Source organism: Lithobates pipiens, unplaced genomic scaffold (assembly GCF_037356315.1).
Source record: "Lithobates pipiens isolate NorthernLeopardFrog02 unplaced genomic scaffold, aLitPip1_a1.2 Scaffold_8, whole genome shotgun sequence".
In the NCBI taxonomy this organism is placed as follows: Eukaryota; Metazoa; Chordata; class Amphibia; order Anura; family Ranidae; genus Lithobates; species Lithobates pipiens.
The window spans coordinates 591887965-592807696 of NW_027507903.1; the positions used below are offsets into that span (position 1 = coordinate 591887965).

At 44.3% G+C, this 919732-nt stretch overlaps 2 protein-coding genes and 1 long non-coding RNA gene across 5 annotated transcripts; 1 reads left to right on the top strand and 2 right to left on the bottom strand.

The window, feature by feature from the left end:
- The first annotated feature begins 260 nt into the window (after positions 1-260).
- Positions 261-187877, top strand: LOC143961240 (A.superbus venom factor 1-like). The gene is made up of 30 exons (XM_077470475.1): positions 261-376; positions 11503-11686; positions 17372-17534; positions 22799-22869; positions 40382-40470; positions 52540-52622; positions 54581-54668; positions 59913-60015; positions 69137-69257; positions 73624-73739; positions 74173-74319; positions 78030-78236; positions 82833-83036; positions 86027-86188; positions 93588-93717; positions 96751-96822; positions 104337-104448; positions 110872-110957; positions 115719-115858; positions 132081-132290; positions 134305-134395; positions 134691-134742; positions 139648-139735; positions 140703-140795; positions 141190-141292; positions 157135-157224; positions 164517-164600; positions 170456-170539; positions 170682-170817; positions 187580-187877. The coding sequence occupies exons 1-30, from the start codon at positions 315-317 to the stop codon at positions 187716-187718; spliced, it is 3510 nt and encodes a 1169-aa protein (XP_077326601.1). The 5' UTR covers positions 261-314; the 3' UTR covers positions 187719-187877.
- LOC143961239 (uncharacterized) lies at positions 4192-10389 on the bottom strand. The gene is made up of 2 exons (XR_013270437.1): positions 9809-10389; positions 4192-5546 (listed from the first exon to the last, which is right to left on the bottom strand). It is a non-coding gene; the product is annotated as an uncharacterized LOC143961239 (long non-coding RNA).
- Positions 187878-230634: 42757 nt separating the features above from the next.
- LOC143961241 (complement C3-like) lies at positions 230635-880545 on the bottom strand. 3 transcript variants are annotated; one of them, XM_077470477.1, is made up of 49 exons: positions 880443-880481; positions 873782-873849; positions 857965-858107; positions 852124-852325; positions 844750-844915; positions 838345-838415; positions 818563-818654; positions 813753-813835; positions 804814-804901; positions 791260-791362; positions 749237-749357; positions 728196-728311; positions 724553-724699; positions 721653-721850; positions 688473-688664; positions 681985-682146; positions 620404-620533; positions 614677-614754; positions 575936-576139; positions 524622-524645; positions 491150-491167; positions 489500-489520; positions 485997-486023; positions 481033-481050; positions 479819-479839; positions 475027-475162; positions 458830-458915; positions 448243-448382; positions 440478-440684; positions 415106-415172; positions 382100-382186; positions 372785-372988; positions 363437-363512; positions 352252-352408; positions 321473-321571; positions 321040-321190; positions 320188-320351; positions 296454-296612; positions 293650-293709; positions 289822-289912; positions 287536-287584; positions 286241-286328; positions 285246-285335; positions 260971-261076; positions 253819-253908; positions 250991-251074; positions 250793-250876; positions 239782-239917; positions 230635-232240 (listed from the first exon to the last, which is right to left on the bottom strand). In XM_077470477.1, the coding sequence occupies exons 3-49, from the start codon at positions 858021-858023 to the stop codon at positions 232099-232101; spliced, it is 5094 nt and encodes a 1697-aa protein (XP_077326603.1). In that variant the 5' UTR covers positions 858024-858107; positions 873782-873849; positions 880443-880481; the 3' UTR covers positions 230635-232098. The 3 variants fall into 3 exon arrangements, with proteins under 3 accessions (XP_077326603.1, XP_077326604.1, XP_077326602.1); XM_077470478.1 differs by lacking the exon at positions 873782-873849 and having other exon boundaries at positions 479819-479836; positions 880443-880545; XM_077470476.1 differs by lacking the exon at positions 873782-873849 and having other exon boundaries at positions 880443-880545.
- Positions 880546-919732: the final 39187 nt, after the last annotated feature.

The window sequence follows — 919732 nt, forward strand, 5'->3', positions numbered from 1 at the left end:
TCTGGTCATTTACCAGCAAAATGGTCCGGTCTGAAGGTGGTTAAAAATGAATATTCAAGTTCTTGAAAATGCTAATTTCTGACTGGTTCTCTTCAAATAGAATAGCTAATTGTCTCCAAATTTCAGTCCATGAGTTTAGATGCCTTTTAATTGTTACCAAATTGTGCAATGGTTCCCTTTCCTTGAAATCAGATTGTATACTTTACCCAATCTCTTGTTAATGATTAAACAAATGTCTGTTGTGAGTTTAGGTGAACAAAGACAAGTCCTTTTGTTGGTCAAAGTAGACAGTCTTCCTACTCCACTGGAGCAAGATGGGTCTCCTCCTTCTGGCTCTTGTACTTCTCTCTGTCCTAGGAGGCAGCTATGCGCAAGTGTGAGTATATGGAATTGTTTTGACTTTATGTTTTTAGAACTTGATTATTAATTGTGGGATAGAAATTGTATACCCAATTTAGCATTTGCATAACTGGTTGGCCTCCTGGACACTGTGCAGATGTATGAACACCAGAGATTCCTGGCATAAAAAAACGCAAGAATAGGTTGTATATCACTTGCTTGTATTTGCGCATATTCATGCGTATTTGTGAGTATGCTCACTCAAGCATAAAAAATCTTCTAGCTTTGCTTTAATGAAGAATAACTAAAAAATATGTGCAGCACTATTTGTGTGAGAACTAAATATGGTGAATCATAGACATAAAATTATAATACTAAAACACTATGATAAAAAAATAACCGTTTTTTGTAGATCAAAATCACAATAATGTATAAATAAATAAATATAAAGTGAAGTCCAGACAGGTGCCAAAAACAATCCATTTTACTTGTCTATTAAAAAAAAAAAAAGTACTTTGATCCCAAAACAAAAGTGGAAGCTCCTCCACCAAGTGTCAACCCAAATGCTCTCCTCCTCTGTAGGCCCCTAATGTTGCAGGAGGTCTAAACAGTGCATTAATGAAGCCCATGGCAAAGTTCCATCTTCATATGCAGGCATTGGGGGTTATTTACTAAAGGAAAATCCACTTTGCACTGCAAGTGCACTTGAAAGTGCACTTGGAAGTAAAGTCGCTGTAGATCCGAGGGGCATGCAGGGAAAAGAAAAAACAGTATTTTAGCTTGCACATAACTGAATGATAAAATCAGCAGAGCTTCCCCTCATTTCAGATCTACCCCTTAGATTTAAAGCGACTGCACTTTCAAGTGCACTTGCAGTGCAAAGTGGATTTGCTTTTCGTAAATAACCCCCACTGTGTCAAACTTGCACATCAGGAGTTAACAAGAGAAATCCTCATAGAGCTATCAGCATACATGTAATAGATAAACACAGGCCAAACAATAGGGCTCTATGTTTTATTATCCACTCCAGAAGATTTTACCCCCTTCCTGACCAGAGCATTTTTTGCTATTCAGCAGTACGATAATTTAACTGGAAATTGCATGGTCATGCAGTACTGTAACCAAATAAAATGTATATATTTCTTTCACTCAAATAGAGCTTTCTTTTGGTGGTATTTGATAGCGTTTTTTTTTGTGTGCTATAAACATAAAAAGACATAAAATTTGCAAGAAAATAAAAAATATTTTCTTTCTGTCATAAAAATATCCAAGAAAATCAAATTTATGACAAAACTACCAAAATGTATTCTGCTACGTCTTTGGTAAAAAAAAATTGCAATAAGTGTATATTAACCACTTAACGACCAGCGCACGCCGATGTACGTCCTATTTTTGAACAGGGATATCTCGGTAACGGCAGCAGCTGCTGGCACAACCGAGATATCCATCTCTTCAGGCGTCGGTCGTCTGTACGATAACAGTGGTCTCCGCAGCAGATTCGCCGCGAGATCACTGTTATCGGCGGCGGGAGAGGTGGCACCCCCCTCCTGCCGCCCTCCCACACCTTCCGCCGCTTACCGGAGCCGTCGGTAGAGGCGGAGGCGATCGGGTCCTTCTGCTAGCTGGGTATGGAGATGAGTGAGGCTAAGATGGCCCCCACTCGTCTCTATACCATAGGAGGGCGGAAGCGACTTCCGCCCATACCTCTTAAAGGTGTATTTTTTTTAAATGTCATTTTTTCTTTTTTTTTTTTTGTTGCATTTTAGTCCAAATATGAGATCTGAGGACTTTTTGACCCCAGATCTCATATTTTAGAGGACCTGTGATGCTTTTTTTTCTATTACAAGGGATGTTTACATTCCTTGTAATAGGAATAAAAGTGATCCATTTTTAAAAAAAAAACTGTGTAAAAATAAATAAAATCAATTAAAATAAATAAGAAAAAAAAAAAGGTTTTTAAAAACACCCCGTCACGTCGAGCTTGCGCACAGAAGCGAGCGCATACGTGAGTAGCACCCGCATATGAAAACGATGGTCAAACCACACATGTGAGGTATCGCCGCGATTGGTAGAGCGAGAGCAATAATTCTAGCCCTAGACCTCCTCTGTAATGCAAAAAATGCAAGCTGTAGAATTATTTAAATGTTGCTTATGGAGATTTTTGAGGCTAAAAGTTTGATGCCATTCCACGAGCAGGCGCATTTTTGAAGCATAACATGTTGGGTATCAATTTACTCGGCATACCATTATCTTTCACAATATAAAAAAAATTGGGCTAATTTTTTCCCAAAAAAGTGCGCTTGTAAGACCGCTGCGCAAATACGGTGTGAAAAAAAGTATTTCAATGACCGCCATTTTATTCTCTAGGGTGTTAGAAAAAAAACAATATAAAATGTTTGGCGGTTCTAAGTAATTTTCTAGCAAAAAAAAACTGTTTTAAACATGTAAACACCAAATCTGAAAAAGAGGCCTGGTCCTTAAGTGGTTAATTGGTTTGTGTGAAAGTTATAGTGTCTACAACAGTGTTTGTCAAACTTTTTTGTCTTGCGGTGCACCAAAAAGATTAAAAAATGTTCACGGCACACCTGAAAGATTTAACAGTTTTTGTGGTGAAGAACTTTATTTTTACATATATATTTCATTTGAAATTTAATGTGAAGGATGTGCCTTCTTTCGAGAGCAAATCAGAAGAAGAAGTGAGGCTCCAAAGTCAACAAGCGGAACAAACAAATGGAACGGTCTCTATTATTATAATATAATTGGAGTGGTCGAGTTCTCCCGAGATCTCGCATAAGTTTCGCGTTACAAAGGGAACCAATGAATGACAGACTGACAGAGATTGCATTTTTATATGTGTTAGTTTTTTGCATATATGTTATATTGCATTACTATTACAGTTTTCGATATGTCCAAGGTTTTAAAACGCTAGCAATATTAAATATTTTCAGACATTTCAACCTGCAAATAATAAAATAAGCTCCCTTTACTTTTTACAAATACGTCTAAAATGCAAAACTCCGGTGGGTGTAACAACATGTCCACTTTCACCCTTCTTAGTGTAACCTTACTGTGGACGAGTGTGGGGTGTAGCAAGATGGCAGCGACGGAACGTCACTTCCGTAGCAAACTGCGATAGGTTGCCGAATATGTTGTTACACCCCCATAGTCACAATTTTCAGACTTCATGCTGGGATTGATAAATACTGCATGAACTGAACCGGAACACATTTGCTCATCCCTAAAGAGGGGTATACTGTTACCTTTTATTTTACCCTTTAACCTTTTAACTAAGCAGTTAACCCTTTAAACACACACACAGTAGCCGTCATTGTGTGTTTTAAAAGGAAAATGTTCATGGCACCGTTATCACAATTCTGTCCTTTACAAATGTCTGTATCAATCTCTGCTATGCCCAGACACTAATATAATATAATTTACACAGTGGTAGTCACTGGCCCTCAGAAAAGTGACTTTCAGTATCCTTAGTTTCTATGTTAAAGGAGACCTCCAGTGACCAAATTAAGTTTATTTCTTGTCCCCTGTATGGGTGTTGTAGAGCTAACTCTACCCAATCAAAGATTTTGAGTTGAGTGTTGCAGGTGTGCTGGTGTAGTTTGTTATGTCCAGTGGATGCACCATTAAAGGCAAATATGCTGGGTACATATGTATTTCCATATGACAAAGTTTTCCAACAAACATATTATTTAGCAGAATGAAATTACGATTTGTTAGATATCAAATATGATATATGTAAGGTGTTCGTCTTCTAGATTCCCCTGGATAGCCTAGGCTGGAGTGGCTCAATGGAGGTCCCAATCGCCGGCGGATAATCAATACACATACACTCCATAGTACGTGGTGAAAGATTACAAGGTTTAATGGGAGAGTGGACCGTCTTTTATGTGGTACTACACAAAGCCCTGCCCTGTGAGGGGCCAATCGGGTGATTTACACATACATCAACAATTTTCTTAACTCATGACATTAGTTCTTTCCTGAAATGTAAGTCAAAGGTTAATACAATCTCCTGACAGTTATTTTGCCCTTTCAGCATCTACTGACTGACCATATTCTTGCGTAACCAGTCCTTATCTAGCTTTGTGCCTCTCAGCACAGGCAGATGTTTTCCTGAGATATCAATATCTTGCATAGACCCTCTGGAGAAACATACAGATATCTGTCATCTAGTCACACTATCTTGTATGTCTTAATTCTGAAGCTATTGAAATGCAAGCCTAAGCATATTTAGTCTTAGATTTTGACTAGTATATCTTTTTGGTAATTTCAATAGGTATCCCCTTATAATCCTCCCTTTGATCATTCTGTGATTTACATAATGATCATTCCTTTTCTAATTTAATAGCACAGGCTTCATACTCCGAACCCTCGTGCTCTTGTGACGTTTGTTAGGACGATAGGAGGGGTGCCATTGAGGAGAGGGGTGAAGTTTAAGGGTATGGCCATTAAGGGGATCCTAGTAACATTCGTTAGGACGATAGGGGGTGTTCCATTAAGGAGGGGGGTAAAATTCAAGGGGACTGCCATGAGAGGGATTCTAGCTGTACTGGGATGTAGCTTGCTGCAGATCCAGCATTTCTCAAAACCGGATTTTTGAGCATAGCTATATTTGAATTTTAGTAGTAACATCTTGTCAGTCAGTCCCTTAGGTGACTCATTAACGGGTATAATACTTCTACTATGTCTTTGGCCGGGGGTATTATTCATCTTAGGTGGTCCACATATCCCTTTTAATAGACCTAAGTCTTCTGGATGATATATACAGTTGGCTATAAACCATGTGGGCAGGAATACAAGTAGTACCAGACTACCCCAGAGGCATACAGCCTTCCCTGACACTGAAGGTAAAAACATTTCTACAAGTTCTTATGCTTGTCCTTCTTCCTCACTATCGTGTAAGGTTTCAAGGGTTAATTGTCCAATGCCTTCCTGAATCTCTTGCAGTTCCGGTAGCTGTTCGGGTGGGTCGGGTTCTCCTTCAATAGGTGGGGGGTCGGGGGTTGTGGGAAGCGGTGGGCACTTTTTCAGCCTGCTGGCGTGGATCCAGGTGCTCCCCATATCCGTCAGTACTGCCGTTCTCGATACCTTTTCCACCTTCCATGGTCCTGAGAAAGCCGGTCCGATACTCTTTCTTTGTGCTAATTGTTTGATCAGCACTTTATCCCCAGGGATGAAGGGATGCGTTGGTTCTGTGGAAAGAGGAGAAAAGGTGACAGAAACTTGTTCGTTTATTTCGTGGAGCATACTTACCAGATTTTTCACGTACATTTCCTGTTGGGAATAAATGTTAATGTCAGAGTTAGGGTCTAATGGGGGTAATTCTATATTTGCGGGGATACCCATTAGGATTTCGAAGACTTTATTTGTAAGTCTGTTAAGGGTCCTAAGGGTGGAGGTAGGTGACCGTGTAGGCCGTGTCTTTTTCCTTGGACATTGTTCTGTGCACAGGTCAGGCAGCTTTTAGTCAGAAGTTGGATTTGTTTATTCAAATTGTTTGTATACAGGTTGGTTAAAGGGGCAGCTCCTATGTGTCCTGGGCCATGGAGGTATGAGAGTATGAGAATGCAACTTGCTTCAGGTATTCCCAATACCTTCCCCTCTTTTGTCCAAAGACCCTCGGGGTCTTTGGTCAATCCTGCAGCGACCCAGAAATGAACGTCCTGGTCTGTGGCCATTGTTTGTATTTGTGCTACAATTGTTTTGAAGTTGGATGAAGTGAAATGTTCTTTAAAGAAAACTGTTGTGGGGGCAGGGGGGTTAGGGGAGGAGGCGGCAGCTTGCTTTGTAGTTCTATCAGCTAGGGCGTTACCCTTGGAAATGTTGCTTTCGTCCGAGGAATGGGCTTTTACCTTGATAATAGCCACTTCCTTTGGAAGGAGGATGGCCTGGAGAAGAGCCATAATATGTGTGGAATTGGCAATTAGTCTATTGTCTGCGGTTTTGAAACCTCTATTAGCCCATATCACACCAAAGTCATGCACCACTCCAAATGCATATCTACTGTCTGTGTAAATGTTCACCTTCTTATCTGTAAACAAAATGCAGGCCCTGGTGAGGGCTTCTAGTTCAGCCACCTGAGCCGAAGAGGGGGGCAGTGGTTTGGCTTCTAATACCTTGTTTGGCAACTGGACTATTGCATATCCTGTTTGGAAGGTGGAATCGGAGGGACGGGAGCAACTACCGTCCACAAAAACATCGTCTGCATTGGTAATCGGTACGTCGGTGAGGTCTGGTCTTGGTGATGTGATAGACTCCACTCGTGTTATACAGTCATGAAACTGGTCTGGGTCTCGTGGTAGGCGTAACATGGAGTGCAAGAGACGGACGGCAGGGTTGTTGGCGGGAACATATTTGAGAGACAGATTGTCAGTGTTCATAAGGGTAATCTCATAACCGCTGAGCCTTTGTGAGGTCATGTGTTGGGTGTTCATGTTCTGTATGAGGTGGGTGACAGAATGGGTGGTGAAAAGTGTCATTGGGTGGCCCAAGACCATTTTGTTAGCGTCCTGTACTGCCATAGCACAGGCTGCTAAATTCTGGAGACATGACGGCATGCCTTGAACCTGGACAGGGAGTTTCTTGGATAGGTAAGAAACCGGGCGGTATCCTGTTCCATGTTGTTGTGTGAGAACCGCGGCAAAAGATTTCCCTGAAACTACACAGTACAGCTGAAAAGCTTTACCATAGTCTACCAATCCCAGGGCGGGTGCACATGACAGACTGTTTAATAGAGCTTGAAAAGCTTGTAGTCTGTCTTCAGTCCAATCTATTAATTTAGGGGCTGTCGAGCCAGTAGCCTCTCTTAGGATACTATCATAATGAGAACAGTCAGGAATCCATTGGCGGCAATATACCATTGCACCCAAAAACGAGAGTAGGGCGGCTTTGTCTTTTGGGGGACTGAGAGCTCGAAGGGCTGCGGCACGTTTGGGGGACACTAGCCTTGTCCCTTCCTTTAGAATGCACCCTAGGTATTCTACCTGTGACTGGCACCATTGTATTTTCTTCCTTGAGGCTAGATGCCCGGCGTGAGCTAGGTGTTGTAACAGTGATGTTGAATCGACCGCACAATCTTCAGCAGTTCGACTGCACAGGAGCAAGTCGTCCACATACTGTATTAGTACCGACCCACGCTCAGAAGTCCAAGACTTGACAGTCTCGTTGAGTACCATAGAGAAGGCGGCTGGACTGTCTACATACCCTTGCCAGGTTAGTTGGCCCCCGGCCCAGGAGAAAGCAAACATAGGTTGGGCTTCCTCTGCAATGGGAATGCTAAAGAAAGCATTCGCTAAATCAATTACTGTGTAGCATAGAGAGTCTGCCGGTATGCATGAGAAAATAAAAGTGATGTCTGAGACTAGGGGTGGGAGGGGAATCACTTGTTTGTTTACTGCTCTGAGGTCTTGGACGAGTCTCCACTCGCCACTGGCCTTCTTTACAGGGTAAATGGGTGTGTTCCAGGAGCTAATGATTGGTTTTAGGATACCTTTAGATATGTAGTCATCGATCTGGGGGGCAATGCCTTGGGTCTTTTCGGGGGGCAGGGGGTATTGTTTGTGATATTGTTTTCTGCGTCAGGGCGCATCTGAGGCGAGTAAGGCGTACAGTTAATGAAACCTACGCTACCTTTGTTTTCCGCCCAGATAGCATGTGTTTCGAGAGAGGCGGGGAGTAGCATAAAGAAGCCTCTGTGTGCATGTCGCTTAGGGCCATGTAAGTCACATAATGGTGAACTAGCTGTAAGGGAACCTTCTCTATTAAACTTAATGGTAATACACAGTTGTGCCAAGAGGTCCCGTCCCATAAGGGGCACAGGGCATGAGGACAAGACGGCAAAAGTTTGGGTACATAATTTCTGTCCTTCTGGAGTGGCTACAGTCAGTGGTGGAGTGATGGGATGGGTGACAGGTGTCCCATTAATACCAATAGAGTTTCCCTCGGTGCATTGTGGTGTGTTAAAAATCTCATCGTTCACTGAACTAGAGGTGGCGCCAGTGTCTATCAAAAAGCAGACACGTTGTCCATCTACATGTAATACAACTTGAGGAAGACTTCTCCATGAGGGATTGTAACACACTAGGCTGAGGGAAGGGACATACTCTAGGCATCCCTATTGGGGTGGTGGCTGCCGATTGGATGGCCACTGCATAGGAATTCTGGGTGGTGGTCTATTGGGGGCCTGAGGGTGCATTATTTGTGGCTGTGTAGGATATTGGGGTAGTGGTTGACGAGGGTTCTGGTATGGCGGATAACGGGGATACTGTGGGCGGGTCTGGGGGTTAAATTCCCTGCCTCTGCCTCTTGCTCTAATCTGTCCAGTCCTATAAGGGCACTGGGATTTCCAGTGTCCTTGCTGTCCACAATTGAAACAACCTTGGTCCGGGGGATAAACAACAGCTGGACCAGGATATGTTTGCATGGCCATTAGGGTCATGGATTCCCAATTGGTGACACCTTTCCCGGACTTGTGCCCAGAAAGGTTCCACCTTGGGACCCGGCAAGTTATGTTGAACATACTCATACGGGGTGGGAGTTCCCGGACTCTGGGGCTGGGTGCCTGCAGAATTCCCCATTTAGTAATTTGGGTAAAGTATGCCTGGTATGTGGGCAGAGGTGATAACAGCCTGTTTGGTCAATAATTTGCTCCCTAATGCGGGGGTAAGTTCCCTGATCTTCCAGGTCAGATGGACTAATAAAACTGTGAAGATTTACCCTTAATATACGATGAAGGGTACCTTTCCTGGTGGCAGGATATACCCCTCTTACACCAAGTCTGCAAGAGAAGCCTGTAGGTCTAGTGGTCAAAAGAATCTACCTTTCATCAATGCTAAGAAAAAGTAAACCTAGCGTGCAGCGTGAACAGGCGGGTGCTACCTCACTACAATCTGGTTCTTCATACTCTGTATTCATTTAACAACAGTTGGGTTTATTCAAACAGATATCCACTCTATATAATTATATCTTATACAACGTTAATACTCGATATACTTACGCTTGCACCTAAAGAGAAACAGACATATTTTTATGGTTTAAGATTTCAGCTTTAAAACTTTATATGTACATTATCAAGTAATCACATCATGATGCATTTCATTATTTATAGTGCACTTTAAAAGTTCTCAAGTGGGCGTCCATTTAGCCAATCCTTATGTCACGGGCGTATATGATACTTCCCGTGTTAGAATATAATCATAAATATCTCTCTTAGTTTATAGTCGGACCAACCTAGTCAGACTCCTCAATATCTCTCTTAGTTTATAGTCGGACCAACCTAGTCAGACTCCTCAGTACCTGCGAACCCTTTTCACCCCCCAAGGGACCAGCCTAGTCCGTTGCGAAGGCACAGTTTATATATATATATATACAATTAAATTTCTTATAATGGTTGTCTGGACAGGTCAAGCATAAACACCAATTACCATAAAAAGAGGTAAAGGTGTAAATGACTTACCTGTGCAAACCCCACTCCTGGTACCAAAACTGTAAGGTGTTCGTCTTCTAGATTCCCCTGGATAGCCTAGGCTGGAGTGGCTCAATGGAGGTCCCAATCACCGGCGGATAATCAATACACATACACTCCATAGTACGTGGTGAAAGATTACAAGGTTTAATGGGAGAGTGGACCGTCTTTTATGTGGTACTACACAAAGCCCTGCCCTGTGAGGGGCCAATCGGGTGATTTACACATACATCAACAATTTTCTTAACTCATGACATTAGTTCTTTCCTGAAATGTAAGTCAAAGGTTAATACAATCTCCTGACAGTTATTTTGCCCTTTCAGCATCTACTGACTGACCATATTCTTGCGTAACCAGTCCTTATCTAGCTTTGTGCCTCTCAGCACAGGCAGATGTTTTCCTGAGATATCAATATCTTGCATAGACCCTCTGGAGAAACATACAGATATCTGTCATCTAGTCACACTATCTTGTATGTCTTAATTCTGAAGCTATTGAAATGCAAGCCTAAGCATATTTAGTCTTAGATTTTGACTAGTATATCTTTTTGGTAATTTCAATAGGTATCCCCTTATAATATAGTTCTGTTGTATATATTTTTAGGAGGTCTAATTAGGCTTATTTGGTGACTAACTGATTGGTTTCTTCTTCTTATACATTAATGTAGTCACTTTTTCAGAGGGTTTGAAATGTATGCTGTATGAAAGTTCAGCTCTAGGTAAAAATAAGTTACTATCCCTAGTCACACAGATGTGTATTTCTCACACTGCTTTCCAGACTGTTTATGACTTGACCATTTAAGGCAGGATTTCATTGGAAGTCTATCGAAGACCCTGGTTAGACAAGTTCTCTTTTTTGTGAAATATGTCTTAAGCGGACTTAAGCATGGTTGCTTAAAGCAGAACTTTAGTCCACTTCTGAAATAGCTCCACCACTGGGCACCACCATTATGGCACATGTCCATTGGCTCTACCTAGACTTGGGCAGAGCCCATAGGTGCATCTGGGCACATGCAGGGGATTTTCAGACAGCCATAATTCAGAGAATAGTCAATATCTGATCTGAGGTTGTCAGTGAGGTAATCCATTCTAGCAGAACTGGGCAAACAATCAGGTAGCTTGAGCAGGTTTTACAAGCATGAGAGTGCAAGCTTGGCTTAAAATTTTTTATTTAAATACTATACATTCCCTGTAAAATTGAACTACACTGTATCTGATCACCACAAACCAAAAGCGCTATTTAATTCATTTTTAATACTCAAACTTACCCATCCATCCATGTCTCCATGCTTTATTTTGCTGAAAAACAACCCCTAGCATTTCTGGCCTTGGCCATCTTGAGTAAGGGAAGATGATTCATGTAGAATTTACTCCCCAGAATCCATCTGCCCTTAGCTCAGGCATGCAATGTAGGAGGTGTGCTTAGCTGAAAAAAAGCCTCCTCCTCTCCTGAACACTCCTAGGATGTATGACACCATTTGCTTAGGCCTGGAAACCAGAAAAAGTAACTAAATAAATGTAAATAGAAAATTAAAACAAGTTAATATCCTATATTAATGCTAGCACATAAGGATGAAAAATAGTCATTGTTGATTGAGAGTGAACTTCCACTTTTGGTATGGGTATAGGTAAAAGTCTGTATATAAAAAAACTGTAAATTACATTACATTTTTATTGCTATACCAGATGTACCCTGATCACCTCCAATGTTTTGCGAGTGGACAGCGAGGAGACCTTCATAGTAGATGGACATGGCACTGCATTCGATGCTGAGATTATAATCCAGGCATTCCCTGATAAATCCTATATTGTTCAGAAAAGGATCTCTGTCAATAACGTCAATGGCTTTCTGGGAACAACCAAATTATCGGTGAGTGATTTCTAAGTAATATACCATATTTATCGGCGTATAACACGCACATTCATTTTAAGAGGGATGTTTCAGGAAAAAAAATTTAATTTTAAATAAGGAACTTTGAAGCAAAAATAAGTAGACATGTGCACTGCCAAAAAAACGTTCATTTTCGTTTTAGTTTCATTCGTTTTTTTCCGTCATTGGGGTCATTCGTTATGATCACAATTTGTAAAATCGTACATTTGTACATTCATAAATTCATACATTCGAACATTCACACATTCGAACATTCACACATTTGGAAATTCATAAATTTGTAAATTCGTACATTCGTAGTTTAGTAAATTTTTTATATTTGTAAATTCGTACATTCGGAAATGAGAAAATTCTGAAATTTTGAAATTCGAAATTCAAAAATCTGAAATAGTAACTAACTATTAAATTATAGGTATTTTAATTTCCTTTCAAATTTGGCTGTTAGTGAACGTAACGAATATATCCAAAGTTACAAATTATCCCAAATAAAGAATGCCGTATCTAAACAAATGGAACAGAATAAATGAATAACAAATAATAATAATGAAAAGTTTTATTATTGTTATTCATTATTATTAATAATTCATTAAAGCGGGAGTCTGCCAGGAGTTCCGCCGTTTTTTTTTTAAAGCCAGCAGCTACAAATACTGCAGCTGCTGACTTTTAAAATAAGGACACTTACCCGCCCAGCGCGCCTGCTGTGTCGGCACCCGAAGCCGATCTCTTGATCGTCTCTCGGGTGCTGCCGCCACCATCTTGGGTATGGGAATCAGGAAGTGGAGCCTTTAGGCTTCATTTCCCGGTTCCCTACTGCGCATGCGCGAGTCGCGCTGCGCAATAAGGATGGACCCGCTGCCTCTGGGATCTGTGTGTTTCCCAGCAGACTTTGGGAAAGGGGCGTAGATTCACGCCCCTTTCCGCAGAGAGCTATCCCGGAAGTGGGTGCAGATACCTGTACTGTACAGGTACCTGCACCCCCCTCCCCCTGAAAGGTGCCAATTGTGGCGCCGGAGGGGGGGATTCCAATGAGCGGAAGGTCCACTTTAGGGTGGACCTCTGCTTTAAGTTCCATTTGTTTGGATACGGCATTTGTTATTTCGGACAATTCGTAACTTTGGATACATTTGAATTTGTTATGTTTACTAACAGGCAAATTTGAAAGGAAATTACAATACCTAGAATTTAATAGTTAGTAATTAGGGATGAGCCGAACACCCCCCGGTTCGGTTCGCACCAGAACTTGCGAACGACCCCCGCGTTCGGTACGAACGTTAGAACCCCATTGAAGTCTATGGGACTCGAACGTTCGAATTGGAAAGTGCTCATTTTAACGGCTAATATGCAAGATAGTGTCCTAAAAAGGGTTTGGCGACCTGCCTCCTGCCTCAGGGGACATGGGTCACTGCAAAAAAAAGTTTTAAAAACTACCGTTTTGGCAGGAGCACTGATTTTAATGACGATTAAAGTGAAAAAAAAAAAGTGAAATATTCCTTTAAATATGGAGCCTGCGGGGTGTCTGTAGTATGCCTGTGAAGTGCCACGTGTTTCCCGTGTTTAGAACAGTCCCTGCACAAAATGACATTAAACGGAAATAACACCATTTAAAACTGCTTGCGGTTTTAATGTTATATCTGGTTCCTGCAATATGGTTGAAAATCATTGAGAAACATGGCATGGGTAGCCCTCCCTGCCCATTACCAGCCTATTTGGGTCTTGTACGCATATTAAGGGGAACCCCGTACCCATATTAAAAAAAGGAAATGCGTGTGGCCCCCAGGCCCTATATACTCAGAACAGCAGTATACAGGCGGTGCAAACAAGACAGGGACTGTGTAGGTTTGTTGTGTTAAGTTGAATCTGTTTGTCATTTTCAACCGGTACATTTTTAAAGTGTAGCTCCAGTCAAAAAAACTATCTTTAAGCTTTTTGGAAAACATAGGGAAGGGTTATCACCCCTGTATAATTTGTTTTGTCGTCCATCTTTTTTCATCTCACTTGCTGCTGTCTCCTTGCGTTTGCAAGTAGGAGATGTTTGTAAGTTGGATTTTTGAAAGTAGGGGCCTGCCCTATATTATAGCGGTATGTACTGGGTACAGAGCACGCAGACAGCACGCACTCCTAACACTACTGACTGCAAGCTCTATTATTAACCACTTGTTAGCCCAATGTTTGCATAAAGTGAAAGATGAAGTTATGCTGAGTAAATAGATATCAAACATGTCACTCTTCAAAATTGCACATGCCCGTGGAATGGCGCCAAACGTCGCTACTTAAAAAATCCCCATAGGCAACGCTTTAAATATTTTTTTACTGGTTACATGTTTTGAGTTGCAGAGGAGGTCTAGGACTAGAATTATTGCTCTCGCTCTAACATTCTCGGCGATACCTCACATGTGTGGCACATGCGAGCACATGGGGACATGGGCGCTTTAATTTTTATTTTATTTTTTTATTGTTCATTTTACTTTATTTATTTTAGTTTGACATTTTTTTTCCCAAAAATATATTTTTGATCACTTTTATTCCTATTACAAGAAATGTAAACATCCCTTGTAATAGGAATATGGGGTGACAGGTCCTCTTTACAGTGAAATCTGGGGGGTCAATATGACCCCACATCTCACCTCTAGGCTGGGAAGCCTGAAATAAAAAATAAAAAAAAGATTCTGGCTTTGATCGTACTGGCGAGTTGGTAGAAGCACCGGAGGGCAGTGAGGGGTGGGGGGCGTCTATGGCTGGGTATTTCAGGGTATCACCGAGTATGGCTGGGTATCTCTGAGTATGGCTGGGTATGGCAATTTATGGCAGGGTATTACAGAGTATTGGCGGGGTATTGGCGGGGTACTACAGAGTAATAGCAGGGTACTGCACTGCAGAGTAATGGCAGGGTACTGCACTGCAGAGTAATGGTGGGGTACTGCACTGCAGAGTAATGGCGGGGTACTGCAGAGTAATGGCGGGGTACTGCACTGCAGAGTAATGGCAGGGTACTGCACTGCAGAGTAATGGCGGGGTACTGCACTGCAGAGTAATGGCGGGGTACTACAGAGTAATGGCAGGGTACTGCACTGCAGAGTAATGGCAGGGTACTGCACTGCAGAGTAATGGCGGGGTACTGCACTGCAGAGTAATGGCGGGGTACTGCAGAGTAATGGCGGGGTACTGCAGAGTAATGGCAGGGTACTGCAGAGTATGCACTGGTATTGCAGAGTATTGGCAGGGAATTGAGGGGTTAAATTCGGTGAGCAGCGATGTGGGCACTGCAGATGCAGCCCACATCGCTGCTGACACCGATCTCTTTCCCCTCCGCTGTACCGATCGGTACAGAAAGGGGAGGTAGGAACAGGCGTCATAACATGACGCCGGTTTGTTTCCAAGTGATCACTCCGTCATTTGACGGAGCAATCACGTGGTAAACGGCCGCTATGAGCGGCCGTTTACCGTGATGCGCCGGGTCCCATGGACCCGGCGGTCACGGATGCTCTCGAGTGCGCACACCTCGGGGCACGCGAGAGCAGAATTCTGGGAGGCCGTTAATTAACGGCCTCTCTGAGTTAAACAACCGCCCTGAAGCCGTTAATCGGCAATGGGCAGTTGTTAAGTGGTTAAAGCTAGATCACTAGCTATATAGGTGAGGTGAATATAGTGGTGTATACTGCAGTCAGGGCACAGACAACAACCACTACACAGCAGCAAGATAGGAAATCAGCCAAAAACGATTGGTGTGTACTGTGTTGAAGGTACACAGAACACCCACTGCTTCAGATGCAAAGTAACACACTACAGGAGGCCGCCTTAAAGGCGGCCTTATATAGTGTGGGGCGTGCACTACACAGCCTGAGCTATGATTGGCCACAGGCAGGATGCCTGTGGCCAATCATGGCTCTCCTCGCTGCCGGCGCTGCGATTGGCCAAGCATGCGGGGTCACAGTGCATGCTTGGCCAGTCATCGGGCAGCAATGCACTGCGCCAACGCAGTGCATTGTGGTCCGCGCGCGCGTCACTCGAATTTTGACGCGAACGGCCAAAACGTTCGGAATTCGGCGAACGGCCGAACGGCCAATGTTCGAGTCGAACGTACGTTCGACTCGAACACGAAGCTCATCCCTATTAGTAATAGTAAAGTTATTATTAGTTAATTATTATTTCAGATTTCCGAATGTACAAATTTACGAATGTACGGATTTACAAATGCATGAATTAACAAATTTTTTTATATTCGAGAAAATTTGTTAAACGGGTTTTCGTTAATTTGGACATTTCCGAATTAACCAATTTGTTGAAATTCGTTAAAAAACTGATTTGGCACTAAACGAATTGCACATGTCTAAAAATAAGGGTCAGTGCCCATCTGCAGCCTCACTATTGCCATCAATGTAGCCTGATAAATGCCTATCTGCAGCCTCACCATTGCCATCAATGCAGCAGCCTCACCAGTGCCATCAATGCAGCAGCCTCACTATTGCCATAAATGCAGCAGCCTCACCAGTGCCATCAATGCAGCAGCCTCACCAGTGCCACAATGCAGCAGCTTCACCATTGCCATCAATGCATCAGCCTCACCAGTGCCACAATGCAGCAGCCTCACCATTGCCATCAATGCAGCAGCCTCATCATTGCCATCAATGCAGCAGTCTCACCATTTCCATCAATGCAGCAGCCTCACAAGTGCCATCAATGCAGCAGCCTCACCAGTGCCATAAATGCAGCCTCACCAGTGCCATCAATGCAGCAGCCTCACCATTGCTTTCAGTGAAGCCTGATTAATGCCCATCTGCAGCCTGGGGGGGACAGGGAGGGGGCAGGATGAGCGCCGACAGATTACATACAGTGAGAATCTCCTATGATAGATAGTCCAATGGTGGCAGCCCAGGAGACGGGACTTCCTATTACAGAGGCCGCCATGTTAACAGGACATTCCCGTTGTATGTAATCTGACGGAGCTCATCCCGCCCCCCTCCCTGACCCCTCCAAGGCAGCCAAAAATTGAAATATTGGCGTATAACACGCATGCACTATTTGCTCTTGATTTTTATGGGGAAAAAGTTAGTGTTATACGCCAATAAATAAAGTAATTAGCGGGAACACAGTTTCAGCACTGAATGCATGTAATGGGAGAAGGGGTGCTGAGGTGTGCTGGAGGGTCTAATAATACTGGCTACTGAAGACTCTATTGTTGCTGGGGGTCAATTGTTGCTTGGAAGGATCTACTGTTGAGGGAGGAGTCTATTGTTGTTGGCTGCTGGAGGCTCTATTGATAATGGCTGCTAGGAGATATATTGTTGATGGTGGGTGCTAATGCTAGGGGCTATTGATTGTTGCTTGGGTGGTGCTTTGTTGTGGGGGGTCTATTGTTGAAAGGGGGTGTATTGTTGCTGTCTGCAGGGGATATATTTTACAGCTTATCATTTAACTATTTCCATGCAAATTACTAAGCATCACAAAATCATACTTGGTTCTGTGTTCTCTAAAAGGGGTGGTAGTGGGAGGTGAATAGCAGAAGGAATCAAGGAGCGGTGCTTGGAGGTGAGTAGGGGGCAGAGACAAGAGGTGACATGAAATGGGGAGTTCCTGCACCTATTCTCTGGAAAAAAAAGCCATGAATATAGTACTGTATGTGTGAAGGGTACTAGACTAATGTAGCGGTGTTTGAATTTTCTCTAGATACCATCAACTAGCCTGAACAAAGACCCAGAAAAGAAGCAGTTTGTCTATGTTGTTGTGCGTTCCGAAACCTGCAACTTGCAAAAAGTTGTTCTGGTGTCCTATCAAGGAGGGTATATATTCATACAGACTGACAAACCTATCTACACCCCGGGATCACTAGGTAAATATGGCAACAGCAAGCAATAAGGAATACAAAGCGTTATTTATTTATTTATTTTACATATTTTATTTCTTTAAACCAGTATTGAACCCAAAAACAAAATTGTAATATATTGCAATTCTGAAATATGAGAGAAAAATTTGGAATTATCAGCGAAAGATATGGGGAGCAAGGCACCACTTCCCAAAAACGAAAGAGTATATTTGAAGTGAGGAATGGGGACTTTTAAGGTGCCAAAGATGTACTACATCATGTTTTTAAAATGCATAACACATTTTATTGAATACATTAAAGAGATACTGTAATCTTTGTTAAAATTATTTTTTCAACATAAAGATCATGTGTAATCCAAGTATACTGTACCATGATAATTGTTCAACATGTTTCGCCAGAGAATGGCTTCTTCAGGAGACTTTTTATTTTACTGTACAAGGTGTTCAACAGCAAATACCACCAGGTAGGGCCAAAAGCTCACCACCAATAGGATATCAGTGCATCATAGTAGGACCATAACGCCACCATAATGATCTGTCATATCAAGGTATAAAACCAACAAATTTCTATCCTGCTGAGAAGGTTTGTATAGCTGGGTTATGATTGATTTAGCTCATCCTGCAAAAGCAGCCTGTCCAACCTCACAGAACCCACAGATATTTCATGCAAAAAAGGGTCTAACCAGCAGCTTTAACTATTAGGCAAAACAAGACGGTTACTCTAATAATAACGCTCATTACCAGCGACAGCTTATTATACCCAAGCTATTACATGGGCTAACCAGACAGTCCAGATAAAGCAGATATTTCTCAGCATGATAGTAAAGAATGGCTCCACATTACTGCACAGCAGGGGGTTGCACATATCTGTGTAATATATTGCAGCTTACTAATCATTAGATGTGGTGGCTGCATTCATTTTCTTTTTTCTAGGCTTTTTCCTCTGTTTCCACCTGGTGATCTGGCTAAAAACAAACCTCCTGTATTATAGTACCTCCACCCTGAATGAAGGAGTAGAAGGGGCACCTTTGGACAGCAGCATTGTCAGTCTGGGGGGAGGGGAGTGTTAGATGCACTAGCAGATTTAGATACACTAACACATTGAAGCCAAACTCCAGCTCACATTGCAATTACAGTTTTTTTTCTCTTTGGGATAAAAGATTTACAAGAATAACTAAATGCTGATCATTATATGCACCCCTGTCAGTGGTAAATAGTTTGTCTCTGCAAGACAGCTTGTTCTGTGGAAAAACATCATTCTTACTGGTCGGATCACCAGGTGAAAATAAAGGAAAGAATGTCTTAAAAAAAAGAAAAATGAATGTAGCCATCACATCTATAAATTTGGTAAGCTGCAATATAATAAATGTTTGCTTTTGGGTTTACTATTGCTTTAAATCCAAGGTTATAAAATCGTATTTAAAAAAATATTTACAGTATTTTTGTCAGGTAAGTACGCTATGTAGCACAGTGGACTCTTATATAATTGCATACAGCAGGTGAGGTTGAAAAAAGACACAAGTCCATCAAGTCCAACCTATGTGTGTGATTATATGTCAGTATTACATTGTATATCCCTGCATGTTGCGGTCCTTCAGGTGCTTATCTAATCGTGTTTTGAAACTTTTGTTGCGCTGAGACCACCGACTGTGGAAGGGAATTCCACATCCTTGCCGCTCTAATGCCGTGTACACACGGTCAGAATTTCTGACAACAAATGTTCGATGGGAGCTTGTTGATGGAAATTCTGACTGTGTGTGGGCTCCATCGGACATTTGTTGTCGGAATTTCCGACAACAAAACTTTGAGAGTTGGTTCTCAAATTTTCCGACAACAAAATCCATTGTCGGAAATTCCAATCGTGCGTACACCATTCCGACGCACAAAGTTCTGTGTGTATGCAAGACAAGTTTGAGCCGACATCCGTCAGAAATAAATACAGGATTTTGTTGTTGGAATGTCCAATCGTGTGTACGCGGCATTACAGTAAAGAACCCTCTACGTAGTTTAAGGTTAAACCTCTTTTCTTCTAATTTTAATGAGTGGCCACGAGTCTTGTTAAACTCCCTTCTGCAAAAAAGTTTTATCCCTATTGTGGGGTCACCAGTTAGACATGTGCAAAAGGAAAAAATTTGTTTAGTTTCGTTTTGTTTCGTTAATTAATTTTGTTTAGTTATATTCATTAAATTTGTTTTCGGATTTCGTTTCGTTTTCTACCGAATTCAAAAAATCGGTCGCTTTCAAAAATATTTCAACCAAATTCGAAAATATTTCTACCGGATTCGAAATGATTTCAACATGATTCGAAATTATTTCAACCGCATTTGAAACTATTTGAACCGGATTCGAAAATATTTTGCGACCAAAATTTAGGGCCATGTATCTCGGGGTCACTTGGTGCTAGAAACCCCAAATTCACGGATGTCGATCGCAAGGCAAGTACATATGCTGTATGTCATTGTCCACTTGCCACGTCACCTGCCACAAGTTGTGTATTGTCCACTTGCCATATCACCTGCCACAAATTGTGTATTGTCCACTTGCCATGACACCTGCCACGAGTGCCACGTGACCGGCCACGAGTGCCACGTGACCTGCCACGAGTGCCACATGACCATGTTGTGGATTGTCCACTTGCCACGTCACCTGCCACAAGTTGTGGGGTTTCTAGCACCAAGTGACCCCGAGATACGTGGCCCCAAATTCGGGTCACAAAATGGCAAGCACTTTTCTGCAGCAGAGAATTACAATTTGCGACCCGAATTTGGGGCCACATATCTCGGGTCACTTATAGCTAGAAACACTAAATTTGGTATGCAAACACAATAGAACCAGCACTACAACATCTCCAAATTTGGGATTTCTAGCACCAAGTGATCCCGAGATACACTAAATTTGGGTTGCAAAATATTTTTGAATCCGGTTGAAATTGTTTTAAATGCGTTTGAAATAATTTCGAATCATGTCGAAATCATTTAGAATCCGGTAGAAATATTTTCAAATTTGGTTGAAATATTTTCGAAAGCGACCAATTTTTTTGAATTCGGTAGAAAACGAAACGAAATCCGAAAACAAATTTAACAAATATAACTAAACAAAATTAATTAACGAATTAAAACGAAACTAAACAAATTTTTTCCTTTTGCACATGTCTAACTGGTGACCCCACAATAGGAATAAAACTTTTTTGCAGAAGGGAGTTTAACAAGACTCGTGACCACTCATTAAAATTAGAAGAAAAGAGGTTTAACCTTAAACTAAACTACGTAGAGGGTTCTTTACTGTAATGCCACGTACACACGATCGGACAGTCCGACAACAAAATCCTGGATTTATTTCTGACAGATGTCGGCTCAAACTTTTCTTGCATACACACGGTCACACAAATGTTGTCGGAAATTCCGAACGTCAAGAACGCGGTAACGTACAACACATACGACGAGCCGAGAAAAATGAGGTTCAATAGCCAACGCGGCTCTTCTATTTGATTCCAAGCATGCGTGGAAATTTGTGCGTCGGAATGGTGTACACACGATTGGAATTTCCGACAACGGATTTTGTTGTCAGAAAATTTGAGAACCAACTCTCAAAGTTTTGTTGTCGGAAATTCCGACAACAAATGTCCGATGGAGCCCACACACGGTCGGAATTTTCATCAACAAGCTCCCATCGAACATTTGTTGTCGTAAATTCTGATTGCGTGATTTTGTATTTGGTATGCAAACACAGTAGAACTAGCACTACAAGATCTCCAAATTTGGGGTTTCTAGCTCCAAGTGACCCCGAGTTACGGGGCCCCAAAGTCGGGTCGCAAAAAGTCAAGCACTTTTCTGCAGCAGAGAATGACATTTTGCGACCCAACTTTGGGGCTCCGTAACTCGGAGTCACTTGGAGCTAGAAACCCCAAATTTGGAGATGTTATAGTGCTAGTTCTAATGTGTTTGCATACCATTTGGGGTTTCTAGCTATAAGTGGCCCCAAGATACGTGGCCCCAAATTTGGGTCGCAAAATGTAATTTTTTCGAATTTGATTAGAATTTCGTTTGAATTCGTTAGCATTGTAATTCGGTAATTCAGATGCATCCTCAAGTGTCTCTTCTCCAGAGAGAATAAGTTCAGTGCTTGCAACCTTCCCTCATAACTAATGTCCTCCAGACCCTTTTTTATAGGGTGACCAGATGTCCCCGGTTTCAGGGGACAGTCCCTGTTTTGAGGACACTGTCCTTGGACCAATTCTATCCCCGGTTTTGTCTTTGGATTTAACTTCAACAGGAGATGGGTCAATTTTCAAAGACAGTCAGTGCAGAATAAAAGCTTGCTTCAGAGCAAAAAATCTGAATTACACACCCCCGCTCCTACTAGCTTAGAGGGGTGTATTTTTTCCATTATCTGTGTGCCTTTTTGATGATGATGTGTTGTGATGAGCGGATGGACTATTTCTTCAGTTTTCAGCCCATTTAGCTCCACTCACATGTTCTTCTGCCTTGGCTCAAATCCTGGCCAGCTGCCTGCCTTCTTATCTCCTTGCCTTCCCCAGCAGAGTCATTTTCCTCCGCTCCCCACCCAGTAGTAGCCGGAGCCCAGAGAGTGAGACATGTCACAGGTCCCAGAAGGCTGCAGATCCATTTACAGGGAACAGCATGGCTCGCACATGTGCACTGGGGAGCCAACGTTGAAGCCGCAAGGAGACACATCCAGTGTTCTGTCGAATAGTGCCTCTCGTCAGATAATGCCTTTGACAATCTGCACATACTCAGGATGTAACGTCACTCCATCTGATCTCTTGCTGGCGTGTTGTCAACACTGCGCTTGGGCAGATCGTCTGAGACATTATCTGGTGATCAGCAAAGCACGATCTTTCCAATAGTGCAGATCATCTTCCACCTGTGATGATGTCCCGTGCATGTGCAGAGAGAGCGAGGCAGAATGTGATGCTTAGATTCTCCCTCTGCACTTTGCTGATCATTGGATAATGCCTTCAACGCATTATCTGACGATCTTCACTTTTTCGATAGAGCACCGGCATCCCACAGTTGAGATGCCGGCTCTGAGGACCCAAAGACTGGTGAAGACTAGGTAAGGACACGCTGGATCCCTTGACAGGTGAGTGTCTCTTAAAAGTCAGCAGCTACAGTTTTTGTAGCTGCTGACATTTAATTTTTGAAAATCTCTTGAAGCTACTTTGGCATAACTATTATTATTAGTAGCTACTAGTATTATATCACTGCATTTTTCACTACCTATAATATGTACCTTTCTCTTTGTATTCAGTTCTCTATCGGACTTATGGCATGACCCCAGACTTGAAGCCTTTAAGCAAGAAGATTGTCATAGAAGTCCTGGTAGGTCCTTTCTCTTTGTCCATATTCAATTCCACATTTATTATATAAACTTATAAAAATGAATTCTGTAGCATGTAATCATTGTATAACATTTATTTCTTATATGTCTTCTAGTTATATTTTATTATTCTTTTACGTTATACAAGGTACATAGAACTGGGCAGCCACATAAACATAAAATGGAATGCACCTTATAAAGTGGCTGAGGATGGAAATGCACTAATACCATTTATATTACAGGGAGTATGAGCACCAATACTTTTTTTTTTACTCACCGATACCACCGATGCCTACTGACAACTGTTTTGTTTACACTTCTGCTGTCAGCCTAGAACGCAGCTCCATGTGCCCGTGCCCACCAGGAAGTCGGTACTGCTCAGTGCTAATCACAGGCAGTACAACATTTACCGATCTGTGGCTGCACAGATTGAGAAATGCCCGTGATTAGCGCTGTGCAGTGCCGACTTCTTGGCGGGCACGTGGAGCTGTGAGCACACCTGAGCTCATCCTTAGTTGTTACCCACTCCTTACCCACTTTGGGTCTCATACCTTTTCTCCTCTTACGGAGCAGAGTATTTTTTACATTTTTGCTATGGGCCTGTTTATTCTGTGATAACTTTGTCATTACATAAGATAACAATGTAATACATATATTGTTTTTCTAAGGACAAAAAGGGCTTTATTTTCTTGTATATTCTTACAACAACGATATTTTTTTTGCAATCCTTAGACCAGGATTAGGCAACCTTGGTACTCCAGCTGTGGTGAAACTACAAATCTCATCATGCCTCTGCCTCTAGGAGTCTTGCCTGTGATTTTTAGGGTCTTGCAATGTCTTGTGGGACTTGTAGTTTCACCACAGCTGGAGGGCCAACGTTGCCCACCCCTGCCTTAGACAGTTAAATGTAACAAAACTGAAAAAAAAAATGCACTCCCTTATTTTGAGCAGTGTTTGTTTAAAAATAAATAGTGTTACTGCACATAAAACATGCATATTTTATTCTGTAATCTGTCCTATTTAACCACTTAACAACCGCACTATAGCTGAATGACAGTTACAGCATGGCTCGATAACTCTGGGAGGACATACTATGATGTCCTCCCAGAACAACGCTCCTGCGTACCCCTTGGGGCATGCACGTGGCAGTATTCCTTGATCGCCGGGTCCTTGTGGTAAATGGCTGCTGACAGCAGCCATTTATCCATGCGATCACTTCTTCAAATGACGGAGTGATCACTTGTAAACAAACTGGCGTTATGTCCAGTTCCTCTCTCCCATCTCTGAACCGATTGGTACAGTGTGAGCGGAGAGGGGTGAGATTGGGTGCAACAGCGCTGTGGGCTGGATCTGTAGTGTTCACAGTGCTGATCTGTGCCCATTGCAGAACTCATCCATCCATCCATGATCAGCACCATCCATACTCACAGCCATCCATACTCAGCCATCTATCTATACTCAGCCATCTATGCTCCGCCATGCCATCCATACTCAGCCATATCACCCACCCCCATCCATACTCAGCCATACCCAGCCATGCCCAGCAATACTCAGCCATAGCCATCAATACCTAGCCATACTCAGCAATACCCAGCCATACCCAGCCATACTCAGAAATACTCAGCCATACCCAGCAATACCTAGCCATACCCAGCATTACCTAGTCATACCCAGCCATACTCAGCAAAACACAGCCATACTCAGCCATACTCAGCCATACTCAGCAATATTCAGCAATACCCAGCCATACTCAACCATACTCAACCATACTCAGCCATCCCCAGACATACTAAGCAATACTCAGCCATACTCAGCAATACCCAGCCATACGCAGCAATACCCAGCCATACTCAGTAATACCCAGCCATACCCAGCAATACTCAGCTATACTCAGCAATACTCAGCCATACTCAGCCATACTCAGCAATATTCAGCAATACCCAGCCATACTCAACCATACTCAGCCATAATCAGCAATACCCAGACATACTAAGCAATACTCAGCCATACTCTGCAATACCCAGCCATACGCAGCAATACCCAGCCATACTCAGCAATACCCAGCCATACTCAGTAATACCCAGCCATAGCCATCAATACCTAGCCATACTCAGCAATACCCAGCCATACCCAGCCATACTCAGCAATACTCAGCCATACCCAGCAATACCTAGCCATACCCAGCATTACCTAGTCATACCCAGCCATACTCAGCAATACCCAGCCATACTCAGCCATACTCAGCCATACTCAGCAATATTCAGCAATACCCAGCCATACTCAACCATACTCAGCCATACCCAGACATACTAAGCAATACTCAGCCATACTCAGCAATACCCAGCCATACGCAGCAATACCCAGCCATACTCAGCAATACCCAGTCATACTCAGTAATACCCAGCCATACCCAGCAATACTCAGCTATACTCAGCAATACCCAGCCATACTCAGTAATACTCAACCATACCCAGCCATCCCCATTCATGCTCATCTATGCCACATCCATGCCACTACAGTGCCCATCAGGGCCACTACAGTGCCCATCAGTGTCTCACAAAAATGTAATAGATAGTCAAGTTCAATTTGACATTTATGCCCCTAGAACACCTGACGGGGGTTCTCTTTATGTTGGGCATCTGACAGCCTCTGTATGTGGCCAGGCTGTGGTAAAGTCTCTCGTATATGGTATTGCCATACTCAGGTGGAGTAGGAGAATTTATTTTAGGGTTTAATTTTTGGTATGTACATGCTATGGGTAAGAAATATTGTATAAATGGACAACTTTGTGTAAAAAAAAAAATTTTCTTTACACATTTTCCAAAAACTTGTAGAAAAAAATGACATGTTTAAAAGACTCATTATGCCTCATAGATTATACATTGGAATGTTTTTTTTCCAAAATAGGGTCATTTTGGGGTGTTTCCATTGTCCTGTTTTTCCAGGGCCTTCAAAAGTGTAAGAAGTAGTCAAGAAATTATATGTGTAATTTATGCCCCTGAACGCCTGATGGTGCTTCCTGCATGTTGGGCCTCTGTATGTGGCCAGCCTGAGTAAAAGTCTCAGAGTGTTGGATCGCCATACTCAAGAGGAGTAGTAGAATGTGTTTTGGGGTGTAATTTGTGGTATGCATATGCTATATGTGAGAAATAACCTGCTAATATAACAATTTTGTAGAAAAAAAAAAAGTAAAGAAAAAAAAATCTTGATTTTGCAAAGAATTGTGGGAAAAAAATTACAACTTCAAAAAACTCACCATGCCTCTTACTTAATATCTTGGAGTGTCTACTTTCCAAAATTAGGTAATTTGGGAGGTATTTGTACTTTCCTGGCTTGTTAGGGTCTCACGAAATGAAATAGGCCGTCAGTACTTCAAGTGTGATCAAGAGATTGGCACCATAGTTTGTTGGCTCTATAACTTTCACACAGACCAAATATTATACGCCGATTTCGGTTATTTTTACCAAAGGTATGTGGCAGTATAAATTTTGGCCAAAATGTATGAAGACAAATTACTCATTTGAATTTTTTTTTAACAGAAATAAAGAAAAATGCATTTTTATTCAGAATATTCAGGCTTTTTTCTTTTATAGAGCAAAAAATAAAAACTCAGCAGTGATTAAACAAAAGAAAGCTTGATTTGTGTGGAAAAAAGGACAGAAAATTCATATGGGTACAGTGTTGTGTGACTGAGTAAGGAAGGGGGTTAAGTGCCCAGTGGGCAAGTGGTTAAAATTACACTAATATTATGATTCTGGTAAAAAGCATTGAAAAGTTATTTACAAATTAAATCACATTTCTTTTTTCAATTTTGCACTTTTTTCAATGTGAAAAGTGTAAATATATGTTAAAGGTGTAAAAATATTAATGAACAATGAAAACAAAAAAGTTAATAAGGGTTAATAAGGGGTTAAACAGAGGAACATTTAATTGAAAAAAAAAAACAATAAGCTTGTTTTTACTTGACAGGTTTAAATTGACTTTGCTTTTAATTGACTTCATCTGCAGATCGAAGGTCATCCCTTTGATCTGTAGATAAATAAACAGAAAGATACCAAATGAAGCAATGGGGGTTATTTACTAAAACTGCAGAATGCAAAATCTGGTGCAGCTCTACATAGAAACCAATCTGCTTCCAGGTTTAATTGGCAGAACAAACTGAAGTTAGAAGATGATTGGCTACCATGCACAGCTGCACCAGATTCTAAGCGCTCCAGTTTTAGTAAATCTCCCCCAATGTTTTTTTTATATCTTTCTGTGTAAAGCCTCATACACACGGTATGATTGTTGGCAGGGGATTGTCTGTTGACAGACTGTTGTCTTAAAAACTTACCGTTGGTACGCTCCATTTGACAATTATTGTCCAATTTTCCGCCAACAAATGTTGGATGACAGGCTAGTAAATTTTCAGAGGACAACGGTTTGACATCTGATTTTCGCATGGTGAGTACACAAATCCGTCCACAAAATGTCAAAAATACAAACACACATGCTCGGATCCAATGCTCACCAAACACAAAATTAGCAGAACAATTCAGCTGTCAAGAGGGGGACCCCGCTGACAGATGAAGGAGTTATCGGTCATTAAAGCGGTTGTATACCCTTATTTGTTATTTTTACCTACAGGTAAGCTCATAATAAGGGTTACCTCTAGGTAAAATAAGTATTTCCTAAACCTGCATGGTTTAGTAGATATTCACTTTGCATGCAGCTGCTGATGTCAGTGGCACATGCGCTGTGAAGGCCCGGCTGAAGGTCTGGCAGATGCTGCCGGACCTTGCCGGGAAGAAGATTCCCACATGCATGCGTGGGAGTGACGTAATCGAGGCTCCGGCCACTCACAGCGCCGGAACCGTGAACCCGGAGCAAGTGGACTGGGATCAGATGTCGGGGCCTCACTCTAAGGTGAGTATTTCATAATGAGCTAGTATGCTAGCTCATTATACCTTTGCCTTGCAGGTTTTTTTTTTTTCTTTACAAAAAATGTTTTCAGTGCGGGTATACAACCGCTTTAAAGTAACTGTAAAGCTTTGTGTTTTTTTTTTTAAAATAACAAACATGTCATACTTACCTCTACTGTGCAGTTAGTTTTGCACAGAATGGCACCGAACCTTCTGGGGTCCCCCAGGATTACCTTGTGGGCGCACTCCCGAGTCCAGCATTTGCATCGATAGCTGCTGAATGCTGGACTCTGCCCCACCCCCGATCTCCGTGTCATTGGATTTGATTGAGAGCAGCGGGAGCCAATGAATGCACTGCTATCAATCTATCCAATCAAGAGCTAAGACCTCGTGGAGAGAGGTAGAGCGTGTCACCAACAGAATTACGGGGCTCAGGTAAGTAAAATACTGCCAGGTGTTTTTTCACCTTAAAGAGGAAGTAAACCCTGATGCGTTTACTTCCTCTTTCATTCCCTGCAAAGGCAAAGCATAATGGACTACTATGCATTGCATAGTAGCCCATTATGTGTCACTTACCTGACACAGGAGCAAGCAAAGTCACCGCTGTCCCCTGTAGTCCGCCGCATACATCTTCTCGGTGGGTCTCGCAGCTCCGCCGCTGTCATTCGGCAAAGCCGCGATGATGTCACTCCCGCGCATGCGCACGGGAGCCGAGACGTGTGGCATTGCGTGGCATCTTCGTTATCGAGGATGCATGCGCCATAGACAGCGGTGCCCGTCTTCGGGCAAATATCTCCTAAACCATATTACTTGGACCTACAGGTAAGCCTTAATCTAGGCTTAACTGTAGGTCAAAGGGTAAGGGTTTACAACCACTTTAATGCCTTAATTTTTATTTTTTTGCTTTTGCCGGCTTTTTTGTTTTGTTTACATTTCAGCTGTCAGAAAAGGAATCCCACAGACAGCTGAAAGAACTAAGTTTGAAGGTATCGGTTTCAGATATTGGAGCATTTGCAGGACTATCGATACTCCTGCAAATGCTTAGTATTGGCACTGGTAACTGTATAGGTGCAACCCTAATTGTTTATAAAGGTGCAAGCTCCAGGGCTGTCATACTCATCCTGCCTTAATAATCCCATGCAGCTAGCAAAGTTTTGGAAAGTCTAATCCCACCAGTATTCCCGCTGCACTTTAAAAAAAAATGTATATTGTATATAATTTTAAAAAATGATTTAAATATCAAAAGGAAGATTACGTTAAAAAGGAAGATTTGGTCACAGACAAGTACAGTGCTAAAAGGCCCGTTTAATATTTAGATCACGTGCAAACCAAAAGTAACTCGATTTCAGCTTTCTGGAATCTAAAGGATGACATATGCCGTGTACACACGTAGCAGACTATCCGGCAGACCCCGACAACCAACGGCCAGGGTGGTCGGGAAGAGGCCCTTGTCCTCATCAACATGGGGACAAGGTGCTTTGGGTGGGGGGGCCACGCGGCCCCCCCTTTCCCCAAGGCACCCCCCATGTTGAGGGCACGCAGGCTTGTACGGCTCAGGATGGGGGGGGGGGGGGCGCTCGCTCATCCCCACTCCCTTTCCTGGCCGGCCGGGTAGCGTGCTCGGATAAGGGTCTGATATGGACCTGGGGGGGACCCCACGCCGATTTCCCCTTTAAGTCCATACCAGGTGACGGGGCCAGCGATGCCTCCTTCGCTGGCCCCGGCTACCTGGAGACGCGCTCAAAATCCATTTAGTTCAAAAGTACGGTGGACTGGCACACACATGGCCGGATTGTCCGCCGAAATACGAGTCCGGCGGACAGATTGGAGTGCAAAAATACTTTCTTAGTCCGCCGGACTTTTGGGTAAAAAAAGTCCGCCGGAGCCCACACACATTTTCCACCGGATTGTTTAATTGTGTGTACGAGGCATTTAGTTCACTAAACTTTACAATCTGATCTTGGATCTGCCAAATACTATGCATTGCAATGGCCTACTTGATCAGATACAAATTGATTGGTTAAAAATTTATACAAATTCGGGGGCTTGTCCTGACGTAAACGGCAGCGGGCGCTTTCACAGAGAGCTCCGGATATTCGTTGCCATCTGTCCACCCCAAAACACAATCAGGTCAAACAAAACCTACCAGTCTTATCAGCCCAGTCCTCTACCTCATCCTGGGCTGTTATTTCGCTGAAAATCTGTCCGGGGACGATCGCGATTTACAACCTCCAGACACTCGCGATTTACTACCTCCGGACACTCGCGGCCGCCGCCATCTTGCCTCCCGGAGACACTTAATTTCGGCAGTTGTGAGAGGTAAGGGACCTCCATCCATCCCCTCCAGCCACTCATCCACCTTTCTGAGGCATTCCGGAGGTGGTGCTGAGTTCCCAGGACTTTCGTGGAGGCCGCAGCTGGGCCCGGCCTGTTGAGGCCTAGTGAGGCCTAGTTAGGCCTGAGAATCCCCAGTGATTCCTGATGCCCCTGCCCCACTGGCGCACGCCGCAGCCGCTCCAGCCCTCCATCAGGGGTGTGGATCTCTGCCAGCTGCCTGGTCCCCATCTAAGGCCCTGTCACATTGGTGGATGCTGCCTAGTGCTGGTTAACTTTGTTGTGCCCCATGGAGCCTGGTGTCTCCAGTCTGCCACCTCCCACACACTGCCGTGGACCTTATTTATGCTATCACTGCCAGCCCCATGTAATTTCTGCTGCGCCCCTCCCCGTAACCCTGCTGAACGAGGGATGGCTGCTAACTTACACTGACTGCCTGTCCGCCTTGTTGGGATCGGGGACTCGTGACCCACAGCCAGCATTGGTCTGATCTTGGCCTAAGACCCTCGTGGCACAGCACCCCAAATACTATACCCGGTGTCACATACCTGGTGTAGGAGCCCAGAATGCAGGGAGCGGCCTCTCATAAGCCTCTGGCTCAAGAACCCCTGGTAGAGGAGACAGGGGCTCAAGAGTTCAGAGGGCACAAGTGCCAGATAGATGGCAGGTGTAGGACTGGTCCAGACCTCTGGAATAGCAGTAGTACAGCAGGAGTGTAGGATCAGCAGACAGCAAGTGGTGCACAGAAACTCGGCAGGAACATTGGAACAGTTGACAGCGAGGAGGTGTCCTGTAGTATGGCAGAAGGCTGAAACAGCTGGTAGCAGGAAGGTACTCGGAAGTCAGGCAGGAACACGGCAGGGTCAGACGGGCCAGATCAATACTAGCGGGCAGAGCAGGTACCACACAGAGGCAGAAGGGTAGTCGAGGTGCAAGCCGGGTCGGTAACAGACGTCAGCAATCAATCCAAAGGAAGAGGCAGAAGCGTAGTCTGGCAGACCGGCGTCGGAGGCAGGCAGCAAACAGACGTCATCAGGAGCAGACCGGGTAGACAGGAATCAAGACAACTTGGTAACAGGTAGCAGGATCACAGGAAACGCTGTAGACTGGACAGCAAGGAGGCACAGTGACAGATTCCCTTAAATAGCCTTCTGGGCACCAAAAACAGTCGCACGGCGCGACTGCACGCACCCGCGTGTGTCCGTGCACCCGTTCGTGCTATCGCGCACCCGCGTGCGTACGTTCGTGCCATCGCGCACCCGCGTGCCCCCGTTTGCACTAACGCGCACCCTTGTATACCGGTTAGTTCTTAGTATGGGGATTCTGCAGGCAGGTCTTCCATATACCACTGGATTACCGGGACGTCCATGACACCCGGCAAGTATACAGCAGCCATCTTGACCCACCACAGTAGACACTCATGACCACCAATTCCCCTGAAGCCCAATTTTGCTCTTTACCGGAGCCCCCCGACCGACCGTATCGGTCCTTAAACTGAACTTTGAGGTGGGTTATCCCCCCACACGCGGAGTGTATGGCAGCTGCAATCCGGACACCATAGCCTCGCAGGTTACCCATCTTGCTACATCCAACCGCAGGATTTCAGCGGCCTCCCTGTTTCCGCGGACGGGATAGTCCCTGACAGTGTTCTAGTGGGGGGCCACCATATTGCTTTACCACGGCTGTCTCCACTTGTCCTACCGAATACCATTGTGCCAGCCCCTAGCTTCATCTGGTAGCCACAACTCCGTAACCAGACATTTTGTTCCCACACTTTCGGTGTGGCAGCATGGATACCTCTTATCCTGCGGAGGAGTTAATATAATGACCTAAAATCTCACCTCTAGCTAAAAGGGGGCGCATACTAGGCGAGATGCAGATCCGCAATGATATGCAGGAGTCCCTTCAGACTAGCGTATATTTTATGCACACTGCTAGGGGATTTAAAAATAACCAACAAATCACCACTATTTCAATCACCCCCCTGCAGGTCTAGTCAGTGCATGCCCTCGGGCAAGAAGGCGCCCCGTCTCCAAAGCATTTACAGTCTCCCAAGACAATGGGCGACCCTTCACAGGAAATTGATTCCACTCAAAATAACAATGATAACCCCGCTCAGATTATAAAGGCTGATTTAGATGCCAGCTTAATTAAGATTTATGAAAAACTTGCAGATAAAATACAATATGAACTCCAAAAACAACAAGCACACTTACACAAGAAATAGCAACCCTCGGGGGTCGCACAGACGTACTTGAAACCAAACATGATGAACTATCACTCGCACACAATGATCTTAGGAAAGACTTTGAGCTTATAGCTGAAAACGACTCATAACTGCAATCACAAGTGGAAGATTTGGATAATCGAAACTGCAGGAACAACCTAAGGATTTGCGATATCCTAGAATCAGTTTCTGACCTAATGCCTACTGTATCCAAATTATTCCACAGTCTCCTCCCAGAGTCACCACCGTCTACATTCCCTTGTGACAGAATCCATAGGGCCTTGCATCCTAAACCACCACCAGACAAGCCCCCACAGGATATAATTTTGTGCATGAAAGACTTCATCACAAAGGAGAGCATATTAAGAGCTTCCAGAAACATGCACAACATCGAATTAGACGGCATAAGAATCCAAATATTCCCTGACATTTCCCAGGCCACCCTAGAAAGAAGACGCAAAATGAAGTAAATAACCTTGGTGATAAAATCAGCTCACATAAGATACAGATGGAGTTTTCCCTTTAAATTACCAGTGCCCCACAATGGCAGCACCTATACCGTCTTCAATGTCTCGGAAGGTAAAGACCTCCTGGTGAAGTTGGGACTTTTGGATGCAGTTGCGGAGGGAAGACCTACTACTCCCCATGCTTCACCTATCTGGGCCACCCCTGCAACACGACGAGATCAAAGAAGATGGCGACATTCATTCAGAAATATGAATGCCTGAAGAAACTGCCCCATTCCCTCGGTTAACTTGTTTTCCTATCTTTTATAATACAACTTCAAAGAAAGGACAAGATCTAAAATGAGTTAAAGATCAAGGATTTCCACATACTCTATTAAGTTAAAAGAAAGGTTATTAAAGCTTTGAAGGGTTGCTAGTTAACATGGCAGCTCAAAGTAAATAGTTGATATACCCCTCCGGAGGGTCACTTGTTGGTACTTTATACTACCTTTTATATGAAGTTATATATTTGTTGTTGTTTTTCACTTTTTCAATATACGATACACTGCTTGCACATACTTTTTCTGCATTACAGAATCTTCGCTGAGGCTGATCTGCTCTGTCTCAGTTAGTTTGTCCCCCTACTCACAATGGGTTCCCAAAATATGGTTCGCTTCGCATTGTTTCTTGCACAACTGATCATATTTTCTGTTATTTTAATAGACAGGGCTCCCTTTTTTGAGTTTTGGACAATTTTGTCCACACCGAAATGTTTTTTGGTCAGGGCGTTGTCCTACACCCTGACCCCCTCCCTTATAGAAAATATCTTTAAAAGTTATCTTATATAAGGAAGGTCAACCATAGTAAATCCACAGTTAAGAACATTATATTTTATAATGTTGCACACAAGTGACAAATTACACTATGTCATTGATAAGAATAGTTTGATCTCTTTCACATGTCCTACAATAATCCTAATTTTCAGGGATGATGACAATAGTTTCTCTGTATCTTTATGCTCTTGCGCTATGCCCGGGGCCTTGCAGGTTTTCCCTATCACCCTATAATTATTACAGTTTTCTAACATCCATTCAATGGGGCTTAGAATGATATCTAACAATGTCCAGGGCATTAATTCTCCTCAAAAGAGGAAAAAAGCTTTCCCTCACTTCAAGAGATTAGGGGCTGATATTATTCTGTTGCAGGAAACTCATTTTGCAACAGATAAACATCCTTAATTTTTTGATAAAGGTTACAGGTTACAGTCAATTCTATTGCACAACATATAACACTAAATCTAGAGGAGCAGTAATCTTTGTTTTGAACTCAGTTGTATTTGAAACCCAAAGTGTTTTTAAGGACCCAGACAGTCGATATTGAATCTTAAAAGGCTCAATAAAAGAACGCTCGGTCTAAATTCTTCGAAACCTTAGATTTCACTCCTCACACTTAATAGTAGGGGGTGAATTCAACCTAGCTGCACATTCAGCACTAGATAGAAGTAGAGTAGTTCCATCCTCTAAAGCATTCCCTAAATCGCTAATTACACAACCACCAATTAGTAGATACATGGAGAGCCCATAATGTAGGTATCAAAGCCTAAACATTCTACCCCCACCCACATGATAGCTATGCACGGCTGGATTATATTTTTTGTACACCAATCTTATTAGCCAACTCCTCAAAAGTAGAGATCCACCCATGTCCCTGGTCAGACCATCATATAGTTTCCTTCAACACCCCACATATAGGCCTAGCAACCACAACGCACAATTGTCGAATAAATGATTCTCTGTTAACTGACCCAACAATCTCCCAAGAAATCTTATCTCATCTTGAGCAATACTTTGCTCTTAACATAACACCAGACATGACACCCACAACTTTATGGATGGCACACAAGGCGGTCATGAGAGGCCATTTGATAAATATTGCCTCAATCAAAAACAAATCTAAACTCGCAGACATAAGATCACTTACAAGAGATCTCGATCTCTTATATCATACTAATAGCCAAAACCGCTCTAGTGATTTTTTTTATACAAATTCAAGAAAAACGCACAGCTTTAGACTCATTACTTACATCAGATACAGAAAAGGCCCTTAGATGGTCCAAAGCTAGATTTTTGCTTAATAGCAATTCATACTCAACCATGTTTGCCAGAAAACTAAATCAAACAACAAAACCTCCCCACACCTATAAATTAAGGAATTCATCAGATAACTTAGTATCCCATCCCAAAGACGTTCTGAACATATTTTTAGACTTCTACAAAAAGCTTCTCTCTAATCCCCCATCCCCACCTAAACAATCTTCCCTGAAATGACTTAGTGATATTACACTACCTACTCTATCTAACCAGAAAATAGAGATGCTCAACGCTAATTGCACTGACTTAGAAATTAATAGAATTATAAGCTCGTTAAAAACCTCCACAGCGGCAGGCCCTGATGGATACTCCTCATCATATTATAAAAAAATTGCCTCCACATTAGCCCCACACCTTACAAAATTATACAATCATATCCTACAAGGAAACCAATTCCCATCAGAAATGCTCCTAGCAAACATGTCCCTTCTTCCCAAACCAAATAAAGATCATTCTATCCCACAAAACTATCTCCCAATTTCAGTCATTTATAGTGACCTTAAAATTTTTGGCCATATGCTAGCCGACAGACTAGGTACAGTTATTTCCCCACTAATAAATCCAGACCAAACAGGATTCATCCCGAACAGAAAAATAATGGTTAACATAAGACTGACTACAAACATCATTGAAGACTCTAATCAACACTCTAAATCTACACTTCTACTCAGTCTTGATATCCATAAAGCCTTTGACAGCATATGGCATAAACAGAGAATTCTTACATGGCTTCAAAGCCCTCTACCATAACCCACATTCACGCATAAAACTCCCCGGCAACAATTCTGACTTTTTCCCTCTGAGCAAGGGCACCAGACAAGGATGCCCACTTTCCCTGCTTATTTTTGCCCTAACTATAGAGCCCCTTGCCTGTGCGATCAGAAACAACACAGATATAAAAGGATACACTAAAGGGTCCAAGAAATTCAAACTAAACCTCTATGCTGATGACGTCCTTCTCTTTCTAACAGATCCCCTCATCTCCTTACTGAATCTGACCAAAACATTGGACAATTTTCATGACCTGACTGGCTTAAGTATAAACTTGTCTAAATATTCAGCCCTACCCATTAATATCCCACCAGCCTTAATTTCAACACTTAAAGACAAATTTCCATTAAATTGGTGCACGGACTCATTTAGATACCTAGAAATTCATATTACACCCTCTTACAAAACTCTATATCACGCCAATTATCCACCAATATTTAACAACATTAAAAATATAATGAAAACATGGTCATCATACCAAATATAATTCTCAGGAAGAATAGTGGCAACGAAAATGGTTATACAAAACTCTATATCACGCCAATTATCCACCAATATTTAACAACATTAAAAATATAATGAAAATATGGTCATAATACCAAATATAATTCTCGGGAAGAATAGTGGCAACGAAAATGGTTATACTACCCAAACTTTTATTCTCTTTCAGAGCCCTTCCTCTTACATTGTCCAAAAATACGTTAGATTCTCTTCAAAGAGAAATCAACAAATTAATTTGGCAAAACAAAAAAACACGGTTTAGCTACTCCTTAATGTTTATGCCCCAACTAAAAGGAGGTCTAAATATCCCAAATTTATGGTTATACTATCTGTCAGACAGATTCACCCAACTAGAGCAATGGTATGCCTCAGCCTCCCAAATCCCCTGGCTCTTTTTCGAAGAACAATCAGTCCTCCCATACCACCTTCAAGGACTACTTTGGTCCAAATCTATCCCACCACAGAAAATCGGACCGTTACATATACAGTGGTGTGAAAAAGTGTTTGCCCCCTTCCTCATTTCCTGTTCCTTTGCATGTTTGTCACACTTAAGTGTTTCGGAACATCAAACCAATTTAAACAATAGTCAAGGACAACACAAGTAAACACAAAATGCAATTTGTAAATGAAGGTGTTTATTATTAAAGGTGAAAAAAAATCCAAACCATCATGGCCCTGTGTGAAAAAGTGATTGCCCCCTAAACCTAATAACTGGTTGGGCCACCCTTAGCAGCAACAACTGCAACCAAGCGTTTGCGATAACGTGCAATGAGGCTTTTACAGCGTCCTGGAGGAATTTTGGCCCACTCATCTTTGCAGAATTGTCCTAATTCAGTTACATTAGAGGGTTTTCGAGCATGAACGGCCTTTTTAAGGTCATACCACAACATCTCAATAGGATTCAGGTCAGGACTGGCTAGGCCACTCCAAAGTCTTCATTTTGTTTTTCTTCAGCCATTCGGTGGTTGGCTTGCTGGTGTGTTTAGGATCATTGTCCTGCTGCAGAACCCAAGTTCGTTTCAGCTTGAGTACACGAACAGATGGTCGGACATTCTCCTTCAGGATCTCTTGGTAGACAGCAGAATTCATAGTTCCTTTTATCACGGCAAGTCTTCCAGGTCCTGAAGCAGCAAAACAGCCCCAGACCATCACACTACCACCACCATATTTTACTGTTGGTATAATGTTCTTTTTATGAAATGCAGTGTTCCTTCTACGCCAGATATACTTGGACACACACCTTCCAAAGAGTTCCACTTTTGTCTCATCGGTCCACAGAATGTTGTCCCAAAAGTCTTGGGGATCATCAAGATGTGTTGTGGAGAAATTGAGACGAGCTTTGATGTTCTTTTTGCTCAGCAGTGGTTTTCTCCTTGGAACGCTGCCATGCAGGCCATTTTTGCCCAGTCTTTTCCTGATGGTGGAGGCATGAACGCTGACCTTAACTGAGGCAAGTGAGGCCTGCAGTTCCTTGGACGTTGTTGTGGCGTCTTTTGTGACCTCTTGGATAAGTCATCGCTGCACTCTTGGGGTAATTTTGGGCGGCCGGCCACTCCTGGGAAGGTTCACCACTGTTCCATGTCTTCGCCATTTGTGGATAATGGCTCTCACTGTGGTTCGCTGGATTCCCAAAGCTTTGGAAATAGCTTTATAACCCTTTCCAGACTGATAGATCTCAATTACTTTCTTTCTCAATTGTTCCTGAATTTCTTTGGGTCTCGGCATGATGTGTAGCTTTTAAGGATCTTCTGGTGGACCTTACTGTGTCAAGCAGCTCCTATTTAAGTGATGCCTTGATTGTAAACAGGTGTGGCAATAATCAGGCCTGGGTGTGGCTAGAGAAATTGAACTCAGGTGTGGACAACCACAGTTATAGTATGTTTTAACAAGGGGGGCAATCACTTTTTCACACAGGGCCATGATGGTTTGGATTTTTTTTCACCTTTAATAATAAACACCTTCATTTACAAATTGCATTTTGTGTTTACTTGTGTTGTCCTTGACTATTGTTTAAATTGGTTTGATGTTCCGAAACACTTAAGTCTGACAAACATGCAAAGGAACAGGAAGGGGGCAAACACTTTTTCACACCACTGTAATTGTAACACATACCTTACAATTGTGGAACAGACAAAATACCAAATTCAACATGTCCTCTGAAATCCTTCCCCTAGCATCCTATCTAGGAGACCCTCACTTCACTTCCTTAGATAACAACCAAAACTCACTAACAATATGGAAACGACATAATCTAACAAATTTGAAAGCACTTAACCATAACAATACATTTTACTCTTTCACTGAACTACAATCAAAATATGACCTTGCACCCACAGAACATGATAATTATATGAAGATAAAAATTTCTACCAAAAATACTACTCACTCTCACTATGTTCCCCCTTCTCACAATTCAAACAGATTTGCATTTCCTCCCCACGAGACAAAGGATTAAGTTCCAGAATTGATAAAAATCTAAACAAATTCAATATGCCTGAAAAATCACACCCCATGCTACAATGGGAATCAGACCTAAATGTTTCATTCCTCCCCGAACATTGGCAAACCATATTTGAAAACCTACACAGATGCACCAAAACTACCACCATCAGGGAATCTGCCACCAAACTGCTCTACAGGTGGTATCTTACCATCTGCCAAGCTCAACTCATTCTACTCAACATCTCCTCTCTGTTTCAGAGGCTGCCCTACACATGGGACACTACTAAACATATTTTGGGATTGCCCTCACCTAAATAACATTTGGCACAATGCTAATCTCATGATCGATCGAAAATTTCAGGCAGAAAGATCTCACTAACACCCCAAATGTGCCTTTTATTCTCCCCCATACAAAATTTACCAATAGCCAGTACCAGACTAATCCATAGTTCTATCCAGTGGACCATCGCTTTCAATCGGCGTTCACCCAACGTACAAATGGCCTCAGGTTCTTAAACGTATGGTAAACATCAAACTTTCAGAAAGAATACACCACTCTTTATATGATACCATGCATATATACCAAAAAATGGACTCTATGGGAAACCTCACTATTAGTATAATTTTCACTTCTGTTATTTTACTCGAGCACTGCTACAGTTCTTTCCCCGCTAATGTTATATAGATTTATAACCCAATCTGTGCCCCTTGTCACATGATTTATCTCTACTCAGTTATAATGTTTTATCCAAATACAATGTTTTATCTAAATTAATCTTTCACTTGTACATCTACCACTGTCAACATTTTGTACTATGACCTTACCCATATTAAAAACCATTTGCAAACAAAACAAATTGATTGGTTAAATTAGATAGGTGCTCATTTTGCATAGTTTTGATAAAACTCAAGTTGATTGTAGAAAGAATTGGGGGGGGGGGGGGGGGGTGAGGGTGTAAGTGTCCTAATATTAAAAGTCAGTAGCTAACGTACTTAGCTGACTTAAAAAAAAAATTGTGGGGGGGCAGAACTCCTCTTCAGTTGAACAAATTGAAATTAGAAGCTGATTGGTTACAATGCATAGCTGCACCAGATTCTGTGCACACCAGTTTTAGTAACCCCTCAATGTATAATCAGTTTGTAGCATGTACTGTGTATGGTGACCCTTAGGCCGGGTACACACGCGGGGACTGTTCGCCCAACTTTGTCCGTCAAACAGTTTCGGCAAACAGTCCGCTCAAAATTAGCATGGACGGACATGGCCACACACGACGAACGAACAGTTTGCTGAAACCGTGCGCGATGACGTGAACGGCACGTACGACGGGACGAAAAATACGACGTCCTATACACTGCATTATAACTTTCGGCGTGTAAATCCTTTCTGAGCATGCGCGGAACTTAGTTTGACGAACAAGCCTACACACGGGCGGACTGTTCGCTCAAACAAGGTTTCAGCGGACAGTTTTACGGAATTTCCGAAAAACCTTGTCCGTCAAACTGTCCGCTGAAACTGTCCGCTGAAAGCCCACACACGAGCGGACTGTCCGCCCAAACACTGTTCAGCGGACAAAGTTGGGCGAACAGTCCGCGCGTGTGTACGCGGCCTTAGTCATTCTCCTTAGACTCCTATTGGTTCCAATAGCTCATCCTACTGACATATTTGATTATAACAGCCAGATATAGTCATGAAATCTTTTTGGATTTTTCTGTATAATAATGATTTTCTTCTCCCATACCAGACTCCTGATAATGTGATTGTATATAAAAATATCATCTGGCATCAAAGTGGAATCAAGTCCTCGAGTTATAAATTACCCGAATCTGCAAGGTGAGAACTTTATGTGTCCAGCAATAAAATCTCATGAAAAAATAAAAAATAAACCGTGTAATGCCCCCTTCCCCTCCCATCTACCTTTTATGTTCTTTACTTATAATATATTATTTATTATAAGCATATTTTTGAAGTTACGGTCAAGACATTGATAATAACATATCTTCAAATAGATATATTTATATCTACTTTGGTTTAAAAATTTTGAATCCTCAGTTATAAGATGTTTTCACATTTTAATTTATATAAGGTCATTTAATGCCATAACTATGAAAGTATTTTGTAGACTTTTTTTTTTTGCCTTGTATCATCTGTACTTCAACATAGTTACATAGTTACATAGTTAGTCAGGTTGAAAAAAGACACAAGTCCATCCAGTTCAACCAAAAAAATAAATAAATATATATATAATAAATATCATACCAGCCCATATACCCAATTCTATACCCACAGTTGATCCAGAGGAAGGCAAAAAACCCCAGCAGAGCATAATCCAATTTGCTAAAGCAGGGGAAAAAATTCCTTCCTGATCCCCTGAGAGGCAATCGGATTTTCCCCGGATAAACTTTACCTATAAATTTTAGTAACCAGTTATATTACGTACACTTAGGAAATAATCCAGGCCTTTCTTAAAGCAATCCACTGTGCTGGCCATAACCACCTCTGCAGGGAGTCTATTCAACATTTTCACAGCTCTTACTGTGAAGAAACCTTTCCGTATTTGGAGATGAAATCTCTTCTCCTCTAGACGTAAAGAGTGCCCCCTTGTCCTCTTTGTTGACTGTAAAGTGAATAACTCGACACCAAGTTCCCTATATGGACCCCTTATATATTTGTACATGTTGATCAAATCTCCCTTAACCACTTCAGCCTCGGACCAATAAATACCTTAAGGACCAGAGGTCTTTTTGCAATTTCGCACTGCGCTGCTTTAACTGGTAATTGCGCGGTCATGCAATATTGCACCCAAACGAAATTTGCGTCCTTTTCTTCCCACAAATAGAGCTTTCTTTTGATGGTATTTGATTGCCTCTGCGATTTTTTTTTTTTGCGATATAAATGGAAATAGAGCGAAAATTTTGAAAAAAAAAGATATTTTCTTCTTTTTGTTATAAGAAAAATCGAATAAACTAAATTTTAGTCATACATTGAGGGCAAAATTTATTCAGCCACATGTCTTTAGTAAAAAAAATGTCAATAAGCGAATATTTTTTGGTTTGCGCAAAAGTTATAGCGTCTACAAACTAGAGTACATTTTCTGGAATTTACACAGCTTTTAATTTATGACTGCCGATCTCATTTCTTGAGGTGCTAAAATGGCAGGGCAGTACAAATCCCCCCCAAATGACCCCATTTTGGAAAGTAGACACCCCAAGGAAATTGCTGATGGGTATGTTGAGCCCATTGAATATTTATTTTTTTTGTCCTAAGGGATTGAATAATGACAAAAAAAAAAAAAAAAAATTTTTTTTACAAAAAGTTGTCACTAAATGATATATTGCTCACACATGCCATGGTTATATGTGGAATTGCACCCCAAAATACATTCTGCTGCTTCTCCCGAGTACGGGGATACCACATGTGTGGGACTTTTTGGGAGTCTAGTCGCGCACGGCACCCCGAAAACCAATCACCACCTTCAGGATTTCTAAGGGTGCAAATTTTTGATTTAACTCCTCACTACCTATCACAGTTTCGAAGGCCATAAAATGCCAAAATAGCACAAAACCCCCCCAAATGACCCCATTTTGGAAAGTAGACACCCCAAGCTATTTACTGAGAGGCATGTTGAGTCCATGGAATATTTTATATTTTGCCAAAAGTTGCGGGAATATTACAAACTTTTTTTTTTTTGCACAAAGTTGTCACTAAATGATATATTGCTCACACATGCTATGGGCAGAAGTCAAATTACACCCCAAAATAAATTCTGCTGCTTCTCCCGAGTACGGGGATACCACATGTGGGGGACTTTTTGGGAGCCTAGCCACGTACGGGACCCCGAAAACCAAGCACTGCCTTGCGGATTTGAATATAAAATGCTATAAAAAACAAACTAACCAGAGTCACCCGTAACACTTATACGGTGATCAGTGGTGAAAGGGTTAACTAGGGGCAATCAGGGGGTTCAAATTTTTATTAGGTAGTATATGGGGGTCCCTGGCGCTATATAAAAACCTGACGGGGAACCTAAATAACTAACTGGCTAACCAGCGTCACCAGTGACACTTATACTGTGATCGCTGGTGAAAGGGGGTGAAAGGGTTAACTAGCAGCAATCAGGGGGTTAAAACCATTATTGGGTAGTATATCGGGGTACCTAGCGCTATAAAAACCTGGCGGTGAACCTAAAAAAATAACTAGCTACCTAGCGACACTAGCGACACTGATGCAGCGTTCAGAAAAATTATCGCTTAGTGACACTGGCAAAAGGGGGTGAAAGGGTTAACTAGCGGAAATCAGGGGGTTAAAACCATTATTGGGTAGTATATCGGGGTACCTAGCGCTATAAAAACCTGGCGGTGAACCTAAAAAAATAACTAGCTACCTAGCGACTGTAGCGACACTAATGCAGCGATCAGAAAAACGATCGCTTAGTGACACTGGCAAAAGGGGGTGAAAGGGTTAACTAGCGGCAATCAGGGGGTTAAAAACATTATTGGGTAGTATATCGGGGTACCTAGCGATATAAAAACCTGGCGGTGAACCTAAAAAAATAACTAGCTACCTAGCGACACATGCAGCGATCAGAAAAATGATCGCTTAGTGACACTGGCAAAAGGGGGTGAAAGGGTTAACTAGCGGCAATCAGGGGGTTAAAAACATTATTGGGTAGTATATCGGGGTACCTAGCGCTATAAAAACCTGGCGGTGAACCTAAAAAAATAACTAGCTACCTAGCGACTGTAGCGACACTAATGCAGCGATCAGAAAAACGATCGCTTAGTGACACTGGCAAAAGGGGGTGAAAGGGTTAACTAGCGGCAATCAGGGGGTTAAAAACATTATTGGGTAGTATATCGGGGTACCTAGCGATATAAAAACCTGGCGGTGAACCTAAAAAAATAACTAGCTACCTAGCGACACTAGCGACACATGCAGCGATCAGAAAAATGATCGCTTAGTGACACTGGCAAAAGGGGGTGAAAGGGTTAACTCTAGGGGCAATCAGGGGGTTAAATCTTTATTGGGGGGGTGATAGGGGGCTACCCTGGACCTAACACTAACTGTCCTGACAGTTTTTACTGTCACAACTGACACTGAATGCATTGATCAGTAAAGAAATGATCAATGCAATCAGTGACACTGTGACTGGGGGGGGAGGGGGGGCGGGGGGGGATCGGGGGGCGATCGGGGGGGGGATCGGGGGGGGTTTGTGTGCCTGTGTGTACCTACATGTCAGTGTAGTGTTGGTGCACACTTACTTTTACTGTTCTCCTCGTAGTCCGGTCAAAAAGACCGCCCCGAGGAGAATGACATCACTTCCTCCTTCCTGTGTAAACAATACACAGGGGAGGAAGCTTCTCATTGGCCAGGAGCGATCCAGAGGGGGTGGCCGAAAACCAACGGCCATCCCCTCATCACGGAGCGCTCCTGGACCGAATCGGACCGCCGTAACCAGCGGGAGGGGGTCCGATCGGACCCCCCACCCGCTGGAAGGCAATCACGTAGATGTACGTGATTATGCCTGCCTGTGCCATTGTGCTGACGTACAATGGCAATACGGCGGTCCTCAAGTGGTTAATCTCCTCTTACATGTTTTTTTTTCCTTTTTTTTTTTTTTTTTACCAAATACTTTATCTAATATTATGTATACGTTATTTCTTTTAACGTTTATAAAATAAAAACTTTTGAATGCGTAAAAAATAAACCGTTAATATATTACACATAGGCAACTACATTTCCAAATAAATTGCTCACCTTAAAAGTGCTAAGTTAAAGGTAGACTTATTAAATATACAGATATAATGATTTATTGAATTATTAATGTTTTACCTGACAAAAAATGTGGATTTGAGCACATCCAGTCCTGAGATTTACACAATTCTGCCACACAACACTGTCCTGTGTGGCAGAGCAAGGGTCCTGATTTCCCTTTCTTCTGATATGTCCCACATACAGGTCTGGCCCCCAACGCCTGTGAATAGACAGTGAGAGGAGCAGCAGCACCATCACTCTGCCCTCTCCTCCTATCAGCATGTTGCTTTTCAGCACATGAACACTGAAGCACAACTCATTGTAACTTTTGCTGCATCTCCCTGTACAAGGTGTAAACAGTGAAATTGTGCTAAGTCTAAAAAGCTGCTGGCACACTATAAATAAAAATTAGGCATATGCAATTAGCAGACCTCCAGCTACAACTATAAGTCCCATCATGCCTCTGCCTCTGGGTATCATGCTTGTAGCTGTCAGAGTCTTGCTATGCCTCCATGGAACTTGCAACAGCTGGAGGTCCGCTTACTGTATATCCTTGATATAAATGGTGAAAAGAAAAAAAAATCACAAGTAAATAGTGGACAATAAATAATCATATAAATAAATTAAGTAAAAAGACACACAAAAGTCCAAATGAATGTGTAAATAACATAAATACTCACAAATGGTGCAAAAAACACTGGATCAAAATGAAAAGTGCCACAGTGTTGAGAGTAGTTAAAAGTATTGACACCTCATGCATGCCACCACCAATGGTACGATAAGACTCTTACCAGAGCAAATGGACTCTCTATATAGAAAAAGGAGTCAAATGCGTTTTGTATATAAAGCTGATATCCTTACTAAGAATATGGCTTTCCCTACTTGTTTTGTCACAACTGCTGTACAAGGGATTACAGGAGGTTGATACCAAGCAACATTAGGATACATACACTTCTTGCATTTAAAACAAATACATGTCACAATGTATTCATGAATGCAGAACTCCATTAATGTGTATATTTTATATCTGCCTGGAGTTCAAATTTTAAGTAAAGCTGTACAGAAGTAAAGAAAAATCAATCAAACTCTACCTCCAGCACCATTAAGGTTCTTCTCTTACCTTTTGAACACCGAGCAACTCATCGATTTACCACCAAAACTTTGATGCAAAATCTGAACTTCTAACTTTCAGGTTAAAAAAAAAATCATAATCTTAAAAGTCAACCAAAAGTGATATACAATTGCCCATGTTGTCTCCATGGAAAGGATTATCATGTATAGCACTGAACCCTGCAGGAGCTGGGATTCCCATGCTAGATGGCCCAAAGAATGTGGAAACTGACACTGAATCTTCTTTTGGGTTATTTATTTGGAACAGAAACAGAGTCTTTCAACAAAGGGTAGAGGGTTAGGAGTAAGTTCAGGTACTTTAGACTGCAAAATATATATAATATTATATTAATATTAATATTATAGAAAATCCAGGGACGTAGGGACGTAGATAAATTTAAAGAGCTATCATACGGTACCAGGTTCTCTCAACAGATCCGGCAATACCGTATGAGTGTGGATCCATGGTGTGTCCTTCAACTAAACCTCCAGGCTCCTTCAGAGAAGCCAGCCTTGCGCACGGCCTTCTCCTGAAGAGTCCTCCCCTGGGGTTCTTCAGTTGCTGGGTCTCTCCCTTCAGATGAGATGGCACTGGACCACCCTTGGATCAATAGGCCCTGAAATCCACTCGGGCCTGTCCCTGCAGTTGCGTTGCCTCGGGCCAGCCGAGACTCGGAATGCATGGTTCCGCACCACAGGCCAGGAGGGCCATGGGGCTGGGTCAGGAGAATCACTAGAACCGAACAGACAGAAAATCAAAGATGGAACCCCTAACCACATGGTGTCGGTACCTTAAATACCACCCCCCAGAATGCACAGTGGGAGAACACTCCAGCTGGGCTGGTTCCGAGAGAACAGTGGTATTCAATACACCCAGCTAAACTGCGTTTCCACTCTTGCTGGCGGTGACAGCGACACCTGAGGTCAAGGAGAACCCAGTGCAACCCAGCTGGACTGATACTGAAACCAGAAATTTAGAGAATAGTCCTGAAACCCAACTGTGGTTTCAGGTAAATTAAGTTTAGAAAAAAAAACATAGCGCCTGCTCATCAGGAGCCAGCGCTACACATACATATCACCATGATATAGAAATGATCAAGTGACCAAATAAAAAAAAAATCCACAATTGTAAGGTGGTCATGCACTGGTAGATTTCAATATGAAGTTTTGTCCAAAAAATCTCATCAGTATGTGCCTACTTTCTCCCATGCATGTGGGGTATCTTTGTCTTGTGTGCGTGTTCATCAATGCCTGGGGCCAGGTGGGGCCGTGTTCATGTGGGAGCAAACATTATGGTGGAACCCCAGCTTACAGATGAGCCATTCTGTAAATACATTGTACCATGTCACTACACAATAGTGTTGCAATAGGAGGGACACCACTGAGCCCATGCCCTCTCTACCAGTCCATTATAGCTCTGCCACCTCACTTCCAGTGACATAATGGGGTACCACCGAGCGCCTAGCGCAGGCCTCATGTGTGCTCTTAGTTAATTCTTTTCACTTTTCTGTACCATGCTACTAGGCCGCAGGTCTCTGTAATGCGGGTTCGGTCCCAAACCTTTGGGGAACCAACCAAAGGGGAGGAAGTCAGTGCACCAACCCCCTTGCTACTGGAGGACCCTTCAACTTTGCAGGTACCACGACTATGACTGGCTGCTGTGTACTGTGCACTAGTTACCAGTTACCCATAGCAACTGCATTCCTCCTCCAACTGTCTTGCTGAGTTAACCTTTAGTAGTGGTATTTCTTCATATACCATACATGCTTTACAGACCAGGTTCTGATGCGCCAAATTCTTACAAGCACCCTTTTAAATTACTTAAGACCAGGCTTTAGACATTTAAAACGTTACTGTATGTTCTTTAGAAAACAGAACATTTAGAGCAATGTAAATAAACTATAAATGTCTAGATTCTAGCTGCCTAGGTATATCTTGATAAAGGCAGTAGTTCATTATTGGCATCCTTCAAGCTTGGCAGTCCTCCGGTATTCCCGTGTTCTGTAATAGACTCTTTTAGTGTCCCATGTTCATAGTAGCAGGAAGCGGGCAAGAGCGAGAGTCAGCAACCCGGCCTTCCACCCTTTATATATCACACCAGGTAGAAAGGCAGGTAAACAACCTGGCTAACCACTCCCCCTTCCTTTAGGCAACTTGCCTACAAGTTTTTGATAATGTCATCAGAGAATTTGAAGTGCTTAAAATGTTATTAGCTTTTAACATTTGATTTAGGAATGAATAGTGTTTTCTCAATGAAAACCACAATCGCTGAAAATCACAAGAATTCCAAGAATCTGAAAAATCCTGTTCTTGATTTTTTATTTTTTTGGTCATTACAGTTGAAAACAAACAGCAATTTGATTATCATTAACTTTTGGAAAACTGAAAACTGTGAACGTTTGAAAAGCAAAATATTTTCCAATGAAATTCTTCAGAGGTATTTTACAACCCATGCACACACGGCTAAACTTTTTTCTTCTTTTAGGGTTTTTTTTTATTTGCTGTAAATGTCTTAGCTGAGGAGATCTAATTTCACTGTCATTCCTGGAGGACATTGTCACTAAAAGTTAAACTGAGGAAGAAGCCATAATTTGACAGCTGCCACCAGATCGAGTGCACAGGGAACAGTGGTGGCTGGTGCTCTCTATATATATGGGGGGCACTTACCCCATCTAGGTCCTTCTCGGCGGCTTTACCCTTCGTTTCAGGCTTGACATAGACTGGTGACCTCCACCTCCCGGCCAATCGGGTTTCAGGCCAAGCTTCCTAATTAGCTAGGAGGAGAATCAGGAAGACTAGTGAATATTAATTCACTATTGTCACAAACTAGGTGGGTTCAGGGTGCAGTGCTCTATTCCCCAAGCCCACCCTTTTTTGAAGCCAATTAGAGCCTTTGGCTCTAAACACGTGCTTCTTAAAAAAAATTTTTTAAAAAAATCCCCATTGGAATCCATGCGTCCAGCACCCTGCATGTAGATTGGAGCCGGACGCATGGATTAGCATGGATGGGCCTCCACTGACAGGGAATATAGTCTAAGGGAAGCTTATTTTGGTGACAACTATCAGGGGTATGATTTTCCCTTCATTTGTGCAAGATTTACCCTTACTTCCTGTTGCATCTCAGGGGAAAGGAAGTGATGGCCTTATGCAACAATAAATAACTTGTGGAAACGCAAAAGTACCAATAAGCTTTCTAATCATTATATGAAACATACCATTGTGCTTCACATAACAATTGACAATAGCAGTTAATCACATTCATTTAGACTGGTTCTATAATGTTGAAGACATTTCACAGCTTATCCAAGCAGTTTCCTCAAGTCATAATCCATTAGAACTGAAGAAGTGGCTTGAATAAGCTAAGATTCATCTTTAACAAGTCCAGGTGAATCTAACTAATTGCATATACATGATTACGTATATACAGTGTCTTGAAAAAAAACCCTTGACATTTTCCGCCTTTTGTCATGTAACAGCCAAGAATGCCTGTGAGCACCTGTGAACAGCAATTTTCAAGTTCTGCCACAGATTCTGAATTGGATTTAGGTCTGGACTTTGACTGGGCAATTCTAACACATGAATATGCTTTGATCTAAACCATTCCATTGTAGCTCTGGCTGTATGTTTAGAGTCATTGTCCTGCTTGAAGTTGAACATCTGCCCCAGTCTCAAGTCTTTTGCAGACTCTAACAGATTTTCTTCTAACATGAGTCTGCCACTACCATGTTTCAGTGTTAGTTTTTCGGACACACAACATTTTGCTTTTAGGCCAAAAATTTCAATTTTGGTCTCATTTGACCAGAGCACCTTCTTCCACATGTTTGCTGTGTCCCCACATGGTTTCTTGCAAACTGAATGAATGAATGAATGAAATACTTGTATAGCGCACAATGCGAACTGAATTGCCTCTAGTGCAATCAGCACTTCTTATGGCTTTCTTTCAACAGCGGCTTTCTTCTTGCCACTCTTCCATAAAGGCCAGATTTGTGGAGGGCATGACTAAGGCCGCGTACACACGCGGGGACTGTTCGCTGAAACTGTCCGCTGAAACCAAGTTTCAGCGGACAGTCCGCTCGTGTGTGGGCTTTCAGCGGACAGTTTCAGCGAACAGTCCGCTGAACAAGGTTTTTCGGAAATTCCGTAAACAGTCCCCGCGTGTGTAGGCTTGTTCGTCAAACAAAGTTGCGCGCATGCTCAGAAAGGATTTTCACGTCGAAAGTTATAATGCAGTGTATAGGACGTCGTATTTTTCGTCCCGTCGTACGTGCCGTTCACGTCATCGCGCACGGTTTCAGCAAACTGTTCGTCCGTCGTGTGTGGCCATGTCCGTCCATGCTAATTTTGAGCGGACTGTTTGCCGAAACTGTTTGACGGACAAAGTTGGGCGAACAGTCCCCGCGTGTGTACGCGGCCTAATAGTTGTCCTGTGGACAGATTCTCCCACCTGAGCTGTGGATCTCTACAGGTCCTCCTGAGTTACCATGGGCCTCTAGGCTGCTTCTCTGATTAATGCTCTCATTGCCCGGCCTTTCAGTTTAGTTGGACAGCCATGTTCGGATTGCAGTTGTGCCATACTCTTCCCATTTTCGGATGATGAATTGAACAGTGTCCCATGAGATGTTCAAAGCTTGGGATATTTTTTTTTTTTTTTTATAACCTAATCCTGCTTTAAACTTCCTCACCACTTTATCCCTGACCTATCTGGTGTGCTCCTTGGCCTTCATTATGCGGTTTGTTCACTAAGGTTCCTTAAAGAGGAAGTAAACCCTGATGGGTTTACTTCCTCTTTCATTCCCTGCAAAGGCAAAGCATAATGGACTACTATGCATCACATAGTAGCCCATTATGTGTCACTTACCTGACACAGGAGCCAGCGAAGTCACCGCTGTCCCCTGAAGTCCGCCGCATCCATCTTGCTGGTGGCGTCTCGCAGCTCCGCCGCTGTCATTCAGCGAAGCCGCAATGACGTCACTCCCGCGTATGTGCACGGGAGTCGACACGCGCGGCAGCTCCATTTTTGGAAATGCCGCGCTCAGTGCGCCTGCGCGCCGCTGTCTACGGCACATGCGCCGTAGACAGCGGTGCCCATTTTCGGGCAAATATCTCCTAAACCATATAGGTTTAGGAGATATTGCTTGGACCTACAGGTAAGCCTTAATCTAGGCTTACCTGTAGGTCAAAGTGGTTTGTAAGGGTTTACAACCACTTTAACAAACCTCTGAGGACTTCAAAAAAACAGCTGTATTAATAATGAGATTAAATTACACACAGGTGGACTCTATTTACTAATTAGGTGACTTCTGAAGGCAATTGGTCCCGCTAGATTTTAGTTATGGTTATCAGAGTAAAAGGGGCTGAATACAAATGCACACCACACTTTTGAGATATTTATTTGCAAAAAATATTGAAAAAACATTTATCATTTTCCTTCTACTTTACAATTATGTACCACTTTGTGTTGGTCTATCACATAAATTCCCAATCACATACATTTATGTTTTTGGTTGTAACATGACAAAATGTGGAAAATTTCAAGGGGTATGAGAACTTTTTCAAGGCACTGTAGATATAGATATACATGACCAGGATCAGGGTTTCTTAACCAGGGTTCCATGGAACCCTAAGGTTCCTCCAGAGGTTGCTAGGGGTTCCCTTCTGCTTCTCAAATGAGTAACCACTGACACCAATGATCTTTTTTTAGCTATCTGTAGGGAGATTTCTTCTCAATGACCACAAACGTAAGGACCATCACCATAATGTACTATGAGCTGTATATATTGTATAATATTAGCAGGGGTTCTCGGAATACAAAAAGTTATTTCAAGAGTTTCTCCATGTTAAAATGGTTGAAAAAAACCAAAGCTTCACAGGTAAAATATTATTTAATTATACATTGAAAGGCCTTTTGAGAATAAAGCAGCCATGTCAATTAACTGAAACCCCTGAAACTGGCCATACCTGTGTGAGAAATCTTCATGTGAAGTCCACTGGGAAAATGATACTTCCGGAGTGTTGATCTCCAGGTTCTACTGCAGTGTTCTTTTCTCTGACCACCACGTCATTGCAGGACACAGCATTGATGTGGAGATCAGCAGAAGGAACGAGTGAGAGCTGCAAGGCATTCAGAATATTAACACTCCCAGAAGAGTCAGTTTCCCAGCGGACTTGACATGAAGATTTCTTATGCATTGAATGGAGTTCTGGCAGTGTGGCCATCCTTTACATGTTTCACTTTTAGGAGGGTTTAGACTTAATAGGCAGGACCACTTTAAATATAAAGAACTTATGGAATTCTAAAGATGCTGAGCACTTATATACTGATATCCTGATCACACTGACTTACTGAATTAGTTGGTGTGATAGTAATGGGCAGGGCCGTTTTTAAGGCAGGGCAAAAGGGGCCGCTGCCCTGGGCTCTGTCATTGTTGTGGGGCCCAAAGCCTCATACTTGCCAACTATCCTGGTTTAAATTTTATTCATCCCTTGAGGTTTTAGTCCTGTGCTGTGTCCCAATATCTCAGTGTGAAGTGCTGCTACTAATGCTACTCAACTCTGCCCTATTGTTGTGTACAGATGACTCACCTGCAGACCCTGTAAATTACCGGCATTCATATGCAAATAGCGGTGGCATTCATATTTAAATAGCAGTGACCGGCGGCATTGATATGTATATCATGCCCCACTGAGGTTATATCCATAGTAATCTCTAGCAACCAATAAACAAGCAGAAATCATGTGCTATAACCTCTAGCAACAAATCAGTAAGCCGTAATGTGTGCTGAAACCTCTAGCAACCAGTCAGCGATTGGTAATTATACTCTGTAACCTCTGGCAACCAATCGCAATAGCTGCCTGATCTGATTCAGTAAACTTATTTTGAGTCTAGCTGCTATTTATTGTATGTCTCAGAGCAGGTGGAGAGCAAAACTGCATGGGGAAGAAAAGTTTTGCCCAGGGCCAATCAATATTAAAGACAGCCTTGGTAATGGGTAAGTCAGTGGTTATCTGACATGTATATATATCATTTGTGTGTTTCAGTTTGGGAGTTTGGACCATGGTGGCAAAGTTGGAAGACACTGATACAGATACCTACACTACAAAGTTTGAAGTGAAAGAATACAGTAAGATCATATTTTTGCATGCTTTATATGTGTGCTATGGGTGAAGTAGGAGGGCCAGAGGGAGCATTGGGAGGTGCTATTGATAGATAAGTCACCAGCAACCAGAAGACTCCAGCCTCTGATTATGCTCCCGAGGTGGAGTGAAATGCATTAGGTACGGAGACTTCTGGTGATGCCATTTCTTGGATTTTGGAACACAAACCGCAAATTGCAACAGTGTTTAATATTTGTCATGAAAGACTAATAGGTGGGTAGATATTATTTGATAATAAAACCTTTAAATGATAGCATAGATTGCAATTTTTAGAGGAACTTTTATTTTGCATGGATGGCACTTTAAAGGAATCATTGCGATATTGAAGAATCACATCACTATATAAACTCTTATTGTTATGCTTTGTCATTTGTTATAGCAGATATTGTTAATTATATGGTAGCTATTGCAGACTATTTTTTAATGATTTAGTGTTAATTTTTAACACAACTATTATTTCACAGCAAGATAGTAAGCATTAAAAAAAAGAGTACTTTCAAGAAAACTTCTAAATAAATGAAAACTAAGATTATACTTTAGTTAGATTTGGAAGAGAGTTATAGTAATGTGGCATGGGATTCCTGGAGGCTAACCCTTATTTACTTTCTTCTGGACACCGGGAGAATGAATGATTGGAAGTCAGACAGACATTAACCACTTCGCATCCTGGCCAATTCTGACATTTCTTTCCTACATGTAAAATTAATTATTATTTGCTAGAAAATTACATAGTACCCCCAAACATATATGTTTTTTTTTAGCAAATGCCCTAGAGAATACAATGGCGGTCGTTGCAACTTTTTATCTCGCACGGTATTTGCGCAGCAATTTTTCGAAACACTTTTTTTCAGAAAAAAAACTGTTTCATGCTTTAAAAACAAAAACAGTAAAGCCCAATTCTTTTGCATAATGAGAAAGAGGAAGAAATGCCGAGTAAATAGATACCCAACATGTCACGCTTCAAAATTGCACACGCTTGCAGAATGGCGCCAAATTTTGGTATTTAAAAATCCCCATAGGCGACGCATTAAATTTTCTTTACTGGTTACATGTTTTGCGTTACAGAGGAGGTCTAGGGCTAGAATTATTGCTCTCGCTCTAACGTTTGTGGCAATACCTCACATGTGTGGTTTGAACACCGTTTTCATATGTGGGCGTGACTTTCATATGCGTTCGCTTCTGTGTACAAGCTCATGGGGACAGGGGCGCTTTAAATTTTTTTTTTATTGTTAATTTTATTTTTTAGTTTGACACTTAAAAAAAAATAATGTGATTACTTTTATTCCTATTACAAGGCATGTAAACATGCCTTGTAATAGAAATATGGCACGATCGGACCTATTTACAGTGATATATGGGGGAAGCCTAAAATAAAAAAAATAAAAAAAACAGCCAAAGCGGCGCCGTTAATTTGAATGCAGAGGCCGGGCGTGACGTCTTAACATCGCGCCCGGCCACCAAACGTTTATAGAGACTCCGGGGACCATCTGGTCCACCAGAAATCTCTATGATATCATCTGAGGGCTGGCAGATCCTGTGACCGACTCACCGATGGAAGCGGTGAGTCGGTAGAAGCACCGGAGGGGTCCCCTCCCGCCGCCCATAAGAACGATCAAGCGACGGAACAACCACTATGATCATTCTTATGATGCAGGGAATCGCCGGCTGAAAATGCCGATATCTGAATAATGTCTGTAACCTCAGGCATCATTCAGATATACCACCACAAAGCCCACAACGTCATATGACATAGCTTGGGCGCCAAGTGGTTAAAAAGCTAAAAGCCCACACATTCTATATGACACAAAAAAAATTACACATTTTGTCTGTGTAAAATGCAATGTAACATTAAACTGGGACTTATTGAATGAAGGATTGAATGAACTTGGGGCTGTTATAAGATATTTATTATTTGTAATCGCAGCTATGCCCAGTTTAGAGGTGAAAATAAAGGCAGCTCAAAAATTCTACTACATCAATGATCGGGAATTCAAGGTTGATATCGAAGCAAAGTGAGTATAAGTACAGACTGTGTGTATTATATCTTGTGATGGGGGAGATCTGTACAGGGGATGTGTGTTCTAGTGATGGGGGGGATCTGTACAGGAGGTTTGTGTGTTCTAGTGATGGGGGAGATCTGTTCAGGAGATGTGTGTGGTCACCTGATGGGGGATATCTGTACAGGAGATGTGTGTGTGTTAAAGTGATGGAGGAGATCGGTTCAGGAGATGTGTGTGGTCACTGATGGGGGATATCTGTACAGGAGGTGTGTGTGTCCTAGTGATGGGGAGATGTGTGTGTGTTCTAGTGATGGGGGAGATCTGTACAGGAGATGTGTATGTTCTAATGATGGGGGAGATGTGTGTGTGTTCTAGTGATGGGGGAGATGTGTGTGTTTTAGTGATAGGAAATATCTGTACAGTAGATCTGTGTGTTTTAGTTATGAAAGCTCACCGACCGGGGCACTTGCAACAGTTCAAAACAGAGTCAGTGGTATGAGGGTTCAAGCTGCTGACAGAGTCTGTCAAGGGGAGCGGAGTGCGGCCTGGCTGGTCCAGCCCAAATAGGGAGCTTCTGAAGAGGCAGACATAGGCCTTACTTTTTTTATTCTCTACTCCACCGGAACCTCACTACTGCTCGTGCTGTTCCTGACAGATGGGCATCCTGTCCAGACACAAATCTCCCATAAAGCACATCAAAACCATGGGCAGGGATTCTGCATGACCCAAGATGGCTGCCAGGTTCACCTTGCTCAAGCGCATCCAACCAGATCACTTTCCAGTGGACCAAGGAAACCATAGAGAAAGTCAGTTTCTCTTGACTACCTCCTCAGATTGTATTGTCACTACGGATGGAGGCCACCTGCAGTGGAGAATGTTGACTGCAGCTGCCTATGACACACATAACCTCTTTGACAGATGCTATCCTTGGCATTGAACAGAACAAAGAACATTGCAACATCAAAACTAACATAGTTACAGTGAAAACTTTAAGCAACATGATCAGAGTACTTCTTCACTCCAAAGGCTCAGATAGCTGGGGGTCGACAGTATCAGCAGCATCCCCTAAATTAGGGTTACAGACCAAGTTCTCTGCTGAGTCCATGGAAGCAGTGGTGTGAAAAAGGTAGTCTTTTCATGGTCTTGTTGTTCCCGTACAGGTACTTGCCAGTAACTGCTCACCAGGTTGAACGCTGAGAAGAATTGTGCTTGGCCCAGTGCCATGAGTGACTGTGACAGTCACTTTGAATCAATGACTGGAGATCAGACAGTAGTTTCGGGTGGAGGTCTGGATTGGAGCCCTCCATACACCATGGCAAGTGCTTTTCAACCCCAGGCCAGTGATCAACGAGAGTTGCGGATGCCATTTCCGGGAGAATGGCCCCAGGAGCAATGGGTGACTGACTTGGACAGGCTGGTCCAGCAGGAGATAGAGCTGGATAATCAATATCGGGCTCTGCAATGGCATGCAGGGCAGGAATATTTAGGGGAGACAACAGAATGCTCTCCAGAGGGATATGACTTTGGTGGCCCTGGATTGCTGTGGGAGAGCCTTATGCCCCATACACACTATCAGATTTCCTGCTCATTTTTTCCTTCAGGTTTACCAAAACCATGTAGTGCAAGGGCCTGCCTGATTGCATACAAATTGAAACTCCTAAGGTTTGACCTCATATTATATGGTTTTGGTAAATCTGAAGGAAAAACTCAGCAGAAAAATTGATAGTGTGTATGGGGCTTCACAGATGGTTTTGTGTTTGACGATGAAGGGTAACCTACCCTTAAGGACCTGAGAGAATACAGAGAGGCTATGCTTGGTTTTGCAGGGGTCTCAGAGCTTAAACCTGATCTGGAATACTTGCTAACGAAACAACAGCATCTGAAATGGGCATACAAGGAACTGCTAGAACATGTTCAGCAGCATGCCCCAGAATCAGCAGGGGAAACTCCAGAGATTGCCGTCCCCAAAGCTGAAGTGCTGACAACAAGGCAGAGCTCTGCTAATCTTTGCCTATCCCCGATAACATCTTCTGGGTTCCACGGACAGGAGATGCTGAACCTCTATCCTCAGACACCAGTTCCAGAGACTAGGGATTTAATAGACTTTTCTGCTGAGGAGGGACAACCCAGTGAGCCTCCAGCAGAAGAGCTGGCTTCAGAGCATGGAGCTGTTGACCTCTGCATACAACAATCGGCGGCCCTGGGGGATTTGTGTAAAGCCACTGACTTTTCACTTTACTTCCACCTGGAACAGCTGGCAGAAAGCTACTGTCCTCTGCCCACAACAATCAACTCCACACTAGCTCCAGGGAGAGAATGCAATAGGCACTTCACAACTGCAGCTTGAGCTGATATTGGTGGATAGGACTGTGGTCTCCACTGACAGTAACCCAGCAGAAGATCTTGCAACAGGGCAGAGTGCTGCTGGCTTCTGCCATCAACTAAAAGATGGATTTCCTGTGGTAGTGGATGGGACTTCAGTTTCCACTGATACAACTCCAGAAAAAGGTCTGGCATTGGGATTTCCATCTAGTAAAAATGGATGGGACTACATTCTCCATCTGTATACCACAGTGATGCTGGGCAGTCTGCCCAGATCCCCAACAGCATTATGGAGTGAGCCCAGCCACCCTGTCTTCTCTCCATTGGCTAAAAGGTCTCCGGGGGAAGGACCAGTCCAAACTTCTCCCCAGCAGAGTATATGTTCTACAAGAGAGGCAGAGGTTGGCTGGGTGAGTAATGCTCTATTGGGCAGGGGGCTTGTGGAACCCAACCTTAGATAGGTCAGGAAACTCCTTGTCCAGCTCCCCCGGGCCCTCTTATGTGTAAGTCACCCTCTGTCTATTATGTAACAAACAAACAAAGGGTTGGGGGCACACCTTAAACATACATTTCTAAGGCTGGTGCTGCTATAACGACCAATATACAAATTGAACCAGAGAGAATAGTACACAAAAAAGGTTGTTTTCAAATCTTGCAAGGCTACTTAAAAAACTTGATCTTAATAAGTAAATATGGGGATTCAGTCACACCATATGGCCATACCATGCTTAAGCCAAACACTGCGTCAAAGTATCCCACTTTCAGTGGGTCCTACACTATTCATAGATTGAAAGATAAATCCCATTTCTGCCTAAGCAAAGTATGGCCATACGGTGTGACTAAATCCCCATATTTACTATTAAGATCAAGTGTTTTTAAGTAGCCTTGCAAGATTTGAAAACAAACTTGCTTTTTGTATATGTGCGCTATTCTCTGTGGTTCATTTTGTATATTGGTCTTTACAGCAGCACCAACCTTAGAAATGTATGTTTAGGGAGTGCCCTCTAACCTGTTGTTTGTTTCATATTGAGTCCTGACCAGAATTCAAGGGTGGAGCATCCCACTCTCCCACTCCACCAATTTCAGGAAGTGTGCCAAACATGGAACATGGGTCAAGTGTCCCTGTCGGAGGGCTGAGAGAAGGTTGGTGCTATTGTTGCATACAACCATTCCTGGCTGAAGCTGGCATGGTGTTGACTATTCCTGAGCCTGCCTCTGCAGAGATGACAGAATCTCTGCCCCAGTGTGGCTCCTGTGCCCTAGGTAGACCAACTCAAGCACTGCAGGGCATCTTTTAGCCTGACTGCTTGCGTAGCCCCTTGAGTGCTTAAGGAGCACCGCTGGTTCAGAGGACAAATCTGCAGAAGAGGCCATAAAGGAAGAAGAAGAGGAGGGGATGGAGGAGAGAGTTGTGCCACAATCACCACTAGAATTTTGGAGGTGTGGTGGTGGAACCAGATCCAACAACACTGAACCCTGTCCTGCATCCTTCCCAACTGCCAGCCGATTTACCCAGTGCGCCATGAAGGAAAGGTAACGTCCCTGCCCATGCCTGCTGGACCATGAGTCAGCTGTAATATGTACCTTGCATTTAGACACTGAGCATGTGGGTGGCTGGGACCAAATTTATTTTTTACGGTTCAGCAGCTGGGGTAGGGAAATTTGCCTGCTAAAATCAGATGGTGGTGTACTGCTAGCAGATTGGCTGCAAGTACCTGGGACACCTATTGCTATACCTCTATTCCTCTCAGTGCAGGTTTTTTGAGAGGACTGGATGTATAGTAGGGTTGGAGATCCCAGATGAGGAGCAAGGAGAAGTCCGGCTTTTTCTTTGATGTGGGTCTTTCAAGTACTGTTGCCAACGGTCTGCATGGCAGGTCATTATATGTCTGGTCAAGCATGTGGTGCCCAAGCGGCTGCTACCTCTCCTTGCTTGCAAACTAAGAACCTCCGCCTCAGCTTTGGGACACGTTTCCCCCAAACAGACCTGCACCATAATCTGTTCCAAACTTGATTCAGTGTTTTCCAGCAGTGCCATCACCACTCTGTGGGTGCCATTCTCCAGGGATTTTATGGCCAGCTCTGCGATCAGTCGGGCGGGAACCTGATAGAGGTGCACAGCACTCTCCAGTCTCTCCTCCTACTCCAACAAAGATGTTGGTCCCATTAAAAAGGCCACTCCTAATGGTGCCATAATGGTCCCTGCTCCTCCTTTCGCACCCACTGCGAAGAGAGGCATATCCTACTGACTGCCACCAAATGTTGAGTAGGTGCAGCATGGTGCAGTGGTAGAAAACACACAGTGTTCCAGATTGCCAAAAACGATTTATTGCAGAATTTGTTAAACAGTACAAACAACCCCGGCAGGAAAGCTCACCCGACTGGGGCACTTACAACAATTCGAAGCAGAGTCAGTGGTATAAGAGTTCGAGCTGCAGACAGCGTCTGACAAGAAGAGTAGAGTGCGGCCTGGCAGGTCCAACCCAAAAGGGGAGCTTTTTGATAAGGCAGACATTGGCCCTACTCTTTCCCTACTTTTCTAGAACCTCTCCCTACCACTACTTTCCTGACAGATGGGTATCATGTCCCTATACTATCCACTCCCAAACAGTGCACCAAAACCTGGGGGCAGGGACTTAAAAAGACTTTGCAAGACCAAAGATGGCTGCCGAAGTCAGGTCACCTGGCTCCAGTACATCCAACTGGATCACTGTTCCAGGGGTTTCTCCTGACTTCCTCCTCCGGTTCCATTGCTGCTACAGATGAGCGCCACCTGCAGTGGAGAATGTAGACTGCACCCGCCTACACATGCTCTAGTGATGGTGAATATCTGTACAGGAGATGTGTGTGTTCTAGTGATGGATGATATCTGTACAGGAGATGTCTGTATGTGGTTATTCTCAAACATGTAATTCTTTTTTCTTTCTTTTTTAGTTATCTCTATGGAAATCCTGTGCATGGTATGGCCTATGTGCTTTTCTCAGTGACAAGAGAGAGTGAAAGAAAAAGTCTACCGGATACTCTAAGAAGGATTCAGGTACTGATTCCTAGCTTAAAATCTATTATGAACCCATTGAACCCAAAATCGAATTCAAGGTACACCAAAATAAAAACGTGTGGAAAATCTTAGTTTTCTATCTACAACAGCACAGTTCTAAGTAGGACAATCTGTCTACCTGCCAGCAGCTGCAAAATTGGTACCTACTCTCTGTGGGGAAGCAGTGGTCTTTGGGTGGGACCAACTTGCCCTACACATGGGGGTACTTTCCTTGTGAATGCGCTGACTAATGCCCGGGACCAGGTGGGGCCATGGTCATGCAAACCTTAATGAGGAGCTCCATACTTAGAATTGAGTCGTTCATCTTGTGCAACTTGAAGTTTCATAGTGTGAAACACTCTGTCCCATGACTCTACACACCTTGTCTCTCAGAATGTAGCATTTAGAGGGAGACACCACTGAGCCTGTGTCCCACTCCACCAATCCATATTTCCTGCCACCTCACTCCCAGTGACAGAATAGGTGTTCCGCCATGCATTATATGCGAACCTCTGAGGGCGCCCTAATTAACTCCTTCAACTCTCCCGTACCTGTTTCTAGGCCCATGGCATATCTAGGTCACATATTCGATCCTGAGTGCTTTAGTGGCACCGATCGCGAAAGAAAGAGGCAGAACACCATCCCCCTGCTAACCAGAGGAACCGTCATCCATGCCTTTCTGGCTGCTATTTCATTCCCACCAGTTTTTTTACCCATAACAACTGTAAACTTCGAGCCAACTCCTCTGCTAAGTGAACCCTTTGTGATGACCCTCCAGTCATTCATTCCTCTTCACCCCTGTGTGTACTTCACAGGCTGTGTTCATTAGATTATGCCATGTACCTTCATACACCCTTTTGAGTAACTTCTGATCAGGCATAAAACAGTTAACGGACTTTACTGAATGTTTAGCTTTACAGTCCACATGAGGTAGACAGAACAGTCCATTGCTAACCAACATGGCTGCCCAGATCATATCTTCTCAGGTAAAAGTCCTTTCAGTCCATAAGTGGAGGTGTCCTGGTTCCAGGTGCGCTTTTCTCAAGGGGGTGAGCAAATGGGGAGGGTCATGGGTTTCAACACAGATTACATCCTACAGCCAGTCTCTCCCTCCAGTCCTATGAGTATTACCGATTGTGCCAGGCTCCAGCCTTTTCTATTTATTGGTTCCCTCTGGGGGGGGGGGGGGTTGTTAGGTCCTAAAAATGCCTGAGAATAAGGTTGTTGCACACCCTTCCCCATCCAGGCAGCCAACTAACTACAAAAGTGTACAGTGCAATACATTTAACCTCTTCATAGGTACCCTGTAAGCACCTGCTTACAGGGTCTGCTCATCAGGTGACATCGAACCTCTGCAAGGAGATAAGCGCTTCTCTACAAAGAGCCAACATTTCATTCAGTAGCTGCTTGAAGAAAGAAAACAAGTTGTGAGGCTTTGGACACCTTTTATTTTGACACTCTTGGATTGTGTTTCAAAGGTTCAATTGGGCATTAAATCATTATTTTGTTTTACTTGAAATACTTATACTTCACATGGTTACCGTGCATGCTTTTTACTGCCCATTCTTAAAATGCAGACCATTGAGATCTCCATGATTGGAAATAGCCAGTTGTGCAACTTTGAAAGGCCACATGACTGGGCCCTCCACCCAGCTTTTATTTTCTTTGCAACTGTATTAATTTCTATTGTTCACCAACTGCTCCAACTCCCAAAACTAGCACAACGTAATGCACACTTGTAAATGACATCACTGTGCTTTTTAAATGTGTGTAGCTCAACCCACTAGTCTAAAATGAAGAATAGAACGCTTGTGTTTTGGGATATATAATGGAAATCAGACATTACAGGCTCCCTTGTAACGGCTGCTCCCATCTACCACTATAGGAAGCTGAACAAAGTGATGGGCTACGTAATGGGGTAAATGAGCAGTCCCTCCCTCTTCTTTTCTTCTAGCTAGCTCAACTGGTGGCTGGGAGCATCTGCAGCAGATGAAGAGAAGATGTAAACACACAACTTAAAAAAGACTGTTGCTTCCTTAAAAACAGGAGTGTCTCAAAATGTAGTTCTGCATGGATGCAGTCAGCCAGTGCCAATTTGTAGTCTGTGTCTTGTACAGCTTCCTCTAGGTCCAGCCTGACTGCCAATTTTACCATCTATCACTTCTGGTATTAGCGTGAGATTATACAGTAGGATTATGAATTTTCTTTTCCTAGTCAACCTTTAGAAGTTTCCTGTGCCAGTGGTGCATTTTGAGAAAAGGTTAAAATATATGGGGCTGGCTGATGCAAACTCTCTTCCCCCCAGGTTCCGGCCTGGGTTGGTAGGCTTGTGATGGAGCTGCTTCTTTAGGCTTGCATGGCTGAAAGGAGCCTGGAGGTGTTTAGGCTTGGAGATTAAGCCTGTTGCTGCTGACCCTACCTGGAGGCAGTATGGAGTCCCATGGAGGTTGTTTGACTTTCCTGCAGAAGATTGGAAACAGAATGGAGACCCAGAGGAGACTACTGCTGGATGTGTCTGAAGGGTTTTTATGCTGGAACCTTGTGTAGGAGCTGGGTGACTCACCTTGAGAAAAAGGGTGATGTCTGCCAAAGAGTTCTAACACAGGAGTGTTAGTCTTGACTTAAAAGTCCTTTTCCCGTGCTGTGAAAACTGAAGTGGTGGAGTTTTGCTTTAATCTGGGCAATTGCGACCCTAACCCTCTCTCCCATGGACTGTGAATGATAAATACCATTGTTGTTTCATCTAACTGGCACCCATCTATCTACATTTCTCAGCACTGGCTAAGTGATCTAACCCTGAGCCCACCCTGTTTGTGGGAGGTTACTGCCATGCCTCCGAGGGTCAGGGAGGTGCTACAGAAGCGACAGATTAATTTTAATGCCGGCAGTTCACATGTCTGAAACTTCTGGTTATTCTTGAAAGATTTTCCCATATCAATGGACATTTTAGCAGGCTGCAAGGACAGGGATGAGTAAATCAGCCAACCAGAAGAGCAGGCTACTCTGCCCAAAAAACAAGGGTATAAAGGAGATAGAAGGAAGTGCAGTGTAGTGCATGGTAGAGCAGCTAATATGACACTATGACACTATGGCAGAAGGGCTCACTCATATGGATGGAGACCATCTTTCAGGTGAGGGGACACATAGTATAATCAAATATAACAACCTTATGTTGGTAAAAATTTTCTTAGTGTGGTTATGTGTGAAAGTGGCTGCCCTAAAATAGTAAGGTTTAGCTCAGTATACAACGTACAAGAAAACTCATGGCAAAAGGAAAAATCTATCACACAGTAGAATGATTTACTAAAGAGAAATAAACAAAAGCGAGGGTGAATAACCATGGTAATGTATATAGTGTGTATGTAGTACTTACCCCCGAAGGAGCCGCTGATGTTTGGGTTCCCTGATTGTGGATACCAACAACCTTTCCTGCAATTCCACACCCTCTGACACACCAAGGGTACGTGAAGAAGATTTATTTGGAAAATATTCTCAATGGACAAAAAAATACAGAACAGCAATAACAGTAAACAGTAATAAATGGAAACAACACCATACAGTGGTGTGAAAAAGTGTTTGCCCCCTTCCTCATTTCCTGTTCCTTTGCATGTTTGTCACACTTAAGTGTTTCGGAACATCAAACCAATTTAAACAATAGTCAAGGACAACACAAGTAAACACAAAATGCAATTTGTAAATGAAGGTGTTTATTATTAAAGGTGAAAAAAAATCCAAACCATCATGGCCCTGTGTGAAAAAGTGATTGCCCCCCTTGTTAAAACATACTATAACTGTGGTTGTCCACACCTGAGTTCAATTTCTCTAGCCACACCCAGGCCTGATTATTGCCACACCTGTTCACAATCAAGGCATCACATAAATAGGAGCTGCTTGACACAGTAAGGTCCACCAGAAGATCCTTAAAAGCTACACATCATGCCGAGACCCAAAGAAATTCAGGAACAATTGAGAAAGAAAGTAATTGAGATCTATCAGTCTGGAAAGGGTTATAAAGCCATTTCCAAAGCTTTGGGAATTCCAGCGAACCACAGTGAGAGCCATTATCCACAAATGGCGAAGACATGGAACAGTGGTGAACCTTCCCAGGAGTGGCCGGCCGCCCAAAATTACCCCAAGAGCGCAGCAACGACTCATCCAAGAGGTCACAAAAGACCCCACAACAACGTCCAAGGAACTGCAGGCCTCACTTGCCTCAGTTAAGGTCAGCGTTCATGCCTCCACCATCAGGAAAAGACTGGGCAAAAATGGCCTGCATGGCAGAGTTCCAAGGAGAAAACCACTGCTGAGCAAAAAGAACATCAAAGCTTGTCTCAATTTCTCCACAACACATCTTGATGATCCCCAAGACTTTTGGGACAACATTCTGTGAACCGATGAGACAAAAGTGGAACTATTTGGAAGGTGTGTGTCCAAGTATATCTGGCGTAGAAGGAACACTGCATTTCATAAAAAGAACATTATACCAACAGTAAAATATGGTGGTGGTAGTGTGATGGTCTGGGGCTGTTTTGCTGCTTCAGGACCTGGAAGACTTGCCGTGATAAAAGGAACTATGAATTCTGCTGTCTACCAAGAGATCCTGAAGGAGAATGTCCGACCATCTGTTCGTGTACTCAAGCTGAAACGAACTTGGGTTCTGCAGCAGGACAATGATCCTAAACACACCAGCAAGTCCACCACCGAATGGCTGAAGAAAAACAAAATGAAGACTTTGGAGTGGCCTAGCCAAAGTCCTGACCTGAATCCTATTGAGATGTTGTGGTATGACCTTAAAAAGGCCGTTCATGCTCGAAAACCCTCTAATGTAACTGAATTAGGACAATTCTGCAAAGATGAGAGGGCCAAAATTCCTCCAGGACGCTGTAAAAGCCTCATTGCACATTATCGCAAACGCTTGGTTGCAGTTGTTGCTGCTAAGGGTGGCCCAACCAGTTATTAGGTTTAGGGGGCAATCACTTTTTCACACAGGGCCATGATGGTTTGGATTTTTTTTCACCTTTAATAATAAACACCTTCATTTACAAATTGCATTTTGTGTTTACTTGTGTTGTCCTTGACTATTGCTTAAATTGGTTTGATGTTCCGAAACACTTAAGTGTGACAAACATGCAAAGGAACAGGAAATGAGGAAGGGGGCAAACACTTTTTCACACCACTGTAAATAATTGGAGGACCAAATGTCTCTGCCCCTGAACCCTAAAACCAGGGAGGTCGCAACTAAGGGGTGGTAGTGGGAACTATCATCAGTCTCCCCACCTCTCCCACTAGTGTATTGGTAATTTTGTGGCATTGGATCACTGAGATTTGAGTGGAACCCACAATACTGGGCATAAGTACACAATTGTATAATAATAATAATAGGCAACATGGGGGGGCGTGATCAAGATGGAGATCTGAGAGCACACAGGATCCAGAGCTCTGCTGCTTTTATGACATACATCCTGACTCCTGTCTGATTTATTAGGCAAAAAAGCAAAAACCACCCTGATTGACTCCAGAATGTCCTGCAGAACTAGGCGCAGGGAAAAACCTCCTCCTCGTGCCCAAAGCCCGGTATAAATCCAAGGGTGATTGGAGATTCGCTGTCCAAGGGCCTCGGCTATGGAATGCTCCACCAATTAACATCCGCCTGGAAGAAAATCACCTGGCTTTTAGGAAAAAACTCAAGACCTTCCTCTTTTAGCAGATGATCAAAGCTCGTCACAGCGCCTAGAGGCGATTCAGTTTGCATTGTGCGCTATACAAGTATTTCATTCATTCATTCATTCAAAGAAAATGTATTTTCCTCCCAACAAGGAGGCTACAACCCCGCGGGCTGCCACACACACGTGAAAGCTCCCCCTAGGAAAGCTTGCAATATGGCGTCACAAACTGAGATGGAGGAACAGTCAACCGAGACAAGGCTCGGCTTTCAGGAGGTGATGGCGGTGATCGCTACCTACCAGGCCACATTGACCAACAAGACTGAGGCTGTACAGTTAGATGTTGGGCTCATCCGACAGGATGTGTACAAGCTCCGCTCAAGGGTGTTGGAGGCGGAACAGTGGATTAGCCAGACGGAGGACACCATCCAGGAACGCACCACGTCTATCTGCACTCTCCAGACAAGGGTCCGGGCCTTGGAATACAAGTTGGATGACGCCGAGAACTGGAATAGAAGAAATAATCTTCGGATTGTTGGCATGCAAGAAGGTGTAGAAGGAGAAAAAAATCCCACGGTGATTGTGGAAGATCTTCTGAAGAGAATACTACCGGTGGCGCAGCTCTCACCGTATTACACGGTGGAGCGTGCCCATCGGATCCCCCAGTCCCCGGGCCGCCAGAAGCCCGGCCACGTACCCTAATTTTCCGGTTGCTCAACTTCAGGGATCGGGACGAGATCCTCAAGGCTGCCCGCAAGGTAGGTGAGTTGAAATACCAAAACAGCACCTTACTTTTATTTTCTGACTACTCTAAAGAGACTCAAAAACTTCATAGATCCTTTGACCAGATTAAAGTGGGGCTGAGGGAGCGGAACATTAAATAGAGTGTCCTCTCCCCCGCCAAGCTGAGGGTCCAGGATGGAGAAACTGTGAAATTTTTTACTACTCCCCGGGGCGCTGCAGAGTGGCTTGATTCGCTGCCTCTTCGCCGCTGATATCCAGTTACAATCCATACACTTCACCCTACACTCATGCTGTTTCCTTTGGGATCTTGCTGGTTTCTGTTTAGCTACAACAAACGTTGTGGATAGTGTCAGGATGTATCCCTCGACTGCACTGAACTGAAGCCACTACTACCTATTGATATCCTGATGTGACTGTGCCCGAATACTCCCCTTCACTCTGCAAGTCGTGGAATATAAGGTTGCATCACCATGCTCCAGTCACTGCAAATCATTTCCCTGTTGGACTCGGATCGACGGCAGGCACTATGCCCAACTTTGTTTCTGCTAGAGCCCAATTTCCTACACAACCACACCTTCAACTAGACCCAGTAGAGGATCTTTTGTCTTGCAGCAACCTGTTGAAAGCCCTATCTGCTCTATATAATACTTTACTTCCCATTGACTCCATTAAGATAGACTGTGAGACCTATGGAAGACAGATATACTGGCCCTGGAAAGGGAGGATTGGGAGGAATGCTTGGAGGGGGGGCCCAAACTGGTTATCTCTGTGGGAGACAAGCTCATACAGACCAAATTTCTGCACAGAGTTTATTTCACACCGGCACGCTTGTCCAGAATGTACCCGGACAGAGACCTGCAATGCCCACGGTGTCGGATGAACCTGGGCACATATATATACACATGTTTTGGACATGCCCTGCTCTGATGTCCTTTTGGGCAAAAATATTTGAGCAACTTAATGTTCTACTTGAGCTCTCTGTTCCCATGACGCCCGAGCTGGCCTTGTTGGGTGTCATAGATGATGAGCAGAGGTCACACCATAGTAAATTGTTAATTCTGTACCTTCTGTTTTATGCCAAAAAGGAAATATTATGTAAGTGGACCTCCTCTGATACCCCCTCTGTGTCCTCCTGGGAAAATAAAATCAATGCTGCCCTACCTCTTTACAAACTGACATATATCAGTTGTGGCTGTCCCTGGAAATATGACAAAATATGGTCGTCATGGACAACGTGCTAATGTTCTGGTCATGACTGCTATGATTCCTTCCCCTCCTCTCCCTCCCCCTCTCTCTTTCCCTCCCCCCATCTCCTGTCCTTTATCCCCATTATCCTCCCTCCCCCCCCCTTTTTTTTTTGACCAGGATCCCTCTTCCCCTCTTTTTTCTCCCCCCCCCCCCTTCCCCCCCCTTTTGTTCATATTTCTAATTGAGCTGCGGTGTTGGTTATATGGTTGACCTACTATAGTATGTATATCATGTCTTTCAATGATTTGATACAACTTGCAATGTTGCAGTTGCTGTTATATTGTACTGTATTTTACCTTTCAATAAAGCACTCCTGAACGTTAATATAAAAAAAAAAATGGGCAACATTGTCCATGTTAAGACATGAGCAGGAAGTTGTGGCTTCTCACCATCAAATGATCTGTGATTACGCCTCCTCCAGCTCCTTGTCTGGAAACAGGACTCGGCGAAAACGATCTCCCATGGAACTGATGATGTTAGCGCTGACTCAGGATCTGGGAATGAGAATCTCTCAGGACCTGACAGTGGTGATCTCTGAGTGGATGTGGCAGAAGAGTCTCTCTCTTTCTCTAGTGACCACCTCATAGCTCTCCCAACTCTCCCCCAAAGTTTAAATCCCTTTTCTTTCCTGCTGCAGCTCTCCAGTCTGCTGTAACTTGTAGTCCTGTTCAGCTATGGCATAATAGGAAGATGTCCCAAGGAAACTATATTTCCTATAGTCCCAGGTAGTTCCCACCAATCCTCTTATCTCCCAGGCAACCCAGCAACTTTACTAAATCATGTGGTGGTGGGTGGGCTCTCCTTTAGCTCACAGTGGCTGCTGCACAGACTTACAAGCATTTTGTGTCCTCTCTCTCCCTTCCTCCCTGGCATCCCAGGAGAGGGAGAACAGCTGAAGCATCAACTGTGTACAGTATGTGGCACTTCAAGGACAGCTCAGTCTGTGCAGACAAGGTTACATGCATTTATAAAGTGTGTATACAGTGTGTGCACAGTTGGTACTGTTGTGCTATGTGTAAAAAGGAGGTGGAGAAATTATAAATAGGGGGTGTAGTTAACTGGGCTGTATATACTTCTGATCCCTACAGTATGTACATTGTATACACCTGACCCCTGACCTATGTAAATTGCAAATACCCGACCCCTTCACTTTACCTTAGCTGATGATACCAACCAACACTATGGAATTTAATGCTTGTTGTGATGGAGGCAGGGACAGCAAGGAAGGGCTGGCAAGGCAAGTATCAAAGGTTTGGGTTTTGGATTTTACAAAGAACGTCCACTTAAATCAGTATGGGGTAGTGTTCCTACAGGAACATCCTATTTAAATCCCTTGTGTACCTTACCCTGTTCATGAATCAGAATTTAGTATTCTTATTTTCAACAATGTTGATCAATTGCCAACTTATATTTATAATTATTTAATTGACATAAATACAACTCCCCCCTGATTGGTCTAATTCCAGATAGAGGATGGTAAAGGCTCAACTGCTTTGAGAAGAGAAGACCTAGTGAAGTACTTCAAGCAGGAGAAGGAGATGCTTGAGTGGAGGCTGAGTGTATCTGCTACGGTCATCACTGAATCAGGTGGGAACTTTAACTTGCTAGTATCCACCCAAATATCTAATATACATTTTGGAGTTTCGAATGGAAACGCATTCTGGAAAATATATGGAAATAGAGTTGTCCAAATGGAGAGGGGATGTTTTTACATGGTGGGCTGTAGGTAAATGCCTCCTTCACTAAATATTTAAAGTATCAGAACTAATTTTTAACCAAGTGCCATCCTTCGGCCTTGGGAAAAAGTGGTTATATCAGGATCATGGCTACAGCTTCAGGACTGCTATAAACGATTGGGCTGATTGTTCACAAACAAGAGGGAAGAACAACCGTGCATCCCTCTTCTCTGTAACGAATAAAGTTGGAAGTGATGAGGATTTTGTCACTTTCGTTATCAATGTTTATTTACTTGGCCAGTGAAGCAACCAATCAAACTAATCTCAGTTTGATTGGCTCCCTTGGAAGGCAGAGGAGAGAATTAGGGGTATAATAGGCCCCAGATCTCTCCATAAGGAGGACCTGTCATTGCCCAAGCTATTGCAAAGGATGTTGTTCATCCCTTGTGATAGTAATCAAGTTAAATGAAAAAAATGTGTAAATAAACAAATAAATAAAAAATATAAATTTTAAAACAGCTCCATTCCCCCAAATGCGTATGCACACGTAGGCCCTGCACGCATATGTAAACGACAATCACACCTCACATGTGAGGTATTGTATATAATAAAAAGAAACTGCGCTAAGATATAAAGTGTGTGAAATCTGTTCAAAAATGGAAGCAGCAATTCTCCTGTGTAAAACCAATACAGTAAACAGATATAAGAAAAATTCAAATCACGATAAATATGTGAATTTAAACAAATATAAACCATAAATTGATAAATAAAGCACCTCAATATTGCAATCATTCACACATCTATATAAGTGATAGACTGAATGAACAGATAAGTGAATGTGAATATTGAGACAACAAACCATGAATATTGAGTCTCAAAATACCAAAAAATAAAAAGTTGATTAGTGAACCACAAATGAAAAATAACAATTATAAATCAGGCGTGAAAAAATAAAAAAAAAATCATTAGTCAGAGTCCAAACAAATAAAAATGTCTCTGTGTAACCAACTTAAAGTATGACATCCACCCGTGCTCAACTTAAGAGTGAAGTCCATCCACAAATAAAGTGTGTCTGCAGTCATTGATGAACAAAAAAACTGTGTTGAATCCACCACCACTAAGGATAGAATCACTTCTTACCAGATATCCGTGATCCCCTGTTACAGAGGATCAGGGAAAGCATGTAATACAGGCACACCTTACTTCCAGAGCGCACCGAGCTTGCTTGCTATCCTTGGTAACCTTAGGATCCCCTCATTGGTAATCAAGCCCATGAATGGATAACCGTGCTATATAAAAATATAAATGCTCCAATGTTGTAAAATGCCTTTGGGTTTATTTGAAATTTCAGTCTATCACTTATATAGATGTGTGAATGATTTCAATATTGAGGTGCTTTATCGATTTATGGTTTATATTTGTTTAAATTCACAGATTTAGCGCAATTCAAATTTTTCTTATTTCTTGTATATAATAAAAACCCTCACCCTGTTCAGAAATATATAAAAGATAAATAAATCAGAAAGCAGCTATCACTACAAAATGTGAACTCCTCAAATTACAGCAGAAAAAAATATTACAAACAGTGAAGCACTATCAAAAAAAGTAATACATATAATAAATAATTTATAAACACTATCTGAATAAAATGTATGTATATACAGTATATATACTGTATGTATAAAAAAATGTATATATATTTTTTTTAAGCACACTCTCCTGCCTGCATGCCTGAGCTAAGGGCAAATGGATTTCAGGAAGTAAATGATTCATGAATCATCTGCCCTTACTCTAGATGGCCACAGCTAGAAATGTTAGGGTTTTTTTTCAAAGTGATTTCTCAACAAAGTTTTCTTTAAATATTAAAAATGAGTAAAATAGCATTTTTTGGTTTGTGGTGCTCAGATGTGGTGTAATTCCACTTTAAGGTGCAGGAAAACAGGTGTGTACACAGGCAGAAACCCAAGCAAAAGCTGCTCAAGTGCAAGCCACTCAAATGCAAGCACAATCTGCACAAACTCAAGCACAGACTGCTAATATACAGGCCCAGGTCCAAGCAGAAGCCACTCAAGTGCAAGTACATGCAGAAACCACTCAAGCCCAAGCAAAGGCCAATCAAGCTCAAACACAAGCTGCTTAAGCAGGAGCCACTCAAGCACAAGAAGCTCAACCACAGGCTACACAAGGTCATGCACAGGCCCCTATTATTATCATTATACAGGATTTATATAGCGCCAACAGTTTACGCTGTGCTTTACAATATAAAGGAGGACAGTAAAATTACAATACAATTCATTACAGAAGGAATAGGAGGTACAATCTAAAGGAGGGGGAGGTGGTATAAAAGGTAATAGCAGCGGGGGATAATCTGATGGAGGTGACTCAAGTACAGTTCTAAGGTGGAGGTGGGGTTGGCTTCCCTGAATAAATCAGTTTTCAAGGATCTCCTAAAGGCAGACACGATAGAAGCTAACCAGACATACCGGGGAAGGGAGTTCCAGAGGATGGGAGAGGCTATGGGGAAGTCTTGGGGGCGAGCGTGGGAGGAGGTAACAAGGGAGCTAGAGAGCAGGAGGTCTTGGGAGGAGCAGAGAGGACAATTTGGGTGATATCTGGAGATGAGGTGCAACAGTCACGGATTGGTTAGAAAGGTGTATTAGTCTAGCAGCAGCCTTCATTAAGAACTGAAAGGGGGAGATCCTGTGCAAAGGTAGGTGAGGAAGGAGTTGCAGTATTCAAGGCGGGAAATAACCAAGGAATTAATACTTTGTTTTGTGGCATCATTAGTCAAGAAGGGGTAATTCTGAGAATGTTGCGGACATACAAGTCTAACGTACAAGCCCATGCAGAAGCTGCAAGAAATCAGGAAGAGGCTGAAGCAGAAACAAAGGCTGTACAGACTGAGGCAGAAGCACAGTTGAAAAGAAAAGAAGGAAAAGGAAAAGAAAAAAGGAAAATATATTTTCCCATCTTGACAACCTCTGATGACACTGCAACCCTGCCAAACAATGACCACACAATTGCACTGGACTACCTCTCAAGTCACTTACCTCTTATGCAGCAATTCATGTGCCACTATGTGCAGACTATCATGAATCCAGCTAACCAAATCCCCTCAAAGTCTCAGAAGACTGGTCACAATGTTCTCAAGACACACAATACAAGACCTTCAAATGTCATGCCTTCACCTGGACTGAATCTGTCTGCTATTTAATTCTATCATTCAACAACTATACAACAGGTATTGTCTAGCAATGGTGAAGGAACACCTGTCATGAGACAAGGTCTCAAGGATCCAATACCTCTAACCTTGCCAAGTACATGACCCTCATAGAACTTGATAATACAGGCCTCCTGTCATGAAGTTCGACAATCACCTAGAGAAATACAGAAGCTGTAGATTCACCTTTAAGGCAGTAGTCCGGGACCTCAGATTCCCACCTAGGCAAAAACATAATGAGATGGTTAGGTCCTAAGTCAGGGTTTCTCAACCAGGGTTCTTCCAATGGTTGCTAGGGCTTCCTTGAGCAATAACCAATTTTTGCCTCTCAGATAAGTTCCCAGTGACACCAATGATCTTTCTAGCTATCCGTAGGGGGGAAATTCTTCTCCAAAACCACAGATGTAAGAACCACTCTGCCACTGATCATTACACCAATGTATCATGAGTTGTAGATATAGCCATTTTTAACAGGGGTTCCCTGAGATCGAGAGGTTATTTCAAGGGATCCTCCATGTTAAAAAGGTTGAGAAAGTCTGTTCTAAGTCATCAAACTGTTCAAAAACATGAGCCAAAAAAGAGCCCTAATCTTGCATGGTAAAGGTTAAATCAAACTAAGTGGATTCCTGAAGTTACTATGATTGCCTTGTTCAAGAGACTGCAGAACTTTCCAAATTAATCTAACAAAGACGAAGTCCTAGGAACTAAAATTTTCCTTTCAGCTTGAATTCGCCAACGAAAGCTCACATCTACCAAATCTTAGCTACTTTAACACTGATCATGGTGTTAACCCAGTGGTAGCAAAAGTAGCATACAATATTAAGAAAAATAGCAAACAGCTGGTCTCAAATACAAGCAGTGGAAACAAGTGTTCTTCCTGTCGTTTTTTTTTTTGCGAGAGTCATTAAAGACTTAGCAAGAGCTAAGAGTGGTACAAGCTTCACTATTATTGCTTGAGCATTCCTATATATATATATATATATATATATATATATATATATTTACAGCTAAATCATTTTGACATCATAACACAATAATTGTGTGTTTTTAATTGCAGGCAGTGATATGGTGGAAAATGAACTTACTGATATCCCCATGGTGATCTCCCCATACAAAGTTCTCTACACCAAAACCTCCAAATTTTTCAAACCTGGAATGCCTATGAATTTAATGGTAAGATAATATGTTGGATGTTTAATGTATATTTCAAATTAGTAGAGGTTTCATTCACACAGAAAGGAGCAAAAAGCAAGGATTTAATTTCTCTTTAGCTAACCCTTTGCAAACTGGCAAAAACTTTGTAATCTATTAAAAAGTTTGTTTGTGAAATAAAGATTGTATACATACAGCTACAAAAAAGGAAATCATTATTTTACTAATGTACAAAACCTTTAAATCTTTCTTTTCAGTGTCCCTTTAATGTCTTGTGGTGTCCGGTCCACTTTTTATCATTTTTTTGTCTTAGATTTATGTTTGCACATTTTAAATTGAAGTAACATTTTTTTCCTGGTGATGGCACTGTATCATTCTTGATGTCTAGTTAAACATTAGAGATTGCTTTTGGAGAACGATTTGTGATGAGAATATCTTTCAACATCTATCCTAGGTGTTTGTCACCAACCCAGATGGGACTCCAGCACACAGTGTCCCTGTGGTGGCGGAACCAGGGTCAGTGAGAGGGGTTACACTGAAAGATGGAACTGTCCGGCTGACCTTCAATACCCGTGCAGATATAAGCTCAACTGATATAACTGTAAGAATTATATTTTAATACAATGTTTTTGTTTTTTTTGTAGATTAAGAACACAATAATGAAGACATGTATAGTATAACTTAAAAATGCAACCTCTAGGTTATCTGTTTTTCAGTTACCATCTTTGAAACCATTAAGACTCCTTTCACACTGGGGCCTCAGCCGCGTTAGCTGAAAAGGTGCTGAAAAGCACTGTTTAAACGGCACTAAAGCCCCGCTAAAACGATCGCTGCTATTCAGCCGCTAGCAGGGAGCTTTTAACCCCAAAGAATGGGTTAGAAAAGGGGTTAAAAATGCCCGTGTTGTGGCACTTCGAAAACGCTTTTTTAGGCGCTTCGGAAGAGATGCAAATTTATTGCAATAGACAGGGGCATTGTGGAAGTGCTGTATACAGCGCTCCCAACCCGTCCCAAAGATGCTGCTTGCAGGAATTTTCCAAACCTCCCGCTTGCGCACCACCCGGGTGTGAAAGCACTCATTGCAGAGAATGTGAGACGGGTTTTTAGGTGCTTTACAGTTGCTATTTCTAGTGCTAAAATGCCTGAAAACTGCCTCAGTGTGAAAGGGGTCTTGGTTGCTTAGTGGAGTGCTAACTTGCTTAGTGGAGTGTGATGGAACTGATTGGCACTCTGATGGTTCCACCAATAACGGTGCCTCCTGCCCTTCAAACTGTTCCAGTAGATTGAGTGCTAATACCAGCCTTTACCCCAATCATTGTAATTGTTGAGGTAAACTCCAAAGGAATGACTGTTTATTGAAACTCACACATACTTTATACCCCACAGGAGGATATTCCCCTTCTGATCAAATTACCTTAACAATACAAACTGTAAACAATAATATAATTAACATAAGTAAGGAACAACCAATATATACAATATGCATTAAGCTAATTCACTTCTAGCAACTAATAGCTGACAGTGATTTAATTAACCCATAAGCTAATCAACATGAACACATTACATCTCTCAATAGTTTGCTAACAAGGTAGAGGAGGCACAATACTAGGAGACAGATGGAAACAATAGGTGAATGGGAATTCACACCTAGACAATGAATCCCAGACTTTATGACAACAGTATTTAAAAGAAGACTCTGGGCTTTTCAAATCTTATTAACCAGCTTTCTTTTCACATACATCTGCTTACTGAGTTTCAATTTGGTAGAGACCAACATGACCATCACACTACTGTAAATCACATTGTTACTGCCAAGCTAGTGTTCTGGAAACACTAACTGAGGACACATGAAAGTGTAGGCCATTTCTAGTGCCAACTACTGCATTTTTCTAGTGTCTCTAGGTGGGGGGAACTATTAAAAAATAAATTGTACAGTACAGGACATAAATTGTACAGTACCCTGGTACCTTCAGATGATTGGACACTGCCAAGCTTTTAAGGACATACCTCTTGGGCATTCCTCTATAACTGTACCACATTCCATGAGTTCTCAGTTTTTTGCTAATGTCCTAAGGTGATGGTCCTCTTCTCCTTAATGGACAAAATCACCTTTTGCTTAACTACTTTATTATTTTCTCTTCAGATTATTCTATCAACTGAATGAATGAATGAATGAAATACTTGTATAGCGCACAATGCGAACTGAATCGCCTCAACTCTTCACTATCTTCTAATACAACAACATAAGCAGTGCATCCAGACTGATGCAACTGCAATAAAACCTTGGGAACTATACCCACACCCCACACTATGGGGATGGCCTGTAATGTTACTTCAGACAATGGATCTTTCTCACCGTGGTACTTTGTGCAATGCATGTAGTTAGTTGCAGGGTGCTATACAAGTCCAGGGCCATATTCCATTCCTATTGAACATAGATACCAAAGACCTGTCTGAGGGTATGCCCACTGTCATGGGCAAGATCTTATAGTGACAAGGGACCTGGACAGATGAGACAGGGTCATCCTGTACCTCTGACAGTTACTGCAAGAACTAGGACTGTGTTTGGAATGTAGTCACTTAATGGTAAAAACTTGGCGCTAAAATGTAACAACCTCCAAATGGAGCCCTTATAAGGCATTCAGGCTTTTCAGATTTTTTTTGTTCAATCAAGCTACTTCTTTACAGTGCTTCAGGAGCATTATCACCCTAATTACAACTATCTAGTCATTAGCCTGGCTTCAAAAGTCCTTCATCCAGACCCTGCTGGACAGGATGCCCTGAGGATAGCCTGCCAGTGATCTTTGGGCACTGGACTCTGCATATGGCACTTTCCAGACTCCATTCTCATAGAAGTTAGCCATGTAAAGTCTTTCAGGTACAGTACTGCTGGCATTGCCTTAGCACTTCCCTGTATTTGAAAACCTCATGTAGTGACCAATCAGGCGCTATATCACCACCAGGAGTTATATAATTTACTTAGGTCCTTGGGCACCTCTAAAATGCCTTGTTTTCACTGGAAAAATTGTTACTGTAGTGGGACTGACATCATTCGCTGAGTGTTGAGTGTTCAGCGTTGAGTGTTGAGTGTGTTACCTGTGTCCTCCATGTTAAGACTTCCCAAGGTTTGATCCCTCACAAGATATGGAGCTTAAAGTTTGCCATATATCTTCAAACAAGACTTATTTGCCATAAAGGTAAACCCTCATTTTTTCAAGAGAGACGCTTGTTAACCCTTGTGGACATTTGGACAGCTTACATCTCTGACACTTGGGTACAGGAGGTGATTTCCCAGTGATACAAGCTATACATTGAGTTTTGCTCCATGGCCTCTCCTTGGTTTCTCACCTCCAACCTTCCAGTGTCACCTTATAGATTTGCAGATTTCCATTTAGCCATCTTGGGTCTTCTGGATCATAATTACAATGCCCCAGTTTCAGTGGCAGAATGCTTCCAGGGGTTTTACTCAAACTGGCCTGGATTCAGTTTGCTGGAGGATCTGTGAACCCAGCCTGAAATTCGCAAATCCTGTGGATGACAGCCTCTTGGACCTTACAGCTCTGAATGTCTTTATTTGAGACCAGAAATTCCACATGGTATCCACCAGGCACGTCACTGCCTCTCCTCACCAGGGAGATCTTCTGGCTTCTCTAGACATCTGTAGGCATCTTCTTTTCAGCCTTTTATCTGCTCCTCGGGTCTTAACCAAGTTATTGGTCACAGTATTAGCCCTACTGCTCTCTTGTGGCATTCATATTTTGAGATGCTTAGAGGACTTAGAGGACTCTTGATTAGTGAACAGTTGGCAAAGATTTATTATAGTATGTCTAGTATGTCTTAAATGTACCAACAGTTCTAGAAACTTTTAGAGATTGAGCACTAACTTTGGATTTAGACATTATTGTGGAAAAATGCTGCCTAGTCCATCAGTCTGTATCTACAGTGCCTTAAAAAGTATCCATACCTCTTGAAATTTTCTACATTTTGTCATGTTACGACAAAAAAATTATTTTATTGGGATTTTATGTGATAGACCAACACAAAGTGGCATATAATTGAGAAGTGGAAGGAAAATGATAAATGGTTTTCAACATTTTTTACAAATAAATATCTGAAAACTATGACATGAGTGTTTAGTACTGAAAAGTATGATGCTATTTTGTTACAGTATTATCAGGCAATAAAACAGAAGTAGTGGGGAGTGTGACCCTTTAATTATTTTTTTTCCATTGATCTGTAGTTTTTTATTTTACTTGAAATCCTTGTTTGCTCTTTTCAATAGTTTTGTGTTGATTTTGTTTCAATTGCAAGGTAACAACAGAAGATCCACAATTACTGCCCACGCAACAAGCAAGTGCTGCCATGACCGCCACTGCATACCGACCGCTTCGTGGTAATTATCTGCATCTCACCGTTGGTGGTGGAGGACTGAAAGTTGGTGAAGCTGCTCATATCAACTTCATGATCCGGAACAATGACCAATCAGTTCGGAACCAGATCACCCATTTTAACTACATAGTAAGGATTTCTTTAAATACCACCTATGCCATATATAATATTCAAACTGCTATGATAAGTACAGAAGTGCCTTCCTAAAGCACATGTAGTTACCAGGGGAGGACTGACAACTCATGGGGCCCCCGGGCAATACAAGATCATATGTCCCACTGTTTTTCCCACCCACACAAAGCCCCACCTACATATTACACTGCCCACATTACATGCGTTTGTCGCAGAATTTAAGCTATGCTCAAAACAAATATTTAATAAGTTAAAAAAAATAAACTTACGTTAAAGGAAGTGCAACAATGGTACATTTTCAAAATGTATCAAAAATAAAAATAAATAATTTCAGAGTGATCCATAGGATACAGTATTAAAAATCACGTTCCTATCCACACCTCACCTCTGTGTCCTCATTTCCGCCTCACCCCTGTGTCCCAGTCTAATCCACACCTCTGCGTCCCCATTCACACCTCACCTCTGCACTCTCTGTTCACAACTCACCTCTGCATAACCATCACTCACCTTTTCATTCCCCGTCCACAGCTCACCTTTGGACCCCCCTATACCCAACTGAGCTTTGCACTGCTTGTCCACAGCTCACCTCTGTGCCCCCTGTTTACAGTTGAACTCTGCACCCCCCCCCCCACAACTTATCTCTGCCCCTCTTTCACACCTCCGCCCCGTGCCACATCTCACTTCGATACCCCCTGTTCACAGATCTAAGTTTTTTACTGGCAAAACATTAATAATTTACAGATGAAGCACATTTTTTACTGACACCCTAAAATATGACAGAAACTTGTATGATTAAGAGAATGTATATTTAAGCAGGATAAACAATATGTAAACATTAACAATACTCAGAACAAGTAATCTGTTGGCTTTACAATTAAAAACTAAAAACAGAGTGACAAACTGTGAGCATGACTAGGATTATGAATGGCCTGGGGCGCCCTGGGATTAAACAGAAAAATAAGTCCTGCGGTGTACCTTCCTATACCACAAATGACAGCCTCACAGACCTATATAAACCTCAGGACAAAGGATCATTAAAAAAAAAAGAAAAAAGTTTCCATTACATATGCTTTTGTGCAACCAAAAAGGATATACCTTTGTCTGACTGAGCCTACCTTAAAGAAGAACTTCAATAAAACCAGCAACTGTTGGAGACAATGAACACCTTGGTCAGGACTATGTAATGTACTACATAATGTATAGAGTGCAGGTTAGGAGTAAGTATTAAAACAGCATATAGAATGCAGCAGTCAGGATGAACCTTCTATTTACAGTCCCCAGCATTTCCCTATAGGTCAAGGTCCCCAGAGTCCCTCCTTACATCAGAGTCCCTAGTGTTCCCCCTTACACCAGAATGCCCCCTTACATAGGAGTTCTCCTTTATATCAGAGTCCACTGAGTTCTCCCTTAAATCAGAATCTCCCCTCCTTACATCAGAGTCACCAGCTTTTCCCCTTACACCAGAGTCCACATGTTTCCCTTTTACATCAGAGTCCACAGAATTCCTCCTTATATTCGAGTCTACAGAATTCCTCTTTACATTAGAGCCCCCCTCTTAAATCAGGGTTTGCTGAGCACCCTTTACATCAGAGTTACATCAGAGGCCACAGAGTTCTCCCTTAAATTAGAATCTTCAGAGAATTCCCTCCTTACATCAGAGTCACCAGCCTTTCCCCTTACACCAGAATCCACACGTTTCCCTTTTAAATCAGCATCCGCAGAGTTCCCCCTTATATTAGAGTCGACAGAATTCCTCTTTACGTTAGAGTAAATCGGGTTTTGTAGAGTCCCCTTTCCATCAGCATTACATTAGAGTTCACAGAGTTCCCTTTTACATCAGAGTCTGCAAAGTTCCCCTTTGTAGTAGATGACAAGCTCAGCAATGCCATGCAATTCCAAGCTTCTGTAAGCAAAACCTGCAGAATATTAGCATGCATTAAAAAGGGGACCTACTCCAGAGGTAAAACTATAATTCTGCCACTCTACAAGACTCTGGTCCAGCCGCAGCTTGTATTTATTTTGATGGGGCCTAATCCTACATCTCTGATTTGATGGATGTGGGGGTCTGTGGGGAGACAAACAGAATCTGGAAGAGAAGGAGGCTCCAATATATCCAGCCTTCACCCCCTACGTGAATAAGTAAGGGGTACTACACCTTGTTATTCATTACGAAAAGAATGAAATAGTAAGTAAACACATACTTTAGAAAAAAAACCTTGATTAACCACTTGACCTCTGGAAGGTTTTTCCCCCTTCATGACCAGGGCATTTTTTTGCTATTCAGCACTCTGCTGTTTACCTGGAAAATGCTCGGCCATGCAACCCTGTGCCTAAATTAAATTTATATTCTTTTTTTTTCACACAAATAGAGCTTTCTTTTGGTGATATTTGATCACCTCTGTGTTTTTTTTTTATAAACAAATAAGAGCAAAAGTTTTGAAAAAATACATTTCAACTTTCTGTTATAAAACATATTCTGTAAAAAAAAATGTAATTTCTTCATAAAACTTAGCAAGCGTTTAAATAGTAAGTAAATACATAAATGTTGCCCCTGATGTCAATCAAACCTCAATAATTTCAACCAGCTATATAGATCCATCACCAGTCACTGAATATCATCACAACAATCCTCTCCCACTGAACTCCTGTTGCAAATGAGAGCTCCCCTCCTAAATCTGGCCTTTTAGTTCACCATTTTGTTTCAATAATTTTTAATAAAAATAGAAGAAGAGGTACAAACAAACAATGTCATAGATCATACTTGAATTACTGTACAAGTTGTTTAAAGTACATGATAAGATGTAGTTTACATTCAAGGTTTAGAGATCATATCTATAACAGATGTTGAAGGTAAGGCAGTGCGTTATCCAGTACCCCCAGACATCCCAAATGGGCTCAAACTGTGTCCTGGGGAACATGGAACACCACCGTCCATGAATTAGTAGTGATTTGAAAAGTAAAGTATTTAACAATTTAGAGTAACATTAACAACTCTTATCAGAAGATGGTGATAATACCTCATTGTATACTGTAGAACTATCAGGTGTGAGGTTATGAATGAACTGTTATATGTCTACATTACTCTCAGTACCTCGAGTGAGCCTAGTAAAGTGTATGTACTTAACTTGAACTGTATGCAACTTTGTAGTAGGGAGGTTTAGAGATAAGGTAGGTTAAATTAAAATGAAAGAGTGGTGGAGAGGTAAAGGGGAAGGAAGGAGAGTGGAAGGAGGTAGAGAGGCGCTACTGTAAGCTTGAAGTATCGATCGATGTGAATCGAGTGCATGTGAGTGTTATCAGAAAATTACAGAGTAACAATTTGAGCATACCACTGTGACCAGGGGTGCCACAGATTATGGATTTTAGAATACAAAGGTATTCTTTTTGATAGGATTGATTCATATGCGTAATGAGAGTGAACTAGTGTAATTACTTCAGTCAATGTTGGGGGTATGTTCGTTTTCCAGCATCTAGTTATGAGTATTCACCATTTTGATGAACTGCCAACAGCCTGAGTTTGAGTCAAACTCATAGTTGGCCAAAACCGCTAATCTCCACTTGGTGCTCCATTGTGGAGATTTTTCACAACTTCCTATCCTTTATGATAGGTTTCAGGCAGAACAGGAAGTGAAGGGAAATCTCAACAATGGGGACACAGAATGCAACATTTTTTTTTTATTAGAGTGGATTTCATATTGATAATTTATGCAACCAATTTTTTTAAGCTGGTAAATGACCTAAAAGAATGAAGAGCAAGGTCCTAGAGCCTCACCTAACTATTAGCCCCTGTACACACGGTGTGAGATTTCGACAACCAAATCCGTCGGATTTTGTCCATCAGATTTTGCCCGTCGGATCTTGTCTGAAACTGTTGCATACACACAGTCGGACTAAGTTGTCGAAAAATCCGATCATTCAGAACGTGATGACGTAATTTCATTACGATGGGACTACGTTCAGGCTAGTAGCCAATAGCTTTGATGTAGGAATTTGATCTGAGCATGCGTGGCACTTGGTCCGATCAAAATTCTCTACACATGATCGGAGTATGTCCGATCTAACCAGTTGGTCAGAAAATATTTCCAACAAGTTGGAAAATTGGGTCCGACGGATATTCCGACAGAATCAGTCTGATGCATACCACACACAGTCGGATTATCCGACAACACAGTCCGATAGGACACATTCCGACGGATTCTCCGACCGTGTGTACAAGGGCTTAGACAGGATAACTAGAGCCTTCACCTCACTGTTGGTTGAACGCTAAAATGGTAAGTCTCATGACAAACAGTGAGGACCAGCAGGTAGATGAGAGGGCCCAAGTGTGACTTTAGTAGTTAAAGTCCCCATGGGGAAAAGTGAGAGGTCCTAATTTTCATTCTACAAGCTTTTTTTAATCAGATTTCTAGTTCGTGATTTTGATTTTTTTTTCTTCCATTTCAAATATTTTATTGAGAATAATACAATAAAAGAAATCATACAATGAGTTTGTAGTTAAACAATCTGTACAAATATGTGAAATTAGGCTTCTCAATATCTTTGTGATTTTGAATTTAAATAAAGAAATTGATTATGTATTTTGTCATCCTACAGATACTAAACAAAGGTAGAATAATGAGAACTGGAAGACTAGAGAGATCACAAAGCCAATACCTTGTGACTTTGGTGCTACAAATAACACCAGAATTCATTCCATCCTTCCGCATATTGGCCTATTATGTGGTCACAACTGGAGCAGTCAGTGAGATCGTGGCTGACTCTGTCTGGGTAGATGTGGCAGATACCTGTATGGGAACGGTAAGAACGTCTCAGGAATCAATTTAGAGATCATAATGATTTGACCCAATATTAGCAGGTCATCAAATCATTCTGACAAATTGAAAATCATTAAAAAATGATTCTTCTGCTTTGAAAAAATAGTGTGATGTTTTTCATGAGGGATTATCAACACAAATGTTTTCAGCATTAAAAATTGTACATGTTTTGTTGCCTACGTATATGTGTCAATCTAAACCCCAGTTTAGCCCTTAGCTAAATCCTAGCACCAAGGTCCATTAAAATTAAAAGTATGTGTTTTTTTTTTTTAGAATCATACTTAGTTTGGTGGATGCAGAACTCCCCTCCTGCAGGATGGACACAACCGATCGGATTATGAAAGGATGTTTAAGTGCCGATTCAGATCTTCGAGATCTAGAATGGGTTTTACCTCTTAGCCCTTGTACACACGGTCGGAGATTCCGACAACCAAATCCGTCAGAGTAATTTCGATGGATTCATTCCAGAAGAGGTCCGGAAGTGATGTTGCATACACATGGTCGGACTAAGTTGTCGGAAAATCCGATTGTACATAACGTGATGACGTTATTTCGTTACAATGGGACTACATTCAGGCTAGTAGCCAATAACTTTGGTCTAGGAATTTGATCTGAGCATGCATGGCACTTTGTCCGTCGGAGTAGGCTACACATGATCGGAGTATGTCCGATCGGAGCATTTTGTCGGAAAATTTTACCGACAAGCTGGAAAAGTTGCTCCGACGGATATTCCGACGGAAACAGTCCGATGGAGACCACACACAGTCGGAATATCCGACAAAATGGTCCGATAGGACACATTCCGTCGGAATCTCCGACCGTGTGTACAAGGGCTAACACTGAAAACCGAGCGATTGAACACTGCCGATAGCTAGGGTCTGACAGCTCCCCAAGCAGAGAGCAGTCACAGTTCTCTGCTCTGGATCTATAACAAGTACAAACCGGCAACTCAACAACTTCTCCATAAAAAACTTTATTATAGCATTATAGCAGTAACATCAGCAGCTGATGCATTTTGGCCTAAGCCTTCATCATAGCATAAAAATATGACATTAAAAATTGGTATATATAAGGGAACAACGATCCTACAATGAGAGGGGCAGTATTAGCTTAATTAAAAAATAATCTCATTGATTGGTTACAAATGGAGATGATCAAAACATGGGTCAGGTGATCACATGTGACAGGGGGTTTAAGCAGGAAACACAAGATGTCAACCATTAAAGTCCCACTGGTGCAACAGTGGAAGAAATTGCAATACAAAATAAATAATATATTTCAAAGACTTATTTCAAAAACAGGCTAACATCCATCCTGTTATTCATACCCAATGCCATCTTAGTATGTAACGCCACCACACCTCTCCTTGGAGCAGGGTGCGATGGGTGTCCCCCCTCCCCCTCGTAGATTGTTTGATTTGTTCTAGACCGAAGAAAGAAAAGGTGTCAAGGTTACCTCCATGCACTGGCTTGAAATGTTTCAATACATTCGAAATGTTTTTAGCATTTGGATTGGCAGTGTCATTGTAATGTTCTGAAACCCTGATTCGTAAATGACGAATGGTACACCCCACATACTGTATCTGATGGGCACTACATTTCACTACTACATAGATCACTGATTTGGAACTGCAGTTAATAAAATGTTTGAGAGTGTGTGTTTTGCCTGTAGAAAAAGAGGTGAGAGTTTTACTCTTCTGCATACAGAGTATGAACAGCGATCTGCCATTTCCCCTACACAGTCCCCCCCCCCTTCAGTTAGAACTTCCCTACCTTCCCTACCAGTGCCATTTTTACAGTAATCAATGCATTTTTATAGCACTGATCACTGTATAAGTGCCAATGGTCCCAAAAATGTGTCAGAATTGTCCGACATGTCTGCTATAATGTCACAGTCACGATAAAAATCGCAGATAGCCACCATTACTAGTTAAAAAAAAATATAATAAAAATGCCATAAAACTATCCCCTATTTTGTAGATGCTATAACTTTTATGCAAACCAATCAATATAAGCTCTTATTGCAATTTTTATATGTAAAAAATATGTAGAAGAATACATATCAGACTATAATGAGGAAAGCTTTTTTTTTGTATATATTTTTGGGGGATATTTATTGTAGCAAAAAGTAAAAAATATTGTGTTTTTCAAAATTGTTACAAAAAATAAAAACCACTGAGATGATCATTTACCACCAAAAGAAAGTTCTATTTGTAGGAAAAAAAAGGACGTCAATTTTGTTTGGGGGCAACGTCACGCGACCGCGCAATTGTCAGTTAAAGCGACACAGTGCCGAATCGCAAAAAGTGCTCTGGTCAGGAAGGGGGTATAATATTCCGGGGCTGAAGCGGTTAATCTTTCTGAAACCACACTGCATTCTTTCACAAAGCCTTCATGATCAGAGCAATTCCTTTTAGCTAGCACAAATTCCCCCACTGATAATGCTTGTATAGTATGAGAAGGGTGACAATTCGGAGCGAGCAAAGGTTACTTGCCCCAGTTTATTGTTTTCTAAAGGTTTTAGTAGTCACCCTACCACTATCAATGTGTCCTGTTAATGTTCTGTCCAAATAATCAATACTTTCAGAGTGAAAATTATGACTGAATTCTGGGGGTCCAGCCTCCACTGGTTGTCACCCTGTCACATTCACCCTTGTGGTGAGTCTTGCTTGCACACATTATATAGGTGGTTCACCTTGGTCACTATCAGTCCAGAGTGAGTGCATGTAGACAAAAATTGTCTGAAAGAGGCATGAGGAGATTAAAAGTACTAAAAAATAAGCACGAGCAAAAAGGTGCAAATAATAATTCATTTTCAAAGACATTCATTTTTTTTAGAACACACACAATACTTTAACAAACTAAGATTTATACCAGTTAGGGGTTAGATTGACTTTAACAAATTATTGATTCTATGATAACAGGAATTTGGTAAATGTATTAATATATTGATAAAATGTGTTTTGTGTCTCAGCTGAAGATATCAGGTGAAAGGGATCGGGACAATGCTGATCAAAATCCAGGAAGTTCTATGAGGCTTAGACTGGAAGCTGACCACAAGGCCAGTGTGGGCTTAGTAGCCGTAGATAAAGGAGCTTACATTATGAATGGGAAGTATAGGATGTCCCAGACCAAGGTAAGTTTAATGTGTAATTGGTGTAAGTGGGACAGGCTCAACTAGTATTTTCAGCAGTAAACCATACACAAGAGCGCAGGGGACAATCTGACAGGAGTAGTAACAGGTTAGAAATCTGCTTCCTCTAGGCTTCTCCTCAGCTCTGCGTGTCAAAATAAGGAAGAGCCTAGGCAGAAGGACAGCACACAACCCTGTGCCATGCTGTATCTGAGGTCTGTGTGTTTCAAGGAGGGGAGCACCGGGGACACACTGGTGGGAAGTAGAGTACTAAATATCTGTGGTGACGATGGATGAAAGTATTTGTGCTAGGAGGGGAGGAAGAGGATAATTATTTCTAGGTCATGTAGGTGCTATTAAGATAGACGGGGTGATTTGCGGGGGGGGGGGAATTTGGGGGTGTTAGGGGTATTGGGGGGGGGATTTGTTCTAGAATGGGGATTTGGGGGTGTTAGGGGTTTTGGGGGGATAATTTGTTCTAGTATTGGGATTTGGGGGTGTTAGGGGTATTGGGGAGGATTTGTTCTAGTATGGATGATGGGGGTTATTTATATTAGTGAGTAAGGATGGGCTCAGTCGTGTTCGTGGCTTCACGTGCCAGAGCCCACCAGGAAGCTTATACTGCACAGCACTAATCACAGGCACTGAGACATTTCTTGATCTCTGCAGCTGCGGATTGGGAAATGTCTCACTGCCTGTTATTAGCATGGTGAAGTGTAAGCTTCCGGATGGGCGTGGGCATGTGGAGTTGCGAACATGACTGAGCCCATCCTTACTAGGGAGCTAAATTTGAGGTGACAAGGGTAAAATTTATTCTAGAAGGGGAATATTGGTAGGGATTTGCACTTGGAGGAGAAATTTAAGGGGGGGGGGGTTGTGCTAGAATCAGAGATTTGGGAGGGGGATTTGTGCTCAAAGGGGGATTTTTTTGTGGGAGGGATGGAATTTGTGATAGGAAGGGGAATGTGCTAGTAGGGATGATTGGGGGCATTTGTGCTAGGAAGGGACATGGGGGCGGGGGATTTGTGTTGGGAGATGGGATTTTAAGAAGGGGAGGATTTGTGCTTTGAGGGGTGATTTTAGGGGTGGGAATGTGTGCTAAGAGGGTGCTTTATGTGTGTGTGGGGGGGGGGGGTGCAGCAAGGGAGATAGAGAGGACTTAAATTGAGATGTTTGGGAAAGATTTGTGCTGGGAGGGGGATTTCAGCAGAGGGCATTTGTACTGGAAGGTCTGTGGTTACTTAGTAAAGACTGATCCTTTTAAGGTATAGGCAGCACCTTGGCCTTTTGCCAATGTGCTGGTACTGAACAAGTAATTAAAGTCTCAAAATTTTTGAAAGAATATAGAAAAAAAATTAGAAATAACAAAGCTCAGCTCTTTTAGGACACATGGATGTAATTCTTCTGTAGACTGCTTCTACAAAACATTTGTGAAAGAATGGGTCACTCTCAGGAGCTCAGTGAATTCAAGCATGGCACCGTGATAGGTTGCCACCTATGCAATAAGTCCATCCGTGAAATTTCCTTGCTACTAAATATTCCACAATCAACTGTTAGTGGTATTATAACAAAGTGGGAGCAACTGAGAACAACAGCAACTCAGCCATGGTAGGCCACGTAAAATGACAGAGCGGGGGCAGCGCATGCTGAAGTGCACAGTGCGCAGAAGTTGCCAACTTTCTGCAGACTCAATAGCTACAAACCTCCAAACTTGAGGCCTTCAGATTAGCACAACAACAGTGCATAGAGAGCTTCACGGAATGGGTTTCTATGGCCGAGCAGCTGCATCCAAACCTTACATCACCAAGTGCAATGCAAAGCGTCGGATGATGTAAAGGACACCACAACTGGATTCTAGAGCATTGGAGAAAACTAGAAATGAATGTGACCTGTCTCAACCTAGAATAACAACAATAGCATACCTCCATCCCTAAATGTTATGCGAAAATGAAAAGAAGTGGGGTTGGGACTTTACATGATGCATGTTGATGTGCATAATAATGTATGGAGTAAGCATGAGTAAATTGAATGTCACAATCCCCTAAGGGTAATTCATAATAATGATAATAATAAGCATAATAAAACCGATAACTGTGAAACATTTATGATACATAAATGTAGTCATAAATAATCAATATATATAAAAATAATACATTGGGACCATATATGCCGGGCCACAGTTCTATCCCATTCCCTAGAGCTGGCCATTATTTATGGACTGCTTTGTAAGTAATACTGAAAGTGTTCCTTCTTTTCTTTATTCTTTTTTTTTCCTTTTTCCTTTTTCCTCTTTGCCTTTTTCCCATCTATGGGGAGTAGTGGATCCCTATAGATAATTTAACAATTTATCCATTATCTTTGAAAGAATGGAAAGGCATTCAACTCCTGGCAACAGGCCATGAAACACGTAGAGTTTGCGTATAAGTTTGCCCTGATAACCTTACTTGTCTGTGGATTTTCGGATTGTTAGTATGGTGCTTTCGACAGACAATTTGACTTTTACATCAGACAAAAGCTGGATGTGCAGGCTATAAAATTTTTGTTGGATGTGAACTCAACATCTGATTTTCGGATGGTTAGCACAGAAATCGTCACAAGAAAGTTGAACGTACAAACACGCATGCTCGGAATGAAGGAACGTCTGGGAAGAGTTCCGTCTTGTAAAGTACCAATCCTAATTTAGAATTAACATTCGTGACGTGCCAGCTAATGAAATGTCGACATGCAGCGCACATCTCATCTTCTTTAATGGGATAATAATGAAGCTGCTTTGCTGGTGATTTTGCTGGTGATACTGATGTAGTTATGCCAAATTAATTATAAAAGGCAATTTGTTTTGTACGATCTGAAAATTGCGAATCAACGCTCACCGAACTTATACTAACACGAAATTAGCAGACGGGGCCCAAAGGGTGGAGCTTGAGAAATTAACTTCCTCTTTATACTCTCATAGTACGTCACTACGTTTGTGTTTGTCAAACGGCAATTTGCGTAAGCTAGACAAGATCCTGCGCACACGATTTTGTTTTTTTAAATGCTTTATTTCTCTGCAGGAATACATGACAAAGATCACTAAAAATAATTACATAGAACAACTTATCAAATCAGTTTTCAAAACAAAAACGTATTATTTTAACCAATGAAGCACAGTACATTCCTGCCAAAAAAATGTTTTTCTTTATAAACAACTAGCATTACAATAACAATTTCTCTCAACAACCCTCTGCTCCAAGGCCCTAGATCCCGTGAGGGACTTATAGAACCAAGGAGAGGAGAAAAAAAAAAAAACACATGGAATCCCAAATCAAATAAATAGGTATAAATATATTGCCCCTACCGACAGGGGGAGCAGTGCCACATCACTTACTAGCTATTCCTCTAATTCCTCTCCAATCAGCCCTTTCCCTTCCTCTGATTGTAAAAATGACTCCCATGGAGCCCAAACTTGCCATAGACATTCCCTTTCCTCCAAAGAAATAGGGATCAATTTTTCCATGATCCCAATTCTTCTTACTTTATTTAACCAATTAGAGATTCGAGGTGTCCCTGGTTCTTTCCAACATATGGTGATGCAGCTTTTGGCTGCATTCACCAAATGGCATAGCATTGAGATCTTATATCTCTCTAAAGGAATTTGTGAGCATTGTAATAAGAAAAAAGCTGGGTCTTCCGGGATCTGGTAATCAGTAAATAATTGAGAAATTCTCTGAACTTCTTGCCAAAACTGTCTAATTTCTGGACAAAACCAGAAAATATGGGCTATGGTGCCTTTCTCCTTACACCCCCTCCAACACCTATCCGACATTTCTGTAGAGAATTTATTAATTCGAGACGGGGTGTAATACCAACGCATTAGTACTTTATCATTTAATTCCTGTATCTTAGTACATCCAGATGATTTAAAATGTAAATGTATTATTTTCTGCCATTGGGGTGGTGTAAAAGTTTGTTCAAGGTCCCTTTCCCACTTATCTAAACTCGATATACCAAAATCCTCAGAAGGTGCTGTTAATAACGCATATATCTTAGAGATAATACGGGAGAGAGGTTCACTTAAACTTAGTGAGTGGTCGACCATACCCTTCAGCGGGTCCCAATGTTTCAAGAAAATATTTTAACTTGTAACGCCTGCCAGAAGGATAATTCGTATTGTCCTCTTAGTCGCGTTAACATTTCTATTGATGGCCACTTACCAAACCTCAGAAAGTGTGAGGCCTGGAAACATCCTTTCTTTTTTAATTTCCCAAATATTCTTGATACCAAACCGGGAGGGAAATTTGGATTCCCCAAAATAGGAAACAGAGGGGAATCTGGTGATGAAAATTTGGGGATCCGAGTAAACTTAGCACCCATACGAAGGGTAGGTCCTATTAAAGGACGTACTTTTAATATGGAGGGTAGCGCTGCGTGGCACCATATAGCTGTGCCTAAGGGAATAGAGCTGATATGTTGTTCCAAGGCAATCCATCTTTTACTATCTCTATGGCGGCACCAGTCAATAATTCTACCTAACTCGGTAGCTTGATAATCATTATATAGATCAGGAGCCTCTATACCACCCACCTCTTTAGATAGCGTTAACAAATTCCTATTAATCCTTGGCCGTTTACTTGCCCATATAAATTTTTTGCAAACACTATTCGAGTTTTACTAAAGAAGTCGGGTGGAATCGAGATAGGTAACGCCTGGAACAAATAGAGATATTTTGGCACTATATTCATTTTCAAAATATTACATCTTCCGAACCAGGAATGGGAGGCTTTACTCCATTCATCTAGCAATATGCTAACTTCCCTTAGTAAAGGTGGAAAATTTAGGGCATATACATCTATTAAATTAGGTGGAATCTGTAACCCTAAATAGTTCAAAGCCGTCGTTGTCTATTTAAATTTAAAATTATTCTCCAAGTTCCTCTGGGTGGAACGCTCCAGGGATACCCTCATTGCCTCCGACTTGCTATAGTTTATTTTAAAATTCGACAGAGCACCATAACACTCCACCTCACTTAGTAAGTTAGGGAGCGATATTTGTGGACTAGAAAGTGGAAATAAAAGATCATCCGCGTAGGCTGAAAGTTTATATTCCTGATCCCCCAAGGGGATACCTTTAATATCTGGGTTCTGTCTAATTCTATTTAATAAAGGCTCCAATGTCAACGCAAACAGAATAGGAGACAAAGGGCAGCCCTGGCGTGTCACATTGGATATTGAAAAATTTTCTGAATTTATTCCATTAGCCTTCACCAAGGCTTGTGGCATTGAATATATTCCTGCTATCCAATCCAGCATTCGATCCCCCAGACCGATCTGTTTCAATACTCCTAGCATAAAGGGCCAGCTAACCCTATCAAAGGCCTTCTCTGCATCTGTATTGACAAAGATACTCGGCAACTTCCTCTGATTTACATATTGAACTAGGTTCAAAACTTTAATAGTGCTATCTCTAGCTTCCCGTGTGGGAACAAATCCCACTTGGTCCCAATGAACCAGCTGCGTCATAAATGGTTCTAGGCGAGCCGCGAGTATCTTTGTGAATATTTTGTAATCCGTGTTCAATAATGATATTGGACGGTAGCTACTACAAGTTGATGGGTCTTTTCCTTCCTTTGGGATCAATACAATATGTGCTCTCAATGCTTCTGCGGGGGGTAAAGCAACTTGTCCTAATGCATTAAATGTCTTGACCATATATGGAGCTAGTAATGGGAAGAAACTTTTAAAATATTGCAGAGAGAATCCATCTGGACCAGGTGCCTTCCCATGCCTCATCATCTTCATTGCTGTAGATACCTCCTCTATTGTTATTGGTAACTCAAGTTTTCTTCATGTCGGAGACGGCAGTCTCATTAAATGTGAGGATTCAAGATATTCTTCTAATGACGAAGAAGACTGGGAAGGCACCAGGAGATTATATAATGAAGTATAATATTTTCTAAATTCCTCTACGATATCTTTCGGTATTGAAGATTTTAGACCTCCTTTTGTTTTAATATAAGGTATATATGAACGAAGTTGTTGTTTTTTTAGTTTTCTGGCCAACACCCTGCCACATTTATCTCCCGATTAATATATTAACCTCTTCCCTTGCTGTAGTGCCACCATTGCCTTATACCGCAGGAGATCAGAGAGTTGTCTTCTTAGATGTGCTAATTCTATTCCCATTTCCTTCGCTGTTGTCATCTTATGTTGTATCTCTATTTCCCTTATCCTTTCCAATAAGTGACCCGTCTGTTCTTCTCTGACTCTCTTTATTCGGGATCCATGTTTTATTAGAATTCCCTTAATTACTGCCTTATGGCCTTCCCAGACTATCCCTACATCAATCTCTCCATTATCATTAATTTGGAAATATGAGTCAATTTCTTTAACCACATCTTCTCGTATTTCAGGGTACTGCAGTAGGCTTTCATTTAACCGCCATTTCCAATGTGTCTTATGGGTAGCACCCTTCAAAAAGATCTTAATTATAACTAGTGCATGATCAGACCAGGTTATAATACCTATCTGAGTGTCCAGTACTAACGAGAGAATTTGTTGTGGCAATAAAAAGAAATCGACTCGTGAATATCGTTGATGGGGGTTTGAGAAATATGTAAAATCCCTCTCTTCTGCATGAAAGGCCCTCCAGGCATCAACCAATTGAGATTCATCTAATTTCCGAAGGATATTTTTCCTGATTCTCCCAGAAACGAAGGATCTCCCATTAGAGGTGTCTAGCTTAGGATCTAGTGGGACATTCAAGTCCCCCCCTATGATCAATATTCCCTCCCTAAATACCATTAATTTGGATAGAATTTTGTTCAAAAAACACGATTTTGACAAAAATCTGACGCTCGGTTGTACAACAATCAAACCGTGTGTACGAAGCCTTAGACCCCATATATACTATTTAATTTTCTGCAGATTTTTGTCTTCAGATTTACCAAAATTACGCAGTGCAAAGGCCTGCCTGATTGCATACAAATTGAAACACTTAAGATTTGACCTCATATTATATGTTTTTGGTTAATCTGAAGACAAAAAAACTGCAGAAAATCGAATAGTGTGTATGGGGCCTTAGACTGGGATGCCATTAACGTTCATGTGCGTATAAAGACAGGTGTCCCAATACTTTTGGCAATATGATGTATATCAAGGTTGGTTAAAGGAGTATGATGATGGAGATGAGTGTGTTCATGATATGGATGATATGGATCATAAATAGGATCCTAATGGTGATAAAAAAAATTACGAGGATGGTAAAAAAGATGTCTATGAAAATGAGAAAGCTGTGGAGAATAATTATTATGAAAACGATAGTAATGGTATAATGATAAGAACAATAGTGAGAAACTTGTTAATTTAGATTATGATGATACACATCCCGATGTTGATAAAAATGTATTCTGTCTCTTCCCTATGAGGTATGGGACTTAGTGGAGAGATATGACACTGGCTGCACTGCGGGAGGTGGTGCTGATGCTGCAGGAGTCTTCTACAATGCTGGACTGGCCCTAGAAAACAGTTTCCATGGTTCCACCCCTCAGAGATCAGGTGAAGATCATTTGATTATGTTCAAAAAACAAATTATACAGTATCTAAAGAGAAGTCCTGCTTGTAGTAACATTGCCTTCAGCCTTCTGGCTCTGAGTATATCCCAGGGGCTTACATAGAGTGGTCGCAGAGGTCACCATAATGACTTGGCCCCATGGTCCATGGGCCCGTGCAGCCCCCCTGTATGCCTAGATAGGAGGGCGGGGCAGGGGGAGCGGCAGCATGTAGAGGAACTGATATCTCTGTGTAGCGTCGGAATGCCCGCTTCTCCTCTTCTCCCTCCTGCAGACATTCAGCAGCTGCAGGAGGGAAAAGGAGAGCATCAGTTCCTCCACATGCTGCTTCTGCCACCTCCCTATCACTGTCCTGCTCCACTTGGCTCATATGTGCTTCTCTGCCCCCCCCCACCCTGTGCAGTGCTGGTGGGTTTTCCCCTCCCAGCTCATGTCAGGATGTTTACCGGCCCCTTCCATGTCCTAATGACCACTGAATCTGTCCTCAGTCCCTTTCTTTGTCTCAAAGGTGAGACATCAGGGGTCAGTTTCACCAAAGCCCCCCAATGAGGGCCATAAAAAAATGCAAAAAATATAAAAATGTAAAATAAATAAAATGGTAAAAAAAAGCAAAATAAAACAACAAAATAAAAATCTACTGACACCAATGGCTACTAGAGTTGCAAAGGTCGCACTTCCGATTGAGCTCTGGCTTTCCACCACCGTTGAGGGACCCCAAGATGGCAGGAAGTTGGCCCACTGCAGGACCTCAATAAAGGGTTCCACAATGGGAATAAAGAGCCCCAAGATCAGTGAGAAGGGTCAGGGAGGCACTTCATGGTTTCTTGCATCAGGGTACTGAAGGTTCTAGTTACGCCACTATTCTGCTCATTTGGCTCAATACAAAGCAGGTCTCTGGTCTCCAAACGGCTCCCTTTAGTTTGATGAATGCAAGCACATCCAACCCAGGGTGCTGGCAAGAGGATTTCTCTGTCATTCCTTGGAGGACATGGCACAGTCATTTATGAAATTAGTGAAAGTAATGAGCAAAAGTGCAGTTATTCATGCACTGGTAAGGTCCGGGAGGGGCTTGCTGCCCCCCTTATCTGGCCAGCCAGACTACATGCCTGGGTTAAGGGCTTTTATGAATTTGTAGATGGACCCCATGTTTTTTTTTTCTCTTAAAAGGGCCATGCAACCTGCCTGGCCAGGAATGGAAGGGAAGCAAGTGCCCCCCCCCCCCCATACCGGAACCATTCCAAGCACCACATGCCTTCAACATGCACAGGGTACCTTCCAAGTTGTAAAGCCTCCCCCCTTGCAAGGCACTTTGTTCCTATGTTGACAGGGACAAGGGCCCCATCCCCATGTGAAGGACTGCTGGGAAAACTTATCAGATTCTTGATCGTCTCTTTACAATAAATGGGCTGCCATATTTCCCCCCAGTGCTGGGTACTCCCTCAAAAAAAGAATGTATATAGTAAACAAAACCACTCGCACAAAAGGAAAAAAGACCTTCACTAAACATTGATCATGTTGTCCAGCAATGTAGATCCATATCAGTCATGATGTGTGCCATTGACCTGCTGCAACGATGACCTGCCATGACCAACGATCCTCATATGTCACTACTCCTGTTACAAATGACAGATCCCCGCCAACTTCTGTATGTTAAGGAGCCAGCAGAGATACTGAGTGTGGGCTTTGGCCAAAAATGGTCATTGCCATATTTTGTCAATGACCAAATTCCTTACAAATTGAAGCTGTCTGGGGTGTTTCATGTTATTTGGTGAAGGTAGTGCTACTGCCACTAAATGACAGACTTCTGGTCAAATATGGCCAGTCTGTTTGCCAGTTCACAGCACTACAAACATGTTGGGTTCACGTTGAACTCCCAAACTTGAAACTCATCCCTAATCATTACACATGCAATTTACTATATGAAATTAGATTGGACAAGTTGTTTAACCCCCCTGGCGGTATTCCCGAGTCTGGCTCGGGGTGGAAGTTTTATACCAAAAGTGCTAACCCGGAGCCAGACTCGGGACCGCGTCGCTGAATGCAGGAGGAGGTTTATTTACCTTCTCCCTTGGATCCTGCAATGTCCCCCCGCTGTACGAGGGGCTCATCCCCCGCTCAATTCATCACAGAGTCGATCTCCGATCCCTGCGAGCATTGCGACGAACAGGGATGGAGATCGGCGCCAAATTCAAAAAGTGAAACACACACATTACATACAGTATAATGTAATCTTACAGATTACATTGCTGTATATAATAATTTCACATCCCCTTTGTCCCTAGTGGTTTCTCCAGTGCCCTGCATGTAGTTTTATATTATAAAAACTGTTATTTATGCCTGGAAACTGGAGATTGCCTATAGCAACCAAAACTGTCCCTTTACATCAAAAATGATTTTAGACCAGCTAGAAAACAGCGATAATAAATTATAATCACTCACAGAATTGAGCGATAGCGATTTGTGGGGAGATCCATCATCAAATACTGAAAAGTAATGACAGCGACAATTCTGCAACTGAGCAAATTTCAGTGTTTTTGATTTGATTACATTATTGAATATTTGTTATTATTGTTATATTATTATTTGATATAATTATTTATAGTTATTTATTATATTATAATTTATGATTTCATTTTTCAAACTTTATCATACCCGGGATGTCTGCTAGACTGTGGTTTGGACAGATTTAAGTAAGTTATTCCTAAGAATTACAGGACTACAATATAAAACGTCAAATTATCATGCAAAATAATTGTACCTCTTTTAGCACCTAAAATCTGAAATAATCATACCGCCAGGGAGGTTAAGATACAAGCTACTCCTTTTAAATGGGTGTAGATGGGGAGCTGGGGTCTCCTGGCTACCAGATTTGTAAAGACTGTATAAGAGAATTGCAGCTAGCCAGAGTACCAGCAATACAAGAATTTGAAGATCAGTCTTAGTATGAGACACATGTCTGTCTATTTTTTTGATGGAGTGTACTTTTAACCTTTTACTTGTTTGTTTTTTTTCTCCACAGAATCTTTTTGTCAAGTAAAACTAAAACGCAAACGTGACACAGCATCATTATTTCAAATACAGAATGATAACGGTAAATCTGTAATTACGGAAATCTACAATGCATAACATTTTCATATGATATCTTTGGGTTAATGATTGAGAACACACACACACATATACAGTATCTCACAAAAGTGAATACACTCCTCACATTTCTGTAAATATTTTATTATATCTTTTCATGTGACAACACTGAGGAAATTCCACTTTGCTGCAATGTAAAGTAACAAGTATACAGCTTGTATAACAGTTTAAATTTGATGGACCTTGAAAATAACTCAACACACAGCCATTCATGTCTAAACTGCTGGTAACAAAAGTAAATACACCCCTAAGTGAAAATGTCCAAATTGGGCCCAAAGTGTCGATATTTTGTGTAGCCACCATTATTTTACATCATTGTCTTAACCCTCTTGGGCATGGAGTTCACCAGAGCTTCACAGGTTGCCACTGGAGTCCTCTCCCACTCCTCCATGATGACATCACGAAGCTGGTGGATGTTAGAGAGCTCCTCCATCTTCCATTTGTGAATCCCCTACAGATGCATCCTCATCTGTGGGGTTAGGTCTGGAGACATTCTTGGCCAGTCCATCACCTTTACCCTCAGCTTCTTTAACAAGGCAGTGGTTGTCTTGGAGGTGTGTTTGGGGTCGTTATCATGTTGGAATACTGCCCTGCGACCCAGTCTCTGAAGAGAGGGGATCATGCTCTACTTCAGTATGTCACAGTACATGTTGGCATTCATGATTCCCTCAATGAACTGTAGCTCTCCAGTGCTGACAGCAGTCATGCAGCCCCCAACCATGACACTTCCACCAACATGCTGGACTGTAGGCAAGACACACTTGTCTCTGTATGCCTCACCTGGTTGCCGCAACACATGCTTGACACCATCTGAACCAAATAAGTCTTATCTTGGTCTCATCCAAACAAAGGACATGGGTCCAGTAATCCATGTCCTTAGTCTGCTTGTCTTCAGCAAACTATTTGCAGGCTTTCTTGTGCATCAGCTTTAGAAAAGGCCTCCTTCGGGGATGACAGCCATGCAGACCAATTTGATGCAGTGTGCGGTGTATGGTCTGAGCACTGACAGTCTGACCCCCCACCCCTTCAACCTCTACAGCAATATTGGCAGCACGCATACGTCTATTTATCAAAGATAACCTCTGGATGGGAAGCTGAGCATGTGCACTCAACTTCTTTGGTCAACCATGGTGAGGCCTGTTCTGAGTGGAACCTGTCCTATTAAACCACTGTATGGTCTTGGTTACTGTGCTGAAGCTCAGCTTCAGGGTCTTGGCAGACTTCCTATAGCCTGGGCCATCTTTATGTAGAGCAAAGATTCTTTTTTTTAGATCCTCAGAGAGTTCTTTGCCATGAGGTGCCATGTTGAACTTCCAGTGACCAGAATGAGAAAGTGAGGGCGATAACACCAAATTTAACACACCTGCTCCCCATTCACGCCTGAGACCTTGTAATACTAACCAGTCACATGACAGCGGGGAGAGAAAATAGCTAATTGGGCCCAATTTGTACATTTTCACATACTTTTGGTGTGCTCACTTTTGTTGCCAGTGGTTTAGACATTAATGGCTGTGTGTTGAGTTATTTTGAGGGGACAGCAAATTTACACTGTTATACAAGCTGTACACTCACTACTTTACATTGTAGCAAAGTGTCATTTCTTCAGTGTTGTCACATGAAAAAATATAATAAAATATTTTCAAAAATCTGAGGGGTGTACTCACTTTTGTGAGATACTGTACATTCAATGCTCAGCATAAATGAGTACACCACTTTTGAAAAGTAACATTTTAATCAATGTCTCAAGGAACAATTTCCAAAATGTTGACAAAACTTAGTTTTATAGAACATTTTTTAGCTCGTTACATGAAAGAAAGGTTAATAATATAAGTTAGATTATAAAATTTTCAGTTTTACTCAAATTAGTTGAAAAAAAAATGAATACACCCGACAACAAAAACTACTCTGTCTAGTATTTTGTATGACCACCATGATTTGTAAGGACAGCACCAAGTCTTCAAGGCATAGAATGAACAAGCTGGCAAAATATTGCAACATTTATCCTTTTCCATTCTTTAAGAATGATGTGGAGAGTGATGCTCAACTTGTCTCTTCAGAATTCCCCTTAGGTGTTCGACTGGGTTCAGATCAGGAGACATACAGTACTTGGCCACTGAATCGATTTCAGCCTGTTCTTCTTCAGAAACCCAACAGTGGCTTTAGATGTGTGTTTTACATAATTGTCATGTTGCAAAAGTGCACAACGACCAAGGGTACGGAGTGATGGTCTGGCCTAAAAGCACCTTGTCCCCATGTTGATGGGGACAAGGGCCTCATCCCCACAACCCTTGCCCGGTGGTTGTGGGGGTATGGGGGCGGGGGGGGGAGTTTATCAGATTCTGGAAGCCCCCTTTATCAAGGGGACCCCCAGATCCTGGCCTCCCCCCTATGTGAATTGGTAATGGGCTACCCAATCGTACTCCTACCATTTCACCAAAAAATTGTCAAAATGGTAAAAAGGACAAGACACAGCTTGGGACAAGTCCTTTATTAAAAAATAAAAAAATGTCCTCGATGTAAGTTCTCGCCGCCCGACGAACTGAAAAAAAAAAAGCCACAACCGATCTGCCATGGGAGGCTCCCACCGAGTGAAGTGTCTTTGCTGTGACAGTTCTTATATAACTGAGGGCAGGGCCACCCGGTGACGTAACTGGTTGACCCCACCCCCTCTGACACTAAGGGGCTTCCCCATGGCTACCCTGTGTCGTGAGAGGGGGCAAGGTCACCCGTTTATGTCACTGGGAGACCCTGCCCCCTCTTATGATACAAGGAACCCCCCGTGGCATCAGAGGGGGTTGGGTCACCCGGTTACATTGCTCGCCGGGAGCCTCCCATGGAGGTGGATCGGTTGGCACTTTTTTTTTTCTTTTTTGGTCTATCGGACAGCATGAACTTACATTGTGGGACATTTTTATTTTTTAATAAAGGACTTGTCCCAAGCTGTCTCTTGTCTTTTTTTGCCATTTTGACAATTTTTTGGTGAAATGGTAGGAGTACAATTGGGTAGCCCATTACCAGTTTACACAGGGGGAGGCCAGGATCTGGGGGTCCCCTTGTTAAAGGGGGCATCCAGATTCCAATAAACCCCCCACCCGCATACCCCCACAACCACCGGGAAAGGGTTATGGGGATGAGGCCCCTGTCCCCATCAACATGGGGACAAGGTGCTTTGGGGTCAGACCCCAAAGCACCCTCCTCATGTTGAGGGCATGTGGCCTGGTATGGTTCTCTCGTCCCACCTCTTTTCCTGTTCTTTAAGTAACGTTCTTTTATAATCAACTGTCTGCTGGACACTAGTACAGGGTAGTTCCCTGCTCACAGTTGTCAAAAAGCAGCAACTGAAAGAGATAAAAAGAAACAATCTGCTCTTTTAGAGATCAAAGGGTGGAAATTCAGTCTGCAAATGAGGCTAGTTTAACCACTTAAAGACTAATACCCAGTTCACAGCGGTGTGACATGAGATCAGGGTTGCCACCCGTATGGGATTGACCCGGACAGTACGGTTTTGTCTGTGGATTTCTCTCAGCTGTGCCTCTGTGTCCCTCTGCCTTCTCTCCTGCTGGGCCTCTGCTGCCCCCCACCCCACCGCTCACATGATGTGCTCACTCATGACCAGTGTCCTAGCAACCAATGACGCTTTGCCCACACGTGGAGTTTTCCCTGCCCGGTCCACCTCAGCTCCACCCCCTAACTCCTGCCAGCCTCCAGTGCCAGCTGTGCTAGAACAGCCTGAAGACAGGCACCATAGTGTGCAGGCAGTGCGACCTCTTCCATCTCCCTGTCCCGGGAAACGGTGGCCAAACACATTTGTTATCATCTGCGCAGGGACGCACAAAGTATGGAGGGAAGGGAAGCTGCACAAGATGAGGGGAGTCCACATGTTTGGGGGAGGGGGGCTGCACAAGATGAAGTAGGAGAGGAGAACAAGGTGGATGACTATCAAAGGGTGCACAAGATGAAGGGGAGGGGGAAGCGGTGAGGGAATGGGGGAAGTAGAATAAGCTGCAGGAGGGACAGGGTAGCTGTACAAGGAGAGTAGAAGGGGGCATGGGGGGATTGCACAAGGGGGTGAATGTGTCGCTTGGTTTCAGGGTCATTATGGTACAAGGTGGGTAAGAACTTGAAGTCCTATCTGCCACTGATCTGCCTCCACCCTTGGCTGAGGGAGACCCTTGATCGCCCCCTCTGATGGGGACACCAGATGTAAGGGGGAACTCTTATGAGGACACCAGATGCAAGGAGGAACTCTGTTTGGGGCACCAGATGTAAGGAGGAACTCTGATGGGGACACTAGATGCAAGGGAGAAGTCTGATGGGGACACCAGATGCAAGGGGGAACTTTGATGAGGACAACTGATGTAAGGGAGAACACTGATTGGGACACCTGGTATAAGGGGGAACTCTGATGGGGACACCAGATGCAAGGGAGAACTCTGATGGGGACACCAGATGCAAGGGAGAACTCTGATGGGGTCACCAGATGTAAGGGGGGACTCTGATGGGGATACCTTATGTAATGTGATTTTATTTTGAAATATGGATGTGATTGGCCTACTTTTGTGGTTTAATAGAGAGCAATTTGGACCTCAGCTGGAAGAAATTTTTAGTGATTGGACCTCCTTAAATTTGAATTCATTACCCCTGCTCTGGGTAGACATCTGTGGGTTGCAGGAATGTGCACAAAGTTTTGTGTATTCCTAAAATGCATAAAAACATACAGCCTTTTTGCAGAAGTGCAGTGGTGCCATTAAGTCTTAATGACACAACCACACCTCTTTCTTCTGGGTGAAACATATGGTAACAAAGTATCATGCGTTTTGGTGCAGCATCATTTTTACAAAAGTTATACAGGTTTTACATCTATTTGTACTACATTTCACGCGTGCCGCTTAAGTGTTTGGGTTTGGCTTGAAGAAAAGCAACCCTACATGGGATCCAACTTGTGAGAGCACAAGTTACATGATATGTCAAATAAAAACGTTTCCCTATGAGAGTTGTCTTTAACTGATCTGACACAAGTCGCTCCGACTTTATAGAAGGTTCCTGCACTGCTTTGGTGTGACTTTGATACAACTTCAATGCCAATGCCAAAGGCATAGAGTGTAAAAAGTCGCATTAACTGGTTGCCGATCAGCCACCGCAGTTTCATTGTGGCAGAAAGGTACGGCTGGACGAAACAGCGTTACCTTATGTTGCTTCGCCTTTTGGCCACTAGAGGCGTACTCGCAGCCTGTGCCTGGAGCCAAGTGACCGCTGGGCACTCGCGATCGCTCATGACAGAGTGAGAACCGGGATCTGTGTGTGTAAACACACAGATCCCCATTCTCTCAGGGGAGAGGAGACAGATTGTGTGTTCATACTAAGTATGAACACCAACCTCTCTCTCCTTCTTGACAGTCCCATCCCCCCTAAAGTTAGAACACAGTGAGGGAACACAGTTAACCCCGTGATCGCCCCCTAGTGTTAACCCCTTCCCTGCCAGTGACATTTATACAGTAATCGTGCATTTTTAGAACACTGATCGCTATATAATTTGTCAGTGGTCCAAAAAATGTGTCAAAAGTGTCCAATTTGCTTACACTTGTTGCCTACAATTTAAAATCCATATTTTTTGCTAGCAAATTACTTAGAACCCCCAAACATTATATATATATATATATATATATATATATATATATAGCAGAGACCCTAGAGAATAAAATGGCGGTCATTGTAATATTTTAGATCACACTTTTTTTGGCGCAGTGGTCTTTCAAGTGCAATTTTTGGGGAAAAAATATACTTCAATGAATTAAAAAAGAACTAAACAGTAAAGTTAGCCCAATTTTTTTTGTATAATGTGAAAGATGACGTTTTGCAGAGAGCTGTGAGAGAATCGTGATTTTTATTCTAGGCAAAAAAATTGTGATTCTCATTTTATCCAGAATTGTGCACTTGTAGCTGAATTCTTGTTAATTAGGAATTTGCTGTCTAAAATTTAGCTTTGCTCCCTAGGCCGGGTTCACACTGGTACAACAAAAGCTCTGTCATTGGGAGCTCATGTCGCATGATGTGTGAAAATCAATGTTTCCCTCTGAGGATGGGAAAAAGTCGGTCCGACTTTGAAAATGCTCCCTGCACTACTTTGGTCTGACTTTGATCCTACTTCAGCCCATTGAATATCACTGAAGTCGGATCAAAGTTGGATTGCGGTCCTAACTGATGCGACTTTGGGAGGCGACTTGTGCTCTGATGATCTTGAAGGGGAACCCCAGCCAGATGTAAAAAAAAAAAAAACGCCATGGGTTCCCCCACCAGGACCATACCAAGCCCTTTGGTATGGTATGAATTATAAGGGGAACTCCCATGCCAAGAAACATGGCGTGGGCCCCCCCCAAATCCATACCAGACCCTTATCCAAGCACGCAGCCCAGCAGGTCAGGAAAGGCAGTGGGGACGAGCGAGCACACACCCCCCCCGAACCATATAAGGCCACATGCCCTCAACATGGGGGTGAGTGCTTTGGGGCAGGGGGGCCCTGAGCCCCCCCATCTCAAAGCACCTTGCCCTCATGTTGATGGGGACAAGGGCCTCTTCTCGACAACCCTGTCAGTTGGTTGTCGGGGTATGTGGGTGGGGGGCTTATTGGAATCTGGAAGACCCCTTTTAACCTGAGGCTAGGTTGCAGATGCACACCGCTGGGGTTAGGAGCGCATCGGTTTCCTTTTCCTTACCCTTCCCTCTGCTCTTCAACGTCGGGAATATCCCTAGATTTTACCAGGCCCCAGACCACCTCCCATACCCTTATACTCACACACCTATGCTGTACATACCTGATCTAAACAGGACTTTATATCCCTTTTCCTAACACCCCATCAGATAAGACCTTTGTAGGCCTTCTTCTGCCTATTATATTACTTTTCCCCATCCAAAAGGCAAATACAGTCATGCAGTCGGAGGGAATGCTGGCTCTAATGCCATAAGAGATACACATATAAACCCTCTTGTGTGAACACTAACTCGCTCCAAATGGCTTTCTTTTTTGTTTTTGAGACTTATTATCATTGCATATATACCTTGCTACTAGAACCTATTTGGAATGTGGCAAAAATGTAAGTATCCAGTGATACAGTCACTTATCTCTCTTTGGCTGTTTTTGCCTTTTGATAAATAAAGAATAAAATAAAGTATGTTGGAGATACTGCCCCAAGTAGACTCATTGTAGATACTATATTTCTAGAGCTAGCACCAGACAGTTGGGTCGTTCATTACTTATAATACAAAATAACAATAAAAATAATCATAAAATAACACTTTATTTTCTATAAGTAGGACTATATATGTAATTGGTACCTGTAAAGTCCCACTTATAATGAATGTGTAATTTTTGATACACTTTCATTATGTGGGATGTGGTGTCCATGATCACCCACCAATTGTTTTAATCTAATAATAATGATGCAATAATTTTATTTTCTTCAGGTGATGAGGACTTTGAATATATTGATGAGTTTGACATATACCTCAGATCATATTTACCAGAAAGCTGGCTGTGGAAGATAGAGATAATGAATGAAAGACCAGATTATAACGGGTGAGTGAAGGTTTTTGCAAGGAAAAGACTGATGGTTGTATGTACTTTTTAAAGCATTAACTTGCATTTGCATTTTCTGCTGTGCTATATAACATGTGTAGCGCTATTATTCGCCGTACGGCCGCCCGATTGCTTCCACTTGACAGTGGATATTTGGCTTTGTCCGATATACACATACTGCGCTGGCTGCTGTAGTAGTCAGGAGTGTGTGTAGACTCTCCCTCATGATGTACACTATTACTAAAAGTATTGGGACGCCTGCCTTTACAGGCACATGAAATTTAATGACACCCCAGTCTTAGTCTGTAGGGTTCAATATTGAGTTGGCCTACCCTTTGCAGCTATAACAGGTTCAACTCTTCTGGGAAAGCTGTCCACACGGTTTAGAAGTGTGTCTATGGGTACGTTTGACCATTCTTCCAGAAACGCATTTGTGAGGTCAGGCACTTATGTGGACAAGAAGGCCAGTCTCTGCTCTAATTCATCCTAAAGTTGTTCTATTGAGTTGAGGTCAGGACTCTGTGCAGGCCAGTCAAGTTCCTCCACCCCAAACTCACTCATCCATGTCTTTATGGTCCTTGTTTGTGCTCTGCAAGCATTTGGGCACATGTATGCAAGCTTTTGGGTGGGAGGAGAGGAGGAGGAGAAAAGAGTAGGACAGTTATTTAGGGCACCATTGTGCAAAAACACCTGTGAGCACTTCCATTAAAATCTATGGGGCCAAAAATGTGCAACACCATGTGCACATGTGCTTCAAGTGTCAGAGCACAGAGATGTGAATAGAATGGGATTCTTACTGCTGAGCATTGTTGTCTGTAGGCTTAGGAGCAAAGAGTGTTTAGGTGTGAATGGGTGTTAAAATTGTGTAGTTGTTAAAGGATATAAACCTTGACAACAAAGTTCTCTTATTTAGTCCCTTTTGGTCTAATGTTCCAAGTATTTTGTTATACATAGGGGGTTATTTACTACAACTGCAGAGTGCAAAATTTGGTGCAGCTCTGCACAGAAACCAGCTTCCAGGTTTGATTGTCAAAGCTTAAGGCTGGGTTCACACTAGTATGACACAACAGTCGTACCACTTTGGATCCGACTTTGCCCTGCGACTTGAAGTCCGATATGTGTTCGACTTCAATGAACAGGGATCCGACTTTGATCCCCGACAATACCAGGCACTGTGTCTGGTATGAATCTTTAGGGGGGAACTCCACGCACAACGTTAAGAAAAAAAAAAAACAAGAGCATACCAGGCCCTTTGGTCTGGTATGGATTTTAAAATTCATACCAGACCCTTATCCGAGCACACAGCCTGGCAGGTCAGGTAAGGGGGTGGGGACGGGCGTGCACCCCCCAAACTGTACCAGGCCACATGCCCTCAACATGGGGGGTGGGTGCTTTGGGGTATGGGAGGCCCTGCACCCCACCCCAAAGCACCTTGTCCCCATGTTGATGAGGACAAGGGCCTCTTCCCAACAAACCTGGCTTTTGGTTGTCGGGGTCTGCGAGTGGGGGGCTTATCGGAATCTGGAAGCCCCCTTTAACAAGGGGGCCCCCAGATCCTGGCCCCCCCACCCTATGTGAATGAGTATGGAGTACATTATACCCCTACCAATTCACCTAAAAAAAAGTGTCAAAAATAAAACACATTACACATGTTTTTAAAGTAATTTATTTAGCAGCGCAGCTGTCTCTTCCAATCTCTTCTTCCCTCTCTGACTCTTCTGTCTCCTCTGCTGACGTCTTCTGTCTCTTCTAGCCCTCTCTGGTTCTTCTCCCTCTGTCTGCTGTCTTCTGCTGGGTCTTCTCCGCTATCTTCACGCTCTTTTGCTGGGTCTGCTCCGCTGTCATCTACCTCTTTTCTTCTTCCGATGTTGACTTGACTCTCTCTCCCGCTCTAATGCCGGGCGCGGGATGTGCAACTACTTATATTGGCATGGGGCAGGGTCACCGCCGTTTATGCCCCAGGCGGTGGCATTGTAAGGGATGGGGCCTCTGGATAACGTCACACGGTGACCCCGCCCCATGCCAATATAAGTAGTGGCAACCCACGCACCCAGCATTAGAGCGGGACAGAGTCAACATCGGAAAGAACAGAGGGAGAAGACCCAGAAAAAGAGCGAGAAGATAGCGGAGAAGATCCAGCAGAGGAAGAAGACAGCAGACAGTGGAGAAGACCCAGAGAGGGGAGAAGAGATCGCAAGAGATGACGGGGGACCCAACACCATTTTTTCAGCGTGGTGGTTCCCCTTAAAATCCATACCAGACCAAAGGGCCGTTTTAAAAAAAAAATTGGTGTGGCGTTCCCCTTTAAGATCATCAGAGCACAAGTCGCATGCCAAAGTCGGATTAGTCAAGACAGCGATCCGACTTTGATCCAACTTCAGTGATATTCAATTTTCTGAAGTAGGATTAAAGTCGGACCAAGGAGCATTTTCAAAGTCAGACCAACTTGTGTCGGACCAGTTAAGATGGCTCCCATAGGGAAACATTGATTTTCACACATCATGCGACATGAGCTCTCAATGTCGGAGCGTTTGTCGTACCAGTGTGAACCCGGCCTAAAGGAGTTGTAAAGGCAAGTTTTTTTTATCTTAATGCGTTCTATGCATTAAGATAAAAAGCCTTCTGTGTGTAGCAGCCTCCCTCAACCCCCTAATACTCTGTCCAGCGATGTCCATGATTCCTTCGGCCGTCCGTGTCTCTCTCTTCATTGACTCCCATGGCTGTCAATCAAAGTCAGTTAGCCAATCGGGAGAGAGAGGGGGTGGGGGAGAATGGCAACTCTGTGTCTTATTGTACACACGGACCTGCAACTTGGCTCGGGTGCCACCATAGAAAGCTGCTTGCTGTGGGGGCTCTCAACAGGAGGGAGGGGCCAGGGTCAGTAAAGAGAGAACCGAGAAGAAGAGGATCCGGGCTGCTCTGTGCAAAACCAACTTTACAGAGCAGGTAAGTATAACATGTTTATTAATTTTATTGAAAAAAAAAAAACAAGACTTTACAATCACTTTAACTGAACAAGCTGAAGTTAGAAGCTGATTGGCTACCATGCACATCTGCACCAGATTTAGTAAATATCGCCCATTACCCTTTTGATTTGTGCAAGAATACCTATGGATCTTGTCAAAACTCCAGTGAGCTTTTAACATTCTGTGTACTCTGCCTGAGCTATAGTGTTATCAGTTAGTAGACCTCCTGTCCACCCCATCCTTATCCCATGCATGTGCGATATGGAGAAAAGGAGAATGGAGTCTAACACATTTCCTTTTCTAGGGTGACAACATTGCTCCTCCAAATATAATGCATTGAGTACAAAAAATGTGAACAAATCTGCTTGGACTGTTCCTGGATGTCCCTGTCTTCCCTAAGTTTGGCCTTGTTTCACTTTTCTCTTCTACCACTAGGTGGCCTGGTACTTGGTGGTACTAGATATGAGAAGGGTAACCCAAGGTCAGGTTATGGGTATGTGGGGTATCTCAGCTAATGTGCAGGGGTTTTCTTGAATCTCTTGGCCTGCTGGGAGAACCGATATATTTGGGTGGAGTTAGGTGATCTATGTTCTGTGCCACCTGGACAGCTGTCTGAGTGGACATGTGTCGTATTGGCCAGGCTGCTAGGCCAGAAATTGGGCCTATTCCTGGCACATCTTGTTGCTAGGGGAGTATCCAGAAGCTAGAGAGCAGCGCAGGGCTGGGCCTGTGGCTTGCAGTCCAACCAGAAGTGATGGTTCTGCTGGCCGGAGAACCTGTCAGTGGTTGGAGGTAGAAGGGAAGCTGTTGCCACAAAGTGACCAGCCACCTTATTCCTAGGGACCACAGTGAGTAACTGAAGCAAGTACCGGAGCAGAATTCTCACCGGATGAGCATGGTGGAGAATCAGGAAACTTCAGGCAGTGATCAAGTCAGGAACCCAACCAGCGGAGGTGATGCTTGCAGAGCAGCCTTGTGTGTCAAGCCAGGGACTGAGTCGGTCAGCAAGGGTGAAGCTTGAGAAGTATCTGTAGTGCCAAGCTAGGAACCCAGCAGGGAAGTGTGGGTGACGCTTGAGGGAGATACCACTGCAAAGATTGGAGGAGCTCAAGGGATTCAGAATGAGTAAATCAGAGGGTCTAGTGAGAGCCTGGGAGCTCAGTGTTGAAGAACTGCAAGAGGCAGTTGTGAAGCTGAAGGAATGGTTACGTTTGAGTTAGGAACTGTTAAAGACCGTTGCCATAGGAGACAGCATTCCTGCATGTGCAGATGTGGCACCTTGCTGGGGCCTTTCTCGGCACGGCTGTCCTCCTATTGAAGCGTCGGAGTCTGCCAATTGAATCTACAACTAATTAATTGTGTCCTAGCCCTAACCCTCTTTCCCCCAAAAATACAAAAAGGACTGTTAAGAGAAATAAAACCTCTTTTACATTCAAGAAGTGTCTTGCCCCCAATGACTTTCACCATCTTTGCACCCACTATGCCTCACAACCTGTTACATACAGAAGGATGTCAGCTATCTCTGGCCTTGAAAATTCTCATTAGACTGGACAAGGCCAGAGACCTTGCTACATAGTAAGCTCTACTACTACCGGGAGCATACATGCAGTTTGGAAGTTCTGACTGCCTGCATGCTTGTCCTGAGTCAGCAGCTTGCACATCAGTGATAGTAGAATTAGAATAGCATGAATGGGATGTTCTCCAACATTGCAGAGTGTATGAGCATCATGGGAAAAGTAGTTCCAAAACATCTGGGGTGCCAAGGTTCACCATCACTGCTCTAGAGTGTGCTACTAGTTGTGAGAGTAGGTAAAAGCATAAGGCATAAATCTGAGTCACTGAATCTGCATCAGGGTTATTAGAGGCCAGGGCTGGATGACTCACCCTGGCAGCTCTCTGGTGCCTCCCCACTTCTAGAATGTTGGAGAACATTCTGGAAGATAGTGGGCGGAGGCTAGGAGGGGCTACCTTGAATATTTGTGGGCTCTCAGCCAATCCTCAGGAGTGGGCCTGACAGGGGACTGAGAAGCCCATAAATAGGAATTGGCCATGCCAGCAGAAGAGTCAGGTGGAAAATGGAGACACAGTGCTGAGGAGAGGCTGCCGGTGGCTCTTGAGGAATCCCTCCTGTGGAGGGGTTTTACCTTGAGCTCAGGAGTTTGGCCTGGAAGGATCCCACCACAGGAGGCAGTTGTAGGGATTCAAGTCGGAGAGGCTGTAGGAGAGAGCAAGCAGAGACAGTGAGTACATCAGCCCAGTGCAGGGACAAGACAAGTGGAGAGACAGTTAGCTGAAAGCCCTTGTACACACGTCAGATTTTGTCCGACGGATTTTGGCCGAAACTGGTGTTGCATACACACGGTCGGACAAAGTTGTCAGAAAATCTGATCGTTCGTAACGTGATGACGTTCTTTAATTACGACGGGACTACGTTCAGGCTAGTAGCCAATAGCTTTGGTCTAGGAGTTTGATCTGATCATGCGTGCCACTTTGTCTCTCTACAAATGATCGGACAAAGTCCGATCGGATCATGTTGTCGGAAATTTTTTATATCCAGCTCTCAAACTTTGTTGGTCGGACATTCCGACGGAAAAAGTCAGATGAATTGCACACACACGGTCGGATTATCCGACAACACGGTCTGATCAGACTTTTTTCGTCGGAATGTCCGACCCTGTGTACAAGGGCTAACAGTGCTGTCTTGAAGAAAATGGTGTGCCAAGTCTTTATCAACCTTTCCCTAGGAAATCTCCATGTGTGTGCCAGTCGGGAGGACTGGGGGAAGCAAGCAGCCAGGTTGGCTGGTAGCAGCCAGTCGAGCTAGCATTTTCTACAGTTGTAGAACTGGATTCAGTATCTAACTATCTACAGGGAAGCTGAAGGAGATGCTGTTCACTCCACATGTGCTACTTTATCCGAAAAGGTTCTCAGCCTGCAATGGGCTGTTTCTGAATTAACCAAGAGACTATTAATTCCATCTGGAGTGATCAGCAGGTGCTGTGCAAAGAGGAACTAAGTTTGTGTAGAAGGAAGGCAGAAGAGGATTCTTTGTAAATAGGGAGGAAGCTGTTCCCTGTTTGTTCTATGTTCTGGACGTTTACAAATTGGGCATCCCATACTTCCCTAACCCATCCAAGTTATCATCCCTTAATAAAACAAAAAAAAAAAAAGCCAAGGACCCTTTTTTCTGGTTTAAGTAAATTAAGAAAATGCTGTGTGACTGGCTGTGTAGCAGTGGAGACCCAGATACCAGCGACTCCTACAGGGGTAGTGCTACATAATAAAAGTGATACATTAGGATTTACCCATATTTTAAACTGCAGTCTGCTATATTTCCCATTTGTAAGGGGAAAAAAACACATAAATAATAATATGATGAAAATAATATGATGAAAATAAATAATAAAAACAGAGTTGCAAAAAGTAATATCCTAATCAAGCTTTACTTCTAAAACAGGATTTCATCCAAAAAGCTCAACGTTATTCTGAGAGATACAATCACTACATGGGAGGTTTTGGCTGTGAGCTTTTCTGAAGACAATGGTAAGCTTTTATATCCCAGAAAAATTACATATTAGCACTATTTTTAGACATACATTTTTTAAAAATAATGTTGAAAATGTTTTTATTTCATATACTCCATATTTTTATTTCAGACTTTGCTTACTTTTATCTGTGCTTAGTGAATAGGTAAGGGGACTTACAATGCATGGGATAATGTTTCCTCATGTAGGATGGGTGTAAATTAGGATGAGATGATGTTTCCTCATATAGTATGGGTATGAATTAGGATGAGATGGTGTTTCCTCATATAGTATGGGTATGAATTAGGATGAGATGGTGTTTCCTCATATAGTATGGGTATGAATTAGGATGGGATGGTGTTTCCTAATGTAGTATGGGTATGAATTAGGATGAGATGATGTTTCCTCATATAGTATGGGTATGAAGTAGGATGGGATGGTGTTTCCTCATATAGTATGGGTATGAATTAGGATGGGTTGTTGTTTCCTAATGAAGTATAGGTGTGAATTAGGATGGAAAGGTGTTTCTTCATGTAGGATGGGCGTGAATTAGGATGGGATGGTGTTTCCTCATATAGTATGGGCGTGAATTAGGATGGGATGGTGTTTCCTCATGTAAAGCCCAGTACACACGGGACATAAATCAACCAGTTCAGCTGAAACTGGCTGACTTTCGGACTGTGTGCACAGCTGTCTGTTCTCACAACCAGCTTCTGTTGAACAGTCATGCTGGAAAACCAGCATCCAATCAGCACTCACAGTAGGGTGTTTCCTCATGTAGGATGGGGATGATATAGGACAATATGGTGTTTCCCCCATGTAAGACTGATGTGATTTAGGATAGGAATATTATTTCCTTATGTTTCCTTATGTAGGATGGATGTGATTTAGGAGGGGAAGGTGTTTCCTCGTATAGGATGGGTGTCATTTAGGATAGAGATGTTATTACCTTATGTACAGGTCCTTCTCAAAAAATTAGCATATTGTGATAAAGTTCATTATTTTCTGTAATGTACTGATAAACATTAGACTTTCATATATTTTAGATTCATTACACACAACTGAAGTAGTTCAAGCCTTTTCTTGTTTTAATATTGATGATTTTGGCATACAGCTCATGAAAACCCAAAATTCCTATCTCAAAAAATTAGCATATCATGAAAAGGTTCTCTAATTAACCTATTCATCTGAATCAACTAATTAACTCTAAACACCTGCAAAAGATTCCTGAGGCTTTTAAAAACTCCCAGCCTGGTTCATTACTCAAAACCGCAATCATGGGTAAGACTGCCGACCTGACTGCTGTCCAGAAGGCCATCATTGACACCCTCAAGCAAGAGGGTAAGACACAGAAAGAAATTTCTGAACGAATAGGCTGTTCCCAGAGTGCTGTATCAAGGCACCTCAGTGGGAAGTCTGTGGGAAGGAAAAAGTGTGGCAGAAAACGCTGCACAACGAGAAGAGGTGACCGGACCCTGAAGAAGATTGTGGAGAAGGACCGATTCCAGACCTTGGAGGACCTGCGGAAGCAGTGGACTGAGTCTGGAGTAGAAACATCCAGAGCCACCGTGAACAGGCGTGTGCAGGAAATGGGCTACAGGTGCCGCATTCCCCAGGTCAAGCCACTTTTGAACCAGAAACAGCGGCAGAAGTGCCTGACCTGGGCTACAGAGAAGCAGCACTGGACTGTTGCTCAGTGGTCCAAAGTACTTTTTTCGGATGAAAGCAAATTTTGCATGTCATTCGGAAATCAAGGTGCCAGAGTCTGGAGGAAGACTGGGGAGAGGGAAATGCCAAAATGCCTGAGGTCCAGTGTCAAGTACCCACAGTCAGTGATGGTCTGGGGTGCCATGTCAGCTGCTGGTGTTGGTCCTCTGTGTTTTATCAAGGGCAGGGTCAATGCAGCTAGCTATCAGGAGATTTTGGAGCACTTCATGCTTCCATCTGCTGAAAAGCTTTATGGAGATGAAGATTTCATTTTTCAGCACGACCTGGCACCTGCTCACAGTGCCAAAACCACTGGTAAATGGTTTATTGACCATGGTATTACTGTGCTCAATTGGCCTGCCAACTCTCCTGACCTGAACCCCATAGAGAATCTGTGGGATATTGGGAAGAGAAAGTTGAGAGACGCAAGACCCAACACTCTGGATGAGCTTAAGGCCGCTATCGAAGCATCCTGGGCCTCCATAACACCTCAGCAGTGCCACAGGCTGGTTGCCTCCATGCCACGCCGCATTGAAGCAGTCATTTCTGCAAAAGGATTCCCGACCAAGTATTGAGTGCATAACTGAACATAATTATTTGAAGGTTGACTTTTTTTGTATTAAAAACACTTTTCTTTTATTGGTCGATGAAATATGCAAATTTTTTGAGATAGGATTTTTGGGTTTTCAGGAGCTGTATGCCAAAATCATCAATATTAAAACAAGAAAAGGCTTGAACTACTTCAGTTGTGTGTAATGAATCTAAAATATATGAAAGTCTAATGTTTATCAGTACATTACAGAAAATAATGAACTTTATCACAATATGCTAATTTTCTGAGAAGGACCTGTAGAATGGGTGTGATTTACGATGGGACTTTTTTTTTAATTTTCTAATTTAGGATGGTTGTGAATTTGTGTGGGAATGGTGTTTCCTCATGTAAGGGGGGGGGGGTGTTATTTAAGATGTTATTTAAAATGTTTCCTCATGTAGGATGGGTTGGATTTACGGTGGGAATGGTGTTTCCTCATTTAGGATGGTTGTGAATTAGTGTGGGAATGGTGTTTCCTCATGTAGGATGGGTGTGATTTAGGATGGGAATGGTGTTTCCTCATGTAGGATGGGTGTGATTTAGGATGGGAATGGTGTTTCCTCATGTAGGATGGGTGTGATTTTATATTGGAATGCGTTTACTCATTTAGGATGGTTGTGATTTAGTCTGGTAATGGTGTTTCCGCATGTAGGATGGGTGTGAATTAGAATTTGGTAGGGTGTTTCCTCATGTAGGATGGGGATGATATAGGACAGTATGGTGTTTCTCCATGTAAGATTGATGTGATTTCGGATAAGGATATTATTTTCCTACGTACGATGAATGAGAATTTAGGATGGGAAGGTGTTTCTTCAGGTAGGACGGATGTTATTTGGGACAGGATGGTGTTTCCTCATGGAAGATTGATATAATTTAGGATAGGATGGTGTTTTCTCATATAGGAAGGGTGTGATTTTTGGATGGCATGGTATATTCTCATGTAGGATGGGTATGATTTAGGATGGGATTGTGTTTTCTCATGTAAGATGGGTGTGATTTTGGATAGGATGATGTTTTCTCATGTAGAAAGCGAGACCCGTAGGAGAAAATGGATGGAGGGGTGGCATGACTAGGGGAGGAACAGGGTTAGGGAATGGTCGGCTAGGTCAGTGGTGGGGGTATGGGTGTAGATCTTACCTGATTGGAGGCAGAAGCCAGAAGGGGCAGGGTCCAGAGGAGAGGGTCTTGCATAGGGGGAGGATTCTTCACCATTCCAAGAAGTTAGGAGAAGAGACAACTTTCCACCCTCCTGCCCTGGTGTTAGGAGTTAGCACACTAGACAGGTAATGGGCGTATTGGTGTCTATACTGTTGAGTGAATTTGTTATGTTTTGATGTCAGAGCGTCCTCAAGCTGGTTGGGGCACAGCTGAGGACATAGACCATTCCAGTTATAAATTGTGCCTTATAAGACACCCAAAGACCTCTTGCTGCAGTGCCCGAGTGGCCCAATGGTCAGTCCGCCCCTGCCAACAAAGTTTGAGAGCTGGATATAAAATTTACCGACGACATGATCCGATCAGACTTTGTTCGATCGTTTGTAGAGAATTCCGATCAGACAAAGTGCCACGCATGCTCAGATCAAATTACGAGACCAAAGCTATTGGCTACTAGCCTGAACGTAGTCCCGTCATAACAAATGAACGTCATCACGTTCCAAACGATCGGATTTTCCAACAACTTTGTCCGACCGTGTGTATGCAACACCAGTTTCGGACAAAATCCGTCGGAAAAAATCAGACTGATTTTGTGGTTGGAATTGCTGACCATGTGTACAAGGGCTAAGATGTGTGTGATATGTGTGTGATTTAGGATGAGGGTTGTGTTTTCTAATGTTGTATTTGTGGGATTTAGAATCGGGATGTAATTAGCTCATGTAGATTAGTGTGATTTAGGATACTATGATGTTCCCTCATGTAGGATCTTTGTGATTTAGATTGGGATAGTGTTTACTCATGTAGAATGTGTATGATTTTAAAGTGATATTAAAGGAAAAAAACAGAAAAAAAAAATATGTCATATTCACCTGCTCTGTGCAGTGCTTTTGCACAGGGCAGCCCTGATCCTCTTCTTTTTGGCTCCCCTGCTGGTTCTCTGGGCTCCTCCCACCTCTCGAGTGCTCCCAGAGCAAGCAGCTTGCTATAGGGGCATTCAATCAGGCACGCTGCTGCTCTGTGTGTCCATTGACTCACTGGCTGTGATTGACAATGGTTCCCTCTGCTGTGTCAGCCATTGAGGTGGGAAAGTCCCCGAAGTGCCGATGATGCTCTCGTGCACATCGCTGGATTGAGAGGAAGCTCAGGTAAGTTATCGGGGCGAGGGGGGGGGGGTGGCAGCAGGTTTTTTCACTCTTATGCATAAAATGCATGAAGGTAGAAAGCCTTCATCCCTTAGAACCACTTTAAGGTTTAGGATATGTGTAATTCCTGATTAATACTGTATATTATTTATGTTGTCTTATTTCTTATTTGTCTTATCTGCAGGTATTTGTGTGGCTGAACCATATGAAATAAGCTCTAAGAAATCTTTTTTTATTGACCTGAAACTGCCATATTCTGTATCACAAAATGAAGAAGTAGAACTTCAAGCTGTTGTTGTCAATCTTAGAGATGAAACTTTTAAGGTAGTGTGGAATTAAATAACTTTTATTCTTTTTAACTCTTAAAGTAGAACTATGGGCAAAACCCAGCTTCCCACCCTCCTGAGCTATTTACTTCTCTGGATTAACCATGTGAGCATGTTTCAATATTTTCACTGTTAAGACAAAAGTACTACAACATTGCTCAGGCCCTTAATGCTTTGTTAAAAAATGTTTCTTTTTTTTTTTTTTTTTGATAATGTGTGCTAATTATCGAAAGTGCTGTGTTAGGATATAATTTTATTAGGATAATTAAAAATAATCTGTGCCCCCTTATGTCAGGTGTCCCTATCAGAATGCCCCCTTACATCAGGGTCCCCATCAGTGTCCCCTTAGGTCAGAGTCCCCATCAGAGTGTCCCCCTAGGTCAGGGTCCCCATCAGAGTGCCCCCCCAGGTCAGGGTCCCCATCAGAGTGTCCCCTTAGGTCAGGGTCCCCATCAGAGTGCCCCCCTAGGTCAGGGTCCCCTTCAGAGTGCCCTTACATCTATTGTCCTCATCAGAGTGCCCCCTTAGGTCAGGGTCCCCATCAGAGTGCCCCCGTAGGTCAGGGTCCCCATCAGAGTGCCCCCATAGGTCAGGGTCCCCATCAGAGTGCCCCCTTAGGTCAGGGTCCCCATCAGAGTGCCCCCTAAGGTCAGGGTTCCCATCAGAGTGACCCCTTGATTAGGGTCCCCCTCCGAGTGCCCACTTAGATCAGGGTCCCCCCCTTAAATCAGGATCCCCATCAGAGCACCCCCTTGGATCAGGATCCCCATCAGAGTGCCCGCTTATATCAAGTGTTCCCATCAAAGTGCTCCCTTACATCAGTGTCCCCACCAGAGTCCCCTTGCATGCATTGTCCCCAACAGAGTTCCCCCTTACATACAATCAGTTATCCCCATCAGAGTGCCCCCTTACATCAGGGGCCCCATCAGAGTGCCCCCTTACATCAGGTGTCTCCATCAGAGTGCCCCCTTAGATCAGGTGTCTCCATCAGAGTGCCCCCTTAGATCAGGTGTCTCCATCAGAGTGCTCCCTTAGATCAGGTGTCTCCATCAGAGTGCTCCCTTAGATCAGGTGTCTCCATCAGAGTGCCCCCTTAGATCATGTGTCCCCATCAGAGAGCTCCCTTACATCAGGTGTCCCCATCAGAGAGCTCCCTTACATCAGGTGTCCCCATAAGTGTGCCTCCTTACATCTATTGTCCCAAACAGAGTACGCCCTTACATACGATCAGTTATCCCCATCAGAGTGCCCCCTTACATGGATTGTCCTCATCAGAGTGCCTCTTTACATTTACACTGTCTGCATCAGATTGGCTAATGCACTCTAAGACATGGGGGTACGGCTAAAATCTGGGGGGGCACAGCCCAACCCAGCACCCCTCTAGATCTGGCCCTAATAGCCACCCTTATAAGTGGTTTTGCAGTTCAACTTGACTAAGGTACCGCAGATGCAATCCTGGTCCACCCTTAAATGCTAACTGCTACCCAATCCCCCTCTTTTACCCCAACTTAAGCTTACAAGAAAAAAAAAAAACATTGACACCAATGTTGGAGGTAAAAATTGCTGTCTTGTCCCCTTTATTAAAACAATAACAAAACATAACAAAAACCTTCCTTAAAACAGGAAACCAAAAATAATAAATAAACACCAGAAATTGACGGTTGAAGATCCCTGGAGGCCCCAATTATCAATTATACATTGTGCATCTGAGTAAGTACATACACGGTCCCTAGCTACACCACACCGGCCTGGGGACAAAGCACATTCAGCAGATACTACACTTTACCTTATCAGTTAATCCACCATCACTGGCATTCCATCGGGGACTCCATACTTTAGACCTGGCAAAATGCCAAGACGTGTGGCCTACGATATCCAACCAAACCACCACTGTGTGAGGAAAAACCACGGGCAGTCTAAGGACATCAAATTTTATATCCCGATTAAGATGTCTGCTGGACCTGACACCCAGATCGCTGTCTCCAGCATGCAAAACCAGTATGTCAGGAGCCCTGTCCCAGAGTGAAACCATATGTACTTCTGGGACTAACCTGCTCCACAACAGCCCTGGAATGCCTACCCATCTGACATTCGCCTCTGACCTAGTGAAACCCAGCTGACGGCCGTTAGACCTGACATCAGCCCTCTTTGCCTCCCAGTGAACAAAGGAGTGGCCCAAGATCCAAACGAGGCAAGCATGATCTTAAAAAAAAGACATAAAATAACACATAACACAAAAACAAAAACCTAACACAGAGAAAACACAGACCACATCAAAAAGGAATGACACATAAGATGCCCCACGAACCTGGCTAAACTTACACCAGATGAGGGTGGACATAAAGTTTAAACCAATCTGACTCCCACTTGCCAATCTGTTTTACGAGCATCCAATACCCACCTGGCAGCCTCAGTGGCTGCTCCGATGTAGAAGGAATGCAAAGAATAACTGCATGGCTCTAGCCCTGCAGCTGATATACAGCGCAGAAGAACTAACATGAACTGGAACTTGGACAGAGCAGAACTGTCCAAATGAATGAGAAAAGAACCAGTGCCCACAGGGTGAAACTGTAGATAATCCACCACCGCAGAAACTAGGGCAAATGTGCGAACCATAAACCTGTAGTAACCGCAAATGTGCTCCCTTTCCCTCCTGATCCGTCTTAGATCGGTGGATAAACAGGACAACGGATGAGCCTAAACAGCAAACATCAGCAACTGGCAAGCCCCCTTGAGCTGCCTTAGACGTGTTAACCAATTGACCTAACCTGAGAGCCCCATAAAAAGCTAAAGTGAAGGACGCCTGGAACAAGAGAGTTTCATACTCAGAAGAAAACACAGTAGGCACCTGTATGAACAAGTATTGTAAAATGTCAAATGTGATTTGGCCGGCGGCCGTCCAGCCTCTGGTAACCCTTCTGATAACCTCTCAATGCCTGTTTCACCAAGAAATCCTTGGTGAAATCAGGGATGCCCCTTAACTTTAACAGAAATGCCAGCCTGGCCACCTTGCGATTCATGGGGGAAATAGACACACGATTTGTAAAATCCAGACAAATTAAGTAAATTAAAAGATGTCTTACCTCAGAACTGGCCATGCCCACCCCAGCCTTCTCAAGAAAATCCCCCAACTCCTGTCAGACCTTGGTATATGAAGACCACATTGACCTACTCAAGGAGTTTTGAATCAAACCAGAGGTGACTCAAACGCAATCCGCCACAGCCGACGAGGACAAGGGTTTCCATTCTGCTCCGCACCCTGTACCAACTCCCGGAACCTATTCAACTGAAAGCGAGAGAACGTCAGCCAAAATATTCTTCACCCTGGAAGTATTCTTCACCCTGGAAGTATTCTTCACCCAGCACCACATACAAAAACATATTCAGCTGAAGACAATAAAAAACAAAATGTCACAAACACTGAATTATGAGAGCGGAGGACAATGACAGGAAATTGACGACTTGAACCACCCCTAAGTTATCACAGCGTAGACTAACCTTTTTGTTATGAAAAGACTCCCACAGTATCACTATAGCGACCACGACCGGAAACAGTTCCGAAAGTACTACATTTTTAAGAAACCCACCTCCTGCCATTGAGAGAGCCCGTGCTGTGCGCTCCACGCCCCCCCCCCCCAAATTTTTTTTTTCCATAACCACTAGAGCCGACAGCATCTATTAAAAGATCCAGATCGAAGTTACTGACCGGCCCCGCCATCGAGAGGGACCGACCATTTAAACTTTACAAAAAAATGCCCCACATCCTTAAATTGGCCCTATGTTCCCTGTTCAGACGAACAAAGTGTTTAGGTGAATGCACCCCAGACATTTCGTTCCATAGCTGCTGACAAAAAACCCTGCCCATCAGCATGATGCAGCAAGCAAAATTCAGTTTACCTAGGAGCGACTGTTGCTCCCGTAGCTGTAACTTGTGTTTGTAAAATACTATGCTAGCCTCCTCCTTAAGAGCAAGCAACTTATTGTCAGGCAGATGGCATTCCATTGCCATAGCATCAATAACTATCCCCAAAAACTTGATTAATGATGTGGGGCCCTCCGTTTTGTGTGCTGCAAAAGGAATACCAAAACACTCTGCGATGTGCTTAACCGCCAGAAGAGTGACACATAAATTCGAAGAAGGAGGGCCAATGCAAACAAAGTCATCCAAATAGTGAATAACTGAATTGACCCCCACCACGCCACAAACCACCCACTCAAGGAAAGAGCTAAAAGTATATGAAAGGGCGCAGGAAATGGAACAGCCCATAGGAAGGCAACGATCAACATAAAAAGCACCCAACCACCTAAAAGATGAAAACTTCTCAGGTGGACAGAAAGGCAGACTCTGTCTGTCTTGGCCATGAGAGCACCCTGACCGTAACGCCATGCCCAAAAAAAATGCAGCATCAAATGGGCTGCAGCTTGATCTAGATATCTACTTAGAGGTCTTGCCTTTTTCCCATAGAATCACTGGGACAGGCCCAGCCTGCCTTGAAACAGCGAGACAGGGGGTTAGTCTGACCGCAGTGGGAGCATTCATGTTTGTATCAGTAGCCGGTTCTGAATCTGCAAGAACCATTGTTGAACTGCCAACAACAACCTCACCGTTTTGCGACCGGTTGTCCGGGGGCAGTCGGACTCTCTGCCCTTGCAGGAAAAAAACGAAGTGGAAGCAATCGCAGAGGATATAAGCTTCATCCATAAACTGATGTCATTATATCCCAGTGCAAAGACGGCGGAAAAGCCTTACACTGACGGAACTGCTTGTCATAGCTCAGCCAAGCCACGCCCCCATACACTCTATGGGCCACGCTAATGGCATCTAGATAACAAAAAAAGGGGGGAGAGTTTTCAGGGAATTTTTCCCCAGAAATGCTTGCCAAAATGTCGAAGGCCTGGAGCCAAATACTAAATGTATGCAGAGGCCCTGACAACTGGAGGGGGAGAATACCCAGACCACCCATGGGGGTCTGGCCTGCTCTACCCCCCCACTACTGAAGACAAAGCTAGCTGCAAAGAAGAGACAATATTAGACAGGGACTTACCAGGCTGACTAAAATCAGATCCTACAGCTGAATTTCCAGAACCCACCGTCCACCAATCAAAATGTGGCATCACCATCTTCGGAGCTGGACAGCTCACCTTCCGACGAGAGAAATCCTGTGGGTCACCCGGACGCTGAAGGTCTGGCACAGCTGCACTGACCGTGGATGACCTAGGCTGCGCACTGTCCCTCCTGCACCTGTGTTTTGCTGTACCTGCTTTCCTGGGCACTGCTGGCTGTCTCCTCTTCACCCCCCCCACTGGGTGGAGGGGCCCTGCTGCTACAGCCGGCTCCCGAACTCTGCTGGGCTTGCCTGGATCTGGGGTTGATGGGGGCTCTGACTGGTCGGGACCCTCAGACTGCATCCTCCCGCACTGGCCCGCCGCATCTGCTAACACATCTGGCCAGGTGGCGGTCTCCCACTTCTGATCCCTTTGGCGAGTGTGAAATGGGGGCCATTACAGAGCTGTGATCCTGTCCCGCTGAGCTCTGCCCCCACTTGGGATTCCTCTCAACAAGCTTCCCACGAGCATCCATGAGAGATTGGGCTGGCAGGGCTGGAGGGTCCGATCCCATGGCTCCCTGCATGGCACTGTGCTGGGGGAAATCAGAAGGGTTGAAGCGCTCTGGGGGACGTACCCTCCAAGCACACGGTGGGGAAGATACCTGAGGAGCCTTGGCAGAGGCTCCCAGCAAGATTGCTACCTGGTCTACCAGCTCTAGCAGGTCGGCCATAGTAGAGATTGTGGGGGTGAGAGGGTGGGCAGGCAAGCCAGGAGATCGTTATGAAGGCGCGTTGTTGCTGGGAAAGTTCTTTCCCAACAATTCTTTACCGAATGTCTGAAGTTTTTTTTTTTCTCCTTCCAAAACTCCCCATAAAGCCCCTCCCAAATGACTATGTGCACCAATCCCCTAAAAGGTCTCCTTCACTACAAATTTTATAACCCTGTCACCTCCAGATTCCCCATATGATGCTGGCTCTACGCTCATTTTTATTTTATTTATTTTTTGCTTCAGGCTGTACTCTCTGGGCAGATTTATTGACTCTTTGTGGGGTGGAAGAAATTGGGCATCAGTCATTTAGAATGCTGAAATCAGGCAAAGTAAACTTCAGGGAGAGAGGGTGGAACATGGAATACCCAAAATTGACAAAAACACCATTCCAGGCATCGCTGCTAGCAATAGTCAACAAAGGCAAAGAATCTTTAGGCCAAGACCATAAATCTGTATTCTTTAGACTGATCAGCAGCTGCAGGTAGCACAGTACTATCTGAAGCAAATAGGCAAGACTCACAAACAAAGTCTACCGGCATCAATTTGTAGTCAGCTGTCCAAGTCTCTTCTTCCCCAGATGCTGCAGCAAGGCAGAACAAACTCACCCAGGCTTCAGACAAAGGCCTCTCTTCTAGCAAGAAGCAGCAACCTCCAGCACTGGGAGAGATTTACTGAAACTGGAGCAAGCAAAATCAGGTTAAGCTCTGCAAAGAAACCAATCAGCTTCCAGGTTTTATTGTCAAAGCTTAAGTGAACATGCTGAAGTTAGATGCCAACAGGCCCGGACTGGGACAAAAAATAGGCCCGGGCATTTTAGACTGAGCAGCCAACTTTTCCAGGGATCGGGGGGGGGGGGGGAGATGTCGGTAGACATTCGCAGGGGTGGCACTGTAATGTGCAGGGACACTGTGATATAAAGGGGACCGCACTGTAATGATTACAGTGCTCCTTTACAGTGCAGTCCCCTTTATATTACAGTGTCCCTGTCCTATTTTGGCCATATAATGCTAGTACTGTCTGTCTCCTATTGTGCCCACACTGCCCAGTGACACTGGCCTACTCTCTTTGGTGGTCCTGGACAGCATGACGCTCTCTTTCTGGTGTTGCGGTACAGCATGGCTCAGGTACTGCGTGGCTCTCTGGTGGTGCGGGTACAGCGTGGCTCTCGTTGCTCTCTGGTGGTGTGGGCACAGCATGGCTCTATCTGGTGGTGCGGGTACAGTGTGGCTCTATCTGGTGGTGCGGGTACAGCGTGGCTCGCTGGTTCTGCGGGTACAGCGTGGCTCTCATGGCTCTATCTGGTGGTGCGGGTACAGCGTGGCTCTCTCTGGTGGTGCGGGTACTGCGTGGCTCTCTGGTGGTGTGGGTACAGCGTGGCTCTCTGGTGGTGTGGGTACAGCATGGCTCTCATGGCTCTATCTGGTGGTGCGGGTACAGCATGGCTCTCATGGCCCTATGGTGTGGGTACAGCGTGGCTCTCGCTGGTGGTGCAGATACAGCGTAGTTCTCATGGCCCTCTGGTGTGGGTACAGCGTGGCTCTCGCTGGTGGTGCAGATACAGCGTAGCTCTCATGGCTCTCTGGTGGTGCAGGTACAGCGTGGCTCTATCTGGTTTTATGGGTACAGCGTGGCTCTCATGGCTCTATCTGGTGGTGTGGGTACAGCGTGGCTCTCATGGCCCTCTGATGTGGGTACAGCGTGGCTCTTGCTGGTTGTGCGGATACAGCGTAGCTCTCATGGCTCTCTGGTGGTGCGGGTACAGTGTGGCTCTCTCTGGTGGTGCGGGTACAGCGTGGCTCTTGCTGGTGGTGCGGATACAGCGTAGCTCTCATGGCTCTCTGGTGGTGCGGGTACAGCGTGGCTTTATCTGGTTTTGCGGGTACAGCGTGGCTCTCATGGCTCTATCTGGTGGTATGGGTACAGCGTGGCTCTCATGGCCCTCTGGTGTGGGCACAGCGTGGCTCTCGCTGATGGTGCGGATACAGCGTAGCTCTCATGGCTCTCTGGTGGTGGGGGTACAGTGTGGCTCTCTCTGGTGGTGCGGGTACAGCGTGGCTCTCATGGCTCTATCTGGTGGTGTGGGTACAGCGTGGCTCTCTCTGGTGGTGCGGGTACAGCATGGCTCTCTGGTGGTGCTGATACAGCATGGCTCTCTGGTGGTGTGGATACAGCGTGGCTCTCTCTGGTGGTGTGAGTACAGCATGGCTCTCATGGCCCTCTGGTGCGGGTACAGCGTGGCTCTCTCTGGTGGTGCGGATACTGCGTGGCTGTCATGGCTCTCTGATGGTCCGGGTACAGCGTTGCTCTCATGGCTCTCTGGTGGTGCGGGTACAGCATGGCTCTCTCTGGTGGCGCTGGGGCTATTAGTTCCTCAGCACAGTCCTCTTTCTTTTTCCATGTCTCCTGTAGTGCCTGCTTGTTTCCAGGTCCCCCCCCCCCCCCCCCGGCAGAGTGCATGCTGGCAACTGTAGCCGTCTCCCTGCTGATCTAAATTGGGCCTAATATCTCTACTACATTTCCCATGATGCCCCACTATTTTTTTCTGATTGGCCCTCTGCTGTGACCAATTGGGAGAGAAGAACAAGCAGGAAGATGTCTTCTCTCCCATGCTGCAAACAAGCCAACATGAGAGAGGGGGGGACATCCTGACAGCGGCCCACAGCTTACACCCTCCCCCCCCTACTGTGCAGAGGGACACCTATGGCTGGAGGAGGAGGAGCAGTAGTCCGTAGGGGCCGAGAGCGGAACTGTAAGCGTGGCTCTGAGGCTGAGCTGTGTGTGCTGTGCGGCCTGATCATCAACAGGCTGTGAAGCGGGCGGCCCACCGGGCAAATGCCCGGTCTGCCAAATAGCCAGTCCGGGCCTGGATGCCAATTGGTTACCATGCACACCTGCACCAGATTTTGTACTCTCAAGTTTTAGTAAATCAACCCCACTGCCTTCTCTCTTGGCAACATCATGGGAGGCAAGAACCCACCTCTCCTGCTATGGTCCAGGAAGCACAAATCTTTCTGGAAGGTCACCTCAAATATTTATATCTTGCATGGACCACTGGCAATACACCTCCTAGCAGCTGGCCAAGGAGACAGTAATATTCATAACTCATAAATAAGTTAGGCAAAACCCAATGAAATACTCAGGATTAACAGCACTGGGGACTGGGGACCCTTGGTCAGTGAAAACTAGGGATGAGCCGAACACCCCCCAACCCCCCCCCCACCCGGTTCGATTTGCACCAGAACCTTCGAACGGACTGAAAATTCCTACGAACTTTAGAACCTCATTTAAGTCTATGGGGCTCGAAAGTTCGAAATCAAAAGTGCTAATTTTAAAGGCTAATATACAAGATAGTGTCCTAAAAAGGGTTTGGGGACCTGGCTCCTGCCCCAGGGGACATGGATCAATGCAAATTTTTTTTTTTTAAATGGCAGTTTTTTCGGGAGCACTGATTTTAATGACGATTAAAGTGAAAAAAAAAAGGTGAAATATTCTTTTAAATATCGTGCCTGGTGGGTGTCTATAGTATGACTGTGAAGTGGCACGTGTTTCCTGTGTTTAGAACAGTCCCTGCACAAATTGACATTTAACGAAAAAAAGTAATTTAAAACTTCTTGCAGTTTTAATGTAATGTCTGGTTCCAGCAATATGGATGAAAATCATTGAGAAAATGGCATGGTCTTGTATGGATATTAAGGGGAACCCCGTACCCAAATTAAAAAAAGGAAAGGCATGGGGCCCCCCAGGCCCTATATACTCAGAACAGCGGTATACAGGTGGTGCAAACAATACAGGGACTGTGTACCGTAGGTTTGTTGTGTTAAGTAAAATCTGTTTGTAATGTTGAATTGGTACATTTTTAAAGTGTAGCTCCAGTCAAAAAATCTATTTTTAAGCTTTTTGGAAAACATAGGGAAGGGTTATCACCCCTGTTTAATTTTTTTGCTGTCCGTCTTTTTTCATCTCACTTCCTGTTGTCTCTTTCTGTTTGCAAGTAGGAGACGTTTGTAAGTTGGATGTTTGAAAGTAGTTGCCTGCCCTATATGCTCTGCAGAAATGTGGCCCTAAGGTGTTGGTGTTAACACTGTAAGCCCTCAAAATGACTCTTGGTAGGCGCTGGAGAGCCCTGCTGTGAACTATTATATCAAGAATTGTAATTACATGCCATTTAAGATATGTTGGTATTGCGCTGCCCCTATATTAAATAACCCTCCGAGGGTGATAAGTATAATGCCTAGTTACATAAATCAATAGTGTAATATAAAAATATATATATAAATGTCTACTGAATAATATCAAAAAGTGCAAAGTGCTACATTAAATAAAATAAAATAAACACACCACAGAGGTGATAGAATCCAAATAAATGAAAATCAAGTGAACAAAGGTAAGTAACTAAAAACAGTCTCTTAAAAAATTACTATTTTGATAAAGTGCAGAGAAAAAAAAAAGTAAAACGCACTACAGAGTCAATTGAAAACCTCCACGGAAACACAACTGCTTCAATTGAGTGCAAAGCCAAAAAACAGTGAATTGATCATAAAGTGCCAAGTGCGTCTTATAAATGTGCAAATAAGTAAACACTCTCCAGAGGTGATATAAGTGAACCACCCTAATAATAAACAAATGATATACAAGAAAATAAGCAAGAGTATACCTAGACCAAAAAGAGGGTACCCTCTCCTGATCACATGGAAATAAACTTTAGAATTAAACAAAAAATATATATAGTAGTAAATGCACTACAGAGCCGGCTGTAACATATGTTATATCAGAATGAGACCGGCCTCTATAGATTAAATATACATATTGAAATCCATCAAAAAGAAAAAAAGAAAAAGATATAAATATTCAAGTCCATAAATAAATAAGTCTCCTTTAAGTGCAAGTGCTTTGTGCAAACTTGTGCAAATTCAACTGAGGTGTGGATCTCCCAGTGCTTAATCCCGCTGTGATCACACTTTAGTGGGCAGTGGCCCCTTACCTATAGCAAGGAGGGATTCGCATAGAGGTATATAGATTTCTTTATATGTCTTCTCTCCTGGTAAATTCGGTCACCTTCTCCTTTAAATTGTATTCTTAATGCTCCATAGGACCCAATAGATTAATAGAGAGGGAATACCATAGTGTAGTATTTCACAAATAGCATTTATTAAAACATTTCATACACAGGGTACTCACACATTCATAGATAGAAAAAAGCCTTTTTCTAGTAATCAGCAGAAAGTGCATCCACAGTCAGCGTCCTTCCCGTCCCAAAATCTCTATTAATCTATTGGGTCCTATAGAGCAGTAAGAATACACAAATGTCCCCTTCACGCTCCAAGAAATTGACAAAACCATATCCACGTTGCCCAATAGCAAATCTCCAGGACCTGTTGGTTTCGGGAACGAATACTACAAGGTCTTCAAGGACATGCTCTCCCCATACCTCCTTGAGGTTTTCACAAAGGCAGAAACAACGTCCTCTTTCCCATCTGAGATGCTGAGAGCCCGCATCATAACTTTGCCAAAACCGGGAAAAGACCCCACTACTCCTGATAATTTTAGGCCAATCTTTCTACTAAATTCTGATATAAAGATTTACGCCAAATTACTAGCTCGAAGATTAACAGATATCATCCCCTGCATTATACCAAAAGACCAGATGGGCTTTGTGAGGGGGAGGCAGACCTCAGACGCCACTAGGAGTATTATTAATGTTATCCACCAGGCAACGGCCTCTGGAACGCCTTCTCTGCTTCTATCCATAGATGCAGAGAAGGCGTTCGACAGGGTGCACTGGACGCATATGAAAGCTGTGTTGGGTAAATTTGGTTTCAGGGGTCCGATACTTACTGCTATTCTGACACTTTACTCATGTCCATCAGCACAGGTGTATACGGCGGGTCTATTTTCCAAACCGTTTCACATATCAAATGGCACTCACCGGGGTTGCCCTCTCTCTCCAACCATATTTAACCTAATAATTGAACCACTGGCAGAATCCATCCGTGCGGGTGACAAAATTAATGGTTTCACTTTTGGAAGATCCAAACATGTCATAAATTTATTCACCGACGAGGTTATCCTCTTATTGACTGACCCCCTACACTCTCTTCCGCAGGCCCACAAAATTCTATCTGACTTTGGAGCTATCTCATACTATAATGTTAACCACACTAAATCACTGATCTTAGATTTGGGGGTAAACCCGATAGCAAAAGCGACCCTGCAAACCACCCTTCCATACTCTTGGTCCACCAAAGGCATCACCTACTTGGGTATGATGCTCACTGGCACACTCTCCACCCTGGCTGATATGAACTTTAAACCTCTATTGGCCAAAATAGACAAACAACTCGCAGACATTGCAAGATGGGAGTTATCATGGCTAGGCAGAATTGCGTCCTTTAAGATGACCATATTGCCCCAAATATTATATGTATTCTGCTCATTACCAATCACGATACCTATGCACTATGTCAATACATTGTCCAAGAGAATGTGGAAATTCACATGAGGGGGAAAAAAGGCCAGATGCCCTCACCGTAATCTCACGCCTCACAAATCAATAGGGGGAGCCAGATGCGTGGACTTAAGGGAGTACCTGTGGGCTGCACGACTTGACCAGCTCAAGCATTGGCTTCAACACGCAGACAGCCCGCTGTGACACATGGGAACCTTGAGACACTAGGGGTATGTCTCCAACTATACAAATATCGCTACAGGCGTGGAGATTCCTCCTAATACAGGAAAGTATCATATGACTTACCAATAGAACTCCTGGGGACCAAACTCTCCTCACTACAAATCACGCAACTCAAAGCAAAGAATATATGTTATATCCCAGCCTTACTCCATAATCAGAAACCTAAATCAGCAGAACGAATTATGTCAAAATATGACTTAAGCGGATTTAGCGAACACCTTCTCTGACGAACAATGACGAAATTTCACAATAGATGGACTCTGACGAAAATTCACAATAGATGGCATTACACCCCTTACAGACTTTCTGTCATGTTCCCGACCTCTTCTCCTCTATGTTGGCAAAACTGAGGCCACACTGTGAACTTAATACATACTCTGTGGGAATGCCCGAGCCTGACAAGCTTGTGGAATAAAATCTTACAAATAATCTCTGATCTCACGGGTATCTTAACCCCCCCAAACCCTACCCTAGCCATACTACACATAGGCATGGAAGCATTTCCACAAGGGGATAGAGCTATGGTGACCCACATTCTATTAGCAACCCGAAACATAATTCTTCGCAACTGGAAGAACACGCTGGCCATTAACTTATCTGAAGTAATCGCCATGGGAATAGAAATTATTAGTTCGAAAGACTAATTGCAATTAACTCGTTATCCTATAGACAATTTGACAGGGATTGGAAAATATGGACCGACAGGTTCAGACCGCTATAGAAGGTCATATCCTACTGCGAGACCTTAATATTGCTTAATATTGATACAATAGCATTGACTTAATGTCAATTACCTGAGTTAGAAGTGCTTATACTGTGTGTACTACATAACCATGCCTTGCTCACTGCCTTATTCATTGTGTTCAGTATCCTATTCTATTCTTTTATTTTTCCCATGTTGTGTTGTGATAATATCTGACAAATTTAATAAAAATCTATTGAAGGAAAAAAATAATTGTAATTACATGCACCTGTTAAACAGGTGCGGAAAAATTGGGCCTTAGGCAGTGGTGCCACAACACTGCAACACCTCGCAGAAACTCTAGTTGGAGTGCGCCCTGCTGCAAAGCATTGCATCAAATATTGTAATTACATGCCCCTGTTAAATAAAGGCTGAAAAATTGGGCCTTAGGCACTGGTGCTGGTGCCACGACACTGCAACCTCTCCCAGATACTCTAGTTGGGGTGCAGGAATGAGCCCTGCTGCAAAGCATTGCATCAAAAATTGTAATTACACGCCCCTGTTAAACAGGGGCTGAAAAAATTGGCCTTAGCCACTGGTGGCATCACCCAGAACCAAAAATGTTCTTCCAAACTATCAGCAGGATCATTGAGGAGGAAGAGGATAGGCAGTCAACATAACAGGATAGTCACTCATCATCAGCATAGGCAGTCTTGAAGGGATGTGACTTTTCAAAAAAAATGATTCGGTTACAACAGCTTCAGGTGCTTGGTAGCTGGTGGTGATCCAAGACTGATTCATCTTTATGAAGGTCAGTCGATCAATTGAGTCGGTGGACAGGCGCACCCTGTGATTGGTTACAAAGCCTCCAGCAGCACTGAATGTGCGTTCCGAAAGAACGCTGAATGCAGGACAGGCCAGTAGCTCAATTGCATACTGTGCAAGCTCTGGCCAGTGATCCACCCTCAAGACCCAGTAAGCCAGAGGATTTTTGGTGGGAAAGGTGTCCAAGTCTGACCTTGCCCCTAGGTATTCCTGCACCATGTAAATCAGACGCTGGCGATGGTTGCTGGAACCGATCATACCTTGGGGCTGCGAACTAAAAAATTGTCTGAACGCATCGGTCAGACAGCCACCTTCTCCACTGCTCCTTCTGTGACTGACCGAAGCCTCAGCACCACGTTGTCCAGGGCCAGGAGTTTGTAACCTCCCAGTCTCTGGGTACGCATTGCACAGACCTCTCTGCAAGGCCTCCCAGAGATGTCGCATCCTCTGTTCCCTCTGCGATAAGGTCCGCAACCTTACCGTGGATTAAGGAGAGTGGTCAGCCAGTAATGGTCCCTCTCTTTGATCCAAAGAATACGAGGATCCTTCCGCAGGCTTTGTAGGATCAGGGAGGCCATGCAGCGTAGGTTAGCTGAGGCATTCGGAGCGGGGTCCTCTGGGTCACTAAGGACGACATGATCCGCAGCCACCTCCAAGTCCACGGGTTTCTTGGGACTGTAAATCAAGACTGCTGCTGTTGAGTGCCAGGCTCCACCTCCATGCTGACATAATCCTCCTCCTCCTCCTGTGTGATTGGTGGGACAGCAGGAACACTGTCTGGATAAAGGGGGCCTTAAGAGGCAAGGAAGTCCTCCTCTTCCTGCCTCTGTTCTGCCTCAAGTGCCCTGTCCATTATTCCATGCAACGTATGCTCCAACAGGTGGACAAGAGGTAAAGTGTCACTGATGCATGTACTGTCACTGCTCACCATCCTTGTGGCCTCCTCAAATGGTGACAGGACAGTGCATGCATCCCTGATCATGTCCCACTGGCGTGGTGAAAAAAAACGAGCTTCCCTGACCCTGTCCTGGTGCCGTAGTCACACAGGTACTCATTGCTGGCCGTCTGCTGCGTGTGCAGCCACTGCAGCATGGCCAACGTTGAGTTCCACCTGGTGGGCATGTCACACATAAGGCGGTTCTTGGGCAGTTTCAACTCCCTTTGAAGCTCAGCTAGCCGAGCACTGGCATTATATGATTGGTGGAAATGCACACAGACTTTCCTGGCCTGCCTCAGGACATCCTGTAAGCCCCGGTACATGCCCAAGAACTGCTGTACCACCAGGTTAAGGACGTGAGCCACACAGGGCACATGGGTCAGTTGTCCCTGTCGGAGGGTGGAGAGGAGGTTGGTGCCATTGTCGCAAACCACCATTCTTGGTGGAAGGGCTGCTAACAGCAAAGTTTCATCCACACTATCAAGCATCTGGCAAAGACCTGGTAGCCATGGAACTAGCATCCATGCTGACAGCCTCCCTTTCAACCTCTAATAAATACTAATGCCCTTCACCACTCCTCCATTCTAACCTGGTTCCTGGGCTATATAGGATCATCATCATTCATGGCCCTGGAGAAGACATGGTAACCTGAGAATTAGCATCCATGCTGGGAGCCTGTTTTCCACCCAGCTCGTTGCTCTGGTGCCCTTTGTTGCTCTTCGGCTGGCCCCTGGTCTATCAGCTATTTGGAATCATTACATTATTGGTGGCATTGGCAAAGATCTGGTAACCCCAGAACCAACATCCATGCCGTGAGAGCCTGTCTTCAAACTAGCTGGCAAAGACCAGTGCCAATCCTTTGCATGCTCCTGGGCTATATGAGATCATCACATCTATATTCTAAAGGTCCAAATCTAAGCAAAATTTTTATTTAACTTTGGATAGAGCATGAAAGGTTGGAGTCACTAGCAAATCCTCTTCATGGAGGACATGGAATTATGTTCATAGAATAAGAAAGGGTTAGCCCTCCTTGCTAAAAGATCCTCTACATATCTGGGTGTGTTGGATGGCTGTTTCACCTTTGGACTCTGTAGTTTTATCTGCCAGTCTCTGTTACTTTTTTTTCCTTAGTGCAGAGGGGAAAGTGACCCCCAATAATCCTCAAGCTGTAGAAAAGTGGAATAGAAGAGTACTAATTGTTAACTTTGCAGGGATCTGCTGTTTTTCATCTTTTAAAACCTGTGACAATTTTAATTAATTTTGTGTCTAGGTGCGAGTGACCATACCTTATAACCCCGCCTTCTGCAGCTTTGCAAGTGTACAGAAAAGTTACCATGTGGTTGTGACTGTGCCACCTAAATCCTCTAATACTGTTCCTTTTGTCATTGTACCACTGGAGCTGGGTAACCATGGAGTGGAGGTGAAGGCATCAACAACACTTTTTGAGGAAGATGGGATCAGGAAACAACTGAGAGTGATGGTCAGTAATATGTATGTTGATTAGTAGCATTAATTGTAGATGTAATACTGTGAAAATCCAACTCCCAGTCACCCCTCTCAGCTAAGGAGCTTCCCCTCCATCTAATGACCCCCTGGCTATTTTTTTTTTCTTAATATACTTACCATTTTTCATAAGTTTTCAGTCATGGCATGCTGGGGCTTCTTCTTCTCTACCTCTTTTAGTGGGGTGTGTTCCTCAATGGGGCTAAAGTGGTGTTGATGTATAGACATGCAGGATACCTTGGAGAAACCCCTTCAGGGGGGTGATTGTTTGATTCCTTGCATTCACAGAATATCCTCAGTCTTCTGCATAACGAATGTGGGCATCACCCAACTATATTTACTGCAAGGTACAGTGTCGGACAGGAGGTATTGCAGCCAGTGCCACCTTTTTGTTTTAAAGACACACTGTAGGACACAAAAAACATTGTATTTAATCTAGGGGTGAACCAGTACCAATACTGGTACCAACATTGGTGCAGATACTAAGCATTTGTATGAGTACTTGTACTTATGCTCTGATACCTAAAACCAAAACCTTTGTGTTGCGATTAGAGCCTTGTCTTCAGCCTGGGTTAACACAGGAGGGGTGCAGGAAACTGTATGTGATTCGGACAGGAATTACACCGCATTCCTGTTCAAGTCACATGCGATTCTTTGCAGTGCGCTTTGAGCCCATTAATTTCACATGTATCGGACGTCCCTTCATCAGAATAGCTTATCACAGAGGAATCACATTCTTCTAGAAAAGATCAGCATATGGGTCATAACATGTGACATAGAGAGTATTCAAAACATGTCATCATGTTGTAATAGTATGAAAGTAGCGAATATGCTAAAAATAACATACAGGAAGGAACAGTCAATGATAATCATAAGGTTCACCGTATGGTCAGCAACAGTAGCCGTGCAGTGAGAAAACACCAAGTGTCCAGATGGGACAATGATGGAATACAAGTGTTCCAACTGTTCCATACAAGTTTCCTGTGTATAGCAGCCGCAGATAGAGATGTGCTGTTGGTTGTACCCAACTCTGTCTAGGCAGTTGGAGGTACTATGAAAAGAGAAACGTTGTGGAAAGGGGGTGTAATAACAACCCTCAAATTGGCCACAGAGTGGCAGTGGTGTCAGTAGGCAGAGAAAGGGGGGAGAACAAGGCTCCTTAAAGTAATCATACGATTAAACCCAATCCTAGGTAAATGGCCAAAAGTTTGTCCAATAGTAGTGCATGAAATCCTCATACCTCCTGGGTGATGAATATCCACTCCTATGTTGCAGGGCGGTAGCAGCGCTCCATCCATTGCAGGGCTCAGCCTTTTATTCATATTGCAGATTGGCGCGTGACATCATTACGTCATGTGTACGGCTCGCGTCAGCATGCATCTTCCATGCGGGAGTTCACTGCGCATGTGTCGAGTACTGTAGACTGTCCACGTCATTCCATCCATACAACACGCATGCCCAGCATTGACACAGGCATACTGCAGTACAAGGGGAAACCTCAGGCATCGGCTGCATGGCTCTGTGTCCAAGGGGGAGTCTGGCCGGAGGGGACCTAATCCTGTGACTGAGAGTGAGGACATCTGTTACACCAACTAGTACCTGTATAGCTGCCACAGAGATAGCTTGGAGCATCCATCCACCACTCACTCAAAATGTTTGTTACAACATACAGTATACTGTATTAAATCATGTAGATAAAAACAACCATGTGTGTAAAAACAGAACCTCCCTTGGATACCTCCTATAGAGTTACAGACACCAAACATGTCACAATTAGAGATGGTATAATAATAAATCAGGTGTCTTCAATGGGTAGGCACTCTTGCTATGTCTCAACGCGTTTTTCTGAGGGGAGCTAAAAGAGGTTGCAAATTTCAAACTTTGAATAAGATTTATGAAACTGTTTGTGAACCCAATCCTGTCAGATTCACACATCCATAATTCTAAGGCATATATTATGAACAGTACACTCATTTTATGTCCCTTTATAGGCTCCATCTTTATCTTTTGACTTCCTACTGGAGAAGGGGAGATCCTGTAATGGCTATAACCTTTCAGTGACAGTAAAGACAGAAACCACGGGTAAGATGTTGTGGTGATTGAGTTCATCTTCCACCTGGGAAAACCAGAAATGCTATTGTAACATGCCTTTGCACCTCATGGCCAAAGCAGGATGGCCAAAGAAGCGGAGAACGGGCCTTCTTGTTCCCTTGTTTTTGTGTCTCGCAAGTGACAAGATGAAAAAAAATAAAAATAAAAAGCTGTTGAAATATATTGCTAGGTTAAACAATGGTTTCCAGATGGATGTTTATGGTGTTTCTATTTGCAGAGTGTTACACAAGTCTATTAACAAGCCATCACATTTATTTTCTTACAGAAAAAATGCCTGAAAATGCAATCCAGACAGTTTCTATTACAATCTGTATTAGGTAAGTATCACTGATTAATGATGCAATTGCATTCTAATCTCAGCATATAACTCCGTCACATTCAAAAGTCCACAATATATAAAGCAAAAGGAGTACTAAACATTATGCTGTCCTTTATATCTGTGGAAATCTGTCAGTAATGAGCGGAACATACTAAATTAGGGTTACTAAGAAGGCTTAAACTCATGTTACCAGCATGTTATCATTGGGTATTCTACAGTAATAAAATATGACCTTTATTCAGGGCTATCTAATATATCTGTTTTTGTGATTCAGTCAGAAAAGTCAGGAGGCATAATGTCAACATTGTTTGCGAGTCAGTTTGTTACACAACGTGACAGAGATGCGGGAAGTTGAACCAGTATTCTCTGTTTGCTTGGCATGTTTATGTACCACTAGTGTACAACTAGGAGTGAGCAGGGAATGCTAAGGTTTAGGCTGTCATTGGATTAGGAACAGGACCTGTGCATTCTATATAAGGCATTCCCTTACATTAAGAGTCCTTATCAGGTCCTTATGCCCATCAGAGTCCCCCCCTTACATAGAGTGCTCCCTTACATCAACTGCCCCCTTTAGAGTGCCCCCTTACATCAACTGCACTTCTCAGAATGCCCCCTTACATCAGTTGTCCCCATCAGAGTGCCCCCTTAAATCAGTTGCCCCCATCAGAGTGCCCCCTTACATCAGTTACCCCATCAGAGTGCCCCCATACATCAGTTGTCCCCATCAGAGTGCCTCATACATCAGTTGTCCCCATCAGAGTGCCCCCATACATCATTTGTCCCCATCAGAGTGACCCCATACATCAGTTGTCCCCATCAGATTGCCCCTTACATCAATTGCCCCCTTACATCAACTACCTTCCTCAGAGTGCCCCTTACATCAATTGTCCCTATCAGTATGTCCTTTTACATCAGTTGTCCCCATCAGTGTGCCCCCGTACATCAGTTGTCTCCATCAATGAGTCCCTTTACATCAGTTGTCCCCATCAGAGTGCCCCCTTAAATCAGTTGTCCCCATCAGAGTGCCCCCTTACATCAGTTGTCCCCATCAGAGTGCCCCCTTACATCAACTGCCCCCTTCAGAGTGCCCCCTTACATCAACTGCACTTCTCAGAATGCCCCCTTAAATCAGTTGTCCCCATCAGAGTGCCCCCTTAAATTAGTTATCCCCATCAGAGTGCCCCTTACATCGGTTGTCCCCATCAGAGTGCCCCCTTACATCAGTTGTCCCCATCAGAGTGTCCCCATACATCAATTGTCCCCATCAGAGTGTCCCCATACATCAGTTGTCCCCATCAGAGTGCCCCCATACATCAGTTGTCCCCATCAGAGTGCCCCCATACATCAATTGTCCCCATCAGATTGCCCCTTACATCAATTGCCCCCTTACATCAACTACCTTCCTCAGAGTGCCCCTTACATCAGTTGTCCCTATCAGTATGTCCTCTTACATCAGTTGTCCCCATCAGTGTGCCCCCTTACATCAGTTGTCCCTATCAATGTGTCCCTTTACATCAGTTGTCCGCATCAGAGTGCCCCCTTACATCAGTTGTCCCCATCAGAGTGCCCCCTTACATCAGTTGTCCCCATCAGAGTGCCCCCTTACATCAGTTGTTCCCATCAATGTGTCCCTTTACATCAGTTGTCCCCATCAGAGTGCCCCCTTACATCAGTTGTCCACATCAGAGTGCCCCCTTACATCAGTTGTCCCCATCAGAGTGCCCCTTACATCAGTTGTCCCCATCAGAGTGCCCCCTTACATCAGTTGTCCCCATCAGACTGCCCCCTTACATCAGTTGTCCCCATCAGAGTGCCCCCTTACCTCAGTTGTCCCCATCAGAGTGCCCCCTTACCGCAGTTGTCCCCATCAAAATGCCCCCTTACATCAGTTGTTCCCATCAGAGTGCCCTCTTACATCAGTTTTCCCCATTAGAGTGCCCCCCATACATCAATTGTCCCCTTCAGAGTTCTCCCTTACATCAAATGTCCCCATAAGACTCTCATCATGGATTAGTGGATACATTCTCAGAGACCTAGGGATCACAACTACGATCTGGGGGACACAGCCTACCTCAACACCCCGAGATCTGGACCAGCTTTTGTATTACTATCATTTTCTACCACACTTGTTCCTCCATTCATTCTCTGGATCCAGAACCTGCTCTCCTCATTTCCCTAGCTGACATAATGTCACTCTTTCTGCTTCTTCTTATCAAAGTTACAGTAATTGAAGCTCAAAACTGCATTACAGTCCAAAATGTACTCATTCTCTATAAGTAAACCTCTTGCCTTCACTGTCCCAAGCTAATCCTGTATCTCACCCTATATTTTTAGATTTTCCCAACTCAGGTCTGGTATCTTTGCTCTCTGGTTTCCAATCAGATCCTGTGTCTCTGATCCCCTCCAGACCCACTAACTTATCTCTCTCTCCTTACTGCTCCCTTACTGCCCCATGCAGCCACCAGGAGTGAAGTGAAATACTCAAGACTTCCGAGCATAGGTGGGCATATGCTGCTAAGGAGGATAGAAGTTAAAGGCAGGGCTGGACTGGGAATAAAAACCAGCCCTGGAAAAAATTTCATACCAGCCCCACAGCATTATTATACCAACCCAACAGCATAACGTCATTATTTTCTTGTTCATGAAAGGGGAAGCCATTTTAAAGCACATTTATATCTAGATATGAAATCACATAGGGCTTTATATATATACCCTAGGAATTCAGAATGTGGGGGGGGCACCTTCCACAGAAAGAATACACTAAAGGTAAGGGGAGTGGGTTACTAATATAAAAGGGGAACCCTTTATATCAGTGCCCCTTACATTATCCTATTCACTTCCTCTTACATCAGTGACCCCACCCAACTGGCCTGGTGGTGCTGTCACTGGCCTCCTCTCAGGTGCATTGTGCATGGCTCAGTCAGTCGGCTCCAGCTTGGTGGCTCTGGTTTTATCCTATAATCTTCTCTTCACAGTCCACACAAGTCTGACTTCTCCCATGACTCCCATCCCGGCGGCACTCCCACTCTTGACTCCTCTCCAGACTCCCTCAGAGACTGCAGACATGATACAGGAGATGGTCATAGACTGCAGACTTGATGCAAGAGCTCAATGCAGCCTCACTGTCCCCATCAATGCAGCCTCACTGTCCCCATCAATGCAGCCTCACTGTGCCCAACAATCAGAATCACTGTGCCCACCAAATGCAGCTTTACTCTGCCCGTGAATGCAGTCCCACTGTGCCCACAAATGCGGCCTCAGTGTGCCCACCATCGCAGCCCCACTGTGCCCACCATTGCAGCCTCACTGTGCCCATCAATGCAGTCTCACTGTGCCCATCAAATGCAGCTTTACTGTGCTGTGAATTCAGCCCCACTGTGCCCACCATTGCAGCCTCACTGTGCCCATCAATGCAGTCTCACTGTGCCCATCAAATGCAGCTTTACTGTGCTGTGAATGCAGTCTCACTGTGCCCATGAATGCAGCCTCACTGTGCCCATCATTGCAGGCCCTCCTATGCCCCATGTCCCAGTCTGCAATCCCTGTCTGTGGTGTATTGTTGATGCTCGGTACGGTACCTGGCATGCCAGCAGGATATCCATGATGGCCAGCAGAAGGCAGGGTCTGTTCTTGTTTTGGATGGGGACGGTGCTCCTTCCAGAGAATCTGTTTGCTGTGAGATGGAGTGGTCCCTGGCCACCTGCACCTTCAGCCATCCATTTTCTGGCCTAGCATACTAGCTCATTATGCCTTTGCCTTGCAGGATTTTTTTTTTTTTTGAGGTTTACAACCTCTTTAAGTGGCCTACACTTTTTTGCACTACACAACAAAAGGAAAGTGTCCTTTTATTCACCCTAGGGCAGGGGTATACACCATACATTATTACCATACATGAAAATGAACATGAATACAGCCTTAAGGCAGCTTTTTTCAACCAGGGTGACCAGGCACCCTGAGGTGTCTTGAGTTGTCTTCAGGGGTGCCTTGGTAAAATGCCTAAAAATTGATTAAAAATTGTATACAAGCCAGCAGGTGGATCACGTCTGCCTTTTAGTTGCACAAAGCCTTTCTAGACACTGGCATCCTAACAACTATTGGCATCAGTTAATAAGGAGGATGTCTGTTGCCTCCACAGCATCCTTGTTTAACCCTCCTGTGCCCCTCTCCCTCAGCACTGGGGTGACATTAGCTGACTAATGGGAGAAGAGATACCTGTTTATTTAAGTAATCATTTAATCCACAAACAATGTGGCAGCAGCACAATATATAAACTCATGCTGCTTAGGCAAAGGTAATTTTCACATCAAACATCGGATCTCTCATTTCCAGGTGAGGAGGAAGGGCTTTCTCAGCTAAGCACACCATCCTCTCTGCATGACTACACTAAAAGCAGATGGATTTTAAATAGTAAATTATAGTAAATTAAAGTAAAGTAAATTATACACAAATCATTTGCCCTTACTCACGGTGGCCACAGCTAGGAGTGCTAAGGGGGCGTTTCTCAAAGTGACTTCTTAAAAAAAATAAGAGCATGGAGACATTTGCGTTTACTTTGAATATTAAATTAATATTGAATATTAAAGTAATTATCCAAGTGATAAAGGAAGATTGAAAAACTATTTTTTTTTTTCTGGTGACATCTTTATTGTTGCAATTGGTCTGGCGGTGCCAGTATTCACCTGTGCAATAGTGATCCCTGCAAGGATTAGAGAGGAATGAATGCCATTAAAAACAGACTGCATAAACAGCAATGTCCAGTCACTTTTGTGCTGGTTGGCTCATCCAAAATAGTTTTTAGTCATGGAAGGAGTTATTTCTAAAATGTACTTGGCAAATGTATATAACAAATTAGGCATTCAGATCTCAAACAAGTTCCACTGACCAGTTGTCCTTCTTTACTTAGTCATCTTGGATCTGAGGGTTCTGCCACATCCATCCTGGACATAACTATGCTAACTGGATTTTCCCCTGATGTTAATGACCTTGATAAGGTTGGTGTCAAACACAAGTTGTGTTGGAGAAATATGTGGATTGATTGTGTTCATCATCATCAGTGATTTTGATAAAAAAGGGCCCATTTACAATTGGGTGCACATTTATCTGTGCATATTGGCATTTTTTTGGCCCTCAATATAAATTTCAGCCATTAATTTTTAATGGCCCCTGGATACAAGTTCACGGTACAGTAAATTAACCTACCACACATGTTGCTTATTTTACATTACATGCTTAGGGGCAAGTGTGTTTGTTGGGGTGTCATTAAAAAGAACTGGCACGGTTGACAAAATACACGTGTATATATGAAGCCTATATATGGGGAAAAAAACAAAAATCAAGCATTTTAGTACAAACATGCCAAAAGGTTAGACGGAGATTATGTTTTTATTTTTCATATTAAGACACAATTTACATATAAATATTAATCATTCAGTCAAACAAATAGTCTAGTATAGTATATAACTTTGCATTCTTGTTTCAAACAAGTACAATGATATTTCTTATGCCCAACACAGATCTTATCTTGAGAAAAGAATATGGTGTTGGAAGGAAAATGCAACGAGGGCCAAAACCTCTCCCAAAACTATGGCCAAATGCTTTCCAAAAACAGATGCAGAAAGATCTGTTGAGTTCTAGGCGTTGGATAGTCACCTTACCATACTGATGATTTCATCAACAAGCTTTTAACGTCTTTTGTACCTAAAGCAACCACATAACACTGAAGGGCAGTTGGGCATGTAAGCCCAATCCAATCTCCTTCAGGCTTTCCTATCACTGGCACACAGTTCTGGAGGCAGCTTATAAAAAGAAGAAAATAAAGAAAATACTGTACTAGGAACAACTTCTATTTCCTTCAACATTTTCCAGTCTCTAGTCTGTAATCCCATTTCTTCTGTTACCCTCAATGAACATCTAATTTTCGTAATGATATTATATGCATTTTATGATTTTATGTTTTAGCAAAAGAAAGTTATAAATGAAAAATCCATTACCGACTTTGAATTTACAACACGGAGCTCTGACAAAAACAAGCTAATTCTCTACCTCAACAAGGTAAGGAGCCACATAGCAGGTCACGTGGTCTATTGGGACTTAACCACTTTATGAGGTCTAGGATTTGAGAAGAATGAACAAAGTGTACGGATTTTCCAGCACTGGCACATCTAAGTCAATGTACACGTGTTATGACTATTAGGGAGTTGGGGTACAGAGCTTTTTATAGCAAATACTCTATGCAATAATTTTTAAGTCTCTTCAAGAAAAAAAAAATCTAGCAGTATGTTGAAAGGCCATCTGGATTTAAGTTGTTTTTGGATTTCTACTTTAAAATTTGCTTTGAGCTGTGTTTTTAGGTATAGAACAATTTCAGGCTTTTACACATACAGTATTTGTATAATCAATTATCTTACCATATTATTGACCCAATTTCACTGCTTTTCTTATTCAGATCTCTCAGGCAGAAAAGTGCTTAAAATTGAAAACACATCAGCTTTTTAGGGTGGGACGTCTTCAGCCTGCATCCATCTCGCTGTATGATATTCACACTCCAAGTAAGTACAGCATTGTGATTTCTCCTAATTTAACGATAGAGAATATGGAAACCATCAGGGTCACGGAACGGTGCTGGTTCATGGCCTGTTTGTAGCTGGGCCACACTGAATCAGGTGAGTGGCAGGGCGAGCAGAGACCTGGCTTGATGACATCACCACTGTAGGGTCCGCCTCTAGATTCTCCTAGCAGAACCCTGTACAGTCAACTACTCATGTGCCAGATTCTTGCCTGCTCTTGACTTTGTAATGCTGGATTCCTTTTTGAAAAAGTAGCGTTGGGGAGAGGCTGCAAGAGGTTTTATTTTTGGTAAGTTGTCTCCCTGCACATAGAACCCTGAAAATTGGCATCTGGTGGCATGCTACAGAGACAGGCTGCATTTGGTGGCAGGCTACAGTGACAAGGGACTGTCTAGTTGCTGGAAAACAAGCTCAGGGGTTCTACTGATTCTGCATTATGGTGAATTGAACTATTTATATACACCCGCCAGCCACTTTATTAGGTACACCTTGCTAGTACCGGGTTGGACCCCCTTTTGCTTCAGAACTGCCTTAATTTACAGTAAATTCAACCAATGTAATGGAAATGTTCCTCAGAGATTTTGGTCCATATTGACATGATAGCATCATGCAGTTGCTTCAGATTTGTGTGCTGCACATCCATGATGCGAATCCTCCATTCCACTACATCCCAAAGGTGCTCTATTGGAGTAATATCTGGTGACTATGGAAGCCATTGGAGTACATTGAGCTCATTGTCATGTTCAAGAAACCAGTTTGAGATGATTTGAGCTTTATGATATGGTGCAGTATCCTGCTGGAAGCAGCCATCAGAAGATGGGTACACTTTAGTCATGAAAGGATGAACATGGTCAGCAACAATACTCAAGTAGACTGTGGCATTTAAATGATTATTATTATTATTCACAATGTATAGGGGGACAATACAATTACAGTACAATACAAAAGGTACAGGAGGGCCCTGCTTGTAGAGCTTACATTCTAAAGGGAGGGGTTGGTGGTACAAAAGGTAATAGCTGCAGAGAATGATTTGATGGGGGTGGCTCGGGGACAGTTTTTTTTTTTAATTCAAATCTTCTTTTTATTTTATTTAATATATATTCAAATCACATATACAGCTATAGAACAAATACATTCAATAGTTCCCCAAACATACTTATTTCTTTTCCTTCCCCCACCCATATCCCTCCACCCCTCCAAACCTCTCCACCTCCAATTCCCCCCACCCAATTATATTAGATACCCATTATAAACAACAACTTATCAAAAAAGTGAAAATCAAACAGATGGTGTTGCGCTACCTGAACTAGATATAAATATAAATATAAAGAGCCTAATACTGGAAGAAATAAAATCTAGCTATAAATCAACTAACCTATCTTAAATAAAAATTAAGGTGCCTTGTGCTAGTGTATTATAAAACTTAAATTCCAGAAATCATGTGTTTATATATCAACATAAGTAACTAAGTAAAAGGAAAAAATATTCCATAAAGTGCAAATGTCTTATGTTAAAACGTGCAATTCATAGTGCATGATTACAAAAAATGGTAAAATACAGTCTTTAGTGAAATTAAATAAAGTGACAGTGATAATTGGTTCCGTAATCTTCTCAAAAAATAAAAAAAATTATTAAATATATATATAAGACAGTCTATATAAAAGCTGAGATAGGTGCTCAGTGACTTGTTCAGTGCTTCTCAAAAAGAAAAACAGGTGCCAGCAATCGTGTTGTAATTTCTGTGTCTCCAGTATACACGGCACACTAGGTAAAATGGCCCCTTACCTTACTGCTGTAAGGTAAACAGCAAATCAAGCAGCAAAAACAAGGGTCCAGGGATTCTATCCCAATTCCTAGCAGGTGGATATTGGTCCCCTCAGGTAGGTATTTTTCCTCTCAGATAGTTTCCATATAGATCTTTGGCTTCAGTATAACTCCCAGAGGTCTCATAGGAAAGATAGAGGTACACTCGGATGGTGAAGTACGTTCGTAAAATTTATTATAACGATATATAAAAAAGAGGTACTCACAAACATACGATAAAATACAGCTTTAAAACGGACGAGCAATCCGCTCGTGTATGCGAACGTCACTTCCGGTATCCTCGTTCCGACGCGTATCGTCACTGGTCACGTGACTTCATCATTCCCTGATGAAGTCACGTGACCAGTGACGATACGCGTCGGAACGAGGATACCGGAAGTGACGTTCGCATACACGAGCGGATTGCTCGTCCGTTTTAAAGCTGTATTTTATCGTATGTTTGTGAGTACCTCTTTTTTATATATCGTTATAATAAATTTTACGAACGTACTTCACCATCCGAGTGTACCTCTATCTTTCCTATGAGACCTCTGGGAGTTATACTGAAGCCAAAGATCTATATGGAAACTATCTGAGAGGAAAAATACCTACCTGAGGGGACCAATATCCACCTGCTAGGAATTGGGATAGAATCCCTGGACCCTTGTTTTTGCTGCTTGATTTGCTGTTTACCTTACAGCAGTAAGGTAAGGGGCCATTTTACCTAGTGTGCCGTGTATACTGGAGACACAGAAATTACAACACGATTGCTGGCACCTGTTTTTCTTTTTGAGAAGCACTGAACAAGTCACTGAGCACCTATCTCAGCTTTTATATAGACTGTCTTATATATATATTTAATAATTTTTTTTATTTTTTGAGAAGATTACGGAACCAATTATCACTGTCACTTTATTTAATTTCACTAAAGACTGTATTTTACCATTTTTTGTAATCATGCACTATGAATTGCACGTTTTAACATAAGACATTTGCACTTTATGGAATATTTTTTCCTTTTACTTAGTTACTTATGTTGATATATAAACACATGATTTCTGGAATTTAAGTTTTATAATACACTAGCACAAGGCACCTTAATTTTTATTTAAGATAGGTTAGTTGATTTATAGCTAGATTTTATTTCTTCCAGTATTAGGCTCTTTATATTTATATTTATATCTAGTTCAGGTAGCGCAACACCATCTGTTTGATTTTCACTTTTATTATCTGGGGGTTAGGGTTCATACCCCTGTCGGTAGTTTGCTGCAACCTATCCTTTTAAATAGTTTAGGCCCCTGACGACAGCGCGGGGATACCTTAACCCAACTTATCAAAAAAATATAAATAAATACAAAATTAAACATTCTGGTTTTTCCTTTCTCCCTCCCTCCTCCCCTCCCCATTTTCACTCTCTCCTTCATTCATAACTCTTACATCCCTTTCACTCTTGCTCTCTACTCACACCACTTTCCCCAAATTTTAACAAATTTCCTATAATTACCTCTTTTCCTATATATATATTCCTCCTTTTTTATTATGTCTTTACTACTTCCATCCATTCCTTTACTGTGGGTGCTTCCCTCCTCTGCCATTTGTACGCGATTCGTTTTCTCCCTTGAAAAAGGCATCTGATTACCGCTATCTGGATATCCCCCAGGACCTCCTCCTCTTCTATCAATCCCATTATACAGATTTTGGCTTCTACTTCTAAAGATAACCCAAGCACTTGATTTATTTTTCCTATTATTCCTTCCCAATATCTATATAATCTTGGGCATCGCCAGATCATGTGTATCAAATCCCCTCTTCGATCTCCACATCTTGGACATTCTGCATCCTGCCTACTCCCAAACCTAAACAACTTAAGGGGGGTATAATATACCCTATGTATTAAATACATTTGAGATATAATATGTGATGGGGATAATGAAACTTTCGCGCCCAGCGCCAAAACCCTCTCCCACTGTTCAACCGATATTGGGCCCGCGTCTCCCTCCCATTTTACCCTTTTTTTTCCCTCTATCACCCCTTCTTGTTCTGTTCTTTTTAGGTACCCATAAATATCTGAGATAACTCCTTTCGATGTATTACTATTTATAATTCTCCTGAATACTGGCATCTTGCTCCACTCCAAAACCCTTCCTCTGAATTGTGCCTCTAACGCATGTTTTATTTGTATATAATTGAAGAAGGTATGGGCAGGTAACCCATATTCATCCCTTAGTTCCTGAAATGTTTTCAACCTCCCATCCCTGTACAGTTGTGCCAAGAAGTGGACGCCCCTCCGATCCCATTCTACTAATCTCCCCATTTTTTTAATTTCCTCTAAATTTTTATTTTCCCATATTGGGGAAAATTCCATATATCCTTTATAGCCCAAAATTACTTTTACCTCCTCCCAACATTTGACCATCAGTTGAACTGTAGGGCATCTGGACCTAAATGAATTGGCCTCCACTGCTTCCACAACCGTATCATGCGGGGTATCCCACCCCAAAGGACAACCTCCCTTCTCCTCTATTACTACTAAATTACCTCCTTTCATATACTGTAATTGTGCAGCCAAAAAATAATATCTCATGTTGGGTAGTGCCAACCCCCCCAATTCCCTTGGTCTCTGTAATACTTGTAAACGAATTCTTGCCACTCCATTCTTCCATATTACTTCTCTGAACAAACTTTCCATTTTTTTAAACCAATATTTTGGAATCCAAACTGGTGAATTCTGTATAACATACAATATTTGAGGCATCCACACCATCTTTATTAAGTTGCACCTACCAGCTACTGACAGGGGGAGGTTCTTCCATACTTTGATTTTCCGCTTTAATTTTGACATAAGTGGTACTAAATTCCCTGCTATGTACTGCCTCGGATCTGGCGTCATGTTAACTCCCAAATACTTCATTTGCTTAACTATTTTAATTTGGGATACTTGTACTGGCAATGGAGTATTCAGGGGATCCACTGGAAGGAGGACTGATTTTTCCCAGTTGATTACAAGTCCAGAAAAATATCCAAATTCTTTTATTAATGTCATTGCCGCCATCAATGAGGGCCCCGTATCCCCCAAAAACAGTAGCACGTCATCTGCATACATAGCGACCTTTTCCTCTTCATTCCCCCTTTTAAATCCCTTAATATCCTGCGCCTCTCTCAAGGCTACGGCCAGAGGCTCCACGAGAGGGCCAAAAGCAGGGGCGACAAAGGGCACCCCTGTCTTGTCCCCCTCTCCAGGTGGAACCCCTCTGAGCATTCCCCGTTTATCCTTACTTTCGCCCTTGGTCCTGTATACAGCACTCTTATGCAATGCATAAATCTCGGCCCAAATTGGAATTCTGTTAACACCTTCCTCAAATAATGCCATTCCACACTGTCGAAGGCTTTCATCGCATTTAAGGACATGACTGCTCTGCTCCCTTCATTTTCTGACGGAATCTGAATATTTAAATAGGCACGTCTCACATTCATATTTGTGGACCGCCCTGGGATAAACCCAGTTTGGTCCTGGTGTACTAGTTTTGTAATTATATTTTTTACCCTTGTTGCAAGTACTTTTGCCAGAATCTTAACATCTGAACACAGTAACGATATAGGTCGATATGATGCAGTCTCCAATTGATTTTTCCCTTCTTTTGCCAAGACCACCACTGTGGCTTCCATCATTGATGGCGGCAACTTCCCCGCTTCAAAGGCCCCATTAAGCACCTGTAGGAGAGCAGGTAAAAGTATATCCCCAAATTTTTTATAAATCTCTATCGGTAGTCCATCCGGACCTGGGGCCTTCTGATTTATCATTTCTGCTGTTACTTTTTGCAACTCCTCCAGAGTCAATGGGGCCTCCAAACCCTCCCTATCTTCCTCCGATAAACTGGGTAGTGTTATTTTCCCGAAAAATTCCCGCATTTCCCCTTCTACATTGGGATTTGAGATTTTATATAATTCCTCGTAATATTTTCTAAACACTTCCACTATCTCAGGTGTTGACTTCCTTATACCTCCCTCCCTGTCCAAGATTGCCGGTATTATTGGGGATGAACTATTTGATTTGGCAATTAATGATAAAACTCTCCCCACTTGCTCCCCTTCTCCAAAGAGGGACTGCTTCTGGAACTGCCTTTTCTTCTCCTCTTTCTCCCATATAAGTCTTTTATAGTCTACCTGACTCTCCTCCCAATCTCTATAACTCTCTTCTGAAGGGGACCTTAAATACCTTTCTTCTGACCTCCTTATCTTCTCTTTTGCTTCTATTTCCTTAGCTGTCCCATTTTTTTTAATCTGGGATATCTTTTTTATTAGTCCCCTTAGAAAGGCTTTCAGGGCATCCCACATTATTCCCAAAGATGTAGAACCTACATTTATACTCAAAAATTCTTTTAAATTCGCTTTTACCCCCTCCATGTTATCCATTAATTCTAACCAGAATGGATTTATTTTCCATTCCCTTCTACTGCATCCTCTCCCTATTGTCATTGAGAGAGTTACAGGTGAATGGTCTGAGATTCCCCTTGGTTCGTACTCCACCTTCTCCACCATCCCCAGCGCTTCTTCATTACATAGCACCATATCGATCCTGGACAAGGTGGAGTACGTCCTGGAATGGCAAGAATACTGTTTCCTTAATGGGTTCCACCTTCTCCATATGTCCACAAAACCTGTTTCTTCACAGAATTGGAATAGCAACCCACTGGGTCCCTCCCTACTACCTGCCCTCTGTGGGAACCTATCTATTTTCCGGTCCATTATCATGTTAAAATCCCCCGCTATTATAACCGGGATTCCAGGCTTATCAATTATAAATTTCAACAGTTCATTTAATATTTCCGCATTAAATGGTGGTGGGATATACACACTTGCAATCACACATACTTGGTTTTCTATACCGCAAAACAGAAACACATATCTCCCTTTATCATCTATGATGCTCTGCCTGCAGGATAAACCTGACCCAGGATCTATCAGGACACTTACCCCCCTTGAATAAGAGGTGTACGTAGAATGATATTGTATCTTATACTTCCTGTGTCTTAGCACACTGATTGTATCTCGGTCCAGGTGGGTCTCCTGCAAACAGAGCATCCCATAATTCCCCGTGTTTCCCATATAAAATATCGCACGCCTCTTCAACTGTTCCTTCACCCCCCGCACGTTCCAAGAACAAATTTTTACACTTTTAGTGAAATTCCCTACTTTGCTTCTTACTCCCATACTTAAGCCCAAAGTCACAATGTCAGACTTCTGCTCTCCATTCTATATGCACTCTCTGTGTTATTAACCCATGGTCTTCCCCCTACTATTTTCCAGTGCTCCCTATTTAGATCACACTCATATTTCATTTCTAGAATTTGCTATATTCCATGTACACATTTTAACACATTTTATAAACGTTTAACAAACGATTGCGTTGTGCTTCACTCAATTTCATTTTCTTGTGACCTTTTCGCCAACCACCATTATTATTTCTATTCCACTCATACACTCTGTGTTTAAGTGTTTTTTGTGCTAATAACAATCTTTTACCGTACCTTCCAATACCCTTCCTTAACCCTTCAACCTCCTTTCTCACACTATCATTCATCCATTCAAACACACCATCCCTTTTTTCTTTCCCCTTCCCCTCCCCACCCACCCCATACACCACTTGGGGCCCTTCTAAGGGGCTTCCAAAATGACCGTTATGGCCTCCCAAGGTGATATACGAACTAAAAGGGAATTTGGGACTTTAAATGAAGCGATTGGATAGTGGAGGCGAGTTATAAATAATATTCAATTGATGACATACATCATAAAAAATATTTATTGATTTAATACAGAGCACATGTAAAAAGCATAAACATGATGAACAGATTAGTACAAACATAGTACCATAAGATCAGGGTAATAGACAATATTTATATGGGTAGATACCTTGGTACATGGATACCATGGCAACCCGCCCAAAACTGGCACATGTACCCACATGGTGCATATATATATATGTATATCTTTAAAAAAATGTATTTAAACAAATCTTTCCCAAATGTTATACAATATGGAAACAGGTTGCTGAATAGAGATCAGTATCAGACCATATGGAATATTTAACTGTAGCATCAAGTGTAGCTCGACGCGTTTCGTGGATTTTTCCACTCGTCAGGAGCAGATGCATCGGTAGTTCCTATGGAATATATATAGTAAAGATATAATATGTCAATATTTGAAAACATATAGAATATCTATAGACGGCTCACCAAACGCACTCACCAACCCAAACAGCAACCGCAATGCATGGTGACTGGCCAAGGGCAAGCCGCGGATATATATCCCACCGCGGGAGCTGAGGCAGCATAATATAAAATTGCAACATCCGGTAGTCACAAAGTAGGTGGAATGTGACCGGGAGAGCTTCCTGTAATGAGAAGTGATGGTGTGTAATAAATAAAACCGAAATGTCTGAAAGCAACACGTATTAGTGTAAATGTGTGTGTGATCAGTGATTGGAAAAATGTGTGAGAGTGAGTGATAGAATCAAATAGTGGGCCCAATATAGACTGAAAAATATATTTTTGTAATAAAGTATAATGTGCAAAGTAAAGAGTGTCCAAAAGAATATAAAAGTAAGGACATGTGTGATGTGGTGGATATGTGCAAAAACATGAATGTAAGTAAATGTGAAAAAGCAAAAAATAAAAAATGAAGCTGAACAGCAAAACTGCAAAAATATTAAAAAGAAAATCATACCATGGTGTCGCAACAGAGTGCTAACAACAAATGGATGTGCATTCACCCCCATAGGGAGACTGGACATATGAACAGCCAGCTCCAAATGGGGGATGTTGAAATATGCTGCCAACACCACACAGTGAGCCAATAGAGAAGGTGAGGCCGCACCTGAGCTGAGTGAACACACTAATTGAAGTGTGTGTGTGAGCATGTGATTGGAAAAATATGTGGGAGTGATTGAATCGAATAGTAAACCCAATATAAACTAACCAAAAAATATATATGTTTGTAATAAAGTGTGATGCAAAAAAAAAAAAAAAAAAAAAAAAAAAAAAAAAAAAAAGGAAAAAGACAAAAACATACCATGATGTCACAACAGAGCGCTACCAACGAATGGATGTGCATTCACCCCCAGAGGGAGACTGGCCATGTGAACAGCCAGCTCCAAATGGGGGATGTTAGAATATGCCGCCAACGCCACACAGTGAACCAATGGAAAAGATGGGGCCACACCTGAGCTAAGTGAACACTCAGCCACAGGCGCGGAAACACCGCCATGGGGACACAGAATGTAAATACTGGGAGCCGGCATCATGACGTCATCACAGGCGTCAGATACTCGGCAAACCCGCCACCACGCTAACAGCGTGATGGGCGTGGCGCCGATGCAAAGAGAGATGCCCGCCCAACACTCCCAGACACCTAAAGTGCGGGGGGAGGAGAGGGATGGCACAATGATTGCATCGCAGCTCCCGCGATGGAAAAATAAAACCCACACAGACAAGCCCATGCGCCCATGCGCCCATGCGCCAAGGTTTTTTTTTTCCCAAGGTGATATATCCTTCCCACCTACCCAACCTACCAACCCACTCCTATTACTCTTATTTCTAAGACATAAAAATATTCCCTTTTGCAGCCGAGGGAGGAGAAAAAAAAAGAAAAAAGGGAGCAAAGTAATAGCATTCCCCCTTTTAGTCCAAATCAACATCCCGTGATAGTATCTATTTTCTTTCTATTTTCATATTATATTATTCCCCTCTGTTGAAGCTGGCACTCATTTTTCTCCATCCACAATTTAACTTCTTCTGGACTATTAACCAGTTGCCGACCGCCGCACGCCGATGTACGTCGGTACAATGGCACGGGCAGGCATAAGGACATACATGTACGTCCCTTGCCTCCCGCGGGTCGGGGGCCCGATCGGGCCCCCGCCCGGTGCCTGCGGCGGTCTGTATTCGTTCGGGAGCGATCCCGGACGAGGGGACGACCATTCATTCATGGCCACCCCCTCGCGATCGCTCCCGACGAATAGAAATCCCCGGTGACATCACTTCCTCTCCTGTAATGTAAACACAGGAGAGGAAGTGATGTATTCTCTCCTCCGTGTCGGTATTTTTCGTTCCGACACGGAGGAGAGCGGATCAGTAAGTTGCACCAACACTCTACACACACAGTAGAACATGCCAGGCACACTCACACCCCCCCTTTACCCCCCGATCACCCCCCCAATTACCCCTGCCCCCCAGTCACAGTGACACCAATGTCATTTTTTTTTTTTTTTTTTTGCATTGGTGTCATTTGTGACTGTAATAACTGTTAGGGCAGTTAGAGTTAGCCCCCTTTAGTTCTAATGTACCCCCCTAACCCCCCCAATAAAGGTTTAACCCCGTGATCACCCCCCGTCGCCAGTGTCACTAAGGCTGGGTTCACATTGCAGCGGTTTATGAGAACGAATGTGATTCGCACCGCACTGCAGTGCAAATCACATCCGATCTCTGTGCGATTCGAGTTCAGCCATTCGCCGCACCCGCCGCACCCGCCACACCCGCCGCAAATTCGCACGGGACCCTTTTTTTGGCCCGCAGCAGAATCGGATCGCATGGGTGTTCACACCATGCGATCCGAGTTTGCAGATCGCACTGCGATATGCGAACTGATCTGGGGGTGTCAGTAACATTTCACTGACACTCCCAGCAGTTCGCATAGGGCAGTGTGAACTGCCGCCGGGAGGCATGCGATGCGGGAACCCGCCGCGGATTCGCGGCGTTTCCGCATCGCTCCAGTGTGAACCCAGCCTAATAAGCGATCATTTTTCTGATCGCCGTATTAGTGTCACAGGTGACGCTAGTTAGGCAGGTAGGTATTTAGGTTCGCCGCAGCTTTTTATAGCGCCAGGGACCCCCATATACTACCGCATAAAGCCCCCTGATTGCCCCCTAGTTAACCCTTTCACCAGTGATCACCATATAACTGTTACAGGTGACGCTGGTTGGTTAGTTATTTTTTTATAGTTTCAGGGCACCCGCCATTTATTACCTAATAAAGGTTTAACCCCCTGATCACCCGGCGGGTGTCATTTGTGACTAATAACTGTTAGGGCAGTTAGGGTTAGCCCCCTTTAGTTCTAAGGTACCCCCCTAACCCCCCCAATAAAGGTTTAACCCCGTGATCACCCCCCGTCGCCAGTGTCACTAAGGCTGGGTTCACATTGCAGCGGTTTATGAGAACGGATGTGATTCGCACCGCACTGCAGTGCAAATCACATCCGATCTCTGTGCGATTCGAGTTCAGCCATTCGCCGCACCCGCCGCACCCGCCGCAAATTCGCACGGGACCCTTTTTTTGGCCCGCAGCAGAATCGGATCGCATGGGTGTTCACACCATGCGATCCGAGTTTGCAGATCGCACTGCGATATGCGAACTGATCTGGGGGTGTCAGTAACATTTCACTGACACTCCCAGCAGTTCGCATAGGGCAGTGTGAACTGCCGCCGGGAGGCATGCGATGCGGGAACCCGCCGCGCATTCGTGGCGTTCCCGCATCGCTCCAGTGTGAACCCAGCCTAATAAGCGATCGTTTTTCTGATCGCTGTATTAGTGTCACAGGTGACGCTAGTTAGGCAGGTAGGTATTTAGGTTCGCTGCAGCTTTTTATAGCGCCAGGGACCCCCATATACTACCGCATAAAGCCCCCTAATTGCCCCCTAGTTAACCCTTTCACCAGTGATCACCATATAACTGTTACAGGTGACGCTGGTTGGTTAGTTATTTTTTTATAGTTTCAGGGCACCCGCCATTTATTACCTAGTCTCACTAGTGTACCCCTAAATTTAGGGGTGTCTACTTTCCAAAATGGGGTCATTTGGGGGGGGTTTGTGCCATCTTGGCATTTTATGGCCTTCAAAACTGTAACGCCCTTAGAAAGCCTGAAGGCGGTGCTTGGTTTTCGGGGCCCCGTACGCGGCTAGGCTCCCAAAAAGTCCCACATATGTGGTATCCCCGTACTCAGGAGAAGCAGCAGAATTTATTTTGGGGTGTCATTTCACATATGCCCATGGCATGCGTGAGCAATATATCATTTAGTGACAACTTTGTGAAAAAAAAAAAAAAAAAAAAAAAGTTTGTAATTTTCCCGCAACTTGTGGCAAAATATAAAATATTCCATGGACTCAACATGCCTCTCAGCAAATAGCTTGGGGTGTCTACTTTCTAAAATGGGGTCATTTGTGGGGGTTTTGTGCCATCTTGGCATTTTATGGCCTTCAAAACTGTAATAGGTAGTGAGAAGTGAACTCAAAAATTTACGCCCTTAGAAAGCCTGAAGGCGGTGCTTGGTTTTCGGGGCCCCGTACGCGGCTAGGCTCCCAAAAAGTCCCACATATGTGGTATCCCCGTACTCAGGAGAAGCAGCAGAATTTATTTTGGGGTGTCATTTCACATATGCCCATGGCATGCATGAGCAATATATCATTTAGTGACAACTTTGTTAAAAAAAAAAAAAAAAAAAAAAAGTTTGTAATTTTCCCGCAACTTGTGGCAAAATATAAAATATTCCATGAACTCAACATGCCTCTCAGCAAATAGCTTGGGGTGTCTACTTTCTAAAATGGGGTCATTTGTGGGGGTTTTGTGCCATCTTGGCATTTTATGGCCTTCAAAACTGTAATAGGTAGTGAGAAGTGAACTCAAAAATTTACGCCCTTAGAAAGCCTGAAGGCGGTGCTTGGTTTTCGGGGCCCCGTACGCGGCTAGGCTCCCAAAAAGTCCCACATATGTGGTATCCCCGTACTCAGGAGAAGCAGCAGAATTTATTTTGGGGTGTCATTTCACATACGCCCATAGCATGTGTGAGCAATATATCATTTAGTGACAACTTTGTGTAAAAAAAAAAAAAAAATTTTTTTTTTTGTCATTATTCAATCGCTTGAGGCAAAAAAATAAAATATTCAATGGGCTCAACATGCCTCTTATCAATTTCCTTAGGGGGTCTACTTTCCAAAATGGGGTCATTTGGGGGGGTTTTGTACTGCCCTGCCATTTTAGCACCTCAAGAAATGAGATAGGCAGTCGTAAACTAAAAGCTGCGTAAATTCCAGAAAACGTACCTTAGTTTGTAGATGTGACAACTTTTGCGCAAACCAATAAATATACAATTATTGACTTTTTTTTTACCAAAGACATGTGGCTGAATACATTTTGGCCTAAATGTATGACTAAAATTGAGTTTATTGGATTTTTCTAATAACAAAAAGTAGAAAATATCATTTTTTTTCAAAATTTGCGGTCTTTTTACGTTTATATCGCAAAAAATAAAAATCGCAGAGGCAATCAAATACCATCAAAAGAAAGCTCTATTTGTGGGAAGAAAAGGACGCAAATTTTGTTTGGGTACAACATTGCATGACCGCGCAATTACCAGTTAAAGCAGCGCAGTGCCAAAGTGTAAAAAGACCTCTGGTCATTTACCAGCAAAATGGTCCGGTCTGAAAGTGGTTAAAGAATACGGTTTCCCCCATTGCTGATACTCTCAACTTTGCCGGATAGAGTAGTGCATAATTCACTTTAAGACTTTGCAATTTCCTTTTACACTCTATAAACTTGGCTCTCTGTCTCTGTAGCTCGGGGGAAAAATCCGGATACAGTGAGATCTTTATCCCATTATATTCAAGATTACTCAGTTCTCTTGCTCTTTGGAGGATGGCAATTTTATCTCTGTAGGACAATAGTTGGATGATTATGGGTCTGGGCTGGGTTCTTCCTGCCACCATCCTGAACGGAATTCTATACGCCCTTTCAATTGCAAAGACTCTTGATAACTTCTCGCTCCCCACTTTTTCCTTTATCCATGTTTCCATAAATTCAATAGGGCTATTGCCTTCACTTTTCTCCGGGAGACCTAAGACTCTAATATTTTTTCTGCGTATGATATTCTCCATATTGTCCATTTTATCCATGCACATATTTAACTGGCCCTTCACCACTTGCATCTCTTGTTTTAACGGAAACAAATCATCCTCCACCTGGCTGACTCTCCCCTCCAGGTCTGTAATATGAACTGCAGCTTTCTGTACTTCGTTTTTTAAGTTTAACACATCTTCTCTTATCTGTTTTAATTGATCTGATACCTCATCCAATGATAATTTGCATGTGTTAACCGCAGATAAAATTTCTTTTAAAGATGGTTCTCTTCCTTTTATCAAAATTCCTCCTTCTACACCAATCTCAAAGTCCTGTTCAACACCCTTCTCTATGAAGAGATTGCTCACGGACTCCTGTACTTCCAATAATCCACCTGTTACAACTGTGGTGTCTAGTTGGGCTGTTGTGTTTGCTGTTTTATTTAAACTTGCCGACAATGTTTCTGTCACCAAGCCCTGGCTCTTCCTTCCAGCCCTTTGCACAGCCATTGTAATCTGCTGCCGCCCCTCTCCCATTTGCACATTCTTTTTAGGTGTTTGGTTTGGAGTCTGATTAGGTGTATGGGCATATCGCTCAAGTTTAGAAGCTATAGTTGCTGCAACTGCGCCTGTTGGCCCGGACGAGTGACCCGCTTTCTCCTTAGCACTGCGCAATGTTTGTGACCCATTGTGTGCGGCCGCCTCCTCCACCCCCCTTTTCCTGGTCATACCTTATGGTCTGATGTCTCTTCCACCGGGGGGGGGGGGGGGGGGGGGAGTAGTGCTCTATCCCTCCCTTTGTTTTTCTTCCCTCTCTCACCGGGATTTTCTGTGTGGGGATCGGTGTTCCTCTATGGGAGAGCTATCTACGGCGGCCTCCACACTCCTCCGCTATTGCGCTCTCTGCTGACCAGCCGCTCCGTTACTTTGCGGCGTCACCACGTCACAGCGTCCCGTCGTCTCGGCGTCTCAATGTCCTGGGTTCTCCCTTCCTCCTCCTCCACTCTACCTCGGCTGCATTAGCTGCTGGAGCAGGCGGTAGGTCTGAGCCTGCCGCAACCTCTCACCCTGACATCGGTCACGCCCCGTCAGCGAACAAGATGGATTCCTGGCTCGGGGACAGTTAGGTGGGTGTGGGATAGGCTTCCCTGAATAAAGGAGTTTGGTACTAAGTGGCCCAACGTGCCAAGAAAATTACTATAACACCACCACCACTAGTCTGAACCATTGATACAAGGCAGAATGGATCCATGCTTTCATGTTGTTTACACCAAATTCTGACCCTACCATCTGAATTTCTGAATGTCACAGCTGAAATTGAGACTCATCAGACCAGGCAACATTTTTTATAATCTTCTATTGTCCCATTTTGGTGAGCCTGTGTAAATTTGAGTGGTTATTTAAGTTACTGTCTTTCTGCCTGCCCATTCTCTTCTGACCTCTGACCTCAACAAGGCATTTTCGTCCACACAACTGCCACTCACTGGATATTTTATCCTTTTCAGACTATTTTTTGTAAACCCTAGAGATGGTTGTGTGTGAAAATCCCACTAGATCAGCAGTTTTTGAAATACTCAGACCGGCCGTCTGGCACCAATAGCATGACAAGTTCAAAGTCACTTAAATTCCCTTTCTTCCCCATTGTAATGCTCAGTTTGAACTTCAGCAAGGTGTTTTCACCACATCTAGATGCCCAAATGTATTGAGTTACTGCCCTGTGATTGGCTGATTTGCAATTTGTGTTACCAAGCAATTGAACTGGTGTACCTGTATATATTGGCCAGTGAGTGTATGTATCACAAAATAATAATAGAAACATAGAAATAATGTGCTTTAATCATCCCGACACCATATCACCCATGGTGTCAGGATGATTGAAGCGCTATCAACCCCCCCAGTCCTTGGAAAAAATCTTCTTCCACCTAACTGGTCCCTGGTGTCAAAAAGGTTGGGGATCGCTCCTCTATATGTCTTTGTGAAAGCTGTGCAGTCCACTGATTTATTAGACAGATTTGTTTGGATTAACTCACCATCAGCTAATTGTTGAACACCGAATGATAATGATATGAGCTGTTTATTGAACAAAATTAATGAACTGCTTATGAGAATGCTTATGAATGTTTTTTTTTTTTCTTACAGAAAACCACTGTACCAAGTATTATAATTTGGATGAAGAAGATGTAAAACTGGCCAGAATCTGCCAGGAAAGTGTCTGTCTCTGTGCTGACAGTAAGAGCATTATGAGTGTATTGCCCTAAAGCTAAAAAATCTACCCCTGTCCTAAAATGAACGGAGCTTACACGAGGAGTCAGTATCTTCATCTGAAATTAAATTCTGCAGGAAACACCATCACATTTCTAAATCAAACCCAACCTACAGAAGAACATGCTATTCCCATCCTAAATTACAGCCATACTACATGCCAAAACACCACCATCCCACTCATAAATCTCACCTATACTACACGAGGACATACCCTCTCCATTCAAACATCCTACATGAGGAAACACCATTTTTTCCTAAAGCACAGATATCCTACATGAGGAAATACCATTGCCATGCTAAATCACACCCATCCTATCCTACAGAAGAATATCATAAGAAAACACTATCCCATCCTTCTTTCTTCAGTTATTTAAATTAAAAATATATAATCATAATTAATGCAAAAAAAAGCCCCCCCCCACACACTGTACCCTATTCAACCAACTGGAACACTGGAAATATATCTATATACAGTATATAAGCCCATCAAACTTCGAAAACCTAAAATTCCACTTTTAAAAAACTGGAAATCACTCCACATCATTTTCTGCAGCCTTCTCCAGTCCAGTCCCAGGCTGAGCTGTCAGTGGCAGCTTCAGTGTGTAGAAGAGGCAGCCGACAATGGATGTCCCACAGTAACTTTATGGGTGAAGTCACTTCCCAGGCATTTCCCAGTTTTTGTCGGTTCTCTATTGCACACAGCATCTGCCGCTGGAAACCGGACCAGAACGGCTATAGAAAAGGTATGTATAGTGATTTATTTTTTACAGGACTAAATAGATTAGTTTTAGAATGTGTCTGCTAGTATATCTAGAATATTTAGAGTTTTGGGTGAACTTAAGCAATGAGAACAAAAAACCTGCTTATCCGAATAACCAAATACGTTATTACCAACCCTGGTATAAACATTGGGTCTCCTCTAGAAGGCAAATATTATAAATTTGAAAAGTTTTATCCTTGATAATTCTAAAATAAATTCCAGGCCTTTTCCATGTCTGTAAGGAAGGGTGAGATACTTATTATCTCAGGGGACTTATGCATGCAGCAAAAATGATAAGCATACCCCTTATGATTCCAACTGAATAAATTATGTTTTCTAAATTTTGTGCAAGGAAAGAAGCGCTATTTCAAATAATAATATTGTTGGCAATTCTAACATATAATAACTGTAACAATATATATGCAATATATCAGAGATTAATGTAAACAAAGAAAAGTTTCCAGAAAGAAAGTCCTCATAATCAGAAAGTCCGCACACATAAGTGAAGTTTTAGACCCCCCCCCCCCCCTAAAAAAAGCTAAACAATTTTCAGGATATTAAAGACTACTACCCATGTCGTAAATGGGAGGTGTGCAGGGGCAATCAACTAAAAACTAGAAGAATCACCTCTCTTTGTTCTAATCAGACAACTAGAACATATGAACTTTAAGTCCTTTTTAACCTGTAAAACCAATAATATTGTATATATGCTTAATTGTCCGTGTGGCCAACAATAAATTGTCAGGACAATTAGGAAGTTACAGACTAGAGTAAAATATCATGGCAAAAATCCGGCTGGTACTGCAATTATAGGAATTGACAATGTGCATCTTCTTCGAAGGAGTAGCTATATATTAAGGGAAGTATCACGTTTAGAAACAATGTGGATCTACAATTTAAAAACGTATGTCCAATGCGGGTTACAGGTTGCTGCAGATGCTCCCCAGAGTCCCATTTTTTCTTACCTGAACCCGGTCGTTCCAAGAATGAGCATGATCCCAGCAGCTGATGCTGTTGTCTCGGATCCTCAATGGATAGATTGATAGCAGCAGGAGCCATTGGCTCCAGCTGCTTTCAATCAAATCCAGTGACATGGGAGACTGGGTGTGGGGGTGAGTCCTGCTTAATGGACACAGCAGCAGGACTCAGGAACAAACCCACATGGGTGCCCCCATGAAAAGCGGCTTTCCGTGAGGGCACTCAATGAAAAGGAGTGGCCAGGAGCACCACTGGGGATCCCAGAAAAAGAGGATCGGGGTCACTCTATGCAAAACCCTTGCATAGAGCAGGTTAGTATAACATATTTGTTATTTAAAAAAGACAAAAATGGAACGTTTATAATTACTTTAATAGCTTTATTAACAACAGCTAGGCTATTAATTTGGGGGGGGGGGGGGGGTGAATTATGCCACTACACTGGATTTCTTTTAATTATTACATTTAGGGAATTCTATTAACTATTGCCCCAGGTATGACTTGTGGATGCTTTTTTAGATTTTTTTCAATAGGGATATCTAGTATAATTTATTTTTGATTTTCTCTTCACTATTTTTGTTGTTTTTCTGTTAAGTCATTAAGGGTTATTTAATATCCAATGTCCATTTTATGATATTTTATATTGTACAGAATATTGAATGAATAGTACTGAATGGTAGGCTAATGACTTTTTTTCTTATAGTTTTTGTATTTGATATGGTTGTATTATACAAATCATTTATTCTTTCTCCATAAGATGGAGCACTCAATTTACTTCCTAATTAGGAAGCTTCAAGTTTTTCTTCTTTTCTAATTAGCAGGCATAGGGTATATAGTATGATCACACATGATAGCTGTCATTCCGCCTGCTCCCCGAAGACATAATTTTGCCAAAACATGTAGGGCATGACCTGTCTGTGACAACATCACGTGGTGATGAGGGTAGTGCTGATTGACGGTCTCTCCATCAGCTTGCCACAAGACTTTTTTATGCACAGAACGATTGATCTACTTTTATTGTCATGTTGGAGTTGTAATTCAAAAAATGGGCCAAGTTTGCTACATACTTCACCATGGGAGCTCATACAGTATCTCACAAAAGTGCGTATACCCCTCACATTTTTGTAAATATTTTATTCTATCTTTTCATGTGACAACACTGAAGAAATTACACTTTGCTACAATGTACAGTAGTGTGTACAGCTTGTATAACAGTGTAAATTTGCTGTCCCCTCAAAATAACTCAACACACAGCCATTAATGTCTAAACCCCTGGAAGCAAAAGTGAGTACACCCCTAAGTGAACATTTCCAAATTGGGCCCAAAGTTTCAATAGTTTGTGTGGCCACCATTATTTTCCAGCACTGCCTTAACCCTCTTGGGCATGGAGTTCACCAGAACTTCACAGGTTGCCACTGGAGTCCTCCTCCACTCCTCCATGACAACATCACGGAGCTGGTGGATGTTAGAGACCTTGCGCTCCTCCACTTTCTGTTTGAGGATGCCCCACAGATGCTCAATAGGGTTTGGGTCTGGAGACATGTTTGGCTAGTCCATCACCTTTACCCTCAGCTTCTTTAGCAGTAATCGTCTTGGAGGTGTGTTTGAGGTCGTAATCATGTTGGAATACTGCCCTGCAGCCCAGTCCCATTCTCTGCTTCAGTATGTCACAGTAAATGTTGGAATTCATGGTTCCCTCAATGAACTGTAGCACCCCAGTTCCGGCAGCACTTATGCAGCCCCAGACCATGACACTCCCCACCACCATGCTTGACTGTAGGCAAGACGCACTTATCTTTGTACTCCTCACCTGGTTGCTGCCACACACGCTTGACACCATCTGAACCAAATAAGTTTATCTTGGTCTCATGGGACCACAGGATATGGTTCCAGTAATCCATGTCCTTAGTCTGCTTGTCTTCAGCAAAACTGTTTGCGGGCTTTCTTGTGCATCATCTTTAGAAGAGGCTTCCTTCTGGGACAACAGCCATGCAGACCAATTTGATGCAGTGTGCGGCTTATGGTCTGAGCACTGACAGGCTAACCCCCCACCCCTTCAACCTCTGCAGCAATGCTGGCAGCACTCATACGTCTACGTACCAAAGACAACCTCTGGATATGACGCTGAGCACATGAATTCAACTTCTTTGGTTGACCATGGCGAGGCCTGTTCTGAGTGGAACCTGTCCTGTTAAACTGCTGTATGGTCTTGGCCACCATGCTGCAGCTCACTTTTTGGGTCTTGACAATCTTCTTATAGCCTAGGCCATCTTTAGGTAGACAACAATTCTTTTTTTCAGGTCTTCAGAGAGTTCTTTGCCATGAGGTGCCATGTTGAACTTCCAATGACCAGTATGAGGGAGTGAGAGCGTTAAAAAACCAAATGTAACACACCTGCTCTCCATTCACACCTAAGATCTTGTAACACTAACAAGTCACATGACACCTGGGAGGGAAAATGGCTAATCGGGCGCAATCTGGACTTTTTCACTTAGGGGTGTACTCACTTTTGTTGCCAGTGGTTTAAACATTAATGGCTGTGTGTTGAGTTATTTTGAGGGGACAGCAAATTTGCTGTACGCTTAGTAATTTACATTGTAGCAAAGTGTCATTTCTTCAGTGTTGTCACATGAAATGATAGAATAAAATATTTACAAATATGTGAGGGGTGTACTCACTTTTGTGAGATACTGTATGTAATTTATTTTGTTCAATTGGTAACCTCGTGGCTGGGAGTTGCTGACATAGATTTGATGAATTGTATTTAACCCTGATATGTCGAGCATGTACAACCATTTATATCTTAATGGTCCAACCAATTTTGTAAGAGGCGCATCTGATTAATTTCATTTGGTGGTGGAGTTTTCCTGCACGTCGGATCGGAAAGATTTTGTGCACAACAATACAATGTGGATCACTTATGAGTGAAGATTTTCTGATTATTAAGACTTTCTTTCTGGACACTTTTTGCATCTAAACTGTATATTGTCACAGTTATTATATGTTATAATTGCCAACAATATTATTATTTCAATTAGCGCTGCTTTCCCTGCACAATATTTGTTTAACCTCCCTGGCGGTACGATTATTTCGGATTTTAGGTGCTAAAAGCGGTACCATTATTTTGCATGAAAATTTGGCGTTTTATATTGTAGTCCTGCAATTCTTAGGAATAACTCTCTTAAATCTGTCCAAACCAGAGTCTAGCAGACATCCCGGGTATGATAAAGTTTGAAAAATAAAATCATAAATTATAATATAATAAATAATTATAAATAATTGTACCAAATAATAATATAACAATAATAAAAATTATTCAATAATGTAATCAAATCAAAAACACTGAAATTTGCTCAGCTGCAGAATTGTCACTGTCATTACTTTTCAGTATTTGATGACGGATCTCCCCACAAATCGCTATCGCTCAATTCTGCGAGTGATTCTAATTTATTATCGCTGTTTTCTAGCTGCTCTAAAATAATTTTTGATGTACAGTGACAGTTTTGGTTGCTATGGACAATCTCCAGTTTCCAGGCATAAAGAACAGTTTTTATTATATAAAACTGCATGCAGGACACTGGGCAGACCACTAGGGACAACGGGGATGTGAAATATTTACATACAGCAATGTAATCTGTAAGATTACATTATACTGTATGTATACTGTTTGTTTCACTTTTTGAATTTGGCGCCGATCTCCGTGCCCGTGCGTCGCAACGCTCGCAGGGCACGGAGATCGGCGGTGTGATGCATCGAGCGAGACACGGCTCGCTCGTACAGCGGGGAGACAACGCTGGATCCGAGGGAGAAGGTAAGTAAACCTCCTCCTGGCTCCAGCGACGCTGTCCCGAGTCTGACTCGGGGATACCGCTTTTGGTATGAAAAATCCACCCCGAGTCAGACTCGGGAATACCGTCAGGGGGGTTAAAGAGGAAGTAAAGGCACTTTAAAAAAAATGCAACCTGCATAGCATACTAGCTCATTATGAATAACTTACCTGAGAACGAAGCCCCCGAAGCAGTCCTCCTCCTTTATCTTCATCGCTGCCATGTATCCCGGAGTGACTTCCGGGTCTCGCTGCTCCGGCGCTGTGATTCGCCAGAGCCGCGATGATGTCACTCTCTCGCATGCGCACGGGAGTCGACACAAGCGGCAAATCACCGTGATCTGCGGCGCGCTCAGTGCGCCTGCACACCGCAGACAGCGGTGCCTGTCTTTTTGTAAATATCTCCTAAACCGTGTAGGTTTAGGCAATATTTCTTGGACCTACAGGTAAGGCTTACCTGTAGGTCAAAGTGGTTTGTAAGGGTTTACAACTACTATAACTGGTATTACTGATTTAAGTGACTGCTTGGTCACACAAATTGACCTAGCGCAGATATCATTTTGGTAGTAATGTTTTTTACAAGCCAAACTACAGCGGTTCTTACAAATTCAACAGTAAAACAGAATGCAATGCCTGGGGGTCCCAATCCAATCCATTTGGAATACAATATTAGGCAATTTGTTCTGCTCTTTGTCCTTCATCAGAGAAATCATATAATCCCCTTATTTAATCTCAGCATATCCTCTGCATGGGTCAGAAGGAGTAGGGATTACATAAGATACATCAATCTTTGTAAAATATTTGACTTTCTTAAATCTACCCACTCAGTTAAAGATAATCGCAACCCTTCCTGCTCCTTCAGTAGTTTAAGTACAGAGTTTCTAACAAGAGTATTTCCTCTCAATTTTTAGCAAAGTATATATAAAAATTTCCTCTGTATAAGAATGGCACTCCCCAAAATATAGTCATACAAAAAGAGAGGGCACTTCCATAATGCAGCAACATTAATTTATTAAAACAAAATTAGAGAAAACTGACAGACAGAAAGCTACATAGAACGCTGTTGTGCTTGCATGAGTGGACAGCATGTGATATCAGTACTCAAAGCTCCACCCAATGCGTTTTGTCCTATGGAATATCATCAGGGGCTGTCTGTACTGATGACTCACACTTCGTTCAAAGGATACATGAACATTGATCTGCCCATCACCTCATTGTATCATGTTCATCGTCCTACATCCAAGGCAGATAAATCATCAAGCCATTAGCGTGTGGAGCAAACAGATGCTGATATAATATAATATAATATAAAATGACAGAGCTATACAGTAGAACAATCAGTACACACTATTGATGCTCATGGCCCTCACTCATCTGCACATCAAAGACCTATCTATTTATTCATATGTTTGTGCCAGAAAGGCAAAAAATTGCTTCTCATGTATGTATTAGATACTGTATAATATTAAGGCTCCGTTCACAACTTGGTGTTCCGATTCGAAATAGCAGCAAATCATGATCGCGGGCGACAACCACAGTAAAATTGGGCGAACAGCATTGCGGGATGCCTTTTTCGCCCATAAGAAGTTCTCGTATTTTGTGTGACAATCATGGAAAAATTGCAATCCACCTGCAAATTCAGAACGTCAAGATGTGAATGGAGCCTTAAGCTTTTTTTACCATCTTGTTTTACAGGTGTCTGTAGTTTCCAATTCCAATTTGATCAATTTGATGTGCATCGGATATTAGATGTAGCCTGTCAGGCAGGTTCAGATTATGGTGAGTATTAAAATACTTCAAAATATTAGAACATTTTATTTTTTTAACCTAAATCTTTATTATATTTATTCTGCTGATGTTGTATTTGTTTTATATTACCTTCTCTTTTTTTTAAATGTCTTTGTAACTTTATATTATACCTATATCTAGGTGCTGTGCTTTATAGCATAGCACAGACATCTGAAACATAACTTTTTTTTTTGTTTTAGATTCACACTGATTTTGGGTAGCTCCATGGTCAGTGTGGTTCTGACATTTATGTGAGTCTATTTGTTTATTTACACTTCACATCTTACTGGTTTAGTGCAATTCAAATTTTTCCCTTATTCTAGTTACTGTACTAATGTAGGAGAATTGCAGCTTACATTGGTTTTACATAGAGACCCCTTTTAAACTGTTGGTGCACTTTATTGAGTGCATCATCTATACCAGTTTCTTTTCCAGTTTTTCTATTATACCTATATACACTAGGGATGAGCTTTGGATCTGAGCCAGACCAAATTTCTGTCCTAATTTTCGCTCATTCAGCGAACAGCCAAACCAAATTGGATATTCAGTTGCCTACCAATCAGAACCTTCAGCTGCAGCAGGAAGTAGAACATTTAGCAGCGGTTCGGCTCTGGCTTGTTGTTAGGGAACTGGAAGCCACTGATTTCCTAACATATAATGTCAGTAATGCCGTCGGAATAAACTCTGTCGGTTTTTCTGACGGAGTTCCTCTGAAACTGTCTTGCCTACACACCATCACACCAAAGTCCAACCATCTAGAACGCGGTGACGTACAACACGTACAACGGGACTAGAAAAAGGAAGTTCAATAGCCAGTAGCCAATAGCTGCCGTCTCGTACTTGCTTCAGAGTACAATTGGTTTCCCGATAGGAATTGATTCCGTCGGAAAGATTTAAAACACGTTCTATTTCTAGGTCCGTCAGAATTTAAAAAAAAAAAAAAGTCAGATGAGGCCCACACATGATTGGAATATCCCATGAAAAGATTCCGTCTGACCTTTTCTGCCAAGGGTACGCGGCATTAGTGTTAATTTTAGACAACCATATTAATAGCATAGTGGGCAGATGTGATGGACCACTATTGTCTTTGCTCTGCCTTCCCGATTCTATGAAATTTCACTTTGGCAGTTCGATAAAGCTGGAAAAAAAAAGATAATTAATGCATTATTACAAGACAACACCTCCCAGAATAAAATGGACATTAGCTTGCATGCTAAAACAGATCATTTTAGCACATGGCTATTGTAAAAGAGCCATAAGTGTTGCTAAAATGCAGCAGATAAAAATCAGATCTTCTCTTCTGCCCTGCCAATCAGGGTTGCGTGGTGTGCCAAGGCAGTGTAAATCTTAAAGCTGGATGGACAGAAATAAAAATCCTTTGGCAGGCAAGCTAGTTTATATACACTATGTACACTGATAAACTATAATATTCTGATTACCCACCTAATATTGAGTAGGTCCCACTTTTGCTTCCAAAACATCTCTGATCCACCATGTCATGGACACCACTAGACATCTGAAGTTATGCTCTGGTATTTGGCACCCTTTAAGTTCTGTAAGTTACGAGGTGGGGCTTCCATGGATTAGACTTTTTTTTTTACAGCACATCCCACAGATGATTGATGGATTGAGAATTTGAAGGCCAAATCAACACTTCGAACTCGTTGTTGTGTTCCTCAAACCATTCTTGAACCATTTTTGCAGTGTGGCAAGCCAGATTATCCTGTTGAAAGAGGCCACTTCCATCAGGGAATACTGTTTTTCATGAAGGGTATACTTGGTCAGCAAAAATGTTTAGGTAGGTGGTACATGTCAAAGTAACACCCACATGGATGGCAGGACCCAAGGTTTCCCAGAGCATTACCCATAGCATCACACTGCCTATGCCAGCTTGCATTCTTCCCATACTGAATCCTGGTGCCATTTCTTTCCCAGGTAAGTGACGCAAACCTCGCTATCCACATGATTTAAAAGTAATTCATCAGACCAGGCCAAATTCTTCCTTTGCTCTGTGGTGCAGTTCTGATGCTCACATGCCCATTTGTTTTTGTGGACAGGGGTCAGCATGGTTACGCTGACCGGTTTGAGGGTACACAGCCCCATACATAACAAACTGCAATGCCCAATTTTCTGCTTTCAATATATCAACTTCACGGACAACATGTATACTTACTGCCTAATATATGCCATCAACTTTCAAATGCCACTGTAATAAGATAATCAATGTTATTCACTTTACCTGTGAATGACCTTAATATTATAGTTGATTGATGTATATACTATATATCATTTGTGTATTTGGCTATTGGTTGCAGTACAGAACAATCAGGTCCTCTGTCCTGCCAAACAAAACCATGGAGGGTGGCAAAGCTGTGATAATTCATCCTTAAAACTGGTTAATGCAGGTGAACATTTTGGAATGCATAATTGTCCCGTCAAATTATTATGATGTAGCAATGTATTTAGCAGTTTGTCTTGATCAGCCTTTCCCAAATGTTTTACCCCAGAGGGTTCTTTAAAATAATTTTAAGGTTTTTTAGGAACTCTTAATCCCTATGAGTATCACTGGGAGTAAGTGGAAAATATACCCTTACCTTGTTGGTCATGGGAAGGAATATGACCCCTTGCAGTGGTGATCACAATTACCGTATATACTCGAGTATAGGTCGATCCGAATATAAGCCGAGGCCCCTAATTTACCACAAAAAAACTGGGAAAACTTATTGACTCGTGTATAAGCCGAGGGTGAGACATGCAGCAGCTACTGTTACAGCTTAAAAGAGTGGAAAAGAGGGTCAACAATGCCCATCTGCAGCTGCATACCTCCCTGTGTCCCTCCCTGTGTCCCTCCCTGTGTCCATCCCTGTGTCCATTGCAGCCTACCTGTGCCAATCTGCAGCCTCTTTGTCCTTCTGCAGCCTCTGTGTGCCATTTTGCACCGATCTGCATGTATAAAAAACATACGGCGGCCATGCCGGGTTTCAAAAGCCGCACCTCTCCTCCTCGTGTGACAGACAGCGGCCATTCCACTGTTCAAAAGCCGCGCCTCTCTGTCTGTGATAGGCGGAACACTCAATTTCCCAGCAGTCAGTGTTCCGGCCATCATGGACATCCTCTCATCCTCGTCCGTAGTATGAGAATGAGCGGATGTCCGTGATAGGCGGAACACTGACTGCTGGGAAATTGAGTGTTCCGCCTATCACAGACAGGGAGGCGCAGCTTTTGAATAGTGTAATGGCCGCCGTCTGTCTGCACGACACGCAGATCAGGTAGGCAGACGGCGGTGACTCGAGTATAAGCCGAGGGGGGCACTTTCAGCCTAAAAAAGGGGCTGAAAATCTCGGCTTATACTCGAGTATATACGGTACATCCTTTCAGACAGCTACAGTGCCTTGAAAAAGTATTCATACCCCTCAACACATAATGGCACATAATTGTGTAGTGGAATGAAAATGATAAATGGTTTTCAAATTTTATTACAAATATGTGAAAAGTGTGGCATGCATTCGTTTTCAGCCCTCCTGAGTCAATAGTCTGTAGAACAACCTTTCATTGCAATTACAGCTGCAAGAATTTTTGATATGTCTCTACCAGGTTTGTACATTTAGAGAGTGAAATGTTTGCCCATTCTTCTTTGCAAAATGGCCAAGGCTCTGTCAGATTGGATGGAGAGCATCTGTGAACAGAAATTTTCAAGTCTTGCCACAGATTCTAAATTGGATTTAGATCTGGACTTTCACTGTGCCATTCTAACACATAAATATGCTTTGATGTAAATAGGAATCTCCAAACTATGGGCCCCCAGGTGTTGGGGAACTACGCATCCCATGAGACATTGTAAAACTTTGACATTCACAGACATGACTAAGCATGATGGGAATTGTAGTTCTGGAACAACTGGAGGGCCATAGTTTGGTGACCCCTGAACCATTCCATTGTAGCTCTGGCTGTATGTTTAGGGTCGTTGTCCTGCTGCAAGGTGAACCTCTGCCCCAAGTCTTTTGCAGACTCTAACAGGTTTTCTTTTAAGATTGGCCTGTATTTGGCTCCATCCATCTTCCTATTAACTCTGACCAGCTTTCCTGTGCCTGCTGAAGAAAAGCATCCCCACAACATGATACCGCCACCAACATGTTTCACAGTGTGTTCAGGGTGATATGCAGTGTTAGTTTTCCGCCACACATAGTGTTTTGCTTTTAGGCCAAAAAGTTACATTTTGGTCTCATCTGACCAGAGCACCTTCTTCCACATGTTTGCTGTATGCCCCACATGGCTTCTCGCAAACTGCAAACAAGAATTCTTATGGCTTTCTTTCAACCATGTCTTTCTTCTTGCCACTTTTCCATAAATGCCAGAATTGTGGAGTGCACAACTAATAATTGTCCTTTGGACAGATTCTCCCACCTGAGCTGTGGATCTCTGCAGCTCCTCCAGAGTTACCATGAGCCTGCTGGCTGATTTTCTAAATGAATGCTCTCCTTGCCCAGCCTGTCAGTTTAGGTGGTAAGTTAGCAATTGTGCCATACACTTTCCTTTTCTAAATTAATGCTCTCCTTGCCCGGCCTGTCAGTTTAGGTGGTAAGTTTGCAATTGTGCCATACTCTTTCCATTTTCGGATAATGGATTGAGTGCTCCGTGAGATGTTCAAAGTGAGATGTTCAAAGCTTGGGATATTTTTTATAACCTAGCCCTAGTTTAAACTACTCCACAAATTTAAACCTGACCTGTCTGGTGGGTTCCTTGGTCTTCATGATGAGGTATTTTCACAAACCTCTGAGGGCTTCACAGAAATGTATTTGTACTGACATTAAATTACACACAGGTGGACTATATTTACTAATTAGTTGACTTCTGAAGGCAATTGGTTCCACTACATTGTAGTTAGGGGTATCAGAGTAAAGTGAGCTGAAAAAAAATGCCTGCCACATTTTTGAGATATTTATTTGTAAAACATTTTGAAAGCCATTTATCATTTCCCTCCCACTTCACAATTATGTGGCACTTTGTGTTGGTCTATCACATACAATCTCAATAAAATACATTTATATTTTTGGTTGTAACATGACAGAATGTGGAAAATTTCAAGGGGTATGAATACTTTTTCAAAGCACTGTACAAAGGTCATTGGTATCATGCCACTGCCTCTGCCAAAAAGCATTGGCTTTGGAACTAGACCGGTACCGTTGGATGGGAAGTAAATCAGCCACAGCTCAAGGAACTCCTAGCAATCTCTGGAGGAACCCCGGAGTTCCACAGAACCCTGGTTGAGAATAACAACAAGGCCTGGAAATGCCCATGAAAAAGCCCAAGCCTACTTACCAACCAGCTTGCAGTTAACCGTTTTAAACTGTCTAACAGTATGCATTAAAAACAGGTGTTTGGTCCGCATGCATTTGCAAACATATGCGTAAGCCACAGAGCCTCATCACGGCACCCTGGTATCTGTGGTCCTAACACTAAAATATGAGTGTCCCCACAATGGAGGCACATGCATTCTGATGGATAAATGAGGAAAGGTGGCTGAAGGAGAGCCTACCCATTCTTAAAGGTGCAGGAGCACACCAAACACCCAGCAGGTAGCACAATGGCTGCAAAGGTGTTGGTGCGTTGCTGGACCAATACAAACACCAACGTGATAACAAAAAACTTGCCACCACCCTCATCTATAGCTGGCTATAGCAGTATGCGGCATTGGAAGGCTAAAGCAGATAAGGCCTGGGGAATGGCCAGGAAAAAACCTGGTTGAGAATGGCTGCTCTAGGGGTTGGCTTTAGCTGAAAATAAAACTTTAGAACAACACAGGCTGGTATTAATCATGCTTCTTATGATACCACTTCTCTTTGTAGTGTACAAAGTCTACCTCACCAACATACAACCAAGTGATTCCTATGATACCTATTTGATGAGGATAGAGGATGTTCTTAAACGAGGTAAGACATTCAACTGTAAAGGATAAGGTCAGAGCCAGTTGAGGTTAGATATACACCTTTCGATTTATGTTCCATCTTATTTAATAAAAAAAATTTAAAAGACTAAAGTGTATTACATTCTCTTTTCCTTTCATGTCATTAGGTACAGATGTTGTAACCCCAGGTGAAACTCGTGCATTTTTAAGTACCAAGGCTTGCCGAATAACCCTAAACTTTATGACCGGGAGGAGTTACCTTGTATTAGGAGTAAGCTCCGATCTTTGGGAATTTCCAGAAAGGTACGCATTTCCAATTATCTGTCAAAGAATTTATGGAAGATTTTAAAACAAAATAAATGGACTTTGAAGGCACACTGGTAGTTAATCTAAAAAAATTTTTTATCGAAATGTATTATTCAAGTACATAGATAAAGTGCATAATTACATATAAACATATATAAACAATTAATAAGATTTGACTGTTAATGCACCCTAAATACACAGATTCTGACACCACATAGCACAATAACATAGTATATAGCCACATCCAGGAGTGACTGAACCAGCAAGTTTCTAATTAACACTCTCCAAGTTGGGTGTGGATATCCAAAGAGCTGTCTGTCAGGGTGTGGATCCGGGCATGAGAAATTTCATTGAATTGCTCAATGGCTCGACATGTTGCACGTGAAAACGCTTCCTCAGGAGCAATAATTTCTGATGAAATATACATAAGGATAAAAAACATAGCAACATAAGAATAACACAATTAATTAACATACTATAAAATAGGATTTATTACAAATAACCTAAATATGTAAACAAAACACCGTTGAGGTCAGTTGGCGGTAAGCAAGATTACCCAAAACCCACTAGTTCAGCAGGGGCAAGAAAAAAAGTCACCTAGCTGGAGCATAAAAATATTTGATTGTATCTATATCATAAATTACTGTCATTTATAAGTGGTTTTCTAAAATAGTCTACCAAACATTTAAGATTGGCAGGTAGATCTAGATAACTAGGGAGCTAGAGAGTTATCAGTATGTCAAACCAGGGTTGCAGAAAAAAAAAAATACAATATAGATATGCCAATACAATGACCAAAATAAATAACTTAAAGCGGGAGTCCGCCGGGACTCCGCGTTTTTTTTTTTTTTAAGGTCAGCAGCTACAAATACTGCAGCTGCTGACTTTTAAAATAGTGACACTTACCTGTCCAGCGCACCCGCGATGTCGGCACCCCGAAGCCGCCGCCATCTTGGGTATGGGAATCAGGAAATGGAGCCTTTCGGCTTCATTTCCTGGTTCCCTACTGCGCATGCGCGAGCCGCGCTGCGCAATGAGGACGGTCCCCGCTGCCTCTGGGATCTGTGTGTTTCCCAGCAGGCAGCGGGGCACTTGCGGAAGGGGGCGGGCACTTGCGGAAAGGGGCGTAATGTACGCCCCTTTCCGCAGAGAGCTAGCCCGGAAGTGGGTGCAGTTACCTGGATTATCCAGGTAACTGCACCCCCCTCCCCCCTGAAAGGTGCCAATTGTGGTGCCGGAGGGGGGGAGGAATCCGATGAGCGGAAGGTCCATTTTAGGGTGGACCTCTGCTTTAAAATAACATGACCATGGTCAGCCATGCAACAGTTTAGCCAGTTACTATAGAGCAAATTAGAACACACATATAGAAAACCTACTGTCTTAGCCCTTGTACACACGGTCGGAGATTCAAAACGGAATGTGTCCGATCGGACCGTTTTGTCGGATATTCCGACTGTGTGTGGTCTGCATCGGACTGTCTGCATACAGATCAATCAGCACTTACCGTAGGAATAAGTAGACAACAGGAGTGGTAATGTATTAAAATGCCGGTAGGCGTGCAGAAACGCTGTGGTAAAAGTCGCAAGACAGGGGAGACACCAGCTCATGGCTGAAAGTCAGGCAGTTGTTAGCAAAAAGATGACAGCATGAGCACATCCATATGCCCTGCCTATGTATTGCAGAGAAGTCAGGGCCAAGGAAGTCATAAGGTAAAATACCTAGAGTAAGAAAAAGCCATATAGTACATCACAAAGTGAGGAACCAAATTTCAAATAGGTGCCAAAAATTGTTAGAGAGAACGTTAGGATAAGTGTAATACCTTAAAGTTAGAATTCAGCCCCAGTGTGCGGCATCAGTGTGTCTCACTGTATGTTGGTTTGACAGCTGCACTACATGATTAGTGGGTGTGTATTAAATATGCTCCGAACAGAAATGCTTCACTGCAATGAGTCACGCACACCGGCCCGGCTGAAGGCTACCGCGCATGCGCCGATTGACACCGTGGTATTGGCAGGGATCGCCCAATGCGCTCATAGCAGAGGTGGGGAGTGGGGAGACTTGGACAGTCACCCCAGCTACCCGACAATCGCTGTGCATCCGGTCTGAAAAAGAGGAACGGATGCGCAGTGCTGGACAGTCAGGCCAAGACGATCAAATGTCTTAATGCCACCCACAGAGCTAGCCAAACAGGGAGAGGGGAAAGGAGCAAGCCGCCAAGGATCAGAGCGGTGCTAAGGAAAAATTATACAGTATGTAGCATGTTACAAGAATATAATAAAAACCACAAACAAAAATAGGATAATTATATAGTAGCATTAAATTAAAGACAAACAATATACAGTATAAACCCTACCGATGATGAGTCTAGAGTTTTTTATGTGGGGGACAGAGAGAGGGGGACAGGGAAAGAAAAGGGGTGGTGAGGGGGGGGAGGAGGGGTTTTTGAAATGTTCTTAATTTTTTTATTTTTACAAGAAAGGTTTGTATGATTGGGTCTCATTCAGCCCCGGCTTCCAGGTAGCGTTGAGTCGTTCTATCCACAAAGTTTATTTTTGCAGAATAAATTTACCCCATTCGCCTCCTCTGGGACTTTGTGGGATGACAGCCAGGACAGTGAAAGTGACAACAGAAGTGTCAAAGCGATGGTAAAAATCAATATGTCTTCTGATGGGGGTGATCATTTTGCCATTCCCTGAATAATAAATATGATCATGAATTCTTTGTCTAAGCTGTCTGGCTGTCTTCCCAACATAAAAAGCCCCACATTTGCATGTCATTAAATATACCAAGCCTTGTGTGTGGCAAGTAGCAATGAATTTGGGGTAGTATGTCTCGCCATTTGGAAGCATAATTTTGGAGCTGGATGAAACCCATGGACAAAATCCACATTTGCCACATGGAGATGTCCCTAAGGGCAATTTTTATGAGTGATTCTTGGGTATAGTGTAATGACTACTGACAAGTTTATCTCGGAGAGAGTTGGCATGCCTAAAAATGATTTCTGGGTGTTCCCCGATGTACTTCTTGAGGATCGGATCTTCCTCTAGTAAGTGCCAATGGGTGCCCAGAATTGCTCATGATGCGATAAAAATTTGGTATTGAGTTTCACGGATGTTGTTGTAGTAGGCGCCTTGGTTTTAAACAGTAAATCATTCTGAGTTTTACGCAGAGCTTTGTTGTATGCCTTGCGTAAGAGTGATTTACTGTAACCTCTCGCAAGTAAGCATAGTTTAAGTAATCTAGCTTGTTCCTGAAATTCACCAATATGAGTGCAATTCCGGTGGAGCCTAATGTACTGAGCGTACGGTATGAATAAGTGCCAGAGGGTGTGCACTGGCTGCATGCAATAGTGTGTTACCAGCCATTGTTTTGAGAAAAAGATTGGTTGCCAATGTATTGTCATGGTCCTTGTAGATAACAAGGTACATAAAGTTGGTTTGTAACATATCACAGGTATATGTAAATTTAAAATTGAACCGGTTGATATTAAGCGCCTGCACAAACTCGTCTAACAATGTCCGGGTGCCCGTCCAGACAATGAAGACGTCATCAATATAACGTCTCCAAATTAGAATCTGGTCAATAAACTCGGTCAATGTCTCACCGAAAAAGAGATGTCTCTCCCACCCCCCAGGTACAGGTTGCCATAGGCAGGGGCACAGCAGGTGCACGTAGCCACCCCCTGCACCTGGAGTTAGTGGGAGTTCATAAAGCAGAACCAGTTGTGAGTGAAGATAAAACAGAACAGCTTAAGTATAAATTGATTATACCTCCACTGGTGATGGTCCTCTTCGTAGAGGAAGGTACGGATCATCTCAACTCCCTGCTCGTGTGGGATGCTATAGTACAGTACACCACCATGCCTGACTGTAGGCAAGATACACTTGTCTTTGTACTCCTCACCCAGTTGCTGTCACACATGCTTGAGACCATTGACGCTTGACACCAACTGAACTGAATACGTTTATCTTGGTCTCATCAGACCACAGGACATGGTTCCAGTAATCCATCTCCTTAGTCTGGTTGTCTTCAGCAAACTGTTTAGGGGCTTTCTTGTGCATCATCTTTAGAAGAGGCTTCCTTCTGGAATGACAGCCATGCAAACCAATTTGATGCAGGGTGCAGTGTATGGTCTGAGCACTGACAGGCTGATCCCCCCACCCCTTTAATCTCTACAGCAATGCTGGGAAAAACAAAAAGAGTACATAGTGCTCAAAAGTAATGCGGGGAAGGTGAAAAGTTAATCCCACATAGCAACTCATAAAATAATGATAATGAAAGTAATAATTTGTTTGTTTTCTTCTATTTATAGACAATCCCTCAAAGATGGCCACATTTTTACTAGCTCTCAGTGTTTATGTGGATTTTTCAATAAAGAATTGTATATTTTTTGATAATACCGGCTGTTCCTCTTTGAAAAATTACTTGGGAAACCTTTCCTTCTCCCCTCTTTTTTGTATGCTTACCCTAATTCAGAGGAAAACACCTCAAGTCTTTATTTCGTTTTTGAGGTCACGGGATGCGATATCTAAATAAGGAATTGTTAAAATTTCAGTTCCCCTTTTTCAGCCAAGCTTTACTAGGCTGACAGGTCCTTGTTGTTCTCAAAGATGGCCACTACGTCTGCATGTGCGTGACGTCATTTTGAATCTATATGTGCGATTGTGTAATTGCCTTCACGCATTTGCAACACTGTTATATGCCATCTTGTGGAGAAATTGGAGAAGGCAATCTGAGTTCTCTAATAAGAATATATATGTATATTATACACCAACTTAAAAATAGCAAAAAAGTGCATAAAGAATATTCTTTATTTTATTTTATTTTGTTTTATTTTACAAGGCCATTATCTTAATTTAATAGATTCTTAATTATTCACACATATAGATATCCATTGTCTTTATACATATGTCTTTTATTTACAGGTTATCCTGGTATAAGCTGTGCAGTCTATTAAATTTTTGATATTAATTGTGTACAAAGGGTAAAAAAGTAAAACCTTAATTTAAACCATGAGGTGCTCTTGAATTTAATCGCAACATCCATCTTCCCTAACTAATTGATCACTATGTCTTTCTCACATATGCCGTGCCAGAGTTCCCTCTCTTTTTAGAATTATGTCACTTATATGCTCCAAGACACGTCGTCTAAATTGGCAAATTGTCTTGCCAATATATAAGCGAGAACATGAGCATTGAGCGTCATAGATAACTCCTTCTGAGCTACAATTAAAAAAATAATCATATACCGTATATACTCGAGTATAAGCCGAGATTTTCAGCCTCTTTTTTGAGGCTGAAAGTGCCCCCCTCGGCTTATACTCGAGTCATCGCTGTCTGCCCGCTCGATCAGCGTGTCGAGCAGACAGACAGCGGCCATTCTATTCAAAAGCCGCGCCTCCGGCTCCGCCTTCGCCTGTGATAGGCGGAACACTGAATTTCCCAGCAGCCTGTGTTCCGCCTATCACGGACATCGTATCATCCTCGTACTACGGACGAGGATGATACGACGTCTGTGATAGGCGGAACACAGGCTGCTGGGAAATTCAGTGTTCCGCCTATCACAGGCGAAGGCGGCGGCGCAGCTTTTGAACTTTACAATGGCCGCCGACGAAGAGGGCACGGGACGGAGGCAAGGGAAGGCACGGCACGGGACGGGACGGGACGGCGGCGGCAAGGCACGGCACGACACGGGACGGATGCAAGGAGGCAAGTCACGGCACGGGACGGAGGCAAGGAGGCAAGGCACGGGACGGAGGCTCGGGACAAAGGTAGGCTGGACACACACACACACACACACACACACACACACACACACACACACACACGGATGGAGACACACACAGGGATGGATGGATGGATGGATGGAGACACACACACACACAGGGATGGATGGATGGATGGATGGAGACACACACACACAGGGATGGATGGATGGATGGATGGAGACACACACACACAGGGATGGATGGATGGATGGACACACACACACACAGGGATGGATGGACGGACACACAGGGATGGACGGACACACAGGGATGGACGGACACACAGGGATGGACGGACACACAGGGATGGACGGACACACACACAGGGATGGACAGGCATGTCTCACCCTCGGCTTATACACGAGTCAATAAGTTTGCCAGTTTTTTTGGGGGTAAATTGGGGGCCTCGGCTTATATTCGGGTCGGCCTATACTCGAGTATATACGGTAATCATTCTTAGGGTTACAGAATTCCTTGGTCATGGGTATATATCTGCAAGCCTCGCAGTTGCCGCATTTGAAACAGCCTTTTGGCTGTTCAGGCAGGCAGGTAGAATGTCGTTTTTGATTTTTGACACTGTGCACTAATAGATCTTTCAGGTTTCTTCCCCTTCTATAAGTAATCATGGGATTCTTGGGAAGGACCTTGCATAAATCTTTATCATCAGGCAGTAACCCCCAATATCGTCTAATGATGTTGAAAATCTGCCCTGATTGATTCAAGTAGGTTCCTATAATTCGCATACCTGATTGGAGATCTATTTCCCCTTTCTTGGGGCCCAGAAGAGTCTGTCTGGATACTTTTTTCACTCTAGTATATGAATTTCTTAGATCTTGAGTTTTGTAGCCTCTCTTATGAAAACATTCCACTAACAGCTCACGTTCAGTTTGAAATGATTCTTCGGAAGACCAATTTTGTTTTGCTCTCATGAATTGGCCTGTGGGGATTCCACATTTCTGAGATCCTGGGTGATGACTATCCAACTGCCACAAGGCATTTGTGGAGGTTGGTTTTTCGACATATACTGGTTTGAATAGTTGCAGCTGCATCTCTTTTTTTATGGTGAGATCTAAAAAATGAATGCTGTCATAATGGATCTCACTAGTGAAATACATACCAATATTATTGATGTTCAGTTGGGCTTGCAAATTCTGTAAAACATTCTTTAGGGCCCTTCCATAGGATGAATACATCATCAATGAAACAAACCCATAAGCGTATACATGATGTAAACTGATTAATTTCATCAACAAATACTCTGGTTCGTTCCCACTATCGTAGGAATAGGTTGGCATACATAGGTGCACAAGAAGGGCCCATAGCAGTGCCTTTTTTTGGTGGTAGATTCTATCATTGAACAGAAAGAAATTATGCTCCAGAATATATTGTAATAATTCAAGAGTCATTTCGGTATGTTCCTTAACCACCTTCCGTCTGCGCTATAGCCAAAAGATGGCTACAGTGTGGACCTAATTTGCTAGAAGGGCATTCACACATGTCCTCCCATGCTTGAGCGTCCTGCGTGCCCCCTGCAGTCTCTATGAGTCTCAGCTGATCGGAGTGCCACCCATCGGTGCCCACAGTGTCACCCATCAGTGCCCACAGTGTAATCTATAAATGTCACCAATCAGTGCCTTATCACTAGTGCTGCCTATCAATACCACCTACCAGTGCCCATCAGTGCCACCTACCAGTGCCACCTATCAGTGCCCATCAGGGACATCAATCAGTGCCACCCATCAGTGCCACCCATCAGTGCCACCTATCAGTGCCATCTTATCAATGCCTATCAGTGTCACCTATCAGTGCAGCCCCTCAGTGTCCATCAGTGCAGCCTCATCAGCGAACATCAATCAAGGAGAAAAATTACCCATTTAGAAAATTTTATAACAGACTATGAAACATGTTTTCTTTTTTTCAAAAATGTCTGTGTTTTTTTGTTTGTTTTAGCAAAAAATAAAAACCCAAGCGGTGATTAACTACCACCAATTGAAAGCTCCATTTGTGTGAAAAAAATGATAAAAATTTAATTTGAGTACAGTGTAGCAATTGTCATTCAATGTGTGACAGCTCTCAAAGCTAAAAATTTGTCTGGGCAGGAAGGGGGTTTAAGTTCCCAGAAAGCACTTACTGGGTTAAGGATCGCTCCCCTGGCATCTAGGAAGTATTTACAAGCTTCTATGCCCAATTTGTGATCAATATTGCTGTATAGAGCTTCAAAAATCCCATATAATTATAGAACAGGAAGAAACCTGAAAGATCTACTAGTGCACATCTGGATAGAGTAAAAAATCAAATATGACATTCTACCTGTCTGCCTGAACAGCCAAAAAGCTGTTTCAAATGCAAGCACTGGATGGCTTGCAGATATATCCCCACGACCAAGAAATTCTGTAACCCTAAGATTGATGATATGATTAAATTACAGTCATTTTTTTAATTGTAGCTCCGAAGGAGTTATCTATGTTGCTCAATGCCCATGTTCTCGTTTATATATTGGCAAGACAGCTAGCCAAATTAGGCGACATATCTTGGAGCATATAAGTGACATAACTCTAAAAAGAGAGAGAACTCTGGCATGACATATGTGAGAAAGACATAGTGATCAATTATTTAATTTAACATTTTGGATAATTGAGCAGATTAAACAGGGTCCTCGAAAAGGGGATCTGGACATAAGACTGTTAAAAGCAGAGGCAAGCTGGATCTTCTGATTAAATTCAAGAGCACCTCATGGGTTAAATCAGTGTTTCTCAATTCTAGTCCTCATGGCCCACTAACAGGTCATGTTTTCAGGATTTCCCTCAGATGAAACAGCTGTGGTATTTACTAAGGCAGTGAAACTGATCAAATCACCTGTGCAAAATAATGGAAAGCCTGAAAACATGACCTGTTAGTGGGCCATGAGGACTGGAATTGAGAAACACTGGGTTAAATGAAGGTTTTACTTTTTTACTCTGTGTACACAACTAATATAAAAAATTAAATAGGCTGCACAGCTTATACCAGGATACTCTGTAAATAAAAGACATGTATAAAGACAATGGATAACTATATGTGTGAATAATTAAGAATCTATTAAGATAATGGTCTTGTAAAACAAATAAAATAAAATGAAATAAAGATATTCTTTATGCACTTTTTTGCTACTTTTGAGTTGGTGTAATAATATTCATATAACATATACATTCTTATTATAGAACTCAGAGTGCCTTCTCCTACTTCTCCACAAGGTGGCATATAACAGCGTCGCAAATGCATGAAGGCAATTACACGTTTGCGCATAAGAATTCACAATTATGTCAATACTCAAATGATGTCACATGCACACAGATGTAGTGTCCATCTTTGAGGGATTGTCTATAAATAGGAGAGAAAGCATTTTATGATTTGTCATGTGGGGATAATTTTTCACCTCTCACATTACTTTTGAGCACTATGCACTCCCTTTTTTTGCACTTTAACCTTGACGAAGCTTTCTTTTAAGCGAAATGTATAGGTTTTTTTGGGCTTTTAGTTTATTTTGAGGAGTTGGTTGTGGGTATACATGGCTTCAGTGGGGGTATAGCACCTTGGTTTGATGAGAGATGAGTGGTGGTCATTAGAGAAGGCATATGATCCATAACAAGGTAGCATTTGTAGAACTATCGATATAGACAGATTGGCTGAAGTAGAGCTGTAGATCTGATATAAGAAACTAAGCAGATATTACAGATTGAACTAATGATACAATTATCTGAGCTGAGCTGTAGAACTGTTGAAAGATATCTATTTATCAGACTATAAACAGTTTATAGGCATCTGTCAGTTTATCTATCGTATTGATAGGTAGGGTATTAAAGTAGCCTCCTGCAGAAAGAGTTTGCCGCAAAGCCAGCGATCAGATAAGATCTACTATACAATAAGAGAGATCTTGTTCAGACTTGGAACAGGGAAGATATTTGCAGTATTAAAGATCTCAGGCCAGATTAGGACCACTGTGCTAATCTCTCATCTTTCATTTTTTGAGGTGATGCCTTTAAGTTAAAACACGATACATTCTTTCACACGCTTTTTCAATATTTTATTTGTGAGATAATAAAAGTTAGGTTTTAAGACCAGTTCGCTTAGGTGCAGCGGAATATGCACCCTCGTGTTGTAGCTAAAATAATATTGCCATAAGTTGGTCATAAAAATAAGGCATTGTTAGTGGGAACATCTATAACAATTCTTTTTTCAGATCCTCAGAGAGTTCTTTGCCATGAGGTGCCATGTTGAACTTCCAGTGACCAGTGTGAGAGAGTGAGAGCAATAACAACAAATGTAACACACCTGCTCCCCATTCACACCTGAGACCTTGTAACACCCAATTTGGGTATTTTCACTTAGGGGTGTACTCACTTTTGTTGCCAGTGGTTTAGACATTAATGACTGTGTGTTGAGTTATTTTGAGTGAACAGCAAAAGTACACTATTATGCAAGCTGTACACTCACTACTTTACATTGTAGCAAAGTGTTTTTCAGTGTTGTCACATGAAAAGATATGATAAAATATTTACAAAAATGTGAGGGGTGTACTCACTTTTGTGAGATACTGTAGATCTTTACTTAGATCTCAATTAGAATAATGTGTCCAGTTCTGAAGACCACACTTACAAACAGATATTGATAAAATAGAACAAGTCCAGAGACAGGTAACAAAAATGGTAAAGGTTTGAAGTGGATTTAATCATTAGAAGGACAGAGAGGGCTACAGTATCTGTCACAAAGACCATAAGCACCAAACAGTATTTTGTTTCCCGAGAGCTCTGGTGGACAGATTATAGGGTGAGGACCTAGCTTTCATTGTGCACATTGGCACCAATGACAAAGTCAGAGGAAGATGGAGATTCCTAAAAAACAATTTCAGGGACTTAGGAGCTAAATTGAGTAGTAGGACCTCCAAGGTAGTATTCTCAGAAATACTACCGGCACCTCGAGCCACACCATAGAGGCAATGGGAGATTAGGGAAGTTACCAAGTGGCCGAGGAGCTGGTGTAGAAAGGAGGGGTTTGGGTTCCTGGAGAACTGGGCTGAATTCTCAGTCTGTTACTGGCTCTTTAGCAGGGACAGACTGCATCTAAATGGGGAGGGTGCAGCTCTGCTGGGAGAAAAGATGGGCGAAAAGATAGAGGAGCTTGTAAACTAGGTGTTAGGGGGAGGGTCAAGATGTAGAGCTAGCCAGCATTGAGCAAGGTTCAGCGGGTAAAAATGGGGGCATTAGCAGTAGGGTGACTAGAATACCAAAAAAAAAAAATGTAAAATGAATAGTGGGCGTATGCACTAGGCCCCCTAACCCGAGGCAGGAGAGGGATTGGAATGACGGCAAGGCTGAAAAATGTAATTATAATGGGAGATTTTAATTATCCAGATATCGACTGGGCAGAAGGAACCATTTATTTGTCTAAGGCTCGCCAATTCCTAAATGTCTTGCAAGATAATTTCATGGGTCAGCTGGTAAATACACCAACAAGAGATAATGCATTACCAGACCTACAGATTACTAACAATACAGACCTGATTGTGGATTTGGAAATATGGGGCAACTTAGGAAACTGTGACCACAGTTCTATTGGATTCAGTATAAATCACAGAAATAAGAAGCACAAGGGTAATACAAGGACACTGAATTTCAAAAGAGCCAACTTCCCTAAATGTTGCTCTATGTTAGATGATATTGAATGGGATAAAATCCTAGGAACAAAGAACACAGAGGAAAAATGGAAGTGCCTTAAGAGCATACTAAATAAAGGTATTGGAAAGTGCATTCTAACAGGAATTAAATTTAAAAGATCTAAAATAAATCCTGGGTGGCTAAACTCCAAAGTAAAAATGCATATAAAAACAAAAGGTCTTAAAAAAAATACAGGGCTGAGCGGACATTGTCAGCATTCCAACAATACAAAGAATGCAATAAGTAATGTAAGAGCGCAATCAGGGCAGCTAAAATAGACCACGAAAGGCACATAGTGAAGGAGAGTAAAAAAAACAAAAAAAAAACAAGAAGTTCTTTAAATACATTAACAGTAAGAAAATGAGGCCGGAGCATATTGGCCCCATAAAGGATGAAATGGGTAATTTGTTTACAAAAGACAAAGAGAAGGCAAAGATTTTAAATGTATTCTTCCCCTCAGTTTTCACAAAGGAAACGGGGTATATCCTAGCCAAGGCTGTAATGTTAATAAAACGTCACAGAATGCACCATCATGGCTAACAGAAGACCGTATCAGAAATGGACTTGAAAAACGTAACATAAGTAACCAGGACCAGATGGCTTACACCCAAGGGTCGTTAAAGTGATTGCAGAGGCTCATTTTTTTATTTTTTTTAAATAACAAGCATGTTATACTTACCTCCTCTGTGCAGTTGCTTTTGCACAGAACAGCCTGGATCCTCCTCTTCTCAGGTCCCTCTTTGCTGCTCCTAGCCCCTCCCTCTTTTAAATGCCCCCTCAGCCAGCAGCTTGCTACAGGGGGCACCCAAGCTGAGTCACAGCTGCCTGTTTCCATTCATACATGGAGCCCCAATCTAACCCATCCCCTGTCCCCCCTGATTGGCTGACTGACTGATTGACAGCCGCGGGAACCAATGGCACTGCTGCTCTGTCTCAGCCAATCAGGAGGAGTGTACTGGATGGCTGAGGGGATCCTGGACATCGCTGTAGAGAGAAGGAGCTTAGGTAGGTAATCAGGGGGTGCTGGGGGGGGGGCTGCTACAAACAGGTTTTTTCTCCTAATACATAGAATGCATTAAGATAAAAAACCTTGTGCCTTTATAAATCCTTTAAGGCACTCAGTCAGGTGATAGCTAGACCATTGTTCCTAACTTTTATGGATGGTTTACTGACTGGAATGGAACCAGCTGATTGGAGAAAAGCCAATGTTGTATCAATATTTAAAAAAAGGGCAGAGACATACCCCTGGGAACTACAGGCCAGTTAGCCTAACATCAATAGTCTGCAAGCTATTGGAGGCGATTATAAGCGATTATATTCAAGATCTCAGTATTGAAAACAATATCATTAGTGCTAATCAGCACAGATTCATGAAGAATTGTTTTTGCCAGACCAATCTATTAACCTTCTATGAAGAAATGAGCTGCCATCTAGATAAAGGTAGGCCTGTAGATGTGGTGTATCTGGATTTTGCAAAGGCATTTGATACAGTTCCCCACAAACATTTACTGTACAAACTGAGGTCTGTTGGCATAGACCATAGGATGAGTACCTGGATTAAAAGCTGACTACAGGGGCGATTCCAAAGGGTAGCGATAAATAGCGAGTACTCGGAATGTGGTAAGCGAGGGCCTGTTCTGCAACCAATTCTGTTTAGTTTGTTCATTAATGATATAGAGGATGGGATAAAAGCTCAATCTCAGTATTTACGAATGATACAAAGTTAAGCAGGGAAAAAACCTCTGCGCAGGGTGTGGAAACCTTACAAGAAAACTTCAATAAAATAATGGGGTGGGTAACTACATAGCAGATAAAGTTTAAAGTTGAAAAATATAATGTAATGCATTTGGGTGCAAAAAATATGAATTTCCTCACTAGGGGGAGAACCTCTGGGGGAATCTAGGATGGAAAAGGACCTGGGGGTCCTAGTAGACAACAGGCTCAGCAATGGCATGCAATTCCATGCTGCTGCAAGCAAGGACAACATAATATGGACATGCATTAAAAAGGGGATTCACTCCAGAGATAAAACTATAATTCTCACACTCTACAAGACTATGGCCTGGCTGCATCTTGAGTATGCCGTCCAGTTCTGGGCACCATTACTCAAGAAGGATGTGCTGGAACTGGACAGAGTCCAGAGAAGGGCAACAAAGCAAATAAATGGACTAGAGGATCTCAGCTATTGGGAAAGACTAGAAGCATTGAACTTATTTTCTCTGGAGAGGGGACGCTTGAGAGGGGATATGATAGCAATGTACAAATTCCATACTAATGACACTAGCATAGGGAAAAAAACTTTTCAGTGAAAGGAAATGTAAAAAGCCCTTGTTGCTGGCGTCTATTTTGATTGTGATCCAGGAAACGGGAATGATGGAGTGACAGTTGAGGAGGTTGTTCCGCTGCAGCCACCAAGGGAGGCTCTCCTGCATAGACGACGTTACATAGATGGAATATTCCTGGTTTTCTGGACTCTATTGCTGAGGAAGCCTTTCTGGAAGGGCTACATTTTCCACTGTCTGCCTTTCACCATAAGTGTCATGGCCACCATGGTGCCAATAATCTTCAGACACTGCGAGGCCCGGAGATGAGAGGGGGACATTGCCAGACATACTCTGTTCCCGAATCCCTGGGATTTTCTTCAGGGGTAAGGAGATGGTGCTCGTGACCATATTGAATTGTGCCCGAGGAATATCAGACTGTGTAGGCTCTAGATTACTTTTTCCATGTTCAAAGCCAGCCAAATTCAACAAGACTGGTGATGACCTGAGCACTAATAGCTTCTCCCTGTCCTGAGACAGCAAAAGCAGATCATGTAAATAATGGTGAAGATGAATACCTCTCATTCTGATCAGGGCCGTGACAGCCAATAAGAGTTTTGAAAAGACACAAGGCGATGTCGTAAGCCTGAATGGGAGACAGATAAACTGAAGATGGACCTGGTCTACAGCCAAGCAAAGAAATCTCTGGAAATCTTCTGCTATCGGGACATGGAAGTAAGCGTCCTACAGATCTATGGACACTGGCCAGTCACCTGGCTGAACCACTTGACGGATTCTAAACAGTTTCTCCATTCTGAATTTCTCTTTTTTGATGACGGAATTTAAATGGGTAAGATCTATGATCAGTCTCCAGAAGCCGTTCTTCTTCAGAACCATGAAGAGGGGCGAGTATACACCTTGAGCCACCAGCTATGGGAACAAACCTGAGCATGGGTGGGCTGCTTAACCTGAGGAGACTGTTTTGATGGCCCAGTAATCCTTGATCAAAGCTGCCTAGATGTGCCGAAAGGAGAGCAAGCGAGTCCAAATGATCCGCATGGGCAGGCCCATTATCAAATGAACTTAGTGGCTTCCTGTCCACCAGAAGACGCTCCCTTTGAAAACCTCTGGCCTGACAACTGGTTTCTCTATCAGATCTTCCTGAACTCATGGCCACGTCTATAGGTGCAAGCACCCCTCAAACGTTCCAAACCTTGCCTGGACTGAGCTCTCTACTGGCCTAGCAGGCCTCGATCCTGGGGTAGGAACCCAGACTTACCAGCTGTAGCATGGGGGATAGCTCTAACTAGCTTGTTGTCGAAGAGAGAGGAACCATCAAAGGGAATCTTACACCACACCTGTTTAATGGCAGGTTTGGCTAAATAAGGGCACAGCCACCTCACACTTATCCATGATGGAAGAGAACATGCCCCACGCCACCAGGAGGATTATGTCGATAGAGGCCTCCCCCAGGAATGCTATTGCCAGCTTTACCTCATGAACGGCTGAACTTCTGGCCACAGGGGGCCGGTGACACATCCATAATAACATGGCTCAGACCAAGTACTGGAAGTAACCGGAGAAAAATTATAGGTAAAGTAGAGAGCTAGAGACTGCAGCACAAGGGAACTTAAAGTAGGAGCACTCCCCAAAGCTGTCAACCACAGAGTCCAAGGAAGCCACCACACAAGCCTGCAGATCATCCCAAAGACTACAGCTATTTAAATGTGTTGCTTGTCGATGACGTTACTGTGCCCCACAGTGTGCCTGCGTCTAGATCATTGCCACCTGTCGGCATTCGTTTGCATGCGGGACCACCTTGTTGCGCAGATGAACAGAGGGAGACACAAAGCGGTGGCCTGGAGCACAAATGCATTACAGCCAGCATGGCTGAGATACACCAGAGCTGGGGCCCTCCAGCTGTTGCAAGAAATCCACCCCCTTCATGAATAAAAGCCCCCCACAGAGTCCTGATGACTGCAAAAATAGAGTCCCCCATAGCGGCATAAAGTGAATGGCTCAGCTGTGCTCGGGCGGAGGGGTGATCTCAGCTCACCTTGGCTGTGCTGTGCTCGGCTGTGTTCGGTTGGGGGTGCGGTCCCCGCTCGGCTTACCTCGGCTGTGCTTGGCTATGCTTGAGCTGGAGGGGGCAGTCCCACTCAGCACACCTCGGCTGTGCTTCTCTATGCTCGGGCGGGCAGTCTTGAATCATGTCGGCTTGGGTGGGCTCGGCGGAGGGGACGGTCACAGTGATGTATCATGTAATTAATGATTACCGGCAAATATATTGGAAAAAGGATGATGACCATGTCCGCAGCCCCTGACAATGTCTGCTGCCCCGCAGCCCCTGACCATGTCCGCAGCCACTGACTATGTTTGCAGCCCCACAGCCGCTGACCATGTCACAGCCCTGCAGCCTCTGACCATGTCCCCAGCCTCTGATCATGTATGCAGTCTCTGATGATGTCCACAGTCTCTGACCATCTCCTGTATCATGTCCGTAGTCTCTGACTGTCTCCTGTATCATGTCCACAGTCTCTGACTGTTTCCTGTATCATGTCCACAGTCTCTGACCATCTCCTGTATCATGTCCCTAGTCCCTGACCATCTCTTGTATTATGTCCGCAGTCTCTGACCATCTCTTGTATCATGTCCGCAGTCGCTGACCAGCTCCTATACTATGTCTGTAGTCTCTTACCAACTCCTGAGGTGGAGCTCTAATAGGAAGAGGTGGAGCCTAAAGAAGAATATGTGGAGTTTACAGATGAAGGGGTGGACCTTACACGGGAAGGGATGTGGCAAATTCAGATGGGGTGGCGCCCGATTTTAGTCTTGCCTAGGGCAGTACAAAACCAAAATACACCACTGTATATATACTGTATGTGTGTATAGGGCAACAAACAGTGGGTGCTCATGGATCTTTTAGAGTTTAAATGTATTAACTAAAATTAATAGCTTGACACTGCAGTGATAACTGATTTTATACTTTTTAATATTGGTTTAGAATTTTATTTGAAGCTATGTCTTTTCTTTTACAGCAAATATAAATACATTATTGGGAGGAACACATGGATTGAATGGTGGCCGACTAACAGGGAATGTCGAGACAACCAAGAACGCTGTGAAGATCTGTTTATGTTAGCTGATAATTTACAGCTAACAGGTTGTTCACATTAGTGAAAGACTTCAATTATATTATAGAAAGGAAGGCAGATACTTTTTTATTAAGCATACATTGCAAAAAAAAAAAAAAAAAACTGTACATCTTTATCTGTCTATCATTATTCAGTTTCTCGTATTAGTTTTTAAATAAAGACATGCTTTCTTATTGTTTTACTTGCATATTATCTTAATATAACTGTCAACTGTCTTTTGTTTTTTGAACGATCCCTTGGCAGCTTCAAACAACGACCTCCTCTCTGGCACCAGCCAGTGTAGTAATTCTGTTTCACCACTAGATGTCCTCTGTCTTTCACGTTTTTTATTTTTTTCTGTCAATTCTGATTTTATTTCAAGTTATTTTAGAACATTACACATATTTAAACAAATTCCAGACTTACATACATAATAAATACATATCTTAACTACTTTAACACCGAAGAAAAAAAAAAAAGGAAAAAGAAAGAGAAGAAGAAGAAAAAAGAAAAAGACCCGCAAAAAAATAAAAAAAATAAAAATCAAACAAGGGGGCCCCCACCCCCCTTTCCCTCCCCTCCCTCCCATCCATCCCTTCCCCTTTTCTCTCCTCCAGCATAGTCTTTCCTACTATTTCTTTCCTCCTTCTACCTTCAGCTTTTTACCAATTTCCTATACTGCCTCCATGGGTTCCAAACCAGGAGGCATCTTTCGTACGTATCTAATTCTTGTGCTATAAATATCTCCATCCTCTCTATATTATCCATTTCTAAGGCCCATTCGTTTATCGTAGGGGACTGAGTTGATTGCCAGTGACGCGGTATCACAGTTCTGGTTTTTCTGGGTATATACGGTGTAGTGTCACTGGCCTCCAGTACCATCTTGAGAGCAACTTGTAGTTCGTCTCTTGTGCTTTAGTTGTCTGTGATAAGCAGTGGGATAGCTTAAATGCCTTCTCCCATTCCCCAACCTCAATTTGAACATTGATCTCATTAACCCATTTATTTATATATTCCGGGGGCTCCGGATGATTTTTAATTATAAACATCTTGTAAAGCACTGATAGAATGTGTTTTGGTTTTTGATCTTGTGTCAGCAGAATTTCAAGTTGTGTTAAAGCTCTACCCGGGGATTTACTCGAACGAATAGAAGACCAAAACGACAGTAACTGCCGGTGTTCCAGCATTTGCACGAAAGATGGTCGCTGTATAGGGAATAGGTTTAGTAAAGACGGAACTGTTCCCTGGCATAAAATATTGCTCAGTCTATAATGAGATTCCCTATTCCATGTAAGAAAACTTGTCCTATTTAATGCCGGGGGAAAAAAAGGGTTGCCAAATAGGGGTGTCATAGGTCCTTCATACGAAGAAAGTTTCAATTGTATAACTGTTTTAACCCATATATTCAACAGATGGGATGTAAGAGAGGGCATATTCTCTAATAATTCTCGATGTAGCTTGCTACCAGATAAATCTACCCATGGCAACACCTTTAAACCTAATTGGTTCAACCCTTGTTCTAATTTTACCCACTGTTTAGTTTCCAAACAGTAAAACCAATCCACCAGTCTAGTCAAGACTGCTGAAACATAGTAAAAATACAAGTCAGGTGCACCCGCACCTCCTTTTGTTTTTGGTAATGATAATAATTTCTTTTGTAGTCTTGGTTTTTTATGGCCCCAGATACATTTTGTAAAGGCCGATTGTAAGGTAGAAAAAAATGATCTGGGGACACAGACAGGAATAGTTTGAAAAAAATACAAAAATCTCGGTATTATATCCATTTTTAATATATTGATCCTCCCAAACCATGAATGTTGCTTGACATCGTATTTTTTTAAGTCTTGTAGAGTACGTTGCAGGAGAGGTACGTAATTCATTGTGTATAAGTGGTTGGGGTCTGGGGGAATTTTAACACCTAAATATTTTAATGCTGAAGAGCAAATCTTAAACGAAAAATTAGCTCTCAGCATAGCAACTTCTTCGGGTATAAGCGACACATTAAGGATTTCTGATTTTGATACGTTTACTTTGAAGTTGCTCAATATCCCGAACCGCTGAAATTCAGATAATATAGAAGGTAGTGCAATATGTGGATTATTGATATATAGCAATAGATCATCAGCAAACAAGGCCAATTTTATTTCCCTTTGTTTTATCTGTATACCAGTAATGGAGATATTCCGTCTAATAGCTAGTGATGGACGAACTTCCGACGGGACGTTTCGCGAACGCGAAACGCGAACGGACACAAACGTTCGCGAAAACGACCGTTCGCCGCGGGCTCCATTGACTTCAATGGGAGGCGAATTTCGCAAACCTTTAGGTCGAATTTGCGGCCACGGGGTAATTATTAGGGGGTAGCACGTAGTCCCACCACCTGGACAATAGCATAATACATGTATGAGGTGAATTTGGGATCGATAACTACAAGCATTTTTTTTTTATTTGGGAAATTGTTCTGACAATTCAGGACTATGGAGCTAATGAAGGCAATGGAGGAGAGGGAAGGTCAGGGACCAGGGTAGGCAAACAAGAGGGTGCAGGAGATACAGAGCACTGACAGCAGCACCGTAATACAGAGCACTGACATCAGCACCGTGACATACAGCGCTGACAGCAGCTCCGTGACATACAGCGCTGACAGCAGCTCCGTGACATACAGCGCTGACAGCAGCTCCGTGACATACAGCGCTGACAGCAGCTCCGTGACATACAGCGCTGACAGCAGCTCCGTGACATACAGCGCTGACAGCAGCACCGTGACATACAGCGCTGACAGCAGCTCCGTGACATACAGCGCTGACAGCAGCTCCGTGACATACAGCGCTGACAGCAGCTCCGTGACATACAGCACTGACAGCAGCTCCGTGACATACAGCGCTGACAGCAGCTCCGTGACATACAGCGCTGACAGCAGCACCGTGACATACAGCGCTGACAGCAGCTCCGTGACATACAGCGCTGACAGCAGCTCCGTGACATACAGCGCTGACAGCAGCTCCGTGACATACAGCGCTGACAGCAGCTCCGTGACATACAGCGCTGACAGCAGCTCCGTGACATACAGCGCTGACAGCAGCACCGTGACATACAGCGCTGACAGCAGCTCCGTGACATACAGCGCTGACAGCAGCTCCGTGACATACAGCGCTGACAGCAGCTCCGTGACATACAGCACTGACAGCAGCTCCGTGACATACAGCGCTGACAGCAGCTCCGTGACATACAGCGCTGACAGCAGCACCGTGACATACAGCGCTGACAGCAGCTCCGTGACATACAGCGCTGACAGCAGCTCCGTGACATACAGCGCTGACAGCAGCTCCGTGACATACAGCGCTGACAGCAGCTCCGTGACATACAGCGCTGACAGCAGCTCCGTGACATACAGCGCTGACAGCAGCTCCGTGACATACAGCGCTGACAGCAGCTCCGTGACATACAGCGCTGACAGCAGCTCCGTGACATACAGCGCTGACAGCAGCTCCGTGACATACAGCGCTGACAGCAGCTCCGTGACATACAGCGCTGACAGCAGCTCCGTGACATACAGCGCTGACAGCAGCACCGTAAGCAGCCCCAGGAGGAAGTCAGCACAGCACAGGGATGGTGTGATCCCCTCATAATAAGAACCCCCAGGAGGAAGTCAGCACAGCACAGGGATGGTGGGAGCCCCTCATAATAAGAACACCCAGGAGGAAGTCAGCACAGCACAGGGATGGTGGGAACCCCTCATAATAAGCAGCCCCAGTAGAAATATGACACCGCTCAACCTCTTCAAAGAGGAGGGTAGGGGCATATAGTACGGTGTGCTTTTTTGGGTCAGGGAAGTGAGCCAAATGAATTAAGAAGGTCTGTGTGCTTGATTCCAAAAATTGTTTATAGACATATACATGGTCTACTGATCACATGTGTTGAATTCCTCCGAGATCCATGCCTCATTCATTTTTAGAAATGTGAGGTAGTTAACACTGTGGTGAGCTAGGCGAGTACGCTTATCGGTCACAATCCCCCCTGCTGCGCTGAACGTCCTTTCGGACAGGACACTGGATGAGGGGCAAGCCAACAGTTCGATTGCAAATTGGGCAAGCTCTGGCCAGAGGTCAAGCCTGCCCACCCAGTAGTCTAGGGGTTCATCACTCCTCAGAGCGTCCACATCGGCCGTTAACCCAATGTAGTCGGACACCTGACGGTCTAGGCGTTCCCTGATGCTGGATCCGGATGACACCTGTCGATGGGTCGGCTGAAAGAATGACCTCATATCCGAAGTCACCAACACATCTTCAAACCGGCCTCTTCTTGCAGGCGCTGTTGGATTGGTACCCGCAAATCCTTCTCTGGGAGTGGGAATTGCTCCTCTGCCAGCGCACGCAAAAGCAGAATGCAGCATTTCTCGAAGCAAGGCCTGGAAGTGCTGCATTCTGACAGCCCTCTGCGACGGCGGTAACATTTCCGCCATTTTGTGTTTGTACCGGGGGTCTAAGTACGTTGCCACCCAGTACTGGTCCTTGACCCTCATGCTTTTTATACGGGGGTCCCTATTAAAACACTGGAGCATGAAGGCCCCCATTTGCACTAAAGTGGAAGCGGTGTGGTGGCCTGGCTCCTGCTCATCATCCAGGATAATGTCGTCCTCTTCATTCTCCTCTCCCCATCCTCGCACAACAGGGATCCCAGAAAGGTTTAAAGCATGCTCTTCTTGCTCCTGCTCATCCGCCCCGGCACCATCCTCCTCTGACTCCTCATCAGACTCCTGTTGTTGACTTGTCTCAGATAGAGTAGCCCCCCCTGGGAATTCATCCAGCATTGCGACTTCCTCATCTTCCCGCTCCTGCTCCTCCACAGCCTGATCAATGACACGACGCAATGCACGCTCCAGAAAGAAGGCATAAGGTACCATGTCACTGATGGCGCCATGGCTGCGACTGACCAGTTTGGTGATCTCCTCAAATGGCCGCAGAAGTCTGCATGTGTCGCGCATGAGCAGCCACTGGCGCGGTGAAAAAAAACCCAGCTCCCCAGAACCGTTTCTTTCGCAGAGTTCATACAGGTAGACGTTAACTGCACGTTTCTGCTGGAGCAGCCTATCAAGCATATAGAAGGTTGAGTTCCATCGCGTCGGGCAATCGCAAATAAGACGTCTGACCGGCAGATGGTGTCGCCGCTGAATGTCAGCAAGGCGAGCCATGGCCGTGTAAGATCTTCTGAAATGGGCCGAGATTTTCCTTGCCTGCCGCAAGATGTCCTGGACCCCAGGGTATTTGACAAGGAATCGCTGCACGACCAAGTTTAAGACGTGTGCCATGCACGGCACGTGCGTGATTTTGCCCTGTTTCAATGCGCTAAGCAGATTGGCACCGTTGTCACACACCACTTTACCAACTGTCAAATTGAGCGGTGTTAGCCACTCATCTGCCTGTGAACGCAAAGCTGAAAGGAGTGCCGGGCCAGTGTGGCTCTTTGCTTCCAGGCACAACAGACGCAGCACGGCATGGCAACGTCTCACCTGGCATGTGGAATAGGTTCTGGGGAGCTTGGGCGGTGCAGTGGAAGAGACGCTAGCAGCGGAAAAGGAGGAGGCAGCTGAGGAGGAGAGGGAGGAGGATGGAGTAGGAGGAGGAGAAGAAGAGTCAGGCCTGCATGCAATCCGTGGCGGTAAAACCAAATCTACACGGGTGCCACGGGTTACATGCTTGACGGCCGTCAGAAGGTTCACCCAGTGGGCAGTAAAACTGATATACCTTCCCTGCCCGTGTTTGCTAGACCACGTGTCTGTGGTCAGATGTATCTTGGCACCGACACTGTGTGCCAGAGATACATTCACTTGCCGCTGAACATGGCCATATAGCTCTGGGATGCCCTTCTCTGAGAAATACTTCCTTCCTGGGACCTTCCATTGTGGTGTTCCAATGGCCACAAATTTGCGAAAGGCCTCCGAGTCCACCAGTTTATATGGCAGTAGTTGGCGGGCTATGAGTTCTGACAAGCCAGCCGCCAACCGTTGGGCAAGAGGGTTATCCGGCGTCATCATTTTTTTACGCTCAAACATTAGGCCCACGGAAGCCTGCCTTTTTGCAGAAAAATGTGAGCTTGGCGTGATGGAAGGTGGAGTGGAGGACAATTGTGAGGAGAGAGGAGAAGGAGAAGTAGAAGACGAGGCTGGACGGTGAGAGCCTGCAGTGTGGCTTTGTGTGTTCCGTTGCTCCCACTGGGCTCGGTGATGGCTGCTCATGTGCCTTCTTAAGGCGGTCGTCCCTAGGTGAGTATTGGGCTTACCGCGACTAACGCGTTGACTGCAAAGATTGCAGATGGCAACGCTATTGTCAGCAGCGGACACGTTAAAAAAAGCCCACACTGCGGAGCCATGTGCCGGTGTCCTGGGAGCGCCAGATGTGACCGTACATGGTCGATGACTCGCTCCTGATACATTTGCAGTCTGCTTTGTCCCTGCTGTGCAATGTAAGTCATTGCTGCTTCTCCTCCCTATCTGCTGGTCCATATCTCCCTCTGAACTCCCCTCCTCTTCCTCTCTTGTGGGCACCCACGTGACATCACTAGACACGTCATCATCAACGTCACCTTCCCCACCGCTATAAGTAGAGTAGGCAGCAACACCGGGGACCAACCTCCTCCTTGGGCTGATCTGGGTACTGGCGTCAGACTGCTGAGTAGCGCTTGTTGCTACCTCCTCTTCCTGATCCAATACCAAGAGTGGCTGCGCATCAGAAATGTCCTCTTGATATGGATCGGAAAATAATTCCAGTGACTCAAGCGGAAGGTATGTGGTGGTGGTGGTGGTGGTCGTGTTGTTGGTGGTAGTGTCTTTGGGGGTGCACATAGCAGAGAGTGAAGAAGAGGGTGCAGATCGAGAGGATGAGGAGGGTGCAGAAGAGTAAGGCTGAGCGAGCCACTCAACCAAGTCTGGTGCATCCTTTAAAGTAATTGAACGCACCTTCTGCAACTTCCCACTTTGGCTCAAGCCTGTTGCTCCTGCCCTACCCCTACCACCCCTGCGGAAGGGCCTGCCTCTTCCTCTGCATGTCATTTTTTAAATGACCCTGTGACAAAACTCTTAGTCCCTATACCGCTGAAGGACTGCTGCAGTATAGGTGAGCGGTCAGCAGTGGTGCACGTCAACCCTATCTATTGTGGACCTATAGCGGTCCTTACAGAACAGCAGACTGTACCGCACTCAAGCCTATGTACCGTAGCACCCTATACCAAGTTACCAGTCCTTATAAGAACTTTTGTGGACCAAGCAGGTTGTGTATTAGTGTTTAGCAGACTGTACGTCAGTCCCTATACCGCTGAAGGACTGCTGCAGTATAGGGCAGCGGTCAGCAGTGGTGCACGTCAACCCTATCTATTGTGGACCGATAGCGGTCCTTACAGAACAGCAGACTGTACCGCACTCAAGCCTATGTACCGTAGCACCCTATACCAAGTTACCAGTCCTTATAAGAACTTTTGTGGACCAAGCAGGTTGTGTATTAGTGTTTAGCAGACTGTACGTCAGTCCCTATACCGCTGAAGGACTGCTGCAGTATAGGGCAGCGGTCAGCAGTGGTGCACGTCAACCCTATCTATTGTGGACCGATAGCGGTCCTTACAGAACAGCAGACTGTACCGCACTCAAGCCTATGTACCGTAGCACCCTATACCAAGTTACCAGTCCTTATAAGAACTTTTGTGGAACAAGCAGGTTGTGTGTTAGTGATTAGCAGACTGTACGTCAGTCCCTATACCAATGAAGGACTGCTGCAGTATAGGGCAGCGGTCAGCAGTAGTGCACGGCAACCCTATGTATTGTGGACCGATAGCGGTCCTTACAGAACAGCAGACTGTACCGCACTCAAGCCTATGTACCGTAGCACCCTATACCAAGTTACCAGTCCTTATAAGAACTTTTGTGGACCAAGCAGGTTGTGTATTAGTGTTTAGCAGACTGTACGTCAGTCCCTATACCGCTGAAGGACTGCTGCAGTATAGGGCAGCGGTCAGCAGTGGTGCACGTCAACCCTATCTATTGTGGACCGATAGCGGTCCTTACAGAACAGCAGACTGTACCGCACTCAAGCCTATGTACCGTAGCACCCTATACCAAGTTACCAGTCCTTATAAGAACTTTTGTGGACCAAGCAGGTTGTGTATTAGTGTTTAGCAGACTGTACGTCAGTCCCTATACCGCTGAAGGACTGCTGCAGTATAGGGCAGCGGTCAGCAGTGGTGCACGTCAACCCTATGTATTGTGGACCGATAGCGGTCCTTACAGAACAGCAGACTGTAACGCACTCAGGCCTATGTACCGTAGCACCCTATACCAAGTTACCAGTCCTTATAAGAACTTTTGTGGACCAAGCAGGTTGTGTGTTAGTGATTAGCAGACTGTACGTCAGTCCCTATACCAATGAAGGACTGCTGCAGTATAGGGCAGCGGTCAGCAGTAGTGCACGGCAACCCTATGTATTGTGGACCGATAGCGGTCCTTACAGAACAGCAGACTGTAACGCACTCAGGCCTATGTACCGTAGCACCCTATACCAAGTTACCAGTCCTTATAAAAACTTTTGTGGACCAAGCAGGTTGTGTGTTAGTGTTTAGCAGACTGTGCGTCAGTCCCTATACCGCTGAAGGACTGCTGCAGTATAGGGCAGCGGTCAGCAGTGGTGCACGTCAACCCTATCTATTGTGGACCGATAGCGGTCCTTACAGAACAGCAGACTGTACCGCACTCAAGCCTATGTACCGTAGCACCCTATACCAAGTTACCAGTCCTTATAAGAACTTTTGTGGACCAAGCAGGTTGTGTATTAGTGTTTAGCAGACTGTACGTCAGTCCCTATACCGCTGAAGGACTGCTGCAGTATAGGGCAGCGGTCAGCAGTGGTGCACGTCAACCCTATGTATTGTGGACCGATAGCGGTCCTTACAGAACAGCAGACTGTAACGCACTCAGGCCTATGTACCGTAGCACCCTATACCAAGTTACCAGTCCTTATAAGAACTTTTGTGGACCAAGCAGGTTGTGTGTTAGTGATTAGCAGACTGTACGTCAGTCCCTATACCAATGAAGGACTGCTGCAGTATAGGGCAGCGGTCAGCAGTAGTGCACGGCAACCCTATGTATTGTGGACCGATAGCGGTCCTTACAGAACAGCAGACTGTACTGCACTCAGGCCTATGTACCGTAGCACCCTATACCAAGTTACCAGTCCTTATAAAAACTTTTGTGGACCAAGCAGGTTGTGTGTTAGTGTTTAGCAGACTGTGCGTCAGTCCCTATACCGCTGAAGGACTGCTGCAGTATAGGGCAGCGGTCAGCAGTAGTGCACGGCAACCCTATGTATTGTGGACCGATAGCGGTCCTTACAGAACAGCAGACTGTAACGCACTCAGGCCTATGTACCGTAGCACCCTATACCAAGTTACCAGTCCTTATAAGAACTTTTGTGGACCAAGCAGGTTGTGTGTTAGTGATTAGCAGACTGTACGTCAGTCCCTATACCAATGAAGGACTGCTGCAGTATAGGGCAGCGGTCAGCAGTAGTGCACGGCAACCCTATGTATTGTGGACCGATAGCGGTCCTTACAGAACAGCAGACTGTACCGCACCCAAGCCTATGTACCGTAGCACCCTAGACAGACCAAGTTACCAGTCCTGATAAAGAGCTTTGTGGAACAAGTGAGTTGTGAATGATTAGCAGACTGCAGCAGAAGGGCAGCAGTCAAGTATAATATTCTTTCTATATTTGGAAGAAAGAATATTATACGTGTACAAGCCTATTACCGTACCACTGATACCAGTCCTGAAAAGAACCTTTGTGGAACTAATAGTAACAGCAAGTCTTTAAAATTATCCTCACTGCCTGACACACTGCTTCCTGCCTGTCCCTATACAAATTGGCAAAAAAGAGTAGGCTGGAACGATTAGCTGGAACAGCTCTTTTGTGGACCTGATAGTAACAGCTAATGATGATGATGATGATGATGATGAAGAAAGACTAATCTGGCTGAGCTGTCCCTAAAATAGCAGCATACAGCGCTCTGTCCCTTTATCTAAACTGACAAAAGAAACTCAGGCTGCTGACCTAACACCTATACCAGTCCTGAAAAGAACTTTTGTGTACCAAATAGCTAGCGTTTTCTCTGTCCCTACTCCACACAGGATCCTTTCCCTACAGTGACAGAAGAAAGAATGTAAAATGGCCACCGGATCGGGTGTATTTATAGGTTAGGGGGAATGTCCAAGTGTCCATGAGCTGTCATGTCTCAATTGGTTGTCCTGTAACACATGATAAACGTGTCACGAAAGGTTAAAGTTCTTGTATACATTAAACACGTAAGTCCGCCGGGGCGAACGACGGAAAAAGGCGTTCGAACCCGCGGACGGCGAAAGTCGGAAATTCGCCGCGAAACGACCGCCGGGCGAACCGTTCGGCCATCACTACTAATAGCTGTTGCTAAATATTCCATTACTATAACATAAAGCATAGGGGATAGCGGACATCCCTGCCGGGTACCGTTTTGTATATTAAAATTCGTTGTCAATGAGCCATTAATCTTTATTCTAGCTGTCGGTTTAGTGTATAGTGCCATGATCCTATGGAGTATATAAGGTCCTAGTCCTATTTGCATTAGGGAATGTTTGAGAAAGAGCCATCCCACCCGGTCAAATGCCTTTTCCGCATCAACTGAGAGAAGGCATACTGGTACTTTAGCCCTTTGTGCATAATTCATTAATAAGAAAGTTTTGATCGTGTTATCACGTGCTTCTCTACTTTGAACAAATCCTACCTGATCTGTATGTATTAAACTTGAGAGGGGTGATTGGAGACGAAGTGCAATCAGTTTAGCATATATCTTTAAATCTACCCCAATCAGAGATATAGGTTGGTAACTAGAGCAGAGTGTTAAATCTTTTTCTGGTTTAGGAATCAAAGTGATATGGGATTCTAAAGTCTGTTTTGAGAATTGATTATTAGAAGAGATTCAATTAAACACTTGAAGCATAAACGGGGCTATATGTTCCTTAAAAGTTTTATAAAATTTAGGTGTAAATCCGTCAGGGCCTGGGCTCTTATTTGTCGGAATATTGGTGATTACTTCCAATAATTCTTCAAGCGAAAATGAAGAATCCAAAGATTCCTTAGTGACCTCATCTATTGTCGGAATGGCGTTTTCCTGCACATATTCTTTAATAATATTTTCTCCAACTCCCTTATCCTCCAATATTGATGGAGGAGTCAGGTTATAAAGGGTCGAGAAATAATCCCTAAAGGTTTGTTGAAGCACATGTGGATCTGATGTCAATTGTCAATGTTTTTTTTATACTTGGTATAAAAGTCTGTGATGGACGTGGATGTAGTATATCAGCCAACATTTTCCCACACTTGTTCTCAAATCTATATCTACCCGCTGCTCGTCTTTGTTGATATAAGCTCTGGGACGATTTAAAAAACTGTAATAATGATACCCTTGTAGAAAAAATATTGGCTGATATTTCTGGAGAACAATGGGCTTTATGTAGAGTTTCCAAAGTGTGAAGTTTTAATAAGGTATTTTCAATAATTTAAAATTTTTCTTTTTTAAGACGTGAACCGTGTTGGATGAACACCCCTCTTACTACTGCCGTTAAGGCTTCCCATTTTAAGGGTAGGGCAGTTTCATCCTGTTCATGATCAGAAATAAAATTAACAATCGCCTCTACAATTGCTTTATGGCAGATTGGGTCTAGCATAAGTGTGTCATTAAGATGCCACGACCAATTTGTACCCTGAATCTGGGGGGGGGGGGTGTTATGGTCAAAAATACTGGTGAATGGTCAGACCAAATAAACTATCCGATTTCTATAGAAGGGTTCCATTCCAACACCTTCAGGCCAGTTAAAAAAAAAATCTATCCTACTATATGTTTTATGTGCTGATGAAAAATATGTATAATTGCGGTCTTTAAGGTTAAGGGTCCGCCATAGATCAATCAATGTTCAAAAAGTTTATTGTTGAGTGCTCTCAAACGAGAGTATGGAATATTCGATCGTTGAGCTGAGGTATCTCATATAGGATCCAAGGCTAGATTAAAATCTCCTCCCACCAAAACAGTGCCTTCTGCAAAGTCCGCTAAAAGACTAAGATAACGCTCGATTGTCATAGTTTGATTCATGATTTGGAATATAAAAGTTCGCAATTGTGAAGATTTTTTCCCACAATCTGATTTTAAGAAACAAATATCTTCCATTTAAATCAGCCTTATAATCCAAATTCTGTAATGGTAAATGTTTATGGAAAGCAATAGAAACCCCTCTCGCTTTTGAATTCGACATAGTGCTATGAAACCATTGCGAATAATGTTTACGTGAACACACTGGGATATTACCACTTCAAAAGTGGGTCTCTTGAAGGATTGAATGATGACCATTAGAAGACTTAGGGAGGGGTGAGCCAGGAGTTAGGATTTAAACTAAGAAAATACTTCCTTTAAGAATTGAAAACAAAAGTAGGTCCAAACCTACCTATATAAAAAAAAAACACAAACACAAATTACCCAGCACACCCTATAATTAGTCATTGCGATTTATATTTTAAAATTTTTCAGCATTTTAGGCTAAAAACATTTTTCGTTGCATATATTTACTAATACATGTAAAGCCACACTGGTGCATCAAAGTTTCATATCATAACGTGAAAATATGCTTAGCATATTTGTAAATTTTGGTATTCTTACAAAGTGACCCCCTCCAGTGCTGAAATGTTTGTTGCCATGTTTCCATCTGCACTTGGTCTTCTGGATTCAGAGTCTTTAGCCATCTTGGATGACATCATTCCTCTGCATGTGAGCCTCAAGCCAGCCATCAATGTATCAATTCTTGACCAGTTCAGCAGGGACAGGCTGGGATGCAATACATATATGGGCAGGCTGATTGTACTGAAGTCAATCCATCAATTGATTTTGGTACAATCACTGTTGAGTTATTTTATTTTGATCACTGCTGACGGATATAGCTGCAGTTATCATTGTGTTCTGCCAATAGGGAAGCATGCCATACATGTATAATATATGGCATGCTTTAGTCTACAAAAAAAAGCTGAATGGCAGGCAGTAGCATACATATTCAGTCTCTTTTGTCGTAAAGATACCTGTCAGGATTTCTGGCTTTCGTCACTTTATTTCCACATTTATGTTATTTCCAGTCTCTTTCAGATTTGATTCAGGATCTCCGAATGGGGGGCGTGTGGATTATTGATAGCTCTGCTCTTTCTCCATTCATACATCCGGTTTCATTCATTTAGTACCAGCTTCCATGAATGGAGCTGGTGAGTAGAAAGGGCGGGAATGGTCAGACTCTCTTGATGAAAGCCTGTAACCGCCCGGAAGATTACAGGTTGGGAATGGGGGAGTAGGACGGAGAAACAATTTCACTAACAGAAGAAGAATCCGCATTAGGGACAAATCCAACTGACTGACCCTTGTGTTGATTTTTCTGTTTGTGATTTTGGCTGCACTAAGGCTTTAAAGCCTAAGTTTACTTTAAAAAATAAAAATTTGAAAATAAAAGCATAAGTACATGGGGCATTACTTGCCTTTAGTGAAATGTGTCCCTTGTGCTGTTGTGTCTTTGTTTAGTGTTGGGGGTTAAGAGAACTGAGGGACCTATGACAGGCTCTCATCAAGAGTGCTTGACTGTAGCCACCCTTTCCACCCAGCTCCTCCATTCATAGAAGATGGTACTACAGCTTCTATGCATGAAACAGGATCTACGAATGGAGGGAGTGAACCTTTCAAATCATTAAACATCCACCTTTCATAGATCCTGTTTCATCATAGAAGCTGAAGTACAGCTTCTACGAATGGGCATACTCAAACACACTTGATAAGTGCCTGTCGGGGATACCTCAGCTCTATTAAAACCCGACGCACCAGAAGATTACAGTGACTGAGGTGGGGGACATAGAGCAAAGGAAGATTTCTGATAATCCAGAAGAGCGTAAGGGCCACAACTTAGACTTTATGTATCAATTATTCAATGGCAAATTATAAACCTTCCAATTATTGATGAGCTAAGGTTCTAGCCAAACTCACAGAAACAAGGCTTCTGGCTAAATCAGCTGTGGCCCGGAGTATTCCCCACCCTGCATCCATACATAACAAAGGGGCAGAGATGATGACTGATGTCACATGGTCATAGTTGGACAAGGTCATTGACCAAATGTAGCCATGTGGTTATATTAGGCCAATAATGTCACCCGACCTTGACAAAATAGGGGGTTAGGCAGTAAAGATGAGCTTGATGTTCGAGTCGAATGTATGTTCGACTCGAACATCGGCTGTTTGCGCGTTCGTCAAATTTGCGTGGCGCAAACGGCCCACAATGCACTGCGCCATCGCAGTGCATTGCTGGCTCATGATTAGCCAAGCATGCACTGTGACTCCGCATGCTTGGCCAATCACAGCGCCGGCAGCGATGAGAGCCATAATTGGCTACAGGCAGGATGCCTGCGGCCAATTATAGCTCAGGCTGTTTAGTACACGCCCCACACTATATAAGGCCGCCAGCGCGGCGGCCTTGTGTAGTATTCTGGCGTCTGCAGGAGTTAGTGGGTGTTGTGTGCCTTCAGCACAGTATAAACCTGTATCTACCCTTTATTGCTGTTCTCTAATAGAGCCATCTGCAGGAGTTAGTGGGTGTTGTGTGCTTCCAGTGCAGTATACACCTGCAATACCCTGACAATACTCTGCAATGCCTGACAATACTCTGCAATACCCTGACAATACCCTGACAATACTCTGCAATTCCCTGCAATACTCTGCAATACCATGACAATACTCTGCAATACCATGACAATACTCTGCAATGCCCTGCAGTACTCTGCAATACCATGACAATACTCTGCAATGTCCTGCAATACTCTGCAATGCCCTGCAATACTCTGCAATGCCCTGACAATACTCTGCAATGCCCTGCAATACTCTGCAATACCCTGCCAATACCCTGACAATACTCTGCAATACCCTGACAATACTCTGCAATGCCCTGACAATACTCAGCAATACCCTGACAATACTCTGCAATACCCTGACAATACTCTACGATGCCCTGCAATACTCTGCAATACCATGACAATACTCTGCAATGTCCTGCAATACTCTGCAATGCCCTGACAATACTCTGCAATGCCCTGCAATACTCTGCAATGCCCTGCAATACTCTGCAATACCCTGCCAATACCCTGACAATACTCTGAAATACGCTACCAATACCCTGACAATACTCTGCAATACCCTGACAATACTCTGCAATGCCCTGACAATACTCTGCAATACCCTGACAATACTCTGCAATGCCCTGACAATACTCTGCAATACCCTGCCAATACTCTGCCATAAATTGCCATACCCAGCAATACTCAGTGATACCCTGCAATACCCAGCCATACTCTGCAATACCCAGCCATACCCAGTGATACTCTGCAATACCCAGCCATACTCGGCCATGCTCAGCCATACTCAGTGATACCCTGCAATACCCAGCCATACTCGGTAGTACCCTGCAATACTCGGCCATGCTCAGCCATGCTCGGCTGTACTCGGCCTCTGTATGTGGCCAGGCTGTGGAAGTCTCACACATGTGGTATTGCCGTACTCAGGAGCAGTAGGAGAATCTATTTTGGGGTGCCACTTTTGGTATGTACATGCTATGTGTTCGAAATATTGTATAAATGGACAACTTTGTGTTAAAAAAAAATGCATTTTAACCACTTCCCACCCACCGGCCGTCATATGACGTCCTTGATTTTGTGCGGGGATATCTGAATGATGGGCGCAGCTACAGGCATCATTCAGATATCAGATTTTTCAGCTGGCGATTCCCTACACCATAAGAATGATCATTGCGGCTGTTCCGCTGCTTGATCGTTCTCACAGGAGGCGAGAGGGGACATCCCCCCTACCGCCCTCTGGTGCTTCTACCGACTCACCAATATGATCAAAGCCAGAATCTTTTTTTTTATTTGTTTTATTTCAGGCTTCCCAGCCTAGAGGTGAGATGTGGGGTCTTATTGGCCTCATATCTCACTGTAAACAGGACCTGTCATGCCATATTCCTATTACAAGGGATGTTTACATTCCTTGTAATAGGAATAAAAGTGATCAAAAAATGTATTTGTGGGGAAAAAAGTGTCAAACTAAAATAAATAAAGTAAAATGAACAATAAAAAATATATATTTTTTTAAAGCGCCCCTGTCCCCATGTGCTCGCATGCAGAAGCGAACATATACGTAAGTCCCGCTCACATATGAAAACAGTGTTCAAACCACACATAATTCTGGCCCTAGACCTCCTCTGTAACTCAAAGCATGTAACCAGTAAAAGAATTTAAAGCATCACCAATGGGGATTTTTAAGTAGCGACATTTGGCGCCATTCCACGAGCGTGTGCAATTTTGAAGGGTGACATGTTAGGTATCTATTTACTTGGTGTAACGTCTTCTTTCATATTATGCAAAACCATTGAGCTAAATTTACTGTTTAGTTTTTTTTAAAGCGAAGCGCGTTCGAAAAATTGCTGTGCGAGATAAAAAGTTGCAATGACCACCATTGTATTCTCTAGGGTCTTTGCTAAAAAAACATATATAATGTTTTGGGGTTCTATGTAATTTTCTAGCAAATAAATGATGATTTTTACATGTAGGAGAAAAAAAAAAGGAAAAAAAAATCTTTTTGCAAAGAATTGTGGGAAAAAATGACAACTTCAAAAAACTCACCATGCCTCTTACTAAATACATTGGAATGTCATCTTTCCAAAAAGGGGTCATTTGGGGGGTATTTGTACTTTTCTGGCATGTTAGGGTCTCAAGAATTGAGATAGGCCGTCAGTACTTCAGGTGCGATCAATTTTCAGATATTGGCACCATAGCATGTGGACTCTATAACTTTCACAAAGACCAAATAATATCCACCATTTTGTACTTATTTTTACCAAAGATATGTAGTAGTATAAATTTTGGCCAAAATGTATGAAGAAAAATTACTAATCTGCTAAATTTTATAACAGAAACAAAGAAACATTTTTTTTTTTTACTGAATTTCCAGTCTTTTTTCTTTTATAGCACAAAAAATAATAAACCCAGCAGGGATTAAATACCACCAAAAGAAAGCTCTATTTGTGTGAAAAAAAGGACAAAAATTTCATATGGGTACAGTGTTGCATGACTAAGTAATTGTCATTCAAAATGTGAGAGCACCGAAAGCTGAAAATTGGTCTGGTTATTAAGGGTGTTTAAGTGCCCAGTGGTCAAGTGGTTAATCGTCATTAAAATCAGTGCTCCCGAAAAAACTGAAGTTTTTAAAAACATTTTAGTCATTGACCCATGTCCCCTGGGGAATTAGCCTGGTCCCCAAACCCTTTTTAGGACAGTATCTTGCATAATAGCCAATAAAATTAGCACTTTTCATTTTGAACGTTCGAGTCCCATAGACTTCAATGGGGTTCTAAAGTTCGCACAAATTTTCGGTCCGTTTGAAAGTTCTGGTGCGAACCGAACCAGGGGGTGTTCGGCTCATCCCCATTGGGCATCTACATGGCAGATGAGGTTCAATATTGAGGGATGTAAGTTATGTACTTGGGTACCAATAGTACACATTAGGAGGGGCTCCGTTGGGAAAATCAGTTATGGTAAAGAATCTGGGGATCTTGGAAGATCACAGACTTAGCAATAGCATGCAATGTCAAGCTGCAGCTAGTAAATTAGTGTCATATGCTAAAAAGGACATACATTTCAGAGATAAACCTATAAATCTCATCTTGAATATGAAATTCAGTTTTGGTCACCAATCCCCCAGAAATATGCTGTTGAGCACAAGTTCCGAAAAGGGCAACAAAATGAATAAGGGGGATGGAGGAGCTCCGCTATGAGGATATATTACATTGATTACAGTTATTCACTCCAGGGAAGAGACAGGTAAAAGGGTATATGATTGCATTGTACAAAATATGTCAAAGGTTACTTCAGTAACTATGATAAAGTACATTGGTTAATTTATATTAAAGTTAAACTCCAGGATAAGCAGATATTGTCTAAATACTACCCATGTGTTTGTCTAGTATCATTGTCTAGTTTTGTTACAAATCAAAAAGGACAAAACTTCCATTATTCTGACATTCGGATGTATACGAATTTCCGAATCAAAACAGTAATGAATTTCAACAAATTCTAAATAAATTACAATATAGTGAAATTAATTATATGAATTCAGATTAAAAAATGAATGAAAATGAATTTGAATTCCAAAATTAATTTGAAAATTAATTGTAATTAGAAATTTAAACAAATTGCAATAAATACAGTAAGGTATAAAAGTGAAATAAGATGATGCTTCCTACTTAGGCTGCTGAAAAGAAAAAGAATACTGTAGAACAGAACAGAATTAAATAGAATATAATATAAAATAATAGAACAGATTAGAATTGAAAGGAATAGAACAGAACAAAACAGAATAGAATATAAAATAAGAGACTAGAATAGGAGAACAGAATAGAATAGGAAACTTAGAACACAATAGAATATAAAACAGAATGGAACAGAAAAGAGTAAAATAGAATATAATACAACAGAATAGAATAAATAGAATGGAAAATAAAAGAACAGAATAGAATGGAAAATAAAAGAATAGAATAGAATAAAACAGAATAGCACAGAATAGAAAATAAAAGAACAGAGAATAAAAGAAAAGAATAGAAAATAAAAGAAGAGATTAAAAAGAGAGAATATACTGTATTTATTGGCATATAACACCCACTTTTTCACCATGAAAATCAGATGCAAATAGCGTGTGCGTGTTATACACCAATACAAAGATTTAAGTTTTTTTCATGAAATTTCCCTCTTAAAATGAATGTGCATGTTATACACCTGTGCGTGTTATACGCTGGTAGCCATCTTCAGACATTCAAATTTAACATTTTCAAATTTGAATTTAAAATAGAATAGAATCAAATAGAAGATAGCCATCTTCTGAAGTTAGAATTTCAAATAGAATAGAATTAAATAGAAAGAATATAGCTGTCTTCCGAAATTAGAATTTTAAATACAATAGAATAAAATCAAGACTATAGACGTCTTACAAAATTCAAACTTTGAAATTCGAATTTCAATTTCAAATAGAATAGAAAGAATATACCCACCTTCTGAGATTAGAATTTTAAATGGAATAGAAAGAATACAGCTTGTCTCCTCAGGATTGAACTCGGTGCAAGGACTGATAAGGGATCGATCATAGAGGATCACCGCCGCTCGCTATTGGGTTTATTAGCCGCCTCTGGACGCCGAGAGCCGATACACTGGAGCTACAACTAGTGGGATTGCTGCTGAGCTTGAACTGCGTGAGGTTGTTTTCACCATCCTATCTGTCCAAGGATCCCTGGCTGGGGAGAATTAGCCATCTGCACTCTGTGGTTCTCTATAATAAAGAACCATTTGTCTCTGGTAAGCGGCAGTGTTAACCGTGGTGGAGGTGCTCACAGTCTACACAATTTGGATTTTCTTTCACTGTCTCTTCACTGTGGGAGTCATCACTATTATTCCATAACTTGGGACTTTCTCTATGGACTTTGTAATAGGATTATGGACTATTTAGATCATCAAAGTGATTGTTATTTATTTATTATTTGTGTTGTTTTCACTGATATTTTTTTTTTTTTCATTAGTTATTAGATTGGATGTTTATTTCTACTAGATATACAAACCTTTTTTCCTCTTTATAATCTTTTCACTACACAGGAGAGATTATTATTTTTATTTATATACACATGTATTTTGCAATTCTTTTTGCACTTATTTTGGTATATGATTGATGGTAATACCCATTCATCTTAGTATTTGGGTTTTCGCAGGTTGAACCCACTGTTTTTTTCTTTACACCTCTAAATGAAAATGTTCAAACTGGGCCCAAAGTGTCAATATTTTGTGTGGCCCCCATAATTTTCCAGCACTGCCTTAGCCCTCATGGGCATGGAGTTTACCAGAGCTTCACAGGTTGCCACAGGAGTCCTCTTCCACTCCTCCATGACAACATCATGGAGCTAGCAAATGTTATAGACCTCGCGCTCCTCCACCTTCCGTTTGAGGATGCCCCACAGATGCTCAATAGGGTTTAGTTCTAGAGACATGCTTGGCCAGTCCATCACCCTTACAATTCAGCTTCTTTAGCAAGGCAGTGGTCATCTTGGAGGTGTGTTTGGGGTTGTTATGTCGGAATACTGCCCTGTGCCCCAGTTTCTAAAGGGAGGGGATCATGCTCTGCTTCAGTATGTCACAGTACATGTTGGCATTCATGGTTCCCTCAATGAACTTTGGCTCCCCAGTGCTGACAGCACTCATACAGCCCTATTCTGAGTGAAACCTGTCCTGTTAAACCGCTGTAGGGTCTTGGCCACCATGCTGCAGCTGAGTTTCAGGGTCTTGGCAATCTTCTTATAGCCTAGGCCATCTTTATGTAGAGCAACAATTCTTTTTTTTCAGATCCTCAGAGAGTTCTTTGCCTTGAGGTGCCATGTTTATCTTCCAGTCACCAGTATGAGAGAGTGACAACAAATTTAACACACCTGCTCCCCATTCACACCTGAGACCTTGTAATACTAATGAGTCACAGGTAGGGAAAATGGCTAATTGGGCCCAATTTTGGCATTTTCACTTAGGGGTGTACTCGCTTTTGTTGCCAGAGGTTTAGACATTAATGGCTGGGTGTTAAGTTATTTTGAGGGGACAGCAAATTTACACTGTTATGCCTCGTACACACGATTGGACATTCCGACAACAAATTGTGAATTTTTTTCTGACGAATGTTGGCTCAAACTTGTCTTGCATACACACAGTCACACAAATGTTTTTGAAAATTCAGATTGGCTAAAACACGCTAAAGTACAACACATGCGATGAGCTATTCAGTTCAATAGCCAGTGCGGCTCTTCTGCTTGATTCCGAGCATGGACTTTTGTGCCTCGGAAATGTGTACACACGCTTGGAATTTCCCACAACAAAATTTGTGCTCTCAAACTTTTTTGTCGGAAATTCCGACAGCAAATATCCGATGGAGCATACACAAGGTCGGAATTTTTGACAACAAGCTCACATCAAACATTTGTTGTCGGAAATTCCAATCATGTGTACGAGGCATTATACAAGCTGTACACTCAGTACTTTACATTGTAGTAAAGTGTAATTTCTTCAGTGTTGTCACATGAAAAGATTTAATAAAATATGTACATAAATGTGAGGGGTGTACTCACTTTTGTAAGATACTGTACATGAAATGAATTAGTTATGAATGCAACAAAATTAGATTAGTAAGCGTTTAAGGTAATAAGAAGCGGTGCTAGAAATGTATTAAATAATAATGACTGAAGCTTCCCCTTTAACCACTTCCCGACCAGCGCACGACGATGTACGTCGACAGCATGGCACGGGCAGGCATATTGGCGTACATGTACGCGCTGGTCGGGACCCCCGTGAGTCCGGTCGCGGGACCCGCGGACTCGATCGCCGCGGGCATCCCTGCGATCGTCTCACGGAGCGGCCGAATGGAGGAAATGCTGTATAAACAATATTTTCCCATTCTGCCTAGCAACTAGTGACGCTGATCTCTGCTCCATGTGATTGGAGCAGAGATCAGTGTACACTAAATGAAAGCCCAACCCCCCCACAGTTAGTAACACACCCCTAGGAACACTTAACCCCTACACTGCCACCCACTGGTTAACCCTTTCACTGCCAGTGTCATTTACACAGGAATCACTGCATTTATATAGCAGTGATTACTGTATAAATGACAATGGTCCCAAAAATGTGTCAAAAATGTCCGATGGGTCCCCGACAATGTCGCAGTCACAATAAAAATCGCAGATCGCCGCCATTACTAGTAAAAAAAAAAATAATAAAAAATTATTAATAAAAATGCTATAAAACTATCCCTATTTTGTAAACGCTATAACTTTTGCGCAAACTTTTTTGCGCTTATTGCGATTTTTTTTACCAAAAATATGTAGAAGAATACGTATCGGCCTAAATTGAGGGAAAAAAAAGTTTTTTTATATATTTTTGGGGGATATTTATTATAACAAAAAGTAAAAAATAATGCGTTTTTTTCAAAATTGTCGCTCTATTTTTGTTTATAGCGCAAAAAATAAAAACCGCAGGGGTGATCAAATACCACCAAAAGAAAGCTCTATTTGTGGGAAAAAAAGGACGTCAATTTTGTTTGGGAGCCACGTCGCACGACCGCGCAATTGTCAGTTAAAGCGACGCAGTGCCGAATCGCAAAAAGTGGTCTGGTCTTTGACCAACAAATTGGTCCGGTCTGAAAGTGGTTAAAAGCAGATAAACCACTCAATTATGAATTAATAGTTGAAATACCTCAAAGATCAATGTAAATATATAAAAAATATATTTCAAATAAATCCTTCAACAAATAGACAGTGTGGTGCAATATGATAAATGATAAATGATATAGACAAACTCCTCATGAATCTTCACAAAGTGCAAAAAAACGAAGAAGTCCAATCACCGTGATTCAAAGGAAAATAAATAAAGTGCAATGTCCTTCAAATCATGCTCCGCTAGGGACGTGCATGAGAAAAGCACACTCACCAGAGCCAGGAATAATAATAAAAACCTTGGAACTGTGACTTATGTCTTGTACCGACAGCATAGGCAGAGATGATACTTTTAATCTAGGCAATATAACTCAGAAAGAACACGGGGAAGATAATAGCAATCCCACTGGTATAGGACATTGATTGCTGAGATATGACCATGGGTCCTGTAGATCACATTAAAAATACAGGTGACTGCTCGACATGTTTCACGATGCTATCGCTTCCTGAGGAGCCTCTGTTTAATTAGAAAATAAATTTGTTTACATACAAAGCCAACTATGAATTACCATACACTTATCATTGACAACAATATATTTAATTAGAGCTAAACATGTGTCTCTGATACCTACTCAGCACTCTAAAACCATAATATACACTCAAGCTTGTCCCAGATTTCGTGTGAAACACGTCATCTGGAAACCTTTGGATATCATTGGCTACCTGTCATGGTTTCTTTAAAAATGTTAATCTTCCCGCAGTCAATTCCTATTTAATCCCCATTGGTTGATCATGTCACATGACCCAAGGAAGGGCCACGCCCAATACACGTTGTAAGACAACAGCTACGCTTTCTCCTTGTTTCCCTCTGCTTTCTCTTCACCATCTTGAGCTCCAAGCCTCGTTTTGAATCTGGTCTCCTTGAGCGCTTGACGTCACACCCAGGAGTTCCACGCTTACTGGTTCCTATTGGGGCTTGCTTTGACTGTCTCCCAGCCCCATTTACACGGCTGGCTAGCTGTCCTGCCACTCACTGCTGGATACCATCAGGGACTCGGTCGAGATCCTACATTGCCTCCGGGTCCACACTAAATTTGGGTGTTCCCTCCCCCTTCCCCATTTGTGTGGATTTCATAAAGGATGCATGGGCATCACTGCAGCAAATCTATCAACAAGCTGGTCCATTGGCCACCGCAATAAGGCACCATTATAGTGGTGAGCAAGCTGATTGTCTACAATCTACGCAAAAGAGAATTTTAATTGTTTGTTTTAAATAAAAAAATCATCTTATGGCAATAATAAATTGATAAATGGTTCTTCTTATTGATTTTTGCCTGTTTATCTGTCCACATAAAACTGGCTTGAATAGTGCTTTTCCTAATGGTTGCCATTGACTGTATTTCCTAGAGTGGTGCGGCCCACACCAAAGCATCCACAGTGAGCAGGGGCACAACATAACACACCTTGGCACAATCAGAGGGGAAATGCAGTGACTGCAGTTCAAAGTGCATTGTTTTACAAAGCCGTGGCAGGCCTTCAATGTTTTTCTTTTAAATGTGTTTACACTGGGGGATTACACTGAGGGGGGTTACACAGGGGTGGGATGTGTATTTGCACTGAGGGGATTATACTACGGGGAGTACACTAGGGAGATTTACACGGGGGGAGTACACTGGTACACTGATTCATGTTGGAAATGTGGCTTGACTGGGAGAGAATTTGTGCTAGGAGGGGTAATTGCGCAGCAGTGCTGGATATTTTTTGGAGGGGAAGGAGTGGGGGCTTCTACTGAAAGGGTAAATTTGGGAAGAATATTGCTTGAAGGGAGAATTTTGTACTCTCTTGCCCATTACACTGTGTGCTACACAACCCTGACTCCTTCACACTTTCTGTTATCTACTCTCGATGCCTACTGTGCATTATATACTCCAGACCCTGTCCTCTGTGTTTTATGTACTCCTAAACCCAACATTGATTGTCGCACACTTTTTACTGAAAGTTTGCACTTCCTACACCTTTACGGTAACATTGTGTAACATAAAATATTGGAGCTACCACTATTTTATTCTCTAGGGTATCTGCTTTCACCAAATAAATAATTTTTTGGGTTTTAATGCGATCTTCAGGCCTTATGGCACCCAGAAGTGGGTAGCTGTTGCGCCAAAAATGCGCTAAAATGCAGCCCTACAGATGATGAATGGGGAGTTCTGTCTCTGCAACGTTGTATCCATTCTGTATAGCAGTTCACTCTTCATTAGTTGATTCATTATATTTTAACACTGATTTACTATGACCATCAGCTCCATTTAGTGGTCATAAAGCAGAATACTGTCAGCGGTGAACACAGGAATCTACATACATTTAGCAGAAGTTTGCCTCACATTATTTCATCTTCTGACTGACCCATAGATGCTTTTCTTTCTGCAAGCAATGGATTGAATGAAAAAAAATGACTTGATTCCCCCATGCCTTTGTATTCTGACGGAGGCTATAGCCAGCAGTGCTAAACAAGCAGCAAAAATGAAAAAGAATGGTTATACAGCTTCTGCACAACCACCCTGAACATATACCTGCTGAATTTCAATCCACGTATGGCCAACTTTGCTCATAAGTTCATACTCGAATAACAAACCCATTGAAGTCTATGAGATCCGACCTGGAAACATCAAAAGTGCCCATTCTGAAGGCTTACCGTATATACTCGAGTATAGGCCGACCCGAATATAAGCCGAGGCCCCCAATTTACCCCCAAAAAAACTGGCAAACTTATTGACTCGTGTATAAGCCGAGGGTGAGACATGCCTGTCCATCCCTGTGTGTGTGTCCGTCCATCCCTGTGTGTCCGTCCATCCCTGTGTGTCCGTCCATCCCTGTGTGTCCGTCCATCCATCCCTGTGTGTGTGTGTCTCCATCCATCCATCCATCCATCCCTGTGTGTGTGTGTCTCCATCCATCCATCCATCCATCCCTGTGTGTGTGTGTCTCCATCCATCCATCCCTGTGTGTGTGTGTCTCCATCCACCCATCCATCCATCCCTGTGTGTGTGTGTCTCCATCCATCCATCCATCCCTGTGTGTGTGTGTCTCCATCCATCCATCCATCCCTGTGTGTGTGTGTATCCATCCATCCATCCATCCCTGTGTGTGTGTGTGTCTCCATCCATCCATCCATCCGTGTGTGTGTGTCTCCATCCGTGTGTGTGTGTGTGTGTGTGTGTGTGTGTGTGTGTGTGTGTGTGTGTGTGTGTGTCCAGCCTACCTGTGTCCCGAGCCTTTGTCCCGAGCCTCCGTCCCGTGTCGTGCCTTGCCTTCGTCCCGTCCCGTCCCGTCCCGTCCTGTCCTGTCCCGTGCCGTGCGTTGCCTTGCCTCCGTCCCGTGCCCTCTTCGTCGGCGGCCATTGTAAAATTCAAAAGCCGCGCCTCCTCCTTCGCCTGTGATAGGCGGAACACTGAATTTCCCAGCAGCCTGTGTTCCGCCTATCACGGACGTCGTATCATCCTCGTCCGTAGTACGAGGATGAGCGGATGCCCGTGATAGGCGGAACACAGGCTGCTGGGAAATTCAGTGTTCCGCCTATCACAGGCGAAGGCGGAGCCGGAGGCGCGGCTTTTGAATCAGAATGGCCGCTGTCTGTCTGCTCGACACGCTGATCGAGCGGGCAGACAGCGATGACTCGAGTATAAGCCGAGGGGGGCACTTTCAGCCTCAAAAAAGAGGCTGAAAATCTCGGCTTATACTCGAGTATATACGGTATATGCAAGGACTTGGGCATACAATGGTTATGAGGGTCCGGGTACTGCCCTGGGGACATGTATCAATGAAAAAAGTCTGCAAAAAATGTAATTTTTAAATGAGCAATGATTTACTGATTAGAGATTTTTTTGGATAAATTCTGGTGTCTCTTTTGCAGACTTTGGATCGAAGTCATAAAACCTCCGACAGCACCGAATGCCCATTCGGAAATTGCGATGGATGTGGGGCAGCTCAGCACCTCAAATACATACTGGGCAAGTTCTGGCCAGTGGTCTATTCTCATGACCCAGTAAACCAGTGGATCGTCAACTGGAAAGCTCTCCAGATCTGTTTTCACCCCTAGATTATCTCCCACCATATGATACAGATGCTGCTGATGGGAAGTGGAAGTTGATAGCCCTGGGTGCCGAGGACTAAAAACATTTTTAAAATGCATCACTGAGGTGATCCACTACTCCACTGCTCCTCCCTTGACCAACAGAAGCCTCAAAACTAAGTTTTTTTATGAGACTGTAACCTACCAGAGTCTGGAAAGGTTTTACATAAACTCCTCTTTAAGGCGCTCTCAAGAGATTTCATCTTCTGCTCCCTCTGCGAGAATGGGATGAGTTACAAGATTTTACCATTGTAACTGTGGGAAGAGAGGGTTGCCAACCAATAGCGATCCTTCTCCTTGATACCACATATTCTTCTGTCCTATCGCAGGCTTGAAGTTTGAGGGAGCCCATGCACTGCAAGTTTGTGGAGGCATGAGAAGCAGGCTCCTCTGGGCCACTGAGGATTACAGTATTGTATGTCTTCCTCTGCTTCAATACTTCCAAAACTGTCAGAAACCGCCACCTCCTCCTCCCTCTGCTCTTGTGTGTTATGTGGCATGGCAAGAATGTCGTCTGCATAAAGTGGGCCTTGAGAGGAAAGGAAGTCCTCCTCTTCCTCCTGCTGCTCTGCCTCGAATGCCCTGTCTATAATGCCATGCAGAGGCTGCTCCAGCAGGAACACTACAGGGACTGTGTTACTGTTGCATGCGTTGTCACTGCTCACCCTCCTTGTGGCCTCCTCAAATGGTGACAGTACAGCAAAAACAAAAGTCCAGGCACGCAGACAAAAAAACAAGTAATTGTAATAGCTGTGGCTGCTGCTGTCCAAAACTCACAGACAAATGAGGGCAAAGAAAACAAAAAAAGGTAATCACCAAAGCATATAGCAGTGTTCCCCGAGCCCCTGTGTTATCCATGCGGCTTCAGCCTCCAGGTACTGCCAGCTTTAAATTCAAGCCTCTGTATGACCATCAACAGACTGCTATATGCCTTGGCGATTACCTTAATTTTCAAATAAAGAATCTCTGCTTTGTTCCCGAGGATCTAATTTATGTCTGTTGATCAGCGCTGTTCACCCCTTTGATTGTTTTTTTTTTTTTGACAGTACAGTGCATGCATCCTTTATCAGCAGCCATTGGCGTGGGGAATGTCACAAATCAGGAGGTTTGCAGACAGGCGGAATTCCTGCTGAATTTCAACCAACCAACCACTGGCTGTGTATGACCAGCTGAAATGGCTACAAATTCTTCTGGCCCTTACCCCCACCTATGCAGGGCTCCACTGCGGTGGGCGGAAGTGCCAGTCCAGAGCTGATCCTCAGCCATGGTGCTGAAACTGCCTGCTGATTGGCATCTCCGCTGCTATCTCCCTCACTGACACCAGCACCACGATAGAGACTGAGCACAGACGCCAGCACCACAATAGAGACTGAGCACTGACACCAGCACCGAGAGAGAGAGCACTGACACCATGCCAGCACTGTGATAGAGAGCACTGACACCATGCCAGCACCGAGATAGAGGGCACTGACACCAAACCAGCACGAGGATAGAGGGCACTGACACCACACCAGCACCGAGATAGAGGGCACTGACACCACACCAGCACCGAGATAGAGGGCACTGACACCTCAGCAGCACGTGATGGAGAACACTGACACCAGCACTGTGATGGAGAGCACTGACACCAGCACCGTGATGGAGAGCACTGACACCAGCACCGTGATGGAGAGCACTGACACCACACCGGCACCGAGATAGAAAGCACTGAGACCACAATGGCAGCGAGATAGAGAGCACTGAGACTACAACGGCACAGAGATAGAGAGCATTGAGACCACAACGGCACCGAAATAGAGAGCACTGACACCAGCACCGTGATAGAGAGAGAGCACTGACACAAGTACCGAGATAGAGAGCACTGACAGCAGCACTGATACCAGCAACTCGCTGCGGGACCCAAAAATATGACACCGCTCAACCTCTTCAAAATGGAGGGTCCGGGCATATAGTACGGTGTGCTTTTTTTGTACAAGGAAGTGAGCCAAAGGTAGAAAAATGGTCTGTGTGCTCAATTAAATAAATTGTTTATAGAGTTATGCATATACATGGTCTACTGGTCCCATGTGTTGAATTCCTCAGAGATCCATGCCTCATTCATTTTTATAAATGTGAGGTAGTCAACACTGTTGTGAGCTAGGCGAGTGCGCATAATGTTCACGATCCCCCCTGCTGCGCTGAACATCCTTTCGGACAGGACACTGGACAAGGGGCAAGCCAACAGTTCCACTGCAAATTGGGCAAGCTCTGGCCAGAGGTCAAGCCTGTCCACCCAGTAGTCCAGGGGTTCATCACTCCTCAGAGTGTCCACATCGGCCGTTAACCCGATGTAGTCGGACACCTGTCAGTCTAGGTGCTCCCTGATGCTGCATCCAGGTGAAACCTGTCGATGGGTTGGCTGAAAGAAAGACCTCATATCAGAAGTCACCAACACATCTTCAAATCGCCCTGTTCTTGCAGGCGCTGTTGGATTGGTACCCGCAACTCTTTCTCTGGGAGTGGGAATTCCTCCTCTGCCAGTGCACGCAAAAGCAGAATGCAGAAGTTATAGAAGCAAGGTCTGTAAGTGCTCCATTCTGACAGCCCTCTGTGATGGTGGTAACATTTCCGCCATTTTGTGTTTGTACCGGGGGTCTAAGTACGTTGCCACCCAGTACTGGTCCTTGACCTTTATGCTTTTTATATGAGGGTCCCTGTTAAAACACTGGAGCATGAAGACCCCATTTGCACTAAACTGGAAGAGGTGTGGTGGCCGTGGTCAGATGTATCTTGGCACTGACACTGTGTGACAGAGATACATTCATTTCCCGCTGAACATGGCCATATAGCTCTGGGATGCCCTTCTGTGAGAAATGCTTCCTTCCTGGGACCTTCCATTGTGGTGTTCCAATGGCCACAAATTTTCGAAAGGCCTCCGAGTCCACCAGTATATATGGCAGTAGTTGGCAGGCTATCAGTTCTGACAAGCCAGCTGTCAACCATTGGGCAAGAGGGTTATCTGACGTCATCATTTTTTTACGCTCAAACATTTGGCCCACGGAAGCCTGCCCTTTTCCAGAAAAACGTGAGGATGACATGATGGAAGGTGGAGTGGAGGACAATTGTGAGGAGAGAGGAGAAGGAGAAGTAATAGATGAGGCTGGACGGTGAGAGCCTGGAGTGTGGCTTTGTGGGTTCCCTTACTCCCACTGAGCTCAGTGATGGCAGCTCATGTGCCTTCTTAAGGCAGTCGTCTCTAGGTGAGTGTTGGGCTTACCGTGACTTATGCGTTGACTGCAAAGATTGTAGATGGCAACACTATTGTCAGCAGCGGACACGTTAAAAAAAGCCCACACTGCGGAGCCATGTGCCGGCATCCTGGGAACGCCAGATGTGACCGTACATGGTTGATGCCTCGCTCCTGATACATTAGCAGTCTGCTTTGTCCCTCCTGTGCAATCTAAGTTCTTCCTGCTTTTCCTCCCTATCTGCTGGTTTATATCTCCCTCTGAACTCCCCTCCTCTTCCTCTCTTGTGGGAACCCACGTGACATCACTAGACATGTCATCAATGACGTCACCTTCCCCACTGCTATAATTAGAGATCTCGGAGTAGGCAGCAACACAGGGGACCAACCTCCTTCTTGGGCTGATCTGGGTACTGTCGTCAGACTGCTGAGTGGCGGTTGTTGCTACCGTCTCTTCCTCATCCAATGCCAAGAGTGGCTGCGCATCGGCAATGTATTGTGATGGATTGGAAAATAATTCCTGTGACTCAAACGGAAAGTATATGGTGGTGGTGTTGGTGGTGGTGTCTTTGGGGGTGCACATAGCAGAGAGCGAATAAGAGGGTGCAGATCGAGAGGATGAGGAGGGTGCAGAAGATTAAGGCTGAGTGAGCCACTCAACCAAGTCTGGTGCGTCCTTTGACATAATCGCACGCACCTTCTGCAATTTGCCACTCTGGCTCAAGCCTGTTGCTCCTGCCCTACCCCTACCACCCCTGCGGAAGGGCCTGCCTCTTCCTCTGCCTGTCATTTTTTAAATGACCCTGTGACAAAAGTCTCTAGAGAAGTGCAGTATGTATGTGGAAGAAGGTATATAACACCCTGCTTCAATCTGTCGTTTTTGGGGGCCACTGGTTTATCACACCAGTTATAATACTTTTTTTTATTGCGTTTGTCACTCTTTGTACTATTGCCGCAGAACCGCTCAGCAGTCACAATGCTGCACAGTGGAAATGCACTATACTATGCTTTCTATATGTGCTATTAGTATTTTATAAGTGTATTACACACCTATATACTGCACACCAAGTAGTACACCTATACCAGTCCTTACAAGGACCTTTGTGGACCTAGTAGCTAGTGATTTACAGACTGTCCCTCAGTCCCTACACTGATAAAAGACTGCTGCAGAATAGGGCAGCAGTCAGCAGCAGTGCACCAGCACCCTTTATATTGTACACCTATACCAGTCCTTAAAAGGACCTTTGTGGACCTAGTAGCTAGTGATTTGCAGACAATCCCTACACTGATAAAAGACTGCTGCAGAATAGGGCAGCAGTCAGCAGCAGTGCACCAGCACCCTATATATTGTACACCTATACCAGTCCTTAAAAGGACCTTTGTGGACCTAGTAGCTTGTGATTTGCAGACAGTCCCTACACTGATAAAAGACTGCTGCAGAATAGGGCAGCAGTCAGCAGCAGTGCACCAGCACCCTATATATTGTACACCTATACCAGTCCTTAAAAGGACCTTTGTGGACCTAGTAGCTAGTGATTTTCAGACTGTCCCTTAGTCCCTACACTGATAAAAGACAGCTACAGAAATGGGTAGTGATCTGAAGCACAGCAATGCACCAGCACCATATATATTGTACACCTATACCAGTCCTTAAAAGGACCTTTGTGGACCTAGTAGCTAGTGATTTTCAGACTGTCCCTCAGTCCCTACACTGATAAAATACTGCTGCAGAATAGGGCAGTAGTCAGCAGCATTGCACCAGCACCCTATATACTGTACACCTATACCTGTCATTAAAAGGACCTTTGTGGATCTAGTAGCTAGTGATTTGCAGACTGTCCCTCAGTCCCTACACTGATATAAGACTGCTGCAGAAACGAGCAGTAATTTGCAGCACAGCAGTGCACCAGCACCCTATATATTGTACACCTATACCAGTGGACCTAGTAGTAATAGCTAGCTAGTGATTAAACTGACTGTCCTTGCTCCACACAGCATCCTGTCCCTACACTGACAAAAGACAGCTGCAATCACCAGCACAGCAGTGCACTGAACCCTATATACTGTACTACACCTATACCAGTCCTTAAAAGGACTTTTGTGGACCTAATAGCTAGTGATTTGTGTCACTACAGTCTCTCCCTGCTGCACACAGCGTCCTGTCCCTACACTGACATAAGACAGAATGTAAAATGGCTGCCAGATCAGGTCTATTTATAAGGTATTGGGTATGTCCAACTGTCCATGTGCTGAAATGTCTCAATTGGCTGTCCTGTACCCCATGATGGATGTGTCATCATGGGTCAAAGTTCTTTCACACTGTAAACCCATATGTCCCCCGGGCGAACAGCAGCAATAGTCCGCCGGTTTGGCGAATCGCGAACACGCAAAATTCGCTGCGAACCGACCGCCGGGCGAACAGTTCGGCCATCCCTAGCCCTGTACCCTATGATGGATGTGTCATGGGTCAAAGTTCTTCACAATGTAAACAAATATGACCGCTGCGAACAGTGCCAGAAGTCCGCCAGTTTGGCGAATCGCGAACGAGCAAAATTTGCTGCAAACCGACCGCCAGGAGAACCGCAAGGCCATCTCTACCCTGGACTACTGTTTGGGCAGGCTTGACCTTTGGCCAGAGCTTGCACAATTTGCAATGGAACTGTTGGCTTGCCCCTCATCCAGTGTCCTGCCCGAAAGGACGATCAGCCCAGCAGGGGGGATCGTGACCGATAAGCACACTCGCCTAGCTCACGACAGTGTTGACTACCTCACATTTATAAAAATGAATGAGGCATGGATCTCGGAGGAATTCAACACATGTGACCAGTAGACCATGTATATGCATAACTTTTTTCTACCTTTGGCTCACTTGTACAAAAAAAGCACACAATACTATATGCCCGTACCCTCCTGTTTGAAGAGGTTGAGCGTGTCATATTTTTGGGTCCCGCAGAGAGTTGCTGGTATCAGTGCTGGTGTCAGTGCTCTCTATCTCAGTGCTGGTGTCAGTCCTCTCTATCATGGTGCTGGTGTGGTGTCAGTGCTCTCTATCTCGGTGCAGGTGTCAGTGCTCTCTATCACGGTGCTGGTGTGGTGTCAGTGCTCTCTATCACGGTGCTGGTGTCAGTGCTCTCTATCACGGTGCTGGTGTCAGTGCTCTCTATCATGGTGCTGGTGTCAGTGCTCTCTATCACGGTGCTGTTGTCAGTGCTCTCTATCACAGTGCTGGTGTCAATGCTCTCTATCTCAGTGCTGGTGTCAGTGCTCAGTCTCTAGCGTGGTGCTAGTGTCAGTGCTCAGTCTCTATTGCGGTGCTGGTTTCAGACAGTGAGGGAGATAGCAGCGGAGAAGCCAATCAGCAGGCAGTGTCAGCACCAGGGCTGAGGATCAGCACTGGACTGGCACCTCTGGACCACCGCAGTGGAACCCTGCATAGGTGGGAGTAAGGGCTGGGCAGAGGGAGGGCTCAAGCACAGGTTGGCACACTGGGACACTGGCACAGGACTGCGCTGCCCTGACTGTGGCACTGATCATCTCCTGCACCCCCTTCATAGCCTGGCCTGACCTTGCCTCTCCTCCATGGCCTTCATGCGCTCCTGAATTGCAAAAATTTCCCAGATAAAAAAAGAATGCTTGTTGTTGTCGATTCCATATTCACTTAATACTTCTGGTATGTCAGTGTCCATGTTGTGGGACTATGTGTGCACAGTTAGTATTTTGTGGCTGAAAATATGACCTGAAGGTTTTTTAGGTTCGCCTGCCATTAAAGTGAATGGGGTCCGCCACGAACCTTGCGGTTTGTGAACTTTTGGGCACGTTCGCGGATCGCGTTCGCGAAACATCCTGTTGGAAGTTCGTCCATCACTACTTGTAGATTCTCTAACTTTCACACAGACCAAATAATATGTACTTATTTGGTTTATGTTTACCAAAGCCATGTAGCAGTATATATTTTGGCCAAAATAAATGACGAAAAAATATTTATTTGCAAAATTGTATAACAGAAACAAAGAATTTTTTTTTTCTCTAAATAGTTTAACATTTTTTATATTTTTTATTTACAGTACACCCCCCCCCCCCACCCAGTGGGGATTAAATACCACCAATAGAAAGCTCTATGTGTATGTAAAAGAAAGGACAAAAAATGTGTATGGGTTCAGTGCTGCATGACTGAGTAATTGTCATTCAAAGTGTGAGAACACTGAAAGTGGAAAATTGGTCTAGGCAGGAGGGGGGTTTAAGTGCCCAGTAGGCAAGTGGTTAAACTGGTTTGTTGCTATGGACAGTTGATGAATGGTCTTCAGCTTGTTCCTGTGTTTCTGAGTCCTCATCCTCTGTACCTGCCTACCTGTGTATGACCCAGCTTACCTTTGGACTTTGCTTCTGCTCCTGCCTCCACTGTGTTTACCTGATTACTCTGACCTTGGCCTGCTTAATGAACTTGCCCTTGCCTGCTGATTCTGTACCTCTTTGTTAGGCTGTTACAGACCTTGGCCTGCCTCCTGAATTTGCTCTGCCTGCTAATTTGGTCCTTCCCTGCCTGGCTGTTACCGACCACTGCCTGTCTTCTGGTTCTGTCTCCTGCTCTTATGTCAACATGCTGCTTCTTCATCTACTTGTTCTGACTGTGACTACCAGCTCTACCCACTTGAAGAGTGAACATTACAGCCATCTACTCCAGCACTCATACCACTGCTTGCCCTCACACCCTCTATCTCCATCTCCATGAGTGTAGGGCGGCAGGTGCAAGGGAGGCCTCCACAACATTTCAGTCTTCACCGGGTATGTGATATACAGGAAGCTTTCATTCAGCTAGTGTTACTGTTGGGGATTGGTTGTATTCTTTTTTTCCAGTCTGCAGCAGTGAGCAATGTGATTGACTTACAATGAAGGCCATTTTTTGGGGATTTCTACTTTTTTTTAAAAAGGACTTTTTTTTGGGGTATCATTATTTCTACGCTACAACTTTTTTTTTTGTGAATGAGTGGGGTACTTTGTACTTCATATTCCTTCATGTGGGGGTAGATATCTGTGAACTCCCTTATTATTAAATGGGCTTCCAAATTCCGATAAGCCCCCCATCCACAGACCCCCACAACTATGGGGAAAGGGATATGGGGATGGGCCCCTTGCTCTCAACAACATGGGGACAAGATGCTTTGAAAGCCCCCCATGTTGGGGGCATGTGGCATGGTATGATTTGGGATGGGGAGCTTCATGCTTGTTCCTCCGCTTGCCTAGCGCACTCATGGCTTTTGAAGATGGCAGACGTCTGCTAGATGAGCTCCGGTCCCGACTCGCTCTCCATGGCCTCCGCTCTATACAGCAACGATCACTCCAGGAGTAAGCTCCTTTTCTCCCCCAACAACCCACGCACCTCATCGTCAACATAGGCTCGCAAAAATCCACTGCCCCACCGTTACGCAAGCTGCGGCCTCCATCCACTATGGAGCGATACTCATTAGGCCTACATCCCTGGCCTCGAGTACCCATGGGGATCCGGAGGAGCTGCACAGCACTTTTTTTGGGAATAATTTAACTGTCCCTGCAACACCAGCTATATCAGCCAGCAGCCCCCTGCATCTGTGTTAACCCCTGCACTACTAGATGAGAAGCTTCAGGCTCTCTTACAGCAAATAACCAACACTATTTCCCAAGCAGTGGGGAAAATCTCTCAGGAACTTAAAGGGCACATTGATCAGCTTTTTGAGCATACTGATACCTTAGAGACTAAATTTGATGACTTGATGGTTCAGTATCTTCATGCGCTGGAAGAGGAAAATTCTACTCTCAAACGTGCAATTTCCCAAAAAGAAGACTTAGAAAACAGAGAAAGGCATCAAAATCTATGCATTCAGGGAGTTTCGGTAACTGTGGGTGACACCAAGCTGTGTTCTTATCTTCAGGGCCTATTTAATGCCTTAGTCCCAGATATAGCAGACATAGACTGGTGCCTTAATCGTGCTCACCGCTCTCTGGCTCCTAAATCACCGATGGGGGCCAGACCCCGTGACATAATCGTCCGCTTCCGCTACTACTATAGAAAAGAAGCCCTAACCTTGGATACCCGCAAAAAGTCGCAAATTTAGCACAAGGGTGACAGAATCCAAATCTTTAGCGACTTATCACCCTTGCAAAAAGGCACAATTTGAGGCCAATCACAATTCATCTGCAGAACCACCATGTCTCCTACTACTGGGGTTTCCTGTTTTGTCTAACTAAAGAAAGTGTTGCTATTTTTGAAGGCTCTAATGTTCTCCCTCCCTGACCTGGACCGCCACAATCTCTGGTTCTAAGCCTCAGTATATCAGCGTCAGGAGCCCAGAGCTTAGGATTCCTCTCTGCATTCACGTGGTGGCTTCATAGCTGACAGGGGCTATGCTGCTGTTGATTGGTTGGCAGGGCCCATGATGGTGCTGACCAATTAGAATGCTCCAAAACTTCACCCTGATGAGGGACATTTTGGACATTCAGCTGAGAAGATTTCTAAGCCCCGGACACCTGGCGTGGATATACCAGGGCTTAGAACCAGAGATTACCGTGGTCCAGGTCAGCAAGACCGTGGGGGACCCATGTAAGTTCACCTTACAGAGTTTTCTGTAAAGGTGAACTTACCCTTTAAGTCAAACAATAAAAATGAAAAATTCCTTTAAATATAGTGCCTGGGGGTCCCCTTAGTCTGAAGGATGAACACAGAGGGGTGCCAAAATAAGTGCAGTATTAAAATGTAGGTTTATTACATAAAAGCAGATAAACCGACATTTAAATACTGCACTTAGTCTGTCGCTCCTCTATGTTCATCTTTCACCTACAGAGTATACAGCTTTTCAGGGTGCTTATGCCAAAGATCTTTTCCTATGGACTTTTATAGCAGTTTTTATATATTGCATCATGCTTTAGCATATGTTTTTTAAATTGAATGCTACTGATTTTAATAAGTGTCACTGTTTTACTAACTTGGTTGCTACACCCATAGCCCTCTCCGGACATCCCTCTAGTGCCACTGTATATTTTTTCTGCGGTCACCTTGTCTGCTTGTAAAGTGGCACTTCTGTAGCATGTAAAGAATATGAGGCAGTAAAAATCACATTTCTAAAGAAGAAAAAATTACGTTTAAATTATCGGCAATACAATACCATCGCCGGCAATAGAACCCTAACCCAAGGCACCTTGTCCCCATGGGTTGTGGTTGTTGGGGTCTGCAGGTAGGGGGGGTTATCACAATTTAGAAGCCACCTTTAACAAGGGGGCCCCCAGATCTTGGCCTCCACCCATGTGAATGGGTATCGGGTACATAGTACCCATTCGCCAAAAAAGTGTATCCCATGAATAAGTCCTAGTGACGAAACATGTCGGGGGCGTGGCTATCTGGCAACCATTGATTGTATCAAACTCTGCAAACAAGGCTGAAGTGTGTGTGCCTCTTACACGAGGAACAGGATTGGAGAGAGAGTGTCATTGAGAGTCTGGCTGTAGGGTACCATACAGCTGAAGGAGGGGTGAGAGATATCACTGACACTGCTAACTGTGACCAGTATCCACTGTAACCACCAATGCCTTTGAGTGAAGTTTTTGCTGATGTGAATTATTGCAGTGACTTTGAAGTGCTTTTTATAATCTTTTTACATGTGAGTGCATTACCAAGTGGCTTTTAAGTGTGCTATTAAAGTGGTTTATAGTATTACACCATGGGAAGCCTCTGTTTTTCTTTTTGAGGAACTTGGGGAGTTAATCCTATTTGAATCTGCAAAAGGGAAGTAACGCTCTCTGGATATTGTGTGCTGGACATCTGTGATTCCCAATTAAGCTATTTGAAACGCCTGTTGAGCCTGGTGCGAGAGTACTAGGCAATCCATCTGGTGAGTGCTCCATCCATAGGGGGTCACTAGTGGTGTGGTGAAGGAGTTTTCATCGTCTGGGGACACTGATAAGAAAGCACATAGGAGAAGGGCGTGCTGATTTGTTCATTTATCACCACCTGTCGTTCTACTTTGGGATACTTCTATTGAGGACTTTTTCACTTATATGTTAAGAAATTGTTCTTCTTTTTTTCACTTTAAATTAACCTGCTTTTGCTGTATGTTATAAACACATGTAAAGTTGGGCAGACACTGTATGCATATTTGTTTGAACAGTTTTTTTTTTTTTTTTTTTTATACATTATTTATTTGAGGTGTATTGAATAGGGATTGATGAATCCACTCTGTATACTCTCATTATATATTTTTGGAGTTCTTACTGGGGGACTAATCTGTCCCATTTAGCGCCACAAGGGGATAGTGAATTAACACGGTGTAAGTGTGAGGATTTATTCACCTTCTAAATATTTGAGTTTTTATATATTGCATCATGCTTTAGCATATGTTTTTTAAATTGAATGCTACTGATTTTAATAAGTGTCACTGTTTTACTAACTTGGTTGCTACACCCATAGCCCTCTCCGGACATCCCTCTAGTGCCACTGTATATTTTTTCTGCGGTCACCTTGTCTGCTTGTAAAGTGGCACTTCTGTAGCATGTAAAGAATATGAGGCAGTAAAAATCACATTTCTAAAGAAGAAAAAATTACGTTTAAATTATCGGCAATACAATACCATCGCCGGCAATAGAACCCTAACCCAAGGCACCTTGTCCCCATGGGTTGTGGTTGTTGGGGTCTGCAGGTAGGGGGGGTTATCACAATTTAGAAGCCACCTTTAACAAGGGGGCCCCCAGATCTTGGCCTCCACCCATGTGAATGGGTATCGGGTACATAGTACCCATTCGCCAAAAAAGTGTAAAAAATAAAAACACACACACAGTTTTCGACATACCCTTTATTAAAAAATAAAAAAATGTCCCCCGATCCATCATCAATCACGCCACCCGCCACACCCAAACAAAATTGCTCTCAGCGACACAGGCTCTATGCCTACTGCAGGCTCCGGTGCATGCTGGGTCCATGACATCAGATAGGGTGGTGCCACCTGCAGTAGGTATAGAGCTATGTACCCAATACCCATTCACATGGCCGGGATCGGGGGGCCCCTTTGTTAAAAGGGGCGCACAGATTCCAATAAGACTCCCATCTGCAGACCCCGACAACCACAGCCCAGGGTTGTTGGGAAGACGTCCTTGAGGGCATGTGGCCTGGTATGGTTCAGGAGGGGGAAACTCACTCCCCCCCTTTCCTGACCTGCCGGGCTGCATGCTTGGATAAGGGTCTGGCATAGATTTTGGGAGAGGAGGGCCCCGCGCTGTTTTAAAAAAAAAATTCTATTGCCGGTGTACTATTATATAATGTCCCCCATTGGATAGCGCATGTGCAGTACACAGGACACCCACATTCCAAAAATAGCCGAAGATGAATGGCGCCTGTGCCGGGAGTCCAGGTTCTAGCCCCACCATCCAAGTGGACATAGAGTTAGAATAAAAAGAGCCGAGCGCAGCAAGGCCATTCCCGAAGCATGGTGAGCGAAGTGAGCCCGCTAGGGGCCTTCTAAAATGTGCAGCCCTATGTCCACTTGGTTGGTGGGGCTTGCACCTCGACTCACGTCACAGGTGCTGTTCATCTTCGGAGATTTCATCTTCGGAGATAAACGCAAACGCGGCTAAACGCGGGTGCCGCGTTTTGCGTCTGAAACGTGGAAATTTTTGCGTCTGAACCCATTTTTTTGCTTCTGGAAAAAGGAGGTTAAACGCAACTGCATAAAAATGGCAAAAAACTAGACTGTGTGCATGGACACATAGGATAACATTGAATGAGTTCAGGGGCAGTTGAAAAAAGTGTCCAACTGCATCTGAACACGCGTTTAACTGCATCTCGTGTGCATGAGGCCTAAAAGGTTGATTTGTGCTGCTCTTACAGACAATATATATACTTAACTGGGAAGAATATGTGAATTGAATGGTGGCTGACTGACAAAGAATGTAAAAATCCCAAGAACCAGAGACTTTGTGAGGATCTGTTTTTCTTCTCTGAGCATTTATCTTTGCGTAGTTGACAAGAGTAACTTTTTCTTCTCCTGGAAAGGGGAAGTTGCTTTGTTATGAAGCTTACAAAGCAAAAAGGTGATAGTTGCTCTCCATTCTTTCTTTTATTACTGCATTCTATTATTCATTTTCAAATAAAGACACACTTTACTATTTTTTGTGACGATTTATTGCATTGGAATAATAGTTGGCAAATACAAAAATTTACTGAGAACAAAAAATTTCATGTTTTTTTTTTGCACTACATATCAGAGGTGAGGAGGAGCTTAGGAGAGGACCTTCCTCGGCTCTGAAAAAAACGCTGTGTCTGAGATCTAAAGAAGCCAGTGACTGCTGTGTAAGAAAAAAGTCAGGCTGTCACAATGACAGTATCTAGGGTAACCTGCTAGAGATGCCCCTCCGTGTTGCAAGACCGGGCGGTTGAGGACACTTGTTTCCCAGGGACAAACCCCTCAAAACTAAGGATGAGCCGAACAGCCCCCCAGTTCGGTTCACACCAGAACTTGGGAACAGGCAAAAAATGTGTTCAAACACGCGAACACCATTAAAGAAAAGCCAAAAGTGATAATTTTAAAGGCTTATATGCATGGTAAAAAGTGTTTGGGGACTTGGGTCCTGCCAAAATGCAAAACATTTTTTAAAAATTGCAGTTTTTTTCAGGAGCAGTGCTTTTAATAATGCTTAAAGTGAAATAATAAAAGTGAAATATTCTTTTAAATTTTTACCTGGGGGGTGTCTATAGTATGCCTGTAAAGTGGTGCATTTTCCTGTGTTTATAACAGTCTTGCAGCAAAATGACATTTCTAAAGGAAAAAAAGTAATTTAAATATAAAGTATTGAATTGTCAGGTCTTGGCAATACAGATAAAAGTCATTGAAAAAAACTGCATGGGTCCTTTGGGCCCTTTGGGTCTGGTATGAATATTAAGGGGAACCCAGAACCAGAATTAAAAAAAAAAAATTGTGTGGGTGTCCCCCCAAATTCCATACCAGGCCCTTTAGTTCTGGTATGGATATAAAGGGGAACCCTGTGCCAAATCTTTTGAAAAGAATGGCGCAGGGCCCCCCTCAAAATCCATACCAGACCCTTCAGGTCTGGTATGGATTTTAAGGAGGACCCTATACCAAAATGAAAAAAAATGGTATAGGGGTCCCCCAAAAATCCATACCAGAACCTTATGCGAGCACGCAACCTGGCATGCTGCAAGAAAAGAGGGGGGATAAGAGAGCACCCCTCCTGAACCGTACCAGGCCACATGCCCTCAACATGGGGAGGATCCTTTGGGGGTCGGTGACCCTCAAAGCACCTTGATGGGGACAAGGGTCTCATCTTCACAACCCTTGCTCGGTGGTTGTGGGGGACCCCCAGATCCTGCCCCCCTATGTGAATTGGTGACGGCCCTACCATTTTACCAATAAAAGTGTCAAAAATGTTAAAAAAAGATGAGACAGCTTGGGAGAAGTCCTTTATTTAAAAAAAAAAATCCATTACCATTTCATTTTGGTGCGGGGTGTCCCTTAAAATCCATATAAGACCTGGATTGTCTGGTATGGATTTTGAACGGGACCCCTACACCGTTTTTTTTTTTAAATTTGGCACAGGGATCCCTTTAATATCCATACCAGACCTAAAGGTATGGAATTTGGGGGGACCCCCACGCAATTTTTTTTTACATTTTGGTTCGGACTTTTTTCAGTATTGCCGAGACCCGACAATTCATTACAGCCGCAAGTAGTTTTAAATTACTTTTTTTTTCTTTTAGAAATTTCATTTTTTGCTGCGGGACTGTTCTAAACACTACACTACACTACTTTATAAGCATACTATAGACACCCCCCAGGTACGAAATTTAAAGGAATATTACACTTTTATTGTTTCACTAAGCATTATTAAAATCACTGCTCCCGAAAAAGCTTTTTGCATTGATACATGTCCCCAGGGGCAGGACCCAGGTCCCCAAACACTTTTTATGACAATACCATGCATATAAGCCTTTAAAATTATCACTTTTGATTTTTCATGTTACTCTCCCATAGACTTTTAAACAGTGTTCTGTGGCTTTTGAATTTGCCGCAAACACAGCAAATTGTTTGCTATTCGGCGAACACCCGATGTTCGACTTGAACATCGGGCTCATCCCTACTCAAAACAGTGGCTGTCCCTGAGAAATGGGGTCAAAGGGTAACCATACTCTAAACATTGAAGAAAGGGTGTACCTACCACAAAGCAGTAGGAACCAGTGGTCTCCGATTGCTGATGCAAACTCAAAAAAGGGTGTCATTTTGGATTCTAAAGTATATGTTATGCTTAACTGGGTCATATTTAGCACTGTATACCATAAACAATTTCCATGTTTTTTTATTCATAAAATACTGTTACCTCTTTGTATCTCAGTATGGCTGATCTCTTGAAGTGTCTTTTACACACTGTCTATATGCACGCCTTCTATTGTTGCATATAGTTTCTCTGGTCTGGCTTTCTGATAGTGATAATGGTAAACAATGCCTGGGCAATGTGTGTCATTGTGGCCACTTGTAACTCCTTGACTTCCTGCCTCCATGCATTCACTCCAGTGGTTGCTGTATGAGCATGTTTAAGGCAGAATTCCTGGTGGTTTAGAATCTGGAATGTGCCTGCATAATGAGCATTGGCCACTTTATAGTCTCCATTGGAAATATTTAACAAAGTGGCAAGACAGGAGCACCATTGGGAGACAGTTGTCTCCTTATAAAATCGGAAATCTTTTAATGAGGACCTTCATAGCAGGATCACCAGGCACCGTCGGATCATTTCTTTGGCAAACTGGAGGTAACTGTAAGCCCAAGAAGGACCGGTGAGCAGTGGGGGGGATTGCGTCCCCTCCAACCGCTTTGGAAACCAGCCCAGCAGGTCATGAGACCCTCGGACTGGTTTCATGAGAAAGCCCTCCGTCTGCTGAAAAAACGGTACCAGGGTTAGGGCTGATATCTCCAGCCATAATTACAGTAAACCACTTGCGAACCACAACATATACAGTATATATTGCAGTCGGCAAGTGGTTAATAAAAGTGGTATATTTTTTCTTTAAAAATTTCATCTTTGCATTAAACTGTTAAAACCATTAATGGTGGTATTGTCACTGTACCTACTGTGAGTAAGGATTAAAAAAAGAGGGATGTGAATTGGAAAACCTAGATTTCTGTTTAAACACTCATACGCATTTCATTGAAAAGCTTAGTACAACTGCAACCCATTAAAAGGCAAACATTGTATATTACAAAAGGATATCTTTTTGGCATGCTTTTTATTTTTTAAATCATGATACAAGCTGGTTTTCTATATTGATACATAAAAGAGACAGGTACCATCGAAAATGTATCTGAAATTGATTACAGTACATATGCTACCCTGACATAAGCAAAGATCCTTTAGTTAAAATCATTTAGGTGCAACATACAGTGGGGCAAAAAAGTATTTTGTCCACCACCAATAGTGCAACTTCTCCCACTTAAAAAGATGAGAGAGGCCTGTATTTGTCATCATAGGTATAACTCAACGATGAGAGACAAAATGTGGAAACAAATCCAGACAATCACATTGTCTGATTTGGAAAGAATTTATTTGCAAATTATGGTGGAAAATAAGTATTTTGTCAATATCAAAAGTTCATCTCAATACTTTGTTATATATCCTTTGTTGGCAATGACAGAGGTCAAATGCTTTCTGTAAGTCTTCACAAGGTTGCCACACACTGTTGCGGGTATGTTGGCCCATTCCTCCATGCAGATCTCCTCTAGAGCAGTGATGTTTTGGGGCTGTTGCTGGGCAACACGGACTTTCAACTCCCTCCAAAGGTTTTCTATGGGGTTGAGATCTGGAGACTGGCTAGGCCACTCCAGGACCTTGAAATGCTTCTTACGAAGCCACTCCTTCGTTGTCCGGGCGGTGTGTTTGGGATCATTGTCATGCTGAAAGACCCAGACATGTTTTTTTTTCAATGCCCTTGCTGATGGGAGGAGGTTTGCACTCAAAATCTCACGATATATGGCCCCATTTATTCTTTCCTGTACACGAACAGTTGTCCTGTTCCCTTTTTAGAGAAACAGCCCCAAAGCATGATGTTGCCACCCCCGTTCCTGTGATAATTTTGACCCCACGGGGTGAGATCTTGCGTGGAGCCCCAGATCAAGGGAGATTATCAGTGGTCTTGTATGTCTTCCATTTTCTATTTAATGCTCCCACAGTTTATTTCTTCATACCAAGCTGCTTGCCTATTGCAGATTCAGTCTTCCCAGCCTGGTGCAGGACTACAATTTTGTTTCTGGTGTCCTTCAACAGCTCTTTGGTCTTCACCATAGTGGAGTTTGGAGTGTGACAGTTTAAGGTTGTGGACAGGTGTTTTTTATATCGATAACAAGGTGCCATTAATACAGGTAATGAGTGGAGGACAGAGGAGCCTCCTAAGGAAGAAGATACAGGTCTGTGAGAGCCAGAAATCTTGCTTGTTTGTGGGTGACCAAATACTTATTTTCCACCATAATTTGCAAATAAATTATTTAAAAAATCAGACAATGTGATTGTCTGGATTTGTTTCCACATTTTGTCTCTCATAGTTGAGGTATACCTATGATGACAATTACAGGCCTCTCACATCTTTTTAAGTGGGAGAACTTGCACAATTGGTGGCTGACTAAACACTTTTTTGCCCCACTGTAATTCTATGTCAATAATTTGTATAGTGTTGGTGTGTCCTAACCAGTACAGCCATGCAATTGTATACTTTCTGCCAAACTGGTGAGGTCCCTGCAGAGATTTTTATACTGGGGCTCCTCACATTTTTCATCATTGGGCCACATCTCGATCCAGGTGTCCTTAGTGATGATGTAGGAGTACCTGTAGAGAGAGACATCAGTGTTACTCATTACATTCTCATGTGTATAAAAATGCTTCTGTTAAAAATAATAATAATCCTGCTTGTATTTTTGGATACTTTGCCTCGCCCAGAAATCATCCATCAACTGCAACAGAAATTTAATTTTAATCTAAATACTTTTTTTTTTTTTTGCTTTTTTATTGCAACACTGAGAATGATCATGTAGTGATTTTAAAGGCAGACCCTCACACTTAAAGTAGAACTATAGGCAAAACTTTTTTTCCCCCCATTTTGGATAGAGCAAGGGAGAATTATAACCCTAGCAAATCAGCCATCTGCGTCATATTGCAGAGATTTAACTTCACTTCCTGTCCCATTGCAAAATAGGAAGTGAGAGTAAATCCCTGCAAATTAAGGGAATTTCTTGAGGACCCCCAGGTCCCAGACCTAGTATCCCCATTGGAAGGTTTTCCCTCTATTACTTTTTTGGGGACACCCCAACATTTGTGATTTTCTTTTACTTTCACTTTCAATGATAACGATAAACAGGAGAAATAGAGAGGGTGAATCTCCCTAACGGGGGCACAGACAGCAATAAAAGCTGATAGGGGTTCTAATCCTACTCCATCCAAAAAAAAAAAAGTTTGCCTTTAGTTATATTTTAACAGTCAGCTTGATGAAAGTGTTGGCAAGGCTTACATATCACCAAAAAAGTTAATAAATAAAAAAATGTAAATAGGTGCATTTTGTAGTAATTATGGATACATTCTTTGCAATGTATTAGCACACATGAAGATGGGTTTTTCTTTTCAGCAAAACCTGAGCTATATGTATTCCCAGCACCATTCTCCATTGGTGTAAGGCAGACAAGTTGTTATGGAAGGTGCCGCCATAAAGATCTATTCAGTTACATGAGTTTTCCATGGGAGCTCCTCTTCCAACAAACACTGTACAACATTATAGTGGATATCTGAGCCAGACTCCACACAGCCTCTTTTGAAGTTCATGTTACATTGGAATCTTTAATCTCATGAAAGTGGTTTATTTTGCAAGATCGTGTTAAGACCCCTTTCACATTGATGCAGTTTTCAGGCATTTTAGCACTAGAAATAGGAAAACTCCTGCAAACGGCATCTTTGGGAGCACTGTATTTAGTGCTCCCAAAATGCCCTGCCCATTGAAAAGTGATACGGAAGCACCGCAACACAGGCACTTTTAACTCCATCTTTGGGGTTAAAAAGCACCCCTCTAGAGGCGGAAAAGCACCGCTTAAACAGCACTAAAGCACTGCTAAAACAAGCAGCACTTTAGTGCTAATGTGGCCACTACCCCAGTGTGAAAGGGGTCTAAATGTGGGGCTGTTTAGGAGAATTTGATTATATATTTATTTATTTGAGGTACTTGTATAGCACCGTCAATTTACGCAAAGATTTACATATACATTATACATTCACATCAGTCCCTTTCCTTAAGGAGCTTACAATCTAAGGTTGCTAACTCACATTCATACATACACATACTAGGGCTAATTTCGACAAGAGACAATTAACCTCCCAGCATGTCTTTGGAGCTTGGGAGGAAACAGGATTACCCAGAGGAAACCCATGCAGGCCCAGTAAGAACAGTTCTATAATAGACTATTATATAAACAAGGAGGATTAGGTTTTGGGATGTAAGTACTGATAACAGTATAGAGTGAATTGAAGCACTGCACAGCTTCATGGCTTGAATGTTGATTTGCAATTTACTGAATGTTGTTGATTATGGGTGCTATACAGTCTTTGGAGGGGAAACTGACAACTGTGTACTGGGGGAAGACCAATATGTGCATGCTGGAGGTGGGATGCCACTGGGGACAGACATGTGCTTTGGTTGAAGCCCATGGAGTTAGAGCCTCTAATAGATTTTAAAACAGGGTGGGCACCTTGGTGTGTTACAATAGCAAATTAATATTCACTATTTTAACAATGATCCTCCTCCCTGACAATCAGGTGGGTCTTGAGACCCATCACCCGATTGGCTGAAAGGATTATATGGATGCCTAGAAGGAGGGAAGGAGACGCACGGCGGAAGGCACTGTGATGGAGGAGAGGCCCTGCCCGTTGCCCAATGCCCACCACTCGTCATCTAGATATCTAGATGGGGTAAGTGCCGGACCGACCAGCAGACAGCAAGCAACTGTGTGTGGGGGAGGGGGACTGCCGGGTGGGATCTTACTAGTGAAAGACCAATGTGTGTACTGAATGTGGGATCTCATTGGTGAAAGACCAAACTATATGCTGTAAACAGGATATCACCAAATAACAAGCAAAGTGTGCTGGCAGTAGAGTCTCACTGGGACAAGGCCAACCTGTGTGCTGTTGGTTTGATGTCAAAGATTTTTCCAAATTTCCCCGATGATGCTATTGGGCAAAATTCTTCGGGGCAGAGCTTGGGTAGTGGTCCAGAGCAGTGTGCAATCTGTGTTACATGCTTGACATTAGAGACAATTTGTAAGTACGCAATCTGATCCGCAATAAAATTGACATGGATTCATGCACTATGGGAGTTTTTTTCTTTGTATGATTGTGGCTTATGTTGGATGAACATTGGGTGGCAAATGGTGGTAGAGGTATTTAATCTGCATCTTGTGACGCATCTTTGATCATCCTGGAGCCAGGCTGAGTGGTGGGGTGTTGCCAGAGTAGTAATATAGAAAGTGTATGGACTTAAAATGTGTGGCTGCAACCTATGGTAAGGGACTTGTGTGCCCACTGGTCTGGTGGAGGCGCAGTTAAGTAGCTGAAAATGTATTTCATTTGTACATGGATGAATTTATTAATGCACCTAAGTACTCTTAAAGAGGAAGTAAACTCTGATGGGTTTTACTTTCTCTTTGTTTCCCTGCAAAGGTAAAGCATAATGGGCTACGATAGCCCATTATGTTTAACTTACCTGAAACTGAAGCCTGCGATGTTCCCGATTTCCTCGCCTCCACGAAGCATCTATCTTTCACCCTCTTCCTTTTGGGTATCATGGCTCCGGTACTGTTCTTGGCACGCGGGAGCCACCAGTCAATACACGATCACCTTTTCTAAAGGTTTCTACAGTGCACCTGTGCCGTAGACATTGGCGCCCATCTCTTTTGCAAATATCTCCTATACTGTGAAGGTTTAGGAGATATTTCGAGCACCTGCACCTACAGATAAGCCTTAATCTAGGCTTACCTATAGGTAAAAGTGGGTGTAAAGGGTTTACAACCACTTTAAAGAGGTTGTAAAAGCAGAAGTTTTTATTTTTTATTTTAATCTATTCTACGTAATAGACATACATTAATATCAATAGATTAATCTACACAAAAGCCTTCTGTGTGCAGCAGCCTCCCCAGCACCCCCTAATCCTTACCTGAGCCCCATCTCTCTTCAGCAATGTCCATAAGTGTCATAGCCACCTGGGACTCTTTAGTTAGCCAATCAAGAGAAAGAGGGGGAGGGCCAAACAGCAGCTCTGTAGCTCTGTGTTTGAATGGACACACAGAGCTGCAGCTCAGCTCAGGTGCCACCATAGCAAGCTGCTTGCTGTGGGGGCACTCAACAGGAGGGATGGGCCAAGAGCAACAAAGAGGGACCCGATAAGTGGAGGATCCAGGCTGCTCTGGGCAAAACCATTACACAGAGCAGAAAGTATAACATGTTTGTTATTTATTTTTATTATTTTTTAAACAAGATTTTACAATCACTTTAAAGTGTTACTAAACTCAGGAGCCTGCTTTCACTATATCTGGTATCACACAGTACACAGAACATGGAAATGCAATTATTTTAGTAAAAATAAACTTCTAAATACCTTTTCTCATCAGCAGTATATAGCATCTTATAAATTCTATCAGTGTCTGGTTAAAGATTGTAGGAGGAGTTTTCATTCTACTCTGACTGTCCTATGAGGCTGCAGGATCACTGGCACTGTCTGGACAGTGCTGATTGGTCGTGTGCCGATCATATGCATCCTCCCAAGAAAAAAAACATCTCTAGCAATACACACCAAACTGAACATGTGCAGAGTGACTCCAAACGCTCTGTCTTATAAGGAAATAGATTGGAGACTGTGGAAGAAGAGGATGGTCATATACTGACTGATTTTACTGTTGTGGGTTTAGAAACACTAAGAAGAAGTCCATCATAAAACCCCAGCATCTACAGATATCCACAATCTAACACTAACCTATCTAGCCCTGTAAAAAAAAAAATCGGTATACATACAGTGGTGTGAAAAAGTGTTTGCCCCCTTCCTCATTTCCTGTTCCTTTGCATGTTTGTCACACTTAAGTGTTTCGGAACATCAAACCAATTTAAACAATAGTCAAGGACAACACAAGTAAACACAAAATGCAATTTGTAAATGAAGGTGTTTATTATTAAAGGTGAAAAAAAATCCAAACCATCATGGCCCTGTGTGAAAAAGTGATTGCCCCCTAAACCTAATAACTGGTTGGGCCACCCTTAGCAGCAACAACTGCAACCAAGCGTTTGCGATAACGTGCAATGAGGCTTTTACAGCGTCCTGGAGGAATTTTGGCCCACTCATCTTTGCAGAATTGTCCTAATTCAGTTACATTAGAGGGTTTTCGAGCATGAACGGCCTTTTTAAGGTCATACCACAACATCTCAATAGGATTCAGGTCAGGACTTTGGCTAGGCCACTCCAAAGTCTTCATTTTGTTTTTCTTCAGCCATTCGGTGGTGGACTTGCTGGTGTGTTTAGGATCATTGTCCTGCTGCAGAACCCAAGTTCGTTTCAGCTTGAGTACACGAACAGATGGTCGGACATTCTCCTTCAGGATCTCTTGGTAGACAGCAGAATTCATAGTTCCTTTTATCACGGCAAGTCTTCCAGGTCCTGAAGCAGCAAAACAGCCCCAGACCATCACACTACCACCACCATATTTTACTGTTGGTATAATGTTCTTTTTATGAAATGCAGTGTTCCTTCTACGCCAGATATACTTGGACACACACCTTCCAAAGAGTTCCACTTTTGTCTCATCGGTCCACAGAATGTTGTCCCAAAAGTCTTGGGGATCATCAGTGTTGTGGAGAAATTGAGACGAGCTTTGATGTTCTTTTTGCTCAGCAGTGGTTTTCTCCTTGGAACTCTGCCATGCAGGCCATTTTTGCCCAGTCTTTTCCTGATGGTGGAGGCATGAACGCTGACCTTAACTGAGGCAAGTGAGGCCTGCAGTTCCTTGGACGTTGATGTGGGGTCTTTTGGGACCTCTTGGATGAGTCGTCGCTGGGCTCTTGGGGTAATTTTGGGCGGCCAACCACTCCTGGGAAGGTTCACCACTGTTCCATGTCTTCGCCATTTGTGGATAATGGCTCTCACTGTGGTTCGCTGGATTCCCAAAGCTTTGGAAATGGCTTTATAACCTTTTCCAGACTGATAGATCTCAATTACTTTCTTTCTCAATTGTTCCTGAATTTCTTTGGGTCTCGGCATGATGTGTAGCTTTTAAGGATCTTCTGGTGGACCTTACTGTGTCAAGCAGCTCCTATTTAAGTAATGCCTTGATTGTGAACAGGTGTGGCAATAATCAGGCGTGGGTGTGGCTAGAGAAATTGAACTCAGGTGTGGACAACCACAGTTATAGTATGTTTTAACAAGGGGGGCAATCACTTTTTCACACAGGGCCATGATGGTTTGGATTTTTTTTCACCTTGAGGCCCGGTTCACACCGCTGCGGGGGGAGATCCGGATGTGATTCGCACAGAAAATCACATCTGATCTCCGTAGCGATGCGAGTACAGCCATACAGATAGTATGGCTGAATTCGCAGCGCTCCCGCAGCAAACTCGCACGGGACCCTTTTTTGGGTCCGCAACAGAATCGGATCGCATGGTGGTTCACACCATGCGATCCGATTCCTGTGCGAGTCGGCAGATCGCACTGCGATATGCCGACGGATCTGGGGGTGTCATTAACATAACATTGACACTCCCAGCCGTCCGCATAGGGCAGTGTGAACTGCCGGCGGGAGGTATGCGATGCGGGAAAACGCCGCGGATTTGCGGCGTTCCCGCATCGCTATAGTGTGAACCCGGCCTTAATAATAAACACCTTCATTTACAAATTGCATTTTGTGTTTACTTGTGTTGTCCTTGACTATTGTTTAAATTGGTTTGATGTTCCGAAACACTTAAGTGTGACAAACATGCAAAGGAACAGGAAATGAGGAAGGGGGCAAACACTTTTTCACACCACTGTACCTTTTCTGCAGCTGCTCCCACCCTATCCCACATTGAGCTGTCAGGCTTCGATGTGAAGGGGGGTGCAGAGGACATGTCCGACAACGGAAGCCCCATAGTAACTCTACGGGTGACGTCACTTCCCATTCATTTCACAGCCATTGTCCCCCGTGTCCTCTGCAGAGCTTCCGCCACTGGAGACCGGATCGGCTTCAGAAAAGGTATGTATACTGATTTCTTCTTTACAGGGCTAGATAGGTTAGTCTTAGAATGGTATGTCTGTAGATTCAGGGATTTTATTGTTAGGGTAGACTTACACTTTTAAGTTTTTAAGTTGTAAAATTCAAAAATGCACTTTATAAGAGTCAGAGCATCTGTTTATTCTTTTTTTGGTGTGATATCACTGTTGGGGAATTCTCTGGTCAGTTAAATTCAAGACGGGAGGAATTGTCCAGTGACACTTGAAAAATTAAAGTAGAACCTATAGATTACATTATTAAAGTGGTTGTATGGTCAATTTTTTAACTTTTACCTACAGGAAAGCCTATAATAAGGCTTACCTGTAGGTAAAAAAAAATATCTCCTAAACCTGTACGGTTTAGGAGATATTCCCCTCGGTATGCGCCGCTGACTGCAGCGGCGCATGCGCACAAGGGGGTTCTCTCCGTGAAAATCCGGCAGCGCTCGTGCGGCCGGACTGAAATCTCCCGCCCGCATGCGCGGGAGTGACGATATCGCGGCTCCGGCCACTCACAGCGCCAGAGCCGCGATACCCGGAAGAGATGCCGAGGGAGCATGTCGGCTCCCTCGGCGTGGATCGGGCCAGATGTCGGGGCCTCGTTCTAAGGTAAGTATTTCATAATGAGCTAGTATGCGGTGCATACTAGCTCATTATGCATTTTGCTTTGCAGGTTTAAAAAAAAAAAAAAAAAAAATTGCGGGTTTACTACCGCTTTAAGAATGAAATAAATAACAGAATCTAGTGGTTAATGGAGAAGGCCCACTTACGGTGGTAATTAGCGAATACGCGCCCTTTACATTGATGAAAAAGAAAGAAGAGTCCCCTCGCGCTGATTATCTCTGGAGTAGGACCCTCTTTACATTGGTGTTCAATGAAAATCTTACCACTTACATTGATGGTTTAGTGGAGGGAAAGATCCCCTTAGGTTTGTCATCATTATAGTACCCCCTTATATTATAAAGCAGACATTTTTCTGACTGACCATCACACAGTTGAAATAGTCATTAACGAAAAGCTGTTCTATCTTTTGACAATATTGTAATGCCTAATAGGGATTGGTGGTAGTAACTACCTTGAAATATAATTTAATGCCACTTACTTAGATGCCAAAAGCCACAAATCTTTGGCTGCTCCCCAGACTATGTAGTCCCGATTTATCTCTAAATTCAGAGCTTGTCGACATTTGCCATGGCTGATAAAATCACGTTCCTCATTCACAGGAACTACATCAATACCTATGAAAAAAACACAGCACATTATTTATATGAATATTTTACTTGTAGGGAGCCAGAGGTAGTTAATGATATTCAACCTGACCTGTTGCCGTAATGATGAATTTAAAGTGTCAAGATGTTGATTACCCAAGAACACAGTATGTTTTGATAAATTTAAGACGCCATAATGATTTGGTCATTATATTAAAAAAAAATGTTTTTTTAATTCTGGATAGAGTAAGGGAAGGTTATAATCCCTGTCAGATTTTTTTTCCCGCCATCTCTGTCCTGTTGCGGAGATTTCCCTTCACTTCCTGTCCCATAGCTAAACAAGAAGTGAGAGGAAATTCCTTCAAATTAAGGTCACCAGAACTAGTGTCCCGATTGAACGATTTTCCCTCTATTACTTTTCTGGGAACAACCCAAAAAATTTGATTTTACTTTACTTTCACTTTCAAAGATAATGGTAATCAGGACAAATAGAGAGGGTGACTCTCCTTAATGGGAGCACAGACAGCAATTAAAACCTGACATGAATTCTAATCTGTCTACACTCTGTCTAAAACTGAAAAAAAAACTTTTGGCTTTAGTTATACCTTAAAGTGTCTGTAAGGTGAACTTACACTAGACCCCCCTTCCCATTGTCCCGGGTCTCACTAATCTTGAATCTGGCGACCCCCCACACTGTCAGATCGTATAGACACCTTACTAGTCCAGATTTTTTAAATCCCAGTGGCTTTCTCCCCTCTTTGCCTGCAGTGACAGAATGGGCTACACTGGTTCTGATTGGTCAGTGCCACCCATGTGACGCCACCAACTAATTAGAATGCTCCTACATGTACCTCTTTGCGAGGTACATTTAGGAGATTAAGCAGAGGGGATTTCTAAAATCCGGACCGGTGAGGCAGCGACCCAATGTCTCCAACGGGTGATCGCCAGGCTACAGGTCAGCAGGACTGCGGGGGGGGGGGGGGGGGGGGGTGAGGAGGGGATCTAGTGCAAGTTCACCTTACAGATTACAGATAAAGGTAAACTTACCCTTTAAGGTTACATTTGTGCATACTTGACCAGCACAGCTCACCTGGTTCCCACCATACACGCTGAACACCATCTGAACCAAATAAGTTTATCTTGGTCTCATCGGACCACAGGACATTGTTCCAGTAAGCCCAGGGCTGGTGCAAGGATTTTTGACACCCTAGGCGAAACCTCATTTTGCCACCCCCTTGGCTCCACCCCTGACCCCACCCCCTTTGCCCTGCCCATGTATACCCCACCTTTTTAATGAAGCGCCCATCAATGCAGCCTACCAATGAATGTTTGCTTGCATTCATTCAGGAGTTGGGACACAGACACAGTCCTCTGCCAACGCTGCGCCTCTGACACTTTGTGCAAACGGAGCAGTGGCGGCCTGGTGATGCTGAGGCTAAGTTGCTTGCTGCAGAGAGAAAAGAGTAGAACACCAGTGACCAGGTGCCCCTAGGCAACAGTGCGCCCTAGGGGGCTGTTTAGTTTGCCTAGTGGTAGCACCAGCCCTGTTCCCGCTACATAACTATAAATCTCCATGGTTGAGCACTCAACTGCTACCCTCTTCAGCTGCAGAGGCAATATTTTGTTTATTTAAGCCCCCATACACATGATCAGAGCAAAAAATATTGCTTTTGAATCGATCGTATGATAATCTGATTGTACACAGCGTTCCAGAGCCAATCATGATAGTTCATCTGATATATACGATCGGACATGCTTGAAAAATTTCTTCGTACGATAACAGATTGTATGATTTCTGCACTTTTCCCACACCACATGAAAATACAGAAATTTATGGGATCCATTGATTTTTTTTTTTTTCAATGCCATCCCCACACATGCAGCAAACACACCCACCAAAACAGACCGCACTGCAATATAATGCAGATTGGTGTGAAGCGATTTCAAAAATCACATTTGCACCTTTATTGCACGTTTCACGCAAACACGGCTGCCCATTGATATTAATAGGCTTCCTTAAGTGCCGGTTCACACTAGTGCGATGCGAGAACCCTGCGAATCAACTGCGGGTTCCAGCATCGCACCCGAAACGCACGGCAGTTCACACCGCCGTATGCCAACTGCTGGGGAGTGTCATTATATGTTAACGACACCCCCATTTCAGCTCGTGTATCGCACTGCGAACTGACAGTTTGGAAATGAATCGGATCGCATATGTGTGAACACACATGCGATCCGATTCTGGTCCGAACAGAAAAAAGGGTCCTGTGCGTGTTTGGACCGAATGCGGTGCGATATCAGCCATGCTATCTGTATGGCTGACATCGCACCCACACAGACATCGCATGTATTATGAACAGCAGTGCGCTGCAAATTACATGTGATGTCTGGCATCGCACAAGTGTGAACTGGCACTAAAACACGATACGTGGGAACACACACACTCTAAAACACCTCGGGGGGAGCAAGTCCTCAATAAAGTGAAAAGGGAATGTGACCCCCATCACTACACATGGGGTGACCCCATTATTACATATCAGTACACATGGAGTGGCCCTACATTTATACATAGCGGTGACCCCCACATTAATATACAGGGGTAACCCTCGTCACTACACAATAGTTGACCCCCATTATTACACATGGGTGACCCCACATTATTACACGGGGTGACCCCTTAATTACTGCACAGAGTTGCCCCCATTATTACAGATAACCCCACATTAATACACAGGGTAGTAATACTACACAGGAGGAACCCCATTATTACATATTACCACACAGGGTGACTCCCCCCCCCATTATTACACATCGGTGACCAAAAGTAGAGAAAGTTGCATAGAAGTGATAGTGGGAGGACTGAACCATATACAGGTGGGGGGGGGGGGGTGTCCTGGCACACACTTACCCCATGGTGATGGGTAGTCAGTCAGCTGCGGATGACAACCAGCGAGAGGACTCTGTGTCTCTCTGGCTCCTCAGGAGATCACACATGCGGCTCTTATCAGTGGATTCCCACAGAGCTCCAGCCGGCACCAGACTGAATAGGATCCCGGGAAGGAGAGGTGAAGTGTGCTCAGTCCCCCGCAGTCCCCCGCCCTCCCCCTCCTCCTACAGTGATCAGTGTTAGTGGGATATCTGTTCTCCGCTCTGATTTACTGTGGATGAAGTGAGAACACCAGCAAAGAGCATCCCCGGCATCCCTTTAGATGGTCACAGGCAGCACCAGAGTTCTCCACCCGCAGCCTCTGAGACTGTACGGAGGGCCTCGGGAGCGGCTACCTGCTGTGTTGAGACGGACATAGTTGCTGGCTGCAGACAGAGGGTGGCGGGGCGCCCTAGGCGGAAGTGCGCCCTAGGCGGCTGCCTAGTCCGCCTAGTGGTAGCACCGGCCCTGAGTAAGCCATGTCCTTAGTCTGCTTGTCTTCAGCAAATTGTTTGCAGGCTTTGTGCGTCATCTCTAGAAGAGGCTTTCTGCTGGAAAAACAGCTATGTAGACCAATTTGATACAGTGTGCCGCATATGGTCTGAGCACTGACAGGCTGACCCCCCCCCCCCCACCCCTTCAACCTCTGCAGCAATGCTGGCATCACTCATATGTCTATTTCCCCAAAACAACCTCTGGATATGAGGCTGCACACGTGCACTCAACTTCTTTGGTTTACTGTGGCGAGGCCTGTTCTGAGCGGAACCTGTTCTGTTAAACCACTGTATGGTCTTGGCCACCATGCTTCAGCTCAGTTTCAGGGTCTTGGTAACCTTCGCATAGTCATCTTTATGTAGAGCAACAATTATTTTTTTCAGATCCTCAGAGAGTTCTTTGCCATGAGGTGCAATGTTGAACTTCCAGTGACCAGTATGAGAGAGTGAGAGTGATAACACCAAATTTAACACACCTACTCTCCATTCACACCTGAGACCTTGTAACACTAATGAGTCACATGACACCGGGGAGGGAAAATGGGTAATTGGGCCCAATTTGGACATTTCCACTTAGGGGTATATTTCCTTTTGTTGCCAGCAGTTTAGATATTAACTAGTTTAGATATTAGTGTGTTGAATTATTTTGAGGGGACAGAAAATTTACACTGTTATACAAGCTGAACACTCACTACATTACATTGTAGCAAAGTGTAATTTCTTCAGTGTTGTCACATGAACAGATAGAATAAATTATTTACAAAAATGTGAGGGGAGTACAAATTTTTGTGAGATACTGTATATAAGTATTTATACACATACATACAAAAAAAGTCCACAAACATCAAGTGAAAAACATCAGTGAAGTGCAAATCTCCTAAAAAAACTGTAAAGTCAAAGAACCAGTGAAAACATTCAACTATCCACTGACTCTGTGAATGTATCTTGAAGAGTAGACCAAGACATTAATGCCCTTCACCACAAATAAGGTTGATCTTTTACCAAATATGAAAAATCCCCGCCACAGAGATCGGTCAGGCATGTAATTAACAGACTTCCAGACATTCAAAAGCAAGACACCATCTACTGGTTCCAGTGATTCCAAGAATCTGCATGTCAGATCAAGCTGCATTCACACTAGAGGTAAAAGAAGATACAGCATGTCACAGCATGTACTGAAGCCTTGCCGCTGGCCATACAGTGAGACACATTAAGTCCCCCCAACATTTTTCATCTTTAAACAGCATCATCAGGGGACCAGGGGGCTAATGGCATCAGTACATGCTGTATTTTCTTTTACCCCTAGTGTGGATGTGGCCTGCAATTATTGGAACCGGAAGTTGGTCTGTTAATTACATGCCTGACCGTTCTCTGTGGTGGGGATCTTTCATATTTGGTTAATGGCAAACTTTATTTGTGGTGAAGGGAATGAGTGTCTAATGCCACGTACACACAATCAAATTGTCTGGCGTACTTAGTCTGCTGAAACGCATTTCACCGGACAATTCGATCGTGTGTGGGCTTCAGCTGACTTTTCCAGCGTAAAGTCCGGCGGACTTAGAAAGTATTTTTGCAGTCCAATCTTTCCGGACTTGGGTTTCAGCGGACAATACGTTCGTCAGTATGCTAGTCTGGCGGACTAAGAATGACGCATGCTCAGAAGCAAGTACGAAAAGGAAGCTATTGGCTACTGGCTATTGAACTTCCTTTTTCTAGTCCCGTCGTACGTGCTGTACGTCATTGCGCTAGCAAACGCCGGACTTTCTGTGTGTCCGTGTGTGGCCAAGTTCGTTCGGTAGAAAGTCCGCCGGACTATCCGCCGGATTATTTGCTGGATTAAGTACGCCGGACAATTCGCTTGTGTGTACGCGGCATTAGTCGTCTCTTCAAGATACATTCACGGAGTTGGTTGACAGTTTTTTTTTTTTAATTAGAAGATTTGCACATATTTCTATTTTCTAAATGTAGCACCCTGGTAGTAAGCAGGGTTCCTAACAAATTAAGCTTGCTAGGTGGTAACTAGCCTGGTTGATTGATGGGGGATTCACTGGCTTTTCCCTTAGGCCCCTTTCACACATGCGGACCGTTTGGGTCCTCCTGTCAGTTTTTTTTAGGCGGACCTGAATGGACGCTCCATGCGGTTTATGCAGTTTAGCTCCACTAAATTCAGAGGGATAGAAACCCTATTTTCCATCCGTCTGGTGGATTACATCGGATGAAAACAGACAGGCAGATCCATTTTCTTCTGGAGCGAATATCTGACAGGTCCATCTCTCCACAGTGAGCAGAGATGGACCTGTCATCTGCCGACTCAGTGGGGATCAACGGAGTGATCCTTGCTGAGCAAACAGAGTCTGTGAAAATAGACATTCATTTGTGAAAGAGCCCTAACTCTCGTTTTGATGCACCTCTCTATTCTGTCACTAGGTGGCATTGTTGCCTTTGACATTAGAATTACTAGGGCATAGTGAATTCAGACTAGGAGTGGATGGATTGTCTAAGCCTATTGGCAGAGTTTTCTTTAGTCCCTTGGCTTGCTGGGAGAGCCTATTTATTCTGAAGGAGTCGGGTGATTGTGGTTCTGTGCCACCCAGATGGCTGTCTGGGTGGACGGATTGCTAGGCCAGAACCCTGAGGCCTATCTCGGGAGCACCTAGCTGCTAGGCTGTCTGAGGCCTATCCAGGTTTGAGAGAAGCAGTGCGAGGTTGGGGCTTTCGGCTGGAAGCCCAACCAAGTTACAGAGGTTCCACCAGATGGGGAACTGCATCATTGCCAATGGTGAGGGAGAAGCAGTTGCCATATGGGACAACCACTCCTGTTATCAGAGGCAAGTGAGTGTCAAGGTCAGAAATAAAGGAGACACAGTTACCATTAAGGGACAACCACTTTGGTTATCAGATGTCAGTGTATGGAAGTCTGAAGAAGTACCAGAGCAGCCTTATTCACTAGGCTGGGACGGTGAACAAGTGGGAAAGCTTCAGCAGAGTGCCAAGCCAGGGACCCAGTGAGTTAGCACTGCTTGAGGACAATACAGCGGGCTAGCTTTGGAAGAGCTCAGGGGATCCAGTGACTATTGGGATCTTGAAGTCTATTGAGAGACCGGGAGCTCAGTGAGTGAAGATCTACAGTAAAATACTGTGAGATGTGAGAAAAGATCTATAACAGGTTACTGTGAGTTACATGTATGGATCTCTATAGACTGTTCAAAGTTCAGTTGCCATAGGACACAGCAGTTCTACAAATACAGTTGCTGCATACAGGCTAAATTCCTATTGCATCTGCCTAAGGGTGTCCTGACCCTAAACCCCCTCTCCCTCCATTCTTGTTGAGACAATAAATCTCTTTTGTTCGCATCCAAAATGTGACTGGTGCCCATGTTTTCAACTTGCATTACATCCACCATGCCTAGTAACCCATACTGTGAAGAAGGATTTCAGCTCTCCCTAACTCTGGAGGTCACCATTAGGCCTTTGGAGGTCGGAGATGCCGCTACATAAAGTAAAAACTACTTTTAATACACAGCCACACTTTTATTTGTGTGGCTGTGTATATATAGATTCTGACATCTAATATCCCTATGTTTAGTGAGTGCTGCTCTGTGTAATATTTTTTATAATTACAGTAAGTGTAAGGATTTAAGTGACTTTGACAAGGGCCAAATTCCAAAATCTAGACGACTGGGTCGGGGAACTCCAAAACTGTAATTCTTGTGGGATATTACTGGTTTACAGTAGTCAGGACCTACCAAAAGTGGTCCAAGGAAGGAAAACCAGTGAACTGGAAACAAAATTATGGGCAGCCAAGGCTCATTAATGCATGTGGAGAGCAAAAACTGTCTGATGTAGTCCAGTCCAATAGAAGAGCTAGTGTAGTTCAAATTGCTGAAAAAGTAAATGCTGGTTGTGATAGAAAGGTGTCAGAACACACAGTGCATCACAGTTTGTTATGTATAGGGCTGCATAGCTGCAGACCGATCAGGGTGCCCCTGCTGACTCATGCCTACGGCAAAAGCACCTGAGCATCTGAACAAGACAAGATAGCAACGGAAGAAGGGGCCTGGTCTCAGGAGTCGATTTTTTTTCTTTTACCATGGATGGTCAGGTGAGCATGTCACTTGCCTGGCGAAGAGATGGCACCAGGATGCACAATTGGAATAAGGCAAGCCAGCAGAGGTGGTGTGATTTTTTTTGTCTAGTGGAGCTGTTTTGGTGGCAAACGGGGGAACTACTCAATATTAGGTGGGTGATCATAATGTCATGGCTGATGGGTGTATATATTTCAGCATTTGGAAGGTACTTCAAGGAGTGGAGCAAAAATATTGTAAATCTGTACAACAAAAAAAGCTGGATAGCTGGATTAGAATATCTGTCACCCCACATCTCTGTGTAGCTTTAGTGTAATTTTCAAAGTCAAATTGTTTAGCAGAAGCAACTGACTGCCCATGCTTATTTAATCCATAGGTGTGCACAGCCTATTGCATTAGGGTGTGCACCCCAAAGCTTAAACACAATTGAACGCCATCTGCTGTCACAGGAAGGAGGCTCTGGTGGTGGGAGACAGGTGATTGGGAGCATATTACGTTACACCCTAAACATAATGGGAGCATTTACACTGGCAGCCCCAACCACCCACCTGGTGCCACCCCTGGATAATGCTAATGCACATGTGGTGATTAGGGTGTGCCCAGGCAAATCCTGCATGCCCTGTGCGCACGCCTATAACTTAATCTCACATATCACAAAATATATATAATGTGGTACATCCAACACCCATTTGAATGTCCATTAATCTATAAAGCAGAATAGATACTCATTACAGTATGTAGACATGAAAGAGGCACAGGGGGTGATTTTCTAAAACTGGTGAACACAGAATCTAATGCAGCTGTGCATGGTAACCAATTAGCTTCTAACTTTAGGTTGTTCAATTAAGCTTTGACAATAAAACCTAGAAGATGATTGGTTACTATGCAGAGCTGCACCAGATTCTGTGTGCTCCAGTTTTAGTAAATCTCCCCCATAGCATCTCAGTCCATGAGTATTTGTTTCAACATTGGCTTTGAAACAGAACCCATTCCAGATGCTTTGATCATAAAATTAGAAAGTATGAACTAAATAAAACAAACATAAAAATCCTTACCCTTACCTACCAGCATGCCAGCACTTAATGAGTGGTTCTCACCACCAAACCAAAAAAAATTGCAAAATAAAGGATGTAACTGCAGCGCTAATAGAAATTAAAAATGGAATGTGTATGTGTCATTCATCAAGATCACAAAACACAAATACTCTGCAGTGATGTCATCATGCTTGATGGAGGGTTGCTGTCCTTGGGGCTGTTTGCAGGAGCATGGGCAGTGGGCATTACTTGTGTAACGCTATTGGTAGCCAGTCCTGGTACATTTGGCTCTACTGATGGCTCAATAGGTACATGTGAATGTCCCAGACCCACTTACTTGGTGATAAATGTCCCAGGTACATTGCTTTTTAGGGTGAAAGTCTTTTTTCACAGGTGGTGGTGGATTAATTAAAGGCACCAGTCACTTTGAATACATTTTATATGTTTTAATAATGCACGTGCTAAAGAGTGGGAAGGGTGGTGGAGGAAACACAGGATACCTGAGGGTTCCATTAACAATACACAGTCTCTGGTCCCATACATGGTCTCACTATGTTTCTGTCACAGAACTCTGTTGGATGGACTACATCTCATAAAGGTGGCTCCTTGTCAACTGAGGTTCTTGTGTATTCTCAGCTCTTAAAGTACAAGGCAGGACAGCAGTGGGAAGGTTCATGTGGTGCTTCCCAGTTTTGTCACTGACCATACCGGTGGTAGGACAATCGCAGCTTTGCTTCCAGAACGGGCAGTAGCACTTCATCTCGCCAACAGCTTAGGGACACTTCCCATGACAGGAGATCCCTCAACACTCCATACCTCTAGGCCCTAAGGCCTGAGGCCTAGATAAGTGGATCACAAAGCCATCATCTCAAGGAAAGTCACTGGAGGGAAAGAGAAAGGGCAGAAAGTGACTCAAACATTTAATAGTTCTCCAAGCATGCACAGCAGGCTCCCTGGGTCTGCTAATTGGCCAGGTATTAAATATCTATAATGTGCAGAAGGAGAACACTATGTATCATGTGACTGAGAATAATCACTGGACACTTATGCCGCATAGACACGATCAAACAATCCGCCGGAAAAGTCCAGCGGACTCGAGTCCGTCGGACAATCTTCCCGTGTGTGGGCTCCGGCAGACTTTTTTTTACCTAAAAGTCCGGCAGGCTTAGAAAGTAGTTTTGCCCCCCACCCCAAAGCACCCCCCCATGTTGAGGGCACGCGGCCTGGTATGGCTCAGGAGGGGGGGGGGGGGCGCTCGCTCGTCCCCACCCCCTTTTCTGACCGGCCAGGTAGCGTACTCGGATAAGGGTCTGATATGGATCGTTTTTTCGGCATAGGGCTTCCCCTTTAAGTCCATACCAGGTGACGGGACCAGCGACGTGTCAATCTCACCACCGAAGGCGGCGACATTGACTACCTTAGCTAGTCCCCGCTACCTGGAGCCGCACTCAAAATGAACGGACTTTCCTCCATGTGTGGGAAAGTCCGTTCATTTCAAATGTAAGGCGGATAGTCCGGTTTCAGTGAACACTATGAGTGAACATTATGACTAACACTACACTAACAGATCGCAATACACAGCAAAAATAATTTAGGAAATCACTACATCCCTATACTTGTATGGCGATGTAATTCATTGTTGTGTATACCAAGTGATATGTAAGTGCATTTGCGTTTATCCTACAAAAAATATTAGTTTGAGTCTTTTCTTGTTTCTCTGTGTATGGCTGGATATTTTGGTGGTGAAGTGGAAAGAGGTCTGTTAACCCTTAAGGTACCCAGAGCTGCATAACTTCCGGGAGTGCAAGAGACTATGATCTGGATAGGGAAGCAGTGGAGGTATATTAACCCTTTGGGTGTCTCTTGCGTTTGATGATCTCCTGTAAATTATGGGGTCCTATTTTCCAAGTGAGCAGGCACCCATTATCACAGAGGATATCTTGGTGGTGTTTAGCACAGGAATTTTGTGTTTGCGCAATAAGATATTATTTGATGTGAAGCACTGGAGAACTGCACTGAAGCACTACAGATTCATGTAAATAATGCTTTTTCTTTTTATTGACATGTTTTGCGCATTTATTTGCACTTTAAAAATCACTATTGTATCTATGTTTTTTTGTGTGATTTTTGTATGATCATGAGTGTTGTTTTAAAAAAACAAAACAAAAAAACAATAAGGGTCAATGGTTGTTGCTTATACAACACATATGAATGATGGATTTATGTATTATTGAGTTTTTTGCTTGTATTTGTTTTTTTGTGCTCTTGAGTGGCACATGCACATTCAGTTATTAGTTTCTCTTAACCCCCTTAGCAATTGCATAATTTATTTAAAGTATGAAATAAAATAGATAGGCTTATATTACCTTCCCTTAAGACTGATTTAATGGTCATCACATAGGTGACATAGTTTTCCACTTCCTTGATGGCACTGAGTGTTGTCCTGTATACTGTGGATCAAAATATCAAGAAATGTAAACACAAAGATAACAAGTCAGTTTTTTTTTTCCGAAATCTTGAATGAAAGTCTTGAATGGTTTGATCATATATTAAAGAACACTGACCATAGTCCACAGAAAAGTCACATGCCTTCAAATATCGTCCCGCGGAATCCACTTTAGCTATCTGCTGCTGCATAAAGCAATTTCCTACAAAATGAAAAGCCACAGCACAATATTTTATTACATTAAAAATACTGTAATAGTTATACTGAATATTCATTTTTAAACACAATTGCAATATTCATTTTTAAACACAATCCTTTTCAATAGAATGGAAACCTCTGCCAAGTTTTTATTTCTTCCCGTACCCCTGATGGGTACCTTCCAAACAGGAAGCAAGAGGAAATCTCCCCAGCTTAAAAATGACTTAAAGCGGTTGTATACCCACAAACCCCCCCCCGCCCAAAAAAAATCTGTAAAGCAAAGGCTTGATGAGCTGGTATGCACTGCATTCTAGCTCATTATGAAATACTTACCTTATAACGAAGCGCCGGCATTGCCTCCTGGCCACCGCTGAGGGAGTGGAATATTCCCTCTGCGTTTCTTCCGGTTGCGCAGCTCTGGCGCAGTGAGTGGCAGGAACCGTGATGACGTCACTCCCGTGCATGCCAGCTGGAGTGTTCTTTCTGCCGGACCTTCAGAGTGCATGCGCTACATGCAAGGTAAATATCTCCTAAACCTTACAGGTTTAGGAGATATTAATTTTATCTGTAGGTAAAAATGTGAAAGCGAGGTATACAACCACTTTAAATTGGTTCTAAAGACTCAAGGTATTTTACCTGCATGCATTCTATGCCTTACCGGAGCTCCAGTGAGGGACCTCAGAAGAGGAGGAGTACACAACCACTGCACAGAGCCTTGTCTTGGTGGGACCGCATTGGAACGAGCCCCTGAAGCAGCCGGTGGAGACTGGAGAAACTGGTCAGGCTACCTCCTGGTCCACCTTTGGATGGATGCTGACCACTTGACATTACCAACATCTTTGATGGAATGGTGGCTTTAATGGGACAGGGCTATCTCACTCCACTGAAGGATACTGGTACCTTATAGATCCGATAAGTATACCTACATTCATTTGAATATGAAACTGTCTCATTTATTTTGCCTTACTTCCACTTGGCTTAAAATTGGCCTTGGCCGGCCGGGAATGGTAGCCTGAGTTGGATATATCCATCTATTAGAGCAGGGATCTGCAATTAGCTGATCTCCAGCTGTTGCAAAACTACAAGTCCAATCATGCCTCTGCCTCTGGGTGTCATGCTTGTGGCTGTCAGAGTCTTGCTATGCCTCATGGGAGTTGTAGTTCTGCAACAGCTGGAGGTCTGCTAACTGCATATCCCTGTATTAGAAAATTTACAGTACAGTGAGAGGGAGGCTACGGAGGACTTGGCATATACTTTGCAGTTGATCAAGTGATCACAGTTGATTATTTCATCTATACCAACCCCGGTTACCGCACCTCCTCTGGACCACTGTTGCTAGTTTATCTCTTCAGTTACCTTACCAGAATATTTTTCCATACTGTCTACAGGCATTCCTAATATGAACTGCGGGATTTTCCTTGAATCCTATCAGAGATAAGGACATCACTGTGGAGTGTTCCAACTCGTGGTATCCTTAACTCTGCCATTCACCCAATATCCACTATTTTGGCCATGACAAAAGGACACACATGCATTTCCCATTGAGAGTCTAATTTCACCATTCCATATATCTTCATTTTTTGTGGTCTTATTAATCTGCCATATAGCGGTGGACTTTGTATTTTATTAGCATGATTGCTTTAGGTTTGAGTGATGATTTTATATTGCTGTTTTTCCAAATAATGTTTTGATATAAATAAATACTTTTTAACACATGTGCCTATTGAGTGGACTTACACAATATTTTACTGTCTGGGTTGGTCGAGTATGATCAGGTTTTTTATTCTTTAGTTATAAATATTGTATTTACTGTGAGCTCCGACCCTATTCCCTCCTCCCCATCCAATCACCTTTTTTAATGGTTCATTTTTGGAACAAATATACATCTATATCATACTGTAATTTTTGCATTTGGCAGCACCTTGAGGGTCTTGAAACTTTTAATGTGTTATCTGATATCATAAGGGTGGTTGCTGGTTCTATGGTAAGCCTCCAGTGTGAACTTGCTGTGGGTGTCACGGTTGTGTTTTCTGGATCTCTCTATTCAACACGGATTTTCCTAGGGGACTTTCTCTCTATGGACTTTTTAGATTTACACAATTTTTTGTACAGTTTATTGATTTGTGCACTTATTATATGTATAGTGCTCCACTTTGTTTATCTACTACTATTATGAATGCTTATTATATGTAAAGTGTTGCACTTTGTTTATCTAAAACTAAAATATGCGTAATTTCTGGATGAAATGGTCTTTGAAGGGCTCATTTACACTTGGTTGACCCTCTGAGCAGCGATGCACTATAAATCACTTTTTAGAGGATTTTGACAGCTGATGAGGAGGCATTGTGTGGCCTCCTTGCCATTTGTTTTAACTACTAAAAGCCAACACTACCACACCGCAGCATGGCCCCATTAAATTGAGCATAAGAGCAGGTATGCAAATGCAATGTATCACGGTCGCAGCATGTGTATGCTCCTGTACGTTTGTCTTCGCGGGTTAGGGGGAAGCAGTTGGGGCAGTAAAATCACAGCAAAACCACATGTTTTTACTGCCTCATCTGCAAGTATAAACTAAGCCTAGGGGCTTATAGAGTTATGGACAACATGGACTACATTTGAAACTGCCATAAAAGAGCTTCACTTTTTTTGCATATTAAAAGAAATTTTACTCTAGTCACTGTTAACAACAAATGTACATAGAAATTACTCTTTGTAATTATTCCAAAAACTATTTTCATCAAATTTTACCTTCAGAACAGCGGCACACATCTCCAACACAGATCCTACCCAGAAGTTTGCTGTCTTCTTCCACGTGGTAAAATTTAGTGCAGCGGTTCTCTATAAATTGAAGTCCATAAATTGTGTCAGCATTTAATAGATGGAGTCAGGTAACACCTTTCTGTGGGCCACTAAGTCATCAACATTGCATTGTGAGATGGCAGGTGATGTGCAGGTGAAGGATTCCCAGGTTTGAGGTCTGCTGGATTACACTTGTAAGATAGACTTACAAGAATATACTGTATTGTATATGTATGCATGTGCCTTGTGGTATATCTGCTCCTTGGGAGGACTAACATTAGCTGGGTATAGTATTTATGAAATAGTTTTATTTAAATTGAATCGTTATGGACCTTATGATGATGGTGGGTAGTAATCAAAGAGCAAAATGAGAGGCTCCGAAATCAAAGATCCTTAGAATTAATGAAGCAGAAGCTTGGAGATCATTGCACTAAAAAGGTCCTAAGGTACAGGTCCCTCTCCAGAAAGGAGAATTTTGAGAAGCCCAACAGTACTTACAATTTCCTGAGACTAGCAGTCAGTGGCAGCAGTGCTGTAGGTAGTCTCACACTACAGATATACAGCTATTAGGCCCATTCACATCTGTGTGTCATGCTGTACATTTTTTGCGTGTTTTTCACACAACAGCATAGGGAAGCTTATTCACTTGTCACAATGGGACATAAACGCACCAAAGAAGCTCCTACACCTTTTTAGGGTGCAGTGTTTGGTTGGGTTTGTACCACACATCTGGTATGTTTTCGCATTTGGGGTTGCATTAAAAATGAATGGCATTGCAAGTGGGGCACCTGTTTTTCACACATTCTGGGAAGTTCATGTGTGAATGGGACCTTAGGCTATAGGTACAGGAGGGCCTAGGCACAGAAAGGACTTCTATATTTTAGGACAAATTCAAGGCAAACCATACATTTTTCAGGGCACCACTCAGGCAAAATTCATATTTCTAACTGTTCCAATTTAAAAGGTAGTAAAGTCCCTCTTGCTTTACTTGTACTTACAGGTAAGCCTATATTAAGACTTACCTGTAGGTACAGTAGATAATCACTTTTAGGTTCAGATCCACTTAAAAGAAACAAACCCTCTTTTTGAAAATAGCATTTAATTGTAATATAATATAATTAAAAGTACATGTTTCTGATACCACTGTTGGCTCAAAATACTCTTTGCATTTATTGTGTAAAATAAGAGATGTTGACGAATACTAGATTATCCTTCAAGTGCATAGAAAAACACTATTTTTTTTTCTGTATTGAGATAAAAAATAATGCTGCACTGCTCACCATTTTTTTTTTCATTAAATAACATCCAGCCCTCCTAACACATGTATCCAAATGAAATTGTGCAAACAACCCAAAAAGGTATGTATAATACTGCATATACAGATAAAACGTGATAAAGTAGAATATCAATGTAAATATTCATCCAAATAATTAATAAAGTTAGATCAAAATAACCACTTATAAAAAAAAGTAATTTAAAGCAAAAGAAAATCTTCAATAAACACCCCTCTCCCCTGCAAGATAGAGCTATTGAGTGAAAGTAAGGGCAAATAAGGGAAAATAAGGGAAAATAAGACAAAATCAACAGTTCACCAAAATACTTCATGAAGTAATTCCAAAAGTGAATAAATAGTCAATATTCCACAGGGCATAAGGCTTCACATTCAAACCCATGATTTTTCAATTTAGATGTATCACTGTGCTCCGCCACCAGCTAACATGCACATTCACATTAATGTCTGCCCCATATAGGTCATATAGCATACCTCTCAACTTTGGAACTTGAATTTGAGGGAGAGTTGGGGTAGATATTGATTTGTGGCACACTACGCAAAAAAAGTGAGTGTGGCCAAACACCATAGTAGGAGGGGCTTAGGGTCATAGTTAAACAAAACCTGGGCTTCCTTGTACCTATGAAAGATTTGATTGCTGTGCCACAATCTGGAGTCTTGGAGACACATATAAACCTCAACACAATGATTTAGAAAATACTTCCAATACATCTGGTTTTGTATATATATATATATATATATATATATATATATATATATATATATTAGACAAAGAGCTTAAAATAGAGAATTATGAAGGACCTGAGGACCCTGGGATGGAGCCCAAAAAAAAGTAGATGTAGCACACAGTGGTAAATGATGGTCATGGTTAGGTTGCATCTAACGATGGGAGTGGCTTTAAGAGGGATGATTAAACAGAAAGTGAGCCTAGTTGCTCTATACATTGTAGCATTGCTTGAACAAATGAACATCAGAAGGAAATCTTATCTCAAATATCAGAAATATGCAACATAACACGTAGAGCTCATTCACATTGGTGGTTGTAGGAGTGGTAAAACTGTGTCTCAACCACAGGGTTTTACTACCTCACCAAGTGCTCCTTTTTAGCTGCAGAGACAGCAGCTGGGGGTGTACATATGCTGCAGCTGAAATGCTTTGCTTTGTGGCTGTGGCAGGAGTTCTTTCCCCTGGCACATTGGTGGGCACTACTGCTCTCCAAGCGTGACCCACTCAAGGGGACAGTCTGCAAAGCACTACTTTTTCAAATTGTACTACACCAAACAGCATACTACTGCAGTGCCATGTGGATTGGTGGTCGCAAACATGCTGCCATTAAATATTTCCACCCACATGGGTCTCACAAGGGCTGCATTTAAACACACGGAATAAGAGGGAAGAATCACTTTTATATGGAAAAGAATGATCACTATGGTATATGGAAGGCAGGAAGAAAGGATCACTATGGTGCATTGAAGACAGGAAGAATCACTATGACACATGGAAGCCAGTAAGGAAGGATCACTATGGCACATGGAAATCAGGAAGGAAGCATCATTATGGCACATGGAAAGAAGGAAGGAAGGATCACTATGGCACATGGAAATCAGAAAGGAAGGATCACTATGGTATATGGAAGGCAAAAAGGATCACTATGACACATGGAAGGCAGGAAGGATCCATATGGCCCATGGAAGGCAGCAAGGAAGGACCACTATGGCATATGGAAGGCAAGAAGGATCACTATGATATATGGAAGGCAGGAAGGATCCCTATGACACATTGAAGGCAGGAAGGATCCCTATGACACATGGAAGGCAGAAAGGATCACTAAGGTACACGGAAGGCAGGAAGGAGGGATCACTATGGCACATGTTAGGCAGAAAAGATGACTATGGCACAATAATGGCAGGAAATAAGGATCACTATAGCACATGAAAGACAGGAAGGATCCCTATGGCACATGGAAGTCAGGAAGGATCACTATGGCGCATGGAAGTCAGGAAGGACCACTATGGTACATGAAAGTCAGGAAGGATCACTATGATACATGAAAGTCAGGAAGGATCACTATGATACATGAAAGTCAGGAAGGATCACTATGATACATGGAAGTCAGGAAGGATCACTATGGCACATGGAAGACACTATGGCACATGGAAGGCACAAAGGATCACTATGGTACATGGAAGTCAGGAAGGATCACTATGGTACATGGAAGGCATGAAGGAAGGATCACTATGATATATGGAATTCAGTAAGGATCACTATGACACATGGAAGGCAGGAAGGAAAGATCACTATGGCACATGGAAGGCAAGAAGGATCACTATAGTATATGGAAAGCAGGAAGGATCACAATGACGCATGGAAGGCAGAAAGGATCACTACGGTACATGTAAGGAAGGAAGGACCACTATGGCATGTTTGGCAGAAAAGAAGCATCACTATGGCACATAGAAAACAGGAAGGATTGCTATGGCACAAGGAAGGCAGGAAAGAAAGATCACTATGGCACATGGAAGACAGGAAGGATCACAGGCACATGGAAGGTACAGAGGATCACTATGGCACATGAAAGGCAGGAATGATCACACTGGTACATGAAAGGCAAGAAGAATCACTATGGCACATAGAAGGCAGGAAAGAAGGAGCATTATGTTACATGGAAGGCAGGAAGGAAGGGTCACTATGGCACATGGAAGGCAGGAAGGATCACTATGGCACATGGAAGGCAGGAAAGAAGGATCACTATGACAAATAGAAGACAGGAAGGACCACTATGGCACAAGGAAGGCAGGGAAGAAGGATCACTATGGCACATGGAAGACAGGAAGGATGGATCAGTATGGCATATGGAAGGCAGAAAGGAAGGATCACTATGGCACATGGAAGGCAGGAATTATCACTTTGTTACATGGAAGGCAAGAAGAATCCATATGGCACATGGAAGGCAGGATGGAAGGATCATTATGTCACATGGAAGGCAGGAAGGAAGGATCACTATGGCACATGGGAGGCAGGAAGGATCACTATGGCACATGGAAGGCAGGAAAGGAGGATCACTATGGCAAATGAAAGGCAGGAAGGGAGGATCACTATGGCAAATGAAAGGCAGGAAGGAAGGACCACTATGGCACATGGAAGGTGGGAAAGAAGGATCACTGTGACAAATGGAAGGCAGGAAGGATCACTATGGCACATGGAAAACAGGAAGGATCACTATGGCAAAAGGAAGGCAGGAAAGGACCACTATGGCACATGGAAGACAGGAAGGGTCGCAGGCACATGGAAGGCACAGAGGATCACTATAGTACATAGAAGGCAGGAAGGGCAGATCCATATGGCACATGGAAGGCAGGAAGGAAGGATGGATCACTATGGCACATGAAAGGCAGGAATGATCACTATGGCATATGGAAGGCAGGAAGGATCACTGTAGCACATGGAAAGCAGGAAAGAAAGATCACTATGACACAAGGAAGGCAGAAAGGAAGGATCACTATGACACATAGAAGGCAAGAAGAATCACTATGGCACATGGAAGGCAGGAAGGAAAGATCACTATGACACAAGGAAGGCAGAAAGGAAAGATCACTATGACACAAGGCAGGAAGGATCACTATGGCAAATGGAAGGCAGGAAGGATCACTATGGTACATGGGAGGCAGAAAGGAAGGATCACTAGATCACACAGAAGGCACAAAGGATCATTATGGTACATGGAAGGTGGAAAGGATCACTATGGTACATGAAAGGCAGGAAGGATCACTATGGCACATGGAAGGCAGAAAGGATCATTGTGGTACATTAAAAGCAGGCAGGATCACTATGGCACATGGAAGGCAGGAAGGATCACTAGGGCACATGGAAGGCAGGAAGGAAGGATCACTATGGCACAAGGGAAGAAAGATTGGTTAATTGGAGTGCATTATATTCTCACTTTATTTGATCTCACTTTATTAATCATTTAGATGATTAGCTACCTCACCATAGGTGTGCACACAGGTTGTGCCGGATGTGCCTGGACACACCCTAATCACCCTATGTGCATTAGCATTATCCAGGGGCGGCACCAGGTGGGTGGTTGGGGGTGCCAGTGGCCAGCGTAAATGCCTCCATTTTATTTAGGGTATAACGTAATATGCTCCCATCAAATGCAACTTAAGGTGTCTTTTCACATGCTTACTATGCTAAACCCCTCTGTGTATGTAAACCTTTAACTTTAGGATATTTTTTAAAGAAGAGTAAGAACTAAACTCTGAAAACTCTAGATTCCTGGAAGTTGGATTTTCAAGGAATCAGGTGACAACGTTCCCTTTCTATGACCTGTATGAAGCTGCAGCTATGGACAACAAGTGAATGCGTCATCTCCAGAAGACTAAGAGCTCATTTACACTTGCTTTGGCTTCAACACACATTAAAGCGCTTACCACTTCAACATGCCTCTATGGTGTGTTTTTGATGCTTCGATGTTGCTTCGATGAAGCTTTGGTGATGCTTCGGTGAAGCATCAGTGATGCTTCCATAATGGTCTATTGAAGCTCTGTTGAAGCTTGACAGGTGACCTTTATGTGTGGATATCTCATACCTGCAATTTCTCCAACACAAAGCGAAGCTAAAGCTGAAATAAAGCCTCACAAAACCCACAGGTACTTCAAGCGAATTTCAAGCAAGCTTTGTCTTACAGATCTATAGAGGCTTTGAAGACACTTAAAAGCACCACTAAAGCGACATGGGGTATAATTTTTGAAGCAAAATCGAAGAAAAGCAAACAAGCGCAAGGTGTAAACAGGACTATAAGCTAATAATTTTATTTAGTGACATGGAGTTTTGACTGACGTTCAGCGAAATTTAACAAAGCGTGTCCAGAGCCTTGTTTTGAAGCAAGTGTAAACTAAGTCATATTACAATGAATGCAAAATGACTACTGACACTGTGTGAAATTTCAATACGGTGGAAACTTGCAGCTTTGCTCACTGAATGGCAAAACTTGCTTTAGAGGAAAAAAATACCCTTTTCCTTTATTCATATATTGTTTGCTGTATTCAGTGTAGTTTAGTTGATTTCATTTATAGTTCTTTATATTTGTGTATTTTTTTAAATGTATTTATGTATTTATTTATTTAATCCTTAGTTGTGTAATGTCACTTTTTTTTACTATTTGGGGGTAAAAAGGAACAATAAAGCCCCAAACACACTATCAGTTTTTCTGCTGAGTTTTTCCTTCAGATTTACCAAAACCATATAATATGAGGTCAAACCTTAGGAGTTTCAATTTGTATGCAATCAGACAGGTCCTTGCACTACATGGCTAAATCTGAAGGAAAAACTCAGCAGAAAAACTCATAGTGTGTATGGGGCTTTAACTCTCAGGATTATTGTAAAGTTCACCAACAAAACACAATTTTGTGCTTTGAAATGTTTATGTTAATTCCTGCACCAAACCTCAAATCAAATGAATTCTTAAGGGCAACTTAACCCCTAAATCTTTACCTTAGCTTTAAAACAAAAATACTACTGGTAAAAATACAACAATGAAAATATAAAGTGATAAAACAATGCCCAAATAAAATTATCCATTTGCGCTACTATGCCAAGTGTACTAGGTAGACATGTTAATCGATAAAACAAAAAGGACAAACTGGTCTGGCAGGTTGGTCATGAATGGACCTGTCTTGGTTTTTATCTCAAACATAGTGTGTTCGAACACTCAGTTCTAGTCAAATAAAAGATCGAGAGTGACATTCTATGCTCTTTACAAAGACATTTAGCAAGGCAGGTCACACCAGTAAGGGATGGCAATATCTTACCTTTTGCATAATATTCGTACACGGTGACCGATGCAGGCTGAATGTAACCTACTTCAAAATACTGGTGAAGCTTGAACTTTAGACACAGGTCCTCTTCATGTAAAATCTGTTTATAGAACAAAAGGCAAATTAATGGCTATCCAGAAAATACAATATGGCTGAAAGTTTGTAGACACTTGACCATCACACCCAGGACCAGGATAAGGGGGGCAGGGGGGGCAGCTGCTGAGCTGCCCAGAGCATGTTTTTTTTATGTGTGGCGAGGGTGGTGCTGGGAACTTGCCAGCACTCTATTCTCTGGCTGCCTGATTGACAGACGTGATGGCAGTGTCTTGCAGAGCTGGGTGTGCGATAGCTGCTTGAGGGAGGATTCTCCTCCAATAAAAATTTGAGAGATCAGTGAGGAGGGGCCACTGAGAACAGACTTTCTTCCCAGTATGAGCATCCGCTAAGGAGTGAGGGAGAACTGCCCTTCTTTCCATCTCCCCTTGTCATGGGACATATTACTTGACCAGAGACAGGTAAAAGGAGAAGCTGCCTCGACTGCCAGGTGGGTGCTATGCTGAGAAGGTTTCTGAGAACTGTGAGTAGACACAGAAATTGAGGTGAGCCCTAACATTCATAACACTGACTCTGAGGAGGACACAAAGTAACTGCCTGAATCTATTGAATTCCCTACTAACAACAAGCCAGTAATTGACACAGTCCTTAAGGACATGCTCATATCACAAATAGATCCCTTCATGCAGATCTTATATTCTATATGCATACATTTAGTATAGAGTTTCAGGCTGTTGAACCCGCAGTAGAGCACATTGAAACAAAAATTGGGGGAATTTGCTAACACCATTAATGATCTTGTAGCTGTGAATAAAGGAAAGGATGATGAAATGGAATAGGTTAAGGCATAATTGACAGACATTGAGGACAGATCCTGAAGGAACAATCTATAAATTAGGGGCATTCCTGAAACTGAAGCAGCTTTTTGCCTTCAGTATGGTTAGAAGATTTTGAGTTAATTAATATTTTAAGTGATAAAAGTTTCTGAAAAATATATGATACACATGAATGTTATAATGTAATTTTGTTTCTGAAGATCACAGAACATAAAAGGGACAGAGTACAGAGAGGAGTGGTTTTCCTGTATAGATACCTCTATTTTGAGTTACCATGTCAGGACAATGGGTGGAGTTATGCTACTTATCTTTAGACTGAAACCATATAAAGCATATATGCAAATATGGGTGTTACTAAAAAAATTCTGACATAACATTATGAAACAGTATAAGAATGGATGAGTATTGTATGGTAGGGAGGAAGGAAGGTGGGAAGAGAGAGAAGGACCCTACACTTTGGAGAATGTAACATCTGATATCCCTTCCTCCTTCCGAAGCCATCACCATACCATATGTTACCAGATGCCATTATTGTAATTCTTTGCTTATCTTTCTGAAGAATAAACAACCTTTCTGGAAGTATTGTAAGAACAAAGGATTCTTCAATTTCTACTAAGAAACAAATTCCTAAAATTAAGTTGGAAATGTGGCCTTGGATAAAGACAGATACACTTCTCTACACACCCTCTGAGAGAGGAAACTGACATATTTATTACACAAAGACTTTGCTATTCATCCAGAAACGCCTGGGGATACAAGAATATTACAATATCAGCATAATTTCAGAATAATAGTAGAATATGTTTATTTTACTACATTTTTCATTGGTGAGACAGTCACTGCCGTCATATCTCTATTTGTATGGAAATCTTGATCCTTGCTGAGGGGGGAGAGATTAGCGCAGTTTTGAAAATATATTCAAGTCTCAAACAAAAATATGGTTCAGAACCATAGAAGGAGGCGTTTGCATCAGATGTGGACAACAGTCCAGTAAAAGTTGAGGGTAAGTTTTTCTCTGTCTGTTTTCTTACCTCTAGCCAAAGTTTGTAACTTTGTACAAAGAAAAATAAAAAAAGACCCAGCCTACGAAGTTGATAGATAAGTCCAATTGGACGGTATGCTTCAAGTTATTTTTTTGAAATCCAGGACCTTGTGAAAACATAATGTTGATACATACGTGAGGATTTCTGCCAAGGTTAGTTCCTAAGAAGGTGAGAAAGTCTCACATAGGAAAATATTGGGTTGTTGCCCAAGAAGAAAAAAGTGTTTAAAACAGGAACTAAAACTTCACGTTATTTGAAAAAAGCCACCATTGTAGGTAAAACAGCCAATACTTTTTGAGTGAGCTAATATGAAAGTCGGATTTTGATGTTTGAAGATGGAAGGTCCAAGGACAAAGGCAAAGAAATATCATTAGGCAAACACTACAGCAAACAATTCAAGGAACAAGGCAAAAGCTACAAGAAAATTATTCTTCAAAGGAAAAAAGACACGGACAATATTCTTCCAAGAAAAAGCAACTAACAAAAGAAAAGGCAACGAACAACAGACAAAGTTAAAGGACATTATTCATCTCTTTTTAAGTGCACACAGGACTATCATACTAACAAGGGGTGAGTGTGTTTGCTTATATAAAAGGGTAACATGGGATGGTTAACATCTCAAGGCTCAGAAGTAAGTCTCTGTCGGGAAATTGATACATTATATATATATATATATATATATATATATATATATATATATATATATATATATATATGAAATACAGGAATACATGCAGTAGTAAGGAAATTAATTAATGCCAGAGTGTAAAGAAGTTATTTAATAAGCAAACTAAGTTTAATGCTGCATGTAAATGTTTATGAATATTTAAGCCCTGAACAACAGAAAATGTATGTTGTTACACATGGTCATTCTAAAACACATAAATGGGGACAGAACAAAGTTTTCAGAGAAAAAAATATTGATTAAGATTGTGGAAAGCACTGTATGAAATTGAAATAATGGAAAACAACATGATGTTTAGTGTTTTACAAAAATTCTACAAATTTGGTTGCAGGAAATAATAAGTTAAGGATTGAGCAATTTTCACAAATAATTCCAAACTTGGATTTGGTTATTGAATTAAAAGTAGTAGATTGTTCTAATTTACTTAAGGCAACCTAGCGAAAATATAAAAATATGACATTTTGTTCAATGTAAAAAATTGTAAAAAAAAATTGTTAAAAGTTTTTGTAAATTAATATTTCTGGTAAAAGTAAGGACTTTGGTTGGGGGAGGAAATGGCCAATCACAGTTTTTGAGTAGGACCCAACTTGTGAGTTTCACGAGATTGTCTTCTAAACAATTTTTTTTTCATTACTATAATCCGGAAAGTTATATAACATGATGTACAAACAAAATATGTTTAAAAAGTGGTAAAAAGGTTAAACATCATAAAAACGAGAAACATGACTGTGAAGGGTATAAAAAGCATGGTAGCTAAGACTGACAGTAACAGATCATTCTCTAAAAAGTATGTTACATGTAAGGAGTGCATTACAGAGAAATGCAGATCAAGTTACACAGACTTGCCATGACAGTTTTCACTTCTGTGGACAGAGCACAACAAATTTTTGTGTTACCGTATATACTCGAGTATAAGCCGAGATTTTCAGCCTCTTTTTTGAGGCTGAAAGTGCCCCCCTCGGCTTATACTCGAGTCATCGCTGTCTGCCCGCTCGATCAGCGTGTCGAGCAGACAGACAGCGGCCATTCTGATTCAAAAGCCGCGCCTCCGGCTCCGCCTTCGCCTGTGATAGGCGGAACACTGAATTTCCCAGCAGCCTGTGTTCCGCCTATCACGGGCATCCGCTCATCCTCGTACTACGGACGAGGATGATACGACGTCCGTGATAGGCGGAACACAGGCTGCTGGGAAATTCAGTGTTCCGCCTATCACAGGCGAAGGAGGAGGCGCGGCTTTTGAATTTTACAATGGCCGCCGACGAAGAGGGCACGGGACGGAGGCAAGGCAACGCACGGCACGGGACAGGACAGGACGGGACGGGACGGGACGGGACGAAGGCAAGGCACGACACGGGACGGAGGCTCGGGACAAAGGCTCGGGACACAGGTAGGCTGGACACACACACACACACACACACACACACACACACACACACACACACACACAGATGGAGACACACACACACGGATGGATGGATGGATGGAGACACACACACACACACAGGGATGGATGGATGGATGGATACACACACACACAGGGATGGATGGATGGATGGAGACACACACACACAGGGATGGATGGATGGATGGAGACACACACACACAGGGATGGATGGATGGATGGATGGAGACACACACACACAGGGATGGATGGATGGAGACACACACACACAGGGATGGATGGATGGATGGATGGAGACACACACACACACAGGGATGGATGGATGGATGGATGGAGACACACACACACAGGGATGGATGGACGGACACACAGGGATGGACGGACACACAGGGATGGACGGACACACAGGGATGGACGGACACACAGGGATGGACGGACACACACACAGGGATGGACGGACACACACACAGGGATGGACAGGCATGTCTCACCCTCGGCTTATACACGAGTCAATAAGTTTGCCAGTTTTTTTGGGGGTAAATTGGGGGCCTCGGCTTATATTCGGGTCGGCCTATACTCGAGTATATACGGTATATCTTTCAGATACCTGGAAGAGGGTTCATGGATGAGAAAATATACATTTAAAAGGTATTATTACTTACTAAAGTAAATGTTTTACAAATAAGATTTTTTGGGCCTTAATAACTTTTCTTGTGAGTTCATTGAGATTTGAGATAATAATGAATATGGTGGCAACCCATTGTGAGACCAACATGGAGGCATTGGAGGACGTTCCTGGGCCATCTACAAGTGTTTCTGTATATATATATATTATATACTCGTTCAAACAGAAACTGGTGGACTGGTGATAGCGATCACTGATCAGACAGGTAACAAGATTCTATAATAATAAATCCCCCCCACAACACAGGCAGCCTCTGAGGCTATCACAACAACACTAGCAGCAGCACTAGTATCACTATAAGGTTCTCACACTAACACAATAGTAGCAGATTATTAGGAAAAAGCCAAGTTGAACTGTAGCTTGCTTCACTATTGTTCTGCTGCTGTGCTTATGCTTAAAGGGGTTGTAAAGGTTCGTTTTTTATTTTCTACATAGGTTCCTCTAAGCTAGTGCATTGTTGGTTCACTTACCTTTTCCTTCGATTTCCCTTCTAAATGTTTTTTTTCTTTGTCTGAATATCTCACTTCCTGTTTCTCCTCAGTAAACTTCTCACCATAATCCGAGCGGTGGTTAGTCAGCCAGAACAGCTTACTGAGGAGGAACAGGAAGTGAGAAATTCAGACAAAGAAAACAAAGAAAAAAAACATTTATAAGGGAAATCGAAGGAAAAGGTAAGTGAACCAACAATGCACTAGCTTATAGGAACCTATTTAGAAAATAAAAAAATGAACCTTTACAACCCCTTTAATAATAATTCTGGTTCTCTGACAAGTGACAATTCAAATGGACCAGCTAAGATTGACTGTCTTCTGAAATGATTCAGTGTCTGTGTCTCTCTCTGCTAGCAATCATAAGTGAAAGTAAGTTGGCTGTACTGTGTACTTAGTTCTAGCTATTTTACTGCCCCCACCCAATTCCAGAATCTTTTCTCTCTGTCAAATCTTTTCTCTCTATGTCGAAAATTTTCTCTTTGTTGAATCTTTTCTTTATATAATCTTGAACTAATAGAGGTAAGGTGAGGCACATTCGACCACAGGTTCAATAGACACAGATTGTTATTGTCAGAGTAACGTAGAATCTCCTATTCTATATCGAACTGTTGTAACAACGAAAACGAAAATAAAGCATTTATTTATGTCGGAGCTTTAAGTTTTTGGGTTTTGCGCTTTCGTTATCGAAATTTGGACGAAAATGCATTCGGACGAAAACTAATGCACATGTCTATTGTCTAGTGGCAATTAGATGTTAAAAAAGAAGGTCAGTTGGAGTGGTATATAAATACATGGTGATTAAATTGATGCAGTGTGATAGAGCCACAGTTGTGTAAATTAATCATGAATAAGTCACTTTTTCAATTTTTAGTGGACGCTCTGAAAGCTGAACTTAAAGGGATTGTAAAGGTATTTTTTTTATTTTAAAAAAATAACAAACATGTTATACTTACCTCCACTGTGCAGCTCGTTTTGCACAGAGTGGCCCTAAACATGCTCTTCTGGGGTCCCTCAGCGGCTGTCTCTGCCTTCACCCGCAGGCACTTCTCACGTTCATGCGAGCTCCCTCGCATGGTGAGAAGCACCTGTGGGCGCACTCCCGTGATACAGCCAGCAGCTATAGCCCCTCGCTGTATCCCACGGCGCGCCACGTCATTGGATGTGATTGACAGCAGCGCAAGCAAATGGCTGCGCTGCTTTTCAATCCATCCACTCCAGCCAATCAGCGGCCAGGCTGAGTGGTGAAGAGAACGTCGGGGGCGAGCGCGGGACTTTTGAGGGGTCAGGTAAGTAAAACAGGGGGCTGGGGGTGCCGGCACTGTCAGATGTTTTTTCACCTTAATGCATAGAATGCATTAAGGTGAAAAAACATTTACCTTTACAACCTCTTTAAGCCTGCCATGTGTTTGTTTAGCAGTCAGAGTGACAGAGCATGTGTGGTTCATTCAATCATTCTGTATGAGAGGCATGGTTGGTTCTGAAAAACAATCTACTTCAACATGATCAAGTTTCTTTCAGAAAAAAAAATATTTAGGAAAGTCCAACCTAAATTAGTGTTATTTTACAAAATTAAAGCAATTGTCAGTGTAAATAAAAATACAATAATCTGGTAAGATTATTCTTTTGCAAGATTTAATTTAGTCGCAGGATAACGAGGGGGACTATGAAATGTTGTCTTAGTTAGAATCAGTACATTCTGATAAAGGAGATAACATTTATTGTAAAAATAATTGATTTCAACAATAATAGATAGAGTTATTTTTAAATGAAACTATTTCTTTTTGTATATCCAGGTATCTGACTGACTGATTTTTTTGTTTAAGCTAATGAAAGAAGTTCTGATTTATAAATTTTAGAACACTTTGTCATCAAACTTCTGAATATTGTTTTATTTATTTATAGAACTATCCAAAAGGAAAGGGTAACCTGATACTACAAAGTATTGAGGGATTTGGCAACTCCCTCAATACTCACAGTAAGAAGAGATTTATTATATTTGTTTTTTTCACCTGCAAAATCCCTCAATAATAGAGGAAGAAGAGATTGATTATATTAGTTTTTTAATACAAGGACATTGTTTTTTTTAGTAAGGCCTCTTTCACACGAACGATCCGTTCAGGTTGGCCTGTCAGTTTTTTAGGCAGACCTGAACGGATGCTCGATAGACCTCTATGGAGCATCGGATGTCAGTGGTGACATGTCCGCTGACATCCGACCCTCTCCGATCTGAAAAACTGTGACGGAGAAAAAAACCTACTTTTCCATCCTTCTGAGGATCGGATCAGGTGATGACGGACTTTGCGGCCCGTCGTCATCCAATATCCCATAGGGGAGAACGGCACTCTGACATTTTAAAATAGCTCTGACAGGTCCGTCCCTGCACTGTGTGTAAAGATGGACCTGTCATCTTCCTTCCTGCTCAGCGGGGATCAATGGAGCGATCCCCACTGAGCCAGCGGATGTTCACGGGGGAGATCATCATGGATCTGTCCTGTGTGAAAGGACCCTTAATGTTTTTTTTTTTTACAAATTAATTGAAGCAATTCTAGAAAAAAATATATTTTTAACAAAAGCTAAGTTGTTGTGAACTTATGTCATATTCCATTGGGTTTGGATTTCAAAACATGGAATCAGATAATGCTTTAAAATTTTATAGGACAGGTAATGAGGGACATGTATGCAATTTTAGGTATCTAGTAAAGTTTTTGTTTTTTATCATCTTAAGTACTCAGGTATTGTAGAACGTATGAATAGTATTATAAAGTTTAAATAGGGTAAGATGATTCAAGAATAAGGTTGGGTGTCTTATTTACCTGCTATTGTTTTAGTTTAAAAACTTTATTCTTTTTTAAACATAGGGTTTGTTAACTTTTTTTCTTTTCAAAAGTTTTTATTGGTAACAATCAGATTTCAGATACAAGCAGTTTCAGTTTAGCATAGAAAGATTACAGTAAACCGAATACATTTTGGTAAGGCAGTATAACCGAGACATATTGTGAGAGGGATTACATATTATAAACAAACTAAGGTATCTTAAACATAAACATGTTGGCATCATTACTTGCTTTATCAAAAGGGGCTGAGGCCCTTTGACACAAGCAGATTCTTAAAAGGTGGTACTCCATAGTGAGGGGGACACAATATTAGCTAAACGGCATATATCACTAAGTTATGTTACCGGTGGTGAATATAAGTAATTCAGTAGGGCAAGGGATGGATCGGGATCAAGGGGCTCTCGAAGCAGAGTTGAAGCCATTTGAAATATTGATGTCCAAAAGCGTTGTACCGTCAGGCATGTCCACCATACATGTGTTTGTGTGCCTCTTTCACCACAGCCCCGGAAACAGTTTGGTGAGTAGGTTGTAAAGAATTTGGCATTCCTAGCCAGGACCAAATACCACCGCATAAGAACCTTGTAGTTTGCTTCTAATGCAACAATATTTTGGGATGAAATTTTGGTGTTAATCCATATATTCACCCAATCTTCTGCATCTAAATCTATAGTTAGGTCTTTGGTCCACTGTTGAGCATACGATGGAAGTGTGGCAGGGGGGGATGTGAGATGGGAGTAGAGACGAGATATGATACCTGGAGAGCATATGGATCTGATTCGCATAGCCCCTCAAATATAGAAAGTTTGTCCAGCTCTGAATTTGAGCCTATAACCGTTTGAACAAAATGAGAGATCTGAATATAACAAAAACACTTCTGGTGGGGGAGTTGTGTTTGCGTTTGAAGGACTGGGAATGGTTTTATAGCATTACCAGTGACCAGGTCACATATGTGACTCAGGCCAGATCAGGCCCAGGCTTGGAATGAGGCTGGTTCTGTGAAGGCTGGGTAGAAGAGTGGGTGGCCCAGGAAAGAGAATAATGGAGAATGTGGGGACATCAGTTTGAATGGGCTTCTTAGTTTATCCCAAATTTTCAGGGAATGTTGCGTTATAGGGTTTAGAATAGGGCCATGTGCTGAGGCAGGTAATCATAGCAGATTAGACACTATGAGGGGGTAAAGGTCGTCCAAGCTAACCTATATAGGAGTTTCGACTTTTGCGTGGTAAAGTCCAATTTGGGCCGGTTGAGCACCCCTAAGCCTCCATTAAGTTTATTGCGAAGCGAAATGGGTCCTTGGGTCTCGTAGAGCCCAAAATATATTTAAACACTCGATTCTGTATACCACAATGAAAATAAGGAGGTATCGTGATTGGGAGAACTCTGTAGAGGTATAAGAGCTTGGGAAGCAATGACATTTTCACAGCTGCAATCCGTCCGAGCCATGAGATACATAGAGGTTTCCAGGTCTTAAGGAGTGAAGACAAGTGATTTAACATAGGAAGATAATTTGTGTGGAATAGATGAGTCAGGTCACTAATCAATTTTATACCTAAATAGGGTAAAGATGAGGTGGACCATAGGAAAGGCAAATTTTCTTGTAGGAGTTTAAGCTCTGATCAGGGCTGCAAGGGGTTCAATCATGATGGCAAAAACCAATAGGGATAGGGGGCAGCCTTGTCTCGTCCTTCTCTGGATTTTGAAACATTCTGAGCGAAACCCAGAGTATTTTAGGTATGCTTGGGGTTGGGTATAAAGGGCGCTTATACATTGAAGGAAGTGGGGGCCAAAACCCCAGCGCTTCAGGATATAGTATAGATAAGACCAAGAGACCGCATACGCCTTTCTTATATCAAGGGAAAGGAGATGCATAGGTATTTTACGAGATCTGGCTAAATGCTGTAGTAGGATGATGCTGCAAATGTTGTCACAGGCCTGCTACCTGGGAATAAAGCCCACTAGATCTTTGTAGATTAACCCACCTATGATTGGATTGAGGCGCAGCGCTAGAATCTTGGGTCTATAATTGGACCAACGGGTATTATCCGTGTTAGGTTTGGGAATCAGAAATTATAGTAGTCAATGTGTCTCGACCAAAAGAGTGTTGTTTTAGGAGGGCATTAAAGTAATTTTCTGTAGTAATTATAAGGGCTGGGACGTTTGTGGGGTTTAAGTGTTTTTATAGCGATAAGGACTTCCTCAACCATGACTGGGCTCTCCATAGACTCACGACTGGCCTCTGACAACTTTGGTATTGGCAAGTTTTGAAATAATGTTACTGTTTAGTGCAGAGAAAACAAGGTTTTTGCTTCGTAAAGTTTAGTTAGTCTTTTACGAATTTCAGAAAGCACCCTAATCGGGTTACTTGTATGGATGTCATTGGCCAGCTTGAGTCTAATGAGTTTATGGGTCCGTTTCGGTCAACAGAGGTGTAAGGCTAGAAACGTGTCAGGTTTGTTAGCTTTTGTGTATATTGTGTGGTTAGATCTACGTATTGTTTTATCTGCAGACTCTGCCAAAAGGAGGTCCAGCTCAATTTTTCTCTAGGGTCAGTCTGTGGGATTCGGTAGGGGAGGCCTGAAATTGAAGAAAATGATGATGGAAATCTAATTCCAGTTGCTGTAGTCTTATTTTCTTCTCTCTTTTGAGGTGTGCGGTGACTGAAATACATTTACCCTTAATCACTGGCTTGTGCGCCTCCCAGAGAAGAATCAGGGATACTTCCGGAGTGGAGTTGTGTAGAAGATATTCTTTGAGGGCCAGCTGGATGTCAAAGCAGTAGGACTGGTTAGTTAGGTATGCTTCGTTCATGCACCAGGTTTTGTCCCTAGCCTGGGGAATCAATGAAGAAATTTTGGTGATCACTGTACAGTGGTCTGACCATGGGGCATATGCTAGAGTGAAGTAAAATCGGGGAAGATGCAATTGTGATTAGTATATGACCTATTCTTGAAAAGGACTTTTGTGGGTATGAATAAAATGTGTAATTTTTCTTTAACCGCCTCCTGCACATTTACATCGGCAGAATGGCACAGTCACGTACCTGTACGTGGCTCTTTAAGTGCCCAGCCATGGGTCGCGTGCGCACCATCGGTGGCAAACTCGCGACCTGGTCCTGAGCTCCATGACCATGGCCCTGGGACCCGTGGACCCAATCGCCGCTGGTGTCCCACGATCGGGTCACAGAGCTGAAGACAACAGACAGCTGTGTAAACAAACCTCTCCCCATGCTTCCTAGTGTGGCTGTCATGAGCGTCTGTTCCCTGTTATAGGGAAAGACGATCAGTGACGCCACATGCCAAGCCATGCCCCCCAACAGTAAAAAAAACACACATGTCACACATAACCCCTAGTGGTTAACTCCTTCACTGCCAGTGTCATTTACACAGGAATCAGTGCATTTAAATAGCACTGATTGCTGTATAAATGACAATGGTCCCAAAAATGTGTCAAAAATGTCCAATGTGTCTGCCATAATGTAACAGTCACAATAAAAATCGCTGATTGCTGCCATTACTAGTAAAAAAAATGAATAAAAATGCTATAAAACTATCCCCTATTTTGTAAACACTATAATTTTTGCGCAAACCAATCAGTAATCGCTAATTGCAATTTTTTTTTACCAAAAATATGTAGAAGAATAAGTATCAGCCTAAACTGAGAAAAAAAAATTGTCACTCTATTTTTGTTTATAGCGCAAAAAATAAAAACCACAGAGGTGATCAAATACCACCAAAAGAAATCTATATTTGTGGGAAAAATGGACGCCAATTTTGTTTGGGAGACATGTCGCACGACCGCACAAATGTCAGTTAAAGTGATGCAGTGCCGAATCACAAAAAAAGGGCCTGGTCCTTTGGCTGCAAATTGGTCTGGGGCTTAAGTGGTTGAGGGGTTGCATTCCCTCCAGGTGTCAATAAGAAAAGCCTGTTTGAGTTGCTTGCGGAACTGGGTGGGAGTAATGTTCCGGTCAGTAAGGAGACTTATCTAGATGAGGGTGAAGTAACAAGTTGGAGTCACCACACATAAATAATGTACCTTTACAGTGTGTTTTTATAACCTGTAAGAGATGTGAGAAAAAAGGGTTATTATTGGGGGCGTAGTAGGAGACAGATGTGGTTTCTATATCGTGCAGCAGGCCTAACAAAACAATATAGCGACCTTCTGGGTCCTTTTTTTTTCTGATGTTGGGGTGAATGGTAGGGTGTGGTGGAAGGCCAACAGGACCCCTCTTTGTTTTGTTGCAGCAGAGGTGGTAAAAACCTGTGGGTAGCGAGCTATAAAATTTGGGGGGGGTATCGGACCGCGAAGTGGGTCTCTTGAAGGGCAATAAAGCTGGCCTTCAGGGATGCAAAAGTTTGAAAGACTTTGACCCTTTTATTAGGGGAATTAGGTCCCTTAACATTGAGGGAGAGTATATTTAGGTGGGCCATTGATGGTAGTGAGAAGGGCTAATATTACAGAGTGTGGAGACCATGCGAGTCAACCGACCAGAAGAGGGAAGCAGAAGAGCAGTAGGAAGTAGGAGAGGAAGAAAGGGAGAAGAGGAAGGACTGGGTGTTTGTCATGTAGGGCAAACGATTTAGTAGCGAATGCAAGTCTGTATCCCCCAACCAGGTAGTGCACAGACTCCACAGCCAGCAAGCTAACTGAAGGGTTGGTGCACCGTAGAGTGGGGGAGCAGTTACCTTTTTATTTTTTATTAATAAACAAGTGTGATTTAATTGTACTTGTACTGCTATGAATTCAGAAGATACAGTCAATCCACTTGTCAGTAATATTTTTTCCAGATTGGATGAGCAAGATCACCGCATGGATCAGTTTGCCATAGAGTTACAAACGCTCCTGAGTCACACGGCTCACCTGGAATCCTCCACTGTGGCTGCTCCGATACAAACTGAGTTGCAGGCAGTCCCTGCTGCTGTGCCAATCTCTGTGCAGGCACCCGCCTCGAGTATTACCGATATAAGACAAAGTATGTCTGGTTCCACTCTGCTTCCCCATCGATTTGGGGGTGATCCAGTTTAATGCAGAACAACTTTGAGATGCTGCCCCAGGCGTTTCCCACAGACAGAAGCAAAGTAGGTTTCGTGATATCTTTGCTTTCTGAGAGAGCCTTGGCCTGGGCAAACCCTCTATGGGAGATGCAAAAACTTGTTGTCTTGAGTTACCCTGACTTTGTGGCCTCCTTTAAAAGGGTATTTGACATTCCTGCACGCTCCGCTTCTGCTGCCAAGTGCCTCATGTCCATCAAACAGAGTGGGAGAACTGTTGCAGACTACGCCATTGAATTCCGTACTCTGGCAGCAGAGGTTGCTTGGAACAATGAGGCCTTTGTGGCTGCTTTTTCGAATGGTCTCTTGCATTCCATCAAGATGAGATAGCAGCCCGAGATATATCCACTGAGCTGAAAAGCTTGATCTCATTTGCCATCCTCATTGACCCATTGTCTCATTCTTACCCGGTACTAAGAATGTAAGGGCTGATGCCTTATCACAACAATTTTCCTCCACTTCCAAGTCTGAGTTGGTTACGGTTCCTGCCATTCCTCCTGATCGTATCGGGCTACAGTTCGCACCAGTCTTACTTCTCCTTTGGGTGACAAAATTCTTGCTGCTCAGGTCCATGCTACTCATGAGAAACTTTGTGACCTCTGCTTTGTCCCAGAGAGTCTCTGCACTGCTGTGCTCAAGACTTACCATTCTCCCAAGGCAGCTGGCCATCCTGGGAAGAATCAACTCATTTGGGCTATTTCCCAACAATTCTGGTGGCCTAGTCTACAGGCTGATGTAACTGCCTTCGTAGCTGCCTGTTCCATGTGTGCTCAGAGTAAGACTCCACGACACCTTCCAGTGGTTTTCCTACAACCCATACTCAATGTAGAGAGGCCCTGGACCCACCTGTCTATGGAGTTCATTGTGGAGTTGCCCAACTCCCAAGACAACACGGTTATCGTTATGGTGGTTGACCGGTTCTCGAAGATGTGTCATTGTATTCCACTTAAGAAGTTGCCTACTTCTAAGGAACTGGCTTCCATTTTTGCTCATGAGATCTTTCGCTTACAAGGGCTACCCAAGGTGATTGTCTCGGACAGGGGCAGTCAGTTTGTCTCCCGGTTCTGGTGAGTCTTTTGTGCACAGTTGAGAATTCAGCTTGCTTTCTCTTCTGCCTATCACCCCCAGTCTAATGGGGCTGCAGAGCGAGCCAATCAGTCCTTGGAGCAATTCCTACATTGCTATATTTCAGACCACCATAACAACTGGGCAGAGTTTGCTCAAAACAGTGCCTTGAAATCTGCCTCCCGATTGTCTCCATTTATGGTGAATTATGGTTTCCAACCTTCCATGTTGCCTGACTCATTTGTTCCACAGAATATTCCTGCATTAGAGGAGCATCTCTGTGGTCTTCGTTCCACTTGGGTACAAATCTAGGAGGCTTCGTGTCATGCTAATGATAGGAACAGGCTCCATGCTAACCGCAGACGCCTGCCTTTGCCTTTCTATCAGGTTGGGGAAAGGGTCTGGCTGTCATCTCGCAACCTCCGACTTTGTGTTCCCTCACTGAAGTTTGCACCTTTATTTATTGGGCCTTTCCATATCTTTCACAGGATTAACCCAACGGCTTACGCCTTGGACCTTCCTCCTAGTATGTGTATCACAAATGCTTTTCATGTCTCCTTATTGAAACCATTGGTGGGCAACCGATTTACCACCTCGGTGCCACATCCTCACCCTATACAGGTTGAGAACCATGAGGAGTATGAGGTACAATCCATTGTTGACTCTCGTATGTTCCGTGGGCGCATACAGTACCTGGTGCATTGGAAGGGGTACGGTCCGGAGGAACACTCCTGGGTTTCATCCTCGGACGTACAATCACCTGCCCTCTTCCGCGATTTCCATGGACATTTTCCCCCAAGCCTGGTGGCCCTCAGAGGAAGAGGGGTCATTGAGGAAGGGGGTACTGTCAGGGCTGGCTTAGCCCTTTCTTCTCTGAGCTGGCTGCTCAGCTGTCGGCTAACTGCCAGCTCTCATCTCTCTCCACAGTTACCCAGCTGTTCCTGATCCTGCTCGTCTGACCTGCCTACTTAAAGTTGTCCAGCTCACTTCATCATTGCCTTCGCCTTGGTCACATCACAAGAAACCATCTCCTGCGTTCCTGTTTAAAGACTGGCTTGCTGACATCCCTTCTGGCTCTTTATCCTGCTTGCTGTTCCTCTACTTGGATCCCTGACTTCTGGCCTGGCTAATTACCCGATTTGGCTATTGAATTCTGGCCTGGCTGACTACTCGGTCCGGTTACTGGAATCTGGCTATGCTTTGACTACGCTTACTCTATTTACCTTTTTCTTTTTTATTAACAAACAAGTGTGATTTCATTGTAATTCTGCCTCGGTCTGGTTTATAGTTTCTGACAGGTTCTCAGCTTGGCAATGTGGCATTTTCTTCTCAGAGCGCTGCTTGTTCTTGGGCATGTTCAAGCAGGGTGAGCTCCATGTCATCCACCCTGGTTTCAAGGTCTGCTGTGCGCTGGCCTATTTCGCATATTTCCCGTCCCAGTCTGTTTTAATTTGGTCAGATGTGGCTTTCAGCGCTCTCTGGAGCATTGTCTCCATGTATTTAAGGAAGTCATTTTGAGACATACTTGAGGAAGGCAAAGAAGGGGAGCTACCAAGGTGGAAGTCAGCATTGTCTTCTTCTCCGCTGTCTGCCAGCTCCGGCCTAGCTGGTGACGCTGCTTGTTGTTTAGCGAGGGCCTTCACCACCATTTTGGAGGAGGTCTGGGCTAGTGCTTCCTTTATGGGGTTAGGCTTGTTTTGCCTTGATGACCCGTTAATACTATCCCAGGTGGTGCTGGGGTGTATCGTGAGACGATCCCTGAAGGAGGACGGTTCAGCGGGGGGTGCGGAGCCCTAACAGGAAATGTCCTCCATGCTAAGCTTTGCGCATGTGCCAGGATGTCTTTTGAGATTAGCACTGTTAGATATTTACATAATCTGTTGTATACAAAGAAGTGTGTTTGAAAACTTTGCATACAACAGGTACAGGTATTTCAAAAGTTTGTTCACAAATCATGGCTAGGCCTTTGCTAAATTGAAATAGAAATTATGTCTTGAATGAGATTTCTACTTCTAATGAGTATGTTTAGTAATTTATTCCAGTAGCTAAAGTTATGGTTAAGAATGATAGATCTGAAGGTACTAGGGATGTCAACTGAAATATCAATTGGAAAGATTATTTTGTTATTTTTAAGGTACATTGGAATTATAGTTTTTGTTTCAAAAGAATTGGTAAAAATAAAAATAATTGGAAAAAATAATAAAATGGGTAAACACAGGAAGGATTATCAGTGTAGAATGGTTTAAATTGATTAATGAAAATTACTTAGGAAAACAATTTTTTTATAAGAATTTGATACTGGTTTTCATTTACTTTTATAGATATGTCGTACGCTTATAAATTTAAAGAAAATGATTCTATTCTTTTTTTTATTTTATTTTTTTAAATTCTTTGATGACAATGCAACAAGTACAACTAAACTTCTACTTGATACTACGTCTTATTTTTTCAAAAATTGTTGATTATATTATCAAGGACTATCATTTTTGGGTAAACTGGAATGATTTATTCATATGGACTTGCATCAAAAGTGACATATTGATTGGTCAATCATTATGTGAGGGGTAGTTGGGATGTGATTCTCATATATGAATTTTTTATGAATTGTCTGAATAATGATGATAGGGACAATATAAAAGGAAAGACAAAAAGGTATACCGTATATACTCGAGTATAGGCCGACCCGAATATAAGCCGAGGCCCCCAATTTACCCCCAAAAAAACTGGCAAACTTATTGACTCGTGTATAAGCCGAGGGTGAGACATGCCTGTCCATCCCTGTGTGTGTGTCCGTCCATCCCTGTGTGTCCGTCCATCCCTGTGTGTCCGTCCATCCATCCCTGTGTGTGTCTCCATGTGTGTGTGTGTGTGTGTGTGTGTGTGTGTGTGTGTGTGTGTGTGTCCAGCCTACCTTTGTCCCGAGCCTCCGTCCCGTGCCTTGCCTCCTTGCCTCCGTCCCGTGCCGTGACTTGCCTCCTTGCATCCGTCCCGTGTCGTGCCGTGCCTTGCCGCCGCCGTCCCGTCCCGTCCCGTCCCGTGCCGTGCCTTCCCTTGCCTCCGTCCCGTGCCCTCTTCGTCGGCGGCCATTGTAAAGTTCAAAAGCTGCGCCGCCGCCTTTGCCTGTGATAGGCGGAACACTGAATTTCCCAGCAGCCTGTGTTCCGCCTATCACAGACGTCGTATCATCCTCGTCCGTAGTACGAGGATGATACGATGTCCGTGATAGGCGGAACACAGGCTGCTGGGAAATTCAGTGTTCCGCCTATCACAGGCGAAGGCGGAGCCGGAGGCGCGGCTTTTGAATAGAATGGCCGCTGTCTGTCTGCTCGACTTGCTGATCGAGCGGGCAGACAGCGATGACTCGAGTATAAGCCGAGGGGGGCACTTTCAGCCTCAAAAAAGAGGCTGAAAATCTCGGCTTATACTCGAGTATATACGGTAGTTAGAACATACAAAGAAAAGGATTTAATGTGTCTAAACAGAGTTACTGAAAAAAAGGGGGAGGGGTGGTGTTGCGCTCCTATTTGAAATATTTAGTGCAATATTAGCAAAATAGTGTAATTGGCTACCTAATATATATCGCAATAATAGGTAAAGTGCAAAACAAATTACATTAATAAATGAATATATAAAAAAACTATAATAGTTATGACATTTGTGCAGAAATAAATAGAACAATTATTAAGTGATATAAAAAATCACATTAAAGGTGCAACTATAGGTGATTATATCACTGTGCAAAATATATGACGCATACGTGAATCATTCATATGGTGACTAATATAGAGAGATATAAAGCAAATAAAACTAAAAAGCAACAGAAAAATAATAATTTAAATCATCTAGCTAAACAAAATAGCCAGTGCGGTTTTGGACGTTTAAAATCCTTAGTCCAATGTGCAAAAAGTGCAAACGTGCAGAGTGTTGCGCTGGAACACTGTGTATTGCTGTCTTTGACTTCAAAGTGACACTGTGCCTTTAAGTGCAAATACAACAGAGAAAATCTTCAGCGTCACTGACACCCGTGGAAAAAATGAATGGTTACCTTACTGCTGTAAGGTAAACAGCATATAGCAGATAAAGGAGGAGGGGAGCGTTCCCTTCAGCTTGATCCTTTCCTGGATGTCCGTTTCAACTTTTAAGTGCAGACAGGGGAGGTGGGGGAGGGGGGTAAGGGTAATCCTTATCTTCCTCTCTTTCCACTGAGTACTTCAGATGGTGTAGTTCTCAATAAACATTAAAGAGATAAAGGAGGTCCACCATAGTGTAGTATTTTTAAAATGGGAACAAAACCTTTTATTTACATTTATAAAAACACTCACATTTTTCAAGGGGTATAGGAGTTTTGTAAAAACGAGCGCCGAGCTCGTATCACAATCTGAGTGTCTGTTCCGTTATCTGAAAAGCCTCGGGTCCTACGCGTTACATCACCACGTGACTTCAACCTTCAATCTCATCCCAGTTGAAGTCACGTGGTGACGTAACGCGTAGGACCCGAGGCTTTTCAGATAACGGAACAGACACTCAGATTGTGATACGAGCTCGGCACTCGTTTTTACAAAACTCCTGTACCCCTTGAAAAATGTGAGTGTTTTTATAAATGTAAATAAAAGGTTTTGTTCCCATTTTAAAAATACTACACTATGGTGGACCTCCTTTATCTCTTTAATGTTTATTGAGAACTACACCATCTGAAGTACTCAGTGGAAAGAGAGGAAGATAAGGATTACCCTTACCCCCCTCCCCCACCTCCCCTGTCTGCACTTAAAAGTTGAAACGGACATCCAGGAAAGGATCAAGCTGAAGGGAACGCTCCCCTCCTCCTTTATCTGCTATACGCTGTTTACCTTACAGCAGTAAGGTAACTATTCATTTTTTCCACGGGTGTCAGTGACGCTGAAGATTTTCTCTGTTGTATTTGCACTTAAAGGCACAGTGTCACTTTGAAGTCAAAGACAGCAATACACAGTGTTCCAGCGCAACACTCTGCACGTTTGCACTTTTTGCACATTGGACTAAGGATTTTAAAAGTCCAAAACCGCACTGGCTATTTTGTTTAGCTAGATGATTTAAATTATTATTTTTCTGTTGCTTTTTAGTTTTATTTGCTTTATATCTCTCTATATTAGTCACCATATGAATGATTCACATATGCGTCATATATTTTGCACAGTGATATAATCACCTATAGTTACACCTTTAATGTGATTTTTTATATCACTTAATAATTGTTCTATTTATTTCTGCACAAATGTCATAACTATTATAGTTTTTTTATATATTCATTTATTAATGTAATTTGTTTTGCACTTTACCTATTATTGCGATATATATTAGGTAGCCAATTACACTATTTTGCTAATATTGCACTAAATATTTAAAATAGGAGCGCAACACCACCCCTCCCCCTTTTTTTCATTTCACATTAATTTGGACGTGAGTTTGGTCCATACGGTGTATGCAGCACTTGTTTCTTTGCTATTTTTATTCACAAATCCATTTTAGCGCAGGAGTACCCACTTTTATAAACAGAGTTACTGTTGAATTAAATAATCTGGAATGTTTAAAAAAAAAAAATAGAGTTGCTTGCTGGTCATGGATAGATAAATAAATAGAAAAATAAATAGAAAGATAGATTATATAAAAATATGACAATAAAATAATGGGAAAGTTTTTTATGTATCTACAGATGAGTAGATTACTTATTATGTTTATAATTGTTCAGTGTCAAGGATAATGTATAAAAACTTATACCGTAGAAATTATTTAGTTATTGAAATTTCCAGGAATGGAAGACATTTTATTCATTAATAATTTATATTACAAGGCAATATAATTTGATATTTCAAAGATATTTATTTCTTATTTATACAAAAATAGTTATATGATATGGTTAAAGTTATAAGAGTTTCACAAGAAGTTAAATAAATTTATGAAGTTGAAAGAAGAAAATCTTTAATATTACATGATTTAGATGGAGAATTCATTAAAATTATTAAATAATATAATAATTTATATTTTCCCAATGGAATGAAATAGTTAAATATTTTTCATAGGAATATCAGTTTTGGAAAATGTTTATGTACGATATCTGACACACTAAATTGTATTAATGTTTATTGTATTGTATTGTTTGTATTGAAAAAAGAGGACCAGAGACATTTATTATTTAAGATGAATGCCCTTATTAACCCTTTCATGACTAAGCCTATTTTTGGAATTTGGTGTTTACAAGTTAAAATCCATATTTTTTGCTAGAAAATTACTTGGAACCCCCAAACATTATATATATTTTTTTAGCAGAGGCTCTAGAGAATAAAACGGCGATTGTTGCAATATTTTATGTCACACGGTATTTGCGCAGTGGTGTTTTAAACGCATTTTTTTGGGAAAAGGGACACTTTCATGAATAAAAAAAAACAAAACAGTAAAATTAGCCCAATTTTTTTGCGTAATGTGAAAGATAATGTTACGCCGAGTAAATAGATACCAAACATGTCACACTTTATAATTGCGCGCACTTGTAGATTGACGACAAAGTACGGTACCTAAAAATCTCAATAGGCGACGCTTTAAAAAATGTTTACGGTTACCAGGTTAGCGTTACAGAGGAGGTCTACTGCTAGAATTATTGCTCTCGCTCTGACGATCGCGGCGATACCTCACATGTGTGATTTGAACACCGTTTACATACGCGGGCGCGACTTCCGTATGCGTTTTCTTTGCTTCGCGAGCTCGCGGGGACGGCGGGCGCTTTGAAATTTTTTTTTTTTTTTTTTTATTTATTTTAAAATGACTAAATTGTTTTTAAAAAAATAAATAAATTTGATCACTTTTATTGCTGTCACAAGGAATGTAAACATCCCTTGTGACAGTAATAGGTGGTGACAGGTACTCTTTATGGAGGGATCGGGGGTCTAAAAGACCCCCCACCCCTCCTTTACACTTCAATGTATTCAGATCGCCGAAAACGGCGATTCTGAATACCGGATATGTTTTTAAAACCGGCGCCATTGGCAGCCGAGTAAACGGGAAGTGACGTCATGACGTCGCTTCCGTGTTTACGATGAGGAGACTGTAACGAAGCCGATTACGGCTTCGTTCCAGTTCCTCCCCAGCAGCCAGAGCCGACGGATCGCTAATCGGTGCTCCCGATCGAGCGGGAGCACCGGTAACAGCGGGGAGAGGCGGCGGGAGGGGGGACGTCCCCTCCCACTCCTCCGGCATAACAGCCAAGCGGCTTTTAGCCGCATCAGTTGTTATGGCTGGAAAGCCAATCGCCCGCTGTAAAAAACGGTACCGGGATGATGCCTGCAGGTGCGGGCATCATCCCGGTATACCCCCCGGAAGCCGAGTACGCAGATCTGCGTACGCTCGGCGGGAAGGGGTTATATTGATGATTATAGTGCATTGAGGGGGGATTGTTAGAAGATATTGAGTTAATATTTGAATTGATAAAATTTTATGAAAAATATATGATACACATGAATGTTATAATGTAATCTTAGTTTCTGGAGGTCTCAGAACACACAGGAACAGAGTACAGAAAGGAGTGCTTTTCCTGTATAGATACATGTATTTTGAGTTACCATGTCAGAACAATGGGTGGAGTTATGCTACTTATCTTTAGACTGAAACCATATAAAGCATATATGCAAATATGGGTGTTACTAGGAAATGCTGACATAACATTATGAAACAGTAGAAGAATGGATGAGGATTGTATGGTAGGGAGGAAGGGAGGTGGGAAGAGAGAGAAGGAACCTACACTTTGGAGAATGTAACATCTGATATCCCTTCCTTCTTCTGAAGCCATCACCATACCATATGTTACCAGATGCCATTATTGTAAGTCTTTGCTTATCTTTCTGAACAATAAACAACCTTTCTGGGAGTATTGTACGAATGAAGGATTGTTCAATTTCTACTAAGGCTGCGTACACACGAGAGGATTGTCCGTCCAACTTAGTCCGCTGAAACGTGTTTCAGCGGACAGTCCGCTCGTGTGTGGGTTTCAGCTGACTTTTTCAGCGGACAGTCTGGCGGACTAAGTCTTTCGGAATTTCCGTAATATTGTCCGTCCAACTTTGTTTTCAGCGGACAGTCCGCTCGTGAGTAGGCAAGTTGGACGGACTAAGTATGGCGCATGCTCAGAAAGGATTTACACGGCCGAAGGTTGCATTGCAGTGTATTGGACGTCGTATTTCTAGTCCCGTCGTACGTGCTGTACACGTCATCGGGCAAGCTGTCAGCGGACTGTCTGTTCATCGTGTGTGGTCAAGTCCGTTCATTCAAAAGTAGGACGGACTGTCTGTCGGATTGTCTGACGGACTTAGTTGGACGGACAATCCTCTCGTGTGTACGCGGCCTAAGAAACTAATTCCTAAAAGTAAGTTGGAAATTCGGCCTTGGATAAAGACTGATACACTTCTCTACACACCCTCTGAGAGAGGACACTGACATATTTATTACACAAAGACTTTGCTATTTATCCAGAAACGCCTCTGAGATACAAGAATATTAGAATATTAGAATAATACTAGATTTTAGATATTTCTATACTTTATAGTATAGAAAACCAGTATGTTCAAAGCTCTGCAGCTTGAGCTTACTAACATGGATGAAACAATTGATACGATTCATCGCCTCCCCAAACATCTTCCTGACCAAGTTCCAAGAGACGTAATTCTTCGAATACACATTAAGTATCACATTAAGGAATGTCTCATGATAGCAATGTGTAATAAGGATTTCAGAGAAAAAAAATTTAAGACACAAAAGCCAGGGTTTTCAAAGAGTATCAAACTTGTGAAGGTTGTCCTTTCTCAAAGCTAACATGCTTTCATATGTGAAGTGCAGTTTAACCAAATCAATCGTTTCCGATGCGTTAGATACCAATTGATGTTTACAATGCCTAATTATAGTTATTCTGGCTGCTAAAAGGATATGGGTCGTTACTGTGCACCGTTGTACAGGAAAGTTGTCAAAATCAAGTTTCAAGATGGCTAGAGATGGAGTAGGGGATAAATTTATTCCTGTAACATCAGAAATTATCTTAAAAATGTTATGCCAGAAACTAGTATGATTTTTACAGCTCCATATAATATGCAGTAGGTTTCCCACATTACCTGACCCTCTCTAGAGAACTAGAGTGGGGAAATTTGACAATTCAATACATTGTTAGGTATCACCTCAACATAATTTTCTGTGTAAACTCCCAATGGTTAACACAATTAGTTGCTGTATATGTCTGCGTGGTAGTATGTGTGGGTTAAATCAGACTCTACGCCTTTTTTGACAATGGCTTGTCTATTAGCATTGAAAATGACCAGAATTTAGTATCCAGATTCACCATCATAAACTACCACTACCCTGTAAATCGAACTTGGGCATATTGACTCATCCCTAAACAATTGAGGTGGACTCTACCCAATGCCCTTGGTGTTCACTAGCACATCCTACACTACTTCACCGCCTCCAGGAATGTGCAACGATTACTGCATATTGGGATTCTGTGTTAGCGTACATCTTCAAAATCAACAAGGTTCGGCTACCCAAAAATCTTCTATTGTATTTATTCAGATGTGAACCACCAACTCCCTCATCATTGTCAGCAGGGCCACCTAATCTTACACAATGGACTCATATAAGTCTGCTAGTTGCTCGAAGGAAAATCATGTCCCATTGAGTTAAATCAACAACACCCAGCCTCCCGGCTGTAAAACGGGAAATACTATCACTCTTCAACCTTGAGAGGCTGGACACCATTGTACTGAACTTTCGCTCTACTTTACATTTGTTTGCCAGATGACATACGTATATGGAGGTCACGGTTATCCAAAAGTAACTGGTGGATCTCATGCATCCATTTCGCTTTACAGATTGGTACCTCAAATGAGACCTCACCAAACCCCCTAGGTAAACTTAAAGTGTCCAACTTATCTGATCCCTTGTATGCTTTTATAATGTGTGTTTTTCAACCACCCCAATATAACTTCCTCTGTTAAATTATAAGGATATTTAAATAGAAAAAACATATAAATGTAGCCAGTATAAATAATATACAGTATATCTATTTCAAGCAAAAACTGATGTTAACATTTCTATAAAGAAAAAGTCATACCTTGTCAAAGTACAGGATGAGGATTTCTTTGTCAACAGCTTTTTTGTTAATCTCAAATTTGGAGAAGTATTTGTCCACTCCCTTATTCAGCTGTAAAAGATCACCAATGTTACATTAGTATGAAGTATGTTCTATCTGAAACATGGAAACTAGAAAGAACAATGAAAAGAGGAGATGGATGGGTATTTGCATGCTCATTAGAAAGCTTACACTATCAAAGAACCTTTTACCAGTTGACTTTCCTATACCTTATGAGGCATAGCGTATGCCAAAAAAACTGAAATAACTCTGTTGCCAAAACCACGGATCTAGGATTCTCCAGGCATGACTTGGGAATGGGGGATGAGCTGCGAGTTCGAGTCGAACTCATGTTAGACTGGAACATTGCCTGTTCGCCTGTTCAGCGAACAATGAACAATTTGGGCTGTTCGTGGCAAATTTGAAAAGCCGGAACACCCTGTACAAGTCTATGGGAGAAATCTAAAGTGCTAATTTTAAAGGCTAATATACAAGTTACTGTCCTAAAAAGTGTTTGGGGACCTGGGTCCTGCCCCAGGGGACATGGATCAATGCAAAAAAAAGTTTTAAATTTCTTTTTTTATCAATGAATGAATTGTCGGCTCCTTGAGTGTTCTCTGTATTATAGAGCCGACAATTCATTATTTAGGACAGTAACTTGCATATTAGCCTTTCAAATTAGCACTTTAGATTTTGAACGTTCGCGTCCCATAGACTTTAATAGGGTTCTAAAGTTCACACAAAGTTTAGGTCTGTTCGCAGGTTCTGGTGCGAACTGAACAGGGGGGTGTTCAGCTCATCCTTACTTGGGAACTCCAACCTTGGGATGCAATGTGGAATGGGTAAGCTACTGCAAAATGTTCAGGAGCAAAGACTAATGTAAATGATATAATATGCCCTGTAACATGACTCTCTTTTTTACCCCTATAGAACTAATTATTTAAGCTTATAAAGGGTGTTTGTTTTCTGGAACTCACCTCATTAAGATTATTAATATCTGGAACAAATCCAGTCATCATAGAGATTTCCAGGATAGACATAGCAGCATCCCAAGGCTGTAGGAACCTGCAAAAAGAAACAAGATTTTGTATGTGTATCAGCTGTTAAAAAAGAGCATAGGGGTCTGCTGCCCTCTAAGTGGCTCTGCTGCTTAATGATCATACAGATTATTAATGTACATTACTTATTGTCTGTGTCAGAAACCACAGAAAGAGGAAATGGAGAGAGACAGAGAACTGAGCAGCCTTACCTAGACATGTGCAATTTGTTAACAAATCGAAATTGGGTCAAAATTTTGCAGAAAACACTTTCAACTAATGAGAAAGAAATCATAAGGAAAAAAAAAAATCATTCGGCATGATTTGTAGACCTCTTTCACACTGAGATGCTAGAAAAACTGCTCATAAAATGCCAGGCACTTTTGCGGCGTTAGCGATGCACTTTTTTATGGTCACGTGACTAAAAAGGAACCATTTTGCAGCACTTTTCAGTTGCTTTTGAAGCTCTTCCCATTCATTTCAATGGAGAGGGGTGTTTTTTTAGGTGTTTTTTGTCATATGCTCCAAACATGCTCCAAAGATGCTGCTTGCAGGACTTTTTTGACCTCCCACCAGCGCACCCCCCTAGTGTGAAAGCGTCCATTGAAAAAAATGGGTAACAGTTTTCAGGTGCTTTTCAGGAGCTATTTTTAGCGCAAAAGCACCTCCGTGTGAAAGGGGTCTAAAGGTCTGGAATAAATCTTACAGCCCAATCAGCAGAGTCATTTTGTGCTTGAGATTGGATTACTAATGCTGGCAAAGTGCATTTCTGAGAACTAAGTGAGAAGGGCATTATATTTGAGCAGAGGAGACGAGTTTTGAGAAGCAGTTTAAGAGATATTATTATTGTGTGTTAATGGATTCAAGCTCTAAACATCAGGCTTCTTCTGGTACCAGCAGCAGTGATATCCATAGTTGTGCCTCACAAACACTGGAGCTGTGTTACTGACCAAATCACCAGATGAAAATAGAGGGTAAAAATGAAAAATACAAAATATATTGACTAGATTGATTAGGATATTAAATAAAGGAAATTCCTGGAGTTCCCCTATAATGTAGAAGATTTCATGTCTTTATCATTCAGGCGAGCCTAGGACAGTAAAATGACTAAATATGACCCTGTTGCTGATCTGCGTCAGCTCAGTATAACATTTAATATGGATCCTTTTCTACATGTCATAAGTACCTGCAATAAGAGCAATCCAATACTAAATACTGCATAGAGCTGTAAATACCTGGTGCAGATTTCCATTGAGATGGTTGATTTAGCCCCCAGGTGCTCAGCTGAAGAGAAAAAAAATAAAGTACTGTATTATTATCAACACAATACAAGCCTATTTTCATTATTATTATAGATATACTGTATCTCACAAAAGTAAGTACACCCCTCACATTTTTGTAAATATTTTATTATACCTTTTCATGTGACACCACTGAAGAAATTACACTTTGCTACAATGTAAAGTAGTGAGTGTACAGCTTGTATAACAGTGTAGGTTTGCTGTCCTCTCAAAATAACTCAATACACAGCCATTAATGTCTAAACCACTGGCACCAAAAGTGAGTACACCTCTAAGTGAAAATGTCCAAATTGGGCCCAATTAGCCATTTTCCCTCCCCGGTGTTATGTGACTCGTTAGTGTTACAAGGTCTCAGGTGTGAATGAGGAGCAGGTGTGTTAAATTTGGTGTTATCACTCTCACTCTCTCATACTGGTCACTGGAAATTCAACATGGCACCTCATGGCAAAGAACTCTTTGAAGATCTGAAAAAAAGATGGCCTAGGATATAAGGAGATTGCCAAGACCATGAAACTGAGCTGCAGCACGGAGGCCAAGACCATACAGCGGTTTAACAGGACACATGAGGTGCCATTTTGAACGTCCAGTGACCAGTATGAGAGAGTGAGAGCGATAACACCAAATTTTACACACCTGCTCCCCATTCACACCTGAGAACTTGTAACACTAACGAGTCACATGGCACCAGGGAATGGAAAATGGCTAATTGGGATAAATTTGGACATTTTCACTTTTGTTGCCAGTGGTTTAGACATTAATGGCTGTGTGTTAAGTTATTTTGAGAGGACAGCAAATGTACACTGTTATACAAGCTGTACACTCACTACTTTACATTGTAGCAAAGTGTCATTTCTTCGGTGTTGTTACATAAAAAGGTATAATAAAATATTTACAAAAATGTGAGGGGTGTACTCACTTTTGTGAGATACTGTACAGTTTATACACTAGCAAAAAAATAATCTGATGGTAAAGAGGGCAACTATTGGGAACATGTATTCTGATAACTGTGTGCAGTTAAAACATAGTTTGTTATGCATTTATTACAATGGTAGTCAATACATGAATTTGTCTGTCTTCATCTTGCATATATTTACTTTATAATAGCTGATATATTGATCAATTAATCAGGAATCATTCTGATCAGTTCATAATTGTTAGTGAGGACCAGTGGTGGCTGTTGCTCCATTTTTATGGGTGGGGACGAACAACCCACCCCCCCTCCAGGTCCACACTTACCCTATCCAGGTCATGGGTGGCTTCCCCCGGCTTCTCTTTATGGCTAATCAAGTCTTAAGACCCTTTTTCTGCCCTAATTGGCCCGGGAAGAAGAGCAGGAAGACAATAGCGAATGTTGATTCGCTAATGTCACAAGTGGGTGGGCTCTGCTCCCCGAGACCAATCTTTTTGAACTCAATTAGAGCCTCTGGCTCTAATCATGTCTTAAAAAAAAAACTTGTAGAAATGTATGCGTCAGGCGCCCCACATGGAGATTAGAATTTCCGATCAGAACTTTTTATGACTGAAAAATTTATGAACCTGCTCTCAATCTTTTGTTGGCTGGAATTCCACCAGCAAAAGTCTGATGGAGCATACACATGGTCGCATTTTCGGACCAAAAGCTCTCATTGGACTTTTGCTGGCAGAATTCCCGCTCGTGTGTACGGGGCATTAAAGTAGTTGTAAACCCACTTTTGAAAAAAGAAAAAAACTAACACCTGCAAGACAAAGGCATAACAAGCTAGTATGCATAGCATACTAGATCATTATGTAATACTCACCTGGGATCTAAGCCCTCGCTGCGGTGTCCAACACAGCACTGGCCGGCGACATGTCATCCCGGAGTTACTTTCAGGTATTGTGGCTCCGGTGCTGTGATTGGCGATGACGTCACATGCAAGCAGGAGCCGCCAGTCACGGCACGACCTCCTTTAGAAATGGCACGCGTCCCTTTTGTTAAATTTCTCCTAAACCGTGGAGGTTTAGGAAATATTTCCAGCACCTACAGGTAAGCCTTAATCTAGGCTTACCTGTAGGTAAAAGTGGTTGTACAGGGTGTACAACCACCTGAATATGTCAGTGACAGCTTAGTTTAAGTAATTCAATTTTTAATACAAGTATTAAACAGAAGCACACTGCCCTCTACAAGCTACAGTAGGTTCTGGAACCCATTTATTTTTAATTGAAGCCTTTACAGAATAATTACAATTACATAATACTTACCGGGTGCTTCTTTCGTAATTGTCACATCTAGTTTAAAATTATTACATTCTGTCTGCTTCTCCACATTCTTAGCATAATATACCACATTGACCTGAACAAAGTAATAGAGAAGAAATAAAAAATGATTATTAAAAATTTTCAGTGTCAGTTATTGGCATTAGGAGAAACAATTAAAGTCTTTACCACAGAGTATGTCGCAACGGAGATTGGGTAGGCTCGGTTAATGAAAACCCTTTTCATTTTATAGTAAAATCCAAAAAGAAATGTATTTTTATTTAAAATTTTTTTACACTGTGGCCAAGCTATGTGCCTTTAGCTATTTAACCACTTGCTTACTGGGCACTTATAACCCCTTCCTGCCCAGGCCAATTTTCAACTTTCAGCGATGTCAAACTTTGAATGAAAATTGCCAAGGTTTGCTACAGTGCTTATCATTTAGGGACAATTTGTTGCTTTTATATATGAGTTTGACTCCTTCTAGTGCATGCTGGACTGTGTTTTTTTTCTCCTTTGAGAATGACCAGAACAATGCATCATGGAACATGTAGTCCGGGATGAGGAAGTAACACTGTTGGCTGGGCCAATCTGGACCACAAGTAACAGAATGTTGTGCACACAGAGCAGCCTGCTGGGAGAGGAAATAAAAGAGCGGGTGTGGCATGATTTTGCTCTCTCTGGACGCCATTCTGAACCTGGTAGCAAGAGGTCTGTGTGACAGGGAGTGAGAATCTGCGACCTACTCACCGAGGAGCCAGATCGCCAGCCTCAGAGGGATCTCAGTGGACAGAACCGCTATCCCAACACAGCGTACCGGCCTGCGTTGCAGACTGTCTGGAGACACCTGTAATCCAGTTCACCGGGAGCTGCAGAGTGGTGCGGCAGTGCCATTCCACAGGACAGAGACACAGAGAATTCTGGCTGGAACCCTCTACCCATCTGATGTCCATAGTGGTGAGCGGGCATAGCCCCTTGTAATAGTGATAACAGTATTGCAGTGTAACTTTTTTTCAGACTGGCTGATGATACTTGTAGTACCACAGATGTGAATCTACTTCTCTCCAGACCTCACACAGAAGTATTTGGGGCCTATTATTCTCCCCATTGTGCTTTGACTTCAGTACTGTGAACATCTTCCTGACACAGATAAAGAGGAGCATACACGTAGAAATATTCATTCAGATAAAGTGCAGATTAATTCATCTTTGTTCTTCTTTTTTTCTACTCTGGATTACTAATAACACTGCAGTATAAACAACAGGCTAGCTGAAGATAACCGGGACTGAAGGAACATTTATTATTTCTTCTTTGCTGTGCGCAATTTCTTATCATTCCTTTGTTCATGCATTGAACTACAAACACAGGGGAAGCAAATTTATAAAATATTGTTCAATTCACATTGTGTTCAATATATGCATATGTTCATCACTGTTTGTTGGTCTGTGTGTTGAGGACACAGAGAGAAGGTATCCAATATATGTGTTACAGTGTTGGGTATTTGTTTCTCTGTCTTCCTGTCCACATACGTCTTGTGGTAGATTTATGTCAAGTACCTTTGTATTTCAGTTATGATACATATTTACTGTTAAACTAAGCTGTGTTTATTCATGCCATTCTTTGTGTTCATTTTATCTCAGTAAACATATCTGCGTGGTTCAGTGATACTGTGTGAGTTTCTCATTACTATCGCAGCTGTGCAGAATGGAACCCAAGGTGTCAGAGGTAAGAGAGGATTTGCAGAGTCAAGGTAACCAATGGGGTATAGACTAGCAGCCCTTATGGGGGGGTACCGCAACATTTTCAAACAGGTCATTTTTCTCCTTCATTGATGTGTACTGATGAGAATACACTGATGGGCACTGATAAAGCGTTGTGTTTAAGACCACCAAAAGAAGGCTGTGTGTGAAAAAGGGACATCTATTTTATTTGGGTACAACGTTGCACAATTGTCACTTTAAGTAACACAGTGCCTGGTCATGAAGGGGAGGTGTAAACCTTCCGGAGCAGAAATGGTTAATTTCATTTCCTTTTTAAGTTTCTAACGAATTCCAAATTCCAAATTCCAAATTTTCAGAACAATATTTTGGATCGGCCAAAAAATGATCGTCCGATTTGAATTCTGTGTGAAGAATAGCTGGTTGTTAAGCAGCGGGCCAGGAAGCCGGCCGCTGCGCCCTTGAAAACCAATGACTCAACAGCTGTCAGCGGGCTTCCACACTGACAGCTAAAATGTAAACGAAACAATGCCGGTAATATAAAATTCCAAAATAAAACAGCGTGGGGTGCCCCCCCCCAATCCATACCAGGCCTTTGAGGTCTGGTATGGATTCTAAGGGGAACCCCACACCAAAATGTAAAAAACAATGGCGTGGGGCCAAAAATCCATACCTCATCCTTATCCACATGCAGCCTGGCACGAGCGGCGAGTGCCCCCCCCGAACCATACCAGGCCACATGCCCTCAACATGGGGGGGTGCTTTGAGGCAGGGGTGGCTCTGATTTCTTATCAGTTTACTCCCTACTCACTAAGCTAACCTATTTATTGGTTTGATCATTTTTATTATTTTTTACTATTTTAAAAGCCCTCTTTTTGAAGGTGTGGGCTTCCTAGTTACTGTATCTTTGGCACTGGCAAGACCAACATTTTTATAAGCTACAGCATGACACCCATAGCTCTCATTTCCTGGAGGGGATGTCTCCAGTCATATGGCATGTATTCCACTATAAAAATAATAGCACAGTTATATTTCTAGTTATACTTTGGGGGGAAAAAAAAGACGTTATCAATTGATATCTAATTCTAATACTGTTATACCTAAATATGTGGCCAAATGGGAAAAAGATTTGGATTGTACGATCGATTCTAGGTCTTGGTCCAACATATGGTCCTTCACAAAATCTTCCTCTATAAATATATTGGCGTCTGAATCATCATATAAAGTTCTCACACGCTGGTGTTTGGTTCCTGCGAGAATCGCCAAATTCTCAACAGAGAACACTGGCCTCTGCTTTCGTGGCTGTCCAGAAAAAGGTACCTATATACATACCTGGTGGCATTGCTCAATTGTACAATCATTTTGGAAAAAGATCTTTCTGATAATTACAACATTTTTTGATCGTCCAATTTTTCCAGACCCAATTATAGCTCTCCTTAATTTAAAACCAGCCTTTCTGAATCAGAAACAATTCAAATTAGTTCTTACACTCCCTATAGCCGCAAAGCAGACTATAGCCAATGCGTGGAAAACAGATGTGGTGAATATTGCAGAAACTAAACGTAGAATGAATCAATCTTTCATCCATGCTAAAATGGACACTATAGATAAAAACCAGATGACAAAGTTTTATATAATATGGAAACTTTGGATTAAATATTATACGTCAGATAATATTGGTAACCGAGTTTTATTGTTATGGTGATTAAGATTTTTTATAGAATTACAACATTAGCTGATACATAAAACCTCCTCCGGAGAATTATTCCCTCCCCTTCCTCTCCTATATACCTTTTATGTTCTTCCCTTACTATATAATACTTAATATAAACATACTTTAGAAGTTATGGTCAAAACTTTAAAATCATATTTTCTTTTAGACATATTTATATTTTCTTGGGATTAAAATGTTTTCAAATTCTAAAATATATAAGGCCATTTATTGTCATTCCCACGAGAATATCTTGAAATTCTTCTTTGCTTTGTATCATCCGTACTTCAATATGTCTACTTTTTATTTCTGGTATCACATAATTTGTCTTATATTCTGTACATGTAATTTATTTTAACATAAAATAAAAACTTTTGAACGAGAAAAAAAGACGTTAAAACTAACCGTCAAGGTACCTTTCCCTCTTCCTTTGGCAGTGACCCTAAAATCTCCACTTGTTGTTGCCTGTAATAAAACACATTTGTTTTCTTTCATGAATAAGATGAAAATACTTCTAGCAAGTTTCTGATGTCTTGAGATGAACATACTGAACTGGGATGCAGCTTGGATATTTTTTGTGTTCAGCTCTCACCAAATCTGCATGAAAAATGTGAATGAAAATTATTTTCTTGAAACTAGGTAGGCAAGCAAGGGGATTAGAACTCCTCTCCCATGTTAATGCTATGGTACCCTCTAGAGAGATTCCCTTTTTTTTCTGATCACCATTGTCACTTGAACTACGATTGAGGAATATTCCATAATTTTGAGTTGTCATCAGAACAGGAGTTAAAAAGGAACTTTCGAATGGGGGCATTAGGATATTAGTTTCAGTGACAACTGTCTGAGAGAAGCTTTACCTCACTTTCTTATGCCTACAGGACTGGAGGGAAAATCTCTTTAAACCTTTTCTTCTCCATTCAATATGAAAAAAAAAAAGGTTTTGGCTTTAGAAATACTTGAATCACACTTTTATAAGTAGGCCTAGATTTCCATAGAGCCAATGTCTTTCTTGGCTTAGGGTGGCACACAGCCAGCATCATCATGCTGTTGACTGCCAGTAAAGCATTCCCTTATATAATAGATGTTTGTAGACTGGCAACCTGTCTGCCAGTAAAATCCAACTAGATCTCCATTTTTACTATAGCTACACAGGTACTCTTGTTGGTGGAATAGTGGGCTGTGTACTTACTATCAGGCAGTCCCTAAGTTACAAACATGCAACTTACAAACGACTCCTACTTACAAACACAGGAAGTGAGAGGAAATCTACCCCTAGGAAGGGAAATTCACTCCTGTAAAAGTTATCATGGAAAAAAGGTGAAGCTTTATCACCAATCCTTGTTTCCACTACAACCCAAATTTTTCAAAGTCCAATTGTCATAAAGACAGAAAGTGAGGTACACAAAAAACAAACATTTTTTACCCGTTCCAATTTACATACAAATTCAACGTAAGAACAAACCTACAGAACAGAACAGAATCTTGTTTGTAAGCCAGGGATTGCCTATAGACCTGTTTTTGAAGTCTACTAAGTCCCAGGTGTACTGACACAGAGTCAAGTGTCTCTTTTAAGACAAAGGAATCATAGAGTTATTGTCAAGTTAACTAATGCATACTGATGCTGCTAAATTTTGTTTTGGGCATCTAGGCATCAATGATTTTTTTGGGGTGTTACTAGAATGGGAAGTGAGGGAACCTCCACCCCAATGGCAATACAAACAGCTATAAAGGCATTTGTTAGCAGATAGGAGACTTGGTAGAATGATGTGTGTCCATTAGTCTTTTCATTAAAGAAACTTTTTTTTATTTTCTGGGTGATTCATGAAGACAGGTAGGAAGTAACCTCCACAACACAAATAAATATCAAAAGTATGGCATAAATTTGAACCCTTTCCTACTCTTTCTACTGTAAAGGAGATGGAAAGGCAACATAGTAACAATGGAGCAAAGGGTAAATTTAACTTTGTTTTTTCACTCTATGGAGTGTAATTACTTAAAGTGGTTATAAAGGGAAAAGGTTTTTACCTAATGCATTCTCACCATTTTAATAGCAGCTCCCCCACATCCCCCCAGAACTCAATGTCGGTCTAGCATTGTGCACATCTGTGGCAGCTATTCTCCCTTCACCCCAGTCTCATAGACTTGGCTAAGAGCAGGGTGACCCATTGGCTCCTGCTGCTGTCAGTCTAAAGCTGTGAGCAGAAAGCAGAGGTGAGGCTGAGCCATACTGTATATGTCTATGGCCGCACATGGCCTGGCTTGGGAGCAGATCAGTAGGAATGACCAGTATGGGGGCACTCAGAGAAGAGGAGGAGTTGAGAGTGTCAACGGGGGACACCAGAAGAGCAGATTCTGGGTTGATCCATGTAAAACCATTGCACAGAGAAGAGAAGTATAACTAGTTTATTTTAAGCAAAAAAAAAAAGTAAGCTTTGCAATCGCATTTAATTACCTTTTGTTAAAGTGATTGTAAAGTCTTGTTTTTTTTTTGCAGTGGATTTGCACAGAGCAGCAGATACTGCTCTTCTCAGGTCCCTCTTCGGCTCTCCTGGCCCCTCCTCCTGTTTGGTGCCCCCACAGCAAACAGCTTGCTATGGGGCCACCAGAGCCGAGTCACAGCTCCTTGTATCTATTTAGACATGGAGTTGTGGCCCGCTCCCTTTCTATTCTCATTGTCTGACTGACTTTGATTGACAGTAGCGGGAGCCAATGGCGCTGCGTAACTGTATCAGCCAATTAAAGGAGACCAGATGGCTGAGACATACCTATAACATTGCTGGAGCTAGAAGGACCTCAGGTAAGTATTATGGGTGCTGGAGGGGGCTTCTGTGTACAGAAGGCTTTTTACCTTAATGCATAAAATGCATTAAGATAAAAAAAAAAAAAGAAGTCTGCCTTTACAACCACTTTAAGTGTTTACATGTGGTCATGTGACCGCTAACCCTAGGTGGTGGTACTTTCCTTTATAAGCAGTGTGTGGAGAGCTCCCTGGGGGCTGATGACAAGATAGGAAGTGACATTGCCACCATGGACTCAACGTTTCCTGCTTTGCCTGCTAAAGTGAGAGAGGGAATAGAGGAGGAGCTGTATGTGCCCCAATCTTCATAATCTCTAAATCCAAGTTTAAAATACTAATTTCAAATGAAATGAGAGTGTTTGTGCTTTTCACCTTCCTTCTGGTGTCACTGGATCATGAAATGAATTCTCACCTGATCTGTGCGGGCCACCAGGAGAGTCTGAACATTGATTTTCTGAGTTATGCTGTCTGTTTTGCCAGGGAGCTTGTATGTGACATCCATGTTTACATCACCTTTATTTGGCACATCTATATGATACTGGGCAAAGGCCTGGAACATCATGATGGTTGCCTGCAACAAAACCATTAAACACCAGAGTTAAAATGAAACCTGCATAAAGTTTGCATGTTCTTTCTACGCCTATATGGGTTTCCCCTGGGTACTCTGGTTTCCTCTCATGCTCCAAAGATATTTTAAGTTTATTGGCTCCTATCTAAATTGACCTTAGTATGTGTATGTATGAATGTGTCTTAGATAGGGATGGGCCGAACACCCCCTGGTTCGCCCCAGAACATGGGAAAAGGCAAATGTGTTTGAACACGCGATCATCGTTTACATTTTATGTGACACAAACATGAAAAATCAAAAGTGCTAATTTTAAAGGCTTATATGCATAGTATTGTCTTAAAAAGTGTTTAGGGACCCGGGTCCTGCCTCAGGGAACATGTATCAATGCAAAAAAAAGTTTTAAAAACTGACATTTTTTCGGGAGCAGTGATTTTAATAATGCTTAAAGTGAAACAATAAAAGTGTAATATTCCTTAAAATTTTGTACTTGGGGGGTGTCTATAGTATGCCTGTAAAGTCGCGCATGTTTCCCGTGTTTAGAACAGTCCCACAGCAAAATTACATTTCTAAAGGAGAAAAAGAAATTTAAAAGTACTAGCGCTAGCAGCTGTAATGAAGTTCCGGCAATACATATAAAAGATAAAAACGGCATGAGATTCCCCCACAGGGGAACTGCGAACCAAAATGAAAAAAAAAAATGCGTGGGGGTCCCCTAAATTCCATACCAGCCCTTCAGGTCTGGATATTAAGGGGAACCCCGTGCCAAAATTGAAACAAAAATGGTGCGGGGGTCCCCCCAAAAATCCATACCAGACCCTTATCGAAGCACACAACCTGGCAGGCCGCAAGAAAAGAGGGGTGGGGAGGCCACGCACCCCCCTTCCCCAAGGCACCCCCCCATGTTGAGGGCACGCGGCCTGGTACGGCTCAGGAGGGCGCTCGCTCATCCCCACACCCTTTCCTGACCGGCCGGGTTGGGTGCTTGGATAAGGGTCTAATATGGACCTGGGGGGACCCCCACGCCGTTTTCTTGGTGTAGGGCTTCCCCTTTAACTCCATACCAGGTGACGGTGTCAGCGACGCCTCCTTCACTGGTCCCGGCTACCAGGAGCCGTGCTCAAAATGAGCGGACTTTTCTCCGGGCGGGAAAAGTCTGTTCATTTCAAAAGTATGGCGGACTAGCACACACACGGCCATATTGTCTGCTGGACTGCGAGTCCAGCGGACATATTTTGGTGCAAAACTACTCGAGTCCACCGGACTTTTCCACTGGATTGTTCGATCGTGTGTACGCGGCATTATTCTTCCTTTCTAAAAACTTTGTCTTTAGGTCAGGTGTGCTACTTGTGCTCCATCAAAATCTGTTATTGTACCTGTGCCCAAAAACATCTGTAGTAGTAGTATGTGTCCAATCAACTTTGTCAGAGCTTACCAGTGCAACCAAGCAGCTGTCAGAGCAGGCATGTTCCAGTGTACAAAAACATCTGTACAACTAGGGTCCCATCAACATCTGTCTCAGTGTGTACCAGCGCATACCAAAACATCTGTCACACACAGGTTTGGTTGAAATGTTTTCTAATGCATTTGAAATATTTATTAATGGGGTTGAAATGTTTATTGATGTGGTTGAAATGTTTTCTAATGCGGTTGAAATGTTTTTGAATTCGGGTTAAAATGTTTTCGAATTCGGGCTAAAATGTTTTTGAATTCGGCTGAAATGATTTTGAATGTGGTTGAAATATTTTCGAATGCGGGCGTATTCGGATACGAATACACTGAACAATTTCCGAAAACAAATTAAAGTGGATGTAAACCCACTCTCATCCTTTCTAAACTACTGCTGTAGTGGTTATCTATAAGGATATACATGCCTCCTGCATGTCTTCTTACCTGTCAAATGTCTCCTCTCTGTCTGTTATGAGACCCGAAAAACTGCAGATTCTGTGGGTGGGTCTGTTGTCCGGAGCTCGGTAGAGTTATGATGTCAGTAGACTCCCTGCCCACCTCTACACTCCCCTTGTCAGCGTGCATTTTCTCCTGTGTATTTCTTACACTGAACTTCTGCTATGATCACTAACATCCAGTCAAAACCCATAAAAGTCACCACATGACTTCAGCATGTCTAATCATGCTGAGGTGTGGAGTAGCCAATCCTGGGAGAGCTAGAGAAGAAAGAAGGAGGGGATCTGAAGTACACAGAATGCATCTCTCACACTTGTGCATGAGATATGTAGATCACCTGCCACTCACAGCAAGGGGGAATTACTGACTCCTATTTCTCTGTGTGTCACTTTTTATCTTACTGAAAAAAGATAAGAGGATTGCTCAGAGTTGGATTAACTCTTTGCGGCAAGACTGGGCACAGATGACCTGAAATCCTATACTGTACAAGATGCAAGCCTTAATTTAAAAAAAATTGGAGGGGGGTTTACATCCACTTTAAACACATTTAACAAATCTAACTAAAGGAAATTGGTTAAATAATAAATCAAAATGAAACAAAAACAGTTATTGTTTTGCACATGTCTAGCGCAAACTGTTGGCCCTATATACATGTTGTATAATAATAATAATAATAATAATAATACTAATATGAAGTTCCTGTTATAAATAAATAAATACATAACTTTTATAGTTTTAGGTACATTTTTTATTTAATTGTTATAAGCCTTATACTGTTGTTCTATCTGCTGTTATACAATACTATACTGTACCTATAAATTGTTTTTGTTTTACAAATAAACTTTGACAAAGGATACCAAAAACACAAGTTGTTGAAACAGCCAGTACAGCAGCAAAAATGTGCGCAGCCTATTGCATTAAGGCATTAACCCCAAAGCTTAAATACATGTGTTTGTGTGTATATATATATATATATATATATATATATATATACACACATATATACACAGTATATGCATACACACACACTTGCTGAAATCACCACCCCCTGAAAAAAATTACACCAACATTACTGCTAAATATACAAAGCTAAAACTGTATTGAGTCAAAGTGGTTCTATAGGCAGGTTTGTTTTATCGCAATGCATTCTACTGTATGCATTAAGAAAAAGAAAACCTTCTGTGTGCAGAAGCCCCTCTAATACTTACCTGAGCCCATCTCGATCCAGCGATGTTGCACGAGAGTCTTGGCTGTCCAGGACTCTCCCTTGATTGGCTGAGACACAGCACCGGGCACCACTTCAATCAGCCGCTGCTTTTAGTCAGTAAACCAATGGTGAAAAAATCAAATGATTGTGCTGCACTTTTAACGCCCACCAACCGCTACGCTTTTTAGAAACAGAGGGAGTGGATAAGGGTGTATACATGCCAGGGGCACGATGCTATGCTTCGCAGTCATGGCATAAATAATAGCCCCCCTGCAACCACGTGCAAAGCATGCAGATATGACGCGGTAGTGCAGAGTTAATGCAGGAGGTGAGAAGGGGATATATACGTCCTCACTGCCTGTAAAATGCTCTTTAAAGAGTGATCCAAATGCTAACCGCTCTTCAGAGAGTAAAACACTTATAAATGAGCGCTTCATTTTTATTTAATAATTTGTTAGAATTTATTTTGTAGAATATTTATTTATTTATTAGATTTTTTTTAACTTCCCTGTTGGTGGACTTTGGTGAAATATCAGGAATTTGAACAGACCCTGATGTCTCACTTTTACAGAGACTACTCATACAGAGAAAGAACTGAGGACAGAGATTCCTCAGCTACCAGGATGAATGCAAGGGAAGCACTCTCCAGCATCCTGTTCATTCACAAAATTAACCACTTGCCTACTGGGCACTTAAACACCCCCCCGCCCAGACCAATTTTCAGCTTTCGGTGCTCTCACACTTTGAATGACAATTACTCAGTAATGCAACACTGTACCCAAATGATTTTTTTTCCTTTTTTTCCACAAATAGAGCTTTCTTTTGGTGGTATTTGATCACCTCTGAGTTTTTTATTTTTTGCGCTATAAATGAAAAAATAACGCAAATTTTGAAAAAAATGATTTTTTCTTTGTTTCTGTGATAAAATTTTGCAAATTATTAATTTTTCTTCATAAATTTTGGCCACAATTTATACTGCTACATATCTTTGGTAAAAAATAACCAAATTAGTGGATATTATTTGGTCTTTGTGAAAGTTAGTGAGTATACAAGCTGCAGTGCGAATCACACAAAATTGATCACATCTGATGTACTGGTGGCCTATCTCATTTCTTGTGACCCGAACAAGCCAGGCAAGTACAAATACCCCCCAAATGACCCCTTTTTTGAAAGTAGACATTTCAAGGTATTTAGTAAGAGGCATGGTGAGCTTTTTGATGTTGTAATTTTTTCCCACAATTATTTGCAAAATGAAGATTTTTTATTTTATTTACATTTTTTCCACAAAATTGTCATTGTAATAGGTTATTTCTCTCACGTGGCATGTGTATACCACAAATAATGCCCCAAAATAAATTCTGCTACTCCTCCTGAGTATTACGATACCACATGGGTGGGACTTTTCCACAACCTGGCCACATAGAGAGGCCCAACATGCAGGGAGCGCCATCATGTGTTCTAGGAGCATAAATTACACATCTAACTTGTTGACTACCTATTACACTTTTGAAGGCCCTGGAGCACCAGGACAATGACACGTGACACCGACGTGGCACTAATGACAGATGGCACTGATACGCAGCTCTGATACATGGCACTGATGACAGATGTCACTAATACGTGGCACTGAGGACACGTGACACTGGCAGATGGCACTAACATGTGGCACTGATGACAGACGGCACTTATACGTGGCACTGATGACACGTGGCACTGATGACACATGGCACTAATAGGTGGCACTGATGACACATGGCACTAATATGTGGCACTTATGGCAGATGGCACTGATGACAGATGGCACTGATACCTGGCATTGATGACATGTGACACTGATAACAGATGGCATGTGACACTGACAGGTGGCACTGATGACAGATCGCACTAATACGTGGCACTGATGGCACTAATGACACGTGACACTGATATGGCACTGATGACAGATGGCACCATGTGGCACTGATGACACATGGCACTGATGTGGCACTGATGACAGGTGGCACTGATGACAGATGGCACTGATACGTGGCACTGGGGACAGATGGCAATGAGGACAGGTGGCACTGGGGACAGGTGGCACTGGGGACAGGTGGCACTGGGGACAGATGGCACTGATGACAGGTGGCACTGGGGACAGGTGGCACTGATGACAGGTGGCAGTGGGGGTAGAGGGGACAGGTGGCAGTGGGGACAGATGGGCACTGTATTTTTTTAAATGTATTTATTTATTATACACTGACCACTGCATCTCTGCAGCGGTTCATCTCTCCCTCCTCACACGCTGTCTGTGTGAGGAGGGAGAGCCGGCGATGAGAGATGATCTCATATGTTTACATATGAGATCATCTCTCATTGGGCACGCCGATCACACTGTAAACGGCCGCTGTGATTGGCCGTTTACAGCGATCTGGGACTGGCTGTGTCCGGGGGCCAGGGCCAGCACAGAACTTCCCTGATGCGTGCACAGAGGGGAAGTTAAAGGGAGGACATCCAGGGACACCCTCCCAGCAGATAGCGTCCATGCTGCAGCCGTCTTTTGGCTATAATGCGGGCAGGAAGTGGTTAAGCATAGTTTGCACAGGTTACTATGCTTCAATGATGAATGAATGAATGAACATCTGTGTTTCTCCCTGCAGCTGCTGAAAGCTAGCTTCTCCTCCTCTCTTTCAGGCTGGCTCTTAGCGGCTGCAGGGAGAGACACACAGGAGATCAGTTCTTGCAATTTTGTAATTGTCCCCACTTCCCCCGCCACACCAATCACCCTATAGTCTACCATGCGGTTCTCCGGTACCAATCGCACACTGCATTCATTTAGAAAAGGACAAATTCTTTGCTCCTCATCAGTACTCGCCATTCTCTCCTTCTCATATATGCCAGCCATCCCTTTTCCTCCTCACTTGTGCCAGCCATTCTTTCCATCTCATCAGTGCCGGCGATTCTGTCCATCTAATCAGTGCTCATCATTCTGTTCCTTTCATCAGTGCCCACCATTCTTACTTCTAATCTGTGCCAGCCATTCTGTCCCCCACCATCCGTACCCCATGCCATTGTTTCCTCCTCATCTGTGCTCACCATTCTATCCCCTGCCATCAGTGTCCCCTGCCATTCTGTCCTCCTCAGCTGTGCCCATCATTCTGCACCCCACCATCTGTGTCCACCGCCATTCTGTCCTCCTCGTCTGTGCCAGAGTTCTGTCCCCCACCATCAGTATTCCCCACCATTCTGTTGTCCTCATCTATGCCGCTATAGTGTCCTCACCATTCTGTCCCCCGTCATTCTTTCTATACAGAGGCTCCTGTTCATTCATAAACTGAAGCATAGTAAATAATGTTTACTAGGCTTTTGTTAAAAACAAACACAGTGAGTGATCAGTACTGATCGCTCACTATGTTTATTCATAAAAGGAAGGGCCCAGTAAATTACGTATTTACCGGGTCCTTCCCCAACTTTTCAGTAGCCCATAGCATCTGCTGATGGGAGCACGGGGGGGGGGGGGGGGGGGGTCAGGCAGCACAAAGAACCGCATGGTAGACGATAGGGGGATTGGTGCGGCGGGGAAAGCGGGGGCAATTACAAAATTGCAAGAACTGATCTCCTGTGTGTCTCTCCCTGCAGCCGCTAAAAGCCAGCCTGAAAGAGAGGAGGAGAAGCTAGTTATGTTACAACCAAAAACACAAAGTGGCACATAATTGTAAGAGGGAAGGAACACGATAAATTGTTTTAATTTTTTTTTTACAAATAAATATCTGAAAAGTGTGTCATGCATTTGTATTTAGCCCTCTTTACTCTGATACCTTTAAAGGGTAACTCCTCTTTCGTGGGGACAAAAAATAGCAAATAAAGAGAAAATATTGCGCATATAATTCTGACACTAATCATATTGTGATTGAATGTTATTAAAAATTACCTTTCCTTTTCAATCTGCAGTCAATGTAATTTTCTTAGAATGCATTGCAATATGGCTACCTGGAGTTGTTCTGTACACAGAGTGTTTACTGACCACTCCCCAGAAACATCATTTCCTACATGTGTGATTGGCTCACAAATTTTCCCAGAAGTCTGCCTAAGATACAAGTCAGATTTCAGGCATCCCTTGCAACAAAAATGTCATTTTTTGAGAGAAAAAGGAGCATGTCTAAAGGGATGCAGGCCCAGCAGATTTCCTCATTATTGTCCTTTAGCTCCATACCTGACGGTTGATTATTAAACCCCTCCCATTAGACTCACTCAGAACAGAGGCACAGACAAACACACAGGGATTTCTTCAGAATAACTAACGATAGGAATATGCAACAAAGTTTGTTATAATCCTTGCAATGTACATTGATCACACAGAGGTGAATGTTTTTTTCTCAACAAACGGGAGTTAAAGTGGTGGTAAACCCTTACAAACCACTTTGACCTACAGGTAAGCCTAGATTAAGGCTTACCTGTAGGTCCAAGCAATATCTCCTAAACCTATATGGTTTAGGAGATATTTGCCCGAAAATGGGCACCGCTGTCTACGGCGCATGCGCCGTAGACAGCGGCGCACAGGCGCACTAAACGCGGCAGTTCCAAGAATGGAGCTGCCGCATTTGTCGACTCCCGTGCGCATGCGCGGGAGTGACGTCATCGCGGCTTCGCCGAATGACAGCGGCGGAGCTGCGAGACGCGACTCCCGTGCGCATGCGCGGGAGTGACGTCATCGCGGCTTCGCCGCTGTCATTCGGCGGAGCTGCGAGACGCCACCAGCAAGATGGATGCGGCGGACTACAGGGGACAGCGGCGACTTCGCTGGCTCCTGTGTCAGGTAAGTGACACATAATGGGCTACTATGCGATGCATAGTAGTCCATTATGCTTTACCTTTGCAGGGAAAAAAAGAGGAAGTAAACTCATCAGGGTTTACTTCCTCTTTAAGCTTCAACTAAAATCTAGTGGAACCAATTACCTTCAGAAGTCACTTAATTAGTAAATAGAGTCCACCTGTGTGTATTGCATTCTCAATATAAATACAGCTGTTCTGTGAAGCCCTCTGAGGTTTGTTATAGAACCTTAGTGAACAAACAGCATCATGAAGGCCAAGGAACACATCAGACAGGTAAGGGATAAAGTTGTGGAGAAATTTAAAGCAGGGTTAGGTTAGTAAAAAAAATATCCCAAGCTTTGTACATCACACGGAGCACTGTTCAATCCATCATCTGAAAATAGAAGGAGTATGGCACAACTGCAAACCTATCAAGACATGGCCGTCCACCTAAACGGAGAGGCTTACCCATGGTAACCCTGGAGGAGCTGCAGAGATCCACAGCTCAGGTGGGAGAATCTGTCCACAGGACAACTATTAGTTGTGCCCTCCACAAATCTGGCCTTTATGGAAGAGTGGCAAGAAGAAAGTCATGGTTGAAAGAAAGCCATAAGAGGTCTCATTTGTAGTTTGCAAGAAGCAATGTGGGGGACACAGTAAACATGTGGAAGATGGTGCTCTGATCAAATGAGACCAAAATGTAACTTTTTGCCATAAAAGCAAATCACTATGTGTAGTGAAAAACTAACACTGCACATCACCCTAAACACACCATCCCCACCGTGAAACAGTGGTGGTAGCATTATCTTGGGGAATGTCTTCCTTCAGTAGGGACAGGGAAGTTGGTCAGAGTTGATGGGAAGGTGGATGGAGCCAAATACAGGACAATCTTAGAAGAAACCCTGTTAGAGTCTGCAAAAGACTTGAGACTGGGGTGGAAGTTCACCTTCCAGCAGGACAACATCCTTAAACATACAGCCAGAGATACAATGGAATGATTTAGATCAAAGCATATTCATGTGTTAAAATAGTCCAAAGTCCAGACCTAAATCCGATTAAGAATCTGTGGCAAGACTTGAAAATTTCTGTTCAAAGACACTTTCCATCCAATCTGACAGAGCTTGAGATATTTTGCAAAGTAGAATGGGCAAAAATGTCACTCTCTAGATGCACAAAACTGGTAGAGACATCCCCAAAAAGACTTGCAGCTGTAATTGCAGCAAAAGGTGGTTCTACAAAGTATAGACATTTATGTTTTTGGTTATAACATGACAAAATGTGAATTTTTTAAGGGGTATGAATACTTTTTCAAGGCATACAGTGCAAAAGAAAGTAAGAATATATATATATATATATATATATATATATATATATATATATATATATATATATATATATATATAAAGCCCTATACACTACCTAGCACTTTTTTTTTTTTTTTTTTTTTTTTTTAAATATATTTTTATTGAGCAAAAAGACAAATGTAAACAATTACACGACAATCGAAGTGGACAGTAACTTACAGAAGCAGTAAAAAAAAAAAACAAGAAATATTAAAACAGTACAAAAGAGAGGGAGTATAACCCTCCATCGACCTCAAGGGCCAGAATATTAGGCAGTTTAATGCTTTAAGAAAGAAAAGAGTGGAAAATGAAAGTAAGAAAAGGAAGCGGAGAAGAAAGCGAGAGAAGATAAAGGAGAGGGGGGAGGGAGGGTGGGTAGAGGGAGGGAGAAGGAGATAGGGGGATAGGGAATAGCACCCTGGGAGACAAGGATCTCATCATAATCTAGCCGCAGTATGGTAGCACAATAAAACTTAAAGATGAGAAACAACATCATCTAAACATGCAGAACTAGATAGGAATCCCCTACATTAAGGATCATAAAAGGACAGTAACATTTGGCATATACAGGATCCCGAGTCCAATAAGAATTATAGAGATGTAGAAGGGCGTGTCGAGGGATGTAGTTCCTCCATTGCAGAAGAGGTAGGGTCAGACCTATCCAGCGGTAGTAGAGCCAGTAGGAGATCGGGATCTTGTGAGGGAGATAAATTGTCCGGGGGTGATGTTAGTTTGAGTTTCCCCAATGCATTGCTTAAGTCTCGTTGTAAGTACCAGCTGGTATAGCGAAAGGGGGAGATGATATTATTAACTTCCTCTGAGGTAAAGGATTGTTCGATATAAGCCCTCCATCTGGTAAAGAAGCGGGGAGTGGAAACAAAATGGGAGGATATAACGTCAAGTCGTTCAATGTGGAACAGCGAAAGGAGGGTTTGTTGAACCCCAGTTAGACTTGGTGGGGTTGTGGAAATCCAGTAGTTCATAACAGTTCTGCGGGCCGCCAGGAGGCATAGGTGGGACCAATGCGAGAGAGTGATTGGACTTGGAGAGGCTAGCGACTCGGGTAGGGGGTCGCAGCTAAACAGGCAGATCAACGGGTCTTTAGGTACCTGCATCCCGGTAACAAGGTTGATATAATCCAAGACTGAGTCCCAAAATGTTGATATAAAGGCGCAGTCCCAGAAGCGGTGTAGTAGGGTAGGGCGATCATGGGAGCACCAGGGGCATTTGGCTTCCGAGGGCTCCTTAGTTGTAGTCCGGAACGGGTAGTAAGCTCTGTGGATGATCTTGAATTGAGTTTCTCTCCACTTTTCTGATATAACCAGTTTGGAAATAAGCCTGTATCCCTTCAGGATCCTGTCCGGCAAGGTAGCATCATGAAATACAGAGGCCCATTGTTTGAAAGGGGCAATGCAGTACTTTTCCGCCTGGTAATTGATTAGGTGAGAGTAAAGGGTCGAGATGGAATAATCGCCCTGTCTAAGCACAGAGTCCAAATGCGACTTGCGGAGGCAATCTTGACGTAGACCTCCAATGGACTTCAGGTAGCTCAACATTTGATGATGATAAAACGAGTGATGAGGGGGTAGTGAGAATTCCTGAGATAAAGTTCGAAAAGATTTAGGTGTCCCTCGTCCCTGTTCGTAAAGGGATGCCACTGTGAGTAGACCCCGCTGTTCCCATTGAGCAAAAGCTGAATGAATGGTGGAAGGCGGAAACATGGGATTGCCTTGAATTGGTAGATGCGCTGAAATATTTGTGGGTAAGCCCAGAAGCTTCCTGACCTCTCTCCAAGCCACTACAGTGTCCCGAATAAGGATGTTGCATTTAAGATGAGGTGGCAAAGCATGAACGTTGGAGTGAAGGATCGCTGAGAGCGTGTAAGGATGTACTAGCGCCTTCTCAAGCTGATGATTGGAATATCTTGATTTGCCCGCTATCCAGTCAAGGCCTTGTCTCAAGAGGCATGAAAGATTATAGAAACGGATATTGGGCAGGCCCGCACCGCCGTCAGGCTTAGGAAGACACAACTTTTGAAGGGCAATGCGTGGCTTTTTGTTGGCCCAGAGAAAAGCAGATAAAGCTTTATGTAATTTCTGCACATCAGAGTGTTTAAGGAGGAGTGGGATGGTTTGCATTGGATAGAGCAGCCTCGCAAAGGAAATCATTTTGAAGAGATGACATCTTCCAAAGAGTGACAGCGGCAGCCCCGCCCAAACCTCCAATTCCCTTACAATCTTAGAAATCAAGGGTGGGTAGTTGAGGGTATAGAGGGAAGAGGGTTCTCGACCTATGCGCACTCCCAGGTAGGTTATGTGGTGTTGTGCCATTGCAAAAGGCGAGGAAGATTGCCAGGATACAGCCGTACGCAAATTTAAGGATAAGATTTCACTTTTACCAAAATTTATTCTAAATCCCGAACAAAGACGATATTCTGCGAATAGGTCACGGAGTTTAACAAAATCGGCCGGAGGATTAGACGAAAAAAGTAAAATGTCATCCGCAAAGAGGGCAGATTGAAGGTTTTGGTCTCCAACCTTAATACCGCTGATACCGTCCGGAGAGTTTAGTAACCTAGATAAGGGTTCAATCGCCAGGTTGAACAGCAGAGGGGATAAGGGACACCCTTGTCTTGTCCCTTTGGTGAGAGAGATGTTGGGCGAGATAAAGTCCGGAGTAACTAGTCTGGCAGTCGGGGCATTGTACATCTGGTAGAGGAAGTGCGTGACTGGACCCGAAAAGCCAAAGCTTGCAGTACCTTAAATAGCCAGGCAAAATTAATATTATCAAATGCCTTTTCGGCGTCAATAGAAATGATGGCTAAATCTTGTTCTGGGTATAATTTCGCTTTTTCCAGTGCCAGAAGTACCTTGCGGATATTTAATGTTGCGGACCTGCCAGTAGTGAACCCTGATTGGGCCGGGTGCAGAAGGGTAGGAAGGATGGTAGCTAAGCGCGATGCTATAATTTTAGACATTATTTTAACATCAACATTTATAAGAGAAATGGGCCTATACGAACCTGGGCACAAAGGGTCTTTGCCCGGTTTGGGGATCAACTTAATGTAAGCCTGAGAACCCGTGGGGGGGTAGGAACCACCGTCCCATAAGGCTGTAAAAACTTTGGATAGAGTGGCCGGTATAAAATCTCGGGTAAGTTTATAAAATTCGGCCGAATAGCCATCGGGCCCAGGTGCTTTAGAAGGGGACATCAATTTTATTGTAGACCGAATGTCGTCCAGGGTAACAGGGGCGTTTATGGCTTCTAATTGAGGTCCAGTCAATTGTGGCAAACTCACCCTCGAGAGCACCTGGTCAGCGATGGTATGGTCAATGGGGTCTTCTGCATATAGGGAAGAGTAGTAATCAGTTAGTAGTTGGCTGATCAACTTAGAGGAGGTAACAACAGATCCATCAGGGTGCTTCAAGGCGTGGATATGAGCCGGCCTTTTAAAGCCTGCACATAGCCGAGCTAAAAGCTTACCCGCCTTATTGCCATGTTTGTGGAGGCGCATGGACAGATAGGAGGAGGCAATCTGCTCCTGCCTCTCCGCCCATAGATCAAAATCTTGCTTGGCTATCTGCCATGCCCTGACAGTAGCCGGGGTTCGATTATGTTGGAGCTCAAGGTGCATGGAGCGAAGCTTTTCACTAGCTTGAATATAGTTTTGCTTTGAGTGCCGCTTGTATTGTGTCACATAAGCAATAATCTTGCCTCGGAGGAAGGCTTTACCCGCCTCCCAAAAAAGATTTGGAGTGGGGACATGTTCGCCATTCGTTTCTGTATATTCGGACCAACTAGTGAGTAGCATGTGTTTAAAATCCTCATTCTTCGCCAGATAGGAGGGGAAGCGCCATATGGGCGAGGAAGAGGAAGGCTTAACATTTAACAAGCTAACCGTTACAGGGCTGTGATCGGAAATGGCCATGTCCTTAATGTCAGAGTCACTCACCAGAGGTAAAAGTGCCGGGGACACAAAGAAATAGTCAAGTCGCGAAAACGACTTGTGGGGGGGTGAATAGAACGTGAATTCACGTTCCGTTGGATGGGACAGTCTCCATACATCGGTGAAATTTTGTGATGAGAACGTCCGGGCAAGGGGGGTGGTGGTACCACTAGTCTGAGTTAAAGACGTAGGGCTGCGGGGGTTAGTGCAAGTCCTATCTTCAGAGGGACACATAACCGAATTAAAGTCGCCCCCTATCAGGTGGTGAGTCTCAGACACCTGGGAGATCCAGGTTCCCAGCTCACTGAAGAACGACAAGTCGGGGGAGTTGGGCGCATAAACATTAGTTATAGCAATGTCTTTGGAAGCTAGGGTCAGGTGTAAGGTGATCATACGACCCCCCAAGTCTACACGGACATTACGGGTGGTATACTGCAACCGTTTATGAAGCAGAATAACCACCCCCGCTTTGCGACCTACGGCCGGGGAACCCAAAACTTCGCCAACCCACAATTTACGAAGGCGTGAAAGATCTCCGTCAGTCAGGTGGGTCTCTTGTAAGAGCGCCACATCAGTCTTCAACCGCTTAAGATGACGGAGAACTTTCATTCGCTTGGAGGGTGAACGCAGGCCTTTAACATTCCACGATATTACATTAAGTCGGTCCGCAGAGGCATTAGCCATAGGGGCCATTAGGTGAGGTAATAGTAGGTCGAGGAGAAATTAATCCAACAGTGAAACAGACAAAAATGAACCCAGGAGTGCGCATATGTAGGGAGACCCCCAAGGGTGTCCATGAGTAAGCAGAGGGGAGAGAGAAAAGAGAAGCCGTAACAGAAAAGTGAAAGGTAAAGAAAAAGAAAAAGAAAGAAATAGGACAGATCCATACAGTACGGAATGTAATCAAACATAGTAGGTGTATCCACCATAGAGTAGCCGTAGCCCACTTCACCTTTTTCCACATGGGTTGCATCTAAGGTAGACGGCTCCCATTGGGCGCAATAGCCCCCTGGGATAGGCCGAATATGAGCCCCGGGGGGGGACGAGGGTAGGGAGAAGGACAATGGAAGGGCAAGAATAACCAGCAGTATCTCGGGCTGGGAAGTAGGGGAGGATTTGGGGATCAGGGAAGGGGGGTTAACCCCAAAGTTGTAGATGAACAGCCTGAATGCTGCATGAGAAGTATAGGAAAACCAACCGTGCAGGTGAAATAGGCAGGCTAACATCCCTAAGTAATACTAGAAAGCATAAACAAGTGAAAAAATATGGGTAGTAGACCCAGTTATAAACAAACAAATGTGGAACATATGATATCAAACAGATTAAACATGAGCAAGCACAATATCATAGGTAACCAACTCACGGAGGACCCCACAACAAGTGTAATAGCTGTGAGTACCAATAAGTGAAAACACTGCTAGCAGTACCCTTATCCGGGCGTATAGTCAGGATGATTCCAAATACAGATTCAGCGGATCTCAGAACGCGGGCGCTGAGTAGTGGAGCGACTTCTCTTGTATGGTGGTTTGGAGGGGCTCAGCTGATGAGTAGTAGTGGCCTGGGAGGTAACAGCCGGATCGGCAGAGGGACTCCTCATCGAGGGATCTCGGGTTGTATCCATGTCTGCAGGGTAGTTGGTGAAACGTTCCGCCTCAGAGGGTGAATTGAAGGTGCGGCGAGTGCCATTAGGAAGAGTAACATGTAGTATTGCCGGATAGGCCAAAGTAAACTTAATATGGTTCTTGAAGAGAGAGGCACAGATTGGTGAGAATTCTTTACGCAGTCGCATGACTTCAGCAGAATAATCAGCGAATAGAAGTAAATTAACGCCGTCAATCGTGAGGGTGCGTTGAGAGCGGAACTTTTGCAAGATAGCATGTTTGTCTGCATAGTTCAAGTACCTAGCTATGACCGCTCTAGGTTTGCTGCGCTGTTCAGAGAGCTGTCCCAGACGATGCGCACGTTCCACCACACAGGGGGTAGTGAGGCCTAGGCTAGCAGGGATAGTAGTCATACAGAGGTCCATGAGTTGTCCCGCAGTTACTGACTCAGGCAAACCCACTATTCTCAGGTTGTTCCTTCTTGCCCTGTTCTCAAAATCATCCAATTTGATCCACAGGTCTCTGGTGGTACGTGTGAGGCGAGCTAGAGCAGCAGCTTGAGCAGTGGTGTCATCCTCCATGAGGGAGATACGTTCCTCTGTCTGTGTTAAACGCTGTGCCTGGGCCTGCAATTCGTTCCTGTATTGCTCCATGGCCTTGTGAATAGCAGAGTCTATTGAGGCAGTTAGCGTAGGGGTTAACAAGGCTACCACTGCCTGGGCTATGTCAGCCGATGGAGGCGCCTCCGCGCCAGGGAGCAGAGATGCTGCAAGTGATGGCTCAGCAAGGCCTTGCATCGGCGCCATATTGGCTGAGGATTCGGCCGCGTCAGCCGACGCGGGTGTCGCTGCGGCCAGCGAACGGTTCCCGGACCGCTCCACAAAGCGGTCCATCCAAGGCTCTTCACCTTCCCCTAGCAGCGGGAGGGATCCCCGAGGCGTGTAGCTGCCTTGTAGCGGATTAACAGGGGGTATGCGGCGGGAGCAGAGTCCGCTTACCTCCTCCTCATGTGGCGCCGGAACCGGAACTACCTAGCACTTAAAGCCCAACTCCAAGTAAATGTTAAATGATCCATTGCAGTGGGGTTGTGCCTACAATGCAGGTGTTAATAGTTATTTTATTTTATTTTTTTAGGGGAAGGAGAAACTGTTTTACTTAACTGATCATCTTATTCCCTAGGAGGTGGCACTCTCCCAAGATCCAGGGTGGACTGTTTATAATAAAATACATTTATTGTGATTTGTGTATGTTTATGCTGTACCTTAAAGCGTTAGTTATTCTTAAAAAAATAAATAAATACAGCAGTGCTTGTGCTGTGTAATTTGGCCCCCTGTAACACCTGAAAAACCTGGCTGATCCTGTCTGGCTATGCCCTCCCCTCTGTAAAGTGACTACGGTTTAGGATGGCTGCTGAGCCCTGACACTGTGGTCAATTTACGTGCCTCCATCATCCACTGCCATCTGCAGCTTTCCTGTGTCTCCCTCTGTCCTCCTCCCCCTCCCCTCCCTGCCTGATCTCCCCTCCCTGCCTGACAGCTCTCACTAGTGCCGCTCTGCTCCCTTCCCCACTGCTATACAACTATCTGATCTTCATACCATCCCCTCTGTTAGATAACAACCTGTGTCCTAATGCCTGTGCTTTAGAAAAAAAAAAGCTGACTTTTACCTGTTTTCACAGTGCCTTCCAACACTCACGTGACTCCCGGCTCTCTCCTCCTCTCCTCCCTGGCTGACCTCAGTGGGAGTTCTTGGCCTCACCCACTGGAACTTTCATACGGGGAGAGGAGAGAGCCAGGAGTCATGTGAGCATTGGGAGGCACTGTAAAATCAGGTTGAAATCATATTTTTTATTCATAAAGCACAGGCACTAGGACACAATCAGAAAACAACTTGTATTCACATGGCCTGGTCATGCTCAAAAAGAGGAGGGTGTACTGTGGCTACTAAGGATAAGCTGAACACCCCCCGATTTGGTTCGCACCAGAACCTGCAAACAGACCTAAACTTCATGTGAACTTTAGAACCCTATTAAAGTCTATGGGACTCGAATGTTCAAAATCGAAAGCGCTAATTTTAAAGTCTAATATACAAGTTACTGTCCTAAAAAGTGTTTGGGGACCTGGGTGACATGTATCAATGCAAAAAAAAAGTTTTAAAAACGGCCGTTTTTTTTCGGGAGCAGTGATTTTAATAATGATTAAAGTGGAACAATAAAAGTGTAATATTCCTTTAAATTTCATACCTGGGGTGTGTGTATAGTATGCCTTTGAAGGGGCGCATGTTTCCTGTGCTTAGAACTATACCTGCACAAAGTGTAATTTCTGCAGGAAAAAAAGTCATTTAAAATCACTCGCGGCTATAATGAATTGTTGGCTCCCCATGATACAGAGAACACTTATTGAAAGTCATAAAAAAAAAAAGCGTGGAGGTTCCCCTAAATTGAATTACCAGGCCCTTCTGGTCTGGTATGGATATTAAGGGGAACCCCACGTCAAATTAAAAAAAAATGATGTGGGGTTCCCCCTAACAATCCATACCAGACCCTTTATCAAAGCACGCAACCTGGCAGGCCGCAGGAAAAGAGGGGGGACGAGAGAGCGCCATGGGGACATGGTGCTTTGAGGGGTCACAGACCCCCAAAGCATCCTCCCAATGTTGAGGGCATGTGGCCTTGTACAGTTCAGGAGGGAGGGGGGGCCGCTCTCTCGTCCCCCCCATCTTTTCCTGTAGCCGGCCAGGTTGCGTGCTCGGATAAAGGGCCTGGTATGGATTTTTAGGGAGACCCCCACGGCAATTTTTTTTTAAATTTGATGCGGGATTCCCCTTAATATCCATACCAGACCTGAAGGGTCTGGTATGGATATTTAGGGGGACCCCCACGTCAATTTTTTTTTTATTTGACACGGGGTTCCCCTTAATATCCATATCAGACCTGAAGGGCCTGGTAATTGAATTTAGGGGACCCCCCACGCTTTTTTTTTTTTCAATGAATGAATGAATTGTCGGCCAATACGGAGAACACTCATTGAGTGTTCTCTGTATTACGGGAGCCGACAATATAGCCGCAAGTGATTTTAAAAGACTTTTTTTCCTGCACAAATGACACTTTGTGCAGGGACAGTTCTAAGCACCAGAAACATGCGCCCCTTCACAGGCATACTACAGACACCCCCCAGGTACCACATTTAAAGGGATATTACACTTTTATTGTTTCACTTTAATCATTATTAAAATCACTGCTCCTGAAAAAACGTCAGTTTTTAAAACTTTTTTTTGCATTGATCCATGTCCCCTGGGGCAGGACCCAGGTCCCCAAACACTTTTTAGGACAGTAACTTGGATATTACCCTTTAAAATTAGCACTTTAGATTTCTCCCATAGACTTGTATAGGGTGTTCGCGGCAAATTCGAAAAGCCGGAACAGCCCAAATTGTTCACTGTTCGCTGAACAGTTCGACTCGAACTCGAAGCTCATCCCTACTGCTGGGTTCACCAAAACTTTCTTAAACTGAACTCTATTAGGTTCCCTCTTCCCTACAGGCAATTTACTTCTTTCTTGAAGCCCAACTAACCATACTTTCTTTGAAACATTTTTTCTTAGTAGTAGAAAACAGCATACAGAATTTTTAGTCTTTAACTATGGGTTATAGGCTGCTACCCTCAGTAGTCAGGAAATAAGTTAACCCCTTCCCTCCTTGCTGAGCAGCAGCTAACTAGCACATTCCAAACTGCTTACAAGCACACTGGGGTATTGGAGTGGTGGGGAAAGGAGGAAACTGTGGGGGAATCAAAGGACACAAGGAGTAAGGGGGAAGCCTAGCCTGCAGGTGTCGTAGGAAAAAGGACAAATTGTGGGCAGGAGCAGTGTTAGTGGTGTGTGTGTGTGTGTGTGGGGGGGGGGGGGAGGGGGTGTTGTTAATTTGGATGAATGGCTCGTCAGCTACCGATTACAGCTATTATTTTAATCAGCAGCCTCTGTTGGACAGTTCTATTAAAATTTTATGAAGTGACCATTACTTAAGTGACCATGAGCCTATAGCATTTTCCAGCCAGCTTGGCACATCCATGGTGCTCTCTGCTGCATAGCACAACCATCCCTGGATACCTACATGAGTGCAGCAGTCTACAGTGCCTGACACGGAAAACCTAATCCTTCCCTCTTCACAGCAGCAGGGGTTATGAGTACCCCTCTGCAAAGGTTGCGTTACCATTTGAACTGTCTGTAACACTTGGGATGTTCGTTATTAAATAAGAATTTTGATGGATCTTGGAGTGCAGCCATTTCTTCAGTGTTAAAGGTTGCATCGCACATGGAAAATCACAAGTGCAAGGCCAAGGGGTCCGATGGCCTAACTAGCTCAGACTTCACACATATCTCTAAGGAAAGGGGGCACTAGTATATCTTCACAGTGCCCTAGTACTGCTGGAAGGCAGGAAGTCTCCCTCAGTTTGATCTCTCAAATTCCTCTAGGCACTCCACTGTCCCTTTGGCCACACAGCACTTCTCACACTTGCCTAGGGAGGAACTTTCTGCCACAGTGCTCGATTTCATGGGTAGAATTCTCAGGACCTTTTAAAGGGCATTTCTTCATTCTCCCCTCCTGAATAGTTCTCTGACTTTGCTTTTACTGTGAACGCTCTGCCTGAGGAGGAGCTAGACAAGGAAGATCTCTCTCTTTTTGAGGAATCAGATTAGAATGAGTCATTCTCAGCTGACATTTCATCCAAGCTTATGGATACCATTGCTAGCCTTGATACTGATCACTCTTGTTTAGTGTTGGCGCAGTCACTCTGCAAATTCTGCCACAGGAGGTCACTACAATTGCCAAAAGACATTCCCAGTCCACTCGCTCTTACAACCCATTCTATATGGTGACTAGTTTCACCCTGAGAAGCTATTTATTCAATGCAAAATCTTTTGCTCATCAATATCATATTAATGATGGCTTCATGCAAAAATATACAGTCCATTTGGTGGACCTGCCATGATGCCATCTATTGTTTAGACAAGATGGTAACAGTCCCTGTAGAGTCTAATTCTATGCTCAAGGGGTGAGTGGACAAAAGAACATTTTATCACTGCCAATTCTCATCATGCAACATGCAGATGTCATGGGAGTTTGCCTGATTTTTGCTGTCTGGACTAAGGACATGGCTTTATTCCCTGGTTTCATACAAATGGATCCCTTCAGTGATCAACATCTACAACTTTTACCTGTGGTATAAGATCACTGTGTAAATGGTCTAGAGGGTATGCTTCGCAAGATCTCCAGGATAAGCCATTTCTATGTCCATATATGGAGGTTTCTTTAGCACAAAGATTTGTCAGAGAAACTCCTGTTCATGAAACCCCTCAAGCATCTGCCTTTTGAGAAAAAAATGCTTGTTTGATCCCTCCTCGGAGAAGTAGATCACAGGGGAATAAGAGTACTCTCCTTGGTCTTCATCAAGATGTTGAGCCGGTCCTTGCCCTTGCCCCAGGGACAAATTTTTGTTCTTACACTCATGAGCTTGGGCCCTCTTGTCCCAGGGCAGGTCTTGAGCTGCGCTTACACAAGAGTCTTAGAGCTAATGGTAGTCACCTTCAAGGTGATGCCATGTGTACAGTTTCACCCCCATACCATTGAAGCTCAAAATTCTGGCACTGTGAGGAAAATTTTTTTGGTCCTTGGACTGTCTTCTGTATCTGACCTGCAAGAACTCCTCTCCTTGGAGTTAGGAAAGCCATTTCCCCCAAAAACATTGAAAGTTCTCACCACAGTTTCCAGCCTGTCAAGCTAGGAAAGAGTTCTAGATTCCTTCTTGATGCAGGGGACTTGGTTGCTGAGGAAAAGCTTGTCTTCCCATCAACATCCTGGAATTCTAGGTATTTTGAATGTCCATTTAATGCTGCAGTAGTAAGGTTTACCAACAAGAATTCATTTAGACAATGACTCGGCCATGGTGAACAGTACTTCAACCTTAAAGGAGTGACCAGAAGTAGCTCTGCTCAAAATAAAGTGGACATGATCCTCTCTGGGGCAGAACTGCTCTTTCCAGCCATCTCTGCTGTCTAATTCCCAGGTGTGGAAAATTGGCAAGCAGATTTTCTCAGTTGTCAGCATCTGAATCTAGGGGAATGGGCTCGCCATTCAGAAGCATTTCAAACTATTTTCTCCATGTCAAGTATGCCAGATCAACAATAAACTGGACAGGTTTGTTGCCATTTTTCCTTTTTTAAACCTTTTTTAAATCTTTTTTTTTTTTGTTGCCATGTCCAGAGATCCTTAAGCTTTCACAATGGATGCCCTAGTGCCTTAGTGTGGGATAAGTTCCACCTGATCCACACCTTTCTGCCTCTCTAGCTCGAGATAGAGGGCATTCAAGTCATTCTCATCATACTGAGCTGACTTAGGACGTTGTAGTATTCAGGCATATTCAGACCATATAATAAAATATTTAGGCTCTTAAAACTATAGCAGTAGGTCCTATTGTAGATGTAAAATGTCCACAATAACCTATTGTCCCCAATAGCTACACAAAAAAAAACACAGTGAAGGAAAATGTCATATACCAAAATCCAAAATAGACTCAAATGTATTTCCTCCGTGGATTGTTGTTGTACGTTTGCAGTTACCCAAATTATTTCACTATGAAAATAGGTGTATATTGTTAAAACCAGTTCAGTTTATTTGTAAGTAGGAAGAACCCCATCCACAATGGTCTTAAGCATAAATAAAACCAAGACCTCCATATAGGCTGTATATTAAATAAAAGTCCAATAAAAGCAATCAATGCATGTTATTTAGCCTGAAGGAGAACTGCTTACATGGCCTGGAGAGATGCTACAAGCTGCTCACTGAATCTTTTTAAATGTTTATTGGCCCGTTGTTATGTGGATCTGTTGGTGTTGGTTTCTGTGTTGCCCACCTCTTAGTTGGACTGCTTTTGCACAACCCATGATTCTGTGTCCTCTAATGTTTGACTAACAAAGTAGGATTTTTGACTTACCAGTTAAATCCATTTTTGTAGTACAGGACATAAGTTTCTTCCACTTTTTTTTTTATTTCCCTATTGCTTGCTGCGAAACTAAGCGTTACTGGAAGTGACATTGAGGGTATTTCACCACAGCTTTTTATGTCACATCACCTGAAAGTAGCTACCAAAAAGCCATGGTAAAGACTAAAGTTTCTGTGTCCCGTACGATACTCCAAGAAATAGAATTTATTGGTAAGTCAAAATTAAAATTTTTAATGGAAACCTGTAGTTGTAGAATAGAATAATGAGGTTGAAATTGTTGTCCTTTCAAAAAAAAAAAATGCTGTCAATTGAGAAGCTTTGAAACCTGACACAGTAGCCATTAGGGATGGGCTGAACACTCCCCTGTTCAGTTTGCAGCATAACTCCAGAACAGGGGAAATGTTCTAACCCAAATGGTGAACCCCATTGAAATCTATGGGAGCCAAACAGGAAAATGATAAATGCCCATTTTGAAGACATACATGCAAGTATATGGCCATTAAAGGGTTATGGGGGCCTGGGTACTGCCCTGGGGGACATGTATCAATACAAAAAAAAAAAAGAAGAAAAAAAGAAAAATTATTTTAATTATGCTTAATGTACAACAATAAAAATGAAAAGTTCCCTTAAATATAGTGCCTGGTGGGTCCCCCTAATGTGCCTGTAAAATGGTGCATCTGCAGCATGCATAAAACATGCTACAGCAAAAATTAAATTTCTAAAGAAAACCCTGGGCTACAGTTGTCAGGGTGTGCGCATGGGGGGGCTAATAAAAAATCTGGAAGCCCCCTTTGACAAGGGGGTCCCCAGATCCTGGTGGCGTCAGAAGGGGTGGTGCTACCGGATGACGTGGCCAGGTGGCCTGCCCCTTGCCTATATAAGAAATGTCAAAGCGCAGAGTGGGCATACGGCAGGAGGCTTCCCAAGAGGCAAGAGAAATTTCATTTGTTACATTTTTTTGGGTCCGGCTGGCATTGTGATGGGACTGATGTACATCGAGGGATACTATTTTTATTTTATTTTTTATTATTATAGGATTTGTTAAAAGCTTTCTCCTGTGATTATTACTTTTTTACACTTTTTTGTGAAAGGGTATCGGGTACGATGTACCCAATATTTATTTACATGGGGGAGGCGGGATCTGGGGGTCTGCTTGTTAAAGGGGGCTTCCACATTCTGATTAGCCCCCTTGGCCACAGAGCCCGACCACCACAGCCCAGGGTTGTCGGGAAGAGGCCCTTGTCCCCATCCACATAGGGACAAGGTGCTTTGGGGTGGGGGAGCAGAGCACCGGAGGACACAAACCCAGAAGGAAGATCAGGTCAAGGTGGAGGCCTCTGTCAGCGCTCACAGAATTGTGGTGCAGGGCTTCATTCTAAGGTAAGCAGTTCATAATGTGCTAGTATGCAAATCATACCTCCCATTCAGCTCAGGAGCTTCCTTAAGACTTTTCAGTATTAAACACTTCAAGAGTATTGAATGCCTCCATGTTCCCTCATTGGGACATGGTTCTTTCCTCTGACCCTTGCATCACTGATGATTTCTGTGGTGATGTAAGAATCATAGGAAGAAACCATGACATGCATCAGGAAACCCAGGCGTCCAAAACTCCCAGAAGTGTTGGATACAGAGGAGTCTTACTGAAGGCTCATCTCTTAAAGAAAATTACAGGAAGGGTTTTTTTTTTTTTTGTTAAAGGTGGACAGAGTCTCTTAGTAGATATTAGTCATATATTCATTTTCCCTATATATTTAGTACAAGTAGTACTTAGAGGTAGATGTGAGTTACATACTTGAGTTGATCCATAAAATTCTCCAAAAAATCTTTTTTCCGTCAACCACTGGGCTAATGGTGAGGCCTTCTTATGCTCCCCCTTCTTCAAAAGTGTGAGGAGAGCATAGGACGTTGATTCAATTGTTATTTCTTTGTAGCCTTCTTCATTCCAGTGGCTGCTATCTGGTAAGAGAATTTATGACAAATATGCTTGAAAATATGAACAGATCCTTGAACTCAACTGCAGCAAGTTTACTAAAGAAAAGTATCAGAGACTATATACAACCGGAGATGGTCAAAGACTGCAGATACACAACACAAGATGGTCAACCATGCAATAGGAGTGGTTGGAGATGTGTTTATATGCTTCGGAAGATCACTAGTACTGCAGCCCCTTTACAAGTCAATGCTTCCAAATTTGTGGATATAGAAAAGTAAAGGGATTGGCAAACAAAAAAAGAAAATAGTGTTAAAGAAATAAACCAAGCAATACTAAAATAAATAAAAAAATACCAGAACGCAGTCTAAATAATATTTCCTTCACTGGCCTAGTAAAAACCTGACGAATGTCTGCAAGGGCTCCAAGGAACTGGTGCACTCAGAATCTGGTTCATTTGTGCATGGTAGCCAATCAGCTTCTAACTTCAACTTGTTCAACAATAAAACCTGGAAGATGATGTGCGAAGCTGCATGAGATTTTGCATGCTCCAGTTTTGGTAAATCAACACCAATGAGCACAGGTTGGGCACTAGGGCTATTGATTATTGTATTAATAGTGATGATGAGACAAAATGTGTGGCCTGTAACTTTTTATGAAGAATTTGTCTCTTTACTGCCCAACCTCCCCGGTCTGTTGCTGCTTATACCGTACCTGTAGAGGCTGACATCAGTTTGTTTATGTCCTGTAGCTTTCCAGCTTTGGCCAGAGCATAAGAAGCGATGGCAATGGAATATGACCTTTGGAGAGATTGATATTGATTGCTTATATATGAAGAAGCTCTATCAATTCTGGTTTGTAGATACTGGGAACCAAAAGAAAAACAAACATTTGAAGAAAAACTGCATGCATCAATGCGAGTTGGTTAGGTGGTAATCAGTAGTAGCAATCTAAAGAATATCCACAGTCATTACTTAAATAGTAGATGTAGATTAAAATGCAGTTCTTGTACTAAGGGTCCCAGTTGTGGGCAGCACAAATTAAAGAGAGGATTTTATTTTTATTTTTTTATTATCCATTACCATGTCCTCTACAGTCTAAACTGATTTTATTTAGTGCACTGTAATGGTAAAGTGATGAAACTTACATCCAGATCTGTACAAATGGTCACACTATCCAAGAGAGCAATAAGGACAAAGGATGTGAGTGCAGAAACCTTTTCAGCAGAACTTTTTCCTAAACCACCCTGGGAAGATAAAAAAACACAAGTTAGTACAGATGACTAAAACACTAATGATAAAAAATATAATAATAATAATGTTATAATAGAAAATTTTAGCATAAACAGACCAGATTACTGAAGTAGATTGAATAAATCAAACCTGATGAAAGAGTCCAAGATCATTTTATTTGTTAGTAAATAAGTCATATAAAAACAGCCAATTTGTTTTGAGGGATAACAACACTCTCCCTTCCAGTGTTAATTTTGACATCAAATTTTGATTTTAGTCATAGTCTTTTGACTAAAATACCATTTTAGTTTTAGTCCTATTTTAGTCATTGGAACTGTTTAGTTTTAGTCGACTAAAATTTAATGGGTTTAGTTAAATTGTAATGCATTTTTTAAGCATTTCTCAAAAATCACCAAACTCATTATATACTCCTAGAGCAAAAATCTAATAACATGTTATTATTTATGGTATTAAGGTTTGAACATGTACTACAGACACAGATGTAGCCGTTGCGAAATACTGTATAACTTTTATATAAAAAAGTTATACAAAAAAAATTGAAAAGCCTTTGTTTAGTTTTCTTTAAGCAGCTCAGTTGATTCCTCTACTTATTCTTAAATGGTAGTGCAGTGTTAATTTTGATTTAGTCTTTGTCATAGTCTTATGACTAAAATGGCATTTTGTTTTAGTTGTATTTTAGTCATCTGAATTGTTTTTGATTTAGTTTTATTTTAGTCAATTAACCACTAGCCGACCTGCTCACACAGATAAACTGTGTGAGCAGGATGAAGCCGCACCTGTATGGTGGCTCGCACAGTTGCCTGCCCGCGGGTTGGGCCACCTCGATGTCCGCCGGAGGCCCATGATCGCATTGTACACAGGCAGAATGGGGAACTGCCTATGTAAACAAGGCATTTCCCCATTTTGACAGATGACATGACAAAGATCTACAGTTCCCAGTGATCGGGAACAGGGATCTCTGTCCTAACCCATTGAGCACACCCCCTACAGTTAGAACCCTCCTAGGGAATACAGTTAACCCCTTTATCACCCCCTTAGTGTTAACCCCTTTCCTGCCAGTATAATTTTTACATTGATCCGTGAATTTTTATAGCACTGATTAATGTAATAATGTCACTGTTCCCCAAAAAGTGTCATTTGGGGTCAGATTTGTCCACCCCAGATCGCCACCATTACCAGTAAAAGCAATGAAAAAATAAATAAAAGTCCCTAAACTATCCCGTTGTTTGTAGACATCATACCTTTTGTGCAAACCAATCAATATACGCCTAGTGTGAATTTTTTCACCAAACATTTCTAGAAGGATATATATCGGCCTAAACTGATGAATACATTTTTTTTTGGATATATATTATTATTTTTTATTAAAAAAATGCAGAAGTCATCAAATACCACCAAAAGAAAGCTCTATTTGTGGGAAAAAAGGACATTAATTTTGTTTAGGCACAACTTCATACAACCGTGGAATTGTCAGTTAAAGCGACGCAGTGTTGTATCTCAAAAAATGGCCTGGTCATTAAGGGGGGAAATCCTTCCGGTGCTGAAGCGGTTACAATAAATAAACACTTTAGCATTCAGCAAAAAAAAATATGACTTTCTCTTGCAAACCAGAAATCAGTATACAGGCATACTCCCCTTTTAAGCAAAATCAGGCTCACTTCTGCTTAGAAACCAATGAGCTTCTAACCCCAGCTTGTTCAATTAAGCTTTGGTATTAAAACCTGGAAGCTCATTGATTTCTATGCAGAAGTGAGCCTGATTTTTCACTTTCCAGCTTTAGTAAATAAACCCCATTGTGTACTTAAAAGTGGGGTATGCCTGTACAGTAGTATTTGTATATAATATAGTAAAGACAAAAAATAAAAAAATAAACAGCAAAAAATGAACATAAAATCTAACACATATAAAATTAGAATACAAAATAGATCTATGGCAGATATTAACATAAGAATTTTTTGGACCATGCCAAAAGGAAAAGAAGACAATCTAGTCAATTATAGTATTCATAATAGAAAATTAGACATCCGATTTTGCATGGAAAATTTGCATAGAATCAAAAATCATAAATCATATGAAATATTGTTTCTGTGAGCATAAAATGCCATAAATTCTGTCTTTAATTTGCAAGAAGAGTAAGGAAGGATTCTTCCAATGAAAGTAATGGCCCATAGTTAAACAACAGAAAAAAGTATAAAGCAACTGTAAAGAAGTGGACAATATTCCTGGTATTGGAGCAAATAATAAACATATTGAAGGAGAAAGGGTAATAGAACTAGATGTGATTTGTGAGGCCATTGTCAATATTTTTTGCTAGATTGGTACAATTACTTCACAGCGCCCAAAAATATGGAGATATGAGCCTTTTGTTGTATGTTGCACAACCCCTAGTTTTCTATAGACTCAGTAACCATATTATCAATTCTAGAGGGTGTATAATACCATCCGGTTACAACTTTAATTGCTTTTTCTCTAATGGAAAGAGAACAAGTGCATTTGCGGAGATTCACTATCATACCAGACCAGTCCTTTCAAAGAAAATTGTATATCACATTTTTGTTCCCATTTTGTCATATAGGGCATTTTATCGGAGTTGGGATAGATTGGATCACATTGTATATTGTGGAAATAAGTCCTTTACCTCTAGGGGTGGACTTACAGATTTTTTCAAAAAGAGTAAGTCCCTATGGAGCTGATAAGGAATAATGTGATTCATAAAACAATCTAATGTGATAGTATCTCCGTATCTCGCTGTAGGGAATACTTTTAAGGGATTAAAGACTAGAAAAAGAAATAAAACTTGAGTAAGAGTAAGAGTAGTCAATTGATTGAGTTCCCACCAAGAGAAATTACCAGGTAAAGAAAATGCATCAGCCAATTTTGGATCGCCAGAAAGAGCCCAAAGGGGAAAAATTAAACCAGCTGGAATGTATATTTATATAGATTTCACAACTGCAGGGATTGCGCCACCAGAGAGTTAAACGGGGCAATTACTTAATATCCTCTCTATGATAAATACAGCTTATAGATCCACAAATCAGCAGATGTCATTCATGATTAGCGGCGCTCCTGTCAAATTTAAAATGATCAGACTAACAATAGTAATGATATTCAGTGAAACTTATAATAAAACTTCTCAAGTTTAAAACAAACAACTGAATAATCGACACTTAATAGCAATATCAGATGGTGATTAAGAGAAAGAGAGAGTCCAGACACAGACACTGATATCAGTATTTGTCTGTTGAATGTGCACCCTTCCACCAGATTACTCCACACGTGGGTCACATTCCCCTCTGGGGTTCAAACTCAGCACAATTCCAAGCTAAATGGGCCTTGCTTAATCATCCCAGAGCTCTGCTTCCTTGTGCCTCTTTCCCATCAGGGTCCATAAAAGGATTCAGTCAGAACAACCATATGAGGAAAAGAAAAGTTCCACATAGTCCAATTCCCCTTTAACACTTTTATTGAAACTCTACAATTTAAAACAGCTTGTCCTCTTTAGATAATGCCACAGTTCTTGTTCTATTTAGGCCAACTTCCATCCTATTTCATTGTTAAACACTGACGTTAAACTGTACGCCAAAATTATAGCCAATCGGTTGATAGAAGTTTTTCCACATCTCATACATCCCGACTAGACTGGGTTTATGGGAGGGCGTCAGACCTCAAATGCTACTAGGAGGTTGACGAACATTATTCACATAGCCAACACCCACAGGGGGCCTTCTCTGCTCTTAGCGCTGGACGCGGATAATGTCTTCGATAGGGTTCACTGGGGATACATGAGCACGTTATTACGCAAATTCGGATTCTCTGGAACAATCCTTACGGCTATACTAGCCTTGTACTCGACACCCTCAGCCCAAATTTATACCTTGGGAATACTCTCCAAACCATTTAGCATAACCAATGGAACCCGCCAGGGATGCCCACTCTCCCCGCTAATTTTAATCTAATACTAGAACCCTTAGCAGCTCACATCAGATCACACCAAAATATCAAAGTATTTCAGATTCACAACTCTAAACATGTCATTAGTCTGTCTGCCGATGACATTATATTGATGCTCACAGATCCGGAAAAATCCCTGGCATCAGTACACGATACTTTGCAACTGTTCAACCAAATATCTTACTACAAAGTGAACGAGGGCAAATCATACATATTGGGATTAGGAGTGGATACGCAACTAAGGGATATACCCAGTTCACATTCTCAGTTTCCATACAAATGGAGTAGCGAGGGTATAAAATACTTGGGAATAACCCTGACCGCTTCTACTAAAGACCTGTTTACAAGCAATTACGTCTTCTTCTAAAAACTCCCTGCCATCGAAGCTCCAAGAGATAACCAAGATAAAGCTATTGTGGTCAGGACGTTTGGCAGATTTTAAGATGATTATACTCCCACACTTAATATATATGTTCCGATCACTTCCCATTCTAGCTCCCAACAACTATTTTTCCAAGATCCAATCCATGGTAAACAGGTTTTTGTGGATAGGGAAAAAAGCAAGATGGGCATTTAAAAACTCGGCAGCTTCAAGAAAAGCAGGAGGGGTGGGGAACATCCTGATTAGAGATTACTACCGTTCCTCGGTTTTAGTGCAACTGCGTACATGGTTCCCCAACTCACCTAGAACGAGATGGCAAGAACTAGAGGAAAATCAAATTCCCAACAACAACCTACATGACTATTTAATGGTCAGTGCATCCAATCCTTCCCACACCACATCTTTGGCCCCATCAATGAAAGCATCGCTACAGGCTTGGAAAATACTGTTAAAACAAAAGTTTACTCCCCCCACCTCTACACTACCTACTCCTATTGCAAGCCTATCTGTACTCATACCAGACATCCATATATCACAATGGGGAGAAAAAGGCATTAAGAATATAGAGGACATTTTGGTAGGCGCCGCAATAAAATCATTTAGAGCTTTACAAATTGAATTTGGGTTAGAAGAGTCTGAAAGTTATAGATACCTTCAAGTCAACTATCTTCTCCGCACCAATCCTCCTCTAAGCATCCAACTCCCTTGGAGAATAATACTATATCTTACCAAGAAGTCAACCAATATCAAGGGAATATCTCTCTTTTACAATGCCCTAGATAACAAACTAGTTTTCACTAAATCCCCCAATATTGGAGCTTGCGAATGGGATCTGGGAGAAATATACACATCAGATCAATGGAGGAAAGCTATCTAAACGACATACGCTTCCACCAAATGTATTAATCCATGGGAACTAACGCAAAAGATCCTATTACGCTGGTACCTAACCCCTCATAGGATTTCCAGATTTTATGTTAGCACTTCCCCTCTATGCTGGAGGAATTGCAACAACACAGGTACTTTGTACCATATACTCTGGGATTGCCCGATTATACACAAACTATGGGACACAGTATTTCATATGATTACACAAATAGCAAAGCAGCATCTACCTAAAACTCCAGGACTGGCTATCCTGTTGCTGAAAATTGACTTAGTCCCCAACCTCACTAGCAGAATTATATCACACATCCTACTGAGTACTAGGCTAGCAATTACAAGACACTGGAAAGATCAGGATACCCCTATAATAAAAGAAATAATGATCACTAATATACATGCTACATGAAGTTATGTTCACTTTAACCTAAGGCAAGTTCCACACATCACAGCTACAATGGAAACTGTGGACTGACTGGTATAAGGTAAACAGCTCTAAGTATTTTGATACATTGATACATCAAGAGGGTGGTGGGCCTCCCTTTCTATGACACAGTGTGTACCCCTGGGGGTGTCGGGAGGGAGACCCATCCCTTCCCGGAACTATAAATGAGAAGAAGTTCTTATTTTCTTATTTTTCTTCTATTGGACCATTCTTTGATCAGATTTGAGAGCATTGTATTGAACGAATGTCTTTTCCTTGCAATGTTTATTTTATCTTTGATTTGGTTTGCTACCATAATTATGGTAAACTATGTTTGTAACGTCTCTTTTTGATAAACTCAATAAAAACAATTGAAACTAGAAGACCAAAGCAGGCCTGGTAGATAATATGGATATATTGAACCCATTTAAAAGTTAATTCAGGGGACTCCAGAATGAGGGATATTCCATTTTGCCAGTTGGGCAAATCTGGCCTCTATATAATATGACCAGAGATATGGAACCCCTAAGCCATTGGAGAGTTGAGAATTATAAAGGACCCTTTTAGAGAGCCTGGGTTGTATGTCTAACCAAATAAAATTATACATTTCTCTTTGAATCCCATCTAGAAAATATTTTGTGATTTTAATTGGTATGGCTCTAAATAAATATAATAATTTTCAGGAGTTTACTCATTTAAATTGTTGTTATTCTACCCAGAAATGATAGGAAATGTCTTCCAAAATTTGAGCATATTATGAATTTTAAAATAGTAAAGTTTTGGTGAAATAAGTCATAAATGGAAAGGGGAAGATTCACCCCAAGGCAAGGAAAGGAACCCTTGGCCTATATAAAAGGGAAAGAAATTTTGAGTCTCCCATAAGGATGAAGGTACATTAATCGGTAATGCATTCGATTTGGAAAGGCTTACATGTAGACCTGAAAGACAGGAACATCTATTTAAAATATAAAGATTTGGTTAAGGAAACCAGTGGTTTGGTAATAAATAATAGGACATTGTCCGCATACATATGCACCTTGAATTCTTGAAACCCATTAGAATATCCAGCAATGTCAGGATGTAAGTTAATTGCTTTAGCTAATGGTTCCATGGCCATTGGCCAATGCAAAAATTAGAGGCGAGAGGTGGCAACCTTGACAAGTTCCTCTACTGACTGAGAAAAATTCTGAGTTATAGCCAGGAATTGTAATTCTTGTTTTGGGTGAGAGGTAGAGACTTTAAATATGCCTTTGAGAACATAACACACAAAATGTATAAGCAATATTACACATTTTTATTAGTATTACATATTTTCTAATAAATGAAAAAGATATATAGGGGGTCATTTACTATAGCGACACGTTGCTAATTCACACTAATTGCTGTGAATTACCGCAAAAACGGTATTCACTATAGTGCTGGTGATAAAATACTCCCAAAATTGAATTAACTATAGTTCCCTGAATCTCTGAAATAAATATAATCTGCTTTTAAACTGTGTGAAAAAGTGATTTCTACACTGAAATATCTTTAAAAAGTCTGAGAAGATATACAATCCCTGTTTTTGTACAGCTAGGTGCCAGCACAACTGAGCATGCTCAGACTTGCAAATAGCTCTCATTTTAGCTCAAGTGTCTTTTTTACCAGGCACTATAGTAAATACCAAAATGAGAGCTTTGTTAAAGAGCATTTTTTGGAAGTGAAAATTGTCGCTATTATAGTTTAATGCAAGTTTCAGCCATTGATTCTAATGGTACAATTGTAACTTTCCAAAATAAATCCTTTTAATGTTGAGATGAAATGTATCTTTCTCTGAAATACATTTTTTCTCTGTCAATTTCAATTGTTACTCTCCATCTCACAACAATCTTTACCCAAAACTCACACAGGTGTCTTTACAAACCAAAAACAATACCATTGCTGATGCAAATTTAAAATGAGTCTCAATTTGTGCTTTTTATTATTTCCAAATAATCATAATTTGAGTACAAAAAATGTGATATTTGTACCAACATCAGAAATCAAAATGTAATTCCCAAAAATTTTAGGGTGATATATTCTACACTCACCCACAAAAAGACACCAAATATCACAGAATAAATCAAGAAGAATAACTCTTGATTAATGTAATTTCATCACCTGTATGGCCAAAGAAATGCAATATTTATGTGTATTTATGTGTAGAAGGCTCTCACACGTAGCAGCTCCATGGTTTAGAGGTTAGAAGAACTTCTGCTTAGCATTCCTGAGCATCTGGGTTTGAATCCCAAACATGCTGCTTCATGTAGAGCAGTTGTTTCATCTCCCAGGTCCTAAAACTATGTCTAAGTGCAGTATTTATGTGTAAGAGGGTTCTACCACCATTGTCAATCTTGCCATATACACTATCTAGCCAAAAGTATTGGGAGACCTGCCTTTAACCACTTGAGGACCGCCGTATTGCCATTGTACGTCAGCACAATGGCACAGGCAGGCATAATCACGTACATCTACGTGATTGCCTTCCAGCGGGTGGGGGGTCCGATCGGACCCCCTCCCGCTGGTTACGGCGGTCCGATTCGGTCCAGGAGCGCTCCGTGATGAGGGGATGGCCGTTGGTTTTCGGCCACCCCCTCTGGATCGCTCCTGGCCAATGAGAAGCTTCCTCCCCTGTGTATTGTTTACACAGGAAGGAGGAAGTGATGTCATTCTCCTCGGGGCGGTCTTTTTGACCGGACTACGAGGAGAACAGTAAAAGTAAGTGTGCACCAACACTACACTGACATGTAGGTACACACAGGCACACAAACCCCCCCCGATCCCCCCCCCCCGATCGCCCCCCGATCCCCCCCCCGCCCCCCCTCCCCCCCCAGTCACAGTGTCACTGATTGCATTGATCATTTCTTTACTGATCAATGCATTCAGTGTCAGTTGTGACAGTAAAAACTGTCAGGACAGTTAGTGTTAGGTCCAGGGTAGCCCCCTATCACCCCCCAATAAAGATTTAACCCCCTGATTGCCCCTAGAGTTAACCCTTTCACCCCCTTTTGCCAGTGTCACTAAGCGATCATTTTTCTGATCGCTGCATGTGTCGCTAGGTAGCTAGTTATTTTTTTAGGTTCACCGCCAGGTTTTTATAGCGCTAGGTACCCCGATATACTACCCAATAATGTTTTTAACCCCCTGATTGCCGCTAGTTAACCCTTTCACCCCCTTTTGCCAGTGTCACTAAGCGATCATTTTTCTGATCGCTGCATTAGTGTCGCTACAGTCGCTAGGTAGCTAGTTATTTTTTTAGGTTCACCGCCAGGTTTTTATAGCGCTAGGTACCCCGATATACTACCCAATAATGTTTTTAACCCCCTGATTGCCGCTAGTTAACCCTTTCACCCCCTTTTGCCAGTGTCACTAAGCGATCATTTTTCTGATCGCTGCATGTGTCGCTAGGTAGCTAGTTATTTTTTTAGGTTCACCGCCAGGTTTTTATATCGCTAGGTACCCCGATATACTACCCAATAATGGTTTTAACCCCCTGATTGCCGCTAGTTAACCCTTTCACCCCCTTTTGCCAGTGTCACTAAGCGATCGTTTTTCTGATCGCTGCATTAGTGTCGCTACAGTCGCTAGGTAGCTAGTTATTTTTTTAGGTTCACCGCCAGGTTTTTATAGCGCTAGGTACCCCGATATACTACCCAATAATAGTTTTAACCCCCTGATTTCCGCTAGTTAACCCTTTCACCCCCTTTTGCCAGTGTCACTAAGCGATAATTTTTCTGAACGCTGCATCAGTGTCGCTAGTGTCGCTAGGTAGCTAGTTATTTTTTTAGGTTCACCGCCAGGTTTTTATAGCGCTAGGTACCCCGATATACTACCCAATAATGGTTTTAACCCCCTGATTGCTGCTAGTTAACCCTTTCACCCCCTTTCACCAGCGATCACAGTATAAGTGTCACTGGTGACGCTGGTTAGCCAGTTAGTTATTTAGGTTCCCCGTCAGGTTTTTATATAGCGCCAGGGACCCCCATATACTACCTAATAAAAATTTGAACCCCCTGATTGCCCCTAGTTAACCCTTTCACCACTGATCACCGTATAAGTGTTACGGGTGACTCTGGTTAGTTTGTTTTTTATAGCATTTTATATTCAAATCCGGAAGGCAGTGCTTGGTTTTCGGGGTCCCGTACGTGGCTAGGCTCCCAAAAAGTCCCCCACATGTGGTATCCCCGTACTCGGGAGAAGCAGCAGAATTTATTTTGGGGTGTAATTTGACTTCTGCACATAGCATGTGTGAGCAATATATCATTTAGTGACAACTTTGTGCAAAAAAAAAAAAGTTTGTAATATTCCCGCAACTTTTGGCAAAATATAAAATATTCCATGGACTCAACATGCCTTTCAGTAAATAGCTTGGGGTGTCTACTTTCCAAAATGGGGTCATTTGGGGGGGTTTTGTGCTATTTTGGCATTTTATGGCCTTCGAAACTGTGATAGGTAGTGAGGAGTTAAATCAAAAATTTGCACCCTTAGAAATCCTGAAGGTGGTGATTGGTTTTCGGGGTGCCGTGCGCGACTAGACTCCCAAAAAGTCCCACACATGTGGTATCCCCGTACTCGGGAGAAGCAGCAGAATGTATTTTGGGGTGTCATTTCACATATGCCCATAGCATGTGTGAGCAATATATCATTTAGTGACAACTTGGTGCAAAAAAAAAAAAGTTTGTAATATTCCCGCAACTTGTGGCAAAATATAAAATATTCCATGGACTCAACATGCCTCTCAGTAAATAGCTTGGGGTGTCTACTTTCCAAAATGGGGTCATTTTGGGGGGTTTTGTGCTATTTTGGCATTTTATGGCCTTCGAAACTGTGATAGGTAGTGAGGAGTTAAATCAAAAATTTGCACCCTTAGAAATCCTGAAGGTGGTGATTGGTTTTCGGGGTGCCGTGCGCAACTAGACTCCCAAAAAGTCCCACACACGTGGTATCGCCATACTCGGGAGAAGTAGCGGAATATATTTTGGGGTGCAATTCCACATATAACCATGGCATGTGTGAGCAATATATCATTTAGTGACAACTTTTTGTAAAAAAATTTTTTTTTAATTTTTTTTGTCATTATTCAATCCCTTAGGACAAAAAAAATAAATATTCAATGGGCTCAACATACCCATCAGCAATTTCCTTGGGGTGTCTACTTTCCAAAATGGGGTCATTTGGGGGGGATTTGTACTGCCCTGCCATTTTAGCACCTCAAGAAATGAGATCGGCAGTCATAAATTAAAAGCTGTGTAAATTCCAGAAAATGTACTCTAGTTTGTAGACGCTATAACTTTTGCGCAAACCAAAAAATATACGCTTATTGACATTTTTTTTACTAAAGACATGTGGCTAAATAAATTTTGCCCTCAATGTATGACTAAAATTTAGTTTATTCGATTTTTCTTATAACAAAAAGAAGAAAATATCTTTTTTTTTCAAAATTTTCGCTCTTTTTCCATTTATATCGCAAAAAAAAAAAATCGCAGAGGCAATCAAATACCATCAAAAGAAAGCTCTATTTGTGGGAAGAAAAGGATGCAAATTTCGTTTGGGTGCAATATTGCATGACCGCGCAATTACCAGTTAAAGCAGCGCAGTGCGAAATTGCAAAAAGACCTCTGGTCCTTAAGGTGTTTATTGGTCCGGAGCTGAAGTGGTTAAACACGCATGAACTTTAATGGCAGCCCAGTCTTAGTCCGTAGGGTTAAAATTTGATTTGGCTCACCCTTTGCAGCTAGAACAGCTTCTGTGAAGGCTAGGAAGGCTGTCCATAAGGTTTAGGAGTGTGTCTATGGGAATGTTTCTTCTAGAAGTGCATTTGTGAGGCCAGGCACTGATGTTGGATGACAAGGCCTGGCTTGCAGTCTCTGCTCTACTTCAGCCAAAAGGTGTTCTATCGGGTTGAGGTCAGGACTCTGTGCTGGCCAGTCAATTTCCCCCACCCCAAACTTGCTCATCCATGTCTTTATGAGCCTTGCTTTGCGCACTGGTGTGCAATCATGTTGGAACCCCAAACTGTTCCTACAAAGTTGGGAGCATGAAATTGTCCAAAATGTCTTGGTATGCTGATGTCTTAAGAGCTCCCTTCACTGGAACTAAGAGGCTAAGCCCAACCCCTGAAAAACAACCCCACACCATAATCCCCCCTCCAAATGACTTGGACCAGTGCACAAAGCAAGGTCCATAAAGACATGGATGAGTGAGTTTGGAGTGGAGGAACTTGACTGGCCTGGACAGAGTCCTGACCTCAACACAATAGAACACCTTGGGGATGAAATAGAGTGGAGACTGTAAGCCAGGCCTTCTCGTCCAACATGAGTGCCTGACCTCACAAATGCACTTGGAAAAATGATCAAACATTCCCATAGACACACTCCTAAACGTTGTGGACAGCCTTCCCAGAAGAGTTGAATCTGTTATAGCTGCAAAGGGTGGGCCAAAAGAATTTTGATAAGAGAAAAAAAGGGGGGGTAGGTGCGCTATGGACCCTAAATGTGATTAAATACTATAAGTACACCACTCGAAAATGAAATTGGAACCCTAAAATTTTAATTTAAAAGGGGCTGCCACTACCATATAAAATCACTCCGGGAGGTGAAAGAAGTGAATATGTGCCCAAAGTGGTAGTCACGGCGCTCACCTACTATTAATTGTACATAATGTAGGCTCACATGCTATTAATTTACACTATGTTTAGGAATATATAAAGGTGTAACTAGAAAGTGCCTACGGGACAATATCTCATAAAGTGTCTCACATAAAATAATATACAAACATGAAAGAAAAAAAAAAAGAAAAAAAAAAAACTAAATATTATATAAGAGACATCAAGTGGGTATAATATATGTGTGAATCACTAGCCATATTCATAGATAAAATTATGAAAAAAAATGGTGAAAAAAATGGTGAAAAAAATAAATAAAAAAAAGTACTCCACATAAAACATTAAATTCACTTATTGCGATTTACCAAATGTGCAAAAGGTGCTAAAGTGCTAAACATGCAAAAAAGTGCCTTATTGACAATAGTGACAAAAGCCACAGCAAAAAAGTGCCTCAAGTCCCTTGAGGGGTTAATACGCCTCCACAGTGTGAGCCCCTGTGTCGCTATGCAGAGCTGGTCTCCAGTAGAATCCAGTAATAATCCAAAGATTTTCAAATCCCTCTCCCCTTAAGGGGTTAATAAGCCTCCACAGTTCCTCATTAAAAATAAGATAGAGCAAACATAGTGTAATCCAGTTTTTATGAGCTTTATTAAGGTAAAAGGAAAAAAACTACTCACACATTGAAGGTTTAAAATATCGTTTCAACCCCTCAAGGGGAGAGGGAGCTGGTGAGTGCGGATTATTGTCTTTACACACGAAAAATCTCACCGGTCGCAATCCAGGAATCCATTAGAAATCAAAGCACACAGTCACCTTTTTTAGAGAAGAACCTTTACTGAAGCTGTACTGCCTTTTTGTCTTTTGCCGCTGGACATTTAAAAACTGCACGTTATAACTCAGCGACTTTATAATCGCATAAGGACAGATAATCTACATATCATGGCATTTTAAGCAGCACTTAGCACTTTTTTGCAGTGGCTTTTGTCACTATTGTCAAATGAATTTTGAACCCTATGGACTACGACTGGGATGCCATTACAGTTCATGTGCATTTAAAGGCAGGCGTCCCAATACTTAGGCCAATATATTGTATATTGCTCATGGCACTGAGCATGGCTATGGACTTAGGGCTGGTTCACACCACAGAGATGCAGAGAGCTTGCGTGAGGCTACTTGCTGGCTAAATGGGTAGCAGTTTTGTCTAGCAGCACTGGGGTTGCTGGTTCCATTCCCCAAGGTGCTAATGCTTGTGTTGAAGTTCATATGTTCTCCCTGTGTGGGTCTCTCACTAAATTCAAAGACACGCTGGCATTTTATTTGTCTCCTGTCAAAATAGTCTCTAATGTAAGAAAGTTAGTTTTGGACTTTAAGGCCCATATACACGATCGGGTTTTACGACAATAATTGTCTGATGGACGTGTTCATTCGGATAATCCGACCATGTGTATGCTCCATCATAAAATTGTTTGCTAAATTAATGACAACAAATGTTGGCTGGTCATGCTCACCAACTGTCTGACAATAAATGTGTTACGTCAGATTAGCCGATCGTGTATACACAAGTCTATCGTAAAATCCGAAGTACAAACACGCATGCTCCATACCAATGCTAACCATCAGACAACATTAGCAGAAGTTGCCTAAAGGGTGGTGCTAAAGAGCAGAAAAACCATGTAGTTTTGTGAATGTTGGCTGAAAATGTTGGGCCGCGTGTATGCAGAACATGTTCACGGCCAATGCCCTTTGGACCAAAATCCACATTATCCGATTGTGTGTATGAGGCTTTAGATTGGAAGCTCATTGCGGCCAGGGCCTGATGATAATGTTTGTTAGCACTAATCATGCCCAGGGACTTGGACATTTAAAATTGTAGTGTTTACACTGCACAGGTACATAGGCTTAGAAAACTGTTGCTTTGTTTATGTGCATGCAAATGAACTTTGATCTTTAGCTTGTAGTTGGAGATTTGATGCACATAGCCAAGGGCTAGCACAGTTGCAAATAATATTATGTGTTCCTGCTCATCAGGTGCAATCACTTTAGACATACATGAAGAGACAGATTGAAAGATACTGGTGGGCGTGTACTTCTATTGGGCGTGTGTCAGTGTGCTAACAATACAACCCCTCTTATATAAAGGGCAGCAGTAGGAGGGGTTTGTTTGGCCTGAGAAAGCCAGGTTTTTTCCTGTGATTTGTGGGGGGGGGGGGGGGGGGGAGAAGGAATGATTTTGTGCCTATTGACAAATGCCCAACTATGGCTGTTTGCTGAAATTCTTTTTTTTCACTCAAAAGTGGGTTTATGTGACCATGCTGTCAATGTTGTCTGTGTATTGTTTCTGTCTGGCCATGCAAACATCGTTTGGGAGCATCTGCTGACCTTACACTCTTTGATCTGATTGCTTAATCGTGTACACATTCAGTTTCCAACAGAACATGGTCACCAATGTATGTATGTGTGTGGAGTGTAGAGTGGTGGTGGGTGTTATAGGTTGAATATGTGCCTTTTTTAATATTATGTTGGAAGGCTTTGTAAGAGTAATCACTGTTAAATATGTTTCTATAATCTTGCACATAAAAATAAGATGTGTCGCCCCTTATACACTGAAAGTAAAGCTGTGTCCACTCTAAGGTTTTGACACATTTTAGATTGTAAGTTCCTATGAGCAGGGCCCTTAAAATCCAATTGCTAACTGTTTTGCTAAATTTAGCACCATATATCCTGTAGATTTTTTTTTTTTAAGCTAGTAAATGAATGTACATAATTTGTTTCTACTGGTAAAATAAAAGTACATTATTGAGCTTTGTTGTGGGTTTTTATTTTCTCTTTTCTTTCTTTTTAGTTTTTGTGGATGGTGGTGGTTTTGGGAAGTGCAATATCTTTTATATCTTATTGTTTCCATATGTATTTGTGCACCAAAAAAAGAAATCTCTTCGCCCTGGTTCACATTGATGCTACTTTGAAATCACGCTACTTCACTTGAAGTAGAATTAATTCAAAGTAGCAAGGTCAGCGCAATTTCAGGTGCTACTTGATAGACATCTGTGTGGCTTCATACACAGATGTCTGTTGAAGTCGCAACTGAAATCGGCAAAAGTAGTGCAATAACTACTTTTGCAAATCGGCGCGGTGCCACAAAAACTGCGTTGCATCGATTGGAACAGTGCCATTGCCGCCAATAGGCAGCAATTCGCTCCAATGTAACCCTAGGCTTCAGCACACCTGCAACTAAATGATAAAGGTGGAATCTTTATATACAACAGCTGTGGGGAATGAATTCAGCTGGTGGATAGGCAGTGTTGTATGTGTCAGCTCTAGTTCACACTGGTGCGATTTAACATGTCAAATCGGTGGCAATTGCATGGTTCTAATTGGGGTGTGATTTATATTGATATCAGTTTCAGAAACCTGCACAGATGTCTCTGAAATTCCCCCTTCAGTCAGGACTAGGGATGAGCCGAACACCCCCCCCCCCCCCCCCCCCGGTTCGGCTCACACCAGAGCTTTCGAACGGACCCCAAATTCATATGAACTTTAGAACCCCATTGAAGTCTATGGGACTCGAACGTTCGAAATTAAAAGTGCTAATTTTAATGGCTAAAATGTTTTTAAAAATGGCCGTTTTGGCGGGAGCACTGATTTTATTGACGATTAAAGTGAAAAAAAAGTGAAATATTCCTTTAAATATTGTGCCTGGGGGGTGTCTGTAGTATGCCTGTGAAGTGCCATGTGTTTCCCATGTTTAGAACAGTCCCTGCACAAAATGACATTTAACGGAAATAACATCATTTAAAACTGCTTGCGGTTATCTGGTTCCTGCAATATGGTTGGAAATCATTGAGAAAAATGGCATGGGTAGCCCTCCCTGCCCATTACCAGCCCCTTTGGGTCTTGTACGCATATTAAGGGGAACCCCGTACCCTTATTAAAAAAAGGAAATGCATGTGGCCCCCAGGCCCTATATACTCAGAACAGCAGTATACAGGCGGTGCAAACAAGACAGGGACTGTGTAGGTTTGTTGTGTTAAGTTGAATCTCTTTGTAATTTTCAACTGGTACATTTTTAAAGTGTAGCTCCAGTCAAAAAAACGATTTTTAAGCTTTTTGGAAAACATAGGGAAGGGTTATCACCCCTGTATAACTTGTTTTGTCGTCTTTTTTCATCACACTTGCTGTTGTCTCCTTCCGTTTGCAAGTAGGAGATGTTTGTAAGTTGGATGTTTGAAAGTAGGGGCCTGTCCTATATGCTCTGCAGAAATGGCGGAACAAGGTGTTGGTTTTGCCACAACATTGTAAGCCCTCAAAGTGACTCTTGCTGGGCGCTGGAGCGCCCTGCTGTGAACGATTATATCAAGAATTGTAATTACATGCCATTGTTGAACAGTGGTATAAAAATTGACCTTTGGTGGTTGTGGTGCTGGTGCCACAACACTATAAGTCCTCACAGTTATTCTGGGTGGGCACAGGAACAGGCCCTCCTGTGAAATATTATATCAAGAATTGTAATTACATGTCCCTGTTAAACGGGGGCAGAAAAATTGGGCCTTAGGCACTGGTGCTGGTGCCACGACACTGCAACCTCTCCCATATAGGGATGAGCCGAACACCCCCCGGTTCGGTTCGTACCAGAACTTTCGAACGGACCCCAAATTCGAACGAACTTTAGAACCCCATTGAAGTCTATGGGACTTGAACGTTCGAAATGAGAAGTGCTAATTTTAACGGCTAATATGCAAGATACTGTCCTAAAAAGGGTTTGGGGACCTGGCTCCTGCCCCAGGGGACATGGGTCAATGCCTAAAATGTTTTTAAAAATGGCCGTTTTGGCGGGAGCACTGATTTTAATGACGATTTAAGTGAAAAAAAAAAGTGAAATATTCCTTTAAATATGGTGCCTGGGGGGTGTCTGTAGTATGCCTGTGAAGTGCCACGTGTTTCCCATGTTTAAAACAGTCCCTGCACAAAATGACATTAAACGGAAATAACACCATTTAAAACTGCTTGCGGTTTTAATGTTATATCTGGTTCCTGCAATATGGTTGAAAATCATTGAGAAAAATGGCATGGGTAGCCCTCCCTGCCCATTACCAGCCCCTTTAGGTCTTGTACGCATATTAAGGGAAACCCCGTACCCATATTAAAAAAAGGAAATGCGTGTGGCCCCCAGGCCCTATATACTCAGAACAGCAGTATACAGGCGGTGCAAACAAGACAGGGACTGTGTAGGTTTGTTGTGTTAAGTTGAATCTGTTTGTAATTTTCAACTGGTACATTTTTAAAGTGTAGCTCCAGTCAAAAAAACTATTTTTAAGCTTTTTGGAAAACATAGGGAAGTGTTATCACCCCTGTATAATTTGTTTTGTCGTCCATCTTTTTTCATCTCACTTGCTGTTGTCTCCTTCCGTTTGCAAGTAGGAGATGTTTGTAAATTGGATGTTTGAAAGTAGGGGCCTGCCCTATATGCTGTGTAGAAATGGCGGAACAAGGTGTTGGTTTTGCCACAACATTGTAAGCCCTCAAAGTGACTCTTGGTGGGCGCTGGAGCGCCCTGCTGTGAACGATTATATCAAGAATTGTAATTACATGCCATTGTTGAACAGTGGTAGAAAAATTGACCTTTGGTGGTTGTGGTGCTGGTGCCACAACACTATAAGTCCTCACCGTTACTCTGGGTGGGCACAGGAAGGGGCCCTCCTGTGAAATATTATATCAAGAATTGTAATTACATGTCCCTGTTAAACAGGGGCAGAAAAATTTGGCCTTAGGCACTGGTGCTGGTGCCACCACACTGCAACCTCTGCCATATACTCTAGTTTTATTGCAGAAATTAGCCCTGCTGCAAAGCATTGCATCAAAAATTGTAATTAAACGCCCCTGTTAAACAGGGGCAGAAAAATTGGGCCTTAGGCACTGGTGCTGGTGCCACCACACTGCAACCTCTGCCATATACTCTAGTTTTATTGCAGGAATTGGCCCTGCTGCAAAGCATTGCATCAAAAATTGTAATTAAACGCCCCTGTTAAACAGGGGCAGAAAAATTGGGCTGATGGCATCAACCAGAACCAGAAATGTTCTTCCAACATATCAGCGGAGGAGGAAGAGGATAGACAATCAACATAACAGGACAGTCACTCAGCATCAGCATAGGCAGTCTTGAAGGGATGTGATATTTTAAAAAAAAATTATTCGGTTACATCAACTTCAGGTGTTTGGTAGCTATGAGTGATCCACGACTGATTCATCTTGATGAAGGTCAGTCGATCAACTGATTCGGTGGATAGGCGCACCCTGTGATCGGTAACAAAGCCACCAGCAGCACTGAAGGTGTGTTCCGAAAGAACGCTGGATGCAGGACAGGCCAGTAGCTCAATTGCATACTGTGCAAGCTCTGGCCAGTGATCCATCCTCAAGACCCAGTAAGCCAGAGGATTTTCGGTGGGAAAGGTGTCCAAGTCTGACCTTGCCCCTAGGTATTCCTGCACCATGTAAATCAGACGCTGGCGATGGTTGCTGGAACCGATCATACCTTGGGGCTGCGGACTAAAAAATTGTCTGAAAGCATCGGTCAGACGGCCACCTTCTGAACTGCTCCTTCTGACTGATGCCTCAGCAACACGTTGTCCAGGACCAAGAGTTTGTAACCTCCCAGTCTCTGGGAACGCGTTGCACAGACCTTTATGCAAGGCCTCCCGGAGATGTCTCATCCTCTGCTCCCTCTGCGATGGCAAGATAAGGTCGGCAACCTTACCCTTGTACCGTGGATCAAGGAGAGTGGCCAGCCAGTAATGGTCCCTCTCCTTGATCCGAAGAATACGAGGATCCTTCCGCAGGCTTTGCAGGATCAGGGAGGCCATGGAGCGTAGGTTAGCTGAGGCATTCGGTCCGGAGTCCTCTGGGTCACTAAGGACAACATGATGCGCAGCTACCTCCTCCCAGCCACGTACAAGTCCACGGGTTTCTTGGGACTGTAAATCATCCCTACAAGACTGCTGCTGATGCTGAGTGCCAGCCTCCACCTCCATGCTGACACAATCATCCTCCTCCTCCTCCTTCTGTGTGATGGGTGGCACAGCAGGAACACTGTCTGGATAAAGGGGGCCTTGAGAGGCAAGGAAGTCCTCCTCTTCCTGCCTCTGTTCTGCCTCAAGTGCCCTGTCCATTATTCCACGCAGCGTATGCTCCAAGAGGTTGACAAGAGGTACAGTGTCACTGATGCATGCACTGTCACTGCTCACCATCCTTGTGGCCTCCTTAAACAGTGACAGGACAGTGCATGCATCCCTGATCATGCCCCACTGGCGTGGTGAGAAAAAACCGAGCTCCCCTGACCCTGTCCTGGTGCCGTAGTCGCACAGGTACTCATTGATGGCCCTCTGCTGCATGTGCAGCCACTGCAGCATGGCCAACGTTGAGTTCCACCTGGTGGGCATGTCACATATAAGGCGATTCTTGGGCAGGTTCAACTCCTTTTGGAGCTCAGCCAGCCGAGCACAGGCATTAAATGATCGGCGGAAATGCACACAGACTTTCCTAGCCTGCTTCAGGACATTCTGTAAGCCCGGGTACCTGCCCAAGAACCGCTGCACCACCAGGTTAAGGACGTGAGCTACACAGGGCACATGGGTTAGTTGTCCCTGTCGGAGGGCGGAGAGGAGGTTGGTGCCATTGTCGCAAACCACCATTCCTGGCTTAAGCTGGCGTTGTGTCAACCACCTCTCGGCCTGCCCCTGCAGAGCTGACAAAACATCCGCCCCAGTGTGGCTCCTGTCCCCCAAACAAACCAGCGCAAGGAGGAAGAAGAAGAGGAGGGGGTGGAGGAGAGAGGTGTGTCACAACCAATACTAGCATTTTGGAGGCGTGGTGGCGGAACAACCTCCAACACTACTGCACCTTGTCCTGCATCCTTCCCAGCTGCCAGAAGAGTGACCCAATGGGCCGTGAAAGACAGGTAACGTCCCTGTCCATGCCTGCTGGACCATGAGTCAGAGGTAATATGCACCTTACCGCTGACCGCCCTGTCCAGCGAGGCAAGGACATTGCCTTCCACATGCCGGTAGAGAGCCGGAATCGCCTTCCGTGAGAAAAAGTGGTGTTTGGGGACCTGCCACTGAGGAACCGCACATTGTACAAACTCACGGAAGGGGGCAGAGTCTACCAACTGAAAAGGCAGCAGTTGAAGTGCTAGCAATTTAGCCAAGCTAGCATTCAACCGCTGGGCATGTGGATGGCTGGGAGTAAACTTCTTTCGGCAGTCCAGCAGCTGGGGCAGGGACATTTTCCTGCTATAATCGGACGTGGGTGTACTGCTAGCAGAGTGCCCGGAAGCACTTGGCTGTGACACACCTAATTCTACACCTTCATTCCTCTCAGAGCAGGTTTCAGAGAGGACTGAAGGTCTAGTGGGGTTGGAGATGCCAGCTGATGAGGAGCAAGGAGAAGCCCGCTTTGTTCTTTGGTGTGGGTCTTTGAGGTAGGCTTGCCAACGAGCTGCATGGCAGGTCAACATATGTCTGATCAAGCATGTGGTGCCCAAGCGGCTGATGTTTTGGCCACGCGAGATACGCTTGAGACATATGTTGCAAATAGCAGTGGTGCGATCTGATGCACTCGTCTCAAAAAAGGCCCACACCAAAGAACTTTTAGAATAAACTGCGGTGTGATTCAGTCGGTGTGCTGTCCCTATGGCATCCTGCCTCGTTGGACATGTGCCTCCTCCTCCTCTCTCCTACCAGGCACCCACGTGGAGTCAGTGCCCTCATCATCCCCTCCCTCTTCATCGCTGGAGCAAACCTGGCAGTATGCTGCAGCTTGTGGAACGTGACTGCCAGTTTGCTGTCCTTTTTGAGCATCCCCTCTCTCTGCATTCACGCTACTGCCTTCCTCTAGCTGAGTATCATCATCAGAGCCTACAAAACACTGGGCATCCTCCTGAAACATGTACCCAACACTGTGCTCAAAGAGTTCAGGAGACTCCTCAGGAGGACGTGGTGGGTCTAGGGAAGGAGTCACTGATGATGACATTGAGAGGAGGGAAGACGATGCTTTGGCAGCTGCTTTGCTAGTACCCTGAGACTGGCTGAGAGAGGATGAGGAGGATGAAGAGGGCTTAGTCATCCACTCTACCAAGTCGTTGGCATGTTGCGGCTCAACATGTCCAGCTGCCGAAAAGAAGGACAACCGTGTCCCATGGCCACGTGCTGATGATGACGATGCACCGCGTCCATGACCAGCACTGTTGTCTCTAGACACAGAGCCTGCTTGCCCTCTTTTATCGGCTCGCACCTGTCTGCCTCTCCTTGCTGGCCTTCCAGACATGGTAATGGCCTAAAGGGAGTTGGGAAAAACAGCAATTGGGTAGTGTATATTGTGCTGGAGGCACACACAACTTCCACTAACTCCTGCAGAAGGCAGATGGCTCAAATAGATATATACTGGGTTCAGAGCACGCAGACAGCACGCACACGCTCCTACCGCTGACTGCAAGCTCTATTTAAAACGAGCAAGATAGTTTGCTATATAGGTGGATATAGCGGTGTATACTGGGTTCAGAGCACACAGACAGCACGCACAAGCTCCTACCGCTGACTGCAAGCTCTATTTAAAGCGAGCAAGATAGTTTGCTATATAGGTGGATATAGCGGTGTATACTGGGTTCAGAGCACGCAGACAGCACGCACAAGCTCCTACCACTGACTGCAAGTTCTATGTAAAACAAGCAAGATAGTTTGCTATATAGGTGGATATAGCGGTGTATACTGGGTTCAGAGCACGCAGACAGCACGCACAAGCTCCTACCGCTGACTGCATGCTCTATTTAAAACGAGCAAGATAGTTTGCTATATAGGTGGATATAGCGGTGTATACTGGGTTCAGAGCACGCAGACAGCACGCACAAGCTCCTAACACTGACTATATTATAAAAGATAGATATATCGCTAGCTATATAGGTGAATATAGCGGTGTATTCTGCGGTCAGGGCACGCAGACAACAACCACTACAGAAGAGCAAGAACGAAAAATCGTCCAATAACGATTGGTGTATACTGTGTTGAAGGTACACAGAACACCTTCTAACTGCTTCAGACGCCAACACACTACACAAGGCCACCGCGCTGGCGGCCTTATATAGTGTGGGGCGTGTACTACACAGCCTGAGCCATGATTGGCCACAGGCATCCTGCCTGTGGCCAATCATGGCTCTCCTCGCTGCCGGCGCTGTGGTTGGCCAAGCATGCGGGGTCACAGTGCATGCTTGGCCAATCATGAGCCAGCAATGCACTGCGCCGTCGCAGTGCATTGTGGGCCGTGAGCGCCACACGAATTTGGCGCGAACGGCCCATAACGCTCGGTATTCGCCAAACGGGCGAACAGCCGATGTTCGAGTCGAACATATGTTCGTCTCGAACACGAAGCTCATCCCTAGTCAGGACTGACATGCAGAAATGAAATTGTGAGTTCAGCTGAACTCGCACAGTTTCCTCCCGCTGTCCTTGTGATCCACGGCTCAAACTGGGCCTTTTCTCTTTGTCATTCGCCTGCTGCTATTCCAGGGACACCATTTCTTATCGAACGCCCTTAAGTTTACCTTCAAATATCATATGTTGAAATACAGATTTGCATATCTGCAAATAAACGAAAAAAAATAAAATTCTAATTGTGCTTGCGATCAAATATTCACAGCTGTGATCAAAAGAGCGTGATTTCGCCTACTGACCCGGAAATGAGTGCTGGTCAGGATCTCCATATAGGTGGACATGGCAACGTCTCTCTTTAGCAAAGAGGAAGTGCTGTGGGTAAGGATAGGATTTGTGCTTACTCAATGTGGGGATGGATATGGTAGTTAGATTTGGTGTGGGTGGGGTACATTGATTTGTTTGGCATCACCACACATTTGCTTCTGGCCCATGTGCACACATCACTTCCTGCATTTGTTCAGCTGATGTTAATCAGTAAGGACTATGCAAATATAAATGAGAGCTCCTTTCTATTAAAATATATATGAATTGCTTCACAGTTGGGTGACTTTTCCAGCAAATTTGGACCTCTACAAGTTGTACCCCATGATTCGCAATGATAACCATTCATATATGTGCTACTTCAAGTTGCAACAACTTCAAAGTAGTCCCTGTACTACTTTGGTGTGACTTTCATGTGACTTGAGGTACATAGGGCGCAATATTACACAGGCATTCCCAGAAGTTGGGGCCAAGTTGCAGTAGCAAAGAGGCAGCAAAATAATGTGACTTTCAGGTCACAGCAATGTGAATGAGATTATTGGATAATACCTTTGAATTAGGCACTATTCTCCCTTGTGCATCCTGCAAGTGGGTCAAATTCGTACCTGCACTACTTTGGTTGACTTTGATGTGACTGGAGCTCCATATATCCATATATAGGCATTGGTCGTACAAGAGCAAATGAGTCCTAATTCAAAGGTGTTATCAATGAATCTCATTAGGTTCCTTTCACACGTGGCTGACTTTTCATACAATTTTAGGTCCATAAGGCACTTGTGCTATCTGAAAGTCCTGCGATTTTGCAGCGCTTTTTGCCGCAAATTTGATGTGATTTAAAGCAATGCCAGTGTAATCTTGAGGTCTATGGATGCAAGAGTCACAGGAAAAGTCTCAAAAGTGTGAAAAGGGCCTTAGGGCCGGTTCACACTGCTGTGCCGTCTGACATCGGATGTGATTTGCCCCGCACTGCAAATCACATGCGACAGCTTTTATGGTTGAATTTGCATCGCATTTTGGACCAAACACGCACAGGACCCTTTTTTTGGTCCACAGCAGAATTGGATCGCATGGGTGTTGTCTGAATTTGCAGTTCGCTCTGCGATGTACAAACTGATTTGGGGGTGTCATTCTACTGACACTCCCAGCAGTTCGCATGTGGCAGTGTGAACTGCCTATCCCTCCAGTGTGGACTGGCCCTGACCCTAGGTCCACACCTATGCATTTTTTAGTGTGTTTTGCAGTTTGCAGAAACATTCTACAGTCCATTTAACATGGTTTCCTATGGTACTAGTCCATATGTATGTGTTTTACGGCCAGTGCATTTTTGGAACTGGTCAGGGACTTTTTTCACGGGATTTGTGTGTAAAATAGATTTCAATGGAACTGCACCAGAAACGCAAATGTTGCATTTGTGATGTGATTTTTTTATGTGTTTTGCGATTTTTAATTTAACATTGTATATAGCTGGTTGCTACCCGGGGGGGCAGGGAAGCCAGCTGCTGCGTTCTTAACAACCAATGGGTCATCAGCTATCAGCGACTTCTCCACTGAAAGTAAAAAAAAATCCAGCCAAAAACATTACAAAAAACTGGATGCCCCCCCCAGTCTGTACCAGGCCCTTCGGTCACACGGAAAACCCGCCCCCTTTTTTCCTGAAAATAAAGGGCTGAACTCTGCATGTGACATCAATGGATGGTCACGCCCTATGGCTGTCTAAGAGACGCCAGACAACAGAGGACAACACAACGGAGGAAGATGGCGGGGGAGGAAGAACACAGCAGCGAGGAAGAACACAGAAGCAGGAGAAGTAGGCAGTGGCAGGAGAGACAGCGACAGAACGATGATGACGGAAAATGGAGGCAAGAGAGACAGCACCAGGAGAAGATGTTTTAATTAAAGAAAAAAGAAGGAAAAAAGGGAAGAAAAATAAAAAAGTAAAGAAAAGCAGATAAGTCCACTTGTAAAGGGTTAAGTCAAAAAACTACCCTAATTGAGTCCTTATTTAAGGTGTTAGTGCCATAACCCAATAACATAGCACCAGGAGTAGATGACAGTGGGAGAAACGGCATGGGCAGACCTATTTTACAATAAAGGAATTGTCAAAAAACGGCTATCTTTTTTTCACATTTCACAGCTTTTTTTGGTGAATGGGTAGGGGTACAATGTAACCCATATCCTTTCACATAGGGGGGCTTGGATCTGGGGGCCCCCTTTTTAACCACTTACAGACCGGACCATTTTGCTGGTCAAAGACCAGACCACTTTTTGCGATTCCGCACTGTGTCGCTTTAACTGACAATTGCGCGGTGGTACGACGTGGCTCCCAAACAAAATTGACGTCCTTTTTTTCCCACAAACAGAGCTTTCTTTTGGTGGTATTTGATCACCCCTGCGTTTTTTTTTTTTTGCGCTATAAACAAAAATAGAGCGACAATTTTGAAAAAAACGCATTATTTTTTACTTTTTGTTATAATAAATATCCCCCAAATATATATAAAAAACATTTTATTTGCCTCAGTTTAGGCCGATATGTATTCTTCTACATATTTTTTGTAAAAAAAAATGCAATAAGCGATTATTGATTGGTTTGCGCAAAAGTTATAGCGTTTACAAAATAGGGATAGTTTTATGGCATTTTTATTAATAATTTTTTATTATTTTTTTTTTTTACTAGTAATGGCGGCGATCAGCGATTTTTATTGTGACTGCGACATTATGGTGGACACATCAGACATTTTTGACACATTTTTGGGGCCATTGTCAGTTATACAGCAATCACTGCTATATAAATGCAGTGATTCCTGTGTAAATGACACTGGCAGTGAAGGGGTTAACCGGTGGGTGGCAGTGTAGGGGTTAGGTGTTCCTAGGGGTGTGTTACTAACTGTGGGGGGTTGGGATTTCATTTAGTGAACACTGATCTCTGCTCCAATCACATGGAGCAGAGATTAGCGTCACTAGGTGCTAGGCAGAATGGAGAAATGCTGTTTAAAATGGCATTTCTCCATTCAGCCGTCCCGTGAGACGATCACGGGTATGCCTGCAGCGATTGAGTCCACGGGACCCGCGACTGGACTCACGGGGGTCCCGACTGCTGACTCCCGACTGGCGCGCTCACGATGGCAGGGCGACATTGCAGATTGGACGTACCTGTACGTCAATATGCCTGCCCGTGCCATTCTGCCGACGTACATCGGCGTGCGCTGGTTGGGAACCGGTTAAAGGGGCTTCCAGATTCTGATAAGCCCCCTACCCGCAGAACCCCCACAACCAACAGGCAAGGGTTGTGGGGTTGAGGCCCATGTCCCCATCAGCATGGGGACAAGGTGTTATGGGGGGACCCCAAAGCACCCTCTCCATGTTGAGGGCATGTGGCCTGGTAGGGTTCAGGAGGAGGGGGGGCATTCTCTCATTCCCCACTCTTATCCTGTGGCCTGCCAGGCTGTTTGATCGGATAAGGGTCTGGTATGGATTTTGGGGGGACCCCCACGCAATTTTTTTAAAAAGGGCCTAGTAATGGACTGGGGGGACTCGTGCCTTTTTTCTCAATGATTTTTATCTATATTGCCAGGATTCGACAATACATTACAGCCGCTAAACATGGGAAAGATGTGCTACTTTACAGGAATACTAAGGACACCCCCAGGCATGATATTTAAAGGAATATTTAATTGTCATTGCCCCTTTCACACTTGTGCAAAGTCGTGCAATTTTGCTGCAATTTTGACAAAACAGTCATACGACTGTGGATCCGATTTTGCCCTGCAACTTTAAATTCAACTTCAATGACCAAGGATCCGACTTTGATCCCCGAGATAACAGGCACTGTTTGTTTGGTATGAATCATTAGGGGAACTCCATGGCAATTTTTTTTTTTTAATTGACATGGGTTCCCCCTCCAAGAACATTCCAGGCCCTTCGGTCTGGTATGGATTTTATAGAAGCAGACAGAACGGCTGGCCGCCACGTCGGAGGAGATTTGTTGTTTTCATGCTCAGTGGGAGCGGCGGAGGAGAAAGACCGAAAGACGGACCGGGGAAGAGGAAGCCGGATAAAGATGGAGAAGACCAGAGGAAGAAGCGGAGGAAGATGGAGGACAAATCGGGGGAAGAAGCTGGAGGAAGATGTAGAAGACCGGAGGAAGAATCGGTGGAAGATGGAGGAAGAAGCGGGGAAAGAAGAAGACATTTTAAATAAAGGAATTGTCAAAAACCGGCTATTGTCTTTTGCCACATGTCACTGCTTTTTTTTTTGTGAATGTGTAGGGGTGAAATATACCCCATACCCATTCACATAGGGGGCAGGATCTGGGGGCCCCCTTGTTAAAGGGGGCTACCATATTCCGATTAGCCCCTCACCCGCAGACCCCCACAACCACCGAGCAAGGGTTGTGGGGATGAGGCCCTTCTCCCCATCAACATGGGGTCAAGGTGCTTTGGGGGACTCCAAAGCACCCTCCCCATATTGAAGGCATGTGGCCTGGTATGGTTCAGGAGGTGGGGCACTCTCTCACCCCCCTCTTTTCCTGAGGCCTGCCAGGTTGCATGCTTGGATAAGGGTCTGGTGTGGATTTTGGGGGGCCCCCATGCCATTTTCTTTTATTTTGGCATGGTGTTCCCCTTAATATCCATACCGGATTCAAAGGATCTGGTATGGACTGGTGGGTGGAATCTATGCCATTTTTTTATTTGATTTTTGCACTATATTGCAGGGAACCGCCCATTCATTACAGCCTCAAGCAATTTTAAATTACAATTTTTTCCTTTAGAAATGTAATTTTGCTGTGATACAGTAATAAACACGGGAAAGGTGCGCTACTTTACAGGCATACTATACACCCCAGGCACGATATTCAAAATAATTTTAAATTTTTATTGTTTCCCTTTAAGCATTATTAAAATCATTGTTCCTGAAAAAATGGCCATTTTAAAAACATTTTTTCCAATTGATACATTTTCCCTTGGGCAGGACCCAGGTCCCTATACACTTTTTATGGCAAAGAACTTGCATATAAGCCTTCAGTGAGAACTTTGGATTTTGCAGGTTCGAGGCCCATTAACTTCTACTATTCCCGCATATCTGATGCAATAGCGCTGCTTTCCATTTTGCATTAGCGCCCAGTTTCTGAGAGGTTTAAGTCTTAATTGGCCTTATTCAGGCGCTATTTTTTGGGATTACAGGATCATTTTTTGCCACTATAGAAAATGACCCCAATAGTTTCCAATAACTCAGTTAAAGCTGAAATTTTTTTTAAAAGTCAGCAGCTAAAAATACTGCAGCTGTTGACTTTTAATATTAGGACACTTACCTGTCCAGGGCGCCTGTGATGTCCTCACCCAAAGCCGATCTGTCCCTTGGCTTCCGGGTGGAGGTGCTGGCATCTTCAGTAAGGGAATCAGGAATAGAAGCCTTGCAGCTTCACAGCCTGGTTCCCTGCTGTGCATGCACAAGTCACGCTGCGCATCCTCCCTGGTCCCTACTCTCTTCTGGGACCTGTGTGTCTCACAGAAGACAGCAGATGGAGATGGAGGAGGGGCCAAACATGGTGTAGATCGTCACAGAATCTGCGGCAATCTATCGCTGGAAGTGGGAGAAAATACTTGTATTAGACAGGTATCTGCTCCCCCCTCCCCCCTGAAAGGTGCCAAATGTAACACCGGAGGGAGGGAGGAATCCAAAAAGCAGAAGTTTCATTTTTGGGTGGAGCTCCGCTTTAACTCTGTGTTGGCTGGCACACACTTTTATATCAGTACAGTAAGAAAATTGCAATAATGATAGCAGTTGAGACTTAAAGTATAACTAAAGGCAAAAATTATCCTTGGAAAGAGCTGGGAGGCATTACAACACCCGTCGGATGTTTTCGCCCTCTCTATCTGTCCTGTTTACAGATATCACTGAAAGTGAAAGAGATTTTTCCTTACTTCCTGTTTTGTCTCTGTGACAGGAAGCAAATAAAAATCTCCCAGGTGGAACAAAGATGACAAAAAAAACTGTCAGGGCTTATAATGCTCCCTTATAGTATCCAAAATTTAAAAAAACACCTTCAGTTCTACTTTAAGAAAAAAACTTACCATGCATTAAATCACCCCATTAACAGTATTTGTTTATCTACTTAGTAATATAAGATCAGCAAATACAGAATCTTCAAAAAGTTCATGAACTTTAAGTTGATGTAAAAGCTACAAGCCCACCTGAGCAGACTATGGGAGACTGGCTGGATCTTTGCCAGAGGAGCACATCAAGGCCCCTTTCACACGGGCGGTCCCGTATTCTTGTGTGATATTTCTTGTAGATATTCACCCTTTTTAAACTGTGATATTGACTGGGTTTCTTATACTCCAAAAGAAAGCCATGTGGACTATCCCACCAAACAAGAGAGTTGGCAACAGCTGGTTGTAGGATTACTATTGTGTTTGATTTTGTTTCTGATTATGTATTTTGAGGTATGTTGAAACATTTAATTGTGTTAATACACACACTGATGAATAAAAGGTTGGAATTGATGTTTATATATTTCCTATTTTAGAGCTTGGCTGTAGTGTACCATCCTGAAGAAGTGACCCGTAAAAAAGGCACCTGCGTCAAAGTCACAGTGAGCCACTCATCGCCTGACTGCAGTGGGGTTGATGAGGAAAATACAGAGTGTATCACAATATAATTTGTTGTTTATGTCTGTGGTACAATCATATACTTTTATGTCACACTTATACATTTTAAACTTTGTAAAATTTAAATCTTTTTGGTATTGTCAGGGCTGACTTAGCCCTTCCTTCTCTGGGCTGGCTGCTCAGCTGTCGGTAAATTGCCAGCTCTCATCTCTCTCCACAGTTACCAGCTGTTCCTGATCTTGCTCTTCTGACCTGCCTACTTAAAGCTGTCCAGCTCACTTCATCTCTGCCTTCACCTTGGTCACATCACAAGAAACCATCTCCTGCATAAAGACTGGATTGCTGACATCCCTTCTGGCTCCTTATCCTGCTTGCTGTTGCTCTACTTGGATCCCAGACTTCTGGCCTGGCTGATTACCCGATCTGGTTATTGAACTCTGGACTGGCTGACTACTCGATCCGGTTACTGGACTCTGGCTATGGTTTGACTACGCTTACTCTATAAACCTTTTTATTTTTTTATTAATAAACAAGTGTGATTTAATTGTACTTCCGTCTCGGTCTGATTCATGGTTTCTGACAGATATTTTACCCAACTTTTTTTGTGAAGTAAATCGTATGTGTATCATAGGGGAAAATCTTGGTTGGTTGACCAAAAACTGTCGATGACAACTAGGTCACAGCTCTGAAGGTACCAATGGAGTACACCACATAACAAGATAGCTAAACACTGCCACCACATATATGCATATTGTTGCTTTAAGGGGGCTAAAAAGGGACACAGATTACGAAATTGGTAAGTAGGCAGTGGAGAAGTCTCATTGCATTTATATGTTCCAGGCTGAGTGCTTAGATCTCAAAACAGACTTTGCAGAAGTACAGAGTGGCTTCACATTTATTTGCAAACAAATATATGCTTGTAACCTAAAATGTTGATATGGCTTAAACAGGATTTTTGTATTGGCTCACTGCAAAGTGATGGGAATATTGGTATTGTTCCAGGCATTAGTTCAGAGCTCCAAGGATGCAAGAAGTGACAATGAGTCTTAGTTCCATGATTGTACATACCATTATATTTTCTTGGACCGGTGGAGCATGTTCTATGAAGAAACCACTAGAATCCTGCTTCGATACTATCCATTTAACAGACTCGCACAGTTTACTTTTGTCAATGTCGGTAAGGCTACTAGCCAAGGAAAAAACCCTGACAACATAAGCGGTGAGCCTGAGAAAAGAAATCCACCAGTGAGTACAGCATTGGTGAAGAAGAGGTAAAATAAGCTGGGCATGCAGCAATCATATAATACAACTTTAAAGGAAACTTGTGAGGATAGACATATGGATACTGCAACTGCTCACTCTTTTTTTAAACACACTCCCTGACTCATCTTGATGCTGGCTTTGCTGGCAAGGTCTGTTAACTGGAGCAAGTATGCAGAGCAAGACTTTTTTGTCATGAATTAACTATGATGGCCCAAGGCTCACAAGAACAGTAGCACTTCCTATATTTCTATCCTCACGAATTCACTTGTACTCAAAGCACACAGAGAAGATGAAGAAAAATGTCCCAGGAGCCACCAACCTCCCCCAGTCACATGGTTAGCAGATACAAACAGTCTCAGCTCACTCCATCAAGGCTACACCTCCAACGTGTTTCGCCCCACCCCCAGGACTTAATTATGGAGGCGGGCCTCTACTTCATGATTAAGCCCTGAGGTGGGGTGAAACATGTTAGGGCATGACCATGATGGGGTGAGCTGAGGCTGATTCTATCTACTAATCATGTGGCTGGCTGAGGTGGGTGGCTGCCGGGACTTTTCTCTTTATCTTTTCTGTGTGCTTTGAGTCAGAAAGGACTTGTCCCCAGCCTGCATCCTTAATAAACAGTGGCATCCACCTAACAGAACTTTGGTGCCCCTAAGCAAAATCCAGGGTCACAAGTTAATCTGTTTCACATTTTACACACTCCTCGTTTTCTCAGTTCTATGTACTTAAAGTGCATTCTTAAAGGCTGATTTAAAAAAAAAAAAACATTTTCCCAGTGAAAGTGTATACACATTCGTTCTGTATAAATGGAAAGGAGAAAAAAAATTCTTGGAAAATGTATATTCAATTGTTTAATTGTGTAGGAAAAAAACTAATCACAGACATCTCAAAACTATTTTCATTTAACATTCCAACCTTCTGTCTTTAAGAAACACTTAAAAAAGTAAAAAAAAAAAAAAAAAAGAAAAGAAAGAAAACTGTAGTCAATTGCAACTTTTTTTGCAGATAAAGCAGAGGAAAAAAAAAATGAAATCACTAAAATCTGAGAAAAGTAATATGCTTCCCTTTAACAACATTCCCATCTGATTTGTACTTGGTCCAGATTTTATACACAGCTGACTAGGAACAAACAAAATCTTTTGCAACATTTCTTGATGATTTACCTTCTTGTAGACATTTTATAATCCTCTACTTTTTTCAACTGACATCTCTCATGTTTCAGGATGGTGCAACAGCTTACCAAGGTGTGCAAGCACTCCTTTTTAACTGCAGACTAATTTGAGGCTGTAATCTGATGCAGATATATGTTTATATAACTGCAAAGTACATAGTAATTCTATAATATTTTTCTTAGAATTCAGTGATTCCCTTTTTTTAAGTGTTTCTTAAAGCCAGATGATTGGAATGTTAAATGAAACAGGCATGTCTATGAATGACATTTTTTTCTACAGCAGCGTTTTTCAACCAGGGTGCCCAGGCAGAAACATTGGAATAAAAATCAGAACCAGTGTGCAAAGGTGTATTGTGTGGGGTTTTAAAGGGTGCCTTCACTGGAAAAAGGTTGAGAAACACTGTTCTACACAATTAAACAATTGAATGAACTTTTTCCAAGAGTGGTGATTCCATGCTTTTTGCCAGGAGCTATTTATGGAGAGAATACCATATTTGGCCACTAGATGATGCCAAGTAAAGTTATATATGGGATTCCTATGATACTTAATTCCATCTAAGTGTCAAGTGCCGTATTTTCTAATTTGAATAAATTATTTACAATATAGCCTATTTACATTTGTTTTTTGCCCCATTCGCACAGAACAAATGTACCTGCATGTTCACTGGGCAATGGTATACAAATTATCCATAAACAACTCCATAGTCCTTTCAAATAGCATAGCCTCAAAGCTTGCATGGACAATAGCAATTCCTATAGTTCTGTCTTAACTGGTTAACTTGAAAAACTCAAGTTATACATCCCTCAGGGACCAGGGACAGACACAGGAGGCCGCCAGGCCAGGGAAATCAGAGACCTGAGCAAACAAAAGACTGAGGAGGGCCAAGTGCTACCAGAAGACTCAGGTACTAATTTGCCAAGAGACTGCCTGCTCCATCTACTTTGTGAAGCCTGCTTCATCTCTGATCTGAAAGGGTCTTTGTGGCTGGGGGTCTTTTTTGTTTTGGAGGGATGGGGGGGCGGCGGTGGGTGGTCTGTATGGGGACTAATAACTGACAGGTGTCTTTTTTTGATTACATTTGTTTACTTATTTTTGTTTTCTTTCAAATATTATTGTAAGTTTTTTAAGTGTTTATTTTTTTTTGGGGGGGGGAGGGGAGCTGCGATATGTGGCCTGTATGGGGACTAACGGCTGATGTGGGCCTTTTTTTGTTTTTTCTAGGGGTTTTTTGGGGGGGGGGGAGAGGAGGGGGGTTTGAAGAGGAGGGGGGTGGGAGCTGTGGTGTGGTGTTTGGAGGGGGTTTATTTTTTTGGGGGGGGGGGTGGCTAATGTCTGTGATATAGGAGCCACTTGTTTCTTGCTTACCATCAGGTCTCAGCAAGGCTCAATGGAAGCACAGGATTTCAAGGGCCAGTAGGGAACTTGTAGAGGAGAACTATTTCATTCCTGTATCAGCAAGGTCCTGCAAGCCACAGTCTGCCCAAATTAAGGTATGTAGTTGTAAACCTACAGTATATGGATCAGGACAGTCTTTATTGCAGGGGAAAAGGGGCAGCTTCCCCAGCAACAGTTATTGTTGTGGGGACCAAAGCAGCTGCCCCTCTCCTGTACTATGCCTGCTGTCTTTGACCCACTCTTGTAGTACGCCTGCAGTCTCTGACCCTCGCTTGTAGTACACCAGCAGTCTCTGATCCTCTCCTGTAGTACACCATCAGTCTCTGCCCCTCTCCTGTACTACGCCAGCAGTCTCTGACCCTGTCTTGTAATATGCCCTGCAGTCTCTGACCCACTCCTGTACTATGCCAGAAATCTCTGACCCTGTCTTGTAATATGCCCTGCAGTCTTTGGCCCTGCATTATACTATGCCCTGCAGTCCCTGACCCTGTCTTGTACTATGCCCTGTAGTCTCTGCACCTTTTCTTCACTATGCTAGCAGAGTCTGCCCCTATTTCTGTACTACGCTAGTAGTCTCTGCCCCTCTTCTGTACTAAACCCTGCAGTCTCTGACTCTTTTCTAATGACAAAGCCACGTGGAAGGGTGGCGATATGCATGGAGGCAGAGTCAGGCGGCTTGTGATTACCATTGGAGAGTAAGTGAGGAATTGCTGGATTATATTTACAGACATGCTTGTTTTTATTAATAAAATGTGAGTTTTATTCCTAAATTTGGGTTATGATCATCTATGTCACTAAGATACTACACTATTGGGGTTCTCTCCTTCCTATGTTTCTTTGAGCACATTGGGGAATTATCCTTGCTGGAGCTGGTATGCTAAATTAGGAGGATTAAAGAGGATGATCAGCGTTCAGTGTGTCAAGCACTATTCTCATAAAAGCTATGTTGGCCCATTTAGGGTCTGGTATTAAGGTGAGCGTTCATTTCACCTGGTGACGGAGCACCACTGCATACTTTGTTGGAACACTAAAGGGAGCAAAGATTTCCATTCTCTACCACGTTTTTTTTTTGGAAGAAAATCCTAAAGCACTTGATATTTTGGACTTTTGGGGGCTATATTTAAATATATGTATTTTTCATATTTTATTTTATATACAGTATCTCACAAAAATTTGTACACAAATGTATTATTATATCTTTTCATGTGACAACACTGAAGAAATCTCCCAATCTATGGATCGTGTAGGACCCACTAATCATGGGGTACTTTGTCACAGTAAGTGGGCTTAAGCACCATATAGCAATATGGTGTGACAAAATCCCCATATTTTTTGATAATGTTTTTTGAAAATGTCTAGGTGTTTTTAAAAAGCCTTGTTGGAGGTAAATGTTAGTTTTGCATGTGTGCGCTGTAATATTTTTGTTCTGTTGTATGGTCTTATGGCAGCACCATCTTTATGCATTTTTTTAGGGTGTGCCCCCCAAATATCTTGTTTGTCTATTGTATGGATTCTGGCCAAATCCTTTTGGGTGGAGCACCCCACTCCCTCAGTAAGTACCTCTCATTAGTGACCACCTGTGTCATGGTGGAGACCTCATGTTCTCCCATATAGAGTATAGCTCCCATGGTTCTGGTTTTGTTCTGTTGTATGGTCTTATGGCCGCGCCGTCTTTGTGCATTTTTTTTAGGGTGTGCCCCCCAAATATCTTGTTTAACACTGAAGAAATGACACTTTGCTACAATGTAAAGTAGTGAGTGTACAGCTTCTATAACAGTGTAAATTTTCTCTCTCCTCAAAATAACTCAACACACAGCCATTAATGTCTAAACCACTGGCAACAAAAGTGAGTACAACCCTAAGTGAAAATGTCCAAATTGGGCCCAAAGTGTCAATATTTTGTGTGGCCCCCATTATCTTCCAGTACTGCCTTAACCCTCTTGGGCATGGAGTTCACCAGAGCTTCACAGGTATCCATTGGAGTCCTCTTCCACTTCTCCATGAAGACATCACAGAGCTGGTGGATGTTAGAGACCTTGAGCTCCTCAACCCTCCGTTTGAGGATGCCCCACAGATGCTCAATAGGGTTTAGGTCTGGAGACATCCTTGGCCAGTCTATCATCTTTACCCTTAGCTTATTTATCAAGGTAGTGGTCATCTTCGAGGTGCGTTTGGGGTCATTATCATATTGGAATACTGCTCTGCTGCCCAGTCTCTGAAGGGAAGGGATCATGCTCTGCTTTAGTGTGTCACAGTACTTGTTGGTATTCATGGTTCCCTCAATGAACTATAGCTTCCCAGTGCAGGCAGCCCCAGATCATGAATCTCCCACCACCATGCTTGATTGTAGGCAAAACACACTTGTCTTTGTACTCCTCACCCGGTTGCCGCTATACACGCATGAAACCATCTGAACCAAAAAAGTTTATCTTGGTCCCATCAGACCACAGGACATGGTTCCAGTAATTCATGTCCTTAGTCTGCTTGTCTTCAGCAAACAGTTTTCAGACTTTCTTGTGCATCATCTTTAGAAGAGGCTTCCTCTGGGACAACAGCCATGCAGACCAATTTGATGCAGTGTGCGGCGCATGGTCTGAGCACTGACAGGCTGACCTCCCACCCCTTCAACCTCTGCAGCAATGCTGGCAGCAATCATATGTCTATTTCCCAAAGACAACTTCTGGATACCACGCTGAGCATGTGCACTCAACTTCTTTGGTCCACCATGGGGAGGCCTGTTCTGAGTGGAACCTGTCCTGTTAAACTACTGCAGCTCAGTTTCGGGGTCTTGGCAATCTTCTAATAGCCTAGGCCATCTTTGTGTAGAGCAGCAATTTTTTTCAGATGCTTAGACCCCATGCTTAGACCCCATACACACTATACAACTTTTGTTGTCTGATTTCCTTTAGAGCCGGTTCACACAGCGGGCGATGCGAGGCGACACGACTCGCCTCGCCTCGCTCTCGCAAGTCGCCCCCGTTCTGTACAATGGAACCGTTCTGAGAGGAGCGACTCGAGTCGCTCCGACTCAGAAAAAAGGTTCCTGTACTACTTTTGGGCGACCTCGGGGCGACTTGCATTGACTTCTATACAGAAGTCATTTGCAAGTCGCCGCCGAGGCCGCTGCAGGTCGCGGCGAGGCAAGTCGGAGTCGCCTCGCCTCGCATGCAGTGTGAACCGGCCCTTAGAGTTACCAAAACCAGTAGTGCAAGGGCCTGCCTGATTGCATACAAATTGAAACTCTTAAAGTTTGACCTCATATTATAAGGTTTTGGTAAATCTGAAGGAAAAAATTGACAGAAAATGGTATAGTATGTATCCAGCTTTAGAGAGTTCTTTGCCATGAGGTGCCATGTTGAACTTCCAGTGACCAGTATGAGAGAGTGAAAGCGATAACAGCGAATTTAACACACCTGCTCCCCATTCACACCTGAGACTTTGTAACACTAACGAGTCACATAACACCTGGAAGGGAAAATGGCTAATTGGGCCCAATTTGGACATTTTCACTTAGGGATGTACTCACTTTTGTTGCCAGCAGTTTAGACATTAATGGTTATGTGTTGAGTTATTTTGAGAGGACAGCAAATTTACACTGTTATACAAGCTGTACACTCACTACTTTACATTGTAGCAAAGTGCCATTTCTTCAGTGTTTTTACATGAAAAGATATGTAGCACTTACCCCCAAAGGAGCTGCTGGTTATTTTTGGGCTTACCATTACCTTTCCGCTTTTCCTTGTTGCACGCCTAGGGGATGTCCCGTGGTAGGTGACCCAGTAACTTGAGACTGACAATAGATCCAATTGAATGGATTTTATTTGCAAACTTTGAGATCAGAGGGTTGGGAAGGAGTTCAGGTGCTCTTAATTTCAAATTCTATATACGTTAAGGAACTTGCTTACTTTGACTGCATCCAGAGAATAGCCATTCGCAGCTGGATGAGCACTCAGGCTGGACAGTCCCTCTCTTACAAGGCCTAGCAGCCAACAAGGTGCCTTCTCAGGAACAAAGTCTTAATCACCAACATTGTTGCAGAACACATAGGAAACTAAGCTGTAGAACACGTGTAGGATACCTGGATCTTTCAGCCTACTTGGCGATATCCACAAGACCGGATTCTCTTGGTTACTTCGGCCCTTCCAGGCTCTTGTTAAGAAAACCCCCTATATGTGGTGTTCTTCTAAAGAGTCCTCCCCTGCAATGCTCGAAGTTCAATGGGTCTCTCCCGAACCGGAGACGGCACCCATCCACCTCAGAATCCTCCTCTAGTTTCCATGCCTTGGGCAGTCATACTGGACCAGAACCCCCGAACCACGTGATGTCCGTATCTTAAATACCCCCTTCCAGAGGGCACAGCGAGAGGGCCATTCCCACTGACCTGGCTCCGAAAGACAGTAACTTAAGCGCCTTACCAGACCATAGTTCCACGCCTGCCACCAGAGACAGTGCCCCCCTGTGGCCAGGCTGACCATCTCACAGTCCAGTCAGACTGACACAGAAGTCAAATTTAGACAAATAGACCCAAACCAAACTATAGTTTGGGTAAAGTTTTAACTTTGAAAAACATAGCGCGTGCTCTTCAGGAGCCCGGCGCTACACATATAATAAAATATTTACAAAAATGTGAGGGGTGTACGATATTCTAAAAAATATATATATATATTTTCCTCTTTTCTAATCATAATATTTATTGATTAATTCTTGTTGTTTGAATTAAAAAAGGTTTCACATCAATTTTATATATATATATATATATACATATATATATATATATATATATATATATATATATATATATATATATATATATTGACATGATATGCATATTGTCCCTCATTGATGATTAATTCATGTTGGGCAGCGCAATCACCTTTATATTACAGACCTAAATTTTTTGGGGGAATGTTGCCAGCTATAGTGTGTGTATATATATATATATATATATATATATATATATATATTCGTTCTGTGCAAATACAGCACTATGAACATGCTACATGTTCAACCCTAAGATCGGGTAGAACATGTTCCCAAAGGTTAACTTATCTTTTATGTAAAAAATGAGAAGTATTTTGTAATATCTTTTCAATAAGTGCAAAAAATAAAACTATTAAATCTAGTGAATAGGGATGAGCCGAACACCCCCCTGTTCGGTTCGCACCAGAACCTGCGAACAGACCTAAACTTCGTGTGAACTTTAGAACCCTATTAAAGTCTATGGGACTCGAACGTTCACAATCTAAAGTGCTCATTTTAAAGGGTAATATGCAGGTTACGGTCCTAAAAAGTGTTTGGGGACCCGGGTCCTGCCCCAGGGGACATGGATCAATGCAAAAAAAAGTTTTAAAAACGGCCGTTTTTTCAGGAGCAGTGATTTTAATAATGATTAAAGTGAAACAATAAAAGTGTAATATTCCTTTAAATTTCGTAGCTGGGGGGTATCTATAGTATGCCTGTGAAGGGGCGCATGTTTCTGGTGCTTAGAACTGTCCCTGCACAAAGTGTCATTTGTGCAGGAAAAAAAGTCTTTTAAAATCACTTGCGGCTATTGTCGGGTCCCGTAATACAGAGAACACTCAATGAGTGTTCTCTGCATTAGCCGACAATTCATTCATTCATTGATAAAAAAAAAAAAAAGCGTGGGGGTTCCCCTAAATTCAATTACTAGGCCCTTCAGGTCTGACATGGATATTAAGGGGAACCTCGTGTCAAATTAAAAAAAAAAATTGACGTGGGGGTCCCCCTAAAAATCCATATCAGACCCTTTATCCGAGCACGCAACCTGGCAGGCCGCAGGAAAAAAGGGGGGGACGAGAGAGCGGCCCCCCCTCCCTCCTGAACCGTACCAGGCCACATACCCTCAACATTGGGAGGATGCTTTGGGGGTCTGTGACCCCTCAAAGCACCTTGTCCCCATGTTGATGAGGACAAGGGCCTCATCCTTACAACCCTGGCCGTTGGTTGTGAGGGTCTGCGGGCGGGGGGCTTATCAGAATCTGGAAGCCCCCTTTAACAAGGGGACCCCCAGATCCCAGCCCCCCTATTTGAAATGGTAAGGGGGTACAAAAGTACCCCTACCATTTCACAAAGAAAGTGTCAAAATGGTTAAATAAGACAAACACACTTTTGAAAAATTCCTTTATTAAAAATAAAAAAAATAAAAAAAAGATTCCAGCGGTGCTAATCCACTCTTGCTATCCAGCGACGGGTCTCCGGGGTCCAGCGATGGATGATCAAATCCAGCGACGGGGGATCTCTCAGTCCAGCGCTGTCCATACATCCTTCTTCTGTCTCCACTCCGGAGACACTGCAGAGAGCACAGCGCTGACGTTTCTTATATTAGGAGGGCGGGGCCACCCGTCACCTGACCCCGCCCCTCTGACGCTGGAGAGGGAAGCCAGGGGTTCCCCAGTGACGTGTGGGTGACCCCGCCCCCTCTGATGTAACGCAGGTTTCCGTTACATCAGAGGGGCGGGGTCACCCACACATCACTGGGGAACCCCTGGCTTCCCTCTCCAGCGTCAGAGGGGCGGGGTCAGGTGATGGGTGGCCCCGCCCTCCTAATATAAGAAACGTCAGCGCTGGGATCTCTGCAGTGTCTCCGGAGTGGAGACAGAAGAAGGATGTATGGACAGCGCTGGACTGAGAGATCCCCCGTCGCTGGATATGATCATCCATCGCTGGACCCCGGAGACCCGTCGCTGGATAGCAAGAGTGGATTAGCACCGCTGGAATCTTTTTTTTATTTTTTTATTTTTAATAAAGGAATTTTTCAAAAGTGTGTTTGTCTTATTTAACCATTTGGACACTTTCTTTGTGAAATGGTAGGGGTACTTTTGTACCCCCTTACCTTTTCAAACAGGGGGGGGGGGCGGGATCTGGGGGTCCCCTTGTTAAAGGGGGCTTCCAGATTCTGATAAGCCCCCCGCCCGCAGACCCTCACAACCAACGGCCAGGGTTGTGAGGATGAGGCCCTTGTCCTCATCAACATGGGGACAAGGTGCTTTGAGGGGTCACAGACCCCCAAAGCATCCTCCCAATGTTGAGGGTATGTGGCCTGGTACGGTTCAGGAGGGAGGGGGGGCCGCTCTCTCGTCCCCCCCTCTTTTCCTGCGGCCTGCCAGGTTGCGTGCTTGGATAAAGGGTCTGACATGGATTTTTAGGGGGACCCCCACATCAATTTTTTTTTTAATTTGATGCGGGGTTCCCCTTAATATCCATATCAGACCTGAAGGATCTGGTTATGGATATTTAGGGGGACCCCCACGTCAATTTTTTTTTAAATTTTACACGGGGTTCCCCTTAATATCCATGTCAGACCTGAAGGGCCTGGTAATTGAATTTAGGGGAACCCCCACGCTTTTTTTTTTTTTTTTTTATCAATGAATGAATGAATTGTCGGCTAATGCAGAGAACACTCATTGAGTGTTCTCTGTATTATGGGACCCGACAATAGCCGCAAGTGATTTTAAAAGACTTTTTTTCCTGCACAAATGACACTTTGTACAGGGACAGTTCTAAGCACCAGAAACATGCGCCCCTTCACAGGCATACTATAGATACCCCCCAGCTACGAAATTTAAAGGAATATTACACTTTTATTGTTTCACTTTAATCATTATTAAAATCACTTCTCCTGAAAAAACGGCCGTTTTTAAAACTTTTTTTTGCATTGATCCATGTCCCCTGGGGCAGGACCCGGGTCCCCAAACACTTTTTAGGACAGTAACCTGCATATTACCCTTTAAAATTAGCACTTTAGATTTCTCCCATAGACTTGTATAGGGCGTTCCGGCTTTTCGAATTTGCTGCGAACAGCCCAAATTGTTCACTGTTCGCTGAACAGGCGAACAGGCAATGTTCGAGTAGAACATGAGTTCGACTCGAACTCAAAGCTCATCCCTACTAGTGAACTCCTTCCTAGACTCTCTGCCTCTGCTGCCCTGAAATCTTAAGGAATATTATTAACCCTGCAAATTTTACTTAGGTGGACTACAGGACACCTCGCCCCCCCTTCTTAATTCTTATTCTCTATCCAGAACAAACAGTTTAGGGTAAAAAATGTTGCTTCTCCACAGATACAGTACAGTGAGTGAGCTTTGTCAGCTTAGGACAGGAATTGTCACTATTAGGTGAAAACAAAGACTGATAAAAGTAAATACAGCCACCACAACTAAGGACTGATAAGCTGCAATATAATATATTTTTTATTCTTGGTTTTACGCTTTGGGGGTGTTACTAAACATTCAGAACATAAAGGCGAAGTTAGCGAAGGGGCATAAAGGACTTATTTGCATGGCTGTGTCCACTATCCTATAATGAGGAATAAAATCCAGTTTTTTGGAATGTGATGAAATCTGAACCTGGTCTTAAAATATATACTACCTCTATGTGTCAATTAAAGAAGTGTGTATTACCATGTGCTGGCTGCTTTGTAAGTGAAGCTTGAATAACCTGCTGCTTTATTACGGTATGCCATTTGCCTCAATATGCCTGTCAATAAAAACAAATGGTTGCGTTAGTTTCTAGGAAAACATCACAATATTTCATGTACAGTATGTTAAGGAAAATTAAAGAAAAAAACATTCCCTATTGAGGTCCTACACATAATTTTCCCTCTAATTGACCTAACCAAACATCTAAATGGGTGTCAAAATGAAACTGTGTTTGGGGGAAGAGTGTTTTCTGTCAACAGTAATACCATTTACTTGGGTGGGTGAGTTTCGGCAGACCCTCCTGAGAAAGGGGTCCGTCTGGTTTCGGCCAGATGGACCAAGTGTAAAGTACCCCAGTCCCCATCTGGAGCCTAATGCCCTGGGGGATCAGGGCAAGGTCCTCTGATTTTAGAGGGTTGGTGTACACCAGTTGCACATTTTTGTGTTTCACTCTTTATGTGTGTGCAATTTTTTTTGGCACCTAGTGAAGTTTTTGAGTGTGTTTCACATGCCATGGGCTTTAAAAAAAAAAAAAAACACTGTAGTAATATTTGTTACCAGTTTCCTTTTCCAATGTGTTCAATTGAGGAAAATGCACACCAGTGGCAGCCCGTTCATTAGGGGCGTACGGCCGCCACCCCTCCTATCCATGTGTCCGGGCCCCTGATTTACATGCAGGGCACCATGCGCATGGATTCTGAGCTTAGAAAAAGGGTGAGCACTGCGCCCGAAGCCCACCCAGGTGTGTGACAATAGTAAATGAATATTCACTACTGTAACACTGAATCTCCTCCGGGCCATCACCCAATTGATAGGCGATCTGATCGGATTGGCTGACAGGAGGAGAATGAGGGAGGAGATGCACAGAGGGGGGAGAAGACACAGGGGAATCGAGCCAACACGGTGGGGTGGGGGGGTGGCAGTGGGCAGATTGTATGCCCCCCCCCCCCCAAAAAAAACACCAGCCGCCACTGACGCACACACACATGGTTATAGCTATCCCCCCACCCACATATACACTCACAGGACCAGTTATAATATAAAATGAAGCACCCCACCAAAGGTAGTATTCTCCTTTTTTTTCCTCAATGCTCCGCCATTATGCTGTTAAGAATTTTTCTTTTTACCTTCACTTTGTCAGTTTCATCTGTACAGGCAGCAAAATACCTATATGAGGGAAGCCTCCCCCATATGCATCCTGGAGTTTGTAGGTTGCTGGTCTCTAGGAATTGCACAAGTGCCTCCTTTATCATGGTGCCATCTTTGGACAATTATTGGATCTCCTGCTGGCTATGAAGTTTCCAGGTTGTAAGGCGCACAACCTGGTGCACAAAACCATGGTACTCGGCCGCTGTTATAGTCTATTAGGTGGTAGTAAACACAGATTTATGATTTTTACCTACAGGTTCGTTTATATTAAAGCTTACCTGTAGGTAATATTAACCACCTTAATACAGGGCACTTTCAGCCCCTTCCTGCCCAGGCCATTTTTTAGCTTTCAGCGCTGTCGCACTTTGAATGACAATTGCATGTAACACTATAACCAAATAATTTTTTATCTTTTACTTCACACTAATAGAGCTTTCTTTTGGTGGTATATATTCACTGCCATTCACTGTCACGTACCATGACCTTCTGGGCCATGCTGATGCCAGCAGTATTACCAAATTTCTTTCCAGCTTGATCCTGCAAAGAAGTCAAGGCAGCAACTGAATCGGGGGAAATGCATAGATCAGTGAGAATTGATCCCACGGGGTCACCAATGCATCTGTTCCATCTGCGAGTGGGTCCCTTATCCTCAACACAAAGTTGACTAGCTTCCTGTTTAATCTGATTGCTAGAAGGTCTACGTCCGGAGTTCCCCATCTTTGGAAAATAGCCCGCAAAAATTTTGGGATGAAGAGACCATTCCCCCGGGAATAACTGCTGGCAACTTAAATAGTCCGCCTGCCAATTCTCTGCTCCCGGAATGAAAACTGCCGATAGGCATGGGACATTCTCTTCTGCCCAAGTTAGAATCTTGTTCACCTCTCTCTGAGCTGAGAGACTTTTGGTGCCCCCTTGGTGATTGATATATGCCACAGCAGTGGAGTGGTTGGATTGGATCCTGACAGAACAATTTTTTTAGAACCAGATACACTGCCAGAATCTCTAGGATGTTGGTGAGCAAGGCTCTTTTGGTTCTTGACCATTGTACTGCACCCCAGCCTGAAAGGCTAGCATCTGTCATTACTACTTTCCAGATAATTGGTCTGAAGGACTTTCCCTTCAGCAGGTTCTAAGTAACCACCAACTGGGGCTTTGGGACACTCTTGGGGACAGCCGCATTGGCACGTCCAAAGCTTGAATCGTTCTTTTCCAAGCAGACAGGCTACTGTTTTGAAGCAGTCTCAAATGGAATTGGGCATAGGGAACTGCTTTGAATGAAGCTACCATCTTCCCTAACAGCCTCCTGCAAAGACGAATTGAAGAATTTCTCTTTGACCTGATCATCCTCACCAGCTCTTGTATGGAGCTGATCCTTGCAGTAGGCACCCTTTTCTGGGCTGTGTCTATGATCAGGCCCAGATACTACAGCCTTCTTAGTGGCTTTAAGGAAGACTTCTTTAGGTTGAGAATCCAACCCAAACATTCCAGGTAACTGCTTGTAATGGCTACACCTTGTTTCAAGCGAGCCACTGACTGGTCTAGTAACAATAGGTTGTAAGTCAAGACAGTTATGCCCCGTGCCCTTAACCTGGCTAGAGGTGGGGCTAGTACCTTTGTGAATACCCGAGGTGCTGCAGCAAGCCCAAAGGGCAAGGCTACAAATTGAAAATGCTTCTGTTCTACTTCAAACTGCAGAAACCTCTGGTGAGGAGGAAATATAGGGGCATGCAGATATGCATCTCTGATGTCGATGGATGCCAGAAGTTCCCTTCCTTGCAGGAGGAAATGACTGACTTGATTGACTCAATGCGAAAGGAGTGTATCTTCAGGAACTGATTTAGATTCCGTAGATTTAGATTTGGTCTAATATCCCCATTTGGCTTTGGCACCGTAAATATGTTTGAGTAAAACCCCACACCTTGCTCTTGTTTGGGAAACTGTCTGATCACCTCTTGAGCCAATAATCAGTCTAATGCTTGCAACAGGGATTGCCTTTTCTCTGGATCCTTGGGAACGTTTGATCTTAGAGAAGGAGATGGTGGAAACTCTCAAAACTCTAGCTTGTACCCTAGAGACACTGTGGAGAGAGTATATTTGTCCTGAATCTCCCTTTGCCAGACTTACGAGTTCCTCAGAAGTCTTCCCCCCCACCTTGGTGAGGGCAGATGCCTCTTCATGTCTTGGTATTCTGCTTTGCAGACTTGCGGCCCCAGGTCTTCCTTTGTGCCTGGGTTTGACCCTGGGCTCTTCCCATAGAGTCTGATGGTGGAGGCCATTGCCCCTGCCTAGAGGTGGATGCCCCTGGCACGGGGGGAAAAAGTCAGTTTAAACGAAGGACGCTTATATTTTCTTTTGACTGACAAAAGAATGCTCTTTATGCTGGAAATTGTTTGAATGTATTTATTCAAACTATCGCCAAATAATCGTTCTCCCTTAAAGAGGAAACTAGTTAGAAGGTTCTTACAAGGCATTTCAGCTGACCAACCCAAGCGCAAGGCGTGATGCCTGTTGAATAGCATCTATAGCAAAGCATAATACTTTAGGTAGCTTGGCCAATTCCTGTGCTTGTTGTGCAGGGAGCTCATTGAGAGCATCTGTGAACTGGTCCTTTAACCACTTCAGGACCGCCGTATTGCCAATGTACGTCAACACAATGGCACAGGCAGGCACAATCACGTAGATGTACGTGCCTGCCTTCCAGCGGGTGGGGGGTCCGATCGGACCCCCTCCCGCTGGTTACGGCGGTCCGGTTCGCTCCAGGAGCGCTCCGTGATGAGGGGATGGCCGTTGGTTTTCGGCCACCCCCTCTGGATCGCTCCTGGCCAATGAGAAGCTTCCTCCCACTGTGTATTGTTTACACAGGAAGGAGGAAGTGATGTCATTCTCCTCGGGGCGGTCTTTTTGACCGGACTACGAGGAGAAGACTAATAGTAAGTGTGCACCAACACTACACTGACATGTAGGTACACACAGGCACACAAACCCCCCCCCCGATCCCCCCCCCGATCCCCCCCGCGCCCCCCCCCCCCCCAGTCACAGTGTCACTGATTGCATTGATCATTTCTTTACTGATCAATGCATTCAGTGTCAGTTGTGACAGTAAAAACTGTCAGGACAGTTAGTGTTAGGTCCAGGGTAGCCCCCTATCACCCCCCAATAAAGATTTAACCCCCTGATTGCCCCTAGAGTTAACCCTTTCACCTTTTGCCAGTGTCACTAAGCGATCATTTTTCTGATCGCTGCATGTGTCGCTAGGTAGCTAGTTATTTTTTTAGGTTCACCGCCAGGTTTTTATATCGCTAGGTACCCCGATATACTACCCAATAATGGTTTTAACCCCCTGATTGCCGCTATTTAACCCTTTCACCCCCTTTTGCCAGTGTCACTAAGCGATCGTTTTTCTGATCGCTGCATTAGTGTCGCTACAGTCGCTAGGTAGCTAGTTTTTTTTTTAGGTTCACCGCCAGGTTTTTATAGCGCTAGGTACCCCAATATACTACCCAATAATGGTTTTAACCCCCTGATTGCCGCTAGTTAACCCTTTCACCCCCTTTTGCCAGTGTCACTAAGCGATCATTTTTCTGATCGCTGCATGTGTCGCTAGGTAGCTAGTTATTTTTTTAGGTTCACCGCCAGGTTTTTATATCGCTAGGTACCCCGATATACTACCCAATAATGGTTTTAACCCCCTGATTGCCGCTAGTTAACCCTATCACCCCCTTTTGCCAGTGTCACTAAGCGATCATTTTTCTGATCGCTGCATGTGTCGCTAGGTAGCTAGTTATTTTTTTAGGTTCACCGCCAGGTTTTTATATCGCTAGGTACCCCGATATACTACCCAATAATGGTTTTAACCCCCTGATTGCCGCTAGTTAACCCTTTCACCCCCTTTTGCCAGTGTCACTAAGCGATAATTTTTCTGAACGCTGCATCAGTGTCGCTAGTGTCGCTAGGTAGCTAGTTATTTTTTTAGGTTCACCGCCAGGTTTTTATAGCGCTAGGTACCCCGATATACTACCCAATAATGGTTTTAACCCCCTGATTGCTGCTAGTTAACCCTTTCACCCCCTTTCACCAGCGATCACAGTATAAGTGTCACTGGTGACGCTGGTTAGCCAGTTAGTTATTTAGGTTCCCCGTCAGGTTTTTATATAGCACCAGGGACGCCCATATACTACCTAATAAAAATTTGAACCCCCTGATTGCCCCTAGTTAACCCTTTCACCACTGATCACCGTATAAGTGTTACGGGTGACTCTGGTTAGTTTGTTTTTTATAGCATCAGGGCACCCACCATTTATTACCCAATAAAGGTTTAACCCCCTGATCACCCGGCGGGTGATATCAATTAGGTTTTAGGGTCAGGGTCTGCGTCGCCCCAGGCAGCGCTAGGTTAGTGCCAGTACCGCTAACACCCACACGCAAAGCATACACCTCCCGTAGTGGTATAGAATCTGAACAGATCAATATCTGATCTGATCAGATCTATACTAGCGTCCCCAGCAGTTTAGAGTTCCAAAAAAACGCATTGTTAGCGGGATCAGCCCAAATACCTGCTAGCACCTGCGTTTTGCCCCTCTGCCCAGCCCACCCAAGTGCAGTATCGATCGATCACTGTCACTTACAAAACACTAAACACATAACTGCAGCGATCGCAGAGTCAGGCCTGATCCCTGCCATCGCTAACAGGTTTTTTGGTAGCATTTTATATTCAAATCCGGAAGGCAGTGCTTGGTTTTCGGGGTCCCTCCCAAAAAGTCCCCCACATGTGGTATCCCCGTACTCGGGAGAAGCTTGTAGTATTCCCGCAACTTTTGGCAAAATATAAAATATTCCATGGACTCAACATGCCTCTCAGTAAATAGCTTGGGGTGTCTACTTTCCAAAATGGGGTCATTTGGGGGGGTTTTGTGCTATTTTGGCATTTTATGGCCTTCGAAACTGTGATAGGTAGTGAGGAGTTAAATCAAAAATTTGCACCCTTAGAAATCCTGAAGGTGGTGATTGGTTTTCGGGGTGCCGTGCGCGACTAGACTCCCAAAAAGTCCCACACATGTGGTATCCCCATACTCGGGAGAAGTAGCGGAATATATTTTGGGGTGCAATTCCACATATAACCATGGCATGTGTGAGCAATATATCATTTAGTGACAACTTTTTGTAAAAAAAAAATTTTTTTTTTTTTTTTGTCATTATTCAATCCCTTAGGACAAAAAAAATAAATATTCAATGGGCTCAACATACCCATCAGCAATTTCCTTGGGGTGTCTACTTTCCAAAATGGGGTCATTTGGGGGGGGATTTGTACTGCCCTGCCATTTTAGCACCTCAAGAAATGAGATCGGCAGTCATAAATTAAAAGCTGTGTAAATTCCAGAAAATGTACTCTAGTTTGTAGACGCTATAACTTTTGCGCAAACCAAAAAATATACGCTTATTGACATTTTTTTTACTAATGACATGTGGCTGAATAAATTTTGCCCTCAATGTATGACTAAAATTTAGTTTATTCGATTTTTCTTATAACAAAAAGAAGAAAATATCTTTTTTTTTCAAAATTTTCGCTCTTTTTCCATTTATATCGCAAAAAAAAAATCGCAGAGGCAATCAAATACCATCAAAAGAAAGCTCTATTTGTGGGAAGAAAAGGACGCAAATTTCGTTTGGGTGCAATATTGCATGACCGCGCAATTACCAGTTAAAGCAGCGCAGTGCGAAATTGCAAAAAGACCTCTGGTCCTTAAGGTGTTTATTGGTCCGGAGCTGAAGTGGTTAAGGACTGACAGATGCCTATAGCTACAATTGCAGGCCGACCAACAGTACCTGTTAAGGAAAAAGAGGATTTTAACAGACCTTCCAACTTCTTATCTGTTGGATCTTTAATCATAAGCGCATTGTCCACTGGGCAAGTTAAACTTTTATTCACATTGGAAATCGCAGCGTCAACTGCTGGAACTTTCCATCTTTTAGTGAATTTTTCTTCCATAGGAGAGAGACTTGAGAATCTCTTTGGAGGGGAAAAATGCTTATCCGAATGATCCCATTAAGTATAAATAAGCTTTTCTAGTAATGTGTGGACGGGAAATGCATGCAAAGGTTGTAAAGGCTTCAAGGAACCCAAGGAGGAGACTGGACCTTCAGCTAACTCTGTTAGGAGTAGCATGAAAGCAGAGTGAACCATCTTTGTAAGGCTCTGTATTTCAGATTGTGAATTAGAAACTTTCCTCCGCAGAGGAATAATCAGCTTGTCTTTCCTGTCTCCATAATTCTTTTGGACCCTCCATTGACTGCAAAGAGTCTAAGGTGGGGGAGGGGGATCTGGGATGCTTCCTATCCACTTGGATGGAGGATACGATTAAAGCCATTAATCTTCCTCCTAAGCCCTGCAGGGCAGAGGAAAATGCATCTTCAGTCATATATACAGGGGCTGAAGTGTGTGAAGCAGTTGCACCACCGCTAGCTTCCAATGACTCACCCTGGCTTGCCATGTCTGATCTCTCTGAAGAGGAAGAGGAAGCCTGGGGGTGACACCTTAGGTACCCCTACGGTAGGTCTGGAAGATATGGTGCAAGGCACAAAAGCAGAGGCACACAATACAATTTGCTTAATAAATCTAGCAAAACAATGTCACCATTATACCAGCTTTAACTGCTAAGTAGGAATAGTATTTCCTGTACTGAAAATGCCTTAGTTTACCCCCCTCACATGCCCAGCGCTCTGTTGTCTCCTGGTGTGACAGACTCTCCTGCTAAGAGAACTTGCAATTGAGAGTGTCTGTGTAAAAAAGCCTCAGGTGGAACCTGATTGGCGTTCTCAGCGTCTTTCCCTCACTTTGCGCCATGTACTGTGCAGTGGAGCACCTCTGTAAGAGAGGGGGGGAGGTAGGGGGTTCTGTCAGCAGTTTTGAAGAGGCACAGGGAATCTAACTTCTGCAGGGTGGAAGTGGTGCTAAGTTTTTTTTAAAACATGCAGATATGGGGATACTGATTTTTGCTTCAGGGACTCCCCCACCAAGGTATATAATACCCTTGTTATGATACTGCTGTCTTTGTTTAAATCCCTTAAGAGATTAAGTAAGAACCTCCTCTGTATAGAAAAAAAAGCATTAGCTTCTTCCCTTACCTTGACCTCGCTGCAGGATATTGCTGTAAACAGACAGATCCAAACTTCGCTCATCATGGCGGGCTGTGTTGTAAACCTTTAAAGACTGGGGCCCTTTTAATTAGGGGTTCCACTCCTTTGGACCTGTATAGCACCCCTCAGGACAGCTTTAGGTAATATAGCAAGACCAAAAAGCGTCCTGGTTCCTAGGATCCAATTCTCAAAGACAAGCTTATAGGCAAAACCTTGCTCTTGTCTGCAAGGCCCAGGTACCACCCTATGGCCTCAGTGGCGAGGATGGATCAGGCTGTGGAGGTTTTTTAAATCCGTCATAGATCCCTCTAGAAGCTTCTCAGAGCACATCTTCACTCGCGACCAACACCTTAGACACTGGCGAAAAAACTGAGCTACTCCTGGAAGGAGGAGGGGTTATATAGGGGAGTCAACTTCCTATATTGGTTATACCAGTGTCATCACCTGAAGGTAGCCCCATAACCCACCAAGTAATTACTTGAGGCTCTGTGACCTATGATGTATGATAAAGAAATGATACTTATCAAATAGGCTATTAGATTGAGAAGGAAGCATTACATCCAGAAGATAAATGAATCGGTAGCATCAGGTGCTACCCCTGCCTGGAAAATGGGGATTGTTTGTTTGGAGCTGCGGGGCTAACTGTGCTTTGTGTTTTTTAAAACAAGGTTGTTCATTACTGCAGAATGTTTTTATAACGATGGTTGGGTATAGGGAGGAACACTGTTCTGAATAGGACCTAATGTTGCCTTGCATGAACCTAAACAATTTTGTTTGTGTATTTTAACATCAATAAAGCTAATTTGTATTAAATATCGTGGTTGACCCTCCCTTATTTTGCTTTCCAGGGACAATTCTTTGTCCCATCCACATTTTTTTCCCTGATAGCCCCTTGTTTAAATTGGATAGGTATCCCGTCTTTAGGATGAATCGGCAGTAACAGTGGATTTTTGAAATGTTTTATATATCAGTTCATGTATCTATCATTGCACTTTTCACTACTTAGTTAATAATCCCACTGATTTGTATATACTAATTATTTCTTACCGGCATTTATGTACTGAATAGCCTGCGCTCTGCGATCTAATCCAACTGTCTCCCATTGTCTGGTGGTATCCAGGAAGTGAGTGGCGATCACAGTGGATGTCAACCTCATCATGTTCTGCTCTCCACAACCATGTGGAAGAGCTATCAGATGATTTAGATTGATGCCGTTGATGGATTGTTGCACCATTTCACTAATTGGAGTACCTGATTAACATAAATGGATGAGGTATACATATAGCATATGTACATACAGTAAATTTAAAAATGGAAATACATTATAAAGAACTAAATTTCTTTGTTTTTACCAGTGTTTCTCAAACATGTTAAAGCTGAAATATTGTCTAAATATAAAATATGTATATGTTTTACTCAAAAATTGTTGTGCTTTTGTGTATTTATTCTAGATCTGTGCAGTAATCAAATGAGAAACTTTACCTCTGTGTAGGAGAATCCTGTAATATAGACCAGTCACTTGTCTTGTCTCCACCCCGTCCTGTAGCTTTCTGTGGTGGGGGAGCCTTCTGGGCTTCTCCTACAACTCTGCTCTCTGCACAAACTATGTGCAACACAGTGATGATGTCACTGCTGCATTGACAAGGTAATATCTGGGTTTGCATAGACATTTGGTCTACACAAAGTGGATTTATATGCTTTGTGGCTATAGAGGAATATATTTAAATTAAAGTTTGTGTGCCCAGAGTACAGCTTTAAGCTATTTACCTTTATTGGTTTACTCCAGTGTTTATCAAGTTACGTACGCCATTAAATTGGTAGTTAGTAGAGAAGTGCCCCCTTACATAGGTGATTAGTGAGGAAAGGATCCCTGAACTGATAATATAATAACCTCTGAGACAATAACCTCCAAACTAAAGGGTAAAGACAGCTTAAGAACAGTATCAACCCCATTGCTCAGGGTTTGCAAGTCTGCGATAAATCCTTCACATTAAAGTCTGTTGTTTGTGGCCCAGCCAGTGAAATTTTTTAAAATACATTCTTTAAAAATAAAATAAAAAATCTGATGCTCTTCCACATCAGAAAATAATAAAAATTAATATAATACATTTTCAGCAGAGACCTCCCATTAAGCTTCAAAGGATTTGTATTACGACTCATAGCAATAGTAATCACACTGAAATACAGAGATATGTAATTAGCATATCAAAAACTAGTCATTGAAACTTCCAGTTTATAGCATTTCTGACATGATCCAGGGGCAGGTAACTGAACCAAATAGGCATTTCCCAAGCCAACTGCCAATTAATAGCATTGTTAACCTCTATTAATAGAGGCTTCATGGCATGTAGTAAATATTTTAGCAAGAAGTAAACATCTACATTCCTGGCTGAATGTTTTTAACTGCTAGAACCAAAATGTATTCATATTTATTAAATACTGGCCGGATAAAGCTACATTAAGCAAGTATTTGCACAAATGCATAAGAGCATCCTGTTTAATTTAATACCCTGCATGACTATGTTAAGATATGCAGGAAGCCAATGGGACATATTAGCTCTTCTGAGTAAAGCATAAGTAAAATACATATCATGCTTAGTCTCTATGAAACCAGGAGTTATGCTATGCAATATTATGTTGGGTAAAAAATGTATCATGTACAGTACCTTGCAAAAGTCCCCTCCCCCTCCCCCCTTTGGCATTTTTTTTGTTTTGTTGCCTCACAACCTGGAATTAACATTTGTTATGTGATTTTTTGAGGTTTGCATCATTTCATTTACAGAACATGCCCACAACTTTTAAGATGTTTTTTTTTTAAATGTGAAGCAAACAAAAAATAGGACAAAATAACAGAAAAAGTCAACTATTCTCCCCCCTAAAGTCAAAACTTTGTAGAGCCATCTTTTGTGGCTATCACAGCTCCAAGTTGCTTTGGATAAGTCTCTATGAGCTTGCCACATCTTACCACTGGGATGTTTGCCCATTCCTCCTTGCAAAACTGCTCCAGCTCCTTGAAGTTGGATGGTTTGCGCTTGTGAACAGCAATCTTTAAGTCTGACCACAGATTTTCTATTGGATTGATGTCTGGGATTTGACTAGGCCATTCCAATACATTTACATGTTTAGGAAAGTAGAGTGACTCCTATAATTGGACATGTAATTGCCATCACCCCTTGTAGCATAAGAGAGTATATGTGTGACCTCTGTTTGGGATTTTTAGGGCAAGAAAAAAGATTTTTATAAAAAAATTTATTTATTTGTAAACATTTGTAGAAAAAGGTTCATCTGAAATTTCAGCATAAAACATGTGGAATGCAAATATTAAAAAAAAATTTGCATATGAATAACACAAGAATAAAGTGATCCTGTCCACTACATGATACAGTAACCACTGGTGCAAACAGGCGGTGACAAGTAGTGGTTTAAATCCAACGTGTTTCGATAATCAACAGAATCTTCATCATGGATATTGTATCACTATCTACAGAAAGTCAAAAATACAATATTTAGAATTGCAAAAGCATATATCATATTTAATTTAAATAAATATAAAGTATCTGTATGTATACATAAAAGTATCAACTTACATTAAGAGTACACAAACAGCTAATAGCAGACGCATTCCCAGTGCTAGAGCAAGGAAAGGTCCAAACATGCAGAACTAAGTATCTTTCCCATTTAAAGGATGGCTGGATATGTTAAAATCCAAAGGTTAGGTGCTCAAAAGCATGGCCCAACAGCAGTATATAAAAAAGATATGCAAAATTTGTAAAGCGATCAAAAGGGAGAAATTTCTCAATTTCCAGCTCCCGCAAAGAAAATTCCACCCAATGAAAGAGGGAAGAGAACAAACAAACTTACTTTGTATAGAAAGGAATATAAAGAGCCTCCAACCTAATGCTGCCATTGAAAAAAGCCGCTCAACTTTGAGATTACTCCTCCGCTGTCCAGCTGAGGAGGGGAATGGCACCATATACCATACTTGGTGTCCCTTTATGTGATGTGTGGCACACTGTCGTGACGTGTCATGCCCCCGTAATGACACAATGCGTCCAGCTGCCAATTCCAAGTTATTTCCTCACCCAGGTTTCTGCTGGTTATTGGTTATTCTAGGTTACAGAGGCACAACCCCTCTTTTGATTGGCTCCGTGCTGATGTTCTCTCCTGGTCAGCACAAATCAGTGAGACATGCTTCCTGAAGGTATCCAAGGTTCTGTGCACCTCTTCACTCTCCTCCCTGCCAGAGGAGCACCGTGATTTTAGCGATGTCTTTGATAAAGGTCAAGACAGTAGTTTGCCTCCACACCGGTCTTATGATTGTGCAATTGACCTTCATCCTGGTGCCATACCTCCTCGTGGCCGAGTTTACCTTTTGTCGGTCTTGGAGGATAAGGCCATAGAGGAGTATGTTGCTGATGCACTTTCTCGAGGTTTCACCCGCAAATCCTCATCTCTTGTTGGTTTCTTCTTTGTGAAGAGGAGGTGGTTTATCTTGATGATATCCTCATATTTTCCATGTCCCTGGAGAGCCATCACATAGATGTCTGTCGTGTGCTTCAGAAACGAAGGGAGAACAATCTCTATTGTAAACTAGAGAAATGCAAGTTCCGTCGTGAACAGGTTAAATTCCTGGGCTATGTCATTTCCACTGCTGGTTTTTCGATGGACCCAGAGAAACTTTCGGCAGTCCTACAGTGTCCTCAACCCATGGGTTTACGTCCTCTGCAGCGTTTCCTGGGTTTTGCCAACTACTACCGGAAGTTTATTCGTAACTTCTCATCTCTGGTCAAGCCCCTGATATGACCAGAAAGGACGGTAGCCCACAGAGTTGGTCTGGTTTCTAACAATAGGAAAGAAACCACTGGCAATACTTTGCTACATGCAGATAGCTTCCACCCTGAATCCCTGAAGAAATCAATTCTGTTCAGTCAATTTCTACGCATTAGAAGGAATTGCACTACCAATGAAGACTTTCAAAGAGAATCGGATGAACTCACCGCCAGATTGTTGATTAGGGTGTATACTAAGTCAGCCCTAAAAAAAGGCATTTAATCGTGTGAAAAATACCACTAGACAAGACCTTATCTTTAAAACTAAAAGTAAAAATAACACAGACAAAACCACTAGAATTATCATGAGATACTCTAACGAACATAATCAAATAAGAAAAATGATTACAAAATATTAGCATATTCTAACTGAGGATCTCATCCTGGGAGGATTTGTGACACAGAAACCAGAGATTACATTACATTTCAGAGTGAATACAAAAGGGAGCTCAAGGAGAGACACCTGCAAAACCTGAGGAACTTATCCTTGTGGATCTTGTTCACAATGTGCAGTCATAGGTGGAGGGACCTCACTGACACTGCCCAATGGGGAGATGGTCAGTCTGAAACATTTTGCTAACTGCAAAACGCAGGGTGTCATCTACCTCATGCAGTGTCAGTGCGGTGCCTTCTACGTGGGCAAAACTCGGCACTCAACATATGCACAGTATGCGTATAGGCCATTTATTTCTGCCGTTGGGAAGACACATTGCCAGAAAGCACAATTACCTATTACCTAAGATCAATTTCTCTATCTTGGATAGGTTTCACATACCTATCAGGGGAGGCGACTGGAAAAAGATCTTGCTACAGCGTGAAATGCGCTGGATCAGGTACCTAAAGATCACAACCCCCCCGGCTTAAACGAGTTTCAGACCTTTCCTGGAAGGTTTAAGCTCGGGAAAGATGGACTGAAACTCTCAAACACATAAAACCTTATATTTCAGTTACAAAAGTGCTTATTTGTGTGGTGATTATCTCTATCTCAATACAAATTTGATCTATAAGTCTGGGATATGCTTTTGTGACATAATTCATCTTGAGCTCATCCACATCTGGTGGTCTTGCCCGATCCTTCAGCCTTTTTGGTCGGAAGTTCACAAAATAATAACAACCGTTACGACTTGCCATCTGGACTTATCCCAAGCCCAATTTTTATTGCATCTCGCGGGTCCGGCCACTCGCTTTTACTACAAGTCCCTGGCCATGCACATGGTTAACGCGGCTAGAATGTGCATTCCATTTCGATGGTGCTCCCCTAATCCACCACTCATTACAGATTGGTTTAGCCGCATCAATGCAACGATGATGATGGAGGATCTTATACATCAAGCGAAAGACACTCCTACGAAATTTACAGCCACTTGGTCATGCTGGATTCACTTCAAAACTACAGATACCTTCAAGCGCCTCATACAGCCCTGAATCAATTAGAGACGACAAAAGATAACCTTTGATTCCGCTTGTCTGATCCCTGACAGTATTCCCTCCCCACACAATCCCTGCTCTAATTCGACACTCTCCACGAGTTATTTACAGGATACAAGCTCGCTCTCCCCACAGATATCTATAGAAACGGTACTTCCCTATCCCTGATAACCACACCTTCTCTTAACATAAACTCTCCCATAACTCCCATCGGCCATGGGCCGAAGGCACGGTTCATACTCACGAGAGTCTCGACTGATATGTTACACGATGCATCATAAGTATGTTCTGGTTCTGCTTCCTACCATCTTTCATATAAATACTATCAAGAGATTGATTGATGGAAATTCAAATAAGTTCAGATGGTTTTCAATGTTTATACCAGTCATATGTTGGTCTCAATGTCCCTGGATACTTGCCAGTGGTTGCGCCCGCATTTACTGTATAACAAACATGCTTTCACAATATGTAAATGACTATGTATTTTTTGTTCTGTTTTTGATTTGCAATAAAAACTGTTCTTTAAAAAAAAATTCATCTCTCTTTCTTCCTTTTTGTTTACCATCAATATCTCCTATGTTTTAGGACCTGAGGGATTTTTTGTAAATTAGATGCACACACATAGGGTTTATTTTAAATATGTTAATAACCCTTAATCTCTTTCTGCAATTTAGGCACCTTGGATCAGGATGGCCTATAGGAAGAGATTATTGTATGATGATTCAGAATTATGTACAGCAGAAGGCATTCCCCGTGAATTATGAGCAAAGGAACTTTTTCCTTTTAATTGTTTTTTTTTTTTACATTTTACACTATTAAGGACCCTTATACCTCTACCCGGCACAAAAGGGGGCCCCCATGTTTTTTCCTTTTCAACATAGCAGCCCTTCTCTTCTCCTCTCAGGGGGTGTTTTTCACCCCAGGAGTTATTTTGTGCTGGCAGTTTTTGTCCCAACTGGGCCACCCCTGTCTGTTCCAGATGTTTGCTGAATGGGGGTGTGTGGCCTAGATGGTTTACACTGGGGGTTATGTGGGGTGGGTTGTTGGTGCATCGTTGTGATGTCTGGCGTCGCCGCTGATTGTCCAAAATGGCTGCCCACATGGACTTCCGGATGTTTACATCCGGGAGACAGGAAGTGATGCAACCTTTACATTATGCCATGTCCTAGCCATTATTGATGGCTGGATGCGTTGTGTCATTGCGGCAGCGTGACACATCACGTCGGTGCGCCACACATCACATAAAGGGATACCGTGGATGGCATATGGTGCCATTCCCCTCCTCAGCTGGACTGCCGAGGAGTAATCTCAAAATTGAGCGTCTTTTTTCAACGGCAGCATTAAGTTGGAGGCTATTTATATTCCTTTATATACAAAGTAAGTTTGTTTGTTCGCTTTCCTCTTTTCATTGGGCAGAATTTTCTTTGTGGGAGCTGGAAGCGGAGAAAGGTCTCCCTTTTAGTCTCTTTTTAAATCTTTTTTATATATAGCTGTTGGGCCACAATTTTGAGCACCAAACCTTTGGATTTTAACATATCCAGCCCCCATGTAGATAGGAAAGATGCTTAGTTGTGGATATTTGGACCTTTCCTTGCTCTAACACTGGGAATGCATCTGCTATTAGCTGTTTAGGTACTCTTAATGTAAGTTGATACTTTCATGTATACATTCAGATATTTTATATTTATTTAAATGAAATATGATATATTCTCATGCAATTCTAAATATTATATTTCTGACTTTCTGTAGATAGTGATACAATATCCCCGATGAAGATTCTGTTGATCATTGATTATCGAAATGCGTTGGATTTAACCACTTGCTTACTGGCCACTTAAACCCCCCTCCTGCCCAGACCAATTTTCAGCTTTCAGCGCTGATGCACTTTGAATAACAATTGCGTGGCCATACAACACTGTACCCAAATTTAATTTTTATCATTTTTTTCCCCACAAATAAAGCTTTCTTTTGGTGGTATTTAATTACAGCTAGGAGTTTTATTTTTTGCTAAACAAACAAAAAAAGATGCAAAAAAATAAAAATAAATCATGTTTAATAGTTTGTTATAAAATTTAGCAAACAGGTAATTTTTCTCCTTCATTGAAATGCGCTGATGAGGCGGCGCTGGTGGGCACTGATAGGCACAGATAAGGTGGCACCGATAGGCACAAATAAGGCAGTACTGATGGGCACAGATAAGGCGGCACTGATGGGCAAAGATGGGCACAGATAAGATGGCACTGATGGGTGGCACGGATGGGTGGCATGGATGGGCACTGATAGGTACCACTGATAGATGGGACTGATGGGCATTGATAGGTGGCTCTGATAGGTGGCACTGCTGGGCACTGATGGGCATCACTGATGGGAACTGGTACATGACGACGTCAATAGACGTAGTCCCGGCAAAGCAAGTCTGCGCTGTAGCCGTCATTCAGCTATAGCGCGGATCTCAAGCGGTTAAACTGCTGCTCATCACCGCCTGTTTGCACCAGTGGTTACTGTATCATGTAGTGGACAGTATCACTTTATTCTTGTGTTATTCATATGCAATTTTTTAATATTTGCATTCCACATGTTATATGTTGAAATTTCTGATGAACTTTTTTCTACTAATGTTTACAAATAAATGAATTTTTTATAAAAAATCTTTTTTCTTGCCTTAAAAATCCCAAACAGAGGTTCCACATATACTCTCTTACACAGTTACATGTTTCCCCTTAAACCACTCAAGTGTTGCTTTAGCAGTGTGTTTGGGGTCATTGTCCTGCTGGAAGGTGAATTTCCATCCTAGCCTCAAATCACACACAGAGTGGTACAGGTTTTGCTCAAGAGTATCCCTGTATTTAGCACCATCCATCTTTCCCTCAACTCTGACCAGATTCCTAGTTCCAACTGCTGAAAAACATCCCCACAGGATTATTCTGCCACCACCATGTTTTACTGTGGGGATGGTGTTCTTTTGGGTGATATGATGTATTGGGTTTACGCCAGACATAGCATTTTCTTTGATGATCAAAAAGTTACATTTTTGTCTCATCAGACCAGAGCACCTTCCTCCATACATTTTGGGAGTCTGGCCACTCTGCCATAAAGCCAAACTCTATGGAGCGTACGGCTTATTGTCGTCCTGTGTACAGATATTCCAGTCTCTGCTGTGGAACTCTGCAGCTCCTCCAGAGTTACCTTAGGTCTTTGTGTTGCCTCTCTGATTAATGTTCTCCTTGCCAGGGCAAGCGGCCTGGTACGGTTCAGGGGGGGGGGGGGGCTCACTTGTCCCCACCCCCTTTCCTGACCGGCCGAGCTGCGTGCTCGGATAAGGGTCTGGTATTGGCTTTGGGGGGACCCTTTTGGTATAGGGGATTACCCTTAAAATCCATACCAGGCAACGAGGCTAGCAAGGTGTCAATCTCACCAATGAGATTGACTTCCTTGTCTAGTCCCGTTGTACCTGGCGTAATGTTCAGAATGAACAGACTTTAGTCCATGTGTGGGCAAGTCTGTTCATTTGGAAAGTCCATCAGACCTCCGCCTAAAGTCCAGCGGAAAGTCCGTCTGACATAGTCCGCCAGAAAGTCAGTTCGTGTGTGTGCAAGTCCGCTCATTCGGAAAGTCCGGCGGACCTCTGCTGCAAAGTCCAGCGGATTGTCCACCGGACAAAGTCTGACGGAAAGTCCGATCGTGCGTACACAGCATAAAAGTTTAACACTGATAGATATATGCCTAAGTTATTCTTGTTCTTATATGCTACTTGTTTACTTTGCTAAAATCTGGTGTATGTGTAATTGTATTATCACTTTAAAAATATGTCTGAACCCAGGATGTCAGAAGTGTCGGCAGGCTTGCATCGTCTGGGCAACATTTAGGGTCCATCAACTTCCACTGGACCTTGTGGGCGTTGAACTACACTTACTTTGTTGTTCATGGAAAAATTGCTCCCTTACATTGGTGGTTAGTGGAGAAGGGCACCTTACATTGGCAGTCAGTAAAGAAGTGCACCCTTACACCGTTGATCAGTGGAAATGTGCCTTTTATGTAGGAGGTCTGTGGAAAAATGCTCTGTTACATTGGAGGTCAGCGGTTCTACTCAAGACTCAAGACTTACCTTGAATGGTAACTAATGTTTTGACTTCTGTATTAGGGACAACGATTCGGGGATCCAGTGCTTGGATAAATTCTTCCTGTACCCCATCTGCCAAAAAGACAAACATTTATGGATAGGTATTGGGGTTGCTTTACAAAAAAAAAAAAAAAAAAACTGGTGAAGCTGTGCATGTTAGCCAATCAACTTCAACTTCAGCTTGTTCAATTAAAGTGGATGTAAACCCAATGTCATCCTTTCTAAACTACTGCCATAGGGGTTATCTATAAGGATATACTTGCCTCCTGGATGTATCTTTACCTGTCAAATGTCTCCCCTCTGTCTGCTATGAGACCCGAAAAAACTGCAGATTTTGTGGGTGGGTCTGTTGTCTGGAGCTCGGTGGGTGGAGTCGTGATGTCAGTAGACTCCCCGCCCACATCTACACTCCCCTTGTCAATATGCATTTTCTCCTGTGTATTTCTTACACTGAAATTCTGCTATGATCTCTAACATCCAGTGAAAAGACAGGAAAGTAAACACATGATTTTAGCATGCCAAATCATGCTGAGGTGAGGAACATCCAATTCTGGCAGAGCAGCAGAAGAAAGTGGAGTGGGAGGGAATTAAAAAATAATGCACATCTCTTAGGCTAGTGCACGAGATATGTAAATCACCTGTCACTCAAAGCAAGGGAGAGGATTTGACAGTTTTTCTGAGTTTGTCAAGATTTATCTCACTGAACAATAAAAGAGGATTGCTCAGAGATGGAATAACTCTTTGTGGCAAGACTGGGCTCAAATGATAGGAAATCTTATACTCTACATTATGACATCAAATAAATAAAAATATATATGGATTTACATCCACTTTAAGCTTTGACAAAATACACCATGGTCAGTTTACAGAGGGAAGAAACTGGCAGGATCAGCCAGGTTTTTTTAGGTGTTACAGGGGGCCAAAAGACAAGCACTGTGTCATGCAACATGCTTTAAAGTAGCAGGATGCATTATTATTTTTGTGTCTTCCTTGCATAAAAAAACCATCTGAGACAAACACTACCCAGCTGGAAAAATACAAAGAAATTGGTAGCGCTTACTAGAAATCCAGAGGATTTCTTATGCATCCAATAGGCGAATAACCTATCGGGAGCTGGTGGGTCGGGACACAAGAGGGGAGCACAGGACTGCATGTCTTTATAAGTTCACCAACGGCAAAAGTTTACTTCAGCACAGATAGTGAGGCCCGGAACGAAAAATGAAAGAAGAAAGTAGTGCAGGGCCGGGCTTGACAGTGTGTAGAGGGGAGACAACAAAGGGTTTATCCCGGGTGGCCTATCATGGAGAAAGGGTTCTGCAGTGTAGTGGTGGAAGATATGTGAAGTTCGGGGTGTCGTAAAAGACCAACAGACTGAGGGTGAACAGTTGTCATTACACATGTTATATGTTCAAACTTTTGAATTATTATTATTTTGTTAATAAAAAGGCTGCTATGACCATTTATTTTTTTAATTTTTTTTAACTTTATTTCTTTATTAAGATATTAATTTTGTTTACAAAAAACATCAAAATTGAACATCCCCTCAGCCCCCTCCTCCCTTCCATCACCTTATCAGATAAAAATATAAAAAAGGATGGTTCATATCTTGGGTGACCTAAGAGGGGATTGGTATCATGAGGTCCATCCTAGCTGATTTTCCATGTAATCTAGATTCCCACTCTATCACTAGTGATGGACGAACTTCCGACGGGACGAACTTCCGACGGGCAAACGCGGCCGATAGTTTGCGAACCGCAACATTCGCGGCGGGCCCCATTGACTTCAATGGGAGGCGAACTTTGCAAACCTACAGGTCAAATTTGCAGCCACAAAATAATTACTAGCTGTGCAAACATAGTCCAACCACATGGCCAATGACATAACACATGTATGAGGTGAATCTGGGATCGACAACTACAAGCATTCTTTTTTTATATGTGAAATTCTGACAATTCAGGACTGTGGAGCGCATGAAGGCAATGGAGGAGAGGGAAGGTCAGGGTAGTCAAAGAAGAGGGTGCAGGAGATGATCACCAGCAGCGTGACATACAGCAATGACACCTGCACCGTGATAGAGAGCACTGACATCAGCAGCCTGACATACAGCAATGACACCTGCACCATGATAGAGTGATCTGACACCAGCACCGTGATAGAGAGCACTGACATCAGCAGCGTGACATAAAGCACTGACACCAGCACCGTGATATACAGCACTGACACCAGCACCGTGATATACAGCACTGACACCTGCACCGTAAGCAGCCCCAGGAGGAAGTCAGCATAGCACAGGGATGGTGGGAGCCCCTCATAATGAGCATAGCACAGGGATGGTGGGAGCCCCTCATAATGAGCACAGCAGAGGTACAGCCCCAGGAGGAAGTCAGCACAGCACAGGGATGGTGGGAGCCCCTCATAATAAACAGCCCCAGGAGGATGTGAGCATAGCACAGGGATGGTGGGAGCCCCTCATAATAAGCAGCCCCAGGAGGATGTCAGCATAGCACAGGGATGGTGGGAACCCCTCATAATAAACAGCCCCAGGAGGAAGTCAGCACAGCACAGGGATGGTGGGAGCCCCTCATAATAAGCAGCCACAGGAGGATGTCAGCACAGCACATGGATGGTGGGAGCCCCTCATAATAAGCAGCCCCAGGAGGATGTCAGCATAGCACAGGGATGGTGGGAGCCCCTCATAATAAGCAGCCCCAGGAGGAAGTCAGCACAGCACAGGGATGGTGGGAGCCCCTCATAATGAGCATAGCACAGGGATGGTGGGAGCCCTCATAATATGCACAGCAGAGGTACAGCCCCAGGAGGAAGTCAGCACAGCACAGGGATGGTGGGAGCCCCTCATAATAAGAAGCCCCAGGAGGAATTCAGCACAGCACAGGGATGGTGGGAGCCCCTCATAATAAGCAGCCGCAGTAGAAATATGGCACCGCTCAACCTCTTCAAACAGGAGGGTATGGGCATATAGTACAGTGTGCTTTTTTTGGACAAGGAAGTGAGCCAAATGAAGAAAGAAGGTCTGTGTGCTCGATTAACATTTTTTTTATAGACATATACATGGTCTACTGTTCACCTGTGTTGAATTCTTCCGAGATCCATGCCCCATTCATTTTTAGAAATGGGAGGTAGTTAACACTGTCGTGAGCTAGGCGAGTACGCTTATCGGTCACGATCCCCCCTGCTGCGCTGAACGTCCTTTCGGACAGGACACTGGACGAGGGGCAAGCCAACAGTTCGATTGCAAATTGGGCAATCTCTGGCCAGAGGTCAAGCCTGCCCACCCAGTAGTCCAGGGGTTCATCACTCCTCAGAGCGTCCACATCGGCCGTTAACCCGATGTAGTCGGACACTTGGCGGTCTAGCCGTTCCCTGATGCTGGATCTGGATGACACCTGTTGATGGGTCGGCTGAAAGAATGACCTCATATCCGAAGTCACCAACACATCTTCAAACCGGCCTCTTCTTGCAGGCGCTGTTGGATTGGTACCCACAACGCCTTCTCTGGGAGTGGGAATTGCTCCTCTGCCAGCGCACGCAAAAGCAGAATGCCGCATTTTATCGAAGCAAGGCCTGGAAGTGCTGCATTCTGACAGCCCTCTGTGATGGCGGTAACATTTCAGCCATTTTGTGTTTGTACCAGGGGGTCTAAGTACGTTGCCACCCAGTACTGGTCCTTGACCCTTATGCTTTTTATACGGGGGTCCCTATTAAAACACTGGAGCATGAAGGCCCCCATTTGCACTAAACTGGAAGCGGTGTGGTGGCCTGGCTCCTGCTCATCATCCAGGATAATGTCTTCCTCTTTATTTTCCTCTCCCCATCCACGCACAACAACAGGGATCCCAGAAAGGTTTAAAGCATGCTCTTCTTGCTCCTCCTCATCCACCCCGGCACCATCCTCCTCTGACTCCTCTTTAGACTCCTGTTGTTGACTTGTCTCAGATAGAGTAGCCCCCCCGGGAATTCATCCAGCATTGCGACTTACTCATCTTCCCGCTCCTGCTCCTCCACAGCTTGATCAATGACACGACGCAATGTACGCTCCATAAAGAAGGCATAAGGTACCATGTCACTGATGGCGCCATGGCTGCGACTGACCAGTTTGGTGATCTCCTCAAATGGCTGCAGAAGTCTGCATGCGTCGCGCATGAGCAGCCACTGGCGCGGTGAAAAAAAAACAGCTCCCCAGAACCTGTTCTGCCGCAGAGTTCATACAGGTAGACGTTAACTGCACGTTTCTGCTGGAGCAGCCTATCAAGCATATAGAAGGTTGAGTTCCATCGCATCGGGCAATCGCAAATAAGACGTCTGACCGGCAGATTGTGTCGCCGCTGAATGTCAGCAAGGCGAGCCATGGCCGTGTAAGATCTTCTGAAATGGGCCGAGATTTTCCTTGCCTGCCGCAAGATGTCCTGGACCCCAGGGTATTTGACAACGAATCGCTGCACGACCAAGTTTAAGACGTGTGCCATGCATGGCACGTGCGTGATTTTGCCCTGTTTCAATGCGCTAAGCAGATTGGCACCCTTGTCACACACCACTTTACCAACTGTCAAATTGAGCGGTGTTAGCCACTGATCTGCCTGTGAACGCAAAACTGAAAGGAGTGCCAGGCCAGTGTGGCTCTTGGCTTCCAGGCACAACAGACGCAGCACGGCATGGCAACGTCTCACTTGGCATGTCGAATAGGTTCTGGGGAGCTTGGGCGGCGCAGCGGAAGAGACGCTAGCAGTGGAAAAGGAGGAGTCCGCCGAGGAGAAGAGGGAGGAGGATGGAGTAGGAGGAGGAGGAGAAGAAAAGCCAGGCCTGCATGCAATCCGTGGTGGTAAAACCAAATCTACACGGGTGCCATGGGTTACATGCTTGACGGCCGTCAGAAGGTACACCCAATGGGCAGTAAAAGTGATATACCTTCCCTGCCCGTGTTTGCTAGACCACGTGTCTGTGGTCAGATGTATCTTGGCACCGACACTGTGTGCCAGAGATAGATTCACTTGCCGCTGAACATGGCCATATAGCTCTGGGATGCCCTTCTCTGAGAAATACGTCGTCCCTAGGTGAGTGTTGGGCTTACCGCCACTAATGCGTTGACTGCAAAGATTGCAGATGGCAACACTATTGTCAGCAGCGGACACGTTAAAAAAAAGCCCACACTGCGGAGTCATGTGCCGGCGTCCTGGGAGCGCCAGATGTGACCGTACATGGTCGATGCCTCTCTCCTGATACATTAGCAGTCTGCTTTGTCCCTCCTGTGCAATGTAAGTTATTCCTGCTTCTCCTCCCTATCTGCTGGTCCATATCTCCCTCTGAACTCCCCTCCTCTTCCTCTCTTGTGGGCACCCACGTGACATCACTAGACACGTCATCATCGTCACCTTCCCCACCGCTATAAGTAGAGATCTCGGAGTAGGCAGCAACACCGGGGACCAACCTCCTCCTTGGGCTGATCTGGGTACTGTCGTCAGACTGCTGAGTGGCGGTTCTTGCTACCTCCTCTTCCTGATCCAATGCCAAGAGTGGCTGCGCATCAGAAATGTCTTAATATGGATTGGAAAATAATTCCTGTGACTCAAGCGGAAGTTATGTGGTGGTGGTGGTGGTGGTAGTGTCTTTGGGGGTGCACATAGCAGAGAGTGAAGAAGAGGGTGCAGATCGAGAGGATGAGGAGGGTGCAGAAAAGTAAGGCTGAGTGAGCCACTCAACCAAGTCTGGTGCGTCCTTTAAAGTAATTGAAAGCACCTTCTGCAACTTCCCACTTTGGCTCAAGCCTGTTGCTCCTGCCCTACCCCTACCACCCCTGCGGAAGGGCCTGACTCTTCCTCTGTCTGTCATTTTTTAAATGACCCTGTGACAAAACTCTCAGTCCCTATACTGATAAAGGACTGCTGCAGTATAGGGCAGCAGTCAGCAGTAGTGCACCTCAACCCTATATATTGTGGACCTATACCAGTCCTTAAGGAATAGCAGACTGTACCTCACTCAACCCTATGTCCTGTAGTACCCTATACCTTACCAGTCCTTATAAGAACCTTGGTGGAACTAGTAGGTTGTGAATGATTAGCAGACTGTACCTCAGCCCCTATACTGATAAAGGACTGCTGCAGTATAGGGCAGCAGTCAGCAGTAGTGCACCTCAACCCTATATATTGTGGACCTATACCAGTCCTTAAGGAATAGCAGACTGTACCTCACTCAACCCTATGTACTGTAGTACCCTTACCTTACCAGTCCTTATAAGGACCTTTGTGGAACTAGTAGGTTGTGAATGATTAGCAGACTGTACCTCAGTCCCTATACTCATAAAGGACTACTGCAGCAGAAGGGCAGCAGTCAAGTATAATATTATTTCTATATTTGGAAGAAAGAATATTATACTTGTACAAGCCTATTACCATACCAGTCCTGAAAAGAACCTTTGTGGACCTAATAGTAACAGCTACTGATTAAACTGACTGTCCCTCACTGCCACACACAGTTTCCTGCCTGTCCCTATTTAAACTGACAAAACACAGGCTGCTGGAACAATAACTTGAATAGCACTCAAAACTATATCCTGTACTACTTTACCATACCAGTCCTGAAAAGGACTTTTGTGGACCTAATAGTAACAGCTAATGATTAAACTGACTGTCCCTGCTGCACACAGCATCCTGTCCCTTTCTATACACTGACAAAAGACAGGCTGCTGCAACAATCACTAGCAGAGCAGTGCCTCAAACCTATATCCTGAACTACACCTAACACCTATATCATGATACCAGTCCTTAAAAGAACTTTTGTGGACCTAATAGCTAGCGATTTGGGTCACCGAAGTCTCTCCCTGCTCCACACAGCAACCTCTCCCTATAGTGACATACAAAAGAATGTAAAATGGCCGCCGGATCGGGTCTATTTATAAGTTAGGGGGAATGTCCAAGTGTCCATGTGCTGTAATGTCTCAATTGGCTGTCCTGTACCCCATGATGGATGTGTCATCATAGGTCAAAGTTCTTTTACACAGTAAACACGGAAGTCCGCCGGGCAAACGGTGGCAATAGTCCGCCAAACTGGGCGGACGGCGAACAGCCAAAATTCACTGCGAAACGACCGCCGGGCGAACCGTTCGCCCATCCCTAATCCCTAGAGCCATTGCTTTGTAAAGTGTGGCAAAACCCAGACATCACGGGGATACAAATGGGGGATTTACATCATAAGGTATCCGCTTACACGGATGATCTTTTATTTTCACTTACTAAACCAAGTATATCCCTACCAAATCTATTGGGAGAGCTAGATCAATATGGAAATCTATCTAACTTAAAAATCAATATGTCAAAATCGGAGGCAATGGGGGTAGTTATGCCCCCATCTCAGATAGAAATTTTAAAGACAAATTTTAATTTTAGATGGACGACAATGGCCCTTAAATACCTGGGTATGCTTATCCCATCTAAGTTAGCTCAAGTATATGCATTGAATTTTCCACCTTTACTTAGTAGGATATGGAAGTTACTTGCCAAATGGCATCAAGTCTTTTTTTCCTGGTTCGGTAGGTGTAATATAATCAAAATGTCAATCTTGCCTAGACTTGTGTATCTGTTTCAAACACTGCCAATTCATATCCCTCAAGAATTTTTTAAACAGATTAATACGACAATAACCCAATTTATTTGGACTAACAAAAGACCTAGGCTACAACGCCGACTTTTGACCCTGCCAAATCAGTATGGAGGGATGGCAGTACCAGATACTCAGAAATATTACCACACAGAACACATGGGGAGATTATTAGACTGGTATAGACATGCAGATCTCAAATTGTGGCCACGGATCGAGCAATTTCAGAGTATGGTCCCGTTGAGGTGGGCAGTTTGGTGTTATGCAGATCTTAGTCGGACCTTAAAGCGGAGGTCCACCCTAAAATGGACCTCCGCTCATCGGAATCCCCCCCCCTCCGGCGCCACAATTGGCACCTTTCAGGGGGGAGGGGGGTGCAGTTACCTGGATAATCCAGGTAACTGCACCCACTTCCGGGATAGCTGTCTGCGGAAAGGGGCGTAGATTACGCCCCTTTCCGCAACTGCCCGCCCCTTTGCGCAAGTGCCCCGCTGCCTGCTGGGAAACACACAGTTCCCAGAGGCAGCAGGGACCATCCGGATTGCGCCGCGCGGCTCGCGCATGCGCAGTAGGGAACCGGGAAATGAAGCCGAAAGGCTCCATTTCCTGATTCCCATACCCAAGATGGCGGCGGCAGGACCCGACAGACGACCTAGCGATCGGCTTGGGGTGCCGACATCGCGGGCGCGCTGGACAGGTAAGTGTCACTATTTTAAAAGTCAGCAGCTGCAGTATTTGTAGCTGCTGGCTTTTAAAAAAAAAAAAAAACGCAGAGTCCCGGTGGACTCCCGCTTTAAGAAAACACCCAACCATAGGCCCCACCATGCGTATTTGCTCTCGAATATGCTCCACTACCAGACTATCACCGGTCCACTTCCCCTGTACAATATTGTGGGGAACCCTTGCTTCCCCCTGGGACTACAGGAGGGCCCATTTAAAAGATTACTGGAGTCACAATGTTACCAGGCTTCGCATTTTGCGCAAATGAGGACTTGGCCTTCATTAACGGTGCTGACCTCATCAAGGGACCGATTTAGTCTTGACTTTAGGAGTGGGGCACAACTTCGACATTTTTTAAATACTCTCCTGCTCCCAGACAGATTTCGAGGACCGTTGACGGAGTTAGAAAAATTATGTGAAGAGAAAGGCCCACTATCCCATAGACTTTCACAAATGTATGCGCTATTGATCACCCCCACTGAGGGGTATACTCCCCCTTTATAAGGAAGTGGGAAACGATATTGGATAGGACCTTTTCCCCGGTACAACAGAAACAAATAATAAGCATGGCTATATGCACACGGGTTCAGGAAACAAATTTTAAAATTCTAACAAAATGGTATGGAAGACAAGGGGATGCTATTTCACATTTTCTGGTCATGCTTGAAACTGGAACACTTCTGGAAGGAGGTGCATCGCATATCTCAGAAATGTACTTACTACACCCTCCCTGAGGATCCGGCCTTATTTTTATTACATGTTTCACATATATCAGAAAATATATACAACAAATTAATTTTGCATCATCTATTTAATGCTGCTAGATCATGTATTGCACGGCAGTGGAGAGATCCAAGGCCCCCATCTATCTCTTCCTGGCTAATGAGAGTGGAGGAGATAAATAAGATGGAGGACTTGGTACTCTCAGCTCAAAATTGGCACGAGTTATACTTAGAAACCTGGGCTAAGTGGAATAAATTTAAACTTTCAGAGGAGGGAAAGGCCCTTCTTGCAAGTTATGATGATCAAATATAATGTGGAAATGTTAGTAAGTAAATTATATTCTTTTCTATTCGAATTCCAGAAGATGGTTATTGTCTATTTTGTTCTATTTTTTATTATATTCCATTATATTCTATTATTTTATTTTCTGTTCAATTCTTTCTATTTCATTCTTTTTATTATACACTATTCTATTCCATTATATCCTATTCTTTTATTTTATGTTATATTCCTTTCTATTCTATTCCTTTATTTTCTATTCTATATTATTGTCCTTGGAAATTGGAAAACTATTCTAATTCGAAAACTATTCTTATTTGAAAGCTATTCTAAATTGATTTAAAAATTCTTTGAATCTATCTGTATTCTGAAAATTTTAATTAATTTGAATACGAAAAAACAAAATGAATTCCAAAAACAAATTAAATGGATTTAACTGTCAGGGCTGGCTTAGCCCTTCCTCCTCTGGGCTGGCTGCTCAGCTGTCGGCTAATTGCCAGCTCTCTTCTCTTTCCACAGTTACCAGCTGTTCCCAATGATGCTCGTCTGACCTGCCGATTTAAAGCCTTCCTGCTCATTTTCCATTTGCCTTTGTGTTGGTCACATCACAGGGAACCATCTCCTGCTGTTTGTTTCAAGACTGGCTTGCTGACATCCCATCTGGCTTCTTATCCTGCTTGCGGTTGCTCTCCTTGGATCTCTGACATCTGGACTGGCTGATTACCCGATCTGCTTAATGAACTTTGGACTGGCTGACTACCCGATCTGGCTACAGGACTCTATCTATGCTTAACTATGCTTTTCTATTTACCTTTTTATTTTTATTAATAAACAAGTGTGATTTGATTGTACTTCTGTCTCAGTCTGTTTTATGGTTTCTGACATTAAACAAATTTATCTAATTAACCACTTGCTTACTGGGCACTTAAACCCCCCTCATGCCCAGACCAACTTTCAGCTTTCAGCGCTGATGCACTTTGAATGACAATTGCGCGGGCATACAACACTGTACCCAAATTACATTTTTATAATTTTTTTCCCACAAATAGAGCTTTCTTTTGGTGGTATTTAATTACAGCTGGGAGTTTTATTTTTTGCTAAACAAACAAAAAAAGATGCAAAAAAAAATAAAAATCATGTTTAATAGTTTGTTATAAAATTTTGCAAACAGGTCATTTTTCTCCTTCATTGAAGTGAGCTGATGAGGCGGCACTGATATGCTACATTGGTGGGCACTGATAGGCTGCATTGGTGGGCACTGATAGGCTGCACTGGTGGACACTGATAGGCATAGTTAAGGCGGCACTAATAGGAACAGATAAGGCAGCACCGATGGGCACAGATAAGGTGGCACTGATGGGCTAAGATGGGCACAGATAAGATGACATGGATGGGTGGCACAGATGGGTGGCACGGATGGGTGGCACGGATGGGTGGCACTAAGGGGCACTGATAGGTACCACTGATAGATGGGACTGATAGGTGACACTGATAAGTGGCTCTGATAGGTGGCACTGCTGGGCACTGATGGGCGGCACTGCTGGGCACTGATGGGCACTGATGGGCACTGGTAGATGACACTTATGGGCACAGATATGTGGCACTGGGGTGCAGCACCTTTGTTAAGGCAGATTGTGGGCACTGCTGGGTGGCACTGTGGGCACTGCTGGGTGGCACTGCTGGGTGGCACTGTGGGCACTGCTGGGTGGCACTGACAGGGGGGGACACATTTTTTATTGATGTGGCACTAGCAGGGGGCAGGTGGGCACTGGCAGGGCTGGCCATGATCGGGACTGATGTCCCGATCACCGCCGCCGGTGATCGGCTCTTTTTTTTTCTCCTCGCACTGACAGTGCGAAGAGGAATAATAGCCGATTACCGGCTCCGTTGTATCACATGATCAGCTGTCATTGGCTGACAGCTGATCACGTGATAAGAGGTCGGGATCGACCCCTTGCTCGGATCAGTGATCAGGCGAGTCTCATAGACTCGCCGATCACAGAGCGCGTTGCGAGCGCCCCTCAGGGGGGCACGCAGGCCGCTCGTGCATGGGACAACGTCAACAGACGTAGTCCTGGCAAAGGAGATCCGCGCTGTAGCCGTCATTCGGCTATAGCGCGGGTCTCAAGTGGTTAATCAATCAAAAGTTCTGCACATATCTAGTGGAATTACCCACAAAATTACCCCATTTTGAAAAGGAAACACCCCAACATATATTCTATGAGGCATGGGCTGCAGATTGGTACTTGGGTACTCTGAAGGGCTGGAGATAGATTTTTGGTTACTCTGGCTGGAGACAGGTACTCAGGTACTCTGATGGGCGGCAGATAGGTACTCGGGTACTCTGATGGGCTGGTAACAGGTACTTGGGTACTCCGATGGGCTGGTGACAGATACTCAGGCACTCTGGGCTTATGACAGGTACCTGTGTGTTTGGACACAGCCAGCAATGTGGTAAAGAGCCAATTTTATTGGCTCTTTACCCCGATTGGGGATGGGCTGTGTCAAAGTGACACACATTATCTCCAATCGCCGCTCTGTGCACCCCTTGGGCACGCAATAGCATCATGCACATGAACAGTGCTTGTGACTGGCTGTGATTGGACATGGTTGTCAGGGAATCAACAGCAGGAGAAGGACTTTAGGACCCAGCATCTCTGGCAGGAGAAGGGCTTTAGGACCCAGTATCTCTACCGGCAGGTCACATGGGCCTATACAAGGAAGCCTGCTAGTGTCTGCAGTTGCTGGTTTGTCTTCAGCTCACCCTGTGTTCCTGTGCCCTGTATTATCTGCTGATCTGATCTCCTGTGTACCCGGCTTGTTTTGACCTGTTCTTCCTGATCCTCTGGCTTGACCCTTTGGCTTGCACATGACTACTTCCTGCCTGCTCCCAGCATCTGATCCCGGCCTGGCTATTGGACTCTGCTTATCCTGCTCCCTGTACTAAGATGCAGCTGACCTTAGGTCATTCTGATCCTGGACTGTCTCTCTGTGAATGACCCCTGATCTGGCTCCCGGCTTCGCTATTCAGTTATTCCACTGGACTTGGTCTCCTGGACCTTCCAAGCATGCCCGTCTCCAGCATCCCGGCACCCGTGCATCTGTGGGCACCACACCTGCTTTTCCACCTTCAGTGGTGTGCTGCGCTCAGCCGCAAGGGGAGCCCTCCCAGCATCTCTGCCTCCTACCAAGTTATTGACAGTACAAACCAGGCATGTCAGAGGCCGACGGAGGTGTCTCCCTGCTGGAAGCCGCATGTCTACAGATCACGGCCCTCACTCAGGTCATCAAAAAACTTCAGGAAGCATACCTTCAGTTAGAGGACCGCCTGCAGAACCTGTATGCAACACCTACCGCCACAGATCAAGGGTTGTCTGCAGCCGACCCTCTGGTAGTTACTCCTACTGTGGTGATGCCCCCTCCGGAACCACAAGTACCAACACCAGAACACTTCTCTGGTGATCGGAGGAAATTCAGATCCTTTAAGAACACTTGTTACTTATACTTGGCCCTGCAACCACTGACTTTTTCCACTGAAACAGTGAAGGTGGGATTCATTATTTCTTTGACTGATGAACCCTAAGTGTGGGCTCATGGCTTATTGGAGCAGGAGAGTCTTCTCATCAATTCTGTGGACCAGTTCTTTGAAACCATGGCCCAATTATACAATGACCCCCTGTGGGTGGCCACTGCTGAAGCTGCTCTGCATACACTACGGCAGGGTCAGCGACCTGCGGAAGATTACACGGTGGAATTCTGTACCTGGTTCTCAGACTCAGGTTGGAACGAGGCAGCGTTAAGTTATCAGTATCGGCTGGGGCTGTCCGAATCCCTCAAGGATGAACTGTCCAGAATTGAGACCCCCTCAACACTAGAAGGTCTCATCCTACTGACCATTCAACTCGATAGACACTTACGGGAACGCCAGTCTGAGTGTATCCAAACCTTTCGGCAGCCCGAAGTCCCGCCTACATCCAACCCCATGAAGCTTGGCCGCGCCCATCCAACATTAACTTCAGTGGAGAAACTTCATCGCCGACAGGTGAACCTTTGCTTCTACTGTGGGGGAACAGGACATTACATAACCCTTTGCCCTGTAAAACCCAGGAAATCAGTTCCCCGCACTCCGGTCCATTTTCAGGTATCCAGGTCTTCTCCAACCCATATCAGTCTTCCTGTCACATTACTGGTGGCAGGAGAGGAAGTTCATCTCCAAGCAATACTGGATTTCGGGGCATGCAGCTGTTTCTTGGATCTGACCTTGGCAAAGAGACTTGCTATCCCTCTTCACCGCAAAAGGCAAAGACTGACCGTCCATCTGGCTGATGGCTCAATGCCCAGTTCCGGGCATGTCACCCAAGAAACAGCACCTATCTTTACCTCCATCAATTTTAGTCATCAGGAATTTCTACGTTTTGATGTCCTGAGCTCCCCTATATTCCCTGTGATCCTGGGAATTCCATGGTTACAGGCGCACAATCCTCAGGTTGACTGGTCCAAGAGGGAAGTTCTCTTCACTTCTTCCTACTGCCGACAGCATTGTCTTGCTCCTGAATCCAAGGACTTTTATAGTTGTCTGTCTGTCCTACCCCCACCCAGTATGGATTCCAATATACCAGCGGTCTACCATGAATTCCAAGATGTTTATGATAAGAAGAAAGCAGATACTCTACCCCCGCATCATTCCTACGATTGCCCCATTGACTTGCTACTGGGGGCTTAGATTCCTTTTGGCCGTATTTTTCCCCTTTCCGAGACAGAACTTGAAACTTTGAGGCACTATATTGATGAAAACCTTGAAAAGGGATTTATCCGCCCTTCCTCCTCTCCCGCCGGTGCTGCATTTTGTTTGTTGAGAAGAAAGATAAAATCTTGGGGCCATGTGTGGACTACAAGGACTTAAACAAAATTACTCTCAAAAATCGCTACAGTGGTGTGAAAAAGTGTTTGCCCCCTTTCTCATTTCCTGTTCCTTTGCATGTTTGTCACACTTAAGTGTTTCGGAACATCAAACCAATTTAAACAATAGTCAAGGACAACACAAGTAAACACAAAATGCAATTTGTAAATGAAGGTGTTTATTATTAAAGGTGAAAAAAATCCAAACCATCATGGCCCTGTGCGAAAAAGTGATTGCCCCCCTTGTTAAAACATACTATAACTGTGGTTGTCCACACCTGAGTTCAATTTCTCTAGCCACACCCAGGCCTGATTATTGCCACATCTGTTCACAATCAAGGCATCACTTAAATAGGAGCTGCTTGACACAGTAAGGTCCACCAGAAGATCCTTAAAAGCTACACATCATGCCGAGACCCAAAGAAATTCAGAACAATTGAGAAAGAAAGTAATTGAGATCTATCAGTCTGGAAAGGGTTATAAAGCCATTTCCAAAGCTTTGGGAATCCAGCGAACCACAGTGAGAGCCATTATCCACAAATGGCGAAGACATGGAACAGTGGTGAACCTTCCCAGGAGTGGCCGGCCGCCCAAAATTACCCCAAGAGCGCAGCGACGACTCATCCAAGAGGTCACAAAAGACCCCACAACAACATCCAAGGAACTGCAGGCCTCACTTGCCTCAGTTAAGGTCAGCGTTCATGCCTCCACCATCAGGAAAAGACTGGGCAAAAATGGCCTGCATGGCAGAGTTCCAAGGAGAAAACCACTGCTGAGCAAAAAGAACATCAAAGCTCGTCTCAATTTCTCCACAACACATCTTGATGATCCCCAAGACTTTTGGGACAACATTCTGTGAACCGATGAGACAAAAGTGGAACTCTTTGGAAGGTGTGTGTCCAAGTATATCTGGCGTAGAAGGAACACTGCATTTCATAAAAAGAACATTATACCAACAGTAAAATATGGTGGTGGTAGTGTGATGGTCTGGGGCTGTTTTGCTGCTTCAGGACCTGGAAGACTTGCCGTGATATAAGGAACTATGAATTCTGCTGTCTACCAAGAGATCCTGAAGGAGAATGTCCGACCATCTGTTCGTGTACTCAAGCTGAAACGAACTTGGGTTCTGCAGCAGGACAATGATCCTAAACACACCAGCAAGTCCACCACCGAATGGCTGAAGAAAAACAAAATGAAGACTTTGGAGTGGACTAGCCAAAGTCCTGACCTGAATCCTATTGAGATGTTGTGGTATGACCTTAAAAAGGCTGTTCATGCTCGAAAACCCTCTAATGTAACTGAATTAGGACAATTCTGCAAAGATGAGTGGGCCAAAATTCCTCCAGGACGCTGTAAAAGCCTCATTGCACGTTATCGCAAAAGCTTGGTTGCAGTTGTTGCTGCTAAGGGTGGCCCAACCAGTTATTAGGTTTAGGGGGCAATCACTTTTTCACACAGGGCCATGATGGTTTGGATTTTTTTTCACCTTTAATAATAAACACCTTCATTTACAAATTGCATTTTGTGTTTACTTGTGTTGTCCTTGACTATTGTTTAAATTGGTTTGATGTTCCGAAACACTTAAGTGTGACAAACATGCAAAGGAACAGGAAATGAGGAAGGGGGCAAACACTTTTTCACACCACTGTATCTGCTCCTCCTCATCCCTGAACTCTTCCAGAGGTTTCGTACAGCCCACATTTTTACCAAACTAGACCTACGTGGTGCTTACAATCTTGTCCGTATCCAAGAGGGGGATGAGTGAAAAACCGCATTCAGAACCAGATTCAGGCACTTTGAATATTTAGTAGTGCCGTTTGGACTATGTAACGCCCCGGCCACATTCCAACATTTCATAAATGATATTTTTCTGCATTACTTAGACCACTTCGTTATCGTCTACCTCAACGATATTCTCATATTTTCAGCTACTCTGGAGCTTCACAGAACGCATGTAAAAAAGGTAATGGGCATCCTCAGAACACATGGATTGTATGTAAAAGCTGAGAAATGTGACTTTGAGAAGACGACAATCCAATTCCTCAGACTCATCATTACCACTAATGGGGTAACTATGGATCCTCAAAAGGTGAAGGCTATCCTTGAGTGGCCGGCTCCATCTGATAAGAAGGGTGTTCAGAGGTTCATCGGCTTCGCAAATTTCTACAGATTTATAAAAAACTTCTCTAGCATTGTAGTGCCCATCACCCAGATAACCTGCCAGCATACCAGATTCCAGTGGTCCGTAGCAGCCCAAACTGCCTTCGATCAACTGAAGCTCCTCTTTACCTCCGCACCTATCTTACAGCATCCTGATCCTACCTTACCCTATGTCCTGGAAGTTGATGCCTCCAAAGTAGCCACGGGGGCAGTTCTTTCCCAATGTCAGGGGCCCAAAGCCCTACTTCATCCCGTGGCCTTCTCTTCACAGAAGATGAGTCAGCCGGAGAAGAACTACGACGTGGGGGATCAGGAACTCTTGGCGATTAAGACTGCACTGGAGGAATGGAGATATCTCCTAGAGGGTGCCGTCCACCCTATGTTAATCTTTACAGACCATAAGAACCTAGAATATCTCCGCACGGCCAAGCGACTGAGACCCCAGCAGGCTCGATGGGCTCTATTCTTTTCTAGGTTTAACTTCCATATCACCTACCGCCCAGGGTCTAAGAATGGAAAAGCCGATGCCTTGTCCCGAATGTTCCCTAATACCCCAGAAGAGGTCACACCCAGTTCAATTCTGTCCCCTCAAAATTTCCTATTGATCCAGCCTGATTTAAAGATTTCAATTGAACAGGCATCCACCCAGTGCACGGAGGCAGAAATCTCCTCTCTAAGAAGGCGGGGGGGGGGGGCTCCTTTGGCATCAAAACAAGATTTTTGTCTCACAGCAAGCCAGGCTTCAGGTTTTAAGAACTTTTCATGACCACCAATTGGCTGGCCACTTTGGGGTCCAAAAAACGACTGAACTGGTCCAACGGTCTTTATGGTGGCCCACTCTGATATCCGATTGTAAGGAGTATGTAAATTCTTGCACAACATGCCAGCGGAATAAGATGTCTAACGCTAAATCCTGGGGCCTGTTAAGGCCTCTGCCAGTTCTGGAACAGCCTTGGAAGAACATTTCATTAGACTTTATAGTGGATTTACCTCTTCAGAAGAATTCACAACCATCTTGGTAGTAGTAGACCGGCTATCTAAGATGGCACACTTCTTGCCAATGATGGGCACACCTTCCGCCATGGATACAGCAAAAACTTTCATCAAAGAAATAGTCAGATTGCATGGTGTACCAGATAACATTGTGTCAGATAGAGGTGTTCAATTCACCTCTAGGTTCTGAAGGAACCTTTGCAAATTGCTGTCATTTGAAACATGTTTTTCCACAGCCTACCATCCCCAGAGCAATGGTCAAACGGAAAGGACTAACCAAACGCTAGAACAGTATCTAAGATGTTTTTGTTCCTTTCTCAAGACGATTGGATTTCATTATTGCCCTGTGCGGAATTTGCATACAATAACTCTGTGCATGCTGCTACCAACCAGTCGCCCTTCTGGGCGAATTATGGCTACCACCCCTCATTTCTACCCCATATCATCCCTGAATCTTCAGTTCCGGCAGTTCAGGACAGAATAAATTTCATTCAAACCAATTATCAAATTCTCCAGTGCGGAAAGCCCAAGAAGGGTATAAGAAACAATATGACAAGAAAAGAAGAGGAAACCCTGCCTTTAAAGTGGGGGACAAAGTGTGGCTCTCATCTGCAAACCTCAAACTGCCATGTCCATCCCGAAAGTTGGGGCCAAAGTTCGTTGGTCCTTTTGAAATTAAACGCGAAATATATCCAGTAGCCTTCTAACTTGCCTTACCTGAATCTTATAAGATCCACCCTGTTTTTCATGTTGTACTACTTAAACATGCCGTTTCTAGTTCTTTTCCAGGGAGAGAAGAATTACCCCCACCTCCGGTCCTCGTAGGAGACGAGACTGAAGTTGAAGTGGAATCCATCCTTGACTGTCGACGGAGCGGTAGGACAATTCAGTTCTTAATTAAATGGAAAGGGTATCCACCTGAGGAGAGCTCCAGTGAACCTGAGGCCAATGTACATGCCCCTAGATTCATCAGAGAGTTTTGGGCCAAATACCCTGAGAAAATGGCCCAAATAGGCATCCGAAGGCTACCCTCGGGGGGGGGGGGCACTGTCAGGGAATCAACAGCAGGAGAAGAACTTTAGGACATATCATCTCTGGCAGGAGAAGGGCTTTAGGACCCAGTATCTCTACCAGCAGGTCACATGGGCCTATATAAGGAAGTCTGCTAGTGTCTGCAGTTGCTGGTTTGTCTTCAGCTCACCCTGTGTTCCTGTGCCCTGTATTATCTGCTGATCTGATCTCCTGTGTACCCACCCGGCTTGTTTTGACCGGTTCTTCCCGATCCTCTGGCTTGACCCTTTGGCTTGCACCTGACTACTTCCTGCCTGCTCCCAACATCTGATCCCGGCCTGGCTATTGGACTCTGCTTATCCTACTCCCTGTACTAAGATGCAGCTGACCTTAGGTCATTCTGATCCTGGACTGTCTCTCTGTGAATGACCCCTGATCTGGCTCCCAGCTTCACTATTCATTTATTCCACTGGACTTTGTCTCCTGGACCTTCCAAGCATGCCTGTCTCCAGAATCCCGGCATCCATGCTTCAGTGGGCACCACACCTGCTGTTCCACCTTCAGTGGTGTGCTGCGCTCAGCCGCAAGGGGAGCTCTCCCAGCATCTCGGCCTCCTACCAAGTTATTGACAATGGTAAAGAGCCATTTTTATTAGCTCTTTACACTGATTGAGATGGGCTGTGTCCAGAGGGACACGCCTCATTCCCGCTCACCATACTGAAAATGGGAGGACATCATATGACATCCGTCCGGAGGGAGGAGATGTTCCTGATGGCCTCATTTTACTATGACCTGGTATAGAAGTGGTTAAGTAACATACTCCTGAGCCCTGAATTCCATATGTAACGCACTCCTGAGCCCTGCATTCCTTATGTAACACACTCCTGAGCCCTGCATTCCTTATGTAATGCCCTCCTGAGCCCTGCATTCCTCATGTAACGCACTCCTGAGCCCTGCATTCTTTATGTAATGCACTACTGAGCCCTGGATTCTTTATGTAACTGTAGCACCCTCTACCTAAAGGTAGGTGCTAAAATAGGATTTTTGCTAAGCTTAGGAAGGACAGGTAAATTTAGGCAGGCTTATGCTGCATGCTGGACCTGTCTTTTTTGATTTTGAGACCGGGAGTGTTCAGTGTAGTGGTGGGTCTGGCCAACTGTGCTCTGATTCAAAGATGCCTCCCCTGTTTCCAGAAAGACCTGAAGTCTGAGTGGCAGGCAGCTCATGTGAGGAGCCCTTTCGGTATTGGCAGGGGGCAGGCCTCCCATATAAGCTGGGGTCACATGCTGCCAGGGAGGAGTCTGAAGTGCAGGAAAAGACAGCATGGAATATTGAGTTACTGTTCCAGGCATCTCCATGCGGGGATGCAACAAGTGTGGAGGGATGGAGGAACAACTAGAAGGGAGCATTAGATGAAGATCTTTGTCTCTGAAAAGGTATCAAGCTACTGTGATTGGGGAACACGGGACTTGTATGCTGGACAAGATTAGTACAAAAGACATAGCATTAAAGCAGAGGAGAGTAGATCAACATTCTGTGACCGGGAACATAGAACTACCAAGTAGCTAAAGCTCAGTGTAAACGGAAGAAGAGAAGTTATCCAGAGTAGTGCAGAATGCTGTGGCCGGGAAACGCAGCATTGATAGTAAAGGACTGGATGGGAACAGTAGTTCGCCTATTACCATGTGTCAGGCCAATGGAGGGAGATACCGTGTTATCTCTGGTCTGGTTAGCCCATTGGTAATACCTTCCAAAGACTGTATGGCTGTCTGATTCATTGATCTACCGGGGAGAGGCTGTGTAGGCCTCTGGTTCTTTGATTCGCTGATGCAATACCATTATGGTCTGCAAGGTGGAATTATTCAGAGTGATACTTTCTTGTTACAATGGAAGTGAAGAAGTAGTGTTTCAGTAATTTTGCAGAAGAAAGAGATCAAGAATACTTTGTGTTAGGGATGAGCCGAACACCCCCCGGTTCGGTTCACACCAGAACTTTCGAACGGACCGAAAATTCGTACGAACTTTCGAACCCTATTGAAGTCTATGGGACTCTAACGTTCGAAATAAAAAGTGCTGATTTTAATGGCTAATATGCAAGATACAGTCCTAAAAAGGGTTTGGGGACCTGACTCCTGTCCCAGGGGACATGGGTCAATGCCTAAAATGTTTTTAAAAATGGCCGTTTTGGCGGGAGCACTGATTTTAATGGTTAAAGTGAAAACAAAGTGAAATATTCCTTTAAATATCGTGCCTGGGGGTGTCTATAGTATGCCTGTAAAGTGCCACACGTTTCCCGTGTTTAGAACAGTCCCTGCACAAAATGACATTTAACGAAAAAAAAGTAATTTCAAACTGCTTGCGTTTTTAATGTAATATCTGGTTCCTGCAATATGGATGAAAATCATTGAGAAAAATGGCATGGGTAGCCCCCCCTCCCCATTACCAGCCCCTTTGGGTCTTGTACGGATATTAACCACTTTCAGACCGGACCATTTTGCTGGTAAATGACCAGAGGTCTTTTTACACTTTGGCACTGCGCTGCTTTAACTGGTAATTGCGCGGTCATGCAATGTTGTACCCAAACAAAATTTGCGTCCTTTTCTTCCCACAAATAGAGCTTTCTTTTGATGGTATTTGATTGCCTCTGCGATTTTTATTTTTTGCGATATAAACGTAAAAAGACCGCAAATTTTGAAAAAAAATGATATTTTCTACTTTTTGTTATTAGAAAAATCCAATAAACTCAATTTTAGTCATACATTTAGGCCAAAATGTATTCAGCCACATGTCTTTGGTAAAAAAAAAGTCAATAATTGTATATTTATTGGTTTGCGCAAAAGTTGTCACATCTACAAACTAAGGTACGTTTTCTGGAATTTACGCAGCTTTTAGTTTACGACTGCCTATCTCATTTCTTGAGGTGCTAAAATGACAGGGCAGTACAAAACCCCCCCAAATGACCCCATTTTGGAAAGTAGACCCCCTAAGGAAATTGATAAGAGGCATGTTGAGCCCATTGAATATTTTATTTTTTTGCCTCAAGCGATTGAATAATGACAAAAAAAAAATTTTTTTTTTTTTTTTACACAAAGTTGTCACTAAATGATATATTGCTCACACATGCTATGGGCGTATGTGAAATGACACCCCAAAATAAATTCTGCTGCTTCTCCTGAGTACGGGGATACCACATATGTGGGACTTTTTGGGAGCCTAGCCGCGTACAGGGCCCCGAAAACCAAGCACCGCCTTCAGGCTTTCTAAGGGCGTAAATTTTTGATTTCACGCCTCACTACCTATTACAGTTTTGAAGGCCATAAAATGCCAAGATGGCACAAAACCCCCACAAATGACCCCATTTTAGAAAGTAGACACCCCAAGCTATTTGCTGAGAGGCATGTTGAGTCCATGGAATATTTTATATTTTGCCACAAGTTGCGGGAAAATTACAAACTTTTTTTTTTTTTTTTCACAAAGTTGTCACTAAATGATATATTGCTCATGCATGCCATGGGCATATGTGAAATGACACCCCAAAATAAATTCTGCTGCTTCTCCTGAGTACGGGGATACCACATATGTGGGACTTTTTGGGAGCCTAGCCGCGTACGGGGCCCCGAAAACCAAGCACCGCCTTCAGGCTTTCTAAGGGCGTAATTTTTTGAGTTCACTTCTCACTACCTATTACAGTTTTGAAGGCCATAAAATGCCAAGATGGCACAAAACCCCCACAAATGACCCCATTTTAGAAAGTAGACACCCCAAGCTATTTGCTGAGAGGCATGTTGAGTCCATGGAATATTTTATATTTTGCCACAAGTTGCGGGAAAATTACAAACTTTTTTTTTTTTTCACAAAGTTGTCACTAAATGATATATTGCTCACGCATGCCATGGGCATATGTGAAATGACACCCCAAAATAAATTCTGCTGCTTCTCCTGAGTACGGGGATACCACATATGTGGGACTTTTTGGGAGCCTAGCCGCGTACGGGGCCCCAAAAACCAAGCACCGCCTTCAGGCTTTCTAAGGGCGTTACAGTTTTGAAGGCCATAAAATGCCAAGATGGCACAAACCCCCCCCCCCCAAATGACCCCATTTTAGAAAGTAGACACCCCTAAATTTAGGGGTACACTAGTGAGACTAGGTAATAAATGGCGGGTGCCCTGAAACTATAAAAAAATAACTAACCAACCAGCGTCACCTGTAACAGTTATATGGTGATCACTGGTGAAAGGGTTAACTAGGGGGCAATCAGGGGGCTTTATGCGGTAGTATATGGGGGTCCCTGGCGCTATAAAAAGCTGCGGCGAACCTAAATACCTACCTGCCTAACTAGCGTCACCTGTGACACTAATACAGCGATCAGAAAAACGATCGCTTATTAGGCTGGGTTCACACTGGAGCGATGCGGGAACGCCACGAATGCGCGGCGGGTTCCCGCATCGCATGCCTCCCGGCGGCAGTTCACACTGCCCTATGCGAACTGCTGGGAGTGTCAGTGAAATGTTAATGACACCCCCAGATCAGTTCGCATATCGCAGTGCGATCTGCAAACTTGGATCGCATGGTGTGAACACCCATGCGATCCGATTCTGCTGCGGACCAAAAAAAGGGTCCCGTGCGAGTTTGCGGCGGGTGCGGCGGGTGCGACACGAATTCAGCCATACTATCTGTATAGCTGAACTCGAATCGCACAGAGATCGGATGTGATTTGCACTGCAGTGCGGTGCGAATCACATCCGTTCTCATAAACCGCTGCAATGTGAACCCAGCCTTAGTGACACTGGCGACGGGGGGTGATCACGGGGTTAAACCTTTATTGGGGGGGTTAGGGGGGTACCTTAGAACTAAAGGGGGCTAACCCTAACTGCCCTAACAGTTATTAGTCACAAATGACACCTGCCGGGTGATCAGGGGGTTAAACCTTTATTAGGTAATAAATGGCGGGTGCCCTGAAACTATAAAAAAATAACTAACCAACCAGCGTCACCTGTAACAGTTATATGGTGATCACTGGTGAAAGGGTTAACTAGGGGGCAATCAGGGGGCTTTATGCGGTAGTATATGGGGGTCCCTAGCGCTATAAAAAGCTGCGGCGAACCTAAATACCTACCTGCCTAACTAGCGTCACCTGTGACACTAATACGGCGATCAGAAAAATGATCGCTTATTAGGCTGGGTTCACACTGGAGCGATGCGGAAACGCCGCGAATCCGCGGCGGGTTCCCGCATCGCATGCCTCCCGGCGGCAGTTCACACTGCCCTATGCGAACTGCTGGGAGTGTCAGTGAAATGTTACTGACACCCCCAGATCAGTTCGCATATCGCAGTGCGATCTGCAAACTCGGATCGCATGGTGTGAACACCCATGCGATCCGATTCTGCTGCGGGCCAAAAAAAGGGTCCCGTGCGAATTTGCGGCGGGTGCGGCGGGTGTGGCGGGTGCGGCGGGTGCGGCGAATGGCTGAACTCGAATCGCACAGAGATCGGATGTGATTTGCACTGCAGTGCGGTGCGAATCACATTCGTTCTCATAAACCGCTGCAATGTGAACCCAGCCTTAGTGACACTGGCGACGGGGGGTGATCACGGGGTTAAACCTTTATTGGGGGGGTTAGGGGGGTACATTAGAACTAAAGGGGGCTAACCCTAACTGCCCTAACAGTTATTACAGTCACAAATGACACCAATGCAAAAAAAAAAAAAAAAATGACATTGGTGTCACTGTGACTGGGGGGCAGGGGTAATTGGGGGGGTGATCGGGGGGTAAAGGGGGGGTGTGAGTGTGCCTGGCATGTTCTACTGTGTGTGGGATGTGTTGGTGCAACTCACTGATCCGCTCTCCTCCGTGTCGGAACGAAAAATACCGACACGGAGGAGAGAATACATCACTTCCTCTCCTGTGTTTACATTACAGGAGAGGAAGTGATGTCACCGGGGATTTCCATTCGTCGGGAGCGATCGCGAGGGGGTGGCCATGAATGAATGGCCGTCCCCTCGTCCGGGATCGCTCCCGAACGAAAACCGACCGCCGCAGGCACCGGGCGGGGGCCCGACCGGGCCCCCGACCCGCGGGAGGCAAAGGACGTACATGTATGTGCTTATGCCTGCCCGTGCCATTCTGCCGACGTACATCGGCGTGCGGCGGTCGGCAAGTGGTTAAGGGGAACCCCGTACCCATATTAAAAAAAGGAAAGACGTGGGGCCCCCAGGCCCTATATACTCAGAACAGCAGTATAAAGGCGGTTCAAACAAGACAGGGACTGTGTAGATTTGTTGTGTTAAGTAGAATCTGTTTGTAATTTTGAACTGGTACATTTTTAAAGTGTAGCTCCAGTCAAAAAATCTATTTTTAAGCTTTTTGGAAAACATAGGGAAGGGTTATCACCCCTGTATAATTTGTTTTGTCCGTCTTTTTTCATCTCACTTCCTGTTGTCTCCTTCCGTTTGCAAGTAGGAGACGTTTGTAAGTTGGATGTTTGAAAGTAGGGGCCTGCCATATATGCTCTGCAGAAATGGTGGAACAAGGTGTTGGTGTTGCCACAACATTGTAAGCCCTCAAAGTGACTCTTGGTGGGCACTGGAGCGCCCTGCTGTGAACGATTATATCAAGAATTGTAATTACATGCTATTGTTGAACAGTGGTAGAAAAATTGAGGAATGAGCCCTGCTGCAAAGCATTGCATCAAAAATTGTAATCAAACGCCCCTGTTAAACGGGCTAAAAAATTGGGCTGCTGGCACTGGTGCTGGTGCCACGACACTGCAACCTCTCCCATATACTCTAGTTGTGGTGCAGGAATGAGCCCTGCTGCAAAGCATTGCATCAAAAATTGTAATTAAATGCCCCTGTTAAACAGGTGCTGAAACATTGGGCTGGTGGCATCACCCAGAATCAAAAAATGTTCTTCCAACATATCAGCGGAGGAGGAAGAGGATAGACAATCAACATAACAGGACAGTCACTCAGCATCAGCATAGGCAGTCTTGAAGGGATGTGATATTTAAAAAAAAAAAAAAATATTTGGTTACATCAGCTTCAGGTGCTTGGTAGCTGTGGGTGATTCAAGACTGATTCATCTTGATGAAGGTCAGTCGATCAACTGAGTCGGTGGACAGGCGCACCCTGTGATCGGTAACAAAGCCACCAGCAGCACTGAAGGTGCGTTCCAAAAGAACGCTGGATGCAGGACAGGCCAGTAGCTCAATTGCATACTGTGCAAGCTCTGGCCAGTGATCCATCCTCAAGACCCAGTAAGCCAGAGGATTTTCGGTGGGAAAGGTGTCCAAGTCTGTCCTTGCCCCTAGGTATTCCTGCACCATGTAAATCAGACGCTGGCGATGGTTGCTGGATCCGATCATACCTTGGGGCTGCGGACTAAAAAATTGTCTGAACGCATCGGTCAGAAGGCCACCTTCTCCACTGCTCCTTCTGACCGATGCCTCAGCAACACATTGTCCAGGACCAGGAGTTTGTAACCTCCCAGTCTCTGGGAACGCGTTACACAGACCTTTCTGCAAGGTCTCCCGGAGATGTCTCATCCTCTGCTCCCTCTGCGATGGCAAGATAAGGTCGGCAACCTTACCCTTGTACAGTGGTTTAAGGAGAGCGGCCAGCCAGTAATGGTCCCTCTCCTTGATCCGAAGAATACGAGGATCCTTCCGCAGGCTTTGCAGGATCAGGGAGGCCATGCAGCGTAGGTTAGCTGAGGCATTCGGTCCGGAGTCCTCTGGGTCACTAAGGACAACGTTATCCGCAGCTACCTCCTCCCAGCCACGTACAAGTCCACGGGTTTCCTGGGACTGTAAATCATCCCTACAAGACTGCTGCTGATGCTGAGTGCCAGCCTTCACCTCCATGCTGACACAATCATCCTCCTCCTCCTCTTCCTCGTCCTGTGTGATGGGTGGGACAGCAGGAACACTGTCTGGATAAAGGGGCCTTGAGAGGCAAGGAAGTCCTCCTCTTCCTGCCTCTGTTCTGCCTCAAGTTCCTTGTCCATTATTCCACGCAGCATACGCTCCAACAGGTTGACAAGAGGTACAGTGTCACTGAAGCATGCACTGTCACTGCTCATCATCCTTGTGGCTTCTTCAAACGGTGACAGGACAGTGCATGCATCCCTGATCATGCCCCACTGGCGTGGTGAGAGAAAACCGAGCTCCCCTGACCCTGTCCTGGTGCCGTAGTCGCACAGGTACTCATTGATGGCCCTCTGCTGCATGTGCAGCTGCTGCAGCATGGCCAACGTTGAGTTCCAACTGGTGGGCACATATAAGGCGGTTCTTGGGCAGGTTCAACTTCTTTTGGAGCTCAGACAGCCGAGCACAGGCATTAAATGATCGGCGGAAATGCACACAGACTTTCCTGGCCTGCTTCAGGACATCCTATAAGCCCAGGTACCTGCCCTAGAACCGCTGCACCACCAGGTTAAGGACGTGAGCCACACAGGGCACATGGGTCAGTTGTCCCTGTCGGAGGGCGGAGAGGAGGTTGGTGCCATTGTCGCAAACAACCATTCCTGGCTTAAGCTGGCGTGGTGTCAACCACCTCTCGGCCTGCCCCTGCAGAGCTGACAAAATATCTGTGGCTCCTGTCCCCCAAACAAACCAGCGCAAGCACGGCATGGCATAATTTTGCCTGCGTATTTTCGTAGCCCCTGGAACGCCTACGGAGCACCGCTGGTTCTGAGGACAGAGCACTGGAAGAGGCCATGGATGAAGAAGAAGAGGAGGGGGTGGAGGAGAGAGGTGTGTCACAACCAATAGTAGCATTTTGGAGGCGTGGTGGCGGAACAACCTCCAACACTACTGCACCTTGTCCTGCATCCTTCCCAGCTGCCAGAAGAGTGACCCAATGGGCCATGAAAGACAGGTAACGTCCCTGTCCATGCCTGCTGGACCATGAGTCAGCAGTAATATGCACCTTACCGCTGACCGCCCTGTCCAGCGAGACAAGGACATTGCCTTCCACATGCAGGTAGCGAGCTGGAATCACCTTCCGTGAGACAAAGTGGCGTTTGGGGACCTGCCACTGAGGAACTGCACATTGTACACACTCAGGGAAGGGGGCCGAGTCTACCAACTGAAAAAGCAGCAGTTGAAGTGCTAGCAATTTAGCCAAGCTAGCATTCAACCGCTGGGCATGTGGATGGCTGGGAGTAATCTTCTTTTGACGGTCCAGCAGCTGGGGCAGGGAAATTTGCCTGCTATAATCGGACGTGGGTGTACTGCTAGCAGAGTGCCCGGAAGCATTTGGTTGTGACACACCTAATTCTACACCTTCATTCCTCTCAGAGCAGGTTTCAGAGAGGACTGAAGGTCTAGTGGGGTTGGAGATCCCAGCTGATGAGGAGTAAGGAGAGGTCCGCTTTGTTCTTTGGTCTGGGTCTTTAAGGTACGTTTGCCAACGAGGTGCATGGCAGGTCAACATATGTCTGGTCAAGCATGTGGTGCCCAAGCGACTGATGTTTTGGCCATGCGAGATACGCTTGAGACATATGTTGCAAATAGCAGTGGTGCGATCTGATGCACTCGTATCAAAAAAAGACCCACACCAAAGAACTTTTAGAATAATGCGCAGAGGCAGCGCCCTGCACAGGCGGAGCTCTGCGGTGTGATTAAGTCGGTGTGCTGCCCCTAAGCTGGCCCCGGGAGGGCATCCTGCCTCATTGGACATGTGCCTCCTCCTCCTTCTCTGTCCTACCAGGCACCCACGTGGAGTCAGTGCCCTCATCATCCCCTCCCTCTTCATCACTGGAGCAAACCTGGCAGTATGCTGCAGCTTGTGGAACATGACTGCCAGATTGCTGTCCTTCTTGAGCATCCCCTCTCTCTGCGCTTACGCTACTGCGACATCCTCCTGGAGTATGTACCCAACACTGTGTTCAAAGAGTTCAGGAGACTCCTCAGGAGGACGTGGTGGGTCTAGGGAAGGAGTCACTGATGATGACATTGAGAGGAGGGAAGACGATGCGTTGGCAGCTGCTTTGCTAGTACCCTGAGCCTGGGTGAGAGAGGATGAGGAGGATGAAGAGGGCTTGGTCATCCACTCTACCAAGTCTTCGGCATGATGCGGCTCAACATGTCCAGCTGCTGAAAAGAAGGACAAGCGTGTCCCATGGCCACGGGCTGATGATGACGATGCACTGCGTCCATGACCAGCACTGTTGTCTCTTGACACAGAGCCTGCTTGCCCTCTTTTATCGGCTTGTGCCTGTCTGCCTCTCCTTGTTGGCCTTCCAGACATGGTAATGGCCTGAAGGGAGAATGGAAAACCAGCAATTGGATAGTGTATATTGTGCTGGAGGCACACAACACCCACCCAACTCCTGCAGATGGCAGATGGCTCTAGAGAGAAGAGAAGAGCTATATAGGTGGATATAACCGTATATAACGGTGTATAACGGTGTATACTGTGGTCAGGGCACGCAGACAACATGCACAATCTCCTACAACTGACGGCAAGCTCTATTACAAAAGAGCAATATAGCTAGCTATGTAGGTGGATATAACGGTGTATACTGCGGTCAGGGCACGCAGACAACAGGCACAATCTCCTACAACTGACTGCAAGCTCTATTACAAAAGAGCAATATAGCTAGCTATATAGGTGGATATAATGGTGTATACTGCGGTCAGGGCACACAGACAACAGGCACAAACTCCTGCAGATTGCTAACAGCTCAATTACAGAAGAGCAAGAACGCAAAATCGGCCGATAATGAACGGTGTATACTGTGTTGAAGGTACACAGAAAACACCCACTAACTCCTACAGACGCCAACACACTACACAAGGCCGCCACGCTGGCAGCCTTATATAGTGTGGGGCGTGTACTACACAGCCTGAGCTATGATTGGACACAGGCATCGTGCCTGTGGCCAATCATGGCTTTCCTCGCTGCCGGCGCTGTGATTGGCCAAGCATGCGGGTTCACAGTGCATGCCTGGCCAATCATCAGCCAGCAATGCACTGCGATGGCGCAGTGCATTGTGGGCCGTGAGCGCCACACGAATTTGGCGCGAACGGCCCATAACGTTCGTTGTTCGCCGAACGGGCGAACAACTGATATTCGAGTCGAACGTATGTTCGAGTCGAACACGAAGCTCATCCCTACTATGTGTACACCAGTTTTCAAGCCAAGGCTATTCAGTATTGTCATGCAATACACCAAATGCTATGGGCATCTCATATCACCCCTTGTTCCATCCAAGTTGTATCCCGCAATAAACATAACTAAACTGAGCAAATGACCGTTCATTGTCTTAACTGATCGTGGGGAGATGGATTACGGCGATTTACTTTTTTTTAAAAGTAACATGCCCCAGTTGAAGACACATATGTCGAAACGCGTCGGGCGAGCTGTTGGTACCCCACATTGCTTTTAGTTCATTTTGCTTTTTATGTGATCACTAAGTCAATTTATTATCTTTTTGACTTTAATAAATCAACTTTTTTATATTGTTTGACCCGCACCATGTGGAGCCTTTTTTTCTTTTTTCCCCTCTCCGTTGCCTTGGTGTAAAATTTTACGAGTACCTCCCTCTCCATTCGGGGGTGGCAGGATTGTTGGTACAGTGAGCTGCGTCTGGGCTTGACCTTTGAGGTTTCATCTGAAAGGATCCACCTTCGAGCCTACAACCGTCAGGAGTTTCTGCACCAGCCCAACTGACCTCTCTCCTTACAGTCTTTGGTCCCAGAGTGTGACCCCAAGCCTTCTAGACTCAACCGTCATATGACTGTGTGAGTCCAACCGTTCCGGTAAGAAGTATTTATTCACTTTTCAGTTTGATGCTTACAATCAAGTTTACCCGCATGAACTCATTCGTCCAGTACATCATTGTCCTTCTAGGTGACGGTTTGGTCACTTCTACGCCATCAACACAGTTGAATGACTGTTTTATGTTGGACTTTGATTTCTAGGCATTTGGTTCTGTGTGATCTCTGTTTTGCTACTATTATCTTTATAGAATTTGTGTTGATTACACTTATTATTGAAGCGCTACACTATATTTTTTATTTTACCTGTTGAACTTTGTTTGTTTTTGGTGTTGGCTGCTGTTGTGGCCGTTGCGGCCATTTTTTCACAAATTATAGCGCAGTGTTTTCCCTTTTTATATTTTTTTTAAAAGGACTTGTCCCAAGCTGTCTCTTGCGTTTAACATGTTTGACACTTTTTTGGTGAAATGGTAGGGGTACAATGTACCCAGTTACCAAATCAAATATTGGGGCCAGGATCTGGGGGGCTCCTTGTTAAAGAGGGCTTCCAGATTCCGATAAGTCCTGCAGACCCCCCAACTACCGGGCAAGGGTTGTGGGGATGAGGCCCTTGTCCCCCATCAACATGGGGACAAGGTTCTTTCCGAAGCACCTCCCCGTGTTCAGGGCATGTGGCCTGTTACGGTTCAGGGGGGGCTCTCTTGTCCCCCCTCTTTTCCTGTGTCAGGTTGCGTGCTCGGATAAGGGTCTGGTATGGATTTTGGGGGGAACCCTACGCCATTTTTTTTTTACATTTTGGCGCAGGGTTCCCCTTAAAATCCATAACCTGAAGGGCCTAGTATGGAATTTGGGGGGACCCCCCCACGCAATTTTTTTTACATTTTGGTTCGGAGTTCCTCTTAATATTCATACCAGACACAAAGGGCCTGGTAATGGACTGGGGAGAGGGGTGGCCATGTCATTTTTTTCAATGAGTTTTAGCTATATTGCCGGGACCCGACAATTAATTTGCAATCAGTTTTAAATGACTTTTTTACTTTTAGAAATGTAATTTTGCTGTTCTAAACATGGGAAAAATGTGCCACTTTAAAGGCACACTATAGACACCCCCCAGGTACGAAATTTAAAGAAATATTTCACTTTTATTGTTTCACTTGAAGCATTATTAAAATGGCTGCTCCCAAAAAAACTGCAGTTTTTAAAAACTTTTTTTTGCATTGATACATGTCCCCTGGGGTAGGACCCAGGTCCCCGAACACTTTTTATGACAATAACTTGCATATTAGCCTTTAAAATTAGCACTTTTGGTTTTTCATGTTAGCGTCCCATAGACTTTAACGGGGTTCTGCAGCTTTAGAATTTTCCCCCGAACTCAGCATATTGTTTGGTGTTGTTTGGCTCTGCGAGTGGTCCACAGATCCGCTGGTCTGGTCTGCTAGTGCACGCAGGACTACTGGTCTGCGAGTGCAGGCTGGTATGCGAGTGCACGCAGGTCTGCTGGTCTGCGAGTGCACATTGGTCTACAAGTGCACACTGGTCTACGAGTGCATGCGGGTCCGTTGGTCTGCAAGTGCACACTGGTATGCGAGTGTACGTTGGTCTGCGAGTGCATGCTGGTCTGCGAATGCACGCAGGTCTGTTGGTCTGCGAGTGCACATAGGTCTGTTGGTCTGCGAGTGCACGCAGGTCTGTTGGTCTGCGAGTGCATGCAGGTCTGTTGGTCTGCGAGTGCATGCGGGTCTGTTGGTCTGCGAGTGCATGCGGGTCCGTTGGTCTGCGAGTGCACACTGGTATGCGAGTGTACGTTGGTCTGCGAGTGCATGCTGGTCTGCGAGTGCACATAGGTCTGTTGGTCTGCGAGTGCACGCAGGTCTGTTGGTCTGCGAGTGCATGCAGGTCTGTTGGTCTGGGAGTGCACGCAGGTCTGTTGGTCTGGGAGTGCACGCAGGTCTGTTGGTCTCTGAGTGCATGCAGGTCTGTTGGTCTGCAAGTGCATGCGGGTCTGTTGGTCTGCGAGTGCATGCTGGTCCGTTGGTCTGCGAGTGCACACTGGTATGCGAGTGTCCGTTGGTCTGCGAGTGCATGCTGGTCTGCGAGTGCACATAGGTCTGTTGGTCTGGGAGTGCACGCAGGTCTGTTGGTCTGGGAGTGCACGCAGGTCTGTTGGTCTGGGAGTGCACGCAGGTCTGTTGGTCTGGGAGTGCACGCAGGTCTGTTGGTCTCCGAGTGCACGCAGGTCTGTTGGTCTCCGAGTGCACGCAGGTCTGTTGGTCTCCGAGTGCACGCAGGTCTGTTGGTCTGCGAGTGCACGCAGGTCTGTTGGTCTGCGAGTGCACGCAGGTCTGTTGGTCTGCGAGTGCACGCAGGTCTGTTGGTCTGCGAGTGCACACTGGTCTGCGAGTGCACGTAGTCTGAGAAGCAATTCACCAGAGATCAGCCCTTGGTCAACAGAGCGTACTTTCTAACATTAAAACCTGTGAAAAGGGAAGGAGGGAGGCTTAGCAAAACTTACTGGAGCTTACTTTTAAAGGGTAATATCAGGCAAACAAGTTTTCAAGCTGCCCATAAATAGCAGTCAACCATCATTGATCGTATAGCCACGCACATTATATTTTTACCCTCCGGCCAAACAGGGTCTCTGTCTTTGGCCCATATCACTGTTTATGTGTCTGGCCTGATCTAATACAATAAAGGACATATTTTAAAAGTAGTGAAAGCGCCAATCTTCAAACATTTACACCAGATGAATCAAGAACTGTAATTTAAAACATATTTCACTGCACATACATTTGCAGTGAATGTCGATTCCAATACTTTTTAAATATACCCCTAAAATTAATGTGGAGCATTAAGTATGTAAAATATTTAACAGACCTTGACCCATCACTTGTGGATCCAAGACGACAGATTTTAGTGTTCGCACAATGCGTTCTCCTTCTGGCTGTAACAGAGCATAAAAATTAAATCAGTATATGAATTTATTGCATATTTAATCCATTAATGTGCATGTCATATGCTAATTAACCACTTAAGCCCCAGACCAATTGTCAGCCTAAGGAGCAGAGGTCTTTTTACAATTTCGCACTGCACTGCTTTAACTGGTAATTGCGCGGTCATGCAATGTTGTACCCAAACAACATTTGCGTCCTTTTCTTCCCACAAATAGAGCTTTCTTTCTCAAACCATGCAGAGCTTATTACTAATGTCCAGATAAAAGAACACCTGGGTAGCAGTGATCATAACATGATTTCCATTGATGTTAGCGCTAAACAAGAAATACATACGGGTAAGATAAAAACACTTAACTTCAAGAGAGCAAATTTTCCAAGGATGAGGGCTGCTCTCCAGGACTTAGACTGGGAGAGAATATTTGCTTCAATGGGCACAGAACAGAAATGGGAATTCTTCAAAAAGACTGTTTGGGACCTCACTGCAAAGTATATTCCCATGGGCAATAAGTTTAAAAGGCTAAAAACAAAACCTATGTGGCTCACAGCCAAAGTTAAAAAAGCTATAAACTATAAGAGAAGAGCTTTTAAAAAATATAAAAATGAAGGATCACTAGTGACATTTAAATGTTACAAAGAATTTAACAGAATATGTAAAAAGGAAATCAAGGATGCAAAAATTTAAAACGAACGACAGATTGCAAAAGATAGTAGGACAAACCCCCAAAAATTCTTCAAATATATTAATAGTAAAAAGGTCAAGTCTGAGCATGTAGGCCCTTTACAAAATAATCTAGAGTGGGTGACTGGGGACAAAGAGAAGGCTAATTTATTAAATACTTTCTTCAGCTCTGTGTACACAAAAGAGCATGGGGGAGCGCATGTCCATAATGGGGGTGATAAGTGACACAGCCCCAAATGATCCTCAATGGCTCAAAAGTGATATGGTCCAGAAATATTTAGACAGAATAAAGGTGGATAAAGCACCTGGCCCTGATGGCATCCACCCACGGATCCTAAAAGAATTGAGCTCTGTAATTTCAGAGCCAGGGACTCATTAATGATGGGACTAGTCCCACTGGATTGGCGCAGGGCGAACGTGGTGCCTATATTTAAAAAGGGATCAAAGTCTTTACCAAGTAACTATAGACCTGTTAGCTTAACTTCTATAGCTGGGAAGATACTGGAGCATTTAATAAAAGACCACATCGACGAGTTCTTGCTGAACAAAAACACTTTAAGCAACAGACAACATGGATTCATGAAAGACAGAAGTTGTCAGACAAATCTGATTTCTTTTTATGAGGAGGTAAGTAAAACCTTGGACAGAGGGGTGGCGGTGGACGTGGTATACTTAGATTTTGCAAAAGCGTTCGATACAGTTCCCCACACACGGCTCATGTGTAAGGTAAAGTCTACAGGTTTGGAAATATCAGTTTGTAAATGGATAGAAAATTGGCTAAAAGACAGAATTCAGAGAGTAGTGATTAATGATTCTTACTCTGAATGGTCTAAGGTTATCAGTGGTGTACCCCAAGGTTCAGTGCTGGGACCCTTACTTTTTAACATCTTTATAAATGATATTGGGTCTGGGATCAAAAGTAACATTTCTGTCTTTGCAGATGACACCAAGATATGCAGTGGAATAACGTCCTTACAGGATGTCTCCAATTTACAAGCCGACCTCAATACACTGTCTAATTGGGCGACTATGTGGGAGATGAGGTTTAATGTTGATAAATGTAAAGTTATGCACTTGGGGGGTAAGAATATGCATGCATCATACATGCTAGGGGGAGTACAACTGGGGGGATCCATAGTGGAGAAGGATCTGGGGGTTTTGGTAGATCATAAGCTCAAAAATAGCATGCAATGCCAAGCTGCTGTTTCCAAAGCGAGCAAAGTCCTTTCTTGTATTAAGAGAGGTATGGACTCCAGAGAGAGAGATATCATTTTGCCCCTGTTCAAATCATTAGTAAGACCTCACCTGGAATATGCAGTTCAGTTTTGGGCACCAGTTCTCAAAAAGGATATCGAGGAACTGGAGAAAGTGCAGAGAAGGGCAACCAAACTGATAAGAGGCATGCAGGAACTCAGCTATGAGGAAAGATTAGAGGAACTGAATTTATTCACTCTTGAGAAGAGGAGAATAAGGGGGGATATGATCAACATGTTCAAATATATTAGGGGTCCATATAGTGAACTTGGTGTTGAGTTGTTCTCTGTACGGTCAACCCAGAGGACAAGGGGGCACTCTTTATGTCTAGAGGAAAAGAGATTTCATCTTCAAGTACGGAAAGGTTTCTTCACAGTTAGAGCTGTGAAAATGTGGAACAGACTCCCGCCAGAGGTGGTTCTGGCCAGCTCAGTAGATTGCATTAAGAAAGGCCTGGATACTTTCCTGAATGTACATAATTTAACTGGGTACTAACATAGGTAAAGTTGATCCAGGGAAAATCCGATCGCCTCTTGGGGGATCAGGAAGGAATTTTTTTCCCCTTCTGTAGCAAATTGGAGCATGCTCTGCTGGTTTTTTTTTTCGCCTTCCTCTGGATCAATTGTGGGCATAAAATTGGGTATTTGGATTGTACGATTATTTTTTATTTTATTTATTTGTTTTTAAGGTTGAACTGGATGGACTTGTGTCTTTTTTCAACCTGACTAACTATGTAACTATGTATTTTATTGCCTCTGCGATTTTTATTTTTTACGATATAAAAGGAAAAAGACTGAAAATTTTGAAAAAAAAAAGATATTTTCTACTTTTTGTTATAAGAAAAACTTAATTTTAGTCCAAAATGTATTCAGCCACATGTCTTTAGTAAGAAAAATGTAAATAAGTGTATATTTATTGGTTTACGCAAAAGTTATAGCGTCTACAAACTAGAGTACATTTTCTGGAATTTACACAGATTTTAATTTATGACTATCTCATTTCTTGAGGTGCTAAAATGGCAGGGCAGTACAACCCCCCCAAATTACCCCATTTTGGAAAGTAGACACCCCAAGGAAATTGCTGAGGGGCATGTTGAGCCCAATGAATATTTTTTTTTTGTCCCAACTCATTGAATAATGACACAAAAAAAAAAAAAGTTTATAAAAAGTTGTCACTAAATGATATATTGCTCACACATGCCATAGTTATATGTGGAATCGTACCCCAAAATATATTTTGCTGCTTCTCCTGAGTATGGGGATACCACATATGTGGGACTTTACGGCACCCCGAAAACCAATCACCGCCTTCAGGATTTCTAAGGGTGCAAATTTTTGATTTCACTCCCCACTACCTATCACAGTTTCGAAGGCCATAAAATGCCAAAATAGCACAAAACCCCCTCAAATGACCCCATTTTGGAAAGTAGACACTCCAAGCTATTTACTGAGAGACATGTTGAGTCCATGAAATATTTTATATTTTGCCACAAGTTGTGGGAATATTACAAACTTTTTTTTTTTTTGCACAAAGTTGTCACTAAATTATATATTGCTCACACAAGCTATGGGCATAAGTGAAATTACACCCCAAAATAAATTCTGCTGCTTCCCCTGAGTACCCGGATACCACATGTGGGGGACTTTTGGGAGCCTAGCTGCGTACAGGACCCCGAAACCAAGCATTGCCTTCAGGATTTAAATATAAAACGCTACAAAAAAAACTGTTAGCGATCGCAGGGATCAGGCCCGACTCTGCAAACGCTGCAGTTATGTGTTTAGTGTTTTGTAAGTGACAGTGATCGATCGATACTGCACTTGGGTGGGCTGGGCGGAGAGGCAAAACGCAGGTGCTAGTAGGTATCTGGGCTGATCCCGCTAACAATGCATTTTTTTGGAACCCTAAACTCCTGGGGACGCTAGTATAGATCTGATCATATCAGATATTGAGGTGTATGCTTTGCGCGTGGGTGTTAGCGGTACTGGCACTAACCTAGCGCTGCCTGGGGCTACACAGACCCTGACCCTAAAACCTAATTGATATCACCCGCCGGGTGATCAGGGGGTTAAATCTTTATGGGGTAATAAATGGTGGGTGCCCTGATGCTATAAAAAGCAAACTAACTAACCAAAGTCACACGTAACACTTATACGGTGATCACTGGTGAAAGGGTTAACTAGGGTCAATCAGGGGGTTAAAATCTTTATTAGGTAGTATATGGGGGTACCTAACGCTATAAAAACCTGGCGGTGAACCTAAAAAATAACTAGCTACCTAGTGGCACCAGTGACACTAATGCAGCGATCAGAAAAACGATCGCTTAGCGACACTGGCAAAAGGGGGTGAAAGTGTTACCTGGGGGCAATCAGCTGGTTAAAACCTTTATTAGGTAGTATATGGGGGTCCTGGACGCTATATAAAAACCTGACGGGGAAGTGACACTTATGCGGTGATCGCTGGTGAAAGGGTTAACTCTAGGGGCAATCAGGTGGTTAAAACCTTTATTAGGTAGTATATGGGGGTACCTAACACTATAAAAACCTGGCATACCTAAAAAAATATCAGGGGGTTGATCAGGGGTGATTTGTGTGCCTATGTGTACCTACGTGTCAGTGTAGTAATTGGTGTACTTACTATGTCCTCTCCTCGCAGTCCAGTCAAAAAGACTGCCCAGAGGAGAGTGACATCACTTCCTCCCTGCCTGTGTTTACACTACACAGGCAGGGGAAGCTTCTCATTCGCCAGGAGCGATCGAGAGGGGATGGCCAGAAACCAATGGCCATTCCCTCATCCCGGATCGCTCCTAAAGCGAAACGAACCGCCGCAGCCAGCGGGAGGGGGTCCAATCGGACCCCCCACTCGCTGGAAGGCAAGCACGTATGGGTACGTGCTTGTGCCCGTACATGCCATTCTGCCAACGTATATCTCCATGCGGCGGTCCTTAAGTGGTTAATAATAGTTTAAAATATGCAATACATCTCATTAACATGAACATTTTCCAACATGTTGTCTCTTAACCACCTCAATACCTGACACTTTCACCCCCTTCCTGACCAGACCAATTTTCAGCTTTCAGCAATGTCGCACCTTAAATGACAATTGTGCGGTCATGCAACATCCTACCCAAATTACATTTTTATCACTTTATCAAATAAAGCTTTCTTTTGGTGGTATTTAATCACCAAAAATGTTAAAAATGTATTCTGCTACATTTCTTTGGTGTAAATAACCAAAATCTGTGTTTATTATTTAGTCTGTAGGAAAGTCCACAGTCCATCTATGGTATATAGTTGGTGAAGTTGAAAAAAGACCATCCAGTTCAATATATACAATGCCTTGGAAAAGTATTCATACCCCTTGAAATTTTCCACAATTTGTTAGTGCTGCACGATTTTGGCTAAATTGAGAATCATGATTATTTTGCTTAGAATAAAGATCACAATTCTCACGGTGTAACATCTTCTTTCACATTATACAAAAAAAATTGGGCTAACTTTACTGTTTATTTTTTATTTATTTTTATTATTTTTTTTTTTAAGTGTTTGAAAAACCGCTGCGCAAATACGGTGTGACATAAAATATTGCAACAACCACTATTTTATTATCTAGGGTCTTTGCTAAAAAAAAAATATATCATGTTTGGGTGTTCCAAGTAATTTTATAGCAGAAAATAATGTTTTTTACTTGTAAGCAACAAATGTCAGAAAAGGTTTGGTTTTTAAATGGTTAAACTTCCTTTATCTACACGCCCAGTTCTTTCCTTTGATAAAAGAACAAAAAGATACTTTGTTTATACTTATTCGGTGGTGTTGTAATAAAACTTGGCAGACTAAGGCCTCTTTCACACTAACGTCCCGTTCAGGCCCGCCAGTTTTTCAGGCGGACCTGAACGGGTGCTCCATAGAGCTCTATGGAGCGTCGGATGTCAGCGGTGACCTGTCCGCTGACATCCGACCCGCTCCGATCCGAAAAAGTGTAACGGAGGAAAAAGCTATTTTTCCATCCGTCTGCGGATCGGATCGGGTGACGACGGGCACTGCGGTCCGTCGTCATCCGATCTCCCATAGGGGAGAGCGGCGCTGTGACAGGTCCGTCCCTGCGCAGTGTGCAGAGACGGAGCTGTCATCTCCCTGCTCAGCGGGGATCGGCGGAGTGATCCCCGCTGAGCAAACGGACATCCACGGGGCGGATCAGAACTGATCCGCCCCGTGTGAAAGGACCCTAACTGGATTTTGTTTTTCCAGCTGTGAGAACTCTCTGCACTTGTTGGAAAGATTGTGACATGCTGTTTTGAAGATCGGGAAGGAAAAAGGATTGCAATTTTGATTCGTAACAATTAATCGTGCAGCTCTATAATTTGTCATGTTACAACCAAAAACAAATGTATTTTATTGGGATTTTATGTAATAGACCAACATAAAGTGGGACATAATTATGAAGTGGGAGCTCCTTAGGAAGAATGTGTCCCGCGATCCTGAGGCAGGAAGCTCTCACTCTCAGCGATGTACGCATAAACAATAGCCTTATAAGCCCTCAAAGGATGCAAAGGACACAATTATAGTGCAATATGTCTAAAAAGCTAGAATCACTACTTTAATTCAAATGAATTACACTCACAATCAATAAAATATAAACAGGCATGTCAGAACAATATTAAAGATGGATGCGGCTTGTGGCATGCTTACATCCTGTGGTCCAGTCCCACCTTATGTGGTTCATCATAAGTAATTTCTTCAGAGGCGTGGCGGCTGGACGCAAGTACACTATAAATACAAAGCGGACCAGAAATGCCCAAAAACGCAGAAAAGATACTTCCAATAGTCACATGACCAGCTAGGCTCATGCAAACAAGGGGATTAACTTAAACCCAGCCAGGTCAAGGCTATATAAATAAAAAAACAAAAGTAAAAGCCAACCCCAATTTAGAGAAAACCTATCACTATTACTATATATAACAACCCATCCCTTCAATAAAGAAAAATTTCATAGGCTTAATGTCACCCATAAATGGATACGCCTTTGTGTGGAGATGTTAGATATAAAAATTAAAATATACAAAAACTCTAAAAAAAAATATCCTGGTAACAGATAATCTGAAGCTGTCATAATAAAAAGTAATCAAAGATTACAAAAATCTGAATAAAAAAGTTAATATTCAATTTCCTATATAGAACAAAGAATAAATGCTAAAAGTCACCCATTATTCAAAAAGCAATTCACATCCCACTCTATATTCATGCCTAGCGGCGAATAGGAGTTAGGTCATAAATCCAGAGGGACTTAGTTCTGGAAATCTCCCACTGGAAACGACTTCCTTTCCAATGTGGAGAAAATTTGTCAATACCCAAAATATGGGTACTCTCTGGGTTTTTTCTGTGGTAACATGTGTAATGATTAGACACACTGTCCAGGAAACCTAGATGTTCAATGACTCTCATTTGCATAGTTCCAATTGTATGGCCCACATACAATAGGTTGCATGAACACTGTAAAAGATATACCACATAAATGGAAGAACAGGTAATAAATGATTTAATGTCAAACTCTGGATGCAACCATGGATCAAAAATGACACACCCTCCTCTCTGTTAAAGAATTAACCCGGCATACAGCACATTTTCTACAGGGAAAAAAAACTTTTAAATTGTAAAAAAAATAAGTTCCCTAGGGTTATTTATGGCACTGGGGGCCACATGCAACCTCAGGGGTTGCACGCCTCAACACACCACCTAAGGCCTATCAGCCAATTTAGGACCCAACAACTGGTCATCCCTGGGAATCTTCCAATGTCTCTAAAAGATGCATTTAATGTCATAATGCTAATTGGAATAAGTGGTAATGAAAGAAACTGAATTAATTCAGGTCTCTCTCCATCTTAGACCTATCCTCCAGCATCTTGATCCTATCAAGATTGCCTACATCTGAGATAATACTATCAAGTTTCTCTGAGTTGTATTCTCTATTGATAAATCTGGATCTCAACATAGAGGGCTGTTGATAATCATCAAGGTCAGTGCAGTTCTGACACATTCTAAGGAATTGGTTTTTCAGAACTGACTTAAGCCAGGAAGGGTGACGACAACTTCCCTGGACTATAAAGCTGCTAAAAAGTGGTGGTAATGAGAACACCATCTCTGACCTCTATGTTCAGATCCCATGTCTCATGCTGCAATAATATACCCAGAGAATTGTCATTTAGTTGATCAGTGTAATCATTCAGAGACTGCAGATCCCCATCCCAAAGGAGGAAGGACGTCATTTATATATCTCCTCCAAATGAGGAGCTCTGGTCTTCGACCACTATAGACAACATCCTCCTCCCACTTGGCCATGAAGAGAATAACCATGCTGTGTGCAAACTTTGCACCCATGGCGACTCTCCTATTTTGCAAATAGAAGGAGCCACCAAACTAGAATTGCGAATAACAGAAAGTACGCTGTGTCGGTACCAAACTAGGATCATGTCCCAAAAAAGGTGTCTACCACCTTATAGCCATGTCTATGGGTGATGATGGTGTACAAAGAAGACACTTCTGCTATTGCCAGGATGTAGCTCTCCTTCCACTGCATGCCACCAAGCAAATTAAGAACCTGTGTAGAGTCTCATGGATAAGAGGGAGTCTGCGACACCAGGGGCTGCAGATACACATCAATGTATCTGCTTATTCTCCATGTCCAGCCCACTAATAATAGGCCTACCAGGTGAATTGACTGGATCCTTATGAACCTTAGGAATAGATAACCAGGACCTGTGGAGCCACAGCAGCTAAATAGGTTCTCTCCTTTTTGGTCAAGATATGATCCTGACCTTGATTAATAAGTTCAACCAATTCCTTTTTATACTTGTTAGTAGATTTAGATGGTAAAGAAACATAAGTCTCTTGATCAGACAATATTTTCTCCATCTCAGATAAATAGGCCGACTTGTCCAAAATGACAATACCTCTGCCCTTATCTGCAAGGCATACTAAAATGTCATTCCTCTGTTTGAATGGACTCTAAAACCTGTTTAAATTTCAAATCACTTATTTTCTGCTTAATATTGAGCGATTCCAAATCTTTAAGTACAAAGTCCTTAAAAAAACCGAAGGGGAGGGGGCATGGCTGCTGTGCTGCTGCATGGATGTCTGAACCCTCTGCTTTGCTCCAGCGATGGGAATCCACATTAACGAGGGTAACTCCAACCACTTATACACCCACCACCAGCTGCCTAACGCCACGTACACACGTAGCCGTCTGTCCGACGTACTTAGTCTGTCCGTCGGAATTTTCGAATGGGCTACTTGCCCACACACGGCACTTTTTCAGCGGACTAATACGGCATACTAAGTCCGCCGTACTTTCGAAATGAACGGACTCGCCCACACACGCGGAGGAAAGTCCGCTCATTTCAAGCGCGTCTCCAGGCAGGGGCCCGCGACAGGGACGTCGCTGGCCCCGCCGCCTGGTATGGACTTAAATGGGAACCCCCAACGCCGAAAAAAATCGGCGTGGGGGTCCCCCCAAGTCCACAACAGAGCCTTGACCGAGCACGCTACCCGGCCGGCCAGGAAAGGGGGGCGAGCGAGCGCCCCCCCCTCCTAAGCCGTACCAGGCCACGTGCCCTCAACATGGGGGGTGCCTTGGGGAAGGGGGGGGGCGCGCGGCCCCCCCACCCCAACGCACCTTGTCCCCATGTTGATGAGGACAAGGGCCTCTTCCCGACAACCCTGGCCGTTGGTTGTCGGGGTCTGCGGGCGGGGGGCTTATCGGAATCCGGGAGCCCCCTTTCATCGATCTAATCCATAGACTTCCTAAGCCATCCCATCTTCCAGACAACATCCCTAGGGATGTTCTGATGCATGTACATTTTTATCATGCCAAGGAACAGCTCATTATAGCCTTTCGTAAAAATCCTCAACCACCAGAAATGTTCTCACACATCAAGCTATATGCAGACCTTTCTCAATACACAATGCAAAAACGCAAATCACTACTGCCTGTGACAAAAAGCGCTATGCAATCACAGCATTCCTTACTGCTGGGGTTAGCCGCTAAAACTAACAATCACCCACGATGGAAACACCACAGTGATCACCTGCATGGAAGGTGGTCTAGCATTCCTCTGCTCTTTAGATATTATACCTGAACAAATAAACTCCTACTGACAGAAAAAACAAATGTATGTGATAGTTTTTAGTGAACCACTAATAAAAAACCTGATGAGTATATATAAACAGTGATTGGTGCTCTAATGAACTTATGTGCCAAGTATACCAAAAAGAAATGAAGAAAGTTCTTATTGAAGTAAACAATACAATATATAGTGTATAATTATATAACAAAAGTACATAAAGAGTATCCAAAATATGTGAAATGATCTGTGACAAATTAATTCTGCTTTGTAGAAAAACTTTAGACTTTCCAAAAGTCTAATTTGTACGGACCCTCTGGATGCAAGGTCAGCCGTAGTTGCCCATTTGCCCCCCTTTAAAAAATGGGACGCCTGTTAGATCCCAGACCTCCTAAGGGAACAGAACACTGGGTCTGTGACTCCAGGAGAAAACTCTGGGGTCCCCAGAATCGGGCGGAGCAGGGAAAACTGCGATACCAGCGCGGCATTCAGGAAGAGAGACGTGCAAATGCGCGAGGTTACCCCTATGATAGGATGGCTTTTCACACTGCTTAGTAATTTATTGTGGCACCATGGGGCTCTGATCAGTGCTATCCCAGTTTGGGCCTGTTCCAACTGGGTCCACAGTTTGGTAGATTGATGTCTGTTCCAATCTATTAGTCTGGTCAGATGTACGGCCTGATAGTATCTACGAAGATCAGGTATCGCTAATCCCCCTTGAAGTTTCGGTCGGGTCAGCTGGCGGTAGTTAAGTCGCGGTCGTTTGTGTGCCCATATAAGGTCAGATAACAATGCTCTGGCCTGTAAAAAGTAGGGAGAGGGGATGTGAATCGGCAAAGCCTGCATAAGGTAGAGAAGTTTAGGGAGCATGCACATCTTAACGATGTTGCACCTGCCCAGCCACGAGTGTAATCCTTTGTTCCACTTGGCAAGCAGGGTACGTATTGTCGACAGTAAGGGGGGGGGGGGGGGGAATTTAAAACAAAGACTTGGGATACAGATGGAGGGATAAACATTCCCAGATATTTCAGGGCTGTATGAGTCCACCTGAATTTAAACTCCAGATGGAGCGTTGCTTGAAGATGCAAGGGGAGACCTATGCCCATCGCTTCAGATTTATGGAAATTTATTTTCATATTTGAGAGGTTGCCATATTCTCTAAATTCTTGCATCAAATTGGTAAGAGAAAGCGTTGGGTTGGTCAAGGAAAATAACATGTCATCTGCATATGCAGCTATTTTAGATTATGTGTCTCCTACTGGGATTCCCGTAATATTCGGGTTGGCTCGCACCTTTCGCAGGAAAGGCTCCAGCAACAGGGCGAAAAGGAGGGGGGACAGTGGGCATCCCTGGGGAGTGCCATTGCGTATCTCAAAGGGTTCAGACAGAACCCCATGGACCCGAACCCGGGCCGACGGGTGGGAATAAATGGAGCCAATCCAGTTCATTAGCCTCTCGCCAAAACCCACATGCCTCAAAACAGAAGTCATAAAACTCCAGTTCACCCTGTCGAAGGCCTTCTCCGCGTCTGTACCCAGGAAAACACAGGGGGTCTTGGATTTATTGGCTATGTGCAGAAGGTTAAGAACCCTAGCCGTATTATCTCTCGCTTCCCTGGTGGGTACAAAACCCACCTGGTCTAGGTGGATCAGGGATGGGAGAAAGCCCTGTATCCTGGATGCCAGTAATTTCGTGAATATCTTAAGATCCGCGTTGAGTAGCGAGATTGGTCTATAACTACCACATTGCGAGGGATCCTTCCCATCTTTAGGGAGCACTGTGATGTAGGCTAGCAGGGATTCTCTTGTAAATGTCTGTGTGGTTCCCAGTGAGTTGAAGAATTTAAGCATAAAATTCCCCAGTGACGGCAGCAACATTTTATAATATTGGGCCGTGAACCCATCTGGTCCCGGGGCCTTACGATTCTTCGCCGCCCCCACCGCCGCCTGTAATTCCTGCTGGGTGATAGGTTCTTCTAGAGCCCTACTCACTTCCTCTGATAACTGGGGCATGTCAGATTCGTATAAATAGTAGACATGTGCAGAGTAAAATATTTCGTTTCGGAATTTCGTTTTCGTCCGAAAACTTAATTTATTTAGTTACTCCCGAAATTCGTTTTTATTTATTTCGTTTTTCGTTCAAAAATTGCATTCGTCCGAAAATCCACATGAATTACGGTCGAATCTGTCTTTGAAGGCTTATGGTGTCTGTCGAATGTATAAAGAAGATTCGACTGAGCTAGTATATAGCATACTTTAGAACCCTATTAAAGTCTATGGGACTCCAACGTTCAAAATCTAAAGTGCTAATTTTAAAGGCTAATTTGCAAGTTACTGTCCTAAAAAGTGTTTGGGGACCCGGGTCCTGCCCCAGGGGACATGTATCAATGCAAAAAAAAGTTTTAAAAACGGCCGTTTTTTCGGGAGCAGTGATTTTAATAATGATTAAAGTGAAACAATAAAAGTGTAATATTCCTTTAAATTTTGTAGGGGGGGGGGGGGTTGTCTATAGTATGCCTGTGAAGGGGCGCATGTTTATGGTGCTTAGAACTGTCCCTGCACAAAGTGTCATGTATGCAGGAAAAAAAGTCCTTTAAAATCACTCGCAGCTATTATGAATTGTCGGCTCCCGTAATACAGAGAACACTCATTGAAAGTCATTGATAAAAAAAAAAAAAAATAAATAAAATAAAAAAGCGTGGGGGTCCCCCAAATTCAATTACCAGACCCTTCAGGTCTGGTATGGATATTAAGGGGAACCCTGCCTCAAATTTAAGAAAAAATTTGACGTGGGGTTCCCCCTAAATATCCATAACCAGACCCTTCAGGTCTGGTATGGATATTAAAGCGGAGGTCCACCCTAAAGTGGACCTTCCGCTCATCGGAACCCTCCCCCCCTCCGGTGCCACAATCGGCACCTTTCAGGGGGGGGGGTGCAGTTACCTGGATAATCCAGGTAACTGCACCCACTTCCGGGATAGCTCTCTGCGGAAAGGGGCGTAACTTACGCCCCTTTCCGCAAGTGCCCCGCTGCCTGCTGGGAAACACACAGATCCCAGAGGCAGCGGGGAGTGTCTTTATTGTGCAGCGCGATTCACGCATGCGCAGTAGGGAACCGGGAAATGAAGCCGAAAGGCTCCATTTCCTGATTCCCATACCCAAGATGGCGGCGGCAGGACCCGACAGATGACCTAGCGATCGGCTTTGGGTGCCGACATCGCGGGCGCGCTGGACAGGTAAGTGTCACGATTTTAAAAATCAGCAGCTGCAGTATTTGTAGCTGCTGGCTTTTAAAAAAAAAAAAAAAACGCGGAGTCCCGGTGGACTCCCGCTTTAAGGGGAACCCCGTGTCAAATTTAAAAAAAAATTGACGTGGGGTTCCCCCTAAAAATCCATACCAGACCCTTTATCCAAGCACGCAACCTGGCAGGCCGCAGGAAAAGAGGGGGGGACGAGAGAGTGGCCCCCCTCCCTCCTGAACCGTACCAGGCCATATGCCCTCAACATTGGGAGGATGCTTTGGGGGTCTGTGACCCCTCAAAGCACCTTGTCCCCATGTTGATGAGGACAAGGGCCTCATCCCCACAACCCTGGCCGGTGGTTGTGGAGGTCTGCGGGCGGGGGGCTTATCAGAATCTGGAAGCCCCCTTTAACAAGGGGACCCCCAGATCCCGCCCCCCCCCTGTTTGAAATGGTAAGGGGGTACAAAAGTACCCCTACCATTTCACAAAGAAAGTGTAAAAAATGGTTAAATAAAACAAACACACTTTTGAAAAATTCCTTTATTAAAAATAAAAAAAAGATTCCAGCGGCGGTAATCCACTCTTGCTATCCAGCGACGGACGGTCATCTCTCCAGCGATGGCTCATCTCATCCAGCGCAGCGAATCCATCCTTCTTCTGTCTCCGTGGAGGAGACACTGCAGGCATTCCGGCGGCTGACGTTTCTTATATACGGAGGGCGGGGCCACCCGTCACCTGACCCGCCCCCTCTGACGCAAGGGGAAACCCGGAGTTCCCCGTGACGTATGGGTGACCCCGCCCCCCTCTGATGTAAAGGAAACCTGCCTGTGTTACATCAGAGGGGTGCGGGGTCACCCATACGTCACAGGGAACCCCGGGTTTCCCCTTGCATCAGAGGGGGGCGGGGTCAGGTGACGGTTGGCCCCGCCCTCTGTATATAAGAAACGCCAGCCGCCGGAATGCCTGCAGTGTCTCCTCCACGGAGACAGAAGAAGGATGGATTCGCTGCGCTGGATGAGATGAGCCATCGCTGGAGAGATGACTGTCCGTCGCTGCATAGCGAGAGTGGATTACCGTCGCTGGAATCTTTTTTTTATTTTTTTATTTTTAATAAAGGAATTTTTCAAAAGTGTGTGTTTTATTTAACCATTTTTTACACTTTCTTTGTGAAATGGTAGGGGTACTTTTGTACCCCCTTACCATTTCAAACGGGGGGGCGGGATCTGGGGGTCCCCTTGTTAAAGGGGGCTTCCAGATTCTGATAAGCCCCCCGCCCGCAGACCTCCACAACCACCGGCCAGGGTTGTGGGGATGAGGCCCTTGTCCTCATCAACATGGGGACAAGGTGCTTTGAGGGGTCACAGACCCCCAAAGCATCCTCCCAATGTTGAGGGCATGTGGCCTGGTACGGTTCAGGAGGGAGGGGGGGGCGCTCTCTCGTCCCCCCTCTTTTGCTGCGGCCTGCCAGGTTGTGTGCTCGGATAAAGGGTCTGGTATGGATTTTTAGGGGGAACCCCACATCAATTTTTTTTTAAATTTGACGCGGGGTTCCCCTTAATATCCATACCAGACCTGAAGGGCCTGGTAATTGAATTTGGGGGACCCCCACGCTTTTTTATTTATTTATTTTTTTTATCAATGACTTTCAATGAGTGTTCTCTGTATTACGGAGCCGACAATTCATAATAGCTGCGAGTGATTTTAAAGGACTTTTTTTCCTGCATAAATGACACTTTGTGCAGGGACAGTTCTAAGCACGGGAAACATGAGCCCCTTCACAGGCATACTATAGACAACCCCCCAGCTACGAAATTTAAAGGAATATTACACTTTTATTGTTTCACTTTAATCATTATTAAAATAACTGCTCCCGAAAAAACGGCCGTTTTTAAAACTTTTTTTTGCATTGATACATGTCCCCTGGGGCAGGACCCGGGTCCCCAAACACTTTTTAGGACAGTAACTTGCAGAATCTTTTCTCTCTGTCAAATCTTTTTTCTCTGTCGAATATTTTCTCTATATAATCTTGGACTAATAGAGGTAAGGTTAGGCACATTCGACCACAGGTTCTATAGACAGATTGTTATTGTCAGAGTCATGTCGAATCTCCTATTCTATATCGAACTGTTGTAGCAATGAAAACGAAAATAAAGCATTTATTTATGTCGGATCTTTCGTTTTTCGGATTTTGTGCTTTCGTTATCCTTTGTCAAAATGAAAACGAAAATAGCTGAAATTCGGACGAAAATGCATTCGGACGAAAACGAATGCACATGTCTAATAAATAGTCCTCAATATGGATGTGTGAGAAGGAGAGTGTCTGTAAGTTATATAGAGACCCATAAAATTTCTTAAATTCCCCTGCTATCTCCCGAGGAAGGGTAATTTTCCGGTTGTGTGAAGTCACAATATGAGGAACGTAGTTCGCGAGCGCCTGGTCTTTCAAGGTTTGGGCTAGGATTCTACCGCACTTATTGCCGGATTCATGCGAAATTCGTCTACACTTTTGTAGGGACGCCTTAGCTCGGAATTGCATTAAGTCGGTGATTTTAATCCGCAGAAGCCTGAGTTCTGTTTCGCCCGCCGGGGTCTGGATATGTTTATGTCTGGCCTCGGCTAGTTGTAGGTCATGAAGTAATGCTGTGCAGTACCTGTGCAGTACATCGCTTTTTGATGTGCGCCCCATGCTTGATCAGCACCCCGCGTATGACCGCTTTATGTGCCTCCCACACTACTCCCGGGCTACTGTCAGGGGTGTCATTAATAACAAAATAATGCTCCAATTCCCTGACCACATCCTGGAGCACCTCCGTGTCCTGTAACAGGCTTTCATTCAACTTCCACGTCCTTGCCTTTGCTGTGTGGTTGTCAGTCAGAGAGTAGGAGTTTAGGATGGGGGCATGGTCAGACCACGTGATTGGTTCAATAGAGGAGTCCCTAAGGGCATGTAAGTGATCGTGAGGGATGAAAAAGTAATCAATCCTGGAATAATGTCTATGGGGTGCAGAGTAAAATGAATAGTCCCCTCTCCGGCGGGTGGAGTAGCCTCCACGCATCAATCAACTGTGCTCTGTGTAGGGACCCTGCAATACGATGCCTGACACTAGGGGCGACAGATGAGTGCCCTGAGGATGTGTCCTCCGTGGGTATCAGCGGGATGTTAAAATCCCCTCCAACTATCAATTGCCCTGAAACAAACGTCTGTAGAGTAGTCAGTGTCTTGGAAATAAAGCAATCTTGGCTGGAGTTAGGGGCGTATATGTTTGCAAATGTAACCTCTACTCCCCCAATAGTGCCCCTAAGGAACAGGAATCTGCCCTCCTGATCCACTTTTACTTCTAAACATTTCCAGGGAACATGTCGAGCTATGAGAATGGAGACACCCCTGGACTTAGTAGTCCCATTGGTGGAGTGATACACAGTTGGGTAAAAATTGTTCCGCAAGAAGGGCAGATTGCCACTCTTAAAATGGGTCTCCTAAATCAATGCTAGATCCACTTTAAGCCGGCGTAGATCCTGTAAGAGCATGCGCCTCTTTTCTGGGACATTTAACCCCCTCACATTCAGGGAAAGGATTTTTACTGCCTCCATGGACCCCGGAAAAAGGCCCAGGGGAAGGGGCTGGGAGAGGGATAGGAAGGGGGTTACAGGGAAAGCAGGGAAGTGGAGAGGAGGTTAGAAAAGAGAAGCAGAGAAAAAGACTGAGAAAGGATAGAAAGAAAAAACGGAAATCAGCTGATTCTCAGAAGGAGAACAGCATGGTTCTAAATTTACAGTACAATAGTGCTTATGCGCTCACCAGTATAAGACTGGTAATTGAGCGCAGTCCTATGTGGGGTTGTGGAGAGGAATGACCAGCGGGGAGGCTACCCGCCCACCCCCCACCCAGACTGTGACAGGTTATGATAAATGGACTGTGTGACAGCTACAATACCGTAAATATACAATATATAACAAACACAAGTTCTTAACATATAAAAACAGCAGTGTGTGTATCAACCGGGTTTACAAACACTGGGCCGGACATTTCCAGACTAACAAAAGTAACCTAGATACCCCGAGAGTATTCCCATAACATGGAAGGGGATCCGGCAACCTTCCCCCCAACCTCCTCCCCCCCCCCCCCCCCAGGGGAGGGGGAAAAAAAAAAAGAAGACATAGCGGAAGCTATGAACAACCACCCCCCAGATCCCCCAACACCCCGCCCTTAGAAGGCCTCCCTCGAGGGAGAGACCGCTCCTGTCCCAGGAGGCGGCAGTCCCTGTTCTCCCGTCTAGTACCGAGTATGAATACAACTTCAGATAGAAAGTGTCTGCCTGGAAAAAAAAAACACAAAACAAGTTCCTTCCCAATCACCCATACAGTGGCATTCAGTCCCACCTGAAATAAGTAAGCAGCGGAAGTTCCTCAGGGGGTCAAGCACGCCTGTGGGAAGTGGACAGGACAGTTATCAGGCAGAGGCAAGTTCCATGAGAACAAGGACGAGAGGGGGAGTAAACCTCCCACGTTAGGAACACCATGGGGCGATGCGGACGGGGGGCAATGGGGGCAGGAGGAGAGAAAACAACCATGGGGGAGAAAAGGGAGTGGGACCCAGGGAGACATTAGTATCAATCCGTCTGGCTCAATAACCAAAGTAGACATGGTTGAAGGCAATTACAACTCACGTGACCCCTCCGCCGACCTTGTCCGCGAACGCCTCCGAGCCCTGAACGGGCGTTGAGGAAGATGGGCACGGTGGGGAATGGCCTCCAGCCAATTAGGGACGGCCACCGGATCGACCCCTAAAAAGGTGAAAAACGCTGGCAAATCGTCTGGGGAGCGCAGGGTGAAAGAACCATTGTCCTTCCTAAACGTAACCATCAGGGGATAACCCCAGCGGTATGTGCATCCTCGTCATCTGGCTATTTCCAAGGCAGGTTTTAACAGTGCCCTCCTCTGGAGCGTAGCTCTGGAAAGGTCCGGTAGTACCTTTACCGCCGCTCCATCAAAGCTCACTTCGCCATGTTCCCAGGCCTTCCTAAGGATCAATTCCTTCTGGGAGTACCTGAGGAGCCTGCATAGCACATCCCGGGGTCTCTCCGGATCCGTTGACTTGGGTCCCAGGGTACGGTGTACGTGATCTAATTCCACCGCCGGTGCAGGGGTAATATCCATGATTTTGTGGAAAATTGCCACTACTGTCGCCTCCAAATCTTCCGCTACCGTGGCTTCTGGTAACCCCCGCAGCCGCAAATTATTGCGACGGCTGCGGTCTTCCAAATCTTCCGTGTGGAGCTGTAAGTCTATTGTTGCGGCCTGTTGCCTAGACCGCCCCTGCTCCAGCTCTACCACCCGCTGTGTTAGAGATTGCAGTGTCGCCGCTCCGGAATCCACCTTAGCCGACAAAGCCTGGATATCTCCCCTTACCTCCTGGATGTCGTGGGCATGGGCCTCCTCTACCCGCGTTATAAGAGATTCAATGTCTGCCTTAGATGGGAGGGCCTCGAAGTCCGCTCTAGTGGGCAAGCCCTGTAAAATCTTCCATAGATACTCAGGCAGGAAGGATAGTGTTTGCGGCAGGCCGTCCACCCCAGCCTGTGGGGGACTTGATGGTTCCAGAGCTGGATCCACAGCCGTGGGCAGGGTAGGAGATACTGGCTCGGCAGGTAAGGGCCTCTCTGCAATGCAGGACTCAAGTGGCATCCCCGCAATGGCGCCGGGTGGTGTGCTGATCGGGTCTTGTAGGTAGCGGTGGATAGGCCCCTGCGATACGCTCGAACGGGCGCCGCCGGCGGAGGATCGAGTTCTGTGGCATTTAGTGGGGCACATACTGCTCGGTACGGCCGCAGTAGCTGTCCATTATAGCTGGGTAAGGTGTGAGGGACCGGAGCTCTTACAAGACGCGTCCTCCTTCGGCCATTGCTAAGCCACGCCCCCCCTCCACTTCTTTCTGCTTATGTAAAGGTCAGACCAATGTCTATTTCCATTTCAACCTTGTTTATACCCCACCCTATGTTTTAATTCAGAAAAATTGTATTTTAAATTTTATTTTATATACTTAATTCCCAAAATATACTCAGCTATTGACACTCTGAGATTAACATTTATTTCAGTATAGATTTTGACCATTGGCCTACTATTTTAAGGTTACTGTAACTCCTACAACTACTTGGTTCTAAAAATAGGTAATCCAATGATTGTTAAATATCCATTTATTCGTGCCTTACAAGAATACCTACAATATACTGCCGAATGTATATCTTTATACTTTTATACTACTTATACTCTATGTTGTAATATGAAAAAATTTCAATTAAAACCAATTTAAAAAAAGAAAAACACCCATGGAAGTGGCCAATGGGCCAGGTGGTTTAAACAAAGAGGTATTAGATAATCCTGATTGTCTAATCCCCTCAACTAATGTTCTCTTTTCTTTAATAGGATTAGAGATCAAGTACCATTCAATATTCAACTTACAGATGAACTTCTGTACATCCATAAAAACCCCAAATTTGTTTAAGGGGCGTGTTTCAATCCATCGCTAAGTACAAACTTTTCCTGATCAGTGAAATTTTTCCTTATTTAAAGAACGGGCTGTTATATATACTGTTATATAGTAATAGTGATAAGTTTCCTCTAAATTGGGGTTGGCTTTTACTTTTATTTTATTTATAATTTAGCCTCAATCTGACCGGGTTTAAATTAATCCCCTTGTTCGCACGATCCTAGTGGGTCACAGGACGATTGGAAGTATCTCTTCCATGTTTTTGGAACGCATCGTGAAGCGCAAGCTGGAGATGTGGCATTTCTGTCCAGTCATTCTTCAGTCTGCTTTGTATCTATAGTGTGCTTACATCCAGCCACCACGCCTCTGAAGATGTCAGACAAAACGCGCAAGGTGAGATGAGACAACATGACGCAAGCTCGCCACAAGCCGAAGTCATCTTTAATATTGTTCTGACATGCCTGTTTATATTTTATTGATTGTGAGTGTAGATCATTTAAGTTAAAGTAGAGATTCCAGCTTTTTAGATATACTGCACTATTGTTGTGTCCTTTGCATCCTTTGAGGTATAAGGCTATTGTTTATTCATACATCGCTGGGAGTGAAAGCTTCCTGCGTCAGGATCGCGGGACACTTTCTTCCCAAGGAGATACAGTGAAGGATATAGTGACTGCCTGTTACAAAGTGCGAATTCATCTTGCCCTGATTTCTATATGTGCAGTTATTGACCTCTCTATAATTTGAGGGTCAATTGATTCTGGTAAGCGTGATTGCTCCTTCCCTCATAGTGGGGACGAGTGCTTCTATATTATTTTTCCCAACAGCTGGTGTGGGGACTTCTTTACCAGCTTCAGTTGGTGAACTATATGTGAAGTGTCTTTTAGGACTTTTGTGAACTTTAGTTAGCGCTACACCCTCTGTGTATTGTATTTGTTTATTGAATGAGGCAGGACTTCAAGGAGGAGGGATGGAAAAACATGAAAATGGCCTTTAAACTAAATATGTTGTTGCACATCCTGTAATATCAAAAACTTTAATAATGTGTATTGTTCTGATTATTATTTAATCATTCTTGATGATCTTACCAATGCAGTTTAACTGTGGCAATGTCACTGACCTTCCCTTCATGCTCTGGACTAGAGATGAGCTTCGTGTTCGAGTCGAACGTACGTTCGACTCGAACATTGGTCGTTCGGCCGTTCGCCGAATTCCGAACGTTTGGGCCGTTCGCGTCAAAATTCGAGTGGCCCACAATGCACTGCGATGGCGCAGTGCATTGCTGGCTCATGATTGGCCAAGCATGCACTGTGACCCCGCATGCTTGGCCAATCGCAGCGCCAGCAGCAAGGAGAGCCATGATTGGCCACAGGCATCCTGCCTGTGGCCAATCATAGCTCAGGCTGTGTAGTGCACGCCCCACACTATATAAGGCCGCCTTTGAGGCGGCCTCGTGTAGTGTGTTAGCATCTGAAGCAGTGGGTGTTCTGTGCACCTTCAACACAGTACACACCGATCGTTTTTGGCTGATTTCCTATCTTGCTGCTGTGTAGTGGTTGTTGTCTGTGCCCTGACCGCAGTATACACCACTATATTCACCTCGCGGCCGTTTACCACGTGATCGCTCCGTCAAATGACGGAGTGATCACTTGTAAACAAACCGGCGTCATGTTATGACGCCGGTTCCTCCCTCCCCTCTCTGTACCGATCGGTACAGCGGAGGGGAAAGAGATCGGTGTCAGCAGCGATGTGGGCTGCATCTGCAGTGCCCACATCGCTGCTCACCGAATTTAACCCCTCAATTCCCTGCCAATACTCTGCAATACCAGTGCATACTCTGCAGTACCCTGCCATTACACTGCAGTACCCTGCCATTACTCTGCAGTAACCCCCATTACTCTGCAGTACCCTGCCATTACTCTGCAGTACCCCCCAATACTCTGCAGTACCCCCCAATACTCTGCAGTACCCGCCAATACTCTGCAGTACCCCGCCATTACTCTGCAGTACCCCGCCATTACTCTGCAGTGCAGTACCCTGCCATTACTCTGCAGTACCCTGCCATTACTCTGCAGTACCCCCCATTACTCTGCAGTAACCCCCATTACTCTGCAGTAACCCCCATTACTCTGCAGTACCCTGCCATTACTCTGGAGTACCCCCCAATACTCTGCAGTACCCTGCCATAAATTGCCATACCCAGCCATACTCGGAGATACCCAGCCATACTCGGTGATACCCTGAAATACCCAGCCATAGACGCCCCCCACCCCACACCGCCCTCCGGTGCTTCTACCAGTACGATCAAAGCCAGAATCTTTTTTTTATTTTTTATTTCAGGCTTCCCAGCCTAGAGGTGAGATGTGGGGTCATATTGACCCCCAGATTTCACTGTAAAGAGGACCTGTCACCCCATATTCCTATTACAAGGGATGTTTACATTCCTTGTAATAGGAATAAAAGTGATCAAAAATATATTTTTGGGGAAAAAAATGTCAAACTAAAATAAATAAAGTAAAATGAACAATAAAAAAAAATAAAAATGTTTTAAAGCGCCCATGTCCCCATGTGCTCGCATGCAGAAGCGAACGCATGCGTAAGCCCCGCCCACATATGAAAACGGTGTTCAAACCACACATGTGAGGTATCGCCGAGAACGTTAGAGCGAGAGCAATAATTCTAGTCCTAGACCTCCTCTGCAACTCAAAACATGTAACCAGTAAAAAAAATTTAAAGCGTCGCCTATGGGGATTTTTTAAGTAGCGACGTTTGGCGCCATTCCACGGGCATGTGCAATTTTGAAGAGTGACATGTTTGATATCTATTTACTCAGCATAACTTCATCTTTTACTTTATGCAAACATTGGGCTAACTTTACTGTTTTTTTTGTTTGTTTTTTAAGCACAAAACTGTTTTTTTCCCCAAAAAAAACGCGTTTGAAAAATTGCTGCGCAAATACCGCGTGAGATAAAAATTTGCAACGACCACCATTGTATTCTCCAGGGTCTTTGCTAAAAAAATATATATATATAATGTTTTGGGGTTCTCTGTAATTTTCTAGCAAATAAATGATGATTTTTACATGTAGGAGAGAAATGTCAGAATTGGCCTGGGTGCTCCAGAACGCCTGATGGCGCTCCCTGCATGTTGGGCCTCTGTATGTGGCCACGCTGTGTAAAAGTCTCACACATGTGGTATCGCCGTACTCGGGAGTAATAGCAGAATGTGTTTTGGGGTGTAATTTGTGGTATGCATATGCTGTGTGTGTGAAATAACCTGATAATATGACAATTTTGTGGAAAAAAAAAAAGGAAATAGGCCGTCAGTACTTCAGGTGTGATCAATTTTCAGATATTGGCACCATAGCTTGTGGACTCTATAACTTTCACAAAGACCAAATAATATCCACCAATTTGTACTTATTTTTACCAAAGATATGTAGTAGTATAAATTTTGGCCAAAATTTATGAAGAAAAAATTACTAATCTGCTAAATTTTATAACAGAAACGAAGAAAAATTCTTTTTTTGGCAGAATTTTCGGTCTTTTTTCTTTTATAGCACAAAAAATAAAAAACTGAGAGGTGATTAAATACCACCAAAAGAAAGCTCTATTTGTGTGAAAAAAAGGACAAACATTTCCTATAGGTTCAGTGTTGCATGACTGAGTAATTGTCATTTAAAATGTGAGGGCACCGAAAGCTGAAAATTGGTCTGGTTATTAAGGGTGTTTAAGTGCCCAGTGGTCAAGTGGTTAATAATAGAGCTTGCAGTCAGTAGTGTTAGGAGATAGTGCGTGCTGTCTGCGTGCTCTGTACCCAGTACATACCGCTATAATATAGGGCAGGCCCCTACTTTCAAACATCCAACTTACAAACATCTCCTACTTGCAAACGCAAGGAGACAGCAGCAAGTGAGATGAAAAAAGATGGACGACAAAACAAATTATACAGGGGTGATAACCCTTCCCTATGTTTTCCAAAAAGCTTAAAAATAGTTTTTTTGACTGGAGCTACACTTTAAAAATGTACCGGTTGAAAATTACAAACAGATTCAACTTAACACAACAAACCTACACAGTCCCTGTCTTGTTTGCACCGCCTGTATACTGCTGTTCTGAGTATATAGGGCCTGGGGGCCACACGCATTTCCTTTTTTTAATATGGGTACGGGGTTCCCCTTAATATGCGTACAAGACCCAAATAGGCTGGTAATGGGCAGGGAGGGCTACCCATGCCATTTTTCTCAATGATTTTCAACCATATTGCAGGAACCAGATATAACATTAAAACCGCAAGCAGTTTTAAATGGTGTTATTTCCGTTTAATGTCATTTTGTGCAGGGACTGTTCTAAACACGGGAAACACGTGGCACTTCACAGGCATACTACAGACACCCCCCAGGCACCATATTTAAAGGAATATTTCACTTTTTTTTTCACTTTAATCGTCATTAAAATCAGTGCTCCCGCCAAAACGGCAGTTTTTAAAACTTTTTTTTGCAGTGACCCATGTCCCCTGAGGCAGGAGCCAGGTCCCCAAACCCTTTTTAGGACAATATCTTGCATATTAGCCGTTAAAATTAGCACTTTCCATTTCGAACGTTCGAGTCCCATAGACTTCAATGGGGTTCTAACGTTCGTAACGAACGCGGGGGTCGTTCGCAAGTTCTGGTGCGAACCGAACCGGTGGGTGTTCGGCTCATCCCTACTCTGGACTAAGAGCAATGTGGGTTATTTACAAAAGGCAAATTCACTTTGCACTACAAGTGCACTGCAAGTACACTTGAAAGTGCACTTGCAGTGCACTTGGAAGTGCAGTCAGTGTAAATCTGAGGGAAACATACAAGGAAAATAAAAAACATAATTTTAGCTTGCACATGATTGGATGATAAAATCAGCAGAGCTTCCCATTATTTCAGATCTTTCCCTCAGATTTACAGCGACTGCATTTACAAGTGCACTGTCAGTGCACTTGTAGTGCAAAGTGGATTTGCCTATCGTAAATAACCCCCATTGTGCACAGTGCATTGGCATGGTCCACCATTATCACTGTAGTAAAACTATACTGGAGTGGACACATTTCTACAGAACATACTTATCAAGAGTCTACAGAGGAACACTGGAAGTCACAGGCACGCGCTGGTCCCTGCTGAACTGGCTGAATTCCCATCAGTGTATGACTAGCTTAGTCTAGTCTACAAAACTAATAAAAAGGAGCCCCTGGCTGGTTATATCAATATATGATTTTATTATGCATATTTGTCTGACAAAGTAAGTATTTTTTTCACCACATTAAAAAAATGCTATCTTTTGTCTATAGTTAGCCTACAGTTTTTATGAAGGAGGATGTATTTGTAGTTTTCTATTATTCAAGATTGTGAAACCCAAAAAGACAAAATATATGGTCTGGTCTACTTTCAATTGCAAATTTGTACACATTTTTCATTGGCAATTCAGAAAAATACAGGACCATACATTATATATTGCTTTGAAAAGTTTACAATATTTGCCTCTGACATACTCACCACAACTTTCAGCTTCTTCTGCACAGCATCTGAAACAAACTGTCCGGCTGCCTTCACTTCTATTTCATGAGATCCAACTTCCAGAGGGACAATAATAAATGGTATAACCATAGATGAGTCAGCTTTCACAGTCACTATTCGTTGGTAATTCTTCTTAGCAGTGGATAGACTGCAGAATTTTGCATTGTAAGTCCACTGCACACGTACCTAAACCAAGCATAAAAGAATATTTCAAAATCAATGGGAGATAATTGTTTCTTCCATATGGTTGGTTTAAAAGTGGTCTCCCTTTCTCATCTATATGGTGTAGAGGTGAGTAGCATGGAAGTATTGAAAATGAAATGCATAAGTGGCTGGTAGGGTTTTCCTGTTGTGCTGGCGTATCAGTGTAGGTTATACCAAGTTTTTATTTTCTATATGTGTTTGTGTGTTTTCCATGTAGGTGCAAAACCTTCCCAAAATATATTATTGTGTTTTTTTTTTTGAACCAGTAAAACTGCTTCAATACAGAGCACTTTTACCCCCTTTCAGCTCTGTCACACTTTGAATGATAATTGCACGGTCATGCAACGATGTACCCAAATGACACATGTATCATTTTGTTTCACACAAAATAGAGCTTTTCTAACAGACTCCAAGGCAGCTAATGTGTGGGTTTTCCACCTCTACTACCCTATAGGACACCACTCCCATAAATCTTTGCTCCTCACCAGTGGCTGTGTTCTTTTTTTGTCCTCCTCCGAAGGACCTAACTAAAATGGTCTTCCTACCTGAAGATTTCTTGTTTCCCCTCCTGCGATTGGATTCAACTGAGCGATCCTTAAGGAATAGGAGTCACATTACTCCAATAAGCCCTAGCTACTAGCAGGGTATGGAAGGGGCATGTGGAAGAGGCGCTGAAGTTGGTGTAGTCCTAGCCACTGGCGGGCAAAACCGAGCATTGGTCATACTGTTTCCAGTTTTTCTGATGGCAGCAGTTTTTGTAATTTTCTCCCGGTTTTTGTGTTGTTTTTTCCTTGCGTCTCCTTCCTATGTTTCTCCCCACATGCTGTCGGATGCAGCATGGCTGGCAGGCATGGCAACTGGTTTCGTCTGCATTCCAGCCGCCATTCGCTTCCTGGCTTTTCGTTCTTGCGTTCGTTCTGCGCATGCGTGGGTCTGGCGCGAGAATGAGGCTTGGTGCACGCACGCGCATAGTGGTAATTGCGCGTGTGCACTAGTGCCATGATTGAGGCGGCGGTGACGTCACAGAGGCACCAGTTTTAAATGAGGAAAAAAGCCTGCAAGCTTGGGAATGCTTGCAGGCTTATAGCAGTAACTTCCCCTGGCCCCTTGATCTTGTTGTACAGATAAGGGGGCATCTATGAGACAGGCATGAGGGCCTGTTTACTGCTCATTTTCTTCTGACTGGTTTGCTTGTTTTTTCAGCCCTGATGGATCTTTCCAGGAGTATGGACTCGTCACCACCTGCTAGTGTCCAGCCCTCTTGCAACAGGTACATGGTAGGGGGTCCTACCTGGGTGTTTGCCTGTTGAGGGGGAGGTTTGGTGGAGCATCAGTTTTGTCTGTTGTCTGCATTAACACAGATGTGCCTTGTTTTTCTTGTTTTTTTTCTTGTTAGCCCATCTAGGTCTACCCAGCTCTGGGTCTTCAAAATCACATCACCGGCATTCCTCTTCCAGATCCAAACACCATGGTTCTCCCTCAAGGTCAAGACACCATAGCTGGGAACCATCTCGGCCTTCCAAAGATCACTCCAGTCATGCAGCTGTTGGAGCCTGCTGGGGGTGTAGGGCAAATGTTCCTAAGGGCAAATCCCTCTTTGATACCTGCTACGCAAAAGCAACAGGTGAAAGAGGTGGTACGTACCAGCAACTAAAATCTCTGGTCGAAAGGATTGTTAAAGAGAGTCTGAAAGAGATGGGGACCAGCCAACCCCATGCTTCTTCTACAGAGCCTCCATGTTCTTTAGGGAATGATACTCAGGCTCAAGACACCTGGGAGTCCTCTTTACCTAGTCATTCATCTGCTGTCACCTCGGATAGTGATTCTGAGGGAGAAAACCCTTGCACCGGATTTGACTTTGCTCTGCTTCCTCCTTTGGTTGAGGCCATAAAGGAGACTTTAAACCGGGAAGAGCCAGTAACGGCTCCTGCAAAGCAGAGAAAATTCTTCCAACAATTGAAGAAGGAACGTATCAGCTTTTCTTTTCTCTCTGAATTAGGTGAAGTTATCACGGACGAGTGGGGAAATGTAGACAAGAAAAACTCTCTTCTCTGTAAAATACAGAGGCTTTATCCTTTCAAGGAAGATGAAGTTAAGCAGTTGTAATCAGTCCCTCTAGTGGATGCAGCCATGGTGAGATTGGTCAGGCACGTGACCCTTCCTGTGGAAGACATGGTCTCATTCAGAGATGCTTTGGATAGAAGGATAGACTCTGATTTGAAGCGGGTCTATCTCACGGCAGGTATGGCATGTAAGCCAGCCTTGGCTCTGGCCGCCATGTCAAGAGCTATGGAGATTTGGTCAGACATAATGGATGAGACACTAAGAAATGTCTCGGAGGAAGTGGCCAAGAGTTCTCCCATTCAGGAATTGAGGTTGGCGTCAGCTTTCCTGGGGGAGGTCTCGATTGATATTATCTACCTGGTGGCTCGGGTTATGTTGTCTGCAGTCTTCATCCTTGGCTGGCCGACCCAGCTTCAAAACAGGTATGGTGCCATATTCTCTTTGATGACAAAAAAGAAGGGACTTTTGCTGTGTCAAAAACTGTGGTGTGGTGGTCCCATCCCTATATCTATTTAAAAAAGGAAACCCCCTTGAAAAAAAGAAAAGAGACAAAAAATGTCTCCAGTAAAATATACAGCCAGAAAAATACAAGAAAAACATCTATACAAAGACCACTAATACTCTCATTGGTATCCCAAGCTTTGCGGAATGTTGCACCTGAAGTGATCTGCAGAGAGGCATCCTGGTCATCGATTCATAACTTTATGTCTCATAATTGTGTTGAGCCAGCTACTCTATCCTCAGTTGATTTTGGTGTTAAAGTAATGTCGGTTGACGGTGTTAAATAAATCTTTGTTTCAGCATTTTGCCCACCTGGGTGTGTACAGCGAGTTATTTCCGACACGTTGGCTGCCATGGAGTCTGTCAGGAAAACTGAAAATTCCTATCAAAATACTTACCGTAATTTTCCTTCCTGATGGTCTCCATGGCAACAGGAGTTCCCTCCCAAATGGCTGGAGTAGGCTTGTTATTGAACATGGCCACTGGTGAGGAGCAAAGATTTATGGGAGTGGTGTCCTGTAGAGTAGTAGAGGCGGGACTAAAACCACTCATTGGCTGCCATGGAGTATTTTGATAGGAATTTTCCGTTTTCTTTTGGTGGTAAACGGTTGAATTTTTTTATTTTTTGATAAAAATAAATAAAAAAAAGATGAAAATTTTGAAAAAAAAGTTTCTTCTTTTTTGTCTGAAAATTTTGTAAATCAGTAATTTTTCTCCATCACTGATGTGTGCTGATGAGGAAGCACTGATGAGGAGGCACTGATATGCAGCACTCATGAGCACTGATAGGTGGCAGGGATAGGTGTCACTGATAGGCACAGAAAGATAGCACTGACTTGTATCATTGATAGGCACAGTTCGGCCTTACTGGTGAGCACAGACTGGCATCACTGATGGGCACTGTTGGGGCTGCACTGATCATCAGGGCACTGATGATCAGTAATGGAAAATAAAAAAAACTGCGCTATTTTGACTATATAATAAGCTGCTACTCAAAGTGATATACAACACCAGCAAAATAAGTAACATAAGAAGCTGCGCTAATAATGGATTGATAGTGTAAACCAGTAAAATGAACAACTCATTATAGTGAGATAAATGTATACACAACCAGAGAGGTGTAGTGAAAAAAAGTATAATATACACTTAGAAACTAAAAATTGTTGAAAAATAAACAGGTCCTATGGGGACCATATGTGATTTATAAAACATATAATGGTGATAATTCGGACAAAGAAAAAAAAACAGTCTCTTTCAGCTGTATTCTAGATGAAAAAACACTGAAGCACCCTGTGGCGAATCTTCTCAAGACCCGGGACACAGTAAATCCACCACCACACAGAATCAATGCTTACCAGTTTATCAAGCCAGAATAGCTCGTCGCCCAACCTGGGTAGTTACGATCTCCCACTGCTCCAAGCGGCTCACAAGGCTGGTGTTCCTGGTGTGCCTGGATGGTGTGGCAGTTCCAATGTGTCAGTGTCGGCTGGCAGACTCAATGTTTAGAGGCTTACTGCTGGATCCAATGGATATAACGTAACAGGGAGAGTGATCTCAGTGGATGTGTGTAGCCAAGGAGAAAAAAAAAGCGAAGGAACCGATATCAGTAAAACCTGAGACGTCCTTTGAGTGATGAAACGTGCAGGGTGAGCGATGTGCTGACGTCACCACACTTAGCCACGCTTCGCCTTGAAGAGGCCTGCTTTCTGTTTTTTTAATTTTTGCCAGGCGGCTTCTGTTTTTTGCTATGACATTGTGTCTGTTGCCTGTTTAGACCTGTTATTTTATCCAATAAATCATCTAGTTTTACCGATGGTGGTTAATTTTTGTTTATTGCTTGGCTACACACATCCACAGATCACTCTCCGTGTTACGTTCCATCCGTTGGATCCAGCAGTAAGCCTCTAAACATCGAGTGGGCCGAACACTGACACATTGGGACTGCCAGACCATCCAGGGCAGAGCTTCAGAAACGCCAGCCTTGTGAGCCGCTTGGAGCAGTGGGAGATCGTAACTACCCAGGTTGGGTGATGAGCTATTCTGGCTTGATAAGCTTGTAAGCCTTGATTTGTGTGGTGGTGGATTTACTGTGTCCCGTGTCTTGAGAAGATTCGCCACAGGGTGCTTCAGTATTTTTTCATCTAGAATACAGCTGAAAGGGACTGTTTTTGCTATTTTCCTCCCTTTTCTTTGAAGTTCATTTCACTGGTTTACACTATCAATCCATTATTAGCGCAGTTCCCTATGTTACTTATTTCACTGATTATCAGTGCACTGATTATCTTTGCAGGTCTCCCCTGTGAGGAGATGCCGTTGATCGGCTCTCTCAGTGTGATTGTCTGTGATTGGATACAGGTGGTCACGTGGGTAAAGAGCTGCGTCATTGGCTCTTTCCCAAGAGTGGTGTCCGCAGTGTTCCAATTACACGATGTGCCTGAGATCTCCGTACTGTGCGTCCCTATGGGCACGCAAGTGCGGTGAGACTGGGGCGACATCATAGGACATTGTCCCAGAACAGAGCATCCCGCCCACCATCATTTGTCTATACGGCAGTCAGAGGTAGCTAATACCTGACACATTCACCCCCTTCCTACCCAGGCCAGTTTTCAGGGCTGTCACATTTTGAATGACAATTACTCAGTCTTAAAACCCCGTACTTAAATTAAATTTGTATCTTTTTTTAGACAGATAGAGCTTTCTTTTGGTGATAAATCACCACTGTTTTTTTTTTTTTTTTGCTTTAACAATACTGATAATTAAAAAAAAAACAAAAACATTTTTTAGGTATTTAGTAAGAGGCCTGGTGATTTTTTTGAAGTTGTATTTTTTTTTCACAATTTTGTGGAAAATTAAGAAATGTAATAAATGTTGCCTTTTCTTTCTCGCTTTTTTTGTTATATACTGTCACCAGAGCAGTATAGCATCACTGACTGGTGACAGTATGTTGAAAAAAAATATTTTTTTTATAATATATATATACAGTGTGTAGATATATATATATATATATATATATATATATATATATATATATATATATATATTCACAAAATATTTGTTCATTTCACAGTGGTTCACAATATATTTCACAAGGGTATTTTATTTTGTTCACATACACTTTTATAAATTTGGTCATTTGAGAAAAAAAATTCTTTCCCACTCCTTTGAATTTTCTTGTCACTGTCAAAAAACGAATGTTAATTTGACCCCACTAGTGGTTAAAAGCTCAAATGAATATTCTTAAAATTAATTTTTTCAATGAAATTCTACTAGTGTATGGCCAACTTTAAGAGTAGACATATAGGGTTTTATAACCTTAAAGACCAAACAGAGCTGTCATACAATACATACAGCATTGTGTGTGCAAATTTGTAATAATATCCATTATGCCAGCTACGTAAGGCGATTTCCACAATTTGGGTTGAAGACTCTATAAATAGCTTAGCCATTGTTGGAGCCTCGAAAAGGTATGGCTACCAATCAATATATTATAAAATAAGTAAATCCCTTTCCTAGGTTTTGAAGGAATAGGAAAAAATAGCAAATGGGGTATCTATCTTAGTCTCAAGTTGAAAGTTGTGCTTGCGTAAAAAGTACCATACTTGCAAATATCGAAAGTAATCTGTGGGTGGTATCCTAAATACTTGTTGAAGAACATCAAAGGGTTTCAAGGTGTGCTGAGTAAGTAAGTTTAGTTAGGTAGAGTATCTATGGTAAACACATTTTTAAATAGACCCCTTAGCCTCCTATATCATTAGTAGATTGTTCCATTTCTGACATCTATAATTTTTTTTTTTTCCGGAAAGGGTTTTATTTATTCAAACAGTAAATACAAAAGCCAACAGAAGCGAAGAAGTGACATGAGTACATAAACCAAAAGTATTGTTCAGTCTTATATGAGTACAAATAATGAAATAATGCGCACACATAGCAATAAGCCCACCTCCTAGTACTGAATGATGTGGACTCGAGAAACAGATTGTCTCACATATTGTGGATAATCTTGGTATAGGGCCTCGAGTGTGCGTCCTGCAAAGCAAGTTAGGGAGATAAAGTGTTTTGTAGTCAGCGGAGATGGCTACGTTGAAGACTCGTGTAACAAGCTCGACATGTGAAATGGAGCGTAAGTAAGTTGGCAAGGTGTATAGGGGGGGGGGAGAGTAGTAAGAAGACAGATCAGCTGGAAAGGAGGAGGGGAGGGGTGGAAAGAAGAGGAGGGGGGGGGGGAGGAGAAAAATCAAACAAATGGACAAATAAATATAAAGAGGAAAGGGGGACCAGGGGGGAGGGTGGAGAGTGTTCATCTCCGACTCCCTTGCAGATGTGCTTATCCGATAGATTCTTATGTTCGGTAGTCGTAAGGGAGTACAAATCTGAACCAGACACCTGGCGTTCTATGAAAAAGGGGTGGGTGCATAGAGAAGGATATCAATATATTTTAAAGGTAGCTGATGAGGTCAGGTGACCCAGTATTCGGTGGAATGTCTATTCTATCCTGGGTGGCCTATTAGATCTAGGTGGCGGGGTTACTGAGGGTGTTAAATGCAGTTGTTGCTTGGAAGGATATCCAATCTGCCCATTGTTTGCTAAATTTGGCAGGGGTATCGTGAGCAGTGTGAATAAGTTTTTCTGACATCTATAATTTGCCTGATGTCTCTATTATTTTATGTTTCTCACATAGATTCAAATCAATAAGTGCCAAGCGAGGTATGCCAGAGCTCCAGCTTTAAAGGAGAAGTTATAAGACCTTTGTCTTATAGGGGCTTTGAAACCATACCAGAAAAAAAAAAAAATATATTACTCTGTTCATGAATAAGCTAGCTTAAGCACCCCAAAAGAAAAACTTGAATTATTCTGAAAACTTTGGAACTTAGAGCTATGCACAGTGCTGTAGCTCCCACATGACATATTTCCCAAACACTTTTTAGAGTGTAACTGCAAAGAGAACCTGTTACTTGGATTAGTGTTGGCAAATTACCCTAATGTTAGAAGTGCCATGATTATAGAGGATAGCACGGATCTCTGCTTGTTCGTTTCTGACAATTGAATATGGAAGTTTGAGGTCAATGAAAAAATCCATCCTAGCCACGATATCGTATGGCTCAGAAACACAGATTGCTGTTAAAGAAAAAAAAAAGAAAAAAATTACAAACATTAGATGGCATATTAATGGAAAACAGTCTTTTGAAAACACAACCACTTTGGATATATCTAAGGATGCCAAGCAACTTTCCTAACTGATCTTTTTAACTTTGACTCTTCTGCTTTTTTTGGCTTTAAATAAATTACATTTGAAGCTTATCCCAGCGTGAATATTGCTTTGTATACATTCAGCTAGTCTATGTTTGCACACTTAGAACAGACATAATATGAACATTAAAGCCCAAGTTTATTTTTTTTCATTCAAGTGTCCCTTGAGCTGCTGGCAGCTGTCTTATGCCGCGCACACACGATTGGACTATCCGGTAGACTTAGCGCAGCGGACAAACCGCCGGACTTTGAAGCGGAGGTCCGCCGGAATTTCCGAACGAGCGGACCTGCCCACACACAACCAGACTTTTCTGGCGGATTAGGTGCGGCGGACAAACTGCCGGACTATGGCAGGAGTCCGCCGGACTTTTGAAATGAATGGACTTGCCCACACATGAAGGAAAGTCCGTTCATTTTGAATGCGGCTCCAGGTAGACGGTACTAGCAAAGGAAGTCAATGCCGCTGCTTTCGGCGGCAAGATTGACACCTTGCTAGCCCTGTCACCTGGTATGGACTTAAAGGGGAAGCCCTACGCTGAAAAAACGGTGTGGGGGTCCCCCCAAAAGCCCATATCAGACCCTTATCCGAGCACGCAGCCCGGCCGGTCAGGAAAGGGGGTGGGGACGAGCGAGCACCCCCCCTCCTGAGCCATACCAGGCCGCATGCCCTCAACATGGGGGGTGCTTTGTGTAAGGGGGGCCCTGTGGCCCCCCCACCCCAAAACACCTTGTCCCCATGTTGATGAGGACAAGGGCCTCTTCCCGACAACCCTGGCCGTTGGTTGTCGGGGTCTGCGGGCGGGGGGCTTATTGGAATCCGGGAGCCCCCTTTTAATAAGGGGGCCCCCAGATACCAGCCCCCCACCCTATGTGAATGGGTATGGGGTACAATGTACCCCTACCCATTCACCTGGTGAAAAAATGTAAATAAAACACAACACAAGGTTTTAAAATAATTTATTGCACAGCTCCGAGCGCACAGGCGGGCAGATTGTCCGCCTGACTCGCAGTCTGGCGGACAATTTTTGAGTCAAAACTTTTTCTAAGTCCGCTGGACTTTTGGGAAAAAAAAGTCCACCGGAGCCCACAAACATCAAAGTCCGCCGGATAGTCTGATCGTGTGTACGCGGCATTAGTTGAAGTCTGAAGTGCTCTGTCCACCCGCCCCTTCAGTGGTAATCATTTGGTGCTTCAGGGATTATTACAGACATGTTTCAAAATTCCAACTATGTCTGCCCTTACCGTACCCTTCCTCCATTCCTAGAAGCTATATTATAGCTTCCATCAATGAAAAGTGCTCTCTGAATGGAGGTGGTAGTCTTTTCATTCAGCACTTTTTAGTGATGGAAGTTATAGTACAGCTTCTATTAATTAGGTGGGGGGGGGGCATAATCTGCATTTTTGACGAGTGCCTTTTTTTGTATTTAATTAAACTTATTAAACCTATTTAATTAAGTAAAGTGTCGGCCTCACATACCTCTTGATCTTGTGTATCTTTGCTGCTTGGTGCCATAACTGAATTTTTCATTTTTGCACTTATGTAGTATCTGAAGAAACAAATTACTAACTGCTATAAGCAGAAAGCTCCTGCATAATATTCTAGACACTACATCTGCCGACCAGATTGAAAACAAGGTAGACACCAGCGTTAACACCTTGGCAGAAACAGGGATTTGCGTCTTCATGTCAAAGCCACCAGCAAGGAATCTTGTGACACTAGCATTCAGAGGCAGCAGATATACTGCTATGAGGCTGTAAGCACGAGTGCTTAAAATGGCATTAAACCCCAAAACAAAAAGTACATATTTTTGCAGCTCATCAATCTTCAAATGTGTTGGCTGAATTTGTGTTTTTTTTCCCCCTTTATTTTCACCTAGTAATCCAGCCAGTAACACACATCTTGCCTTTGGGCAGCAGCACTGGCTAATTCAGCTTTAAATTCTCATTAAAAAAAAACAAAAAAAACTAACATGTAATACTTACCTCCTCTGTGCAGTTGGTTTTGCACAAAACAGTCCGGATCCTCCTCTTCTCAGTACACTCTTCTGCTCTCCTGCCCCTCCCTCCTGTTGAGTGCCCCCTCAGCCAGCAGCTTTCTATGGGGGCACCTGAGCCAAGTTAGAGCTCCGTGTATCCATTAGACATGTGCATTTTTTTTCGTCTGAATGCATTTTCGTCCAAATTTCAGGTATTTTCGTTATCGTTTTGACAAACGATAACGAAAGCACGAAAGATCCAACATAAATAAATGCTTTATTTTCGTTTTCGTTTTGACACAGTTCGATACAGATAGGAGATTCGACGTGACTCTGGCAATAACAATCTGTGTTTATTGAACTTGTATCATAACAGTCCATTCATTCACACAGGGGCAACGTGACTTCCAGCACGACTTTGGGAGGCAACTCGGACACGACTTGAGTGTGAATCACAGCGCGACTTACAACACGACTTTAATGTAAAAAAAAGAAAAAATGGCATGGGTTCCCCTTCAAAAGCATACCAGGCCCTTCGGGTCTGGTATGGATATTAAGGGGAACCCCGCGCCCCAAAAAATGGCGTGGGGGTCCCTCTAAATATCCATACCAGGCCCTTCAGGTTCCATGCATCAGAGGGGGGCGAAGTCACCGGGTGGCCCCGCCCTCCGTTATAAAAGAACTGTCAGAAGAAGAGAAGCATCACACAGCGGGAGCCACCCATTGTGCGGAGCAGCCCGTGAACCAAGAAGAGACGCTGTGGAGGAAGATACCGGATGAGAACACCAGAGCAAGAAGAAACAGAGCGGAGGAAGAAGAGGATCGGAGGAAGAAGAAGATGGAGGAAGAAACCAAAAGATGAAGAAAGGAAGAAGACCAGAAGAAAGAAGATGAAAGAAGACTTTAATAAAGGAATTGTCAAAGACCGTCTCCTGTAATTTTTAACACTTTTTTGTCACTTTTTTGGTGAAATGGTAGGGGTACTTTTGTAACCCCTTACCATTTCACACAGGGGGGAGGCCGGGATCTGGGGGTCCCCTTGTTAAAGGGCGCTTCAAGATTCCGATAAGCCCCCCTCCCGCAGACCCCCACAACCACCAGCCAGGGTTGTGGGGATGAGGCCCTTGTCCCCATCAACATGGGGATATGGTGCTTTGAGGGGTCACAGAAAAAATTCTACAGGCAGCATCTTTTGAGTTATATAGGAGCTCTAGGGCTCTACCAATCACGATGATACCTCACGTATGTTATGAACACCGTTTTCATATGCAGGCACTACTCACGTATGCGTTTGCTTCTGCACACAGGGCGCATTAAAAAATATATATAGATTTTTCTCTTAATTTTCTATTTTTACACCGTTCTTAAAAAAAAAAAAAAATAATTTGTCACTTTTATTCCCATTACTAGGAATGTAAACATCCCTTGAAATAGAAAAAAGCATTACAGGACCTCTTAAATATGAGATCTGGGATCGAAAATACCTTGGTTTTCATATTTACACTAAAATGCAAAAAAATTTAAAAAAGTTGTTTGAAATTGTTTTTTTTTTAAATATTCCTTTAAGAGCTATGGGAGGAAGTGACATTTTAACCCCAAATTACACTTTTTGGGGACCAGTGACATTATTACATTGACCAGAGCTATAAAAATGCCCCTGCCCTGCCCCTGCATACCTGCCTAAAAGAATGCAGCTTTGTCTTCAAGTGCTCAGTCAGGGGAGATGGGGTATCCTGGTGCTTAGTTGGGGGTCCTGGTGCTTAGTAGGGAGAGATGGTGGTCTTGGTGCTTAGTGGAGGTAGATTGGGGGTACTTCCAGTCAGTGGGAGAGAGAGCACCGGTGCTCCTTAGAGCCGGTTCACACAGGGGCAACACGACTTCCAATGTGACTTTTGGAGGCAACTTGGACACGACTTGTCAACACGACTTGGGGCAACTTACAACGTGACTTTAATTCGTCCCAGGCCAGGCGACTTTGGCCGTGGCCAATCAGAGAATCTGCTCTCAAGGTGGAACTCCACGCCAATTTTTTTTTTTCTTAAACGGTGAGGATTCCCCCTCCGGGAGCATACCAGGCCCTTGGGTCTGGTATGGATTTTAAGGGGAACCCCCCTATTCCGAAAAGACCCTCTATGCCGAGCACGAAGCCTGGCCGGTCAGGAAGGGGGTGGGGATGAGCGAGCGCCCCCCCCCCCCTCCTGGACCGTACCAGGCCACTTGCCCTCAACATGGGGGGTTGGTGCTTTGGGGAAGGGGGGCGCCCCCCCACCCCAAAGCACCTTGTCCCCATGTTGATGAGGACAAGGGCCTCGTTCCGACAACCCTGGCCGTTGGTTGTCGGGGTCTGCGGGTGGGGGGCTTATCGGAATACGATAATAAGGGCTCCCCCAGATCCCGGCCCCCCACCCTATGTGAATGAGTAAGGGGTACATCATACTCCTACCCATTCATCTGGGGAAAAAATGTCAATAAAAAACACAACACAAGTTTTAAAAGTAATTTATTAAGCAGCTCCGCGGGTCTTCTTCCGACGTCGGGGGGTCTTCGACGCTCTGTTCGGCCTCTTCTCCCGGTGTCCGGCCTCTTCTCCCACTCTCCGGCGTCTTCTCCCGGGCTCCTCCGCTGTCTTCTTGCAGCTTTTTTACTAGCGGAGGAGCCCGGTCTCCTCCGCTCTCTTTTCTTCTTCTCTCTTCTTTCTTCTTTCTTCTTCCGATGTTGACCCGGTGCTGTAGTCCACTGTACTGGCTTGTGCGATGTGTGTAGCGACTTATATAAGTATGGGGCGTGGTCACCGGGTGATGTCACACGGTGACCCTGCCCCTTTATGACGTCACGTCCCGCGGCATGCTAGGACTGTGATGTCATGAAGGGGCGGGGTCACCACGTGCCATCACCCGATGACCACGCCCCATACCTATATATGTCGCCGCGTACGTCGCACAAGCCAGTACAGCGGAAGACAGCGCCGGGTCAACATCGGAAGAAGAAAGAAGAGAGAAGAAGGACAGAGGGCGGGGGAGACCGGGCTCCTCCGCTAGTAAAAGAGCTGCAAGAAGATAGCGGAGGAGCCCGGGAGAAGACGCCGGAGAGCGGGAGAAGAGGCTGGACACTGGGAGAAGAGGCCGAACAGAGCGGAGAAGTCGTTAGAAGACCCCCCGACGTCGGAAGAAGACCAGCGGAGCTGCTTAATAAATTACTTTTAAAACTTGTGTTGTGTTTTTTATTGACATTTTTTCCCCAGGTGAATGGGTAAAAGGGGGCTCCCGGATTCCGATAAGCCCCCCGCCCTCAGACCTCGACAACCAACGGCCTGGGTTGTCAGGAAGAGTCCCTTGTCCTCATCAACATGCGGACAAGGTGCTTTGGGGTGGGGGGGCCGCAGGGCACCCCCCTTCCCCAAAGCACCAACCCCCCCCATGCTGAGGGCACGTGGACTGGTACGATCCTGGAGGGGGGGCGCTCTCTCGTCCCCACCCCCTTCCTGACCAGCCAGGCTTTGTGCTCGGATAAGGGTCTGGTATGGATTTGGGGGGGACCCCATGCTGTTTTTTCGGCGTAGGCGTTCCCCTTAAAATCCATACCAGACCTAAGGGCCAGGTATGTGCCCGGAGGGGGAACCCACACCAGATTTTTTAAATAAATTTGGCGTGGAATTCCCTCTCGAGAGCTGATAATTCTGTGAGAGTCGCCTCAATATAGATGGAGATCCGACCTGGCGGCAACTTCCATTGAAATCAATGGGTACCAGTTGCCTAGAAGTCAGATACAAGTAGTACAGGAACCTTTTCTGAAGTCGGAGAGACTTCAGTAGTGTGCATTAAGACGGCTCTCATTCACTTACATTGATTTTTACATGTAGCACGACTTGAATTCGGATCTGAGTCGCCCCTGTGTGAACTGCCACTTACCTGGCTGCTTGATCCATCTGGCATCCTGTGTAGAAGAATCCTCCCCTCTCTCATATTTTTTCTAGGCCAATTTTTCTCATCTAAGGGGATGCTGGGAATTCCAATGCAGTGATAGCTCAGACAATCTCACCAAAGTAAAACCTCCTCTACTCACTTCTGTGCCAGACTCTGATTGATGTGACATCATCTATTGCAGAGCCCAGCAGAGGAAGTCACTGGTGGAAGTTACTGCATGGCATCCCCAGCATCCCTCCTCCAGAAGTGGAGCAGTAGCCACAGGAGCCGTGCCTCCCCCCATCCAGTGGTCTTTGGAAGAAAATATGGGCCCCCACCGCTGCAGCAATCATCCCCAAAAGTATCATCCATGGATGAAGAGTGGGTCAGGGCACAGTGGCCCCCTCCCCCCTCTCCGGAGGCCGTGTGCAGTGAACACCCTGCACACATGGATGATACGCCACTGGTCTTGTTGCGGCTATATGCAATGCAGTCAAATTATGTCTGGTGGTAGTCCTGTACATAGCTTCCTGAAAACAGAAAGCTGTGGTAATGCCTGCTTGTGATACTGAAAGAACTGAAATCCAGTGAATGAAAGGGGCAGGCCAGGGACAGAAAGGATGAGAAGGTAAGAGTGAGGTGATACTGGATGTCCTACAGCCTTAAAATGATGCAGGATGACTTACAAAAGCTTCTAATGTACACTGCAAGAAGTTTATGGTGTGCAGATTAACCAATTTCAGTACAGGAAAGACCCTGAGTGTAAGGGTGGAGTTCAGCTTTAAAACAAAACCATACCCAGCCTATATGAGGAGACACCATTTCCATCCTAAATAACACCCATCCAACACAAGAAAATGCCATCGTCCTTCTAAATCACAACTAATCATACATGAGGAAAATCCATCCTCATGAATCACCCACATCCTACATGAAAAAACACCATCCCATCCTAAATCACACCAATCATATAAGAATAAAAACCTAAATAACACCTGTCCGACATGAGGAAATAAACCACACACAGGCCTCATTAGGGTACATAATTCTATCACAGATTAAACCCATTCTACCCATTTGAAAAACCATCCCCATTCAAAAACACTTTCATCTCACATGAGGAAAACCATCCCATCTTAAATCACACCCATCCTGCAAGACAAAATATCTACCTCATCCTAAATCATACCCATCCTATATAAGGAGACACCATGTCCATTCTAAATCACACCCATCTAACATGAGGAAACACCATCCAATACTAAATACCCAGTCTACATGAGAAAGAATCATCCTATCCTAAATCATACGCATCACCCCCATTCTAAGTCATATATCCTATATGAGGCAACACCATCCCTGTCCTAAATCACACCCATCTTACATGAGGAAACACCATCCTACCCAAAATCATATCCATCCTACACCATACCTATTCTAAATCGCATGCATTCTGCATGAAGAAGCAACATTTTGCCAATGATATTATCTGGAACTTCCTGGATATTTTGATTTTATTTTGATTGTGTATCTAGACAATATTTTGATTTTTTCTGTTTCCTTAGATGCTCACCGGGATCACATCAGAAAAGGTGCTGGGCCAGCTTTGCCAACATGGACTTTATGCCAAGGGTGGGAAATGCGAATTTGAACAGCACCGCATTCAATTTTTGGGGTTGGTGATCTCACCTAAAGGGTCACTGCCATTCTGGACTGGCCGGCAACAACTGACAAAAAGGGGGTACAACGCTTTGTGGGATTCGCCAATTTGTATAGGAGGTTCAACCGAGGCTTTTCTGGCATCATTAACCCCATTACATATCTAACAAAACAGAACCTCCGCTTCCAGTGGACAGCCGAGACACAGGCCACTTTTGACACCTTTAAAAAGACTGTTCACTTCGGCACCTGTCCTCAGCCACCCTAACCCATCCTTGCCATATGTGTTGGAGATAGACACATCCAAGGTGGCCATTGGAGCAGTCATCTCCTAGCGCTAAGGACCCAAGGATCTGTTAACCCCCTGGCCTTCTTTTCCTGTAAACTTTTCCCAGTGGAGAGGAACTATGATGTTGGAGACCGGGAATTACTGGCCATAAAATCCACACTCGAGGAATAGAGATACCTTCTCAAAGGAGTAGCGCATCCCATATTAGTCTATACAGAACACAAAAACTTGGAGTACCTCAGGACTGCTAAGTGCTTGAAGCCATGCAAAGCGCAATGGGCCCTATTCTTCTCCCGATTTGTGTTTTGGCCGGGCTAGAAGAATGTGAAACCGGATGCGCTGTCTCGTATGTTCGATGACCCCAGGGAGTCACCTGTGCCAGATATCATCTTGTCAGAATGTAATTTCTTTTACAGACTGGCCTTTTCTCCTGGATGAAGCAGATGCTCCTAGCCCTCTAGGGGTCACGTTGATGCTTCGAGAAGGATTGCCATGGAACAAGGACAAGGTATTTGTACTTGAAAATGTACACTTAACCATTTTGGGTCTCTGCCATGATCACCCCCTTGCAGTTCATTTTGTCATACACAAGACACTTGATCTCCTGAGGTGCACATTCTGGTGGCCGAACCTGGAGGACACGTGCAAAAAGTATGTGAACTCTTGTGTGAACTGCACCCGAAGCAAGAGTGCTAAAAAAACAAGCCTGTGGTCTGTTCTAATCATTGCAAGTTCCTGACAAGTCATGGAGTATGATCGCCATGGACTTTATCGTAGAACTTCCACCATCAAAGGGGTGCACAGCCATCTTTGTGGTGGTTGACCACCTAACCAAGATGGCCCACTTCCTGCCACTGAAGTGTATACCCTCGGCCATGGAGATGGCCCGGGTGTTCATCAGGGGCGTAGTAAGACTTCACGGAATCCCTACGAACATTGTCTCGAACCAGGGAGTCCAGTTCACATCCTGCTTCTGGAAAGCCCTGTCTGGAGCCCTCAAAATTGAAAGATCCCTGTTCTCCGCCTACCACCCTCAGACCAATGTGCAGACGGAGAGGACTAACCAGATGTTGGAGCAGTACATCTGCTGCTTCGCCTCCTTCAGTCAGGATGACTGAGCATCGCTGCTGCCATTTGTGGAATTTGCATACAACAGTGCCAGCCACTCTACCACAGGTCAGTCCCCCTTCTCCAATTATGGTTTCCTCCCTTTCTCCCTGACTTTGTTCCTGATGCTACAGTCCCTGCTGCTCAAGACACTAGTGTAATTTATTCATCACAACAATAAGTTACTACAGGAAACAATCACAAAAGCACTAGCAGCAAACAAAAAAACCTATGACAGAAGAAGGGGAGAACTGATCCTTTACCCTGGAGACCAGGTATGGCTGGCACCCACAAATCTCAAGTTGGCATGTCCCGCCAAAAAACTGGCATCTAGATTTGTGGAATCATTCCCAGTAAAAAGGAAATTGAATGATGTCTCTTATGAACTTTCATTGCCTGAATCTGTTAGGATCCATCTGGTTTTCTATATCTCTCTCTTAAAACCTGCAGTGCCTTATTCCTTCCCAGAGTCTCCAAACCACCAGAACCTGTAACCGTCAATGGCGAAGAGGACTACGAGGTGGAGGCCATCATGGACTGTAGGAGGAGAAGGAATCAGGTACAATACCTAATTAAGTGGAAGGGCTATGGTCCGGAGGAGAACTTTTGGGAATTTGAACAGGATGTGCACGCTAAGGACTTGGTTGATACTTTTTTCCGCACAAGAAGGACCTATTGGGCAACTAGAGGTTGCCTGCAAGGGCAGGCAATATCATGGATTTGCCACCCGATGCAGGGGGTCACCTAACGGTCAACAATAGTGCAGAGTGATTTTAGTGATTGAAGCCCTATTTAAACTCCTCATCTGCACAGAGACTTTTCTGTCTGATCTGCAGCTCATACCTGTGATTATCTGTTCCTGTGATTTGATCTGTTCCCGGTGTTTGACCTGACTCTATTTTACTATGATTGATCTCTGTTATCCTGACCCCGGCTTGCCTTGTTACTACGCTTACCTCCATATTGACTGATATCCTGTTGCCGAACCTTTGCCTGCCATTTGTGTCTGCTTGATCTGTTACCGAACCCGGCTTGTCTGACCACACATCTAGTGTCTCCACAGCTCTGCATCTACCAGCTTCTTGTTCCCTGATTCCTGTCTGCTGAGCTGACTACCCCCGCTGTTACCTGCTGGTCTACTCTGGGAATTCCTCAGCTGCACAAGAGACAATCCATGCACTCTTACACCACTTGGCTCTTGCAGCCACTGTTCATAATATTGGTGGGCCTTGGGCCGAGGTTGTATGCAAGGCCTTCCTGCTGCACCGTCAGGTACGTGACACATACCTATCCTATATCTTTATTCACACATGTAATACTGAAAGATACAGCACATACAGAGCAAGCAAATCATGACAAATATAACTTAATATATCTCTTACCTTTTCCTTTAGACAAGCTCACAGCCAATACTTCCCATGTAGTTATTGAATCTTTTAAAGAAATGTTTAATGTCTTGGTTGAGATTCTGTCAGAAAAAACGGGATTTTACAGCTGAAGCAAATAATTAACTATGTGTTCATTGTTCTTTATTACATGAAATTTCTTTCAAATTAAAGATGAAATCATAACAATAATGACAATAAACGGTTAAGTTATACATTTTATCCATGACAATACTGCAACTGTGGGATAAATAAAATTTATTGAGCTTTTCTTAGTCATAGTTATTTAGACTGTGCTGGAATTTTTTGAATTGCAGTAACTTTTATAATGTGTCCTTTTTTCTGTCAAATTAGGTCGTTTTTTTCCCTTCATTTTTATAACTTTTAAGCTTGGAGTGACTAGTGAGCATTAGTGAGCATCTGTTACTTCTGACAATCCATTCAAGAGCATTCTTTTCACTGTTTGAAAGAAAAAAATATATAATTGCAAGAACAGTATGTGCTTAAAACAGGATTTTTATAACAGCTTACTTGTAAAATCCCGTTCTTTGATGTGCATCGGGGGATACAGAGGTATAGTACTTACTATATGGGTTATATTGGACCGTCAGGTGATGGACACTGGCACGCCCCTAAGGCCAGACATGTACTCCCCTATATAACCCCTCCCATCACTGGGAGTCCTCAGTTTTGTAACCGAGCAATACAAGTGTATAATACGAGGGAAGGGGCCTCTGTGTCCCTTGATGTACATCAAAGAAAAGGATTTTACAGATAAGCTATTATATAAATCCTGTTTTCTTTTCTTACATCAGGGGACACAGAGCCATAGTACTTACTATGTGGGATGTCCCATAGCAATGGCAACTGAAGGGGGGGGGCACAAAAAAAAGGAGGCCAGAGGACTCATACTGCAGCCTGCAGCACACTGCACCAGAAGGCAATATCCTCATGACCTTTAACATCGATTTGATAAAATCTGGTAAACGTATGAACTGAAGACCAAGTTGAGACCTTACAGATCTGAGCCATAGAGGCCTGATGATGCACCTCCCAAGAGGCACTAATCGCCCTGGTTGAGTGTACTTTAACATGAAAAGGAGGAATTTTCTTCTTTAAACCATAAGCCTGAATAATGACTTGACAAATCCACTTTGAAATAGTGGATTTTAACGCTGCCTGTCCTCTCTTTGGACCAGTACAAATAAAACATCTGTTTTGCGAACCTGACTGATCGCCTTTAAATACACTCTGACCGATCTTCCTACATCAAGGGAATGTAGTGCCTTTTCTTCCCTAGATCAAGGCTCTGGGAAGAAAGAAGGAACAACAATATATTGGTTTAAGTGAAAACCTGGCACCACCTTTGGTAGGAATTCAGGATGAGGATGTAACACCACCTTATCCTTATGCATGATCAGATATGGCTCTTTGCAAGACAGAGCCGCTAGTTCTGATACTCTTCTAGCAGAAGAAATGGCAACCAGAAAGACTAACATTCTAGTGAAAAGAACCAAGGGAATGTCACATAAAGGTTCAAAGGGCTGTTTCTGCAAAGCCGATAAGACCAAGTTTAAATTCCAAGGATTTAGAGGTGCCTTAATAGGGGGATTGATCCGTGTTACCCTCTGAACAAAGCTACGCAATAGAGAGTGAGAAGTCAGAGGCCGTTGAAAAAATATTGTCAAGGCTGAGATCTGGCCCTTGATGGTACTCAAGGCCAGCTTCATTTCTAATCCCATTTGCAGGAAATAAAGGATCCTACCTATGACATATTTCCTGGGGTGCCAACCCCTGGATCCACACCAGGAAACATATGCCTTCCAGACTCTATAGTAAATTACTTTGGAAGCCGGATTCCTAGCGTTAATCAAGGTAGACACTACCGAAGGAGACAAGCCACGATCCTTTAGAATTTGGGTCTCAAGAGTCAAACCATTAAATTTAGCAACTGTAAGGTAGGATGGAATACTAGACCTTGTGCGAGAAGGTCTGGCCAAAATGGTAGAGTCCAAGGGACTCCTACTGCCATCTTAATGATCTCGGCAAACCAAGATCTTCTGGGCCATGCTGGGGCCACCAGAATTACCTCCTTTTGTTCCTGCTTGATCCTGCGAAGGAGACGCGGAAGGAGCAGAACTGGAGGAAATGCATAGATCAGAGAAAACTGGTCCCATGGGAAGACTAATGTGTCTGTTCCGCAAGCTAGTGGATAATTTGTTCTCTACATAAATTTGTCGACCTTGTTGTTGAATCTGGACTTGAACAGGTCCATGTCCGGAGTACCCCATCTCTGACATATCGCTAGGAAGATGTCGGGGTGAATAGACCATTCTCCTGGAAATAATTGTTGGCGACTCAAGTAGTCCGCCTGCCAATTCTCTATTCCTGGAATGAAAATTGCTGGTAGGCAAGGGATGTTGTGTTCTGCCCAAGACAGAACATGATTCACCTCTTTTTGGGCTGTACGACTCCTCGTGCACCCCTGGTGATTGATGTAAGCCACAGCCGTGGCATTGTCAGACTGAATCCTGACTGGACACTCCCTCAGTCTGACCGTCCAGGATTTTAGAGCCAGACAAACTGTCCGAATCTCCAAAATGTTGATAGGTAAGGTCCTTTACAACTTGGACCACCCCCCTGACAGAATCCTCTTCCAGGACTGCTCCCCAGCCTAGAAGACTAGCATCCATTGCCACCACTTTCCAGGAGACTGGTAGAAACGATTTTCCCTTTTGGAGGTTGCTGGCTATCAACCACCAATTTAGGCTCTGACGCACATGGGGAGCCAGGCAAATTGGAAAATCTAAGACCTGAACCTTTTTTTTTCCAGGCCGACAGAATCGCATTTTGTAGCAATCTTGAATGAAACTCCGCGTAAGGGATGGCCTCGAAGGAAGCCACCATTTTTCTCAATCTCATGCACAACCGAATGGAAGGCTTTTTTTTTTGCTTTGATTAGTTGAATTAGCTCCACAATGGAACTGATTCTTTCCTGGGGTAGAAATATATTTTCCTGTATGGTTTTCTATGACCAGACCCAGGTACTGTAATCTCCTTGATGGTTTTAAGGAGGATTTTTCTAGGTTGAGATTCCAGCCTAGAGACTCCAGGTAATTTACAGTTGTGACCAGACTGTGGTTTAGCCCTGAAACTGAATCTATTAAAAGCAGATTGTCTAAGTAGGATAGGATCGTTATGCCTTGAGCCCTTAATCTAGCTAGAGGAGGTGCCAGAATCTTTGAGAACACCTGTGGTGCTGTGGCTAGACAGAATGGCAGGGCCACAAACGGAAAATTATGATTTTCTATTTCGAAGCACAGAAATTTCTGGTGAACAGGAAATATTGGCACGTGGAGATATGCATCTTTGATATCGATAGAAGCCATAAATTCCCCTCCTTGGAGGGTGGCAACAACTGACCAGATTGATTCCGTGTGATAGGATCGGATGTTCAAGTGCCGATTCAGATCTTTGAGATCTAGTATAGGTCTTACTTCTCCATTTGGCTTTGGAACTGTAAAGAGGTTTGAATAAAAACATGTGCCTTGTTCCTCTAAGGGAACTTCTGATATCATGACTTATAGATGATCCACCGCTAGAAGGCGAGCCACCTTCTTCTCTGGGTCCTTGGGAACATTTGACCTTAGAAACTGAGGAGACGGAAAATCTCGGAACTCTAGTTTGTAACCTAGAGAAATGGCAGAAGCCACCCAACTGTCTCAACATTGTTCCTGCCAGATCCTCGAGAATTGCAGGAGCCTTCCCCCCATCCGAGCAAGCGGGGGCACCCCTTCATAAGGAGGCTTTAACATTCCATTTTGTGGGCTTTCTTCCCCAAGATCTCTTCTGACCTTGGTGCTGCCCTTGGGGTTTTCCCCTTGAACCTGATGGTTGAGGCCGTTGAGACTGCCTAGAGGCTGATGTCCCCGGCACAGAAGAAGAAGCCCGCTTAAAGGAGAAATGTCTGAATTTCTTCTTTACTGGTAAAAGAGAGCTTTTGCCATTAGAGATCTTTTGTAGGTACTGTATTTATTCAAATCATCTCCAAACAGCCGTTCCCCATGAAAAGGGAAACTGGCTAAGAGCTTTTTACAAGGTGCTTTTGGCTGACCAACTTTTCAGCCAAAGAACTCTGTGAGAATGCACTAGTCCAGACATAAGCTGTGATATTTGATTGACAGCATCTCTCATAGCATCTACTGTGAAACACAGTGCATCTGATAAATCAGAGTAATGTTGGGCCTGTTCATCAGGCAGAACTTTAAGCATCTCCTCAAACTGTTCCTTAATGGACTGGGATATGCCAATTTGCGGAAAGAACCGGCTGCTCTACTGAACATACTAAAGTCATAAGGCTTTTAGAAAGAAGCTCCAACTTTTTCTCTGTTGGATCCTTTAACATAAGCGCATTATCAACCGGACATGTGAGATTCTTATTTACTGAGGCAATCACAACATCAATTGCTGGAACCCCCCATTTCTTATAGAAATCCTCTTCCATAGAATAAAGGGTGGAGAATCTCTTAGGTGGATAATATTGTTTATCTGGATGTCCTCATTCAGCATATATAAGCTTCCTTAGCCATGCATGAATAGGAAAGGCATCCCCAGATGGAGGAGGTTTTAATGATCCCAACTTAGAAGTGGGATCATCTAGAGCCTGTGCTGCAGGCAGCAAAAAAGTTGAATGAACCAACTTAGTAAGAGAGTGCACAAGCAACCTGTCTTGTGATGTTACCCCTTCTATGTTAGGATCCTCAGAAGAGGATAAACCAGTATTTTCCAAATCTTTGGGAAGATCTACCTGATCCCCAGCTTCCTGAACCTCCAAAGGAGGGTCTTGAGCACTAGATGGGGATCTACTATGTTTAACCCCACTATGGAGGGATAAAATAGCATCAATTTTTTCCAAACCCGCAATGGTAGAAGACAAAACCTCTCATGTGACATATTCAGGGGCTGAAGCGTCTTGTGCGACTGCAAGCACAGTTTCCCCTGACAGCTCAATCTGACCGTCCGCATCTCTCTCAGAGGAGGATGACATTCTCTTCTAAATGGTTTTAGTTTGTTGTGCAATCATTGACCCCTTAGAACCCTTTGAGGAGTTCCTGATCCCTTTGCCACTCATATCTTAAAAGCGTAAAGCAGAGGCACTACCAGCAAAAGAATGCAAACTGCTAGGCTATAGTACAGAAAAATAGCTGCTATTAATCCTAGCCTCTTTACAGTACAATGTGTCAAAGGAAAATGCCTGTGTCACCAAACCTGATCCAGCCAACCTCTTTGCTCTGTCCCTCCACCGCCAGGCAGCAGCTACACACACAGTGCTTAAAACACTTCCTGAACGTGTGGCCGGCGTCTGACGCCATTGGCCATGCCCCCCCCCACGCGGAATACAGCCCCCCTTTTCCTTTTCAAAGGAAAGCCCTTTCCCGCACGAGCTGCATCTGTAGACATGGCGGGGGATAAATCCTTCGCTGGTGCGGTCTGTACCTTTTTTTTTTCAAAAAAGGCAACTGCTTTGCATCCTGTCCCCTGAAGGGGAAAAAACAAATATTAAGGGCACAGGAGGAGACCAGAACCCCCCTTCTTACCGGAGGATCTGTTTTGGCTGGAGGAGAGGATAGTGAAACTTGCTGTTTCCAGAGTCATGTCAGTGAGTGCTCAATACAGCCCCCAGTGGTGACACATAGGCATGACAACATTATACATAGAAGGAGAAATTCCTGAGAAAATCTCCCTTACCCTTTGCTTGCAGCAGGGTTTTATCAGAGATAAAGACCCAATCTTCACCCTTCACGGTGGGCTCCAAGACCTTTTAGGAAACCTTCAGGAACCTCGGGTTACCCTCAATCCCGGACCTGCGACAGCACCCTGCCAGTAAAAAAATGTATGGCCTTACTACCAAAAAGTACTGGATCCCAGGGCCCAGCTCTCAAAAGAGAAGCGTTCGCAAGCAAAACCTTGTTTCTTTGGACACGAGGCTCGGGTACCATTCATTTAGCACATGAAAAGACATCAGAACGGATCCGGTCTGCATGGCTAGCCCCAGCAAGGATTGCTTCCAGTGGAGTCCAGCACAGCACATCTTTACTCGTGACCAACACCTTAGACACTGGCGAAAAAACTGAGGACTCCCAGTGATGGGAGGGGTTATATAGGAGAGTACACGTCTGGACTTAGGGGCGTGCCAGTGTTCATCGCCTAATGGTCCGATATACACTAGGGAGTCAAGGTTTTCTGGCAATCCCCACAGTTGGAAGCGGTGGAACAAATAAAATATTTGGGAATATACATACAAAGAGATCCTAAAAAGTATATAAGTGATAATGTAGCCCCACTAATAGCTAAATTTAAAAATAAAATAGAAATCTGGAAGAGACTCCCACTATCAGTCGCAGGGAGATGCAATTTGATTAAAATGCTGTGGATGCCTCAGTTATTGTATCTGCTGCACAACTCTCCGATATGGATAGATATAAAATGGTTTAAAAAAATGGAAACATTATTTCGAGAACTCATATGGAGAGGAGTTATTTCAAGGATTGGCTTACAAATCCTGCAGTTACCAACAAGGAAAGGAGGAATGGCAGTACCACATCCAAGAAGCTATTTTTTTTTTTTTTAAAGGAAATTTTATTAAAGTTTGTTTCAATACATGTGAACAGTAATACAAACAGATCTCTTCTGAGTTAATCCAAATATCAAGCATTATCAATACAGTAAAACCAAAGAATGTCCCCAGTAGGGAGACTAACCGAAAATATTGACCTCATATATGTAGATGATTTTATCCCAATTGGTTTAAGCAAATGTGGATTGTATCTAGCGAGCAAGAAGCTATTTTTTAGCTGCCCAACTGCAGCATCTGGGGATGAGCAAGGAGTTTTGTGGAGGAACAAACACGGCATTAATGACTATAGGGACATCTCATAAGACTATAGTAGAGGCCTTGGAGGCAAATTCATTTCCCCATAGAACGCCCACATTAAAACTTGTTTTAAAAGTATGGAAGGCTATAAAGGCGATAAAAGGCCTGGGAGGGATGACTAAAGAAACCCCCCTATGGAGTAACTTGAATCTACAGGAAATGGAAATGATCGGAAGGCATAAAGTTTGGGAAACTAGGGGGATTGACAGGCTGGCCCAGTTGTACGAAGGAAATATAATAAAAACATTTAACGCGCTGAGAGCGGAATTTGATCTACCAAAACATTCATTTTACAAATACTTGCAAATTAGACACGCCTTACAGAAACAATTTGATATATTTATATATCAAATATCATATATATATATATATATATATATATAGTTTGGAGTAATTCCCCCATTTATAGTAGATTAAACTCCCAAGACAGAGTAAGAGGCTTCATAGCAGAAATTAGCAGAAATTTACCCATATATATGTGAAGGGAGTATAGAAAGCCCAGGAAAACTCAAAAGTAGAAGGAAATGGAAGGAGGAATTAGGAACATTTTCAGATGAGCAGTGGATGAGGATACTTGAGGGGGGGCACTCGATATCCGTTTCGCCTGCCCAGAAGGTGTCACATCTGATGCTGATACATAGAGCATATTACACGCCGAAGAGACTATTTAGCTTTGGGCGAAGGGTGGATGATGGATGCCCAAGATGTCAGAAGACTGGGGATCTGACACACATGTTCTGGTGGTGCCCTAAACTGTTTCGCTATTGGTCAGAAGTTATTGCTGATTTGAATGCAACATTCAGAGTGACGGTAAATGGGAACCCCAGAATGTGTGTGCTGGGCCTGAATGAAGGAATAGGAGGATCGGCTTGTATAAACAGAGCAGTAATGAGGTGTATGTTTCAGGCAAGAAAACTGATAGCGTAGAGTTGGCAGGCAAAAAAACCCCCTTCGATAGCAGATTGGAGGCAGTTGATTACAGAGACGGTTTGGAAGGAAAAGGTAGTATATGTAAGGAGAGGAAATTTTAAAGAATTTAAAAAAATGTGGAAACCATGGCTGGATAGGTTGGGATATCCAGTGTAAGGGTTTGGAGTGACTGAGGATAGGGAGTAGGAAAGGTTGAAGGAGAAAATGAGCGAGGGAACAAAGAAAGAGAAAATTTTGTGAATAGGTGATAAGAAGTAGTGATGGACGAACTTCCGACGGGACGTTTCGCGAACGCGAAACGCGAACGGGCACAAACGTTCGCGAAAACGACCGTTCGCCGCGGGCTCCATTGACTTCAATGGGAGGCGAATTTCGCAAACCTTTAGGTCGAATTTGCGGCCACGGGGTAATTATTAGGGGGTAGCACGTAGTCCCACCACCTGGACAATAGCATAATACATGTATGAGGTGAATTTGGGATCGATAACTACAAGCATTTTTTTTTTATTTGGGAAATTGTTCTGACAATTCAGGACTATGGAGCTAATGAAGGCAATGGAGGAGAGGGAAGGTCAGGGACCAGGGTAGGCAAACAAGAGGGTGCAGGAGATACAGAGCACTGACAGCAGCACCGTAATACAGAGCACTGACATCAGCACCGTGACATACAGCGCTGACAGCAGCTCCGTGACATACAGCGCTGACAGCAGCTCCGTGACATACAGCGCTGACAGCAGCTCCGTGACATACAGCGCTGACAGCAGCTCCGTGACATACAGCGCTGACAGCAGCACCGTAAGCAGCCCCAGGAGGAAGTCAGCACAGCACAGGGATGGTGTGATCCCCTCATAATAAGAACCCCCAGGAGGAAGTCAGCACAGCACAGGGATGGTGGGAGCCCCTCATAATAAGAACCCCCAGGAGGAAGTCAGCACAGCACAGGGATGGTGGGAGCCCCTCATAATAAGAACACCCAGGAGGAAGTCAGCACAGCACAGGGATGGTGGGAACCCCTCATAATAAGCAGCCCCAGTAGAAATATGACACCGCTCAACCTCTTCAAAGAGGAGGGTAGGGGCATATAGTACGGTGTGCTTTTTTGGGTCAGGGAAGTGAGCCAAATGAATTAAGAAGGTCTGTGTGCTTGATTCCAAAAATTGTTTATAGACATATACATGGTCTACTGATCACATGTGTTGAATTCCTCCGAGATCCATGCCTCATTCATTTTTAGAAATGTGAGGTAGTTAACACTGTCGTGAGCTAGGCGAGTACGCTTATCGGTCACAATCCCCCCTGCTGCGCTGAACGTCCTTTCGGACAGGACACTGGATGAGGGGCAAGCCAACAGTTCGATTGCAAATTGGGCAAGCTCTGGCCAGAGGTCAAGCCTGCCCACCCAGTAGTCTAGGGGTTCATCACTCCTCAGAGCGTCCACATCGGCCGTTAACCCAATGTAGTCGGACACCTGACGGTCTAGGCGTTCCCTGATGCTGGATCCGGATGACACCTGTCGATGGGTCGGCTGAAAGAATGACCTCATATCCGAAGTCACCAACACATCTTCAAACCGGCCTCTTCTTGCAGGCGCTGTTGGATTGGTACCCGCAAATCCTTCTCTGGGAGTGGGAATTGCTCCTCTGCCAGCGCACGCAAAAGCAGAATGCAGCATTTCTCGAAGCAAGGCCTGGAAGTGCTGCATTCTGACAGCCCTCTGCGACGGCGGTAACATTTCCGCCATTTTGTGTTTGTACCGGGGATCTAAGTACGTTGCCACCCAGTACTGGTCCTTGACCCTCATGCTTTTTATACGGGGGTCCCTATTAAAACACTGGAGCATGAAGGCCCCCATTTGCACTCAAGCGGAAGGTATGTGGTGGTGGTGGTGTTGTTGGTGGTAGTGTCTTTGGGGGTGCACATAGCAGAGAGTGAAGAAGAGGGTGCAGATCGAGAGGATGAGGAGGGTGCAGAAGAATAAGGCTGAGTGAGCCACTCAACCAAGTCTGGTGCGTCCTTTAAAGTAATTGAACGCACCTTCTGCAACTTCCCACTTTGGCTCAAGGCTGTTGCTCCTGCCCTACCCCTACCACCCCTGCGGAAGGGCCTGCCTCTTCCTCTGCCTGTCATTTTTTAAATCACCCTGTGACAAAACTCTTAGTCCCTATACCGCTGAAGGACTGCTGCAGTATAGGGCAGCGGTCAGCAGTAGTGCACGTCAACCCTATGTATTGTGGACCGATAGCGGTCCTTACAGAACAGCAGACTGTACTGCACTCAGGCCTATGTACCGTAGCACCCTATACCAAGTTACCAGTCCTTATAAGAACTTTTGTGGACCAAGCAGGTTGTGTGTTAGTGATTAGCAGACTGTACGTCAGTCCCTATACCAATGAAGGACTGCTGCAGTATAGGGCAGCGGTCAGCAGTAGTGCACGTCAACCCTATGTATTGTGGACCGATAGCGGTCCTTACAGAACAGCAGACTGTACTGCACTCAGGCCTATGTACCGTAGCACCCTATACCAAGTTACCAGTCCTTATAAGAACTTTTGTGGACCAAGCAGGTTGTGTGTTAGTGATTAGCAGACTGTACGTCAGTCCCTATACCAATGAAGGACTGCTGCAGTATAGGGCAGCGGTCAGCAGTAGTGCACGGCAACCCTATGTATTGTGGACCGATAGCGGTCCTTACAGAACAGCAGACTGTAACGCACTCAGGCCTATGTACCGTAGCACCCTATACCAAGTTACCAGTCCTTATAAGAACTTTTGTGGACCAAGCAGGTTGTGTGTTAGTGATTAGCAGACTGTACGTCAGTCCCTATACCAATGAAGGACTGCTGCAGTATAGGGCAGCGGTCAGCAGTAGTGCACGGCAACCCTATGTATTGTGGACCGATAGCGGTCCTTACAGAACAGCAGACTGTACTGCACTCAGGCCTATGTACCGTAGCACCCTATACCAAGTTACCAGTCCTTATAAGAACTTTTGTGGACCAAGCAGGTTGTGTGTTAGTGATTAGCAGACTGTACGTCAGTCCCTATACCAATGAAGGACTGCTGCAGTATAGGGCAGCGGTCAGCAGTAGTGCACGGCAACCCTATGTATTGTGGACCGATAGCGGTCCTTACAGAACAGCAGACTGTACTGCACTCAGGCCTATGTACCGTAGCACCCTATACCAAGTTACCAGTCCTTATAAGAACTTTTGTGGACCAAGCAGGTTGTGTGTTAGTGTTTAGCAGACTGTGCGTCAGTCCCTATACCGCTGAAGGACTGCTGCAGTATAGGGCAGCGGTCAGCAGTAGTGCACGGCAACCCTATGTATTGTGGACCGATAGCGGTCCTTACAGAACAGCAGACTGTAACGCACTCAGGCCTATGTACCGTAGCACCCTATACCAAGTTACCAGTCCTTATAAGAACTTTTGTGGACCAAGCAGGTTGTGTGTTAGTGATTAGCAGACTGTACGTCAGTCCCTATACCAATGAAGGACTGCTGCAGTATAGGGCAGCGGTCAGCAGTAGTGCACGGCAACCCTATGTATTGTGGACCGATAGCGGTCCTTACAGAACAGCAGACTGTAACGCACTCAGGCCTATGTACCGTAGCACCCTATACCAAGTTACCAGTCCTTATAAGAACTTTTGTGGACCAAGCAGGTTGTGTGTTAGTGATTAGCAGACTGTACGTCAGTCCCTATACCAATGAAGGACTGCTGCAGTATAGGGCAGCGGTCAGCAGTAGTGCACGGCAACCCTATGTATTGTGGACCGATAGCGGTCCTTACAGAACAGCAGACTGTAACGCACTCAGGCCTATGTACCGTAGCACCCTATACCAAGTTACCAGTCCTTATAAGAACTTTTGTGGACCAAGCAGGTTGTGTGTTAGTGATTAGCAGACTGTACGTCAGTCCCTATACCAATGAAGGACTGCTGCAGTATAGGGCAGCGGTCAGCAGTAGTGCACGGCAACCCTATGTATTGTGGACCGATAGCGGTCCTTACAGAACAGCAGACTGTAACGCACTCAGGCCTATGTACCGTAGCACCCTATACCAAGTTACCAGTCCTTATAAGAACTTTTGTGGACCAAGCAGGTTGTGTGTTAGTGATTAGCAGACTGTACGTCAGTCCCTATACCAATGAAGGACTGCTGCAGTATAGGGCAGCGGTCAGCAGTAGTGCACGGCAACCCTATGTATTGTGGACCGATAGCGGTCCTTACAGAACAGCAGACTGTAACGCACTCAGGCCTATGTACCGTAGCACCCTATACCAAGTTACCAGTCCTTATAAGAACTTTTGTGGACCAAGCAGGTTGTGTGTTAGTGATTAGCAGACTGTACGTCAGTCCCTATACCAATGAAGGACTGCTGCAGTATAGGGCAGCGGTCAGCAGTAGTGCACGGCAACCCTATGTATTGTGGACCGATAGCGGTCCTTACAGAACAGCAGACTGTAACGCACTCAGGCCTATGTACCGTAGCACCCTATACCAAGTTACCAGTCCTTATAAGAACTTTTGTGGACCAAGCAGGTTGTGTGTTAGTGATTAGCAGACTGTACGTCAGTCCCTATACCAATGAAGGACTGCTGCAGTATAGGGCAGCGGTCAGCAGTAGTGCACGGCAACCCTATGTATTGTGGACCGATAGCGGTCCTTACAGAACAGCAGACTGTAACGCACTCAGGCCTATGTACCGTAGCACCCTATACCAAGTTACCAGTCCTTATAAGAACTTTTGTGGACCAAGCAGGTTGTGTGTTAGTGATTAGCAGACTGTACGTCAGTCCCTATACCAATGAAGGACTGCTGCAGTATAGGGCAGCGGTCAGCAGTAGTGCACGGCAACCCTATGTATTGTGGACCGATAGCGGTCCTTACAGAACAGCAGACTGTAACGCACTCAGGCCTATGTACCGTAGCACCCTATACCAAGTTACCAGTCCTTATAAGAACTTTTGTGGACCAAGCAGGTTGTGTATTAGTGTTTAGCAGACTGTGCGTCAGTCCCTATACCGCTGAAGGACTGCTGCAGTATAGGGCAGCGGTCAGCAGTAGTGCACGGCAACCCTATGTATTGTGGACCGATAGCAGTCCTTACAGAACAGCAGACTGTACTGCACTCAGGCCTATGTACCGTAGCACCCTATACCAAGTTACCAGTCCTTATAAGAACTTTTGTGGACCAAGCAGGTTGTGTGTTAGTGTTTAGCAGACTGTGCGTCAGTCCCTATACCGCTGAAGGACTGCTGCAGTATAGGGCAGCGGTCAGCAGTAGTGCACGTCAACCCTATGTATTGTGGACCGATAGCGGTCCTTACAGAACAGCAGACTGTAACGCACTCAGGCCTATGTACCGTAGCACCCTATACCAAGTTACCAGTCCTTATAAGAACTTTTGTGGACCAAGCAGGTTGTGTATTAGTGTTTAGCAGACTGTGCGTCAGTCCCTATACCGCTGAAGGACTGCTGCAGTATAGGGCAGCGGTCAGCAGTAGTGCACGGCAACCCTATCTATTGTGGACCGATAGCGGTCCTTACAGAACAGCAGACTGTACCGCACCCAAGCCTATGTACCGTAGCACCCTAGACAGACCAAGTTACCAGTCCTTATAAGAACTTTTGTGGAACAAGTGAGTTGTGAATGATTAGCAGACTGCAGCAGAAGGGCAGCAGTCAAGTATAATATTCTTTCTATATTTGGAAGAAAGAATATTATACGTGTACAAGCCTATTACCGTACCACTGATACCAGTCCTGAAAAGAACCTTTGTGGAACTAATAGTAACAGCAAGTCTTTAAAATTATCCTCACTGCCTGACACACTGCTTCCTGCCTGTCCCTATACAAATTGGCAAAAAAGAGTAGGCTGGAACGATTAGCTGGAACAGCTCTTTTGTGGACCTGATAGTAACAGCTAATGATGATGATGATGATGATGATGAAGAAAGACTAATCTGGCTGAGCTGTCCCTAAAATAGCAGCATACAGCGCTCTGTCCCTTTATCTAAACTGACAAAAGAAACTCAGGCTGCTGACCTAACACCTATACCAGTCCTGAAAAGAACTTTTGTGTACCAAATAGCTAGCGTTTTCTCTGTCCCTACTCCACACAGGATCCTTTCCCTACAGTGACAGAAGAAAGAATGTAAAATGGCCACCGGATCGGGTGTATTTATAGGTTAGGGGGAATGTCCAAGTGTCCATGAGCTGTCATGTCTCAATTGGTTGTCCTGTAACACATGATAAACGTGTCACGAAAGGTTAAAGTTCTTGTATACATTAAACACGTAAGTCCGCCGGGGCGAACGACGGAAAAAGGCGTTCGAACCCGCGGACGGCGAAAGTCGGAAATTCGCCGCGAAACGACCGCCGGGCGAACCGTTCGGCCATCACTAATAAGAAGGTTGAGATGTTAGGAGAATCACAGTTTGTGCAAAAGGGACTTTCTGACTTATCCTGCCATGTTCTAAAAGGGGAGGGGGAAGGGAATAGGGGGGGGGGAAGGAAAAGAAATGTTAATTTGTAAAACCAATTATTTAACTGTATAAAGTTTGTTTATTGTAAAATTATTATGAAAAATAAAGATTATGTAAATAAAAAAAAAATAAAAAAATAAATTTCATTTTGTGCAGGGACTGTTCTAAACACATGAAACACGTGTCACTGCACAGGCATACTATAGACACCCCCCTGGCATGATATTTAAAGGAATATTTCACTTTTTTTCACTTTAAGCGTCACTAAAATCAATGCTTCCGAAAAAAACGTCAGTTTAAAAAAAAAAAAATTTGCATTGATACATGTTCCCTGGGGCAGGATTTTGAACGTTCTATTCCCATAGACTTTAACAAAGTTCTGAAGATTTGCACAAATTTTCGGTCCGTTCGCATGTTCTGGTGCGAACAAAATCAAAAACCAAATCAGCTCATTCCTAATGGAGATGGAGTGTTAGGCTGTTGGTGGCCTTTGAGGGAGCCCCCCAGTCTGGAGGGGGTAATCTTGGAAAGGACCTCCTTAACGACACACAAAGGTGTCCTGACCAGGAGGCATAGGAGCAAGGAGAGGACAGCAGAAGAACACTGCATGGTAAATCTCCAGGAAGAAAGACAGCCAAGAGGGCTGGCGAGTGACAAACAGTCGGGAGGACTGAGAGGCATGCCTAAGAGGACTGGGTGAGAGCAGTCTGGAATGGATGCAGAGTCAATCAGGATGACTGTGGTGGCACGAGCAGGAAAAAGGAGCAGATGCAGTCGGGAGGGCTGGCAGGGCCTGAAGAGATGGTAGTGGGAGCAGTAGCCACAAAGGGACAGCTAGCATCAAATACTTCATTTTTGCTACACTAAAGGGGCCCACGGTCCCCGACTGCAAAGGGAATTCTTCCAGATCTAACTGAGAGTGTGTTAAATCCAAAACAGTTGTGTTAGCTAGTTCTAGGAAGTGTTGTTCTACAAGCAAGTCTGTACTGGAGGTAGAAGAAAAAAGTGTTTATATACAGGATGTATATGGTTGTGTCCCTGAAGAGTTCCTATTGATCAACTGGGCATCCCATAAGAACCCTTACCCCAAATTAATTCCCCTAATAAACTAAAACAAAACAAAGCAAAGCTGCAAGGACTGTTTGTGGTCTCTAGGGAGTGTGAAAAAGTGGTGTGCCTGGCCATGCAGGGTGGGAGCCATATTCACCAGCGGCTCCTACACGGGTAGTAATATATATGGAAGACATGATTTGTATAGTCTCCTTTAAGTAAGAAGTGATCTCTTATTCTGAACTTGTGTTTGCTGTTAAATTTACCCAACTGTTTTGAAACAGAACCTTAGTGTTACTGTATGGTCCTTTTTTCTGGCTCTATACTCTACTTTTCCACCTTTTTTCTTCCCCCTTTAATAGAACAGGGTTACTCCTTCTGTAAAGCTGGATCTCCAGCAGACTGGATAATCATTACATGTTCCTGACCTATATTTGTATCCTGGAATTTCACATAAAACATATGCTGTTTTGTTGTAATTATATGCACTGCTCTATGCAAATATTAATAAAAACTTTATGGAAAAAAAAAAGAAGCTACCTTATAGCAAACAGTTGTATTGTCCCCTTGATACCTCTGCTACCAAATACCACAATCAACTTATTAAAATTGGACAATAAGGTTTGAAGGAGGCAAATATTGTAAACTGCACTGGTGCTGGGATTAATGTAGGTGGCAAAATCTGTTCAGTAAGTTATATCAGATATCTAAATTATTGGTAACAAATACAATTAAAAAAAATCACAGAGACAATAGAAGTGATTTTCTTAGATAAAAGAGGGCCCTTTACCCATTTTCATCTGGCTTCTCATCCATGTATTTTGTTTCCCAGAGCCAACTTTCCAGAAATGCCTTTCTGATAATAATTTCATCATCCTCCATGAAATCACTGTCCTCATCCTCAATAAGTTCATCTTTCTCTTCACCTGATAGATAAAATATAATGATATGGATATTATTTTTTTTTAAAGAATACATCCTTAAAGTATAACTAATGACAACATTTTTTTTTTTTTCATTTTGGATAGAGTGGAGAGGGATTAGAACCCCTGTCAGTTTCAATGGTTGTCTGTGCCCCTGTTAACAAGATTCATCCTCTCTATTTCTCCTGTTTACCATTATCATTGAAAGTGAAAGTAAAAGAAAAACCCAAATTTTGTGTTGTCTCCAGACAAGTAATAGCAGGGAAATCTTCTAATGGGGACACAAGTTCTGGTCACCTGGTGGTCCCCAAGGAATTCCCTTAATTTACAGGGATTTTCTCTCACTTCCTGTTTAGATATGGGGACAGCAAGTGGAGGAAAATCTCAGAAAAGGGACACAAATGGCGAAAAAAAATCTGACAGGAATTATAACCCTCCATTGCTCTATCCAAAATGAAAAAAAAAAAAAAAAGTCTTGCTCATAGCTCTACTTTAAAGCAGAACTTTACCCATAACAACATAATAAAAAATGATGTTCTCTTGAAAGGAACATGGATTCCACATTAATAATTATACTACCAAAATTAGTGTGTGCTGTAAATTGTCTCCAGGATTGTTTCTGTTTCTTCTTGCCATTTGTTGAAGCCCAGAGCCTCTGAGCAGTAAAAAAATCTTTAGGCTGTCAGCAGATTGGCCTCTGATGTCTCTGATTTTAGACAAAAATACCAAATAAATTAAGCAAAATATGTGAATTAAATTTTGCTCCACTGGCACGACAGATCAAATTGAACTTCCAATGATGGGATAAGGAAATCTTTAAGTGGTTTGGCAGAATCAATATTATAAAAATGAACGTAATGCCAAGAATGTTATACCTATTTTATATACCTACTTTGCCAATTAAGTTATTCCGAGGGTTCCTGGAGGACCTGAGAACTAGGTTTATGTGATTTATCCAGGCGAGAAAATCAGTGAGAGATATCTTAACCCTTTCAAAAGAAAGAGGAGGGATCGGACTTCCGGATCCAGTTGGGTATTATGAAGCTTCATATTTAGCACGAGTATTGGACTGGTGTGTAGGTCAAAAAGATAAGCTTTGGACACATATGGAACACGTGTTTACTAGCATACCTTTGGAGGGAATTGCATGGCTCATGGATGTAGAGATACCACAGATGGTGAAGAGACACCCTACAGTGTGTGCTACTCTTCGATCTATTAAAAAGACATTTAGGAAAACTGGGATGTCAAAATATCCAAGCCCCATGATCCCAATACTGGGTAACCTGAGCTTTGAACCAGGTATGATAGACCAGGGTTTCAAAGACTTGAGGCGATGGGGAATTAGCAGAGCTCTGCATTTTTTGATAGACAATCATATGATAATTAACGAGGAGATTGAACAGGTGTTCGGAATGGATCTAGACCCATTTAGACAAATACAGCTTAAAGCCTTTCTCCGATTAATAACATCATGAATGCCAGTGGTACGCACACCATTGAAGTTTGAGCAGTTATGCTTAAAGAGGGGGCCAATGAGGCACTCACTATCATTAATATACTCTTTGCTAATCGAGCTGCAAGCCCTACAGGAATTGACATTGGTACAAGCATGGGAAAGGGAGTTAGGTGTAACATTCTCTAAAGCACAGAAAAATAAGATTCTTTTGTTGACGCATAAGGCCTTAATGTCTACTAGATATGAAGAGGGGGGTATAAAATTCTGACCAGGTGGTACAGAACCCAAACAGTTTTGAACCGGATATTGCCACAGGTATCTAATCTATGTTGGTGATGCCTGGGGGCAGAGGGCACTATGGTATATATATTTTGGCAGTGTCCGAGATTGAAAGAATTTTGGAAGATTTTTTTGGCAGACCTCCGCTTTAACATCAGGGATCCAGGGAATATCCGATTGCCTCTGGGGGGATCCGGTTGGAATTTTTTCTCCTGCTGGAGCATATTTAATCATGCTATGTGTAGCACCCTCTAGTGTGTGCTAGAGGGCAGTGTAGGCCAAAATATACTTTGACTGACATTTAAACCAGTGAGTCTTAAATGGGTCTGGGTTTATTAGAGGTTAGGGCTGGATGATTCATCTGGAAGCTCTCTCTGGCACTTCTCCCTGGTCTGGTAGATTGTAGAATCTTCTAGAACTGAAGGGTGTGTGAGTTAGGAGGGGCTGCCATAAATATTTATGAAGTCTCAGTCAATCCCCAGTAGTGGACTGGCAGGGGACTGAGTCCACCTCATAGACATGAGCCATGCCAGCAGGACAGTCAGATAGAAGACAGAGATACAGGAGGATACAGAGATGAGGAGGCTGTCAGTGGCCCTCAGGGGTGCCCCCTAGTCTGGGGGGGTGACCTTGGGCCAGGGCGAGAGTGCTGGAAGGATACTGCCATAACACATGGGAGGAAGTCCTTCCTGGAGGCACAGGAGCAAAAGAGGACAGAGTGAGCAACCAACACTGTTGGGGACCAACAAGGGGAGAGACTGCCACATATAGCCAGTCTCCCTGAAGACAGCGGTGTTCTTAAGTCTTCATTCTTCCCTGAGAGATCTACTGAGAGTCAGCCAGGTGGGCTGGTGAAGATTTGGTCAGATAGACTGGTGTAGAGAATTAGCCTAGAGGGCTAGTGAAAGGGGCTGCTGCAGGCAGGTGGGTTGGCAATGCCTAAAGAGGTGATGCTGGGATTTGTGGCCACCTCAGGAAAAGTGTCAAGCTGTTTTACTAACATTTTTGCAACACTACAAGGGGCTGCCGGTCCCTGCCTGTAAAGGGCTTTTTGCTACAATCGCTACAATCTGAGAAAGTTCACAGAAACGTAATGCGTACAGGGGAAGGCTGCGTATGACGTCACCCACTGCTGCCCTTCGGAATCTGTTTGACACATAATAAGACTGGAGGTGGAGGGACTGTCACCTTTTGTGGTTTTAACATCACTGGTGAAGGTTTTCTGGGACTTGCTGTCCACTAATTATTTGGACTTTTTTCTCATCATTTTTTTTGACAAAAATTATATTCTGGAATTTGTTGTTCAATGTTCACCAACGTTTTGGTATGTTTCTGTTTGCGCTGCACTTGTACCCTGTTTAATCTCTACAATCTGACTGGGAGCCTATCAGATTCTTCTACGAATGATTCAGCTGAAGCAAGCATGTGTGTGCAGGAGGGAAGTGAAGGAGACTGTATATAGGCTGTATATAGAATGATATTCCTGAAGACTTGTTCATGGGAAGCCCATAATCTCCCATCCAAGTTAAAAAAAATACTGAAAAAACATAAAAAACAAAGCTGTATTTGTGGGAAGAGAATGATAAACATTTAGTTTGAATACAGTGTTACATGACCACACAATTGTAATTCAAAGTGCGACAGTGCTGAAAGATAAAAATTGTCCTGGGCAGGAAGGGGAGAAGTTCCCTGTATTGAAGTGATAATCTCAGTATAAATACAGCTGTTCTGTGAAGCCCTCAGAGGTTTGTTAGAGAACCTTAGTGAACAAACAGCATCATGAAGGCCAAGGAAAACACCAGACAGGTCAGGGATAAAGTGGTGGAGAAGTTTACAAAGACATGGCCGTCCATCTAAACTGGCAGGCAGGGCAAGGAGAGCATTAATCCGAGAAGCAGCCAAGAGGCCCATGGTAACTCTGGAGGAGCTGCAGAGATCCACAGCTCAGGTGGGAGAATCTGTCCACAGGACAACTATTAGTCGTGCACTCCACAGATCTGGCCTTTATGGAAGAGTGACAAGAAGAAAGCCATAAGAAGTCCCGTTTGCAGTTTGCGAGAAGTCATGTGGGAAACACAATAAACACGTGGAAGGTCGATGCTCACAGGTGATACAATCGGTAACACTCCAATGTTGCTTCTGTGAGGTGGGGTGCACACCCTGCCACTGCAGCAGAAAACATGGAACAGAGAATCTTCGGATCGGCAGCACCCCCACACATAAAGTAGAGTAGAAAGTCTTTATTGAAGCATAAATATTAAAAGCACTGGATGAGTACAGGCAGGGGAAATGCAGGTAGACCCGTTTCACACTATGGAAGTGCTTTGTCAAAACCACAAAGCACTTCCATAGTGTGAAACGCGTCAACCTACCTGATCCGAAGGCGATCCGAAGATTCTCTGTTCCATGTGGAAGAAGGTGCTCTGGTTAAATTTACATTTTCGGTCTAAAAGCAAAACGTTATGTGTGGCAGTAAACTAACACTGCACATCACCCTGAACACATCCCCACCATGGTGGTGGCTGCATCATGTTGTGGGGACGCTTTTCTTCAGCAGGGACAGGGAAGCTGATCAGAGTTGATGGGAATATGGATGAAGCCAAATATAGGGCAATCTTAAAAGAAAACCTGGATAAAGAAGAAAAGGCTGCACACCACCAAAACGATCCAAAACAATCCAATGTAATTTATTGTTCCAACAGAAAGTCAAATCAGCCATCAAGACAAGCTTCTACCTCCTTTCAACTTCTATATTAGGTTAAGTGCTGCTGGAGTGTTTTTAGATATTTTTACTCTGAAATAAGTATTACATTGGTTTAAACAAAGCAGCAGCTACTTACTGTAGAATTGTATGTGATTTGAGTGTATTTACTTCCAGGAGAGCAAAGTTCTGTGTAGGAGATTTGAAATATGACTCTTACCTGCTAGGGGAGGTGCTTCTTCTAAAAAAAAAAATTTAAATAAATAAATATATATATATATTTTACATGTAAGTTTTACAACAGCTTGTATTACATTAACTTTCTATAATACACTGAGGATCTATGTACAGTAATGGAGGGTGAGGGGTTTATTCTCTCTCTTGTGTTTTTGTGCAATTGAGAGTAACAAAATACAGGACTACTATTGTCTTGTTGTTTCACATGAGCTTTAAATATACATTTCACTGAAGTAGTGGTGATAATAAAAAAAAATGTTCTGGAAGAGGACTGAATGGATGTGCCCCAGAACAATGACCATTGACATTTACCAATAGGATGACCACTATGGTGTAGGACAGGGGTAGGCAACCTCGGCCTTCCAGCTGTTTAGAAACTACAAGTCCCATGAGACAGTGCAAGACCCTAAAAATCACAGGCATGACTCCTAGAGGCAGAGGCATGATGGCATTGTAAATTATAACAATTATATAGCTGCGCTATATACTGTAAAAACACTCAGAAATGACCAATAAATGCCACAAAATATAAAAGTGCTAAATAAACATAATATAAAGTACTACTAATAATGTATTATGACTAGTATAAAGTCAAAGTGCAACTGTGAGTAAACGATAGTTCAAAAACTGTGCATACAATTTCATAAATAATTCATAGTCTATTCAACTGTGCAAATTAGTGCAAAAATGAGGGGGATTAGAAGATAAAAGTGTCCATGTGCAAAAACAGGATTAAGGCCCCGTTCACACTTGTGTGAGTTGATAACGAATGTGATGCGTTAAAAAAAAAAACCTAGATTCGCAGGTCATCCAAAAAGACATTGTTTTCAATGATGGTCATTCACATCTATGCGTTGCGATTCCTGTACGAATGCGATAATAAAAAGGGTCTTGTGCGAGTTTAGACTCCATAGACATCAATGTAAATCGTTCTGGAATCGCATTGTTGGTTCAGATAGGTGCGAATTTCACCACACTACTCTCCACAAAAACCAGGAAGTACACAGGAAGTTAACACCTTTTTTTCTTTACATTATACATTAACATAATTCCATTGGCTAGAACATCAATTGCAGCGGTGTCCAACTCCTGAAACAAAGCAGCAGCTACTTACAGTAGAATTGTATGTGATTTGAGTGTTTATTTACTTCCAGGAGCACAAAGTAATGTGTAGGAAATTTGAAATATGACTCTTACCAACACGGCCAGCTTGAGCTTTAAGAAAAAAAATATATATATAGTTTACATTTAAGTTTTACAACAGCTTGTAATACCTTAACTTTCTATAATACACTGAGGATCTATGTACAGTAATGGAGGGTTTTCTGCAATTGAGAGTAACAAAACAACCTCCCACCCGGCCACTGCACATATATGGCCAGATGGGCGCTTCCTCCTTCTCAGTGGACGTTCAGGAACAGCCTTCAGAAGAAGGGGGATTCTGCACATGTGCCCGTGCAGCGGCGCGATCCTGATGCGCTTGTGTCACCCGGACACGGCGCATCTCCAACCTCCTGATCTCATGACGGCTGTGTCCAATCACATGATGTAAATAGAGAGCTGGTTGCTAGGTGATCGGCTCTCTTCTCACATGGAAGTTGTCAGTGAAGAGAGGAGAGCAGATCGCTGCAGCCAGCCGATGATCAGTGAGTATGAGTATGAGCTGTTTTTTTTTACACACTGATCACCCGCCTAGTGTCCCCACACAAAGTCCCCAAAATAGTGTCCCCAAAACATTGTACCCACACACATGTCTCCACACAGTAAAAACACCTGTCCCACACTTATGTAACAGTAAAATAATATGTCCCAATGATCACCTGCACACAAACCAATTATTATACACTGAACAGGATTTTTTTTTACTAAAGACATGTAGCAAAATAAATTTTGGCTTACATTTATGACAAAATTCGATTTTATTGGATTTCTTTAAAAACTGAAAGTAGAAAATATTTTTTCTAAATTTCTGCTCTTTTCTTCGCTAATATCACAAAAAAAAAAAAAAAAAAACGGAATCATGAATAAATACGGTACCACCAAAAGAAAGTTGACCCCCCCCCCAGACATATTACTTATATAAGAACTTTCAAATGGCAAGCCAGGCATTCCGCAGGTTGCCTTAGTTGACGGCGGAGAATTTTTTTTTTGGCATGATCGATGATAGATCAACATCGGGGGACATTGTTTTTTTTAAATAAAGGAATTGTCAAAAACTGCCGCCTGTTTTTATTTTTACACTTTTTGGTGAATGGGTAGGGGTACTCATTCCCATGGGGGGATGGGATCTGGGGGCCCCTGTCTCCAGACCCCCGACAACCCACGGTAGAGGCCCTTGTCCTCATGAACATGGGGACAAGGTGTTTTGGGATGGGGGAGCAGAGCCACCCACTCCAAAGCACCCCCTATGTTGAGGGCATGCTGGGGTGCTAAAAGGACCCCCAGACTAAGGATTCATACATGTCCCCCTATCGCCAATAACCTGCATACAGTGGTGTGAAAAAGTGTTTGCCCCCTTTCTCATTTCCTGTTCCTTTGCATGTTTGTCACACTAAAAGTGTTTCGGAACATCAAACCAATTTAAACAATAGTCAAGGACAACACAAGTAAACACAAAATGCAATTTGTAAATGAAGGTGTTTATTATTAAAGGTGAAAAAAAATCCAAACCATCATGGCCCTGTGTGAAAAAGTGATTGCCCCCCTTGTTAAAACATACTATAACTGTGGTTGTCCACACCTGAGTTCAATTTCTCTAGCCACACCCAGGCCTGGTTATTGCCACACCTGTTCACAATCAAGGCATCACTTAAATAGGAGCTGCTTGACACAGTAAGGTCCACCAGAAGATCCTTAAAAGCTACACATCATGCCGAGACCCAAAGAAATTCAGGAACAATTGAGAAAGAAAGTAATTGAGATCTATCAGTCTGGAAAGGGTTATAAAGCCATTTCCAAAGCTTTGGGAATCCAGCGAACCACAGTGAGAGCCATTATCCACAAATGGCGAAGACATGGAACAGTGGTGAACCTTCCCAGGAGTGGCCGGCCGCCCAAAATTACCCCAAGAGCGCAGCGACGACTCATCCAAGAGGTCACCAGAGACCCCACAACAACGTCCAAGGAACTGCAGGCCTCATTTGCCTCAGTTAAGGTCAGCGTTCATGCCTCCACCATCGGGCAAAAATGGCCTGCATTGCAGAGTTCCAAGGAGAAAACCACTGCTGAGCAAAAAGAACATCAAAGCTCGTCTCAATTTCTCCACAACACATCTTGATGATCCCCAAGACTTTTGGGACAACATTCTGTGGACTGATGAGACAAAAGTGGAACTCTTTGGAAGGTGTGTGTCCAAGTATATCTGGCGTAGAAGGAACACTGCATTTCATAAAAAGAACATTATACCAACAGTAAAATATGGTGGTGGTAGTGTGATGGTCTGGGGCTGTTTTGCTGCTTCAGGACCTGGAAGACTTGCCGTGATAAAAGGAACTATGAATTCTGCTGTCTACCAAGAGATCCTTAAGGAGAATGTCCGACCATTTGTTCGTGTACTCAAGCTGAAACGAACTTGGGTTCTGCAGCAGGACAATGATCCTAAACACACCAGCAAGTCCACCACCGAATGGCTGAAGAAAAACAAAATGAAGACTTTGGAGTGGCCTAACCAAAGTCCTGACCTGAATCCTATTGAGATGTTGTGGTATGACCTTAAAAAGGCCGTTCATGCTCGAAAACCCTCTAATGTAACTGAATTAGGACAATTCTGCAAAGATGAGTGGGCCAAAATTCCTCCAGGACGCTGTAAAATCCTCATTGCACGTTATCGCAAACGCTTGGTTGCAGTTGTTGCTGCTAAGGGTGGCCCAACCAGTTATTAGGTTTAGGGGGCAATCACTTTTTCACACAGGGCCATGATGGTTTGGATTTTTTTTCACCTTTAATAATAAACACCTTAATTTACAAATTGCATTTTGTGTTTACTTGTGTTGTCCTTGACTATTGTTTAAATTGGTTTGATGTTCCGAAACACATAAGTGTGACAAACATGCAAAGGAACAGGAAATGAGGAAGGGGGCAAACACTTTTTCACACCACTGTATAAGCCTTCAAGATGGGAACTTTGAATTTTCAAGTTCGGGGCCCGTAGACTAATACGGTTCGCCATTCAGGTCAGAACTTTTTTTTCTGTTTGGGAGATCTGGTGTGTTCAGCCCATCTCTAGTACCCAGGGGCACTGGAGCAGCAAATAATAAAATGATGTGATAGTCATATCTAGCGGTATAACTATCTGGGCTTCTCCACTGTAAAGTTAATGACAACTGGCCATTTCCCGGCCCAGCTATTGGGACAGATCATGCTGAGCTAGCTGAGAAATGCTTGCAGTCAGCCATGACACATTCTCCTCAGACCGCATTTGCGGTGTGAAAAAAGGCAGCATGCTCTACTTTTTTTTTAACTGTGCTGCACTGCACTGCAATGATGTGAACTATGTCCATAGGGTTCACCTGATTTTGGGCTGTCTATGCAGCTGGAGTGCAGTTCAAAATGCATCCAACTGCAACCCACTGTGTTCAGTGTGAAAGGGCCCCAATACAGTGATCAGTGCTAAAAATATACACGGTCAGTGTACCGTGACACTGACTGGGAAACGGTTAACATCTAGGGTGATCAAAGGGTTAAATGTGTGCCTAACCAGTGTTTATGTGTGTACTGTGTGCAGAGAAACAACAACTGCCACATCCCCACTGACAGGACAGAGCTTTGTCTGGTCTTCCTCCTTGCCCATAGCTGGGGTGCCCCCTAACCCAGAAGTGCCAGATCACATACTAGCAGTGGGGACTGTCCATAAGGGGCACAGGGGCGCTACCCCCTAATCCATGCGCCCGGCCCCTATTCTACATGCACCCTGAGGCTCTAATTGGCTTCAAAAAAGGGTGGGCTCGGGGGACAGAGTTGAGTGACAATAGCAAATGAATATTCACTATTGTCTTCCTGATTCTCCTCCAGGCTAATCAGAAAGTGGGTCCTGAGACCCGATTCGCCAGGGAGTCTTAGCCCTTGTACACTACCAAATCCGTCGGAGTAATTCCGATGGATTAATTCCGGAAGAGGTCCGGAAGTGATGTTGCATACACACGGTCAGACTAAGTTGTTGGAAAATCCGATTGTACATAACGTGATGACGTTATTTCATTAGACGGGACTACGTTCAGGCTAGTAGCCAATAGATTTAGTCTAGGAATTTGATCTGAGCATGCGTGGCACTTTGTCTGTCGGAGTAGGCTACACATGATCGGAGCATTTTGTCGGAAAATTTTACCGGCAAGCTATGAGTAAGCGCTGTTTGTAGCGTGAAACGCATCAGTACCTTGTTCAAAAATCTTTTTTGTTCCCCTTTGCTGTGATGTGTTGTTCAATGGAGTTTTGCACTTGCATTTGAAGAAATAAAGGCACTTAATTTTTACTCAACCCGGAGTGCGGCTATCCAGAGTTTTGTTCTGCTTCTATACAAGTTGGAAAACTTGGTCCGTCGGATATTCCGATGGAAACAGTCCGATGCAGACCACACACAGTCAGAATATCCGACAAAACGGTCCGATAGGACACATTCCGTCGGAATCTCCGACCGTGTGTACAAGGGCTTAGGACTCCCTGGCCAATTGGGTCTCAGGACCCACTTTCTGTTTGGGAGTAGAAGCAATGGACCGGCTCTTTCTTCCCCCTGTCGCCTTATGCCTCTGTTTGCCGCTGTCCCATCCGTCTTCCGTGGGGTGAGACGATCACTGCATTCCCGTCCATCTCCTGAGGGGGTTGATCACCACATTCCTGTCCATTGCCCGTGATTGGGGGGGGGGGGGAATCACTGCATTCCTGTCTCAGCCTGCATGGGGGGAGGGGAAATCACCGCCTTCCTGTCTGTCTCCCGTACGGGGGTGGGGGGGGTTGAATTGCCGTTAATTTGCACCCCCCAAAATATTGAGCACCAGCTGCAATTGCATAATAGGTAGGGTGATCCGACACAGGAGAGCCACTCCACCGCCTTATAACTATGTTATGTGGTCAGTAATAATATTTGGAATTGGAGGTCCAACACTGATTATGCTGTATACATTTATTAAGCAGATTTGCATAGATGCTCTTTTCTATATGACTCTTACCTATTAGGGGTGCCTCTTCTGCATATACTGCAAAAAAAAAAAAAAATAGTTTACATGTAAGTTTTACAACAGCTTGTATTACCTTACCTTTCTATAATACCTTGAGGATCTATGTACAGTAAAGTTGCTTTCACAGTGGGGGTGCGGGCGGCATGATCATTGACATTTACCAATAGGATGACCACTATGATGTAGGTGTAGGAGATCATACTTTGAGACCATTGTCTCTGAAGAATATACACTGGACAGTTTTATTATCCTGGAGTAACCAATAGATTTTATGTAGTATATTTGGTCCTCCAATTAAGGCTGCATTCACATTTACTGCTGTTTTTATTTGAGAGTTTTGAGCGTTTTTAGAAGTGTATTACAAGCGTTTTACAGCTTCAGGCATTTTGGTTTAGCCAATAAAAAGCACTAGGAGGAGAGGGAAAGGAAATTAGGGGTGGAGAGTTGCTGTTTGAGCAGAAAATATGTGACAAAACGCTCGTAGAACACTCAAATCAGGTGTTTCTATTGAAGTCTATGGTGCCAAAAACGCCTGTAATCTGCCAAAAATAAACTCATGTACTTTTTTGAGTGACAGGCATTTTGCTTCAGGTGAAAGGACGCTCAGATGTGATGAGGGGCTATTGAAATGAATGGGATTTGGCTTGTTGAGTGTTTTAGGCTGGGTTCACACTGCTGCGGGGGGAGATCCGGATGTGATTCGCACAGCAAATCACATCCGATCTCCGTAGCACTGCGAGTTCAGCCATACAGATAGTATGGCTGAACTCGCAGCTGTCCCGCAGCAAACTCGCACAGGACCCTTTTTTGGGTCCGCAATGGAATCGGATCGCATGGGGGTTCACACCATGCGATCCGATTCCTGTGCGAGTCGGCAGATCGCACTGCGATATGCCGACGGATCTGGGGGTGTCATTAACATAACATTGACACCCCCAGCCGTCCGCATAGGGCAGTGTGAACTGCCGGCGGGAGGTATGCGATGCGGGAAAACGCCGCGGATTCGCGCCGTTCCCGCATCGCAATAGTGTGAACCTAGCCTTAGAGATACAAGCTTCAAGCAGAAAATTGCTCAGGTGTGAAAGTGGCTTAAAACCCAAATCTGATACTTTTTTTACTGACACAACTCCATGGGGGTTATTTACTAAAGGAAAATCCACTTTGCACTGCAAGTGCACTTAGAAGTAAAGTTACTGTAGATCTGAGGGGGACATGCAAGGAAAATAAAAAAAACAGCATTTTAGCTTGCACATGATTGGATGATAAAATCAGCAGAGCTTCCCCTCATTTCAGATCTACCCCTTAGATTTAGAGCGACTGCACTTCCAAGTGCACTTGCAGTGCAAAGTTGATTTACCTTTCGTAAAAACCCCCCCCATGTCCCTGTTTCTAGGAGTGATGACATGTGATCGATCTCTGCAGTCTGAGCCCACACTGACATTTCACCTCTTCATAACTTCATTATACTGTGAAATGCATCGCTCCCAATTGTCCATGATTTGGGGCAATGTCCCTCTGTCCCTCATTCGTCCTCATTTGTCCCTCATTTTGGTCTGATCTATATAGATATATATAAAATGAACTTTTTAGCTATCAAAAAGTGTTTTCCAGCACTAAACCTTTCATCTGATTTCTAAATTTCTGCGTTTGTAAATTCCAAAAGCCAATATAAAGGAATAGTAGTGGTAAAAAGCTCTTGTGGGTTTAACAAATCTTGTTTTTTTTGTACAATTCTCCTTTAAGGGGATGTGGCAGGGGGCGTGTCCAATGCCTGCATACATTTGCTGATAGGTGTTTCTCATTCCAATCTCAAAAAGTTGGGAGATATGGAAATGTTCTAAATCCTTAGTGGACCCTAGATCTGGAGGTGTCCACATCTAGTGCTTGTGGCCGGAAAGTGCATAGACCACAACACAAGCGCTGTCAATCAGGCATCTCGCTCCTTGAAATGTAGTTGTAAGTGGATTTGGAACCAAATCATGGTCCGAATTATTTGGTGGAAGGGGTATTATGGTGTGGGGCTGTTTTTCAGGGGTTGGGCTTGGGAACGCTCAAGGCATCAGCATACCAAGACATTTTGGACAATCTCATGCTGCCAATTTTGTGGGAACAGTTTGGGGATGGCCCCTTCCTGTTTCAACATGACTGTGCACCAGCGCACAAAGCAAGGTCTATAAAGACAAGGATGAGCAAGTTTGGGGTGAAGAACTTGACTGGCCTGCATAGAGTCCTGACCTCAACCTGATAGAACACCTTTGGAATGATTTTGAGACTGCGAGCCAGGCCTTCTTGTCCACATCAGTGCCTGACCTCAGAAATGTGCTTCTGGAAGAACGGTCAAACATTCCCATAGACACACTTGAAGTTGTTATACCTGCAAAGGGTGGGCCAACTCAATATTGAACCCTATGGACTAAGACAGGGATGCCACGCATTTATGCATTTTAATGGTCAGAATAGATTAATATTCTGGCCAACAGAATGCCTTAACACCAAACGCTCATAAACGCATGGGAACATATACACACTTATAAAAATATGGCTTTTACCATGTTTTTTTTGTAAGCTGCCTTTCTCTTGTAAGGAGAAAAGGTGTCCAAAAGGGGCACAGTGTGCATAGATCATAAAAGCTGTTTGGGTTGTGGTCACTTTAAGGGGGACAACAAGAGTCATTTTGTGAGTAGTCAGGGATTCTCATTGATGCATGTTTCAGGCTTTTGGGGTGATTCAGAAATGGGGAAAAAGCCTTATCAGATGGCAGATATAGCCACTAAAGGGGAAAATGGAAGGGACAACTTCCATATTAAAGTGGTTGTAAACCCTATCCAAAAAAAAAAAAGAAAGAAAAACACCCTGCAAGACAAAGGTATAATAAGCTAGTATGCATAGTTACTTACCTCACATCGAAGCACCCACAGCTGTCCTCATACCCCCCTCCGGCCGGGGACATCTCTCCCGGGGGTTATTTCCAGATATCGTGGCTCCCGCACTGTGATTGGTCAGAGCCGCGATGATGTCACTCCCGTGCATGCGCGCCTGAGCCGTTGGTAACGGCACACTGATCGAAGTGATTGGCTGAGACACAGCAGCATCAGTGCTATTGGCTCTGGTCAATCAAAGTCAGTTAGCCAATCAGGGGATAGAGGAGGCAGGGCCGTACGGCAGCTCTGTGTGTCTAATTAGACACACGGAGCTGCAGCTCAGCTCGGGTGCCCTGATAGCAAGCTACTTGCTGTGGGGGCACTGTACAGGAGGGAAGGGGCAGGAGCAGCAAAAGGGGACCCCAGAAAAGGAGGATCTGGGCTGCTATGTGCAAAACCAACTGCACAGAGGAGGTAAGTAAAACATGCTTGTTATTTAAAAAAAAAAAAAAAGACTTTACAATCACTTTAATACCAATGGTTTTTGGATTTGGATGGTCGTCCAATATATTGTATACATTATACATTTATCAAGCAAATTTGTAGAGATTCTAAACTATATAATATTCTTACCAAGTATGAAGTTTGCTATTCCTAAAAAACAAATAAAGAAATTAAGAATTAAAGTTTCAATGTAACTTTTACAATATTACAACACCTTGTATTCCCGTACCTTTCTGTAATACACTGAGGATCTACAGCAGTGGTCGGCATCCTACGGCCTGTGGGCCGCACCCGGCCCGTTGCCGCTAAATGTCCGGCCCATCAGTGCATGTGAGGAATTTACACGCACCTGGCCAGCAGAAATTTTAACCCCAGTCAGATTTCTTGGGATAACAGCCGATGAGGCTAAGAAGCCGCTCGGCTGTTATCTCAAGCAGCAGGGAGGCGACTCTCCCCCTTTCCTCGGCCTTCCATGGCTCGCCCGGGCTCTCCCCTCCCACCAGGAGGCGCAACCGACCAGCCATCACATCCGCCGGCCAGCCTGAGACCCGAATGAAGTCGGAATCAGCTTTGATCTGGTCTCGGATCCAGTGACCTGGAAGCGATGTCATGGCATCACTTCTGGTTTACAGAAGACTTGTGCCCCGTACACACGATCGGAAATTCGGCCAGCAAAAGACTGATGAGAGCTTTTGGTCGGAAAATGCGACCGTGTGTATGCTCCATCGGACTTTTGCTGGCCGAATTCCTGCCAGCAAAAGATTGAGAGCATGTTCTCAATTTTTCGGTCGGAAAAAGTTTTGATCGGAAATTCCGATCGACTTTACCAAATCTACAGTGACAAGAAGAAAGCCATTATTCAAAGAAAGCCAAAAGAAGTCCCGTTTGCAGTTTGCGAGAAGTCATGTGGGAAACACAATAAACACGTGATAGAAGGTAGAGAAAAAAAGGCCGCTGCTCACAGGTGATACAATCAGTAACACTCCAATGTTGCTTCTGTGAGGTGGGGTGCACGCCCTGCCACTGCAGCAGAAAATATGGAACAGAGAATCTTCGGATCGGCTGTACCCCCCACACATAAAGTAAAGTAGAAAGTCTTTATTGAAGCATAAATATTAAAAGCACTGGATGAGTACAGGCAGGGGAAATGTAGGTAGACGCATTTCACACTATGGAAGTGCTTTGTCAAAACCACAAAGCACTTCCATAGTGTGAAACGCGTCAACCTACCTGATCCGAAGCTGATCCGAAGATTCTCTGTTCCATGTGGAAGAAGGTGCTCTGGTTAAATTTGACTTTTCGGTCTAAAAGCAAAACGTTTTGTGTGGCAGTAAACTAACACTGCACATCACCCTGAACTCATCCCCACCATGGTGGTGGCAGCGTCATGTTGTGGGGACGCTTTTCTTCAGAAAGGACAGGGAAGCTGGTCAGAGTTGATGGGAAGATAGATGAAGCCAAATATAGGGCAATCTTAGAAGAAAACCTGGAAAAAGAAGAAAAAGCTGCACACCACCAAAATGATCCAAAACAATCCGTAATTTAATGTTCCAACAGAAAGTCAAATCACAGCCAACAAGAGAAGCTTCTACCTCCTTTCAACTTCTATATTAGGTTAAGTACTGCTGGAGTGTTTTAGATATTTTTACTCTGAAATAAGTATTACATTGGTTTAAACAAAGCAGCAGCTACTTACTGTAGAATTGTATGTGATTTGAGTGTTTATTTACTTCCAGGAGAGCAAAGTTCTGTGTAGGAGATTTGAAATATGACTCTTACCTGATAGGTGAGGTGTTGCTTCAAAAAAAATAAAAAAAAATAAATAAATAAATAAATAATAATAATAATAAAAAAAAATATATATATATAGTTTACATGTAAATTTTACAACAGCTTGTATTACATTAACTTTCTATAATACACTGAGGATCTATGTACAGTAATGGAGGGTGAGGGGTTTATTCTCTCTCTTGTGTTTTTGTACAATTCTGGGTAACAAAATACGGGACTACTATTGTCTTGTTGCTTCACATGGGCTTTAAATATAGATTTCACTGAAGTAGGGGCGCAAATAAAAAAAATGTTCTGGAAGAGGACTGTATGGATGTGCCCCAGAACAATGACCATTGACATTTACCAATAGGATGACCACTATGGTGTAGGACAGGGGTAGGCAACCTCGGCCCTCCAGCTGTTTAGAAACTACAAGTCCCATGAGACATTGCAAGACCCTAAAAATCACAGGCATGACTCCTAGAGGCAGAGGCATGATGGCATTGTAAATTATAACAATTATATATCTGTGCTATATACTGTAAAAAACACTCAGAAATGACCAATAAATGCCACAAAATATAAAAGTGCTAAATAAACATAATATAAAGTACTACTAATAATGTTTTATGACTAGTATAAAGTCAAAGTGCGACTGTGCAGTAAACGGTTCACACTTGTGTGAGTTGATAACGAATGCGATGCGTTAAAAAAAAAAAAAAACTAGATTCGCAGGTCATCCAAAAAGACATTGTTTTCAATGATGGTCATTCATATCTATGCGTTGCGATTCCTGTACGAATGCGATAATAAAAAGGGTCTTGTGTGAGTTTACAGGGTTGTGTTGAGAATTTAGACTCCATAGACATCAATGTAAATCATTCTGGAATCGCATTGTTGGTTCAGATATGTGTGAATTCCACCACACTACTCTCCACAAAAACCAGGAAGTACACAGGAAGTTAACACCTTTTTTTCTTTACATTAGACATTAACATAATTCCATTGGCTAGAACATCAATTGCAGCGGTGTCCAACTCCTGAAACAAAGCAGCAGCTACTTATGTAAAGCAGCAGCTGTATGTGATTTGAGTGTTTATTTATTTCCAGGAGCGCAAAGTTCTGTGTAGGAAATTTGAAATATGACTCTTACCAATACTGCCAGCTGCAACTTTAAGAAAAAAAAATATATATAGTTTACATTTAAGTTTCCTGACAGACTCCATGGCAGCAACGTGTGGGTTAAGTCCCGCCTCCACTACCCTATAGGACACTACTCACATAAATCTTTGCTCCCTGCCCATGGCCATGTTCTTTTTTTGTCCTCCTCCGTAGGACCCATTACAGTCTTTCTACCTGAAGATTGCTCCCACACGGTTCCATTGTTGGTTTGGCCGAATAGTGACTGTGGATGAAATTGTCGCATGACTCCGCTAAGCCCTAGCTACTAGCGGGGTATGGAGTGGGCATTGGATATAAGTGCTGGAGGAAGCCAGGAACCTAGCCATTGGCAGGCAGGCTGCGCATTTGGTCGGATAGCCCAGCTAAATAGCAGGTGACCTATTTTGCCCTGAGAAGTCCGGTGCGTTTTCCTTACCTTCGGCCTGGAGACGATCGTGTGGGAGAAGTAAGATTGTTCCTCTTTTTCATGGAAGCAGTTTGTGTTTGTTCCTTGCTTATTACCTTCCTTTCCGTACGTTTCTTCTGTGTCTATGTATGTAGTTACAGGCATGGCGGCTGGGTTATCCTGCATTCCAGCCACCGCTTACTTCCTGTTTTTTCGATCGTACGATCGTTTTGCGCATGCGCGAGTGCGGCACAGGAACGAGGCTTGGTTCGCGCATGTGTGTATGCTGCTCTCAGCCTTACTTATATATCTTTGAAGCAATTATGGAAACCCCTAGAGACTATGGACTCTCCTCTGCCTGTATGTGGCCAGCTCTCTCATAATAGGTACTGTCTGGGGGGAAAGTGGGGGGGGGGGGTCCGGTACTAGTCAGTCTGTTATGTTTTCTTATCTGTATGTCTCTTCTATCTCTGTCTTAGCCCATCTAGATCAGAACAGCAACGCAGCTCAACGCACAGAGGAAGCGATTCTTCTAAGTCTTACACCGGCATTCATATTCTAAATCTAAACATTACGGCTCACCCTCAAGATCTGGGCGCCGTAGCGAGGATCGATCTCGCTCCTCCAGGGCTCATTCCAGCCATTCAGTTATCAGTACCTGCTGGGGATGCAGGTCGCAAGTTCCTACTGGGAAATCCCTGTGTGACCTCTGCTTTTCCAAAGCCTCTAGTGAGAGAGGGGGTATGGACCAGCAACTAAGATCCCTTGTGGAAAAGGTGGTGAATGAATCCCTCAAAGGGATCGGGGCCAGTCAGGTCCCTGTGCCTCAGTCAGAGTCACATCAGTCACCAGTGAGGGAGTCGCATGTTCAGGAGATCTGGGAGTCCACTATAACAAGCCACCCTTCAGCTGCTGCATCAGACAGTGAATCTGAGGAAGATAGTCCCTGTGTGGGGTTTGACTTTGCCTTACTCTCCCCCTTGGTGAAGGCTATCAGAGAGGCTTTGAACTGGGAAGATGAGGTGGCTAATCCTTCCAAACATAGGAAGTATTTTAAGCAACTTAAAAGGGAGTGTCTCAACTTTCCATTCCTGTCTGAACTTGGTGAGGTCATTATGGATGAATGGAGTAAAGTTGAGAAAAAGAATAGTATGCTTTCAAAAGTCTTAAAGTTATATCCCTTTAAAGAGGATGAGGTCCACTATCTAGAATCTACACCTTCTACACCTTCAGTCCTCTCTTAAACCTGCTCTGAGAGGAATGAAGGTGTAGAATTAGGTGTGTCACAGCCAAGTGTTTCCGGGCACTCTGCTAGCAGTACACCCACGTCCGATTATAGCAGGCAAATGTCCCTGCCCCAGCTGCTGGACCGGCAAAAGAAGTTCACTCCCAGCTATCCACATGCCCAGCGGTTGAATGCTAGCTTGGCTAAATTGCTAGCACTTCAACTGCTGCCTTTTCAGTTGGTAGACTCGGCCCCCTTCCGTGAGTTTGTACAATGTGAAGTTACTCAGTGGCAGGTCCCCAAACGCCACTTTTTCTCACAGAAGGCGATTCCGGCTCTCTACCGGCATGTGGAAGGCAATGTCCTTGCCTCGCTGGACAGGGCGGTCAGCGGTAAGGTGCATATTACCGCTGACTCATGGTCCAGCAGGCATGGACAGGGACGTTACCTGTCTTTCACTGCCCATTGGGTCACTCTTCTGGCAGCTGGGAAGGATGCAGGACAAGGTGCAGTAGTGTTGGAGGTTGTTCCGCCACCATGCCTCCAAAATGCTACTATTGGTTGTGACACACCTCTCTCCTCCACCCCCTCCTCTTCTTCTTCCTCCATGGCCCCTTCCAGTGCTCTGTCCTCAGAATCAGCGGTGCTCCGTAGGCGTTCCAGGGGCTATGCAAGTACGTAGGCAAAACGATGCCATGCTGTGCTTGCGCTGGTTTGTTTGGGGGACAGGAGCCACACTGGGGAAGATGTTTTGTCAGCTCTGCAGGGGCAGGCCGAGAGGTAGTTGACGCCACGCCAGCTTAAGTCAGGAATGGTGGTTTGCGACAATGGCACCAACCTCCTCTCCGCCCTCCGACAGGGACAACTGACCCAAGTGCCCTGTGTGGCTCACGTCCTTAACCTGGTGGTGCAGCGGTTCTTGGGCAGGTACCTGGGCTTACAGCATGTCCTGAAGCAGGCCAGGAAAGTCTGTGTGCATTTCCGCCGATCATTTAATGCCTGTGCTCGGCTGGCTGAGCTCCAAAAGGAGTTGAACCTGCCCAAGAACCGCCTTATATGTGACATGCCCACCAGGTGGAACTCAACGTTGGCCATGCTGCAGCGGCTGCACAGGCAGCAGAGGGCCATCAATGAGTACCTGTGCGACTACGGCACCAGGACAGGGTCAGGGGAGCTCGGTTTTTTCTCACCACGCCAGTGGGGCATGATCAGGGATGCATGCACTGTCCTGTCACTGTTTGAGGAGGCCACAAGGATGGTGAGCAGTGACAGTGCATGCATCAGTGACACTGTACCTCTTGTCCACCTCTTGGAGCATACGCTGCGTGGAATAATGGACAGGGCACTTGAGGCAGAACAGAGGCAGGAAGAGGAGGACTTCCTTGCTTCTCAAGGCCCCCTTTATCCAGACAGTGTTCCTGCTGTGCCACCCATCACACAGGAAGAGGATGAGGAGGAGGAGGATGAGGAGGAGGATGATTGTGTCAGCATGGAGGTGGAGGCTGGCACTCAGCAGCAGCAGTCTTGTAGGGATTATTTACAGTCCCAAGAAACCTGTGGACTTGTACGTGGCTGGGAGGAGGTAGCTGCGGATCATGTTGTCCTTAGTGACCCAGAGGACTCCGGACCGAATGCCTCAGCTAACCTACACTGCATGGCCTCAGTGATCCTGAAAAGCCTGTGGAAGGATCCTCGTATTCTTCGGATCATTACTGGCTGGCCACTCTCCTTGATCCACGGTACAAGGGTAAGGTTGCCGACCTTATCTTGCCGTCGCAGAGGGAGCAGAGGATGAGACATCTCCGGGAGGCCTTGCAGAAAGGTCTGTGCAACGCGTTCCCAGAGACTGGGAGGTTACAAACTCCTGGTCCTGGACAACCTGTTGCTGAGGCATCGGTCAGAAAGAGCGGTGGAGAAGGTGGCCATCTGACCGATGCTTTCAGACAATTTTTTAGTCCGCAGCCCCAAGGTATGATCGGTTCCAGCAACCATCCGCAGCGTCTGATTTACATGGTGCAGGAATACCTAGGGGCAAGGTCAGACTTGGACACCTTTCCCAACGAAAATCCTCTGGCTTACTGGGTCTTGAGGATGGATCACTGGCCAGAGCTTGCACGGTATGCAATTGAGCTACTGGCCTGTCCTGCATCCAGCGTTCTTTCAGAACGCACCTTCAGTGCTGCTGGTGGCTTTGTTACCGATCACAGGGTGCGCCTGTCCACCGAATCAGTTGATCGACTGACCTTCATCAAGATGAATCAGTCTTGGATCACCCACAGCTACCAAGTACCTGAAGCTGATGTAACCGAATATTTTTTTTTAAATATCAGATCCCTTCAAGACTACCTATGCTGATGCTGAGTGACTGTCCTGTTATGTTGATTGTCTATCCTCTTCCTCCTCCGCTGATATATTGGAAGAATATTTTTGGTTCTGGGTGATGCCACCAGCCCAATTTTTCTGCCCCTGTTTAACAGGGGCCTTAATTACAATTTTTGATGCAATGCTTTGCAGCAGGGCTCATTCCTGCACTACAACTAGAGTATATGGGAAAGGTTGCAGTGTGGTGGCACCAGCACCAGTGCCTAAGGCCCAATTTTTCTGCCCCTGTTTAACAGGGGCGTTTAATTACAATTTTTGATGCAATGCTTTGCAGCAGGGCTCATTCCTGCACTACAACTAGAGTATATGGGAAAGGTTGCAGTGTCGTGGCACCAGCACCAGTGCCTAAGGCCCAATTTTTCAGCCCCTGTTTAACAGGGGCATGTAATTACAATTCTTGATATAATATTTCACAGGAGGGCCCGTTCCTGTGCCCACCCAGAGTAACTGTGAGGACTTATAGTGTTGTGGCACCAGCACCCCAACCACCAAAGGTCAATTTTTCTACCACTGTTCAACAAGCGCATGTAATTACAATTCTTGATATAATCGTTCACAGCAGGGTGCTCCAGCGCCCTGCTGGAGTCACTTTGAGGGCTTACAATGTTGTGGCAAAACCAACACCTTGTTCCGCCATTTCTGCAGAGCATATAGGGCAGGCCCCTACTTTCAAACATCCAACTTACAAACATCTCCTACTTGCAAACGGAAGGAGACAACAGCAAGTGAGATGAAAAAAGACGGACGGCAAAACAAATTATACAGGGGTGAAAACCCTTCCCTATGTTTTCCAAAAAGCTTAAAAATAGATTTTTTGACTGGAGCTACACTTTAAAAATGTACCAGTTGAAAATTACAAACAGATTCAACTTAACACAACAAATCTACACAGTCCCTGCCTTGTTTGCACCGCCTGTATACTGCTGTTCTGAGTATATAGGGCCTGGGGTCCACACGTATTTCCTTTTTTTAATATGGGTACGGGGTTCCCCTTAATATCCGTACAAGACCCAAAGGGGCTGGTAATGGGCAGGGAGGGCTATCCATGCCATTTTTCTCAATTATTTTCAACCATATTGCAGGAACCAGATATAACATTAAAACCGCAAGCAGTTTTAAATGACGTTATTGCCGCTAAATGTCATTTTGTGCAGGGACTGTTCTAAACACGGGAAACATGTGGCACTTCACAGGCATACTATAGACACCCCCCCCAGGCATGATATTTAAAGGAATATTTCACTTTTTTTCACTTTAATCGGCATTAAATTCAGTGCTCCCGCCAAAACTGCCATTTTTAAAAACATTTTAGGCATTGACCCATGTCCCCTGGGGCAGGAGCCAGGTCCCCAAACCCTTTTTAGGACAGTATCTTGCATATTAGCAAGTAAAATTAGCACTTTTAATTTCGAACTTTCGAGTCCCATAGACTTCAATGGGGTTCTAACGTTCGTACGAATTTGGGGTCCGTTCGAAAGTTCTAGTGCGAACCGAACCGGGGATTGTTCGGCTCATCCCTACTCAGGAACCTCGGTTCTACTCAGTCTAGACAACACAACGGCATTGGCATATATAAGGAGACAAGGAGGTACTCGGAGTCTGTCCCTACTTCAGGAGGTAGAGCCAATCATGTCTTGGGCTCACAAGAACCTGGTCAGCATTACAGCAACTTATGTTCCAGGGACGCAGAACGTTCAGGCGGACTTCCTGTCTCGAGTCAGTCTGGACAACGAATGGTCCCTTCACGAGGAAGTTTTCAGTTGGATTCTAACATTGTGGTTCTCCCCAGAGGTCAACCTGTTTGCCTCCCCTTGCAACAAGAAACTGGCAAGGTATTATTCCAGGTTTCGGGATCCTTAGGCTTACGGAGTGGATGCACTGACGGATCGATGGTGGTTCAACAGAGCTTACACCTTTCCTCCAACTCCTATTATTCTACAGTTCCTGTGGAGACTCAGATCAGAAGCAGTAGAAGTGATAGCTGTAATACCTTATTGGCCCAACAGGCCATGGTTTCCACTACTAATGCTCCTCAGTGTCAGAGATACGATTCCCTTACCTCTCTCTCGATCTTCTATCCCAGGGCTCAAAGCTACATACCTGTCCGGCCCATCTATGTCTGAGGGTCTGGTTTTTGAGAGGGGAAGGTTAGAGGCTCTGGGTTGCCCCAAGGAGGTCATTCCTACTCTCATTAATGCAAGGAGGAAAAGAACCAATCAGGTGTATGAGAGGATTTGGTCTAGATTCACAAGACACATGTCCTCCAGGTCTTACTCTGACGGTAATCTGACGGTTCAGGATGTTTTGGGTTTCTTACAATCTGGATTAGACATTTCCCTATCTGTCAGCGCTCTTCGTGTACAAGTCTCGGCAATTTCGGCCTTTTCTGGAGTTTCTTGGGCTAAACATCCCTTGGTTCAGCAATTCTTTAAAGGAGCAATTAGACTTAGACTACAGAGGAAACCTAAATTCCCCAAGTGGGATTTCCCGCTGGTTCTTGACTTCTTCTCACAACTGGACAGACCACTTTCAATCAAAGAATTGTCCCTAATGACATCTTTTTTGGTAGCCATATCTTCGGCAAAGAGAGTCTCTGAGATACAGTCTTTAGGGTCAAAGGAACCTTTCCTCACATTTTTCCCTGACAGAGTGGTCCTAGTGCCAATTCTGGGGTCGAATCCAAAGGTTACCTCAGTCTTCCACGAAAATCAGGATATTACTCTTCCTACCTTTAATTCTGCTGGGAGGCAGGATCTTCATCCTCTCGACATGGGAGTTATTCTGAAACGATACTTGGAGGCGACTGCTTCTTTCCGGCAATCGGATTATCTTTTTGTTCTTTTCCACGGTAAAAGCAAAGGCCTTAAGGCTTCGGTTAGATCCATCTCCACGTGGGTGGTTCAGGCGATCCAGTGGGCTTATAAAGAGAAGGGCTTGGCTCCTCCTGAGGCGGTTACAGCACATTTCACGAGAAGTCTCTCTACTTCTTGGGCAGCTTCACGTCATGTGGCTCCTGAGGTTATCTGCAAAGCTGCTTCTTGGTCATCCATTCATACATTCATGGCTCATTATTGTGTTGAACCTGCCAGTTTATCTTCCATTGATTTTGGTTTAAAGGCGCTGTCGGTTGACAGTGTTAAATAAATTTTTGTTCAGCATTTTTGCCCACCCGAGTGTGTTTGGCGAGTTATTTCCCACACGTTGCTGCCATGGAGTCTGTCAGGAAAATTTCTATCAAAATACTTACCGTAATTTTCCTTTCCTGATGGACTCCATGGCAGCAGGAGTTCCCTCCCAAAATGGTTGGAGTAGGCTAGTTACCGAACACGGCCATGGGCAGGGAGAAAAGATTTATGGGAGTAGTGTCCCACACGTTTCTGCCATGGAGTCCATTAGGAAAGGAAAATTACGGTAAGTATTTTGATAGAAATTTTCCATTTTTACAACAACTTGTAATACCTTAACTTTCTATAATACACTGAGGATCTATGTACAGTAATGGAGGATTTTTTGCAATTGAGAGTAACAAAACAACCTCCCACCCGGCCACTGCACATATATGGCCAGGTGGGCGCTTCCTCCTTCTCAGTGGCCGTTCAGGAACGGCCTTCAGAAGAAGGGGGATTGCGCACATATGCCCGTGCAGCGGTGTGATCCTGATGCGCTTTGTCACCCGGACACATCGCATCTCCGATCGGCAGGAGGGCTATGTGATTGGCCCTCCTGATCTCATGATGGCTGTGTCCAATCACATGATGTAAATAGAGAGCTGGTTGCTAGGTGATCGGCTCTCTTCTCCTCACACAGAAGTTGTCAGTGAGGAGAGGAGAGCGGATCACTGCAGCCAGCCGGTGATCAGTGAGTATGAGCTGTTTTTTTACAGCTTTTTACACACTGATCACCGGCTCAGTGTCCCCACACAAAGTCCCCAAAACATTGTACCCACACACATGTCTCCACACAGTAAAAACATCTGTCCCACACATATGTAACAGTAAAATCATATGTCCCAATGATCACCTGCACACAAACCAATTATTATACACTTAACAGGATTTTTTTTTACTTAAGACATGTAGCAGAATACATTTTGGCTTACATTTATGAAAAAATTAGATTTTATTGGATTTCTTTAAAAACTGAAAGTAGAAATTTTTTTTTCAAAATTTCTGCTCTTTTTTTCGCTTATATCGCAAAAAATAAAAAATAAAACGATTTGTGAATAAATACCACCAAAATAAAGTTGACCCCCCCAGACATATTACCTATATAAGAACTTTCAAATGGCAAGCCAGGCATTTGGCAGGTTGCCTTAGTTGAGGGCGGAGAATTTTTTTTTCGCCATGATCGACGATAGATCAACATCGGGGGACATTGTTATTTTTTTAAATAAAGGAATTGTCAAAAACTGCCGCCTGTTTTTATTTTTACACTTTTTTGGTGAATGGGTAGGGGTACTCATTCACATGGGGAGGGAAGGGATCTGGGGGCCCCTGCCTCCAGACCCCCCACAAACCAGGGTAGAGGCCCTTAGTCGTCATGAACATGGGGGCAAGGTGCTTTGGGGGGGAGCAGAGCCACCCTCTCCAAAGCACCCCCTATGTTGAGGGCATGCTGGGGTGCTAAAAGGACCCCCCAGACTAAGGGGACCCCCCAGGCACTATATTTAAAGGAATTTTTCATTTTTATCGTTTCACAGCATCAGCATCATCAAAATCACTGCTCCTGAAAAAATTATCTTTTTTAACTGGTTCCCGACCAGCATACACCGATGTATGTCGGCAGAATGGCACGGGCAGGCATATTGGCGTACAGGTACGTCCAATCTTCAATGCTGGTCGGGACCCCCCATGAGTCCAGTCGCGGGTCCCGTGGACTCGTTCGCCGTGGGCATACCCGCGGTCGTCTCACGGGGCGGCTGAATGGAGGAAATGCCGTTGTAAACAGCATTTCCCCATTCTGCCTAGCAACTAGTGACATTGAGCTCTGCTCCATGTGATTGGAGCAGAGATCAGTGTTCACTAAATGAAAGCCCAGCCCCCCACAGTTAGTAACACAGCCCTAGGAACACTTAACCCCTACACTGCCACCCACTGGTTAACCCCTTCACTACCAGTGTTATTTACACAGGAATCACTGTATTTATATAGAAGTGATTGCTGTATAAATGACAATGGCCGCCATTACTAGTAAAAAAAAATAATAAAAAATGATTAATAAAAATGCAATAAAACTATCCTTATTTTGTAAACGCTATAACTTTTGCGCAAACCAATCAATAGTCGCTTATTGCGATTTTTTTTACCAAAAATATGTAGAAGAATATGTATCGGCCTAAACTGAGGGAAAAAAAAGTTTTTTTTATATATTTTTGGGGATATTTATTATAACAAAAAGTAAAAAATAATGCTTTTTTCTTCAAAAATTGTCGCTCTATTTTTGTTTATAGCGCAAAAAATAAAAACTGCAGGGGTTATCAAATACCACCAAAAGAAAGCTCTATTTGTGGGGAAAAAAAGGACGTCAATTTTGTTTGGGAGCCGAATCGCAAAAAGTGGTCTGGTCTTTGAGCAGCAAAATGGTCCGGTCTGTAATTGGTTAAAGAAAGTTTTGGGTTGGAGAGTGCGCATGCGCGGGCGCGCCGTAATGGCTGCTTAAGCTAGGTGCTCCGCATCACCTCTACCCCGCGATAGCCCTAAGCGCCGCTACACCACTCGAATTGACCGGATTCCACCTTCTCTGCACAGGGGAACATAGCGAGACCGTTCCTAGATGCCGGGCCCCGCCGCCAGACGAGACCTGGGACCGGACTTCCACAGGGCCGGAGCGAACGGGTGTACCAAGATGGCCGCCGGACAATCTGTCACACAGTCACACGCGGCCTCCGGAGAAAAGAAGCCAGAACACAGGCAAGTGATCGCCCCGGCTACTCTCTCATACTCCCAGGTCGCCCAGGGAGGCCAACACCTTCTCCAAACGCCTTCCCCAGCCTCCACAGAGTCTCTCCTGGGCCACCATGCGGCAGACAGTGCCCTGACTCCTCTAGGGCCTACCTCCCCGAATCTCCTAGAAGCCCACTCTCCATATCTCCCTGACCAGGACTCCTTATCACAGCAGGGAGACCTGTTCCACAAACTCTCCACACTCCTGGAAAGAGGCCTAGCTAACACGGTAGCCCAGATCACGGGAGATATGAAATCGGACTTTGCAAACTTAGGCTCCAGAATGGAAGCCATCGAGAACAAACTGGACATTACTGTTTCCCGCACTAACCAAAATGCTGCCCATATCCAGACCCTCCAGGAGCAATTAGATGTGGCCCTATCCCGAATCGATGACCTGGAAAATAGATCCAGAAGATATAACCTCAGAATTCGAGGCCTACCTGAGTCCTACACGGATGTTTCCGCAACAATTCAGGATTTTTTTAAGGACTTAATTCCGAACATCCAGTCCCATCGCCTGGAGTTAGATAGGGCACACAGGACCCTCGGTTCCATGAGGAAAGATGGTTCCCCGAGAGACATTCTCGTCAAACCACACTTCTATGCTGTGAAGGAGGAGATTCTGAAGCAGTCCAGACTGCAACCACAGATAGCCTTCCAGGGCCACCAACTCCAGATCTTCGCAGACCTGTCTCCGGTCACTATTCAGAAGAGGAGAGCCCTGAAGCCTCTTCTCACAGCCCTCTCTAATCAGGAGATCAAATACCGTTGGGCCTTTCCTTTTGCAGTCAGATTCAACTACAACGGGCATCCCTACGCCTTCTCCAGTCTCCCAGAAGGTGAAAAGCTTCTTCTCCATCTCAAACTCATCTCTCATGAGGCGCCCATGGAAGTAACGGCTAATCCTGCTGCATCTGCCAAGCGTCCGCAACCATCGAGCCCGGTCTCTCCAGTCTGGATCCCTGGGAAGAATAAGAAATCAAGAGAGGGAAGACCCCCATAATGTGACTCTCTTCATTTTTTGGTCCACCTGTTTGTTCCTGGATTTGTTTTGGATCGAGTGCCTGGGTCAGGTTTTCCCGTCTAGGAGGAGGTCGGGAACCCCCTCTAGTTAACCTGCCCCAGTGAGATCCCCTCCTCAGGTTTATTTTCCTTTTACATTTGACTTGCTATCCGGCAGTTGGGGTCAGGCTTACCCCCTACTTTTATTTTTTTTTATTTTTACCCATATGCAAACTTTATGGCATCACATTTTTTTGTGGCTGCGTTCCCTTGAGCTCCCCCCAGGACAGTTTTTTGCGAGACTTAGTGCCTCTGGGAATGGTGATGTATTCGTCATTCATGGCTGGGGGCTCGGGGGCGTGGCAGGCTGATTGAGGAGGGGGGGTGGGGCCCCTATTTTTCTGGGGACCACCCCCCCCTTCGGTCACCTGACTAGATTACATCTGTTTACTCATTCCTGATGCCTGGCGAGAGACTTTAGCCGGGTTATTCGCATGCTCTCTTTGTTGGTAATGTTTGGGTTTTCTAGTTTAACCTCGCTTATCCTTACAGGCCCGCTTCCACCTCTTCTTGAGGGGGAGGGGGGAATGGGACTGGTTTACTTTCAACTTATTGTCTTAGCTCTATGAATACCAGTCTTATTATTCTCTTATTTGCATATACTTGATCATTATCAATCCTGATTAACTTAGTTCTGGTGCTGTACCGGGATTATCCCGGAGGGATTTTTTCTCTTTATATTAACGGTTGTTAGTTCAGTAAGGGGTAGAGGTGACCCCCCTGCGCCTCAACCCTCACCGCAGAGACAGGTCATTGTCTCTGCGAGTCCGGGAGTCGGCTCTTGAATACAGACGCCGACGTTTATTACTCTGCGGACCCTAGGGGTACTCTCCCCTGGGCTACATAGATCTCCTTGGAAGATGTCTTACTTTCTTGCTCTTATCTCTCTCTTTCTCCCCTTCTCCCTCTCCTTCCCCCTTTGGAGCCAGGTGACAGGATGTTCACGACAGATGGTCCAGTTCTCAGACAGGATCACCCCATCGCCATTTGCCAGACCTGCGTGGAAGAAGCTCGTTATGGGTAAGAGATATCCACTTCTGCAGCCTTTTACCACCGAGGTTCTATGACAAACTTAGATAACACTAAGAGGCCTCTTAGAATTGCCTCTCACAATGTACAGGGCCTTAACTCCCCCAGTAAGAGGAAACTAGCATTTGAACATTACCGCTCCCTTAACTTAGATATTATCCTCCTACAGGAAACACATTTCCCAATCCGGTACAGCCCCAAATTTCTCCACTCACGGTACTCAAATTTTTACTTAGCGAACGCCGAGAATAAGACCAGAGGGGTGGGAGTCCTTTTCGCTAAATCATGTAGATTTGAGCATTCTTCCACAGTCAGAGACCCCGAGGGTAGATACATATTGGTCAAGGGTCTAATTGAGGGAGTCCTATACACCATAGTTTCATATTATGCCCCGAACAAGGGTCAACCCAAATTTTTTCAAGACCTTCTAAGGACTCTCCGGCCCCTCACCGAGGGCAGGGTAATTTTTGGGGGAGACTCTAATGTCGCGTTTGATCAAGGGCTCGATAAATCCAGACCGCAGGGATCTCAGCTTACACGTCCCACTAAGGCTAGCCTATCTATTGCTAGGAAACTACATGAATATGGCCTGATAGACGTCTGGAGGGAGTTGCACCCAACCAAGAGAGATTTCACCCACTATTCTTCCCCACATCAATCTTATGCCAGAATTGATCATATCCTGGTCCCGCCGGGGATGATCCCTTCTATACACAAAGCATCGATTATCGATGTTTCCTGGTCAGACCACTCAATAGTTAGCGCCTCAATACACAAGGTAGTGACAAGGGTGGCGGGGTTCCATTGGAGGCTTAATGAATCTCTTTTGAACGACCCTAGCTCATCAAAAGACATTGAAGACGCCTTGAGAGAATACTTCCTTCTTAATGCAGTGGGAGGAATCTCACCAGAGACCCTATGGGCTGCCCACAAAGTCGTGATTAGGGGTAAAATCATAGACATAGCTTCACGCATTAAGAGGGAACGTACGTTCTTCATCAAAAACCTCGAAACCAAATTCAAAACACTACAATCCCAACACAAACAAGACCCGTCAAGGGCCCTGGCAAGACTTGGTTGACGCCTCCAGACTCGAGTTAATCTTAGCTTTGACTGCCAGAACCGAAAAGGAAATCCGGTGGGGCAGTGCCAAATTTCATAACCAGAAGGATAAGATTGGCTCCATGCTGGCAGCCAAATTAACGCCCAAGACTCATACTAATACTTTCCCCAAAATTAGAACTGCAGGACAAGCCCCCTCTGCCAACCCCACTAAAATACTTAAGGCGTTTCAGGATTACTATGCCAAGCTCTACAGCTCGACCTCAGGGGATGACCGGGATGCAGGTGAGACCTTACTGAGGGACTTGCCCATCCCAACACTCTCAAAGGACCACAGAGATCTCATGGAAGCTGAAATCTCCGAGGAGGAGATTAAGGATGTCATAAAATCTCTTAAAACAGGGTCAGCCCCAGGACCTGATGGTCTCTCCTCGCCATACTATAAGACCTTTGTTGACATCCTGGTGCCGCATCTGGCTAAATTTTTCAATTCATTAACCAAGGGCTCCCCCTTAGACCCCCAGTTGAACTCCGCATACATCTCGGTCATCCCTAAACCGAATAAGAACTGGGAAGAAGTAGAGAACTATAGACCCATATCCCTAATCAATAATGACCTAAAGATCCTCACAAAAATCCTTTCCAATAGGCTAGGCTAGCCTCCTTTATTAGCAGATATGTACATAAAGACCAAGTGGGATTCATCCCGGGCCGTCAAGGGCCGGATCTAACTCGTAGAGCTATTGATATAGTTTCGATCCTCCAATACAACTGGGAAGGGAATCCCAAGCAAGAGGGCATGCTTTTATCCATGGACTTACATAAAGCCTTCGATTCTTTAAAGTGGCCTTATATTTTTGCACTCATGGAACGTTGGGGGTTCGGTGACAGGTTTATGGGCATTCTACACTCCTTATATTCCACACCCTCGGCATCAATTCGTCTCTTAGGTCACTACTCCCAATCACTAAGCATAGCGAGGGGCACCAGACAGGGGTGTCCGCTCTCCCCATTGATATTTGCTATAGCTATTGAGACTCTGGCCATAGGAATCCGCACTAACCCCAACATACAAGGGGTTTCCTGTGGGTCTCAGACACATAAATGCGGTCTATTCGCAGATGATGTGCTCCTTTTCATTACATCTCCTATCACATCCCTACCAAATCTATGCAAGCTCCTAGACGCCTTTTCAAGGGCGTCAGGTCTCAGGGTTAATTACTCAAAATCTCACGCCCTCAATATCTCGCTTCCCCAGTCCATGGTTGCCACCTTACAAAGCAGTTTTAAATTTGAGTGGAAAGACAATTTCTTAGATTACCTGGGGATCAAACTGACTCCCAAGGTAGAACAACTTTACGCGGCCAACTTTCCTCCTACCTACAAGAAATTAGAAGCAGACTTGCAAAATTGGGCCCAGGGGAATCTCTCTTGGTTGGGTAAAATTCACTCACTCAAAATGACATTTCTTCCCAGGCTGCTATATTTATTCAGGGCAGTTCCGATCAACGTCCGGTCGGATCACCTGCAATCCCTCCAGAAAAAGATGATGCGCTTCATATGGGGCAAAAAGGGACACCGGCTGCCATGTAACACGTTATATAGACTTAGGAGAAAAGGAGGTTTGGGTGTTCCTAAACTGTCTTGGTACTTCCAAGCGGCCAGACTAGCTCAATTATCCACAATATACTCCAGACTCGAAAAACCTGACTGGATGAACATAGAGAGACAGGCTGTTCCTACGTATACCCTAGATTATCTACTCTGGATCCCTCACAAGGAACGACCCCCCATCCTCTCTCCTATACTATCTCAATCTCTAGCTCTCTGGGACCGAATGAAACTGAACTCTTTCTTAGTCTCAAACTCCCACCCCCTGGCTCACATTTTTAACAACCGCGATTTCCCACCTGGGTCAGACATTAAAGCATTTAAATGGTGGTTGGATAAGGGGCTGTACCGGATTGGCCACTTTTTCACAGCTTCAGGCCCCATCACCCTAGCATACTGCAAAAAGAAATTAGAGATTCCGAACTCGGAACTCTTTAGATTCTCTCAAATTCTACACTTCCTTCATGGGCTTTGGAAGGAAAAACCGGCTCCCCCTCGCTTTACTGATTATGAGGCATGGTGTGGACAAGCCACGTACCAAAGAGGTGGAATCTCGGTAATTTACCAGGCTCTAGCTCAGAACAACAATAAGTCCTCTTTCATGGAAGCATGGGAAAGGGACCTCTCGTTTCAATGGGACCTGGAGTCCTGGTACTCCTCTTTTGACAAAGCCTATAAAGGGGTTAGGTATATATCACTAATAGAAGCTAATCTTAAGGTGATGACTAGATGGTATCTGACACCGTCCAGATTGGCCCACATGTTCCCCTCAACCAGTCCCCTCTGTTTCAGGGGCTGCGAGCTGACGGGAGGTATGTCCCACATTTGGTGGGAATGTGTAAAGCTTAGGTCCTTTTGGAAGCAGATGTTCAACTTAATCTATAAGGTGACGGGAATACAAGTGCCTAGAACCCCGGTGGTAGCTCTTCTTAATGGTCCTATCCCGCAGACTGGCAAATCTACTAGATTGTTAATTCACTATATGTTGCTAGGGGCCAAGATCACCATAGCGAAAGCTTGGAAACAGCCCAAAGTTTCGATCCAAGCTGTTAAACGTAAGATTTCATGGATCATGACACAAGAAAAAGTCACGAGTATGTTACTGAATTACAAAGAGAAGTTTGAGGCTATTTGGGAACCTTGGGCCCAACACGTGGGCATCTCCCTCATTGTAGGAGTCCCTCCGCCTAGGACCAGCTAAGTAACCATAGTCCAGTTTTGCTCCTCTCACCTGGCTCAATGCCTCTCCCTCCCTTCCCTTCCTCCCCGCGGGTCGAAATGTCTGCATCCCTCGAAGACGTCCTTTTCAGTTAACACTATTACTTCAGAACTGCCCGAGCTCCAATTGCTCCCCCTGGCTCCCCCTGTCTCCCCCCTCCTCCCCTCTGTGTTCTCCCTATCTAAAATCCTCAAACTCTCTCTCTTCCTTTATTTCTTTCTTTCTCTTTGTGCTTTTACAAGAGTATGTGATGATGGTGCCAAACCGGAGCCAAATCATCTCGGTTGACCTAGAAGGGACCCAGGATGAATACCAACTTTTTATTCATCTGAATTGGTGGGCCTCCCCTGGTAGCTTTAGGAAGCTCCTCATAATTCCTTACCGCCCTGTGCCTTTCCCAGATTTGCAGCGGGGACGGGGACTAGCGGGGATCCGAGGGGGTGACGGTCCAACACAGCGAGCTCCCATTAGGGGTGTTGGGCTGTTCTCCCTGGTTCCCAGATTTCCGCCCCTCTGCGTTCCCCTTTTTCATGCTAACTTATAACAATATAGATCGAATACATGCTTATCCCTGTAATTACTGATTATAAGTACAGATTTTCTACTGCTTAATGTCTCAGGGGACCGTAAGGTTTTTGTCTGTATCGAAGATGTTCAGTAGTGTGACTACTATGGTTTCTACTCATGTTCTGATGTTGGCACCTGAAGTGTTTTTGTATTTTTCTGTATTTTGTACTTTGAAAATAAAAATCTTTGAAAGTAAAAAGAAAGTTTTGGGTTGATACATGTCCCCCTATGGCCAATAACCTGCATATAAGCCTTCAAGATGGGAACTTTGACTTTTCAAGTTTGGGGCCCGTAGACTAATACGGTTCGCCATTCAGGTCAGAACTTTTTTTCTGTTTGGGAGATCTGGTGCGTTCGGCCCATCTCTAGTGCCCAGGGGGAGTGGAGCAGCAAATAATAAATGATGTGATAGCCATATACAGCAGTATGACTATCTGGGCTTCTCCACTGTAAGTTAATGACAACTGGACTCAGCCATTTCCCGGCCCAGCTATTGGGACAGATCACGCTGAGCTAGCTGAGAAATGCTTGCAGTCAGCCATGACACATTCTCCTCAGACCGCATTTGCGGTGTGAAAAAATGCAGCACGCTCTACTTTTTTTTAACTGTGCTGCACTGCACTGCAATGATGTGAACTATGCTCATAGGGTTCACCTGATTTTGGGCTGTCTATGCAGTTGGAGTGCAGTTCGAAATGCATCAAACTGCAACCCACTGTGTTCAGTGTGAAAGGGCCTTAATACAGTGATCAGTGCTAAAAATATACACGGCCAGAGTACTGCTGAAACTGGCTGGAAAGGGGTTAACATCTAGGGTGATCAAAGGGTTAAATGTGTGCCTAACCAGTGTTTATGTGTGTACTGTGTGCAGGGAAACAAAAACTGCCACATCCCCACTGACAGGACAGAGCTTTGTCCGGTCTTCCTCCTTGCCCATAGCTGGGGTGCCCACTAACCCAGAAGTACCAGATCACATACTAGCAGTGGGGACCGTCCGTAAGGGGCACATGGGCACTAACCCCTAATCCATGCGCCCGGCCTCTACATGCAGCCTGAGGCTCTAATTGGCTTCAAAAAAGGGTGGGCTCGGGGCTTAGGACTCCCTTAGGACTCCCTTGTCAATTGGGTCTCAGGACCCACTTTGTTTGGGAGTAGAAGCAATGGTTTACATGCAAGTTCTACAACAGCTTGTATTACCTTACCTTTCTATAATACCTTGAGGATCTATGTACAGTAAACTTGCTTTCACAGTGGGGGTGCGGGCGGCATGATCATTGACATTTACCAATAGGATGACCACTATGATGTAGGCGTAGGAGATCAAACTTTGAGACCATTGTCTCTGAAGAATATACACTGGACAGTTTTATTGTCCTGGAGTAACCAATAGATTTTATGTAGTATATTTGGTCCTCCAATTAAGGCTGCATTCACACCTGAGCATAGCGATTTACTGCTGTTTTTTTTTTGAGAGTTTTGAGCATTTTTAGAAGTGTATTACAAGCGTTTTACAGCTTCAGGCATTTTGATTTAGCCAATAAAAATCACGGGGGGGGGGGGGGGGGGAGAGGAAATTAGGGGTGGAGAGTTGCTGTTTGAGCAGAAAATGTGTGACAAAACGCTTGTAGAACACTAAAATTAGGCATTTCTATTGAAGTCTATGGGGCCAAAAACACCTGTAATCTGCCAAAAAGAATCTAAAGTACTTTTTTGAGCGACAGGCATTTTGCTTCAGGTGACAGGATGCTCAGATGTGAAGAGGGGATAATGAAATGAATGGGATTTGGCTTGTTGAGTGTTTTAGAGATACAAGCTTCAAACGGAAAATTGGTCAGGTGTGAAGGTAGCTTAAAACCCAAATCTGATACATTTTTGACTGACACAACTCCATGGGGGTTATTTACTAGAGATGGACGAACTTCCGACGGGACGTTTCGCGAACGAGACCGAAAGTTCTCGAACCGCAAAGTTTGCGGCGGGCCCCATTGTCTTCAATGGCATGCGAACTTTAAAAACCTACAAGTCATATTTTCAGCCACAAAATTATTACTAGCTGTGCACACATAGTCCCACCACATGGCCACTGACATAACAAATGTATGAAGTTAATCTGGGATCGACAACTACAAGCATTCTTTTTTATATGTGAAATTCAGGACTCAGGAACGCATGAAGGCAATGGAGGAGAGGAAAGGTCAGGGTAGGCTATGAAGTGGGTGCAGGAGATTATCATCAGCACCGTGATATAGAGCACTGACACCAGCACTGTGATAGAGTGCACTGACACCAGCACCGTGAGAGAGCACTGACAGCAGCACTGATACCAGCAACTCGCTGCTGGTCCCCAAAAATATGACACCGCTCAACCTCTTCAAACAGGAGGGTACGGGCATATAGTGCGGTGTGCTTTTTTTGTACAAGGAAGTGAGCCAAATGTAGAAAAAAAGGTCTGTGTGCTCGATTAAATCGTTTATAAAGATATACATGGTCTACTGGTCACATGTATTGAATTCCTCTGAGATCCATGCCTCATTCAATTTTAGAAATGTGAGGTAGTCAACATTGTTGTGAGCTAGGCTAGTCCGCTTATCGGTCACGATCCCCCCTGCTGCGCTGAACGTCCTTTTGGACAGAACACTGGACGAGGGGCAAGCCAACAGTTCCATTGCAAATTGGGCAAGCTCTTGCCAGAGGTCAAGCCTGCCCACCCAGTAGTTCAGGGGTTCATCACTCCTCAGAGCGTCCACATCGGCCATTAACCCAATGTAGTCGGACACTTGTCGATGGGTCGGCTGAAAGAATGACCTCATATAAGAAGTCACCAACACATCTTCAAACCGCCCTCTTCTTGCATGTGCTGTTGGATTGGTACCCGCAACTCCTTCTCTGGGAGTGGGAATTCCTCCTCTGCCAGCACACGCAAAACCAGAATGCAGCATTTCTCGTAGCAAGGCCTGGAAGTGTTCCATTCTGACAGCCCTCTGTAACGGTGATAACATGTCTGCCATTTTGTGTTTGTACCGGGGGTCCAAGTACGTTGCCCCCCATAACTGGTCCTTGACACTTATGCTTTTTATACGGGGGTCCCTGTTAAAACACTGGAGCATGAAGGCCCCCATTTGCATTAAACTGGAAGCGATGTGGTGGCCTGGCTCCTGCTCATCATCCAGGATAATGTCGTCCTCCTCGTTCTCCTCTCCCCATTCACGCACAACAGGGATCCCAGAAAGGTTTAATGCGTGCTCTTCTTGCTCCTCCTCATTCGCCCCCCGGCACCATCCTCCTCTGACTCCTCTTCAGACTCCTGTTGTTGACTTGTCTCAGATAGAGTAGCCCCCCCGGAAAATTCATTCAGCATTGCGACTTCCTCATCTTCCCGCTCCTGCTCCTCCACGGCTTGATCAATGACACGACGCAATGCAAGCTCCAAAAAGAAGGCATAAGGTACCATGTCACTGATGGTGCCATGGCTGCGACTGACCAGTTTGGTGATCTCATCAAATGGCCGCAGAAGTCTGTATGCGTCGCGCATGAGCAGCCACTGGCGGGGTGAACAAAAAAACAGCTCCCCAGAACCTGTTCTGCCGCATATTTCATACAGGTAGACGTTAACTGCACGTTTCTGCTGGAGCAGCCTATCAAGCATATAGAAGGTTGAGTTCCATTTTGTTGGGTAATCGCAAATAAGACGTCTGACCGGCAGATTGTATCGCCGCTGAATGTCAGCAGGGCGAGCCATGGCCGTGTAAGATCTTCTGAAATGGGCCGAGATTTTCCTTGCCTACCGCAAAATGTCCTGGACCCCAGGGTATTTGACAATGAATTGCTGCACGACCAAGTTTAAGACATGTGCCATACATGGCACATGCGTAATTTTGCCCTGTTTCAATGCGCTAAGAGACGCTAGCAGCGTAAAAAGGAGGAGTCAGCTGAGGAGGAGAGGGAGGAGGAGGAGAAGAGCCAGACCTGCATGCAATCCGTGGCGGTAAAACCAAATCACGGGTTACATGCTTGACGACCGTCAGAAGGTTCACCCAGTGGGCGGTAAAAGTGATATACCTTCCCTGCCCGTGTTTGCTAGACCATGTATCTGTGTTCAGATTAGGGATGAGCCGAACACCCCCCGGTTCGGTTTGCACCAGAACTTGCGAACGACCCCCGCGTTCGGTACGAACGTTAGAACCCCATTGAAGTCTATGGGACTCGAACGTTCGAATTGGAAAGTGCTAATTTTAACGGCTAATATGCAAGATAGTGTCCTAAAAAGGGTTTGGCGACCTGCCTCCTGCCTCAGGGGACATGGGTCACTGCAAAAAAAAGTTTTAAAAACAACCGTTTTGGCGGGAGCACTGATTTTAATGACGATTAAAGTGAAAAAAAAAAGTGAAATATTCCTTTAAATATGGTGCCTGCGGGGTGTCTGTAGTATGCCTGTGAAGTGCCACGTGTTTCCCGTGTTTAGAACAGTCCCTGCACAAAATGACATTAAACGGAAATAACACCATTTAAAACTGCTTGCGGTTTTAATGTTATATCTGGTTCCTGCAATATGGTTGAAAATCATTGAGAAACATGGCATGGGTAGCCCTCCCTGCCCATTACCAGCCTATTTGGGTCTTGTACGCATATTAAGGGGAACCCCGTACCCATATTAAAAAAAGGAAATGCGTGTGGCCCCCAGGCCCTATATACTCAGAACAGCAGTATACAGGCGGTGCAAACAAGACAGGGACTGTGTAGGTTTGTTGTGTTAAGTTGAATCTGTTTGTCATTTTCAACCGGTACATTTTTAAAGTGTAGCTCCAGTCAAAAAAACTATCTTTAAGCTTTTTGGAAAACATAGGGAAGGGTTATCACCCCTGTATAATTTGTTTTGTCGTCCATCTTTTTTCATCTCACTTGCTGCTGTCTCCTTGCGTTTGCAAGTAGGAGATGTTTGTAAGTTGGATGTTTGAAAGTAGGGGCCTGCCCTATATTATAGCGGTATGTACTGGGTACAGAGCACGCAGACAGCATGCACTATCTCCTAAGGGCCGGTTCACACAGCGAGGCGCGGCGAGGCGTCTCCGATTTGCCTCGCCGCGACCTGCGGGGACCTCAGCGGCGACTTGCAGAGGACTTCTGTATAGAAGTCAATGCAAGTCGCCCCCGAAGACGCCCAGAAGTAGTACAGGAACCTTTTTTCTGAGTCGGAGCGACTCGAGTCGCTCCTCTCAGAACGGTTCCATTGTACAGAAAGGGGGCGACTTGCGGGAGCGAGGCGAGGCGAGTCGTGTCGCCTCGCATCGCCTCGCTGTGTGAACCGGCCCTAACACTACTGACTGCAAGCTCTATTATTAACCACTTGTTAGCCCAATGTTTGCATAAAGTGAAAGATGAAGTTATGCTGAGTAAATAGATATCAAACATGTCACTCTTCAAAATTGCACATGCCCGTGGAATGGCGCCAAACGTCGCTACTTAAAAAATCCCCATAGGCGACGCTTTAAATATTTTTTTACTGGTTACATGTTTTGAGTTGCAGAGGAGGTCTAGGACTAGAATTATTGCTCTCGCTCTAACATTCTCGGCGATACCTCACATGTGTGGCACATGCGAGCACATGGGGACATGGGCGCTTTAATTTTTATTTTATTTTTTTATTGTTCATTTTACTTTATTTATTTTAGTTTGACATTTTTTTTCCCAAAAATATATTTTTGATCACTTTTATTCCTATTACAAGAAATGTAAACATCCCTTGTAATAGGAATATGGGGTGACAGGTCCTCTTTACAGTGAAATCTGGGGGGTCAATATGACCCCACATCTCACCTCTAGGCTGGGAAGCCTGAAATAAAAAATAAAAAAAAGATTCTGGCTTTGATCGTACTGGCGAGTTGGTAGAAGCACCGGAGGGCGGTGAGGGGTGGGGGGCGTCTATGGCTGGGTATTTCAGGGTATCACCGAGTATGGCTGGGTATCTCTGAGTATGGCTGGGTATGGCAATTTATGGCAGGGTATTACAGAGTATTGGCGGGGCATTGGCGGGGTACTACAGAGTAATAGCAGGGTACTGCAGAGTATTGGGGGTACTGCAGAGTAATGGCGGGTACTGGAGAGTATTGGGGGGTACTGCAGAGTAATGGGGGTTACTGCAGAGTAATGGGGGGTACTGCAGAGTAATGGCAGGGTACTGCACTGCAGAGTAATGGCGGGGTACTGCACTGCAGAGTAATGGCGGGGTACTGCAGAGTAATGGCGGGGTACTGCAGAGTAATGGCGGGGTACTGCACTGCAGAGTAATGGCGGGGTACTGCAGAGTAATGGCGGGGTACTGCAGAGTAATGGCAGGGTACTGCACTGCAGAGTAATGGCAGGGTACTGCACTGCAGAGTAATGGCGGGGTACTGCACTGCAGAGTAATGGCGGGGTACTGCAGAGTAATGGCGGGGTACTGCAGAGTAATGGCAGGGTACTGCACTGCAGAGTAATGGCAGGGTACTGCACTGCAGAGTAATGGCGGGGTACTGCACTGCAGAGTAATGGCGGGGTACTGCAGAGTAATGGCAGGGTACTGCAGAGTATGCACTGGTATTGCAGAGTATTGGCAGGGAATTGAGGGGTTAAATTCGGTGAGCAGCGATGTGGGCACTGCAGATGCAGCCCACATCGCTGCTGACACCGATCTCTTTCCCCTCCGCTGTACCGATCGGTACAGAAAGGGGAGGGAGGAACAGGCGTCATAACATGACGCCGGTTTGTTTCCAAGTGATCACTCCGTCATTTGACGGAGCAATCACGTGGTAAACGGCCGCTATGAGCGGCCGTTTACCGTGATGCGCCGGGTCCTATGGACCCGGCGGTCACGGATGCTCTCGAGTGCGCACACCTCGGGGCACGCGAGAGCAGAATTCTGGGAGGCCGTTAATTAACGGCCTCTCTGAGTTAAACAACCGCCCTGAAGCCGTTAATCGGCAATGGGCAGTTGTTAAGTGGTTAAAGCTAGATCACTAGCTATATAGGTGAGGTGAATATAGTGGTGTATACTGCAGTCAGGGCACAGACAACAACCACTACACAGCAGCAAGATAGGAAATCAGCCAAAAACGATTGGTGTGTACTGTGTTGAAGGTACACAGAACACCCACTGCTTCAGATGCAAAGTAACACACTACAGGAGGCCGCCTTAAAGGCGGCCTTATATAGTGTGGGGCGTGCACTACACAGCCTGAGCTATGATTGGCCACAGGCAGGATGCCTGTGGCCAATCATGGCTCTCCTCGCTGCCGGCGCTGCGATTGGCCAAGCATGCGGGGTCACAGTGCATGCTTGGCCAATCATCGGGCAGCAATGCACTGCGCCAACGCAGTGCATTGTGGTCCGCGCGCGCGTCACTCGAATTTTGACGCGAACGGCCAAAACGTTCGGAATTCGCCGAACGCACGAACAGCCAATGTTCGAGTCGAACATACGTTCGACTCGAACACGAAGCTCATCCCTAGTTCAGATGTATCTTGGCACTGACACTGTGTGCCAGAGATATATTCACTTGCCGCTGAACATGGCCATTAAGCTCTGGGATGCCCTTCTGTGAGAAATACTTCCTTCCTGGGACCTTCCATTGTGGTGTTCCAATAGCCACAAATTTTCGAGAAAAAAAAAACAACACAAGATACTAGCACTTTAAAAGATAGTGGTGTGTCCTTTTCAGTTCAGTCTGTATTGTTCATTAAAATAAATTCAAAACAGTTTTTATCAAAGAAAGATGTTTTTAAAAAAAGTTATCTGAGAAAACAGTACTTGGAATTTGCTGAAAATCCAGAAAAGGTTGCTTGCTGTCCTTAGAGGATAAGGGATGTATGTGCACAATCACCTGCGGCAGCTGCTTCCTTAGAGTGAAGTCATCTCATGAATAGGATACCAATAAAGGAATATATAGAAGAGCGCCAAATCAGTAAAAAGTGCATTTATTTTATACAATTAATAAAAGTCTCACTTACATCCATAATTATTATTGTCCTCCGTTTGATAGTCAAATCACTGTTCCCTTTCGCTGGTGCTGTTACTGGATGAATCCTCCTCCACAGCACGCTAGGGGAAGCTCTGCTGTGTTCTGTGATGCACAGAGACTCAGACTGGCTCATAGACAGCGTGTGACGTCAGCCGGGGGGGGTACCCAAAAGCACAATGCGTTTCTGAGCTTGCACAAGCCTCGTTCGGGCATGCGCGCTCCTTTCTCAAGTGCAGGTATAGGCAATGCTGCAGTGGACTGCTCTTAAATAGGAGAGTGAATAGATAATGACAGACAAGATAGCAATTAACCCTATAATCGATGCAAGCTGGTTGAGAGGGTTATACTAATGATAATACTATGGCAAGTGAGTAAAATATATGGTAACGAAGGTGAACTTGAAAAAGGTGAAACGTTTTAGAGAAGAGTTATATATATAGGGAACAAAGAATGCATGTATAAAAGAGTTGTGGAAAATTAACAGAAATGAAAAAAACAATGAAAATGAATAAAAAAAAAAAAATGAAAAAAAAATATATATAAATAAATAAATTTTTGCAAAAATACTAATAAAATTAATAATGATAATAATAATAATAATAGTGATAATAATGGAAATAAAATAAAAGTAAAAAAAAAATGAGAATAAAGATGAAAATGAAAATAATAATATTAATAATAATAATAGGAATAAAAATGATAATAAAAATAAAGATAAATATAAAAATAAAAAATAAACATGAAAATAACTATAAATATAAAGATGGTAATAGTAAGTATATTTATAGGTGGTAGGTAATTTTGGATCTCAAAAGTATTGATAATAGGCCAAATTGAGGAATGCCTATAGAGATGTTGATAACAACTAAAGGCTTGAATAATGTGAACATGGTAATCATAATGATAACAACAACAATAGTAGTAATAGCAATAATGCTACCACCATTACTCTTACTACTAATCAATCTTGACTGGTTGGAGGTATTATAAATGAAGAAATAACTTCATGTTAATAGCATATGATCATGAGCCCAGTTACAGATAAATGCGACTTAGTCGCATTTTTAAACGCACGACAATGATCTTGATGGTGGAGATACAAGATCAATATATCACAATTGTATGTGGAAACTCACATCAAGATTGATAGAGGTGATGCAATTAAATTATGTTTAAAAGATATGTGTATAAAAAGGTATATGTATAAAGGAGGAAGGAAGGGAAATTGTTTACGAGCCTTCACAGTTAAAATATATACCCAAGTTCTGTGTGTACAGAAACGGAAAGATCAAACATAATTATATAAAAATCATATACATAAAAAGGAGAAATCACATACATAAAAACAAGGTATTCCATATGCATATATATACCAAGAAGAGGAGGGGAAGGGTATTGGCATTGGGATCGCAGTCCTTCCAGGAGAGAAACGAGGAGAGAAATGAGATCACTAATATACAAGCGAGATAACAACAACAATAGTAGTAATAGTAATAATGCTACCACTACCACCACTACTACTACTAATAAATCTTGACTGGTTGGAGGTATTATAAATGAAGAATAAACTCATGATGATAACATATAATCATCAGCTCAATTACAGATAGACTGCGACTTAGTCGCATTTTTAAACGCACGACAATGATGTTGTATATGATTTTTATATAATTATGTTTGATCTCTCCTCTATCAATCTTGACGTGAGTTTTCACATACAATTGTGATATATTGATCTTGTATCTTCACCATCAAGATCATTGTTGTGCGTTTAAAAATGCGACTAAGTCGCATTTATCTGTAACTGGGCTCATGATCATATGCTATTAACATGAAGTTATTTCTTCATTTATAATACCTCCAACCAGTCAAGATTGATTAGTAGTAAGAGTAATGGTGGTAGCATTATTGCTATTACTACTATTGTTGTAGTTATCATTATGATTACGATGTTCACATTATTCAAGCCTTTAGTTGTTATCAACATCTCTATAGGCATTCCTCAATTTGGCCTATTATCAATACTTTTGAGATCCAAAATTACCTACCACCTATAAATATACTTACTATTACCATCTTTATATTTATAGTTATTTTCATGTTTATTTTTTATTTATATATTTATCTTTATTTTTATATTTATCTTTATTTTTATTATCATTTTTATTCCTATTATTATTATTATTATTTACATTTTCATTTTCATCTTGATTCTCATTTTTATTTTTACTTTTATTGTATTTCCATTATTATCACTATTTTTGTTATTTTTATTATTATTATCATTATTAATTTTATTAGTATTTTTGAAAAAAATTATTTTATTTTTATTTATTTTTTATTTTTATTTTTTATTTTTTTCATTTTAATTATTATTATTTTTTTTTATTCATTTTCATTGTTTTTTTCATTTCTGTTCATTTTCCACAACTCTTTTATACATACATTCTTTGTTCCCTATATATATAACTCTTCTCTAAAACGTTTCACCTTTTTCAAGTTCACCTTCGTTACCATATATTTTACTCACTTGCCATAGTATTATCATTAGTATAACCCTCTCAGCCAGCTTGCATCGATTATAGGGTTAATTGCTATCTTGTCTGTCATTATCTATTCACTCTCCTATTTAAGAGCAGTCCACTGCAGCATTGCCTATACCTGCACTTGAGAAAGGAGCGCGCATGCCCGAACGAGGCTTGCGCAAGCTCAGAAACGCGTTGTGCTTTTGGGTACCCCCCTGGCTGGCGTCACACGCTGTCTATGAGCCAGTCTGAGTCTCTGTGCATCACAGAACACAGCAGAGCTTCCCCTAGTGTGCTGTGGAGGAGGATTCATCCAGTAACAGCACCAGCGAAAGGGAACAGTGATTTGACTATCAAACGGAGGACAATAATAATTATGGATGTAAGTGAGACTTTTATTAATTGTATAAAATAAATGCACTTTTTACTGATTTGGCGCTCTTCTATATATTCCTTTACAAATTTTCGAAAGGCCTCCGAGTTCACCAGTTTATATGGCAGTAGTTGGCCGGAGTAGTTTAGCCGTCAACCGTTGGGCAAAAGGGTTATCCAGTGTCATCAATTTTTTTACGCTCAAACATTTGGCCCACAGAAGCCTGCCTTTTTGCAGAAAAACGTGAGGATGGCGTGATGGAAGGTGGAGTGGAGGACAATTGTGAGGAGAGAGGAGAAGGAGAAGTAGAAGACGAGGCTGGATGGTGAGAGCCTGGAGTGTGGCTTTGTGGGTTCCGTTGCTCCCACTGGGCTTGGTGATGGTAGCTCATGTGCCTTCTTAAGGCGGTCGTCCCTAGTTGAGTGTTGGGATTACCACGACTTATGCGTTGGCTGCAAAGATTGCAGATGTCAACACTATTGTCAGCAGTGGACACGTTAAAAAAAGCCCACACTGCGGAGCCATGTGCCGGCATCCTGGGAGCGCCAGATGTGATCGTACATGGTTGATGCCTCGCTTCTAATACATTCGCAGTCTGCTTTGTCCCTCCTGTACAATCTAAGTTCTTCCTGCTTCTCCTCCGTATCTGCTGGTCCATATCTCCCTCTGAACTCCCCTCCTCTTCCTCTCTTGTGGGCACCCACGTGACATCACTAGACACGTCATCATCGACGTCACCTTCCCCACCGCTATAATTAGAGATCTCGGAGTAGGCAGCAACAGCGGGGACCAACCTCCTCCTTAGGCTGATCTGGGTACTGTCGTCAGACTGCTGAGTGGCGGTTGTTGCTACCTCCTCTTCCTGATCCAATACCAAGAGTGGCTGCACATTGGAAATGTCTTGATATGGATCAGAAAATAATTCCTGTGACTCAAGCGGAAGGTATATGGTGGTGTTGGTGGTAATGTCTTTGGGGGTGCACATAGCAGAGAGTGAAGAAGAGGGTGCAGATCGAGAGGATGAGGAGGGTGCAGAAGAGTAAGGCGGAGTGAGCCACTCAACCAAGTCTGGTGCGTCCTTTGATGTAATCGCATGCACTTTCTGCAATTTGCCACTTTGGATCAAGCCTGTTGCTCCTGCCCTACCCCTACCGCCCCTGCCGAATGGCCTGCCTCTACCTCTGCCTGTCATTTTTAAATGACCCTGTGACAAAAGTCTCTAGAGAAGTGCAGCATGTATATGGAAGAAGGTATATAACACCCGCTTCAATCTGTCATTTTTGGGGGCCACTGGTCTATCACACCAGTTATAATACTTATTTTTTTATTGCGTTTGTCACTCTTTGTAGTATGGCTGCAGAACCGCTCAGCAGTCACAATGCTGCACAGTGGAATTGCACTATACTATGCTTTCTGTATGCGCAAGTATTTTATACGTGTATTACACACCTATATACTGCACACCAAATAGTACACCTTTACCAGTCCTTACAAGGACTTTTGTGGACCTAGTAGCTAGTGATTTGCAGACTGTACCTCAGTCCCTACACTGATAAAAGACTGATGCAGAAACCAGCAGTAATCTGCAGCACAGCCATGTACCAGCACCCTATATATTGTACACCTATACCAGTCCTTACAAGGACCTTTGTGGACCTAGTAGCTAGTGATTTGCAGACTGTCCCTCAGTCCCTACACAGATAAAGGACTGCTGCAGAATAGGGCAGTAATCTGCAGTACAGCCCTGCACCAGCACTCTATATATTGTACACCTATACCAGTCCTTACAAGAACCTTTGTGGACCTAGTAGCTAGTGATTTGCAGACTGTCCCTCAGTCCCTACACTGATAAAGGACTGCTGCAGAATAGGGCAGTAATCTGCAGCACAGCCCTGCACCAGCACCCTATATATTGTACACCTATACCAGTCCTTACAAGGACCTTTGTGGACCTAGTAGCTAGTGATTTGCAGACTGTCCCTCAGTCCCTACACTGATAAAAGACAGCTGCAGAATCAGGCAGCAGTCAAGTATAATATTCTTTCTATATTTGGAAGAAAGTATATTATACGTGTACAACCCTATATACTGTACATCTATACCAGTCCTTAAAAGGACCTTTGTGGACCTAATAGTAATAGCTAGCTGGATTAAACTGACTGTCCCTGCTGCACACGGCGTCCTGTCCCTCCCTACACTGACAAAAGACAAGCTGCTGCAATCACCAGCACAGCAGTGCACTGAACCCTATATACTGTACTACACTTATACCAGTCATTAAAAGGACTTTTGTGGACCTAATAGCTAGTGATTTGTGTCACTACAGTTTCTCCTTGCTGCACACAGCAACCTCTCCCTACAATGACATAAGACAGAATGTAAAATGGCCACCAGATAAGGTCTATTTATAAGGTAAGGGGAATGTCCAATTGTCCATGTGCTGAAATGTCTCAATTGGCTGTCCTGTACCCCATGATGGATGTGTCATCATGGGTCAAAGTTCTTTCACACTGTAAACACATATGTCCGCTGGGCGAGCAGCGGCAATAGTCCGCAGATCGGGGGAATCATGAACACGCAAAATTCGCTGCGAAACGACCGCCGGGCGAACAGTTCGGCCATCACCATTATTTACTAAAGGAAAATCCACTTTGCACTGCAAGTGCACATGGAAGTAAAGTTGCTGTAGATCCGAGGGGGACATGCAAGGAAAACAAAACAGCATTTTAGCTTGCACATGATTGGATGATAAAATCAGCAGAGCTTCCCCTCATTTCAGATCTACCCCTTAGATTGAGAGCGACTGCACTTCCAAGTGCACTTGCAGTGCAAAGTGGATTTGCCTTTCGTAAATAACCCCCCCCCCATGTCCCTGTTTCTAGGAGTGATGACACGTGATCCATCTCTGCAGTCTGAGCCCACACTGACATTTCACCTCTTCATAACTTCATTATACTGTGAAATGCATCGCTCCCAATTTTCCATGATTTGGGGCAATGTCCCTCTGTCCCTCATTCGTCCTCATTTATAGATATATATAAAATGAACTTTTTAGCTATCAAAAAGTGTTTTCCAGCGCTAAACCTTTCATTTGATTTCTAAATTGCTGCGTTTGTAAATTCCAAAAGCCAATATAAAGGAATAGTAGTGGTAAAAAGCACTTGTGGGTTTAATCAATCTTGATTTTTTTTTTTGTACAATTCTCCTTTAAGGGGATGTGGCAAGGGGCGTGTCCTATGCCTGCATACTTTTGCTGATAGGTGTCCCTCATTCCCATCTCAAAAAGTTGGGAGATATGGAAATGTTCTAAATCCTTAGTGGACCCTAGATCTGGAGGTGTCCACATCTAGTGCTTGTGGCCGGAAAGTGCATAGACCACAACACAAGCGCTGTCAATCAGGCATCTCGCTCCTTGAAATGTAGTTGTAAGTGGATTTGGAACTAAATCATGGTCCGATTTATTTGGTGGAAGGGGTATTATGGTGTGGGGCTGTTTTTCAGGGGTTGGGCTTGGGAACGCTCAAGGCATCAGCATACCAAGACATTTTGGACAATCTCATGCTGCCAATTTTGTGGGAACAGTTTGGGGATGGCTCCTTCCTGTTTCAACATGACTGCGTACCAGCGCACAAAGCAAGGTCTATAAAGACAAGGATGAGCAAGATTGGGGTGAAGAACTTGACTGGCCTGCATAGAGTCCTGACCTCAACCTGATAGAACACCTTTGGAATGAATTTGAGACTGCGAGCCAGGCCTTCTTGTCCACATCAGTGCCTGACCTCAGAAATGTGCTTCTGGAAGAACGGTCAAACATTCCCATAGACACACTTGAAGTTGTTATACCTGCAAAGGGTGGGCCAACTCAATATTGAACCCTATGGACTAAGACTGGGATGCCACGCATTTATGCATTTTAATGGCCAGAATAGATTAATATTCTGGCCAACAGAATGCATTAACACCAAACGCTCATAAACGCATGGGAACATATACACACTTATAAAAATATGGCTTTTACCATGTTTTTTGTCCAAAAGGAGCACAGGGTGCATAGATCCTAAAAGCTGTTTGGGTTGTGGTCACTTTAAGGGGGACAACAAGAGTCATTTTGTGAGTAGTCAGGGATTCTCATTGATGCATGTTTCAGGCTTTTGGGGTGATTCAGAAATGGGGGAAAAGCCTTCTCAGATGCCATTTATAGCCACTAAAGGGGGAAATGGAAGGGACAACTCCATATTAAAGTGGTTGTAAACCCTATCCAAAAGAAAAAAAAGAAAAACACCCTGCAAGACAAAGGTATAATAAGCTAATATGCATAGTTACTTACCTCACATCGAAGCACCCACAGCTGTCCTCATACCCCCCTCCGGCCGGGGACATCTCTCCCGGGGGTTACTTCCAGGTATCGCGGCTCCCGCACTGTGATTGGTCGGAGCCACGATGATGTTACTCCCGTGCATGTGCGCCTGGGCCGTTGGTAACGGCACACTGACTGAAGTGATTGGCTGAGACACAGCAGCAGCGCTATTGGTGCTGGTCAATCAAAGTCAGTTAGCCAATCAGGGGATAGTGGAGGCAGGGCCGTATGGCAGCTCCGTGTATCTAATTAGACAAACGGAGCTGCAGCTCAGCTCGGGTGCCCTGATAGCAAGCTACTTGCTGTGGGGGCACTGTACAGGAGGGAAGGGGCAGGAGCAGCAAAAAGGGACCCCAGAAAAGGAGGATCTGGGCTGCTCTGTGCAAAACCAACTGCACAGAGGAGGTAAGTAAAACATGCTTGTTATTTTTAAAAAAAAAAGACTTTACAATCACTTTAATGCCAATGGTTTTTGGATTTGGATGTTCATCCAATATATTGTATACATTATACATTTATCAAGCAAATTTGTAGAGATTCTAAACTATATAATATTCTTACCAAGTATCACGTTTACTTCTTTTCCTAAAAAACAAATAAAGAAATTAAGAATTAAAGTTTCAATGTAACTTTTACAATATTACAACACCTTGTATTCCCGTACCTTTCTGTAATACACTGAGGATCTACAGCAGTGGTCGGCATCCTACGGCCTGTGGGCCGCACCCGGCCCGTTGCCGCTAAATGTCCGGTCCATCAGTGCATGTGAGGAATTTACACGCACCTGGCCAGCAGAAATTTTAACCCCAGTCAGATTTCTTGGGATAACAGCCGATGAGGCTAAGAAGCCGCTCAGCTGTTATCTCAAGCAGCGGGGAGAGGACTCCCCCCCCTTCCCTCCGCCTTCCATGGCTCGCCCGGGCTCTCCCCTCCCACCAGCGATCACGTCCGCCGGCCAGCCTGAGACCCGAATGATGTCGGAATCAGCTTTGATCTGGTCTCGGATCCAGTGACCTGGAAGCGATGTCATGGCATCACTTCTGGTTTACAGAAGACTTATGCCCCGTAGACACGATCGGAAATTCGGCCAGCAAAAGACTGATGAGAGCTTTTGGTCAGAAAATGCGACCGTGTGTATGCTCCATCGGACTTTTGCTGGCCGAATTCCCGCCAGCAAAAGATTGAGAGCATGTTCTCAATTTTTCGGTCGGAAAAAGTTTTGATCGGAAATTCAATCATCTGTACCAATTCCGACACGCAAAATTCCTACGTAGGCTCGGAAACAATTCGACGCATGCTCCGAAGCATTGAACTGCATTTTCTCAGCTCGTCGTAGTGTTGTACATCACTGCGTTCTTGATGGGCGAAAGTTCAGAGAACCTTTGTGTGACCGTGTGTATGCAAGCCAAGCTTGAGCGGAATTCCGTCGGAAAAACCATCCAAGATTTTTCAGACGGAAAATCCGCTCGTACGTACGCGGCATAAAAGGCGGCAAATAAAAAAAAAAATATCAGCATTCAAAACAGCCAAACTTTTCATTTTAAATGCTTTTAAGTGCAAAGGAGGGATTTGGGGTTTTATAGACCACAGATCCCTCCAAGAGTACCTGCCTATTACTGTCACAAGGGATGTTTACATTCCTCCTGACAGCAATAAAAGTGATCAGATATTTTTTTAAAGGGACAGTGTAAAAAAAAAAAATTTTATAAAAAAAAAAAAAAAAAGTAAAGCGCCCCATCCCTCCGTGCTAACACGCAGGAGCGATTGCATATGTAAGTCATGACTGCAAATGTGAACAGCGTTCAAACCACACATGTGAGGTATCTTAAAAACTGGTTATCTGTAGAAATTTTTAAAGCGTCACCTATGGAAATTTTTAAGTACCATAGTTTGTCACTATTCCATGAGTGTGCACAATTTTAAAGTGTGATATGGTGGAGGGCTGTGTGATGTGAAGGGTGCGGTGTAATATGCAAGGGGGGGCTGTGCAATATAAAGGGGTCTAGATTATCATCTTCATTTATTAGCAGGTGACTACGGCCCTCCGTGCATTCACTTACATTGAATCCGGCCCTTAAGTTGAAAAAAGGTTGCTGACCCATGATCTACAGTAATGAATGGTGGGCGCTTTTATTGCTCTCGTGATTTATTTTCAGTGGAGAGTAAAAAAAAAAAAAGGACTATTGTCTTGTTGCCACACAACGGTTTTAAACATGGATCTCACTGAAGAAAAGAAATGTTGTGAAGTGTCAGTAAAGGGAGTCCCGGAGCAGAGCATCAGTGAAGGGACAGCATGACATGTGCGGACTGCACAGTCACTGAAGAATATTAAAAATATCTATATTCTTGTATCTCAGAGGCGTTTCCGAATCAATAGCATTGATAGTCAAACTGACTTAAAAGAAAGTTTGAGTTTATTTGTCACACAGTTGGCATCATAAATACAATGTAAAAAGTATAATAGTTCAGTTCAGTGTAGGTAAAAATATATGAAATAGAATAGTTATAAAGCTGTAATAAGCTTATGAAAGCATGTGTGTTTCAATGGTGCTGCATTCTGTCCATATTGACCTCGTGTGTCCTCCAAGAAGAAACAGGAAATGACGTTCTTAGACTTCTGGCAGAATTCAGCTGTCCCAAGTCATCAGTCTCTGTGTGAATATGTCAGTATCATATCTTTAGTGGGAGTGTGTGTGGGTGTCTGAGTGTGAGTGAGTGTCCGTGTGAGTGCCCCCTTCAATCTTGAAACTTTGGTTTAAATATTACATGTGAACGTCATAACCTCACAAACTTAGAACCTTGTATGTCACACATTCATGTCTGCTAACTTCCGCAATGTGCGATCCAAAAGTAGATACTAACTCAGAGAGTCATATGGAGCTTGATTGACAAGCTCACATGTAACACTCCATACTTGACATAATGTGCTTGTTCATATAATGTCATAACCTTACATTTACATAATATGAACACATATTAGCAACTTTACATTAAGTAACTATATACTAATATGTATTAACATGACTGAGACTACTATAAACTTATTTTAATAAGATATAATCCATAATGTATCATTGCTTTGGCTACATAGACACATGTCTATTTTTGTCTTCTCATGACATTCTGTACCAAGATACCATATATGACATACTCAAATTGGCTACATCAGAAACGTATTACTAACTCAGCTTTAGATGAGGATATGTTTCATTGAACACTTGTTCAAGGTCATTCACACATACTATTTATTATGATTAATCATAAAACCAAATATGTTTTGCAAGCTTGCCATAAATATATCATAACACCTATAAGTGCCGAATTATGAATTTGGAATAATATTCTAACAATCCCCCCTGAATTATGATTAATCATATCAAATTTATTTAATACATTCATAACATCATTTATGTCACATTCACTCATCCTTGTATCAAATGATCGGATACAATATTCCTCAGAACTGAAGCAGCCAGAAATAACTCTCATTCTAAATGCTATTCTCTTTACTTTTAACTCCTCTTAGATCTATCTATTAAAAATCTTAAAATAATAGTATTATATATATATATATATATATATATATATATATATATATATATATATATATATTTTTTTTTTAAGTATAACATAATCATGACTCATATCAACAATTATTAATAATAATTATTATTATTATTATTATTATTATTATTATTATTATTATTAATAATAAAATAAATGATGGAATAATATATTTCCATATTTGTGCTCAAATAATATTTAGGCTCTTTGGAAATATACTTTACACTCTAAAACTTGTCATAACTTTCCATAGTTCTATTAAGAATGATATGTTTCCTAAATTATGAACAAAAGATGTTCTACTAACTAGAATGATTGTGCAGTTGTAACCTAAAACTATTCAATATATGAATAAGGAAAAATAAATAAAAATAATAATGATAATCCTAACTTAACATTAATATCCGAATAATTGGATTATCAAAAAAATGTATATGTGGATAAATGTTTCAGTCCTAAATTGTTTATCTATAGTAGATAAAGTTTCTTCTGATTCATTTTTTCTTCATGAAATGTCTTTAAAATTTCTTCTTCAAGTTCTGTTAGGTTAGAAAAACCTTGTTGAATAAGATAAAACAGTCATAAATATGAAGTATAAATCTTTTGTCCAATATTCTTTCCGAGAGGATCTCTTCTTTAACTTTGAATTTCCTTATATTCTCTTTGCTCTTCCTAGAAACTTGTTATCCTCCATATTTATTTGATTTTAGATGCCATATCTGTAAAAGAGATGCAGTATCATTAATTAGGCATAAAATATTTACATTCAATTCTTGTAACTTTTTCTTTATTTTTTCAACAAATGTTAAAGCATTGTAGGAAATAACTTTGTGAATTTGTTAAACTACCGTATATACTCGAGTATAGGCCGACCCGAATATAAGCCGAGGTCCCCAATTTACCCCCAAAAAACTGGAAAAAATTATTGACTCGTGTATAAGCCGAGGGTGAGACATGCCTGTCCATCCCTGTGTGTCGTCCATCCCTGTGTGTGTCCATGCATCCGTGTGTGTGTGTGTCCATGCATCCGTGTGTGTGTGTGTGTGTGTCCATGCATCCGTGTGTGTGTGTGTGTCCATGCATCCGTGTGTGTGTGTGTGTGTGTGTGTGTGTGTGTGTGTGTGTGTCCGTGCAGCCTACCTGTGTCCAGCCTGCCTGTGTCCGTCCAGCCTGTGTCCGTCCAGCCTGTGTCCGTCCAGCCTGTGTCCGTCCCGGCCTGCGTCCCGTCCCGGCCTGCGTCCCGTCCCGGCCTGCGTCCCGTCCCGGCCTGCGTCCCGTCCCGGCCTGCGTCCCGGCCTGCGTCCCGTCCCGGCCTGCGTCCCGGCCCGTCCCGCAGCTCTTCGTCGGTGGCCATTCTAGGATTCAAAAGCCGCGCCTCCGTCGGTGATAGGCGGAACACTCAATTTCCCACTGACTGCTGGGAAATTGAGTGTTCCGCCTATCGGATGTCCGTGATAGGCGGAACACTCAATTTCCCAGCAGTCAGTGGTCCGCCTATCATGGACGTCCGCTCATCCTCATACTACGGACGAGGATGAGAGGACGTCCGTGATAGGCGGAACACAGACTGCTGGGAAATTCAGTGTTCCGCCTATCACAGGCGAAGGCGGAGACGGAGGCGCGGCCTTTGAATCCTAGAATGGCCGCTGTCTGTCTGCTCGACACGCTGATCGGGCAGACAGACAGCGATGACTCGAGTATAAGCCGAGGGGGGCACTTTCAGCCTCAAAAAAGAGGCTGAAAATCTCGGCTTATACTCGAGTATATACGGTATATGTAAAATAATACTATCCTGTAATTCCTTCAAAGAGAACTTCTGTATGACCATGTACTGTCCTTATCCTGTCTAAAATGACCTCAACTATAAAACATATGACTGAAGTTTAGGTATGACAGGACACATCATTTCTTTTTAATCATGATATAAATACATATTTTCACAAAGGTTTTATATCACCCAGAGACAACAATGGACTATGCCTTTGTTCTCATTTCGAAAAGATTAAAAATATGCGTAACTGTATTCTGTGTTGAAGCTTTTATTCTAGTGTTAGAATGTTCTTCAGTAACAAGTACTGATTCTATGTCCTTCTCTGTTCTTATGCTGGAAACCTGAGATGAAGACTTCTCAGATACAGCTGTATAAACATGTGCTGGTGTACATTCCTGAAGATGTCTTCCTTCGACATCTTTATGAATGTGTTTGGATGATAAAGCTCTGAACCATAGAGGATATCTTTTACGACATTCTTTAAAACTATCTTCCTCAAAAATATCTTTTAGTGAGCAGCCAGGTGTCTGTACAATGATTTTGTTTGATTTTACTATGCTCTCTGTAGCTTTAATTGCATAGTAAACACTTAGCAGTTGCTTTACATCTGACTCAAAAGTTTTTTCCAAAACTGATAAAACTCTGGAGAAATAGGTAATTATTTTCTCCTTACCTTTTAGTAATCGAGACAATGTTACTGAGATGGCATTCTCAGATACATGAGTTTTCAAAACAAAAGATACTTCAGAACAAACCTCTACTGTATTTAATGCTGAAGCATTCTGCAAATCTTTTTTCAACAGTTCAAAGGCATTTTTCTCCTTTGGACCCCATTGGTCAACTATATTACCTTTATTTCTCAAAAGGTTATAGAGTGGATTAACTTTTTCTGCAAAACAGTGTACAAACTCTTTGCAAAGATTTATTTTATGCAAAAATTGATGCAATGCCTTATGAGTTGTTGGAGTTGAAATTGCAGTGATATCTCTAACTGTTTCTTGCAACAATTGTCTCTTTCCTTGACTAATTTGCATGTGAAGGAATTTCACTTGACTTTTCATCAGCTGAACTTTCGCCGTGTTTAATTTTAAACCTTCAGCTTGTAACATCATAAACAACTCAGACAAAAGAGCAATATGTTCATCGATATTCTGAGTACTGAGTAGCAAAATCGTATCCACATGCTGACAAATGCAGTCTGGCCTAGAAAATTTTGAAAGTATTTTTGCTATAGTTTCATGAACTATACCATCACCAATACCTAGGCCAGGTATTAATCGAGTGAATGTATAAGTCTCTTTTCTGAATGTGAATGCAAATTTGTACTGACAACTATTCGTTAAAGGAACGGAAAAATGGATATTAGCGATTTCTAGTACAGAGAATACTTTGTCCTCAGCATTCAAATTTAACTTTATATTAGATTTATCAGGAAGAACTGGGTTATTTGTGATGTGTTTATTCAATGTTCGCAAGTCAACTGATAAAGAATATGAATTATCAGTATTTTTGATAGGCCAAATACAGTTATTTACCACTGATTTAGCTTTCTTTTCGATTCCAAGTTGTACAAACTCTTGAATAATGGCAGAAAGTGGACCAATTGATTCTAGTGGTAACTCATACTGACTAAGGGGTTCTGGATCTTTTCCCTCAATATTCAATTCGGTATTTTTCAAAGTTCCAATATAATTTTTAAACTTTGACCACAAACTTGGAAAACTTTGTACCACTTCCTTTAAAGCACAATTACCATCAACATCAGGCCACTTTTGTATTGTAGACATATTGGTAATGGAACCAACATTACTGTATACAGAGGGATCAATAAGCACTGATTTGGGCATAGATGGATCTTTCCAAATACTTTTATTTGTCAAATCAATCACCCACTTTTGTTCATTGATTACATCAATGCCAAGTATATTCTCTACTTTGTGACAGACCCAAAGGTAATTTTAGTTTTCACTAATCCAGGTACCTCAAATGTTACATTAGATACCTGTCTAGCAGTGGAATTACCTGTATTATTAAAACCCACTATATTGCACATAGGAGAATTTGGTTTCACAGGTATGTTTTCTCTGATAAGGCTAATCTCAGATCCACTGTCAATGAGACAATTAATATTTTTACCATTCAGCAAACATTGTATATATGGTCTACCATTCTTGTCCAAAATAATTGGTGCTACATATTGTAATGGCAGAGAAATTGAATGGCGATGGGATTCTATTTTTGGCAATGGCAATAAACCTTCTCTTTCAGTGACAGTGTTGTCTGAACTGCTGTTAACAGTCAAATTACTGACCTGTTTGACTTCTGTGGCATAAGGCAATTCAGTCAAAATTTTATCTTGACATGAAAAAACAGGTTGTACAAAAGCTGATTTTTCATTCTCCATATCTTTAGTTTTTATTTGTGAATCTCTCTTAAATTTACAGCAATGTTTTCTCATATGGTCAGATCTATGACAGTAAAGACACGTGATAGGCTCTCCTTGCCATTCCTGCTATGACCTGTCGTTTCTGACATGTCTGCAGCCTGACTATTTTTGTCACATTGAATTATAGCTACCTCGTGTGTGAGATTGCTTTGATTTAATTGTCTCCTAATTTTATCAATGAAACTTACTACATCATTTAAATTTTGACGTTCCTGTGCTATGGCTACTGAAGTTGGGTCAAGGTATTTACATTTTTTTATGAAAGCTATTTTTAAACCTGGGTCATTGTCATTATCTACTCCAAAAATCATTTCATAAACCTTACAAAATTTTATTTTAAACCCAAATGGATCTTCTTCTATAGTAGTCTGTAATAGATCTAACATTTCTATGGTCGGTATTTGCTCACCGGTCATACATAGCAATAATTGTCGAAGTCTATCTGTCACGTCATTTTGTTTTTCCTGACCTTCGTCATCAATAACAGTAGAATTAATTCGTTTAGCAAAATGAACAGGAATCCACAACTGAAATATGTAATTGCGCTGATCATTTGACAGATTAAAACGATCCGCAAACATTTCAAATAAATCCCAATGGGAAAATACAGTTGCCTCAATGTCATAAATTGGAAAATCTTTTAAAACTTTCATAAGTTGGTCATGTATTTGCAACTTTAGTTTTGCAGTTCTACATAATAAGTTTTTATGTTTCATTTCTACTTCATTAGTAGCATCAACATTCTCCATATCCGAATTTTCCGGTATATAAGAAGGTAGCTTAGACTTGGATACAGTCTTTTTGTCATCTGTAGTTATTACAGCAACCTGTCTACTGTCATTTTGTAACTCTGGCAAAATCATTTTTTTAGATTCTAATTGTTCTTCAAGATTCTCTATGTAATTACAAAAAATCTCACAGTTTGGACAACTAAGAGAATCTTGGGACACATTTTCATGTATTCCTGTGTTCTGTACATTGTTAGTTTCTGTCTGCTTTAGTGTACACACATTTTTGGCAGGTAAAATATTAATAATCATCTTATTAAATATCCTCACTAGGTTCAAAATGTTCGATATCTTTTTACGCTCTTTTTTAACAGTAAATTTATTTTTCTCTATCTGCAAATTGGCTTGTAAACATTCATTGTACATATATGCCCATAAGTCACTGTCATTTGGATAAAAAGACACATTTTTAAACTCTAGTTTGCTTTCTCTAGCAATTTCATCAATAAATTCCATAACTTTTACTCACCGTATTTAGAAGAATTTCTCGTCTTCAACCGTCTGATACTGGACTGTTGACCACATCGGATGCAACACAAACCCCTCTTGGTTGATAGGTTCTGAACCGTCTTTTTTCTCGAGACTTGAATATTCGCAAGACTGCGCTAATCTCTCCCCCCTCAGCAAGGATCGAGATTTCCGTAAAAATTGAGAAATGACGGAAGTGTCTGGCTCGCCGCTGTAAGAATATTATTTATGTCTAATATTCTTTTATCTCAGAGGCGTTTCCGAATCAATAGCATTGATAGTCAAACTGACTTAAAAGAAAGTGTGAGTTTATTTGTCACACAGTTGGCATCATAAATACAATGTAAAAAGTATAATAGTTCAGTTTAGTGTAGGTAAAAATATATGAAATAGAATAGTTATAAAGCTGTAATAAGCTTATGAAAGCATGTGTGTTTCAATGGTGCTGCATTCTGTCCATATTGACCTGGTGTGTCCTCCAAGAAGAAACAGGAAATTACGTTCTTAGACTTCTGGCAGAATTCAGTTGTCCCAAGTCATCAGTCTCTGTGTGAATATGTCAGTATCATATCTTTAGTGGGAGTGTGTGTGGGTGTCTGAGTGTGAGTGAGTGTCCGTGTGAGTGCCCCCTTCAATCTTGAAACTTTGGTTTAAATATTACATGTGAACGTCATAACCTCACAAACTTAGAACCTTGTATGTCACACATTCATGTCTGCTAACTTCCGCAATGTGCGATCCAAAAGTAGATACTAACTCAGAGAGTCATATGGAGCTTGATTGACAAGCTCACATGTAACACTCCATACTTGACATAATGTGCTTGTTCATATAATGTCATAACCTTACATTTACATAATATGAACACATATTAGCAACTTTACATTAAGTAACTATATACTAATATGTATTAACATGACTGAGACTACTATAAACTTATTTTAATAAGATATAATCCATAATGTATCATTGCTTTGGCTACATAGACACATGTCTATTTTGTCTTCTCATGACATTCTGTACCAAGATACCATATATGTCATACTCAAATTGGCTACATCAGAAACTTATTACTAACTCAGCTTTAGATGAGGATATGTTTCACTGAACACTTGTTCAAGGTCATTCACACATACTATTTATTATGATTAATCATAAAACCAAATATGTTTTGCAAGCTTGCCATAAATATATTATAACACCTATAAGTGCCGAATTATGAATTTAGAATAATATTCTAACAGTCACGCTGTCAGGGGGGGGGCTGAGGCATGTTCCCTTTAAGAAAAGGGGAGGTGCCTCAGCAAAAGACATGATCGCCGGGAGAGGAAGGAGGCGAAGGGGAGGAAGTGACATCAGTCGTGAGCGGCGGGCAGAGAGATTCCCACCCACCCTCCCTTATGTAGAGTGTATTTAATAGGGGCAGTAGTAGAGGGCTGGGCAGTGGTTTGGGTCTGTGAGGAGGAGGAGGAGGAGATGTATGTTATATGGAGATATAACATGGTTGTTACCCAGCTGGGGTATCAGGTACCTTCCGGTTACAAGGGGTTAAGCAGGAAGGGGTGGAAAAGGTAGGTCACTGCAAAGGTTGGATACCGTCTCACAGTCAGGGGGTTGCGACTGGAGACCTAAAGTTGATACGAAGTTTGTCGCAGTGACCATTGGTGTGTGTTCCCCTCCAAGACCCATAAAAAGTACAGAGAAGGGTATTATAAAAGTTAATTTTAAAATGTTATTTATTTATGTTTATGTTAATTTGTTAATAAAAGGCCGGCAAGGCCATTTACTCCAATACCTTGTTACGTTTTTTGTGGGGAGGGATTGGAGATTTTATTAGGGGGATGGAAGAGACTGGGGGGATAAGTCCTTCATATGTCAAGAAATAATCTGGAAGAGAACTGTATGGATGTGCCCTAGAAAAATCTCAATTGAAATTTGCCAATTTAAAATAGGATGACCACTCTAGATCAAGGGTAGGCAACCTTAAAGAGGTGGAGATCTACCTGAACAATATGAGAGAAGTCAAAGATCACTGGGCACAGTGGCACCTCCTTACACCTGATTTAAACCTCTGAATGCTGTACTACCGTGTCAAAATCGTGGGTTTAAATCAGGTGGTGAGATGGCAACACATCGCTTCTTCACCATCTGTCAAACACACTTGAATCACTTTTCAGAGGAGCAACACTCACTTCTGCACCTGTGAATGAGCCCCTAGTTGCATTCGGCAGCGGCATCCTTAAGGCTTGTTCACATGTAAAGTTGGGGGTGGTAAAACCCTGCAGTTGAGTTATGGTTTTACCACCCCCAATCCCTACTCCCTTTACCTGCAGTGGCCAGGGGTGTACATATGTTGCAGCCATTTTATACACAATGTTATTGTTGGTGGGTGTAGTATCTGTCAAATATGACCTATTCAAGGGCCCTGCAACCTTGTGAAGTACAGCAAACAAGGAGTTAAAGCAGGCAATGTTATAGTTACATAGTAGCTGAGGCTGAAAAAAGACACAAGTCCATCAAGTCCAACCTATGTGTGTGATTATATGTCAGTATTACATTGTATATCCCTGATGTTGCGGTCGTTCAGGTGCTTATCTAATAGTTTTTTGAAACTATCGATGCTCCCCGTTGAGCAGTGTTGGTCATCTTACTTTAAAAAAGTAATTAGTTAAGTTACAAATGACTTTTACCAAAAACTAAATTGCGTTAGTAACTCGGTTAATACATTGGAAAAGTAATTCGTTACTCAGCAAAGTAACTGTGACAGGGGTGGCAGCAGTGGTACTTGAGGGGGTGGCAGCGGTGGTACTTGAGGGATGGCAGCGGTGGTGGTGTACTTGGGGAGGTGGCAGTGGTGGTGTACAGTACTTGGGAGGGGTGGCAGCGGTGGTACTTGGGGGGTGGCAGCGGTGGTGTACTTGGGGGGGTGGCAGGCAGCGGTGGTACTTGGGAGGGTGGCAGGCAGCGGTGGTACTTGGGAGGGTGGCAGGCAGCGGTGGTGGTGCTGCCATCCTCTCCCACCACCACCACCTCTGCCTCTTACTGATCCCATCCCACACCACCACTGATCTCATCCCTGCTGTATCCCCCCCAATCACCTCTGTTGTAGAAGTGATGGTGGGTGGGTAGGGATGGGATCAGTAAGAAGCAGAGGTGGTGGAGGACTTGGGATGGATCGATTGCACTGCAATTCGAATCGTCAGACAGTCACTTACTTGAATGCCTCCAGGGATGTCTTTCCTCATGGGGAGAGAGAGAGACCCTCCCCTTCACTTGATTTGTGTCAGCTGACTTCATTTTTCAGTATATGCCCCACCTCCCTACATTCTCTCTCTCTGGATAGGCGGGGCGAGACGGGGCGGTCCAGACAGTCTCTCTGAGCCTCAGCCTCTTCTCAGCTCAGCGGGCGAAAGCCCCCCTCCCCGCGGCGGAACAAACAGTCAGGCAGCCGGTAGATGTAATTCGCCGCCAAAGTAATGGGAACTGAGCTACCATGAGGGGAAGAGTAATCAGTTAGATTACTCGTTACCATCTAAATTAACTGCGTTAAGTAACTCCGTTTATTTTAACTGAGTTACTTACATCACTGCCGCTGAGACCACAGATTGTGGAAGGAAATTCCACATCCTTGTTGCTCTTATAGTAAAGAACCCTCTATGTAGCTTAAAGTTAAATCTAATTTCTTCTAATTTTAGTGAGTGGCCACGTGTCTTATTAAACTCCCTTCTGCAAAAAAGTTTTTTCCCTATTGTGCGGTATTTATAAATTGAAATTATATCCCCTCTCAAGCGTCTCTTTCCAGTACATCCTTCCTGAGGGCTGGTGCCCAGAACTGGACAGCATACTCTAGGTGCGTCCGGACCAGAGTCTCGTAGAGCGGGAGAATTATCGTTTTATCTCTGGAATTAATCCCCTTTTTAATGCATGCCAATATTCTGTTTGCTTTGTTAGCAGCAGCTTGGCATTGCATGCCATTGCTGAGAATATCGTCTACTAGGACCCCCAGGTCCTTTTCCATCCTAGATTCTTCCAGAGGTTCTCCCCCCAGTGTATAGATTGTATTCATATTTGTGCCACCAAAATGCATTATTTTACATTTTTCCACATTTAGCAAGCAAAGTCTTTTCTTTTATTAAGAGAGGTATGGACTCCAGAGAGAGAGATATAATTTTGCCCCTGTTCAGATCATTAGTAAGACCTCATCTGGAATATGCAGTTCAGTTTTGGGCACCAGTTCTCAAAAGGGATATTGGGGAACTGGAAAAAGTGCAGAGAAGGGCAACAAAACTGATAAGAGGCATGGAGGAACTCAGCTATGAGGAAAGATTAGAAGAACGGAATTTATTCTCTTGAAGAGGAGATTAAGGGGGATATGATCAACATGTACAAATATATAAGGAGTCCATATAGTGAACTTGGTGTTGAGTTATTAACTTTACGGTCAGGGCCATAGCCTTTAATTGGCGCTCCACTACGGTACCTTGGCCACAAATCCTTAACCGCATGATGAACATCAAACTTTCAGAAAGAATTCACCACATGCTATGCGACTCAATGCCCCTTTACCAAAAGAAGTGGATGCCATGGGATACCGCTCTTTTAATTTAAGAGAGAATGGGAGATATAGGGTGAGAAAAGGGGAACCTAGGCTCAGCTTTTTACTATCTTCCACCGCAACATGCAAGTATCAATCGCTATATAACCCTTCCCACCTCTACCACTTATATATAGCCAACATTACAACAATGTGCAAATTTACAGATTTTTTTCTATTATTCATTTAACCATAATCCTTGTTATATTCCTGTACTACATTTATTGTTATTATCATATACTTTTATACCTGTACCTTCGCTTAACTGTTTTATACTCTGACCTTACAAATAATAAAAATCGTTTGTAAACAAAACTTTACGGTCAACACAGAGGACAAGGGGGCACTCTTTACATCTAGAGGAAAAAAGATTTCATCTCCAAATACAGAAAGGTTTCTTCAAAGTAAGAGCTGTGAAAATGTGGACTAGACTGCCTGAAGAGGTGGTTCTTGCCAGCTCAGTAGATTGATTTAAGAAAGGCCTGGATACTTCCCTAAATGTACATAATATAACTGGGTACTAACATTTATAGGTAAAATTTATCCGGGGAAAATCTGATTGGCTCTCGGGGGATCAGAAAGGATTTTTTTCCCCTGCTGTAACAAATTGGAGTATGCTCTGCTGGGGATTTTCACCTACCTCTGGATCAACTGTGGGTATAGAATTGGGTATATGGGATTGTATAATATTATATATTTTTTTATGGCTGAACTGGATGCACTTGTGTCTTTTTTCAACCTTACTATGTAAACCTCATTTGCCATGTAGTTGCCCACCCCATTAATTAGTTCAGATCTTCTTGCAAGGTTTCCACATTCTTCAGAGAAGTTATTGCCCTGCTTAGCTTAGTGTCGTCCGCAAATACAGAGATTGGACTGTTTACCCCATCCATGGAGCTGACTACTTCCTGGTTTTCATGAATGTACAGCTATGCAGCACAACATCACACCAGAACTTTTCCAAGCTTCGCGGATCGTGTGAGGAGCCTGTGGGATGCAGTAGAACTGCCAGGACTACGTACTTAGGCTCCATGCGCACAGGACGCTCAAAAAAGTCCTTCTGAACGTTGGATTGCTGGCAGGAAAATGCTGCCTTAAAATGTGATTTTATCAGCATTTTGCATTGCCGTTAATGTACGTTTAGCGGCGCTAGCTTTTAGCCGAGTTTCTTTGCCGCTATTCAAAATCAATGGTTGCTTACGATTAGGTGAGTCCTGCACCCTCCCATGTTGATGAAGACAAGGGCCTTTTCCCGACAACCTTGGCCATTGGTGTCTATGGATAGGGGGCTTATCGAAATCTGGGAGCCCCCTTTAATTCACCTGGGAAAAAAGTGTCAAAAATAAAAGACACTACACAGGTTTTTAAAGTAATTTATTAGGCAGCTCTGGGGGTCTCTTCCGATTTCAGAGGTTCTCTTCCTTCTTCTCCACGCTCTCCGGTTCTTCTCCTGCTGTCTGGTGTCTTCTGCCGGGTTCCTCTGCTATCTTCTGCCCGCTCTTTTGCTAGCGATTGCCCCCACTCGCAGACCCCGACAACCAATGGCCAGGGTTGTCGGGAAGAGGCCCTTGTCCTCATCAACATGGGGACAAGGTGCTTTGGGGTGGGGGGGCTCAGGACCCCCCCACCCCGAAGCAACTACCCCCCATGTTGAGGACATGCGGCCTGGTACGGTTCAGGAGGGGGGGACGCTAGTTCGTCCCCACCCCCTTTCCTAACCGGCCGGGCTGCGTGCTCGGATAAGGGTCTGGTATGGATTTTGGGGGAATCCCCACGCCGTTTTTTCAGCGAAGGGGGTTCCCCTTAAAATCCATACTGGACCGAAGGGTCTGGTATCATCCGAGGGGGAGGGGTTAGACTTGGCTGGGTTAGCCTTCATCCTCAGCACACAAGTCGCACCGCATGATCCAACTTGCGGTGCAACTTCTAGTCAAATCAATGGGCTCCCATAGGGAACCATTGGTTTTGAATAGAGGCAGAGAAATGCCTAATGAGACTTAACACTCTTTTTAAAGAGTTAACCCTCGTTTAACACCTTTTTCCGGTGTCTGGCGTTCCAGGACTGCTCTTGAGCGCGCTTTTATGCCGTTCAGAAAACAGCCCATAAACTCCACTGCTGATAAATGTCCAAAAATGTCCATGTGTGCATGGACACATAGGATAACATAGAGTGGAGTTCATGGGCTTTTAAAAAAAAATGCCCAAACTCTAAAAAACGGCCATTTATTTGCATGACTCCCACTTATATCTTGTAAGTGTTTTTAATCTTGTGCGATAACTTTTACTGTTTTAATACTACACTTAGAAAGGCACCTCCCTCCTTGTTTCTTTATACATTTACCTAAATGGGTCCTGATTGGCAGGTTGTAGCACCCACCAAAAGCAGCAGGTTTAATATCTACTGTGGCATGTTTACATCTTGGCTGCTGCCCCAGTTTTTCTTAGTTACTGTCAGAAAATTTTGTAAATAAGTGTAGCACTGACCCCTGATGGAGCGGCTGATTTCATTGGGCTTACCGTTACCTTCTTGACCTTGTGTACGTCTAGGGGTTTCCCGAGGTAGATGGCCCAAAGAACTGCAGAAACTGACACTGGATCCACTTTCAGTATATTTATTTGACAACAAATAGACAGAACAGTCTCTCAATGAAGGGTAGAGGGTTAGGTAGGAAGTTCAGGTACTCTTGGAACTACAAAAGATAGGAAGTCTCTCACTATAGAAATCCAGAGAATTGCCACTCACAACTGGATTCTCACAGCTACCGGATAGACCTCCTCTCACTAGGCCTAGCAGCTGATAGAGTGTTTGAGTAAAGCAAAGCCTCTGCCACAGACTTGCATATAGAACACTTGAACAAAGTCTCTGCCACAGACTTGGATATAGAACGCTTGTGAATAAAGTCTCTGCCACAGACTTGATGTAGAATACTTGTGAATAAAGTCTCTGCCACAGACTTGATGTAACTGAAGGATGTAGATAAATTTAGAGAGCTATCATACGGTACCAATATCTCGCAGCAAGTCCAGCGATACCATATGAGTGTAGATTCACTTGGTGTCTTTCAACTGAGCCTCCAGGCTCTTTCTGAGAAGCCAGCCTTATGCGTGGCCTGCTCCCGAAGAGTCCTCCCCTGGTTGCTTCTCCAGTTGCTGGGCTTCTCCACAGATGAGACGGCACCGGACCTCCTTTGAATCCTGCTTCCAGTTACTTTGCCTCGGGCTAGCCAGCCCCGAGACTTGAAATTGGGTGGATCCGCACCCCAGGCCATGAGAGCCATGGGGGCTGGTCAGGAGGACCAGGACCAAGCAGACAGAAAGATCTTCTGGACCGGAACCCAGAAGCACGTGATGTCAATACCTTAAGTACCCTCTCCCAGAATGCACAGCAAGATGACACTCCCACTGGGCTAGTTCCGAGAAAGAATGGCACTCAATGAGCCCAGCTAAACTGCGTTCTCACACTTACCAGTGGTGACTGACACCTGTGACCAAGCAGAACCCAGTGCAATCCAGCTAGACTGGTACTGAAATCATAATTTGGTATAATTGACCCTAAAACCCAACTGTGGTTTTAGGAGTTTTCAATAGAAAAAACACATAGCGCGTGCTCTTCAGGAGACGGCACTACATAAGTAATTTTTCTCCTTCACTGATGGGCGCTGTACTTATGAGATGGCACTGAATGGTACTGATTAAGTGGCACTGATGAGGAGGCACTAATATGCAGCACTGATATGCAGCACTTATGAGCGCTGATAGGCGGCATTTATGGGCAATGATAGGCGGCACGGATAGGCGACACTGATGGGCACTACTTATGAGCAGGCATGAATGGGCACCAAAAGACAGCACTGACTGGGATCACTGATGGGCAAAGATTGGCATCACCGATTGGCACTGACTGGCATCACTGCTGGGCACTGTTGGGGCTGCGCTGATGATAAGTGTTGGTCATCTTACTTTAAAAAAAGTAATAAGTTAAGTTAGAAATTACTTCTCCCAAAAAGTAATTGCGTTAGTAACTAGGTTACTACATTGGAAAAGTAATTAGTTACTCAAAGTAACTGTGACTTTTTTTTGTAATATTCTGTAGACGGGACTAGCAAAGGAAGTGAATGCAGCCGCCTCCACTGGTGAGATTTACACCTTGCGAGCCCCGTCGCCTGGTATGGATTTAAAGGGGAACCCCTACGCTGAAAAAAATGGTGTGGGGGTCCCCCCAAAGTCCATAGCAGACCCTTATCCAAGCACGCAGCCCAACCGGTCAGGAATGGGGGTGGGGACGACCGAGTGCCCCCCCTCCTGAACCGTACCAGGCCACGTGCCCTTAACATGGGGCGGTGCTTTGTCCTTGTCCCTATGTTGATGAGGACAAGGGCCTCTTTCCGACAACCCTGGCCGTTGGTTATCGGGGTCTGCGGGCAGGGGGCTTATCAGAATCCGGGAGCCCCCTTTAATAAGGGGCCCCCAGATTCTGGCCCCCTACCCTATGTGAATGAGTATGGGGTACGGTGTACCCCTACCCATTCACCTGGGGAAAAAATACCATCAAATACCACCAAAAGAAAGATAGTTGTGTGAAAAAAGAATGATTTGTTTGTGTACAGCATTGCATGACCGTGCAATTACTAGTAGCACAGTGCTGAATAGTAAAAAATAGCCTGGTCATGAAAGGGGTAAAACCTTCTGCAGCTCAAGTGGTTAAGAGGGGAAACGATAGTGATGTAAAAATCAATATCCAGTATTGTTCAATATCCAAAATATTGTATACATTTATAAAGCAGATTTCTAGAGATACTATTTTCTATATTCTTATATTCTTTTCTAGATTCTTACCATCAAAGAAAATGCAATGGAATTCTGAATCTAAAAAAAACTTAACTTTTATAACAGCTTGTATTACCTTACCTTTCTGTAATACAATGAGGATCTACAATAATGGAGGGTGAGTTTTTATTCACTCTCTTGTTTTTTGTTTTTTTCCCTTGAGAGCATCAAAATACAGGAATATTGTCTATTTGTCACACATGGGATTTAAATATGGATCTCACCTATATAGAGCTGCAAATAAAAATTTATCTGAAAGAGGACTTTATGGATGTGCCCTAGAACAATCACTGCTAGGGAAGCTATCTAAAATTTGCTGTTCCGCCTCTCCCTTCTATGCACTGCAAGTTTGATCTCCATATCTTATATCCTTGTGATGAGATAGCTGTAACTTACAGTCACAGGAAAATTGCTAGACAGTGACCCAATCCAAATGACACCTTGCAGATCGTAGGAAGCAAAACGTGCAGATCATAACAAATAAACATCACATAGGTCAAATAATAATAGTTAATCATAGTATGTCTAGCTCCAGCAGAATACAGTACATGTAGTGAATGAAGGCTAAAGCATGAAGAAGAAGAGTTGGACTAACTACATAGAGTAATAGAGCAATACTTCATATTCCCATCACACACATTCCTGGATAATCTCTCAAAGTTTAGGTGCTTCAGCAATAACTAGCTGAATACTGGCTCAAGTCACAAAATAGATATTTGCCAGCACACCATGGATCAACAAAAATTGGGGATCAGTGGTTGCAGGTTGGCTTAGATCATAACAGCGATCGCTGGCCACGCATGTGCTGTACTCTAGCGGTAACCAAGCGACGGGAGGCGCTGCAGTGTTGGGGCCGCCAATGTCATAGAAACGCGTGACGTCGGCGGACCCCGCCCATCTAGGCATGTTACGTCCAATTAAGAACAAGGCGAGTGGAGAAGAGAAGTGAATGTGAAGAGTGTGAGTAAGTAGAGAGAAACACAGCCACCGAAGCAGCGGTAGAACAAGGAAAGGAGAACAGGAAGTGAAAAAGGAAAAAAGAGAGAAAAACATGAATGGAAGAAAATGTTTGGGACCAAGGAGTAATGGATAAAGAGAGATGTAAATAAATATGGATTAGTAAAGCAGGTCAAGAAAAGGAAGGAAATGTGGGGGGGGAGGAAAGAAAAAAGATATCCATAATGGAAAAGAAAAATAATAATGGGTAATTAGGAAAAAATAAATAAAAAGAAGAAAAGAAAGAAAAATAGAAAGAAAATAAAATAAAGAAAATTAATATTGAATGATAGATGTATAAATAATAATAAAAAGAAATATTGTTTTTTTTATTTGCCTTTAGCTACTTCTATCTCTCAATATTAATTTTATTTATTTTATTTTATTTCTGTTTTTCATTCTTTTCTTCTATTTGTTTATTTTTTTGTTATTATTATTGTAGCACTGACCCCCGAAGGAGCGGCTGATTTTATTGGGCTTACCGTTACCTTCTTGACCCCGAGTATGTCTAGGGATTTCCCGAGGTAGATGGCCCAAATAATTGTATAAACTGATACTGGATCACTTTTTGGGATTTTATTTGCAAAAAAGAGTAGACAAAACACAGTCTCTCAATGAGGGTAAGCCCCTGTACACACAGTCGGACATTCCGTCGGGAAATGGCCGATCGGACCGCGTTGACGGATAATCCGACCGAGTGTGGGCTCCATCTTTTTCCGTCGGAATGTCCGACCAACAAAGTTTGAGAGCTGGATATAAAATTTTCTGACAACATGATCCAATCGGACTTTGTCCGATCGTGTGTAGAGAATCCCGACCGGACAAATTGCCACGCATTCTCAGATCAAATTACGAGATCAAAGCTATTGGCTACTAGCCTGAACGTAGTCCCGTCGTAACGAACTAACAAACGTCATCACATTCCGAAAGATCGGATTTTCCGACAACTTTGTCCGATCATGTGTATGCAACACCAGTTTCCAACAAAATCCGTTGGAAAAAATCCACGGATTTTGTGGTCGGAATGTCCAACCGTGTGTACAAGGGCTTAGAGGGTTCATGTAGGAAATTCAGGTACTCTTGGAACTGTTCAAATTAGAAAGTTTCTCACTATAGAAATCCAGAGAATAGCCACTCACAACTGGATTCTCACAGCTACCGGATAGACCTCCTCTCACTAGGCCTAGCAGCTGATAGAGTGTTCAGATAAAGCGAAGCCTCTGCCACAGACTTGCATATAGAACGTTTGAATAAAGTCTCTGCCACAGACTTGTTTTAGAACACTTGTTGAATAAAGTCTCTGCCACAGACTCGTTGTAGAACACTTGTAGTAACTTAAATTTAGAGAGCCCTCATACGGGACCAGTATCTTGCAGCCGGTCCGGCGATACCGTATGAGTGTAGATTCACTTGGGGTCTTTCAACTAAGCCTCCAGGCTCTTTCTGAGAAGCCAGCCTTCAGCATGGCCTTCCCCGAAGAGTCCTCCCCTGGTTGCTTCTTCAGATGCTGGGCCTCTTCCTGTTCTACTTTCCTTGTTCTACCGCTGCTTCGGCGACTGTGTTTCTCTCTACTCACGCACGCTCTTCACATTCACTTCTCTTCTCCACTGCCTGTTCTTGATTGGACGCAATCTGCCTAGATGTGTGGGGTCTGCCGATGTCACACTTTTCCATAACATTGGCGGCCCAAGCACTGCAGCGTCCCCCTTTGCTTGGTTATTGCATAGTGCATGCGCGGCCGGCGATCACTGTTGTGATCTAAGCCAATCTGCAATTACTGATGCCCGCACTGGTGCTGAACTGTATCCAGATCGTGTGCTGTATACAGATGCTCTCTAGCATCAAGTCCATTCTTACAGTCACTTAAGCCTTATACACACAATCAGACTTTCCACAGACAAAACCTCAGACTTTTGTTTGAAGGGCGTTGTCCGTGAACTTGTATTGCATACAAACAGCAAATTTTTGGGTGTTTTTGGGTGTTTTTTTGGGTGTTCGCAGCAAATTCGAAAGCCGCAGAACACCCTTTAAATGTCTATGGGAGAAATCAAAAGTGCTAATTTTAAAGGCTTATATGCATGGTATTGTCATAAAAAAGTGTTTGGGGACCTGGGTCCTGCCCCAGGGGACATGTATCAATGCAAAAAAAAGTTTTAAAAACGTTTTTTCGGGAGCAACGATTTTAATAATGCTTAAAAGTGAAACAATAAAAGTGTAATATTCCTTTAAATTTCGTACCTGGGGGGTGTCTATAGTATGCCTGTAAAGGGGCACATTTTTCCCATGTTTAGAACAGTCTGACAGCAAAATGACATTTCTAAAGGAAAAAAAGTAATTTAAAACTACTCACCGCTATAATCAATTGTCGATCCGACAATACACATAAAAGTTTATTGATAAAAACAGCATTGGGATTTCCCCACAGGGGAATCCTGAGCCAAAATAAAAAAAATGCATGGGGGTCCCCCTAAATTCCATACCAGGCCCTTCAGGTCTGGTATGGATATTAAGGGGAACCCCTGTGCCAATTTTTTTTTACAAAAATGGTGTGGGGTCCCCCTCAAAGTCCATACCAGACCCTTTTCCAAGCACACAACCTGGTGGTCACAGAAAAAGAGGGGGGTGACGAGAGAGCGCCTCCTCCCCTCCTGAACCGTACAAGGCCACATGCCCTCAACATTGGGAGCGTGCTCTTCTTGTCCCGCATCTTGCTCCAGCTTCTTCTCCATCAGCACGATCCACCTCAGTGGGATTCTTCCGGAGCGTGACACTTCGATTCTTCTGATACTTCTTAAATAATGGAGGGCGGGGCCAACCGGTGACTTCCCTATGGCTTTCCCCGTGATGTCAGAGGGGGCGGGGTCAGCCCGCTTACATAAGAGAGAGGAGGAAGAAGAAGATGGAGAAGAAGAAGTTGGAGGAACAAGAATAACACCGAAGGAAGACCAGAAGAAAGAAGATGAAAGAAGAAGCGGAAAGAAGAATAAATTAATGAAGAACCGTCTCTTGTGTTTTTAACCTTTTTGACACTTTTTTGTGAAATGGTAGCGGTACATTTGTACCCCATTACCAATTAACGGGGGGGCGGGATCTGGGGATCCCCTTGTTAAAAGGGGCTTCCAGATTCTGATAAGCCCCCCCGCCTGCAGACCCCCACAACCACCAGGCAAGTGTTGTGGGAATGAGGCCCTTCACCCCATCAATATGGGGACAAGGTGCTTTGGGGCTACCCCAAAGCACCCTCCCAATGTTGAGGGCATGTGGCCTGGTACGGTTCAGGGGGGGCGCTCTCTCATCCCCCTCTTTTCCTGCGGCCTGCCAGGTCCAGGTTGCATGCTTGGATAAGGGTCTGGTATGGATTTTGGGGGGACCCCACGCCATTTTTAAAAAAATTTTGGCGTGGGGTTCCCCTTAATATCCATACCAGACCTGAAGGGCCTGGTATAGAATTTAGGGGGACCCCCATGCATTTTTTTTTGGTTCAGGGTTCCCCTGTGGGGAAATCCCCATGCCGTTTTTATCAATTAACTTTTATGTGTATTGTCAGACCGACAATTTATTGTAGGCGCAAGTAGTTTTAAATGCCTTTTTTTCCTTTAGAAATGTCATTTTTCTGTCAGACTGTTATAAACACGGGAAACATGCGCCCCTTTACAGGCATACTATAAACACCCCCCTAGGTATGAAATTTAAAGGAATATTACACTTTTATTGTTTCACTTTAAGCATTATTAAAATCACTGCTCCCAAAAAAACTGACGTTTTTAAAACTTTTTTTTGCCTTGATACATGCCCCTGGGGCAGGACCCAGGTCCCCCAACACTTTTTATGACAATACCATGCATATAAGCCTTTAAAATTAGCACTTTTGATTATTCATGTTTGTGTCTCATAGACTTTAACGGTCTTTGTGTGTTAGAACAAATTTTTTGCCTGTTCGCATGTTCTGGATGCAAACCGAACAGGGGGGTGTTTGGCTCATCCCTAATCACTACTCATGGATAGGGATGAGCTCAGTGTTCGATTCAAACGCATGTTTGAATCGAACATCGGCCGTTTGGCGAATTCAGAACTTTGTGGACCGCTCACACCAAATTGGTGTGGCACGAACGGCCTACAATGCACTATGCCATCGCAGTGCATTGCTGGCTCATGATTGGCCAAGCATGCACTGTGAACCTGCATGCTTGGCCATTCAGAGTGCCGGCAGCGAGGAGAGACATAATTGCCCACAGGCAGCATGCCTGTGGCCAATTATAGCTCAGGGGGTTTAGTACATGCCCCACACTATATAAGGCCAACCGGAACGGCATGCAGGGAAAGAGCTAGACAGGCAGGGACAGTGTGTTCTTTTCTCAGGCATGTTAAAGTTGTGTTATGTGCCTACAGCACAATATACACCTGTATCTACCCTTTATTGCTGGTGTTCTCTAATACAGGCATCTGCAGGAGTTAGTGGGTGTTGTGTGCCTCCAGCGCAGCACAGTATACACCTGCATCTACCTTTTATTGCTGATGTTCTCTAATACAGGCATCTGCAGGAGTTAAAGTGGGTGTTGTGTGCCTCCAGCACAGTATACACCTGAAGATACCCCTTATTGCTGGTGTTGTCTGTTGCATAGCTTGCATATTAGCCTTTAAAATAAGCACTTTTGATTTCGAACGTTCCAGCCCCATAGACTTTAATAGGGTTCTAAAGTTCATACGAATTTTCAGTCCGTTCGAATGTTCTGGTGTGAACCGAGCCGGGGGGTGTTCAGCTCATCCCTACTTATGGATGTAAAATAGCACAGAAGACAATACGTGAGTCTATTTTCAGAGGGGAAGGCAGCAGCACGCACCAGTCCTTCTTACCTCCCTTTGAATCAATTCGTTGGTGTAGAAGACAAATCTTCTTCCTTTGGCAAAAAGAAGTACCAGTTCATTGATCGGCCTAAAGTAGAGATTCTTTGATCCTTCCTTAAAGGGGCGTTTCGGCCAAGATTTTATTTATTTTTTTAAGTCAGCAGCTACAAACACTGTAGCTGCTGACTTTTAATAACAACACTTACCTGTCCATCGATCCCGCGATGCCTGCCACCCGGAGGCCAATCCATCCATCGAATCGGCTGCTGGCGCCTCCATCTTAACAAAGGGAAACAGGCAGTGGAGCCTTGTGGCTTCACTGCCCATTTCCTATTGCGCATGAGTGAGTCGCACTGTATTTTGTGAATGGCCCCGTTGTTTTCTGGGACACACACATGTCCCAGAAGGCAACGGGGCCACGCACCGAAGAGGAGGAAGTGCCGCGGAATAGTAAGAGGCAGATTAGGAAGACTCAGCGGTTTCAGGTAAGTTAAAACATTTTTTTTCATTTTTTTAAGAATAGTAATGCATTTTTTTATTTTTATTTTTGGGTGGTCCTCCACTTTAATTACCTTGACCTCTACTTTCGGAATTTTCCATCATCAGTTGGTACAGTCTTTGTAATGAGACCCATAGGCCAATAGTTGCGATGGCCATCCTTTTCTTTCAACAGGACTATGTAAACCCCTTGTAGGTTGGTTTTGCTAGTCTGCCATTTGCCACGACTCCTTTTGTTGAGAGAAAAATATTCTCCTATGGGTGATCTATCTCTCTATCTAGATTCCTACCTTTTGTTATTCCGAAGAAATCCCTGTGTGTTTGTCTGTGTCCATTTGGTAAGTAAATGTAATGGAAGTGATTTTATAATTATTAATCAGCTGCTGCACCTGTGGGGCTCTAATGAGTAACATTGCGGGGTCTGCATCCCTTTAGATGTGATTTCCTATTGGGAGTATCTCACCAAATTTTTTATTTTTGTTGCAGGGGATACCTGATATCTCACTTGTATCTTAGTGTAGACTTCTGGGAAAATCAGGGAGCCAAGCAGGAAATTATGTTTCTAGGGGGCATTCTTACACCATAGTACAGAACACTTTCAGGTAGCCATATTGCATTGCATTTTATAGAAAATGACAGTGCTGTAGTTTGAAAAGAAAATGTCATTTTTAATAATTACAATATGACTTGAGTTGCAATTGTTTATGCTATATTATATTTTGAGTTGCTATTTTTCCCCACAAAAGTGGAGTTACCCTTTAAAGTTACAAAGGTACTCCTTCCATTGATGCCAGAAGACATTGGCAAGGTGCTGAATTTGCTTGTGTTGATGTTGAACAAGCAGTACAGACAGTTGATGTTGACCTGGAACAATAATAGGATTTTTTTGTACTCACCGTAAAATCCTTTTCTCTGTAATTCACCGACCGACACAGCTCCTCTCTTAGATCATTGGGTTGTATACTTTTCCCTTTAGGAGACACTAGGCAAAGTTGTAACACAACACTCAAAACTTTCAGTTCCGCCCAGGGGGGCGGTTCCCTCGGTATCAACCCTCCACCCTGCCTTGCAGTAATCAGTACGTCAACAAGCAGTATAACGTAAAGATAAAAGGAGGGGTGGTTGCTGTGTCGGCCGGTGAATTACAGAGAAAAGGATTTTACGGTGAGTACAAAAAAATCCTATTTTCTCTTATATTCACCGACCAACACAGCTCCTCTCTTAGACCATTGGGAAGTCCCCAAGCAGTGCCAAACGAGGGGTGGGAAAAACAGCCTAAAAACCTCATCCACCATGACAAGTGGGAACTAGTAAAACTGTACCCACAAAACAAAAGTGCGTGGAAACCTCCACCACAAAACCAGGGTACCCCCCAACAGGAGTGACTACCCACAACCGCACAAAAAAAAACTGCGGAAGTAATGTAACAGCGCATACAACAGTGCATTCTTACTTTCAAAAGATTTTATTTTATGATAAAGGCACTTACAAACATACACCAGAATATAAACAATCTGCAGCAGGGAGGGCCCGCTGACACAATGTAAGTATTGAAAACAGGAGACAGTAGTGAAAGACAAACAATATCAAAAGGGTACAGTCATCATGCCCCTCCTCAGCGAGGGGCTAAACAAATAGAGAGAAAAACAAAGGGTAACCCCCCATGGAGAGCCCACCCAATAGAACCGTAAGGGGTAGCAACCAGGAGCCCCCACCCCGACACCCCTAATAGGGAACTTGCTGTGCCAGGATGGGGGAGTATCCTCCCGGGACCCCCCCTCTCAGAGGGATAGAGAAGTTGATGGGCCATCCACAGTGGGCACCGCAACATTAAGTTGGACTGTACGGTGAACCTGTCAATTATAGCTCTGTTGAGCAAACCATAAACATAGAACGTCTAGAGGGACAGAGGAGAGAAGAGAGGAGGAGAAGAGGAGGACAGAGGGGTAAAGGGAGGTAAGCTATGTCCTAAAAGGGTGGAAGGGTACAGTGGGAGAATGTTTAGCACTCAATGTAAGAGGGGGCGCTTTAGGGGTGAGGTCTGGTCACTAAAGTAGAGCCTGGGGGCACCCCAGGCAGCAGAGAAATTCCCATGTAACGGGCCCAAGGGTCCCACACCTTTCGGAATTTAGGCGTGGTATCTGACAGAATACCTGACAGTTTTTCTTGGGACATTATCCAAGATATCTTCCTCTTAACTGCGAGGAAGGAGGGTCTGGGTTGCTTCCAGGCGGAGGCAATCGCAATTTTGGCTCCTAATAGGATAAAATAAGTTAGTTTCTGAGTGTTACCAGGCAGCAAAGGAACAGGGGCATTGAGTAACGCAACCTCTGGAGTTCTTGGAACCCGGCAGCCTGTGACTATGTAAATCAAGTTAAAGTGGAGGGCCGGTTATAAAAAAAAAAAAAAAAAAGTCAGCAGCTGCAAACACTGCAGCTGCTGACTTAATAAACACACTCACCTGTCCAGGGCGCCCGCGATGTCGGCCGCCCGAGGCCGACCCGTCCCTCGGCTCTCGGCGCCGCCATCCCTTGTAAGGGAAACAGGCAGCGGAGCCTTATGGCTTCACTGCCCGTTTCCTACTGCGCATGCGCGAGTCCCGCAGCTACTGCGCATGCGCGAGTCCCGCAGCTACTGCGCATGCGCGAGTCCCGCAGCGCTTTCTGAATGGGACGCGCTGTGTTCTGGAACACACAGTTCCCAGAACACAGCGCGACTCATTACCCAGAAGACGCCGCGACGAAGACAGAAGACAGAAGATCTCCGCGGAGGAGGAAGAGGAAGATTAGGAGAAAGTGCCTAGCAACAGGCATTTCTGGTAAGTAAAAAAAAAAATTTTTTTTCATTTTTTTTTTTTAGATTTTTTGTAATTTTTAACATTTTTTTGTTTTTCAGGGTGGCCCTCCCCTTTAAAGATTTTAGTCCAGAACGATCGAAGCCTAGGGCATTCCCACCAGATGTGGATCATGGAGCCACGAAGTTGGCACCCCCTAAAACATAAGGGGTTAGCCGTGGGGTATATTTTGGCTAGCCTGGCTGGAGTGAGGTACCACCTGGTTATCAATTTGATGCTAGCCTCCATTAGTGAGGTGTTTTGGATCCCACGAAAGGATCTGGCTAGGGCCAGCTGCCAGGATGCAAGACTGCCAGAGGTCTGGAGATCAGATTCCCATGCCGTCATATAAGGGGATTTGCCCGTTGGGGTAGTGAGAGCCGCATAGATTACTGAAATACCACCCCTCTGCTCCTCGATCTTACCACACCAGGCTTCATATTCAGTAAAGGGAGGAGGAAGGGGTTTGTTTTTTCAAAGCGAGTTTAAGAAGTGAGATATTTGTTGGAAGCGGAACCTCTCTGAGTCTGGTAGCTCTAAGTGTTCAATACAATAAGCCAGGGAAATCGGACCCCTTGAATTGAAAAAGTGACCTATCCGGTATAATCCCTTGTCCAACCACCATCTGAAGGCCTCAATGTCCAGACCAGGGGGGAAGTCATGATTACGGAACATGTGAGCAAGGGGTCTTAAAGTGGAGACTAGGGAAGGCTCTTTGCGAAGACCGTCCCATAGGGCGCAGGAGTGAGAGATGGATGGGGACATGATGGGCGGCCTGGCTTTGGGCGGGCACCACAATAGAAAATCTAGTGTAAAAGAGGGTACGGAACAGCGTTCAATGGACTGCCAATCCGGTTTCTCGTATTTGGAGTAGATCGTGGAGAGTTGGGCTAGGCGAGCTGCAAGGTAGTATTTGTGAAGGTTAGGCAAGCCCAACCCCCCCCTGCGTCTGTGCAGGAAGAACGTGTTTTGCGATAGACGGTACCCCTTATTGCTCCAAATATATTTCAGTATTTTTGCTTTGCAGAGAGCAGAGTTGGTCCTTCCGGACTGGTATTGGAAGGGCTCGGAAATAGTATAGGATTTTGGGAACAAGGGTCATTTTTATGGAGTTAATCCGGCCAAGCCAGGAGAGTTCGTGTTTAGACCATGAGGAGAGATCAGTTTCCAGCTGTCTGTATAATTTGGGGTAATTGTGGGCATACAACATCTCCATTTTAGGTGTAAGGGAGATACCCAAGTATTGGATGGCGGTGTCACTCCATTGGAACGGAAAGGATTGTTTGAGTGAGAGAACCTGGTGGGTGGGGAGAGAAATATTCAAAGCCACAGACTTGGAGTAATTAACCCGCAAGCCTGAGACCTTGGCAAAGTCGTCTAGTACTCGGGATAAGTTGGGCAGGGTTGTGAGGGGGGAAGTAAGGAATAACAGTATGTCGTCCACGAAGAGTCCGCATTTGTGCGTTTGACTACCGCACTGGACACCTCCAATGTCTATGTTGTGGCGGACTGCGATCGCTAGTGTTTCAATGGCTATTGCAAATATGAGGGGAGATAGGGGGCACCCTTGTCTGGTCCCCCTGGTGATGGGAATTGGAGTGGAAAGGTATCCCTGAATTCGAATTTGGGCCCTCGGCTGGGAGTATAAGGCCCGTAATAAGCCAAGGAAGCGAGCCCCAAATCCCCACCTGTCAAAGAGCTGGAAGATGTACTGCCAGGAGACCGAGTCGAAAGCCTTCTGAATATCTAAGGAAAGGAGGAAGCCAGATTGTTTGGGTCCCCCTTCCCAGTTAGACTGCAGAATGGAGATAATATCGATCGCCCTCCGAATTTGATCAGGACCCTGTCTGCCAGGGATAAAACCAACTTGGTCCTTGTGGACGTAGCGTCCGATAAAGGAGGCCAGCCTATTGGCCATAACTTTCGTGAGAATTTTGAGGTCATTATTAATGAGGGAAATCGGTCTGTAGTTGCTGACATCCTCCAAGTTCTTGCCAGGTTTGGGGATGACCGTGATATACGCCGTGTTAAGGTGGGGATCCAGGGGGCTTCCATTAGCTTTATGATTACCGAGATTGGCCAGGTGGGGGGCAAGCGTGTTGGCAAAGGCTTTATAGTAAGGGATCGAAAGACCATCGGGGCCAGGGGCGGAGCTTTTTTTAAGTTCCTTTATGACTCCCAATATCTCCTCCACCTGGAAGGGGCATTCCATGACTTGTTTGTGAACGTCCGATAAGACAGGGATGGGGAGTCCCTCCAAAAACTTTGGAAGGAGGTTAGCTTTGGGAGATGGGGGGCTGCTGTAAAGAGAGGTGTAAAAGTTCTGAAAGGCATTCAGAACTGTGACCGGATTAGACGTGGGCGGGTGTCCTGCACTTCTGATCCGAGGGAGGGTGCTTAGCTTGGTTCTAGGGGAGAGTCTATTAGCCAGGAGTGTGCCTATTATATCCGCCTGTGAGCAAAACTTGTGGCCAGACCACCTAACCGATTTTTCTGCTTTCGTGGTGGGGGCGAGATTAAGTTCTAAGCGAATCTTGTCAAGCAGGGAGGTGGGGGTGCGGAGGGGGTCCTTTTTGTGAAGAGCTCTGAGTTTAGAGTATTCCTCTTCTAGCTTCAGGATGGTTGATTGCCTTTCCCGTTTTATTTGAGTACCTAATTGAATGAGTTTTCCCCTAATAAACGCTTTGTGCGCCGCCCACAGGGTTTCGGGGGAGACATCAGGAGTCGCATTAATAGAGAAATATTCCTGCAGTGCTTTGTCGAGATCCATAACTCGTGATGGCTCTGATAGGAGAGATTCATTTAACCTCCAATGCCTGGGGTGTCTCCCACTCGAACCCCCGAGGGCCGTCACAATTACCAGCGAGTGATCCGAGATCACTGTGTCAGTGATGGAGGCTTTGAGCACCCTGGGTAGGAGCGAGGAGGGGACAAGTATGTGGTCTATCCGTGCATATGATTGGTGTGGTGCTGAGTAGTGAGTGTAGTCTCTCTTTGTGGGGTTTAATTCCCGCCAAACATCGGATAACCCATGAGCGTGAAGCAATTTGGCGATCCGCAGGCTTGCCTTCGTGGGCCTGGTTAACCGGGCATGTGAGGGGGAGGATTTATCAAGGCCTTGATCAAAGGCGACGTTGGAGTCCCCTCCGACAATAACCGTTCCCTCCAAAAGAGGCGCAAGGGTGCGCAGCAGGGATTCAAAGAATTTGGCCTGACCCGTGTTCGGGGCGTAGTAGGAGACCAAGGAATAAAGGTGGTCCCCCACAGTGCCCTTTACAAGTAAAAACCTGCCCTCCGGATCCGCCTTTTCAAAACTTTTATTGAATTTGCATGTTTTGGCAATCAAAATGGCCACCCCCTTGGTTTTGGATTCCGCGTTGGCTAAGTAGAACTGAGGGAAGTGGGCATGTAGGAACTTGGGACCATACCGGATAGGAAGGTGCGTTTCCTGAAGTAGAATTATATCTAGTTTCAGAGATTTGTAGTAATCAAGGGCTTTTCTCCGTTTGATGGGGGAATTAAGGCCCTGAATGTTGTGGGTGGCTATCTTAAGCCTAGCAGCCTGTGGATCAGCCATGGAGCAGAGGGGGAGCCCAGCATCTGAAAGCGACCTCACTTACCCAGTCCATAGCGGGGTTCTCGGCAAGAGCATTGGGATCGGCGGCCCGTGGTTTTCTCCCAGAATACATTGCCGACTGGGTTAGCTCAGCCAGACCTGAGGAGAAAAAAAATAGTGTCATGTAAACATTCAACAGGAGTAGCTTACCACCTAGAGGGGAGAGAGAAGGAGAAAGGGCAAGGAAAGAAAGCGTTCCTGGGAAGAGAAAGAGGAGATCAGGGCAGGAGACACCCCCCGAAATCCCAAGAAAGAACAATGTAAACAACCGACCCATAAGGTCAGAAGTCCCGACCCTCAGGCGCCCGGGAGAGACCGAGGGAGGGGGAGTTGCACATGTGGTCCCTCGCGGAACTGGGGACCCCTAGTCGGGTAACAACCCGATCTGTTGATTCAACATTAAATAACAATAGAAGATAAGCAGCAATAAAAAACTTAAGGCACGGCTAAACATAATGATTAGGAGACACTGGGGCTAATCAGTGAATGCTGGTCATTAAGCAAAAAGTAAGATGGTATATCCAGGGAGGGTGCTGGGGACTGCAGCCCCCTAAAGAGTCCTTCAAGCAGCCCTTAGGGCCCATTTCGAGGGGGCGCAAATAATATGAGGGGTTACGGGTAGTCCAGTAGATGGACGAAGTACTGCATAGCGTCCCGGGATATTGAAGGCGATGGGGAAGAGGGTAGCACAAGTCCTAGGCAAGGGGAGGGCAAAAAAGGGTGGAGGGCCAAACTTTCAATGTTTGGGGAGAAGTCCTCCGGCCCTCTCCAGGACCTCGGATGGTCAGACACAGAATGGAGAGTCTGAAAAGGGGTCTGAATGTTGCTCAGGTGGGTGCATTATCCTTGACCTTCTTGGCTCTTCCGGAGGTCCACAACGGGGATTGTGGGCTGTTAGGAGTGGGCCGTTTGTTGGAGCTCTGGCCAGGGTTAGAAGTGTCCATATCAGCTTCTTGAGAAATGATTTTCAGCCTGGTAAGGAGCTTTTCCCCCTCGGGGAAAGTGGAGAAAGCAAAAGACTTCCCTTTGTCCGTGAACCTGACCGCAAATGAGAATGCCCATTTGTATTTTATGTCTTTTTGTGACATTGCAAGCAAGAGGGGTTTCAGAGCTCTCCGTCTCTGTATGGTGGAGGGGGAGAGGTCCGCAAAGATCTGAACCTGGTGGCCCTGGTATGTGACGTGTTGCAGGGATCTGGCTCTCTTCATAACTTCTTCTTTCACCGAAAAGTGATGTGGCTTGGCCAGAACATCACGCGGAGTGCCATCCTTCCTAGGGGGGCCGAGGGTTCTATGGACCCGGTCAAGTTCAAGCTTAGGAGCTGGGATGTCAGGGATTAGCTGTGTAATGAGGTCTTGCACCGCCCTGGACACATCAGTTATTGATTCTGGAAGCCCGCGAATTCTGATGTTATATCTGCGTGACCTATTTTCGAGGTCGTCGATACGGGCCATGGCTAGGTCTAATTGCTCCTGTACTGAATAAATGTGCCTGGAGTTTTGGATGGATCTGGCAATGGTATCCTCCATTTTATGTTCGATCGTTTCGATCCGGGAGCCTAGGTTAATAAAGTCAGCTTTCAATTCCCCCGTGATTTGCAAGGCAGTTTGGGAGAGGCCCCTTTCCAATAGTTCAGAGAATTTGCCAAACAGGGCATCCATGTGGGAGACTGGGTCTGCATGAGCAGCTTCATGGGAGGCCATGGCGGCCTGGGTAGCCCTGTATGTCCCCGCTGGGGAGGGGCAGAACTCCTGGAGGGTGCGTTCCAGCAGGGAGACCGTGGAGGCCGGGGACGGTGTGGCTTCCTTGGGAGGACCCCTGAGGTTGCCTGGGGTGGCGTGGAGAGGAGGAAAGTCTGTATCTTACCTGAAATCCACTGTGCCTGCGGATCTGTGGTCCTGAGATAGGAGCTGTGCTGCGGTGGCCATCTTGGATTTCTCCCACACGTCCAATGAAGCGAACAGCGGGCCCAGATTGCGTTTAGCCAGTCCACCGGTCATTCGGTAATGTGCCCCAACTCTTCGGGAGTCCGTCCCTACAGCTCGGGAAGCGGAAGGGTAGCCGTGTCGTGCGGTAGGGGTTCCGTCGTTCCGCGAGGCAGCGGAGCTTTAGATGATCGCGGCCATCTTGGAAGCCTCGCGCATGCGCACTGCACAACAGTGCATTCTTAAAGGTACTGTGTTTTTAATCAGAAAAAACAGGAAAAATTTTAAAATATTGCATATTCAATTGCAACTATACAGCTGCCTGCAAAAACTTTGCGGTCAAACAGGCATCAGCCGATGCACTGATGTCTACCTTGTAGAACTTGGTAAACGTGTGGACGGATGAATGACCATGTCACCATCTTACACACCTGAGCGACAGACACTTGGTGTTGGAAGACCCGAGACGTTCCGATTGCCATTGTGGAATGGGCCATAACCAGAGAGAGAGAGAGAGAGAGAGAGAGAGACACCTGCCCCGTTAAGGCTTAAACTTGACCGCCGGGGCGTGGCTTGGCGCCGAACGTAGATGGCCGCCTGATCCTCTTGCTCTGTCCATCGGAGGTCCTGCCGCCTGCCTAACGGAGCGTACCTCGCCGCTATTATGGGGAAACTGAAGGGAAAGTCCCCGCGACCGCGATCCCGCTCCCCGAGGGGAACGGATCAGCCGAACGAGCCGCACGAGCGCATCATTCCGGAAATTTTCCGGGCCCGATCACGCGAGGCCGCGGCTTCGCCTCGGGCCTACTCGGGACACCGCTCCTCCAGCCTGAGCCCGTCGCATAGGAGAGAAGCTTCTCCCACAGAGAGCCCCGCTGCTGCCCGCCCGCTAAACATGCAGGATCTTAGAGATGTGGCAGCAGATATAAAGAACTCCCTGACAGCAGTGATAACCGACCTCAGGAGGGACATACAAACACTACATGTGAGGATAGAAGAGCTGGAAGACACAACAGTCCGCCATGACACCTCCATGCAGCAGCTACAACATGCCTCACAAACCCACAGCAGCCAACTCAGGGATATCCACAGACACGTGGAAGATTTGGACAACTGCGGACGTCGCCATAATCTGCGGGTAAGAGGCATCCCCGAAACTGTTGATCAAGCCCGCTTATCCCAAGTGACGGTACAGATTTTTAACGATTTGCTGGGAAGACTGCACAGAGCACTTAAACCCAGAGGGAGAGACACGGACCCCCCCAGAGACGTGATCTGCTGCCTGTCAAGCTTTCGACTGAAGGAAGGCATTCTGCGCAGAGCAAGAGAACGCCATAACCTGAACTACCAGGGGGCAGAGATTAAAATATTCCAGGACCTCTCCCCCATAACCCTTCAAAACAGGAGAGATCTCCGCCCACTTTTAGATGTCCTCCGCCACAAAGGGATCCAATACCGCTGGAAGTTCCCCTTCTGCTTATCGGCCTCTTCGGCAGGGCGCACAGCTAATCTGAGAGTCCCGGAGGACCTCAGGGAATTCTGCAGTACTCTACAAATCCCTCTCGTGGACCTTCCAGACTGGTACAGAGCCTACCGCAACCCGCCAATGCCGAGAACCAACTCTATGGAAGCCATTCCAGTCCGGGACGACTTCCACATCCGGAGACGCAGATCACTCTCCCCCAGGCCGCTGAATCGAAGGGACCCGAGAGATGGAGACCGCCAGAGCCCGACCGCTTCCCCGGCCCACAGGAGAGCGCGGCCAGATAGGCCTTGAGGTTCCGGTCCTCTTTCCTCCATACATATTCAGCTTCAACTTGCCCCAGAACTGCCATTTTTTCCTTTTTTCTTCTTTTTTTTTCTGGTTTTAACATCCTCTTTGCTCAGTCTCTTGTCCTGACTGTTGGGAACCTCCTCATAAACCTGCTCTTCTCTCCCGTTTCTTCACATACCAGCACACCCGTTGTACTACATGGAACTGATATCTCTGACATTTCACATACGCTTCTATGCCTGATTTTCTCCTTAGGGACCAGTGATCAGTCGTTGGTTGGATAGATTTTCTGCTGCGGACCTTCACTGTAGGAGGGTGGAGGGGTGGGGGGTTATTACAACCTTCTGCTTTTAAGGTAACTGTCCCCTGAGGACCTCGGCCGGTCACGGTACGTCCCATATGCACACAGACATGGATTCCTCCAGCAGGTTGGGATACATTCTTCCCTCTCTCCGTCACCCTCTTTGTTTCTGAACACCAACACATCCTTATTCTTCTTCTCCTGCTCATGAACGCTTTTCTCATGCTCACACGCCCTGACTGGTTACGCTAAGATACAGGGTGGTGGGAGGGGGGGGATGTGGTCGCTCTCAAGATATTTTAGACACCTCCTCTGGTTTATGCGATTTAACATGTTGCTAATGTTCTCTGTTTATCTCGTTCTTTATAGTAATCTCTCTGCACGTTGGAGTTATTTTCCAGTAAGAATAGCCAGGCATGATAGGGTTGCATCCCCCTGCCTGCCACACGACCCAATATAGTTATAATCCTTAAGGAGTTTGACACTTTGGTTTGCTTTGAGAAGCTATCACCTTAAGTTCTCCCGAATTAAGTGAGAGACTCACCACTCCTTCCACTCTGCTCGCGGGAGACTGGTCGCTTTACCTTACAAAGAGACACCAGATTAAGAGATACTGCCCCATTGATATGGTTCTATAGGGTCACAGCTGAGACTCATGACGCTTCCACCTTACAACCATTACCAGTTCTCATTCATACCATATAGTCTCCTATTCCCATCTACCCTAGTTCCTGCTTGTATTAGACTTATCCGAATTACCAGTTGATGAACCCGGGTGCAATGTCTAGCCTTTCAAACATTCTTTAGTCCTCTACTAAACCGCAAGACGGGTACACTTCTTTCCCCCAACAAGGGCGTTTCACAACATCTCGTGAGACCCGGCAGTCAGGACAGCTTTAGTTTTATTGTTTATCACAGTTTTACGATGTTTACAACTGCCGAGGGGCTATACCTACAGTAACACACTGCCTTTTGATGCCCCCTTGAGGGTATACTCTCTGTGTCTTATTGTTAAGTTTGATGGTTTATCATATCATATTTGTTCTTATTCATGCTGGGATACATATGTAGGACTTTGTCCTCTGCACTGTGACCTAATGTCCCTAACCTTTCTCTTTTCCTCCCGAACCATAGAAACTAGGCACCTGCTCCAACATCTAAAGCCTTTAACCTTGACCTCCCATGGACCAGAAGCACCACTGACTGATACTCGGACGCCTTTCACCCCCCCACACAACAGGAAAGTTGATACCTCTGTTGACCCATACCGGACGCAACCCACTGTGACAGGGTAAAGTAGCTGGACTACTCCCGCCCCCGGTAAGTTCCCTACCCCACACGCTATCCCCACCTTATTGATCCTTATCCCACTTCCCTTGCCCTAGCCCCTGGTAGATCTCCTACCCCTATCTCCCTTCCCCCTTTCTTCCTACTCCAGGGCCTCGCCTTCTCGGTCCCTTGCTGCCCATCTAACCGTAACACATTCGGGGTCCGCATTCTACCCCCGACAAAGCCTGTTGGGAATTGCCACTCGACAACAAGGTGTACTGAAGACTTTTTCGCACACCTACCCGGAACTTGATCACTATGTCTTCTGCAAACCCCACCATGCCTTTGACCACAGTTAAGATAATCTCACAAGATGTTAAAGGCCTAAACATCCCTGAAAAACGTAGCCAAGTCTTGGAAATGATGGCCAAACTGAGGGCGGACATAGTATTTCTACAAGAAACTCACTTCCATGCAAAAAGCTTACCGAACTTTTCGAACCGCCTGTACACGACGGCTTTCCATGCACCTAACCCGATAGCTAAAACGAAAGGGGTCTCGATCCTATTGTCAAAAAATGTACAATGGCATACCATCGACACCCTCATAGATCTAGATGGACGCTTTTTGTTTCTGAAAGGTACCATCCACAATAGAGTGGTTACTTTAGCCAATGTGTATAGCCCTAACAAAGCTCAGGTCAGCTTTGTCCGATCTGTCGTCTCTGCCCTGATAGGTTTCCAATCTGGAATCCTTCTATTAGGAGGAGATTTTAATGTTCCGCTTCAACCCCTCCTAGACTCATCGTCCGGATCCTCAGTTTTGCCGTATAGAGCGCTCAGACAAATTAAACTGCAATTACAAGATCTCCTACTACACGACACCTGGCGCACACTACACCCTACCGACAAGGACTACACTTTCTTTTCGGCCCCCCACAATAAGTACTCTAGGATTGACTACCTATTCCTCTCGCAGAAAGACCTTCCCCTCATGACATCAGCTACAATTGAGCCGCTGCTCTTAGCAGATCACCACCCTATAACTCTCACCTTAATGTTCCCGGAACTAAGCTCAACCGCCAAAACATGGAGGCTTGATTCCTCCCTTCTCACATCAGAAGGAGATATAGCAGACATACGGGACCACATAACTGAATATTTCCGAGATAATGCCAACCCGGAGACTTCTCCCATTACCTTATGGGAAGCGCACAAATGTGTAATTCGTGGTAAACTCATCCACCTAAAAGCAACCCGGAAGAAAGCACAACAGGCCATACTCAAAGACCTGACCACCAAAATTCGGACATTAGAAAGAGCCCACAAACACTCGCTGGCCCAAAGCACATACCTAGAACTTACACAAGCCAGAAAATCACTCTTAGACATTCTCAAAAGCAGGACCCAACGCAAATTTACCCTAACCCACAAACTCTTTTATGAACAAGGAAGCAAATGTGGGAAATTTTTAGCAAGAGCGCTCCAGAACAAAAAGGCCGCTACCAGCGTACACACCATTAAAGACCCAAGCGGTAAAGCTTACTCAGCCACACCCGACATAGCCGCACAATTCGTGCAATACTTCAAAGATCTATACAACCTCCCCCAACAAACTGACACCCCTTCAAGCACTTTTGGTAGACAGACGCTCATTACAGACTTTCTTAACAAATATAGCCCCAATCCCATCCCGAGAGAAGAGGCTCGGGATCTAGACAACCCCCTTTCCGAAGCTGAATTCAAATCGGCCATTAAACAATTAAAACCAGGCAAAAGTCCAGGCCCAGACGGCTTCTCAGCGCCATATTTTAAAACCTTCACAGACCTCCTCGCGGCCCCATTCCTTAAGGCCTTTAATTCCCTTACTCCATCCTCTACGCCCTTTCACAGGTTACTAGAAGCCCATATCACGGTCATACCGAAAGAGAACAAAGACATCACCTCTGTCACGAACTATAGACCGATCTCACTACTCAATGTAGACCTCAAAATATTTGCCAAAATTTTAGCGAACGGCTTATTGCCCTTTTTACCTTCTGCTATAAGGAAAGATCAGGTTGGTTTTGTCCCTGGCAGGGAAGCTAGGGACAACACCATCAAAGCGATTAATCTACACCATTTGCTTACCACCCAAAACCGTAAGGGTTTTTTTCTGTCACTGGATGCGGAGAAGGCATTTGACAGGCTGGCCTGGGACTATTTAGAAGCAGTCCTGCACCATTTGGGAATACCAAGTGGTATGCTCAATCTTATGTCCTTATATGCCAATCCTACGGCTAGGGTCAGGGTAAACGGCCACCTGTCAGATGCCTTCCCCATCCGCAACGGTACGAGACAGGGTTGCCCCCTATCCCCCCTCCTTTTTGTCTTGACCCTGGAACCCTTCCTTCAGTGCATACGGTCCAATGATAACATCAAAGGGATACCAGTAAATGGTGACACATATAAGTTAGCGGCATTTGCCGACGATGTCCTACTATTCCTGACCGAACCACTGACATCAATCCCCTCGCTACTGAAAGACTTCGACCTATTCCGGCGCATCTCTAACCTGAAGATCAATTTCTCTAAATCCCATGCCCTCAACATATCTCTACCCGAGGATATAGTTGCCCAATGCCAGCACAACTTCCCTTTTGTTTGGAAAAAAGATTCCATTACCTACCTAGGGACCCAACTCACTGCCCAACTGTCTGCTCTGTACGCCAAAAATTTTGCCCCTTTGGTCCACGCCATCTCTGAAGACTTGCGAAGGTGGGATAAACCACATTTTTCTTGGTTCGGCCGTGCGGCCATTCTAAAAATGAATGTACTTCCACGTATATTATATCTTTTACAAGCGCTCCCCATTAAACTCCCAAAAACTTTTTTCCAGACGTTCCGACATTTATCCCTAAAATTTCTCTGGAAACACAAACGGCCAAGGATCAGCTTTACCCAGCTTTCCAGACCCAAGGCTAAGGGGGGAATCGGCCTCCCCGATGTTCAAAATTATTACAGGGCTTGCCACCTTGGCAGGATCGCAGATTGGACACTACACAAAGGAAGCAAGGACTGGGTCTCCTTAGAAAATTCCTTCTCAGACTTACCGCTGAATTCCATACCATGGATCCCAGTCTCCCTTACCCCTCACTCTCTAAAGAAGCATCCTCTCATCGGAGCAACCCTTTGCTGTTTCAGAGAGGCCTGCAGGAGATTCCAGGTTTCCTCTAACCCAGGTCCTCTCACACCTATCCGCCTTAACCCGGCGTTTGTCCCGGGGATGTTCGGTAACTTTCTAAAACGTACATGGTCCCATGACACAGTTATTGTCCGCCACTTCTTTCATTCTGGTAGGCTCCTGGAACGCACCGCGCTTCCCACCCTTCCAAACAGCTCTCCTATCCCGTGCTTGACCTACTTCCAGATTCGACATTTTCTCTACACAAACAACAAGACAGAGTGCCTTTCACGGGACCTTACCCCATTCGAAACCTTATGCTCCCAATCCTCACCACAACAACACCTAATCTCAAACATTCACTCAATGCTATTCTCATCTACCTCTCCTAAAGAAGGGAGGGCATGTCAAGCTTGGGAAAGAGACCTTCAGCTTGACCTGTCTGATGCAGAATGGGAACGAATTTTCACGATAGCTCACAAAGGTTCCCTTAACGTCGTTATACAAGAAAATAACTACAAAACACTCACTAGATGGTATCGCACACCAGAGCTTCTACACAAATTCAAACCCGACACGTCGGACAAATGTTGGAGGTGCTCAGAAGATAAAGGTACTCTTCTTCACATTTGGTGGTCGTGCCCATCAATACAGACCTTCTGGACACTGGTCTGTGACATTATTGCTCAGATAACTACATATCCGGTAGAGCTTACACCAGCTCGGCTTATTCTTCACCACGCCTCTATCTCAACCCAATCCTATACAAGGTCCCTGGGGATCCATATGATAAACGCTGCCAAATTATGTATAGCAACCCACTGGGGTACGTCCCATACCCCTACGGTGGCTGAATGGCTTACACGCGTGGGAAGAATAGCCGAAATGGAAGAGCTGATCCACATAGCCCGAGACTCTCCATCTAAATTTGCGCAGACGTGGGCTTGCTGGTCTCACTTTCGAACTACGGAAAGATACTCCTCCCTGATGAGCCTTACTACCCCTAATGGTTCTGATGGACGATAAATAGTAACACAAATAGTAACATTGTTATATTTGACTTCTCCCTGATAGACTATATTCCGGCTCTACCATTGAGAACCTCGAAACACCTTTTACAAGGCCCCAGAGGGGACTCCTGCAGGACGGGGGTCCCCGAGGGAAACCTTCCCCTGATGTGGGGGGGGCCGAGAAGGTGACGCCTCTGGACTACTCCCGCCCTCCCCTACCTCCCCTACCCCTGCTAGTCACCTGACCCTCCCCAACACCTCTTCCCTCGTCACTGTCCCTAGTATACCCACCCCTCCCCCCTCGTAGATGACCGACCCCCCCCTCCCCCCAAGACTGACCCACCTTGAACGACCGATACATCTCCTTATCATTCGAACCTGTCAATGACAGGTGACTACATTCTCATGCTCAGGACCTCAGATCTCAGATGCAGCGAACCAGCTCACAGACATTGCAGGTCAGCTTCCGCCGAATAAGGGTGATTGATCTTCCTTCCCTTACTGTGGAAGACAGGGCCCGACAACCACACGTATTCTGCTTTGTAGTAAACACCATCATTCCGCGGAGTTACAGCCAGTTGCTGGAATATTGTTAAAACCTGCTTGTAACACATGCTCAGTCAGATTTATCCTGTATTAGAGTAGGATTACACACGTCACCGGTTCATTTATTGTATACTGTACATTTCTGTATCGGTTTTGCCTCTTTGTTGTTTTTATCTCGGAAATCTCTAATAAAAAAATTTTTCATGAAAAAAAAAAAAAAAAAAGAAAAACGCATTGACCTCGCAGATCTAAAAACGCAATACAAGTTATGTGATTTGTGCAGATGTTGGAAACACCTTTTTTTTATAAAATCTGAGACTTTAACACTGAACCATGGAAAAATATAAATCAATTGTTTTTACTCATATTTTTAAGAGGCAAGAATAAAAAATCTAAAAATATTTATTTATAAACTTGACCGCCATGCCTTTCTTGGGACCAGCTACCGAGGCAAACATCGAGTCTGACTTCCAAAAGGGAGCAGTGGTAGACAAATACACTTCAGAGCCCGAACCACATCCGGAGCGTGAAGGGCCACCTCCTTAGGGTGTTTCGGCCTAGGACAGAGAGATGGTAAGACAATGTCCTCATTAATGTGAAAAGCCGAGACCACCTTCAGTAGAAAGGATGCAACACCACCTTATCCTATGAATAACCAGATAAGGCGACTTGCAAGACAAGGCCGCCAGTTCTGAAAACCTCCTCGCCGAGGTGATGGCCACTAGAAAGACCACTTTCTGGGAAAGCGTCAACAGGGGAAACTCCCTGATATTTTCAAGCAGCGGCATTTGAAGCGCCGATAACACCAGGTTCAAATCCCATGGGGGTAACGGTGGATGCACCGGAGGGACTACAGGACGAACTCCCCTGAACAAAGGTACTCACTATGAGTGAGACGCCAGGGGTCGCTGAAAAAAGACAGCCAAAGCTGCCCCTTAGTAGTGCTTAATGCCATTTTCTGGTCTACTCCTCGCTGAAAAAACAGCAGGATCCTGGATATGGAAAAAGGAGCGCAGATGCCAACCTTTCTCCACACACATGGAGATGTAGGCCATACAGGAACTATGATATATCTTCCGAGAAAAAAAATTTCCATGCTCTCAACATAGTTGGGATCACCGAGTCCGACAGACCCGGTTCCATAACACCTGGCTCTCAATAGCCATGCCGTTAAAGCCAGCGATGGTAAAGCAGGATGGAGAATTGGATCTTGAGACAGAAGGTCCTCTCGTAATGGCAGTCACCAGGAGCGTCTACCACCAGACCACCAGGTCTGCGTACCAAGGACGCCGAGTCCAATCTGGGACCACCAGTATTACTGGGATCCCTTCGGCTTCCACTCTGCAATCATATGTGGTAACAGCTTCAGTGGAGGAAAGGCATAGATCAGCTGGTACTGATCCTACGGAAGCCACCAGCGCGTCTGACACGTCTGCCCATGGATCTCTTATCCTGGACATGAATCTTGGCACCCTCCGAATTGAGACAGGGGGGCCAGAAGATCCACATCTGGTGTGCCCCACCTCAGACACAGTAACCTGAATATCTCCGGATGCAACGCCCATAATCCTGGGTCCAGCATTTGGCAACTCAGATAGTCCGCCAGCCAGTTCTCCACTCCGGGAATGTAAATGGCCGACAAAACCAGTACATTTCGCTCTGCCCACCGAAGTATGTGAGCAACCTCCTGTGCCACGGCTGAGCTACTTGCCCCCCCTTGGTGACTGACGTATGCCACTGCAGTGGCGTTGTCTGACTGAATCCTGATCGGACGTCCTTGCAGCCTCATTGACCATATGGAGATGCACAGCCTGATCGCTCTCAATTCAAGCAGATTGATCGGCAACTCGGATTCTTTCGTTGACCAGAGGCCCTGAGTCGACTGAACCCCCATTACTCCACCCCAGCCGAAAAGGCTGGCGTCCTGTGTGATCACTGTCCACTTTGGAAGGGAGGAACGACTTTCCGGCCTGAAAAACCAGGGACCTCAGCCACTAGATCAGTGATTCTCTGACTGACTGGCTCAGCTGAATCTGACGATCCAGGGACAACTGAGATCTGTCCCATTTTGACAAGATCTCCTTCTGCAGGACTCCGATGTAGAACTGGGAAAACTGTACAGCCCCAAAGGGGGCCACCATGAGCTCCAGGACTCGCATGCAAAAGCAAAGCGATGACCATCTGCGGTTCATCCTCAGTTTTACCACAGATCTAAGAGTCTGCAGCTGGTCTGAAGGGAGAAAAACTCTTGCTTCCATTGAGTCTAGCAGCAAGCTTAGGTACTCCAAACGCTGAGTTGGTACAATCACAGAGTTCTTTAGGTTCAACAGCCACCCAAATTCTCGCAGAGTCTGCATGGTGATCGCCACATCCTCCTCTAATTCTGAGGCGGAAGATGCTCTCAGGAGGAGATCGTTTAGATGTCGCATGATCGTGACCCCATATTGCTGTAGCAACGCCAAACCCGGAGCCAAAACCTTGGTAAAGACTCAGTGGGCTGATGTCAGACCAAAAGGGAGAGCCACAAACTGATAGTGGGCTTCCCTGACTGCAAATGGCAGAAACTTCTGCTGTCACAGGCATATGGGTATGTGCAGGTACGCATCCTGGAAGTCCAGGATACCAAGGAGTACCCTTGATGGAGTGCAGCAACTACTGAGCGAACTGATTGCATTCTGAATCTCTGCACTTTAACAAAGTGATAGAGGGCTTTTAGGTCCAAGATTGGACGTACCCCTTCCTTCTTTGGAACTACAAACATATTTGAGTAGAATCCCTGGAAACGTTCTGATCCGGAACCGGTACAACCAACCTGCGACTCAGCAGGTCCCTTACTGCCCCCAAAAGGGCCTCCCGGCGAGCCCGGGATACGGGTATGTCTGTTTGGTGACCAAGAGAGAAACTCTATCTTGTAGCCTAAGGAAATAAGATCACAGGTCTATTGGCCGAAAACCGAGGGGACCACCGGGCTGCAAACTCCTGAAGGCAACCCCCCTCCCGAGACATGGGTGGGGACAACCTTCATGCGGCAGCACTTATACTCGCAGGCTTGTTCGGCTTGCAGTTCCAGGGATGTTTTTGTCTGTCCGTGATTGTCCTGTTGGGCTGGGGGCATTATACCGAAGCTCCAGGCGGACTGAAAAGCCTTCCTGGCCTGTGGGAGTAGTGTACTCTACCACTGGTGGCATTTTTACTAATGCCATCCAAAGAGGCTCCAAAGAGCTGGTTGCCAAGGAGGGGAAGATCAGCCAGGGCTTTTTTAGATGCCTGGTCACAGACCAGCATATTAGCCAATTCAGGTGCCTCAGCACCACAGCTGACACTGAAGTCCTAGATACAGAGGGAGGGTATCCAGGGCCGCGTCACAACATACTTAAGGTCTTGCACTAGTTGGTCTGCTAATTTCACGCAGACAGGAGAAGCCGGTTGCTCTCCCAATTTGCGGTGCAAAAGTTTTGCCCGCTCAGTCAGTGTCTTTGACAAAAGTGCGAATGCCAGTACTGGTCGCACAGCAGACCCCACAACCGTAACCAACGAGCCACTGCTTCGGCCTTCCTGTCTGCGGGATCCTTAAATGCAGGAGTTCCCACTACCGGGATCATGGTTACTTATTTAACCTGGATACTGGAGGTCCACGACTGGAGGAGCTGACCACTTGTGAGAAGGCTTTCCTTGAAGGGGTAACGCACCGCCATGTGCCTAGGGACCAAAAAGGTCCATTGCGTGCGACCCCAATCCCTGTAAGTGAACTTGCAAATAAGTCAGATACGGGAACACCATAGGTGAACATGCTGGCTTGTGGGACCCAAAATTGACCGGTACAACAGCAGGGGGACCTGTTTGCTCCTGAAACTTCGGGGTATCACACACAGCTGTGATAAGTGCTCCAACAAGCACTTTGTCGCGCACGACCTGGACGGGGACTCATCCTCACTGTCCGAATGGTCCTGGTCAGCATCATCTGACAAGACAGAGCAGGGGTTACCAGCCTCAGCAGAGCCCGCGTCTGTGCCAGGGCTCTCTGCAAAGGACGGGAGGAACAGGGGCCACCTTATTGCACCCATCTTTCCACGCACCGCCTCCATCTAGCAACAAAAGAATTGAGGGCCACCATCAGGATGTCTATGGGTACTGCACAGTCTGCAGGGACCCGGTTTCCATTGCCTGGATTTTGGGGGAAGAAACACTCGTTTCTGAAGCCATGCTGACCCTATCCTGTCTGCCACCCGAAGGGGAATTAGGACAGTGACAGTCCCTCCCTGCTGCCACTGACTGAGGGGCTCATTACCGCCGGACTCACCACCCTGAGGAGATTTGCACTGTCCACAAGTGGTCCCTGTAGTCCCTGAGTGTGCCCAGGTGCAGAGGAAAAGAGAACTGAGTTGGTGATAACCACTGGAATGATCGCTAAACGATCAGCAAAAAATGCTCAGGCTTCAATAAAATGGCTGCCCAGCGTCCAGTACACAGACAGGAAACACAGGGAAAATGGCTGTGAGAGCACATGAGCCATGCTGCTGCCAGAGAACACTGAAAACATGGTCAGGCTCCCAGAAAATGGCCGCCAGTGCCTTAATAGGAATCACATAGAAAATGGCTGCTCAAGCCCAGACAGTCAGCCTGCTCTGCCCACACCTTAAATGGCCACCAAACATTGCCATGAGGTAGAAATAAAAAAAACCCTGCAAAGCCACAGCGCTGCACCATTCACAGCAGACCCTCACAGGTACCTTCCAGGGGACACCACACAGGACCCAGGACCACCACTATCAGCCAGCCCCCCCCCCCCCCCCCCCAATATCAAGTAAGAGCACACAGAGCCCCTGTATAGTCACACACACACCACTCAGCAGCCACATGCAGCATTCCCCCCGGAGGGGGCAGAGAGGGAAGATAGGGTTGAGGGAGAGAGGAGAGGGAGGTGTGGGATCCCCGAATTGACCTCCCACTGAATGCCCAGCTGTTCAGTCCCACTGAGGCAGGGAGGGCTGTAGTTACCAGTCCTGCAGAGCTGGGAGACATTCCATGGCAGATCTACCTCACTGAACAGTTACAGGGTAGCTGCTGGCCCAGCATACGGTGATCCAGACATCAGTAGCCATCAGATCTGAACGATCTGATTTTCCGACAACTTGGTCCGACAGTGTGTATGCAACAGTTTTGGACACAATCCGTCGGACAAAATCCATTGGACAAAATCCAACGGATTTGGTTGACAGAATGTCCGACCGTGTGTACAAAGGCTAAGAGAGGAGCTGTGTCGGTCGGTGAATATAAGAGAAAATGGGATTTTGTTCTTCACTAAGCAGATTGGACTTTCTTATGCAACCTCCAACTAGAAATACCTTGTCATGATCAATCATTGGGTTCAATCTTTAGAGCAGGCTATCCTTAGACAGATATGTTACAGCCATGGGAAAAATATGTTAACCACTTCAATACAGGGCACTTAAACACCTTCCTGCCCAGACCAATTTTGAGCTTTCAGCGCTGTCGCACTTTGAATGACAATTGCGCGGTCATGCTACACTGTACCCAAATGAAATTTTTATCATTTTTTTCCCACAAATAGAGCTTTCTTTTGGTGGTATTTGATCACCTCTACGGTTTTTATTTTTTGCGCTACAAATAAAAAAATACAGAGAATTTTGAAAAAAAAAATGTATTTTTTTGTTTCAGTTTCAAAACTTTGTAAATAAGTACGTTTTCTCCTTCACTGATGGGCACTGATGGGGCTACACTGATGGGCACTGATAAGGTGGCACTGATGGGCACCAATGAAGTGGCACTGATAGGCGGCACTGATGGGCGACACGGATGGGCGACACGGACAGACACTGATAGGTGGCACAAATTGGCACTGATAGCTGGCACAGATGGGCGGCACGGATGGGGGGCACGGATGGGCATGGATAGGCGGAACAGGTGGGCATGGATAGGCGGCACAGGTGGGCATGGATAGGCGGCACAGGTGGGCATAGATAGGCGGCACAGGTGGGCATGGATAGGCGGCACAGGTGGGCATGGATAGGCGGCACAGGTGGGCACTCATAGGCGGCACAGGTGGGCACTCATAGGCGGCACAGGTGGGCACTCAGGCGGCACAGGTGGGCACTCAGGCGGCACAGGTGGGCACTCATAGGTGGCACAGGTGGGCACTCATAGGCGGCATCGGTGTTATAGTAATGGATGCCAATCAGTGCCAAACAATAATGCATGCCAATCAGTGATGCCCATTGTGGCCACTGATTGGCATCCATTATGGGCACTGATTGGCACCCATTGTGCTGACTGGCACCCTGGTGGTCTAGGGAGGATTATGGATTTTTATTACCTTTTCCCTGGTGGTCTAGTGGTGTCCCTGGTGGTCCAGTGTGGGCATCCTCGGGGGGGCTGTGCTGATAATCGATCAGCACAGACCCCCCCCTGTCAGAGGAGCAGCCGATCGGCTCTCCTCTACTCGCGTCTGACAGACGCGAGTGAGGGAAAGCCGATCACCGGCTCTTCCCATTTACACTGTGATCAGCCGTGATTGGACACGGCTGATCACATGGTAAAGAGTCTCCGTCGGAGACTCTTTACCGAGATCGTAGTTGCCGGGTGTCAGACTGACACCCCGCAACAACAATCGACGCGATGCGCGCCCCCGGGGGCGCGCAGCGGCTCATAATCCTAATCACGTCATATGACGTCCGGTTAGGATTATGAAACCACTTTGCCGCCGTCAATTTGTAATAGGGCGGGCGGCAAGTGGTTAAGAACGTTTCAACTATGAAAACTGGTAAACACCCCCTTTCCCTCATAATAATTTACAGCTTTCTGCCAATATGCATTTTGAGTTGTTGACAATGCTGATGCAGAATCATATATTATTATTATTATACAGGATTTACAGTTTATGAAGCACTTTACAATATAAAAGGGAGACAATACAAGAGGATTAAGAGGGCCCTGCTCAGAAGAGCTTACAATCTAATAGAGTGGGGCACAGGGGCAGGTTGGGCTGGGCCGGGGGGCAGGCTAGCAATTTCCCCCCAGGCCATCCCAACAAATATGCAGAACGGCTGTCGGCTATTTTTTCTCTGAGAAAGTCGGCCAGGGCCACGGCCGTGACGACTGGATGCAGGCGGTGGCATTCTGGGGCTTGTAGTTCACGCAAGCGTCATGTGATTAGCCAAAATGGGGCAAGTGTGGACGCACGCTGTGGAATTCTGGGACTTGTAGTCCATGCGAGTGCCCCGCAATTGGCTCATCTGAGCTGATCACGTGTGGCGGGGCTGGTCTGTGGGTGATCGTGACTACTTGCTGCCGGAGTCCCACCTCTCTTCCTGGTGCGCTGTGTGTTTTCTGAGGTCTTCCTCATCTACCCCCTCTGTCAGCCCCTCTCCCTCTGTCAGCACCCCCCCTCTGTCAGCCCACCCCCACTGTCAGCCCACCTCCTCTGGCACCATGCCAGCCAGCCACCCACCAGCCCACAGCAGGGAACCAGGCAGCCACCCACAGAAGCTAGCTACCCACGGTGACCCACCAACAGCAGGGCCATGGTGCCAGCCACCCATGGTGACCCAACCACAGCAGGGCCAGGGTGCCAGCCAGCCACCCATGGTGACCCACCCACAACCGAGAACCAGCCTTCCACAACAGAATGTCAGCCAGCCACCCACAGGAGCCAGCCAGTCACGGTGACCCACTCACAGCAGGATGCCAGCCACCCACAGGAACCAACCGGCCACAGTGACCATCCACATCAGGATGCCAGACAGCCAGCCACAGTGATCCACCCACACCAGGGAGCCAGCCAGCCACAACAAGGTGCCGGCCAGCCACCAACAGGTGCCAGCCAGCCACCCACAGGAGCCAGACACAGAGGACACAGGAGCCAGCCAGCCAACCACTCACAAGAACCAGCCAGCCACCCACAGAGGATGCGGGAGCCAGCCACAGCTACAGTACCCACAGTTAAGGTAAGAGGAGCGCTACACAGTGCCAATTGTATTTCTTTATTTGTGAGAGGTTGGGGCAGGGGTGAGAGTCATAACACAAGGAGGGGGTCCCGTGAGGACCAGAGTGAATAAAAGGTATTCACTGTACACTCTGTTAGAAAGAGGCTCCCCTCCAGGTCTTATTATACTCCTTTTCAGTCTCTAATTGGACCTGAAGGGTCCAATTCTACAATGGACACTGAATGGGCCTCTGTTAGAGAGACCCCCCTCCAGGTCCCATTAGACTCCTTTGAAGTCTCCAATGGCTCCTGGAGGGGGGGGTCTCTCCCTAATAGAGACTTTTTGATGGACACTGTTAGAAAGAGACCCCCCTCCAGGTCCCATTGGACTCTGTTGTAGTCTCTAATGGGGCCTGAGGGGACACTTTATAACAGACTGTCCACTTTGTAACAGACTGTCCAATGGACACTGTTAGAGAAAGACCTCCCTCCCTCCAGGTCCCGTTAGACTCTGTTAAACAGTGTTTTTTTCAAAAAAGGCAGAAGTTGTACTTTGTGCAAAATGAAGGAGCGGGGCCAGGTTTGGGTCATGGTGGGGCCAGGGGCAGGTCATGGTTAGGGCCTGACAGGGGGCCCTTGCTTTATTTGGTCTGGGGGCCCTGGATGTTGTTACTCTGCCCCTGGGCAGCAAGGTGCGCCAGGGAGTCGGGACCCACATGACTGGCTCAGGCTGCAAGTTTGCTTGACCCCGGGACAGGAGCATCACTTCACACCCCCAGGACTGGAGGAGGCCATGCAAGGACCTACTGAGCTGGCACTGGCAGCTGCCATCGCTGAGGCGAGACCCTGATACAGCTGAACCTCACATCCTATCTACCCCCCTATACACCCTATTTACCCTGTCCCAGGCCAGTGCCCACCCAGTAACCTAAAAATATCCCTCAAAACTGTGGGGTCCTGCTGGAAGCTGGCCATGTGTCAGTACTAGAATCCCTTTAGGACCCAGCACAACTCACCTGACACAGCCTGTGTCTGGGAAACAACAGTGATTGTGATATAAAGAGTGAGTTTTTTTTTTAAATTAAAGAGTGATTACAGTATTACACTATTGGGGGCTCCCTCTTTGATTTCTTTTGAGGTATATACATATACATTGAAGTGCCTAAGTGGAGGATATCTAATCGGATGTGCCGGTGTCTGAACCGTCTCTTGAGAGGTTTTTGAAAGCTCCCTTAGCCTGACACGAGAGTGTAAGGCTTATCAGTCGGTGAGTGTTTTCACGAAGGGGGGGTTCACAAACACGGATGGTGTGGTGAAGGAGTTACTTTTAAAAAGTGATTTGGACACTGGAGATTTGTTTACGCACCTATAGAAGGACTTTTGGAGTCTGGAAATTTCATTTTTTTTTGGTGGATGGACTATATTCATTTTGTTGATTATACCAGTCACTTTGTTTATAATTTAGATGCAAAGTAATATATTCACTTAGCGATAGTGATTTGCGCAATTTATGTGATTCCTGTTTGTAATTTATAGCACATTGATCCACACAGGATCACTTAGGAGTTTAGGTAGTGTTTGCTGATAGGTAACACTGGTAATAGCGCTAGGTGCAACCAATTAGTTGATTTATGTTTTAAAATTAGTTTGAATGCACCTATATATGTTTAAACAACAGTGATTGGCCAGCTCACGTTTACATCACCTGTATCAGCAGTCAGTGCTCGTGTTAGAGTTCACTTGTGTTTGATCCAGCTGATATTTGCTCTGTATCTTTCGTGTTTGACCCGGCTTGTTTGACCCTCCTTGCTTGCTTCTGATTCGGTACTGTTTGGATTCTGATCTACCTGTGTATGACCCAGCTTGCCTAGACTACGCTTTGCCTGATTCTACTAGAACCCTCATCTGCAGCAGTGAACCACAAGGTCCAGCAATCATCTATCCTCATCTACAGCAGTGAACTACAAGGTCCAGCAATCATCTATCCTCATCCAGTCCCCGCTGACCTGCTCTGCTTAGACCTGTTCATGGTATGTGCTTTGAACTCTTTGTATAATCAGCACACCTGAACTGTTACTTGTTATCTGCTCCTAGCCTGACAGTTCTCTCTTTCTGCCCCTTACAGGTTACTATTGGATCATCACTGTTAGCCCTTGTACACACGGTTGGACATTCCGACAACAAAATCCATTGTCGGAAACTTGTGTTGCATACACACGATCAGACAAAGTTGTCGGAAAATCTGCTCGTTCAGAACGCGATGGCGTTATTTCGTTACGACGGGACTACGTTCAGGCTAGTAGCCAATAGCTTTGGTCTAGGAATTTGATCTTAGCATGCGTGGCACTTTGTCCGATTGGAAATCTCTACACATGATCAGACATCGGATAATGTTGTCAGAAAGTTTTATAGCCAAGCTCTCAAACTTGGTCTGTCGGATATTCCGACAGAAACAGTCCGATGGAGCCCACACGCTGTCGAATTATCCGACAACACGGTTCGATCGGACATTTTCCATCGGAATGTCCGACCGTGTGTACGGGGGCTTACAGGCAGCTGCATTAGACAATAGTAAACCAAAGAAGGGGCTGGGCCAGATTTAGAGCCAATTGAATCTTTTCCCTACTTCTATTGTGGTGACCTATGGATGTCCTGAACAAAACAATATTACAATAATACTCTGCATACAATTCTCCATACCCTCAACCACTTGCTTCTCCTCTTGCTTCTCCTCTTGCTTCTCCTCTTTCCTTTTCTCAATATGTTTGCAGCAGTTCAGAAAGGCATCAATGCAATCCTTTCCCTCCTGTATGAGAAGAGAACGACGCTCACAGGAATGCCCCATTGGGTTTTTTCTCATGCCGTCCTCACAGCAGATCTTCTGCGGGCCTGAAAAGCTTGACGCTGTAAGATTGAGAAATCTGTACTGTAAAGCCATATAAATACAACAGAGAGTTGTGAAAACTTCTATTCTCCCTTCTCTAGTATATATAGAGATGTCCCTTTTAAGATAAATGTATGTAGTTCATGTACAATGTTGCTGCTATGGTGTAACTAATGAGTCTATGCAATCTAAACTGTTAATTGTGGCTGGAATGGAGAAGCATATATAAAGGATATTGCTGCCTATAGGAAAGTGGAGGCTAGAACATAAGCAATTTTAGCAGTGGAGTATAATGAGCATTGGCTCAATCTACTGTTGCCTTTTTAACAGAGCTAGCTTCATGAAGAAAAATGTTACCTGCTTGTCTGTACCTGTGCCTTTTTGCATTTTGTAAAGATATATATTATCTTGTAACAGTCGCATGTCATACCCAGATAGCAAGGATAACTTCCCACAAATATGTGACAGTGTTGAATTGTAAGTCTTGCTAACTTGCTGCATATTTTTACTAGCAGGTTGTACACTTGCAGACTACTTGAAGCACAAGTTCTAGTTGACATTTTTCAAATTTGTAGGAAATTTGTGTGGCAAGGCTCTAGCAAGAGCAAAGTTACAGTGGTGAGTCTACAGCAAGAGCTCTTCAAGTCAAAGTGACCAGTGGTGAGATGACTTTTGCACAACATAACTGAACCAGAACTTGCAGCAGACTTGCAGAATGTTTGTGAAGAAAGTTGATTTGGAGTCATGCAATGCGGACTTGCTGCAATTGTGCAACAAACTTTGTCGAGTTGCTGTGTCATTGTTGAGATTTTTTTGTTTTGCTATATCCCGCATGATATAATATGATATTGGCTTTGTTAAGAAATTAGTTGAATGAATGTATATTTGTATAAGATGATGGTGTAGGGAAGGGTGTAAGAATGTTGGACTGTATACAATCTCTCATTATGCATTAGGTGTTGGAAATCTTTAATGATTTAAGTTTTACCACTTCAAGTCTGGACTGTTTCACCCCCTTCCAGTCCAGTCAATTTTGGAGATTTTAGCGCTGTCACACTTTGAATGACAATTCCGCAGTCATGCAACACTGTACCCAAAATAATTTTCTATTATTTTTGAGACAGATAGAACTTTCTTTTGCTAGTATGTAATAACCACAGTTTTTTATTTTTGCTATATACATTTAAAAAAAAAAAAACATGTTTTTCTTAGTTTTTGTTCTTGCAAATAAATAATCTTTCTTCATAAATTTAGGCCAAAATGTATTCTGCTACATTTCTATGGTAAAAAGAACCCAAATTCGTGTACATTATTTAGTTTGTGTGAAAATCTACAAACTATGGTGTGTGTGTGTGTGTGTGTATTCTATATATATGTGGGAAGGCTGGCCTGTATTTGTGGGAGGAGTTAGAGACTATTTAACCCTCTTCCTCTGTCAGGGCCAGGTTGGCGTTTTCTGGGTGAGGGTCGGCCACGGAAATGGAGGCCGCCCTGCCGTCTACCCTCGCGGCCTAGGTTCCAGCGGGGGGAGGGGGTTGCCGCCTGTCCGCCTCTCCAGGCGTCCATGCTGGGGGAGGGGCCATCCATCCATCCTCCACCACCCACGTCTCCCTTTGGATAGCATGCCGCTTGCTTCTGCCGGCACTCATGCCGGGGGGAGTGGGGTGCGTCCTTCGTTCCAGGTGCATGGCAGCACTCTCCCTGCCCGCCCACTCCCCATGCTTCTAGCTCCACAAGGGAGCCGGCTGCCCGTCTCCTCTCTCCCCAGGCTCTTGACACTCCACGTGGTGGCCCCGGCAATTCTCTGGTGTGTGTGTGTGTGTGGGGGGGGGTGGCCGGCCGCCACCGGCTCTGTCTGCTCCCCACACACATCTCCTGCAAGGGGGGGGGGGGCTGCCTAGTTGTTCGGCCGCATGCAAGATCCCCTCTCCCCTTGTTTCATGTGGCGGGGGGAATCGGCCGGTGTTCCATATGTGCATCCATCCTCACTATCTGCACGCCTGGTGGGTCCCGGTGCTCACGGAGGGAGGATGGGCGGTCACCCGCCTGTCGCTCCCTTTTTCCTTCTCACAAACTGGCATCTCTGCAGCAGTGACAGAGGATCACAGTCCACCAGGTTACTGCTTTTACTTGTTCTTATATTCTTTGGTCAGTGGTTCTATCGCGGCCATCGTTCTGCCCAATTTTTTCTGTGATAGAGTTCTGCCAGCATTTCTGTCATAGCGTTCTGCCAGCATTTGTCATAGCGTTTCTGCCCGGTTTCTGTCATAGCATTCTGCCAGCATTTTTCTGTCATAGCGTTCTGCCAGTGTTTTTTCTGTCATAGCGCTCTGTCACAGTGTTCTGCCAGCATTCTGTCATAACGTTCTGCCAGCTTTCTGTCATAGCGTTCTGGCAGTGTTTCAGTCATAGCATTCTGCCAGCATTTCTGTCACAGTGTTCTGCCAGCGTTCTGTCACAGTGTTCGGTCCAGCATTTCTGTCACAGCGTTCTGGCCAGCATTTCTGTCACAGCGTTCTGGCCAGCATTTCTGTCACAGCGTTCTGGCCAGCATTTCTGTCACAGCGTTCTGGCCAGCATTTCTGTCACAGCGTTCTGTCCAGCATTTCTGTCACAAGTGTTCGGCCCAGCATTGCTGTCACAAAAGTTTGGTCCAGCATTTCTGTCACAGCGTTCGGTCCAGCATTTCTGTCACAGCGTTCGGTCCAGCATTTCTGTCACAGCGTTCGGTCCAGCATTTCTGTCACAGCGTTCGGTCCAGCATTTCTGTCACAGCGTTCGGTCCAGCATTTCTGTCACAGCGTTCGGTCCAGCATTTCTGTCACAGCGTTCGGTCCAGCATTTCTGTCACAGCGTTCGGTCCAGCATTTCTGTCACAAGCGTTCGGTCCAGCATTTCTGTCACAAGCGTTCGGTCCAGCATTTCTGTCATAGCGTTCGGCCATCATTTTTTCTGTCATTGTTCAGTCCAGCATTTTTTTCAGTCATAGAGCTCGGTCCAGCATTTCGGTCCAGAATTTCGGTCACAGCGTTCTGTCCAGTTTTCGGTCATAGCGTTCTGTCCAGCAGTTCTTTCTTAGTGTTTCTGCCCCAGCATGTCTGTCATAGCATTTCTGCCCCTGGATTTCTGTCTTGGCATCTCTGCCCCTGGATTTCTGCCTCAGCATTTCTACCCCTGGATGTCTGTCTTAGCGTTTCTGCCCCTGGATTTTTGCCTTGGCGTTTCTGCCCCTGGATTTTTGCCTTGGTGTTTCTGCCCCTGGATTTCTGTCTTGGCGTTTTTGCCCCTGGATTTCTGTCTTGGCGTTTTTGCCCCTGGATTTCTGTCTTTGCGTTTCTGCCCCTGGATTTCTGTCTTGGCTTTTCTGCCCCTGGATTTCTGTCTTGGCGTTTCTGCCCCTGGATTTCTCTCTTGGCATTTTTGCCCCTGGATTTCTGTCAGTGTTCTGCCCCTGGATTTCTGTCAGTGTTCTGCCCCTGGATTTCTGTCAGTGTTCTGCCCCTGGATTTCTGTCGTAGTGTTTCTGCCCCTGGATTTTGTCTCAGCGTACAGTCTCTGAGTTTCTGTCATAGCATTTCCTGCCCCAGTATTTCTGTCAGTGTTCTGTCCAGCATTTCTGGCTCGGCGTTCAGTCTCAGCATTTTTTGTCATAGCATTTCTGCCCCAGGATTTCTGTCATGACATTGCTGCCTCAGCGTTTCTGCCCCAGGATTTTCTGTCATTGCATTTCTGCCTCAATGTTCAGTCTCAGCGTGTTTTTTTTTTTTTTTTGTCATTTACGTTTCTGCTCAGGTTTTCTGTCATGGCTTTTCTGCCTCAGCGTTCTGTCATAGCATTTCTGCCTCAGTGTTTCTGCCAGGATTTGTGTCATTTCATTTCTGCCTCAGCGTTTTGTTATTGCGTTCTGCCCCTGGGTTTCTGTTTCGTTTCTGCCTCAGCATTCAGTTTCAGCGTTTCTGTCATGGCGTTGCCTTCTGTCATGGTGTTTCTGCACCAGGATTTATGCAATTTCGTTTCTGCCTCAGCATTCAGTTTCAGCATTTCTGTCGCAATGCTCTGTTATAGTGTTGCTGTCCTTGCATTCCTGGCCCAGCTTTTCTGTCACTCATGGCATACTACGGTACCTGTTTTCATATTTGCTTGTTGTCATGTCTCATCGTGCCTGTGTTCATGTTTGTACCTAGGGCAGTTAGCTAGGGCTCACACGTCAGGATCTGTCACTTCTACAGATCCATATGGGCTGAGGTTTCGTTATTAACGATTGTTGACCACAATCTTTTCACCCGTATACCATATGTCATATGATCATTCACCACACCTCTACGTCTACCCACCACGGTCTGTGGGTACTGTAGCCCTGAGCTGTTAATTACCTGTCTCTGCGCTGCAGGTTACTGGGGCTCACCCACTGCTCCCACGGGGGGGGGGGGGGTGGTGTTCGTCATCAGGTTCATTTACGCGCTGTGGTCTTGACATTTCTGCTAATGTTCTCATTCTTAGGTAGGCAGAGGGGCATTGTTGTTCTCATATCTGGTTGTCTGTCTTTCCTTCTATTTGCGTTCTCAGGTTGGGCCGTCTTGGCATCCATACTGATATCAACCATGCCTACACTCACTTCCAGATGTAATTTCACCACTGGGCTCACCCTCGGGTCGGAAGCAGACGTAAATTTTCTTCAGTTGACATCCTGTTGCATAGAGGCCCTGGTTACCGCCCTGGGATTTATACTCTCTCAGGGTGTGTCCTAAGCCACGGTCCTTAGGTGGTAGGTTGGGCGACATTGTCATGATTCTGGATTCCACTCTCAGCTCCGATCTCTTGTCTAGGAGGTTGCCTGGAGTACTGCTCAGGGATGTCGGTCATCTTTGCTGATCCCCAGTCTGTTCCAGGTGGGGGGGGGGCTTCAGTCACTGAGTATGGCTGGATCATGCCATGGGACTTATTTCCCTGGGTTGGAGTCTGTTTCTCCTTCTTCGGTTCGGGATTCAGTCTCGGTTGGTAGGTCTCAGGCTGTAGCACGTCCTGTTCTTATCCGGTGGGACCAGTGTCCTGTGTCTGGCATGGTGTCTCCATGTTGACGATGCTCATTGCCATGGCGCCTACTCCATCACATCCATCAGGCAGCCAGCTTTTTTCACTCCTGTCAGTGGTCTTTTTGGCACTCACCCTCTCACTTCCTCATACCAAGTATAGGTAGGCCAGGGGTTGGGGGGCTTTTCACTGTGCACTTCACTGGTGTCCATTGAGGTATTTCCCTCTTCTCGGCCATCTTCTTACAGGGGTTCCTCAGGTCAGCCCTTGCTCCCTTTCCCCCATGTATCCTTTCATTCACAAGCAGTTCATTCTCATGTCTGGGTTGCCTTGGGCTTCAGGCTCAATCCATCTTTCACGGGACGTTCAGTTGGGTTCTGCGTAGCTTCGCAGGCTCTAAAATGGGGTTCCTTCTCATCACCAAGTCAAGAGACGGTGGGTTCTCCTGTCACATCGGATACTTAACAGTTACTTACTGTTGCCATCCGGGCACGCGTTATTCTATGGGTTGGATCATTACCTTTCCCTTTTCCACCTAAAACTTGGGTCTTTTTTGCCCTCTTTTCAGGTATACTGACCAGCTAGGCCATGCACGCCTCAGGCCTTGTTTCTTAGGTATAACGCATTTCCCACTTGAAGACTCCGATTACAAGTGGAAAGGCTGGCTGTGGGAGGAGTCAGAGACTATTTAACCCTCCTCCTCTGTCAGGGCCAGGGTTGGCGTTTTCTGGGTTCCCACCCACCCACCAACCCGTTTCCCCCAGTTTTGTCATACATACTCATAGCATTTCCTATTCTTACATTCAGGGTATGCCCTCTTTTCAGGCATACTGACCAGCTAGGCCATGGCACACCTCAGGCCTTGTTTCTTAGGTATATCACATTTCGCACTTGAAGACTCCGATTACAAATTATATATATATATATATATATATATATATATATATATATATATATATATATATATATATATATAATTTCAAATAGTAGTAAAAAAATAAACAGTCAAAACACTAATATTAGAATACTAAAACAGCGCTAAGATCAAATATGATATTTAATGAAATATCACAGTGTGTGGTTGTCCACACAGAGTCTATGAGCAGTAGATGATGAAAAGGACAGTTAAAAAAAAAGGAATTTTTGGAGTGTAGAATCTGAGTTGTCCAAACAGTGTACCTTTCACCAGAGACAATGTAGAGAATCCACCTTGTGCCGCACACTCCCCCAGGAGGTCAAACTCACCGGACTCCTCTTAATAAGCCAGCATTCAAGTAAACCAGGCACCAGCAACTCAAATCCTATGTCCTCATCACCATCACCATCCAATAATACAGGGGCTCCAGAGCAATGTCATGAAATACAAGAGAATCGGTACATAGTGTAATCTTGTTTATTTTAGACACAAACCCCCATATGTAATAAGTCCCCTTAGTAAAACTGCGTACATAAAGTTAAAAATCATAAGCGTATAAAACGTGTAAGCCCTTGTACACACGGTCGGACATTCTGACAACAAAATCCATCGTATTTTGTCCGACGGATTTTGTTCGAAACTGGTGTTGCATACACGTGGTCGGACAAAGTTGTTGGAAAATCCGATCGTTCGTAACGTGATGACGTAATTTAGTTACGGCGGGACTATGTTCAGGCTAGTAGCCAATAGCTTTGGTCTAGGAATTTGATCTGAGCATGCATGGCACTTTGTCCGATTGGAATTCTCTACAAACAATTGGACAAAGTCCGATCGGATCATGTTGTCGGAAAATTTTATAGCCCAGCTCTAAAACTTGTCGGTCGTATATTCCGACGGAAACAGTCCGATGGAGCCCACACACAGTCGGATTATCTACAACATGGTCCGGTCGGACATTTTCCGTTGGCATGTGTGTACAAGGGCTAAGACCAAGACCACTATCCCTATACTCAGTCGTCAGTGGATGGCAGTGGAGTGCAGAGCGTCACTGCTGGGTTGTAGTGTTGGTCCCACGACAACCAATATATATATTGTAGGGGATCAGAGGGGTGAACAGCTGACTCAAAGACAGTCCAGTCCACCCGGCCGAGTCCCAGGTCCCATATTGGCTTAGTCCCTTAGCAGGGGACCTGGCGGCCGGAGCGGCTTGACATGCCACTCGCTCTGTTGTAACACAGGGGGACTCAACTCCCCTCTGGTGACATCAGGTAGACAACCCCCTACAGGGTTGCACTTCAACTGAGTTCCCCCTTTTCGGGGGACTTGGACTAGGACTTGGCTTGCCAGTCAACTTACTTTATTATTAAATTATGTACATGACTGTTTTAAGCTTAATTTGTGCTCTACGTATCCATCTTCTCACTCTCAGCCCATGGCTGACACAAATTCACTTCAACTATTTTTTAAAATGGCCTCCCATAACACACAGGGGCTTAACTCACCTTACAAATGCTGGAAGGCTTTCCAGAGTTACCATGCCAGAAACCTTGATATTGTCCTACTCCAGGAGACCCATTTCCCCACTAGCTACACCCCCTCCTTCCTCCAACTTCCCCACTTTCTACCTGGCAAATGCCGATACCAAAAAGAGGGGGGTAGCCATGCTTTTAGCTAAATTAATCCATTTTGTCCACGTGCATATGTTCAAAGACATTGAGGGGGCCATGTATTCTATTGTCTCTTACTATGCCCCTAACCAGGGTCAGGTACACTTTTTCACCTTCATGCTTTCTGCCCTCTCCTGGAAGCCAGAATTATTCTAGGGGGTGACATGTGATCACACGTTACAAATCCTCCCAAGACAATCCCCACCTCAAAAAAACAGCCAAACAAAGCCTCAGAATAGCCCGTCTTTTACACGATCTGGGACTGATTGATGTCTGGAGGGAACTAAATCCCTCAGCTAAGGACTTCACTCACTATTCTGCATCCCACAAAACATATGCCAGAATTGACCACATCTTCACCCCTAACGCAGATATTCACACAGCGACTCATGCTTCAATACATTAAGTACTGTGGTCGGACCATTTGCTAGGAACCTTTAGAGTCTCCAGTTCCATCTTACCTACTGGACCACCCAGTGGCGCTTGTGCAAATCCCTCCTCTCTAACCCAGTCCACTGTACCATGCTGGAAAAAGATATCAAAGAGTTTTTTTCTGCTCAATGACACTGGAGACACAACTCCAAGCTCTCTCTGGGGAGCCCATAAGGCTATCCTGAGGGGAAAGATAATCCAACTGGCATCCAAACTTAAAAGGGAAAGTAAAGTGGATGTTAAGAGGATAGAAAAAGAATTAAAATCACTAAGTAAAGCCCATAAGACTAACCCCACACCTACTACCCTAGCTACTCTGGAATCCGCCCGTGCGGCCCTGAATTTAGCCCTAACATCCAACACCGATAAGAATCTAAGATGGCCGAATGGCAGGTTCTATTTACAGGCTAAAAAAATCGACCCTCGCCTAGCAGCAAAACTCTCCCATAAAATAAAAACTTTCACCCTCCTCAAGATCAAATCTCTCTCAGGAACTCTCACCCAGAACCCCTAAAAAATCCTGGAAACCTTTCAAGCTTTCTAATCTCTATTCAGCACCACCCCCTGGAGACCCAGACTCCAACTCCTTCTTGGAGGACATTAATCTCCCCAAACTTTCGAATTCACATCGGTCTATCATGGAATTGCCTTTCCAATTGGAGGAGGTCCAAGAAGTCATCAAGAATCTCAAATCGAACTCTGCCCCGGGTCCGGATGGATTCCCAGCTCACTACTACAAAACATTTTCCGAGGTCCTCTCCCCTCATCTGGTCCATCTCTTTAACTCCTTGAGCAAAGGCTCCCTCCTTGAACCAGCTGCTAACTTAGCGTATATATCAGTAATTTCTAAACAGGGCAAAGATCCCAGTGAAGTAAGCAACTATAGGCCAATCTCATTAATCAATAATGACTTAAAGATCATGACCAAAATTCTAGCAAATAGAATGGCCTCCTTTATAGATTCCTATGTCCATAAGGGTCAAGTGGGCTTCATCCCCAGTAGACAGGGACCAGACCAAATCAGGAGAGCAGTAGATTTAATCTCCCTCATGCAATCCTCATGGGACGGAGGCCCCTGCCAGCCAGGATACATCCTCTCCATAGACCTCCAAAAGGTCTTAGAGACGGTCATCTGGCCATATCTCTTTAACATCCTACAGAAATGGGGCTTTGGCCCAGAATTTCTCAGAACCCTAACATCACTATATTCATCCCCCAAAGCCCAGATTAAAGGACACCTCTCTGATCAAATCCCAATTCTAAAAAGGTACCAGACAGGGATGCCCATAATCACCAATCCTCTTTGCCATAGCAACCGAAACCCTAGCTCTAGCTATTAGACAACATCCTGACATACACGGAGTAAAATGCGGCCAACGTACTCACAAATGTGCCCTGTTTGCAGATGAAGTCCTCCTGTTCATTACCTCCCCTCTTATTTCGACTCCCAATATTCTCTGATTTCCCAACACTTTTGGTTCCATTTCAGGCCTAATATGGCCAAATCAATGGCTTTGAAAATCACAACTCCTCTTGACCTAGTTGACAGACTTAAATCTCACCTCCCCTTTTCTTGGTGCTCCTCCTCTCTTCCCTATTTAGGCTTATCCCTCACCCCTAATGTAGAACTACTGTACCATCACAACTATCCACCCATGTTCAAGAAACTCTCAGATGAACTTGCGCAATGGTCCCTATATCAAATGGCTGGTAAGAGTAAATTCTGTCAAGATGACTCTACTACCCAAACTTCTACATCTCTTCCGGTCTCTTCCCATACCCATCAAAAAATGCTCCCTAGACAAACTTCATTCAGCAATTATACAGTTTGTTTGGGGGGCTAAGGGTCATCATCTCTCTAAGAAGGTACTTTTTAGAGCAAGGGGAAAGGGGGGTCTGGGTCTCCCTAACATATGGTGGTATTATCAAGCAGCTCAACTTTGTCAATTCTCAACCATCTATTCTAAAGGCCCTAAACCAGACTGGGTGGACATAGAAAGACAGGCATCCCCTAATCACACCTTGGACTACTTGGTCTGCAGACCACATAAAGAAAGACCCCCAATCCTAGCACCCACATTATCCTACTCAATGGCCTTATGTGACACTCTACATAAAAAAACTTCCCTGGTCTCACCTTGGCACCCTCTTTCACACATCTTCCACAATCCCCAATTTCCCCCAGGTCTAAATATCAAGGCTTTTTGGATGGTGGCTCGACAAGGGCCTCTACAGAATATTTTAATAACAATGGCCCCATCTCACTCAAATACTGCTTGTCCAAACTAGACATGCCTTCTTCCGAAACTTTACGCTACTACCAATTGCTACACTTTCTGCAGAAGATCTGGAAAAGCTCACCCAACCCACTATCGGTGGGTTGGGTGAGCATATACTCATTATGAACTTTGGTGTTCCTCAGCCACGGGCGTTAGGGGAGGAATCTCCCTTATCTATTCAGCGTTAGCTGATACACAGGAGAAAGTGACCTATATGTTAAAGTGGGAGCATGACCTACAGTTTCAATGGGACCTAGACACCTGGCAAACTTTTCCCGTTCTTACAAGAGCATCTTGAACACTTCCCTCGTGGAAGCAGACCTCAAGGTTATTTCCCGCTGGTATTTAGTCCCCACCCGTCTCACCAAATTCTACCCGCAGTCCTCTCCCCTCTGCTTCAGAGGATGTGGCCTAATAGGTTCTCTCCTCCATACCCTATGGGAATGCCCGAAAATAAGAGGGTACTGGAACAGAATCTTCAATCTCATCCGCAAAACCACCGTTCATACGGTGAAACAAGATCCTACTATAGCCCTTCTTAATAACAAAATCACGAAGGTACCTAAATTGACCCATTCTCTCATCCACTTTATCCTCCTGGGGGCCAAGATTACCCTGGCCCACTCCTAGAAGTCTTCTTCAGTTTCCTTCCGTCCGACCAAACAGAAGATTTCTTGGATAATGTCACAGGAGAAGATTTCAAACACTATTTTGGACACTTCCAAAAAATTCTGATTCATTTGGGAGCCCTGGGCCAAGCATATAGGAATCTCACTATTCCCCTAATAAGTAGACATGTTAGTAACTCCTACTGAGCTCAGGATCTATTTAGATCCCCCTCCACTCCGCGAGGGTTCCTACACCTCTATTCACTTCCTACTCCTCTTTTGTTTTTCTACTTCACTTTTTTCATTCTCCCTCCTCTCCTTCTCTCTCTTCCACTCTCATCTTTCCTCAGGCTCTGTTATAAAACTGTTCCCCAACATTCCAACGGTACAGTCTGAACAGCCCAGTAAAATGATAGCCCAGCTGCATAGATAGGTTTTTGCAATTTTGAAGGTCATGCCTCTGTTTGGGCACTTCACACACCCTTGACTAGTGGATGGTCATTGATGACAGACTCACCCCAGGCTGCTCACTCCCACGGGGGATGGATAGCCAGATTAGGAGTTCAGCTCGACTGGATCCACTCATCTTACTTCTCGATTGTCGCCCGATCAACCCGCGCACAGCAGGATCCCATTCGGGGTGTGCGGATTGGTCAGATTGTGGATTAGGACCGGATTTTTTCAGTTCCTATTTTTCATTCAATAACACCCATGACTTGTGCATAGAGTCTGTCAGGCTCCGCTCAACGTATAAAGGCTTATTCTTGTTTTAATGCCCTCCCTCAAGGAAAACACTGTTTGTATTAGTGAAATGCATTCTGTACCGACCCCAGTTGGGGCATCTTGCCAACCTTTATACACCTGTAAGGTTCTTGACTTCAATAAACTTTTTTTAAACTAAAAAAAAAATAAAAAAAGGAAAAAGAAAAAGTATTGAAATTGAAATTTTACACATTTTGTCATGTTACAACTAAAAGTTGAAATGTATTTTATTGGGAATTTATGTGATAGACCAACACAAAGTAATGCACATAATTGTGAAGTGGAAGGAAAATGATAATTTTCACAATTATTTACAAATATGTGAAAAGTGTGGTGTGCATGTGTATTCAGCCCCCTTGAATCATTACTTTGTAGAACCATTTTTTTGCGCTGCAATTATAGCTCAAGCTCCGTCAGATTGGATGGAGAGCATCTATGAACAGAAATTTTCAAGTCTTGCCACAGATTCTCATTTGGATTCTGGTCTGGACTTTGGCTGGGCCATTCTAATACATGAACATGCTTTGACCTAAACCATTCCATTGTAGCTCTGGCTGTATGTTTAGGGTCGTTGACCTGCTGGAAGGTGAACCTCCACCCCAGTCTTAAATCTTTTGCAGGCTCAAACAGGTTTTAAGATTGGCCTGTATTTGGCTCCATCCATCTTCCCATCAACTCTGACCAACTTCCCTGTCCCTGCTGAAGAAAAGCATCCCCACAATATGATGCTGCTACTGCCATGTTTCACGGTGGGGACGGGGTGTTCAGGGTGATGTGCAGTGTTAGTTTTCTGCCACACAAAGCATTTTGATTTTAAGCCAAAAAAAAAATCAATTTTGGTCTCATCTGACTAGAGCAGCCCCTTTCACATGTTTACTGTGTCCCCCAAATGTCTTCTCGCAAACTGCAAACGGGACCTCTTATGGCTTTCTTTCAGCAATGGCTTTCTTCTTGCCACTCTTCTATAAAGGCCAGATTTGTGGAGTGCACGACTAAGGTGCCCTGTGGACAGATTCTCCCACCTGAGCTGTGGATCTCTGCAGGTCTTCCAGAGTTACCATGGGTCCTTTGGCTGCTTCTCTGAATAATGCTCTCATTGTCAGTTTAGGTGGGATTGCAGTTATCCATTGGAGTACTTTCTGTGTATGTGCTGTGGAAACATTTAGGAGGTATGTGCCAACGGGTATGTACACCAAGAAGAGCCTTTGTCTTTTGTTTTTTGCTTTTGTCATTTATGTTTCACTCAACCCTCTCGAGTTTCTCTTCTAAAGGGTATTGTGCTGATATGCAGCATTATTTGTGACCAACAGACATATAGTTATGTTTGTCTTTTTCCTTTATTCGTGATATCATCATTTTTGTGTGGCTCTAATCTAACCACTCTACGCTCTTTAGTATTCATCTCTTGTTCCTGGGGTTGTTATCATGGCTTGGGGGTGGGGCCTCCCCCTTCTTGACTTAAATCATCTTCCACATCTATACACCTTCCAGCATTCCGGACTTAGTTGGAGGAAATACAACGTTCACCTTGCCTGATATTGTTGATCTCTACTGTCCTCACACCAATTGTGAGTTAATAGTTGCATAACCCAAATAAATTAAACTAAATATTGATGTGAAATATCATTTTATGGATTGTATATTATGTGTGTTTTTTGTATTTTTCTAGTTGTTCAAGCTCTATATCCCTGAAAAAGCCATTAATTCGCGAAAAACATTGGAATGAGTCCTCTCCTGCTCTGACATATGACTACTATAATGTGTTTTTCAACTTATTAGTTGTGCCATGATCATTTATGTGCATGTTAGTTATGGAGGAGGGAAACTCTACCTTCAGGGCAGGGGCGTATCTGGTTGGGGGGGCAACAGTGCAATTTACCCGTCCAAGAAATTAGTGATGGGCAGGCCAGTCAGGGGACGAGTGAGCTGGTTAGCGAGTGTGCGGGTGAGTAAAGCGGGGATCGGCAGGTGAGTGAACTCCTGATCAGGCAGGTCGGCAGATGAGTGAGGGGATGTCGGCAGATGAGTGTGTGGGCAGGTCGGCGGGTGAGTGAGGAGGGGTTGGCAGGTGAGTGTGCAGACGGGCAGGGCAGTCATCGAGTGAGTGGGCGGGTCGGTCGGTAGGTGAGTGGAGGTATATTTCTGCCCTGACTATGCAGCTGCAGAATGATGTAATCTCTCTGCTGCCTGCCTTCACCCTGGAAAGTGACAATCTGCACCTTAGCAGGCCAATGACAATCAGCAACGTGTGCCAGGTGACGTGGCAAGTGAAAATCAGCAACATGTGGCAGGTGACGTGGCAAGTGAAATCAGCAACATGTGGCAGGTGATGTGGCAAGTGAAAATCAGCAACATGTGGCAGGTGACGTGGCAAGTGAAAATCAGCAACATGTGGCAGGTTACGTGGCTAATGACAATCTGCAATGTGTGGCAGGTGATATGGTAAGTGACAATCACCATCTGGTGGCAGGCAAGTGACAATGCGCAACTTGTGGCAGGGTCATGGCAAGTGACAATCCGCATCTGATGGCAGATCGACGTGGAAAGTGACTCACTCAGAGTTCCCACTGATTTTGCATTATGGTGAGTTGAACTATTTAATTTTATATTACAGTGTAATAAGAGAAATAATGTGCTTCAATCATCCTGGCACCATAACAACCATGGTGCCATGATAATGAAAGCGCTAACATCTGCCACTGCCCCAATAAATTTCCTGCAAAAAAAAAATAAAAATTTCTGGCAGTGCTCCTCCCGAGACTAGACTCTGAATCGGCCCCTGCTTCAGGGCTGCCTTCTATGTCTTCATCATCTTCATCTAAACGTGCACTAAATGTGGGGGTACACTTATGTTTTAAGGGTTTTTCTTCTCCTAGTTTGTCCTTTATGTGATTGGTAATAATACAAAACTTTATATCTCTAAATGTGTAGCAATCTTTATTCTGAGAGGCACTTATAAAGTCACATTTATTTTCTTTATTATTTTACATTTTTGGTTGTAACATGACAAAATGTGGAAAATACTTTTTCAAGGCACTGTATATCAAAAATTACCCTTATATTCTGACTGCCTCATCTCATTTCTAGAGGCCCTAAAAGGTAAGGTTAGTATAAATGCCCCTAAATGACCCCTTCTTTGAAAGTAAACAGTCTGAGGTGAAAGAATAAAGGTAGTAGGTTGCGCTATGGAACTTATGTAAAAAATACAGGGTAGATAAAAAATATATAGGGGAAGGAAAAAATAGGTAAGAGCTGCCTCTATTACTATCCACCTGGTGGGGTGGAGAATGTTAGATGGGGAGTACTATGAATAGATCTGGCGCTATACCTATATATGAAAATATATGTTGCCAAAAACTTAATAGTGTACTAAATTAAAAGTGTTATATCAAACTGGTGTGTAAGTGCCAATGTGCAATAAATAATTCTAGTATTGAAATAAAAATATAAATATATGAACTATAAACGAAAAAGTATGTGTATAGAATATTTGTCGCGTTGGTAAGTATTTGCCAGCGTGCTGGCTATAAAATGTAAGATTAGCTTGGGTGCAATGGAAAACCTGAAATAGTGATCATTTCTTAAACTCTAGAACATGTAAATACCTTAAACTTGTGAACTGCTTAATATATTAGTGATCAATTGGATAAGAATTATACAAATAAAATATGAACCGCAAAAAAATATAACCCAGTAATTGGATTTAGAGTGCACAGATGTGACAATAAGGTCTATGCATGCAGTAATAAAATGTACAAAAAATATATGATAAATATCAGTACATCAAGTGAAACATGCCAAATATTGGGACTGAAAAAATAAAAATAAAAATTGTTTTTCAAAAATAAAATGAAAATAAAAATAAATATAAATAAAAATAAAAATAAAAATAAAAATAAAAATAAAAATAAAAAATAAAAATAAATATAAAATAAAAAATAAAAAATAAATAAAAATAAAAATAAAAATTAAAATTAAATATTTGTCCCGGAAAAAGTCTAAAAATATAAAAGATAAAAAGTAGACAAGCAAGAAGTCTCTAGTGCAGTGCAATTAGTGGGGGATTTCCCGTGGGTGAAGGAAGGGATGTGATGGATCCAAACTATTCTTCATGCATTGTGGACACTTCTAGGTTGTACTCTCACCAGAAAAATAACCCCGTCCGGGGTGGATCAGCCTCCACAGTATGAGCTACTGTGTCGCTCTCTGGCTTGCTTCAAAATGGGCTGCTGAGGATCCCTCGTTATTTCCAGGTGGAGTGTGCCACAGTATATATATATTAAAAGAGAGGACCATCCATAGTGTGATACCGTATAAATCAATTTATTTAAGAAGATACTTAAAACTACTCACACTTTTGGTAGGAGTAATAGCATGAATGGATACAGTATAAAGGATGCAATGTGAAAGGTATGGAAGCTGCTGGGAGCGTTCCGTTCGGCTTCCCCGCCGTCTGTAATGGAGCTGGGAGCGTTCCGTTCGGCTTCCCCGCCGTCTGTAATGGAAGTGTGTATTCGATAGGCCACGCCCTACGCGTTTCGTCACTGGGACGTCATCCGGAGCGGCCATCTTTACACACCTCACGCTTTATATAGGACACAATGCACCTATCGCGCATGCGCGGACAACCGCCGCCATTTTAACTGTGGGAATGCCCTTATGTCTAATAAAGCGCGGTGGTGATTGTGTTCCTATTACCATCCTATGCAGTGTTCTGCCGTTTGACCCACCGAAGGTTTTTCATGCAGAGCTATATATGTCTGCTAGTTTACTAGTATGTGATTATGCTGCTTACTAAAACCAAATTTAAATTACGCATGAATATAATACAGAAGCATGGTGAGTTGTCTGAAGTTGTAAATTTTTGTCCAAATTTTTGTAAAATGCTGAAAGAAAATGACAATTTGCTTTTTTCCGCACATAATTGACATTTTAATAAGTTAAATGTCACACACAGGGGGGCGGGACTTTCCGGCGGAGCGGATGGAAGCCTGAAATCATACCTCCGCAAACCTACCCAGCTACAAGCGACTTCTAGCTGATTAAAAAAGGGCAAAAAACTGTGCAGTACAGGATACCTCCCGCAATCTCCGAGCGCAATGTCGAAGCACAGGAAGAATCTAAAGGGGCCACAGAAGCTGTCGAACTTCTTCCCCATAACAGACACAAATCCAGGGCAAAATGGTGTCGACGGCCTGCTCAAGCACACAGCTTCTCTCACCTCACGCTGGCTTCACATTCTCTCCACAGTAAGATATCTCCCTCTCTTCAGCGGTGAACAGTGAGTCCTCTCCCCCTGCCTCTGCCTCTCCCTCCACAGCCAGCCCGGCCAAATCAAAGCCCTGCAGGGATAACACAGACTCCTCTCAATCTAATAGCCTCTCCTATACCCTGCCAGTCACTGATCCCCAGCAGTTCCCAGCAATAGATGCATTCCCTGTCACAGACCAACCAATTTCTGAAATGACAATGAAAAGTATGCTTATTTCATTAAAGAAAACCGGATTTCTCAGCATCCGTATCCTCTTTAGCCAATGTGGTACATGCACAAGACCAGCGTTTACTGCATGTTGAAACTAAAATGGCAGACCTTTATACTGCCCACAATGAGTTGACTGATGCTTATACAGAACAAGAGGACGAACTACACCTAATTAAACTTAAACTAGCAGATTTGGAAGACCACATCGAAATAACATACAATTCCATAATATCAATCCAGCAATCTGACCTGGTCCAGTGCCTGCAGAAGTTAATGAAATCCATAGTACTTGATTTGACTGACCGGGACTTGGAAATTAACTGGGCACACAGGCTTCCAAAACCACCTCACCATCATCAAAACCCAGAGACGTTCTTGCCCGTATCCATTTCTTTACTACAAAAGAGAAGGCGATGTCTGCCGCTAAACATACACCTACCCTTCTAGAACCATTTACCACAATTAAATTATACGCAGACCTCTCGAAAACAACAATGGAAACTCTGCGCCAACTGGCCACCATCACAAAACCACTATAGAACCACCACATACCCTACAAGTGGGGCTTCCCTGTTAAATTTATAATAACTCACCAAAGTAAAACATACACTGTAAAATCATTGGCTGGAGGTCTCAAACTCCTAAGAGACTGGCGCCTCATACCACAGGAACCAGCCTCAAGTATGGACACAGAATTGTTCATTCAGGACGTTTAACGCAACTGACTTGCTCTCACTCATCACTCTATTGCCCAGCTGGGCAGTAGCGGGTTAATCTGAAGAAGCCACGTTCTATTCTCGCGGACTTGACTGTTTCGGTTGCCGTAGAGAATCGTTGTTTCCCCCCAGTAACCACTAGCAGTAGTTACTGCACATTGAGCTCCTTTTGATAAAGAGCTCTCATATTTTTATATATATATATATATAATTTATTTTTTTCACTCCCCTTATACCCCAGGGATCACCAGCCCCACATTGGGATCACTAACACCTCGAAGCATATAACGCTCTGATCCACCTTGGGGACCACAGTGGTAGCTTCTCACGCTAGCGAAACTCCCACTGACTTTGCATACACATTTCCTACCTGTTCCCTGGAGACCTGAGGTCTTAGCCTTCGACACCTACCTAAAGCACAAAATGCCCATCAAGCTGGTCTCATTACATGTTAGGGGCTTAAATAGCCCACAGAAAAGAATGATGCTACAAAAGGAAACTACAAAACGGCAAGCGGACAAGCGGACATACTTTTTGTGCAAGAGACGCACTTTGCATCCATTAAAACTCCAACACTCACATGTCCATGGTCGACAAATGGACCTTACAAAATATCAAAAGCTCCGAGATAGACACAATTTCCTGGTCGGACCATACGCCAACATCGATAACTTTTGATGATTACCGAAGAGGACCCCCGCGAATATGGAGGCTCAACTTCACACTACTAGCGAATAGAGTTAAGCGGACACCTGGATGTTCGGGTTTGACGGGTTCGGCCGAACTTCAGAAAAAAGTTCGGGTTTGGGACCGAACTTGACCTCGAACCCGAACCCCATTGAAGTCAACGGGGACCTGAACTTTTGAAGACTAAAATGGCTCTAAAAAAGTAATGGAAAGGGCCAGAGGGCTGCAAATGGCAACAGAATGTTGTTAAGAGCATGGCAAGTGCTCTGCAAACAAATGTGGATAGGGAAATAACTTAAAATAACATAAAATAAATAAAAAAAAAATAAAAAATATATGCTGGAGGCCCCCTTCTCAGAAGAAGAAATACAGAAAGTGATTAAGAACCTCAGAAACTCAATGGCATGATGCCACACATATGGTGTGAATGCCCCAGAATACGCCCTTTCTGGAAAAAATTATTCAATTTAATGGATAAGCTAGTGGGAAAATAAAATACTTTGAAATTGAATAAAATTAAAAATTTGAATCTTTACCTAGGAGGACGAGGTCCATATGGAGTAGGAGGTTGAGGTGGCGGTGTAGGTGGAAGCGGCGGTGGAGGAGGACGAGGTAGCCAACACTGGTTCAAAAATACAACAATGGCTGGGTAAGGGCTGTGATGTGTCAAATTCTGTCCCCACATTCGGATAGTGTCCGCCCTGTACTGCGCTTGCTCAGTATGTAGGACAAGGTGATTTTGAAAATCTCCGAAGACGAATAGCGCTGTGTGGTGAGTCCAGGTTCAAGCCACACCATCTGAGTTTCAAGCCGAGTGAAGCGAGGCCGTGCCTGAAGCATGGTGAGCGACGCGAGCCCAACAGGGGGCCCTGTTACTATGTGCTACCGTATGTCCACTTGGATGGTGGGGCTTGAACCTGCACTCATTGCGCAGGCGCCGTTCATCTTCCGAGATTTTCGTAATCTCCTTGTCCTCGGGCCAGACACTATCCGATGGCCAGACAATTTTTGTCAGAACACCGGTATACATGTCTATTCTGCACATGGTACGGACAAGTCCTTTGACAAGTCCTTTGAGATCCATGCCTGGTTCATTTTAATGAACGTGAGCTTGTCCACATTGGCTCTGGACAGGCGGCTGCTCTTGCCTGTGATAACGCCCCCTGCCATGCTAAATACACATTCAGATAATACACTGGCTGCAGGGCGTAAAGGGCAAGCTCAGGCCATGTGCCCAATTTGGAGACCCAGAAGTTGAAGGGGGCAGACCCGTCATTCAGTACGTGTAAGCGTGTGCACACATACTGCTCCACCATGTTGGTGAAATGCTGCCTCCTGCGCAACGACCTCCGACTCGGCGGTCGTTGCGGAGACACTGCAGCATGTATTCGCTCATGTGTGCCAGTCTGCCTGGAGGCAACGAAAAACTGTCCTCTGTGGGAGGTGTATCATCTGTGTCCTCTGTATCCCCCCAGCCACGCACTAGTGATGGCCATGAGCTGGTCTGGGTGCCACCCTGCTGTGAACATGGTTCCTCCTCCTCCTCCATCTCCTCCTCCTCATCCTTCACCCTTCACCTCATCATCCTCCAGAACTGTGCTCTTGCTGCCGGACAATTGTGTACCTGGTGTTTGTTGGTGCAGGAACCCACCCTCATAGCCACTTGTGAATGACTGCCCTGAAAGCCTTGGAAATGATCCCTCTTCCTCCTCCTCCTCCGCCACATCCTCTTCCATCATTGCCCAAAGCGTTTTTTCAAGGAGGCATAGAACTGGGATAGTAATGCTGAGAACAGTGTCATCGGCACTGGCCATGTTGGTGGAGTACTCAAAACAGTGCAACAAGGCAGACAGGTCTCACATGGAGGCCCAGTTATTGATGGTGAAGTGGTGCAGTTCTGCAGAGCGACTCATGTGTGCATGCTGCAGCTGAAACTCCACTATCGCCTGCTGCTGCTCATACAGTCTGGCCAGCATGTGCAAGGTGGAGTTCCACCTTGTGGGTATGTCACATTTGAGGCGGTGAGCGGGAAGGCCGAAGTTATGCTGCAGCGCTGACAGGCGAGGAGCAATAGGGTGAGAACGCCAAAAGTGCGCACAGACGGCCCGCACTTTCTGCAGCAGCTCTGGCATATGGGGGTAATTTTTAAGGAATCTCTGGACCACCAAGTTCAGCACATGTGTCAGGCAAGGGATGTGCATCAAACCGGCTAGGCCCAGAGCTGCTATGAGATTTTGCCTATTATTGCACACCACCAGGCCGGGCTTCAGGCTCGCTGCCACCAACCACTTATCGGTCTGTTATTCCATGTCCCTACATAACGCCTGCGTGGTGTGGGGTTTTTCTCCCCAAAAAGGAAAGTTTTAAAACTGCCTGCTGTCGTTTAGGAGGAGTTAACAGGAGGCAAACTGAAGCACCCTGCAATCCTCGGTGGTGGAAGGACATGCGCCAAACTGCTATCTGCCTCAGGCCCAGCCGTGCGGTTAGGGAGCTATAATGCGGTTAGGGAGCTATAATGCCCCTGACCGTGCTTACTGGTCCACGCATAGTTAGGTGGACCTTGCCACAGATGGTGTTGCGCAGTGCACACCTGATTTTGTCCCCCACTTGGTTATGCAGAGAAGGGATGGCTCACCTGGAAAAGTAGTGGCGGCTGGGCACGACATACTGTGGGACAGCCAATGCCATCAGGCTTTTAAAACTCTGCATCTCCACCAGACAGAATGACAGCATTTCAAAGGTGAGGAATTTTAAAATGCTGGCATTCAGGGCCAGAGATCGCTGGTGGCTAGGGGGGTACTTCCTCTTCCGCTCCAGTGTTTGGGAGATAGAGGGCTGAACGCTTACATGGGACATTGTGGAGATGGTTGGTAAGGTGGTAGTGTTGCTGGCAGATCCTGTTTGTGGGTCGGCAGGTGCCACTGTCACTACAGAGGTGGATGAAGAGGCAGAGACTGCAGCAGAAGAGGAAGCAGGATTTAGAGACCCTTCTTGGTTTTTGAGGTGTCTACTCCACTGCAGCTCATGCTTTGCACTTAGATGCCTGGTCATGCAGGTTGTGCTCAGGTTGAGAACGTTTATGCCTCGCTTCAGACTCTGATTGCACAGCATGCAAACCACTCGTGTCTTGTCATGAGCACATTGTCTGAAGAACTGCCACGCTAGGGAACTCCTTGGACCTGGCTTTGGTGTGCTCAGTCCCTTGCTGTGTTGGGCAGTAGCAGGCGTACTGTCTAGGGGATGGATGCTCCGCTTTTGCACCCTGCTCCCTCTTCTGCTGTGCTGGTGGCTCTGTGCAACCACTAACTCTTCCACTGAACTACACTGGTCACCTGCATGACGTTGATTCCATGTGGGGTCCAGGACCTCATCGTCCTCCACATCATCTTCCACCCAGTCTTCACCCCTGCCCTTCTTGTTGGTCTGCACAATTGCAAAAGCAGAAGCAGTTGACACCTGTGTTTCGTCATCATCCGAGACATGCTGCGATGGTCCTCCCATGTACTCATCATGAAACAGAAGTGGTTGAGCATCGGTGTACACAATCTCTTTCACTTCTGTAGCAGGGCTAGGTGAATGGCCCTGGGAAACCCTGAGTCATCAAAAAAGCAGAAGAGACTGCTGCATGATTTGGGGCTCAGACTGCTTGGCTGATTTGCAAGGGGGTGATTAGGCCCGAACAAATACCGCTGCAGGCTCTGTCGCCTACTGGAACCTGAGGAAGGTGTTTCACTTGTGTGTGTAGCTGGCACAGATCGACCACGTCCTCTCCCTGCAACAGGAGCTCCACCAGCAGCACCACGACCGGAGCCACGTGCCTTCTTTGACGTTCTCCTCATATTTTACAAATTTAGGATCTTGCCCTAAATGGGTGTTTTTGCAATAGCAGAATACACCCAGAGTATGTAAACGGTGTATCTCTGAGCTACAGAAATGTCGAAAATTCTATTAAAAAAATGTTTTTGCCCTAAATTATTTTTTTTGAATAGCAAAATAGAAGAAAAATATATAAATTGTGTAATGCGCACCTCCACATATGCAGAAAACACTGCAAAGTTTTTTTTTTTTCCCTAAATGGGTATTTTTGGAAGAGCAGAATACACCCACAGTATGTACAGGGTGTACAGTATGTCACAGTAACATATGCAGTGCTGGTGCACTGAGCTTGCAGATAAGTTATATTTTCTCTGGCACTGGGCTCATGGCAGTGTAAAAAGACTGTGCACTGCAACCCAACCAGGTAAATCTATGTAGATCGCTGAGTTATTAGAATAGATTTCTGAATCTGGACTCCTAGATAATTTTCTCTCCCTCAAAGCAGCAACAGGAACCTTGCCCTACACTGTCTATCTTTTCTCTCAATGCAGTGTAAATAGCTTGTGCACTGCACCCACACAACTAAATCAATGTAGATCGCTGACTAATTAGAATAGATTTCAGAATCAGGACTCCTATTATGTAATTCTCTCCCTCGCAGCAGCAGCCAGGAACCTTTCCCTACACTGTCTAAAGCAGAGTGATGTGCTGTGTGCCTCTAGCTTAAATACAAGCTGGGTCACATGCTGCAGTGGCCAGTCACAGCCATGCCATTAGTAGGCATGGCTGTGATGGCTTCTAAGGGCACACCAGTTAAACTAATGTTGATTGGCTGCTACAGGGCTTTTTAAAATGCCATTACATTGCTGAACACCAGACCCGAACATACAGTCAATTGTTCGGGACCCAAAAAGCACAAAGTTTGGTACGAACCCAAACTTTACAGTTCAGGTTTGCTCAAACCTACTAGTGAATAAAAAGTCTGTCAAGAACTCACACAGGAACATCATTCCTTTGTTGAAATGAACACTCTCCCTGAAACTAATCCTTGTATGCTCTGGTCTGCGTACAAAGCCTATATGTGTGGAATCCTTATTAAGCTAAATCAGATATTGAAGAGCCAGAGGAGCAGACAAATTGACAAGATCATGCTGCAAATTGGTAAATTAGACAGCAAAACAAAACCCATCCTTAGCATAAATTATCCAGCGAATTTCTCGACCTGAGACAGTCACTCAGATCACTAAATGATCTTAAATATATCAAGGCCAACCACTACGTACTCTGTAATAAATCAGGAGCCCTGCTGGCTCGAATGATTAAAGAGTGACGGGTGAGAACCAAACTCTACTATTCCTCGTTGTATAACTTAAAAAATGACCCTTCGACACACCAGCCCTCTGACCCCTCTATCCAAGATTTCTTAAATTCTATAAATCAACCCTCTCTCTCAACCTCCCAACTTGAGTCTCTAACCCGACCCTTCACCATAGAGGAAATAGCCGAAGCCACCAAGGAATTACCCTTACACAAGTCGCCTGGAGAGGATGGGTTTTCAAACGCATTTTACAAGCAATTTAATGGCATTTTAGCACCCCGATTAATGACTCTTTTCAACTTTGTCGGTTCCTCTGGCTCCCTACCAACAGACTTGGCTCAATCATTGTGACCATACCAAAACCAGATAAAGATCCCTAACTACAAACTACAGACCAATTTCTTTGCTGAATACCGACATAAAAATTTTAGCCAAAGTCCTTGCCAAAGGAATAATAACATACCTTCCATCTTTAGTGCATCCTGACCAAGTCAGGTTTATCCCAGGCCACCAGGCACCAGATGCCACAAGAAGAGTATTGAACCTGATAAACCACCTCAAACACAAACACAAACGCCTTCTCTGCACCTATCCTTGGATGCAGAGAAGGAATTTGACAGCGTACATTGGGGCTTCCTCAAAAGGGGTCTTAGACAAATTTGTAATCACGGGATGGATTTAAAACGCAATACCCTCTCTCTACTCCAATCCCTCAGCAACAGTACTCAAAGGAGGTGCCCTATCCACCCCCTTCACCATAACAAATCGCACACGACAGGGGTTTCCCCTCTGCCCACTTATTTTTGCCCTACTAATGGAACCCCTAGTGACTAAAATCAGGACTGATGAACAAATTTCAGGAATCAAGAGTGAAACCATAGACCATAAAATAAGCTTATTTGCAGATGATGTGATACTAATGATCACCAATCCTAAACAATCCCTCCTTCAATTTAGCAAAGTATCCTTCTACAACCTTAACGTATCAAAATCTGTAATAATTTCCCTGTGCCTCCCCACACAACTGGAATCCCACCTTTGGAGAAACTACTCCATTCACTCGGGGAAATAATTCCATTCCCTACCTGGGAATACAAATAGCACCCTCACTAAAACACCCTCAGGCCGGTGTTCGAGTCATATGCATTCGACTCGAACACCAAGCTCATCGCTATTTGTCAGGCAGAGGGTAGTAATTTCCCCAAAAATCATGGGAAAACCTGATGCAAAATATGACAAAGTCTCTTCCTATTTGGCCATGTGGTCTATCTGGATATCCTTTTTGGACTCTCCACACTTCCAAACCATTCAGACTCTGGGTTATGGTGTTAAGCACCCTGCCCACACCCGACTCTTCTCTTTGTCTCTACTTCTCTTCTCCTTTTTTCTTTTCCTTCCTTTACTCCCTCTCCCCCAGTCCCTCATAAGGATAGGTACATATTCAGATTAGCCTGAACACACAAGGAGAGCCTATTGCTGATGAAGATGCCTAGTATCATGCTGAAATTACTTTTAGCAGCCAGACTCTGAGAGACTTCCTGAAATGTATTAAAGAGAGTGATTGTGATCCAACCATATTGGAGAAGCATCTTCAAAATATTCACTTTAGACTAAAAGACTGACGATGACAACAACTTTGAAGACACCTTCCCCATGTTTTGTGACAGATTTCTAGAGGTTGCCATTTTCTTTTATATAAAATTGTAGGCTTCTTGGATCTGGTGAAGGATTTTACTTTGTCTAATTGGTTGGTCTGCATAATAGCACTTGTATGCAAATTGTTTTGGGCCTGTGACTATAAGTACTTTGAATTATATCGCTGGAGTGCTGAGTAAAGAATTTACCTGCAGGCTTACAGAGCCAAAAACCCCTACAGAGTACAGTGTACTGACTTAAGATATGCTGTTTGCATTACAGCAGTAAGGTAAGGAGCCACTACACCTGATGTTTGTGGGCACTGACAAGCTGCAGGACTACTCTCATCACTCACTCAAGTCACCTTGCCTGGACTTCATTCACAGACTTATCTTGCTATTGATAGTGTGTGTTTGTCCACAGTTTTTAATATGTGACCTGTTTATCTGTTATCTGTTTTCATTCACGTGTAAGACACCTATGCACTTATGCACTTTAGTAGTTCTTTCTGGCTATATGGTTTAACTGGCACAGATGCACTTTATCTATCTATACGGGTCTATAGATGATATCTATGTGATTTCATCACCTCCCACCACTGTGTATCTCTAAAGCCCTGTACACACGAGAGGACTTATGTCCAACAGACTTCCGAAGGAGTTCTGCCGGAGTTCTGCTGGAGTTCCGACAGAGTTCTGACGGACTTTTCGACTGAGCGGACTTGGCCACACACAATCACCCCAAACTCCGACGGATTCGAACGTGATGTCGTACGACTGGACTCGAATAAGGAAGTTCATAGCCAGTAGCCAATAGCTGCCCTAGCGTTGGTTTTAGTCCGTCGGAATAGCATACACACGAGCGAATTTTTCGGAGGGACCGGGTCAGACGGAGTTCCGTCGGAAAAATTTGAAGCATGTTCCATTTTCTAAAGTCCGTCAGACTTTTGCGAATCAAAAGTCCGTTGCAGCCCACACACGATCGAATAGTCTGACGGAATCATTCTGTCGGACTTTGGATGTTGAAAAGTCCGCTCGTGTGTACGCGGCATTAGTGTGATAATTTGCAATCTCTTAGTTGATAGTTCTTTATATTGGTATATTTTGCACATTTACACATGTTTCATATTTGCACATTTTTTATATATGCACTTCATGTATTGATATACATTTTATTTAATGTGGACATAGCACTTTTAAGAGTAAATTATTTTATTTGATTCAAAGTGGGGTTTGCACCCCTGCCAGTTGTTTTGAACTGCACCAATGCACTTTATCTGTATGACTTTAAAGACGGTATTCATGTGATTTAGCCGTTATTTTTTATTAGAACCCAGTGTGGTTGGATTCACTGTGTCATTCTACCACCCAGTCAGTGGTTTTCTATATCTGTACACTCTTGAAAATAGGCACTTAATTAATTTGATTTAATATAGATATATAGTACTTAACACCTTGGAGCGCAACACCTCTTATTGATTTTCTTTCACTTAAATTAAAATGAAAATATCCAAATTAATTTGCAGTGTGCAGACATTTTTAATATTTAGTTAAGAAACCTTTACTGTCAATGACTAGCTAAAGTCTGGAACCCATGGACATTACCAAAGATTGGGTTTCCTCCTTTCAAGTGTTTTGCCAGGCTCTAACTGCAGCTGTCTTCAGTTGTTCAATGTTTGTGTGTCTTTTTGCCTTTAGTTTTGCCTTCAGCAAGTAAAATGCATGCTCAATTGGGTTGAGATCAGGTGATTGACTTGGCCATTGCAGAATATTCCACTAATTTTCCTTCAAAAGCTCCTGGGTTGTGTCATGGTTATGCAGTGATCTTCCTGTGTTTGCTTACCTTCCCCCATGTCTTCAGACTAAGAGGTCAGCCACTTCCACCTGGTGGTTTTTTTTTAACCTCTCCTCTAAGCATGGCTCCACCCTAGGCCCTATCAGGGAGCCCTAAAATTAACCTGTGCACTGCAGGCCATCAGGGCTGATCAACCATTGTGTATTCCCTTGTGTGTTAGCTTCCTGTTTCCTGCCGTGTGCTCTGCTACTGTTTTCCGTTACCGACTTTGGCGTGTCTTGACTATCCTTGTTGCCTGTGATCCTGACCTTTTGGCGTGTACCCGACTATTCTTGTCTGCTTGTGGCCCCGACCTTGGCCTTGTCCCTCACCATCCCTATCCTCCTGTGGCCTACTGTGGGTGCGAGCTGGGGGACCCTGGGGGTCACGACCTGGAGCCAGTTGCAGCCAAGTCCATCCTCACCACTGGAGGCTCTGGTGAACACCTGCTGGCTCTTAGACTCCGCGCCCCAGGGAATCTTACGCTCTAACCCCAGTGGGATCTGTCCCCCGTCTGCAGCAGTCAGCCGTAGGGTCCACAACCTTGCGGTGCACTCCTGATCCCTACGGTGTGCACCTGTCATCTCGCCTCAAGGTGACCTGACAGTTTGATCAGCCCTGGACCCGGCTGACGTGCCGCTTCCTGCAGATGATCCATTGCAGAGCTTAGTTTGGCGACTTGAGACCCAAGAATCGCATCAGACCCAGGTGATGCGATTCCTTCAGGATTTGGCATCCCATGTTGAACAGGTTCAGGCCTCATTGGGACCCCCAGTTCAACAACCTCGGCCGCTATCTGCCACTGCACCTATCGCATCAGTCGCAGCCACACATTCATTACAACAACAGCTCCGGTCCATTTCTCTCGGGACTCCAAGGCCTTACAGGGGGTTCCTTATCCAGTGCACTATTCATTTTGAACTTCAGCCCCAAAACTTCCTGTCCGATCGGGCAAAAGTCACATATATCATATCCCTCCTGTCCGGCGAGTCGTTAGCTTGGGCCGCCCCTCTGTGGGTACTGAATGATTCAGTGGTTTCTAGCCTGTGTGATTTCTTGAAACTTTTTCAGAATATCTTCGAGGAACCGGGTCGTGTCTCCTCAGCGGCTAGCGCTCTTTTACATCTCCGTCAAGAGTCTGCGTCTGTGGGGCAGTATGCTCTTCAGTTCCGTATCCTCACAGCTGAATTGAGCTGGAATAATGAGGCCCTAGTTGCAACCTTTTTACATGGCCTCTGACAGAGTGAAGGATGAATTAGCAGGAAGATCCCTTCCTGCTGATCTGGACAGTGTCATCACCTTGTGTAACCAGATCGATATTCGCCTTCAGGAGAGGGCCCTGAAAAAAAGATGCCAGCACTCCCCGTTCTTTAGGCAGTCTGAGTCCCCCAGTCCCTTCTATTCGATCCGAGGAGCACCCCCTGCCTACCGAGGAACCTATGTAGTTGGGCTGGACTAAGTTATCTCCCGAAGAATGTGCTAGGCGCAGAACTCTGGGCCTATGCCTTTATTGTGGAGCCAAAGGTCATTTCCGTGATACTTGTTCTCTTCGTCCGGAAAAACGCTCAGGGCTAATACATCTGGAAGGTGGAGTATTAGACCCTGAAATATCACCTTCACCTTCTTGTCGTCTCCTTTCCGTGTTGCTTCGTGTCGGTGCTTCCTCTCGTTTGGTCTCAGCATATCTGGATTCCGGAGCCGCTGCCAATTTCATGGATTGGGAAACTGCATCCTCCATGAGACTTACCCTTTTGCCCCTTACAACGCCATTAGTGGTCTTGGCGATTGATGGCACTTTTCTCCCAGGGGGTCCTATCCGCTTTCAGACTATTCCTGTTAAGATGTCAGTAGGGAAACTCCACCAGGAGTGGATATCCTTCCTTGTCTTACCTAAGGCTTCGTCTCCTATCATATTAGGTCTTCCTTGGTTACGGCTCCATTCTCCACACGTCGACTGGTCTGCTGGTCAGATCCTGGCTTGGGGTTCCTCCTGTTCCTCTTCCTGCTTACTCAAGGGTACCCCAAAAGAGAAACTTCCTGTTACCACCATCCCAGTATCTTCTGCTATTCCCACTGTTTATAGCGATCTCTGGGATGCGTCCTGCAATAGTTGGACTGATGCACTCTCTAGGTCATGTGGTACTCTGGATGAGGAGCCCACTTATGAACCTGAGTCGATCATTCACTCCAGTTTGCATGACCATTTACCTTTGTCTGCCCCTAATCTCCCTTGGACGCACAGCCAGGCTAACTTGTCTGCAAGTTCCACAGTTGCTATGCCCTGTGATGCGATTGAGATGGTCGCTACACTTGACAATACTATCCAGTCGACCTCTGCACCGGTTATGCCAGTCCAGCCCATGCCCAATGAGCTTCCTGCTTCTTGTTCAGCACCTTCGGTGACCTGGCCTCACCCTACTGCTACTATGTCCGTTCAAACCCGTTTAACCGCTTTACAACCGGCCCATAGCCGAATGACGGCTTCAGGGTGGTTGTTTAACTCTGGGAGGACGTCATACGACGTCCTCCCAGAATTCCGCTCTCGCGCGCCCCCTGGGGCGCGCACTCGAGAGCATCTGTGACCGCCGGGTCCACAGGACCCGGCGCATCACGGATCACGGTAAACGGCCGCTCATTGCGGCCGTTTACCACGTGATCGCTCCGTCAATTGACTCTTGTGACATGTCACTTTCTAACCAACCTGACCTCAGGGATCCACTGACCTCTGCCCAGTCTGGTGGTCCTGTTATGGATGCCCAGCTCATTTTTAAGGGTGTGGGGGACCCTGCTCAAACTCCTGATCTTCTCATGCCCTTACCCATTCCTAAAAAGCCTTTAGTCCTCAAGTCCTCTCGTCCTCTCCCTACCTCTGTTTCGGTCTCTGAGGATAATCTAAAATACGAGGTTAGTCAAGTTTTGGATTCCCAGCTCCGTAAAGGCATTCTTCAGTACCTCGTACTTTGGAAAGGGTTGGGTCCTGAGGAGAGGTCTTGGATCACTGCATCTGAGGTCTTTGCTCCCTGTCTGTTAAGGAGGTTCCATCTGGAGTTTCCCTTTAAGCCTGGACCCAGGCGGGGGGAGGGGGAGGCCTCGTAAGAGGGAGGGTACTGTCATGGTTATGCAGTGATCTTCCTGTGTTTGCTTACCTTCCCCCATGTCTTCAGACTAAGAGGTCAGCCACTTCCACCTGGTGGTTTTTATAACCTCTCCTCTAAGCATGGCTCCAACGCCTCAAGGTGACCTGACAGGTTGCTTTTGCGGTGTGTTTTGGAACATGTGTACTGTAAAGTACCATCCAATCAACTTTGTGCATTTGTCTGAATCTGGGCGACAGTATATCTCTAATAACTTGCTTCCATATATAGTAGGTTGGGTATCCAGGCAGCTGCAACTGGCTGTCTTTTCCTACATAAACTTGGAAGTTATATGTGTAGCCTATAACCCGCTCAGAAAGTTTGTATATCCACCCCTTATCTGACTGTTTACTTGGGTTATACTGTATTGTTTGATGACCAGTCTGTCTGTAAAGTGGATGAGGGATTTATTAACACAATTGTGTTTGTTAGATTTCAGAAAGTTCTTGGGTAAATAATTCATCAGTGGTCTAATTTTATAAAGCTTGTCTTATTTGGGTTTATTTTGGGGAGGGCACAGGGTATTGTAATTGAAGTGTAGAAATAACAATCATTTTATAGCATATACTGCACATAATGGAAGAGTAGGATGGCATATGATGATGTGTGCAATGTCCCATATTTGTGTGAGGCCAAGAAACACTTTAAACTCTTGAACTGTGCTGGGATGGGCATAAACAGGGGCTGGGATTTTCGGTGACATACTGCTAGGGAATAAAGATTGCATCGGTTCATAACTGAATTAAAAATATTTTCTGTGAAGAATGTATTTAAAAAATGAATGGACAAAAAATGTTGGCTATCTAAATGTCTGGCTGCACTTTAAATAGGGGGAATATAGGTGCTGCCGAATTTGGAGGTAGCCATACAGGGACACTAGTATTGGCCCTATGGTGTAGCCACCCTGCCCTAAGCAGGGGTGTCAATTTAAATGTAGTGCTACCAAGCTGCAGTCAGCTTAACGTAGCTCTACTTTCTTGGTTTTCTCCTGGGCATTGGTTACTGCATGTGTCCTGTTGACAGTAGGTGGCACTGCTGCTTCTGACAATAGCATGAGAGCTGCACTGATCAGATTTATGAATATTTATCTCTCCTTGACCAACCTGTAAAGCCGCGTACACACGTGGCGGACTGTCTGGCCAACTTAGACCGTCAGACAATCCGACGGACAGTCCGTCATACTTTCGAATGAACGGACTTGCCCACACACGGCACTTTTTGAGCGGACTAATACGGTGGACTAAGTCCGCCATACTATCCGCCCTACTTTTGAAATGAACGGACTCGCCCACACACGCGGAGGAAAGTCCGCTCATTTTGAGCGCGTCTCCAGGTAGGCGGGGCCCGGGAAGGAGACGTCGCTGACACCGCCGCCTGGTATGGACTTAAAGGGAACCCCAACGCCAAAAGAAAACGGCGTGGGGGTCCCCCCAAGTCCACAACAGACCCTTGTCCGAGCATGCTACCCGGCCGGCCAGGAAAGGGGGGCGAGCGAGCGCCCCCCCTACTGAGCCGTACCAGGCCGCGTGCCCTCAACATGGGGGGGTGCCCCCCCACCCCAAAGCACCTTGTCCCCATGTTGATGAGGACGAGGGCCTCTTCCCGACAACCCTGGCCGTTGGTTGTCGGGGTCTGCGGGCGGGGGGCTTATCGGAATCCGGGAGCCCCCTTTAATAAGGGGGCCCCCGGATACTGGCCCCCCACCCTATGTGAATGAGTATGGGGTACAATGTACCCCTACCTATTCACCTGTAAAAAAAAAGTACAAAAAAAACCACAACACACGAGATAAAATATTTTATTGCACAGCTCCGGGGGTCTTCCGTCTTCGGGGGTCTTCTCGCCGGACTCCTCCGCTATCTTCTTGTAGCTCTTTTGCTAGCGGAGGAGTCCGGCTTTCTTCCTGGCCGCCGGCCTCTTCTCCCGACTTCGGGGGTCTTGTCCTCCTCTTCGGTTCTTCTGCCGGGCCACCGCGCCTTCTTATAGCTCTTTTACAGGCGGTGGCCCGGTCTTCTGTCGCCGCCGTCAGCCGCCGCCTTCCGTTCTTCTTCTTCTTCTTCTTCTTCTCCAGGAGATGTTGCCTCGACGATCTCTCCGGCCGGAATGCCAGGGACGTACTGCGCGGCCACTTATATAGGGACAATGGGGCGGTGTCACATGGCTTTATGTCACATGGGTTGGTCACATGGGTTGATGTCACATGGGGACTATGACATCGTAAGGGGGCGGGGTCACCATGTGACCAACCCATGTGACATAAAGCCATGTGACACCACCCCATTGTCCCTATATAAGTGGCCGCGCAGTGCGTCCCTGGCATTCCGGCCGGAGAGATCGTCGAGGCAACATCTCCTGGAGAAGAAGAAGAAGAAGAAGACCGGGCCACCGCCTGTAAAAGAGCTATAAGAAGGCGCGGTGGCCCGGCAGAAGAACCGAAGAGGGGGACAAGACCCCCGAAGTCGGGAGAAGAGGCCGGCGGCGAGGAAGAAAGCCGGACTCCTCCGCTAGCAGAAGAGCTACAAGAAGATAGCGGAGGAGTCCGGCGGGAAGACCCCCGGAGCTGTGCAATAAAATATTTTATCTCGTGTGTTGTGTTTTTTTTTGTACTTTTATTTTACAGGTGAATGGGTAGGGGTACATTGTACCCCATACTCATTCACATAGGGTGGGGGGCCGGTATCGGGGGCCCCCTTATTAAAGGGGGCTCCCGGATTCCGATAAGCCCCCCGCCCGCAGACCCCGACAACCAACAGCCAGGGTTGTTGGGAAGAGGCCCTTGTCCTCATCAACATGGGGACAAGATGCTTTGGGGTGGGGGGGCCGCGCGGCCCCCCCTTCCCCAAGGCACCCCCCCATGTCGAGGGCACGCGGCCTGGTACGGCTCAGGAGGGGGGGCGCTCGCTCCCCCCCCCTTTCCTGGCCGGCCGGGTAGCGTGCTCGGACAAGGGTCTGTTGTGGACTTGGGGGGACCCCCACGCCGATTTTTTTCGGCGTTGGGGTTCCCCTTTAAGTCCATACCAGGCGGCGGGGCCAGCGACGTCTCCTTCGCTCATTTCAAAAGTACAGCGTACTGGCACACACACGGGCGGATTGTCCGCCGAAATGCGAGTCCAGCGGACAGTATTTCCAACATTCCGAAATACTTCGTCCGCCAGACTGCACGCTGAAAAAGTCCACTGAAGCCCACACACGAGCGGACTGTCCGCTGAAATGTGTTTCGGCGGACTAAGTAGGCCAGACAGTCCGCCCGTGTGTACGCGGCATAAGAGTTTCCTGACCACTGGTGCATTCAAAGAGAGGGTATAAATACGCAGGGTGTGACCTTGGAAAGTCAGTCCATTCTCCCTTGGGCCTCCTGCATGGAGGAGGGGTGTTGTGCTGCTGAAAACTCTGAAGCCTGCTACCTGAGGGGGTGGCCAATTGGCTGGACAGAGGCCTGGATTTGGGACCTTGTGGAGCTTGGGGATTGAGGAGCCATTGAGCACCTCAAAATGTCTTGATGGACAGGGAGAAGCTTGGATGTTGAGCTGGGAACGTCAATGGAGTATGGTGTCTTCTACAAAAGGTGCTGGCAGCTGATTTACCAATTATTTTACAGTCAGGAGTCCTGAGTCAGCTTCAAGGTTCTCCATCTGTGAAGATTGATAAAAATCTCAAAAAACTGGCCCTCGTTGCAATCTCATCCTCAATTACATTGTCCAGCAAAGCAGATCCTCATCAATCACAATGCTCGATACCTGCCAACCCAGGGAAAAAAAAATGACTTGTACATTCGCTTATCACCCAATGAATGACAAGTCCAGTGGATAATAGCTATATATACAGTACATGGGGCATTGTCTCCCAGGTGATGTCTTTGACCATATACTCATTCACATTGGGGCATGGTATCTGGGTGCTACATATTGTTAAAGGGGGCTTTCAGATTCTGATACTCCTCCTCCCAGACCCCCACAGCCATCAGCCAAGTTGTGGGGAAGAGGCCCTTATCCTCATCAACATGCAAACAAAGTGGTTTGCCAAGGGTGTCCCTTGCATATGGCCTGGTGTGATTTGGGAAGGGGGGGGGGGGTCGTGCTCATCATCTCTTGATCAGCCAGGCTGCATGCTGGATTAAGGGTCTGGTATGGATTTCCTGGGGGGCCTCACACATTTCTTTTGCGGTATTGACTTAAAATCTATATCAGACCCAAAGCGTCTGGTCTGAAAAAAGGGAGGGACCCCACACCATTATTTTTATTAAACTATCTCCACCCCTTTGCTTACATGGCCAGGGATTACCAGCAGTGTAAGTGAATGTGGTCAATGATGTCACTGGTTGGTAAGGACTCAGCGGTACCTGCACCCGCTGGCTTCCTTAACAACTACTAACAGCAGAAAGCTGTCATGTGTAATAGTGGAAGTAATACCACTATTATACGTGATGCCAAACAGGTAAATGTTTGGGCATTCATCCAAATAAACAAATAGCCTGTGCTTTGGACTGAACCCTGAACTCATTCCTACTGCTATTGCTGCCCATCCCTTTCTTAACCTAAATGTTGCTGTACAAGTAATTGCAAAAGGCTTATATGAAGTCAAATTCAGTTACTAGCTGCATTTAGAAATATATTTCTTGGGGTTATAATGAATACAAATGCATTACTTCAAAACAGGTTTATTTTAGAGTGCTGGATTTAGAGCACTAGATTAGGATGGCCCTCTTGCTTTTTTAAAGGAGAAGTACAGCCAAAGCTCATTTGGATCACAAGAGTGCAGTTCATTTTGAACTCCTGTGACCCGTTTTCAGCACACAATGGGCTGAAGTCCTCTGACGTCACAGAGACGGTCCAGGGTCAGGCAAGATTGTGACCATGGAGTCAGGATTCGCCCACATGCCTGGACCGGCACCAGCTCAGCCTTTCAGGGAGTCACTGAAAGCCTGAGCCGGCCACTCCCACCCCCTCCACAGCCCAGCGCTCCAGTGAGTGAGAATTGGGCAGAGCAGAGAGCTGCTGACTGTCAGTCAAAAACTCCCTTTCTCACTGTAAGGTATCTAAAGTAGAACTCCAAACACAACATTTTTATTTCAAAGTTTGAATTTAATGGGTAAGGGATAGAACTGATATCAGTTATTTCTTTCCTTCTGGATGCTATTTATTGCACAGACCCCTTTATAAGGGCTTTTTAATATTGTAACCAGTGCTATAAGCATGTTATGTTGTCAGTATTTGCAATATACATACCAATATAATCCTACATTTTATTGATGTGTTTGTTTATGTCAACAAATATGTCAGGCTTGAATGAGGAAGTTTGTGGCAGCAGTATATTTAGGCACAGCGAGGTCATTACAATAGAGCAGTGGTCTCCAAACTGCGGCCTGGGGGCCAGATGTGGCCTTTTGATTGCTTTTAACCGGCCCTTGGGGCACTATTTCATCCACTAATACCAACAATGGAGCACACTTCCTCCCAATGACACCAGTAATGGTGTAAAGCTCCTCACAATGACACCAATAAAAGGACACAATTCCTCCCACTGACACCAAAGATAGGGCATTGTTTTTTTCCACTGACATTGGGGCCTTTTCTAACTCTCAAAGGCCATAGTCTGTCCCCCAAAAGACAAAATTGCCCTATGTTTAGAAAGTTTGGAGATCCCTGCCATAGAGGCTTCCAGTAAAGCTCAGTGAGCATGCAACCAAAGGCTTTGTATAAGGAAGGGTTAGTGTGAGGCAATCCTTAGGATAAGGCATTGTCCTTAGCCCCAGAAGCTATAAGGTGTATATATACTGTATTATTGCCAGTGTTCTACTACTTCTAACATACATCTGTAGGAGTTTTTTTTTTTTTTAACCACTTCAGTACCGGGCTATAGTCATATGACATCTGCAGATGGGATCTCCCATCCTGGGCGGGCGTCATATGACGTGCTCGGCTTCTCGCCGCTCCTGCAGACCTCTGGGGGCCCACAGCGTGGCGATCGTGGATGAGGTGTGTCCCTCAAACCCAATAAAAATATGGCTCTTTACCACATGATCGGTTGTGTCCAATCACAGCTGGTCACATGTACTGTCTACATGCATGGCGCACTTTCATCTGAGTACCCGAATAGTACCCGAGCACCTGTCACAGTTCATCTGAGTACCCGAGTACCTGTCACAGTTCATCTGAGTACCCGAGTACCTGTCACAGTTCATCTGAGTACCCGAGTACCTGTCACAGTCCATCTGAGTACCTGTCACAGTCCATCTGAGTACCTGTCACAGTTCATCTGAGTACCTGTCACAGTTCATCCGAGTACCTGTCACAGTTCATCCGAGTACCTGTCACAGTTCATCCGAGTACCTGTCACAGTTCATCCGAGTACCTGTCACAGTTCAACCGAGTACCTGTCACAGTTCAACCGAGTACCTGTCACAGTTCAACCGAGTACCTGTCACAGTTCAACCGAGTACCTGTCACAGTTCAACCGAGTACCTGTCACAGTTCAACCGAGTACCTGTCACAGTTCAACCGAGTACCTGTCACAGTTCATCCGAGTACCTGTCACAGTTTATCTGTACCTGAGTACCTGTCACAGTTTATCTGAGTACCTGAGTACTTGTCACAGTTCATCTGAGTACCCAAGTACCTGAGTACCTGTCACAATGTACCCGAGTACCTGTCACAGTTTATCTGAGTACCTGAGTACCTGTCACAGTCCATCCGAGTACCTGGGTACCTGTCACAGTTCCTCTGAGTACCCAAGTACCTGTCACAGCCCATCTGAGTACCTGTCACCAGGCCATCAAGTACCCGAGTACCTGTCATCAGCTCATCGAAGTACCCGAGTACCTGTCACCAGCCCATCGGAGTACCAGAGTACCTGTCATCAACCCATTAGAATACCCAAGTATCTATCTGCAGCCCATGCCTCATAGAATATATGTTGGGGTGTTTGCTTTCCAAAATGGGGTCATTTTGTGGGTAGTTCCACTGTCCTGGTGCTCAGGACCTTCAAAAGTGTGATAGCAAGGAATGAAATGAGATGTGTAATTTATGCTCCTAGAACGCCTGAAGGTACTACTTCAATGTTGGGCCTCTGTATGTGGCCAGGCTGTGTAAAAGCCTCACACATGTGGTATCGCCATACTCAGGAGGAGCAATAGAATGTGTTTTTTTGGAGGTGTATTGTTTGCTATATACATGCTATGTGTTAGAAATATCTATAAATTTACAAGTTTGTGTAAAAAAAAAAAGATTTTTATTTTCTTTCCACGTTTTCTGAAGACCTGTGTAAAAAAATTAACCGTTCAAAAGATGCTTCATAGAATAGATGTTGGGGTGTTTGCATTCCAAAATGGGGTCATTTTGTGGGTAATCCCACTGTCCTGGTTTTCCAGGGCCTTCACAAATGTAATAGGTCATTAGGAAATTAGAGGTGTAATTTATGTTCCTAGAACCCCTGATGGTGCTCCCTGCATGTTGGACCTCTCTGTGTGGCCAGGCTGTGTATAAGTCACATACATGTGGTACCGACATACTCGGGAGGAGTAGCAGAATGTATTTTGGGGTGTAATTGGAAGTATGCATATGCTGTGTGTGAGAAATAACTTGTTGTTATGACAATTTTGTGAAAAAAAAATAAAAATTCTTCTTTTTCCCAAGAATTGTGGGAAAAAATTACAACTTCAAAAAACTCACCAAACTTACTAAATACCTTTTGACTGTCTACTTTTCAAAAAGGGGTATTTGTACTTTCCTGACATTTCAGAGCCTCAAGAAGTGAGATAAGCCGTCAGTGCATCAGGTGTGATCAGATGTGATCAGTTTTCAATTATTTTTTTCAATGATTTGCACCATAGCTTGTAGACTATAACTTTCACAAAATATAATACTAAATGATATTCACTAATTTGGGTTATTTTTACCAAAGAGATGTAGCAGTATAAATTATGGCCCAAATTTAAGAACACAAATTACTTATTTGCAAAATTTTATCATAGAAATGAAAAAAAAAAATCGTATTTTTTTTCAAAATTTTTGCTATTTTTTCACTTATGTCGCAAAAAAGAAAAAAACCCAGTGGTGATTAAATACCACCAAAAGAAATCTCTAATTGTATGAAAAAATTATGAAAATTTTGTTTGGGTACAGTGTTGCATAATGAGTAATTGTCATTCAAAGTGTGAGAGCGCTGAAAGCTAAAAATTGGTCTGGGAAGTTAGGGTGTATAAATGACCTGTATTGAATTGGTTAGATATTGCAATAATTTTACCTTTTTCTATTTTCTGAATTTGATTCTCAGTTGCACGCCTTCTACGGGTCACCTTTCTGTTGCCTCGACAGAAAGGCTCTGTAAAAAAAATAAAGAGAAACAAAAACATTAATAATTTAAAAAAAAATGTCCAGTTATTAATTTAGAATAATTTTAATGAGAAATCAAAGTACTAAAACAGGAGGATTTCAGATGACTGAAATTTTAGAATGGCGGTCAGAAAAAACGAATTGCTAGTGAGGTCTTGGCTAAGTATATTTAGTTCATTTTAAGAGGGCAGATTTCCAAAGTCTGTCCGACTTAACAGTAAAAAAACTCTTTTTATAATGTAGATAAGATTATTTCTCTGCAAGTTTAACATTTGTATTGTCACCAATCTTAAGCTTACATCTGTGGCATGCCTAGTGGGTGTCTTTGGGTGGGGCAGAGGGAGATCACAGAACATTGGTTCTCTTAGCCCTTGTACACACGGTTGGAGATTCCGACAACCAAATCCTTCTGATTTTGTCCGTCGGATTTTGTCCGACGGATCGTGTCCGAAACTGTTGCATACACACGGTCGGACAAAGTTGTCGGAAAATCCTATCTTTCAGAATGTGATGACGTAATTTCGTTACGATGGGACTATGTTCAGGCTAGTAGCCAATAGCTTTGATGTAGGAATTTGATCTGAGAATGCGTGGCACTTTTTCCGATCGGAATTCTCTACACATGATCGGAGTTTGTCCTATCGGAGCTTTTTTTCTGAAAATATTTCTGGCAAGTTGGAAAATTTGGTACGACGGATATTCCGACTGAAACAGTCCGATGCAGACCACACACAGTCGGAATATCCGACAAAGCGCTCCGATCGGACACATTCCGACGGAATCTCTGACCGTGTGTACAAGAGCTTAGGCTCCCTCCGGTGAATGCACCTGAAATCAATGTGTATTACATTCGCTTCTGGGTTCACAGCTGTCATTTCCCAGCAGCACTGAGCTTTACGAGCAATATGCCAAAACAATAGCAATAACGTTAAGTAAAAATAACGCTTTAAAAATAAGTAACATATAAGACATTAAGAAATACCCCAAAAAAATTAAAGTATCCCATCCCTACTCATTGGTACACAATCACATGCATCAAGTGTAGCTATGTAAGCATACAACAATTGTGCTACCCCATGTATTACATATCGCCACACTCTCCATAGTGAGAGCAATAATTCTAGAGCCATCATTCAAAGTCAATTTTGGCTTACAATGTTTGCCGCTGTTTCATGATCGGACAATTTTACATGTTTTGGTATCCATTTACTCAACGCAACCTCACCTTTTATATTTTCCCCAAAAATGGGTAATATATTGAGTTTGTGTGCTCTAAAATGAACTTTAGTGTAATTTTTACTGAAAATTGATTTGATAAACTACGCTAATTTCATGTGACATATATAATTATAAATACCACCATTTTCTTCTTCAGGACCCCTGTTTTCAGAAAATATAGAATGTTTTGTTGTTTTAACACATTTTAGGCCCTTGTGTGCATTTTTGAAATGTGTAAAAAAAATAAAAAATAAAAGGTCCTGGTAGTGAAAGGGTTAAGCAGATATCCAAAAAGTGGAAAAAAAAAGTAAATAATAGTTCTTCATATTAAACTGATTAAACATACTCATTTTATCTTAAAACTTCTTTGCAGAATACACATTTCCCTTTTGGGGAAACACCCAGTGTACCATAATTTCCCCATCTGTTCACCTTATAAAGTGGACCCTTCTCTGGACCCTCCAAGTACCTGCAATGTCCTCCTTGTATCGGTCCAAATGCTGCATGGCCAGCACAGCTGAACACAAGTAGAGAGGCGCCTCTGGGTGCAGTAGATCAACTCACATTTAGTAGAGATAAAAAAGGATGGTATTAAATAACACAATGACGGATTTAGTAATGTGAGTTGATCTACATATATTATTAAAGTGATTTTTCTAAATTACTGCACCCAGAGGCGCCTCTCTACTTGTGTTCTGTTGCAGCTGAGGAATTGGTTTCTACCCTATCATGATGGCAACCCTGCTTACATTTTTTGGATGCTTTTCTTCCTTTGTCACCATTACTTTATAAACTCTTTTAGCCTATATTTACTATATGGACTGGTCAGACTTTTTATTATCACCTATTTTTTTTTTGTTTTGTTTTTGGCAACAGATTTGTATCTGAATGTTTATGACCTCTGATTTGGTTGCGCCTATACTTGTTATATATGGCCAGCACAAATGTAGATGTCTTTAACTAGAAAGAGTCTAGAGTGGCAAGTGTAGGCCTATATGTGTGTGGCTAGCACCAGTCCAGAAATGGGGGCAGCACCAGTCTAGATATGTGTAGCCAGTAGGGATGAGCTCTGCCGTGTTCACACACTCCACGTGCACAGCTCGCTAGGAAGTCGGCGCAGCGCTGCGCTAATCACAGGCAGTGAGACATTTCCCAATCTCTGCAGCCGCGCATCGGGGCAATGTCTCACTGCCTGTGAATAGCGCAGCGCTGCGCCGACTTCCTGGCGTGCTCTGCACGTAGAGTGTGCGAACACGCCGGAGCTCATTCTTAGTAGCCAGCATGGGTTTAGATGTTTATGGCTAGAGTGGGTCTAGATGTGTGTGGCCAGAATAGGTAAAGAAAGGTGAGGCCAGTACAAGTCTAGATTTGTTTGGCTATTCATGGGTCTAGAATTGTGTAGCCAATGTGGGTCTAGATGCGTATGGCTACTGCAGGTCATAAGCTAGCATGCGTCTGAAGTGTGTTAAGCTAGTTCAGGTCTAGGTATGTGTGGCCAGTAGGGATCGACTGATTATCAGCGGCTGATATTCACTATCGGGCACAAATGTACCCCATATTACCATTTTTGTTTCAAGGGGTTTTAGCGGGCTGATGCAAGCAGCAGCAGGCATCACTCTAGTACCATTCTTTTGAGCGGACAGTCGGCTTTATTGTAATAACAACCAATGCAGCTCAGCAGCCACTCGGCTGTTATTACAAGCAGCGGGAGGGGACGTCGCTCCCCTCCCACTGCCTTTCACTGCTCGCCCTGGCCCTCCCATCCCACTGGGTGGCCCGAGCAACCAGCCGTTATTTTCGCCCGCTGGACAAAGGTCTCAGATCTAGTAACCTGGAAACAATGTCATGACATCACTTCTCGGATTACTGGAATCTTAAAGGTGCCAGTTTAAAAAAATATAAAGTATTCAAAAATGCCAATCTTGACGTTTTGAATACTTTCACATGCAGAGAAGGGGTTTGGGGTCTTATAGCCCCCTGATCTCTCCAAAAAGAGAACCTGTCACTGCCGATTACTGTCACAAGGGATATTTACATTACTTGTGACAGCAATAACAGTGATAAAAAAAAAAAACTTATTTTTTGTAAATGTACAGAATATCGGCACACAATATTGACTATTGGCCTGAGAGGTGGCCTAAATATCGGTATCGTATTGGCACAGAAAAAACAATATCAGTCGATCTCTAGTGGCCAGTGTAGATTGATGCAGCGTACACACGAGCGGAATGTCTGACAGAAAAAGTCAGACGGAATCTTTTCATCGTATATCGTGTGTGGGCCTCATCTGACTTTTTTTTTTTTTTTTTATTCTGACGGACCTAGAAATAGAACACGTTCTAAATATTTCAGATGGAACCAATTCCTATCAGGAAAGCCGCTCGTATGTATGCTTTTCTGACGGACCAAAAAAATGACGCTTGCTCTGAAGCAAGTATGAGACGGCAGCTATTGGCTACTGGCTATTGAACTTCCTTTTTCTAGTCCCGTCGTATGTGCTGTACGCCACCGCGTTCTTGACAATAGGACTTTGGTGTGATCATGTGGAATTAAGACAGTTTCAGCGGAACTCCGTCGGAACTCCATTGGAACTCCATTGGAAAAACCTTCAGAGTTTATTCCGACGGGAAAACCGGACGTGTGTATGCGGCATTAGATGTGTGGTCTCTTCCTCTTTGAGTAAACTTTCAGTATAGTGCAATTTCCCAATAAGTTCAATATAAAAAGCTGCTTTCAATGGACCCTCTTGGTATCTATGTCATCTTTCAACCCAAGCTCTGCATGCACAACAACGGTTTAAATGTGTTTGGCAAGCATGGGTCTAGATGTGTGTGGTGACGGGTGAGCATTGGTCTATATGTGTGTGGCTAGTGGTCAGCACCAATCTATGTGTTTGTGACCAGCATGGCTCTAGAGATTTGTGATCAGGGTGGGTCTAGATGTGTGGCTGGGATAATTCAAGATGTGTGAGGCCAGCATATATCTATCCAGTGTAGGTCTAGATGTGTGTGGTCAGAATGGGTAAAGATATGCAAGGCCAGCAGAGGTCTATATGGGTGTGGTCAACACACGTCTAGATGTGGGTTACTGGCACAAGTCTAGATGTGTGTGGCCAGAGCGGATCTAGATGTGTGTGCCAATGCATAGGCATAGAAGTGTGTAGCCAATATGGATCAAGATAAGTGTTGCCACTGCAGGTCAAGATATGTGCAGCTAGCATGGGTCCAGAAGTGTGTAGCCAGCATGGATCTAAGTGTGTTTATACAGATCAAGTCTGTGTGTGGTCTGTGCAGGTCAGGATATGTGTGGCTAGAATTAGTGTAGATATGTGTGGATGGCACAGATCTAGATGGCTGTGGCCAGAGCAGGCAAATTTTTGTGGCCAGAATTGTTATAGATGCATGTGGACAGCAGAAGTCTGAGGCTGGGTTCACACATGTGTGGTGCGAATTCCAGCTCCGTTTTCTCTGCAAAGAGAAAACACAGCTCTTCAGTGGTTCCTCTCCATTGTAGCTGCAGATCAGTGAGCAGGGAGAGGAGAAGGTGTAGAAGGTGAGGAGAAGGAGAGAATGTGTTCAGAACGGAATGCATCTGCGAATCAGATGCATTCCCATAGAAGATAACGTGCTTGTAATTCGCACCGCAATGCCCAAAAAACACACATGTTTTTTGGGCAATGCATAGTGCGAATGCAATGCACACATATGAACCAGATACATTCAAATTAATGTATTTTAAAATGTCCTGCAAATTGGATGCGGTGTAAGCCGCATCTAATTCGCATAGGTGTAAAGGGTGCCTAAATGTATTCGGCCAGCTCAGGTACTGTATAGATGGGTGAAGCCAGCTCAGGTCTAGATGTGTGTGGCTAGCTCAGGTCTTGGTATGAACAGGTGAAACTCGAAAAATTTGAATATCGTGCAAAAGTTAATTTATTTCACTAATTCAACTTAAATTTTCTGAGATTGTGGATTTGGGGTTTTCATGAGCTGTAAGCCATAATCATCACAATTATGACAAATCACGGCTTAAACTATCTTGCTTTGCATGTAATGAGTCTCTCTCATATATTAGTTTCACCTTTTAAGTTGCATTATTGAAATAAATGAATGTTTACATGATATTCAAATTTTTCGAGTTTCACCTGTATGGCAAGCTCAGATCTAGGTGTCTATGGCCTGCATGGGTCTAGATGTGTGTGGCCAGCACAGGTCTAGAAGTGCGTGGACATGCAAGGGTCTAAATGTGTGTGTCCAGCATGGGTTTAGATGTGTGTACATAGTACATGACTAGCTTTGTGTGGTCAGCTCAGGTCTAGATACAGTATGTGTGGCTAGCATGGGTCTAGATATTGGTGGCAAGTGAAGGTCTAGATGTGTGTGGCCATCTCAGGCATACAATAGATGTGAGTAATCATCACCTGTTCTTTGAGCTGTTGTTCCTTGTAAATTTGTATGTAACGTAACTCCAGCATCATAAAACACTCCCAGGGCATCAGCTCCACTTCTTGTGGTACATCCAATGTCAAATTTCTCAATCCAGCTCCAAACCTCAGAAGGAAATATTTATTTTATTGACAAGCATAACATTCTTTTTCTCCTTTCTCATTTATTTGAATATAGATGGCCAAAAATGGAGAAAAAAAAAATTAGTAATCATCACAATTATCATCTATGACCTTCTAAATTACCTTTATATTCATCATCAGGGTACATCCCTTATTGCTGCTACCATCAATAATCAGTATCTATTTTTCAATCTTATCTATTCATTGTTTTTCATAAGATTTAGGTTTGTACATCAATTGTGTTCAAAGAGGAAGTAAACTTCCCTTTATTTGTACCTATAGGTAAGCCTATAATAAGGCTTACCTATAGGTACTGTAAATATCTGCTAAACGTTTCTTCAGAAGCCTGTTCCGTGACCGGCGGCTGCTGCACACATGTGTGGGAATGACGTCACGCAGCTCCTGCCAGTCACACAGCTGGAATCCATGGATCCGGAATGGAGACACGAAGATGGAAGAGACCTCCAGTAGGAACAACGAGGGCTTCGTTTGCAGGTATGTTTAACATAATGTGCTAGTATGCAATTCCTAATAGCACATTATGCCTTTATTTTCAGGTCAGAAAAACAAGGCCCTTTACTTCTTCTTGAAGTATGGGATGTGACAGTATGGTTCCCTGTCATGGTGTTGTTCTTCCAGGATTCTCAACAAGGCAGGTTGTGGGGCTTTAAAATGTGTAATTTGGAAGAAACTGTTTTTCAATTTACTCCCTGGTTGGTAGAATCCGGTTTGGGACCTGGAGCTTTTTCTGTAGCAATCTGGGTGGGAGTAAATCTCCATTCCTGGGACCAGAATTTAGGACAAGCCAGCACACTGATTATGCAGGTGTGTGATGGGCTTTTCGGAGAGACCAGACCAGGGTTCTGGGCTCCACCCTCCCCAGCAGTCCATGTAGAAACAAGGGAGCAGCCACGAGTGTGCATGGTCCTAGTTTCAACGAAGCAGCTGGAAGCTGGAAAAAAAGTGCTAACAAAGGTACAGTGTTGATATCAGTGGTGACTGGTGCTCAACATTTTTTGAGGTAGCACAAGCAGAAAAATTCTGAAAAATACTGAAAAAAAAACATCAATTGCACCCTCACTGTACCCATCAAATGCAGCCACTGTGCTATCAAATGCAGCCATTGCCCCCCATCAAATGCAGCCACTGGGACCCCCACCCACCTGCTGTCTGACCGGCACTTACCCCATCTTGGTGGAGGATCAGGCAGCAGCGTGTCCTCCATGTGTCTCTTCTTGGGCGTGTCCAAGATGGCGACCGGAGTGGAAGCATAGTTCGGGAGCTCCGTGACCTGCGCCGCTAACTATCCTGTTTCCCTGCGGATACCGTCGACTTCGGGGTCCCTGGAACCCAGCTACCGATCTCCTGGCGTGGTATGTCTCTTCTTGCTTCCTGCTAGGCATCCAATAGCAGCGCCTGTCCTTTCAGCCAATAAGGTGATGGGTATCAGACCCTGATTTTCGGAGAGGTGGTTCAGTGTTAGAAAAGCAAATATTCATTTGCTTTTCTGCATAGCTCCCTTCCCTTGTAATCTGTATGCAGTCTGTACTCACATAGCACTAAAAGCTCCTGGTACTTCCAGCTCACCTATACTCTCTGCTTTGAACTTCTCCTGATACAAAGTAAAGAGCAAGGAGGAAAATGCTATATGTGCTGTAGTGGGATACAAGTGTGTTGCGGACATAATCTAAAGGACTGAGGGTGATAAGTCACTCTTAAGACTGTATATGAAGCTTTGTGGAGATCGGCGCACGGGAGTGGTTTGAACTAGCGTGCAGACGCAGAAGCTGTATGCGACTAGACTTTGATCCATTTGATTTATTTGATTTATTTATTTTATTGGGAATTAGCATTATATGCACGGAAGGCATTAAGTAATATTTAATACTTATTTACATTTATATTTATTAGCACAGAAAGTATCCATTCAGGAATCTTAATTTTTAATTTGTAAACAACAGCATGCTCAGCTGAATAAGAGAGGGGAGAGAGAGCGACAGGAGCCTGGGAAAGCTTTCGGAGAAGTGCACCCAGGACTCCAGGAAGAGGACAGTGCTGAGGGGATGCCATGAGAAAGAGAACCCTGTGGTCCTGCACCACCAGAGGGGAAGCCGCACAGCCTGGCGCCATCCCTGGTGAAGAAAGAAGTGGAGTCATTGCCAGAATACAGATCTGAGCACTACCCTTAGTGCTCTTACACCCCCCTCTCTCTCCTCCTCACATTGCTGTACTAGTAAGCGGTGCTTGCCAGGTCACCTGCCATGGGCAACCCAGAGTTAGCTGACTCCTGATCAGAGGAACTGATGTTGCTGTATCGCCAGGTCTGGTGAGAGGGCTGGTCTGCCATTATCTGCTGCCATCTTTAGGAACTGCAGTCTCTGACCATCTCCTGTAGTGTGTCTGTAGTCTCTGATCATCTCCTGTACTATGTCTGCAGTCTCTGACTGTCTCCTGTACTATGACAATGAAATTCGGTCAGCAAAAGTCAGATGGAGCATACACATGATCACATTTTCTGACCAAAAGATCTCATCTGTCTTTTTCTGGCTGAATTTCTGATTGTGTGTACGCGGCATTACAGTATGCTACCCTACTCTTCATAACTGCTTGATTAACAGGGGAATTTTCTTACTACTTAAGACTATTTTTGCAGAACTCCGAGTGCCTTTTCGTCTGCTCCCCTTCTGTTCATTGTAACAAGGCAACTATTGCACATACAGGTGCACAAATTAAGGCTGCTCTCAATAACTGAAGATCTGTCATTCAGCGTATTTACTTTGTAGTAGCAAATTATTTGTACTATTTTTTTTTTTCTTCAGATTTTATTTCTAGCTAGCAAGTGGGTGTATGTCTGAATGTCTGAGGGGTTGCTGTTCGTGGGGATCATCTGTTGTTTGAGAACGTTATCAATAATTGTAACTGTATGGTGGAGGTATTGCGGTATTTAATTATATCTATCTATCTATATATAGGTGGAATTTTTGTTTTTCTAAATAAAGATTTCTATTTAATATTTTTGCATAATTTGGGTGTTCCTCCTTGAAGAATCTTTTCCCAAACCCTTGGGGTTTCTTTCCCACTTTCTTCCCTTTTCTTGTTTTTTTTTTTAAACTATTGGTCTGATTCAGAGGAACTTGCCTTAATAGCCTTATCATTTACTTATTATTTGGGCTAAAGGGACTAGGCCCTTTGTCCCTGGATGGGTGTAATGTTAATATAACAATCATTTTCGTTAATATTTTGTTTTACTCCCCTCCATGGTGACCATTTTTACAGACGGCGTCCATCTGACTATTTAACCTGTTTTTTCAACATCTTTTAGTACCAGAAACAAAACAGACCCCCTCGAGCGAGCGGCGTGCGTTCCAGCTGCGCTCCAATGGGTCAGGCGCACCAGAAGTGACGTAGTGTGCGTCACTACGTCACTTCCGGTGCGCCTGACCCATTGGAGCACTACGTCACTTCCGGTGCACCTGACCCATTGGAGCGCAGCTGGAACGCACGCCACTCGCTCGAGGGGGTCTGTTTTGTTTTGGCAAACCGGTGTGCTTCCCTTTGTTTCCTTTAGCGCTAGGGCGCCAAAGATTTATCAATTTACATTTTTTAAATTTATTATTTTTTAAATTCAGTCTATAATAGCCTAAATTTTCTGGTAAGCGGCTCCCTTGGGGATGTAACACATATAGAGAGTGGCATTCTGGAGGATATGTCAGTCCAGCTCCCCATTTGATAAGGAGGGAAACGACTTTGGAAATAGGCTTTATATGATTGATTTATAATATAGACTTTGCATTTTTTTACATCGTTTGTAATTGTACTTTATATAACTTTTGTGAAAAAATATATTTTTATAAATTTTTTTATAATTTATGTGAAAAAATCTCTCTCTGTTTAAAAGATTTTTTTAATAATTTTTTGCAATAAAATATATATTTTAAATAGTGGCTATAGGTCTCCCACTATATATTTTTTTACAGCTCTGAAAAGAGTTTAATAAAAGTATGGCTCTAGCCTGCTCCCCTTCCCCCAACAACAAACAAAAAAAGTGTTCTAGATACCAGATATACTACACCATGAGTGGGTTTTTTTTCCTTTGAGGAATTACCACCGGATACAAGAGTGATTTTCCTCCTTAATAACGAATAAAATCCTGTGGAGGACTTTGGAAGACACAGCCAAGCGGTGGAATCCTCAATAATAAAGTGGAAAACAGCTTACATGCCCATAACCCCTTAGGGGGTGCGTGGATTCGGTGAGTGGGGACCCTTGAGGGGAAATGAGCACGGAAGTCACCAATAAGCATTCATAATCACGAAAGTCACCTTCTTGCCTCCTGAAGCAGAACATTTGCATATTTGTGGATACCTGATAGAAGAATTATTGTGGACTATTTTTGCTATTTTCATTTTCATTTTTTTATTATCACTTGCAAAAAATTTTTTTTCATTTTCTCACATTTATAACTTTTACCGTAAAAAATTTTTTTATCGTTATATTCTTTGTTTATAACTGGTCTAAGGAACTGGTAGGATTGGTTTTGGGTTTTTCTGTATTTAGCTTATGGGATTTCCATTTAGTTGTTTTGGTTTAATTTTTATCAATTGGGTCCTTAAGCTGCTACACTCCCCATGTATGGGGATTTTTTCTTTCTTTTTTAGAATATCACAAAGCTTGGGATTTACTCTACACTAATTTGTATATCTCTCACATATTGGTAAACATAGATAAATGGTATATAAATTAAGTATTTATGTTGTAATATTAGGGAATATTAGGCTTTTTTCTCTGATACACAACCCCTTTATCGGGGTTTAGATATCACTCATCTTCTTTGGTTAAAATAGTGAGGAATTTTTTAGCCCATTCACATTAGTTGGTATAAGGTATTAAACATAATCTGGATATATTTTAGGCCTTAGTGCCAGTAATGGTGATTTAAATAATTCTAACATTTTGAATATAACTATACTTGAGGTAGCACCAGTAGCCCACATTAATCACTCAGAAGGTCATATCTGCCAGGCGCATATGCAGGTCAAAGTGCCATGCAATGAGGAGGTCCCCCAGAGGTGGTGTGTAAAAATCTTAAATCGTTGGATATGTACTTTCAGGATTCTAGTGGCGATCGATTGAAACAGGTTCATTGAAAAAGATCACTGAAAAGTATCAGCCTTGTATGACTTGATCACTTCTAATCTTGTCTTATTAATAGACCAAGATTAAGAAGAGGTATGGGTGTATCCTCAACTAAAGGATCTGTACTGATCTTGGATCTATTAGGGCTCGGCGTGGCTCCAATCTTCAGTCAGCAAACATTTAATTTTCTAACTCTAATTGAATTATCGCACATTGTTTGGTGAAACACTTATAGCGAGGATCCAACTTTCAGCCTTGAAAACACTAAGTCCGGTTCAGTTCCTGAAGAAGATATAAACCATGTGTGCTTTTCGAAAAGGCGTTGGATGGTCTGTTTTATATCAATCTTAGTTTTATTGAAAAGTTATTAGACAAGTAACATATATACATACATTAATGGTATTATCATGCCACCAAAACATCTTAGAAGTACATTATACAAACATAAACAACCAAAAAGGGGTAAAACAAAACAAAAAAAAAGGGTGGGGGGGGAGATAGCAAAAATGTATTTTTACATATAAACATCCTGTATTTAAACTTATTAGATCGTATTTAGGTTCTATTCTAATTTCCGTTTAATTCTCTAGTTTCCTGTTGAGTCCCTGAAGGCCCTCCAGGGGGCCCATATCTGCCGACATTTTTCAAGTATGTCCAATTCATATGCCAGGAGGGTCTCCATCTTCTCAGTATGGTCCAGTATGGTCCATTTCTACTACCCATTCAGTCACTGAAGGGGATTGTGTTGATCACCAATGGCACGTCTCGCCTATTACCCAATATCTAATCAAACCCTTTTTGATATTTTTATATGAGCCTGGTAAGATGGACAACAGGGAAATTTGAGGTGTATTGGGGATTACCTCCCCTGTAACTATAGTATACAACTGCATGATACTGTCCCAGAATTTACAAATTTGAGGGCATTCCCGCCATGTGTGTAACAACGAGCCCTTGGCAGAATGGCATCGCCAACAATTATCCGATACGTCTGGAAAGATACGCTGTAATGAAGTTGGGCATCGAGACCAACGAGAAACAAGCTTATAGCTTATCTCTTGGGCTTTAGTTGCCAATGACAAACAATGTGTGAGGGTAAAAATGTATTTGAAGGAATAGAGGACAATAATTGCTGATATTCCATCCATTGCCTAAATGAAGGCTGTTGTGTAGGCATTAAGTTCATTATGGGTGGGAGTTTACCCTGACAAAGAATTACTCTTCGGTATGACTCCTTATTCCACATAAGAAAATGTATCTGGTCTATTGCAGGTGGAAATTGTGGGCTGCCAAATAAAGGTGTCATTGGTCCTATTTGTGAAGAGAGCCTTCAACGCAAAATAATTTTGTGCCAAATGCTCAATAAATGAGACGTAAGAAAAGGTAAGGAAGAGGACGGATCTCGAATACCCGGATAAGATAGGTCTAACCAAAGGAGCACCTGGAGGTCAAACTGGTTCAACCCTTGTTCTATTGATACCCATTGTTTAGTATCCGAGTGATTGAACTAATTCACTAATCTAGTATGGACTGCTGCAACATAATAGTAGTAGTAAAGATCTGGTGCACCCGCTCCTCCTTTCGTTTTGGGTAATGTTTAATGTTTTCCAATTTAACCACTTCCCGACCAGCGCACGACGATGTACGTCGACAGAATGGCACGGGCAGGCATATTGGCGTACATGTACGTCCAATCTTCAATGCCGCCCTGCCATCGGGAACGCGCCGCTGGTCGGGACCCCCGTGAGTCCGCTCGCGGGACCCACGGACTCGATCGCCGCGGGCATACCCGCGATCGTCTCACGGGACGGCTGAATGGAGGAAATGCCGTGTAAACAGCATTTCTCCATTCTGCCTAGCAACTAGTGTCGCTGATCTCTGCTCCATGCGATTGAAGCAGAGATCAGTGTTCACAAAACGAAAGCCCAACCCCCCCACAGTTAGTAACACACCCCTAGGAACACTTAACCCCTACACTGCCACTCCCTGGTTAACCCCTTCACTGCCAGTGTCATTTACACAGGAATCACTGCATTTATATAGCAGTGATTACTGTATAAATGACAATGGTCCCAAAAATGTGTCAAAAATGTCCGATGTGTCCGCCATAATGTCGCAGTCACAATAAAAATCGCTGATCGCCGCCATTACTAGTAAAAAAAAAAAATAATAAAAAATTATTAATAAAAATGCTACAAAACTATCCCTATTTTGTAAATGCTATAACTTTTGCGCAAACCAATCAATAATCGCTTATTGCGATTTTTTTTTTTACCAAAAATATGTAGAAGAATACATATCGGCCTAAACTGAGGGAAAAAATGTTTTTTTATATATTTTTGGGGGATATTTATTATAACAAAAAGTAAAAAATAATGCGTTTTTTTCAAAATTGTCGCTCTATTTTTGTTTATAGCGCAAAAAATAAAAACCGCAGGGGTGATCAAATACCACCAAAAGAAAGCTCTATTTGTGGGAAAAAAAGGACGTCAATTTTGTTTGGGAGCCATGTCGCACGACCGCGTAATTGTCAGTTAAAGCGACGCAGTGCCGTATCGCAAAAAGTGGTCTGGTCTTTGACCAGCAAAATGGTCCGGTCTGTAAGTGGTTAATCTAGATCTGTTATTCCCCCAGATGAACTTGACAAAGGCAGATTGTAAAATAGAAAACAAAGATCTGGGGATAGAAACAGGGATAGTTTAAAAAAGATACAGAAAATGCAGTATTATGTCCCTTTTTAATATGTTAATCCTCCCGAACCAAGAATATAAAATTTGAGTCATTTTTTTTTAGATTTTGTAGAGTATGTTGCATGAGAGGGATATAATTAGCCAAATATGAGTCGAATCTGTGGCTATATTAACCAGTTAAGGACCGCCGCCTGTACATATACGTTGGCACAATGCAGGGCCGGATTAACATAGGGGCTATTGGAGCTGCAGCTCCAGGCCCCTTTCTCAACATAGGCCCATTTGCCAAAAAAAAAAAAAAAAAAAATCGACTTTGAGGATTGTAGCTTGACTATCAGGCATCACAGAGACCCCACATTCGGGGGGTAGGTAGCTAAAGACCCACTCCAGCACTGGTTAAAATATGGGGCTGCTATCATCTATGGTTCCCGGAGATACAGGGCTCCTTGTGCAGCCTGTCAGAAGCTACATACAGAGCAGCCAGTTTAAATACAAGCTGGCACACTCTGCAGCAGACTGAGAGGGTGAACTCACAGTGCTTATAATAATTATTTGTATATTACTTATGATATTTAACCCCTTGCCAACCAGACCCATTCTGAGACTTCTCTCCTACATGTAAAAATCATAATTTTTTTTTTATGCTAGAAAATTACTCAGAACCCTCAAGCATTATATATTGCTTTAGCAGACACCCTATGGAATAAAATGGTGGTCTTTGCAACTTTTTATGTTACACAATATTTGCGCAGCAATTTTTCAAACTTTTTTTTGGAAAGAAACTGTGTCATTCATTAAAAAAAAACACTATTTTTTGTTGTGTACTAAGCGATGCTTTAATTTTTTTTACAGGTTATATGTTTAGAGTTACAGAGGAGGTCTAGTGCTAGAATTATTGCTCTCGCTCTAACAATCGTGGCGTATGTAACCTGTGTGTATCTGGCTCTGATACTAACCAGTGCCTACCCAGGGACTGACCAGTATCTCTCCCCAGCCTGTCCCCACACACCCTCTCACCTGCTGACCTGTGAATGGGGCAATCACTCCCGCTGTGTTATTGTGTTCTGCCAGTGAATACAATGATTAGTGTCACTAACTATAGCTGGCAGCACTGATTGTTTTGGGGAAAACCTAACAGGCTAGTTGTACTCAAGTCAGTTAATAGGTTGACTTGTGTAAAATCAGCTAGCCCATATATAGATCGACTATGGCTGGTCTCTGCTTAATTGGTGTAATTTCAATCCATGTATGGCCTGCTTAACCACTTTGCAGTCCCTAAACATCCTTCCACAAACCTTTAAATTTTTCCTTCCCAGATTACTTCATCCTCCTCTCCTATACATAATGCACACTGTCATACTCTCCACACTTCTCTCGTATACATAGTGCCCATTGTCATACTCTCCACACTTCTCACCTATACATAGTGCCCACTGTCATACTCCCCACACTTCTCTCCTGTACATAACGCCGCTGTCATATCCTACACACTCCTCTCTTGTACACAGTGCCCACTGTCATACACTTCTCTCCTGTACATAGTGCCCACTGTCATACCCTCCACACTCCTCTCCTATACATAGCGCCCACCGTCATACCCTCCACACTCCTCTCCTATACATAGTGCCCACTGTCATACCTCCAACACTTCTCTCCTATACATAGTGCCCACTGTCATACCCTCCACACTCCTCTCCTGTACATACTACTCACTGTCATACCCTCCATACTCCTCTCCTATACATTGTGCCCACTGTCATACCTCCAACACTTCTCTCCTATACATAGTGCCCACTGTCATACCCTCCACATTCCTCTCCTTTACATACTACTCACTGTCATACCCTCCATACTCCTCTCCTATACATAGTGCCCACTGTCATACCCTCCACACTTCTCTCCTATACATAGTGTCCACTGCCTTACCCTCCATACTCTTCTCCTATACATAGTGCTCACCATCATACCCTCCCTCCTCACTCCTCTCCTGTAATTACTGCTTACTGTCCTACTCTCCACACTTCTCTCCTGTACATAGTGCCCACTGTCATACCCGCCACACTCCTGTACATATTGCTCACTGTCATACCCTCCACACTCTTCTCTTATACATAGTGCCCAATGTCATACCCTCTATAGTCCTCTGCTGTGCATACTGCCCACTGTCATACCCTTCACGCTTCTCTCCTGTACATGTACATTTGTTCTGCCCCATTATTAGTACTTATTTAATTTTGTAATTACTATTGTGATGTATAGAGGAACATAGGGGATGTCAGCTACTCTAAATATAGCACTTGTAAAAAAGCGTCCCTGAAAATATTTTTGAAATGTTGACAACTATGGACTTAGGCACTGCCCAAGGGCCACAGGATCAGTAGGGGGCCCCATGAGAAGCTCCTGTGATATTAAAGCGGTAGTAAACTTTTCTAACATTACTACTTTTTAGAGGCCCTGGGGTAGGTTATGTCATAATGTATAAGTATGCCCAGCATATTAGCACATTAGGGTACACTTAAATTGTCAGACTGAGCCTCCAGTGCTGTGCTGTGATCAATCCGGCGGGGCCCGGGCACTTCCATCTTCACCTGGTCTTCCTTCTGGGTTCTGTGCCTTTGGTCACTTGCCTTGGCCAGGCTGCGTTTATGTCATTCGCACACACATGCTCATGTGCATCCTCTTTCTCTCATCCCCCCTTTCTCTCTCATCCTCACTCCCTTACCCCTCACACCTCCTTCATGCCCTTTCTCTCTCTTTCTCTCTCTCTCATCCTCCCTCTCTTTAATTTAATTTGTTATAACAAAAAATAGTTTGAATTTTTATTTATTTATTGTTTATAAAAGGCCCCACCAAAATCCTCAGCACCAGGCCCATGATGTTCTTAATCTGGCCCTGGCACAATGGCACGGACAGGCACAACCACGTACCTGTACGTGTCTGCTTTCCAGCGGGTGGGGGGGGTCCGATTGGACCCCCTCCCACTGGTGGCGGCGGTCCGTTTCGCTTCAGGAGCGATCTGTGATGAGGGTGCGGCCGTTGGTTTCTGGCCACCCCCTCGTGATCGCTCCTGGTGAATGAGAAGCTTCCCCTGCCTGTGTAGTGTAAACACAGGCAGGAGGAAGCGATGTCACTCTCCTCATGGCAGTCTTTTTGACCGGACGACGAGGAGAGAAGACATCCAAGTAAGTGCACCAACACTACACTGACACGTAGGTACACATAGGCACACTTTTCACCCCAGTCACCCCCCGCCCCCCCCCCCCGTCACAGTGTCACTGATTGCAGTGGTCATTTATTTACTGATCACTGCATTTAGTGTCAGTTGTGACTGTAAAAAGTGTCAGGGCAGTTAGTGTTAGGCCCCTTTAGGTCAAGGGTAGCCCCCTACCCCCCCCAATAAAGGTTTAACCCCTTGATTTCCCCCCAGGTAACCCTTTCACCCCCTTATGCTAGTGTCACTAAGCAATCGTTTTTATGATCGCTGCATTAGTGTCACTGGTGCCGCTAGGAAGCCAGTTATTTTTTTAGGTTCACCGCCAGGTTTTTGATCACTGTCACTTACAAAACACAACGCACATAACTGCAGTGTTCACAGAGTCAGGCCTGATCCCTGCGATCGCTAACAGGTTTTTTTTGGTAGCATTTTATACATTCGAGACAGCCTAGGTGCTTTTTTACCTGTGAATCTCACTAGTGTACCACTAAATTTAGAGCCCAAAATGGCAAATTGAAGGTACACTAGTGAAGAGGTCTACACATTTCTGAGCATGACATGAAGAGGAGGTCACTCATCTGTCAGATTCAGGCTCAGAATACGGTCCTGTAGAGGACAGTGGCTCCATGACAGATAGCTTTGACAACGAAGGTGAGGTCCCTGCTAAGGTCAGGCGTACCAGACCCCAATCTTCTGATGTTGTTGAGGTGCAAGAACCGCAGGTCCCTCGTATGGAGTAGAGAGCCAATACTAGCGCCGCTCATCCTTCTGGTAAACTGGCAAGCACCAGAGGCCTAGTACATCCTGGTCGTACATCCAGCACTGCAGTAACACGTGGCGAGTCCCATAAGTGCAGTTCAAGTTGGTGAGATGGCAAGCACAAGTAGTGTCCCGCTGCCACCAAGAAAAAGACAAAGGCAGGCCCGTCGTTCCCATAGTGCCCTTCCTGCAGAATTCACCAATCCTGATTGGGTGCCCACCACTTCTGCAGCACCCGTACTTCCCCCATTCACTGGCCAACCCGGTATTCAGGCGGAAACAGCTGATTTTACGCCACTTGATTTTTATTCGCTGTTTTTCACGAAGATCTCTATAGATCTATTGTGGACCAAACTAATTTATATGCTGGTCAACACATCGCCACTAATCCCCAGTTTCCTTCCCTTGCCAGAGATTGGAAACCAATTACGGTTTCCGAATTAAAGACCTTTCTGGGCCTTTCCCTCAACATGGGCACACAAATTCATGACGTTACGGACATATTGGTCCAAACATCCAATTGACCATATGCCCGTGTTCTCTAACTCCATGTCCAGGAAATGATACGAGCGGATCTTGCGGTTCTTGCACTTCAATGACAATGAACTTTGTCGTCCTCGTGGAGACCCTGAATATGATCGGCTCTACAAAATTCGACCCCTCATAAATGACTTCAACCAACGTTTTTCAGCCTTGTTTATTCCCCATCAAGTTGTCTGCATTGATGAGTCCCTGATTAAATTTTCAGTCCGCTTGTAATTCAAACAGTACATTCACAAAAAGGGTGCCAGATACGGAGTCAAACTCTATAAGTTCTGTGACAGGGCAACAGGCTATACATGGAGCTTTACGGTTTATGAGGGTAAACATAGTTACGTAGAGCCGGAGAACTGCCCAGATTACATAGGGAGCGCTGGCAAGATAGTGTGGAACATGGTGTCACCCTTATTCGGAAAGGGTTACCACTTGTACGTGGACAATTATTACACGAGCGTGCCACTGTTTAGTCATTTGTTTGATCAGCAGATTGGAGCATGTGGCACCGTGCGACCTAATCGCCAGGGCTTTCCCCAGCGGCTTGTAGATTCCCATCTTAGGCTGGGGGAGAGAGCCTGCTTGCAGTGTAATAACTTGCTCGCAATGAAGTAGAGGGATAATAAGAATGTTTTCGTTCTTACCTCCCTTCATGCAGACACGATAGTTCAAATTCATACGGCGACTGGTGTTGTGGAGAAACCCCTCTGAGTCCATGAATATAACCAAAATATGGGAGGGGTGAACCTCAATGATCAGTTGCTGGCGCCGTATCTAGTTGCCCATAGGGCCAGACACTGGTACAAAAAAAGTGTCTGTTTACTTATTTCAATTGGCTTTGCTGAACGCTCATGTGCTATACAGAGCTTCAGGTGGGACTTTATCCTTTCTTTTATTCCAGAAAGAGATTGTTACAGACCTTCTGTATCCAGACGGTTCTGCACCTCACCATTCCCAACCAAATGCAGTAAGCCGGCTGCATGAGAGGCATTTTCCATATGTCCTCGAGAGTACCCCTACACAACGAGCAACCCAAAAAAGATGTCGTGTCTGTACCAAGCGCGGATATAGGCATGACACCCGTTATTATTGTCCACGTTATCCTGGCAATCCTGGTCTTTGCATTGGTGAATGTTTTGAACGCTTCCACCCACTAGTGAAGTTTTAGCGTAGGGTACAGCATTTCACAGGCTAGGGCACACTTACACAGGGTCTACCAAGATGCCATCACATTTTGAGACACCTGAACCGTTACAGTTTTTACAGTTACAAAAAAAAGGTGTAAAAAAACAAAAAAATATATAAAATGTAAAAACAAAAAATAGTTGTCGTTTTATTGCTCTCTCTCTCTCTCTCCTCTCCTCTCCCTCCTCCTCTCTTTCTCTCTCTCTCTCTCTCTCTCGTTGCTCTTATTTACTGTATTCTATTCTGCAATATTTAATTATGTTTTATCATGCTTGCTTTTCAAGTATGTATTTATTTATTTTTTTATACTTTACTGTTTACTGTGTTTTATTGTTAACCATTTTTTTGTTTTCAGGTGCGCCATTCAGCTGCAGCGCGGATTTATTTATCTTGACAGCAACAGCGTTTGCTCCCACGATACATAAAGCTGTGACTCCAGTGCTGTAGGAGGTGATTTCACCATCACAGTTTAAAAAAAAAATCATGGAATCATGGGGGCAGCATGAGCGGAGGAGCGATTTTGCTCCTAATGCCGCGTACATACGGTCAAAATTCTGACGGGGGGCTTGCCCGTGGAAAAGTTCGACTGTGTGTACACTGCATAACTTTTTTGCGGGAGGATGCCCCCATGCTTCCGCATATATAAATGGTACATGTATGCCCATCATTAGAAGTGGCTGGATGAAGGGAGGTTTTTCTAATGGTGGGCATACCCACCGATCAATCTCTTTTTTTTCGTTCAGCCAACAGGCTGCATGAAAGAAAAGATTACAATATATGTTCAACAAGGACCAGCAACGTACTGTATGTTGCTGGACTTTGAATGGTTATACCAGAATGATGCCTGTGGGTTTAGGTATCATCTTGGTATCATTCTTTTCAGCCAGTGATCGGCTTTCATGTAAAAGCAATCCTAGCAGCTAATTAGCCTCTAGACTGCTTTTACAAGCAGTGGGAACAAAAGTCCCCCCCTCCCGGAAATAAACAGCTCCATTGGGAAATTAGGAAAGCATTTTATCACACCGAATGGTGTGGTCAGATGCTTCGAGGGCAGAGGAAAGATCTAATGTCTAATAGACCCCAATTTTTTTTAAAAAAGAGTACCCGTCACTACCTATTGCTATCATAGGGGAGAGTTACATTCCCTAAGAAAGGAATAAAAATGATAAAATAAAAATAAAATGGAACGAACGGTTTAAATATAGAATAAAAAAGCAAAATGCACCCTTGTCCCCCCTACTCTTGTGCAAAGGTGAAGGCAAGTGTCGATCTGGCGTCATATGTAAACAGCAACTGCACCATGCATGTGAGGTATCACCGCAAAAAGTGGTTAGAAGGGTGGGTGATGTGTGACATAAGCTTCTAAATATTGTGCATAAAATGCCAGGACAGTTCAAAACACCCCCCCCCCAAATGATCCCCACAGGGACTCCTCATTGGGTTCCTCTGCACTGTCTCTGAGAGTTCGAAACCAAATTAGGGAATTATTGCACTCCCACCGCCTGATAGATATTTGGCGCATTCTTCATCTGCAGGAGAGGGACTATACGTTCTTCTCCGTGATACATGGCTCATCCTCAAAAATAGATCTTTTTCCGATCCCCTTAGTTACCAACGCCCAGATTGGTCACATAGCCCTTTCGGATCATGCACCTATCTCCATGGTGTTGGACCTTCGCCAAGGAACACCCAGATCAAACACCTGGAGGCTCAGTGAGACACTCCTTAAGGACTCTGCAGTTCAATCTGATGTGCTACGGGAACTGGAGCAGTTCTTTGAAAGCAACAAAGACTCAGTGCCCATCCCCTTTCCATCTGGGCAGCGCACAAGTGTTATATAAGGGGAATACTCATCAAACACGGACATCGACTTAAAGTGGCCAAAGCGAAAACACTAACTGAGCTACTCTCCAAGCTACAAGACTGTGAAAAATGTCACAAGTCTCAGCCGAATGGGGCTTTGGAAGCAGAGGTGACTGGCCTTCTGGAGCAAATTAGAGAGCATTCCCTCTTTCAAGCCAAGAATAGGCTTCTATGGGTTTGTAGATCCTTCTACGAGCATGGGGACAAATGTAGTAGGTCTTTAGCTAATGCTATACAGGCTCAACGCAACATGTCTTATATTCTGGCCCTATCCTCTGCCATGGGTACAAAGCTGTAGGATTCAGCAGAGATGGCTGAAACTTTTCTGGCTTTTTATGAACCCTTTACAACTTACATCTTAGTTCTCTGGGAAACCAGCCTCGGGGCAAATTGGAAACCATCGAGACCTATCTAGCAGCAGCGAGACTACCTTCTCTTAATGAGGAGTTGGTGGAATCGCTCTCTCAACCCATAACTGCTGAGGAATTTGCGTCAGCCCTGGCGGGATTGCCTAGGGGCAAGGCACCTGGCCCGGATGGCTTTACAGTATCCTACTTTAAAACATTCCAAGCCCAGCTAGCGCCCCACTTCACCACAGCCTATAACACAATACTGAAGGGTCATTCTATAACCTCAGATCTTACAGGCCAGCATCTCTGTCATTCCGAAACAGGAGAAAGACCCACTTCTCTGTTCAAGTTATAGACCCATCTCCCTGCTTAATTGCGACCTCAAACTTTTCACAAAAATTCTAGCGGAGAGATTAGGGCCTGTCCTCCAATGCCTAGTACCCCTGGACCAAGTCGGCTTTATCCATAATAGAGAGACAAGGGATAACACTACGAGGATGATAGACATAATAGCGGGAGCCAAACATCTCAAAATCCCACTCATCTTGCTATCCACAGATGCCGAAAAGGTTTTCAATAGGGTAAACTGGACATTCCTGCTGGCCACCCTGTGGTGCCTTGGTTTGCCCCCCCCCCCCCCTCATGGATAGCTGCCATCTATTCGTCCCCCACGGCTACAGTTAAAGTTAATGGAGTGACTTCCAACCCCTTTTAGATTGGCAACAGAACGAGGCAGGGTTGCCCGCTCTCCCCCCTCCTTTTCATACTCATGTTGGAACTCTTATTACATCACATCAGGCACAACCCTGACATTAAGGGACTGGAGACCAACTCGTATCACCACAAAGTCGCTGCCTACGCAGATGACCTGTTCTTCATCTGAGCCGCATACCACTCTGCCGGTCCTCTTGTCTGAAATACGCCATTATGGTGATCTATCAGACTTCAAAATCAATCTGCAAAATTCGGAAGCTCTTAACGTTTCCCTCCTTCCCAGTTCACAAGCACGCTTTGGCAGTAATTTTCCATTTCAATGGGCGCCCCAGGCTATCCAGTACCTGGGAACTAAGATCCCAGTGAACCCACATCTTATCTACCAACTTAAGTTTCAGCCTCTGCTGAAAATTTTCTCTTCCGACCTGGAGAAATGGAAGAACTTAACGGTCTCATGGTTTGGCAGATGCAATGTTCTAAAGATGAACATAATGCCGAGGTTATTGTACCTCTTGCAAGCCCTACCTATCAAGATCCCACAGACCTTCTTTTTGAGCTATGCGCACAACTTTCATTAGATATGTCTGGCAGGGAAGACCACCGCGGTCGGAAGATTTTTGCTGCAGGGAGGTGTCGGCCTCCCTGATCCAGCCCTGTACTACACAGCGGCAAATATGAATAGGGTCGTGGACTGATGCAAGCACTCACCCCATAAACGTTGTCTCTCCTGAGACACCTTCTGAGTGCAGCCAGGGCATGCATTCCCAGTGCGTGGAAGCAGCAGTCCCCACCGGCAGTGTCACAATGGTTTGCAATGATCTGCGACATCCACCGTATGGAGCAACTCACAGCTGCCTTGGGAGATAGGGAGGAGGAACACAACACGCGCTGGATGCAATGGAATGTCTTCCGGAGGAATATAAGAACTACACGTGAGTCTCCCCATTCGGAGGTTGCCTGCCCTGCTGGAGTCCCACACCCCTTCCCCATACCCCCCTTTTTACCCAGCCTTGACTACTCTCATCCTTCTCTCTGCCCTACTGGTTTCCTACCTTTCCCCCCTCTCCCCTTTGCGATCCTTCTACTCCTTTACTTTCCACATTAATGGAAAAATTCTTGTGATTGCTGGATCCCTCTGTTATTGTTCCAAAAATTCCCTTAATGATACATGGACACCACATGGAGTATTCTGATGGCACCCTGCATGAAAAAGGGAGAGTCCCCCCCCCCCCACTCACAGTCTGGGTTTGAAGTGATTTGGGGGTTCCCCAAGTAGTTCAGGAATAGCCACAGTGGATGGCAGCGAGAAGAAATAGGCCAGCAAATTGTGGCTTCATCAGAATGTTACAATAGATATTGAGATGCAGTTCACTCATGTATTTATACTGTTTGAGCACTGTGTTGACCTGGGTCCTGCCCCAAGAGACATGTATGAATGCAAATTTTTTTTTTTTAAAAACTGCCATTTTATCGGGAGCAGTTATTTTAATAATGCTTAAAGTAAAACAATAAATGTATAATATTCTTTTAATTTTCGTGCCTGGGGGGTGTCTATAGTATGCCTGTAAAGGGGCGCATGTTTCCTGTGTTTAGAACATCCTGACAGCAAAATTACATTTTTCTTTTTAAGATGAGAAGCATGTTGGATAAATAACCCTCCTATGACCCTATTTCCAATGAAGGATTCCACTCCAGAACCTTCGGACCCGATAAAAAATAATCTAGTCTACAGTAGGATTTATGTGCTGATGAAAAATATGTATAAGTACGATCTTTAGGATATAAAATCCTCCATAAATCAAGTAGTCTGTGGTCAAACAATTGTTTTTTTAACCACTTGTCGCCCGCCCTATAGCAAATAGGCGGCGGCAAAGTGGTTTCATAATCCTGACCGAATGTCATATGACGTGATCAGGATTATGAGCCGCTGCGTGCCCCCGGGGGTGCGCATCGCGGCGATCGTTGTTGCGGGGTGTCAGTCTGACACCCGGCAACTACGATCTCGGTAAAGAGTCTCCGATCACGGCTGATCACAGTGTAAATAGGAAAAGCCGGTGATCGGCTTTTCCTCACTCGCGTCTGTCAGACGCGAGTAGAGGAGAGCCGATTGGCTGCTCCTCTGACGGGGGGGTCTGTGCTGATCGATTATCAGCACAACCCCCCCGAGGATGCCCACACTGGACCACCAGGGACGCCACTAGACCACCAGGGATGCCAAGGACAAGGTATGCCACCCTAGACCACCAGGGATTGCAATCAGTGCCACAATGGATGCCAATCAGTGCCCATAATGGATGCCAATCAGTGCCCACAATGGGCATCACTGATTGGCATGCATTATTGATTGGCACTGATTGGCATCCATTAGTATAATATATTATAATAAAATGCCGCCTATCAGTTCCCATCTGTGCCGCCTATCAGTGCCTACCCATGCCCACCTGTGCCACCTACCCATGCCCACCTGTGCCGCCTACCCATGCCCACCTGTGCCGCCTACCCATGCCCACCTGTGCCACCTAACCCATGCCCACCTGTGCCACCTATCCATGCCCACCCATGCCAATCTGTGCCAATTTGTGCCACCTATCAGTGCCCATCCGTGTCGCCCATCAGTGCCACCCATCAGTGCCGCCTATCAGTGCCACATACCGGTGTCCATCAATGCCACCTCATCAGTGCCACTTCATTGGTGCCACCTCATCAGTGCCCCTCAGTGCCGCCTTATCATTGCCCATCAGTGTAACCCCATCAGTGCCCATCAGTGAAGGAGAAAACGTACTTATTTGCAAAGTTTTGAAACTGAAACAAAAAAAAAACATTTTTTTCAAAATTTTCGGTATTTTTTTATTTGTTTAGCAAAAAATAAAAACCGCAGAGGTGATCAAATACCACCAAAAGAAAGCTCTATTTGTGGGAAAAAAATGATAAAAATTTCATTTGGGTACAGTGTAGCATGACTGCGCAATTGTCATTCAAAGTGCGACAGCGCTGAAAGCTCAAAATTGGTCTGGGCAAGAAGGTGTTTAAGTGCCCGGTATTGAAGTGGTTAAGGGCCCTCACCCGAGAATGAGAAATATTGAAATGCAGGGCAGAAGTGTCCAATTGTGGCTCTAAGCCCTTGTACACACGGTCGGAAATTCCGATGGACAATGTCCGATCGGACCGTGTTGTCGGATAATCCGACAGTGTGTGGGCTCCATTGAACTGTTTCCATCGGAGTAGCCGACGGACCAAGTTTTCCAGCTGGGCTATAAAATTTTCCGACAACATGATCCAATCATGTGTAGAGAATTTCAATCAGACAAAGTGCCACGCATGCTCAGATCAAATTCCTAGACCAAAGCTATTGGCTACTAGCCTGAACGTAGTCCCGTCCTAACGAAATAACGTCATCACGTTAAGTACAATCAGATTTTCGGACAACTTTGTCCGACTGTGTGTATGCAACAGTTTCGGGCTTAGGCTAAATTGAGATCTCCTCCTACAAGAATGACACCTTCAGCAAAATCCACTAAAAGTTATTAATATCAGCTATATGTTCCAAGTGCTGGGCCGGTAAATTTTATGAATAGCATTGCAGACCCCCCATGGCCTTCGAACCAGACATAATGCTATGAAACCACTGGCAATAGTGTCTACCAGAACATACAGGAATGAGAAGTATAATGTCTGCCTTCACTTTGCAAGCTACAGTATCTCACAAAAGTGAGTACACCCCTCACATTTTTGTAAATATTTTATTCTATCTTTTCATGTGATAACACTGAAGAAATAACACTTTGCTACAATGTAAAGTAGTGAGTGTACAGCTTGTATAACAGTGTGAATTTGCTGTCCCCTCAAAATAACTCAACACACAGCCATTAATGTCTAAACCACAAAAGTGAGTACATCCCTAAGTGAGAATGTCCAAATTGGGCCCAAAGTGTCAATAATTTGTGTGGCCAGTCCATCACCTTTACCCTCAGCTTCTTTAGCAAGGCAGTGGTCATCTTGGAGGTGTGTTTGGGGTCATTAAAATGTTGGAATATTGCCCTGCGGCCCAGTCTCCGAAGGGAGGGGATCATGTTCTGGTTCAGTATCTCACAGTACATGTTGGCATTCATGGTTCCCTCAATGAACTGTATCTCCCCAGTGCCGGCAGCACTAATGTAGCCCCAGACCATGACACTCCCACCACCATGCTTGACTGTAGGCAAGTCACACTTGTCTTTGCACTCCTCACCTGATTGTTACCACACACGCTTGACACCATCTGATCCAAATAAGTTTATCTTGGTCTCAGCAGACCACAGGACATGGTTCCAGTAATCCATGTCCTTAGTCTGCTTGTCTTCAGCAAACTGTTTGCGAGCTTTCTTGTGCATCATCTTTAGAAGAGGCTTCCTTCTGAGATGACAGCCATGCAAACAAATTTGATGCCGTGTGAGGCGTATGGTTTGAGCACTGACAGGCCCACCCCCCATCCCTTCAACATCTGCAGCAATGCTGGCATCACATATATCTGCTGACATCACATCATATGTCTATTTTCCAAAGACAACCTCTTCATATGACATTAAACATGTGCACTCAACTTCTTTGGTTGATCGTGGCGAGGCCTTGCCTGAGTGGAACCTGTCCTGTTAAACCTCTGTATAGTTTTGGCCATTGTGCTGCAGCTCAGTTTCAGGGTCTTGGCAATCTTCTTATAGCCTAGGCCATCTTTATGTAGAGCAACAATTCTATTTTTCAGATCCTCATATAGTTCTTTGCCATGAGGTGCCACGTTGAACTTCCAGTGACTAGTATGAGAGTGAGAGTGATAACGCCAAATTTAACACACCTGCTCCCCATTCACACCTGAGACCTTGTAACACTAGCGAGTCACATGACACCAGGGACAGAAAATGGCTGATTGGGCCCAATTTGGACATGTTCACTTAGGGGTATACTCACTTTTGTTGCCAGGGGTTTAGACATTAATGGTTGTGTGTTGAGGGGACAGCACATTTTTTGTATAACACTCTTTTACAAGCTGTGCACTCACTACTTTACATTGTAGAAAAGTGTAATTTCTTCAGTGTTTTCACATGAAAAGATAGAACGAAATATTTACAAAAATAATGGAGGGGTGTACTCACTTTTGTGAGATACTGTATATAAAATCTGTCCTCTTTTTGACATGTTATTCAGGCCTTTGACATTATAGGTGCAGAGTTTCTGTAAAGATGCCGAAGAAGACCTTTTCGCCACCTTTTTTTTTTTTTTAATAAAAAGAGAGGAACCCTCTCTCTGGGCCCTGGACTACTCAGGGACCACAGATAAGACACAACAAGGGGAAATAGAAAAAAAAAAATAGGACATGGACTGCATCCAGAAAAAAGAAAATCACCAAACCCTACCAGATTATCTGTCGTTTTGACAGCTTCTGGGCTTTGTTTCTTAGTTGGTCTTTTAATAACTGTTTTTTCATGTGCATATTGGGTTTTATCAATTTTTGCTCGTATGTATGTTTCACCATGTAGTATATATGTTTTACCATGTACTAGTTGTTTGTTTAGGTTAATAAAATATTTGTATATTTTTTCTATACATATCTCTATCTGTGATCCATTCAAAATCCAATTTTCTGAGGAAAATTGTTCTTACCATCTGTAAATACAAAGGGCAAAAAATGGTTTGTAACCTCAGATTAAACAATATAAGCCAACCCTGCCAGCTGGACTCAGGTGCAATGTGTGATGTCATGAGTATAAAGGCCAAAATTAAACTGGAACCCAGACCACCCCTTCAGCCTAGTAGCAGCAAACTAAAATTGTATTCAGGGGAACTAATGGAATCATTGGTGTGACGGGAGTCACTTTTGGGCACAGGGTGGCCAAGAAAATAATGAACCCTGTATCTGCCATATTAGAAATAGTGGCTGATTCATAATGCTGGGAAAAATACTGTTAAGAGATTCTGATGTCAATTCCAGCCACCTGTCTCTGTCTGTGTCTGCTATAATGTGAATTAGTCTAGTATGACTTGTCACAGCTTCTAAACAGTCTTTTCATCCAGTGTGCTAATTAAACCTGCAATTGTTTCACACACGGGGGTGTGGCCGGATGTTGATGGGAGCGGACGTGTGTGAGGAGTGAGAGCATGGTGCTGCTCTGCCCTTCGTTATCCTGCCTGCTCTGATGTCCTTACTTTGATCCCCTCTGGACTATCCGATGCTGCCTAAATACTTGTATGGCACCCAGGCCCTGATGCCAAGCACATATTACCTGACAGCCCTGATTGAGCGGCGGTAGCTGGCTTGCGTGGCTTGGGCTGGAGTGCGGGGACCGCTGCTGTCCGTGTGGAGCTATTGGAACGGGGGCCGAGAGTCTCGCGAGATCTCGAGCGGCTCCTGGACTCCCGTAACGCTGCAGAGTTTTTCCCCTGCTCCACTCGAGCTTGGTGCTTGACACGTGTGGCGTGCCCGGCGCTTAAATTCTGGGCAACGGGTTGGCTGGCGCACGGTGTAGAGGTGTAGAGGTGAGGTCCTGTGTAGAGCTCCCTCTCCCCTGTCTTCCCCCATTCTCCCCCCCCTTGTTTACTGCTCTCAGTAGATTACTGGAGTGGCTGACGAGATAAGAGGCAGTGAATTGAAACCTACATTGGCAGCACTGCATGTTTTTTCTTTTTTCTCTTGGGGAGAGAGTGGAATACCAGGATAGCTTGGACGCCCTGCATGATCCTGTGGAACGTTATATGGCTATGAACCAGCAATTAAGATAAGTGCTTTTTCTCTTTTTTGCTCTTAGTTGCTCTTGAAGTGAACCACCACTGACTGGAACTGTGATATTTTGTATTATGGTGATATATACAGATAATAATAGTTTGCTATAGCACTGAATTCATTTCTGTGGAGTTATCTCTTGAGGACTGAGCAAGTGTCATCTATACAAAGAGAGACATTACAACAGGTCGGCTCCCTCCCTCTCCCCTTTTTTTTTTTTTTTTTTTATACTATTCTTTCCCTGTCTGTTCAGTTGTTAAGTGGAAATTGATTATTTGCACGGTGGGCTTGCTCGTGGCTATTTAAGTTAATTATGTCTAGAAAAAGGTCCCCTGAGGACCAAATACCTGCAGAGGGTCAACAAACCACCCGTGCCGCTAAGGACAAAACTAATCAAATGGCGGCAGCGGCAAAATTGGAGCGTTATGCCCATTCTGGCCCAGCCTCACCTAGCAACTTAAGCTCTCAGCAGGGAAATTTACACAATAAAGACGGCAAAAATTCTTCTACTGACAGAAGGAGTCAAGGCCAGTGTTTGGCCAACCCCGCCTTACCAGTTGCTAAATCGGGGGGCAGTAGGGGAGGGGGAGGAGGAAAACTTCCAATAGTAACAACAAATTTGGAAACAACACTAAGTAGCTCTTATGCATCGATGCCGAGCAACGTGGATGAGGAACCCACATTAAGAGACATTTTGAACGCAATTAAGGAATGTAAGAACTCGATATCCAATTTTGATGAACAGCTAAGATATATTAAGGAGGAACTACTGTCCATGAGACAGGAATTGAACAGGACTATATTAAGAACTACCGAGCTCGAGGAACGCATGGGTGCGATGGAGGATGAGCTGAGGCCTATGAGGCTGGAAATTGAGTCATTTAAAAAAGAAGCTAGTATACAAGCGGATAAACTTGACAAGATGGAGAATAGGAATCGGCAAAATAATATCAGGGTGCTAGGTCTCCCTGAACACTGTGAGGGGACTGATTTGATAGGCTTCCTTGAGGGGTGGTTCCGAGAACTCTTCGGGGCGGCAACATTTACTCCGATATTTGCAATAGAGCGGGCACATCGTACCCCGGGAAAAACCCGCCATATGGGGGAGCGTCCTAGGCCTATAATGCTTAAGATTCTTAATTATCAGGATAAAGTGTGCCTACTGCGAGAGGCCAGAATGAGGGGAGACATCAGGTTTAAGGGAGCTAGGATTTCTTTGTATCCTGATTTTTCTCCTGACCTCCAGAAAAGAAGAGCCGAATTTATACCAGTCAAAAGAGAAATGGTTAAATATAAGCTAGAATATGCACTCCTCTATCCAGCCCGTTTAAGGGTAATCGCACTAGGAAAAACGCTCTTTTTCAACACGCCAAAGGAAGCATCCCAATGGCTAGATTAAATAAAAAAAGATTTATAAATATATGTTATAGGGCAGATAGATGGTTTTCAAGGGATTCGGGGGTATATATTTTTTGGGGGGGTGGATAGGAATAAGGGGTAAACTTGTTGGAAAGTTTTTTTTTTTCCCTCTGATACTATGCACAATATGGGTGGGGGGCAGGGGTTGAGTAGCAAGGGTGTGTGGAGTACAAGTGGAGATTTGTAGTGGGGGACAGAGGGTCCCTATGAGTGGGCAAAGATTGGGGGTGAAAGCACCTAGTAGGATTGGTATGAGTGAGTGGTGGGAGGGTTGTAAGAAGGCCACAAATGTACCCCTAGGGGGTAGCCCTAAGGGGCGAGGGGGGCGGGAGAGGGAGGTTGGTGAAAGGGGAGGGGGGAGAGTTGAGGTGGGAAGGAGGGGAAAGGGAACAACAATAAAAATAACACAAGGACACATAAATTTGAGTGGGAGAGTTGGGAAGGGAGGGTGGGGTAAGGGAATGACAATAAAAGTAATACAAGGATATACAAATTTGGGTAAGGGAACGATAATAAAAATAATACAAAGATACATAAGTTTGGAGATGCACTATTTAGGAGGGGATGGGAGAAAATGTTATGCACTATATAGAGTATATGTATGTAAGATTAAGGGGAAAAAAAAGGGGGAAGGTCTTCTCTTTTCTTTTTTCTTTTTTTTTTTTTTTTTTGGTATTAATATATTTATACACTTTCTTCACCGTTTCTTCTGCTATTTTCAAAACTGCCCAATTTTTAGGTTATTAAGTAGTGACGCAGGGGAATAGAATTAGGATAGTATCGTGGAATGTGCGGGGCCTGGGAGATCCGACCAAAAGAAAAGTGGTCTTGTCAGCTTTAGAGGGTAAAGGACCCGGATTATTATGCCTTCAGGAGACCCACTTAACGGGCGATACGATTCGGTGCCTACAAGGTTGGAAATTCCAGACCCAGTTCCATTCCATATTCTCAACCTATGCAAGAGGGGTTAGCATCCTTGTTGACAGGGCGATTCGTTTTTCTTGCTATAATAGCTGTATAGATGTAGAGAGTAGGTATATTTTTTTATACTGTCAAATTGAAAATAATCCCTACGTGATAGCCAACATATATGTCCCTCCTCCATCTAAATTGGAGATCTTATATAAGCTATTAGCCTTTGTAATAGATAAACCTGATATCCCGGTGATAGCCGTAGGGGACTTTAATGAGGTCTTGGATAAATCCTTGGACAGGTTTCCAACTGGAAAAACATCAACGGTGAAAGATGAAACGAGGTTAGCTCGTTTCCTACTTGAAGCTGGCCTATGCGATGCATGGCGCACTCGGTACCCGGGGGAGCGACAATACTCTTGTTACTCCGCAACTTTCTCTACACTATCAAGACTCGATATGGCTTTGGTTAACAACAGTGCGATGCTACGAGTGGATGAGGTAGAATATGGCCCGAGAGGAGTCTCGGACCATTCCCCCCTAATATTGACACTTTGCGTAGGTAAGAAACAATACTCTGGCCAATGGAAAATGGACCCCGTATGGTTGGAATTAATGAAGGATACGGATCGGGTGACAACCATGTTAAAGGAGTTCATTGAGGTTAATATGGGCACAGAATCAGTGGGGGTCATCTGGGACTCTTTAAAGGCCTTTTTAAGAGGTCTTTTTATTCAACAAATCGCTAGAAGCAGGGCCGAGATGAAAAAACAGGAAGAGGAAGCCACCAAGGCGGTATTAGAGACAGAAAGACAGTATATTATGAATCCGAATCCTACTACACAGAAGGCTTGGCTGGATAAACAGCAAGAATTTAAGACAATTATTAGGTATAAGATGGACAATAGACGTATACTGCAGAAGCAAGCAAATTTCGGGGAGGGAGAAAGAGTGGGGCGAATGCTGTCATTTTTGGTTAAAGTAAATACGGCACCCTCAGCGATAATATCAATTAGAACCCTAGAGGGAGAGTTTACTTCTGAACCATCCATTATCAATAACACATTTTATCACTACTATAGTTCACTATATAAATCCTAAGGAGGAAGTGAAGGGGGAGCTATGGCGGCCTTTTTGGGGAATCTGAATATGCCAACAGTAATAGCAGAAGACTTAGCAGTTTTGGAGGCCCCAATTACTATCGAGGAACTCCAAAGAGCGGTGGCAGAGATGCCTAACTTAAAAGCACCAGGACCCGATGGTTTACCAATCGAGGTCTATAAGAGATACGGGGAGGTCCTGCTCCCACAACTATTGGAGACATTGAAGCAGTCCTTGCAGTGTGGAGCCTTGCCTTCCTCGATGTTGGAAGCCACGATAGTGGTGATTCCTAAAGAGGATAAAGACCCAATGGACCCGGCCTCATATCGTCCGATCTCGCTTTTGGGATCGGATGTTAAAATATTAGCAAAAGTGCTCGCAACACGCCTAAAAAGAATTGTCCACAAGCTCATTCACCCTGACCAATCGGGTTTTATCCCGAATAGATCTACTAGTATCAATATCCGTAGACTGTTTTTGAATGCCCAGATTCCAGTAGATAATGGAGGCCCCAGAGCAGTTTTGACTCTGGATGCAGCCAAAGCATTCGATAGCCTCGAATGGGAATATTTATTTAAAGTGCTTATCAGATTTGGGTTCGGACCAAATTTTCTTAAATGGATAAAACTGCTCTATACAGACCCAAGAGCGAAAATTAAAATTAATAATGAGCTTTCTGAGACTTTTCTATTGGAACGAGGTACGAGGCAGGGGTGCCCCCTCTCCCCCTTATTGTTTGTTTTGGCAGTGGAGCCATTAGCCATCGCTATTAGGGCTAGCCCTGATATACAGGGATTTAGGAGAGGACAGGTAGAGGAAAAAATTGCATTATTTGCTGATGACATTCTGCTTTTCTTGGGGGATGCTAAGGCCTCTGTGAAAACGGCAATGAAGATGATTAGAGAATTTGGTCTCATATCAGGATTGACCATTAATTGGGATAAATCCGCTTTGTTGCCGCTGGAACCGGGGGGTCATTTGCGCTCCCCAAGAGATTCAGAATTTGAAACAGGTTGAGAAGTTTAAATACTTAGGGGTGTGGATTACTAGGGACGTAAATGCTTACCTGGAAGATAATTTATCTCCTCTCCTAGTAAAATTAAAACAAAAGGCCGATATCTGGAGTCGCCTCCCCCTCTCGATGGCGGGCCGCTGCAATCTGGTCAAGATGGTATGGCTCCCTCAAATTTTGTACTTCCTTCATAACTCACCAATATGGATTGGGGAAGGATGGTTTAAGAAAATAGAATCCTTATTTAGACTTCTTATATGGAAAAAGGGCCCCTCGAGGATTAGCTTACGGACCTTGCAGCTGCCGTTGGAACAAGGGGGGTTGGCGATCCCATATCCTAGACTCTATTACTTAGCGGCCCAGCTACAGCATCTAGCTGGAGCAAGGGCAATAAGCAAAGCCAATCCCTGCCACAGGCTGTTAATGCTAGGCTGTCCGCACAATATGCTTGTGGAGGCGTTAGAGGCAAATTCATTTAATATGCACTGCCCAACAATTACTCAGGCAGTTAAACTATGGAAAACAGTTAAGGCCTTACTAGGATATCAGAAGATATCCATGTTGGCTCCCTTATGGGATAATAGAAACCTAGATGAGCTATTTAAAGTGGAAAGATGTAGGGAATGGGAAACACAAGGGATACATAGGCTAGAGCAAATTGTCCAGGGTTCAGCTATTAGATCATTTTCTGACCTAAGATCTGAATTCTCTCTATCAAACCGCTCATTCTACAAATATCTCCAGATCAGACACGCAATTCAGGCCCAATTTAGATCGCAGGAGATACAGCTGATCCAGGTCCCGGTGATATCTCAAATCATGTCTCGAGATACGCTCAAAGGCTTGATTACGCTTATATACGCTAGGCTGGGGGACAAATTGTTAGATCGAAGCGGTATGATTAAAAGTAAAATGAAATGGGAGAGTGATGTGGGTCCAGTGTCCATACCCGATTGGGATTGGATAATGGAACAGGGAACCAAGGTTTCTATTTCTCCGGCACAGAAAGCTTCCCAACTCTTCTTTTTTCACCGGGTATATTATACACCTAGGAAAATGTTTAAAATGGGATGGAGGGATAATGATCAGTGCCCCAGATGCGGACAGGTTGGAGATTTTCATTCATATGTTCTGGAGGTGCCCGAAACTTTTTAGATACTGGACACGAGTTATAGATCATGTGAATGAGATCTTCGGGTTGACATTAGAGGCAACAGTGAGGACTTGCTTGTTGGCTATACCGGAGGGATATAATATCTCTAAAAATATATTTGCACCAGTTACTAGATGCCTTTTCCAGGCAAGGAAGTTAATTGCCCAGAACTGGCAAGCACACTCTAGCCCATTACCAGAAATATGGTTGGCCAATATAAGAAAAAATATTGGTAATGAAAGGGTTTTCTTTTTTAAGCAGGGTAATGGTAAGGAGTTCAAAAAGATATGGGGCTCTGGATTGGGAAAACTAGGGATCCCCCTATAAGTAACTGTGATAGAACAAGTGCTCTTTAGCTTGTACATCTCTACCACCTATTCTTATTATGTATTTTATTGCTTAGTGGGTCTTCTTATGAGCTGGGGATGGGGGGGGGGGGGGGGTGGAGGAGGGGAGTAGGGAGAGGGAAATTTGTATTAGATATGAGGTACCAGGACAATAGATATCGTCATGGTGGGTAGTCTACAAACACTAGGGGATCTTTTATTACTTCTGTATTTAAATTAAATGACACAAAATCTTTATGTGATTACACTAAGTCAAATATTTGTACAACTAAATAAGCCACGATGATGTGGAATTGAGAATGAGACACGAGTGAGCGACAAGCTGAACCTAGTCTCTGGTATAGAAACACTGATGTGGCAAAAAAAAAAAAAGAGAAACAAAAAACAAACAAAAAAAAAAAAAAAAAAAAAACCTGCAATTGTTTAACCAGTTGCCGACCGCCGCACGCCGATGTACGTCGGTAGAATGGCACGGGCAGGCATAAGGACATACATGTACGTCCCTTTCCTCCCGCGGGTCGGGGGCCCGATCGGGCCCCCGCCCGGTGCCTGCGGCGGTCGGTTTTCGTCCGGGAGCGATCCGGGACGAGGGGGCGGCCATTCATTCATGGCCACCCCCTCGCGATCGCTCCCGACGAATAGAAATCCCCGGTGACATCACTTCCTCTCCTGTAATGTAAACACAGGTGAGGAAGTGATGTATTCTCTCCTCCGTGTCGGTATTTTTCGTTCTGACACGGAGGAGAGCGGATCGGTGAGTTGCACCAACACTCTACACACACAGTAGAACATGCCAGGCACACTCACACCCCCCCTTTACCCCCGATCACCCCCCCAATTACCCCTGCCCCCCAGTCACAGTGACACCAATGTCATTTTTTTTTTTTTTTTGCATTGGTGTCATTTGTGACTGTAATAACTGTTAGGGCAGTTAGGGTTAGCCCCCTTTAGTTCTAATGTACCCCCCTAACCCCCCCCAATAAAGGTTTAACCCCGTGATCACCCCCCGTCGCCAGTGTCACTAAGGCTGGGTTCACATTGCAGCGGTTTATGAGAACGAATGTGATTCGCACCGCACTGCAGTGCAAATCACATCCGATCTCTGTGCGATTCGAGTTCAGCCATTCGCCGCACCCGCCGCACCCGCCGCAAATTCGCACGGGACCCTTTTTTTGGCCCGCAGCAGAATCGGATCGCATGGGTGTTCACACCATGCGATCCGAGTTTGCAGATCGCACTGCGATATGCGAACTGATCTGGGGGTGTCAGTAACATTTCACTGACACTCCCAGCAGTTCGCATAGGGCAGTGTGAACTGCCGCCGGGAGGCATGCGATGCGGGAACCCGCCGCGGATTCGCGGCGTTTCCGCATCGCTCCAGTGTGAACCCAGCCTAATAAGCGATCATTTTTCTGATCGCCGTATTAGTGTCACAGGTGACGCTAGTTAGGCAGGTAGGTATTTAGGTTCGCCGCAGCTTTTTATAGCGCCAGGGACCCCCATATACTACCGCATAAAGCCCCCTGATTGCCCCCTAGTTAACCCTTTCACCAGTGATCACCATATAACTGTTACAGGTGACGCTGGTTGGTTAGTTATTTTTTTATAGTTTCAGGGCACCCGCCATTTATTACCTAATAAAGGTTTAACCCCCTGATCACCCGGCGGGTGTCATTTGTGACTAATAACTGTTAGGGCAGTTAGGGTTAGCCCCCCTTTAGTTCTAAGGTACCCCCCTAACCCCCCCAATAAAGGTTTAACCCCGTGATCACCCCCCGTCGCCAGTGTCACTAAGGCTGGGTTCACATTGCAGCGGTTTATGAGAACGGATGTGATTCGCACCGCACTGCAGTGCAAATCACATCCGATCTCTGTGCGATTCGAGTTCAGCCATTCGCCGCACCCGCCGCAAATTCGCACGGGACCCTTTTTTTGGCCCGCAGCAGAATCGGATCGCATGGGTGTTCACACCATGCGATCCGAGTTTGCAGATCGCACTGCGATATGCGAACTGATCTGGGGGTGTCAGTAACATTTCACTGACACTCCCAGCAGTTCGCATAGGGCAGTGTGAACTGCCGCCGGGAGGCATGCGATGCGGGAACCCGCCGCGCATTCGTGGCGTTCCCGCATCGCTCCAGTGTGAACCCAGCCTAATAAGCGATCGTTTTTCTGATCGCTGTATTAGTGTCACAGGTGACGCTAGTTAGGCAGGTAGGTATTTAGGTTCGCTGCAGCTTTTTATAGCGCCAGGGACCCCCATATACTACCGCATAAAGCCCCCTAATTGCCCCCTAGTTAACCCTTTCACCAGTGATCACCATATAACTGTTACAGGTGACGCTGGTTGGTTAGTTATTTTTTTATAGTTTCAGGGCACCCGCCATTTATTACCTAGTCTCACTAGTGTACCCCTAAATTTAGGGGTGTCTACTTTCCAAAATGGGGTCATTTGGGGGGGGTTTGTGCCATCTTGGCATTTTATGGCCTTCAAAACTGTAACGCCCTTAGAAAGCCTGAAGGCGGTGCTTGGTTTTCGGGGCCCCGTACGCGGCTAGGCTCCCAAAAAGTCCCACATATGTGGTATCCCCGTACTCAGGAGAAGCAGCAGAATTTATTTTGGGGTGTCATTTCACATATGCCCATGGCATGCGTGAGCAATATATCATTTAGTGACAACTTTGTGAAAAAAAAAAAAAAAAAAAAGTTTGTAATTTTCCCGCAACTTGTGGCAAAATATAAAATATTCCATGGACTCAACATGCCTCTCAGCAAATAGCTTGGGGTGTCTACTTTCTAAAATGGGGTCATTTGTGGGGGTTTTGTGCCATCTTGGCATTTTATGGCCTTCAAAACTGTAATAGGTAGTGAGAAGTGAACTCAAAAATTTACGCCCTTAGAAAGCCTGAAGGCGGTGCTTGGTTTTCGGGGCCCCGTACGCGGCTAGGCTCCCAAAAAGTCCCACATATGTGGTATCCCCGTACTCAGAAGAAGCAGCAGAATTTATTTTGGGGTGTCATTTCACATACGCCTATAGCATGTGTGAGCAATATATCATTTAGTGACAACTTTGTGTAAAAAAAAAAAAAAAATTTTTTTTGTCATTATTCAATCGCTTGAGGCAAAAAAATAAAATATTCAATGGGCTCAACATGCCTCTTATCAATTTCCTTAGGGGGTCTACTTTCCAAAATGGGGTCATTTGGGGGGGTTTTGTACTGCCCTGCCATTTTAGCACCTCAAGAAATGAGATAGGCAGTCGTAAACTAAAAGCTGTGTAAATTCCAGAAAACGTACCTTAGTTTGTAGATGTGACAACTTTTGCGCAAACCAATAAATATACAATTATTGACTTTTTTTTTACCAAAGACATGTGGCTGAATACATTTTGGCCTAAATGTATGACTAAAATTGAGTTCATTGGATTTTTCTAATAACAAAAAGTAGAAAATATCATTTTTTTTTCAAAATTTGCGGTCTTTTTACGTTTATATCGCAAAAAATAAAAATCGCAGAGGCAATCAAATACCATCAAAAGAAAGCTCTATTTGTGGGAAGAAAAGGACGCAAATTTTGTTTGGGTACAACATTGCATGACCGCGCAATTACCAGTTAAAGCAGCGCAGTGCCAAAGTGTAAAAAGACCTCTGGTCATTTACCAGCAAAATGGTCCGGTCTGAAAGTGGTTAAAGGAGTTCTGTGATTTGAGATGTATGATAATGTGTATTGTATAGTCGGTGAGCTAGGAGATGTGAAGTCTGTCTCAAAGGTCATGTTGCTCAGTCACCTAGACTATCTAAAGGATTAGATAATTAGCTCATGTTAATTAGGTTTCTGGTGAGAGGTTGTATTTTCATCCTGCGGTATATATTTGTGTGAGATCTCAAAATAAAAATTAATTCCTGTTTGAACGGCAATATAGAGCCTTGCTTGTACTTGGGGTAGAATTATTCGTATGGGTTTCTTGTTCGGCTGATCGAAGTGTTCAGTAGCTGCCTTTGTGCTCAGGTATGGAATATCCTAAATGACTTTAACCCCTTTCATACTCGGGGTTGTTACAATTGGGGCTATTCCAAACAAAATGCAGCATACGTGATTGTATACACAAACTGAACTTTGAGATTGTTGAAGCCGATCAGAAATCGCTATTATCGTGTTCAACATGTGAGCACCTTGGACTGATGCAGTTCACCATTCCTGCTGAGCTACATAATGTTGATAATCAGCCTGTGACTAGGCCACTGACAAAACAGCACACCTACAGTAATGTGTTTGAGGGCCCAATAGTCTCTGTTCAGGAGAGGTTTGTTTTGAACTTGATCCTACCATTCAACCTGTGCAATGTGCCTATCGCCATTAAGCCACAGGTTAAAGCTTAACTAGATAAATATGAAGCTGAAGGACATCTAACTTCAGCATCAGAGCCTACAGATTGTATCAGCAACATGGTTGTTATCAGAAAGCCTGAGAAGATCAGAATATGCATTGATCTAAATATGGCCCTGAAACGGTCACACTACTTAATGCCAACACTCGATCATATTTTGCACAAACTACTTAAAGCACATGTACTGATATCACTGGAAAATACACAAAACACAAAATATTGAGAATATTCCCCACTGATCCCAGCGCCCACAGAGGTGAGTCAAAGATAATACTAATTACAAGCTGCTATCATACAAAAGATAAATCACAAAATTATATAGTATATAACATTCATTAACCTATTGTCCCATATATACCATATTGACAGCGCTAAAAAAACAAAATAATAACTTTAAGAGGGTGATAATCCCATGATTACAAATAGAACCACAGAAATGCCCTTGAAAATTCCCACGCATATAAGGATGAGATTTCAGTTGAAACATTCACACGTTGGAAAAACAGAAAGGAAAGTCCATCACCAAGATAAAACCACCAGTGCGTAAAAAGCTTGACAGCCGGTGACACCCCTTATGGTAACGCACTCACCAGAACACTGAGGGTTAACAGGGACTTCGTTACGAATAATTAAAATTATTTCACTGGTACTCCTCTGTAAACTCTTCTTGTCACATCAACAATCAAAAGGTTCTCAATCTCAGATTCCTTGGTATCCCAACGGTAAAAGATTTCTTGGTTTTTTATACTTCACTGTAACGAAACGTTCCACACTCCGCTTGAGTGCTTTTGTCATATACCACTTCCTCCAGGTCTGAATATAGATATCAGATATTCCAACTGCTTTTTCCAAGCAGTGTTCCTCTCACATTCATGCTTTGGCAGTGACCACCTCAGGCTGTGCTGCACTCAATGCACTCAATGCCTGTTAACCCTCAGTGTTCTGGTGAGTGCGTTACCATAAGGGGTGTCACCGGCTGTCAAGCTTTTTACGCACTGGTGGTTTTATCTTGGAGATGGACTTTCCTTTCTGTTTTTCCAACGTGTGAATGTTTCAACTGAAATCTCATCCTTATATGCGTGGGAATTTTCAAGGACATTTCTGTGGTTCTATTTGTAATCATGGGATTATCACCCTCTTAAAGTTATTATTTAGTTTTTTTAGCGCTGTCAATATGGTATATATGGGACAATAGGTTAATGAATGTTATATACTATATAATTTTGTTACTTAAAGCACATGTCTTCACACTTGATGCTAGGAGATGCTTTTTTACAGTGCAAACTGGATGAAAAGTGTAGCTACATGACCATGTTCTGGACTCCTTGGGGTAGAAAGAGATGGCTCAAACTAACATTTGGAGTATCTGTAGCACCTGAGGTATACCAGCTAAAGCAGCATGAACTATTAGGTGGGCTTAATGGAATTGAGCCAATAGCTGATGACATTCTTATAGCTGGCTGTGGTAATATAGATGAGGAGGCTGAGCATTACCATGATGAAAAGGTAAAAGCACTACTGGATTGTTGTAAACAGGTGATGCTGAGGCTTAGTGTAAAGAAATTGCAGTTCAAGGTGGAAGAAGTCCATTTCCATGGACATATCCTTTCTTCAAAAGGCTTAAAAGCTGATCCAGATAAGATTAAAGCCATTGTGGACATGCTACAGCCTGCTGATGCCAAAGCAGTACTGAGATTTATTGGCTTTGTTACATCCCTAGCCAAATTCCTGTCACACTTATCTGAGGTGTGTGAGCCATTAAGGCAAATTCTGGACAAAGATGCAGTTTGGCAATGGCTTCCCAAGCATGACCGGGCAGTAGAGGATATAAAACCCGTGGTCACCTCTGCCCCTCTGTTGAAATACTATGATGTTGCAAATCCTGTTACAATACAAAGTGACTCCAGTAAAAATGGTCTAGGTTGTTGCTTTTTGCAGGAAGGTCAGCCAGTTGCATATGCATCCAGAGCTCTTTCATCAGCTGAGCAAATTTATACTCAAATTGAGAAGGAATGTTTAAAGCAGAGATCCACCCAAAAACGGAACTTACGCTTTAAGTGATGGTGACCCCCTGACAAGCCACATTTGGCATGTAATTTTTTTGGGGGGGGAGCGGATACCTTCTTTTTAGAGGCATCCAGCTCCCACTTCCTTCTGGGGCTCCATGGCACTGGAAGGAAGATCACCTTTCCCCCTCCCTCCCTCCCTGAAATCTTCTGAGATGTGTCGGAGGTCCCAGAAGATTGCCCGGTCATTCACAGCGCACAGCATGGTTCACGCATGCGCACAGCTGGGCACCCACTGAAGTCACAGCCAGGCGCCCACAGTTACAATTCCGGCACCGCAGGGAGGAGGGAGAGAGGAGCGGGGCTTTGTTCGCCCGCATCGCTGGACCACGAGTGTCCGATTATTAAAAGTCAGCAGCTACACTTTTTATAGCGTCTGACTTTTAAATGGGTGGAGAGCCTTCTTAAAAAATGGGCGGCTCCTCCGGTCGTGGAGCCCCCCAGTATCCAGGTTAAATAAAGTAACCACGATCCCGGTAGAGGGGACTCCTGCATTTAAGGACCCTACCGACAAGAAGGCAGAGGCAGTGGCCCGTTCATTTACGGTTGTGGGGTCCACAATGCGACCAGTACTGGCCACAGCACTTTTGCCACAGACACTTACTGAATGGGCAAAACGTTTGCACCGCAAATTGGAGAAGCAGCAGGCTACTCCCGTCTGTGTGGAACTAGCAGACCAGTTAGTGCACGGCCTTAAGTACACGGCCCTTGATTCGCTTCCCCTGCTATCCAGGGCTTCAGTGTCAGCAGTGGTGCTGCGGTGCCTGATTTGGCTAAACTGCTGGTCTGTGGACCCGGCATCTAAAAAAGCCTTGACGGATCTACCCTTCCTTGGTGATCGGCTATTTGGAGCCTCGTTGGATGACATTATTAAGAAAGTCACAGGTGGGAAGAGCACCTTGCTCCCACAGGCCAGGAAGACTAAGGAGCCACGCCGCAGGCAAAGGCCCTAATTTTCTGCTCAAAAGAGGCTTTTTTGTCCGCCTGGGACTTGGACTAAACGCTCCCAGTCCAACAGGACGACCTCTGAGAGACAAAAGCCTCCCTGGAACCACAAGCCTAACAAGCCTGTGAGCAAAAGTGCTACCGCATGAAGGTTTGCCCCCGTCCGTCATATGGGTGGTAGGTGGCCTTTGGGAGTTTGCAGCCCTGTGGGCCTCTCGGCTATCCGACCGATGGGTCTGCAAACTGATTTCCTCTGGCTACAATGTAGAGTTCCTCTCTTGGCCACCAGATTCTTTCCCTTCAGCATACCCTTAGTCCCGGCCCGCCGGGAGGCCTTAATGGGGGCGGTAAGGGACCTGCTAAATCACGGGGTGAGTGCCTGTTCCGGAGTCGGAAAGGTTCCAGGGGTTCTATTCCAATCTGTTTGTAGACCCCAAAAAGGAAGGGGTAGGTCCAATAGACATGTGCATTCGTTTTTGTCCGAATGCATTTTCGTCCGAATTTCAGGTGTTTTCGTTTTGACAAATGATAACGAAAGTGCAGAATCCGAAAAATGAAAGATCCGACATAAATGCTTTATTTTCGTTTTATTTGTTACAACAGTTCGATAGAGAATAGGAGATTCAACGTTACTCTGACAATAACAATCTGTGTCTATTGAACCTGTGGTCGAATGTGCCTAACCTTACCTCTATTAGTCCAAGATTATATAGAGAAAATATTCGACAGAGAGAAAAGATTTGACAGAGAGAAAAGATTCTAAAGTGCAAATTTTAAAGGCTAATATGCAAGTTACTGTCCTAAAAAGTGTTTGGGGACCTGGGTCCTGCCCCAGGGGACATGTATCAATGCAAAAAAAAAAGTTTTAAAAACTGCAGTTTTTTCGGGAGCAGTGATTTTAATAATGATTAAAGTGAAACAATAAAAGTGTAATATTCCTTTAAATTTCGTACCTGGGGGGTGTCTATAGTATGCCTGTGAAGGGGCGCATGTTTCCCGTGCTTAGAACTGTCCCTGCACAAATTGTCATTTCTGCAGGAAAAAAAAGTCCTTTAAAATCACTCGCGGCTATAATGACCTGTCCGCTCCCGTAATACAGAGAATACTCATTGAAAGTCATTGATAAAAAAAATAAAAAATAATAATAATTAAAAAAAAGTGTGGGGTCCAAATTCAATTACCAGGCCCTCCAGGTCTGGTATGGATATTAAGAGGAACCCTGCGTAAAATTAAAAAAAAAATTGACGTGGGGGTCCCCCTATAAATCCATACCAGACCCTTTATCAGAGCACGCAATCTGGCAGGCCGCAGGAAAAGAGGGGGGATGAGAGAGCGCCCCCCCCTCCTGAACTGTACCAGGCCACATGCCCTCAACATTGGGAGGATGCTTTGGGGTTCCCCCCAAAGCACAGTGTCCCCATTTTGATGGGGACAAGGGCCTCATCCCCACAACCCTGGCCAGTGTTTGTGGGGGTCTGCTGGCGGGGGACTTATCAGAATCTGGAAGCCCCCTTAAACAAGGGGACCCCCAGATCCCGCCCCCCCTGTTTGAAATGGTAAGGGGGTACCTACCATTTCACAAAGAAAGTGTAAAAAATAGTTAAGAAAAACACACTTTTGAAAAATTCCTTTATTAAAAATAAATAAAGATTCCAGCGGTGGTAATCCACTCTTGCTATCCAGCGACGGATGATCATCTCTTCGGGGTCCAGCGATGGCTGATCTGATCCAGCGCAGAGAATCCATCCTTCTTCTGTCTCCACGGAGGAGACACTGCGGGATCCCGGCGGCCGGACGTTTCTTATATACGGAGGGCGGAGCCACTCATCACCTGACCCTGCCCCCTCTAACGCAAAGGGAAACCCGGGCTTCCCCAGTGACGGGCAGGTGACCCCGCCCCCCTCTGATGTAACGGAAACCTACATTACATCAGAGGGGGCGGGATCACCCATATCCTTACCCCGCCCATTCGCATCAAAGGGGGCGGGGTCCACATATAAGAAACGTCAGGCCGCCGGGATCCCGCAGTGTCTCTTCCGTGGAGACAGAAGATGGATGGATTCGCTGCGCTGGATCAGATCAGCCATCGCTGGACCCCGAAGAGATGATCATCCGTCGCTGGATAGCAAGAGTGGATTACCACCGCTGGAATCTTTTTTTATTTAATTTATTTTTAATAAAGGAATTTTTCAAAAGTGTGTTTTTCTTATTTAACTATTTTTTACACTTTCTTTGGGAAATGGTAGGTACCCCCTTACCATTTCAAACAGGGGGGGCCGGGATCTGGGGGTCCCCTTGTTTAAGGGGGCTTCCAGATTCTGCTAAGTCCCCCGCCCGCAGACCCCCACAAACACTGGCCAGGGTTGTGGGGATGAGGCCCTTGTCCCCATCAACATGGGGACATGGTGCTTTGAGGGGGACCCCAAAGCATCCTCCCAATGTTGAGGGCATGTGGCCTAGTACAGTTCAGGAGGGGGGCGCCCTCTCATCCCCCCCTCTTTTCCTGCGGCCTGCCAGGTTGCATGCTCGGATAAAGGCTCTGGTATGGATTTTTAGGGGGACCCCCACGTCAATTTTTTTTTTAATTTGACGCAGGGTTCCCGTTAATATCCACACCAGACCTGAAAGGCATGGTAATTGAATTTGGGGGAACCCCACGTGCTTTTTTTTTTATTTTTTTTATTTTTTATCAATGACTTTCAATGAGTGTTCTCTGTATTACGGAGCCGACAATTCATTATAGCCGCAAGTGATTTTAAAAGACTTTTTTTCCTGCAGAAATTACACTTTGTGCAGGGCAGTTCTAAGCACGGGAAACATACGCCCCTTCACAGGCATACTATAGACACCCCCCAGGTACGAAATTTAAAGGAATATTACACTTTTATTGTTTCACTTTAATCATTATTAAAATCACTGCTCCCGAAAAAACTGCAGTTTTTAAAACTTTTTTTTGCATTGATACATGTCCCCTGGGGCAGGACCCAGGTCCCCAAACACTTTTTAGGACCGTAACTTGCATATTAGCCTTTTAAAATTAGCATTTTAGATTTTGAACGTTGGAGTCCCATAGACTTTAATAGGGTTCTAAAGTTCACACGAAGTATGCTATATACTAGCTCCGTCGAATCTTCTTTATACATTCGACAGACACCATAAGCCTTCAAAGACAGATTGGACCGTAATTTATGTGGATTTTCGGACGAATGCAATATTTGAACGAAAAACGAAATAAATAAAAACGAATTTTGGGAGTAACTAAATAAATGTATTTTTCGGACGAAAACGAAATTCCGAAACAAAATATTTCACTCTGCACATGTCTAATGTCCAATCTTGGACCTGAAAGCCCTCAATTGCCTTGTAAAAGTACAGAAGTTTAGTATGGAATCAGTTCACTCAGTAGTCGCTTCACTCCATCAAGGGGACTCCCTAGCATCTTTGGACATCCAGGATGCAAACCTGCACATACCCATATGCCTCTGGCATCAGAGGTTTCTACGATTTGCAGTTTGGGAAGCCTGCTACCAGTTTTTGGCTCTCCGGCAACTCGGGATCGCGATCGTAGGTTACCTAGATGATCTCCTCCTGAGAACATCTTCCGCTTCAGAATTAAAGGAGGATGTGGAGATCACCATGCAAATCCTGCAGGAATTTGGGTGGCTGTTGAACCTAAAGAAGTCGGTGCTCATACCGACTCAGCGCTTGCAGTACCTAGGCTTACTGCTGGACACCATGGAATCGAGAGTGTTTCTCCCTTCAGACAAGTTGCAGACTCTCAGAGCCACGGTAAAACTATTGATGAACCACAGGTGGTCGTCGCTACGCTTTTGCATGCGAGTCCTAGGGCTCATGGTGGCCTCCTTCGAGGCGGTACCATACACCCAGTTTCGCTCCAGAGTCTTGCAGAAGGAGATCTTGACAAAATGGGACAAATCTTCGTTATCCGTGGATCGGCAGATTCGGGTGAGCCAGTTAGTCAGGGACTCCCTGCTATGGTGGCTGAGGTCCCCAGCACTTCGGTCCGGGAAGTCATTCCTAACTCTACATTGGACAGTGATCACAACGGACGCCAGCCTGCCCGGCTGGGGTGGAGTACTGGGAGCACAGTTGACCAAGGGTCTCTGGTCGGGGGAGCAATCCAAGTTGCCAATCAATGTGCTTGAGCTTTGAGCGATTGGGCTATGCCTCTCCACATGGTCAATAAGACTATGAGGGCATCCGATCAGGATCCAGTCAGACAACGCCACGGCTGTGGTATATTTCAACCATCAAGGAGGAATAAGAAGCTTGGCTGTAGCACGGAAGGTTGTACACATCCTTCAGTGTGCAGAGCAACATATACTGGCCCTGTCGGCCATTTACATCCCGGGAGTGGAAAACTGGCAGGCGGACTACATAAGTCGCCAGATGCTGGACCCAGGAGAATGGGCGTTACATCCGGAGGTATTCAGGTTACTGTGCCTGCGATGGGGCACACCAGACGTGGATCTCCTGGCTTCCCGCCTCAATCGGAAGGTGCCGAGATTCGTATCCAGGACAAAAGATCCTTGCGCAGATGCGTCAGACATGCTGGTGGCTCCATGGGGTCACTATCGACTGATCTATGCCTTTCCTCTGCTAAAGCTACTACCACATCTGCTCCACAGAGTGGAGACTGAGGGGATTCCAGTAATACTGATTGCCTCAGATTGGCCTCGGCACCCCTGGTATGCTGACTTATTGCGCCTGGTTGCGGATGCCGTTACGCTACTGAAATAAGAGGACCATTACGACTGGACCTTCTGTATCAAGATCCGATACTCCATCCTGCTTTGCCATCGCTGGTTTTAATGGCATGGCTGTTGAGAGCCAGGTGCTATGGGACCGGGGCCTGTCGGACCCAGTGATTTCAACTGTTGAGAGCATGAAAATCATCTTCTCTGAAGATATACCATCGTACCTGGAAGGCCTACATCTCCATGTGTGAGGAGAAAGGGTGGAGTCTGCGCACCTATTCCGTTTCCAGGATCCTGTTGTTTTTACAGCGAGGAGTAGACCAGAAATTGGCTTTAAGTACCATTAAGGGACAAATATTATTATTATTATTATTATTATTTAGGATTTATATAGCGCAGACAGTTTACGCAGCGCTTTATAACATTAGGGTAGACATTACATTATAATACAATTCAAGACAGGGGAATCAGAGGGCCCTGCTCGTTAGAGCTTACAATCTAGAAGGGAGGGTCAAGTTATACAAAAGAGTAATAGCTGTGGGGGATGAGCTAATGGAGAAATTAGTGCATTTGTTAGATAGAGGCAGGATAGGCTTCTCTGAAGAGGAAAGTTTTCAGGGATCGCCTAAAAGTGGGTAAATTTGGAGACATTCTGACGGATTGGGGTAGTGAGTTCTAGATGATGGGCGAGGCTCGGAAGAAGTCCTGGAGGCGGAAATGGGAGGAGGTGATGAGGGAGCTAGAGAGCAGGAGGTCTTAGGAGGAACGAAGTGGGCGATTAGGTTGGTATTTTGAGGCTAAGCTAGTGATGTAGCTGGGGGCAGAGTTGTGGATGGCTTTGTAAGTAAGTGTTAGTATTTTGAATTTAATTCGTTGGGCAAGTGGCAGCCAATGGAGGAATTGGCAGAGAGGGGTAGCAGACACTGTGCGGTTTGTAAGGTGTATGAGTCTGGCAGCAGCATTCATGATGGACTGAAGGGGGGATAGTCTATTTAAAGGTGAACCAATGAGGAGGGAGTTGCAGTAGTCAAGGCGAGAGATAACCAGGGAGTGAATCATGAGCTTTGTGGTTTCATTGGTTAGAAAGGGACGTAGTTTAGAGATGTTTCGGAGGTTGAGGCGGCAAGCTTTGGAAAGTGATTGGATGTGGGGCTGAAAGGAGAGTTCAGAGTCCAGGATAACACCTAGTACCCTGACATGTGGGGATGGGTGGATGGGTGTGCCATTGCTCTTGGCAGAGAAGTCAAGGGAAGGGCGCGTGGGGGAGGAAATATTATAAGTTCGGTTTTGGACAAGTTGAGTTTGAGGAAGTGTTGTGACATCCATATAGATATGTCTATTAGTAAGTTGGTGATGCGTGAGGAGACTGATGGAGTGAGTTGAGGGGTAGAGAGATAGATTTGTGTGTCGTCAGCGTAGAAATGATATTGAGCCGTGAGTGGCTATCAGCTGACCCAGGGAAGAGGTGTAGATTGAAAATAAAAGAGGTCCAAGAACAGAACCTTGGGGGACTCCGACAGAGAAGGGAAGAGGAGTGGAGTAGAATTGTAAGTGACACTGAAGGTGCGTTGGGATAGGTAGGATGAGAGCCACTGAAGAGCACAAATATCAGCCTGCCAGTTTCTCTCCAACGACTCCTGGTGTCTCATTCTCTAGTGAGCACTTTAATTCAAGGGGTCCGGCATGTAGTTCCCCCGATGCGTCCACCTTTACCCCCATGGGATCTGAACCTGGTGCTATCGGCGCTTCAGAAACCACCATTTGAGAACATCAGGAAAAATTCCCTTGTTGACTCTTTCTCAGAAAGTGGTCTTCCTAGTGGCCATTACTTCGGCCAGGAGGGTTTCGGAACTGGTGACCTTGTCTTGCAAGTTGCCCTATCTGGTTATCCATAAGGATAAGGTGGTGTTGCGCCCACAACCTTCTTTTATGCCGAAGACATTGTGTTACCATCTCTGTGTCCTAAACTGACACATCCTAAAGAGGTGGCCCTTCATTCACTGGACGTGGTCAGGGCTCTAAGGGTTTATTTGTCTGCCACGGCTCCCTTTCGGAAGTCAGACTCTCTGTTCATTTCAGGTGGTGACTTGGTTGTCCGTTCACACTTTTACCAAATTCTACAAGCTGGATGTAAGCGGGTCGTCTGATGCCTGCTTTGGCCGAAAAGTTTTGCAGGCGGCCATGTTATGTTGCAATTCTGCACTCCTTTTTTCTGTTTTTAAAGAAAATACAGTTGCTTTTGAGTATAATGCACTGTTTCATTGTTGACCACAAGTTCTGATTCGGCTAGATAAGGTGGTGACTCCCCTGTTAGGTTACACTTCTGGTTGTGGGTGAAGTTTTTTATGCTGTTCCCATCCCTTGTTATGACACTTCTTGGGGATGTCCCTATGGTCAAGAATAATGGAGCTGTGTCAGTCAGTGAACGTAAGACAAAATAGGATTTTTGTACTCCCCGTATAATCCTTTTCTCTGAAGTTTACTGACTAACACAGCACCCTCCCCTCCTATTGGCTTACGTTATACTGCTTGTTGACGTACTGAGCTGTAGGAAGCAGACTGAAGGGATATTACTGGAGGGAACTGTAAAGTTCTGTTTTTTTCGCATGTATAACATGTTCTGCCTAGTCCTCTCCTGAAGGTGGCGTAACAACCCTATGGTCAAGAATAATGGAGCTGTGTCAGTCAGTGAACTTCATAGAAAAGGATTTTATGTTGAGTACAAAAATCCTATTTTTTTAAATATTTTTTGGGGATATTTATTATAGCAAAAAGTAAAAAATATTGACTTTTTTCAAAATATTGATTTTGTTTGTTTATAGCGCAAAAAATAAAAACCGCAGAGGTGATCAAATACCATCAAAAGAAAGCACTATTTGTTGGAAAAAAAAGGACATCAATTTTGTTTGGGTACCACGTCGCATGACCGCGCAATTGTCAGTTAAAGCAACGCAGTGTCTACTCGCAAAAAATGGACTGGTCATTCAGCAGCCAATTCTTCTAGGGCTGAAGTGGTTAAGCGAGGCAGTTGTGAGAGCAGGATAAATAGTTTTTTTTAAGGGGGGTTCTGCCTTTTTGGCTCCTCATTGTCTTCTGGTAGAGTTCTCTGATCACCTTATGCTGTCTGTTATTCCCAATGCTTCAGATATGCACCCTAAAGGACCAATTAATTTGGCTCTGCTGGATGACGAGGAACTAAGACAATCTTTTGAGGATTTTATTCAGGCTCAGGTAACCATCCTGGATTTTTGCAGCAGTATGTCAGAGCGGTGTGAGATTGCCAAAAGCCAGATCAGTGTTTTTTTCAAGGCCACAGGAAAAAAGAAACAGCTTGGTAAGTACATTACCTAGCTACCAGCAGCTGCAGAGAAAACTTGATTGCCTTGTCTTGAGTGGTGGAGATTCAGGGTTGATCTCTGAGGTGAAGCGTCTCCTTAGAAAGTATAAGTATGACCGACACGCTTCTTTGGTTCTGGAAAGGGACTATGGGATATATCACTCGCCCAATATTTCTCAAAACTGAAAACAAATCGCAGCAGTTAAGATGGTTGTTGGGCCAAGGGATAGTACACGCTCTTTGACGAAATCCAGGGCAGGGATCCTGGAGGTCTCGAGGTCTATTTATGTGGATCTTCTGGGGGAGAAGTACCTTGATCGGGCAAAGATGTCAAGTTTTCTGGACTCTACACAAGGTCTGGGAAATGACATTCAACTGGCAAGTTTGACAGTTTTATATGACTTTCAAATCCAGATTGGCACCTTATCTTGTGGAGGTATTTAATAGCTGTCTTCAAGAGGGTTCGCTCCCTCCCTCCATAAGACAATCTTCTGTGATTCTGTTGTGAAAAGGCATGGATCCCACATTGATTGAGAATTGGCGCCTCATTAGCCTTCTCAATGTCAATAGAAAGATTCTGGCGAAGATCATTTTGTAGTGCTTGTCATCAGCAGCAGACAGATTGCTTTCTCGTCAGCAGCTCTGTTCAGTCCAGGGCAGAAGCACTTTTTCAGCGGTGTTAGCTGTCTGGGTGGATTTGGAACATTGCAGGGCTAAAGGCTGGGGAAAGTATTTGCTGGCATTGGATCAGGCGAAGGCTTTTGATCGTGTCAATCATGAGTAGGGATGAGCCAAACACCCCCGGTTTGGTTCGCACCAGAACCTGCGAACGGACCGAAAGTTTGCGTGAACTTTAGTCTATAGGCCTCGAACGTTCACAATCAAAAGTGCTAATTTTAAAGACTAATATGCAAGTTATTGTCCTAAAAAGGGTTTGGGGACCCGGGCCCTGCCCCAGGGGACATGTATCAATGCAAAAAAAAGTTTTTAAAAACTGACGTTTTTCGGGAGCAGTGATTTTAATGATGCTTAAAGTGAAAAAAAAGTGAAATATTCATTTAAATATCGTACCAGGGGGGTGGCTATAATATGCCTGTGAAGTGGCACGTGTTTCCCGTGTTTAGAACTGTCCCTGCACAAAATGACATTTCTAAAGGAAAAAAGTAATTTAAAACTGCTTGAGACTTTAATGTAATGTTGGGTCCCGCCAATATGGAAAAACTATTGAGAAAAATGGCATGGGTACCCCGCCCCCCCCCCAACCAGCCACTTTGGGTCTTGTATTGATATTAAAGGGAACCCCGCACCCAAATAAAAAAAAAGAAAGGTGTGGGGCCCCCAGGCCTTATATACTCTGAACAGCAACATACAGGCAAACAAGACAGGGACTGTAGGTTTGTTGTTAAGTAGAATCTGTTTGTAATTTTGATCTGGTACATTTTTAAAGTGTAGCTCCAGCCAAAAAATCTATTTTAAGCTTTTTGGAAAACATGGGGAAGGGTTATCACCCCTGTAACATTTGTTTTGCTGTCTGTCCACCTCTTCAAAAGATTTGAAACAAGGATTGGTGATAAAGCATCAGTGGAGAGGATACACATTTTTCCCATATTAACTCTTACAGGAGAGAATTTCCCTTCCTAGGGGTAGATTTCATCTCACTTCCTGTTGTCTCCTTCCGTTTGCAAGTAGGAGACGTTTGTAAGTTGGATGTTTGAAAGTAGGGGCCTTCCCTATATACTCTGCAGAAATTTGGGCCTTAGGTGTTGGTGTTGCCACAACACTGTAAATCCTCACAGTTACTCTTGGTGGGCGCTGGAACACCCTGCTGTGAACAATTATATCAAGAATTGTAATTACATGGCCCTGTTGAACAGGGGCAGAAGAATAGTGCCTTTGGTAGTGGTGGTGTTGCCACAACACTGTAAGCCCTCACAGTTACTTTTGGTGGGCGCGGGAATGGGCCCTGCTGTCAAATATTAGATCAAGAATTGTAATTACATGTCCCTGTTGAATAGAGGCAGAAAAATTGGGCCTTAGGCACTGGTGCCACAACACTGCAACCCCTCACAGATACTCTAGTTGGAGCGCAGGAATGAGGCCTGCTGCAAAGTATTGCATCAAAAATTGTAATTACATGCCCCTGTTAAACAGGGGCTGGAAAATTGGGCCTTAGCCACTGGTGGCAGCGCCCTGAACCAAAAATGTTCTTACAAGCTATAAGCAGGATCATTGAGGAGGAAGAGGATAGTCACTCAGCATCAGCATAGGCAGTCCTGAAGGGATCTGACATTTAAAAAAAAAATATTTGGTTACATCAGCATCAGGTGCTTGGTAGCTGGTGGTGATCCAAGACTGATTCACTTTTATGAAGGTCAGTCGATCGACCGAGTCGGTGGACAGGCGCACCCTGTGATCGGTTACAAAGCCTCCAGCAGCACTGAATGCGAGTTCCAAAAGAACGCTGGATGCAGGACAGGCCAGTAGCTCAACTGCATACTGGGAAAGCTCTGGCCAGTGATGCATCCTCAAGACCTAGTAACCCAGAGGATTTTGGATTTAGGGAAAGGTGTCCAAGTCTGAACTTGTCCCTAGGTATTCCTGCGCCATGTAAATAGGACGCTGGCGATGGTTGCTGGAACCGATCATACCTTGGGGCTGCGGACTAAAAAATTGTCTGAATGCATCGGTCAGATGGCCACCTTCTCCACCGCTCATTCTGTGATTGACCGAAGCCTCAGCAACACATTGTCCAGGACAAGGAATTTGTAACCTCCCAGGCTCTGGAAACGCGTTGCAAAAACCTTTCTGCAAGGCCTCCAGAAGATGTTTCATCCTCTGCGATGGCAAGATAAGGTCCGCAACCTTACCCTTGTAACATGGATCAAGGAGGGTTGCCAGCCAGTAATTATCCCTCTACTTGATACCACGAATACGAGGATCCTTCTGCAGGTCTTACAGGATCAGGGAGGCCATGCAGCATAGGTCTGCTGAGGCATTTGGTCCGGAGTCCTCCGCGTCACTAAGGCCGCGTACACACGGGCGGATTGTCTGGCCAACTAAGTTCGTCAGACAATCCGACAGACAGTCCGTTCAAAATTTGCATGAACGGACTTGACCACACACGATGAGCAGACAGTCCACTGAAAGCGTGCGCGATGACGTGTACAGCACGTACGACGGGACTAGAAAAACGACGTCCTATACACTGCAATGCAACCTTCGGCCGTGTAAATCCTTTCTGAGCATGCGCTATACTTAGTCCGTCCAACTTGCCTACACACGAGCGGACTGTCCGCTGAAACCAAGTTTGGACGGACAAAACCAAGTTTGAACGGACAAAATTTCGGAAATTCCGTAAGACTTTGTTCGTCAGACAGTCCGCTGAAAAAGTCCGCTGAAGCCCACACACGAGCGGATTGTCCGCTGAAACACGGTTCAGCGGACTAAGTTGGACAGACAATCCGCCCGTGTGTACGCGGCCTTAGGATGACATGATCCGCAGCCAACTCCTCCCAGCCAAGTCCATGGGTTTCTTGGGACTGTAAATGATCCTTTGAAGACCGCTGCTGATGCTGAGTGCTAGGCTCCACCTCCATGCTGACACAATCCTCCTCCTCATCCTCTTCCTGTGTGATCGACGGGCCAGTAGGAACACTGTCTGAATAAGGGGGCCTTGAGAGGTAAGGAAGTCCTTCTCTTCCTCCCTCGGTTCTTTCTCAAGTGCAAATGTCCATTATTCCACGCAGCATGTGCTCCAACAGGTGGACAAGAGGGACAGTGTCACTGATGCATGCACTGTCACTGCTCACCATCCTCGTGGCCTCCTCAAATGGTGACAGGACAGTGCATGCATCCCTGATCATAGCCACCTTGCGTGGGGAAAAAACCAAGCTTCCCATGGCTCTGTCCTGGTGCCATACTCGCACAGGTACTCATTGATGGCCCTCTGCTGCTTGTGCAGTCGCTGCAGCATGGCCAACGTTGAGTTCCACCTGGTGGGCATGTCACAGATTAGGTGGTTCTTGGGCAGGCTAAATTCCTTCTGGAGGTCAGCCAGCCGGGCACTGGCATTATATGACTGGCGGACTTTCCTGGCCTGCCTCAGGACATCCTGTAAGCCCGAGTACCTGCCCAAGAACTGGTGCACCACCAAGTTAAGGATGTGAGCCAAAAAGGGAACATGGGTGAAGTGTCCCTGTTGGAGGGCTGAGACCTGCACCCTGCCCTGCATCCTTCCCAGCTGCATCACCCAGTGGGCCGTGAAAGATAGGCAACGTCCCTCTCCATACCTACTGGACCATGAGTCAGCAGTAATATGCACCCTACCGCTGACCGCCCTGTCCAGCGAGGCTAAGACATTGCCTTCCACATGCGAGTAGAGAGCCGGAATCGTCTTCCGTGAGAAAAAGTGGCGTTTGGGAACCTGCCACTGAGGAACCACACATTCCAATCTGACGTTGGTGTACCGATAGCAGATTGCCCGCAAGTACTTGGCTGTGACACACCTAATTCTACACCTTCATTTCTCTCAGTGCAGGTTTCAGAGAGGACTGCAGGTACAGGGGGGTTGGAGATCCCAGCTGATGAGGAGCAAGGAGAGGTCTGCTTTGTTCTTTGGTGTGGGTATTTTAGGTACACTTGCCAATGAACTGCATGGCACGTTGACATATGTCTGGTCAAGCATGTGGTGGCCAAGCGGGTGATGTTTTGGCCACGCGAGATGCGCTTGAGACATATGTTGCAAATAGCAGCAGTTTGATGCAGTCGGTGTGCTGCCCTTAAGCTGACCCTGGAGGGCATCCTGCCTCGTTGAAGATGTGCCTCCTCCTCCTCCTCTCTCCTATCAGGCACCCACGTGGAGTCAGTGACCTCATCATCCCCTTCCTCCATTACTGGAGCAAACCTGGCAGTATGCTACAGCTGGGGGAGCATGACTGCCAGATGCGGGCCATAGTGCATGCTTGGCCAATCATCAGCCAGCAATGCACTGCGATGCCGCAGGGAATTATGGACCGTGAAGCACCACTTGAATTTGGCACAAACGGCCCATAACGTTTGCAATACGATGAACAAATGAACAGGCGATGTTCGAGTCGAACATGGGTTCGACTCGGACTCAAAGCTCATCCCTAATCATTACCTCTGGCTTCTCCTTAACAAGTATGGCCTGGAGGGTGGGTTTATTGCATGGCTTAAGACTTTGTACAGAGAGGCAGATAGCTTCTTGCTTGTTAATGGTTGGGTTGGACAGCTCTTCAGAGTTGGTTTGGGGGTGCGCCAGGGATGTCCGCTGAGTCCTTTGCTATATGTGTTCGCAATTGACCCCTTCGTCAGAAGGCTAGAGAATGGACTGTTGTGTGGGGTGCCGGTGGCCAATGCTGGTGAAAAGCCGTTGAGGGTTGTAGCCTATGCTGATGACATTTCTGTCTTTTATCTCTGGGACAGAGGAGGCACAGAAGGTGGTCTCAGTGCTAGAACATTTTTCCGAGACATCAGGCTCCAAGGTCAACTGTGATAAAAGTGAAGGGTTTTGGATAAGCGAGGGAGGTGAGAGCTTTGCACTTCCAGACACCTTCCCGAGGCCTCAGCAGAAAATCAAAGTATTAGGCATCAAATTTGGCCCTGAGGATTACAATAAGTCAAACTGGGAAGCCAGGATGAATGATACTGATGTCAAGGTGAAATACTGGAAGGGGGGAAAGGGTGGACTTGATTAAGACCTACCTGATTTCTACCTTTCTGTATGTCAACTTCTATACCAGGATTTATATTTGTTTCTTCCAGTAATTTTGAGAGAACAGGCTGAATCGTGTGAAGCAGATAGACTTGCCTATCTAGGAGGAAGAATGCCCTAGGGATGGTCAGCCCAGTGGTGTTTTTCTCTCTGATGTTTTTGAAACATAATTTTGGTAACATGCTAGCAGAGAGACCACCTGGATGGGTAGGTATTTTCCAGATCTGTTTTAGGCCTTTTCAGGGCAGCCTAAGGGTCAAGCATTGTTGGCTCCTGGCTTATGTTGTCCCGAGCATGAAAATTCTTAGATGGTCCTAGGAGATTCCTGGGTGAGAAGATTGTTGGTACTGGCCTTCAGGGCCGGTACAAGGCAGGGGCGGAAGGGGCAGATGCTCTGGGCGGTACAGTTTACTGCAGGGAAGGGGGCGCAGATGAAGTGGGCTTCTAAAAACTGTCTGGAATTGTGTGTGCGACTGTACACACCAGCCGCTAATAGTTGCAGTTGCAACGATGTGCCGAGTGCGCTTCTGCACCCGGCACAAGCTTTTCATAGTTCCGGCAGGTCCGGCTTGACGTCACTCACTGAGAGGCTGGCGATGATGGGAGGCGGGATGGGAGGACTCAGAGGAGCATCATAGACTGCTCCTGGTGCTGTGACCAAGAGGAGCCGAGGAGGAAGAACTAAACACTGCATGACTGCAATGTGTATCACACAAGTAAGCAGATGATTGCAGCTTAATTAACTCTATAGATTTGGGGTGGTGGAAGTGGCTGAGGGGAGGTTAATTACCAACGGTATTAAATTTCAGTATCATACAGCATGATGGGGTTAATGTATTGCCATTGGCCACTGATGCATTAGTGACCAGTGTCAGTTAATTAACCCCTTTGTGCTGCAGTGGTGGCACCAATGTTAGTGTAAATTAACACTGACACTGGTGCCACTAATGCAGCACAAAGGGGTTAATTGACTGTTACTGATCACTAATGCATTAGTGACCAATGGCAATACATTAACCCCCCCCCCCCATGCTGTATATTACAAATTGGGTCAAATACCAGTGATAAGAACAAAGTCCCAATTACTAGATTGCATGGACCACCTATCACATGTAATCACATTAGGATCAAAACAAGCTGGCTGACTAATCGCAGTAAAAGCTAAATTATATACTTTAAATAAAGTTTTTAAAGATTTTTACAGTATGGCTAGTAAGCCTTTTTGTATTTTGGGGCCTGTGATATTTTTTCCTGGATGGTGGATCCACTTGCCATAAGGGGTTCTTTCAAAGTACCTGGCTGGGTTTAGTGTCTCTGACCTTCCCCGATAGGACGCCCGTGCAATCTGGTAAGCAAGCACTTTATCTATGGTGGAGGTGACTGTCACAGGATCACTCAAGTGAAGGTTGGCAGATGTTACCAAAGAACTTTTATTTATCACATTGGGACTTTGTTTTTATCACTGGTGACTTGACTCAATATTAATTAGCGCAACTCTGTTTTATGAATTTATGATTTGGGACTGTTATATCTCACAGTAGAGTTTGTGGCTGCTTTAGATGTTCGTATTATTTGATACATATTACAAATATCATTGTTAAATAACCACTTGCCGACCCATCACAGTACATATACTGCTATGGGGTGGCAGCTACGTGTGTATGAATTATCACTTTTTTTATTTTCCCTGCAACGCACTGAATCTTTGTTTACATTGGGGGGGGCGGGCGCAGTTTGCCATCTTCGCCCTGGGCACCAAATGACCTTGTCCCGGCACTGCTGGCCTTAAGGGATTTCCTAGGTTATATTATGAGGGAGGGTTTACATTTGATAAATTCTAAGCGGATTCCCTTGAAGTTTAAGGACCAGGCCTGGATTGCTTTCCATAGTAGGCTCTATGTGAGGGGAAACGTAAAGTGCTGCTCTTTGGACAACCATGGTTGTCTTAGCCCTTGTACACACGATCGGAGATTCAGACGGAATGTGTCCGATCTGAGCGTTTTGACGCATATTCCGACTGTGTGTGGTCTGCATCGGACTGTTTCCATCGGAATATCCGTTGGACCAAATTTTCCAACTTGCCAGAAATATTTTCCGACAAAATGCTCCGATCGGACATACTCAGATCATGTGTAGAGAATTCCGATCGGACAAAGTGCCACGCATGCTCAGAACATAGTCCCGTCGTAACGAAATAACGTCATCACGTTCTGAACGATCGGATTTTCCGACAACTTCGTCCAATCGCGTGTATGCAACAGTTTCGGACAAAATCCGTCGGACAAAATCCAAAACAAAAAAAACTTTTGTTCATATATTATAGGTTGAAGTAAACATTTATTATTATGTTTAGTCATGTATACAATATGTTATGTATATTTAATACATTTTTTTTAAATATTAAATTTTTGTAATGAAAAGTGTCTCAAAGAGTTGAGTTGTTTGCAAGAGTTAAAAAAAAAAAAAAATAACACTGCCAACTCAATATTGAACCCTATGGCTGGGATGACATTAACCACCTCAATAATGGGCACTTTCACCCTCTTCCTTCCCAGACCAATTTTCAGCTTTCAGTGCTCTCGCACTGATGCCGCGTACACACGGGCGTACTGTCTGGCCAACTTAGTCCGTCGAAACACATTTCAGCGGACGGTCCGCTCGTGTGTGGGCTTCAGCGGACTTTTTCAGCGTGCAGTCTGGCGGACTAAGTATTTCGGAATTTCCGAAATACTGTCCGTCATACTTTGGTTTCAGCGGACAATCCGCTCGTCAGTAGGCTAGTTCGACGGACTAAGTAGGGCGCATGCTCAGAAAGGATTTACACGGCGGAAGGTTGCATTGCTGTGTATTGGACTTCCTATTTCTAGTCCTGTCGTACGTGCTGTATTCGTCATCGCGCAAGCTTTTGACGGACTGTTTGTTCATCCGTGTGTGGTCAAGTCCGTTCATTCGAAAGTAGGACGGACTGTCCTTCGGATTGTCTGACGGACTAAGTAGGCCATACAGTCTGCCCGTGTGTACGTGGCTTGAGAATAACAATTACTTAGTCATGCTACACTGTACCCAATACATTTTTTGTCATTTTCATGTCAGCTTTCTTTTGTTGGTATTTATTCACCATAGTTTATTTTTTATTTTTTGTGATTAGCGTAAAAAGAGCAAATATTTTGAACCCCCCACCCCAAATTTTCTACTTTATGTTTTAACCTCAATGCAGTGCCCTTACAACCCTTCCTGTCCAGACCAATTTTCAGCTTTCAGCGCTCTTACAGATTGAATGACAATTACTCAGTCATGCAACACTGTACCCATATGAAACTTGCGTCCTTTTTTTCACACAAATAGAGCTTTCTTTTGGTGGTATTTAATCACTAGTCGTTTTTTATTTTTTGTGCTATAAATAAAAAAAGACCATACATTTTGTGAAAAAAAAATGTTTTTTTCTTTGATTCTGTCATAAAATTTTGCTAATTAGTAATTTTTCTTCATAAATTTTGGCCAAAATTTGTACTGCTACATATCTTTGGTAAAAATAACCCAGATTAGTGTATATTATTTGGGCTTTGTGAAAGTTATAGAGTCTACAAACTATGGTGCCAATCACAAGAAAATGTACTGCATCTGATCAGGCTTTCAGTACATCAGGCGTATCTCATTTCTTGAGACGCTAAGGCCTCTTTCACACTACTGATCCGTTCAGGTCCGCCTGTCAGTTTTTCAGGCGGAACTGAACGGATGCTCCATAGAGCTCTATGGAGCGTCGGATGTCAGCGGTGACATGTCCACTGACATCTGATCCGAAAAAGCTATTTTTCCATCCGTCATCGGATCGGGTGACGACGGACACTGCGGTCCGTCGTCACCCAATCTCCGATCGGGGAGAGCAGCGCTGTGACAGGTCCGTCCCTGCTCAGTGTGCAAAGACAGACCTGTCATCTTCCTGCTCAGCGGAGGTCGCTCCGGCGATCCCCACAGGGCGGATCAGCACTGATCCGCCCCACGTGAAAGGACCCTAACAAGTCAGTAAAGTACAAATACCCCCCAAATGACCAATTTTTAGAAAGTAGACATTCCAAGGTAAGTAGCATGGTGCGATTTTTTAACTTGTATTTTTTTCCCACAATCCTTTGCAAAATGAAGATTTTTTTTTTTACAAAATTGTCAAATTATCATGTTATTTGGAAAGCAAACACCCCAACGTATAATCTATGAGGCAGAATGAGTCTTTTGAATGGTTTGTTTTTTTCCAGAAGTTTTTGGAAAACGTGGAAAAAAAATGAAAACTTTATTTTTTTTGACACAAAGCTGTCAATTTATAAGATATTTCCAGGACATAGCATGTATATAGCAAAAATGACACCCCAAAACACATTCTGCTACTCTTCCAGAGTATGGCAATACTACAGCCTGGCCACATACAGAGGACCAACATTGAAGTAGTATCTTCAGGCGTTCTAGGAGAATAAATTACACATCTCATTTCATTCCTACCCATCACACTTTTGAAGGTCCTTGAGCACCAGCCCAGTGAAATTACCCACAAAATGACCTAATTTTGGAAAGCAAACACCCCAACATATATTCTATGAGGCATGGGCTGCAGATAGGTACTCGGGTACTCTGATGGGCTGGCGACAGGTACTCGGGTACTCTGATGGCCTGGCGACAGGTACTCGGGTACTCTGATGGCCTGGCGACAGGAACTCGGGTACTCTGATGGCCTGGCGACAGGTACTCGGGTACTCTGATGGCCTGGCGACAGGTACTCGGGTACTCTGATGGCCTGGCGACAGGTACTCTGATGGCCTGGCGACAGGTACTCTGATGGCCTGGCGACAGGTACTCTGATGGCCTGGCGACAGGTACTCTGATGGCCTGGCGACAGGTACTCTGATGACCTGGCGACAGGTACTCGGGTACTATGATGGCCTGGTGACTGGTATTCAGGTACAATGAAGGGCGGTGACAGGTACTCAGTACTCATATGGACTGTGACAGGTACCCGGGTGTTCTGATGGGCTGTGACAGGTACTCGGGTACTCAGATGGACTGACAGGTACTCAGGTACTCAGATGGACTGTAACAGGTATTCAGGTACTCTGGACTGTGAGAGGTACTCAGATAGGTGGTGACACGTCCTCTTTATTGGGGGGGCAATCAGTGTGTGTTGGTGTACACTGTAGGTGGTAACGAGATGTTACCGCAATCTCCTTCTCACACACGATTGTTGTATGAGGAGGAGAATCCTATAACATCTCGTTACCGCGGTTTGTTGACATTTAGTGATCAGCTGTGAAAGGATCACAGCCGATCACATGGTAAACAGCCACTGGCCAATGACTGTTTACTACCGTCGGTAAGGAGCAGTGTTCCCTGGAACACGCCAATGATGTGCACGGCACACGTAGCGCTCTCCCAATCGCGCACATGCGCCGTGCAAAGTGGGGTGGTACAACCGGTGATCAGCCCTGACTTCATCATGGCTGATCACGTGGTAAACAGCCACTGTTCACCCCTGTTGGTGATGAGCGGTGTCTCAGTGACATACCATCACCGACAGTACAGGGCTACGTGCACACGATCACATGCATGCCCTGTTTAAATGGGCTCACGTCATATGACGTTCGCCCAGAACAAGAGCCTTACCTTCCTGCCTTCATTTGACGGTGGATGGTAGGCTAGTGGTTAAAAGAAATCCAATAACATCTAGGCCGAAATGTATTCTGCTACATGTCGGTAAAAAAAAAAATCCTGATAAGTGTATGATAATTGGTTTGTGTGAAAGTTATTGAGTCTACAATCTATACTACGCATTATTGAAAATTGATCAATCCTGATGCACTGATAGCCTAATATCTAATTTCTTGAGGTCCTAAAATGTCAGGACAGTGCAAATACCTCCCAAATGACCCCTTTTGGAAAGAAGATAGTCTGAGGTATTGGTTTGTGTGCGTGTGTGCGTGTGTGCGTGTGTGTGTGTGTAATATATATATATATATATATATATATATATATATATATATATATATATATATACAAATATATACACATATACACACACACTTTTTTCCCCTTCACAAAATTGTCATATTTACAAGTTATTTTTCACACATGGTGCAAGCATACCTGCAATTACACAAAGTACATTTTCCTATTTGTCCTGAGTATGGTGATACACCATATGCCAGACTTTTCCATAGCCTGGCCACATACAGAGGCCCATCACATTTTTGAAGGCTCTGAAGAACCAGGACAATGAAATTGCCCACAAAATGACCCAATTTTGGAAAGAAAACACCCCAATGTATATTCTATGAGGCATAATGAGTCTTTTGAATGTGTCATTTCTTTTCACAAGTTTTTGGAAACTGTGGAAAAAAAATGAAAACATTTTTTTCTCACAAAGTTGTCAATTTAGAAGGTCTTTCTAACACACAGCATGTACATAGCAAAAATGACACCCCAAAATACATTTGAATATGGCGATACGCCCATGTGTGAGACTTTTCAGCAGCCTGGCCACATACATAGGCCCAACATGCAAGTAGCAACTTCAGGCTTCCAACACATAGCATGTACACACCAAGAGTTTCACCCCAAAATACATTCTGCTGAGCAAAAGGTAAAAAAAAAAAAAAAAAAGATTTAGCTGTGGTTTTAGCAGGCAGCAATATCATCCCAGAGCAGTCAAAGCATTGGTCCAGACAGCCAAAAGAAATATCCAGGAATTGTCCAGTCACCAGACAGAGATATGGATAAGTCCATGGTTTAGCAGGCAGTTCAGGTGGCAGGCAGAGTCATGGAAAGTTCAGGTGGCAGGCAAAGGTATGGCCAATTCAGGCTGCAGGCAAAGGCAAGACCGGTTCAGGTGGCAGGCAAAGGCATGACCGGTTCAGGCGGCAGGCAAAGGCATGACCGGTTCAGGCGGCAGGCAAAGGCATGACCGGTTCAGGCGGCAGGCAAAGGCATGACCGGTTCAGGCGGCAGGCAAAGGCATGACCGGTTCAGGCGGCAGGCAAAGGCATGACCGGTTCAGGCGGCAGGCAAAGGCATGACCGGTTCAGGCGGCAGGCAAAGGCATGACCGGTTCAGGCGGCAGGCAAAGGCATGACCGGTTCAGGCAGCAGGCAAAGGCATGACCGGTTCAGACGGCAGGCAAAGGCATGACCGGTTCAGGCGGCATGCAAAGGCATGACCGGTTCAGGCGGCAGGCAAAGGCATGACCGGTTCAGGCGGCAGGCAAAGGCATGACCAGTTCAGGCGGCAGGCAAAGGCATGACCAGTTCAGGCGGCAGGCAAAGGCATGACCGGTTCAGGTGGCAGACAAAGGCATGACCGGTTCAGGTGGCAGCAGGCAGCACTATAACATTTAGGCCTTGGTCAGGTAAGACCTGAGGACAGGAGTAGAGGCTTCTTCCCACCCAAATCTCTACAAAGCCTCAGAGTCTCCAGACCCTAATCCGAGAAAACAAAAACCCGGAGAAAAACGTTTTCTCCCCTCGGAAAATGATCAGTTCAGGAGGCAGGCAAAAAGCATGGTGATTTAACAGGCCAAGGTCAATTCATGTGAAAGGCAGAAACATGATTGGCATGGGCATATTCACTAAAAAGTCCGGGTCATTCACAGAAATAGCAGATAGTGGGAAATGGAAAAAAATCATCTTCACTTAACTAATAGTGTAGTGAAGTGTGATAGCTCTGATAGCACTCTCCAATACAGAGGCCTGGCTGGGAGGGACATTGGGGACAGTAGTATCAGGTTTCACGGCAAATTCCTCTACTAGAACACACACTTTTTTGGGGGGGTTTGTGACCTGTTTGAATAAGAGGGAGGATTTCGGGAAAGTGCATTTCATGGAGTCTGGCTAATGTATCGGAGCGATTTCATTGAGGGGCTTGGCCATGGGGATAGAGAGGGGCTGTGATAAAGTCTTACCGAAATTTTAGATAGGTTAGGGAACTTTGGGTGCACTTAGAAAAAATAACATACGAATTTAACAGGGCTAGTTGCATTAAATGGTGAATGGTGACTTTCTTGTACCAAAACATGTGATCTCCTGGTGGCCAAGTAGGGCTGAATCGGCTGGTTGTTAATTTTCACCCCCCCATGTAAAGGTTGTATTCATGAACACATTTTGGCTTCTGGATGGGCCTCTTCTCTGCAGTTCCACCAAGGTGTCATCATGCATTGTGGAAAGGATGTAGACATCTCTTCTTTTATCTCTCCACTTCAGTGCTAGTAACTTTTCATTTTTCATATTGACCATTTCCCCCTTTTCAATTTCTTGGCGACCAATTTCTGTGGGAGATTGGTCCATGCTGTCCCATAGGCTACAGTCTTCTTTCTGTATAGAAAAGTGGTAGACTCATGTAGAAATTGTCTACATATAAGTGGTAACCTTTCGCAAGCAATAGTTTGATCAGATGCCAGACAATTTTGCCACTTGTTCCCAAGTAGGTAGGGCATCCAGGGGGGGTTTGCTGTCTGACTTTTCCCTCATAAATTATAAAATTCTATGTGTAACCTGTGGTCCTGTCACATGCCTTATAAAATGTTATCCCACATCTGGCTCTTTTACTGGGTAGGTATTGCTTTATGCCAAGTCATCTGATGAAGTGTACTAGGGAATCATCTACACAAATATTTATATCAGGGGTAAACATCTACTTGAAGCTGGAGCAAAAACAATCAAGGGCCGGATTTTGAACAATTTATCATTATCGGGATGATTTCGAGGAAGGCATTGGGCATTGTTGTTGAAATGTAAAATCCTCATTATCATCTTGTAATGGGTTCTGGGCATAAATGACAAATAGACTGGTATGTGGTGGATAGGGTGGGTAGACCAGTAGGCATGTAGCTTTTTTTGTCAGCACCATGTTGAGGGTTAGGCCAAGGAAAATGTAAAAGACTTCCACGGTGAGTGGTTTCAAAACAAAAGGGTGGGCATATGAAGAATTTGATTGTTGGCTAAATGTTGGCTGGTGTATAGATTACACTACTCCACAATGTAATTTAGGAGATCTGTAAAAAATAAGTGAAAATAATAAATTGGGGTTACATTTTTCGACTGTATCTGAGGGCCTGGCTGGGCTATAAAAAGGGTTATTGCAGATTCTGACATATCGGGCAGCCATGTTGGATACATTAGAACATCTGGGAGGCTAGTATGGGCCCTGCCTCATTGAGGATGGTACGCCCTGTTGCTAGCATTTGGCCTATCCTCTAGGAAGGTTGCAGAACTGCTGGTGGATGCCTGCCTTTCATGGAATGCTGTGCTGCCGGTGGATGCTTGCATATTGTCTTGGAGTGCTGTGGTGCTGGTGGATGCCTGCATATTATCCTAGAGTGCTGCGCTGCTGGTGGATGCCTGCATATTATCCTGGAGTGCTGCGCTGCTGGTGGATGCCTGCATATTATCCTGGAGTGCTGCGCTGCTGGTGGATGCCTGCACCGGCTCATTTCTCCTGAGCCTCTTTGTTAGTATTCTATCCTCCTCAGTTTCCATTTCAGAACCACTGCTTTCCACTGGCTCATATTTGCAATCCGAGTCTGACGGAGAGAGTTCCATGCTACTGTAGAATCTTTTAGCCATGTGGACAGATATGCACAGATTATAACAGACAGATGTGTTACAGATGTTGATGACTGGGATGTGGTAGATGTTCACAGGCAGATGTGGCAGGTGATAATGGACAGATGTGGCAAGTACTAACGGAAGGTTGTGCCAGATGTTGGCGGCCAGTTGTGCCAGTTGTTCACCGGCAGATGTTCACCGGGACAGCTGTATGACAGGTGTTGACACTGTGTTTTGGGGACACTATCTGGGTGATCAGTGGGTTATAAAGCAGACAACCAGCTAAAAACTCACTGATTCTTTCTGATTTCACTTCCTCTCCTTACTGGCAGGCTCTGTTTGAAGAGAGGAAGCAATGCGAGCCGTTACAACGGCTCTATTTACATTATATGATGGCTGTGATTGTACACAGTCGTCATGTGATCAGAAGGGCCAGCCACAGAGCCCTCCTGTTGTGCAGCACTGTCATGTCTCTGGGGGGGGCACAAGCAGATTGGGATTGTGCCGCTGTGTGGGCACGAGGCCATGCAATCCCGTATTTAACATCACTTCCCCCCGCTGTTAACATCATGATGGCTGTGATTAGATAAAGCCATCACGTGAATTAGGAGGGCAAATCAGAGTGCCCTCCTGCCGTTCCGAGATGCAGTGTGTCCTGGGGACACGCATACATCAGAATCGCGCGCGCGTGTGTGGGCGCGCACCCACATGATCCCGCTCCTTCTGGGGGATGTTCAGGAACGTCCACTCAGAAGGAGGAAGTGATCACCCGGCCGTTTATGTGCAGTGGCCAGGTGGGAGATGGTTAAAGCTCATGTGCTTGTAAAGGCAAGTGTCCCAATACTTTTGGTAATATAGTGTATATTTATCACTAACATCACTGATCATGTGCTATCTATACAAGTGGTGTCAAACTTCAAAGGCCCAAATGGGCACATTTGTTTCTACAAGTTGAGAGGGGGTTGCGACTATATTTACCAATTATTTTATCTCCAAATAAAAAAATATTGTTGACAGCTATATGTATTATAATAAAACCAGGAAAACACAAGTATGTAACAGAAATACCCATTCCAAGAATCTGTCTTCAATGGCCCACGTAAAGTGATTGTAAAGGTATTTTGTACCTGCTTTGTGCAATGGAATTGCAAAGAGCAGCTGCAAACCTCCTCTTTTTGGGTCCCCCGCCAGCGCTCCTGGCCCCCCCCCTCTGTCCAGTGCCCCCATGGGAAGCAACTTTCCATGAAGGCACTCGTGCGTGCTCACACCTGTGTTCCGCTGCTGACACACACAGCAGGACTCGGACCCTCTCCCTAGTCACTGACTTTGATTGACAGCACTGGGAGAGAAGAGGTGAAGACATGTATGACGCTTGATAGAATGAGGGCTCAGGTAAGTAAAAGGGGGGGGGGGGGGAGCGAGGGGGGATGCTGACATCTAAACACTCTTTACCATAATCAAATCATAATTTTGTAGCTTGCATCTTTTACAATGATTATAACATGATGTTTAACATTTAGTCCACATACCTTGCTCTGGGAAATCTTTAACTTGTTGTTTATTGCATAGACCCCTTTATCTACTGCCACCAATCCCACATGGGCCTGGTGATCTGCCTTCAGCTTTAGTTTCATGTTTTTGCCAGGTTCCTGAACTCTTGTGTCTAATTCTCTGTATGGTGTCAGTTGCAGCTGTGTAAAAAAGAAAATGCAGCTCCTCAGATAATTATATAGATAGTGCAGGAAAGAATACAAGAGTAATGCCTTGTACACACGGTTGGAAATTCCGAAGGAAAAGGTCCGATCGGATTATATTGTCGGAAAATACAATCGTGTGCGGGCTCTATCACACTTTTTCCGTCTGAAATTCAGACGGAAAAAATTTGAGAGCAGGATCTCAAATTTTCCGGCAAAAAAAATCAGATCTGACTTTTTCCGATTGTAGAGAATTCCGATCGGACAAAGTGCCACGCATGCTCAGATCAAATTACGAGACCAAAGCTATTGGCTACTAGCCTCAACATAGTCCCCTCGTAACGAACGAACGTCATCACAAAATCCAACTTTGTCCGACCGCGTGTATGCAACACCAGTTTAGGACAAAATCTGACGGATTTTGTTGTTGGAATGTCCGACTGTGTGTACAGGGCATAAGACAGTGTACTAAACAGTACAACATTTTCCAAGCACACTATATACCTACTAAGCACAAACTACCTAATTTAACTATATCCACATTTAGGTTTTGAAAAAATAAATACATATACATATACATATATATACACACACACACACACACACACACACACACACACACTAATATTTATATTTTTTTTTTATATGCTTTTGTATTTGAAATCACATCAAGGCATCTTTGCAAATGCAACCTTTAAACTAAAGCATAAATAAAAGGTACGTTTTTAATAATGTCATTTTCTTATGAAATGGAAAATGCAAGGTGTGTTCCCTAATTCAAGATCACAACCTACGGCACATACATATATAGCAAATAGCAATTAATGTGTTGAAATTATGCTTTTTTTTGCGGAAGTGTATTCATTCTTTATCACAGTAATACACCAGAGACCAGGCTGTTGGATTTGGTGCAAACACACGCTGGGGTTCTTCATATGCCATTAGCAAGTTTTGGCTTCTGGTGTGTTGCCATACCTTTAAGATTAATAAGGCAACCACAAAAGGTAAGCAAGCTCTCATTGCTGAATGTATATATGGGGGCTCCTGCGCTGTATATAAAGAAGCAAAATTCTATCTGAATGGGTGCGGCAAACACTTTAGGAGTTGGCTCTCCTCTGAATAAATAAGTAAAAATGGTGTTGCGCTCCCAAATAGAGCAAAACAATTACTGAGTACACAACCTATATCTTAAAGGCAGGTATCGTGAATAAAATTGTGTAAATAATAGTGTAAATACAAACTAAGAACAGATAAAGCAAAGTGCAGACGTGCATAACATATCTAGATACTGAGGTCAAAAGCAAATGAAGCAAAGTGCATATGTGCATAACATATCTAAACTAATTAAACTTAAAAATAATAAACGAATAATTCATATATCAGCGACACTAGTGTTGTGGTAAAACAGTGATCCACAAAAAAGATATTACAAGGTGCTAAAGTGCATGTAGCAAAACAGTTTCAAAACCAATTGGGTTTAATCAAAGTGACCAGTAAGTAGTCCAATCGTGAATAGTATAGTGAAATATCTAGGGCTGCAACTAACGATTATTTTCATAATCGATTAGTTGGCCGATTATTGTTTCGATTAATCGATTAATCGTTTAATAACCTTTAAAAAAAAAGTGGGTCAAATTGATGTTCATTTTCAACCACAGTGACGGGAAAATTTGGAAATAATAGAAAACTTCTTAGTCAAAGGAATTTTCAGACAATTGTATGTGGTTTTTGTTCAGAAATGACATTCATTTTAAAAACAGAATGTTAAAACAAGTGAAAAATTTCAAACAAAATTCTTTCATTTAGCGAATGTACAAAGATTTTTCGTTTGAATATTCTCATCTGAAAATGAATCCATGTGGCCAGCATAAGGCTCAGTACACACTTATGCAGTTGGCTTTTGATATGTTTCTGTAGTGCTTTTTGCTGCAAGTTTTGATTTTTGCGCATGTGATTTTACTGCAATTTGCATTTTTGCCTTTTTTTTGGGCAGATTAAAAAACACAAATTGCTGCAAAAACTCATTACATGCTTTTCTGAAGCTTCTCCATTGAAGTATATTGAACCAATAAAGCACCATTTTGCGTTTAAAAGTCTCTGACCCTTTCAGATGTGAACGTGTTCCATAGGAAACCGTGTCAATGAACTGTTGTGTAGTGAGTTTCTGCAAAAAGCACTAACGCATAGATGTAAACCAGGTCGAAGACATTTACTAACATAATGGGGTTAAGCTAAAATTAGCCCTTTATAGTAGAAAAAAGCTGATAATCACTACTGTAAGGGCTTCTTTTTTTTACTGTAGTACAGTGAGTAATATTTACAGTAGTGATTATTTGCTCTTTTTGTACTATAAAGGGTTCATTTTAGTTTTTTTTTAACCTCATTATGTTACTGGCCGATTAATCGATTATGAAAATAGTAATCGATTCATTTCATAATCGATTAGTTGTCGATTAATCGATTAGTTGTTTCAGCCCTAGAAATATCACAACCAGATGCAAATAGTGCAGGTGTTTGTTTACAGTGCCAAGCCAACTCTCTCTGTTTGGGTGATCTCCATGTGTTAATACTGGGCACACCATGTAATTACCTTACTGCTGTAAGGTATACAGCAAAATAGCCTCTAGTAGGGAACACTTGGATTTGGGAGAGAAACAGGGGGAGCTTCACACTTCTCTAGCGTCACCGTCCTCCATCAAATTCCTCCTTGGATAATGTCAGCATATACACTCAGGGAATAGATAGAGTCCACCATAGTGGACTCTATCTATTCCCTGAGTGTAGACGTCACTTCCGGTATCCTACGCGTTACGTCACTTCCCGTGATCCCAGTTGAAGTCCCCCTCTGGCTATTTAACCAATTCTCGACCGGCGCAAGACAATGTACATCGACAGAATGGCATAGACAGGCAAAATGGTGTACAGTTGAATTTTCCGCCCTGCCGTCGGCTCGCACGCATGCTGGTTGGGACCCCTGTGAGTCGGGTCGCGGGTCCCGTGGACTCGATCGCCATGGAGATACCTGCGATCATCTCACAGGGAAGGAGAACGGGGAGATGCCGTTGTAAACAGCATCTCCCTGTTCTGCCTAGCAACAAGTGACACTGATCTCTGCTTCTTGTGATTGGAGCAGAGATCAGTGTTCACTAACACAAAGCCCAGCCCCCCCCAGTTAGTAACACGCCCCTAGAACACACTTAACTCCTACACTGCCACCCCCTGGCTAACCCCTTCACTGCCAGTGTCTTTACACAGCAATCAGTGCATTTGTATAGCACTGATTGCTGTATAAATGACAATGGTCCCAAAAATGTGTGAAAGATGTCCAATGTGCCCTCAAAATGGGGGGTGGGGTGCTTTGGATGACATCACAGTCCCAGCATGCTCTGGGACTTAACGTCATAATGGGTGGGTTCACCATGTTACATCACCCAGTGACCGCGCAGCATTCCTATATAAGTCATTGCGCACGTCGCACACGGCATTACAGCGGGAGAGAGTGTTGTGTCAACATCGGAAGAAGGACAGAGAAGACCGGGCCACCGCTAGTAAAAGAGCTGGAAGAAGATAGCGGAGGAGCCCGGCAGAAGAACTAGAGACCAGAGAAGAGGCCGGAGATCGGGAGAAGAAGCCATAGAGAGCGGATGAGTCGGAAGAGACACCCGAAGTCGGAAGAAGACCCCCGGTGCTGCCTATTAAATTACTTTAAAAACCTGTCTAGTGTGTTTTTTTTATTGACACTTTTTTTCCCTCAGGTGAATGGTTGGGGTACTATGTACCCCATACTCATTCACATAGGGTGGGGGACCAGGATCTGGGGGCCCTCTTATTAAAGGGGGCTCCCAGATTCGGATAAGCCCCCCGCCAGCAGACCCCGACAAACAACGGCCAGGGTTGTTGGGACGAGGCCCTTGTTCTCATCAACATGGGGACAAGGTGCTTTGGGGTGGGGGGGCGCAGGGCACCCCCCTTCCCCAAAGCACCCACCCCCCATGTTGAGAGCATGCGACCTGGTACAGTTCAGGAAGGGGGGGTGCTCACTCGTCCCCACCTCCTTCCCTGACCAGCCAGGCTGCGTGCTCGGATAAGGGTGTGGGATGGATTTTGCCATTTTTTGCGGCGTAGGGGGTTCCCCTTAAAATCCATACCAGGCCTGGTATGCTCTTGGAGGGGAACCCATGCTGTTTTTTTATTTAAAATTTGGCATGGAGTTCCCCCTCGAGAGCTGATTATTCTGTGATTGGCCACAGCCAAATTCGCCTGGCCTGGGGGTGACAAAGTCAAGTCGCGCTGTGATTCATACTCAAGTCGTGTCCAAGTTGCCTCCCGTTGTCACGCTGGAAGTTGTGTTGCCCCTGTGTGAATGGACTCTAAGGCCGCGTACACACGCGGGGACTGTTCGCTCAACTTTGTCCGTCAAACAGTTTCAGCGGACAGTCCGCTCAAAATTAGCATGGACGGACTTGCCCACACACGACGAACGAACAGTCCGCTGAAACCGTGCGCGATGACGTGAACGGCACGTACGACAGGACGAAAAATACGACGTCCTATACACTGCAATGCAAACTTCGGCGTGTAAATCCTTTCTGAGCATGCGCGGAACTTAGTTTGACGAACAAGCCTACACACGAGGGGACTGTTCGCTGAAACAGAGTTTCAGCGGACAGTTTTTCGGAATTTCCGAAAAACTTTGTTCAGCAGACTGTCCGCTGAAACTGTCCGCTGAAAGCCCACACACGAGCGGACTGTCCGCCGAAACACTGTTCAGCGGACAAAGTTGAGCGAACAGTCCCCGCGTGTGTACGCGGCCTAAGACTGAACCACTCAGATATGCTTACTGAGGCAAAAATAATAAACACAAAGAGTATGAATAAAAGATAATAGAACACAGGTTATGATTGACCAAGATGAATAAACACAGGTTATGTTTGAAAAAAAATCTTATTCAGTGCACATATATCATGTACTTGCACCCAATAACAACCTGATGGGGGGGGGGGGGGGGGTATATGTGAACAGGTGCACAAGGAGATAATTCTTCAATACTTCTAACACATGTATTGAATACCTTCCCACTGAGGCCTCAGCACACAGACCAATGCACAAAGAAATTTCACAAACCGTGTATACAGTAATACAATGCAAGTTCTAACTATATTTCACTAAATGGCCCCCCCCCCCCTAGGTTGCAGTTCAGAACAATTCTCCAATGTAGAGCAGTAGAGCTTTGTAAAGGAATAAAGTGATGAATCTTCCTCAATTTACAGTTTGTCTTCAGCTAGCCAGATATTATACTGCAGTGTTGACTTGTGCAGTTATTTGTAATCCAAGAGAAACAAAAAGGCAATAACAAACAACAAAATGCTATTGGTTGCTTAGCTGAAGACTGTTCCCGCTTGTTAATTCCTTTTAATGTGTGAGTAATACAGTACTGACCTTACAGCATGGGAGGAGAAAAGCAAGGCCCCAAGGTCTAGTTGTAAGATGCTCAGGTGCAGCAGATCCGCAGCTGTGGAACTACAGGTCTCAGCAGCAGTCTGTAGGAAAGAAACTCACTCAGCAATACTGCAGTCACTACTTGGATGGGCAGGTGCCCTCTCACCATTGGATCCCAGCTGGCTGGCAGACTCCGTCCAGAATCTCCTCCTGGTGCCTCTGTTAGTAAAAATGATGTCCCCATGCCGTGCTGTGACTCCCTGTGGGCTAGAATGCTGATGGCTTCAAATGCTCTGAAGCCCAGGCCAGCCTCCTGTCCAATTAGCAGGGCTGTTCACAAGGATCCCTCTGGGGCAGGTGATCGGCTCTCCGCTGTTGGCTGCAGTCTCTCAGTCCTGGTCACACACAGTTGGCAGTTGAATGGAGTACAGAGAGGCCAAAAGCAGGCCACGCCTGTCCTTTTATCTCTCCTCCCAGCAGGCTGTCCTGTGACTTGGCATTGTGGATCCTGTAGTCCCCAGACTGATTTAAACAACATGAGTCACTTCCTCATCAAAATACATATCCCACAATGCATAACTGTTTGCTTCTTAAACAGAAGGAAAAATCCTGACAGAGTTCAGCGGCCACTACAGGAAGTCAAACCCTTACTTAAACAATGAACTACTCAACATAATTACTTTTGTAGCAACCCCTTGGCTACATACATGCAACAATAATTTAACCTAAATGTTAAAACTGTTAAATCAGGTATCTTGTGCTGCCTAGCTGTAAAAGTGTTGTATGGTAAACTGCAGCAGTTTGACCCATCCAATGCAGAACATGAGAAAGGGAAAGGAAAGTTTTTTGTTTTTTTTTAATTGTCAACAAGTGATAGATCTTACGGTTCCTGCACATGTATCTTCAACATCAACCCAGACAGAATCAGCCACGACTTCTGAACCAACGACCACGTAATATGCCACAATACGAAAGGATGGAAGAAGATCATTTGTAACTGTAAGTGTCTCAGTCATAATAGTGTGGCTTTGTTTTACAAGGCTTCCAGCTTTTATTATTCTACCTTTATTCAGTATCTGTAAAGTAAAAAAAAAAATATCACATGAGATCTTTGCTAAACACTTTGAAGAACTAGGAGATCAGTTATTGTGTCTCAAGTGCATACATTTATTCTTCTTTTTTAGAAAATGGATCAATATGTTAGAAATTTCTTGAGTTTTTTTTACCTTTTCTCTTCCCGCATTAACACCTGAGCATCTTCTTATTAAAGGTGTTTTTTTGCCCATTTTTTCAGGCATCTGTATGGGCGTTTGAGTATTTTTTTTACAGTGTTTTAAAAGTGTTTTTGAGCTTTGGTACTTTTTATTAGCCAATAGAGACAAATAGCATCCATTTTTATCATTTGTTGCTATGTTTTTCAGCATTTTATTATTTATCTATACAGTGGAATCTTAGATTACGAGCATAATCCATTCCAGGAGAATGCACGTAATCCAAAGTACTCGCATATCATAGTGAGTTTCCCCATTGAAGTCAATGGAAATGAAAATAATTTGCTCCACATTGGTGGGTGCCGGAGAGCCTTGGAAATGGGCGGAAAGGCCCGAGGACACCTCGGCTGACCTCGGCAAACCTCGGAAAGACTCCATTCCCGAGGTTTGCCGAGGTCAGCCGAGCTGTCCTCGGGCCTTTCCATGCATTTCCAAATGGTGCCGATTGGCTGCGATAGACGCTGCTCAGCTCCGGCCCCCCCACTTCAGGCCAAACGTGGTACTGCACACGCTTTGGCCTGAATCGTGCTCATTTTGCGAGACAACACTCGCAAAGCAAGTTACAACTTTTAGAAATGCAGTGCTCGTATTGGGAAAACACTCGTTAACCACGTTACTTGCAATCCGAAGTTCCACTGTAATTATTTATTTTTAAACTTTTTGTTTGTAAGGGGTTAGGGGTTAAAGCAGGGGTCTCAAACTTTTTTTTTTCATTGCAAGGCTGACAGTTACAAGCACGACCAATGCATGATGGGATTTGTAGTTTCAAAACAGCTGGAGGGCTGCCAGTTTGAGACCCCTGGATTAAAGCTTATGGTTAGGGGATCATTTATTTATGTTATTTATTTATTTTGCTAGGATTAGGATTAGGGGTTAATATTAATGTTAGGGGGTTATTAGAGGTTATATTAAGTTTAGGAGTTAGGGTTTTTTTTTTTTTATTAATATTTATGTAGCACACACCCAAGGAGCTGCGAATGAACTTGGATCCCCCACTCCTGCACAGCCAGGCACACAGAATCTTCACAAGCACCCTAAATCAGAGAATAGTCCATAGCTTTGTTTTGTTTATTAGAGGGTTAATAACTTGTATAGGGGTGGGAAGTTATGGGGTGCCAACTTGACTTCAGCAAAATATCAGGGACATCTAGGACATCCAGAATAGGTGGTATCCCTCAGGGCCACCAACAGCCTCCTCAACAATATATTTCAATCTTCCCCCCGACTGCCCCTGCTGACATGGCCCATGTCTATTTATGGAGTGGTCTCAGCCTACCTCTGAGGATTGGCCAAGTCTCCATAAATATTCAAGGCAGCTTCTCTTAACCTCCATCCTCTAGTTCTAGAGTATTCTGAAACCTAGTCCAGGGGGAGGCACCAGAAAGCTGCAAGGATGAGATGGCCCTGAACTTTAATAGTTACATAATTAGGTTGAAAAAAAGTCCATCTAGTTCAACCATAAAAAACAAATAAATAAATAAAAATATCTTACAATCCCATATATCCAATCCTATACCCCCAGTTGATCCAGAGGAAGGCAAAAAAAACCCGTAGAGCATGCTCCAATTTGCTACACCAGGGGAAAAGATTCCTTCCTGATCCCCTGAGAGGCAATCAGATTTTCATCAATCATCAACTTTACCTAGTACCCAGTTATATTATGTACATTTAGGAATCCAGGCCTTTCTTAAAGCAATCTACTGAGCTAGCCAGAACCACCTCTGGAGGCAGTCTAGTCCACATTTTCACAGCTCTTACTGTGAAGAAACCTTTCCGTATTTGGAGATGAAATCTTTTTTGTTGTAGACGTAAAGAGTGCCCTGTGTCCTCTGTGTTGACCCTACAGAGAATAACTCAACACCAAGTTCACTATATGGACCCCTTATATATTTGAAAATATTGATCATATCCCCCCTCATTCTCCTCAAGAGTGAATAAATTCAGTTTCTCTAATCTTTCCTCATAGCTGAGCTCCTCCATGCCTCTTACCAGTTTGGTTGCCCTTCTCTGCACTTTCTCCAGTTCCCCGATATCCTTTTTGAGAACTGGTGCCCAAAACTGAACTGCATATTCCAGATGAGGTCTTTCTAATGATTTGAACAGGGGCAAAATTATATCTCTCTCTTTGGAGTCCATACCTCTCCTAATACTAGAAAGGACTTTGCTCGCTTTGGAAACTGCAGCTTGACATTGCATGCTATTATTGAGCTTATTATCTACCAAAACCCCCAGATCCTTCTCCACTACAGATTCCCCAGTTATACTCCCTCTAGCATGTATGATGCATGCATATTCTTAGCCCCCAAGTGAATAACTTTACATTTATCAACATTAAACCTCATCTGCCACATAGTCGCCCAATTCGACAGTGCATTGAGGTCGGCTTGTAAATTGGAGACATCCTGTAAGGATGTTATTCCACTGCATAACTTGGTGTCATCTGCAAAGACAGAAATTTTACTTTTGATCCCAGGCCCAATATCATTTATAAAGATGTTAAAAAGTAACTGAACCTTGGGGTACACCACTGATAACCTTAGACAATTCAGAGTAAGAATCATTAACCACTACTCTCTGAATTCTGTCTTTTAGCCAGTTTTCTATCCATTTACAAACTGATATTTCCAAGCCTGAAGTCTTTACCTTACACATGAGCCTTGTGTGTAGAACTGTATCAAACGGTTTTTCAAAATCACAAAATCAAATTATACCACGTCCACAGCCACCCTTCTGTCCAAGGTTTTACTTGCCTTTTCATAAAAAGAAATCAGGTTTGACGGACAACTTCTGTCTTTCATGAATCCTTGCTGTCTGTTGCTTAAAATGTTTTTTTTTCCAGCAAGAACTCGTCTATGTGGTCTTTTATTATCTTTTTTTAGCTCCAGTATAGAAGTAAAACTAACAGGTCTATAGTTACTTTGTAAAGACTTTGTTCCCCTTTTAAATATAGGCACCACATTCACCCTGCGCCAATCCAGTGGTACTATTCCTATCATTGAGTCCCTAAAAATTAGATACAATGGCTTTGAAATTACAGAGCTCAATTCTTTTAGGATCCATGCGTGGATGTCATCCGGTCCAGGTGCTTTATCCACCTTTAGGCTAGGTTCACACCACAGCGATGCGGGAACGCCGCAAATCCGCGGCGTTTTCCCGCATTGCATGCCTCCCGCCGGCAGTTCACACTGCCCTATGCGAACGGCTGGGAGTGTCAATGAAATGTTAATGACACCCCCAGATCCGTCCGCATATCGCAGTGCGATCTGCACACTCGCACAAGAATTGGATCGCATTGTGTGAACACCCATGCGATCCGATTCTGCTGCGGACCAAATAAAGGGTCCCGTGCGAGTTTGCTGCGGGAGCGATGCGAATTCAGCCATACTATCTGTATGGCTGAACTCGCATCGCTACGGAGATCTGATGTGATTTGCACTGCAGTGCGGTGCGAATCACATCCGGATCTCCCCCCGCAGCAGTGTGAACCCAGCCTTATTCTGTCTAAATATTTCTGGTCCATATCACTTTTGAGCCATTGTGGATCATTTGGGGCTGTGTCAATACCACCCCCATTATGGAAATGAGCTTCCCCCATGCTCCTTTGTATACACAGAGCGGAAGAAAGTTTTTCATAAATTAGCCTTCTCTTTGTCCCCAGTCACCCACTTTAGATTATTTTGTAAAGGACCTACATGCTCAGACCTGACCTTTTTACTATTAATATATTTGAAGAATTTCTGGGGGTTTGTCCTATCTTTTGCAATCTGTCGTTCATTTTGAATTTTTGCATCATTGATTTCCTTTTTACATATTCTGTTAAATTCTTTGTAACATTTAAACACTAGTATTCCTTCATTTTTATATTTTTTAAAAGCTCTTTTCTTATTGTTTATAGTTTTTTTTTTTACTTTGACCGTGAGCCACATAGGTTTTATTTTTAGCCTTTTTTAGCCTTTTAAACTTATTGCCCATGGGAATATACTTTGCAGTGAGGTTCCAAACAGTCTTTTTGAAGAATTCCTATTTGTGTTCTGTGTTTATAGGTGCCAATATTACCTCCCAGTCTAAGTCCTGGAGAGCAGCCCTCATCCTTGGAAAATTTGCTCTCTTGAAGTGTTTTTATCTTTCCCGTGTATTTCTTGCTTACAGCTAACATCAAACGAAATCATGTTATGATCACTGCTACCCAGGTGTTCCTTTATCTGAACATTAGTAATAAGCTCTGCATGCTTTGAGACTACCAGGTCCAACAGAGCATCATTCCTAGTTGGAGCCTCAATAAACTGGATAATAAAATTGTCCTGTAATAGGTTTATAGATTCGATTTCATGGCTCAGGCTTAGCCCCAAGACAAACTATATTTACCTGCACTAACATCTAGCACACACTATATTTATTTTTAATTTATGATGATTTATTTTAATAAAAAATGGTTTAAAAAATCTGCCTGATTCGAGCTAAAAAAAAAACCTCCAGAACTTTGAGGTTTAGGCGTTTGGCTTCATGCAACTTGTAGTGGAGATTGTCAGGAGTCTGTGGTAGTGAGCTCTTGTAGATCGCCAACTCAGTGTTCCACAGAGTGCAGAGGATAAGCCTGGGGATGGACTTGCAGCAAGCTGAAACCAGGTCTCAGCCCCCAGGTACAACCAGCTGATAATGCAGAGACCACTCGCATGAACTAGGATTCAGGCCAGGAAGTCATGGAAGGGAAAGAAATACAATTCCACAGAATAACAAACGATGGCCATAAGTGAGAAAAGCCAAGCCACACATGTGAAAGGAATCAGGTTACAGAAACACTGCAGCAAGGAGGTAAGAGTACTCAAGCAGGAAACTGCAGGCTAACTTGTGGCAGTACCCCCCCTCCCCCCCTACAAGGTCTCCCTACTCGTTTAGGGCCAGGCTTGAAAGGAAACTTCTGATGAAAATGTTTCCTCAAACGAGGGGCAGATACATCAGTAGAGGGAATCCAACACCTCTTCTCAAGACCAAATCCCTTCCAGTCAATTATGTACAAAAGCCTCCCCCTGGAAAATTTGAAATCTAACATTTGCTTGATTTCATACTGATCCGAGGTACTGTCTATTGGAAAAAGATGACAAATAGGATGGGAAAACCTATTGATGATGTATGGTTTGAGGAGAGAAACATGGAAAATATTAAGCATTCTTAGATGAGAAGGGAAACATCTAAGACATAGAAGAAAGGAGAAATTGCTGCATCTCCGCAGCCACAGGCACCTCAGCAGAGATCTGAACAAGAAATGGTGCAGACGGAAGGCGACTATATAAAGCATGAAAAAGGGAGACTCACCAGTGCTGGCATTAACGTGCTTATCGAGGGCAAAGTCTGCTCAGGTTAAAAGGTCTACCCAATCATCCTGATAGTCAGAAATGAAGGCACAAAGATACCGTTTTGGTTGACCCTTTCAGTTTGTCTATTTGACTGTGGATGAAAGGCAGAGGAGAAGTCCAACTTGATTCTAAAGGATGTGGCTAGAGCCCTTCAGAAACGGGCTGTAAACTGAACTCCTCTATTCAAGGCAATGTGCGAGGGCATACCATGGAGACAAAAGATTTCCCTAAATAATATGGAAGCCAAAGTGACAGCAGAGGGTAGTCCTGGCAGTGGAGTTAAGTGACACATTTTCGAAAACCTGCCCACAACCACCCAGATAATGGTAGAGCCTGCTGAGGGGGGTAGTTCAGCAATAAAGTCCATGGAGATGCAATGCCAAGGTACATCCAGGAAAGGTAGAGGTAAAAGGAGACCTGCTGGAGAAGACACTGAAGACTTAGACTGCACACAAATGGAGAAAGCCTGGACATATTCTTTAACATCTTTCCGAAGTGAGTGCAACCAGTAGTAATGCTGCAGGAAGGCACACCAGGATGTCCTGAGAGTTGAGTCATGTGCCCATTTGAGAAGCTTGGAGTGAAGGGAGGGCACCACAAAGGTTCCTCAGAGAGGGACACATGGAGACTGAAGATGGGTGGAGGCCAGGATACAATTAGCAGGAATAAGGGGATTCTGGTTCGACATGACACTCAGTCAGCAATGTCAAATGATCTGGACAAGGCATCAGCATGAGCATTTTTATAACCGGGCCAGAAGGTGACATTAAAATGAAACCTGGCAAAGAAAAGAGCCCATTGTGCTTGTCTGTGGATTGCAGATACTGGAGGTTCTTATGATTGGTATAGATTAGGATATGTAGATGTCGCCTTTCTAGCAGTACCAGCTTGATAGCCATAAATTCCCGATGATGTAATTTTTTTCCTCATTATAAAACTTCTTAGAGAAGAAGGCACAAGGATGGAGCTTACTGTCATGCAATTGGAGAAGGACTGCTCCCACTCCCAAGGATGAATCATCTAACTCCAAGAAGAAAGGCTCGAGAAGGTCAGAACGTTTGAGAGTAGATGCAGAGAGGAAGGCCGTTTTGAGCTTGTGGAAAGCTTTGATTGCTTCAGGAGGCCAGGTTCTGGCATTAGCGCCCTTCTGGGTCAAATAAGTGATTGGGGCCACCAGAGAGGAGTAATCAGGAATGAACTGGTGATAAAAAAGGTGAACCCTAAGAACCGTGGCATAGATTTTAAACCAGAAGGCTGAGTTGGAGATGACCTGAAGTTTGGCAAGATCCATTAGCAGCCCTTTATCTGTGACTATGTAGCCTAGGATAGGAACCTCGGTTTGCTGGCACTTTTCCAACTTTGCACACAGGCGGTGGTACCTAAGACGTAGATGAAACATATACAAACATGTTGACGATGAGTGTTCAAATCTGGAGAAAAATTTGTTTGTCCTCCAGATACACAATGACAAAAACTTATAGGAGATCAGAAAAAAATTTAATTTACAAAGTTCTGGAAAACGGCTGGGGCATTACACAAGCCAAAGGGCATTGCAAGATAATTATAATGCCCATCTCTGATGTTAAAAGCGGTTTTCCATTCATCTCCCTCTCAAATCCTAAACAGATTGTATGCTCCAGGGAAGTCTAACTTAGAGAAAATTTGAGCATCTCGTAATCTGTCAAAAAGTTCACAAATCAAGGGTAGCGGCTTCTTAAAATGGAAGTAAACCCTTCCAAACAACTTTGACCTACAGGTAAGCCTAGATTAAGGCTTACCTGTAGGTCCAAGTAATATCTCCTAAACCTATATGGTTTAGGAGATATTTGCCCGAAAATGGGCACCGCTGTCTACGGCGCATGCGCCGTAGACAGCGGCGCGCAGGCGCACTAAATGCGGCAAGTCCAAGAATGGATTTGCCTAATTTGTCGACTCCCGTGCGCATGCGCGGGAGTGACGTCATCGCGGCTCCGCCCAATGGCAGCGTCGGAGCTCCGAGACGCGACTCCCGTGCGCATGCGCGGGAGTGACGTCATCGCGGCTTCTCCGCTGTCATTCGTCGGAGCTGCGAGAGACGCCACAACCAAGATGGATGCGGCGGACTACAGGTGACAGCGGCGACTTCGCTGGCTCCTGTGTCAGGTAAGTGACACATAATGAGCTACTATGCGATGCATAGTAGTCCATTATGCTTTACCTTTGCAGGGAAAAAAAGAGGAAGTAAACCCATCAGGGTTTACTTCCTCTTTAATGGTTATGGCATTGAGACCTCTATAGTCAATGCAGGGCCAGAGTGTATCATAATTTTTCTCCACAAAGAAGAAGCCAGCCCCAGCAGGAGTGTCATGTACCTTACAGTGGAGCCCGAATACCGAGGGTGGCCTCTTGCACGGTTCCGATCTCAACACCCCTGGTGGTGAGGACAGGGAGTGCTGAGGCAGCAAAAGGGTGCAGGTGCCTGCTGGCTGAAGACTGAAGCTTGGAGATACTCGATCCTCACGGAGGAGGGAGTGTGGACTGGTCACCGGAAGTGTTCAGCGGAAGCCAAGCAGGTAAGTAGGAATGCTGCAATGTCAGGAACAGGCAAGGTTGACAACTGGCTGGCAACAAGGTACAGGAACGGAAGGCAGGTTCGTAGTCAAGGACAGGCAAGGGTTGGCAACATGCTGGCAGTGAGGTACAGAGTCAGGAAGCAAGCCGAAGTAGAGAATCCAAGCCGAGGTCAGTATAGTAAGTCCAGGTAAGTAGTAAGCAGGGGTGATACAGGAGAATAGTCGAGCAAGCCCGGTAGTCAGGAACGAGGTAACAGGTTCAACAGCGGTCAGGTATCTCAGGAACAAGCTGAAGATGATCTAGCACTGGTATCAGGTAAGGACCCTGTTTATATATGGTGTCATGCACAAGGATTGGTGTACATGAACGTGCATGAGTGCGTACACATGCGTTCGGATTGCCGCACGAGTGCGCTCGTATTGGCGTGTGCCCGTTCGTTCCGGAACTCGTTCCCTCTGTCGGGGACACCTCACATGGTCATTAGCATTAACGGAACGAAAATAAGCTGCTGCACGGGGATGGGCATTCACACAGTGAGTTCTCTGACAGTGCCCCCCCCCCCGTTAAGGGCAGCCTCCGGATGACTCTTCGAACCAAACCTTTAAGGTGGGAGCGATGAAAGCCCCGTATGAGCCTTTGGGTATGGAGGTTTGTCTCGGGCTCCCCGGAATTTTCTTCTAGACCAAAGCCTTTCCATTTGATTAAATGCTGATTTTGTCCTTGTCGTTTTCTATAATCCAAAATGGCTCCAATCTCAAATTCCTCCTCCCCATCTACCATCATGGCTTCTGGAGGACCTACCTCACGATCCGGAAAGGAATTGGGTACATTGGGTTTAAGTAATGAAGCATGGAATACGGGATGGATCCTGAATGAGTTGGGGAGTCCAAGTTCATAGGCTACCGGATTGATTCTCTTCTTAATTGGAAAAGGCCCCAAATATCTGGGTCCCAACCCAACCCGAGTGTTCTCTGTATTACGGGAGCCAACAATTCATTATAGCCGCGAGTGATTGTAAAGGACTTTTTTTCTGTAGAAATGACACTTTGCGCAGGGATAGTTCTAAGCACAGGAAACATGCGCCCCTTCACAGGCATACTATAGACACCCCCCAGGTACGAAATTTAAAGGAATATTACACTTTTATTGTTTCAGTTTAATCATTATTAAAATCACTGCTCCCGAAAACGTCAGTTTTTAAAACTTTTTTTTGCATTGATCCATGTCCCCTGGGGCAGAACGCAGGTCCCCAAACACTTTTTAGGACAGTAACTTGCATATTAGCCCTTTACAATTAGCATTTTAGATTTTGAACATTCGAGTCCCATAGACTTTAATAGGGTTCTAAAGTTCACACGAAGCTCGCAGGTTCTGGTGCGAACCGAACAGGGGGGTGTTCGGCTCATCCTTAATATATTTTATATATATATATATATATACATACACACACACACTTTGTCGTATATACACATATTATTGATAGAGAATACTTTTTAATTATGTACAGATATGAACATTTTGTGTTTTAAAGGCTACTCTGATTCATCTTAAATACCATGGTGATGTGGTTTACTGTTTTGACATATTAAAGTGGTTGAAAACCCTACAACACAAAGGCATAATGAGCTAGTATGCATGATTGGACCCGGGATGACGTCACTCCTGTGCCGTAACCGCACACGAGTTGAAGCAACGGCACAAAACGCGCCATTACTTCAATGCGCGTGTGCAGATGACATCGGCTCATGCTGATATAGGGGATATCTTCTAAACCGTACAGGTTTAGGAGACATCCGGGGTAGATACACGTAAACATTATTATAGGCGTACCTGTAGTAAAAAGTGGATTGTAAGGGTTTACAACCACTTTAACCACCTTCAGACCGGACCATTTTGCTGGTAAATGACCAGAGGTCTTTTTACACTTTGGCACTGCGCTGCTTTAACTGGTAATTGCGCGGTCATGCAATGTTGTACCCAAACAAAATTTGCGTCCTTTTCTTCCCACAAATAGAGCTTTCTTTTGATGGTATTTGATTGCCTCTGCGATTTTTATTTTTTGCGATATAAACGTAAAAAGACCGCACATTTTGAAAAAAAATGATATTTTCTACTTTTTGTTATTAGAAAAATCCAATAAACTCAATTTTAGTCATACATTTAGGCCAAAATGTATTCAGCCACATGTCTTTGGTAAAAAAAAAGTCAATAATTGTATATTTATTGGTTTGCGCAAAAGTTGTCACATCTACAAACTAAGGTACGTTTTCTGGAATTTACGCAGCTTTTAGTTTACGACTGCCTATCTCATTTCTTGAGGTGCTAAAATGGCAGGGCAGTACAAAACCCCCCCAAATGACCCCATTTTGGAAAGTAGACACCCTAAGGAAATTGATAAGTGGCATGTTGAGCCCATTGAATATTTTATTTTTTTGCCTCAAGCGATTGAATAATGACAAAAAAATTTTTTTTTTTTTTTTTACACAAAGTTGTCACTAAATGATATATTGCTCACACATGCTATGGGCATATGTGAAATGACACCCCAAATTAAATTCTGCTGCTTCTCCTGAGTACGGGGATACCACATATGTGGGACTTTTTGGGAGCCTAGCCGCGTACGGGGCCCTGAAAGCCAAGAACCGCCTTCAGGTTTTCTAAGGGCGTAAATATTTGACTTCACTCCTCACTACCTATTACAGTTTTGAAGGCCATAAAATGCCAAGATGGCACAAAACCCCCACAAATGACCCCATTTTAGAAAGTAGACACCCCAAGCTATTTGCTGAGAGGCATGTTGAGTCCATGGAATATTTTATATTTTGCCACAAGTTGCGGGAATATTACAAACTTTTTTTTTTTTTTTTTCACAAAGTTGTCACTAAATGATATATTGCTCACGCATGCCATGGGCATATGTGAAATGACACCCCAAAATAAATTCTGCTGCTTCTCCTGAGTACGGGGATACCACATATGTGGGACTTTTTGGGAGCCTAGCCGCGTACGGGGCCCCGAAAACCAAGCACCGCCTTCAGGCTTTCTAAGGGCGTTACAGTTTTGAAGGCCATAAAATGCCAAGATGGCACAAACCCCCCCCAAATGACCCCATTTTGGAAAGTAGACACCCCTAAATTTAGGGGTACACTAGTGAGACTAGGTAATAAATGGCGGGTGCCCTGAAACTATAAAAAAAATAACTAACCAACCAGCGTCACCTGTAACAGTTATATGGTGATCACTGGTGAAAGGGTTAACTAGGGGGCAATCAGGGGGCTTTATGCGGTAGTATATGGGGGTCCCTGGCGCTATAAAAAGCTGCGGCGAACCTAAATACCTACCTGCCTAACAAGCGTCACCTGTGACACTAATACAGTGATCAGAAAAACGATCGCTTATTAGGCTGGGTTCACACTGGAGCGATGTGGGAACGCCACGAATGCGCGGCGGGTTCCCGCATCGCATGCCTCCCGGCGGCAGTTCACACTGCCCTATGCGAACTGCTGGGAGTGTCAGTGAAATGTTACTGACACCCCCAGATCAGTTCGCATATCGCAGTGCGATCTGCAAACTCGGATCGCATGGTGTGAACACCCATGCGATCCGATTCTGCTGCGGACCAAAAAAAGAGTCCCGTGCGAGTTTGCGGCGGGTGCGGCGGGTGCGACACGAATTCAGCCATACTATCTGTATGGCTGAACTCGAATCGCACAGAGATCGGATGTGATTTGCACTGCAGTGCGGTGCGAATCACATCCGTTCTCATAAACCGCTGCAATGTGAACCCAGCCTTAGTGACACTGGCGACGGGGGGTGATCACGGGGTTAAACCTTTATTGGGGGGGTTAGGGGGGTACCTTAGAACTAAAGGGGGCTAACCCTAACTGCCCTAACAGTTATTACAGTCACAAATGACACCCACCGGGTGATCAGGGGGTTAAACCTTTATTAGGTAATAAATGGCAGGTGCCCTGAAACTATAAAAAAATAACTAACCAACCAGCGTCACCTGTAACAGTTATATGGTGATCACTGGTGAAAGGGTTAACTAGGGGGCAATCAGGGGGCTTTATGCGGTAGTATATGGGGGTCCCTGGCGCTATAAAAAGCTGCGCGAACCTAAATACCTACCTGCCTAACAAGCGTCACCTGTGACACTAATACAGCGATCAGAAAAACGATCGCTTATTAGGCTGGGTTCACACTGGAGCGATGCGGGAACGCCACAAATCCGCGGCGGGTTCCCGCATCGCATGCCTCCCGGCGGCAGTTCACACTGCCCTATGCGAACTGCTGGGAGTGTCAGTGATATGTTAATGACACCCCCATATCAGTTCGCATATCGCAGTGCGATCTGCAAACTCGGATCGCATGGTGTGAACACCCATGCGATCCGATTCTGCTGCGGGCCAAAAAAAGGGTCCCGTGCGAATTTGCGGCGGGTGCGGCGGGTGCGACACGAATTCAGCCATACTATCTGTATGGCTGAACTCGAATCGCACAGAGATCGGATGTGATTTGCACTGCAGTGCGGTGCGAATCACATTCGTTCTCAAACCGCTGCAATGTGAACCCAGCCTTAGTGACACTGGCGACGGGGGGTGATCACAGGGTTAAACCTTTATTGGGGGGGTTAGGGGGGCACATTAGAACTAAAGGGGGCTAACCCTAACTGCCCTAACAGTTACTACAGTCACAAATGACACCAATGCAAAAAAAAAAAAGCAATTGGTGTCACTGTGACTGGGGGGGCAGGGGTAATTGGGGGGTGATCGGGGGTAAAGGGGGGGGTGTGAGTGTGCCTGGCATGTTCTACTGTATGTGGGGTGTGTTGGTGCAACTCACCGAACCTCTCTCCTCGGTGCCGGAACGAAAACTACCGACACGGAGGAGAGAATACATCACTTCCTCTCCTGTGTTTACATTACAGGAGAGGAAGTGATGTCACCGGACATTTTCATTCGCCGGGAGCGATCGAGAGGGGGTGGCCATGAATGAATGGCCGTCCCCTCGTCCGGGATCGCTCCCGAACGAATACCGACCGCCGCAGGCACCGGGCGGGGGCCCGATCGGGCCCCCGACCGGCGGGCAGGCAAGGACGTACATGTAAGCCCTTATGCCTGCCCGTGCCATTCTGCCGACGTACATCGGCGTGCGGCGGTCGGCAAGTGGTTAAGTGGTGGTTAATTTGTTACAGGTTACTCTTCTTTTCTTTTTTCCTCCCTATTTTCTCTCATTTCCCTGTTCTTTTTTTCTCTTCTCATGTTTTATTTTTTCTTAATGTCCACGACACATTAATCATTTTGGTATCAAAATGTCATTTGTTGTACTGTTGGACACTTAGTGACCAAACAATGATGCCTTGTGGACGAATGTTGAGCTATCACCTTACTGCACTATACAAAATGTTTGTAAAAAGAATGAAAAGTACCACAGCAAACCAGTGCATTAGAAAATGCATTTCCTGGGGGGGGCGTGGCTAGCGACGGAGCAGAATGGCAGCTTAGTCCTTAAGCGCCACTCCAGAGCAGGGGAAAAACCACAGGATAACAGCGACAGGCTTCTCCCCTCTCACCATACAGTGAGAAGAGATCAGCGGGACACGAGCGGGCATGCCAGGGATGCAAAATCCACTGCCACAACTGCGCCGCCTGACGGAATACTTCAGCTGCAAGGAGCAGAGGGAAAGCCAAGATGGCGCCAGCCGCACTACACCGGCGGGAGATCAACACGGCGGAATAAAGAGCCCTCACTCACAGCCACAGAGCACTGTGGAGAGACAGGGAGAGAGAGAGCCAGAAGACATGGACAGCCTCCCTCCTCCAGAAACAGATCCCACAGAAACCCACCAAGAAAGAGGCAAGAGGCTTGCTTCATCCCCCTGCAACTCTCCTAATAAGTCACACCAGGCTAAAAAAAAAACACCATTGCAATACCTCACCTTGATCTCTCACAGCAAAGCTCACATGTCCTCCCTAGCTAATATACCTGTCACTGACAATCCAGTTTCAGAAAGCATGCGGAAATCAATACTACTTACATTACAAAAAGACCTACATAGAGAACTACAGTTGTCCCTCTCAAAAGTACATGACAGACTTGACTGCCTAGAAGACAGGGTAGATACAGCAGAAGAACACATGTCTGAAATGGGCAAAGCACACAATGAGCTTCTGGATACCCACGAACACCACTCAGACTAAATCCAAAAAATGTAACTAAAAATGGCAGACCTCGGGGACAGAGCCAGAAGAAACAACATCAAATTCAGAGGGATTCCTTAGGCAGTCCAACCCAATGAGCTAAAAAAATACCTACAACAGCTTTTTACCACAATGATTCCCATTTTTTCTCCACACGACTTAATCATAGGCCGTGCACACAAAATCCTTAAACCGGATCACCTACCAGCAGACACACCCAGGGATGTATTGGCCAGAATTCATTTTTCCACAGAAAGGAACAAATCCTATACACGGCCAGGAATCTAAAACCCTGATCAGCGCCTTACTTCAAAATAGTGCTGTTGGCTGATTTATCCCCAGCCACAATGGAACTACGCAGAGCAATTTTGCCGGTTGCATCAGTTCTCCAACAGGATAAAATTAACGACCGATGGGCTATCTCACCAAACTCTTGGTGACCTATCAACAAAAAATTGTCCCAATTATGTCTCCTAAAGATGGATACAAGAAGCTGACTAACTGGGGCCTATTACCTATCCCTGCCAGCCACCACAGGTCAAACAATCAGAATGCCTCTTCAGCTCCGCCACTTCAACACCAAAGGAACAGGCCGGATACAGCCTAACAGACAATTCAGGACCATTTGTCCCCAGCATAGAAATTCCCTGCTCGGGCGAAATGTTTGATTCTCACCCCCTTGGCTCATAGTGTGCCAAACAAACTCAGTTTAAAAGTTCTGCATCTACTCGACACGATCTCTGTAAAAATGTAATTTTGATCTATCTATTACTGTTTACGCCTATCGAGGCAGTGTGCCCTTATCAACTGTTAATCCTTAACAATACCGGTACTTGATTTGTAGCAACTGTTATATTTTTTTCCCTAATTACCAAGAACTATATAACTACTTGTTCTAGAATTCTAAACAAACAGTTCCAAGTTAGTTATTCATTACATCAGCCAGCTGTATTCAAAATTTTAAGGCCTTAGTCTTGCTCAACTCCTGCATCCTAATCACAAATACGTAAAAACATGCCAGTCAATATCACATCCATTAATGCTAAGGGGCTTAACTCCCCTTTAAAATAAACCTGTTATGGAAAGAAGCAGGTTCCTATAAAGCAGATATCCTATGCGTCCAAGAGACGCATTTTGCCAAAACCAAACCAACGAATTGTACGCATAAAAAATATGCACATTACTTCTTTTCACATAACAATAAAAAAAAAAAAGTGGGGTGATGATTGCGATAAGTGCCATAATCCCATTTACCCTTCATCATGTAGATACAGACAATGAAGGACGATTCATAATCTTATCCGCCACCATTGATAATTACCCCATGACACTGGTAAATATGTATGTACCTAATACCAACCAAAAATCCTTTTACAAAAAGCTCAAATCCAAACTGGAACCGTACAGAATTGGAGCCCTAATCATCTGTGGTGACTTCAATGACACACCAGATCCATCTCTAGACTCTATCAACACAGTCAGAAGGAGAGCATCTGCTCTTTCTTCATTTATAAACAATGAAGATCTCTACGATCCTTGGAGGTGTATGCATGATGTTGAGCGTGACTATACCTTTTATTCTCACACTGGAGGCTCTTACTCTCGGATTGACCTCTTCCTCACTAACAAACAAGCTTTATTGAAAATCTCAGAAACGCAAATTGGTCTCATCACTTGGTCTGACCATGTCCAAATAGCGCTAAAAATATTCCCACAATCTGACCCACCTAAACATTCCCCATGGAGATTGAACTCAACCCTCATAACTATTAACTAACCCAAAATATGAGGGTAGGATCAGATCCGAGATAGAAAGCTTCTTTGAGACCAACAATGAGTCTACTAGTGATCAATCTAGGATTTGGTTAGCTCATAAAGCTTTTCTACGGGGTCTCCTCGCCAAATTTGGGGCCCAAGAATTGAAAGAGGCGAACAGTGGAAATAGACTCAATGCTGCAACAACTTAAAATCTTAGAAAATACAAACAAAATCTCGCCTAGACAAGCATCGCTCATAGCGATCAACAATCACAGACGCAAACTAAGCGAACACTTACATCACAGATTTGAACATTATATCAAACGATTAAAACTACAAACCTACTCCTTTAGCAACAACTCTAGTGCCTTCCTAGCAAAGCAAATCAAATGGCAACAGATACGAGCAAAAATCCCATTCCTAGTAAACGCACAAGGGGTAAGGATGACTAACCCTCTAGACATAGCCAATACATTTGCGACCTTCTACACCAAATTATACAACCAGTATATTTCAGAAAACACTACTCTACCAAATACAAAAGACATAGCAGCCTTTCTTGAGTCCATACAACTCCTGAGTCTAACCCCAACTCAAGTAGCCGACCTATCGTCACCCTTTAACCCAGATGAAATTGACAAAGCCATCCAATCCCTCCCACTGCACAAAGCCCCAGGACCAGACGGATTCTCTAATGAATATTATAAGCAATTCAAAAACATTATCACCTCACCTATGCAAGGCATTTATTCAATTTGCCACCTCAGGAAAAACACCCAAAGAATGTCTGGAAGCATTAATAGTAACCCTCCCCAAACCAGGCAAATCCCATGATGTCCCAGAGAACTACAGACTATTTTCCCTACTGAATACGGACACAAAATTATACGAAAAACTGCTTGTCCTTTGACTTTCCATAGTTATGAACCAATTGCTACATATAGACCAAGTCGATTTCATACCAAGCAGACAAACGTCAGACGGGACCCGTCGGTTCATAGACATCATTCAGTGGGCGGAAAATAATCAAATGCCTTCTCTGCTCCTCTCTTTGGATGCAGAGAGGGCATTTGATAGAGTACAATGGACGTGTCTGGAAGTGGTTCTGCGTAAATTCGGCTTATCAGACACACTCCTGAAAGCCATACTCAGCCTTTACATGACCACGAGCGCAAAAGTATGGACTTCGGGAGTAACATCTGACCCATTCAGTATCACTAATGGTACAAAACAGCGTTGCCTGCTATCGTCCCTAATCTTCGCCATGATCATAGAACCTATAGCTTAAAAGATTTGATCGGCGACCCAAGTTAACTGATTAGTCATAGGGAACACTGAACACAAGATCGGACTATACGCAGACGACGTAATAATTTCCATTACAGACCCAAAACAATCCATATCAGAGGTTCAACATATTCTTGACCAAATCAGTGCCTTATCCCTATATAAGGTAAACCATAGTAAATTAGTTATGCTAGGGATTGGCCTAGATAAATCATCCATACAACATATCTGTAAACAATCCTTATTCTCATGGTCAAAAGACTCATCCCTTACTTACCTAGGAATCCGCCTGACCTCGCCTACTAAGAATATCTTTGTGCACCCATTTAGCAGACCTCCTGGAAAAGCTTAAAAAAATATCCGCCGATTTGCTTAACCCTTTTTTGTCATGGGCCGGTAGAATAGCATTATCAAAAATGTTTCTACTACCACACATCCTATATTTATTTGGAACAATTCCAGTACCATTTCTCTCAACACAGCTACGGTCTCTTCAAGCTATGATCAATTCCTTCATATGGCAGCGCAAACGGTCCAGAATAAACATAACCTAATGACTCCCACAAGAATGGGGGGTATGGGAATCCCAAACATCAGTCATACTGGACCAACTTAAACACTGGTGGAACACGGAAACCCCTTATAACTGGTCACAAATAGAAGCAACAATATTGGCTAAAGACCTAAAATGATACCTTTTGTGCCTCATTTCTTGCTCCTATGCCCAGACACTCCCGGATGGACTCAATAACTGCTTCCCTAAGAGTGTGGACGTCCCTCCCTCAAATATCAAACGGGATACCCCACGTCATATTACAACATATACCAATAAAAGTTATCTCACTCATAATCCTGGATCTCCAATTGAATTCATGAGTTGATGCAGGCATTCAAACCATTGGAAACCTCTTCAATGCATCCAACTTAATGTCATTTGATCAACTGAGAACCAAATTTGGTCTCTCACCAAGAACTTTCTACATATATCTCAGGATCAGATCTCTACTAAACAAAGTAACCTGGACCAAACAAGACAGAACGCTGTCACCGGCACTGCAATATTTCATCGTTAGGAAAAACTCCTCCAAGGGTATGTCATACTTTTATGGTCTAATTTCACAGGAAGCAGAAAAACACACACATTCTCAAATTTTGCAATGGGCTAAGCACACCCCAATTACTTCACCACAAACACAATGGCACAAGGCGCTATCATTGCCCTCAAAACTCTCCCATTGCACGGCGCACTGGGAATCTCTACAAAAGCTGTTCCAATGTTGGTAATATACCCGAAGCAGAAATGCCAAAATTTATCCCAACACATCTAATCATGGCTGGAGAAATTGTGGTCTACTAGGAACTCTCCTCCACATTTGGTGGGAATGCCCAATCCTCAAAGAATTTTGGGACCAAATAATAAGACTTCTTAAAGTGAGCGTCCCTACAGCAAATAAGCTTTCTGTGGTGGATCTCCCCCTGGGTCTGATGATCCCCACGTGGCCCAGAAATTTCCAAACCGTGGCTACCTACATCCTCACTGCTGCAAGGCTGGCACTAGCAAGAAAAAAATCCCTCCTCCTAACATTCAAGAAGTAATTACAATACTTAATAGTAACTTCAAAATGGAACATAGCTTCGCCAAGGCCCATCTGACTGTAGAAAAAATTTACAAGAACTGTGAATTATGGGCCAGAGACTCCAGAAGTATACAGCTGGACTGACTCCCCATTCACACAATGCTTGCATTTTCCTGCATCCTATTGTAAACCCTTCAAGCCTCCTTGCAACAGTAAGAAAACATCACACACATCCTAGAGGCAAGGATGCAGAAGCATTAAGCAACAGATTACACAAATTGTGTGATAAACTATTGATTCTAATCCCAGCAGACATTGAGGTTTTTACTTTTTCTTTTTTCTTTCTTCTTTTGTGTTTTATGTTCCTACTGTTGCGACCTACCCTACCCTCTACAACACAGGGACAGGAGGGGCCGTCTCCCTCTCCCAGAGTAAGTACCCAGTTGGGGTGTCTGGGGTTGACAGATGGCACTCTTAACCCTATCAGTAGCATCCATAACGTGCTTTACTGTTGAACTTGTTTACAAGTGCTTGTATTCTACTAAGTCATACATGTTTGCATAGCAAACTTCCCAGTACTGAATTTAGATGGCAGACAATATTCATTATATATTGTTATTTTCTACAAAACTACAATAAAAACTGTTAGAATATTATTCCAAATTCATAATTTGGCATTTATAGGTATTATAATATATTTATGGCAAGCTTGCAAAACATATTTGGTTTTATGATTAATCATAATAAATAGTATGTGTGAATGACCTTGATCAAGTGTTCAGTGAAACATATCCTCATCTAAAGCTGAGTTAGTAATACGTTTCTGAGGTAACCAATTTGAGTATGACATATATGGTATATTGGTACAGAATGTCATGAGAAGACAAAAATAGACATGTGTCTACGTAGCTAAAGAAATGATACATTGTGGATTATATCTTGTTAAAATAAGTTTAGAGTAGTCTCAGTCATGTTAATACATATTAGTACATAGTTAATTAATGTAAAGTTGCTAATATGTGTTCATATTATGTAAATGTAAGGTTATGACATTATATGAACAAGCACATGATGTCAAGTATGGAGTGTTACATGTGAGCTTGTCAATCAAGCTCCATATGAATCTCTGAGTTAGTATCTACTTTTGGATCGCATATTGCGGAAGTTAGCAGAAATGAATGTGTGCCATACAAGGTTCTAAGTTTGTGGTTATGACATTCACATGTAATATATAAAACAAAGTTTCAAGACCGAAGGGGTACACTCACTGACTGACACACACATACTCTGATACTCTCACAGACACACACACACACACACACACACACACACCCTGACATATTCACACAGAGACTGATGACTTGGGACAGGTGAATTCTGCCAGAAGTCTAAGAACGTAATTTCCTGTTTCTTCTTGAAGGACACACAAGACAGGATGGTCAGAAGGCAGCAGCCATTGAAACACACATGCTTTCATAAGCTTATTACAGCTTTATAATTATTCTATTTCATATATTTTTACCTACACTGAACTGAACTATTATACTTTTTACATTGTATTTATGATGCCAATTGTGTGACAAATAAACTCACACTTTCTTTTAAGTCAGTTTGACTATCAATGCTATTGATTCGAAAACGCCTCTGAGATACAAGAGTATAGATATTTTGAATATTCTTCAAAAACTATTGGGAAAAAAATGCATTTCCATGAGCTTTCGAGTTCTATGTATCGATGGACATTAACAGATGAAAAAATTTACCTCAACTTTTTTCCATTACACTTTGCAATGAAACACATACTGCATATGTGAACCAGACCAACTGAAAATAATGATGCGCCAATTCGCACACATTTTAGGTGTCGTAATGTGCATATTACAAGGGATGGGCATTTTGGCTTTAGGATCTCACATTGGAATTTCCCTCAGATTGGAAAAACGTCCTTTCAGTATCCTATACAAAATCAAAAATGATTTGGCTTTTAATGTACTTTAAAGCAATTTTTTTTTTTTTTGGTAAAACAAAAATGATGTTATATTTACATACTCCCTTATTGTTATCTTGGAAATCCCTGCCGGTGCTCTACACTCCTTCCTGCAGGTGCCCCTACAGCAAGCCAGCTGCTAAGAAGGAAACATGTGCATGCAAATTCCCAAGCTGGGCCATGTCCATGAACAAACACAGCGAGGCTCAGCCACACCCCCTGCTTCCTCCTCACTGGATATGACTGACAGCAGCAGGAGCATATAGCTCAGTAACTCCTGTGAGACTAGGAAGAGGGAACAGCGATGCTGCAGATGGGAAGGCTCTGGATTGGTGGAGTCATGCAAGTGTTTAGGGAGGGGGGGCACAACAAGCAGTGAGACATTTTTTATCTTAAAGTGTTACTAAAACCAGGACCCCCCGAGGGGGCGTGGCCAGCCGTGAGGGAAGATGGCTGCTTAACTCTCCTGCTCCGTCTGAACGCAGCCTTTATTCAGCTTTGCAGGGTTCTTTTCTGTGTTTTTGGTGATCTGGAGCATGGGGACTGCCTCCAGGACATCCTCCACCTCACGTTCAAGATCTCCTAGGGGAAACCGAGGCCTCAGTGAGCAGTGGATACCGGAGATATTCCGGACCAACAGATCGAACATGGCGACTACAACACAAGTTTCCTCACACCAGGGAAATCTGGCGCCGACTACCACACAGCGCTCGGAGACGACCTCCAGTCAGCTCTTCTCTCAGCAGCCCCCTCCTCAGCTACAAATGTCCCAGCAACCTACCTTACAGGATCTCCGTGCTGTTGCCTCAGATATAAAGGACACGCTGTCTGCGGCTATCTCAGATCTGAGGCAGGAGTTACAGGCCATAGCGGGCAGAGAGAGATGTGGAGCTGAAATCTGCCCAGCAACAGTCTTCCATCAGAAAGCTGACGAGCACAATGGAGACCCACAGCTTACAGCTACGGGAAATTTAAAGACATGTGGAAGACCTCGATAACCGCGGTCGAAGACATAATCTTAGGGTGAGAGGTCTCCCTGAAAGCGTCAATAATCAACAGCTAAGCACCACGGTATCCGCCATTTTCAATCGCTTGCTCGATAGATCTGATTCGGTCCCCATTGATATGGAGAGGATACATAGAGCACTGGAGCCGCGGGGTAGAGAGTCTGACCCCCCGCGAGACATTATCTGCTTTATTAACGACTACAAATTGAAAGAAGACATACTACGTCAGGCCAGGATTAAAGGACCAGCTGCATACGAAGGCCACAAGATATCCATCTATCAGGATCTGTCTGCCATTACACTGAGACATAGGAGAGACTTACGCCCCCTGCTGGAAGTCCTGCAAGCAAAAGGGATTCCATATCGGTGGAAATTCCCTTTTGCATTGTCCGCATCTCATCAGGGCAGAACAGCCATACTCCGCTCACCGGAGGACTTGGACACGTTTTGCTATACTCTGGATATACCATTCACAGCAGTTCCTAACTGGTATGCAGAATTCAAACGAATTGGAGCGCCTTCTCAGCCAATCTACGACGACCAAATGGATGTACAATCTACCCACTTTGGACATCAATGTTCTCCTACCAACATATCAGGATCGCATCGGGGCTCACAATCCGCTACGCTTAGCCCTACAACCGCTCCATGGCCATGGCGAGCATGCAGGGATCGCTAGACTGAATCCATCCTGTCACTAGGATCCTTTTCTTTCTCTACACTGTGCTTCTAACTCCTCGTTCAAGGTTCTACTTTTAGTTTACTCTGCTATCCGTTAAGTGCAGTATTCCACTGTAAGACTGATTGTCCGGGAGCGCCTGCACCTGAGCTTCATATCCCATGTGAAGATTCTCTCCTGACTGTATCAGACAGTTTCCACATAATGCCTGATCACTCTCACTTATGAGACGACCGATGCGCACACTCCAGACTCACCTGCGATAGGTGCCTAGCCCTCAGTTATTATGGTTATTCGTGAATTTTTATATAGATTTTCACTCAGTTTTTAGTTGGGTTATGTATGTCACCTTTTTTTGCTCTCCCATTAAGGTATAGTGGTGGATTATAATCCTTTCATAAACTCCCATTGTTCTTGTCTTGGACACCCGTATAAATGTATCCCTCACTTTTCCTCATTAGCGCTTTATATTATTACATCACTCCTCTGCCACTACTATTGTAGCTACAGCACAAACACTTGTAGTTTCCTACCCCCTTTATGCCTCCATTTCCTTTAATTCTAAGGAGGTGGATCTCAGCCCCACCTTTTGTAGCCTACCCCTCTGTTTAATACGCCAGATTCCCAAGAAGGCCGCTATTCGGACGGTACACATTTGATTACTGGTTTCTAATTTCTCTACCCACACAGTGGTTGCCCAAAGGTAATTCGTCCTAATATTATATAGCTAATTGACACCACTGACTCAATCCGGCAGCTTTCCTATTTCCCTGTCTCAGGTGAGCTGGTACTCACTTGTAGCCAGACTCTTCTCCAGTCTTTACACCTTATACGCTCTCACATACACTCTCTAACTATACTTAGGTGTTACTTTTCGAAGTTGCGATAAATTCCGGGATCGGGTCTCGACCCTCTGCTCTATATTTAGCCCCCCTATTAGGCATCCTCTCCTCCAGTTTTCCCAACTATTGCCAAAGACTCCTATTCGGGTCGCGTAACCCCCCCCACTTAGCAGAACATAATGACCTCTACAACCGCCCAATCAAAACCGATACATGTCAAACTGATCTCTTTAAATGTCAAGGGGTTAAATGTACCAGAAAAAAGATCACAACTTCTCTCTACCATGAAACAGAATCAGGCTGATATTATATACCTTCAGGAGACACACTTCCGGGAGGGCTCCATTCCTAACCTAACAAATTTCCACTACCCTATTTCGTATCACTCTACTTCTTGAGACTCTAAAACGAAAGGGGTTTCTATATTAATTAGAAACACATGCCCCTTTATGATCACGGACTCTAAGATTGACGACCAAGGTAGATTCCTTTTTATTAAAGGGACGTGTAAGGGCAAAAAAATCACCCTGGCAAACATTTACACCCCGAATAAAGGACAAGTACCTTTTTTCAGGAAGATATCGCTTCTCTTAGCTGAATTCCAAGATGGTTCCCTAATCCTAGAGGAGATTTCAACATTCCTCTTAATCCCCTCTTAGATACATCCAATGGCTCAGCCTCCATCCCATTCTCGGCTCTGAAAGCGATTAAAAAGGAACTCCACTCCCTGCTCTTACATGATACATGGAGAACATTGTACCCGGACTGCAAAGATTACACCTTCTATTCCCCGCCGCATAGCAAATATTCAAGAATCGATTATCTGTTTCTATCCCAGACGGACCTCCCAACCCTGCACGGAGCTTCAATTGACCCCATGTATCTTTCCGACCACCATCCTATCTCCATGACTTTATTGATTCCGGAAACCCGCCCCACAACCCGTACTTGGAAACTAGACCCAGCCCTACTCACTGATCCCGCTGTTATAACAAAAGTAGAGGCCAGCCTGAATTTTTTTTTTACTGAAAATGACAAGACTTCTACCTCTCTCCCTGCCTCTTGGGGACCGCATAAATGCGTCATCCGGGGTGTTTTCATTTCAGCTGCTGCCAAACGTCGAAAGTTAAAATCAGAACATATCCAGGCGCTCACCCGGTGTATTAGTTCCCTGTAAGCGGTACATAAACGTATGTTAGCGTTGCATACCTTAACCAACTTGACTGCCGCTAGACAAGAATTACTTGACCTCTTAGGGAAACAGACTAGACGCAAATACATTTTATCCAATAAACGCTATTACGAGTTCGGCAACAAAGCAGGCAATTTGTTGGTAAAGGCTTTACAAGCCAAAAGGGCTGGTAACACGATACACTCACTCAGAGACAAAAAGGACAACAGCATCAACGATTCACCTGCTATAGCAGAACAATTTAGGGCTTACTACTCCCGACTTTATAACATATCTTCGTCAACCTCACAGCCTACGACCCTAGACAAAACTCAGCTGATTTTGGATTTCCTACAAAGGTACAGCCCCACTCCTATCTCAGACTCCGCTTCTTGCGATCTAGATAAACCAATTACTTTGGAGGAGGCAACTCACGCTTTGAGTATGTTAAAACTGGGTAAAAGTCCAGGACCAGATGGTCTTACGGCCGGCTACTATAAATCCTTCCTTCACCTCTTGGCCCCAAGATTTTTGTCCACATTTAACACGTATGACACACCTCAAGTCCCCCCTCTGGATCTACTTTCAACCCATATAACTGTCATCCCTAAACCTGGAAAAGACCCTCAACTTCCTACCAATTATAGGCCCATCTCATTATTAAACGTTGACCTCAAATGGTACGCTAAGATTTTGGCCAATAGGTTACTCCCTCTTCTTCAATCTTTGATCCATCTGGATCAGGTGGGTTTTGTCCCTGGCCGAGAGGCAGGGGACAACATCCTCAAAGCCCTTAACATCCAACATTGGATCAAGAAAAATAAACTATCAGTTTTTTTTCTTTCTTTAGACGCTGAGAAGGCATTTGATAGAGTGGCCTGGGATTATATGGAGAAAGTTCTACAAACCATCGGTCTGCCACTACGTATGACTCAGCACATTCTTGCACTATATGCCAATCCTACTGCAAGAGTCAGAGTTAATGGTAACCAATCAGACACCTTCTCCATCTCCAACGGGACCTGTCAAGGGTGCCCTTTATCCCTGCTAATCTATATTCTCACTATGGAACCCTTGCTGAATTGCATCAGAGAGAATGTAGATATTAAAGGCATTACAGTGAAAGACGGTACCTATAAAACGGCCGCTTTCGCCAATGATATCCTCCTTTTTCTTTCCGAGCCACTCACTACACTTCCTAACCTTCTTCATACATTCGAACAATTCCAACGTCTGTCCAACTTACAAATCAACTTTGCCAAATCCACAGCCTTAAATATCTCGCTTCCAGAGGCTCAATACCAACATTGTTTACGCAACTTCCCCTTTAAGTGGGCTACCCGGGCCTTAACCTACTTAGGTATTAAACTTACCGCCTCTCTCTCCAATTTATACGTAGAAAACTAATGGTCCACGGGTGACTTTTCATGGTTTGGAAGGGCAGCAATAGTCAAAATGAATGTTCTACCACGGTTGCTATATGTCCTCCAAACCATTCCAATCACACTTCCCCCTTCATTTTTTTCTACCTATAGAAGAATAGTAACGAAATTCATCCGGGGCAAAATACGTCCCAGACTATCATACTCTAGACTGACTTCACCGAAACATCGGGGGGGGGGGGGGGGGAATAGGTTTGCCGGATATTGGCAAATATCAACAAGCCTGCCACCTATCCAGAGTCTTGGACTGGAATATACATGCCGACACTAAGGATTAGGTGCAATTGGAAAACTCCCTCTCAAATATACTGTACCTATTGCCCAAATTCCTTGGTTGCATGTGTGTCATATCCCATCCGATTACAAAACCCACCCGCTCATTGGCCCTACTTTACTCCCCTTCCAAAGGGCGTGCTCTAAACACAAATTATCCTCAGTAATAGGTCCTCTAACCCCACTTCGACGGAACCCGGCATTCCCGCCTGGTATGCAGGCTTCATTATTGCCACTGAATGATACCCACTCACCTTTATGGATACCCCAATTATTCCACAATTATAAATACATCTCCTATTCTGACCTAAGGAATTCGCTGCACCCTCAACCTCTCCCTTTCTGGTTTTATCTGCAACTTAGACACTTTTTAGATACAGAAGGACAGGCTTCGGACTGGACGAGACCCGTTACACCTTTTGAAGACATGTGCTTGAAACTGAACCCGAAAAACATCTTATATCTTTCACTTACTCGCTTTTATTCTCCAATAGGGATGAGCCGAACACCCCCCTGTTCGGTTCGCACCAGAACCTGCGAACAGACCTAAACTTCGTGTGAACTTTAGAACCCTATTAAAGTCTATGGGACTCGAACGTTCACAATCTAAAGTGCTCATTTTAAAGGGTAATATGCAGGTTACTGTCCTAAAAAGTGTTTGGGGACCCGGGTCCTGCCCCAGGGGACATGGATCAATGCAAAAAAAAAGTTTTAAAAACGGCCGTTTTTTCAGGAGCAGTGATTTTAATAATGATTAAAGTGAAACAATAAAAGTGTAAGATTCCTTTAAATTTCGTAGCTGGGGGGTATCAATAGTATGCCTGTGAAGGGGCGCATGTTTCTGGTGCTTAGAACTGTCCCTGCACAAAGTGTCATTTGTGCAGGAAAAAAAGTCTTTTAAAATCACTTGCGGCTATTATGAATTGTCGGCTCCGTAATACAGAGAACACTCAATGAGTGTTCTCTGCATTAGCCGACAATACATTCATTCATTGATAAAAAAAAAAAAAAAAAGAACGTGGGGGTTCCCCTAAATTCAATTGCCAGGCCCTTCAGGTCTGACATGGATATTAAGGGTAACCCCGTGTCAAATAAAAAAAAAAATTGACGTGGGGGTCCCCCTAAATATCCATAACCAGACCCTTCAGGTCTGATATGGATATTAAGGGGAACCCCGCATCAAATTTAAAAAAAAATTGACGTGGGGGTCCCCCTAAAAATCCATATCAGACCCTTTATCCGAGCACGCAACCTGGCAGGCCGCAGGAAAAGAGGGGGGGGACGAGAGAGCGCCCCCCCTCCCTCCTGAACCGTACCAGGCCACATACCCTCAACATTGGGAGGATGCTTTGGGGGTCTGTGACCCCTCAAAGCACCTTGTCCCCATGTTGATGAGGACAAGGGCCTCATCCTCACAACCCTGGCCGTTGGTTGTGAGGGTCTGCGGGCGGGGGGCTTATCAGAATCTGGAAGCCCCCTTTAACAAGGGGACCCCCAGATCCCGGCCCCCCCTGTTTGAAATGGTAAGGGGGTACAAAAGTACCCCTACCATTTCACAAAGAAAGTGTCAAAATGGTTAAATAAGACAAACGCACTTTTGAAAAATTCCTTTATTAAAAATAAAAAAAATAAAAAAAAGATTCCAGCGGTGCTAATCCACTCTTGCTATCCAGCGACGGGTCTCCGGGGTCCAGCGATGGATGATCATATCCAGGGACGGGGGATCTCTCAGTCCAGCGCTGTCCATACATCCTTCTTCTGTCTCCACTCCGGAGACACTGCAGAGAGCCCAGCGCTGACGTTTCTTATATTAGGAGGGCGGGGCCACCCGTCACCTGACCCCGCCCCCTCTGACGCTCGTGAAGGGAGCCAGGGGTTCCCCAGTGACGTGTGGGTGACCCCGCCCCCTCTGATGTAACGGAAACCTGCGTTACATCAGAGGGGGCGGGGTCACCCACACGTCACTGGGGAACCCCTGGCTTCCCTCTCCAGCGTGAGAGGGGGCGGGGTCAGGTTACGGGTGGCCCCGCCCTCCTAATATAAGAAACGTCAGCGCTGGGATCTCTGCAGTGTCTCCGGAGTGGAGACAGAAGAAGGATGTATGGACAGCGCTGGACTGAGAGATCCCCCGTCCCTGGATATGATCATCCATCGCTGGACCCCGGAGACCCGTCGCTGGATAGCAAGAGTGGATTAGCACCGCTGGAATCTTTTTTTTATTTTTAATAAAGGAATTTTTCAAAAGTGTGTTTGTCTTATTTAACCATTTTGACACTTTCTTTGTGAAATGGTAGGGGTACAAAAGTACCCCCTTACCCTTTCAAACGGGGGGGGGCCGGGATCTGGGGGTCCCCTTGTTAAAGGGGGCTTCCAGATTCTGATAAGCCCCCCGCCCGCAGACCCTCACAACCAACGGCCAGGGTTGTGAGGATGAGGCCCTTGTCCTCATCAACATGGGGACAAGGTGCGTTGAGGGGTCACAGACCCCCAAAGCATCCTCCCAATGTTGAGGGTATGTGGCCTGGTACGGTTCAGGAGGGAGGGGGGGCCACTCTCTCGTCCCCCCCCTCTTTTCCTGCGGCCTGCCAGGTTGCGTGCTCGGATAAAGGGTCTGATATGGATTTTTAGGGGGATCTCACGTCAATTTTTTTTTATTTGATGCGGGGTTCCCCTTAATATCCATATCAGACCTGAAGGGTCTGGTTATGGATATTTAGGGGGACCCCCACGTCAATTTTTTTTTTTTTAATTTGACACGGGGTTCCCCTTAATATCCATGTCAGACCTGAAGTGCCTGGTAATTGAATTTAGGGGAACCCCCACGCTTTTTTTTTTTTTTTTTTTTTTTTTTATCAATGAATGAATGAATTGTCGGCTAATGCAGAGAACACTCATTGAGTGTTCTCTGTATTACGGAGCCGACAATTCATAATAGCCGCAAGTGATTTTAAAAGACTTTTTTTCCTGCACAAATGACACTTTGTGCAGGGACAGTTCTAAGCACCAGAAACATGCGCCTCTTCACAGGCATACTATAGATACCCCCCAGCTACGAAATTTAAAGGAATATTACACTTTTATTGTTTCACTTTAATCATTATTAAAATCACTGCTCCTGAAAAAACGGACGTTTTTAAAACTTTTTTTTGCATTGATCCATGTCCCCTGGGGCAGGACCCGGGTCCCCAAACACTTTTTAGGACAGTAACCTGCATATTACCCTTTAAAATTAGCACTTTAGATTTCTCCCATAGACTTGTATAGGGTGTTCCGGCTTTTCGAATTTGCTGCGAACAGCCCAAATTGTTCACTGTTCGCTGAACAGGCGAACAGGCAATGTTCGAGTAGAACATGAGTTCGACTCGAACTCGAAGCTCATCCCTATTCTCCAACACCCACATATCTGATCATTGGTCGGCTAAATATTGGCATATAGACTTAGGCTCCTGTTTCTCTGACAAAGATTGGGAAGCGATCTATAGGGTCGCTCACAAGGGCTCACAGAACGTTTCGGCACAGGAAAACGCTTCCAAATTCATTTCCAGATGGTATAGGACACCTCAAGTACTTCATCGTATTAGCTCTCAAATTCCCCAGCAATGTTGGCGATGTGGCACAGAGATAGGTTCTCTAGTCCACATCTGGTGGTCCTGTACTAAACTGCAACCTTTTTGGAAAGAAATACACACCTTGTTACCAAAAATTACCACGTACCATCTTCCTTTCTCCCCTGAGCAATTCCTTCTCCATTACTCACCTAGCCCACAACCAAAATATCTTTGCTCTTTGACCATGCATTTGATTGCTGCCGCAAACATGTGTATACCACGCAAATGGCGTTCCTCAGACCCCCCGACTATCTTAGAGTGGTTTGCTCGCATTAACCGTATAGCTGAAATGGAAGAATTGATTCATCAATTGAACGAGACCTATTCCACTTACATACAGACGTGGTCCGGCTGGAATCATTTTAAAACCACAGTAGACTACCACAATTACTTTACAGCATAGTTATCCTCGTCTTCTTATCGGGTTAGATACGCTTTCCCCACTGCTACTATTTAGGTGATCCCCTTTACTGCAATTTCCACATGTTGATAGAGCCCTCTTTCTCATTTCTCATTCCTGATGTGCTCTACAATTGTCCCTGGAAGTACTTTACAACCTTACCGAACTAAGCAATTCCACTGATAGCTTGATGACACCTTGATACTTTTTCCTTACTCTTAGATCTTTAGATCTTCCTCAACATTACGTCTATGAGACTCGCTGGATCAAAGATCGGAGTAAGGGGTCGATCCTGACCCCTTACCCCATGATCAGCTGTCAGCCAATGACAGCTGATCATGTGATGTCAACACAGCTGGTAATCTGCTATTTTTTCTCCTCGCACTAACAGAGCGAGGAGAAAAAAAAAAGCCCATCACCGGCGGCAGTGAGAGGAACATCAGTCCCGATCACTGCGAGCTTCCGCCAGCTCCTCGGTGCCCACCTGTGCCCCCTAAAAGTGCCACCTAGCAGTAGGCAACAGTGCCCACCAGCGCCACCTATCAGTGCCCACAGTGCCACCTATCAGTGCCTGGAGAACAGTGCTGCACATCAGTGCCACTTATCAGTGCCCATCAGTGCCATCTATCAGTGGTACCTATCCATGCCACCCATCCGTGGCACCCATCATGGCCCATTAGTGTCATCTTATCAGTGGCTATCAGTGCCGCCTTATCTGTTCCCATCAGTACCGACTTATCTGTCCCCATCAGTGCCACATTATCTGTGCCTATCAGTGTCACCTTAACTGTGCCTATCAGTGCACACCAGTGCAGCCTATCAGTGCCTACCAATGCAGCCTCAGCGCATATCAATGTAGCAGAAAAATGACCTGTCTGCAAAATTTTATAAATTTTTATATTATTTTATATATTAAATAAGATTTTTTTTTTCAAAGTTTTCCAATTTTTTTTGTTTGTTTAGCAAAAAATAAAAACCCCAGCTGTGATTAAATACCACCAAAAGAAAGCTCTATTTGGGGGGAAAAAATGATAAAAATATCATTTGGGTACAGTGTTGTATGACCGCGCAATTGTCATTCAAAGTGCGTCAGCGCTGAAAGCTGAAAATTGATCTGGGCAGGAGGGGGGTTTAAGTGCCCAGTAAGCAAGTGGTTAAAGAAAAAAGTTTTGGCTTTAGGTAAGTACTTGGGGACTGAAAAGAGAGGAGACTTTCTAATTTGGACACCTATCATGAGTACCTTTGGCCTCGTTGGATGATTTCCCTTCACCCCTTACTCTGATAAGCATGCTAAAATTTACAATTTTACCTTCATTTCTGTCTCAGTGGCCAGGACAAATATAGGAGTGAATCTCCATAGATGGGACACAGACCACAATAAAACATGGCAGGGAATCTAACCCTTTCCCAGATTATCCAAAATGTACATGTTTGTTATACATTTAATCTTGCTCCAGGTCCGTGACTTAGCAACTAATGAAGCCAGAGGATCTGTCTTTTAGAAGGAAGTCAGCAAAGACAATACAAATATTTTCCTTAACCACTTCCGCTCGGAAGGATTTACCCCCTTAACGACCAGAGAATGGCACTACGTCACTTTAACTGACAATTGTGTGGTCATGCGGCATTGTACCCAAACAAAATTTTTTCCCACAAATAGAGATTTCTTTTGATGATATTTGATCACCCCTGTGGGTTTTATTTTTTGTGCTATAAACAAAAAAAAACGACAATTTACAAAAAAATATATATATTGTTTACTTTCTGCTTTGATACAGCCCCAAAAATATATTAAAAAAACGTATTCATCATTTTAGGCCAATTTATATTCTTCTAAATATTTTTGGTAAAAACAAAAAATCGCAATGGGCATATTTTAATATTATATATTTAAACTACGGGATAAATTTAGGGACATTTATTTTTAATGGCGGCAATCTGTAATTTTTATCGGGACTGCGACATTGCAACGGACATATCTGACCCCAAATTACACTTTTTGGGGACCAGTGACATTACTACATTGATCAGTGCTATAAAAATGCAGGAGTTAACACTAGGAGAAGATCAAAGGGTTAAGTGTGTTCCAACTGTAGTATGTTCTAACTGTAGGGGGTTAGACTTACTGAAACGTGTCATAAATAACTGTTCGCGATCACCGTGAACAGTAGATCCCTGTCATGTCACTAGGCAGAAAGGGGGAATGCCTTGTTTACATTTCCCTGCAGTTCCCTGTTCTGCCTCTCCTCCCCACAATCCTGGGCCACCAGCGGACACAGAGGCCACAGAACCCGCGGGCATGCTCCCGCGGTGCACAGTTGGTGCCCGCTATCCTGCTTTTACGGACTGACGTACAGGTACTTCAGTTGGTGCAGGAGAGCCAATTTTCCACAGTATAGCTCCGTGAGCAGGTCAACAAGTGGTTAAAGTATAACCAAAAAACCTATGCAAATAGCTACCATTTTAATGTTAGAATATATGAAATAAGCAATATTTTATATAATCATGATTTTTCCAACCCCTATCATGAAAATCCGTGAGGGCCCACCACTGAATATTTGAAATTTGAAATAAAATTTAAATTGTAACAAAAGGGCCCATGTTGAACTCTCCAACCAACTGTAATCCTGACATATTTGTTGACTTACTTACCAGATAAAAAACATTACTGTTCAATAATTCCTTGCTGTTCTTGATAGTGAACTCAATGTGGACATTATCGTGTAATTTCTGCTGCACAGGTGGGACACTTAGATATAGATAGTTTCTACCAGGGGAGTTGTACGGTTGGGCTACCATGGAGGCAGTGGCTTGTTCATTTTCAGCTAATTTGGCATCTTTTGTAGACACCTACAAAGAGAAAATATTTGAGAAAGATAACATGCCGATCATATAATCTTATACAGCTAGCAGAAATTTCAAATGTAACAAGCCTGTTTAATCATAGCAAACTTTACTTCACAGAGGAGGGCATAACTAAAACCGCCGAGAAGAGAAAAAAAAATATCTAACTAGATGTGCATCTTTATGGCTACCATCAAGCAGTGATGATTAAGTTCAGGTGAGTTTACTAATGGTTGAAATCAGGTGAGTTCACTAATGATTGAGTTCTGGAGTTTCCTGTGAATTGCATTCTTAAAGTGTTTGTAAAGGATTTGTTTTTGTTTTTTAAATAATAAACATATTATACTTATCTGCTCTGTGCAATGGGTTTGCACAGAGCTGATCCTCCTCTTCTTGGGTACCCCCCCCCGCCGACTATCTGGGTCAGTAAGACACAGAAACCGTGGGTCTGCCTCACACCCCTGATCCCTCCTCACTGGCTGTGATTGACTGCTGATGTATCTCAGCTAGTGAGGAAGGAGAAACCTGGGAGAACTGCTGCTCTTGTGCACATCACTGGATCTGGTTCAGGTAAGCTACAGTATACAAAATACATTTTAGATAATGAGCTTCTTACCCTAGTGTCAGCAGTTTAGGGAAGATCCATTTCTGTTCAAGCAGTATTGTACTCCTGTGCACAAAGTCAGCTCCATGAAGACATGGTTTGATGAGTTTGAAGTAGGTTTTCTGCGTGGAGCCCTGACCTCAAAAGTACTTGATTCCTTTGGGATGAGTTGGAACGGCAATTGCTAGCCAGGTCGTCTCATTCAACATTATTTGACCTCACAACTGCTGTATATTTTCAAATCTTTTTGGGGAGTTCTTCCCAGAAGAATGGATGCTGTTATAGCCATAAATGGGAAAGCAACTCCATTGTAATGTCCATGGTTTTGTAATAGCATGTCCAAAAGCTCATGAATGTGTGATGGTAAGGTGTCCAAAACTTTAGTCATATCTTTTACAAAATATTTTTTAACAAGCACAATACAGGGTTAATGAAGAACCTTTCTGCTTTTGGGGTGGTTAGGCTCTTGCTATAATACACAAGTATGCACATGTCCGAGCCCCCCTTCTTCACTGTTTTGCCACTGCTAACATCTTCTGGTGCACTTGGGTTACACTGTCCCAGCACCCAGCTGCTTTGTTGGCCATCTTACTAATGCCAGAGAGTGAATACTGCACTATGCATGTTCTGCAGCAAGTTTATGTAATAAAAAAAAATACAAACTGCTAGGAGCGAAAAGGAGAAGGTTTTTTTGGGAGAAAAGACTTACATGTCTCTTCTCCCAAAAAACTCTACCTTCTAGCGGTTTTTTTTTGTCTGTTTTAAAAACCAAACTCCACTCTCCAAATTTTCAGAGTCAGAGAACAGTCTGTGACCTTTTTTTTGTTATTTATTGAGGGTAAAAACGTGGATAGGGATGGGAAGTTATGGGATGCCCATTTAACTTCAACAACAACTTCAGGGACAACTTTTCCTATATACAATCTCTATATACAGCTTCTCTTCTTCCTCCAGCACACACTTGCTTGCAGACACTAGCTGGAACAGTGTAAGTACCTGACAGTCTCTCAGTAAGATGAAGCATTGGCCCATTGCAGGCAAGAAACTTGAGGCCCCTTAGATGTGTAGTAGAATTTCAGTGTCTAGCTTGCATCACTCCTGTGGATACTGATCCCAGCACCACCTCTTCAGGCACTGCCAACCCACCTGGCTACAGCTGTCTCTTTCACTAGCCCACCAGGCTAACTTCTCCCCACAGTCCTCCAGTCTGACTCTTCACCAGCCCACCCAGCTAACTCTCAGGAGATCTCTCAGACATGCTGACCTGCTCCCACTGTCCTCTCTCCTTGCTCCAGTGCCTCCAGAAAGGGTTTCCTCTGTGTGTTTTAGGGGGAATCTTCCAGCACCCGAGCCCCAGGCCCAAGATTATCCCTGTCAAGACTAGGGGGGGGCACCATCAAGTGCCACAACAGCCTCCTCAGCACTCCATCTCCATCTTCCACCCAACTGCCCCTGCCGGCATGACTCGTGTCTATTTATGAAGTGAACCTGCTCCCTTCCAGCTCCTTGTTTGCTGGGAATTGGTCGAGGACCTCATGAATATGCATGGCAGTCCCTTCTTACTTCTGCCCTCCAGCTCTGGAAGTTTCTACCAACTTTCAGATCAGGGGGAAGTGACAGAGAGCTGCCAGATGAGTCATCCAACCCTGAACTCAAGAAACCCTGACCCAGATTCACAGCTCAGGAGGAAAGCTGACTTTTACAGGTAATGTGACTGGGCTCTGCTCTCACTTTTTTGTTTTAATTTGGGTAGCAGCATGATTGTTAAACATCTTTATTTTCTTTAGGGATAACTGTGAGACCATAGAGCACCACATCCATGTTTCTAGTAAAAGGGAATTATGAGCCAGAAAATATAGTCTCTCTGAGCATCCATGATGATTCAGTATCTGCCAGTCAGGACTAATTCTTTTAACTGCCGAGGGTTGTATGCTATACCATATATAGACATTATGCATTCATTGAAAAATCTGATTCAGTCAAGGAAACTCTCTTGGTTATAGATAAAACATTGGTTTAGTGAGTAATTGTCTCTTTGACGCTATTTTCAGCCTTGTCCTAAAATTACACTGCAGTGTGTTTTATCACAACAGAAAATACTTACAGTTACTGTAAGTGATGGCACATCTGTTTTAGTATTGACAGACAGCCTGGCCGTACCATCTTCATTCGTTTTTCCCGTTTTTAGTCCTGGATCGGCTACCACAGGAACACCAGATACTGGAGACTCATCTGGGCTTGTGACAAGCACCTATAATGCAATACATTTTAATGTTTTTGTATCTGCACATAATGTACTATTTACACAGGAAACTAATAAGTGAAGTCACTGTCGCAGCATTTTTTTTTTTAAGGATGGTGTTGTCAAGTTTCATTTGCAGTCTGTGTTCTCCTCTTACTTTCTGTCATGTCATCCAGATAGGAAATGAAACAAAAAAGATAAGCCTCAACAATATCTACACCATGTTATGCAGTTTATACACATATACTTTATAAAAAAAAATTTAAGAAATATACCAAGGTTCAAGAGATAAGCTCACCTTTTAAAAAATAGTATCTTTTTGCAAGTAAAAAAATGTGCATTTATTATTTTTTTCTCTAAGGATCAGCAGATTGCGGGTGCAATGTCAGGATCCTGCATACTCCCAATATACTGTAGCTGTCTGCCTGTACCTCCCACATGGAGCGACAGATACTTGAGAACAGGAAGATCAAAAACTATGAGAGCGCACAGCAGAGCCCTCACAGTTCATTGAGAACTACAATCCAATTGCCGCAATGGAAGATAGTAGTTGTAAGAAACTGTGAATAAATGATACATCTGTGTGGACAGAGCCCCACAACGACCACACTGTTTTCAAATTGTGGGAAAGGATCCCCCCCTCCACTGTCACATGAAAGCCCGGGATGGGGGGGGGGATCAGGGGCGGATGCTGAACATGTTACACCCTAAATACAGGTGTAACAAACAGAAAGGTGGACTTATGCCCCATACACACGGTGGGATTTTCCGACGGAAAATGTGTGATCGAATCAGGTCGGAAAATCCGATCATGTGTAGGCTCCACCGGACTTTTTAGTTTGAGAGCAGGATCTAAAATTTTCCGAAACAAAATCCGATTGTTTAAATTGCGATCGTGTGTAGACAATTCCGATGGGCAAAGTACCACGCATGCTCAGAATAGACTAAGAGATGAAAGCTATTGGCTACTGGCCTCTTTATAGTCTTGTCATACGTGTTATACGTCACCGCGTTCTGAAAGATCGGATTTATTGACAACTTGTGCAACCGTGTGTATGCAAGACAAGTTTGAGCCAACATCCAGATTTAGTTGTCAGAATGTCAGACCGTGTGTATGGGGCATTAGCCTTTAATAAAATCACTCAATCAACTACATTCTACTTATAAAAAAAGTACAAACCCCAACACACTTAAAACATACAAAAAACCTTTAGATTATGTAGGGACCTGCCTTAAGCTGCATCGCCCTTAGTAAAAAAAAAAGGTTACATAACAAATAATAACCATAGTGTTTGTAAAATGCGTATTTCTTGTTTCCTTTTGCCAAGCAAATGTAGCATTCTCTAATATTGATCCTAAAAGTAAAACAGTGATATTAAAATTTGACCTAATACTCTAGGCTAAGAACAGTCGTACCAACAGGAGATCTAACTAATATGAGGGAGACCTCAGCACTATGTACAGTCTTTCGAGATTCCTGTGCGAATGGCAGAATGAATGGGTGTTTATCTGATCGAATGCCCAACTGCAGTGTGAAGTGAAACTTTCAGAAGCAGTATTAATACTACTGCTAAATGTGATGGTTTCCTCCTGGTTCTTAGGAAGCTGGCACCAGCTGGCATCCTAACAACCAGTGACTAATCCTCACCTGCCACATTTAGCTGTCAGGCAAAGATTCCTAACAGTCCACGGTTCCTATGGAAGGCCCTTGCACCTGCTGCTATCACTGGCACATTGGCTTACATGGTTGGGAAACCCTGGGCACCTAAGCAAGGGCAAGGGCTAGCAGTGACATCGGGGCCCAAATATGGTCACTGGCCATGTTTAGTTAATGAAAACGGCCATATTTGGTCAATGATGTCACTACTATTCCTTAACAAAGCAGAAAGAAGGAAGGATGCACAGACCTTGTGCATTACCAATGGTAGAATTTTATTAAAAGCATAAAAACAATGTTTATACTCACAAACGAGCATGTAAATGAGGCTTGTCAATTGGTCTCTAAACACCAGCAAACCGGACCTGATGTTGAGGGGATCAGATGATATCCCAAATGGTTGATGCGTTTCAAGGGTGTACCCTTTTCCTCAGAGCCTAAACAGACAATGGCACGTCTCTTTTAATTGCCTCTATATGTATCCACGTGCCCATGCACCAAGCGACACCCACCTGAGTAGGTCACACCCATCCGTGTGGCCTAGCTCCGCCCAGTGGGCCAAAATACATCACATGCCTATCTTCTGATAGGATAGAATAGTCCCCATCCAAAATTCAAGGATGTATTGCAAACTGGGATTGGTAAGGGTATATATCCCCCTAAGGGTCGTCAGCCTCATCTTACCTTAACCTAACAGTCCCTGCAGGTCAATGAGAGGAGGGGTATGAGGAAAATCCCACCAGATAATAGGTGATATACAGCCTCTATATAATTATACTGGGGGTCCCTCCATGGACATTTTTGGCACACCGATACATACAGGAGACCTAAAAAATGTGCAGTGGGTGGGACCAACAATCGACTCCACAATCACAGCTATCTATAGTTGACATACTGAAAAGTAATTAAAAGTCATTGAAAAGTTTTTTGTAAAACCGCAATGGAAGTATTCAGAGGAATCTCATAGACATTCCATAAAAAACATTTCCAGCATTAAACCATATAACCACGCCTGTAATAGACGTCCACATTCCTACACGTACATAAAAAGTCGCGTGTGTACAACCAATACTAAAAAAAATTGAAACATATATAGACATGCATGTGTATAAAAGTGTACACATGCATGCACATACATGCATATATGTATAAAACATCTAAAATTAAATATTACTAAATATAAATATATCTATATATATATATATATATATATATATATATATATATATACACACAAATACAATAATAGATACTTCTATGGGCACATTACCGCCAACCCCCTGTGCATTGAATAGATGGAACTAAGCTAATTAATAATTGATTAATAAATAACGATACTCCAAAGAAGCAATATTGGAGCTTCCATGTACATATTAAAACTAAACACCCAAGTGCAGGAGATTATTACTGTTTTTTTGACTACTATCCCTAACCCTCCCCTTATATAGCTGATGGTGGCTTGGAATACTGTCATTTGGCAAGCAGTACCATTGGCATTGGTCATGTGCATCTAGTCTGTTGGATTTTAAATTTTGGCTAAATGGTGGGCACTCATAATTGGAATTGATGGTGGATTTACCACAATAAATTTTTTGGGGGATTTCTTTTACTTTTTGAATAATGGACTGATCATATATTTGGATGTCTTTATTTTTAGGTTACATTTCTTCTTTTGTGAATGAGTAGGGGTATTTTAAGGGGACTTCTAGATTCTAATAAGCCCCCTGCCTACAGACTCCCATCACCACTGGGCCAAGGTTGTGGGGAAGAGGCTCTTCTCATTAATATGGTGACTATTGAGGACATGTGGTTCAGTATGGTTTTTACTGGGGTCAAGCTTGCTCTTACCGTGAGATAAAAAGGCATACCAGGCATGAAGTATTTGGAAGTCTTAATGAAGCGGATTTTAAAGGGAAATTGCACAATATGAATATCATCCAGCCGGGCTTCTAATAAATCACTGCCTGCAAAACAAGCAAAAAAGGTAAGAACTGTAAAAGTTAGCCATAGACATCAGAGAATGGTCAGGCATAGTTACACTGGGTACTTTTTGCTGGAAGATTATCTAGCACAGAGCACCTGGTTCAGAGAGAAATGCCTTACCTACCCTAGCCCCTAGATATAGCCTTTATACTTACCTCTAACCCTGAAGTGTATGTAAACCATAACAATGAATTTCTGTTATTTGTATTTGGTCCATAAAATACATAATTGAATTTCAGTAAGATATGTAAAAATAAAAAATAAAACAAACTGTTGCTCTTGCTAGAGAACGTGTGAGCTAATAACTTCCTGTGGTCTTTTTCTATGATGACTTTATCAGTGTAGCGGCTATAACCCTTGGTAGGGCAGCCTTGACTTACCGGTTACCTCAGCTTGGCTTGTTCCTCCACATCTAGGGGTTCCCAGGGTTAGTACCCAACAACTTTGGATGCTGACACAATAAACGTCCTTTCGAAAGGTTTTTATTTGCAGGGGTAACATCCAATAAACACAGTCTCGTGTGAGAACAGAGGGCAAGGGTGAAGAAACTCAGGTACCTTGAACTGCTAATCACCATAAAGTCTCTAATGCAGCCTAGAGAGTAGCCACTCGCAGCTGGGCACCTCAAAGCTGAACAAATCTCTCGCCAGAGATTATGGCAGTAAGCACTTTGATCCAGAACTTGTAATACCTCTGACCTTGAATAATTTGTAACGAAAGGTGAACAGGAACCTTTTTCTCAATACCTTGAACATTCTCTGTCTAGACACAAGTAAGTGCATCAACAGTACACTGACACATAGGTACACATAGGCACTCAAATCACCTCCCAGATCACCCCCTGCCCCCCCAGTCACAGTGTCACTGATTGCAGTGGTCATTTATTTACTGATCACTGCATTTAGTGTAATTTGTGACTGTAAATAGTGTCAGGGCAGTTATCTTTAGGCCCCTTTAGGTCCAGGGTAGCCTCCTACCCCCCAATAAAGGTTTAACCCCTTGATTGCCCCCCAGGTAATCCCAGGTAACCCTTTCACCCCCTTTTGCCAGTTATATTACCTAATAAAGGTTTTAACCCCCTGATTGCCCCTAGAGTTAACCCTTTCACCAGTGATCACCATATAAGTGCCACTGGTGGTGCTGGTTAGCCAGTTAGTTATTTTGTTATTTAGGTTCCCCGTCCGGTTTTTATATAGCATCGGGCACCCGCCATTTATTACCCAATAAAGGTTTAACCCCCTGATCGCCCGGCGGTGATATCAATTAGGTTTTAGGGTCTGCGTCGCCCCAGGCAGCATCAGGTTAGTGCCAGTACCGTTAACACCCACACGCAAAGCATACACCTCCCTTAGTGGTATAGTATCTGAACAGATCAATATCTGATCTGACCAGATCTATACTAGCATCCCCAGCAGTTTAGGGTTCCAAAAAACGCATTATTAGTGGTATCAGCCCAGATACCTGCTAGCACCTGCGTTTTGTCCCTCCGCCCAGCCTAGCCCACCCAAGTGCAGTATCGATCGATCACTGTCACTTACAAAACACAGCACACATAACTGCAGCGTTCACACAGTTAGGCCTGATCCCTGCGATCGCTAACAGTTTTCTTTTTGTAGCATTTTATACAGTTGCTGACAGCCTAGGTGCTTTTTTACCTGTGACTCTCACTAGTTGTACGAGTAAGTTTAAAGCCCAAAATGGCAAATCGAAGGTACACTAGTGTAGAGGCCTACAAGTTTCCAAGCATGACAGATAGTGAAGAGGAGGTCACTCATCTGTCAGATTCAGATCCTGTAGACGGCAGCGGCTCCATGACAGATAGCTCTGGCTACAAAGGTGAGGTCCCTGCAAGGTCCCAATCTTCTGATGTTGTTGAGGTGCAAGAACCGCAGGTCCCTCATATGGAGCAGAGAGCCAGTACTAGCAGAGCTATTCCTTCTGGTGAACTGACAAGCACAAGCGGCCTAGTACACCCTGGATGTACATCCAGCACTGCAGTAACACTTGGTGATGTGGCGAGTCCCATAAGTGCAGTTCAAGCTGGCGAAGTGGCAAGCACAAGTAGTGTCCCGCTGCCACCAAGAAGAAGACAAAGGCAGTTCGTTCCCATAGTGTCCTTCCTGCAGAATTCACCAATCCTGTATGGGTGCCCACCACTTCTGCAGAACCCCTACTTCCTCCATTCACTGGCCAACCCGGTATTCAGGTGGAAACAGCTGATTTTAAGCCACTTGATTTTTATTTGCTGTTTTTCACGGAAGATCTCTATAGATCTATTGTGGACCAAACTAATTGATATGCTGGTCAACACATCGCTGCTAATCCCCAGTTGCCTTCCCTTGCCAGAGATTGGAAACCAATTACGGTTTCCAAATTTAAGACCTTTCCTGGGCCTTTCCCTCAACATGGGCATACATAAATTCACGACGTTGCGGACGTATTGGTACATGTGCCCAATTGACCATATGCCAGTGTTCTCTGCCTCCATGTCCAGGAAACGATACGAGCAGATCTTGCAGTTCATGCACTTCAACAACAACAAACTTTGTCGTCCTCCTGGAGACCCTGAATACAATCGGCTCTACAAAATTCGGCCCCACTTCAACCAACGTTTTGCAACCTTGTTTACTCCCTATTAAGTTGTCTGCGTTGATGAGTCCCTGATTAAATTTTCTGGACCTAATGTCTTTTCAAACAGTACCTTCCCAGCAAGCGTGCCAGATACGGGGTCAAGCTCTATAAATTCTGTGACAGGGCAACAGGCTATACATGGAGCTTTACAGTTTATGAGGGAAAAGATAGTTACGTAGAGCCGGAGAACTGCCCAGATCACATAGGGAGCACTGGCAAGATAGTGTGGAACTTGGTGTCACCGTTATTTGGAAAGGGGTACCACTTGTACGTGGACAATTATTACACAAGCGTGCCACTGTTTAGTCATTTGTTTGCAGAATGGAGCATGTGGCACCGTGCGACCTAATCGCCGGAGCTTTCCCCAGCAGCTTGTACATTCTCGTCTTAGGCTGGGGGAGAGAGCCTGCTTGCAGTGTAATAACTTGCTTGCTATGAAGGGGAGGGATAATAAGAATATTTTCGTTCTTACCTCCCTTCATGCGGACACGACAGTCCAATGAATTCCAATGAAATTGGACACGACAGTCCAATGAAATTATGATGTCACAGTCCCAGCATCCTCTGGGACTGTGACATCGTAATGGGCGGGGACATCATCCGGTGATGTCCCTATATAAGTCGCCGCGCGCTGCATCCCTGCCATTGTGAGCGGAGGCAGCGACGAGGCAACATCTGAAGAGAAGAAGAGAAGAACAGAAGACAGCAACAGCAGACCGGGCCACCGCCTGTAAAAGAGCTAGAAGAAGGTGCCGTGACCCAACAAGAAGAACCGAAGAGGGGGACAAGACCTCTGAAGTCGGAAGAAGAGGGCGGCGGCGGCGGCGAAGAAGAAAGCCAGGCTCCTGCGCAAGTAAAAGAGCTAGCAGAAGGGGGGTTATGGATTCCGATAAGCCCCCTGCCCGCAGACCCCGACAACCAATGGCCAGGGTTGTCGGGAAGAGGCCCTTGTCCTCATCAACATGGGGACAAGGTGTTTTGGGGTGGCACACCCCCCCTTCCCCAAGGCACCCCCCCATGTTGAGGGCACGCGGCCTGGCATGGCTCAGGAGGGGGGGTGCGCTCGCTTGTCCCCACCCCCTTTCCTGGCCGGCTGGGTAGCGTGCTCAGATAAGTGTCTGATGTGGACCTAGGGGGGGACCCCATGCCGATTTTTCGGCGTAGGGATTGCCCTTTAACTCCATACCAGATGATGGAGCTAGCGACGCCTCCTTCGCTGGCCCCGGCTACGTGGAGACGCGCTCAAAATGAGCGGACTTTTCTCCGCACGGGAAAAGTCCGCTTATTTCAAAAGTACGGCGGACTAGCACAATACAAAATACTTTCTTAGTCCGCCGTATTTTTGGGTAAAAAAAGTCCGCCGGAGGCTACACACAGGCGGATTGTCTGGCGGACTTGAGTTTGCCGGACTTTTCCACCGGATTGTTTGATCGTGTGTACGCGGCATTGGACACACTTACACAGGGTCTCCCAAGATGCCATTGCATTTTGAGAGACCCGAACCATTACAGTTGTTACAATTACAGTTACAAAAAAAAGTGTTAAAAAAAACTTAAAAAAACCCACAAAAAAATATAAAATAAAAAACCCAAAAATAGTTGTTGTTTTATTGTTCTCTCACTCTCTATTCATTCTCTATTGTTGCTTTTTTTTTTTTACTGTATTCTATTCTGCAATGTTTTATCATACTTGCTTTTCAGGTATGTGATTTTTTTATACTTTACTGTTTACTGTGTTTTATTTTTAACCATTTTTTGTTTTCAGGTGTGCCATTAAGCTGCAGAGCGGATTTATTTATCTTGGCAACAGCAGCGTTTGCTCCCACGATACATAAAGCCCTGACTCCAGTGCTGTAGGAGGTGATTTCATCATCACAGTTTAAAAAAAGGGCATATATGCCGAAGCATGGGGGCAGAAGGGGCGGAGGAGAGATCTTGCTCATAATGCCGCGTACATACGGTCGAAACTCTGACGGAGGCTTGCCCATGGAAAAGTCAGACCGTTTGTACGCGGCATACATTTTTTGCGGGAGGATACCCCCATGCTTCAGCATATATATATATTTTAGGCACAGGTTGCGTTAAAAAAGGTTTTATTTTTTACTATGTTTTTTTTTTGGGTATTTGCTTTGCAGGTATGGTATGGTAAGGTCTTACTGTTATATTGTAATGCTACTTTGTTTTAATGTTAACCATAATTTCCTTAGCAGGTACACCATTCAGTTGCATCGCGGATTTATTTATCTTGACAGCAACAGCGTTTGCTCCCACGATACATAGAACCGTGACTCCAGTGCTGTAGGAGGTGATTTCACCACCACAGTTAAAAAAACAGAGCATATATGTCGAAGCATGAGGGCAGCAGGGGTGGAGGAGCGATTTTGCTCCTAGTGCCGCGTACATACGGTTGAAATTCTGATGGAAGCTTGCCCGTGGAAAAGTCTGACCATGTGTACGCAGCATTACTTTTTTGTGGGAGGATGCCCCCATGCTTCGGCATATATATATTTTAGGCAGAGGTTGTGTTAAAAAAAATTTTTATTTTTTACTATGTTTTTTTTGGTATTTGCTTTGCAGGTATGGTATGGTAAGGTCTTACTGTTATACTGTAATGTTACTTTGTTTTGATGTTTACCATAATTTGCTTATCATGTATGCTATTCAGTTGCAGCACGGATTTATTTATCTTGAAAGCAACAGCGTTTGCTCCCACAATACATAAAGCCGTTACTCCAACGCTGTAGGAGGTGATTTCACCACCACAGTTTAAAAAAAAAAGAGCATATATGCCGAAGCATGGGGGCAGCAGGGGTGGAGGAGCAATTTGCTCCTAATGCCGTGTACATACGGTCAAAATTTCGACGGAGGCTTCCCCGTGGAAAAGTCCAACCATGTGTACGCGACATAACTTTTGCGGGAGGATGCCTCCATGCGTCGACATATATAAATGGTGCATGTATGCCCATCATTAGAAGTGGGTGGATGAAGGGAGGTATTCTAATGGTGGGCATTCTCACCGATCAATCTCTTTTTTTCATTCAACCAACAGGCTGCATGAAAAAGAAAAGATTACAATATGTTCAACAAGGACCAGCAACGTATTGGTATGTTGTTGGACTTTGAATGGTCATACCACAATGATGCCTGTGGGTTTAGGTATCATATTGTTATTCTTTACAGCCAGTGATCAGCTTTCATGTAAAAGCAATCCTAGCGGCTAATTAGCCTCTAAACTTCTTTTACAAGCAGTGGGAGGGAATGTCCCCCCTCCCGGATATAAACAGCGCCATTGGGAATTTGGGGAAGCATTTTATCACACCGAACTTGGTATGGTCAGATGCTTTGAGGACAGAGGAAAGATCTAGGGTCTAATGGACCCCAATTTTTTTTAAAAAAAGAGTACTTGTCACTACCTATTGCTATCATAGGGGATATTTACATTCCATAAGATAACAATAAAAATTATAAAAAAATTAAAATGGAAGAACAATTTAAACAGTTTAAAAATAAAATAAAAAAGCCAAATAAATAATGAAAAAAAAAACACCCCTGCTCTTGCGCAAAGGCGAACGCAAGCGTCGGTCTGGCATCATATGTAAACAGCAATTGCATCATGCATGTGAGGTATCACCGCGAATGTCAGATCGAGGGCAGTCATTTTAGCAGTAGACATCCTCTGTAAATCTAATATGGTAACCTGTAAAGGCCTTTAAAAGCTTTTAAAAATGTAGTTTGTCACCACTGCGTGTTTGTATGCAATTTTAAAGCATGCCGTGTTTGGTATCCATGTACTTGGCCTAAGATCATCTTTTTTATTTCATCAAAAATTTGGGCAATATAGCGTGATTTAGTGCATTAAAACAAAAAAAAGTGTATTTTTTCCCAAAAAAATACGCTTGAAAAATCGTTGCGCAAATAATGTGTGGAAAAAAAAATGCAACACCCACCATTTTTTTTTGCCACCTCTGTAAACTCGTTTGGGGAACACAAATCAATTCTACTGTTCATCGTTATCCCGACTCGTTATAACATCATTGTAGCATTCTTCTCTTCAATTGGTGTATCTCTTTTTTTTTTTTTATGAATATGTGTAGATTACATCCCACGGGTAAAATGAATCTACTTTCTATAAACATAACTATTAGGCCGCGTACACACGCGGGGACTGTTCGCCCAACTTTGTCCGTCAAACAGTTTCGGCAAACAGTCCGCTCAAAATTAGCATGGACGGACATGGCCACACACGACGAACGAACAGTTTGCTGAAACCTTTAGTTGCCGTGCATAGCTGCTCTAATAGGAGCAGGTGGTCTACTGATCTAATGTGGTGGGGGAGGGATTCCACAAAATGTTTCAGCTGAGCATACCTCCACCAATTAATATCTAACACCTCTTTTTTTTACTTTAATTCCTGAAATGTGCAAATTTTACCTTTATTAGTGATATCGTTTACTTAAGCCTCCCTATTTCTAATCCACCCTCCAGATGTCCTATCTTTCCCTGGTGGAAAATAATTAGTGTCACATAAGGGTTTTAACGGGGAATTATGTGTCCATTTTTGTTTTTTGTGAACCCTATTCCAAGTTGGCATTGCGGTCCGTGTGATTATGTGAGCGTGAGCATCTAATTCTCTTAGCCGTAACGGGATCCAAATCACTTTTCCTAGTGCAGCTTTACTTATTCCTTTCTCTAGATTAACACAACTTTTCTCTTTGTTTCCCTTACCCATTCCAACACTCGTGCCATTAGAATTGCGTATAAATAGGTTTTGATATTGGGGACCCCCAGCCCCCCTTGGGTCTTGTCTCTAGAGAGTGTTCCCATGCTTATCCGTGTTTTTTTATTCCACCAAATAAACCTGCGGAATAGCAGGTTTAACTTATTAAAATATGAATCAGGAATTAAAATTGGTAACATTTGAATTTTATATAATATTTTAGGAAGTATTATAATTTTTAAACAATTTATCCTATTAATCCAGGATTTCTGTCTAGGGGCCATTATATTTAATTCTGTTTTAATATCATTCATTAGCGGAATAAAGTTTTGTTGATATAGCATATCACATGTAGGTGTTATTTTAACTCCCAGATACTTAATTCCCTTCTCCCTCCAGGTAAACGGAAAATTTTGTTTGAGTACCTCCTGTGGAACAAGATTTATATTCAGGATTTTGGATTTTGAGGGATTCATCTTAAAGTTTGAGACTAGTGATGGCCGAACGGTTCGCCCGGCGGTCGTTTCGCAGCAAATTTCGGCTGTTCGCGGTCCGCCCGTTCGGCAAACTATTGGCGCCGTTCGCCCGGCGAACTTCCACGTTTACTGTGTAAAAGAACTTTGACCTATGATGACACATCCATCATGGGGTACAGGACAGCCAATTGAGACATTACAGCACATGGACACTTGGACATTCCCCCAACTTATAAATACACCCGATCCGGCGGCCATTTTACATTATTTCTTCTGTCACTATAGGGAGAGGTTGCTGTGTGGATCAGGGAGAGATTACAGTGACCCAAATCGCTAGCTATTTGGTACACAAAAGTTCTTTTCAGGACTGGTATAGGTGTTAGGTGTAGTTCAGGATAGGCAGTGCTGTGCTAGTGATTGTTGCAGCAGCCTGAGTGTCTTTTGTCAGTTTAGAGAAAGGGACAGGACGGTGTGTGCTGCAGGGACAGCCAGATTAGTCATTAGCTGTTACTATCAGGTATTTCAATTATTGTTCCAGTAGCCTCTGTTTTGTCAGTTTATATAGGGACAGGCATGAAGCAGTGTGTGAGGCAGTGAGGGTCAGTTTAATCAGTAGCTGTTACTATATTAGGTCCACAAAGGTTCTTTTCAGGACTGGTATCAGTGGTATGGTAATAGGCTTGTACACATATAATATTCTTTCTTCCAAATATAGAATGAATATTATACTTGACTGCTGCCCTTCTGCTGCAGTCTGCTAATCATTCACAACCCCCTTGTTCCACAAAGCTCCTTATAAGGACTGCTAACTTGGTCTGTCTAGGGTGCTACAGTACATAGGGTTGAGTGAGGTACAGTCTGCCATTCTATAAGGACTGGTATCGGTCCACAATACATAGGGTTGAGGTGCACTACTGCTGACCGCTGCCCTATACTGCAGCAGTCCTTCATCGGTATAGGGACTGACGTACAGTCTGCTAATCACTCACACACAACCTACTTGGTCCACAAAGGTCCTTATAAGGACTGGTAAGGTATAGGGTACTACAGTACATAGGGTTGAGTGAGGTACAGTCTGCCATTCTATAAGGACTGGTATAGGTCCACAGTACATAGGGTTGCGGTGCACTACTCCTGACCGCTGCCCTATACTGCAGCAGTCCTTGTTCGGTATAGGGACTGAGAGTTTTGTCACCGGGTCATTTAAAAAATGACAGGCAGAGGAAGAGGCAGGCCTTTCTGCAGAGGTGGTAGGGGTAGGGTAGGAGCAACAGGCTTGAGCCAAAGTGGGAAGGTGCGTTCAATTACTTTAAAGGACTCACCAGACTTGGTTGAGTGGCTCGCTCAGCCTTACTCTTCTGCACCCTCCTCATCCTCTCGATCTGCACCCTCTTTCTTCACTCTCTGCTATGTGCACCCCCAAAGACACTACCACCACCACCACCACATACCTTCTGCTTGAGTCACAGGAATTATTTTCCGATCCATATCAAGACATTTCTGATGCGCAGCCACTCTTGGTATTGGATCAGGAAGAGGAGGCAGCAACTACCGCTACTCAGCAGTCTGACGACAGTACCCAGATCAGCCCAAGGAGGAGGTTGGTCCTCGGTGTTGCTGCCTACTCCGAGATCTCTACTTATAGAGGTGGGGAAGGGGACGTTGATGATGACGTGTCTAGTGATGTCACGTGGGTGCCCACAAGAGAGGAAGAGGAGGGGAGTTCAGAGGGAGATATGGACCAGCAGATAGGGAGGAGAAGCAGGAATAACTTACATTGCACAGGAAGGACAAAGCAGACTGCAAATGTATCAGCAGCGAGTCATCGACCATGTACGGTCACATCTGGCGCTCCCAGGACACCGGCACATGGCTCCGCAGTGTGGGCTTTTTTTAACTTGTCCGCTGCTGACAATAGCATTGCCATCTGCAATCTTTGCAGTCAACGCATTAGTCGCAGTAAGCCCAACACTCACCTAGGGACGAGCGCCTTAAGAAGGCACATGAGCAGGCATCACCGAGCCGAGTGGGAGCAACGGAACACACAAAGCCACACTGCAGGCTCTCACCGTCCAGCCTCGTCTTCTACTTCTCCTCTTCTCCTCCCTCCTCACAATTGTCCTCCACTCCACCTTCCATCACGCCAAGCTCACGTTTTTCTGCAAAAAGGCAGGCTTCCGTGGGCCTAATGTTCGAGCGTAAAAAAATGATGCCGGATAACCCTCTTGCCCAACGGTTGACGGCTGGCTTGTCAGAACTCATAGCCCGCCAACTACTGCCATATAAACTGGTGGACTCGGAGGCCTTTCACAAATTTGTGGCCATTGGAACACCACAATGGAAGGTCCCAGGAAGGAAGTATTTCTCAGAGAAGGGCATCCCAGAGCTATATGGCCATGTTCAGCGGCAAGTGAATGTATCTCTGGCACACAGTGTCGGTGCCAGGATACATCTGACCACAGACATGTGGTCTAGCAAACACGGGCAGGGAAGGTATATCACTTTTACTGTCCACTGGGTGAACCTTCTGACGGCCGTCAAGCATGTAACCCGTGGCACCCGTGTAGATTTGGTTTTACCGCCACGGATTGCATGCAGGCCTGACTCTTCTTCTCCTCCTCCTCCTCCAAGGCCCAAGCTTCCCAGAACCTATTCGACATGCCAGGTGAGACGTTGCCATGCCGTGCTGCGTCTGTTGTGCCTGGAAGCCAAGAGCCACACTGGCCCAGCACTCCTTTCAGCTTTGCGTTCACAGGCAGTTCAGTGGCTAACACCGCTCAATTTGACAGTTGGTAAAGTGGTGTGTGACAAAGGTGCCAATCTGCTTAGCGCATTGAAACAGGGCAAAATCACGCACGTGCCATGCATGGCACATGTCTTAAAGTTGGTCGTGCAGCGATTCCTTGTCAAATACCCTGGGGTCCAGGACATCTCGCGGCAGGCAAGGAAAATCTCGGCCCATTTCAGAAGATCTTACACGGCCATGGCTCGCCTTGCTGACATTCAGCAGCGACACAATCTGCCGGTCAGACGTCTTATTTGCGATTTCCCGACGCGATGGAACTCAACCTTCTATATGCTTGATAGGCTGCTCCAGCAGAAACGTGCAGTTAACGTCTACCTGTATGAACTCTGCAGCAGAAACGGTTCTGGGGAGCTGGGTTTTTTTTCACCGTGCCAGTGGCTGCTCATGCGCGACGCATGCAGACTTCTGCGCCCATTTGAGGAGATCACCAAACTGGTCAGTCGCAGCCATGGCGCCATCAGTGACATGGTACCTTATGCCTTCTTTATGGAGCGTGCATTGCGTCGTGTCATTGATCAAGCTGTGGAGGAGCAGGAGCGGGAAAATGAGGAGGTCGCAATGCTGGATGAATTCCCAGGGGGGGCTACTCTATCTGAGACAACAGTCAACAACAGGAGTCTGAAGAGGAGTCATAGGAGGATGGTGCCGGGGCGGATGAGGAGGAGCAAGAAAAGCATGCTTTAAACCTTTCTGGGATCCCTGTTGTGCGTGGATGGGGAGAGGAGAATGAAGAGGACGACATTATCCTGGATGATGAGCAGGAGCCAGGCCACCACACCGCTTCCACTTTAGTGCAAATGGGGGCCTTCATGCTCCAGTGTTTTAATAGGGACCCCCGTATAAAAAGCATAAGGGTCAAGGACCAGTACTGGGTGGCAACGTACTTAGACCCCCGGTACAAACACAAAATGGCGGAAATGTTACCGCCATCACAGAGGGCTGTCAGAATGCAGCACTTCCAGGCCTTGCTTCGAGAAATGCTGCATTCTGCTTTTGTGTGCGCTGGCAGAGGAGCAATTGCCACTCCCAGAGAAGGAGTTGCGGGTACCAATCCAACAGCGCCTGCAAGAAGAGGCCGGTTTGAAGATGTGTTGGTGACTTCGGATATGAGGTCATTCTTTCAGCCGACCCATCGACAGGTGTCATCCGGATCCAGCATCAGGGAACGCCTAGACCGTCAGGTGTCCGACTACATCAGGTTAACGGCCGATGTGGACGCTCTGAGGAGTGATGAACCCCTGGACTACTGGGTGGGCAGGCTTGACCTCTGGCCAGAGCTTGCCCAATTTGCAATCGAACTGTTGGCTTGCCCCTCATCCAGTGTCCTGTCCGAAAGGACGTTCAGCGCAGCAGGGGGGATCGTGACCGATAAGCGTACTCGCCTAGCTCACGACAGTGTTAACTACCTCACATTTCTAAAAATGAATGAGGCATGGATCTCGGAGGAGTTCAACACATGTGACCAGTAGACCATGTATATGTCTATAAACATTTTTTTTAATCGAGCACAGAGACCTTCTTTCATTTGGCTCACTTCCTTGTCCAAAAAAAAGCACACCATACTATATGCCCGTACCCTCCTCTTTGAAGAGGTTGAGCGGTGTCATATTTCTACTGGGGCTGCTTATTATGAGGGGCTCCCACCATCCCTGTGCTGTGCTGACTTCCTCCTGGGGCTGTACCTCTGCTGTGCATATTTTGAGGTGCTCCCATCATCCCTGTGCTATGCTCATTATGAGGGGCTCCCACCATCCATGTGCTGTGCTGACTTACTCCTGGGGCTGCTTATTATGAGGGGCTCCCACCATCCCTGTGCTATGCTGACATCCTCCTGGGGCTGCTTATTATGAGGGGCTCCCACCATCCCTGTGCTATGCTCATTATGAGGGGCTCCCACCATCCCTGTGCTATGCTGACTTCCTCCTGGGGCTGCTTATTATGAGGGGCTCCCACCATCCCTGTGCTATGCTCATTATGAGGGGCTCCCACCATCCCTGTGCTATGCTGACTTCCTCCTGGGGCTGCTTACAGTGCAGGTGTCAGTGCTCTCTGTCACGGTGCTGCTGTCAGTGCTGTATATCACGGTGCTGGTGTGAGTGCTTTATGTCACGCTGCTGATGTCAGTGCTCTCTATCACGGTGCTGCTGTCAGTGCTGTATATCACGGTGCTGGTGTGAGTGTTTTATGTCACGCTGCTGATGTCAGTGCTCTCTGTCACGGTGCTGCTGTCAGTGCTTTATATCACGGTGCTGGTGTGAGTGCTTTATGTCACGCTGCTGATGTCAGTGCTCTCTATCACGGTGCTGCTGTCAGTGCTGTATATCACGGTGCTGGTGTGAGTGCTTTATGTCATGCTGCTGATGTCAGTGCTCTCTATCACGGTGCTGCTGTCAGTGCTGTATATCATGGTGCTGGTGTGAGTGCTTTATGTCACGCTGCTGATGTCAGTGCTCTCTATCACGGTGCTGGTGTCAGATAACTCTATCACGGTGCAGGTGTCATTGCTGTATGTCACGCTGCTGGTGATCATCTCCTGCACCCTCTTCTTTGCCTACCCTTGTCCCTGACCTTCCCTCTCCTCCATTGCCTTCATGCGCTCCACAGTCCTGAATTGTCACAACAATTTCCCATATAAAAAAAGAATGCTTGTAGTTGTCGATCCCAGATTCACCTCATACATGTGTTATGTCATTGGCCATGTGGTGGGACTATGTTTGCACAGCTATTAATTATTTTGTGGCTGCAAATTTGACCTGTAGGTTTGCGAAGTTTGCCTCCCATTGAAGTCAATGGGGCCCGCCGCGAACGTTCCGGTTCGCGAACTATCGGCCGCGTTCGCGGTCCGCGTTCGCGAAACGTCCCGTCGGAAGTTCGTCCATCACTATTTGAGACTTCCCCATACCTTTTCAAGATGTTCAATAGGCTTGGGAGGGTTGTCCTAGGACTGGTCACGTAGAACAAAACATCGTCCGCATAGGCATTTTATGCTCTCTTTCATATTGATCTGCATTCCCTTAATATCGGGATTCAGTCTTATCCTAGACAACAGTGGTTCCATTGATAGGATAAATAAGAACGGGGTAAGGGGACAACCCTGCCGTGCCCCACTGAACATCTCGAAGGGCCGCGATAGAGACCCATTTATTTTGACCCTCGCTGTGGGGTGTTTGTATAGGGCATTTTTTAATCTGTATGGCCTTTGCTTTAAAAAATATATAATGTTTGGGGGTTCAACGTAATTTAAATAATAATAAAATGCCAGGACAGTTCAAACCCCCCCCCCTCCCTAAATGACCCCATGCTATTTGCTGAGAGGCATGTCGGGTCCATGGAATATTTTATATTTTGACACAAGTTGCAGGAAAATTATTATTTTTTTTTTTTGCACAAAGTTGTCACTAAATGATATATTGCTTAAACATGCCATGGGCATATGTGAAATTACACCCCAAAATACCTTCTGTTGCTTCTCCTGAGTATGGGGATACCACGTGTGAGACTTTTTGGGAGCCTAGCTGCCTACGGGACCCCAAAAACCAAGCACCGCCTTCAGGCTTTCTAAGGGTGTAAATTTTTTATTTCACTCCTCACTGCCAATCACAGTTTTAGAGGCCATGGAATGCCCAGATGGCACAACCCCACCCCCCCCCATGACCCCATTTTGGAAAGTAGATGCACCCCAAGCTATTGGCTGAGAGGTATGGTGAGTATTTTGCAGATCTCGCTTTTTGTCACAAAGTTTTGAGAATTTAAAAAAGAAAAAAACAATGTTTTTTTCTTTACTTTCTAATTTTCAAAAACAAATGAGAGCTGTAAAATACTCACCATGAGTCTCTGCAAATAGCTTGGGATGTCTACTTTCCAAAATGGGGTCATTTGGGGGAGTTGTGTGCTATCTTGGCATTTTATGGCGTTCAAAACTGTGATAGGTAGTTAGGAGTGAAATCAAAAATTTGCGCCCTTAGAAATCCTGAAGGTGGTGATTGGTTTTTGGGCCCTGTACGTGGCTAGGCTCCCAAAAGTCCCACAGATGTGGTATCCCCATACTCAGGAGAAGTAGAAAAATGTATTTTGGGGAGCAATTCCACATATAACCATGGCATGCGTGAGCAATATATCATTTAGTGACAACTTTTTATAAAACCTTTTTTTCTTTATCATTATTCAATAACTTGGGACAAAAAAAATAAAAAAAAATAAAAAATAAAATAAAAATTATATATATATATATATATATATATATATATATATATATATATATACACACACACAACGTGCTCAACATGCCTCTCAGCAAATAGCTTGGGGTGTCTACTTTCCAAAATGGGGTCATGGGGGGGGTTTGTGCCATCTTGGCATTTTATGGGCTTCAAAACTGTGATGGGTAGTGATAGGTAGTAAGGAGTGAAATCAAAAATATATGCCCTTAGAAATTTTGAAGGCGGTGCTTGGTTTTTGGGGTCACGTACGTGGCTAGGCTCCCAAAAAGTCCCACACATGTGGTACCCCCGTATTTAGAAGAAGCAGCAGAATGTATTTTGGGGTGTAATTTCACATATGCCCATGGCATGTGTGAGCAATATATCATTTAGTGACAACTTTTTGTAATTTTTTTAAAATTTTTTGTCATTATTCAATCACTTGGGACAAAATGGGGTGTCTACATTGCAAAATGGGGTCATCTGGGTGGGTTTTGTACTGTCCTGCCATTCTAGCACCTCAAGAAATGAGATAGGCAGTCATAATTTAAAAGCTGTGTAAATTCCAGAAAATGTACTCTAGTTTGTAGACGCTATAACTTTTGCGCAAACCAAGAAATATACACTTATTGATATTTTTTTAACTAAAGACATGTTGCTGAATACATTGAGTTTATTCGATTTTTCTTATAACAAAAATTAGAAAAAATCCTCTCTTGTAAGTGGGTTTTTGTTAGCATTTTTTTTTTATCAACCAAGTTGGGGGGGGGCTTTGATGAGATATCTGGGGTCTAGACCCCTGACATCTCCCCTTTGAGACAGAGAAAGAGGCTGAGGACACAGATTCCCCAGTCCCTTTCTTAGTATTGAAGATGAATGGACAGGAGACAGCAGCTCCTGTCCATTCGCAAACTAAGCTTAGTATCACACAGGTTTCTCTGCTAAGTTTTCACAGCAGACAGGAGCGACCTCGCTCCCTTTATCCAATTCATAAACAGAAGGGGCTGGTAAATGACCGGTCCCTTTCTCCACTCTCCATCCTGACAGATCCCCACAGGCAGCAGGAGAAGAGGGAAGCTGGCTGGGGGGGGGGGGGAACAGAGGAGGACAGGGGACCCGGAGAAGAATGGGGGGGGGTGGTGAAGGACATGGAGTGGAGCCGTAGAAGAACAGGGGGAGAAGAACGGGGGGGGGGGGGGTGCAGGGATCGGTGCAGCAGGAGGGACAGCTGTTATCACTGTTCTCCCTGTATAGCTTTTTAGCCATCAGCCGCGGGAGGGAGCGAATGAGAAGCGGATGTCGTCTATACTGGGAGATCGGTGTTCACAGCTGTCCTTCCTGCACCGATCATCCCAAACTGTGAACCAAGGGACCATGCAGGATCAGCTATGCAGCCTTAATATCAGGTAGAACTTTCTGCTGTCCGGGAGCCGCCCCCAAAATGCGGGCGGCTCCAGCACCTCGCGGGAGACTTAGGATGTCTGGAGAAGGGGTGTTTGAAATAAAAGATATTGCTGTATCTAAGGAAGGGGGGTGGGAGGGTTGTGGGAAGATCGTTTGGTGGCTGGAGAAGATCTCTAAAAAACAATGCCTTTAGCTAGTGGGGGGTGAGGGCTGGGTTAGAGGATGGATTTTAATGGCTGGTGAGTGGGACCCAAAGCTGTTGGCTGTGTAGGTGTGCTGCATGGAGGGAAAGTGACTGAAAATCAGTGACAGGGGAGGAGTGAAGGAAGTTATCACAGGCAGGTGGCATGGAGAAGCGGTGACAGCTAGTGAAGGAGGGATTATAGCACACTGCCCAACTTAGATGGAATGTTGCTGGCAGGGGATGGCACTCTCCAGATTGATCTCCAGCGCTTGTAGAGGATCGCTCCTGTGTTTGTGCTTCACTGGGCCACAGTGGGAGCGAGAGAGGCAGGAAGTCGGAAGCGGGGGGCAGAGCTGGGAGGTGGCCTGCCTACAAATTGTGTCATTATTATTATTATTATTCAGTATTTATATAGCGCCAACAGTTTGTGCAGCGCTTTACAATATGAGGGCAGCAAGTACACTTACAATACAAATCAATACAGGAGGGATCAGAGGGCCCTGCTCGTTAGAGCTTACAATCTAGAAGGGAGGGTCAAGTTGAAACAAAAGGTATTAACTGTGGGGGGGGGGGGGATGAGCTGATGGAGAAAATTAAAATACAGTTAGGTGTGGGTGGGGTAGGCTTCTCTGAAGAGAAGTATTTTCAGGGATCGTCTAAAAGCTAATAAAGTAGGAGATAAGCGGACAGATTGGGGTAGGGCATTCCATAGGATTGGAGAGGCTTTGGAAAAGTCCTGGAGGCGAGTATGGGAGGAGGTGATGAGGGAGCTAGAGAGCAGGAGGTCTTGAGAGGAACGAAGAGGACGAGTAGGTTGGTATTTAGAGACTAAGCTAGTGATGTAGCTGGGGGCAGAGTTGTGGATAGCTTTGTATGTAGTTGTTAGTATTTTGAATTTAATTCTTTGGCTGAGCGGAAGCCAGTGGAGGGATTGACAGAGAGGAGTAGCAGACACAGAGCGATTGGTAAGGTGGATGAGTCTGCCAGCGGCATTCATAATGGATTGAAGAGGTGATAGACTATGTAGAGGTAAGCCAATGAGAAGGGAGTTGCAGCAATCGAGGCGGGAGATGACCAGTGAGTGAATTAAGAGCTTTGTGTCATTGGTTAGAAAGGAGCGTATTTTGGAGATGTTGCGGAGGTTGAGGCGGCAGGATTTGGACAGTGATTGGATGTGTTGCTTGAAGGAGAGTTCAGAGTCCAGGACTACACCTAGAACCTTGGCGTGAGGGGATGGGCTTATGGTTGTGCCATCAATTTTGACAGTGAGATCAGGGGAAGGGGCATATGGGGGAGGAAAAATTATAAGTTCGGTTTTGGATAGATTGATTTTGAGGAAGTGATGTGACATCCAGACTGATATATCTGATAGTAAATTAGTGATACGTGAGGAGACAGAGGGAGTGAGCTGAGGGGTAGAGAAATAGATTTGGGTGTCGTCAGCATAGAGGTGGTATTGGAAGCCGTGGGAGGCTATCAGTTGACCCAGGGAGGAGGTATAGATTGAAAATAGGAGTGGTCCAAGAACAGAACCTTGGGGGACCCCAACAGAGAAAGGAAGAGGTGAGGAGGAAGTAAAGTTGTAAGAAACGCTAAAGGTGCGGTTGGATAAGTAGGAAGAGAACCATCGTAGAGTAAGGTCACGGAGACCAAAGGTGTGGAGTTTTTGGAGAAGGAGGGGGTGGTCAACCGTATCAAAGGCAGCAGAGAGGTCCAGGAGGAGGAGTACAGAATAATGTCGATTGGTTTTGGCCGTTAGTAGATCGTTTGTTAGTTTTAGGAGAGCAGTTTCTGTGGAGTGTTGAGGACGAAATCCAGACTGAAGGGGATCGAGAAGGCTATTATCAGCGAGGTGGACACTCAGTCGGTTGTAGACCAGACGTTCGAGTAGTTTGGATAAAAAGGGGAGCAAGGAGATGGGGCTTAGGTTGTTAGGATTGGATGGGTCCAGTGAGGATTTTTTAAGTATGGGTTTGACAAGTGCATGTTTTAGAGATTTGGGGAAGATGCCAGAAGAGAGGGAAAGATTGAAGATGTGAGTTAGGGAGTGTAGCATAGAGTCAGAGGGTGAACGCAGCATTTGTGAGGGAACAGGATCCAGAGGGCAGGTGGTAAGGTAGACATTACCAAGTAGTTTAGCAACTTCGTCTATAGTGGTGGGGTTGAAAGAGGGAAGTAATGATTGTGCCTGTGGGCATGACGTGTAAAGCGTGGAGGGTATCAGAACAGTAGAGATCTCCGCGCGAATTGTATCAATCTTCTGTTTGAAGTGATTAGCAATCTCCTGGGCAGTGAGTGAGTTGGCGGGTGGAGGCGGTGGAGGACGAAGTAGAGAATTGAAAGTAGAGAAGAGTTGACGGGGACGGGATGATAGGTTGCTGATGAGAGTGATAAAATAGTTCTGCTTGGCAGAGAGGAGGCTAGAATTGTAATTCTTTTTCAGACTTCTAGTGACATCTGTTTGCCAAGGTTGAAGGGGTCGGGGCTTGATTCTGTGTGTAGTGAGGGGGGCCAGTTTAGTTTCTAGGACAATGCTCAGCTCACAGGAATCCTTGGTGCAGTGTGTGAGAGCACACACTGCAGCACTGAGGATACCAACAATGCTTAGAGCCCAGTGCTGGAACTTGTTAAGACACTGGGCCTCCGGGACTGCAGCCCAGATCCGCGGGACCACGGGACTTATCTGCAATTGCGGGAAGGTCCTACAGAATCTGGAATGGTTGGGAGATATGCCTCTGCAAACTGCTATATATCCTTTCTAGCAAACATTGCAATACAAAACGGGGGTTTTGTGCAGTGATCTGTCATCGGCTGTGTCCAGTGGACACCACAGGTGATAGATCAGGCCAAAACGCAGCCCATGGGGCCCTGGCAAGGTGTGTTCCAAAGAGGACGCCATATAGTGTGCACCTGGATCTAGACAGGTCCTGCTTAGCCATCATTGTCTATAGGCCAGGTGGGAACTGGTTACAGAACTTGTAAAAAAAAAATTTTTTGTACTATTAAAATTTTTTTGTGAATGAGTAGAGTAACTATGTACCCCTTACTCATTCATATGGGGGGCCTGGCTTTTGGAGCCCCCTTTACTATTAAAGGGGGCATCTAGATTCCCGATAAGCTTCCCACCCACAGATCACTTAAAACCACCAGGCTAGGGTTGTCACGTCCGGGCCCTGGAAGTTAACAAAGCTGATTGCGGCTAGTAAGCATGAGATCAGTGACATTTTTTCTTTGATCTCATGCTTTACAGCCTGGAGGAGAGATGTGGGGTCTTATTGACCATGCATCTCTCCATAAAGAGGAACTGTCACAAACCATTCCTATTACAAGAGATGTTTACATTCCTTGTAATAGGAATAAAAGTGATCAAAAAATAAAATGTAAAAAAAGTGTAGAAAAAAAAAAAAAGAATTGTGCTAACTTTACTGTTTTGTTATTTTTAATTCATGAAACTGTTTTTTTTTTGTTTTGTTTTTAAGTGTTTGAAAAATGATTGCGCAAATACCGCGCAAGATAAAAAGTTTCAATGACCGCCATTTTATTCCTTAGGGTATCTGCTAAACATATATAATGTTTGGGGGTTCTGAGTAATTTTCTAGCAAAAAAATCATTATTTTTACATGTAGGAAAAGAATCGGCCCGGTATGGAAGTGGTTAAGGCTCTGCCTCCAAGGACTGGTGGTACACTCTGCTTGTGGGTAGCATAGGGACAGGCAATCCGCCTAAGCCCACGTACACACGGTCTGAGATTTTGGCAACCAAATCCGTTGGATTTAGTCCGACGGATTGTGTCCGAAACTGTTGCATACACACGGTCGGGCCAAGTTGGCGAAAAATCCGATCTTTCAGAACGTGATGACGTAATTTAGTTACGATGGGACTACATTCAGGCTAGTAGCCAATAGCTTTGATGTAGGAATTTGATCTGAGCATGCGTGGCACTTGGTCCAATTAAAATACTCTACACATGATCGGATTAGGTCCGTCCGGCCCAGTTGGTTGGGAAATATTTCTAACATGTTCGAAAATTGGGTCGGACGGAGATTCAGACGGAATCAGTCCGATGCATACCACACACAGTCGGATTATCTGACGACACGGTCCGATAAGACTCATTCCGACAGATTCTCCGACCGTGTGTACAAGGGCTAACAGGGATAATTTTTAGCAGCAGGGAGAGGTTCCAGATGTGCAGGGAGAGGATAGGGACACTTCATCCTTCCTGGAAATGTCCACATTTGGGTATGGACCTGGCAGGCTACCTTCTGCCCCTCAAGACAGATTCTGTCAGCACCCCTGAGACCTGCTCCACTACACATTGCTGTTATATGCTGTGAGTGTTCCTGGCTGGGTTCTTTCCCATCAGGTTGTTGTGAATTATTGGATTCTGCATTAATATGAGCTCTGCATCACTCTGCACCTTCCCACAAACCTATTAGCTCTTTTATTACAAACTTGAATGCCTAAAACTGCTTGTTTCCCAAACGTACCTGTATCAGTGATGACTGTGACAGACACATACATTTTCCATTCAAGCACATCTTTCTCATTTGGGAAGTCTTTAACAAGATGCTGCCTTTTTAAAATAGCAATGCCTTCACCATTATTTATCTAAAAAAAATTAAAAAAATTAAAAGTTATTTTCCAAATAGTATAAAAAGATCATCTAATTTTTAATGTAAGTGGATACAAAGGGGTCTGCTTATAAAAAAAAATGTTGTGCGAATGTTACAGCATTCAAATAGCTATCTCAAACAACCCTAGTATTCTCCTGATTGAAGTATTTCAGAAAAATATCACATAATCAACACTAGTCGACACTGTCGATCATAGAAAAATAAGATATTAGACACATTATCGAGATTATTCCATAGATGCAAAAGTGTAAGTGGACATAATATAGTGAGCAGTAACTTTAATACTAGCAAATATTTAGATAGTAATAAAGGTAAAGAAGAACTCTACTTCATCATATAACATTTGAATTTAAATTTGTGTGAACTGTGAAGTTAAGTCATGGATTGTGGAAACTAACTAGTGTCGGGTGATTGTATATAGTGTATACCACATTTACCACTGACTAATGCAGAGTTGTAATGCAAGAAGATCAGCTAAAAGTAGTTGGATCTGTATGTGTGTTATAATTAATTGAAATTAGTCGATCAATAAAAAAATATCAATTAATCGAACACAAAAATTTTAATCAGTAACAGCCCTGCTATTCACAGAACAATTAGGAAGGCTAAAATAAAACATTACACTGTATATCACTTTTTGCATTACAACGTTGTATGGAAATTAAATAAAAAAAACACATTACAGCTACACACAGGCAGATTGGTATACACACTATGCCTATCACATTTAAACTTGGTCGTTTTGAATAGGATTATTCAACATTATATAATTATATTCCTTCCATGTCTAAAAAAATAATAATTAGGTGGTGCTGCATCACTAATGTGATATGCAAAAAAGGAAAGCAATGGACAGGATTTTTTAGGCAACATTCAATAACCGCTAACATAATGTACAATTTTATTGATACAAAATTCATTAAAAAAGGACCAATGGTCACAACAATTGTTAAAAAGTAATAACCCATCATGTCCATACATATAATAATCAATCATCAAAGCCATATTTTGGCATTAAAAGCCTGCAGAAGTAGAGATGAGCCCCAATGCATTTCAACATTCAGATACTCTGCGTCTTCTTCAGGGTGATGAGTAAATTGAGGAATTCTAGAAAAAATACATTTTAAAAATAGATGTCTATTGTTATAATTTAGTATTTTTTTCCCAAATTCATCAATTCACTCACCACCTGAAGACGACACATAGTACTGGAATGTTGAAATGCGTTGGGACTTATCTGTCAGGTCACCTGAGACCAGGTGACAGATGCACTCCGTAGGAGTCGGAATTGCACCACTAGGTAGTGGACCTTAGGACTGACTGCTGCGGATTGTACCCAGGGAGATCCAGGACACAGGTCTATTGGACCTCTAACACAGATCCCAATGGGAGCTAGAGCATAGATTCCCCAGGGTGCAGAGTCTAAGAGCCAGCAGGTGTTCACCAGAGCCTCCAGTGGTGAGGATGGACTTCTCTGCAGTCTGGATCCAGGTCGCAGCCCCTAGGGTCTCACAGCTCATGCTCAGAGTAGACTACAGGAGAAGGAATAAGCAGGCTGGAACAAGAAGGATAGTAAAAGGGATAGGGCAGAGGTCAGGGCAACTAGCAGACAGGAACAACAGAGTACACGCCAAAGGTACAGGGTCAAAGGCAGACAGGGATGGTCGGGAACATGCCAAAAGGTCAAGGTCACAAGCAGACAGGAATCGTTGAGAACACACCAAGGTCACTAACAGAGACAAACGTAGAGCACACGGCAAGCAGGAAACAGGATGCCAAACACACAGTGAATACACAATGGTTGATCAGCACCGCTGGCTTGCAGTGCACAGGTTAATATAGGGTTCCCTGATAGGGCCAGGGGTGGAGCCATGCTTAGAGGAGAGGTTATAAAAACCACCAGGTGGAAGTGGCTGGCCTCTTAGTCTGAACACATGAGGAGAGGTAAGCAAACAGAGGAATATTACTGCATAACCATGACATTATCTCTCCCATATTATCTCTGCAGTATCACCCAAGTCCACTTCCAAATTAACCATAGATCTGAGGGGGATGTCAAGTTCTCACATACCTGTCTGATGAGCCTGATAGTGCAGAGGAAGGCCTCCCTTGCGTATCTGATTTACAGCCCCTGGTAAAGCAAACAGGTGGCACGGGAGTGCAGAATGGTATGAGTGCCTGGCTGGTCAGCTGTTGGACAGGCAGCTCCAAGGTCCCAGAGTCCCAGATGCTGTAGAGGTGACAACCAGCTGAAAGGAGGATCTGAACAGCAGACAGACTGAAGGCTGGAACACCCAATATCCACACTCACACACAGTCGGGTCTAGCAGTCAGTACACAGTTCAGAGGGGTGTGGATTCAAGCAGAAGTAGGCATGCTGGTTCGAGCACAGACAGGAGATGCTGGAGCAGGAACTACAGGCAGGTCACAGGCCGGGTCAACAACTGCTGTAGGAGGCAGCATAGCCCCACTACAATTTCCGAGGCATCAACTTCAAGAACAAACAGTGAGGCAGGGTCAGGGTGCTTCAAGATGGATGCTGAAGTGAACAGTTTTTTGAGAGACCAGAGGAATGGGGTTCCTTGTTTAGTTAGTTCGGTAATGGGGCGATAATATCAGAGAAAACCCTAATAAACTTCAGAGAAGTTAGCAAACCCGATGAAGCATTGAACCCCCTTCTTGTCCACAGGAGCTGGCCAATCTAAGAAGCGGTGACTTTCTGGTGGTCCATCTTGATGTCTTCAACAGAGATGACCAGACCTAAGAACTGGATACACTGAAGTTTAAACTTCTCCGGTTTGGCGTAGAGGCCATGCTGCCGGAGTCGGGTTAGCACATTTCGGACATGTCTACGGGGGTCATCTACCGTGGAGGAGAAAATCAGGATGTCATCCATGTACATGATGACATACAAGTCCAGAAAGTCATGAAAAATGTCATTGACAAAGTGCTGAAAGGTGGCCGGTGCATTGCATAACCCAAAAGGCATGACTAGGTTCCCAAAGTGCCTGAATTGGGTATGAAAAGCCGTTTTACATTCATCTCCTTCTTGAATATGGATTAGGTTGTATGCTCCCCAGAGATCCAGTTTAGTAAAGATGACTGCAACTCCCAGTCTTTGAAACAGTTTGAGCACAAGAGGCAGTGGATAATGTTTTTTGACAGTAATCTTGTTCTATTCTCGGTTGTCTACACAAGGGCCTAGTGGATGGTCATTCTTTTCAACAAAGAAGATGCCTGCGCCAGCCGCAGAGGTAGATGGGTGAATAAATCCTTTTTTAGGTTGTCATCAATATAGTCCTTTAGCGTGCCTATTTCAAGCTCGGTTAAAGGGAAAATACTTCTGAAGGGGACCTCAGCCCCTGGTAACAGTTCAATAGGGCAGTCGTAGGATCTATGGGGAGGAAGAGCCTCTGCACCCTTCTTATTGAACACGTCCAGAAAATTGCAGTATGCTACTGAGATTGTCATAATTTAGGGTCTGTGTCAAGGCAGAGTAAGGGTGAGGGGTTGTCTGAGGCCTCTTGCAGGCAATGTTGCTGGAAATAACGTGAAGGAAAATTGATTTCTCCAGTGGCCCAGTTGATGTGGGTGTTAAGGGCCTGCAGCCAGGGCATACCTAAGATGAGGGGGAACAGAGGTGATTAAATGGCATCCAGGCGTAAAAACTCTTGGTGATAGGAAGCAATGATAGTCAGCAAAGGGACAATCTCCTGTGTGACCAGACTGGATTTAATGACGGAGCCATCAGCAAGATGTACGGCTAGTCTCCGGATCTTTGGGTGAAGTGGAATGAGGTCAAGTCTATAAAACAGCTGCAGGCTCCGGAATCAGTTATGACGGATACCTGGATACTCTTTCCTGAGAGCTGTAACATGATGGGGAGAGCAAGATGGGAGGCTTGGTAAAACAGGAACTTGTATTGAAGAGTTTGAAAGGCACTTACGCATCTTTGTAGGACAGGACCTCACATAATGCCCGGGTTCCCCACAGTACATAAGAAGGTTATCGATTTGCCAGCACTGTCACTCCTCCATGGTGAGAGAAGGATGAAGCAAGCCCAACTGCATGGGCTCGGAGGTGTCCAGAGCCAGAGTGACTGGAGCAGGAGGAGTCTGGCTAGAGAAACTGGGAACTTTAGGTAGCATCCAAGTTGGCCGATATTGACCTGTGGATCTTTTGGAGCGATGTACCCTTCGTGCATCCAGAGATTTGGGTATCCCTACTCGTGCCAGTTCATTCTTTAGAGGATCAGATAGTACCATCGGAAATTGGTAACTAGGGGCCGCATCGTTCCAATTGGTAACAGAACGCCTGAACTCGGCAACGTAGTCCTCAGCTGCTCTGCGGCCTTGCTGAAGTGCATCTAATGTGGCCTCAGCAGTGGCAGTCTGCTGGGGGTCCTCATAAAGTTGTGACATAGCGTCAAAGAACATGGTGAGGTTGTGTAACGATTCAGCCTTTTGTTCCAGAAGGCGATGTGCCCAGGCTTGGGGTTCAAAGGTCAACAGGGAGATAACGAAGCCCACTTTAGTCGTTTCCAGAGAAAAGGTGCGGGGTTGTAGGTCAAAATAGAGTTCACAAGCATTAGGAAAGGCTCGATATTTGCTATGTTCACCCGCAATCATCCTTCTTGTAGTGCCCTAGCAGCTTGTGTCAAACCTAGCAGGTGTCGGCACAGTTCTTCCAAGGGGGGGGTTCCTCGCCCAGGCTCAGACATGGGTGTCTTTATACAGTCAAGTTCTCAAGTACCTGACTGTTGAGCCTGATAGTACAGAGGAAGGCCTCCCTTACGTATCTGACTTGCGGCCCCTGGTAGAGCAGACAGGGGGCACAGGAGTGCCTGGTGGGTCAGCTGTTGGACAGGAAGCTCCAAGGTCCCAGATGCTGTAGAGGTGACAACCAGCTGAAAGGAGGATCCGAACAGCAGACAGCCTGGAGGCTGGAACACCCAATATCCACACTCACACACACCCAAGTCGGGTCTGGCAGACAGTACACAGTTCAGAGGGGTGTGGATTCAATCGGAAGTAGGCAGGCTAGTTAGAGCACAGACAGGAGATGCTGGAGCAGGAACTACAGGTAAACAAGTCAGGTCACAGGCCGGGTCAACTGGCAGGCAGCATGGAATCCAAAGGAGCAGGCAGGTTCAAGGTCAGAGGTGAGCCGAGGTCACACATGTAGGCAGAAAGCAAGGGAAATCCAAAGGTCAAGCAGATCAATCACAGAAGCAGGTAAACAGTAGCAGGGGTCACAGGGAGCTGCAGATCAGACAGCAAAGACACAGTGCTGCTGAGGTGTTTAAATAAGGCAGCCTGTTGTCAATCACTGAAATCACTCTGCACTAAGTTAACCCTTAGGTGGCAGATCCATGACAGGGGGAATTACCCAAAATTGTATTTAACAAATGGGCACATAAAGAAGATATCAGGCCTTTAGTGTTATTCAAATTAATCACTGTATCTATTATCCAATGGCACTTGGTAATATGGGTTTTCTGTTCTGCACCTTGACTCCAGGAATGACCTCAGCCCCTCTGACACACCTGGTTGAATGGAAGTCAATAGTGTCAGTCAATACTGTGCAATATCCCCTGAGAGGTATCAGGGGATAGTACACTATACCAAACAAAAGCACCTAGGGAGTCTTGTCTTCATTTAATAAGGTAATTCTCACTGACTATATAGTGAGGGGTATAATCAAAACCATATATACTCCAAAAGAAAAAAAGAAATTGATACTAATACACCCTAAAGAGTCAAATTACCAACATTTATTAAGCTATCAATAGCAAAGATAAATAACAAGCATATAAAAATCCCTAAATCCCCAGTACTGACTCCATACATAAAAATCCCTCTACCACCATCCCTATGCAAAGATATAACCCATTCCCCAATAAACCGTATCTGTATAAAATGTTAGAAATTAACCACCCTCACAAAGGAGGGGAGGAATACATGATACAGTGGATGATTACCGTATATACTCGAGTATAAGCCGAGATTTTCAGCCTCTTTTTTGAGGCTGAAAGTGCCCCCCTCGGCTTATACTTGAGTCACCGCCGTCTGCCTGCCTGATCAGCGCGTCGAGCAGACAGACGGCGGCCATTCTACTATTCAAAAGCCGCACCTCCCTGTCTGTGATAGGCGGAACACTCAATTTCCCAGCAGTCAGTGTTCCGCCTATCACGGACATCCGCTCATCCTCGTACTACGGACGAGGATGAGTGGATGTCCGTGATAGGCGGAAAAAAAACTGCTGAGAAATTGAGTGTTCTGCCTATCACAGACAGGGAGGCGCGGCTTTTGAACAGAGGAATGGCCGCCGTCTGTCAGACGAGGAGAGCATGGCACACAGAGGCTGCAGATTGGCACAGGTAGGCAGGGATGGACGGGACACAGCGACGGACGGGACACAGCGACGGACGGGACACAGCGACGGACGGGACACAGCGACGGACGGGACACAGCGATGGACGGGACACAGCGATGGACACAGGGATGGACGGGACACAGGGATGTCTCACCCTCGGCTTATACACGAGTCAATAAGTTTCCCAGTTTTTTGTGGTAAATTGGGGGCCTCGGCTTATATTCGGATCGACCTATACTCGAGTATATACGGTACTACCCTCTCCTAATATTTGACACCCCCAGTCTAACACCTATATAAAGCCCCCCAATCCACCTATAATGTGAACAGAATCTGTACAATTTCAGAGGGCAGCAGCGTAGCTCCAAACCATGGATATCAATCAACGCTATTGCCTTCCAAAATGACCCGGGAAACAGTAATATAAAGTCAAACAGTCAGTCATCCGTCAAGAGATGTCTCCAGCTGGAAAAGAGACAGTTCCTTCTATAGGAGAACAGGCATAAAATGCAATATAGCAGTGATGGCGAACCTTGGCACTCCTGATGTTTTGAAACTACATTTCCCGTGATGCTCCACTACACTGCAGAGTGCATGAACATCATGGGAAATGTAGTTCCAAAACATCTGGGGTGCCAAGTTTCGCCATCACTGCTATATAGAATGTTCTTTTTCTCTTGATAGTCCTCTAATGTAAGATGAAAGACTTCTTGTAAATATTACCAACATAAATTTCTTTTAGTGCAATCAGACTGAATGAAATTGAAAAACAGGCCCTGCGTGGTTAAACTGACTCATCATGATTTTTGCCATAGTAGGGACTAGGGATGAGCTTCGTGTTCGAGTCGAACGTACGTTCGACTCGAACATTGGCTGTTCGTCCGTTCGGCGAAATCCGAACACTTGGTCCGTTCGCGTCAAAATTCGCATGGCGTCCACGGCCCACAATGCACTGCGATGGCGCAGTGCATTGCTGGCTCATGATTGGCCAAGCATGCACTGTGACCCCGCATGCTTGGCCAATCGCAGCGCCAGCAGCGAGGAGAGCCATGATTGGCCACAGGCAGGATGCCTGTGGCCAATCGTAGCTCAGGCTGTGTAGTGCACGCCCCACACTATATAAGGCCGCCATTGAGGCGGCCTCGTGTAGTGTGTTAGCATCTGAAGCAGTGGGTGTTCTGTGTACCTTCAACACAGTACACACCGATCGTTTTTGGCTGATTTCCTAACTTGCTGTTGTGTAGTGGTTATTGTCTGTGCCCTGACCGCAGTATACACCACTATATTCACTATTCACTTCACTATATTTATATATCTTTAATAATAGAGCTTGCAGTCAGTAGTGTTAGGAGATAGTGCGTGCTGTCTGCGTGCTCTGTACCCAGTACATACCGCTATAATCCACCTACATAGCTGTTCTCTATTTGAGCCCAATTGCCATCTGCAGGAGTTATTGTAAGTTGTGTGTGCCTCCAGCACAGCACAGTATACATCTGTATATACCCCTTTATCTCTGGTGTTCTATAAAGAAGGCATCTGCAGGAGTTAGTGGATGTTGTGTGCCTCCAGCACAATATAAACTACCCAACTGCTGTTTTACCCAACTCCCTTCAGGCCATTACCATGTCTGGAAGGCCAGCAAGGAGAGGCAGACAGGCACGAGCCGATAAAAGAGGGCAAGCAGGCTCTGTGTCTAGAGACAACAGTGCTGGTCGTGGACGCGGTGCATTGTCATCAGCACTTGGCCATGGGACATGCTTCTCCTTCTTTTCGGCAGCTGGACATGTTGAACCGCAACATGCCAACGACTTGGTAGAGTGGATGACCAAGCCCTCTTCATCCTCCTCATCCTCTCTCACCCAGTCTCGGGGTAGTAGCAAAGCAGCTGCCAACGCATCATCTTCCCTCCTCTCAATGTCATCATCAGTGACTCCTTCCCTAGACCCACCACGTCCTCCTGAGGAGTCTCCTGAACTCTTTGAGCACAGTGTTGGGTACATGCTCCAGGAGGATGCCCAGTGTTTTGTGGGCTCTGATGATGACACTCAGCTAGAGGAAGGCAGTAGCGTGAGCGCAGACAGAGGGGATGCTCAAGAAGGACAGCAATCTGGCAGTCATGTTCCACAAGCTGCAGCATACTGCCAGGTTTGCTACAGCGATGAAGAGGGAGGGGATGATGAGGGCACTGACTCCACGTGGGTGCCTGGAAGGAGGGAGGAGGAGGAGGAGGAGGCGGCACATGTCCAACGAGGCAGGATGCCCTCCGGGGGCCAGCTTAGGGGCAGCACACCGACTGAATCACACCGCAGAGCTCCGCCTGTGCAGAGCGCTGCCTCTGCGCGTTATTCTAAAAGTTCTTTGGTGTGGGCCTTTTTTGAGACGAGTGCATCAGATCGCACCGCTGCTATTTGCAACATATGTCTCAAGCGTATCTCACGTGGCCAAAACATCAGCCGCTTGGGCACCACATGCTTGACCAGACATATGTTGACCTGCCATGCAGCTCGTTGGCAAGCGTACCTCAAAGACCCACACCAAAGAACAAAGCGGACCTCTCCTTGCTCCTCATCAGCTGGCATCTCCAACCCCACTAGACCTTCAGTCCTCTCTGAAACCTGCTCTGAGAGGAATGAAGGTGTAGAATTAGGTGTGTCACAGCCAAGTGCTTCCGGGAACTCTGCTAGTGGTACACCCACGTCCGATTATAGCAGGCAAATGTCCCTGCCCCAGCTGCTGGACCGGCGGAAGAAGTTTACTCCCAGCCATCCACATGCCCAGCGGTTGAATGCTAGCTTGGCTAAATTGCTAGCACTTCAACTGCTGCCTTTTCAGTTGGTAGACTCGGCCCCCTTCCATGAGTTTGTACAATGTGCGGTTCCTCAGTGGCAGGTCCCCAAACGCCACTTTTTCTCACAGAAGGCGATTCCGGCTCTCTACCGGCATGTGGAAGGCAATGTCCTTGCCTCGCTGGACAGGGCGGTCAGCGGTAAGGTGCATATTACCGCTGACTCATGGTCCAGCAGGCATGGACAGGGACGTTACCTGTCTTTCACGGCCCATTGGGTCACTCTTCTGGCTGCTGGGAAGGATGCAGGACAAGGTGCAGTAGTGTTGGAGGTTGTTCCGCCACCACGCCTCCAAAATGCTACTATTGGTTGTGACACAACTCTCTCCTCCACCCCCTCCTCTTCTTCTTCCTCCATGGCCTCTTCCAGTGCTCTGTCCTCAGAACCAGCGGTGCTCCGTAGGCGTTCCAGGGGCTACGCAAGTATGCAGGCAAAACGATGCCATGCCGTGCTTGCGCTGGTTTGTTTGGGAGACAGGAGCCACACTGGGGCGGATGTTTTGTCAGCTCTGCAGGGGCAGGCCGAGAGGTGGTTGACGCCACGCCAGCTTAAGCCAGGAATGGTGGTTTGCGACAATGGCACCAACCTCCTCTCCGCCCTCCGACAGGGACAACTGACCCATGTGCCCTGTGTAGCTCACGTCCTTAACCTGGTGGTGCAGCGGTTCTTGGGCAGGTACCCAGGCTTACAGGATGTCCTGAAGCAGGCCAGGAAAGTCTGTGTGCATTTCCGCCGATCATTTAATGCCTGTGCTCGGCTGGCTGAGCTCCAAAAGGAGTTGAACCTGCCCAAGAACCGCCTTATATGTGACATGCCCACCAGATGGAACTCAACATTGGCCATGCTGCAGCAGCTGCACACGCAGCAGAGGGCCATCAATGAGTACCTGTGCGACTACGGCACCAGGACAGGGTCAGGGGAGCTTGGTTTTTTCTCACCACGCCAGTGGGGCATGATCAGGGATGCATGCACTGTCCTGTCACCGTTTGAGGAGGCCACAAGGATGGTGAGCAGTGACAGTGCATGCATCAGTGACACTGTACCTCTTGTCCACCTCTTGGAGCACATGCTGCGTGGAATAATGGACAGGGCACTTGAGGCAGAACAGAGGCAGGAAGAGGAGGACTTCCTTGCCTCTCAAGGCCCCCTTTATCCAGACAGTGTTCCTGCTGTGCCACCCATCACACAGGAAGAGGATGAGGAGGAGGAAGAGGAGGAGGAGGATGATTGTGTCAGCATGGAGGTGGAGGCTGGCACTCAGCAGCAGCAGCAGCAGCAGCAGCAGCAGCAGCAGTCTTGTAGGGATGATTTACAGTCCCAAGAAACACGTGGACTTGTACGTGGCTGGGAGGAGGTAGCTGCGGATCATGTTGTCCTTAGTAAACATGTGCAGAGTAAAATATTTCGTTTCGGAATTTCATTTCGTCTGAAAACTTAATTTATTTAGTTACTCCCGAAATTTGTTTTTATTTATTTCGTTTTTCGTTCAAAAATTGCATTCGTCCGAAAATCCACATGAATCACGGTCAAATCTGTCTTTGAAGGCGTATGGTGTCTGTCGAATGTATAAAGAAGATTCGACGGAGCTAGTATATAGCATACTTTAGAACCCTATTAAAGTCTATAGGACTCCAACGTTCAAAATCTAAAGTGCTCATTTTAAAGGCTAATTTGCAAGTTACTGTCCTAAAAAGTGTTTGGGGACCTGGGTCCTGCCCCAGGGGACATGGATCAATGCAAAAAAAAGTTTTAAAAACGGCCGTTTTTTCGGGAGCAGTGATTTTAATAATGATTAAAGTGAAACAATAAAAGTGTAATATTCCTTTAAATTTCGTAGGGGGGGGGGGGGGGTTGTCTATAGTATGCCTGTGAAGGGGCGCATGTTTCCCGTGCTTAGAACTGTCCCTGCACAAAGTGTCACTTATGCAGGAAAAAAAGTCCTTTAAAATCACTCGCAGCTATTATGAATTGTCGGCTCCCGTAATACAGAGAACACTCATTGAAAGTCATTGATAAAAAAAAAAAAAAAAAATATTTAAAAAAAAAGCGTGGGGGTCCCCCAAATTCAATTACCAGGCCCTTCAGGTCTGGTATGGATATTAAGGGGAACCCTGCCTCAAATTTAAGAAAAAATTTGACGTGGGGTTCCCCCTAAATATCCATAACCAGACCCTTCAGGTCTGGTATGGATATTAAGGGGAACCCCGCGTCAAATTTTAAAAAAAATTGACGTGGGGTTCCCCCTAAAAATCCATACCAGACCCTTTATCCGAGCAAGCAACCTGGCAGGCCACAGGAAAAGAGGGGGGGACGAGGGAGTGGCCCCCCCTCCCTCCTGAACCGTACCAGGCCACATGCCCTCAACATTGGGAGGATGCTTTGGGGGTCTGTGACCCCTCAAAGCACCTTGTCCCCATGTTGATGAGGACAAGGGCCTCATCCCCACAACCCTGGCCGGTGGTTGTGGAGGTCTGCGGGCGGGGGGCTTATCAGAATCTGGAAGCCCCCTTTAACAAGGGGACCCCCAGATCCCGCCCCCCCCCTGTTTGAAATGGTAAGGGGGTACAAAAGTACCCCTACCATTTCACAAAGAAAGTGTAAAAAATGGTTAAATAAAACAAACACACTTTTGAAAAATTCCTTTATTAAAAATAAAAAAATAAAAAAAAGATTCCAGCGGCGGTAATCCACTCTTGCTATCCAGCGACGGACGATCATCTCTCCAGCGATGTCTCATCTCATCCAGCGCAGCGATCCATCCTTCTTCTGTCTCCGTGGAGGAGACACTGCAAGGATTCCGGCGGCTGACGTTTCATATATACGGAGGGCGGGGCCACCCGTCACCTGACCCCGCCCCCTCTGACGCAAGGGGAAACCCGGGGTTCCCTGTGACGTATGGGTGACCCCGCACCCCTCTGATGTAACACAGGCAGGTTTCCGTTACATCAGAGGGGGGGCGGGGTCACCTATACGTCACGATTACCACCGCTGGAATCTTTTTTTTATTTTTAATAAAGGAATTTTTCAAAAGTGTGTTTGTTTTATTTAACCATTTTTTACACTTTCTTTGTGAAATGGTAAGGGTACTTTTGTACTCCCTTACCATTTCAAACAGGGGGGGGGGCGGGATCTGGGGGTCCCCTTGTTAAAGGGGGCTTCCAGATTCTGATAAGCCCCCCGCCCGCAGACCTCCACAACCATCGGCCAGGGTTGTGGGGATGAGGCCCTTGTCCTCATCAACATGGGGACAAGGTGCTTTGAGGGGTCACAGACCCCCAAAGCATCCTCCCAATGTTGAGGGCATGTGGCCTGGTACGGTTCAGGAGGGAGGGGGGGCCGCTCTCTCGTCCCCCCCTCTTTTCCTGCGGCCTGCCAGGTTGCGTGCTCGGATAAAGGGTCTGGTATGGATTTTTAGGGGGAACCCCACGTCAATTTTTTCTTAAATTTGAGGCGGGGTTCCCCTTAATATCCATACCAGACCTGAAGGGCCTGGTAATTGAATTTGGGGGACCCCCACGCTTTTTTTTTTTATTTATTTATTTTTTTATCAATGACTTTCAATGAGTGTTCTCTGTATTACGGAAGCCGACAATTCATAATAGCTGCGAGTGATTTTAAAGGACTTTTTTTCCTGCATAAATGACACTTTGTGCAGGGACAATTGTAAGCACGGGAAACATGCGCCCCTTCACAGGCATACTATAGACAACCCCCCCCTACGAAATTTAAAGGAATATTACACTTTTATTGTTTCACTTTAATCATTATTAAAATCACTGCCCCCGAAAAAACGGCCGTTTTTAAAACTTTTTTTTGCATTGATCGATGTCCCCTGGGGCAGGACCCGGGTCCCCAAACACTTTTTAGGACAGTATCTTGCAGAATCTTTTCTCTGTCAAATCTTTTTTCTCTGTCAAATATTTTCTCTATATAATCTTGGACTAATAGAGGTAAGGTTAGGCACATTCGAACACAGGTTCTATAGACACAGATTGTTGTCAGAGTCATGTCGAATCTCCTATTCTATATCGAACTGTTGTAACAATGAAAACGAAAATAAAGCATTTATTTATGTCGGATCTTTCGTTTTTCGGATTTTGTGCTTTCGTTATCGTTTGTCAAAACGAAAATAGCTGAAATTCGGACGAAAATGCATTCGGACGAAAACGAATGCACATGTCTAGTCCTTAGTGACCCAGAGGACTCTGGACCGAATGCCTCAGCTAACCTACGCTGCATGGCCTCCCTGATCCTGCAAAGCCTGCGGAAGGATCCTCGTATTCTTCGGATCAAGGAGAGGGACCATTACTGGCTGGCCACTCTCCTTGATCCACGGTACAAGGGTAAGGTTGCCGACCTTATCTTGCCATCGCAGAGGGAGCAGAGGATGAGACATCTCCGGGAGGCCTTGCAGAAAGGTCTGTGCAACGCGTTCCCAGAGACTGGGAGGTTACAAACTACTGGTCCTGGACAACGTGTTGCTGAGGCATCGGTCAGAAGGAGCGGTGGAGAAGGTGGCCGTCTGACTGATGCTTTCAGACAATTTTTTAGTCCGCAGCCCCAAGGTATGATTGGTTCCAGCACCCATCGCCAGCGTCAGATTTACATGGTACAGGAATACCTAGGGGCAAGGTCAGACTTGGACACCTTTCCCACCGAAAATCCTCTGGCTTACTGGGTCTTGAGGATGGATCACTGGCCAGAGCTTGCACAGTATGCAATTGAGCTACTGGCCTGTCCTGCATCCAGCGTTCTTTCGGAACGCACCTTCAGTGCTGCTGGTGGCTTTGTTACCGATCACAGGGTGCGCCTGTCCACCGAATCAGTTGATCGACTGACCTTCATCAAGATGAATCAGTCTTGGATCACCCACAGCTACCAAGCACCTGAAGCTGATGTAACCGAATATTTTTTTTTGAAATACCACATCCCTTCAAGACTGCCTATGCTGATGCTGAGTGACTGTCCTGTTATGTTGATTGTCTATCCTCTTCCTCCTCCGCTGATATGTTGGAAGAACATTTTTGGTTCTGGGTGATGCCAGCAGCCCAATTTTTCTGCCCCTGTTTAACAGGGGCGTTTAATTACAATTTTTGATGGAATGCTTTGCAGCAGGGCTAATTCCTGCAATAAACCTAGAGTATATGGCAGAGGTTGCAGTGTGGTGGCACCAGCACCAGTGCCTAAGGCCCAATTTTTCTGCCCCTGTTTAACAGGGACATGTAATTACAATTCTTGATATAATATTTCACAGGAGGGCCCCTTCCTGTGCCCACCCAGAGTAACGGTGAGGACTTATAGTGTTGTGGCACCAGCACCACAACCACCAAAGGTCAATTTTTCTACCACTGTTCAACAATGGCATGCAATTACAATTCTTGATATAATCGTTCACAGCAGGGCGCTCCAGCGCCCACCAAGAGTCACTTTGAGGGCTTACAATGTTGTGGCAAAACCAACACCTTGTTCCGCCATTTCTGCAGAGCATATAGGGCAGGCCCCTACTTTCAAACATCCAACTTACAAACATCTCCTACTTGCAAACGCAAGGAGACAGCAGCAAGTGAGATGAAAAAAGATGGACGACAAAACAAATTATACAGGGGTGATAACCCTTCCCTATGTTTTCCAAAAAGCTTAAAAATAGTTTTTTTGACTGGAGCTACACTTTAAAAATGTACCAGTTGAAAATTACAAACAGATTCAACTTAACACAACAAACCTACACAGTCCCTGTCTTGTTTGCACCGCCTGTATACTGCTGTTCTGAGTATATAGGGCGTGGGGGCCACACGCATTTCCTTTTTTTAATATGGGTACAGGGTTCCCCTTAATATGCGTACAAGACCCAAATAGGCTGGTAATGGGCAGGGAGGGCTACTCATGCCATTTTTCTGAATGATTTTCAACCATATTGCAGGAACCAGATATAACATTAAAACCGCAAGCAGTTTTAAATGGTGTTATTTCCGTTTAATGTCATTTTGTGCAGGGACTGTTCTAAACACGGGAAACACGTGGCACTTCACAGGCATACTACAGACACCCCCCAGGCACCATATTTAAAGGATTATTTCACTTTTTTTTTCACTTTAATCGTCAGTAAAATCAGTGCTCCCGCCAAAACGGCCATTTTTAAAAACATTTTAGGCATTGACCCATGTCCCCTGGGGCAGGAGCCAGGTCCCCAAACCCTTTTTAGGACAGTATCTTGCATATTAGCCGTTAAAATTAGACCTTTCCATTTCGAACGTTCGAGTCCCATAGACTTCAATGGGGTTCTAACGTTCGTAACGAACGTGGGGTCCGTTCGAAAGTTCTGGTGCGAACCGAACCGGGGGGTGTTCGGCTCATCCCTAGTAGGGACAATGACTGCTGCTCTCATCCTGGTAACCATATGCCAAGGTTCCCACAACTTGTAGGTATGTACTCTAAGCAATATTCAAACAGACAAATTATTCTTGGTTACTTACTGGATGTTGACCTCGCAGATTTTCCCAGTCCAAAAAAAAAGGGATTTATATTGCCCGTCTGTTTCACATGGCATTAGATCCTTGATCAAAAAGTTGTCAATCCGCATAAATGATATAAATGCTTACCACAAGTCTACCACCAGCTGAAGTGCCTGTATTTAGTATTTCAACAAATGTTTCTCCAGGGTCATTTGATGCTGTTCAACCCAGTAAACTCATATATTGCACATTGTTCTTTCGCAAGATCGTAATATTTGGTCTTCATAGGGGGGAGGTGAATTGAAGACCTCCAGGGTGTCAGTCCAACCTAAAAGCTTACATGTTTCAATCCTTAAAGCGGGAGTCCGCCGGTTTTTTTTTTTGTTTTTTTTTTTAAAAGCCAGCAGCTACAAATACTGCAGCTGCTGACTTTTAAAATAATGACACTTATCCGCCCGGCGTGCCCGCGATGTCGGCACCCGAAGCCGATCTATCGATCATCTCTCGGGTGCTGCCGCCGCCATCTTGGGTATGGGAATCAGGAAGTGGAACTAAAGATATGTTGGTATTGCGCTGCCCCTATATTAACCACTTTCAGACCGGACCAATTTGCTGGTCAAAGACCAGACCACTTTTTGCGATTCGGCACTGCGTCGCTTTAACTGACAATTGCGCGGTCGTGCGACTTGGCTCCCAAACAAAATTGACGTCCTTTTTTCCCACAAATAGAGCTTTCTTTTGGTGGTATTTGATCACCCCTGCGGTTTTTATTTTTTGCGCTATAAACAAAAATTAGAGTTACGCTTACCGGTAACGTCTTTTCCAGTAGTCTTTCAGGACAGCCACTATGAGAGATAGACTCCTCCTCTTCCTCTGGAAACACTGCGCCAGCCCATAAATTCTTACTTCCCCTGCCGGACCTCAGTTTATATCGAGAATACCTCCGGCCAGCTGGGGAGACACAAGAACACATTAATAACATATTTATCAAATACCATTATCTTGCTGCGCTCTGGTCTTTTGTAAGACTCCCCCAATTTTCGGGTGGGAACTAGGGCTGTTCTGAAAGACTACTGGAAAAGACGTTACCGGTAAGCGTAACTCTAATTTTCCCTAATCGTCTTTCAGGACAGCCACTATGAGAGGATAAGCGAGCACTTACCAGTTAGGGTGGGACTACAGCTTACAAGACCTTTCGCCCAAAGGTCTGCTCACCTGCCGACACCAGATCCACTCTGTAGTGTTTTACAAAAGTGGAATAGCTGGACCATGTTGCTGCTCTGCAAATCTGCTCTGGCGTTGCTCCCGCTCTTTCTGCCTGGGAGGCTGCCATAGCTCTAGTGGAGTGTGCTTTAATACCCACTGGGATTTCTTTCCCTGCAACTAAATAAGCCTGCTCGATGGCTACTCTGAGCCACCTAGCAATAGTGCGCCGGGACGCCTTACAACCTTTCCTGGCCCCGGAAAACAAAACAAATAAGGAATCTGACCTTCTAAATGACTTGGTCAGTTCCAGATAGTGTAGGATACATCTCCTAACATCCAAATAATGGAATTTTAGTTCCTTCTCACCGGAGGGATTGGGACAAAAAGAGGGCAAAACTATTTCCTGGCTTCTATGAAAGCTGGATGCCACTTTCGGCAAAAAGGCTGGATCGGTCTTCAAAACTATCCGATCCGGAAAAATAACGCAAAAGGGAGCCCTGACTGATAAGGCCTCCATCTCACTGACCCTCCTAGCAGTTGTCACTGCTACCAGAAACACTGTCTTCAGAGTAAGCTCTCTCAGAAGACACTCCTTTAAAGGCTGAAAGGGGGGTCCAGTTAAGCTCTGCAAAACTAAAGATAAATCCCATCTGGGAAAGGACAGACCCTGGACCGGTCTCTGTCTGGACAGGGCTCTAAAGAACCTGACTACCCATGGGTTGGCAGCCAAATGATCCTCTAAATAAACACTGAGGGCTGATACTTGACCCCTAAGGGTACTAATGGATAAGCCCTTATCTGCCCCACATTGTAAAAATTCCAACACTGCGGAGGAGCTCCGTACTGGGAAAGAGTTCTCTGCGCACCACTTGTTGAAACGCAACCAGACCTTTTCATAGATCTGGCGAGTTTCCTTTTTCCTACTGTCCAGGAGGGTAGAAACTAGTCTGTGAAAATCCCTTAGATTTTAATAAACCCTCCTCAGTAGCCAGGCCGCTAACTTCCACTGGCAAACCTGTGGGCAGAGGACTGGCCCCTGAGAGAGGAGATCGTCCCGAGGGGGCAAGAGTAAGGGAGGTTCTACCGCCAACTGCTTTAGCATTGAGAACCATGCTCTCTTGGGCCAATGTGGAGCCACCAGAATCAGAGATGTGCTTTCCATCTGAAACTTTCACAGAACTGCTGGCAACAACGCTGGAGGTGGGAAGGCATAGCAAGTTCTGAAGTGCCAATTCTGGCTCAAAGCGTCCACCCCTAAGGCTCCTTCTCCCCTTTTTAGGGAGAAAAAACAGGGGGTTTTTGCATTGTTTCTGGACGCGAACAGGTCCACCTCCGGAGACCCCCATCTCCTTATTATGAGATTGAAGACCTCCTGGTTGAGAACCCAATCGCCCTCCCTCAGCCTCTTTCGGCTGAGAAAGTCTGCTACCACGTTTTTCTCTCCCCTCAGAAAAACTGCTGAGAGCGAAAGGGTGTAGGTTTCGGCCCAGGACAGAATCTCTGTCGCTAAAGACAACAGGGTTCCGCTTCTCGTGCCACCCTGTTTGTTCAAATAGGCCACTACGGAAGAGTTGTCCGACCGCACCTGAATGTGGTGACCCCGGAGCTCTTTTTTGAAGAATTTGAGGGCTAGTCCCACTGCCCTTAGTTCTTTCCAGTTGGACGATCGAGTCAACTCGCCGTCCCCCCAAGTGCCCTGGGCTAGAAGGGAACCCAAATGTGCCCCCCAACCTTTTCCACTTGCGTCTGTGGTTACTACCCGAGAAATCGGGATGAGCCACAGACGACCTTGCGACAGATTTGTCACTTTCCTCCACCACCAGAGGGATCTCTTTACCTGGTGTGGGATATGAACTAGGGTGTCTAGGGCCTCCTGACTGTGGTCCCATACCCCTAGGATGAAGGACTGTAGGGGACGAAAGTGTAGCCCTGCCCACTGCACTGCTGGAAGGGTGGATGTAAGGAGACCCAGTACTGACATCAGAACCCTTATGGGAACCAGCTGGTTGCTCTGAAGAGAGGCCACCGCACTGTCCAGTTTTTGTACCTTTTCTCTTGGTAGAAAAACTCTCAACAGTGTTGAGTCCAACAGGAAACCTAGATAGGAGATCTGTTGTGAGGGGATCAGGCTGGACTTTTCCAAGTTCAGAAGCCACCCCAGGTCTGTAAGGACCCCTTTGGTTAGATCGAGATCCCTGACCAACTGTGTTGGGGATGCTGCAAATAAAATCAGGTCGTCCAGGTAGGCAATTATACATATCCCCTGGAGCCGAAGAAAGGCCATGGCTTCTGCCAGGACTTTGGTAAATATGCGGGGTGCAGAGGATAGCCCGAATGGCAGGGCCTGAAACTGAAAGTGTATTGTTTCTCCGCCCAGATCTATGGCAAGGCGTAGAAACCTCTGCGAGGCTTCCGCTATAGGGATGTGTAAATACGCGTCCCGTAGATCCAGGGATACCATGAAACAGTTGTGGGGCAGAAGCGCCTTTACTGAAAAGATCGATTCCATGCGGAATCTTTTGTATGTCACTGAAGCGTTCAGGGGCTTTAAGTTCAGAATCAACCTGAACTTCCCTGAGGGTTTTTTCACTATGAAGATGTGAGAATAAAACCCCCTTCCCTCTTCTGCTTTTGGGACCCTGAGAATAACATCCTGATTCTCCAATTCCCTCAGAGCTTCTAGCAAGGCCTCGGCCTTTACCATGCACCTGGGTAGATGCGTGACAAGGAGCCTTTGAGGGGGTGGTCTTAGGAATTCCAAGAGGTACCCCCTTCTTATTACCCCTAAAATAAATTGATTGGGGGATATTGTCTCCTACTGTGGAAGAAAGGCCCCCAGTCTTCCTCCCACTGTAGCTGGAAAGTCACTGGGTTTTACGGGGCTGGATAGGAGGGCGAAAAATCGCCCCTCCTCTGCCCCTGCCTTTTTGGGGCCAGGTTTTCTTTTTCCCCCCTGGTTTAGAGGTTTCCCTACGCCCCTGCGGGCGAAACCCCCTTTTTTGTTGGTACGGGGGTTTTCCGTTTGAGAGGAAAGGACTTTTTCCTGTCCGCTGTCCGGTCTAGAACCGTCTCTAGCCCTGGGCCAAACAGGAGGTCCCCCGTCAGGGGTATCCCACATAGCTTTATCTTGGAGGCATTATCCCCTGGCCATGTTTTTAACCAGAGGGCCCTTCTGGCCGAATTGGCTAGAGCCGCCGTTCTGCCCGACATGCGGACGGACTCAGCAGAGGCATCAGCTATGTAAGTGATCCCTCGCAGCATAGTAGGGAAGGATGACAGAATGGTTTCCTTATCTGTGCCTGCCTCAATATGTTGTTGGATCTGTGAGAGCCAGTGCTCTAAATTGCGAGCCACAACTGTAACTGCCATTTCAGGCTTTAAATTGCCGATAGCCGAGTCCCACGTCTTTTTAAGCAGGGAGTCAATCCTTTTGTCCATGACATCTGCCAAGGCCCCCATGTCTTCAAACGCCAAATCTGTGTGTCTGGAGACCTGGGAGAACGCGGCATCCAATTTGGGACTTTTATTCCAAAGGCATGCCGGGTCCTCTGAAAATGGGAACCTTCTTTTGAGGGATCTAGATAAAAAGGGTTTTCTCTCCGGATCCTGCCACTCTTTTTTAACTGTTTCCATTAAAACTTCGTGTACTGGAAACACCCTTCTTTTTGGCTCCCCTAAACCTGAATACATTTGGTCATGCAGGGTTAGGGCTTTTTATCCGTCTGGATACCGAGGGTTGCATAAATTGCCTTTAAGAGGTCCTCTACCTCATCAAGGGATAACTTATATCTGGAGGCTTTCCTGGACCCGTCCTGGTCCTCCCCCTCGGAACCCTCCTGGGAATCGGAAGAGGAACTGTCTGGAAGTTCCCTACCTGTCCCTGAAGGGCCTGCAACCTCTGTCCCCCCTGTACTAGCAGGTTGGACTGGAGCAGAACTCTGTGCTAGAGGTGGGGTTGTATCCTGGGGAGATGGACCCGTGGGAAGCTGACATTTTTCAAAAAGGGACCTAAAAGAAGAGAAGGTGGACGAGAGCTCCTTGACTGAAGCTGCTAGTCCTGACTCCTGTTCAGATTCCCTTTCCCTAACGAGGGAGTCAATACAGCCTTTGCACAACACTTTGGTCCAAGATTCCCCTAAAATGTCCCTACAGGAGGCACACTTCTTTTTAGAGCTATGTGTAGACCTAGTTTTTTCCGTAGCTTTCTAAAAAAAAAAAAGGAAAAAAGAAAAAAACAGAAAAAGACAAAGTCAATCAAAAGCTCGGGATACAACCCTGGGAGTGCACTAGACCCTTTTTTTAAAACAAAGGGATCTGAGCCTCCCCTCCCCCCTGGCCACCCAGGGGGTCTGCCCCCCCACCCATGATAGAACCATACATTGGGGTGGGGGGATCCTAGATAGAGAGTACCCCTCCCCAGGGCGCTCTTACCTTAGGAATGCTGGAGATAGAGTCTGTCGTTTGAGCCTCAGCTTCCGACATGACTGCAGGTGGCTGCTTACTACAGAGTTCCACGTTGCCTGTGCACGTTCTGAACTCATCTCCAGCTTGTGCCCGGCCCTCCTATCAGCTCCACGACCCGGAACCAGAAGTCGATCGTATTTCGAGGTCAAGCCTTCGTTTCCGCCGGATACGACGTCGCCCGTCGTTCGGCCCGCTCGGTTCAAAGAAAAAAAGGGGCGGACTGTACCCATGTACAGGGAAATCTTCCGAACGGCTTGCCAGCTGCGTCCCTGTAGACGCGATAGGAGTCCCCCACGACCTGAAGCCGCGCTCGACTCGGAAGGGGTGGCAGTACCTGGTGAGGTAAGTAAACCGTTCGACCCGTCCGACCGCGGACGTTGGTTTCGAACGGTTTGAACCCAGCTTTCTCCAAACGAAGCCCCTGCTTCTTTCAACCGGGTTCTTTTAACGACAAAACGGCCACAGCCTCCCCGACTGATCGGCCTGGTTCCTTGCACAGTGTCTCCCCGCCGGAGTAAACACTAATAACTGAGGTCCGGCAGGGGAAGTAAGAATTTATGGGCTGGCGCAGTGTTTCCAGAGGAAGAGGAGGAGTCTATCTCTCATAGTGGCTGTCCTGAAAGACGATTAGGGAAAATAGAGCGACAATTTTGAAAAAAACGCATTATTTTTTACTTTTTGTTATAATAAATATCCCCCAAAAATATATATAAAAACATTTTTTTCCCTCAGTTTAGGCCGATACGTATTCTTCTACATATTTTTGGTAAAAAAAATCGCAATAGGCGATTATTGATTGGTTTGCGCAAAAGTTATAGCGTTTACAAAATAGGGATAGTTTTATAGCATTTTTATTAATCATTTTTTATTATTATTTTTTTACTAGTAATGGCGGCGATCTGCGATTTTTATTGTGACTGCGACATTGTGGGGGACTCATTGGACATTTTTGACACATTTTTGGGACCATTGTCATTTATACAGTAATCACTGCTATATAAATGCAGTGATTCCTGTGTAAATGACACTGGCAGTGAAAGGGTTAACCAGTGGGTGGCAGTGTAGGGGTTAAGTGTTCCTAGGGGTGTGTTACTAACTGTGGGGGGGTTGGGCTTTCATTTAGTGTACACTGATCTCTGCTCCAATCACATGGAGCAGAGATCAGCGTCACTAGTTGCTAGGCAGAATGGAAAAATGTTTACACAGCATTTCCTCCATTCGGCCGCTCCGTGAGACAATCGCGGGGATGCCCGCGGTGATCGAGTCCGCGGGTCCCGCGACCGGACTCACCGGGGTCCCGACCAGCGCGGCATCGAATATTGGACGTACCTGTATGCCAATATGCCTGCCCGTGCCATTCTGTCGACGTACATCGTCGTGCGCTGGTCGGGAAGTGGTTAAATAACCCTCCGAGGGTGATAAGTATAATGCCTAGTTACATAAATCAATAGTGTAATATAAAAATATATATATAAATGTCTACTGAATAATATCACGTGATGTGATGTCACGCGTAGGGACGGGAAGGAAGCTGACTGTGGATGCACTTTCTGCTGATTACTAGAAAAATGCTTTTTTCTATCTATTAATGTGTGAGTACCCTGTGTATGAAAATTTTTAATAAATGCTATTTGTGAAATACTACACTATGGTATTCCCTCTCTATTAATCTATTGGGTCCTCTGGAGCAATAAGAATAAAATTTAAAGGAGAAGGTGACCGAATTTACCAGGAGAGAAGACATATAAAGAAATCTATATACCTCTATGCGAATCTCTCCTTGCTATAGGTAGGGGGCCACTGCCCACTAAAGTGTGATCACAGCGGGATTAAGCACTGGGAGATCCGCACCTCAGTTGAATTTGCACAAGTTTGCACAAAGCACTTGCACTTAAAGGAGACTGTTTTTTTTATGGACTTGAATATTTATATCTTTTTATTTATTTATTTTTTTGATGGATTTCAATATGTATATTTAATCTATAGAGGCCGGATTCATTCTGATAGAACGTATGTTACAGCCGGCTCTGTAGTGCGTTTACTACTATATATATTTTTTGTTTAATTCTAAAGTTTATTTCCATGTGATCAGGAGAGGGTACCCTCTTTTTGGTCTAGGTATAATCTTTCTTACTTTCTTGTATATCATTTGTTTATTATTAGGGTGGTTCACTTATATCACCTCTGGAGAGTGTTTACTTATTTGCACATTTATAAGACACACTTGGCACTTTATGATCAATTCACTGTTTTTTGGCTTTGCACTCAATTGAAGCAGTTGTGTTTCCGTGGAGGTTTTCAATTGACTCTGTAGTGCGTTTACTTTTTTTTTTTTTTTGCATTTTCTCTGCACTTTATCAAAATAGTAATTTTTTAAGAGACTGTTTTTAGTTACTTACCTTTGTTCACTGTGGTGTGTTTATTTTATTTTATTTAATGTAGCACTTTGCATTTTTTGATATTATTCGGTAGACATTTATATATATATTTTTATATTACACTATTGATTTATGTAACTAGGCATTATACTTATCACCCTCGGAGGGTTATTTAATATAGGGGCAGCGCAATACCAACATATCTTTAGTTTCATATTAAGTGGATACGGTGTGATCCATTCCGGTAGTAGCAGCAGCCCCTGACATTTGATAGATCACCAGTGGTAGCGCAGGAATAAAACACTATCATTTATTCAGGAAGTGGAGCCTTGCGGCTTCATTTCCCGGTTCCCTGCTGCGCATGCGCGAGTCTTGCTGCGCAATAAGGATGGTCCCCGCTGTCTCTGGGATCCGTGTTTCCCAGTAGACAGCGGGGGACCTTCGGAAAGGGGCGTAGATTCTGCGGAAAGGGGAGTGGCTTCTGCAGATATCTATGCCGGAAGTGGGTGCAGATACCTGTACTGTACAGGTACCTGCACTCCCCCTCCCCCCTGAAAGTTGCCAATTGTGGCGCCGGAGGGGGGGAGGGTTCCAATGAGCAGAAGCTCCACTTTAGGGTGGAACTCCGCTTTAAGTGGCGGAACTTCGTCAGAGCTCTATATGCTTGTTATTTATCTTTGCTATTGATAGCTTAATAAATGTTGGTAATTTGACTCTTTGGGGTGTACTAGTATCAATTTCTTTTTTTTCTTTTGGAGTATCCTCTTACACTAATCAACGGGCAAAGGTCTCTGTGTAACAGTAATGTGGCAGTCCTTAGTCCTAAATCTTCAACCAGCTAGCATTAGGGCCCATTGGCGCACATGAGGACAGTCTCTGTCAGGTCTGCAGGCAACATTAAGGCTACTAGGTGGCTGTGTAGTCAGTCCCTATAGGGCTGAGTTTCTCTAGTAGCAACAAGTCATGGCTGCAGGGTCCCCTCACCAGACTCAGTGACACAGCAGTACTGATTCCTCTTGTTAGGTGTCGGCTCACTTCTGGGCTGCCTAAGGGGACTTTGGTCCTCAGTAGGGATGAGCCGAACACCCCCCCAGTTCAGTTCCCACCAGAACCTGTGAACGGACCGAAAATTTGCGATAACTATAGAACCCCATTAAAGTCTATGGGACTCGAACATTTGAAATCAAAAGTGCTCATTTTAGAGGCTAATTTGCAAGTTATTATCCTAAAAAGGGTTTGGGGACCCGGCTCCTGCCCCAGGGTATATGTATCAATGCAAAAAAAAGTTTTAAAAATGTCAGTTTTTTTCAGGAGCAGTGATTTTAATGATGCTTAAAGTGAAAAAAAAGTGAAATATTCCTTTAACCACTTCAATACAGGGCACTTAAACACCTTCCTGCCCAGACCAATTTTGAGCTTTCAGCGCTGTTGCACTTTGAATGACAATTGCGCGGTCATGCTATACTGTACCCAAATGACATTTTTATCATTTTTTTCCCACAAATAGAGCTTTCTTTTGGTGGTATTTGATCACCTCTACGGTTTTTATTTTTTGCGCTACAAATAAAAAAATACCGAAAATTTTGAAAAAAAAAATGTTTTTTTTTGTTTCAGTTTCAAAACTTTGTAAATAAGTACGTTTTCTCCTTCACTGATGGGCACTGATGGGGCTACACTGATGGGCACTGATAAGGCGGCACTGATGGGCACCAATGAAGTGGCACTGATGAGGTGGCATTGATGGACACTGATATGTGGCACTGATAGGCGACACAGATGGGCGACACAGATGGGCGACACAGATGGGCGACACAGATGGGCGACACAGATGGGCGACACAGATGGGCGACACAGATGGGCGACACAGATGGACAATGATAGGTGGCACAAATTGGCACTGATAGTATATATCAAAGGCTCCCGCGCTATATGGCCAAAAGGTGGTAAGAAGGCAAAATTCTGTTCTAATGGGAGCAGCAAACACTCTATGAGTTGACTCAATAATGCAGAAAAAGAAAAAAAAAAAGAAAAAAAGGGGGGTTGTGTTGCGCTTCCTTAGTACCAAGAGAACTAATACAGTCAATAAAAAATATAAATAAGTGCCAAAACAGAAAGTGCAATAGTGCTTTGTAAACTACAATAACACTTAGGCCACGTACACACGGGCGGATTGTCTGCCCAACTAAGTTCGTCAGACAATCCGACTGACAGTCCGTTCAACTTTTGAATGAACGGACTTGCCCACACACGGCACTTTTTGAGCGGACTAATACGGCGGACTAAGTTCGCCATACAATCCGCCCTACTTTTGAAATTAACGGACTCGCCCACACACGCGGAGGAAAGTCCGCTCATTTCGAGCGTGTCTCCAGGTAGGCGGGGCCCGCGAGGGAGACGTCGCTGGCCCCGCCGCCTGGAATGGACTTAAAGGGGAACCCCAATGCCGAAAAAAATCGGCGTGGGGGTCCCCCCCCCCCCCAAGTCCACAACAGACCCTTGTCCGAGCACGCTACCCGGCCGGCCAGGAAAGGGGGGCGAGCGAGCGCCCCCCCACCCTGAGCCGTACCAGGCCGCGTGCCCTCAACACCCCAAAGCACCTTGTCCCCATGTTGATGCGGACAAGGGCCTCTTCCCGACAACCCTGGCCGTTGGTTGTCGGGGTCTGCGGGCGGGGGGCTTATCGGAATCCGGGAGCCCCCTTTAATAAGGGGGCCCCCGGATACCGGCCCCCCACCCTATGTGAATGAGTATGGGGTACAATGTACCCCTACCCATTTACCTGTAAAATAAAAGTACCAAAAAAAAAACACAACACACGAGATAAAATATTTTATTGCACAGCTCCGGGGGTCTTCCGTCTTCGGGGGTCTTCTCGGCTTTCTTCCTCCCTGCCGCCGGCCTCTTCTCCCGACTTCGGGGGTCTTGTCCCCCTCTTCGGTTCTTCTGCCGGGCCACCGCGCCTTCTTATAGCTCTTTTACAGGCGGTGGCCCGGTCTTCTGTCGCCGCTGTCGCCGCCGCCTTCCGTTCTTCTTCTTCTTCTCCAGGAGATGTTGCCTCGACGATCTCTCCGGCCGGAATGCCAGAGCCGCGCTGCGCGGCCACTTATATAGTGACAATGGGGCGGTGTCACATGGTATATGTCACATGGGTTGGTCACATGGGTTGATGTCACATGGGGACTATGACATCGTAAGGGGGCGGGGTCACCATGTGACACCAACCCATGTGACATATACCATGTGACACCGCCCCATTGTCACTATATAAGTGGCCGCGCAGCGCGGCTCTGGCATTCCGGCCGGAGAGATCGTCGAGGCAACATCTCCTGGAGAAGAAGAACGGAAGGCGGCGGCGACAGCGGCGACAGAAGACCGGGCCACCGCCTGTAAAAGAGCTATAAGAAGGCGCGGTGGCCCAGCAGAAGAACCGAAGAGGGGGACAAGACCCCCGAAGTCGGGAGAAGAGGCCGGCGGCGGGGAGGAAGAAAGCCGGACTCCTCCGCTAGCAAAAGAGCTACAAGAAGATAGCGGAGACGTCCGGCGAGAAGACCCCCCGAAGACGGAAGACCCCCGGAGCTGTGCAATAAAATATTTTATCTCGTGTGTTGTGTTTTTTTTTTGGTACTTTTATTTTACAGGTGAATGGGTAGGGGTACATTGTACCCCATACTCATTCACATAGGGTGGGGGGCCGGTATCCGGGGGCCCCCTTATTAAAGGGGGCTCCCGGATTCCGATAAGCCCCCCGCCCGCAGACCCCGACAACCAACGGCCAGGGTTGTCGGGAAGAGGCCCTTGTCCTCATCAACATGGGGACAAGGTGCTTTGGGGTGGGGGGGCCGCGCGGCCCCCCCTTCCCCAAGGCACCCCCCATGTTGAGAGCACGCGGCCTGGTACGGCTCAGGGTGGGGGGTGCGCTCGCTCGCCCCCCTTTCCTGGCCGGCCGGGTAGCGTGCTCGGACAAGGGTCTGTTGTGGACTTGGGGGGGACCCCCACGCCAATTTTTTTCGGCGTTGGGGTTCCCCTTTAAGTCCATACCAGGCGGCGGGGCTCACGACGTCTCCGTCGCGGGCCCCGCCTACCTGGATAGCCGCTCGAAATGAGCGCACTTTTCTCCGGGCGGGAAAAGTCTGCTCATTTCGAAAGTACGGCGGACTGGCACACACACGGGCGGATTGTCCGCTGAAACCAAGTTTGGACGGACAAAATTTCGGAAATTCCGTAAGACTTAGTCTGCCAGACTGTCCGCTGAAAAAGTCCGCTGAATCCCACACACGAGCGGACTGTCCGCTGAAATGTGTTTCGGCGGACTAAGTTGGGCAGACAGTCCGCCCGTGTGTACGCGGCCTGAGGCCGCGTACACACGGGCGGATTGTCTGTCCAACTTAGTCCGCTGAACCGTGTTTCAGCGGACAATCCGCTCGTGTGTGGGCTTCAGTGGACTTTTTCAGCGACTGTCTGACGAACAAAGTCTTACGGTATTTCCAAAATTTTGTCCGTTCAAACTTGGTTTTGTCCGTCCAAACTTGGTTTCAGCGGACAGTCCGCTCGTGTGTAGGCAAGTTGGGCGGACTAAGTATGGCGCATGCTCAGAACGGATTTACACGGCCGAAGGTTGCATTGCAGTGTATAGGACGTCGTTTTTCTAGTCCCGTCGTACGTGCTGTACACGTCATCGCGCACGCTTTCAGCGGACTGTCTGCTCATCGTGTGTGGTCAAGTCCGTTCATGCAAATTTTGAACGGACTGTCTGTCGGATTGTCTGACGAACTTAGTTGCATGCATTCATTGGATTACTTAGAAATCAATAGCAGCAAATTAATGAATCTCGATAGAGTATCCCATACATAGTCCAATCGTGCAATTTTGGATGCAATATCACAAACACAAGTAAGGTGCAATGTGCCAAGTCAACTCTCTTCCAATGGTGTTCCGTGCCAGTGATAGTTATATTAAATAATTACCTCATGGCTGCGAGGTATGCAGCAAAACAGCTAATTTGCAGGGGGTACTTGGGAGAGTCAGGGGGACTGCAGAGAGGACTTCTGACGGTGCCGCTTTCCTTGCAGTTGTTACCAGCGAAAATGCTCAAAACGACAGGTAAAAAAACATCCTCCATAGTGTAGTATTTAAAATAGAATATTTTATTTAAAACAAAAGCAACAGATCAGTGAGCGACTTGCTCGGATGTAGACGTCACTTCCAGTTTCCTACGCGTTACGTCACACATGGACTTCAACTGAGTTGAAGGTTTCCTACGGTTTCCTACGCGTTACGTCACACATGGACTTCAACAGACGCGAGTGAGGAAAAGCCGATCACCGGCTCTTCCCATTTACACTGTGATCAGCCATGATTGGACGCGGCTGATCACGTGGTAAAGAGTCTCCGTCGGAGACTCTTTACCAAGATCGTAGTTGCCGGGTGTCAGACTGACACCCCTCAACAACGATCGCCGCGATGCGCGCCCCCGGGGGCGCGCAGCGGCTCATAATCCTGATCACGTCATATGACGTCCGATCAGGATTATGAAACCACTTTGCCACCGTCAATTGCCTATAGGGCGGGCGGCAAGTGGTTAAATATCATGCCTGGAGGTTTAGAACAGTCCCTGCACAAAATTACATTTCTAAAGGAAAAAAAGTAATTCAAAACTGCTTGCGGTTTTAATGTAATGTCTGGTTCCGGCAATATGGATGAAACTCATTGAGAAAAATGGCATGGGTAGCCCCCCTGCCCATTACCAGCCCCTTTGGGTCTTGTACGGATATTAAGGTGAACCTCGTACCCATATTAAAAAAAAGGAAAGGTGTGGGGCCCCCAGGCCCTATTTACTTAGAAAAGCAGTATACAGGCAGTGCAAACAAGACAGGGACTGTGTAGGTTTGTCGTGTTAAGTAGAATCTGTTTGTAATTTTGAACTGGTACATTTTTAAAGTGTAGCTCCAGTGAAAAAATCTATTTTTAAGCTTTTTGGAAAACATAAGGAAGGGTTATCACCCCTGTAACATTTTTTTTTCCATCTGTGCACCTCTTCAGAAGATTTCACCTCACTTTCTGTCCCAATGACAATTTTTTTTCGAAAATTTGGGGTTTTTAGTAAAACAAGGATTGGGATAAAGAATCAGTGGAGAGAGGAGACACGTTTTTCCCTTATCAACTCTTACAGGAGAGAATTTCCTTTTCTAGGGGTAGATTTCATCTCACTTCCTGTTATCTCCTTCCGTTTGCAAGTAGGAGACGTGTGTAAGTTGGATGTTTGAAAGTAGGGGCCTGCCCTATATGCTCTGCAGAAATTTGGGTCTAAGGTGTTGGTGTTGCCACAACACTATAAGCCCTCAAAGGGACTCTTGGTGGGCGCTGGAACGCCCTGCTGTGAACTATTATATCAAGAATTGTAATTACATACCATTGTTGAATAGTGGTAGAAAAAATGGGCCTTTGGTGGTGCTGGTGCCATAACACTGTAAATCCTCACAGTTAGTCTTGGTGGACACTGTAACGGGCCCTGCTGTGAAATATTATATCAAGAATTGTAATTACATGCACCTGTTGAACAGGGGCAGAAAAATTGGGCCTTAGGCACTGGTGCCCCAGCACTGCAGCACCTCACAGAAACTCTAGTTGCAGAGCAGGAATGAGCCCTGCTGCAAAGTATTGCATCAAAAATTGTAATAAAATGCCCCTGTTAAATAGGGGCTGAAAAATTGGGCCTTAGGCACTGCTAGTGGTGCCACAACACTGCAACCCCTCACAGATACTTTAGTTGGAGTGCAGGAATGAGCCCGGCTGCAAAGTATTGCATCAAAAATTGTAATTACAGGCCCCTGTTAAACAGGGGCAGAAAAATTGGGCCTTATCCACTGGAACCAAAAATGTTCTTCCAAGCTATCAGCAGGATCATTGAGGAGGAAGAGGATAGTCAGTCAGCATAACAGGATAGTCACTCAGCATCAGCATAGGCAGTTTTGAAGGGATGTGACATTTAAAAAAAAAATATTCACTTATATCAGCTTCAGGTGCTTGGTAGCTGGTGGTGACCCAAGACTGATTCATCTTTATGAAGGTCAGTCAATCAACCGAGTCGGTGGACAGGCGCACCCTGTGATCGGTTACAAAGCCTCCAGCAGCACTGAATGTGCATTCCGAAAGAACGCTGGATGCAGGACAGGCCAGTAGCACAATTGCATACTGTGCAAGCTCTGGCTGGCCAGTGATCCATCCTCAAGACCCAGTAAGCCAGAGGATTTTCGGTGGGAAAGGTGTCCAAGTCTGATCTTGCCCCTAGGTATTCCTGTACCATGTAAATCAGACGCTGGCGATGGTTGCTGGAACCGATCATACCTTGAGGCTGCGGACTAAAAAATTGTCTGAACGCATCTGTCAGATGGCCACCTTCTCCACTGCTCCTTCTGTGACTGACCAAAGCCTCAGCAGAACTTTGTCCAGGACCAGGAGTTTGTAACCTCCCAGTCTCTGGGAATGCGTTGCAAAGACCTTTCTGCAAGGCCTCCCGGAGATGTCTCATCCTCTGCTCCCTCTGTGATGGAAAGAAGGTCCTCAACCTTACCCTTGTCAAGGAGAGTGGCCAGCCAGTAATGGTCCCTCTCCTTGATCCGCTGAATACGAGGATCCTTCCCCAGGCTTTGCAGGATCAGGGAGGCCATGCAGCGTAGGTTAGCTGAGGCATTCGGTCTGGAATCCTCTGGGTCACTAAGGACAACATGATCCGCAGCCACCTCCTCCCAGACACGTAGAAGTCCACGGGTTTCTTGAGACTGTAATCCACTCTACCAAGTCTTCGGCATGATGCGGCACAACACGTCCAGCTGACGAAAATAAGGACATGCGTGTTCCATGGCCACGTGCTGATAACGATGCACCGCATCCATGACCAGCACCATTGTCTCTAGACACAGTGCCTGCTTTCCCTATTTTATTGGCTTATGACTGTCTCTCCTTGTTGGCCTTCCAGACATAGTAATGGCCTGCAGGGAAATGGGAAAAACAGCAATTGGGTAGTGTATATTGTGCTGGAGGCATACAACACACACTGTAAAGGCGGCAGATGCCTGTATTAGAGAACACCAGCAAAAAAGGGTAGACACTGGTGTATACTGTGCTGGAGGCACGCAACATCCACTAACTCCTGCAGATGCCTGTATTAGAGAACACCAGCAATAAAGGGTAGCTACAGGTGTATACTGTGCTGGAGGCACACAACACCCACTAACTCCTGCAGATGCCTGTATTAGAGAACACCAGCAATAAAGGGTAGATCCTGGTGTATACTGTGCTGTGCTGGAGGCACACAACACCCACTAACTCCTGCAGATGCCTGTATTAGAGAACACCAGCAATAAAGATTAGATACAGGTGTATACTGTGCTGTGCTGGAGGCACACAACACCCACTAACTCCTGCAGATGCCTATATTAGAGAACACCAGCAATAAAGGGTAAATACAGGTGTATACTGTGCTGGAGGCACACAACACCCACCAACTCCTGCAGATGCCTGTATTAGAGAACACCAGCAATAAAGGGTAGATACAGGTGTATACTGTGCTGTGCTGGAGGCACACAACACCCACTAACTCCTGCAGATGCCTGTATTAGAGAACACCAGCAATAAAGGGTAGATACAAGTGTATACTGTGCTGGAGGAACACAACACTCACTCTCTTGGCTCTCTTCGATGCCGGTGCTGTGATTGGCAAAGCGGGCGGGGGTCACAGTGCATGCTTGGCCAATCATGAGCCAGCAATGCACTGCGATAGCGCAGTGCATTGTGGGGCGTGAGCGCCACATGAATTTGGCACGAACGGCCCATAACGTTCCGTATTCGCAGAACGGGCGAACAGCCGGTGTTCGAGTCGAACATGCGTTCGACTCGAACACCAAGCTCATCCCTACTTGCCACTAAGAAGGGATGGCTTCTATCTTCCACCAATGTGTGTTTGGAACCTTACAAGTGGCCTGGATTCTTCAAGTTTACGTGGTCAATGGACATCCATTGGAGCAAAGTATGGCAATAAAGGGAAAGAGGTATATAGTGTAATACTGCAAAGTTTATTTAAAAAATCCCAAATTATTACACTGAAATCAAAATCTTTAAAATTGTGCAGAAAAAAAAGTCGCCTTGGCGTACAAACAGCCTTCACAGATTTTGCTTAGCTTAATGCATTTTGCCCCTCCCACTGGGCATCATAAGAAGCTTATGGAGCCCATGATTGGCTGTCTTTTATACTTTAAGTTCCACCTACTACACCCAATGACTCCCACTAGTCCTACTGTGCCGTGGCACAGTAGTAATTTCCATCACTTCTGGTTTCCACTGAAACCGGAAGTGACGTGGCGCCAAAACCGTAAGCAGCCGCCAGAACCAGAAGTGATGCAATCTCATCCCTCCACATTTAAAGATCACCATGGACTCACTTCCTGTATGAACAGGAAGTGCTCAAACACCATTTAGTGCTAAAAATAAAGAATTACACTTTCTCTTGGTACTTATAATGTTAACCGAATACTTTTTTTTGAAATGTCACATCCCTTCAAGACTACCTATGCTGATGCTGAGTGACTGTCCTGTTATGTTGACTAACTATCCTCTTCCTCTTCAATGATCCTGCTGATATCTTGGAAGAACATTTCTGGTTCTGGGTGATGCCACCAGCCCAATTTTTCAGCCCCTGTTTACCAGGGGCGTGTAGTTACAATTTTTGATGCAATGCTTTTCAGCATGGCTCATTCCTGCACTCCAACTACAGTATATGGGAGAGGTTGCAGTGTCATGGCACCAGCGCCAGTGCCTAAGGCCCAATTTTTCAGCCCCTGTTTAACAGGGGCATGTAATTACAATTCTTGATATAATCGTTCACAGCAGGGCGCTCCAGCGCCCACCAAGAGTCACTTTGAGGGCTTACAGTGTTCTGGCAACACCAACACCTTAGGCCCCCATTTCTGCACAGCATATAGGGCAGGCCCCTACTTTCAAACATCCAATTTACAAGCGTCTCCTACTTGCAAATGGAAGGAGACAATGGGAAGTGAGATGAAAAAAGTCGAAAGGCAAAAAAAAAATATACAGGGGTGATAACCCTTCCCTATGTTTTCCAAAAAGCTGAAAAAAAGATTTTTTGACTGGAGCTACACTTTAACAATTTACCAGTTCAAGGGGGGCGTGGCTTGCGCACTGAAGAAGATGGCTGCTTAAGCCTAGAGCTCTCCACATCCGGCCGTTTAACAGCAAAAAACAGGCAGGTATTTTCCTCTAAAAACATACCTAAATACTCTGCAGTACTCCTGGGACAGTAGGGGCAATAATGTCTTGCAAAAGAGGACAAGAAAGGGGACCAAAAAAGCTGTCATCATTTACATTTAAACAGAGCAGTGAGCTGACTAAAATCCAAGATGGCGCTGCCGGAGCTGTGAGTAAAAATAATAAAACTCACACACTGATAGCCATCCACCTGAAATGGATGAGGAATTATCATCCTCATATTCTAATGGCTCCTCTCAACTCCCCAACATCTCAGGGACCCGCAAAATTGCAGATGAAGCTGGATTCATCTTGTCAGGCAGCTGATACTGTGAACACAGCTCTGCATATTGATAATGCTATGTCCTCATTACAGACATCTATAGCTGCTTTCCCAACATCAGGTCAGCCAGTACTAGATACCACAATGAAAGAAATGCTTGTGTCATTACAATCATCTATTATATCTAATCTATCCTCCATGATTCATAAATTCTCTCTTGATATGAAACATATGGATGGTAGACTGCAATAGGTTGAAAACAAAATGGAGGAATGCACTGAAACAGTGAATGAGCTAGTGGATGCATGTACAGAACAAAAAGATGATTCCATGTGGGTCAAGATGAAACTGGCAGATCTCGAGGACCACTCACGTCGAAACAACATTAAAATGAGAGGAATACCAGAGTCAGTTGTACCTATGGACTTACGTAACTATGCAAATACACTATTTTCTACATTATTGCCAGAATTATCGCCGATTGAACTTACAATCGATCGTATTCATAGAATTCCCAAACCAAAACATCTAGAAGAATCAATTCCCAGAGATGTTATTCTGCGAATTCATTTTTATCAAGCTAAAGAGCAAATTCTCTTCAAAGCGAGGGAGCTAACTACTCTGCCATCACCATACTCAGATATACAATTATTCGCCGATCTCTCGCAATTTACACTACAAATGAGAAGACAGCTCAAAACTGTAACAAAGGGATTATCTAATCATAAGATCACATACAAATGGAGACATCCAGCCACTATCTTGACCACTTACAAAGGGAAACATTTTGCTATATCTACCATTGAAGATGGCATGCAATTACTCCAAACATGGGGTATTATAGTTGATCTTCCACAAAACACCCCTGCCTTGAAGAAAAAACCTAATTTGCTCCACTTTGGACAAAAAACGTGAACAAAATAGAATTAAATACAAATGAACTACTCCTGCCTGTTAAATGCATTACTGACATATACGGTCTGGTTTGATGCTCAATACCTTACTATTTGAACTTCACCCCCTATCTTGGTCAGCATTCCTTTGAGTTTCTTTACTCTTATTTTTTATTACCTCCTTTTTTTTATTTTATTTTTATTAATTAATTTTTTTTTTTTCCTCTTGCAATATATATTGCCAAATTACTACTAATAGAGTAATAACTTGTTTTTTGATAGGTTTGAAAAAAAAATCTACATTGTTGTGTGCATGATTTAATAGTAACTGTGAACTGATCATATAACAAATACTTAGATATTTAGTTTAAGCGTTATAGAAACTAGAAAATATTCTTTTAGGAATATATAGAATTATAGTAATATCTAGATTTGATATATATTAACTAGATGCTGACGCACCTATTGTGGCGGGAGGCCGTCATATGACGGCCTCCCGTTTAAACAAGGTATGCGCGTGATCGGGCGCGCGCATCCCTGTTTCTTCGGTGGCGGCGTGTCACAAAGACACCGCTTGCCACCGAAGGGGGTGAACAGCCATTGGTTATGGCTGTTTACCACGTGATCGGCCGTGATGAAGTCACGGCTGATCACACCCCGGCTGTGCAAGGCGCATGCGCGTGATCGCGAGCGCGCTGCGCGTGCACATCAGTGGCGGCGTGTTTCCCGGGAACACTGATCGTCACCGACGCTGGTAAACAGCCATTGGCTTCTTCTTCTTCTCCTTCTTCTCCTGGAGATGTTGACTCAACGCTCTCTCCGGCCACAATGCCAGGGACGCGCTGCGCGGCCACTTATATAGGGACAAGGGGCGGTGTCACATGGCTTTATGTCACATGGGTTGGTCACATGGGTTGATGTCACATGGGGACTGTGACATCGTAAGGAGGCGGGGTCACCATGTGACACCAACCCATGTGACATAAAGCCATGTGACACCGCCCCTTGTCCCTATATAAGTGGCTGCGCAGCGCGTCCCTGGCATTGTGGCCAGAGAGAGCGTCGAGTCAACATCTCCAGGAGAAGAAGAAGAAGAACGGAAGGCGGCGGCGACAGAAGACCGGGCCAACCTGTAAAAGAGCTATAAGAAGGCGCGGTGGCCCGGCAGAAGAACCGAAGAGGGGGACAAGACCCCCGAAGTCGGGAGAAGAGGCCGCGGTGAGGAAGAAAGCCGGACTCCTCCGCTAGCAAAAGAGCTACAAGAAGATAGCGGAGGAGTCCGGCGAGAAGACCCCCGAAGACGGAAGACCCCCGGAGCTGTGCAATAAAGTATTTTATCTCGTGTGTTGTGGGTTTTTTTTGTACTTTTATTTTACAGGTGAATGGGTAGGGGTACATTGTACTCCATACTCATTCACATAGGGTGGGGGGCCGGTATCCGGGGGCCCCCTTATTAAAGGGGGCTCCCGGATTCCGATAAGCCCCCCGCCCGCAGACCCCGACAACCAACGGCCAGGGTTGTTGGGAAGAGGCCCTTGTCCTCATCAACATGGGGACAAGGTGCTTGAGGGTGGGGGGGCCGCGCGGCCCCCCCTTCCCCAAGGCACCCCCCATGTTGAGGGCACGCGGCCTGGTACGGCTAAGGAGGGGGGGCGCTCGCTCCCCTTTCCTGGCCGGCCGGGTAGCGTGCTCGGACAAGGGTCTGCTGTGGACTTAGGGGGGACCCCACGCCGATTTTTTTCGGCGTTGGGGGTTCCCCTTTAAGTCCATACCAGGCGGCGGGGCCCGCGATGTCTCCTTCGCGGGCCCCGCCTACCTGGAGACGCGCTCGAAATGAGCGGACTTTCCTCCGCGTGTGTGGGCGAGTCCGTTCATTTCGAAAGTACGGCGGACTTAGTACGGCGGACTTAGTACGGCGGACTTAGTACGGCGGACTTAGTACGGCGGACTTAGTACGGCGGACTTAGTACGGCGGACTTAGTCCGCTGAAAAAGTGCCGTGTGTGGGCAAGTAGCCCGTTCGAAAATTCCGACGGACAGTTTGGCGGACGTCCGCCAGACTAAGTACGTCGGACAGACGGCTACGTGTGTACGCAGCTTTAATTGTGACATATGTGTTCAAGAGACATTTTGCTAAAGATGCATCTCCCAAATGTCAACATAAACATGTTACTCATATTTTTCAAACAAAATTCTCCAAAAAAACAAAGAGGGGCGTTAATAGCTATTAGAGATGCTATTACATTTCAATTACATAATTGTATCACTGACCCTGAAGGTCGCTATATTTTTTTGATTTGTACCATTAACAATATTCAACACACCCTTGTATCTATTTATGCTCCGAATATGAGGCAAATGCATTTCATAAAAAAAACGATAGAGGAGGCGAAGAAAGTTCAAAAAGGACAATGATATGGATTCTTCTGCTAAGTCCAAACGCTATGCTTCTCCCCTTGATAAGTTCATAACTTCTAATGACTTATTTGATGTGTGGAGATGTGGACATGCTAATGAAAGGGATTACACATATTTGTCACCACGGCACAATACCTACTCCAGAATTGACTTATTCTTGACAGATAAATGGCTGCTTGACAAGATTTCATCCTCCCATATACATACGGCCACGTGCTCAGATCACACTCCCATTAGCATGTCTATAACAACCACATCATCCCAACCAAATTCATATATATGGAGAGCTAATAACTATATTCTCCAAAATGAAAATTACTCCACAACACTCCAACAACACCTTACTGAATTATTTTCAATTAATTTGACGTCTATATCTGACCCAATGATATTATGGAATGCTCATAAAGCTGTTATGAGAGGGGTGTTTATGCAATTAGGTTCTAAAGCTAAAAGAAAGAGAACTCAGAGAATGGATGAACTTACTAAGGAGATAGCCAAAACTGAGGAACACAATAAAAATGATCCTTCTCCTTTCATTAAAACACAAATTTTCCAGTTACGTAATGAATTAAGAACCTTACTTCTAGAGACACATGAGAAATCCTATAAAAAATTCAAAGCTACCACTTATGCAACAGGGAACAAATCAGGGAAAACAATGGCATTACGCATTAAAGGTTATCGATCTAAGACTAAAATTACATTCCTCTACCATCCTCACACTAATGAAAAATTGCTTAAGCCTTCTTCTATACTATGTGACATTTATAATTTAGCAGCCAATTCTTCATCGTTTCCCAATGAAATGCTGAATGCTCTTGTTGTAACTCTTCCAAAACCAGATAAGGAACCATCTTCACCTAAAAATTTTAAACCAATTTCCTTACTCAATTTAGATGTTAAAATTTATGCGAAACTTATAGCCAAAAGACTAGATAGTTTGTTACCCTCTCTTATCCATAGAGATCAATCGGGTTTCACCAAAGGAAGACAAGCATCGGATGCTACTAGAAGAATGATAAATATAATACATCATGTAGAACTCAAATGTAGAACCAAATCGCCATCCCTGTTTCTGTCGCTTGACGCTGAAAAAGCGTTTGATAGAGTTCATTGGGGATACCTGTCATCTGTTCTGACTAAATTTGGCTTAACAGGTCAAATCAACAAAGCAATATTAGCCCTGTATTCTGTCCCCTCGACTCGAGTGTATACTACGGATTCTTTATCACCTCCATTCCCAATAACAAATGGTACACGACAAGGATGCCCCTTATCCCCCCTAATTTTTAACCTTGTTATTGAACCCCTAGCTGAGAGTATTAGGTCCAACAAAAAAATTCTAGGAGTTACCATTGCTGAACAAGAACATAAAATCAACCTTTTTGCAGATGATGTTGTTCTTATGATTACTGATCCTGTGAAATCCTTACCGTAAATTAAGGAAACACTAAATATGTTCAGCAAAGTTTCTTATTACAGGCTTAACTCAAATAAATCTTGTATATTGAACTTGGGGATAGATGAAAATACTACTAAACATCTTAAATTAAAATTCCCTTATACATGGACTGAAAGTACAATTAAATATTTGGGTATTCAATTATCAAATTCATGTAAAACACTGTTCCAATATAATTATATTCCACTTCGTAATGCATTACAAGAAAATCTCACTAAACTAGCATCCCATGAATTTTCATGGATGGGACGTTTGGCAGCATTTAAAATGCTTCACCTTCCACAAATTTTATACTTTTTAAGAACTCTCCCGATTCCAATTCCGTTAAAATATTTCCAATCCCTTCAGACTCTGTTTTCTAGATTCATCTGGCAGGGTAAAAAAATCTAGATGTGCTCAAACTTAGTCAAGCTGGGGGAACAGGGTATGTGGATTTCCAAGATTATTATTTAGCCTTGGTTCTTACACAGTCTAAGGAATGGTTTCTATCTCCACCATCTACAATTTGGGGGAAGATGGAAACTGCTAAGATCCTAGGAAATAATCTATCAATATGGATTCCTTCCATGGCACTTGGAGCCAAGATACCTTCTCGCATCTCCCCAACAATATTAGCGACACTTAAATCCTGGGTTTGATTTCTGCATCTAACTTCCTCACACCCTCTTCTTACCAAAGTCCAAATTCCGCTAAATACTCTACATAATTTCATGAAGACAACCTCATTTACACCATGGATAGAGAAGGGAATTAAATATCTATCTGATCTATTTGGTAATGGGGTGATCACACCATTTCCTACACTTCAAAAGAAATTTCAGTTGCCAAATTCAGATTTATTCCTCCACATCCGAACTAAGAATTGCATTTCCAACCTCCCATCATGGACCTATAATGTTCCCCAATCGGCTTGGTCTTTCCTTAAGATCCCCATACATCAACAAAAAGGGATCTCTCTTTTCTATAATCTTCTTCAACAAAAAAGTGTGTTTACAAAGACTATCCCTTTAATTAGATGGGAAGAAAACTTAGGATACACCTATACAGTTGACCAATGGGAAAAAGCTTGTAACACCACATATAAAGCCACATGCTGCTCTACATTATGGGAAGTATCCATTAAATTGACTCAACGCTGGTATCTTACTCCTGAGAAAATATCTAAATTCAACTGCACATTTGACGACAAATGTTGGAGATTGTGCGGCAAAAAAGGTGATATGTTGCATACATTTTGGACATGCCCTAAACTTGGGAAGTATTGGGAACAAATCTTTCAAGTTATGTCTGAAATTACCAAAACAGTCATTCCTCCAAATCCCTCACTGGCTCTATTATCCATTGATCTTGATCGATATCCTATCCAGTTTAGAAATGTGTTTACACATATTTTGCTGTCAGCCAGGATTAGTATAACGAGGAACTGGAAAAATCCTGATCCTCCTTCCATAAAAGAAGTGATAGATTAGACTCAAACTCATTACATTTATGAATCAATTCTAGCTCTTCGGCCTCACAAAAAAGAACATACTCATAAAATATGGCAGCCATGGTTAAAATGGGCTAGTCCCCAAAACATTGCACGAGTTCTTTGTTCCTAGATAACTTGAATTAAAAACTTACTTACCCCGCTCTAATATTTTAATCTTTGTTTTGTATCTATTAAATGACAGGTTACTATTACTGTCCTGAACACAGTTTAGCACCCATAGGGGTGTTCGGGAATATATTTATGTTCATCATCTTTGAATTACTTAAATTGGCAGTATATAAATATATGAAGATAATATTTATATTACTTTTGTGTATTGTCTCCACAATGGATGTATTAATAACCTCCTGATCGTTATCTTTATTATCCCGATTATAATTGAGATATATTAATATGGTTTTCTTTATATTATATTTTTTATTATTTTTGGATACTATTATCTATGTATCTAAATACTGTAACTGATCTGTTATTTAGTCATAATTTCTGTCATTTGTCTTGATAAAAATTTAAACTTTAATAAAAACTATTGATTAAAAAAAAAAATTTACCAATTTTACCAATTTTTACATTCATTAGCAGCAATATAGGCCGATATGAGTCCGATAAAAGAGAGTCTTCACCTTTTTTTGGAACACAACTATAATGACTTCATAATTAGATTCAGGAAGAAGACCAGTTTTTAATGGATTAGGGTCCAAAAGTGACACAGCCTGCACCAAATTCATGTACCTGTCTAGGCAAAAACCAGCCTAAATATTTATCAGGCTCTAGCCAATCCCTGGAGAGGAGAGTCCAATAAGGGTCTGGAATGGAGATAAATAATCTGAGACACTGAAGAGCAGGATTCCTTTTCCCCAGGAGGGTTCCAGAGATGCAGGACTGCATCTACTAAGCAGCCCGCGGACCATATAGCTGCTCTAGCAGGTCCTCAGAAGCCTCAGGAGTAAATATCCCATCACAGCCCCTAGACTGCTTATTGGAGCAAGTGCGAATGGACTGTTGTATGGGTTACTGGTGAACTCTGTACTGTTTGGCAAATAGCCATTAAACAGTCAGCGACCAATATGGGGTAGTGCTAAATACTTAAATTTGACACACGCTACGCCAGTTTTAGAATGCATGCAAGACACTTTCACTAAATTTGTCTGCACTAGGTCTTTAAAAGAAATCAGATGACATTCTTAATTTTCCCACTCATCTGAAAATCAGCAACCATAATAGGTGAAGTAAAATGTGCATGTGGTATTTTAGTGACCATTCATTCTTCTGAATAATGAATTAAACTTCAAAAGGTTTATTGCATTATTTTTATATATTTTGAATTTAATATAGAAAGCAATACCTGAATCTTTTGTAAAGAATCTGTTATACTCTTGTCAGAATAATCACTTTTTACTCCAAAAAGTACAAAGGCTGTACCCTCCACTGGTCTCCTGTAGAGATAACTAAGAAAGAGAGAAAAAAAAATCACTAGAACACACACATCTCCTGTACAGATCTCCCCCAACACTGGGGACACTGGATGTAAGGAGGGGCTCCGCTGGGGACGCCTGATGTAAGGAGGGGCTCCGCTGGGGACGCCTGATGTAAGGAGGGGCTCCGCTGGGGACGCCTGATGTAAGGAGGGGCTCCGCTGGGGACGCCTGATGTAAGGAGGGGCTCCGCTGGGGACGCCTGATGTAAGGAGGGGCTCCGCTGGGGACGCCTGATGTAAGGAGGGGCTCCGCTGGGGACGCCTGATGTAAGGAGGGGCTCCGCTGGGGACGCCTGATGTAAGGAGGGGCTCCGCTGGGGACGCCTGATGTAAGGAGGGGCTCCGCTGGGGAGGCCTGATGTAAGGAGGGGCTCCGCTGGGGAGGCCTGATGTAAGGAGGGGCTCCGCTGGGGAGGCCTGATGTAAGGAGGGGCTCCGCTGGGGAGGCCTGATGTAAGGAGGGGCTCCGCTGGGGAGGCCTGATGTAAGGAGGGGCTCCGCTGGGGAGGCCTGATGTAAGGAGGGGCTCCGCTGGGGAGGCCTGATGTAAGGAGGGGCTCCGCTGGGGAGGCCTGATGTAAGGAGGGGTTCTGCTGGGGACACCTGATGTAAGGAGGGGCTTCACTGGGGACCCTGGATGTAAGGAGGGGCTCTGTTGGGGACATTAGCTTGTAAGGAGGGGCTCTGCTGGGGTCACCTGATGCAAGGACGGACTCTGCTGGGGGCACCTGATGGTATCTGGTGGCAGGTGACACGCTCAGGGGTCCCACTTATTCTGGTGAGTTGAATGATTTCATTCTATATTACAATGTAATAATAGTAATAATGTGCTTCAATCATCCTGACACCACAACTATGGTGCTGGGATGATTTAAGCGCTGGGAGTATCTTTATCTGCTGATTTGTTAAATAATCACTAGAATACACACATCTCCTGTACAGATCTCCCCATCACTAGATCACACATGACTGGTTTGTGTATGCCTCCATGTTTATGTTAAGGGCTAGTTTACACTTGCTTCAAAACATGGCTTTGGACACGCTTTGGTAAAGCTCTCTGAATGCCAGTCAAAGCCCATGTCACTAAATAAAATGGTTAGCTTACAGTCCTATATTCACCTTATTTTTATTGGTGCTTTGATGAGGCTTTGATGGGGTTTCGATGAGGCTTTGGTGGGGCATCAATTGGGCTTCGGTGGGGCTTCAGTGCGGCTTCAAGAGAGCTTTGCCCTAGACTTCTATGGAGGTTTTGAAGGCGCTTTGAAGAACCACTAAAGTTGCATTGGGTATAATTTTTGAAGCAAAGCAAAACAAAAGCAAGGTGTAAACAGGACTCTAAGCTAACCATTTTATTTAGTGACAGGAGCTTTGGCTGGTATTCAGAGAGCGTTAAAGCCTGTCCAAAGCCTTGTTTTGAAGCAAGTGTAAACTAGCCCTATGTGTGTTGAAGCCGAAGCAAACGTAAATGAGCCCTAATAAAGACATAAAAGAATGTTACTAGGTAAAATTAAACAATGTGTTGTGCTGCTGGATACAAATATTAAATCCACTTATGAAAAATAAAAATACAACAAATATAGTGATTGTGAAATCAATCAAATCCTTGTGATTTATAGCATTGCCTAAGTATTCCTATATGGCAATATACAATCGTCACAATGCTGTCCAAACGGGATGTCCAGTAGTGTGTAAAAAAATGACACGTACTTTAACCACTTAAGGACCGCCGTATTGCCAATGTACGTCAACACAATGGCACAGGCAGGCACAAGCACGTACATGTACGTGCCTGCCTTCCAGCGGGTGGGGGTCCGATCGGACCCCCTCCCGCTGGATACGGCGGTCCGTTTCCCTCCGGGAGCGTTCCGTGATGAGGGGATGGCCGTTGGTTTTCAGCCACCCCCTCTGGATCGCTCCTGGCCAATGAGAAGCTTCCTCCCACTGTGTATTGTTTACACAGGAAGGAGGAAGTGATGTCATTCTCCTCGGGGCGGTCTTTTTGACCGGACTACGAGGAGAAGACACAAAGTAAGTGTGCACCAACACTACACTGACATGTAGGTACACACAGGCACACAAACCCCCCCCCCCCCCCCGATCGCCCCCCCCCCCCAGTCACAGTGTCACTGATTGCAGTGATCATTTCTTTACTGATCACTGCATTCAGTGTCAGTTGTGACAGTAAAAACTGTCAGGACAGTTAGTGTTAGGTCCAGGGTAGCCCCCTATCACCCCCCAATAAAGATTTAACCCCCTGATTGCCCCTAGAGTTAACCCTTTCACCCCCTTTTGCCAGTGTCACTAAGCGATCATTTTTCTGATCGCTGCATGTGTCGCTAGGTAGCTAGTTATTTTTTTAGGTTCACCGCCAGGTTTTTATATCGCTAGGTACCCCGATATACTACCCAATAATGGTTTTAACCCCCGATTGCCACTAGTTAACCCTTTCACCCCCTTTTGCCAGTGTCACTAAGCGATCGTTTTTCTGATCGCTGCATTAGTGTCGCTACTGTCGCTAGGTAGCTAGTTATTTTTTTAGGTTCACCGCCAGGTTTTTATAGCGCTAGGTACCCCGATATACTACCCAATAATGGTTTTAACCCCCTGATTGCCGCTAGTTAACCCTTTCACCCCCTTTTGCCAGTGTCACTAAGCGATCATTTTTCTGATCGCTGCATCAGTGTCGCTAGTGTCGCTAGGTAGCTAGTTATTTTTTTAGGTTCACCGCCAGGTTTTTATAGCGCTAGGTACCCCGATATACTACCCAATAATGGTTTTAACCCCCTGATTGCTGCTAGTTAACCCTTTCACCCCCTTTTGCCAGTGTCACTAAGCGATCCTTTTTCTGATCGCTGCATTAGTGTCGCTAGTGTCACTAGGTAGCTAGTTATTTTTTTAGGTTCACCGCCAGGTTTTTATAGCGCTAGGTACCCCGATATACTACCCAATTATGGTTTTAACCCCCTGATTGCCGCTAGTTAACCCTTTCACCCCCTTTTGCCAGTGTCACTAAGCGATCATTTTTCTGATCGCTGCATTAGTGTCGCTAGGTAGCTAGTTATTTTTTTAGGTTCACCGCCAGGTTTTTATAGCGCTAGGTACCCCCATATACTACCCAATTGCCCCTAGTTAACCCTTTCACCAGCGATCTCAGTATAAGTGTCACTGGTGACGCTGGTTAGCCAGTTAGTTATTTAGGTTCCCCGTCAGGTTTTTATATAGCGCCAGGGACCCCCATATACTACCTAAAAAATTTGAACCCCCTGATTGCCCCTAGTTAACCCTTTCACCACTGATCACCGTATAAGTGTTACGGGTGACTCTGGTTAGTTTGTTTTTTATAGCATCAGGGCACCCACCATTTATTACCCAATAAAGGTTTAACCCCCTGATCACCCGGCGGGTGATATCAATTAGGTTTTAGGGTCAGGGTCTGCGTCGCTCCAGGCAGCGCTAGGTTAGTGCCAGTACCGCTAACACCCACGCGCAAAGCATAAACCTCCCGTAGTGGTATAGAATCTGAACAGATCAATATCTGATCTGATCAGATCTATACTAGCGTCCCCAGCAGTTTAGGGTTCCAAAAAAACGCATTGTTAGCGGGATCAGCCCAGATACCTGCTAGCACCTGCGTTTTGCCCCTCTGCCCAGCCCACCCAAGTGCAGTATCGATCGATCACTGTCACTTACAAAACACTAAACACATAACTGCAGCGATCGCAGAGTCAGGCCTGATCCCTGCGATCGCTAACAGTTTTTTTGGTAGCATTTTATATTTAAATCCGGAAGGCAGTGCTTGGTTTTCGGGGGCCCGTACGTGGCTAGGCTCCCAAAAAGTCCCCCACATGTGGTATCCCCGTACTCGGGAGAAGCAGCAGAATTTATTTTGGGGTGTAATTTGACTTATGCCCATAGCATGTGTGAGCAATATATCATTTAGTGACAACTTTGTGCAAAAAAAAAAAAGTTTGTAATATTCCCGCAACTTGTGGCAAAATATAAAATATTCCATGGACTCAACATGCCTCTCAGTAAATAGCTTGGGGTGTCTACTTTCCAAAATGGGGTCATTTTGGGGGGTTTTGTGCTATTTTGGCATTTTATGGCCTTCGAAACTGTGATAGGTAGTGAGGAGTAAAATCAAAAATTTACACCCTTAGAAATCCTGAAGGTGGTGATTGGTTTTCGGGGTGCCGTGCGCGACTAGACTCCCAAAAAGTCCCACACATGTGGTATCCCCATACTCGGGAGAAGTGATGGAATATATTTTGGGGTGCAATTCCACATATAACCATGGCATGTGTGAGCAATATATCATTTAGTGATTTTTTATTTTTTTTGTCATTATTCAATCCCTTGGGACAAAAAAAAAATTAATATTCAATGGTCTCAACATGGCCCTCAGCAAATAGCTTGGGGTGTCTACTTTCCAAAATGGGGTCATTTGGGGGGGTTTTGTGCCATCTTGGCATTTTATGGCCTTCAAAACTGTGATAGGTAGTGAGGAGTAAAATAAAAAAATGTATGCCCTTAGAAATCCTGAAGGCGGTGCTTGGATTCCGGGGTCCCGTACGCGACTAGGCTCCCAAAAAGTCCCACACATGTGGTATCCCTGTACTCAGGAGAAGCAGCAGAATGTATTTTGGGGTGTCATTTCACATATGCCCATGGCATGTGTGAGCAATATATCATTTAGTGACAACTTTTTGTAATTTTTTTTTTTTTTGTCATTATTCAATCCCTTAGGACCAAAAAAATAAATATTCAATGGGCTCAACATACCCATCAGCAATTTCCTTGGGGTGTCTACTTTCCAAAATGGGGTCATTTGGGGGGGGGGGGGGGGTTTGTACTGCCCTGCCATTTTAGCACCTCAAGAAATGAGATAGGCAGTCATAAATTAAAAGCTGTGTAAATTCCAGAAAATGTACTCTAGTTTGTAGACGCTATAACTTTTGTGCAAACCAAAAAATATACGCTTATTGACATTTTTTTTACTAAAGACATGTGGCTGAATAAATTTTGCCCTCAATGTATGACTAAAATTTAGTTTATTCGATTTTTCTTATAACAAAAAGAAGAAAATATCTTTTTTTTTCAAAATTTTCGCTCTTTTTCCATTTATATCGCAAAAAATAAAAATCGCAGAGGCAATCAAATACCATCAAAAGAAAGCTCTATTTGTGGGAAGAAAAGGACGCAAATTTCGTTTGGGTGCAATATTGCATGACCACGCAATTACCAGTTAAAGCAGCGCAGTGCGAAATTGGAAAAAGACCTCTGGTCCTTAACCACTTCCCGACCAGCGCACGACGATGTACGTCGACAGAATGGCACGGGCAGGCATATTGGCGTACATGTACGTCCAATATTCGATGCCGCCCTGCCATCGGGAGCGCGCCGCCGGCAGCGCGCTCCCGCGCTGGTCGGGACCCCCGTGAGTCCGGTCGCGGGACCCGCGGACTCGATCGCCGCGGGCATCCCCGCAATCGTCTCACGGAGCGGCCGAATGGAGGAAATGCTGTATAAACAACATTTTTCCATTCTGCCTAGCAACTAGTGACGCTGATCTCTGCTCCATGTGATTGGAGCAGAGATCAGTGTACACTAAATGAAAGCCCAACCCCCCCCACAGTTAGTAACACACCCCTAGGAACACTTAACCCCTACACTGCCACCCACTGGTTAACCCTTTCACTGCCAGTGTCATTTACACAGGAATCACTGCATTTATATAGCAGTGATTACTGTATAAATGACAATGGTCCCAAAAATGTGTCAAAAATGTCCGATGTCGCAGTCACAATAAAAATCGCAGATCGCCGCCATTACTAGTAAAAAAAAAAAAATAATAAAAAATTATTAATAAAAATGCTATAAAACTATCCCTATTTTGTAAACGCTATAACTTTTGCGCAAACCAATCAATAATCGCTTATTGCGATTTTTTTTACCAAAAATATGTAGAAGAATACGTATCGGCCTAAATTGAGGGAAAAAAATGTTTTTTTATATATTTTTGGGGGATATTTATTATAACAAAAAGTAAAAAAATTTTTTTCAAAATTGTCGCTCTATTTTTGTTTATAGCGCAAAAAATAAAAACCGCAGGGGTGATCAAATACCACCAAAAGAAAGCTCTATTTGTGGGAAAAAAGGACGTCAATTTTGTTTGGGAGCCACGTCGCACGACCGCGCAATTGTCAGTTAAAGCGACGCAGTGCCGAATCGCAAAAAGTGGTCTGGTCTTTGACCAGCAAATTGGTCCGGTCTGAAAGTGGTTAAGGTGTTTATTGGTCCGGGGCTGAAGTGGTTAATCTAGTGCTTTAGTGCCAAAAACTATATTGTCCGCACAAAGAAATAGTCCACACACTAACATACTGTAATATTTTTCAAAACAGTTTCAACCTTTACCAAAAATAGGTGTTATGTGCAATTACTGCTGGCAATTGAATCCTCAATCTCAGTGCTGCAAATCCACATAAAAACTTCCAGTGCACCACCATGCAATTGAATGTAAGATGGACCCATAAATCATTCATAAACCCATCCAATAGATCTAAACACGCATTGTCCCCAACTTCAGGAGTGATCATGTATGTGGGGCCATCCTGGGATGGTGCTATAGACTTTTCCCTTCTTATATATCTCAGCTGTGTCCTCTCTCTCTCTCTCTCTCTGTTTTACACAGGTTAAGGTTGTGATGTTTCTGGGAATTTCTGCAGACAGAGCTCAACACCAAATGCAAGACACCATAGTGTAGTATGTAAAAATGAATCTCTTTAATAGCATAAAATTATACTCACAAACATGTATCTGTGTCTTACCTTTTACTGCTGTAGGTTGGCTGGCATCTGTGGTTCCACAAGCTTGTGTTCAGCTCTTGCTGCACTTAGCAGCTATGGGTGTCGCCGGCTTCACCTGATGCTTAATATATCTTTCCTTCATGCTACTTCCTGTCCAGCCTCCCATGCGCCTCTCTATTTAAATTCCACTCAGACCAGTTTATGGTTGCTTGAGCAACACTTCCTGAGTGCCTTCCTAACATGATTTCTGATCTTTTGTGTACCGACTCAGCTAGTTCTCCTGATTACATTGTCTGCTGCTTGCCCTGACCTTGGCTTGCTATCCGGATCTCCTTTTGCTCCCTCCTTCCATCCGTGTCTGACAGTGTCTTCTGGTACTCTCCTCGCGAGCAGGGTGAACCTGGGGGTCTGCACGCAGCTAAGTCCAAAATCTTGTGAGGGGTCCCTGGCAGAATACCGGCTGACCCTTAGATTCCACACCCTGGAGGTTTCTATGTCACCTGCTTGCCTTGCCTGTGGGCTCACACCAGTAGCTTTGTGACAGTATCTTGTATGATGCATCCAAGATAAAGGCATCCAGAATTTGCACTTGCTGCTACTCTTCTTTCTGGTCCATGACGTCACTCCCTACGCGTATCGTCACCAATCACGTGACCTCATCACCAGGAGATGTACATGTTCATACCTGTCATTTATTCCACACTACTGGATATTGTTTGGACAGCACTGAGACTATTGTATATTGCCATATAGGATTACTTAGGCAATGCAGAAGGATTTGATTGATTGCACCATCAATATATTTGTTGTATTTTTATTTTTCACAAGTGGATTTAATACTTCTTTCCAGAAGCTCAACGCGTTGTTTAATTTTACCTAAGGCCTAGTTCACACTGCTCTGACATGGAAGTCAGACGACTTCCGATCCGACTTTGCCCTATGACTTCATGTCCGACTTCAATGCGACTGCAATGAGCGGGATCCAACTTTCATTTGACAATACCAGGCCCTTTAAGTCTGGTATGAATCTTGAAGGGGGAACCCCACGCCACAATAAAAAAAAAAAAAAAAACGTCATGGGACCCCCCCAAAATCCATACCAGATCCTTATCTGAGTATGCAACCCTGCAGGTCAAGAAAGGGGGAGGGAGAAACTGAGCACCCCCCTCCTGGACCATACCAGGACACATGCCCTCAACATGGGGGTGTGCTTCAGGGCAGGGGGGGTCTTTGTGCCCCCACCCTAAAGCAGCTTGTTCTCATATTGATGGGGACAAGGGCCTTTGCAGGCAGGGGGCTTATCGGAGTCTGGAAGCCCCCTTTAACAAGGGAACCGTGCCAGCCTGGAGCCTGCATTCACTATTTCTGCTCCACGGGAAGGTGGGGTTGGCTCCCTGCAGGAGGAAAAGGTGCAGGGGAGCTTCCCTGGTGATTGGCTAGAGCACAGGAGGTACGGGGGCGGTGCCCCTGTGAGATGCATGCAATATTGGAGCCGTGCATTCCAGCACTGGCTGTCAGACTTCAGTCGGATTCGCAGGAACCCTGGAATTTACTTGCAATCCCAGGACGGTCCTGGCGAATCCAGGATGGTTGGGAGGCATGCATATCCAGCAAAGAGACAGACAGCCCCATATCCAGTAAAGAGACAGACAGTCTGCCAGGAAAGGCTGGCTGGGAACAGTGGTCCTTCACCTGCCTGTGCGCACTAGCAGACATCTAGGCGCATGTGTGGGAGCGTGCGTTAGCATGCGTGCACGGTTATCGGTACCAGGTCGGGCTATTTAAACACTGCTCTCACCTCAGACAAGTGCTGCCTGATCTACAGCGTTCCTGTGCCTTATCTATTGACCTGATCTTACCTTGTGTTTACCTGGCTTGACCTGTGACCTTCCCTGCCTGCTGCCTGCCTCTGACCTTCGGCTTGTCCACAACTCCGCATCTGTCTCATCCTCTGGTCCATCCGTGCCTGCCTGTTACCAACCCGGCCTGCTTTGTGACTCCGTCCCTGTCTGCTACACTTGTTCCTGTACTGACCGTCTGGTTTGACCCGGCTTGCCTGACCCTCCTTGAGCACTACCTCCCATGCAACTTACCTGCTTCTGTGTGATCCCTGGTTCCTGCTGGTTCCTGTCTTCTGGTGCTAAGACCTGCTGATCCAGTTACAGCTCCCTGGAGGTTCTTGATCCATCTTCCGCCTGTTGATCCTGCCAGGCACTCGTGCTACCTTGGTCTCCTGTGCCTCCTGTTTCCTCTATCAGGGGCCGCGAGTCAGGGATGCAAGAGAGGTCTCCCACTGCATTCCAGGCTCATCGCTAGGTACGTGACAGTCCCATATCCAGAAAACATACAGACAGCCCCATATCCAGTAAAGGGACAGCTCCATATGAAGTAAATATAGACAGCCCCATTTCCAGCAAAGAGAGAGCCCAAAATCCATCAGAGACAGGCCCATATCCAGCAAAGAAATTGTCCCTTATCACTCAAGAGACAGCCCCATATCCATAAAGAGACAGATCCATATCCAACAAAGACAGGCCCATAGCCAGCAGAAACGGGCCCATCACCCGCAGGGACAGGCCCATAACCAGCAAAGAGACAGGCCCAATTGACAATTGACACACTGTGGTTGAATAACCACAGATTTAACTGCTTGCCGACTGCTGCACGACTATATACGTCAGCAGAATGTCATGGCTATGCAAACCCAAAGAGACATGCTCCATATATCCAGCAAGAGACATTCTCCTTTTATTCAGCAAATAAACATGCCCCATATATTCAGCAAAGAGACAGCCCAATCCAGTTCAGAGACAGCCCAATCCAGTTCAGAGACAGCCCAATCCAGTTCAGAGACAGCCCAATCCAGTTCAGAGACAGCCCAATCCAGTTCAGAGACATCCCAATCCAGTTCAGAGACAGCCCAATCCAGTTCAGAGACAGCCCAATCCAGTTCAGAGACAGCCCAATCCAGTTCAGAGACAGCCCAATCCAGTTCAGAGACAGCCCAATCCAGTTCAGAGACATCCCAATCCAGTTCAGAGACATCCCAATCCAGTTCAGAGACATCCCAATCCAGTTCAGAGACATCCCAATCCAGTTCAGAGACAGCCCAATCCAGTTCAGAGACAGCCCAATCCAGTTCAGAGACAGCCCAATCCAGCTCAGAGACAGCCCAATCCAGCTCAGAGACAGCCCAATCCAGCTCAGAGACAGCCCAATCCAGCTCAGAGACAGCCCAATCCAGCTCAGAGACAGCCCAATCCAGCTCAGAGACAGCCCAATCCAGCTCAGAGACAGCCCAATCCAGCTCAGAGACAGCCCAATCCAGCTCAGAGACAGCCCAATCCAGCTCAGAGACAGCCCAATCCAGCTCAGAGACAGCCCAATCCAGCTCAGAGACAGCCCAATCCAGCTCACAAGAAACATATCCCTTTGTAGTCACCATCTCTGGGACATCATTTTTATCTGGATTTAGATTTTCCAGTCAGACTCTCACCGACCAGTTTTATACTGGCCACTGGACTTTATTTTTGTACACTGTACACTATTGTTGGTTTTGGGATTCTTATCCATTATGTCACATGGTTATTATATGCCTTAGCACTACACATTTTTTGTTTATATTTGTATGGCTTTGTTTGCTTGAGTATCAGCTGCTACCGAAAGTTATTTTCTACATCACCCCCTTTATAGGTTTAGCGCAGTGTTATCTCCCCTTTTTTTGCACACCAATCCAGCTCCGAGGCAGCCCATTCCAGCTCCGAGGCAGCCCATTCCAGCTCCGAGGCAGCCCATTCCAGCTCCGAGGCAGCCCATTCCAGCTCCGAGGCAGCCCATTCCAGCTCCGAGGCAGCCCATTCCAGCTCCGAGGCAGCCCATTCCAGCTCCGAGGCAGCCCAATCCAGCTCCGAGGCAGCCCAATCCAGCTCCGAGGCAGCCCAATCCAGCTCCGAGGCAGCCCAATCCAGCTCCGAGGCAGCCCAATCCAGCTCAGATGAAAATCCAAATAAAACCTGGATCAACCGCTTAGTAGAAAATATCAACAGGGAAGGCTATAGGAGTTATGGCACTATCCCAACTGTGTCAACCTAACACTCTACATATGGTGAGGTGAATCTGGTGCAGTCTACCTGCCAAAAACAAACAGTGCAAAAAGATGAGACTACGTCTACCAAGACAGTCACAATTGACACACTTTGGTTGAATAATAACCACAGATTTAACTGCTTGCCGACTGCTGCACGACTATATACGTCAGCAGAATGTCACGGCAGCATGAAGGGACGTACCTGTACGTTCCCTTTAAATCGCGGCATCATGGGCATGTGCCCGCCGTGGTGACCTCGGGTCCCCCAGACTCGATGACCACTGGGTGCCCACGATCATGTCGCTGAGCTGCAGAATCGGGAGATGCCTATGTAAACAAGGTATTTCCCTGTTCTGCCTAGTGACAGGGTAGTGATCTACTGCTCCCGGTCATTGGGAGCAGTGATCACTATCGTGTCACTTGTAGCCCAGCCCACTCACAGTTAGAATCACTCCCTAGGACACACTTAAACCCTTCCTCGCCCCCTAGTGTTTAACCCCTTCCCTGCCAGTGTCATTTACAGAGTAATCAGTGTATTTTTATAGCACTGATCTCTGTATAAATGGAAATGGTCCAAAATAGCATCAAAAGTGTCTGATGTGTCCACCATAATGTCACAGTCACAATAAAAATCGCAGATCGCCGCCATTACTAATAAATAAAAAAAAATACTATAAATCTATCCCCTATTTTGTAGACGCTATAACTTTTGTGCAAACCTATATCAATATAGGCTTATTTCTATTTTTTTTTTACCAAAAATATGTAGAAGAATACATATTGGCCTAAACTGAGGAAACAATTTGTTTTTTTATATATTTTTTGGGGATATTTATTATAGCAAAAAGTAAAAAATATTGCTTTTTTTTCAAAATTGTCAATCTTTTTTTGTTTATAGCGCAAAAAATAAAAAACGCAGAGCTGATCAAATACCAACAAAAGAAAGCTCTATTTGTTGGAAAAAAGGGCGTCAATTGTCAATTGTTAAAACAACGCAGTGCCGAATCATAAAAAATGGCCCGGTCATTGGGCAGCAAATTTTTTTTCCCTTGGCTGAAGTGGTTAATTAGAAAAAAATAGCACATTACAAAATTAGTAACCATTAAATTCTTCACCAACTACAATTTAAAATAAAGACAACATTGTTTATTGAGGGGATACGCAGCTGCGCAAACACCCATGCATTCAACCAATCACTCTTGTGCAATACTTACTGTATATGGTCATATAAGTATTGCACAAGAGTGATTATTTGAATGTGATCTTTATTTTAAACTACGGTTGGTGAAGGATTTAATGGTTGCTATTTTTGTACTGTGCTATTTTATATTATTAAAGCTGTTTTTTTTTTTCAATCAGAGTGTCCCAATTGTGACTGTCTTGGTAGATGTAGTATCCCCCTTTTGCATTCTGGCACATTCCGCCAGAAAAAAATCCCTGATTACTCCCCAAGGCACCTTAACATGGTATGTATGCTTTCAATTATTTATTCAATGCACAGCAATATATGTGAATAAAAAACAAATCATACATTATAGCACACAGGATTATGTTTTGAATTGTCCGTAGCCCCTTAAAGCGGGGTTCCACCCTAAAGTGGAACTTCCGCTGATCGGAACCCTCCCCCCACTCCGGTGTCACAATTGCCACCTTTCAGGGGAGAGGGGGGTGGAGATACCTGTCAAAGACAGGTATTTACACCCATTTCCGGGGAGTCCATGCCTCTTCCTGTCCTGCCGCGCTGTCTGCTGGGACACACACGGGTCCCAGAGACAGCGCGGACAATTCCTATTGCGCTGCGCGACTCGCACATGCACAGTAGGGAACCGGGAAGTGAAGCCGTTTCGCTTCACTTCCTGATTCCCTCACCTAGAATGGTGGCGGCAGCAGCCGAGAGCCGAGCGATCGATCGGCCTCGGCTGCCGGCATCGCTGGAACCCGGGACAAGTGAGTGTCCATTTATTAAAAGTCAGCAGCTGTAGTATTTATAGCTGCTGGCTTTTAATATTTTTTTGTAGGTGGAATCCCTCTTTAAATACTGCCATATTTATGAACTGCGGACTGCACCACCACTTACTTCGCTGGGCAGAACTTTAATCTCAAAGATACGTCTAGGCCATGTTTTAGGATGAAATGCATAATTGGAGGAGCTTGTGTCCAGCAGGATGTTTGTTGCACATTGACATTTGACAATAAAGTTTCATCCAATTAAAGAAAAGTTTAGGTAATGGGGGGGGGGGGGGGGCTACAGTTATATATTGGTTATGATAATGGAGAATCTGGTAACCATTAGCTATCTCAATGGAAATAGTAGTAAATATAGAATGTTTTTTAGATCTTTTTTATCAGTTTTTTTTTTTGCTTTTTTTTGTTTGTTTTTGCAAGAGCAGAGGGATGCTGGGAAATTGTGTCTTAATAATCTTCAGATCATGAATAAATTAGTTTGAAACCAGTCCGTTCGGATACCTGCCATCTCATATTCATGGCCAGTTGATGGTAGATTCAATAATACAAATATAAAGTACTTACTTGGCATAAATTTGGACTTTGAATTCTTCATCTTTTAAGAGGAAATATTTCTTATTTGGCTTAATTTTTATTTCAAAGCTTGGCAAGACTGTAAAAAAATTTAATTGATTAGCATATTCCACCTTAGTCATGCATTGCAACAAAATTGGCTTAAAGCGGAGGTCCATCCTATAAAAAACAAAATTACATTAACAGTCTATTTAAAATATATTAAAAAAAGTTTGAAAAAAAAATGTTTTACTTACCAGAAATGGCTGTTGCTAGGTAGCACCCTAATCTGCCACTTACTTCTCCGCGGAGCTGTTGCTTCTCTTCATCCCTCGCGTTCCCTCTTGCGAAATGGGGCGTGCTGTCTTCTGGGACCTGTGTGTGTCCCAGAAGACAGCCTCCCATTCACAAAGCAACATGCGACTCGTGCATGCACAGTAGGAAACGGGCAGTGAAGCCACAAGGTTCCACTGCCTGTTTCCCTTTGTTAGGATGACGGCACCAGCACCCAATCCGATGGATGGATGGATGGATCGGCCACGGGGTGCTAACATGTTGGGCTCCCTGGACAGGTAAGTGCTTTTCCCATTCAATATGTAGTGGTACCCCTGAAAGAGCTACTTTTGTTTGTTCAGTCTGTTACTCTGCCCCTCAAACCCAAAGAACTGTCCCAGTAATAACATACAGACAGTTCAGCTCTCTCAAGTTTACTTGAACCAGTTAAGAGGTTTAAAGTGATATTAGTCAGCCAAGTCCTGTATAAATACCCAAGACTTGGTTGAAACAATTTCTAGTAAAGCAATAAATGGCAATTAGCAACAACAAAAGTAACATCAGTGAGTACAGTGTTAAACAGTAATAAACAAATCTTTAAGCAAGCTAATGATAGTTGTAGGTATTAATATTACTAAAGGGGAACATCAGGCCAGCCTTTAATACCTCATGGTCTATTGGGAATAATACACTATAGTTATCAGTAGTGTGTCCCCTTTAAGAATGACAACAATAAAGTTCTAAAAGCAAGGCCTTGCTATATTTTCTTCACCAGCATGTTGGAGCTCTATGGACAAGGGCCTCTCAATGTAACAGAGTGATGAGGAGCAATGCAATATAGATGGTGCTGTGATATACTGTAGCACTCCTCTATATGATCCAGATAACAGGTGTCTGTGCAGTGTTCAAGTGTGGTGTTTATGGAAGGTAATAGGATTCCTGGGCAAAGCCCCCTCGCCAATCCTGTACGCATTTAACAGTCCTCCAAAGAGAGATCAAACGATTCTCCTGGCTGCAGATGTGTCGCAATGGCTTTCAGTCTGTTGACCCGGTGAACTGGCCAATTCTGTGATGTTCAGCATTGCTGCAGAGTGTCCTTCTGGAAGCAAGTGGCCTTCTGACCCCCTGGGCTGGAGCTGCAGGCTGTGTGCCCATTGGTAAGCTGCAATCCCCTCACACAGCAACAGAAGGGTGCCCTCACAATTAGATCCAGGAAATAAGAACGCTTGGGCCTGGTCTTCAGAGTATTTTATAGTCTCTCCCATCATTTTCCTCTTTTTCTGCTGTGCAGGCTGCGATTTGCAGTTCTGCCTCTTTAAAAGTCAGTGAGCAGCTTTGTGCTGGGGCTTCTTAACCAGACTCCTTTTCAGCTGCTGCTTTTAAAGCCCCATTGATTGGTTTCTGTGACAGTCCATTCACACAGGGGCAACACGATTTCCAGCGCGACTTTTGGAGGCAACTTGGACACGACTTGAGTATGAATAAAAGCACGACTTGGGACAACTTACAACATGACTTTAAGTCGCCCCAGGCTAGGCGACTTTGGCCGTGGCCAATCAGAGAGTAATGAGCTCTCAAGGGGGACCTCCACGCTAAATTTTAAATAGAAAATCGGCATGGGTTCTCCCTCCGGGAGCATACCAGACCCTTAGGTCCCAGGACTTGACCTCATAAAGGGGCGGAGTCACCGTGTGACATCACCCGGTGACCACGCCCCATACCTATATAAGTCACCACGCATGTCGCACAAGCCATTACAGTGGAAGAGAGCATCGTGCCAACATCGGAAGAAGAAAGAAGAGGGAAGAAGGAAGAAGGACGGAGGAGACCGGGCTCCTCTGCTAGTAAAAGAGCTGCAAGAAGATAGCGGAGGAGCCCAAAAGAAGACGCCAGAGAGTGGGAGACGATGCCGGACACCGGGAGAAGAGGCCTAACGGAGCGGAGAAGTCAGAAGAAGACCCCTGACGTCGGAAGAAGACCCTTGGAGCTGATTAATAAATAACTTTAAAAACCTGTTGTGCTTTTTTTTTAATTATTGACACTTTTTTCCCAAGGTGAATGGGTAGGGGTAAGATGTACCCCTTACTCATTCACATAGGGTGGGGGGTCGGGATCTGGGGGCCCCCTTATTAAAGGGGGTTCCTTAATTCCAATAGGCCCCCGCCCGCAGACGCTGACAACCAACAGCCAGGGTTGTCGGGAAGAGGCCCTTGTCCTCATCAACATAGGGACAAGGTGCTTTGGGGTGGGGGGTCCACAGGGTGCCCCCCTTCCCCAAAGCACCCACCCCCCCATGTTGAGGGCATGCGGCCTGGTAAGGTTCAGGAGGGGGGGGCACTCGCTTGTCCCCACCCCCTTTAATGACCGGCCAGGCTGCGTGCTCGGATAAGGGTCTGGTATGGATTTTTAAAATTTGGCGTGGAGTTCCCTCACGAAAGCTGATTATTCTGTGAGAGGCGACATTGACGCCTCAATATAGATGGAAATCCGACATGGAGGCGACTGCTATTGAAATCAATGGGTACCAGTCACCTAGAAGTCGGATAGAAGTAGTACAGGAACCTTTTCTGAAGTCGGAGTGACTTCAGTAGTGTGCATTAAGATGGCTCTCTTTCACTCACATTGTTTTTTACATGTAGCGCGACTTGGCTTTCTTCCTCATGCCATTAGGAACACAGGGGTAGAACAGAATAGCCTGCGTGTGTGTGAGAGGAGAGGGATAGGGGTGAAAAGCCCATTCAGAAACTGACAGGCAGCGCTCTCCCTCTTTCAGGCTGGAAAGCCTGTGTACATGCAGTCACAGAAAATCCTCATAGCTGCAGACACTCGCTACAAATATATTTTTATTAACAGTTTTCCAAGTAAGAGATACAGAGGTATGGACAAAATGGTTAGCAAACAAAGATCAAGCAAACACATCAGATAAAAATGGGGGTACAGCTTGAAAACCTCCATATAGATTGTCAAAACAAAAAAATACTTTGACAAGATCAAAAATGGGGTAACTCTCATGTGTACAGTCAAATGGACTACTTATAGCAAAATACCTTCTATATACTGAGCATGTAGATAGTTTTAAATATTGAAATGAAGTACTCCAGGAAGAACCTTTAGCAGGGACAATTGTTAGCTAGGTTTCATACATCCAACACCTACTTACTATATTGCTGAATTCCCCTCATAAATTCACAATGCAACATGATAGATAACAAAAAGACCTCATCCCACCTCCTTTGGAGGATGATAACATATAGTACACATTTCCAATCTAAGGCAATAGTAGAGAAAGCAGAAAAAAAGGGAGAGTGGAAAAAGAAAAGAGATGAGAAAGATACCCGCACAAACAGAGCCAAACCCCCAGACCCCTAGATAGATTAGAAATATTTCATCACAACAAAGGTTGTAAATGCTAGGGATGCACCAAAATTTCGGCTGCCGAAACATATCGCCCAAAAATTGTGTTTTCGGCACTTTGCCGAAAGAGAAATCTTGCCGATAATAGCACTGAAAATTGCACATGCGCAGTAGCGGTGGGAGAACCAGAGGGTGATGTCACTTGTTGTGTAGGCGGCGTGCACGTTCCTCGTGGTTAAGACACTGGAGTCGTGAGTAGTGGTGGAGGAACTTCCGGCGGGACGTTTCGCGAACACGGCCGATAGTTTGCGAACCGGAACGTTCGCGGCGGGCCCCATTGACTTCAATGGGAGGCGAACTTCGCAAACCTACAGGTCAAATTTGCAGCCACAAAATAATTAATAGCTGTGCAAACATAGTCCCAAAACATGGCCAATGACATAACACATGTATGAGGTGAATCTGGGATCGACAACTACAAGCATTCTTTTTTTATATGGGAAATTGTTGTGACAATTCAGGACTGTGGAGCGCATGAAGGCAGTGGAGGAAAGGGAAGGTCAGGGTAGGCAAAGAAGAGGGTGCAGGAGATGATCACCAGCAGCGTGACATACAGCAATGACACCTGCACCGTGATAGAGTCATCTGACACCAGCACCATGATAGAGAGCACTGACATCAGCAGCGTGACATACAGCAATGACACCTGCACCGTGATAGAGTGATCTGACAACAGCACCGTGATAGAGAGCACTGACATCAGCAGCGTGACATAAAGCACTAACACCAGCACCGTGATATACAGCACTGACAGCAGCACCATGATAGAGAGCACTGACATCAGCAGCGTGACATAAAGCACTAACACCAGCACCGTGATATACAGCACTGACAGCAGCACCGTGATAGAGAGCACTGACATCAGCAGCGTGACATAAAGCACTAACACCAGCACTGTGAAATACAGCACTGACAGCAGCACCATGATAGAGAGCACCGACATCAGCAGCGTGACATACAGCAATGACACCTGCACCGTGATAGAGTCATCTGACAACAGCACCGTGATAGAGAGCACTGACATCAGCAGCGTGACATAAAGCACTAACACCAGCACCGTGATATACAACACTGACAGCAGCACGGTGATAGAGAGTACTGACATCAGCAGCGTGACATAAAGCACTAACACCAGCACTGTGATATACAACACTGACAGCAGCACCATGATAGAGAGCACTGACATCAGCACCGTGATATACATCACTGACACCTGCACCGTAAGCAGCCCTAGGAGGAAGTCTGCATAGCACAGGGATGGTGGGAGCCCCTCATAATGAGCATAGTACAGGGATGGTGGGAGCCCCTCATAATGAGCATAGCACAGGGATGGTGGGAGCCCCTCATAATGAGCATAGCACAGGGATGGTGGGAGCCCCTTATAATGAGCATAGCACAGGGAAGGTGTGAGCCCCTCATAATAAGCAGCCCCAGGAGGATGTCAGCATAGCACAGGGATGGTGTGAGCCCCTCATAATAAGCAGCCCCAGGAGGATGTCAGCATAGCACAGGGATGGTGGGAGCCCCTCATAATAAGCAGGCCCAGGAGGAAGTCAGCACAGCACAGGGATGGTGGGAGCCCCTCATAATAAGCAGTCCCAGTAGAAATATGACCCACCCCTGTATACCACCCCTGCGGAAGAGCCTGCCTCTTCCTCTGCCTGTCATTTTTTAAATGACCCTGTGACAAAACTCTCAGTCCCTATACCGATGAAGGATTGCTGCAGTATAGGGCAGCGGTCAGCAGTAGTGCACCTCAACCCTATGTAATGTGGACCTATACCAGTCCTTATAGAGTAGCAGACTGTACCTCACTCAACCCTATGTACTATAGCACCCTACACCAGGTTACCAGTCCTTATAAGGACCTTTGTGGAACAAGTAGGTTGTGTGTGACTGATTAGCAGATTGTACGTCAGTCCCTATACCGATGAAGGACTGCTGCAGTATAGGGCATTGGTCAGCAGTAGTGCACCTCAACCCTATGTATTGTGGACCTATACCAGTCCTTATAGACTGGCAGACTGTACCTCACTCAACCCTATGTACTGTAGTACCCTATACCTTACCAGTCCTTATAAGGACCTTTGTGGAACAAGTAAGCTGTGTGTGACTGATTAGCAGACTGTACGTCAGTCCCTATACCGATGAAGGACTGCTGCAGTATAGAACCCTAGACAGACCAAGTTAACAAGTAGGTTGTGAGTGATTAGCAGACTGTACGTCAGTCCCTATACCGATGAAGGACTGCTGCAGTATAGGGCAGCGGTCAGCAGTAGTGCACCTCAACCCTATGTATTGTGGACCTATACCAGTCCTTATAGAATGGCAGACTGTACCTCACTCAACCCTATGTACTGTAGAACCCTACACCAGGTTATTACCAGTCCTTATAAAGGACCTTTGTGGAACAAGTAGGTTTGAATGATTAGAAGACTGCAGCAGAAGGGCAGCAGTCAAGTATAATATTCTTTCTATATTTGGAAGAAAGAATATTATACGTGTACAAGCCTATTACCATACCAGTCCTGAAAAGAACCTTTGTGGAACTAATAGTAACAGCTACTGATTAAACTGACCCTCGCTGCCTCACACACTGCTTCCTGCCTGTCCCTATATAAACTGGCAAAACAGAGGCTACTGGAACAATAACTGGAAAAGCACTTTTGTGGACCTGATAGTAACAGCTAATGACTAAACTGACTGTCCCTACAGCAGACACAGCATCCTGTCCCTTTCTCTAAACTGACAAAAGACGCTCAGGCTGCTGCAACAATCAGTAGAACAGCAAACCTATATACACCTAACACCTATACCAGTCCTGAAAAGAACTTTTGTGTACCAAATAGCTAGCGATTTGGGTCACTGCAATCTCTCCCTGCTCCACACAGCAACCTCTCCCTATAGTGACAGAAGAAAGAATGTAAAATGGCCGCCGGATCGGGTGTATTTATAAGTTAGGGGGAATGTCCAAGTGTCCATGTGCTGTAATGTCTCAATTGGCTGTCCTGTACCCCATGATGAATGTGTCATCATAGATCAAAGTTATTTTACACAGTAAAAACACAGAAGTCCGCCGGGCGAACGGCGGCAATAGTCCGCCGATCGGGCGAATCACGAACAGCCGAAATTCGCCGCGAAACGACCGCCGGGCGAACCGTTCGGCCATCACTACTCGTGAGCACGTTCCCTGCGGTTGAGAGAGATGCTGGAGTTGGAAGCACTTTCCCCATGGATGCTCCTTGTGGTTGAGAGACGCTGTTGGGACTTGGGAGACAGCTGCATACAGGGCTGCATAGTCGAGAGTGGGCACTGTGCCTCCTGGATGGCTACCATTACTACTAGTCACTAGCAGTGATGCAAGTAACTCAGTTAAAATAAAGTGAGTTACTTAACGCAGTTACTTTAGAGGGTAACGAGTAATCTAACCGTTTACTCTTCTCCTCATGGTAACGCCGTTCCCATTACTTGGGCGGCTTTACCGCAATTACATCTACCGCCCAGGACCAGGTAGACAGGACTAGCGAAGGAAGTGAATGCCACTGCCACCATCGGCGAGATTGACACCTCGTGAGCCCCGTCGCCTGGTACAGATTTAAAGGGGAACCCCTACGCTGAAAAAACGGTGTGGGGGTCCCCCCAAAGTCCATAGCAGACCCTTATCCGAGCATGCAACCCGGCCGGTCAGGAAAGGGGATGAGCGAGGGGGTGCTCTGGGGAAGGGGGGCTCCTCCGCTATCTCCTGCTCTTTTACCTCTAGCTATTTTACTGGCGGAGGAGCCCGGCTTTCTCCTTTTTCTTCCGCCGCCGTCCGGTCGTCTTCTTCCGACTTTGTGGGTCTTGTCACGCTCTTGGCTTCTTCTGCCGGGCCTCCGCTATCTTCTTACAGCTCTTTTACTAGCGTTGGCCTGGTCTTGTAGCTTGTCGCTGCCACCGCCTTCTTCATCTTTTCTTCTTCTTCTTCTTCCTTCTGATGTTGACATAATGCTCTCTACAGCCGTAATGGCAGGGACGCGTTGTGTGGAGACTTATATAGGCATAAGGGGAAGGGTCACTGGGTGATGTCACATGGTGACCCCATCTCTTATGATGTCACAGTTCCAGCATCCCCTGGGACTGTGACATCATCATCATAAGAAGAAGAAGACCGGTCCAACGCTAGTAAAATAGCTGTTAGAAGATAGCGGAGGCCCGGCAGAAGAAACGAAGAGCGGTACAAGACCCCCAAAGTCAGAAGAAGACCCCCAAAGTCGGAAGAAGACCCCCGTACGCCAACAAAGGAGAAGGCCGGGCTCCTCCAATAGTAAAAGAGCTAGCAGTAAAAGAGCAGAAGATAGCGAAGGAGCCCGGCGAGAAGACCCCGAAGTCGGAAGAAGACCCCCTGAGCTGTCTAATAAAGTACTTTAAAAATCTATGTTGTGTTTTTTTTTATTAACACTTTTTTCCCCAGGTGAATGGGTAGGGGTACATCGTACCCCATACTCATTCACATAGGGTAGGGGGCAGAATCTGGGGACCCCCTTATTAAAGGGGGCTCCCGGATTCTGATAATCCTCCCGCCCACAGACCCCAACAAACAACGGCCAGGGTTGTCGGGAAGAGGCCCTTGTACTCATCAACATGGGGACAAGGTGCTTTGGGGTGGGGGGACCCCCTTCCCCAAAGCACCCACCCATGTTGAGAGCACGTGGCCTGGTATGGTTCAGGAGGGGGGCGCTCGCTCGTCCCCACCCCCTTTCCTGACCGGCCGGGCTGCGTGCTCGGATAAGGGTCTGCTATGGACTTTGGGGGACCGCACGCTGTTTTTTCGGGGTAGGGGTTCCCCTTTAAATCCATAGCAGGCGACGGGGCTCGCGAGGTGTGGAGGCCAATGGAGGCGGCAACATTCACTTCCTTCGCTAGTCCCCTCTATAGAATATTTAAAAAAAAGTCACAGTTATTTTGCTGAGTAACTAATTACTTTTCCATTGTAGTAACCGAGTTACTAACACAATTACTTTTTGGGAGAAGTAATTTGTAATTTAACTAATTACTTTTTTAAAGTAAGATGACCAACACTGGTCACTAGCTACCATTACTATTAGTGACTAGTAAAACTAGGGGGAATATGATCTTTTTTGGTAATGCCCAGTTACCCAAACATAGCAGCATATAACTAATGGTCTAAGAATCCTGTACTGTACTTCAAGAAATTATTTTTTTTTTGGACTATTTGAGTATTTGTTATCAACAAAAAGTTGGAGATTCACAGTAAATTATCTTACCATATTCCTTGACTTCAAAATGCAATTTATAATTGTGAGCAGGGGAGTCCTTGTACTTTGCTATTACAGTCCAGACTCCCAAACTGTAAAATAAAGAAATACAAGGTATAATTTAACACAGAAGGTCTCGTTCACTAAAATAATAAATGATGAGAAGTCAACACATTCGAACAGGTGCAAGTTACTAGGGACCTGTGTATCAGTATACAGGGGTGTGACGGTGGAAACATGCCTATTCACTGACAAGAAAAATAAAATGGAACCAGGAATGGGGGATTTACATCCCCTTGCCAGCCTTCAATTTTATTGGCACTTTATTGTCTGTTTACACATTGGAGGTTGCAAAGGGAAGTAAATCAACCTTTCCTGGTTCCATTGTCTTAAATTTTTAGATGTGGCATTTTGAAAGTCTTTATTACTTTTATTACTGGCAGGGGCTGGTTTCTTTCATTTATTACCCTTACCTCCAAAAACCAAGACCTTTTCTTTCCGCACAAGAAGATTAGCTGAAACCAATGCAAATTAGCATAGCCCAGAATGGTGACCCCCTAAAGCACAACAGGTAGGGGGGTATACATTCTTATAACAAATTGATATATTCACAAAGCTCTACAAGTAGATATGCTTGTATCACCAGTTTATGGGTCTGAGTCATGGTACCAGTGGCACCGCTGCACTTGGATATAATGGGCTGTGAGGGGAGATTCCAAGACCTTTAATACATTTTCTTCTCTTTCTGGTGTCCAGAAGTTATTTTGTAGCAGTTGCCTATAATGAAACCAACCCTGTTTGTAACTATTTTCCAGTTCTATGTTTGGTGCAAATGATTCTCCAATCAGAAGATTGGGTGGTAGAGGGTGTGATACTGCATAGGCAGTCTCAGGGAGAAGACTATTTTATTTTCAAACTGGTGGATGTCTCATACATGTGTAGCACTGACCCCCAAAGGAGCGGTTGGTTTTATTTGGGATTACCGTTTACCTCCTCTGCCTTGTAGATTGTCGTTCTTGTCTAGGGGTTCCTGAGGTTGATGGCTCAATAACTGCAGAGACCGACACTTGAATTCCTTTTGGAATTTCTTATTTGCTTAAAACGTTGAACAGAAACACAGTCTCTCAGTTGGGAATAAAGGGTATAGGTATGGAAGCTCAGGCACTTTGAAACTGCTGACACTTAATAAATAATAATAGGGAGTAGCCACTCGCAGCTGGATATTTCCACCTTCGGATAAGTCCTGGTTTTAGCAGCCTACACATGAAATCAAACTTAGTCTCTGCCACAGACTTGGTTGCAGACTTTTAGATGAACACAGAAAGTCTCTCACAGGAATTTCATTGTAAAAGAAGGATAGGAATAGGAACCTTCTTGTGGTACCAGTATCTTGCAGCTGGTCCGGCGATATTGTAAGAAATGTGGATTCAATTAGTGTCAATACAGCTCAACATCCAGGCTCTTACCGACCAGCCAGTCTCATGCGTGGCCCTCTTCTGAAGAGTCCTCCCCTGGTTGCATGGCGAGTTGCTGGGCCTCTCCAAAACTCGAGATGGCACAAGATCACTTGGAATCCTCCTTCCAGTTACTGTGCCTCGGACTAGCCATTTCTGAGACTCAGAAACGGAGGGATCCACACCCCAGGCCATGAGGGCCTCTTAGGGGCTGGTCAGGAGGACCAGGCCCATGGAGTCAGAACATAACTTCTGGACCGGAACCCCGAACCATGTGACTTCCGCACCTTAAGTACCCTCTTCCGGAATACACTACAAGACAACACACCCACTGATTGGCTCCAAGAGAGAGATTGGTACCCAATGCGTCCAACCAGACTGCATTCTAATGCCTGTCAAAGGTGTTAAATGCACCTATGACCAGGCAGAACATTAGTACAGTGCAGCCAAACTGATGCCAAAACCACAATTTAGAACAATTAAACCCAAAACTCAACTATAGTCTTGGGAAAAACCAAATTTACAGACATAGCATGTACTCTTTAGGAGTACCGACACTACACATGTCTCTAACATTCAAATATAAAATGTCAGATGGAACTGGATTGGATATGTTAACAGCAATTTCCATTACCATTGGTGGAAAGGTTCTGCCAGTGAGATTTCACTTAGTCTCAGAGAAATATATGTATGTGGGTGAAACATACAATAAACAGCCATCTGTATTTATTGTAAAATAATAAATATTAAAGTGGACGTAAATATTACCGTATTTATTGGCGTATAACATGCACAGGTGTATAACACGCACATTCATTTTAAGAGGGAAGTTTTCAGGCAAAAACTTAAATTTTTGTATTGGCGTATAACACGCACACGCTATTTGCACCCGATTTTCATGGTGAAAAAGTGAGTGTTATATGCCAATAAATACTGTAAATATCTTGGGGTAACTATTTATTTCCATCCTAAGAAATATGTTTCTCAAAACCTGCCACCACTACTTCAGAAATTTAGATCCCAAAATGAAGTATGGTGCAACCTCTTTCCATGGCGGGCCATACCAATCTCTTGAAAATGATATGGATGCCACAGTTACTGTATTATCTACATAACTCACCCTGTTGGATTCCACAAAAATATTTTAAGAGATTTGGTGCAATCGTCCAGAGTTGGATATGGTGGAACAAGCCTGCTAGAATTAAATATGAATACCTGCAATACCCTATTACTCAAGGAGGGCTTTCAGCTCCAAATCCTTGGATATATTTCTCGGCAGCTAAACTTCAACATTTTGTGGGTTGGGAATGCGGGGGGCTCAAATACATCCTTTTTACATACTTAGTTCTTTTCTTGAGGATGGCAATCCCCTATCATCTCTCAATTCCTCAATATCACCCTTTAACCAACATACCTACCCCACTTTCCATTTGATATATAAGGTCTGGAAGGCAATCAAAACAATACTGGGAATCTTAGGATACACCATATTTACACTACTATGGTCAAATAAAGCATTGCCTGAAATTTCCCGTCTGGGAGGATTTTCAAGATGGGAACATGCGGCAATTACTACCCTGATGCAACCGTACTCCGAAGGAGTGTTGAAAACCTATCAGCAGCTCTGTATGGACAACGGCTTGGATCAAAGGTTTTTTTTTCAGTACCTACAATTAAGACATGCTTTGAAAACCCAAGGTCTGCCACCAGACTTTTCCACAAAGTTCCTATTTTGGATGGTATAGTCCAAGCAAATGACACAAAGGGACTTATTTCTAAAGTCTGTAGGAAACTTATCTGAATATCTCCTTAAATTACTGACTTGTAGACAAAAATGGGAGGATATTGATGTTGCCCTGGAGGATATATGGGATGAAATAATGAAGAACATGCAGTTGGTCTCAATATCTCTGAGGCACCGAGTGACCCAGCTTTTTATTCTGTACAGGGCATACCATACCCCAGAGCTGTTGCACAGGGTAGGTAGGAAAGAAAACTTAGGAAAGATGTGCAAAATCTCCTGGCTCTTTTATACTCCAGTTCTGGAGATGTCCAAAACAACATCAATATTAGCAGGATGTGATAGATGTGATAAATTCTATATATGATACTTTTTTCTCCTTCCCCTAGGGTTATTTTGTATTGTTGAAGGGCTGGAAGATAATCAACTAAACATTTCTGTTCATTATGCTGTTTCTATGTGTTTAACAGATTTTGTTTGGAGTAAATGTATGTTATGGTTTTTTTTCTTCTCCTTTTTTATTCTTTGTTTTTTTCTTTAATCTGTCATTAAACATTTTTTAAAAAAATTAAATCTGATAAAAAATAAATAAATGTGAGTCAGAGTATGGTTTACCTACACTAATTCTAGCACACACTAGAGGGTGCTACAGATACAATAGGCTTATCTAGACAATCAGCAATCCTCGTGAGCTTTACCAACAATGGTGCACCTGTGCAGTCGAATATGGCTGTTCACAGGCACTTCCTAGAATGGTTGTGTAAGCATCATAGCACAGCTCTGACCAGTCCCACCTGCTTCCTGTCTGGATTCAACTCCAGCTCTGCTCAAACCCACCCCAACATCATCTGTGATATCATATATTTTCTCATGCGCGTCCTCAATCATGAGAATTTCAACAAGAATGTGCTTCAGCTCAACCAATACACTAATGCCGTGTACACACGACCATTTTTTCCACCTGAATAAACTCTGATGGTTTTTCTGATGGAGTTCCGCTGAAACTGCCTTGCCTACACACAACCACACAAACACCAAAGTCTGACCGTCTAGAACACGGTGAGGTAAAACATGTACGATGGGACTAGAAAAACGAAGTTCAATAGCCAGTAGTCAATAGCTGCTGTCTCATACTTGCTTCAGAGCATGCGCCGTTTTTTGTCCGTCGGAACAAGCGGTTTTCCCAATAGGAATTGATTCCGTCGGAAATATTTATAACATGTTCTATTTCTAGGTCCGTCAGAATTTTTGGAAAAAAAAGTCAGATGAGGCCCACACACAATCGGAATATCCGATGAAAAGATTCCGACTGACTTTTTCTGCCGGAAAGTCTGACCGTGTGTACACAGCATTAGCCTTGCTTTGGCTTGCAGAAGTGATGGAGAGCTGTAAGTGTGCCTCTAAAGAAACATATTTTACACATTTTACAACTATCGATATACTTATATGATCTAACTGATTGCATGGAGTTAATTGAAAGCAAGTCTTTCCTTCCACTTTAGAAGGGTAAAGTAGGAACATCAAAACACTTCTTCATGCCTATTTTGTATCCTTAGTGTATACAATAATATAATCAGAATAGGGTGGTTCTAAATGTGGATTCCAGCCTATGTGTTGCTCTTACCTTGAAGGATCCGTTAAATCAAACGATTTTGATATAATGCCCGAATTATCACTCTGGAATTGCTCTTGTTTTACAATTACATTATCTGAGGTCTGAAGAAAAAGATCCAAGGTACAAAGAGACATCAAAAGTTGCTACTTTTAAGCAGTTCATAAACAAGAAAATAATTATCTATATTTAAAGAAATTACTGAACTTTGCAGTACAATTAAGTTGGAATTAACAAAATGGCAGTGTTATTTAAATTCACACAACTTTAATCACTAACAAGCAGAAACCAATGTAGTCACAGTTAAGAGTATGAGCCCATTCAGGCCATACTAAACAACAGCCCAATGTCTGACATTACCATAAGGGCTTGGCAGACATTTAACTATATCAAGACAAATCAACTTGAATATCTAAACCCTAGAACAAAAATGTAATATACTTTATAGGTGGATGCAGGAGTTCACCCTACCTGGACATTGTAATCTGACAGCATGGACCTTCCCTTTCATTGATCAGTGCTGCAGCTGGTCCAGCAGGGCTATTCGACAGAAGCTGATCTAACAAACATCTTCTTTCGAATTGGGAGGGCTGCACACACATTGTAATTTGGCTTAAGGCTGGCTGAAAATGACATGAATGGATCCCCCATCCACACAATAGAGGTGGATGGAGAAATCCTCCCCACTGTGCCATTGCATTCTGACAGAAGGTCGCCTCCACTGTCAGAGTACACTGATCAAGGTATGTAGTCCATTGACTCCAGCCACTGATCAACAAACATTTTCCAACATTCCCTGAAAATGATCATTAGATTGGCTTCTGTCAAGTGGGTCTGTCTTACATGGGTAATCACCTTTGGACAGGAAGTGTGAAATTTGCAGGATTACCAACTAAAAATAAGTATAAAAAAAATTAACAATGCCACCACATCAAAGAAAGGATAAGCTGCTATATATTACAGTTTTGGTTTTGGGTTTAGATATGACTCCCAAGTATCCCTCATGGAGAGAGAGTCACCTACCTGATGAAGGGGCCCTGGGTGGCTCCAAAACATTGCTGTCCTTTGCTGTGATATGATCATTAATAAAAGTGTTGAGTCCTTTGATGGAGTTCCCTAGTGTACGGGTGACATATCCTTTTCATTTTGGTCTGGGGTTTACATCTCTGTACAAAATGTACTATTTTATGACCAAAAGTGTTATGCTGCACTAGACATTTTATCCAGCCTCTATATTTGTTATTTTAAAAAGCCAGTATAAAGGAAAAAATTAGGTTCAAAATGCATTTCTGTGCTCTAGGCAATAATTTTCTGCATATAAGATTTTTGTGGTTTGAGCCATGGCAGAGACACTTTCTTTGCTTGTATGCCCATTGTGTACCAAAAGGTGTCGATCTTCATCGTTTTAGAAAGGTAGGAGGTATGGATTAAATATGCCTACTGTAATGGGACAAACTGTAACCAGTAACCCAACAGCTGGCAAGGTAAAAGGTGTGGAAAAATCTTTTCAGGTGGCTGGAGTTTTCAATGTCAATTTCTGTATCCTCCAGCACTACACCAGTAGAACATGCCAGATTCAGCCTTCCACTCTCAATCCAATCAGGCCATAATTAATGCCTAATGAGTTCTAAAATAAAAAAATGCAGCTCAGGCTACACTACTCACCTCCTTTCCAGAACTATTACCCACAGCAGTACTTTTCTGCCATTAAACATCTTTAGTTTTCTGGGTTGAATAACACCCAGCATTATTTAACCCAGAATAATGAGGATATCAGTGACAGCGATGCACTTCCTGAGGAAGTGCCATTATGGCACCCTTCACTCACTGTATTATGATGATAAGAATGGCGCTTAAGCCATCATGCCAGTGCTGCTCTCTGCATAATTAAGAAATTACCAGCATCAAACTAAAAGGCAAAGAGAAAGAGGACCTTATGCGTCACATGACAGTAAAAAAATTGTAAATATACAAAAGTAGAATATATGCTAGGGGACATCATAGAGCTTAAGGGGCAATCCTGCTTCATCTATTGAATAGGAACAGGAATAAAAAGGGGTGTTGTTGTCCAAAAGAACAATTGACATTAACGCCTATCTTCGGGGAAACAAAAAAAAACAAAAAACTCCTTGTGCAGTGGGGCTCCCCCATACTACAAGTGTTAAATGTCCTGTTATCCCTTTGGGGAACAGGAAAAAGCACATTTACTTACCGAATCCATGGATCCTGCAACAGGAGGCACTCATATCTTTTCCCTGATGCGCTGGGTTGTAGGAGGTCCCTCAGTGTCCTGACATACAATTCAGGGCAACTGGAGTGTGACGGAGAAGAAGCTGTGGGTCCTGATCTTATAGCATGGTGGTAGCCTACAGCAGCACGGGATCAGTTAGGTACAAGTGATTTTCAGGAACCTCAGGCATTAATAGGTTGCTAACTCAGTATTAAACCCAAAATCAAATGTAGGGATCTGCTGCCCCCTACTGCCTGTAAGTGGCTCTGCTGCTTAATGCTCACAGAGATTATTTACTGTATATACATAATTTGCTGTCTATGTGTGTCTGGGTCAGAAACCTCAGAGGAAGGCGGAGAGGGAGAATGTGAACTGGGCCACATGACCTTATACATGCAGGGCCTGCTATTGCTGTTGTATTTTCATCCAGACCAGTAGCAGAAACTGTTAGACAAGTATTCCTATATTCTAAAAGTTTAACTGCAGCTGTCCATAGCTTCTTAAGTGTGCAGCTAAATCCTTGTAAAAGACTTACAGTGCCTTTGCAAAAGTATTCAGCCCCCTTGAACTTTTCAACCTTTTACCACATTTCAGGCTTCAAACATAAAGATATAAAATTTTAGGGCCGTGGCTCGGCGGCGATCCGAGATGGCGGCAAAGACCTGGAGCTCCTGTCCACGAGGCCCAGCTTACAGGAATCACGGCGGGGTAAAGACGCCAGAAGAACAGTGGTAAGCAGGGACCGCCACGGGGGATGTCTGCTATGCCCGAGGACGGATCCCGACACGCGGGAACCCCAAATGCTCACCATAGATGACCTCAGGAGTGTAGCTGCCGACATTAAGGGCACACTATCCGCCAATATTGCGGATTTACGAGGGGACATTCAATCCATGTCTGTCAGAGTGGAAGAAATTGAGTCAGTGCAGGCCCGCCATGATGCCTCCCTGTGTCACGTTCAACAGATTACAGAGTCCCACGCCATCCATCTAAGAGACATCAATCGACATATGGAGGACCTAGACAATAGGGGGAGGCGTTGGAACCTTAGGGTGAGAGGTCTCCCCGAATTAGTTGAACCCAATCACCTTACTCAAGCTGTTACCCACATCTTTAATGACTTTCTAGAAAGACCTCCGGAAACCCCGGTTGCATTTGAACGCATCCACCGAGCACTTCGCCCGAGGAGTAGAGATGCAGACCCCCCGAGGGATGCAGTATGTTGTCTCATAGACTTTCAGTTGAAAGAAGAGATCCTCCGCAAAGCTCAGGGAAGAAATCAGCTCACATACAGGGGAGCCACCATAAAAAAAATTCAGGACCTCTCCAGTATTACGCTGCAACGCAGGAGGGAGCTGAGGCCCCTCCTGGAGGTTCTCTGGCATAGAGCCATCCAGTACCGCTGGAAATACCCTTTTGGCCTGTCGCTTCCCATCAGGGTCACACCGCAACCCTTAGGGTGCCAGAGGACTTGGACCACTTCTGCTCAGCCTTAGATATACCTACAGTGGACCTACCAGATTGGTACAGCGACTTCAAGCTCCCATCTTTGACAAGAGTTTCCATGGAGGGAATAGATGAAGCTGGTAACTTCCACATTGGCCGACGGCGCAGAGTTCCTCACCAACATCCTCCTCCTCTCTCGCCCCGAAATGGAAGTCCCACTGCATCTCCAGTCCACCGACGGCCTAGACACAACTGACCAGGTACCCAGCTTGAACTTGTTTACATGACCTGACTTACCTGCTTCGATGTTAAATGACCGCTTCCCTGAAACCCACTGCCCCACATTGGATCAGACCCTATTACGGTATGCTCACGTAGGTTCGGTCAGGACTTTTTTGACCCTTAACTGCAGGCCGTCAACAGAGGGAGTTAGATTTCGATGCACTAAGCCTAATAGTAACGTACCCTACTGTATTTGTCATGTCTGTGCATGTACGGGTCCACTCATGCCTTCTGTCCCTTGAGGTCTGGTAATCGGACTTCCCTACTTCCACCTGGTGAACCTGTCTATCTATAGTAGACTTGGACTCTCCATGCGGACTAGCCTTCGCCAACATGGACACTTCGTTCCTCACCAGACTGACCTATAATCTCTGAGATCGTACTGTTTCCACGGACACTTCCGAAGAAGACCCCCCATGCCGCAGCACAGGATGCCATTGAAAACCCATATCACAAAGACTCGATATAGGGTCGGGAAGAGGGGAGGGGTATGAGCTGCCTTAGTGACGCTTTTCTTTCCCTCACCCGACATCTTCCTCCCTTCCTGCTCTTCCCTCATGCCGCTCATGCCTACACCTTTTCACCTCCCTCTCTTTTAGGCCTTTACCTATCTTGGCTCCCTTCTCCTACCCCCCGCTTGTCTCTTCTGTATTCTGGTTACAAAGCTCTGCAGTATGGGAAATCTTATAAATGTTGAAATGTACACTAATGGTTGTGTTTTATATTGCAGTCCAGTTCAAAATGAAGACACCCCCCTAGGGGGCCTCTCGAATTTACGCTATATAGGAACTACCGAGTGGGAGGAGTCCGGAATAGGGAATTCAAGGGTGAGCCCCTCCCCTTACCGAGGGCCTCCAATTTGACGAGAGCGGCTGCCGGGAATTAAATTTTATGTTACACAACTGTGCCTGGGTCCCCGTACAGCCCGACACAACGGGTAATATTTGAACAAAGGATATTGCAATATCTTTGAGATTAATAGCCAACATGTATTCCTCCCCCTCGTGTACAGCGACTTTTCTCAGTTGCATTGGAGCTAGGGACTTGGTTCCAACGTTTTTTGTTGTTTATAGGTGTCAACTTTATTGTTGTCGGTAGGGCAGTTGATTGCTCAAATTTAGGTCTTGTCATGCATCAGTTATGTTCTGTTACATGTTGTTTAGGTTGTAGCTTTCAGTGTCTTACCACGATTAAATGGTGCCCCTACACAGGTTACCCCCTATACCTATTAATCTAAATTAGTCATGAAGCAGTTTACCTCGCTCATGAATTAGGCCATTTTAGTTTTTGAGCAAAAATTCCAGGATTCTGGAATTCCGTACATGTTAGGAAATGTCACCTTCCCCTTGAAAGCTCCCCTCCATGCTCTAACCTAAGCTCATTTACAGCTTGCGTGCGTTCCAGAGGACGCACAAACCCTTTAGTGTCCTGTCCAACCTATGGTGGGCGATCCCCTCCCCTCTTTGCTCCCTAATACTATGGTTTCTTTCCAGCTCTATTGTAAGAGTTGAGTAAAGAGGGGAGGTAAAGCTATTCATAGCCCCTATCTCTCCTATTTTGGATCATTCCCTGATATATATGCCACCCCACCATTTATATGACACCTTAGGCCTCATTAGGACCTAGGGCTCGCTTCCCCTCGTGATACTCTGTCTGCCACCCCCACACAACAGACGCTGGTAGTCTCTGTTGACCACACCGAATTTAGACTCACTGAGAAGGTTGACGAGCTCAACCTACTCGGCTCTACCCTTATTACCCCCTTCCCCATTACGTGAAGACCCATCTACCTAGGCTCCCACTCCCCCCACCCTTTTTTTTTTTTTTCCTTCAGTCTTCCCCCCTAACGACAATGCCTCCCCTCAATCCTCGCCAACAGCATGATAGCCTGAAACTAGTATCCTTGAACGTAAAAGGGCTTAATACCTCGGAGAAGCGCACTCAAGTGCTCTCACTCATGCGATCACTGCAGGCAGACATTGTCTTCCTGCAAGAAACTCATTTTTGTTCTAAATCGATCCTGAAACTATTTAGCCCTAAGTTCCCCCTCTGCTACAATGCCACCTCCCCCACCTCAAAATGTAAGGGGGTTTCCATTCTTTTCGCTAAGAACTCACATATTCAAATAACAGACACGCTAGCAGACGAACAAGGTAGGTTTATCTTCCTTAAGGGAACGTTCAGAAATAGGAAAATTACACTGGCCAATATCTAAAGTCCTAACACCTCACAAGTGCCTTTCTTCCGTGAAACTATGAATAGATTGTCTGAATTCCAAGAAGGCCTACTGATTCTAGGTGGGATTTTAATGTCCCGCTAGATCCTCTCATTGATACGTCCTCCGGCACCTCCAGCATTCCCTTCAGAGCCATTAAGCATATTAAGAAAAGCTTACAAGAGGCAGTCCTTCATGACACGTGGTGCATACTCTTCCCCAAGGAAAAGGACTTTACATTCTTTTCTATTCCTCACAATAGATATTCACGCTTAGATTACATCATGATCTCACAGCAGGGTCTCCAACATCTAGTGAGAGCAACCATAGAACCCATGACAATCTCTGACCATCATCTTGTCACAACAACACTCTCCTTTCCTGAAACACTGACTCGATCCAATGTATGGAGGTTAGACGCGAGCATTCTGACGGATAAAATCAGGGAGATGGAAATTCGAGACTGTTTAACGCATTTTTTTCGTGAGAACGACACACCCGACACATCATTCCAATTGCAATGGGAAGCCCACAAATGCGTCGTGAGGGGGAAAATGATTGCTATTGCAGCAGCGATGCGAAAAGAGAAACATGCTAAAATGACAGCCCTACTGGCCAAACTCAGAAAATTAGAAGCGCAGCACAAGTGCTCCCTAGCATTAGACACCCAAGCTGAACTTACAGAAATCCGCGCGTGCATTCAATTTATAACTTGAACGGGTATTCTTCGAATGCCCAAGACCCACAACTAAGGCAGAAGAACTTTATAGACTACCTTAAAAATATACCTGTAGGTAAAATTCCTAAAGATGCGGCGGACGCACTAGAAGCTCCGATCTCACCCACAGAATGGGTAAAGGCGGTAAAACAAATGAAACCAGGTAAAAGCCCGGGTCCTGACGGTCTGACGGCAGCTTACTACAAAATCTATATGGAAACCCTTCAAACACCATTTTTAAAAGCATTCAATACTCCCTCCCTCTCTAGATCTATTTCAAAGGGGCTCCTTGAGGCACATATAACTGTCATACCTAAACTGGATAAAGATACTACTAATGTGAGCAGTTATAGACCTATATCCCTCTTAAACGTGGATATTAAGATTTTTTCCACATTTTTGGCAAATAGGCTTCTCCCACTCCTTCCCTCTCTTATTTCCACAGACCAAGTAGGTTTTGTCTCTGGCCGTGAAGCGAGGGACAACACAATAAAGGCCATTAATCTGCACCATATAATTACTCAATCAGGGCAGAAGGCCATGTTTCTATCTTTGGATGCGGAAAAGGCGTTTGACAGAGTAGCATGGGACTACATGGAAGCAGTGCTACAGAACCTGGGCTTAGGCCCCCACATGCTCAACCTGATCATGTCTCTGTATTCGGTCCCAACTGCTAGGGTCAGGGTTAATAATACTCTGTCAGACGCCTTCTCCATCCAAAATGGCGCGAGGCAAGGTTGCTCTCTCTCCCCAATTTTATATATTTTGACCTTAGAACCCCTTCTGCAAAAAATTAGGCACAATCCGGATGTCAAAGGAATACAAACCCCACACAGAGAATTTAAATACGCCACCTTTGCGGATGACATCCTGTTATTCCTCTCTGAACCTATGACCTCCCTGCCGGTTGTCCATAAAGAATTTAGAGACTTTCAGTCGATAGCTAATCTTAAAATTAACTTCACCAAGTCATATGCTTTGAACATATCTCTTCATAAAACCATGAAAGAACAGTGCGAGCTTAAAGAGGAGGGCCGGTTATACAAAAAAAAAAAAAAAGTCGGCAGCTGCAAACACTGCAGCTGCTGACTTAATCAACACACTCACCTGTCCAGGGTGCCCGCGATGTCGGCCGCCCGAGGCCGACCCGTCCCTCGGCTCTCGGGTCCCGGTGCTGCCATTCCTTGTAAGGGAAACAGGCAGTGGAGTCTTATGGCTTCACTGCCCGTTTCCTACTGCGCATGCGCGAGTCCCGCAGCTACTGCGCATGCGCGAGTCCCGCATCGCTTTCTGAATGGGACGCGCTGTGTTCTGGAACATATAAAAAGGGAAAACACTGCGCTATAATTTATAAAAAAATGGCCACAACGGCCACAACAGCAGCCAACACCAAAAACAAACAAAGTTCAGCAGATAGAATAAAAAATAGTGTAGCGCTTCAATACTAAGTGTAATCAACACAAATTCTGTGAAGATAATAATAGCAAAACAGAGATCACACAGAACCAAATGCCTAGAAATCAAAGTCCAACATAAAACAATCATTCAACTGTGTTGATGGCGTAGAAGTGACCAATCCGTCACCTGGAAGGACAATGATGTACTGGACGAATGAGTTCATGCGGGTAAACTTGATTGTAAGCATCAAAATAAAAATAAAAAGTGAATAAATACTTCTTACCGGAACGGTTGGACTCACACAGTCATATGACGGTTGAGTCTAGAAGGCTTGGGGTCACACTCTGGGACCAAAGACTGTAAGGAGAGAGGTCAGTTGGGCTGGTGGAGAAACTCCTGACGGCTGTAGGCTCGAAGGTGGATCCTTTCAAATGAAAACCTCAAGGTTCAGGTGGTCCGGCCCAGACGCAGCTCTTTGTACCAATACTCCTCTTTTCAGCTTCCTTGCTGCTCAGGCCTTCCACTTCAGGCTCTCATCTGTCTCCTTAGATGCACACAGCGTCTATCTAGAAAGCAGCCCCCCACTGCTCTGATCCTCAGACTTGGGTCTCTGGCTTTCACTAGTGCGCACCTTGGACTCCTGGAGATCTCCTGTCTCTCTGGGTCACACAGTTCCCAGAACACAGCGCGACTCATTACCCAGAAGACGCCGCGACGAAGACAGAAGACAGAAGATCTCCGCGGAGGAGGAAGAGGAAGAGGAAGATTAGGAGAAAGTGCCTAGCAACAGGCATTTCTGGTAAGTAAAAAAAAAAATTTTTTTACATTTTTTTTTTTTTATATTTTTTTGTAATTTTTAATATTTTTTTTGTTTTCAGGGTGGCCCTCCACTTTAACTTCCCTTTTCATTGGAGGAGTGACTGTATCCCTTACTTAGGGATTAATCTCACGTCAGACCTGTCCAAACTATACGTCAAAAATCACTTACCCTTGCTGTGTAAAATAACAGATGATCTTGTCAAATGGAATAAACCCATGTTTTCCTGGTTTGGCAGAGCTGCCATTTTAAAGATGAATGTGCTACCCAGAATGCTGTATGTGCTTCAGGCAATCCCTATACAAATGCCTAGTTCCTTTTTTAAGTCCTATAGGAACATATGCACTAAATTCCTATGGGGGGGGGAAACACCAAGAATTAACTTCAGACAACTCACCTACCCAAAACACTTGGGGGGGATTGGCCTCCCAGATATCTACAATTACTATAGGGCGATCCATTTATCCAGAATAGCGGACTGGAATCTTCACAGTCAATACAAAGATTGGGTTCCACTGGAAGCCTCCTTTACCGGTCTCACACTAGCTACAATCCCATGGCTGGAACAGGCCCACATTCCGCCGGAATTACACCAGCATCTGCTGATAGGCCCTACTCTAGCGTGCTTTAAGAAAACCTGCTCCCAAACACAGTTCTCGTCGGTACCAGGCCCCCTTACGCCACTTAAACTCAACCCTAACTTCCCCCCGGGTATGTCTTCTCAATTCCTCGTAGACAGATGGTCGAAAAATCACATCCAGGCTTATCACTTCTTTGACTCGGGAACACTACGCTCAGCGTCACACATTGCAACCCAAATGGACAAAATGCCCATACCTCCCTGGTCTTATCTGTTAATCGCCCACTTCCTAAAATCGATGAACAAAAATTCATTATGCTCTAGGCTACTTACCACATTTGAAAAACTATGCACCCAGAATGCCCTACAGCGACATCTTATCGCTACCACGCATTACCTCCTATTCGAGGATATACGTCCCAGTTCTGGGAAGGCTTGCCGGAAATGGGAGGAGGATCTATCGATGACTGTAACTGATGATCAATGGGAAAACATATTTAGGAATATTCACTCAGGATCACTTAATGTGAACACACAAGAAAACGGGTTCAAGATTCAGGTTAGATGGTATCGCACACCCACTCTCCTTAAAAAATTCTACCCTTCCACCACTAATACTTGCTGGAGGTGTCAGACTGACATTGGGACATTAGTGCACATATGGTGGACGTGTCTGTTGATACAGGCCTTCTGGAAGGAAATTTGTCAAATCACATCCCAAGTGACATCTTACCAGATAGACGTGACCCCTGCCCAGTGCCTCCTCCACTTGTCACCTCTAACACACTGCACCTATCACAAGTCACTGGCAATATTCATGCTTAACGCAGCGAAACAATGCATTCCCATCCACTGGGGCTCCCCCAAGGTCCCCACACTGAAAGAATGGTTTCATAGGATCAACAAAATGGCGGACATGGAAGAACTGATTCACATTTCCAGAGATACAACCTCCAAATTTAACATAATTTGGACCTGTTGGAAACATTTTACATCCACCCCAAAATATACTGGAGTTATGGCTCAAGCAAGAATATAACTAGGTTCTATATTACAGAGTATCCCACGATTCTGTTAAAGCGCCCTTTGAGGTGGGGGAGGTGGCGGAGTAGATAAGTCAGCAGAAGGCGAAATTCTCCCCCATGTCAGAAGGGATCAATGTTCCCACATGTGTGTTTTTTTTTTTCTTTCTTCCTATTCATCTTCCCTCTAGTCGTCCCCCCTCCTAGAGGATCACTTTACCTTTGTCTACCCCCCGCCAACTCTCCCAAGAATACTCATACCTAAGATTTTTAAGACATATACCTCAACGTATAGAATACGGGAACCAGGTTCAACATAGCACTATCCACAGGAAGACCTCCCTATTAAAAATGACTGAAGAACATTATTGGAATAGGTTACCATGTGGTGCATTGGAAGTGTACAATATACCCTGCTATCTTCAATTACCCATTACGTGTCATCATAATTCCGGGCCCTTTTGGAAGTCGCCTGGGAAATATACCCCAACAGCGAAGAGAGATTAGATTCACCCTTATTTGGGCACTAAACATGATTAGGCTAAGTCACCCCTCCAGGGTAATCGTGGTTCAGCTCTATCACCTTGATTGTAATTGTAAATGTACACATATTAGCTTCAATAACGGTTTGTGAAGTTAGCTGTTTTCAGCCATTGGATATTGGTTTCCGTAAGAAATGGATTGTCCTTTACTTTCCTCTGTGCTTATATCCTTTTCTTTGTTTCTCCCAATAAAATGTTTATAAAAAAAAAAAAGAAAAGATATAAAATTTTAATTTTTTGTGAAGAATCACCAACAAGTGGGACACAATTGTGAAGTGGAACGAAATCTATTGGATATTTTAAACTTTTTTAGCAAATAAAAAACTGAAAAGTGGTGCGTGCAAAATTATTCGACCTTTACTTTCAGTGCAGCAAACTCACTCCAGAAGTTCAGCGAGGATCTCTGAATGATCCAATGTTGTCCTAAATGACTGATGGTGATAAATAGAATCCACCTTTGTGTAATCAAGTCTCTGATAAATGCACCTGCTCTGTGATAGTCTCAGGGTTCTGTTGAAAGCGCAGAGAGCATCATGAAGACCAAGGAACACACCAGGCAGGTCCGTAATACTGTTGTGGAGAAGTTTAAAGCCGGATTTGAATACAAAAAGATTTCCCAAGCTTTAAACATCCCAAGGAGCACTGTGCAAGCGATCATTTTGAAATGGAAGGAGTATCAGACCACTGCAAATCTACCAAGACCTGGCCGTCCCTCTAAACTTTCAGCTCAGACAAGGAGAAGACTGATCAGAGATGCAGCCAAGAGGCCCATGATCACTCTGGATGAACTGCAGAGAACTACAGCTGAGGTGGGAGAGTCTGTCCATAGGACAACAATCAGTCGTACACTGCACAAATCTGGCCTTTATGGAAGAGTGGCAAGAAGAAAGCCATTTCTCAAAGATATCCATAAAAAGTCTCGTCTAAAGTTTGCCACAAGCCACCTGGGAGACACACCAAAGATGCGGAAGAAGGTGCTGTGGTCAGATGAAACCAAAATCAAACTTTTTGCCCACAATGCAAAACGATATGTTTGGCGTAAAAGCAACACAGCTCATCACCCTCAACACACCATCCCCACTGTCAAACATGGTGGTGGCAGCATCTTGGTTTGGGCCTGCTTTTCTTCAGCAGGGACAGGGAAGATTAAAATTGAGGGGAAGATGGATGCAGCCAAATACAGGACCATTCTGGATGAAAACCTGTTGGAGTCTGCAAAAGACCTGGAACTGGGACGGAGATTTATTTTCCAACAAGACAATGATCCCAAACATACAGCAAAATCTACAAAGGAATGGTTCACAAATAAACGTATCCAGGTGTTAGAATGGCCAAGTCAAAGTCCAGACCTGAATCTAATCGAGAATCTGTGGAAAGAGCTGAAAACTGCTGTTCACGAACGCTCTCCATCCAACCTCACTGAGCTTGAGCTGTTTTGCAAGGAAGAATGGGCAAGAATTTCAGTCTCTCGATGTGCAAAACTGATAGAGACATACCCCAAGCGACTTGCAGCTGTAATTGCAGCAAAAGGTGGCTCTACAAAGTATTAATGCAAGGTGGCCGAATAATTTTGCACGCCTCACTTTTCATTTTTTTATTAGTTAAAAAAGTTTCAAAAATCCAATAGATTTCGTTCCACTTCACAATTGTGTCCCACTCTGATGTTTGAAGCCTGAAAAGTGGCAAAAGGTTGAAAAGTTCAAGGGGGCCGAATACTTTCGCAAGGCACTGTATCTCTACACTATAGTTAGTATCTTACATGTACAGTGACAGATATCTAGGTCTGTGCTACTGTATGTGAGTAGTGGTTACCTTCCAGTATATTAGCAGATGAACCTGTTTATTGCAATCTGCTGTTATTTTAGTTAACTCTCTCTCTTCTGGTCTGGGATTCTATTTCCAATTTTAGCTCAGGAATCAATAACCAGCAAGGATGGGCCGAACGACCCTATGTTTGGTTTGCAACAGAACTTTTGAACATCACGAAAGTTCAGAACCAAATAACGAACCCTATTGAAGTCTATGGGACCTGAACTGTAAAAATCGAAAGTGCCCATTTTGATGGGTTAAATGCAAGTAATGGTTATAGGGGTCCGGGCACTGCCCTGGGGGACAAGTATTTAAGAAAAAAACGTTTGTAAAAATTTTAATTTTTAACCACTTAAGCCCCGGACCATTTGGCTGGTCAAAGACCAGAGCACTTTTTGAGATTCAGCACTGCATCGCTTTAACTGACAATTGCGCGGTCGTGCGATGTGGCTTCCAAACAAATTTTTTTTCCCACAATTAGAGCTTTCTTTTGGTGGTATTTGATCACCTTTGCGGTTTTTATTTTTTTCGCTATAAACAAAAAAATAGCGACATTTTTGAAAAAAAAAGCATTATTTTTTTACTTTTTTGCTTTAATAAATATCCCCAAAAAATCAATAAAAAATAAATGTTTTCCTCAGTTTAGGCAGATACGTATTCTTCTACATATTTTTGATTGGTTTGCGCAAAAGTTATAGCATTTACAAAATAGGGGATCGTTTTATGGCATTTTTATTAAATTTTTTTTATTAGTAATGGCGGCGATCAATGATTTTTATCATTACTGCAACATTATGGTGGACATATCGGACACTTTTGGAGTGATTTTGGGACCATTCACATTTATAGAGCGATCAGTGCAATTAAAAATGCATTGATTACTGTGTAAATGTGTCAGTGTCACTAGGCAGAATGGGGGAAATGCTTGTTTACATTAGCATTTCCCCGTTCTTCCTCTCCGTCGAGTCCCCGGGACCCGCAATCGGGCTCACGAAGTTCCCGGCATGTGCGTGCGCACCCACAACCCACCTCTTAAAACTTACAGATACGTGATTCTGCCTGACCCTTCAGCTCAAGTCCGGGCTAACGGTGTTTTATCAGAACCATTTATGATCAAGAATGGTATATACGTCAGGGGTGCCCCTTATCCCCACTTCTCTTCGCCCTGTCACTGAAACTCTTCTTACGTACCGTACGCGCCAATCCGTATATCACTGGGGTGGTTGTGGGAAATTCACAGCAGAAGATAGCCGTGTACACGGACGATATGCTATTCTCACTCACTAATCCAGCGATCTCTCTCCCAAACCTTTTACAAGAATTTAGGATATATGGCAGTCTCTCCAATATAAAAATTAATTTCAACAAATCGGAGGCGATGGGTATAGACTATTGGAGAGCTCTCCAACTCTCGCACTTTCTCAGGTCAATAGCCCCACCAGAATTTTAATCAAACTCTGACCACATATGAAAGCTACTGCCCCATGCTCTCTCAGCTGCTTATCAACTGTTAATCTCACCATCAGATGGCCACCGAATGCACTTCCTAGACGCGTGGGAGAGGGATCTGCAATGCAAGCTGACGAAACGGCAAGAACAAAACATCCCCCATTTTACATATAGATCATCAATTTGCACAACAACGCAGGAGACCAATTACAAACTAGCTACCAGATGGTATAATACTCCTGTGAACTTACAAAAAATGTACCCATCCTCTTCAGATCGTTGTTGGAGATGTCAGGGTGATCGAGGAACGCTCCTCCATGTCTTCTGGAGTTGCCCCATTTTGGAGCAATTCTTGAGAACCATACAACATATGATACAAAAGTTCACTGAATGACCCATCCCAGCTAACCCAGCTTTTTTCCTCCTCCATGCTACTGATATGTCATGTAAGACCTATAAAAAATCTCTGATCCCTCAGTTGCTGGATGCCCCAAAGGCTTGTATTCCACTACGTTGGAAGTCTTCACATCCCCCGACTATAGGCATGTGGCTCCAAAGAGTTGAGGAGATCAAAAAAATGGAAATCCTGGTGCGTACGGCCCATCACCAAAACAAACAATTTACCCGAACATGGTCCCTATGGAATATGTTCATTGTCTCAGATGAAGGAAGAGCTTTATTGGAGAGTGGTATTACAGTCTAGGACTGCTCCTCATCGGACAGACGGGGGGTCCGAGGATTAGGATATTGCCTGCTTCCATGGGGACCCCCCTCCGACCTTCCCCACCACCTTTTCTCCCTCTCCCCCTAACCCCCCTTCCCATTTGACCCTGAATCTTTGCTCTTTCTATTTTCTCCCCCCTATCTGGTTTCTTACTGTCCTTTCCTTCTGGGGCACTTGGAGACTCAAGAGGTGTCTCTGGGCGCCCATACAGTTCTACTATAATAAAATTAGAAAACAGGGGCAGAACTCATAGAACCATCCTGGAATTTAGAGACCAAATTTGGTAGAGGGATGCAGATGGCCTCTGTTGGAAAAATGTTTGCCCACACCTGTAGACTCTCTACAGTCAGGAGAGCCTGAGGGATGTAGATGGATACAAATGAAGCTTGGGGACATTTTGCTCCCCTCCCTCTTTTGCATGTATTCTCCAGTTAGGTTATGTGATATATTTCAGTGTACGCAGTGTCACCATACCCTCTATATTTACTGTACCTGGATGCTGTATTCTGCGTGTCTCTGCCTTGTATATAAATAAAAGATTTGAAAAAAAATCAGTAATACTCTTACCCCGATGGGTGTTTATTTTGCAGGCCCGGCACTTCCCACACAAATAATACCCCTTCAGATCACCAAAAATAGTGGGTCTATTGGGCGGGTCAGGGACATTTTGTGCTATTGTGTTCCTTAGATTAGGGGCACCTCTAAACGTGCACTAACGCATTGAAATATACAGCGTTAACCTTTCAGTAACATAATTATACTACATTAAATGCCCATTAATGCACTGAAATATACGGCATTAAACTTGCAGTAACGCACTGAACTATACTGCATTAAATGGAAGGTAACACACTGAAATATAAGACATTAAACTTTCAGTAATGCATTGAAATAAACTGCGTTAAACGGCACATAATGCACTGAAATATACAGCGTTAAACTTGCAGTAAAGCAATGAAACATACTATGTTAAACGTGCACTAATGCACTGAAATATACAATGTTAAACTTGTAATAAAACACTGAAATATAATTGCGTTAAATGGCAGGTAACACACTGAAATATATAGTGTTAAACTTGCAGTAACACACTGAAATATACAGTGTTAAACTTGCAGTAACACATTGAAATATACGGTGTTAAACTTGCAGTAGCGCACTGAACTATATTGCGTTAAATGGAAGGTAACACACTGAAATATAATGCGCTAGACATGCGCTATCAGACAGAATATACTGGGTTAAACGGCATGTAACGCACTGAAATATATAGTGTTATACTTGCTGCAATGCACTGAACTATACTGCATTAAACGGAAGGTAACACACTGAAATATAAGACATTAAACAGGAAGTAAACCCTGATGGGTTTTACTTCATCTTTGTTTCTCTGCAAAGGTAAAGCATAATGAGCTACTGTGCATTGCATAGTAGCCCATTATGTGTCACTTACCTGAAACTGAAGCCTGCTATGTCCCCGATTTCCTTGCCTCCACAAAGCATCCATGTTTCACCATCTTCCTTCCAGGTATCACAGCTCTGGCACTGAGATTGTCCGAAACTGCGGTGACGTCATTCCCAAGCATGCACGCAGGAGTCACCAGTTACAGAACGATCGCCTTTTTAAATTGTAAGATCGCCATTTCTAAAGGTTTTTACAGTGCGCCATTGTCGTAGACATCAGTGACCATGTCTTTTGCAAATATTTCCTAAACCATTGAGGTTTAGGAGATATTTCGAGCACCTACAAGTAAGTGGTAAGCCTTAATCTAGGCTTATCTGTAGGTAAAAGGGTTTACAATCACTTTAAACTTGCAGTAACGCACTGAAATATACTACGTTAAACATGCAGTAAGGCACTAAAATATACGGCATTAAACTTGCATTAACACATGTGTTAAATGGCACGTAATGCACTGAAATATACAGCGTTAAACTTGCAGTAATGCAATGAAATATTCGGCATTAAACTTGCAGTAAGGCACAGAAATGCTGCGTTAAACGGCAAATAACACACTAAAATATATGGCGTAAACTTGCAGTAACGCGCTTAAATATACGGCATTAAACTTGCAGTAATACACTGAACTGTACTATGTTAAACTGAAGGTAATACACTGAAATAAATGGTGTTAAACTTGCAGTAAGGCACTGAAATATACAGCGTTACACTTGCAGTAACGTACTGAACTGTACTGCATTAAACTGAGGGTAACACACTGAAATATACTGCGTTAAATGGCACATAACACATGGAAATCTACAGCGTTAAACTTGCAGCAATGCACTGAAATATACAACGTTAAACGTGCAGTAACACACTGAAATATATGGCATTAAACTTGCAGTAACACAATAAAATATACTATGTTAATGCACTGAAATATATGGCATTAAACTTGTATTAATGCACTGAAATATACAGCATTAATCTGGCAGTAACGCACTAAAATATATGGTGTTAAACTTGCAGTAATGTACTGAAGTGTACTGCATTAAATGGAAGGTAACACACTGAAATATACTGCGCTAAATGGCACATAACACACTGAAATATATGGCGTTAAGCTAGCAGTAATGTACTAAAATATATGGCAGTAAGCTTGCAATAATGAACTAAAATATACGGCATTAAACTGAAGGTAACGCACTGAAATAAACTGTGTTCATGTAACACACTGAATTATACATCGTTAAACTTGCGGTACCGTAATTAAATATACTATGTTAAAGGCACACTAACGCACTGAAATATACGGTGTTAAACTTGCATTAATGCACTGAAATAAACTGCATTAAACGCGCACTAAGGCACTGAAAAATATGCCATTAAACTTGCAGTAACGCACTGAAATATACGGTGTTAAATTTGCATTAGTGCACTGAACTGTATATTAAACTTGTAGTAACACACTGAAATATGCTGAGTTAAAATGCACTAACGCACAGAAATATACTGCGTGAAATTGCATGTAATGCACGTAAATATACAGCGTTAAATTTGCAGTAAAGCGCTGAAATAAACTGTGTTAAACGGCTCATAATGCACTGAAATATATGCCGTTAAACTTGCAGTAACGCAATGAAATATACTGTATTAAACGGTCACTACACTCACACTGATTGAACTGTCCCTAGATTCACACTAATGTAAAGATGAATGGTGGTCACTACACTCACACTGATTGAACTGTCCCTAGATTCACACTAATGTAAAGGTGAATGGTGGTCACTACACTCACACTGACTGAACTGTCCCTAGATTCATACTAATGTAAAGATGAATGATGGTCACACTGCACTCACACTGTCTGAACTATCCCTAGAATCACACTAAACTGATATTCTACGCTGACAATAGAATCACAATAGCACACTATAGCACATTAACTATCTTGTAGCACTGAACAGAGCCCTGTTCTATCTCTCTCCATGCCGATACCACACTAAAAATGACCACTATTGAAAGAATACTTTTATAGTGTGGGGCGGGACTAGAAGCAATGAGCCATGATTGGACAGAGTCAACCTGACAGCTTCCAATAATGGCTCTGACAGTGCTCTGTGCCCTAATTGGGTGAAGCTTTCATTGCTTAAGCCATTCAGGGCTTTCAATGCACTGTGCGGTGGAGCAGTGCATTGTGGTCATTCGGTGGGCCGAACAAATGGTTAAACTCCCCGATAATTTGGTTGTTCGGTGAACGAACAAACAGTCAACGTTCGTCCCAAACTCATGCTCAGGCCGAAGCATTCACCCATCCCTAATAACCAGCATATACGAGCTAGGTTAGGCATCCAACAGCCACTTGTGGTATTAGAGGTCTGATTGCATGACAGATTAGACACTACTTAAGTGCAGAGTAGATAGGCTGGTTCTGAGTTTTAGTGCTACTTCACGGCTTCTGCTAGGCTGGTTGGACAATGACTGGAGGGCTACCTTATCATCACAGATCTTGGCGTCAGGTCTCCAACACCAGGACGAATGTTGTATTGTGATCATCCTCAGGGGCCCTGCAACTGAATTTTGCTGCAACATTCATTTCTATAAATAACCACAGTATATATTCCTGGGTTTGTGTGCACAATTCCACCAGGACTCTTGTTGGACCCATTGCTGATAGAACCTGTTTGTACATTGGATGTATGTACCATTATTTATCTTTTCTTTTACAAGCAGACAGCTTAGATTGACTTGCTGCAAAAGCCCTGCATAGCATCCACGTTCTGCTGATCGTGGGTGCAATGCTTTGTAGGCTCATAATAAAAAAAAGAATAAATGTACATTTATCTGCAAAAGATGTGCATTTATTTATTTTTTTACAAAGGTGAATTTATTCTGTAAGTTTCAGTCTAGTATCTAGGTATTGACCCAGGATTAGAAACATAAGCTTTATTTGTAAAAAGGAAATTTAAACCCTACCCACACACTGTGTTATTCTACACACATTACATCGGAGGGTTTTATATGAAAGATTGCTATGATTTGAAATCTTGTGTATCTTTAGACGTTAATCTTATATATATATGTTTAAAAGCTATAATTGAGCAGCAACAAGTCTTACCAGGAACTCAACTACCACTTGTGTGTTCACAGGATCTAGACTCCTTGACATGGTGAATATCCGATACAAAACTGAATGCAAAGAGAAAAACATGTTTAAAAATCACATATCAGAATAGGTTTTTGTTTCAAAGAATTTAATTGAGGTTTTAAGAAATACAATCTTAAATGCAAGATACAGAAACAGTGAAATTTGCATCATCAAATACCGGCAAACTGGACATTGTTTAATCCGTTACAGATAATACACGAGAATCAAATATTTTGATCAACTAAAACAAACAGGATCATTTCAGTAAGTGTGTCAGCAAACAGATAACGTGTTTTACGTTAAGCAGTATTAATTTGGGAGCAACCAAAACAATGTAGAAATTATATATAGTAATAGAAAATATATAGTGGCTCGTTCAAATCAGACTATATCCCAACATTGGGGAGGAGGAGGGTGGAGTGGGGGAAGGCGAAAGGTAGGAGATATGCCGGGGGAGTCCAATAGATAGGGCCTGGTGGGTAGAGTGCATAGTCCCTTGGGTTGGGGGGCATTGTGCCGGTGTTCTAAGGGTGAACGTGGTAAAGCAGGCCTGAATAAGAAAGATAGCAAAAAGAAAGATACTGAGCTTGGAAAAGGGAGTTAGGGGAAATCCCATCCTTCTTTCCCTCAGTTTTTACACCCCCCTTCCCTCTTTCCTTGTTCCCACGGGTCAGGCTCTCATAGGCCATTACTATTGTGATTGTTTAGTGTCCTGGACAATTCTGTCAATTCTGCCAAGTTCAGCCAACAGGCCCAGGTTTTTCCAGAATTCGGCAGGATTCTCACTAGTCTGATGAACTAGGTCCTCCTCTTCAGCAGTTTTCTGAAACTGAAGCCATTCTGTTGTAGGGGTGGTGTCTATAATAGGTTTTTAATTCATCACTTTTCTTTTATTCTCATCAGTGATATCTGCATCACTTTTAGTTAGAGCCAAGCTGAAATATAGTTGAACTCCAGGTATGGTTTTTGTATTGCAAAGCTACTTTGGTCCAGCTTGGACCAGTATAAATATATTTAATAAGACTGTCAAAACCTCAGCGCTCACTCTGTTCAAGATGGTAATTGTGGCGATGCTGCACTCCTTGAGCTGGGAGACTCCAAAACACTATCAACAGAAAAAAGAAGGGCACAAACACCTAGTGCATTACCTAAGACACTCACAAACATAAAAGGATAAAACGCATGTCATATACAGCTCCAGTATCGAGGATGACACATCTCTACGGTTAGAAAGTTGATATGTTTCAGGAGGCAGGCTCCCTTCCTCAGAGCTAGTCCTACATGTTGAGAGCACAATTTTTATATGCTATTAATAAGCCTAGATCCCTACTCTCCACTGTCTGCACTGGGAGTTTCTGTTCATAAGTATATTTCATACCCGCAGGACTGCTGCAGAAGCTACTACAGTGATTGCTTCTGTATTCTGTACCTACAGTCTGCTCTGCTCCATAGTAAACACATGGAGTCACTCTGTCAAGAAGGCTCTGTCAGAAAACAGAACAGTCCCTGTTCTCCAAATGCCTGGAAGAAAAGGAGCATTAGTTTGTGGTAACGCGTGTTCATGCTAATTCCTATGCGCATGCACGGGTGAACCATTGTGCACCGCAATGCAAACGCATATGCACATGCACGAAGAAAGGTGTGTGGCACAGCCCCGTGGCAGATAAGGGCACAAAATGAGCTATTTAATCTGGATCAGCTGTCTCATTTACAGTGCTCTGTGATTGTCCTGTTCCCTGTTACCTGCATCTGCTCTTGAAATACTGACCTGGCTTGTTCTTGACTGTTCCTGTTAGCTACCTGTATCAACCCCGGCTTGTTCTTTGACCATTCTCCTGCCTCCGCACGTGTACTTGATCTGATCGTTCTGTGTATGACCCAGCTTGTCTGACTTTGCTCATGTTCCAGCCTATTCTGAGCTACCAAGTTGCTAGCACCAGTCCATCTGCCACTGGGACCTGCTCTACGGTTAAAGTACCAGCCTGTTCCTGCCCTCAAAATAACTGCTGCCATCTAGCCTACTACTCCAGCAGCAGCCCAGCAGCAAGCATGTCTACCTTCCCTCGTGCGACTATGCACTCCTGTGCCACCTCTATACTCTACCAGGGGCCCCGAGTCAGAGGTGTTAGAGAGGCCTTCCTTTGTATACACCAGGCTCTACCCACCAGGTACGTGACATGCTTGTTTGGCATGGACACCATTCACAGAATGCCTTGCATTTCTCTCACTGAATGCAAGGTGTTCTCCGACTGGGTGAGGTGGGACAGTAATGCCACAATCTCCACCTTGTCCAATTAGAAAACACTTTGCATATATGGGGTAAAATGCAAAACATTATGTTAATGGGACCTGTGCCAAGAGAGCATTTGTCAGTGGCTACTATCCAGCAAGGTAGTCATTTGGCATGGTACCTGGAAGATTGTGGCAGTCACTGTAGTAGCAGCAACTCTTTTCCACAGTGGCCCCACAGGTATGGCATATGCATACATACATTGGTCCTAGAGCCAGTGATTGATGGCAGGGGCTTGCTGATCAGCTGTGTACAACCACGTCCCAGAGCTCAGTGTTGACAATCAACACAGAACTCTGTACAGAGAGAACGTTCTCTCTGTTTCTCACCCTGGCTTTAAACTTAGAGATCTATTAGTGAAATCTGCACACTTTATACACATTACACATAGTTAGGCTCACATTTAACCACATGTTCACACTAGATGTTAATCTCTTCTCAGCTACTGTCATTAGTATAGTGACAGTGTATAGCATTAATGCTGATCGCTGTATGTCACTGTTGATGTCAGTGGCAATTAGTAAGTTCCCCCCAGCGTCAGTTAGTGTCAGATTTCCCACCGCACTATCACAGTTCCATTATAAGTTGCTGATTACTGCCATTAATCGTATAAAAAAATCCCTTAATATACGCTTTATTGGGATTTTTTTTTTTTCAATCAGACATGCAGTGCAGCAGAATACATTTTGGTCAGCATTTTTTAAGAATATTTTTTTTTTATTATTGGAAAAGTTTTAAAGCAGAAAGTAAAAAATATATATATTTTTTTTAAAAAATGTTGGTCTTTTTTGTTTATATCGCAAAAAAATAAACAACCCACTTATGATCAAATACCACCAAAAGAAAGCTCTATTTTTGTGAGAAAAAAAAAAAGTTTTGTTTGGGTACAGAGTTGTATGACCACGCAATTACCAGTTAAAGTAACGCAGTGCTGAATAGAAAAAAATAGTCTCGTCATGAAAGGGGTCAAATCATCTGGAGCTGAAGTGGTTAAAAGAAGGTGATCAGAAAATCATAGCCTATTTCTCTATAATTCTGATTTCATTGGAAAAAAAAAGAATTGAATCATATTTTAAAGAGTTACTAGGTGTTTTCTTTGCAGTCAAAGTAACAGAAAGCATTGTGAATACTAATATCACATTACAGGCTCCATGATTCATTGCTAAAATGTCTCCTAGAGGAAAACGGCTTATGAAAAATATGTGAAAGGCATCCACAATGGTTCAAAAATTTTGTCAGCTTAACCAATACCGATAGATCTAACAACAAAACATTTGCAGCAACATGCACAAACTGATGTACAAATGCATCTGAAAAATCTTTAACTCACGTTTTTTGAACAAATGCAGAGTTTTACTGTGACAGGTTGGCTCCCCTAGGCAAAGCAACGTTACCTTAGGTCACTTTGCCTGTTGGCCACAAGGGGGTGCACGCATGCCCACATCTCGCCACCAGAGACGTGTGTGCCCGGCAGGAGCAATGACTGCCAGGCACCCACGATCCCCCACGATCGCTCATGACAGAGCAAGAACCGGATCTGTGTGTGTAAGCACACAGATCCTGATTCTCTCAGGGGAGAGGAGACAGATCATGTGTTCATATGAAGTATGAACACCAACCTGTCATGTCTCCTAGTCAGTCCCCCCCCACAGTGTTAACCCTCCTACTCAGTCCTATTCCCCACTAGTGTTAACCCCGTCACTGCTAGTGACATTTATACAGTAATCAGTGCATTTTTATAGCACTGATCGCTGTATGATTGTCACTGGTCCCAAAAATGTGTCAAAAGTGTTTGATATGTCCGTCGCAATATAGCAGTCCTGATAAAAATTGCTCATACCTGCCATCACTAGTAAAAAAAAAGAATAATAATAAAAATGTTATAAATGTATCCCTTATTTTGCGCAAACCAATCCATATACGCTTATTGCAATTTTTGTTTACCAAAAATATGTAGAAGAATAAACTGAGGAAAATTTTTTTTTTTTTTTTTTTTTTTAATTGGGATATTTATTATAGCAAAAAAAAGTAAAAGATATGGGGGTTGATTTACTAAAGGCAAATCCACTCTTCACTACAAGTGCACTGTAATGCAAAGTGGATTTGCCTTTAAGTAAATCAACCCCCATATCTCTTACTTTTTGCTATAATAAATATCCCAATTAAAAAAAAAAAAAAATAATGTTTTCCTAAGTTTAGGCCGATATGTATTCTTCTACATATTTTTGGTAAAAAAATTTTGCAATAAGCGTATATATGGATTGCTTTGTGCAAAAGTTAAAGCGTCTACAAAATAGGTGATAGATTTATGGCATTTTTATTATTATTATTATTTTTTACTAGTAATGGTGGTGATCAGCGATTTTTATTGGGACTGAGATATTGCAGCAGACAGATCGAACACTTTTGACCCATTTTTGGACCAGTGACAATTATACAGCGTTCAGTGCTATAAACATGCACTAATTACTGTATAAATGTCACTGGCAGTGAAGATGTCAACACTAGGGGGGGATGGAATTGACTGCAGTCGCTTTAGATCTGAGGGGAATATCTGAAATGAGGGGAAGCTCTGCTGATTTTATCATCCAATCATGTACAAGCAAAAATGCTGTTTTTTTATTTTCCTTGCATGTCCCCCTCAGATCTACAGCAACTGCACTTCCAAGTACACTTGCAGTTCTTGTAGTGCAAAGTGGATTTGCCTTTAGTAAATCAACCCCATTGTGTTTTTTTCAACATTGTCACTCTTCTTTTGTTTATAGCGCAAAAAATAAAAACTACAGAGGTGATCAAATACCACCAAAAGAAAGCTCTATTTGTGTGAAAAAAGGACGTAAATGTTGTTTGGGTACAGCATTGCATGACTGCGCAATTGTCAGTTATAGCGACGCAGTGCCGAATCGTGCCGAATGGTCATCGAACATCCAAAGTTTCCGGGGCTGAAGTGGTTGAGGAAGTAAGGATTATGTTGTCTATGTTCTTGACTTAGTGAGAATGGAGCTGGAAGGGAGAAAGAAAAACGGTGGGAAGGGAGTTGAGGGGGGGGGGGGGCAGGAGAAGTGGGGTAATGGATGAGAAGGAAGTGAGTGGTTAAGTTTGGTTAGGTTGGGAGAGGGCTGTTCCCCAAGCTGACAGTAAGTGCAAATATAGTGGGAGACTAGGGGATTAGGAGGGTATAGTTTATCTAAATAGGCTGATTAGCTGTAAGTATGGCTATATCACTGTGAGTAGTGATAATAGTGTGTTTACGGAGTGCATACTGCCTAGGTGGGAGGTGTAAACGACTCTAGAAGTCTGATCTAAACTTAAACCTGTTCCCACTAACATTCAAAGTCATATATTAACTAATTTGTAGAGGAAAGATGCATACACTTAGCTATTTCCAGTCTGGTCACATGATATTCCCAGCGGCAGGCTTTAGGGGGCTTCTACTTTAAGCAAAAAACTTTGAGTGGTGGACTGAAACATTCACATATTAACTGAGTTAGGGAAAATGAAAGGATTGGTTTTATAACAACTTCAACTGTGTTCAGAAGAAAGTATCTTAAAAATATTACGTATATGAATTCTCATGTGTTGGTAATGTTTCTAAGCCACCACCTTCAGGAGCAATAAGAAGAGGAGGGACAGCAGCCAGAAAGAGAAGCGGGATGTCAAATTAGGAGGGCATGGAGCTGAGGCTCACCTCCAAACCACAGCCAATCAGGCTTTAACGTGTATCAAATTATGTATTCTCATATGTTGGATGTGTGAAATAGATCCTGCAAAGTGAGGGGACGGAGATGGCAGAAGGCGGGGGGTAAGGTTGTAGAACACATATATGTGGATTTCACTTCTGCCAGTCCCCAGACCCCCCACCCCTGGGGATCTGCGTGTCTAGGGGGTCTGTGGTATTAATGAAGGAGGCTTCCCCTAATTCATCCACACCAAGGTGTTAGTTAGGGGTTAGTCCTCCTGTGAAGCAGAAACTTAAAACTCAACATTAATAAGCAATTCAATAAATAACTACCCCTCAAAAGCTGAACTGGTCAAAGGATAAGTATCTTTTAACACAACTTGCCCTGGAGCTTTAGTCTTTTTACCTTGTGATCCTGGAGTGTAGATGGGTTTGTCAGTCTGCACAAATATATATCCAGTTTGAAATGATGCCAAAACAACTTTCTCCAGATCGCAATTGCTGAACTTCGCAGTGACAGACACAAACTGTTTTTTATTTGGATCTATTCGGATGAATTTAGTTGAAGGAATCTACAGGAAATTTAAATACAATTTATAAAAAAATGTCCTTAGAATATATTGTCCTAGGCTTAGTTTTAATTTTAGGAGATCTCAAATCGGGTTAAGGTGTTGGCAAAATAAAATAAAAAACACATCTCTGCAATACATTCACAATTTCTTATAGTTTCCTTTCTTGTAACTCTTTTGCTGCCAGGTCTTGTGCTCTTCTTTTGACTTCAGGTTATCACTGGTCAGGCCATTTTTTGCAATTTTTCTAATTGTTTTATAATTTTTCACTTGCAGCTTTTATAGTTTGTAAAAAAAAAATCTTATTGGCTTACAGAATTACATCCATTTGCAAATGTCCTACTAAATTACAAGAAAAGGCTGCATTGAGTTAATAAATAACAAATATTTGCAAATTTAAAGGTGTGCCTTTTTTACCAAATGGTGAAAACAGAGCTATGCAAAACTGCAAATAAGCAAAGCAGGCTAAAAATCTACAGGTTGGCTTCACACCAATGCTTGGTTGTAACATTGACTCCCCAGTACCTAGTGTGTGCTGTTTTGGTGTGTTGTGCAATAAAATGTTGCAGTGCATAGCAATGAATGAACATAATTTTCAAAAAGTAAAAAAAGAAAACAATTAATCACTGTGATGCATTGCAACAATGTACTGCAGTTCATGTGCATAACGTACAACAGAGTGTACCATAGGCACCTTTCAGATGGGGCAGACTCCACTAACTGGATGTGCCTGCTCAGTGGGGGATCTCTACAGGTCCCCACTAAGCAGGCAGATGCCAGGTCCATGTCTGCTGTTCTCTATGGGGCAGGCAGATGGAAACCGTTTATAACAGAATGGATCCCCATCCATCTGTTTTTGGCGGCCCTGTTTGGATGCAGATTGAGTTTGCCTGTCAGTTTTTCAGGCGGGCCTAATCAGACCATCCATAGCTCTCTATGGAGCAGTGGATGTCAGTGAACATGTGACCACTGACACCTTCTGGTATCTAATCCAGGCTGCCAAAAACAGATGGATGGGGATGTGAAAAAGGCCTTAAGTGCACCATAACACATGACTGCTGGTGTGAACAGGCCCTTAACAGGAGCACAAAGCTGTGCAAAGTAACCATTCTTCTTCTAATTTCAGCTTGTTCAATTAAGCTTTGACAATAAAAACCCAGAAGCTGATTGGTTACTATGGACAGGTGCACCAGATTATGTGTGCTCCAGTTTTAGTGAATCTCCCCCTTAGTATGTTTGTGTATAGGCATGCATAACATGCATTACCACAGTGTGAGTAATGCATATGTGTTATTTATGTATGTGTAATGCATGTGTGGGGAATGTAATCAAGTAATTTTTTTGTGAACATTTTATTCTACTTTTAAAGTGTGGGTTCACTTTTCCAGAAATTCAAAAAATAAAAAGGTGAACTAACACTGTACACCCTCCCCACTCCCTTGGTCCCCACTGTACTTACCTCTGTGGGTGATGAGCTGTCATGCAGCCAGTGTAGATGTTGTAGGCAGGTGCAACCTTGCCTCCATTCAGTAAGTGGCACTGTGCCACTATACCAATGGAGTGGGATCTTCTAAAGGAAGATTGTTCCTTAAGAGCTCCCTAGTTGTCATAGAAGTTGCCGCTGTCTGATTGGACACTGCAGTTTTTGATGACCCCTGTCAGCCATCTTGGTGGTACTCTATAAATTGGGGTGCCGAGTCACCATTTGGGTGTGGAGTGAGTGGAGTGAGTGGTTAAGTGAGGGACAGAGGCCCTGTCTTGTTAGGGAGAGTAACAATGCAAGGAGAGGTTCCTGGTTCAGTAGGGACACCACTTTTTCTCCACAGACATTCTGTTATCCAGAGCAGCAATTCCTGCTACTTTAAACTCCAGTTTACCAGACTTCGAGCAAAACCTTTCCTCTGGTAACAGGATAAGCCTTGAACATTATCTCTCTTCAATACTGTACATTATTGAGTGACATACCACTGCTACATTGTGTCATTGCTGAGTAATATATTGCTGCAATACTGTGCCATTGCTGAGTAATATACTGCTACAATGCTGTGCCATTACTGAGTAATATACTGTTACAATACTGTGTCATTGCTGAGTAATATACTGCTGCAATATTGTGCCATTGCTGAGTATTGTGCTGCTGGAATACTTTTCTTTTGCTCAGTAATATACTGCTACAATACTGTGTCATTGCTGAGTGTTAAACTGCTGCAATATTGTGGCACTGCTGAGTAATGTGCTGCTGCAATACTGTGCCACCACTGAATAATGTGTTTCTGCAATACTGTGCCACTGCTGAGTAACATACTGCTGCAATACTGTGCCACTGCTGAGTAATGTGCTGCTGCAATACTGTGCCATTTCTGAGCAATGTGCTGCTGCAATCCTGTGCCACTGCCAAGTAATGTGCTGCTGCAATATTGTGCCACTGCTAAATAATGTGCTGCTTCAATACTGTGCCACTGCTGGGTAATGTGCTGCTGCAATACTATGCCATCCCTGAATAACATACAGCTTCAATACTGTGCCAATGCTGGGTAATGTGCTGCTGCAATATTGTGCCACTGCTGAGTAATGTGCTGCTGCAATGCTGTGCCACCGCTGAGTAATGTGCTGCTGCAACACTATGCCACTGCTGAGTAATGTGCTGCTGCAACACTGCCATGGCTGTGTAATGTGCTGTTGCAATATTGTGCCACTGCTGGGTAATAATGTGCTGCTGCAATACATTGCCACCAGGTAGGGAGGACACAATGTGCTTTTCTGATGCATAAGGTGCATATGGATGACAAGCTAAAATTTTATCAACAAATAGTGATGAGCAGAACACCCCCAGGTTTGCTTCAATACCAGAACTCTAGAACAGTGGAAAAGTTCGGACCAAAACTCAGAAAACAGCTTAAAGTGTATTAGACCCGAACTCGAAAAATCGAAATTCCCCATGTTTTAAGGCTTATATCTAAGTTATTGGCCATAAAAAGGGTATGGGAGCCTGGTACTGCCTTGGGGGACATCGTTTTTAAATGAACAGTGATTTTAATGATGCTTAAAATGAAGCAATAAAAATGAAAAATGCCTTTAAATATAGTGCATGGGGGTCCTCTTAGTCTGCCTATAAAGTGGCACATCTGTACTGTTTATAGAACCTGCTGCAGCAAAACTTACATGAATGAAGAAAAACAAATAACATTTAAATAGATTTTCCCTGAAATCTTTTTTTTATTTTGTAAACAATGGCTTGGGGAGCCCGTCTGTATGATGGGGCCACAATTCAGTGCACTGGGAACAAAATTCATGATTTTTTTAGATAAAGTCTGGTGTCTCTTTTTCAGACTTTGGATAGAAGTAACAGGTGCGGATAAATTGGGCCTTGGGTATTGGTGGTGCCTTCTCACCATAACCTTTCACAGTTATCCTTGGCAAACACAGGATTGGATTCTGCTCTTAAAAAATATGTCACAAAGCTGAGCTGTGGGAATTGGGCAGGGAGATAAGAGCTCTACAATCGCATGGTATAGGGTGGCTGCTCCTTACTGTTTCATGAGGGCTGCCTCTGGAGGACATCCTGCCTCATTGGGGTTGTGCCTCCCCCTCACTTTCCTCTTCTGCTCTATCAGGCACCCAAGTAAAGTCAGTGACCTCATCCTCATCACCCCCCTCCATCTTCATCACTGGAGCCAATTTGGCAATACGTTATGGATGGGGGAACATGACTGCCAATTTGTTGTTTATCAGTGTTCTCCCCTTTCTGTAGGCTCATGTTATTCCCTTCCTTAACCTCAGAACCAATGTAAGGATCAAGTATTGTCTGTGCATCAAAGAAGCTAGTGGCTGATGCTGTGTTCAAATAAATTGTGCAAAACTGACCTACAAGCAAAACATGCTGCACTTTAGCAGGCACAAGGGGGTGGCATTGATTCAAAATGGCATCCCCACACATTGTGAAAACAACATGTATTTTTGCGCCAGGTCTCACAGTGCTGCACGTAAAAAAAAAAAAAAAATAGAGCCACGGACTTCTTTTCCTGCGTTTCTTTGAGATGAATGGGTTGTCTACACTCAGAACACAGGAAGCAAAGAAGAGAATCTAGCCTGAGTGGAGAAACTTCACTATTCAGACATCGATCAGAGGCAGAGCTGAACCAACATTCAATGACTAGGGTTCAGGCCACAGTTTGGGTGTTTGGACAAATGCTCAAGCTTTTGCCCATTTGGCAGGGGATCGAGCTTCATATACAGAAGTGGTATTTATATATGACAGCTGATGCTGTCAGCGCCTAGAGGCGATTCAGTTCGCATTGTGCGCTATACAAGTATTTCATTCATTCATTCATTCATTCATTCATGCTTGCATCTGTCATGTCTCTAGGAACCACCAATGGCACATCATATTTTCATACAAGACACATAAACACTTACTTTTTGTAACTGATAACAGCTCAGGGAGCTGGCATTCAGCTAGTGATACTACCAGGATCAATCGTGTGCAGTGGGTCATCTTTTTTTTTTCTTTTGTGGAGTCAGCTAACATCATGATTGATGATGGATTTACAAGGGCCATTTTTGGCAATCTTTTGGTGTCTCTTTTTTTTTTTTTTTTTTTTTAATTGTTACAAAATGAGATAAGAAATAAAACATTAAAAAATTAACTATCACGTATACATAGGAATGTTAAGTATCAGAGTCATGGTATAATCGAATGTTGATCTTGGATCTGAGCCCAAAATTAACTAATAGAAGAATATTGCCAAAAAATATGGTATTGGGTACCTATAGCTTCATTGCATCTCCAACATTGCCTAGAAGCTTCTGTGTTACGAGAAGGTAAAATATCTGGGGTCCTACACCAAAAAAGAAGAATCTTGGACAAGGTCTCTCTCTGCACAACACATTGTGAAATTTTGGATGTGGACTCCCAAATTTTTCCCCAGTCTGCTAAGGATATAGGCTGCTGTCAACTATGAGACCATCTCTTCATGTAATTATGACTAGATTCAGTTAAGGAGATGGCTTCATGGAGAATTTTTTAGCTAGACTAAATTAATTGGGATTCATATGGACCTCTAGCACATAGAAATTCAAAAATCGGTAGGTTTATCTAGAGATAGGGAGGGGGATTTAGTAGAGAAGAAATGTCTGAATTGTAAGTAAGAGTAAAACAGTGTTTTAGGAATCTGATGCTTTGCTTGTAGATCTGCAAAGGACATAAATTTACATGTCGCTGGATTTACAAGTTGACGTAATTGAAAAATCCCTGCCTGAGTCTAAGATAACATACGGTCATAAGACAAATTATCAGGGATGTCTGGGTTAAAGAGCACATTTAAGAGCGGAGAGCATGGAGAGGAAACAAGTGAGAAGACAACACTATACTCAAGAAGTGGGTTTTGAATATAATGCTTGTAAAGCCTGAATAAAGGGGGCCGAGAACACAGTTCCAATTTTTTTTATAAATGAGTGAGGGGTGGGCAGCATCTAGGGGCCCCCTTATTATTAGCCCTTGTACACATGGTCGGACATTCCGACGGAAAATGTCAGATCGGACCGTGTTTTCGGAATGTCCGACGTGTGTACAAGGGCTAAAAGGAGGCTTCCAGATTCCAATAATCCCCCCCACTGACAAACCCCCACAGCCACCAGCTAGGGTTGCGAAGAAGAGGCACTTGCCGTCATCAACATGGGGGTAAAGTGCGTTTTTCATGGCAAGGTACCCCTATGTTGAGAGCATGTGTCCTGGTATGGTTCAGGAAGGGGCGGGGGATCACACGCTCATCCTATCCTTTCCTGGCCAGCCAGGCTACATGCTCAGATTAAGGGTCTGGTATGGATTTTTAGGGGGGTGTTGTAAGTTTTTTGTGTTCTTTATAAGTTCCCCTCTTAAATCTATACCAAACCTGAAGGGTCTGATATGGATTTTTAGGGGGACCTCATCAATATTATTTTTCTTCACCATTTCTCCCCTTAAATCTATACCATAAGCATAGGGTCTGGTATGTTGGTATTTTGGGGGACTCTACTTAAATTATTTGTTTTTTGTCATTCTGGCTGTAGGATATGCTGCAGCAAAAGTGGCATTTACAAAGAAAAAAAACATTATGCAGTTTAAATTGTCAATAATTGGGAATTCTAAGGATATCGGGGCAATTGCTGAGGCTGCTCCCTTGATATCCACACCCAAAAATTTTTGTTGAGGGGACTATTGCGGTACTAAATAAATAATTCATAGAAGACTGTTATAAAAAATTACAAATAATTTAATAAGGGCAAAAAAAATTAAATCCATCAAAACTTCGATATTGCTAAAATCATATACACCACAATTTAATAAACTACCGACGGCTAGCCCTGTAAGGTTTCTATTGAAGAGGGGTATAGAAACGTTTCCTTTACCGGTTTTGTGGCAATTCTTGACAATTATCAATCGGGATGATGGTACTGTTATATGTATTACGTATATTTTGTGTTTGAGGCTATACTCAGTCTATGGCTATATGCAGTTTAAATTGCCGCAAATGATACCTAATTGCTGTCTTCTTGAAAAAAGTCACCAATGACATGTTATTTGCGATTTTAAACACTTTTTTTTATTTGTAACTATCACTGTTGCTGCAGAGGGCACCCCCATGCTTGATGTTTAAAGGAAGTGGGCAATCCTATATAAAGGAACTGGCTGAAATGAATACAAAAAAAATTGTACATGTACCCAAAGGCATCCCCCATGCTATTTTTTTACATCTTTTCGCTCAGAAATTAGGCTTTAAAAATTTAACAGATTCAGGTCCCAATGACTTCAGTGGAGTTCAATTTCGGCATCCAAACATCTTTGAAGTTCACTGAGCAACACTCAAACTGAACCCAGGATAGTTCATCATTCCCATTAGTGACACATACATGGCATTATATTATTACCTTGTTTAGACCTGTGATCTGGGTGACTTTCTAGAGAAAGTGTCTGGATGATGGTAGTCTTCCAGCATCAACTTCCTTTATACTTTAGAATGTCATGAGAGTGAATGCCAAGAGCCACAAAAGAAGCTAATGCTGATCTAAAACCACAATTAGTTTTTTTAGAAACACTTGCACTTCCCTATGCCCACAAATAACTGTGGTGCTATGGCACACTTAGTATGATACACTGTTTTGCCTACAGAAGTCTTGCACCCCAGATCAAAGGTGTCCTGTCCTGTCTTGTACTTTGGGCATGCAATACTCACTGTCAATGTTACTGTTCCCATGAAACCATTATCTTTTCTCATTGGGACCGTTTCCTCAACTAAAAGGATGTTTTTTTGTGGAAAATTCCGGACTGTGATAGTTGCACTAATAGTCGATGTTTTTGAGGGATACTCATGGGCAGTTACTACAATTGTCTCCTCGTTGTCCAAATGCAGCACACTGGGTGTTATTAAGGAACACCTAGAAAATAAACCACACACAAAATGTGTTAGTAATGCACAGAGAATATAGCAGAATGCTTTGTTTAGAACCGTATTCAGTAGCTCTTACTTAATATTGCAGTGCAAAGAGCAATGACCCTCATCAATGAATCAGAAATCAAACCTTAACTAACTTTAACATTAGCTGAAATCCAATTGGACATCACCACTGCCATGCCCAGTGCTTTCCTAAATGATGACTTGAGTGTCCGAGGCATAATGAATTATAATAGTCTACTTGGATTCTCCCTTTCAATCATGCAGATTGTTCTTAAAAAATTGTGAGACAGGTTAGGCAATAATAACTGCCCATTAAAAGGCTAGGTGTAGCTTTTTCTATAAGTTATTTTTTTTATTATACTGAGGAATAAACAATACCTAGTGTTTACAGAACTCAATAGCACTATCTGAAATTTGCATAAAAGTAAATGATTCAGAGCAGTTACTCCTCTTATTTCTTGCAATTGCTAAATCTGCTTGATATCAGGGAAAGAACATCTTAAAGTAAACCGCATTTACAGCATGACCATTTTTTTGCAGTAAGGAGCACCACTGCTGTCCAACACTCACAAGTATGTCAGAGGTCTTAGTCCCCTTCTGCATGTTGTGGTTCAATTTGCAAGCCCCTTTGGAACACTGTAGTTGTATAGCAGCTAGCGTTAGGAACCAGAGCATCCAGCAAGAGTGAAGAATGGACTCACTACCCATTGGACAGGTACAGTAAGCATCCATATTCTTCTTTTACAGAAAGGCACTGCATAGATCACTTTAATGTATCAACAGGATCATACTTTAAAGTATCTGTAAATTTCAAATACAAATGCACACCACTGGCTCCCCATAATATGCTTAAAATACCATTCATTTTTTTAATAAATAAAATAAAAGTATAAAATACCAATTCAACTTGCCAGTTTTCTTAACTCCCTGCCTAAAGCCTCTCTACCTGCCAAGTAGGAGTGAGCTTTGCCTGTTATGGTGATCTGAGCAATGGATTTTTGCTCATTCGAGGGCAACAGAACATCATGTATAATAGTGGTATTTCTACCACTAATATATATAACAGTTTTCTGTCAATGGTTGTTAACCACTTCAGCTCCGGAAGGTTTACCCCACTTCATGGCCAGGCCATTTTTTGTGATGCAGGACTCTGTTACTTTAATTGACAATTGCGCAGGCGTGCGATACTGTACCCAAATAAAATTGATGTTCTTTTTTCACACAAATAAAGCTTTATTTTGGTGGTATTTAATCACCCGTGCACTTTTTATTTTTTGTGCTTATATACAAAAAAAAACCTGACAATTAAAATATATATATTTTTTTTTTTACTTTCTGCTATAAAACACACCCAATAAAAAAAGCCAATATGTATTCTGCTACATATTTTTTGTAAAAAATACAAATAAGCGTATTTTGATTTGTTTGTCCAAAACAAAATATAGTATATTTTTATTTATTTTGTTTTTTTTATTTCTACTAGTAATGGCAGCAATCAGTGACTTATAGGGGGACTGGCAGCAATCAGTGACTTATAGTGGGACTGAGATATTGCAGTGGACAAATTGGACACCTAACTGACACTTTTGACACTTTTTGGGGACCAGTGATCACAAAGTGATCAGTGCTAAAAAAAAATGCACTGTTACTGTACTAATGACACTGGCAGGGTGGGGTTAACATCAGGGGCAATCAAAGGGTTAAATGTGTTCCCTGGGAGTGTGTTCTAACTGTGGTGGTGGTGGCGGGGGGGGGGGGGGGGTGCTTTCACTGTGGGAATGTAAAGATCCGTGTTCCTGCTTAGCATGAACACAGGATCAGCACATTCCCCTCCACAGAATGGCGATCTGCCTTGTTTACATAGGTAGATCACCACTCTTCCTTTCTCTTAAATGTTCAGCTGATCCCGGGGATCAGTTGCCTGATTGGCTCCCGCGGTGTCCATTCACAGCGGGTCGCCAGCAGCGTGCGTGCGTGCCCCAGACCCGGAAGTGTCAGATCACGTACCAGGTACGTGATCTGACACAGAGCAGCTGCCCTGCCGCAGTAAATCTACAGCGGGTGGTCGCTAAGTGGTTAAGGAAGCAACAGGTGCCAGCATATGCTGCATCTTTATCAACCATTGAGGTCACTTGGCCCTATTTGTTGTGTAAACAAAGAGACAGATATGGAGCTAACATCGCTGACCAGATATGGTGGAAATGTCATTGAACAAATATGGCCACATTCTCTACAGGCTCTCTATCTGCAAAGTAGGAGTGAGCTATGAATGTTCGGGTGATCTTCTGAACGATATGCTGTTGCTCTTTCGGAGGGAGCCAAACACTAGACATGTGCACACTGAAATATTTTGTTTCGGAATTTCGTTTTAGTCCAAAAAATACATTATTTAGTTACTCCTGAAAAATTTGTTTTTATTTATTTTATTTTTCGTTAAAAATCCAAATGAATTAAGGTCGAATCTGTCATTGAAGGCTTATGGTGTCTGTCAAATGTTTAACCACTTACAGACCGGACCATTTTGCTGGTCAAAGACCAGACCACTTTTTGCGATTCGGCACCGAGTCGCTTTAACTGACAATTGCGCGGTCATGCGACGTGGCTCCCAAACAAAATTGACGTCCTTTTTTTCCCACAAATAGAGCTTTCTTTTGGGGGTATTTGATCACCTCTGCAGTTTTATTTTTTGCGCTATAAACAAAAATAGAGGGACAATTTTGAAAAAAACGCATTATTTTTTACTTTTTGTTATAATAAATATCCCCCAAAAATATAAAAAAAAACATTTTTTTCCCTCAGTTTAGGCCAATACATATTCTTCTACATATTTTTGGTAAAAAAAAAAATGGCAATAAGCGATTAGTGATTAGTTTGCACAAAAGTTATAGCGTTTACAAAATAGGGGATAGTTTTATGGCATTTTTATTAATAATTTTTTTTTTTACTAGTAATGGCAGCGATCAGCGATTTTTATTGTGACTGCGAAATTATGGCAGAAATTTTTGACACATTTTTGGGACCATTGTCATTTATACAGCAATCACTGCTATACAAATGCAGTGATTCCTGTGTAAATGACACTGGCTGTGTAGGGGTTAACCAGTGGGTGGCAGTGTAGGGGTTAAGTGTTCCTAGGGGTGTGTTACTAACTGTGTGGGGCTGGGCTTTCATTTAGTGAACACTGATCTCTGTTCCAATCACATGGAGCAGAGATCAGCATCACTAGTTGCTAGGCAGAATGGAGAAATGCTGTTTACAATGGCATTTTTCCATACAGCCGCCCCGTGAGACGATCGCGGGTATGCCCGCGTCGATCGAGTCCGGGGGACCCGCGACCGGACCCACGGGGGTCCCGACCAGCACGGGAGCTGGTTACTTCCCTCACCCAATTCCAGCAGTAATCTTTTCTATCTATCTATGTAGAATAATCCTGGACTAATAGAGTTAAGGTTAGGCACATTCGACCACCGGTTTGATAGACACAGATTGTTATTGTTATTGTCAGCGTCATGTATTCGAACCTCCTATCGAACTGTTGTCACAATGAAAATGAAAATAAAGCATTTATTTATGTCGGATCTTTTGTTTTTCTGGTTCTGCATTTTTGTTATCATTTGTTAAAACAATAACAAAAATACCTGGAATTCGGACGAAAATGCATTCGGACAAATACGAATGCGCATGTCTAACAAACACCATGTACTGTACAGTATAATGGCAGAATTTGTACCACTACTATATATGACAAATGCCAACTTTCTGTGAATGTTTGTTAAGGAAGCAGCATGTCGTGCCAACACCTGAGGTGTATTTAGCAGTCAGTGAGGTCACCTGGCCCTAATTAGTTACTGGCTGGTCATGTAACCAAAGGGGAAGGTATACAGCTGACATCACTGACCAAATATGGTGGCTATGTAGTTGACCAAATTTGGTCAATGACATCACCTTGGAGACCACATGTTTGTTTAAATGTATTATCAGGGGGCGGGAGATGTCTTTTATGGTGAGTGCAGGGATGGGATCGGATGTTGGTCGGTCAGTGGATTTTTTTCTTTTGCCAGTTGGCAGTTATTGTTCATGACTGACAATAATCTGAATTGATGGTTGCTATGTTTGACAATGGACTTACATTGTGGGATCTTTTTTTGTCAAAATGTTTGTGTCTTTATTTACACTTTTCAATCTTTTCATGTGAATGAGTAAGGAGGGGCAGGATCTGGGGGCCCCTACATTTTTGAAGAGTACTTCCAGAATCTGATAAGCCCCCGGTCGCAAACCCCCACAACCATTCGACCAAAATTGTGAGGAATAGTTCTTTTACTTCTTCACCATGGGAACAAGCTGTCAGATTCCCCCCCCCCAGCAGGGTAGCCCCCCCCCCCCATGTTGAAAACTTTGACGTGGAATGGTTCAGGAGTGGGGGGGAGGCCCATGCTCACCCTCCCTTTTCTGGATTGCCAGACTGCATGCTCCAATAAAGGTCTGATATGGAATTTAGGAGGGAAGCTTTTTTTGTAGGTTCCACCATTAACATCTACATACATTAACCACTTGCCCACCACTGCGCAAACTTATACGTTGGCAGAATGGCACAGACAGGCAAATTGGCGTATATATACGTCCCTTCAAATTTGCCGTCATTTGGGCGTGCGCGTGCCCCCGGTGGGCATGTGCGCACCCCTGACTCGATGTCTGCCAGTGTCCCATGATCATGTCACAGAGCTGAAGAATGGGTAGATGCCAGTGTAAACACAGTATCTCCCCGTACTGCCTAGTGATAGGACACTGATCGTCTGCTCCCTCTCATTGGGAGCAGCGATCAGTGTCTTGTCACAGTAAGCCACGCCCCCTAACAGTTAGAATCACTCCCTAGGACACATTTAACCCCTTCATTGCCCCCTAGTGGTTAACCCCTTCACTGCCAGTCACATTTATACAGTAATCAGTGCATTTTTATAGCACTGATCACTGTATAAATGCAAATGGTCCCAAAATATCATCAAAAGTGTCCAATGTGTCCAACATAATGTCGCAGTCACAATAGAAATCGCTGATCTCCACCATTACTAGTAAAAAAAAATATTAATAAAAATGCCATAAAACTATCCCCTATTTTATAGACGCTATAACTTTTGGCAAACCAATCAATAAATGATTCTTGCGATTTTTTTACCAAAAATATGTAGAAGAATACGTATTGGCCTAAAATGAGGGGGAAAAAAATTTTTTGTTCTTTTTTGGTGATATTTATTATAGCAAAAAGTAAAAAAAAAATATATTTTTTTTTTTCAAAATTGTCACTTTATTTTTGTTTATAGCACAAAAAATAAAAACCGCAGAGGTGATAAAATACCACCAAAAGAAAGCTCTATTTGTGGGAAAAAAAGGACATCAATTTTGTTTGTTAGCCACGTCGCACAGTGCCGAATCGCAAAAAGTGGCCCGGTCATTTGGCAGCCAAATGGTCCGGGCTGAAGTGGTAAATATAAAGCATTTAGGGCTCATGTAGCCAGGGATTGTTTTGTTAAGTTTGATGTGCATTTGTAACCCTTACTCATTAACAATTGGTGTTTCAATGTTTCAAGGTTAAGTATAGCTAGGCAGACGGATGATACTTACTTTAACTGTCCTGTTGCAGTCTGGCATAACACCAAAAGACACAAAACTCTACACAACATGATGCCACAATGAAAGCGAGCTGCTTCTGTAAGTCCAGAGTTGAGTTCAGGTATTTATTGACTAGATAGAAAAGTCCATCTGACCTAAAAAAATAATGTACATTGTCAATAGAGACCGGAAAAATTCTAACATAAATGTTTTTCTATGCAAAGGGCAACAGAGGTTTCTGCATGAAGTACAAAAGAAATCAGGTACAATATCCCATCTTTTTATTTAAAGTGGTTGTAAACCCTTCCATATACCCAATAAAGTGTGATATACAGAGATTAACTAGTAGTGCAACTAGTTCCCCTGTAGTGTAAATATATTAAAAAAAAATGGTAGAACAAAGTGGGACTCTGATTTTATTTTATTGTATTTTTATTGAAATTATAAAGATGTCAAGATTACAGTAACATACACTTATATAAGTGTGTAGGAAAACGATATTAATAGCATACATTACAAATTACTGAAAGGAAAGAGGTGGGAGGAGGAATGTAAGGAGAGTGAGAGAGAGGGGGAAAGGGAGAGAGGGAAGAGGGGGGGAGGAGTAAAGATGCAGTACAATCAGTGTGTCATCAAAATCACAGTCATTCACAGTACAGATCACAGATCGCTAAACCAGGTGTATATATGCCAGGAGGCAGAGGGTAAGAAGAATATCTCTCCTACAGGAGGTAGTGGAACCGATAGGTCAGCTAAGTTAAGCATTGAACTCTTCCTAAGGGGACACAGAGTAGGAACCAGGATTAAGTTCAGAGTGATTCCACAAATCCCAAATCCTAGAGAAATGTGGCATAGTGTCTTGGACTATTGCTGTAAGCCGTTCCATACGGCCAATGTACTGATGTATGATTTTGCAAAACTTCGGAGAGGGCAGGTGGGGTCTGGGAGAGCCATCTTACAGGGATGGCTCGTTTAGCTGCTATTAGAATAAAGGTGGCGAGTTTCTGAGCATGTTTGGAGAGTCCGGGGATCGGTAGTCCTAATAGAAAATGCAGAGGGTCTAATGAAAGGGAAATCTCAAACAGATCCTGAATGAGGGACTGTATTGCAAGCCAGAATGGGTGGATCAGGGGGCAGTCCCAAAAAATGTGGAGATGAGAGCCAATGTCTCCCTGGCATCTCCAACACACCTTAGGGGACTTGGGGTCGTATTTGTGTATAATTTCGGGTATTTTATACCAAAAGAGTAATATCTTATAGGGCGTTTCTTTCTATTCCACGCAGCATGAAGATTTGGAGATGGCTGTCCATATTTTCTGCCACTGCGGGAGTAGTACGGGCTGTTTTAGCACCTGAGTCCACTTCCGCATGTAAAAATGGGAAGTCTCAGTAATGGGCACTGGAGTCGTGGAGTATTCTGTATATATCAAAGATTAGATGGGCCTGGTATGGGCCTTGAGCACATAGAAGTTCAAATGGGGTTGGTTTGTCAAGACTTAGGGTTGGGGATTTAGAGGCAAAGTAATGTCTGATTTGCAGATAGGAGTGGAAGAGTTGTTTGGGAATCTGGTGCTGCTTCTGTAGTTCCGCGAACGATAGAATCCTGCGGGTAAGGGGGTTTACCATGTTACCGAGTTGGAATATACCAGCCTGGGACCACAGAAGCATTCTATCATAGGCCAAGCTGTCCGGGATATCTGGGTTAAACAGTATATTTATCAAAGGAGGGCATTGGGAGGCCAGAGAGAATAATCTTGAGCACTTCCTCCAGATATCCAAGGAGAACAGCATCGGGGCCAGACATATGCTGCGAAGTGGACCCATGGAGGTTTTTAGGTCCGGCCAAATCATGGCACAAATGTGTGCAGGTCTAGTGATGCTCATCTCAATTTCTGCCCACACAGTGGGGGCTTTCCTGGGCAACCAGGTAATAATTGGTTTGAGGTGTGCAGCGTAATAATATTTAAGCAGATCTGGAGCTCCCAGACCTCCGCGCCTTCTTGGAGCCAGCACCACCGAACCTGCAACTCTATGGGCCCGATAGTGCCAGATAAAATTGAGAAAATTCCTCTGAACAGCCTTCAGTTGGGACATTGGGACAGGAATCGGGAGAGTGTCAAAAAGGTAAAGGAGTCTAGGCATTACCGACATTTTCAAGACATTGATACGGCCCAGAAGCGAGAGGGGAAGTGAATCCCATTGCTTCAAAAGTCTATCGATGTTGCGAAAGAGCGGGGGGTAGTTAGCTAAGTATAGGGTCGAGTAAGAAGGAGTTATGTTAATCCCCAGGTACTTAATGCAGTCTGTGCACCAATGAAAGGAGTAGTTGTCTTGCAGTATGGTAAGATCAGAAGGCGGAATGTGAACAGGCAAAGCTTCTGTTTTACTGGTGTTAATTTTATAGCCAGATATTGAGCTAAAGTCTTTCAACAGGGATAGGAGGTTTGGAAGTGAGATGTGGGGTTTAGTCAATGTCAGGAGGATGTAATCTGCGAACAGGGACATTTTATATTCTCTGTGTCGTAAGCACACTCCTCCAGTGTCCGGGTGCGTGCGTATGGCCTCCGCCAGGGGTTCTAGGCGGAGAATAAAAAGAAGGGGCGATAGGGGGCATCCTTGTCTGGTGCCATTGCTCAGGGGGAAGGAGGATGATAAATGAGATGTCCATTTAACCTGAGAAGAGGGGCGGGAGTAAAGGGCCTCAAGGGCTGCCACAAAAGGACCGGTAAAGCCATACCGTATATACTCGAGTATAGGCCGACCCGAATATAAGCCGAGGCCCCCAATTTACCCCCAAAAAAACTGGCAAACTTATTGACTCGTGTATAAGCCGAGGGTGAGACATGCCTGTCCATCCCTGTGTGTGTGTCCGTCCCTGTGTGTCCGTCCATCCCTGTGTGTCCGTCCATCCCTGTGTGTGTGTGTGTCCATCCATCCATCCATCCCTGTGTGTGTGTGTGTCCATCCATCCATCCATCCCTGTGTGTGTGTGTGTCCATCCATCCATCCATCCCTGTGTGTGTGTGTCTCCATCCATCCATCCATCCCTGTGTGTGTGTGTCTCCATCCATCCATCCATCCCTGTGTGTGTGTGTCTCCATCCATCCATCCATCCCTGTGTGTGTGTGTCTCCATCCATCCATCCATCCCTGTGTGTGTGTGTCTCCATCCATCCATCCATCCCTGTGTGTGTGTGTCCATGTGTGTGTGTGTGTGTGTGTGTGTGTGTGTGTGTGTGTGTGTGTGTGTCCAGCCTACCTGTGTCCCGAGCCTGTGTCCCGAGCCTCCGTCCCGTGCCTTGCCTCCTTGCCTCCGTCCCGTGCCGTGCCTTGCCTCCTTGCCTCCGTCCCGTGCCGTGCCTTGCCTCCTTGTCTCCGTCCCGTGCCGTGCCGTGCCTTGCCTCCTTGCCTCCGTCCCGTGTCGTGCCTTGCCTCCGTCCCGTCCCGTGCCGTGCCTTGCCTTGCCTCCGTCCCGTGCCTTGCCAGGATCGCCGCTCTTCGTCGGCGCCTCGGCGGCCATTCTAAAATTCAAAAGCCGCGCCTCCGCCTTCGCCTGTGATAGGCGGAACACTGAATTTCCCAGCAGCCTGTGTTCCGCCTATCACGGACATCGTCTCATCCTCGTACTACGGACGAGGATGAGACGATGTCCGTGATAGGCGGAACACAGGCTGCTGGGAAATTCAGTGTTCCGCCTATCTGTCAGGGATCCGCTCGTCCTGCGCGATCGGCTCTCCGTGCGCGCGTGCACGTTCGTGCAGCGGGTCGTCGTAGGTACGAGCGTCTTCCAACGCGCGCGGGTGCACGCCGTTCGTGTGTGCGCGCGGTACACGCACGCACGGGCGAGCGTTAGCACGATTGGCGCCAGTAGCCCTTTTTAAAGGCACAGTTGCAGCAGCTCTGTGCTGTCTCGTCTGCAGCTTGTGCCTGTGTATACCTGCTTGTCTACCTGCTACCTACCTGATATCCGACCCGGCTCCGTCTGACCTTGTTGACCTCTCCTGCTCCGACCCCGGCTTGTTTTGACCCTTCTTGAACTGATCTCCTGTTGCCGAACTCTGCTTGTACCTGACACCTCTGCTTGTTCCTGCATCGCTACCCTGTATCCTGAGGACCCATCCAACCTGATCCAGTGGCCTGCAGTCCTCAGCCTTCCTACTACAGAGAGTCCCTGCTTCTGAGAACCCTCATCTCCGGATACCTGCTACTGCTCCTGGCTGGACTCTCCTACCCCACTGCGCTCCGGTCTCCCTGTTCCCATTCCAGCGAGACCAGAACCAGAGCCGTAAGAGAGGTCCCCTTCTACTAAGACAGACTCAATACCTGAAGTTCCTAACAGTACGAGACAGCCGTGTCTGAGTCTGCAGAAGGGGCCTCCGCCATGAAGGAGATTTGCTCTCACCTTGCGGCTCTCACCCAGGCCGTGAAATCCCTTCAAGACGGCTACACCAGATTGGAAGAGCGGGTCCAACATCTCTCCATTTCGGGATCCCCGGACACTGCACCTCAGTCTCCTCCAGTCCAGCCTGCAACTCATCCGGCAGTCGTGATGCTTCCACCTGAGCCTAGGGTTCCCATTCCGGAAAAATTCTCTGGGGACCGTTCCAAGTTTCGGGGTTTTCGTAATGCTTGCCAGCTTTACTTTGCCCTCCAGCCCAGGACTTTTTCGCTGGAAGCAACTAAGGTGGGATTTGTCATTTCTCTCCTGCAAGAAGAACCTCAGTCATGGGCCCACCATCTCCTGGAGAATGACAGTCCTCTTACACAGACTCTCTCTGCCTTCTTTGAAGGGATGGCACAACTTTATGATGACCCCCAGCGGACTGCCACCGCAGAATCCGCATTAACTGCGCTCCAGCAAGGCCGTAGGACAGCCGAGGACTATGTCTCGGACTTTAGGCGCTGGAGTGCAGATACCTTATGGAACGAGTCGGCCCTTAGACACCAATTTCGCATGGGCCTGTCTGAAGGCCTCAAGGACGAACTAGCCCGAGTTGGTATCCCAGATGCCTTAGAGGACTTAATTGCCCTAGCCATCCAGATCGATCGTAGACTCCGTGAGCGGAAGGCCGAACGCTCTTCTCAACCTCTGAGACCTGCCTGGATGACCGCCAGAACCCCGTCTCCCAATCCGTTCTTCTCTCCGCCCTCTCAAAAGGGGCCTGCCAGTACCTCTCTTGCTCCTGAGGAACCTATGCAGCTTGGACTACTCCGACCTACTCTGTCTCCGGAAGAGCGTGCCCGTCGTCGACATATGAACTTGTGTCTATACTGTGGCGGCTCCGGACATTATGTGGCCAACTGCCCTGTGAAGCCTCGTAAGTGCCTCTCTTCTGTGTCCCGCAGTTTCGTTAACTCACCTTCCAACTCTCTACATGTTGCCCTTCTGCTTTCTTTTCAGCTTCATGGAAGAACGATTCACGTCAACGCCATCCTTGACTCCGGAGCCTGCGGTTGCTTCATCGACGCTGCCTTCACCAACCTGCATTCCATTCCACTTCAGCCAAAATCTCATGGACTTTCTATCTTCTTGGCCGATGGTTCTCAGATCAAGTCCGGCCGGGTCACCCATGAGACCCTTCCTCTACCCACCTCCACCTCCTGCCGACATACGGAATTACTAACTCTTGATGTCATTTCATCACCACTCTTTCCTGTGATTCTGGGCATACCATGGCTGCAAGCCCACAACCCCTCCATTGACTGGTCCTCTGGGGAGGTAAGATTCCTCTCCACCTACTGTCAGGACCACTGCCTCTCTGGGGCTCCTGCACAATCCAGAACACTTCTCTGTCTAGATCCAGACCTGGACCTATGTCAATCGGTTCCAGAGCCTTATCATCAGTTTCTGGATGTCTTCAGTAAACGGGGGGCTGACTCCTTACCTCCGCATCGTCCTTACGACTGCCCCATTGAGCTCCTCCCTGGGGCTGAGATTCCTTTTGGACGTGTCTACCCCTTATCCGAGAAGGAGCAGGAGGCTCTGAAGGCATACATCTCCGAAAACCTCAAGAAGGGGTTCATCCGTCACTCCACATCCCCTGCCGGGGCTGGGATATTTTTCGTCACTAAAAAAGACCAGACCCTCCGACCCTGTGTAGACTATCGGGAACTGAACAGAGTCACGATTAAAAACCGCTATCCCCTACCTCTGATCCCAGAACTTTTTCAAAAATTGAGGTCGGCTGTTATTTTCACCAAACTTGATCTGAGAGGAGCCTATAACTTGGTCCGTATACGAGCAGGCGACGAGTGGAAGACTGCGTTCCGAACTCGTTTTGGGCATTACGAGTATCTGGTGATGCCTTTTGGATTGTGCAATGCCCCAGCCACCTTCCAGCACTTGATTAATGATGTCTTCCGGGACTTCTTGGACATTTTTGTCATCGTTTACCTTGACGATATCTTGATCTTCTCCAGGTCCCTGGAACAGCACCGGGGGCACGTCAGCAGAGTTTTACTTCGGCTCAGGCAACATGGACTATACGCCAAAGCCGAGAAATGTAAGTTTGAGCAACAAGAGATCCAATTCCTTGGCCTTGAAATCTCCCCAGCAGGCGTCAGGATGGATCCGCAAAAGGTCGCTGCTGTTCTCGAGTGGCCAGCCCCCACCGACAAGAAAGGCGTCCAGCGCTTTGTAGGCTTCGCCAATTTCTATAGAAAGTTTATTAAAGGGTTCTCGGCCATTATCTCCCCCATCACCCAGCTTACTAAGCAGAATATGCGCTTTCTTTGGAGTCCTGAAGCCCAGGTCGCCTTCGAAAAACTCAAGGACTTGTTCACCTCTGCCCCCATCCTCAGTCATCCGGATCCATCTAGACCCTATATTCTGGAAGTAGACGCCTCTGAGATAGCAGTTGGGGCGGTGGTCTCCCAACGTTTTGGTAAAGACGACCTGATGCACCCCGTAGGGTTCTTCTCCCGAAAACTCTCTCCAGCGGAGAAGAATTATGATGTAGGAGATCGGGAACTACTTGCCATTAAATCGGCCTTGGAGGAGTGGAGATACTTACTGGAGGGGGCGGTACACCCCGTGCTCATCTACACGGATCACAAAAATCTCGAATACCTCCGCACCGCTAAACGACTGAAACCTCGGCAGGCCCGCTGGGCCCTCTTTTTCTCCCGATTCAGTTTTCACATCACCTATCGCCCTGGATCAAGAAACACCAAGCCGGATGCACTCTCTCGCATGTTTGACAATCCTAAGGACTCTGCACCTCCGGATACTATCCTCCCTGCTAACTCCTTTCTTCTCATCCAACTGGGCCTAGTTTCTCTGCTCAAGAGTGCCTCTTCCACATCTTCCTGTCCCCCAGGAATCTCATTAACATCCAGAGAGGGCCTGCTCTGGAAAGACAACCTAATCTTCGTTCCTGAGGAGGTGAGAGTTAAGGTTTTGGGGCTCCTCCATGACCATCCACTCGCGGGTCACTTTGGTGTCCGCAAGACCTTAGAGCTGATACAACGTTCCTTCTGGTGGCCAGGCATGAGGGAGTTCTGCAAGCAGTACGTGAACTCTTGTCCAGTATGTTGCCGGAATAAGATTCCCAGGAATCGGGCCTGGGGCCTGCTTAAGCCTCTCCCCGCACCCGACCGCCCCTGGCAGATGATTACTATGGATTTCATCGTAGAACTCCCCCCCTCTGAGAACTGTACCGCCATCTTTGTTGTGTGTGACCGTCTGTCTAAGATGGCCCACTTTCTTCCCTTGAAGGGGACTCCTTCTGCTACCGAAACGGCTCACGTTTTTATTAAGGAAATAATCAGGCTTCACGGGGTACCCACCAACATTGTATCTGACAGAGGGGTGCAGTTCACCTCCCGTTTCTGGAGAGCCTTATGCGGAGCCCTGAAAATTGAATTGGCCTTGTCCTCCGCCTACCACCCACAGACTAACGGGCAAACAGAACGCACCAACCAAACCCTCGAGCAGTATATCAGATGTTTCTCTTCCTTTGTCCAGGACGATTGGGTTTCCCTGTTACCTTTGGCGGAATTCGCCTACAACAATGCCAGCCATGCTACCACCGGGCAGTCCCCGTTCTTTTCCAATTACGGTTTTAACCTGTCTTTTCTTCCCGATATCCCTACAGAATCGCATGTACCAGCAGTTCAGGACACAGTATCCTTTCTTCAGCAGAACAACCGGATCCTGCAGGAGGCTATAACCAAGGCTCAGGCTGACAGCAAGAAGAGTTTCGATCAAGGAAGAAGGGGAGAGTTGATCCTTCAAGTCGGGGACCAGGTATGGCTGTCTTCCTCTAATTTAAAATTAGCATGTCCCTCCAGGAAGTTGGCACCAAAGTTTCTGGGTCCATTTCCTGTTAAAAGGAGGATTAACGAGGTATCTTATGAGTTGTCTTTACCCGATTCCATGAGAATACACCCAGTCTTCCATGTAGCTCTACTTAAGCCTGTCATACCTGACCCCTTCCCTGGTAGAGGAACAAGACCACCCGATCCTGTGCTGATTGATGGCAGTGAGGAGTTCGAAGTGGAGGCCATCTTGGATTTCAGAAGACGACGGGGACAAGGTCAGTTTCTGATTAAATGGAAGGGCTATGGCCCAGAGAGTAATTCATGGGAACCTGCTACTAACATACATGCCAATAGACTAATACAGGCCTTCTTTGCTGCACACCCAGAGAAAAGAGCTACTAGGGGCACCCGGAGGTTGCCCCTTGTGGGGGGGCAATGTCAGGGATCCGCTCGTCCTGCGCGATCGGCTCTCCGTGCGCGCGTGCACGTTCGTGCAGCGGGTCGTCGTAGGTACGAGCGTCTTCCAACGCGCGCGGGTGCACGCCGTTCGTGTGTGCGCGCGGTACACGCACGCACGGGCGAGCGTTAGCACGATTGGCGCCAGTAGCCCTTTTTAAAGGCACAGTTGCAGCAGCTCTGTGCTGTCTCGTCTGCAGCTTGTGCCTGTGTATACCTGCTTGTCTACCTGCTACCTACCTGATATCCGACCCGGCTCCGTCTGACCTTGTTGACCTCTCCTGCTCCGACCCCGGCTTGTTTTGACCCTTCTTGAACTGATCTCCTGTTGCCGAACTCTGCTTGTACCTGACACCTCTGCTTGTTCCTGCATCGCTACCCTGTATCCTGAGGACCCATCCAACCTGATCCAGTGGCCTGCAGTCCTCAGCCTTCCTACTACAGAGAGTCCCTGCTTCTGAGAACCCTCATCTCCGGATACCTGCTACTGCTCCTGGCTGGACTCTCCTACCCCACTGCGCTCCGGTCTCCCTGTTCCCATTCCAGCGAGACCAGAACCAGAGCCGTAAGAGAGGTCCCCTTCTACTAAGACAGACTCAATACCTGAAGTTCCTAACACTATCACAGGCGGAGGCGGAGGCGCGGCTTTCGAATTGTAGTATGTCCGCCGTCTGTCTGCTCGATACGCTGATCGAGCAGTCAGACGGCGATGACTCGAGTATAAGCCGAGGGGGGCACTTTCAGCCTCAAAAAAGAGGCTGAAAATCTCGGCTTATACTCGAGTATATACGGTATTTAGAAAGAGTGGCGAAAAGATATAGCCAGCTGAGTCTGTCAAAGGCCTTTTGTGCGTCGAGACTTAGAATCAGCGCTGGGCGAGCGGTTTTGTGTAATAGGTCAATAAGGTCTATAGTGCGTCTAGTATTGTCTCCCGCATGTCGGGTTTGAACAAAACCTACCTGGTCTCTATGGATGAGTATAGGAATTATGTGAGTCAACCTGTTGGCCAAGATCTTCGTGAATATCTTATAGTCTGAGTTTAATAACGCTATGGGTCTGTAATTGTCTGGTAGGGAGGGGTCTTTGCCTGAATTTGGAATGACCGAGATATGAGCATGAAGGAATTGGGAGCGTGGATTTGAGCCTTGCAATAGAGAAGTATAGAGTGAAATCATGTGGGGACTTAGAAAAGGCAGGAATGTCTTGTAATAAGAATAAGGTAGCCCATCTGGGCCCTGAGCTCTTTGGTTGGGGAGCTGAGCAATTATCTCTTCAAGTTCATCGGGCGAGATGGGCAAATTCAAAGTAGCAAGATGATCAGGCAGGAGCTTAGGCAGTCGTAAATATTTAAAGAAGAGATCAAATTTCTCTTGTGTAAAATCATAGGTTGGGTCTGTCTGTAAGCAGTAGGGATGAGCTTCGTGTTCGAGTCGAACGTACGTTCGACTCGAACATTGGCTGTTCGTCCGTTCGGCGAAATCCGAACTCTTGGTCCGTTCGCGTCAAAATTCGTGTGGCGCGCACAGCCCACAATGCACTGCGATGGCGCAGTGCATTGCTGGCTCATGATTGGCCAAGCATGCACTGTGACCCCGCATGCTTGGCCAATCGCAGCGCCAGCAGCGAGGAGAGCCATGATTGGCCACAGGCATCCTGCCTGTGGCCAATCATAGCTCAGGCTGTGTAGTGCACGCCCCACACTATATAAGGCCGCCTTTGAGGCGGCCTCGTGTAGTGTGTTGGCATCTGAAGCAGTGGGTGTTCTGTGTACCTTCAACACAGTACACACCGATCGTTTTTGGCTGATTTCCTATCTTGCTGTTGTGTAGTGGTTATTGTCTGTGCCCTGACCGCAGTATACACCGTGATATTCACCTCACCTATATAGCTAGTGATCTATCTTTAATAATAGAGCTTGCAGTCAGTAGTGTTAGGAGATAGTGCGTGCTGTTTGCGTGCTCTGTACCCAGTACATACCGCTATAATCCACCTACATAGCTGTTCTCTATTTGAGCCCAATTGCCATCTGCAGGAGTTATTGGAAGTTGTGTGTGCCTCCAGCACAGCACAGTATACATCTGTATATACTCCTTTATCTCTGCTGTTTTCTGGTTATTGTCTGCGTGCCCTGACCGCAGTATACACCGTGATATTCACCTCACCTATATAGCTAGTGATCCATCTTTAATAATAGAGCTTGCAGTCAGTAGTGTTAGGAGATAGTGCGTGCTGTTTGCGTGCTCTGTACCCAGTACATACCGCTATAATCCACCTACATAGCTGTTCTCTATTTGAGCCCAATTGCCATATGCAGGAGTTATTGGAAGTTGTGTGTGCCTCCAGCACAGCACAGTATACATCTGTATATACCCCTTTATCTCTGCTGTTTTCTGGTTATTGTCTGCGTGCCCTGACCGCGGTATACACCGCGATATTTACCTCAGCCTAAGGCCCAATTTTTCTGCCCCTGTTTAACAGGGGCGTTTAAGTACAATTTTTGATGCAATGCTTTGCAGCAGGGCTAATTCCAGCAAAAAAACTAGAGTATATGGAAGAGGTTGCAGTGTGGTGGCACCAGCAGCAGTGCCTAAGGCCAAATTTTTCTGCCCCTGTTTAACAGGGACATGTAATTACAATTCTTGATATAATATTTCACAGGAGGGCCCCTTCCTGTGCCCACCCAGAGTAACGGTGAGGACTTATAGTGTTGTGGCACCAGCACCACAACCACCAAAGGTCAATTTTTCTACCACTGTTCAACAATGGCATGTAATTACAATTCTTGATATAATCGTTCACAGCAGGGCGCTCCAGCGCCCACCAAGAGTCACTTTGAGGGCTTACAATGTTGTGGCAAAACCAACACCTTGTTCCGCCATTTCTGCAGAGCATATAGGGCAGGCCCCTACTTTCAAACATCCAACTTACAAACATCTCCTACTTGCAAACGCAAGGAGACAGCAGCAAGTGAGATGAAAAAAGATGGACGACAAAACAAATTATACAGGGGTGATAACCCTTCCCTATGTTTTCCAAAAAGCTTAAAAATAGTTTTTTTGACTGGAGCTACACTTTAAAAATGTACCAGTTGAAAATTACAAACAGATTCAACTTAACACAACAAACCTACACAGTCCCTGTCTTGTTTGCACCGCCTGTATACTGCTGTTCTGAGTATATAGGGCGTGGGGGCCACACGCATTTCCTTTTTTTAATATGGGTACAGGGTTCCCCTTAATATGCGTACAAGACCCAAATAGGCTGGTAATGGGCAGGGAGGGCTACCCATGCCATTTTTCTCAATGATTTTCCACCATATTGCAGGAACCAGATATAACATTAAAACCGCAAGCAGTTTTAAATGGTGTTATTTCCGTTTAATGTCATTTTGTGCAGGGACTGTTCTAAACACGGGAAAGACGTGGCACTTCACAGGCATACTACAGGCACCCCCCAGGCACCATATTTAAAGGAATATTTCACTTTTTTTTCACTTTAATCGTCATTAAAATCAGTGCTCCCGCCAAAACGGCCGTTTTTAAAACTTTTTTTTGCATTGACCCATGTCCCCTGAGGCAGGAGTCAGGTCCCCAAACCCTTTTTAGGACAATATCTTGCATATTAGCCGTTAAAATTAGCACTTTCCATTTCGAACGTTCGAGTCCCATAGACTTCAATGGGGTTCTAACGTAACGAACGTGGGGTCCGTTCGAAAGTTCTGGTGCGAACCGAACCGGGGGGTGTTCGGCTCATCCCTAGTAAGCAGTTATACAAGTTATGATAGAAATCTCCAAAGATCCGTTACATAGTCAAGGGGCAATATGTTGGCGAACCGTCGAGATGTTGTAGAAAGTCAGGATAGGGTTGGAAGGGGCGTGGTTTCAACCTATTAACCAGTAGTTTGTGAGGTTTATTAGAGAATTCATAAAATTTCTGTTTGGACCATAGGAGAGATTTATCTATTTTGCTCATGGCTAGGGACCTAACCCGGTTTCACAACGAAACGACCTTCCGGAGCCTATCCACCGTGGGGGAGGCCAACAGCAATCCCTCTGCTGAACGTAATTCAGTCATAATGGCAGAACGCTGGGATACCGCATCTTTTTTAAGACGGGATCCCAGCGCTATGCACTGTCCATGAAAAACAGCCTTGTGGGCCTCCCACAAGGTAGAGGGCTCCGCGTCTGAGTCAGTGTTAAGTTGGAAGTATTCCGTTAGGCCATTAGATAAAAGATTCTTCATTTCTGGAGAACGAAGGAATGTTTCATTCAGCCTCCAGTGACAGGCCCTAGGGAAAGTAGTTGAAAGTTGGATATCTATATATGTTAAGAGGGGTGCGGAGATAAAGATATTATCTAACCTAGAATAGGGTTTATGAGGGTGTGAGAAAAATATATATTGTTTGTGAGTAGGGTGTTTTATCCTCCAGATATCCAACAAGCGTCTAGATCTAATCAGCTTACGGAACGATTTGGATAGGCGAGAGGCTCTGGGGGGAGAGGTTGAGGGAAATAGAGTATGCCTATCTCTGTCTGACGACATCGTCATATTAAAATCTCCTCCTAAGACCATAAAGGGCTGGGCAAATCGGTCCACCGTGTCAAAGACAGATGACAAAAAGCTGAGCTGACCTGAGTTAGGAGCATAAATGTTAACTATAGTGGGGGATTGAGTGAGGTGGGAACAATTTAGGATGATAAACCTAGGGTCTAAATGGGACAAATTGACTTTTAACGGGCAATGCCAATTAATCAATATAGCTACACCCGCCTTGCCCGACGGGTCATATGACAGAAAGGAGGTCGGGAAGTGTTTGCTAGCAAAATTGAGAGAGCCCCCAGAGCGGAAATGGGTCTCTTGGACCAATATCACATCAGCTTTAGAAGCTTTAAACTCCTTCAAAGCCAACCATCTTTTTTGAATGGAGTTTAAACCTATAACGTTATAAGTTAGAAATTTTATAGCAATAGCAGGTCAGTCAGGGACCAGAGCATGACAAGAATCATCACGTGTAACAAGGAAGACATATCGGAGAACCCAAAACATATACATATTACATAACTGAGCAATATTCATAACACAGATAGCAGTGCGATTGTTTAGGAGAATCTGTACCAATATTAACCAAAGCCAGTGGAAAATAAGGAAAATCCTAAGAACCCACAAAAAGGGGAAAAAATGTACCATAAAAGGAAAAGAAAAAAGGGGAAAATCAGGGATAAAAGGAGTGGTCGAAAGTCACCGACCAACAAATAGAAACCTGGGAGGCTAAGTGCCACCAGGAAACCCAGGTCTGGGCCATGGGTCTGGAGTGGAGACATATATATCTCCAAAAAAAGGAGAAACAGGGACCAGGGGATCCGCAGCCTCTCTCCATGAAAAAAGAGAAAGTTGCCCTCGGCTGCAACAGGAAACCTCGGTTGTGAGGGAAAAAAAAAAACTATAATATAATAATTTCTACTGGGCAAAAATGTCACAACCTGTTGAGGAGGAAAAAAAGACTTGATTAAACCTGAGGCAGCGTATGGTAAATTTGGCTGCCTACCCCCCGGGCCAGGGGGTACTTAAACCCATTAAAGGGTGTTGACTATCTATAACAACAATCGGGAGTCAAAGTAAATAAGGCATCCAAAATGAATCAGGAGGAGACAGTTCAGGTTGGGAATCTGGAGGCACAACGTTTCTGGGGTGTAAAATTGGATTTGGACGGTTTCTGTCTCACTGGGGTCCAAATGCAACTCGGGGCCATCGGAGGCTTGGGAGTAGTTGGGAGAGGTGGGGATTCTTCTTCTGGAAGAGGTGGAAGCTCCAAGTTGCGCAGGAAGGTGTCACTTTCCTGCAGGCCACGTAGGGAGTATTGGATTCCTTCCTTGGAAGCAGATAGGCAGAAAGGGAAGCCCCAGCAATAAGCCACCTTGTGAGATTGTAGATGCAAAGTTAATAGATGGAGGGTCCTCCTCCTAGCCAGGGTGATTGGCGAGAGAACGTTGAAGATTTGGAGTTTGGAGCCTTTAAATTTAACTCTGGACTGATTGCGAGACGCCAGAGTCAGGGCTTCTTTGCTGTCATAGTAGTGAAAACAAACAATCACATCTCTCGGATTAGCCCCCGGGGGAGGTTTGGGGGCAAGGAATCAGTGTGCTCTGTCCAGGCGCCGATCTATGTCTGGGATGTTCGGGGCTACGAAATTGAGAGAACGTGGCATAGTGTCTTGGATTATTGCCGTAAGCCGTTCCATACGGCCAATGTACTCTAGATTTTGCAAAACTTCGGAGAGGGCAGGTGGGGTCTGGGAGAGCCATCTTACAGGGATGGCTCGTTTAGCTGCTATTAGAATAAAGGTGGCGAGTTTCTGAGCATGTTTGGAGAGTCCGGGGATCGGTAGTGGGAAATCTCAAACAGAAGCAAGATAGCCGCTGGGTGTATGTCAAATAATATGTGTATGTGAAAGCCCTGCACAGCCCAGGGGACAGTAGAGGTGCAAAAAACACTGCAGATGGTCAACAGGGGTATAGTCACTGGCAGCTGAGTAGGGCACAGGACTAGATGTAGCTGGGGCAGGCTTATAGGAGAGGGGGGGGCTCCGTTCAGGCCCAAATCAAACAGGCCTGAGGTGTAGCAAGATGGCCGCCGCTCTGCTCACCTCTGTTCCATTTGCTGGGCTAATCTGCAGGACTCTAACTTCCCAGATGGTAAGCGCTTGCGGCCCCATGGTTGGGGGACCCTCCGGGCGGTCCTCAGCAATGGTTGGGGCTTTGTAGGGCCTCACAAGCCGGCGGAGAGCTCTCGGGCCTTGTAGGCCGCGAGATGGCGGCACCGCGTTCATCGGTGTTTTGTGTCTGTGGGCCGGAGATCGGCGTCCGGGAGCCACAATATTTGCACCAAATTGCTCCCTGTGTGCCCAGGAACTCAGATGGGCGACAGGGAGCCTCGATGGAGCTCGCGGATGGAAAAAGGCCTCAGCAGAGCTCCTCTGAAGTGTGTCCACCATCTTTCACTTCCGGTCACGACCCCTCTAAAAAACAAAATTTAAGATACACTATAGTCTTAATAATTCAGTTTGAATTCAGGGATGTGCTGGTTCCCAACAATTTATACAGAAAGTGACCTACGCGTTTTGTGGATTATTCCGCTTCGTCAGGGCCTTGAGGATAGCACAGATGAAAATGTCATGTGAATTCTACAAATAAAGTGTTAATTAGTATGCCATACATCATATGATTAGTATAAATGCATAGTGATGCAAACAACATGAATGTATTAATCTGTTTGTCTTTATATGGATTTAAATAAAAAAAAAATACATTACAGCGAATGTTAATAAAATTTCTACACTACATTAACCACTTAAGCCCCGGACCAATTTGCAGCCAAAGGACCAGGCCCCTTTTTGCGATTCAGCACTGCATCTCTTTAACTGACAATTGCGCGGTCGTGTGACGTGGCTCCCAAACAAAATTGGCGTCCTTTTTTTCTCACAAATAGAGCTTTCTTTTGGTGGTATTTGATCACCTCTGCGGTTTTTATTTTTTGCGCTATAAACAAAAATAGAGCGACAATTTTGAAAAAAATTATATATTTTTTATTTTTGCTATAATAAATATCCCCAAAATATATATATAAAATGTTTTTTTCCTCAGTTTAGGCCGATACATATTCTTCTACATATTTTTGGTAAAAAAAAAATCGCAATTAGAGATTATTGATTGGCTTGAGCAAAAGTTATAGCGTTTACAAAATAGGGGATAGTTTTATAGCATTTTTATCTTTTTTTTTTTACTAGTAATGGCGGCGATCAGTGATTTTTATTGTGACTGTGACATTATGTCGGACACATTGGACATTTTTGACACATTTTTGGGACCATTGTCATTTATACAGCAATCAGTGCTATTTAAATGCACTGATTCCTGTGTAAATTACACTGGCAGTGAAGGGGTTAACCACTAGGGGGCAGTGTAGGTGTTATGTGTGACGTTATGTGTTTTTTTTATTGTAGGGGGTGTGACCTGACATGTGACGTCACTGATCATCTTTCCCTATAAAAGGGAAGAGACGATCGGTGACAGCCACATTAGGAAGCATGGGGAGAGGTTTGTTTACACAGACCTTTCCTTGTTCTTCAGCTCTGTGACCCGATCGTGGGACACCAGTGGCGATCAGGTCCGCTGGTCCGCGGCCACTCCCAACCCACGGCTGGGCACTTAAAGAGCCACATACAGGTACGTGATTGTGCCCTGTCGTGCCATTCTGCCAATGTATAGCGGCATGAGGCAGTCCTTAAATGGTTAAGAGATGTTAAACATACAAACACAGTCATATTTTCTTTATATGCCCATTGGTACCCATTGGTGTACAACCATATTTTGCGTATGGTAAATTAAATGTAAAGGGTCAAATAGATAGAATTAACTTTCTATAAAGCATTATAATACAGTACAAAATGCAAAATTTCAAAAGAACGCCTCTCAAATCACTAGAAAATCGTTGATTTCAAATATGATAAAGGGTAATGTATATGTCGACTTTGAAACATGTCCCAGGGTGGAAAGAGGGGCAGAGTTTGTAGCTGATGGTAATCTAATCCAAACAAGCAGAGAATTAGTCTGAGAGGAAGGGATGCTTATAAGAAAAAAAAAGGAGGCATATACATAGGAAAAATCTATTTCCTGCAATCTTGTACCCAAAGTCTCTCCACAGTGTTCCTCACAAGTGGAGGGATGAACCGCTGAGGAGAGACTGGGGGAATGCATCTTATGTGGGGAAGCACAGCTACCATAATTGGTCCTGGGAGGTGTGTAGGGGAGAGAGGATTCCTGTACTTGCATGAGTCACCCAGATTACGGATCCAGAGGGACCAGAGTAAGTCCATCTATGCACTGAATGCCGTGGGTGATGCATGCTGAAGAAATAGCATGCAGGGAACCCCCGATCCACATCCTGATTACTCCGCAGTCCAGATGGAAAGCAAAGGGGGTGGATCGCTATGCCTCGCTGGCCATGGGGGGTAGCCATGGACAGAAATGAAGCCGATGGGTTCCCCTTAATATCCATACCAGACCTGAAGGGCCTGGTAATTGAATTTGGGGGGAAGCCCACGCATTTTTTTTTATCAATGACTTTCAAAGAATGTTCTCTTTATTATGGGGAGCCGACAATTCATTATAGCCGCGAATGCTTTTAAATTACTTTTTTTTCCTACAGAAATGACACTTCGTGCAGGGACAGTTCTAAGCACGGGAGACATGCGCCCCTTTACAGGCATACTATACACACCCCCCAGGTACGAAATTTAAAGGAATATTACACTTTTATTGTTTCACTTTAAGCATTATTAAAATCAGTGCTCCTGAAAAAACGGCTGTTTTTTTTTTTTATTGCATTGATACATGTCCCCTGGGGCAGGATCCGGGTCCCCAAACACTTTTTATGACGATAACTTGCATATAAGCCTTTAAAATTTGCACTTTAGATTTCTCCCATAGACTTTTACAGGGTGTTCTGCGGCTTTCGAATTTTCCGCGAACACCCCAAATTGTTTGATGTTCGGTGAACGGGTGAATAGGCAATGTTTGAGTCGAACATGAGTTTGACTCAAACTCGAAGCTCGTCCCTACTGGAGACTAGAATGTCACATAGTGATTGATTGTGTTTATAAAGACCATGCAGCTGAGGTTCTACAAATAATCTTAAAGCGGAGTCATCACTCAAGAAGTGCCAGTGAGTGTTTAAGATACGTTTGATAATTTGAGATTGGTTAATAAATTTCGTGATGGGACAAATACCCTGAGGTTGTGATAGAGTTCCTTTCTCACCTTGGAACAGCAAAAGGTCTCGGGGGCTGTTGCTTGCATTTTTGAATGCTTTTTGAAGAGATCTCTTGCTGTATCCATGGTCCAAGAAACGCCTCTGCAATTGAGAGGCTTGGATTTTAAAGTCATCTCCATTGGTACAATTCAGTCGGACCCGTAGATATTGGCCCTTGGATGGAGCCAATTAAATGTGATGGATAAGCACTTGTAGAGTGTAGCAGGGAATTCCCTGCTTTCCGCTACAGATTGGTAGTGATAACTCCTTCTGTGTCTTTGTGTATGTTCAAGTCAAGAAATTGGAGAGTCTCTTTATGCCAATTGTTGGTAAAAGACAGATAATAGTCATTGTGATTGAGCTCCTCTATGAACTCTGATAGGAGTTCCGGGGTCCCTGTCCATAGGACCAGGATGTCATCGACATACCTGTGCCAGACTAAGGTTGGTCATTCAAACCCCAGAGGGTTAGACGGCTATGTGTTACAAGATCCTGGAGAACTCCTCTTGGTACTGCACCTTCGGATTTCTCCATCCAGAATCCACGACTACCAACGGGAGTTCTTCAGGTTCATAGATAGATCCTTCTCTAAAAATCTCATCTCTAAAAACACACGAGAATTCTTAAAAGTCCAACACCCCATCACTCCCACTTTTTATGCTTTATGCTTTTACCTTTGACGGCTCCTACTATCTCCAGGTACAGGGTGTGGCGATGGGAACCAAGTGTGCCCCATCCTACGCAAACCTCTACCTGGGGGAGGTGGGAGCTATAAATAGGGAGTACATATTCTTCTCTACAAAGAATAGCTAAAACAAATCCACAAGTGTGTAGCATTGGAAGGTGGCATGGACATTTGGATACACTTAGTGATGAGGAATGAGAGTAAACTTTGAAGAATTTATTTGAGGTATCCTTATCCTCCCCACAATGTTTGACTCAGTTATTTATCATTCATACCTCTTTAACCACTTCCCACCCAGCCAATGTACATATATGGCCGGGTGGGAGCTCTCTACTTCTGAGAGGACGTTCAGGAACGTCCTTCAGAAGGAGAGGGATCGCGCACATGCATGCCCGCGCAGCGGCGCGATCCCAATGTGCTCGTGTCACCCGGACACGGCGCATCTCGGAACGGCAGGAGGGCTCTGTGATTGGCCCTCCTGATCACATTATGGCCATGTCCAATCATGGCCGTCAGGTGATGTAAACAAACAGCCGGTTGCTAGGCAATCGGCTCTCCTCTCCTCACACGGAAGTCGTCGCTGAGGAGAGGAGAGCAGATCGCTGCAGCCGGCTGGTGATCAGTGAGTAAGAGCTGTTTTTACAGCTTTTGACTAACTGATCACCAGTCTGGTATAAACCTACAGTGTAAACACACATGTCACCACAATACACATGTCACCACACATGTCCCCAAATAAAAAAAAGACATGTCCCCAAATAAAAAAAACACATGTCACCCACATATGTCCCACTAAAATCACATGTTCCAATGATTATCTGCACACATATGTACATGATCATTTGCGTACATATGTCCGTGATCACACAAATCAATTATTATACACTTAACAGATTTTTTTTTTTACCACAAACATGTAGCAGAATACATTTTGGCTTAAATTTATGTCAAAATTTGATTTTATTGGATTTCTTTTAAAATAGAAAAAAGAAAATATTGTTTTTTTTCCAAATTTCCGCTTTTTTTGCGCTTATATCGCAAAAAAAAAACGGAGTTGTGAATAAATACCACCGAAATAAAGCTCTATTTGTGCGAACAAAATGATAAAAATTTCATTTGGGTACAGTGTAGCATGACCGCCCAATTGTCATTGAAAGTGCGAGAGCGATGAAAGCTGAAAATTGGGCTGGGAAGGAAGGGGTCGAAAGTGCCCTGTATCGTAGTGGTTAAAGTTGCATTCCTGGGGGAAAGCAATTACACCAAATTGCCCAAGATGTACTACTGATAGAGGTTCCCTTATAAATATGCTGTGGCGATGTCCCAAATTGCATCGCTACTGGAAGTGTGTATTTGATACTTGGAAATGGTTTATGCTCTACACAGGTTCACTTTGATCCAAAATGGCATTATTAGGGATTGTGCCAGAAAACACTCTCCTAGCTGAAATGCATGTGATGTGGCTGAAAACTATGTATATGGCCCGTAAACTTGTATTACAAAAAAGGATATCAAACTACCCACCGATGATATATCAATGGATTAAAGCAATCAATCTTAATCTGAGATGAGAGGAAAGGACATATAAACATAAGAGAAGTCCTAAAAAAAAATCTGAAAACCTGGCATTGGTGGCTAATCTCCAACTTGTCTGAGCAGTCAGCTAAGTATATTAATGATACTGAGGAATGTTAATAATGAGATTTTTGGAGGAGGACAATTGCATAAATATATATGAACCATTAGGGTGCAATAATGGGATGGAAGGTTCTGAGTAATGGTTAAAGTATAGTCTTGTGAGTGCTAATACGGAAATTTTTTGTTGTGTTTTTTTGTTTTCTTTTTTGTGAGTATTGTTGTTGGGTAGGGATTTTGGGTGGTAATGTTTTGTGTGTTTTTATATTGTTGTTGTACAATGAAAAAGTTTAATAAAAAACTATTTGATTTGAAAAAAAAAATATGGCAGTGGTAGATATTACATGCCAACAACATACTAGGGAGAGGCAAATAAACCAACCTGCTATCTCCAACACTTTGTCTGGAAAAGCACTCCATATTACATATGTCATAAAGAAGCCCGGCCTAAAACTCATTAAAATCTTTTGAAGCAAAGGATACATGCTGTACATGTTCCTATGGAAAAGTATAAAAGATGGGAAACCTGTGCTAAGGTGTATATTTGACAGCTACATTGATTCACTAAAGGGCTCAAGAACAACAACCTGTGCAAGATGCCCCACTAGTACTGCATGAAACAATTCAGAACATTGCTGAAATGGAAATGGTGTCAGTGACTTATCCTCTGAAAAGGAAGAAGCTGAATCACCTGGACCTCCATTAAGAAAAGAGCAGTAAGGCTCGGTTCACACAGGGGCGACTTGTCCAGGCGACTTAGCCACCTGACAAGTCGCGCTCCGGTCGGTACAATGGAACCGTTCTAATAGGAGCGACTCAAGTCGCTCCGACTTAGAAAAAAGGTTCCTGTACTACTTCAGGCGACTTGCATTGACTTCTATACAGAAGTCGTTTTGCAAATCGCCGCTGATCGTGTACAGGTCACGGCGCTCCAAGTCGTGCCGCCCCTGTGTGAACCGAGCCTTAGGGAATCCTAGCTAGATGCTTGGGATGTACAGTGCCACAGCCTGAGCAGGCTTAATGGGAAAAAATGCAAAACTTACTTGTTCATGAGAAGCAAAGGTGGAATAAAATTGCAAATAAAGAAACAAAAGCTCCAAGCTTGGGAACTTACAGAATACAAAGGTCTAAACAAAGCACTGTAAACAGCTTACAAGTTGGAAGGGAAAGAAGCTCTTCTAAATAGCAATGGGCAATACAGACAAGCTATAGGGACACTTTTATATACTACAGCCACTAGACATGAAGATAAAGGAGCTGCTATGTTACTTCTCTTCAGTTGTGTAAGTAAACCATGACAAAGGATTGGAATGCTATTAAAAAAGTCATGCAGTACCTATGCTGTAAAACATATTCAACACATGAACCTGAGATTCGTGCCAAATGGTTAACCAAAACTCCAAAGGAAGATGGTACATATATGAGAAGATCTGTTGAGTGGAGGTGTTAACAGCCATGCTCATATACTGTACATTATACTATTTAAACGGTTATTAAGGAGGGTACTAGGATCATACTACTATAAAGGATATTGTTGCATGGTAATATTAAATGTGCACTGAACAAAGTCTTCAAGTTTGCTGCTACTCATTATTAGAATTCCAATTCGAGCCAACCAGCTATTCTTGGTGTTGCATTATGTAACATACCTTAGTTAGGGACTCTTGAACAACTTGAACAGCTTCAAATGCCTTTACCCTTTAAGTCAGTTATTCAAGCTATTAAAGCAAAGCATATAAATCAGAAAAAAAAAGAGATGACAAAGCTTTAGGAACAAAGTAAATTTTTAACAGAGAATAAATAAGCAAAGTATATAATTAACCTACACTACAGGCACAGAACAAACCAAAAAACCTTAACTCTACAAATAATTTCTGTTTTTCCCACTTTAGGGATGAGTGGAGTGACTTTTGAAAAAAAAAAAAATTTCATAGAGAAATTACAATTTAGTTTTTTTTTTTTGTGGTCAAACTCTCAATTTTATTCATTGAGCTTCAAAATTAGCTTAAAAGGTATTTAATCTAGTTGTCCTTACATTTTAGTTTTTATGTCTGTTTTCTACATGTGATTGTTATTTGTGTACTGTAGCATTAACTTTTTTATTTTACTTTCTTTCTGTAAAAAATGTCGTTATTGGAAAAAAGGAAAGATATGTCTTGTGAATGACGAATTGCTTGATTTGAATTTCTTATTAAGTGAGCCAAGTGTATTACTATGGGTATATTTGTGGTATAGTCAGAAGACCAGGGAGTTTGAAACAAGCCATGTTTAACCCTCAGAATTATGCAGAAGAGCAATCATTCAGTACAAGTATAACCAAGTTGACCCTTATGTATTGAAAGTGAACATTCTGGTCAATATTTATGGTTGGGGAGCAAAGATGTGTGACAAGAAGGGGAAGCAGAAAGCTGACAGTGGAAGCTGTGATGGTGGCAGGTGACTTGGTAGTGAGGGAATCGTTAGTACTTCATGTCCCCCCACTTACCAGCAGGGTCTCCATATTGGAGTTTGCTGCAGTACAAGTCTCGCTCATGGACCAAGCCTGTGGCCATGGTGTGCCTTAGCGAAGAGTAGTACAGTGACTTTGTGTGTTCAAAGGTGGAATATGATTAAAGGTGCAGAGTTTTTAGCATGAGACAAGCTGGTGGAGTTAAGTACTTGCTCTGCAATATTTCCCTATATCGAGGCAGGTAGGAACAGACCTAGCCACCAGCTGAAGTGGAGAAATGGTCCTTCTTTAAGTGTGTGGGGCTCTAGTGTAAAGGGGCATCTGGCCTGAAAATGTTAATGCCAACAAGAAGTGACACAGATGTACAACCTATTTGGCTTTCAGTTCCCCAGTGGCTGGCCCTAGGGAGTGATAAAGTGAACCTCCCAACACTTGGCATAGTTGTCAGGATACACAATGCTATAAAATAAACCAGAAGATAGAACATGTCATCAAAGCATGTGCTGAAGCCTGACCAGCATGTGGTCAGTGATGTCATATGCTGAGCTTAAATTTGATTGGCTGTTGCGAAAAGGCAGTACAATTAAAGTTTGTGTGTGTAGCAGAAGCTACGGCAGAATGCTGAAGCAAGTGTTCTCATGAAAGCTAAAGACACTACTGCTTGGGCTAAAATCGGCTATACTGGGTACAGGTCTGAGGCTCCAGCCAAAACGAGGGGTTTGCACATTGTAGAGTTTGAAATCATGATGCCCTGAATGCAAAAGAGTTTCTCTCCCTGAGTAGGGATGCGTTTCATGTTTGAGTCGAACCCATGTTCGACTCGAACATTGGCTGTTCGGCGAATTCCGAACATTATGGGCCATTCGCGCCAAATTCGAGTGGCACGTCATGGCCCATTATTCACTGTGGCATCGCAGTGCATTGCTGTCTGATGATTGGCCAAGCATGCACTATGACCCGCATGCTTTGGACAATCACAGCGCAGAAAAAACAGAGAGCCATGATTGGCCAAAGCCAAGTTGGCTTTGGCCAATTATGGCTCAGGGGTTTTAGTACATGGTCCACACTATATAAGGCCACCTGCATGGTGGCCTTGCATAGTGTGTTGCATCACAGAGAGAGAGATAGACGAAGAGACAGTGTCTTTGAATTTCTTTTGAAGCTGTTGCAATTACAGTCGGTGTATTGTGCCACCTGCACAGTGTACACCTAAAGCTACCCCAATTGCTGGTGTTCTTCTGGTCCTATACCACAGGCAGCTGTAGCAATTACAGTCTGTGTATTGTGCCATCTGCACAATGTACAGCTAAAGCTACACCAATTGCTGGTGTTCTGTTGGTCCTATACCTTAGGCAGCTGTAGCAATTACAGTCGGTGTATTATGCCACCTGCACAGTGTACAGCTAAAGCTACCGCAATTGCTGGTGTTCTGCTGGTCTTATACCTCCGGCAGCTGTAGCAATTACAGTGGGTGTATTGTGCCACCTGCACAGTGTACAGCTAAAGCTACCCCAATTGCTGGTGTTCTGTTGGTCCTGTTGCAGTCGGTGTATTGTGCCACCTGCACAATGTATACCTAAAGCTACCCCAATTGCTGGTCTTCTTTTTATCCTATACCACAGACAGCTGCTGCAGCAATTACAGTCAATGTATTGTGTCATCTGCACAGTGTATGCCTAAAGCTACCCCAATTGCTGGTGTTCTGCTGATTCTATCCGCAGGCAGCTGCAGTAATTACAGTCGATGTACTGTGTCATCTCCACAGTTTGCACCTAAAGCTGTTCTGCTGATCCTATACCGCAGGCAACTCCAGTAATTACAGTTGGTTTATTGTGTCATCTGCACAGTGTGCACCTAAAGCTACCCCAATTGCTGGTGTTCTTCAGATCCTAAATCACAGGCAGGCAGCTGGCAGTAATTACAGTCGGTGTATTGTGTCATCTGCACAGTGTTCACCTAAAGCTACCTCAATTGCTGGTATTCTGCTGATCCTATCCGCAGGCAGCTGTAGCAATTACAGTCGGTGTACTGTGTCATCTGCACAGTTTTCACCTAAAGCTACCCCACTTGCTGCTGTTCTGCTGTTCCTATACTGCAGGCAGCTCCAGTAATTACAGTTGATGTATTGTGTCATCTGCACAGTGTGCACCTAAAGCTACCCCAATTGCTGGTGTTCTTCAGATCCTATGCCACAGGTAGGCAGCTGAAGTAATTACAGTTGGTGTATTGTGTCATCTGCATAGTGTACGCCTAAAGCTACCCCAATTGCTGGTGTTCTTCTGATCCTATACCACAGGCAAGCAGCTGCAGTAATTACAGTCGGTGTATTGTGTCATCTGCACAGTGTTCATCTAAAGCTACCCAAATTGCTGGTATTCCTCTGATCCTATACGCAGGCAGCTGTAGTGATTACAGCCAGTGTACTGTGTCATCTGCACAGTGTGCACTTAAAGCTACCCCAATTGCTGGTATTCCTCTGATCCTATACGCAGGCAGCTGTAGTGATTACAGCCGGTGTACTGTGTCATCTGCACAGTGTGCACTTAAAGCTACCCCAATTGCTGGTGTTCTCATAGTAATAATACTACAGGCAGGCAGTTGATTCTGCTAGCTGAAGTATAATCAGTATATACGTCCCAGCTTTGTGCAGCTACATCTCCCTGCAGGCCATTAATAGAGATGGCCTTGCGGTTCGCCCGGTGGTCGGTTCGCGGCAAATTTTACGTGTTCGCGATTCGCCAAACCGGCGGACTTTTGGTGCCATTTGCCCGGCGGACATATGCGTTTACATTGTGAAAGAACTTTGACCCATGATGACACATCCATCACGGGGTACAGGACAGCCAATTGAGACATTTCAGCACATGGACAATTGGACATACCCCCTACCTTAGAAATAGACCTGATCTGGCGGTCATTTTAAATTCTGTCTTATGTCAGTGTAGGGACAGGACGCTGTGTGGAGAAGGAAGAGACTGTAGTGACACAAATCACTAGCTATTAGGTCCACAAAGTCCTTTTAAGGACTGGTATAGGTGTAGTAAAGTATATAGGGTTTGGTGCACTGCTGTGCTGGTGATTGCTGAGTGCACTGCTGACTGATTCTGCAACTGTCTTTTGTCAGTGTAGGGACAGGACGCTGTGTGGAGCAGGGATAGTCCGTTTAATCACTAGCTATTACTATTAGGTCCACAAAGGTCCTTTTAAGGACTGGTATAGGTGTACAATATATAGGGTTGTGGTGCACTGCTGCTGACTGCTGTCCGATTCTGCAGCTGTCTTTTATCAGTGTAGGGACTGAGGGACAGTCTGCAAATCACTAGCTACTAGGTCCACAAAGGTCCTTTTAAGGACTGGTATAGGTGTACTATTTGGTGTGCAGTATATAGGGGTGTAATACTTGCAAATATAGAAAGCATAGTATAGTGCATTTCCACTGTGCAGCATTGTGACTGCTGAGCGCTTCTGCAGCGATACTACAAAGTGTGACAAACGCAATTTAAAAAAAAGTATTATAACTGGTGTGGCCCCCAAAAACAACAGATTGAAGAGGGGTGTTATATACCTTCTTCCATATACATACTGCACTTCTCTAGAGACTTTTGTCAAAGGGTCATTTAAAAAATGACAGGCAGCGGAAGAGGCAGGCCCTTCCGCAGGGGTAGTAGGGGTAGGGCAGGAGCAACAGGCTTGAGCCAAATTGGCAAATTGCAGAAGGTGCATGTGATTACGTCAAAGGACGCACCAGACTTGGTTGAGTGGCTCACTCAGCCTTACTCTTCTGCACCCTCCTCATCCTCTCGATCTGCACCCTCTTCACTCTCTGCTGTGCGCACCCCCAAAGACCACTAACACCACCACCATAATATACCTTCCGCTTGAGTCATAAGGAATTATTTTCCGATCCATATCAAGACATTTCCAATGTGCAGCCACTCTTGGCATTGGATTAGGAAGAGGAGGTAGCAACAACCGCCACCCAGCAGTCTGATGACAGTACCCAGATCAGCCCAAGGAGGAGGTTGGTCCCCGGTGTTGCTGCCTACACCGAGATCTCTAATTATAGCAGTGGGGAAGATGATGTCGATGATGATGTGTCTAGTGATGTCACGTCGGTGCCGACAAGAGAGGAAGAGGAGGGGAGTTCAGAGGGAGAGATGGACCAGCAGATAGGGAGGAGAAGCAGGTGGAACTTAGATTGCACAGGAGGGACAAAGCAGACTGCTAATGTATAAGAAGGGAGGCATCAACCATGTACGGTCACATCTGGCGCTCCCAAGACACCGGCACATGGCTTTGCAGTGTGGGCTTTTTTTAACGTGTCCGCTGCTGACAATAGTGTTGCCATCTGCAATCTTTGCAGTCAATGCATAAGGTGCGGTAAGCCCAACACTCACCTAGGGACGACCACCTTAAGAAGGCACATGAGCTGCCATCACCGAGCCCAGTGGGAGCAACGGAACCCACAAAGCCACACTCCAGGCTCTCACCGTCCAGCCTCATCTTCTACTTCTCCTTCTCCTCTCTCCTCACAATTGTCCTCCACTCCACCTTCCATCATGCCATCCTCACATTTTTCTGGAAAAAGGCAGGCTTCAGTGGGCCAAATGTTCGAGCGTAAAAAACGATGACGCCAGATAACCCTCTTGCCCAACGGTTGACGGCTGGCTTGTCAGAACTGATAGCCCGCCAACTACTGACACATAAACTGGTGGACTCGGAGGCCTTTCGAAAATTTGTGGCCATTGGAACACCACAATGGAAGGTCACAGGAAGGAAGCATTTCTCACAGAAGGGCATCCCAGAGCTATATAGCCATGTTCAGCGGCAAGTGAATGTATCTCTGGCACACAGTGTCGGTGCCAAGATACATCTGACCACAGACACGTGGTCTAGCAAACACGGCCAGGGAAGGTATATCACTTTTACTGCCCACTGGGTGAACCTTCTGACGGCCGTCAAGCATGTAACCCGTGGCACCCGTGTAGATTTGGTTTTACCACCACAGATTGCATGCAGGCCTGGCTCTTCTTCTCCTCCTCCTACTTCATCATCCTCTCTCTCCTCCTGGGCTGACTCCTCCTTTTCCGCTGCTAGCGCCTCTTCCGCTGCACCGCCCAAGCTCCCCAGAACCTATTCGACATGCCAGGTGAGATGTTGCCATGCTGTGCTGCGTCTGTGCTTGCCTGGAAGCCAAGAGCCACACTGGCCCTGCACTCCTTTCAGCTTTGCATTCACAGGCAGATCAGTGGCTAACACCACTCAATTTGACAGTTGGTAAAGTGGTGTGTGACAACGGTGCCAATCTTCTTAGCGCATTGAAACAGGGCAAAATTAAGCACGTGCCATGCATGGCACACTTCTAAAACTTGGTCGTGCAGCGATTCGTTGTCCAATACCCTGGGGTCCAGGACATCTTGCGGCAGGCAAGGAAAATCTCGGCCCACTTCAGAAGATCTTACACGGCCATGGCTCGCCTTGCTGACATTCAGCGGCGACACAATCTGCTGGTCAGACGTCTTATTTGCGATTGCCCGATGCGATGGAACTCAACCTTCTATATGCTTGATAGGCTGCTCCAGCAGAAACGTGCAGTTAACGACTACCTGTACGAACTCTGCGGCAGAACAGGTTCTGGGGAGCTTGGTTTTTTTCACGGCGCCAGTGGCTGCTCATGCGCGATGCATGCAGACTTCTGCGGCCATTTGATGAGATCACCAAACTGGTCAGTCGCAGCCATGGTGCCATCAGTGACATGGTACCTTATGCCTTCTTTATGGAGCGTGCATTCGTCATGTCATTGATCAAGCCGTGGAGGAACAGAAGCAGGAAGATGAGGAAGTTGCAATGTTGGATGAATTCCCAGGGGGGGCTACTCTATCTGAGACAAATCAACAACAGGAGGCTGAAGAGGAGTCAGAGGAGGATGGTGCCAGGGCGGATGAGGAGTAGAAGAAGAGCATGCTTTAAACCTTTCCCTGTTGTTGTGCGTGGATGGGGAGAGGAGAACGAGGAGGACGACATTATCCTGGATGATGAGCAGGAACCAGGCCACCACACCGCTTCCAGTTTAGTGCAATTAGGGGCCTTCATGCTCCAGTGTTTTAACAGGGACCCCCGTATAAAAAGCATAAGGGTCAAGGACCAGTACTGGGTGGCAACGTACTTAGACCCCGGCTACAAACACAAAATGGCGGAAATGTTACCACTGTCAAAGAGGGCTGTCAGAATGGAGCACTTACAGACCTTGCTTTGACAACTGCTGCATTCTGCTTTTGCGTGCGCTGGCAGAGGAGAAATTCCCACTCCCAGAGAAAGAGTTGCGGGTACCAATCCAACAGCGCCTGCAAGAATAGGGCGGTTTGAAGATGTGTTGGTGACTTCTGATATGAGGTCATTCTTTCAGCCAACCCATCGACAGGTGTCATCTGGATCCAGAATCAGGGAACGCCTAGACCGACAGGTGTCCGACTACATCAGGTTAACGGCCGATGTGGACGCTCTGAGGAGGGATGAACCCCTGGACTACTGGGTGGGCAGGCTTGACCTCTGGCCAGAGCTTGCCCAATTTGCAATCGAACTGTTGGCTTGCCCCTCGTCCAGTGTCCTGTCCAAAAGAACGTTCAGCGCAGCAGGGGGGATCGTGACCGATAAGCGCACTCGCCTAGCTAACGACAGTGTTGACTACCTGACATTTATAAAAATGAATGAGGCATGGATCTCAGAGGAATTCAACACATGTGACCAGTAGACCATGAATATGCATAACTCTATAAACAATTTATTTAATCGAGCACACAGACCTTTTTTCTACCTTTGGCTCACTTCCTTGTACAAAAAAAGCACACCGTACTATATGCCCGTACCCTCCTGTTTGAAGAGGTTGAGCGGTGTCATATTTTTAGGTCCGCAGCGAGTTGCTGGTGTCAGTGCTCTCTATCTCGGTGCTGGTGTCAGTGCTCTCTCTCTAACTCGGTGCTGGTGTGGTGTCAGTGCTCTCGATCTCGGTGCTGGTGTGGTTTTAGTGCTCTCTATCACGGTGCTGGTGTGGTGTCAGTGCTCTCTAACTCAGTGGTGGTGTCAGTGCTCTCTATCCCGGTACTGGTGTCAGTGCTCTCTATCTTGGTGCTGGTGTCAGTGCTCTCTATCTCAGTGCTGGTGTCAGTGCTCTCTATCATGGTGCTGGTGTCAGTGCTCTCTATCTCAGTGCTGGTGTCAGTGCTCTCTATCTCGGTGCTGGTGTCAGTGCTCTCTATCACGGTGCTGGTGTCAGTGCTCTCTATCACGGTGCTGGTGTCAGTGCTCTCTATCATGGTGCTGCTGATCATCTCCCTCTTCATAGCCTGCCCTGACCTTTCCTCTCCTCCATGGCCTTCATGCGCTCCTGAGTCCTGAATTGTCAAAATTTCACAGATAAAAAAAGAATGCTTGTCGTTGTCGATCCCAGATTCACTTCATACTTTTGATATGTCAGTGTCCATGTGGTGGGACTATGTGTGCACAGCTAGTAAGTATTTTGTGGCTGAAAATATGACCTGTAGGTTTTTAAGGTTCGCCTGCCATTAAAGTCAATGGGGCCCGCCGCAAACTTTGCAGTTCGCGTTTGCGAAGCGTCCCGTCGGAAGTTCGTCCATCTCTAGCCATTAGTATGTCTGGAAGGCCAACAAGGAGAGTCAGACAGTCATGAGCCAATAAAAGAGGCTAAGCAGGCTCTGTGTCTAGAAGCAACAGTGCTGGTCGTGGACACGGTGCATCCTCATCAGCATGTGGCCATGGGACACGCTTGTCCTTATTTTTGGCAGCTGGACGTGTTGAGCCGCAAACATGCTGAAGACTTGGTAGAGTGAATGACCAAGCCGTCCTCATCCTCCTCATCCTCTCTCACCCAGGCTTAGGGTACTGGCAAAGCAGCTGCCAATGCGGCCTCTTCCCTCGTCTCAATGGCATCAGTCACTCCTACCCTAGCCAGGTTTGCTCCAGTGATGAGGAGGGAGGGGGTAATGAGGTCACTTATTCCAAGTTGGTGCCTGATAGGAGAGAGGAGAAGGAGGAGGAGGCACATCTCCAATGAGGCAGGATGCCCTCCAGGGGCCCGCTTAAGGGCAGCACACCGACTGCAGCAGACCGATTGCATCACACCGCAGAGCTCCACCTGTGCAGGGCGCTGCCTCTGCGCGTTATTCCAAAAGTTCTTTGGTGTGAGCCTTTTTTGAGATGAGTGCATCAGATCGCACCGCTGCTGTTTGCAACATATGTCTCAAGCGTATCTCGCGTGGCCAAAACATCAGCCACTTGGGCACCACATGCTTGACCAGACATATGTTGACCTGCCATGCAGTTCGTTGGCAAGCCTACCTAAAAGACCCACACCAAATAACAAAGCGGACCTCTCCTTGCTCCTCATCAGCTGGGATCTCCACCCCCACTATACCTTCAATCCTCTCTGAAACCTGAACTAAGAGGAATGAAGGTGTAGAATTAGGTGTGTCACAGCCAAGTATTTGCGGGCAATCTGCTAGCGGTACAACCATGTCTGATTGTACCAGGCAAATTTCCCTGCCCCAGCTGCTGCACCATCGAAAGAAGTTCACTCCCCGCCATCCACATGCCCAGCGGTTGAATGCTAGCTTGGCTAAATTGCTAGCACTTCAACTGCTGCCTTTTCAGTTGGTAGACTCGGCCCCTTCCGGCTCTCTACCGGCATGTGAAAGGCAATGTCCATGCCTCACTGGACAGGGCGGTCAGCGTTAAGGTGCATATTACCGCTGACTCATGGTCTAGCAGGCATGGACAAGGACGTTACTTATCTTTCATGGCACATTGGGTGACTCTTCTGGCAGCTGGGAATGAAGCAGGACAAGGTGCAGTAGTGTTGGATGTTGTTCCACCACCACGTCTCCAAAATGCTACTACTGGTGATTGTGAAACACCTCTCTCCTCCACCCCCTCCTCTTCTTCTTCCTCCATGGCCTCTTCCTGTGCTTTGTCCTTGGAACCAGTGGTGCTCTGTAGGCGTTCAAGGGGCTACGCAAGTAAGATGCCATGCCGTGCTTGCGCTGGTGTGCTTGGTTGATAGGAACAACACTGGGACAGAGATTCTGTCGGCTCTACAGGGGCAGGCTGAGAGGTGGTTGACGCCACTCCAGCTTAAGCCAGGAATGGTGGTTTGCGACAATGGCACCAACCTCCTCTTCACCCTCTGACAGGGACGACTGACTCATGTGCCCTGTCTGGCTCATGTCCTTAACTTGCTGGTGCAGCAATTCTTAGGCAGGTACCTGGGCTTGCAGGATGTCCTGAGGCAGGCCAGGAAAGTCTGTGTGCATTTCTGCAGATCATATAATGCCAGTGCTCAGCTAGCTGACCTCCAAAAGGAATTGAACCTGCCCAAGACTCACCTAATCTGTGACATGCTCAGCAGGTGGAACTCAACGTTGACCATGCTGCAGCGGCTGCACACGCAGCAGAGGGCCATCAATGAGTACCTGTTCCACTACGGCACCAGGACAGGGTCAGGGGAGCTCGTTTTTTTTCCCCACGCCAGTGGGCCATGATCAGGGATGCATGCACTGTCCTGTCACCATTTGAGGAGGCCATGAGGATGGTGAGCAGTGACAGTGCATGCATCAGTAACGCTTAGAGTGTTGTGGCAACACCAACACCTTAGGCCCAAATTTCTGCAGAGCATATAGGGCAGGCCCCTACTTTCAAACATTCAACTTACAAACGTCTCCTACTTGCAAACGGAAGGAGACAACAGGAAGTGAGATGAAATCTACCCCTAGGAAGGGAAATTCTCTCCTGTAAGAGTTGATATGGGAAAAACGTGTCTCCTCTCCACTGAAGCTTTATCCCAATCCTTGTTTTACTAAAAAACACACATTTTCAAAAAACATTGGTCATTGGGGCAGAACGTGAGGTGAAATCTTCTGAAGAGGTGCACAGATGGAAAAAATAAATGTTACAGGGATGATAACCCTTCCCATGTTTTCCAAAATTTTTTGACTGGAGCTACATTTTAAAAATGTACCAGTTCAAAATTACAAACAGATTCTACTTAACTACAAACCTACACAGTCCCTGTCTTGTTTGCACCACCTGTATACTGCTGTTCTGAGTATATACGGCCTGGGGGCCACACGCCTTTCCTTTTTTTAATTTGGGTATGGGTTCCCATTAATATCAGTAGAAGACCCAAAGGGGCTGGTAATGGGCAGGGGGGGGTACCCATGCCATTTTTCTCAATGATTTTTATTCTTATTGCCGGAACCAGACATTACATTAAAACTACAAGCAGTTTTAAATTACTTTTTTTCCGTTAGAAATGTCATTTTGTACAGGGACTGTTCTAAACATGGGAAACACATGCCACTTCACAGACATACTATAGACACCCCCCAGGCACGATATATTTAAAGGAATATTTCACCTTTTTTTCACTTTAAGCGCCATTAAAATCAGTGCTCCGGAAAAAACAGACGTTTTTAAAACTTTTTTTTGCATTGATACATGTCCCCTGGGGCAGGAGCCGGGTCCCCAAACCCTTTTTAGGACAAGAACTTGCATATTAGCCTTTAAAATTAGAACTTTTGATTTTGAATGTTCGAGCCCCATAGACTTTAATGGGGTTCTAAAGTTCTAAAAAATTTTGGTCCGCTCGCAGGTTCTGGTGCGAACAGAACCGGGGGGTGTTCGACTCATCCCTATCCCTGAGCTTGTGTGCCAGCTGCAACACTTTTTCCTATTTGAGAGACTCATGGAGGTGAAGGAGTCCTGGGACCTTAACAATTATGGTCTGCCTAAGATTCCTGACTTAAGTTCTTGGTCAAGTGAAGCAAAGCCAAGTGAAGCAAAGAGTGTAATTTCTCCAGTTAAGGAGGAGCTTGCACCTGGTCCCCCCAGCAGGCCCCAATCCAAGCAGGTTGGAACGGCCGCACACGGATTCCTCAGTGTCTCCTGAAGTTGAGTCATCATGAAAGGGGCCCAATATGAAGAGTGAACCACACTTCACCATTTCTTTCTGAGTGACTCCACAGCTCATCAAATTATAACCTGTTGCCGCTCTGAACCAGCCTACTGTGGAATTCAAGGATTCTCTGGATAAAGAAATGAAAGCTTCCATTGATGCTGTGATCACAGTGGAGGATGGTATCCTGGCCACAGCCACAGTTTTAGGTCTGGTACTGACAATCTTGGCATCTTGGCTTTTTTTGCATCCCCATACCATCAACCACTAAAATAAATAGCAAAGATCAAAAAAAGAAAATAGAAAGAAGAGAGAAAAAAAAAAAAACACAGAAAAAGAAGAAGAAAAAAGAAAGAGAAAAAACAATGGAGGAGGGGGTGGTCTTCCTTAACGGTTCCCTATATTCATATGTGGTGAGAAACTATATTGCAGGTACAGTCTCAAGATATCTGAGGTGCTGAAGTCTTTACATTTAGCTATGAATTTCTCTTCTGTAGGCTTACTCTCAATTTCTTCATATGCATAATATAATTTACTTGATTTTTAATACTGGGAATGACACTAGAATTCCAGTGTCTAGGTATAATAGCTCTGGCTGTGGCAAAAGCATCTCAGTTATTTCCAATTACCAGTGACTAGGGTGACCAACTATCTTCTATGGACAGGGAGCATGAAGAATGCCTAACCTGCTTGGCACGACTTCATTGCTGTTTGAACTGAATGATTGACCGCTCCCTGTCCGCCCATAGTGTATAGACGGCGGACAGGAAGCAGTTAACGTACCTGTATGCCACCTCATATCGGCGGCACCCGGGAACCAGGTGATCCGAGTGTTCCCCGGACACAGCGGATCACATTACTGCATTTTCTGGGTGATCACACGATCTTGTACCATTGGATTGCTGTGTCCAATCACAGCAATCACATAGTACTCAGTGGGAACCGGATGTAAACATAGGTCCTCTCTGCTATCACACAGATCAGATGTGAGAGCAGAGAGAACCGACGCAGTAGCCTGTGAGTGTACAGCAGCCTGTCACACTTCAAATACAAAATAACTGTAGCTTCAAATAAGATCAAAGATATGAAATAAAGTTGTTTGTTTCAAAATAAAAGTTCAAGACGTGCTTAAAGATGGCTGAAAATGTCCTTTGTCTTGAGAAGTTTTAGTCTGTATGCAGATTTCTGTAGATGTGATAGCAATGAAGAGAAGCAGGAAAAGAGAGCTATCTAAGCTCGCATCATCCTTTTAAAAACTTCACATTCTTTGTTTGAAAAAGTATACACACCCATATATACCCCATCATAATTTTACTTACACTCCCCTCTGAGTGTGGGGGCTAGGAGTAGGAATTCCATTTAACCAGCATGTCTAATTAATACCAGACACAGAAAAAGGGGGATGATATCCAGGGATGGACTGACAACTCATGGGGCCCCCGGGCATTAGGGAATCATGGGGCCCCCAGGTTTAAAGATGGCCACCAAACGGCATCCATCTTTCTGATGCAACATTAATGTGGCAGGGCCTCGTGGAGGGGCACCTAGCTTGGCAACATGCAGAGTGGCAGACTTTGTTATAGGCTTAACTGTACGTACAAGTGGTAGTACAGAGGTTGCTACCACTTTAAGTCAGATTTTTTACAATAACTCTGCTGGGAAGAGAGGGGATTGGTGAGATATCAGGGCTCTAAACGGACCCCCTGAAGTCTCACTTTTGAGACAGAGACAGGTATTGAGGACAGAGATTCCACAGTCCCTTTCTCTGCAGCCTCAGTTGCACTGAAAATGAATGATCAGGAGACAGAGGCTATTGCCCATTCATAAACTGAAGCACAGTAAACATAGTTTACTATGCTCAGTTATGAATGAATACAGTATCCATCCCTCACTGCGTTCACTTAGAAAAGAAAGGGGCTGGTAAATGACATATTTACAGGCTCCTTACCCACTCTCCAACCTGACCAATTCCCCTATGTGCCTGCAACTGCTGCTGGTGGGAGAGAAAAGGAGGGAAGCGGGCAGTGCTGCGGGGGTGGGGTTCAGGCAGTGAAAAAAATACAGATTAGTGTAGCAGGTGGGGGAAATAACTGAATCAATCTTTCAGCTGCTGCAGTGAGAGCCAAAAAAGATCAGCTCCAGTTTTTCCCCCCACCTGTTGCAGTGATTACCATATTTATCGGCGTATAACACGCACTTTTTTTCCCTTAAAATCAGGGGGAAATCGCCAGTGCGTGTTATACGCCAATCCTCCCCTATTTTGGAGCCTCTGGGTGGCTTTAAGCCGCCTTCGGCCGTTCTCAGTGCCTCTTGGCAGCTTTCGCCCGCCTTCGGCTATTCTCGGTGGCTTTCGTCCGCCTTCGGCCCTTCTCGGAGGCTCTCGAGGCTTTTTACCGTCTTGGGCCCTTCTCCGCGGCCGATAACCGACAAGGACGTCCGAGAGCGGCCAAGAGCTGATGAGAAGGGCCAAAGGCGGCCGAAAGCCGACGAGAATGGCCGAAGGTGGCTCGAGAACTACCGAGCGCCGCCGAGATACACAGGACATCTCAGGGGTGCCATTTTTTAAAAATAAAACCTGGAAATGAAACAGACAAGGTTGAAAATGAAACAACCAAGGCTGAAAATGAAACAGACAAGGCTGAAAATGACACTGACAAGGGGACAACAATGGACAAGGCTGCATGACAATGCTGCAATGATGGACAAGGCTGCAATGATAGACAGGCTGCAATGATAGACAGGCTGCAATGATGGACAAGCTGCATGACAAAGCTGTATATGACACTGACAAGGGTGCAATGATGGACAAGGCTGCATGACAAGGCTGCAAATGACACTGACAAGGCTTCAGATGGACACTAATAAGGCTGCATTGATAGGCATTTAAATGTAAGGTTTTTTTCCTTAAACTTCCCTCCTAAAAAAATGTTTCCTTAAAATTCCCTCCTAAACTTGGGGTGCATGTTATACACCGGCGAGTGTTATACGCTGATAAATACGTTACCTGCTTTATCCGCACGCGATCCCCCTGGTGGAAATAACTGCAGGCGCAGGGGTGCCCCCAAGCACCAGTGGGATGGGGCAGATCTACATATTCTGGATAAAATTTGTGCATTTAACCACTTCCTGACCAGCGCACGCCGATGTACGTCGGCAGAATGGCACAGGCAGGCAAATGGGCGTACCCGTACGTCCCTTTAAATTTTCCGCCCTGCCATTGCGAGCGTGCCGCCAACCCTGTGAGTCTAGTCTCGGGTCCCGCGGACTCGATTGCCGCGGGCATACCCGCGATCGTCTCACGGGGCGGCTGAACTAGGAGATGCCGTTGCAAACAGCATATCCCAGTTCTGCCTAGCAACAAGTGACACTGATCTCTGCTCCATGTGATTGGAGCAGAGATCAGTGTTCACTAAAAGAAAGCCCAGCCCCCAACAGTTAGTTTTAAGACACCCCTAGGAACACTTAACCCCTTCACTGCCACCCACTGGTTAACCCCTTCACTGCCAGTGTCATTTACACAGGAATCACTGCATTTGTATAGCAGTGGTCCCAAAAATGTGTCAAAAATGTCCGATGTGTCTGCCATAATGTCGCAGTCACAATAAAAATCGCTGATCGCCGCCATTACTAGTAAAAAAAATATTAATAAAAATGCCATAAAACTATCCCCTATTTTGTAAAAGCTATAACTGTTGCGCAAACCAATCAATAATCGCTTATTGCGATCTTTTTTACCAAAAATATGTAGAAGAATATGTATCGGCCTAAAGTGAGGGAAACATTTTTTTTATATATTTTTGGGTGATATATATTATAACAAAAATTGTTGCTCTATTTTTGTTTATAGCCCAAAAAATAAAAACCGCAGGGGTGAACAAATACCACCAAAAGAAAGCTCTATTTGTGGGAAAAAAAGGACGACAATTTTGTTTGGGAGCCACGTCGCACGATTGTCAGTTAAAGCGACACAGTGCCGAATCGCAAAAAGTAGTCTGGTCTTAAGCCAGCAAAATGGTCCGGGGCTGAAGTGGTTAAACAAGATTATATACATATATTTTAGCCTGGTAATAGAAGATAAGAAACTGTAGTAAAAATGTAGAAGATTACTTTGGCTGGGCTTGCTAATGGTAGGCGTGAAAGATTGTGCAATATCACTTCCTGTGTAAATATGGTTTGGTGCATGTGTGGTGCACTATAATTTATGATAAATGTCTTAAATCCCGTTTTTTGTGCTCCAATTTCTCCACTGCACCACAGGCGCAGGTTTTTAGTAAATCACCCCCAATGTGTTTTTTTTTTTTTTATCATTCTATTTAACCCTGTGTTATCCAAACCCTGTACAATCAAAAGTGTCAACTCAACACAAACTAAACATTCCATGGCTAGGTTCACATCTATACATGTGGGGAATGCATGCAAAATGTTATGCTTTCCTAACATGCACAGAAATGAGCTGCCCTTTAGCAGATGCTTCTATTAATTGTTAATGGCACCCCCATGCATCTGCAATTGTGCCCATCAAACTGGACTCTTTTATGACTTTTCCATGTTGCTTGCGTGTAGAGCAGCCCATTGAAATGAATGTGCTGCCCTACACGTGATATGTGAAAAACATGCCTATGCTTGGTTACACCTGCAGTTGTGAACCAAGCCTAACTGTAATACCTTGTACACACGGTCGGACATTCCGATCACAAAATTTAGGATTTGGGATTTTGTCCAAAACTGGTGTTGCATACACACGGTCGGACAAATTTGTCGGAAAATCTGATCGTTCAGAACGACGTGACGTTCGTTGCGTAAGACGGGACTACATAGAGGCTAATAGCCAATAGCTTTGGCCTCGTAATTTGATCTGAGCATGCATGGCACTTTGTCCGTCAGAATTCTCTACAAAAGATCGGAAAAAGTCAGATCTGATTTTTTTGTCGGAAAATTTTAGATCCTGCTCTAAAAATGTTTCCGTCTGAATTTCCGACGGAAAAAGTCAGATAGAGCCCACACACGATCAGATTTTCCCGACAATATAATCTGATCGGACATTTTCCGTCTGAATTTGTGTGCAAGGCATTAGGCCCCTTTCACATGAGGCATGTTCGTTTTGACGGGCTCCGCTTTGCTCAGTGGTGGATCGATCCGCTGATCCCCGCTGAGCAGGTGGATGAAAAATCATTCTCCACTCACTGTGCAGAGACGGACCTGCCAGAGCCCCACTCTCCTCTATAGGGAGATTGGATGAAAACGGACTGCCTGCCCGTTTTCATCCGATCCGCCAGACGGATGGAAAATAGAACCAGCGTCCACCAGCCATCTGATTTGGCAGACAGGATCAGATTGGATAGCAGCGGGTGTAAGCGGACATGTCACAGCTGACATCCGCCGCTCCATAGGGGAGACTGGAGGGTCCGATCATGTCCACCTGAAAAACTAACAGGTGGACCTGATTGAAAAGCCCATGTGAAAGGGGCCTTAGCACATAAAAAAAAAACAATTCTCCATAAACATAGATGATTCTCTAAATGATAAGTGTTCATACAGTTATCGTAAAGTGCAAATAGCCATGAACATTGTGCTCTGATATGTTTATTGAGGAATGTTGTTTTCTATATAGAGTGTATAGTTTATTTGGTAAGATTACACTTTATTGTACAGGGTGTACATAACACAGGGTTAAATGGAAAGGTCATGAATAAACTTCTCATTATCTAGGACATACACAGAGTGATGGGGGATGTTTATGTAGATAGATAGTGATTAGTGTTGTGTGCATGCTTAGGAGATATCTGTCCCAATGTCTCTCAGCTAGGGGGTAGGGGGCTGCAAACTCTGCCAGCTCCAACACACACACAGTTGCCTGCTATTTCAACACTCCTTGAAAGCTTACATGTTGCCACAAACATTTCCTCCTGACATGAAACCTTCTATTGTGTGCACTGCAGCAGCTTACCTCCATGAAACTTTCCTCACTTAGTCAGCTCAGCTCCCTCTCTGCATACAGCATGCAGTAGTCAGCAGTAGCTATGCCCCACCTCTGTGTTCTCCCATGACACTGCACTAAAGGGGGGGATCTGACTGAGGGGAACACAGAGCGAGTGGGCAGGAGAACACTGAGGAGTGAGACAGAAAGAAGACTCAGAACTTATACATACATAAACTGACAGGCAGTGTATGTATGGCTGAAGATGATTACCGTATATACTCGAGTATAAGCCGAGATTTTCAGCCTCTTTTTTGAGGCTGAAAGTGCCCCCCTCGGCTTATACTCGAGTCATCGCTGTCTGCCTGCTCGATCAGCGTGTCGAGCAGACAGACAGCGGACATTCTAAAATTCAAAAGCCGCGCCTCCGCCTCCGCCTTCGCCTGTGATAGGCGGAACACTGAATTTCCCAGCAGTCAGTGTTCCGCCTATCACGGACATCCGCTCATCCTCGTACTACGGACGAGGATGAGACGATGTCCGTGATAGGCGGAACACAGGCTGCTGGGAAATTCAGTGTTCCGCCTATCACAGGCGAAGGCGGAGGCGCGGCTTTTGAATTTTAGAATGGCCGCCGAGGCGCCGACGAAGAGCGGCGATCCTGGCAAGGCACGGGACGGAGGCAAGGCAAGGCACGGCACGGGACGGGACGGAGGCAAGGCACGACACGGGACGGAGGCAAGGAGGCAAGGCACGGCACGGGACGGAGGCAAGGAGGCAAGGCACGGCACGGGACGGAGGCAAGGAGGCAAGGCACGGGACGGAGGCTCGGGACACAGGCTCGGGACACAGGTAGGCTGGACACACACACACACACACACACACACACACACACACACACACACATGGACACACACACACAGGGATGGATGGATGGAGACACACACACACAGGGATGGATGGATACACACACACACAGGGATGGATGGATGGAGACACACACACACAGGGATGGATGGATGGAGACACACACACACAGGGATGGATGGATGGATGGAGACACACACACACAGGGATGGATGGATGGATGGACACACACACAGGGATGGATGGATGGATGGACACACACACACACACAGGGATGGATGGATGGATGGACACACACACACACAGGGATGGATGGACGGACACACAGGGATGGACGGACACACAGGGATGGACGGACACACAGGGATGGACGGACACACACACAGGGATGGACAGGCATGTCTCACCCTCGGCTTATACACGAGTCAATAAGTTTGCCAGGTTTTTTGGGGGTAAATTGGGGGCCTCGGCTTATATTCGGGTCGGCCTATACTCGAGTATATACGGTACTTGACCAACTGTTTCCTGCCATAGACCCTTGTCTGTGGTAGCTTACCTGGGCTCCCGTAAACAATCTGCGATTAGCACACGCTGCTTCATCTTCTCTTGCCCATAATCCAGAGTGGATACTATATTATTTTTTGGCCTCCGTTTCCTCTGCTGGACCTGACATCATGAGGCTAAAGGTGAATTGTCTTTATTTGTAAGAAAGAAAATAAAAAAATCGCGCTACAGAATATAAATCGGAAAAATCAAATCCCGTCAGTGCTGCAGTTCTATTATATACCAAAAAATATATACATGTAAAAATGAACCCCAAAAAAACTGCGCTCTCTTCAAAAATTACTTAGTGCATACACCTCCCATATGAGACCAATGTCCCAACTGGGAAGCTGTGTATATAAAGAAATAAAATAAATAAATACAGTGCAATGTCATTAGACAATCATAATGAATGTGACTTCCAATATCCCAAAATGCAAATTTTCAATCGTGAATTACATGTAAAAATTATTTATATATGCAAAAACTGTAATAAGACGTATACATGAACAATCAAATCTGTCCTTAATAGCAATTATATGTGTACTTATGTGATAGTCCTCAAAATGGATCCATCTATGAAGTCAAATATTCTCAAATGCAAAACACCACGTGTTAATTATAGTGTTTGGAAAAGGTAATTCTTTGCTTCATATTCCAAGCCGTGAAGCATGCCACAGTGCACCACCACCAAAAATCAAGATTGGCTCCTTACCAGATGTCACAAAATAATTTGCTTATTAAAGGATCAGGCCAGGCTATGTATACTCCTCAATCCTCCAAAACTCCGCCCTCCTCCAGGATCACGGTTCAAAGGGAACAGTTTATATATATTATATGATCCACCTTTACTGCTGTCCACAATTGCAGAAGAATAAATCCTCCACTGAAGTCTACAGATAAATCATAGAGCTGCATTCTATGCAGGTACAGTATGTTATACAGGTGACCATATACGTAACAATCTGATCAAAAGACTCTTCACAGAATTGTACAATGTGATCATATCTGGGAAGTGCTGATTTGTGTGAACACATGGGGAATAGGGATGAGCTTCGAGTTCGAGTCGAACTCATGTTCGACTCGGAAACCTGCGTTACATCAGAGGGGGCGGGGTCACCCATACATCACTGGGGAACCTCTGGCTACCCTCACCAGCGTCAGAGGGGGCGGGTCAGGTGACGGGTGGCCCCGCCCTCCTAATATAAGAAACGTCAGCGCTGGAATCCCCGCAGTGTCTCCGCAGTGGAGATAGAAGACTGATGTATGGACAGCGCTGGACTGAGAGATCCCCCGTCGCTGGATATGATCATCCATCGCTGGACCTCAGAGATTCGTCGCTGGATAGCAAGAGTGGATTAGCACCCCTGGAATCTTTTTTTTTTTTTTTTTTTTTTAATAAAGGAATTATTTTTAAAGTGTGTTTGTCTTATTTAACCATTTTTACACTTTCTTTGTGAAATGGTAGGTACCCCCTTACCATTTCAAACAGGGGGGCGGGATCTGGGGGTCTCCTTGTTAAAGGGGGCTTCCAGATTCTGATAAGCCCCCCGCCCGCAGACCCTCACAACCACCGGTCAGGGTTGTGAGGATGAGGCCCTTGTCCTCATCAACATGGGGACAAGGTGCTTTGAGGGGTCACAGACCCCCAAAGCATCCTCCCAATGTTGAGGGCATGTGGCCTGGTACGGTTCAGGAGGGAGGGGGGGCGCTCTCTCGTCCCCCCCTCTTTTCCTGCGGCCTGCCAGGTTGCGTGCTCGGATAAAGGGTCTGGTATGGATTCTTAGGGGGACCCCCACGTCAATTTTTTTTTTTTATTTGATGCGGGGTTGCCCTTAATATCCACATCAGACCTGAAGGGCCTGGTAATTGAATTTAGGGGAACCCCCACGCTTTTTTTTTTTATCAATGAATGAATGAATTGTCGGCTAATACAGAGAGCACTCATTGAGTGTTCTCTGTATTAAGGGGAGCCGACAATATAGCCGCAAGTGATTTTAAAAGACTTTTTTTCCTGCACAAATGACACTTTGTGCAGGGACAGTTCTAAGCACGGGAAACATGCGCCCCTTCACAGGCATACTATAGATACCCCCCAGGTACCACATTTAAAGGAATATTACACTTTTATTGTTTCACTTCAATCATTATTAAAATCACTGCTCCTGAAAAAACGTCCGTTTTTAAAACTTTTTTTTGCATTAATCCATGTCCCCTGGGGCAGGACCCAGGTACCCAAACACTTTTTAGGACAGTAACTTGCATATTACCCTTTAAAATGAGCACTTTAGATTGTGAACGTTCGAGTCCCATAGACTTTAATAGGGTTCTAAAGTTCACACGAAATTTAGGTCTGTTCGCAGGTTCTGGTGCGAACTGAACAGGGGGGTGTTCGGCTCATCCCTAATGGGGAACTATGTCATGCTTTTTCAAGGCAGGAACTGTCAAATCTTAATAATTGAACATTGTCTCGGTACTACTTTATTTGTAACCCAGTCACTGATTAAGAATTCTGGAAGTGTCTTGGTCCATGACTTAAGGAAGCCATTTGGGCGGTGTCTTTTTGCAAGGCCCTTGTTTCCGGTGAAAGAGTATTGGCCTCTGGGTAAAAGTAAGCCAGAAACTTTAGGTGTTCTCCACCTCTACTGGACTGGACCCTATCTGCATGCTTACAGGTTAGATTCCGGTCTTCTGTCGCCGCTGTCGCCGCCGCCTTCCGTTCTTCTTCTTCTTCTTCTTCTTCTTCTTCTTCTTCTCCAGGAGATGTTGACACGACGCTCTCTCCGGCCGGAATGCCAGAGCCGCGCTGCGCTGCCACTTATATAGTGACAATGGGGCGGTGTCACATGGTATATGTCACATGGGTTGGTCACATGGTGACCCCGTCCCCTTACGATGTCATAGTCCCCATGTGACATCAACCCATGTGACCAACCCATGTGACATATACCATGTGACACCGCCCCATTGTCACTATATAAGTGGCCGCGCAGCGCGGCTTTGGCATTCCGGCCGGAGAGAGCGTCGTGTCAACATCTCCTGAAGAAGAAGAAGAAGAAGAAGAAGAAGAAGAAGAAGAAGAAGAACGGAAGGCGGCGGCGACAGCGGCGACAGAAGACCGGGCCACCGCCTGTAAAAGAGCTATAAGAAGGCGCGGTGGCCCGGCAGAAGAACCGAAGAGGGGGACAAGACCCCCGAAGTCAGGAGAAGAGGCCGGCGGCGGGGAGGAAGAAAGCCGGACTCCTCCGCTAGCAAAAGAGCTACAAGAAGATAGCGGAGGAGTCCGGCGAGAAGACCCCCGAAGACGGAAGACCCCCGGAGCTGTGCAATAAAATATTTTAACCCTGTGTTGTGTTTTTTTTGTACTTTTTTTCACAGGTGAATGGGTAGGGGTACATTGTACCCCATACTCATTCACATAGGGTGGGGGGCCGGTAAGCGGGGGCCCCCTTATTAAAGGGGGCTCCCGGATTCCGATAAGCCCCCCGCCCGCAGACCCCGACAACCAACGCCCATGGTTGTCGGGAAGAGGCCCTTGTCCTCATCAACATGGGGACAAGGTGCTTTGGGGTGGGGGGGCCGCGCGGCCCCCCCTTGCCCAAGGCACCCCCCATGTTGAGGGCACGCGGCCTGGTACGGCTCAGGAGGGGGGGCGCGCTCGCTCGCCCCCCTTTCCTGGCCGGCCGGGTAGCGTGCTCGGCCAAGGGTCTGTTGTGGACTTGGGGGGGACCCCCACGCCGATTTTTTTTGGCGTTGGGGTTCCCCTTTAAGTCCATACCAGGCGGAGGGGCCAGCGACGTCTCCTACGCGGGCCCCGCCTACCTGGAGACGCGCTCGAAATGAGCGGACTTTCCTCCGCGTGTGTGGGCGAGTCCGTTCATTTCAAAAGTTGAGCGGATTGTTTGGCGGACTTAGTCCGCTGTAATTAGTCCGCTCAAAAAGTGCCGTGTGTGGGCAAGTCCGTTCATTCAAAAGTTTGGACGGACTGTCTGTCGGATTGTCTGACGAACTTAGTTGGGCAGACAGTCCGCCCTTGTGTACGCGGCCTAACCCAGTCACTGATTAGGAATACTGGAAGTGTCTTGGTCGAGGGCTTAAGGAAGCCGTTCGGGCTGTGTCTTTTTGCAAGGCCCTTGTTTCCGGTGAAAGAGCATTGGCCTGTAGGTAAAAGTAAGCCAAAAACTGGACTGGACCCTATTTGCATGCTTACAGATTAGATTTATGCACATCTGCCAGGAATGCTCACTGGACCAGAGAGATGAAATGTTCTAGGGGACGGGAAGCCAACCTCCCCCTCGAGGCTCTTGGAATCTGCACTAGAAATATAAGTGGCTGAAGATGATTGTTTGACCAACTGTTTCCTGCCATAGACCCTTGTCTGTGGTAGCTTACCTGGGCTCCCGTAAACAATCTGCGACTGGCACACGCTTCTTGATCTTCTCTTGCCTATAATCCAGAGTGCATTCTACCTTATTTTTTGGCCTGCGTTTCCTCTGCGGGACCTGGCATCATGAGGCTAAAGAGGAACTTCATTTGTAACCCAGTCACTGATTAAGAATACTGGAAGTGTCTTGGTTCGGGGCTTAAGGAAGCCGTTCGGGCGGTGTCTTTTTGCAAGGCCCTTGTTTCCGGTGAAAGAGCATTGGCCTGTAGGTAAAAGTAAGCCAGAAACTGGACTGGACCCTATCTGCATGCTTACAGGTTAGATTCTCCCTTTTATCTTCAACCTGTCCTAGAAAATTAAACGGGAGAGGACGATTTGCCAGCCTGGGCAAGCCAAATACTTGTGCTTTCAGGCTGAATGCTCTTTTTCCACCATAGATGACAAGATTCAAGCAGCTTTGGACTCTTCTGGTGGTGGAATTTTCAGAGCCCGGATAGCTCAGTCGGTAGAGCATCAGACTTTTAATCTGAGGGTCCAGGGTTCAAGTCCCTGTTCGGGTGCTTTGAGGTCCTTGAGCTTCTGATAGGGCAGTCATTATGCACATCTGCCAGGAATGCTCACTGGACCAGAGAGATGAAATGTCTTAAGGGACGGGAAGCCAACTTCCCCCCTTGAGGCTCTTGGAATCTGCACCAGAAATAAAGGTGGCTGAAGGTGATTGTTTGACCAACTGTTTCCTGCCATAGACCCTTATCTGTGATAGCTTACCTGGGCTCCCGTAAACAATCTGCGACTGGCACATGCTTCTTGATTTTTTCTTGTCTATAATCCAGAGTGCATTCTACCTTATTTTTTGGCCTGCGTTTCCTCTGCGGGACCTGGCATCATGAGGCTAAAGGGGAACTTCATTTGTAACCCAGTCACTGATTAAGAATACTGGAAGTGTGGGGGGCGTGGCCGGAAGCCGAGGTGGACGGACGCACTGGAAGAGAGCTCCGTGCACTCCCGTTCTCATCCATCTCCATCCGCACGCAGGATCGACTGCCGAGGCTCCAAACCGGCTCATCCTGTGTGGGGAAGCCGCCCGGATCGTTTTGCGGGCGGAATTTCCACCTTTCGGCGCTCTCGCCGTTCGCGGCCTAGTGCGCGGCCGGCGCCACGGTGAGAGTCCCGCCGCCGCCATCTTGCGGCCTACCTCCTCCGCCGGGCCTTGCGGGCTACGGACTCCACCGCACAGGCAGACACATCTGCCCACCGCTAGACCGTCGCACACACCGGAGGGTGAACCTGGACGGCGAAAGTACCCACAGCAGCATCCCCGGAGGTATCGAGGAGGAGCAGCAGCTCTACAGCCTCCAGAGGAGCTCCGGCGGCCATCTTGCTACACCCAGGGCCTAAGGTGAGGAGAAGCCCTGGGAGTTCATTAGTGTGGTTACCTTTGCTGGCTTGACTTTGCACACTGTGCCCGCTGACAGGACAATAGCCTTCTGCCTCTCCCCCTACCACTACTCTCAGCTTAACTCAGAGGCTCTGGCCTTCTCTGGCGGCCATATTGGGACTCCCGGGACATTTTCAGTGGGCACTGCTCCTCAGTTCTTTCCCCGGATCCCTCCTCCTCACCAATTTACCCCCCTGGAATCCTCTTTCTCATCTAGGGGCCCCACGTTGCCCTTTCTACCTGTGTGGACCCTATACCTCATGTGCTTCATTCTCTGCTGTGGGGGCCACACATATGGTCCCATGAGATGAGCACCATGTAACTATTAAATGACGCCCTAAGCCGCCTTCCTACTCCCCCTACGACGCATAACTAGCAACTCTACAAAGGGGGACAGCACGACTGTCTGACTTCTAGTCCATACGCCTCATGGTGAAGTACGGGCCAAAACATCCCAATCAGTCTCAATCTCCAGACCTGCGACCCTCGCATACACTTGATCGTTTTCTGAGCAAACCTACATCCCCTCCCCCGACCTCAGCGGCCACCCTGTCTACGCAAACGCCTTCTCAAGGGGTGACACGGAACGCTTCTCAGCTTCCCTCAGCTGCCTCACCAGAATCAATGGCTGCCCCTGTCACGGTCGACGTCCTTGATGACAAACTCAAGGCCCTGCTGCAAGACCTGACCAGCAACGTCTCTAAAGAAATGGGGAAGCTTGCACACGAACTACGGGGAGAGATAGCTCAAATTGGTGAACGCACCGATGTCTTGGAAACGAAGTTTGATGATATGATCCAATATGTCCACGTATTGGAAGAAGACAACGCCGGTCTGAAACAATCAATCTCCCAGCTTCAATCCCAGCAAGAGGAGTTAGAGAATAGGGAACGCCGTCAAAATTTACGTATCAGAGGCGTGCCGGAGACCGTAGGTGAGGGAGAGATTAGACCATATCTTCTCAGCTTGTTCAATGTGGTGGCCCCTCGGATTCCGGATATTGACTGGAGACTGGATAGGGCGCACAGATCCCTGGCCCCCAAACCCCCAGCGGGCGCTAACCCCAGAGACATCATAGTACGTTTTCATTACTATGACAGTAAGGAGGCTTTAACAGTGGCTACCCGCAACAAATCCCGCCTGGAGTTTAAGGGGGCGAAGATACAGATTTTCAGCGACTTATCTCCGATCACACTCGCCAAACGCAGAAGCTTCCGACCGGTGACTACGCACCTACAGAATCTTCAAATCCCATACCGATGGGGTTTCCCCTTTCGCCTGTCTGCCTCAAAAGACGGAATTCAATACTCCATGAGAGACTTACAGGAAAGTGAAGCATTTCTCCGCAGCCTTGGTCTACCACCGATTCCAGATGAAGACCCCACTCCTCTTCCCGTGACGCCCAAGCCCACGTCCATTCCAGGACGACTCTGGACCCCCGCTCGGCAGAGGTCGCAGAAGAACTTTTCTACCCCTCAACGCTCCCCATTTGCCAGACATCCTCCTTGAGATGGACCCATTTCCCAACCCTGGTTGGGATTGTCTTCGGCCCCTAAGTCACCATGTTTCCCCTGTTGTGGGGTTGGCCATGCCCGTAATTATGGGTTTTTCATTGCTCCTTTGGACTGGAGTCAAGCTAAGCTAAATTGTTCTGTTTATTTTTTTAATTTTTTTTTTTTTGGCTATTTTTGGGCGCTGTCGGAAGGTGGCGAGGGGAACCACTCCTGATGAGATGGAACCCCTTGTGTGCCTCCGTTTGTTCCGCGGCCTTGGCCGTGGACTCCTGGGTGGTTTTTGCCCCCCAGGCTCTTTTTCTCCGTTTTTTCCTTTTTTTTTTTTTGTTATGGGCTTTTTTTTTGGCCTATTGGATGTTTTTGACCTACACTGCTCAAGGTATTGTGTAGCTTTTTTCCTTATAGTCAATGTTGTATGCACACGTCTGCTTTTATCCCACAGGATACACCATGGTTTATACTGCCTAGTTAACTTTTACGGGTATTTTTGGTTAATACATGTTTGTTATGCTTACATTGCATTAATGCTAATTCATGAAGATGGCTTTAAGGGTTCTTTCTTATAATGTTAAAGGCTTGAACTCTATTCATAAACGCTGGTTGGCTCTGAAAGAGTTCAAATCTTCGGCTGCAGACATAGTCCTGGTCCAGGAGACCCATTTCCGCCCCGGGGGTTCTCTTAAATTTGCTGCTAAACACTTTCCAAATTCCTTTCTGGCTTCTGACCCCTCTGGCAAAGCAGGGGTTGCAATCCTGATTAGGAAATCTTGCCCGATTAGGGTGAAATCTGCATTTATAGACCCCCATGGTAGATATATCCTCCTGGACTGCGAGTATCTCTCACGCTCTCTCACTGTGATTAATGTGTATGCTCCTAACTCGGGCCAAATCCAATTTCTTTCTGACTTACTGGACAGCTTAGGTAAATACGCTCAACCCTTCATGATCATGGGGGGGGACTTCAACATGGTCATGTCTCCTAGGAGAGACAGACAGACGCTTTTTCCTTCCATTCCCTCGTCTAGAGTGGAACGTCAGTCCACCACATTTCGTAAACTAATCAGAACCCATAACCTGTTGGACATATGGAGAATCAAGCACCCCACTAGCAGACAATTTTCATTTTTCTCCCCCCCACATAAGATGTACTCCAGACTTGACCACCTTTTTATATCAGCGCCCCTACTGACATCGGCGGTGGCGTCGGAACTGAACCCCATAACATGGTCAGATCATGCCTCGGTTCAGCTTGACCTGGTTCTTGCCCACTCCATGCCGAGAACCTGTCATTGGAGACTCAATGACTTTCTCCTCCGCAATCCCATTGTCGAGGCTCAATTATCCCAAAATTTATCGGAATTTTTTCAACTGAATGACGGCTCAGTGGCAGGGGTGTCTACCCTATGGGAAGCCCACAAGGCATTTTTTAGAGGTGCATGTATCTCTGCCGGCGCCCGCTTAAAGCGGGACTCGGCAGCCCTGAGGCAAGACACCCTCTTACAGCTCCGTAAGGCTGAAGATTTGCTCCTGGCTTCCCCTACGGTGACTCGTCTGCGCACGGTCACAACCCTCCGTGAGCGTTTGAAATCACTAGACATGCAAAAATGTTCTAAGGCCCTAATTTGGGCAAAGCAGAAATTTTATGAGTTCGCTAACAAACCCCACAGGATGCTAGTAAATAAGCTTAAACCGCGTCCCTTTCAATCTTATCCTGACCTCCTCCTTCAGGCTGATGGCTCCCCGACCCATTGTCCTTTGACGATGTCCAAAGTTTTTGGCTCGTTTTACGACAAATTGTACAACTGTTTAGCTTCTGACCCTAACTATTCCTTCACTCAAGAGGCTTTTGATTCTTTCTGCTCCCCTTTAAAGATGCCTAAAATATCACCGTCACAGCTGGCCGCCCTTAATGCAGATATCTCGATAGAAGAGTTAGCAGCAGTAGTAAAAGAACTGCCCTTGCATAAGTCCCCTGGGCCTGACGGTCTTCCGTATCAATATTATAAAACTTTCCTTCCCATCCTCGGCCCTCACTTATTAAAGCTTTACTCCTCCTTACAAAAAGGGGTCACTCCACACTCGCAATTCCTACACGCCTATATCACAGTCCTTCCGAAACCGGGCAAATCCCCATCCCTACCAGATAATTACAGGCCCATTGCCCTACTGAACTCAGATTATAAAATCTTTACAAAAATTTTAGCCAATAGACTTTCTTCCATAATCCCTGCCCTTGTTCACAATGACCAAGTGGGTTTTGTTTTAGGTAGACGAGCGGGCGATAACACCAGACGCACCATTGATCTAATTGACATGCTTGATAAAACCGCTCGCTCTGCTCTTATTCTCAGCCTAGACGCCCAAAAGGCTTTTGATAGGCTTGGATGGCCTTACATGTTTGCCACACTTGCACGTTACGGTTTTTCAGGCTCCTTTGTATCGGCTCTCCAAACCCTCTATTCACATCCCACCTCACAAGTTCAATTGGCATCCTTCAAATCCCCAACGTTTTCACATAGCTATGGTACTAGACAGGGCTGCCCCCTTTCCCCCTTGTTATTTATATTATGCCTTGAACCTCTGGCAGCACGCATTCGGGAGGACTCAGACATCAGGGGGGTCTCTTTACGACAGAAAGAATACAAGCTGTCCTTGTTTGCTGACGACATATTGCTTACTTTAACTACACCTCACACCTCACTCCCCTGCCTCCATGCCCTCCTAGAAACGTTCGGTAATATATCGGGATATAAAGTTAATACAGCTAAAACTGAAGCGCTTCCCATACATATCCCTCCCCCACTTCTCGCTGCCTTGCGCAACACCTTTCCCTACCAGTGGCGTTCTGACTCGCTCAAATATTTAGGCATTCATTTAACAGCATCCTATCGCACACTATACCAGGCTAACTTTCTCTCTTTGATTTCAGATACACACGGTCTACTCCGTAAGTGGATGGAATGTCCCCTATCCCTTTTAGGTAGGATAAATGTCCTTAAAATGGCAATACTCCCTAAATTTCTGTATCTTTTCGAAACTCTACCTGTGGCCCTTCCCATGCCCCAACTCCGCAGTATCCAGAGGGCCTTTACCAAATTCATATGGGGTGACAAAGCACATAGAATTGCCCATACGGTTGTCTTTGCACCGCGCTCACACGGGGGTCTGGGAGCACCAGATATTATACGATATTATTACGCGACCCACTTATCTACGACGGTCTCCTGGTCCTCCTATTTTGCGACGAGTCGTTGGGCGGAGATAGAAATGAGTATCACTGTCCCGGTCCATCCCTGTTCTATGCTCTGGTCTGACCTATCCTCCTCTATATCACAACTTAGACGTATTTGCCTCGCTCCTATGCTATTTACTTTGGATATTTGGAACAAATGCCACAAGAAGTTCTCTCTTTCCTCTCCCTGCCCACCTCTTTTAAATGTTACTCACAACCCAGACATACCTGACAGTCTGTCCACAATGGCTATGTCCCCGTGGACTCAAGCAGGCATTTTCCAACTTCGCCACTTAGTTCACCCAGTGTCCCGCAAACTTTTATCTTTTCCAGACTTACAAGACAAATTTGACATTCCACAGCGGTCCTTTTTCACTTACCTTCAATTTAAGCACTACTTTTGCTCTGTATCTCCTGCCATGAGCCTGGAAAAACCTAATGCCTTTGAACTGTTATGCACCCAGGGTTCGCATCAGAAGGGCCTCATCTCCGCTATTTACAGGATTCTTCATGACTCACTACCCCCCACTTTAGACTCACACCTTTATATGCGGAAGTGGGCCAAAATCTTACCAGCTACTATTTCTCTCTCTCAATGGCAAGAGATCTGGACTTCCATCTCCAAAGTTTCGAGATGTGTTGAACAGAAGGAAACTGCTTATAAAGTATTAATGTTTTGGTATAGGACCCCTGAAGTTTTACATAAGTATGATCCCTCACTGTCTCGTTTATGCTGGAGGTGCCTACAGGATATTGGCACACACCTTCATATCTTTTGGGATTGTCCACGTATCACGTCCTTTTGGTCTGTGGTCCAATCCATTCTCCAATCAGTATTGAAAAGAGATATCCCACTGAATCCGCTACATTACCTGTTGGGCCTTCCGATCCTAGATCTCCCTAAATACGCTAAGAAACTAATGGCGTTCATACTCTTAGCTGCCAAGAGAGCGATACCGGCTCATTGGCTATCTCCCGTACCTCCCACACAAGCCCATGTAGTCTCGTCCATTGCTCACATACGTAGGATGGAACATTTGACGGCAATGGCTCATGATTCCTTGCCCAAATTTTCCAGGACTTGGGACCCATGGGATGCCTCCGTATTCAACCCAGAATCTTTTATTGCCCCCTCTGCCAGTCCCTCCTTAAGTGACCATAGGGAGATTTGATATCCTGTTTACTGTATTATACCGTATCAGACCGAGAACACCCTTACGTCTGATTTCCAATGTCTTAGTTTGCTTTATCCTTCTTTTTCAGTTATGCCATCACCATTGTCTACAGCTTCATGGTGTATCCTATCACTTACCTCGTTTGTAATCTACAATATGATGTCCCTATTATGTTTCCCAATGTTAATGATTGCTGTACCGTTTGTATGACATTTTTGTACTGTTTACAAAAAATTTTCAATAAATATACATTTAAAAAAAAAAAAAAAAAAAGAATACTGGAAGTGTCTTGGTCCAGGACTTAAGGAAGCCGTTCGGGCAGTGTCTTTTTGCAAGGCCCTTGTTTCCGGTGAAAGAGCATTGGCCTGTAGGTAAAAGTAAGCCATAAACTGGACTGGACCCTATCTGCATGCTTACAGGTTAGATTCTCCCTTTTATCTTCAACCTGTCCTAGAAAATTAAACGGGAGAGGACGATTGGCCAGCCTGGGCAAGCCAAATACTTGTGCTTTCAGGCTGAATGCTCTTTTTCCACCATAGATGTCAAGATTCAAACAGCTTTGGACTCTTCTGGTGGTGGGTTTTTCAGAGCCCGGATAGCTCAGTCGGTAGAGCATCAGACTTTTAATCTGAGGGTCCAGGGTTCAAGTCCCTGTTCGGGTGCTTTGAGGTCCTTGAGCTTCTGATAGGGCAGTCATTATGCACATCTGCCAGGAATGCTCACTGGACCAGAGAGATGAAATGTCTTAAGGGACGGGAAGCCAACTTCCCCCCTTGAGGCTCTTGGAATCTGCACCAGAAATAAAGGTGGCTGAAGGTGATTGTTTGGCCAACTGTTTCCTGCCATAGACCCTTGTCTGTGATAGCTTACCTGGGCTCCCGTAAACAATCTGCGACTGGCACATGCTTCTTGATTTTCTCTTGTCTATAATCCAGAGTGCATTCTACCTTATTTTTTGGCCTGCGTTTCCTCTGCTGGACCTGGCATCATGAGGCTAAAGGGGAACTTCATTTGTAACCCAGTCACTGATTAAGAATACTGGAAGTATTGGAAGAATACTGGAAGCCAAATACTTGTGCTTTCAGGCTGAATGCTCTTTTTCCACCATAGATGTCAAGATTCAAACAGCTTTGGACTCTTCTGGTGGTGGATTTCTCAGAGCCTGGATAGCGCAGTCGGTAGAGCATCAGACTTTTAATCTGAGGGTCCAGGGTTCAAGTCCCTGTTTGGGCGCTTTGAGGTCCTTGAGCTTCTGATTGGGCAGTCTTTATGCACATCTGCCAGGAATGCTCACTGGACCAGAGAGATGAAATGTCCTAGGGGACGGGAAGCCAACCTCCCCCCTCGAGGCTCTTGGAATCTGCACCAGAAATAAAGGTGGCTGAAGGTGATTGTTTGACCAACTGTTTCCTCCCATAGACCCTTGTCTGTGGTAGCTTACCTGGGCTCCCGTAAACAATCTGCGACTGGCACACGCTGCTTGATCTTCTCTTGCCTATAATCCAGAGTGGATTCCACCTTATTTTTTGGCCTGCGTTTCCTCTGCTGGACCTGGCATCATGAGGCTAAAGGGGAACTTCATTTGTAACCCAGTCACTGATTAAGAATACTGGAAGTGTCTTGGTCCAGGACTTAAGGAAGCCGTTCGGGCAGTGTCTTTTTGCAAGGCCCTTGTTTCCGGTGAAAGAGCATTGGCCTGTAGGTAAAAGTAAGCCATAAACTGGACTGGACCCTATCTGCATGCTTACAGGTTAGATTCTCCCTTTTATCTTCAACCTGTCCTAGAAAATTAAACGGGAGAGGACGATTGGCCAGCCTGGGCAAGCCAAATACTTGTGCTTTCAGGCTGAATGCTCTTTTTCCACCATAGATGTCAAGATTCAAACAGCTTTGGACTCTTCTGGTGGTGGGTTTTTCAGAGCCCGGATAGCTCAGTCGGTAGAGCATCAGACTTTTAATCTGAGGGTCCAGGGTTCAAGTCCCTGTTCGGGTGCTTTGAGGTCCTTGAGCTTCTGATAGGGCAGTCATTATGCACATCTGCCAGGAATGCTCACTGGACCAGAGAGATGAAATGTCTTAAGGGACGGGAAGCCAACTTCCCCCCTTGAGGCTCTTGGAATCTGCACCAGAAATAAAGGTGGCTGAAGGTGATTGTTTGGCCAACTGTTTCCTGCCATAGACCCTTGTCTGTGATAGCTTACCTGGGCTCCCGTAAACAATCTGCGACTGGCACATGCTTCTTGATTTTCTCTTGTCTATAATCCAGAGTGCATTCTACCTTATTTTTTGGCCTGCGTTTCCTCTGCTGGACCTGGCATCATGAGGCTAAAGGGGAACTTCATTTGTAACCCAGTCACTGATTAAGAATACTGGAAGTATTGGAAGAATACTGGAAGCCAAATACTTGTGCTTTCAGGCTGAATGCTCTTTTTCCACCATAGATGTCAAGATTCAAACAGCTTTGGACTCTTCTGGTGGTGGATTTCTCAGAGCCTGGATAGCGCAGTCGGTAGAGCATCAGACTTTTAATCTGAGGGTCCAGGGTTCAAGTCCCTGTTTGGGCGCTTTGAGGTCCTTGAGCTTCTGATTGGGCAGTCTTTATGCACATCTGCCAGGAATGCTCACTGGACCAGAGAGATGAAATGTCCTAGGGGACGGGAAGCCAACCTCCCCCCTCGAGGCTCTTGGAATCTGCACCAGAAATAAAGGTGGCTGAAGGTGATTGTTTGACCAACTGTTTCCTCCCATAGACCCTTGTCTGTGGTAGCTTACCTGGGCTCCCGTAAACAATCTGCGACTGGCACACGCTGCTTGATCTTCTCTTGCCTATAATCCAGAGTGGATTCCACCTTATTTTTTGGCCTGCGTTTCCTCTGCTGGACCTGGCATCATGAGGCTAAAGGGGAACTTCATTTGTAACCCAGTCACTGATTAAGAATACTGGAAGTGTCTTGGTCCAGGACTTAAGGAAGCCGTTAGGGCAGTGTCTTTTTGCAAGGCCCTTGTTTCCGGTGAAAGAGCATTGGCCTGTAGGTAAAAGTAAGCCAGAAACTGGACTGGACCCTATCTGCATGCTTACAGGTTAGATTCTCCCTTTTATCTTCAACCTGTCCTAGAAAATTAAACGGGAGAGGACGATTGGCCAGCCTGGGCAAGCCAAATACTTGTGCTTTCAGGCTGAATGCTCTTTTTCCACCATAGATGTCAAGATTCAAACAGCTTTGGACTCTTCTGGTGGTGGATTTCTCAGAGCCTGGATAGCTCAGTCGGTAGAGCATCAGACTTTTAATCTGAGGGTCCAGGGTTCAAGTCCCTGTTTGGGCGGTTTGAGGTCCTTGAGCCTCTGATTGGGCAGTCTTTATGCACATCTGCCAGGAATGCTCACTGGACCAGAGAGATTAAATATCCTAGGGGTCGGGAAGCCAACCTCCCCCCTCGAGGCTCTTGGAATCTGCACCAGAAATAAAGGTGGCTGAAGGTGATTGTTTGACCAACTGTTTCCTGCCATAGACCCTTGTCTGTGGTAGCTTACCTGGGCTCCCGTAAACAATCTGCGACTGGCGCACGCTGCTTGATCTTCTCTTGCCTATAATCCAGAGTGGATTCTACCTTATTTTTTGGCCTGCGTTTCCTCTGCTGGACCTGGCATCATGAGGCTAAAGGGGAACTTCATTTGTAACCCAGTCACTGATTAAGAATACTGGAAGTGTCTTGGTCCAGGACTTAAGGAAGCCGTTAGGGCAGTGTCTTTTTGCAAGGCCCTTGTTTCCGGTGAAAGAGCATTGGCCTGTAGGTAAAAGTAAGCCAGAAACTGGACTGGACCCTATCTGCATGCTTACAGGTTAGATTCTCCCTTTTATCTTCAACCTGTCCTAGAAAATTAAACGGGAGAGGACGATTGGCCAGCCTGGGCAAGCCAAATACTTGTGCTTTCAGGCTGAATGCTCTTTTTCCACCATAGATGTCAAGATTCAAACAGCTTTGAACTCTTCTGGTGGTGGGTTTTTCAGAGCCCGGATAGCTCAGTCGGTAGAGCATCAGACTTTTAATCTGAGGGTCCAGGGTTCAAGTCCCTGTTCGGGTGCTTTGAGGTCCTTGAGCTTCTGATAGGGCAGTCATTATGCACATCTGCCAGGAATGCTCACTGGACCAGAGAGATGAAATGTCTTAAGGGACGGGAAGCCAACTTCCCCCCTTGAGGCTCTTGGAATCTGCACCAGAAATAAAGGTGGCTGAAGGTGATTGTTTGACCAACTGTTTCCTGCCATAGACCCTTGTCTGTGATAGCTTACCTGGGCTCCCGTAAACAATCTGCGACTGGCACATGCTTCTTGATTTTCTCTTGCCTATAATCCAGAGTGCATTCTACCTTATTTTTTGGCCTGCGTTTTCTCTGCTGGACCTGGCATCATGAGGCTAAAGGGGAACTTCATTTGTAACCCAGTCACTGATTAAGAATACTGGAAGTATTGGAAGAATACTGGAAGCCAAATACTTGTGCTTTCAGGCTGAATGCTCTTTTTCCACCATAGATGTCAAGATTCAAACAGCTTTGGACTCTTCTGGTGGTGGATTTCTCAGAGCCTGGATAGCGCAGTCGGTAGAGCATCAGACTTTTAATCTGAGGGTCCAGGGTTCAAGTCCCTGTTTGGGCGCTTTGAGGTCCTTGAGCTTCTGATTGGGCAGTCTTTATGCACATCTGCCAGGAATGCTCACTGGACCAGAGAGATGAAATGTCCTAGGGGACGGGAAGCCAACCTCCCCCCTCGAGGCTCTTGGAATCTGCACCAGAAATAAAGGTGGCTGAAGGTGATTGTTTGACCAACTGTTTCCTCCCATAGACCCTTGTCTGTGGTAGCTTACCTGGGCTCCCGTAAACAATCTGCGACTGGCACACGCTGCTTGATCTTCTCTTGCCTATAATCCAGAGTGGATTCCACCTTATTTTTTGGCCTGCGTTTTCTCTGCTGGACCTGGCATCATGAGGCTAAAGGGGAACTTCATTTGTAACCCAGTCACTGATTAAGAATACTGGAAGTGTCTTGGTCCAGGACTTAAGGAAGCCGTTCGGGCAGTGTCTTTTTGCAAGGCCCTTGTTTCCGGTGAAAGAGCATTGGCCTGTAGGTAAAAGTAAGCCAGAAACTGGACTGGACCCTATCTGCATGCCTACAGGTTAGATTATCCCTTTTATCTTCAACCTGTCCTAGAAAATTAAACGGGAGAGGACGATTGGCCAGCCTGGGCAAGCCAAATACTTGTGCTTTCAGGCTGAATGCTCTTTTTCCACCATAGATGTCAAGATTCAAACAGCTTTGGACTCTTCTGGTGGTGGATTTTTCAGAGCCTGGATAGCTCAGTCGGTAGAGCACCAGACTTTTAATCTGAGGGTCCAGGGTTCAAGTCCCTGTTCGGGCGCTTTGAGGTCCTTGAGCTTCTGATTGGGCAGTCTTTATGCACATCTGCCAGGAATGCTCACTGGACCAGAGAGATGAAATGTCCTAGGGGACGGGAAGCCAACCTCCCCCCTCGAGGCTCTTGGAATCTGCACCAGAAATAAAGGTGGCTGAAGGTGATTGTTTGACCAACTGTTTCCTGCCATAGACCCTTGTCTGTGGTAGCTTACCTGGGCTCCCGTAAACAATCTGCGACTGGCACACGCTGCTTGATCTTCTCTTGCCTATAATCCAGAGTGGATTCTACCTTATTTTTTGGCCTGCGTTTCCTCTGCTGGACCTGGCATCATGAGGCTAAAGGGGAACTTCATTTGTAACCCAGTCACTGATTAAGAATACTGGAAGTGTCTTGGTCCAGGGCTTAAGGAAGCCGTTCTGGCAGTGTCTTTTTGCAAGGCCCTTGTTTCCGGTGAAAGAGCATTGGCCTGTAGGTAAAAGTAAGCCAGAAACTGGACTGGACCCTATCTGCATGCTTACAGGTTAGATTCTCCCTTTTATCTTCAACCTGTCTTAGAAAATTAAACGGGAGAGGACGATTTGCCAGCCTGGGCAAGCCAAATACTTGTGCTTTCAGGCTGAATGCTCTTTTTCCACCATAGATGTCAAGATTCAAACAGCTTTGGACTCTTCTGGTGGTGGATTTTTCAGAGCCCGGATAGCTCAGTCGGTAGAGCATCAGACTTTTAATCTGAGGGTCCAGGGTTCAAGTCCCTGTTTGGGCGGTTTGAGGTCCTTGAGCTTCTGATTGGGCAGTCTTTATGCACATCTGCCAGGAACGCTCACTGGACCAGAGAGATGAAATGTCCTAGGGGACGGGAAGCCAACCTCCCCCCTCGAGGCTCTTGGAATCTGCACCAGAAATAAAGGTGGCTGAAGGTGATTGTTTGACCAACTGTTTCCTGCCATAGACCCTTGTCTGTGGTAGCTTACCTGGGCTCCCGTAAACAATCTGCGACTGGCACACGCTGCTTGATCTTCTCTTGCCTATAATCCAGAGTGGATTCTACCTTATTTCTTGGCCTGCGTTTCCTCTGCTGGACCTGGCATCATGAGGCTAAAGGGGAACTTCATTTGTAACCCAGTCACTGGTTAAGAATACTGGAAGTGTCTTGGTCCAGGGCTTAAGGAAGCCGTTCTGGCAGTGTCTTTTTGCAAGGCCCTTGTTTCCGGTGAAAGAGCATTGGCCTGTAGGTAAAAGTAAGCCAGAAACTGGACTGGACCCTATCTGCATGCTTACAGGTTAGATTCTCCCTTTTATCTTCAACCTGTCCTAGAAAATTAAACGGGAGAGGACGATTTGCCAGCCTGGGCAAGCCAAATACTTGTGCTTTCAGGCTGAATGCTCTTTTTCCACCATAGATGTCAAGATTCAAACAGCTTTGGACTCTTCTGGTGGTGGATTTTTCAGAGCCCGGATAGCTCAGTCGGTAGAGCATCAGACTTTTAATCTAAGGGGCCAGGGTTCAAGTCCCTGTTTGGGCGCTTTGAGGTCCTTGAGCTTCTGATTGGGCAGTCTTTATGCACATCTGCCAGGAACGCTCACTGGACCAGAGAGATGAAATGTCCTAGGGGATGGGAAGCCAACCTCCCCCCTCGAGGCTCTTGGAATCTGCACCAGAAATAAAGGTGGCTGAAGGTGATTGTTTGACCAACTGTTTCCTGCCATAGACCCTTGTCTGTGGTAGCTTATCTGGGCTCCCGTAAACAATCTGCAACTGGCACACGCTGCTTGATCTTCTCTTGCCTATAATCCAGAGTGGATTCTACCTTATTTTTTGGCCTGCGTTTCCTCTGCTGGACCTGGCATCATGAGGCTAAAGGGGAACTTCATTTGTAACCCAGTCACTGATTAAGAATACTGGAAGTGTCTTGGTCCAGGGCTTAAGGATGCTGTTCTGGCAGTGTCTTTTTGCAAGGCCCTTGTTTCCGGTGAAAGAGCATTGGCCTGTAGGTAAAAGTAAGCCAGAAACTGGACTGGACCCTATCTGCATGCTTACAGGTTAGATTCTCCCTTTTATCTTCAACCTGTCCTAGAAAATTAAACGGGAGAGGACGATTTGCCAGCCTGGGCAAGCCAAATACTTGTGCTTTCAGGCTGAATGCTCTTTTTCCACCATAGATGTCAAGATTCAAACAGCTTTGGACTCTTCTGGTGGTGGGTTTTTCAGAGCCCGGATAGCTCAGTTGGTAGAGTATCAGACTTTTAATCTGAGGGTCCAGGGTTCAAGTCCCTGTCCGGGCGCTTTGAGGTCCTTGAGCTTCTGATTGGGCAGTCTTTACGCACATCTGCCAGGAACGCTCACTGGACCAGAGAGATGAAATGTCCTAGGGGACGGGAAGCCAACCTCCCCCCTCGAGGCTCTTGGAATCTGCACCAGAAATAAAGGTGGCTGAAGGTGATTGTTTGACCAACTGTTTCCTGCCATAGACCCTTGTCTGTGGTAGCTTACCTGGGCTCCCGTAAACAATCTGCGACTGGCACACGCTGCTTGATCTTCTCTTGCCTATAATCCAGAGTGGATTCTACCTTATTTTTTGGCCTGCGTTTCCTCTGCTGGACCTGGCATCATGAGGCTAAAGGGGAACTTCATTTGTAACCCAGTCACTGATTAAGAATACTGGAAGTGTCTTGGTCCAGGGCTTAAGGAAGCCGTTCTGGCAGTGTCTTTTTGCAAGGCCCTTGTTTCCGGTGAAAGAGCATTGGCCTGTAGGTAAAAGTAAGCCAGAAACTGGACTGGACCCTATCTGCATGCTTACAGGTTAGATTCTCCCTTTTATCTTCAACCTGTCTTAGAAAATTAAACGGGAGAGGACGATTTGCCAGCCTGGGCAAGCCAAATACTTGTGCTTTCAGGCTGAATGCTCTTTTTCCACCATAGATGTCAAGATTCAAACAGCTTTGGACTCTTCTGGTGGTGGATTTTTCAGAGCCCGGATAGCTCAGTCGGTAGAGCATCAGACTTTTAATCTGAGGGTCCAGGGTTCAAGTCCCTGTTTGGGC

Excerpts from the sequence above, each read along its gene's own strand:
- LOC143961240 (XM_077470475.1), top strand. The coding sequence starts at position 315 with ATGGGTCTCCTCCTTCTGGCTCTTGTACTTCTCTCTGTCCTAGGAGGC. Across the intron at positions 22,870-40,381 it reads AGATTGTCATAGAAGTCCTG|ACTCCTGATAATGTGATTGT; the intron begins GTAGGTCCTTTC and ends CTCCCATACCAG. Across the intron at positions 140,796-141,189 it reads TAATTCTCTACCTCAACAAG|ATCTCTCAGGCAGAAAAGTG; the intron begins GTAAGGAGCCAC and ends TTTCTTATTCAG.
- LOC143961241 (XM_077470476.1), bottom strand. The coding sequence starts at position 858,023 with ATGTTGTGTAGAGTTTTGTGTCTTTTGGTGTTATGCCAGACTGCAACA. Across the intron at positions 838,416-844,749 it reads CTACACTCCAGGATCACAAG|TTTTGTATCGGATATTCACC; the intron begins GTAAAAAGACTA and ends CTTTGCATTCAG. Across the intron at positions 448,383-458,829 it reads GAGCTTGTCTAAAGGAAAAG|CAATCTGTGTTTCTGAGCCA; the intron begins GTAAGAGATATA and ends TTTCTTTAACAG.